General features: G+C 42.7%; 29 protein-coding genes, 5 long non-coding RNA genes and 1 other non-coding gene across 91 annotated transcripts; 20 read left to right on the top strand and 15 right to left on the bottom strand.

Annotated features, from left to right (window-relative positions):
• Positions 1 to 26,439: 26,439 nt before the first annotated feature.
• On the top strand, positions 26,440 to 31,394 carry LOC114880084. Its single transcript, XM_046285970.1, has 4 exons — positions 26,440 to 27,070; positions 29,762 to 29,817; positions 29,869 to 29,895; positions 30,070 to 31,394. Exons 1-4 carry the CDS (start codon positions 26,440 to 26,442, stop codon positions 31,312 to 31,314), a joined length of 1,959 nt encoding a protein of 652 aa, XP_046141926.1. The 3' UTR covers positions 31,315 to 31,394.
• Positions 31,395 to 35,077: 3,683 nt separating this feature from the next.
• Positions 35,078 to 36,400, bottom strand: LOC114880133. Its single transcript, XM_029195790.2, has 2 exons — positions 36,293 to 36,400; positions 35,078 to 35,826 (listed from the first exon to the last, which is right to left on the bottom strand). The coding sequence occupies exon 2, from the start codon at positions 35,824 to 35,826 to the stop codon at positions 35,176 to 35,178; it is 651 nt and encodes a 216-aa protein (XP_029051623.2). The 5' UTR covers positions 36,293 to 36,400; the 3' UTR covers positions 35,078 to 35,175.
• Positions 36,401 to 40,134: 3,734 nt separating this feature from the next.
• On the top strand, positions 40,135 to 45,897 carry LOC114880381. Of its 7 annotated transcripts, none has more exons than XR_006829402.1 (7): positions 40,135 to 40,504; positions 41,591 to 41,794; positions 41,887 to 42,109; positions 42,449 to 42,714; positions 42,835 to 43,044; positions 43,657 to 44,523; positions 44,630 to 45,897. It is a non-coding gene; the product is annotated as an uncharacterized LOC114880381 (long non-coding RNA). The 7 variants fall into 7 exon arrangements; XR_006829403.1 differs by lacking the exon at positions 42,449 to 42,714 and adding an exon at positions 41,327 to 41,429 and having other exon boundaries at positions 40,136 to 40,504; XR_003790068.2 differs by lacking the exon at positions 42,449 to 42,714 and having other exon boundaries at positions 40,139 to 40,504; positions 43,657 to 43,883; positions 44,104 to 44,523.
• Positions 45,898 to 56,519: 10,622 nt separating this feature from the next.
• LOC114880440 (farnesol dehydrogenase-like) lies at positions 56,520 to 109,829 on the bottom strand. Of its 11 annotated transcripts, XR_003790075.2 has the most exons (8): positions 109,715 to 109,829; positions 105,548 to 105,874; positions 105,335 to 105,461; positions 104,799 to 104,952; positions 103,879 to 104,022; positions 63,266 to 63,384; positions 63,073 to 63,194; positions 58,473 to 58,560 (listed from the first exon to the last, which is right to left on the bottom strand). XR_003790075.2 is itself a non-coding variant. In XM_029196517.2 (6 exons), the coding sequence occupies exons 2-6, from the start codon at positions 105,852 to 105,854 to the stop codon at positions 58,531 to 58,533; spliced, it is 762 nt and encodes a 253-aa protein (XP_029052350.1). In that variant the 5' UTR covers positions 105,855 to 105,874; positions 109,715 to 109,829; the 3' UTR covers positions 58,438 to 58,530. The 11 variants fall into 11 exon arrangements, 7 of the variants coding, with proteins under 7 accessions (XP_029052313.1, XP_029052305.1, XP_029052279.1 ...); XR_003790074.2 differs by having other exon boundaries at positions 63,073 to 63,384; XR_006829429.1 differs by lacking the exons at positions 58,473 to 58,560; positions 63,073 to 63,194 and adding an exon at positions 103,204 to 103,783 and having other exon boundaries at positions 63,368 to 63,384.
• Positions 59,345 to 62,312, top strand: LOC114880488. The gene is made up of 3 exons (XR_003790082.2): positions 59,345 to 59,896; positions 61,296 to 61,534; positions 61,863 to 62,312. It is a non-coding gene; the product is annotated as an uncharacterized LOC114880488 (long non-coding RNA).
• Positions 63,395 to 83,728, top strand: LOC123987812. Its single transcript, XM_046285869.1, is given in 3 exon segments — positions 63,395 to 79,015; positions 79,018 to 79,061; positions 80,276 to 83,728. Coding segments are annotated over 3 exon segments (396 nt in total). The 5' UTR covers positions 63,395 to 78,828; the 3' UTR covers positions 80,441 to 83,728.
• A 26,206-nt stretch (positions 109,830 to 136,035) lies between the features above and the next one.
• On the top strand, positions 136,036 to 138,225 carry LOC114880434 (syntaxin-17). Its single transcript, XM_029196434.2, has 5 exons — positions 136,036 to 136,438; positions 136,508 to 136,703; positions 136,772 to 136,983; positions 137,042 to 137,258; positions 137,352 to 138,225. Exons 1-5 carry the CDS (start codon positions 136,307 to 136,309, stop codon positions 137,498 to 137,500), a joined length of 906 nt encoding a protein of 301 aa, XP_029052267.1. The 5' UTR covers positions 136,036 to 136,306; the 3' UTR covers positions 137,501 to 138,225.
• Positions 138,226 to 138,536: 311 nt separating this feature from the next.
• LOC114880410 (puratrophin-1-like) lies at positions 138,537 to 332,021 on the bottom strand. 3 transcript variants are annotated; one of them, XM_029196401.2, is made up of 23 exons: positions 331,376 to 332,021; positions 308,828 to 309,715; positions 292,292 to 292,489; positions 229,764 to 229,964; positions 228,667 to 229,639; positions 220,668 to 220,757; positions 209,646 to 209,763; positions 201,691 to 201,784; positions 201,531 to 201,620; positions 201,314 to 201,400; positions 198,479 to 198,696; positions 197,906 to 198,044; positions 174,663 to 174,788; positions 144,209 to 144,656; positions 143,578 to 143,830; positions 143,250 to 143,325; positions 142,997 to 143,170; positions 142,504 to 142,875; positions 142,158 to 142,301; positions 141,858 to 142,071; positions 141,645 to 141,761; positions 141,301 to 141,504; positions 138,537 to 141,213 (listed from the first exon to the last, which is right to left on the bottom strand). In XM_029196401.2, the coding sequence occupies exons 1-23, from the start codon at positions 331,445 to 331,447 to the stop codon at positions 140,987 to 140,989; spliced, it is 5,523 nt and encodes a 1,840-aa protein (XP_029052234.2). In that variant the 5' UTR covers positions 331,448 to 332,021; the 3' UTR covers positions 138,537 to 140,986. The 3 variants fall into 3 exon arrangements, with proteins under 3 accessions (XP_029052234.2, XP_029052242.2, XP_029052257.2); XM_029196409.2 differs by lacking the exon at positions 331,376 to 332,021 and adding an exon at positions 319,834 to 320,974; XM_029196424.2 differs by lacking the exons at positions 292,292 to 292,489; positions 308,828 to 309,715; positions 331,376 to 332,021 and adding an exon at positions 279,216 to 279,284.
• On the top strand, positions 324,401 to 325,004 carry LOC114880491. The gene is made up of 2 exons (XR_003790083.2): positions 324,401 to 324,540; positions 324,663 to 325,004. It is a non-coding gene; the product is annotated as an uncharacterized LOC114880491 (long non-coding RNA).
• Positions 332,022 to 343,119: 11,098 nt separating the features above from the next.
• LOC114880139 (transcriptional repressor CTCFL-like) lies at positions 343,120 to 348,990 on the bottom strand. 3 transcript variants are annotated; one of them, XM_029195804.1, is made up of 13 exons: positions 348,901 to 348,990; positions 347,623 to 347,791; positions 347,321 to 347,544; positions 346,859 to 347,223; positions 346,605 to 346,774; positions 346,383 to 346,519; positions 346,138 to 346,288; positions 345,908 to 346,049; positions 345,540 to 345,812; positions 345,333 to 345,469; positions 344,959 to 345,098; positions 344,656 to 344,877; positions 343,120 to 344,567 (listed from the first exon to the last, which is right to left on the bottom strand). In XM_029195804.1, exons 2-13 carry the CDS (start codon positions 347,750 to 347,752, stop codon positions 344,505 to 344,507), a joined length of 2,154 nt encoding a protein of 717 aa, XP_029051637.1. In that variant the 5' UTR covers positions 347,753 to 347,791; positions 348,901 to 348,990; the 3' UTR covers positions 343,120 to 344,504. The 3 variants fall into 3 exon arrangements, with proteins under 3 accessions (XP_029051637.1, XP_029051664.1, XP_029051674.1); XM_029195831.1 differs by having other exon boundaries at positions 344,959 to 345,074; XM_029195841.1 differs by having other exon boundaries at positions 345,540 to 345,650.
• A 1,015-nt stretch (positions 348,991 to 350,005) lies between these two features.
• LOC114880153 (motile sperm domain-containing protein 2-like) lies at positions 350,006 to 352,841 on the bottom strand. 3 transcript variants are annotated; one of them, XM_029195854.2, is made up of 9 exons: positions 352,625 to 352,841; positions 352,249 to 352,392; positions 351,967 to 352,144; positions 351,509 to 351,878; positions 351,345 to 351,420; positions 351,144 to 351,250; positions 350,866 to 351,066; positions 350,661 to 350,795; positions 350,006 to 350,589 (listed from the first exon to the last, which is right to left on the bottom strand). In XM_029195854.2, the coding sequence occupies exons 1-9, from the start codon at positions 352,704 to 352,706 to the stop codon at positions 350,395 to 350,397; spliced, it is 1,488 nt and encodes a 495-aa protein (XP_029051687.2). In that variant the 5' UTR covers positions 352,707 to 352,841; the 3' UTR covers positions 350,006 to 350,394. The 3 variants fall into 3 exon arrangements, with proteins under 3 accessions (XP_029051687.2, XP_029051695.2, XP_029051702.2); XM_029195862.2 differs by lacking the exon at positions 352,625 to 352,841 and adding an exon at positions 352,528 to 352,618; XM_029195869.2 differs by lacking the exon at positions 352,625 to 352,841 and having other exon boundaries at positions 351,967 to 352,160; positions 352,249 to 352,266.
• A 1,111-nt stretch (positions 352,842 to 353,952) lies between these two features.
• Positions 353,953 to 355,789, top strand: LOC114880343 (polyadenylate-binding protein 2-B-like). 3 transcript variants are annotated; one of them, XM_029196272.1, is made up of 7 exons: positions 353,953 to 354,078; positions 354,643 to 354,779; positions 354,868 to 354,982; positions 355,069 to 355,136; positions 355,224 to 355,465; positions 355,560 to 355,652; positions 355,718 to 355,789. In XM_029196272.1, exons 2-7 carry the CDS (start codon positions 354,645 to 354,647, stop codon positions 355,749 to 355,751), a joined length of 687 nt encoding a protein of 228 aa, XP_029052105.1. In that variant the 5' UTR covers positions 353,953 to 354,078; positions 354,643 to 354,644; the 3' UTR covers positions 355,752 to 355,789. The 3 variants fall into 3 exon arrangements, with proteins under 3 accessions (XP_029052105.1, XP_029052096.1, XP_029052111.1); XM_029196263.1 differs by having other exon boundaries at positions 353,953 to 354,086; XM_029196278.2 differs by having other exon boundaries at positions 353,953 to 354,086; positions 355,694 to 355,789.
• A 2,780-nt stretch (positions 355,790 to 358,569) lies between these two features.
• LOC114880573 (protein zyg-11 homolog B-like) lies at positions 358,570 to 363,670 on the bottom strand. Of its 9 annotated transcripts, none has more exons than XM_029196786.2 (10): positions 363,584 to 363,670; positions 362,577 to 362,823; positions 362,189 to 362,420; positions 361,909 to 362,103; positions 361,421 to 361,815; positions 361,206 to 361,351; positions 360,733 to 361,121; positions 360,282 to 360,651; positions 359,858 to 360,197; positions 358,570 to 359,740 (listed from the first exon to the last, which is right to left on the bottom strand). In XM_029196786.2, the coding sequence occupies exons 2-10, from the start codon at positions 362,707 to 362,709 to the stop codon at positions 359,595 to 359,597; spliced, it is 2,346 nt and encodes a 781-aa protein (XP_029052619.1). In that variant the 5' UTR covers positions 362,710 to 362,823; positions 363,584 to 363,670; the 3' UTR covers positions 358,570 to 359,594. The 9 variants fall into 9 exon arrangements, with proteins under 9 accessions (XP_029052619.1, XP_029052608.1, XP_029052590.1 ...); XM_029196775.2 differs by having other exon boundaries at positions 362,577 to 362,820; positions 363,584 to 363,669; XM_029196757.2 differs by lacking the exon at positions 363,584 to 363,670 and adding an exon at positions 363,378 to 363,467 and having other exon boundaries at positions 362,577 to 362,820.
• Positions 363,350 to 366,407, top strand: LOC114880612 (PP2C-like domain-containing protein CG9801). Of its 3 annotated transcripts, XM_029196822.2 has the most exons (8): positions 363,755 to 363,847; positions 363,924 to 363,988; positions 364,171 to 364,470; positions 364,545 to 364,771; positions 364,834 to 365,034; positions 365,103 to 365,400; positions 365,468 to 365,957; positions 366,106 to 366,407. In XM_029196822.2, exons 3-8 carry the CDS (start codon positions 364,304 to 364,306, stop codon positions 366,316 to 366,318), a joined length of 1,596 nt encoding a protein of 531 aa, XP_029052655.1. In that variant the 5' UTR covers positions 363,755 to 363,847; positions 363,924 to 363,988; positions 364,171 to 364,303; the 3' UTR covers positions 366,319 to 366,407. The 3 variants fall into 3 exon arrangements, with proteins under 3 accessions (XP_029052674.1, XP_029052655.1, XP_029052663.1); XM_029196841.2 differs by lacking the exons at positions 363,755 to 363,847; positions 363,924 to 363,988 and adding an exon at positions 363,350 to 363,435; XM_029196830.2 differs by lacking the exon at positions 363,924 to 363,988.
• Positions 366,408 to 366,907: 500 nt separating this feature from the next.
• Positions 366,908 to 377,571, top strand: LOC114880556 (mucin-4-like). Of its 3 annotated transcripts, none has more exons than XM_029196682.2 (16): positions 366,908 to 367,172; positions 367,761 to 368,393; positions 368,481 to 368,661; positions 368,746 to 368,826; positions 368,939 to 370,495; positions 370,564 to 370,818; positions 370,905 to 371,006; positions 371,214 to 371,318; positions 371,693 to 371,837; positions 371,928 to 374,377; positions 374,462 to 374,872; positions 374,967 to 375,170; positions 375,246 to 375,778; positions 375,900 to 376,143; positions 376,386 to 376,488; positions 376,565 to 377,571. In XM_029196682.2, the coding sequence occupies exons 3-16, from the start codon at positions 368,557 to 368,559 to the stop codon at positions 377,299 to 377,301; spliced, it is 7,032 nt and encodes a 2,343-aa protein (XP_029052515.1). In that variant the 5' UTR covers positions 366,908 to 367,172; positions 367,761 to 368,393; positions 368,481 to 368,556; the 3' UTR covers positions 377,302 to 377,571. The 3 variants fall into 3 exon arrangements, with proteins under 3 accessions (XP_029052515.1, XP_029052543.1, XP_029052523.1); XM_029196690.2 differs by lacking the exon at positions 366,908 to 367,172 and adding an exon at positions 367,414 to 367,601; XM_029196710.2 differs by lacking the exon at positions 371,214 to 371,318 and having other exon boundaries at positions 366,909 to 367,172.
• Positions 377,572 to 384,483: 6,912 nt separating this feature from the next.
• On the bottom strand, positions 384,484 to 448,182 carry LOC114880393 (TSC22 domain family protein 1-like). Of its 3 annotated transcripts, none has more exons than XM_029196356.2 (7): positions 447,312 to 448,182; positions 411,406 to 411,691; positions 394,798 to 394,900; positions 394,165 to 394,187; positions 389,337 to 389,495; positions 388,683 to 389,037; positions 384,484 to 387,509 (listed from the first exon to the last, which is right to left on the bottom strand). In XM_029196356.2, the coding sequence occupies exons 1-7, from the start codon at positions 447,342 to 447,344 to the stop codon at positions 387,113 to 387,115; spliced, it is 1,356 nt and encodes a 451-aa protein (XP_029052189.1). In that variant the 5' UTR covers positions 447,345 to 448,182; the 3' UTR covers positions 384,484 to 387,112. The 3 variants fall into 3 exon arrangements, with proteins under 3 accessions (XP_029052189.1, XP_029052207.1, XP_029052198.1); XM_029196374.2 differs by having other exon boundaries at positions 388,683 to 388,929; XM_029196365.2 differs by lacking the exon at positions 447,312 to 448,182 and adding an exon at positions 411,765 to 411,822.
• A 13,489-nt stretch (positions 448,183 to 461,671) lies between these two features.
• LOC114880404 lies at positions 461,672 to 461,932 on the top strand. The gene has a single exon (XM_029196389.2). The coding sequence runs from the start codon at positions 461,672 to 461,674 to the stop codon at positions 461,930 to 461,932; it is 261 nt and encodes an 86-aa protein (XP_029052222.1).
• A 53,032-nt stretch (positions 461,933 to 514,964) lies between these two features.
• Positions 514,965 to 518,646, top strand: LOC114880333 (L-lactate dehydrogenase-like). Its single transcript, XM_029196235.2, has 7 exons — positions 514,965 to 515,039; positions 515,106 to 515,252; positions 515,312 to 515,429; positions 517,340 to 517,678; positions 517,739 to 517,856; positions 517,929 to 518,052; positions 518,449 to 518,646. Exons 1-7 carry the CDS (start codon positions 514,965 to 514,967, stop codon positions 518,644 to 518,646), a joined length of 1,119 nt encoding a protein of 372 aa, XP_029052068.1.
• Positions 518,647 to 519,700: 1,054 nt separating this feature from the next.
• LOC114880360 (L-lactate dehydrogenase A-like 6A) lies at positions 519,701 to 524,740 on the top strand. Its single transcript, XM_029196290.2, has 6 exons — positions 519,701 to 519,862; positions 523,265 to 523,382; positions 523,447 to 523,611; positions 523,991 to 524,164; positions 524,251 to 524,492; positions 524,564 to 524,740. The coding sequence occupies exons 1-6, from the start codon at positions 519,701 to 519,703 to the stop codon at positions 524,738 to 524,740; spliced, it is 1,038 nt and encodes a 345-aa protein (XP_029052123.1).
• Positions 524,741 to 536,509: 11,769 nt separating this feature from the next.
• LOC114880090 (L-lactate dehydrogenase-like) lies at positions 536,510 to 539,816 on the top strand. The gene is made up of 5 exons (XM_029195727.2): positions 536,510 to 536,626; positions 537,618 to 537,747; positions 537,837 to 538,302; positions 538,518 to 538,759; positions 538,886 to 539,816. The coding sequence occupies exons 2-5, from the start codon at positions 537,622 to 537,624 to the stop codon at positions 539,048 to 539,050; spliced, it is 999 nt and encodes a 332-aa protein (XP_029051560.1). The 5' UTR covers positions 536,510 to 536,626; positions 537,618 to 537,621; the 3' UTR covers positions 539,051 to 539,816.
• Positions 539,817 to 540,136: 320 nt separating this feature from the next.
• Positions 540,137 to 542,263, top strand: LOC114880338 (L-lactate dehydrogenase-like). Its single transcript, XM_029196249.2, has 8 exons — positions 540,137 to 540,279; positions 540,487 to 540,613; positions 540,931 to 541,048; positions 541,195 to 541,368; positions 541,459 to 541,632; positions 541,709 to 541,826; positions 541,888 to 542,011; positions 542,099 to 542,263. The coding sequence occupies exons 1-8, from the start codon at positions 540,137 to 540,139 to the stop codon at positions 542,261 to 542,263; spliced, it is 1,143 nt and encodes a 380-aa protein (XP_029052082.2).
• Positions 542,264 to 555,097: 12,834 nt separating this feature from the next.
• LOC114880320 (putative uncharacterized protein DDB_G0271606) lies at positions 555,098 to 580,714 on the top strand. Its single transcript, XM_029196208.2, has 9 exons — positions 555,098 to 555,493; positions 565,445 to 565,699; positions 576,339 to 576,572; positions 576,723 to 576,895; positions 577,028 to 577,388; positions 577,471 to 577,959; positions 578,434 to 578,664; positions 579,352 to 579,592; positions 579,742 to 580,714. Exons 1-9 carry the CDS (start codon positions 555,374 to 555,376, stop codon positions 579,834 to 579,836), a joined length of 2,199 nt encoding a protein of 732 aa, XP_029052041.1. The 5' UTR covers positions 555,098 to 555,373; the 3' UTR covers positions 579,837 to 580,714.
• On the top strand, positions 579,198 to 579,279 carry Trnal-aag. Its single transcript has one exon. It is a non-coding gene; the product is annotated as a tRNA-Leu (tRNA).
• Positions 580,715 to 580,801: 87 nt separating the features above from the next.
• Positions 580,802 to 582,798, bottom strand: LOC114880327 (endonuclease III-like protein 1). Its single transcript, XM_029196221.2, has 2 exons — positions 582,021 to 582,798; positions 580,802 to 581,926 (listed from the first exon to the last, which is right to left on the bottom strand). The coding sequence occupies exons 1-2, from the start codon at positions 582,582 to 582,584 to the stop codon at positions 581,516 to 581,518; spliced, it is 975 nt and encodes a 324-aa protein (XP_029052054.1). The 5' UTR covers positions 582,585 to 582,798; the 3' UTR covers positions 580,802 to 581,515.
• Positions 582,799 to 587,607: 4,809 nt separating this feature from the next.
• LOC114880172 (serine/threonine-protein phosphatase 4 regulatory subunit 1-like) lies at positions 587,608 to 699,406 on the bottom strand. 5 transcript variants are annotated; one of them, XM_029195891.2, is made up of 11 exons: positions 699,280 to 699,406; positions 679,155 to 679,320; positions 601,453 to 601,565; positions 595,079 to 595,221; positions 594,793 to 594,933; positions 591,676 to 591,846; positions 591,317 to 591,600; positions 590,960 to 591,152; positions 590,047 to 590,868; positions 589,536 to 589,812; positions 587,608 to 589,446 (listed from the first exon to the last, which is right to left on the bottom strand). In XM_029195891.2, exons 2-11 carry the CDS (start codon positions 679,316 to 679,318, stop codon positions 589,280 to 589,282), a joined length of 2,475 nt encoding a protein of 824 aa, XP_029051724.1. In that variant the 5' UTR covers positions 679,319 to 679,320; positions 699,280 to 699,406; the 3' UTR covers positions 587,608 to 589,279. The 5 variants fall into 5 exon arrangements, with proteins under 5 accessions (XP_029051724.1, XP_029051716.1, XP_029051743.1 ...); XM_029195883.2 differs by lacking the exon at positions 699,280 to 699,406 and adding an exon at positions 698,707 to 699,163; XM_029195910.2 differs by lacking the exons at positions 679,155 to 679,320; positions 699,280 to 699,406 and adding an exon at positions 646,331 to 646,380.
• Positions 646,378 to 647,985, top strand: LOC123987774. The gene is made up of 2 exons (XR_006829380.1): positions 646,378 to 646,462; positions 647,660 to 647,985. It is a non-coding gene; the product is annotated as an uncharacterized LOC123987774 (long non-coding RNA).
• A 215-nt stretch (positions 699,407 to 699,621) lies between the features above and the next one.
• On the bottom strand, positions 699,622 to 704,860 carry LOC114880261 (RING finger and SPRY domain-containing protein 1-like). Of its 3 annotated transcripts, XM_029196109.2 has the most exons (13): positions 704,773 to 704,860; positions 703,845 to 703,953; positions 703,589 to 703,773; positions 703,183 to 703,487; positions 702,947 to 703,112; positions 702,363 to 702,560; positions 702,228 to 702,294; positions 701,999 to 702,139; positions 701,801 to 701,916; positions 701,577 to 701,720; positions 701,271 to 701,488; positions 700,938 to 701,198; positions 699,622 to 700,769 (listed from the first exon to the last, which is right to left on the bottom strand). In XM_029196109.2, exons 4-13 carry the CDS (start codon positions 703,395 to 703,397, stop codon positions 700,682 to 700,684), a joined length of 1,614 nt encoding a protein of 537 aa, XP_029051942.1. In that variant the 5' UTR covers positions 703,398 to 703,487; positions 703,589 to 703,773; positions 703,845 to 703,953; positions 704,773 to 704,860; the 3' UTR covers positions 699,622 to 700,681. The 3 variants fall into 3 exon arrangements, with proteins under 3 accessions (XP_029051942.1, XP_029051933.1, XP_029051949.1); XM_029196100.2 differs by lacking the exon at positions 704,773 to 704,860 and having other exon boundaries at positions 703,845 to 704,139; XM_029196116.2 differs by lacking the exon at positions 704,773 to 704,860 and having other exon boundaries at positions 702,378 to 702,560; positions 703,845 to 704,139.
• A 58-nt stretch (positions 704,861 to 704,918) lies between these two features.
• LOC114880196 (E3 ubiquitin-protein ligase MYCBP2) lies at positions 704,919 to 881,665 on the top strand. Of its 6 annotated transcripts, none has more exons than XM_029195959.2 (52): positions 704,919 to 705,019; positions 705,548 to 705,611; positions 705,676 to 705,918; positions 705,983 to 706,136; positions 706,206 to 706,408; positions 706,487 to 706,804; positions 706,883 to 707,050; positions 707,133 to 707,351; positions 707,428 to 707,629; positions 707,703 to 708,092; positions 708,157 to 708,322; positions 708,380 to 708,462; positions 708,538 to 708,651; positions 708,774 to 708,971; positions 709,056 to 709,252; positions 709,330 to 709,582; positions 709,661 to 710,104; positions 710,177 to 710,304; positions 710,381 to 710,607; positions 710,683 to 710,863; positions 710,943 to 711,129; positions 711,193 to 711,327; positions 711,433 to 711,575; positions 711,655 to 712,290; positions 712,373 to 712,927; positions 713,004 to 713,323; positions 713,401 to 713,507; positions 713,584 to 713,793; positions 713,887 to 714,031; positions 870,194 to 870,416; positions 870,503 to 870,865; positions 871,000 to 871,206; positions 871,289 to 871,494; positions 871,566 to 871,716; positions 871,796 to 872,153; positions 872,296 to 872,482; positions 872,544 to 872,749; positions 873,670 to 873,759; positions 874,183 to 874,415; positions 874,492 to 876,024; positions 876,088 to 876,259; positions 876,340 to 876,725; positions 876,811 to 876,940; positions 877,009 to 877,415; positions 877,487 to 877,601; positions 877,673 to 877,863; positions 877,935 to 878,363; positions 878,436 to 878,807; positions 878,873 to 879,097; positions 879,178 to 879,950; positions 880,015 to 880,385; positions 880,465 to 881,665. In XM_029195959.2, the coding sequence occupies exons 1-52, from the start codon at positions 704,925 to 704,927 to the stop codon at positions 880,578 to 880,580; spliced, it is 13,929 nt and encodes a 4,642-aa protein (XP_029051792.2). In that variant the 5' UTR covers positions 704,919 to 704,924; the 3' UTR covers positions 880,581 to 881,665. The 6 variants fall into 6 exon arrangements, with proteins under 6 accessions (XP_029051792.2, XP_029051811.2, XP_029051782.2 ...); XM_029195978.2 differs by having other exon boundaries at positions 708,538 to 708,672; positions 871,796 to 872,126; XM_029195949.2 differs by having other exon boundaries at positions 708,538 to 708,672; positions 872,559 to 872,749.
• On the bottom strand, positions 715,169 to 731,011 carry LOC114880280. Of its 2 annotated transcripts, none has more exons than XM_029196129.2 (3): positions 730,924 to 731,011; positions 724,410 to 725,147; positions 715,169 to 718,633 (listed from the first exon to the last, which is right to left on the bottom strand). In XM_029196129.2, exons 2-3 carry the CDS (start codon positions 724,569 to 724,571, stop codon positions 717,272 to 717,274), a joined length of 1,524 nt encoding a protein of 507 aa, XP_029051962.1. In that variant the 5' UTR covers positions 724,572 to 725,147; positions 730,924 to 731,011; the 3' UTR covers positions 715,169 to 717,271. The 2 variants fall into 2 exon arrangements, with proteins under 2 accessions (XP_029051962.1, XP_029051973.1); XM_029196140.2 differs by having other exon boundaries at positions 730,857 to 730,946.
• LOC114880252 lies at positions 845,316 to 867,938 on the bottom strand. Its single transcript, XM_029196088.2, has 4 exons — positions 867,286 to 867,938; positions 848,462 to 848,881; positions 847,754 to 848,046; positions 845,316 to 847,496 (listed from the first exon to the last, which is right to left on the bottom strand). Exons 1-4 carry the CDS (start codon positions 867,490 to 867,492, stop codon positions 845,735 to 845,737), a joined length of 2,682 nt encoding a protein of 893 aa, XP_029051921.1. The 5' UTR covers positions 867,493 to 867,938; the 3' UTR covers positions 845,316 to 845,734.
• A 122-nt stretch (positions 881,666 to 881,787) lies between the features above and the next one.
• LOC114880228 (WD repeat-containing protein 47) lies at positions 881,788 to 941,379 on the top strand. 5 transcript variants are annotated; one of them, XM_029196056.2, is made up of 11 exons: positions 881,788 to 881,870; positions 899,909 to 900,608; positions 900,698 to 901,301; positions 901,391 to 901,739; positions 908,455 to 908,565; positions 908,683 to 908,761; positions 933,661 to 933,857; positions 936,031 to 936,200; positions 936,775 to 937,082; positions 938,115 to 938,355; positions 939,121 to 941,379. In XM_029196056.2, the coding sequence occupies exons 2-11, from the start codon at positions 899,928 to 899,930 to the stop codon at positions 939,264 to 939,266; spliced, it is 2,886 nt and encodes a 961-aa protein (XP_029051889.1). In that variant the 5' UTR covers positions 881,788 to 881,870; positions 899,909 to 899,927; the 3' UTR covers positions 939,267 to 941,379. The 5 variants fall into 5 exon arrangements, with proteins under 5 accessions (XP_029051889.1, XP_029051897.1, XP_029051871.1 ...); XM_029196064.2 differs by lacking the exon at positions 881,788 to 881,870 and adding an exon at positions 881,899 to 882,032; XM_029196038.2 differs by lacking the exon at positions 881,788 to 881,870 and adding an exon at positions 886,437 to 886,516 and having other exon boundaries at positions 938,133 to 938,355.
• LOC114880293 lies at positions 895,857 to 898,143 on the bottom strand. Its single transcript, XM_029196159.2, has 5 exons — positions 898,058 to 898,143; positions 897,395 to 897,727; positions 897,143 to 897,308; positions 896,647 to 897,071; positions 895,857 to 896,456 (listed from the first exon to the last, which is right to left on the bottom strand). The coding sequence occupies exons 1-5, from the start codon at positions 898,076 to 898,078 to the stop codon at positions 896,037 to 896,039; spliced, it is 1,365 nt and encodes a 454-aa protein (XP_029051992.1). The 5' UTR covers positions 898,079 to 898,143; the 3' UTR covers positions 895,857 to 896,036.
• On the bottom strand, positions 905,349 to 908,464 carry LOC114880306. Of its 2 annotated transcripts, none has more exons than XM_029196183.2 (3): positions 908,383 to 908,464; positions 908,116 to 908,287; positions 905,349 to 905,933 (listed from the first exon to the last, which is right to left on the bottom strand). In XM_029196183.2, the coding sequence occupies exons 1-3, from the start codon at positions 908,413 to 908,415 to the stop codon at positions 905,704 to 905,706; spliced, it is 435 nt and encodes a 144-aa protein (XP_029052016.2). In that variant the 5' UTR covers positions 908,416 to 908,464; the 3' UTR covers positions 905,349 to 905,703. The 2 variants fall into 2 exon arrangements, with proteins under 2 accessions (XP_029052016.2, XP_046141734.1); XM_046285778.1 differs by lacking the exon at positions 905,349 to 905,933 and adding an exon at positions 907,321 to 907,537.
• On the bottom strand, positions 939,464 to 1,065,702 carry LOC114880314. Of its 2 annotated transcripts, XR_003790059.2 has the most exons (5): positions 1,065,082 to 1,065,702; positions 1,034,045 to 1,034,137; positions 973,084 to 973,172; positions 959,108 to 959,351; positions 939,464 to 943,138 (listed from the first exon to the last, which is right to left on the bottom strand). It is a non-coding gene; the product is annotated as an uncharacterized LOC114880314 (long non-coding RNA). The 2 variants fall into 2 exon arrangements; XR_003790058.2 differs by lacking the exon at positions 939,464 to 943,138 and having other exon boundaries at positions 958,783 to 959,351; positions 1,065,082 to 1,065,689.
• Positions 1,010,964 to 1,011,974, top strand: LOC114880299 (pre-mRNA-splicing factor CWC25-like). The gene is made up of 2 exons (XM_029196173.1): positions 1,010,964 to 1,011,107; positions 1,011,483 to 1,011,974. The coding sequence occupies exons 1-2, from the start codon at positions 1,010,964 to 1,010,966 to the stop codon at positions 1,011,972 to 1,011,974; spliced, it is 636 nt and encodes a 211-aa protein (XP_029052006.1).
• Positions 1,065,703 to 1,068,764: the final 3,062 nt, after the last annotated feature.

Below are 1,068,764 nucleotides of genomic sequence, written 5' to 3'. Positions count from 1 at the left end.
ATGAATGAAAACGATATTGAAGAATATATATATAAATCTATATATATATTTATTTTCTAAGATTATAATATATATATATATATATATCATCTGTATGTATATTAAATTATGATAATGCACAAAAATGTAATTATATGTACATGTATTAATTATTAATCTTGCTCTACATTCGTGCGGTGGTGAGTTTCAAATGCGAAGCGAGAAAGGGCACACTCGAGACGGGTCCGGGAAGGGATGAGAAGGGAAAAAGAGGTGAGAGAGGGAAAGAGAGAAAGTGAAGTACGAGTTGCTTGTGTGCGACGCGATTGAGGGATGAAAGTGACACTCTTCGAGTTGACGATGGCCGGGTGCGGAGGGGAGTTAAAGGGGCGATGGGCTTGCGGCCGCTGTAACCTCATCTTTCATGAATAGCTTGTATTTCTGCTCAGTGCAAAATAAACGTACGTTCCTGTTGAAAAAAATGGAAAAAAAAAGAACAAAATATCATCGAATGTCTCATCTTATTCTTTCGACCCTTTGCACTAGACGGTATTATTCTAGCATCGTGGATCTTCGGCTTAACAAGGTAAGTAATAAAACTTACAATTTTTATTTGTTTAACACCTTCACTCACACTCGTGTCTTTTCGTCTATCTAGAATTTAGCAACCAGCCAGATTCGATGAATTCTTAACGAAATATTCATAGCCTACAGCCAAGTGTCAGTAAAGAAAGAATAATAATCAGCCGTTTCGTGAGTTATACACGAATTGCACAGGTTGTATAGCGAGAGATCGTGTGTCTAAAACTATAACCCTCGGCGGATGGTCGTCGCAGGAAGACGTTCACGGCATTTTGTCATCGTAAAACGTTTTATGGGAAATTATAATGCGCCTTATCCTTCAACGGTAGGGAGCTTCGGTCTGCGTTCAGATACGCGGCTATTCCGGACCAAGTATAATATAAAGAGGACGTTCGCCGCGCTTTTCATCCGATCGGCCCATAAACGACATTTTACTGTCCCTACACTTCCTTATCCTCTATTTCTTTTTTCTCTCCCTCAGGTTCAGCCATCGCTGCGATCCTGTTGGCCCTGTTCCACGACGTCCTGCCACTTCACAACGATGCGATGGCACGAATCGAGTTTCATCGTTGCGATCGTCGCGTCGCTTGGCATGCCAGCCACGTGTACGTTTTTCCTTCGTTGATTTAATTAGGCTCGAAGTTAATAGGTCGCTGGAAGAGCTGCTCCTAGGATATTAATTCTTTTTTCTACCGATTCTGCGCTTTTCTCGAACGATACTGCAGGTTACGTGATTGTCTGATTGGAAATTGGAAAATGTTGGCTGAGCGAAATGTTGAAAGTATTAATTGGTATTTCTGTTCGATTATCTACCAGTACTCAATGCTCTCAAGTGCGATAGCAACATAGTTGAAGATTGCATCGCGAATGAAAGAGCGCCTGTAACAAGGCAACTTCGCAACAGAGATGCTTAAAGGCTGCCTACAATTACGGCACACTCATTTCGTATTGCAACACGGAACAAGAAGCGAAGGAGAAATTTTCGAAATTTCTATTTTGCTACTTTGTGGTATCAAAAATTGGAAACCCTAAAAACACCCTCGGTGGCGTGAAAAATATATTTTTAAAAAATTTCCAACTGAACAAGTAAACACAATTTCTATCAACATGGTCTTGTCGGCGTTGTTTTCAACTCGGCAGTCACCAATTATAACCAATTGCGCTTCACTTAATTGCTTCCGCTCTAATAATCTCTTATTTACGTGGGATCGTGGAAAACGTTTCCGACTGTTACGCGCTTTCGAACGCGTTCGTGTAGCAACTTTTACATTTGTAGCTTTTTGTTTCCTGAATTACCACCACCCGAAACTCGGTATAGCCCTTGCCCAGGGTGAAACGTGGAAATGCGCAAAACGACGCGCTTTGTAACGCTCTTGAATTGTAATGTAAAACGTTTCAGCGAAAATTTACAACTTTCCTTAGTCGACCTGGAACTGTTACAACAATGTGGTAAGTGCGATTGCTGTTAAAAATAAGTTTGATGAAAAACTGTGATAATTATCAAACAGGGTTTCGAATCGATCATGCAGTGTCCTATACGTTGAAGAGCCATCGAGTGGACAGAGAGACGAATTCCCGAAGATCTCGATGGGGTGGGTGTTGGATGCCACAAACTCGCAGACGACCGAGCCCCCGAGAGCGTTCTCAACCCCTCCATTCGACAGAATGAAATCGCAGACCTACCCTTTCGAACGACCCCTCCACGTGAAGTCAGTGCGCTCTCAAGTGTCTCGACGGAATTTAATTCTGTCCGGGACCGGGCTCACCTAGTATGCAGTTATTTGATACCCGATATTTTCTTTTCCCATTGCCTGCCAGCATCTCCGTCAATCCTTCAACTACCAATTAGATTTCTTCTTCGAGATGTTTACCGTTTCCCGAACCATTTCATCGAGATGAATATTAAATTATTATACTGCAGCGGGGGCGGTTAAGAATTCATATTTTATCACGATTGTTTCTATCGTTCTAGTCAACGTGACAAGGGGCAACGGTTTGTCCCCCTTTCTCTATTAGCGTCGTTAAACGTTACAGCTTAATTTGCGACGATACGGAATTGAACTAACGAAAAATAGTGTGGCTATTGTAGTTGTAAGCAATTTCGTGGAACGGATCCTTAAAGCTGTCGCGCTCGAGCGTTCCGTGCCGGAGAATTTTCCAATTGCGTTCTCCCCGTTCCTCGCGTTTCCAAAGCGGCAAGAGGTCGGCAACAGAGAATGAGAGCGCCAAATTGTTAACCCAGTTACAGGGTGCAAGATACGGCTGGCGAAACTAATGGACCTCTTCCCCTTCGTCCGCAATCTTGTTGTTCGACCACCCATAATCTAATAGCGCGCCCTCGTGTTTCCGCCCCACGTTGCCCCGGCTTCGAGGCTCGTATTTTATCTCGAACGCCGTGTCCACTTATTCCTAACAATTGTCTGTGTGGCTGGGCTCGTTCCTTTCTACTATGCGGTCTCCGCTGACCAGATACACACGCGCGCGCGCGTGCTTTTTCATTCTTCTCCACAATGAAATCCATCGGGACGCGACCGATATCGTCCGAGTATCCAAACGATAGAATTTTCCGGTGTGCAAACGAGAATTTCCAATTAATTCGACGCGAAACTTTCACGCACGATTTTTTTCTTTCGCGTGAAATAGAGCGGCTCTAACCAGAAATCGATTTAAATTCAATCGAGATTCTTCGGGATTTAATTAGAGATTCTTTAGATAAATTTCATCTATGTGGATGAATTGTTTCGTTAAATACTCGGATTTATTATATTTCGATATGTTACAAACGCGTAGATATTCGTAATTTAGATATAAGTTAGTGAAATGCCGCGAGAACACTTTAAGTAGATTATACCGTATATGGTCAGACACACCGAGCGCCTGAATACCTCTTATCTTTGTACGCCTGAGTTTGTTACAAAGCAGTCGATACAGGGAAGAATGTTAAAGCAGAAAACGAATCTCCGGTTTACAAGATTATCAATATTCAAATTCTCGTTCTGTCGCAGGGACCATGTGCCGACTAGTCTTCGTCGTCGGAACGGATTACGTCCCGATGGCGGTGCAATAAAAGCACGTAAAGCTGTTCGTGGGCCGTACATCCCTTGATCGTTTCAAAGGATGAGACACGGCTACCAGGGTGGTCGGCTCCATCGCCCGTATTAACGCCCACCGCAAATAGAGTCGAGGCTGGAAGTGGTTGCGGTGTCTGCGCTGGCCACGAATCACAATAGGGGCTGATCAGTCCTCGGCTCTGCCCTGTAAGACGAGGAAAGGGGCAGAGAGAATATGGTGCGAGAAGTTGTCAGGGTTCGATGTATCAAGCAGAAAGTTTGATAGCCCCGAAGGCTTTGCCGGCCAAGTTACTTCCACGGAACGTGACCCCGCGACGGTATCCTTGGTCCGCCGAAAACCGCGTTTCTCCGTCCACCCGGTTCAACCGCCATCTTTCTCCAACACCCAGAAACAAGCTTCACTTCGAGTCTGTACGTGATCGACTCCGTTTCCTTCTCTCTTCAACACGGAATCCCTTCGCTGGATGCGAACACATACACGCCCCGGTTGCCACGGCGCTTCGTTGCCCTGGAAAATATTATCGCCATCCGTTCTAGGATACGAAATCCGACGTTCCTGGATCGTGGTCTTCGTCTACCACGTCCTCGTGTGTGCTCTGTGTGCCTTGGAACGCTCTCTTCTTGCGTCACTTCCTTTGCTGATCCGGGAGCTTAGTAGGTCGTTGTGAAGGTGGTAGTTTCTGGCGATATACGGATAGCGCTGAATGCTCGTCACCCTGTGATTCATGGATTGGAAAGATTTTTCGGAAGAGATTTCCAATTGATTCGATCTTTCGCGCTTTGAATTTTACGACCTTCAGCTGAAAAATTTAAGATGTAAAAGACTTGACTTATAAACCTGTAAAATTAGTTGCGGTTTTGGTAAGTTTCGTGGGATTCAGGATGCTTTGTATTTGGTATTTTTGGAACAGTGAATATTGCTTTCATAGGCTTGAAGACAATTCTATCGAGTTTAATTTATTCCGTTTACTATTGTCTAATTGTACGATTGAGATATAGTTTTGAAACATTGGATCTAATGAAATTAGAGAAATTTTCCTGCTTGTAATTAGAAAACTTCTAAGCGTAATATAATGTTGGACAAGCAACGATGGAAGAATAAAGCAACTTCTTGCCTCTTGTAATTTTTTCAAACGACATCCCTCGCACGTGGTTAGGAAAGAAAAATTTCACGTTCCAGAGAGGCTCCGGTCTCGCAACGTTAGGAAAGCCTCCCTAAGGGTAGCATCTGCCGTCTTGTCCTTAATATAATTCCCAGCGAAGAGCTGCACGCCTGTTCGTAATGCAGGCTCGGCGGTTGGGACGCATAAAAAATCCAGAAAGCTGCTGCCACGACACGGTGAAAGCTCGCTATCCTGAAGGGACAAAACGCACTCCACCCCATTGTGTTCTACACTTTTCCAGTTTGTAAATTATTTTTTCATACAGAGGATATATTCCAAAGCAAAGCTGCAGCTTTACTGCAATATTTTCTTTCGAATCACATTCTCTAACAAAAAACTACCCTCTTTCTACCTCTGCTTGCGTTACAAGATCTTTGCTCGTCAAATTCAACGAACCCTTCCCATTCCTAATTTTCCGTTTCAGAAGAATTACGAGAAACATTTCGTCTAGTCTCCGTTCGCATACAAGTACACTAAAAATTGATACATCGAGCCATAAAGCCAGAGGATAGTTTCGAAGTGAAACTCGTCCGGACTCGATGTGGCCAATTACTCGTCGCAGTAGACGAGCTCGAGCGGGTTTATCGCGCGCGTAAAACGATATCGAGATTCCATTTCGCGAAAAGATTAACTCGCGGTTCGAGTGTCGTCCATCAGCCGTTACTCCGTAGAGAAAGTTTTTCGGCTTTCTAGCCTGCACGATGCGAATTCGATCGGTCGTCCAGAAATCGTAAGACGTTGTAAAACGCGAAACGATAACGGAACAGCGGTTCCAGCGAGCACGGAAACGAAATCGATCAGGCAGGAAGCCGTAGACGACGATGTTGAGGGAATTTACGAGGGCTGGAAACACGATCGCTGGCCGTAAAATACAATTTTGCTAATCCGAATTCCTCGACGTGGTCACAAATCCGTGGTTTAATGTATCGGAAGTATCAGACAAACGAACTTTCGCGCTTTAAGACCGCCGTTATAGAGTCGGACTACGTGCTTGCGTTAACGCGATTTTCTTCTTTCATTTTCGTCTTCCCGTTTCTGCCGCAGTTTCTACCCTTAGGCCCTAAGGCATCGAACAGAGAGTATGCGATACGAACAATCGCAATTTGAAAACTAGTAATTTTTATATATTTATCAGCTGGTTTAATAGAAGCACGGTTTAAGGGGTGTAGTGCAGTTTTGGCTAGCTTCTCGATTATACCACGGCAAATATTTGCATGTGACCTAACGTCCAGTCAAATGCCCTTCACGTTGACGAAGGCAGAACAAGGGAAGACCACTTTGCACCGGAATAAACAGTGGGCAGACCTGGTTTACAAGATCTCGACCGGCTTCCCCTCGAGAGAGTCTGGCCAGCTCCTCGAGTTCGTGTTAAATATGCATACGCCTTGACAGTAAATTGAATATTTTGTCCTCCGTTTCAATTCATACCGCATAACGAACAATGTTTCCTTGCTGAACGTCATATAGGTAGAGATTGTTTCATGGTTACTTTATTTTCACGATCGAACTTGATTCACTGCAATTTGCGATCAAAAGTGGAGCAACATTAACCGGGTCAAGATCTCCATTAATAATCTCACGAAATATTGAAATTTCTATTCAAATAAAATTGGACATAATCACGTTGGACTCGGAATGGGTTCAAGCACCAATAGACGAAGGGGTTAACGGAGGAGTCATCCATCAGGACACTGATCTTCGTTACCGGAAGGCGTTGCGCCAGGACGGATGGTACGGTTACGGAAAGGCTGAAGGGAATTGGAAGCAGGGGGGACGCGGATCGGGGCTTAGATTGGCTTTGCATAGTTTCGCGTGTCGGGAGTTGAGTTATAATTACCTTAGCGCCTGTAACAGGAGCGCCGGTACAGCGATGGCTAACGCGACTACAGGATAATAAATTAATGCGGCACGTCGCGTAAATGTAATACGAGCCTAACTACCTACTCCGCTCTAAGAGCGTGTCGTTGTGAACGATGATCCCGCAGAGGTGCAGACTTCTTCTCTACCCCCCTTTGGAATTTTTAACCATTCCTCCTCGGTGTCGCCTTCTTCGTTTACTTCCTGTCTCATCATTTTATGCTCATCAAATTTTAGATAGCATAGAAGCTTAAGATCGCAATCAGATTACTTCCGAATCAAAGTAGAATCACAAACGGAAGGATTAGAGATTTACAACATTCCAAGAAGCATCAGTTCGAAGACAGAGAAATTCCATGACACGGCAACCCTCATTAATCTCTCTTTATTTGACCCTTTAATCATTCAGCAGCACACACCGTTTCAACGAGTCTCTTTCAGACTCTCTTTGCATCGCCAACTACTTAAAAGCTTTTAATTAGAATCGTCGCACTGCTCCAATTTTTCGAGCATGCAGATACGAACTGCATCCGCGATTGTGTTCGATTATGCATCTTCGTTTTAGCAAAGTTCGAGGGATAGCCAATGTTATAATTTTACTTTCTGCAATCATTATCTTGCCCAAAATTTTTAGATTACCGAAAATTAAACTTTGAAGAGTACGGTATCGTCAAGTGCAATGTTGTCTTATCTCGAACGAAAGATAATTGTATTTAATACTTCTGCTAGCAATTCGTCGCGGACCTCTGTTCGCGTTTAGAATTCGCCGTTATGCAAAAGTCTAACACCCTTAAGCTCGCATGCAAATGCGTTCGTGGAAGCGTGTAAATACGCGCGATACGCGGAGGAACGCGGACCCGTATAAATTGTACGCGTATTTACAAGTGGCTTCCCGACGAGCTCGAAACTCTCGAAAGCGAATCTAACCGTTCTCCGCGCGGAATCCGCGCCGCACGTTTTGTACCCGTTCGAATAACCCTCGTACGGACCCTCCTCTCTCTCTCTCTCTAGGCTTTATTATGTTTATGAGCAACTACACCGATGTAAATGCAAATCGGTTGGCGGATGGCGGAAGGGTCTGAAGTCGTTAGCGAAAGATTTCCGGTCTCTTTAACCCCGCGGTGATATCTAATTTGTTATTCGTCCGCTCCACGATATCGTGCCTCTCCGAGTTACGACCAAGTTAATACCACTGAACATCGACGTCATCCTTCCAACATTTATGCCCGTCGCAGACTGATTCACCCCTTGTAAATCCGAGTTCCTTTCTACTATCGCGTCGCTGGATTTTCCGTCTGAACGAGCTTGAATTTAAGCTTTCTTTCTCTCCTTACAACGTGGTCTAATTATAGAAACTTTGACCACTTTTTTCTATAGTTTTTATAGGAATATGTAACGTTGTACAGAAAAGGGAAGATAGAAAACGGTATGATACTACGTTGTTTCGTTAAGAATCTTTACAAAGATGAGATTAATATCCCTGTGATATTACCTTACACACGGGAGCTTAATGAAATTACTATCATATGCGTGGATCTATGCAGTCTTTGAGATTCCAAGCGGAAGTAACGTCACCAGCCATATTGGTACACACGGGTCGAGAGTGCTCGAGGCTGAAACTTTCAGGAGAAACAAAGTACCGTATCGGATGGGTCGCGATCGTGTTAAAGAAGAAAAATCTAGCCTGGATACTTGCGGCGCAATAAAGTTCATTCAACGTTGCTCGTTGCTTGCATTCCTGGCTTAAAAACGGGGTCCCATTACTGCGAAACTCGCGCGTCCTATTTAGAGGTAAACGTACGACGTACGAGAGGCAAACGTTCATTACGTTCCTCGTACGTACCTACGTACGTGCTGTTAGAATGCTTGAAATTATCTGAACCACTGCGCTTAACCCGCAAAATACAGGTTACTCGCAAAAAGCACAGGACCACATGATTTATCGTTGCCTCTTGTACTACACTCGGAACAAGTTGATGTGTAGCAACGCATACGGTTCACCCTTTAATGTTAAATAACTTTTTGAGTGTCCAATGCTCGAAGCTAAACTTCTGCCGTATAGAAAAATTACACGAGGTTCTTTTTATTTATTAAAAATAATATTCTGAAGAGCACTTGACGCTTGAAGTTGAATTTTTGACGCGTAGCAATACGCATGATTTATTTTCTAGATGAACTAATGAACTTTTTAAACAGCGCCCGGTGTTGGCTTATTTTCTCTATTTAAAGTGGTACATTTTAAAGAGTATCTGGTGGTTGAAAGTAACTTTTTATCATTTCTAAGAAGACAATTTTTACGATTATGATGTTTTTCTTTCAACGCCAAATCCAACATCCCGAGTAAGAGGTTTCCCCCATTCCACAGAATCCAGCAATTTTAATGAGCAGTGTTCTTAATTAGTCAGCCAGAGAAGGGGAGATAAGACAGGGAAGTTGTGATCTTGGCAACAATCTTGCCTATTTAGCGATCGACTTTATCTTTTTTCTTTTCGTAATTCGCTTGCTCGTCTTATTCACGAAGACTTTACGGATGGGTCAGGAATTTCTTGTTAAATCAGCTAAAGTCCTCGGTTTTGCACTATCGAATATTAATGATTTTCCTTTTTTTTAACCAGACACATTAATATTACGCTGTTGTCCATGACAACGTGCCATGGAAATAGCACTAGTGTTTGAGAATCTCAGTCTGGAAGGCATTGATTTTGCGATACCTGACGTTGTCGAAAATCCATTCTCTCGATTTGACTTGCAAAGATCGGATTACTAGCCACAAGATGGCGGTTCCCCTGACGTCAATGTAAGTCCTCCGTAGTCAAGATTATTTGCACAAGAAACTTCTTAATATTGTTAAGCTACAACGCGCGACACTTGCTTCCTTATTAATCCTGATGAATTACAGACGAAACTTGATTAAACTTTAATACAATTCCTTAAGGTGTTAATAAAGAAAACTTCTATTCCCCATCGATTCAATTCGTCAGATAAAATCTAACTCTGTTCACCCTCTCGAATAACAATTCTCAAAACGATATTCGCTTGTTTATACATGCAAGAAGTCAGCAAAAAGCATTAGGAAGGGACAAAGAGAAGTCGAACGGAGGGGAAAGTAGTAAAAGTCGATTGCGATCAGACCTATTAACTGTCTGGAGGCGTTTCTGGTCTGCACAGATCGGCTTGGGGTCCATTAGAGGAGACAGTAAAATGTCATAAGATTAGAATCGACCTTGGGACTCGGTGCTCGTAAAACCTCGAGAGTCGCGAATTTATGTACACGCGTGCACCATGCGGTTATTCGAGTTATCTCGAATCACCGTACACAAACTTTATTACCCCTGAGAACGCAACAGAGGGCGGAAGTCGGTGAATCGTGAAACTATCGTGTTAAGAATTAATTACCGGCTTCGCGAGCCTCGTGATTCATTAACACGAACAACGCTACGAGTTTTCGCGATAAACAATGGATCGAACTGAACTTGAAGAAGAAAAATAAAGGAAAATACGAGGATACTTTCCTTCCTGTAACACAACGCTGGAAATTATTTTTTTTCCCGCTCTTTCTACCTTTCCCACTGTTTTCCATCTTCCTTTTATTGCAATCGTTCGTCCATGAAAACATGTTCGCAGCGGAACGTTGCTAATTCCTCTTAAACGCTTTCCATTCGTTTCAATGTAAAAAAAAGAGAGTAGAAAAAATTGGTTGTGGTTGAAATTCCGCGGATATTCCTGCTTTCCCGATGGAATTTATTTACAGTACTCTATTACAAAATTGAGTTTCGGTTATTTCGCTCGACAATGGGTGATCGCGTGCCTCGATGCGAGTTTCCAGCGGACAGAAGTTATCGTTAATCGATATTCGGAGGAGGGTACTTCATCTTCCTGGTGTTCGTGGAACTTGCGAATTTCATCAACGCGTATCGACTCGTCTTAATTCCGTAATTAACCCGCTGTACCCGATCGTAACTTCGATCGACTTTGTTCTATACGCTTGTTCAACAACTAAGGGACAAACAGTTGCATTTCAAAAACTACTGAAACAAGATATACGACACGTTCAAAGGTACGATCTAAAGATTCCTGTTGCTAATTAAAAACAGCTGCTTCTGTAATCATTAACTTAAATGACGATTGTAAAAATGTTACGCAAAACTGGCAGTCAACGAAAGTAAAATTTATTATCGGCTTCGAACAGCTTGATCATGAACGGTGCGTATAATACCGTTAAAATACACACGCACTCAATCAGCGCGGAACGTGCAAATCGGTGATTTCGCACCCACGGATTATCAGGATCGAATGGGCTTCAGGATATTGCGGCGGAAACACGGAAACGCGTAAACGTATCGACGTTATCCCTCACTTCGATTCGCCTCGTTCGCCACCGAATAAACGGCGTGCCACCATTCTCATCAACCCTCTATATCAGCTTGCAGGATCGTTCGTCCCTATCGTTTCGTCGGCTAAGTATTTCCCTTATCGATCATCAACCCCGCGTCATTTCTTTACGAAAACCAGTACGTATCTTATTTCGAACGAAATCGATACTCCTTTTTCTGCGAAATTCTGCCACTTTCTTGTTCAATCTGTTCGGTTCACCAAGCGAGAACGACGTCCGCAAAAGCGTCGTGTGCGTCAAACGATCGTCGTTTCGCGGAATCAAAGATGGTCGTGAAAGTTCGATGAACAGTCGCGGAACTTTCGGTTCGTCCACGGCTGCTGACAGTTGTTTTCCCAAAAGCATCGAAGTCCGGCGCGGACGGGAAATTGAATTTCTACCGCCACATGACGCGAGCCTCCAGCTTTCATCCGGTACCGAAGCACGTTACGCTTTTCCCTGGCGGAAACCGGAGGGGAGAAAAAGTAGCCGAAGAAATCGCGGAATACGCGAGAGACCGCCTATTCCCGACCCTCCGGAAAGGGCAAGGTAGAATGGGGAATGGATATCCATTGCGGGTACAATTTCCTCCCAGCGTTATGCTGTTATTAGTGGATCGAGAATGTTACGTTCGATGCTGAACTCTTCTAGATTTTTATTTAAGTTTGTTTAGGAACTTTTAACCATGATAACGAAATTTTCAATCGACTGAGATTTCGCGTAACTTCAACTATGCGTAGATACAGTTTTCGAGAGTTTGTCCTTAACGATGGTTAACAATGTTAATAGATGATATTGAAGTTCTGTACAACAATTCGCACGTTAGACCAAGAGTTCCTATAGCTACGGCTCGAGTTTTAGTACACAGGGATGCAACTGGTGGTGACAGACAGGGTGAACAGCGAGCAACAGATCGCTGGAAGAAAATGAAACGTTATGCACGTCGAAAGATAATATTTTATTCGCTTGTTTTTAACGTAATGTGAAAATGATTGTTGCATAGGACACCTACAGCTTGTAATTTTTTTTTAAAACTTCCCAACACGTCATTCACTCCTATCGTTCTTCCCTTCTCAAATATTAAAAAGTTATTAAACATGTTCATGGTTAAAACTTTGACTCGACAGATTAATAGACAGTATTCTTCCATATACCTACATATACATAAATAGCTGAGAAAAGAATTTAAGTAAATTAAATAAATGACTCAGAAAAGAAATTGAGTAAATTAATTAAATAAATAAAGTAAGAAAGAAGTTAAGTAAATTATTTGAATAACTCAGAAAGGAGATTGGATAAATGAAAAGCGCACGAAGTGAATGCAAGTTTTTCATACAATTAATTTAATAAAGTAATTATAATTATCTTGCGTTGATTTTGACTGATTTCTAATAAAACACTAATCTTTTTGTGTCCACGGTCATTGACGGCAGTAATCTAGTTACAAGTTGCTTGCGAGGCGCATCTTCGAGTTCACGCGAGTGCATCGCCGTTGCCAGGAACTTTAGTCGTTTACATCGAGTAGCATGCACAGGGTGCAACTAGTGGTGATGGACGGGAGGAAGAAAGAGAGAGAATGGAGAGAAATCGGAAATCTATGTAGAGCGCTCTAGTCGACCACCGAGTTGCTGTCTTGGAGTTTACTAACGATAAGACATAGAACACAGTAATAATGCCATCTGGTTCGCGTGTGCATCGATTTTCGTGTAACATGCACTCGCATCACTTTAATTATAAACACACGTGTGTATGTTTTAAGTGATCATAGTAAGCTAAGTGCACACTTGTCTCTATCGAAACCTCCCATGAAAGTGCAGGTGTTTATTACAGTAACACTTAACTTTAATATTTCTTTCATAGAGGTCGTAAAATGAATTATTTCATAAACTCTCAGAATGTTATTTTACGATCGTTGACACTTCATGGTCGACGGATACCAAGTATCGTGTCGTAAAATTAATTTGTTCGTCGTGAAAAATTAACTCACCCCCTTTATCGCTAATTTATTCACACGATTTTAAGTAGTATCAACACTTTGATGGTCGCACATTTGGTCGAATCTATCTTTCTTACAATCGAAAATTTTAATGAATTTAATTTAACTTATTGACGCGAGACAAAGTAACAGACGATTCCAACGGTTTCTGCGAAATGTTTCGCGATCTTTCTCGTTCGTTGCAAGTATCATCGAAATTCAATAAATCATTTTTTTTAAAAGCAACCAGACTTTCTTTCTGATTTTCCGCGGCCCAGTCTTGGCCTCCTACAAACTTAATAATACAGCTCTGATACATGAACTCAAGTTCATTACTGTGATCCGTTTCAGCTGATCGATCCGTTTGCCATTTACAAATTAATTATCCGCTTCTGAGACCGTTGCAAAATTACAGCGAGCATATACAAGGCTAACAATGATCGAAGTATCGAGCTTTAGGGCTTGGAAATGCGAGTGGACCCGATCGCATATTCGTCGCTCGTTTCGCTCGATTCCTCTGTATGCTCAACGTACATTATTCTCCAGGTCGATGGACATAATTTCAACAATGAAGCGAACAGTGGTTCTGGTTTCCGTTTCTGGGGACGTATCTCTAGAGGTTACCAAAATTTTCCATCGTCACCGTTCGACACGAAGGACAAAGGGTTTCCCCAGAACGATATAGTTTTAATTGGTTTAGCAGTGTTCGCTGTCTGCTGTCCGGGCGTCGCGACGCTGACGATGACAAATAGCTCGCGCACCCCATGAGGAATTTTCGAGATCCGAAAAAGGAAGGTGAAAACGGAAGAGATCCTTGAAGGGTTCTACGTTTGTAGGGTTACAACCATCTTTTTCCTTATTCTTCCCTCGGATCGTCCTTATTCGACCCTCTTCTGTACATCAGCAAGAGGTTAATTATAAACTGAATAATATATTAAGTTTTGTCAACTGTTCTCGTGATTTGCTAATTCGTTTTCGGACACGATTCCTTGCTGGAAAGGAATTGAAAAGAGAGTGTCTGTCTGTCGCATCCGATAGGGTGGAACATTTGCATACAGGAGTTGGGGATCGCAAACGGACGAGATCAAAGAGCCCTTGATCTACGTCCGATCGTTTGCCTTCGGAAACGACGTTAATCAAATAAAAAGTTGCATCTCTTTCAAGAAGCAAGTTGCATCGCAAACCGGACACATTGAACATTTCCTTTTTGTAACTAGCTCACTTGTAAAAACGATTTACACATATCACGTGAATTGTGCGATTCGAATATGTATTCGTTTATTTATAGTTTGTCAAAACTGTGGGACGACATGAAATCGCAAAGCAAAATCGTTTCGTCGATACCTCGTTGTCCTGTTATTGACACTCGCTTTAATATTCGATGACGCGGTTGGCAAGTGCAATCGAACCTTTCTGTAAACACCGACTCAATTTTTCCTTCCTTTTTCATTTACTGTATTATTTTTCTCCTCTCGATAAACGCAGCGACGAGAGGAGGAGCTCTTTTTTTTTTGAGAAGCGACACCAATCACGCCTAACATTTACCATTGTTCGAAATTCAGTGGCGTGGGTCGACGCGTCCGACGGTACTTTCAAAAAGATCAAACAGCCTCGATGCAACGCGATCGAAACGGAAGCAATTAAAGCTTTCTAAACAGAACACTCGTAACCGTTTCACGAACCCAGGGTCTTCTGCGTTTTCGATTAAAAGCTCGTTCGTTTAATTCGGCCGTCCTCCCGTGTTCCAGGTGGCTTTATTAACGAAACGAAAGTCATTAACCTAAATTACCGGTAACACGTCAAATTTGAAACACAATATCTGTCGGAATCCTTCGAAGGAAAATAATCCAGACGAACGAACCATGAAAAATTAGCGACATACGTATGTTGTACGAACGATCGTAGAATGATTCCCCTCGTCAGACGCAAAAAGAAATATACAAGAAACGTAGCTTTTATAGCGTAAGTCTAAGGGTAGAAGAAGAGGGGAAAAAATATAAAAGAAAAGATAGTCGATTGCATCGAGGGACGAAATAAAAAGAGAACCGCTTGTTTGTACCGCCTTTCTTCCCTTTAACGAACTTTTCCTATGTTCTCTGTTTGCGCGCGCGCGCTTATTTAATTTCCACGCTGCTCGTCCAATCGGCGACGTTCGTCGGAGCCGCGCTGGAATTGAAACCAGAAAGGAGGAAAACGGCTCGGTAATTCGATTTCGTCGAGCGTCGAACAAAATACATTGTCCTCGGACGGTTACCTTGTCGACTGCACAAGCATCATATCTATTTCGATGTTTGTCCCTTCCTTTGTTCTCATTCCAACGGTGTATCGGTTTCTACGGCTGTCTGCTCACGGCGCGGCCCGGCGTTCAGCTTTTCACGAGAAAAGATTGAGGAACACGATCAGCAGAGACGTTGAAGGAATCGTTTTGTGTTTTACTGTAAGAAGACTGAACGCGATGGAGTGTGTATATCTTCTTTTCCTTCGGTTAAGTGTTTTAGGGATTCCTTTTTTTTCGGCTTCGAGACAGTAAATGCTGCGAATAAAATAAAATAAAATTAGACATTTAGTTTTTATTCTCGATGATCAATATAGTTTTCAATATTTTTGCATCTCGACTGTGGTAGTAACGCGTATTCATTCCCTTCCGGCAACTGGAACCGATCTCGTAGGAGGGATCGACCCATGGTTTCGTTTCGATGCAATCGCAAAAACAAAGGATCATCCCTAGCCCTTTGCAATTTTTTCTTTGTTTTTACGATACGTTCGTGCAACGGAAATCGATGCTATCGAACGACGTTTTCTTCCATTGAAAAAACAAAACAAAAAAGAGGCTCGATAAGCCAGCTTTATTGAACTTCGCTGTCTCGATTGCAGATGAAATCCGAATAATATTCTGTTATCGATTCTACTGTCATGAGGCCATCGAAACGAGATGTTTTCGATCGTGATACTCGTCACTGGACGAAAAGAGACAAACAGGTGGATCGGGCATAATAACAATAATACATGAAATGTAAAAGGGAGTCAATTAAGCAATTTTAATTATGCATGGAAATCAACAATTCTGTATTCAATATTTTCGGTATCAATTAATTATTCAATAAAACTGTTGACGTAACTTTATTAAAACTGACATGTAAATAAATAAATCTATACATAAATCTTTCATTTCTGATAAACCTTCCAGATTTATTTTACAGTCAGTAAAGTCTTCCAATTTTAACAATGTTAACAATCTCTAGTACCTTTACTACAAACTTTCTCTATTCTCAGTCGGATAAGAAAGCTTGTGATAGAGTGAATTAAAAAGCCTCGTTTGTTGGAAAGTTTTCTACAAACTGTTCATTACAGCAGGGTAGGAAAAAGATCCATGGAAAGTTAGAGGCCCGCGTTTCAGCAGAATCTTCAAAATAAAACACTCGGTGAAAACGTTCCAGACTTTCTACGAATCATCTATTCTTTCGAATCTACAATCTTTCAATCTTTCCACATCTCCGTTATCACGCGTTATATTTGAAACCGCATAAGAATTGCATATGAAATTCCGCCAAAGACTCGAAAGTCAAAGTAGTACAGTCCCTGGTCATCGAATTAGGACCGCGTACGAAAATTTCACTTTTATGGCTATAATAGTATGTTATATATGGAAAATTGTCTTAGATCATTCAAATTATTACTAAATACATTGATAACCAGGTATACATAGCAATAGATTTGTTACTATTGCGATGAAAATAAAATTATGTGGGCGATGAGCGATTCAGGGCCGTGCGAGTGTTTATCTGGAGTCTACTCAAAAGACTTGTTTACAACTCTCCAAGCACCACATTATCTGAGTTGGAAACAAAAATTACAGATATGTGGGAAAATAACGAAGATATAAAAAGTATATGATAAAGCAACGTACGAAGCATGCCGGAAAGGATACAAGGCAAAGGGTTAAAATACGAGATATTAACATGTGTTAATTGTGTTATGTAGAGTAGTAGTGTATTGTGTTAGTAGCTAATAAATTATATCATTACAATTTGAACAGGTCTTTTAATTTTACGGAAAACGTGAAAAATGCTGAAAATTTGTAGTGACCCTAAGGGACTGTACGTCTGTAAGACGGCTTTTGATAGAATTAGTTCAGAAATTTTTTATTTCACTGTGTCGTGATCGATGCGATGCTTTGCGAACGATGTCTACCAGTAAGTTGGTACTCCTTCAGCGGACAATTAACGCGATATTAACAACTCTTTAATCCTTGTCCCGTCTGAGACTCGCGGCGAGATTAATAATGCAACCTAGCAGTCTCTTCCACTACTTTTCTTGCTCGCCATCTCGAAACTTCGCCTTCGATGATCCCTCTTGCTCGTTGCCATTAATTATGCTCTGACGACTTCCGTTTATTGCTTTACTATCCGAACGGAATAAAACAAGAGGAAGGAACGTAACGAGCCGGTCTCGGTAGTCAAGATTTCGCGATCCGAAACTGAAAGAAAGTAGAAAACTTTCGCGCTCGTTTCGCTACCTGTATAATTATTTCCGTGAGCGATACGCCTCGCTATTGATCGTAAAATCTGTCAATTGCTACGATCCTCGATAAGATTTCACGTGATTTGTTCGAACACCTTATCGGTCAGGTGATTTGATAAACTTTTGAAATAGAAACATCGCGCAATTGTTGTATAACGACTACGACAGATAATTTCGTTGGAGTGGTGAAAGTAATCAGAATAATAACTCGGGTTACTTTTTGACATTGTTTGTCATATTTAAACCCGAGGTCTTGTTATCAGACAATCTTATAAATGTATTTTTTAAATGAATTTTTATATAATTGTTTCGATATAATTGCAGCTAAATAGAGAGCCTGGTCTTTGCTGACCTAATTAATAAATCATATTGTTAAGATATTGCGAAAGATTTAAATTTCATCATTCTTATTAAAAGTTGTAGATGGATCGTTATCACGATTGAAGGCTTAGTGGTTAGATTTCAATAATCGCCGATAGCAGAAAGTGACTTTTGTCAATAAGGTGTTAACTACAAAACTAACGCGTAACTAAGCTGCTTGATATTTAAAATTTCGATAAAATCAGGTAGGGCTTTTACACGATGTTTTTCTTTGCTCGTCCAAATGACTGAAGCCAAGGAAACGATGAAACGCATTCGAGTCAAACGCGACACGAAGTTCATTGAAAAACAGAGTGGCAATTTCGCCGAGTAGAAGGCGCGAATTGAGAAGAGCATTTCATGGACCACCGCTCGCCTCGTTGTAAATTCTTCAGCGTTTCATTACGCTACCTTTCCGGACGAAGGAACATTACACCAAGTGGTTGGCCACTTAAACTGGATGCTTTGAAAAAGTAAAAGTATACTCGCGACCGTCCCGTGATATTCCTATTTTGAACGATATCATTTTCAAAGCGAGAGTCGAAACGAATCGGGGGCTCAGCTTGATAAACGAGGAATCGCGCAAATAGCCTAAGGTTGCACGAATTACCGGGAATTAAGGGTAAACAGGAAGGGTAAAGATATCGTGGAAAGTTTCGTTTGCGATTTACCTCGAGCTTCGTAGCGAGACTTAACTTCTTTTCGCGTCTGGCGTATAGCGAAGAAGAGAGCAAAATACTGTTCGGCGAGATTTGTCCCACGGGCTGGCCAACCTACGAGACGCCTAACTTCAGACTTTTGCATCCTAATTGGATGATCCAAGTTCGAAAGTTTCGACCGTGCTACCGGGAGACAGAAAGCGCCACTTTCTTGTATCCTCTTCGAGCTGTTTCGAATGGCTTTCGACGTTCATCTCCCTTAGAACTTTTCGATTCGCTTTAAAGAGAATAAAACAACTTCCTCCATAGTGTTCCACACTTACCCAACCAATTTTACATATCACGAAGATAGAAGTACCTGTACCTTCATTTTTCTCTAGAAATTTATCAAATTTTATGGCTCTTATAAAATTTCAACTTATAAAAGTACAACTTGATAGGAACGTACGTTCCTTATGAAAATGAAATTCGTTATATAATTTATGCTCTCTTATTACCGTTTCATAAACATGAAAAAAAGCTTGAGGTGTACAGGATCAAGGTACCATCCGGAATGCAATCCTTTTTTCTCCATTCTCAAATATCCCAATGAAGTTTCAGTCTCTCTGATTTACATTTTCCCTGTCCCGTCCATTAAAATCGAGCTCCGGCAACGGTCGGAAGGGTGCGACGAAGCAGGAAAGAGGACGAGGACTCGTATCCCGGTTCATCAACGAATGCATCGTCGTGTCGCGTGTTTCACCTTGCAGCTGAAACATCCGCGCGTGTCACTGCGATGGTACAGCCGTGTCACCTGCTAGCAGCCTCTACTTTACATGCTTATTCCGGTTTCAGCTTATAATGCAGCCCCAGGATTGCGCCGTTGTGTGTACGAGCGTGCACCACCATCGCCGGCTGATTTGCATAACACGTGGCTATTTACAGATTCGTCCGCATGCTGCTGGATCTCTTTCTATCGGGAGCAGGGAAAGCAGACGGCGAGACGTCGCTGAACGGATTACGTGATTATTAATAACGCGTCCTATGGGAATTTCAGGCTGGATTTTCTCTCAGCTTTTGCCTTTCTGACACGAGACGGTGGTATTAAAGTTTCCGTGGATGCTGGAGGCTTTTGAATAACGAGCCACTCGCAAATCGCAATTGGGAAATTAATGTTCTCCTCGTTTAACGTGGGGCGTAATTTTCGAAGTATGGTATTAGACGGGTATAGGTGAAAATTAAAAAAATTCACGCCAGCTGCAGTGCAACATAGTAAAGTAGACTTTAGATTAAGGAAGATTGAACGCGATTAGAACGTAGCATTTATGTTTTGCGATAAATTAAAGCAAGCTGCACGATTCTACTTTGTTCTTCGCAAAAACATTGCATCCCGGATTAATGTCTCCAGGATAATAACGATGGCCAGTCCTGATAAATAATTACCAGTTCCAGTCCGATGGTAATGCAAAGTTCTTATCTATCCGTTCGTAAAACCGGCAGCAAAAAGTGAGAATCTTTGTCAGGCCACGTTTATGGAAGCCGTCAGTTTAAATGCGAGAAAGACCTCGAGGCGACGAAGTCATTACGATGCATTATGGTGTTCCAGGGGGACAGTTTCGTGGAATTCGAATATGTATGGGGGGCAAGAAACTGGCGGGTAACTTTTTATAATCGCAGTAGCGGAAGCTCGTATTCGACACGAGGTTGGAAGCAGGGAACAAAAGCGATAAAATTCGTCGTACATCATCCGTGGCTTTCCCTACCGTCGATTTACGCGGTGTTAAATATTCCCGAGCGGTGAAATCCGTTTTTCTCGCGTGTATACGCGGCCTGAGCATATAAAGGAAGCTGGAAAGAGCGGGAAAAGAGGGCACTCTCAATTAGCCCTGTTAAGCCTGTAAGTTACGCTCGCCCGCCCGCTTCTAGCCGACCTGGAGAAAACTTTTTGACTGATTTACGAACCCGTTGCTCTTTGCGAGCTTACAAAATAGCTGTTGCGCCCGTCGAAGTGGCTAGGACAATGATTTATGCCTCCTTGGCAGCGCAACCTCTGACTCCGTTCTGCAAAAATCACGGAAAGTTGTTTGATCGAGTTGCGAGCTGTTTTACTAACATGAAAATCCCTTTCGTCGATGCTCGATTTACACCTGCGCTTCGATGCTTAATTATACAGAAAATTTCATTATACAGAGTGTTTCATTATCATTGTAAAATGTTAAATCTGCAGAGTCTGCGAGTTTTCGCATTCAACGAACGCCGCGGAAGAAACTAAGGGATGATCATCGGCCATACTTATCACGTGTCGGCACTTCTGCTGGCCAGTGGATTTAAAAGGCGGCTCGCGCGCGCCGCGTAAATTTCACCGGAAGATTAGCGCGGCTTTTCGCGCGTGAAACGAGAGATTAAAATCTTAGCATCCTGGACAAGCGTAGCTCGCAGGCGAAACGGAACTAGAGCGTGTGCACCGCGTACTCGCTTATCGAAGATAACTGCTTCCTCGGAGAGTTTCTACGTTGTGTCCATGTGTTGGTCCATGGGGAATCGTAAACAGCTCGAGGCTTGTGAATCATGCTCTCCTCGAACATGGAATAAACAAGAGAGAAGCGAGAGAAACGAGAATTTTCATCGTAGACGCTTGCATTGCTGCAATTAACTAAAAGATAAAGGATTATTAGCAAATGTTTAAATAAATCTTAATAAATCTGTAATAAAGTCTTCATTAGATATAATTACAGGTTATTAAAAAGACCAAAATTAAAATTTAGGAATATTTTTATAGTGATACAAGTACAGAGTGTCCCAGAAAGAGTGTTAGTCTTTTAAGGGGGTGGTAACCGGGGTGATTCTGAACAATATTTTCCTCTGCGAAAATGTTGTTTGAAGCTTCGTTTTTGAATTATTAAGGAAAAACACTGGCCAATCAGAGCATAGCGCGCGGGCTCATGGACGGCAGCCTCGACTACGAAAGCTGGGCGAAAACTATAGCAAGAGACGTTGGAAGAATAAATGAATAGAACCAAATGAATTTTTACTTGTTAACTTGTTTGTTTAAAATGAATACACAATTTAATCTCTTGTTGTCTGTCATAAAAACATAGAAAATGAAATTCTAAGCATTCTAAGCAACAAATAAAAATGATTGAAACGGAATAAACGGATATTTGATAAGAATATCAATGTTATCAATTCTACATGATATCATAATAAGCAGAATATCAGGCAATATTACGAAAACCTTTTTGATTGATTGAACCTGTAAATAGTTCTCCTGACTGATTTAATGAAATCTAATTCGGTACTTAAGCTATACTAGATATTCGTGATTAGAAAAGTATTCATATTATTAAATCTATCCAATGCACGTGACATTAGAATGAAACGATTCTGTACTATGGGACAGTGTTAAAGAACCATTACGTTGAACAACAGTTCAAAAGTAGTTGGTGAATGTACCCGGTTCCGCTCGCTTCAGCTTCCAATATCGCTTCCATGGTGAGCTCGAAACTGAAAAAGTGTCATCGTTAGAAACTATCGTACCGAGGGCTGTTTCACTGAGCTTCCCGAGAAACCGAAAACATGTTTTGGCCGAGTTCTCGAAAAGCGTGGAAAAGTGAAGTGTTTGCGTCCAGAGGGTAAAGGAAACAAGATAGACGTTCATCGATATCAATTGCGATGCGATCGTTCTTCAAATTGGACGTGAAAATATAATCTTGTAACACGAAATCTAAATAAAATAACGATTGGAATAATTTTGATTATTAATGGGTTAAATCTGGCGGACTCTAATTCTATTTCTCTAACCGATACGAAGAAGATAAATTGAGGGTAGGGCAAAGAACAGCAGACAGAAAGGAAAGGGAAGAAGAGGAAAGGGAGCGAATAGCGAAGAGGGGAGAAAGGTAAATTAGGAGAGAAGGTCGCAAGCCTCGAGGGGAGGTTCTGGATGCGAGAACAAGGGGGTTGTTTCCTAATCAGCTTACTTCCGTGGCTCACACCTTTTGTGCCGTGGACCAGTCCTTGGATTAAAGCATTGTCGCTACTGGTTATTATATCACAAGATACGAATGAACGCTGGCAAAGTACACAACAATAACATGTGGTTCCATGCAGATAAACTGCACCGTCTGAAACAATGCTCGTGCAAAAGGACTGGTCAGAACCTTCTGGGGTTACTAGAAAGATATACGATACTCGGTCGAACGAGAATTATAGTGCAACGCCGGTGACGTTTAATCAGAGAGAATGTACATTACCAAACAGGAAAAGCGTTTAGAGATTCTTTTGCACGGCATCGAACGAAAGGCGAAGAGAAAAGCGTACGACATTTTTCAGTACAAAGCGCGAACACTCGGTGCCGGAAACAAAATCTACAGACGCGAAAAGCAAAGGACAACGGTACGCGATCCGTATTGCGGCGACGAGAAGAAAGCGCGTATCAAAGGATCGCAACGCGAAGCAGGTGGCTGGCTGTTGTTGTATCGATCGAAATTTCATTTCGTCGTCAAAGAAGCCGAAGGACTTTCGGCCCTTGTACACAGGGAGCAGCGTTGCACCGGCTTCTTGCTAGCCCGTTCAAACTTTAATGCATGCGAGGAGGTCGGCTTGTTTGCTCTCGAGAAAATTGCACCCGTAGAACCGGCTGTATCGAGGTAAAATGTGATTTCGTTGCTGACCCAAGGGATCCCGTCGACCGTCTCGTCGAAAGAACGTTGCATCTGTTATATATGTACGTCAGACCGCGCCAGACGTCGCGTTAACTTCGAAAAAGCTCGCGTTCTACGTTTACGCTTTATATTACCCTTCGAGATGGTATACGAAAAAATCGTGGAAGCTCTGAAAAATTCTAACCACTTTCATACACGACTAGATGTTACAAACAGTATGCAACCGAACGGACAATACGAATCGGTCTTTCATCATTTACCTCGCGTTTCCGGTGATCAGCGTAAATGCTCGGCTCGCCCTTACAAAGGGCTTCGCCGAGGGTAACTCGTGGGCTACAGCCTCCGTCGGTCTCGCAGTCGTCGTTAATTAATGTATGTAACACGACGAGGAATACGAGCATAATTACTTTGCTCGAGTGGCCGGGGGCTGAAAGTTTGCTCGTTATCGGGCACCAGGCGTGGATGCACGCGCACACTCTGCAAAGACGAACGCATCAATAATAAGAGCATTATCGTGTTCTGTTGTTTCACAATACAAGGTCAATTCCACAGAATTGTTATCAAAATTTCGACGATCGTCGTGTCGCTATTGCATATCGCTAGATATCAGGATTCGAATCGAGGGATTTCCAATTGATAAAAATGATGTAGTTCAATTTAATTAGTTTACAAACGAGTTGATTTTCCCGAAGGACGACCAGTGGTGCTTATGGTGTATACTTATGGTATATGACATATTTTCATATGGCGAGGGTCAACTTGTACCCGTCAATTGCATCGGAAATGACGAAAATGCGAGCGCCGATCTAGCCTGTAACAAACCGTTTCAAAACTAAAAGGATGCAGAAGGGTGCATTAGGCAGTCGGTCGCTCGATGACAGTCAGAGTCCTGGTGCAGCACGGCGTCGAGGAAAGTTGAAGCCGAGCAAACACACAACGCGAACGAGTGCACAGGCCGTGCTGTTTGGTGACGGCCGGATGCACGAGGGTAGCAGACCACATCACTCGTCGGCCCGACCGGATGTCCCGACATTGAAATACAAGCGAACCCTTGCTCGCTCTCTCCTTCTCATTCTCTCTCGGGGTTGCTAACCCCGGTTCGCGTTTACTCATGCTCTTCTCTTTCCTGTCTGCTCGAGTTAACGCGAGCCGTTGTATCGGCCGAGAAATCTTGCTGCGAGTCATCCTGACTCCCGTGAACTTGTTTAACAGAGGATCGAATAGCTTGCAGAATTACTATCGATCCATGAGGTTGTCGATTGGCTTGCACGAAGGGTGAGCTTGAAGAAAGATGAACATTTCATCTATGTACCAAGCTAACGAGTCTACCTAGTCACTTCATGGCATTTTTAATAGCGCGATCAATTAAATCGACGACGTTATAAGTATACATGTACTTAAAGTATATTTTAAATTCAATTGTTAAAGCATCTAGCTATTTCTATAATAGGTACTGATTATTATTGCCTCGAGTTTTATCTAAAATGGCGCTCTTTCATTTCGCATCATTGACCTATGGAACGCGAATATCTGTTCTTACAATGGGTTAATGAAAAACAGGAAAAAACTGCGTATTTTTAATATTTTCTTGTGTTGTTGGCAATCAAATTTTCGCACGTAACGAACCAGCCACTTATCCTGCCACGTGGACAACGTATCTCGAGGAAAAGGGCAGGGAATCCAATCGCAATAGAGTTAAGTGTACCAGAGTAAAATCTAGCCGAGGCACGACCTCGATTACTCGCTGAGGATTTGTTACGGTCACCTTTTCCGTCGTGTTTCCTTCATCGATCCCATGGAATCGTCCTCGACTCCTTCTTCGTTTTCGATTCCCCTGAAAGCCAGCTACATTCTCCCTTAAACGTTGAAAGAACGCCACGGACATTTTGTCCCTTCAGCCTCCTTCGGCGACCCGATTTTTCCGACCTCCTTTTTTCTCCATCAAACGAAAGGGATTTCCAATTGTCGCATTTATTCCGCCTTCGATCTTCCTTCGGTTAAATTACATCTGTTTGAACAAACCTGTTATCTTGTTGTTTGATTCGAATTGGATATATTCGATATATTTTGATTGTAACTTTCAAATAAAGAATTTGTAAGTCAGTTTTGAAAAATTGAATTAGACGCAATGGCGTGTTTATCAGAAAATTCTTAAACTAACAAGATAAATATCTTCGTCTATCCGCACCTGCAATTTTATCTGTTATCACCGAATCACCAAGGTCGATCGACCAAATATAATATTCAAATGGATCCGATAACGGACCACTTCTCGATTATCTGGTCAACGTGTAAACAGATAAACAAAATATTGTAGAGCACTTACTTGCTCTACAATAATCATGTTATCGTTCCAAACAATCTGACCAATCGTACTTTCCATCGAAAGAAAGTTTCGTCTAATCAAAGACGAGTCAACCCTTAACTGCGAACACATTTTCCTAGTTGCTTCTTGTTTCGTCGTGAAAATCCTCAAGGTCGTTACGCCAACAACGATGAGCCGAAAAGGCAGGCTGTTACCACCATGTGCTGCCATAATATCGAGCTAAAGTTTGCCTGGTTAGCGGGAGAAAACAATTTTGAACAAGTTGAACGTCGAAGAAGCAATTGTTGTCCCTCCGAAGGACAATTACGGTGCCTTTGAGAGCCACTATCAAATATCTCTTACTATCTTTCAAAATATTACCTTATTATTGTCTATTTAAAACGAGAGACAACGATGTCAATGAATTTCTTTCTAAAGAGTTTAATTGAAAGGGTGAATTTTTGATAGAAGAAAATCTGTCTATCGTATCATCCAATCTTACACAATATATTTACAAGCTTAGATCAAAGAAAGTAGAGATGAAGAAGCACAAAAGATTTCATTAAGCCACCTCTAGAAGAGGTCTTAGAAAACAACATGAGAGTATCAGCATTTCACATCTGAATAATCTCTCTTAACCTTCATCCAAGTAGAAATCAGATATCTAATAATTAAATTCTCGATTGTTTTATTTGCATGTTCGTCAAGATATAATCTTATCGAAAATTCATTAACAGAACGGGTATTTAAAGGACCGAAACGATTCAGTGTCATTCATTCAGTGAGATCCACTACCAGAAGCAACATGGTGAGTAAACCAGAACAATTGAAATTATTCTTAAATATTATAAAATCTTACTATTTACTGCTGGTCTAGCTTAATAGCTAGACATCTTTTGCATTATTACCTGAATATTCGAGATTAAAATTTCTCCATTCTTTTCGTTCGTAGATGAAATTCGCATTCGCACTCGTCGCAGTCCTGGCTTTGGCCAGCCCCCTGCAAGCTTACAATGTTCCACGTACAGGAACCGGTGTCCTGGCTGACGACTTGCAGGAGTTCGTCGATCTTGTGCCAACAAAAGAAATAAAGAATATCGTCCTTCATTACATCGCCACTGACCGTGATGTCCAATCTGTGTTAAAATTCGTGCACTCCGAGGAGTTCAAAAAATTGGTCGTCGAAATCGAAACCATGGCCGAAATCAAGAACATCATGAACTTCATACAGAAAAATGGACTGGACATCTACCAGATGGTGAACCACGTTAACAAGTTCCTCGGTCTCGCACCATTGACACCACCAACCAACGTCCGAATGGTGAGGGCCGCCGGTGGAATCCGCGGATTGCTCGACGAGGTTGAGGCCCTTGTACCCAAGGAGAAGGTCCGGGAACTGTACAGAAAGAAAGTGGCTTCATCCAAAGCGTTTGCTGATTTAGTCGCTCAATTGAAGTCTCCGGAATTCCAGAACGTCGCCAATAAATTGTGCGACAACGCTACCTTCAAACACGTGTTGGTCGAAGCCAAAAAGGCCCAAGTCGATGTCGACGGTTTGGCAAGATTAATCGAGTCCGCTTTGGGCCTTACGCTCCCCTGCAAACCATGAAGAGACATATTTACTGATGCTTACTGATAACCTTAATTGATTTAATTATATGCAATAAATAAGTGAAATTATAATACTTTGTTTAACATCTTTTTATCCTCTTCTTATCCTTCCTTCTATTTCACTGATAGTATTTTTACTGATCGATTTTAAATAAATTATGTGAAATAAATAAGTAAAATTATAACATTTTTTTTATCATTTCTTTGTCCTCTTCTTATTCTCATCTTGATCAGAAGTAAGTTTGAAAGCGTAACATTTAGTGTGCAGATGATGTAACCTGAAAACATTGAAAAATGTGAGCGACAATTAGAATGTGAGCAATTAGAAATATATTACAGTAAAAGCTGAATAAGTATAAGAGAAATTGCGACCCAAACATTGCGTACATATCCAACCGAGGTGTCAAACAATGGCGGAGAGAGAGAGGTCCAATGATCAAAGGAAAGAGCCGACACGTATCGGTGTGTCTAATACTGATTCAATGATAAAACTCTTTTATTTTTGACTTTTCTTAAATGAAACGTACTAGTGCATTGGTGAGATTTCTCTGATTGAAATGATACCAAACACGATATAGTTTGAATTATAATTACTTGCTAAAATTGATGTTAAAAGTTGGTGAAAAGCCAGAGAAATCGAAATTAAAACATTGCACATACTCAGACGAGGTGTCGAATATTGTCCGAACATTTTGCACATATCCACGTGAGGTGTCGATTCTACGTCCATACAGTTAGTTACTCCTTACATTCTGAAGTATGACAAATTCACACATACAACTCGCAATCTAGAGATTCAGGGTTCAAATCCTTGGTTATCAACATTTTTTTTTTTTTAATGACAATTTGTCGCTTTTTGAATAACTATTACATAATAATTATCATTAAAAAAAAAAAAATTTTTCGGAACCAAGGATTTGAACCGAGGACCTTCAGATTGCGAGTCATGGATCCGCTCCGTGGTTAAACACATGACTCACAATCTAAAGGTCCTTGGTTCAAATCCTTGGTTCCAAAAAAATTTTTTTTTTTAAATGATAATTTCTCTTTTTAAATAATTAAAATTCTATATAATTCTAAACTAAAATTCTATATTCTATTTTGAATAACTTAAATTCTAAAAAACTTTGTACGTAATTAATTATTAATAAATGCAGTGATTATAGCACAGCAGTAATAGCTATTCAAAAAGAGACAAATTATCATTTAAAAAAAAAACTTGGGAACCATGGATTTGAACCGCGGACCTTTAGATTGCGAGTCAATCGTTTTACCACAGAGTTAACCGTTTGTATGTGTATCTGTCATACTTCTCAATATAAGTAGTAACTAACTTTAATTATTAATATCTTTTAAACAATTAGCCGTCTGCCCACAAAACGGGATATAGGTGTGTTCAACTTGATGAGCTCTACAAAGCTCGGCAAAGTTTCATTAATAAGTGAGTGTAACACTTGGGTAGTTCTCTGTATCAGAACCTTAAGACCTAACTTTGTTAGTTATTTATCTAGACTTGGCGATATTATCAAGCAATCGAGTATCTATCGATGCTCTTATTGAATTGATTGAAGTAAATAATGAAGCGGCGAATATCTTACTATATATATATGACATGTATATAAAAAAATATGTTGATCAAAATAAAACAGAATTTAATGATTTATTCATAAACTAGATATATTCGATGACATACATGGTGTCCGCGCTAAAGTAGCGTTTTATTTCGTAACTATTGATGAAAAAAAATATATTAGTTCCATTTAAAAAATGAAACTTGACCATCATATCTTTTAAACTCATAATGTAAATAAATTTTCGTTCACGCCAAAACATAGACCCCATTATACCGTGCCATTTCCATATAAACAATTTTTCGTGTTATCAATAGTTATGAAATAAAACGCCTGTCACACTTTAGCGCGGACACCGTGTATGTAATAAAGTAACAAATGAAAAGTATCTCTAACTGTGATTCAGCTCAATAATATACTCCTAAATAGGATTCCTAATCTTTCATCACATTCAAAATTCTGAATCCATAGAAATGTTGTGACAATACAAAACAAATGTTAATTAAGTGATTAATTATTTATTACCCAATGCAATTTTGTCGAAAATCAACGATGTGATTCTGATTTTTTACTTTTAGAATATTAGAAAATGGGACGAAAGGAATTTGAGCAATATTTTGATGATAACTCTATGATTATCTGTTATATACTCATCACATGTCAATACGATATATCGAGATTGTATTACCTATCAATGCGACCACACAGCTGACAAACTTGTGTTTATTTTAACCAAAAAATTATTTGTATTGAGAAAGACATTTGAGAACTAGCAATTTAATTCACAATACCGTGCGTTAATTGCTAACTTTGAAAATATAGAATATATTCCATGACAATGGGTTAAAATTTTTAACGATTGCTTTAGAAATTCGTAGGAGTAATTCATTGTCAGATGAATCTATTGTTTCAAATAAAAGTGATTTTTCAATATAGCTTAATTAGTGCATCCAAAAAAAGAACGGAGCATTAATTATCAATTATTGTTTATAGCCATCATCGAGATACGGACAACATACGATATTTTCACCGGGTATTCCAATTTTTCATTGATTATCATTTACAACCTACTTTACTGATTAATATCCACAGGTGTACACAAGATGAAATCTTATCATCCTCTCAGCCGATTCTTTGTCATAGACCATGTTCTTTTTCAGGGTATAAATTAAGAAGGCGAAGCAGGAGTTAACAAGTAGCAGTCCAGTATTACTACAGCAAACAAGGTAAGCCACTCAGCAACATCTATTATTCTTTCTAATTATTAATTATGAAATTTCTCTAAATTTGAACGGAGTTAACTAAGACTTTCTATGACTTTCATTTTTATTTTGGCAATCTTTTTTTTGCTAATCTCCGTGTTAAGTTATTTTTTCTAAGTTCTCATTAATCGCTTGCAGATGAAGTTCTCACTGGTAGCACTCTCTGCGGTGGTTGCCTTCGCAACCGTCAACTGTTATCACCTGCCAGCATTCGGGGAAGGTCCCCTCTACGAAGACATTCAGTATTTCGTAGACATGATCCCCATGGATAAAGTAATGAAAGTGATTGTACAGTACACCATCAAGGACTCCGAGTTCCAACAACTCCTGAAATACATGAAAACAGACGACATCAAGCAAATGGTGAATGAAATCGAGGCTATCCCCGAGTTCCATACATTCGCCAGCTACATGAACAAGCATGGAATCTACATGTATGATGCGTTGAACAAGGTGAACAAGGTGATCGGCCTGCCATCGTTCCAGCCCATACTTGTTGAGAAAGAAATCACTGGAGGATTGGCTGGTCTCTTCAACGACGTCAAAGAACTGATCTCCTACGACGACATCATCCATGGTTACGTTTACAAGATGAGGACATCCCAAGAGTTCCGTGATTTCGTCGCCGTACTGAAATCCGAAGGTAACCAGAACTTCGTTAACGCGCTGTACAAAAACCAACGTTACCTGGCCTTCCGTGCTACCCTGGTCAGCAAGGGTTTGGACATCACTCTGGTTGAAGATGTCATCTTCACTGTCCTTGGTATCGAGTTCCCAGTTTTGAACACCAGCTACGCCTTGTACAGCACACTATCCAAAGACATCCAGGACTTCATCGACCTGATCGATATGGACAAGGTTGTTGAAATCGTTTCTACCTACTTGGATGATGACCAGGTCCAGGAAAGTCTGAAATACTTCCGCAGCGAAGAGTTCCACGTACTGGTACGCAAAGTCGAAGCCCTGAAGCCCTATCAAAATTTGGTTCAATACTTACACAACGCTGGCCTAAACATACACGGCCTGATCCAGATGATCCATAAATTGTTCAACATGGAAGACTACGTTCCACCCAGTAGCAACTACTTCAGCTTCTTCGTTAACCGCGGTGGTATGAAGGGTTTGATCGATGATGTGCTCGATTCACTCCCCATGGATAAGTTCAAGGCCATGTTCGAAGAGAAGATGAAAACCTCACCGGACTTCCAGAACTTCGTTAAACAAGTTCAGTCCCAAGAGTTCGAAGAGATTGTTGACTTGATCTACAGTGAACCCATCTTTCTGGAAATGAGACAGAAGGCGATAGAAATTGGTTTAGACATTCAACGAGCGAGAAAAGTTTTCGAAGAAATCGGCATTCTCCTTCCCAGGCCATCTTACTAATTATAGATTTATAACGATTCGTTTTTACCGAATTTAGATATGTTATTCTCTAATGTTTAATAAATTTGCTTGTTAATATATCTTTCAAAGTGTCAAATTCTACCTCAAACCCTATAACAACAACCGTATTTTATAGGGGATGAAAAAGTTAGAAGAAATTAGAAATTCCTCTTTCCTCAATTTTCTCTCGAATCGATTCATTATTTAGAGTTTATATTTAATTTGATATAAGTTTTGAAACAGTGTCCTGTGAAGGTTGAACCCATGGTATTTCAATATTTCTCGTCTATCTTCTTCAATACGTGCCCCTATTTCTTTTATTCAGTCTACCATCATCCCTTGATTCTTCGGTTTTTCTTTCCTCACCTTGGATATTTCTCACTCGATCTCATCAGCCTCGTTCCCGAGCGGATGCACGCACAAGCGCACGCTTCTTATAATTTTCTATTACGACACGCCAATAGCGAGTACCGAGGCTTATTAAATTGTAACAATTTTAATTAGAGAAGCAGCGTATAACGCCTCGTTTCTCCCCCTTGTTCCTTCCTATTCTTGGAGCAGAATCGACAGAGCCACCCCCGTAGTTGCGAAGACGCGTTGCTTAAGACACCCCTCGGTTTCCTTTTAAAAGTTAGCGCCACGTGCTCGAACACAGTCCTCTTTTATTTATCAAATGGCCGCTACCATTGTAGACCATTCTCTGCACGCGGCGCCCTTTTCCTTTCTCCTTGGATCAGCGAAACTTCCGACGCGTTAACGAATCGCCCGTTTCGACGACTGGGGTGAAATTGATCAGCCTTCGAATAACTGGACGGATTTACGATGTTCTTCCGTCATCTGTTAGAAATATTTGTTGGTCCATTTAAGAAATTCGTATTTCTGGATCACGATTGATCCGACATCGATGTTTGAATGATCAGCGACGTCGTTTCCCAGGTGCGATTTTCCCTAAGCTTCTAATCAAATGGATGTCGATAAATTAACTGTCGATTAAAGACAATATCAATGATTTTTGTCAGAGCAATTGAAAGAAAACGTTGTTATCGATTTATCGAAGTAATCAGTCTGTAGCTTCAAAGATAATAATTGATTTCCTATTGTATCGACATAAAAAACAAATTCCTACAATAAATTAATATAAAATTGTAATATGAATAGCACTTTTCTTGTTTAACAATATGAAATATAATCTTTGTATCATAATTGTAATATTAATAGTATATACCTTTGATTTTCAACAGAAAAGATAGATTCTTAAATTGTAACACTGTCGATAAGTTTACCTCTCCTATTTTGTTTTGTATTTTCACATTATAAAAGGCTGACAAATTATCGGAAAACTATAATTGAATCTCCTAGGGCATCGTTGAATTCGATTTAGACCGGCGCGAAACGTTAAATTTATATTCAATCAGTGTATCAGCATGGCTGAATAGAGCGACATTATGCAGGCGAGACATTTACATTATTCGTCAACTGAAATTTGTCAATTCTTTTAATGATAATGATGTAATAATTTGTGCGGCTGTATATAGAGGGCACCACGGAATTGTGTGTAACAATGCTTCCAATATTGTTATCGGTATCGAAAACAGCTATCAAGCTGATGATTGTTTCGATTTGCCGTGTCGTATACACAAGCTCGTTTCCATTTACTTCACGGCTGAATAATTACAACTTTATTTGCATCTAAATTCGAAAAGTAATTGAAATTTTCATGACATGTTTCAAGAATTTTATTTTATCAATTTCACTAACTTCAACAATTGCAATTCAACCAGAAGTAACTTAGATATTTCGAATTGCTAACGTGGTTCTCCTATTTCTTGATTTAATTAATTTCGTATCGCGGATAATCCTCGTAACAGAGATCATATTAAAAGCTTATCAATCAATATTATTGATTTTATAAAAACAAGATTAATTTAACGTTTTTCATGTACATTTTTGTTATCTATGACGAAGAATATCTAGTAGTACTACATATCAGTCACGTAATATTGACAGATTACGTGGAATATCTGAAGAGCAACAACAATCTATCAAGTACGTAAAACTCTGTCTCTTTTTATTTAGTTTCCTATCTTACAGTAAATAAACATGTTTAATGACGAAACGAATGATATCCTCGTTTGTAGTTTGTCTTTTTAGAAACAATAAATCATAGTGGTTCAAATAATAATTTTTTCAAAATGATTTAGGAATCATACCATAGGAAAATTACGAACACGTTTCTTATCGTAGTTTTAAACCTCTTTAGCTATGTAAATAATTAAGAAATATGTAACTATCAATGTTACACCTAAAACTTCATTTGCTTTGTTCTATTCTATGAATATAGTGAACCATCCATACTAATTAATCATTATGTTGACTTCACGTCGCTCCAGGAAATGTGAGATGGAGCGTCATAGTAATCCTTAAACAGGATCCAAAAAATTAAATTCTTTGGAGTACAACAAATATAAACCTGTTATCGTAATTGTTTCACATAATTAATATAAATTATTATACCACGATATTTTGACAAGAAAAATGTTGTTTTGACTGCTTAACCTGTCTGGTGAACTTTGTTCAAGGATATATAAAACAAATTTGGAAAGAAAAATATGACGGCCATGGAAATTTATGCAGATGCTGTATACAAAATCTTTCCTTCTCACGTATCTTAAATCCCATCGTAAGTAGTTCACTAATTATGTATTGAGTAAAACTGAAACTTGGTCATTTTTTTTAATTAACATTAAACTCATCGACATCATGTTGCTTTTCTAAAGCAAGGAAACACACCTCCAGGTTGAAGATATCCACTTAATTTGAAGCATCCAAGTCGCACATAATTCCCAGACAAGATTACAAAATGATTTCGCACTAGAGACGTATCAAGGATCAAGGATCTTAAACGAGGACAAAAATGAACCCACACATTATGATCGCGAGCGTGATGGCCACTGCTTCTGTCGCCCTTATCGGATTTCTAGCCTACAAAATCGGATTTCGATCGAACGATTCATTTAACTCGTCGCTTTTGAACGACGATAGCTCTCTCGAGGAAGATCTCAGAGATATCCTTGCGTTCGTGCCGTTTAACGAGGTGAAGGAGATCGTTGAGAAATATATGAAGTACGATGCTCAGATCGGGGACACCGTGAGTTTCGTGAGCGATCAGAAGAGATTCATCGTACGAGAATTTCAGAGAATGCCTCAATTGAACAAGCTGATCGTGTCTTTGCGACAAGACGGCCTGAACGTCGATTCGTGGTACGAAAAAGTTCGAAGTTTTTGGAAAACGTCGCCAAGGTTCGTCAGAAACGATCCCAGCATCGCGAAAGGCGGCTTGACCGTCATGATCAACACCACCCTGAATACTATACCACTGGACGAGCTGCACGAGTTTCTATTACAAAAAGTGAAATACTCGAGAAGCTTTCGTAGATTTTTGCAAATGCTCAAGTCAAAGGATTTCAGGGACTTTTGCAAGGCTGTCGAAGACAATGCTGTGCTGCATCATCATTATTTTTGGGCTAAGGAAAGCGGGTTGGAAATCACGTTCGCCATCGAATTGTTCACCGAACTGCACACTTATTGCACGCAGACCTTGCTTCTGCAGGGTTAGAAATTCTTGAAGATTAGTTAAAAATTAACATTTCGATGATTGAAATATACTATGTGGATCATTTGTGATGCTTTATGATAATTTATATGAAAATTTTATTGACAGTGAGAAGAAAGGAGTTAGTTGGAAATTACATTAAACACTGAATTTTGATTGCAGATAAAAATTTAATTATATTTGATAATCATATTTGGTTTAACAATTTAACATTTCATCTAACTTAGCAGATACTTGCATCTGAAAGTTTACTTATTGAAGGGTGTCAGCATTAAGAAAATCGCGTAGTAATGTTGGAATGATTCCTTATCTAGGCCGACTTGTTCCGCGCGATTTTCTAGTTTCAAAAGGAGTTCACTCTGCAACATGGAGTTGTAGAAATTTACGAATTCAGCGCTCGTGATCTTATTAACCAATCCTTTGAATGCTTCGGAATTGTCCATCTTTTCCTGCTGCACATCCATCATCTTGTCTACGGGAACTAAATCAAGGATGTCTCGCACGTAACCCGAAAGTCCGCCGATGATAGCACGCTGGGGCCCTGCTAGAGGCTTGAACGGTGGTATATTCAGAATTTCGTTGTATTTGTTTAACAAACGATAAATGTCAAGACCGTTAGTTTGTACATAGGCCATCAGTTTCTTAAATTCGGGCGCTCCTTCCACTAATGCGACGAATTCTTTCGAATCCTGAGATCTCACGAGTTTCGTCATCAGCTGGAATTCCTTGTCCTGAGCTGCGTACGTTCTCGTAATGTCTATCAGCTCGTTCAGTGGGATCAGGTCAAAGATATCTTGAAAGTCCTTAGCCAGCTCACCCGAACCAGTGCTTGGCATATCGTAAGCGTTCAGTTGACCGGCCACGGCCAGAACAGCCAAAATTGCTAGAGTGAATTTCATCTGAAAGAAAATTATTTCGTTAGTTCTTTGTCTATTAAATAGGTAAGATGTTATGGCACGTCGGCGTAATCAAGCAAAATATGACACCGCCAAACGAATGGCAGCAAAGGATTAAAGTTAATTGAACGTTCGATCGAGAATGGAAAATCCATGCGTTGGTGTTCGTTCGATGGAACATACTTTCGAGATCGAATTATTCAGTCGGCGAGAACGGTGCTGTATTATCCCGTAAATTGAATGTCGCGTTGTATCGAGCCGGCGGCAAAATCAAACGTGCATTTACGCACTTTGCGAGAGTAACAAAAGCGGTGCGTGCTCGACACGCGTCTAATGCAACCCGTTAACAAAGCGATTCAATTATTCTAACGTCAGTTCATTGAAACGCGAAGCTTTCTTCAATCACGTTCGAAAGTTTTCGTTTGAAACGATTCAATCCTCGAGTATTCAATTATTTTTCACGTTTTACCTTGTTATTTTCGGCCTTCTTGGATTCTTCAAGTTCGACGATCGTATTCAACGGTTACTGCTCGATCGTTCTCCGTTACCTTTTATATATAATACATAGACTGATACAAAATCAGTACCTATGTAGTTACGATAAGATTAATTGAATACGTCGAAATGGAATTATTCTTCTTTCGATTACTCAACGGAAATGTGGAAGGGGATAATTAAGAAATTACTTTGTGATACATACTACGTGTTTACGGCGATTAGCGTCTCACGTGGTCTTAATTAATTGTCCATCGGGATTCTAAGAATCCTGGTGAAACGTAACGCACCGCGTGCGTGGTAATTTCTCTTTTTTTATGGTTCTCCAAGTTTACCCAGATGAAGAAAATTTATGTATTTCGTTATACAGCTTTGCATAATATACGACCTTATTATATCCCATCAAAGAGAAACATCTTGGAAGGAAAAGTTTCGATGGACTAACGTAACTTGCTTCGGAAGCTTCATTAAGAAAGACGTAAAAACGTAACTCTACAAAGGAAATGTTTATCAATGAATGATGGCTACCTCGTTACTTTTTAACAAGACTTTCTTTTAACCACCGACCACATTAAACCCGCAAACCTTCATTGTAAGCTGTTTATTACAGCCGTATTGCGTGAATTGCGGTTTCCATTGTAACTCTATAAACATCGTATATTTATTCCAAAATCAATCGGCAAAATTTTAACAAAATCGAACTGTTTTATCAGGAGAAATATAAAAATTTGTCACAGTCGGTAATGAGATTTGTTATCGATATAGATAACAGAAGTGATACATACAGAATTTCCTCTCTTATCAATAAACCTTTATCGCTCTTACTTTTGAAAATGCTGTTCGAATGATAAGCGATCGATCAGGATTCATAGGACGCGTTCTCGATCGATGTCCTCCGAGCTTATTCCTGGAGGAAATTTAAGACAAGCCGTCGCGGAAGGAATTAATTCCGTTGAAGACGACGTCACGAGCCGCGACGAACGCGACAGGACGGTGTGAGTTTCGTGCCGTGGAGCGTCGTTGGAGACTCCGAAGAGAAGAGGAAGCCGGTCGACGACAAGGGAAGCTGCTGAAGGAGAAATAGGGTTCGGAACTGTGCTAAGGCAAGCGGCTCGCGGTGTCTGCGGCAAACAATTCCAATTAACTCGCTGGAATTGGAATAGGACTCCTCTCGTCGACGCCCTCTCGGCTGAGAGACCGTCTCCTGGATGCCCAAACGTCGCCGACGACGATGAGAACGCACTCGCTCTTCGCCCCTTTCGTTTCTCATCCCTCGAAATCTTAGCCCTTCCTTCTTTTCGTCCTTCGGAACGTCGCTTTTCTTTGCCGTTCAAGTCGCAGAAATTAGCTGTCCATCCAGCGTGAAACTTGGCGAAAACGTGCTCAAACTCGAGGACAGAAACGACGTGGAATGGGAGAAATTAAAAAAGTTCACCATCTTTTCCTTCTCCTTACCACCCTGCTTTCCTTAAAGAAACTTTACCATCGATATTTACATTTCAATCGAACATCGTTCTCTTTCAAATTGGATCGAACTCGAACACAACTATCCCAAAAACATTCGGACAGACATACAACACACCGCCTTCTATAGGTGAATAACCCTTTTCACAAATCCATTAATTGTTTCCTCTTCCCAAACAGGTGGTAATGATTAATAAAGAAATTGAGAAAAACAAGAGAAATGATAGGTGCAGTTCTTTCTCGAGTTTGTCACTCATCCCCATCTTCTGCTTTCATTTGAAAGGCCGGGGGTGGTGGTGGTAGCTGGGCTGAGAGAGGTATAATTCAATCAGGATCTAGAAAGGGGTGTTTGTAAAGTACGGTTTCTTTGCACGTGTACGAAGGAAGTGAATGGCGGTCCGTTGGACCATTATCCGTCGCATAATGCCCGTCATTGAGGACAGAAAGAGAGGATGAAAGGGTGAGAGAGACAGAGGAAGGGGATCATAAAGCAGGGGGTTGGACCGTCGCCCTAGACAATGCGGTTCTTGAGCTGCTCAGATATTGAAGACGCCCGAAAGCGGTGTGTACCGATCCTGATGTGTACCCAACGTCTAGCCCGCTACTCTACATTATTAAATCTCCTCGCTCGTCTTGCGTGTGGACCAACCGAGCACGGGACGATGCCGTTCTTTTCCGCGCTTCCCTACGAACCGATTGACTCGCGTCGAATTTTCCGCAGGACGCGTCGTCGACATTGATCGAACCGTTTATCATTGGCGATAAATTGAAGAACCGTGTGGAAAAGTTTTAAGGACATCTCGTCCGACGATTACTATTGAAGCCGCTCCGATACTTGTCAGATACTTGAAAAATGGCGAACGTGCTTTTCGAATCTTTCAATCGCCCATAGCTGTGTCCCCTATGTCATTGCGTTTTATTTTTCGACCCCACCCATATAATTTAATTACGAGATTTCATCACAAAGCAATCTCTCCTCGTTATCTTGTAACAACTTTTTACAGACAACAATTTTTACCATTCCGAGCCGCAATTACATGATCATGCGCAAACATAAACTCGGGGATGATGATGCACGAAAGTAATCTCGGTAAACTTCGTCGGTAACTTTCCGCGTTCCACCGTCACACTTCGCATTTTTAACTCGAAATTGTACGCAGTAATTTGGGGGAAGTTGCCGATATCGTACTAGTCTCCTAAATCGTACCACATTCAAATTTTGCTTAATGTTGAATGACGGCACCAGCTAGCAACATCTTTTTATAAGCTAAGACATATATATTCCTATAAAACCTTAAATAGTGTATCAAAATTAATTACAGTAGCTGTTCTAACAAATTTGAAAAAGCAGGTCAGCCTAATGTAAAATTTTAATCATGTTGCGCTTGTACTGTCTCTTTTAAAAATAATTAATGATATTTATTTTTACACAAATATAAGCCTACATTTTTATGTGCATGCGCCAATTTTCAAATCATGTTAAAACTTACTTATAAATTAAATAAAATAAAATTATAAAAGAGCTGACGAGTAGCCTAAATCGTACTGCGGTGTAGTTTCCCAAATCGTACCAGTACGAGTTAAACAATTGATCAATATTTTAGACATTTTTTTTAAGTTATAGTTATGTCTAAAAGAAAGTACGGGTAGTGAAGTGCAAATAACATGAATAAAGCTATAATGAAACACACGTCTTCAACTAGTGCATCTGCAAATATTTCTGTATCGCTTAATAAAGAGGAGTGGTTCTGCAGTTTGTATGAAGAAGTTCAACTTGAAAATATAATACAATGTTTAAGGGTACATGAGGCCTGTGCAGGCGTGTCAAAAGCACAAAATGTTATTATTGTCCTCAATGTTAAATAAAATCAATTTATTATTTATAACTCAGAGATAGGATATTGGAAACCAACCAGTACGATTTAGGATACCGGTTACCAAAATCGTACCTTTGTATCATTTTTTTACTAATGCATGTAAGACATAACAACTGCTTTCAAAATATTTTATAAGATATTTTATAAAATTGCTCAGCTAAATTCTCAAACAAACATACCAGAGCTTCATATTATGCATAATATCTTAAGTGGTACGACTTCGGCAACTTCGCCCTAAACCTTGCAAATTTTCTCGCGTGTAAAAAAAAAGTGCAGGTGAAAGGGAAGAAAATTGCGAACAGTTCCGGACGGTCGTAAAAATAATTTACACGCGTTGCTGGTGTCAGGTCGGGCGGCCGTCTTAAGCAGCGATAACGGGTCCCAATTAGCCTGGCTGTGAAACTACATATTCCATCTCCCATTTACGACGACATAATGCTACCTGTTTCACGCGAAGCCACGTATAATTACAGACTAATGCTCGAGCGTCCGCAATCGTGGCAGGTGGCACATAATCGTGGCCTCGTAACCCTCGAACGAGTTAATCCGTGAGGCGTCGCGGCGCGTCGCGACGCGACGCTTCCAACCACCAACCGTCATTGTAGTCGTGGCTGGTGAGATCGTCGAGTTAGAGGCGACGCGACGTTTAAAAGTAGCTATAGCAAGTCTGATCCGCTTACCGGGTTTAAAAGTCGAGTGCTAACAGCGCAATTCATCCCATCAAGGAAAGAAGGGTCAGAGGAAATCGGCCATGAAAAATTTCTGAGGAAAAAGGGAAGAAAGAAGTAGCTGGCACTGCTAGTGGACGAACGAATAAAGCTATTTACCGAATTTACACTATATAGGTATGTACAAAATCTAGACGAAATTAATCCTTTCTATTGTTGCGTTAGAAAAGTGATCAAAGAATCAGTCATCATTCGTACTCATTTCAACTTGTTCGTTCGACGACTCGTTTTATTCCCCGACACGAAAAGTATCGTTCGTCCTGTATGAAACTTTCCCGTCGTTTCTGTACGGTCGGCGAGCTCGGTCGTTCTCATTTCTCCTCTCTGTGTTTCTATTTTTTGCCTCTTCCGAGATTGGAGGGTCGACGGAGTGGAAACAAGGGGTGACTGCGACTCTTCTTTTCTATTTTTTTGTTTGCGCGACGCTCGAGTGGCACCGTTTACGGGGACCGAAGGTACGTACGACGTACCTACGTATTATTGCGACGATGAGTATCATCGCGATGAGATATGGAATTTTTACCAGTGCAATCCGGTTAAACACTTGTCTGAAGATATTTGCTTGATAGAATCTTTTTGTTAATATCTATGATGTTGAGGAAAGTCAATTATTTGATAGTTGGACTTGAAAAGAACATTGTTTCTTCGAATTGGAATTATTTCTACAATTGTTACATTTTTTGATAAAAGAATATTCTGATAATGAGAAAGATCGTTTATCTTAGTATATCTTTTAACTATAGGAGAATTTCAAAATTCCACGAAAAAAAAGTCACAGGTGAATGATGTATAGCCCTAAACGATGTCCTAGAATTGATGTGGATATCGCGTAGATACGACGCGGATAGGTTACTATTCGATTCGGAAACTCCTCCTCTCGTAACAACTTATCGAATGCGACTTGTTGCGTCCAAAGACAATTATTTCCGGTCTTTACAGTATCACCACATTGTGAAGTGTCGATTAATAATGTTGGCCAAATTTTGATCTCTCGATCATACAGATACTAATTAAAGATTACGCGGGAGTGATAAATGTCACGGTATGTATAATATTTGCGTGATTGATAACGAGCTTATGATATCTCGAACATTATTGTTTTCTGATATTTCTACATTACTCGTAATGTGACGTAATAACGTCACATGATTCGTCTGTTTGTTACTTGGTATTAACAATTCGTTTAATGATTGTTGTCTTCAGGTGGCAATATTAAGTAATCTGGCGTAAATAATGACAAAGATGATAAGGAAGCGTTAAGCACTGTTCTTAACAGATTAATTTGTTCTGTAACACTGGGACATAAGTAAATTACTCCATAACTTACAGCGATGGTAAATTTACAGCCATGAATATAATCTTCAAAGTTACACGATTTATCACTATTCCAGAATTTATGTGGTAAAGGTATCTCCTATTAAGTACCGGCGCGTTTTCGAAATAGAAACGAGAGAAAAATAAAATAAAAATAGTTCTACAATAATTGTCCTGTGTTTCAGATATTCTGGGAAAACTTGTCAATCAGAGACAGAGAGAATTAACGTGAAATCTTCTCGTGCCACTTAGTCGGTACGAATACTACTCGATTAAGCAGTTTGCCAAGTCGCACAACAGTTCGATGTGAGAGAAGCTTAAACTTGGAGTTGATGACACCTGTATTGCTACCGTGAGACAGAGACTAAGAAACAGAGGTACGAATAGAGGATGGCTGAATTTGCTAGGGTGAGTTACATCCACAGGGAAAGGACGAATTGCCGTTAGAATGCCCGAGAGTAGGTTCTCGTAATCAGCAGTACTCGCTAGTTCTCCGATTCGAGGGAAATTCGCAGCCGGATCACGTCGTTATTTAACGAGATTATGTCGTTAACCGACAGGATGCAGACTCGACCGATGTCGATCGCGATATGAAATTAAATTCGTACATTTTTCCTGATTAACGAGCACCGGCTGCGTAATCGCGTTTATGCTTTACACGTCGATCCACTTCAACCCCGATCGATCGATCGCGTTTCCCTACGTATTGCCGATAAAATTACCCGTTTGTTTCGAATGTTACCGTAGTATCAGTCATGGTGTCCGAACTAAGATGCAATAAGAATGGTGTGAAATAAATATATTCAACATTCCAAGGAGTTTCCCTCGATCGTTCTGTCAGCTCTAATGAACTCATCGACGACGTGTCTCTGACTGAATGAATGAATTTCGTGCGTGTCTCTTACGAGCGATGTCGGAATGTCGTAATGGAAGCTGCCAGCGGAATATCAGAGCGAGAGTGCGGTTGGAACGACGAAGCCTCCTCGAGGACCCTCGAAACGAGAGTTTTGAATGTCGAATATCGAGCATTTATTTTCAATTAACACGTTTTTCAGTCATTCAAAACTTTGTACTATTGTATTCGATCACGCAAGCCTGTCAGACATCTATTTAAAATCTCTTTTTTTTTTTAGATTTCCCTGACTGATCAACGTTTCGTTCAGCTTGGTAAAAAGCACTCCGCATGGAACAAAATATTCAACGAGCAAGAAAAATGTTCCGAAGGACAGTACGAAAAAATGTTTATCAGCCGGTTGCTTTGCATACACGAAGGGAACCATGACTGGTAGGGGGAGGCCGGAGCATTGTGCGCAGAATTTCCACGGGGGAGGAGAATTCATGGGGTAATTCCGTGTTCGATACACCGTGTGCGCTTAAGGCTGCGATGTTACCGGCGTCACATAAGCGTAATACCGGATAAGCCGCAATAATGCAGACCCGCTGTGCGTGCATGCGAAAGTGGAATGGATCCTGCTGCTCGGAGAGCTTCAAGAGCCAAACGTTCGTGGAGCGTAATCATTGTAGCGAGATGCGAATGGGGCCCTTCGCGAACCCACGGACAAATCCGCGAAAACTTTTTCCTAGCGCGGTGAAAGCTTTGCGAGCTTCAGAATCGTCCGTCGTGCGATTGACTCTTGCGCGACAAGCTTTTCTAGTTTTACCGTATTAAAGTAATTACATTGAAATTAATTTGTTATGGAATAACTTCTAATAATCAGAACAATGCTGGCGAAGGTTGCCGTCAGCTACTTAATTAATTTAATTAATTATCAAATAATTGATAATACCTACTACGGTGTAATGCTCTCAAAATCTACCATTTACTGCCTGTTAATTTAATCGAATCGTGAAATTAATTATTTTGCAGAACATTTGGTAGCGGCACTACACAAACGTTAAACGATATCTATTAATTTAATCATTATCACTGCATCATTGAATTTTCTCGTTCCCAGGGCTCCAAGATGTTTTTCCACGAACGCGATATTAGGATTTCCAGTCTAGTTAATGAATCAAGGAATCCTCTGAGAAAATGCGGAAACAATTCGCGGGAAGATCAACGTTCACCATTCAGCCTCCGCTATTAACTTACCCTCGGCACGTAGACGAGCGTGGGGGTAAAATAAAGAGAAGAGAAAAAAAAATGAAGAACGACACGGAGTCGCGGTCGCCATAATTTAGCGTTGGTATTACTACTGAATTCCCGGTTACTTTATCTCTAGCCGACGTTCTTTCTTCAAGAATGTTTACGATAAAGGGGTGAGATCCTTTGTTTCTGCATTTCCGACATCGCTTTGAAATTACTTTGCCGCCTTGGCCAAATTCTCCTCCCCTTTTGTCCTTTTTCACCGTCTACTTAAAGTGTATTTAAAACAATACCGGTTAATCGGCGATGTTTTCAGAGAATAGGAATCCCGAGGACTCTTTCAAGGTATATCATCCGAAATGAAATCATAAAAACTACGCGAAAGAGACGGATGAGGAGAAGAAGGAAGATAGATCTGGCCGTGACAAAATCGGTGCCGTAAAATGGCGGGCACAATGAAAGAATAAAATCCTTTTCGTGGGGGTAATTAGCGTGAGAAGCATTAAGGAGACACGAGGCAATTTCGAGGGACCATTTTTCACGGTAATCTAAGGCACTGCCGCCCACACCACCGCACCGGCTTGGATCGGTGTCTTCATTTCGCCTCACGTTCCGACGATGAAAATCGTCCAGAATACCCGCCCCTCGGCGAAGGATTAGGAACCGTGAACACAATGGGGAAATGGAAAAAATCGTCCAGGAAATGGTGGACCATAGCTTGGGACGTCTTGGGACGGTTCGTTGACGATTTTCTGTCCGCTAATTGAACAATCACGTTTTACGAAGCTAATGAAAAACTGAATCATGAAGATTAAATTAAAATAAAATTTTGTATGTTTCAGTAATTCGATAAACATTGTGCTAATCGATGCAATTGCCGCTTTTATGGACCGCCCGGAGTTTCGATAGAAATACCTGTATAACCGGAGGACTCGTGAATTCCGTCAATTGTTCTGCGACTCGGTCAAGGCTGGTCGAGAAACGGGCGCATAAATTTCGTCTGAACGGCATCAACCCGAGAACGATTTTCAGCATTATCCAGGCAGGCGAAGGATAATCCGGATTTGTGCAATCGGGCCCTCAGCTGCAACGGTTCAGCAACCGGATGTGCAAACCGGCTCGGATAATAACTAGCCGCTTATCGGACACTTAAGACGATTTCGCAACGCTACTTGAAGCGTCTTTGAAACGCCTGCAGAAATCGGAAATGATCCCGAACCTCCTTCACGAGATCTCCAATTCGATTCGATTCGATCAGCGACAACGTTTGTTAACGTTTCAAAATTCTTTCGAAATGATACTCGATGAAATCGTAAAGTTTCTTTAACGATCGTTTACGTATTCATCAACGGTACGTTGCGTTCCGCGGTGGGAATTAATCATGATTATCATGCGTAATTAACGCGGCCGGGACGCAGTTTTGAATTTAACAGAAATTCGCTGATGAAAGTCCACGAGAAAGTATTGTTAAAAATTTAAGCGATGTTCGCGAGGCAATTTCAAATGTAAATTATGGTCAGTGACTGGGAAACGTGGCTGTGTTCCGCTCGTCGTTTCACATAAATCGCCTTGTCAACTATCGTGTGCCATTCTTCTTTTTCCTTAGAAATAACTTTACTATTCTTTGCTTTCCTCCCATCATTATATATTTCAATTTTGAACTAAAATAGACTGAAAATTAAAGAAAACAGTGCAGAAACGTTAACTACGTTCTCCAGCTTCTTCAACTATACTTAAAGTTCTGGACGAACGTCTTAAAGGGATAGAATTAATTTATCTTAGAAATTACGATCATCGTTCAGATTAGAGCAGCTTAGAACTCGACAAAGAACGAACCAGGGCTCGTTAAACTTTCCAGCTTCTGCAACATTAATATTTATAAGATAACCTATGCAAACGGTCGTCTGGGAGCTCGTCGAGCCTTTGTTAAGCTCTATTAAAATATGTGATCAACCAACACTCGTCTCTTTGCGTTGTGCGTGCACCTCCCTGGCCAGAAGTTCTCTAGTCTCGATGGAATTAATTACAATTACAGCTCGTTCTTCAGTCTCCGTTGTTCGTCTCGCACCTGCCACCTTTGTAACCTGCGAATAAAGAGTAATTCGATGAAGGAGGGTTGAAATTGTCGCATAGTCTATCTACCTATTGTGAAATAATCTCTTTATGAAAATCCAAATTATTCGATAAGAAAAAAGAAGAAACGTTACGTTACACGATCATCATTTCCGAGAAACAGGGAAATTTATCGAGTAACAGAGAGGAAAGACTTGCGGAAGTACCGCGGTAACGATACAAGGTCCGGAAGGGCGGGGAAGCAAGAAGGGGTGCGATTAATCGTCGACTAGCTGCTGGCACGCTCGATTTCCTCGGGCGTCGAAAAAAGAGTGGAAGGAAACAATTCGCGTTCTCGCGTATTCCTTTTTATTAATTACACCGGTAACCATCCAGACTGAAAATAATAGGAGCCCATCCATGCCTGCGTTTGTCTTTGGTCGATTAATTAATATTGCATCGGTCCCATCGGCCAAAAAGGGGGTGGGGAGTCGCGTCGCGTCGTCGCTCGGTCCGGTAACGTCGACATCAAAGCCGGCTTGAAATTCACCCTATTACACTCGACCTCAATTTCATTAACCAAAAGTACCGCGGTCCTCGATCCCTTCCCCCTTTCATCCCTCTTCGCGTCGATGTGCAAACGTGTTCGTCTCGAAAACGCGTTCGCAGGTGGCCGTACAAGTGGTCGCGGCTCACAGACAGGCCTCCGCTGAAAATACGCTTATAATCGCGCGTTCATCGCAAAGAAACATCTCGTGGTTCTCATTTCGCGAACCATGAAAGCGTAAACCGTCCTACCAGTTAACGACCGTCTCATCTCTTCATTTTTCGAATGAATTCCGCCCAGATAAGGCGTTCGCATCCCCTTTACGCTCGTATACACGGAAAATTTCACGTGGAAGATGTCGCATAGGGTCGAGTAAGAACAAGCGATCCCCCCGAGGATGGGATACGGCTATTTATTATACGCCGTCGTAACACCGAATTCATTGAACGGCGAATTCATTCGGCCGGCCATTTTACGTGGGAATAAAGCTTGAAAAAAAAAAGCGCCAGGAGGCATAAAGCTGGCACGGGGTCACGAGCCTCGTATCTCGTATTCACCCCTGCTCGTGTACCCGACTTTCCGACGGTATAAAAAAATACAAAAAGGGAAAAGATACGAGAAAGGAGAAACGGTGAAAAGAGAGAACGGGAAGCGACGAGACGAGAGAAGAGAAAAGGAAAACGTTTTCCCAGTGACCCGCTTATCTCGCAAGAATGACAACAAAAAAAGCTACCCCGTCCCGGAAACACACCCACCAACCAGTACATAGCCGATTGTTTCAGATGCTTTTCCGGTTGAAGAATAACGCTTTCAATGAGCTGATAGTAGGAACCTGGATACTACTCTTCAAGAATAAATCTATAAGTGTTAAAAATTAAACATTTCATTTAAGTCGAAAAATTGACAATTGAGCAAATACTTTTGAACGGTGGTACATGCCTCGCGTGTACGAGGCTGTCGCTTACATTCGATCCATACTTTGGCAAAATATAAAAAGAGATTGCATGGCTGATTTATGTAAATACCTTTGGCCCGCGGATAAACGGGTTCTCCTGTCGAACCGTACTGGAAGAGGCTGGTACATTTGGTGGTGGCGGCGAGGGTGCGAGGACGAGGGTGCCTGGTAAAGGCTTAGGAGCGAGTAACGCCCGTCGGGCATCCAAGGAGTAAATATTTTTCGACGTCGTCACTCGCGAGGGATTCGCGAAAGTTTATCGCATTTCGCGCCCAGCTGCCTCGGCTGCCGTGAATCAGGCGAGAAGGTTGCCGTTCAGAAGAGGCGAGCTGAAGCGGCCCGGAGTGAACACGACGAGAAGAAGCAGGGAGAGGAAAGGAGTCAAAGCTTGAAAGTTGGGAAGAGGTTACCAGACCTGGTATATACACGCCCGTCTGGACAACCGTATTTCACCAGCCGGGTCAGGACTTAGTCAATTTGCGAGTTGACTACCTACACCTCTGGAAGTTTAAATAATCCAGACTCGTCTACCTAACCAGTTTCCACTAGCTGCTTTCGAGAATTTAACGTCATTCTAGTTGATTTCGATGACAATTTCAGTTCCGATGAAACACCGGTCGGGCAGTTTTACCTAAAAAGGAAAAATATTGTCAGTAAAATGACCTCCAGTTCCTACGAACCAGTTCGTACGATCATCCTACAAATTAATACTTTAAATGTTACATGTATTATTGCATTTCCTGTATCCAGCTCGCTTTTCGACCTGTGACGTTTCATTAAATCGACGTCGATGAAACATCATTGTTATTTCCGTTATTGCTTTCAGCGTTGAAATTAATACAAATAGAGGGCTGCAGCGTCGACGACGATCATGATTTATCAATTTTTAAAGAGATTTTACGAAATTCGTTCTCGTGCGCGCAGCATCGTACCAAATGTTTCATATATTCCCGTTTTTTTCGACAGGTCAGAGATGATAAATGAAGCGGTACACCGTCCTACGTATAAGTATTATTTGCCGGATTATAATGAATTAAAGAGCGTGATTAAGCCATTTACACGGTCATAAGTTTCAAGTGTTTCCTGACTTTACTTTAATATTTGTGCACCAAGAGATTAATACAGACACATTGCAACAGCAATTGTTCCGAATACAATCATTTAAGCTCCCAATTTATTAGGATTCCCGAATGTTTTTATTCTGTAATTATTCGATTACAAAATTATTAATTATTTCCATGCCAATCAGCACGTTAAAAGTCTCTGCTTTCATTAATTCGACGAGTCGATCATTAACCGACGTTAATAAATTTCCAGACTAACTGATAAATAAATATCACGTTTCATATTAAGTAAATTTAACCGAATAATCTAACAATATTATTCCATCAAATTTATGCTTCAATAATTAATACGAATCAAGAACATTAATGAACGCAACGCTGCAATCAAGAATGCTGTTGCAATCTCATTACATGAATTTTTAAGTAATTATATCAACATGTACGTGTTGAGTCAGCAAAAATTCTGAAATATTTACAACGACAACAGAGACAACCCTTTGGCCGAGATAGTAGCGAAGGGATTAGTTCACGCACGACCAACCCTTTCGTCGCAATTCCAGGGTTCCCACGACGTCGAAACGCCAGCGTGAGGACGCATCCGCAGGAATCCGCGCGGCACCGCGTCGAAGCCGATTACCGGAACCAGCGCGCATCCGCTTCGGAATTCATACTTGACATCAAAGCAACGTCTGTTCGATGCATTATGTTAACGTAGACGTGTTCATCTACCTCTGATACACGCACCAACGCTCCTGTTTGCGTAGTTGCGCGTGCTCCAATCGGCGTGAACGGATCGTCGCCGGTTCGTCTGCCGTCTCCTTGGGCACGAACTGTAATTACTCAGCGTCGAGACGTCGGCTGTTCGATGACGTATGTTCGAATCGAAAGAATCATTGAATCTGATGAAAAGTACCGATCGTTTTACCTGACAAGCTGGCTCAAGATCTCCTTACCGTTTCAAATCCTCCCAATATTCATAGCTTTAATTAAACATTAATTCAGCGGAATTGTTAAACGTAACGAGATTAGCTCGAATGCCGGGAAACTGAATCCTACGTCCAGTTACTCAGGTTTAATTCGCCGTTGCGCAGCGGGCGTTCGTAAGATTTCTCGTCGAATCGCAAGGTAGGGAAAGCCGGTTGTCTGAGCGCGTCTATACGGCGCTGGATGCAGATCTTATTCAAGATTTACTTTGAAACACGAGACACGTGAAACGGCGTCAAAGCGGAGCACCGATTGCGCCATTAAGCCGTGTCGCAGAGGCGCCATGAAGGAGGCTCTTTCGTTCAAAGAGCTCGGATTTAATCGAATTACGCGCCTTATGAACATTTTAACCGTGTCATTCGTTCAAAGAGCAATCGTGACATTTTCTATTCTACCTTGCTCGAAAATCCCTCTACCGCTAATTGGACGGAGAAAATAAAAACATTTAGTACATAGATTAATGTATCGAGATTGAAACGATAGCGATGGAAGAAACGTGAAATGTCGCGTTTTACGCCACTACGATAACCTCGTCATCCCTTTTGGTCAGCCATTATCGTGCTTTAACCTACTCGCTATCTAGCCAGTCTAGCTTCCTTTCAGCATTCTGACTCCATTTCGCTCGGCGTAATTAGATCAGTCTCTTCGGGTCTCGAGCGAGTGGCAAAGATCGTGGCAGAGCCAGGACACCCTTCCCCAGCTCGTGAACCGCGTGAAAAAGGCTTAATCGTATTTCCGGTGAGCTCGAGTCCTTCCTTTTTTTTCTTATTTCGCGTTCATCTTTTCCATTAACTAATAAGCTAGCACGGGCTACGATTCTGAGAAGTAAGCAGCGTTAAAAAAAAGTTTCACGAAATACGATGTTCGAACTCCTTCCTCGGGCAGGGTTAGATCTTAATCCGAAATTGATATCTTCTCAAGAAGCGGGCACATTTTTTCGCCAGTCCGCTCCTTGTACGCAAACAGAACTAATCGAACGAATTTCATTTTGATTTCGAAGGGAAGCATTAAAAATATTGGGTCGGCCACCTTTTGTACGGTTAAAAATTTCAATTTTAACAATGTCATAGGGTAAACATTAATTCGAAGATGCAAATTTATTAATCTTTCGCAACCCTTTTTCTAGGGCAATATTCAATCAAAGAGTATTCATGACTCTTTCACGAATACCTCGACGTCTACTAAAACGCACAGACTCTATAACGAACGAGATTCTAGAACCAATTACGTTCGTTCAATCATACCTCGCTGTATTCCCATAGAAATCCAAGCCCGGACGTCGCGTCGCGGAGAATCCGACCGCGCGAAGAATTCAGAAGCTAACAATTATTCACATTTTCCAGACGATTCCCCCGGCCAGCAGCCATGGCTGGTTCATAAAATCAAATCTGTCTGCCGCAGTCGAGCGGGTAGAATCACGCGAAAGTCCACGGGAAAAGGGGGTTGGTGTGGTGAGGGGACAACGAACGAGCCGAAACTACCCTCTTCCTTAAACCTTCTCCTCGCCAGGTTGCGCAAGATGCGAAAGTTTCTTCCGCGAGGAAAGTTTTGAATATTCAATACTCGCCGCGACAAGAGCGGAGAGAGAGGGGTGGAGTGGCAGACGTTCTTGGACGGGGGTACCCGGAAGGAATTTCATTTTTCCTATTTTCTTCCGCGTCGGATTCGTCGAAGACGCTGGATGCAGTCTACCGAATCAACAGGGGAGACAAGAAGAAAAGGAAGGAACTCGACGAGACCGGGGCATTTTCTATTCGCGATGCGTCTCGGATCTGGTCCACCCCTCGAACCTACCCCCTCTGTCCCGTGAATCCTTTCAGCAGATACGTCGAGCCGAGTCTCCAAGAGGGTTAGATGTTTTCGATGAATCGATTCGAGGGTACTTTCGCTATGCAAACTCCCTTTCCACCAGGGAGTGCTTCGTCCGTTGCACGCCACCTCTTGGACATACACCGTACTCGTCCCCTGATACAACTTTCGTCCTGGCGACGAATCAACGGAGTTAAGCCTGCACCCTCGCGTCTTGCGCCGCAGCCATTCTCCCTTGGACGGCGAACTTCCGGTAACGAGGTTGCTCGCAAATTGCTACCAGCTATTCCCCGAGCGTTCGATCTCTGGCTGACTCATAGCGGAGATCTCGCGGCTCCTCTGCGAATCCCGGGAAAATCTAGCGGGAAAACTTAACCCGGACCTTCCGCGGGAATAGCGAAAGTTATCTAAGTTCGGAGAGAAAGTTCGGGGGTACAGTGGTATTAAATATTATTCCAGATGTGCGAGCAGAGTTCGGTAATTTGTTTCAACTTTGTTAGATTTCGCGAGCGAGTATGCGCAAAGATAATATCGCGAATGAACTTGTTCTATATAAACGAAATTTGATTTTATGATTATTATTTTCGTAGTTACCGACATAAGTTTAAGTGTCGAATGCTTGATGGTGTCGAAGAGAACAATGAGTTTTCACGGATTAACTTTGATCTAACCGTGTAGTAGCCCCGCTACTGTAATGTCACACCCCAGTGGTTTTCCTCGAGTTCGCGAGGAGAAACACAGAGGGTTAACTTCGGTTTGAATTAATAAACGAGGCTTTGCTTCTAATACCGGGCTTAACTCAGTTCAGTTTGTCGATCGGGCTGTGTAGCGGCAAACTGTAATCGGATTTTGCAGATTGCGCCCAATACGATACACCGACATTAGTTTGTCGCGACATATTTGAGCGCGTTCGTGAATCAATCAGCGGCCTCTTTCATAAGTGAAACCAACACTTGCAGCCCTTCAATTATCCACGCTAATCGAATCAATTGTCTCCCGGCTGCCACTCGTGCCTTCCGTTTCCCTTTTTCCCCACGTCCAACCAGTTTTCCGCTCTGAATGGAAACACGAGACGTTCAGCCAAGATTGCCTTCGCTGGCTGTAATTTGTGAAATAAAATCTAATTTCAACGTCTTTAGCTTCGCGAGAAGCAACAGACAAAGGGTTAATTAAAGTAGTGTTTTACAGTGACCAGTAGGTCTTGTAAAAATTCACATAAGAGAAGACAACCGGACATTTTCGTGTATTCTAATTTATACTTCTCCTTCGGAAGTTAATAAAAATGTTCCGAGGAAAAAGTTTCGTTAAGTATAATTCAATATTTAGACACTGAACTCGTTCTTGTTACAGAATCTCTCTTCGAAAAACGCTTTCAAGTTACACAAAGTGCAAACTCGATGAAACGAACTTCGCTACGATTCCTGGGAATTATTGCATTTAAACCACGTTTCGATTAATATTCGTTCACGGTGGAAAACCTGGCCCCTCGTATCACCTCGACGAATAATACCTCGGTGAAGTTTCGCAAAGGGCTCGGGTCTCGTTCGATTTCGAAGCCGGAGAACGAACGAAAAGTTTGCAGGGAATTCGTGGTGCCACGAGCCGGATTGCATTAAGGCGGGAACAATGAAACGAACGAACAGCGGCGAGGGGAATCGCGATTGCAAACTACCTTGTGGAATAACTGATTAAGATCAAAACGACGGAACTTTACGTTTCTCGGCGTTATTTTGGTGGAGAGATGAAACCGATGCGACGCGACGCAACGATATCGTTTTCTACACTTATCTTGATTATTCTGCAACTTCATATTCCAGTTTGAAAATGACAACCAAGAAAATAAAATAGTAAACGATGTAAGTATTAATGAATCTTCTGAGTCAATTAACCGAAGTACCATATGGGTTTACCTCGTTTCGGACGCAATTACAAGGGAAACACTTCTTTACGCGAGCATTGTTCGAAGTAAGGAAGAGGAAGAGGGTGAAGATCAGGGGATCCAGGTAGCGGTAATCGCGAGGGAAAGCATTAGGGGCTGTTTCTGAAGCTTATCGTGGTCGCACAGCGAGAACGGGAAAGCGAGGCGGACTCGAGCCATTCAATTGTTGCGATAACGTCGGGATCCAAGTCAAGACGCATCAGACTCGGCCGGAAACGACCCCATCGAACAGCTTCCTGCTCGTTTAGTCTTCTTCGTTCTTCCGACATAGCAAAACTCCAAATATTTCGATTCGCAGCTTGAAACATAGAAAATTGCCGATTAATTAATAGCAGATCAGAAGAAAGTGAATCGAAGGTAAGAAGGACGTTAAAGCGTCGCATCGTTTTTCGTTTTCGCCCAATAACTCTGCCGCGTCCATTTTCAGAGTTCGTAAAGGATAGCCGGTTGCCACCCACGTCATCCCTCTGTACGTCCCTCGATGGTTGGTCGTGTGTCCGTGACAATGGGATCGCGCCGCTTCATGCATAAATGCGACGTAACAATAAACAGAGCCGCGCGAACGTTGGCTACGGGGGTTGCACAAGGGGGTGGCGGCAAGGAGAGACGCTTCAAAGGCCGTGCATAGCCGGAGGATCAGAAACCGATATGAGATTTGGCTATGTATGAATGATGTATCTCGCGACCGCCGCTACTCGCAATCTCTGCCACCCTCTCGCTCGGCACTGCTCCGCTCGATCCACCGCTAGGAGAAAGGGACAGAATAGGAACACACAGAGGGAGGCTGGAATGTGTTCTATGTTTGTCCATGGATATGTACGGCTATATTGCATATATGTATACCCCAGTTTCACTTGGCAAAGGCGGTCCGAATAGGGACGGTTTCGCGATCGTTGCCCTCCCTTATACACACCGTCGTAATTGCTTTTAATGGGGAAACGAACAAAGTATTTTTACCGAGGGATGTATCCGGCCGATTGTTTTCATCCGACGACAGCTACGATTCGGTGTTGTAATACACTCTGTGGTTTCCCAGAGAACGCACAGTGAGTTGCAAAAGTATTGGCATGAGTTTCATTCCGATTCATTCTATGCTTTTTTGACGAGAATTGACTTGCCGCGAGCGCTTGATATGTCACAGAATGTAAGAGAAATCTTTTTTGTGTAATCTTAATATTATTGCAAAGTTTACTTATTTCTTCTTTTCAATTACTCGGTTATACTAGATTTGTGTCAATAATCCTTGTACCAGTCAACGTGTTAAAGAACAAATGAAAATTTCAATTTTATACCTCGTTAATCAATGAAATAAAGCTTACAGGTGGAACGCGTCAATTAAAATACCACCGTGATGGGTTGTACGCGTATAGAACAGTGCTTCCCGCTCGTATTGGATTTTTTCTTCCGGATCAGGCGGTGCTTCCGGCTCGTGTAAAAAATCAAGGAACGAATGTCATACGTCGTGGAAATAGCAGGAAAAACAGTGACCTGTTCTCTTCTGGTGATTTATCGTTGAAGTTTCACGAAACGAAACATGAATTCCCGATTGTTGTAGCGATGATTCATAGCAATATAAAGCGGGCGCAATAAAATCGCGCAGAAGTTCTGTTGGCGCGGGGGGAGTAAAAAAAAAGATGAAATGCAAAAAAGGAAATCGTGCTGAAAGCTAGTTCTATGAAACTGCCGTGTCATCGTGAAATCGTCCTTGTTGACTACGTCCCCCTTTTTATTTTGTTTGTCTTTTGTTTAGCAGTTTTATAACCGTACTGAATATTAATTTTTTTTTTCTATTTTTCTTCTATTGCTGATTATCCAGTTGGAAACGCCAAATAAGGTGTCAGCTGTGTACGAGGAGAATGTAACCACTTCAAGGTGTTGGACGATCGTAAACCCTTACAGGTGATGAAGCAGAAGGGATGGGCGGTACTCCAGATCGTTGAATAAGGGGAAGAGGTAGTTGATGGCATATAAGGACTAAGTCAAGTATCGAAAGGAGTTAAATAGCAGAAACCATTGACAAACATTTAATCCTTTTAGGTGCAACCAACTTTGTTCTTTTATATATTTCTCAAGTCCATGACATACTTTTGGTTTTCCAGTATTTAAAATTTCACTGGAAGCTGTTCAATGGTTATAAAACCTTAGTTTGTTGGATGAAGAAATGTTATGTTTGAAACAGAATCCTGCTCTCGTGGACGTTTGATGAACGACTATTAAAGAGTAATATTTTGAAAGAAGGAAAATCGATCGTTTCTTTCGACCCTTTTAAGTTTCTGAACTGTTTCCCTTTAATCACAGAGCTTTCTATTGACTCACCCTTTCCGAACCACTTGTATCCAAGTTTTTCGTAACAGACGTACTAATGACTTTTCTTTCAGTTTTAATTGAAGAGAAAAATAAGATTTGAAAAAAAATATACATGTATATATATATTTCTCGTTGACTCGTCCAGTTTACAACGGGTAATATTTTCCACGTCAGCTCGTGGTCGGTTTCAAAATACAGTTTTCCAGCGTTCGCGAAACGATGGAGGCTCCAGAGGGTACTTAGCGCGAATCAACAATATTGCAACGCATTTGTTTACCAGAACACCCTGGCAATATCGGTGGTCCGCGCGTGGACGTCAAATAAAAGCTTCGTCCATGAATTATTTTGCCGGCTAATTTCCCCAGTGGCGCATTGCTTGGACGCAGGCCTGAGGGACGCTTGCGGAACGCTCGGACGTCGCCGTCAAACTGACTTTATCAGAGTTAGGCTTGACAATGACCGTGTAAAGCTGTTAATCATGATTAAAGTTATAATGCTGCACCGGTTATGAGCTCAGTTCTACGAACGAAACGGCTTGCGAAACGCGATCAATCGTTTCTTTGTGTAAAACGCGAAAAGAAGAAAAATAAATTTGTTATTCGCAGTGAAAAACAAGCGTTTCGTTTTTCTTCCCAGAAATCCTGTTCTCCTTCGGTCTCAAAAACCCGTTCCCCGGTTTTGCTTGTGTCACTGGAGTAGATTCCAAAGTAACTAAGCGATTTGACTACGTACAATCGGAACGCTAACCACGACCGAAAGTCAACAAACAAATGTTTGCCCGTCTAATAATCGACTTCCATAATATGTTGAACCAACCAAAATGTTGAATCTTCCTGTTGTCATGCGTTGATATAGAAATGATTCGATCTTTGATGTTTGTCTTTCTGTCATAAGATGGCCTCCGTGTTTTTCTGTCTTCTCTCATTTTTTTACGTTTAACTAATGAAATATGCAGTGTGATTTATTTTATTCACGATGACGCATCAAGTTTTCTTATTTTGTGGCACCTCGTCATCGTTTTCAATGCTTCGTTAAATAAGCTGTAAGTCGTGAGGAAGACAATTACTTCTTTGTGTTTCTTCTCAGCTCGTCGATGGGTTTATTAACTTATATTTAAATTACAAAACTTATCGGTTAATAAAAAGGAATTATGTACAAAGTTCGTTTAGCGACGTAGAATTAACCAAAGTTCGATTATATTATATCGTGAGGAGGACGTGAGCGATACGTTACTCTGCAGTATGCAAATAAACGTTTAATATCACGTTCGTTGGTCGAATAATTAAGCGATTAATGCACGTGTCACTCGAATTCCAGTCGTTCTATTGCAGGCAATCACGGTCCAATTACACCTGCGATTGCATCAACTCGACAGAAATTATACCGTGATAACATTCTTACTCTCGAGTTCAGTCTAAATCGACAACGAAGAAAACCTGTCTCGTTACGACATGACTTTTCGTTTTCCGCGTCAGTCAAGTCTTTCTTTTTATTTCTCTTTCCTTTATCGATCTTCTCTTTGATTATTGAGAGATCACGGATTATCTCTGCCATAGACTTTTCTGCATAATGAGTCGTACGACCAACGACAAAGCCATGAGGAAAACGATCACTCCTGCTCCAACGAGAATGGCACCGTATTCTGTAAAAGAAATTCAATCGTTTCGTTCTACAATGTTTAATTTCATTCAGCGCAGATGTAAACGAAGATACGGCGCGTGATATTTTCGATAGAAAAACATTTTTCATGAGGCTGCAGCTCGTAATTAACGTTTTCATTGTTAATTGTGAAAAATGTTGTAATACCGCGGTACAAGAGTTTGCATTTTCCCCTCTTGATTCCGTAATTGGCAAATTGGAACGTATTTTTTCCCTTCGTAACGAGAGAAATTACATTGGTTTGCCGGTAATTTTGAATAACGAATTAAATTTCACGACCAGGTGAGAAAGGCGAGCTTTGTTTCGTGAAAAGAAAAAAAAAATAAATAAATGCGCATGATATTACTACATACTCCGAAGCCAGACGTTGTATTCGGTCACGTTACACTCGTTTGTTACAATAAACAAACTTGTCGGTAATGAATGTCCAGAGAGTCGAATTATGAGGCAGCTGAAAAGCGTGTAGCGTTAAAGATCTCGTTACCCGCGTTCCGCGTATTCCAAACGATGGAAAATTTCAGTGAAACGCGTAGCATTTTTCCTCTGCACTTTGCATTCAAACAAATTCATTACCCGTTGTCCTCGTCCTCGGTGAAACGATTTCCAAGAACGAAACTCTCGACAACCGATTGCGAATCACAAAATAAACATGCCTTTTCCTTCCAGTCACTACTGAAAATGATTATCGCCAATTGTCGCGTTGCTCCTGTTACATGAAAACACCTATACACCATTATGAATTGAAGAAATTTTCACGTGAACGTGAATTAAATATAATTGCTACTAACTGAATAAAGTTATTAATGATTGTTAATGACCAATTCTAAGGTCTCAAAGATTCCAAAAGTATTAGAAATGAAAAACATTTGAAAACGTAGGAAAATAATTAGAGTGCAAAGGATTTAACGAATAAAAGCACTTACTGCGAGTCTTTCCTTGGCTATCTTTGCTGGTCGAGATGTTGTCGGAGAACGGCAGATTGCTGTGCGAGAACAGAGATCTGTGAGAGCCGAACATGAACAACCGACAGGACATTAAAGGCATCGGGATTGACGTGTGCTGACTATCCGTTCCCTCGGGATGGAAACACGAGCCCGACGTTTGGAAGGATGCCAATGGCACCTCGGTCTGCCTGCACGGTGTGCTGGTGCACGCGGAATACGGAATCGCCGAAAAGTCGTACGTCCAACCGATGTGATTCGGCGGAACGATAGTCGAGTAAGGTGGAGGATCGTCGTCGGTGGCGTGGTCGATCGGCGTGTTCGGCAAGGTGATCGGTACGCTTGACGGATCTCGCGACGTGCTCGCCGCGGTTGATTCTGTCGCTGGCTCTTCCTGCAGCAGTTTCGAGGAGGGCAACATTTTTCTGATCGATTCTTTGGAAACGTTTCTAATAAAATCACATTCTTTAAAAAGAATGATTGTCTCTAGTCGATTCTTTGCCACTCATTGACGATCTGAAACAGAAATAATTCCAAGGTTAGATAGCGTTCACCGGATGTTGTTCATAGAAATTGTGTCAGTTTTATTGATTTTAATTACCACTAGATTTTTATATATGGAGAGACAGCAAATGGCAATGGTCATGACTATCATAACAAACTGAGAGCATTTAAATAAACTCGTGTTAATTGACTCTACAATCAATTACGTTTTTATGTAGCAAAGAGAAGCGGGAAATTACGTCTGCCTCGAGCAAAAACCAGGATTGAAGATATCAGTTCATAACGCAAACAATAAACTAGTTTCGAGATAGCCGAGTATGCTAAATAAAGTGTCTTCTTAAAACTAGAAACCTTTTTATCTTGTTGACAAGAATATCTCGGTTCGAATAAACAAGCGTAAGAAATCTAAGAATGGCGTATCTACTTCCTGGTCGAAGTGAATGATTGACCCGCGTGAATTTAAGCGTGACAAGTAGGAAATAGCGTAGCTTGAATCAGCAAAGAGGAACTAGATACATACGGAGAATAATTTACAGGAATTTTCTGAAAAATACAACTCGACCGAAAGGTTGTATTTCATTTCGAACACGCAAACGCAATATCTCGATGAACGAGGTTATTTAATCAAATAGTTACGGTCTGCTGGATAGTTTCAAAGTTAGCCTCTCCCCGTCGTTACGCGTGATTTCACTTGCAAATACGAATTCAATTAAAGAAACCATCGACTGTTATATTATTGTGATACGGTTCGTGCATTCCAAAGAACCAAGCACTTTCGTTGCACATTACCGTCTACTAATTAAACATTCGTGAACGCTTTAGATTGTCCCGAATCGCTTTCTCTTCGTTCGAACATACCTGATTAGACTAGGATCGACCTTTGTTTCAAGGCGTTTGTTCATGTGTAATAAGATAGGTAAAAATAAGGAAAAAGAAATGACGCATTGAATAACCTCGAAACCGTGACACGAGGTTCGCCTCGTTCTGAAAAGATCAGAGCCTAATAAATGCAAAGAAGAAAAATATCTGACTCCATGGTCAGTGGGAATACGCGTCAGGTACATTCGCGTTTAAATAAAATAAAGAGTACAAGACGAAGAGAGAAGGGTTAATTGGTTCTTGATCATTAAAGAGTGGCTTATTTCACGTTTGAATTTCACTTAAACGAGAAATGGACAGCTATTCGTTCCGTCGCGTCGGTATAAATGAAGGTTAATACGCAAGATGCGTATAGTCCGGAACGAATGCTCGTTCGCTCACTCATCGACTTGTGTAATTCGCCTACCAGTCGCCTTTACGTGGTCCAATGTCAAGGAGAGTTGAATAAACCCGAAAGTAGCAGAAGAAGGTAACTGCTTTCGTCTCTGAAGGACGCTCACTCTACGAGTCACACATCCAGTCATTTCTTTATTCTTTTTTTATATTCAGATGTTTACTTCAAAAATAATTCTGATTCTTCAGAGATTTAAAAAAGACGACCTCAACAACAACGTAATCTTCTACGACGTAATCATAGTATTTATAGTAGGTCGCTGCAATAATTGCCGACTACTCGCAACACAATTTTCTCGAAGAAAAAACTCGATCGACAGCTTTACATATGTGATTCATTTCGAATAAACGTACCAATCAGTGAGGAAAGAATCCGATGTACCTGAATGCACAAATCTACTGAAAAAAGTCCAAATGATCACTGCACTTGAAAAATTGATTAAAAATCATAATTCATGAATCACGTGTCTAACAAGTTCCCAGTTCACTTGAGTTGCACGATGGTGTAAATGAGCGCGCAACTGGTTCAACGTGGCGGACACATTTAGCAAACACTCGTGGCACGATCAACAGGTAGCAATCGTTAGACCGCGTGTTTCCGGCCCGGAAGTTGGAAGAAAGAACGCGAACGATCGAGGACTTTTCAACGGATCGGTGGTCGATTTACCGGAAAAAGCTGGTCGGTCAGCCAATCACCAGGCACTGAGGAGATAACTACTAGCGAGCTTCGAATCGCCTGTGCAACCACCTTTCCCGGTGGCTCCGCAGCATTTCTCCATGCCGAGCGACCACGATACTCCGCGATACTTCCCGTTCGTGACCTGAGTAACGATTAACAACGTTCGCCACGTGTAAACAACGGGACGATATGCAAAAGCTCAATGGTGATAAGAGAACGGCTGCTGGTGTGGTGCTCGCGAGTCGCGGTACACGAGTGATCGCTCGCCGCACGTCTCCGCTTCGGTCAATCGCGCGTTCATAGCTGCCACCTCCGTCTGAAACCATCCTGCGAGAATGTCGAGGACGTTGAGCGTTCAAGGTCGCAGGCACATTGCCTTTCGTCAGCGTCGTTTGAAGCACGAGAGATTAGAGAAATCCTGACTTGGTTCTTATTCTTTGGACTTTTTACTTCATGTCGGGACCTTTGAACTACCCTGTTCTCCAGTTTTTTAATTATTCATCCTCCTAATAATCATCGAGTTAACGAAGCGATTGGTTGGATTGAAAGGTGATCTTGACGAACGATAATGTCGCAAGGTGTCGAACCTCGTTACCTATTAAAAAACACGTTCGTATGCAGTTAGTGTCGCTGGAAACTTTCTCTGCACGATCGCGCGGTGATCAAGCGCCGAATTCGACTCACGGGACAAAGTGCAGTGTCGTAAATCTTACTCGATCGTTTCGTGGCTTCCGTCCACAAGGGCGCCCGCTTCTATTTTAAGACTCCGTGTTTGTAATGTTAAAACGTTTTTCAGATGCCTTTGCATCCCGCTATCTTGGACGTACCGACAACGCGAAGGGGTTATCTGCACGTCGGGACCGTGAAATATCTTCATTCTTTGTCCCATTTGTGCGATCGGATATTCACTGCAGCGTTCGGCAGTTAAGAAATCTGGAATTATGTAATTCTGGTAATCGTCGTGTCAGCTCGATCGGACGAGCGTCACGTTCGGACACGTATCAATTTATCGCCGCTGCGAGAAAATGGATCGAGGTCAGTACTTAATTTGACACACATCCGCGCGATTAGTCAAGAAAAACCTCCATCGCGTGCCGTACGATCGTCAACTATCGTGCACGTATCTTTTTATGTATTCGCTAATCATCATTAGCAAATGTAAAACTTAACGAGATGACCGTCCCATTTCCACGTTTTTCTACGCGGTTGCAAACGCGAAAATATCTATCAGACAAATAGAAACTATTCAACTTTGACCTTTTTACCATATCAGACGGTTGACTTCCGCGATCCGTGTCTATAAATCATGATCCGACGAGACAATGCTACATACCAAACAATCTATATTCGTATCTTTTCGCAGTAGGAGGGAAATTTTTTCGCAAACGGGTCAGATCTCGAGATGGAAAGTATGCGGTACACGTAACAGCGCGAATAGTGTTCGCGCAAACGCGAGCGTATGCGGAATACGATACGCGCGATCGAGTCCATTTAAAAATGCTGTCGTCTTGGTCCAGCGGGCTGCACTGAAAATTAAAACGAACCGAGAACGGATGCGTCTGTTTCCTCAGCCGACGTCGTTACGAATTACAATGAACTGCTGCTCGGTGCACGTGTACTGACGGAAAATATCTTCAGCCGGATGCGTTCCGCTGGATGTACATACATTCTTGAACCAATGAATATACCTGGATATTTTCTTGTGACGACATTTCGCGCAACCTTCGTTCTCTTATGTAAAAATAGCTTTGTTATGGTTGAATTCTGTTTTCGTAAAACATTACGATTTGAATATTTTTGGCCCAAGTTTCAGAAATGGCAATACAAAATAAAAGGAAATAATATTTTCTGTAAAATTCCTCTCGTTTCTGTCTTCCTTTCTATTAGATAATATTTTGTACTAAAAAGCTAATATTTCCTGAAAAGCAACGACACCGCTTCACGGTACGAAATGAAACTCGTAGACCAGCTATGCGTACCGCATTATTAAAACAATGATCCCGGGACGATCCTTCGTCCATTGGCACAGTTTCTCAGACGATTTCTCACTTTTACTGCGGTCGTGTGATAGCCTGCACGTTCGTTACGTGGAGGAGAAGGGAAACAGTAAGATAGTCGGTCATAAAGGTAGGTTACTACTGGATCTAAGATGGCTACAACGCTTCCGTGTAAAGTCACTCTCTCGCTTCCTGCTGCTATCTCTTACGCAGAGATGCATTTCGTGTCTTTCTAACAACGGTGCACTTTCATTTGAAATGAAACTTTGTGAGTTTATAAAGCGATTCGAGACAAGAATAGCGGTACACCTGGTTGTTGCCTAATAGTTCTTTAACAGTGTAAAGACTAATTTCAAAGTTATTTTCATTTCCCAAGCACGACTTCTAAAGGAGAAGATTTCTGTAGTATTATACCTACTTGTACTTTAATAATTATACAAAAAGAAAGATTTTTAATTCTTCCTTTCGAACGATCACGCCAAGGAAGCTAATCAAATTCACCGAACTCGGGATCGAGAACGCGTCAAGTGAAAGTTACGCAAACATTTATGTAATACGTTACAAAATGAAACTCACCGGCAGACAGTTACGCCGCTTCTTGTTCGTAATCGATGAAAAAGCCTCCTGTTACGTGCAGCTGCGTGCATTTCTTACCGGCTGACATTTCCACCAGCGCACCGTCTCGATTGTGTTTGTTGCTTACATGAAACGTACAGAGTTTGAAACGTTTAACTCTGAAACTTGCCAAGTAATATCATAAACCACCGACCTTTGGACGATACACTGTTTCTAAGTTTCCAGGAACTGGTAGCCTTCTGCATTCTGAATTTAGGTCGAGCCAATGGAAATCCGTTTTCTTTCCGGTTCGATGCTACCGTCGGTCCGTACCTCGGACAAAATTAATCTTACTTCGAATAAATCATCGTTTCCTGGCTAGAAGAGAACAGAGTCCGGCGGATCGTCTTTGTTGCAAGGTTGGAAATCGTAAGATTGCTATCGCGACATTCCCTCGGCGTTGCCGGTGGCGTAGTCGTTGTCGTCTTTTATTTCGAGGGAAATTAACGACGAACGGGCAAGTAATTGTCGGCGGTGTTAAACCGCTGCGGAACGTAATTACGCGGGGACAAAGCAACGGCAAGAGTAAATACGGTGATGCAGAAGAGGGGAGAACGAATTTGTCACGGTGGTTTCGGGGCTCGACGAAACTTCTTCCACGTGGTTTTCGTCGAACCCTCGGCACCGAGCTAAACCGTCAAGTTTTCGAACTTCGTTGCGCTTTGCCGGTGATGGGCTGCCCGATAACGAGCACAACGAACGTTGCATAATTTTAATTGGATGTTTTGTCCGACACCCGCTAACGGGATTACGTGTCAGGAATGATTTTATCTGAACGTTCGCTTTTTAACGAGTTCCGCCAATTCTATGACTAGTTTCATCGAAATCGGTGATTTGGAAAGTTCGACAAATTTCGATGAGACATATGTATTTCATTGCGAATTACGTTTCAAAGAAGATACTTCGTGACATGACATGGCATTGTAACAATGCAACCACGAACTGATTGCATTACCTTTTAATCGTTTAAATATTCCTCGTTAAATTCTGCCGATAATTGTTTTGTTTCGGACGGCACGTTTTGTATAACACCATTGATTGCGCAATGAACAACGATTCGAAACTGCATCTTCTGCGTAATTCAGTTTAGAATGCAACGTCTGACTTTCACCGATGCCTGAAAGTACTTACACGGAAGAAGATAATTCTCACTCAGCGTGCTGTATCTTAATACCATGGAAAACGCTCGTCAAATAATATGGGATATTAATTTGCACACACGATGTTGCGACTTCTGTAGCGAATAGGATTATACGCCATTCCAGTAAAATTTGCTTTATTAAATCAGCACCTATCCGCGAAGCCAGTGCAACAGAAGTGTTGCTTTCTTCTTTCCCCTTTCCTCTTTCATGGAACATCTTCAAAACATTGAATCACATTTTGTAATATAACAGCTTAGTACTGTGTTTCATTTCCATTTGGTTTATTAGATGTTAGAGAAAGTTCTTCGGGCTTTTCTCCCGGAAATCTATTCGTTCTTGCATAATGCAAGATATTACTGTTGCTATTCAAGATAGTCTCCCTCGTTTAAAAAACTTCAATCTCGAGTTAATCCACTGTACGACGGAGGATAATTGCAAATACGTTAAATGCATTAAAGAAACATTCTCAATAACTAAAGAGCTCTCATTCGCTGGATTTAGGTATCAAGAGAAGCAAATTGTTATTCCCTGGATATTTCTGTTACCCCTAAACAGAGCTCAAAAAGCAACAGTGCACTCAGACCGCTAAGAAACGCTCTGTACACAGAGTAATTAACCGCGAGTAATTACTCGTTCCACGAATATGACGAAATAGCAACGGCGAGGAGCGTGCAGCCCCGAAAGTCCTAACGATCGCGAGATGCACTTATTTCGGGAGAATTAACGAGTGTGGTACAGTGAAAAGGGACGAGAGAGGGGTTAGAGGGTCGGGTATGCAATTTAATCGTCGTGAATTAAGCGCCTGGGGACGTAATTACGTGTAGAACAAAGCACTGGCCCTGCAGTCCGCGGCGAAGTAAATACGGAAATATAATGGTATAAATTTGTCGCGAGCTCGCAACGCTGCATCCGTTATCGGCGCGCATTGCCAGGGCCCGTGCACCGACTACAGGTGGGGCTCGCGAGTGCAATTTAAAAGTCCATTTGTTTCTGGATAACGTCAGGAAACGCCGACGCCACCGGTACACGAATTTTACCTGAAAAATATTGTACCTGAAAATGGTGTACGTGGTAATACGTAATCGGCTCGTTGCATCCGTGAACGATGAGTTAAAAACGGTGGCCTCGAGAAGAGAAAAAACAAACAGAAAGGACGAAGAATTTCGCGATACCCAGTTCCGTTCTTGCTAGACTCCAAGATCCAAGAAATATCAAAGCGACGAATGAATATTCATAGTATTAAAATTATACTAGAAACACGCTTGTTTATTCTCTCTATATCGATTCTTTAGAAATTTATTTCGAGGAGTAAAAAATTCTTGTTCGCTTTATTTATAATTCAATCAGTCGCGTTGGAACTTGGACACGCGTACTTTGAAATCAACTTCGTAGAAAATCTATGAACGTCCAAGTTAATGAATGAATACCTTGCTTCGAGTGGCAATCAAATAAACCATCTTGAATCACCTTGTTCTAGCCGTGTTACTTGCCAATTAAGTAAATTATTGTTGATTCCAGTGGCACAAGGTGTCAATTGATTTGGTATAACGAAAAACCTGTTACACACGCGTTCAACGTCAGATAATGAATAATTGAACGGGTCTTTTTATTTCTGTTCTTTGGAATATTTCAAACATTTTCGATATATCCGCTCCATTTTATTTCCAGAGACACCCGAAAAAATTGAGTCACGCGAGTCTCCGCAACCAGACGTAGAGGTCGTTGCAAAACGGGTTTTATATATTCAAGGACGAATCATGCTAGGATCACTAAAGGAACTTATTATTCTTCCAGTATCCACAGTGAGTCACTCAATTCGACCACCTCAAATTATTTTCAAAACGTTTCAAAGAAATGTTGCGATGCCTTTGCTCGTGCATAACGTACACGCTACCATTTTGCTCGCGAGCTTGCAGAATGCGGTTTGGGTGCCGGAAATTGCAAGGCGTGAATTTACTACCTTGCCCTTCGACAGTTTGACTGAGTACACTTTCCGGTAGAACGCGTCAGACGATCAGCTAGTGTGCGAGGTCTTCTTGCAAAATAATCGAGAAAATTCGTGGCGAAAGTAAGACGGTTGTTAAGCGTAAAATTCCTATGAACCTTGTTTTTGCAAAATTTCAAAGTCCCGCGCAATTTAAAAGAGAAGACCTTGATGAATCATACGCAACGATCTTCGCCGCACTGTCCTTAAGGATTTCGCAAATATTCTACGTAAACAAGCGTTCGTATTAATTTCACGGTGAAATAAATCTTACCTCCTGTCAAGAACACCAAGAGAAAAAGAGAGATCGCGTATGCTTATTAGCCTAATGACATTTAGTTGTGGGGACGTTGCGCGATGTCAAGAGATCACGCAGAGTCGGCTCGTTTTGTTCCTATGACATCTTCGACCGCACGAAGCGTAATGTTTAATGTATGAATTAACACACGACGCGGTGCACGGAATACAAACGGGCCTCGTTAAGATGTTATAAGGAACGCGGGGCAGATTTTTGCTTGAAATCATCGATTAATATGATGCACGATTGTTCTCCATCACGGTCGACTGTAAACATTAACAGCTCTGTTTATTAAGATCGTGTCGCTGCGATTGGCTAGATGATCTCTTAATACACTCGAGTGAATGCAAAATCACCTTTATCGAACGGAAGTCAATTATAATCTGAAATACACTAGTGATCGTCGAGATATACTAATGGCTGATTAGTAGTCGCATGCTTGGAAGATTTTGCGATCAACGGAGACCTCTTGCAAATTCAGAGTTTTGATTATTCCAGAAAATTTCAATAATCGATGGGGATAAAAATATTATAAAATATAAAATTTGCGACTAACCAATCGTTGAGTATTTTCGAGCGTTTTCGATTTCCGCTAGTTAACGAATTTACCTGAACAAAACAGCACGAACCAGCGCAACGGGTCAGTCAGTTTTTCCCGTTGCTCGTCGAAGCGCAGCTCGATTCGACCGCGGTGACATCGTTGACACGACATCACACTAATCTTCTTTTTGCTGGGTTAGCTACGACCCGGCGTGTGTCATGCTAGGCTCGCTATATTCATGCGGTTTTCCTATGCTAGCAAAATAAAAATCGCAAACATGTGCGAGGAAAAAGTGAAAAAAAAAAGGGTAAAATATGGAAAAGAAAATAGAGGGATATAAAACGAGGAGTGAAGAATAAGGGGTTGCGCGAGGGAAAGTAGATAATGGATCTCGCGTCCGACTACATACTACTGAATTGTTCCCGACCAAGACGGCGGCACAACCGAACGACAATTCGAATTTCCATCGCGCTACACGGGGCGTATTTTTTACAGAAAACGCGTCCCGTCGTCCAGTTGGCGCCGAAACCATTGATTAAAGTCCGGCGCCGACCCATTTTTACACGCCTCAACCTCTCTGTCCCACCGTCCCTATATTTCTCTTCCCTCGTCCTTCTTACTCCACCGTTTCCCGTATTCCAGCGTCCCTTTCTATCTTTTTACACCCTCTATTTTCGCTTCCGAGCACGCCGCGAGTACGCGCGAACTTTTTGGCACGGAGACGCGACCGCGTTAGCGCCGCCCCGATTGAGAATCGCCGACACCACTTGGCTTCGACCGATCTATAAACTCGTGACATGCCTCTGCGAAACGTCTCGATAAATTATGTAACATAAATGTTTAATACAAAAAAAAAAGGAAATATTCCGTCCATGAATTGCTAAACGATTTTTTAAGAGTTGCATTAACTGTTGCAAACGCTCTTCAAACGAACAATCTAATTTGCACAATCGCGTAATGATATTTGCTCTCGTCGCCAAGGTTTCTACGAATCGCGATGTTCTTTAATACCGCGACAGTGGTATAATACGTAATAAGTTGAATAATGTTAAAGAAACGGGACAGCAACACCGAGATACCATTGAACATTTCCATTTTGAGAATGATATCGATCCTGAATTTGTACCGCTACATTTAACAAGCACCGGCGAGCCAAAGATGCGTCGTGCAATGATATACGACATGCTTGATAAACAGTCCGTTAAAGTAGTAGTTTCTGAAACTACTCAGACTATCCGATTCTTCTCTAACTGCATAAACAACACAATAAACGTCCCTCTTGCTCTTTCCTCGCGTGATCATAAAAATTTGGATTTCGTTCAAATTATAGGGGAATGTATGTGGCTAATTGAATTCATGCAAATTTAAATATTTCCAGCTTACAAACGTTCGATAATACCTCCGTCCTTCTGAATCAATTAATTCTATTTGCGAAATGAAAATACGTCACGTAAATACCGTAACATAATATTGTGTTTACGCGTTTTATTCGATAACGAAGTCCGAAATCGAAATTTATGTTACTCTCCGGTTGCTCTGATTGCAATTGATTAACGCACCGGCTGCATCGCGATGACTATTCGTTGTATCTCCGCAGCTTGATACGCCGATGAACGCTTGTTATTTACGATTCATTTTTCGTTCGCCAAGTGTCTGGATCGTTGAACGATCCTCGCACAACGGAAGTCGAAAAGGAACGAAAGGCGACGCGTTAAAGAGGCTGAATAAAGGCGACACGTTGGAAGCATAGTACAAGTAATCCACCATATTTCGCGGCCATAATGGTACCGTCACATACACGCGAGGCGAGGCATGGGTGACTCGGGTGTCGCGATATCGTCAGCTTTTATTATCGGTGCAATAAAAGCCTGGTAACCGAGTAATAATTTAAGACCCGAGCGTCGTTCGCTTGGAACCGCTTTTGCCGCCGAGAGTACGCGTTCATTGCCTCGTACCGAACGCGTTGCCAATAAGCTCGAACCTGCGAGTCCTTTCCGCTTGTGTAACGCGAGATCGACGGACTTTTTTACGAGCTATTCCTCGCTTCGCGATGCTCTGAAACGGTTTGAAATCGAACACGACGAGGCTGGATCGTGAATCGAGTACGCGGTGCCTGTGACTCTCGCCAGCCTGTTATCTCGTTCGGGAACGTCCGGGAAAATGAGAAAAGTTGAGTAAAACGGTGGCTGATTTCCTGTTGGAAAACGTAACCAGTCCGTGTTTGTGTATATGAACTTGCACGCCTTGGGGAAAAAAACTAAAGTGCGTGAAATTCAACTTTCATTTCGTTTCGTCCAACGACAGCTCCAAACAAACGGGATATTAAAAGAAACGCTTCCGAATTCGAGGGGTAGATATTTGTAACATCTTGTAGGATATTAACGCGATACCCAATGAAGCATTAATAGGTCTGCGAACGGAGTTGCGAAAGTCAGAGGGGCCTTCGAGGGAAATCGAATCATCCGAAGCTTCGAGTCCGGTTCCAAACTCCCCTTAGGTTTCCTCTCTAATTACCCTTTGGCTGCCATAGCAGGAATTACTGGTCCGAGAGCGGTAAACTTTCCAAAAATGATTTATCATCCGGCTATGGTGTTCGCGGAATGGAAACGCTTTTGAAGGATCGTCGAAAGTTGGTCTGGTGTACGTCTTTGTTCTCCTAGCCGCGAAAGAGCTTACTCGCAAGTTTTCCGTGGTCCCTTGGATGGAAATCGATCGTCGCCGAGGAAGGACGTTTGAATAAGTGTGGAGGACGTATTGTCGAAGCCTTGGAAGAATACGGGAATTGTCGTTAGTCCCTCTGGTAACGGCTGAATTGTGTTGCGAAGAGATCGGGAATAGATATGAGGTTGGACGTTCGTAGTAACGAGATTTTCTGTTATCGCGTCTCAGATAGCTTTTTCTTATTCTTATTCTCTCGTCCCGCGAGCCAGCTACTGCAAAACGGATACCAGTCTCGATGCATTTCCGCGTAGCTGCGTCGGATGTGAAATAGGGCCGAAGGTAAGGATAACACTGTTACCTCGTGCTCCTCGAGGAAAAGTGGATCCTTTATTCACGCTGTCTGCGGTGGACCGTTCGAGTTTTCGTTTCTTGCCAACTGCTCGCTCGTTCGCCCTCTATTCTGCCTATTATTCATCGCTCGATGCCTCGTTACCAGTGGTTTTCTTCTTACTTCCTGTCCGTCTGCCGCGCCGTGGCAGATCGATGGGCCAACAAATTCGAGAATCGACGCTACCGCGGTTTTACGAGCAATTTAAACGGTGGAATTACGGTTAAAGATAAAAGGATACGGTACATATCGGATCCGAATCTTTACAGACACTCTGTACACTTTTCTCCCTTTTTTATCAACCGATAATGGTACCTCGAACATACATTCGAGCAAATACTTGGCGTGGCAAGAAACTGGAACGGAAACCGAGCGGAACGTCGAAAACGTAGGAAACGGGGGAAGGTTTTTTTTGCCCTGAACGGGGTGGAAAAATCGTCTTTGCACGTTTTTACGAGACCGGATCGAAGTTGCGGCCCGCGTCCCGCAGCGTGCCGTGATACGGTCGAAGGGTTCGCGTTTTTGCGGGCCCGTTTTTCCGATAATTAATGTCCGTCGGTGCACCTCCGGTGAAACGTGGATGGGGGACAAATGCGAAAGAGGAGGCAAGGCCAGATTAATGATAGTTTTACTTGCAGCCATTGTAAGAACGATGGATTTGACGCTATCGCGGCTGCTAAGGATGCCAGAGCGTGGATTGAAGGAAAATTTATTAGCCGAATGGAACAAACTTGCCCAACGACCAAGATTTAATATTCAACTTTTCGTACCGTGAAACTTTCAAGGGGAAATTTTACCGTTTTATCTTGGTGCTTGGCGAATCGCCTGGCAATTTCGATAAAATCTTGGTCGCTGTTGCCACTCGAGACAAGCCGGGCAACGATTTTAAATCCAGGCTTTAAGGATGCGGTTCCAGATGCGATCGAGAACAAAGTTGCGTTCGCAACGAGCTACCGTGATTCCTTTTACGACTTATAAAACCGGCACTGATCTAATCGTATCGAGGAATAACGGTATAAAAGTGGAACGCGCAAACATCGACTGGAATTTATCATTTGATTTAGAATAGCGCGAAACTCAGTCAAATAGTGCTGCGTTTCGCATCGAAATATTCTCGATACGTAGCTGCTTGCTCGAGGTAACCGCTATAAAAGTGACCTCTTCCTACTTGAAATTCTTCCTTACTCTTTGCTTCTTTTTCTTCGTTGCTATACTTTGGGACAACATGCTTGCCAACTGGTACGACGACCTCGCGAACCGACCGTACACTCTACACAAACTGACTCGTCGAAAAGTATTTCCTCAGGCGTGCTAGCTAACTCGAGTTAACTAACAGTGACGTAACATAATTTCCTGCTTACGTTCCGCCCTCTGAAACATCGCCAAAATCCTAGATCTTTGAGGGAAAATTGTGACCCAGAGGTGACTGCGTCGATACATCCAAACGAGACTCAATTCCTACACTCGTTAGCGGTAAAAGCTTTCTACGTCCAAAGGGAGTGAATAGTTAATTCCAGTGTACTGAATAGCAACCTCTATTAGTAACAAACGCAAGAAATTAACTCGGGGGCTTAACGATACAAAAACTGAATTCGTTAAAAAGAAATTCAGACGCCCATCGCTTTTTTCCTTCTTTTTCTATTTTTCCCATTTTCCCTTCTTTATCTCTCTGTTTCTCCGCTTCTTTTTCCATCAACGATGCAACATTGCGACATCGACTCGAAGGAACGCTCCTCGATCGATACCTGGCACTGTTTATTCTTGCTCTACCTCCGACACGCAGGAAAAAGCGAGTAAGGGATGATGCAGGGTAGCCGAGGGGGTCGTTGCAAGAACGTCGAGACCCGTTCCAGGTGGAGTACGGTAACGATAACACGGCAGGACTGCTTAAAATCGAGGACGAGAAAATCGCGATGATTCTCGCGCACGTAGGATGCACAGCTCGCTCGTGAGAACGAACAGGAAGCGACGTGGTAGCATCGAAGAAACGCATTTCCGTCGAGACCGCGGAACGTTCTTGTCGCGACGGGATTTTCACCCACTCTGACGCTTGTTCGAGCGATGAAAAACGAACGAATCGTTGGCAACTTCGTCGCGAAGGGCTCTTCTTTATTTGTCACTTACATTTTCTAGACTGTTTGATAGAATGCTTAAAATGTAACAGAAATTAACTCTCAAAGTTGAAACCGGTGAACCAGAAACGCGAATATGTCTTCCTTGGCTCTCCTATGTTCGCACGTTATTCCTGAAGATTTACATTCATTTCAATTAAGTGTCCTTTAGCAAACTAGTTCAAATCGACTCGATCCTAATCCTGCCTCTTGTTCGTGGACGTTTCGTTTGCATAACCTGACCATTGTTCCTCGCTTTACATGTATAATAAGAAAGTCGTAAAAAGAAATGTATAAAAGAACTAAGGGACTCTGCGGGAGAAGAAGTCAGGAAAGAAAATCCTTCCTTAAATATTCATTAGTGTAGTAAAATATTATGAAATATGAAAATGTGAGAATGTATTAACACCTCGCGATTTCGTTGTTCATTCACAATGGACCATTATTGCGAACTTTGTTACAAGATTAAATAAGGTTCTATTATTGTTATTGTTTCACGATAACCCGTGCACGTCGAAATTACTCTAAAACAATTCCTACAATAGGGACCATAAAAACAGCTCATCAGACGCGCTTTGTAATCTTCCATTACTCCCATCAGCATCCTCCCATGTTCACCCTCAAAGCGTAATTCTTCAACGAAAAGAGCCCCGTCGTTCCCCGTAATTCGTAGTTCCACGAGGCAATATTATTCCAGCTAACTCTATAGAACGTTTCGTTGACGAAACGACACGTAAATTACAACACCCGCTTACAACACCGTATCCCAAGTCGACGACGAACCGGTATAATAATATGTACTCATTGTCCACGTGTTCCTTCACGCTGCATTCGAAGCACATATGACCGGTCTATTACGAAAAACCAACGCCGCTCGTCTTCTTAGAATACGTTAGTTACGCAAACGAAGTGGCTCAAAGTGTGTGCTTTCTCTAATTATATCGTGAGTGAAAGTAGTCAGGTAGTTGGTATTCCACGTGCAATACAGTTAATAAATATTCAAACGTTTCGCTCGAGAGACCCTTTCCCTATAATCGTCTTTGAAAATTGAAACGTTTTATTCTAGCATATTAGCAAATTGCTGATAACTAATTGAATCGTGGTCCACGTATCGCAGCCGCTCCTGCGAACTAGTGTGAACACGTTGTAACGGAGGTAATGGCGGTGGTCGAAGTCACGCGTGACCATCTGTTCGGCGAACGTTGTACGATATAATTTCTGCGGTGTACAACGGGCCACAGGCTTTGCTGAATTCTCACGAGCTAAGCGTATTATCATAAGCCATAAGGCGCTTATCGAATTGCTGGTCAATGCAGTTACATACATCAAAATTACGCTCCATGCAGCTGGTTAATGTTCGTATACGTATCATAGGCTCGCCGGTACTACATGAAAGAGGACGAAGAAATTCGTGAATACGAAGAAAGGAGAAAATGGAAAGAAATAGATGACACGGTCGATGAGAGGATGAGGAATGATAAAGGCTCGATAAGAAGCGAGAATGAAATAAGAAACGTTTCAAGCGTGAAGAAGATCGAGAAAGAGAGAAGAGCGTTCGTTTGGCGAAGAGCAAAGAAAAGAAACAAGAAAAAGGAGTGTTCATTACGCCCTGAAAGGCTGTCGTTTTAAGAGCAAACGAATAGAAATAGTTAACAATGAGACAGAGGCGACTGAGAAGCGTAGCTGAAAGGAAGGAAAATTTGCACTAGCGATATACCAGTGGGAAAGAAAAGATCACAAATTAGAACATCCTACGTTTAATTTAATGGCTTCCAGTGTCCGCGCTCCCTTTTCGCGGGCAGAAAGTAGAATTAGCCTCGAAACGGTGCTACGATTGGTATTAAGCTTCAATTCATTCAGAGTAACAGTACACGAAAAATTAAATTTACTTTTTAAACAGCTTAGCTGGTTTGCAAAATGAAACTACACACATTTTTCTGTAAAAGTACCAACAGCCACGCGAATCGTGGTAATAATTCGAAAGGTTTCATCCCGGCCAATATCCATAGTCGTTTCGCTCGCAACAATATTCAAAGTGCCGCAAAGAAAATTCCAAGCCTGCAATCGTACGAGATTTCCATCCATGGGATAACGTTTATACGAATGGAAGAAGCAGCAGTCGTGCTCGTTCCCCACGATTCTCCGGAACGATACTAACGAAAGTAGTGGGACCGTTTTCAACCCCCTCGGTTTTATTCCATCTACGAGACGGCCCGCCGAGCGCCAGTTGAATCGTGAAATTTCATTCCCGACACATTTTATTCGGCTGAATCGTGAAATTTCAGTACGACAACACACGGTCGTCAGAGCGACGAGTACTGATTTCGCGCCGAGCCGCGGAGAATCTCTGCTCGAGAGCGAGAGGTGTCGCGAATCGACGCGGACGTTTCCATGTAAATTGCCGCGAAAAAGCGTAATCCTTGAAGAGGGCGAGAAAGAGGAGAAAAAAAGCGTCGATTCAAGCGGATGGTACATGGTCGAAACTTGGCGTTCGATATGTATTCACCCACACGTCGACGACACCAACGCGAACTGTCCCGTTCGACAATAGGGGAAACTTCAGCATTTTTGCCTTATGCATTATGGAGAAGTCGGTTATTAGACGTAAGACGAAGGTAAAGAGAGGCGGAATCCATTTCCGATAGCCCTAGCCCGCGTGGCCCACGATCGGCCCATCAGGGATGATTCTCTTCGAACAGAGAGAGAGAGAGAGAGAGAGAGAGAGAAAGATCAAGGCAGTGTACGCGATATCGAAATACCAACGAAACCTCTTCTGTCTCTCTTCTCCGGCTGGATATGGATTTCCAATTCAGCCAGATATTTTCAATATCGTTGTCGCGTCTATGGTATTCGTCGTTCTTTCCACCGTGTCCCTGTATCCCGTGGAGGGACAAGGAAACTTTCGAACGAACCTTGACTACTTGCGATGGGATTTTCGATGGATTCAGGTAATTCTTTGGGATACACTTGTTTCTGCTTCTAGTTAGAATATAGTTATTACTTTTCGATGGGATGTGAATTTTTTAGCTGGATCAAGCTATCGTATTATCACCACTAATATTAACAGGCGAAAAACGGAATAATCGAATTCACGCGAATATATCCGAACCCGTTTCAAGGAAATATCGCATTCCATTATCGATTCAATTAAAGTCAAGAGGCACCGGCAGTGCCGTTAAACGAGTTGCTCGAATTTGGCGCGAGGTCGCAACAAGAAACAGGCAGCATCGGAAAGAAGAAATCTTCGCGTGGAGTGCAAAGATCGTTGGTGGAAAAGACGCAATCAGCAACGTCGTCGAATCGAAGCCATCCTATCGTCGAGACAGAATTAACGTTCTCTCGCAGCTAGATAAGGTTTAACCTTCCAGCAGGAAAGAAAAGAAAGACAGGAAGAAATAGAGGGAAAGGTTGGAGAAAAGAGCAAGAAAGGTGAACTAGCGAGGAGAGGTAAAGGGAAGAGGAAACTGCGAGAAACTTCATCCCGTGCTGCTCTCCACCGGTTTTCGAGTGCTTTACGACGTCTAACCGGATAAGTACGTAACCAGCTACCGTTCTCTAGCTGCACTAAAAGTATATATCGTAAAGAGAACACCTCTGCCAGGAGTTAGGTGTCCTCCAGCAGTTCAATCAACTGTACGCCAGGCAACAAACCACTGCCGTTAATTGGATCGGAGCTCCAAGTCCTGGCTTTACGAGGCTCAATCGCGTACAATTATCCGACCTGCATTTCTAGATCGGTCTTAGCCACCTTTGACCCTCTTCTCTATGTTTCCATCCCCTTGTTCCCTTCATCCGTGCTCCAGTGACGCGGATTAGGAAACGCAACGTTTCGGATGATTAACTAATTTCGTCAAGAAACGCAGGATTCAAGATCTGTACAATTGTTTGAAAATTTCTGTAGAAACGATGACACCGAAGATCGATTTTTCTTTTCTTCGCTAACAAGGAGCAAAAGGCGAAATGTTTATTACAAGAATTCATAAAAGACTCGCAACAAGCTGCTATTTATAAATTACGTACCCGTTGTTACACGCCGTGGCCATTAAACGTCAGCTAAACGAGCTTTCCCCAAGTTACGTCCGTTCGCGCAGCTTTCGAATCATTTTTTTCTCCCTCACCGTTACTGGGGTGGCGAACGTAAAACGCCTAATTACGCCGACGTGGAATTAAAATATTCCCGGTAAACGTTTAAGAAAGTAAAATAGAGAAGTTCCCATCGAGCGGCAGCCTTTAATTAGAAGTTAGTTCGCTCGGCATCGCAAGTTCGCGTTCCGCGCGTCTTACGCGCCTGTTCGCTTTAAACTTTTCCCTGTTTTTCCCCATCACCTTCCTTCATTTACGTAATAAACTTCCTTTTTATCTGCCGCTTTGACTTCCTGCCGTTTTTTTTCTGTTTACCCAGCCGATGCGAAACGTTTCGCCGGGAGAGTCGAGCGTTTATTACCCGAACGCTTCCGCTTCGTCTTTCCTTTTGATCGCTAACGGTTCGATTGCTACAGACTTGTCGGAGATATCTTTGAAAAAAAAAAGAAGAACAAGACGCCGTCGACGAGTCAATCCCGTTCGACATAAAAATCTAGCCGAGAAAGCTTGAAGCGTAACAGAAAGGAACGACGCTGATAACTCCAGAAAACTCCACTTCATTCTCAGATTGTTTTCAGAATATGGCAGCGCGGTCGTTGGAAAGCGTATTGCGACAAAATTTTTTATAACGCTTAAAATTTATCGCATCATCAGCGACGTCGTGTTCCTGGTTTTATGATGGCAGCACAGAACGGAGTCGTTAGTTAGCCGCGGATGATACGTTTTAAACGCGGCGCGTAAACGCTACGCGAAGTACGCAACGCACGCTTCAAAAATCATTTGCTACTGTGATAAAGAGGTGATTAAGAAGCGACTGTTGCAGAGTAACGGTAAGACCATTGTTTAGGGAACGGTTAAATTTCTTATTTCCAGAATCTTACAACTTTCCTCGCTTCAATTGCCTGTCCAAGCATGACCACGATTATTTTCCCTCGTTCCAAGGGAAAAAGGTAAAACGCGTCAAGTTCATAAGCCATCTCCCGTCGGCACGGTGTAAGCGTAAAGCGGAATAAACGACGGCGCTACGTGTCCGTCCATGTGCACCGTTATACCCTGCTAACTTCGTCCTGCCGAGGGTCCTTTATGACCGCACCAGCGAAAGAATAAGCCGTTTCTGTTGATGCGACCACGGTGTCATCTTAACGTTCTTTCTCATTCCTCCTCCCTCCCTGGCTAAGCTCGTAAAAGATCCCATCGCGAATCGTGACTTTGCTGTTGCGCCCCGGAAAATAGCGGAGAAACCTCAAAACCCCATTGACATCGTTACGCATTGAACGGAGTGATTGCAAAAGTTTATTTCTCTCGTTAAACGACATCATTCCGTTTCGTGCCGAGTCGAAAAAGGAACTGAGAAGATGTCGCAATTGGCATTGCATCGAAATAACAATGATTGCAATGGAAATTCGTCTTTCATAGACGAAAATAAGTCCCGTGCGTTGCCGACTTTCCGGACGCATGATGTACCACTATGGAGGACAAGTTCATTTCTTCCATAAAAACCAGGGTTGCCTTTATCTTACGTAAAATGTTTTAACTGTAGGAAGTATCGTTTTTGCTACGACCCTCCATTTCCGAAAAGCTATACAGAGGCCTCCCTTACCTTGACGAGTGTAGCAGAGTGGCAAGAAAAACGAGACACCACTCGAACCTCGTCACTACCCTTTATTTGCCACTTAGCCTAACCCCTTTTACCCGTCCGACGAATGGTCCCGTTGAAACACTAGACGGCGCCACTCTTCTTCGCCTACCCTGCCGCAAGCGCTACTCAAGCTTAAGTGTGGTCCACGCGTTGTGTGCGCCATTTTATCTGTGCGAACTCGATGTGCGAAGAGGTAAGGGCTTGATGAAGTTGCGAACGAAGAGGGAAGAGTCTTTGCCCGAAATTAGTACGCCTACGATTTTGAATTTGTCCAATGTAAAATTATCGATCTATGCGTTCCTGATATCTTGATCGTTGTTTGTAGAATTGAGTAATGAATAGATTGTAATTGAGACAAGTTGGGAATCGTATAATAAAATGGAGTTCGGACCGCGTAAAATCACGATGAAATCACAGTAAGACTGGTTTATGCGACCGATATCGTAACCTGTCCGTTCCCTTCCGCGGCAATTAATTACGAGACTCGTCGGCCGATCGGTATCGTTTTTATTTATGAATCGACCGGTCCTTTTTGCCAGGATGTAATTTAATAAAGCAATTGCCGCGTTCGGTTTGCAATTCGTTCTCGTTGAGATTTTAATCGCGAAACTGAATCTCCACGGAAGCTACCGTTCCAAGAAACATCGTTAGAGACTTGAACAAGCTCTATAAAGTTGTTTGCTGGATAACGGGAAACTTGTGTAATCGTTAATTCGAAATAACAGCGAATACCGAGTGATTCCAAATTTTTCTGCATAATTTAGTAAGAACAAAGTCGACCAAGTTTCGTGCTCGGAATATTCTAGGCAGTCTTTATTCAGACGGGAGCATAGAGAAAGAATTAAAGATACCTGAAATTACGTTTAATGGATGCTTTACATTCAGACCGACTACCTGCCGTCCTCGGTCGCCAGAGATACGGTAACTGACAGAATACAAACACGTTCGCGCGTGTATCTAGATAACGCCATTTTCAGAGGAAACCTTGCCATTTGGAAGGAAGACACGGTCAATGTTAGCAGACGTCACATCCGCTGTCGTATCGCAGTCAGTTCCGCTGTATCGTGGACTGTCACGATCGCTAGAGCGGTTATAAACACATGGTGTACGGCTGTGTGCACACTTTAAAGCTGGAATATTCGAGCGAGGTAACAAGCGGGCGAATAAACAACGACCTTCCCGTTTCCGTTTCTCGTTTCAACCCTTCGCGATGTCTTAATTTGCACGGTTCCGCTGTGAAACTATGACATCGGGTACTTACTTGTTGCACGATTCTGTCGTTTTTCGTAAAGAATTACTATTTTAATAGAAAATGAACTCTGAAACATCGCTAACCTGACAAACAGAAAATGGAAGATTTATTGTTTCGACCTTGTTACGGGGGTTGAACGTACGAAAAGCGTTCTTGAAACTACGAAAAGTTAAATTCAAGGTTGCCGAAGCTTCGTAACTTCACCAGCATGGAAGTGCAAACGCGTAACTCGATTCGCTAGGCTCGAGAACGTAATCCCATAGCAATGTTTGCCGTCCGTGACGCGATACCGATCGCCGTACAGCTCGATGGAGGCTGCAGGGAAAAGCGGATCGCGCGATGTTCGACTGTTTATCGTTGTTATTGTTTTTCGACCCTATCTGAGTCTGGCCACCCCCTCCGTTCGGCGAAATCCGATTTGTAATGGAAATGCAGTGTTCGATGCCGCTCTAATCCTCCGACGGCCGTAGGATCCTTTGTAGCGCGTTCGCAGTTTTCGGAAAGGGTGGAAGAGCGAGGAAAAAAGAAGAGTAACAGAGCTTTTGAAACGCCGTCATAATCGCGCGACCACGATTCTCGTTTTGTGCCGACGAACAACGACCAGCCTCCGGGCCGACGTGTCGATGACAATGTTTACCAGAGATTTAGAGATGAAAATTGTTTATACGCTCAGCTATGGACCAGATGAAATTGGATATAAATTGAACTCCTCTGTAAGTCTGCCAATACCGAAGTTACCGCTAGAGGATGAAAAATAAAACTGTTCGGTCGATGAATATACCGAAGAAATAAAAATATTGAAAAAGTAATCGGAATGACTAGAAATTACATAGCACGACATGATCAAGACCCGATCGACTTTCTTGGAGGAGTAAAGGAAGTTCGGTCGAAATAGAGAATGGCGGATGAAGAGGGGAGGGGCGTAGAACGGAAGGGTGACAAATCAATGGCGGATGGTAGGGTAGGTAACGGCATATGAGCGCTGGGCTCCTATCTTATCAACGCATTATTCAACGGCGGAGGCTGCTCGGGACTCTAACTGCCTGCATTTGCATAAATCCATAGATCTCCCGGACCTGCTCCGCTGCCCGGCCGTGTCTATCCATCTCTGGATGCATGCATACAGCAAATTACAGTGCCCGCAAGCGGAATTGTGGGTGGCGGACCTGTGCCTCCCTTCATCTCTCCCTCCGCGCCCCTTTTCACGAATGGACCGAAGGGCGCCACTAGGTTGGAGTAGTGGGAAGGTGGGAAGGGACTTGGTAACATCCACTTTGCCCCGTGGCTTTGTATTGGATCGTTAACGACACCCCTTCCTGTGTACCTTCTGTTATCGCCCACCGTTATCCGCCTTACTCTGCGCCCTCTCCTACACCCCCGACTGCGGGAAAAAAAATTGTATGCTCGTGAAATGATCGACGATGGGTTCGTTAACGGAAAACCAAGCTGAAAGAGGAGCTGTATCGATGAAACTTTCAATTGATGTATTTACTTTTTTAACATCGAACTATCTATTATAACCATGATAAATTATTCAAAAATTTGTGAAATATATAAATGCATAATTAGGATTGATGACTATCCTAATTAGACTACATCGTGAAAAAAGGGAACACTGATTTACAAGGGATATCTTTGAGGATGGAGTTGAACGAGGATCGAGAGTAACGGAGAGCACGTAATCGACGGTATTTGCACCAGGACTTATAGTTTCGTCTCCTTTTGCTAACGAACCGCTCCGTAGCTGAGTGGTCCGGCAATCCTCTCCCTCTCGAGAGATCTTAGATCCGCATGGAAACGTGCCACTTCTGCGCCATGGAAATCCTTTTGTTTCACTTGCTGATTAGCGATCCGTTGGACCCGTCTCACCACGGATACGTCGTTTGCGTGATCTCGCAAATGGATTCGATAAACGTTTGCTTCTGCACGATGACGCGATTCGTACTTTGAATCCATTATACCATGGAAGATGAATTTTTATTCAAACTAATGGATTTAACGTTTTACATCGTACGATGTAAATTAATTCTTCGATAATAGACGCTATTAATAAGTATTAGCGAGTGACACTTTGAAATATTAGTTTCTAAATAGAAACTTTCTACGATCATCGTCTGTCTATCGAGCATTCGATACGTTTAATTTTCCAAACCCAATTTCGAGAGCATATTTTCCAGGTAACGGAACAATAAGCGGGTATTGAAGGGACGGAACAAAACCGTAGAGGAAACGAACTGGATTTTTGACAAGGCACTCCCACGGCCGCCGACAAAATATATATTCATTTTCCTATTCAACTCACGGATAATTGGTGCGAGTCTGAGAGTGTCTGATACCGATTCCCGAGTTCTCGCGAGTCGAGTGCAACGGACGTGTAATAAATTCCAGGTTTACCTATTCTGCTTGCGACAGGAATTATTCGGCGAGCTCGTAGGTGCACGATCGATTTAACCGTGGGGGATGAAATACGAGAGACGCGACAATTCGTTGCGCCGATTCGGTAGTTCCTCTGCTATTACCTGTCGATTCCTCTGTGATTGTTTCGCCAACCTTTCTACTCTCCCCTCGCGCCCTGCCCCACTGGTTCGAATTAAAATTTCGAAAGCCGCAGACCGCGTGATCAATAGCGCAAACCTTGTCAATTTTCGAAATCAACCTTTTCGATTCTCAACATCAAAAGCCGAAACTGAATTCCGTTTCCCGTTACAAAGGATAAAGAGCTTTCAATTTCACAAATACAGATAGATAGCACGTTTTGCCGATTCTCGTCTCGTGTTTCTCTGAAATTTCTTTTATCGGGTCGAGATTAGCAAAAGCGACCCTCTGCTGGTAGCAGGTTTGCACCAACACAGATGCTTCAACGAGGTCATCCTGGTAGACCCAGGTGCTTACCCTTAAAAACACCGTTGTCCTCTTCAACGGTGCATCATGGACGCGTTATCTGCCGACTGCTTCAACGATCCAACGAAGGGAACGACTGCAGAGAGGCGAAGTTAAGTCGAGTCCGTGCTCGAATGTCTCTGACGGGAGCGAGACGAGTAGTTAATTAACACCTCCCGTTACCCTCAACCTGCCCCACCACCAAGTGATACCATAGGCAGGAGCAGCAGCATTTCCCACAGAGTACCGTAGCACTGGCAAGGCTCTCCTCGTAGAATTCACCGACGCTGGGGCTTTTTCAAAGCTTCAGCCCGGTGAGAAGCTAGAAAAGGCTCCTTTCTTTCCCGGCCGCATCATTTTTTTCTCTTTCTTCGACCAACGACCGACTGGTAATTAAGACACTCTCCTCTCGAGCAGGATAGTTGCAAGCGAGTCCTCGGGTTTCGTGTATTTTTAATTTAGATAGCGGTCGCCTGCTCCGAGAACTTCTATCTTCTCGGTCGAGAACCACCGTAACGTGATCCGTTTTTGATAAATGATTCTCTGCTTCTGTGCTAAGATAATTAATTGGACCATCGAATAAACGTGATGCTTTTTATTATTATAAGAAGTATGAAACGATGCAGCGTTTATGGCAAACGCACGCTTTGCATTTGATCGTATTTCAGCACGTTCTCGTTGCATCCTCGGCCGGCTGAAATTTTCATCGGTGTTGACCGGTATGCCAAAGGATTCGCATCGTGCTCGCCTGGAGGCACGTCAACCAATACGATACCGCTAATAATTCCGTGAATTACGAGCTTAGCTCGAGCCGACCTCTCATTTTCAAAGAGCCTCCAGACATGGCTGTCTCGACTCGACAGCGTTTGCATAATCGTACCGATTCGAACGAATCGTACGCGTTCAGACTCTAACGTTACTGTTGAAAATTTCAACCCTGTGATATTCGAACAATGAATACTTCATTAAATTTCAAAATCAAGTTTTTCTCTAATAACATTGATAAAGACAGTAACACGATGTAAGGGGTAGGCCGGGAAATAGGTATGAATTTGACGACGATCAACGATACTGTCGACCAATCATCGAGTCACGGGGGTTGTCGATGGATAGTCATTAATTAAAAGCGGAATTCGCGGGAATGAACCGGCAATGAACACTTGACCGATCGAGCGGGTCCGCGGAACATCATCCCGATCGGTTTGAAGTGGCCCTCCACCCTTGGTTCCGGAGATGCGAGCAGGGTCGTTCGAGGGTGAGACTGGAAGATCTTGCCAGCGAGGGTGAGCTCACCCCTCGACACCCCCTCTTTCGTTGGCCGAGCGATCCGAAAACCGGCCGGACAGCCCTACAATTTCGATGCCGGCTCGCGGCCCTGTAATTTGATCAATTAACGCCGTACGGCTCTGCCGTTCGGATGCCAGCTCGAGCAGAGGGGGTGACTGCGTGGTCAGGGGTTGCCGGGAAATGCGAGTTCTCCCTATTCACGTCCTCCTGTTATACCCAACGATTACGATCCTCGATCTCGATCCTCTAGCGTTCAAGCGATAGATGATTGACTTCAAGAGCAAAAATTTATAGAAAGTGAACCACTTTACAAGGGAAAATAACTAAAAGTCCCTTGATGATTTTAATACGTTCAATCGAGGCTATCGGACGAGAGAACGAGCGAGTAGAAAGGCGCAAGAGGAAAATTGTTTTCATAACACGGGAATGTGAAATAGAAACGCGGACGCAAAGGTGAAAGGTAAAACGAGACAGGGTGACGTTTCACCGAATATCTAGTTTAAAGGTTGAAACCAACGCGGACACAAATATCCGAGAGTTTAATGGCAAAGGGACACGCGAATTCCCAATTAACGACGTTAATTAACTGTCCACATCCACGTAACCGTGCTCGATTTTAACTGACGTACAAAATTCCACCTTATACAGAGAGCAAAATATCAGGATTAAGTTAGAAGGTGACATAAAAGAATCAAACTCTTGTTTCCAGAATAATTCTGATGAAATCCCTACATTCTTATCAGACCCGTTATCGAACGGACATCTCTGAGTTAATCATCGATCCACTTGGAATCCAAGGTAATTCATGAGATTTGTAATGTTCGGCTTTTCAAGCATTGTACACAGGCCACGCATTATGTGTATGTACGTTAGCAGGACGTACATGACGTCATTAGAACGAAGTGCTGCTTAACGGGTAGTTAACACATAATTACTGTGTACATCGCGCACGCGCTTCGCAGCGGTTTACTTATGACGTCGTCGCGCATTCGGAGTGCAAACTTGCCAGCATGAACGTTGCCACTCGTGCCGATAGCAATTTCTGCGAAGCCCTGATTGCGTTATCGATTCGAAATCGTGTCGTTAGAAAATATTCGGCCAGCCGAAAATATCCTAGAAAAATTCTTACAGAACGTGAGAAGGCACAGGTTGGCAAAGTGAAGCGCAGTTAAATTATCGTTTATGATATCAGCTATGGCATTATCACTCGTTGCGTTTCTCGCGCTTCGTCGCTTAGATCGAAAACCGATAACAGGCCTGGATGCAGAGAGGTAAGAAGGTAATTGAGCGCCGCGACGGCGCGGCTGGGCGTCGCATTCTGGATTAAAGCTCCTCCTTCACCGTCTTGCCGATCTCTTCGCGCGATTTTGCGTCGCCTAACGTTCAATACATTCGATGCCTGCAGCGTTTCGATATTATAAAACCATTAACATCGACGGATAACGAGCCTCGCTTGCTTTCTTCGATATTATCATCCATGCTGCTCGCGCGTACACCAGTAACGACGATATTACATCGGCAAGAAGCGAACTACCGCCGTTTATAATGCCTTTTCAAAGACTTCAATATCATTATTTTACAATATTCAACGTATTATCATTTTTAACGAATAGAATATCTGGTATTCTTATAACTAAAACAAGAGAAATCCAAAGTAATCAGGAGAGGAAGCTGAAGTGTACGAGAAAGAAGATGGTAATTAAAATGATTGGATGCAGCAACGGGGACGGCAGTCGTGGTAAATTTATAGGTAAAATTACATTTCGGAAATGAATTGTTGGATGGCGCAATATTACGGCGAAACTCATTAAGTAGAACTTTTGGCAAAACCAAAGCAACCATTAGTAATACGCTTGATTCTCTATCTGGATTGGAAGCGGTTATTAAGTGAAATTCCCTCGGTCGAGCAAAGTTTCAGGGAGAATGAGAAACCACCGATGCAACGTAACGTTTCGTACGCGAAATTTCGCGCCGTTTAAGTATAATCGCGTCGCTGTAAAATTCGAAAACGTCCGCTTCGCGAAACAGGAAACGTATTTGCACGGAGTGTAACGGGACTTCATTGTTTTTACAATTCTGCCATTCGACGAGTACAACGAACAATGAGGCAGGTGAAAAATAGAAGAAGAACGCGAGCGTAAAACTGGAAATTGCATTTGGCGTATTTCGAATACGCTGCTGGAAACGAGATTTCACGCGTTCTACGGGTGTTCGATGTACACATGACTCGGCTCGTTTCGCAAATTTTCCTGTTCCATTTTTCTAGACAAATTGGCACATCAAGAGAAAAGGACAGCAATAATTTAACGTATTCACGCGACTATTTGAGCGAGATAATTGGTTCGATATGTAATGAAGAAGTCCTATCGCGAACAGCGTTTTAAAACTCGCTCGTTCTATGCTAAATTAATATTTGGTTTAAAAGGGGATACAAATTACAATATGAAATTTCTCTACGTCGTGAAATGGTCACTGTCTCTAATTACTTTCAGTGTATTATTACCAATGACCGCAATTTTCCCGCTGGGAAAAAGTACGAAGCCTCAGTTTTTCGTGGAAACGGAAAAACAGAAGCGTAGCTTCTACCTCGAAAAACATTGCCAGAGTCCTGGAGCGTCGCCGAATAGTCTCGACGATCATTTCCGAGTGGCGTTTACGAATTTGCACGGCGAACGACCAAACAACATCCTCGAGGAGCCCCAGATTCTCCGGAAGACAACCAAGCTCCCGTCTTTTCCGTATTCAGCGACGCGTGAAACGAGCACGATTGCAGGCTCCGTTTGTTTTCATGAGTGTACGACGTCGAAAGGGCGGAAAGGCAACGCGTCTCGTCAAGGGTTAAATCGATTTGCGTGCACACGATGCATCCTGTCGCTCGTTCGCATCCTTAAACCGGTAGTTTACACTTTTATTCGTCGACTACGTTTTTCCTCACTCGATGTGCAAAAGCGTTTTTCCACGGAATCCGTGTGTAAACCGTAGCTACAGGGACTGAAGAACGATGTAAGATTGGGAAAAACGAGGGACGAAGCAGGGACTACGAACACGATGAAACCTCGAAACGAGATGGAGAGAAAGACAGGAAATCTTGGGGAAGAAATCGAAATTGCAGGTTTTCGTCGAAATGCTGGACTGGTAGGACGTGACCGAATTGCCAGAATAAGGGACGGCGCGTGTTCCAGCGCCAAGATAAATAGGATATTCCGGGATAAATGCTTACCTACGTGCTTTCGAACGGTATCGAGTGTTCTCCGGGACCAGGTAGGATTCCTTGTTTCTCGCCAATCGAGAAATTTACCTACCAACACCCCCCGAGAGACACACCTTTTCTCTTCTAGTGTCTTCTGCGCGAGCAGAAGCATTAGCAAGTCGACATAGCGCGAATTAAATGAACCGAATAATTGCAGGCTACCAGTGCGAGACTCGTGAATCTCTTTTGCTGCTCGTCGTCCCCGTTCGGGGACGATTATCTCGAGCTTAAACGCCGGAAACGTTACAATCCGCGTGGAACGGAGCCGGAGATTCAGCCGGGAATTGAAGATTCGAATTTCTATTTTTCCATTTTCCAAAGGAATATTCCTTGGAAATGGTTTCGGTTCAACGACGCGACGCTACGCGGCGCGGGGAGTCAAGACGAGCAGCTTTAGGTATCGGCTTCGAGCGGACAGAAGGCAATTTATCGTCTTCTCTCGGTTCGCGAGAAAGAAAGGCACCGAGAACGGATGAACGGCCTCGAAAAAGATATTAATCAAAGAACTGCTTAGAAATTTCGTGCAGCGAAGTTTTTCACCGTTGCTCCGCGCAAAGCTTAGACGGACATTAATCAGCGGAATCTGACTGCAACGTCGAATCGACGGAGGAGCAAGGGAAAAAAGGGAGGTAGGATGAAGTTCTCTCGTTTATCATTCGATAGTCAACGAGTCGAATTTTGCTGGGAAACCCTTTTGGGAGTAGCAGCAGAAAGGAGACTCTTGACCGGCATCGAGTGACCTTACTCGTCACAATGCCAAAGTCACTAATGTCCCCGGGTAAAAACTGCGTCACGCCCATTCCCGATCCTTCAACGCGCTCGTCGAGCTGTGCTGTCAATCGCATGTTCTAGCGGAAGAGCAATTTTCAAGCGCAGTTCGATCATCGTTCCAGTCGAATCGCGAATAAACACCGATTTACACAATCTTTTCGAGTACCAAGTTTTTCCACCACCTTTGATAACAAGTTAAATACTGGCTCGAAGAGTTTCAAAATATTTAAGAATCTCTTCTCGATAATATCCAAGCATGGCCAAGCAAAGAAATTTCGTTAAGCATCGAACAGTGAATAGCGATAAAAGTTTCATCGATCGTTCAAAAAGCATTTTCCCGCGATGAAAGCTTCTCGGAGGGAGAGTAAAAGAGAGAGGCAGAGAGAGGAGAGAAGTCGCGGGGCCTAATTGCTTGATCGACAGGAACGTCGTTCGGACTTGGGCGGAGGAAAATTTCTCCTCGATCCTTCACTGTCGTCGTCAACGTCGCGTCAACAGCACTCCATTACGAGACCCGCGATGACGACAATGTTGGTGTTCCCTTTCCACCCTCTTTCGATCGATCTCGCTATTCCGGAACCTGTGCACTTTTAGCTTCTGCGTCTCTCAGCTTTGACAGGCAAATATGAGTACAGCTTAAATCTGTCAGGTTATCGACACGCGCGTGGAAAATCATAGACCAGTTATCCAACATTTCGATTTCCTTTTCCCTTTCCTTTACTTTACTTTATTTTAGATTCCTCGCTGCTCTAGATTCTAGACTCTAGATTCTAGATTCTAGATTTTCCTCGTGTTCTCTTAACCAACACTCGTAACCAAGCAAGTGGAAAAAGTTCGCTTAACGACTTAGCGAGTATCTGGCCACGGTTTTCGCGTAATTTCCAACGGGGAAAGCGCGTCTGGTAGCTGGGACACTTAAAAGAATGTAAAACGGGTATGAACCGGCTTAAAAATTAAAAGCGGCCTCCTCCCTGCGCTATCCCTACCGTTTCTCTGGCCGGAAAAACCAGCAACCGTCCGAGATTTCAATTATGAACGCGTTATCTTCACGCGGAGGGCGAGCGGGGAGGAAAGTTTTCCCATTAAAAGGAGCGCGCGACGATCGAAACGGATTACGCGGGCATTACCATGGAATCTCGCCGGTTGTTTTATGCTCTACCGACAAATGGAAAGTTTGCGAGCTGCGACGAGCACACTGTTGACTCTACTCTTATCGATCGTTTCGCGGTTGAAAGTTTTCCAACGCGTGTCGAACCATGCTCGAATCGTTTCAAAAGACTATCCCAAACTATGCCTTTTGGTAGGGAATGATCGCATCAACTGTTATCGAATCAGGAAAGGAAAGTTTTACAAACTTAGATTAGAACATCCCTGTTAATACCTGTAAAGAAGAAGATCAATCCCTATTTGCTTTTTCATTTTCCCCTCGAGGAAAGTGGTATGCGATGCTGAACACTATCCTCTCGTACAAATGCTTGTCTCGTGCATCGATCGAGAGATCTCGTAGCTCGAGTATTTGCAATTTAGATAGGGCAAGGTAGAGTGCAAACGACGCGACGCGACGCGACGCGACGCGACGGATCCAGAGCGCATCCCTGGCGCAAGGGTTTACGAAGCAGGGGCGCGAAAGGCCACCGAGAGACAAATGTTTCGGGGGGTGGTTGGTTGGTTGGTTGCTTGCTTGCAGGCGTCGCACGATGTTAAATAATCGCGTCGCCGGCACGTTTTCGCGTAACGAGGACGTTTATCAGGATCCAGCAACCGGGAACTGATTTACAAATAGGCCCCGAGAGAGAGGGGCAGCTCCTCATCCTCCTACAACGAGTTCTCGCTGCTCGTCCTTCCGCCACCCTCGTCATTTGCCCTCTTGCTCCGCACAGCCTGCCTCCTTCTGGCAGAGACGAATCAGCCTGAATTTTCGCGCCGCTGCGCTGCCTCGCTGGAGGACGTTCTCTGCGAGTCGAGTGCCGCTGCGAAACTCGTCGAGCCCACCCTGGGCGAAACTTTCACCCCTAGCGCAGTGAACACCTCTCGTTCGCGAAACGCATTCTGATAACGCGACGAGCGAAACACTTTTCACGTGTAAATTAGAATTCTACCACTGTCGACATGTATTTGCCTAACAATAAGTTGGCAAGTAACAAATATAATGTACGACGTAACAAGAATCTATTAAAGTTCCTGAGCTTCTCACTTTATTTACCATTTTACGTTCCATGAATTTCCTGCTCGATTGCACCACTTTCGATATTTATATTTCTGCCGGTCGGTGTTGCGAATCGTTTCCCGAATAGTCGTTAACCGGTTCTCGAGGAAAATGTATGCGCGGACGTGAACAGGAGCGGCCAGGTTCGATCGAAGAAAAGGAATATCGAAAGCGGTTGGAAAGCTCGTAATCTCTTTCGACCCGACGCGACGCGACGCGTTCTGAAGAAGAGTCCCGGGCTGCTCTCGTGGCAGACCGCGAGCAACAGAAACACATTAATTCGTTGGAATTTATATTCCATTCGTATTTTCGAGGACGAAGAGAAGTGGATGCTGCTTGTCTTTTCGTACTCGAAGGAGTTGGTCTAAGAAGTTGCCGCTTTCTCCCTTTCCTCCTTTCCCGCTCGTGGCGTCGTTACACAGCCCTTCTCTGGTTTTTCTTCCCCGGGGAAATCATTTTCATTTAAGATCGGCTACGACAACGCCAAGTCGAAGGCGAACTCTCGCTCTCGAATAAATTATTTCCCTGCCCGGTTCTCTCTTTATTCCTATCTCTCAACCGCTTGTTTCCTCTCTCTCTTCCTTCTTCCTTCTCTTAACGGGTCATGTTCTGCAAACGTCTTCGACGCCGAAGAAAAATACCCAAGGGAAAGGCTTTTTCCGGATGGCGCGGCGTTTCGCTTTCACCGCGAGACTCGCAAACACCGATGCCACACCGTCAAATGCACCACTGTCCATCTTTTGGCGGCTAGTTCCAATCTTACCATCGTCACTAATTATTGCTCGGTAAATACAAAGAGCTTTTATACCACCCGTTCTTTTACAATAATGCTTCATCGTTTTGTTAATATATTCGCAACTAACTAAATAAAAAAAAAATAAATAAATAAATAAACACTGGAACACTGCTTTGAAAGGGGTTTATATCCCATAGCCCGTGTACGAGAACAATTCATCACAAAAGAGTCAACAACATTCTCATCAGTGAAATCGTATCAGCGGTTCGCTTCAGTGAAAGCACGTCGCGTGCCACGGTCCGCGAAGAACCGAAAAATACATTCGTTGTCGCGTGAAAACGGACAAAAAAACAGGGGCCAAAAAACGAGGCAGAGGGGCTCGTTCGGTTTACGAACCGGCATCGCGGAACCGTGACATCGCGAACCTTTGCAGAATCGTCAGCCGGCGTGAAAAACGCCCCACCGTCGTATTAGCCGAGCTGCGTCTGGTGCAATGGAACTGGCATTTGCGACAAATTCGAATTCCAAACGGTCCCGCTATTGTCTGCCGGAATGGAAGCGACCGGCTAGGGTCACTCTGAACGTCACTTCCGATAGCGCGATCATTGTGCTTCCGCTTTTCATCGACATTCTTGTATTGCAAACGTTTTTCCGAGCTTTGCAGATAGAATGCTACTAATCGATGCTTCTGTTTGAAGCATTTAAATTGTTTACCCACAAATTTTTTTATAAGTTTCCTATAAAATCTAACATTTGTTTGGCAAAACTAAAAAAGAAGACACTGAAGTGACTTTAGATCTGTTTTTATGACTTCGTTAGAGAAAGAACATTTCGAGCGTGTTACGTTTCTACTTTCTCGTAGCTTTTACACGAATTATTTTTTCATGTTTTTAAAACAGAAAATTCACCGAAAGAGAAACCCCTCAGTTACAGAACGCTCTCAGCGTTTTCAAGAGACTTGCGCAAGAATAATTTAACCATGTTTTTAAAGGAAGAAAATAACTAAGAAAACAGCAGAGCAGAAATTACATTCAAGTCGGAAGATCGTCGAAGGTCTTGAACGATAACCATGTTTGATTTTCCAAAATCGTGTTAGCTATAGATCAAACAGGGCTTCGTGGAATAATTCGATGTTCCCTTAAGAGGAAGCGATTTTCCCTTAGACATTATCGACAAACCTGGAAGCTGTGGTGGAAGCGAAATGGCCGTAAAGCTTCACGGCGTGTCGCGAATGAAAGCAGACCTAGCCACGATGTAAATCTATGCATAGCTTTTGTTCCTCCCCAAAGTACGACTTCGAAACTCATCTTCTTGACTGTTCTTCGAGCATGGAAAAAAAGGTGCAAAGGGAATGGGATCAGCGTTTCGTGCGAATAAACCCTGTCACTTCGATCGTCCTTCGACAGTTTTTGAATGTTGATTCAGGGATCGTATCCTCTGTTATGGTGGCGGATTCAATCCACTCTTCGTTCGATTCGTTGTTTCAACGACTCAGTTTCACGCGTTCGTATTTTGCTCGACGACTCGCTAACGTAGCAAGTGAAAAGCTTTAGGTAGAAATTAATTATGCAACGTAGCAAGCGGGGAGTATCTACTGCGACAGTGAACGCGTTAAACGCTTTTCCCTCGTTTGATCGTCGAGAGCACGCAGCCACTTAACCGATGGAAAGCAATTTTCGCGTTTGTTTTCTTTTATTCAGGCCCGAACAAAGTGGCAAGGGGAGCGAGCGGGAAAAACGAAGGCTCGTTGTCGAAACGAAATCGGGTGCACTCGAACTCGATCGAATTCATCAACGCGTGATCCTCTGCTAATGAAATCGAGGCAAATGATGTCAATCCGACCCGATGGTCGGCCATTAAACGTAATTTTTATCGATGCTACGTAATGATAGATATCGACGCTGACCCCGCTCGAATTGGACGAATTAACGGTTAAATCGTCGAGCGCTTTTCAATCAAGCCACTGATTCGCCGACGTTACTGATTGCCATTTGCCCCCGTAACGCCAAATACGAGCCATTTTTGGCATTGTAATGAGATTCGACGGTTGTTGCACACGCATGAACAGCCTGTTGCGTGAAAGAACGCGAAAGGTCGCTTAATTATATATGATTAAACTCGGACCACGCTCGAGGCCGCTAACCGGGGCTGTTGCAAAAACGATTTCACGTACTAACGAGTGCGTTTTATTTCTCCCTGTGTCGCGAATCGCTCGGTGGACCGATTCGTTCGGGATAAACAGAAAAAAAAATACTGTACCATTGTGAATCTCGTTGACTCGTTGGTCCGGGAAAACAAGAATACGTTGATAATTGACAGTAGTTGAAGCTCGTTTTCATTGACACGAGAGCTGACGAATGCATAGAACTTCAAAATTATTCTGCCTTCTGAAAATTGATAATCTATCTACTGTCATCGCTCGTGTCCAACATTTCGTCGAATATACTGTTGATCACAGGGATTCCTCGACAAAAACCATCCTATCTGTGTACCTCCATAAAATGATTTAGTACTCGAATTACATTATGATCCCTATACAAGGTGGGTCAGTCGTCGAAAAGCGACAAGAACGCGAGATTGATGGCGAAGGGATGAACAGGCACGGGCCGGAAGTTTAATTACCGCATTATTCTGCGATTATGGCGGCTCAAACTATGCGCGACGGATTCTCCCCTAGCTGGCTTGCGAGTACGAAAGGAACCCTAAGAATTCGGTTGTGGGGACAATGGCCGAGGCAGAAGACAAACATCGTGGTTGCGAGAGCCATGCTGCTAGGGGATGCAACCCGAGGTCGTTAAACCGACCAGACACTGTTAATGAGCGTGAAACGATGTAGAAAAAGTGAAGAAGAAAGAAACTAATATTAATTAAGAGCGATGTGGATCCGGATATCGTCAAAATGATAGCTTTCGCTACGTCAGTGAACGTGTAAACAGCGAGGAAATACTTTTGGACGGTGGTGTACGCCCGTCTTGCACCTTTATCCCTGTTCCTCATCATCCCTGCAGACGCGAGACCGCGTCATTCCTTTATTCTTCGCGCATCTCGCTGTCAGGCACACGCCTTTAATCATCGACCGTGAAGAAGAAAAGAAACCGTTGGAAAAGGTGGCTCCTTTGTCTCTGGCGATTTAGTCTCGGACCACTCGCTGGCTCTTATATAATTACGTCTTTTTCCAACGAGAATAATTCGATTGATCGTACCAGGCCGATTCCCTTTTTCCTTCGGGTCGAAGACCTCCTTCAGTTTCCTTTCGATTCATTTACCTTCGTTAATATTTGCTGTCCGGGAATTACGACCCCCTTTCAACCCCCACCCGTCACGATCCCTTAGGACTGATTAAGCCACTGAACGGTGAAATTTTTATTGGCGCGTTTCAATCGTAACTGCGAGCGTTTATTGGTTAATTGAATTCCCCGAGGAGACCTTCTGTTTCGCTGCAAGAACCAACGAAGATCGCATCCGGAATTCTCTCTGGTCATTTCTCGGTTTAACTTTCCGAGGTTTGATCAGCCGTTCTAATGAATTGTTAAGTTGCCTTCCGTTTAGCTTCTTTCGGCAGCTATTCGCTTCTTTTTGAATATCCTGATTCTCTGATGGAACGGTGTCTTTAATTACTTATTAGGAAATGCTATCTTCAGAATCTATAGTTATCGATGTCAATCTTACGAATTAGTAAATGACACGCATGTCACATAGGAATGTCACGAAGGTTTACATTCACCCTTTAAATGTCACCCCTTAAATTGCTCGAACGTTCATCAAAACAGGAGTATCGCGTACGTTAGACGAAGCAATAATATCGTTGGTCGCGGTAAAGCATCGGGGGAACGGGTGATCTTCTACTTGGTTCCAAATCAGAGGGGAAAAACGAGGAGGCGAAAGAAGCCGAAAAGAGAGGATGGAAGTCAAAGAAAAGACAAACCATCCTGCCGTTACGACTCGAAAGTTGGAGCTCGGAGAGCAACGGGACTGTGGAACGAAACTAATCGAAGAACAGGACGTGGAAGCCTCTCATCCCGGCGAGGACCGACTCTATTGACTTAGCAAAGTTTGGATTGCCGCGCGGATAAGACGTGCGGCAGAGTCAGCAGGCAAACCGCGAAAGCTTCTCTGAGCTTCCCGTCTCGTGAGCGCCTCGTGTATACCGAAACTTCCGGTACGCGCTCGAAAGCCTAAGCGGGTGGCAAGTCGGCGACGACTGACAACCCTTGGCTAACCCGACGCGTTAATACCCTGGCTGAGGACGGCCGGAAATTTATCTGTGACCTCGCGACGTGGAAAGTCGACCGCTTTTGTTCGTCCGTTGCTTTTCAGGCTTCGGTGAAAATTTACCGTATGGCTGCAACCACCCTGTATATACTTCTTCCTCGATTCAAACTCGTAAAATATTGTGAAATATTTTTCACTAACTTTTCATTCTAAATAAACTGACTAACAGATGACTAGAATAGGATAAAGATCGCGTCTAAAACAGAAGAATATTACTTAAAGTAAAATTTATCATGGTTCGCTCTTAAAAGAGGTCGCTGTCCTTCGAGTACAATTATATATCACTGACAAAAGACCACAAGACGTTTGGATCTGTTCCCTCGTTAGAGTGACGAGGACGAGGAAAAGGGCAACGTCTCCTTTCAATGTCTCCGCTCTATTCGACTCTTAAAGAATCCCTTCATCTCCAGACAGTCCTTACTCGAATACGTTATTTGCGTGTGAGCGAACGAGTCCGGTAAACAGTGTCGAATGAAATCCACGAAACAATAACGACGGTCACTCTCGTGCCAGCCACGCATACGATGGCTTCCCGAGTGTACCATGAAAGGGAGATACCTTCGCGACGTGATTAACGCGAGACACCATGAACCGAGGTGTTCACAATGCTCTTGTGTTTCACCATTGGAGAAACGATACGCGTCTGGCAGCATTCTTGATCCACGCTCTGAGAATCGTCACGACGCATCTCGTTTTCACAGAAATTGCTATCAAAGAAAGCGTGTTAAATACGAAGGACAACAGACTGATGCGATAAATTGAGATTGAAATTGCATGAAATCTTTCAAAGAGCAGAGCTACATTGATTTTCAAAAATTATGCTCTGTCTAGACGCAGATTATTCCGCGATTGACTAATAAACCGCACGGTATAACGCGATTTTCGTCGTCGAAATGTAGCCTGACGACGAGCCAACACGCGAGGAACACGTCAAAGAGCAGGGATGGCGACGGTTCCCACGATAATGGCCGTAATGACGACGATAACGCGGTGTGCACACACGCTGACGCGACTGCAGGATATCATTTAAGTCAGGACTGATGTCGTTACGCCGCACCCGCTTCCCGTAACAATGATTCCAACGGCGGTGAGTGGCTCTGTTAAGTGCACCCGACGGAGCCTGTCGGTTGATGATGTCGTTAACGACGTTATTTCGCTGTCATTCAGCTACCTGCGGACCGATTCTGAAGTGCGAGTTACACTGGGGCCGGTTGCGAAACGTTACTTGTAATAACGTCGACCCTATTCGCGATGATATCACTCGTTTGGCAGGGTGGTAAAAGGAAACGATACCACTGTCGTAAATCATGATGAAACGTTGAAGTTTCATATTTTACTAACAGGGAACATTATTCGAAATGGGAAAAAATTCGCACCCGGAATGCTTCGAACAATGTTAACTTTGAATTTCAGTGAAAATCTGAAACAATTCGTACACAGGGTGATCGATCGCGATCGTTAAGCCGATTAAACGTTCATGGATTTGTCGTAAAAAACTGGGAGAGAGGTAAAGAAGAGAGGGGGAATAGCGTACGCGACGGTATATTTATTATTGCTGGTGGACCGGCGATAGTAAAACATGACGTTTCAATTTAAAGCGACGCTGTAAAAGCGCGCGAGCGTAATATCTTTTCAATTTTACCGTAGGTACGTCGTCGCGCCACGGCGAAACGACCGATATTAGCCCGTAACATTTATTTTGAAGTAATACTTTGCCCGGGGCCAATTTATCGAGTATTTCCCGTCGATTCGACGACCGATACGTCGACGGTTTCGTTGGCGCACGAACACGCGAACGGAACGGGAACACAGACGTGGCCGTCTCTCCGCATAGTTCGACCAAGTATAATTAAAGCGACGGCCGACGGTGAACGAGAGTAACGCGCTTTCCCGAAGCATTACAACGGTTAGCAATTTCCATTTATTTATGTTGCTTGTAAATACGAGAGCGGGCAGGCGTCGATGCTGTGCGCAACCCATGCGTGATACGCCATAGCCGCAACCGGTCGCGCAATTGTTAGCGTTTCCACGAGCCCCGAAATCGAGATCGGTTATTTACGCGGCCAGATTTCTATCATGGCTCGATTTCCCGCGCGATCAAAGCCCCCGACACACTTCGCCGCTCCGTGATTTACGAGTTATCGTCGGATAAACGAACCTCGTTCGCCATTTCAAAATTTCCACTCGCCACATTTTTTCAACTTTACGTTCCTTGCGCGATATTCAAACGAGTGGTTCGCGAATCTATTACAAAGAGATATCTCGCTATTAGTCGTTTCTGTCTGAAAACAACCCCCGTTTGAGATCGATTCGAGGGTATTCGCGTTCAAGTGCCCCGACGTTCGATTATATTTATTCCCTTAACCGTAAACATCGTCGCTCTCTCTATTGGCCGTTTAAATCGAACACAAGTATGTATAATACATAAATCGGCGTATAGAAGGGCATAAACAGATACGTTGAAAATACGCGAGGCGCGCCTCCGCGCCGGGCGGAGAGAAAAGGAAAGCGAATAAAATCACCCCGAAGCGAAGGCTGAAATATTCCAAAGGACGGAACGTCCAAACAGCTTAGCGGATTATCCGATAATCCCATTACAGCGAGGTCATAAAACCATGGAGCTGGGAGTGTTGAAGGCTCGAAAAAGAGCTATCTCTGAACGCGAGGAAAATAAATAATAAGCCTCGGAAACGAAGGGGCCTTCGTCGTTGATCTGGCGAGTTCAAGCCATGGACTAATGCCAGGCCTGTGGTAGGCGACCAGAATCGCGATTCTCCTGTAAATTGAGGATAACGCGGGAAGACGATCAGCCGAGAAGAGGGTTGGAAAAGTCGCGAGACGCTGAGAGAGAATGGTGAAAAGAAAGCGCACTGTTTCTTCGGGTCTGGGAAATGGTAGCGGGGATAAGAAGAACGAACATTTCTCACGTTCGGCGCTCATGAATCATGGAAGAGTAATCCTCGCAAATAGCTGTCGTCTAAGAATTCCACTAAACCTTTAGCGAAGCGAACGCTTCGACACGCGACCGCCATTACCTGAACCGATCGTTGCGCGACGAGTCGAGAGGGTGTCGATATCGAGCAGAATATTTCAAATTATCTTAAATGCTTATAACGAATCGAAGAAAGGAGAAGGAATGGTGATGATTGGTAGGGTAGGAAAGGCAGACGGTGTCATTAAGGCAAATTTCCACGGGTTTGGGATCAAGGATCGGTTCTCTGGAAGGCAAATGTTACCACGACAGCTGATAAATGGTAGATAAACGTTTCTTTTTAATAACAGTCACAGCTCGCTCTTGGAAAGGATTCCACCGTCTGCTCCTTCCCGTCCGTTCGTCAAAAAGAAGGATAACCGTCCGCGGAAGTTTTTCCTTGCAAATGCAAGATAAATAACGCTTATCTTTCTCGCGGGGCTTAGATTCCCTCCTGGAACTTCTCTCCGTGCCTCCTCGAACGCTCTCGAGCCGAGATAAACCGTGGAAATCCAGAGGAATTTTCGACCGTAACGATATACAGCTCGGCGCTCGTGTCTCGAATTTATCGACGGGAGAAAATTCGTGCATCGAAAACGCGTGTAATCGCATCCGAGCACGAAAAATCGAAGCCTCGAAACGCGGTTGAATCCCAGAAGAGTTCGTTAACGCGCGATTACCGTTTGTTTGCGATCATTTTTCATTCTCGTTGCCCGATAAACGCGTGTTTCCAACGAATTTACACCTTTTGCACAAAATCTGAATAAAAAAAGAACACAGCAATTAGTAGCATTTGGAGAATCGACGCCAGTACGATGAAATTCATCCTCGGCCGGCTGTTAGTTTCGCAACTGTGGATTAAACTTAAGGGAAAGGATGGAGCCGAGACAGGGAGCAAGGGAAAACGTCGGTGGAAGATTCAAGCGGGTGATTCGGTAAGGGGGACCGTAAGATAACGCGGTTGCTTTAAACCGTATTAGCTAAGCTGTTCGGTGAGCGGAATACGTGCAGCGCGGCGAGCGTTGCATTACGCTTGTATCGCGTGGAATCATGAAGGAACGAGTAAAAAAAAAAGAAAAAATCTAGCAAAGAGGGACGTTCTTAAGGTCAGACGCTACACAACCGCAGGCTACACACTTGTTTCCGACGTATTCCGTTCGTTCCCTTGAAAGCACAAGCTCTATGGAGGTTACCGCTATCTTGAACGCGGCAATTCCCAAGTTGGGCCTGGAATTTTTAAGCTTGATACCGCGATCTCCTATCTCCAATGGAAATTAGGATACCGCGAGCTTTCGAGCTAGCCTCGAGTTTCTCATGAACAATGAAACTGTGTGTTGGAGAGGAGATACCGAGGATAGAGTTTACAACGAACATTTGAAAACGATTACACTAATCGAAGCCAGTTACTTCGAAGAACGCCACACGCAAAGTGTTTAGCGTCACTTGGAAAGGCTATGCACTGTTGTACTATCGGACGGAGAAGACGTGGAGCGAAGGAAAATTGATGATAGAGGTTGCGGGAACGTGGAACGTCGAGGAGGCCACGAAAAGGGTTCAGAGAAGGTTGACTGAAGCCACAACGATAGGTTCGTTAGCGGAACACTGACAGTGCAAACATGCACGCTTTAACTGGCGGTGTACGTGCGCCAAGGCGGTGTCAGATTTGAAGTGGTTCGCGGTGTTAACACGGACGTGCACGTGATGCGACCGAGCGAGACGTGCGCTGCACTTTACCTCGATCCGAGCTTCAACCTCCTCTTCTCTAACCGACCAGCTTATGTGATAATGAATTTAACGGGGTAAATTACGGTTTTAAACAAAATAGAATGATTATTTGAACGGAAACCTTTGATTTTTCTTCGCTAAACTGATCCAGCAGAGTATGGGACATTTTTGCCATTTAACCTAGGGGAATGCGGTTCAAGGTGTCGTCACGAATCTTACAATAGAAATACCAGAGGGAAAGTGAAAATGGTAGTTGACCGCAGACCACGTGGAAATTCTAAGATGTGCGAACGGCGAACGAGGATCGGTGCACCGCAGCAAAGCCACGAAATACAATGGCTTGGCTCGTTCGGTGGATGCAGTTCACGGGGACGATAGAATGGGGTTGGAAGAGGAATAGGAGCAACGGCAGGGTTCGCCGTTAGTAACGTAACGCTAATCCAATTTGCCATGGCGCTGCACTTTGCACAGGCACCATTTTCAAACTGGGGGGTGCGGTAGTAATTGGGGTGAACGCGACGAGGAAATACCGTCCCGACGCGACGTGACCATAAATAGAAACGAATGTAAATACTCTGCTGATTCGTTACAAGATAATAGGGGGTGTCGTTGCGAATGTGACAAAAACATTAAAAATGAGAGGAGAAGTTTGAACTTTTTTTTTTTTTTATTTCGAAAGATAGATTATGCAAGATTGAAATTTTGACAGGGAAATATTTCCTATGGGACGAAGAGTGTTATTATTTCAATCAACAATTGTTATCTTTCGTGGCATAGATTTAGTACAGCTCTTTCAATTACGATCCCTTATAAATCAATATCCTGGAAGGTTCTGTACACATATACTCTCTATTTCACGTCGGCTAACGCTATAAATCCCTTAGCCACATAAACTTACGAATATATTGTTAAATGAAACGGTAGATCGAGTTACAGCGCAACAGTCAATCCATTACCCTCGAAACGATACGGATCGCTGAAACAATATCCACTATCGACGTGAACGACCCGACGGAGCCCGGAAGGGAAAAAATTGCATGTATAAATTGTCAAAAGAACGCGATTCACCGCTTTGCGAAATCCGCGAATCGAGATTGATTCAATGCTAAAATTTAAAGGTAAACTAATTTCGAGCTCGTTAATCGATCAAAGGCAGTTTCGCGCACGGAATCCGCTTCGAGACTTATTCAAATGCGAGAAACGACGAAACGCGGTCAAACAACAGTTAGCAAAGGGAAGGTGTCGCGTCGGCTGTCAGAAACAGTTACGAACACGTTTAAGGAACTTAAGTCGGGATGTTTGTCCTCGAACGACTTGCGGCTCTTGCAGATTCAGGAATCTACGGAATTCGCGTCAAGTTTCGGCTTCGTAACACAACGCCGCACACCGAACCGCCGATAAATCTGTACGAACGTGTTTTAATGAATTCCAAGTTTATAAACTCGCGGCGATATCGGACGGTAGACGTTGATATTGCGATTTCTCAAGCCGAATATGCAATTAACGGAGCAAGAGAGGAGAAAAAGTGGCGCACCGTTACCGCCGCTTCCGCGCGAAAACTTTAACCTCTCGACTTTCGAGCGTCGGAAACTTGCAAAAGTTAATATTAATGACGATCAACGATAATGGTATTTAAAGCGTGCAACTTTCTTTCGTGTACTTCGAAAAGTTTTCAAGATAGGGAAAAATGTGGAACGAGATCCAACTGGCAATCATGAAAGAATTTTTGAATTATCTTGCTACCTAATGCATTCATTTTCAGTGAAATTCGTTTCAAGATTCTTTCGTCGATTATAGTGTGATAATTCTGGGTCTCTCGGGAAAAATAAAATAATTCCAGCGAAAACCGGCGAACTGCGACGTTAATAAGAACATAGAACATGTTGCAAGATGTAATTTCAAATGCTGAAAAGGATACGGAGACGACCAAGCAGCAGACTTTCTTCAAAATTTTAAAACATTCAGAGGGATGTTTGCAAAAACCGTCAAGATACTTCGAAGGTAGCAGAGATCCGAGTAAATAAGAAACGTTGAGCTTAAAAGCTTTTAACATTCGTGAAAGATTAAAAGGTCCTCGAAGTTTATGAAAAATTACTGTCCCCTTTCGTAAATCGGATGATACGAATCTAACGTTACGTTCTCCCTTTTGCTTCATTCGTTGAAAGCGCCGCGTTTATTCGGTTTCCGTAAACTAAGCGTTCACTGAATTTTCATTTATTTTATGAAAAGTAAGCCCCCTGTAACAAAAGTTACGTGGGGCTCACTGCTCTTTGCCTTGCAATGAATTAAACGTCTCTGCACATTGCTTAACAAACACATTAAACAAATAAAATTACGGGAAAATATGTCCTGAATATTATGGTGGAAAATACTTTACTCTTTGAATGTAAAAGTGGACGACCGAGGTTTCATGTCTATAATAATTACCTTTAATTAAAAGAAGAATTATCTTTCCTTTCTATATCAATGGAAAACGTAAAATTGATTCGATGATAACGCATACGAAGGCAAACAGAGAATGTTGATAAAATAGTCGGTGACACGAATGCGGTTGAAAAGTTGGCTAATCGATCGGAGCAGATCAAAAAGAAGAACGGGAAGAGGGTGGTCGAAATGGACGGAGTAAAAACGAAGCAGGACAAAATCAGCGTTGGACAGTCGCGTAAATAACAAGATAATTTATGATCGTTACACAATGATCGTCATAAATCGTATTTCTGCCGGGCGACAGAACGTGCCGTTATGCGAGGAACTCCGGTTCCGCTGCCACCCTCATCCCCGTGCGTCGATATATTTTGCCACGGGAACGCGATACATGGCCAGCATAATTTATCTGTTTTCAAATATGCCCGCACCGATAAATTTGCATATTTTAATATAAATTCCTGAATGCCGGATCCACGAAGGACGTAGCATCGTCGAGCAGTACGTCTTTATCGATCATATTTATGCGTCTCTCGCTCGTTTTCACCGTTTCTTTCGTTTCTCGTACTCCAGTTCGTTGGCCAGGAAGAAAAATGTCGGGAGAAATATGGACGTGAAACTGAGATTCGTGAAATCGAACGAAAAACGTTCGAGTTTTACAAAAGACTGACGTTGAAACTGGACCTTCTTAATGAAACGACGCGACGTTAAGATTTGCGACAGGAATTTCACAACGCGAAAGAAATTAAATTTATGTGTTCTGCGAAAATTCACCACATTTCCAAATCCATATCGTAAACCATTGTTCGTTGTAATTGCGTTAGGACATTCGTACTAATTCTTTCAAAAGCACAATAACCAACAAATTTCGCGAAAAAAAAAAACAACTTTGAAACGATGAAATATTCGTCCCCTATGGAAATTCGATTCGCACAGGTCTCTGGACGAATCGCTCAATTATCGAGCGACTGTTTGACGTCGGGTCCTACGCGTCGCTACAAATTGCGATCAAATTTTAGAGTGGACCGTGTATTTAACGAAATCGCGAGCCGTGGTCTATTAGCGAACGCATTACGTAAATTATATTGGTCGGTGCATTAATCAGCGCAAGAAATACGCTCTCGTCGCGTACACGGAATATTTAATGACGGGTCATGCGAACGTAACGCGACAGAACCGTTCTCACGCCTGGTATCGGTGATTATGGCTTAATTAGAGATACCACGGTCGAACGGGCAAGATTTGTAGTTAGTAACTGTTGCTTGCGTAGCTCGAATTAATACCGAGTCTGGTCACGCAGCCCAATAATAGCATCAATCATTGAATTCTAAGGAGTACGGGCCTTCTGTAATTATGGTTCGACTGCGTACGACCAATTTGCACTTTGTAATCAACACCACGTAATATGGGTGCGAATGAAACACATTTCGCGCGATGACGAAATTAAAACTAATGTCATTTAAAACCTTACTTGGTCAAGGTGCACGCAGATAGTTGCAGGATGTTAGATTATGGCTAAGTATCCTTCGAGGAGGTGATAGCTGGGGTGATTTTGAATCATTTTCTCCTTCACCAAAATCCTCGTTAAGGCTTAATTATTAAATTATTATAATAATAAATAGCCGACTGACCGATTAAAACGCGCGTAATGCGCATGTGCTACGAGAAGCGTGCTCTGCCGTGGTCGCGAACAAACTATTTCGCCGCGCGTCGGTTCATAGCCTACACTCAGTCGGCCGCGCATGCGTGCTCGGCGTATTTCATTAATAATTCAAAAACTAAGCCTTAATGAGCATTTCGGCGAAGAGAAAAGTTGTTCAGAATTACCCCAGCTACCACTTCCACAAAAAATGCCCAACCCTAATCAAACACCCTGTATATTTTTCAAGTAAACGCAAAAAATACGGCGAAACAATATACTAAATTTTATTATCCACGTAATTAAAAAATTAATAGTATTTTTCATTACGTTCTAACGAGTTTTACCCGTACACATACTGTGTTGTACATATTTACGGTTCACCTGTGCGTTGAATAGTAAGCTCCGAGATCTAAAATTCCATCAAAAACACAGTTTCCAAATTCTGAGGGCCGCGTTTGCAAATATTACCCTATCGTGCATAAGAAAGTCATAAATCGTTCTTACTTGTACTTCAGGTCGAGAACCGAGGGCATAAATCAGTGCATCCGCGACGTCTTCTGGTCGAAGTGCGGGAATTTTTTTCAGAACATCCGTTAATTGAGAAACATGTTTGGCTATACCGGTGTCCACTATGCCAGGAGAGATACTCTGAAAAAGAAACAGTAAAACATGAAAAGGCGCGCGTTCGAAAAATAATTTGATCACAGATTAATGCTCGTTGCTTGCAAATATACCGATGATCTTACAAGGAAGGGTTTTCAGGTGTCCGCCTCCGATTGTTTTGATTTTTGGATATGTTTTAAAGGACACAAAAATAAGGTATACGTATTTTTTTATTTTTGCCCGTTTTCATATTCATAGGGTGAAACAATAGATAGAAGATCTGTATCGCATATTAATACATAGATATGTACTAATATAATTTTTATTAATATTGTAAGCTTTAAATAACTGTATTAATGCCTAGTATACACGGTAAACGCTAGGTATCATAATGGATATTAACCGTACATCCATATCTGGTATGACCGCGACTCGGCGTATGTGCGCGATACATATTTAATTTTAAAATATGCAAAGATGTAAAAGGCAAACATAGCATAGAATACATCAATGGATTCGGAAACAAACTGTTCTTTTTTGTTATTATGTAAATTGTGATTATTTTTAAAATAATGTTATAAACAAATTCTTTTTTACAAAATTTATGACCAATTGTTATATGTTCATAAATAACCATGAAACGTTTCACCCTCTAAATATGAAAACGGGTAAAAATAAAAAAATACGTATACCTTATTTTTCGGTTCTTTAAAACATATCCAAAAATCAAAACAATCGGAGGCGAACACCTAAAACCCCTTCCTTGTTAGAGAAAAGCATTTTACAGCAATGAAACTTCGCGTAACATCGCACGGACTTACGGTGATTCGAATCGGTGCTTTAATGGCCGCCAATTCCCGCCGCACCGTATGCGTTAATGCAACAGTTCCGTGTTTGCAAGTCGGGTACAGGTTCCAGCCATTACAGCCATCGATTTCCGAAAGGGATCCGCTCGGAATTTCGTGTCCCAGCACGCTACCGTGCGAAACAAAAAATTGCTTCAACAAGCAGTCGCCCATGGCCGACCATTTGCACAAAATTTTATTCGAATCAACTCCGAGCGCAAACAACCAAATCGATTGTTTGGGTCTTAAAAGCATCGAACGAGTATGCTTTCTATTTTCATTTCACTAGTAGTATCTATGAAAAATACTTGATCGACGTTCAATGAAATTCCTGCTCTTGTCATAAAACTCTGTGGTTCAAACAGGGCTGTGAACGCTCGAAGAAGATGCAAATATGATAAACCTACCCCTTCGAATTAATAATTAGATACAAAGCATCATGACGGTGAGAATCGATAAAAATTCGAAGTGGAAAACGACTTGACAAGACGATCGTGAACAACAATAGGTACCTGTTGATATTGAAAATATGCCCTTCGACGTTCCGCTGGCGCATCGAGCGCACCGCCCAATTGATGCACATGGAGGTCGCGAGGACATTAATATTTAACAGCCTTTGAAACGTCTCCCTGTCGCTCTCTACAAATGTAATTTATGGAATTTTTTAAAATGCGTCAATGACTAGGAGAACGATGGTTGGCGATGCGTTAAATGTAACATCTTACCAATAACGCGCGTGTAGTCGACTATCCCCGCATTGTTTACCATAATATCCACTCCTTTCCATTCCCTTTCTATGGTGGAGAAAACCTCCTCCAAATTGGTCGGCTCGCTTACATCGCAGTACATACATCGAATGTTTCCACGGTGTTTGATTTGTTCCCATTTACGAGCAGCGAGGAGCAATTCCTCGAATCGTATGTCCAAAGCCACCACGTTCCCTTTGTTCTTCAACAGAGCAGCTGTAATTGCTTCCCCGATACCGGATGCAGCACCGGTAACAACCGCATTTTTACCAGCCCACCGTTCCATAATTCTCTGTCGTTTATCGCCTGATTTCAAAATTATTTTATCACCAATTCGAAGCTTACGTCACGATCAATTAATCGAAGCGCGTCTTTAATTGCGTTCGATCTACGTCGTGCGATATTTTTTCAAACGCAGAAAGGCTATATTATTCACGAACTGCAAGCTGCAACGACGTACTGCATACCAGGGGAAACGAGCCACATGAGTCAATGCTAAATTATGTAATCACGTGTCATCAATTGCGCGTTAAATTGAGGTACTCGGTGGGGAATGGAATACTAGCATGTCAAAACTTTTCTTTATTGTAATCGATAAGCGCTTTCGAGGTAATTGACAGATTGCGGAACGCGTACTCTTATCAAAGTTGGAGTATCTACGATAACAATAATCGGCTGCGATCTGAATTAACTGATACGACAATTGACATGTTAACACACTCGAAATCGATGATGCGTAGTGTGCGCCCTATATTGTCAATCCAATACAATCGATAACGGACCACGTGTATCTTGCAAATGAATGCTCGCGTCTAGTTCGAAGTAATCTGAAGGAGTTAAAGGCAAGATACCCATCTGTGATCAGACTTTGGTCTGGTTGCAGTAAGTAAAAATGGATGGAGAAATTCTCGAGGCACGTCGAGAGGATCTTCCCGGAGGGTGTAATACGTATCTGAAAATCGTCTCGCAGAATATTCCGAGCAGCCGTCTCCGAGAAGAGATTGGTCCGCAGTCGGTACGCAGGAGCCTATGTGACTGGGATACGCGAGAGAGGATTGCGGCAGGTCACGTCGTGCTTTTCTTAAAACAAGTAAAAGCTGCGGCAAAACTAGGTGGATAGAGTCACCGGGTAAACGGATAAACGTAAGCCGAAGGATCTTTGTCCTGTTTCGTGACGCTACCGGATCCGAGGCTCAGATTCAGAACGCCACATTCTGTCTCGCTCGAGACGTTTGTACTTTGATGATGGACCAAAATATATCTTCATATTACGTCGTTGAGCATCCTGTTCGCGAGTGCATTTACTCCTTTTTGAGGATAACACGGAACTATCTAAGGTTGATTCACAGCAGAGATCCTGAAATCGGAGAGTTTATTCCTTTGCGGATAAACGATATTCGCTTTCCGGACGCAATAACAACGGCGTGTATCGATCTTGAGAGGTTGGCAGCTGGTGCCGGGTCCGGTCCTGGGACCCGGAATATTATTCTCGCTCGCGCGCCACCACGAGGAAATCAACAAGAAAAGCAGCGGAAGCTTTATCCGTTTCCTGATGCCGAGCACCAGATGCTCCAACAGCTCGGTCATTTCTCAATGTTGCCGTGATTATACGGGTCCCATGCCGTACTTACCGCCACGATTCCTCCTGTATTTTTCATAGAGCTTGCAACGAGGAATCGTCGACGTGTAACAATGGGTTCGATGGCTCGTCGAGCAAGTATTAACTTGCCCGTACAAACTCTACCCCTTAATATTGTCTGACAAATTCATTTACACGGTACCGATTCGTTAAAACGGTACTTAAATGAAATTTCGAAATCCGTGAAAGGGTTAACATAATATAATCAACACATTTTCGTGTGGGTCGGAATTAAACGGGTTAAGAATTGTTCGAAAAGCTTCGTTATTGAATTTGCGATACAAAGAGAAGGAGAGAAAAGGATGGGTCGCGAACGCGCGAGAATGTCGTTCGGGACGTTCGAGACGTTCGAGAGAAAGGGGTTGACGAGCGTCCCTCCCTACTTTCCATTCTTCCCTTGTTGTTCCATTCCACGGAAGATCAGTGACGGGCTTATTGCCTCATGAATATGTATAGAAGAGATCGCTCTCAGGCCCGTACGAAGCGGAGATACTTGGCCGTTGGACGTGTCGGGGTTGAAGGAGGCCGAAACCGAGGGTAGAACGGATGGGAATGACCGCGAACGAGACGCTGAGAAATTAACGAGTCAACGACCGCCGGAAATTACACGCTGGTATAAACAGAGCATTGCAGAACAGGTGATGCCGTGAGAATGGTCATTTTCCTAAATGCAAATTGAGCAAATTTTCGTCTGTTGAATTTCTAGGCGACATGCAACGAACCTTGTAAAAAATGTTCTGTTTGAATTTAATAAAGAATTTTTCCAGTTGGAAAAAATCAACATCCAAGAATTGTTCCCTATTTTCTTTCACCCATTGTTCGTTGAAAAAAACGAGATTTAACGAACTCGAACCGCGTATACTTTGTGGACGACAAGCAGCTCCTGTTTTCATTCCAGTTTCGCGTGCGTCTGCGACGAAATGGTGATCAAGGGAAATTTCAGATCGGATAATACGAAGCTCCGTGTTAATTCGGGTCCACGTTGCCGTTGGTAACCGAAAATTTAATTGACGATTCGACGCGATTCGAGAACGAGCTAGGAAAGCAACCGACAAGCGACAAGGATTCTATCCGCTCGGCGACAAACGTTTTCGCGACAATGGCTCTGCCGTGGAAATTTCGCTGGCGCTTTTCAGTGATGCCGGGTAACGCTCGCGTTCATATTATTCCCCGTCTCGCAATTAATCCAGCGACGGATGAAAACGTTTTATCCTGGTGCCGGTGCGTTGAAAAATATTCGAGGTACGCGTGGCCGTCCGGTAATTCTCTTTCTCGCTCTCTGTTATTATGAGGAAGAAAAATTACCGGAGGCGTTAGTTGGTTGTTGGTAACAAATCGATGCAGGTAATCACGGTTGTAGCGTTAAGAAATGATCGAGTGCCGGAAGCATCTGGCGCCCTGGACCCGGGAGAAACGAGGCAGGAACCTTGCTCTGGTTGGCTGGCTTTCTTGTTGATTTTCTCATCGCTTACCGCGAACCAGAATAATACTGTTGGTCGGTCGGTCTGGTTTGCGGTATTTGAATTTCTTAGATACACAAGTGGCGAACGGTCGAGTTTTAAGGGAAATAAGCTGCGTATATTATTCCGACGTAGCGTGGGATTTCAATATTAAACGCATGCAAATAAATGTGAACGCGCGATAAACAGAATACGGTTCGTTGAGATTTGCTTACCCCACCCGTTAGACCGTTGATAGAGCGAATTTCTAGCGAACCACCGGCACGATACCGGAATATCTTACGAGGAACGTGAGGCCAAAAGTCGAGGATACAGAGAATTTCAGTATCATAAACTTCGGATATTACTTTCGATTACTAATTTTGCAGGGTACTTAAAATGAAACCCTCAGACTCAATTCTCTCGGTAATTTCCTGTTATGTAGATATATATAAAGAGTAACTTCAAGTTGCACGAAATATGCCACGATAAAAGTGTTAAGATTTCACTCAAAGAAGAATAAGAGCAGAGTGCTTCAATGATCAGCTTTCAAAGAGCTTACATTTTAGCAGAACGTAACATTATTTTCTCTTTCAGGAATCGTCGTCCGTCTTGGCGGTACGCCTCGAGGGATTCGAGTTCTCGTTCAACAGACAGAAAATATCGTATTACTCTGCGGATTGCCCGTTCCAGCGCGAAATAAAGATTCGCGACGAACGAAGGGGCCCTTATTATGCATGAGACAGCCGTCAAATCGTTTCGAGAGCAACGATCGACCGCGAGCGAGCAGCCAGTTTCCGCGCCTTTAACGAGATCTCGATACGACGTGTCACATAGTTGATAAGCCGGTTCGGATATAAATTTTCCTTCCCACCAAGGGTTCCGTTGCGCCGGCACCGACGTTTCCGCGATAAATTATAATCAGCCCGTCGCAATATTTCTTTCAGCGTCACGTTGAAATATCGAATGTTCCATTCGATATTATTAGAAGCATTCGAGAAACGTGAACCACTTGAGACAAACCGAGATATTCAACGCTTATTTTTTATTTTAATATATTTTACTTACTACATGAATAACAAGTTATAAGGACGCCTTACGTAGCCGTCAAGAAACTTCCTGTCTGTAATTAGTACAATATTTCGTTTTCTTGAACGTCGTTCCGCAATCACCATCCCACTGCGCCGACGATTAACTTATAACTGCGACTTTTGACATTAGTCAATAATATCAGTGGTATCTCCAAGTTCAAGTGCGATATCGTTTGTTTATGAAACAATATTAATGAGAAATATTATCATTCACGCCTGTTCTGATAATGTAAACTACAACATTTACGAAACGCCTACGAGAGGTTTTATGAAGCAGCTGGCAAAGAGTTCCTCTCGGTTTGTTGCAAATGTACCGCAGCGTGGAAGGTTCAAAATTCGCGCGTCGATCGTGCCGCATTAGCGAAGAGGAAAGTTCCGGCGACGAACAGGTATTTGCTTCGCAAACCTCGTGTTTGTCGGTAGCTTCGTTCGCTCCGTTTTCGTAGCCGTTCTTGTTCCAACTTTCTCATCGTTTCCCCGTCGTCGTTTCTGTTCCGCGAACCGAGCGTCGCGACGTGAATACCAAAATGTTCGCCACGTCTCTGAGCTGAATTCGAAATTCGCTCGCCGATACGACCGTCCGTTGCGATAGAAATACCTACGTTTCTAATCTCACTGTCTCATTAGCCACGCTTGTTACACGACTGTACGGTTCCTTGAAAAAATTAACCCTCCGAATTGAGAGGATGTATAGCCGAGGTACCAATTTGTTGATAACGGAATGTATTATATAGAAAGCTGAGGGTAGATAAATGGAATTCATGAAAAATATAATACAATTTATCAAAGCTCTATGATGTACATTTCAGCGAATTCTTATCGTAGACAGATAGCTTCGCTCTTTTATCCGTCAAGGTCTCCACGGGGAGGAAAGACCGCGTGCATTTTCAATCAGCAACCACCCCCGCTGGCGCGATTCACAATGCAGCATCGCTCATGCGAGAGACAATATATCCCAGAATCCATTGATAAAACCGTACAATACTCTCGGTTCGAAACCGTCCTCCTCCCACCCTCTCCCTCACCCTCTGTTTCGTAGAGTCGTTGCATGGTGCGCGCTGAAATGCCTCCACACGCTCCTCTTCCCGTATCGTTTCTGTTTCAACGTAAACGAGCTACCTCTGCTGGTCCACAAATTTGTAATCACGGGGATAACGACCCTAGCTTGGAAGGGGTTGCTTCGTACGCCGTTACGAAACGCCATCGTCCTCGCCACTTTTACCGCGAAATGGAAGTCACAAAGAAGAAAGAAAAAAAGATCTTTCACCCCTTTCTCCTTCGGTCAGAGCGACTTGGGCTTGAATTTAATTCATTGGAATTCTTTGGAAAAGTATAAAATTATTTGATAAAATCACCTTCCAGGGTCAATATTTTCCACAAACATTTATTCAGTTCCAAACTGAAGAATAATCATGGACAGTGCAGACGCGCGAACGGTCCATGTTCCGTCTGAAGGACCGGAAAAGTTTCTCTTCTCGAATCGAGAGAAGCCTTCGTCTTGTAGCAAGTCCCTTTGTCCGTTTCGGTCGGTTCTGGCTGGACGTTCGGACTATAACGATGCCCTCTCGACGGAACCATCTGTCGGCGAGTCCCTTTCGATTCTCGCGACAAGTGACGCAATTACAACATCGTCAATGGACTACGGGACACGGGGACCTCCGCGATTGCGAAGGTTCAACGTGGTTTTAGGTAAAGCTAAGTACAGTGGCCGACCCTCTTCGACCGTAATTGGCCCTCGGCGAGAGCCCGCTCTCCCTCGCTGCTTCATTACGCAAATTGACTGACCATGTAAGTGGTGCAACGGTTCAGAGTCGAAAACCACCACTTCCGTCCATAACTTCGAGACCCATTCGCTCCGTTACCTGCATCCAACCGGTAGACGTTCGATATTGTTGCCACCTTCCTAATACGTCGCTCGATTTAACGTAGTTCAATTTTTACTAACATCAAACAGAAGAAACCTTCGAGAATAATATCTTATAGTACCTTGATAAATGGTATAACGATATTTTACTCATCGAGAAACAATTCAGATTGATAGAGATATGTAAATATGGGTGTAACACTAAACCTTGTCTCATCAACGGGGAAGGAAAAATTTAGTTGATAAACGCGATTTTATATTAACCACTCGAGGGAGAGAAAAGGTCGACAGAGGAGGGAGAAAGTGTGGCACGAGAGGACAGGTATCTCAACTTTTCTCATATCGTTTCACGTTCGTTATTACGCGGTGAATTGCCGCTAGGCGGATGAGTAAAATTAATGGCTCCCATTTGGAACTATTCCCAGGGACTTTCGCCTTTTTTCCTCTCGCCCCGTCTTTCTATCTCTCTCCGTTCGTTACCGTTATTCCGCCGGGATTTATAATTAACGTTAACGTTTCTCGGTTCAGTCGCCAATCGCGAGGCGCCACCGCGAACTTTTATCAAATTAGTCGAACGAGATGCGCTTTTTCGTTTAACGCGACCTATCCTCGCAAATAAAAGCCGAACCGTGCAATTTCCCAAAGTATCCAAATTGTACGATCCTTCGCGTGGTTATTCCTTAACCCAGAAAAGTTCATTTTCGCTCATAACAAATCGATCGTTTCCGGTAATCGCGAAACGTATTCGAACAAACTACCCCGTTGCGAGCGGACGAGTTGTTTGAAATTCATTACGAGCGTTCGAGTAATTTACGCGGGTATTTTTCAGCTAGTCCGGCGTTCGGGAAAAAAAGGGGGGATCTCGAAACAGGTGCGGGAACGAGAACGAACGTCGACGTTCGTGCGACGAGGGTGGGCAAAAGGGAACGAAGGTGGAGAACACAAGGGTGGAACCAAGGCGCGACACGTTTTTATTAATGCCTTTTCGTACACCCTCGTCTAGAACGGCACGTGACGCGGCCAAGGAAAAAGTTAACGAACTCCTGGACGCGTCGCGACGAAGGAACCTGCCTGATAAATAGCGCAGGATGATGGGAAAACGGCTGCGAGGACGCGGAACAAGCGACGGACAAGCGTCGGGTGAACGTCGATGATGTATGGGACAGATAACTTCGAGGGGTGACTAGGTAATTCGTTCGTAAGTCACGAGTCCGATAAGGGTTATTTATCGATCTCCTGATGACTTTTTCCTTCTTCCATTATAGAATGGAAAGGACTTTGCTCGATTCTTGCAGCTTGTTGCAGTTTCAAATTGCGCGACTAATTTTGACACCTTCAGAAGCTTCTCTCCAATTCTTTTAATTCATTACACTTTCATATATTTTAATATTAGTTCAGGAAAGAATAGTTCTTTTAGCTGTACCGAACAACATGAATAGAATGATTTATTTATAAGCGGTGGAGGTAAAACAAGTCTATTTTACGATGCATAGACGTCGATTCTCGACGTTTCTCAAAATTCCTCTTTTTTGTATGATCACTATTCACGGCCTGTAAGAACTCCAGGTTCGAGCTAAAGGGTCGGATCGATCCTGAAAGCTGTTTTTCACAACAAAACGACGATATTACCTATATCGTAATACTATGTATAAGTTACAACAAGAGATTATAGAAAATGGTAATAATAATGATAGTGAAGGGAATATTTAAGTAGGTGAAAATATTTTGTTAAACATGAAGAGATAAAGCAGCTTCCCATTCATCTACTTCCTAATCTATTTTCCATGTTTTATTAAAAACATTTATGAAAAGATACAAAAAGTTTCCAGTATGGAACAAAGCCTCGACTTATGCATTTTTCATCTGGCATCATTATGGGCACGGAATAAAGGTAGAAAATTCAGGGTGAATTCGCGAATCCTTCAATGGCCGGGCACGATTCGAGCGTTAAGGAGTTCCATGGGGAAGAAACGTCGAGCTATCGCGAGCTGGTTGTCTGCCATGGTTAGCATGGCTGGAGAACCATAGCCAAGGGAACGTTATTATGATACATCGCTAGCGAGAATTCAGCTCTTGAGGTTTTTTGCTTCTCGTCCGGACGGAAATTGCGGGGGATTTAGTTTTTCGTGGTGCCGGTAAATTTAGATTTATCGCTGGTACATTGCCGCGAACATGGACGCGAGCAACATTTACTCTTGTTTACAAATTCTCTCTGTTCTTTCGTTGCTCGATTTTCCACCCTGCTGTTGTATCTTAATTGTTTCATTTTGACAGGAATTATTGATACCTAGTCAAATTATATATGATTTTATTAAAATTTCAACAATCAGAGTATCAATGTCGCGCGACGTTTAATTGTACGCGCGAAGGGAATACTTCGGGCTAACCAAGTCGGCCAAAGGTACTCGGGATTAATTAGGGACGGTTGAAAATACAAAATGCATCGAGAATGTCAATTGGCTGGGAGATAACGCGGTAAGGTGGTAAACCTGATCGATTGATTCGCCTACCAGGAGTGCCTGTGGTACCTGTGGTACCAGCGGAGAGTGCCTTAATTAATCCTGGAGAAGGGAGATATAGTATCCTGTGGTATCGGGCCTGGTCTCCGATAGATGAGATTTCTATTTCCGAGATGACTCGCCAGGCCGCAGCATGACATACTAAAACAGTGCATCTGATGGATCACGCCGCAAACCGTTCGACATTTTTCGTCAAAACTACCGGACAACGTTGCGGCATGTCGAATATCAGCTTGTTTAAGACCTACATTCGCGTTCAATGATCATTTTGCAAATAAAAAACATCCCGCATCAGTGATCCGAAAGAAATGGCGAAAGCAATTAGTATTCGATCAGAAGCGGGTAGGACGGTGGTAAATTTCGCGGCTGATGATTTATCACGTTCGCCAGGCGCCTCTTTGCATTTACATCCCTCGATTTTAAATCACCTTCTCGTCACACGAAACAGACGACGGAACGACGCGAATGTATTTTCAATTATACCCAGGCGTATCGGCACCAAGAAATTTCTCTCTTTCTCTATCTTTTGCTCCTATTTTCTCTTCAGTTCGCCACGAAATCGACTCTCAGCATCTCGCTGCCAACGTATTTCCTCTCTCGTTTCCCTCGTTCCTATCCAGCCGTAGACAGCATCGCCGATCCCAGGGCACTTTTGACATTCAAATAACGCCAACTTAATATGCACGATGCCGCTCGGAGCCAATCGAATTGCGGAGTGCTCGTTTCCCCGAGTCAAGGTCTCTCCGTTAAGAATCTCAGTCTCTTGTCTGCTCGCCTCGCCTCGCCACCCCCTTTAGACTTTCCCATCTAGCCGGGATTCGGTTCCCAGGTACAGATTTACGTATTCCACTCTTGGAAGTCGAGACGAGAGGAGGCACGGGTTTACTCGAAAGTCCTTTCCCGGGACGATGTCCTTCGGCTCGTTACCTTCCCTCCAATCCGCCGGATGCTTATGAAGTTTGCATCACAATCGTTTCTACGCTTTGCTGCCGCGCAAATGAATCACCATCGCGGATTACTTTTTTACAACTCGACCGTCCTCCTCGTCGAATGCCAACTTAACGCGACGCGACCACGTTGCAACCCTCTCTGGTCGTCAGTTGAAGGTCGATGAACCGTTTTACTCCACTTCTGCGAGCAAGATGCTTTGAAAAATAATTCTTCTTTTTTTACTATATATCCACCGTTCATAGAAATTGTCCTGTAACTTTTAACAAAGGCGAGGAGCAAGAAACACCGGTTTCACTTTCGGTATGCTCTACCCTCATTAACCTTTACCGTGAACACGAAAGCAACGATATCGACGGTGTCTGATTTTATCATCGAAAGGGTGAGTTTGAAATTTGTTCACCAGTCAACTGGAAATGGTCCTTCTCGTCGACGACTACGACGACGACGCCGGTGTCGTCCTTCTCTTCGTTGATAGAGACTCTACTGGCAAATCGTGCGGCAAATCTGCCCTTTAATCTCGACCCTTCTTGCATAAAGGGTTAAAAATGACTGTCGTTACCCGGCTGGCCAACCCTCTCGTTCTGGGACCCCTTTTGCATGAAGTCGTGAGAACGCACCTACGCACGTCTGTCTGAGTATAGAAATTTACACAGGCGATGTTGGCGTATGGAAACGAATAGCAAAATGGGCCAGAGCCAATGCACGAAATTTCATCTTTCAAGCTATGGAGAAATTATCGAGTCGAACGAGTTCGTAAAAATTACGATCGAATGGCAATTTGCAATTCCACAGCGAATATTGCTTCTGATGCGATTCGCCAGTCACTGATAGATGTTCGATCCTCTGAGGAAGAGTGAACAACGTTATTCTTATTTTAAATTCTTGGAAGCGTTATGGGGTGGAATTGAACATCAGAGAATTTTTACATGAAATATTCCAATGTGAATTAAGTGGAACAAGGAAAGGTGATGTGAAAAATTGGAATATCTTTAAATAGGGTTGATGTAAATCGTTTGCGATGAAGAACGAAGGGACCTCTATAAAGTCTGATTTAAGTCTTAAGTGTTTTCAAACAAATGTGATTTCACGTTTTCAGAATACAGTTTAACAATTGTACACCGTCTCGATAAAAGTACGTATCAAATAAATGGCGTTTCCAATAAATTTTCGAAACGAGTTTGAACAGCATTGAACGTAGCCTTTAATTAGAGTGCAAAAACGAATCACTCGCATTGGGCGTGCATCAGGCAAACGATGAAAATTGAAAACTTTGATCGATGAAAATTAAAAATAGCACGAAAGTTTTGCGTAGAATCCGACAAAGCCAGTGAAACGTGCCACTCGAACGCACATCGACGCCAAGTGCACTTCCCTGTAGCATTATCAGAGATCAAAGGATCGATTAAAAAGGCTCGAAAAGCTTTGAAATATTCCCCGACAAAATTTTGACTTCGCGTGTCACTTCTATTTCCATCAGACAATTAGTACACAGTACATACCGATGTTATAGATAAATTTCATGTTTGTAATTCAGATAACATCGCGAATTCCATTTAAAAAATGAAAAGATACGAAGATTATCGAAATTATCTTGAGAATGAATCAAGTTATCGAACAGAAAGAAAAAGTAAAAGGTGATGTTAACACTCGAAAAAGTTTTCGTTCAACGAAACGTTTTCAGGTACTCGATAGAGCTCGTACTTCACGGCAAGCAAACCGTATTTATCCATCGTATAGAGCAATCCATCATCGACTTGAAAACAAACGTAAAACTTCGTCGCTAACGCAAAGCTTTTCAACAGATGGGTCGCGTATGAATCGAGGGTTTATCATCGATTTGTCGCGAATCCATTGAACACTGATCGAACCTGTCGGACATGCACGACATCCTAAATCTCCTCGTCCATTGGTTTACTATTCAATGAAATATGAAAACACATTTAAGCCCGCAATGTCCATAGAAGCTCCGAATGTCTAATAATTCACGAAATCCAACGAGCCTAACGAATTTTAACGGATAATCAGCATTATCCCCGCTCGACGATGCTCGCGCGCAACGAGGCAAACACAGGTTGTTCTAAAGAGAGGGTAGCAAAAGAAACGTGTAGCGTAAAAAATGTCGAACAATGCGGCGGCATTAGAGGGAGGCAAAGCTCGCAGACGCTTGTGAAAGCAGCTCGGCCCGGTTTTTATCGCGTCGGTCGTTTGCTCGCAAATTGGAGGCGTGCGCGAGCGTGTCGCGATGAGAGGAAAGTGTCGACACGGCCGCTAATTCCTTTATGAGATACAATAATCGTTCGCTGCGTACGGCACGGTGCAGCGAGAAACAACGGCCTCGCGGAACGACACGAAGCGGAGCGCTCGTTAATTAAATTAAAAAACATTGTAGCCGCGTTATGCCCGCACGCTTGCTCGAACGGCAAGCAGATACGGAGGCGGAAAATGCAGACAGAGAGACGGAGAAACGTGTAACAGTATGTGCAAAAGGGAATCGATAGAGACAGTTGCAAAGGGTCGGTAGAACGAACAAAGAGAGCAGGACAGGGCCAGACGGAGGAGACGAATGAGAAACTCGAGTAGCACAGAAGAACGAGATACCTTTTTACAATTAATTCGACGAGGGCTGGGTGGAAAGGAGCAAGTGGCAGCGAGCATCGAGTCGTTGCAATATCCGTAATGGAAATTAATGAGATTATTGGAGCCGCTTCGACGGAGAAGGAAAAAAAAATGAGCGTACACCCGGCTCTGTAAGCACAAACGAAACCCAGGTACCGGGGATTATTGCTGCTCGGCGAGTTTCTTAATTTCGAGGGACCGATCAAACGAGCGCGTCTGGTGACGAGAAGACGATTGATATTAATTAACCAGCACGCTCCAAGATTGCGTCGAGCAAATGAAACTGTAGGAAATTGAAAGTTGAAGGATCGTCGATACGAAATTGGAAACTGGGCGATAGAAGATCGGGGAATGAAATTCGAATAAGGATTTTACAAAATCCAATTTCGACAAAACTGCTATCAAATTCACCCTGGCACGAATCATAGAGACGCGACTAAATATTAATTACACAAATTATATGAATGATTCTCAAAAAAAAAAGAAATAAGTATTGTCATAAAAGTAAAATGTTCCAAATATCCGTTGCTTCCAATGATCCTTCGCAAATCGATGGCACGCGATTAAATATTAACTCCACAAATCACGCGAATTAACGAGAGGTCGTTGCGTAAATCCAGCAACGGGTCGAACAGCGATACGACAAAACACGAGCTCAATTTATCGCTCGCTGGCCTAATAATATCTCTCCTATTTACGTATCAAAGGGTAGCATCGCCAACTTCCGAGAGCTTTATGAAGCAGTAAGTCGCGTTTAACATCGACAACGGGTTACACAAAATAGACGTACGATTAACGAAGCCTCCATAGGAGAGAAGAAACATCGCGAACGTGTTACAAGCATAAATTTCCGAAATTTCATCGGTGGATAGACAGAAGAGGGGATTCGAGAAACGGAGGCCCGTATACGGGCCGGTGGACATAATGCGCGACAATAAAGTTTATATTGCGCAAAACCGGGAATCCTGCATTACGAGCTAGACAATCGTTTATTGGTCGGCGTGCACTGGTATCGTGCATTAATAATGCTAATCGCGTGTATGTGCCGTCGACGCATTAATTAATGCCGCGGGACGATTGTGCTCTGTAAACAATGAAACTCGTACGTGACCGCCATGCAACGTGCTATTGCACGCCCATTAATGATCACCTCATATAATTCGCTTCGATCGATCGATTATTTATTTTACCGTCAGGCCGGAAGTCAACGGGCACGGGTTAACGCACAAAGCGCGCTAATATTTTCGTACGCTCAAGGGAATTATTTCACGAGCGCCGTTTCAAGAACAGCCGACGATAAATTGAATTCGCACGGGGTACGCTAACACGCGAAAATATTACCGTCGTCGTCCGGCGTATCATTTTATTTATTCGCGCTATCGCCGCGGAACCACGCGATTTATCGCCACAGAATATGGCGGGAAATCGATGAATTCGAACCGTGTTCGATCAACGTAAAAATGCTTTCGATTGACCCGGATATAATATTATACTATAAACCTGTGTGTTTAAATATCAAGTGCGATCTCGACTTTTCTCGCCAAAGTATACGCGTATGTTCTACAAACCCTGCGATTCCCTTTGTACGTTCAAATTATCGAACGATATCGAATATATCACGGATATCACGTTTTCGAAACGAAGAGGAAATATACAATAGAGGATGAAAATATTCGGTGATACGGTTCTCGTTATATCACGGCGATTCTGTAGTGTTTGTGGAGTAGGTTACAAGAGCGTTTAAACTTCGAGCTCGCTGGCGAACGCGCACAACCGGAGAACGACGTAAAGTGCTTTCCAATGGGTCGTCGCGTGCAACTGAAATCGACGCGAGTACGCTCAGCCAAGTAATTCCTGTTCATCGGCGTCAGCCAACGAATACTTGTCCGTGTTGCGCGACAAATCAGATTAGCATCCTCGTCTAATGCTTTTCAACGCGAGATACACGCTCGTCGGGATTCAATTCGATTGGAATGTAATCGTCCAACGACCGACAGATCCTCGTCGCCTATTCGTGTCGTTTATGACGAATGCTTGATACACTTGTCGATCTTGATTATCGTTAACCGTGCTACAACTATGATTCAAGAGTTTAGATCGAAGTTTCGTGCTGAAATTTTCCGAACACTGTCGTTTTAATCTTGTTAGAAATATTTCAAATCGTACTTATGCAATCTAACGAATAATCTCCAGGTATAAAATTTCTTCAGGATAAAATCCTTCGAACAGACCGTGCAAAAAGGAAGGAACTAACAGAAAAGAAGGGTCAAGACGATAGAAGCGAACGAATAAATATCGTTCCAGCAAACGGCCCGTGAAATTCGCGCCGTATTTTCACGCGATAAGCGTGCAAAGAGGGGAGAAGACGTTCGAGACTCCGTTATCCCAGTGTACCTTTAAATTTTGGCCCGTCTTATCATCGTAGTCGCACGCACTGCGTCCGACCACCATTTGTCATACCCTAAGCGGCAAGAGTTGTGCGAGAAAACGCGGTCCGCGTACATTCGCCGGGCCGACGCAGTCACGACGCGTAAATAAGACTTTGTACGTGAAAATGCGGGCATCGCGACGCGGCCAAGCCGGTCTGATCCTCGTGCAAACATAAGGCGCCGTGGCCGTTTTTTTTCACCGACAAAATGTACTCAACAGGGACCAGCAAATTTCTAAAGGCTAGCTGGATCAACATTCGCCTCGTGACCGACGAACTTTACGACCAGGATAAATTGTGGGCAACTAGCTAGGATTTTCAGACTGCTGATTTCAAAGTCAACATTGCCGTTAGATAAAACAGTGAGTTCTAACAACAATTTTCAGAAAAGCATATTTACCAGGGGCATTAGAAACAACGGCACGATGTGGTCAAAAATATTTCCTATCGTACTCTTCTAAGTTTTTAACGTGAAAGTTACGAGTGTTTCTCGTTTTTCATGGCTCGAGATTAATACACTCGCGAAACGAGCAAGGGACGCGCCCTTAATGTACCGTGTACGTGACGTTATTCTTTTCTCGAGTGCACCCTGGACTTCATTTTCCTCGTTGAAACTTTTTGGTGTCTCGTTTGTTCGTACCTTCTCAAGATTAAGTCATTGCAAGGAGGAACGTTCCCGTTCTTCGAGCATTCTCGTTCTACGAGCACGTTTTCCAAATTAACCCACGTGTCGCGTGCAATTAACCGAGTCTCCGTTTATTTCTCGTTTGCGACTACACGAGCCGTATAATTCCATTCCTAAGGAATTGAAATCTCTAATCGCCAGTTTAGGCTCGCTGAAATTCGCTAACCTTATCGCGAAATAGAGAGAACGCGGAAACGATAGTGGATGGTGAAGTCGTCCTCGTAAAGTGAGAAAGTCGACTATAAAACTCAACACTTCTTTGGGCTTGTACGAACGTGAGTCGAAGACGACGAACCGAGGAAGCAGCTCGGGGAACAGCGAAGAAACGAACCGAGAGAAGAGGAGGAAAGATGCCGGTGGAGGATCCGCAAACACTCTAAGCAAAGGGTCAACCCCATAGGCTTTCACGTGCGGTCAACAACCCTCCGTAGTCGATTGATTATTTAAGTTCCTTCGCGCCTTACATACACCAGAGGCCAGAGCTTCTCAAACTACATACCTGAATTGTTCAATTAACCATGCTGCTCGTTTGAAGTTTTATTAATATCTTGGTTTCACCCTCATATAATAGGGTGTACACACACGTGTGACGAATATTAATTTTAATTTTTATGACTCTAAGGATACCTTAAGAGGGCCAATATGTGTATACGTTGAAAAATTAATTATGATCTACTAAAGAGCAGAAGAATACTTGATATTATGGAAGGAATCTACTTTTGTTTAATGTCATAGACATTCTCCAACATCAAAGCCAGGAAGTGCAATTTCAGTGTTCGGTTACGCATCGTAGAAACCTTTGAGAAACCCTGTCCAAGGTTTTCTCAGCTTCCGTTTCCTCTCTGACCCTTTCTGTCGGTTCCCCTCTTGACCCGTAATCCTTTCTTCTCGCTGGCAACTTCTCGTATATTTGTAAATTCACCTTTGTGCTGTGCTCGAACGGGATAGAACGAAGGACTCTCGAAAATCGAAGAGGACCGTGCGATCGAGTCGTCCAGAATCGTTCCTTGTGGTCGTTGCAATTTCACTTCCGACGAATCGCAACCCTTCCCTTCCCTCCCACCCTCTTTCTGTGAGGATTCGTATAATGGTTCGAAAGTTTACGCCAGGCACGTGCTTTCTTGAATTAAAGACCGCCTTTGCGCCAAATGTGTGCATGCTATCGAGCGAACACGAGAATATCTTCTGTCTCTTTCCCGGTGAGAAAACTTTAACGTAAAAATGTTTGTAGAAAATCAAAGCTGGAAAATAAACGCGGAAAAGTATTTTTACTAAAGAATTTAATAACTTAACAATTTTTTAAAGAGAGCAGTGATTTAGGTCAAACCGTTACGAAAATGACATTACTAGATCGACGAGCTGTCTCTGTCCCATACCTATGGTTAATATTCATCAGCGTACTCTTTCCCCAAATCCCAATACTAATAGCAGTTACCTAACCGCTCAAAGAACGAAAGTACAGAAATTTGATTTGTTTCAACCTTTGTGCCTGAACAGGTCTTGGACAGGATATCGAAGTTCGATCGAGCAATATTCGCGACCAGATCATGCATCTCCGTGACCCAGATCCATAAAGGATCGACAAATATCCGCGGGACTTTCAATTTTTCTTTGGCAATCTCGCGTGGCCGAGCACCGCTGCGGTCGCGGAAACGATTTAACTGGCTCGAACGAGGGAAATCCGATTGTGCCCCGATGGCATCTCGATTCCCGGTCGATTATACCACCGGGGCACACACCTTCTGCAAGCCGTGGATGTATCCGTCGCATATCGGTCGGCTCGCGAGCAACGACATCAGGATTGCAAGGAGACAGAGGGGTTGGTGTAGGATCGCTAAGGGTGAAAGGGTATGAGCGAGAGAGCGAGACAAGTAGAGGTTGGACGCATACATCCGCCTCAAATTGATTGGAATTGTTCCCTGGCTGATATCTCGTTCCTGCTAGTTCGTGGCAGCTTCAGATAGACGTACGGTGCACCTTGCACCGAACGAGAGAGGGACAAGCCTGTTCGGATTGCGCGTTGGGTTAGGTTAATCTAACCTGAGCTACACTATCGCTCAAAAGTATTCCATCATGCATCGGATGGAAGAGATGTTTGTTTGTATCAATTCAAAAAATGTACTTACTGCTCTAAAAGATACCAGAATTTAATAAAGAATAAAATATGATCGACTACATTGTGTTTTATTCTACTTTCTGTTTCACTGAACACGAGTGCGATAGAAACGATCAAATGCTTTTGAACAATAGTGTATATCCGTCAGACTGGTTCTCGTTCGTGTTTGCAGAGACGGACAACCGTGGAAGGGCAAAGGACGAAGGAGGTTGCGAGAAGGGCGAGCCACGACTAAAGGGTGGTTCTTCCATGGAATTAATTTCGAAGCTTCCAGCGAGTGCGCCACTTACCCAGCGCGCTTATCGTGTCGACCGACGCTAGGAGGACGCATTAGGGCTACCGGTGGCAGCCGCGGAAAGTATGAAGCGTAACCGCTAAGTGTGCTGATACGCGGTCGGGAATTAACTGAAATACTTCCCTGGATGTGTCTGTTTCCCGCCATCGCAGGGCTTACGCTTGTTTCAGCCCGCGTTTTACGTATTCCGGCCACGCGCGCTGGATTTAACGCGGACGTACACGCGGATATCGTTATGAAAAAGATAGACGGTCGACGTGGGAAGCTGGTGGGATTGGAGGGACGAGACTTCGACGCGTACCACCGTCGCTTTCCTAATGGAAAGACGATGTGAATTATAATGTAATAAAGGAAAGACCGGCTGCGTTCGGGGAGTTGGTTAGTTTTACTAGAGCGCCGCTGGTAACGGTGACTCGATTGGGCAGAATTTCAGAGCGCAGGGTACGGAAGATAGTTGGAAATTAGTTGGATAAAAAAAAATATGACTTGTAATGTTTAATAAAGTTTGCTATCTTTTTGTCGCCAAGTGATTCGAATTCGAAATAAAACAACCTGTTCCAGTCGTTTCCCGTGTGCTGGAGTAAATACCGCGCAAACATATCGGCAACTACCAGAAAAGCCACTTACCCTCCCGATCGTTGTTCGAAATGATAAAAATTCAGCCAACGTAATTCCTCGTGCTGCAGCGAATCGATTGAACACAGAGTCGCAATCCATTCGCGGTGTCCCGGATCGTATGAAAGTCGAAATGGTTTTGCATTCCGGTCGATTCGATGACGCTGGGCCCTTGTCAAAGTCCCGAATGCAATATTACATTCAAGAGAACGATGCATATTCACGAGCCAAGCGAACCGATATTTCTAACCGTTCGATCGCTATTCTATTCCCCAACTCGAAGCCAACTATCGTATTAGTTAATACGTTTTAACGAGCTTTGCATACGGCTAGTAGATATTTAGCGAATAAAGCTTCCGGCTTTCCTGTAATTCCAGAATTATCGATCGACGTTTAAATTCCTCGAGGAAAATCTAATTTGTTCGCCATGAAACATTAATCACGATTAATTCCACGTTTTTGGTCAGCGATCGCTTTATCCGTGATTTCTTTCGACGAAATCGCGTCGTTTATAAATATTTACGACTCGGCGAATGAAATATTTATGAATATGTCAAATGCAAAAACTCTGTTAATTGATCAATTCATTTCTATGGACAGGCTTGCTTAGTTGGCAATGTAATAAAATTCAGAAGTTACAAAGTTCGATCGTTAAAAATTCCGCTAACTCCGTTGACAAATGAAAAAATCAGCCAACGGTTGGTCGGATTTCCGAACAACATTCGAGTACAGTGTACGAATTGAAGGAATACGATTCGTTCGGTTCGAGGATCGTCGGCTACGTAATAAAGCATTATTTATTGCCGGTCGCTTCGGCCACAACTATAAAAACTTCCGCATAAAGTTGTAGTTTACAGTCTGCTAAATGTAGCGCCATGAAATGCCGCTACCGCGCCTAACGTTTTATAGCATGCAGCGGCCATGCAGCCCGCGAAACAACCTGCCAGAGATTAGGAAAAAGATTGCCAACCAGCCAGGCACAACGTTCTATCGAAGCCCGATACTTTTACCGCTGCTTTTGCTTCACGTTTTACGACCAACCGTGATACATACACACCGAAGGGCGTACGATCCGCCAGAAACTCTAGTTAACAATTGCCCTGGACGATAGTCGCCAATTGTTGGAATTGACGAGCGTGTCCGAGGAAATGACGGCATGGCCGGAATTGTTGGCATAAACGTGAAGGGACGCGGACCTTCGATACAGGGTCGTTCGATATGGGTAAGGACACGTGCAATAGGTATCAGGATTAACTCCTTGCGTTATAATGAACAGTCAGACTCGTGTCAGAGATTATGGTCCAAACGTGACAACATAAATCGTATTTCATGAACTAATTCAGAAGGTTAGATATAAAATAGAGGCTGGTATTTTCCTTGATCGATTTGAGGGTGTCTTCATCGACAGGATTATTAACGCGAGTCCACGTGGAACTGTGGTACATCAAATCGCTTTCAGATCACCGATGCCGAGTCATCTTCGATGAAACGTCGCATTCTGTTAACCGTACAGCCGATGTCTATGAGCGTGATAGTTCGAGCTGTGCCCTCGATCACCACGAGCAATAATTATTGCAACAGCGAAGCGAAGTTTCGTTCCACCGAGACCGGCATTACATTAAATTAGATAGTTTAACGCGGAATATCTTCTCAACAATGATCTACCAAGCGTCGCTTCTAAGTTTGCGTTATGCTATCTACTGTTCTACGCTTGAACGATCGGTATTCGAATATCATTTGACGAAGAAAGTTAAATCTAAACGATTCTCACAGTTTCGTCGCAACGAGCGGTGAAAATGTTTAAATGAAGGCTTTCCATGCAGTGAAAATTTTGATTCGCGAAACCATCGTTAAATTGATTTTATCTTCGCGTTTATTCGACAAATAGTGGAATTTCATCGTGAACAGCTTCTCTGGAGCGACAAGAATGTACCTAGTTGCTCCTCTCGACGCATTCCGACAAAATCGAACATGGAGAATGCGAGATTCCGTTTATGTCACTCACCAATGGTTCGTTAACTAGCACGATACGGGTTCAAGAAAATAAAGGGTTTTAAGCCTTTTCAGTTGAATTTCACTCTACAGTATTATATCCTCCATTTGGTCTCCGCGGTACGTCAATCTGTTCAACATAAATTTCTTAGGTATGTTTCTTATAAATTGGGTAATTCTATGACTGTAATTAACCATGATTACGATCCTATAACGAACTTATTAGGAACCATGCCATTGGAATATCGAAGGGTGATCACTGACCTTGTTTTTTTCTACAAAATGTATCTACTAAATTTTTAAATGTATAATCTTTTTCTTCTTTTTTATTTGTATTTTTCTTTCCCTTTGTTTCATTTTATTTACTTTTGCGTGCGTCTCTCAATATGTTATATATTTGTATCGATAAAAAAGGAGCTTAATGTTAAATAAATAAATAAATATTTTGAAACATTCCACAAAAATATCGATAGATCGCCAAACATTCTCAACAACTGGAAACAGGAACACGAAATCGTTTAATAGAATTTCCGCTTTCACGGAGCGTTAATTAACCGGATGCGCGTTGCGATAATTAAACGCATCGCGTGCATAAAGGAAAAAAGCAATAAACGATGAACGAATCCGTATCCGAATCAATAGCGAGTTCCGTTTCTCGTTTACCGTCGTTAGTCGGCAATATTAAAAATCCACCCGTTCTATCGTCATCCACCCCCCATTATACCCAGTACGTCCGATTAATTCGTTGAACATCGTTGCACCACTTGGGCAAGTTCGATTATTCGCTGATCCTATCACTTTCTTTCGTTTCAAACGAAACGAAGTGAACATAATTTCGTCGTTGAGCTATTTCATACAATGTATCCTCTTAGATAATTCCCTCTTTCTTCCCTGAAACTCAAAGTTCCTCGAAGCTTCCTACGAAGATTTACAACAGTTTCTTCAGATCCCTTGTAACCTTACTTATCCTCCCAGAGAATCTTATCGTTCTTTCGCATGAAGGTGGAAATTAAGCTCGAGTAATCGGACCAACGAAATCTGGACGTTCCAGTGCGATTAACTTTGTCGCAAGATGGAAACAGCTGTGAAAAACTTTTGTCTCGCGAACGTTGGTAGCGAAGACGGACAATAGAGGGATGAATTTCGCTCGTCAGCGAGGGATCTTTAAGCGACAGGAGTCAGTTTGCATTGCGAGCGAAGGTTACCGAGCATTAGTCAGATTAGGAGGCGACTCGACGAGGAACAGGCTCGGCTCGTACGCGATATAATATGTAAGGGCTATTGACAACTGGCCTGTTATATCGAGACGCTGTATCAGAGAATGAATAGAGGCTATTATGAAACGATGGAAGGTCGCATTGAGCTTCGTGTATCCCGTTTCTGCGTTCGAGTGACCGGTAGGTCGACGCAAAGTGATAGGCCGAGGGACGACAGACGAGATCCCAGGACGAGAATCCTCTGAAACGGATAGCTCTCGGACACGAACGTGTCAGGGCAATAGTGTAATAGAACTAGAAGCGATGGATTCATAAGAACGAACCAAAGTACCAAAGGTACTTGACGCGAAAATCATTTTCCAATCAGTTTACAGGATGTAATTAAGAATGCATTGCGACCATGATGGTGAAATTTAACAAGTAGTAAATATACGGGGTTGATTTCTGATAGTAATAGCGCCAAGAGGAGCATCGAATCGCTTGATTGAATTCTCCTAGGTTCGCTAGCGTTCCTCGTCGACGGACCAACCCCTCGTTCACCCCTAACGACGTTGTCGTCGTCACCGTTCTTCGGGACAAGAAAAACACATACGACGACGACTAGATATGGAATCCTATATCTGGGGCAGAACGAAGCCGGCCAATGAAAATCCGGCTTCCGGGCTTCTTCGAAAAGGAAACAAAAAGTCCCTCGACTCTCCTCTGGACCAATTGTAACCGGGAACGACTGGGGCGAGATACACGGGCTAATAAAGTTGCTATGTAGTTTTGCTTCGTATACACACACGCATTTTCATATTAGTGTATCTATGGAACTGTGTGGATATTTGTACACTGCCATTCTAAAGTATCGGTCCATAGTTAATATGTTTGTTAGCATACCGAAGCAGTTGAAAACGTCATCAGTGAGAATTTTTATTTTTGACAAATCTTGATTTTTTATAAGAAGGAGGAATTAATAAATTCTAGAATCTAGAAGAATGAGACACGTATCTGATAGAGATGAAGAATTTTTGAACGATGCTGTACATAGGACATAAATAAAAGTGTCATTGCGTCCATCGCCTCAGGGTTACCACAGATTCCTCGAAGGATAAAAGGGCAAGATCTGCGTAGAGAGAAGGGCTGTGATATTGTCTTCTTCTCTCCTCTCTCTTCGTGTCTCTTTTATCCCAGACTTTTCTCATTCAAACGTCGACGAGCGACGAGGGTGAAGAGGGAGGAAGTTGTCACAGTCCACGAGCGAAATACAAATACGTTTGGTGGCCCGCGAGCCGAGATCGGAGAACATCGTTAAGGAACTTCCGTCAGGAAATGGCCTTCGTGTTGCTAGTAAACAATTGAACGTTTAGTTGTCGCTCGTGGAAACATCCCTTTGTAAGCGGTACAACCTTGTACCCTGAAGAAAGGAAATTCAAAAGATAGACTTGTAAAATCGTGGTAAAAGAATGAAAACAAAACGGAGAATGAACGAGGTCACTGGTGATGAATTTGTTAAAGAAACTAATTGTAAATGGAAACAAAATACGATTGAACGACTACGAACGGGATTCAATTAAACGGCAATGAAAGATACAGTTTACTAGCAACATCTCGAACCACCCCTCTGGTCGCCACCCTGTTACGGGAGAACATTTTCCGAAAGCCATAGAAACGCTTGGTCGCGGGACCGTTTGATGCCAGATGCTGCCGTGGATATTGGATAAAAGTTCCTCGGTTCGTGGAGAAAATAATTTCACGAGGCCGGCCAAGGCTGCCGCTGGCTCTTGCACCCTCCTTACGTTTCGCACTTTCTCCCTCAGCCCCTAGAGAAACACCCTTTTCCTCGCTGTTACGCCGAGAAAGAAACTTACAGTTGCCCGCATCTCCCCTTCGTCCTCACCCTTTCGGATTTCCTCGACTTGTCGTGTTTCTCTGTAGACAAAACGGCCGACGACGCCACCTGGCACTTAACATATATGGAAAAGTCCCGTTCTAGCTGCGCAACGGCAAAACTTTGCCGCCTTTTCTCTTTCTTTCGCCAGCCGGCCGATTAAGAGGCAAAGGTGCAAGTAGCGAAACGTGGCGTTATTGAAACAAGAAAATTGAAAAGAACAATTTTCCTACGTTCCTGGCTAAGAATTGCGATATCTTCGTTTTCCTTTTAAGCGAAAATTGATGATGAAAAGTTTCATGGGCCGAGCAACATCGACCATGTCTGAGAGATATAAATTTAAACGGTTCGGAGGCGAGCGTTGCGTAGGTTACGTTGGAAGCATAATTAATACTCGGCGTTAGGCACGTAGCAGGCAAGGCACTTCTATTGGCACCGCTACACCATTAGTACCCGCATTGGGGGATGGTTACCGTCTCCGTGCCCCTCTAGGAACAACTTCGACCGTGCTCCGAGCGTGAACGTCGAAGTTACGCTTGCCTGGCGCCGTATTCACCGTGTAAATACGACGTTAGGATCCTACGTTATGACTTTCGAGTTCCGAAAATTAAGCGGAGAATCGAGACTGCGAAACTAGTTCTGGGACCGCGGGACCATGGTTTCGGGAGTGGCTGATGTTGCGGATATTAAGAGCTGATCAAACGGTGCCCCAGTTGCGACCACGTTTCAGACCCGTTCCGCTCTACTCGACCGTAAGCACGAGGACGAAATGTGATTTTATTGTTACGCTGGCTCCAAGGACTTACCGAGCACCCTCGACACTTGTAATTGTAGCTTAACTCGCAAGCATTACAGGGACAACGGTCAAGGAGAATTCAGTTCAACGCGAAACTTTCCTTGGTGCTTTCCAACTTGATTAATAATATTGTACCAGGAGAAACGTAACTCGACGAAATATATAGAAATAGCAGTGAGAAGATATTATAAAATTTGAATTCATCGTATAACACATTGCCAGACGAACAATAGACAAAGTAGATAATCGAATCACTGAGAAACTAGGAGACTACGATCCCAAAAGCCACCCCCTTCGACACACTCCATTCGAAACTCCACTCCGTTATTTACTCGATACAATCGTCTTCTCATTGATAAGCCGACGAGCGACCTATTCAACGAATGAAAGAACAACAGAGTAAGAGCCAGTTCCAGGAAAGCGGCAAAGAGAGAGAGAGAGAAACAGAGAGGAACAGAGTTACGTGCCCTCTGTCGGGCGCGAAATTGTCCAAGCGTGAAATACAAGGGATGGGTAGCGTAGGTGCGAGTCTGTAGAATGTAGAAGCAAGAGCTCGTCGTGCTTCTCATTGAGCCAGCCACCTTGCGCAGCCTCCGCTCCCTCGTCGGCATTTAATTAATTTCGCTAGTATTAAAAGCGAAAGGGAGTATCGCGCGAAATCGATGGATGCCCGTGTCGGGATTGTACCAGCCCCGAGCAAATGATTCTCGAATATCGTTCGCTCCGTGGTTGTTTATTTAATTGTTTCTCCTCCTCGTTTAATTGCCTCGTCGTTGCACCTTCACCTCTACTTTCTCGCTCGATCAATTATCTGTTCGTTCATCTATATAACTGTTTGCAAAGTTGCCCGTTCTACCGGCTTGTTAATTGTTGGATCGAACTTGATAGCTACATCAACCACTGTTGCCTGCTGTTTCAGAGATCCGCCGATTGTTTCGACGTCTCTCTCAATATTTGATTCGAATGATTGAGCAGAAATAAATCAACAAATTTGTAAATTTGCTATATGTATTATAGAACTCCAAGTTCCTAATGGACAATTGAGACACGATGTCTCTTCTGGCACTCGTTGCAACATATACGAGCCACAACACGACTATGAAAAAGTCAAGAAAGAAAGCTATGAAGTTACGACGAAAATTTACTACTTTACCTCGAACTTATACGAGTGTATAGAAAGGTTTAAAGAAAAACTTCTTTCACGTAGTACTCCGAAGGAACATAAACAAGCACACCCTAAACCTTCAACCGCGAGTAATGTCGGGTAAAAACGAGAGAATGGTTTATCCTTCCGTGAACGACGAGTTGATTTTTCCCCGTGGTGGGTTCGAACGACGAAACAAACGACGTCGCTATGAATCACGCGGAATCGCTGGAAGATTACAGTCGCGCCACCTTAAACGCGATCATAAAACGCTTGACGAAAATAAACGGTGCCGGGGATTGCCGGTGCAATGCTAGACGCGTTCACTGGCGTGTCTGACTATCGAACCCGTAACTACTGTGTCGCGACGCGCCAGACGACCGATGACGTATCCGGGTCAACCGATTTTCACACCGTCTCCGTTGATCGGTGTAGCGTATCGGATCGGCCGATGGGCCTGGGTTACGTTCGAATTAGGGCATTGTTACGTGGTCCAGTACGGGGAATTAATTAATACCCGAGTCATCGATGACGGGACCGTTCGATTATTGGCTAATGGCGGCCCTCTATTATTCGACGCGCGACCACCTAGCCAGAAACCTCGTAAACTCGACCGGTGATGTGCTGACTCGCGTTTGCGGCCGTTGTCGTTAACGATGTGCAGCGATTCGATAAATGTTTACGCACGTTTCAAACTGCCGTTCTATAGACGACGACGCTTTGAAAGGACTGCTGAAATTGCGGAGAATCGTTGATCGCGGTTCGACGATTGTCCCGCGGCGGATTTGTTTGAAATTCGGTTTGAAACGTGCCCAGCATCGGTCGATGATACGGTTATTGTGCGTAACCGTGCGACACGTTTCTACTAATGATACATACTAGGGTTGCGTTGCGAAAAGCTGCGTACAAAATCTACCGGAAGCAAGTGATTGATTTGATCGATCGATTTAAAGAAGAAAAAGATCTTCCCTCAAAGCTGTCCAGGATACGCGAGCAAACATTGCGTGTTTATAATAAATATTTTGAATAAAGGACCTTCATAGCTCATGAACTTCTTTTTATACTACACTGTGCACTTAAGCTCTTCATTTAGGTACTCTTTGTTTCATTGTCGGAGGATCTATTGTGGAGCTTTTCAAACTTATCGCCGAAACGACTAGGATGTCGTTAATTAGGGAAAAGAATGAAAAGAATTCGCTAGAAGATCACGGAAAGTGTATACCCGTGTTATTTGTAGATAAGGTAGCGTGTACAGACGAGCTGTTCATTAATCAAGCGAAGATAAAGAGGCTAACATCAAACTGTATATCCGGCGTGAACAATGACAAAAGAATTTAATTTCATCGTCCGTGATAAAAAGGAAGCGACTGTTCTGGGTGTTATTTACTCGCCACGGACGGAAATGGTGCGGCAAGTAACGATACATTATTCTTAAACGCGGGGAATGTTTTTTCGTGTCTCTAGAATCTATTTCTCCTGGCGTCGCGACGATTTCTCTGGCAAATGTACAAGCCTGATAATGTCCCGAGAAAATTATGTTAAATTTCTCACGTTAGAGAGTAATGGACATTACTTTTAAATAGCCGCATTAATGTGCCGCATTACCGATTCTAACGCGATTAATTAAACGATTTCCTCTATGCTTTTAAACCGGTGATTATTTCATAGTAAACGTTCACGATCGTATTAAATTAGAGTACGTAACGGTATTTCCTTCTCGCACAAATTTTCTTTCGTTGCCTCGCGAATAAGTACGATCCCATTTTAGTTCGAGTGGTCTGGCGATACTTCTTTTTTTTTTAACCAAGCAGACGAACAGATGGAAACATTCTTCTTCCTTTCGGATCATCGACAGACACGAATGCTGGGGACACGTCGTTGTCGATGGCAGATCCACTCTCTTCCGTCGTACAGAGCCCTACCCGTGATTTTCAAGAGAAAATCGGTTTCATCGGATGCAGATTTAATGCCGTGCACGACGGAAAACTGATAGGTACCCATTGAATATTGGGCTTATATCGATAGACGGCGATACTTTATACGGCGTTATTGAAATATCGTCACGAGGAGAATTATTACCGCTCGCGTGCCGTATATATCCATCTTTCTCTCCTTCCTTCTCTCGCGTTAATGCAAAACGTTCTGCGAATTCTTGCTGAACACGAATACGTACAATGACCGCAAAAAAGAGGAAGGATTGTAAATTATACGTGTCGTTGCATTCGAGTTTTCGCTCGAGAGGGAAGGATTTGTTGTTGCCACCCACGGTGTTGTTGCTACCCTTCTTTTCCCTCTTTTCCTTTTACGCAATTTTAATGAGACACAACCAGATGAGAGGTTTCAGAAATTATACGTATGAAAATCGTGAAGCGTGTACTTACATGTTGCTTCAAAACGAGCCGTTTAATTTGTTCACTTAATAGCTGTTTTTAATACGCGTTAATATGTATCAATTTGTTAACCCAATTCGCTATTTCGAATTACAATAAAGTCTCCCTTATCTGAACATCTATTATCCAAATATCCTAGTATCCATATGCTTTGCTATCCAGACGTTCCACTGTCCGTTCTAATCATTTCACTAAATTAAATCTAATTATTCGACTAAATTTAACTTCGTCCATGGGTAACTAAATTACCACTACACACGGTATACCACTTTCTACTTTTACCGTAATATTCATTTATTTAATACATTACAAAACTCACTGTTTGTTTCTTTATAAGAAAAAAAGAAATTTGAGAAAATAAATGTTTTCGATCCAAAGCACAATCGTTTGTCGCTGGAGAACGTATCCAAATGGGATTCATTATTTTCAGAAAACTTCGAACCTCGCGTCGTTTACACGGTAGACTGGTTCGATCGGATATTCGATGAAAATCAACAAACCAATTTACTCGGTATGCACGAACGACCTTTTCGGCTGATCAATCTGTTCCGGACACTCGAATTGGCCGTTCGCATGAATTAATTCACGCACGCGGAAAGTATTTCCTGCATTTTATTGTCGCGTTTGCGATCGTCCGTGTCTCGACCATGGTGTTTCAACGTTTTCCATCGGTCGGAATAATATAAATTTTGATCGAGTTCACAAAGACACGGCACGAGCTCGGCAACTGAACGAAACTCGTATCGAATTAACCGGAAGAGTAGGAATCTTTTAAAAAATCGCAACGTAACAACTTTATCCTTGGTCTGCGCGTACAATCAACGTGTGATTGGCCTTTTGTCGGTCGATCCGAGCTTTCAACGTGATTTTAATGCCACGCATTCGAATACGAGACGAAGATTAATTAAATGATCGTCGCTTGTCCAGGAGTCAATGACTCCGTTCCTAGAAAGAAAACGCAGCCAACGTGTGACGATACTTTTGTTTCGTTTTTGCATCGATCCACGTGACACGTTGGTACGTTCTTCTAATTTCACTGTTTACCATTGTTTACTTCGCTTGGCGCTTTGTCGAGTTCGGCCTGTTAATTAGAAACTCGAATCTCAAGTCTCTAAAGCGGAGTTTAGGTATAAATTCGGAAGTGGTATTATCTCGTAACAAAGGCACGTGCTCGGAATCTGAATGCACCACGACAGCTACGAACAGTCGCAACTGATCCTCCTTCGTTCGTTCGCGATGCAGTTGATAAGTAGAGTATCTTATCATCGCTTGCATTCAATAGAATACTAAATAGAATAAGTATAGTAATCCAAACAATTTTGCCTTACAATTGCATCTTTACAAACCTCCGTTAATTAAATTCCTTTACGATTTGTATCGAGAACTCTAATTTTGAATAAGAGAGTTCCATGTTTTTAATCAATAGTGTATATCGATTTTCTACTTTGACTCATTTCAACGTATGTTCATATCTTTCGCTCTCGTTGGATCCATAGCTAGTTAGGGTCTTGTAGCAGTCTGATTGCAGACAAGCACACTGCATCCTAATGGGCGATGCCTTCTTATCCTCCAGTACACACAAAGCCCGCCTCCGTTCTACGGCTTTCATTTTTCCTTTCCTGTTCTACCTCGTTTCGCATTTCGGTCCCGAGTTAATTGTCTTATTGAGAAAAGCAACAGCGTTTCTGCCTTCCTTACATCCTAACAGGACAACGACGGAAGTGAAAGGAGACGGTACACGAAGCAAATAACGTTTAGATCCTTGTAATTTAAAGCTAGAAGAGGCAATATCACCGAACGATACTCGACACACGAGCAAACGAAACGATCGAGCGATCGATCACGTCGATGGAAATCGTTGGAACGAACGTGGACGATAAAAGTCCTGGCGAGAGGGTGTCCGGTGTCAGAAAAGGAATCGCAGAAACAGGGCACGACGACGTCAAAGACACCGAGTGTTCATCTATCCGGTCGGTGACAAAAGCTCAAAGGACGGAATATCGAGATAGCCCATGGTAATTTGAATGCCGTTTGAAATAAGAGGTCACCAGAAACCGGGACAAAACGGATCCATCCTACCCTACACGGTATATATGACGTATGGTGGTTTTAATGGAAGCCAACAGAGACTGGCGACTGGAAAAAGAAGGGAATAGGGGATGATAGAGAGAGAGAGAGAGAGAGAAAGGGTAAGAGGAGGGTGAGACTGGTAGAGAAGACTCGATTACACGTCACCGGCAGCCCAGAGCCTATTTGGTAGCAATCGGTTTTTCATTACCGAAAGCTTCATCGGCTTTATACCGAATTGTACATTCGGCGAACCCTCGTGAAACTCATCAAGATCGTACGTCCTCTCGGAATATCGTTTCGCGACTTTCTGGCTATCGTAGCCGCTCAACCACTACCTATCGTTTGGGCTAATGGAACTCGAACTAGGAATTTCGTTCTTCATGATGATATCAAACAAAAATATTTATGTAAGACCAGAGTTATTTTCTTTCTTAACAATCATGATGAACGTTTCACCCTAAGGGACATCACTCTAAGTAAAAATTGGTACATCCTATTAAAATTTTAATTACTCTCATAGATGAAATGTGTAAATCCTAATTAAAGTCCTTATCAAAGAAGACCCCTTTGTATTTTATTTAATAAACATATTTGAAAAATTTCTTGAACGAAAACGATACGAATGCTGCCACCTTCGATCTCTTGAATGAGCCATTGAAGAAAAGTGACTGTGAATATGGAATGCAGAGGGCAGTGGCGTTATCTGAATGACTACACTGTAGTACGTGCGATTCACGAATAATCAAGCTGATTGGTTATGTTTTTTTTTGAACTTCGGACGATACGAAAATAAATTAATGGTGTCGTAAACGATTGCTGTTGCTACCAGTATAAGTAATTAATATTTTGCAACAAAAAGAACATTTCAACGCGGTGTTCGAACAATATAAATTACGATGCATCGACGAGAACGTCTACGATAAATCGTGTTTCGTGAAATATGAAAAAAGGAATGTGAACGAGAATAAAGAACTTATTGCATAAAAGACACTGGAAATATGTCGTCTTCGTCGGAAAATATCGCTTTGAAACAGCCTATTAGGCGTTTGGAAATTCAAATAAATAATTTCAACGTCGCTATACCACATCATGTTGGTTTGTTGCAACGACACAAAAGTAACATTCAGAAAGTACGTATTCAGTGATTCTTTGGTTATGTGATCGATGTTTACATGTAAATTCTTTTTGTTTTTATACAGTATCAAGCCCAACATGACTGGGAGAAAATGTACAAAGAACATATGAATGTATCAAGGATCATAAAACAGCTTAAAGAATTATTATACCAGATGGATACTCTTAGAGCACAAGTTTTAGATTCAGACATTAATCAATTTGATAAACTGACTGGTAATGCTCGTTCGAGTATCATGAATGCAGTAAATGAATATTTAGGTAACAAAGGAATAATCTACTTTGCAGCTACAAAGGTTATTAATAATACTAACAGACTTACCTTGTAGAGTTGCAGTTGAATTTGCCCATTTCACCACCAGATTTACCCAAAAGTAAAGATCAAGCCAAAGAGCATCCACTTGACAATAGATATGTCCAGTTGCAGGAAGAACAACAAGAGTTGCAGCGTCAGCAGGCATGTCTGCATGCCTGGAACTCCCTACAAGGAGATATACATCATTTGCATCAGTTGTTTGTTGATTTTAACAAAATTGTGGATGTAAGTTGTTCAATTTATTCAATTTGTGAAGAAAGTAATATTCTATTTGTGCAATCAGGATCAAAAAGAACTAGTGAATACTGCAGAAGATGATATAGAAGAAACACATGTAAATGTAATAGAGGGGGGAAAGTTCCTTGAGAAAGCTGCAAGGTACAAGGTTGCTATGTACCCTATAGCAGGAGCTGTGATTGGAACTTGTATAGGGGGACCAGTTGGTTTAATAGCAGGATTGAAAGTTGGTGGACTAACTGCACTAGGCTGTGGCATTTTAGGTTAGTACTCTTATACTACACCTACTATCATGGTCTACTACATACTATTAGATTTTTTATCTACAGTATTTATAATGAATTTCATACACATAGGATTTACTGGAGCATCTTTACTAAAGAAGAAGGAAATAGAAATGCAAAAATCAAGAAGTACAATGAAACAAAGTTTGACTGAACAGACTTCTGTACAAAAATCAACATCGTTGCCTGAAAATTTAAATGAAACTAAGAAAGAGTTGTGACCCATGTCGAAATGTAATAGCAGCATTAAGACAAAGAAAAAAAATGTCTGCATTATTGTCTAACTCCAAAACATTGATACCAACAGTGCAATATATCATTTTTAGAATTAAGTGTTTGATATAAAATTTAAGTACGTAACTAAAATTACCATGGATCTGAGGCCTAGATATTGCTATAAAGATGGCTTGTAATTTGCTATACATTTTTTCAACTAAATAACTTATCAAAGTTTTTAAGTCAAATGTATACTATGAGAAAAAATAATGTTAAATAAGCATATAAATAAGCGAGAAATCCGCTGGGACCAAAGTTTATTTTTAAGATTGCAAAGGTCCTAGTTAACAATTTCTCTAAGTCGTTAGAAATATTAGATTTGTTGGTTATATGGTTGTACAATGCATTAACATCTATGAATTATTCTTGACATTGATATTAACGAAACGAATACGATTGACTGATTAGAATTACGTTATTGCAAGTATGTATTATGTCAACGACATATATGATATATATAATTTATCCACGAAATGTACTTACAATAATGCGAAAGAAAGTTGTATTTTATCCTCTTGTTGAAGATTTGTCGGAGCACTCGCGTCACGTATTTTCGATGCTTATCGCGTGCCTCGCGTTTACACAAAACGTTAGAGTCATTAATTGTACACAAAATTGAGAGATTATTATTGCTTGTAAATAATTTTTGCAAATAAAATGTTCAACTCTACGAATAAGTACACGCCACAACCGAACCACTGCGCTTCGCGTCACTCCGGTAAACGAGCGTCCGATTTACCGCGTAAGAATCGTTTAAGTATCGCAGCGGATATATCGATCGACGATTCGATACAAGATGGAGGACGCTCCATACCGCGTAGTCGCGTCGTGTACGAATTCTTTTGGTGATCAAGTCGATTTGTGTTAAGTGTTAGTTTTTGGACAAAATACCACGTGGAATGGATCTTGAATTTATTCACACATTTGTACAACGTATATTTTCAAGGTGAGTCGTAGGGACAACGAGATAAATTAAAAAGGTTTAACTTCGCTACAAAAGGCACCCAATACAGTATATTTAGCAAGTAGTAAAATACATCGGTGTTAGACACAGTACAATACTGAAATAATCATGTTATTAATGTAAATATATAATATATATATACATTCCGTTATAATAATGCGAATACTTAAACCTATTTAAACTAAAACGATCTACTTAAAAAAATATTAATAAATATCTACGAGCGTGTACAATTAAGTGACTATCGGTGTATTTCTTAAGGTACCGTAGGTGTTATCAATTATTATCGTCATCAGATTCGACATCCCTAAATTCAAAAGCAACACCAAACTCAGAACCACGGAAAATAGAGAATTATATTGATTTCGATATACTTTCATTCGCTTAGTCTCACTTTCGAAGGGCGGGATATGCTCAGCCGGATGCACCGATTTCATATGGCATGCGCATTGTGTTCCTTCGATCTCGATCCACCTAATTTACAATACCTAGATGTTTATCTCGATTCTCGATAAAATTACTAGATTTGTATGGTACAACTAAATCGCGACTCTCATACAACAAAAAAGAATCGATAATGCAGGGGTGCATCAAAATGTGCCTGGAGATTCTTTGTAAAGTTCTACGCTCTAAAACTACGTTCTCTAAATACCATCAATTTTCATTCGACTCCATAATACGAACTAAACGAATTTTGGTCACTATCCATGAGGTATCATTGAAATACCTTGACAGACCTTGGCAATAACAATGGCTTAATCGACTGACTCGCTTAGAAGCAGCGTAACAATACAGAATTATGTTACAGGATAATTGCTGTTTGTTACGCGCGCCAACGTGATTTTTTCTTTGTTTGATCGCTGGTTCATCGAGCGTGACTATTATTATAGTCAGAAATCGGTACAAGCGATTGTGTGTTGTTGTTTATACATCAACGAACCATAATCGAACCTGCACGGTTGAAAGATTAAGCTTCTCGGGCGTAAAAAAAAAGAAATTCGCGTTGAAACGCGTGTGTGGATCATCTTAAGTCAAGCTTACAGTTGATGATTAACTTTAAGCCTTCCCAAAACGTCCACACGTCTCTCAGAAAGAAACAACAATGTACTCCTTAAACACAAACTACATGTTTTATTTAAAAAAAAGAAGAAGAGAGAAATAAACGGTAGAAAATAAAAGACGAAGAAAAAGAACGAGATAGAGGGTAGAATTTGGCTTTTTTGTACAGGCCAGAGTTTAGAGTTTACATCTACAGGTGACAAAAGGTATTACAAATGACTGACATAAAAAAGAATATAATATTATATATATTTAATATATAATCTGGAAATAATATTTAGACTATCGGTTATATTATCTTGCCGGTTATATCGTATAAACCTTTAATGTTACATTATGTTACAAAGTGGTATGTATATGTGCGCATTGTTTTGACATTCCTGAAGAAATATCCCGACAATTGAATGGAATACCTGAAGAGTAGGCGAAACGTTTCTTCGGGTGTTTCATTGAAGAAAAAAAGAAAGAATAACGAATAAGAATCACGATTCCCTAAGTTGCTTTTTAATTCCATTTTTCTAGTAAGCGCGAACACAACGTGGACATGGAATATCGATATTTATTAACTACACAATATAAATAAAGTATAAAAAATTACCACAGACGAGGGATTTGGAGATTTTTCGACGAGATTCTCAGTCGTTGGTGATCAGGAATGCCAATCAGTTAATGAGAATAATGGCAATCGGTGCATGCCGTTTACGATGCTGCAGAGCACATTGTGATAAAGATGCAGCCGTACACATACATATAACAGATTTCATTGGAACACATCTCTTTCTATCTAGGATTTTCCTTGAGCACGTTGGTGGATTCGAGGAGACAGTATAAGAAAATACACTTGTTGCCGTTTGCTTCTGAAAAAATCAATGGTTTCATTTTTTATCAAATCCAGACGTGACAACTATTAAAATACGCGATCGTGCGCGCAGATCAATGAAAACATCGAAGCGTATCAAAAGATAAAATTCACTTGAAAGTTGAGCTCTCTTCGAAAATACCAGTCTACGAGTGCGTATTAACCCGATTCTAGTTCGAACACTGAACAAACAACAATTGCGTACCGTGGCAATGGTTTGTAAACAGATTGTTCGTTTACGGAACTCACGTGATTAAGCGTAAATGCAACGATCTGGTCGGACACTGTGTACGGCATTATGCGAGACTCGTCTCGTACCTTGTGTGGCTCATTCGTGGAACTACGATTGCTCAAGAAAATACTCGCTCTAATATATATTATCTACTCGGTACACACTGCTGTGGACATCATCGTCATTATCCATTGAATTGTATGTCACACGATTGAATCACACTGTGTATATTCACTGTCTAACAACTCGCAAGTGAATCGACAATATTATACTCTGTTAGCTGTAATCAAAGGTGCCGTCCTTTTCAGGGACGATGTTTATAAATTAATGGACATGTCTTGGTCGTAAGGTGTGAGGTTGCTTTCGGACGAAGTGGCCGAGGTAACTGTTCCGGTCGCGGTTGCGCTGGTCGGCGATTGGAGAGGCGTGGACGTCGTCGGCAGATGGGACGTGGGGCTCTCTAAAGTCGAGTTCCAATGACTCCTCTCGGTACCATCGCCACCATCGTCAGAGACGATCGAGATATCAGCTATTATACCGCTTTCTGCAACCGCATTGGTACAACCATGATACACCTACGAGCCTCGGAGCAAGAGTAACTGATGCTTTTCATAGTGGAAGAATTACGTACCAACGCTGCACTGACTGTTGAGGGTGGTGCTACGATGATGCGGTCTGGGACTCGTGTCCAAACCGAGGTTCAACGTCGTGGGAGGGCCACTGCTACCACCGCTACTCGACGAAGAACTCACAGAGATGACACTGTGAGGCCTCCTGCTGCAGCGACCCGAGTCCTCTGACATGGATACTGCTATCGAGTTTCTGAATCTAGGCGCTGTTTCAACGGAGCAAGTTAAATTAGTATCATCGATTACTACTATCAATTAGCCACGTATGTACACAGTCTGAGACGAAGAGCCACTGTCCACTCTCACGTTGAACAAATGTTGAATAATGTTACACGATCGTACTTACTTTTCGAGAGTTGAGCTACGCTGATAGAGCGGTCATTGATCTGATCCGCGCTAGGCCTAATGTCCAAACAAGGTTTGTTTCCGATGCCCATGCTCGACATCTCTGCCAGGCGCACTTCTGTTGATCAGAAAAGGCGTACTCGTTAAGTCGCGAGCCGGCAAACTCCGTCGGGACAAGTGATATTTCAAAACGTAAAGTCAGATCGCAGCGTACCTCTGTTTCGCAGCGCCTGTTTCCATAAAAGGTTGCTCAGTTCCTCTGTCCAAGCTTTCTTAATGTCCTCGCTTGCGCACTGCAGCGTGTACGTGTCGCCTGGTTTCCTCTTGCGGAACCAAATCTCGAACTTCGTGGGTGAGTCGGCGATCACAGCAGTCAATCCGATGTCCGTCGTTTTGATGCTGTGCTTGTAAATGTAAATATCCAGGTTCTGAAACAGAAACGAAGAACGGATCGTTTTTAGGCGAAGCGTATACATAGAAAGTTAACAAAATTTACTCCACGGTATTGTCTTACCTTTCTGTCGGGGAATCTTCTCGCCTTGCTGAAGAGGATAAGGTCTTCGAACAGAAACACCTGTCGTAGGCACTTCTTGCCTTTACCCTGCCAGACCAAGAACTCGTTTTGACGCAGTAGCCTACCCTGCTCCTTTACGTTCACCTATAAATTTACACGATGGTTACCTCATCGTATCAAGATACATAGGTACGACAAAGAACGCATTACATACACTCTCCATCGCCATTGTCGGCACGATTGTCTCTTCTACTACATCATCGTTAATTAGTTACATTACAGTCCTTGCGACTCGTGTGATACAGCGTTTGATCTGTTTTAAGTGAAAGTAATACATGAAACGTACGTCGCAATCACGAAGAGAATCCATCGCCAGTAGGTCGTTTCCATGGCGCAGTTGGAACCGTACCATCTGCTCGGCCGCCCTTAAATCCGCCTCGCCCTCGACCATCGGCTTCATACCGTCTTCCTTCTCCTCCTTCTCTTCCTTACCGGACGTTTGTTCCGAGAGATCGGTACCCGCTTTAACCAGCTGCTGCAACAGCAACGCGTACTTCCCCATTCGTTGAACAGGCTTCAGCAGGTAGCTAGCGAGGTCCATCTTGTCGCCTAGCTCGAGTTGCTTCTGCTTGAAGAAGACGGTACCGTACTCGGCCATCAGAGAGTCCGAGTTTGGTTTGTTCTTGTTGTACAGCGCGTAAAGATAAAACTTTTTCTCCTGTAACGCGTGCGTCAAGAATTGAAGTTTCCAGTTGGGTTAAGAATGTCAAGGAAGACTCGAGGGAAATTCAGGGGAGAGATAAAAAGAGAACGAGGATATAGGAGCAGTAGGAACTTACGTGTCTAAGGAAACATTGTCCCACGTTCATCGGCGATTGCTCGCACTGTTCCAATTCCCGTAAGAAATGCTGACTGTGGAACTCGTAGATCTTCTCCACGTTGCCGAAGATCACGTTGCGTTGACCCCTCAAGGCTTGAGGAATGTCCTCTCGTACCAACTCCGGGATGTAATTCTTCAGGGACAAAGATGGTTAATAACGCGACTGCGTTCGACTAAACATCGTACGTTAACGATACCGGAGAAACTCGTACCTCTATTATGTACTCGAGCGACTTGACGTAGTCTCGTTCGGTCTGTATCATTTCCCTCATTATAAGCAGTATTGTTCTGCAAGGTGAAATTCCTGGTTAACGACGTTAGCCGAGCTCGTAACGAATTCGCATAATCGCACCGCGGAATTATTAGAAGCAAACAGCGATGCATTGTTAGCGTTGCAGTGTCCGGAACACGGAAGAGGAATCGTAGGAACACGTAACGCGAAATCTGGACCAGATTCCCACGTTCGAACGTGGTTGGTGGAAATTTTTGTTAGCGAGAATATTAAGCAGAAAGAATATATAAGTAAATAATACACAGTACTTTTTCGCCTTCATTCCAGGAGCGATGCTAGCAGCTCTGTGGAGGTGAGAGTTCACCGGTGGCTTCACTAGTCGTCGCGGAGCAGGACTTCGCGGAGGTGTTCGAGGAGGAGAGCAATCCAGCAGCTGTTCAGCGCTCTCCCGAAGCTCGGCGATGTTGTCCAGCACCGGTCGACCGCCGCTTCCTGTGGATCCTACGCTTTCCATGGGACAGGCGTACGATGCGCTGCTGTCGCTGTCATCCCATGAAGTTCCTGAAACGACCATCGCCCATTTCAGAGGAATCTTCCTTGCAACGAGTGTAACGAGGTGAGTACAAATAATATTTTCAACACGCCGAAAGATACCGTAAAAGGTATTAAGAACGGTGAACGTTAGAATTTTCTATCTGTCGTACTTGAAATATGTGGAGTGGTTATATAAAGTGAGCTGAAAGTAGGGCAGCGCCGTTATCGCTTGTATTCAATAAGTCCCCGTTGTTTCCAATGACACGACGAGGCATTTATTATATCGTTAACATTCGACCAAGTTTCTATTGCTTATAGCAACGTAATAAAAATATAAATAGAATGCTAAAAAATAATCAAACATCGATGAGCCAGAAAAATGTCAGAATCACAAGATAGACATACTCTTCGTCAAACTGTCCTCCCAAGACGCTGCGGATTCCGAGGCGGCGAAGGATCTTCTTCTGGCAGGACTGCCGGGGGCGGAAGTGGTTCTTGTCATCTCGAGAGCTTCCGCACACTTGTTCCTTGCGATACGACATTGTTCTATAAGGATCTCGTTACCGAGTTTCTCGGCAAGCGCCATCATTTCCGTGAAATGCTCGGGCGGCAGGGGTGGTCTGGCCATCAGGAATTGTTGGGCCCCCCTCTCGCCAGCGAGACGAGCCTCCTGGGCCCACTCGTATGCCCGATCCTGAAGCAGGCAACATCTCGACGTGTCTTCGAGATACTCGCGCCTGTCCTCGAGGCGGGAACCGAAACCTCGAAGGTGCTGCTTCAAGGATCTCGCGAGTTCGCGAAGTCCGCTCGCACTCGCCGCCTCGGCAAGGTCGCTTCCTTTGTCAAGATGTCTCTGTAACAGATTAATCGTTGTTTAACATTCGAATGTTATTGTAATTATGTTAATCGTCCGATATAATGCATCGGAAAAGGGTGCCAGCGTAATAGAAAAAGGTTCAACAAAATGTAACATGGCGGTGCATAGTTCTATGGTTTCTTTGTAAACACGGTTCTCCCTTGAAGCAATGTTTGCTCAGATTTGCCATGAATACAATATTGTGTGTAAACACATGGAAATATTTCATTGGTCTGGCCGTAACAAAAGGGAACAATAAAGACCCTGCTTCTTGGATGGAAACGATATCCTGTTCTCTCCGAATCGAAGTGGAACTCCCGCGGTGCGGCACGGAACCGTCCCTAATGCCGGGGCCATAAATCGACATATGGGGAAAAGGAACGCAACGATGAGCAGGGGAGCTCGCGGTCTACGCTATGGGACATTGTCTGTGCACGGAGGTGAACTGTTTACACAAACGTTACTTCACCTATAGGGTGTTCAGGATAGACCAGTTGATTATGAGAAATTTCACAATTCAGCTATATTTTGTGACTTCCAAGACATTCCATTATATCGTACCTTACAAATTTTTTCCCCGTATAAAAGAATGATGGTAAAAGATTGAATTCGAGCTGTCGGTTTACAATACATCCCGCAGGAATAAACGTGTATCCGTTTCTCTGCTCGACATACACACCAGTGATGATAGGAGCGTGAAATCCTGTTGGACATGGATCAGTAACATCCTGGAACAAGGACGATCGAGTATCCGTGACGAAAGTACATCGTGGGATACGATGACAGAATGAACGGTTCGCTCATAAACCGAGATAAATGGATCGAACAAATCGAGATAAATGTTCAGCTTGTAATACAAATTCACGCCCGTAATCGAAGTGGTGATAGGGTGTGTGAAGAGTGTAAAACCGTTCATCAATCAACCCCCATATAATACTTAATTTTTCAATGAAAAAGTTGAGGGATATTTGGAAAATTGAATTCTTCAGGAATTGTTCTATTTCTGCTAACAAAGATACGCCTGATTGAAGCTTCTACTTTTCACGACTGATTGCATCTATCGCGGAGGAACACTATATAGGGGAAGAAGAATTCTACTTTCTGTATTTTGCCCTCTTCGAACACGTGGCCAAGACCCTTAGGGTGTTGAGCCGACGGAAACACTTTTCTAAGCTCTCGGATGAAACGAGCGAGCGGAAATCGTGACACGTGCAGCAGCTGAAGCAAGTTTGCTCAATGGCTAACGAGCATCGTTAATATAGATTGCCATTTTAGTATTGGACGATGGAATAAGAAATATTTATCGACACAAAAATAATTCTTTTTCTATAATCATCTCTTTCGATTCGCTGTCACGCGTCAGTTGTTAATCGAAGTTAATGCAGCTACCCGCAACCAGGGCGCTCGACGAACTTTCAATTAGGATATTGAACATATCGCGTTGCATTTGCCTGGTCGATTACAAACGGCTGGCACGATGCGTGAAATACCGCCAGGGGATGTTGGCAAGCTTTCTCTCCGTCGCGTTTAATCAGCGAAATCATTTAGATACGGGGTGCGGCTCCCCCGCGAATAGTCGACTATCCTCTCGAACGATCCTCGTGAACGGCCCAGGGCGATTATCGATCCTTAGCCAACAGAAAATTCGCCCGCATCCTTACGAAAGCAAGTGGCCCGCATTCGGTTGCGAAATCGCGCGAAAAACACCGCGATCCAAACGTGTATCGCTTGTCCCCGTTAGAGAAAATCATTGAGAAGGGAACGCCGCGAAAGTATGCGCTTGCATGCCTTATTTCGTAGCATTTCCATATTTATAAGCGAGTTTAACACGCCACGGCTCGTTCGCGACGACGCGTAATTAATTTACTTGTAACACGATAACCCCGTGGTCGAATTCTTTGCGCAACCACCCGGCTGATTTCTCGCCTGATTACTGAAGAATTTGTAACGAGCTACGTGGAACGCGATTAGGCAGCTTTGGGGGCCAATTTAGGTGATGGAGTATTTCTAATCGCAAAGGGTGCGCGCTTTAGAAAATAAATTCTCCAAGGGAAATCTTGCTGTCAGGAGTGTTTCAAAATCAATACACATTAAGCATCTCATTATCATTCTTTGCCATCGTGATTTCCATCGTAAGATGTGCAATCGGAACATTAGCATCAGCCACGCTTCTTGCGCGCATCGTCAGAAAATATGACAGTCCCCTCGGTTAAATAAACACTCGATTACACAATCCAAATCGTTACGGTATATCGTCCGGATGCAGTCGCGCGTATTTAGAACGCGTGGAAGACACGGTCTGCAATTACCAACCCATCGATGATCGTCATCGGTGAATCGTGACACGACAAATATTCTAGTCGACGATTACGCAAGGTGACCGATAGACAAACGCAACAGGAAAATCTCAATAAGGCAGGTCGTTATTATGGCGGAATGTAGAAAGGTGCCTCTCGCGGTGCTAATGCATAATTGTCGGAGCGTGAAAGCAGATTAGATGAAAACGTGACCAACCGCGTGCTCAAAGTCCCTCGTTTGGAACGGTGAACCGCTGCGTCGCCTCGGCGAGACCATTAATCCGCACGTATCGACGATTAACACGCTAAATCGTCAATTAACGCGACCTAGAGTCGCGGATACGCGACGTCCACCATCGAGAAGTTAAGAGTATTAAACTTTCTAATCCCGTCGATAATCCATACATAAAAGTACCGAATTCTGAACTCGTTCAGCTGAGAAACTGAAATTTTCTAAGACAGTCCTCAGGAATAAACATTTCATTCTTCATTAGAGTGTGTGAGTTTCACAAGCAACACAACTTCTCAAATGATCTTTCACGAATCCTTTCTAAATGTAAGATTTTCAATCGAGACTTTTATTGAAACCGCTTAACCTTTTCGCTACAAAGGCGTGCATATATATTTGAAGAATCGACAATCATTTATAACACGGCGTATGTGTACGCACTCGAAAATGGACTGTCAATTCCGAAGGTCAAATGTACCTCATCATTGGCATGCAGATCTGACATGTAATAGAGAAACGCAAAATCGAATTACTATCGAGCAATAAATCACTCGTCCATACAATTTCAATCATAAAGGGATTGTGTTGGTACTCCCCGCCATCGCTATCAAAGGGATGCTCACAACTCTTCATCTATGCATCCTCCGATCTAACTTTAAACTATCTTACTGACGAATCCATTAGTATACCTTCGCTTTTTCTTTCCTTTATCACGATCGCCATAAATTAACCCTTTCATCGATTCACCCGTATACATGCATCGTCTGAAATGAAATATTAATAGCAGAGATACCGAATAGTATAAGATACCGTGCAGAAAGGGTTAATCGTCGCGTCCCTTGACCAGTGGTCCTAGTGTTTCCGCGTCTATCAACTTTCTTATAAAGTTACCGGTAGTCGCGGCACTTTCCAGATTCTTGACCAGCGAAACCGGACGTGTCGTCGCAGAAAATACGAGCTCGACTCGCGTTTCAGACGCGCTTCGGGTCCGGTTTTCCTAGTCGAACCGACCTGTCGACAGGGGGATCACGAAAAACGAGCTTCCCCGTTGCACGACGACAAACACACTGCGACGATCGTTGTTCGACGAGGTTGTTGACCATCGTGGTATTTCATGCAAGAAAGTGCTGCATACCGATCCCGCCAAACTTGTCCGCGATCGTGTCATTTGGAATTTTCACCCGACAATTGTTTGGGCTTCTCCTGTCACTGATTCCCTGATACTCTATCAATGTACACCATCAAATTATTAATTTTAGAGAGAAATTGTAATCGTAGTTTCTCTAAAAGGCTCATTAACGATTATTCGCGTATCGTGAAGCGTTAATTATTCATCGTATTTTAGACTTAGCGTATCCTTTCTTGTTAACGAACGATTCGCCATGAATGTTTACGGGTGCGAACGAGCGTGAAAGCGAATATTTCTGGTCGAAGGCATCGACCAGGTTTGCGGGTTAACTCTTTATACCTGCAGCGAGAAAGTATAAGCGGAATTTTCTTAGGACTCGTTCGATTACGTTCCTAGCGGAACGATAGGAAGTGAAACGTGCGGCGATCGCCACATAACTAAATTCCAATTTATTAGTAATTTAGTCCCGATTCATACCACGGTAAGAAAAAAGTAAAAAATGTTGTAGAATCCACTTTCTAAAAATGTACAAAAATTGATCAACTATTTCGTACGTTCTAAATTTCATCCAGAAGCAACAGTAATTCGGGATGCAACTTTAATTCATCGTGTAGCAAACAATGCTCCGTTTCGAGTAGCGTAAATGAAAATCGTGGCGTCTTCCGTTCGACTTCTCTTCAACTGGAAAAACGAAAGCGATCTTGGTTGTTTGAAACTGTACAGACAACTCGGGAGTTGCAACGCTCGTGACGGACGAATCTGAACGACGTAGCCTTCCCGGTAACAAATCACCTGCCGCGATAACTTTCTCCTATCGCGATTCTATTGCAACGTGTTCCCGAAACGGTTGAAAATTCCACGTGACGCCGGTGTGCAACGTGCACGCGAAACGTTAGATGAGATTTACGAACGTGCAGGGTGAAACGGTTAACGGTGCATTCCGAGGGAATCGAGAAATTCTTTTCGCGAACGATGCAAGCTATTGTTTCGTCGAACGTTTGTGGAATTTTAAAATTCGCGGATATTCAAATTTTTAAACCCTTCGCGAAGTTAAATCGTCTGATCTGCGGATTGAAAGCTTCTCTAAGTCAAAGGTCAACGAAACCCCGTTTGAAAGAAGAATGACGAAGAACCATAGAAAGAACAGTGATCATCGTTGAAAGCGAGTTTGATCAGACTGAATCGAAACGGCAAAGAAGGGGAAGCGAAATTGCGCGTCCTTTTTGCATCTTCACCAACTGAAATACGCGTGGAAAATTGCCGTGTGATTGGCAAGCTGGATTAGCCTGGTCGCGAACGGAAATCGTTGAAAGTAAGAGTTCTCTCTTCGCGCGCGGTACTTATTTGCGGGAAATCGTTTCTATGCCCTTGGGACACTCGTGTCCGTTGGAGAAAGACGTCCACGAGAATCAATATAGTCGCTTCGTTAAGATTCTCCTGGGTCATTATAAATTTTCCACGACGAGCCTGTGAAAGCGAAGACGTGAAATTTCTGCGAGCAGAGGTCAATGATGGTTCTGGTTCGAGAGAGTTACTAGAATCGTAAGTTGATTTTGTAGCCAGATAAACTTGGTCCAGTTAAGTCTACGACTTTCTTAATTAAATTTAACTGAACTCGGAGAAAATTTATTTCTTGCCATTCGATCGATGACAGTGATGTTTTAGTACGCCATTTTCTCGATCGTTTGCGGAAACATTTTGCGTAACTTAACGGCAGAAGGACCTCGAATATGAGTGATTTAATGACCCCGTAAAATGTTTGTCATTCGCGACGTAGAAGCAACATGACCACAAAGCGCGCAAATGTGGCATTATAAAGGAACCCCGCATCTGTCGTTCCCCGCGTCTATACGGTGCTCTCAGCCATCGAGCAGCCTGGAAAATGTGTTCTTTCTTCGGCGTGAAAGTTTGCAGCTGCTTAGTTAATCCGGTACACGATCCAAACGAGAATAATCGTGATACATTGACTCGTCTTGGTACGATGCACTCTTCTAACGATACAAATTTACCTCGCTTACCGAAATAACTAAGGCTGATTTCACGTGGAAAGCGTTCAGAATGAAATTCATTTTAATCAAAGTAAAATTAAGAGAAGTTCTTTGAAACGAACGAATCGCCCTTAGGAACATATGGACGAATTAGAGCCCTTTGTCGCCTTAATCGAGCTTCTCCCCTTTCGTTTAATTTCCACGAGCCACACTGCCAGTCGTGGCATCAAAGGCGAGCTAAACTCGAGGCCGGTGCTCTCGTGAAAGCACCTGGGCTCACGGAAATCAGATTCGAGTGTCGCCACTCGAGCTTCGTTGACGTTAATGGGCAGCGATTGTAGACACACCTGGACCGATCCGATCGAACGTGCGGATCTTGATAACATCTCGGAATCGTCGATTCGGAAGTCTTCCACTGCCATTCAATCTTTGGAGCATTACTTGCGACGTAAGGAGCACAGGAAATCCTTTCTTCTATAATTCTCATTAATCAAGAGAAGGCTATTTGCATTGCCGTGACTGTACCTTAGTAAAAAATACCGGTGCTAATTAGCTGAACGATCGTTTCTAGCAGCCTTCATTGAGAAACTTCTAATTGAACTCGTGCTGCTTTTGTGATAATGGCGTTACTTGCAATTGTTTCGCAAATTAGAATTGGTTTTTGTTTGGTCTTACGAGGTGAGACTGGGTTCAAAGTTGAAGTCCGAGTACCTATTAAAGCCAATTACATTTGTTCTGCATCTGTAATTTTTAACACTCTTAAAATGTGTTTGTATCCCCGTGTTCGGTTATTCAACGATGCATTATAGGTTGGAGAAATCTCTTCAAATGATTCTCAATATTTCACCACGCACCATCAGAGTTTCAGTCGTAACGATTTTAGCAAGCATCAAAATAATCTCATTCTAAATCGATTTTCAAAGGTGTCGACAAAATGTCATAACCATCCCAAACATTATCGCGAACAAGTTTGCCGGTCGACTGATCGAAGAACAATTATCTCTTCATTTCTCGTTCCTGGTAATTTCTCAATCTTCGATGCAATCGCGGTCTGAACTCGCGGTTGACAGGAATTTCACGTTTCCACTGGAAAAGGCACAGACACGATCGTGTTGCGCAAATCGAAAGGAAGGCGAGCTAGCGCCGTTAATGTCTGCGCTGCGCTTCAGTTCCAAGAGCCCGGAGAATTCTTGGACCCCGTTCCCGCGGATAAATAAATCATGGATAGAAAAGTTGGAACGTTTTCCAGGGCGCGTACGATCGCTGTATTAATTGCAAACAGTCCGTGCAAATAGAATTTCAACGACGTTCGCGTTGTCCTCGTCGAAGGAATATCTTTCTAGCGAGCAGACATTTCGCGCGGTTGCTCCAGTTTCGATCGCGCGTGACTTTAACGGCCCTGCTTCGCCATTCTCTTGCCTACTTCGGCTAACTACACGCGAACATATTCGCGTTTTATTTGGTAAAAAGGTTACCGATCGCGGAACCAATCCTCCGACTGATAAACGGAAAATTTATCGTGACTCGCGAACTAGAAAACAATGAATTTTGTACTCTTCCAATGTCGAATATAGTTTCTCTTCCCTGCAATAAACGCCAGCTTTTACCAGGTAATTTGTACACCTCCGACAACCGTTGCTTCTTGAATGTCAGAGATTACGTACAGCTTCGAGGAGGATCGAACGTTGCTCGACATCAGGCTGTGGTACAATTAAATGTTGCACGATTTACGTAATCGTGGCAAGAGAAGCAATCCACTTTTTTACCACCTGACACGACTAACAGCGGATCGATTTTGCGAATAAATTTTCAACGAAGAACAATTTCGTACGTTTCAAAAATAAACCGTAGCCAAATCCTCCTACCTCTGCGTTATTTTTATCCGAGTATCGTGTAACTGTAAATCGCACGGTCGTACATACGATTGCCACTGCATCTCGCGAATAATCGCCTCGTACACTGAACTAATTACCATTAATTACCGCATCGAACGTTCATTAAAGTCGCTCAACGAGTTACGCGAGGCGTACACTCGACGATTTCATCAAGTTTGTTGCTCATTTCGGCTATAAAACACGGTTGTTCTGTTACGACACCGTTAACAATTAGCTTCCCGCTCGAAATACCCGCGATAAAGTAATAACAATTAAGCCCGCGGTTCAACGAACCTTGTCGTTTACATATGCAAATTGATCGCGAAGTCATTTACGATCAACGCGTTTCTTTTTCTAATTTACAACGATCCCGAGCGAAAGGAACGAGGAATTTACAGATTTACAAAGTCCAGTTACACACGGTTGCGAAGCGGGTAAAAGTATTTATCATCTGTTACGTTACGCAAATATTATGCAGATTCAAGCGTGAATACCAGGAAGAAATTGGCTCGCTGTTTAATTGAACGTTACTTCTCTTTCGATCATCGTCCGAAGCCTAGATTCTTGAAATTTTAGATCGCAGATTACTCCGATTACCGCATCGCTTATGCATCACAGCAAATTGACTATTTGGTGTACATTAAAAATATGGTAAAAGTTGAATTAACGCTTCAACTCGATTAGTGTAACGACTTAATTGAAAAGTGAAACTATCGACATACTGGAATGCAAAAAGGAACATGTCTACTTTTTATACATTTTCTACGATGAATATTAGCTGTATGTCAATTAAGTTTCTTTCGAGAAGCTTCGAATCGTAAAAGGGTTAACAATAAGCAATATGCTCGATAGCAGTGCTGTTCTCAAGCGTGGCGCCGTAAAAAAAGAATCGGTTTACAAGTATGCCAGCCACGAAGCATCGTTAGACTACTAATCTTGACCCAGCCCAGCGATAGACCAAGCCTTCCTTTTCCTCCTCGGCTTTAACGGTATTCAAAAGCGAGTCACGTGGCCTCCAGAAGGCCTTCGAGGTCCTCCTTGGAATACCGATATCGTCCGCCGCCCCCGGCTGAGTTTACCCTGAAAAACGTCTTGCTGGTCGTCGCGTAGACCCTGGCTTCCGTCTAAAAATACTAGCCAACTCGCTTGGGAACGCCGCGATAGAACGACGAGCGGTTTGTCGCTAGAACGCGTTCATACGCCTCGTGCATGGCCTGTTAACGCGTCTACCACCGTATGCGACCGCATGCACTCTCCAACATTTGCGGTTTGTAACTTCGAATCGTTGACTACCCGCGAATTGCTCGATCGTTGTTGCGAGCCTCGCGAAAATAAAATTACCGGGATTTTACGGCACTCGGGGGATTAGGATTCAACGGGGTCGTCGAAAATAGGAGCTACCGATCGAAGCGGGAAAACAATCAAGTATTCAGGAACGTATCCGAGGCAGAGAGAAATGCTGAGAAACGCTATTGAATTTCAATTTTCTATTCTTTACCCCTTTACCACGTAGTAGGCTTATATAAGCATATGTTTTTTTCTAAGGAATGCTTCAGCTTTGTTCTAATTACGAATGCATAACACAGCGTCTCTATGCAAGCAACAACATGTTTAGAAACAGAATGTCATCCATTGTTATATTTCTTTTGATCTTACTACTCCTGAATGGAAACACGCGATGTAGGTGTTACGAACATTTTGTTTTTCTTCCTAACGACACTTAAGGAACACGGACAAATAAAACATGTGATGGAACGTGGGATACTTCCTCTTTTACGAAGACAAGCCTGAGTTCCAATCATCTTTACTATTTTAGAATACAAAAGAATTCCGTTGTTCTTCGTTTTCTATCGAAACCGCATTCGATGCAACAGATAAATCGAGTCGTTTAGCGATAAACGACGGGTGATTAAATTTCAATATCCCTGTTTGTTCGATTCGAAACAGTACGAGGCTGTTTCGTTCCTTAGCTTGCGGTTCCTTGGTTCACGCCTAGCGCGCGAAGACACGATACGATCTTCTAACCGCGTTGTCCCACATATCGAAAACCCGACACTTTAGATATATCCTGTTCGACGTGGCTCGCGCGATCGTGGGTCGATCGAACGAGTGCATTCATTATCGCGACCGCCAGCGATAATCGAGAGATAACAGGATCGCCCACGTGTACGCGAGCGATCGTGTTCGTAGGAATGCCACGCATCTCGTTCGACTTGTTCGTTGTTGGCCAATTCCTTCCGAGTTTACCGGACGATCGCGACGAGCCACCTCTCACGATACGTGATCTAATATGCTCGTGTTCCTTATTGGGCGCTGAGACACGCCCACGGTATGCGTAAAAATATATGACATCAGCAGGGTGTCGTTAAAGGGACAGGATTTTTCTACGCTCTGTCACGAACGATTCCTCTTCTTCTTCTTCTTCTCTTTCTTTCGTAAAAATGAGCTTTTCTTTTTACGGAGCTTACGGTTCTTCGCTGATTCACGCTGCCAGAATTTGGCTACGATCAGCTAAGAAGCAAGAATTGGAGTCTTTAACTCCTTCAGATACATTTTTCCTTTTTCTTTTCTGTTTAAACTTTTGTTGGATATTCAATTGAATACATTTGCAGTCAATATTGTTCTTTAGAATTTGGATAGTAACTGAGCAAGCGTGAAACGCGTTGAATGTTTGAAAAACAACGAACAATCTGGTGCAAGGTTCAGTAAACAAAAGAGATTCCTTTCATAGCAGAGTAGTTACAGTTTGGAATTGTTCCAAATTCCTAATCCCGCGAACAGAGGAAACAATCGTTTCCCGTCAGTTTCAAACAGATACAGTAGCGTGAACTATCCTCGGGCAAAGATTCCAGCGAAATCGCGCGCGTTCCACCACCGTCACCGCTATAAATACGCCGATTTAAGGAGAACTCACCGCGATGATACGCCAGTGTAAATTAAAATGTGAATAATCTACGTGTTACGATAATACAAGTGAAGAATTCCAGTATCTTTTAATTCGTCTTACAATAAGACTCCGAAGTGCAAATAGAAAAAGCTGTTTTATTTCAATGAAATCGATTCGTCGGGCTTCTTAGAAGCTTACTTGATGAAAACAAATACTAACAGGATAAAGATGGGTATCTTCCCTCTATAAATCTAATTATTACATTCTAAGAACCAAAAGTGTTCAACCAAGCGTGAATATCTTGAAAATCTAAAGACCAGCACGATCTGAATCGTAAAAGCCAAAAGTTGAACGAAAACGTCGAGACTGGTGCGTTGAAAAGCGAAAGGCCAGCTAGGTTCGAACGAGGAGATCGCGCGGAAGGATAGTCGCGAACCCTTGTTGGATACTTGCACGACAGCTCGTTGCGCAATCCTACGAAGCCGGCAAATTGAACATGAATTTTAATAAGCCGTGGCTCGAGCTTGTTTTCCGCACCGGCTGTCCGCTCGCAGCTCGCAACCACCGGCTCGTTAGGCGACGCCTAATCGTTAAGGTTGCATTCGATTCGATGCTAACGAGATTGTAAATGAAACCGACACTTCTAACGCGATCTCGATCCGCCCTTTATATCCTTAGGAGATTGAAATGTTGCCGAAGAATTGTTATTCATATTTTCGAGAAACTTTATAAGCCAGTAAACGAGTTCTAAAAATTCCTATAAATTGCGTTAGGAAAATTTAACATATCCGTACGTCCGGTTAATCCGAAGGCAATTGAACAAACAAATGCTCTCGGTGGATGTTTTTACGTTCTAGAAATAAACCGACCAAAGAAAATATTTTACTTGCTACATTATACACCTCCTGCATTTCTCTCGTGGCGCCGTTGATCGAATCGTACCATCATAGACCACCGTCGTCGAATAAATCGAACGCTTTTTTTATATACGAGTCTACATCGAACAGCGATCGTGAACGTGCGTCACGAAGCTGCATCATTCAAAAGATTTTAATTAGCTGCGTGCCCATATTGCAACCCATTATCAAATATATTAAGCCTTTGCTAAATGAAATAATGCTCGTGTATCCAATGAGTTTATCTGCTCGCAAAGAGGCAAGCCTCAGAGATGATTTGACGTTACGACAACAAAGGTGGTCGAGTCAAGGGTGGGTTTACCTTGAAATAGCTCGGCTGATTTGTGCAATTAAAATGCACGATTCCGCGGCAGCTGCGTGTGTCGCGAACGCGAGCAAAGAGACTGAGGAGAAAGAAAACACGAAGCCCATAGAAAGGGAGTCAGTGTTGAGAAAGAGAAAATGTTGACCAACCGCGACGCTAAAAATATATGCAAGCGAAAGGCAATGACTCCTCGCGCTTGCCATCCGCGAACCCGTCCTCCCATTTATCCTCGAAAATGCCCCGCGTACCTTTTGCAGGAATCTCGAACGTATAAATACCACACGGGACGAAACGACAGTGAGGCTTGAATTAGACACCGTTTGCGATTCAACGAGAAGTGTAATATAATGAAAATCGGTGACAGGTGAGATTTTGTAATTAAACACGCTTGAGATGCGATAGATACGATCGCAATCTGGGTACGATTAAAAGTGTCTGTTTACGGCTTGTTACGGGTCGTTACCATTCATTCAACACCCGGATTAATTGGTCGTATTTACATGAAATTGTTGCACCTGTTTGTTCTCGTTCAAGGAAAGTGTTCGGGCCCACGCGTATATTATATAATAATAACGAGCTGCACCAGCCGCAACGTGGAAGTTTATCATATTCAACCGATGAAAATTAATCCCCCGATGCAATTACTAGGCAGCAATTACCGCGTTACACTCTCTCGCAACATAAATGTGCAAAAACCGGCAACGATCGAGCCTCTCGTTGTCTCTCGATCAAGTAGAAAGCGGACCGTTCGCTCGACCACCATTAGACTCGAATAGCTTGATCACGAGTCATTTATCATCTAGTGTTTTTATCGAAAGCAAGGGAATTTCAATTTTCGCAGCTTTTACTTATTTCCCTTTTACCTTTGTCCATTCAACCCTCGTTAATTTCTACGTTTCATTAGAGGAAAATCGACAATATTTTAATAGCTCTAGGTAATTAAATAGTTGTAATTTATGATGATGATCTTACGACAAAAAAAGATTTCTCTCAGCCAAGATGAATCGTTTCCTTTCTCAAATGTAACTTTCCTCTCTGTTTTTCTAATTGCGCCTGTGTCAAATGTTAAATCCGTTGATTCGAAGAAGAAATTTCACGGTGTTTTGTAAATTCTTCGTTGACCGGATGATAACTTCCGGGGTTTCATCAATTTTCTATAAAGTTTCATTATTTATGCCCGAACTGTGTTCTCCATAATGGCGTCAAAATTATTCAGAATCTACTGAAGACATATTCTAAGCAATTTTCTCAACGTGCATCGAACCGCATCCGTATCAATTGCGGTTGTGGAGTAAAACGCTACACGTCGTAATAGCTACTAAACAGATGATCGTACAAGTAGAACATCGACACCTAACGAGTCTAGATACACCCTCCGACACCTTTTCCTGTTACACGGTTAAGTCTCGTTCGTATTTGATGGAGTCAGTGTCGTTGAATAAAGATTCGAGGCACAGACAGGCCGTTTCATCCGCACCTTCGTGCATAATGGCTCTCGTAAAAGCGTTCTCCGTTATGGCTCGCCGAGCTGGCACTATTTTTCTCGACGGGCACGTTCCAACATCGAGCTTCCAAGAAGTTCGACGCGTATGTAATCGCAGAACGACGAGAAACGCGAGACGAACGATTCGATGTACTTAGCCGGGAGTTTTCGAACGTCAGCGTCCTCGATGCTCGATTTCTATCTCGTTCGTGGTTCGAAGAACGCTACCGATCGACACCCGAGACCCTTCTTTGTTCTGGTTAGTAATTAAACTTCGTTAGGGTTTCCCTCGATAAGGAGGACGATTTGTTTTTGGCGATGTTTCTGTCGCAACGTCTCAAGTTCCATCGAATACAAATGACACGGACGTTCGACGCGTTGCGTGTCGCTCCGAGGGAAAGCTGACTTCCGCTAGCGAACGGAACTATCGATAGGAGAAATCTAAAGCTGACGATTACGCGGTCGATGCAATCGGCTCGATTACGAGACGAGGAATAATAATTGGACGAGATTGAAAATAAAGAACAGGCACGTTGCTTTTCCTACTCCTTTCAGAACCAAGTGAAGTTTGTTTATGAATGATCAGACAGGGATACTTTCAACCCTTTTACCTTACCAGGGTCTATCGATTCAATTAGTCTTGTTATAAAATTATTCATTCCACAATTTACAATTGGAATTCTACGAATTCTAACACCTTGAATTCTAAAAAAAAAGAACAGTCATCGATGATTTAACACGTTTCACAGAGATCAGCCTTATTTGAACTCTTTCAACAACTTCGAGCACACTAATGCGTTCATTACTATAAACAACTTTCCAAGCATAAATGTGCTGCATAATTCATGCGTTATGTATTCGGTACAGTATCAATTAACTTTCTGTTGCTAATGATCTCTCGTGAACTGTAAGTAATTGCGTGCATGAAATCGAACTCGAAAGAAGGGCATCGACTATTCCAGATTTACTTTTCTCACTCCATCTATTCCATTTCGTTTCGCGATAGACGCGTCGTGCGAGGAGTCCGAGAAGTCTATTAATTAACACCTCGCTCGCAGAAAACGGTGGCTGACAAAGGTGGCTAGATTACGTCACGGCCTCTTTTCCATCGGTGTATCATTACGCGAAGCTGTTCCTGGTTCGATCGTTCTCTCTATTCGTAGTTCATGGAGATTCATTGGACTCGGTGCTCGTTATCGGTATCCCTTGCTACGCCTACGCACTGGAACGTCGACTGGAAAGATCAGTCGAATTGTAAACACACGGGAGACATTCCATTGAAAGCACTCTGCTTATCGGAGGGCGCCTGAACACTCCGACGAACCCACCTTTCAGAGAATCTATCTATATTTCAAAGAAGCTTGTCGGTAGCAATAGAATGTAAAAAGCGCGTGAATCATACAAATCATAGCGATAGTATAATAACAGTCAAGTATTTCATTTACCCATAACTTGTTCGATTGACAAAAAATGAAGTAGGCGTTAATGGGAACGAGTTTCTGGATCCGGCGTAAAAATCGAATAGCATAATCTTGTAACGCGCTGCGTGAGGGCAAGCGGAAAGGCGAAGTAAACGATCAAGTTTAGAAGTAGATCGTCGATGGAAGACCGGACGTTTGGAAATCCTTTTAAGCCGAAATTGAAGGCGATTTATCTTTCGAGCGGAAACGGCTGCACCGACGATACATATTCAGGTCGGACGTCGTACAAGTGCTACGAGGAAGCCGTTCGCGTGCTCTAAGTTAATGGCATCGTGATAGCTAATTGTGTCAGATTTGCCACGGTTCGATTAATCATCGAAATCCACGAAACAACATACTCTTCTTCGTGGAATCAAGCTCGTACGGAACGTTAGCCGAATGGTTAAATGGGATAGATGATCGGGAAAGGTACCTAGTTCAGCCACGATTTCCTCGCGCCCAGCTGATTTGACATTTGAAAAGCTAGAACAGCGTCACGACGCCGCGCCGCGGAAAGGAGACGCCACGCCTTGCATTGTCGCCAGCGTAAAAACATGGTATCGTTTCCTTTCGGTCGGCCAGGGGCGAACGGGAAAAAACGAAAGTGGTTTCAAACTGGATCGGAACGTTAGACCGGTCCTAGGCCTTCGGTATTATTTACCTCGACTGGCTGAACCGCCACACGGTGGCCATTAACATTCCCGCGATTCGTGGCCGGCAATTTCGTAGGAGAAATTTCGCATAAATTCCGCTGGATTCCAAGCAGGGAGATCCCTGACAGCGTAAACAACGATGAACTTCCAAAACGACGTTGGTCCTTCCGGAATGCCGAGTTGAAAATTTCGATAGCTAGCCATTGACGTAACTAGCATTTTTATCTAGGCTGTCCAGAGAAATTCTTTGCAACGTTTAGCATATAAAAGCAAATTTAGGCAAAGCTTGACATAGTTTTAACGTTCGGCAAAATTAAAATAAATGTATTCGAGGTTGCCGGTATTTCGGGCGCGGCATTATCTGCGAAGCTTCTTAAAACTGTTTGCACGGTGTTATCGCTGAACACTCGTGTACGCAACGAGTCGTTAACAAATCATTAATCATCATCGCGTACTTTGGGCACACGTGCAACCCGCCTCTCTCTCCGCGTGACACGGAATGCGTTCAGCTTATTGTTTTCCAATGAGCAACACTGCACGGTATCCGAAACAAATGTGAGCATTAATTGCTCCAAAAAATTATCTATATAATTTGTAATCTAACAAAGAATCGGTCAAATTTTCTGTCAATAAACTTGTCGAATACTGAACACAATTAATTAAAGTAATTAAAAATAGATGAGAAATATCATGCAGACAAGTGACGCGACAGCTAATACAGTATTAAGATCTCATTAGGAATTTATAAAGAGAAGATTAAACGACAGAAACGATCCGTTCAATCAATCGATTCGTTTTCACCCACGTGTGTCGGAGCTAATACGCATCCGAGCAAGAGCGTTCGAGCGCGTGGAACGGCACGCTCTCGCACCAGGTAAATTCCTGATCGGGTCGAGGCACTCGCCAACGCAAATACCCGAAGAGTGGCTTTCGCAACAGTCGATCGGTTCGCATCTAAATACCACGTTGCCGTTTCACCGTGCCATTCCAGCCTCGTGTGGGTGCACCTTAAAGAACACTGCACCTCGATCGTTGCATCCGTGACAGTGGGCCGGCGAAGAAGAGGTGGCGGAGGAGGAGGAGAGGTGCACAGAACGATGCATTTTAGCAGGTTGATGCCACGGAGTGATTTACTCGCGCAATAGAATGCACGATGCACCGAGAATGGTAGGAAAAGCAATAACTCGGAGCGTAAACCGATAGGCGTGTTTTAATGCCTCAACTTCTGCTTCTTTCCTTTGTTTCCTGTATGGCGTCCCACAGCGATGAAAATGAACGGCAATGATCGTAAGAGACATACAGTGGGTTTTTTATTCGTATAAATCATTCGTCTATTGGTTTTCATTCTGAACGAATTCTCGGATGCCTTATTTTTCTGGGTGGCGAGAGAGACTTTATGGAAACAACCTAACGGAATGATTGTCTTTGTCAGGGTCGCTATTAACGTCATTAAAGAAATAAAAAAAGCATTTGGGAAGAAGGAAAAGAAAATTCGCTACGTGAAATAAATGTTAGTCTTTCACAGAAATTCTATGACATACTAAGCCAAGAAAATTCATCGATTACTATTCAGAAAAATAGTCCTACGTATCCCATCGCTTTGAATATCAGTTGAGACGTAACGAACGTTTATCACTACCATGTTTTCCGTATAAAATGAATAAAATTCGCATTACCGTATGCCGCGTGTTCGCAAGTACTGGCGCGTTAGACGACGACAGGAACGAAGAGGAATCGTGGGGACTGAAGAAAACGCGCGTCAACGTTAAACTGAACTCACATGGACCCTGGGCACCGAGGCGGATCTGCCGTTGATTCTTCTTCGTCGTAGGAGCCTAGCACGTTCTCTGTCCCTCCTGGTGCACCTGTCGTCCTGTCGCGGTATCAGAGGTAGCTGGGGGCCCTCGTCGAGGGAACGGACCCCAAGCAGCACGCATCCTTCGTCCTCGTCGACGCCCGCCACGGCGCCGTTGCAATTCCGCATTCCATCAGCTTCCGTCTCGTAGCTTGACGTGCACCTCGACAGATCCTCGCTGGACCTCGAGGATGTAATTGTATCCTGGCGATATTTCTTCCTCTCGATCACGAACGACGAGGCCCTGGCCCTTCGCGTCGGATCTAGCTGGCTCTGGTTGCGCTTCGCGATCGACTGTTCGGTCCTGGTCGCGAAATCCTGCGACCTGCTCGTCCTCGAACGATATCTCGCTATCTGACCGCCATCGATCTTACCGCAAGCTATACTTTTCGTTGGATTTTTAGCGAAAACGGAGTCTTTGGTTTCCTTGCGATCCTTCGAACCGCTTTGGACGCGTTTCTCTTTGGTCGTCGAGGTATCTTGGTTCTCAGAAGTTTGACAAGATGATCCGTTGCCGGGCGCGGACACGCTTCTTCGCAAACCGCGCGCTTTTTCGAGCTTCGAAGCGTTCGATGGACGGGTCAGGGTATCTTTATATTCGAAGTTCACCGTTGTTTTGTAACCTTGCTCATCGTGCGTGCTTTTACATTCCACCACTTCCAACAATTTGATCGAAATTTCAAGTTTGTCCTTTTTAACGCGAATCTCGTTCTCCTCGATGATCTTGCCGTTCGGCGTTTCCGGTTCCCGTTCAGGCGAGGGAAACTCGACGCTAGATCGGCATCGTTTCTCGTCCACGCTACGAGAAGACTTCAGGAATTGATCCTTCTTCGATTCCCGACTCTTCTCCTCCGCGAACGACTTCTTGAGAATGTGCGGTGTCTTAAGCACACGTGGGAAACACTTGACGTCCAGCAGGCTAGCGGCGTCGACGTCGTCTTCGTCGACAGGCCGATTCTCCGAGCAGACTGTCTCGCGCGCTCCGTCAGCGTCGACGCACTGACGGACGGAGATCAGACGGCATCCGCCGTCGTCCCCACTATCTTCCTCGATGATGTACATCCGAAATAACTACGCGACCCGCGTCATCCTCGTTACGAGGGTATTTCACGAACCGGACGCGACGCCGGTTCCTTTCGGTGCTTCTCGATCCGCTCGTCCACATAGGTGTATCCAAGAAACCTTTGAACGTTTCATATTCTTCTTTCGATCCTTTCGATACGCTACTTTCGAATAGATCTACCCGCAACTAACACGATTACTTTTCTTACTAGCACAGTCCAATTATTCGCTTAATCTTTCGGCTAACTATCAATTTCAAACAAACACCGATTCGTTGTCCGCTATGCTAGTGTTGTTATCCAGTACATTTTCAACACTGTACGTGATTCATAGTTATCCCGGTAAACAATCGCCTTGCAAGATCATCAGCACTGCGAACCGACATTAAACCGATCCCATGCAGCGTAATGATAGCGCATCAACGAAAACACACTTTGCATCCGCTCGCAAGCGGTGTTTGAAATATTTTCTTCTAGATGAACGCTTCGCCCTCTCTGGTGGTTCGCTTCCAAGCGAAACCGATGCCGATGCCTCGCATCGAACGCCGTGTAATCCTGGCTGGCTCGATTTCAGATTACCGGTCAACTAAATTACAGTCGTCTCGCGTGTTCGCGTCTCCACCCGCGAAGGTCTCGTTATTTCGGAATCGTCGTCGGTCAAGGATCCCTCTTCGAGATGCGATATTCTGTTCGCGCGCCGTTTCGTCGCGCTCCGATTCGAAAACGATAGCCTTCGCTTCCACGAAAATGCTCGAGAGTATCGACGAGAGGATCTTGGCGCAAAAATTACTAGCGATCGATCGATTTGGAGCTTGTCACGATCGATATTCAACTATTTATTCTTGCACTGCTCGCGATCGAGCTCGTGAAACGGTAACAGACCGCGAAATGAACCGAGCGGACGTAGTGTCAGCGATCGATATCAATCAACGGATCGAAGATCATCGTTTTACGGTAGGTCGGAGTCGCACGAGTCGGAAAAAGAGACGCAGAGGCGTCGAGCGCCGGTGGCCTACTGCTGCGGCTCTCCTAATCCACACGGCCACACGGCACACACGGTAGAGCACGTATGCAACATGCACGCACACTCACTTGGGAGGAACACGAACGATCTAGGGGCACACGCGCGATTCCATTCGATTCGAGCCGCGGCTCTACTCGACTCTAAACTCTCACCGCCGCTATACGGATCTCTATGCCAAGCAAGCCGATCCGTTCCGTTCCGTTCCGTTCCTTTCTCTGTCTGCTTCGCGCAGCCCTGTCCCGAACACGTACGCGCGTACGCGTCCTCCAATCAGCGCGCGATCCGCCACTTTGCAGCCTGGAATGCCTTTTCCTTTCGGAAACCCGCTCGAACCGGTCGCCCTCGCCTCTGTAACGCGCGCTCACGCGATCGCTTGCTGTTATTGCCGATTGATAGACTCGGCATGCTTGTATCGCCGCGTGGGAGTGCCACTATGAAACTGCGCGGGGGTGGAGAGCGTGAAACAACCCTTCGATTATGGTACGGACAGTTTCTGTTTAGTTTGACACGATACGTCGAGCCGGCGGAATTTCAGGTTCATGGAAGCTTGAAATTAAGCTCGATAATCGTGTCTCGCGGGGAAAACGCTCATGAATATCCGGGATACTGTGGCTTTAATTTGCTACATTTATGTAATTACAAAAGCAAAAAAGCCACTCCTTTTAAAATTATCTCCATCTACGTACATATTCAATAAGTCCTAATTTTGTGAGGCGAACGGCTTTTGTATGCAAATAAGGGTAGAATTTTGTCGCTAAGCAGAAAACATTAAAAATAGAAGAAACCTTCCAGACAAATAAAGAATGCAGACTCACGTTGATTGTTTCATCACGCAATCGCATTTATTTTTTGCATACCTCGCGTCATCGTACGTCCGCAGAATCCTTGTCATCGTTTTGACATAGTGCCGCGTGTTTTGCATGAGAGTACCGTTTCATTTTTTGATAATCATACCTTTGTTTGTTACCTCGGTATGGTTTCGCATTTCCTAAGAATGCTTAAAAACGAATAATATTTTTAGAGCAAGAAAAATCTCTCCGACGTTTCGTCATTCCACTACGTTTTTTATCCGCGAATCATGGAACAATTGCACTGCCTTCACACGTTTCGATGATACTTGTAGATTAGGCTTAAAATAAAATTGCACAAATTATACGTAAAAACTTCATCCCTTAAAAAGTTCCGAATACTTTTATTTCACCCTAACGAACATTCGTTCCGCGCAAACCCTAAAGCGAATCGGAGTTTCGTAGAGTGCCATATGGCCATGATCGATTGTCAGACTCGACAAACGAGAAGAATGAAAAAACACGGACCACGAAAGTGTCCCGCATGGCTCGCTTTTGCGCAAGGAACTCCGATAAAAGGCTGGCGGACAACGTTTTCCATTATGCCATTTCTCGAATCGCATCCGGTGTAAAATTTCACTCGTACCCGCTGCTATTGGCCATCCTTATCGAACCATTCTTAATCATTGCTTTCATCCACCTTTTCCTATTCCGCTTCGCAACATTCTTTTCATCGTTTCGAACACAGTTCACAATTGAATTATTGTTTTAATTCATCGCTGGACGGTCGAAAAATTTGATGATACACCAAAGGTTTCCACTGTCAGTGTCAACTTTCAGCGAGAAGGGTTTCGAACTTATTCGACAAATATTTCAAAGCTCGTCCTTCGCGAAGAGAAAAATAATTCGCAAAGTCTGCTCGAACGCGACACGGCCGTTTTCATTTACACTGGCTCGAAGAAGGAACAAGGGAAGAGGGATTTTTGAAAAGACCGCTTCTATTTATTCGAGCCAATCTCGCACGTGGCCCTATCGTGGATTCATTCACGCACGTGCGCACGGGATTCCATTAATTGCTGGCCGCTGCGTCGACACGTGATACCGCGACGCTACCGGCGCCATTCATTATCGGTCGTGCAAATAAATCCGAACGATAACGAGACCGTGAGAAATCGCACCATAACGGAAGGTTGATATTCTTTTTAAATAATTGCAGGGTAAGATACCCTTAACAACAAAGAATGGTAGAAGGAAAGAATTTTCACTTTTTCTCAATGAAGTAAGATGATGAACATCTTAGAATAAAAATTTTTAGTGTCCATGTACGATTGATTGCTGATAATAATGAACGCACAACAGAGTCACTTTCCCAGAGTGAAACAGGTAGAAAACACACGCGACTCGATCGTGGTCACAACGCATTTATCAGTTGAATCCTCTCGGTGAAGGCGTGTTATTAAGAATCAACGTGGATTCTTACGGTGGTTTCTCTATAAATTACTCGTACGACGACGATCAACCGGTACGATCGCGCTTTTCCCAGTAAGCCGGCGAAGAATCGATGGAAAAAGCGCAGCATCGCGCTTATGATTAAGCGGCTCGGTCATCGGGGATGCAATTAGCAGCGGACAGATCACCGTTAGGCGTTTTCCACCGTGGGTACTGGCTGACCCTGGTTGGATAATTTATGTATCATTTAAAAAAAAAAGAAAACGATCAAAGCATTGCAAGGTGGAGAGACAAACTGGTGATGACCTTGGTTCGATCATGGGAGTGACACGATTCCATACGGACAAGAAATCTCTTGGTATTCCAAAGACGAAGAATTGCTGATCATGGAATTGGTCACGCCATAACAGCAGAACGATCGTATAATTTCTAATTTATGCGAATGGAAGAATCAACGAAGTTGAAATTACCTATTATTATAAGTGGAATCGAATTTCTTTCTATTGCAAATAAGGAGAAAACGATTATGTACTTAGAAATTTGTCGATCATCCTCTTCAACAGCTGCTGAAACTTCATCTGCGAGCATACTTCAGTGGAATCGTAATCGATCTTTAGAATGCATAGCTATGCAGCTCGATTTCGCGCATAAAGTAGCTCGAGTGTCTCGGGTACTCGAGGGAAAGGAGAATCGAATGGACGAGTCCTTGCGATCATGCTTGATGTCAAAGTTGGAACGAGTATACACGCCACGAGCTCTTATTTTTGATGATAATATCGTCGTTCGCTTTATACGAATTGCACACGCGAGATTCGATCAGAAATAGGTAGAACGGATTAAAATGCATCGTATACAATTGTATATAGGCCTGGACTAGGCTTCAGGAACGTCAACACAGGGATGGGAAGACAATCCATGGTGTGTTCTTGTTGCGTTCGATTGTAATCGGAAAAATGGTCGCGAAGGTTGGTGACAATGCAAGGAAACATCAGCTCGCGGTACGTTCGATCGTCGATCGTCCTTTCCGTTGAATCGGCGAACGGACACTCCTTAATCGGCTAACGAGATGCTTAAGTATGAAGCGGTCGCGACGCTCAGCCCGGATTACAAGCCACTTTCATCGCAACTATGCTATTGTGCGTATACATATACGCGTGCATTACATATTCGTTACGCGGATCTCGCGTTACTCTTTCGAGCTAACGAACCCAGGCCCTGGTTCGCTGGACTTGTTCGTCGTGGCCTTGCTCGTGTCCAAAAATGGGCTCCCGAATTGCAAGCTTCGCGACATGCATTCTTCATGCAACAACACGCGTCTTTCGACAAAGTAGATCTTTTTGCGAGTATTATAGTCACGTTCACTTTTACCCGAAACTTCATTCGTATTCGAAGGAAAAAAATGGCACACAGTCGTTCGCTAAACGTCCACGTGTTTGTTATTCGTTGGTTAACTCGACGAAGGTCGCCGCAACGTTTGCTTCGCTTTTATTCCCAATTGTGACGCAAAGCTGTCGGAAGGAGCGCAGAAATTTGGCATACAATGGGACAAAGAGCGTGAACGTTCACTCACGAATGAGAAAATCGACGAGGAACAGGCGTTCTCCGTGTGCCGATATTCGTGCCACTGGGTTACTACACTTTCGAGTTCAACTAAATCGGCCACGTAGCCAAGTGCTCTCGGAAATTAACAGCTTTCGTAAAAGGACGAAAGCAACGAAAATCGACTACCCATTTGAATCTCGCTCCGGTTCGACTCGCGAGAGCCGTTTGCTTCCCGTTTCCCGGCTTCTGTTCCACGCTTTTTACTCGCCAGATCGGTGGCTAATTAATTACATCCTGAAACGATCGTTCACTCGACTGTGTAATAATGCGCGTTTACCGGTGATCCAGATTGAATGGAGGTGTACCGCGACTCGTTAGAAAATCGTTATACGGAATTGGACGGCGAATAGGAAATATCATTTTCTTATTACCTTCTCTTCCCTTTAGAAAATTGACCCTTTGGTGGTACTAACTTTTAACAATCAATATTTCTTCTCTACGATACTGATAATAAACAGTAAATGATTTTAGGCGAAAGGGTTAAGAATGAAAGACGTTTCATCGTAAGGTCAGCCCGTATGTTCTAGTTATTGAAAATACATAGATAATTATTTAAAACAGAAGCGAAACGAGAACTCGTTCGAGGGATAGAAGTTTAACGAACTGGCAGTAGATAGTGCATAGAAGTATGTCGATAAATTAAGGCCAATTATTTGACTCCGCACTGAACCGAATCGATCGTTTTCGTTCGTTGCTCTCCTGTCTGATTAGTTTCTCTTTCAAAACTGTAAAGATTTTACAAAACTACCTCCGATTAATGGTAGCCATAATTCATTTCATTCTAAGATACTTGCATGCAGAATCGTAATAAGAAGATTGATGTATAGAAACTTTTCATATAATCGCGCGCGAAACGTTCGAATATGGCTATTTTGGGCCAGCAAAAGGAACACGTTTTCGGCGATGACATCTCGTAGAGAAATATTAAGGTACAGTTACGTTTTCCACTCATTTCTACGCGGTACAGGTAGACACCGCGTATGAGCCACCGGGTCAGTCTCGTTCATTTTTCATGAAGAGCACGTAGTACATAACTCGAGGCTGCCGCGACGGGCGTCGAAGATTGTCAAACGAACCATCGATCGGTTTAACTTGTACCGTAAGTTGACCATCGAATCACTCGGCGCAACGAACAGGAACCGTTTTGCTTTTTAACACTTTAAGAAGAATTATAATTAGAATCAAAGGAATTTGACAAAGCAAAGTTGAACCGGCGTCGGGGCGACGCAGATCGCTTATCAGCGTCTGGAATCGCGAATAATTTCACCTCTCGATATTTCATCGACTTATTTACATTGCACGAGTGGACAGTTAATGTCAGCCCCCGTTTCACTGATTTGCATGCGAGATTACAGGTAAACGCGCGCGATAGGGGCAAAGAGAATGGTCATACTGGGAATACCTTGAACAACGAGGAAAACTTTAAGGGAAAAAGGAAAATGAAAAATACTTGAAGCTGCGAAATTTAATGATTCTACGTCGAGCAAACCGAACGTCATCCAACATTCGCATTATTGTTCTGAAAAGAACGTGGGGTATTGTTTACGAGCCGTGGTTCCCTGACAAATTGCAAAACGTTTTTCTTCGGAAGTTCGCCTGGCCTCGGTGCAATGATTGAAAGAACAAGAAGACAATGTTGCTCGAGTGTTACGTCTTCTCGTTGAATATATCGCATTATGCAATCAGAGCTTTTGCGAGTAGTCCGACTGGCGTCTCGAAGAGGAAACCGTAAAACGGCACGCCTTGTTCGCGTAAATGTAACGGGTCACGGTGAGCTTACTACGTAAGGAACTGAGAAGACCTTGGAATACCTTGTGCGTGGATTTCTTCTCTCATATCTAACACTTGATCCGATGGGAATTCTCGTATTTAGGTTAAACGCGTTGTCAGTAAATGGTTTTCACGGGAACCTGGTATCTCGTTTAATTCTCTCGATGACACGATAATACCGAAATAGAAGATAAACGAATTGCATGCTACAAAACAGTACAACTTTGATCGCGATGCTCCTATCAAATATGCCATCATCGAACTGCTAACACAATTAAATAATTTATAGTTGAATTATGCGGTCAAGTATGTCGTAACCATTTCTAATTTTATATGTAAGAACGTTCCTCATAAAACGCATCATTGTTTCTCGTTTGCATTATTCATAGATCACGATTTCATACAATAAGCGATTCAGAGCGTAACGCGTGAAAACAAATTTTCCAATTTTTATATTGTCTTAATTGTACATCTTTATGAACATCATCTTCGGTATCAAGATGAAACTATCTACTATAACGATGCTAATTTTAGGATCGCTTTAAGAAAATTTATTGAATTGATATAAATTACTTTCGTAGCAGCTTCATTGAATTTTTGATAGCATTTTATTATTCAAAGATTTCAGTTATTTAATACTTAGTCATCTACCTATTTCTACGTTTCTCGTTTTTTACACTGAAACCGATGTTGGTAGATTCTTGATCTGTGAAACGAAGTGTAACGTGCATCGGTCTAATTAGATATCCAAACAGCAAATTTCACGTTTTCACTTTCGGCGCAGTGTACCAGGCCATTTCAAATAAGTTACTTCAATTAAGACTTATGTACTCTTATATTATTGCAAATGCTGTCAACACTTCGATGCTAACATTCGTATCAAGTGTACACACAAATAATTCATCACCTGGTTCCGCACAATTTAATCGAAACCGACACGATAATATCTCACGCAATTCTCTCGTTAACGGAAGAGTTTCCTTAGAAGAGAAACAGGAAGAACATCGAACAGGCGTTCCACCTTTCGACTAGCAGACACCAGGTAGCATCGTTCTACTTTGACCATCGATTAACCCACATATCCCGTCGTTTTATTTTTCGTGTTACACCTACGCGTCTGATCAGCTATGCGTAACGCGTACCTCCGTCCCTGTCGGTCGTGTGCAGGTGAACGGTGCATCGAGTGCATGCTTGCAGTTGCATTAAAGGCTCGATGCATCTCGTGCACGAGTTAGATCGCGTGGAATCTCGTTCCAGAAGCCAGAGAACATCGAAACGAATGCACGCAATCCTCTACGATTTAACATCTTCGTACCGAGAATAAAAATGAATAAAAGTCTATAATCTATGTGTCTGAAAATTAAAAAGAGAAAATGAGAAAATTCTGAACGACAGATGTTGCATTTTCGTTTCAAGAGGGAACGATTCTATCGAGTTTGAGGTGGGCGTTGCAAGAGGAACGAAGCGATTAGGCTTTTTCGCGCGAACAACCACGAGGACGATCTTCCGAAGGGTAGACGCGTAGCTAATAAAATTCGAAGGGTGGACGGAAAGTCTGCTCCCTAATTTCACGAGTGGAGCCACGCTCTTGGATAAGGCGGCCAATTGAATTCGTCGGTGATCACCCATCGACAGTGAGCGGAATATACTTTGCAATTTGAATGTAGAGTGAGCTCTACCGATCCTTTCAGTCGAATGGAAGCATGGAAGCATTAAATATGATATATTACGGTGGAAAGTGGGTGCTGCAGAGGTTGATTTGAAAATGAAATTACTATGATTCAACCACGATTTCATTTGTAAAGTGTGGAACGTTCGTTTCAAGGAAAATTTTATAATTTTCCAAGTGTTGGCCGGCGGATTAACACCAGGGCTAACGAGCATGACCGCCTTGTGCCGATTCGGCATGTTGCAATCGATATTTCGAAACGATTTCCCGATCGCGATTCGCGACACGCGTCCATCATCCACTCTCGGCCGGATACGATTGCGCCTTGTTCCGCGCGAAGATACGTAGCTGGAAAGTCGGGTCTACCCAGCTGATGGTCAAATAGAGAGTCTTGAAGATCGTTATCTCGTCGTTGCTTAGCTTTTGTTTCAATTTAATTAATAAGAATCCTCTAAAAGAAGCATCGAACGCGTGACTCAAATCGCAATCGCTTCTGGTATTAGATTTTTTTCATAGTGTTAATCGACGTCAATTTTTAGTTGCCAACTCTTTTTACCAAAATGAGAAAAGAAATACCGTTCAGAATCTTAATAACGATCGAACGTGTACAGAATGTAGTCCTATTACGCTTTATTCCCCAACAAACCAAGTCATCGAATGACAAAAATGGCGAACGACATAATCGACCGGTTTCCACCGGTCTTCGAACGACTCGCCAAAAAGCATCGAAATACCGAAGATCTTTTGCCGTTAACGAGAAAAACGTTGGTCACTTTCAATCATCGTGGAATTACACGGAATATTCGTGAATTTCACGCGATTATCCTTGAGGACGTGCGTCGTTTTCGTTGGACAAGCCAGTTTATCCTTCTAGGAACCGAGGCCGTGATTTCACGAGCATTAAAACGCTGCTGAGATGTCTCATTTCTTATTCCGAACACGTTCGGGTCACCCGTTCCTGTAATTGGGTTACGAGAACGTCGTCCACGAAAACGCGCCACCTAGATGTTGTCTTTGTCATTGGTGCGGCTTCCGGTACGAGACATCAGTTTGTACTTCGAGGAAACTACGCCGACCTTCCGGATGATGATTACGTATCTAGTGAAACGTAAGGTCTTTGTCTGTTGCGAGACTTTGTCGTGAAAAAGGGAAACACCGGGACCGAGTGTCCGCCACTTAACGCTTCTTGTTCTCTTTCACCGGTGGAATCCTGGTGAAATTTGCGCTCGCGGAAAGCGAGAGCAGCTTGTAAATGTCGGGAAGCCAGGAATGTTGGATTCGACGTGAAAGAGGCAAAAAGTAGACGCGATTAAAGGACTTGCGGTTTGTTACGAGAACTTATATCGGTCTTTTCATTTCCGAAATTTTCAACTACCTCCTTCGGTTATTATTTTTCGTAAGCTTTCACGCGAGGAACGAACCCGTTGCACGGCTTTAACAGGTTAAAATATATCCAACATATTAATGTCAGCAGGTGTAAGTAGATGCATCTGGATCAACAGGGGAGAATCGTCAAGGATCGCGAACAAATTTTATTTTCATCCGAGTGAACCGGTCCGTTCCACCGGTACCTTCATCCTCGAATTAATTTACGATCATTTCGATCGATACGCTGTTTAACCGAACCTTTTCGCAATTAACCGGATGCTCCAAATATCGAGCTGCCGGAGCTTCGATCGCTTAATAATAAATCGCCGGGACGTCCCAGTTCCGTTCGATCGACCTAAATAATCGCTTTTCTCGATCATCGTTGACAATTATGACAGGACATGTGGGAAGAGGGACGATCAGGGTCATTGGAACGTTGCATCCAAAAAAAAGAACGTCTACGTATTTTTGGATAATGATCTGACAATTTGTACTCATGCCATCGATGGATATGCTAATGATTTTGTTACTTTTATTATTATTATATAAAGAAATTTAAGCGGATTAAATGAAGAATTGAGAAATTCGAGAGGGACACGTCTGATTCATTTGATCAATTACGAAAACACCAGCGTACAACGTTTTTCGATGTTCAAACGATCGAGTACTCTACAAGTATTAATTAAACGACAATTAATTACACGGAGAAAGTTGGACGATACATGTATAAAAAATTGAAGAAACTCGTGGGACAGATTTGATCAGGTATGGTGTAATGAATTAAAGTCCGACGCCTACGATAAAAACCTATGGACAAATTTGGCGATCCTCGATCACGCGTAGAAGTTGAAGTTTCAAACACAAAGGCGAGACCCACTTACGAAGATTAAAATTAAAAAGAGACTATGAGGCGTGACTCGATGATCCGTCATTCGTTTATGGTCACCTATCCTGTGTTCTACAATGAGAATTTAACTTGATAGAAAATTAAGGGTTTGTGAAGTTAAAATTAAAACACACTGTAATAAGAAGTGGTTGATAACGTAATTAATCTTTCTATTTTCAATTTGTGATTTAATTACAGGGGGATATTGCGTGTCTCAGTACTTGGTCCGCAAGTTGTAAGTAATGTGTTAACACGTAGACGATAGAAAACCGGAATATCCTAATAAAGAATTTCGCCACTTTCAAGCGAACTCGAGGAAACAACATTCCTGGTACCGATACCGCGTAGAAACATTAACCGATAAACGTTTGGCAGATAAGTACCGAGTCGCTCGAGTATGTCATTTTTACGGGTTTCTGCTTAATTGCGATTCAAGGTTCCCTGTTAGTTTTGCGATCGGTTATCGAGAAAATGGGAAACGCAGAAAGCGGAGGTCAGGCTGTCGCATTGGTCTCCGTTATCGGAACGGAAGGCATCGTCGACAGACACGGAGTTGCACGATCGATTGATAAGACGGGACAGTGGTATCCACTCAAAGTTCCGGCAACCAGGAAAACGATAATCGACTTCTCCATAAATAAGTTTCTAATTGCGAAAGTTGCCGAGGAGATTCGCACCTTCGAAATTAATCCACGATCAGGTATACCCATTAGACGGGACTCGCGATTGTTAAATAGTCGCTTCTAGTCACGGTAGAAAAATAATTACTGCCATTAGGGAAAGTCGTTAAGTTTCCAAACTATTTCAATTTCCGCGGCACCATTCGATCGGTAACGTAGAGTGTTGTTTGAAGCGGCCGACTCCAGACGGCACCACCAGACTAGCAGATCGACTTACCGATTCTTTGTGATCGCGATCTAGACGGAATACTTGTCGGTAAAACAGTAAGGATCTATAGATCATCGAATAAATCGATCCAATACACACGATCTTAGGATAGATAAATATAGATCCCATTAACGTCAGTATTACACGTTTTCTAATTATAGAAAATACGAAAGTCATCGTTAAGTTTGCGAAATTAGCTAGTGTCGTTCGATCTTCACAAAGGAACCTTTTAATATTTTTCGGCCATTCGGAGCCGACTCTCGACGGAATTTCTTCCGTATCGAAGCGTAACGAAAGACTCGATGAGACGTGAAAAAAGTGAAACCTCGGGACATATATGGACCGATTCTTCGGTCGTTGCTTTCAATTCCATTAGCAAGGATATTCGTGACTCTAAGACTCGAAGTTAAGCGGGTACTCACCATCGACGTGAAATAGAACTTTTCGAAATCCCTTTCGTGAAGTCGAGCCGATGTTAAATTCGTCGCCAAGTGTTGAGCGTGCTTCGACAGTATATCCTCGCCTTTTTTGCACAACCAGGATAATACCTGCAATGCAATACCACAATCGTTAGCTAATGAAAATTTTTGAATGTTCAGCGATAATTTTAGCAATTTCGATTTTCTATCGACGAGGTTTGTCTGGAATCTAATCGCAACTGTATCTAGGCACGTTTATAAAAAGTTTCCAGTTGCAGTTTATCGAAGTTTCACCGTGTATGCACAAAGATTGCACGTTTTAATGCGCGATTATAGAGATTAACGCGACAGGACAGTGAGTAATTAGGGTCTGGCTTGATTCGTTAAATAATTAAGAACATATCGCAGCTGTTCCATGCTCGACCGCGTACCGTCTGGTTATTTATGAACGCCGTGGTAGTCCACGAGTGAAACGTTTCGAACACACAACACTCTATTTCATTTCACGTGTACTTACTCCTGCGTTCCCGCGATAAACACACATCTCGTATCAAATTCGAGTAATTTATTTACCGACAAGGTGAAAGGATGTTTCTCGTTTTATCGCTTTCGTTTTATTACCCATAGTTTATGTTAATGTCGGGTCCTCTTACGTAACGAGGAACGTATTTAAAAAAAAAAAAAAAAAAGAAAACATGATAAACTCTCGTGATGAATTTCTAGAATTCTTTTGCATAAATGTCGCGACTTTCTGCTGTGAAAAATTAGGTCCCTCGAGATCTGTTCGTTCGTCATCCAACATTCGTTTTCCCGCCGCGGTTCGCAACAGCTCTGTCGGTCGGATAATTAGATCGCTGGTATATACAGGCGTGACACGCGTGATTAATGATTGCGTCGCTGGCAACGAGCGAAAAATACGCGAGAATAATTAACGGGAGCAGGCTGCGGAGAGGATGTCGACGTTCGTCCTCTTCGTGGTCCTGGACGTCGCGATTCATCGAAGGAACTCGAATCAAAGAGAAGACGAAGGGGGGAGGAGTTTTTCGGGTCACTGGGCCGCGTGTTAGGTGAACGAGGCTCGAACAGAGGCGTGGATGCGGGATTAATCCGGCGAGATTTGGCAGGTCGTTTGAAAAAGTGTGCCGGTAATTGCACGCGTCTGCTTGCTCGATCCTGGAACGTTATTAAAAGAGACGGATTGGCGAGCAGCGGGAACGATCGAGCGAGTAGAAAGTGTAACAAATGAGAACATTAGCAACCGTTGGAAGGTTCAAATTCTGCTCGCCAATCTGACACTTCGAAACGATGCGTTTTCACGTTCCCATTACGAAACTTTTGCAAATAATCACACCTTATGATGATCGCGTTAGTGTAATGAGAGCTTTAATTATACGGAATCGTGTCGAACTCGGAGTCCAAGAGAAAGAAGAAATTGAGATATTCCTGTCGCGAGTTGCGTATAAGCGAGTTTTAATTAGAAGTTCTAGTTAAATGTATGTACTTTCATACGCTACAGCCATCATTTCTACCATCATATAGGTTGAAAGTTATAGAGAAGGAGATTAATACAAATCAACCCTTGACTTGTAATTCTCGCTCAATATCAAAGTAAATCTCTTATGAAATAGCCAAAGTTTCTTCTCGAGAACATCACGGGCCGATTTTACGAGCATTTGGGAGACACTTTTGCTCCAGATAATACCCTGGTTGTTGCCTTTTCCCTGGGCTAACGTAGACCCCTTCTTCCTCGTAACGATGCACCTTCCCCGAAACGCGAGCGTTTTACGATGCCGCCTCGTTTGGCTTTCGGGACGAGGCTCGTTTTATCGTCCCACATTCGTCGGACGAGATGAAAAGGACAACGAACCTGGGAGACCCAAATTTTCGATAATGTTCACGGGGTGCTGTTCCCTTCGCCTCTTTCTCGACCCTCGTTCACGGTGGCTGCTTCGTAGGCACACATTTTAGAGATGCGACGATAGTTTTATGGGCCGACAGAATTTCTGTCAGGGGGATGATTAGAGTGGCATGGTTTTATGGCAGCTGTCTAAGCGCGGTGAATTTTTAATGTAAATCTTGAATTTTATTTATGAAAAATAATGAATGGATCATGTGCGTGGGATATGTCGTCGAGGGTTGCGTAATTAAGAGAAACAGGCATGTCAGGTTGTTTCTTACATGTCATTCGATGAACAACGGAACGCGAGCCTATTCATCGTGGGGGTTGATTATAAGTTTCCTTTATCTGTGATTATTCGAACGTACAATAGAGCTGCTAAAAATACTCGTTCATTATGTCAGATTATTCCTACAAATTACAATAGAACTGGTATCAACGAATCGCTTTTACATCGATTCTAAAAGATGACTAAAACTTCTGTATACCTGCAATACGTTACGTAAAGGTGTATTTACAAGCAAGACGCGGATCAATAACTGAACAGTACTCGTACTTGGATCAATAACGTGAGATCGGTCACCCACGCGGGAATCCGTGATTCCCTCTCGCTGAAAGTTCTCGGAATTCTCGCATCAATGACCGTGTCATTCGATTTATCGTCCTGTTATACTAGTACAGCATTGCTTTGATTTACATCGCGAGGGAGTGATGTTGTATACAGTGCAACAAACTTTATAGTACAGTCAAGTTTGCTTCCTGGTGCTGCTTCGAACGTGACAACTTATTATTCGATTACAAAGGATTCAGGTGATGAATATTCAGGAAATGACGAGGAAAGTCACAGGGAACCGTGTGTTGAAAGAAATGCAAAACAGTGGGAGTTTCTCGAAGGATAAATAATTCCAATCGATTATGCATGGACACCTAAAAGTATCGATGAATGATATTCGATCGGTTCTCAATGAGGGGCGTTCGTTGAGTAACTCGTATCGCAAGTGAACTATAGAATAACTTTAATAAGAAATTCTAATCGAAACGATTGATATAATTGTAGCAAATGTTTTCGAAGAATATACAGTCATCTCGATTACACAACGAACATGAGGTCAGCCTGTAATTACGTCCAAATTTACGAATACTCTTCTTCCAACAATTCCACAAGATCTCGCTCTTAAAAATGAGTTGCATAACGTTTAAACAAGAGGAACGAAAGAAGTCGGTCGTACTTTCTTGCGAAGAATCGATGCAACGAGCATCACGAGAAAGAGAAACGGCGATGACTAGCGGTCATCAATCTTTAAAAACAAGCGCTCGTTGCGTTCCGAACAATCAGTCAACCCTTTAACGGACTGTAAAATAGTGCTGCTCTTCGTCGATGGAAAGAAACAGGCTATCCCGAAAATCGGCGCCGATGAAAGATTCGGTTAAGTATGCCGTAGCCGCAATCAACGTCTCAATGAGTAATCGCACCCCCTACGGGCACCCTTTCGCTCATTCTTATACTCGTTGAAGAAACATAAGAGTACCAAGAGTCGATGTTTCAAATCGGCAATTTGAACGAAAGCAATTTTTCGTGGCGCAAACACGATTGAATAGAATAGCAAATATTACCCGACGATTTCATAAATTATGCAAGCAGTATGGTATGTTCGACGAACGACACTGTGGCCTCATAAATTATACGCGATCAATGTGCCAGGCGGATTTTTATCAAACAATGGCACGCGGCCGGTGATTTGAATGCCACGTTAGGCGAGCACGACGCGATAGTATAATAATGAATTAGGTCGATTGATAATGATCGAACGATTCGTGTATCCGCAAACTTACGATCATAACAAGAGACAGTAACCCGCCCTGTATATGTTAGATCATTTCTACGAATTCATCCGGAAGAAATGTCATACCGTGAACACTTTCTACGACGTTTCTCCAGGAATTTAATCGCAAAGTTATTAGCTGTTTTTAGTATAAAAAACAGCTAATAGCGAACATGTTAGTTAAATGAAGGAAGCATATTCTTCGCAAGGGAAAGATGAAATGAAAGCATAATGAATGTGGTATAATATAGATATAATATTTGGATCTAGTTTGAAAAGTTACCCACGAACCTTCAATTTCACACGGCACACAAAAGTGTCGGTGTTAATAATCCGTGGTATTGAATTGCAAATGATTGGTCGCGATTTCAGGGAAAGAGGAGAAGCGGTGGATCGCGTAGAAGCGCGTCAGGTAATGAGGATACAATTTACTTCTAATAAGAAGATACGCGTCATATTTTACGAGCAAACTGCTCGCATCCACGCCATGTACGGAGTTGTGTTGCGTAAAAGCCGTCGCAACCGCCGCACGGCTTCCCATTAACAGGCGCGAATGTCTTAACGAGAGGGACCGCGAGCGTGCGAGCGAGCGAGAAACGTAATCCTTTGGATATCGTCTCCTCCCCGACCTGGACAGCACAATGAAATCCTCTGTATAAAATACCGTATCCTGGCCGGGGTCGTTTTATGCTCGCGAGTTGGCAGCGAAACGATCGCGGCGCGGTGTACGCGCACGGTAGGCGTTCACCCGATTGTAAATCGTCTCGTAAAATTAACGAGACTCCGTCGATTCTGGCCCATCGATACCAACACCAAAGTCTTTCTCCCTTCTGCCAAACGTTAGAGGAGATCGTTACAAAAGGTTCAAGGTGGAAGCGATAAGTATGGTCATACGATGATTGATCTTTATGCCGCTCGAAAGCGTGGCTGGACCGTAACGTGGATACTCGCTTGAATTATGTCGGCTGTTTTTAAAAATGATTTACAGCACAGCTTTTTAGCTTAGTATAAGTATCATCACCGTGCGTGTAAATTAAGAAAGTAATAGAACACGGTGATTTACATAAGGAAAAAATGGCAGGGAACGAATTGTCGGAAATTGGCATGCTTGTATCGAACCGTGTCTATTTCAATCGTAATCGCGTTCTCTTCATTAATGACAGTGAACGCAAAACCGTGTGTGTCGCCGTGGGGTTTTAGTAAGTAGGAATCTGAAACTCCCCCACCGCCCTCCCCCAGGGGTCGGTAGGGGGTCTTATGCAAGATTTTCCCAAGTTAAAAAGAACAAAAGAATATTTACAGCCACTGATTCCAACAAAGGTAGCTGGCTGCGGTACCGTTATCAACCGTTCGGCGTAGAGCGAAGTGAAACATCATCAGTCTTATAGCGACCGCCGAGGGGTGCAGATCTACCTGCTAAACATACATATACCCTTATTTTGTTTTCTGCGTTTATTTAATTTGCTGTATTTATCTTCTTAGCTTATTGAATAAACTCATTAGGAGGACGAACTTGTTGATTTTATTATTCTGCTTTCTTAATACAAGTTTGTCAAACAATTATAATAATATTATATTATAAAGGGGTGAAAATTGGGTTTCTTCAGATGTCAGTGTGAGGTGCGGTAAAAGAGGGACTGGTAAAACAGGCACGATTATCATACTGGCTGTGCTCTCTGCATGCAGATCTAATCTCATCTGGGGGTGTCTGCGACCCCCTAAATCATGACCCCTCGAATACAAAGGCACATCTAGTCTTCTACATCTGTAGTCACTGTTCATGGTTCGCAAAGGTAAAAATGCAAAGAAAAGGGTGTCTGGATGTAACTTCACCTGGGGGTATCTGGAATCCCCAAAATCATGACACTTCGAGAACAAAGGCACATCCAGTCTTTTTGCATCTGTAGTCACTGTTCAAAGTGAGGAGAGCTGCTTTCAGTGAAGTAGACGGCAACTGATTACGCAGTTTCGAAGGAGAGAACCGCCTGGGTGCAACGTATATGGAAGGGAAGGCCTTCTTTACTGTGTCTCGAGATTATAGTTATTACTGTAATAAAGATACACGGTTTGTTTGCTCTTGAACGCAAAGGAAAAGGGGGTCCCTCTGCATGCTTCCAGACTCCAGAGGAATGCCGCGATTCATTCGGTTGGCCTGCGGGAATACAAGCGTGTAATAAAATGTTTACACTACTAAACTGTTTCCTGGATCGTTCGTTCTGCACCCCGCCTATTTTATACCACCTTCCTTTGACGATTGTTTCGAAGATACAATCCTCTCTATGTTCACCTATTTCACCCTTTTGAAAATTTCCTATCTCTACCTTTACTGTTTAATTATTAACCGTCTATGCATTATTAATGAAACAAAAACAAGAATGGCCTTAGTAAGTTGCAGACGAAAAGGAGTAAAGCAACACAAAAAAGAGGGATGGTTATTCCTTTCGGATCATCGTTGTCCTCTCGCGGATACGTAGGCCTGTTGGTACGAACACGATTCTGCTTTTAGCACGGCGCAAGGTGAGAGCGTATTTTATGGACAATTAACGATCGTTCCCACGGGAACACTTTGTCGAGGATACTTCGTCCCGACAATTTTGCGTTCTCGCTGATAAGCCGATCGAACGTGACCAATTAAAGGATCTCTTGTACGAGATCAGTTTTCGTCGCGGACTTTCGAACGCGGTTTCACTCTCGAAAAAGAGGAAACCTTGAGACCACCTTCTATTGTTCAACGAAACTTGCTTGATTTCTATCCGAGAAACTTTTTTGAGTTTGTTTCTAGTAACACAAGTCTGCACGTACTAAAATAATGTTTCATCATTTCAACCCACTTAGTCCCTCGAGTCCCTCTCATTCCCGGGATCATCTTGCGTACACCGAGGGAACCGGATTAAAGAAGCAATTTCAAGGAACACGTTGTAAGGCAAGAGAGCAAGCAGATTTACAGCAACCTCTCGCTTCCCTCAATCCACAACCACCCCTGATAAGATAAGTCCTCGCCAAGGAACCTCTTAACCGCGGACGGGGTCTCGAGTGGCACACGTTAGTATACGGGAGTGAAGTCTAATTACAACACAAGAGGGTACGGGCGTTTACATGCTGAACGCCGCGGTTACACGCTAACTGCGTTTCCTGTTTACAAACGACAGCGAAGCCATTGTTCGATCCATCGTCAATGGCTGCTCGATGATCGCGCGCGAACGAGGGAAACCGCCTCGCTAAAGTACATATATGCCGTTAATTACCCCTGCTGCACGGGAATTCGCGGGATCCTGTTCTCACGAATGCGAGAAAAAAATGAAAGCGTAAGAATGCGTCGCGACGCGTGAGAAGCATTTTTAAAGCGCGACGATCGCGTTTTAATTACGGGATGCTTTATCGTTAGTTCCTGAGTCGAAGAACGCGCGTTTTCGACGGTTATCAGCGCTGAGAACTTGAAGAGGATGGAGTTCGAGTGCACCGTAACTTGACTGCGTTTTTCAGCTAACTATTTTTTCAATTTTCAAATTACTCGATGAGAATCAGAATCGATGGTGCACGTAAGGCGAATACAATCGGTTAGAAACTACGAATAAGAAAAAAAATATATCCTAAGATGGTATCATCGTGCGACTTGGGCTTGGTTCGAATAGCCCCGTCACGGCGCGGTCACGATTCAGTCAAATATTATTTTATGCTCTATTGCATAGCGGCGTTCACGCTCTGGTCACGTTTAGTCGTCGAGTAACATCTGGTCGTGTTATGACAGCGTTTACGAGCAGAGAAAAATTTTACCCAAAATCATTAGAAATTAATTTCTAACGCATATTTGTCGATTAAGAATGAGACGCGTGACAAATCATCCTCTAAGATCATCCATGTGTCAACCGACTGATATCTCTTGCAAGAAATATACCATCCCTCAAACATCGTTCATAGAAGGATGGAGCTTCCATCAGTCACAAAAAAATACAAGAAAAAAAGGAGTAACCGAACAGTATAGGACCAAGAAGCACGCATGACCGTGGGAACGATGTCCTAATGGAATCTCCACGAGGAACGTGTTCGTTCTCGAGGAACATCGTTTCCGGAGGTTCTGGTCCTCCGGTTCGCAGAATCCTCGGTTCGCGTCAACGTAGACGAGGCTCGCGTCACCTCGTCATCGTTGAATTATTACCACGAGCGGGCGCAATATAATTCGCGAACCGCATAATATATTGCGAAAATCAAACACGGCTGACAGCCGTGTGGCTAGACAAAAGGCGCCATTGGCGAAGCGTAAATCACTTTAGGAGCCGAGTCACCTCCAGACGGTGCCTCTCTTCGGGGTCACGCCACCGTCCTGCCTCCCCACCTAGACGTGCTCGTGGATGGCAGACAGGGTCTGGTACCCTGGACGAGACTCTTTAAGGGGACCACACACCATGATCTTGGAACATCAAAGCGTGGAAGCCCTCGAGAAGTCACCGTAGGACGTCGCGTACAAGTGTTTACGGACCGGTCTTCTCTTCGAGGCCGATTTTCAGTACCTGCTAGCTACTTGCTGCTTCAGATCGTTATCTCATCAACGATTTGTGAACCTCCCCCTTCCGTTACATTCGGGCCCCCTGGTGTAACACTTTTTTGCTTTTACTTTCGTTGCCGAGAGAAAGAAGGGGTTCGAGGAGGTTGATGAGTTACGAGGAAAGATGGGGATCGTCCTGGTTTCACGATCTTTGGGTTTCTGGGTTTTTAGGGTGGCCGAAAGGATTCTAGATTTCAGATTCTGGATTTATTCTTTGAGAAGAGTGCATTTGGGCGGATTAATCTTTTAGCAATACTACTTAATAATTTGTTCTCGAAAGCGGTTGATTAATAAAACTTGGTACATAGAGTGTCTCAACTTTTCAATGTCACCATATGTACATCTGAATCCATGTGTCTTTTAAATACATTATTCAATATCCTTTTTATCATCGACAAGAAAGCCATCCAAATTTTTTTCATCAACTGCTATTTACATCACTAAATACATGCAGATGGTATTATAACCGCACGCTTCTTGTCATGTTTATGGATGAGCGTGCAACAGAGATAAATAAAATCTGCTTGGATCATCGAAAACGCGACAACCATCTGTCATCTGTCAAAAGTTAACACTTTCGCTGCGAATGACGTACATACACGTCCTTCGAAGTTGAATGTTAATTACAAAACACGCGTGTTACAATAGGGCAAAGATTTATCTTGGCAACATTATTGTATCAAGTTTTTGCGATCAATTTGCGAAAGGGTTTGCACTCTGTCGGTGATTAGTCACTTTTGTAATTATATAATTGATGCATTACGGTAGATGTAATTTTGCAATGCACGTTACATAAACGTATACTAATTAGTATGCATTAAGATATCTGCCAAAGTCCACTCTATACTGTTCAAAAATACTCAAATTCACGATGCAATGAAATAAAAAATGATTTGCACCAGCCAAGTTCGATCACTTCCTACAATCATGATTCAACAAAATGAAAGAAATATCCTCACCGTTCCTCAGCGAAAGAAACACCTCATCGAAGGTCAAGCTCTTGAAAAATCGATCGATCACCGAGTCAACGATACCATTCTCGTTCGAAATGTTCTCACGTGCCAATTAGTCACGCCGTACATCCTGTTTGTCTGACACACGTGCACATCAAGGAAGAAACATCGACCTCACTCTATCCGCACGAGTTCACTCGAACCAAGAAACGATGGATCGCAGGTACCCGAACACGCTAGACGAACACGCTCGCGTTTCACGCATGTCGCCGCGATCCTTTGCACGCACGCTCGCACTAACGCACTCGCGCTTTGGATCGAGAGCGTGGATCGGATGCTGCCGGCAGAGAAACGCTCACTGATGCCAAGCAGGATCGAGCGTTAAGACGTACCCACACCGGACACAACTACATACACGCCCCTCCCACCTGTCTGTAATACTTCGCCTTCGTTGCATACACCTTCCACTTCCGAAACGCATCGATTTCGATCCAACCCTTTGGCCACCCCTGAATTACAATTGTGAAATATGAAAAATTGAAAGTGAAGAAAGATGCAAAGTACTGTAATTATTATACGATTAATTAAAAACGAAATAAACAATAAAAACACCGCAGAGGTATATTGTTCTGTACCGACGTTCGCAACGGTTGGAGGTAGACTGAGACTGCTGCACTCACGATCGAGGGGTCGAAGTCTAATTAAATGCAAACACGTATACTAAATAGCGTGCCTGTAACGGCTTAGTTACGATAATACATGAAACGTCATCGTCAAAGTACCAAGAAGTGCATTAGACATCTATTATCACATCTTTGGTCATAAAGATTCTCGCAGCGATACCATTTGCTAATTAATCAATCTGAATTTGCAACAGAGATTTCGAACGTTGAATCTTGAAGATGCGATTAATAATACAAGGAGCGCTATGGGAAGATAAAAGAAGCAACGAAAAAGAGATACTCGAACGAAGTAAATAAAATGAGTGAATGTCTGAATGAATATGGAAAACGGAACGAATTGCACTTAAAGCTCGCGGCTCAATAACGATCAACAGCGTGTAATTATTTCCAGGATAGAAGCGAGAATGTGAAGAAATAAAGCAGCGAGGAGATGTATCCTGGTCGGTGGATTAGAAGTTTTCGAGTTGCACGGATGTTCCCGCAGGTAGTGCCGTGCCTGTGGTCGCGACTCGCATACTTAATGACATGACTGAGTCCGAAGCTATTTCCTGTAATGAGGATCTTCGTTCATCTGCTTGGATCTTGAACGAGTACCCTCGAGATGGACAGGGAAACACGAAGAGAGAGAATACGAGAACTTGTGCCGCATAATTCACAGGATCGGCTAATACCCCAGACGTTCGATGACACAGCGGTTCCCGTGAAATTCTAATTGTTCAACGGTTCGAACTGCAAATCGGGATGTTTGTCGTGTAAAGCGGGACTGTTTTTTCCTGTGATTCTCACCGGCGAAAGATAGGCTCGTTTTTTTTACACTCCTACATACGTTGAATGTGAATCGGCTTTTATGCGAACGTTTTCTGAATACGCCCCATTGCACAATTAAAATTTTTCACAGGTACTTATTTCAATTTCCTTTCTTTCTATAGAGCGATGAAAGGCTTTCAAATAAAATTTCGAGAACAGCTCCGCCGTTTAAGGATTAATTAACAATTCATCGATCTCGCAGCGCATAAATATCTCCTGTCTCCGTTTATCCGCGTTGTTTATTAGAATCTAATTAATCGGGCCGCGATGTAGGTTAACGCTCGTAGCGGGCCCGCTCGATAAGGCAGCCGGAATATTTAGTCGGATATAGCAACGTCGATTTAATTGAATAAGTATGTCGCGAAGACGCATAACCGCGGGGATTATCTGTAGTCGCAGGATCGCTGAGATACCCGTGGCCGATCGGGCCCCGTCTCTATGCGTACGTACAGTTTTGTCTATAACTGAAACACAGATGCCTGGTGGATAAGGTTGAACGACTCGCAGGTACCTCTTTTGCGAGTTACCTTCGCAGAGAGAGAGATCGGCCGCGATTAGCATCGCTGGAATTCGCGACGGGATTCTCCGACCACATTTAACAACGCGGGACGCGTCTGCCATCGGCGTGAAAAATTTGTCACGATCCGTTCGTTATGGCACTGACAACTTTCTGAGAGGTACTGATTCTTGGATTCGTCCCGATAAGAAATTTAATCATTAAAAGTCGAAACTCCTTTGTGGGAACATCACACTTATAGAATTTATTATAATTTGTCTTACCAAACACAGATGTTTCCACTGCGATAGCGAATGAGTTAATTATGCTCATAATTTTTATTTTTACGGAACCTGAAATAGTTTATTCACCGTGTTTGATTACCGCTGGAATTTGTTTCTTTTAACTTTAAATCCTAATCATCGACCAAATATCTTTGTCCTCAGGTAGCCTAACCAATGATCGTAACGTTAAAGGGTTACCGAAACCCACCTCTCCCTTTTATATTACCTACCCCGTGTCGTCGTCATAAGTCCCAAGATAATCAAGATATCCCGAAAATATCTTCGTTCTCGCTGAGGAATCCACCAGGGTAAAGGAAAAAATCGGAGAGCCTTTGAATCTTCTCAAAACTCTGTCGAGCAACTAAGATTCTTTAAAATCCAAGAATCTTACAATTAATTGCTTCCCTACTCGGCAATGTTTCTCAAATAATTAACGAAGCAAGTGTATCTGCTTCGACATGATTTTAATTTTTATTACTACCCTCTCGTGTTTTTTTCAAATCCTAAGCTAAGAAAAAGGAATGAAAGAAAAAGAAGAGAAGACGGGAGTCGACTTAGATCGTACATAAAACCCTGTACCTTCAAGATCAACGTGCGTGTATGTACACGCATCGTGAACGACAATGCTTGCACGTACTCGAGTACGTAGAGGGATCGCAATTAGCATACCAGAGCGTTCCAGGAACCCGGCACTCGTTCTGCTCTTCTGCGAGCCGAGAAAAGGCAGGCGAACTCACAGTGACTCACTCGTTGATATTGGAACCCTAAGTATAACTATCCTGCTGCTACCACGCCGATTACTTTTTTTTTCAAATTCCTTTCAACGAGTATCTTAATTTATTTATTTATTTATTTACTAAACGGGGTTAACCCTTTAATACAAATATTAATAAAAATAATATTAAGAACCTTCGTGCATATAAGATACAATCGGTGTACATACAACACGGTACTGATGACATTCAGCAACATGGCACAAAACATTACATTAGACAAAACATATAGTACAGAATATAAAGGTACATAAAATGTGAGACAGTGGGAAGTACACGACGCAACGCAATAGATAGTAGTTAGTTAAAGGGTACGCATATGATATGCTACACATCGCTTTGAAAGCGAGGTTGACACAAAGCACGCTTCATGTCACCTCTTACAAGGGGAACTACCCAAGTGTTACACTCACTTATTAATGAAACTTTGCCAGCTTGTAGTGCTCGTCGAGCTGAACACGCATGTACCCCGTTTTGTGGGCAGACGGCTAATTGTTTAAAAGATATTAATAATTAAAGTTAGTTACTATTTGCATTGAGAAGTATGACAGACTCACACATACAAACGGTTAACTCTGTGCTAGCAAAGTTTCATTAATAAGTGAGTGTAACACTTGGGTAGTTCTCCGTATTAGAGTGGAATTAATCAATCATTCGTTCGAAATTTTATAGAAACACGGTAACGAATGTTTCGAAACCCGTTCACACGACCGACGAGACGTTTAAAATTCCATTAAACGTGGAATCATAAGAAGTGAAAACGATCTTACAACCCATCGTTACATCATTTATAGATCCACATCTTTCTCATACCAACGCTCTGTGAGCAAATTGAACCACAAAGTAATAAAGTCGTAACATCAAAGGGAATCAGGCAATCACTGTTTTGCGTAACAAATTGCAAAACGACCCATCACCCTCTAAATTTCCACCTAGATAATTAAAGACGTATCATCGACACGTTGACCGACGATGTCGGCGCCAGTGACTATCACCACAAATTTAAATTTAGATAATTAATTTCGAATATCCTTAATATTGTGCTAATAATATAACGTGTGAAATTGTAAACTTGAATAGAAAAATTACATAATTATATCTTCGGTAAATGATACAATAACACTTGGTATTACGTACAACAATTTTCACCGTGGGAATTGATGCGTTAAATTAGCACCTCTCTATTTCATATAATTTTCAAGGTATAATAAAAAGCATAGCACGTTATAACTTAACTTATTTTAAATAGTGCAGTGCTCCGAGTTTGACGATGAAATAAAGTTCGATGAAGTGCAATAAAATGCGCGAGACGCGTTACACAACGACTGACCGAGGCGATACGACCGGAAAGGATTAAATTGAAGACAAATTGGATTTCTCGATGAGTCTCGGGGCTCGATCAGAAGCGAAGGCAAAGGTGTCGCAAACTCTTGATAGCCGAGCGACAATGTAGACTTACGATCGTGTGTGTGTACCTGGTGCCAGAGGTTACGGCACGGCAATAAAAGTCATAGAACGACGCCCATAGAGCGACTGAGACGGAGAGTTTCGTAATAAGAAAACGGGCCAGAGGCACAGAAACGCGTGTGTAATTTATGCGAGATACACGGGCCCGTTGCAAAATCCTCGAGCGAACGCGACGTCTCGTGATTCGACGCGGCTTATCGTCGCTAAGCTGGACAAAGGATCGCGCGCGATCGAAGAATCGTGAAACGAACTCCCGCCGATCGATCGTCACGTGGGCTCTCGATAACGCCCCGAGATCGAGACGCGGCTCGATCGATTTTCAGAGAAAGTTCTGCTGGCGTGGCTGGTGATTTGCAATATCGACACACTCGGTCCTGTATCGTTTCGCATAGTAATTGCGACGACAGGGTACAGAGTACCACCATTTCGTTTCGATTTATCTGATGCGTAGGATGTGCGTACAATAGCGACGTTCGAAAATAGAAAACTTTTCAACCCTGAACATTGTCTCCTGGTAAACACAAAGATACATACTTGTCTTCAAAATTTATTCATGGTCTAATTGAATTATTTCAAAATACCAACTCGAAAGTTTGACAATTTCTTTGAGATGCAGGACAATTTATGCGGTCGATTTCACCAAAATCTATCTTTCACTGAACGAATCAAGGGTATCGGGATCAATTTCGTCGAAAGTTAATGGAGCACCGAACACGTATGGATTTCAGATGACTTCCGGGTCAGAAACCGCTAATGCGTGTCCGTGACCACGAAAGGGAAGAAGAAGCACGGGGAAGCGTTACTTTCACGAAGTTAACGGAAAAACCGCAACAAAGATGGCTACTTTTTTATTACAATCGATTCTGAAATAAAGAAAAATATTGTTACTTTCATATAACTATGATAAACTAGGATCGTAGGTAATAAGAGTCAATTTTCTTTCATCTACCTATGAACGGCGTGCATAGGCTCGAGCTCCGAATCAATTCGTTTCGCAAGATGTAAAATTCAGTTTAGCGTCGGAGCCAGCCTGCGGGAATTTGAATACGAGAGCAGGGCATCGTAGAAGGTGGCAGGTTGGATGTTTCGTCGTTTTCTTTCGCCATGTTGGAACAGGTTAGCCGGTACGCGACACCTGCTCTCAGGCCTGAAAATTCTTTCGCGGGCCCTCCAGCCGGCTTATCGAGTTTGCTCATCTCCAATCAAGCCCGTCACGGACCAGCCGAATAATCTCGCCAAATATTTCGTCGGTATTAAACTCTCCCGTTCCAGCGTGTTCGTCGTTACTCATCCTTGTCGTATATTTTCCTGAGACGCGAAACAAGCGTTGCTATCGTCGCGAAACACCAGTTCGATCGACAGTTTATACGTCGAGACAGTATATTTTAGAAGCGTTCAGACCGGCTAATGTCCCGATTGGAATTCGATCGACGGATTCGGAAATTGTACCGTACGAAATGTACGATCAGGCGTCTGACCAATTTCAGTTGCTCTACTTGTTCAACTTTAAGCTCTACCGAATCTTGAACCTATCTAATTATATTTTTCCGAAAGAAATTCTACGATAAGGGCAGTCAGTTAAAACAGATTTTTGCAAAAACAAGGTGAGGTTACTATCGACTCGATACTTCATCCATTGGGAGACGTTGGAAAACGATCTTATTCTTGGGACGTTTTGCTCGGTACGATATCAGCCAGAGATAATATGTGTACACGGCATGGCAAAGATTCTGTTAAGATACGACGGGTTCGGGCCGTGCATCATACAAATATTTACACGGCGTGTAGACGCGCGATAGAAGAGCCGGCTCGAGGTTCCGCTCGAGCATTGGTAGCGAGCGTGATCCATGGATCCGCGCGAGTTTGCTCCAGGATTTCACCCCTTTTACCCAGCGGATCCCGTCTATCTATCTTCCGAGCATCTTCGCTCGGAAGCGGACGCACGCGCGCTTTTCTTTCTCGCGGCACTTCTGCTATTTATCTGGCTACTTTTTGTCCTCCTCGCTTGCACGTCCGGCGTGATGCACGCGCGAAAGTCGTATTCCTCTTGAAAGTTCCACCGTTCCTCGTGATTTAAGACGGCGAATCCTCTCGACTTTGTTATTTTGTCTCATTCTTTTAAAAGAGTAGATGATTAATTGATTTTGAGATAATGAGAAGAACGTTGACGAAGACCAGTTTCGCATCGACTGTCGAGAAAGTGAAACTGTGAAAGAAAACGGGCGACGACCGCTCTAAAATTGGCCAAAATCCAGACGAGAAAGCGACAGGGAACAATACGACCGCAAGACCGCATCAAAAGGCCGCGTGCATCGATCGGTGAATCAATATTTATTCAGGCCGTGGGTCAAAGCCAGCCACAGCCGATGATTGGAGCTTCTGACGGGGGAAAACACGCGCGGCTCGATTTATTAATCGAAAAGCGCAATCTCGTTTAAATAATACGTTGGCCCGTTTCAATGAAACCGACAGAATTACGATCGAGATTTTACAAAGCGAACGAATGGACGGTAATCGAACGAATCTCACCTCTCTCTCTCTCTCTCTCTGTTCATATATTTTCGCGATAGAAGTTATCGCTTTTACGCTTAATTACGAAATTAATTGCCAACGTGCACACGTATCTCGGCCGAAAGCGTGATTATCACCGATTTAACCAACGATTACCTTATCTCTTTCACCCTTTTTCTTTTCTCCCGTTCGACCAGCAACTTCGCTGTACATCCACTTTCCAACACCGAGAATCTCTCAATCTTTCTTCTAACGGTTGTACGATTCTTCGTCGTCTCTCTGTCCGACGATAATCTATAACCATAACTTCTTCTGGTAATAGTTTCGCTCTCTGTTCCGCGTGCAACCGAGTTTCCCACCCTCTTTGTCTTCGTTGGTTCGCGCGGTTCGATGATAAACGAACTTTAAATCAGTCGCACAGTATTAGCGGTACTATAGGTCTCGGTTACCTATAAAACGGCGGTCAGAAGGTTTTCCGAGGTCGACTCGCGAGACCTAATAACGTGGGAATTCTTCGGCCAGACCGATAATTAAATGTCCCGCTCCGCACGGTTTATGCCATTCAATTAGCGATAATTGGTAAATTATATATACCCACTGGCTGTTTTTCGATGTTCGCTGTGTGGTTATGAGCGCGGTAAACTAACGGCTTGTCAATGATCGTTTTACTTTCAATTCGTGTTTAAGGATGAGAAATGAGGTTACGTTATATTTCTTTCAAAGGTTTTTCAAATCGAAATATTAAACGTCTGTATGATAATTTAGTGGATGGTCCTAAATATCCTTTGGTACCGCAATGATCCTTACCACTATCCTCAATTAAAGCGTCCCCAAATATCATTCTAATGCGTTTCCCAGTCCAATTTGACCCGATCACATTTTCCGATTTCCCTAAGGCACGATCATCCCTTTATTCGGATAGTAACGCAGTAAAAACCATGTCTGGTTTACGTTAATCCCATTAAGCGTTTCGATATAATTACTGGTCGACGATTGCTGGTAACGAGATTGGTGTCCTGGAAGGACCAGTTTGGACACTGCTTCCAGAACCTCTGGACAAAGGCAGAGAATAATATCGTTCAAAGTTGAGCCTAGCCTAATGGCGGCTTTGTTGTCGGATGGTCGACGATCACGCAATTCCATCGTTTCCACGAGAAAGCCCTCAGGAACCGTTTGCAATGAAACTTCCCTTAGGAAGGAAAACTTTTTTAATTAAGATGGTACACGTTGGTAATGCTTTCTCCCTTCTTCTCTTTACCGTGAAATTTTCAAACGCCACGATATTTCCGCTGTCGAAGCAAAATCCGAACGACTCAATCGAGTCAACCAGCGACACTGGATGAAATTAATTGCGGGCGTTATTCGAATTAATTGCCCAGTAATTTTCGCGAAACATCTTAGCCACGATCTGCCCCTGTGGTTATCTAGCCACGAGATCTGAACGATGATCGCGCCGCCATGCCACGTGGAAACGCTTTCGAACTCCATGCCGCGCCGGGCCGTGTTTAATTAGAAGTCGAAAAACACGAGATAATTGCTCGGGGGCAAGGTGAAATCAGAGCGTAGCTTCCACGAAACCCTGTGGTCGGGACACTTCGTGAAAGGGTTCTCAGCATGGACGAAGAGGAATAAAATCCTCGGAATGGAGACTCAATGATCCGTGGACATCCTGTCCTTTGTAGGCTGGTTTCGTAGAAACGATAAAACGTCGGTAGAAAAGAAAGAACGATGTGGCCAGCATGGATTCTACCAATAAGGCGTTATGACGCGACGAAGCAATCCTTCCCGCTTATTTGCATGCGCTCACTGGTGACAATGGTATCAGCAAAGAGGACTCTAACCAAAGACGCTTTTCTTCCATGAGTAAACGGAGAATTCCTCTCGATGGTATTGTTGAAAAATAAAAAATAAAAATGTTCAAATTGGTGCAACTTGCAAGAAAAAAAGTAGAAGACGATCTAATACCGGAAATGGAAGCCGAGTCTTCCGCATTGTAGATAGCTATCTTTTCTAAACCAGAAACAACTATCGTCAATGATTCTATTCGAGCATCAAAGACAAAGAAAGTCTATGAAATTTTCATAAGTAACCATTGGGTACATAGAAGCGCGATCCGAATCGTTCATATTACTTCAGGAGCGACTACCGCTGCTACTATGGAGGCTGTTTCTCGAGGCAAGAAGCAAAGGCTCTCTATCAGCAGGGAAAATCTTCGAGCGGGAAAAACATCGCGACGCGGCGCGGCGCGGCGCGGTGGTTGCAGTCGAGCTCGAAATGTTCGTTATGCAACGAAGCGGAGTCGCCGTCGCGGCGGGAGTTCCACGACGTTGCGAAAACAGCGATACAGCTTGCAACAATAAGGGAACGCGTCGACTAGGGAGCGCACAATGGCTAGATAAGGTAGGGGAACGGGGGAGGCAGCTTATAAAAGGCATACACCTAGACCTTACGGCTTACGGTCTCCGCGAGCTGATATGCACGCGTGCGCTATAAACGCGAAAGGCGGCGAAACAACGGATGAATACGAGCACCGGTACCAGCTCGAACCGGCAGGGAAAAACGTTCGCCTTCATTGGCTATGCCCGGCGCATCTCTTTATCTGATGGAAAGAAGCCGCCTCCCAGGGACTTTTGCCCTGCTGCAACATCCAGCCCCGAGCTTGTTCGTGAGTCACTACGAGCCTTAAATTCCTATCGTCGGCTTTCTAAACACGCGCTAGACAACGGGCCACGCGATAAATGACAGCCCGAGATTCGCGAGAGGAATTTCTGACTCTACTTTATCCGGACTGATTACGCTTCGATACCGAGAATGGAGGTTGTTTGATTAGAAGAATCTATATAACGAGTCCTTGCTCCACTTTTGAATGTTACAAAATTCTTGGTTTTGTAAGAGCCGATACTAAATGTTGCTAAAGTAAACGACAATGTTCATTAGAGTGTCGTTCATCAAGAGGCATTATCGGGACAAGGTTTTCTGTTCAACGTCCACTCTTATATCAATCATTCGTCAGGTGCTTAGACACCTTCAATTAATTTCAATCGATCGTATCCACGGCGTTCGTCGTGCATAAATCTCTGGGCAGATAATACCGATACAAGGCTCTCTGCAAGGATCTCTTCGATCGCAAGCTGTTCGCTCATCTTATCGCGACCGCCGAGGGGTGCGGATCTACCTGTCAAACGTATATATACCTTTCATTTATTTTCCCACTTTATTTCATTTACTTTATTCATTTTCTTAGCTTATTGAAAAAGCTCATCAGAAGAAATTTATAATTTCATCTCTTTTTATGGACCTCGGCTCACCCTTCCCAATTATTTATTATTTTATCCTTCCACCACCCTTGTTACCATCGAATCCAGCCGTGAACAAAGGATCGCTCGAGTTATTCATCGAATTGCATCGTAAATGCATTTTACGGCGTCGCGAAACGTGCCGTGTTCATCACCGATCGCCGCGCCGTTCAAACGATCGTCTTTTGCACCACCAATGCAATGAAAAGTCCTTCATTTTTCTCGTCGAACGGCTTTCGACGAGTCGTGGTCTTTTATGAAACGCTAAGGTGTTGGAACGATGTGTTCAGCATCAACGAGAAGAGGTTCTTTGTTTCCATTCTTAAACCGGGAATGGCATTGAAATACCAACCGATTCATCTACGTAATTTCCTTTCGTACTTTCTTTCCCGTGGATAATTGCGCTGATACTTTCTCTAGGACGACTTTTCAAACGCAATTTGCTTTTTACAAGCGACTCCATTTCAAGATGTATAATGCACTCGAAAAACGAAATGATTCAGGAAACATTAAAACTTGGACGAAATTACACGTTTCTTCGGTTCGACAGAAGGTCCGGGCAAAGAAATTCTGCTGTCTCCAGAATGTTACTCAACGACTCCATAAAATAAAAATAAAACACCTTTTCTTCTTCGAATTTTGACAGTAAGCAATACGTTCTTCGAGAGCTTTCACGTGTTGCCAGAAGAACATTGTGCCTATCTCGAATAAAATCGTGTTGCGAAATAAAAAGTAAAACATCAGGTCAATCTTGTGGAGGATTCAACACACTTTCCCACACACGTCCGCGATTTTGTACGTGGCGCTCTGGTGCAGAGGGAGGAACCGGTGTTACGGCAATTAATTCGAGCCCGATCGGTCCGCCTCTGATCCTTCCTCGTCTTCTCCCTTTTTTCATTCCCTTCTCGTCTCTACTCCTCCCTCGTAGCCCCGTCGGTACGGTGCACGCGCTATTTCCGTGAACCAAATACGGCGCTCGACCGAAGACGAGCTATACGTCGAGGGCAGGCTGTAGGACGAAGGTGGTTGTTCGTTCGATCGAAGTGGAACGCGTAATAACGGAATGCAGAGAGCTGATCCGCCTGAACCTCTTCTTGCCTCGTTCATTTTTTCACTCTTCCTCAACTCTGCGTGGGCGTTTTTGCAAAAATATTTTTATATCGTTTACTAGCGATCGTTGGAATCTTAATCTCGATTCGAGCAATATTGCAATTTAATCACGCGTCTTCAATTTCATTCTTTCTTTCCACCATCTCCACTAAGGGAACAATTAAACAATTGTCGGAATCGACCCACTTCCCGAGCCAGGAATCCGCGTCCTTCCTTGCGGCTGTCGAACAACGCGAGCCACTGTTCGTGAAAAAAAAAAAGGACGATCCCACTCTCGGACGTACGATCTCTTCGATCAAGATCGAACTTGGTCTTATATGGAGAGGCGTTTCGACGTAAAAGCAACAGCGTTGTCGAGCAGCACGCGCACCAATGGCCTCCCCTATTCGCTTCCTCGCGATACATCGTCCTCGAGGAGGTCGCGTCGAGGAATCCAACCTTATCAAGATCCTCTTCTCGTTTAATGATTCGCTTCTCACGGGTAACGAGAAAACCGACTAGAATATTGCTATTTATTTCGAAAGATCCTCCTCAATTTTTCACGTGAATTTCAGAATACTATTTTCGAATCACCTTATGTATAACTTGACGAAGTTCTAGATACTTTAAAGAAGATTCACACGGTGGTGATTTGAGCAGATGTCAGCGCATATCGAAGATTTTGAGAAAGTTCTTTCTTGACCCTCTAATGACATCGTGTGCTACCCGCATCAGTCGTCCCGTCTAAAGTTTCCCATCACTTTCTGATGACTTTCAACGAACTGGTCAGTTGCCTAGGATCGTTAAGGAGGCCAATGGCATCGATGACCGAAATCTTATCTCAATATAATTGCCGAATCATTGGCAACTATCTCGATTGAAAAATTAGCAGATAAATCGGAATGTATCTTCGTACACGCATAGATTATATCACAAGTAACTTCGTAACGCGTGATTCAGCTAAATTCCAAATTCTCTGAACACGGTGTACGTTCACGTGTTTCCGGTTGAGACGGAGCTGTCACGTTTGTCGCACGTACGCTCGCGGATCGTGTCAGGCCGCGTGTCGGTTCTATACGGTGCACCACGTGCACGCTGATTACACGTTTAATTAGCATAATACAATGAGCCATTGTAAATAACACGGTTCTGCTCGGCCATTAACCAGCCACGGGACGGTTAATCACACAATGATTGTTCGGAACAATGGGAGGAGACAAGGTGCGCGGGTTACAATCATTTTCCTAATTCCGGGAACGTTTTACATCATTTTCTTTCCTTCGATTCAAAGTGTTATTCATATAGCTAGTTCTAATTTCATTCATTTCTATAGGTAAATTTTCCCAAGACCGTAATTACTTTTTTCTCTGACAAGATTCTATCTACGTCAAATATCGCCATCGAAATAGAATAATATTCACGCTATTCAAAGTCATTCTCCCGATTTTATTTTTTAATTATTTGATTATATTCAATACGAAGTGCCAGTCGCCGATAACCTCTGCGACATTCAACGTGTTAAATGAAATTTCCATTATCGAAGTTGAAATCCTCTTTACCAACACCTTATACATTACGTAACAGCTCATAATGTAACCAGCTGATATCAGATAGTCTCCGATAAAATCTTGGAATCCCACAGATTTCAACGATACGCTCGAACAGCTTCGTCGATTCTCCGTTTCTTTACAATGCTCGATCGAATCGCCGCAAATTCACAGGATATCCACGGGAAAACATCCAAGCTTTTTCCTCGACGGGACCTGTTCCGTGCGCCGCGGTGCCGCGGTGCCGTGCTGTCTGCCGCGAGTTCGCGAGGAATCGCGAAACCCGATCCTCCTTCCGCGATCCATAGCCGTAACCGAACGATTCCCACAACATTTGTCGACCGTTTATCGACACTATGCTATCGATTATCGATTAGGCTCGGCCACGAACGCGCTCCTCCTCCGCAGACGTCACCGCGAGAATAATCCACGATAACGTGAAGCTTTTAAAGGGAACTATGTCTGATCGCGTATGCCTCTGATCCTCCGAGAGTTCAAGGATAACCATTCGAATGATAGGCAATAGCGCGGAATCTTGAAGCGTGTACCTCTCTAAATGGCAAGCTGGTGATCCATGTTTGTGCTACTTAGAGAGGCAACGTTCGCTTTGCCGTTTACCGCGGCTCATTCAGCGTACAGGAAGCAGGGGACTGGAGCATTCGAGCACACGACTCCCTGCAAACGAGGTCGAACATCGGCTCGAGGTCGTCGGGGATGCCAGAAACGAGGTTACCCGGAGGCCGGTGCTCCTGTGCCCGTGGAAAAGCCTGGATCCGTGATCGAGGGAATCCGACCGACCGATCGATCTGCCACTCGGCCGTTCGACGAACACTTCGATCCGAAACGACGGGGAATCGTCCAGCCGTGCAATTTTCGAGGTGAAAGTATCGGCGGGTTACAACGAACCCTTTGTTTCAATGCTCGAGATCGAATCGGGGAGGATTGTGTAATTTATACGTTCCTTGTTTTATCGTTACTTTCTTTCTCTTGTAAAAATAAAACTACCGATACTACACACCTATTGTACGCGTCATGCGTACAAATAAACGAATGAAAGAATGATTAATGTGTACTTACCTCGTGCGCTTGGTCCTCGATACTCCTGAGAACCGCGAGATTCCGGATGGTCGCTCGTCGCGATTCGAACGACGATTCCAACCTGGTGGCGGCGTTCCCGACCTCCTCGACCAATCTCCGTGCTCGTTTCACCGCCAATCTTGGAAAGATAAAAAGGAAGCGCCATGATCGCGACGCACCGTTAGGAATTCGCGTAGCCGGGCTTATCGCTAACGAAACATCGAACCCTACTGATGAACCCTATCTTCGCCGTTTGTAACTTATCCGGACGATCGTTTGCAAGAATGTGCTTTCGCGAGTTTCTGCAACTCTGTCCCGATTTACTCCTCCTCGAGAGTTAATGCAAAAGACACATTTAAACAAGAAATTCGTATACTATTGCTACTTTATCGACGAAACGAACGAGGAGATCGTGAACACGGTTAATTAAAGTGGAGTCGAGCATATAAAATCGTACGAGGGAAAAACGAACACGAGTGATAATAAGTTTCAATAACGTATCGATCGGTGACTCGCGAGATTCGCCCGCGGATATCGCGCTTTCTAGCAGAAAGAGTGTAGTGTCTCTCCAACCTAATGTGCTCAAGGTGCAACAATGGCGAAGCACGTTCCTCCAGCAAAGAGATCGCTTCCTCCGCGTCTCTGGATGTTCTTCTTAACGTGGGGTCCGTGAGCAGACGACCGAGAGGCGTCAACGCGCCGGACAGGCTGCTGCATTCCTTCAGCTCGGACATCTCCAAGGCTAGTCTGCGACCGGCTGCTTGCCATTCTGTCATTAGGCTGTCGTACTCCTGCGAAAATAGTAATATCGTCGTCGTTTAATCGTTTGAATCAATTGAAAATTGATTTCGCTTTCGGCTTCTGATCAGATTCAGAAGAGGTGCACGGTGCGCGAATGCCGCTAATAAAAATAGAAGGATGCGAGTAAGACGAATGACAAGCGAATCAGACTTTTAACCTGCAATGAGCATTAACTATTGGCACCCGTACGCAGAATGCAGAACAGGCACACCTAATCATTAGTCCGTCCCGATTTGCTCGCTCGTTACAGTGCATTCTTGATCGATCAAAAATTCCAATCGCATGGAATCACTCGCATATAAATATAGAACTTGCTTTTACAGTGACTAGTAGATTCTGTTCAGCTGTCAACAAACTTCTAATCAAAGCTCTCTTAACACTACCGGCTGGCACAGTAGAATCATGTTAATGATTCGTTTCTTAATTTCGATCGGGCAAGTTTCCACCGCAAAAGATCGAAGAGGAAAGAAAGTATTATTGTTCCTTAAATGAATTGTATGACTGTTATTAAGTTTGATTGTTCCTAATTGGGAATCTAAATGCTACAAAATATAGTTAAACGCTACACATTTATCACGGACGAACGAAGCGTAAGCGTGGAATAGCTCGCAAGGTGAATCGAACACTCAATTGACGTCTTAATTTCGCGAAATCATGATAGATCGATCGATCGGGAGATCGGCTATCGCCCGAGGCAACTCGCTCTCCGACTTCCTCGGTATCGTTGTCAAAACGATTCGACGATCGCTATAACTCAAACTTTATCTGCGATGACTAGCGATCGTTAATAATTCTTCGGTTGACTTCAATGGAGTTCGGTAGGAGCTTCTACAAGATTCTAACGGAATGATGTATCGTTCGACACGATTAGAAAAATCAATTACAGTTTCTAAGAAATTGAAAGTCATTTGTTATTCTGCTCTAACATTTTTTCGAACGGTAGTCGCCAAACCGTAAAAGTATCATTTTGAACAAAAAATAAAGGATTAAGAAAGATCAAGGAAGTTTAGAGTTTTCTAATCGAGAATACTGAAGACCATTCTCGGGATGTTTCAAGAAATAGGAGTCCTTACTTTCCGCCGAGGAATTCGATGCGTGCTTAAACGACAAGCCAAGCTAATGTCTGTCTCCAGGAACATCGCGACCGACCGTTATTTATGAACATTTTCCATTGGCGAACGGCAAAATTTTCTCCTTGTAATGTTTCCCGATCGATCGTCAACAAGGTCGCGAATAATTCTCGTCGGAGTCAGCTGGCGTTCGATCGTCTTTGCTTATGGGTATCGAACGGCTCAATAGCCAGATACGAACTCGTCATCGTGTTATTTTAAGCGGAACAATAACTGAATAATAAAGCCAAGTCGTTCAGGTAAGTACAAAACATCGAAGGACGAAGATGCGAAATGTTGCGAAACAAAAATGATCCTCGATTCGTTAGAATTGCATCGAGATTCTTTTTTCGAGTACCGATTGCGAAGCGTTTAATCTATTAGAACGAAGTTGAAGTATATGGATTGTCGTAAAATAGATGAGACTGATTTATGTCTGTCCATTCTTAAATCACTTACAACACGTCTGATTACTGTAAAAAAAGACCTAACTAAAGGCATAACTAATAAAGTATTCCAACTCCAATCCGAACTTCAAATGGGTAAAGACGTTCAGCAAAAAGAAGAAATGATGTTCGTTCAAACAGTTGGACAATCAGGAATAAAACTCACGCAACAGCTTCGTCCTACAATCTCTTTCAAAGCTCGGTCCAGTAAATTGGTTACTGGTATCGTCTGCCAGTGAAATCCGTGCATATTCACGGGACAACATCAATTACCAACGCGGTATACGTAGACTCGATTCACGTCAAACACTCGATCCTTTCGCCATCAGCGATCAGCGATCAACGAAGCACGGTTTGGCTCCGTTTAACGCGCCGCATAATTCGAAGGCATGTCTCGACGCGGAAAAAAATTGCGAGGACCGTGACGAATTGCGATCGCGATACCGGCGACGAGGCCCGTCTGCGTACACGCCAGACGCGGCTTTTTCTCTTAACGGGACCCATTAAAACGCCATTACGCGGGTCCCCGTGGGTTGAGAGCCCCGGATAAATTGGTAACATCGGTCAGTGCCACCGTCGCTGCTATACACTCGCCGACAATAATTGCGGGCGCGATTCGAAAGGCAGCTCGTTCGAGTGGCGAACACCGGCACAATTATTCCGCTCGTAACCGAACGAAGAGCCACGCTCATTTTTCATCGAACCTGCCGAATCACCGTCGTGACATTCGGTCAAACCACCGACACGCCGCGCCGTGCCGCGCCGTGCCGCGCCGACCAAATTCCTCCTCGTCCATTCCTCTGCCCTATCTCGCTACCGAGCGGAGGCGCGATCCTTTTCGGAAGCAATTTGTCCACGACTCTCGATTCGCACCGATGCCTTCGACAAAACCTCTCATTCACTTTACGCAAGTATTTTATCAAACACTCGAAACACTCTTCGTCAGGTGTTCGAGTCCCTTTCTCCGAAAGTTAAATTGACGAAGCGTCTACATTTACATGCAAGTGTATCAAGTGCAAACATCACTTCAACACGGCAAAGCATTAATTTACCTTATAGAATGCGATCCATTGCGCTTGGTCGGGGTTTTCTCGTCTGGGAACGCGTTCTCTCAAAGCATGCTCGTCCATCGCAATCGTCTGAGAACAAAACAGAAAATGCTTAACAAACAAAACCCTCTTCGCGATTCACCCTTTCAAAAATTCAAACTGCTTTCCGTGAGAAGCACTCGAAATGAAACGCGTCTTGATGAATTAATTCATTTCTCACCTTAACGTGGCTCAAAGGTAACTGAGATTCGGTCGAGTGCTCAGCCACGAAACTCTGCGAAAACAATGCCTGAGAAACATTGACTCGTCCCTGAAAATCAAATACCTTTCATTTATTTTCTACTCTTTAAATATACATAGATAGAAAATAATTGACGTACCTGCACCAGAGACAGAACTTTGTCCAGGAACTCCAGACATTCGGGAGCGTTTCCACGAACCAACAGGGTGAATCCGTTCTTCGTGCTTTCGGTACTGAAATCATAGAAAGTTCGATCGAATTAGTTGACGACATTTGAAGTAACGCAATTTCTGTTCCCCCGCTCATGATCAAAGCGTAAAACGAGCCGATACGCTCGCGAAAGCGTGTAATCCTCTCGCGAGTTCATACTACCCCCTTGAAGGCGTTAAATCGTTTCGCTTCGATCTTCCCCTGTGGTAATTGAATTACGCTAGCGAGAAGGATTTCTTGTTCTAGAGCGTTTTATCGCCTCTGTGAATTTCAGCATTATTTAATATAATTTCTTTGTCATTATTTTTAATAGAAATCCCGTATAAGAAAATGGTACCGTGATCCCGCATTGAGATGTGACACGTGGGTGGTTCGCGTAATTGCACAGCGTTTCTCACGCGGCTCCAGTGGCACCCTTCCCCTTCTCATCCCCGCCAACCCCTTTTCATTCGTACAGCAATCATGCCTCCACTTCACAGTGGCGCATCCACTGTTCACAATACCCCTCATTGTGCCTACGATCGCTTTAATCCGTTTCGAGCCCCGTTCTGCCATGCTACTCTCTTTCATCCTCGCCACGATTGACAAACGAAAATGCAGCTACGTATTTTTGTTTTCATACCGCGCGCGTTTGCATTCGTTCCTTTCAGACAGCTCGAGACTGTGTTGAAAAACGATAATAATCATGCCTTCTTAGAGGATACAAGTGTGTCTTGTACCAAGTTCCGACAGGGTCAATGAAATTCAAGTACAACGAGCGCTATTGAACTGTTTAAATCAATTAATTCAAACAGTTCTACTTGAAGCGTTTAATGAGGCCATTCAGAGGAAGATTGAGAGCGTTTTAATGTATCTTGAATCAAGATGGCAAAAGAGATTTGCGTTTCGCACGGTACTATCCAAGCGTTAATCCTAGTCTAACAATTCTCTTGGAGTAGTTCTAAGATAGATCCACGGAAGAGAAATTCTAAACATAGAAATAAGTTGGCGTTCGGAGGGAACGCAAGGAGTCGGTGTCAATTAACCCCGGTACGGTCGCCGTCGAACGGTTCCGCCATAACCGTGACACGTGGATTTACAATTCGATCGTAATTGTCCGCCGTGTTGGACATTCTCTACGCCACTGCCCACTCTCCAGGAGGAAACTCATGCATTAGCGGCATTGTGAAGCTAGAGAAGCAGCTTGTGGAAGCGGCGTGTTCGGTATCGCGACAGCCCGTCCCCCTTGTATATACCTAAAACCGCAGCCACCACCTGGGTGGGCAAAAGGTTGTCGAGCAAAGACCCCGTCACGACCCATCGTTCCTCGAACCTTCGCGACCATGTAATGTAACATCGCCGCTCTCCCGTGGTTACACTTTGACTGAACACACGTGGGAGAATATACGACGAAAAAGCACTTCTAGTGAATACCGTGGCAATAATCGTCGATTGCTTTTTTGCATGAAATTCAGAGGAGAGTGAAGCGTTCGGATGCTCTAGTTTGCGATCGTCGAGTTTCGAACACTTTCACTGTAACAAATGTTACCAACGGAATACCGAACGATGGAATTTCTGCCATAGACAGCTGCGAAGATTAATATTAGAACGATGAGAGAAGGTTGTTTGACCTTTCCAGGTCCATCGATTCTGTACAGTACCATCGAGTGCAGCTACTCTTCAGGAAGTGAAATAATATCAAGCTTGAGAAAAGTGTTTTAACTAGAGATTGCAGTCAAAGGGTACCATCGTTTCACACAAAATGATAGAAAAAGTGGATGATACACCGCAACGCTTCTTTCAAATGTACACTCGAGTTCCCTATTACGTTTTTACCGACTTCCTCCGTTCTGTTTTATCAGGCAATTTTGAATGCTAAATTACCTTAAAGAATCTACGACTGTTTCTCTACGCTTCTGCTGTTCCACTTTTTTTCCTCTACAGCGTATTTAACGCTATTAAAGCGTCACACTCGACGTGTCGCGTCGTTAGAGAGCTGTTAACTCTATTAGAACGTTATTAAGAATACGGGTCTCCTGGTTTCTACCGGCGAACGTTGGTCAAGTGGATAGTCATTTATTTCTCCGCTTCCCACGCAAATATGTAAGTACACTTGTCCGCAAGATTCGACGAACCGATCGGTTAGGATCCAAGTCACGTGGCAATATGTCAATCGACTGGCAGGGAAGAAGTTCTGGTCTCTGAAACAACAATCGAGGGAAGTACGATGTTCCGTACCTCCAGGCTGACGTTCGCGGTAATAATTAAACTGATAATTACGATATTGCCATTGAACGTATGCAAATGAGTGTCTTCTTCGCGAAGAAGAGAAATTCGTTACCGATGCTGGCCAGACAATGGTCTATTAACATCGAAAGGAATAATTGACGCTGGATGTTTCTGACATCATTATAAACGCGAAGAAAAGTTCTGAATTTTTTGAAAAAGCTACATCAATTTTCCAAGCGAAATATCAGAATTATTCCTATCTGTTTCTATTAAGGCATTCACCAATTCAGTGGCAAGATTTGTATGCAGATCAGCTGCCACGCGTATGCTAAGTGCAATGTTTCGCTCAACAGTCGTGTTAACGACGGCGTATGAATGCCGTCTTATCGGAATTTTAAATAAGCTATTCGAACGACAGGTTCCATAAGCTCTGTTCTTACCAAAAGTTGAATTACCTCCGCGAAACGATAACCGCGATACCACTCGCGTCCTCGGTTCTTTTAAAAATAAAAAAATGTCCACAGAACAGAGATAGCTATCCAAGTTTTACATCGTAATTTGTATTCGTCACCGATCATCGTCAATATCAGAAGCACCCACACATCGCAGGATGAAAGAAAACTAGCGTTCACCGAGGAATCATTTGATCCTCGGGCGACGTTGGGGAACGAAAAAGAAACGCTGTATCGTTAAATCTTCTGTAACGAGGGGGGTGTGCTTAACAATCGTGCCGCGGCGATGCAAGAATGAAGGTGAAACGAGGGAAAGAGGATGAAGACAGAAGAAGAAGAAGAAACATAGAACGGGAAAACGAGCGAACAAGGAGGAAAAGAGAGGCTGGAGAGGATCAGATACGATCTCGGAAGTGGGTCGACAAACTGCAGTTCCAGATCTTCGTCCCGCAGGGAAAAGCGAGATTGCAAGCGAGGGACGTTTCGACGAAACCGTTACCGTTACCATCGAACACGAGGGTGGTTAAGAGAGGCGGGAGAACGCGGACGATCGCCGCGATCACGATGGACGAGGAGGGAGGGTAAAAAGGATTGATGCACGTCCATAACTCATGCAGAAATGCGGTCAGGTGCACAACTGGATCAACCAGAGATCCTCCGTGATCCTATCGTCCTACGATCTACCTCGTGACTCCCTCTCGAGCAGACAGCCGCGCGTGTTAACGCTGACACATCGACGTTCCAGCTACAGCTCGTCACAACACACGATTAATATTTGAAAGCGAATAAAAAGTTCACGGTTCGATCTTACTCTCATGGCTATCTTTACGCCGAGACGCGTTGTTTTATTGGAAAACATTGATTTCACTGAATTTTTACTATAAGTAAGTCATATTATAGAAAAATTCGGACGCGTAAATTGTGAACTTTAATCTTTCAAAACTAGATAGAATGCATTGTCGTTTGGACAATTTCCAAAGGGCGAGCAGTTCCCTCGGGCAAACACTAGATATCCAACTCCGTCTAAAATCTGGATAGACGGTGGGCAGTTTATCGCGCGTTCTCGATCGTTCTCCATAATTCGCGCCATTGTCTGTGGACCGATCGAAATCGAACGAACGAACTCGATGCATGTATCGGAAACGATGTACATATTCAGGAACTTTCGCCATTTCACCTTCGTTTCGTCGCGAAATCGAGGCGTGCACCGCGATTTTTCCGCGCGACAGGTTTAGCCGGATCTAGGAAGCGGTGAGTAGAAGTGAAAATGACCGACCTTGGGCTAATAAATCTCGACAGTCGGTAATTAAGAGAAGAGCGACGGTCGCGGTATCGATATGGAACGCAGGATAGCCTTTGGTTATCGATTAGCCGGTTCCGTTATCTGACCAACGTTTTCTTCCGTCGCGGGAAGTTTATGTCGAGTGAAATTATTATAATAATAACGTGGATTGATTGTGTAATAAGTAGCTTGAAATACCAGAAGTCCAAACAGCAGTGATTAATATTAATCACGAGCAAAGTGATAAGTTAGAAAATATCTTTGACATAAGAGGTAAGATATATCTCACGGTTCGCGGTTCCCACCCTCGTTGTTCTAATTAATGGTAATCCGTCGAAATGCATCAAAATTGTCTAAGAAATTGACTGCTATTCGACATGCTGTGTTCACTGACAAATCGTCGAAAGTATCTTCTCGATGCACGAAGTTTGAGGGGTCTTAATCAATTTACATTCTCGAAAGGAAAGCCTTTCAACGATCCATCATTTCCTTACGCCTAGGAAGAAAGTTCCAAGCAAGCTGAAACAATACTGCGTTCGATCGTTCGCGAATATAGACATAATGTTTAATAAATGTAACCCACTTGCTCGGTCGAACCTTATTAAAAATGAGCTTTCTTGTCGAATGAAACAACTTTGACAGGCTGGACTTTGTACACGTCAACTGAGGGAAAACTTTCAACGATTCATCATTTCCGGTCCATCAATCAAGTTTATCAGAGGAATTTAACTAACGTCGCTGATTTGAAATTGTCGGAGAAAATTATCGAGTCGATTCAAGAAACAAACACTTTCGAATCAAATGGACAAACATTGATCTATTCTATTAAATCTGAATTAAAATTCTCTCCTTCCAATTAACTGTAATGAAAGTTATTGACAATGAAAATCTCGAGTAGCAATGAAAAGTGTGTGAAAATTCCGAGGTCAAGAATAATCCGGTTCGCCGTTACGTCCACGTCGCTTTTACGCTTTCCCACCGTGCGGTTAAAAGAAAAACGCGAAAAAAAACAAGCTACACCAAAAAAAAATACTAATGAATCCCGCGTAACCGGTACGTTGACTTATGGCGATCGTGTTCCGTGGATCATTATGACACTGTTAGCTTTCGTTGGTAGATTCCAACGGTGTCTGGCTCGTTGGATCCGCTTTCTTCTTCGCTACCGGAACATATCGTAGTAATAACGAACGCATAATGACCAGAAGGTCTCGCGACCTTCCGCGTGCCAGTTTCGAGGATCATCCGATAGGTGAAACTGTTTGCACAATCGCGACGTTTATCTTGAACGATCGTGGGAATCGAAGAGTCTGTATTCTCTCGGTCATATTTTGTGTCTTTCATTTAGAACACAAAATTCGATAGTAAAATCAAATATTACAGTTACTGGGTTTAGTAGGTTCGAAGGTAGCTTCGAATTCTCTTGAATTTGCTCGAAACACCGCAAGCAAGACCTCATCGTTTGGAATTTTACCGGAATTTCACTCTTGCGCAGAGATTCTTCCAACGTACCATGGGAAAACTTCATCACGACACGCGAAATATTCCCGTATCGCGTTATAAAACGTTAATTACCTCGAAGAACATTAAACTTGGTTGTCTAGAATTCTTTAATGGAATTCGGCCTCGCCGAATCCCGCAGCGTTTTCCGCGCGATGCCGCTCGAGGATGAAGTAGGTCTCGTAATTCAGAATTTCTCTCTGGAAATGCAACAAGCTTTTCCGTGAAATCGATGAAAATCATATTTCCTTGCGATGCAAAGATCGCCCAAGGGGAAGGAAAAAGCTCGCAATTATAGCCGGATGATACGAATCGCGAAGATTTTCGCTCGATTTTCCATGTACTCGCGCGAAAACCGCCCACAAGATACCGAAAGATAGAGGAACGTTAGTCGAGAGGAGCCTCGAGCGGAATACCGTGTCTTCTTTACTTTGCGAGCTTCTTCTCGCCTGTTCGAACAGTCGTGGGGTTTGAACGGGACGATTGCATAGGGCATCATAAAGCCGCACGATGAACGATACCGCAATAGAATGCCGTGGTTATCGTACGTGATATGTTTTATGAGCCGAAGAGTATGCGAATGTGGCTGAGCGAAAGAAGTTGAGGAGGATTCGCCGTCTGGGGTAGGTTGGATCCTTTAACGCGTTAAATGCCGCGGGGGTCACCGGTGATCGGCACGACGAATTTAATAGAAAAGAGAGATAAAGAGAATTTTTAATTTTCCTCTTTAATAGCAATATTATTATTACTATCGTTACATCTACCGCCAGAGAATGCAGCGATAAAATCAAAAAGCAATCTTCCGTCTGTCAGATTACACGAAATATCGGACGATACTTACCTGTTTCTCGATCAGGAAATTGCACGACGGACCTTTTGAAGGTGTTCCGATGTCGAATCGGTACAAATTCTTCCCGTTGGTGGATCGAAAACGGAACGGGGCAAGAATAACGATAAAATAAATTGGCATTATGCCCGATTCTTATCAATGAAATATGCACTTTCTCCGAACAATAGGCGTATTATGTAATGCGAAATATATTCAGTTTCCTCGTGCACGCTTTCCTCGATGCCGCGATAATGGAGGCCACCGTTATTCAAAATTCTATTCCGACGCGTTAAGTGGCGCATGATTTACCGTCATTCCCGTCCCGCCGTCTTTTATTCGACCGCTCGAACACCGTTTTAACGCGTCGTCGATACGATCGGCAACTCCTGGCTCGAGAAAGAATTCTACCCGGAGAAAGGGCAACACCTGTTTCTATCCTTCTCGACGCGCCTATCTCCACGATAATTTCACTCGTTATTCGAAATTTCGGCATTGATCGATCATGGAAATTCATACCGACGTGTAATAACTGATATTATCACTTATATAATGTAGCTTTGATACAATCATCTGAACTTACGTCAGAATCGGTACGAAAAATAAAAAGAATGAATACTTTGATGATTGCATATTTAATGAACTGCCTCTTGTAATTTTATAGATACTTCTTTTCAATGGTACAAATTAGAAGATAAATTGCAAACGCAGAAATGAATTAGTAAAAAGATTCAAACAGAGACTGTTCACAGATGTTCGAGCTTGTCTACAGTCTCAACGTAGCAATTAATTGAAATTCCCTATAATGTTCGTCATTTATCAGCGTAATTGAATTATCCGAGGTAGGTAATTGCTTGGCGATACCGATTTTTCAGCTTGCCGTGCCACGATCGATTACTAACTAGTTAGAGAAACGTATCGGACTAATTAATAACGGTGGCCGGACCACTAGATCGGACGTTCGCCTAGGAGATTTACTAGGAAAAGAAGAGCGATGCCGAGCAAAAGGATACGTACGAGCCGCGATTTTGCACCTTGTCTGTGATTACGGTGGGCGGTGCCGGTCGTGTTACGGCGGTGGAAAATTATAATTATTACGGAAACCGTGCTCGATCGGGTTCATTTGTTTGTTTATTTGTTGGAAAGCGCGCGACCAAACTCGTCCCTTCCCTTTCGAGAGGATTAATAAATCGTCGATTCCGTGCCGCTCGATTGCAGTCATTATTGCAAGCGATCGAGGAGGAAAAGCGGACACAGAGGAAGGTAATAAATCGATCGTTTCGATCGTAATGCCCGAAAGATATATTTTTTCAATCTCCATCAATTGAATTCCAAGCGAACTGAACGAAAAGTGTGTCAGTCTTTTGCAATATTTTCTATTTCTTTTTAACGAGACACCAATGTAAATATATCCTAATATTTTAATAAAACTATCATTTGATTTATCATTTACTTTCGTACAATTCATTGAAACATCCCGCAAGTAACCTGAGAAATTTTCTGCATTTTAATTTATTACGATAATTGATTCCAATTACGTGAATGAAACATATTAAATCAAGCAAGGGGAAGATATACGATAGGTAGTTTAACGTTATAATAATATATCCAATACGTACCTGGGCAAACGAGCGAGGTAGAGAAGAAACGACGACACTTCCTTAACGGAGAGAGTCTCCCTTCTGGATGGTTCATCCTCGAACTCGAGAACGGATCTGCCATTCGCGTCCGTGTAGCCTGTAAATAAGAATCCGAAAATTAATTACCGATCTTGAGGTCGTTAATGCGTTGCATCAACGGCTGTTTACGCTGACAATTCGCTTCGCCTCTTTACCGGTAAATCGAACGAAATCGGCCGAATTTATTTCGTACTTTCGCAGATTCGAGATAACAGATGCGTGGGCATGGATGCGCTCAAAGAAAGATAAAGAGAGACACACGTGTTCCGTGCAGATGGAAGCGAACACACGAATAATCGTACCGCGAGTCACATTAACGGCGTAATAAAAGTCGGTAACAACATTTGATTACAGACCATGATCCGAATACCCGTTGTGCCACGGACGATCGTAATCTTCGAGCCGGGCGTAAGTTATTAAATGATCGGCTTTTAGCGGTGCCTATCGCGCGCCACGGAGTAGGTCATCTTTCAGTAAAATCTCCTGGTCGCTTACGAAACCAGCGGTGCACCGATGAAAATGTAATAACGTCCCGAACACGGACAGATCATCGGATGATAAGTGCTTGAAATAGGGGACATCGTAAAATCTTATTGTCTTAATCGTGACCGACTCGCGACGTGGATCCTATGTTGATCCTCGTATCGCTTGGGATCGGCCTTTCCTAACGCTCGATCGATGTTGCTTTACAATCGCAGCGTTGTTTATTGATTAAACCGCGTGCACGTGATATGATCGCCGTGCAGGGAGCTGGATAAATCCATGCGACCGCGCTTTGCTTCTCTGTATCTTGATAACCTTCGAATACGGGAATTATTCCAAAGAGAGCTATCAGAGCTTGAAATTTCGTTTTGAAACGCGTCCAAGGAATTGACGGACAAACGCATCGCGTATCTCTTGTGACACGTGCCGTTGCGACAAACGCAGTCACAGTGCGCGAGCAACAGCTTCAATTCCGGCCTGAGGGATTGCCTGCGGTGTTAATGATAATTCATAGCGGTGTAAGTTATATGGGCGATTACGTGGTAACGCGATAATAATGCTCGATGCCAGGGGGTAGAGACTCGTGCACGCTTCGCGAGCTTTCAGGGTACAGGTGGTACGCACCTTAAGCATTGTCGTAACGTTACGTCCGCTCGATTCCTCGAGGAATTCGAGAGAAACGTTTCCACAGAAGCGCACGAACGGTCGCCAAAGGCTGCATAGAAAATCGGAAAGCGAGCAAGGGGAACGAGTACGGTTAATCGCGTCGTAAACATCGAACGCTGCTCCGGCGTGATTTCTCGAAGCAAGGAAATGCAAGATCACGCTGCTCGACGCGACCTTTTTTAACGATCCCACCAGCCACTTGGATTACCATAACCGATCGATTGGCGGCCTTCTACGAGTGCTTTCTTCGCGAGATGAAGACGTTCAGACTACGGATTGCCTGCAGCTCATAGACCGGGATCGCTGTCACGAGAAGCACGATGTCCGATGGACGTTTTCACACATCCTCGCCGCCGATCCTTCCCGTTTAACAGACTCGCCGGATTTTATACCAAGGTTTATCGATGTAGAAATGAGAGAACCGTGTCGTACTTCCGGGGAAAGAGGAGCAGACTACGTTTCGACTACTTTGAATATTTTTAGAGAAGAGTCAGTTTTCCTTATCTTTGCGAGATTGAATCAGTTGAATTGATTGAACAAAATGTTATAAAGCAATTCGCATAAAAACAGCTAGAAAACTGTAAACTTTATAACTGTTAAATTATAGAGAAGAAATGTCTAGAATCTAGGAATAAACTCTTTCGTATGCAAAATGAAACATAAGTCATAAATCGTGTAGAATACGTGATCATGAAAGCGTTAAAACACTGATACCGATTAACTGTTCGAAGATCCACGCACGTTTCGAACATCGGTATTCGTGAAATGACTTCATCCGTACGCTTTCGATTCCCACGAAACATGGCGAAGATTCGTTCCTCAAAAACAATATTCCCATCGAATTTCCCTGCGGTCTCTCCCTGAAATACCTGCGCTTTCTACCTGGCGCGCCGCGTCCCAGGATCGAGTTACAATAATAACCGTTCCACGGAGTGGACGCGCATATATCCTGGCCGGCGCGCATTCCGCCTCTACAAATCGTCGCTCGTCCATCATCATCGCATTACCCCCGTCGATAAAGACTGAACGCGGGGCCGGCTTGGCTTTTAGCGTAAATCAAGCGTACTTACGCTCACGACGTCCTATCCTCTTGCCGAGGGACGAACAAGGGAATGCGTCCGTTTATCGATAAAACGTTCGGTGCACCTAGTGATTTTCAGTAAACTAATTGCAAATGATTTTTTCTTGCACCACTGGAAGCGGAATCGAGACGCGAGTTAAGTTTCTCTCCGCTGCATGTTAGATCTTCCGCTCGCGATCCAGACGAGATCGACGCCAATAACTTAGCCAGGTGTCGGTGAATTGCACGTTCCGCTACGCCCTGCAGCCCCTTTTCACGGCGCGGCGCGGTGCATCGACGTTTTCATTTTAATAGAAATCGATCGAAGCCGAACGTGCAACAGACTAGGCGAGACTAGGAGGGTTAGAGGCACGGAAACAGGCTGAATAGCAACAAGGACCGAGGTAGTACCTTTCGATAGACAAGGAGTAGGTATCCGCGAATCACGAGCATGTAATTAGAAATCAGGGATTTACGGGGAGACGATAAATCGAAAATGCATATGACTAATGGCACGCGTATTGACGTATCCATCTGACTATCGTTCATCTTTCTCACGAGCCGCGCGCGGCACGCAGACGCCTCGCGGCTACTTGCGATTCTCGCCGCCTCCCTTCTTCTCTGCTTCCATCGCGTCTAAATCTTTTTTCATCCTGTTAACCCTTTACGTTTTTAACATTTCTAAAAATTATACCACCATTCTCATTTTCAATTTATCATTAAGACCAGCATTTCTAGCGTAACCCGAAGCGTCCAAGAAATTGATTTTAATTGGAGACAGAGTAAATAGGAAAGAGCGGCTGGCAAGCAATCAGAGACTGATAAGTAAAATTATCGTTGTGGTAGCGCAAGCGTGAGGCAGATTGACCCTGGCTAACTCTGTCAGGCACGACTCGGCTCTGGATTAACACTCGTTAGCTCGTTCGAGACGCTATAATCGCTTAATTAGTCGCTGCACCGCAGCAACACGCTTCTCTCGCGGAATAATCGATTCCAGCTACGTTTCTCATGCCAAGTCGCGATGTAAATTCCCCGCGATGCTAATGCGGATCGGACCGAAGGATCTGCAATTACAATCGTTCGTTCAACGAACAGGTAGTTTCCAGCCACACTTTCCTACCTTTACGTGTCGTTAACAAGAACGAACGGGTCTTTATATTTTCATGTTTCTTCTCGGAACAAGTTTTTAGAACTGGAATGATCTCTTTGTTCCTTGCGTGTCAGATATCATCAATTTGGACGTTAGAATTCGACGTTCCTAACCGAGATCTAATCCCTCTGTAACCTGCGAAACTGAATTATAGAGCAAACAAAGAATACATCGACGACTTTTAATGAAAACCTTAGCCGTTCCAGGAAATACATTTCTGGCTGAAATCGTCAGAGCGAAAGTTTGCCAGGAATAAACAGACGTCGCGTCGCCTCGGAGGGACCAATCCAGCATTTCGCATTTTTTATCCGGCAACTGTAAGCAATTTCAAGGAAATTGCTCGCCGGACGAACATATTAAACGTTGATTAATATCGATGAAAACATCTTATTTACGGAAAGTCCTTTCACAAAAGCCGGCATGTGTTCGCTACTTGAGCTAGTGTGTTCGCAGCAAAGCGAGAAGAAAAAAATCCTCGACCTCTATTAACCTTACGATCTTTCACCTTTCGACAGACTATCGACTTCTGCGTACCGCTCGTCGATCATGCGAGACGCGCGAAGCACGAACGGCGCCTGCTGTTTTCAGCTTCTTCAGCGTTTCGAAAGTCAGCCAAGTGTTTCGGTTAAACGTTCTCGAAATTTTCGAAAACCTCGCACATTTTCGAGCCGCCGATCGCGAAGTAGTTAAATTGACACGGACGTTTCATCGCGTTAAAATCGAGCAATAATTCCAAGTAGCTTTCCTTCGTCTACATAAGCTAATTTGCATTCGACAGTGTTACGTATTGGCAAGTACCGACCTTTAACCAGCCACTATGAATAATCGTTGCAACACGATGAAAATCCACGGTGAAACCAGGGCGTAGCCCTAATTTCTATCGAAACGATTCTCCATCAACGTGGCAGCGGCGTTCTTTTATCGAAACTTTCCATCGATAGAGCACACAGCGTGAGTTCCAGCTGAACGTAGAGGCGCGTTTCGATCCCTGACCCGACCCTCGTGCCATCGCAACCAACCACCATCGCCACCCCGTCTACGTTGCGACGCTAAAATGACGTGAACCACGCCTCTGTTTTATCTATCCATCGTGACCGTTCCCGCGGATCTATGCGAGAGATCGAAGCTGGCCAATTAGTAGGCGGCTGGACGGATCTCCGTTAGAAACGGGCTACCGATTCGATCATTAAACACGAAACGAATTCAACCGTGGACAAAGTTGCGAAGGAAGTCGATGAAAAGGTGCTGAGAAACTTGACGATATCGTTAACCTTTGCACGAAACGTAAACGGCAGCCAGTGGATGAAATCCTTCTTCTTGCTCCAGCTATTGGGAGACGCTCGATGCGGAAACGAGGGAAAAGAGGGAAGGCAATTTGCGAGAACTGGAAGGCAACAGCCGCGTTGAAACGAGCAGCGGAGATGAAATTGTGGGCGGCAGCCCGTTTGAAATATTAGACTTAGGAAGAAGTAATTTGTCGACGGCCTGGATAGCTCAATTGGCCGGCTCGATCGTCCGGCAAATCGAGGCTCCGTACTCGAATCACGGAGCACCGTATCGATCTTGCAATTCTTCGATCTTTCACGGTTCTTTCGAACCAGGCTGATCCGGCGTTTCTTCAAATGTTTTTGTTTTGCAAATTAACAACCATAGAACGATTTCAATTGATATTTCATTTGAAAAAATGAATACTTGAAACAAGCAGTTCGCACGGCTAATCTATGAGTGCTGGAAATCATTCTCAGAAATCCTCATCTCTATCTGTTCCGAAAGTATTCCATACGTGTACATTCGCCAGTGTGGTCTAGAATGCAGACGTATGTACATAAGTACGTGGCGAGTTCGTGCGTAGCTAATCCGCCCGATCCAATCGTCCAGGTGATAACCATAATCATGTAGCAGCTAGGTATACCGAAGGTATCCGTACCGCCTCCACCGATGCTGTACTTTGTCGTTCAAACGATTGCTACACTGTTTCAGAACCCAGTTTTATGTCGAAGTTTGTTGCATAATTTACACGCGTTCAGCATGATCGACTTGGGAAGCTTTGTCGAGCTACACGCGGTTATTCGAGGGAAAATCATATTTCGCTTCGCTTATTTCTTCATTTGCAACCGATGCAAATGTAGAACGCCGAGTTTCCCATTCGTTCGCGGCACGTTCCAGGCTCGTTCGATTAAAATTCGCTCACCAATTAGCAGCTCGATCCCGTTCCACATTAGACAGCTCGGTCCGCCCTCGATCCTGCGTTTCTACTGGTAAATAACGAGGATCGCGGGGGCGTGGGACCCGCCACAGGGGTTTCGATCGAAGAAACGGGCACGTTGGACGATGAAAAAGTAAAGAAGCCGAAGGAAACGGAGAAAGGTGGATCGTACGGATTCAATTGCAGTTTCCCGGCTACTTTTACCGTAATGATTCTGAACAAGACGAATATTTAGCGTTGACGAATGAATATTGAACGCGTTAAATGAAGAACGACGTACAGCTGCTCCTCGTAGCCATGCTTTACGAGCACGATATTCTTCGAAACAATCGATGCTTGCTCGTTTATCGGCGCAATTAACGCCAGGAATAAGTCAATTGGGAGGTAATCGAGACCGCGAGACATCGCGACACAACGATGCAACGATCCGATAGTTATTCAAGCAGCTACGGGCTGGACGGTTCCGCCGATCCAGTGATACCGATCTGATCAGCTCGCGAACCGATCGCTCGATTCAGCGGCACGCGGCGGCGTTCATTAAGTTTTTGCACCTCACTTTGCGTGCCATTCGAATGGCTACGTTTCGAGCTGTGCTTGGTAACGCGTGACCGTTTGTAATCTATTAACCAACAGAACCGTCGAGGAATCTCGAGCTAACTTGTCCGACTAAGAAAATTGAAAATCCACTGTTCTTCTATTCAATGTCTCAAGGGATTTCGTCGAATCTTGATCGTTCTCACGGTCTACCTTTTCTTTTTTTCAATACTCGCGGTGGAAACTTAGCTGCGATCTTGTTTCAATTTATAATTCGAGAAGCCTAAAACACGACTTCGTTTAGAATTAACACGATCGATCGCGCGAATATATGTATCATCGATACACACCGGCTGTCTCATTAAGCTGCCTCCAGCTTGACGATTTCATCTTTCATCCGATCGATTAGAGAGAGCGACTGACCGACAATAAGTTCCGTAACGAGGCAACGAGAAGATCGCTGATTAATGAAATCTACCGATACTGCGATAATTCATCGTTTGATTAATTCGACGATCATTCACCGATCGGTTCGCTACAAAATACCCAGCCTCGTTCCTACTGATCCGAGTCGTGTACTTTGCGCTGATTGATCAGATAATCATTCTTCGAGTATTTAGAGGAAGCTCTACGATAGTCTCGATTGTTGAATGAAAGTTCACGTGGTTGGTGATGTGGTCTTTTACAGCGATTAATTCAACGATAATTCCTTGCAACGTTCGAGTGATCAGACGCCTCGCTTTAACCCTTATCCGGATTTAAGGGTGTTTTTAAATGCATGTTGCTTTGAAATGCATGTAACTTCCCTTAAAATTGATGAAACCTTAGCCGGACCATTGCTTGGGATCTGGGTCGTACCCTGAATTTCTGGCTGTATGTACGATATATGTACAAGACAGCTTCGCCACGTAATTGCTCACGTAGCCGGGCCGTGACTCGCATCGACTCCTAAAACAACGCCCGAATCCATCATTATCGAGTATCGAAAATTACAATGTTCCCTTTCAGCCGCGTATTAACCGGTTTTAATCGCGAGGCTATTATTCTGCGACCAGGCTTCCTTTCCTCTCGTCTCGTTATCATATAACGTTACATTGCCAATTTCCGTGAATGGTCTTGTGCTATTTTCTTCAGACATTGATCATAAGGTTTTCGGTATTTAAATCTGAATCATCAACGTATCATTGATCATTATTCAGAGAATCTTCGATCGTTGCTCGCGCTAACATAAATCCAACGGTAACAGGCCGCGACTAATAACGAACAGGCCGGGAAAAGGTCTTTAATTATCGCTGTCCGCGACCGGTACAATGAACAAGGTACCGCAAACTGTGCATAGGTGATTAGTCTAATGCCCGTCCTTTGCATAAACGCGGTCATTATCATAACTCGTCTATATCCGGCCAAGGGGACGTAAATACTGCATCGATCTAAACGCGTGATAAATTATCGTGGACAGTTGTTTTTTTTTTAACAATCGTATAACTATGCGGCTGCTTACACCCACGCGAAATACCACCAAGAACCTGACCAGATGGTACGCGAAACACATCTTTCCAACGCGATACAAAAATAAGAAATAAAATTTCCAAATCCTTAACAATCTCTGTAGAGAGTTCGGTACTGGTGAAATTGTATTTATCGTCTTGTACTTTAATGATTCCAATTAAACGGCCGGCAAATATCGGGCGTGTTGTACGCTTCGAAGCATGAACTTTTCGATCGAGTGTATGGCGAAGCGGAGATTCGTCAGGCGATGGTGGATTATCGAAGTCGCCGGGTCAACGGCTCTGCAAACATCTTTATTGTCGGGCGAGCGCAAAGAGCGGACCGCTTTCACGTGCAAGCTCCTTCGGCTAAATTACGCGCTCGTGTGCTCGAGCATGAATTAGATGATTTAGCTTGATCCGTGCACGAGCTAGTGGAGCGGTTCGCGGATACGGACCTCGCCCTTTTACACGAGAAACCATCTTCCGGGCATCGTTACTTTGAATCGGTAAGCGCGCAAAGAAGGAGTAGAATAAGCCGATTTTCCCGCTGTTTCCCTGCCGCCGCTTTATTACAATAATCGAGCCTCGAGCTTCGAAATAACGGTAATTCAGAATTGCCGGTAATAGAGGTGCGTTAAGAGTATATCAGTGTCATGGGATATCGATGTTGATAACGTTGCGATGGATCGTTAGGTTGTATCGTGTGTTGCTCGAACGTTTAGACGACGATTAACGCGATGTAATACAGGGTGTCGTGTAACTGTGGATGATTACAAACAAGAGAATAAGCTGATAATGAAGTTCCTTACCACGAGATTTCCTTTTAGTTTAACGCCGATTCCATTTAATCGAGCGACGAGAGGCTGTGTTTCGCAGACTAGAAATTAGATCAAACGAGCCAAGTCTTTGAACGCCTTCGAGCGAAGAAAAGTTCCTTCAACTTTCGCGATCGAAAGACCGAGATGCTTTGCGGAGGAGAGACGCGATCGATTCTCGAAGGTGAACCCTCGCAAACGTCCAACATGCTTCCTCTTCCTGTTCGACCCGCCTCTTTTGGACGAGCACGGTCACCGTTTCAACTGGCTAATCGGCGACAAAGCGGCTGCTTTGCCAACTACGGGATTACAGTTAACCACTCGAGGCTCTTTACACGCTCCGGGCTCGATTCGAGAGGATCCGCTTGGAGAATAGAAGCGAATCGCTAGAGGAAGGCCCGTGAGATAGTACAAAGAGAAGTATGTATCTCTGTGTGTTTCTTGATGCGATTTGAAATTCCTTTAAATTAAAATAAGTTGTATTTTTTTTTTTTAATAACGATCAAGATAACGAGGATATAAATACAGATACATTGTATTTATTTTACCGGCACCGGTAATAAGAGATTGATGAGAACTTATAATAAGATAACCGGGAAGAAACACAGGTGTAATTAGATGATTATTTTTGTATGAGAATCAGGAAGCGTGCGAACATGGTCGAAACCATGATAAATAAGTCGTGCGAAATGTATGCGGACCGGAAATGCTCGAGTTTAATTGACTGAGAAAGCATGATTAAAACGGAAGTGTTAGGCCCAAAGTTTAAGTACCGTGCGTCGCCGACTTCTCGGACGGAATCGATACCAAAATCAATGTTAAAGTTTCTCTAATAAAAAAACATTTCTCCTGTCATGTAAATACACTGCGATTCTCTTTCTATCTATGTAGAATATGAGTAGGTAGATTTAACCGTCAAAACACTGAGTTCTACTTTTCCTTTCACCCATCCGCGGATTTCGGAGCGTGCCTTTTACTTTCTACGCTGACGGCGACAGTATAATTGTTCCCGTGTTCGAAAAATGAATCTCGTGGACTGATTAATAATACGGCAAAACTCGTAGGAGAATACTGGAAGATTATAGAGTTACACCGATGAACGATCCGAAGAAACGAGGAAACGGACGTGCCTTTACAGCGAATTAAATAGCTGAGAAGACGAAACTTCCGAGCAACAGTCGAATGAAAGATTCCAGAATGAATGCAAGAAGTTTCGAGTCGGTGGAACGACTTCCTTCCACACGCGATGAGGCATTCATCCTCAAAGGGAACAGAGAGAAACCGTTTCGCGGAATTTTTTGTTAAAATTAAATTCCACGCCGTCCATCTCTTTGTTCCGTGATACTTTCTTCTCAAAACAGGCGTCTCGTTTCCATATTGTTTGCCATTTAACACACGCGTTCGAGATAAAACTGCACAACCATGAAACGCGTTGTCCGGGCGAAAGAGACAGAGACGCAGAGTTTCACGAACGACAAACAGGAAATGTCTTTTAATAGAGGAAGAAGAAAAAAAGAAGAGGCATCCAGAAAGAGAAAGCAAACTACGACGACGAGGAAAAAGAAATGATAAATATTTTCAGCGATCGATCAATGAACGGAGAAATTCAATTGATTCGAGCGATGAATAAGAATTCCGAGAAAGTAAGAGCAAATGATTTTTCTATCTTAGCTACTTACTTCCATCGATATTTCCACGATTCTTTTCTCTTTCCGGTGGGACACCAAGCGCATTGCACGGTGCACAGAAAGCCAGGAATGCAGGGAAAATTATGCATTCCGAAAGAGGAAAGGAATAGATGCGCGCGCGTGTGAAAATGCCTGGAACGATCGTGCTCGAAGAAAGGAAGTAAAGTCTACTGCGTTTCTGAAAATACCTTCGAGTCATATTAACACCTGAAATTATGTAAACAATTTATCGAGTTGCTACATACGATGCCGCACAATAAGGCAAGCAATAAAGCAGGATCCTTTGCAAAAGACTTTGCAAAGCAATCAGCTGAGCAATGCTGACCGTGCACAATGCCGTTCTTTCAAAGCTCTAACGCGAACACCTTTATTCCCTGGTCGGTTAATCGTTGACAAAGCACCGGCCCGGGAATACAGTTAGACATCCGTGGATCCGGCCAGCTGAGAGCCTCGAGGAAAGGATAAACAGGATACGAGAAGGGGTCGCGCGAAAGAGAATGCCGCTGTATCGTTGGAACGTCCTCAAGCACGTAAATAGATGCGGTTGCCGAGGATGCGGGGGCGTGTGAACCGAGCTTAACAGACCCACGTGGCGGTAGGTGTGTCCTGGCTTCCGCATACTCCTCCACGGTCAAGGTGTCTTGTTATGTTTCGCGAATTTCACGTACGTGTGTCTCAAACCTCGACGCTAATCTGCTTAACCCCCCTCGCTATGACAACTGCTCTACGATCATCCCTTAGCGTTTTAAAATCTATAAGAGATTTAAAATTGGTCGCTTGATTTCCGGGGAAGGTTATTTAAATTCAAGGCAATGTTTCGATAAAAATAAGCGAAAGTATCATGAAAAAAAAAGGTGTTTCCAGACTTACCAGGAAGCGTGAGGCCACACGTGAGAACGTGTTCCGGTATGTCGTGAATGGTCCTGGGCGCTACCACGTCGTCGACTCTCTTTTTCGTTCCTGAAACAGGAGACAACAGGGATCTCGTTACTCCCGCATCCTTTACGAATCCGATCTCTGGTTGTCGCGTTTGTATCTCAATCGACGACGGAATCGTATACCAGCAGATTTCGGTAATCTGATATAAGACCGTATGGGGTTTGCGTAAAGAGTCCCTAACACAGTTGCACAAATATGACCGCGATTCACCCGAGAACCGATATCGAATAACTTTTCCCAACCCCGATTCACCCGGCCAAGGCAAATGACTCGTCCAATATTTCGCTTCGCAACGTTAGCTTAACCCTTTGACCGTGGAAGTTAAAATGGAAACAGAATCTTGATTAACGAGTTCAAAGTTTGAACTCGAATTTTTCATTTACGATACGCCTGGTATGAACATTGCAATACCTGCATCGAAGTCTATAAATTACTATTTCTAATATAAATCTTTAAATTACTCTTCCCGGTCTCTGACAGACAAGCGTGTCCCATCGAATCTCCTGACCAAACACCGCAACGTGCGATGTAACGGTAAGTAGCATGGAAAAATTACTATTCGACAAATAATTCGCTTCGTTAATCACGTTGTCAAGGTTTTCTTGAAACGAAAGCAAAACTCTCGATCGCCAAGTTCAAGGCGGTTTTGAACTTGAATTTTTCATTATCCACCACGCGACTGCTTCGTCGACTAATTACCGTCTAATGTAAGTCCTCGAATTACTCTTCGGAGAGTCCCGACAGACAAGCGTATCTCGTCGAATCTGCTAAGCAAACATCGTGGTGTAACGATGTAACGGTAAGGAGCATTGAAAAATTAGTATCCGACAAATTTGCCACCCACTCTGTTACATCGTTTCCATTGGATGTCGCTGGAATAGCAAGCGCAACAGTGAATCGAATCAAACACGCCAGCTCCGTTTCATTAATCACGATCGGTGCAGCGGAGGAACGCGAAGCACTCGCGAGCGGGCAACATCCCACGTAAGCGACGTTGCGAGTACATAGAGAGGAACGATCAGCAACAAGACTCGGAATCGTGCGGTTCGCTAATTTGACCCGCTGCGATGGTCGTGGGGCTTCCTCCTAATCTCACCTCTTAACCCTCGTCACCTTCTGCAAGCAAGGTGAACGGCGGACTACGCACGCAACTAACTTTTCGCCTTCTAATAATCGCGGCTGAGGCCTCGAGAAGACGAGGCCTTACTTTCTACCCGCACGACGTGGACAAATTAATTGCAGGCAATTAAGACGCTCAGCCTCGCGGTTTATGCTTTATTGTGGCTGACTTTACGGCTAAACGCGAGGCCGGAAATGAAAAAATTCGCCAAGAAAGTACCGCTACAAAACGTGGACTGCAACGAGATTCGATCGCGGAATAGGAACACAAACGCAGAGACAGCTGAGCGGTATGTAGCCGATGATTTAAGAGGTGTAATTTATAGGAATGGTACTAATAATGAATTTCGATATATTTTATTGTGAGAGCTGGCGCGGATAAATCAGTCGAGGAAATCCGGAAGAGTCGATAGAAATTATAATAGTCGGCTGTTATTAAGCGTTTCGCTCGACCGTGTTCGGTTTGACTAACTTTCGAGATGGCTTCGAAGCTTGAAACGGAAGCACGTTCGATAAAATAAATGTACAATTAACGTTGCCCCCCTGGAGAACTTCCCTTTCACTAGAAACCTTGCTTACAAGCAACTAGAAGTAGAGGGGGAACTTTGAAAAATTTGCATATGAAACACTTGAAAAGGTATAGGAGGATAAGATCGTCGATAGCGAATTTTAATCGGCAATAGTCACCATTTAATAACTTACCAAAAAATCTGAAAAAATTCCAGAAATTCTAGACACATTCGCTTATAAGTGTGAATTTTTTTCATATTTTTTGAATACCACTAAATATGGCAAAATCCAGTTTTTTTTACCCTGTAACTACCCTCCCGGTTGAGATACAGGGTTGAAACTTGGTGTACAACGGGTTTTTTCGGTAAGCAATTAAATGGTGTATTTTCGATTAAAATTTGCTCAAGGGCACTTTTAACTGTCTTATATCTGCTATACCCTTTTCCTTCTCGAGGGGAAACGAAGAAATTGCCGAGTCTCAGAAAATCAAATTAATTGATTTCCACGATCCGTTTAAAACGTAAACCATCTAACTCTGAGGGGCGTTAATTGCACGATAACAAGACTGTTGCACGATTTCGCAAGGCAACCAGGCCAACGCTTCATTATGAGCGAGATTTGCTTTATTAACAAAGGAGACTGTAACAACGATAAGGGGGAAAGGAATCACGGGGTTTATCGATGATTTATCGGTGTCATTTTCGTGGAACTCGCCGATCATCTTTCTTCTCCTATGTTTCTTTTGTCCGTTTATCTTCTTGTTTCAGGGAGATATAGGAAACAGAGAAACATCGAGTGGAAAACAGGGGACGGTGGAGATACGGAACGGTGAATGGAGAGGAAAGTCGGAGAAGAATGAAAGATAAGGGGGGAAAAATGAGAAATTAAAGGAAGGAGCTCCAATGTTCGAGGGTTACTATTTATTTTATTGCTGTCAAGGAAAATCTCTATCATTTCCCAACGTCGGCCATTGATTTCTAATTTCCAACGAAAACATGCAACCCAGAGAGATTCACGGGTCAACGTTCGTTCACTTTTCCGGATGATCGTGTAAACGGTACTGATTGCTCGACGTCACGCGAACCGAACAGCTGATGCGCTTGCTTTCGATGCCAAACTGGCTTCCCGAGATACCGAATGCTTCGAGGGAGGCTTCTCCGCGAAGGAACGGTACCCCAACACGCGATCTTCGCTTAAGATGATATTTTACAAGCAGATGCACCTACCGATCTATTGAATTCAATCAATTGTTCCAAAGTGAAACAAACGGTAGATTACACGCGTCTTATCTAAGGTGATTCTCTATCAAACACTTTCTACTCGGATTTCCAACAGTCTCAATCGTAGCTGGTACTAATTGTACATTAGTAATAGTAATTACAAGTGATTAGCGATCGAGACGAATCAGGAAGTTCGGTCTCGATGCATGTGGATGAGCTTGCGCTGGATACACGAATGGAAGGGAGAGAAAGAGGGGAGTGCACGGGGGACGATCGAGGTCGCTGATACGTAATCGGATGCCGCTGCACGCGGATGCAGCTGTTGCTTTCATAGAAACAAGACCGATGTTCAATTTCAGAGGAAACGGTGGGCGACTTCTTTCTCTATCTCTTTGATATATCGATAAAATGACTTATACGAGAAAATGACGTTCCAGAAATCAGCGAAAGGGGTACGTAACGATGGAGATTTGTCAGTTTTTGTGCACGTAGCACGATCAGGTGGGTCTAATAGCTTCATTTCACGGCAGTTTGTTTCACGAGCTACCGGACCGCTCGCATCGCGTCGCGTCAATCAGGGCCAAGATTGGTCGAAAGGAACGAAACGACTTCGTTCCACCGAGCAGACTACGTCCCTCCTGTACCGTAGTTACCTACGAATTTGGGTTAATGCACGTTAATGCATCAAAGACCGAACCGGTTCTTTCTTCACGGGTGTCGTTCTTCATGAACGATTCGGACGTCCCGTTTCGTTGCAGTCATTTGCGATCGTTACGTATTAATCACGCGCCTGTTGTTCAATTCGCGGCTTTGTATCCTTTTCGCTGACGATGGACCGGTTCAACATTGATCGTTTCAGCCTACTTCTTTTCATTCTCTGACGAGTATAGAATTTTCGGAGGAATCGTTGATGGATGCGAAAAAAAGAAAATGATAAACCAGATACCCAGTTACCTATTTCTAAATTTCCATTCAACAATTTTTTATGTTCTCGTGAAAGCATCGTAAAATTAATCCCGATCCTTGTTCCTCGAATATTCTTACGTTGCTTTTACGCTCACAGAATAAATAAAAAAAATCAGTACAAGTTGAAGAGAACCGTTCAAGAGACACAGACGTTCAAAGTGCAAACGAGCACATTTCCGACAAACGACGATTTCCACGGCGTAAGTACACTGTACCAAACCGCAAAGGTTATTTGCAAAGAAAACTTCGCATTCCGTTGGTTTACGATCAGCTAGTAAGGCAATAAGGCCGCGGCACAGAATAATTTACGTCGATTAAACGCGAAACGCAGCGGCCCGGCGAGAAACGGCCACTCAAGTCGCACAGCTTTCCCGATATAATATCGCCACATATATTACCTTATTTCATGCAAATACCTTCGAAAGACAGTCTAACGACGTTCGCGGCGAAAAATCGCGGCTCGTTTCAGAGCGAATGCAGTAAAATTAACGTTTCGTGTAACCGGTGAAAGAAATTGTGCGTTTTGTTGCGCTGTTCACGATCGATACTCTATCGATAATAACGTAGCCACGAATTATTCTCACAGCCCCGGTAACTGTAAAAATTTCCCCCATTCTTCTAAACGATACCATTTTCTACCTGTTACGACACGTTAAATTACACGATAAAATTAAATTATTCCACGCATAATAATCCGCTTTAGAAAATCTCACCTTCGCGTATCGCCGATTACATTTTGCAACGAACGCGAGCGCTTAACACAATTTCTAACAAGTATATGTAACCTTTATGGTCCAAATTGATTCGATCACTTTACCCAGACAAAAGAAAGGGAAAATACTTATCCGCGCAACAAAGCGTGAAACGAGGTGTCAAGAAACAAAATCGCACACGATTTCACCCTCGTTCCATCGATTTTCATTCGCAAGTTTCTATTTCCCAGCAATATTCGATAATGCAAATAAAATATCGATAACATTATCGGTAATAGTCGTGATCGCGCAGGAATTTCCTGAACAAAACTGCATCCAATAAGAATATCGACTCGAATTGACTCGTAACCGAAGACTGATTGGGTTTCCGGACTTTATGACGCGTCATTTGCGATTTAAACGTTCGCATTCTCCATTCATCCTTCTCTTTCACGGTTAACCAAGATTAATGCCTCGGATCTGGTTATTTATTGCAATTTCTGCAAGCGCAAAACGTACGATATCGATGGAAAAGACGGGGACGTTCCTAAGAAGGTGGAAGCTAACAGCCTCGTGGAAGATCGTTTCCAGTTTCCATTTGCGTCTTTAACCGTTTCCGCCAGCTGCGCCAGATTTCAGGTAACTTCCAATGGAAAACACAGTCGGGATAATGGTTGCGCGAAGTCGTCGACGGATAAATCGGTCAGGTTCAAGGAAATTCTAGAAATTCTACGAGTAACTCGGACAGAGGCTCGCGGTTTCCATCGGACCATAGAAACGAATTCGCCACCCACTTCGAACGGAATCATTAATATTTACGTTGAAATTATAACGAAATGTAAGAACAGCGACACAGACAGGATTCATCCATCATTGCAAACGTTTGGAAACGAGCCCTCGAAATGGACGGTAACTCTATCAAGGGCCAAGGGTTTCTCTGGTAATAGGAGGAAGCGAGTAATGACCTTCCGCCCCGTTGTTCCTCGCGTCCTATGGGATTCGCGGCGTTCGTTCGCTGGCAAATAAACCCATAGAGTAATGGCCCGTGTAATTCGAGGGTATTTATTCGCTTGGCTGAAGACTGACCCGACGCGACGCGACGACGGCTTCATTCGCGCCTAAATTTCACGTTTATCTCGCGTTTCGATCGTCTCGTTGCCCTTAATGCCTGATATTTAATACGACCGCCAGGCAGTGACTTGCCGGGGCAAATAGCGTGCGGAGTCGAGCGATCTAACTCAATTGTAGAGAGCAAGGGAATTAAGGGCCTGAATTAATCCAATTGTCCTGCTGGCTAATTGAATTGCCAGGGAAATGAAAAATCAATAGACGAGACAGAATATCGTCTACGCAAACAGTTGCACTCGTTGACGTTGCGTTGAGTGATATTAATTAGAAACTGAATGAGTTTATCGACAAACAAAATTCATAGAAAACATTATAATAAAAAAGATGTTACATACTTCCAGTGAAAACGATCCTGAGGATAGGAGGAAAGAGAATACAGGAATCGGTGGCTATTTGGCGTGAATACAATCGGAAGTAGCGATCGAGCGACGGAGCATGAAACGCAGACACTATTTTATCCTGGCGTTTAACATCGTCCATTATGTACCGCATGGAGAGCGGGCGGGTAGAGGTGAACAGCCTCTGTTGTGGTAGCCGCTTGATTCCCCGCTTAAGCAGATATGATTGAGGACCGCCATAGAGACGATCAATGAGCTACTAAGTATAGTCAGCCGGTGGAGGAGAACGTTCAATCAAGCCGTGCTACACGGCCTCCAACACCGAAACACTTTAATTCGATCAAACCTCCAGGTATATGGTAGCTCGTCCAGAAATCATCTACCTTCATGCTTCGCTAAACGACAGGGCGCGTGCTTTTCCAAAGGAATTACGCGAATTTTTAATTATGTACATCGAGGTTTTCTAATTGCTACCTTTTCAGATTTATCCTGGGGACAAATTGATCAGAATGGTGAAGATGTTTGAAAGTCAAGTTATTCGAATGTCAATCGCAGTGTCAGCATGGAAGAAGCTGCACCGTGGCTCGTCTAACGCCATAGGATCGGACGTGAGTTCGCGCCGGCCGTCGCGTTTCATTACCGCTCGGCCTATTGTGCGGTACGGCTTCTCGTTCGTCCACGATCGTTCCAACCACGACCCACACCGTTTCGCGTGATTCGTCCTCGCTTAAGGACATAATACAGCCGAGAGCACTTTGCCCACGCTCGACTGTCCACCGATTTGCCAAATAAATTATTTCCTTCTTCCACTGGCGAGATCAAGAGAATTCGGCAGACTTTCTTAGTATCAAAGTATCAAAGTACTTCGAAAGATATTTTTATTCCATCATAAACAAAGTTATCCGGCACGATCGGCAGAGAAAATTCCAGTTCAAATACCATTTCACCGATTGCCTTCGAATTCGAACAATGCCAGGAATCCCTTTCAACGTCCGACACGCTAGGAATTAAAGGCGGGAACGATTCCCGTTCACCTACGCGATGACACCGAGCCGCACTGGCACTGCTTACCTACCCGTTACGTAACCGTGTATCCAGAGGAGACAAATACCATAAGTCAGCGTTACCTGGTCGCAAACACGCCGCTAATGGCTGCTCGAGCGGGTGGGTGGCGAACGTTTCGGAGCCGGGATCGCCGCTTCGCAAACCTGTCGGCGGCGGCGATGCTAAAGAATACCGGAAGACGAGCGTAGGAGGACGCGAAAACAGATCGCTCGAGTCACGGAACTTCACGAGCAGACGCGCCTCGGATACCTCGGTTTATTTAAAAAAGAGAAAAAGAACTAAAAATTATTACGCGCTTTTAACTAAGCGAGGTAACACGGCAGTCGTGATTTTACAAGACTCTCTAATTCACTGCGAAATCTTCAAATGCAAATCGACTGTTTAATATCGATACAAGGCTGAATCGTGTCGTGTTTACGCTTGGTGGAGCAATTTCAAAGGGAAACGCTGTCTCATCCGCCATTTCAAGAATCGAAACGACGAACCGTTCGAGAGAACGTATTAAATCGCTTTTCTCGCGGGTACAATCGGGTACAACTCGTTCCTGGAACGTCACATCGGTCTTTTCGATTGTCAGGGTCCTTTTACAAATAACAAACGCAAATCGAAGCAGCGTTGGAAGCTCTTGAATGGTCGGCTACGACGTGAAGTAGCCACTTTACAACCCTGTGCCGCCTACGCGTCGCTTCCGACAGAATTTCAAGTTCATCGAGAGCTTCGATAAATCATGCGAGCTAGTCCGCGTATGAAGTTGTTCGGAATAGTCGACTAGGCGCTTTACGTTTTGTAAAACACGAATAGAACGGGGTTCTTTTGATCCCGTGGGATTATCAACTCGAGGAAAATATATGGTAATATCTCGATTCGAGGAATAAAAGATTCAAGTACTCACCGAAACCCATCCGAACTTCCTCCTCGTCGTCGCTGTCGATGTGCTTGATGCCCGCGATCTCGAAGCTCTTGGCCGACTGCTCCGTCCTCGTCTTCATCGAGGAGGAACAGTCGCAAGTGTCCTCTCCAGCTCCGCAGCCGCATTCATCCCCGGCGCACCTGCAGCCAAGCAACGGATCGTCGGTGTCGATGTTCCTGCAGGCTGGACAAGGAAACGTGAGGTCGTCTAGCGAGACCCTCTCGATCTTCCTCTCCACGGAGACCAGGAGGTTACCAATGAACGCTGGTAACTCGTCGTCGCAGACCTCGTCCACGTGTCGCACGTTTTGCAGTCTATCTTCCCCAACACCAAACCCCTTTCCATCTTTCGGACCAAGAACAGCTTGGTCCAATCGTAAAGGTGTCTTCAAGTCCTCGGGAACGAGGGTTTTGCTTCTGGTGTCGCACCTAGTCGTCTCCTTCCATTTCTCCATGGTCGTCGAGGAGACAACTTTGGCACACCTCTTCACTTTGACGCGACCATCGTCGCCAGAAAGACTAGAAGAGTTGTTTGGACTGGGTCTGATCGGCATTCCGTTCAGATCACCGTCCAACCCGGCTTTCCACGTGTCCATGCTCGACGTCGACCTGGACTTCATCACCGCGTGACCAGTTTCGACCTCGCCGTCCACCGTGCAAGCTTCGTTCGAGTTTTTGTACTCCAACCTGTCTATCGATCGCGTCTCTTCTCGGCGATGCTCCAACACGCAGCCTGGCTCGCGCGGTCTCCGAGTCTCCTCCCGGGATCTTCGCCGTGGCCGCATCATACTCTTCGAGGAACTCGACGATTGCGGCCCAACCAAGCTGCTACTCGTCCCGCTCGAGTTCCCCTGCCTCTTTCGAGACACCTCCCGCCAGTCCATGAACTCCTCCTCGCGGTCCCAGCCGAGGAACCCTGGTGCCCTCATCGACGTCGTTCTCCAAACTACTGCGATCTGAATCGAAAAATATTATTTTCCAGTTTGATATTTCTGTGAAATCAGTGCGTTCTACGGAAGCTCGGCTGACCAAGCATTCGCTAATTGAAACGAAAAAAAGTGACAAAGGAACGTGACTCACCTCGACGGTATTCCGTTCGACGGTTTCACCAGCGGCTGCTTCGCCGCTCCCCAAGGTGGTTGCAACTGCAGCTGCGCTGCGTATGCAGAGGTAACATTCCCCGAGACGTAGCGCGGAGGCTTCGAGCTCTCCTAGCTGTAACACGAGGCCACGTCTGCCCAACGTCAGAGGCCAGCCTTCCGGTACCACCGATTCGTTATCCTGTAACCAAATAACAATTAATTAGTATAAACGGTGTAGATTGAAATAATAAATGATCATCCGATAAACACGCAAAATTCGCGTTTATTCGCGTTACCCTTTTCCCACGTCAATTCGATGATCTGTAGCCCAAGGGAGAGACGCTGAAAAGGGACAATCAAGGACGATTAATTACTAGTAAGCCGGAAGCATTGCGGCTAATGAAATTCCTCTAAATAAGTTACACGCGAAAGGAAGGGTAATTGCAGCGAAGCGCGCACGGAGGGAACTTTAATCAAGCTGATTAGGGAGTAATCAACGCTACGCGGATACGCCCAAAATTGAGCCAACACGACGCGACGTGCCGAATGACGTCGTACCTGGCCTGTCCCACGGTTTCTCCAATTTGACGAGCGAGAATGCGGTCGGAATTTAATCAGATTCAAATTGCGTTAGCCAGCCGTCGAGAAAGGAATTAGAAACCAGATGCATCCGAGTTGAGATACGTTAACGCTTCTCTAAGAGATCGACTACGCTTCTGGATGTGTTCTGATCAGACCACTTTGCGTGCCATCAGTTGTATTGAACTTATTATTCAAACGATAGATTAGTTAATTGGTTCACCGAGTTGCTAGTTACAATTACGATTCGATGATTAGAGTTTCTTCGCATTCAATTTTTCTCCCCTGTTAACATCAATCCGTCATAAGTTTCTTTATTGTTACACTTGCAAATGAATCTTTGTTCCACCTTAATTATCATAATTTTCTTCATTCGCCTTCAGAAGAGAAAAATTTCAACTTTTATTGATGCACAATAACGGTGTTCGTCTTCTGGCCGCCTTTTATCCTACGTTTCACGGAGGTACATACTTCCAATTGACGGGCGAATCCAATCGATTCGAGCGGAAAAAATGCGAAGAATGAACGGTAGATTCCAGGAGTTTTTGTCAGAACGTTTCAAAGGGCATACTACCCTCGTGCGCATCGCCCACATGCACCGAGATGCACGCGGCCCAACGTGTAAGCAATTAGACGGTGCAACACGCGAATAAAAGCGACCGGTAGAATGCTCACACCTTGCCTGCATACCAACCGCAAGGAAATTAAACGAGACGAAGATACTGCCGCAAGTATGCGGCCTTTTTATCGTCTTCCTTCTTCAGGAATTTCGTGACGTTTCGCTTAAATGTCGACCGGTATGACGCAAAGAAAGAAGCAACACAAGAGTTTGTCAAAATAAAGGGTGTATTAATTCTTGTTATGAAAATTGCGTAATGCAACACGTAAGTCCCAAAGGTGAAAAGGCTGTTAAAGAAAGAAACCTAATCAAGAAAGTAATCGCAGTGTCAATTTAGCAAACACATCCAGCCGTCAACGGTGTAAGAGGCAACAATCAACCTGATATCTTCGAGTCGGTCAGAGTCATTTAGGAATTCATTACGCCTATTAATTCAGCATAACGCGTAAGCCCACTGCCGCGCATACATCAACGCCCATTGTGCCCAGTCGATGCACGATATCGATAGCGAACAGCTTGACCGGCCAAGCATAAATAACGACGACAATAAAATCGCGAACAACCCCGAAGAAAAATTATTCGACCATCGACGCGGTCCAATATCTCCCTTACCGGAGGTTGTCGCTCGAATTCCGTCTCGATATCGATCGCGAAAAAGCATTTCCCACGCGCGCCGATTGCCGCTTGTTCGCCAGTTCGCCGCGTCGAAAGATCATATCGCTTCGAGGGGAAGAGGGTTGCGCAATCGAAGCGGGAATGCGGCTTAATTAAGCCGACCGTGTTACATACACTCCCGTTCATAAATCATGGGACATTTCACCGTTTTAGAATTACACTAATACCTTATAGCTAACTATTTCGCCATGGTTTTATTATGAAATTATCTGATCCGATATCCGAACGTGGATCAAATAATTTGATTGGTAAAGTTATAAAAATTTCAAACTGAGCCTAGGAAATGTCTCGTTACTTGTGAACGAGAGTGTACATACGTGTGTCGCGTGCCACGTGTTGCGGTTTTCTTTGCGTGTCCTATCGGAACGGTAGCATAGGAACGCCGTCTAATAGGAACTGCCCCAGATTCCGGAACTCTGTGCTATATACGAGTATGCGATCATACCGCGAAATGAATGGACAATGGTTTCGTTCAGAATCGGAAGCCGAGTACGCTTTGTCTCGAGTACGGCGATTCGGTCGAATCATACACGGGAAATCCGTTTGATGGTAGCTAAAGTTGGAAATCGAGAAAATCAAGCCGATATGGCGATTCACATAGGCCATTCGTTCTAATATCAATTCGCTTTCTACTTGAAACTCTACTTTCTTCTCACTACAATTCTTCCAATCAAACACCCCCTAGCTACATGTGTCTTGAAAGAAACCTACATCCTTTGAAACAGAATCTACACGTCCGTATCAAAGAACTTATCAACCTATAATTCATTTTAACGATACAACTTCATGCGTTTCGTTCTGGTCCACCCAAGTGCAACGAACGCCGACAGAGTGCACACACCTGGAAGACAGATGAAACGAAAGAGAAGCGGTTAATATCGCGTAATTTCATCGACTAGGAAACGCTATAAGGTGGCGGGTCGCGGGAGCAATCACCGGAATGGACGGCGACAACGAGAAGGAAATCGGCGTGTCGACAAGAGGCCGGACGTTTATGATGGACGCGATAAGAAACGAGGCCCGTGGCTGTCACCGCGTGTCTCATTAGCGGTAAACGGTCCGCAAGAGATGTATCTACCGCCGAAACTAACCGGCTTTCACCTGCACCGTGATTTACCGATGCAGCGCCCTTCAATTTACGTCGCGCCTCGTGTGTTTCGACCCGACCGGCATTCGCGAAGAAACACGCGCCGGATACTTAGAGATAGGAAGCGTGTAAATCAAACGTTCACCGGCTCCTAGAGCTCGCGCACGCTTCGCTCTGGATCGTTAAGCCGGCTCGCGATCAGCTCGCAATTTCCTCGGGAAGTCTGCCATAAAACCATCGAGGAGCAGGCGTTTTCTTCCCTCGACTGAATGGGTTCAATCGCGACCAAACTGTAAGTGGAGAAATTGGATGATGGGGAAACGCGTGTAGATCGGTTAGAAAACGACAAAGAATCGTTCGTTATAAACGAGAGTGTCGATCGGATATCGATGCGATCGAACGGAAAAATTCTTAATAAACGATCAAACTGGAATGAAGGCGTCTTGTACCGGATGCCGTCAAACTGACATACGCGTGTACGCGATTGACGAAGCCTCGTTAATCCTAGTTCCTACTACTCGCTCGTCTACCGAGAAACACACACGAATGGCTTCTTACCTGATCCAACGAGGATAGAGGTTGAACGAGATCGATTTCGATCTTGTCACAAATGAGAAAAAACCGTCCGACATACTTGTTTCCGGCCGTCTACTTTCCGCGCGAGAAATCAAATTAATCGGCATGACACTGTTACTTCTTCGAAGAAATAAAGGAGATTACCAACACCCAGTTTTCGTATAAATTTTATTGGCAATTCCTTGTACCAAGAATTTTCAACAACTTCCAAAACAATTCATCTGCCTTCCATTCGTTTTTCGTTGGTTCAATTGGAATTGCCAACAATGATTACGCCAAGTACCAAGTAAAGAAAAGCCTCGGACAACACTTTCTCTTTTATCATCGTCGGTTAATTAGTCCAACGATACAGAGGACGCGAACTGAGAAACATGGACGCACGCGAACCGTTCATTAAGCGCATCCTTCACGGTTTCTGCTTTTCTATCGTGGACCAAAGAGATGCGTTCTTGTACGCGTGAAAGCGAGAACGTTTTACGACAAGACGAAAATGCATGGGCGATATTTATGCCCTCGTTAGTCGAGGTACTTTCCTTCGATCGGTACAAGGAAACTTCAAGAATTGAATAGAATTTCTTTCGCGTCAACGATGAATCAACCTTCGATGCATCGATATTCAAGCGCGCGTCTATCTAGCTTTCCCTTAACTACTTGTCTCAACTGCGTCGATCGAACAGTATCGATCCTGATTGCTTTCTGATCGGAACAAGCGTTTCCGCAATTTTTCGCGAAACTGATGATGAGAAGCTTTGAATTTATGCCTGAACAAGTGAATCGATGAAAAATCGCGATGTGAAATTCGATCGAAGGTCGTGCGATGCGAGGATCGCGATAATCCGACGTGTTAATTAGCATCCGCGGTCGCCTCGAACGGGACTCGAACTTATTAACTCGATAGCACCGTCGGCCACGATGAATCGATCGTAATTCACCAGGCGAATGCTCGCGTAGTGGTAGCTGGTTACGCATGTGATCGCAGATATCGTGATAATGAATTGCATCGTCGCCTTAAATGAGTCCTCCCGCTCTATCTTGACTAACGTTATCGTAGCCTGCAGGAAAACCGATCCAACTGGCTCCTGAAATGGTTTAATGAACTTGCCTTTCTCGTCTTATCGATACGTTATATTTTTCTTTCATTTTCTTTTGAAAACTTCAAGTATAATGAAAACCATGAGACTAGATTATAATTCGTCCTTGTATCTTTTTAGTAATGGATGTTGGTCAAGCTTGGTCCGATCGATGTATTTTCATTTACAAGAAATCATTAGCTTTTTCTTAAAGCTTCTAAAACTTGTAACCATTCAATCAACCACAACTTCACCTAATTTCTCCCAAAGAGAACGATTCGATCGAATTACCGGTACAAACTTTCCAACAGAAACGCAAGAAAAATCGTCCAAAACGTCGCGTACAGCTTTCTAGAATAAGGTAGAAGAGTCTAGGTCCTAGAGTCCAAGTACATCCATCATTCGCGTCGATAAACGTTCAATGCGACAGCAAACATCGCGTCGTCGAGCGATCAGATACCGTAAACAGCGTTCCTGTACGCGACAGATAACACACGGCGGACACGAGTTCTGACGGGGCTAGCAAGAAAATGAGCCAACTTTCAACATTGTCGTGGTCGTCAAGCAGATCCTATCGGTCTATGGCTGGTCCGGAGCCGAGCACAACGATCGGGAATCGAGTCAAAGAGGAAAGGGAGTCGGGCGCGGAGCGGAGCGGCGATCGGCCGGCAATTTCACTCGATGCCAGGACACGGACGCAGATTCTTTTCCGGCTCTCGCAACCCGCCATTATCTGATGTGACATTTCATGAAAATATGACGCCGCTCGTTCGTTATTAACTCGCCTACCACCACGCTCCGCCAGCCAATTATCGTTCTCACGGTGTAATTATTGCGATTGTTATCCAGTCCGCGGGGCGAGGCCAACCGGGTCAACTCTCTAAAGGATGCACGTCGCGATTCAACTTCCTTTTTTTACCCCTTAAGGTCCTGGCTGTCTCTCTTTTTCCACACCTGAATACGAAGGATCGTTGCTCGATTCGTAGAACGAGCGACAGACACAATGGGGGTTGATGAAGGGTCGAAATGGCTCGTTCATACGAGACAGTGTATCATTAATGTAAGGTGAGATAGAGGATTGACTGTGCGATTGTTATGGCCTCGTTTAAGCTTAGTTACGAGTAATTGTTTACGTTTAACCTCTGTCAAATATGAATTTTTCAATTCTTCCAGATATTTCACTCGACACTTTCACTTTATTTCCTGCACTCGGTATTCGACAGATGAAAAACTTCCTTCTAACACAGTAATAACGTTATTATAGCGTGAGATGAAGATGAAGTTTCATAAATTTCATCAGGACTACGAGGACGCGTAGACTTAAGACAGCTAAAGAGATCGAGCTCCCTGGCTCCGCGATAGCCACGGCTAAATATAGAGCGTGCAAGTAAATTGCGTCGTTTAATTAACAGACTGCCAATCATTTAGTTATCGACATTCTTTGTTGGCGAACGAGCAACCAAGTCTCCCCCTAGGCAGACGCATCCTGTCTCTGATTATCGAATCGCCCGCATCCTCTCGGTGAAACTAAGTTCACGGTGACTTTAACCTCTGTCAGCATCGTTCTCGACTAACTACACGCGGACACGTGCTTGTCTTAAGGAGTGATCGATGGTGTACAGCCGTGCTTCAGGAAGATCTCAATTGAAAATCATCGAGGCTCGATCGAAAATCATGCCTATCTAATCGATCTCATCAACACCTGGTAATCATGTTGACACTCTCCAGCTATTGACCTATTGATAAACCAGAAGAAAACGTCTCTACAAGTTTTCAGAGACTTTGCATCTTACTTTCAACATAACATCTGTTCTTGGTTTAAAGAGCAAGGGTGCAAGTTCGACACGAATCTTATAATTCAGGAATAAAGAAGATCTACGAAAAAAAATGAAGAAAGATATGCCGTGTTAACGTTCCAGGAAGTACCAGGAACCCATCAGTCTTCGTTGCTTGTGCGAGGCTAACATTAAACAGCCTATTACCCGATCTTTATAGCGCTCTCTAAGAGCATGTCCCCGGGTAATCTGGAATAGAAGCGAGTCTAGTTCATAGTCGTCACGAAGTAACGCGGATGGCGGCTGCCACGGAATCATCTTCCTCTTCAGAACTATCTCGTCCAGGTGCACGTATGCATCTCGTCCGCGTATGCAATCATTACGAACGCTTGCAGCGTGCTTGCACTAGGAACGTTACTTTTCTTCTTCCCTGAAGCTCCGTCTAGGGAAACGATTTCTTGAATCGAGCCGTGCTGCCGTGGTTCGTTTGCTCGTCGACAGATCTCCTCATCAGCATTCTCGACTTTATGTTTCAACAAGGAAGATATTACTTGGTATTTTCGTTAACTGTAATATCGTGATAGTCAACGTTAATTCTTTTATAATAAAAGGAAGATCGATCCTGTGTTAAATGAATGATCAAACGAGCGCTGGTAGCAATCAGCCCCACGGTTATATAATCTATCGTTAATCGTTCGGCTTCGATTTCTTCTTCGCACGGGGAGACGCGTACGGTTCGAAAGCGTAATGCAGTCTGCATTGCGAAATGCAATTTCGCGCGTCGAACGCGTTTGCGGCGTGCATGCGTGCACCCGTGGTCGCGGCGCGGCATGTTTCTTTGCTCGCGCGCCAGCCCCAGAGTCATCTCGATTATGCAAAAACAATTATCTCCGCGTACGTATAAGGAGCGCAATTATGAAGCCGGTTAAACGGCAGTCTGGCCGCGTTGCGAAAACCTCGTAAAAACGTACCAGCCGCTTCTCGCTTCGTCTTTAACTTTTTCAGCGAGTGGTTCTTTTCTTTTTCACCAGGGGCCCAAACAAATCGGGCCTGCTCGAGCTGCTTGTCCACGGTTCTTATTGAAAGTCGCCGGAGGAAAAACAGAGCTACTTGAAAGAGTAATATTACATAGAATAATTATTACGTCTTCATCATTCGCTGGTATTTGAACGTAAATTCTTGCAGATGTCATTCAAAGAAATACCATTGTAAAGTACATTGTAAATCCATCAAGATCCCGTCACCGTTTTCTAATCTTCAACTATTCAACGAGGAACGCGCAAGGGGACTGATACTTCCGGTAAGACACGCGAACACAGTGGATCCTGGTACGCGTGAGAACAGAGGGTACCGCGTCGATGCATCACGCTCCACCATTACAATATTTCAGTAGAGTCGTTTTCATTGTTCAAACGCGGCGCGCATAAAAGCCGCGGGGGGCACTCATAAGCGCCGACTTCGCCGCATGAAATACGACCAGTTTGCATACACACCACGTGTTTCAAATTTTTCCCGCCTGTTCATTGATTGTTCTCGAAAACCGATCGCGAGCCGCAATTACACAATTGTTCCGGCACCGGTGCAGCTCAAAGAAACCGTTCATTAATAATTCCTGTGTCTCCCGCGACAAGATTAAATTCATCGATTTTAAAAACGAAAATGTGAAGTGTACGGGAAGAAGAGACGGGTTAAAACAGAAAGCAGAAAGGGGCTGAAAATTGAATCGAGCGACCCGATAAGTTCATCGGTTGTTATCGGGGAAAAGTTGGCAGCACGCGCGAAATTATAGGCTTCAACGATGAAATAACCGTCTCCTGGCACGTTTTTCTTGAATCGTGGCTTTTCTATCGACTTGACAATAAAGGCGCACGGTGAGCGAGCGATTTTCACGAGGAAACCGTCGACGAACGGTTCGCTCGGTCGCAGAGGTCGACGAACAGCGATTAACCTTTTCCTCTTTAATGCTCAAATATTGCCACGTTGATAGATTCGATGCTGGTGAAATCGCTGCCACTTGGCAAGGCTCATAGTTTCTAGTGGTACGAATCAATCATTAAATTCTTCATGCAATTTAACTGTATAAAATGCAAATTAATTCTAAAATTTATTCTTAAATGTGTAGCTCATGATATTCTCTATGAAACGCATTCTGTTGGGACTAAATCGAATAAAGTAATTTTTATTTTGCAGCATATTTTTTTACGGGACCAATTGGGAGAAATACTCTATAAAATGCAAAAGGCAACCTCCTCCTTTTTCGAAGTCGGTTAAAAAATATATCGTAAAAGATCTGGAAAAGATTGTCAACCTGTTAATTGCCACGAGTATGATGGTTTAATAAATACTGAAATATTTGAGAATAATTTATGTGGAATCCTGTAAGTGACAGAAATCGACTATTCGATCTTTCGCTCTGCGAGAAACGTGAGAGGCTGCGATCAGAAAGAGTCGCGTGGGAACTCTTGGCGCTTAGTTCGCCGCCCTTCTTTTCCTCGTGGAAAATTGAATGGTACGACGTGGATGAATATAGACGATCGTTAGATGGTCGATCTTTACGAATCGAGCCGGTGAAACGGCTTCGATAAGTGCACCGATAACCACCGGTCACAGGGCCGTCGTCTGCACGCGTTCGCATTCAGACGGTTCGGTACGGGGTCATCATTTTATAGCTAGAAATAACGCGACTAGTAGAAAGCTGTTCTTTTCAACTGTCTGATCATCGGTTCGAATGGAAATGAATGGATATATTTAACGAACGTTACTGTGCAAATGCAATTCAGATGGAATTGAAGATAATTTTGTTATCTTTTTAAAGATGGTGTTGCGAAGATTGATATCTGGATGATGCATGAATTTCCACGAAAAAGAATAGTTATTCTTTCACTGAGAGACGATTGTAATTATTCCTCGTGTCATTTAAATTATCTTTCAAAGGAAATAAAAGAAAATCGATGGAGCAAGGTACAATTGATTCTTCCAAGGCAGATCGGTCGCATTTCGACTTTTAAAGCTTCCACGCAAACTTGAAGATTTACGATCGGTTCCGAAGGCAGTCTACTCAGAGGGAAAAGTACTAAGGGAAACCGTTTCGAGGCAGCTGCCAGTGATTTACGAGACGATCGCGAAGAGTATCGATTATCTTGGTGACGTCGCGTCGTTATCTTCTCGTACCCGAACCAGTTACAAGTCGCCTCCACGTTCACGTTCGCGTTCACCCATGGAAATCGCTCGCGAACCGCAACCACGCGATGTTTCTCCTCTTTGAACGCACGCTTGGAAAGCTCGTAAGCTTGGACTTTAGCGACGAGTAATGGCGCTTAAAAGTATCTCGCTACGAACGCGAGTTCCCGCAGAGGAACACCTACAATTACGGGCTATTACAAACCGGCCAGAAGTTTCTTTTCGCGGGCAGAATTTTTTTGTCGGATAGCCTCGGGTGACGGGACGAAAAAGGGGATGGTAATGGAACGCAACGTTTGTTGTGGCGATCACTGAGAAAGCCTGTCGTTGAATATCGACGGTACGATAAAGCGATGCTCCATTATCTTTAATAGTCGCCGACAGATTTCTTTGATAAATGATACGTTCGGAATTTATCTCAACACTTTCTCCAAGAATTTGTACGCGCGAGTCGTAAGGACCTCCCAAACCTCACGATTACCGAAGTTAACTAATCCACTTTTCTAATCAGGAATCCTCGCTTAATCAACCCTCGCAATCTTTTTTCCCTTCGTTATATCTCCTGTTTCTTAAATAATCAAAGTTACCCAAGTTTCTCAAACACCCTAAGCCACCCTAAATTTATTTAAGAACAAAACATCGTTTCTATTTGTCTTCGCCAGGACGAAAACTCGCAGCTCCAAAGATTCGCATTCCCAGAAAGAAGCAGGTAACACAATCGTCAGGGAAGAGGAAGGAAGGCAGAGAGGACCAGAGAGCGCGTGGAGGGAGGAAGTCGGGAACAAATTATATAAAAGGACCACACACGGCGCACAAGAGGGGGCAAAAAGGCTCGGACCCTGTGAGCGTGTGGTACAGGCGAAATATATACGACTTGTCCGTGACTATGCCGGGGGATTTACCTTACGTCCAGCCTTTGAATCGCTCGTTTAGGATGAAAAGGATCGGTGGCTCGACAGCTCTGGCCACGTGGGTGGTGAGACGAGCACCTCGAGCCCGGAAAGATCTCACGGGCTCTTAAGGATCTGCGAAGATTTAAAGCGAGTCGCCCGCTTGGCGCTGGCAAATCGTCCAACGATTCAAGCACGGTACGGCTCGTTTAAATCGGGGAAAACGCCGGCTCCGATTGAGACCTCGGCTTTAACGTGGAACCACGATTGACCGTCTTGATGCGTAACTTTGCCACCGGAGAAATATTACGTTGTAAATTAAAGCCGTCGCGCGTTTACGACACTTCGGGAAACCGCCAAGCCGCGGCCGGCGAGAAATAGTCGTGGTCCTCTGTTCGTTCATTCGGTTTTTCTTCGATTCGACTGCGTCGAGTCGCTTCGCGTCGTGTGCGATCTCCCCGGAAGATTTAAACATTCCTGCTGGGAGGTAATACTACTCCAAGTATGCTTAAATACCACCTTCTTTTTTCCGATACGAATTGCAGCGCACGCCGAGTGAAAGCAGAGATTGATGAAGGTGAAGTATAAATTTAACGGCAGAATTTAACGAGGTAATGAATGGAGAAACGAGAGACTCTGTGCGCCAGCTAGGCAACGATCGGAAGAAGAAAATTTGGTAGAAAGATTAAAATATAGATTCTGATTAACGAATATTATCTTGAAGGAAGTAATATGAATTTCCTCTCCCGTGGAACAACAAGCCAACCCTGTTTTATTTCTAAGTCAATCACGATATTTTCTCTCCCACACGAGTTCAATTATGTCCAGAGAAAATATACTCGTTCAAATGTCTTTTACTATCTTCTACTGACTTCTATTTCCCGGTACAACTTGTAGGACATATCGATACACGCGCTTAATTCAGCAGTGCTGCAAAAGCAAAGGGAAAAAAGGAGCGGGAAAGCGACAGATATCGCTGATCGCTTGATAAATCGTTCTCGCAATCGTCGTTGTCGTCGTTCTGCTCCCCCGCGAAAACGCAATTACGGCCTCGTGTGGAATTTCTCTTCCGGCCAATATTTCAGCTCGCATCCCTGCGGCTGCATTGTGCATACATTATCGCGCACAAAGTCACGCGTACCGCATGAATAATAATCGCTGTGTTGCTCTGATTATAGCGCGCCGTCCATTTCCGCCACGCCGCCTCTGAAACCCGCGAGACTCGCACACGACGAGAATAAAACACCGTCGACCAAGTACCCGGGAAAAACCGCGTCTACCATTCCTCGACAACTAGCTGTTCCACTGTTAAGAACGCTACAAATGACTTTTCAATATATCAAAACCGTTATTATACACGCGAAACATTGCGGAGAATAACGAGTGAGATGTGAAATGTCAGCCACGGTGGATAATTGAAATTTAGTATACATCCGCTGTTAAAACGGAAAAAGAACAACTGAAAACGTGCTACGTTTCTCTTAACAAGTACAAATATTGATTCAAATCAACAGAAATTCTCGTATCTTGTTTTAATTAACGGAGTAACATCAAATCCAATTAAACGGTGCTGCTCTTCTGGCGAAAATTAATATCCCGATGATCGATCGTTGAACTGGTACCCTCGCAACTTTGTACCTCCCTGCGTGTGGTCATAAATCCATCGATAATTATCGACGATAAGCAAAAGCGAGGATGTTGCTTTTTCCGCTGGCGCGTTTATTAAAAACCGAAGCGTGCTGCTGCTCGATTCGCGCGTCCAGGTGAAACAATTAAGAAATTGTTTCGGCCGTTAACCCAGGAGGTCGTGGCATGATTCATTGCCAGCAACGCCTTCCGGCTCGTCTAATGCGATTCTAATAGCAACGTGCCAAACCGAGTAGACGCGGGGATGCGCTCGTTCGCTTCCAGCTACCCAGCCGTGCAAGTTGATCCCTCTGCTTTTTCCGCCCGCGCTTCCGCGCTTCCTCTCGCTTCGTACAACAGTTACATACTGATTACGCGCTCGTTCTCACAGTTGATCCTCTTCCTCGTTTTAAGGTGACGGAATCGGCGAAATTAACACGCGCTTTTTTGCCATCTCGCTGGCGATGGGATAATCAGCATTACGATTCTAACGCGGATTTAACATTTGGCTAGCCTTTTAACATTTAACTCGAAATACGCGAACCGTAAAGTGTATTAAAGTGAACGCGGATGGAAATATAAATTCACAAACGTAGAGAAAGTGAAATTAAGTAGAAGAACATTAGAAAGTTGTAAATTGTTTCTCAACTGAAATTTGACTTTGCCATCTTGTTACTAGTTTCTACGATAATGGAAACACGATTGTCACCAGCGATTTTTTTTTTTCAAGATTCGTGCCTGGTTCGCAGACACCGAGAAACGCACTTGACCCGCTCTCGTTCGTACACGAGCACATCGGTGTATACTTAAATCACGACACGGTGACTATTATGAATATCACGCGTGATGTACGACGCTCCTGAAGGTGGCCTTTCGCCGATGTTGATTACGAGATTTTATCAGAGTGGAAAGCTGACAAGCGGACACGAGGCTGGAAACCAGACTTCCTCGCGTTCAACTTCGATTCTTGTTCTCCTGTCGGTACGTTTGCTGAACAGTGAGTTGCGGATTCTTGTTTAATTGAAGCCAGATGAAGTTTAATAACTTGCACGGTTTAACGTATCAATACGTTCTGTGTCGTACGAAATTATATTCAGATAAGAAAAAATACGGTTTCCTTTCCAACAACTAACTATCCTGGACTTTGTGGATGATACAAAATTGCGATCCCCATAGCAGTCAATAAGATAAAGAAATTAGGAATTAGAATTCCTCTGATCGACGATTATGGTTATTGAGGGAACAAATGGGGTTATTTAGAGAAAGAAGCTTATCTCTTCCACGAACTTTAATCTCGGATGATAGGATTCGGGGGATAAACGGTTGTTAAAGTAACTGGAGGGGAAATGCAATCGTGCTGACAAAGCTAACGAAAGTACTTAGTAATGCGAATTTGATCGTTCTATTCGCATGGTTTTTCTTCGTTTACTTGCAAGAAATTCAATATATCAAGTAAACTGGAAAGAAGAATTAATCCAGAGGAAGATATTCGTCTATTCGCATTCCATTTTCTGCCATTCAAAGAAGCCGTAGTCGATTGGCTTATCGTTCATGCACCTATGCTTCATGCCTTGCTTTATTATCCTATAAAAGTACACCGATCTCTCGCCGTTTTCATGAAACATTCTAAAATATTATAACCTGTAAAATTTCTATCGTCGTTCGTACAGATGTTTCTTTTCGTAGTAGAATAAAACGATTTTAGTCAGACATTAATCACAGCGCCGTACCGTGATCGATTCGACGCTGACGACTTGCGCTATTCCACGCCATTAATTAATAAACTTTGCACCAACGAGACACCCCGCATGGCACAAAATTGTTCTTCATCTCGCACATAATTGTCAATAAGAAGGAAGTCGATCATCCCCGCGTGTAACGAAGGTTCGAGGGCATTTACGAGGCTCACGCACGCCGTGATCTATGCGGCCCATAGTAATGCTCTCCCCGCATCCAATAAATCAAGCGAGGCTGCTTATGTGTCTGTTCATTAGTTTCGTTCCGGCGGCGAGCATCGTGCGCGATTATCTCGTCGATTAATCTCGAAAAGCGATCGCACCAGCAGCCACTTCCACCATCGGATCAACTTCGTCTTTCGCGGGGCATATTCCCTCGGGACGTTTGCTATTCTTGCGCCCGAGTTCGACCGACTTTTCCACCATGAGATAAAATTATGGTTCGCGATTTTCGACAACAAGTCGAACATTGTTTTACATCGAAATATGAAAAAGTTAATCGAGTCACTTCTCATCGTCAACGTATTTCTTATACTTCTACAAAACCTGGCGACCTCGAACTCAAACGCCTATCTCAATCCTTGTACAAAACCTTGTCGCACGTTGTGTCGAGCGATGACACGCTAATAATTTCTCGAGGCAACCACAGCTTGTCGCTTTCTTCTGAGAAGATTCCAAACGACGTGTTTTCGGCGCGATATTTCAGCAAGCGATTCAGCCAAGCGAGTGGTTGCTCTCAGGTCGCAACAAATGACTAGCGCCACTCCTCTGACGAGACCGTACAACCTCCGCTAATTACTCGGTAAAATGAACGAGACCTTCTCAGCCTTATCTCATCTGAAATATCGTGACCGAGCCAGCTTTATTTGTATATAAAGATCTCGGGGACAGAGACGAGGAGACTCGAATTTTATGTCCGTGTTGCTGGGAATTCTTTTCGAAATTGTGAAAATTATGTGCTTTTATGGTAACACTCGAACGATAGAATTTTTCCCATCGAAACCACTCCATCCAACCCTTTTCAAGCAATTAAGCCCATCGAATAAAACAAAATCAACCATCCATTAACGCGTTAAATGCCGTAATAAAAATGTACATAAGCGGTAGATTCATTTTTCAATCTAAACTTTCCACTAGTTATCTTGCAAAGTTGATATTATATTATCAATGCTACGTGAAATTAAAATTAGATCGAAGCTGTCGTTATCTGAACGTTCCGACGTCTGAGAATTAATGTGTCTTACCACTGATGTCCGTTTCCACTGTTAGGTACCGTAGATACCGAACAACTTTTCATGTTTTAACCTTACCAATCTTAACCGCATTCTCTTATAGAGGAATCAGAAACCGAGCAACGCCAACTTCCGGAGAGGCTGATATCAACGCAACGATTAATCAGTTATCTCCCGCGGAACGATAGACTCGCGAGAAAGAGAGAAATAGAATGTGTAAGAGAATAAAGAGAGAAAGAGAGAACGGTTGGCTCGATGCTTCTCAGATTTATCATCGCCTCGGGCCACGTAACTGCTGGCCGAGCTGGTGTGCATTCAATTGCCGTTGCCAGCTTATTCGTCTCTCGTTAATCCCGGCCGATCGTTTGTTACCTCTTAACTCGCGATCCACGGCCAATTATTCTCGGCATTACGATTAAGTCGGCAAATGTACTCAAGGCGGTCCCAGGTGATCGTGACGTCGGTGGCGGTGGTGGTGAGTTATCCGGTGACCACGATGTTTGCCGAACAGGAAATCATTAACATACCTAATAATGCAGAGCTTCGAACGGTCGAGGAACGGCCACGCGGATGGAGTTACGCGCTCTGCCGACGCGGAAAACGAGCGGAACGCGCGGAGATCGGTTAGATCGTTTGCAAAACCATGGCAAAGGTTTGTTCTAGATTTCTTTTTTATTTTTAGATTGCCTTGGAAAGTTTCTAACAGAGATTTTGAAAGCTACATTTCCAAAAACAAGAATATTCCCGAATATAATACGAAAGAATATCTTAAAATATCAATTATACGAAGCACCAGGAACCGCCTATCAACGTGTGCAATTATAAAAAAGCTAGCATTTCATTGATCGTTCAAAACACTTGCCCGCGAGGCTTGTAGCTTATCTGAACCGTTGCAAATATCGAAACGAGCAAACCACAGCAATTAAGCCATCACGAGTAACGTCTAATTCAAAGGCAGTCAAGCCTATCCGCTAACTTGAACGCTGTCGACGGGATTCGCTTGGTGCGTCGATGGAGATCCTCCGCGACGTAAAGCGGCGCGAGGTAGAAACAGCCAGACCAAGCAACCTGGCCTGCTAGTTAACGTGTTAATCCAGGGGCAGTTACTCTTCGCATTAGATCCCGTTCGCCACGGTAAGCAGCTTAAATTGTCAAGCAACTCGGGCCACTTCTACGCGGAGTGAAACATCCTGTTGCGAGCCTAGGAAACGAGCGTAAAAAAACACTCATCGAGAGAGGGAAAGAGATCTAAAGCAACCCTATCCCTCGAGGAATTCATTAACGCGTAATCGTTGCGGCTGTAAAACGGGATGTGAATGTCGTGAGAAATTGCTGGGCGGAAATTCACGCGAGAGAAGAAAGAACGATATGTATGTTTAATCGTTTGATTAAATCCAAATTAATTGCTCGTATCAGGATATTTCGTATTTCTATTGCGGAATTTAAAATAAAAAATAGATTTAACTTACGTGTTCGTAGGATTATTCGAACGTAGACATCCAAATGTACATACCTGAAACAGAAAAGAAAACGTTGTTAGTGAAAAATGCAACGAAAAAGAAAGACAAATTGATCGGCAAAAATAACGCGACAATTAACGATCATCGTCCAAGCTTTGGACTGCTTAATTATCGTCCGCCGTCATCGTACGCTTTCCTCGCGTAAATAACGCGACGCCGATACGCGCGTCCGATTCATTTCCGCCTGTAAACGCGTGTACACGCTTGCCTTAACGCTGCTAAACAGCTGTCACGGTAGTCCGATAGAACGTTCACGGTGCAATTAATTGCAATCGTTCCGCGGTAGCAGGTACGCGGCTATGTTTTCACGTAGAACTCGTTTGGCAGGATCCAATCTGGATGTGTGTCTAACACGTTCACTCCAGAGATAGATAATTTAAAAACAATTGTACAATTTAATGTTCCAAATTTTCCATAAATCGTTAAGGCCAATCACAAAGTATTAGATTGGGAATGAATTTTTAGTAAATCGAAAGTACTAACGATCCAACTTCTACCCACGGTCGCTAATGGAAAATAGTCGTTTAGCTGGTGGTACGTGAAAGAAAGCATCTCTATCGATCGACTATTGGTCGACTATCGATTAGTAAATGTCGGCCCGAAGCGATCACTTGGTATCGTTTCCATAGCGTGAAATGTTAATCGTTGGAACTGGTTAAAGCGAGAACGTACAGATACCGTGGCTTCATCACGCACCATCGAACAACGATAGAAGAGTATCAGGAGCAGATAATTGCAATTAACGGAAGCAAGAGAGTATCGACCAGTTCTCTTTATTAGAGAGACTACGATGAATATTCGCGTTAATATCGGTTACGAGATCGCCGATTGTACATGTATCAACTGTTTCAACGATACCACTCGACCGTGAGCAGCTTTTCCTATCTCGTCTTAATTACAGCTTCCAAAGGTGTGGCATGATTCGACTTTGTTACATCAAACCACTGTAGAAACGCGTGTTTCAGCGGGTCACCTTTGGGTGTTCTGTTTCGTGGAAGCTGAACCTTGCGGGGATATCGATTATTGATCTCGCTGGTCCAATATAGAAATTGAAACAGTGAAAAGTTCTAAGTTGCGGCTAAGAATAAGTATCGTTTGAAATCTGTTACTATCGCGTTTGAAATCTTTCAATTCAACGATGCCCGGCAAAAGCATCCCTTAACAATTGAATAACTATCCCTTCGAAATCTCAATTCCATTCTCTCGTTGGCCGTTCGTACGCGATATCGAGCAACAAGTTTATCGTGTCGATAATCATCGCGCCATTGGAAAACGTGATTTATTAAGCGGACTTCGTGGCCCGAACGCTCACTGACCTGCCTCGTTATCCTTATCGACGAAAGAATATCGTCAGGAGCAGGCATTTCCTGCTCGCCGACGTCACGTCGCTAATAAGATTGCGTTTACGCGCGCGCGTTCCTTCCCCCGCGAACGACGTGCGCGTATTTTTCGCAGAGTCCTCGACCAAACGACGTTCTTTCTTTCTACCCTTTACGTGGGGAACATCAGTAAACTGGCTGCGACGCGTGCGTCGCATATATACGTCCCGTGGACGCGCTGAAAACGCGATACCCGACTCGGACGACGACTCCGAACGTGTTCCTTGAATCGTCTCGCGCGTGACATCGATCCTCGGACGTTTATCGCGAAGACCTGCGCGATTTTCTGACGAGACGAGAATTAATGCGATTGATCCGGACGTTGAATGGTTGAATGGTTGAATTGTTGCTGAATGAAATTCACTGTTCAATGGAATTTATCGGAGAAACAATTAATGAATGATTTGCAAAAATATGATTATTGCAACTGTACGAGGAATATTTTCCTAAGGAACTGGAGGAAAAAAAAAACAGAAGATACTACTGCTTAGCATAACGGAGCGGCGACGTAGCCAGAGCAGCCGGCACACCCACCTCGATCCTGGGTGGCAGGTCGTTGGTAATAACCCCATAGACCGTGGTGGTAGACCACCACGAAAGTGCAATCTACGCTTAATGGCGGCAGCCGCCATGAGATATCGCGATACCAGTTCTCTTCGCGTCTACGCGCTAGCACCTTAGACGAAGAAGTGGTTCGAGACGATACCGAGCGACGTGTTTACGCGTTGAATTTCGTATTCCGTGCCCTTGGTATTCGAAATGAGCTGATATTCAAAGATTCGCGAAGAAATTTTGTTGTGAACGCCACGAACGATCTGTTTTCTTGCTTCGTTTCCATCCTTGGTTCCGATATCGGAGTTATATATAGAAAATGAAACCTGTTTGTACGGCTGACGTACAAATATCACTATATTTGTGGATTGTTATAATAATAATATAAGACAGAAAAATTGGAAGCATAAATTTGAAAATTAAACAATTGGATTTTAATAGGAGAGAATACTGTAGCGACAATTTGACCCAATATGCTAAGTAAACAGGTGGCTAAGAAACCCGTCGTTATTGCTTGAGAGAAGGAAAGCATAGTGTTGCAGGTGAAACACTTCAGTGAACCGAAGCAAATTACAAGATACGGGTCCATGAATGAGAACAGTATCGCCTAACGAGACGTTAGAAGCGTACGAATACGTAAATATCCGAGGGATCTGCATGAAGAAGGAAAAGAACTCGTTCGCTGCATAATTCAACAAGGCGCCCTCGTCAAAATCGGAATTTTAAAGTTGGGAAACGTCCGGCTGCAGAGTGGCACGAAAATGTATGCACGACTTTATGGTCCCGAAAGAATATATCCTCGTTGTCCTGGAAACGTTAAGCTTCTTGTTTATCTTAGCAGCTGAGCGAGGCGACAAAATGTATGCAAAGGAGAATCGGTCGAGCTCGTGGAGCTGGAACGAAGGAATCTGTAACAACGCTTTATATCCGTGTCTATATTGTATACGGGGTGTTCCATAGCAGGTGATGCGACCGCACCCACGGTATTTTTTCACTTAAATAATAAAGCATAACCTCCACCTTCGCGTATCCGTTTATACACACGCGCAAACACGTAGGAGATATCGCTGTTATTTTTCCGGCCGCATTTTTTTCCCGCGCGCAGCAAGAAGAGCGCCGATCAATAAGGCCATAAATCGTGGCTCTCGATCGATTTTCAACGGCGAACGGCCAAGTGGAAAAGTAAAGCATCTCTCGGCCTTTCATGGCGAACCCCCTGATAAGGCAATGTCCGCACGTATAAATCTTAAAACCTCTCTCTAACGATCCGAAACGAGAGGCTTCCAGTAACGGGACCGGGGATAATTATTGTTCGTTGCTCGCGTGCACGTCGATGAACCTTCCCGGGACGAGGCGAGCCCTGCGAACGGTGATCTACTGGTCCCGTCTCTAATGCCGACCAGCGAGTTTCGCTCGCAACCGATTCGTTACGCGCGCTCGCGCGGATACCTGGCTAGTTGGAACGCAAGCGCGTGAATAATTCGCGCGAATCGCGCCCACGCGGTGAAAAAGCTCGCGACGACACGCGCGCGGATACGCCGCGGCTAATGGACCACTGCGCCGCGCCGCGTGAAAGTCCGACGAGGAGAGGAGCAGCGGTGAAAACGTGTGGGCGTTGCTTCGATCTTAGCCCGCATCGCGTCGCCCCCGCCATCGAAACACGCGCCTGTTCTGTCGCGCTTTCGCCTAATTAGCCCCGATTACGACTTAATTGCAGCCAGTCAAAGACCCCTTCTGTCTTTTCTGCCTCTCGACTTTGCACGACGATGCGAAACGCTGCTGGATGGATGATCGTAAGAGTAACCGCTGTTTAATCATGTTTGCTCGAGATTGGTCAGGGATGATTTGATAAATTGTGGCAGGGAGGATGGTCTAATTGCTAGAGTAATTAGTTTTGGCTCTTTAATCTTCCCTTCTTCACACTTTCCACCCTATGCTTCTAACTCTTCCTCCAATGCACGCAACTGCACCCTCGACAAGTTGCAACAAGCATCAGATTTGTCGTTCACGCTTCACCCCGTGTACTTCCTGGTAGTAAAAAGCTGGAAGCAGGCACGCGAGTCGGAGAAGCCCTGCGAGGCCTCCATACAGGTCGGCGAGGCCGAGTCTCTTCTCTTGCATGATTAAAAGGGGTGAGCTTCCTTTTAACTCGTTAATCGCCGTAACACCTGTGCGCATATTTTAGTGAAATCTAGAATCAGTCCTGTTTCACCAATTTGACGTAACAAGTATTTCTGCTAATTCCTCGACGATTCACCAGTTATCATCCTCTTAGGATTCCGTCAGCTTCGTCTAATTGAATCCTGCGAGTCGTTGCGAACAGAGATTGATGACAGCGGACAGTTCCTCGAGTTCGCGGAATCCTTGACGATCGTCGAGGGTCGTGAAAGCAGTCGTTAAACGCTCATTACAAAGCGAAAAGTGAGCGTGGTGGATATTGAGACCGTACGCGTAAACATAGGATCCACGTCAATCAGCGGAGGAGAAGAGGTTGAAAACACACGGGACAAGCTGAAACGCGATCTCGGTTTCGTTTCGATGGATAACGATAGTTGTTTCGTGCAATCGTCTCGCATCGATGCAACGGCTGCGTCGATCCACGACCGGTAATCGGATTAGACACAGGTGTGCCGTTCGCCTGGTTACACGAGACCAGTGACACCTTGTGCGCGAACTAGATATGGAACCTATGATTAAACGGTGCGAATTAGACGACTGTACTACTTCAGAAATTGATTGAAATATTTAAAATTCGTCTGGTATCGAAACAAGCAATGAATCATTTTCTCTCCGACATAGTATAAAAATAACTACGAGCAATCAAGTACGCCATTTCGATGAGACAACTCACGGAAAATGGTGAATTTTTGTGACGCATGAGCGATGACTCTTATCGAGTTTTAGGTATCTTTGCAGGTTCGATTGTGCGCGCTCCTCGGCAGCTCCCCCCCGGTAACGATAAATCTCAATCCCGGCTGCAAACTGGACAAAACGGCGAACAATCCATCACTAAAAACGTCTTCCTCCCGGAAGCCGAGAAGATTCTTCTGGAGTCCGCGAGCCAACGGCTGGTACGTGAGCATCGAAAAGGTCAAGAGGGGGAGTAAGACGCGCGAGCTGATGCTTGCCCATGGAAATATACATGTTCGGTTACTGGCTTCGCTTTCCATCGTTAATCACGGTAGTAAATTAAACGGATCCCGATGCATCATTATCTCCATTGGATTACAACGTTCCAATCGAGCCGAGCCGAGCCACGAAACCTTGACTCGGCCTTTTGAATAACAGCTTCGTCCTGGAACAACGGAACTTTCGTGCAATCGTGTGAAAAAGATTATTACACCACATTCGAGTTGAATCGATTCGATGTAGCCTGTTCGATCGCGACAGAACGCGAGAAGAAACCTTTCAAAATGTGAAAACTATGAAATCCATTCGGATCTTGTCACCTTTTTCTCTAGAATTTTTACCTGGTGCATAACCGTACATAAGTAGATAAGTAGATTAACGTTCTAAAAAGATCAAGACCTTAAGCTCCGGCCGCTGTTTAATACCCATGAGATATAGAAAAAAGGTTCGCCCCTCGACTTCCATAATTTAACCCTTTGCATCTCGAATTTGTTACACCTTTGAAAAGAAATTCTAGTATAAGGAGAATTCTAATGAGGAAGGTACGAACGGTAAATTTCAATAGAACAACGAGTTTCCGTTTCCGTTTTAAAACAATTCTCCGGCAAGGAAGTGGACGATTTCAAAGTATAAGAAGAAGGAAAGGAAGAAGAATGCCAGATTCTAATCCGATTTGCCCGAGGTACCTGACGGACCACCCAGTCGAATGGAAAGCACATCAACGGACCCCATGATAGCCGGGGAACAGCTCGATGACTAATGGAACCAGTTGGCGGAGAAGTCGCTGAGGAATACGGAGCCGGGAAGAACGGTCCGGCGGGGATCGTGAATTCATTGAGGAACTACCTGGCATTTACTCGGCAAACGACCTTTTCGTTCATCGCCAACTGTTAATGGAGTGAATCTGATAGCAGCGAACAAGCGTCTATTAATTCTGCTTTTACGTGACTTTAAAATCTGTGTTCCGCGAAACGATCGAGGAGCGCGTGTCCGCGTTCCAGTTGCTTACAATTGTGCAATTCTCTGTTCATTGTAATGACAGAAGAAGAAACTAGGAATTATAATTCTGGAATAAATGTGTTAACTGCTGAGCATCCAAAAATTAAAAGAAAATTCCTCGTCACCAGAAACGTCTTGTCGTTCCAAGAAGAATCTTTCTCTGAAAAACAACAGATCGCTTCCCTGTTACCCTCCAAGTACCTCTTCTTCGTTCGTCTTCCGTTTCCAGAGGACATCTTCACGAGACAAGGGATAACAGCGACGGGATCTCGAGTGAACGCGATAATCATCGGTGCTGCGGACTCGTAGCTGGACAAGAACGCGGAGACGGCGATTTCCAGTTCTTCTGGCGATGGAACAGGAACCAGCGCGTTCCATCGCGGCCGGCGACAGAAGCGGAAAGGGAGGACGAACGAGGTTCGTGGCCTCTGGTCGAGCAGACATCTCGCGGTTAACGAGGCGAGAGTGAAGACCGGTCACCGTCACGGAATTATCCAGGGTATTGTGTAATCGAGCTGCCGACTCTGTTGCGATCTTGTCGTGAAAAATACCGACGATATCCGGCGAGTCGGCTCAGCCACCACGCGTCTCGAAAGGATCAACGTAGGGCGGTGGATCCTGGCGAGCGAATAAATCCTGACCAAGACAAATCCTCCGGCTCGGCAGGACTAATTGGTATTCTCGTTTCTCCGCGTAAATTTTCTGCACCGCGAGACAGCGTTACGTAAGCCGACTCGCGGAAGAACTGGCGAACCTAGCGGTACAGGTGCAACGTGCAATAATGAGACACATTGTTAGTCGCCTCGAACCGGGACTCGTTGAAACAGGGTGTATTTCAGGGTTTCTACAGCCAGTACACTCAGACCGCGTGTTGTTACATCAACGAGTTTTTGGGGAGTCGTGGATGATGACGAGGGGTTGTTTCAGCTATGCAATTAAAGTGAATATTCTTTCTCAACATGATTTCATTTATTTTCACTTATTCTATCAATCGTTTAATTTCTATTTCGCAACCCGAAAATTATCTACCGGGGCGAACGAATCAATCGAGAAAGGTTATCGAGTTTCGTTGCTGCCAAATGTTCTTCGAACTTCGAGAAACCAGCTCCAATCGTGTTACTTTTCATGAACGTCACGGAATTCTGCTGGCAATCGAATTCCCATCGGTCCCGGCCGTACGAAAATCGCATCGAACAAGTCAGACTATTATTTCCGATGGTCGGATACCGGCATCCGGAGTGAACGTGTTTTCCAGGAACTCGATCTCTTCGACGGGGAAAAAGAAAGGAAAGGACGAGGACGACAACGACCACGTGGAGGACGACGAAGAAGACGGAGAAGTATCCTGAGCGAAGGGTGGAGAGGAAAAACGAAGAGCAGAGACAGTGGGATGCGTGAACGTGTCCTCGAGGCATCGGGTCGCGTGGCCTTCGACGTGCACGGAATGATGCGTGCTTTGCGAATCGATCACTTCGAGGGATGATTAAAAAGCAAGGGAAATAAGGGGATTTCTGTGAGCGACGCGTCGCGTCGCCTTCTTTGATAGTGGAACGAAGGATGAAAGGAAATCATCGGTTCTCTCGACGGCAATTAAACTCGAATCGTCCGAGACCCTCGTCAACGTTTCGACGATTTTCGCCGAAAGCAACACGATTCCTTACTTTAAAGACCTCTTGCATTTTACAATGATGACTGACTTTAGGACGAATACACGTGATGTTTCAAATATCTTTCTGCAGGCAACTTTGTAATCGAACAGGTTCAAAATAAACCTGCGTATAGTTTCAGATAATTTCAGTTTAATATAATTGTGATGAGTAGTTTGAAATCGGGATAAAAGCTTTTTGTAGTAATTAGTGGACTGCAGATATTTATGCATTTACGATGCAAGGTATAAAAATTGACTGAAACTATTTCGAAGGGATTGCCATTTACAATGTTCGAACTCGCGTTTGAACAGTAACAGGGGAAGTGATCAACAGTGAAAACATTCTCATTCTCACGCAACGAATCATTTTTTCGTGTTCTCGCCACTTTCTCTGATGGTACTCTGCCCCATCGGCACTTTTACTCGTCACGAAATATACGGTACGAGATATTTTTCTCTGTTTTCTTAATCAACAAGCATCGTTAACGTTATGGTACCCCGATTTGACAGCAAACTAGTACTCGCTAGATGAGAACGGAAGATTGTAGAAGCTGGTGCTACGAGTTTCTAATGAACATCGGCCCCTCATGAAATTGATAAATACATTCTCTTTATTCAAGAGAGAGGCGTGGAATTAATTTTGATTCGCAGAAACGATTTTTCGATCACAATGAAAACCGAGATGTATGGCGAGAAATGCTTTCACCGAATCGACACCGCAATATGTATACAGGAAACAGTAAAACGATATGTGGAGGTTGGAAAAATTTGAACTGGAGTCATTCAAATCTACTTCCTCGAAAGTTTTACGGCCCACATTCTGCACTATACATATTATGCAACATTTCTGTACAATCTAAAATTTCTCTCATTTCTTTCATTTTGAAAGAGTCGTAAACAACACTTTCTTGTTGCATATAAAATCAGGCTAGAAACAATGGGTTACAAATTTCATGTTCTGTGATTCTCACAGATTCTGTCCATAAACCGCACCGGTTGAATTACAGGGGGAGTGGGACGCATCGAAAGCATCGAGTCCCTTAATTTCCCAGATTCCTCAGGGAATTGCTGATGGAAAAGGGAGGAAAGGCTCGCGACCAGTCGTCACTTCCTAGGGATCACGGGATCCAGACGAATCATGCAATATGTATGTATCGATTGGTCGGCCGCTGGAGACCCAACGGTGGCTGGAGTAATGAACCGTGGAAACGCGACTCGGTTTTTGCCCGCTGCTCGACTCGTCCGAGCCAGTCTTTTTTATCCGACGAACAAGGACTGCCGTCGCTTGTTTACAAATTGATCGTGTCAACGAATCCGAGATTCAGAACGGCGGCCATGTCGATTTGTCCAGACGATTCGCCATTACCTTCCTTCCATCACACTTTTTTCCCTTTTTAAAATGATCGTGTGGCAGGTTGATACGCGAGAAGAGGCGTTTCAAGAACCATTCCGAATGGGACGAGAATCCATGGGATTTTAATTGTTAGCTGTTGAAGGTGGACGAAAAGGGTTAGAATCTTCTTTTAGGCAAATATAAAATTATAGCGTTGATTTGTACGTTTCAGGGTTGGAAATCATCCGCGGCAGGAAGTTAGTTTTTGAATACACGAAGCGATAAGTTTTGGCGAGAAATCGAAACCAAAGCGAAGGAAGAACACCACGCCCATGTTCGGCGCGGAATTATCTCGTCCAACGATTTTCTATGCTCTCGTGTGTTGGAGTCGCGGAATAATCCCGTCGCGCTTTCACACATGTTGCTGAATTACGGGATCTCACGTGGGCGGCGACACTTTTCTGCTCTCTGACCCGCGAAATACGAGTGTTCCTCTGTGCGGCTCGACACATGGAAACTGGTTCGTGGAAACGGCGACAACAGGGTTTCGCGATCTTTACGATAGTCCCCGTGGAATCTGGAGAACTTGTCGCGTGCGCATGAGAGCAGCTCGATAGCCGTTCCTTTTCAGCTGCTACTTTCTTCTTTGCTCGATTTTGCGATCAGATTATTTACCTTCTGATTCATTTTTTCTTCGCTTCCGTAACTTTGAAATATTCCTAGAAATTCTAGCGAAAATTTCCAATAATTGTAGAAACAATTTTAGGACTAGCAGCAACCGTTATTCGCGTTCATTTCTCAGCTGAAAATCAGGAGGAACGAGGTGCATAATCCTGCAAACATTATCAGCGACGGCCATTTTCTCATCGATATTGGTCGAGGACCCCTGCAGAGGCTGGCTGCAATCCTCGAGGCAGCTTTCTCCGCGATTCCCGTATCGCATCTTTATTGGCTGATCGGGTCCAGGTGCCGCGGTGACATTAAACACGCCGGATCGCGCCTCTAAGCTCCGCTCTCTCGCGGCGCGGTGGTTCGCTCGCGCCAACCGGAACTCCACGCTTTCCGTGACGAGGAGGTCCGTTGCTCTCATCGAATCTTTCCTCGATCGCTCTTATTGTCCCATTAAACGCGAGCCTAGCGAGTTTCAATCCGTCGCTCCTCCTTGTCTACTTCGGCTCTCGATCGGCTCTCCTCCAGATCCACCAGATAATTAAGCTTTCTCTGACTTATTTACCTAGCCAGGTTAGATGCGTTCGATTTCTGTACCTATTCGATCCGCTTCGAGAGTTGCATGCTTATTGACACTTATTTACTGATTGAGAGGCGCGTGTACTCGTGTATCAGCACACGAGGATCGAACTGTGATTGGTAATAGGTTGATGTTAAAATATTGCCAAGGTATCCGAGGATCTCTTCTGGTGGAAAGTTCAACGAATACTTTGACTCGAAACATACGTACAGATGCCTCGTGAATCAGTATTTTTTTTTCATTCTCAAAATGATATTAGAATTTGATTTTGCAATGGACAAGATGAAGAATTTCAAAGCACGAAAATGAGGTTGAAGCGTTTCATCGGAGTAACGCGCTGAAAAACGTCTAAAATCTCGCGCGATGGAAACAAACACGCTCCCGCTTCGTCTGTTCATTATTCAATAAAACGTCGCGGAAACGATAAAACGTGACACGATGAATTATATACAGTGGGACGCGGTGCTTCGTGCTCGACAAAGACACAGTAGTGTATCCTGGTTGTCAAGGGAGCTATACACACCGAGGATAATATACGGCGATCGCTCTTTTGTACGTTAATGCGCTACGTGTATCCTGATTTATTTAGAAGCGGCGCGGCGCGTGTATCGGCCGTGGAAAGTAATTACGCAAACCGAATCGTTCGTTTCGACCGGAGGAATGTTGATACATACGATTGAAATGTTCGCCAAAAATTCCTCTCCCGTTTCTTTTTCATTTTCCAGAGTCTATATACTTTATATCGAAGGTTCTAGGTTTCTCCCATGATTCTCCCAAGACCGAAGAGAAACGATGGGAGCTTCCTCTTTCTACTTTTACCCTTAACCAAAAAAAGCCCACCCTGCACCCAAGTGTGTACACCGTCGTAAGAAGAATCGCTAGCTTCCCTAACGCAGAACGGATCGAATGAATCCCAAACAGAATCCGATCCCGCATTCAGCACGCAAAGGACTCTCCTGTGTGTTCACCCACGTGCCGTGCGGATTCAAGCAACTTCTCGCTTTCGATTTCTTCGCGAACGCTCTCGGTTTCACCGGGATCCGTCCCCTGGTAGTCGAAAAGAAAGCACCGTGAACGGTATATCAATGGCACGGCGATGATCAAAACGCGATAAATCCGACGGTGCGCGCGCGTTCTTCGCTTCGATCGTGCGATCTGCCTGCCGGGAGAGAGAATGAAACAGAGAAAGAACAGGGTCAAAGGACGAAAGCCACCACCGTGGGATCCCGGCTAAGATAAACACCGAGTCGAGAGCAAATCGGGAAGGAAGGAGAGCCGTTCTCCGGTTCCCCGTCCGGTTTCTAATGCCAGTCTTCCAGGAAACCTCGAGATCCTTCGAATATATGAATGTCTTATGAGGGAGGAACAAAAGGGAAAAAGGAGCCCGAGTATAGAGTACAGACCCCGGTGGAAAAGTAGCTTCTGCTCAACGAGTCTCCTCTTTGCGGACCAGATTCGAATCTAAGTGAAATATTTCACGCGGAAATGGTATTTCTACCAGCACCTCCACCACCGATTTCTGGACGAAACTGCACCTCTATTTTCATAGTTTTCCATGTAAGGTATGAAAGAGAAAGAAACAAGCTCCGGTGTATCCAGTTACAAGAAAATCCGTCCACGATCAGCAGGAAACGTAGCATTGTCTACGGCTAATTAGAGATCCTGCTGAATCGAGCAGACACGCGGAGGCCAAACCCTAAGGAGGTCCCTAACGATCTACGAAAATGTTTGTCGACTGATCGTATCCGAGGACGGTGTCTCCGTTTCCTCGCGTTTCTCACGAACCTCGTGCAGAAGTCAACCTCTCGAGCTGCCACGAAATCGGTCAGGGAAACTAGTGCAGCAGAGCCACGGAACGGTGACACGACGAAGACGACTATCGACGCCGACGACAACGAGTAGACAACGAGAACGATGCAGCCTTGCTTCGCTATCGCCGTGACGATCCTATAATAGCATGGCCTCGTGGCTCGCCTATACACCGTGTCTGTTTTTCAAACGATATTAATGGTTACCCTTAACCTTTGTCAAAGTTACCGACTACCCCCGTTCTATACTTCTTTTCAGATTTCCTTTAAGAACTTTTCACGATATCAAAGGGTTAAAATTGAAAATTTAAGGACACATTGTATCCACGAAAGCCAAGGACAGTTTCAAGTGCGAGGAAAGGAGGTAGAATGGAAGCGAGTGGAGGATCGGCAAGATCGGGAACCGTGAGATCGTGTGACGGGTCTCGTGTCGACCGGTCACGGTCTAAGACCCCACTGGGACCCGAAGGATCTAACTTAAGTCTCGTTCGCACCATCGTCCTATGGCTCATCACCTTCGATGCATTTTCGATGTACGCTTACACTTATGATTTAAACTTTAAACAAAATATTACAGCTACAACTACCAACAATCGAGACCTACCTACGGCGTATAAATCCATACGAGAGGATCTTTTTCCAGTTACGCGAGGATCACGTAGAAAAGTGGAAGCAACAACGAGGTCCACGATCAATTTTCACAGAGTCTCGTTTCGCAGCTGGCCCGGTGAAATCGCGTCGCTGTCTCGCATTAGCCAAGCATAATTTTGAAAATCGATATCAGCCAGGAACGTGACCAATAATTCCGTCGATCTCGGGATTCATTATCGATCATCGAGAAACGGTGACAGAGCTGTGCGTCCCTACGTGTCTGTCCCCTTAGCCTTAGCCAACCAGTTGACCAGTCAGTCGATTCCGTCGAATCGTGACAACGGCCGGCTGCGAAAGCGAAAAGCACTCCGTGAACAAGTACTTAACATCCGTAGCCGACTTAACCGGGATCACGTTCGCGGACAAGTTCCAACGTTTCACGACTCGGGCACACCCACGTTTCGAACGCTCCAGGAACTCGACGACGTATATTATACTTGCAACATCGTATCAAGTAGGAAAAAAAAAAAGTATACGCGAATTAGCTGCCATTCGCGGCAATTCACCGTCGAGTAATAGACTCGCGAGCCTGGCATTTCTCGATCTCGCATTCTTCTCTAGCCACTACGTGTACACTTGCCTTTCTGTACTTGAAAACCGATAAATCTATACTTTTTTACCTATCGATTAACTCGTTGCACGCATTTTGATTTATGGAATTGTGTTAGGGTTAGAAATCCTTTCTAAGTTTTCTACCACAGTGTTTACCATCAAATTTAACTTCAATATCAAATTGTTCTTATTAAATTTCATGCGACACATAAACAAGATACAGCAGCGAACTATTTTTAACCATAGCTCGAATTGCCAGCACAAGTGGTTAAGAAGACAATTACATACTTGAGTAAGAAGGTCGACAACCCAAGATGTCGACGCAGTGCAAAACTTCTCGATTGATTCTGCATATGTTCAACTAATAAACGCGAACTTGACTTCGACGAAATTCGATGTTAACTTCGATTCGAGGAACAGCGAGTCGGACAAGTGGAATAAACGCTGAGCATGCCTGATATCGAGCGCGGCTCGTAATAAACACGTTATCGTAATGCCAAGGATTCCTGTTTCAATCCTGTTGTCTTTCCAGGAGTGTACACACGCCGAGCACGGAGGTCCAACGAGTATTATCATTTATCTACGTCCCGATGGTACGACATTTATCTGACGCACGAGGGATACCCGTGAGAATGCATCCTGCTGCATCGGGACGCGTAACGTCGATACTCTATCATCGAGTATCCTTAAATCGAGTCCTTTCGAGCTTGGATTTCTGCTTTTTTAGTCATTCAATTTATACCGCATCGCGATTAGAGATTAAAGTTGATTAGTTTTCAGACTAATGCGCCTGCAATTAGATTCAACTTGCGCTTGTCGTTAGATCCAATTCGATCAGTCACACGTTTGTTTCGCATACGTTTCCTCGAAACCTAAATGCGAACACGATACGAACAAATGTTGCATTAATCATAATTATCTTCATAAAGTTGCGACATCTGTACGTGCATACGTAAGGTCTCATTATATCATAAGCATCAGTCATGCGGAATATTAAGTCCAGAGACTTATCGATCATGCAATTCTTCAAAACTCTGACAATTCTAATGAACCGATTCCTCTTATTAGAGCTACCAATTTGCGGCTAACGTAGACGAGTATCATCGTCGTGTTGCTGCAAACTGGTCGGCCGTTTCCAAATCATTTGTTCACGATGGAAAACAGCAGAAATGTTCGTGGTCGTAAAGAACAATCGGCATCTCGAAGGCGGTGGACTATCACTTTCCAGGTCTTCGCGCGTGACGGAACACCGGCTGCACTTGGAAGGACTTGGAAGGCAAGTTAAGCCTCTCTCGAGAACAGCTGAATGCACGGAGAACAACGCGGCGGTCTGGTGGCGGCCAAGCTGGCTGGCATAGAATATGCAAAACGTCGTTCGTTACGCGTTCGCATAAAAATCCTTCTAATGCCGCGCTCGACTGGCAGCCGTGCGCTCCAACGGCGTGCCTGCCCGTTGTTGGTAATTACGCGTTGCAAAACAGAGACACGACATCGCCGACCCTACGACCCCTTCGAAGTCTGCCTGCTGGCAACTCGAGAGCCTTGCTCGCTCGAAACGTTCACGAGGACGAGACTTAACTGGCCGACGAGTATCTTTTCCACTTCTATTTCAAATTCTTCCAATTTCGGCGGCTTCAGATAACCCTTTCATCGCATGTATTCTGTTATTAATAAATGGAAATTGTATGTTACACCTTGCACGTTAACTACAAGGTCCAATAGCAATATAGCGCGTTTAGAACAAAAGCGCCATATGTTGAGAGGGTTATTCTAACATCAGTCATTTCTCTACCCATTATCCTGAATCCTATCTACTCCATCGAGGGTTGCCTTACAAAACCTTTGTTATCAAAGACTCTTTTCCCCTTCGCAATATCTACACCCTTCTCCCATTTCGAGCCCTACAGAAGTATTGTCTTTCTAACTGACATGTCTTTGTCACTACCATTATCCTACATTTTTCTCAACACGATAATACCTATCGTTTTACTTCTCCAAGTACTGAAAGGTAAAGGAACGAGCGTCAGATAAGGTGAAATCTTGAAACAAACACTACCCGTGTAATTGACAAGCCTCGAGCTCGATCGCCTACCACTCAGATGTACTATCGTGGATTCTCAAAGGAGAATCGTCGGAAATCTTCTCGGGAAGAATAACTCGGCAAAGACTTCCGTTCATCATGAGTGGAACTCATACATCCCGATCCGATCCGATCCGGTACGGTATGAATTCAGTTATGAGAGCGGTCGATACATATTCATGACTGAATTCATTTGCTGAGAACGACGAGGAGGGTAGCGTCTCATCGCAGCGGCGGTCCACTCCTCTTTCTCCTGTTGTTCGCTTCGTGGACTTGCCTTCTTTCTCTCTCTTCTCTTCTACTTGCTACTACATTTCTACATAGAGAAAGAGAGACGAGACGGCTTGGGAGCTCCTGTCCACCGAGTATGTAGCGCGTCTTTAGCAATTGATTTCAAAGCGGACCGCCCATTCGTTCTTAGAATAAAACATGAGGAAAGAATTACACCACCGTGTATATCCGTGTTCCACCTACGTGACTACGTAACCCTGTAAACAACGACGAGGATCTACCCTCCGATAAAACCCCCTAACCAGTAGACAGTTTTTTAATAACAGTCTATCAAGAGAACCTCGGATTTAAGCAATATTTCAATAATTAATCCTCTATAAAAGTTGGCCTTTTCGCGAAATACGAGCACTTAATATGCAAGTAACGGGACAGGTTCGATGTTACCTCGAGGTTTGTCTTACGCGTGGGAAGAGAAGCGCGTGAGATCGAAGGTGTTTAAAGCGGATCCCATCGACGGCAATTGTTCAATTTAACGCTCGTAATGGGCGTTCACACGAGTTACCGACGTTGTCTTAAGGGCTGTTAAAGCAGCTACCTAAGTATAGCAGAACAAATTAAGGCTCGAGTGGTACCACCGGTTTGTTACAGCCCGTTCGAAATATTCCGGCCACAGGAGAATGCCAGTCGCCGATAAAACTGAGTTCTGAATTTTTACATGCACCTCGATTCGAAATGAAATTCCAATCGATTTTTGCGTCGCTCTAAAATCTGACCTTTCTTGTTTCGAGCAAGAAATTTAGATTAATCTGTCAGAAGAAAGGAACCGACTGACCAGTTAACAAATTCGTAGCCGCCGATGCAGTACGTATGTATCGAATCTTGATAATCTTGTAGTTAGATACCATTGTGTATGAAATTGCGATCTACGAATGTGTTAATATTTCCTTAACCAAATTCTAAAGTAAACAATAGATTCAGCTCACGTGTTCTTTAGGTATACTCAAACGTGAACCAGCATCCAAATGTACATACCTGAAACACAAAAGAAAACATTCTCAGTAACAATGCGAGTAAGTGGTGGGTTTATATCGCGATTCAGACTCGCGAATAGTGCGTAGACTAGTAAACGCGTAGCTCTGGCAAAGTGCCACGTCCGAAATAACGTTGAAGAGAGCGGAGAAATTGGCAGAAACTAAAGTTAGCCGAGACATGGGAGCGCAGCTTTGGGAAACAGCATCCTCAGATCATTTCTTCTCGCGTTGTAATTTGTCTGAAATGAACTGTTCAGCTCCGTCTTATAAATTAAGCGATTTTTTACTATAAATACAGTTTAGAAATTTCTAAGATTCTTCCAACGAATTCAGCGATTATGTACGTGCCAGGACCACGAAGCGGTTTCAAGCGATAAACATCCGAAGGAATTTGTCCAGGTCCTGTCGCACTTTTTCCTCGGCAAAAAGGAGGCTGGACACGTGGTTCAGGTGGCGATCGTGTGAGAACTCGGGAGAATATATCGCGTTTGTCGCGTTGTAAACGAGTCGTCGTTGCCGCGTCACGACGCAAGATAAAGTTACGAGGAGCGTTAACGAGACGAGCCGCGAAGACTGGCGGGGCGAGTTGCATTTACGAGCAACTCGTAAACGTGGCCCGAGGTGCCCAAAATCGGGGCCAACCTTTTCGACACGCCTACTCGACGATCTCGTATTTCTTTTTTCCATCAGGACTTCGGTGACCCGCCATTCGCTACAGTCCAGAACGGGAGCATACGTTTTAACAGCCCCATGGAAACGGTACTGTTTATCATTTCGATTGCATTACCTATAGATTTAGCGAATCAGGCCAATCAGGTGTATTAGAAACCTCGAACGATCAAGCACAACTGGTAAATTATGTGACTCGGATGAACGAAACGAGTCTGTTAAATCAAGTGAGAGTTTAGTAAATTATAAAAATCAGGTGAATCAGGTACATTATTAAGCCAGCAAATCAGGTTAATTACGAGAGTCAACTTTATTAGGTGATTTAGATAGGTTTTTAGATAACCGAGGTAGGAGTAGAAAGTAGAAGTTTGCAAACGGGTAGCGATTTAACCGAAACACCAGGTTTCACATAATTTCTGTTGTAAATAAAAATTCAAGAAAGCTACACTGCTTCTGTGTCTACAAGCAATGCCTTCCACTGTTTCATCTAATACTATACCATATACTCTCAGTGTGTCAGATTTTTATTTTTTATTATTTTCTCTAATTCTACGCTAGTGTCATGCTAATTTCATACCATCTGTACCGAGTGAAACTTTGAAATATCGAGTTGCTACGTGAAGCGTTATGCTAATGATTGTACACGCCAGTTATTCTTAACACTGTTTCTCTTAAATTTCTTTTCTGTATCATTGAATGATCACTTTGGAACAGTTTCAATGGCGGAGGTTTTAAATAGAAAACAGAAAAAGAAGCAATTAGACGAAAACGAGATTGAATATGAGAAACGGATAAGGACATGTGACTTTGGTGAAATTCCTTTCACCCATTGTCGTCTACGAACGAAGATGAAACAATTTTGATGGGACGATATCGTTTCTCGTTTTCACAGTCGGATAACAGTCGCGTTAACGGTCTTATTTATTGGTCAGCACGAAGAGTCGATTCACAATGACGCATAATAAAAGTTTCGCAGAAACATCACAAAAGAGCCCTCGGCTCGTGACCGGCGTTATCTAAAATACGAGTTTCAGAAACTAGAAAATACCGATCAAAAGGGAAGCAACAGCGTAGAGGAGACACGGCGAGGGTTCAGCAGCTATTTTTAAGAGGGGCTCGTGCGAGGGTATCCTATTAACATACAATAAGGACATAATTCTCTGCTGTTCCTGCGGAACACAGGATGCCGCGTGCTGACTGCCATCCCCTTGTCCCTCCGCCTCCCTCGGCCTTCCACGGAGCCGGAAACAAAGGAACTGGTAATTTTGCCAATTGCTACGGACACTTTGATCCTGTCTAAAATCGATCAAGACCGATGTTCCTTAACTACCTGGACGACGAGTGGAAAAATAAATTGATATACCAAAGTCTGCAATTTAAAATTGAAAATTCTGTGCTCTTAGCTAAATGGAAGAACCAAAGTACTAGAAGACATTTGCCCACAGATAGAGGACGTTTGCTGACCATGAAACACGATTTAAAATAGGTGAAGCGCATTTCGGTACCGGTTTCTCGGGTTCTTTAGCCTCGGGTTCTCGCACTTCGTTATCGTTTCAGTGTTACTGACCTCATATCGACGCCACTCTTCGGCCACGGTTCAACGTGTTTAACGAGCTTGCATACCACACGGTGAACTGTCCTTCCGACGCGAATGGAACCCTCGTTTCGCCAGAATATCGGGACAACATCGTTAAATTCGTCGCTATATTTAACACTTTGTTAACTGTTCACAAAATGAAGTACATCTGACGTCAGAACTGTTTCAAAAATATAAATAATCATAGACGATACTGTAGATAATTTGTTAAATATAGGTACTTAAAGTAATAGACTCTCGAGCGTAACTTGTCTACTGTGAATTCAGAGGCTAGAAATGAACTTCACGGCGCGTATCGTGCGTAAATCGTACACGCGTCACGTGTAAATTGCTAATGGATCGGCCATTCATGAATCACCTGTTACCCAACGATTTCCAGCGATTCATTCAATGTTCGTTTATGGATCGCGTTATGTTAGGAGTTGTGGGTCAGTCGTTGACTGCGCGTGGGTCACGCAAGGGGCTATCTATGGGTTATCCAGCCTTGCTAATGAACTCAACGGTTGCTAATGAATCAGCTGTGGAACTTTGTTCGTGAATCGTTTACAACTGTTGCGATTCGTTCAATACATAATTATTATAGCTTTACGATTGTCCTTCCTAAACAAAAAATACCTATTCAGTTTATCGTCATAAACAATTAAACAGCGCCGTGAACTTGAAAGAAACACGTCGATTCGATCTGGAAAGGATCGTTTTTCTGAAAAGTATCTGAATGAAATTCTAGACGCGTCGTTTATACCGTGATGCCGATCCCCGGGGACTTAGATGGACTACCTGTTTCTACCGGTATGGAATCGGCGCCAACGCTGCGAAAGGCTTCGTCTACCTTCTCTTCCACTGTCGCATACCGGCAGCTACACGTGCGCGACCGTGCCACTTCTCCTAACACACTGTCCGCAAGAAAAGACAATAGATAATAGAAGCGACTGCGGCAAAGGATGAGCTGACTTCTCCTTCGAATTCCTACTGGTATTATGTCAGAACTTTTAACCGGACCGCTTTAAGGGAGGCATCGTGCGCGCTTCTTAAGTAGAGAAAGACGAATCATGTCAGACATTTCTAAGTAGAATACGTAGATTAGAAGCTCGAGAATTATAGAGTTGCGATAATTTTAATTGAAGAATCGTTCAAATTTTCAAATCTTTCGATTATCATGGGATCCAACGATGCAGTTCTATTCTCGAAGGAACACAGATATATGCAAGGCATTCAACGATCGACCCACGCGTGCGTGCATACGCGTCGAGACGCGTGACGATTCGGGGGCGCGTGCGTTCCGCAAATAAACGTGCCCACGCACGCACGGGAAAATACGGGATCTATAATAATCGCGTTGCCCTGGTCAGTGACACGGTACCTTGGCAAAACTCGCGGCAGATAAGAAGTTGTACGCGTCGACTGCGAATCTAGCTGACAAACGGTACAAAGTGAAATAATAGTTCATCGAACCCCGAGTGTATTTTTAAGTAGCAATATCGACTCGGAATTCGATACGGAGCAGCGAATTCCTAAACGATGAAACCATAAAGTCTTCGCGACGCTGACAAGAACGAGATTGGACGTTCCTTATCACGAGTACGCGACGCGGACCGAATTCATTAGCCGTAATTATTATGTAATCGACGTCGGTCAATGAAAGGCAGAACGGTGGCAACGGAAACGTCGGTCCCAAATCGATTTTCAACAAATCAAGTGGGCCCATCGGCGAACAGCAACAGTGAGGCCCTTAGTATGCGCATATTAAGCGCGGTGCAGCACACACGCCGCGTGTTTATCCTGCTCGCGCAATGACGCACACGCCCGTTATCGGAAATTTATTCCACTGCCTGGCTTGTCTCTCTTCCTCTGTCCGAGCTGCCGACTCGTCTCTCATCGGTCTACCTGCTCGCACGAGTTTCCCAATTAAATCTAACGTCGCTCCGAATGATTCCGAAGCGGGCAATCAGTGATACCCTGGAGTATTACGATGCACTTCGAATAATTTCTAAGATTTTCAAATTCGGCACGATTCTTCCTTTTTAAACACCCTGTTACGGCAACTTCCAACCTGCTCTATATTCGAGTAGCGTAAAATCTTTCATACCGTGTGTCTCGCACCGGAAAAGCAGTTACGCAAGTTTGGACGGGGCAGTTACGTGGGAGGATAAGATCGCGAGCACGAAGACGGAGGGCACATTTCGGTCGCGAACCGTGCGACGACCCACTCGTTTTTTGAAAATGCGCACCAAGTATAGAGATGGATCCAGCTTCCAGTATCGAGTTACAAAGGATACGTTGACCTCGAGAGTCGAGCAGAGGACTAGGAAGCGAGTTCGTTTCGACGAGGCTCGCGTTAATGAAGCATCTCGGTCGGTCGCGTGGGTGCGCTTAACGGGTCTCGGCGTAATGCAAATTCGCGCGTGAATCTCTTATACCGCGGTGCAGTTTATTATTCCCAGCTAAATTATGCTCGTCGACTACGTGCCGCGATGATTTATCACCGGCTAGAGCCGCTTCTTGGATAACGCCAGTTCGGTAGCGAGACGCTCGTGACTGAACACGTCTTCATATTGGCAGAAATTAGAAGTTATTTACCTCTTAGAAACATCATTTACCTCTTTCCCATACTCTATTAACATAGATCCTTTAGCTAATTATTAGCTCCCTTCTCTCGTGTAGCTTCCTCCAACACCGAATGTCAATATGTTAATCACCTATGCCCGCTCGCGTGATTAGAACAGTCGTATATGTAGTATCGCAATATCGCATCAAATTAGCAATTCATCAACGAGTCAAGGAATATAGGCATTCGGTATTTTCAATCTCAATACTCATCAATAAACCCCTGGAAATGTGTTCTTAACTATGTCAAGTAAGTTTCTATACAAAAAATATACATAAAACTTATTCGCGATCAGTCATAATAAATCCCAATCCCAAGTTTCTATAGGGAATCGTAACTACTAACCCAATAAATAAGGATCAGAGGGAGATCCGAAGATGCTGGCTCCTAATCCCAATGCCCCAGTCTCTATTTTTCCAAAGATTCCTGCATACACATTGGTACACGTAGTCCGCAACGAAAGGGTTAAGAGCATGTACCGTAATGAATGCGAGGTTTTTGTAATGCGTGTTCGTCGCACGAGCGTATTAGGAGGTTTGTACGCGAACGAGCAAGAGTGCAGCGAGCGGTGCATTGTTCTAGAAGCGCGCGGATGCATCGCGTGCAATAGCCCAGTTTGCAATACGAAACCATCTACGAGGCACGACTCGAGCCTCGAGACACGCAGAAACACACGAGGTACATAGGTCACTACATAATCCCGCTAGGTACCAGCAGTACATAAAGTAGGCCCTACGTGTGCGCGCGAGCACATTCGCGGCCTTATAAAGAGGAACACGAGGACTGTATCATATTCCGGCTCGTACAGTTATATGCATCGCTGACTCGGCTATCCGACTACAGAAAACGAACCACTTTCCTGAATTTCTATGCCTTTATACCCAGCTTTTACGAAGGGGTGGAACTTGCCCCGTGAATAAGTTACACGGGCTTATCGGTTCGAATTAATTACCATGGGATAATTGTACGATGACGCATAGATCCATCGTCTGTTGTACGATAAAAAGAATGAAACGATGTGGGAAATAATTCGAACCTACTAACGAACTTAATTGTGTGCACCGGTGTTAATTAAACGTGCCTCTGCGCGCTTTAATGCGATTGCAATCGTTCTCCAAGGTTGTTCTAACGATAATTAGCGGATCGTTTGCACCGACCGTGGCGCTTCGAAGGATTACAATTTGTCGATTCGTTCTTCGTTAATTTAACCTGATTAACCTGGGCAAATAGATTTCTATTATAGCCTTTGGATAAAATAATTTTTAACAAAAAATACAACCGACTTCGAAATGCACTAAAAAGTATGAAATAATTTCTACTTCATTTATACAAATACCCAACAGCTATTAATAAAACCTATTTACTCGTTAAATAGTATACTAAATACATTTCAACCTTTTCGGAGGCGGCGCAAAATTAAAAACTTTTCTTATACTAGAAAGATTCAAGCGTCGATAACCTATCAAATCATTATTGACAGCATTGTATATTCGGGTATTTTTAATTTTGCGCCGCCTCCGAAAAGGTTGAAATGTATTTAGTATACTATTTAACGAATAAATAGGTTTTATTAATAGCTGTTGGGTATTTGTATAAATGAAGTAGAAATTATTTCATACTTTTTAGTGCATTTCGAAGTCGGTTGTATTTTTTGTTAAAAATTATTTTATTTCACACTTTTTAGTGGAACGAGCAGTATTTGTAGGATGCCGTAAGGTGGTTTACCGTTCTTATTGGTTAATTGCAAAAACGATAGTTTTTAGTGATAACAAGTTCCATACAAATTATAACAATAGTTATTAACAATAACAAATTGCATAAATTTTTGCAAGTGAGATATCGCGGAAATGTGAAAGGTTTCATCGCAATCGGTTCATGCCTTGGAAAGTATACATGTATACAAGAAACAGTAGAGAATCGGCGACTGCATGCTGACTCATACACCGGTAAAGACACGTAGGCATACGTAGAATTCAATGTAGTAGTAACAATAGTTTTTTACGAATATCTCGGAAACTAAAGCTTTCCGTTAATTATGCATAATGAAAAAGTTGTTCAGAATCATTTCCCCGACAACATATTAAAAGTTCATTGAAATCGTCCAATTTTGACATTAAAAACTTCCTGTATTTTACAATAACAATGAAAAAATGAAAAATTTTTTTTCAATGGGACCAACCGGAAGACATACCCTACAAGATGTAAAAGGTTTCGTTCCGATTGGTACACTCATCTCGGAGTAATCGGTGAACACACACAAAAAAAAAAAAAAAAAAAAAAAAAAAAAAAAAAAAAAAACATACATACTGATCGAATTGAGTAACCTCCTCCTTTTCGAAGTCGGTTAAAAAGAGAATCAAACGACGCTGTCTTGGAACACACCGTATATACCAAACTCCACGTAACAAACAATAACACGTTGTCGAAGAAACCCTACAAGAATCCCACTGGCCGATTCCGAGTAAATTGTGACACTCGTTGTTCGCAGGAAACTAATAAGCGATCGCGATTCACTGGATGCAGCGAGTCTGTTGCAGCCACGCACAGAGTGCAGCCGGAACAATGCATAACGAGCATTGTCTCTCCGCTCCGCCCTGCAATTCCATTCCACGCTATATTGCCTCTATCTTTCACTCGGTTTTCTCGCCCGCATGCACGCCGACACGCAATCGCGATCGGTGGCCATAGGAAACGCGAAGGGGCAGTGAAAAAGAGAAAAGAAAAAAATTCAACCGGTAACACGGCCAACATGTGCGCTCAATTATCCGGCTGCTTAGCTACGTTTCCGACAATCGTGTCCACCTACAAATAACTGGCGGGAGAGAAAAGGGAAGAATAAAAATTCCACGGTACAAGACAGCGCAACCTGCGAGCTGGCCAAGCGACCGCTCGTCAATCCTTTCATTCACCAACTCCATTATCTGTCGTACACAGCTCGATGGACAATCAACCGATTGAATAAGTGGCGTGGCCGTGGCTTGTATATCGATCGTGTAATGGTTATTTGGCCGAAGCAGGCGATAATGTTGCCGTGATTCATTCGACGATCGGATTAAAGGTTATCGGTTATCTACGGCGCAGCGCGAAAAATTGTCGTCGAAAGGTGAGAGATCGCGTAACTCGGCTTCCTTTCGATGAATTATTGCTGATTCTTTTGATCGTTCCAAGTATCGGTACCGTCTAAATTTCTCAAACTCCTTCGGTTACCAAGAACAACGAGCTACAGTTAAGCTTTGATATATTTTCAAGGGAAACAACAATGAAAACTACGACACCGATAGAAAAGAACAAATCGATCGGCCTCGAATGTCTCACTGGCAAGTGTTACGAGTAAAATTAATAATGTTAACTGGGAACAGAACGAAACAAGCGATAAGAGCACTCGACGGCCCATTCATCGGCCCCTGAAAAAGCTTGTTTCGAGTTCCCGTACACGGGGTTCCGCCTGTTGCGCGATAAATCGATCGCGACAGGGCCGCAGTCGGCCGAACATGTGTACCCGGCTGTTTGTTGATCGTTCGACGTCCTCCTGCGCCTATGAATTACCCGTTCAATGATCCTCGAAAACGTCCAGGCCGAACCCTTTCCTCGCCGGTCGGCTCGTACACACCGCCCACTTTTCCCCATTCTCTCTCCCTCGATCGTTGTCTCATTCATGAGCCTGACCATTATTACCTGCTCTACGTGCAACCTCTAACGAGCAATAACTGACAAAGCTGGCATGCCAAGCTCACGGCGAGAGGTGCGTTCCGAACGGTGTCGTTAAACGTCGGCGCAAGCAGCGCGTATCGTGAGCGAATTAAAATCGAGCCGCGTGCCGTTTCCACCTAATTAATGGATCGTTCGTGAAATTGATCGGCCACGATCCAGAGGTAATAATGCTTCTTCTGGAAAGTGGCGCGGTTAAATGGCTTAGAAATTATTGTTCGCTCCTAGTGGTCCGAGCTTCGATGGAACGTATCATGGGGCTGGAAATTAATTAACCCTACCTGTGCGAGTCGCGTTTCTAGGCGATAAACGTTCCGCTCTTATCCTGATGCTTCTATCATCGAGCCTGGCAGCTTGGAAAAGGTGAAAGCGAGGAAATTACTATAGATTGTACGGTATTCGTGGAAAATACCACTTAAAGACTACCGCTCTACAGATTACCTTATCTATTGTGTCACCATAAGTCGTATGTCATATCTAATTCAACGATTTCTCTTGTTATCCACTCGAGAGATCTCACAATATTGATCTCGAAAGTGAAAGCAATGAATCAGAAATTCGAGATCTATCGAAAGATTGAATGGTACATATTGGGGGGAAACAAGAAGTTACGTATACGAACGCGAATAATTTCAGTGGTTACGGAGTGCACTGATCAGACAACGGGCGGTCTAGAACGGAAGAGGACGTGGCCTGATCATCGCGGTTCGTTACCACTCGTAAAACGCAAGAGAGCACGTGTTATCCTGCTTTGAAAGCTATTCTTTTTCTTCTGGTAAACGGTGAACCTTGATGATCGCGTAGACACAGTGGGCTGCACTGGGAAATGCACTTTATGCGTCTATAAAGCTACTATCGTTAATGAAATATCGGTGATATTAGGAATTATCTCCCCTTTACTATTTCTCCTTAATAATCCTTAATGATTAATTAGACACTACGTCAAATATGAAAATTTAAACGTAATGCAATAAAGAGGAAGTTGGTAACGCAGATTACTTTCTACGCTCCTCATTTGTTATTCAGTTCTAGAGCGATAGTGGTTGAAAAGGGAGAAGATTGAGTGCATCTTTAGATAAGAGTATATCGTTTCTAAGAATGCGTGTATCCTGAATGTGTAATATATGTATGTACTCATATTGATTACGTTGAAATTAATGAAAATTCTCGAAACCGATTGCAGCCTGTTCATTTGTATTACACGCAGTTATCACCGATTCAGAAGGTTTCTTGCATCGAAACCTGTTCGTCAAACATTCCTGTATACTGTAATTACAGAGCCGAGTGAATGGAACCGTTAATCGTAGCCAGTTTCTAATCAACGAGCATTAGCATTACTACCATTTGCCACGTGGCTACGGTTAATTAATTTTTCGTCAACCAATCGCCGCTTGATTCAATACCCTTACTTACATAATCCACTGAATGAAATTAATTGTAAGCAGCCTCGGCTTACCATCAATTAGAAACTTATTCACGTTGTACGTCATTCATTCGCGGTAATTGATTTTTCCTTATAAAACCATAGATCAATTTATCGTTTGAATCGTTGATGAATGAAATCGTAGAAGAACAGATCCAACTTGCTTACCCATCTAATAATCGTGTAAACAGGATTAATTGATTTCTTTTCCATTCGTGGAATCGCAGGTTCATTAAGCATCAATAGGATTACGTAACCGGGACTGAATGAAACTGTAAACCGTGGCTGACGTTGATCTCGATACAGAGGACAGGTAACGAGACGGTTATGAAAGCGCATTTATTACCAGGAGAATGCAAATGCTCGGTTCTCTCGGCACACGTGCTCCCTGCTATTTCGGATTAGTCTCGCTACGAAATGGAAAAGCGTTGAAAATGTCACCAACGAACGCGAATCAATTATCCTGAACGTTTGCCGGAGGAAAAATGTTGCAACCGGTCCACCGCCTAGGCAACTCTCTCCGATTCGTGTGCTCGCGTTTCAAAACGGTAACTAACACACTCGTTAATGAATTTTGTCGAGATTTTTCAGACGACTCTGCGTAAATTTAATTAAATCTCTAGATTAGCGAAAAAATGAAAACTGGAAATGAATCGATCGGACAATTTCGCCAATAGTGTCGATCAGACGGTGTCCGTTGTTCACGATTTCCATCGATCAGCTCGCGTTTACGATCTCGCGTCGATCGTGGACTAATCCTCGATCAGCCTCAGGGAGCCTTCCCCTTTTACCTTCGCTCGAAGCTTGCTATGCAACGTGACATGCAAATGCCGTGCGCCACGCTCGACTATCGCGTACCTGAGAACGCTTGATCCGCTTGCGAAATCTTCGACGACCGGCAGGCGGAGCGAGTCCGGGTCTCTGACCACCGTGTCGAGAAAACCTACGACCGTTGACCCACAATACACCTGGAGAGAGACCGGTGTGCGTGTTCGTGGATGTGCTCGCTTTGTTCGCGCGCGAAAGTCGCGTTACGTATTTCACGCGATCCAGACCAGACGAACCTTTCGTTTCCCTTTTCAATTTAACACCATCTGCACTTGCAGTTTCGAATATTCTAGCAATTAGACATACGTCAAAATTCATTTTTAATTGACACTATTGATGTATAACCGACACTCGTTTTCTTCGACAGAAAAAATAGTTTAAGCGATTTCAGATAACAGTTTCGTAAGAGCCACATATTTAAGACATTTAATTTGAAAATTTTCAAGAATAATTAAATAAAACACGAGTAATCACACGACACTTCCTCTTCCCCTTATCAGTTGTCGATTTGAAATCGATTGGCTCGTAGCAGGTTGTCCCGTATACACGAAAGACATTCGTTCGCGCAAAACCCGTCGCTGCTTTCTCTTCGATCTTCTAGCATCCTTGTTCTCTTCGAATCAGTTTGTTATCTGACCGCACGTCGATCTCCCCGCGAGTTATGCAGTAGATCACGGATTAATCGACGTCATAACAATATTTTTCTCCCCCCATCGTGTTCCGCTCCCTTTGCAGCGAGCACCTCGTTTGCGTTTTCGTATTTATCTGTCTTTTCGAGACAGCTCTCACAAAGCCTCTCTTTGTTCGATTATTAATTGTGACTCGTCACTGAGCACGCTTTTTAACGTCTCGCTTAAGGCGCCTCATTCCACGTTTCTCGTGGAAATTAATTCTACTGCCTCGCGCCTCCATCGTTAGAACGATGGAGTTACTCTTTTTGGCATCGTTGCAATTAGATTCATTCGGCCACTTGATGAACTTTAATCCACGGAGGGCGGACCTCAAAGAGAGCGGCAATTGCACAAATTGCACCAGCATGTAAACCCAGCTCGACGGATACTTCAGAGAAAACTTGAAGCAACCATGTTCCATCCCTTTCTTAAAAACTTATTCGAGAATGACACGGCAAGGATAGCAGAGTTTTTCGCGTCGTTGGTGGCCCCGTTGCTCTACGAGCCCACTCGAGATTGCGTTATTAATTAACGCGGTTCCGCGACAACGACCAAGCGATTCGTGTCGCTCGCCCACTCGTCCGAACGCCGCTAATTTGTCAATTCCGCGAACGAAGCTCGCGCTAAACATTCCACTTTGCTTTGTTTATCACCGCCACGATCACCATCGTCGCGAGGAATCTTGGAAAACCGAGCCAGCCTCGTTTCCTTTTCCAGATAATTGCACACATCGTTCACTGTGACGTCGCGTTTTTACCTGCCTCTCGATCGTGTTCGAGAAATCGCGACGCTAAGGGAAAACTCTCGAGGCAAACATGGTTTGGAAAAAAAAAAACAGAGAAAAAGAGCGTGTAATGTAATTTGCAGCGAGAACGAAGCAGACCCACTCGAGGTTTCGCTGATATATCGCGCAAACGGTGCACAACCCTCCTCGCCCCGTTTCAATTCGACCCTGTCTGCGAATTGCACTGGCGAATAATCGCGAATGAAATTTACATCGACGCGATACGGCTCGTTCCATTACGGCGATTGCTAACGCGCTCTCAGCTGGCAAGAAACATTCGATGATGAACAGATTTTTCTTCTCTTTTCTTTTCTTTTATGTGTAAATGAGAATCAAGAATAAGTGCAAATGCAGTCAACGAAGGATACGACAGTATCGATCTCTAATCGGAATCATCAAACTAAGAAATGCGTTCTATAATCCTGATACGCGATGGCAATCTGTCGGCGAGTATTATTACGAAGTATCTTGCTCGCGATTACGCGCAGGTTGCAACAACGTGCACCAAATTAGCATTAAACGCCCGAAGGAGCTTCTCTGAACGTTAACGTTGAGTCTGCATCGATTTCTTAGTCGGATGGAAAAATGAAAGAAGCCGAACGCGGATCACTGTAATTCTGAAAAACGGGAGTTTCCTTTCCGATGACGCGAGACACCGTTAGACGAGCGTTCCGTACGCGGAATGCGCGAGCGGATAATTCTTTCTTATTTCTGTGACTCATTGTACACGTGTCGTGCAAGAATCTCGCTCGCTTCCTGTGAAATCAGCATCAGAATTTTCACGCGATTACGTGTTCGAGCACGTTCAACAATGCCGCAACAGCTCGTTAGACCGATCGATTATCGGGTCGCGGTGTCCGCGTCGCGTCCTGATCGCGTCCAGATCGCGCGTGCACCTGGCGGCAATTATGATATACGAAGCAACTCCCTTTCTCGCAGCATGTCGGCCGAGCGGAGAATGCGGTCCCTGCATGCGATCAGCCTTTACGAAATCGGCAGTTTCGCGAGACCGCGCATCGCCCACGTATCGCTCGATTATGCGCCATTAAACGGCCCTCCTTCTCTTTCCTCTTTCGTAGCAAGCTGCCGTTTCAAAGCCTGGTCCTGTTCTGCCCGGCTCCCTCTCTACACCCTTGGCCACCCTCTGTGCTACCTGGCGAGCCGAGTGGGTTGCTTGGAATGCTGCTCGAGCATTATCCTCCTAATACCGAGCGAAACCGTCTTTATTAGCGGCGCCGTACACGCGAGTCTATTAAAAATCAGACTGCGCATCGCGATGGGCTGGAGATGCTTGAAATCGAGAGGATTCTTTGAATTGTTCACTTACCACGATAAACGAGGAAAACAGGAAAAATATAATCAAATGGACCACCGTCCTCGTTCGCACCAAAGATTCTTCTCGACGATGAAAAATATGGAAACGGGCATGCGGTACACGCCGCACGTGAAATCGCCGCGCACCTTCGTTACACGTGTGGGAATACGCCTTAAGGCCGAAGCGGCCGGTGTTGGTAGGCCGCAGGTACGCCCACGCCGTTAGATAATTCATATCATTGATATTACGAGGGCCTCGGGCCAATGCACCGGCAACTCGCTACGTCATTCGCCCATAAAGATCGGCCCGCGAGATTCGCGGCACGACGACTGGCTGCGACCGGTGCACCGATTCGCGCGTATACGCGTGTTCGCGCTTCGCGATGCCGCGTTCCGCTTCGCTCGACACTGACGTAGCTTCTCGACGGAAAAAACAGTCAGATATTTTCATTATTGAAATTAATTTATATTTATTTGAAACGATCCTTCAGCTTGTCTAAGAAACGATCTAATTAACAGTTCAAGTAAGAGTTGCGAGTTACGAAAACGAATCGGTCGGTCAAAGAAACGAAACTAGTTTCTCTCATCGGAGCATTGCGTACAAGAAAAGAGCAACATTGAACGCGACATCGTAGAAAACGAATAAATGAATGAATTGCTCGTACGGAATCCTCGTTACGCTTCGCCGACTAATTCGCGCCTCTTTCCGAGCCGCGTGTCGATAAATACTGAAAGAACATCCGCATAAATATTCATTCACTCCGCCCGACTATTCGCTTTCGTTCAATGTCTATCGGCTCGGTAAGTCATAGATTTAACTGACACGCATTCGTCGCGAAAAATACCACTATTAAGCGGTGTGTTAACTTCGGGACAAGTACGAAACAATCGTCAACAGTATCGACGAGAAAGCGATCGTGTCGCAACGAGACGGACGATCGTTGTCCAACGCGAGGGAACAAGAAACAACGGACAGTGAAGTCCGTCCGAAATTCTTCGATTCCTCGACAAATGGCGGACAAACTTTCGAAACGTCGCGACTATCGAACGGTGTAACAACGTTAGCCCATTTCGTGAAGCTTGTACGCGGACGATATACACGCCCAGCTAAACGATACGATAACGAGAACGGAGCTAAGGGGCCTCAAATCCACGATCGCCGGAGCGTGAGATCGAACGTCGAGTCCCCACGATCGGGACGCGATTAAACAGCCGATCGAGAGCGTTTTTCTCACGGCCCGAAGGTTTATTGGTCGCCAATGGCAAATCCGCCTCGCGATAAGCTCGCTCTAATTTCGGTAGTCGCTTCCTCGACGAACCTCCAACAAACTGACCCCTAACAACCGGCCACTCGAACACGCGAATCCGCTTCTGTACCGCACGATTTCGTGCCCAAGATGAAGTTAACCAGATATCAGAGACACTTGAGTTTACTTCGGACTTTGATGATCATGCTGCATTCGTATCGTAAACTACCTCATGAAGCAATTTCATTTTTCATTCAAACTACCAATATGTATTCGGTTTACACGATATCGAGTTAGAAACAGAAAGTCGGGTTTCTACCAAAAACAAACGGAATCGACGTCGCGAAACACTGTTTGATAAAAGAGAAGCGAAACAAACGGACACCTGTCAGGCCCCTGTCAACGCGTGTTAATGAAACGAGCTAGATTTTCTACCTGGATCTCAAAGAAATAAAAAGAAAACAAGAGCGCAAAAAGGACACGATCGAATAAAAATGAAGACACGCGAGGTTCATACATGGCGACACATTTTTTCGCGCGTTGCGACCGCTGTCGTCAAGATAAACGCGATTATGCCAAATAGCGGGCTGCCAAACTCGTTTCGACCGGCCACCGTAAACGCCGTGAATGGAAATGAGATTCGGACGAGTATAGGACTGTCCTTCTCCAGTCCACGGTTGCGTAATTATTTCGCCTTCCACCTTTCCCGATTCACGGTACAGCGACGAGCAAAGGTAACGACGAGCAGAGGCTAGCAACGAGCGTGACTTTTAATTAATGGCGCCTGGAAATAAACGTGTCGCAAGGCCGATTTACGGGCCGGCAGCCCGTTGTAACGCGCGCGATTTATGGTAGCGTTACACCGTTTCCTGATGATATTTAATACCGTTCGGAGAGAAGAGTGGCTGCAAAATGCTTCGATGCCGTCCTTTTCGGAGTCAGAGGACTATAGATATTGTCCCTTCCGTAGAAGTGTGTTTACATCGGCGGATTGCACGGTACTGATAGAAATTTTCGACGGCTACGAGTTTGAGTAATAGAACCAGTTTCCATGATAACAACAGACGATATACTAAATGTCTTAATACTCCTCAACTAACATCATTATAATTTGCCTTATTAAATACAGCTTGTTTCCGGAAATAATAAGAGATTGCTTTGTTACGACAAAATCGAAAAGGATTTCAGAGAGCTAGAAAGCGATCGATCGCAATCGTCGCGAAAGTAGAACGAACAATACGCCTGAAAGTCGAAGAAAACTAGAAACGATATCCGTTAACCACGCCAGACGTATAATCGTCAAAGTTATTTCCTGCCCTGATGAGTTACGGCACGAAGGGTCTTATCGACCGTGTAATCGTATGCACGGTATGAAAGTTACTTGACAAAATTCTTACCTTACAAAAGTAGAATAATCCCAAAAGACGGTGGAAAGGTCCGAAAGAGTATCTCCAAGCACTGGCCACTTAAATCACGATCGACGATCCAAGTTCTCTTTCACCACGTTCCATAAGAGCACTTGTCACGACGATTCGATAGAGTTCGCAACACGTCAACTCAACCGACTCCGAAAAATATCACCAAAGACTCGTATCGCTAAGCCAACCAAAACTAGGATCCTGATTACGATATATGAAAGGGAAGTATCGATCTTCTCCTAGATCCTGTCATCTCTGGAAAACGCGATGCACGCTGAGCGTGTCCGACCCGGAGGACATCGTCCGACGACGGGTTCGTGGAGCTAGGGTTAACGAATACGGAGCACGGCCGCGATCGACGACCTCCTTCGAGAAACTGACCTACGGCGAATCGGTTGCCTTTCTGGTAGTTTCATTCACCGGTGACGGGACTGAATGGACCACACACGGCCCAATGAAAAATCCTCTCCTCCTCTCGAAAGACCTTGGTACCACGTCACTTCACTTTGCTCTCTCCTTTTTAACCATCGTCGCATCGAGTGTACAGAAAATCCTCGGCCACTCCGAAGGAGCGAACACGCTCACCCTTCCGATGCAATGGTTCATCGAATCGTCCTCTATCGGGATCTATTCGCGCGTTGATAGAAACACTATTTCAAGGATTTTCAAAACACAAATGGCAAAAGGCGCGAACACGTGTTTGGCTGGGTGGCTAACAGCGAGTAGTGTCCTGCGAAAGGAGTCGTCTACACGCTACGAGGCGCTCGATCGGATCGTAACTGCGGCCACGACGGCAATGCCCCCGCGTCGACCGCTTAAGCGCCGCCGACGCGCTTCGACTCTGCCTCTGCTATCCCCCCCACCATCGATACCCCTCCTCCCCACCATTCGCACTTTTCCGACCGTTCCACGCACATCGCTTCCACTCGGTTCTACCAATGCGTACACTGTACACCCTCTGTGCACCCATACACCCATCCTACGAAAATACACTTTTACGATGGTACACCAAGGGATAATTGGGAAATCGTGTTTTCATTTTAAAGTAGATCATTCAGTTGACTGAAAGATCATAGAACGCTCGAACAAAATAATATATAAAAAACAACGCTATTCTTGTTTCAAATATTTTAACGATTTCCCCTTAAAATTCCCCATAGAGGGTGAGAAACAAGTGTGCCGACGAAGGGTTCATAACGTAAAGTTTCACAAACGACCGGTTTTAATAAAATTTGACCGTGCAGTCTAGAAAGTAGAGAATGTTTAATAATACCGTGAAGGGAAAATGTTGTTACATAGCCAGGGGATGTCTGAATGAAAAATCACCGTCTGCTGCCATGCAGAGGGTAGTAACCTCCATTCACCCCGTCGGTTGAAGCTTCTCTCCACGAGACCAGCCCCGCCCTTACGAAACTCACCGGATACCAACAACCTTTCGAAATTCCCTGAACCGCATGGATAATGGAAACGGGGAGAGTCTCCATTATTCGACGGATTCTATCCCTCCCTGGGTACAAAAGACAATGGTACAAGCTTGCTGTCGTCTAAACACACCGGTGGCTTGTACCGGGTCAAATTGAATCGTATGTATAATATGCTGCTGAATGTTCTGAATATCAATAAACGATCGATGTTTACAATGTTCTCGAATTTTGTAAACCTCTGATGGAACGCGCTTGCCATAAGGTAAACAATTCAACAGACTTGACTTAGAAATTGAACATAGGAAGTTCTTTGACTTGACCGAGCTATTTTCTACGCGGTAGTCCTTTCAGGTGGTCGAGAGCCGCGATCGAGCTCGGAAACACACGGATCGGTGCTACTTTGTGCTAGGTTGTACCTTGCCTGACCTAGCCGTGGCCCGGCACACGGCACGAACATGGAAAAATATGTAAATATCGGGACTCATCCATTATCCAGCACGAAGAGAGAAACCAGAGGAAGAAGGGAGCTCGCGCACGTGACTCCAAACAGGAAGGTACAACGACCCGCGATACTCTTCCCTCGCTGTTTTAGCAAAGCTAACACGTTTATCGATTACACTGGAATTTAGATTTCTTCCGATTCGTTTAATCCATACGTCGACGTTCCAAAAATCATAGCCTACAATGAATTTGAAGCAAGTATCGTCACGAAGATTGGAATTTTTTCGAATCGATATCGTGATTTTTCGACAAAGTTAATCACGCTTGATCCGGAAGGGATTTTTAAATCGTTTGTCCCTTCTGCCACGCCTAGCTCGTGAATAAACGTTCTCGTTTCAGTCACGATAGGGCAAAGCAAAGGTGGTTTTACCGATCGTAAATTTATACGAGTTTTCAAAGGGACTCGGTGCTACGATACTCCTCGCCGCGTAAACATAAGGATACCTCGAAGCAAGTTTCCTGGTGGAATTACAACGGAGTAGGATGGGAGAACGGTGTAATGACGTTTGTTCGGGGAATCACACGTCTTTGAAAAGCGAAAGAATAAAGAATTACACGCTAGACGAGACTATAATGTAGCGTCATTGCGGCAGATGCCCTTTCCTCTTGTGCAACTTTTACGTGTTAACGTATCGAGAACGAGTAATCGTGAAAATACTATCCTATCGTTGCCCCTTCGACAGAACATAGTATTACTCGCTTGGTTAGAAATTGAAGAATCAATGTATTCTCATGGGAAACGGTGATTTTTCTTAACACCCTGAATGAAGGAAACTTTTAGCGAGTAGCTACAATGTTTAACCGATCGTTTAACTTAATTGATGTAAGTAGTTTGCTCGAAGCAAATTGCCAAGCAATTTTGCAACTCATTTGCAACGTCATAGATAATGGCCCGACGATGAGTGTGTATGCTTGCTTGCAATTAAATCATTAGCCAAAGGATAGTTATTAATAGCTGTGTATAAGTAAGTTTATTCGGTAAGCGAATTATGTCGCCTATCCAAAAGTTAAAAATCAGATAACCAGGACAACGCTGATACCTATCTTGAGAGTAAGAAAGTCTAAGTGTGACCCACAGATTTGAACCGCTTAAGAGCACGTCAGAAATGAAATTCACTTTTACTATCCTGTCACACGGTTCAAATTTTTCCTATGTATGTACATACTTGTACGATAAACATGGGTGGAACGTTGTCTTCCGCGATCAATCTCATTCGTCTTTCCTTTCACTCGGCTACTTAATCTCCACGCTCTTCACTTTCAGTCTCGACTCGTTAGATTGAAAACCGCACGACTTATCCCAGCTAAAAGCTGTCCAAACTAACTGGCTGATATCTAAAAAGACTTTAATATTCCGCACGTTCCACGGTAGAAGAAAAAAGCGAATCTTAAGAAGCGAATCATTCGATTTCTCCGCAATCAACGGCGCTTGTGTGCTTAACCCTTGCAAGTTAGCGAACGAGTTGAAAGAATTGTTGAAGAAACGTATAACCGGATATGTACCTGGTTACGCGGATAAAGGTTAAAAGGTGAGAAAATCCGCTTCGTAGCTTGAATTCGCTCAAAGTGAAACCGCCCAGCCGTCGAAGAAGCGTAGGCAGCCGGCAGCGCAGCTATCCCATGGCGCGGCGAATTTAATTTATAATCGAGGGAACGCTCGCGCGTGCACGATCGCTCGCGTTCCTGGTCGCTCGAGGGAAGGAACACCGCGCCGCGATATTCTAATCGGCGTGACGACGTGATACGCAATTAATCCATCGCGTGTCAGTGTCTCGCGCCAACACCATCGCCAGCACCAGTTGATAATAACGCATACAACGAGTCTTCGGGGCCTAACTCGCGCTCATGGCCCGAGTTATTCGCGAGGCGGTGCGTGTTGCTCGCGCACACGATCGGGCCCGTGTGTATACCGGCCGCGGCGCGGCGATTATGATTAATAGCGTTGCTATCAGTGCATGAACGGTGCAAAACGAAGACAAATAGGCTCCGCGAACCTCTTTAAACGCGCTCACCGTGAATTTGCTTGTGTTTCGCGTAGGAAACAGGCCGAGTTCCCGTGGCACATGTACTATGCAGAGATCGTAAGTTGCCGTCGAATCAAATTCGTTGCCCTGCCTCCAGTCACGCGTATTATTTTTATTGGCCGAGACTATCGAGTGACGAACGTCGCTAAGGACAAACATTGAAACAGAATGAGATAAAGCGATAGCGAGCGTTTTTTCAATCAACATTTGATAATTGTATAAACGTTCGTAGTATCTAATAAAATGTTCAAAGTGGTTGCCGACCTATCGCTAGCTATAAACTGGCCGTACCTGACCATCAGTCCCTCCTGGCGATCCAATTAATGAGTACGCGCCGAAAGGTGCGCCTTCAAACACTACTGATACCACCCTCCACTCGCCCTGCTTTCCTTCCCATCGCCCATGGTTCCTCCCGTGGAAAATTTCATTTTAATGGAGCTCAATTTATGCTGACCCCGTGTACACCTACGTACGTTTACACGTTTCGTTGATGATACATAACGTGAGAAAGAGAGAGTCGGTGGCCCGCGTGTCTGGTAATTGAGTCACCTTACGGGTCAGCCTGCGATTAACCGTGAATTCTGCGTGAGTTCTACCCTTCCTTTGCTACCATACGGGAGAATTGTTTCTGCTCTTTACCGAACGACAGAGATACAAAGCTTGGGAACCAGCTGATCTTACTAATTTGATATTTTATGAGATCAGAACCCGCATAGCCGATAATTGGAGCTCTATGGAAACAGGGATAATCGCGAATTCCCTTCAGAAAGATTCCTCGCTACTAATTTCCGCTCAGAATATACCCAGCCAGGATAGAAAAACAGATAACGATCGGAGGGAAAAGTCACGAAGCATCGTTCTTGCCGCGGAACGTGAGGGTTGTCGAAAATCCAAGTTACGGATTCGCGAGCGTGCAAATTGGTTAGCTCAGTTGCTAACGGTCTCGTGCGGAAGTGCATCGGTTCGCGAAAAGTTTAAAACTTTGAACTTCCGTCGGGAGAATCGCTCGTGGCGCCTTTCGACGACACGAGGAGTCCAGGTGTAACGGCAGGGAGAGAGGGTTGATCGACGACGGCAGACTTTTAATTACTCCAACCGGAGTGCAAAAGTCTCGCCACGTGGAAGCGAGAGATAAGCTTCCTCGGGGATGGAACCACTCTGGCGCCAAGTTACGTCCGCAAATTATGCGATTAAAGTACGAACAAATGAACGAACGATGTTACAAAGTCTTGCCAGCTGTCTTTGCGAATAAACGATCTTTATCGTTTCGATGTCGATTAACGTTAATCGTCGATAACGTTATATGGAATATCAATGCTGAGAATTGATGAAAATTAATAGGCTAAGGAATATTCAAAAGGTTGATGGTTTAAAATAACGGGAATATAAGATATTCATAAAAGGATTATAAAAATACGCGCAACGTTTCGTGCCTACCTCAATTACTGGTTGCAGCGATTAATTTTTGGAATACAAACGATGGGTATACGGTACATCGAGGTTAAGACAATATAAAATAACGCGGTGCAACGTGTTTTCCCACGGGTAACGAAGTTCACGAATCACGCATGCCGCTCGAACTTCCGACAAATCTTCGCTGATGCGGTGAACAACGCGCAATTATTTCTCCCGTGCCGGAGAGGCAGCGAGCTATTGCGTGAGAGTAATGAGCGTCCTCATTGTTTGTACGCATCGAATTGGTTCGCAGCGTGTTTAACGGAATGTATTACATCATTATGTAAATACAACGTTCGATGCATCGAATCCCGTTTTCAGTTTACCGCCCGGCAGAAACTGCAGTCACGTTGACTCGCGTCGCGTGTTTTCGAAATAGCAAATAAATCTTCGAAAAACCTAAGGATACTAACCACCGATCGGTTACGTAAACGTAAGGATACCACGCGATACCAACAGTCCTGACAGCTGCAAGACAGGCGCAACATCCTCGTCGTTAATTGCGCGTAACAACGAGCGGATACACATCGATCCGCGACGAAACAAGGCTGACGGAAGAGTGGTTCGATCAATAGATAAATAGGTTAATCGTAACCTGGTTCGTCCTGAATGGAGTTTCGAACGGTGGGCGTCCCTAAACACAGAGCCGGCTATTCACGTTCGCCGGAAATCACACGCTCGATAGACCCTAAACGTCGACCTCGACCCAAACTGCACGCAACGCGACACGCACACGCGGCGAAGCCAGCTGTACAAACGGAGCCTAATGGCTACGCGCGAACAATGCGAGAATCGAGGCCCTGAATGGAGTGAAATCGATAAGAAATTTACCGCGGGAAATACGCGGAGAAATCGACAACCAACGAACCCGAACTAAACGACCAGACAACCCGATAAAATGAAAAGCTTCACGGGGACAATTACGCGCGACGGGACGACAAGCAGGTGGCTGCGGATACACCGGTGTTGGTAAGTTATTTTATTATGGTTATTCATGCCTTTCTGGCAGAGAAATCTGGCGGTCTTTAAATTAATTGTCTAAGATAATAAATATCGTGTGAACTGTCGACCACCGTTAATCAAAGTACATTTGATGTACATTGTATGTTTGTACAAATAATTGCAACCCCTATAGGAGTTAGTAAAAATTGTTTCCGGATACTTTAAAAGGCGAGAAATTATATGAATCCCAACGCCATCTCTCGTTTCTCGCGCGAAATAACGTGGTACAGTCTACCCCATTTGCACCCTAACAGCTCACCCTTGTTTCTAGATACCTTACCCTACGTTGAGGAATTAAATAGTAGCTTCGAAAAATATCATTACTCTCAACTGTGAGAAAATTGTTGCTAAACTGTACATTTTCTTAACGCAAATCGATAATTTATAAAATTCCAAAGGACAAAAAACTGTACACGTTTAAATTATACGCTTAATATCTGTAAAAAATAAATTTATAGACATCCGTAAGGCGAGCAAAACGGAAAGCAATTGAATGCTGCTTCCTGTTGCCCTCCTGCAATTATTCTACCACGTAACGAGATTTATTGTAGGTTTTTATAAGTATAATGACGCACGCATTACCCTTTCATCAAGAAGGCGCGTTCGAACGAGCATGTAAACACGAATGGCACACGTGTTCGATCGTGCTGTAAGTTTCTCTCGAATCGATAGAAAAGAAACATTACCACCACCGCGTTTCTCAGTGTTACAAGATTTCGTTACATTAATAGGGAAAATAATTGTTCGAAAATAAATAAATCTGAAATGAAATGCCACGTTTTTATACACCTACATATGTATCGTTGTTTGCTTGTCATATTATCGTGGAAAGTTTTCACGAACAATCCACCGTTTGCCCTTGATCTTGGAAAACCCTGGGAAAACCTTCGTTTAACTCGAAAAAATTACCCTGAGAAAACTCTATTTTGAGAAAATCGAACGAGCAACACATTCTCACGCGACGCGTTTCAACAATCTGAAGGATCATTAGCCGGCGACGTTCGCGCATACGCGTGATACATCCGCGATACTCAATCTCCTTGACAATCAATCACGAGGAAACAACCACGCGCGCTTTCACTGAACGAACGCAGCGCCGTTCTACGCTCTGTTTTCGTACGACTGTCATCAATATTGCGCGAATCAACTCGGCAGATCGATTACTGTCGGTAATTATTTAATTTCCTCAGCGATCTCGAACGGCCCACATCCGTGACGGTGATCCATTATCATCGAACCCGCTATTCTACGCCACCTGCTCTCTTCGCCTAGCGACTTCCCTCTGCGCAGATTAACGAGCGCAACGCTAATAAGTAGCGTACCCGAGGGAAGATGCTTTTATAGATTCAATTACATTGTCCGCGCGAAGATAACGATTCGTGATTCGCTTCCCTTCGACGCTGTATCAGCGTTAATGACGGAGGATGTACTTCCTTTTTTTTTTTTTTTTCTTTACGAAATTAGTTGAAAAGACACAGCTTAAAACTTTCTTCTTTCGTGTAGCGAATCACTAGAGGCAACGAGCAACCCTAATGATAGCAAGCAGCGTGAAAGCCAGAACGTTTCATCGGAAGAAACAGACTGGACCACGGGAAACGTACTCGTTAATAGCGGACGAATCTGGACCAACGTATGATTGCTTTCACGAGCCAGCCACCACTGACTACCGTTTGATTCGACAATTCACGAACAACCACTTTCTCCGTTTCACGATTGTCGTTGCTGCTGACACAGTCAATGCTAATCGACGATTAATTTCCCTAGTTTCTGTTACTACAAACGGAAAACCGGTCCGATTAAACGTGAGATATTTACATCAGGAACAACCAAGAATGTTGATGCCGATGATTCAAGATGAAACGCACGAATATGTACGTCGATTATCGATACACCGATACCTACATGTAAACGATGTTTGAATTATAACATGCATGGTACAAGAAGCTACTCAACCATTTACTTCCCACCGGCCTAATACCAGTTTTTCTTAAAGACGATCGAAGGTATTGAAACGCGACGAGAAACCTAACTAAGGCGAACGAGACAGCCAGAAGGATGGTCTCCAAGGTGAAAGGCTGAGGAAGTTGAGCTCCAATTAAATTGTATCTCCTTTAAGAGGACCGCTGTTCTATTACGGATACCTAGCGCGCTGGTTGTTTAAGGTAGAATGCGGTTCTCCCCCACGAAGAAGGTAGAAGCTAGCCAAGCTCTTCCAAGCTACACGAGGAACAAGCTTATGAAGTAGCGCTAGTTTTTGTCCATCGACCACGATGTTAGGGGACTAATTTATTAACTACCTGGGCGAGCATCACGGAACCGTTCCACCGGCAGCCTCTCGGCGGCCTTCGTACGGTCCGCAGCAAGAAATCCTCACGATCTTTCTTTCATTCGTCGTGAAACGCGACCACTTTGATTCCATAGGTTTCTTCGCGCCACTTTCTTACCAACACCATCCCCTCGACACGTTTCAAGGCTACAGTCTTCTAATAATTTCAATCCTTTCGTCTTGCGCAAAGCAAAGAAAGTTATTTAGAAAAAACATAGAGATAGCGACGTACGTATGTACGTGTGAGATCCACGTTATTTGTTCAGCAAGGTAAAAATCTTCGTGAGAGAATCATGAAAGTCATGGTCGAGAATGATACATCAGCATCGAGGAGACAGTATATCCGCGTGCTACCAGCTACTTAACCCGCGACCAATCGGTTACGTAGTCGGCTGGTTGCATTACCTATCTACCTACTTACCGGATGGCCTACCAAACGAGGACCGACCTCCATGCGAGGGACAATGAGACGAGACATCCTCGTTTTCCAGCCAGCTACCGTCTGTCGGCTGTCGATATTTTTCCGACTACGCGAGAGTTTGTCTTCGACGGTCCGTGAGATTCTGCGCGGATCGAGGGTGAGAAGAAGTCGGAGGCCAACGGGTCACCGATTTTATCGAATCATTCGACGAAGAAGAAAGTATCCTGCCCATTCGCCATCTTACGTAATTACTAATGTCTTTAGAGTAGCGTGAAAAAGTAATCGGAATATTTGGAAAAGTGATAAGTTAACGAACGAAAGAGATAAAATACTCAAACGATCGACACGCACAAATGACGTTTTCTTACTTCCCTATTCATTATGTAAAAGCAGCGCGCGCGACCGCCAGCCTACGGAAAATAACACTTGCTTCATTTATCTTCGAGCCGCTCGCGGATGCAGGAAGAGAGAAAGCCTCCTCGACGGTCAAGATTGAATCTTCCGCGAACAATGAGCCGCTGTGATACGCGTAAGCGATGCCAGCCTAGATACCAGGCGTCGTGCTTGCCAGAAAAGAAAAGGAAAAAAAAAGAAATGTTCGAAAAGCAAAGGCACAGGTGCATTCGCCTACTCGCTTTGGTCCACGTCACGAATGTCTGATCGTTCCTGAATGAGTCTTGTATAACTATACACGTATGAAAGATCGCTTTCAACGAAACCGTGAATGTGTCCAATTACTTGAAATAATCAGGATATTAGTAAAAAAAAAATCAAGCCTTTCGTTTTCCACAAGATCGCACAGATCAATCGAATTACCCGACCACTTGTCAGATCCTAATGTTCCATTACACACGGTGTAGAAATTTATGGTGGCAGAAGTCGGTCACGTTAGACGGCGTAGGTATCGCGAGATATCGAAGACGGAAGATCATGGAAATCGCCTTAATTTAATCAATCGCAAATTACAGGCGCGCTTGGGTAGAGAGCGTTAGCCGGATCGAGATGATCGAGAAACCGGCCGATAGCGACGCGTGGGCTGGTCGTTTTTCCCGTTTCTGCTCCCGGCGTAGAACCCTTCCTTCGCCTCGATTCGAGACTAAGATTCAAGATGTTCGGATACCGATGGCAGAAATATATAAATCGGTGCTTTACACGAACACTCGGCGAAGCTGGGCTCGCAGTGCCGAGTCGAATGCCGCAGCCTTCAATCATTGTCAATCAGTTCGGACGAGGCACCGTTACCGGTGTGTCTTCGATACTCCGTACACAGCTGCCTCGCTACTATCTGGCCTACACCTACTGCTATTCTTTCATCACGTCCCATAGCCTTACCACGCAGTCCCGTTTACCATCAGCTTCGTGTATCTCGTCAAATACACCCTTCGACGACGAACTGTTCACAGCGAAACCAAGACCTACCGCTTTACTACCTATGAATGACAAGTCTTGGAAAGTCATGCAATCATTATCAGTCATCCACCGTGATTTCAAACACGATCAAGAAACTCGTCGGTTAGGAAACCACCGCGTCGATGGTGTAAATCAGTGCAATTTGCCAGCTTGATTGACGATCAATAACTTCTTGCACGATGTCTACAACGAAACAGGAATTATCCGCCGTTAAATACGACCTCCCGAGCGATTTATTTGTCGAATATATATTATAATAGTAATTCGATAGACCTCGTTACACCCAAGTTGAATCCAATTAAAGCAGAGGATCTCGTAAACGAGATTCGTGATTCCCGTGTGTATGTACTCCTATAGGGCGGTTCCTACATTCGCTCGCGACCGGCTCGTTTTACGACGCATCCGTAATCGCGGTATCAACATAACCGATAACAAGGTTAGTCGCGTGTGCTCGCGCCGTAATAGTAATAATTTCTCGCGAAATAACGACCCTTTCGATCCGTATACGTCCACTGGAGAACGAGTTCGCCCTCGACGCTAGCCGTCGACCGGCACGACCGTAAATATCGTTTCGCGATTCTGTGACCTCGACTCCGCTTGCTTTCAACGTTTCGCGATGTTCGCAGTAGGGCGTGGAACCGAGCTGAAAATTTATGCGATCGTACCGTGAAACTTCGATTGCCCGACCGAGTGGAACGAGGTGTTGAAAAAATAAAAAATCGACAGAGTTAGGGTATCTGGTTCGATGATTCCAATGAAGATATTTGTGTAATTCGATCGGAACGATCATTTCTCTTGCCTACCGTTTAAAAAATCTACACACGTGATTATTTGAAGAAACAAGGAAATACGATTGAAAGGCACAATAGGTATTAGCAAGGAACTCCCTTCGAAGGCAGATCAGTTAAGCCTTTGAAAAGAAGGCACGTTCAACGGTGTACTCTATTTTCCTCTCGGAAAGCAGTCTCACAATGGTTCGGTATCCAGCTTTGTACTCTAGCCTCTGTGCTAATTGCAAGAACAAGCACGACGCGAACAAAGTAGCCTTCCCCGAACAAGGAAATTTCGAATCATTGTCGAAGGAGTTCGCGAGGGACAAATTTCCAGATCGACAGTACCGGATATATCTCATCTCGCTGCACTGTCGTACGTCGACTGACAAAGCCCCCGACTCGTAGCCTATATTAGGTAGAGAGCACCGGTTAGCTTCTCTGCCTACCTACTTTCAGAAATTCTGCACTAACGAGCCAACAAACTCGAGTATACGCTCCGCTTTCCACCGTTCTGGACATCGCTGCCCCATATCTGCCAAATTGTCGCCAAACAACCCGTCCCTTTCTTTATCGCTCTTCTGGCTAGAATTTATCGTCCCTCGCTAACGATCGATACGCTCTATTGTGCGGTGATTTCACTCGATACTTGTTGCGCCATTCGAGTAGAAATGTAATTGGTACGTTGCGTTCGTGAATCCGAGTAGCGAAAGGGTTAAGGAAATAAGGCGTTACAAAGGGAATAAAATCGATACCGAATACTCGAACAGCCCTTACGATAAAGCACGCAAGATTCACCCTTTAATGTACCTACTGGGGCATTCTTCCGCAGACGGAGACAATTCAGCATTAACGCCAGGGAATTCAATTAAATCGGCAAGAATCTCGAGGCACGGGAGACGTATAGTGGTTGACGGAGAAGAAAAGCCAACCCTTCCCCACGATTGTCGTTAATAACCCCTGTAGTTGCGGGTAACCGTTCTGCAATCTCTCGCAGTCCGAATGTCGAGGGTTGCAGGACGCGTCGAAGCACGTGCCTTCTCGAGGGTTAATTTATTTAAGTCGAGGGCTACGCCAGCCGCACGATGTGTCTCGAGAGGGCGTTTACAAAAGCTTCGTCCTGACCTAACGACGAATCTTGTACCCTTCATCGTGCCGTTCGAATCGCAAACGTTAATTAAAAGTTGCCCTGGGAGGGCCAGTTTTCAGAGGGTACGGACGATACACGTGACGAACCAACCTAATCTCCTGACATGGCGGTGAGCCACTGATGCGAGAGGTGTTGATTAAGCGATCAGGAGGGCAGATACGAGGGAATGCTTCCGATGAATAACCTTTCGAGCGTTGGTGAACGGTTCGAATACCGAATGGATTAGTAGGTATACAGAGTTGAAGTATGAACGCGAGAAAAACAGGGCTTTCCCCGTGCGTTTGATCGGTATGCGCTGTCATTGGCGATTAAATCGGTCAGACGTTATATAAATAGAGTGCCGTGTCATCGCGAGTATAAGTCGGATTTCGCAATTGCCCGCGAACTGGATCAAACAACGTGCAGCCATACCTGGACGCAGGCCAGCCATGCGACTGATTACTTTAATCGTTTCCCGGAACCGCATTCTCTCCTCTCTTTCACCTTTTCTACCTTGCGGACAATCCGCTCGCGAGAGACCAGTTCTTCGGGATCTCGTTCGATGAACGGAAGCGAATAGAAAGAAGACTCACCGTTTCGGAGGCGACGGTCTTCACTTCCGCGAGCAACGATGCAGCCGGTGACAGATAAGTCCTGAGGAAGTTCTCCAAGTTGCCGTGATAAGCGCACACCAGGATATCCCGGGCTTGTCTTATCAGCAAATTGATAACGCCATCGCCGTAGATCGGGCCGAGCAAGTTCCGGACCAACGAAGCGACGTCTCTGCGATCCTGCAAATAAAACGCTCCCTTTGTAACGAGTGCTCATTCCTCAGGTTTCCCGATAGACACGCCAAGGTAAGTTGAAATCTATAGTTTTCAAGAGACATAATTATGAACAGTTACAGTATATTCTATTGAACAGAACATCTACTGGCAAGATTTATAAAATAGATTCAATTCCTTATCTCTACATAGTGAGCGCATAAAGTATTGCAGAAAACAATCGAGATAATTAGACACCATTCGCGCTGCTCGCCGCCTCTAATTAACGTCCTAATACATAATAGAAAATAAGACGTTTGCATAGTTAATATTTAACAGTGAGCTGTTATCACAGAAACGGTAACACGATATACTGTTGTTCGTATCTCTGTATCGCGACACAGTCGAACGAATGCTCAACAATTATTATGATTAGCTTCGAACAAGCAGTTAGATCGATCCTAAACAAGATCAATCCCAACAGATAGCCGATGATTAACCGCGTAATTGTCGTTCTATCGATAAGACACGGTTACCGTTATCGAGAGCCATTCTCAGCCCATAAATTTTCCCTCCTCGCTGCGCGATTAAATATTAATGCCTGACATCCGACCAAAGATGCTCGTATTGTTAAGATTTAGCTAGGATGCAAGATGACGGCATTCCTGAATTACGTAATATCGCACCTCGAGTTTCCGCGTTCCCAGATGCTTTTAACACGCTGAACCACGGATTCCGGAAACGGGAAGCAACTCGAAGCCGAGGGGACACAGCGGACGTATAACGGTTCCAAGTTCTTCCATATTGTTATGGAATCATGGGCTACGCCAAGAGAGTCTGTTATCGACGCCGATCTCCCCCAACACGCCGAGAACAAACAAGGGGGAATAAATTGAATTTTATGCCAGCAACCGGCCAGGACTTGCAATGACGTTTGGGAAGCTGTTTTTTTTTCTTTTTTTTTTTTTTTTAAAGGAACATTAAAGGTTTATCAAGTAGAAATACACAGAACATTTCTCAGACTCCAATAAGCATTTCAATTGATGCTTATAGAATATTAAGACATTAAAGTTTGATTAAAAATTGAACAACCGAGAAAGCTCGAACCGTAGACTGAATGAACAAAGAAGCGGATCGAGGCGATCCTCCAAGTTCTTTCCGCTCGTCGAGATCCGCTCGAGATCGTAAACTAGATACTTTCCAACAAAATCGGTTCGTTGTTCGCAGAACGGCGTCGCAGCATCAGCCTGGTTATCTGCTCGGATCGCTTACCCACCGAGATTCGAATAGCAAAGCGGACAAGTGGCGTGCGTCGTCCCGGCGGCGATGTGGGTGCATTATATCGGCGTGGATCGTTACACCAGACTGCATAAACATTGCAGTTTAACAGCCACTCGAGCCAAGGAACGTTGCGACGTAACCATTATACGCGTGCTCGATCGCCCACGTGTTTCCGCCCTGATCCACCATACCCTGAGTACACCCGCTCCACCTCGAGATCCTTTTCCCAACCAAGGATGCTCGAAAAGAATTACTCTCGCTTTATTTTATCCCTTCCACAGACCTGATTTAACCACAAATCTTTTCTACAACTCCGATACGGTAACCAGTACCGACCCTCTTTTTCCCAGAATAAATCACTCCACATTAGAACATCGAACTGAAAATACACGCGATGGTAAATCAGGGTTGAAATCGTGCAAACGCATTAATAAACATGTGCTCATAAGGTGTGCGATTAAAACCACTGGCACATCAACTGTGCTTAATTTATGCGCGGACCCCTGTTTCCGTGTCTGTTTCCATCCCCTTGAATCCCCACGGGGGATGAGTGCCGATCTCCCCTAACGAGCCTTTTATGCACCATCAACTTACCCTTTCCCTATAAATTTCGACTGGCCAAATATTGGTACCGACGAGCGACAGAATAGCCCTATTATTCCGATCGACGTATCCCTCGGGTTAGCCTCTCTCGTTCAACGCTGGAAATTATTGATACTCGCGCGGCCGAACGGTGCTGCGAGACAATGGCTGATTTATGCTACTTGTTTATGAGGTTGGTAACAGTTGTTCGGCCGGTGTAATCGGGACATTACAAATTGAAGTGGCTGCCGTTTAAACATTGTACATACCAAGTCTATAGCGACCCCCTTTCCTTTCTTTATTGTTTCTCTTGCACGCTCAAATTTTCATTTGATTTATTAGACTCGTGAAAAGAACGCGCTGTAATACCTACTTTTTTAAGTATTATTCTTTGAAAGTTAATTTAAAAAGCTGACAGATCGGAGGTGATGAAATTCAAAGAACCGTAAGTGAATCGCAGCACAACCGAGTGTCGTGTCACAAACATGATGAAGCTGTTTCGATCGAATTCGCTGAAATCCCTGCAACGTAGACGCATGTTCATTAAAGTTCGTTGCAGTCGAGAGAGCAACAGGGGAAAAGGTCGGCGATACAAAGCCGAAAGCCGGCATAGAAAGAAGCCGAGGAGAATTGGTACGTCAACGAGTGAGCAGCAACCCTGCTGCCTTTTTCATGGGCCATTCTCGCTGACAGCAAAGCGTTCCGGCCGCGGAATTGAAATTGAGCGGGAACGCCATAGGGTGGCTCTTGATTAGCCTTCTTTTGTTTAACCGGCCGCTTTGTTTAATCGCGTCCCGTTATGTGCATTCCCCTTGTACCTTTTCCACGCCCACGTCAATTTGCATTTTTTATTCGGAGAAATTATTTCAGAGTCTCGTCGAATTTTCATGGGTGAAAGGAACGGAGGGTCAGCGAAGGAAGAGGTGACAGGCACTGGAACGAGAACGATAGCCCATCGCATCGGTTATATAAATGTATTAAATCGCATGGCGCGGACACGCATCGTAGAGAATAGACGGAACGTCTGGCTGATTGGTTAGCCAGGTCGTGTAACAAATGTTTTCACGATCTGTATTATTCCCGAAGTAGAAAAGTATCGTCTGGTTTGCTTCACGGTACAAGTTGTCTCTTTCTCGTTCGCTCGGTGTCTCTCTCGCGTTTCATTGTTTCCATTATGATCGCCATAGATTCCCATGGCTCGAGTTTTCGCGTCGCGATCGGCGTCACGTGAAGACAAATCTCCAAGGATTACATTAGAACGTTACGAAATCGCCAGCTTCGAGTCGTTCAACTCGATTGTACCAATCAAATGTTCACCGATGACGTGTCCGTCGAGAACAGAGCATTTTCTCGGCTCCAAAGCGAATATCAATCTGGGGACTTTCTTGGGATGACAGGATGGACTTGTATAATTAAAAGAGACGGATAGGAATGGAAGAGCGCAGAACGGGAGAGGAGACGCATTGTGAGAAACACGATCGAACTACTGTTTCGTTCTACATACATATACTTTCACCGATATTTTCTCGTGCTCGTCTCGTTAGCCAAGAACGGTGCGTTCACGGTGACGCAGCGTCGCGGTAATTATCGAAAAATCCAGCCGCAAGGATCTCGCAAGCGTCGTTAATTAAATCGCCGGTACGAACGAGAGGAGAACAGCTATCGGAAGCGAGGCAACGGACCGGTTGCACAATACACCAGAAGCGCTCGCGATATCCATCAATGCTGCGTTGTTTAGGATCACGATAATGCAACGGACCACCGAGTCGCGAGTCAAAGGAGAGGAAACTTTCTCGAGCGAGACGAAACGAAGCTCGCGACCAGAGGACAGCAAACGGGCCAGCAAGATGGAAACGCGCATTAATCAATCTCCGCACGTGGAAACCCCTTGGTTACCTGATGAAGTGCCTCTCGCGTACACTCCCGATAAGCTTGGTAAATTGTGCCCAAGCACGTGCTCCAACATCGCGGCACGTGAAACTTCTTTGCGTGTATCATTAACTGATTCTTTTTTAAGGAACTCTGGGATTCTTTCTACAATCGAAGGGTATGAATAAAAAAAATAAACGCGTTCATCGTAGAATCGAATGAATTAACGGCGCCGAATGGTGGTCGTTTCTACCATGAAATATCGGCCGGTTGTCGCCAGTATCTGCAGTTGTAATCTGAGTGGAAACAAATCCTTGGAATGTACCGCAGTCGGATTGAGTCGTCGTTGCGCGATCGCTTCGCTCCGCTCCGCTCGGATCGAACGCCGTCGCTTTCAGCGTTCTCCAAAGCCGAGCATTGTTCCATCCACGGAAGACCGTGTTCGCCGTGGAATCGAGATAAGGGATCGATTTTAAGCAGAAATATCACGGTGACATATAAAGTTGTCGTGCTCTCTGTTGTCGTGCCGAGAAAGGTCAATGAACCCTGATTATTACTTACACAAAGTTAAGATAGTAAACGATAGATGCACACGGTTCCATTACACGGTACCTAAACGACGAATGAAAGAGATCGAGATCAATTGTAGACGAAAGAGACCGAAAAGAATGGTGGGTATATTGCTACACCCATGGCAGCCGATACATCAATCTTTGTCCTGTCCAGAATTTAATTGCGGCCAACCGATTAATTCGTTGGCCGCTTAAAAATCGGAACGAAGCAACGGTGCAAGCAGACAGTTCGCGGATCAGCGATCCTGGAAAAATCATTTCTAACCAGGCTATTACCGTCTGTGCCGCACGTGACTCTCGATTGCGTTAACCCTCTAACAACGGAACGGCTACGTGGTGTAATAACCGCGCCAAAGAGTACAACACGGACAAAGAGAAGGAGATTAATGGAAGAAAGAAAGAAAGAAAGAGAAGGATCTTAACTCGATATCACCGAGTCCGACACCTCGAGCACAGAAAACAGGAGAGTCGGAATTGACGTTGACGGGATACCGGAGGATAGTTGAAAGAGCGTTTAACTCTAATTACAACATTTCCCGCCGTGGCTTGGGTGGAAAAGGGCCGAAAGAAAATCACCGACAAATGGCGTCATGCTCGGTTGGGTGGGTTAGCGATCTGGTGGCGGCATTATCGGTGGTGGTATCAGGAATCCGCTAGTCAGCGACCAGCCCGAGAGCTCGCGCAACGACTTTCGCGCGAGCAAAGAATCGGTGTGTTCTGTACAGGTCGCAACGACGGGTCACGGCTCTGGCACCCTGTATATAGGACGGTGACGTCATCGTGGGTTACCTACCAAAGCAGAGTGTATAAAATGCATCCGGTGGGTGTGTCGCTCCCATACCCTTTGTGACTCCGCTCCGACTGGCGCTAGGAGCGACGAGGCCGTTACAAACACCGCGTAAACGACCGGCTACGAAAGGCTTGCTAATCGTACGAACCGTACTTCATTTTTATCAGCTCAAACTCTGTCCTGATTCTGCTATGTAAATACATATTTCAAGATATGGATAAAACGAAAATGAAAACGGGTTGTATCGAAGAAGCAAACAGGATGCTGTATTAAGATAGTTCGAATAGACAGAAAAGAAACGTTGTAATTAAGAAACAAAGTAATAAGTTGAGTCAAGGATCGTGAAAAGGTCGAAAGTTATCATCGGTGCAATTAAATTTGCGTTGCGTGCAGAGTCGAAATTAATTACCGGTTGCGGCAACGATCAGCCGTAAGGAAGTCGTGGAAACGCTTTAATTCTGACAAACGATCCACACGCGATCGTTCCCCTTGTTTCGAACGGATACAATAACGCTCCAATTTTCTTGCGTTACGTTGTCTCGCAAATCAAGCCGGTTAAAAGAAGGCTTGCAATCGCTTGCGTAAGAGAAACCTCAATGGCGCGCCGCGCCGCGCCGGTCTGTACAGAAGTGTCGTTAACTCGAAGAAAATTGCGGTAACTTCGATTAAGTTTCTTATGTAAACGCTGTACACTTTGTCGTAGAGAAAATCAGAGAGAAAACATAACGCTGCAGAGATCATTTTTTAATGGAGACAGTAATTTCAAGTTACTTACTTCGTATACCGATACAACGAATTTTATCCTCTGAATCGTACGCTCGGATCAAAGACTCTCGAAGCAGGCGGGTGCACGATTCAGAAACATTTCCGCGTATCCGTAAAGCATTTCCTCGATCGGTGTCCAGAAACGACAGGAAACGCGTTCGCGCACCCCGTAAATCAGTCTGAAAGGAAAGATCGCGAGATCCACGCGCGTGTTGTGCAATGACCGTGTCCCTCCGTAACAAAGTTTCCTGGTGATGAACGAGTACAGTGTTCGAGCGAGTAGGATTTCTTCTCGCTGAGCCGCGATTTTCCGCGACTCCTTGATTCGTACGAAAACAATAATTCAGAAGGAAGGAACCTCGACTGGACAAAGTGGAAACATTCGAGAAAGAATGTGTAAGAAGAGGAAGATGAGGAAGAAAGCAGGGAAAGAAATAGACTTTCACCTCACTGCTTGGCACGACGATCACGAGGGATCGAGCGTGCCGCATAAAAGAAAGGATAGAACGCCGTCTGAAGATCCCTTCGGCCGTTCTCGAGCGGAATCGCACGGCAAATGAAATCCCTCTTGCTTTGGGTACGTCCCTTACGGCGACTCGTAGGTGGAAACTCGAATCCCGACGTTCATACCGATCGACCACAGGAGCAACCACCTCTCGAGTGGTTCGACCGACACCGAGCGCGCTCTACTCTGCCTTTTTCTTTCTTTATTTCTTTCTTCCTCTTGTAACCGCCTTTACTCGTTGCCTGCGGGTGCTTTTATTAACCCTACGCCGACCATGTGCTCGGTGCAACGACGATACCGCAAATATTTGCCTGGCAAGTTTACGCCGTTCGTAAACGTTCCAGAAGAGGGTCGCTGACCTTTATAAACATTCAAAGAGGTTCATTTGATCGTCTGGTAGCCACGTTGGTATTTTACCAAAATGTATTCGATTCATTTATTACTTTTTATTTGATCAAATGAAATGATTGTATTACGTAATGAAACAAGTAACACCGCAAAAGCCAATCAGCTCGGAGGCCTCTAGACGTCGAAATTACCGACGTAATATCAGCGGACAGTTATGACAATAACTGTGATTTCAGTTAGAGTTAGGATTGCGGAACGTGACCCATCGACGCGAGGACTCGAGTCAGGTAACGACGACGGGTATTAATTATCCCGTAATTTCAGTAACAATTGATGGAGTTATAATTTAAAGGAAAACACGGTTTCGTATCGCAACGTGGACTCGGTCGAGCAACTATCTACCATCCGCTATCTCTGTATGTCAAAATTCTTATCGGCTTCAATTACAGCACCTACCAGAAGTAGGTCAGTTTAAAAATCGAAGCTTCTTCGAGTCGGTTGGAAAATGTTCGAGCAAGAACGATGCATCTATCACTGGCGAATAATTAAGCGAGACCACCACCCAGACAGTGTTCGTGTTCGGTCGAAGAAGTGCGAGCATCGGTGCGTACAAGCATGGGAGCCGGGATTATTAATCAAGATCCCTGGGGTCGAGGGGACTCGGGACAGCAGGACAAGCAGAACCATGATAAATCGTGGCGTGACCGAGCTGGCCAGCGAACGAGTCAGCGTCGAATGCGAGAATGAAAATATCAGCGGGAACGTTTAAACCGCGCCGCGTTACGTTCCAACTCGGGGATTAGGCGTCGTACTACCCGCTAATCGTCGCGACTAATTATTTTCACGTTTCATATTTCAGCTGACCATGTTAACCGTATCATTCGTTGGAATTCATCGTGATAACATAGTCAGGATGGTTGAAATACTTCCGAGGTGGAACGCGAGGTCTAACTCTACTGGGTCAGCTGATTCTCCAACAACGTGCCTTGCAATTAAACAGCTCTGCTGATTAACATTTTGTATGTCGGATTAATAACACGTCGTTCGACGTATTAATAAGAAACGATAGAATAGAATTGAGATACAAAGTGATTATCTCGAAGGAATGACGAGTTTATCTTTTACGCTCTTCTTTAGCTTAATTGACTTTAATTACTGCGATCGTTAAGTGCGGCTGCGTCGTTTCAGGTGTGCATTGAAACAGCAATGTCCATCAATGCACAAGTTCCTTACACAGAAACTAACTATCTAGAGGGTAACTGTGCTCAACGCAGCTTGACTTATGCAATTAAACCAGTATTTTCTGCACGGCAAAATTGTTGACAAAACATTAGTTACAGTTGTTGAACAACATTGAACACTGGTTCTGATAATTACCGGAATAACCTGTCGAGAGGGAGAGAGCGGACACTTGTTGAACGGCATGGCGTTTGATTCAATTTTAGACTTCGTTTCTTCTTTCAAACTTAAGCAGATAAAGTTTTTCTTTTATTGGACACGTAGTTCCAAATTATTCTCGCGTACTACGCTTACGGTCCGCTCGAAGGCGAGACGTAGAAGATTTCAGCTGGCAGAAACGAGTCACGTTAAAGCTCGACGTTATCTGTTTCGAACGTGCTTCGCGTTCTCGCAGGCGAACAGTTAATTCGCGTGGGTGGCGTGCGAACTTCTCGCGTCGTGTTGGACGCGCGCCGCTTATCGTTCTCGCGTTTCGTTCGTATCAAACGGGGAACTGTGTTATCGGGATGCGGACAAGCGAGATAACTTCGCCTTTCTAGCACAACCTCGCCAAGGATCGAGACATTCTCGAACGCGTCCGACGCGAAAGCTGGCTTCGATGCAATCAAATCAATCGCGTCTACTTTGCTAATGATCTCTAAGTTTTCGATTAATCACACGCCAGACATGAGGCGACTCGCGAATTCGCTTTCCCAGAAAACTGAAGAAAAAAAGGAACAACCGAAGAACCGTAAGAGATGCAAATTCGTGGCACGTTCGTCAACACGAATCACGTAACCGCGTAATCCTTGTTGGCTATTTGGAGCCGGAAACGTGCTCCTAACGGAACCCTTAATAAACGCAAACGCGTATGGAATCCGATCCACGACGGGACAGCGGTTAGTCGCAACGAGCACAAAGCGGATAAAGAGAGAAAGAGGAGAACGCGTATAAGCCAGGCTAGTAGATTCGAGTGATAAAGACTGTAAAAGCTTGGTCAGGGGCGCATTGTGCGTGTCGCCGCTTTGGACAGCACAGTAAGCTCGTTCTGTCACTCGCGCGCGTTTAGGAGCTGCTGCGGCGCGGTGCCTTTTGCAACGATATCCGCAAACAGCCAGCCACCGGCACACGCGAGCGTGGGTGGAAACGCGTCGGTACTCCCTCGTCTACCGACCAACCGACCGTCCCGTAACAGGCTAACTTCATGCAAATCAGAGAAACACGATGGAAAGGACTTCTAGCCTGCTCCGCTTGCTTTGTTGTTACTTTTCGAACGGTACACTGGCGAGCATGATAGCCTTCCCTAAGGAGAATAGCGATGTAGGGGAAAGACGCCCGCCTCTCCTCCAAATACACGCCGGTTAATAAACGAACAATACCCAAAATTTACAACAATCAGCTTAATTAGCCCGATAATCCTCTCTCTCATGAAAATAAAAACCATTCAAACTTTCTCTAAATAGATAGGTGCATTCGCTACTCGATAATGTTTGCGTTTCCTAATAGAATTTCCAAAATGCTTTCTCGCAGCCGTGACTGAAGTGCCCTTCTCGACACTATTGACCCCTTTCTGCTCGAGGAACGTCGCTGACCCTGTGCTCTCAGCTAGGAAAACTCTATCGTTCGGCGTGGAACGCAGAGTACAGGAAAGAATCGGTCGTTTCAAGCTTATCCGCTTCCAGGAGCGTTAACGTCTCGAGCGCCGATCAACCGGCTACCTTTCCATCGCGCACGAACGCAAACACACGCTCCCGTGTGCAAACACGTCCGAACGGACACCAGCTTCTAACTGGCAGCCGGCTTAGCGGAACTTTCATTTTCATTTTTCTACCGAACGATGATGAGCCTGTCAGTGAATACGTATACCAAATTTTCTTGATCAAGACGCGAACACGTTTTATCCACGGACGCGGCGCAGACGTGGAAGAAAGTTTCAGCGGTTCTGAAGGATTATATGAACGCAACCCGAAGATTCCATCATGGAGAGAGCAGTGCTCTCGACTGCGTTCGAGTCAGCGCTAGACAAGACGACAAATATTGATCCTCGAGTAGCTTTGCTCGAACAGTTCTTCGTTTCTTTCTCCCCTTCCATTTTTCAATGAGAAAATATTCCTTTACACGGCGGAATCATGGGAACCGAGTGAACTTGCTCCTCGGTCGTCAGAAGGAAGATTATTAATATTCTTGTCGGCAGAAATTATTATTATTATTATTGATATTCTAGGATGATAGGCCGAAAAAGGTGCAGCTATCGAAAACGGGTCTGTTCGCACCAGGGGAGTATCCTTGCGTCGTTACAGGGCTCCGATAGAGCCGTCCAGATGGACGCCTCGACACACCAGGACGTCTGAACGGTCTTTAATGAAGAAAGACATCCAGCGTCGTGCTGGCTGACGGACTACAAGCGTTGCTAAAGCAACCACCTCCTTTACTCTTGTTTCATCCTCTTCCTTCATCCTTTTCACCTTGCTCTTCACGGCGAACTTTTCGCACAACACTCGAGCCCTCTGCTAGCCAGGTTCTCGGCTTTCTTTGCCAAAGAAACCGGTGTAGTGCGATCAACCAGTCGGTCGGTGCTTTCTACCGGTCACACAGGCCACCATCGGACGTGAAAAGAAAGAGAGAAGCGCTATGCGGCTGGTAAAAAGCACCTTGGTGTCTTATTGCACACGCGAGGATGAAAAAACGCGCCACCCTTCGAACGAAAACTGCTTTCACTTGGAACCAATGAATTGGATCCAGTCAACTTTTTTCAATTTTACCGCGAGCTATCTTTGTTACCTGCTTCCTTTGCCCCTGGTTACTCTTAGTTGTTCCGTATCTCGTTTCTACTTGCTCTTTGTTATTATCGTATAGCAATCTACCGTAGACAACGCCCGCTTGAAGTTCGCGACGATGTAGCCGTCGATGGAGGCTCTTTGAACGAACGGACCACCCAACGCAGCAAAATCAAACTAAAGGATATCGCGAAGCGGCTTCGCGACAATGTTTTTCCCTGAAAGACGGTAGAACGAAATTTGCAAGAAAGGATTCAACAATCTCTACTCGAGCGTCAAAAGATTCCGACCCTGTGTTACAGCTGCGAAAGGAGAGCTCCAGTTCGTGCAGCTGGAGCAGCGAACGGTCGCGGTAACCCTTTGTCGCTCGGCTACACAGGACGTCCCACTTTCCTCAGTCCTGGGTGCTTCAATCATAACCTCGGAACCGGCTCCATAAATTTGTCAGCGGTCGAGTAAAGATAGCGGATGAAGAAGGGGCACGTTGGCACGATCGTCGTGGTTCTGTCGCGTCGCGCCGGGACAGAAAAGGAGCGTACAGGGCATCGTCGGGACAACGACGTTGGAAAATGTCATCCTCGTGGCGGAAGAGGAGCCCCGACGTATGGCTGCGACCGTGGGATGTGGGTCACAGGGCTCGATGGGTGTGATCGGCTTGGAAAAAGCGAAGGAAGCGCTGCTCGCAACCCACGACCCCTGATGGGACACCAGGCTCGCGTCACGATTGTAATGACCGTCTATTACCTAATAGCCGTGCACAAGATGGTCTATGATTTTCAGACCTGTATCCTGGGTGTCGTTGTTGATACGGTACCAGCGGGAGCACAGCAGTTGGTCACGTTAAGACTTTCAAACAAACGTTACAACCATCAGGAGACGTAGACAAATAGAGAACGCCTTGAAAGTGGAGAAAATTTCACTATACCGTTGCTACGCGGTGTTCGATAACGAATTTAATCGATCGATCTACTATTAGAATAAATCAAAATCAATTCGTGAAGAAAAATCAGCTAAAGAGCAGGCAAGTTACGTTACATAACAATTGCCATTTTCGATCCAACAGTTGGACGCTTGCGTAGAGCGAGGGTGTATTCGTGATCGATCGTCATGATTCATCTGGGTTCGAGGAAGGAATATGGGTTAGACGGAGCCTCACGATCGTGCCATGGAAATAGAATCACGCAATGCTTGTCCTAAATCCGGGGCATGTCGTTCTTCAGCGCGAGAAGCACACGAAAGCTACGAAGCCTAGTGGGTAAGGCAACGGGCGGCGGTCGGTCGCGGCCATTAATCGACCGTATCCTTTAATCCCTCAGACGTGTACAACCGTAACTGCTCGTGGCAGAAGAAACAACGCTCTCGAGCCTTCCCTTTGTTCCTCCTCGACTTCCGCGCTGTCGAGAATACTGTGGCGAATTTGTACTCGACTCGAATGAATCTCTGTTCACTCGACCATTCTATCGTATGAAAAGTTCAGATTCGATGCGACAGAAAGAAAATCCCTTTAATAATTGGAAATCCCTCACCTTTTATCCGTGCAATTTTGAAACAAAGGTCTATTAGATACGCGTAACAAATAGCAAATCATCGATTTAATTCGCTAATCATCGTCGTCCGATCGGTCGGTTCCAAGCTTCCACATCCGTGAACGACGAACAATTGACAGATGTAACCATTGACTCGACCTCGTCGATGTCCATTAATTACCGGAAACGTGACCCGTTCGTCGATGACACGCGCTGCACGGCTCATGTGCATCGGGCACAGCAAGAAGATATCGCTGTATCACGAGCATCACGAAAGAACGTCGCGTCGTCTATAACAGGGCGTCTTGGGTTGAACCTCTCTGGCCAATCACTTTCTCTCGACGAATACGTCCCGACGCTTTTCCCGTCTGTCTAATCTTTAGACAGCTTTAACCCTTTCGCTGCGGGAGAGTTCAATGCAAAACGCGTATCATAGTCACACATTTTGCCAACAATGTACACGGTCCTAGCTGAGGAAAAGATGGCTGCAAGAAGTTTTGCAGCCATTTCAGACGATAGTGCTCATCCATTTAATTTTCGAATAGCGAATGATGAATTAACCGTCAGAAAATAATGACTCGTTGCTCGTCACTTTCGCCGCGTTTTAACATCCCGATCATCGCAGCGTTTGAAATCCCACTTGAACCTACTCGCGAGTTAATCTCCTATCAGCTCCTCGTTCAGCTATGCCGTTAACGTTCCACCACACGGAAGACGAAGAGGGAAAAATGTGTCAGGTCACGACACTAATTAACGAGGCGGCAATGGTTGGATGCGGCGAACCGCAACTTGTATCGCGAACGCAAGCGTGTCCGACGAAACCGCGAAATTTAATTGCTTATTAGCCGGGGATGTGTCGCGGCGCAGGCTGCACGTTGAAATGACGAGAAAACAAGACGACCTTGAAAGTCGATCTCCATCGGTGGATGGTCGCGCGGACAGGGCGAAGAGCCGAGGAACGATCTGCTCTGTTCTCGATCGAGCTCGATATACGGCAATGCTTCAACCAGCGAGAAGCCGAACACGCTGTAAAACATATATTTAACGGTAGTCAGGTACCGTAGCGAGAGAGGATTGTAATCTTATACGCTTCAAGTGGTGGGTATCGGGTGTTGCCGTTTCAAACACGGCAGAATATTAATGACGAGCCGTTTTTCGAAAGGGAGACCCACCATCGCGGGGCTCGCGCCATCGAGAGAAAAAATATCGTCGATTGAAGATGAACGGAATCGTGCTGTATCTCGAGGATCATCGGCGATTAGACGAGTCGATAATTCGTCTGATAATTGTAGCTAAGAATTTCTCTTAATCATCGGTGCTGTAATAACAGCTGTTTGGATCGTAACTCGACAGTGGAAACTGCAGTTTACTCTGTTTACAATAAAGAATTAACAAAATAGAAGCCAGTTTAAGAACATCATAAAATTTATTCTGATCTAGATCGATCGAGCAATGTCATTGTTGCGGGACGTCGAGACAGCGATCGACCGATCGAAATATCGTCTCGGTTCTTTGGGTTCGCACGAGCATAACCCGGAAACGATCGTCTGACACGAGACCCGGGTCCGTGAACGTTGACACCTTATTATCGAGGTGCTCGGGGCCAACGATCATCGGGAAGAAATTGCTTGGCAAGCTCTCTGCACCGCGGCGAAAGTCTTCCAGTGAAAAGAATGGCCCGCTAAACTATATTCCGATCGGAAGTCACGCGGAATAATCCCGGCCGTGGTTGTCTTTCTCTTTCAAATGGATATCGGCCCTGCGATTTGATCGGCGACTCGCGATCGACCATAAACCGCCACGGTTCAACGAAGAAACGATCCTTTATCCGGACACTCGAGAACACCTCTACGTAACCGGGCTTATTCAATATCTTCCATATTTAAAGAGCCGCGATGGAGATGCTAATAATGAAACTAGAAAGGTACCTGTTCGCTACGCCGTTGCAAATCTTGCTAACGTTTCCTACTTGAGTCAGCAATCTACTAGCCCTGCTTTTAACCATTTTTACCGCGCCACTGTCTCTTGTGTAATAATCGCAAAACTAGCGGTGAAACTTGACCAACAATTTCTTTATTATTTATTTTCATTTATCTATACTGTAGAAGGCTGGATAGAGAGATTTTAGGAACGTTTAAGATATTACGAGACCAGAAGTACCCCAAGAGTTTCCAAGTATTCTCATTTCAATAATTTCAGTCGCAACGTTAGAAAAGTGTACGAAATTACACGGTTAAATCACATACAGAGTTTGCCCAGCCCACACGATCGGTTCTGCTTCTTCGAATGGGCCCCAGCAGCCCGGAGGAGAAGCAAACGAGGAAGCGAGCACGTGTTGCGAGGAAGTGCGTGCGCTCGACGTGTCTCTCGCGATCGTAAGCAGCAACGAAACCCTGCCAACGAGTAGGTTGTTTTAATGACGACGATGGTGGCAACAGCGGCGTAAAACCATCATTTTACTACCAATTACAATAAATCCAGCACCGTATTCCGTTGATCGTTTTTCCGCGACGGAGGCGCGGCTTAATCTATAATCGGACGCGTAGAGGTAACGGTGCTGTGCGTGCACCGCTGAAATCGAACAACAAAGATGGAAAGAGGCGTGCGTGGTGTACACCATGCGAGAACCACGAATCGCTCCATCATTTTCCTTGGCTACACTTTCACGACTGATGATCGGTTAGCGTTTCAGCGACGATCGCCATGCTGTCGGCTGCGTCAGATTTACGCCAGCACCCTGTGCGCGCGTACACGCGTTCGAACCGTACCCACGATCTGCTCACTGAACACGATCTAATGCCAGTGCGAACGCGCCCGATTATTGCCTACCTGTGACTCTGACCGAACACCATTCTCGTGGCATAATTTTCCATCGAGACAACAAGTGGAACGAAGGAAAGATTCTAACTCGGTTCAAATATCGAACAGCCCCGATTAGTAACCGAAACTCACGATAATATAGAAAGCATCGAACAGTACAAAGATGATTAAATGAAATCGATCGATCAGTTTTTCTCTCCGCCAGCTCTCAATTTCGAACCAGAAGGTTTCAATTACGGTCGTTGAACGACATTTCCTCGCAGTCGAGACACGCGTTTCGCCGCGGGGTTTACAAGTGTTTTTCCTTGGCCAGCAAAGGCGATTGCGCGTTCTAGCGCAGCGTGAAGCAACGTTATTGCAAGCACGAGCGTGTAACCGTGTCTTTCGGCGCAGGAATCGCGAAACAGAGAACGAACCGGGATCGTTTGTCAACTGACCCACCGGTAACTCGTGTACAAGCCACGTACGTGCTCGGATCCCACGAGTCATGTTCCCCCCGCGAACTGTCATCGATAAGGCGCGATCGATAAACGAGAGACAAATTCACGCCGATCTCAGCGGCGTTACACCCACGCGAATTTCATTCGAAGACAACGATCGAAGGAGAAGCACCGACGCGGTCCTTATAAATTCACTGATAACCGTGAGCCTTTTTTCGTGTCGCTCGATCCTCGAATTTCGTTCGAAAAAATTGCGTGTAAGAACCAACCGAAGCTACATTGCAAATGAAAAAAATTCGCGTTACATCACAAACTTCGTTCTCTACTTTCGAACGTTAAATTCGCGTTCGGTTCGACTCGAATCTGCTCTATCCCGAGTCTCCGCCAATTTCCGTTCCCATGCGACGAACATTTCGGTGTTTACAAGAAATCACGGTGTTCGTAGCGGTGGCGCGTGTAAATCACGGACGACGTTGAAAGTGGTCATCGTAAATCATGAAAGCCGTGTAAAAACGTGGCCGTTACGGGGCTACGTTTACTCGTAACCGTGGAAATTACGTTTTAATCATCGGTACAAGTGCATTAAGAGCGGCGGCATAAATTACTAAGCGGAGAGGCCAGCTCGAACCACCTCTATGTGTGTTGCAATTTGCTTTACTGCCGTGCACGCGGCAACCGTTTGTGGTTTGTATTCAAATGGGCGCTGCACGTTCCTTTTATACTCCTTGCCAGCTTAAGTACCGTTAGAATCGATACTACCGTATCCGCATCGGCAGATCGATCTTATCGATCGTATCGAGGATAAAATCTCGTGTTATGAGTAATTCCTGTGTTCGATCGATTCGCGAGTAAACAAACAGACTTCTACTCACCCCAGGCAGAGACAAAGCTGGCAGGATTTCACTGTCCGTTCCTTCGTCGCGCGACTCTTTCTCCTTTTCCTGCTCACCATCCACAGCCGATGAACTATTCGATTCGACGATCACCGTATCCGTCACTTCAGCTATCAGTGTGTCGTTTGAATCGCACTTGTTCAAGTTCGTGTCCTCGGTGGTCAGCGTCTCGAGGGAAACCGCGTCGTTCCTCTCGCACCCTTCCATTTTATTCGACGCGGAAATTTCCTCCACCGTGCACTGATCGTTCATCGAGTCCTTGGCATCCTCGTACAGAGAGGTTCGACTTCTTTTCAGCTGATTCCTTCGATCATCATCCGTTAACCTCGATAAATCTTCATCTACGGTCTCGTCAAGAACGTCGTCCTTGTTCAGATTCGTCGAAGGATCGCTATCTACTCGCAGAGTCGAATCATCTTCGTCTACAGGGAGAACCGGAACTTCTTCGCTTTCCACGACCCTCTGGTCCCGTGATTCGGTATATTTCTCTGGTAGAACATCGGTGTCCTCCTGGTGAACGCGGGATTCGTCGAGGTACCAAGAGGTACAGTGCTCCTGACGTTTCTTCTCGGCGATACCCTCGTCACCTTTCGACAACGCGCCTTTACACTTTCTTAGATAACTTTTTACTTTCTTCGTCTTGCTCTTTCTAGTCTCCTGGCTCCTTGGTAGAGTACCACTTTCTGGGTTCTCGTTGCTTTCGCCGGGAACCGATTCTCCCACGATTCTCGACTGCCCACCATCGACATCTTGCGCTGCTTTCGATTTTGAGTCGGGGATTTCGTCGAAGAAGGTGCACGAGTCTTGGTCCGGTGCCAGGGACCAGGTTTCTTCTTTTTCCGGCACGCGACGCTCCGCCGGTATCACCTGAAACAAACAATTCGAACCGACGTTATTTGATGAATATTGGTGAATATATCTGGGATTTATTCCCTTCCGCCAAACAATTAAGGGAAATGGAATTCGCCAATATATTATCTGGAGCTTTCAGCTTTGTTTTTATGACCACGTTCGTTTGGTTGAAGACCATTTAGGATATTGCATCGGGGGAAACGTGTCTGCGGATGTGTTTTATGTATTTTAAGAATTGGCTTATTGCGTCTACTTTACCACTGTCAGTTCGCTGACACCTCTAATCCTAAGAGATTCTCTATATAAATTATCTACAGCTATTGTGACAAACGAGTCGTTTCTCAAGATTAATTCGCGTTGATCTACGATGGGAAGAAAGCTCTAATTCGATTCTATTTTGCAAGAACAGAGTTCCGCAGCTGGCAACGCGGTGGTACGGCGCGTAATACAACTGTATCAGCGGCTGTCCGGCAAGGTTCAGCACTGCATAAAACAATAGGCTTATAGTAAATATCGTGAACGGCGCGGCGCCGCGGCTAATATTAACTTGGAACGGTGCATAACGATGATATTTTACGCTTAGCTTCAGCACCACCTTCCCGGGCCGTGCCCATAATATCATCGTGAATACAACTTCCCCGCGTAATATCTCCGATTTCATAATGCACACCGACTTCCTGCTTTCCTGCCTTCTGAAATACAGAACGATCCTCTATGATCCTTAGAATGTCGTGAGTCACGCGGTACCTCTGACTTACGGAACCGTCTACCTTTGCTAGTTATACACCATTTTACACGCGAGCGAATCGTTCTTTAACCGATACAATCTCATACGTAATTACTTAAAAAGAACGCTGAACACGTATTTTGAATGAACGATAACTGTAGTGGCGATATCTTCGATATTGATCATCTCCGAACCGCTGACTCGGGATGAATGTGAAGAGAGAAGAGAGAAGGTAAAGAAGATTGATAATCGTTTGGAAAATGAGGGACGCATACATCAGGGAACGTGTCGCGTTTCACGGTGCAAAAAATAAAAGTTGAAAAACCGAAGGACCAAGTATCGCGTTTAACGTCATCATTTCTCACCATTGTGGCGCGAATACATCAGGAGCTTATCTCCTGGTTCCGTTCATATTTCCTGAGATTTACGCGTCTTCTGTGACTAAATCGATAAGCGGTTCGTCCGCGAGGACATCAATTCTCCTGACCACGATGCAACACTAGGATATTCGATGTTAAACGCGGAAACGAGCAACGAATATCTCTTCGTTAATAAGTCTGCTTAACAGAGTTTGCATGTTTCTGTTCGGCGAGGGTTTCGCGCTCGCAGTGGAGCGCGGATCGACAGCGCGAGAGGCTGGTTTTATCGTTCGAGGAGTCTGGAAGCGACGAGATTGAATCTCGGCGATGATGCGATAGCGAGATGAGGCGTGGGAGCGAGTCGAAGAGCTAATCTTTCGAGGCAAGCAGCTCATTCAAAGCGCGTGTCTACCCAACCCGGCCGGTTCCCTCTTCTCCGAACCCATCAAGAGGGAAAGTACACTCGAGCACCGTCTTCGCCTTTCCTTCTGTACTGCGCCACGCGCGGAAAAATCGCGGAAGAATACTAAACGGTCCTGCCAGTTTATTGTGAGAGGAGAACGGATAAAACGTACACGAACACCTTTTCTCTCGAATCGCAATCGTGCCCGAGACTCTTTTTATCAAATTTCTACCTTTATCTCGAATTGTTTTTTCAAGAGTCATAAACAGAATCCATTCGCGTGTATGAATATTGCGGCACCCTCGTGCTCGCCAACCGAGAAATCAAAAAGCTCCAACTTTCCCGTGAATCTTTGTGCTACAGTCTCGCCTCTCTAACAGATACAAGCTCGGAATTGTTATTTAGAAAGTTAATGCTCTGTGTTTCATATCTATTGTGTGATCTGTAAACCGAACGAGTTGCGAAGTTATTAGCACCATGGACCAAATGTAGGTACGTGCGCCGCTCGAGTACGCAGCATTCGTTCTGCGCATGTGCGTCTGCCGCCCAATCCAAGTGTGCGGCCGAGATCGCTTTCCCCTTTCCCGAAACCGAATCTCCGGACTCAACGATCTCGATTAAAACGTCGCACAGAGTCAGCGTACTGTGACAACCACTCGTGCCCGATTATTTATGACATATTTTACCGTTCGAAAGCGATAATACTCGGCGTGACACGTGAAATCAACGCGCCCCGTGTACGCCGCGTTACAGGATTCCGTCGCAGACGGCGCTAAATCACCGCACCGCCGGAACCGTGGGTGAGAGATGCGTGTGCACGGGGACACGAGCGTACAGCGTACTGTTCTGTGTACGGAAACACGTTAAAGAAATGGCCGAGCGCAGTCGGTAGTCGCGGTAACGAGAAGTTACCGATCGTCAATGCGTCCGCAACGGGGATTTTATAAATGGGTACACAGGTAAACGTGCATTACGGCATTACGCAACCACTCTTGCTAAAAGGGTGTACGGTCGCGGATAATTGCGCAACAATGCTCAACGAGACAATGAAATATCGTGTAATCGCGAACAGTGAGAGAAGCTGCCGGTGTTGCATACACTGGGATCATCTTTCCACTGTGTCGTCTGAAACGTTCAACGCCAACCATTTCCTGAACTTATAAACGCACGGTTAAACGACATACATCGTACGTGTGTTTGCGTTCCGAAGAGAATGCCTGAGAGACTCCTAGTAGTTTCAGGAGACTCCAGAGGAACGAGTAGCGGTCGACTGCGTCTCATGGACACTGATAAAGTATTCGAAAAAGCAACTAACTGTATACTTCCAATCCGCATCTCTCTACATCAGGAATACACAAAGTACCATATTCACGTGGAAAATCTAAACAAGAAGGATAATGATCTCTAAGTGCAATATATCAAAATAATGGAATTTTGTCCTGGCTCTACTGAAGATCTCACCGGTAAGGCTATCAGCATGCCCTAACCTTACACGCTAAAAAGTTTACGGAAGTTGTGGAAAATTACTTCCTAAAGTTTCAAACAACTGTATTATCAACTATAACTGTATACCGCGAACTGGTTAAATGGGTTTTGCTTTTTTCATATCAACGCATTAAATTGATAATCACGATGGAAATGTTTGTCGATTAGATAACGGACTTCGAATATGAATATATATCTGAAGAGGCGTAAAAGCATCTCGTTCATGAGCCAGGTACTCGATAACTCGTTAATGTAAAAATTTTTTTAATAGATTATCATGTAGGGAAAATATGTGATTCGAGGCTCAGCTAGGTGGATCGTAAAGATTTTTTACGGTAAGTTAGTGAAACGATCCTCGAGACGGTATCCCCGCGGTTGACACGAGTATGTAAAGTCGACTAGCTTTCCGGTGCAAGCAATAAGGAAAAGAAGTCGCTATGGAACACTTAAGCTGGGGAACGATCGCGCACGATTTACTCGCGGAATTAATTCCTCGCGAGCGTAGGAACGGGTTCCCGCGAGTACGCCCTCGAGATAGCAAAGCTTACGGGAGTGGAAAAGGTCTTAATTAATCTTGCTGCCCACCCCCGTGCTAAGGTGGCAGGCAAACGGTCCGGTTATCGCGACGCGTCCACTCGTCCAACGACAATGTTAATTGGCCCGCGAGTAATTTATACATCGGTACTCTATCTGTCCGCCGTAGGCTGCTGAAGCGGAATGGATTGCATTAGGAAACGGAGAGGAGCGTTCTGGACGACTTGTTCGTAAATCACGCAACCTATGAACAAACTATCCTTCCGAGAATGCGAAACAGCCTCGAGACATCGCGAAACTGTGAGATCGAGTTTGATTTAGAAAAAGAAAAGAAAGGAATCCTTATCGATTTGATGGATCGCGAGATCAGATCGACGAGACATTAAAAAATATTAAATTCGATGATTTTGCGATACAGCGTTGGAAGTTGATCCCGACTTTCTACAAAGCCAATCAACTCCCGCTTAATTTCAACTTAAGAACAGATCCGATTCAATGTAAATACCCAGAAGCGTTAAATGACTCCTTAAACCAAGATCGTTAATCAGAATTACGCTTGTACATACGTGAGAAGCTGATATTTTTGCCCAGTCATGCGACCTTACCAAGCATATTTCAAGGAATTTCAAGGCAACATACCAAGTTGTTTCAAACTTATTATTTTCTGTAACAATTATCCTTCTGAGATAATTTATAGTCGCAATGATCGTTCGATCAGGTATAACAATTGTTATAAACGATGATCAACAGAGATAACGCGATTAGTTTCTCACAGTGTCAGCAATCGTTTCGAGCGAGGATTAAAAGATTTTCGACGCGATTATGCTCCATTTTGACTTTAATGCCCGACGATCGGCCCTCTCGAATAACTCGAGCGTGAAACCTCGTGAAATTCGAGCTTAAATTTCACCCAAGTCCATTGACGTCTCCGTAGCTGATCGTCATGAAATAAGGTTATTGAGATATAATCGCGGTCAGCTAAAGCGAATATAGAGAATCGATGGTAGACACGGATGACCGCGGGTAACAAACACATGGACGGACCAGGAAAGTCCTGTTCGTGTTTCACGTTCAAAGAACGAGAGAAATTTGGCTGAAAAAAAAATGCGGGCTATGCGGGTGGCCCGGCTACTAAAACACCAAAAAACTTTCATTTAACGCTCTCACATTAATCCCACGATTTACCAACCTGCTCATCATATTTCGTTATCCAACACCGAATTCAAAGTTTCCTCGCAAGTAAAGTATTTAACGGTGCACCACCATCTGTAATCCTTCTTTGAGAAAATTCAATTTGCCAAATGTACTCGGGTTTGCTCATTACGCGCTGGATTTACGCGGTGCCAGAACAAAGAAAGGGAAGTTTGGCTCACCTCCAACTAATGTCCAATGAGGTTTCCATTACAACCCGGCTTGGAAGAAACGAAATTTCATTCACGAACCACGTACCGGTCATCGTGCACGTTACGGTAGTAACGAGAGTACGTGATCACCATAATATACGAGATCGGATAAATTGTAGATAGGCGCCTGATTTGTTTCTGCTACGAAATTCACCGTGAAAAACGCTTAAATTATCTAAATCGATAGTTAGGTTAATTAGATCAATAGAATTTATAAATCACCCCCTTCGAATTCAACTCTCATTTTCACAACTCCGCGAGTAAAGAAAACTCAGACCTCTTTCAAAGGAAAATAAAGAAGAAACGAATGAAACACACCCTTATCCCTTGATTAACTCGAGCAGACTAGTATCCCAAATATCCGACACAATGAAAGAGAAGATTCACGTTGGCGGAAGTCGAGGCTACCGGGCAAACTCGATAACCCCGAGGGTTGCGTTGCCCCGATGAAATGTACAATCCAAGGGCAAGGTAAACCTTGAGGAAGGGAAGAAAATGAACAGAGAAAGAGAGAGAGGGAGAGAGATTCACAAAGTGACGCCGTTTCAAGGGAGAAAAAGCTTTTTGTTACGGGGTTGGAATCCTCGGAGCGACCGCGACTTCGAGCCTGGAAGAGAGGGTTGGAGCGGACAGGGGAGAAAAATCGATTTCAGCCCCACCCGGATACGATAGACGGCGAACGGAGCCAGTGCCCTCGATCCTTTTGCACCCCCGTAAACCAGCTTCAGAGACTCGACTGAGCTGTGCTTTATAATAAGACATTTTATCGACGACGCGACGTGGCAGGTAGAAAATCGCCAAGTATATCATTTGTCAGGACCACCCCCTGCTCCTATCTATCTCTCGTGAATAAGTCGTAAGTGCCTCGAATCCAACGACTTCCTTCTGCCCGAAAGATGTCTTCTGCTTGAACACCGTGACATCTATCAAGGCGGCTTTTAAGTACCGTGATGGAGTTCTTTAAGGGTAGTTTCCTGGCGTTTATAAATGTTTAAATTCCACGCCTTTCTCTCGCATCTTTAAAATAGACATACAATTGCAGCATTCAGGATGATACACGCGAACCGAGAAAAAGCAAATACAAAGCGACCGCTCCTGTGCTGTTTGTTTTCAGAAAAGTGGGCGTAGCAGCTCGTAAAAACCGTATTGACAATGCTATTAGACCAAACGGATTTCTGCTTCTCCTCGCGTGTTTGCCAGAGTCTCGTAAAATTATTTAACTTATCAAGAGGCTTTACGTTTCCACGCGAAGATTAGACGCGCCTCTAACACTTCTTCTCAAAGCTATTACAATTTTTTCAACGCCACGTTCAGCTCGTTCATTATCGTTAAACGAGAATGTTCATGATAACAAATTTACCACTGATCGGGGGAAAATAAAAGACAGTGTTTTCCATTAATCGTGAAGCACGATTTACCTTTGGTTCGATTCTGGTGAAGATTGAATCACATGTATCTTCGAGTATTCGATGCCTAACATTATCTAGAAAGTAGAGATTTAATGTTCGAAAATGTTGAACGTTCGCTATGAATTATACGAAGAATGTAGCAGCAATGGAAACGATAGTGGACTGAAGTCATGAAAACTGGTAGGAAAATGTTTCTACACACGTATGACCCACTTGATCTTATCTAGTGCATACCTATTTATCTATTCTAAAATTGTAGGTGGAAGGTATGTTCACGAAGGGGATAAAATTCGAAAGGATTAAAATTAATAAACAAGCCTAATAGTTAAAATAATAACTTCTCAGGATACAAATTTTTCTGCTAAAAGATGAAAATATATTTCACCGTGGTTTCAAGAACGATATTCCATGAAAAAGGAAAATCAACAGACGCACGTTTATCGTTGACCCCGGCAACCCGTGGCTATTCCCGGAGCAAGTATACCCGACGAAACTTAAATAGCCGACTGCAGACACGATTATTGATTCGTAACTGCATCGAGCCTCCCTCTTCTACCCTCTCGGTGCTCGGCAATGCACGTTTCTGTTGGCCTACTTTAACTCTGTGCAAACGCTATGACGATTACCCTGGCGGCAACCGGGAAATTCTGTTCACAGTTTCGCGTGCGACCAGACGGCTCGTTCGATTTTCGACCGATACACCGAAACGCGATCGATTCCTCCTACTGTTTATAAAGGAGTACGTGGCGTTTCTGCTCGAACGAGCACGCGACACGCTTGTGGGAATACACCGAGGACGAATATCGGATGTAACGAGCGGAAAATCTGTTTTCCCTCTTGTTACTGCTTCGAGAAACTGGGAATTATCGAATATTGAAAGTGATCATTTTATCCGATCAGAGGTCATAGCTGACTAATTGAAATTTCAATGATGGGAAAACGGGAGATAAGAAGTTTGCAAAGGTGCTGAATCTGTCATAGGTCAAAGCAATCAACGATTCAAGTAAGAACGCGTTTTAATCCCATTCGATTGCCGCTCGATTTTCCCAGCACGATCCGGCCAAGTCGCGGTTTGAATACCGAAACGTTTTCAAACCCTTTCCGTTACTAGAAACCGCGTGTCGATAGCATCGAACGTCCGCCACAATGCAACGGTTTATGCAATAACCAAACTGAATTCCGCGGAATCGTTTCGCAGGAAGCAGAGTGTTTCCAGGAAACAGCAAGATCAAGTGTCATTTTATTATAAATGAGCAAAAAAGAACAAAAGAAACGTGGTGAATCGTGATAAGATGGAAAACAGAAAATGTATTCTAGAGAGGAAAAGTAGGATCTCTGATGTCACAATGCTTCAGGCTCGAATGTTCATCCGCATGAATACTTAAAAGCGACGTGATCGGGAGACGAAAGATAAAGGAACGCTTTACTCTGATAGCTGACGATGGAAAACGAAAAACTTGGTAGCCAGTGAGCGTGGGAACTGGTCAACAACTCTAAGCTTCCACGGTGTCCTTTCGCTGCCGAGATTCACGGCGCTAGCGAGCAAAGACGCCATTCGATTTATTACCCTTTACATAAATCACTTTTTGCCATTACCGTAACAATCAATGAAATGTTGAAAGGAAACGCATACCCAGTTCCGACTCTCGATTTTTATGAATAATTCCACGAATCGGGCTCAAAAAGATTCCACGGAAGAATTTTTAAATTAAAAACCCAAAATGGAGTCGCTCAACGACGCGATTCCGCCACGGTAATTGGAGAAGGTGAAACGAATTAAGCCGTAAGTGGCTTTCTCCGTTCGCGTCTAGTGATAATTTATGCAGGAAAGTTTGCATTATGCCGCTAATAGGGCTGTTTCGATGATATTTATAGAGCCGTTTCATAATACGTTGTACTCTAGCGAAGTAAAGCGATAATTAGAAGCTGCTCGTTGGGCGCACGATATCCATAGCTGGGCCAACTTTTCCCATCCGTTTTTCAAGCGGATAGAAGCGGGCGAGTTACGAAGTATACGCTTCGAGTTCGCTCGCTTGCCACGCGAAGAATCGAGAGCCGTCTGTTTGAACCGTTCGCGCACGTGCGATTCTCGAACACAATAGCTAGAATGGCGGGGCAATAATCGTGCCTCATCGAGACGAATCGCGAGCGTTCCGCGTGCGGGACGGCCCAGGCAAATTCGAGAAAGCGGAATGATCGGTGTAATTACAACGGCGCGGCGCACCGCGGCGGCCTCGTAACTTCGCTTCAGGCAGTAGAATAGGCAACCTTACAGCAGCACGAACAATCTCGGCGTAGTACATTATCTGATTGTGCTGTTCGAGTTCGGGAACTGGGTTTCAGGCTACTGGTCTTGAAACGAGAGGAAGATATCTACTGAAAGATATGTTTGCACGCGGAGATTCATTGGAAGCTCACGACGACTTAGGAAAGGTCTGGGCGCGATAGGAGTACGGTTGCACGACCTCTTTTTCCTATAAGGATTATTTTTCCTTTCGGTTCACCGTCAAAGAAATTTCAACCCTCGAGTATCGTCTCTTCTCGAGTACGATTTATTGTTGAAAGGTGTAACAATTAGATCTGGCACTTTTTCAGCGACGAAATAACGAAGTGGCAATCGCGTCGTCCATCGAGGAGCTTCTTCAGCACGATGAGAGGCAACGAAGCGCGGAATTTCATATCCATAGCAACGCCTCATCCTCTCGTTTCATATAATATACTAGAAATGTCCTCTGACGTTCGACACCAAAAGCAGAGAAAAGACAGACGAGCAAAAAGCGAGGACATTTCTACTACAGATCGAAACGATGCTACGTATAAAATGGTACTAAAAGACTATGGCTGTTTCTTTGACGAAGAAAGAAGTCCAGGAAATTTGTATCAGATTTTAATTTCATATCAGTTAGCTAGAAACGGAGAGGATAGAACACGCGGTTAGACAAGGTATGTTGGTTTTTTGCCTAGAGAGACTGGAAAGAGCGTGCCTTTGTTTCCTAGTTATTCCTGGTTATTAATTAACCAAGCCTACCTGACTTTTCTACGTTTGAACCTGAAACGTATCGACCAATCGACGTCGTCTGGCCGACGTACACGCTTTCGTTCCTGCGTTCGACTCGAAATTCCCATTAACTCTGGCTACTCTGAACGAGATCTTAGAAGCTGTAACGACCGCACAGAAGTAGCTTTAACGAAGCAGAACCTTTGAATTACATCCGTAAAGAGCATGTGAAAACAATGCAGAAAAACTGCGAAGCAACTAGGACAAGAAGGAAGCTAATAGGCTTCAACGATTCAGAGAAGAACGAGGAAAATGGACTCCTTAGGAAATGAGACGGCTTCCGGAATAAATTTAACGATGCACAGTGAAGCCAGAGTTAAGCAGAAATTATTTCGACGAAATTTTCAGAGGGACTCCCTTTTGAAGGGCTAAAAGAATCGCTGTTTCATCGCACAGATAATAAGCTCCAAGAGGAAGAGCCAACTACGGAAATTGCTACGGAACTGTCCATTTGCCAAACGACTGGTACCTCCGTCGTAACGGAGGAAACGACAGAAGCAGGCAACGTCAATGACTTCGTTGCAAGCGTTGACAAATGGTATCATCGATGATAAAGGCAAAAAAATGATAACCTTTTAAATATATCCTACTACTTGATTCGAAAGAAACATGTAATGGTTGCTAGCTGGCTCCACGGTGGACCCGTCGATGTACAAATGGACCTTAACGGTGAGGGGGCATACGAGGGGTCAAGAGTTCGGAATAGGAGCACGGAAACTATGTTCGCGTTCGGAGAGGACAGAGGCCTGGTGTACCTTCTTCCGGCGCAGCAGCTTCCAGTCGAAGTGACTCATCCTGTTCGGCTCGTTAGCCTCTCTTTTATCGTGCCTCGTCCTGCACAGTCGCGGCTCCTTTCGTCCCGTTTCACCTCCTTCTCTCCTTTTCGTTCCCGTGTCACCCTGGCCGCTCGATTTATTCCCACGCGGAGGCGCACCGCCTTTCCTCTCGGTCGAATGGCCGAGCCGGGTCCCGGCTAGCTTTCGTTGACGCGGCTCAACGGGAACGACGACCAAGAGGAACACGACCGACACGAGACGTTATGGAGTTTGCATTCCCGACACGGCATCCTCGCGAGCCTCCACGCTGAAATCCTCATTGTTCTCCGCTCTCTCGCGCCCCGAGGATACGTGTCCTTGGCGTGGACACCGGCATCCGCCCACTTGAAATACACGCGAACCGCGGGATCCTTCGAGAAAGCAAGATATTCGCCAAGGCTTTCCGCCTGACTTTTTCCCCTTTATTTTATTTTAGTTTATTTTATTTTATTTCATTTTGTCCCTCTTATATTCTTTCTTCTTTAACCTGGCTGTCCGCTTCTTCGTACCCGTTCCGAGTCTGACGGATGAACCGCACTCGAAACAATCTATCCTCGCGTTAAGAGGCTCATTTTTTCTCCTCCTTCATAAAGTCTACTCTCTCGTTTAACTCTACGTTGGTTCTCCATGGCATACGCAGCACGCGTCTTCGCGGAAAGTCATCGAGAAACAGGCACCGTATAAAATCCTCATCACGATTATAAAACAGGAACTGAATCACAAAACTTTCATCAGTTTTGTAGCATCGGTCGCCTTTTATCACGGACGATCGATGTCTCGCATCCCCGTAGGAACGACCAACTCGCGTGCCATCCTCGGAAACGGCCCTCCGTAACGAACCTCTCCTCCTCGAGGTGCACGTAAAATATTCGCGATTCACCCTGCTACCTCCACCACTAACACTCGCGCACAAACACTACAAGACGAGACTATCGACTGACCCGGTTACAAAAGCGGCGCTGTCAGATGCTAGCCGAAGGATACCGCGTCGCTTTTTTCCAACGGAATATCGCGCGCTTTAAAGGATGACGGGTTGGTCGGAGTGAAAAAAAATGAAGTGGACAGATCGCGACGAGGGTGTCATCGAACGGAGGATGCAGGGCGGCGTACTGTCAAAATATCTGCCGTCTCCACGGAGTAGACGATGTGCCGGGGCTCTGCGAACGGCGCACCACACGAGCATGCGTGATGACTTGCTCGCTCCCGACGCTCGTCGACGCGACGCGGGGATAATCGAACTGCTCTGCCATCGACTCGCCACCAGTCCGACCACTGAATGAAAGTAACCCGCGGACGATGTTTGCTCCAATGGTACGCGGATTTTTCGATCGTGATTGTCGAGCGTTTCTTTGGGGGGTGACAATATGGCACGGCCTGATATTTCACCCTCGGTTCACGTAATTGAACCGGTAGGGCTAATGGCTCGAAGGATGTTGCAGTTGATGAGCTTTTCCTTGACAGCGAGGGTAAACAGGGTATCGAATGAACTATGTTCTTAGAATTGGCTAAATTCCTCTGAATGGTCGGAAGATTTTCTGGATCGATGGAACGGGAAGAAGAGGATAAAGTTGAAGAAAAAAGAAATGCAAGCTCATGCGGAAATGTATATGCAAATAACGCGTGAGTGAGAGACTGAAAGGGGTCGAAGAATCGCTTTCCCACGGTTTGAAGCATCGAAGAAAGGCCACGAAATTGTTTATCAATGTCGAGGAAGATTTTACGGTTTAATGGTGCATTGTACGGTCTCCGCAGCGGGCAACGGGTATCTGCGCTGTATATCGGCGAGGAAAATACGTTTTGTCGGATTTAAAGCGATGATTGTCATCGGCGAACACAAAGGTCACGGATCTTCTGCTCGTGACGCTCGCGTGACTACGAAATCACGGTCTTTAATGTCGTCGGTAAAGTCGCGAGAGGATGTCTGCACGTCGCGGATTCGCGTTTCGTTTGATCCCTTATTCAATCACGACATTGAATGTTTCATTTGGACGACTCTTTCATAAACGATATCAACGAGCCTCTTTTACCTCATTGTTTTCCTGTTTAATTTGAAAGAAAAAATCATAAATCGTGACGCGAACAATTTTCATTAGAATCATAACGGTGGATTCTTATTTCAATCGCAGCATCGAATTTAATTTCCACGTGGCATCGCGTGCCCTAGCCATATTCGTACCACTTGCACGAAACCTATTCCAACTTCCTCAAAGTCGCATTTCAACGATTCAGATTAATTCGTGAGCTCCTCTCTGTAAATCAGACTTCAATCTCCTACGCGTCCATTACGTGAACTTTCGCGATCTTTGGACCTTAATAACTCTGAAAGTTTCCTCGGGAAACGTCCCGCGGAAAAACGTTTCTAGACGAACGCGAAAACTTTTCGATTGAATTACATTAACGTCAATCGTGCCGGGGCTGAAATGAGAGTTTATCGTTGAAAATCGTAACGGCGGAGTATCAAAGGACCGCAGAAGTGAAAATGGATGAAGTTTCGCCCGATGATATGTAGGATTTTCACTTGGCGGGCGAACGATCACGCGAATTGCTTCGCGTGAGATGAAAGTACGAGAAATGAGTAGCCGCGGCGGATTTGTGAGATAAGTAAGGCGAACACGGTACCCAATAAATTCTGCTCCGTTTTGTTGGACAGCGTAATCTCGATTTTAAACGAGGGAAAAATAAAATCGATTCAAACTAATTGCGGCCTCAAAAGCTTTCGAATGAATTCGATATCATAATTTTAAAAGACTTCAAAATAAAAGAATAAAATTTACAGATATAGAAGGTTGCTGATTTCATTTTAAAAATTGCCACGAGCAAAATATATACTCGTATATTTGTCTTGATCGATAAAATTTTCAAAAATTTCCTTGTTAATTACGAGTGCAATAAATTTCGTATACCGTTATCCTCGCTACAAGTTGCGTGTGTGAAAAAAAAGACCGCGATGCAATTTTGCGATGCAAGTCTGCTGGCGCCATCTGTCAGAAAAAGACCGCACTAGACGAGTCTCTTCCGTGTTTCATCAACAATGTAGACGGGATGGGATCGTGATAGAGCAAGAGGACCCGGAATACAAATTATTGCAAATTTGTATGTAAATCGGGCCCGAGTTATCCGTTTCACGCTGCATTTTTGCCAAGTTGATTCGCGTCAATTATTCGAAATTTGCTTCTTTTTTAGCAGATTTTGCATCTTCGATTCGCGAAGATTCTGGTGAAAATGTCACGATAATTGGTATGGAAGTGGCTCGTTAAAATGGTGCACCGTTTAACGAGCGCGAAGGATGGAGGAACGGGCACAGCAGTACGTCTTGTCTCCAAAACCGCAAATTACGAGGGCAATAACGGGGGCACGTGAGCGATTCATCGCAACAGGGATCGCCAGCAGAGTGGAGGACCGATGTAAAGAATGTGTACGCTCCGAACGAAGCGCTATGATTCAATTACGGGGTAACCGGCATCACGATCACGTGTAAATCAAGATAAATCGCTGGTGTATCGGCTATCCCGGTTCGACGATGTTGCGATACCGCTGCCGGATAGCAATCAAATTGTCAGACGCTCTAAGTGCGAATCCCACTTCTTCGTTGCTCTAAATATACGACGAGTACTCGTCCTGTTACTCCTCCACCATCGCATCCTCCTGCTTCTACAGGATCCACGAAGAGCGGAAAACATCGGCACCAGGTGTCGATGATACGCTATTAACATCGGCTAGATTCCCTTCTAAAGATCCTGTTAACTTACTCGCTTAATCACGCACGATTGATTTCTCCCTTGCGATCCGAATAAGATGTGTGATTTCTTCATCCTCATTAAGTAATTGAATATCGTTTACATCGATAAAATAGAATTTCCGATGAATCAAGTTCAAAGTCGATCCCATATTTCTAATCGCTGCGTTATTAGAATGCTTTCCACCGAGTAACAATAGGAATGCATAATTCATCGAAACAAAGTCAGGATCCGTTCTACTAAACGGATCGTCGTCTAACAAGGATCATCTCGTGCCGTCTTCCTATGCGGAGCTCGGTTAACCGAACAACCAGAGATATCGGCTGCGATCTAAAGAGCTTTCGAATTAATACCAAGGTAATTGCGAATCTAATTAGAAGCGCGAGCGTATCGCGCATCGATCTAAAACTCGTTGCCGCATTTTCGCGTCTCTACAAAGAGATTCGAGGAATGTTGAATGACTTCGTAATTGTACGACATTTAAACTGCTCGTCAGGGTTGCTTGCGTAACTTTAATAACGTTTCATCGCTTTCGATGTCACGTTCATCGTGTACACAAGTTGATTGGTAGAAAAACGTTTGATCGTTGTATTAAAGTTGCTCTTGCAAGAGCACCTAAATTTTTCTGTTTCATAAACGGTGAGAAACCACGGTATGTTACATAGAGCTTTCCTATCGGTAAAGATAAATAATTACGTAGGTAAAGTCTTCCTAGGACGATAAATCTTGTTTAGAACGCGGCCGTTCATTGTATCGTCGTTGTTCCACGGTATCAGAGACAAGCAGGAAGAATTTCATCGAGTTCCATTTCAGCTAAACGTTTCCGTATTCGCGGAAAGCGTATCGACAAGCGGTGAGAGTGAAACGTACGCGATAAAGAAAATGTCGAAAAAACAAACACACGCTCGGGGTAAGTGTTAAACAAAAGCTTATTAAAGAAACGATCACCGCCGATAATTCGTAACAATAGGCGAGAAACTCCATTGTACATTGTCCTGATCTGCTATCACGTTTATCATCTGATTGATTTAGTGCTTGCCAGAGGAGACAGGTTAAATCGGTAAGAAAAACTTAACGAACGGCGTTAACGATGAAAAACTCGAGCAACCGGAAGAGGAAAACAACGCGAGGACAAGCCGAGTTTCGTTTCATTGAAGAGTCTCTTGGTGGTTGTTGCACTTTCTTGTCGGCTAATGAGTCAGTATTTATTGCCTGACCTTTGACGGTTCAGGCACCCTGTCTTTTCTTCGGTTTCTTTCACTACTTTGGATACCATTCAAATTAACCCTTTAACGACGAAATGCCATCGATTGAAAATGTTAAGTAAGACATGCGCAAAACTGAAATACACGAACGTTATCGATAGAAGGTTAACCGGATTTAGTTTGGTATTTTACGAGTTTCCACCAAAAACGGTGGTAGTCGCGTGGTAGCGATCCCACGACAGAAGAAACGATAGTAATCGAACGCTTAGATAAGCAACGAAGGAACCCTGATATGTACTTTACTGCGGAACGTAACGCGATGTATGTACACAGAAGCCAACTAAGGAACGAAGTGTTTCAATTTATCGCTGGCTGCCACGACTCTCTGTGTACAGTTACTCGTGTGAACGCCGACTCTAATAACATTATAAATAAAGATACGAATCTCGTGCTCGCTTCTTCACCCAGCGCTGTTTCCAAGCTGAAACGATACGGCATCCGTTTACCATATACCCCTGCATCTATCCATTCCTCGCGCCATCAACTGACAATTAAGCGGCTTTATCGGCTGATTACGAAATAGTTTTCATTGTGCGCCAGCTTCTTATAACGATTTTTGCATACCATTCGATCGTATACCGATAGGGAGATAAAGAAACCTAATTCTGTTGCGTTTAGATATTTCAAAAGCATCTCTATCGGTTTCTAAACCGAAATAATGGTATATACTAGAAACTTTTCAGATAACCTAATATTTCTGTTGGTCCCAGTTATCGAGGTGTCGGTCTAATTATTCAAAAACTCTGCATCGTGTCGAATCGTCTATCTGCATACAAGAACCGCGCCGGCATTCAACACGCACGCTGATTAATATTAATTCCAGCACAACGGATCCTGTCGCGACATCGTGAGAGCGTGAGACAATTTCTAGCATGCTTGTTTGTTTTACAATTTCCCCCTTTTACCGCAATTCCAGCCAGATTTCTTTTTATCCTTGACAAAATCACCGGAACGATTCGATGCTTTAACGTTCCTTAACCCTTCACCCGTATGATTCAGAGTTGCATCGAAAACTTGGATGCACCGCTGCAACACCAGAGTTTCACCCGTCTAAGCGCAAACATTGGCTGCTGTTAGTTAACATAGTTTATGAACAAACATTTACCTACCCGTCCAAAGTACTTAACAGTGTGTTCTTCAATAATATTGACGCATTCGAGTGTGCACGCCTGACGATCCGTAACTAACTTCCTTCTAAGCCGATCAGAATTTTTTAGCAAAAAATCGAATCCGGGTCAATCGTAGACGCGTTTACCGTTTTTTTTTAAATAAAGAAACAGCAATGTTCCGGCCATGGAAAAGCGTGAAATGTGCAAGGCAATGAGGAAGCACGCGTAACGCGCATTATTTATCGCCATTGCTCAGGAAGTTCCTAGCCGAAGTTACGAGGCGATCGAAACACCGTTTCTACCGGCACCGGGGGACTTTCATAAAATTTTACGCGGCTACGTTCGATCGAGACTTTTCTCAAGGTAGAAGACATAGTTTGAGGTCTGTTACGAAAAGATGCGCCGTCGTATCACAGTATTACGGAAACGATAATAGAGAAGTGGTTGAAACTAGGTCTACCAGAGATTACTCTCTGCAAACAGCCGGCACACCTTTATGAAGACAAATTAGGTACCCGTTGTAAAGTAAAGATAACTTCAACATCAATCCCAAAGAATAAACTTCCCGCGCCAATTATCGTACTTACGTTTAAAGAGAAAAGAGAAACAAGAGAAGTCCAAAGTTGGTGTTCGACCTTCCGGCAGGAAGACAAGTCAAAGGCAAGGAACCGGAGTCCTCCCTCGCCTGGAGAAACTCATTATACAACGTGGCTGGTAATATAATTCATTGCAACAATAACGTTTCTCGACTGTAGTACTCTCGAGCACAGACATAACTGAATGCTCTTTCATTATACTAATTTAAATTTTTATGCCTAACCCGGCCGGGCGAAAAGAAGTCCGGGAACCTTTTGTGCGTCGACTGCTAAGCAACTATCATCAATTATCTTCCGACATTGGCAACACGCTCGTGGCACATCTCGTTCAAAAGAACGCCAACCAGAAGAAGAAGAAGAAGAAGAAGAAGAAAGAACAGAGTGTTATCGACTCTTTCTATCCTTCGAACGAACATTCACCTTTCGTTCAGAAGAAGACAAAGAGAAACGAACGTTTTAGAGCCGAGTGCGTCTGCTTTGCGACGATATGGATTCAAGACAATGCCCATTCCTGCCGTGAAATTGTCTTAATTGCGATTAAAGTTTTTGCCCCGACCGACGCCGGAAGTTCCTGTACACGTCGAGTTTCTCCCAACATAGCCGCGATACTCTTAGATTATTATCGGTCTAGGAATCGTACACATTGTTGGGCCGAAATTGTTCATTCCACTTCGTTCGTTTCACCCGAGTGAATTGAATCGTTGAAACTCGACCCGCGGCCTCATTATGCCATAACGTTCGCCGATTAATCGGACTGATGGGTTGCGCGTGGAACGATGTCGTTTACGTTAAACAGACTAACTGGAAGACGATGGATGAAAGTATCAGTGAATGAAGAAGGCTCGAAATCGTAACACTTAGTTTGCTCGATCAACACAAGAAAGAATCATCGAGGACTCTACCGGTTCGAGTTCTCGCGATTGATGCTCGTTAAGGAAACGGTTTCCGGTGTTTCGCAAGCGACGCAACTAATCTTGGAATAACCGACGCGTGTAGTAATCGCGTCATCCATCGTGTTCTCAGACCTCGATGAAATTCGCTACCTATTTTTAGATGGTTTTTATTGAAAAATCAAATCGTTAAGTCTAACGTCGATGTTTAACCAGCAACAAGCGGAGTTTAAAGAGAAGAGGGAGAAGGGCACGCGTTTCGTTTCGTTTTTTCGATGGAATTTGCATATAGTACCTTTCTCTGGGCCGCACGAACGAAGGAAGTCGGCCGTCGTCTAGGAGCTCGATTAATTAGCGGCGAAAGTAAGTGAAATTGCGCGCTGTACAAGCGCATCCCTGTACGAGTTCAGACGAGGAATCCTGCTACGAATCGTTGTTCCTTCTCCGCCGCTACAAGAGCAGAAGGAATGCCTGACTGTTTTTTCTCGGCTAATCATAATCGTTTATGTGTGCCACGGGAAAAACGATGAAACGAGTACGATCCGCATTCCTCGCTCTGTTTAACGGCTTAGTTCCCAAGATGAAACTTTTTCGACTGATTTATGAATTCGATAAACATTGGTTCATCAACGACACGGACGGAACGTCTTTCACAATTTTCTATTGCCATTATATTTTCCAACTTGTTAGTGAATGAAAGGGACTCGATGCTGATGAGAGAGACGAAAGGGTTAAACAGAAAGCGTACGTTTGTAAATCAAGACAACGTGTTTTCAGAATTCTCCGAGGGCCGGTGGAAACAGAACCAAGGGCAAATATGTGCCGAGCAATAAATCTGTGTCAACGTTGAACCATGCGTGTATCGTAGGTTGCTTGGTGTCATTGTTAAGACAAGGATCGCCTTTAAGCAGCAGGAAAATTATCTTCTTCAGGCAGAGAAACGGTTCCACGAGGAACCGGTAATGCATATCAAAAGCGATCCCTGTGATTAAACCGTGAATCGTCGTTTTTCTTACGTTTTTGCGACCAACGACCGTGAAACTTAGGCATCTATTAAGAATGAACAATGATATCATCGATCTAGACTCGTACACAGCATGGGATTCTTCCAAGAAAAATAAATGTCCTACGTTAAAACTGTTGCTCGTTGAAATACCGCGCGTTTTGAAGAAATTTAAGAAATCATTAATCAAGCTGGTAACGAAACAATGAGACGATTTTCGGAACGGTGTCGAGGGAATTGAGACGGCGAACGATTCGAATTTACAATTAGTACACGCAAAGGAACAACGAAGAGAACGCGATGCTCGTTCGTTCAACCGCGAGACCCATCTCACATGGCTGATCCGATTTGCAACGGCCGTGAACGTTAACAATAGCGATTAAAGAACCATCGATCAATCTGTCCGCCTACATTCGTTCAAAGCGAACACATTCTTCTCGGTGTTTCCACTTTCGATTCAACAACGCGCCGATAGTGGAACAAATTATCCCTGATAAACGGGGAACTCTTCATCGCGGTACGATACGAGCAAACGAATTGAATTAACGAACACTGGTGTTTCATTCTTCCTTTTATCCTGTAACCACGAACACGATAGCCAATGTGCAAAACACAGAGATACTCGACAACGAGGGAAAACGCTGCGTTAAATCTACAACCGATTGATAAAGCTGCGTTTAAATTGCAACAGGGTTAATGCGTTTCTTTGTTAAAATCATGACGAGGATTTCTCTGGAATAAGAGAGAAACTCGACCAATTACCATGAGTGCTAATTTATGATAATTCTATCGCGATCAAATCGCGTGCAGACTTTCTATATTAAAGAAAATTTGTGTGTCAAACCTTTCGAACGGTATGAGATCATCTCGAGTCCGCATATTGTATACAATATTAGACCTATTTAGTTTGCCTGGAAGAGCAGACGCGTATACCGATCGATATTCTTCCTGCATACGTAATCAAAACGGGCCGATCCATTGTCGAGAACGATAAAGGAAGGTAAAGAGTGTGGCGGCGTCGGTTGTTCAGGGAGAAACAAGAAAATCGAAATAGATCAGTGCACGCCCACGCGACGATGTTCCTTAGCGGCGCGGCGTTCGGGCACGATAAAACCGGGAAACGGTACGCGGGTTTCACGAGGTGTTCCAACCAGACGAGGACAGATAACGAGATACAGGGAGGAGAAGAAGAGGGTGGCAAGTCGTATTTATCACTGAAGGATCCCGAAGAGCGCACAATGCGAGGCGAAAGAGGCAACCGCTCAAGCGGTTCCGAGCCATGCAACGAGACGCGATGTAGTGCAGGTAGATTTATGGAAGGTGGGAGGGAAGACGGAACGAAAGAGAGAAGAAGAGAGAGAAAGAGAATGTGTTTGTGTCGCAGGTCAGCCGCAGTTCACGGTCACGGGGACCAACCGCTGGACTAACCTAACGTAACCTGACTCGACGACCGCAAACTGAATTGCACCCCCTCTGACCCCTCGACATCCCTTATTCCTCCTGTTTCTGACCGCCTACAGCTCCTTTCTTTCTCATCGCTCTTCCTCTCTTATACTCCAGTACAATTAGATGAAAATGATGTCTACTTCAAGAATGAGTTTTCCCAAAACCTTATTGAGATTTACTTTAAATTTCAAACAAAAGTACAATTGAAAAAGCTATTTGTGAAGAAGTTAATATAAAATGTATAGTCATCTACAACAAGCTAACGTTCAACCTCACCCTTTCGTCAGGGTATAACAATCGTTTGCATAACGGCATGGTGGATCTTTCAGCGACCACATCAGAGTGATCCAACCCGACACGTCGTAAATTGTGTTGCACCCTTCCCTGTGCGCTCCCTTCCATGCCTCTCTACGAAATTTATTAACAGGGTGTGCCTATAGGTACATAGACCGGTCGGTCATCGGGGTGCCTCTTTTTCTTGATTGATTAAGCACGCCCAGGCATAGCCTATCGACACCGCGTTCACCAAGTGAACGGCCAACCCGTTCAACGGGAAAATTTAACAACTGGATCTATCGATAAATTAGACCCCCCAAGTACTTAGGTTCGTCGACGTTTAATTGACGCACATTAATTACGTGACTGACGCGTGAAAAAGAACCTTAGCGCGGCTATGAGTCAACCATCGATTAAATTTGACGATGAAAACAACCCGTGAACAAATTCAACTTCAATGGAAAACCAGTGAACCGTGCATCCATTCGATCGATTATGATACATCGATAGAAATCGACACCGTGGCCGGCACGAAACGGTATAAAAAGAACTGCTATGAGAGCTTGACGCCAATTATCCAATTACCCCGTTCGCATTATCTGTAGTCGCAGACTAATAATGGCATCGTGGGTTAAACCGAGTTTATTTTTAGCGCGACTTTACATTTTTTATTCGTTTAAAGTAGAGTAACAGTTATTTAAATATCGCAGTATTTGAATTTGAATATTAATACAGTCGGCGCTCTAGCTCACGTGGTTCATAGAATTCAATATGGCGGACGGATTTTGATCGACGATGTCGAACGCTGATTTTCATATTCTTTCGTTGCAAGATCCGAATTTGATTTTTGTATGTAGATATACAAAGAAGGATATAGTTATTTCACGGAACTACAGTTTTCCGGTTGGCTCGTTGCATAACCTATTCAATGGCTACTGCAATTACAGCGGTTATTTGACGCGAAGCGCGGCTAGGTTCGTCTATAAAATTCTAACCTTGAAAATTACGACGCGGCTCGAACGTTTATCTATCCCTTGGTTCGCAGATAGAAACACGTCTCGAAGCGGTGGTTTTGCCCCGTAAAGACGCACATTTACATCGCATAACCTAAACTACATGCATATGGCGCCAAATTACGAAGCAGGGTATGCAACACTTACCGGCAGATTCCTGATGCCCAGTCGCACCTTGGAGTACTTCTTCATAAAGACTCGCCAAAGCACGTACGCCATGACGATTATCCAGCTTTTCGTACGGCAATGGTTGTTTTCCAGTTTCTTCACCTGTTTCTTGTCACTTTTTTCACACAAACTTTAAAGGTTTATCATCAGCGTCCAGGTTCGCGTTCCACTGTCCATGCCGCGATCGTTCGATTATCGAAGTTTCTCCGCATCTCGATTTCGAGCGATAAGTTGGCTGAAGTTTCGCGAATAAAAAATCGATATCGATAACGTCACTACTGTTTCCCGCGCAAATCACTGTTCACTCTGTGAGAAATTGTAACTACTAACTTCATACCGTTCCAATAACGGCGGTATAAATAAATCACCATCCACTTTACACGAAGCAATGCATACTTTTTTCACGTTCAAGTGTTTCCTTACGATTTCGCAATTTCACGCTCGAAACGCGTCTACGATTTGACCGTACAACACATCACATTAGAGACCGTTAATTCTGCAACCATCTCCAACACGTAAGGTAAGGCACTCACATTTGCAACGAATAGCGCGAAAGATGAATGGATGAGATCTGTAAATTAACACAATAAGATAAAGCGTCTAAAGCTGATGATCTTCCAATGGGTGTGATTCGATCTGTTGCATAATTCATTATAATGTCCTGCTTGTAATTGCGTCCTGCCGTGCACGCCACCGATACTACCGACTGCTCGCGGTATAACCAATAAATATCGAACTCGACGATCGTTCGACCGATCGATCGAAATCGCTATGACGTATACAAATAGCAGCACGGTCCAGCGTTCAACGTAAGAAAAAACGGGGTACAATCACGTGTTGGACGGTAAACTTGTAATCGAACGTTTTTGCAACAAAGATGTATGCCTCCCCCCTCACGGAAATGATTCAACTACAAGCGGTGCAGCGAGAAATGTCGTCAGACCAGAATCCACGGAAGCTACTGTCATGATTTAATCGACGAACCGGTAAGATTTTCTGTCGTCATTGAATGATACGTACACCGATGAAAGAACATCTTCAATCGAGGATCATTTCACACAGGAATCACGCGTATCTTTGATCGTGATCTCGAATGGAAAGGCACTTCTGATCACTGATACTTCCTCCAAGATTATGACTGCTGTTGAGACGTCAAAATGCACGAGGATTTTGAACGAACGGCGCGCGTCGAAACACCGGTGCGCCTGACGGTACTCGCTGCCGAGATATAACTGACACGACACACGCAACTGCCTACTCTCGGCCACGAACCGTGGAACGATGAAACGGAACGTCCGGAACGCCGGAACTGCGGAACGATGTATACCTGGATCGCGTTTCAGCGCGACTTTAGGAGTGCCTCAACCACCCGACGCTACATTAAATGTGAACGAAGGGTGTGTTCTTCAGGTCTACGTCCCTAAAATTTTCAGTTCGATAAACCTTGGAATCTTAATGCTCTTATTTCTCACTATTTTAAATGCGATTTTAAAACTTGGTTTTCTTTCATCACAATGAGGGGTAAAGCATCAGAAACAAAAACAGAATTGTTTGTTTAATTACTTTTATACAAAATATGATTTTAACCTCCTCAATTAGGTTAAAGGAAACGATAAAAATAATCAGGGTAATTTGTCTGATATCTTTTACGACACGTGTGTGATATCAATCCATTTTGTAGGGAATCGATGGTGCTGATCATAAATAACATACTCGGCTGGAACGCAAAGGTTATAACCTTTTGTCACGCCAAATTTCGGGAGCGAAAGAAAACGATAGCTTAATCAACTCCGATAAACCTTCTTGTACTCACTAGATGATAAATAATTAATTTCTTTTAAAATGTTTTTTATTATAGTTGCGTTCATTAAATCAGAGAATTAATGATCCTCGTTGTTATGAAAATAGATTCTTTGACATTGGTGTTGTTTTTTTACAACCCGTACCATTCCAACTGAAAGGCTAATTTCTTACGAGACGATCTTTGTTCCCCACCGTGATCGTAAACTGGTGACGCCAGTAGACATGGTAGAAAAAGAACAAAAAAAAACAGGGGAAAAAACGTTTAATAAGCAATATAACACCGCGATCGTAACGAAGGAAAGAGTTAAAACGAATCGGTACGTCTCAGGACGCAGCCAAAACAAACAGAGCTAAACAAACAAAAGACTCGATACCCCCTGTTACACGTGCCCCCTTTTGTTTACGTTTGTTTGTTTTCACTTCACTGCTGCACATTACGCGACTATATTACCATCCGTACATGTTACATCCGTGATGTTTGATATATCCAACGATAAAACCTCTTTAAGGTTCTCTCGTTAAACGAAACCTAATTACTGTTGCAATTAGAACGAGTAAAAATACATACGCTGTTGACTTTCGCAATAGCTATCTCGATTCTCGTTACAGTACCCGCCTTTTTCTTTTTTTTTTATGTTTGACGTTGATTCCGCGTGTCCCGCAGCATAAATGACGTTAAAATGCGAACATTTCCGAGCACTAATGATACGTTTCACGAGACAGGAAAAAGAGAAAGATCGTCGATAAATTTTCGTGCCGTGGAACGGTTTCATGCTCGACCAGCCGTGAAAAAATTTGAAGAATATCGTAGAACGTGTAACATGGTACACCGTAAATCGTAATAATTTCTCTAACGTCTTTAACAAATTTGCTGTTTAAATTCCAGCTACGCGTGAGATCGAGACGACTACCGCGGGATAAAGAGGAAAGAAGAAAAAAATAGAAAAACACCTGAGAGACAAACAGTGCATAAAAGATCGTCAAGTGTTTCTGGATGTACGAGACAACTCCAGCTCAACGACGCCATTATCCGTTGAATGTTTAATATGTGAACGTACTGCCCTCGCGTGTCATGAATTCTCCTTTAAAACACGCGGTTACGTTTAATACGTACGAGGTTCGACATCGGCTACCCGATCCGCGACAAAAAGGTGGACACCTTTTAAATGAAGAAACGTATCCTGGCAAAGTGGTTTTCTTTCACGATTAGCGCCGGTGTCGCGGCACTTCCGTTGTGTCTCCGCCTCGCGCCGCATCCTATCGCCTTTTACTTCTTCCCCTCTTTAATATTCAGCCACCGTTCTCGTAACCAACGTTATGCCGCGTCGCCGCCAGCCGACCGCACATACCTGTGTGCCGATGCGCGTCTCACTGTTAGAGGCACATGTTGTACGTATACGAGCTTGCATTCTCCACGAGACAATGGGTGTGCCTACCTCACGTGACGGGCACGTGAGCACCCTCGAAAAAGGCCCTTGGTTCCTCGCGTTCATTCATACCGGTTCGCCTGTTTCGTGGCCGACGCCTATGACCCTACACACCGCGTCGAAAAGTCAAGAAGAATCGTACGTGTGCGAAAAGAATGGGCAAAATGCGGCGTTTACCACGACACCACGGTAAAATTGTTTTCGTGAATGTTGCAGGTGTACGGGCAATTGCAGAATATAAATGATACGTCGTTGTAACAATGCCCTCTGCGAGACACCGTCAACCGGTCGCTAACAAGAGCATACTTCAACGGGACAGTAGCGTAGGAGCAAATCTAATGAACTTGTAAATGAAATAAGGCACGATGACTGAAGTGTATTTGAATACAGAGAAAGAGAAGAAACCGGAGGAGCAAGTGATGCCTGTATATCTCTCACCATCGCATCGTAGGGGCTGCCATCAATCCCTATTTCCTACTCCCTTTTACGTGTTACGTGAGTAGTCTCAGTAGAACACTCAAGATAATTTACAGACCGAATACCCCTGACAAAAAACTCGCTGCACCCTAAATAGCGCAGCTCTAACCACTGAAACTTTAATGTTCAATCTTTTAATGGATAACCGACGGTTGTGTACCATCGTCGATTCATAGCGTTCCATCTTTCAAACGAGCGGACCGTTCAAACTATCTCACGAGACAACTGGAAAATGTTATTTTATCCGTGAATAAGCAAACGAGGGACCGATCAATAAAGCAAAGTGTAGAAAAATCGAGCAAATGAACGGCAATGTCAATGATTCCATGGCTATTCTTGGATCTCTTCCACACAGCACTTTCGTGCTTGGAATCGATAAAGGAGGTAACGTTTATTATTTCGCAAGCAACCCCTCCCGTGTGAACGCGCTCGACCCTCACAAATCGTAATTGCCGGCCAACGAACAGGCATGTCTAGTTGGTCTATGAGATAGTTTGCCTCTGAGTCACTCCCCCGCGGTACGTTTAAACTTTGAACGCTTTCTGCATGCCGCGCACCACTCCGTGGCCGACGTGTTACGCTTTGCAATAATTGTAACGACTCTCAGCTCACCTATGAATCGACCGATGTGAATTAACCGTTCCGTTGAACGAAACCGAAATCGCTAACAACTCTTCATAATTCGTTTCTTTCATTATAGAATCGAAATCGAAGCGTGGTCAGTGTTTCCAGTGAACGTTTCGAATGCATTTTCTACACTTTCTTAGCTAACTAGTCGTTTTTCTTCGAGAAAGTTGTGCAAACTCATCTACGAAGATGGTAATCTTTGGAGGAGAGATTTAACGAGGTAGGCGAACAAGGAAGAACCTCGTAGCTCAATTGCTGCAATTTTTTAGAAATCTACGGTGCCGCACGTGATCTATAGATCAAACATAGATCACTCGAATTGCTTATACAGTTAACCTTAAAACCTACTATTATACGCTAACCGAATAATACAATCGCCTATAAAACACTAAGTGAATCTTCGCTTATAATTGCAGAGAACGAAGGATCCTCGCCTCGGAGCTCGGATTGTCACCAATGAAAGACACAGAAGCATTTCAACGAGAACAGTAGAAAAAAAGAAACAACGTCGGTCTCCTTTGATCAAGGGTGATTAAGGTTTGTGTGCCGCTAAACGAAACTATAAGTCGTTTGGGCATGCATCCTGGGACGCGTGGAAGGAAGCGCATGTAATTAGAGAGTAGATTAACGTGTCGCAAGACGTACCTGTACATACGTACAAAGAACACTGTGCATGTATATTCGGTGCATATGTATCGCGCTGAAATCGTAACGTGCAACACGAATCGTGAATCACTGGTTTGGTCGTTGAGCAAGAGGGAGTGCTCGCCACGAACGAACCCCGCGCCACGAATTAACGATAGATAATGCGAGAGATCGTATTATCACGATCCTTTGGGGACCCGACGGGGTTATCCGGGTTAATCGAAGAACCAGCCAGTGTAACGACGGCGATTATTATTCGATCTGGCGAAATTCGCCTACGTATCGATATTGAGGAGGCACTTTCGCGAGCAGCGTGGCCCTTTAGAAGCCGCTTATTAACCGGACCGATTCCGTCCATTCCATCGAGAACCTTTCTCAAGCTGTCTGACACGGTCATTAGACTATCTAGATTAGTTGATACTTTGATGCTCAATCGTTTTATTTTTCATATATAAATTTAATGCAACAGCGATGGGAAACGGAGTAGACCAACTCGATAAAGTCCCTCGAGATCAATTCAGATTGAAAGTAGTAATGTGATCTTCAAGGAGTAATATCATCTACAATCTACAGGAACGCCTCGTACTTACAACAAGTTCTCACTCTCGCTTTCAAGCTTGAATTTAGAAGCAGATATCTTATCGGCAATGAAACTTCATTCTATTGTGGGTCGTAGAGAAAAGGGAATCGTAGAGGATAATGAGAATGGCGCTACTTAACGGTTTATAGGTATGGAAAAATTGGACGTTCCGCGGATTTACGATTGCAGCCCCGGGGACTGAATTATGGCCAGCTCGTACCCCGCGCCGCGCTGCATTTGCAAACCCGTCGTACCGCACGTTACACGCCGGGCAGGTTTTGCACGTTACACTTTATATCCTGAACGCATGCCAGGACAGGTACTTACACGGTCAGCGTAAGGTTACACTGAAAATAACGATGAAACATTCAACGGGCTTGCAGCCCTCTTAACAATTAGCACGTACCGTTGATCACGAACCACGAACTGCCATAAATACGCTTGGAAACATTCGCAGTAATGAAATGAACGCTCTGAAGAGCGCTTTGTAAACGCACTGCGAACGCCTTTGTTTTAATTTCAAAGAAAAGATGCGAGGTTTTTAATTATACAAATATTAGACGATAATCGAATGTTGCAGGTAGCGGGTGGATCGATGAAATTTTTCATGAATTTTAATTTAAATCTGACATAAATCGCATAGCAAATCATCCCAAATCGGTCACGCATAAGTTTCAAGCAAATTACTTTTTCCACCGCCTGCTGACGGTTGACGATAAGTCGGCCCATCGTGGCGGAGAGTCGAGGACGCGTCTTTTTCGACAGGGAATCGCCGATATTTCGCCAAGGATGCACTTAAACTGCGGCCAGCCACGTTTCGCTCGTTTTTTACAGCCGGCACTCTACGTCGAAGCAACATTTACGGCGCGTCTTTTTGTTGCTCGACGACGATACAGTCGGCGACGGTGAACTGCACATATACCCTGGACCGTGCGTTCAAAGCCTCCTCGAGCCTTTGTCCTGTTGCTCGCGCGGCCATTTTCATTCTCTTCGCTTTCTTTTCGGTGAATACCTACCAGCGGCGAAGTAGACGCGCGTTCGTTCGGTGTATAGTCGAAGTCGAGAACGATATGCCAAAAGGAAGAGAAGAAACGACACGAAACGAAAGAGGGATGGGAAGGAAGATGGCCAAGATGGTCGAGGAGGTGGAGTAGCATGAGAAGAAGTACGCGAGAAAGAAGCTTAAGAGAAACGAGCAGAAAAGACACACGAGCGATGAGTCATGGTAAAAAGAGGAAAGCCGGTGGTCGACTACTCTGATTCGAACGATCGTGCCTCGGCATTTTCTGCTGCTTTTTGCCACCAACATATACCGTTTCTTTCGTCATTTTAATACGTGCAACATCGGCCACGATCGCGAACGGTCGATGTGCCGGTAACGCGAAAAACGAAAAGCCGAACTGTACGATGGATGCGGTCAGTGACAAGCACGACCGAGCTCCTCTGATTGACGATCGGCCAACTGCTTTGATCTCCACGGCCAAGAAAATCTATGCTCTTGCCTCGCGTTAGACCTGGATCCAGCCGATTTTTACACGTATCTCATCTTTACGGGATTGCCGACGATCGCGAGATGGATTATCCTATGCTTGGTCATCCTTCTTCGCGAGAATCTAAGCTAGCGCGTTCTTTACGCGCGAGGACACGCGTCTGACAATCCTTAAACAACTACCGTTACAATCAGATCACTCGATGATTAATCCTATGTAATCATTAGTTAAAAACACGAAGAATTCGAACAGTCTCTTCGGATAGATAAACTCGTCAATGTGGGTAATCCTTTTATTAATTGGACCAAGGCAGAAGATCGCAACACAAGATCTGCAGCGTTCAAAGAGTATCTCCTTTGAATCGCAAAGTTCATAAATATTCTTGAATTCAAAAGCCCCATTGACATCGTGTTTTCTCGTTGCGTAACCACCATGAACATCCAAGGACACGGGTTAACCCGTTTCAGTTGTTTGCTCTTGATGGATCTTCTCTGGAGAAAATTCAGAAACGCGTCTGACACAAATGTTACCAACGTTCAGATTACTCTGTATGGCGCCTGAGAGACTTTGGGCAACGACCTCTAACTAAAACGTAATATATTTGCTTAGAATTTTGACCACCGCTACTAATTTAGTAAAAATAGAACGTACCCCGTATCTATCGATGAAACATCCTGTACGCAAGAAACAGCCGGGAAATTTTTTAGTGAAGCGTTTGAAACGATAGATACTGAGTCGCCACGAGCGTATTTGTTGTAATAATCAATGCAAACGGGCAAACGGTACGGTCGAGAAGGAAAAATAAGAGGATGCGAGAGAACGTTGCTCCAGCAGCTCACCTTGAAGGAAGTCACCGTCGATTTTTTCAATTCGCACCTCCCGGGATATCGACAATGGGGGCGTAGTTTGAAAAGTTTCGCGTGGGTAACGGGGACGATGAAAATCCGTAACAGAGGAGGCGAACGGTGGCGCAACGTAGCGAAATTGAACGTCTGCGTCGTTTGCAAAACGACACCACGCCTTCGTCGCAAATTGGCGTACGCCTCTTTTTTTAACCGAACCACGCGGCTCCGTTGTAATGTCCTGATAAAGATGTAACGTAACGAGCGATTATGGCGCTGCTCGTGGGTGCGATTATGTCCCTTGCGACCCGGCCACGAATTCATTTCGTCTCGTTACTCCGTGTCTCGGTTCTTATAAGGATCGAGCTGTCGAAAAGAAAACAATCCGAATCGCGACTCACGATTTCGCATTAATAATTCAAAGATTTACAACCGTCTACCAGATGTATAGGTAACGCTCGTGCGTTATTTAAATGATAACAATAAATTATCAGAATTTTACATGAGCCAGGGATATCGATACGTATCGTCAGTGAGATGTAAGATTAAACGATAAGTTTTCTTCGAGTCTACTTACGGGTTCACGGCATATCGATGGCAAGGAACACAAAGGCTAAATGAACTCAGAGCGGATGTGAGCCTCTCCATAATCGAACTTAGACAATAGGCATGACTACCACGCTCATCGACACGAGGAGCGTAGTAAAATATGCGGATATTTCTTCGAATAAGCCAAGGAGCCTAGCCCTGAAGAATCTTGCGACGCATCGTATTTTCAATCGAACGGAGAAAGTGAATATCGTACGAAGGAAATGAATCGCAAAGTCTACTTTGTTAGCTATTTGTCTGTTTCTATTTTGAAACGGTATCACGTGTTTCTCGATTATCCTATATTTCGTCTAAAAAGTTGTTAGCCTCCGCGTCAGTTGCAAACTCTATCTATTCTTGTGGAAGCTGAATGAATTTGATAGAGCGATGAAAGAGCATTGTTTCCGAATATAATACCCCGAAGGAAACGCGTGCTTTCAACAGCTGACGCGATCCTGCGTGCTTGCCTTGCGTAATACGAATTACGTAATGACAACCGCGCCGATGACAGAACCTTGGATCAGCGTCATCGGCTTTGCTCTATGCTAAATATCGATCACCGTCCCGCGTGTGCGGTTATTATCACGTGTATCGTTCGTTGCGCGATTTCCCATTGTCTCTATTCACTTTGTTTCCTTTCTTCTTCTTCGTTCCTGGAAAGAAAAGCTCTCGTCACGGACTCGAAGATCGTTATGAAAGACCGTAAACTCTGTCGCCAGGCGTTGTGCAATAAAACTTGAGCATTCGCAACACTCTTCGTCTACGTAGTCGTTTGTTTATTTCCACCTTCGTGTCGTCTACTACTGAAAACGAAGGATTTTATCTTTTATTTAAGTTCCATTTCGTATTTAAATTTTCAATCAATCAATTAACCCTGTTAGCTAGATGTTATGCAGTGTTTAAATGTAATTGTACAAATACAATTTAATCCGATTTGTCAATTGCCACGCGTACACAGCTCCTTCATAAATTCAACTCAACCTCGCTATTACCGAGAGTCAAATATCTTGATCGCCGCCATCAATCTCTGTCACCATTGTCGAATTGACTCACTCCCTTTCTGTCACTCCTACTCACCCAGAAATACAATGCGTACATATAAAGTTGCTACACTGTAGTCTTTTTATTTGTAGCTAAAAATCAAGAAGAGAACAAAACAATCGCGTCTAATGTATTTTATTATTTATTATGAAATCGCACGCAGAGTGTCGCAGAGTCCTCTTCCTCACGCGAAACAACGCTCGCAAAGATATCTTGGAAATCATGTTACTTGGCTAGACGCTGGCAATCCAGTCAGATTATCATTGGCAGATATCACGCAATAGTTGATGTCTTAATTAATTAAAAAACAATTAAAGAGCTTTTGCTCCAGACTCTGGAGACATCAATTTCACATACCAGAAAATTCAAAATACTACTAAAAATTGTCTAAAAAAGTAACAGAATTTTCAAACTTAAATTTAAGAACAGAGATATTTTATTCATTCGTCGTTGTACCATTTCGAACGTTTCATTTGTTCATTGAATTCTAACGTTCGATTCACGCGCATACGAACATAATGGCACACGGATTCCCACAGCATCGAACACGGTTAGATCATCATTGTCCATGGTCATGGGCCGTCTAGGTGGTCCTCGTGAAAAGGAAACTGCATAATATATGCACACGCGTTTTATTGCGGTACGCGGGCAAACGCATAAAGGAAAGGCAGCCGTATTATGCGCGACACGAGTTCACCGACACGCTGGTTTATCTTATGTTCAATAATGGAATCAGGCGTGACGCAAGTAGTGCCAGTAAGATTTTTTCACTTGCGTTTGCAAACAGCTTACTACCCGCAGACGAGCAACTTTACCCTTGCGATTTCGCAGTCTGCGGAATGAATAGAAATTCATTTTCCGAGTAGATATTGAACTTGACCCTATCTCTAATCGTAACATACATTAGGCAACACCACTAACTCCTATGTACAACTCGTAAATCTAATCGTCTTGTATGCACAAACGCAATCACCTTCAAGATATAAAACTGATCTGTTTGAACGTTAAACAAATAGAAACATTTTATACCAACATCGTAAATCATTTTTAATAGAGTTTCACCTATACCAATATAACCGAATCAAAAAGTGTTCTCAATGATATGAATTTTCAGGTGGTTGCAACCTCTTCTCCTACGTAGAATGCACCGATACGTATGTATACTATCGCGTAAAAGAAGGACCGTGGGAGGCGAAGAGAGTGCATTCGCGTAGGCCTGTATCCTGAATCCTGTGCCACGTCCATTTGTCCCCGTGTCCGTTTCGTTTGTCGACAGTAGTACATATGTGCTGTCGGGATTAAATTTTTTCATGAAAAACTAGCCACCATAAATCGTTCGGAATGTTACAGTCATTGAAAAAATTCTTTAAAATGAACCTGGCCGAAAAATAGGCACTCCTGTTAAGTAATCGAAGGCGTCATCGTTCATTAACATTTTACTTTGCAATTTTATTCAAACTTACAACACAAATTTCTAACGTATTTAAAAAAAGAAAGAATTTTTTTTTTCAAAATACAGCATAGATATCTAAACTATATTTAAATGAAGTAATCATTAAAGTTCGCCAACATCGGATTAATTGTTTGCACGTACGAGATTCTACGCGTATTGTTACATCCGCTTTCATTCGACATTCCTTCCAGAGATTATTATTACATCCTACGGGCTCACGAGGAATACAAATGAAAGGCGTGAACTATTGGGTGGGTAAAACGAAGGGATTGATATAACGTTTCGAATCATAAATTACATGTGTATTGTCAAAAATTGATCGCAATAGAAAATACTCATATAACGTAGTAGAATTTTCTGTGTACACGATTCTAAACTCAGTTAATAACAATATATTTGTATCCTTTTTTTTTGTTCCAGTAATGTAGTTTATTGTTAATAGTAATTATAATTACGCGAAAAATTGTAGAATATCGTGTGTTCTATAAATGTACCCTGATAAACGACACGATGGTAAACACGTATGTTCACGGGGTTAATGACCGTGAGGGGTGCAGTTGGGTGCGGCTTCTACCTAATATCGCTAAAGGTGGGATCAAACGCTTTGCAAATTATTTACAGGAGTTAAAGCAAACGGGCGATTAAGTTCTAAACACACGTTGTTTAAAATAACAAGCATCAGCTAATTTATCGGTTATAATTCATTTTTTACGATAATCGAAATGATGATGTAAATAATTAGCGGAAGCATTATTGACGACATAACGTTTATTATTAGAGAAAATGCTACACCGTTTTTCTTTGGGATAATGTACGAAAGTGCTTAAATTTGAAGAGCACGTAATAATTATCAGTCACTCAATTACAATTGTACAATTCGAGTGTAAAAAAATTTTACAAGTTTTTTACAGAATTCAGTATTTTTTTTTTCCTTATCTTGACGAGGTACATAGAATAACTTACGTGCAATGTATGAAAAACTGTGTGTAAGATTACGTATACAATACCTACATTACATAAGAGAAATCCATATAATTTGTATCAATAGAAAAGTGCTATTTCTGGTTGTTACAGAATCACAATTGTCACAGAATCAGACAACACAAAAAAGTTCAACTACTCAGAAGTTTCGCTCTTTTCTTTTCTTTCCTTTCTTTTTTGTTGTAATATATGCAATCCATTTCACCATATATGTTCTCGTTTTATTAGAATAATCGCAATTAACCTGGGAGAAATAATATTTTGAAAATTTTGTTTTTTAAAGAAAAACGTGAGATAAAAAATTACATGCAACATCAAATTACTTCCTAGCATTCACATTTTTATACGTTTACTAAAAATTTTATTCCATGTAGTTATTTGTAAAATGACAGTTCGTCGTTATTATGAAATATCAATATACACTTATGAATATCTTCCAGGTTAATGAAAAATTTCTAATTTTCTTTTCCATTATGATTTCCTATATACAACACTATATGTAAGCAAATTGATTCACATATAACATAAAATACGATTAATACAATTAAATCCGCCCACTTGCCTTTATTCTATATATTTATAGAACATGATATTTACCTATAAAATGAGGTGTAATGGTAAGCATTTATTTACAATGCAGCCTTACGTTATCCTATAATTTCACTTTTGTTAACCATATTCCAACAATCACTGATATCAATCAGTTCAAAGGTATTACTATGTGCTCTGCTTTTACATTAAGGTTTTTAAATAACTTGTTTAAAAATATTATGCCAACCTACACTGCTAATGTACTTTTTTCCCGTCAGTAACAGTTTTCGCGATTTACGACCATTTTTATAGAAAATAATTTTCACTGATAATAAAGTAAAATGATATTTTACAATACTATAATTGTACATCTGCTTGACATTTCACTAAACCACAAAACTACTGTTTCTTCATAAATTATTACATACATCTGGTGCAGTAGTGGCAAAAAATGTTCTTGTACCATTTATGTTGATCATGCTAGCCCCAAGAGATAGCTCCATTAGAGCTATGCACAGCATCTTTAAATAGTAATTAACTGCACTCACAGTATATAAATTGACACTGCGAGAGAGAATATTTGACTATTACGTAGATAGGTTTACGTACATTAATTTCTCTTATTACGAAATTGTTTGCAATATGTTTATATTGCCATTGGCTTCTTCGTCCTCTTCTTCTTCCTCCTGTAAGAATAAAACCGATTTACATCATAATGAGATAGATACATTCGAATAGGTATTTATGAGGCAACAAGAAATAACATTAACTTACTTCGTCAAAACCAAAACAAGTTTCCATTTCTTTCTGTAACTTTGGATCATTTTGAGTGTTTTGAGATTTAATAGAAGGTTCCGGATCTATCTTCAGTTTAATTTCTGTTTCTTCTTCTTCATCGTCACCTTCTTCCCCTGTACCTGTTACAATGCCACTCTCTTGGCTTAAAGGATCTTGCATCACTAAATCTCCATCCTCACTAGCTACAACCGCCATTTGCTAGAAAAAAAAGTTGAAACAATTAGATATGTCCATGTATAAATATTACGATTAATAGTTATAGTTTACAAAATTACGTACTTGATCAGCTCCCTGATTGTCGGCTAGCTGAATAACTTCCAATACAACATACTGCTGACCGTCACTTCCTTCGACCGCCATCATATCGTCTTCATCTTCTTCTTCTTCTTCATAACCTTTAAGTTTAGAAGCTAAATCACCTGTTATCATAACACAACACATGGATGTTAGTCAATGATCTGTATACAGATCATATCGTAAGTGTCCCTGTGAGTATAAAGTTGAAACAGTTGTTTATTCATTGTATATGTGTAATAATCTTCGTCGTTGATAAAGTTCAAAAATCATTTTCCAGATATTAACATGATCTATTTTTTTTACACATATAAGTGAATCAAGTAAACTTAAACATTTTTTAAGTAATAGGAACTTACCTGTCATGACTTCAACTCTTTGACCATCTATAATTTGAATCTTTTTCTGTCTACCCATCTTTAGTGCTTGTTGTTTTTCTTGAAGAGAGGATTCTGGATCATGAACAGCCATATGCCGAATAAGATTTCCCTTGTGCCTATATAACGAGGAACGAAATTATATAATTTTGTCCTTTTTTTTTTGTTTGGTACTTGCATTATACATACCTGAATGGCCGCTCACATTCAGGACATTGATGTGTCTTCTCTTGCGGTGGAGGAGGAACATAAGAAGGATTGTGATAAAGATTACAGTGCCGTTTGAGTAGTTGTTTTTGTCTGAATGATTGAAAACAATGATCACATTGATATGGTTTCTGATCGGTGTGAATTAACATATGGCTTTCAAGGTGACGTGCAGATATTGATGCATATGGACATAAATCACATTTATAACACTTTTCTCCCTCATGGGTTTTACTATGCAGCTTATAGCTATATCTACAAAGGTAAAAAAGTATTATGTGTTTTATGTTTATAAGACAATATGTTCTACATAATCGACATAGTAAATACGGTTTCTTCGATATACTAACCTGTCTGGGAATGTTTTTCCACAGCGTTTACATTTTAAAGGTTTATCAGAGGTATGTAATTTTTGTACATGAATTCTGAGATCTGTTTTCCTTCCACATGTTGTTGGGCATAATTCACACTGAAATACTGGTTTGTCACCAACTGCAAGATATACAGTATTCTAATTACTATAGGAAAAATATGAAAGTTTAAATTTCAAAAGTTTTGATTGCATAAAACTTTAACATACCATTATGTATTAATTTGTGAGCTTTCAAACTATTAGACTGAGTAAACCTTGCTTGACAGAAATCGCATTCGTACGGCTTTTCACCGGTATGTATACGCAAATGTCGTTTTAACTTGAAAGTATCGGGACTTGCGTATGTACAATGCGGACACTATAATATAAAGCAACCATCGTAAGGTTATTTATCCTATCTAGGTAAATTATATTTTTAATTAGATGCAATAAATAAATACTACAAAACATACTTGATATGGACGCTCCCCGGTATGACATCTAATATGACGTTTCAGTTTGGACAATTCAACTGATGCATAATCACATTCATGACATTTATGCGGTTTTTCATGTGTATGTCTGTATCGGACGTGTCTAACAAGTTCACCTATACAAACAAATTAACTTATTCAATAGCAGAAAAGTGAATAATCATTCTTACATTTTTTTTAAGAATATCAAACTGTACTCACCGGAAGTTGTGAATGCACTGTCGCAAAATTTACAGTGATGTGGTTTGGTCCCAGTATGGGTATTAACATGATTTTGAAGGGAAGCTAATGTTTTAAACCCCCTTTCGCAAACACTGCACTTATGCGGTCTTTCTTCCGAATGTGATTTCATATGTCGCGATAACAGATACCTACAGCACATACATGGCAAATTTATTTATAAACAAAACCTTTAAAGCAAGTAAAAAAGAACGGAAACCAATAAAAAAATTTACCGCTTTGGACTTGTGTAATTACAGTAATTACACATATGAGCTTGGGTAACAGTTTGAGATTTTTTAGGTAGGAACTTAATAATTTTGGTCTTATCATCTTCTACTTCTGATTCCACAGGTGCTTCATTATCTTCATTATCCTCAAAATCATAAACTGTAAGATCTTGTTCACCTTCTCCTTCTTCACCCTCTGTTCCTTCTTGCTCTACAGGTCTAATTTCCTTTTCTTCAGAATCAGGTTGTTGAACTATTAATACATAACTAACTTCTCCAGGATTAGTGTCAGATGGTACAATGGTAACAGTTTGATATGCATCCCCCGAATTGATTACAACTTGATTATTTCCATTATTAGCTACTTGACCCTATGAGATAAAATATTTTTTTTTAATAATACTGATGTGCTCTTTTATACCATGGTAGTTTAACACTTGTATGATATTGCTAATCATCTTCACTTACATCTTCTTCACCATCAACATTTTCTAATTCTTCAATCTCTTGGTATTGTTCTTCTTGAGGATGTTCTCCTTCATTTTGTACATCAGTTTCTTCTACTTCTTGAATTTGCACTTGTGTCATCACAGGTGTTTCGTCATTATTTGCTTGGTAATAATATTGACCAGATTGGTCAACAAAATAAGTTCCACCTTCCTCACCACCTGATAATCCTTCTACTTGTTGCACTATAATATAAACTCTTGATAAAATGTATTCATTTATATGTATGGAGAATGATGTTTAATTTATTACAAAATACTAACACTGTACATGTTGTAATTGCTCTCCTTGACCTCCTTCTATTTCCTTATTAAATGTTTCTAAATAAGTTTGTATTTCTGTCACAGATTCCTGCCCTTCTTCTAATTTAATTGTTGCTACGTTACTTGTCATGATGAGATCATTAATTCATATAAACGTATTTTCATTAGTCTGAAATAATATCAATTATATCCTTCATTTATCAATGTAAATAAACACTTTCATATTGTATCAAGATATATTAAAATTGGACTACAGATTATATAAACTTCTTTGTATAGTTTACTTCTCTTTAAATATAACAGAAGTATTTTATTCACAGGAAACTTATACATTTTCAACTAATTACAGTTGAAGATAACAATATGTGTAACATTAAATATTATAAAAGGAAAGCACTTAGTTTCTTCAACTCATAAATGATAATCTAAAATGTTCATAGATTACCAATATATAACTCAGGTCTTCAATTATACAATTTCCAAATATATAAATGAATATTCTTCAATAAGTACAATGCATTAATGTAAGTACAGTGAGTTAATGGATTAATATAAAAAAAAAGAACAGTCTTAAAGTCCAAGCATTATATACATGTATGAAACAGGTAACAGAGTAATATGCAAGTATAATGGGTTCTACATTCAAAAAGGTACAAATATAGTCGTATATACAAACATTATAAATTGCACAAAATTGCGATTATACATAATACAAGTGGCAATACACGAGACATTGTGATTGCGTAAAATTAAAGGAAAATCAATAACGGGGTAAAGAAATTGAAGCTATGAAAGAGTGGATGGTCTCATTCCCGGAGGGAGGGAGGGGAGGAGCAAGAAATTGGCATGTTTGAGCACGTTTTGGCAATTCTCAAAATTGAGCATCAAAGTATCATATCATTGCAAAGTCAAACGGGATTGACAGAGGCGACACACGTCGCCGCGGAACGCCATGTAACAGGCGAAGCGGGTAATGCGAACGAGAATGACGCCATGGGCAAAATGTGATCGTGTCACGATGGATGAAGGAGCGCGTGGAAATACGTAGTGGATATCCAGGATTTCGTATCCGCGGACTTTCGTCAAACACCGAATGCCCCAAAGTTGCGCATTCTGTCGGAAAGCTTTTAAGACAACGCGGGTGCTTTCGATTTCAGGACACAGGGGGCATTAACGACAAAAATTTCAGAAAATTATCACCGTCGGCGCTGTCATCAATATGGAGGACGCAACGGAAGGGAATACTGTTCGTTCTGCTACGTGCTACTGATAACTCACCAATCTTTTGTGTTCTACTCGCTACCGGCGTCCAAGAACTCCTTCGAATACCACAGAAAATCGTCTTTCTTCACGGAAACAAGTTTCCACGTTGTGCTAAGTCCGCTTACGACAAGAAACCTCGAAATATTCGCTTACCTCGTAAACTTGCAATCGTTCGTGTGAGGGCGTTGTGTAAGACCCAGAGGCCAATATGGCCGATCGAACTACGAACGTTCAAATGCTGCGCGTTGGTAGCTGCGCAATAGGACGCGTCACTCGTCATGTTTACACCGGACGACTGTCGTTTTAGCTACTTCCGGATATTAAACCTACCGCGATTGTATCAGTTGACTGTTTCTTTTCACATATTATCGTGTTTTTCCAAAACGAAACACTGTCAATTCAACCTTATAATAATAAAATATAAATATTTAAAATAGTAAATGAAATATAATATCCTTACATCATATGCCTATACGCGGAGATGCATTCAACGACACACAAAAAATGACGCCATGCAAAAAGAGCGGGAAAATTGTAGTTAAGGAAGGGGAAACGATTGAAAAATTTTGGTGGGGAGACCAACACCCATTTATGCATGTTCTGTTACTTTTTTTCCTAAGCAATTGAAAGTTGACGTGCATGGAAAAAAAACATACAGTGATGATATAATTAATCATGTTACATATTTAAAGCATTGACAAGAAAAATACATGTATCATATAAAAATCGTTACTTATAATCAAGCATTACAATTTTCAGTTGAATTAATATATAATTTATAGTTATATTATTTAAAATAAAAAGTACTAAATATAAAAGTAAGGTAATAAATCTGTAGAGTAAATAAACAATTTTCTTTAAGTGTAAATGTACTCAATATACTTTTTATTAACACAATTTATAAATTTTATTATGAACAAGGTATTTACATATAGCTATTAAATATGTCTAGTATGTTATATAAATCATAGTTATCAAAAATTTTACTTTATACTATAATATAAACGTGTCGCGAATAGCATTAATTAATATTATATATACTATGTATATAATATATAAAACGTACACATTAGTTAAGTAAAAGAGGAATATTACATTAATAAAAAAAAGTAATTTAAAATAATTCTAATGATTTTTAATTTAAACAATAAGGAAGATAAATAAATGTTAGTATTAACATTGTACAGAAATGTAAAGTGTTATAAAAATAATTTCAATTATTTATATATTTTTATAAGTATAATAATACATTAGCTTCTCTAATATATTAAATGTATAATACATAAACTTCTTAGTTACCTGTAAGTTATTTTGCGTATATTAATAATTATGAAATATATTTTACACCACTTTTTGAAAATAAAAATAATGAGAAAATTGAAAAATCTAAACTAAGAATAAAAGAAGGTCAAAATCAACTTATTGGAATTCTTGAATAAACAAAATATCCAATTAAAATTTCTATTATTATATATGTAGAAATTAAACAGATTTTTACTAAAAGAAAATCTACAAGCCATTGTGAATGTGATGATGAGTCTGTCCATGGGAATGTTGATCCATAAAATTTTGAATATCAATTTTTAAAATGTAGACAACTATTATGGCCGTTGCGATTGTCACTATTATGGATAAGAATAATGAATACTTCAAAAGTGCAACGTCATTATGAAGTTTCATGTTAGTTTCTTTCAAATGTGTCATCTGTAATGTAGTATTTTGTTTATAAATGTTGGCTCAATAGAACACATTATGTTTCGATTAATGTGACTTACTTTACGGTACAATAAATCTATGTGGCCATTTTCTGACATTCCAGAAGATAATATAGACTGTGACTTTTGTACATCATTATTTTCATATCCTCCATCACAACATCCCAATCTATGTTGTTCTGCTGGTTTTTCAGACTATGAAGGAATAAAGTGGTAGTTAGATAACATATAAAATTTATACGCGACAGGAGAATTTTGGTACTACCTTCCAAATAGCGGCTAATTCTTCATTCGATGCATTCGCATCTTTCAATGGAAGGCACATAACTAAAAATTTATCATTATGTAAAAGACCGCGCAAATTATACCCCGATTGTAAAACAACTGAGATCACGCGTTGTTCTTGAGGTGATAAAACTCCGGAACTTGGTCGTACTCTGAACTTTTCAGGTGATGTTGTTTTTACCTATAAATCAACATAAAGATGTGTCAATAATTCACAATATACCTATTTTTATCATAAGATTAACACTCAGATTATACCTTGTAAGATAAAGGTTTTTCAGTGGATATATTCTTAAGTGTAATTGTTCCAATAATATCATTTCCAGTTTTATTAAATATAATTGCATTTGGTTCAATAGATAATACTAAAAAAACATTAACAGTATCATTAAAAACTTAATGAAAACACATTTTCTACTTTATTTTAATATTATAACTAACATTATTATTATTACTCACATTGTTCTTTTGTGGTTTGTTCACCAAAAGAAGTTGGGGATTGTTCAGTCAATGGAGAACCCTCCGCGAAATGTACCTTAAATTATATGAAAATTAAATTTTTGAATAAAGATCATTATAAGAGTTTAAAGCTATTAAAAATTAGAGGAATAATGATTAAGTACCTTTTTATTATCAAGCTTCCCATTCAATGTATTGTCTGTATGATTTTGTGTTTCTGGTACAAATTTGAACACATAATCATTATTGCCACCCCAGCATGTAAGTACATCATTGGGATCTACAAACTCTTGTATATTGCCTTTATGAACAAACTTTATTTTTGGAATAGCTTTAGGTGGCAACCATGATTTGATAAGTTTAAAAGCAGTATTCAAAATCCATGGCATTTCAAAAATAATAATATAATTTAAAAAATTTGGATAATAACTTTTAAAAAGGCCAATCAGGTACTTAGTAAATTCCATGTCCATATTTGAAATACCAGTGTCTGCCATATCAAAAAAGAGTGAAATTTGATTACCATTTGTTTGTCTAAAATCATATACAAGATTGAGTACATTGATTACGATGACATTGAATTAATGAATTTGAGTTGATCATACTATTGCATTATATTTACCTTTCTAATCTTTCAAACCAGTAAACAATAGCTCTCTTTAATTCATTAAAGTCTTTACTTCCTTTAGTATGCAATTTACATTTAATAACTAACATTGTTTTACCATCTTTATCTTTACCATAATTAAAACACAATCCACTTTCTATATAATCTTTTCTCACATTTGCTTCTGTTATCTCTACGATTAGATAATACTGATACAATATTTTTGCAAGTGACATATGTCAATATACAAACTTATTAATTTATAAGCAAAAATAACATATATATTTTCATGTTTACCATTTGTGCCAAATTTGCTTCTCCAAGTACAAGTTTCCCATAACATATTTAATGATTCTTGTATATTATTTTCATTATGTTCTAAAAATCGTTTTAACCAACTATTACTATCTTTTACTTTAGCAATATCCACAGGATGAAATTCTGAAATTACATTCAATTGAATATTTATTAGAATTACTAACATTATATACAAAGATAGAATATGAAGTTTTTAATAAACTATTCATTCAAATTATTCTTGTTTTTCATTGGATATATGTTTTAAAAAATATTGACCTTGGTGTATAATGCAAGACTGGATTTTAATACTTATTAGTGCAACTATTCAATAATGAAAAGGAGAAGTCAATTGTATAAAACAAAGTATACACACTAGGATCGGGTGGTCCTTCATCTTCTAATTTTTTTAAAAATTTTTCACGGAGATCCGAGATTAACTCCGTTTGTACTTCCATCTTCAGTTAACCAGCTGCTGGATGTGACACTTTGACCGGCAATGAACTATACAATATGATAGACAGACAATAATTGTTCATTCAGTCACTTGATCTGCGCGTTGAAAGACGCGCATACTGTTTAGACTTTGTATTGAATTCATTAAAATAATGACTTCGTACTTTACAGTTTTTTATTACATATAAATCTTACATATGCATTAATATGAAACTTAGCACATTGCATAAATTTACACTCAACCTGACGTGCAAAATGTGCACGTCTATTATTTTTTAGAAAAGAGTTTCATACAGGATTACTGCCGACACATTTATTTAAGCTTAATTTCCACGTGTACATTAGAATTTAATTAATACTTTTATTGTGATATAGGATGGATAACGTTAAGATTATCCTATAGGTTTTAAATAATCTATATGTATATTCTAGTATAATTAATTGTTGATCGGAGGAAAGAGATTTAATGATTATATTATTCAAATTTTATACTAAAGATTTAAATAAAGCATGAATTACTAAATGAAAAAAGCTATTTCTCAAAATCCTAATCTTAAAATTGTTTTTATGAAGCTTAATTGACTTTGAGTTAGGGCATTCATACATTTCCTAGGTCATGTGTGCAGTATCGTATTTTATACTTTGTCTGTAATGCACTGATCTTGCTGTAATATATATAATATAGCTATCGTAGTATCCGTGTGTCATTTAGGTGTATGCGAAAGGTGACGTATATAGTATAGCATGCCGTTGGTTGATAGCATGCGATAATTGAGATGGCGCTTAAATCAGTTTCTGTTCGGCCTAATTTTCGATGAAACGTTGACTGTTTTACCGACACGGAATTTGAAGTTCGGCCTCGACGCTAGCATCACCTTAAACAAGAATAAGAATGCTTACTCGCGTCATTTGAGTCTCGCATTTCGGGAGCTCTAGAGCCCCGTTATCATCTTTGTATCACATCCTACTATATCAACTACGATTGGTATTTTATCACAGACCTTTTGGTAGGTAAAAATTAAGATTAATCACCTTTATTACTTTATTTACATAACTGAAAAGACAATTTTGACTCCCATTGATTCTATTTTTTAGAAATCAGTTGCAATTAACACATTCGAGTGTCTTCCATTGCTTTAAAAAGCCAATAACAATACATTTCTGTACCTAGTTGCAACCAGTTGCAACCAATCATAAACTGAATGTGTATTAAGGCGATTTTGTAATTTATGTAAACCTTGAATTTTGTACATCTTGTTCCATGGTAGCGTCAATCTCATTTAGCGAGTTTGTAGAACATCGTTAATAGTTAATTGAAAATAGTTATTGAATTTGTCATAAAACTATTATTTTGAATATTAGAAACGTCTTAAGGTATACCCGTACGTTTTATTTTGTTATATATTTAATAATAATAAATATTCTTTTTGTACACCATAAGGAATATAAACGTATAATTCTTCACATTGCACGTTATAATGTTTTTGCAGCATTATACAATTTCTTAATTTAGTTTTAGTCTTTTCTATGTATATCACTATTATGAAATAATTCTCTCTTAGTTATAAGAAGAAAATATTTTCTACTTTGTTATTTGCAGTTTTATATTGTTATGTTATGAAAAGAAATTCACTGTTTAATATTTTTACTTCATAGTAATGTTTTCTCAAAATTCTGTAAATAAGAATAGGATATTCTAAGTACTTTTTGTTATTATTGGTTTTTATTTTGTTATCAGTATTGTAAGTTTTGTTACAATAAAAATTTATCAACATCAAATTTGAATTTTCAATGCAAATGATTATTAAAATAATAATGAAAAGTCTACATATTTTGGTAATATTTAATTTTAGTCATTGTTGTTTTACATCTGTATTTATTTACCTTGTTTTTTACACGTATATACAATATTTGTTGTAATAAACTTATTTGTTACAGAAATGTCTGAATCAGATCTTTTAGCTACCGATCATATTGATGGTCTAGATGGACTAGAAAATGGTCAAGATGGAGATGCTATTATGCAGTGTGATGGTGTAAAACGTGAATTAAATGAAGCAAATATTGATGATCCGGTATTTTGTTTCTTTTTATTATAAAAATCAAAGAAACATATATAATTTCATATTTCCTTCCTATTCTAACATACTTTTTCTATTTTAGGAATTGGAAGCTATCAAAGCACGTGTTAGAGAAATGGAAGAGGAAGCAGAAAAATTAAAACAATTGCAATCTGAAGTGGACAAACAAATGAACATGGGTAGTCCACCTGGGATAAGTAAGTTGTGAAATATTTTAAATTTAAATTGATTTTGATATAGTTTTCTTAAGATTTTCACTGTATAATATTTCTTTTATTTCTAGCTAGTCCATTAAATATGTCACTTGAAGATAAAAGAGAGGTTGATAATAGGTCTATTTATGTGGGTAATGTAAGTTGTTATTTTAAAGTATAAGTTATAATTGAAATGTATTATAGTTCAAAGTATTATTAGTATATGTTTTATATAAAAACAAAGGTGGATTATGGAGCTACAGCAGAAGAATTAGAGCAACACTTTCATGGTTGTGGTAGTGTTAACAGAGTAACAATATTGTGCAATAAATTTGATGGGCATCCCAAAGGGTTTGCATATATAGAATTTGCAGAACGTGATTCTGTACAAACTGCTATGGCTATGGATGAATCTATGTTCAGAGGGCGGCAAATTAAAGTAATGCCCAAAAGAACAAACAGACCAGGATTGTCAGTGACAAATAGGTGATTGAAATATATGTATATATACTGTATTTACAATTGATTGATATATAATAATGAATATAAACATGAAACAAAATGTTCAAACAAATTTTAGAGGACCGCGGGGAACACGAGGATATCGTGGCGTAGCTAGGGGGATTATACGCGGTAGTGCATACTTTGGATATAGACCTACAAGGCGACCTAGGTATGCTACAACAGCACATTTTTTTAGTACCATTAATTTAGATTGTAAATTTTGTTCTGCTGCAGGAGTTATAAACGAGGTTACTACATGCCGTATTGACCGTTTTAAATCATTTTACTGCAATTTTACAAATTAAGGTAAGTTTTTATATTATTATAATTTATATAACTATTTACGTTACCTCTTTTCTGTGATTGTTCAAACGTAAAATGTCTGTCCAAAAGTATAATTTTCTAATAACTTTTTATATGTTGATACATGATGTTATATGTATATTACATACAAATATTCGTAATGTATTTTGTAGTATAAAGTTATACTATAAAACAGTTAAAAATGATAATTAGAAGTCTTTTTATTTGAACAATCAAATCTGTGTACTATAAAGCAATACATTTATAGGAAAAGCTGGTGAAACATTAAACCCCTTAAGTATTGAAACTATTTACTAAATATTAAAATAAATAAAAATATTATTATAATATTCACTAGCAATTCCTAAATGAATGTAAAATGACACTATTTTTTCAGTGACAATTATTATATGCTTTAGAGCATTATATCAGTATTCTGATGTATCTATATGATTTAATACAAAAAGTTATGAATTTGTGATTGCCAGTAATTTAAAATTAAAAGTATGTATTATAAAGTATCCATCAAATTTCTGTGGTGGATATTACAAAATTCATATTTAGATACATTAGCTTTGTTAGGACTTTGTGCTCTAAATTTTTGTTTATCTTTCACACTTGGCCATATTTTAAATATTAGTGACAAAACACTTATATTGAAATTGTATTTTTAATATAAACATAATTCAGTATTTTAAATACATTATAGTTTATAGAAAGATATAATTATGTAGAATATAATTGTTTATGAAATTGTATAAATATAGCATCTTGTTTTGTAAACCCTCAATTTTAAACATGAGTGTTCCAATTTATAATACAGAATATGGCTACGTGAATTTTAATATTAGATACTGTAAGTTTTTGTGCATATCTTATTTATAGGTTACACAAAACTTACATATTTATATGAACATGCATTACATTACAATGCAGCTAAGGTGTTTAAGTAAATTCTTATGATATGTCCACAGAAAAAAAAACTGATACGATGGGGAAAAAAAGAGAAAGAAAAAACCTCATGTCAAAAGAAAAAAAAAAGATTGGACAATGATGGGCACAATTAATCATATTTGATTTAATAAAACTTCATATGAATATTAAAAATGTAGATCAGCGATAATTTGCTATTGCAGTTCAATTATGCTTTTGCCTAATTTACGTTGTAATCGGAGCAATTTTGTAGTATCAGCCTTTATTATTTCCCAAGAACTTCAGTTTTTCTAGATTACAGAAAAATGCATAGTTGGAATATCAATAAAGTCATGCTATTACAAAAAAACGCAATGAATGTCATTTCAGCCCCAAAAAAAGTAATCGCAAAACTGTTACATTTTCGAAAGGTTGAGGTTTGTATTACTTCAGAATAAATATTAATTTTTTTTATGCACTCTACAGGTGTAATTATATGATATCCCTTATGTTTCTCAGTATAATAGCTTTTCTGTTTCTAATTATTTTTTTCCAATTTGGAACGGTTTAATTCTACTAAATTCGTACGAATAGCAATAAAGTTCTTTTCTAATTCAAATCATCAGTTTTTTATTATTGACACATTAATTTTTATGATAAGTAATTTGTATACTTATGTGATTTATTAAAATTATGAACTATTCTTTCTACTGTGTAAAAAAGAAAAGTATAAGAAGATTTTAAACTGCAAAAAAAAATTATGGCTGTTAATAATAATGGTAAGAGTATTAAAATATGGTAGGCTAATATTAAATGGTATACAAAAGAACAATTTTATAGTATACTTGATGTCACAGAAGCATATTAGTAGCTTAGAAAATGATTTTAAGATGTTATAATATAGCAATAATAATTTTAGAAATATTTTTGGTATTATATAAAGGCTGATACTGGTATAAAAAAAAAAAAAATTATGATATCATAATTTAAATGATATTATCAAAATATAGTTTTAATACCCCCAATATATATTTCTAATGGCTCTTTAATAATATTTGTCTAGTGATAACAAATTTTTTTGTTGTTAAATAGTCTTATAGTTAAGCATGCATTTCAAATATCAAGTAAATGGAAGAGTTGAACTGCAATGTAAATATCTAGAGTAATATCATATTACTATAATTTAAATAGTAACTTTTGTATGCATAGTAAGTGAAAGTTGCTAGAACAATACGTTCTTATAATTGTTCTGTAGAATGTAACATATATTGATACTAATGTGAGCAACTTTCATTTATTTATTACTAACTATACATCCTCAATTTTATCTCAAACACATTGCTACTAATTTGTAAGACGCGTGTAAAATGTTTTTGAACCATTAATCCACTACTATGATGTTAGGAGGAGAGCCAAGTTTTCACATATTAATCGAGCTACATTTCGTAACGTTACTTCCATGTCGCTAAGTATTTTGCAGGTGCAGTGCAGCATCAGCATCAATTGAGTGATAATCATACAAATTTCATGAACAATTTTTACGTTCCATTAAAAAGAAAGAAAAAAAGAAAAGAAAAAATAATTAAGATATAAGTGTAAAATAAATGTAAAATGATTGGGTGATCAATAAAGATTTTCTTGGCTTAAATTTTGTACATTAACTATGTTCAAAATTTATTTATATTTATCTTAATATTATTATAAGAAGCATATAAAATTAAAATCAAATTCAATAGATTAGCAATTTGCATTTATTAACATTTAGTAGCATGGAAATCGATATTTTTGATATTTTAAAACAGTTAATGTTATCAGAAGGACAGATTTTGTTCATACAAATTATAATAATTTAATAATAGATACAATCAGAAGATTGTTATGCTTGTTTTATTAGAAATTTGTATTTTTTTTTATACGTCTAAGGGCATATAAATGCACAATAATCTCTAAACATGTTGCAATTAATGGAAAGATAGAGTAAGTATTAACAAAAGAAATTGAAGACCTGAATTCAAAATGTTAAAAGTATAATATAACAAAATATTTTCTAATACATTTTATAACGCTTATATAATAATAAAAAAAGATATTTCTTAAGCATAGCATACACATGAGATTCTAATCTAATTACTATTTTTTCACAATATCAGCACCAATAACATTTAGTTACATGTTATATGGGTTTTGAATAGTTCAACTAACGCTGTTAGTACTGTTTCACGACCACAAAATACATTATATGCTTAAATCCCACACAAATAAATGTTCTTTAAAAACCTCGATTAATTATACAAATATCACAATAACATAATTATTCAGTTTATTAGACTGAAACCTTAAATATTAAATACATTTTAACTTTATTATATTAAACGACGTTGTTTACAACAAATAATTAAATTAATTCTTCATATATATTAGCCCCTATTTATTAAATTCATTTTTCTATTGATTTATCCATTTTAAAACATAATAATATATTTAACAATTAAAAAATATAGTAATGACAATAAAACATATTAAAAGTTGTTCTCTTCTAAGCTCAATGTATATTTTCAAATATTTAATTATATCTTTTTTTACAGTAATCAGGCTTTAAATGTAACTTATACTATGTATTCAACATACTTTTTTGAGTATAAGGTCTATGTATAATGTACTTTATTGATATATAGAGCTATATTTCATAATTCAGGTCCTCAATTCAAATCTACAGAGTTTAATATCATGGACTTGTTGTTTCGTTTTAGTCCTTTTTTGATAAATATCCATGTTCATGTAATAATTTTAATTATTTGGTCTAAAGAACAGGATACAAGATTGCATTGAAATAAACATTGACTAGTATACCAACTTCATGGTACGCAAATTTCGTTTTGGAAGGCAATAGTGATCGTTAAGAATTTAATTCAAGTGTTTTGAGAATTGATTGACATAAACTTTGTAAATTTGGTTTCATCGTTTGCTCTGTATGTGTACTTTCAAGATATTTTAGTATCTCTACTCCTCCTTCTCTAATTAACATACTGCAATAACGTTTAGCTACAAAAGAAAAAATAATAATCAATATCATTTATAATATGTTAATTACAAAAGTATACCATTTGTAATAGTTATGCAAGATAGTTGTCTTTTTATTGGAAGTATTTTTGTACTCACGGTTTTTTGTGCATACATTATGTATTGCCCAAACTGCCCAAAGCTGCACAGGATATGCATCCGAGCAACGTAAAAGTGGGAAAAATGGATGAAAACTTCTATAGGCAACCATTTCTCCCTGAGGTGTTTGCCAATGTGTTACAGTATAAGCTAACTGTTCTAATAATCCATCTCTAGTTGGGACTGTAATCATTGTAGTCCATGCACGTGGACCATCGCTAAGCAAGTGTGCAGCAATACCTGCTGCGAAATAAGATACATCAATGTGTGCAGATGTCAACAGCACGGAAAGCATAGAGATGAATTTGGGTTGCATAAGCCTTGGTCTTAAATGAACAACCTTTAATAAATAATACAATATTATGTTAATAATATTTATAATTATATTATTTGAACTCTTGAACATACGAAATACAATACAAACCTCTGCTATGTTATTTAATAAACCAAGTACTTTAGTTTCAACACTAGATTCGTCTTGGAAGCTTTCTAGCATTTTAAGACATAATTCCATTCCACCTTCATCTAGAAAAACTTCGCATGTTGTAACACTTTCATCAGTTAAATTCCACAAAGCACTTAATGTAAATTTCATTGTTATATCTACTGATTTAGATTCCATTTTAGATTTAACCATTTGAAGTAACTTAGACATGTACAGTGGTTCAGCACCAAGCAAAGAGGTTTCTACTGTTGATATTTTTGCTGCTAATAATGAGCAAATAGCAACAGACATACGATTCATTGAGGGTTCATTAAAAGTTAATAAAGAATTTAATACTAATCTTGCACATCTGTGGACATAAAAGATAATTAAGTTGTAGAGTTGTAAATTTTACTCTAAAATATTAATTAATATAAAAAATTCCAATTACCTATATTTGTCAAAAGCAACATCTTGCAGAATTCTGTCACTACATAAAGTCAATAATGTATTCATTTGAAGCCGATAATTAGTCGGATAAGATTCCATAGCTATCATTGTCAATTCAACAACTTGTTTAAGAATCGACGGATGAATCATAATAGCAAATTCACCTTTGGTGAGATTATAAAGACATGCAGTGCATGGTACTTGTACGCGAACCTCCTGCGGATATTCTCTCATTCCAGGTAATATTAATTTTATGACATCAACTCGTGGTTCAAGGAAGTTGTGTGTTAAACGGAATAAATTAAATAAACATTTTTCAAGATAAAACGGTCTGCATGTATACCTTCTAAGAGCTTCTAAAATTTGTGATTCTGTTGCTGTACCACTGACCTAAAAAAAAAATACATACTATCCTGAAGTATTTGTTTTCAAATATAAATATTAATTAACGACAGCGTTATGTTTATAACTTACAACAAGCCCAGGTCTGTAATCTTCATTACTTGGATTTATTAAACTGTCATCATAACAAGCATCTGTACTAACAAGTCCCAAAAACCTTAAATATGGATGAGCTTTAATAAATTCTTTTAAATCTTTTGGATCTATATCACCCTTACCTATAGTATATTAAAAATGAAATTATTTTACTGTTTAAAAAGAAAACGAATTACGTACATAATACTTACCAGATAAATCTAAACTAGTTAAATATGGCATACAATGTACAGCTTTTAAAAAGTCTGTTATTTTTGGTTTTGCAGGCCCTAATACAGAATTAAGAGCATGCATATCTCTTTCATCTGAAATGTCTAAATTTCTTAATTCATTTAACTCCAATAATACTGAAATTAAATTTGCACTTTCGTTTATCTTCAAATTGTACATATTGAGAGTCTTTAGACGATTTTTACATTTTTTTAATGGTGTTATGTCATCAACTTTTGTACATGAAATATCTAAACTTTCTAGAAGAGGAAGATCCTCGACTACTATTTCCAAACCATGTTTATTAAATTCTGTTTCGGATACATTTAACGTATGCAGTGCTCTCAATTTGCTTAATGTTACTACCACGCAATACCTGTTATGAAACATGAAAAATAAAAACTGTAACTATGCAAAAAGAAGACTTACTTCTAAATATAATTTTTAATTAATTATAGTTAATAAATACCGTGAACAATCCATGAAACTTCCTTTTGCTACACTTAGTGATCTAAGATTTTGTAAACTCCAATCACCCAAACAACTTATCAGGTCATTAACAGTTATTTTTAATCCATTTACTACTAGATCTACTACTTTATGTTGCTTTAAAACTTTCAAGCCCTTTGCGGATAATGTAGATGCATCTTTTAATTGTACATGCCTAAGAAAAATAATCAAGCATTACTGATTTATACTCCTATATTATAATTAAATTTTTAAATGTAATAAATAACTGTAATAATTACCTTAATCTAGTGGACTTTGAATCAAAAAGTGTAATAGTCAAATCGGATAAAGTTTTCTTTTCACAAAGATTAGACAATAACTGTTCAGAAATCTCAGCTGGTAAAAAAACATCTGGATATCTAAAACTAAGTCTTCTAGCTGAGCCTGACGATCCATCATTAGATGCCCTAGCTATTGTTTCACCCAAAATATCTATATTATTACTGTTTATTGAAAAATTAACTTGCTGATCTAAAAGTTATATACTTTATAATCACAAATTGTTACACTAAATTTTCTATAACTACTATTGGATAGTTAAACCATTTAGAAAAAAAAACATAAGTAAAATATGTGATACTTCAATAAATACATTTTGTAATGTTTAAAACATATGATATTACTCACTACAAGTAGTTGTATCCAATAAATTAGGGGAATGTTCTCCCGTATCACCAAGATGTACTTCACACAAATCCAAAACATTGTTACAAATAAAATCAATGCAAATTTTAAGAAGGCTTCTTGGAGACTCACACATTTTATATATTTACATGCAAGTATTCTTCCTGTATTTCCTTTATTGCTCTTCAAACATTTGATTATTTCAGGTGGTTTAACATCTCATTCCTTCACATTTATTTCATAGGATCTGCTACAACATATGCGTATCTATACATTTGTTACACTATTTTCTTAATGTTAAACATTTAAAATATAAAAATACAATTTACAATCAAAGAAATCAATGTACACAAACATTAATACAGTTGTCATTTGGAAAAATGAAAACAAGTCACATGCAATTTAAGTTTCTTATAATAACAAAATGTTAAAAATAAGTTACACAAAGTAATTAAAAAAATAATTTATAATTATATATGGGGTGGTACCTAAGGGAAATGTCAAAAAAGAACCATACACATAATTTTATTTGTAGCACATAGATGACAGAATTTTAAATGACGATTACGTAATGACAAGTCCATAGAATGAAATAAATATTTGTGTCACTATGCATCTAAGCACATTGCGTATAACACGTATTGAAAGAAATTTATGAAACTACAATATCATTTGCGTAATCCATCAAATTTTAACACATGGATAGGAATACTAAAAAAACCTTTAAACTCTTGTACAGAATCTTTTATAAATACTATTCAAACGCAACTCCAGAAACAACCGCGGAAAATAGTAGTCTCTCACCTGTGGAGAGAACGCCATATTGACTTGTTAAATGTCAAAACAGATTAAAAAATCTAAGGTATAGTTGCACACCGTTGTATACGTAAACGTGATTATTAAACACAATGATAAAACAAAAAATCAAAGATGTGAACCTCAATCTATTTATTCGAATTAGTTTTAAAAATCATTTTATGTGATATATGTGATATTTTGATTACACATACCTTGATATTAGTAGAAATTAACATTTCTGTTGTTCTTATCAAATTTATCAGCTGAAGTGTATCAGTGCATGAAACTTAGGGCATCCTTTAATAATTAAAGAAATCTTTTATTCTGAGAAACATAATGAAGTCAATATAAATTCTTCTTTTAAAGAGAATTTATCGGTTATTGACACATTATCAATATGGCGGTAAAGTGGAAAACGATGTGCTTTTTTGGTCTGTACTATGAGTTCATTCCTGTACAGTAAGAATTTTTTTCAGGTAAAATTGTAATATTTATACAAACACTGTTTAAAAGTATTTTGTTTGTAAATTTAACTATTGTTTTGCATTACAGAATTATAATAATGTTTAGTCCTAAAATTAAAGGATTAAGGGATATCACACAAATTGATTTAAAATGTAAACTTTCAGTTTAAAGAGTTGAATAATTATTATCTTAATTGTTAATCACTTTATTGTATACATCTTTTTTATATGTGTATAAAAGAATGTTACAATTAAGAATTTTTTATTAAATCATTTTGAAGTGTAATGTATAATTTATAATTATTATATGTATATACTTTTGATTCTTTTTTAAGGTTCAAACAAGAATAAGTTTCTCATGCTAAAATCATGATTTGATTAAATATTAAATGCTTCATAAAGTCATGTTATATTACAACTGACATTGATTATTCTTTTACTTGCACTTAAATTTAATTTCATAAAAGAATGCCAAGTTTAAGAAAAAAAGTTGCTGGTTTCATGCGACAACTATCTATTAGTAACCTGGCTGGAGCTGTAGAAAATATAGATCAAGGAGAACAAACTTTACGTAGTCCTAGATCATTAACACAGGATTTTGCAAGTGGTTGCTTTATTACACGATACCTTGATGGGTAATACATATTACAAAATAGTTTTTAATAATTAATATTGTACATAAATTATAGTTCATGGTTAATGGTTTTAGTCTAGATACAAAGCAAGAAGGACCTGCAATTTTGCATGGTAGAAATCCGGAAGAACTACCAATTAGACAGCTTAAAAATTTTCATGAAGATAGAGGTATACTTGCCGCCCATACTGGTCCAGATAATGGACTTACAACAGTTAATTTGCAACAAAGGCATTTGAGTATTAATGATATTGATATAGATTATATTGATATGTTAGATCAAAATGAACAATACAGGAATAGTAAGTATTTTAAGCATGTATTATATTAAAAATAGAAAACATAATAAACATAATTTTTTCAGCATCTACAATAACAACCCCCACAATTGCTGGTGTTGTTGATTGGTTTAATCCTCATAATATGGCATATGGAATTGCTACTACATTGTACGAGAAAAATCCTACAAATAATACAACTAATGGAGAACCAATAGCAGATTGTTTTGGTATTGTGGCAAGATCAGATTCAGCTATTTTAGCACTTGCTGATGGTGTTAATTGGGGTATGATTAATTTTAAATGATATAGCTTTAATATAAAACATGCATGTATAATAAAACGCATTTGTTAGGTACCAAAGCAAGTATTGCAGCCAGGTCTGCAGTACATGGGAGTATGGAATATTTAAATAAAGCACTTTTTTCTCCTCCGATTAACAATGAAATGACGACAACGAAAGACGTTTTTATAGCATTACTTCGTTCATTCCATGCTGCACATTCATTAATTTTGCAAGAACAAGGAATGCTTACAACATTAACTGTATGTGCAGTTCTTCCACTGCCAAACTCAGATTCCAATACAGGGCAACAAAATTATATGGCTTGCACCTGTAATGTTGGTGATAGTTTAGCATATGTATATTCAAGGTAATATAAATAAAAAGTTAGAAATTATTATATTATTCATTATAAAAATTATATTTCATGTCTATAGAAAAACTGGTGTCAGGGAAATAACAAGAGGGTCACACGATATTCATTGTATGCGTGACATGCGTGATGCTCTTGGAGCCTTAGGTCCTGTAGATGGTTCTAATCCTGAATTAAATAATTTGACGCTTGCAATGACAGAAGTTGAAAAAGGCGATATTATATTTTTAACTAGCGATGGAATTTCGGATAATTTTGATCCTGTAGTTGGAAAATTTGCTATTTTACCATGTCACAATACTGTACTTGAATCAAATGTAAAAGATCATACCGAAGGAAGATCAAAAACGCGTCGAAAATCGGCTGAAAACTTAAGACACACAGAATCTGGTAATAGTAATAAAAATAAGTCTAATTTGCCCGTAGTAGAGGCGTATCAAAGGCACGAGCTTACGCTTCTTAGAATGGAAGATTTGTTACGACGAGGTGTGTCCGGAGAAGGCCCACCTTGTAACAGTGCCAAACATCTATGTGAACTCCTCTTGGATTTTGCAGTAAGTTGCAAAAATGTTATAAGTTTTATAGTAATATGCATTATTTTACCAGTTGTTTAATTCCTGATAAATAAAATTACAATTTATTAGATAAGATAGAGAGCTAATTTTGAATACTAACATAAGCTTAATTTTTATATGTAACAAGGTACGTATAACTGCTGCCAAAAGACGAATTTTGGAAGATACAGATTTATACTATGCACAAAATAAAGACGGACAATTAATTCAGCTTTCCAAACAAGAGCAAAGAAGTCGACGAATAAAGACTTTGGATAAGGTTTCCATGATTCCTGGAAAACTAGATCATGCAACAGTTGTAGCATATGTAGTTGGATCTATTGATTCGGATTATAATTAACTGTGGTAATAAAGTATAGTTTTTATTTGTAATTAAAATAATAAATTAGAATGTTTTTCTACCGTGAGATTTTTCTCAACGTATTAAGTTAAAATTACTGTTTTATTAAAAAATTGAGTTGTTTATAGCATTTTTTTTTGTTATTTAAAATAAAGGATGTATGTGCTTTCCGTATAAAACATTTATTTAATTATAAATCCAGCTTATAAAATTCGTACTTCCAATATATACGACTATATTATATAAATAATTAAGAGAGCATTAAATGCATTGAAATAAAAAATTGTATGTTTATAAAAATTGCTCAATAATACCAATTTATAATATTTCAGATTTAAATAAAATGAATTCTAAATTGATTTGTAATTAGATTGTATCAAACATTGATATGTAGTTATGTAGAAATATTCGAATAGATTTTATTTAAAACCTTCAAAATTCTATAGTATTTAAAATCACCATTGGTATCTATTTACTGATTGGTTATAAATAAAGCATTGACCAATCAAGATAAAGATTTTGCTAAATGAATGCTGTAAAAAGTTACAGTACCATAACCGAGGTGTCGCCAATGGTAAAAGCTTTGGGATTTTATAGACTTGTGCTAATGGCAGCCTTGACAAATACATAATGGCCGTTGCCACCGAACAGTGTAACGCGTACATGGAACTGTCGTGTGCCAGAAAAGTTTATTATTTTAAGTAGAATTTTTCCTCTCATGTAGCTTATGTATGTTGTTTTCGTTTGCAAAGGAATATGACATTATGTTCAGAACTAAAATCATGTTGAAGGAAGTGTGAAAAAACGGAAATTCGCGAGAAGAAAACACGGGTGGCAAAACCGCGTTCGCGGAGGTAATATTGACAATTTTTCATCACGACGCTACTCGCATTTTTCTGCGTCAATATGAAATACATATATCCAGGATACCTTCTTTGAGTTTCTCAGCTAGTCAAACCAAAAAATTTTTCACAGATGGTTGCTTTTTCTTTTGTTTACGCCTTGTCAGTTGGGCTTTTGTTGTGTGCATCCGCGCGCCGCTGGTACCCACAAGTGAGAGTGAGATATATACGATTCTTGTATGCGTGTAAGTGGCTTGTGTGGCACGTATGCTTGCACACAGGCGCGCAAGTTATAACCTCAAAATATGCTTCCAGCTGTCGAATTTTTATACAAAACCCTTTTCCCGCTTTAGAATGGTTAATTATACTTACAAGTGTCATTGTACTATGAAAACATGATGATTGCTGTCACCCTGTATATACAAAAATTTCTCAGCAGTAGTGTGTATTTTATTTCATAGTGAAAGTTCTATTGAATTTAAATTTTATCAGTTTAATACAAATTCAAAAGAAGTGATGTTATTTCAATGAAATTATTAAATGTGTTTGTTCATTTTGTAAGTCTGTAATAACTAATTGAATATTGTTTATATGTTGCAGGGTACAAATCAACTACAGTATCTGTGAAACCATAAGTGTAGTGTATGTGACATCAAACAAAATTAAAACTTGAAGCAGTTTTGAATTACATATATAGTGCAAATGTAAAATGTCCTGATATTAGTGTTCTAAATAATTGAAAATTTCAAGTATGTACCAATATTACTTGGAGTTGGGATAATACACAATAATTTAATATTTATGGAGTGATATTTGGAAGTGTTTTATATGCATAATTTCTAATGTAATGTCATGGAAAAATGTAGTTCAATTGTGTTTATACATGGATGTAATCTTGTCACAAATGTTCTTTAAAGATAAGTCAAAATACTTTCAAAATGCTAGTGTACAGTTATTCTTTAATGGATAATGTAGTTCGAAAAAGAACTACCTACTATGTACAAGAAATTAATATTCAAACATGGTTATTATTGAAGTATGATATTAGAAACAAATATCAACAAACCATATAAACATACATATTTGGAGAAAGCAAAACAGTGTTGCCTAAATAAAGGGTAATATACGAAGTTACATGCATGACAGGAATAGGAGACGTAGGTCGCAGACGCGTTGAGTGGCGCCGTAGCGCAAATACAACTTCTCCAGTCACTGAATTATAATTTATGAGTGGTAAATAACAACATTTACAAAATTATGCTGTTGACAACATTATGGTTACAAATATTATTAGATTTTCAATGTGTTATGAATATGTAGGAGTGTATAAAAGGAAGCACAGATAAGCTGAAAAGGTGGCTAGACGCTGCCCAGAGTAAAGAGGGGCTGCGTGGGCATGCAGCAGCCTCAGTCACGCCCTCTTCTCGGGGACTCAGTATCCTCTACAACTTCCCCGACTGCTCGGCGTAGCAATCCCGTTGCTGTATTGACACATCAACAAGTATCATCTATTTAAACAAAAATCCACTATACAAGAATCATTTTGTATGTAATATTATACTTTATAATCTATTTTGTTTTACAGTTGCAACAGTTACAGCAACTGCAGGCTCAAAATTCGAGTGGTCAATCACTGACGTTCGCTTTGCAACAAGCATCAAATAATGTAAGTAGTTTTTATAAGAAGCATTAATAATGATATATGAATCAGTAATTTCAAGTTATATATGACTGAAAGCAAATTAAGTAACATTTATTTTTGTTATATAAAATTACAGCCACAAGACCAAGGAAATGGGTCAACAACTGGAAATCACATAGTATATGTAAACCAGTTAAACCATTTAAATCAGGGTACCATAAATCCCTCGGGGACTGGTATGGGCCTACCCCCGGCCACCCCCACTTTTGGGGTGGGCCTTAATATGGGATTGCCACTATCACTTCTAAATACCAGCCTTACATCCCTTACATCTAATGTTATCACAACATCAAATCCTTTGCTTAATTTGGGCCTGCCAAGTATAAATACAGGACTAACTACAATAAATCCTAGCCTGAATCACTTGAACGCTATAAACTCTAATTTAACCCCGAATATTGGTTCAAGCAGTATTAATAATGGTTTATCTGGTTTGGGACAGGATTTAAACAGTATAAATACTGGAATTAATAGACTCAATACATTAAATTCAACGAATATAAGTTCTGGATTGTCCAGTGTAAATACTGGAATTAATAATGTAAATCCGAATTTGACAAGTTTGAATTCGAACATAAACCAGAATCTTACCAGTTTGAGCACAAACTTTACTTCTCCAAGTTCTGGTGTATCTGGTTTAACTGCTATAAATCCAACTATAAATGCAAATTTAACTACTACCAGTATAAATTCTGGTATTACTCAAGGTCTCAATCGACCCGTTAATGCTTTAACAACTGGATTGACTCAAACTAGTCTAAACTCCAGTAGTACACAATTTCCATTCCAAGCTATACAAAGTATACAAAGCATTGCACCACACATCGTTGGGTCAAATATTGCACATGTACCAAGTTCTGCTATATCGCAGCACCCGAATTCAAACGTTTCTACTATTTCACAAATATCAAATAGTGGTACTTTGACAAGTTCTAGTATATTCACTAGTACGTCAAGTGAGCCAATTCATTCGACCACAACAAATGTGAATCACGGTTCAAACGTGAATCTCACTACGAATATTCCACATCTTGGTACAATGCACTCTAATTTATCTAATGTGTCAACATCTAACGTGCAGCATATATCTGCATCAAATGAACCGAACATGCCACTGAATCATAGTTCTTCTTTAAGTTCCTCTCAATCAACTGGATTTCAACCACAACGACAGTATTCACAGGGAATTAATCCTGGTTTAAGCTCGTCGGTAACATTGACGGGCTCGTCTCAACCATCGAACGTGGCCAGTACAATAAATACTGTGAAATCCATGCAAAATATTCAGAGTCAAAATATCAGCTCTCCGAGTAGCCCGTTTTCAATACCATTAAAAAGTCCGGCATCTAATATCGCTCCACCTACACCGAGTCCTAGTCCTAACAGACTGTTACTTAGAAGTCCAGCATCAAATTCAATACAATCTAACAGAAACAGTCCAAGTCCTGTTGGGACATCAACTTCAAATAATTTTAATATACAAATGCAAAGTCCAATGCAGAGTCCAATGAGTCAAATACAAAGTCCTGTACTTAGTCCGTATCCTCCTGCAAAAAGTCCTCACCTATTGAGTGGGAATAACTCTTTAAACAATAGAAGTCCAGCACCTGGCGGTAGTCCTGGTCCACCTGTGGTAAGGAATAATTTACTACCGATTTTAAATATGTAAAACTTGAATTCTAATATTTATCCCATTTCCAGGTTAGACCAAATACACCAATACTTCAACAAGGTATGCAAGTACTGCAAATTATTCATGGTACACCGCAGGGATATCAATCAACACCAACTCAGTTAGTAACTAGAACACATTTAATTGGAAATCAACAAATTCAAATAGCAGCAACTAAACCAGCAAAACAGCCACCACAAATTTTACCAAAACCTCCAAATCAACATCCAGCTACTGGATCGCAACAAAAACAGCAACGTGTTACTACTACGATTACAAATCAAGTAATATATTTTATTTTATCATAATCTTTTTGGAATATTTAAATATATTTATTATATATAAACGTGAATTATTTACTTGTTATAAGGTAACACAGCAAACTCAACCACAATTGGTTCTTGCTGGTCCTCAACCAAATCCTACAACAGCTACAATGATACCAACGGCACAAGGTCTACTGTTAAACCAGGTAGTAACATCTATTTAAAATAATTATCATTTGCATGTATGTTCATTATGTGATCATTCAAAATACACACATTGTGCCTGTTTTAGCAATTATCAATATTATACAAAGTACTTTTAATATGCTTAGTATCTATTATAACAGCTTACATGCATTTAGTGTCACAAATATCTGCTTTGTGCTTCATGTGTTATCACATTTCATACATAGGTTTTGCCGTCAACTGGACCTGTTATTGTACAGCAACAACCAGGTGGTGTTCAACTTATACTAAGGACGCCAGCGAGCGCCCAACAACAAACGCATACTGCACAGGTGATGGTTTCATCCATTCAATCATTCAACTTCATCATATTCACAGTCATTGCTTACTTAATACTTATACAGGATTCTTTTTACATATCATTTTAAGTATTATTTACATTCATTGACATTTTTATATTCTTTATCATTAATTGAACGTTACTGTATTTTCACGTTTTATATTTATGCATTCAGTTTTCAGATAAATTATAAATTGTACTATGTTACTAAATATTATATAAAAATAGTAATATGAAATAGAACGGAAGAATTTTATTTTATAAGAAAAAAGTTTTGGTAGTTTTTAAAATAAAATTATTAATTAATAATAACAGAATTTTAAACGGTAAAGATTTATACTTTAATTCAATAATTTTTTTTTGTAGCTAACACAGCAGCAGTTAGTAAGGGTTGTTACAGCACAAGGTATGCAGTTACAAGGCATTACACCTACGTTTTTTGCTGTACCTAATGGTTTTCCTCCAGCTGCTTCTCCAGTAATTAGACATACCCCCTCTAGTCCTGCACCTTGTAAGTTTCGTACTTAATAGGCTATCTAAATATACTTTTTCGCAAAAAGATTTTGAAGATATTAAAATTATTTCTTTTTTTTACATTTAGCTGCTAATTCAGGGACTGGCAATCCTATAGTGATTCAAAATGCAATGGTACAAAGTCCTCAGCCACAGATTTCACAAGTAGGTTCGAGTGCTAATACCAGTAATACTCCATGCTCGCAAACTGTTGTTGAACAGACTTTATTACCACCTCCTAAGAAGAAAGCAAAAAAGAAAAAGAAAGCAAAACGGAAAGATGATGAACCACCGAAATTGGACCTTGCTAGTATAATGAAAATATCGGGAATTGGAGACGACGATGATATTTTTGATACTGACCTTACAACCGAATCAGACGTTCCCTGTCAAGTTCAAGTCGAATCGAATACAGGGCAAAATCTGGGACAACTTTCATCCCAGCTAACAATACCTAATAGTTCTGCCCAGAATCTGATACAAGTACCTGCACCAAATACAACGAATACACAATCTTCTGTGTCCCAAACATTTAATAGTCATCTCGTTACCCAACTTCAGATGCCTGTGCAGAACACGATACAGGGCCAACTGCGATTTGCTGTTGGAGAAGATGGAAGAGTTGTTTTACACCGTACTCCAGAATTAAATCAACCTGAAATGGATCAAGCAACTGCTCAAGCATTAATACGATCGTTAACACAGGGTGGCGGACAAAATTCACCGATTATTTCTCATCTTCTTGGACAAGCGCAAACGACCTCACAATCTACACAGAGTACTGTTTTACAGCGGCAAAAATTCGTTAAATCACCTTCATCATCCAGTGTTTCAACGGTTACTACTACGGTAACTCCTGCAGGTTCACAAAGTGTTACTTGTGCTACTAGTCCACAGCATGTGCAAATATGCTCAAAATCAAATAATCAGCAGAAAAGTGTAAATGTTCCTCAAGAATCCAATCCTGTGTTAAATGTTTGTGTCCAAAGCAACCTTGCATCGTTACAAACATTGGATATGCAAGCATCAAAAAGTATTAATGTGCAAAGTCTTACACCGATATCAAAAACTAATCAATCGTCTAATTCTAGCCTTCCGCAACTAAACAGTAACGTTTTAACATCTGATGTATTATCATCGAAACCTTCCCATGCGACGTTCAGTGTACAGAACTCTCGATTGGCTAACACGAGCCAAGCAAGTAGTAATCAACAAAATTCTAATGTTTCCACACAAAAATCTAGTCAAGTGCGACTTACAAGTGTAACCACGAACGTGCGACAAAATTTAAATAAAATATCTCAAGGTGGTGTTCATGTTTCAAAATCTTTGCCAAATAGTTTAACTATACAAGGTGAACATAACATAACAAAAAATAATCAAAATCCACAAGAGTCTATAACGTTACAACAAGAAACGCCAATATATCAGCATAATCAACAGCAGCAAGTAACAGCACAGACTGTACAAACGCAAAACGTTCAACATGTTTTTGAACAAAATCTTCAATCATCTGGATCAAATGCTCAGCATAATTCTGTAAACATGTTGCAACAACAAAGTTCTTGTAATACTATGCAACATGATACTATGAATGTTTTACAACATTCTAGCATACAACAAAATACAATTAATGTTTTGCAACAAAACGCAGCTGGTAATGTACAAAATATTGAACAAAATTTACAGCCTGGTATCAGTGATGTGGCTCAGGCACAACAGAATGTTGCTACAAGTATGCAACAGCAAAATACATCAGCTGTTTTGCATAATGCAAGTGTACAACAAAATGTGAACGTACAACAACAGAAAGTTGTTGCTGCAAACACATTTTCTTCTGTAAATGCACACCAGTTTGAGTCTCAAAACGCAGTGAATGCTATGCAACAAGGTTTAAGTACACAACAAAATAATCAGCATCAGAATATTGTTATTACTAATGCCCCCCCTTCCAATACCATACAGCAAAACGAATCTCAAAAGGTAGAGAACCAAAGTACAACAATGCTTAATTCAGCGGCAAATAACATATTAAATAATGCACCAAAAATTACGCCGGAAATTTTAAATGCATTAAGTAATTTAAATCCTAATGATCAATTGTTAATTGCAAACGCTAATGGACAAATGCAAGTAATTAGTCAGCAGTTGTTGCAACAATTTCTAGCAGGACAGTTAAATGCAACTAATCAGGTACAAAATCAGAACCAAACTCAAAAGATCGTGATTGGTGAGCCAGATGCAAATAATCAGAATTTACAAGGTGTACAAATTAATACTCCGACGAGTCAAATAATTGTAAATAGTTCTGGAGGAGCCCCAACTATTCAAAATAATATACAAAACATTGTGGTACAAGCTGCCCCATCTCAAATGCCGCAACACATACAGATTCAAAATTCCAATTTCCCTAGTCAATTTATTGACAATCTAAATCAACAACAAATCAGAAATTTAGGTACCAGTCAACCAAAGAAGACAAAAATTGTTAAAAAAACGAAAACTGTTGTTACTTCTCAAAATGCAGGAAATACCCAGGTATGTGAACATATTCTGTTATTACCTTTTTACTTTTCGTTTGATTTTACATTTAAAAAATTGTGATTTACATTTAAAAAACAGGTGACAAAAACGGTTACGGTGACTCGCCCAACAATGATATCAACAAATACATCAAATTTCCAGAAAGCTGATAATTCTAGTAAAGCAAACACTGTAACATCTCAAAGTACAAATCCAGTTAAGAGTGAATCTTCTCAAATTGTCACAAATGGTCCTGTACTTCCACCTTCTCCCGGAGGTCATTTGTCCATTCCTTCAAATGGTCAAATGGTACAAAGAGTTCAGACTATTCAGCTTCCTGCTCCAAAGCAACAATTGCTGAAAAATATACAGTCTCAGATACAAGCTATACTAGCTCGTAAATCGGGCTCACAACCTGATCAAACAGTTTTGACAAAATTATATCAAGAACAATCGAAAATTTTAGCGAGTGGAAAAGTTGTTAGTACCACAACACATTCCGTTAGTAGCGTAAGTTTTATATCGTGATATTTGTAAATGAAAAAATTAACAAATTGTTGTATCTGTATAATTATACAATGTTATATGATTTTATTCTAAACAGGGTTCGGAAACAAGTTTTAATGTGAATGCAGTTTCAACAATAGCATCAAACTTAATGTCTCAAAATTCTTATAAAAATCAGACATCTGCTGTACAAACTCAAACGCAAACATCTACTACTGTTCTAGCTTCTCAAACCTTAAATTCAAACACACCAACAACTGTTCAAAATAATACACCAAGCAATTATATGAATAGTCTTACGGTACGGAATAATTTTATCTTATTATAATCTTTATCTAATTACATTCTTAGTGATTATTTATGTTAAAATTTGCAGATACCACAAAATGTGCAAGGACAGCAATGTGTACAAAATAATCAGAATGTACACCAAACGCACACAAAACAGCACAAGATTTATCAGAATCATGGAAACCAGATATTAAGTCCGTCCTCTGCCAATATGCAAATTTTCTCACCACCTATTACCTCTATAACTACCGTGCAGAGTAACGCACAACAGTTAACTACAGTTCAAACTCAGCAAACAGGAATGCAACAATCAACGCAATGTCAGACAGATCCATTAGACATTAAACCAAATATACCGATATCAAGTCCCGTAAAACAAGAACTTTCTTCACCTATTCAAGTACAAGTTCAAAGCGGCTCTCCTGCAGGACAGGTGGCCTCGCCTAGGATGATTGGTAAAGGACCACAAAGAATTCAAAGTCCCGTAAATACCAATAGTAATCTCAATAAACAGAGTGTTAGTCCGGGCAGTAATTCAAGTCCTTTAGTAAGTCCAAGACAAGCTGTAAAAAGACCCGCAACTAGCCCAATTTGCAGACAAATTAATCGTAGTGATTTGTAAGTATAACTTCTTGTTAACATTGTTCAAATAATTTTAAAGTAAAAAGAAATTATTAAATCAGTTATTTGAATTGTGTATATTACACTTAAAAATAGATTTTTATTTTTACTTCAACAGATTAGAACAGCAGTTGAAAATTGATCAAAACGGTGCGATAAATCCAGATGTGAATACACCATTTTTGAGTAAACGCGATGCTTGTAAACGTCTTGTAAGGTATCACTGTTTAAATGAACAAGTACTTAGTTCTAAGGATTTGGCAAAAGCCGATGAGATATTTGAAGAAACTGCAAAACATTTATTATCTAAATTTAACTCTATGATGAACAAATACACTTACCTTCTTCTGATGGAGAGCATGGTATGTTTCAAATATTTTTAACCTTGTTTTTATGTTTCATATAGTGTAAAGAAATATAATTTTTAATTAAAAGTACTTTGAAATTCCAACATTTATGAATTTTAGATTGTACATACAATTGATTGAAAATAAAGGCAGATGTATAATTATTTACATATTTTCTTTTTAATTATATTTAATATGTATCTTCAAGGTATTTTTGTGATATTTACAATAAAATACTAACTAAAATAAAATTACAGCGGGAAGTGAGGACATCAGAATTGATGATGATTGATAGAACTTTTGTTGCTGAAGAACAGAGTATATTAAATAGGTTACGAGAACAAGAGGCTAAAGTTAATGGTACATTTTTAGCTTCAATATATTAATAATGTTATATTCATTATAATAATTATTATCTTTATATGTTGTTTTATAGAAGAGTTCAAAAAGGAGGAAAAGCCATTGGTGCCAAAGGTTGAACCTGGTCTTGCAGAAGAGGATAAATTATCATCATCATTAACTAATGTATCTGTAAAACGTGAATTAGAAGATGATTTCCCGAGTGATGAAATGGAATGTAAACCAGTGATCAAATCAGCAAGTTGTACTAGTGGTGATTACGACGAATGGTTAGAAATCCAAAAAGAACTTGGTGTATATCCATCTACCACAGACTCATTTAAATGTAAAAATAGTAATAATAGTGGTAATAATAGTGCGTCTGCTGTGGCTGTTACAAGGTCCTCCAAAACTGAAAGAACACGAGCGAATGGTGAATGTCGTACAAATGTACCAGGTGCAAGTGTTTCTGGAGTTCAACATACCGTTATAAAAGACAATTGCGAACAAGATAATACTCCAGTTTTTGAAAGACGCTGGAGTTGTGCTCCTGATCTCGAACGAGATTTGTTAGAAGATGCTGACAGCCTAGATGGACTGGCCTTACATTCTCAAACGCAATGCCCAGGCTCTCTTGTAACTACTGAAAGTGGAAACGGTAATGAACATGATGATATTACCGCACAGGTACAGTCTGCAATTGACAGCATTCTTAATCTTAAAAAACGTCCTACAAATACATTACCCGGCAGTAATGGTAATAGTGCATCACAGTCCAGTGAATCTAAGGACACAGTGCTTGATCAAGCAGTCCGCAGCATTTTAGGCTCGTGACCCTCCTTTAATAAAGTATTTTAAACAAGTGAAGTTAAATGGTGAACATCATACTAGTTGTTCATTTTGAAAATTTTAAAAGAACGACGTATCTTTTTGGTGATTTTTGTGGTTAATGTGAATAATATAAAAAACTACGTTTTACATTAAGAACACAATGTTATCTTTGGTAATGCATATCTGAAATCATGCAGATTGTTAAATTATTTGTACAAATCCTACAGCCTTAATTTCATTTATATATAAATTAAAACAGACTAACTGGATTATGCAATTTCAATATTTCTTCAAAATTCGTAAAAAAATCTTTTTTTTCTGCAATGGCAATAACTACTCATAAAAAAAAAACATGTATACTTTCCAGTAGTCTAGTTGTAATAAAGTCATCGCGTTTACCTAAATCTAGCAGTTGTACATGTGGATAGATAGACAAATAGATTGATAGATAGATAATTAAATGAATAGATAATTCGCTCAGATTTTTCAATCTGCCACTTTGTAATGTAATTTTGTAAAAAGTAATTATTTAAAACAACTTATTCCACTTTGTCTGTAGTACTTGTAGAAAAATCTTATGGATACTTAAAATTGGGTCGGTGAATTGTACATACATTTTTAACGTGTATTATTAATATTATTATTATTGCTATTATTTGTATTATTGTTATTGAGATTTATTCTCAGAATTATTATTGTATTATTATTATATTATATTACATTATAATTATAATTATAATTATTACTACTATTATTGTCAATGATACCAGCATCTCAGATAATGAGAAATGTATGGTATAAAGAGAAAGTAGTGGTTTAAGAGACTGAAATGGAAGACAATGAAAAAAAAACAGAAGGCAAATGATATATAAGGTGAAAAGGGAACACAAAACTTCTATATTAATTTGAATTCGTTTCTATTTAATGTATATGCAGTCTTAAATGTTAAAGTGCAAAATCAAACAAACATTTTTTAAGTAGATATAGTATTTTACAACTCTTTTGTCATCACATAAAATCACAATAGATCTGAGTAAATAATAAATACATGTGTAGAGAGCAGATGTGTGGAAAAAGGGTAATCACACATTGGTGACATTTTAAACCTACAGTAAATGACCGGTGATTAAGGACTAGAAAGCAGATCTTTCTATATGTGCCTTTTTATTTTTTACATAGTTAATGACTAATGGATTTTATATGTACATCTGACTCATAACTTTGATTCAATACTAACATATTGAATGGTAAATGCAGATTTTTTTTATGTATAGGATTGTGCTCTGATTTAATCATTTTTAAAATATTATTAATTAGAAAAATAATTGATCATCATCAACAATGCTTTTGCAAAAAAGAGTTTATTTTATGGCTGTACTTTTGCATCCTTTTCCCACATAAATTTATAATAGCTCTCTATACACAGAAGCAATGAAATGTTTTTGGCAAAAGCAATCCAAGACTGACGTATATACAGAGAATCAAGCAAAACTATGTAATGTATTACAATAAGAAATAATCATTTGTACATAATATTCAATTACACTCTCGACGGCAATCGTGACTTAATGAATTCTTCAAAGATTTTAAAAATTTAGATATACTAAAATTCTTTTGATTTTAATAAATTGCCGATATTTCACGAGTACGTGTATGAAAATATTTTTATCCTTATCTATGACTAAGATTTCAGTTTGCAGCTTGAAATTTAATTTCCTGCACTGAAAGTGTTCTATAATTTCTATGAAAATGATATCATATAAAATGCCAGGCGAGAGTGAAGTCAAGTGGTTAATGCGATAAAATGTAATTATAATTATCAATTACATGATTTTAGATATCATGAACATCTTGTAATAACCAACTCCTTTCCTATCATAACATCACGGAATTATTGCTATTCCAATTTTAACAAGTTTAGGTGCCTTATCAGAGAATATTTAAGTATATACTATTTTAATAGAGGCACATGAAACTGTTGAATGTTTCATAAAAAGTAAATAGTACATTATTATTGCTAATATAATGTGTATAGGTAATATAATTAAAGATCATTAGTTAAACCTTTTTTAAATTATAAAATTTTCGTCAATTGTATAATTTAATATTAATACGATAGTATTAGGCATTTAAGAAATGCTTGAATATACTTTATGTGGTGGTGTCTGCTTTATATGAAATTGCATAATTTATTCATGTGCCTACATTCATAATTCAAATTAAATTATAATATATATAATGACAGTTACTGGTGTAGTTTAAAATATTTTTTATTTCAAGGTACACTTTTATAAAATCTACTTTGAACCCCTTTCAATTAATGTTTTAAAATGAAATAGATATATAAAAACGTTGTCAATCTTAATTAAAGCCTTTTGTGCAATCTTTTAGTTTGTAAAAGTTTAAAGAATGAAGTATATTTAAACCATTATTATAATTCAATTCTTTTCATCTTTAGTATTTAGAATAAACTCGTAGCGCCATCTATACAAAAACGGGTGAACCTATTCAAGAGCTATGTCGACCGATAATCTAAAACCAAGTAAACTACCAGCGTCATCTACTGCAGGACAGTGCAAACTACTCTACAACTTATCAACTGATTATTAGAGTTTCAGGAGCTGTCAAGTAAGTAGTTTCAGTCGTTTCTGCGTCACCGGCACTTCGGGGTCCCTGACACCCCGATTGTCGTAATGTCGGTATGCCGAATGTCACTGGTGCTTGGGGTTGCTAACATCCCATGATGGTATCAGTCGGTGTCGTTTAGTCCTTAGAAAAAGCCACTCCCTCAGGAAGTTGTCCGCCGAGAAAACTATTCAAATCAAATCAAGTCGGTGTCCAGAGAGCGTCACCGACGCTACGGGGTCCCTGAAACCCCGGACATCCTAATGTCGGCACCGTTATCAACCGTTCGACGTAGAGCAAAGTGAAACAGCATCAGTCCTATAGCGACCGTCGAGGGGTGCAGAACTACTTGATAAACATACATATACCCTTATTTTATTTTCTGCGTTCATATAATTTGCTGTATTTATCTTCTTAGCTTATTGAATAAACTCATTAGGTGAACGAACGTGTTGATTATTTTACTCCCGTGTGCATCCTTTATATCCCTGATTCCTTCACATCTCTGCACCCCTTATGTCACTATACTATTTGCATTCCAGCATTCCTTACATCACAGCATCCTTTACGTCCATGCTTTCTTTATATCCTTGCATTCTTTACATGCCTGCATTCCTTATATCCTTACATTACTTACATCCCTGTAAGCTCTTTTTGAGTAAAAAATCGTTACAAACTTAGTTCCTTTCTTTACTGGCAGAGGGTGCTAAATTTGACCTAAACTTTCCCCGAAAAGCGCCCCCTAGCGGACAAACTTTGAACTAAATTTTCGATGTCGAATCAGCGCCCTCTGGTTGCGAAAAAAGGAACTAAAGTTTGCTGAAATTTTGGCCCTCTACCGGGAAAAATGCGAACTAAATTTTCGATGTGGAATCAGCGCCCCCTGGTGGCGAAAAAAGGAACTAAAGTTTGCTGAAATTTTGGCCCTCTACCGGGAAAAATGCGAACTAAATTTTCGATGTGGAATCAGCGCCCCCTGGTTGCGAAAAAAGGAACTAAAGCTTGCCAAAATTTTGGCCCTCTAGCGGCAAAAATGGGAACTAAATTTTCGACGTCGAATCAGCGCCCTCTGGTGGCGAAAAAGGAACTAAAGTTCGCCGAAATTTTGGCCCTCTACCGGGAAAAATGCGAACTAAATTTTCGATGCTGAATCAGCGCCCCCTGGTGGCGAAAAAAGGAACTAAAGTTTGCCGAAATTTTGGCCCTCTACCGGCAAAAATGGGAACTAAATTTTCGACGTCGAATCAGCGCCCTCTGGTGGCGAAAAAGGAACTAAAGTTCGCCGAAATTTTGGCCCTCTACCGGGAAAAATGCGAACTAAATTTTCGATGCTGAATCAGCGCCCCCTGGTGGCGAAAAAAGGAACTAAAGTTTGCCGAAATTTTGGCCCTCTACCGGGAAAAATGCGAACTAAATTTTCGATGTGGAATCAGCGCCCCCTGGTGGCGAAAAAAGAAACTAAATTTGTAACAATTTCTTCCTCAAAAAGAGCTTGCAGCGGAACAAGGAATATAAGGGGTGCAGGGGTGTATGGAGTGCATAGATGTAAGGGATGCAGGCATGTAAGAAAAGCAAGGGTGTAAGGAATGCATAGATATAAGGGATCCAGGCATGTAAGGAAAGCAGGGGTGTAAAGTATGGAGTGATATAAGGAATGCAGGGATCTAAGGGATGCTGGGTATAATTAATGCAGGGACATAAAAGATTCAGGAATATAAGGGATGCCGGGATATAAGGAATGTAGGGATGTAAGTGATACGGGTCCGCAGGGCATCGGGTCTGGCCTCCGATGTCGGCGGAATTTGGCACGTGGGCTAAACAGAGACCTAAGTGATACAGGGATGTAAAGGATGCTAGGATGTAAGGAATGTAGAAAGATGCAGGGATACAAAGAATTCAGGAGTGTAAAAGATGCAGAGATGTAAGGGATGAACAGATCTAAAAAATACAAAGATGTAAGGGATGGGCAGACGTAAAGAATGCAGAGATGTAAGGGATGAAGAAATGTAAAGTTGATCCGCACCCATCGGCTGTCGGTATAGGACTGAGGAGGTCGCACCTCGTTCGAGGTCTTTCTGATGTTGAGAAGTAATTACTATGTTTTAAGTTTGATTTTCATGTATACTATATTTATAATTTATTAAAATAGGTAAAGTTCAACTTAATGTATGAAATTTGTCTTTATTCACTGTACAATTTCTTACATACAAAAAATGCCTGCAAACATTAATTGTGTTTAGAGCATTTGACTTTACTGGGCATAGAACAAATTAATCTATGCGCACAAACATTTCGTAGATATATACACAAAATAATAAAATAATTTCGTTGTTTTTACAATCTCCAGTAGTATATACAATCTAAAGTATCTAAAATTTAAAATTAGAAAGGCTATCGCATAAATTTTCATTCTAAGACAATTGTTGACAATTTTCAATGTCTGAGAATACAAAAATTGACACAACGTTTTTATCTATAGTAGATACAAACAATAAGCTAAATTATACATCATCCGAACGTAACTTCTTTTAGCACCGTTTCATATCGCTAATGAAACTAGTATTAATTACAATATCAGTAACAAGCTCGATCATTTTTACAACGCATTTCTACACGTTATCGAAAATTTGATATAAAACTAGAGGATCGGTCAATGTATGAGTAATACCTTTTCTTACCCTCATGTCGTCCCACGACACTTCTTTTGGGCGGAAAACAGTGCAACTCTATGTTATATTTTGCATACACAGTAATCCCTCCATTTACGCGGATTCATTTAAACGCGCTTGAGCTACCAGAGCCCAGATGTCACCACGATGCGTTATTTGAAAACTCCAATTCAGAGATTCCCCAGTGTAATTTATTTACAGTAATTTATGTACCCCAGTAAGAGCTAAATACATATATAAGAATGTACAAAGGATCCTTATTTTAATCAACTTTTCATGATTCCATTTACGCGGTTTCCACGGTTTTCGTGGAACCAATTATGCACCCGCGTAAATGGAGGGATTACTGTAGCGACAAAACTAGGCAAGAAACATCACATCACAAACAAAGTAAAAATACAAATTCGGTGTATTTTAATCATAGCAGGAACGTTAACGTCAGCAGGTTTTTTCCTTGATATAATTATTAAAACAGCTCGCGGTCCTTCCGCTCTTAATGGCTTGTACTGTCAAAGTACTCTCAAAGTACCTTGATCGAAGTGGCGTTTACAAGATAAATCTCGCGTTTCCTGTTATTTCGCAATGATGCATTTCATTTTAATCGATCAACATTAGCTTTTTATAGAGCGTGGATTTCAATATAATTGACCGTTCTTACGCCATTCCGTACACATGTAGAAACACTTGGTCGACGTTACGTAAATTCCGTGCGACAGTTTTCTCGCCTATGCGAACAAATACCGTGACATTATTACATTTCTATTCGAATATATGAAAATTTTCTAAGATAGAAATTTTTAATAATAAAGCTTTCAATGGATAGTCTGGTTGAAGACAATATTCATTCGGCCTGAGGGGGATGGGTTCATTCCACGGGGAATTTTTTCACTGTGGGAACGCTATGGGCAAGGAGTAACGCGAAGCTGTTGCAATTTCATTGGTAATTCGAAAAATGTATAGGAATTAGCGGGATAGGTATGTGAAGAGGTTTCGGTGGCATCGGCGATAAAGGTATTCGCCATAGGCACGTAGATGCGTGAGTTTATGCGTGCGAGCTGGCGTAACGCGGCAACAGAGAGCAGGAGGAGCTAAAGAAGAAGAAGGTACTAAGAAAGGAGCGGCGAGGTGTGCGGGTCGCCAACACATATCTCGATATCTCACGGTTCGATCTTTTCTCGGCCCTGGCTGCCCGTATATTTACATGTATAATTTATATATCCCGTAGCAGGAACGAAGGTGGTGTGTGCTCAGCCAGGGCGGGTTCTACCTAACGTTTTCTTACCGCCTTACCCTTTTCTCGACGCATTCGCGGCTGGTATCGGCGTGCGGCCATTATACAGGCCGTTCCATCAAACGTTAATTTATAATATTGTCTCAGAGTTTATTATACGAAACTTAGTTATTGAAATACAATAAGCAATTGTTCTGGTCGCGTAAGACTGGAAGGTTTATCTATCCAGGGCAAAGTTTCCCAAAAACAAATAAAATAAAATTATTTCAAACTATTCAATTATGGATATTGGTTCGATGAAACATCCTGTACAGGGTTCTTTGCTCATAGAGAATTTCGCGGGAATCCAGCCAGCTGAATTCCCACGATACCGCTGCGGTGGCAATTCCGCTGCACTTGCCCGACGAACGAGGATGTGTCTTCAGAACGGTGCGTTCTGGGGAACTTCGAATCATTCGAAGATCTCTTGAATTTTCAAAGGCATTTATCAGAGAACATTATGTTTCTTATTATTAAAACAGAGATTCCTGTGTCGGTGCATTTCTATCGAAAGTTGTTAACCCTCGGAAGACGGACCATGGAGAGAGCCTCAATTTTAATTCAATTTCATTTTTTAAATTTTATTCTGTTCCTTATAAATTATTCTTCCAATATATAAAACTCGTTTGTTCAAAAATTATACCTTTAACTTTAAGTTAATTGTATATTTTATTTTGTAAGTTGGAGGCTCGATTGACCCGGACTCCGCTATTCAAGGGTTAAGCTGAGTCTACGTGCAATTTGCACAAACTGACTCGTATAATTGAATTTGTACAGGCAGCTGGTTACTTGTGACTAGAAGATTTGAAATTAAGAATCCAGATAAACTAATGCAAATCAATTGTTCGATCAAATGTGCATTCGCGAAACAGTGTATGCAAATTGCAACGACCTAACGAACCCAGCATCGCATCTAAACGGCGCATAATATTATCATTTACTGTTACTTTCAGGATTCCCCAAGGATTCTACGCCTTCGCATAAACTTTCTTGTTCACCTACGAACCGTTGGAGAGTTGCGCCGATTAACAAGCCGTTCTCACACAAATGCGGAAGATGTTGGTAGACCAAGGTGGGCCTCAATTAAACCTGGATACCAACGAATTCCGTGATACGTTCCCGTTCGCGTAACACGGCCACGATAAGAAGAGCCACCGATCGGCACGGTGCCGCACCGTGCGTTCGTGGGATTTTTTTCGCTTAAATAATGCGCCGCTACCAAGCTGACCGTCTCTCCCTACCTGCATTGTGGTCGCGAGGGAGTGCAATTAATTATTGCGTCCCCGCGAGAGAGTGCATTGTTGCATCTGTTGTTGCACTCTCCATGTTTCGGCGCGCGTGTGTTTGTACAGCTCAGAGGAGAAGCTGTAAATGATTCCGGGCCGCGAAACGGTTTTTGGTCAATTGCGATTCTTTGTATTGTACCATCGAGGGCTGCGGTTATTTATGAGCTTACAGTTGCCCCGTGCAATTTACCTCGATTTATTCGGGACACGGAAACGATTAACCCTTTCGATACTAAGGACGACTAATAGTCGTTGGCCACGAATTATATTTACCCGATGCAAATGGAAATTTTTAAACGAACCCTTTCGCATTTCCCATTGATATTTCATATTTCTTTATAGCATCGATTGAATTTCTATCGTGAAATTCCCGGACGATAATTTCACGAGGATTTGCAAGGCTCGAAACGAATTTGTTTGGTAGGGCGGTAAAGAGTGGCGACGAGTCGAAAAGGTGTGCAGTGATTGCGCGTGGACAGGGCCCGGCGCAGGTGAGACACAAGTGAAAGACGTAAAAGCGGGACGCGGCGCGGAGAATCTCAAGGTAGAATGTCTCTTCCAGTTCGTGTTCTGTCGAAGGAACAATCGGGACTGTCCGAAGGGAAGGTAATTAAGAGAACACGACGGCGACGATTAAACGAGTCCTGCCGAATCGGGTGAAACGAATTAATTCTACCGGCGAACGAGGGTCGAAGATAAACGATTGAGCTTGACGAAGGCCGGGAATCCTGTTTAACGATTCAGTGACGAATACTTTCACACGATACCGCGAAACGGGCTTCTCACTAACACTCGAACGAAACTTGTCCTGGACCACACGGCGTTTGTCAATTCGTATCTGGTGCAGTTCTTAAAATCGTTTTAAAAATTCATTTCTCTGAACTTGGAACAATTTCGGAACACTGATCGTAAATAAGATGAAGAAAACGAGCTATTATTCGTACAGCGAAAGAAGAAAGAAAGGAGAGCATCGATGAAACACCGCGTGGCATTTTGCTCGAAATGCAAAAGCGGAGCGGATGTTGCCGAGAGCGATTACTGAAAGTCTTGGAACGTCAAATTACGAAACACCTGTTCCTCGAAACAACTTCATTTCAATCGGTTTCGTGTACCGCAGTTATGAATCTCGTTTTTTATTACCCTTGCGAAATGATTCTCTGATACGCGAATCCATTGTTTTTAGTAGTTCTTGCTACGTTAGTTAACCCTCGAACAGCGGACCATGGAGAGAGTTCCAATTTTAATTTCCTTAAGTTTCCATGTATGAAACCCTTTCGTTTAAAAATTATACATTTAATTTGCTCGATTGACCCAGACTTCGCTGTTCAAGGGTTAAGAATAATGCACGGTACACGTGAGATACGTTCGCGTATTAATTAACCGGAAGACTAATTCACTATGGACTCATTCCCTGAGAGGAGAACAATAACGACGTTCGTTCACGGTTCATAGTTTGCAAATGCGGCTTCTGGTTTATTCAGAAAGTCGCGTTACAAGCTGCATGAAATGCACGGTTACGTAACAAGACACGTAATGATAAATCATTTCCATTGAGTTTAAATGAGAGTAAGTCTACTGTAATTGTAGTTTCATTCGACGTATGAACATCATCGATTTTCGCACGAGCAAGCACTTGTTTCATCTTGACAGAAGAGAGTTGCAAGTTGAAAATTTGTATGGCACTGTCGTTTAGATAGTTTCATTTCTCAAATTTTCAATTAAATTAAATTCCTGGCCGAGCTTCTGTTTACTTTAATTTCATTATTTATAACGAAGTGTTTTCGAACATAGATCACCATCGATCCATGTACTCCACTTGAATATAAAATAATTCACTACCAGAATCACAATTGTTCGTACACTGTTATAGTAACACCAGTCTTTTCTATGCAACGAACTTAAAAATAAGGAACATTCGAACAGACTAATCCTCACCGATTTCTTCATCGAAGTTCATCCTCGTTTTAGATGTAATCCGAAGGCACTGAACTCTCGTTTATCGCGGCCAATCGATACTGCGAACTTTCCAGACCCTGTGGATTCAGATGAAGATTCGTGTTGCTCGTCGATGATGTTGCTGTAGGTATTTGTTGATTCGTCGAATTCGAGCTAAGGTCACTGTAGTACGCGCTGCTAGGCGCGCTGCTCAACGTTGGTCCGTCCGGTTCCGCGTCGCTTCCGGTGTACGCTGTGTTCTGATACGACGGATGTTCACCGTTCCTACTACCGCCGATCCGTAGGTCCTGATGATGATGGTGATGATTGTGGAGATGATGGTGGTGATGATGGTGCTGTAGCTGACCCGGCGGCACCGGCGTCGAGGGTCCGTTCTCGTACATCTCGTAATCCGGTTCTTGTAACCTGAAAACATTGGATTACGATGTTACAGAGCGTCGACCAATCGATTAGCGTTTATGATAAGATAGTTGATACCCGTCTTTCGATTACGTTTATTTTCTACTTCAATGGAGATGGAACGATCTAATGTTTGCTGTTCTTATTTAGAGTCTGCGGGCGAGGAATTTTAGATAGATAGGTACCGATAAGGTATAGGGTATTTCATAGCAATCATCATCGCGATTTTTTTAGGTATTTTCAAAAAAAATATTATGAATTGATTAGCACTTACGAAGGAAGCTTCGAAAGTCTTATTTATTAATTGAACTTTGCTATTCTCTTTTCTTTTCTCTTTGTTGTACGAATAAGTTTTTATTCTTTGCTGCGTTAATTAATGCTTGGATGACGAACCAGACGACTAATTATTCAATAAATATTACCAATTAAAATTAATTATTCCTTGGATTCTGAATTATAACACCCTTAGGCATACAACCGGCCTAACACGTGTGAAATATATGGCTGCAAATCTAAAGGTTCTCAGTTCAAATCCCGATTCCCTGGTTCTTTTTTTTTGCTTTTTTTTTAAATTCAAAACACTATTTTTTTAATTAATTTATTATTTATGTTGCATTTATCATAAAATTTAAATTATTTAACTCCTAACTTATTTAACTCATAACTCCTAAAGTGGGTATAAGTATATTCAACTCGACGAGTTCTCTAAGGTGGCAAAGCTTCATTAATAATAGTTCCCCTCATTAGATAATAACAAATAGCTATATTAAAAATAGTCAAAAGAAAAGAATTTCAATATTGTAATTTAATGCTAACCGTCCCGATGAACACTCGTGCAGTTCGAAACGGATGTAGTCTTTTTACGTTCGATGGGTATCTCTTAAACCGGTTGCTTCATGCTCGTAAACAACAATCGATACGATGCTCTATTTTCTTTGAAATGTTTAAGTTTGATTGCTTATGAAAGGAATTAATAGGATTTCTTCCATAGATATTACGATCGAAAGTAGCTAATAAAATAAGCAGAACAAGTAGTATCATCGATACGTGATCATCTCGAGAAAGAAAGTATACAATTATCGTTGATCGATTGAAATTACTAAAGAGCAATATGTATGAAAGATAGTCGATATCGTAGATGAGAGGAAAAAAAAACCTAATTACGCGAGAATAATTTACCTTTTACTGTGGCGCGTACGAAGCGTATCCCCTCGAAGAGAACCGTCCCCGTTGCTTCCACCGTAATGACGATGTAACCTCGCGGCGTCCAACTCGTGGTACTCGTCGTCTTGTCCGCCGGAAGTAGTACCGTACGTCGAGCTTCCTCTCATTTGTAGTTGCAGATCGCTCGCGTAGCTCGCGGCCTGAGAGTCCAGTTCTGCGTACAGGGCTTCGTCCGTTTGCATGTGGGTGTAGTGGTTCTCCACTGGAAGATTCATCGCCCGTCTATGTTGCGGAAGAGAAAGAGGCGTCGTGACGACTCCTGGCGTACCACCGCCACGTCGCGAGCCTAACCACGACCACACATTGTGCCCTTGAATCAAATCCAACCAGGGAAATCGAAATCAATTCTCATCGACTTTTTTGAAAAAAGTTTATCTTATTCTATGAAACGTACTCGAGGTATCCAAATAACCGAGTGCCAATTACTCGAGTACTTTTGCTAAATTTTCTTTCAATTTTTTCTGATCATAAGTATATCCCGGGCAAAATGGTCGTCAACTGTATCGCCAGTAAGAAACATTACCCGAGTGATCGTGTCACAGTGAAAAGTGAATGAATATTATTTATCACTCGCGTAATATTCCTTGAAAATTAGACATTGACATTTACCAGGACTAGGGGCAACGTCGTGATAAGGTGGCAGCTTATCGAGCTCGAGAGGTGGTCGATCTGGTATAACCGCTACTCCGCCACCAGAACCGCCTCCACCAGCTGTGGCACCGGCTTCCTGAACGTTCGAGTCTTCGACGCCGACGCTACAGCAGCTCGCTGAAACAAGAAACAAAGGGTCGTGTCCCACGTGAGGTTCGTTGCCTTGGAAAATTCGTTGGCAACCGATCGGTACGCGAAAGTCGTGCTCGAGTTTCATTTAAGAAGGGTCGGGTCGGCCCAGGGTACACGAGGATCCGAGGCGAAGCTCGTGAAGTGGCAGGTGAACGTTCGTACAGAATCCTGTTACGTTACACGATCGTGTGTATGGTTCGTAGATATATTACGCAGGCAGGAACACGAATCATTATGACATGAGCTCGCGTATGAAGGAAAAGAAAAAAGAAAAAAGAAACGCGGCAGTTTTCTGTATGGCCTCATTGTGCGGCCGTCATCGTGCTGTCATGTGACCCTCATAGAAACTCGCCGTGGTTCGGGGTGGAAGAGATCGAGCGGGGCGGATGAAGGAATCGAGGCAGAAGAAAAAGGAGAAAAAGAAGGGGCGAGAAGGGGATGAAAAAAAGAGGAATTCGGAATTCATAGATCAGAGATGCCGACCGGTGGCATGAGAAAAAACAAGATTATGGGAATCTCGGCCTCCTTCTTGCTCCTCCTCGGCGTGCCGCATAACCTACGCACGTACGACACTCTGATCGGTGCTTTTCGTCCCCCTGGACGATTCCTGACGGCTGTCACTCGCCAAGAGTAGGAAAGAGAAAGAGACTGGTTCTCGTTTTATCGTCGTCCTTATACTAGCGACAGAAACCCGCGTGCACCGAGTATTCTCTCCTCTTCGTCCTTCCTCCAGGCACCATTTTCTTCTTCCTCTTCTTCCGAGAAACTCACGACGAGGATAATCGGTGATGCGCTGAAACGTAGCAGAACGAGAAGCCAGGATGACGGACTCGAGCAGAAAATTTTAATTCCGTCCCGTACGGTTCGTGGATATTTATAACGAGCCGTTACACACCGTCATTTACATAATTAGAATCTACGCAAAGAGCAGGAGAGATTGCCTGCTAATTGAGAGACTGTACGGACGTTCACGCGAGGTCTTCGTGTATTAGTCAAGAATATGACGGGGTTTCTCGGACGTCAAACGATCCTTGTAACTTTTCCAACAGCTAAGACAAGACGCGTGAGTCATGAAAGAAATTTGTCCTCCATTATCCGACGATGAACAGTTCCCTGCCGTCCGATCAAAGACACGCGAATCCAAACGGATAGGGACCAATTACCCGTAGCTACGCCATGTTAGAAAGGATTTCAATTGCCGCGGACACTCTGTTCCGCGACCCTAATCAACCTTCCATTCATTACGCGCCGCTCGTGGAACGCGGTGCTTCATCATTGGTAAGGACGGTCGCGCGCGACTTCATTTGCGCTCGTCTGGCTAGAAATCCGAGTGCAATCGATTACGTCAAGCTGTAATCGCGTTATTTATCGTCGGACGTGGCAGTACTCTTCGGCATTCAAACGGGCTACGCATCGACGTACAACGATTTAGCGTACGATGGCAGGCGTGAAGCAGTTTATTGCTATCGTAAATAAGGCGGTGCCGATTTATCCGATCGGTATGCTCGTTCGAACGACCGGAGTTCTTGCTTTATAATTGAACATCGATATGTCACGATGATTCCTCGCTGCTTCTTTATGCCGTCTCTCTTAGAATGGGAAAGTTCGAAGGAAACGCGATTACGCCATAGTTCCGATCTTCTAGGTGAGGTAATCGGATCCGTACTTTTTCCAGGCTGTCGCTTCGCGTGATTGTTCGACGGACGCGTTAACCCGCGTGATTTACCGGATTGGATGGTTCGGATATTAATTGGTCGACGGATGCGTTAGCCCGGCAAACGGGACGCGTGAAAATTGTGTGGCGTGCCGTGACAACGGGAGGGCGAGTCTTGCCCTCACGATCTACTAGATTCGAACACCTACCAGCATTCGATTTCTTGGCAACCGTAAACCGTGCGTGATCCTTTTCGCTCCAGATTCATTCTGGCTGATATTCTTTCGACCGGTTAGCTGCAACTCGATCGTCCTTCATTCTCGCGCGTCATCGTGTCGGAAAGATCGCCGCGAAAGACGATATTAGTGATGAAAGAAAAAGGGATGCGTTAGCGTTTGTTGGAACGTGTTTTCTGTCAAATTGAATTTAATAGAATAGATGGTTCAAATGATAGTTGCAGCTGATATCTCAACAATGATTTACTTTGGGGAACGCAAAATTGTTGGCTATTTGTTATATATTCTGATAGTATTTGACGAATAGAATATAAAAGCTCAGTAATGCGCATTCAAAGTTACTTATTTTTTAGTATATTTTTACGCCATATCGACTTCTATCTGTAATTCGCCCAGCCCTTCGTGGCGAAAAGGGTGAACATTACTATGAATACCCTTTCAACGAACACCAGGAGATCCTTGTCGTCGAGGTTTCGAGGGAGCAGAGGCCGATTCAGCGTATCGAGCGAAGAAACGGGCGATAAGCCGATTAACGGATTCGATTCACCTATTCTACCCGGCTCTCGAATCGCCATTGTGTTCCGTCGATCGTGCCGGGAACCTACGTGTACGGGATCTCGTGTTTTTTCTCTTTGCTTTTCTTTTTTTTTACCGCAACCAGCCTCTTTCAGCCGTCCATTAACGCCTCTCTTGTCCGTTGGCATTCGCGGCGATTCTTACGCACATTTCATTAATTCGTTTTCTCTGCCTCTTTTCAGCAGAAATGAAATTGCACAAGCAACATCGAGTCGCGTTTACTTCTGGTTCAGCTACGCTAGAATTTCAATTACATTCATATAACCAGGTAAGACTATAATTTCACCGTTTGACAAGTGTATGTACACGGACCTAAATAAGCCTTTCGCCGAACGAGATGTCCTGCAACGTTATCCAACGCGCGGTTTTGATGTAATGAATAGAGAAGCGAGGAAACGGTAGGTTCGGACGTCCACTCTCGGTTTCCTGAAAGGTATAATCAAGAGTTTCTTAACGACCTCGAGATTTTTCAATAGATTACGCAATGATAGGCACCAGATGTCCAAATTCGTAAGCGATTTTTAAGTATAGACCACGATATTTTTCCTCGCCGCACTGTTGTCAATTGTTTAGCTTAATTAAGGGTGGCTTGTTCGGTCGTTCCAATTAGTCGTGTCGAGTGTTCCATGAAGATCAACCTCTTGGCGCCAATTATAGGAAGCGTATTGAATCGGTATCGATCACGAAGTTTCGGTGTGAAGGGATCTTAAGAGTGGAATCGTGGATCGACGACGGGGTTCAGGGAGGTTCGGTAAAACGAGTGTCGGATAATTAATTCGAGTGACCCTTGTATAGTCAGACCGGCAGCCAGTTGAGCTCGCCTCCTCTATTCTCTTCTTCTATCTGCCCTCGTTCTCATCCTCCTTCTTTCTCCTTTCTACGTTCCTTCGAGCCACGTTGATCGTATCGTGCCGCGCGGCTGATTTTAAATCAGAAAGTTAATTAGACGCGTTTCACTGTCCTTTATGTCGCCTGTACGTCGCGTCGTGTCGCGTCCACTCGGTTTACCCTTTAACGTGTGCACGAGTCGAATATACCGCCGTGAACGGCTTTCATTATGCGAACTAATTAAACTCCAATCGACGCTGACACTCGACGCCACGGCTCTACTATGCTTCTCGTTTGCACCGATCGACGTCCGTCCACTGTGTGAGGCCTCTGCGTCTTCGGGCTTCGATCGGACGGACACGCTCGAGCTGTCGTCAACGACATCCGGATGTGTCGTCGGGGGTGAACAGATTGTTAAAAGGAAACGATTGTAGTTGGAGTTTTAGGGAAGGATAGGATAAGATATCCAGAGGATACCCTAATCCAAAATAAGTATAATTGTTTTATTTCTTTATACACAAGAAGGTTAAATTTTATTTTGGGGGATAATAATTTGTTGGCTTTTAATTTAACGCTCTAATTTAAATGTATTAGTAAAAGAAGAAAAAAATAATATTTGCTATTCCACTCGACCTATCATCTTACCCTATTCTCTCCTACTGGAAATCTGGAAGGTGTTTTCTAATTTTCCTTAGGGAAAACGTGCATTGGTTTAACCCCGTTTAAATAATCGCAATTCAATGTCGGTACACGTGGTCGATGTCCTTTGAATAGAGATAAGGTTTCAAAGGATATTCATAAAGGAATTATTAAGAGGTAGATATCATGTTCTAACGAGGGCCAAAGGAATCGGAGAATAGATGGAATTATGAATCGATATGCCGGTAGGGGATCTAGGATAATTATTGCGAATCATACGATCTGTCAGCGGTTAGTCATGATCGCGTCTGTGATTAGGGTCGATCGCTACGTCTATTGTACCAATTTTCTATGACTGGTACTGCCAATTATTAGCCGTATGGCAATTTGAAATTCTATTATTAAAGAACGCCTTTGAATGGGTATAAGGCTGTTGTACGATATTAAAACGAACGTGAAAAAGGGGTCAGCGTAATTACGTATGATTAACATCGCGAATGGTGACTAATTCCAACGCGAGTATCATCGCGGCAGTAATTTATTATATTATGGAGATAAAGAGATAAGCGTACCGAGAGGAACCCATAGTGGACTTAACCGTAAACTCGATAAGCAGCTTACATGTAATCCTATTATCTCTATTAATAAGTACAGCTCAAAATACCTGCCAGAATCATCGTAAAAATTTGAATTTTATACTAATCCGCGTAACTGATCTTACCTCTTCCACCGGTGCTCTTCAATCTGTAACAGAAAAAACGAACGATTCTATTAGATACAGAGGTATATTCAATAATAATTATAAATTAAATTAAAAATTCTCGACGCGTGTTTGTCCGAAGAATCGGACGGAAGCGGTTCGCAATAAAGATTTCTCCATTTACGTTTACGAGTGTCTCTCCTTAGCTTTTTTTTCACTGCTTCCTCCCGATTGTTGTTTGTCTGTCGCGCGGCGAATTCAAATCGTACCGATCTAGTTAGCAACCGGTTCGCCCTGGCTTATTACGGTTCGGTTACCTCTCGATTTTGATGGATTGCGGGTAGGTGGTAATTTAAGGGAAATCGATCGGCTGCTGCCAGCCGAGCTATAAACCGCGATCATTTCGCGAATCTACCTGATCGTTGATCCGTATCGAGATGCATCGCTGATCTTCTGCCTCTTTGTATGGATTTCGAAGGCAATCTCACGGGAACCGATCGGGCAGGTGTTTACGTTCTCGTATTTCGATTCGAAAATTCCACAATCCAACGGATAAATCCCCTCTATCTAAAGTGTCGGATTGAATCGAGCCCGATACTTTCCCGAGCTGTGATTCTTCCACGATTTCTTGATAAAATGATAAATTATACTGACCTTCGACAGTGGAGAAGGGTCACCATGACCACCGCACCGATACCAGCCGATACTAACGACACTATCACCAACGTGAGCACCCATCCGAGTTCTCCGGGTGCTTCTGTAAAAATCAAACAATGCATTCTTATTAAAACGATCTTGTTAATACTCGACTAGGTGTTTCTAACTGATCATCGAACCATGACTGTTCTTGATCATTTCTTGCGGTGATTCTGAAACACCGTAGGATACCATAAAAAGATGTGCTATGATGGTTAGTGGTCTTGTTACGCAGATATACGACACTGTTCTTTTAAATCGAGACTGTTTGATCGTTTTTTTCTTTCGTATGAAATTCCTTTGTTCTTGTTTCTTCACACTTAAGTATCGTCGTTTTTCTTTTTTCATTCTTTGGGCGCTGGATAAATAAGTTTATTAGGGTTCGCGTGTTAACGAAAGAGCCGCGTACTTAATTGAACCACGATTCCGTTCACCACGTTCATTTTCCACTCAGCTGGACGCCTGCAACTTTATTACGTGGTCTTTGCTATTATTTTTGCGGCACACCTACCGAAACTTTCTCCTCGTTTCCTTTTCGATTCGAATCGAAAACTGTAACGCGACGAGACACGATATGGCTACCAAAATTTATTCTTATCGTTTAATAATAAGAGCTTTAAAGAGTTCAAATGCATTTATTTGATAAGGATAGGATTGAAACATCCAAAGGTAATTTCTCGCGATAGAGTCGTCCTATTCGAACAATCTTTTCGCGACTCGATCCCATGATTTCCAGCGAGTCATTTTCCTACTGGAGAACACGACCATTTAACCAGTTTCCAGATCATTCGTCCCAAGATTCTCACAGTTCGCTGAATGTCGACATACGAGCTGGTGACAACTAGTTGCGCTCATTAGCAGATAGCTTCTGACGATTCACCGAGATATCTTAATCCTTTAATGAAACGTCCCGGTCTGATTCCTAATTTAACGTCTCGATCGCCTGCGTTTCTTGCGGAACGGTTAGGTCTCGTGGTTAACTTGACTGTCATCGAGGATCGTAAATAGAAGAGAAGATGTAATTTAGTTAGAACGAGATACTGAAAGGAAGAGAGAAATCCTCGTTGCTTTTAAAGTGGCAAGGAGAATGCTCGTTTGCGATAATTGGTAATATCATGCGACTGGATATCGAACACGTCCGCTATTTATTTCAGCACCGTTTGTATCAAAAATGGAGTCACGAGTAGCCGAGTTAAAATGACTAAATTAAAAGCACCCCGATGTGAATATAGGGGAAGATTATGTTTTCTTTCTTTTACTAATACATGACGGTATTCATTTTTATACGTAGATTCGTAACGGAGAACCGACCGCGACGCCAACAATTGTGCCTCATTCTTTGTTCGAACCTTGGCCTCGTTTTTTCGACCACTCCCGAAGGATAGATAAGTTCCAAACTTCATTTTTGATAAATGAAGCGCGCTCGGTTCGATCGAGTCCCGATTAATCACCGCGCAGTTAGCGTGGTTAATTTGAATTCTATTAACTCTAACTCTACCGCCGGCGGTCTCCCCTACGGCCTTTATTTAATAATCTCTTAACACTTTCGACGGACGTACGCAATGATTGTTAATAATTCATCAACTGAATAGCTACATAATTATTTCCATAAACACCAGACGGTTAATAAAGGAAGTACAAAAAAAGAAAGAACACCGGTTGTCCGGCTATCTGGTTGCAAGATTAAGTTGACGCGAGGGAAGACGAGTTAAGGGTAAGCAGAGGAAAGGAACATCGAACCGGAAAACAAGATTCGTGGTTAACACGGCGGCGTGTAAGTTTGAATTAACAGCAACAGGTACGTCGAACGTGAATATACGAAAGGGAACGTATAGAACGGAGATGAGAGACAAAGGTGAAAAGAGAACCGTAAGTCTCGGAGCGTCACGTTTCTGACGTGAACATAACAACGTGCAAGCGACGGCTGATAACACCGTACAACAGAGTTATCAATCATCTCTGGCCATGGTCGGCCACCAAAGATTATTCGTGTTAGCTAGAAGACGCGCGAACAGCCTCGCCATGCGTCAGGTTACAATGTTGTTTCGACCAGCGAACAGAAAGAGGGATAAATAAAAAAAAAAAGAAGAGAGTCTCGATTTGGGAACAACCCTCATCTCGAGTTCCCTGTCAGGAGCGAACGATGCGTACAAAAAGGGACACCTATTCTGTTCCTGTGTTCGATCCTTTGTATGCTCTTCGATTTCACGTCGAATCAATCTTTTTTTTCACCGCGCTAGAAACTTTTGAGAGGTTTGTACATTGTTAGCTGTTTGTTGGTAGGACTACTGTGAACGTGTTTGAAAAACAATTTGATGAATAAATGAATTTCTTCTTGGTCCGTTTGTGATCGGGTTCGTTTCATCGTCCGATGGAGTCTAGTTTTTCATTTGTAAACATCCGCAGGGGGTCGATGCGTGCGACCACGTGAACATCACCGATACACGCATTCTTTCGCTCGATTTTACACGTGTTCGCTGCCACCGGCAACACTCACGCACGACACGCAACTGCCCCGCAGGATTTATGCGAATATAGGCCGTTTCGTGGAACACGATTACCAACAGGTGCTGAGGAATCGAAGGAAGGTGCACGACCACCTTGAAGAGCGAAATGGTCGAAGAATTTCAGAGAAATACATGTAAGAATGATTTTTAGGGGAAAATCGAACGATCAATCCGGCTGATATTCGATCGTCAAGCAGAAGTGTTGAATAGAAAGCGTCAGGAAGAAGGTTTCGAAATCTATTACGCAAAACCTATTAATTTCGACGTCGAATCACGGTACTCGGAGATTTAACCAAGTATCGTTGAAACATTAATCATCGATGTCGTCTCGATACGTATCGACCCTCTGACAGTTTATATCAAAGCGGTTTTTATGTATTAACCAATATACGATTCGAAGGTCGATTCATTTCGTCAAACTCGTTTATAGGTTATTCGTTATTAATAAACGACAAACAGGATGTTTTATCGTTTAATCAATTATAATATTTTGCGCATTCTTCGTCAGAACTAAAAAACAGCCTAACTGTTACCAGGAGGATTTCGAATACGAAATCTTCCTCTGACTCCTCTTCCTTCGTTGCAAAATTACAAAATTACACCAGAGCTCGATATGCGTAATTACGAATGACTCGTCATTATCTTTCTCTCGCGGGAATATCCTTTTGACGGACACGTTTCGGGCGAAAAAATGGACGCTTTGAGACGCTGCTGGATAATTAGAGATTTACCGTAACTTCATTCTTTCTTTCGTTAAATAAACGTTTCTTTAATTTTCTTCTTCGATTTCATTTAAAAAATCAATGCAGAAAGGGATAAGATATTTTACAGATTACATTGTTACGAGAGAATAGCTTTCACGAAGATTACGTTCCCCGAAATGATTAATTAAAAAATGAAAAATTGAGTAAACGCGAGGTGTAATTTGCGAAACATAGCGAGCCACGATCCGCGTAGAGATTGCCGCCGGTAATCCGATTACGGCTTTGTATATAACAATTTCATTTCGCTAAAACGACTATATCGATGGTACGTACTTCGAGATACAGATTCATCCAATCGAATTACCATTTTGCTCGCCGCATCGCCAATCTCCTCCCTCGGTGTTCGCGGTTGCCGATGATTGCATGCTATTCACTCGCTTCCGCTTTAATCCCTAAATGTGTAGTGTTGCCATTTCCAGATTTCTTTTCTAAACGTGGATTTTTATAATCATTTGGTGACAAATTAAATAAAAAATCGTACATCAACCGTACTTGCTGTATTTTGGCATATAAATTGATAATTAGGTAGATCTTGCGGGCCATAAATAAATAAATAAATAATTTAAAATGATACTTCTTTTCCTACACTTCCGATACTAAGAGAAGTCTACATTATACCTGCGTGTAATTAGGGGAAGGTTCAAGGGTCAATGACATCTGCCTATCCACCCTCTGATCAATACATTTTTTCTTCCTTCTTCCATATTTCACATAACGTTTAATTAGGAGCGTTTATCACGTTGTCAGTGTGGCAAGAGAGGGAAGAAAAAGAAGTCAGTATTGTCGCTGCTAGTTGGGCATTCAGTTAGTGACAAAATAATTAAGCATCGAAGAGCGTTCAAAGGCCAACAGCTTGCTTCCATGAGCCACGATCGTTGAATTACGACTTGGTTGGCTAATTACCCGACAGCGGTTACGTAAGCTTCGTCCATGTAAGTGTACACCGTTCATTAATCATCATTAAGGAACGATTCGTGTGTCCTGATAACGCTTCGCGAGAAAGCCCTGGTCCCTCGCGCGACGTCGTGAGATTTCGCGTCGTAAAAGGAGAACACGAACGTCGGATCCTCAGATGTCTACAAGGGACTTTTATGAATTCTCTCCTTTCGATCGTACAGCCCGGTGATGTAATCGCGTACAATGATGGCCTTTCTAAAGATTCGATGACGCTTAAATAGCATAGATTAGTTCGCGACTGACGGGGCTAGGATGAAAAGAACCGGGCGGATTGTGTGCAGATGGAAAGGTGAAAGAGTTTTCGTCGACGGTGGTTAATTAATTGTTTAGACACAATTTGCAGACTTTTGGATGTTTGCTATTTCAAGGATTTTCAGGAGGTTTAGGTTGAATGGTACTCGGCTGTGTGTGAAATAAAGAAGAAAGGAATTTTTTATTAAAATGATTGATCTTCCACGAAACAACGAAGTTGCGATGAAATCAGGGTTTCCAAGGAAAATGGCGAGGTTCCAAGTTCCCATCCTTCCCCTTAGGCGCTCCTGAGGAGACTGACATTGTAGAGGAGGAGGCCTCATGTATATGGCCTGTGGCGCTCCACCACTTGCGTATAAATGTTTACGCGGAAAAATTTGAATTAATATTTACTTCGTTATTCGTACTTTTCAGTTATACCTATACTGAATTATATGATATTTAATAATTAAAAATCGTATTATTTTTTTTCTAAATCACTTTTGATATTAATATTGTCAAAAATACATTTTTGGAGTATTATTCTGTAAAAAAATCGATCTTTTTACCCTTGCAAATGAGAATACTCCCTTAACGCTTAATATTCACAATTTTCTGATCGCCCGGAGCGTCATCCTTTCGCTTAATCACCTCGATATTAGTGTCAAAGAAAAACAAGATCCAGTAAGAAAGACGAGAAAAAGAAGAAACAAGTAGGTAGATAAAGACAAGATCGAGAGCTTCCCTCGAATCGGCAAATTATACCGACCGATATGTTGCTACTCCGCGGTATCCACCGGTGTATCGCCAATAAATATGTCATTAACAACAATAATTTATCGAAGAAGACGGGGCGCCGGTGTGGTGTGGTGGTCGCTTCGGGGGTCTAACTCTTTTCTGCTAGCATCGCTCCGCGGGTTTACACGCTGGTCCGCGTGCAACTGCACACGCGCGTAAGCGGACGGAGCCGGGTTGGTCGGTGATAATTGAGCCGTCGCCCGCCACCGCAGCAATTTTAATCGGCCTCGCTTTTTGGCTCGAGGGGCGAGATTCGCGATCGTTCGTCGTGTTGCGATGCTTTCTCTTCTTCGACGATCCTCTTATCTCCTCCTACCACGGCTCTTTCTAGCCCTCAGCTATTCCTCTTTGCTCTTTTCTTTTTTCGTTACCCATCGTTCCCCTTTGCCGCTCGGATTGCTCGTTTTTACTGTTAATCGCGCGCTCTGTAACTGTCCAGCCACGGGGAAGCTCGCGAACATCGTGCCGACGCGGCGTCGAAGAGGAAAAGGGAAGCCGACAATTAGGTGTTCTTAAGGATGCTTCATTGGCTGTTTTTCGGTTAGCGAGGGCAACTCCCTTTTCGCTACACACCGCGAACAGATTGAAATTCCATACCTTTTTCTTTCACGGTTATTACAGATTCGCTTTTAGTGAACGCTCCTTGAAATTGGAGCGAATGGATCGATCTTTAGGCTTTCCTGCTTCTTCGGAGATTCTGTTTCTCAGGGATATAGTAAAGTTATATTGCCGCGGACGGGACTGTAGGGGTGGACAATTTTTCAAGCTGCCAAATTTTCAATTAGAGAGGAAAAGCTATGAAGAGGGAAGAGTTTTTCGAAAGTGATGGACATTTGAAAAGCATTGGATAAACATCGATACGAGAAAATTGATTTTTAGCAAATGAACGTCAAATTAAAGATTAAGAAGAAAAACCAGCACATAATTGTATAAAAGAGAGTATTGATATTACAATTTTAAGCCAAGAAAGGAAAGTTACCTTAGGATATCGAAAAGTTATTTTATTTTAATCAAATATAATTTTTTATTACATGTCCAAAATTTATGTTAATATCTATTAAATGTTTCGAGATATTCAACGTGTTACTACCGCTCCCGGTCTACGCTGTGCTTAAAAATCTGTACGAAGAACAAATCGTTCGCGGGGCAATATAACGAGAGTCTACAGTAATTAGAAGATCGTAAATTAAAAAAACACTCCATCCAGGGTTTTAAATCGTCGCCGTTTATCCGACAGCTCGATATCGCAGCTTCATTATGTATTCACGTCTTTATATTCGTTTGCTCACTACCGGTTGAAAATAGTCGCGCGGAATAAATCAGGGAAACCGCAAGTATGCCCGGTCAATTAAGCGATCACGCGAGGTTTTTTAATGTCTTAATAGCGAACGCCGTTTCTCGGAACAGTTGATTCATAAAGCGATACCTGTTTTCGGATTCCGTTTGGATTGCTAATTGATGACGCGTAACTTTCGCGTCCCAACGAAATATGTAAATTTCGAGAGACGCGTAAATTATCTTCTCTTTCCTGCCCCACCGCCTCTCGACGGGCCGACGTCGATGAAAATAATAACAAGCGAAATGAACGGGAAGGAGAATAGTCGAAGGATCTTTACGAGTTAATTGGCTCCGAAGGCCAGCAATTTCGCTGCTGCACCGCCACTATAAAATTTAATTCAACCTTTATTTACGATCGAATTTTTCTAGATAGACAGACACGATTAAAAACGAGAGATATACGACGACGTTGTCGAGGGTGGACAAGGCACGACGGCAAATCATTTTTACTCGCCCCTTTACGAGCTACGACTCGGGCCCAGGGTACCGATCGAAGAATGTCCAAAGGGTCGTCGGACGGTGTACCTTGCACCCTGCCGCATCCTACGTCCGGCTATTCGGATGTCAAAAGATATTTAAGCCCGATGTTCGCCTCCTAAATGCTCGTGTAAACAGATCGTCTTCCAAAAACGACTGACGAATGTTCCCTAAGGATTTACGACGCCACTCTCTTTCACGATCGACTAAATTGTATTTCTTCCCTTTTCCTCGTCTTTCGATCTTTCTACCTAACCCGACTGATCGTCATCACCCTTCTCGATTTACGATTTCTGTAATGTAACACTGTCGGGCTGTTTCTTTTTTTCCTTCCTCTTTGCCCTGCCATTGTATCTGCGTCCTTATATTAAATTATTTAATTAGATATCTGAAATTTTCGTAGCATAGGTATTTAGACAAATTCGCCTAGGAAACAGAATTTCTTAATAAAAATAATAATTCTCGAAGAGACTGAAATTAGAAGAGGGGTAGAAGAAGAAAAGCTGTCCCATTAGATGGGAAATTCATAAAAAACGACCACTATACCGAAGTAAACGCGACGGGGTTAATTACCGAGATACATTTCGTCCGTTTCCCAAAGTGGCCATTAACTCGCGTCTTTATAGCGTCGTTTCCCGAGGGCTTCGATAATATTTCCGACACTGTAGCCGAACAGGTAGGGACATTTCGAGAAATTAGAAGTCACCGGTTTTCCTACCAAACAGCCACACTTCTCTTGGACACGTCGTAATTCACCGGCTACGACTTTCACCGTTAATCGTTCTGGCTTCCTTCTTTCTCGAAAACTTGAACCAAGCTGCGCGATAACGACGCGTAAATCATCTCCAACCCCATCCGGGAAACGATTAGAGGACGCATGTTCGTTGGACGCGCGACTCCTTCAATTTAGTTAACGATTGTAACGAGTCAATCGAAGAAACGACCGCTATAACGGATGGGTCGAAGGTGAACCAGTCCCCTGTCCTTTTTACATTCGATCACGATCACTCATTGTTTCGTTGGACGCGGGAGGATGAGATTGTTTTTTATTCGTTTATCCGTTTATTTGCACCGCTTGAATTTCTTTATGATGATTGATGACGGGGTGCAACGTTATTTGGATAGAAATGTTGCGGTGAGATATTGGCATGGGTAGTCGAATATCAATGACGGACCATGGAGAGAGCCCTCGTTTTAATTTTACTTTTTATTTCATATCATTCTCAGTTTTTAAATTCCAAACTATTTCATTAAAAATCAATTGAAGTTTCCAAAGATGTGTCATTCTACAGAAATGGAATTCACAAATTACCATCAAGCTGGGAAAAAATCATTAGTAATGATGGAAATTATATTGTCCAGTAAATATTAATAAATGTATTGAAAATGTATTATTTTCAGAACTTACCGGAAGACCTAATATAACTCATGCCTGTGATAATATGTATTTTACTATATGAGGTTGAACATGTGTAAAATTTAATTAAGAAACTTGTCCAATTAGCAATCATATATAGAATCACATTCAAACCGTTGGTATTGAATCCGCGGATAAGGTGGTCCACCTGTACATAAAACTCTTTCGTTTAAAAATTATAAATCCAACTTTAAATTAATATTCTTGTACATGTTTTGTAAGTTCCTGTCTCGACTCAGGCTTAAAAGGGTTAACATTAGATACAGAAAAGAGGTCTCTATTATCGCCGATTGTGTTGCATAGATAGATTCCGAAGAAGCTGAACCGAAGGCGAGAAACCCATCGAATTTACCACACCTGCATGCCTAGGAAGCAAGTAACTGTACTTGGCATTACGTCACGTTAATCTACAATCAACGTGGGCATTAATAGCACAGCGATCGTGTCATTACTGTATCGTAACGCGGTCATTATCCGTCCGGATGTACGTCGATGGAATTATATTGCTTTCACGGCCGCCGTCAATTGCCATCTCGAAACTATAATCGAGATAAAACCGTACAACGCCGGATCGTAGATCGTGATTGAAAATATGTGTAAGGTGTACGACGGCCCGTGTCCCGGTCGATGCAAAAGCCAGGCGATGGAATAAAGGAACACCCGAGAACAGATCCATCATCGAGTGAACGATCGATCGGCCGATTTATCCGTCATCCCATCTAAACTTCACCATCCGTTGCCACTCGTTGCTTCCATGCGAGTCAATCTGTCCTGGAAGGTGTGGTCGGTGGGACGAGTCGAATCGGTTGCCCCTTTGTGTCTCTATGAACTCGAGAGGTGAACCGAGGTCACACCTTGACAGACGAGATATCGTTTCTATCCGAATTGGAAAAATCCCAATGAAATTTATTGCTGGTACGCGTCGTTTTATTATAACGAACGAACGTAGCGAATATAAAATTCTCAAGGAAGCGAGAGCTTGATGCATCCTAGACATATCCTGAGAAATAAACCGCAGGCTACATCGAAGCAACGTCCAGTTAACGGAATCGTTCATACTCTACGTCAACCTTAGGTGAAGCAACAAGACCCGTGCCGAGGTACTTGGCGCACGTCAACGTCAGATACGTTGGGTCCGTATAAAAGTGTAAGAATAGAATCGAGTGGATGGGTTTCTCCTGATTCTTCCACGGCTCGGTTACCGGCTCGAGAATGCTCGAGGGAGCGCGCAAGGGTAATCGGCAATAGTCCGGTAGAAAGAGGCCAGAAGGAAAACAAAGGCGGCCATTGTCGGACTGCTATGGAAGTTGATTTGCTTGCAGTGACTCGAACGGTTCGAGGAGCAATTATAATTTGATGGCTCTATTGGTTCGGTGTTTCGTTACGAACCCGTGCGTCATGCGACTTTCATGCGGAGAGGAAACACGAAGAAGGATGAAATTCACTCTCGATGGTTGATCTTGAAAATTGTTGGATGTCCGACGACCTAACAATAGCTTACGAGATTGCATATTTCATTCGCTTCGTTTACTGTTATTTCACGGTTCTCCAGATCGAGAACGCGATCCAGTATCGGATTTACGCTTTGATCGATCAATGGACTTTTCAGGCATTCGTTCCACTCAGACGGACGGCAGACCATGGAGAGAGGCACAATTTTAATTTCATTTTGTATTTCAAATGATTTTCATTTTTTAAATTTCACACTTTGTCTATAAAAATTATTTTTCCAATATATGAAACTCTCTTATTTAAAAATTACACATTTAAATTTAACTGTAGATTTGGGTCACGATTGACTCAAGCTCCGCTATTTAATGTATACGACGTTAAAAACTGACCGACGAATATAGTTTCCTTCTTATGGAAGATAATTAAAAAAAAAAAGAAGTTTACTACATTTTTTAAAATGTTCCGATTAAAATCAGCGAGCTAAAATTGGGGCCATCTTCTTGTGAGTCACAGATGAATCAGGATGGTCGCTGGATTTGCCATGAACACGCGGTGGTATTTCCATCGTGTCTAATGTAGCGATACACGTCGGTTGTTAACAACTCTTTCTGCTGCTCGTGAGCGCGTCCGTCGCGTGAAACAAGATAAGCGAAAAAACGGAGGATAAATAACGAAGGTTGCTACTCCACCTCCAACGACAAGAATTCCTAAACGACCGCTTTCTGTGCGAGCGCCACCGGAGCGAAAAAAGCCTGAGTGGAACGCGGATGTTTCCGGTACCCCGAGGATGGCCCGTGTTCCCGAGATAAGACCGGTCTAAGTTTTCGGCATAGTTCGGTAAAGTGGCGAAGATAAGAAGCTACTCGGTTCCAGGCTCTGTTAACTCGTTGGGAAACACACGACAACAGCCTGTCACCGGTTAATCGACGCCTCTTGTAATCTTAATTACCCGAAATACCGCTGAAAGAATCGCGTAGGTCGATGGATTTTAACATGTTCGTCTTCTAGCAGAAACTAATTATATAACATATTAATTTCGTGAAGTGGCAAATGGAAAGTGGCCATTATCGCCGTGAGAACTGTAAATATATACCTGCTATTATCCTTGAATGAGTTGGATCACGTTTAAAGATACACCTGGTGTACTGGAAGGGGTAATAGTAGGAATTACATGGTCGATGCTTGAAATTAAGCCGAAGGACAAGGAAATTATTCAACTCTATATATAAGCCAATAATCGACAAGTGCAATTTCGAGCTTTGAGCTTATCCACTAAGGATTTTCTGTTTACTCGAGAATGGCATAGAATTTGCATAATCACTTTGGCGAATTTTATGGTACCCCATTCTGATAGTTGTAAGGTGGAATTAGAATTTTTCTTCGAAACAAGGGACTCGTCCGGCACGTTTTCCTCGTGAGAACGTTAAATAGCTCGTATTGCGAGCTATTATCGCGAAACGAGCTGATAATTTCAAGGATATACCTGCGTTCAGGTTTGACGAGGATTGCTGACTCGTCGAGAACAGGATCCATCTAGCGTTTAAATTTCAATTAAAGAATTTTTCTAATTTCCCTCCCCTGGATTCCTTTATCGGATTCCTAAATACAAGATCAAAGGGTAAAATTTAAATTGTCTCCAATTCAGAGGTCCGAGGGTTAACGAGTATCGCGAACCAATTAAATTTCTTCCCATAATTCTAAAATACTCCAGTGACTTCTGTTATCTCTTTTTTTTTTCTTTTATTCGGGGATTCTTTGTTCGAAACGAGGAGAAAACAATTCTTAGGCGCGGCACGGTGCGGATTAGCCGTAAGCGGCCGATAAATACGAGCACACGTAACGAATCGGGGTGCACGCAATCAAAGGGACGAGGGAGAGCGGTGCACGGTAGCCCTGCAGCGGGCAGAAACTGCTGCCAATAAATCTACGTGGGCGAGATTGCCTCTAAGATTAAGAGTACGCGACTCGGGAGCATATAAAAGCTGGCCACGGCTCGAGGGAGGGAGGGAGGAGGGAAGGGGGTTGTCCCCTGCCGAAAAAAATTTTCGCTCGCACGAAAGGGAACCAGCCTCGCTCTCGTTTGCATCCTTCCGCAGGGCTCTGGCACTTTAACCGGCGCGAAGCTGCTTGTTTCTCCTCTCGCTCTTTTTTTGGTCAAAGGAACATGCGACATCGTGGTCCTCTAAAAAGGAGCACGATGCCACGGATTCCCTGATTAGATGAGCTGCTCAATTAAAGGGGAGACTCTTTGGATACTTCTGCAATGATATATCGTCGTTTCTTCGTACGCGTATAGCTATACGAATAGTTAACATTGAAAGTAACTCTCCTTCGGACACTTTCAAAGATAAAAGTGTTTAGGACTCGTGTTAGAATTCACTCGGCTCTATCCATTAAACTTTTCCATTAATGTATTGAGACGTTAGAAGCGAAGAAGCAGCACTCAATACTATCGCTAGAATGTCTAATTTTCAAGAATGCTTCGGAACAAACTGCCGCCTTCGAAGGTAGCCATAGTCCAAGGTGCGAAAGGACGACGATAAGTTCCCGAAATCGATGGAGGAATTTTAGCCAGAAGAACGCTCGAAAGAGAAGCACGAGGAAGAGAAGCAAAAGGAAGAAGTCTCGTTACGTATCCCGGGTCCAGGAGTATACGCAACGGAAGATAAGATCGGCCCAATACGAATATACGTAGCCGCGGGCGCGTAACGCGAATTAAAAGGATGACTCAGGAGGCAGAAAGACGGGCTCGGTGGTTTTCGAAACGTAAGGATATCCTAACGAGCCGATTAAACGAGCAGACTCCGTCCACTCGATAAATGCCACTTGCTGCGAGGGGATGAAGTTGTCCCGTGGTTTCGCGTCCGGTTCGGCAAACGACAAGGACTCGGCAACGCGTTCCTCCTTCAACGTCGATACATACATTTTCTGTTCGGCATGCAGCGTTACGTTCTAATTGGCGGTCTGCGATCATTTCGAACGGCATCGCGTGATTAGCGTGGCGGGTTGTACTTAAATCGACGGCTCACGCAGCGATTCCGATTTCCTAGGATGCCGTTGTTGCTGCCAGCTCGACGCTTCCTCTCTTCGTGTTAGCGTGCCTCTTTCCGCTTGTCGGCACTCCGCTGCGTGCGTACAGACCCTCGTACAGTTCCTCTTTTTTATTTTCCACGACCCGTTGTGTTGCATTGTCGATCGACGATTTGAAAAAATACGAGAGGCGATCTTCGATGGAAATACATCGCCTCCGGCGCGATTCTCTTTTGCTCGTTACGTTTTATGATCGTTGCAACAGGCAACTGTCATCTCTGACATGATGATATTGCTTTTTCAAACGGAATTATGTTGCTCGAATTATGCACTCTGGGATTATTTTTGGGAACAAGAAAAGAGAACCTATATTTCATAAGTTTTGGTTTTTGGATTTTAACAATCGGATGGCGAACCATGGAGAGAGCCATAATTTCATTCATTTTCATATGAAACTCTTTCTTTTAAAAATTATATCATTTAACATTAAACATTAGATTGATATCCTTATATCTATTTTGTATGTTTGGGTCACAATTGACCCACCCTCTGCTGTTTAAAGGTTAAAATGTCTACAGATGGAGCTTCTTTTTGGGGCACAAATTTCGTATAATAAATCAATCACACGAACGTGTATTTCATACAGTTCGAACAGATAATCGTTCGGAACCTGGAATTCGTGTTGGCATTTCGAAATAACCGAGTTGCAAGACTTTCTTATCTTTATGTTCGATGCTCCAGGTGATCATGCGAGTTTACGAACAACTGCAACAGTAATTTTAAAACAGAAATTTCTTGTTACTCGTCGAACGTGAATCGCGATGGTTATATGAAGTAGATGGATCCCAAAGTGAGTCGGATTCGTGCGGACGCGTCGTCACGAGATTCGAAATAAGTCTGAAGAGTTCGAATTAAGTTCTCCTCGTCGTTTCTGCGTTCCGTTCCATCGTTTCCACCTCCTTGGCTGCTTGTTCCTGGTCGACCAGTTTGTAGCCACGGCTTCGAGACTCGGAGGCGCGATCTCGTAATTATTACGTCGCGGAAGATGCGAAGTGACGCGATGATTACCCCATCGTGAGACCGCCTTAAACAGCCCCCCATCTCGCGCAACTTTCCTCTCTTTTTCTTTGCCATGTTGATTCTTTTTTTTCCACGGGGGTAATTGCATCGATTTCGGCAAGACAATGGCGTCTCTCGGTGCCGGGCCTTCCTTCGATGATTTATCGTTTTAATAGCGGTATCAAAAGCCGTCTCACGGTTCATTATCGGTCATCGATCAACCGAGCCCGAAGGATCGTTCCTCGAATCACGGTAAACAAATTTCAATTTCGTTTCCACCCATTGTCAGTGGCGTGTTACCGCGATTTAACGAGTAAACATCGCTGTGAGAAAACGAACCGGCCATTCCCCGCGCTAATTGTCAGCGGTGTAAGAAACGACGACACACCGGGAGGCTAAAGGCGCCACGCCGGAACGTCGAGAGGATGGGGCGCGTCGAGAAAGCGAGGCGTCCACCTCCTCGTTGCACGGTAGGATGCACACCGGGGCCGCCATTTTCGTGGCGGCGCAACAGAGGCGTAATAACTGCTGGAATTCATGGTAATGGCGATAATGCGTGCCTGGAACGATGAGGCCCGCAGGGGCTGAAACAAGGAGGGAGGGCGGCTGCGAAGAGGAACAGGCCCGGAACAGAGGTGGGGCGCCCTGCCACGCTACGGAAACTTATGCGAGCCTTCGTTCGGGCATGTGTGAACATGGCATACTCTAGGGGAGAACCGGCTGTTTCTGATTGGACGAATTCCTTCGACCGGATGTACAGCTCGGCCTCCGTTCGTCGTCACCCCTTTGCCATCGGTTGTATTTCAATTTCAATTTCTTTCGATCGAGTAAACATAACGGAAGAATCTTTTCGCTTTTTCTATCGATTTAATTTTGCTTGGTCTACAACAGTGTTTTACCAAAGAAAGCAATATCGCCTCCTTGGGGGCGGTTGCCTCAGGTACAATTAGGGGTGTAAATTTGAAAAATTTGCATCTTTCGAATGGGTGGAAGTGGAACGTGATTCTGGCATGATTATATAGGGAAAAGAGTGATGAAAATCTTAATTCGAGATGCATTCTTATTATAGACAAATACTATTCATTTATAAAAAGAAAAATAGATAGGTATACAATATTAAAAAGGAAAGAAGAAAGGTACATTTTTTCATTGAAAAATGGTGGGGAAAACGTTCGTTCCACTTTACCACTTTAAGGTGCTCAATAACTTTTTATCTGAAGAAGTGGGTGGACTAAATAAGTTTAGGAACTTTTGCTCTACACTTATATCCAGATAGACTCCACCAATAGTTTATTAATTCTAGTAATACCTAGAAACCTATCGAAGGAATTAAAGTATAAGATCGTCGATGGTAGAAGCACAGGAGTGGTCGAATCGGAGCTCCGATTGGTTGCGCCGTCTCAACCGGATGTGGAGGTTGGGCTAAAGGCGAAAGCGGACTCTTGAATTATCCGTCTTAATTTGTCCGTTACGAGAATTAGCACGAACGTGGGATGGGGAGAAGTTCGAGAGAGAGTGAGTAGGATACAAGTTTCACGGGCACGAAGCACGGCTTGGCCTCCCATGGTGTGCCCAACCGTCGACCTTCGACCTCGAGGACCCTGTACGCTGAAAGAGGTACACCATGCATACTCTAATGTTTTCCTTTTCCTCTTTCGATTATGACATCGTCAACAGCTTCGACGTTAATGTTCCCGAGTTGTCGCATGCAAATGTCTATTATGCTATCTTTTTTCCTTTCAAAAACGTGCAAACACCTTGAAGATTGATCGATCGGTTGGTCAACCTCGTACGGCCAACATATCGTCGTTTAATATTTGCTTTAAGGACACGTACGAGATATCCCAACGTTCTATTAGCCGTCATTAAATCCTAATGGACCAGGGCTTCGGGATGCTCACCTCGTTTGCCCCTAATAGCTGCTTGTTTTGTAATCCAGCTGCCTAACCACCGACTTCTTCGTTGTAATGAAATAGCCAACCCTTTTTCGTGTGTGAGAAAAAAAGAAACAAGCCTCGCGATGAAACACTCTGTGTCTGATAATAATCATCTTCTCCGTTGTTACGCGTCGTTGGATTGAAACTATGCGCAAACTAGTTCGACGAAAACTTTAAAAAGAAAAAGCACGAAACGAAAAATCGTCGAGTCACGAGGGCTGCCGGATACAAAGTTCCTTCGAAGTATCCAGTGGACTAGGAGGAGCAAACATTTCGACGAACAAACACGTCACAAATACGTTCGAGTATGTACAGAAGGAATAACGCGGTGGTCCCTTAACCATCAACGATGGTTATGCTTTCTCAACCCTTTTCAACGGAGGTCTAGCCGAAATGCTGACAGGAAGAACGAATCACGCAGTGGACGCTTCTAAGATACGTCACCGAGAAAGAATAACATTCTCGTACAAAGGCTTTTAATTCGAAGGACGGGAAAACCTTCGGAATGTCTGTTTGTTCAAGTTGATTAGAAGTTAAGGTAACGATGGTCGCGTGAATTTCAAGAATCTAACTGGGGATCAAGTTGAATCAGCGCTTACCGAGGGTGCCGTCCAGGGAGAAGGAATGCCTGTCGTTCCTCCACGCCCAGGAGCACAAATCACAGGTGGTGAGTCCGTCAGTGGTAACAGCCTCCTCAGGTAAATAAGGTGGTCTAGGTGGTGGTGGTACGAAGCTTCCGATCACAGCCCAAAGAGAATCGACGTCGTTGCCGACGCCCGTGTAGTACAACAGCTCTTCCTCGGCCACACCGGCGAACCAGTCCATGTCGTTCACACTCGGATGAACCGTGTTTGTGCTTGGCGTGTTGCTGCTGGCTACCGTCACCTGCAACGAGAATGTTACCGAATGATTATTACAAAGTAGGCGTATAGTAGAGGGAGAAGTGTGTTTCGTTTACCTGGGCGCCTTAACCCTTTGACTGCTATCGACGCATATATGCGTCAGGTGAAAATTGTCGGCGTCTCATATACTATGCGTCTATAATTTGTTTCTTGTATAGTTTAATCATAATTTCCAGAGAGACAAGATTGTACAAGATTTACACGAACCGCGATTTTGACTCTTCCCAATTCCGCTCGTGTTTCACCGACGTAAATAACAGGGAAACTCGAATGGAAAACCGACTCGAATTCGTTTCCGTTTTCTGAAGAAGACTAGACGATCGTCCTCTAACTCCTATGACAAACAGAGTGGAAACGGTGCGGGCGGCCGCAAACAAATCTTCTTTTTCCCTCTTCCTTTCGAGGTCCTACCACTGGAAGAACTTGAATAAACAAAGTGACAAAGCGTTCTTTGCTGTTCATCCGTCTGGTTTGAATCATGGAAACCCTAAGGATATCCCGTAATAATAAGAAGTAAATTCGCGCCGATAAGGATGAATCATCGTATTGGCAGATGATTACAAAGTATAATCCTAATCGATTATTGGAACGATCAGTGTCGTAACCAGGCGGCGTGCGCGACTTCGCGAACCTCCCAGCGAGTACGCTTTAGGGAGGAACGATTTGAAGCGATTTTCTGGTGCGGATGCTTGCTCAAACTGCGATTACATCGATAAACGAGCACGCGGCATGAGACCGTGTCTGCCTGCAGCTACGAATTTCACACACGATTTCCCTCGAATCGAAGAAACGCTAGGAAAGAAACACGTTCTACCATTAACCGAAGAAGATTCGAAAGGAGGATATTATGTCTTGAATCATACGATTCATCACGTAAAATTACTGATAAATAGCACTTGTGATATATCAATTTAAAGCTTAAACTTCGAGGAAGACGACTGCATAAACGTTTCGTCGATATTCTTAATACGAAATGAATGATTTGATATCGAATTGAGAAAATAACGAGAGAGCGAGAGATGTTCTTGCACAAGCCGGTTCCATGAAAGTTGTAAAAGGTATTTCAATTAATCGAGCCGATTTTTGTGCCTTCTTTCACGCAATTTCCCCGTAAAAAAAGGGAGGTAGATCGGAGCGTAGTTATGGTGTGTACCGATGTCCTACGGGACGGGGTGCTTTTGTGTCGAACGAAGGGGGTCCATGACCGTGATTATGGACGGGCCTTAGCGTCGATGGGGCCCCGTAGTCGCTGTACAATGGCACGCATTGATCGGCTTAATTACCGTGATATCGGCGTAATTAAAGCCCCGTTGTGTCAAGACCCTTCTCTCGAAGGCGTCGACGAAACTCATGATTGAACTCCCGGCGTCGGAATTCTTCCTTTCTCCCTTTTCCTATCCTTTCTTTTTTCCTTTCTTTCACCCTCCCTGACTCGAGACCGCTCTGTCACTTCCTTCGCACGCCTTGGCAACGCTTTGTTAATAAACCATTATTCGCGGCTCTGACGCGTCTTCGACAAATTCGACGCGTATTCCACACTCGAGGTGCTTTCGATCGCGGCTCCTCCGAAAAACGCGTTTCTCGACTTGTTCCCTGGTCAGGTGGGATCAGAAAAATTCAACGAGAATTTTCGTCCACGCTTCTTCTTCAGGGACTACGATTATTTCGTGTGGCGATGCTTGTAATTTCAGCATGTTTCTTTTTTAAGCGATTACATACCTTTGATAAAGCAAAATAATTGATTCTTCAAAAATTTGGATATTCTGTTAGTATGATTTTTCTAGAATACCTTATCAAACTTTTATTTATTAGTAGAACTACCACTGTTCAATGTATATTAAGTTTTAAATTAAAAATAAAATGAAAAAAATAAATAGATAAAGAGAGAAACATGAACTAGTTTGTAGTGTAATTCTTTTACTGTAATTCAACAGAAGTGAATGTATATGTCAACAGAAACATTTTAATAAATTTTATGATTTAAAATAAGAATCTAATATTAAATTTAATTCGCACCCTATATAGAGGAATCAAATAGTCGAGCATCGACGTCCATCGGTTCTTACACGAAATCGTGACTCGATCAATTTTGACAAATTTTTCGTGTTTTCGTGTCCTTTTTCTAAGGTGTGTACCTTATTCTACGGTCGACGAATATTCCAAAAAATTTCAATTGCTATGAAGAATTAATCGTAGAAGGGATTTGATTGAATCAAACGGGGAAGATAGTTCCAGTCCAGAAACCTAACCAAATTTTGCCAAGATTCTTTTCGGAACCGCAAGAATTTGTAGAAAACTTCGATCGGTGAGTGAAATTTCTTTTAGACAATTTGAAAAACAATATCGCCATAAATCGATTAAATTAACACGTCGAAAAAGATACAGAAATATGATTTGCGATTTTCTTCTATCACCTTAACGAGTCGCTCGAACGCGTAAAAGTGTACGCTCTCAGTTTCTCCACCCCGCTTGTTACGTTCGAACGGAACGTATCGTTATAATTACGAGGCGTTGGCGTTTACGATCGCAGGGATGACGTTTTACACTTGTTAACCCCAGCATTCCATTCCCCGGTTAACTGGAATGGCAAGATTCTCCTCTCGTTAACAGATTCTTTGTTTCCGCGTTGCTGGATTGCGAGCACGAAGGTGCCTGAACAAATTTCGTTGAGACAAAAGCGAATAGGAAAGATTCCGTTGATAAAATCGGACCGAACCTTTCCCACCGTCTACACGAAACGCGTTCGCCCTTTCCGAAAATCGTTCCCACCCTCTGGACGGAGCCTCGAATTCCTCTCTCGCTTCGAATCCATTTTAGAGAATTACACGCTGGAATTCGCGCCCTCTTTCCATCGGCTGCGTTGCTCCCTGTGTTTCGTCGGTTGCCGCTCTGTCCATTTGCAATTCTGACACACTTCGCGGCGTGGCTATAGAGAAGCGATCGTCCCCGTATCAACCGGCCGAGAGGACGATCCGAGAGGAATCTGTCCGCAGGTTGAAGGAGGAAGGTGCCGCGAGTGTCGGTACAGTTTGGAATACCAAACGATTCCCGGAAACCGCTTCTGTCTTTCACCCCCTTCCCTTCTGCTCTTCAAGTTCGTCTTTCCGTTCGTTCGTGTCGTCCGAGGAGAAGAAGAAGAAGAAGAAGCCCTTCTGCTCCGTGTATCGGCCGAGTTTTCGGCCGCGCGATGTACACGGTCACGAGGGGATGGGGTCTGTGGACCGTGGGGTCCAGCTTTAAGGGGTCGTTAAGAATGGGTTCGAGGGCCAGGGCCGTATATAACGGATAATTGACAGCCGTTCCGAGGCCGCCGTTTACTTTGCATGGACATTGAATCCGCGCGGCAACGCGGGACGAATGAACGAGCGGACGGACGGACGGACGGATGGACGAAGCGAGACGAGACGAGAGAAGCATCGACGTGGGGACCAACGAAATTTCGGCCTGATACTCGAGGGAGACCGAGCCGAGATACCGAGCAGGATGCGGTTAAGGGAGGCGCGGTGAAAAGGCAAATGCACGGCTCACCAACGCTCTCGTAAATTCTTCAATTCCGATGCTCGGAAAGGACAGAAACGCGACTGTGACATGTTACCCGCCTTCTCCTCCCTGCGAGTACCGATTCGGTTTAATTGCCCGGAGCTGGAAAAACGTGCCGTCTCGTTTTATTCTCCGCCCGACCCGGCCCATCTTGTCGCGTCGTGTCTTGTGCCGGCATTGAAGTCACTGAGCGAAGCGCGCTTTCTGACACCGCGAGTGCAATTTCGTTCGTTCTACACCCTGTTTTATATTTTAGAGGACATTATTGTTACTATTACTATTGATATAGTAACATGATAAACTGTGATGCACCCGTAAATGAAAGAAAGACATGCCACGTGCAATGGCTCGCTGGTAACCGTGAAATTCGTCGGCGGAGGAAAAAGCGATTGGCTGAAACATGCACCGTGCACAGAAGACTTCATCAACTCTCTTAATGCGAAGGAGTTGCGTGGCGCTACGTACATCAGGACACGCGTGGGGTCTTGCCTCGTGAACAGCGGGGGATCGTAATTTGCGATGTAATTCGACGGAGAGAGCGCGCTTTCACGGGCATCCCAACTGCTCTACTTGTCGTGTCTTTTAACCGTACATCGATATTAACTCCTGCGACTATGTAACGGGTCCTCAGGTTTCATTTTTTTTCTTCTACACCGTCTAAATCTCTATAGAGCCATTTGTTATTTCAAGTATACACGAACTTCGCTGATGGTCCGCGCTCGAAAGAAGGTGAAAGTGAATAAATGTGACTCTGCGGGACATCGACGCTTGGCTCGCATTTTAAACGAGGGAAACAAAGATAAAAGGAGAGGGAAATAAATGAGTAAGAACGAAAAGGGACACGTGATCCAGTGGAATATGCATTTCACCGAGTAGGCACGACGATATGTTAGCGAGATTAGTATCGGTCGGCAGCGATGGGAACGATTCCGCGAAACGAGGTTCGTTGGGAGTCGAGCAAAGTGACTTGTCAAAAGATTCTTGGACGTTCTCGTAGAGTCAGGTAATCGATCGCGTGGCTTCGGGCAAGGATTTTTCGGTCCCTGTACCTGTGGTTTCTCCTTTCCTTCGTATTTGTCGCACCCTTTGTCTATCTTTCTTCGTCGAAAAGGACGAAGCTTGTCAGCTCGTTCGGCTTACACCAGCTTGGGAACCGAGATAAAATCCAGTGGCGGCTTAGGCACTCATAATGGCATCGGTGCAGAACTCTCGTCGATGGACCTCGACGACGTCATAATATTGTGGTATTCTCGAATACGACGGTATTACTCGACTAGACTGATCCGTTACTTTAATAATTCAATATATTTTGTTATTCATTAATTAAACTGACGAGGGAGTTTAATTAAACTCACTTATTAATGAAACTTTGGCACCTTATAAAACTTGCCAAGCTGAATGCCCCCTATTTTGGAGGCAGACCTTTAATTATTAATTTGAATTCGAGTTGTTTTTAATATTATTGCACGTCAACTTGTATTTATTTTAAGTCAAATTAAGTAAATTAATGTGTAGCGATAAAATTCAATATTTTTTATAAAACAAAACAAATTTTACAAAGAAGTAATTAATTTTAGCTGTATATATTTTGTAAGTTTCCGCTGTTCAAGGGTTAATAATTGAGCGCACCACTTGCGTAGCTCCTCCCGTGAGAAGGATCGACGACAAGATCAAGTCTAGAGACTCGCATCCAAGCGATTTCTGTCGAACAACCGGCACAACGCAAAAACGATTCTCTAACTCGGAAATAAGATCAGATAGGAGAAACATTTATACCAACTTTTTTCCTCGTTTATGTGCTCTGAATGGACCGCTGAAGTTATGCCCACATATTATGGTACATTCTGTATAATCAGTAGCGTAGATCGGTCTATGAACGGATCGAGCGAAGGAGACGCGGAATAGGAAGAACAAGCGGACAATGAAGGAGACGAAGAAGAATAGCAAGGAGAAACGGATGAGTGCAGGGTATAGTAAGCACCGCGACTACTTTGTCCGTCTGTATACGTTGAATCATCCGGTCGGTTTCCTTTCACGAGCCGATGGCAGCCGTTCCCGCATCAAGGCCTGTGGTCTCCTCCGAGCAAGCATAATGACTCAATCCGCGATCCACCTTGCCCCCACCCTCTGCACCCAACCACCAGGAAAGAAGAGATCTACCTTTCTCTCTTCCTTCCCAGTTTCTTTCTCCTGCTCCCTTCTTCTTTCTCTTTCACCCTCGTGCCGATATTATACGTTCCGTTCGCGTTCCCTGCGAAACCCGGACAATCCAACGTACTCCCGTCGAATCACCGCTTTCCCTCATCATTCTTTCTCTTTTTTTCTATACGCTCTCTCCCTCTTTTCGTCCTCTTCAAACCACCCCGTTTCTTAAGTTCATCGTTGTTTCCGGAGATCTGATTCGTTTCTCCTCGGTGATCATCAAGCTTGAAGAGTGTTAACTCGAGTTCGCGTGACACGCGGCTGTTTGCAACACCCGAGGAACCTTCTTATGATTATATCCTGTGATTCCAAGCTTGATGTAATAGGATTTCAAGATCCAACTTGCGATGTCGCTGACAGATTTTCGAATGATTGTGTTTCGCCCAGTTTTTATTTCTTTACCGCACGCAACACTTTAACGTCACTTTCGGAACGGGCATGTAATTAATTTAATCGCGGCAAACGATAAAATCGTTGGCGCAAGAGGTTGTCTAGTCCAGCAGACTGAAGGCATGGGAAATTTTATCGGAATGCGGGATAACGATGTCCAGCCAGTCGAATTTTTCACGTTGCATCCATAGATTAGAAGATATAAAGTGCAGCGTCAAGTGGATGCCTCTGTACGTATCACGCGGAGCTTCGGCTGGACAATTTATTGCCAGGAAACGCAATGATCCAGCGACCCGTGGTGAGGAATCCGAATACCGATTACCATACGGCACCGTAGGCCGGTTATTCACGCGGGTACACAGGCCGCTGCCACCGTCGGGACGAGCGTAATATGAAATAACAACCACCACCCAGCTATCGAAGTTAACGCTCGACCCCGGAGACGACGCAAAGTTTTCTCGTAAGACAGGAAACTAATGCGCCATCGTGTTTAAAGATGGGACTGAATCGAAACGATTCCAGTAAACGAGCAGGCCTGCGGGTAACGTTTTCCATGATTTAAGCAGGCTGACCTTAAAGTTGAAGAATTTACGTAAATCTTGTCTAATCGTTTCAGCTGTGCATCGAAAACGTTTATCGTTTTTAGAGTTTGGCATTATTGATTGAACAATCTTCTGATACGTATTTTGAATAAAATGAAAATATTGAGAAATTATAAATAATTTTTTCTTTGAATGAAAATTTATTTTGAATAATTATAGTAGAACAGGGTAAAATTTCGAATTAAAATTAAAATTGGGGCTCTCTTCATGGTCGGTTGTTCGGAGCGGACTGTGAATAAAAATCTCGAATAAAAGCAAATTATTTCAAATAGCGAATGATTTCTAATTTGAAGACATTTCTTTGTTTTTTCTGTTATTTTCAAATAACTAATTGAATTTTTAATTATCATTTATTTCTTATTCTTAAATATCTTTGTTTTCATTGAAATTTGTTTCAGAAGTTTATTTAAAATAATGCCCAACTCTGATGATTTCCTATAACTATCTTTCGAATTGACATTTTGTCTTTCATAAAGATTTGTTTGTCTATTTTTTGCAATAAAAGTTGAGATTTTAACATTTAATTGAACTAATATTTTCTTAATAACCAAGTTCATTAACCTTCCTCCGAATCGAACGATTTCCTCGAAGAATGGAAGGGCTCGTGCATGACAATGATCGCTTAATTGAGCGTAAGATATCGAACTATCGGTCAGCGAGAAGTAGTTTCATCGTTCGAATCTCTGCTCGATAAAAATCCAGTGTTCCAACGTTGACAGTGGATAGGTCCGAATGATTCGGCACTTCTGTCAACGGGGGGAATGTGGTTTCGAACCGGTCTACGCGCCACCTTTTCGGATCGGATGGCTCGCACTGATACTTTCTACTCGAGTTCATTATCAGAATAAATTTCTACCGACGTTCTACCTTCTAAGCGATCTCTTAGCCGACGATCAACCTGAATTTGTCGACGTCTCGTCTGAAATCCTTCGAACGTGTCTCTGGCGAAAAACCCTTTCGTCCTTTTACCGACGAACTGAAATAATTTCGAAAGTTACGAATCTCTCCGACGAGCGATCGATGGACACCGGTCAAAGATGGATCAATTACCGCGAAAGTATTCGGCGTTGGAAGCCGACTGTTAAACGACACTCGCTATCTCGTTCACAGAGCTCTTGATAATAATGGATCGATGTATTATTATGATTTCAATGGCGCGGAGCAGCGATGCAAATCTAGATCGTGCAACGGGCTGGCTATCGAGCACGCCGATCGGCAACGGTGATTGATTCTTCAGTATTCATACGGATCGGCGTGGCGCGATATCATCGTCGTCATTGTGAAACAGGCGTCAGAGCTGGCAGGAAAGAAAGACAGCGCTGCCGCGCCAGATAAAAAAAAACGTGTCTACTTCCGATCGTTCGATTCACGTCACGATCGGTCGAAAGCTACCGATGTAACTACCAACCGAGCCGGGCGTCCAAAGCGGATAACTTTCAGTCGTTCTCCTCGACACTGTGGTTAACCGAGCGAAACGTCATTTTTCAACGACGCTGTTCTCCACCGCGAAACACACCAAGCCGTGATCGGCATCGTGTGCCTTGTTTCGAACAAGAGAAATTGATCTGCGAAATATGTCCTCGGTGTCCACGCGCCTCCGCCGAGCCGTTGTCTTAATCGGCATTTCCAATCGAATCGGGAATAAAAGCAAACGATATACTCGTGAAATTTCGCGACGTTGATCTATGAGTTCACCGGATATCTAGAGGTGTGGACGAGATGCCATCATTGGTAACACACCCTGCATAGTAATAGCATGCCGGTAATAACATCGAATAGATGACACGCGGATAAGTCTGTCGTCGATGGGATTGCCTGTGGCGTATTGGTATATCATTTGCGATGATGTGATTGTAATTTGTTATTGTGTGGGGTAATGAAGAAACGCTGGCTGGAGGCGGCTGTCGCTCGAGCGTAAAGAATGTAGGGTAATGTATTCAGTTTTTTAACGCTATACAATGATTGTCTATTTTCTTAAAAAAGAATGCGTTTCTTAACTTTCGAACCTCGGACCATGAAGAAAGCCCTAAGACGGCGGATCCTGGAGAGAGCCACAATTCTAATTTAACTCTGTACATACTATTTTTATTTTCGAAATTTCGTAGGGGTGAAATAATAAAATATAATCATTCTTCGTAGCCTGAATACTTCTTGTTTCGAATAGAATTATAGTTTACTATGTAAGGAACGCATTATATTATATTTTCTAATTTTTCAGGAAAAGGATCGATAACTGTATTCGTTACCCTAATGCTTTTTATCACGTGCATACATTAGAAAAATGCTTAAAAGCTTAAAACCTCCAACGCTTATTTCGTTAAACTTCGAAGGAAGAGTTGCAAAGAATCAGAATTCCTTTTTTATCGTCGATGTCTCTTAGCATCGTACCGCAACATAATACCCGTGTAGAAACGCCACGAGACCCATCGAATCGGAATCGCGATCGTTACGAGCGACAGTGCACTTTTATATGTTCGTTATTACGATCAATATCACAGTTCGATCGCGTCATTAAAGTGCTGCTAAAAGAGCGCGCACCTCGCACAGGAGGCGAGCATTAAGGATCCGGTTCGACGATGATCCTGAACGTGGTTGTTGGCTTAATAATGTCTCCGACGCGGAATCGTAAGTTTGCAGGGCGGATAAGGGAGAGAACGATGCTTGCACATAAGGGAGCAGATGCGACGAAATTTCGTGGTGGCAAGTGGCAAACGAAAGGCTGAAGAGCGGGAGAGGAAGATGAGGAGGTGGAGAAAAAAAAAGGAAGAGAAGAGATCGCGTTGAACGAGGGAAAGAGGAACCTGTTATTTTCGGCGAGGCTCGAAGCTGAGGCGAGATTACACGCTGTCACACACCGTTCCTCGAGCGAACCCTTTCGGCTTCTCTCTTCGCCGTCTCCACCCAACCGATCTTTTGCTTCTCTCCTCGTCCTGCGGCGTTCCCGAGGACCGTTTAAGAGGGACGACGAAACGCGGACGGCCGGCCAGCATCCGACGTCTTATTCGCGCGATTATCATCGCTCGTCGATTTGCGTTTCGCGGCCACTGATCACGCTGCTTACCACTTAACGCGACCGTCTCTCGCCTTTCGACCAAACTACCCAACAACATCCGCCTCGGGTTAATTATATTTTTCGTTCCGCCACCGCGGAACGCGAATTCGCCAACGTCATTCTTTACCCTCCGACGGCGGACCATGGAGATAGTCCCAATTGTAATTCCATATTTCACATTAATCATATTTTCAAAATTTTCTACTATAATTATTCTTCAATGGAATACGTATTCATGCGTAAAATATAGAAAGATATACAACAAAGTAGATAAAAATAAAGTGCAGCACATCAAAGTCGCTAGAATATACGACATCGACCGTCAAAGTGTTAATTCGATATCGCTTTATTTTATACTTCTACTTGGTATCGGAGCAGGGTGCTCATCACTGGTCTAGATATTTCCAGTTTCCATGATTTTATCGCATTTTTATGGTCACTTACTCGGGACGTTCCGCGTTATAATCAAGCCGCTTCATACTCGTTTGCGAGAGTACGGTTTAATTAGGATTCTCTTAACCGTCGTACAACCGGGTTTCCTCAAGGTTCCGAATGGTCGCGATTTAATTGCGATCCCCAAGGTCGTCATAAATTCGAGCGGAATTAAACGAGTCATTATCTTATTCTTGCCTACTTTCGCGGTCCCGAGTGGCAGCGTCGTCGCTCGCATTTGCAACGCTCGCTTAAACGCGAGGAACAGTCGCATTAAGCCGCTGGTACCGTAATCAACGTCAAGGAACGCGAGTCGACAAACGATAATAGTCGCTGAAGCGAATCGAATCAGCTCGGGCACCGGCTACTCGCGAACATCTTATTTTCCGCGCGATAGAAAACCAGAGAAACTCGGATTTAATTCATGGCTGCACGCGTGGGCGCGGTTGTCGCGAACGATACGCGAAAATTTCTAATCGTAGACTAACGCGATTAATTAAGCAGCTGGCTCTAATTGCAACCGTATTTCACGCCAGCCGCGTACAATCGTTGCTTTTAATGATTTACGCGCGAAATGCCATCAAAATTCCTCTTCTCCGATTGCTATACAACTGCAACTTCTCAATCCTACCTTTATGATCGGGACGCTTTTTGCAAGCGTTTCGCGCACGATTCACCGGGCGGAATTTTTTTCAAAGATCAACCCTGTTGTATGATTTCCGAGCGACATCAGGATGGAGCCGATGTTTCGTACGCTCGATTATCATCACCGAACCGACTGTATCTGGTGGTTCGATCGTGCGGGACGTCGAAGGCATCCGCCGTGGGCCCGCGATTCATCGCCAGAAATCTGACGGGCAGCCGGCATCCGGTGAAGCTAAACCGGAGAGACAGTGAACGGCCGCTAACGTCGGAGATCGTCCTCAGATTAAGCGATTTAGCTCGACGTCCATGGAGTCGAGTCTCGTCCGCAACGTTTTCAGCCGGAATGGTCCCGCTTATGAAGAGATCCGCCCTGGGACAAAGTATCTCGTCCAGACAGGAAAATGAAAAAATTCTGCGGTTACCGACTGAACGTTTTTTGAAAGAATTCTCTTGTTCAACTTGAAGCGTCCTTGTCGTGACGAAGGGGTAGTTAAGGAGGAATAAAATCGGTAATAAAAGTAGTGCAATTTGCTCGAGCATCCGTGTTAACGATTTGCAATTGCCAACCTGGCTGGCCTTGAATCTCTTTATCTTCCATTTGCCAAATAAAAGATCAAAGTAAAAGAAAACTTTGAATAACGTGATTAATTACTTTTGCGTTAACTGCGACTCGAAATATTAATTTTGTCTCTAAACTAAACATTTTTTAAAATTTTCTTTAAATTCCTGTGAAATAAATGAACGACACCCATTTGCATATATATCGGTGAAATAAAAATGGGGCCTTTGCGTCACGTTTAATGGTATCGTTGCTTAAACCTCAAACCGCAACGACATTGCACCATATCGAATCGACATGTCACGTGTTTCGGAACGAGCGATCTTTATATTTTCGCTTCGCGTGTTTCCAATGTCGGGAGCACGCCATTTGCTTTCACCCGTTACGCTTCTTGACCACGTCACCGACGAAATACGTTTCCGTTAATGCGGTCATTTTTTCGGCGGCGCTTGTTATTAACAATCCGACTATCATGCAGTGCAATCACGCTGCTCTAGTTTCGAAAAGTGTCACCGAATTGATCTTGTAAATTAGACTGTCCAATCACCGGAACCGTTTAATCAACTTAACACATTATCCACCGGCTATAAATGAAATGGACCTACCACCTTATAATTAACAATAACTTAAAGAGTTTCCCTATGGTGGTGTTCAAGGTAGGGTGATCTTTGAATTTTAGAAATGAAAACGACTGAACCGATTGATGTAAAATTTTTCGTATAAATTATTCTATATTTAAGGAATATATCAAAATTTTGTCAACCATAATTTTCCCCCCAAAAGGTTAGTGAATTTGTAATAATCAAAAGGTTACTAATTAGTCAACTACAGTCAAAAAGCCTGTTAATAGGCTGCCGGTAGATAAAGTGCTAAGTATTTCAAAAAAGTCATTGGCTAAGAACGTTTCAGAAACGAGTAGCGACTTGACGGAACCAACGTTCCTATAGAATTCGCTTCTACAACAATAATGGATGTAAAAACGTGTACACTAAAGGTAACGTTTATTTAACCGTCGTAAAATGCACGCGAGACTGGTATTAATGTACCACGAAGCGTGTTTGACGTCGCAATAAAGATTAAAAGAGTTATACGACGAACGGGAACCGCTGGTCTCGTTAAACCCGCCTTTCGTCGCTTTCCTTTATGGTCTTTCTAATGGTAACCGAATAACACTTGTTCCTATCTAATCTCATAATCCACACTTTCTATTCGCCTGAAAACAACAGACTCTGGGGAGAAAGGATCGGAATTGAATTTTCTGGGAGTGAAGGCGGATCGTTTCGGTGTGTGTAAAGGGAGACGAAGGTATTCCCGAGGAAGGAGGTAGCTGGCAGGGGGTGTACGAGTCGGTGGCAGAGAACGAAGGGGGACAGAGAGAAAAGAAATGCCACATAAATAGATGAGCTGTCGGAGCGGCGGGATTACGTATGACGGGACACGGAGGACTGCGGAGGCGAGATGATATCTGGTTCGGGTAGGCACGGTGATAAATCTGTGGCCCTCTGTCAGGTGGAGGCGCAGAGGATCGAGCGTACGAAACGGCGCGGCGCAGAGATCAACTTCCTACCGCGCGCGCCTCCTTTGTCTCGTCGGTTCTCGAGATAGCTGGAATCGATCAAACCCCCATACGAATTTCGCCACCGTGGAACGCGTCCCGGACTTGTGTCTTTGCACCGAGCGGCCTCCTTTCCGATAACGATCGAACGATAAACGATATCGATAGACGATCGCGGGCTCGTAGAACGACGTGGAATTCGACGCGCAGCTGGACCGACTTGATTGATTCTTCCTTCGTGCTAGACTTTTAAGTGCCTGTCTTGATGGCACCGGTTTCTTTCTTTCTTTCTGCTTATAATAAAAGGTCGTTAACGTTTCGACCTTTTACCGGAATCCATGCTTGTCTGTCCGTCGGAGGATTTCAATGATGACTCGGTGCGATCTGACAAGGACGGAGTAACAATGGAGTAATTGAGTTTAATTTGAAATTAATTATAGCCGAGACGTTTTTGTGTCTATGGAATGATGGCGAAGAACGTGATGCGACTATCTGACAGATAAATCTTCACGGTTTTTCTTTTTTATGTTGATGTATACGTTCTTCTCTATTTCTTCTTATATAATAACGATTACTTTGTGAAGTTAAGAGGGTAGGTAAGAAATTCGATGAGTTCTTCTGATACAGCAAAATTTTATATAGGCTCTCGAAAAGAGTGCACGTTACGGAAACATTCCCAGAAACCGTTTTGAAAGGCTGATCCGAAAACATCGGACGTTTGTCAACGAGAGTGGCAGACGAATATAAGAAGCCCGATGGAACGGGCTGTAACATCGAAACTCTGGTAATCCTTGGAAAGAGAAGGCCGACGCATCAACGAGAGCGCAACGTTTTAATCCGTAAACACGTCGTTCGACGACGAAAAAGGGCTCGCAACTGTAATCTCTTCTTCGAGCCGAAGCACACGCGCCCTTTAACGCGGGACCAACCCTCTTCGTGGTCCGCGCGAGCTTCGACGATCGCATTAGTCGCGCTTGCCTTTGACGTTCTGAAACGGATTCCGGCGACTGGAAAAGTCCGGGTCGGCCCGGACTTCGGAAATTAATGGCCATTTCGCTGGGGGACGTGTTTTAATTCCGGAACGAAACTGGGCGTAGATTTGTACAGGGTGCGAGGATTATCGTTACGATTCAAACTTGATCGTTTACAAATTTCTGTACATTCGAAAATGCTCCTGGTCCTAATTTTACATTTCATCCAAGTGCAAGATGGAGCGGAGGCCGGACGAAGAGGGTGGCGAGAGTCGGAGTCGAAAATCGGCGGCTCGTGTGTGCCCGATCATGGCAAAGCAAACACACATATCGTCCGGCAAGGTATACCGAGGTGTATCGCAGGAAGAAAGAAAGAAGAAGGTCGGCCGGTGGTGCTTGTAGCCTGGCAGGGTATAAAGGTTAATGAGCGCGCAGGCGCAACCTATTATTTCAGTCGGTTGGGTTCCAGCCCCCTCCCTGTTTTATGCTAGTCATCCCTCTCCACGAGAATCCTTTCGGTTCGTCCTTCTCGAACCACTTCGTCGATGACCACTTTCTTCTTCCCGCGAACACCGAACCGCCGAGGGCGGCACGAACAGAGGGACCAGGATCAAGGATGAACGAGGACGGTCGGACAGAAGGAGAGGGAGCGGAGAGAGCAGAAAGCGAGCAGGATGAACGGAGAGGAATGGAAAAGGAAGAGAGAGAAAACGGTTCCCAGGAGAAGGGAGAAGTGGCAGACCTTGAGCTGCCACGAAGCTCTGGACGTCTTCATCCTGCCTCAAGCTGTGCTCCGAGAGAGAAGGATACGATACGCTCTCGTCTGTGCTCTCTTCGTGGACGTAGTTTCACGAAATCCTTTAAATTCGTATGTATACACCGCCGCGGCCTCGACACCGTCAAAGGGATGCCGACTTCGATCAACGGGATTCAACTTTAGCCGCTAGAGGCAACCTCCGTGAGGATCGCGTGATTTCACCGCGTCTTTCCTGCCGTGATAAACCATCCCTCCGCTTCGTCTTCCTTACTGTTAGACTTCTCTAGCTTTTCCCTTCAGCTTGGCAAACATACAGGTTATTAACTTCAATGACCGACGCGTGTTTGGATTATTCTTCTGTACGCTATCGAGTATGTCAGCTCTAGGGGGAGAGAGGCGTCGCAGGAGGAAGTCCAAGAATGAAAGAAAATAAAGGAATCGTGGAATTTTCTTCTAGAATGCACGCAAAGCAAATATTTTCCCCGATACGCAATCAGAGGCGCTATTGTGCTCGATCACGTCGTTCGAGTATCCTCCATGTCGAATTTCCATCGTCCCCTTCGATGTCCGATACATCCCCGTCCCCTTTCTTCCTGCCTCGTGGTCCGGGCTATTTTCTGTTCTCTATTCGACGGGTCGCTGCGATTTCGAGAAGGCGTGTTCGCTCACGTCAGTCGGGCGAAACGTGTCTATTCGAGGCGAACGGACGCGGAGAAACACGCGAGCTAAGCGTACGTTGCACGCGAGCAATGCCATTGTACTCCCCTTTGGCGATCGAGGGACATCCTCGACGTTCCTTAGCTCCGACGACGCGTCGACGTTACAAAGGGCTGGGTCGGCATAGGTCAACCGCAAGAACGGATTTTCTGGTCTTTCATTCTGCCTGCACTCGCCCGTCTGCGTGCTATGCTCGTCTACTTACTGTTTTCAGTGTTTGTCAACGACGCAAGCTGAAGCTATCTTTTCGACAGTCGTGGGAAATGGGTTTTTGGTTTTGAAATTTTGTTGATCAATTTGAAAGAAGCGATCGAAGATGAGCATATGGTTACGATGAAAGTTTTAAGGATCAAAATAATATTTGTATTTAAAGCTTTAACCCCTGCCTCAAACTTACAAAAAATATACAAGAATATTAAGACTTACATATATTAGAAGAATAATTTTTAAAAGAATAATGTAAAATTTAGAAAATGAAAATCACATGAAATGCAAAGTTAAATTCAAATTGGAGCTCTCTATATGGTCCATCGTCCGAGGGTTAATCCTTGTAATAAATAAGATACCCAACACAATCCAAAAAGCAGGATATTATCTATATTTCATATTTGATCTAATCGTATCGAAGATCTTCCGAAACTTTCCCTCATTCTTGATATCTTTATTTGACACAGTATCTCTAATTAAGCCGTCGTCTGTTCGCCACTCGAATCATTAAAAAAATGTTATTTTATTCAATCCTAGCAATACTGACGATAATAAATTATAATTCTCATTAAACAGATGTTTCCATTCATCGATTTCTACAAAACTAATTGGGCTCTCTCCATGGTCCGTCGTTCGAGGGTTAAAAAAATCCTTCTAACACCGCTGATACGGGAGTACCGTGATTTAGACTTAGCTGTCGCGTAAATCTTCTCAACAGAAGATTTTCGTTGATCGCTATCTTAAAACCTTCCTAAGGTATTAACCGCCTTCCGAACGTCCATCGCGACAACTTGGAAAAGATTCTCGAGATTCTCTATCAGAGACTAGTATTCTGTAAAGTGCTTTCTTTATAACCTTCCCTGAAATACAGTTTACTTTAAAACAAGGCTGACAGTGTTGAGAAATCAGGTACAATCAGTGGAGGGTAAAAATGCGATCATCCGAGCGTGTCTCGGGCCAAGTATCCGCTTCTATTTTCGATGGTACGAGCCGAAAGAAACCGCAAGAGTAACCAACGTATTTTTACGACCTGGACAACAGCTTTGGCTCGAGTATTAGCGACAGATGCGTACCCCGAAGAGCCAATTTAACGGTTGCCGCAAAAGCGGATCGAATAAGCCGTAGGATACGTACAGCGACTCCGAGGTCGTGCCAAGAGAGCAAAAGGAGAGAAGGGAAGGAAGAGAGTGCATTAAATCTCACCCTCTTCTGGCACCCTTGCCACAACAGCATCGTGTGACGTGTATCGTGCTCACAAAAGAAACCGACCTGATCTGCGACCTACGTGAACCAGAAAAAACCTCTACAGGGTGTTCTCTTTCAAATCATCCTCCACCTTTGTCGAGTGAAACGGAAACGCGCCTTAGACAAAGATCAGTTGGTGCACAATATAATTTTGGGGTTTTTATTTTCGACTCGATCTGGCGTTTTGACTTTCACGCATTTCGAAGTACAGTGGATTCTCAGTGGACCGCTGTAATGGAAAATTTGGAAGGGCAGCAGTAGTATTTAAATTTTTAATTGCTTACGTGGTAATATAACGAGAGTCTGCTGTGGAATTGCTGAATAATTACGCTAGCCGTGAAATAAGTAACGAAACTCTCTTCATTAGGATCGAGAATCTTCTGGTTCGATCTGAAATCCTATCATCTCGATCTCATTTCGAGGCTCGTAACCGTCCGTCTCTATTAAGGGGCTGGTAATGAGAGGATGCTGACGCGAGGAAACAAAATGATCGCGTGAATTGCATTCATAGCGGTTTCGTCGGTTCGTTTTTCCATCTTGTCAGGACGTTGCTGAGTCTTTCCTACGATTATCCTCCGTTTTCTCTGGCGGTTCGGTTTAACACAGGTCACGGGTCAGCCACTGTCAGTTATCCTCACCAAATTACCAACGATCATCGATCGGGTTTCAGTCTCATTAGGCTTAGTAATTACAATCTTGTCGCAGTCATCATTCAGGCTGCGTTACGTAACGAGGCAGCGCACCTGCGAGATCGTGACGATATTTCACCGTTTTAATCGACTTCTACTGTCCGTGTATCGTCTCGAGATGATCGGATACGCGGCCATTCCGTGATTAGAGGATAAATTTCTTCCCTACCGTCGGCCCTTTTCTCCGATTAACTTGAGCGACACGCGAAATATCTAGGAAAATAATCGCCAATTTTCTCTCTCTTTCCCTCTCGGCTTATCCCACTTTCAAGAGAAACGCTTCTCGTTAACGATGAAAACGCGTGCGTAAATTGTGATCTCTATGCAAGCTTCGTTAGAGAAAACCGTACTCGCGTCATTAACGGTTCTTCATCCTCGATACCGCGATGCAAAAGAAAAGATTTCGATGCTTCTACTAATGTAACGTGTTGCTCGATCCGTTTGATAAGTACTCGCGAAAGTAACGATTCTTTGGAATAGCCGGTTGGAAATTCTTGATGTTATCTACGCAGGATGCTTTAATTAGCCGGAGAACAGCGTGAAAAGGGTGAAGACGGGTGTTAAGGGCATTGCGCGCGATGTAAAAAAGAATTTACCACTGTTCTATTGTATTCCACCGCTCGTTACACGGTGAAAGAACCTCTTTTTTCCATTAGACACCACGACAACTTGAACGTTTACTAATGAGACACGTGTACTGATAGATATAGGATTTTCAACTAGGTTATTCGCGCAATTTTCTGAGCATTAATCATTCCCGCTGTAACTTGCGCAATTTTATGGTTCTTCTTTTCAAGTAGGATAACGTATACAGTTATTGACCCTTTTCTTAAAAAAAGTAATGAAAACTATAATTCAATGCGGAACGAGAAGTATTCAGACTAGGAAAGATAATTATATCTTATTATTTAACTTTTGAACAGCTTCAAAATTATTTGAAAAATAATTTTTAAAGACACAGTGCAAAAGTTAAAAAACGAAAATCATTTGAAATGCATAATTAAATTAAAATTGTGGCCCTCCCCATGGTTCGCCGTTCGAGAATTAAGAAATGCATTATATAATATTATATTATATTTCCTACTATTTTAAGAAAAGGATCAATCATTGTATTTAAATAATAAGCTGTTCGCAAGGAAGAAAAGAAATTTTCGATTTTTCAACCCTTTAGATTCAAGTGCATTTTAGACAGAAGAGCTGGAAGGGTTGTTAAGCGTTGTTCTACGTCCACTGAAGTCTACCGTCTGTTTCCCCGTAGCCGGTGACGTAGGGTCCGAGGTCGTCTGCGATGCCTCGCGACCCAAGATCGAATGTGCGATCGAGTGTGTAAGTGCGAGAGCAGGCCACCAGCAGAGCTTCGGACCACCTCGACCGCCGGTACAGCCAGCGTATAGCCGCCCTTACATTCTCTCTTTCCTTCTTTCCTACCTTTCCATCACTATCGTTCTCCTCGTTCCTCTGGCGAACGCCTGCTTCTTCTCGCGCGTTCTCTTTCCCTCAACCTTCGCGGACGTTCCTCTTTCTCCGGATCGGCGCGGAACAGGCCGCCTCGACTCTCGACGAGTGCACGATCAAAAAGAGAAGCTGAGACGTGGCTCCGACCGCCGCGGAAAGAATGCGTGGGCCGGACATAATGATTCGGACTTTGTCGGCCGGTGGCGCGGCACAATCGCTCTCGTGGAACTAGATTAAAAGGTAAATATATAAATATTCATGGTGCACCGATTCGTTTCGTCGAATCTGGAAATTTCACTCCTAGATACATTTATTTTGGAAGGATTTGACAAATTTCCATGATAATTGGAGTTAGGGGAAGATGGAGTAAGATAGATATCCTAAGCGAAAATCAGAATAATTGTTTTATTTTTTAAATATATAAAAAAAGAAAACAAATTAGTAGGGTAACGTATTATATAATCATTAAATTCCTCCAATTATCAACAACTTCAAACTTTCAATAGAGAATAAATCATTTGGAGAAGTAGATATATCTCTTCTCCAAGTAAAGAATCCTCCTGCAACGGATTGCGTGCCGACGCGGTGCGGCTTTTTCTATAACGGGGCCGCAGGGGTATCGTTAATCGGTAAGTTTGATTTAAGAATATCACCGGTGCCGTCCATTGTTCGATTCAACGTTTCCTGACTCGAGAATGCCGATAGATCGTAGCGCGTGTGGGCGTCGCGTCGATCGGCTTGCGAGCTGCCGATCTCGCACGATCTCCTTCGGTTCGACCTTTGTTGGCTATAAATTTCAATCGTTTACCGTAATTTCTAACCCTTCAACTAAGAAATCGATGATTTCCATCGTGCAATTCGAAAGGACCATGTTTTTTTATTATTATTAGCCCCGCGCGATTACGTAATTGCGCGAAGATGATCGAGGGAAAGGAGAAGATCCTGTAGATCCACGGACGACGTAATCGTTGTTAATCAAGCTGAGACCACCATGGCCAATTCGGTGCCAGAAGAAGCCGCGAATTAAAGTCTCAACGTAGCTGGGAACACGGTTTTACGAGCGGCAGACGCTCACGGTGGGGCCAGCGGACCGCATTAGCCTAATCGTTCGAGGCCGGTCTGCCAAATAAATTGGCTGATTTGCATGGGAATTAGGAATCCCCCGTGGACCTTGCCAGGTATCCGTGTGCACGGAACTATCGCGCGGGTCATCGACGACCTGTGTCTCCGAGTAGCCTTAAAACCTACCTCTCCTTGCCTCCTTCTGCTATCCTTCTTTCCTTTTCGACGTTTCCATTCGACGTCTTTGTTACACGAAACACCCGGTTGAAAATTTACAGCTCACAAACTAACTCTATACAAAATAGTCGAAGGTTAGACAATTTTTCGAAGCGAATCGAAGCGTTTTATAGCCTATCGGTGTTGACGAAAGTGGACTCGCAGATGAGTTACCTAAAACGCATGTGTTAGTAGCGAGCGTACAGGGCAATTAACATAATATTACCCGTAACACAGCGTTCTTAATGGGATATTTATTGCAGGGAGTCTTGTGCTCGTTCCTCTCCCTGCGGTACCCAAGTATGCGGCAGATCGTGCGAACCGATCCCAGTTTCGCGCCGGAGGATCTTCTCGCCTCGATTATCGCCGATTTTTCTCCCTCTCGTTACCGACACCAAACTGGCCCTCTCTCACTGGCGAAGACCTACCGATCCGTTCGTATTTCGCGCGGACAAAGTGCTCCTTACGAGCCGGTTGCGAGTTGGAGCGTTGCGAACGACTGCGCGAGGACGTCGACGCTACCGGTTTCGATCGATCTTTCCGCGCTGCTCGGACGCCACTTTAGCCCCGAGTCAAGCCTGCAAACGATCATTTCCAAGCGTTTACGCGGTGCTGTTCACGGGAAAACAAGGCCGCTTTACTGCGCTTTTACGGCCAACATTATCTTCTACTCCGGATTCCCGAAACTACGAACGAACGAGCGCAAGCTGGGACCGCACGAACGAGATAGAGTTCTCGTTAAGCGGAACCGGAACGTGTTCCTGGTTCCTTCGAGTGTCCTTTCGAGTACAGCAACAGCAGGTCTCCCGTTTCTGGCTCGGCAACCTCTCGAGGTTCGATAACGCTAATTAGGCTCGGAGACATGGCACTCGTCCATGTCTGTAATCTGTTTTCTCGTTTTCTTTTTTTTTCTCTGGCAGTTTTAAGTGGAGTCGCACGACGCTTGTCCGAGCTGGGTACACTCCGTTTACAGCGGCTTTTAACCGGCGTTCACCCTCGCGACTACGCTTGTTCACCGATCTCCCTTCGAGCGCGCGAAAATTGTTCCACCGGAATTTCGATGCCACGCTGTGCTTAAGAAGCTGACTACCTTCTGGCCGAATAAATTTATTAAAGTTGTAAATACAGTTTTAGTTTGAGCCTTACTTTGGGAGACGCAAAATGGTGTACTATTTTTTACATATTCTGATAGTATTAGATGAGTAAAATCTAAAAATATCAATTTGATGCCCAGGAATTCACTAGTTCAAAAGTTTAACCAACTATAAAATTACATTTATTTATATATGTATAATTTTGTTACTATACTATAGAAGATTATCATAATAAAATGCTATCTTTTTGGTATAAGAAACAAGACAATTATACTTTATTTCGCTTAAGATATCCATCTTACCCTTTCCTCTCCTGTACCTAAATATAATACTCTAAGACTCTAAGACTGTCAAAATAAAAGTCAACAATTTTAGTTTATTAAAATTCAGCTCTGGAGTCTTTGTTTATTATACCAGTAGCACGAAATAGAGCGACTGCTTCTTTTTCCACGAAATAACAATTAAAAAGTGGTTTATGAATGTTTCGAAGGAACGGATCTCCTGTTTTTTAGTATCCTGTTCTGGAGTCGTACGCGGTAGAAATGTATAGAGTGAAGCTATTAAATCGCACTGTTTATAAAAGGACAGCTGCTCCCGATATTTCAACCGACACTCCTTGTCCTTCCACGTGGTCTGGCCAAGAAGACCAGCTAAAAAAGGGTTCCAGTGCCAGGCGTTTGTATAAACATCGAAACGCATCATACGAGTCTCTACTTTTGGATAATATACACAACTGAAACGGCCATAAATGGCGAGAAATCATTCCGTCGCTCTTATTCCAATCGATTACAGCCGTTTTCAACTGTTTGCTCGCGCGTACGGCGAACGAGAAGGGCGGCGTAGAGGAAAGGTTGTAAGGGAAGGGCGGCGTAGGGTCTAAGTACAGGTTCGAAAAGGAGAAACGAATTACCTACGAATCGGCACCGCATCCCCCTTTTTATTCGTTCCTCCGTAGCGCGGTCCCTTTCATCCTCTTCTTCCACCTCGCTTGGGAAAACGACCAAGGGTCCTTTCGCCCAAAGCGACCACCTCCTCTCTTCACCACTCCGCGACCACTGTATTTCTCTTTCTCTCTTTCTCTTTGAAACGTCTCCATTAGAAGCAGTCGCGCCCTGGGGCTCGCGCTCTCCTAATTTGCCTACCGATCCGCACGATTTCGATTCGCCGACCGACCGACCGACATGCAACGATACGTCTCTCGGTGCAATTTATTTTTCGAACCTTTAGCGTGTGCATCTTACTTCTCGTGCTTCGCGAAACCACAGCCTCGTGGTTCACGAGAGCGAGGCTCATCACGTGTTCCTTTTCGTCTCTGTTTCCCTTCCTCTCGTAAGGTTCCCTCGAACGAGATATTCCAGCCGGAGGGCCAACTTCCTATTCATCTCTCTCGTTAACCACCGGACATCTTCATCGGGGTTCAATGGAGGAGTCTCTCGATGTCTCAATAATCCGAGCCGCGAATTATACCAACGTCTTGTCCAACGGGTCCCCGTCATTTTCGACATCCTCACGCGTTCGCGTGATTCCCTGATTGCCACCCCGGACACTCCTCGCTCCCGTTTTCTTCTCCTCCTACCTCGCTTTCTTCATTGCATTCCCTGCATTGTCAAAATAAAAAAGAGCTTCTTTGTTCCACGAGGATCGTTCGCTTTTTACGCGTACAATTATTTCGAATACGAGCCACCCCTTTTTGCCCTGGCCAATTAAGTCCGCTGCCGGCTTAGGTTTGATATTCTGGAACGTCGCCGGAAACCGTTGAATCTTCTTGGATCGAAGTTGGACGGTTTATCCCGAATTTCGTAGATTCCTTCTTACCGGATGATTCTCCGTAACGATGGTTAGTCGAGGATCTAGGGAAGATTGCTCGCGAGCTCGTCAGGAGGACGAGACGAGAATTTCAGATGACTTAATCGTTGGAGATTGTTCGGAAAGAGAAGTGAGAATAAATGGGACAGAATTGTGTAGGGCTGGAAGATTGGGGCTTTCTTCCTAGTCTAATGTCTTAGGACTCTTTCCATGGTCCGACGTTTACTTATGTAACGATTCATTTTCTACTTTAATTAAACGAATTGCTATAACAGCTGCGTCATTCCCAACTTCCATACTCTATAATTTTCTAATTATGGAATTATATGAAATTTAATAATAATGGCGACCATTAGGCACTCGGTTAATGCATAGATATTTAATAGATTCTATTAGAATTTAAGTTATCGGTTAAAGGACGCGATATAATCGACAGACGTTTAATTTCCTTCCCTTCTGTTGAAACGCAAATCGATAGGCACTCGTTGAAAATTACAGGAACCGGGTCGAGGTAATCGCGTTGTACACGCGTGTTCCAGCTGACGCCGCGTATCACCTGGCCGACCGCTTCACCGATCCCTCGGGATAAACGCGCGTGGAAATCGATAATCGTCCGTTGTGGAAAAACCAGTTGTCGAGTAAAAAATCGCTCGATTCGTCTCGCACCCGGTCACCGCTTCGATACCGCGATCCTCGAACGAAATAATCCCGTTCGAAGGTGGCGACGCTCGCGTTCGCAAGGATAATCGTGCATGTACGAGCGAGGAATCGAGCGTGGAATAATCGTCGCGGCATAAATCACGATCAAACGAGCGTCTCACGGTTGTACGATTTACGAGCAGCGTGAAACGCGACGATAATTAGATCACAAGCGTTCGTCTGACAGGGAGGCTGGGTAGACGGGAATCCCTCTCGTGCCAAGATAACATCAGAATTATCGTCGACAATTAATTTCGTTTGTATCGCGTTGCTCGTCGAGATTGAAGCAGCCTCGTGGCACTCGGATGAGAAAAGAGAAAACGAAACAAACTCGGTGATTGAAGCAGAGAAAACAGGGTAAAATAAGAATCGAGACAGGAGCAGATGACTGAAATTAATATAACGAGCTTTTCTCATTAAGACGTTGACTGTCGTTTAATTTCGCGATTTCCATTAACATTCTATAAAAGAGAGAGAAAGATTTCGAGAAAATAAACAGGAAAAATGAAAGAAACGAGCATGGTTGATCAGGTCTGACGCGTTTCCCTGCTGTTCGAGCCATCGACCACCGTTAACGAAACTCATTAATAGAGTTTATTACCCTTGCTACGGCGCTGTTGCTATTAACGTCACCGTAAACACGACCAGCTACAGCCTCACGCGGCCGACTACTTTTATCTGCACGCTCGATAAATCGATCTTGTTCGATCGGCTGACACCGAACATCTTTTTCCTCTTGAACTTGACATAGCCTTGACTTCGGATCTCTCTGCGTACGTTCGCGTCGATCACGAGAATTCTTTCATTGTAATTCAATTGATCTGCTTTTTTTTTCCATTTCCTCCTCGTGTAACCCCGTCGGTTCGCAGGGAGCGTGTTGAAGAAATAAATTATCCAGCTATTTATAGACAGTTAGGAAACACCGATCCGAAGTATCGTAACGATCCAATCTAACCGACAGCATCCAACGTTAATGAGATAAATGTAAGTCACGAAGGTTATTGGATAAACGCGCCAGATACCTGGCAAAGAGGAGCAACAAAGGTAACACGGTTTCCCTCGGCGCGAGCGATTAGCGGGCGTGCAATCAAGCCGCGTTAAGAATCCAGCTTAAGTTGAGTCCGGCGCTGTTGGACGATCGGCTAACTCGCACTTAAGTCGAGTTAGGCTTTAGTTAAGTCGAGCCCAACGGCTATTCTCGAGAGCACACCATCAGCCCGTGGCGAACCGTGTACACTCGCGTGGAAAGGAATGCCTTGCAGGGTTCCGCTTTCCTCTTTCCTCTTGATTGATGCCGCCGGGTTGGTTCCTCCTCGCCCTACCGCGATGTACTCGCGCGGGAAAATGTGCTTGCGCGCTTAACACGCGGCATATTTATATATTATCGCCGTGGTATCCTCCTCGGCGACATTCTTTCCTGAGAAACGCTTTGCGTTCTTTGCTGCTCGATTATTCCCTCGGCTAACTCCCAATCTGAATTAACACGCCGGAATCTAAAGGATCTCGCGTTAATTTCAAGCGAACCATTCGCACCCCCTTGCGAGAATAGACGGTGTGTATATTTAATTGAAATTAGCCTCGCCTTGTTAACGCTTAACAGGGATACGAAAATTCGGAACGAGAAAGATGGAGAGATATATTGTGTTCCACAGAAGCGAACACGGTTAATGGTTTTTTAACGAACAACAGCAGTCGGTCAATTTATACCTCTCGCGCCGTTTTTGTTCCACTTGCACGCTCCGCTGGAGCATCCATCATAATCAGCATTCGTTGAATCAACAACAACTTAATTAAATTCCGGCAGGAACCCCGTCAGTATGGCTGCTAGATAGAATTTCCCCGTTTCCTCGTATCCGGTCGGGTTAGGGAATAAAGAGAAACACCGGAGCTGAACGGAACTGTTCGATACGGCGAACGTTTACGTGACTACGAGTCCAACGATCGCGAAAAACAACGTGGCTACACGTGTTACCGGACTAATATGGGGCTACATGTGTTGCGCGAGTTACACCTTTCAGTTGAGTTACAAGCAGCTTCGACAGCCGAGTGAGCTACGTCTTAATTTCATACTCGATAAGGATAATAATTCTCTGTCTTGACGTTGATCGCGTATCGTGATCGCGAACCTGTCGATTAAACCTCGGTCGGCGGACCATGGAGAGGATCCCAGTTTTAATTTCTTTCGTTTTTTAAATTTGACACTGTTTCTTCAAAAAATTATACATTTAACTTCAGATTAATGTCTTTGTAAAGGTACAAGGATACGAAATGAAATTAAAATTGGGGCTCTCTCTATGGTCCGCCGTCCAAGGGTTGATACGTTATTCGTTTGCGCTCGTGCTTTTTACTGTTTGATATTTTTATTAATTCAACAAAGGCACAAATAATGAGCACCTTCTGTGCAGATAACGAAGTAGGCAAATAAAAAGTCTCGCACCCGCGACAAATCTTCGCGCATTCTATTCAGCTATCGCAACGTGGGAAGTTATGATATTTAACGAGGGAAACGGAGCTGGAATCGTTAACGAGCAACAATCCCTTTCCATTTCACGGATTTCTGCATACGCCGCTGGAATTTCCGCGATCCAACGATCGATACAACACTCGGAGACCGGCAGATGATGCATATCAAACGAAGAAACAGGGACACAATGGGGGGTAAACAATGCGCAAATGTCTCGAGCGGAATCTGATTACGGGGAATTCACTTTGATCGTCATCGTTTCACAAAAGAACTCGTGTCGCAACCGAACGGAGATTTTTATCGGTATCTCGTTCCACTTTAGGAACAGTGAGAAACTTACCGCTTCCCTTCGTACGTGTTTCGACCATTTTCGATCACTGATATATCAAACTATCCCAATCCTCGTACCTATAATAGTATTCAATGTGATTAAGGGTTGGACGAGCTAATTACAAAAATTTCCCGCGCTCCCATGTAATTACTTACACCTACGTTGTTCATCGCGAGGGATCTCTTAATCTTCTAATTTCCTGCGCATTACCATACACGGGAAAGAAAAAGAGTAATACGGACGAGTCTGCGCGAAGCATAATCTATGAACGCATTTATAGTCCCGCGATAATAGAGTCATAATTGTGGCAAGTCCGTTCGTAAGACTCGTTGCATAACAGGGGAAGAAAGTGTGCGAAAATTCTTACGCTCGAGATATTCATCTGTTGCCAACGAATATGGCAGTACTCAATTAAGTGCACTAATTGACAGGTGGTGTTACAACGAAATTGAAGGCTCGATGAAACGAATAATTACAAGGTGGTCTTTGAATGCAATAATCGCTTCAGGAAATCTGAAATTCTCTTAATATCCAAGTTTTTTTCTTCAATTTGAACCCTTGCGTTTTCTCGACACAAATTTCACATTTCTAAAGCTATTATTCATGAATTCCATAGTAATTCATCGGCACGCAACGTCCTCGATCGCTCGAAGGCAGAGAAACCGCAGTGACGCGACGTCGCGAATCATCGAAACGCTTATCCTCGACCCCGTTGGAACGTGTCATTCCCGATAATCGACGCCCAGTCGTCATAAATAGCAACGGGTCCGAGGATCGTACGTATTCTCCTGACGATTAACAATTATAATTATCCCGCTGCGAGCGTTCAAACGATTCGAGCACTCGCATTCTCGTGAAACGTTTTGCGCGAGGGCTGCAACCAATTTGCGTACTTCTATAAATGCAGGTACCGGTGCCTTGTACCGTCGAGTAGCCGGTAAATGTTCCTAGCCGTACAGTACCGGCTGTTTTCCGTATTATACATAATGCATGAGCCGGTATGCGGTTTCTTTCTTCCTCGTTTCCCTGCATCTCGCGCCTGCAACCCGCTCACTTTCCTCCCCGATTCGCTAATTAAGAAGCAGCCGGATTTATCCAACCGCCGTTAAATTCTGTCGCCACAGGGTGTCGAATTGTTTTCACGCGTGTGCGATCCGTTGGACGCGTTCCGCCTCGTTTGATCGCGAGGAAAATAGCGGAAAGTACTCATCACCGAGGGTGCGTTAAGAGGGTAATTAACGCGCGACGTGTAATTCACGGGGTAATAAGGCGGCAAGAGATGCTTGAATTCTCCTTTTTTCATCTTCTTCTTGTTTAATGACCCGTTTCTTGTTCGACCGTATTGGCGAAGGTGATTAAGGAATTGTTTCATTAACCCTTGAACAGCAGAGGCTGGGTGAATCGTGACCCAAAATTACGAAACATATATAGGAATATTAACTTAAATGAAAGAGTTTCATATAATAGAGAAATATTTTTTGAAGGAACAGTGTAAATTTTAAGAACTTGTATATAGTAAATTAAAATTCGGGCTTTCTCCATGGTTCGCCATTAAAGGGTTAACGTTTCTGTAGGAATAAACGAATGGTTTCGACTCTTGTATATAAGGTTAATTTTGTTAACTTTGAGCAACAATTGCAAGGAGCTTGAAATTGTCTCGGCTCTCATTGACGATGATAAAGTACTGATAATAACGCGAGTGTATAACAAGCGGAGGCTATTCGCGTTTCTGTCCAACGCGCGGAAGATTAATTTCTCGTGGCGGCTAATGACGCTTCTTGTCCACGAATTCATCTTATAAGGACGTTCTTCTCGTGATGGTTTTCGCGATGTAAAGAGGACCGTGCCGGTGCATAAATATGCATGCATCCGCCGGTGGCTCTTGTACCTTTGCCCCCTCTGGTTTTTGCTAATACGCGAACCTCCTTAAAAATGTAGCCCGTCGTCGTTTCGTCGGACAAAATACCGACCCCTGTTATCGATATATCATTGCTTATGACGCGACACGATAATAAATTAACATTCTTGCTCTCGTCGAAAAGGGATTGCAAAGTTGCAATGCAATCTTGCATTTGGAAACGGAATATTTACGATGCTGTATGCGTGAGGTTCGAATTTACGGTTTATATCAGCTGACAGGAAGATAGCGTTCTTCTAATTAACGCTTGCTAATTAAGATTATAATTAATATTTGCAAGAAAGCAGAATGTAGATAGCATTCTGTTTCGTTGCATCGAGGAATCACTTAGGCTAGATGTAACAGGGAAAAGTACAAAATACCAAGCAGAAAGCGATGTCGATTCGTCAGCCTTCAAAGGGACCCGCGATATGTAAATAGGCTGGCGATTTCCTGGTGGAACGTAGCCTCGGCGAGGGTGCATCGATACACGTTGGTAGTATACGTTCTCGTTGGCTGTCGGTTGTCGGGGGTCGGGAGGGCACGTTATCGCGCGAATCCGTGCACCGCCGGTCCAAGAATTTCTAGAGAAGCTTCGTATGCATATGCATGCATCCGCTGCGTATACATGGCGACGCCGGTAGACGTCGGATAGGAAATAACTGCCAATTAGCGCGAGCCCCCAACGGAGGAAACTTGAGTACACACCGCCTCCACTCGCTGGTGACTCACTTTTCATTGCACGCTTCTTACCGATCCACCCCCACCCCCCTTCTACAGCTGAATGTTTTCCAGGATTCAGGATAGATCTCGTTTTGAATTAAAATTCAAAGTGCTTTGAAAAATCATTCAGGGGAGAGGCGGCTTGGTTAATGTACTGGTGCACTTGAATTTATAACAATTTTTCATTTACTTTATAAAGATCTTATTATTTCTGTATATTTTTTTGCAAGAATAAGCTAATTAACTCAAAATTAGTTTATGATGCGTAGAATTCAAAAATGCGAGTTTCAACTTTAGGAATCCAGTGGTTCAAAAGTTATTCATATGTAAATTCTCAATTAAAACCTAAATTCCTATATATTTTTATTACTATTTTAATTAATTGTTTATGGTTTCATTATTCATAATACTTGACTTAATTCAATATTTGAAAAATAATTTCAAAAATACATCATTTTTATACGAATAAATTTGATAGATAATAAATGATTAAGATTAGATGCACTAATCATGCCTTATCTCCCCTATATTTACAAATACTATCCCACATTTTCATTTTACATGGTAGAACAGTCATCGAATGAAGTTTGTGGATGACCCATAATAACAAACACAGAACTCCATCAATTCGATCACCCCCTTCAACATTACAACAGGATATTCCCCTCGATGAGAAAGAACGCAGCTGCATTTCGAGCGGCGACGAAAAAGTGTACGTGGAAAACTTACCGACGCGATTTGCCGAGCGTGCGAGGACACGCGCGGCTGCCTCGCGGGGAACGGAGCAGATGCGTTGAAAATTCGTGTGATTGGGGGTGATACAGTAACGAAGGAACGAACGAACGACCGTTCGTGATCCACGGTGATAAAATTTCAGCGTAGCATATGGTGTTTCGCGGTGTTCGCGTGATCGAAGCACATTTTTCTCCCATCGGTGCATTAACGAGTCCCCCTTCGTTCTTTAATCGTCAAACGGTGTGTAATTTTCTGTCGCGATTAATCGACAGCGGAGAAAAAATTAATATCCATCCTGCCAGGCTTCGGCATAATTACAAGGCTCTTTGTAATTAGCAAAAAAATATCAATCCCTCGATTCTCTGAATACGAAGATTCAGTTTTTCATCCGGGTTTCTGCGTTTCAGCGAAAGTCTCTCAAGATTGAAAGAGATCCGGTTCTTACGGTAATCCGCTCGAAGAACGTAGAAACTAGTCCCCGTGGTGCATACGGTTACGTCAGTTATTTTATACAGAGGTTTATAAATTATTTATGAACGGTGTTCTGCTTCTAAAGTTACCGAACCACCCTTTACAGAAAATTCATAGCACGTCAACTGCTCTTGTTTCATTCTGCATCTCGTGCAGTCACAACTTTCGACAACGAACCCCTAGCTTTTTCAACCCCCATGAATCGATCCACGTGTCCTTACCCAGCTCCTCGTTACACCCCAACGCGATACACGATATTACTATCAGAGTTCGTGGACTATTTCGTGAACTATTTGCACAGTGTTCAGTAAACGTACGTTATAAAGTCATACACGATACGTCGAGAAGGTAGAAAAGTTACGACTTGCACAACGAAGAAAAAGGAGGATTCCCGCTGTCCCTGGGAAGAATTAACTCATGCACGACCGATAAATTTCCCTGGTGTACGTAAAATAAACCCGATGATATACGAGCCACGATATTCGTAATTTTCACGACGGCAATTCACTGATAGCTGTATTCTCATGAAAGCGACTCGCGGACAGGCGAAATATTGCGTACGCCTCTGCGTCTGCCCACCGTGATATAAATGCTTTAGCCAAGGATAGGCATCGTTGATCGCGCGGCAAACATGAGCAGGTAGGTCAGTCAGCCGGTGAAAATTGCTTCGAGGAGAGGACGTACTCGTACGCGGGTATAATACCCGAGGGTAGTCATCAGATGCAACAGAGCTTTTTCCTCGTCTCTCAGCCAGTTGGAAAAGTTTACCGTCCGCCGCCACGAGTGTATCGCGATCGTTCGTTTCACTGAAACTAATGTCTCAATTCATGGAAACATTATACGTGCATTACCAACAAGGGAAACGAGCGACTCCGGGCCTGGTTGTTTGCACGGACACCGCTATCTTGTCATTATCTGTGCCATTTGCAAGTTTGTCTTTTAAACGGGCTGGTACTTTTTCAACCGATAACCTATCATCAACCTTTTTGCATTAAGAAATAAGGAAACCGCGACGTCTTGGAAATTATGAACAGGATACATCATTTTAGGAGGAGTAATTATACTCGTTTTGCGAGGGAATTTTAAATTCTACCACTTACGAGGTGAAACAGTAATTATCACCTTAATAAAGTTACTTAAATCATGAAAGGGAAGTTGTGGGAAAAAATCAGTTAAATTAATTCTCCTGTACGTTCTATTTTGTTCAGTAACATACTGTTTCTCGGACGGGCGAACCACAATGCAATTGAAAATCAAACGGGAGAAGGAAAAGGCTCAGAAAAGAAACAATACTTTATTAATAGATCCTAAGAAAAGATAGAATTTTTATATAGAAAAACATGTTTCCAAGTTACCAAGTTTTTATTGAATATCTCAAACAAAATAAGATGAATTAAAATATGCCTCAGATAAAAGTCATTCAAATTAATTAGTGGGATAAGATGTTGCAATACAAAATACGGGTTTCCTTTAAAAAAAATTCTTCTTCACCACAACCTAACCCTGAAGACATTTTCTATATAATGTATCTCTTGAAACTCTACAACATTTTTTTCTGAAATGCATTATTCATGAGATATTCCATCCATCCGCCGTTAATATTCGGGTTAATACTCCATTTACACCTAATGTTAATTACGCTAGAAAATAAAAGTTAGAAAAATGTACGAGCATCGCAAATGTCAAGACAGCCATCCTATAATTACATACACCATATACTATAATTGTGCAATGATGAAAAAGTAATTCAGTCATGTAGAACATCGTTCCGGAGCGAGAGGGGGGTGTGTCGCACCCGTTAAGAGCCGGTCTTTAAACGGTTAAATTACATAGAAGAGCTACGTTATAAAACACGAAGTAGAGTTTTGATCGCGGACAGAGGATTCGTTTTGCTTCAGCCTCGTGATTAATATCTCTAAAATAGTGTCATTACCGGGAAGGGCAACGGTGTCATTGAAGTTCACCGGGTTCGAAACGTTCAACGCGTTCGACTGTAATTTCCATCGAGCGACTCGGGTTCTTGCAATTTCATGGCGCGTTAGGGACGATCGTGGCCCCCGGCAACGAATTTCGTTCTGTCTTCGCGTTCCCCTGGCTCGTGTACGAGAAAATTCGAAGCGAGGATAGAGATCGCGATGTTGGGGCAAGAAACGACCATTAAGCGATCGCGGTTTCCGCTAATCGAGCCTTTCCGCCTGTGACGTGGGAGGTTCAGCGAAGTGAGATGTGTAAGACGATGAATCATGAAAATAGCCTTAAACAATGATCTTTCAGAACCTTGTTCAACGATTGTTTATGGTGTCAAATAATTCTCATCTTTGATATTCTCACCTAGAGCCAGAGTATACCTTTAAACTTTAGAGAACAAATCAAAGGTGCAAAAGACTTGTAATTTTCAAACCATTATAGACTTGTATGTAATTTTTTAAATGAATTGACTTATTATTTCCTATTATTTTCATTTTCTAAATTTTACACTGTTCTTTAACAATTATTCTTCCAGTATATGAAACTCAATCGTTTAAAAATTTTTAGTAAATTTGGATCACTAGTGACTCAGGCTCTGTCGTTCAGGGGTTAATATTTCAGTGACTTAGCGACGAGTCCTGTGTGACTTAATATTATAAACCTGGACAAAGTATTACATGGTTCTGACGTATTTTTCGGAGCAGACATCAATTCTAAAATTATTTGAACTTAACAATAGACTTAAAATTGTTTGATTCTGAAATTTTGTGTAAACTAGTATCGAGAGCCCTTCAGATTGTTTGGCTCGAAACAAGATGTGGACTTAATATTATTTCTAAACTATCATATTAAAAACAAATCTACTTAAAATAAAATAATTTTTACCCTCAGGAAAAGCGAAAAATAAAATAGAAGAAACAGGTGAAATGTTACTTTTTCAAAAAAGTGGACTTTATACACTCTGGTTCTGGGATCCAGAATTGTTCTTAAACGAAATTCTAAGAATGTTTTCTTCTCACAAGACTCGACGTATATCTCATGAAATGTACAGCTGTCAAAGTGTCAACTTCATTACGTTATCACGTACGCTTTAACACATAGAGATACTCGAACAAAAGCATGTATATACTACTTGACCAATAGAGTGTTCTAATAAACATCAAACGCGGTCGTTCACACGCTAGCTACCCTCTTTAAAACCAGCATCACCGGCCTCGCATTTCTCCACTTAAAACCATTACGAACGCGCGACTCGAGAAATAAATTCAACCGTAGAAGATATCCCATGAACGGAGCGGGCCGAATCGAGAACGTTTCGAGCGTGTTATCAGCCTCTAATTTCCGAGGGAAGATCCGTCGAGAGGGCGAACCGTCGAACCGGCATAGTTTCACGGGGGTAATGATTCTCGAGATCTCATTTACAGTACAAATTAGTCGTAGTCCGGTCCTTGGTCGTTAATGGTTGGTCGGCACGCAAAGAGGGTTAGCTTTAATGAAGACCACGCTTTATCCGTGACGAGGCTTGACTCTGTTCGCTCGCCAGCTCTCCTCCGCTCGCGGATACACGCGTGCTCGTATTTTCGCGAGCCAGCGTACGCTGAATGCGAGTTAAACGAAGATTTATGCCGCGACGCGTAAATATAAACAACAATATGCAATCCCCGCCTCATTGTCCCGGAAGAGGCTCGACCAATGCAAACTAATAAGCGCTACGTCCGAGAACACCTCTCTCGCTTACACGCTCGAGTGTGAAATAAGTTTACGTCGCTAAAGTTTTTGGAAGATTCATTCTGTAAATAAGAATTTAATCCGCAGTAGAATTTTAAAATTGGTAAATTGGAAAAAATAATAAAAATAAGAATGATTTTATAATAGGTACTGAAAAATAGGACAAAATTTAATGAACTTAAATAGGTACGAATATAAATATAATAAGCTACCTAATTTATTGAGAATCTTCTTCAGATATACTATCACTTTCGACATCTTCACTTTCAGAACTTGAATTCTCTTTAAATCATTAGTAATGCAGCATTTTAAAATACATCTTATGATCATTTCTTCGGGGATAAACCCAAAGACTTGATCGTTGGGGAGTGGAAAATCGGCAGAAATAAGATGTTAAAATATTCACATTGAATTTAAGCCGCACCCTAATTTCACGTCTTAAAAATTTGAATAAAAAGTGCGGCTTAAATTCGAAGTAATACGGTATACACTAGAAATCAAGAATCTTGTTTGCTTCAAAAATGAATGATAAATAATTTTACCTTATCCTGATTTAAAAAACAAATTTCGCGCGGACCGCGAAGAGAGGAAATAAAGTGATCGCGTTGTTGTACGAAAAATTTTCAGCGACCGCGTAATGCGCGGCCCTATTAAATGAACCGGTTTTAATGAATTTACGCGTACGCGGGCAGCGTGCACGTGTAGCCGGCGCGGCGAGCAGAATCGAGCGGAAGACTAATCGAGCGGGGCGTAACGAGCCACCGACGATCCTTCGTCCCATGGACGAAAAGTCTTCGGGTTTTTTGCGATCTCGCTTCAGAAATTTGTCTGTCGCCGTCTTAATACGCCGGCTGTCACGCGCGTCGACGCTCATCCATCCAGAGTACTTTTGCCGGCTAACACCCGCCATCTTTCTTTCATATGACATTAACCCCTCCTTTCAATTCGACTGGCGTACGCCAGTCTAAAGTCATTTATTTTGTTGAACCAAGTGAAATTTTTCGCAGAAATTCAAACCGTATCGATCGACATAGTAAAGGGGTAGTTTGCATAGAAAAATTTAATAAAAAGAAAATCGCAGCGTCTAAGATGACCACCTAACGATATTTGTTTTCGAATAATTACACGGCTGGATTCGAAGCGCGTACCCGCTGCCGCACTATGCACGCGTGTATACACGCTTTTCGTCTTGTAATTACAAACTATCGCGGCGTTCGACGATCGTCCATCATTTTCGCGGAGCGCGTGATTACAACGTTTACGACGTTTAGAAGGGTGGCTAAGGTGATTCGCGACGCGGTAAGAAACAACGAACGCGCCTTGTGTGTTTTCCATTCGATATTATCGCTGAACCCGAGTAAAATATAATTAAGAAGATACAAGGTGCTCACCATGTCCTCCATGCTGTGATTTCCGGCCTGCATTAATCCGTGATTCGTACAGCTTCCCACGGCTGGCGAACCGTAGCATACACGCACTTTACTATCGTTGGTAATCGCACTTAGCCGACAACTTTCCGCGTTTATTCCCGCCGACTTTTTCCGCTTACGATATCACACGTTCATTCCGTTATCCGATATCAAGGGAAAGAACTAGTTGTCACTGCTCGAATCATCGTCCGATCGACGATCACTTCGTACTAAACAGCTCACTGATTTCAAAACCGATCCCCGTACGATCATAACACTGTTCCACCGATAGGATGTTTCTTCGACGAAAAGAAAAATGACAGATCGAATCGAAGCCGTTTTTTCGTCGACCGAAGTAATGGTCCGGAGGTGGCGCAAAAACACAACACACACGTGGGGGTCGCGATCTCCGTGGTAAGATCGCCACGAGGATGGTCGTCACCGGTACACACGGTGACGACACAGACAGTCAGGGTGGTCCGCGACGCGCGACATCCTCCTACCGGTCGTCGAAGTCTCCGGCTCGAGCGCAGCTAGCGACCTTCCGCCATCCGCGTTCTACCTTTCGAAACGCTAGTCAATCGTCCGCGATTATTCTCGATCTTCTTCCGATACTATTCGTCCGATCTGTCGAAGGAAGGAACTATCGCGCCGAATCGTCTCGATCGAACGACGGTCGACCTGTTTTTATCGCGTTCCAGCGGGGAAGCACGTCCGGTGGAAAGAGGGCAGGGACCACACACAGCCGTGGAGGAAGAAGAAGTTGGTAGAATGGAGAACGTACGCGAGTAGAACGCGAGACGAAGGAACGGAGAGAATTGTAAAGGACGCGGCGTCGAGGAGCGAACCGTTCGCCGGCACGGGCTGAATCGCACTGACTCGGTTGTTGCTTTGCCCGCCAGCTCCGACCGAGACGTGTTGTGCCCGAAGGAGAGGGAGAAGGAGAGAGACACGCGATATCGTAGAGGGGTTTCAGAGGCCCTTGCATCGGGAACCCCTCTGCCGTAGCAGGCCTACCGGGTGCCCACGGCTTTGACCATTATCTCTGTTAGACCGACTACGCCGAGCCGAGAGGTTCCGAGGGCTTTATTATATTTACGAGGCGTTATCGAGGCAATCCAACAATATTGATTCCGCGCCGCGAACCGATCGGCCATCTTTAAGAACGCCCAATACGCCCGACTACTCTTTGCATGACCGTTCTTCTCGCTACCGGAGGGCTAGCACCCCCCCACAACATGCTTTCTCTTCCGCGTTTCGATTCTTTTTCTTGTAATAACCTTTGGAAATTATAAAATTTCCTGCGTGGATTCGTGGTGTAGAGATTAGGAAAAGTATCATGCGGGTTTTCTTGCCCTCCTTCATTCTAAAACGCGGTCACATAGGGGTGACCTCGAGCGTGAAGGATTCTCTACCAAGATAGATTCGACTGGATAGCAGCGCGTTTCTCTGGTAAGTGAGACGTTTTCGATTCCATGGCGGCGGAAGTTGTGAAACGTAATAATTTATTCTTTGTCCGGCTCTTCTCGTTTTTATTCCCCTGGCTCTCTTAACCCAATACCGGGAATAAAAACGAGTTTCTCGTATGAATTAGATGTCCTTTTGAATTATCGTGCCGGGACGTATCTGACATGTCGCCGGGGTCATTGTCTTTATAATCCGAGTTCTCGTTTCAGCCCTGGCTACGTGTATTATAAGCAGTGATTTAGGTGAACTCTATTATGTTGCTCTCTTGGCATACATATTGTCACATTAAAGGCGGTTCTCCTTTGCCGAGTTAAAGCCCCCCTAACAGCGACGAAAGCGAAATAATCCAACGATATTTATACGCACGTTTCTCTAGTAACAAGTTTCATCTATTATCATCGAACCTCTTTTCTCGTTTAACGAGCTTTCAACATTAGCATTATTTTATCCGAGTGTATGCAAAATATGAAGATACGTCATCGGTTGATTTCGGTGATTTCAATGCCGCAGAAATAAGCAGCATTGTTCGGTCGAAGAACAGGTTCGTTTATCAACGACGTTGTTTCGCCAGCGATTAAAGGCGATTTTTGCCGATAAGCTAATAGTGTCATCAAAAGGTTCACGATGCTGGTGGACACGTAACGACGGTGTAATAATCACGACGGAAGAAGCGGTTCGATTAGGTGTCGCGCGATGAACTGGTTACGAACACGTCTGAAGGAAAGCGGATCGTTGGTCAGCCACGGTGCACCTTCAGGTGTACGCGTGAATGTGTGGGTGGGCCAGGTAACAGCTGATCGTCGCCGTTGATCGGAACGCCGAAGCAGGAAGCCGCGGACGTCCTCGTGCTGGCGTCCATTTGTACGCGCGCCCTGGAATTTCATCCGTATTAGATTTAAGCGCAACGATAACGATACCGTATCTTGTTACTCCTTCCACTTCTTCTTTGCCTTTCTTCCTCTTTCGACAACGTGTCTTTCTCGTCTTCGTCTCATCGTCAGTTCCGATTCTTCGATTTCTCAGGATTTAAATTCATGCATGTTTGTTTCAATATTCTTGTACATTACAGAATCTTTAGATATACCATCTTTTTTTCTCATTAGCTGCGTTATGTCTCGGTAAAGATTCTATTTTATTACAAATTCTTTCGATGAAAACAAATATGTCCCTTAATTGATTTTCAAGACGGCAGTTAAGCGGAACGTAAAGTAAATGCCTAGATAAGCACGAGGATTAATTAAGCATTCGTGAATAATCAATCGAACAGTTTATTCTATGGTTAGGTTTATATCTCATTGAATTATTCATCGTCAAAGAATAGAACAAATCTTCGAAAAAATTGATGACATTTATTCATATTGCAGTATCACCGCGGTTTATTTGCTACGTGACTTCGCAATACGCTTTACATATGCAGTATCCAGTATAAAAACGAGTAGGCATCGTTATGCTAAATTTTGCAATTGCATTTCTTCATGCACCTGTCCGCCCGTAAAGATCTGAACGTTTAAATCATGCAAATGGATCGTTCCAATTTTCTATTAATCCTTGATTAATGGAATTTGGGTCAATGGAAACCCAAGTTTACAAAACACACACAAGAATATTAATATTAAGCGAATGAGTTTATATGTAAAAAAAAAAATTTTCAGAGGAACAGTGTAGAATTTAGCAAATGAAAATAATATGAAAAACACATTGCAATCGCGTTTCGCTTCGTTTCTGTCACCTAATCCGAAAAATCATCGAAAATACCAACTTTAACAGAACGAATAGAAGTAGAAGAGGCTCGTTCCCTCTAATTCCCGCGAAAGCTCGCTCGTCGTGTGCCCACGGAAGGTAAAGGAAGGAGGCTTGATGAACTTGCCTCGTGAATCACCTAGCCTATAAAAATCGGCGCCGATGCGTGAGAGAGATAATGGCGGGGAGGAGCGGTAACAACAGGTTTGCTTATGTACGCACGTACACCGGTCCCGATGGAAGAGGTACGAGGCAACGGTCTGAGCCTAGGGATCAGGAAACTCGAAGAGGAGCGACGAGGAGAGTGCTCGATGCGCGACTGCAACGCGTGCACTAGCAGCGAGAGAATGCACGCGGACGCGCGGACTGTGGCACGATATTGCAGGTGAATCTGTGCGGGCACGGCTCGGTAACGTTTCGAGTTCCGCGAGGGTGGCGTTTCATCTACGTCGTGTTACGCTTATTGGCGTTGCACGCGTTACACGATGAAACAGGCGGGGGATGTTGGCCGCGTGGCGGCTTTGAGATCATGCGACCCCGATGACTCGTGAGAACAGACGGTGCACGATGTCTGGCTAGCATCTTCTTCGCCGATTATTCTTGCCAGCTGGCAACGTGTCTGCGAGCAATCTGCTCGTTTCCGAATGAGAGGATAGTTTCTTAAATCGAGCCTGTAATTCGTGGCGGTAACGATACCGCAATTGCGTTAAAGAAGCAATTGCCTTCTCATCGTTATGACGTTTCTAACAATCGGCGATGGTAGAATGACTTGCCGACGAGTAAACAGAACAAGAAAGCGACGAGGCGTAAAACGAATCGTGATGCACTTTAATCCGATAAGCTGTGTTCCTCGGAAGCGGTCGGAAAATCGAACGGCTATGGGATAACGAGATATACCAACTAGTATCTACCGTATCCCGTTAAATGATCAAGCAACGCGAAGATACGCCTCGAATCGATCCTTCTGATCAACGTTAATTATACGCGAAACCCACACGTGAGCTTTCCTCGATTCACATTCAATTAGCCTGACCGAATGCCTGGGCGCACCTTCACTCGCGATATTCAGATAGCACTGCTTTCCAGGCAGAAGGACCTTAATCGATTACGTGCCAGGGCGATTGAGAAATCCAACCATTGTTCGACGATGTCGGCTCCAGCTACGGATTCGTTCCACACGATTCTTTATATGTATATTTCTGCTGAAACTGCTGATTTCTTCGGTGTTCTTGCACAATGCGTAGAATTTTTGTTTGCTTATTTTCACGATGCTTCTAATTGAATCGAAAGAAAAATTCAAGTGAAACAGCTCGATTCTATGTACACTTGTGATCAAATCAAGTTAGGATGCCTTATGGGAAAGGACGAAAACTCGGGACATCATAATTTTTCCTGGGGAAAAATTGAAACGCGACTGTACACGCAACGAAGTTAATTAGAAACACAGTTGTGCTCAATAGAGGTATTCCAAGAATTAGCTCGGTAACTCGTTACCATGAACTGGTATTTTAATTCAACGTCGACCGATGTCTCAACCGGTCCAAATAATACACAACGAGGAAACTTAGGAAACAGTGTTAGACTTAGCCTACATCCACGTCGAAGTGTCGTGAAGCAACGTTAGATATTAATCTAAAGGAACTACCGGGGGGGCGAAGTTTGCTATCTGTTCGTTACGCAAGATCCCGGTAGGCCTGTCGTAAATTTTGTCGTCGGTGACTGGATTAATATGTAAAAGCAATTTAACCACGAATACCGTTTCTCCTTTGCCGATGGTGACAAAAACTCGATCCGACGATATCGTGGCACGGAACGTTTCGATTTGAATTTTGATTTCATCGGGCGTGATTGAAATTCACGTGGGCGTGTTAGAATGTAGAAGCCGGTGTCTCGGGAACGGAAAGTTGATTAATTTAAAACCGCCAACTTTTTTCTACCTCCTGTTTCTTTTTTTTTTTTATTTCCAACAAGTCGTTACACGCTTAAGAACAACGAAGCCTGCACAGATTGGAACGGAGCGAGTTTAGAAACGAGACGTCTCGTTATTGGCGCAGTTCCCGTCGCGAAGGAAAACGAGGAAGTTGAAAACCAGTTGGCATAACCGTGGGCGTAATAAAATACGCTCTAAGTTGTTCTGGACACCTTGTACGGGCGGCATTTAGTAACCGTGAACGACATTACATCTTTATTGTCTTAACGCGCAGTTGGGCGGTACACGAGATATAAGTAGAACGTAACAGTCAACTTTTTGAAGAGAAAATGTATCTTACAGAGATCGTTTGAACGCTGTAAACCTTATCTTCGTTTAGCACCAGAAGACACTAGAAAGTGTGGTATCTTAAACCTTCCGAGCACATGTTTGCTAAGAATATTAGGGTAGACCGGGGGCGGTAGTAACACGCTAAATATCTCAAAATATTGAATAGATATTAACATAAATTTCGGATATGTAATGGAAAATGATATTTGAAAAACACTTATCACTGTCCTAATAGTATATGTAGATACGCAATAGACGCGTATAATGAACAAAATAACTTTTAGATACCCTACAGTGACTTTCTCTTACTGATTTAAAATTGTAATATCAATACTCTCTTTGTAACCGTATGCTTGAATGCTGAATGTAAGGATGAAGCCCAGCAAACCAAAACGTTTGCTATATTTACTTCAATTACGATAGCGAATAATTTATTACAAATTTTACTTTTCGTTTATTACTGTAATTTAAATCAATAAACATTACAGTTTTGTAAAGTTACATTTGTGTTACTATTGACTTCCTGCAGCGTTACAACCGACCCGGGATCAGGGACGATTGTAACACTTTCCCCGATTTCCATTTTTTTATTAATAACTTGAATATTACTTGTCATAGAATGAACTTGTTACTGATTATGAATGCATGCCCATTTCCAAGTACCATCTTAAAAATGTCAATCTTTTCCTCTCCAATTGCTATAAATTTTCTGACTATAACACGTATATAGCATCGAGCTCCCCGCAGCGAAAGAGTTAAAATCTAAAAGGAGACACTTAATAAGTTGTCCCTGTCAGAAGCTAGAAGTCGCTTCTAGAGAAGTATAGATCGAGCAGGTGGGTGGAGAGGATCGCGGAATCGAGAGTCACGAACGAGTAGCTCTCGATCGTTCGATAAGTGGTATCGCGGCCGGTGCCGCGTACCTGAACTTCACCTTGGCAGGTGAGCAGGGATGCTGTTCAATAACTGTGTCACTTAACCGACGCGACGGTAACCCACGGCGTAACTCAACATCGATTTTAATTATATCCAGGCAAACGCGTGGGAAGTGTTAATAACAAACGGGTTGCGAGATCGGTGGCGAAACGAGCGGTCCGTTCGACGCCCGGTTAAACGAAATTGCGACACGTTCGGTGACGACTATGCGGATTACACGAAACGCGTTTCCTTAGCTGGAACTCGGTCGATCGAATTCCAAGAAATGTCAAACGGTGCAATTATTATGGACACGCGAATGTAAATGCACCACGATCTGCTCGCGTTCCAAAGAGCTTCTTTCGTGCGTACTTTATTACCGTTGCTTGAAACCTGAAGGAGAATCATATACGGCAATGCTCAGTGGTTTTCGCGAACGCAGATTTCACGAATAGCTGACCCAAAATTCAATTTTCGAAGTATATGGCAACTTTTTGCAGGTGTTGTTATAGTAGATTTGGTGTACACGTATCAATGCGTCGAGTGCCGCTTGAATTTTTTGAATATATTGATTAGTTACTGAGTTATAGGCTGTCAAAGTTGACCAAATTGAAAACTAGAGCATGTTTAGTATGTCAGGGAAAATTTATCTTAAAAAGATTCATATGTAGAATATTTTACCATTAAATCAAGTGTTATAAATGCAAGCTTTTCACAAGAATAAAGTAAAATATCTTTTGACCAGCTTTTCGCAAAATAGCACCACTGCGCGATGCGTCGCGATGCAGCCGCGTGAACGCGGTATGCAGTCGCTTAATCGGGTGTAAATTCTAGTGGCATTTGCGAGCGTAACGCGAAGGTTAACGCGCTAACCCATGGACCAAGTTAGTAAATTGTCCTGTAATTTCCATCGGTTCAATCCCTTGTCTGCTATTAACCATCTAAATAGAAACCGCACCCACTTGTAACTGGAATGCAACGTGGATGATGCTATGCTTGATCCTCGAATAGTGAATAATGGAGGAATCCGTGGAATATAGAGACTGTCGGTACCGAGAATCGAGCCGAGTCTTCCGCGTTGTATGTATCTGACTTCCTTATTCACTGCGCTACCGCCATTGGGCCACGATCCCTTACAAATAATTCAGAAGCTTCCAGTTTACCCTCAGAAATATTTCATTAGTTGACTTGTGTTCGGCACTACCTTCCCTTCTATCAAACTCCTTCTACTAGGATTTTCGCTTATCGCTATTAGGGATATAGTAGACTCTCGTTATATTGCCGCGAACAGGGCTGCAGTCGGCTGCAGGGGTGGATAATTTTTCAAACTTCCAAACTTTAAGTTAAAAGAGAAAAAAAGAGAAAAAATGAGTGGCACTACTATGTTAATTACAATTCACCCACGAAAGTTAACATCGAAGTTCGATCGCGATACAGCGATTTGTGATAAAGCAACGAGTACTTACAATGGAAAAAATATATTCGTGTTCGATTATTTACGACGTTGGACCTTGTCGTTAGTGCTTCGCCCGTTCGAGACGAAATTTTTTTTCCTCTTTTTAAGCCGAAACGAAATCATCACCCGACGCGAATTCGCGAGTCGTTGTTGGGCCGGCAACAAAGTAATACAGCATCGGTCGACGGTCGTCCTGTTGATTAATCGTCGACGCAACGGTAATTATAACATGTGTACGAATGATTACAACCCCACGTAACTATACGTTCCTTCTCGGCCAGCAATAAGTCATCGATGCTCGGTAATGTTCGCAATACTTTATCGCAGACGCTTTTCCCTCGGGAGGACGCGTGGCCGAAGGTCTCGGGCAGCTCTCGAAGACGGAGAGGGCCTCGACAGGGAAGGCCATTGGCTTTAATTTAATTGGTGCTGCCACGATCGCACGACCACGGGGATACAATGGATCGAGCTACGGATAAGAGAAATGGCCAGATAAGAATCGTGATGGACCACCTAGGTGAAAATCTGTGTACTTTCTGTTTCGTGTTCCATGCTGCACACTTCTCCTTCATTCTAGATTACGGTCACGGTTCACCGGGTTGTTTCACCGGAAAATGTAGGATAACATTTTCTAATTATTTCTGACAAACCGTAGGGAAGAACGGGAACAAAAGTTACAGCGAGGCGAAAGTAACATTGTTGATAACTGAAAATCTATTGTAGCTATTATCGTAAATATTGGATGTACAATGCGAAATTACAATTAAGGGATACTTGCGTTTTTATGGTCACTTTTAGGTTTTCTAAAGGTAATTCCCCAGATCACTGCTGTAACTCAATAATGTCAAATAACTATGCAAGGTTTTAGTATAAATATTTTTGTTGTAAGTGTAATCGTAGTTCAAAGTCAAATTATTATTTTTGTCCCAGCTGTTCAAGGAACACGAAATTGACTTATTTTCTATCTACCGCAGAAAATGCCCACTTCCCTTAACCCTTTTTGTTACGAGACTTTAACGATTGTGATTAACAGATGCAAAATTAAAATATTATGCCATTTCGAACCGTGTAATGGCGACAAGACTCGTCGCGATGAAAATAATCCATGAGAAACGGTGGTCAAGCATTGTCGCTGAATCATCGTCGCCCACGGTCGGATGAAATTTTTTTCTCTGCCCACGAGAAGCAGGTAGATCACGAAAGGGAAACAGAGAGAGGTGAGAGTACCACTTGAGATGTTCTCGGCTGTGTATTGGGTTACTGGGTTACCGTTTGGCATAACTCTTTTCATCGCCTCGTTATTCTCGTTGATTCGTATCAGGATCCTTTTATACGATCTGCGAATCACTTAGGACACGCCTTTTACGATATTCTAAAGTATTTTAACGATCCTTATACGATGATTAAAATAACACGAACGCGTTACTTATGGAACGCGATGATACTCCGCATCGAGGAGTCTAATGAGATCGCTTCTTCGTCAGCATACCTCCGCCGATTTTTCGGCCCGCAATCAAGCGAGTCGCGCCGAGGAGGATAATTGCAACCGCGTTCCCGGCCGCGCAATCGATAAGGCGATAAATGGCTAGTTCGCCGAGTGTTAATCGTACCGATTAACCAGCGAACGGACAAATCGTCCGACACCGGCCGCGGCGGTACAGCCGGATCGTTTAATTGTATCGATCTAATGGTACATAACCCGGGTGGGCACCGCTTTGTTTCGCTTTCGACGATCGACCGGCCACGCTCGGAATTCCGTGGAAACAGATATCGGCAGTGGTGAACGGTCGCGAACAGAAGAAACAGATATCGTGGCCCGCAAGAAGGAAAGGCTCGCGCGCGATTCCTGCCGATCGTTTGTTCCAGATCTAGGAAACCTACCGCGGCGCGATACAGTAGCGTAGCTATACGATTCTTTAACGAGAACCCGTGCTGTTACAGCCAGTTATTTATGCGCTGGATTGAACGTTCCCCGCTCGAACATTCATTTCGCCTGCCTTAATGTCCCGTTCGCGAGTGTACGCGTAACGCTGTTTCAACCGTTTGCCCGGCTACCGGCTATCTTTCATCGTGCGCTTTTGTATTCGACCGTTTCCGAGCTGACAATGCTTTCCCGGGAAAATATATGGTAAACGAGCTACCTCTGCTTTGAATCCAATAGACGGAACGCCGCGGCTGCTGCTTCGAGCACACACTTTTGCGCCCGTTCGATGTTTCCTTTTTTCAATGGTCCTTAGCCTCTGCTGGTATCCACTTGTCTTTACCAGTTCAACTTACCAGTTTCACGATCTATTTGATCTGGCAAGAATCGAGTAGATAGAAGGTAATTTTTATTTTCGAAAATTTTTCAACAGGACCAAAGCTGTAATACGCCATTGGTTTGGATGGCGAGGAAGGAAAGGAAGGGAAGAAGACGAGCGGACGAGCATGAAAGTCACGCGACCGCGATACACCGGGGCTTCTTTTTGCCGATTCCGTTCGTGCATCGGCACGAGCACCACGAGGAGGCTCGGCCGATCGAGGAACGATGGAAAGGGCAGAAAAGAGGCGGTGAAAGAAGGGCTAGCAGCGGCCTGAGGGCCGCGACGTCGGAGGGAACACGGTGGAGGCGGAATAAGAGCTGAAACACGGGATTTACACGTGTATTTGCTAGCGCAGCGCTAACGTGCATGCACGACCCAGTCGAGTGTTTATGGTAATCCTCGAGCAGGGTGGCCTCCCTTCCTTTCTCGCGATCTTCTACGCGTTCTCTCCTCTTATTCTATCATTTCTTCTACACTCTCGCTGGATAATTTTCACCCTCGGACGGCGGATCATGGAGAGAGCCCCAATTTTAATTGAATAACTCTGCCTCTAGTTTAAAAAATTAGAGAGTAAAATCGAAAGTTATATATATTTTTTCCAAAAAGATGGAAGATTTGTAACTTAGCTATTATTTAAAAAACACGAGATTTCGTGTAAAATATCTCGCGATCATTCGATACCTAGAGATTGCCATTTTAGATCAACATCCTTGCAAAGTGACTAGCTCGAATCGTAAACGGTTTTATTGGCACGAGTCGAGTGTTAGAATAATTGCGAATCATGTCTGAAAGCATGTTGTATTCGATGAGATCGAGCAACCTTGAATGAAAAGTTTATCGCGAACATAATCGGGCAATTAGCCTGAAATTGCTCGGATATTTGTACAAGCTGAGATTTCGACGTTATTTCGTTTAATATCGTGCTTTTCATCGGGATTGCTTTCTTCCTGTTGGCTGCAAAGATAGTCGGAAACGCGTGTGCGTGTCTTATTATCGTCGCATTCATGCCCTCGTCATTTTACTCGTCCAGGCCCACTGAACTCGTTTCCTGAAAATACTTCAGCTCGTAATGACTGTGATTTAACTCGCGGAAGGAAATATCGTTGATCGTCGATCCGGACCTTGACGATTCGAAAAAGAATCCTGTTCCACGATCCTGCGGGTACATATGCAGTAATTACGTTGATGAAGAATTAATAGCTGGACATGTTTGCTTGTAATCGAACGATGCGATCCGTTTTATTTTCCGATGATTGTCACTTGCCATAAAATTCTTCCTTTTTAAGATCATTCTGCGATCGAAGGACAAAAAGGTCTATTTCTATCCTGAATTAAAAATAATAAATATTCAGTATGATATCGCGATATGCTGATGAGGAATTAAGATTGCGGCATCATGAAGACGTTCCTTCAAATAATCGTTTATTATTTTCTGTAAACACAAGCACGCCGTTGCAGCTGTGACGCAAGATAATTCAGAGGCGAAGAATTCGGTCGGTGGACATCGCAAAACTCGGAGCACCTGCGGGATCGCTTGACGTTTATTGGCCGAGGCACAATATGTTCGTTTTGCTACGAAACCATGGCGCGTCCTTACCGTTCAAATCTCTCGAGACACGCGTGCTTTATAGGTGTAATTACGAGCCTTAAAACTTAAGCCGTTCGTATCGTGACAGCCAAATTGCACGAGACGACGATACGATAAGGGTCTTCGAGTGCCATAAATCGGCACCAAGATAAGAGCCGATCCGTTCGATGCTTTCTTCTCAGTCCTTCACCTGTCTCAGACGCATTCAGCCTACAGCTCCATCAAGATATTATGCTAACGTTTCAATGATTTATGCCGATTCACGAATTTTCTTCGTCCTAGTCGATTTTGCTCAGGGCCATACGATCCACGTTGATCCACGAATTCGAGCCGCTACGCTACAGGTGTTTACCCGAACGAGTTATACGGCGCAGGTGGAAAGCTATCCTTCCGATATAATGACTCTATCCTTGGTGGTGCCTTTCTCCGGGGGACTCGTGGCACGGAGAGCCAACGGTGTTACAGTAATAGTCCGTGACTATATGGCTTGACCGACGACTATCTTGCGCGCGAGTAAGGGATCGACGAGCCTCCAGCCACGGATACTTTCGATCGGCATTCGATCGTTCTTCTACCTGCAGACTTACTTTCTCGCCGAATGTACCTTTGGAAACTCGACCGCCTGCACCTCCGTACGATTTCTTCAAATTGCGGTTAATTTTCATATTTTCGAAAGAAGGTGAACAAACTGTTTGAAGGTTCAACGCGCGTGACTTTGGTCGTGGAGTGTCTCATATGTTTGCGGGCGACTCTTCTTTTTTTTTGACGTTTTATTTGCGAGCTGTCCTCTCCGGAGGAATCTCTCCATCTCTAAGGCTCGTCACGCGACGAAAACGAGGACCGAGACCAATTAACTCATCACTGCCGCTAATTGCTCCAACACGTAAGCAAGTAGACGTTTCGTGTTGAATACCTCGAAGTAGTAGTCTTTCTACTTCGTAATACGAATTACGAAAGACGATTAATTAGATATTACTTATTAACCTTTTAACAGCAGAGGTTGGGTTAAACTTAATGTCAACTTAAAGTTAAATGTATAATTTTTAAAGGAACATTGTAAAATTTTAAAAATGAAAATAATATGAAATATAAAATTATATTAAAGTTGGGGCTTTCTTCATGGTCCGCCGTTACCCCTTAATTCAGCGAATAAAAATTTAATTTCAATTGTTTAGAAAAATATTCAAAATATAAGCTTTAAATATTTTTTTATAAAATCAAAGAAGCAAAGGTGACAGAGTTGAAAAATTTGCATTCGTACTGTTCGAGTTGAATGTAAGTTGCAGTAAACGTTTCTGGCTCGTTGTTTCTGTCCAACGTGGACGTCTCTTCGCTCCTTAACCGCTCTCACAAATACCGAGCAAAGTCGAGGCATGATTGGGCGTTCGAAAAAACACGAACGGAGGGTCTCGAGCCACGAAAACGCTTATTCCAGGAAGGAGGAATGTTTCTGTCCCGGGCAAAAATGAATTCGTTCGGTTCGACGAAAGGAACCGGCGAGGCGCGGAGAATAAAGACACGTTGCTGGTCGCGCGTTTCCACTTCTCTCCTCGCCGAGCAGTTGCTCTCGCCCACGATCACCGATCTTATCTGCGACCGTATCTCGACCCATTCGCGCCTCCGCGAACCACTAGGCGCTTTTAATCGCGGCATCCTCCTGGACACCGTCTGCCCTGTGTTATTTGCACTCGCCAGCTCGTGTTTCGAAACCACCCCCTCGTGAAATCGACCATTTTTCGACCGTCGAACCTTTCGATCCAACAACACCTTCATTGGAACACTCGATTCCTCTCGAAGAAACGAAGGGGAAAATGTGTAAGATAGCAGTGGATAAATGTCTCTATTCTCAGCCTCGTTCTACCTGATAATTACACGCTACTGGCCACCCTTCAATTAGCCCGAGAAATCACCTGCTTCCATGTTGAACGACGAAAAACTGTTCTGCACCGTTCAAGAATCCTTCAGATCGTTTAGAAGAAAAAGAATCTAGAACGGAAAATTGAAATTTCAAACACTGAAATTTCTTCTCTCGCGAGTCAGAGACTAATTACAACTTCGACACTTTCCCCCGGATAAATTGCTGAATTTTTCAACGACAGAAGAAACAGGTCTCGTTAATGTCTCTGTGTCGCAGGATTAATCGAGCGGTAAGAAAAAGCTTTCCATCCGACGTCTCGGACAAAATCCACGAAACGTAATTAGCCCGGCAGCAGTGGGCATATTCAAGGCGAGGCAATTTCCTCGGCTTAATGCCACTCGTTCGCAGAAGCCGGCATCGAGTGGCCACGACACTCTTAATTATCCTCCTTGCTAGCTGGTAATCGCGTCCTTTCCTCCGTCTGCCAGCAATAATATTTTTTCCCCTCGAAATTGTCGAAGAACGTTGCGTGCTACAATCGCGGTAACTACATCTCAATTATGATACTAATACACGAGCAATAAAATCGCGATGTATAGTTGAGTCGTTAATTATCTTGTCTTTCACTCGTGTTAAATAAACTTCTGTTAAGTAGGGTTAAAGATATAAACAAAAAAAAAACGATCGCACGGAATCGAGATGAAAATGGAACTGAAACGAGTCCACTCCCGCAGGTAGCCGGGAATCTTTAAAGGATGAACAGTCTCGCGGAGGGTGCTACCTTCGACAGTATCGTGAGATACGTGTTGAAGCACATGAAGATCACGCATGCACGAGCTGGTTACCTGGTGATGGAGGTTCTGAAGGCCGGGATCGCTGTGGGAAGAATCAAAAGAACTCCTCGCGGTACCTATATTCTGGCATCGGAGAAACCTGGCACCATCGCTCATCGAATAAGAGAGCCTCGATTCAGCGACGATAGTAACGACGACGTATCTTCCGACGAAAGCTCCTAACCCTTTATGTCCATTATTTATTCATATAAATTCTGTTCGTCGTTAGAAATATATCAATTTTTCTGTATATTCTGTAGATTCACAACCAGAGAAAAAAAGATTTTTTCTTTCATTCGTAAAATACAAACGGAAAAGGCAGAAGTTACGTAGGAATTTAATAATACATGTACCCCCCACATCGTTCTTACTAATAAAATGCTAATGACCGTATGCAAATGAACCGAACACCAAAGACGATTGTTCTTCTTCCTAATTGAATAATTGCTCCGGTTGCTCGTCGCGATTTAACGTCCTGTCATTATAATACTAATTGCATCGGACACTGGCGGTGCTCCTTCCCATTCTCGTTCTTAATGATCGTCGCCGATCGGCTCCGCGTATACCTCTGCACAATTGAAATGGAAGGAACGGAGGCACGATCGTTTCCCATAGCGTCGAATATATGGTGTTCCATGGGGTCGTTCAGGTTCTTGCGGGTAATTTCGAGAGATATTTCGTGGCCAGGTACCTGGAGCACACATCGACCCCTGCTCCACTAATTGGTTCGTTTTAACTGCGAGCTTAAAGGTTATGAATTTATGCCTGGCCGCATAAGATATAATTGGCTGTCCAATTAATATCTCGATAAAAAACTTCGCTTTCTTACTTCTTCTCTTCCCTTCCGTGTCGTCGTAGCTCTTTCTCTTGCATCCGGAGGGTTGCTTTCGTCAGCAGGGGTCCTCTACTACCGGAAACCCTTTCGGGAGCAGCCGGTGGCAAACAAGAAGATCGCGATCGACCCTAACCATCCAATGGATAATTGATTTTCCACCGAACGAGCGTCCTATGGAGATGCTCGATTTCGAGGATCGTGCGAATTGATCACGCAACTGGAATCGGCTGTAACCCTTTCTTATTGTTAATGGATGATGGAAGAGACGATAAAATTTTGGAAAAAGGGTCTAGGCAGATAAGCAACAATTATGGTTTATATTTATACCACGTAATGCTTTTTGTTTCATTTCCATATGCATAATTTCAGTTCTTGCGAAAGACTCGAGCTCTGTTTTGCTGTTTCATTGGAACAGCCTGTTCGATAATAGTAGGTCGTATCTCGTTGAAAGAGGCTCATGATCATCGTTGGTAGGTGTACAATGGTAGGATTCATAAGAAGTTATATACTCGAGCGAACAGCACCGTTGTCGGCACTTTGCAACAATGTGGAGGAACGTCCACGCTCCTCGCCACGTTCTTTTGATTTGTGTCCCTTTGTTGAATAGGCGTTTTCCATGCATCCGTGCTCTCTCACCGGAACGATGTAGCTCGTTTCTCCAGGTACGTGTGTCGAGGACCTTTTAAGACGTCTCCCGGGTTTATCCTGCTGCGCTACCGGTACCAGTTTCCGTTCCCTCAGCCACGCTATTGCCTTCGAAGTCCAGATGAACCCGGTTATCTTTCTCTCTTCACCTAGCTCTCTCCCATCCTTCTTCCCTTCTCTTTCCATCCTTCGTCGATCTACCTTCTTGTTTTTCGAGGTGCTGCAGGTGTCGTGCATTGTCCGCCGTCGCGGCCTCTAAATCTCGTCCCTGACGTTGTGCGGCGTAGCTCCGCTGACTCGAGTACTCCCGGGAGATACATACGACCGTCGGGCAAGTTACACGTTCCACGGCCTCGTCTTATTGCGAAACGGCCGCTCTGATAAGCATCTTTTCGAGAATTTCGGCCTCTTTCATAAGTCTCAACGCCGCTCCCTCGAGAGAGCAACGTCGACCGGTACAAGCGCTTAGACCACTGACGACAACCTCTTTCCCTTTCGACGAGAAGTTAATACACCTTGATTCGTCTCTCTTTGCGCGTAGGTGGTTCACACTATTCACTTTTCGAAACTTGATTCTCCGACGGCGGACCATGGAGAGAGCCCAAATTTTAATTTAATTTTCTATTTTACTGTTCCTCTAAAAATTACTTTTCCAATATATAAAACTCTCTTGTATAAAAATGATAAATTCAACTTTAAACTACAATCATAAATTTCGTAAGTTTGGGTTACAATTGACCCAGGCTTCGCTGTTCGAGGATTAAATTTATTAGTCCACTTGAGAATCTAGAATATTTGTTCACCGATTCCTTGCCATCTGAATAAATACAGTAAATTTCCCTTAATCGCGGCGATCTGTGAAACGAAGATTTTAATCAAAGTCGCATTAGCCATTCAAGAAAAAGAGGCGGTGAATGGCGCGTATCATCGCAATTCCAGCAGAGGCTACGGTTTTAGAGCGTTAATGGACACCATATTCGCGCGCGTTTACCGAGCGAAGGAACGATCCGTGCTCGAAACGCGCGGCGTATCTCCATATATTTACATGGAACGGTGCTCGCGCCGCCTCGATCCGTGCTTTAAAATATTCTAACCAATAAAAAGACACGCGGGTCGAGCAAAAGGCTACTTGCAACATGCATAATTTGCACCCCGGTGCGCCATATACGTAAGTAGGTTGGTCGGGCTGGCCGCGGCGCGAATGCACTGAAAGCGCATCCGTTCGCCCCGCTTGGCCTGCTGCACCGCGCCGTGCAACAGAGATGTAGATAAATAAAATGTTGAAGCCGGTAAGGAGGTGGTTCTGCTCGCCAGCTAAGAGTCCTCTCTCCCTCGCTTGTCTCGCTGCGTTCCGCTCGAGGATTCAGCTGCGGCCAGAAAAATCGAAACCAGCCTCCGTACCGGCGCGGCGTCTAGAGCCTAATTGGGCCGAGCGCAGACCAGCTGCCTCCTCCAACGGGCGGCCTGTGTTTCATTCAAATCGATTCCGGGTAAAATCCGCTCGATCGACCCACGATCGTATATTATACGACGTGGCGCGCGACCTTGATCGACAGAAATTACCAGACTCTCGATTTGTCTTCCCGACACGATAAACGCCTGGAAACGGCTCCTCCGTCACCCCTCCCGATCGCCATCCCCCCTCGGGCTATGCGAACGCTTTAAAGTGGAAGCTGATTTTGCAAGATCATTCGAATACAATGTCGATTTCTGTGTATCAAGATGATCGATCTTAATGGATCCGAACTCACGGTTGATGAACGCGCTAGCAAGTAGACACGCGTGTCGAAAGAATCAATGATCCAAGATCGAATCGCCATTTACTTTGGGACCAGTTCGAGGATGTAAGCGAATAATAATTTTCTCTTTCTCTCTTTTTGCAAAATATATAATTTATGATTATTCTTCATGAACTTATGAATTTTTATTAATCAACATTGCTATTTTTCTTTGTAAAATATATTATTGCACAGGGCGGAAAGATTTCTAGGACTGGCCCTACTTGTATTTAAAAAATTTGAAAAAAATCAATTTAAAATAAAGATACTAATAATTTGCCATAAGTGATCGCGATAATTTTATTCTCCTCTACCGAAAGGATAATGTAAAGTGCGTTTTGAATCTCACCTGTTCCCTTTTACTCTGTTACATTTCCCTTCCTATAAACAGAGCCTAAATAAAGGAAAAAGTGGTGCGGTTAAGAATGTCATAATGCGTTTGCAGGGATACCATAAACCGGATTCGAATCGCAGGATAGTTAGCATCTCGAGGATCCCGGTAAACCTCGGCCAGGCCACTTTACCACCGGTAACTTCTTCTAGGTCCACCTTGCAATTACATTTTATGTCTCGCAATCAGTAAAACTCTAAGCACGCCAAGACGCGCAGTTTGCCCGGGTAATTTCAGCATCGATTCCCGTGCACCCTTCGCCTCTGCCTCTGCCTCGTCTATTCGCGCGAGGAACATCGGTGGTCTTGTAATTTCGCGGGAGGCGAGAAGAAGGGAAAGAAAGAGCACAGGAAGGTGTAAGCAGCTCGGTAATCAGCACGTACCTCATCCTCGACGATAACGCGAAATTCCTTGCGTATGCGTTCTCTAGCCATTTTTTCTTTCCTTCTCTTTTCAAGGAAACGTCCAGCATCCTTGGACCTTTACGTACCCCTCGACAGCGGTGCCGAGACCGAGGTGATGGTGAAAATACACGGTTCGAGGTATGTGGGATTACCGTGTTGATTTATGCGCGAGTCGGGTCGAAATTTATTTTCTGATTAATCTTGGAATTTAGTAAGTAAATTTGAAACACCGATGTTCGAAATTTCCTTCCATCTGGGGATGACTAGTGCGATCTAACCGTGAGAAAGCATGATAAAAGAAAAAAAATTCATGAATTTCAAGAATCTTCCCTTTTGAATCACGCAACTTCTTTCCTTTCATTTCCGTTCAACATCGATAATATCGATATGGATCACCTGTTACTCGAAATGTCTTGTACTTCGCCTCGGTACAAAGAACGTTCAGCCACCTCATTCTTTGAGAACGAGCTAATTCCCGCTCGATAAGGCCGCATTTCACGTTAATCGAGCCAGATAAGGGGTCTACTAGCGTGGCCACGGCAAGAGGCGGAATTAATTAGGCTCGCGGCTACGGATTGGTGGACACTCGAATCGGGGGGAGGCTGGTACCGTTTCGATCGTATCTGGAATTAACTTTCGCGGACCGTTTCAATGAGGACTGGTTTGGAATTACTGGAAGAAATGCTGCTGTTTCACCGCCCGCAACCAATGTCTTAATTGCACGCTCCCGTTTCCGGGATGATTATATCCCTTGCTACTTAAATATTCAACACCTTTGTATTAAAAAGAATGACAGGTTCGTTAATGCCTACACTCGAGTCTGCTTACGAGTGTAAATTGGTCTTCCTCATTAATTAATTACAGCAGGTCTTTAGGAAAATTATTTTAATTCATCCTATTTAATTCTCGGCCAACGAACTATGGTGAGAGCGCTGATTTTAATTAAAGGGAAGTTCCTCATCAAATCGCTTAAAATATAGATGATTTTTAAGAATTTTAATTTCTTTAAGTATGCAATATATCATAAAAACACTCTACGTCCTTTAATTGTACATTATTTGAGTGTACGAAAATATTTTTTTTCTTGTAATCTCTTTTGTAGTGTCATTACAAAATAGGGAATGAAAACAGTGGCCATCATACCTAATTCATGGTACGATATTTTGAAATAAAAAAACGAAAGAAATTCTTAATTGTTACATCAATGAATATGGCATGAATCACTTTGAGACAAAAAAATGGCGATGTTTTTAATAATTACAGATTTAATATGTCTGACTCCACATGACCTTTGCTACTGCGACAATCAATGTGTTAATTTTATATTTCATATTATTTTCATTTTCTAAATTTCACTCTTACTTTAAAAATTATTCTTCCAATACATGCAACTCTTTCTTTTAAAAATGTTTCGTAAGTTTGGGTCGCGATCGACCCAGCCTCCGCTTGTTGAAGGGTTAAAAGGAAAGCTGGCTGGTGATAGGGGCTGGAAGGGTGAAGAAGGAAGAAAGGGGAGGAGGAGCGGTAAATTACCGGCGTACGCTGAAGAATCCGAGCGCGGCGAGGGTAATTCCACGGACGGGCGAGGCGGTATCGGTGGGTCGCATCTCCATGACAAATACTGGCAGGACCTCTCGCGCGTACGCAGATCCTATCTGCATTTTATCCTCGCAGATAAATGGGCCCGCGTATAATGCCGGCTCGCACGCTGCTCGCGTATACGCGTGTGTACACGCGCGGATAGAAGTGCACCGCGAGCCGATACCGCAAGAAACCCTTCGGATATGCGTCGCAAGCGCAGCCTCATCGAACGTTCAACACTTTTATAATCGCCGCTTTTCCACGCTTCTTCCAGCTGATTCCTTCGAAACGATGGAATAAGCGAACCGACGCGGATAACTTCGCTTTCCTTAGAAGCGACTTTCATACCGCTCGCGGAATTCTTGGTAAAGAAGTTTCTTGTCGCGCGAGGGTTGCTCGGCTTCGACGAGGAATCTCGAGTTCTTCTTTGCACGCGTTCGACAGCGATGCTCTCCACGCTTATTATTTGCTTAATACGTTATCTGTTTTATAATGGAACTTTATGCAATTACGATATGCAATGAATTTGCAGAATATGCAAGATGTTTGCAATAGGCAAAATATGCAAAATAAAAAGTTACAATTTTAAAATCTCCTAATAATGAAACATATTTCTACAAAATCTCATTTGTTTCATTCATTTCTCTAAAATATGAATTTTCATAAACTTCCGCATTCTAATAATAAGTTACTTGTATACATCTTGAAGCTACGATTATTCACGAAGGAAAAACGACACGTGTGTGCACCTGTACGACAATCTCTGTTTGTAAGCTTTGGTAAAAGCAGTCCAACAGTCGCGTAATCCGTAAGGACAGCTGAAAACCTTAATCGTCGTAAGAGACAGGGAGCGTTCAAAGCTTTGCATAAAAATGTACAACTTCTACGCGGAGCATTAGTCGAGCGAGCGTTTTATGCTTCTTATGTTTTGGCTTCCGAAAGGCTTTCTGTCGGATTTAAGAAACGATGAAGTGACCGTAGAAAGCCGGATAACTGATGATTCATGAAACACTTTGGACCATGAAACACGCAACCTGAAGATCATCGTAAACACCTGACTAACTTAATTATTAATTATGTTACACGAAAGTTTAACTTTGAAATTCTTTCAAATTTTACCGAATTCATCTACCGAAAGATTTGAAAAACAAACTCGAAGAAAAGATTAGAACGTTCTGGGAAGACTGAAATAAAGGGAAAAGGTGGTCCCGTAAGGAAAGGCAAACAGTAGCCGGCTGGCTGGAAAGTTGGAACACGGGTACCGAAGTAAAAGCCAGCATTCTCCGTGTGCGAGTAAATTAGAGAGATAGTGCGAATGAAGGGAACACAGGTCGAACGTGTGAATGGATCGAGCACACTTGGAGATACCATTTTATAATACTCGTCTTTGCGTACCCCTGTAAAGATGCGCACACATCTTTCTCCATGTGAATTGAAGTACAAACTGTTCATGGAAGAAGCGTGATTTAGGACACGAAGTTGCTACAGAGTTTTCTGAATATTATTGTAAGCAGGGTTGATTTAAATAGATAAACGAGACGTTATTCCGCGGAGTAGTCTCAGGATATTTTCTATTTTTTTATGAGAAGAGTGTCTAAACTGGATTTTGCATTTACTTCATTGCTTCTACAAACAAAATCCTAAAAATCACACGATTTTTGAAGCCTCAAGGTGGTCCAACCCGTTAATTGCTACAACTCATTGCGAGTAAATGAATTCAAAGAATTTTAAGAGCATTTGTTATATAAAATCAGGCTCTCATAACAGTAGGTTTGCGATCGTTTTTCTGAAGCTTCTCTCTGAAGCTGGAACAATGGCGCGTCTGGACTAACTGCCAGTATCGTATTCGTTGATCGCGTTTGCTATCAAAGAGTGCGAGAGAGTAAAAGGTAAAGAAACGGGACGACTCTGGCGTGTTCAGCTCGACGACAGACGGACGGAAAGACTTTTACTTGCCTTTTTTCTTATCGAATAAAAGTCCCGGAGTATTAAGGGTAGGCGCGGCTGCCGGTTTCACCGGGCGTAGGTTTCTCGATCGGCGCGAGAGAGCGATCGGTTAAAGGGTAAAAAAGGAAGGAAAGAAGGAAAGAGGGTTCTCGGCCGAGAAACGACTGTGTGGCGGCTTCTGTTGAGACAAAGGGCGAGAACCTGCACTCAAAACAAACATCACTCCGCCATTCATTCGGGCCGAGGATACGAACATTCATCCCCCATGAGTTCGAGGGAAGGATGGGGTAAAAAGGGGACGACAATGCGGTGAGATCGAGCCGCCTCCTGGCTCGCTCGCTCGCTCGCTTTCGGCCGCATTCACACGCGGCCGTGAAAAGGAAGTGGCGTGCAAAACGTCGCGCGAACAACCGGAGAAAGAGGTCGAGCGTGCGACGCGATGCCAACACCTTCTTCCTAGGCGTTAAAACGAGAACGAGTGTCCCCTTCTCGCGCGACCCTTCAACCTTTCCTTTTGTGTTCCCGGTTACTCGCGTCAGCCTTCTGCGAGATCGAGAGATCGATCGCGGGATCCACGTCTATGGATCCGTATCGTTCTACCTGTTATGGAAAAGTGTCGAACACTCTAAATTGATATCTACCACGTTTTTCTGTGTTTCTTTTTACGCTTGATAGATACTAGCTGCTGAATATTCTTCTGAAAGGGTTGCGACTAGCTAGAAATAATTAAAATGTTCATATAGTTCGGATAAGATCGGATTAAACAAAACCTTAAATGTCCACTATTAAACGCACCATCCTTATTGTGTCCGGTATTATGTCACTTTCCGATTTCTCAAAATTAACTATTACGGTAATTTTGATTACTTTTTTGCTTTACTTTGAACTTTATAGAAACAATAATATGTATATTTTCTTAAATTAAGAAAAATTTTAAGCGTCCGGTACCGAAGGAGCTCCCCCTACTACTAACGATATCGATCAATCGATAAAGCTACAATGTTCGAAGAAATCGCGCGGGGTATAATTAAATTTCCAGAAAAATACCCGTTTAAGAGCACGAAGCGTCGATTACAGAGATCGTTAACCTCTCCTCTCGCTTGCGTTCTGGCACGCAAATTACCCACTAGGATCCAGATATCCATTGCGTCAACGTCGCTACGATCATCCATCTCCAACGAACGAGATTCATCCGATGGGGCCGGTAGCGGGATGATTAATATCGTAATCGGTGAATTAGTAACACTTAACTGGCAAAGAATCCTATCGTTGCTACGCGGCGAGCGATCGAAACGTCGCGCCGAGGATAGGACAGGAAAGGTTTTGAAACAGGAAGGGAGACGGTAGCGAAGGGAGCAGGTCTGTTCGTTCGAGAGAAACGTTCGTCCGGCCTAGATATCATCAGGGTCCCCGGTGGGTCCGGGTTCGGGAATCATTAGGGAGCGAAGACGACGCATTCCGCAGTGGCGATCGAGAAGGGAGCGCAACAGTCGTCTCGGATCATTCGGTGGCCCTCGACGTGGCTTGTCCACCACGTCCCTTCCGTCGTGCATCCTCGAAAGATCGGGCCCACGGCATTTATTAAGCCCCTTATCAGATTTCGATTTCGACGACGTGCAGCAACGACGGATACCGTAATTATTTTTATTAGTACCGCGCTAACCGTCGTCCTCCGCGCCGAACGATCCGAGGCGGAGGACTCGCATACGTTCGCGCGAGCACATGCTCGATCGCACAAAGGGCCCGATGAGTTTTCGGCATGCTTCAGCTTTTACTGATCCTTTTGCCACACCACGTCTTTCTCTGTCTTTTCCGCCTGTGCTGTCTGCCCCCTCGTACTCCTTGACAAGGTGTCGCCAGGCGGCGGTATACTTGGAGAACGAGACGCGTCGATGCTCGGCAATTATCGCTTTTTTGTCCTTTTAGTTTGTTGCTGAGAATTTTCAAAGGGGGCTCGAAATCGATGACGGTGGATTTTGGAATTTTGCAATTTTTAAGTTGGCTAACTAATTAAGTAGAGAAGGTACATATGGATACGGCCTGCAGCAACGCGTCGGGTTAAGCAATTTAGACGTTGAAAATGCAAGGATAATGACTGATCGATACTCGGGGAACGTTGGTTCGGTGCAACGAGATTGCTGACCCCCACGTAGGCTCGAGCGTAGGCGTGCACTCATACAAAAGTACGGATACAAATTGGAACGATAGAGAGGAACAAATAGGACGAAGTCGAGTTGATCAGGTGGAAAGTGCGTTTTGCCACTTTCACGGCCGGCCTCTCATCAATCATCAATCACACCGGCATCAATCTTTGTTACGGTATAATTTCATTGACCTGTTAACGTTCCCTCGTTCCCTGCCTCTCATCAATACACACAGCCGTGTTATTGACTGAGGTAATCAATCCCGTGAACTTTGCCGCGGGCATCACTCTTCGAGCGCACGTCATGCGAGCTGATCAACGCTCAAAGACTCCTCATAATACCGCGAAGAAAGCTGTGTAGCTTTTACAGTTACAAAGAAACGTTTTTCGACACTGTACAATGTGGAATTTCAGTATAAAATGTGATTGTTCCTTTGCAATCTTTTTTTTTTCTTTCTCTTCACGTGCCAACTGTAATTAACTTGAATAATATTTCTGATCGGCCGTGACTGAATGATTGTTCGATTAATTATATCGAATTAGAGGGCGATTGAGGAGCTTTGCAACAAGGGGATGTAGCTCCATTTTTATCAGTTTTGGGTAAACTATAGAAAACTGATTATAAAATTATTTATCTGACTTATCATTAAAAACAGAGTTGGACATTATAAAAATATTACAAAATCAGAAATGATTTTTTTTTTAAATAAAAATTTATTTATTGATCTTTGAATAAAAATCTCAAATCAAAGTAAATTGTTTCAAATAGCGAATAATTTCCAATTTCAACTTAATTGAAATTGGATTTGATTCAAACTTGCACCAAACGATATAAAATCTTTTTTTATATAACTGTCAAAAATGGAGCAGGCAAGGTTTTCAATTATACTTGTTGAACATAGATTTCCTTAGAGCTTTTTTGCCTATGACTTTAAGGCATGTAACCCGTGTATCATTCGCCTAATTAACGCGTCGTTGATCATGCTGACAGATGAATTCCGCTTCCGGAGCTGTCAGCGCGCCACCGTCGATCACGAATTCTTCCGAGCATTGTATTTTAATTAGCCGCCCCTACGGAATTCTTAATAATAACGAGGCCGCCACGGCGCGCATCTACGCTCGCGAGACATTAATTACACGATTGAATCGGATTCCAGTGCGGTAGGAAACATGCAATTGCACAGAATCCCGCCAGAACCCGTCCATTTCTTTCACCCTCATTATATCATTTCTTTACCTACATCCTCGCGTTATTTTTCACGTTCCAGCGATCGTAAATTCATAGGCTCGTATTAAAGAAAGCTTCAAAAGTAAGTACTATACGATGGAAGAATTTCTAATTGACAGCTGGTAGCGAACGTGTTAATGTACCTGATAAAGGACGACCCTGCGAGGGTCGAATCGGTGTTGGAAAAAGAATAAGCAACATCATCGCGAAGCAAGTTGGCGACACCATAAAAGTTGCCGGTGTAAGATCGATCGCAGCCACGAGTCTCGATTTCCAAATCCACATTGTCGACACGGGATTACGATCAGCAGCCTTTCGATCGTCGACTTTTCAAGGTACACGGATTTATCGTGGTCCATTCTCGGTTCGAGGGAAGAGTGGTAGCCGTTCGAAGAGGAAAAGGGGGTCGGTCGAGAGGGCAGGAGGAGGCGCGGAGAGTGACTCGGAGAATTTACACCGTGGATTCGGTCGGTGCTCGATCCCACGGGACCGAGAGGAGGCAGCGTGTATCCTCTTCATCTCGTCGAGGAAGAGAGGACGCTCCCCGACCGGTTCAAACGAGCGTTCCGACCGCGACGGACATGTTCGAGCAAATTGTACAAGACAAGCCTGCATGCTTCGGCAATGAGCCTCTCTCTTGGCGTACGTACCGTTTCACGTATATGTATATCCACGTGTGCTGGCCACGTACACTCGCGGGGGCAAATGGGCGAAAGGATTTGTTTGAAATTCATACCTTCGATCGCGGCGATACCTCCGCGTGGATCTCCATTTTTCATCCTGTCTAAATTCTGATTCCTTATACGAAATTGTTCATCTTTTCTGTTAAGCCTGGAACAGCGGAGCTTGGGTGTTGGGAATTGGGATATTAAATTAAATGAAAGAGTTTCATATATTAGAAGAAGAATCTTTAAAGAAACAGAGTTAAATTTAAGAAATGGAAATAGTAAATGAAAATTGGGGTTCTCTCCATGGTTTGCCGTCTGGCGGTTAACTCTTTTATCAGAAGGAATTAAGTTAAATGAAAGATTTTTGTGTATTGGAAGAATAAATTTTAAAGGAACAACGTAATAATCAGAATATGAAGATAATATGAAATACAAAATGAAATTAAAATTGTGGCTCTCTCCAAGGTCTGCGCTCAAAGGTGACAAAAACATGAATTTTCAAGCACTACTTCTTGCGATCTTCAGTGACTAATTCGTTACACCTTTACACTGTCTATTCGAGCAGAACGTCATTACCAGCGTAACAAATTAAAACAGACAAGTATATTACTATCCCAAACGATATATCGTCGATTTCATTCAGTGAATCGTGAATAAAACGGACGAAAGACAGTGATCGCCGCATCGAAACATTTTATTCCCGCGATAAAAAGCGATTTTGTGGTCGGATCGAGAGCATCGCGTTTACAAGACCGTTCGCTCGTATCAATTTGCCGAACGATTGTGTACGAGCTTTAAACAGTTGTCAGTAGAGAAGGTGCGATCTCCGTGTCGTGGACTCGAGCGGGTTTGACCAGCGTAAAATCGTGTGTGGAAATATCATTGGATGGTTACACGCGAGGCGAAACGCTTGTGTGCGCCGGTCATTAACGACTCGTCGCGCATAATTTATAGGCCATTAATTAGGGGTCGGATAAAAGTGAGCGCTATAAAATTATAGAACAGTCGGCAAGCATCCCCTTCCACCGAGGCTCACGGCGTCCTTTGCACCAAGCATAATCCTCCTCGCTTTTAATACCTGACCGTGCTCCTGCGCGTGTTTAACATTAACGCCTGTAATCGCGCCGCTCGAACGATCGCGATAAACTCCAACGATCCGTCGCGTCGCGAGCCCTGTTCCTAATCGCCTCTGAAACGAGGAAGGGAGATCAATGTTGAAACTATCCTGACTGGCATTTATGAAACAAGGCAAACACCGTCTGAAATTTGCCAAATTTTCTGGATTTAACGAACGAGAAAAGCTTCGATTCTTTTAACGGCAGATCTCGTCTGCGAGGACGTCTGCTCTCAACCCTTCGGGGGATCAAGAGGATCAAGCTCTGATCGCGGAACGTCGTGGACAGGGAGGAGGGTCGGTGAGGGCTTGGTCGTCGAGTGATTTATAAACGGATCGGTAGAGAGAGGGCGGTGGGACGGATGCAAATTTCCAACCACGTGAACTCGCTGTTCCGCCCAACGAACGCCGCAAGAACACTCGTCCGTCCCCATTGTCTTACGTCTATTTATCTTCGGTTCTCGTCTGCCCTGTAGCTTGTAGGAATGCAACATTCTTGCACCGTGCTTTTCCTTGCCAGTTAACCTGGCAAACGTGGAAGACAGGTGGAGGCCGGTATAGCGATCGGTCGCTCGTCGTTAATCATCGTCGTCCGACGAGATTAAGCGAGCGAGGGTAGCTTCTGCCACCCTATTAAAGAACGGCCACGGTAGAAGCCGACTTTGTCCGCCTTTCATAAGGTTAATCGACGCGACTGATAATTAAATAAAACCTCGCGACATAGGGGAAATTAAATTTGCCTGACTTGTTGATTCTTGTCGAGATCCAATCAGCTGTTGACAATTAAGTTTGCGCAAAAATTGATCTGAATAACGAAAGCGGGACGATAGATTGAATTAATCGTGAATTTAATAAAAATTTCATTTCTATAAGGGTCGTATCGTATCTGGCTAATTACGCGCCGCGATTCCATCGGCCTCGTTAACGCTCGTTCCATCTTTGCATCTTATATTCGACGATGCTTATCGCGCGGCGATCGCACGTGTAACCCGGCGTGACGTAAAATTGGGACAATTAATAGATACGTCTAGCGATAAAGTTGGCTGGTATGTACCGAGGGGTGAAGTAGAAGCCGCGATTTAATCGACCGGCCCGATCTTCTCGTATTAAATACATGATACTCTTTCACAAGCGTGTCGTTCTTATCAAAATCACCGGCTTTGAATCTCACCGGGGGAACGTTACCAGGACTTTCGCTCGTAATGGAGGCTCGAAGAGGAGTCGCGGTCGTGTTTTCGAAGGAATCCGTGAAACGGCTTCGCTCTCTACGTCGTGAAGCAGCCGGAAAGAGAAGGTGCGAGGAGGGAAGGTCGATTTCGTCGTCGGCGAGAGATCGCCGATCTCGTAGATGTTGCACGGCGTCGCTGATGTCGCGTACAAAAGGAGTAGAACGAGCAAGAGAAGAAGAAGAAGAAGAAGAAGAAGAAGAAGTAGAAGAAGGCGGTGGAGAAGAGAGAGAAAAAGAACAGGGAGGAATGGAGGACAACGGGGAGGACGCGATCACGAAGAAAGGAGAAGGATTGTTTCCTGGTGGCTCGAACTTTTCTCTTCTTTCAACTCTCTTTTCTTCTCTTTTCAACCTTCGTCGTTTTGTTTTCACGACGGCAGAGCCGGTTTGCATACAAGGAGAACAGAGAAGGCGAGTGGAAAGGGCGACAGAGTTAGAGCCCGGATGGTTGCTCTGCTGTTGCTCAAAAACCCTGCCAGAGACTCCGGGCCGAAACAACGGACCTCCGAGAGGACGTTAGTCCGTCGCGTCGTTGCTTCCTTTCGTTTTCATGGTATGTACCTTGAGTATGTGCTGTTTGTACAAATCCACTTGGTTTGTGTAATTATTGGTATTCGATCATTTTGATCATATCTCAAGGATTGTAACCCTAACCCAACTGGATATATGGGGAATTCATCTAATTTAATAATTGATCTTCTGTAACACTAGAAGCAACCCTTTACAGCAGTGTTTTTAGTCAAAATTAATTTTCGAACGCGGACCATGGAGAGATCCCCAATTTTGATATCTCCGTTGTACAAGGGGTAATATACCTGCATCTATGCATCCTCTGGTACATCTACCCGTCTTTCACGCCCTGCTCGTTCGTAGGTACGCAAGTAGAAGGATTTCCCGGGTCACCGTGTGTCCTCGATGCCTGGGTACGTGTGTGTACGTGTGCACGAACGAGCACAGAGTAAGATCTGTAACCCCAGATACGAATCTGTGAAGATATCTCGACGAGTAGTGCTCGAGACTTGGCAGTCACTCGGGATAACGAGTACCGTCAACTACTCCAACTTTCCTCCTCCTCTTCTTCTTCTTCTTCTTGTTCGTCGTCGACTGTTGCCTCTTGGCCGCTCGTTTCGCCGAGTACCGAGGTGTCTCAAGGGAAGAGGAACGTCTACGCGTGACACCGCTTCTTCCTGCTTTTCTTGCTCTTCGTTAAGTCGTGCTATCACACCTCCTGCCGGATCCTCTATTACCGATACGATCAGCCGTAGGACTCGTATTAACTACCGGTGTTTCCTAGTAATCCCAAGCGAACGGAGTCCGCTTCAACTTCTCGCCGCGGCGTTTCGCGTGAAATCTTGACTGCGATCGCTCGACAGTTTCTATAAATGCGAGTATTCGCGACTACCGAGTATTCGAGTAAAATTGGACGTTTGTACTGTACGATTCATTCTTATTTTAGCGGCGTCGATTCAATATTTCTCGACAACGGACACGCGGTGCAATGTTGATACCTCGACGATCGGTATTAGGTGAATTGTGACGTTATCACTGTGTACATAAATATCGAGTGTCGTCGAGATATATGAATAATAACAGCGACATTGGCTCTTGAATGGGTCGCTTTTGAGTGTAAAAAGATAGAGAGGAAGGGAGAAGTGGCAGGCACGCGATGAAAGCGAGTGTGGCCAGCCGTGGAAAGGAGGAAAGAAAAGAAGAATGGAAAGGAAGAATGTCGATGGTTCACGGCAATGAAACACACACGGCTCGTGTGAGAGTGTACACGCCGTGTATGTATGTAGAAAATCGTATGAACGAACGCAGTGGGATGCGCGTACAGTGGTCCGAAATTGAAATCGATATGAAGAAGAAACATCCAAATTCTTCGATCTGGATCACTGTGGTTCGCGTCAATTCGTCGCGCTACCATTGTCGAGAAACAAAAGCTTGTGAGAAGAAGAACAAGATACGTTACAGATCGCGAGACAATCGAACAGGAGAAGAATAAGAGGGAAGAAAGAGTTATCTGCATCAAGATAGAACTACTCGCGAGCTACCAGCGAGAAGATCGAAGAATCTGCTCCATAATCATCCTGATAATAATAGAATAAGAATCTCCTGTATTACAACGAAATAAAACTCCATCGAAATTTGGTTATGTAAATGTCGACAAAACGACCAGTACATCTTAATCGTGATAACCTTGCCGGTACAACATACGGGCAGTCGAAAGCGTTAAATACTAGCCAAGTTAATTAACTCCGGTGCCTCCATTAGGTACTACACGGCTGTACGATTAACGAGTTGTTGACGGCCACCATGAATCGTTTCGCTTTATCGTTTCGCCCATCAAACTTGTGAAATTCCACGGGAGAAAAAAAATCGGAGACAGCGAGATTCTAATCGATTCAACTGCGTGGAGACGAGCTGACGTGAACGCGTACTCCAAAAATGGTACGCTTCACTGAGGATGGACAAATAATTATGCAAATAGGCGAGCGATAAGATCGAAGAGGAAAAAGCGGCGACGATCGAACGATCCATTGGATATCTACGTTCCATCGGCGTGCTTCGTAGTTCCACGGACTTAATTTCGTCCGAAGAATGGAATTCCAGGGCCGAAAATTTATGGAGACACGCACGGCTACAAGAACGCTTTCTACGCGGTTTTGTCGCGCCTAAGTACGCGCATAAATCTCCTACCCAGCTTTTTCACCGCCGCGTACGCGTAAATTTCTCTCGACGAATTATCTATCGTCGTTTATCTTCGCGAAAACGTCCGAGGAAATATTAGGATTTTAGGCAGCAGCTATTCGCGAGATTTCATCTGTTTTGGATAAAAGAGGATGTAGGAGATACGGTCGTGATTTTCTTTGTTACACTTTACGAAATCCTTGAAAAAAACGAGAAAAATGCAGCGTCACGAGGATCGCGAGACGAAAGGATGCGATGGGAACGAAGGGTAGGCGGAGGGAAGAGCGGTCGAGTCAACGCGTAGCACGATTTTCGTCCGCGACGGAAGCGCAAAAAGGAAGATTGACATCGGTAACAGACATCCGATCGCGATTCGATCCGTGGCGGAAGAAGCGAACCGAGCATCCGGGCGAGAGAAATCGAGTACCGACGACACGCGGTGAAACGCGGAGTCGCGCGACGACAAGAACCACGTCGCCGAGAAGAGGAGCCGATACAGGATTCCTTGCAATCAACATTACTGACTCTGGTAGCGGCCACGTACCTAGAGGAATCCTCTCCTCTGTCTTTCATTGCGACGTCGATCCTGCTTAACTCTCCGACGACAATTAGCTGGGTCAATCGTAACCCACAGTTACGAAGGAACAAGTGAAATACGTAAAGCATATTTTCTACGTTTCCTAACTGATGGACCCGATGATCTTCTTAAAAGCAAACATACCGAGGTGTCAATTGGCGATTTTGATGTACATAATGAACTTACAATGAGTTCAAATAAAATATAATTAAATTATAATTAATAATTATAATTAATATAAAGCTTTTTGATAAGCTTTACAGAAAATTTTGCGAATTCATGTAGCAAAAATTTCGAATAATTCTTTTAACAAACAAATGATTAATTGAATTTAAATAACAAAATTTAGTATCTGTTATTTGATAAATATATATTGTCAGCCTTTCTAAGGTAAGCCATTAGAGAATTGCTCGATTATAAAACGATGGTGCAGATGGAGAACAGTGATACGGCATGGATGACGGCTGCTTGTTCGAAACGACTCAAAATATTCCCGGTTCTGTAATTCTAATGCCTGAACCTTGGTACATTCGCGTCTGGATAACGCGAGAACAATGAACGATATTTAGCCGATAATGGATTCGATAATGCTACGAAACGGTATGGAATAAACGATGATGCCTTTTTAGGTTGCTCGTTACATTCAACGGTGTGCAAGAATACAAAGTGCGCATAAAGTCGAATGTTGTTCAACCCGGTTACTTTCTGTATCCGCAACAATACTCTTCCTGTTTCTCGGTTCTCAGCTCGTTGCACCGGATTTCCACCGGTTGATTCGCAATAAGCGTTGAAATCACCCTGTGTTGAATGCTTCGATTTAGCGTATCCGCCAGTCGGTGTCTTTCAAATTCCATTTCCATCAGCAATTCCACCATAGTTTCACAATTTCACTTTCGAATGGAAGTTTTCCACGGATCGAGTGCCGTTTTTAAAATAAGATTTCACCGTTCGTCTCACGAGTCGCGTTAATGCAGGTAAAAAGGACGGGGGAACGTCAGAAACAATGGCCGGTGTGGCAACTTCTGCTCCCATTGTCTACGATCGTGGTCCGTGCGGCAGCAGTCGCTTCTCCAGCTTCGCGGATGCTGGATAAGTCACGAGAACGGGGTCCGGCCGGTCCCGAGCGGAATCGGTTTCACCGGTTCGCGGGCAAATTTACGAGCCGAGCTCGTCACTTTCGCTATCGTCTGGAAATTAGTGGCACAGATGGTATCGCGCGCGCCGCGGCAACACGCGACGTCTCGAACCACCTGTGCGACACAGTATCGTCGATGTATCGTTAAAGAAACGTTGCCGATCACTCGACACGTCCGCGCGTGAAAACGTGTTCATCCCCCGATCCTCTCAACGGATGACGAGCCACAAGTGGCTGGAAGAAGAGAAAGAGATCTTTCGTTTGCCGTGCAAACGGACAGCCTGTAACAAAGTATCGTTTCTAGTGGCTGGTAAAGCTGCCACGGTCTCTATTCAGCCACGAAACAGCCGCGTGAATATCGAATGATTCGAACCGTAGGTGATCAGCCGGATGTATCGATGTGTGTCATTCATCCCACGCTTCTAATCGGAACGCATTGTGCGACACGTTGCCTCTTCTCGCGAACCGCCTACGTTTTATCCTCCACTTGTTAAGCCCGATTCGATGCATTGTGCAGCGGACGTTAATGGAAGACGGGTACACAATCTCGCGAATCTATGCCATTATTTGCAGTAATTTGACGGATAATTGGTGTCTTCGATTCTGATGGGCATCTCGAACGATTACTCTTGCGTAAGCAATCTAAATACGCGGGGGTGGTCTTCAAGAATTCTAAACGCGGAAAATATCCTAAGGAAATATCAACTTGGAATTTCTGCATCCATAAAGAGGCTGAGTTCCAGAGAGTACATAAAGTTGTACTTGGTCCAGGTGTTCAGGAAGCCATTAACCTTGTCTAACGACAGAAATGATCGAAATCGACGCGTAAATTACACGCATAGAACAAGCAACGAGAACCTTTCTCGTACGTTCATTTGGAAAAGAGCGATATAGGTATTCGCGAGTCGCAGCAATTTCTCCGCTGATAGGATCGAACAGGGCTCGAGTTTCTCGACTGTCGTCCAGGCGTGACAACGCGCGCGTTGTCATAAATTAACACGTTCCGCGAACAAGCGGACAAGAAAGAGGCGAGCGTAATTAAGCAGCTGGCGGATTTCATTCCCGTCTCGCAGTCCTCGCGACGGCAAAAAGCTACGAGCGAGAACAGAAGCGAGAAGAACGCGTCCCGTCTCGTTTTCCCTTCGGTTTATTCCATGGGAATAGGGAAGCACTGGTAGCAGATTGAAACGGTCGATCGTTTTCACCCTGTCATTGTCTTCGTTGCACCACGAGCGTGACACTCTCCACGCCTTTCGCGGCGCGGTAAATCTACCGCGAGCTGCTGACTGAGTCTCTGTTTTAACGAGGATGACTCGGAAACATTGCTGACTCCTCATCGACTGATTAAAATTTCTGCCATCATTGATGATAACACGTTGGCCGCCCTTCGTATCTCAATTCATTATCGAAAATGCGAGCGGATAGGAGGACACCTCTAATTTATCTTTAGAGGCTGAACTTTACTTTGTGGGACGTAAAATTAAGGTACATGATTATTTTATAAAATATTTTACAGATTTATACTATTTTTGCACATAGACGGTATTACTTATTTTCCTATTCACGGAAAAACCAATTAAAAGAATGGTTTCGTGATGCAGTGTTAAACTAAATAGGCAAAAAATTGACTTACACCACTTTTCAATTAAATTTAACTTTTGAATATTTGAATCTCTGAGCTTAAAATTTATATTTTTGGATTCTACTTATCAAATACTTATCAAAATAAAAGTTCACAATTTTCTGTACCCCAAAGTAAAGTTGAACCCTGAAAACAATAAACAATGACGCCTTTCCGCACGCGAGGGGTGGTTGATCGGTAAATTCCGAGTGGACGTCAGCACGAAGCGAGGAGAAAGAAAAAGGAACAATGGGAGAAGGATGAAACGGAAACGGGAGCAGAGGGAGAGAAAAGGGTGGCACCTCTTCGGTCGGCCTTATTATGCGCGGCAGGTAACACGTGTATCGGAGTACAAGGTGATGGCGAGTCTTTGGATCGCGGCTAAAGACGCGAGGAGACTCGCCGACGAGGCGAGCTGCGGGCAAGTCTGTAATCAGTAGCTCCCCGCCGACACCGACGCGGAGTGTAACGAGAGAGGACTGGTTCGAGATATTCGAGAGTCGAATCGAGTTGGCCGAGGCTCGTAGCAGCAGTCGGAAACGAAGCGGAGGGCCAATTACTCGAACGTCTTCACTCGTGGGGCGCCTGGCGTCCCACTGGGGACGCGGGACTCGGCATCTGCCACCGATCTCTTCCTCTCCGCGACCTCCCGCTTCCTTTTCCATGTTTCGTCGCAAGGATATCATCGCTGCCGATCGAATAAATATTCCTTCATACGTTTCCAGCGTCATTGTCCGCTTCCTAATGAATTTCTTGATACGATGCTCGAGAAAATTGCTCGGCTGCGAGATTACAGGGTCTACCCTCTTTTGTCGTGAGATTATTACTCTGACTCGGAGCGATTGTTCGACTTGCCTCTTGAGAACCGAGCAAACAACTCGAAGGTGTTTGATCCCTTGCTCTCGCCGACTTTTTCCACCTCGATCTTTCTGGTGCCTAATTAGGTCACAGTGGATCGTTGCCGGGGGTTGGAATCGCGTCGCCAGCTAACGAGTCTTGATTTACGGCATTCTGAAAGCAACGTTTTCTTCTCTACTCCCGCGGAAACGTTGGGAATAACAGTAGCAATAAAAGCAGAAACGGCGTAATAACTTGACATCGTGTTTTAAGAGACAACTTTTTCGATAAAGTATTATACCCTTGACTTGAAGAAATCTACCTTTAAGAAAGATTTCGGATTTCGAATTCTGAGAAGTTGTATGGTGCAGAAATGCATTGAGGATGCATCCTTACCTACGCTCTAAACTCCCTGCCCGAAAAAAAATATATATATTATCACCTCGAGAGAGCGAAGTTTCATCGTTCGATGTTGGAGAACGCGGGGCTGGCACAGATGGTGTCGCCATCCGGACGGGCATATCCGCGAATCGGCAGGAAAAACCGTGACGGTCGAGCGGCATGCGGTCCGCGCGCGGCGAGGCAGTCGCGACAGTTGGGACCGGTAGGGTGTTTGCAAAAAGTTCGACTTAATAAAATCAATATTAATTGCCGCGGCTCGGCTCAGCTCGACGCGATGTATTCGTTGAATATTCAAGCGAGGCCCGTTGATGGCCTAAAAAGCTGTTTATGGGTCCGGTGTTGCGTAGCGGCCGGTTTTTGTCCGGCCCGAATCGGCCAAACTGGAGGGCCAGTCTTCGTTCTTGAGATGATCGGTGGTCCAGAAGCGGCCACCGCGTTTAATCGCAAAGATATTGCTCCGGGTGTATCGTGTCGTTCGAAGGTGGAACGGGCAAAGGCGGCGGCGGACTCACGGACCTTCGATTAATTAATAACGTCGATACGATTTTCATTGGGCCATGTATGCCGCACGGTAGCTCGGCGAGGTAGCACGATACCTTTGCAGAACGCAAGATCGACTCGCGCGCTGCTTCCTCTCGTCGTCGTCGTCTTCGTCGTCGTCGTCGTATGTGGTTTTTTGCTTGGCCTGCAAGGCTGTTGGGATTAATTAACGAGCCTGGATGTCGCGCACTGGTAATACCCATAAGGGAAGAAAGTTTCGACCGCTTACCGCCGGAGAATAGGCTATTGTTGGTCGCTCTTGGATGGCTAGGGCCGCCGTCGCGCGTCCTATTATGGAAGATCGATACTTTAAATTCGATCTGTCCTTCGATGTTAATAAACGCACGACAACTCCGCCGCGTCGACGTACGCTTTCACGGTGGCCGTAAACAATTGCCAGCCGTTCGATCGCGGATAACTCTGCCCGGCGGGATTGAAACGGAATCCTCAGGATTGCTGAGAAGAGGAGGCAGATGGCTTTGAAGGATGTCGCGGGGAACGTAAATAGGAGAAGGCGAGGCATCATGGCCACTACACATGAATTTTTAATAGTATAAATGAATTTTAGAAAGAACATTCACCTAAAAATATTGTGTTTACTTCGAAATATGAGTTATAGAGCGCCTAAACTGAATTTTGCATTTACTTTATTGTTTCTCAAAAAAATATTCTTAAAAGAATATTCTTAAAAGTCAAGTTTTTTAAACCTCAAGATGGCCTAATCTCTTAAAAAGATAAATAACATTGACAGTGATCATGACACCCCGCCTACCCTTATGAGTTGTGTTGTAACTCGACTTACACTATATATTAGTATAAAAAAATCTAACTGGAATCCAACTGGTCATTCGCCAAGTTTATCAAATTATAATTACTTTTCATCATTCAATTTCATCAAGAAAGTTAGAGTTAAAGGTAGAATTATAATTACTTTTCACCATCCAATTTCATCAACGACAGAAAGGTAAAAAGCGTTGCGTAGAAAATGCGAAACACTTTAGCGATCTTTACTAGGGTAGACGAAAAACTCGGTGAGTAAGCGTTTTACACAACATCAAGATGTCCTTGGTTCATTCACGTCTTATCCCGGTGATTCAGCAGCTACTCCGGAATCGAGCTTCTTCTTGCGGACTCTCTATCGTCCATCCTGTTGTCTCGCTTCGTTCCACTTTCTTTGCCTCCTTTTTTTTACGAAAGAGCCGCATTACACGGCTCCGTATTATCCGTTGTTCGTATTCTCAGTCCCGTTCCACGCGACTGCCTCCTCGCTATTGAATTCACCAGAGATTCGGTCGCTTTGCCGCGCTGCTATTACGCTCGCAAACGCCGCGGGGAACGACGACTACCGTGGAAACTTTCACCTGCACGACGACGACGACAACCGATTTTCACGAGCCGATCGAGTGAAACGTTTTCGATCCATTCCACCCGATCTTATCTCTTGCTTTACTTATGACTCACCGTACGCGAGGAAAACAACGCTCTCAAACAGATCGCCGATCGTCGATCACAAGGGTCGTTTAATGAATACTTTCCAACTGTTGCCTTCCACGAGAAACGTTTAATGGCTAAATGTTAATTGACAGCCTGTACAGCGACGATAGGATCTTTTATTACCACTTGCTTCAATTATCTAAGACTCAAATATACCATCGAGCGTATGTAACGTTCGACGATGGTCGTTTATTAGCTAGCATGTGTTACTACAATTTTGCTACTTTGAATATGTTTAAGAAATTACAAATTCGTTTCTATTTGTACGCTGGACAGCGCTTGATTATCCAATCGAGGGAACATAAAACACCATTAGAAAGCACTGATAATTACGTAACTCGGTTCGAGAGAATAACTCTGTTGATTAACAGAAATCGTACAAGTGAGCTTCATAAATTCCACAAGGACAGTGTTGCGTGCGCGTGTTCATTCAAAGCCCGAAGCCGTTTAAGACTCGCACGGTGGATGATAAAAGAAAAAAAGAAGTAAGATGTGATATAAAAAAGAGGGCAAGTTTTTGATCGGTCTCGTTATCGTCGCTGATTTTGGTACGGGTCCCGAAGACCCGTGAGAGAGGCGGACGTAACTCACAATTACCATCGTCGTCATCCCCCCGCGTGGCTCGAGAACGCCCCATTATTTATGGCAGGGTGTTGCAGTCGCCTTGAAAGGGGTGCAACGACAGGGCCGACGGTCCGAATGCGGACGCCCCGCAGCGTCTCCACCGCGCGCTGATTAAACACGCTCTTCCACGGTGACGTGTTAATCGCGAGGATTCATCACGTCCTCTTCTGCGCCTCCGCCCCCTCGCCCTTTTCTTCCTTCGAATCGTGGATCTTTGCTCGCGGCATTCTCCAATATTCGTGGATAGTTATACTTGCATATTCTTAGACAAAGATGTTTAATGTAATTGCAAGAAAGTATCACTGCATTGTGAAAACAAAAGCGACGATTTTTCAACTATGCTTCTTCAGGAAGCGCACGGAGGAAAATTAAGTAACAGACAAGCATGGTATAGATTGCTATCGGTACACGTTGTTCCAACAGGCATAAATCAGACTAATTAAGAACGAGGCAACGAGGGATCTAGGGGTGGCAAGATAAAACAATCTTCCCAGGAATCAAAACGAACACCGTTGCATCATACGAAAGCAGCTGGTGAAACGAACTTACTGATTGCCTGGCGAAATGTCCGCAGGTTCTCTCAGAATAATTAGCGGGGCCTGGGTCAATCGTGATCCAAACTTACAAAACATATACAAGGATATCAACCTTGTATATTAAAAGAATAATTTTGTAAAGGAACAGTGTAAAATTTAGAAAAGACACTTATAGAATACGAAATTACATTAAAATCGGGGCTCTCTCCATGGTCCGTCGTCTACGAAAGACAAATAGATACGAATGTTCTCGCGAATTCGTTGGACGGTATCTGTAGAACGCTTTCTGAATCGTAAAAGAAGGGTCATACACCGCGTAGGTAGTATAATTATTTATTACCCTATGAACGTGGCACGGTTTCGCTTGATCTGTGTCTGAAGTTAATCTACGCTTCGGTAGTGTGACACATCGATGCGTGCACCAACTATAAACGTCGCGAGCGAAAAATACGGTAATCGTCAATCTGCATATCTCTCCGCTCGTCTCACCCCGTGTTTTGATGAGATCGAGCCCTGCATTTACATGCAGATGCGCCATAAACTGGCGACGCCTTAGGAAGTTAGCTCCTACAGTAAACGCGTCGCGTTTCAGTCGCATGAGAGAAAGATTGTCCTTTTATGGTTTCGTTATGGCATCGCAATTAAAACTGAATGCACTTGCAAAAATCGTTTAAGATATTTAATAAAGGATTATTGATTATTACTTCACGTTTATCTTAAATTAGAATTCTTCAGAGCCAGAGATGGTTACCTTTGCTTCGTTTAGCATCGAGCCGCAATCCGAAAGAAGCAACTGGTTCCTCGAGAGCCGCTTATGGGGAACGGAGCTACCCTGAGCCTATAAATCATTGCGGGAACGACGGGAAAAGGTGCATGCAAAGAACTCGAACACGCGAGGAATGTGATTTAGCTGCGTCGTTGTCATAAGTAACCTAATCTAATTTCGGTGAGCAACGGGTAGTGGAACAGGGGGCCGGTCGCAAAAAGCCTACGTGCCCGATATTGTAGCCGCCGTCTCTCCTTCTTATTTCACCACCGGCACAATACTCCCGATCAGTCTGTTGAAATACGAAACTGCACCCTACCTAACAACCAGAAGAATAACACCTTCGTTCGGAAGGGCTATTCGAAACCATCCTAAACCCTTATCAACTGATATCTATTTACCGAATCTCTTTCTTTCCTTCACGGTCAAAAAGTCTATTCGCTATTTCGTTGGATCGAATCAACGCCGGACTGTGTCTAATTTCTCCCCTATCGAACGTTGGGTAGTCACCCGTGACAAAAAGTAACGAAAAGGGTTACAGAATCCACCGGGAGCAGGCTTGCGTAGTATGGGATCAGGAAACGAGGAGGGCAGAGCAGATGTCCGGTAGGAAGTGACTCTGCCCTCGCGAGTCCCCCTGGTATCATTGGGTTCCTCTTCCGGGGCTTACGTGAAAGGGGAACCCTCGTTCGTCCTAATAATAACAACGAGCCACGTAGTATAGAGGGAAAGAAGGAAGAAAAAAAAAAAGGCCGAGGTGAAAAGAGAGAGGGTAGATATATGTACGCACCACGGTCGGGAGGTTGCGTGCAAAAAAGGCGTGGGTCCCAGCGGGCGTTCTCGACATAGCAGTTCGGATCCCGATCTTATCGGTCCCCGTGTTGGCTGCATTGTGTTGTTGCCGGTTTGCCGTTGCCATTGCCGCACCACCGTCGCACATACCAGCCTGTCCGGTAGTGTGCGATCGCGTGCGGTTGTGTGCCGCGTACACGTTCTACGTAGGTGCGTGTTGGGTCGAGAGGGAGAAGCGATGGAGGGTGAGAAGGGTGGATGGTACGGTACGGTAGGGCCCACGAATAGGGTCGGTCGGTTGGTCGATCTATCAGTCGGACCTGATGCGTGTACACGGTCCGGAGTATAGATCATCTTCAATGTCTCGGAGCCTCCCACCTAAGTATTCCCATTAAGATCGTATCGCGGTCCCAAAACTAATAACCAATCACCCGTGCGCGGAGGGTATACGTGCTCGCGGCTTTATCATTATCCAATATATTCGATATTATAGTCGGCGCATGGTACATCGCGCCCCGATCGACCGCTCGGCTAGTATCCGCTTGCAAACTCACCCCGAGGGCGTGTTCTTCTTTCCTTTCCACCCGACGCGATCATTTTCACCGCGCGAAAATGACGCCGCTAGACTGTACGCGGATCGATCCTGCGCCGTTCGTACGAAGACCGATCGAATGCGCGCGCCGACCGCGATAAGGATCGCGGTTTCTGTAATTGAAAAGTCGTGCTTCCGTCGCGAGGAAAGAAATTAGGTAAGGTATACTCTGTTGGGACTGGGGAATTCTCGCCGCGTGTAGCGTTTAGTCTTACATCGCTTGTGGGTACAGCCGGTGTCATACTTGTGATAAATGCGAGGGCCGAGTGCGAGCTGCGAGCCGCAACCGGACTCTGTCTACCGGTCTCCAGCCAGACCAAAGACTTTCGTAACGCGTTGTTCGTTTTCCCCGAGCCGATACGAAGGTTTAACGATTCCATCGAAATCGGACGATCGAATCCGCTCGTTAACGAATTTAGTTAACTTCCTCAGCTGCGGAGCATTGTACTCTGTAGGGAGCAGTTCCCTGGCGCCAGGTGTAAATTTTCTATGAAAGAAATCGTTTCGACCAGGTGCCTTTAATTAATTGATAATTAGTTATTAAGCCGAGGATGAGTCGAGAGTTTAGAGTTCGGCCGGTGTTCGGTTCCTATGGTAGCTCGAAACAACCGACGCGACGAAGAGAATGGCTTTCCTCTCTGTTGGTCGACGATGTCCTCTCCTCTTCTTTCCTTTTCTCTATGGGGGGCTCGCTGAAGCAAGGTACCTGCCTGCCACACCATCGTTCACCATACATGGCCTCTCTGTCTCCTCGTGGCTGGCGCGCACGGGGGCTCCATTGTACTACATCGCAGAGTTATTTTCATCGTGAATTGTTCGTTATGGATACGGTCGACACCTCTGCTCGGTTTACTCTCTCGAAAATCGGCCAGAACGCTCGACTGCGCCCAACGAAACGTACCGGGATCGTTATCCGCTTGAACGACGAACAGGATGGAACGCATCGACGACGCGTCGCGTCGGCTCGCCTACTGGCACTGTTCGAATTAATTTCGAATTTGTTCGGAAACACGGTACACCGTGAGAAAATCAAGGCTATCATCCGCGAGATTATCTTCCTCGTCTCCGAGGCATGCCTCGAATTTTTCTCTTCTTTCAAACACGTTTGAATGAGTCAATTTCAACAAATGATCCTTCCAATAGCTTGTCTCGAGGTCGCTGCCTCGAATGCCTGCTGCGAATTTTAATGTCACCGATATAGCATGATATCCAACCGCGACACATGCGAGATTCTTCCAGAGTCTCTACCGTGACATTGTTCTCTCTCTCTCTCTGTTATTCCATTTTTCCATGCGTCGAGGTAAATGATGCCTAATTGACATCCCGGATGAAACCACTTCTGGGTAATATGTTTCCTTGAATACGTACGGATTTTGATTCCAGTAAAAGCTCTAATGCGTAGGAAATAATAAACAAAGCGAGCAATCCTGGCTTGACTCATAAGAAGAAGTCCAATTATTTTAATCAATTTCCTCATATTAATAAATGGAAATAAGATCAATATAGGGAGAACAAAAAGAAATTCGGGGATAATAAATCCAGTTATTTTATATTTTAGTAAAGTTAGAATCGAAATTCACTTTCGAAAATGATGACATTAATTAAATTTATTAAACATTGTGATTAGAATCTCGATTTTCACTAAAAGAATTTACTCTTTATCTTATTGAAAACATGCCAAATTTATTTAATACTGTATGTCCATTTCTTCATAAATAGATAAGATAAATAAGATAAAAGATTAAGGATTATTCTGTTGCTGAACAGCTAAATTTCAGTTCCGGGCCACTGTGCGACGCCTGGTAATAGCGTTGTAAGTACGAGCATTTAATTCGTATTACACGCCCACGAGAAACGGTACAATGGATCGCGAAGCTCGCGTGTAGTACGCGCCACAGGAAACGCGAGGGAACGGAATAGACGCGGATAGTTGATTGCCAACAAGGAGGACGAGGAATACTCGGGGCGCGAGAGACGCGCGTTGCCGGTGCGTGTAGCGATCGCTCATCGACCGTCTGGACCACCGCGAATCTCTTCGCGAGCACACGCGTAATCCGCGAAAGACTTTCCTTTAGAAAACCGCGACACTTCCCTTACGAACAAATTGCGGCTTCGCTACGCTCCGGCTACGCGCACGCTGCTAATCCAATTTGTACGCGATGCAGTCGCGCAGCGGGAAACCCATTGACGCGAGACTTAAAGCTTCACGGGACCAGGGAATTTGTTGCTGCCAACAAGTTCGCCCCATCGACCGGGCTGTGTTCGAGAATCAATCACGCCGATAGCAGATGCGCGGCTACTTACGCGACTGATACCGCGAGCACAATGCTTGGACATTTGTTACGGGACAATTGGTGTCGGACGTGAATGGGTTGCTGTTTTTGTACCTTCGCGATGGGACGTTACTTTTGTGTTCGATTTCGTTCCGGGAGCTGGGAAATTGAAAAAATGAAAAAATCTCCAACTGGCGAGAGGGTTTGATAAATGTCCCATAGGGACATAGGTTCCGTATCGATACTAAGGCTGTGTTCAGACGGATCGCCTTAGAACCACAGTCCCTAATCGAAGGGAATTCGATCACGATAGTTTGAGCCCATTATACATTATCTTTAAAGTGGATGCATTTGTTAAGTTCCCGTTTCCTAGATATTTCCTCCCCTTCAACCCCAAGTGCAAAAAGTTATCAACGGTCTATCGTCCCTACTTCCGTGCTTCGAACCTATTACACGTATGAGTAATTCGTGATTCGCGGTTGGATAATGAAGCAGTATTACAAGAAATCACGTGGTAATAAGTTCGTGGTTAACGACTTCCTCTGGCTCATCCGGCCGATTAAGCTCCGGCTAACGGTTTACAGGTGTACCTCGTAAAATCTAATGCGAGTGTACAGGGTGTACCGCAACGTGTGAGCATTGTTTCAATCGTCGATTTAACACAAAGTTTATCTTACCCGACTTGGTTTCCAAATTGTAATCGCTTTTCTGGTTAATCAGTAGTTTACCAATTATCATAAGAATCTGCAATTTCATTAATCGATCATCTATTTAAATACGTAGTTTCTAGACGTCTTATCACTGATCTTTTGACCCGTTCAAATTGCCAGGTGTTGTTGCATTTCCGAGTATATTATGTCTCGCATATTATGATACACCTTGTATATACATATTGCACAAAGTATTAGTTGCAATTTCGAGACGTCGTTCCGCGTGAGCCGTTAATAGACGACCAACGATTATCTGTCGGGAATAATTGCTCGCATGTTCACGGAAACTCGATGCTGGAACTCGGTACCGAGTACGGAGGATGAACGATCGCGTTACCGCGAATTAAACGAACCCGCTGTGCGAGCCAGCTCGTTGCGCGCCGTTCAGCTTCGAGCGAAATTTCCTAGCCGGTGCGTACATCGTGATTCACGGTGGTCCAACGTCGAGCTGTGGTCCGCGTGGCGGGAACACGCTTCAGCACGCGCGACCAACCACGCTTTGCTCGCTTGTCGCTGATCGATAACCCTTATACTTCGACTACTTCTCCCTTTTCTAGAGAAATCAAATCGCGATAGTGTATCGTTCGTTCGGAGAAAGAGAGTTATAATACATCTAAAAATGTTGTATTTTTAAATTTTCAACAAGAATTTATATTTAAAAAAGAAGATAGAGATAATTAAAATTTTAACAAATCTTAAATGCTTCTAAAACAAGATGATTTTTAAGTTATAACCCTTTTCCACCGGATGAACGATACAGGTTCCATTAGCTTTAAAAAAATTTCATATTCTACCATTAAACGGACAACGACAAAGATGATACAAAGCGACGATGGTAATCGAAGAAAAGATTTAAAGTTGTATAGTAGCATATCAGATAATCCCGAGATCGAAGCTCGTAATTACCTCGTAAAGATACTACATCATCGGAGGCGGAATCTTCGTAATCTTTCTCCGGTTTCTCGATAATGTATGTATCTGATTCGACGTGGAAACTGGTTGGCGATGGTAGAAAAATTCACGCGGGACGTTAACGAGCTCGTTGAGCCTCCCTTTCGTGGTGAAGATCGCTCTCCTCTTCGTCGACGAGGAGGGTCGCGTTCAGAATCGCGCCGATGCGTGGACGCGCCGCGAGTCACGTTATACGTACACTCGGTAATCATACACCGGCACGCACGTATCGTGAAAATACGCGAGGGTTTCGGTAGCCGGCGTCTACGAGGCTTCCGTATCCCGTAAACTCGCCGAGCCGCGGGAGTTTTGTAATGTAACACCCTCTTCGCCATCGTACGAAGGCCCGTCGTGCTTCATCGTGCTGGATGCGCGCGGCCAGACATGCGTTATCCCGTTCGGAAGCGATCGTCCGCGCGGCGCGTAACCGAATCCACGCGAGATCCAGCGATGAATGCGAAACGTGCTGGGTCGCGCAAGACCCGCGGTGTCCTTTTCACCGACCTCGTCGTCTCTATGTCCGTCGCCGCGATTTACATCGACGGTGTGCTTTGCTGTTAAGGCGAGCAAGCCAGTGGATGGACGATCGTAGATTGATCGATAATTATGAAAAAAATTAGATTCTTAATCTATTCAATTTTTTTTATATTTTATAGAAAAAAGATTTGTTGTTTCATAAAATTAACATTTTTTAGGAAAATTTGTTTTCAAAAGGATATATAATGTATATTTGCATTAATAATATTAGAAATTTATAAATAAATGTTAAAAGAAAAAAAAATGATAGACCTTAGAAAAATGATTGTCCATATATTGTCCAGTGAATGGACAAAATAGAATTGAACGTTTTCAAGCTTTTTTTTAAAAAACCACTCGTAATTAAACAGTTTATGTATTATTGAAATGTATATTTTTTTATTCTTGCTTATAATAAAACTTTCTAAGATAAAAATTAATATTTCTTGAAAAAATCACTTAAACTGTCTATCTACTGGCCTGTTTATACCCTATCAGCTTCTCTCCTCACTAATGCTCTCGCAAACATTTTGTTCAAACTCTCACGAATTTATGCATTTCCATACCAAGTAACAATTAATCAGAAGTAATCAATACCTCGAGCGTTCAATCAAATTACATATTTGTAATGGGAACCCAGAAGCAAAATATAATTGCTGGAGAGATAAAATTTCACGCGTGCCTGTCATCGTTTACGAGCAGATCGATGGAACTCCAATTCGCGAGATATCCCCCCGATCTTTTGTCTCGGCCGATCGCTGGAATAATAGTTACATCGTACATGCGGTACGTCCGAGTGCAATTAAGATTCCCGGATAACGGTTGAAAAATCGACAGACACCGAGAAAAGAAAGGCGAAAGCAAAGAAAGAAAGAAAGAGAAAAAAACAAGGAAAGGAGGGACAACAAAATAATTACAAGATGGAGAAAAAAGCGATCGTAAGAGGAGGCTATTATCGGCGTATAAAAGAGAGGCGTGCAGAGCTGGGTGTGCGGTTGTGGGCCGAGGATGGTGGTTGTTTCACACACCGGCGCGGATCGGAGACGCATGGCCACGGTGTAGTTTCTTGCCGTCGGGAAGGTTTCACCATCGAGGGCGAAAATAATGGGCATCCCGATCGAAGTAAAAGAGACAGCGCCGGTAAGTACGTACTCGGAACGCTTGTACGCTCCTAGCGTAGTGGAAGGAAAAGGTCGTTCACTACCAGCATCGTGGAAGCTGTTGGACGAGAAAGCGACCTAAGGGCGACGGAGAGAGATAGATAGATAGATAGAAGAGAGCGTGCTCTACGGGTGCTCCTAACCCAGATGATATCGCGGCTAGATATACAACGCGGGATTTTATAGCGTATTACAGGACAGTATAAGGTATATAATGGCTTTATGCGTATACACCGGACGTAACTTACGACGGGAGGGCACGTTTTACGGCCCCGAGCAGCCTTATTTTACGCGGACCAACGTAACAGCCAGAGTGGAGGAGAAAGACGGAGAGGCTGCGACAGGGCCGCGGGAAAAGAGCGTCGAGAAATCCGAGCATCCTCGGTCCTCGCGATAGCTGCTGACCGAATGGAATTGCCTCTCTCGAGCAACGACTATTAACGAATCTCACCACGACGCCGGCGAACCCTTCGACACCGGAAATATGCTCTTAAACAGCATAGGAATGGCGATGCGCTCGTTCGAACGCGAGATTCCTCGAATATTTCGATGGAGAACGAGGGAGTTCGAGAGGAGAACCGGCGCTCCGCGTCCACCCACCCGCTCGACGGTAATTCACGCCTGCCGTTTGCCCCTCGCTGACAATCCTAAATTGTTTCTCGATAAATATCGAAGCTAAGATCGCACTGGGTGTGCAGGATGCAATTATATAAGAAATAGATGACTTTACCTAATTCATTCTATAGCGACCACTGATTGCTAATTTCTATCCAAAGTGAAATGGAAACAACGAGATTAGTCCCTATTAGTGTGCTGTTAACCCCTTCTGCTATGGTTTTTCAAAGCTAACTATTCGTTGCTTGTATTTAAATACATAGTATTCAACGATCATAGACTGGAAAAATTATAATTATAATTTAAGAATACCAGATAAATTGCACACCATTGAACTGTAAGTTGCGTCACGAGTGTGACTCGATATTGTAGGGCAAAGGGTTAAGGGTAGTCGGACATTGTACTTCCGCCGATATAAATTTTCCAATATTCAATGTTCCTTTTATCAGGTTCTATAAACGATATCTTCAATTTTCACTCATTTTTCTTCACGACTTCTTTAAATACAAAGTCAGACTAATCGGGATAGGCTCAGAAACAGGTACAGTTACCTTAGTTCAGGTTTCACACTCCCACGCATACTTGCAGAAAATCGATGCATTCCGCGGCATGTTGGCAAGAGGAACGGTTAGAAAAACAGGGGGTCCTTGCAGTTCCTCGGTGGGCACAGGCTAGCTGACCGAGGTTGATCGATGCCGCTCTCACGTCTTATGAATGGAGCGGCAACAGGCGGTGTCAGGTTGCGGGGAGGTGTTTCAGCATACCGACGTGTATTTACTACCCACTCGGTGGTTCGCTTAATTATAAAATAATTGTTATTTATCTTCGGCATTAACCGGATATCAGATGGCTTATCTGTACGGTGTCAGGTAGGCATATAGGCTTTAGGAGTTAGGCGATGGGACGAGGAAGGGATATTGGAAGTGGGTGCAGGCCAAAGGAACGGCCGAGGGTCTCCTCGAGAGATCGCGGCCACGCTCGACCGCGTCCACCGGAGGAGGACGTGTCGATTTATCTAAGCACTCGATCGAGACGAATTAACGGCTCGGCAGCCGGTAACTTTAGCCGCCGCGTTTGTCGTTCGGACCCCCTCGAAAGCTGGCAGGCCTGCGTCTGTTGCGCCTGTCCCCTCGCGATGGACGTGGAACACCGTGGATCGAGATTATTCGAGGAACGTGTGAGAATCGCCGTCCTAGATCGCGAGAACGAGAGACCTTCTCGCGGGAAACCTCGAGATCCCGGCGAGTTTGCGATCGCATGCATTCGATTTTGTCCCGCGAACGATTTCCAGAGGGTGTTTATCGAATCAGTTCGATCCTTTGCCACATTCTACCTTCTTTAAGTTCTAGTTAACTCTGATTTATTCTTAGCTACGAGAGTCATTCGATAAATCCTGGCTAACCCGCGATCCCACGGTTCTCATTTTCTATTTCGGCGGACCATGAAGAGACACCCGATTTTCATTTCATTTTATATTTCACTATTCCTTTAAAAATTATTTAGGTTAAATTTAACTTTTGATTAGTATCCTTATATACGTTTTCTAAATTTATTGAGGGTTATTTAATTGCAATTCTCCGCTAGAAACTCGGAAAGGGTTAATAGCAAGGAAACAGGTAGCTCAAGGATTCTGTGTCGATCGTTTTAAAGTAGAAACGCTTGGTCGCGTATCATCAGCGGGATAAGATCCCTTTGATACGCGTTTCTTCGTCCATCCCGGCCGCAAATCACGCCGTCACGACTGCAAGTAAACTGAGTTACGATCGAGCGAGCGCACGGCTTTCCAGCTCGTCCAACGTTTCTTTGTCATCCGCGAGGAAACGGTGCTCGGCTCGGAGCCGAAGAGAAACGGCGAATCTAAACGACAATCAGGCACGCGCGTTCCACCGAGCGGACGTTCCGATATGTCGGGACGAGATGGTGGCAGCTCGTTCGAAAGAAGCTACGACCTACAGAACCTCTGAGAAGGACGAGAAGGATGAAGAAGAAGCAAAGGAAAAAGAATAAGAAGAAGAAGAAAGTATCGGAGCACAGGGAGTCGACCGAATGAGATCTCGAAGCATCGGTCGGGCTAATTAATCCCCGAGCCGTCCGGCGCAAATGACAGCAACGATCGAATCAACCGGTAATATATTATCGCTCGTTTCACCGACTGCCGCCCGGATAGAACGAAATCGTCCAACTTGCAGCGAGAAAAACCGTCGCTGCGTTACGGGAAAGAGTGAGCGAGACGGGAGAAGAAAAAGACCCTCGTCTCATTACCACGTGGGAACCACAAGCTCGAACAACGCGTAAGCAATGATAATTTATGATCGTTCGCGACCTCCACCGCTATCGATCACGTAATCTCGCGGTTACTTTGCGTCAAAACCATCAACGAACCGGGTAACCGCACAAGCGCGAGCCAAAGAGAACCCATTCGTCGATCATCTGTAGGTTTGCAACATTGATACCACCGCCTGGTCAATCTTTTTCCTAATAAATATCGGACTAACGATATAACGAATAAACGTTTGAATAATCTTGGATCCTAATCTGCTAGCACGATCGCGCGTTAAGAGGAAGCCTGTATAGGAGAGGAGGTTTCGAGGCTGCTAGAGCCGGGGCGGCGCATCGCCTCGCGACTCGGTAGCCGTGAACGAATTCGAAATTCCGCGGCACGCGAGACACTCGTAAATAAAAGCGGTTCCAGAGCGGCGAAAAGAGGAACAGGTTTACGAGGCAGGATGCACTACTGTACCTTGCCTCTTCTCTCCTTTCGGTATCTCCATCGTGGTCCTCCCTAACCGTCCTTCTCCCTCTCGATCTTCTATCGATCCCACTGTCCCGGTGGCAAAAACGCTGCCCACTGTACAAGGAGACGCATTACGGTCGCGTCGTTATAATTCGTCACTGTCGCGTAATGATCCGTGAATGCGCGCGCCCACTCTCCTCTTCTTCTTCTTCTTCTCCTCTCATCCCTTAGCCGGCGTGGAAGGCAAACTCCCTGCACGGCGAGAACCTTAACCGAGCGCCTCCTGGCAGCGTGAAATGATCGCCAGCTAGTCGGATCAATAGTTCATTACGAGAAACAAAAATACGCGGACCGACAATACCGCGATCGCTCCTCGTGTCGAACAATCGACCTAACTATATGTATACTCCGGGTCCGTCCTCTCCCAGGGGGCGAGAACGACCCGTTCGTTGGACGTCGCGAGGCAACAAGGACACGCTAGCTTGATATCGGGAGAAGAAGCGACGTACGAACCGATCCAGCGGATATTTTCAATGATTAGATACGCGCGAACGATGAGGAAGCAGGAGAGTACTCCTCGAAGCGAAGAAGAGATATGTAGAGGCTGGAGGAAGGACGAAGAGACGACTTCGAAGAAGAGGAAGAAGGTTGGAGTGTTGGTTGTCCAAGCAACGAGGTCTATTCATTGGTTGCATTAGGGCTATTATGGGCTCCCGTGGCATTGAGCCACCACTGTGATTGGGTATTATCTATTCCGTGGTATTGTGCAGAGGTCGAGGCGACCACGAGTAGGCAACTCGTCCGAGAGTCTTGGTACGCGTGCATTGTCACCCTGACTGCTCGGCTACTGTGCACAATGCACGCGTCCGTGTTGCCGCTGCCGTTGGGTCAACCACGATGGTCAGACGCGTTCGAGCATTCCAGGAATCTTCGAGTCGACACACCGAGACGACGCGAAATGTACGTTCCTCGTAGCTCGAAGCAAGGGACTTGACTATCCGTCGTTCTTTTAGACGAGCGTTACTCGACCGTTCGAGTGCATCTGTCGAAGAATGAATGGTGGCCGATGCGATGCACGCTTACTCGGCTTTACTACGAGTCCTTTCCGCCGTTAACTTCATGGGAAGTTATGTCCGAGGATACGAGAGGTGAAAACACCGGACATTTTTCATTTTAAATATTCGACGACGCCTTTTACGTGTGTCGTACTTCTTTGACGTTTCAAAATTATTTTCAATAATTTTTAAACGGGCAGTGTAAAATTTAGAAAATGAAAATAATACGAAGTACAGAATTAAATTAGAACTGTGGTCTCTCCATGGTCCGCTCCGTTCGAGGGTTAAGAAACATATTATGTTATATTTTTTACTTGTTTAGCTTTACAGAAAACGCGATTCGACGAAGTCAGGATCATTGAACGGTCCACGAACCACCGTTAGTTCAAGTATAAACGTTAAGTACCCGATTCTCTCTCCTTCTCGCGGCTAAGTACATTCGCAGAAGCCGTATCGGATATCAGTTAAGGGCGGACACGTTTCCGCTTCGCTTAAACGATCCCCCTGCGCGACAAGTATACCCGTCTAACGTCGTTCCTTTCGAAAAGACCCGTCCCGTTCCGCTTCCACGCCTCGTCCCTCGCGGATATTCCCTTTTCGTCGCGCGACAACGCATTCTCTGATAAGCTGATAACGCGGACGTATGCTAAGCGGGTAACCGGAACCGACGAGATCGACCGTGTACCACCATGACACCACGGAAAAATGAAACCATCGGAATACGAGAAGAACAACGCGGCGTTAGATTATCCGGCCAGCGTATTTTATCTCATCTCAGGAATTTAACGTTTCCACACTCGTGGCTTCCCGTTCCACACGGTGGTGGTCGAGTGTCCGAAAAGGGACGTAGGATCGAGCGGCCCTTAAACCAGGTACACTGTCATTTGTTTCTGAGGGTTGCTCGAACGTGATGTAGGTCAGCCAGGAAGAAATATGACAATGGACAAACACGAACGCAAGATTCTTTATCGATCGTCGACCCGACTGGCTACCGGTGAGACGAGATTGTTTCTGATTATCGATAACCGTTTGTGATTAATCATGAATCACTGAAATGTTCGACGGATCATTTTTATCCCTCCGATTAATTATATACCTCGGTGATAACTGAGTTTGTATTTACTTGTTTATTTTCAAGTTAGAAGTATCGATGATCGATTCTTATGGTTTCATAAATTTTCTCGTCGATGGTAATATTTTCTGTTACATGAATCTTCTACGTGCCTCGTTAGCACGTTCCGTTTCCGGAAAGACAATTAGATACATATACTCGTTGCTCTCACGCTGAGTCGTTTGTCACCAAAGGAATTCCGTGCTGGGTTCGTAGTAGGTCGCAGGTGCACATTCTACCTCCGCGTATGTATACAGTTTCCCAACGGGATTCCGATACGTATGGGAACCGCAGTGACGTAAGGGGTAGCCGAAAAAAAAATGCAAAACTGTAATGATACGGGAGATTCCTTTTTAAATACCATTCAGTCATTTATCATCCCACTTGCAACTGTGCTTGAAAAAATTGCAACGTTTGCACTGATTTAATTATCAGCTGCAGTCGACTTTCTTGTTATATTGCCACGAGAGCGATTTGTCTGAAATGAACGCTTCGATGAACGAAGAGTTAGGAAAATATTTCGCAGGGAGAATCGATAGGGGTGCTAGAAAGGAGGCGATTAATCCTTCAAAATTTGCCCGGTGTTGGAGTAGAAGGTCGCTAACGAAGCATCGGACGATCATAAAACCGCGGGGTCGATAAATTTCGATTCGTAATCGTCCGGGCGGCCATCGTATTCCGTATAAATTAAAGAACCGGCGTCTTTCACGGGCGCGGGACGTTGTCGTTTATCGACGACAAGGCTCGCTTTGCATCTATCGTACCGAAGAACGTGGCCGGTTGATCGAGGAATTCCAGGGATTCCCATGTTCGGCTGCAGGTGCACGTTCCGTCTTGTCCACCTCCTCTTTCTATGTGTGCAAAGGCGTGTGCACGCGCGACCGCGACGATCATTGCGTGCCCGGGAAGCCCTACGGCTTGGCCCTCGAGCTCGTACTTTCGTTCGGTACAAAACGACCAGTCGCAACATATTTCGAAAATGTCGTTACTCAGCCAGCGTAGACGGCCCTAGGAGAACGAGCAAGAAGGCGGCTCACGCTAAAAGGCCCTTCGATGAAATAAACGAGCCTGCTTTATGAGTTATCCGCGCGCTGATTCTCGTACGTCGCGAGAAACATCGGCCGAGAGACGGACTCGGGATTCGACCCGGGCCCATTCCAATCTGTCCACCTAAATTTTCGCTCGTCATTCGAGCTAATTTTCGACAACCATTTGGAACGAGCAACAAGAAAACTCTTCAGCTTTTGCCGTATCGGACATGCCTCTATCTACTGTGGCGTTGAGTGATCGAATGTCACTACTACTGCCACAGTAGAAAAGGTCGGACATAGTACGGCATTCGAATAATTGTACAGTAGACTCTTGATAACTTTTTGTATTCGATGGTGTAGAAGAGGACATTTTTGGGAAATGGACACTTAACAAATCCCATCTCGAAGCTAATTTATAATACTGCTCTAGAAAGATAATATTGCGCTGGCATGCGAAAAAATTGGTTTGCTGGGGATCTGTGAATAGTATTTAGTGAAAGTAGATGTGAAAAAGAACATACCTTGGTGGTCAATTAGCAAGCGGTCAGTTATCAAAAGTCTAGAATTTCTTTCATTCTTTTCAATGGATCCCTCTTTGTCGCTTATTCGCGCGATAGAAAAATGTCGAAGCTAGTGTTAAACTTTATGGATAGTCCGTAAACGCAGACGATCATCTTTCCCACCATATCGGTTATAATTGTTCGTCCGAAGTATAAAATCGAATAACGGGCCACGCCATAAACATGGGATAATTCACGCGTTTGCTTGTACGGGAACACGATTATGGGAAGCCATACGTGTGTCGTAATTAAAATCGATTTCGATTATTTCTGCGGCGCGCAATTTCCGTTCCTTTCGAACGAATGGACCGGGAACGTTTATTTTATTTTTAACTTCTCGCCAGCAAGCGATTCGATCGTCTCTTTAATCAAGCTTCGCGTCAGAGAGCTAAGCACTTTCAGTAATGTTACAACGCTGACGCGAGGCTCGCTACATTCTTCGAATACTCTTCCTTGACGGCTTCTTTTTTTTCCCTCTTTCTTCTTCTCTGGATGTACTTCCTTGTGGCATTCGACGAACACGGTTCGTTCAACTCGAACGCCGAAATTCGCGGATTAATGGGCCGTTTAAAGAGGAAGATTGAAGCGCGGACAACAATAAGCGCGGAGGAAAGGGCTGATCGGGCCTTTCGCGGAGGTCAATGTATTCATTGCCTCAACAGACCCCGTTTTGCTCGTACTTGGCGCGAGTTTATACGCATCGGTATGTGACTGAGTCGTGGCTCGAAAAGGAGTGCCAACTGGCCGACAGGATACAAGATTCAATGGATATTGACGTCTGATTATCAGAATTTATTTGTATTTTACCCCCAATTCATGTCCACCTTTTCCAGACATATAACCACAAAACTTCTTAACCCTTGAATCCCGGAGACTGGGTCAAACGTAACCCAAATTTACAAAACGTATACAAGAATATTAACCCAAAATAAAATGTTTGAAAAAATTATTATTAACAGTGTAAAATTTAGAAATAAAAAAGTTAAATTAAAATTGAGGCTCTCTCCATGGTCCGCCGTTCAAGGGTTAAATCAACGGAAATTCGATGTAACTTAATGCATACGTTTAACGACGATAATCAACGCATCAAATAATTGATTCGCTTTCAAAGTAATTCTCCATCCTTTCATCGTCGAGGAAAAAGTGTCCGTCTAAAATTTGAGGAAACCATAAAAGCAAAGAACGCGGGGATTTCTGAAATTCAAATAAGCTCGGCAGAAAATAGACGAGCATCGGTCCGATACGAGATAAATAAGCTTTAATCGTGGTTAATAAACGGGGAACAACGGACAATCCTTATAGAAGGTCGGCGCAACGATGTCAGGTGCAAAAGATGTTTCCACGCGTGCACGAGAGGAGCCGGTCGCCGTCCTCCGCTTTTCAATAGCCGCACCTCGGAGGGACATAAAACGCGGTCGACAGTGTTTTGCGATCGTTCGGAATATCGTGAGCCTTGGTCACGCCCTTTCGTGCAAGATGTTTGCAAATCTCTTCGATGTTAACTCTGTTCACGGCGCTATAAACGTCCTGCTTAACGCGGGTTGTATTTCTCCCGGTGAATGGATATTCAGAAAAACGCTTGTATTTAAGATCGCGTATTGTTTTTGTTACCCCTGGTCACCGTCCCGCTAGCTGGTCCCTCTTCGTAGACTAATTTGTTCGATTCTTCATGGTTTATGATCCCCATAACATATTCAAATCGCGCCAATATACCGGCCGCGTCGATCGTCAAACACCACGCAGCTTCCTTCGCTAATACTTTCCCCTTTCTTTATTATAGAAAAGTATTTTTCGCCCGTTTAGGCTGGAGGTAATATTTATAGGAATTTTATAGGAAGAAGAGGTCGAAGGTGTTATACAAATCACGAATCCCATGAAAAGTATTACAACCTACGCATTTCATGCTTCTTCGTTTTACCCTTCTAACGAGTTTCAACCCTTCGAGCAGAGGTTTTCCGCGCGTTAAAATTCAAATCTTCGTTTTGAAGTGAAACGAGCGGAGGAAGACTTGCCGCGTAATCCACGGGAAATTAGCCAGCAAGTTTTGGCGCGACGCGGGACGAAGCGTTCACGGATGCTAAAGGTGCTAAAGGGTGCCGTTCGGCATTAAATGTCACTCAAGAGCGTCGTAAAGCAAAACTGCAGCTCTTCCAGTCGACGACCTTCCGTCCTGCACCTTGCCCTTTGCTGTTTCAACGCGTATTATCGCCAACCCGTGATAACGCGAGAATGAAAGCCGCAGGTAAAAAGGAAAAGAAACATCCGCTAAAAGAAGCTTCCATTCGCTGCGCGCAAAAGGGGGTGAAAGGTTCTCCATGAAACACAATGTTATCTAGTTAAATCGCATTCATCACGATCACTGATTGTTCATCTTTAATGGAATTTCTGGATGTTGTCGAAGAAAATATATCTCATTCGGTTCACGGTAGTATCGTCAAGGTTTTCTGTACCTCCTACCAGGAGGTAAAAACTCTTCGTTGCTTCCTTTCATTCAATTTCTTCTGATCCCAAGCCGTTCTGATTGGGGAACGAAAGGGAGCCAACAAAAGCCGTGCTAGTCTCAAACGATTTTCTACAATATTTTTTTTCATAGCCCGTCTGAAAGTGTCGTACAGCAAGTACGTAGAAGTATGACGGATCCGTTGTCCATTGCGTGCCACAAATGAACCGTAAAGCGTTGAAGCCACAAAGCGTTCGTTTTTCTCGGCCGTTACACAAGGCAGGTGTCAGTGACCATGTAAAACAGACATCATCATCGTGGCGGCTTTCGAATTACGTAGATTAAAACACCGTCATCGTTCCCTCTACTTTATCGTATCCATATCTACACGCCACGTTCCGTCACGCGAGTTACTCCGAGCCAGGTAACAGTAGACCCGTTGTTTCCTTCGCGTGTTCTCCGTCGTTCGTACAACATTGTTGCTGCGCGACCTTCCAGCGCATGCATTATCGATGATCCACAGATATCGTCCCATGACGGGACGACGAGTGTGTCGGGGAGGAATTGAAAGCAATCGTCAGCACATGACACGGCAAAGAATCGCTGGTCATCCTTCGAAAGAAGTCGTCACGAGTCGACGTTTCAGGGTCCATTACAGAGATACGATGCGAGTAGCACGGACCGTCGTACTGTCGAGTATTTGGATTAAAAAGCTGTGCAAGATATTTTCGAGAATTTTTCCAAAATTTTCTGTTGTATGATACATCAATTATGAGTTTTGATAAAGACATAAAAAATGTTTCTAATAGTTATGGTAATGGTTGGTGCACACCATTTTTCAATGACAAATAGGCTTATTTCTGAATCTTTTATCCTCCTTTGAATTGAAGTGTAAAATTGCATCAAATAATAACATTTTATTGCCTTTCAGTGAATTTGGTTCAATTAAAATCAATAAAATAATTTGTCCAACTTTTCTATGCAAATTCTCCACTGTGCATCATAGATTAAAAACGAATCGAATTATTGTCGAGTTTGCAAAGATTCACCCGGTTCTCAAAATCGTTCGATTCCACCCATCAAGGAGACTTGGATCCTTGATAGACATTTCTTTCGCCAAAGCAAGAGACAGGGACGAATCTACTCGTTTCCCTCGACGGGTTAATCTACTTTACGAGAGCAAAATCGATTTACCTCGAACAAAAAAACAAAGAATCGTCGAAAGATCCGGCGGTTTTTTACCGGGCCAATTGATGCCGCGTGACGGGTGACCTACCTTCACCCTTTTAAAGCTCGAGAGAGCGTCGAAAATAGCGGTCCAGGCGATTATACACGCGCGAGTGGCACGAAATCGGTCGGTACGAGCGTATCGTACGATCGACGCCCCGTACGAAATATCCATATCATTCGGCATAACGCGAATCTTGAGGGACGTGTGTGGCATGCGAACAGAGCTTTGGTGTTATCAACGGCGCGTATGTGTGCGTGCGTATTCGTGTCGTGAGCGAAGACGCGTCGACGGAAAGAGGAGACAGGTACCGAAAGGGGTGAAAGAAAGAGAGGCGGTACGCCCGGAGAAATTTAACCGTAAGGACCACCGAGCGGGCGTCGCTGAAATTTGCCAAGCTCGAAGGTCCGTGAACGCGAGCACCTCTCTTTTCTCTTCTTTTTCTCTTCCCTCGATTTCGTGCCGCTCCAGACGAGGAAGGAAAACACGGACGGACCGAAACGAAGCTGCCACGCGAAGCCACGGCGAGAGGAAACGATCGCGCGTTCGTGCATTAAAAATGAAGACATTCAGATGGAGATATGATTCTATATAAATCACCGGTCGAAGTCGCCGCGGTATCCTTCTGCCCCTCTTCTATCTTCCATTCTCTCTCCCTTTTCTGCTACTCTCATCTTCGCGATTCGAGCCACGATTCCTTTCTCCTCCCTCGCATCGCACCGTGCTTCCCTCCTGTACGTTTCTTTCTTCCGAGCGAGCCGGCTCGTGACCGGCACTCGCCGCGGTGGCTAAAGCATTCATTTGTTTTATCTCGCCGATTTCAATTAATATTTATCGTTTACTCGAGGATATACCCTCGCCAACTCCGTTACGCGTCCGCGATCGAACGAGCGCCTCGATTCGTTATCGTCAGCGACCGCGCGACTAGTCCGGCTGATTCTTCGAAGATGAATTGATTCGCATCTTCAATTCTTCTGAACGTTTATATAGGTGTACCATCAAGAAAGTACCCGAAGTGCACTAAATTAAATTCGTTCAATTAAAGGTTGAAAACCACCATCAAGATTTAATCCGAAGAACCGTTTTTTTCATACATATCCCGAGAATGAATTGTAATTTATTTTTATGAGCATTGTTTTTTTCCTGAAAGGTTGCGTCCCTTACCTTATATAAAGTAAAATAACATTTTTTACGATGAAAATTTATTCTTTTTCAGTTTATTTCTGTTTATAGAATCACCCCCTGCCCAGTTGTACTACCCAACTAGAGACACCCTGTACATATGTATAGACAGGTCCACGGGACGTATCGTCTAATTAGAACTAGTAATAGGGGACCGGCATTGTGCGAGCCATTTTAGATCGCAGACTCGAGATACCCGAGCTGGCCGAACGAAAGAAAATTCCTCTCTCTTATTTCGCGATACCAGCATCGTTTACATCCACTCGGAGCCTGGACGAAGATTCTTATCCATGACGAAGCGAATTTTAATTTTTCGAGTCCCCTTTACATTGGAAGACTAAACGGTGAATAGCAAAAATGGGTTAGCAATTTCGCATGCGAAAAGCTACAGAAGTTAGCCAAAGAATGCCATGAGTCAATTTTACGAGGGGGAAATCTGAAAGAATCCTCCAGCAAGCTCGCATACGTAAAACGAGAAGACGCTTGCACCTGTACACGAAGCGGGCTCGCTCGAACATCCCGGAGGATGGTTCGCGGCTAACCTTACAGGTTTCCTCTTCCGCGAACGTTCGAGTTAGCCGCGGAGGCCACGGGAAGCCGCTTTTACACCTGAATGTATACATCTGCCGCGATCGCCAGCCAGCCGTGTATATACCGTTGCGCTACACAGGTAGAGTCATAAAGTAAATCAGCTATGATCGAGCGGCCACGCTTCGAGCGGATCCGAGCCGAGCGAGTTCTCTAAGTCCAATACGAGATACGCGGTACACGTGGACGTGCGTCAACGGGTTACACGACGCTAGAGAGAGAAAAAGAGAGAGAGTGGAATGCAAGGAGGACGGAACATCCAGAAGAAGGATACCAGCCACGATTTCTCGATAAACGATAAGATCGAGCAGGAAATCGAGGAACCTCGCGGAACGATGCTCGAGAAATTTTTGTTCACCTTGACGTATGTACGTACGCAAATACACCGACGTTCCGGACGTCGTCGCTTTAACACCGACGTCAGAAAGCTGTCACGCGTCGCCTCGATAAGCATCGCGGGGCCCTATTTGGACGCATTCAGGGATGTCCTTCGTAAATTAAGCGTACAGCGCGACCTTGACCCGGCATCGAACACGGTTTGCGCGGTGTCCAGTGATCGCGGAACGGTTCAAAGTTCATTCAGAGACAATAGCGTCACTGGTCTTCCTTGAACCCTTTCGTCAAGGACGGCGAACCTTCGCCGTTGGTCCCACGGATTAGCGGAGGATTAATACGTCTATGGGTAGTTTGTAAAAATATTCTTCGCGTATAAAATAAATTTTCATCAAAAATGTTACTTTATAAAGCAGTAAATGCTTCTTCTACAAAATAAAAAATAAATTACATACATTAAAAATCTATTTTTTTTTTATAATTATCAATCGTTCATCCACTGGCTTGCTTACCCTAGCTTGTCGTTCGATCGAGAAGGGTTAATTCGACGGAGGAGGGCCAGTATCGTCGCGAGGTTGTTATCGAAGAGGGAGTAAAGTAATGCGGCGCGGGTTCGGGCGGAGAACGCGGTGCGTTGTCGGGTCATTCGAGGGGCGATTTAATATAAATCGAGAAGACGAATGGTGCACGCGGCCTCCTTGACTCGCGCTCGCGCTCTCTGTGTACCCCTAGGCGTACATGTATTTAAACAGGCGTTTAACATAATTCATCTACTCTCGGTTCTCTCGCGGTCTCTCTTTTCTGCTAGCCGCGGCTCGATCCTCTTTCGCTTTCCTCGTTTCTTCCGCTTGTTCGACCCACCCCCTGCTTCTCCACGACCTACACATTCTATCTCCTCTTCCTTCCAACCTATCCTTTGCCGCGAGCGAATCAACCTCGCGGGAAGGTTCCCGCAACCGCGACGAAACGACAAAGATCTCGATGCATCGGTCCCTGTCATCGTTGTCCTCTTCTTTCTCCTCTCGCAGGCGAATCGAGCGGATGGGACGCGCGCGTCCACCAGCGAGGACCAGCCGCGCTCATATAAATGCAAAGTGGCTTTGGGAATAGGCTGGAACGTCGCAAGTAAATTATGAAACGAAAGCTTCTCTTCTTCGCTTCCGACCTCCGCGGTCCGTTCGCGAGAGTGCTTCGTAACGATCGAAGCCCTGATCGATTGATTTTTCTGCGCCACTCGAAATCGATTAACCAAATCCATATGCAAATGTCCAGTGTTCGGATAGAAACGAATGCCGTTAATGAAGATTAGCTGGTCCGAAGTTAATTAATCGAATACGCTGGATGCAGCGAGAGAACATCGAAGACACGTACTCACGCGAGCGAGTATAATGCTGAATATTCACGAGAAGCTTATTACCAGGACGAGATGGAAGATGGTTTAATTGGCAAGAAACTTCCGAGCCTCGAGCTGCCGAGTGAAATTTGTTAACCGACCAGTTTCAGCCTCGTTTTCCGTGAACGACCGCGCGACTTGATGGGAGCCGTAATCAAAATACGTGCGTGTTCCCTAATTGCTGTGAATTTTAATATCTCACGGAACGTAACGTGCCGCGAGCTTTGATTACGTTAACGTCTTCATGGATTTTAATAACGCGATCTGAATTAACGCGAACGCGTGATCAAATCAGATTTCTGCTCATTTCAAATATTATTACTCGGAGATTATTCTCCGTATAATTAAAAGAAACAGGAACATACTATCGGGAGGAACACAAAAAACATACTTATGTGAATAGCAATGATGAAGACTAGTAAAGATTAATAACTCTCGGACGGCGGATAATCAATTTTTAATTTTATATTATTTTCATTTTTTAAATGTTCTTCCAACATATGAAACTCTTTCGTTTAAAAATTATACATTTAACTTCAGGGTGGTATCCTTGAATATGGTTTGTAAGTTTGGATCACGAATGACCCAGACTCCCCTGTTCAAGAATTAACTAAGAAGGAACGAACAACTTCTCGCCGTTTCTTGGATGTTTTTAACTTGTCATCGTGCAGACCGGGGCTTTGTTATTACGAGCAGAAGCTCGTAAAGCACGCGCCGCGTGCACGTGAGCAACACGAGGGCGCATAATACCGGGGCCCGCGTAATTACCGCGTCGCGAGGAAGCTTTATGGCGGCAAACTCGGCGAGTATTAATTTTCTTTCGCACCGTGTTGCTTACTCGGAAGGAAAGCGAGAAGGAAAAGGGTCAGGCAGATCGGTGGAAGAAAGGCGAATAAAAGCGGAAGAAAAAGGAAGATGGCTCGATGCTGTAGACCGATGTACCGCGACGGTGCCGGCAAATGGCGCGTTTCGTTCTCGCTCGCGCGATTTTATCGCCTCGTTCGTATACCTTTTCCCCTCCTTCCAACTTGACTCGTTCGTCTCACCTTCTACCGCCTTTTCACCTTCCTCCTCGCGAACGATATCTTCGAATCGCGGTATTAATTATCGCGAGAACGACTATTCTTCCGTCAACTTATTCTCCTCTCGCCAGAAAATTATTAGAATCGCTCTGCTAACGATCGAGAACCTATCCTTTCTTTAGAAGGGTGAGGCTTTTGATATAACAGAAGGGGGTGAAGGAGTTTTTAGATCTCATAACCGACTGAAATCAGTCCACGCTGCGATCAGATACCAGTACAACCAGCTGCTTCTAAACTGAAGGATCGTTTAGAAACACCTGCTGCTTCATTCCCTTTTGTATCGTCATTTTTAGCCGAAGCTGTTGGCCCAGGGACGAGTGATCAATATTCCGCTAGATTATTTTTTTCTCTTCCTGATTCTACATTAGGGATGAGTATCAGGGTAATCTATCCAAGTAACGCGATCCACCGTGACCCAAAGAAAGTAGGGTAAAGGACCGAGATACCGGACAGCCCTCTACTACTCGGATGCAAAATTAAGATTTTTATCATTAGTGTTACCATTTTCGTTACCAAAATGACTAAGTAATAGTATTAAATTTAATTGATAATAAAAAGTGCATATGGAGGTGATTCAATGATATATAAAAAAATTCAAGCGAATCCGGTGACTGGGTTCAATTTTACGAGATTTCCAATTACCAGTGATCCATATATGGGTCATTATTTGTCACGCACTAAATGTACGGTATATGAGTCTTTACTTTAGTAAGTTCGACTTTACGCCGAATTCTTGATCCCCCAACAGAGGATGAATAATAAAAGCAAGCAAAGTCTCGCGAGGTAGACGCGTGTGTTTTTTCTGTCGGGTCTCCGTACCAAGGGGACGGCGTAAGGAGGTGGGTCCCGAGGTGCAAACTTCGTCATTGTCAGGGAACTGACACTCGGGGGTACCGCAGACCGGGCATCGCGCCATTAATAATCTTAGCCCGAACGAAGAAACAAAGAGGAGGAGCGAGAAACGGGCCGCACGGGGTTGGAGAAAAGGGCAGCGGTCGGTCTGCGTGTACCACGCATCACGCCGGCGCGGCGCGCGTTTCTTCGCCGTGTATACGTGGTAGGTATCCGAGAGTGTATCCGATGCGTCCGATAGGGCGGGACACGAGCATAAACAATTGAGCATCGGCCTCGCCCCTTCCCGATAAAATGTAATAAAACGAGAGGTCTCGCGCTCTCCCTCTTTCTCTCGTTGCCCTTTTCCAACCCTTTCTGTCTTCTCGATCACGAGAAGTTTCTCGCTCATCTCGGCCCTGGGGCCAAGAATATCGAAATGAAGCAGCGTCAGCGCGATATTTCAACGAGCCACGGGGGTCGTCGGCGCTAGATACGCCGAGTCCCGACCTCCTACGACTCTGCTCCAAGGTCTCTTTCGCCGCACAGAGATACGAACAGCCGAGTCCGATTTTTTTTTGGTAACGAGGTAAACGCTGCAATTATGGCCGGATGCACGCGCAACGAGCCTGCGTTCGATCGAAGCCGACGCGATGGCTCGTTCCTAGCCCAGGGAGTCGACTCGAGATATGAAGCCAGCTACGACGCTCGCGTCATTCTTTGGAGAACGTTTTTTAGTGTCTCCGAGATTAGCGCAGGTGAATTAAAGGTCTGTTACAGCCACGTATATCTGATTGACCGTTGTATTCGTTTAGTTGCATAAAACTTTGATATTGATCAGAAACGTGGTCGTTAGGTAGCATCGTTTACTCGACACCCTTTGTATCAGTAGAAAAAACAAAGAATACGATTCAAGAAAATTCTGAATGACGATCGCGATCGCGTTTACATAAGCCACGAGGTTCGCGTTCGATCCCTCTCATTTAGGAGATGTCGAGGGCGGCTTTCTCCATTCGGCCGGGAAGACTGGAACCGTGGCGCGGGTCCGATTAATTTGAACCCGAAACCAGAGGCTGACCTAAAGCAGAGGTAGGATTTTAATTGGAATAAGTTCCGTGGAGCGTGCAAAAAAGCCCGGTCGAAGAGGTTCTGGTCGACGTTCCATGGCCCGCTTCGGGCAACTCGTCCGCGTTGATTCCGTACGAGAGCGGTCCCCGCGTCGTTTCTTGCTCTGGCGATTAAAGCGAATCGCGTCGCTGTCGCTTCCTAATTTATTAGGCCGCGTTACCGAAGAGAATCGGCAACGAAGCGGCGTTGAATTAAATTCGCAGCCACGGTCCGGCTTCGAAATTAGATTCGGCCGAGATAAACGTTAGGAGTCCGGGGGAGGTGGACCCGAAACGCGATTCGGGGTTCGTGTGTACACTCGGCCGGCTAAATTGAGACATTCGCAATGGCCGGGCGTCGAAAGGAGATCGTATCGATGATTAATGTCGTTCGCGTTCTGTTACGTAGCGTTCAGAATGTTGCGTCCGGTAGAAAAGCGGCCAATTACACCGCATAACGCTTAATGACCTCGATAAGTGGTGCCACGAAACGATACGTATTGTGACGCCAGATTATACATGCGGCCACGGTTGGTCCGATCGTCGCGTAATAACTGCAATTTCATCGGGTCTTAATCTTCGTTGGATCGGTTCCGAAGCAGGCCATCGAAAAATCTGTACTACTCTAGCTCCAGGCGTTCGTCGTTGACTCTAGCGCGAGTGGAAGAGAGACAAAAGGATAGAACACATCCGAGTCGCCCGATTCTCACCGAAGGGAAGAGACTTTTCTCTTCGCTTGAATTAATACCGACGTCGGTGAAAAGCATGCCAGAAGAAGAAAAATAAATAAAAAAAGAAAAAGAAACAACAAGAGGAGTAAGGTACAGGCGGGGGAAGAAACGGTGATCGTTCTTCTCCCGGCAACCCGGACAATAGCAGCGCCGCCAAGTGTAGCGGACAAACAAATAGCCAATTAAAATTCCGGTTGCACGGCGAACATACTTGTATCAGCTGCAGTACTACCAACCATTGTGCACCGGTGGCATGCGCTCGCGACCGAGCGAGCCGGTGTCTGGATCGGTTGACTGGACCAAGTACCAGAAGATCGGTTGCTTACCAGCAACCTTCAAGGACTATCCGACTACTCGTTTGCACCGTTCCTCAAGATGAATCCTGTCCCCCGGATGAACATTTTTATCTACCGATCGAGCCTTTATCACGAGGATAATCCGATTTTTTGAAATTACCACTTTTTCAATGTTTATGTTTATTAAATAAATCGCCTTTCCGAAAAAGTACGGCAGTCTAATTTACTCCCGAATACTAGTTTTCCCTCGATTAATCATAAATTTCGTTGGGTTGCTTTTCTTTTCATTTCATTTTCGCCGAATCGTGTAGTCGATAAACGGATCGAATCGCAGGGCAACTGGAAATTACCTATGGACATTGCTCGTTTCGTTAATTGGTAGACGGATTCTGGTAGTAAATCAAGGCGAGCGTTCGTGCACAACCGGTGCGATAACCGATAAGGGGCTGGCCTTTGCGCGATCGTTATTGTTGCTTGACCCGAACGCTCGATAGTATCGCAAGGATCATTAATTAAAACGAAAAATTAATTATCTAGGAGCAGGTCATTTCGTTTCCACTTGCCGCGCTCCGCTATAAATGTCGGACTTTAAATTACATACTTCCACGCCTCCATCGTTCTTGAGAAATCGTTTAATCAATAGATACCGATTTTCAACCGTTGTGTTATGAATGATGATAACCACGCTTCTATCGTTCCGAAGATCGATAGTGGCTGGTGAATTATCGTATCCACGGACCGTTTCACGAATTTTACATCTTTCAAGATTTCCACGCAACACAATGGTTGGCTCGGATGTTAGAAAACAAAAAAATCATCGAACGTCGATCGATCCGTGGTCACGCGGCGAGAAGGAACGATTACTAAATTACAACGCGCCCTTAGATACGATCGCGGGCCCATAATTGCAGGACTATTCATACATTATTGGCTCGTATATTATTTGACGCGATTCAATAACTCTGAACCGGGACGGTCGATGTTATCTCTCCGTCGTTAAGCCGCATTCGCAATATCGATCGTCGCTGATGAATGGCCGCGTTTAAGCCAGTCATTTTTCCTCGCCGATTATTAACGTTAAAATTGAATGTGTCCGACGTAACGGCGCGGGGAACTTGCGCGAGGACCACGTACGAAAAAGAAGCGAGCAGCATCGTTTCTCGCCGATCGAGATCCATCTTCGGATGTGTGTTCAGGTCCGACGCGACGTGGCGACGATCGAACTACTGGGAACGCCTCGCCGCGGCCAAGCAAACACAGAGGGCTATAATTCATCAAAGGTAGCTAAGGTGAATGAGAAACTTTCCCCGTGGCTTTAGGTTTCATCCGTGAAACTTGTAAACTACTCGTTTACGCGACGAACGAAACGAATTCGAACTGTCCTCGAGACGCGAGCGTGTAGGAGGAAAGCTTTCCGAAACGAATGGTTAGGCTTAACTGTCTTCGTAAATCGTCACCGTTTACCAACGGTTTCGAGTACACAAAGTAGCGGTAAAAGATGCATCTAACGTACGAGCCGGTGATAAATACATCGTGATTACGATGGCTGGTTTATTCGTGATGAAAATAATTTTAGCGTAGGCTAGACAGTTTTATAGAGGTTGAGATTATTGGGAAGCTTTCAACCGTTCGGATCTTCTGGTACTTCTCTAATTGCAAAGATGTATGCGATGGTTAGATTATTGCTCGCAATTAAGCTTCCATAAAGTCTCCTTTCTACTGGAATTTTAATAAAGTACTCTAGGTTTAAGTGTGTACTAAATAGCGGTATCGCGGTAGAGAATCTTAAGGAATTCGTGAAATAAGCTCGTATTCTTAGCATCGTAGCGATGCCTCGGACGACGGACCATGGGGAGAGCCACCATTTTCAATTTCGCATTTGTTCCTTTCAAAATTACTCTCCCAATATATGAAAATCTTTTGTTCACAAATTATACATATAAAATAAGATGAGTATCCTTCTATATATTTTGTAAATTTGGGTCATAATTGACCCAGGCTCCGGTGTTCAAGGGTTAATCGCGTAACAAACCAGATCATGAAACTCTCAAAACTCTAACCCTTAAACTAAGCTTTCGATGAATGAAACTGATCGTTCGAAAATGTCCCGTACCTAAGGCACCTATCGAACACCGTTGCAACACGGCTGTATATCAAAGCGTGGCTCTCATAGCAGGAGGAAGAAAACGATGCCGTTATCAACGCACGAAAATAATGTATTTTACACGCATTGGCCGGCGTGGCGCGTGGGTACGAGCAGAAATATATGAAGAATCCTGTGCGATGTACCTGCGCTCCCGCAGAGGCGACTACCTGCGGCTAATTTACAGCGATGCGCGCGGATAACTTCCGTCGTTATTCTCCCGCGCGTTCCTCTTCCTGTTGTTTCGTTTCTCGTAACGGGCCAGCAGCGATTAGCCCTGAAATACCTGCGTTCGTCGTTTGTTGCGTAGGTCGATCCGGATCTGCATGAGAAAAATCCAACCACGACCTTCTACCTGGCCTCGTCTTCTTCTCAACTTAAAGAACAGCGACCACCTTGCCGGACGAGCAATACGATAAAATACGAAAGAAGTAGCTGCTAGGTGGAAACCGCGAAACGTCTCTACTTGCACCCAATTAGCGGTCTAACAGGTATGAACGACGCTTAAATTCGCCAAACGAATCGCGCTAATGAAATTGAGAAGTTAACGCCCGCGACGCGATGTTCCAGGTGCCGAGGAATGGAGGAGGAGGAGGAGCAAACCGCCCCGAAGAGCGACGCCAACGAACCCGCCGATAGAGACTCTTGCGACGACGTAAATTTTCTCTCCCTACTGGAGAATTCGAAACGTGAATTAACAGACGATATTTAATAATTGCAGGAGGATGTTCCGTTCCCGACCACCACGAAGAACGCGTTGATAACTACTCAGCCAGGACCTTGCGATGCCTATCCTCATCGCGTCAAAGTGTCGATCGTTGGCGTAGGAAAAATTGGGATAGCTTGCGCCATCGCGATCCTGATGAAAGTTAGTATCTACGTTGATCACGATGCTTGATCGAACGCCTGATTCCAAACGATCTTCAGAGATTGGCGAGCGAGGTGTGGCTGATCGACTCCGACGCGAACAAGGCTTCCGCCGAGGCCGAGGACATTCAGCACGTCGGCGTTTTTTTGGGAAGTCCTCTGGTAACCGGCACGTCAGGTACTCGAATCATCCGTATCTCAATTGAAACCGATTTTCGACGTAACTTTCACCGAAACCTGCATCTCGGTCATTCGTTCCGAGTATCCCGCACGTTGAAATCTCTGCGTGCGTTCCATATGCAACGACGCGAAGGAAGGTAAAAGAGTGAATCACACCTCGAGCGTTTCCTTTGACACGGTCTACTTACTTTGAATAGAACTAAAAGAGCGCATCATCGAATCAGTGTCGATCCGAGCCACGACGAAGCTCGAATTCCAGAAATTTCACAGAAAACTAACATCAATGGCGATCGTTCGAGCCGATCGGGACACGTTTTTTGAAAGATTAACCCTGGTCGTTTTGGGTTGTCCAACGAGGGAACTTCTGTCAACGGGCAACGGGTCAGAAAGAACGGTCACATGGCCCGAAAGGAAGGGAATGAATTTTTGGGTTAGCAGCGTGTTCCGAGATCCGGATCCTTCTGGTCCTGTCGTTTAATCTCGGTCCTCATCTACATCGCCGCGTGCTTACACGCGGCCGTCCAGAGCAAGCGTTTCCCCGAGCTTTTCACGAGCAGGCTCGTAAATTTCATGCCACTCTTATTTATCTCGGTCGTGATCGACTCCACGATACATTTTTTTTCCGTTTCTCTCCGCTTTCTCTCTCGTTCTGTCCTTCTATCCTTCTGTGCATGACCGTCGGACCCGTGAACGTGCCCAGTTGTAAAAAAATATACCACCTCGCACGGGGAATTCGGGAACAAAAGACTTGGCTGGATGATGCCTTTCGCGGTCATCCTCGGGTGAAAACACGGCCTCGAAGCTCGCGGTTCCTTGTTTCACTAAGCCACGATTTACAATTATTTGCGGTTATGGTAATTAACCAGTTAACTGCGGAAAATTGCTTATGATTTTTCCGAAGCAAATAAACTAACACATAACTTTAATCGCGACTTGTAATTACCAGAAGTCGTTTGGTTTTGCCCCAAGAACCGTTCGCGATTATCCCAAAAGGAGTATTCTTTCCTTTTTTAATCAAATTTTTACTTTATTATTGTTATTTTTTAAGAAAATATGATCGAACTCAAAAATTACTAACCAAAGTTTGAAATACAATATAAGTTGATTTCATAATTATAAAATTTCATTGAACTTTAATCAATCTCCTTTAGATCTCCTTCTGACTGACGCAACTATCGAAAAAATCGCACGAGAAGGGGTTAAGAATCTGTCCATTGTAATTAGAACGTACAAGGAAATAGGTCAATTGGCATTTACATCAATTTCGTTAGACGAAGCATTTCGCGTTCGTACGACACTACGTTTCTTCTCTTTAATCTGTTCCCATCCGAAGTAGCAATTACCGGAACAAGTAGAACAGACTCGAGTTTTTACCGGCTAATTTATCTCGGAACAGCATCTTTCGCAGCGCGAGTGTATCTCGTTCGCGGTTCCATTGCACGTTTACACAAAGCCTTACATAAAGGTGTTGACTAAAATCTGTACACCCTCCCTCCCTCCCTTTGAGCCCCTGAAACCAGATTATACCGTGTATTCTTCGCGTGCTTATCGGCACATCTAACGGAAAAAGAGAATCCCTTGTGCCGGGACAAGGGGAGAAAAGGAGTACTCGATCCCTTCCAGTGTTTTGTATTCCACCAGCTTCCGATGACTTTATTGCCGAACGAGAGACGCTTCGACGAAAGGTGTTTCCAGAAAGGGATACGACCGACTCTTAACAATCTTTCTTAAGCATCCCCGTCTTATTTGGTACGTGTTTCGCATCGGCATTCGATGAATGCTCGTCGAACAAATTTACGAGTGTTCTTTCGTCAAACAACCACAGACTTTAATTAAATTCCACGCGGTTACGTGCTCGACTTGCTTGCTTACCGTTTCGCAAACATTTACGATACTTAATGTTGATAGATTTCATAATGGTGAAAGAATCGGCGGTGGTGATAATAACGACGGGCGAAACGGAACCGGGCGAGGAGCCGAACGTGAAACGTAATTTGAAGGCGTTCAAGTCGTTCATACCTGGCGTGGCGAAGTTCGCTTGTAAATCTGTCCTTTTGATCGCCACCCAACCGACCGACGTGATGTCCTACATCGCCTGGAAACTGTCTGGATTTCCGTCTAATCGCGTCGTAGGCACCGGTACCATGATCGATTGCGCCAGGTTTCAAGATCTCGTTAGCAGGCGACTGAATGTGGCACGGAGCTCTGTCAGCTGTATGACGGTTGGCGCCCACGGAAATATGGCTGGTATCTAATTACGCAATAATTCGCGTTAATGATTGACATTTCATCGAGTTTCATACGCAGTTCCCATATGGTCGAGTATTCACGTGGGAGGTATGAAGCTCCGCGATATAAACCAAAGAATGGGGGAGCCAGACGACCCTGAAAAGTGGTACGAAATCGCTGAGAACGTGAAGAACATGTCAGTGAACGTTATATCGGGAATGAATAATGAAGAAAATTAATTTGCGATTAATTCGTTTCTATATTTCAGGGGGAAAGATCTCGAGCAAAAGAAAGGATCTTGCTGTTGGGGTGTCGCTCTCTCCACGGTTGAAATCGTTGATGCCATTGTAAGGAACACGAAAGTCGTACTTCCGGCTTCAACGCACATCCTCGTAAGCCTCTTTTTATAGCAAAAATAATATCTTAACTTTTGAATAGCTGGGTTCGGCTCAATCGTGACAATGTAGGATTTAGAAAATGAAATTAATATGAAATACAAAATTACATTAAAATTGGGGTTCTCTTCATGGTCCGCCGTCCGAGAGTTAAGGAAAAACAGGGAAAATTGGGAATTTTTTTCCCAGAAACTGTAAAACCTTTTTCAAAAAAGGTTTTTCTGTTTAATATATTATATTTTAAAGAACGTAATACAAAAAATACGATGCATTCTTTAAAATATAATATATCAGTTTCTGAAAAAACAAAAATTCTCAAATTTCTCTGTTTTTTCCGGCCTTCTGACTAGACATGATCTCTTAATAAGAAACACTTTGAAACGGCGTTTGCAGAGTTGCGCCCACGGTACAGACAAGGACGTGTACATGTCGGTGCCCTGCGTGCTCGGCCGAGAGGGTGTGTACTGCACCGTGCGACAGAAGCTAACCGAGCAAGAGAAGTCTGCGGTGCAGACGTGCGCCGACAAGATTCGTAGCGCGTTGCGGGAATGCGGCATCCTGCAGGAGTCCGCGGAAGACGTCGACGAGTGAAAGAGAGACAGAGACGTGGGAGCGAGAGGTGTGCTACCGGAAATTACAGCCAGAGACAGAATGAGAGGAAGCAACGTTTTAGAAGGCGTCTTCATCAATAACGAGCTCACGCACCTGGCGACCGGTTTTCCATGCGGGTACTCGCGATCCGCGTAATAAATGACAGCGGCAGCAATTCGCTTCCTAGAAAACTATCGCGTCCTTCGAGATCACAAATCATCGGTTGTGTACTTTGTGCAGCATTAACACGTTCACTGTCACGTCGTCTATGTATCTGAGTGATGTATAAATTTATTCACAACTACTTAGGCATCTACTTCTTATCCACTCAATTAGAAGCAATCTTATCAAGTAATTAAGCATATACACGTGTAACGAATGTCATGTTCGAGGGAAAGTTTTAGCTTAAAATTGAAACGAAGACTATACGATCGAATATTTCTAAAGAAAAGAGACGTTATTCAAGAGTTATTCATCTGGTAGATATAGGAAGGAAATACGAAAGAAAATGTTCGATTAGCAATTTAATATTCGTAAACAACCCTGAATTGGTGTCGTTGGCCAGCGGCTCTCGTATGTTCGAGGTAAAATGAAGCTTCTCATGTGACCGACAAAACGGAAATTGAAATTCGTGTAATACAACGTACTCCAGCTGTGACGATTCGACAGCTGTTCATCGACCCTGTAGACCAATCATATTTTTATTTCTTAACCCTTCAACAGCGGATTCTGCGTCAATCGAGGCCTAAATTTACAAAACATATGCAAGGATATTAATTTGATATTTTAATTAATTTAATTTCATATATTGGAGCGGGGTAAGATGTAAAAAATGAAAATATGAAATTCAATTATAATTGGGTCTCTCTCCATGTTCCGCCGTCCGAGGGTTAATATTCCCACGCGCTAACTATCGATTCATGCATAGATAACTTCAAATTTGACAAATTAATCAACGTTTGACAGTTGTTTCCATCATTCGACGTCGTAGCAGCGAAATTTCCAGTGTACCCGAAGAAGTTCTAAATATTTTTACGTTTCGGGTTCATCGAGGATGGCTGTACCGAAAAAGAAGTTAACCGGCACCAGCCCGAACACCGCGACGTTTTTGCTCACCAAACAACCGGAAGATTACGTGGACGATCATCGGGTGAAAATCGTCATCGTAGGCAGTGGTTACACGGGTGTTGCCGTTGGAATCGCGATACTCTTCAAGGTTAGCCGTATATCTAACACCATTGCCGTTTAACTCTTTCGTTTCTAACTGAGAAACTTTATGAACACTGTTGATTTCTACTCCGCACGACTGCGAAGGATATATTCTAAGGTGGACAAACGGAATTCGAGGAATGCCCTGGCCATGTTGTGTACGCTAGCGAGGAAGCAGGGTTGAATATAGGCTCGTTAGCGTAGTGCCGGATCAAAAAGGCTATTATGCAAATGATTCACGAAAGACCAGAAGAGGGAATTCGGCTACGGGAGTGAGCCAGAGATCGGAACGTAAAAGAAGGAAGAAATACGGCAAGGAGGGAGGGAGCGGAGGAGCGAACGGTGCTTCCTCTCGCTCGTTATCGGATCGTAACGCGAGCATTTACACGTCGGACGCCCCCGCAAGATCGCCGTCGAGCTGATTTATGTTAGTCACCAGAGGAGGAAAGTTGAAATCCATACCCGTCTACGAGGACACCCAACCCTTATCGCGTTCGCTCATCCAAGAACCTGGTTTTCTCGTGCGTGCACCTGAGAGAAGCATAACCTTCGCTCGGTAATTCGAGCGAAATTGGGAATCCCTTCTTTTGTTCGCCAATTCCTGTGCTTTTCACGAACGACTGTCATTACACCAACAGTTTCGGTGTTCCTCGAAACGTAACGCATCGCGTTCTCGTACACTTAACGAAACACAGTCCGGTTAATCGAATGAGTCAGCCGACTTAAACGAACACAATCTCAAATAATTAGCTCGTGCGTGTGCAACGAGGCTTGTGAAAACGAGCCGAACCGTCCGAAGGAAGAACGAGACCATGTTGCCGGTGCACTTGGTACACATTCCAGCAGGAGGTAATGATCGTGGGCGACTAATGCCAGGTTTCGGTTTCCACGGATCGCGAGGAGGGTGAAGGAAGGCCGTAGACCAGCACAAGGGGCGTACCTGGCTGTCATTAGACTCGTTATGTTGGAAAACGTCGTTGAAACACGCATATGTATGTTTCCAACGACAATGATTATCCTTACACTAATTACTATGTTATCTCGTCGTCAAGACACATAATAACACGAGGAACGTCGCCTGTCATCGCCGTTGAAGGTGTCGCTCGTGGGACCATTTTGCAACGGACGCGTCGCTAATTGGAGGGAATTTTTAAATAACGCGACATTCTTATATTGAATGGCTCTCGAAAAATATATTACAAGGTGATGAGAAAATGTTTAGCGTGGAAAAGTTTTGGTGGTAACGAGGATCGAATAAAACCGCAACGAAAGGTTAAGAAGGCAAAGGAAAAGGAGGTGAGAAAGAATAATAAAAAGAAGAGTGAACCGTACGGTTGCTCCGCTCGTCTCAGCTTGGCAGATCGCATCAACGAGATGATCGCAACGAGGTACCAGGGTTCCGGTACCATCTCCAACGGTTCCAGTATCCACCTTGCAAGCTTACTACGCCCAGCTTCCTCTCCTCGGTAGTACTTGCATAAGACGTTCATCTTCTTCTTCGTCTCGTCGTATCCTCGGCTGGTTGTAACATGTCATGTCCGTCGGGCCGCATTAAATCGTACAAACCATCTTACAGGTCGCTGACGCTCATCTTTTCTGCTTCCTCTCCCGAAATCTTCTCTCTCGACGAAGAATAAAAATACAAGATATTCCTTGTATCCAGGGTTAAAACGACGATATTGGTGGATGCTAATTAGAAAACAAGGAGACACGATACACCGGAAGAATAATAAAACGTGTGACGGATCGAGTGTCACACCTTCGGTGTCCTGCGGTTCTTCCAAGCGGAATCGACCAGGTTAACCAAGAGTGAAACGTTCGCTAGGTAACTAGAACCGCATGAGAGAATGCGAGATGCAACGGTGAAAAAGGCGGTGGGTTTTGCTATTTGCCTTTTGTAATTAACGACACAGTTCGCTTCACCTGAATCGCTCGGAACGTTCCACGGATATTTGTTTTCTCTGCGGCGGGGTTGTTGGTCACGCGTCATTAAAAAATCTCGTTACAAAACACACACGGGCCAGGGCGGTTTGTAAGTTAATTACCGCGCAATGTCGTCGCACGATACGCGTTAGTATTACGAGGGCTGACAGGAGAAACGGGAAGGGGAAAAAAAGAAATAAGAAGAGGGTACGCCACACGATGAGTCCACGCGGGGAAACTTCATCAGCTGCGATATTATGCATGCTACGGAAGTCATGCTTGATGAAGTATGGTGATTAAGCGGTGTACAATAACAGATTGGAAGCACAAGGGCGTAACGTAATATATTTAAGAAGCCGTTTCTGTTTGGTAGCCGCGGGTTTGTCTTAACGTGTGAAAGTAACATCTGTCAGAGAAAAATGTGTCCATCTGCTCGAGCGTGAACGAAAGCGAGGAAGCGAGAATATTTTACCACGAAAAACAGCCTCGTCCGACAACGATGCCCTATTATTCACGGCACGAATTAGACCGTGATTAAGAGAAATCTAGCGGAGTTGAAAACGCGATAAGATTAATGCCCAGCTGTCGTTGGGAAAGAATTTTCACTCGAAATTATGGATGTTAAATGATAGAGGAACATCAATTATTAGAATAGAGAGAGATCTCGAGGAACACGCAATATCGTAGCTTTAACCCTTGAACGGCGGACCATAGAGAAAGCTTCAATTTTAATTTAACTCTGTATTTCTAAATTTCATACTGCTCCTTTGAAAATTATTTTTGTGAACATGTAACTTTAGATTAATATCCTTGTATATATTCTGCAACTTTGGGTCACGATTCAGGCTCCGCTATTCAATGGTTAAGAAAAAAGACTCTTGCTGTTCGATCAATTATTGCGATATATCCTTTCGACGTTGAAAATCTTTGGCATCGCTTTCTTTCGATGAACAATGAGCGCATTGAAGACATTGATGCAACACCAAGAGAAAGTTACGATGCTGAATGCTCTTATGAAGAACTTTCAAAAATGAACACGTTGAAATACCGTGATGATTACCAATATTCGGTGATATGTTGAGAACAGAAAATTCTGAGTATCACTGATTGCCTTAATAGCGTTATATGTCCTAACTTATCAATTGCAATTTACAAAAGACTTGAAATTCAAATTTTTCGTCGATTCTCGTTACATCGGGTTGGCAAATTAAACGAAAAGAGAGAGCCCCGATCGAGAAGCATAAAATGGGCCGCTCTCGAACCGCTTCGTCCCACTTCGTCCCACTCGAACGTAGGCGATCAATCCCTAACGATCCTTCGCATTAAGGGATCGCTCGAATGGTGCGATCGATCGCGCGGGTGCTCTTAATGCGATTCCATGGGCTCCTGATTGCATAACTATACCAAGCGCGTAATAACTCTGTGGCTAGCGACCGGTTCCTGTTAATTACTCTTCATAATCTTCTGTTGCTCGTGCTTTTTGCAGCGGTTGGCCTCTGAGCTGGTGTTCATAGACGCGAACGAGGATCTGGCCAAGGCGGAGGCGGAAGACATCGGTCATGTGGCAGCGTTCCTAGGAGATCCGAAGATCATCGGCACCAAAGGTGAAAATAAATTTCAACCTTCGATTTGTTTGCAACATTCAGCCAGATCACGATCGTTTTGCAGATTATTCGTTAGCTAGGGAAGCAGCCGTTTGCGTAATTACCGTCGGCGACAAGTCGACGAACGAGGAAGCCTCTTTGGAACAGAATTTGAATGTCTTCAAAGAGGTTATACCTAACGTCTGCAAGTATGCACCGAACAGTGTACTCTTGATCGTCACGTCACCAGGTATACTTCTTTCAAATAATACACTTTGAAAGGTGAACAATCAATTATGTACAGAGTTGGCCATTATTTCAAATAATCATCTGATATTTTCTTTAAATGAAAATTTATCTATAGATCTTTGAATAAAATCAAATTATTTGAAAATAGCAAATAATTTTCAATTTAAAGATATTTTTATTTGAAATAAACTTTCATCTTAAATAAAGTTTAATTTTTTCTGTTATTTTCAAATAACTAATTGAATTTTTAATTATTTATTATTTTCATTATTTATTTCTTATTCTGGAATACTTTCGTTTTAGTCGAAATTCGTGTCAGAAGATAATATGGAATAATACCCAATTCTGATTATATAAATCATACCCAATTACGTTTTCAGTGGATATACTATCGTATGCAGCGTTTAAACTGTCCGGTTTTCCACCGCAACGCGTGGTAGGTCTCGGAACATTTTTAGACAGCTGCAGGTTTCAGTATTTCATCGCGCAGAAGCTTGGACTTTCGGCGAGCTCGGTGCAAGCGTCTGTAATCGGTGAAAACGGATCCAGCTCGGGTAATGAACGAGGAACAAGAGGGATTCCTCTTGTCACGTGTCCGAAATGTACACGTTTAAAAATAGATCGAACGTTGGTCGAACAGTGCCGATCTGGTCCACCGTAACCGTGAGGGGCATCAAATTGAAAGACATCAACAAAGATATCGGTACCAAGACGGATCCCGAGTCTTGGGGTGATCTCCACTCGAAAGTAATCGACAGCGACAGCGATCTTATCGCGAGAAAGGGTTATCGATGCTGGGGCATTGGCATCTGTGCTGCCGAAGTTGTGGACGCGATCGTACGGAACACCTGCATCTGCATCACCGTCTCTACCTATGTGAAGGTGTCCTAAACGAAGCGATTTGACACTTCGACAATCGCAAGTTCATTAATTCATTTTCATTCATTTTTCAGGGCTGCCGACACGGTTTGGAAAAGGACGTCTACATGTCTCTGCCGTGTGTAGTCGGTAGAGAGGGCATTCAAACGCTTTTGCGTCATCAGTACACGCCGGAAGAACAAGATCTAATGGAAGCCTCCTGTCGAATCATCTACGAGACGCAAAAATCGATTCTTCAAATGTTGGAATAAACCATGACGAGATCTCGATAAGCGTTTCTCAAAAATTTTCTCGATGTTCGTTGAAAGATTCGTGAATCGCGAGACCTGGCGGCTCTTGCGGAGATCGTGCTTCATCGCAGAGGTGCGCGATGCAAATAAAAAGTGACTCGAGGATGATATCGCGAATCGTTTTATGTGCTTGTTTGCATCAGTTAAGAGGAATTCCACGGAAAGCCATAGCGCGGATAACGTTTCCGTCGGCGGAAGGGTACGGTTCCTATACCGAGAGCACGATTGATCCTTTGCGCTCGTACATCTTCTCGATCGTCGTGGATTAACCTTATTTTCTATTAATAAACGGATAACCGTGTAGTTTGTTTACAACTAATCAAGCATTATATCATTATTACATTGAATAGAGAAAGTGTAAAGGAATCCGCATGCCCCGCCGTGCCGGGAATTTCGGCCAATTTGTCGAGATTAATGTAGACCAACGACGATTAATATCCGATGTACGAGAGCGGTTAACCGTCTGGACAACCGCCAGCCGGGATGATAAAACGATCGCAGTTACAAACATAAAGAGGACCAGTTTCGGTGCCGCGATGGTCAACGATACGGCGATATGTTATAAAATTCACTCAGTCTCTTTGTCTCTGTCAGCCTCGATATTAGTCAACACGTTCTCACCTGAATACTACCGTCGAACGGTACGCTATTCTTTATCAACGCTTTAATAGCGGCACGTTTGAAAAGAAAGCACGGAGAATGGTATTTGTCCGCAGCGTTCTAAGCTGTGAGATTGAAAATTAAGAATGAAAAATTTCATCGAAAGTGGAGGGCGCTTGAAAAAAGAAAGAGGCGAGGTGGCAAGTTGGTACCTGCTTATTTTAATGGCTCCGCCTCGTCCCGTTTATTCTCTTTCACGATTTCGTATTCGAAACGAAAATCCAGGACCGTAGCAGGAGGGGCCGTCCCTGTCCTCGTGGTTGTCGCGACCTAGCAGCGAATTCCTCGTGGTACTCGCGACAGGAGCACGACGAAGCAACGGTGATTCATTATCCATGCTAACGAATGTGCGTTACGAGAGAGAAAAAAGAAGGTACGAGCAAGAACGAGAGGTCTTTCCTACGGCTGGAAGCCACACCAATAACGACGGGGGAGCACGACAACGTCTTCATCTGCGGGGCAGCGGCTTCTTCTCCGGCGAAGCCATTTTTCTGTATTATCTCGATGACGCGTCCCGGCTACATAATTTATACCGCGCCAACCGATTATGGATCTAATGACATAATTCCATCCGTCGACATTCAGCCTCCTCTCGTAAACCCTCCTCCCGTCCCCATTTGACTTTCAAAAGTGCATCCGAAATTAAAACGTCACTCATCGTTGCTTCTTGCATTCGTTTTCTTTTTCCTCTTCCTTCTTTTCGCCGAGTCTCGTCGTCTCGTTCATCGATAACGACAAAAAGCATCTACGGCTAAGTTAATATTACCACCGTGGTTGCTTGCTTTCATCCTCATCGTCGAGCATCGAGGAGGATATATTCAGCGAACGTCGCGCCAGGTAAATTCATATTCTGATACGAGGAAAGGAATAAAAAGAGGATGGAGAGATGTCGAGGACATCGTTCACCTGCGAGACACCGCGGTAGGTATTACTAATTATCTTGCTTTTTATTCCGCCCCGACATAATACATGGTCGGTTCGAGCACTCTTCGAGAGGAGGAGGTGCGATACGCGTAGGAGTAAGATAAAAATATTCATCAAAGTATTAGATAATATGAAATTCCAAATGTTTCTAATTTTGTAAAGAATAAAGAATCTTATGTGTAAAAATCGTTTCTAGGTTATTAATGACTGCCCCGAATCGACGAAACCCTCTTCTAAGGTGTAATATCCCATGTGTTCGAATTATTTATGCAACAAACCACGACACGAGTGCAACACAAGATCCCGAAGCACTTCGGATACCGTCGTAAACTTGCCGCGATACAGCAGGGGGGCTCGGGTCAGCTCCTGATTGAGTTACGATTTAATTAGTCCGCGCGGCCAATCAGTAATTAAGATATCCGCTAATCAACGGATCCACTTCTCCATCCCTTCGATCCTCTCTCCACTTGTATTAGCGGACCTGCTCCCTTCCGTCCTAAGGATTCTCTTTCTTCGTTCTTTCCTTGCTTTCTATTTTACCCTTCCTGGTTCCAGGTACAGTGCTAGTGAATCAATCGACCACGATTGGGCAGCCCCCAGGATTCTAATGATTAATCCTCGAAAAAGAAGGAAACGGCCCCGGGGAAGAGAAAAAGTCGATAGCCGGATACTCGTTATGCATACTGGCTCTCGAACACGATTCATTTCTTCATCTTGCTGTTTTTCTTAGATTATACAGTAGACTCTTGTTATATTGCCGCGTGAGCGATTTGACTTTCCTATGAATTTTCAAGCATACTAGTGCATACTATTTTTCCTATGAAGAGGATATCCTTTAAATGAGTGCTTGGTAGATTGACAAATTTTCCACTCCTATAGCCCCGCCGGCGGCAATATAACAAGAGTCTACTCTATCGAATTTTGACAATATTAAAAGATGTAATATTATCGAAAATATTACGATTTTTAACTTTCTGGTCGAATTGATATTGATGTAAATTATAGTCTGACAAAATTATACTTTCCGTTTTACTCTTCAGAAAAATGTTTCTGCATTCGAGCACGCAGGATGTGGTCAAATTATCCTTGACGCAAATGTGAGATCTCTGGCTCGAAATAGATGTCACTTTCATTGAAGCAGAACCGCATTCGAGTCTGCCGAGACGCAAGTAGAAATCACGGCGAGATTAATCACCTGTTCAGACCGTTGCTATAAGTCTCGGTACACTTGTTACCCCATTAAATCAAATATATGATACCAGACCCCATGGAAAGATGCTCGTAATTCATAATAACCACAGTAGTTATGCGTCTTGCCTGGGCGGTCTGTGACAAATATTCTAAGCAAGTATTTAGTACCTCGAACGGTATCCTCGATACACCTTGCTCAAACGTGTTCTCTTATTAGTAATTACAATTAGAAAAATCAGACATAATAGATTGGTTGAAGGATAAATTAACACGTTTATTGCCATATCATCCATGTACAAATGACGCATCGATTCCGATACGAGTTCGTCATTTACTTTATAAAATACACTCTTATCAATCCAATTATAAATAACTCTCTTGAGTATTTAAAAGTGTAGATAATCGAAGGAATTAAATACTACGAAAATTAACAGATTAGATTGAACAGATAAAAATGAAACTATTGCAAGGTGAAACTTTCAAATAACCGAATAAATATTTTTTATCAGTGATTCAGAAAATCCAATCAGAAATTCAAGAAAAAAAGTCTGAATGATCGCGGCATCTATAGGATACCGGAGGAACCTTCCTGGCACAGGTAACACAAAATCCGCAGTTTGGGTCGATCATGATCCAAAATAATTTTTAAACGAAAGAGTTTCATATGTTGAAAGAATAAATTTGAAAGAAATATTCTAACATTTAGAAAATGAAAATAATATGAAATATATAACGGGTCTCTCTCCATGGTCCGCCGGTCGAGGATTAATATTTTTTTGCAAAAATTGTACGATTTTAATAAAAGAAACCGGTCACCGTTAACTAACATCGATTTCTTTTCACTGGAAACAACTGTAAAGTTTCGAACGTTTAAATAGGAAGGCTCTGACACAAATTCGGTCAATACGATTTTCTTAGCGAGATTAAGCATCGTATCGGCCCGGTGCGTGAGATAGCGTTGATTGTAATTAATAGCCGAGCATTGCGTTAGCCCTGCGGCCGGTTAATTGTCGAGAGAAGATTAATGGCGCGAAATCACGCCAATACCGGGCCGATTGTCGAAAAGCGATTCGTGTTTCGAGCGTGGCCAACTCGAAAACTCGTTTCTTGTTACACTTGTTCGAACGATAAAACGAAGTGGAGCTCACCCGTGGAAAATTATTCGCGACTGGTTCCGGACACAATATACATATACAGATATTTTTACACGAGACCGACCCCTCTCGACTCTATCGCGAAATTAATTAAGATTTATTAGAACGGTCCTCGTATCGTATCGATTCGTTAAATAGTTCGCACCTGTTGATTCTAACGCGCCAATCGATTTAACAATCATTATCTGACAGTTTGGAATTATTTCTCACAAAAAAAGAACAGAGGTTTTAAGGATTGAATACCGAAGGAAATCACTCGAAGATTCCATCGTTTATTTTTTATTGTGATTACTGCTCGTTGCAGTATTCTGATTTTATTGATAAAAATTATGTAATTGAAATTTCGTCCCTAGTTGATCCAGGAAGTACGTTAGCTATCGGTATTCCATAGATTAGCAATTTCGCGGTAGCGAGGCTAATCAACGTGAATTTCTACGATCGCATATTCCCTTGGCGAGTATTTGAAAAAATTTTCACAAGACTAATCGAGTGTCTATAGATACACGTTCCCGTAGGTAATTACCTTGGTAATGATGCACCGTACGGAATGAATGTTGCAACCTCTAATACCATACGTGACCATCGGGATCGAACTGTACTATCGAAATCTCGAAAGAAAGGTGAAATTCCAAATTCCATCGATAAACAGTTGCAACACATCAACTGCATGTACATTTCCTATCGACATTCGACCTATGACAGACTTGTAAAAAATGGTTCTTTAAACTTTGCACGATCTATCGTCGCTTTGGATAATAGTGAAAGAACTGGTATCAAGGGAGTTAAAAGGTTAAAGTCACGAGATAAGGCGGCGTAGTAATTTATCGTTAATTAAAATGATGCACTGCTGAACCGTCCGACGCTGATTAATAGGGTACACGATGTTATTGTTTCTTTAATGATTCTTTAATGACTCGATTGTCTGCTGTATTATCAACAACAGGGAAAGTTCAATGATGCGTATACAAAAACCGTAATTTATCTCTACAGGCTGTTTCATAATAGGTGGAACAAAATTTTTGTTGATGCATTTGACATTACTGTTAGGAACCCAAATTCTGATTATTTAAATATAATTCTCCCATTTTCGTACAGAGAATAAATCGTGCTCTCGATCAAATTTAAATTATTTTTTTTTAAGTTCTTATTTTGATACATAAACAGAAAGATTTTATTCAATATATATTAATGAATAAGTATTAAACTTTAAAACAAGAAAGTACAAAAGGAGCAATTTTTTATCTCTCTGAAGTAGATTAAAATCAAATTAACGGTACCACCAAAATTTAATCCATTTTTTATTAAATCTAAACCCTTATCTTGTTGACGGTTATGTAATTTTTGAAATATTTCCGTATCTAGCAGACGTCTATCAGAGAAACGATCCATAGATAAACATTTTACTTCAATTAAATTACATTCGGCAAATCCACGCTCCAAACGCATGTCTGTCATTTACCGAGGAGAATACTCATAATCAGATCTGACTTACTGATTTATGTCTCATCAAGCGATTGTATCTAAAGAACAAGCTAAATCGTCTTGTACAGCTGAATAAGTTAATCAATTTAATGATAATTTTTCAAAGAATCGCAGTTTCGAAGGATAATAAACCGAGGGGTAGTAATTTCAAGGGCATAGAGAGTTTCTCTCGAGTTCCCTGCTGATTTATAGCAGGATCCTGGATTACCGATCCGCGCGAGTCTAGATCTCAGCTTACCTTCGACGGTAAGCCAGGAATAAAACCGTGATCGCTAGCTCGTTTCTTCCAGATTCCAGATTGCTGCTCGATTATGCCCCGATCAAAGATTTACGACCTAGCCAACCTGTGCAATGACGATTACCGTACTCGGCATTTATTTATTGTTGCGGTGAATCACTTATTGCGTCCGTGAAACCTCTATCTTTATCTATCGCTTCACTTTCCTTGCACGCGTGAATGCCCTATTAACGCTCGACGAAAAAAACGACCACCCATGAATACTGCACAAAGGTGTATTCTATACAAATAGAAAAAAATACCCTTATCGAAATAAAATTTTATAAAAATTCGATATTATTTCTTTGAAATTAGCCAAGCAGGATGGGGTAAGATCATGGTTGAGCATTATTTCAAATAAACTTCTGATATAGATTTTAAATAAAATGGAAATATTTAAAAATTACAAATCAGTTTTTTCTCTGAATGAAAATTTATTTATAGATCTTTGAATAAAAATCTCAAATGAAATCAAATTATTAAATAAGTTTTTATTCCAACGATAATGCCCAACTCTGAATAATATTTAACCCTTGGACGACAGTTCACGAAGAGAGCAATAATTTAAATTTTATTCTATTCCTAATTTGGAAATTCTTCCAAGCACAAGTATACAACGTGTCTCGAATCCAATCGTAATTTTATTATCACTTATTATTGATTATTATCTCCATGTAATATCGCGACGATTTTGCGATTCTCTTTCCAGACGAGCACCTGACAAATATAGATCGTCTCGAGATCGATTAGAACGCGCGTGCACGATCGGAAGTCGTGTTCAGTGAACAAGGTTGATTCACATTAACGAGCACGTATGATACGGGAATCGCAATATTCGCACTATCGAAAGACATTTCACGCTCGCGCTAGCTCGTTTATCGCGGCTACAGTCACGGTTATCGTTAATACACGCACTCGACTTCCCAGTTGCTTATCGGTAGGACGTTCCCGGCGAAACTGATGCTTCCATACGATTAATTAATCATACGTTTAAATGTCGAGAATGGTAGCGGCGGTGTTAAAGTTGCGAATGAAGGAGATAAGAAACGAGCAAGATCGTATGTAAGATCACACATGTTCTGTTATCGATGCTTCATTATGTAAATAGCGATTAACTTTTGTAATGAATGATGTTGGATCGCAAAGAGCATATGTTATTAATTTAACAAATAAATTTACGACTTCCACATTTAATTTCAAACCTTTGAGGTCCCCTTGATTAATAAACTTGGTTAAAAAATTAAAATTTATTCTACAAAAAATTAAATAACATTCAATCTAAAAAAAGGGCAACAGTAAGAAAAAACTTCATTTAATATTTTTTGAAAATGGGGCCCAAGGCTATAGTCCCCCTTGATCTCCCTTTAATCCAGCGCTATTTGTAATCAATTTTTAAGTTAGGTTGCGATTGAATTTGTGTACTCGAGGCAAAATTCGCGGAAATAATAAATAATAATCTGGTAGATAAAAAATTTCTATGAACAAGCTTTTAGAGTAAAAGCTTTTAAACTCTCCCATCAAAGCGAATTTTATAGTGAGTGATCGATCAAACACAGGTAAGTGATAAGTGATCGATAAATATAATATTTTAGAACATTTATCGACGATCTCATGAAAATTTCCAACGTAAAGTTCATTGACTCTATTTCACGGGATCTTAATTTGCTGTAAACTTGATTGCGTAATTGTGTTTCACAATTGTAATCAGCGATTATCAATGTTGCATATAAGTTTCGCAAGAACATGTACCAGTTCACGATCAACGTTCATGACCAAGAAATCGTAACGAAACATATCGAATAAAAAGTTACTACACGTGACCAACGAAATCCTGATCGAATAATGATGTAAATAAAAACAAAGACACATGAAAGAGTTACTTTTTAGCGGGGATACGAGAAAGCAATTTCGTGTGGCTAGGTTGAAACTCAACATTGTACGATCCACGCCCAAGTTGTTCCGTGAAATTACACTCACCGGTAATTTATATTTGCCCCTTTTAAATTGAAATACCGTTTCTTTTTCTCCCTTTGCTCACATCTTACTTGTTGCAGCGATCGTGAAATGAACGGTTATGAGGAAGATATCCGCTGTACCATGCACCCTATTGCGAATGATACGTCAATCTTTTATTTATTTCTATTTTTTTTTACTAATTCACATGTCATAGAAGCAAGTCCGTAATTAGTTTATCCGATCAAGATAGCTAATTCCTTGTTACGATTAAGAAACTCGATAGCGAAGCCTTTCGCAATATTAAGCCGGGATTCACAAAAGCCGGTTTTTCCACTAGATATCTCGTGATTTCAGATGTTTTCTAATCCTAAAAGTAGTATTTCTTAACAATAATAATTAAATTCTCCTTGCAAATATTTAACTTTAATTTTTCTTCCAATTGAACCTACACCACTTTCGAAAATAACCATTCGTATTTGTAACGTTCGATTAATTGTAAAAATATTGCTACTAAAATCGATGCTAATTGGACGATCGGTTCGCCAACATTCACAATCAATTAATTTATCATAATACAATTCAATTGGTAGCGTTTCCGTGATAATCGAATCGACTTCTAACGACCATAATGTTAGCATAAACGTGATTATTGGGTCGTAAAATGTTGCAATAACGAGTTAGAACTGAGAAGCAGGTAAACTGGTTCCGGGCGAAATATTCAAAGACCGGTTAATTAGTCGAATTTAACACGAAACGGAACGGCAACCAGCATATTTTAAATATGTATCTCACCAGCTGCTGGGAAATATGTCGTCTTGCTAATGAACATCAACTATGAAACGTTTCAATTCGACTTGGGTACAAGATCCTTGAAATTCGAGCTCTTCGAACAGATAAGAATATGTTGTTTATGAAATATTTTCCTTCGATTTGGCAAACACGTGCGTTTCTTTCCGTTCTTCGACGGATAGTTTTTTGCCGTGATAGATACAGAGCTCCTTTTCGATTACGAATTTACATGAAACTTGCAATTCGAGTACAACAGTTAGGGAACCGAAGAAGGGATGAGAAGAGATTATTATGTTAACAGCGTTGCGCAGAAACGATCCACGTGCTTGTTTTTCGGGAACCTTGACCAACCGATGTTTCCTTTTTGCACTCGAGTCGCGTTTACCAAATTGATACATTTGATGTTTGCTGTAAAATTACTAATCTCCAAATCGTAATCTGGCAGAGTAGATAAAAATAATTTGCAAATGTCACAGTCCTATTTTGACCTAATAATTTTCACATCTCTGTAAATATATATTATTTACCCAAGGAAGAAACACAAAGGAGCGCGGTTGACCGTTGGGAAGCCACGTTGGTTCCAGCAGTTACATTCGGTTATTCTGCATTGCGTTTGTACAGTTATACTAATTCGAGTCGGTTGTTTGGCTTGATAATTACACGTGACACCATGGTGGTACACGCTTCCTTCGGTTGTAAATTTCTAATTCGCAAAACAGAAGTGTCGTGCGCGTAGCGAATCGAGGCTTATACTTCCTATTAGGATCCTCTTTAATTTTCGCGTCAATTTCAACGGAACGCTCGAGGTATAGATACGGTAATGCTAATAATTATAGAACGTCGACACGTGCCGTTACTCGCCGAGTGTCAATTTCATCTTCGAACATTTGCCCGACGTCGAAAGTAAAATTGCATAGAGATATTCGTGCAATATCGCGATGGTATATTAGCTAGGATCATCTTGTAATCTTCTACGCTCGAGAAAATTAAAGATGCGAGATTGAAATTGATTCGAAATTAAGCTAGTCTAATGCAAGCATATTTTCAAATGCGCTCGATGCGCTTAGCGCTTTTGACAAGGTAACTGTAATCGTGAAATCCATAACGCGAGTTGCTTTTACAAGCAACGCTGTATTAAACTCGAGGTAACCAACGACACGTGTCTTCTATCACGTCGCCTCTTCTCAAGAGCTTCCAACTATTTGTCTAGGAGGAGCCGAGAGGAAAAGAGGCTGAAGAAGAGAATGTCATCCATTTACAGGGTTAACCTTTTGGACATTACACGAGCCGTTATTTCACGATCTTCCACTGAAAGATTTTTTGAAACGAAAGACTATAGAATAGTGACTTGCATTGAAAACTATTAGATATCTTATTGTTACTTGATAGCAGCTTTTAAAATTTTCTTTTATCGTTTATCACCGTCTCTTTTGCTTTCCTCTTAGATATTTACTCCAGATGTGAAATTAAAAATATCCTGTTATTTATAGAAAAACGATGCTTTCAAGTGTTAATAATAGAAACCTGATATGAATATCTTTGTAACTAGTGTATTCTACGTTTATGAGAGCGATTTACAATCTTTTGACAATAAGTACTCTTAAACGGTTCATATTTTCTATAATTCAAAACATGTAAAATGAAAATACAAATAGTTGTAATTATAATAAAAGCATGGTTCCTAAACAAAAAACTATTTTCTTTTAATACGTTTATACTATAGTTTCAAAACACCGTAACAAAAGTTACAATTATCTTCATATCAAACGTCGACACGACTATAATATAAAGGATTTAAAAAATGCAATAATCGCAATCGCTAAAATCTTCATCAATTAACAAACACATGACGCAGCGTTGCATCATGCGCGAATACACCAGCGGTGTTACCGAGAATGATTCAACATCGAGATGTAGCGAGGTAACACTATTTTCTGGGAAACAGATAATCGTTCAAGAGAAATGCAACGATGTGTCTCGCGTGGCACCGTATCGGCGAAACAAATTTTTTGTGCCAAAAAACCAATGTCCGGCGGTCAATGCCGTTGTACGATAATCATCGGGCAAAGTTTAATTCGACAGACAATTTTTTTTCTCAATAAGGTTAATCAGTTTGCTGACTTATCGGAACCAGCCGCTCGTATTCTTTCGCCACAGAGGTTATCTAATGTAATTAAGCAAACCTAGTCATTCAACTTGAGCAATCTTTCAATTTCACGGACATTAATGAAAAAAAAAGAGAATGATACAATGTACCTTTCATTTCCCTCTGTTCTTAATGACGATGAGTATCGTTCCCTTAATTAAAGACACCATGAAAAAAATCATTTTAAACGTTATTGAACCGCTGTAATTAAATCACCATCGAACACGCGAAACGTTTCCGCTGTCTGACTGACTACATATCTCCGAGAGGATTCATTTCACAAGAATGATATCAGCGAATTACGAAAGAGATATGAAAAAATTTACAAACAATACCGTCGAATGAACCGTAACATTTGTACTTTGACAATTGGAAAAAAAACTGTATCAATTGAAAATAAATGTTCAACCCTTTCGATCTGTAAATTTATGTACCTGTAGTTATACTATGATAGTTTAACACTCTGATATTAAAAATGGATAATTAACATTCTCTGCCAGATAAGTGACCGCCCCCGCAAATTATAATTACAACGTGCTTGACTGTGTACAAATGGTCGTTTCCACTGCCACAGTATTAAACGCAATAATGGGTTAAGGTTTACCGTTAAAGTTTTATAAACTTGTCACGGAACGGTAGTCAAATGGATTAAAAAGAAACAAAGAGGGAGCCGAGTTCTCTGCATCGAATTAAACCAGACGCATTTCACGATATAAAATAAAATCGGATCCAGAGAAGCTTTTCTCGGGACCCTCGTAGAAATGTATTTTTAGTCCCCCCTGAAAACGACATACATCCTGCAGAGGTTGATTTTTATTGGCGGGCCAACGGTGGATCGAGAAGAAAGCATCTGCCGGATCGATGAACGCGTTCACGGAAGGGAAACGGTTGCGTCATGCGACGCGTGCGCAACGTCACTTTCGTTTCTAAATAATTTCACCTACGTGATCGCAGTCAGTCGCAGGTAAATATCAAAATTACCGAACGCGAAAAATCATCGGATAAGCGACACGCGTGAAAACTCGCTGGAAAAAAAAGAACGGGGGAAGTTAAGAAAAATTTGGGTGTCGGCGGCGTGGCTTTGTTTCGTCAGCTCGAACACGCCGCGAGCCCGCTCCGGAGCCTATGGGAGGGTATAAAAAGTGGGGACAAGGTCACCTTAGTGGACAGAAGTCTTCGAGCTGTCAGACCAGTCAGACGTACGAACGTAGCTGCAGTTATACATTTCGTGTTAATCGTTGAATTTGTTTAAAAAAAAAGCAAACAAGGTTGGTGAATACAATATGTAATTTTATTCGACGCAGTTTCGGTTTATTCGTGAAAATTCGAGCGAAACGCGGTTTCTATATTTGACGCTGGATTCGGTAGAACGTTTCTACACGATATACGGGATGTTACTTCCATGAAAACGGGGTCAAAACGTAACAATTGGCAAATGTCAGTTAATTGGTGTTGCTCGGTCGGTTGTTATTGCTTCGCATTCCCAGAGTGTTAATACGAGTGATGAATATAAAAAATATGTCTGTGAAGCGTTTGGTTAATATTCACTAGATTCAAAGTAATTTTTTCGAGGTTACTATACCACGAATTCGTTTTCGTAAGCATTCTGCGAATACCGGTACTCATCGTCAGGTACACGTGTTTCTCATATAGCTAGTGGCATCTCGCGAGTACTGCCGTTACTCGGCTTTTCATATCAATAATTTCATTCACGTACGTTGAAAATAGTAAACAAGTTGATAACAATTCAATAAACCAGGAAGATTTTTCCGCTTTTAAATTCTGACTGCGAAAAATTTTCCACGAAGAATGACTGACTTTAAAAAATCAGAAGAAAATTGTTTAAAGTAACTTCCTTTTTTATTTTAAATCACTTATTCGAACCGCGAATTGTTCGGTTACCAAAATAAAAAATTCGGCGTCGGTCGGAAAAGTATATTGTTACACGCGTATAAATATACGGGGTGGATGACCTCCGTGACCTCTTCGACCTTCGAACAGTCACTATAATATGTTCGTCTATGCTACACCCACCTAACGCTAGGAGAGACTATTTTGTCATTCACATAACTATCACTAAATTAATATTAATCATTCGAGGCAATTATAGTAATTTGTTATAATATTTTGATCTCTGACCCTTAGACCACAGCTAGGTATAGATCGAGCAAAGGATTAAATAGAACCATGCTCAAATATTCTCCCAGGCACATCAGACTCGAACAAAAAATTAATGGAAATAAATTTTCTTTTCTTCAGGAAAATGACTTCCATAAAGGCACGATTATTGAGCACAGTGGTGCAGCCGATTACCACCGGAAGGAACAAGATCACCGTGGTCGGTGTTGGTCAAGTAGGAATGGCCTGTGCTTTCACACTTCTGACAAATGTAAGACCGATATTACCTTCACCTATTGTGACATTCGAATTAAATCAATCATTTGTAATCGTCTACTGAATAATTTCCTGTTATTGCAGAACGTATCCAGCGAGGTCGCCCTCGTGGACGTAATGGCAGACAAGCTAAAAGGTGAAATGTTGGATTTGCAACACGGTAGTGCGTTCTTGAAGAACGCAAAAATTAACGCCAGCACTGATTACGCCTCGACGGCTAACTCGAGCTTGTGTATCGTGACTGCCGGTGCACGTCAAAGAGAAGGCGAGACTAGGCTGGACCTGGTTCAACGTAACACAGACATCTTCAAAGGCATCATTCCTCAGCTAGTCAAATATAGCCCGAACACGATCCTCCTGATTGTCTCGAACCCGGTCGACATTTTGACTTACGTGGCGTGGAGATTGTCTGGCTTGCCAAAGAACCGCGTGATTGGAAGCGGTACCAATCTGGATTCGGCCCGATTCCGTTTCCTCTTATCGCAAAAATTAAACGTAGCACCTACATCTTGCCACGGATGGATCATTGGTGAACACGGCGATACCAGCGGTAAGTTTTTAATGAAACCTTTCGAAAGATAATTAAACGTTTCTGCACGTTGATCGATAAGTTATCTACGATAAGACCGATCGTAAGATTCTAACACTGATTGAAACGAATTTGCTGATTGAATCATGAGTTAACTTAGATTTTTCAGTTATCAATAACGAATAGAGGTGAAAAGATTCGGATCTAGTTTTTAATTAAATGATGCCTGTTTTCAGTGCCGGTATGGTCGGGAGTGAATGTAGCTGGTGTAAGGCTGCGCGATCTGAACGAAAAAGTTGGTACCGAAGAAGACGAAGAACATTGGAGCGACTTGCACAGACAAGTCGTAGACAGTGCCTATGAGGTGATCAAACTAAAGGGTTACACATCCTGGGCTATCGGTCTCAGCGTGGCGAATTTAGCCTCTGCTATGTTGAGAAATTCCAACCAAGTCCACGCAGTATCTACCATGATTAAAGTAAGTTCTGATACGTAGCTGTTTAGCCAGGGGTTAATATAACGAGAATCTACTGTAGATATATCTGAAATTCATAGCAACGAATGTGGTAATTGTACAACTAACGTTCGTTTTATCATTTTTCAGGGATACCACGGAATCGACAAAGAAGTATTCCTGTCTCTGCCATGCACATTGGGCGAAAGTGGTGTCACCTGCGTTGTCCAACAAAAATTGACGCAAGACGAACTTGGCAATTTGCTGAGTTCAGCGAACGCCATGAACGACGTTCAGAAGGACTTGAAATTCTAAACGTTTCGTTTCTTTGACTATCCTCAATATTGGAGCAACTATTTTTCTCACTAAACAGCAACAGAACCGCGTTCATCTTTTTTCTCATAGACATCAGTTTCTTGTTCGAGCACAAAGACTGTGGTTTCTAACAAACACCTTTCGTTTCTACTTACATCTTTTTTTACTACTTACACGTACTATTATTTGTATACTACGAATACCTAAGGTTGTTTGGTTAATACTTAATATATATTTAAATACGTGTCGGATAGAAATATCAGAGCTTCGTAGCTCGTTTGATAATTTTGGATGATATGTGTGTGTTCGCGTTGGCACAAGGTGCTATTGTTGTGTACTGTTGATGTTTTAGGTGATTGTGACAAGCTGTGTTGCTTGCAGCCAAGCAAAACAGTATTTTAGGGCAATTTATATATTACGTAAATGACTGTTTAATTTAATACAAAACAAGATACTTAAACCGGTCAGCCTGGGCTAGTACAAAAGGAACGTACGCAAACTCGTTGGGCGTGTACTCGATCGGAATTCAACACCGTGTAAATTTAAATTATTGTACGTTTCCATAGCATCAGGCTTATATTGTAATATTTAACGTCTACCTCGGGACAATACCTGCATCATACTTCTATGTATGATACACGCACGATAAATATGTATCATAGATAGAAAAAGACGTTCTGTGGTTGTCCCATTGCCGAAGATATTCTTCTTACAATATTTCTTGTATATTTATAACAATATTTTAATAAATAATAATTTTATGTGATCACTTTGTTATTTCTGAACCCTCTGTTGATGTACCGAATGAAAGTGACGTGATAACGTTCGATTCGATCGAACATCTGTAACCATGGATTGTTTAACAATTGGCAAATCGACACAATGGCGGTTTACTAAAAGCGTTATGATCGTCAACGTCTTCCGTACTGTCAAGTTTCAATCAATTCCGTGCGATGTGACATTTTTCGCAAACAAAATCATACAGTGAGAGAAGCAATGGTTTTGTCGTATATATGGTCCAGTTCCTCCTCGCTACGGATATGTATAAGATGTACAACAGGTTTGGTAACGAGGAGATTCATCGGCATGAACCGATTTCGTCGTACTTTACCGCCAACGATACTCAAGGAAATCTTCGGTGGTAACAAAGAGAAGAAGAAATTCATGTCCGCTGATTTTGGCAAAGATGCCTCCGCTGGATCCGATTTACAGAGAGCGGTCAGTTTCGTGTAAGCGACCTCTTTTCTACATTTTTGATGCCAATCATCAAACACGAGGTCATTGTTCACTCGATTTTTGATACCGATTCAATGCTAAGTCCGACCAAAGCGATAACTTTTTCTTACGAAGACGACTAAACTGTTTCTTTTTCGTTAATGTCATTCGAACACAAATAACTTTCGTAAGATTGTAAATAAGCTTGTGGGCCCTTTTAGACCACCCTGTCTGAAGGAAGAATTGCTGTGCAAATATTCGGAGCCGGTGAGAGACTGCTGTCACAAAGTGACGATCGTGGGGGCTGGTATGGTCGGCGTGGCCATCGCGAACTCGATTATCTTTCAGGTATGCACATACGACGTTCTTCGTCAGCCTTGGAACGGTAATCAAACATGGGACATTCGAGGGCTGAACTTTATTTTGGGGGACACAAAATTGTTGACTGTTTTTTATATATTCTGATAGAATCCGAAAATTCTAATTTTAAGCTCAGGAATCCACTAATTAAAAAATTATACGCGTACGAATTCAAGTCATATTCAGCCCATTCGAATATCGCGCAACATTTTTTCTTTGAACTCAAATGAAATTTGGGATATACCAGAAATTCAAGAACGTATTGCGAGATGTTAATTTTAAATTATTCCATTGATTCGTCATAGAGAATTTCCCCGCATGTCGCTATAGTAGATGCATTCCCAAAGAAACTCGAAGGAGAGGGAATGGATTACAGCCACGGTTCCGTATATTTAGGAGATCCACGCATCGATTACGATACAGGTAATAAAATTTATTTTAGAAATGATTTCATCACAAAATTTAAGAAAATTTCAATTTGCTAAAAAACTCGGAATTTTCTGATCGACTACAATTACTTATTATTGGAAAACCCTATAGCTATAAAAACGAGCAGAATTCTGTTTCAGACTTTTGTATTTCGAGCAATTCGAAGGTGGTGATCCTGGCCGCGGGTGTGCGACAGGTAAAAGGTGAATCTCGATTAGACTTGGTGAAACGAAACACTGAGATATTGAAGAACATAATACCCACCCTAGTCGGTTACAGTCCAAACGCTGTATTTTTAATCGTCAGTAATCCAGGTTAAGTTACCACGTTGAATTCGAGTAAAAAGCTCATTAAACGGACGAGAATGATCGAGCAACCAGTCGAAACGGAACTCTTACTTTCAGTTGACATTTTGTCGTGGGTCACGTGGAAAGTGAGCGGATTACCGGCCAATCGAATTATCGGAAGTGGAACTCATCTCGATTCAGCGAGATTTCGATTCTTGATCGCCGAACGTTTAGAAATAGCCCCCAGTGCGATCCATGCTTACATTGTGGGCGAACACGGTGATAGTCAGGGTGAGTTTGATCATCTATTTTCCTTTTACATTTTATAAAAAAGCAAATTGCTGCTTAAATAACACGCGTTTCCTAGTTCCACTCTGGTCCGGAGTGAATGTTGCGGGCGTCCAATTTCGCGACATTCTGCCTAACATTGGACTGGAAACCGACGAGGAGAGATGGAACGAAATCGCCAAAGAAGTAGTCAGACTGTGAGTTCGATCGAGTCTAAACAGACGGGTAATAAAACAAGTTTCTCTGATAATTTTTCAGAGGTCCTACAGTGAGATGTTTGAAAGGATACTCGAACACAGCGATCGGTCTTTCGACAGCCAATATTGTGGATGCTATATTGAGCAATACCCAGAGGGTTATGCCAGTTTCAACCATGATCCAAGTACAAAGCATCCGTGTTACTTTTATAAATCTATGTGACAGGAATTTCATTTCTCGAAGACTTTACCTATTATCCCTTTGCTTGCAGGGTCACCACGAGGTGTGTCACGAAATGTTCTTATCCCTGCCCTGTTCCATAGGCGAGCAAGGGGTCACAAATATCGTACGAATGCGTATCACAGAGCACGAGAAGAAATTGTTCCAAACATCGGCCAATCATGTTTACAACGTGCAAAAGGATATAAAAATTTGAAAAATTGTCGAATCGTCCACGTTAAGATTGTAACCGTTCGATCGTGTGTGTTCCATATTATCCTTGTGTCAAAAATGTCTTTGAATATAACATCTCCTGTGATAATCTTATTCTCGTGTCAGTCGAATTAATCGATATCAAAAACGTGATTTCTGAATGAGTATTCGAAGTCGTTTGAAAACGTCTTCGATTGTTATTGCAAATGAACAACAAAAGAGGCATTATTTTTATTCACTACCTATTTATTTATATTTTACTTTTTTAACCCTTCCTCAACTTTCTTGATTCTAGTTTCAGATCCGTAATTAATAGTATGCAATTCCACATTTATTCTACCTACTTGTAAATATTAAGGATACCTGCCTATACGAGCTCCCCTAATAATATCAAAAATTTACTTAAATCTAAAACTTCTTAATTATCTGACTTTATAGTCATTAGAATATAATAGTTCTACATAACTATAAACTTGCAATCTGCCTGTATAAAAGACAAAAGAGGCCTAAATGAATTCACACTATAAATTTGTTGATTCCGACCAATCATTATAAAATGAAATTAAGTTTGATTTTAAATAAAACTTTCAATAAAGTTCTATTTAAAACTTCATCGTATTTAATAATATCCTAAAGACATTAAATGCATGTATTATTTAACAGCATTTGCAAAAACCGAAAGATCAAAATGTACAAAATTTAAAAAAAAAGAAAGAAGAAAATGCATGGAGCGACAGGAGAAGCTGAAAAGAAACATTTGATTGCCTGTAAGTGCAATCCCTAGCAAACTCTATAAAACAAAACTCCCGAAATTACACGCAACACTAATTTAATAAATGCAAAACAGTGAAAAATTTAATAATAATCGCGAATTCATTCGCAACACTAATTTCATTAATTATAAAATGCAAAAATTACCGAGAGCAGGCTGCTCCGTTATACGCAACACTAATTTAATGAACCTGAAAAAAAAGAAAACCTCTAATGAAAAACGCGAACCGTATTTTTCGCAACACTACTCAAATCTACCGAATTTTGTAAAACGCAACACTAATCTAAAGTAGTAGTACAGCCAATCCAAGGCTGTACTTTGGCAGTTCGTACATAGCTGCCTCCTGGTCCATGGCAGCTCCACCGGATAGTTTTTGGGCATTTCATCGTATATCGCAACACTAATGCAAAACGCGAAAATTTATTATCGCAACACTGATTACTTAAAAACTCTATAAACTAATTCAAAGCAATCGCAACACTGGGGAAACAATTCCGCTGATGTCATTCGCAACGCTATCTTTAACTGAAATGTAATTAAAATAAGAAGCAAGTATTTCTAAAACAAACCGTGAATTGTTTACTCGCAACACTAAAGCAATCAACATTAAAAAACAAAATTCTATCTTAAAGCAATCAATATCACAAAGCAATGCAAGAAGGGAACGCGATATTTAAATGAAAACCGTGATAATCATGCACACGCAACACTAAACTGAACCGGGGTCAATATTCATTCGCAACACTAAATTGAAAACGCGATTTGCCCAAAATCATGTGGGTCACGGGCCCCCTCTACTCCTGAAATTACAAAATTACAACTACAAGCGAGCACAGTGACAAAGTAGTAACGATAATGATTTCCCATCCTTTTTTGTAAAAGGACGCAAAGTCATTAGTAGTTCCCCTTTTCAATGGCATTTGCCGGGGCTCTTCGGCATATAGCCTTTTCTTTCTTCGGGCGGTCCACCCACCTGAAACTTATATCTAAAACTCGTATGACGACATAGAAAGTCGCCAAAAATTTGAAAAATTGTACAGATAGAATCGAAGGCGAACGGTGTACTCCGTTCGCGTCGATTGTATCGTCAATTCTTCAAATTATATTCCAGGTACAGGTTGATCACGCGAAATCGCGCCTACCCGACCAAGAGACTGTGACAACCTGTCCTGGCTCTACCTACTTACAATCTATCACACACACCAGAAGGGATACTACCTACCTACCTAACCCTATATTTAAAAAAGGCAAAGTCTCAATCTCACAAAAACTCATTCCACAATTTTCAAACACTCCACCCGGGTGCAAGAGCCTAAACTAGGGAGAACGTCCCGGGACGCCTCCGTCACCCGAGTTTCATCTCACAACACACTCTAAGGTACGTACCATTTTTCACTGAAATCGTCTGGCAAGGCTAGCAACCATTGCGCATAATTATAATTATAGAATTTATTTAACTACTTTGATATGAAGGATTTAATAGTAATGGTAATAAAGTAATGGTAATCGTAATGGTAATAATAGTATTTGATTTGTACGTTTGTCGTACATCTTGTTCAATAAAATATTATTTCAATTAAAAGTTAAGTGAAAAAGTTATTAAACCGACGCAATCCCACAGCCTAACAACACACACACACATGTGAAAATTACGTCGTGCACGATATACTAACACGATGCCAGCCGCTTATTAGTTATTCTTATTAACTAGGTCATCGTGCCCATTGCCTCCACCCATCCAAGTAGCACCTGGGCACGTGAATGGGCTTTGGCAATAAACACGGAAAGGGTTAAACCTGAAAATCCTCAACTAAAAATATGATTAATATAAAAATATCTAACGGGCTAATATTTCACTATTTTCAATTGTTTGATAATAAAAGTGACTCGACTTTGTAAATATGAAGCTTTAAGAGCAAATATTGAAAGACAAGGTTTTAATTAAAATTAATTTATTGAATAGAAAAGGACTCTAATTAAAAACTCTGTGCAATAAAAAAGAATTTAATGTGAAAATTGAACTTGATACTTCATTGAAACCAAAATGACTCTAATCAAGAATTCTTTCTAATGAAAAAAGAATTTACTCTGAAAAATAGAAAAAGAAAGATAATAACATCCTCGGGCGACTACCTCCTCAGAGTACATTTTCAAGAATACGCAAAAGGTGTTCAAGTAGATTACTCTGACTTGGAAATCTACCCGTCGCGAATTGTCTTCTTGCATATAAATTGTTCAATTTTGCATGAACATATAAATAAGTTAATGGTGTCCATTGGGCTATAGAATGAATGAAACTTTACTACTTGTAAAAACTTTTCAAAGTATATTTGAATTTATAATGTATAAAATTGTTTCTATATTAAAATATTTCATATTCCAAGTTTTATTACAAAACTGTAATATGAACATTTAGGAATATATTTCTATATTTCCCAAATATTCATTTGAATATATAGATTTATAAAGATATTCAAAAGCAAAGTACAAGAAGACCTAGCCTAAACTAAGTGAAATGAAACACAATAAAAACGTTACTACTCATGAGTATAATTATACCCATGGTCACTGTGCTCGCGAACTACGTATACAACCAGTGCCCCATGTCGATTCGGACCATTCATCCTACGACATGATTGGGCACCGGAGGAACCATAAAGCATGCGACTTACCGATCGCAGAAAAAAACTTCTTCCGACAGTCAAGTAGGAGGATGCACAACAACCAGGTAGAAGGTTGCCTTATAGGAGAAGACGGAAGTCGTGGAGGAAGTCGAGAAGGAAGTCATCAGGGATGTCCAGGAACTCGGCAAAATCCAGAAGATCATCTGTAACTAAACACAAAAGTCTTATGGTTAATTTTGAAAATTATCAATTTTTATTTTAATAAAATTATATATGAATTTGGATTTTATAAAATATTAGCAATTAAAAGGAATTCTAAATTATCAAGTGTTGAAATTATAAATTATTCTACTTTAATTAAAAACAATTGAGGAAAGTAATAAGATACTTACACTCTTTCCTTATGGAGCATCGCCCAAAACTCCTCTTCAGTGATGCACTGACTCTACTTTCAGGATATATCGGATATAAAAATAATTTCCGGCGAACAATTGTAGAAACCCTACTTCCGCGATGAAAAAAGAAAAATCAGAGCCGCGATGCTCTGGAAATATTTTATAATACGGAACAAACACTGACTCTACTTTCGCGTGATTCCTAATCGTACAAACGCAACTCTATTCAGGGCCAGTTCACCCTTGAAAAAATCAAAACATTGGAAATATGCTCGTACAACCACTGAATGTACCGACCGCCTTGCGCGCGGCCACAACAATTCCTGGAAGAAAAGATTAGTGAGGAGGTTGGAGATCGGTGGAAATATACAAAACAACATTCTTACTATTGAGCGTTCATAAAGGGAATACTGTTATTAATGGTTTGTAAATGAAAATGTCTATGTTCGTGAAATATATTCAACGAGCACTAATATTGTTAAAGCTGAATATTGATCCTAGATTCAAATAAAATATTGTAAATAATTGTTGATAATTATTTCAATGAATATTACATCGATAGAAAATCATTTTGTAATAAAGATAATACACTATTGTAGACTGAGAAGTAATCATCTGCAGTAAAATATAAATTGTTTCAATTTTATTCTAATTGAAAGCATATGTATTAAAATATTACACGAAATTATTTAATATAATGAAAAATGAATGATCCCTTTTGTGTTAATTGTTTAAAAAAAATTTCTCTAATGTTTTCTTCCTTGATCTTGATACCAATTAATTATCAAAAATGCTTACAATTAACAACGACTCAATAATAAAAAGGTTATAATAAATATTACTAATTGATTACAATAAGTCAAAACGTTACCAATTCTTTACGAAATTGTGTTTTAAACCAATGTCAAGTGTGATGGCACAGTATCGCATGGTATCTTTGCAGTATGAAGTAAATGTCTGTAACAAATAAGAAATACAAATTTATGTAAATAAAATTTAACCAACAGCAATAAAATTATGATTAACAAATGATCGAACTTTATAATTTATGCAAAATAGGTGAATAGGTAAACTGCGTGTAAGTACTTACCTATGAACTACCCGTACAGGAGAACGCCCTCAACACGTCTTATCACTTCGATGTTCGCGAGAGAACTGTCATGGCACGACCTTCCTTTCCGCCGAAGACCGGTCGGTAACTTTCGATATGTTCCGCTATCGGCCGATACCTAAGCAACGAACAGGTCTAAACAGGAATAATATTACGATGCTCAAGAAAGGAGGTTATTAAATTAAAAACAGCAAATTGTGTGAAACAGTACAAAAACATTTAATAATGTTTAGGAAATTGGCAATAAAACAGAGAAACTAATTCAGATCCTGCTGTTTCATCTCATTGTACATTCACGGCAAGAGCAAAAATGTTCAACTCGTATTTTCGAAGAAGACGTCGAATTAATGACAAAAATTATGAATCTAGACGTCTCTTCGACTGTTCTTTCTGTTTTTTGTACTGTTAACACTCGAAAGGCAGTTTAATTTAATATTTAATGATAATTTAATCTTACCTGTTGCAGACACGTGCCAAACGGACGAAGCTTCGACAGAACTGTTGCACTCCACCACACTCCGCACTCGAAACCCTTAAACGATGAATCTGATTGGTCGAAATGGGAAGACGCCATAACGGACGACCAATCACAGCCATTGGTAGAAACTTCAAATTGCTTCGAAACTTTAATACTAAAATAAGAAAAAGTTCGTTGATAACTATTGACGCCATATTGAGATAAAGTCAAGATTACTTTTTTCAATTTAAAGCACCGAAATATAGGAAAGAAGACAGAAAAATACATAAGATATTAATGGTATTTAATAAATTATCATCATAAAACCAGAATAAATGAGAAATATGTTATTTTAATTCATATCTACATATATCGACAAATTAGGATATAAATTTTCAGCTTACGCATTTCTGAAGATAATGGAGGAATGATGTCGGAAATCATGACTCCCGTCTTCTCTTCAATTTTGTCTTCTGTTTTTTGTATTCTCGATACCTAATACACAGTTTAATATAATATTTTAACACTATTTAAGACGATGCAAGCGTCGCGTCGAGACCGCTTCACATACACGTGCTGCGAACGAATGAACTGCGCCCTATCGAGAAAATAAGGAACTAGATTTGTAGTCTGTTTTACGTTTTTAACGTCTTCCGCGAGTGAATAATGAACGAAATCGTAGTTTTCACTATTTTTCTAAACGGAGGCTTGTACATCATCTCCATCATCATGCTCGTTTTGTTCTATACGACGCAAAGAATGCTGATCTGGTGTCCATTTGGCCATACGATACGTTTATATTACGAATAAATTAATGCAGGTGAGTCCGATCCGTCAAGTAATAAATACAAAAGAAAAAATTGAATTTTTAAGCTTTCATTATTTGTAACACCGACGAGAGACTACTGCTACTACTAGTACTACTACTAGTAGCCTCACATTAGTGTTTGTAATTAACGTATCCCGAATCGTAATTAATGTACCCGGAAAACCGGCTGTCGATAAAATAGTAGAGTAACCGATCTACCTATCTGCTAATTTCATGTCGTTTATAAGTAGATTTCTACTTTGTTACGACTTTGTAAGACTTGGTTACGTGGTGCAGCACCATATGAGGCGTAAACAAGACCCATAAGAGAGCATTCTCTATTCCTCCCTGTTACAATAGATCTGTAATATCAACATTAATAATTGTTAGTATTTGATTTCATTTTTTAATCTTCATTTAACTGCATTCGAATTAATTGCTTCATTTGACTAAATATGTAGTTCCATTACATAATATTAAATTGTGTAATATGTATTATTTAAAAATTAGCTTTGTTGAATAAGATAGGTTACTAAAAACGATGTTATAAGTCTTACAAAATATTCGAAAGAACAATTATTATTTTCTATTTATTAAATTTTAGAATATTGTAATATTGAAAACTTAATACTAATATAAATGAAATGCTGCTTTTGAAATATATATTTTGTATTCATAATTTGAAATCAATTGATGTTCTGGCGCGATCAGATCCCTTCTCTAAAAGGTCCTGGATACGTTACTGTTGGAGAAAGCGGGTATTTACGAACAGTGATACAAACATTTACTTACTATGCATTATGCATAAACGGAGATCAAAGGATTCTAAGCGAGTATGATTATGCGCTTATGCATCGACCTGTATTCCCCACCCCGTATGGTGAAAACATATTTTTCTCCAACAATGAGATCTACATCTTTCATCGAGAAGTAGTTCACAGTATATTCCAATGTGATTTTACACTGTACTATATTTCCTAAAATAATACTTCTCGATAAATGATGATAAATTTTTAATAAATAGTATATTCAAATACTTTGAATACTCCTATTGGAATCTTTAGTTTTGAAATTCTTGAAATGGAAGAAGCGCAAATTTAGAGTTGTTCGTATAAATATTCTCTTTCTTAATTTATGGTATTATATTTAATATTGCTATAATATAATAAGTTGTAATTGTGGTTTTTGATGATCGTCGAATGACTTATCTTGACAGTGGCATATTACAGTAATAATTTTACAGTTCCGTAGTGTTAAAATAAAAATGTTTTTAGTTTTTTCAAATTTATTTAGTTGCAAATGACAAATTTGATCGTGAGATATAATAAGCTTGACTTTGAAATCTTTTAATCAATATTGTAATGTAATTACAAGAACCTGTCCACTATTACGATCGTGAAGCAATCATTATAATTACGGCTATAAATCCACGACAGATTTTATCAGTATTTGAACAATTATCGTGTAGTTCTTGGTAAGTGCCTTTCATTGAGTTTATTTTCGAACAAGATATAGAATTCCAGGTATTTAAATGTGAATAAGATAGAAAAAAGGGATAAGTAAACTTATAAGAAAACAAGCAACCGAGTAGTTTCAGGAAAAAATTACGTGTCAATGCACTTTACACTTTAAATAGCATAAAATATATCAGGTATAGAGAAATATCATTGCATTTTAAATAGATTTCATATAATTTGTCATTGTCTATACTTTCTGATTTAATCCATTATAATCTTTTATAATACACCCTATCTGTTATAAGAAGAAGCTATCATAATAAATCTGTCATTCACTTTGACAGTGAAAGTGTGTTATTGTTATTCAATTTGAGGAATGAAATCCTACTGGATTGCGAGTAAATAGGAAGTATCTAAATAGTAAACTAAATAGTATCTTCATAGTTTCATATGTATTTTAATTATTACATAAACTTCTATGTAATTTCAGCTCATGTTTATCATTTATTATTACAGCTGTAATATTTAATAATTTAATTAAAGTGTTTAAAACAATTAGAGTTACTGAACAAGTCAGCAATTTGTGTTATATAATAATCCAAAATTATAAAGGGTACAGATTAAGCAGCCCACTTTCACTTAATAATACGTAAAGTCAAAGTTATGAAACTTGATGGAATAAACTAACAATAAGTATTCATGCAAAAGTACACATTTCATTTCGTATTTTGAATATTTATATTTTTTTATTCAGTCCTCTATTTATAAGCAAAAGGATATTTATTAATAGTAAGATTCACAATCTTTCAATAAAACTGAAAGGGAAATTGACGTTTTTCTATAGTACCATTTAAAACAGTATATTATCCATATTTCTACAGTAACAGTATTCTCAATTCGTTCAGCATATTCCCCCGCCACTTTTCAACTACATAGAAGACATCGAATTAATTTGCACGCGTAATAATTATTTCGTGAGATATTAATTAATTAATATCTCCATACTCTATGTTGTTAATTTTCACTTAAAAAAAAGGAAAAAAACAAAAGTAGAAACTATAATCATCAAAATATTATTCTTGATTATATTGAAAAAGAAAAATATATACATGAAATGTATAAAAGAATACAGTAAAAATGCAGTCACGGTCTCTATGCAATATCTCTATACACATACATATAGGAACGATAATTTAATCGGTGAAAGTTTCATTCAGAAGTAGAGATCATTTTGAATCGGGTCAAATAGAAGCAAGATAAATCGTTAAATTTGATCTCAATCGTTACACGAATTAAGTAGCAATTTTTTTCATTTTTGAAATGCACACCTTGTATACATGTTTAAGGAAGATGTTCTTCTCAGAACAACCAGGAATCATGTAAAAGGACAAAGCGAAAATTTACGATAGTCGTACAATTACTCGTGGGTGTACATTTCCCACTTTCACCCTGATTCGTTCCTCACAATTTGTACGAGCATTTACAATCTCTGCTCGTCTTCATGATCCTAAACAGTTTGACTAGTTCTGACTGGATGAGCTCTAACAACGCGTTGGGAAATGGAGTGAAAGCAGCTATTCTTTTTATAATAAATTAATGTTTCTGTCAATTTTGTTCAATGATACTCCACAACGTTGCATGTTACCAGTCAAGCTTTTACTCAGAGAAAAGTTGAATTCCAGAAAAAGTACACCAATATGAAATGATAATTCGTTGTGCTTAAAATATAGTTTTCATTTCCCATGATTTTTTTAATAATTTGTTGTATTAACAAATTATATAGTAATTTGCAAATGCCCAGAAAAGTATCGTATACTTTAGAAAGATTTAGTATTTTACTATTTTGTTAAGCTCTATTTAAAATCTTCATCCATATACATGGATCAAACTTCGTAAAACAAAAAGAATAAAAAAAATTATAGCTGTTCAAGAACTAATAACTGAAAGATTAATTGAAAGTTTTATTAATGATAATAGTACATTGATAGTAGCTTATTAATTAAACGTATTCAATTAACTCTTTATATTCTGATCACAGTTTATATAATGAAAGCGACTGAGCTCACTTAATAGATTAAACTTTCTAATTCTTTTCAAAACTTCTATGAAATGTTCCATAGATAAGATGTAAAATTTGTATTCAAATGGTCATAACATAAACCATGCACTCATTCACTAACTAGATAATATAGTCCATTCGGCTAATATCATTTGATTAATCGTGTTGGTAAAGCTACTTGAATTTAACCAAACGTAAGAAATTTATTAAGATCACAATGCGTTACACGATATATCAAGCAGATCGTCGTGCATCACCGTTTCAAGTGAAAGAAAGCAGAAAGTGTAAAGATTGCCGAGGTTCGATACGTTTTTACACCTTTGAGTGATTATCTTCAGCGTTGAAATGGTCAATGACCAATGAAAGTGAAAAAACATTGAGCATTACAGTAAAATATATGTTTTATTGTATAATTCAGTTATATAATGTGGTAATTCGTATGAAGTTAGATAACTTTTTCTAGTGTGAAACTGTAAATACAAATTGTTTTTTTTTTTTATATTTACGTTTATTTATTTCTTTATTACCATACCTATAAATGTTTCAAATATGTTATCCTATGAAAATTTGCGCTAAATATTTTATTTAGAAGAAGCAAGTATATTGACGTCAGTCAGTAACAGATTTAAAGAACGATGCGTTTTTCATCGTCCAGTCTGTGCATACGATCTGCATAAACATCATTTACGTGAAAACGATGCTAACAAGAAGTACGAAAACTTTCGTGTACAGGATGATTAACGATCTTCCGATTCAAGAAAGAGCGAAGAAAATGCCAGTCGTAGTTTTGGGCATCGTATGTAATTGCACAATGGATGTGACGATGAATATCTACTGTCTGAAATGCATATTGCACATATACATAGGTACCGATGTACGTGCAGATTTTAATTAAATATGCAATTGACAAGAATGGTTATAAGATTTGTCAGCACTGCATTAACTGCTATTAGTTTGGCAATTAAAATATGTGTAGTTATGATAATTAATAATTAGCAAATGGTAATTTGTTGAAATTGGAAATAATTATAATGATAATGGGCTGTATAAATTAATGAATAAATATATAACAGAACGAATTATGCAATGAATGGTATTTTAACAAATTGCAATTTCTCATTCTGCGCGTATCTAGTATTTATATTCTTGCTGCTTATCTTTGAATGTGTCGTTTTAAAATACGGGCATAATTCTGACGTTAAATAGCAATATAATTTAATATTGCATGTTGGCGTTATATCTATAGGTTTACACGAACACCTATAGGGGACCAATCATGTTTAAGAATATCTGTACATTTAAATTTCGAATTTGTGAAACCTGTGTTACTTGACTATATACAAAGTTGTAAGAACAAGATAATCTTCAATTCTTACATAAGCATGATAATTAAATATTTAAAAGTAATATTGAATTAAATGTTACTATTACGTCATTATTCAATATTCGAAATCACAAAAATACATTTTTCCGGATAAAAGCAACAATATCTTATATTGAATTAGAAATATCTCAAACTGTTTGAACTGCATTGAAATTTTAACAAATAATTTTAATAAAAGAAGAATTACAGAATTATAATAAATAATTTCCCAGCTCTTACGACGTAGTTCACGTTGAGAACCACAAAAAACAGCACCAGTTGGATATTATATTTATTAAACACGTAGTGCTTAATTACAAACGCTTCACAATGAGTAAAACAGCGTGAAATTTCGAAAGCACTCATGCATTGCTCGTATATTAAATCGTTGTCGATAAACAAAAAGACTTTCATCGCTTCCTTGTATCGTATCTCCCAATGGCTTTCCTCTCTGTTCATTGTCACGCATACATGCCCTTCCACCATTGCCTGTAATATGAACTTCCTCGGTTCCTCTGGTCAGCACTTCCTGTATACAGGTAACGTTGCTTGACTGCGAGCTACGTTCAACGTGAACAAAAATCACTTCGTAACCAATTTCCTTGCTCATCATTATTGATACACCATTCGTTTGCCTTTTGTCAATGCAAAACGGATAACGTACTGAATATGAATGAAATTTTTCAATAAATTTTAACGTTCTTTGGGGAGATGTATTATTCAACATTTCAGGTATTTTTTGCAGAATTGTTTATATACATTTCATTTTTATGTTCTTCTTTAGCATTTTCAATTTTTATGAAGTATAATTTTTTTTTTAAATTCATATTTTCAACTTTAATATGTTGAATATTGTAGGGTCATTAGTGCTCAGTATAAAAAATTAGACATATGGGTGGGAGGCTACGTGTCTACATATATGGGATCCTCTCTCCTACATTGTCATTCTCCTCGGAGCCACACACGGGGAGGAGAGGAATCCTGGGACATTGCCATTTATTTCTGGGGAAGTCTATGCTCGGTACTGTACATGGTACTTACTAAGGTCACAAGAAACACAAAATTATAATTAATCTTTTCCAATTTAAATATGGTGGTTTTTCTTTATTTATTTAACGTATACGAACAAAAATTCACATACCGAATGAATTTAAACATAAATAAATTAAAATTATGTATATTTTATCATTGTGTATTGATAATTTTATTACTACTGTTGTGATCTTGCACGACAAATTATCACAAAATATAATAAAGAATCATTAATTCAAATGATGCTTGCTTCTTAAATTGTAAGAATCACTATAATAGGGAAAAAGGAAGGTCACAAATATATTTAACAACTTAATACATCCTACATAAAGAAACGGAAATACTATCATGGATCATATATCTCCCACACATAAAGGCACAACTTTTAACTTCACTATTTTGATCGAAGAGAAAACCGAACGCCCCACCAACCGTACTCCTTCACGACCGTGTGTCACTATTGCCGCAAAACTATCCGCGTACATTCACAATCCCGTGCATGCAAGTTAAATAACCATATGTCCTATAAAAGTCGACCGGCGAGAGACGTACATTCAAAAACGAGTTCGTCTTCGTTGCAGGGCTCGTTCGTTGATGCAATTTTCCCAAAGAAGGGGAAAAATGGAATACAGAGGAGAAGGTGGGGAAGGAGAAAAACATTGCAAAACTCGTGTTTGAGCGTCGAATCCCCACACGAGCCGATGGGATTCACGTGTATAGATTTCGGTCTCGCCCACGGACACACAAGCACAGGACGTGGTCGTTGTTTAGAAAGTCCGACAACAAGAACACGGTGAGGTACACCTTGGTACCAGAAGACATACCCATCAGAAAGGTGTACCAGAAGGTTCACTAGCTTCGCAGCTGGTGGGGGTAACGGTAAGCTAGCGGTGTCAGACGGTGCCGGGCACTCACTGCTCGTCGATTCGCCGAGCGATCGACATCAAGTGTACCCGTCGATCGAGAGAAACAGGATTTTTTCGTCATCAAACAGTCGGTTGTAGTCAGTCAGTGCTCGAAACAGGTATCAGAGAAGATGGAAAAGGATCAACCGGATTCTTTGGCTACCGTGGCCGTTGTCTCGGAGAAGATGCCTCATCCGCCTCATAGCAATTACGCACCCAGCGAGGTCTACTCCTCCGCCGAACCACCGCCGGTAAGCATTCGAATCTGGCCGAGATACATATTCCCGTTACCTGGACAAAGAGATCGTCTGAATGACTATTTTCGTGAAAGCCAATCTGGCAGAAAGATTCCGGTCATTGATGAGCAAAAAATGTTGAGGTTTCTAAGCAGGTTTAGGCATTCAGTCAATTGTTTTGCGATCGATTTGGTATTTATTTAGAACTGTTTGTTCGGTTTATAGATTTTTTAGGGAATTATGTCATTTTGGGTATTGTTAAGATAGTTGGTTTGACTTTTAACTCTCGGACGCGACGATGGACCATGGAGAGAGCCCTAATTGTATTTTCTATTATCATCATTATTTCTCTATCATTATTCTTCGAAAATATGAAACTTTTTCGTTTAAAAATTATACAATTAACTTTAGATAATATTCTGTAAATTTGGGTCACGATTAACCCAGGCTCCGCTGTTCAAGAGTTAATTAGTTAAATGCAATTTTTATTACACAGATGTTGAAGTTATGATAGGTAAATTTTCTAATCTTTGCATAGATTTCTGTCAAGTTTTACATAAATTTTTATCTATTTTTGAAGAAACTAAATAATTTTGAGTGTTGTATTTGGATTAATCCTTAATTAATGAAGTGCAATTTCTGCTGGTGGAGTTGAGTACCTTTTTATAAATTTTTAGTAAAATTTTAACACCAGTTATTGCAATAAATGGCAAAATGTTGTTTATAACAATAAGTTTTAATTATTTAAATAAGAAAAACTGCAGTATTCAAATAATTTCAGTTTCCTGGATTTTTACACACAAGTTAAGAGTGTTTTGCAATTTTGCAATGAATATGTGACGTGTTTAAACTAATACGAAGGATATCAGGTTGTTTTTCCTGATAACGTGCCAAATAGCGTTTACAGTTTAAAAACAATTCGACATGGTGCGTGACTCCGAAACGTGGTACTGTTTAAGCATCGATAACAACGGTACATTACCGCAGTACAACGATCAGAATGATTAATTATCAACAGTATAATTCATTCTTTTATTGGAATATATCATTTTATTACACTAGAAAAAATATTGAGCCATTTTCAACGAAATGAATTTTACAAAGCTGATAAATACAAAATTAAGCTAACTAGTGAGAAAATTTCAACAAAAAAAATACATACGGGATTCTGGAATTACGCATAACTAGCAATTTCCATTTTTTCTTGTATTTACATAGCACACTTGCTGTGTTATATAATGAAAATCTTGATGCCATTGCTTTATAGATTGAATTCTGATAGTCTGCCATGAGCTCGCGGTTGATACGTTTACCGCAGTGCAAACCACAATTAGCAGAATAAAATGAGCAAACACAAAAATCTGAATAGGATCTTAATGTTTATTCTTGTTTCCAAGTTTAATTTTTGAGATTGGATTAATCTTATATGTAGGTTATTAGTATACACCATATTATTGAACAAATTAAATTAAATTAAATATATTATTAGGATGATAATTATTTATCCAATTAATATTGTCTATAATTTTGTACAAGTCTAGGATATTAATACAAATATTAAATATTAATATTACTCCAGTCATAATAATGCTAATACCTAAGCACTGTTTATCAACACAAATGCGGCGCATGGCACACATACTCTAGCATCTCTGCTACTACTGCTTGTTTAGGTACACTTGCGTGTATAGCTTCTTCTCTTGCTGTGAACTGTTTGTGTGTCTTCTTATTACAAACTTTTCCACTCACTATCAGTCCTTTGGTCCTTGCGTATGCACTTGTGGTTAACATTTATACAATTTAATATGTTTCATGTACCACAAAAAGGTTCGTCCCGTATAATTTAAATAAATAAATTATTAATATTAATATTAATTAATTGATATATTGAAATATTAATTTTCTTATACGGTTTTTTTTTAAAATAGAATATAAAGGGTGTGTAAAAGATTGTGATCATAGTTTGATAATATAAAAGAATGTGTGGGTTCAATTAAAGACCCTCTGTGAATAGCAACAAGTGCATTTTACAAAACGAGGTCGATCAATGTAGAAGAATCATTGTGATAGAGCTGCAAAGATGTTCCCGAGGACATCAGATAAAATGATAGTTCGTGACATTATGTTTAACCTGTTAACCAGAGAGCTTATTTAACTTGCAAATTGGAGTTAACAACAACTGTGAAATTCTATAGTGTTTATCTCATATGATTGTGACAACGGTAAATTCGAAAGCAGATATTTTTAAATAAAGGGAACAAAGAATAAAGGGAGTCGTTAAATGTGGATATTTGTTGTTTTTAAAATTAGTATTCGTTAAGTTCTTATTCCCTACATAGTTTGAAAAAATTGATATATACTTTAAGATGATCTTTTTATTTATACACAATTTATAGACTTACACCTCTTTTAAAATAAACGGTCCATTTATATTGGAACATACTATGCCCTCGCGATAACAAAAAAAACAAACAAATGATACATTAAGTTTCAGTACACGTGTATTATTTAAACTTCCGTGACGAGTTAACTCGTTGCGTGCACTTCTGATGTATGTACTTACTTTCCAATGGTTAACAGGTTGAGATATGACACGCAAGTCTTCTACTGATAGCAACAATTTCAGTACCAAGACAATTTCACTATTTATAATGATTATGACATTAAGAAATTTAACCCTTTGATTACGATCATCTTTGACACAAATTGTACCTGTACATTTCTATATTAAATAATCCAATTCAGTATCCAAAAGTAAATAAAATAAGTATATTTATACAATTTCCTTTGAAATAAAAAATGTTTTAGTAGCAGACGAGTTAAGAAGATTTTAATTATAAAAGGAAAGAAAAATAATGGAAAAATCCAAAGAATTTAAAATAAATTATAATTTATTAACTTTGCTTCGTTTTGCAATATTCAATAACAGTTCCTTTGATTACAATCGACAATTCTTCGTGAATTTCTTGTAAGGATTACGAAAATTGAGTGTCAATCATAAAAAGGTTAATAAAGTAAGGGATAATCGGTTCTGCTTATCAAGTATATTTTATAAACCACTATAAAACCGGTAGATCAAGATATTTCATAGTGCAGCGGAAATAATATGTTACGGCATGATAAAATTGTGTTACCTATGAAACATTTCCAATCGAGAGCGTTATTCGAGGGTCTTTTATAAAAGAGCGCGGAAATCCGTGCGAAATGCACTTCCGTGAAAGTTTTAGTTTAATTGTGCAAATCACGTTCGCGTAGCTCTGGTCGCTAGGTTATTTGCTTGATTGATTAAAACTCGCGGACAAAAACGAAAGAAGTCGGACAACTCCAGGGAAAGGTACCTGTCGCGTTTTACATTTTGCAATTTCCGCGATCATGATATTCTCCATAAATAGATAAGAATAACGAGTTTGGAACTTGTTTCAATGACAGGATCAATTTTTCTACGATATAAAACAGCTGGTAAAGAGAAATAATTTGTCGTTTAAGTAATTATATACTTTCTCTGGCTATAACTTTTGTTTTCGAAAAATCAAACGTAAATTATTTTAATTCCTTATAACTTTATATCATAATATTTACAATTCTCTTTTTTAATTGTATGATCTTAGACATTTATCTAAATTTTAGGCAATTAAATATTACTGATATTGATTGAGAAAGCATTTTAATATCATAATGTCAGAACTCGATGGAAGATATAAAAATACAAATGATTTGAACGCTTTAGTTTACTCTACTTTTTCAACGAATTGAACTTTCACATTTTGCAAGCGTAATGTGACGCGTTCTGGAAAATCATGCACATCGCGGTTTCATTTTCAACGCCAGCCACGTTTTTTTTTTTATTCGTTCGTTTCATTAAAAGCAGAAAGTTTCTACGGACCGTGAACAGTCAAAGACCGTTCGCATATTAGAAATCGCTCCATGTCAACTATGTAAATTTAACATTTACCGTTTTTAAATTCGAAGAAACGTTCCTTTGACGATAGCAGTGTGTATTTTGGACATAATGTAAAGAATATTTATTAAACGCTGTCAAATATGTATTAAACAAAGAACAAGAAAAATGTATCCTTTGGTCGGGATATTTCAACCAGTTAACTGTTTTTAATACATGTTTTTTCATTTGAAAATATACATCTGTAGAAACTTGTAGTAACTTTTTAATGCGGGATTAGTGAAAAATATAGGAGATTTAGTAGAAATTTGACAAACTGTTCTTCTTTTTTTTAAAGCGTTTTGCAATGATCACTATCATTTAAAGTTGGGTTATTGGAAATAAAAAATTCGAGGTTTCTTTAATACCATATTAAATTATCTAATTTATATTAAGGGGGTACACTTTTTATTTTATTATAAAAATTTGGATAGTTATATTTTTTGGCAATAGTATATTTTTCAACCAATGGTAACAATACGTGAAGTAGGTACCGACTACTGAAAACATTTGTACGACCGATAGATTTCACTTGCAACGATTTAAAATGCGTTTCTTTTTCAACCGAAGCGTGACCAGAATCGTGTTATTCAGAGTGAACAGAATTCACAAGTTTGAATTTTGCATATCGCCGATCGACAGAGGCACCATTGCATCTCGGCAATTACGCTTTCCTAGAAATTACTATTTAATTTTCACGGAATCGAAATTCAGTACTTTTATTTATATAATGTTAGATTTAATGTTGACAAATTTGCAAAGAAACTCCCCAAATTTTATACTCCAGAATATGTAAACCTTAAAAAATAGAAAATTTTGAAATTTCTAATTGTAAGATTTATACGACTTCAACTAAACATCTGAAGAATATACCGTTCGGGAGACTTTAATGCACGGTGTGCACAAGTCTACACACACGCTAGATAGCAATCATTTCATAATCATTTTATCCTGCTATTATTCAAATAGTAAGTAATTGTAACTTGAATTTCCTGCAATATTACATAACATGATCTTTTACGCAGCTCGGGATTAAGAGGAGATCTAATGGGGGTTGCAGTTCCGGGCCCCACTTTGCAGGAGGCCCCGTTATAATCCTTCTATTTAATATGTCAAATAATATAAAATGAAATGTTTTTACTATTACCCCCTTTTTACGATTAAATGTTATTTTATCTTATTTTTGCGTTATCTTGATCATTTGATAGCATCGGGGCCCTAAACATCTTAATTCGGTCCTGCCTTACATGTAATCACTTTTCATTAATGCTTCTATAGAAATTTTAGGATATTGTTAAATATTCGCTTGAATATTTTGTTGCAATATTTCATGTATCTATTTCACCTATTAACCTATTCACCTATTTTATCAGTTCTGTGTTATTGAATATTTAATTTTACATTCTATATTTCTTATTTCTGCAAAATATTTTTTAACGAAATACATGTATTATCTATATAATATTGCTAGCCTTATATTATTCGAACTAAAAAAATGGTGGTTTGGAAAAGTTAGTTGTATGCAGTTGATCTTGCATTTCCTCGGTTCATGACAATTGTTTATTCTCAGCTTCGCACAGTGTTAATTACCATTCACGAGACGTTATATAAGTGTAAATAAACTTTAGCACTCGTTTCGCGGAAGCGTAGAAGCTATTTCTAGCGCTCTTCCGCCATTTTAATTACTGTCCTCAGACAACATTACGTAGTAAAGTGTTATAAATGCATATAGGTACACTAACAATACCATTGTTAATTTTTGTGTAATTTAGACTCTTATTAAATTCGCTTCCAAGATTCTACAAAAACTAATTGACAGGTGGTTGTTACTATGGTGTATCAAATACATAATTATTATAATTGTCACGCGATTTCTTAGCATTCATAATTTTTATCCACATTAAATCACGTAGCGTTTGGATCGCGGAAGAACGACACTCGCATGCAACGCTCTTCCTTCATTTTAATTAGCTACAATAGGGGTTATCACGAACTAAACGCACAGTCTTGTACACACACTCAATAGGAGCAGCTTATTTATCAAATTAATTAACTCCATAAAACAAAATTTAGAGAAATTGATATAATATAAAAAATTAAACATCAATCAAGTGCTCTGGCATCAAAATTTTTTTAATTTAAAAGGTTGGAGTGCATCACTTTAGCTTGTGAATGGTTCATGTATAACTTTAAATACCGATAGTCATTTCAAAGCAACACAAATACTTTAAATACAATGAAATTGCAAAGATTGTAGATTTGAAATATGAATTTACGAAATCATTGACAAGAATGACTGATTCAAGACTTTTGACCTGCAATGTCAGGCTAACGGAGTACAACGAGTCAGATTATATCAAAAAGGACAGGTTTAAAAATGTTATCTCGTAGTATATATGTATAATAATCCTTTCCTTCGAAGTACCTGGCAACAGTGCCTGTTTACTTTTGTCTGGCAGATCGAGCAGCATAAAGACAGCCTCGGATGGCCTACTATCTCCTCGAGGCCTCTTACCTTAGAGTCGTCCATCCACATCGAGGTCATTACGAATATGTACAAGTACAGTCTGTGTCACAAGCGTTTGCCCTTTTCAATTAATTTACCAATTAAAGGCGTGCATGTAATCGTCTGGTATGCGTGAAATGATGGATACTTTCCACAGGAAAATGTTAACTCGTCTCTTACGGCACTGATGGAAGGTACTTTTTCGAAAGTGTAATTACTGTAAATGGAGTTGTTCCATTTGTATGGATGCTATTTCGAGATTTCAAGCCTTAAGGTTTATAAATTCAAATTTCTAATTTTCACAATCCAAATTTTTAAGCTTCAGAATGCAATTTTACAGATTTCATTCAAAATTCAAAGTTTCAGAAGCCAAAGCATTAAGTTCCAAAATTTGAATTCCAAAGTTTTGAAATTCACATGTTTATTGCTGCCAATTTTTCCTTGTCGCTAGTTTCCCTAATGAACTGTACGTCTTCTTGTCATTAACATTATCCTTTTTAATTATTCATATATCCCATGATGTTGAAATGATGATGATGATGATGATCATACATCCAAAAGTAGCCTTTGAATCTTCTGTCCTTTTGTATTTTTCTTTTCCTTTTTTTTCATAACGGTATAGTTTTATAACTTATAGAATTTCCTGTCTTATCAATGTTTTTGCTAATTACATCTTTAACTAATTATAATATAGTATATCTTCATTCAGGCTTCATTTAATTTAATGAAATCTGACACATGTGTAATTAACTAAAACATCTTTTCGAGGTTAATTAATTACATCGCGATAATACCTGTATGATTATCAATCCTGAATGATATTCAGAACCAGATTATATCAAGATCATTGAAGCGTAGAAACAAGATCAGGGATGCATTTTCACGAGCTACAAATTTTCACGAGTCTCAAGGTTCTGAAGCAACCGAACGAGTTTGAAACGAAATAATAGTGTCAAGGTACAGTTATTGAGCGTCAGAGTTACTTTATTGGACACATTTCCGCCTCGTAACGAGCAACTGACGATTCATCTTGTAATGTAAATCGTTTTAGACAAATCATTATAATTCAGTTACAGAATTATGATGTTATTGATGTCATCTTTATGATTCTTTGCTAAATAGTGATGCTGAATTGTTAACGGATCTTCCTAATATACCTAACATCTTAAAAAAAGAATTTAATTTTTTTGTATTTTCCGGTAGTTTACCTTAAAAATATGGTCTCAAGGTATGTTTAACTTATTTTAAAAAAAGTCTTTATGCCTTATTAGCATTATTATACTATTAAATCAAATTTTCTTCATTTTTATTTTTGCCTACATGAAATTTGCAGAAATATTCCAATATTTGTTTAAAGAAAAAGAAAGATCTTTAATTTCTTAATAGGGAGTCAATTGACCCTTCTGACCCCTCTAGTTGCGCTACTAAGCATGGGAACAAATGGTCATTGTGTTACGTTTGTATGAGTCAAGAAACAGGTATTAGAGAAACGCTAATGTTATCCAATTGCATTTTTCACTTTTTCCCGTGATTAGCTTCATTCCGTAAAATAGGAATGGTAGGAAAGCACGCGAAAGGAGAGCGTGAAACGACAGACCTCGACTCGGTGGTTAGCCAGCATGAAGTTCCACGCATTCATGTGATTGCATTCTGCATGCACATTTCAAATCGACTACATTATCCTATAAACGATTTTTACACGTGTTTCATTGCTACCTGCAGCTGTCTCGTTTGCAGAAACGTGAACAACGTTTATTATACAGTACAACGAATATAATTCATATGGTATATAAATTATATGAAAACTTGATGATTAATAAAAACAAGATAACATTTTGTAACATAAATTCTCAATACAGGGATTCTACAAGGAAAACATTTCATCAAATTGAATGATGAGCGATTACAATCCATTAAAATCGATTTATGATTACAGTTTCCTCACATATCTGGAATTTATTGCGTGAAACAGACATATAAATATTCAAAGAGACGAAACATGTGCAATAAAGAATTACCTATACTACATTTGAAAGCAATGTTTTTCTTGCATAAATAATTTATATTTCATTATTCAAAACGTGTATATACGTAGAATATACGTAAAACAAAGAATCAATCTACAAAATTGCACTTTTCTATTGTTATGAATAATATTCTCGACATTCCTTATACAAAAGCACAGTAGGTTTACCTAGAAACTTTTCAAAACGATAATAGAAATCGAATAAAGGAATAAAGGAGAGGTAAGCCTGTCGAGCACGAATCAATTAAAAAAACCTGAATTAGAATGTAGTTGAATTTATGCTACGAGTTTATTTCTGCATAGTGAGATCATCACGGAAGTTGAAATATTCCTTTCTTTGTCTGTGACGACTGATTGCTATGGACAATACAATCACGTTTGATTAACATAAAATAGAAACGACAAGAATAGCAACTGAAAATCTCGAGTATTTAGAATTTAATAATAAGAGATATACTAGTTCCGGTATTCATTAAAATGATATTATTTCGCATTCTAGCCAAAATTGTGATCTATTGCACAATTAAACCGAAAAAAATGAATGTAATTTTACGAACAAAGACAATGATACTTTGTACAACTATAATACATCTAACGAGACGAAGAATTTGAAAAACTGGAAACAATTGTACTCCGACTCTGCGTCGAGCACAGGGTCCGCTCCGGAACAGTTATGGAATAGAAGTAGGAGAATCTTTTTGTCGAACTTGGTTGTAGTAGATTCAGTAGCTAAAGAAGAAAGAGGGACTGAAATCCGGATTTACTGTCTTCGTTTAAATGTCTATGTCAGTGTAACCACACTAATGCACAGATGTATTTTCTTAGAAAGTAAGCTGGAAGATACGCATCAAGTTTTAAAATCCAAGGTGAAGTTTTTTATGTTGCACACAAAATGGGAAGGAAAATTAAGATTTATGATAATTGAGAAGTTAAAAAACTTGTTGTTGGTTTCTGTCATGTTCATAAATTTCTCATCATAATGGGCCATAATAAAGTAAAACTCTTTATCTTATTTGAAACAGGATTTCATGGGATTTCAATTTTATCATTTGTAAAAGTACTTTCTTCGTTTTCTCATTCTTAATGCTGTTTACATACGATTAATCTATGCAAACTGATTAGATACAATAATTATAGAGAACGAGTAAATACAGCAAATAATGTAGTGTATTTGGAGCCTAGTGGGATTAGACACCCCCTCTGCCGTTCCCAAGCTTCTGCTTATATCGGGAGATCTTAAATAAATAAAATGTACCTAGCAGCCACCACCCCCAATAATGTCAGGCAAGGATAAACTGCCTTTACATGGTTTTTCCAATCATTGAATCGGGTACGAGGAACCCAACACTTAACTTTTCGTCGGCATAAGGAATTTTGCTCTTGGGTCGAAACAATTAACCTGAGTGGGTTATCAACTACACCCACCAGGCGCTTTACGCCCGTTTGATCTTTCCGAGATAATATTTGATTAATATTTTGTTTATTTATTTACCTCAGGCATACATGAGGCCAAAAAGCACGGCAGTTCAAATTACAAGGATCGCGGCCGTCACCTTGGTGACCATGTCCGTAATCCTTGGAAGCTTCATCCTCGCAGCGTCCTGGGTTCAGGCTCGAGCATCCTGCACTCCTGAATCAATTGCTGCTATGCAAGCAGAATTAAGGCTCCAACAACAACAGCAACAGCAAGCTTCAGCCTCCTATCAACAAGGTGAATTCTTGAAGCATCTGCAGCCGGAAGCTCTCATCCAGGTAAGTTCAATAAAAAAGATCTATTTTTTATAGATATTTAAAAGAAAAATTTGAACTCGGTTTTTATAAAAATAAAGTTGCAAATAAATAAAAAGAAATTTATTTATTTTTCTAAGCGAACTTAAAGCCTTTCTTAGAAGCTATATCACTATTATTAGAACAGCTTGTTATAACATTTTTTATTTTCCATTTCTAACTATAGAATACACTTTCAAAGTGTGGTTAGAAAACCTTCAGATATCCAGTACATTTTTTTATTTTGAAACTGTAATTCAATCTTTCTGGAAAGACAAGTATGGTACGTACAAGTTTAGAAAAGCATTTCCCCAGTTAAGTCTCTAAACAAAAAGACAAGTTACTTCGGTGCAACTTGTTTCGCTCGTTCAAAGCGGTACCAGCTTTCGAGATTTCTAAATGGTCACCTTGATTTTAATCGAATGTAAAAGATCAATCGCTAATAGATTGTAACCGATCGATCGGTTTTCGAATATTGTTTCCAGTCGAGTGGAGTCGTTGAGGTTTATGGTGGAAAGTAAGGAAGTAAAACGCAGCGGGTATTGTGTTAATATGATTAGCGGTGACATGCTGAACATAGAAACTGATTTGTCTCTTGCGGTCGAAAAAGGTTGAATAGTGTTAATTCTTAAAAGGCGAGAAGCTCTTAAGTAATCATTCAAACAATACAAAGATATCTAAGTGCATGTACGTGTCACATGCTTCTTTTTATTGTGTACTCGTCTACACAAATGTTCGTATTTATACATTTAATAAGTCGACAATTTTGCAAAAATAATAATCTTTTTGGTGTAACGTTGTAGTACTATTTTTAATGCAAATAGAGAAAAAATAATAGTAAGTTTAAGATCTGATTTCGTGAGTTTAAGTTATTTTCTGAGAATTTAAAAATTTTGTTTAAATGTTTTTTAGAAAGTAATCGATTTAGGTATCATTTTCTTGATTGAGAACAGATACGAAACATAAGTAGATGTATGTTCAAAAATGAAAGTGAAAGCAAAGCGAGAAAGTGGAATAGCTTTTCCACTGCTATCACCATGTTTTTCAATGTGTTTAATAAGACATAACAAACTTTAGAAAAATAATTTCCTTTAGATTGCTCCAGATAAAATCGCAAGCTATACTTCCATAATTTATATCACTCCTCCAACAGTTATATTGATTAATTTTGCATAAAGTGAAAATAATATAACACTATATTAAGAAATTACTTAAAATGAAAACTCTTTACCAAATCTGACTTTTACTAAATACATTTAAAACAAAAAGTATTGTAAATAGTAATAGTAATTGAAATACTTTTCTTGAGATAAAACAACATCAATTATTAATCCAAATGAAAACCAATAGAATCAATAATCTTTTGTCATATTTCTAATAACATTTCAATCTTTTTGCACCAGAAGTTACAGAATAATTTGAAGCAAAACATACCTAAAGGTCATTCATTCAATTTTCTAGTCTAATAATTCAGAGATCAATATGAATTTTAATTTTATCCTGAAAGTATTTTTGTTATAAGAGAAGAAATAAGAATTGTTTCTCACGGCATTCGATGGAAAGAAAGGATCGTGCTCGATCTATGATCACGCCTTTCTGTGTGGTATTTACCTCAATATTACTTGCAATAACGAACTACTAAGATTTACTAAGATGATTTATCGTGAACTTTTTCATTTGTAAAGCCGCAAAGCCAATTTCGTGAAGCAATACTTGCTTTATGGATAAATCAGCTTTACACGAATTGGTTGTTATCGAATATTCATCGTAATTAAGGTTTCTATTCCTTAAAGATTGTAATATTTTTTACTTAAGCATGAGAAAGTTTCCTACTTGAAAATGTTAGAACACTTTCTATTATAATTTTATGACCATAAATTGCACCCTACTCAATAAACAGGAGCAATTATTGAAAAAACAAGAGAGAAAATTTAAAGATTCAATTTTGTAGAAATTTTGAAGATTTTAACAAAGCAGAATCAATTTCTGTAATCAATCAACCTTTAATATATGTATATTTTGCAATTCTCTATTTTTTATGTTTATTTTGCAATTTTAAATTTATACTAAAAATAACTTTAAATATTATACATTAATTATACGAAAGTTTAAGTTCGTTATTTAACTAATTTCATGAAATTGGTAGGCTTTGAAATATTCGAAGAAGAGCAATTAAAGGGATTATGTTAAACATGAAAGTATACGTTAGATTCTTCACGCTCTTTCAGTATGTATGGAAATAATAGCTGAAGGGGAGTGTTAATGAGTGAATTAAGTACTCATAAAAAGGCGGAAACTTAGAAAGCGTAGAATTACAATCAAGGCAAGAAGCTCGTTCGTGTGCAGTTTTGCAAGCAAAAGAAGAGGCAGATTGATAGAAAGGATCGCGAATCAAAATAGAGCACGCAAATTTTCGATTCTACTTTCGTAATGCATAAAAGTAGCCTTATTGTTGTGAAAATATCCTAGAAAGTATCATGTTCGACAGCGATTCTCAACTAGTGGTAAGTACACGTACCACTTATGGTACGTGAGAGGCAGCTGTGTGATAAGTGGATAATTTGTGCAATATACAATTTGAGCAATTTGTTTTATGTTTAACCGTTGGACAGTGAATAACAAAAGATCATCGATAATAGCGACAATTATTTTAATAATTGGAGTTATTCTAGTCTTTTTAAAATAAATATTTTAACAATTTGTATATTCAAATTATTTTCTCGAAGTACACTCGTCATTAAACACAAAATTTCCTAGAAAGGGTTAAGATTAAGTTTAAGATAAGGATGACCCAGCATCCTCTTTTCTCTTACCCCCTGTTACATTTATAATTGCTATCTCCATCCACCTATCATAGCTTTCGACGGATGTCTTTAATCGATGTTTAATTGCTATTAGAACGAGGACAAGTACAGTGTTTGAGTCATTTTATCTCGTTTGAAAGAAACTGTGACGACGAATGTCGAGAGAAGGTGGAACAAGTGTTAGATAGCGATTCATAAAACACATTAGGTATGTAGGTCTCGGTTTCTCTCGTTATTATGATATATTACTGTCAATAACAGGGAGATATAACAGTATAAGATAGTTTGAAAACCTTCGCTCATAATTAGAATTAGGAATATAATTTTCCCTTAAATTAAAAAAAAAAAATCAACATTTCAACGTGGTAATTTCTAGTAATTCAGAATTAAATAAAACGTAAGATTCAATCAGCTTAGAACGCAATTAATCGCTGAGAAACGAGAAACACCGTGAGAATCGATGGATCGCATTTAGATTCAATTATTCAGCATCGCGCGTTTCGATGTATCCTCGGCAATTTCCAGCTAGTATCGATTAATCGTTCGAAGGACGAGCGGCATTCAACCTGAACGCTTTCCCCGTTCGTAAACCGTTGGCTTTCGAGGAGAACTCCTTTGAATGCAAAGTATAGACGGTACCCTGAGACTTATCAGTAGGAAGAGAAGGATGGTTAATGCCGTGTTGCGATGAAGAAGAAGCGTGTACCGTGGACGAGGAATAAAAGCCGTAGAACGAAACGCAAGAAACGGTGCGCACCGGTGCCTGGAGAACTGCGTTCAAGGAGAACCGCAACAGTGACTTACGTAATCCAGGTTACGTTCCTCGATGGACGTACGATCTTAACGTGAAACAGGAAATCACCTTTTTACTTCTTTCCATCTACGAATCGTGTCACTGTTTCGGTTTAAAAACCTATGGGAAGTTGTATGGACATTAAGACGATTCTGATTGTTAAACAATGAAATTAGAATCCATTTATTTGTCGATTTGGAAGTTATTCTTAATTCCATGTTAATAGGACAGGATGAAATTTTACCATTTTTACTGTAGTATCATATCTACAAAGTAATTTAAAAATTTTTCTAACACAAAAATATTTTTCTTTAATGGAAAAAGAAGGCGATTGTTACTAACACAAGATAAAAGGTACGGGTATTGCCGTATTCAAACGAGGACGTGCTCGAACGTTCTTATAGGACAAGGACGACGATCGTTGCAGATTTAAATAAAACTTTGTAGAAAATTTCCATCTAGGATACATAAGTAGCATGTATTCCATTGAACTGGACTAATTAAAATACGTTTAAATATAGTTTAAGGATCGTCTACAAAAAAGTACAAACGTAATCGTTCTTTCGATTCAAGTCCTAAAAATAAAGAAAATGAATTAACAGGTCGGTGTACAATGTTGACTTCTAGAAAAAACATTCAGATTCATAGGAAGATATTTTAATTTTTCATATTACTAATTTATCAATTTTTCACCATCCTATTAGAATTATCAGAGAAATATGTGTAGGTACATTGTTAAATTGAAATTCTAATCACGTAAGCCGATCTTACTTTCTATTGGCTGCCTTAAGTAAACCGGAAACTGTATTACATCCACGTTATTTGAGCGTGTAACGCATACAAAAACGTCGACAGAATAACAAGAAAATTAATACCAAAAGTTTTTGCAAACAATGAAAAATCTTAATCCAAATATAAATCTATCTCTTATGCTCATTTTACTTTACCTGTAATTCAAGAGGGGAAAGATTTGCATTTGTTAATTAATCAATCACACGTTGAAAGTTAAACACCTCATTGCGAACATTAGCGGCTTATTCTCTTTTACTGTTAACAAGTGAAAGTTCCTTAGAAAAGGCCATGCACTCACCTTTCTAACAATAATAAGTGTTGATTATGATCATCTGCTTCGGTGCTAATTAACGAAGAAGAGGTTAGCCGCAATATTATAAGATCATTTTTAAAAATACAGTTTATTACGTGTTTAATGATCATTTAATAATCGAAAGCAATAAGATATTATCTGGGATGAAATTCTAATAATCAATTGGCGATATTGAATATCTAACTTTTCATAGATTGAAAATATATTATTTTCAAAATAGGATATTTTATTATAAACAAACTTAATTTATTTTTAAAGCATTTTATCTATTCAAAAGGTAAATAAAAAGCAACTGTGGAATATTCCAGAGGTTTCTTCTTCACAATTCGTGTGACCGCATTTCGCCAGCCAATTTTCTCAAGCTCTCTCTTTCACGGTTCACTCTCAACTGTCCTTTTTATTAAACGCACACTGTCATCTTCTTTCGCAAACATTTGCTGCACCTTAAAAATTAAGAACAGGATTAATCGAGTATCATAAGTTGGTGGTACTTTAACTCAGTCATGATAACTTTGACAAAATATATTCATTTACTGATTAGTCATTGATATTTCATACTTTTGTTATGATATGCAAAATTGATTAAAACAAATATTTTAATCAGTAAACAGATTGGTGCAAAAAATAATTCAAGCATTTATTTAATTTTTTCAATTGATGATTTTAACAAAACAAAAAAAATATGTATAAATGAGTGTGGCACAGGATATTTCTTAAAATTTGTCAAGGACTGTCTGCTTTATTCATCAAATTAATATAAAATTATTATTTACTAACATAACTACGACCATGCCAGGTGTTGATTTTGGAGAAAATATCTTATAAAAAGTTGAAATAAAGATATAAAGATGAATAGATGAACCATAAATTCATGAAAAAAATTAATTTGCTGATAAAATGATTGAGGATCATGTTGCTGATAAAATGATGAGGATGCTGCGCTGGATTTTTACGTCTCTCGATGGAAAGGTACTCGTAGCACAACAGAAAGTGGGTTGCACATTGCACGAGCCAGCAGTAAGGTGAACGTTCTCTAAAAAGATTTTCTCTCCGTAAACTAACTGTATTGTTACCTGCTCCTTTCTGAGACGTTGTTCACATACCACATTTACCTTGACGACAGAAGCCACTCCTTATCAATTATCAAGAATGATTTTCATCCGTTCTATACGATGCGTTCGCGTGCTACAGCGATGCTCAATGTAGTTAGAAAATTTCTTCGTTCTTCACGAGTATCTTCTAAATTTCACTTTTCTTTAACGTGATTGAATCGTAAATCAACCATCTTATTAATTACAACATAACTATCAAAAAATGACTGTGGTCTTCAATGATTGTAATCATTTCTTTAAAGTGTTGTTGAGAGATGTACATGAATGCAGAGAATATTTTGTAATATAGAAAGTGATATTTCTCATGATCGTAACTATTATTGCGAAAATTCATTGGGAAATAGAGGAAAATATTCGGAATACTTTGCAATATATGTATAAAGCATTGTTTTTTGTCATAACATTTACTAAATCTGTATAGAGATTTTTCAATTATTAAATGACATATGACTATTATATTATTAAATACTGTTTTTATTTTTAATACAATCCAAATTTACAGAATCTAAAATTGGTACTTTGTGCAATTAATATAATATTAATACTATTTAAAATCTCCTTTAATTAATTTACTTTCGATTATATTAGATTTATGATGTCTTATGATACCCCCATGGTGTATAAGAGGGCAAGACAGGAGGGGCAAAATTCTAAAAAATACAATAGATTTGAGAAAGTACAGAAGGTACAATGGGGATAACTTCATCAGATAACTTACCTCCAAATTAAAAATAAATAATACAATAGTCGACATACATTTCAACAAAAAGATCTTAAATTCTGTAATTTAAAATTAAAAAAGCTGAAAGCAGTTATTGTGACTACCTGATAAATCTACTGTTGAAAGTGTTACTTTTACACTGGCGTAAAACGCTTATCTGCAACAGTGTCAAAATAAAGACATTGAAATATGGAGAACCAGTTGGTAGGATTGAAAGTATGATGCTCTTGAAGGAAAAGTATGCCGTTGATTTCCATCTGGCCAGCGATGAAGGCACGCAAGTGCAACTCAACATCATTGAGAACACAATGTATCCTTGTAATATAAGGCTGACAGTGCGCGGGTCGTTTAACGACGATGATTATCCGTCATAATGGTTCGCTAATTGATAGGCAGCCAGCAGAAAGGGTTGGCAGGATTTCTAAAGAAAGCCTGTGGGAACGACTAGTCGTGAGGCTCGTCTCTCCGGCAAATTGCAATACTAATTCCTTATTCTGTATTGCATGCAACGCGAAATCCGCCGATTTCCTTTCCTCGTGAAATCCTTCCGGCTCTTTCAGTAACTTGGCCAAGTTCTCTGAATAACTCGAAAGTAAGATGTTAACGTGTCTTGTAGGTATTTTGAGAAAGCGTTGAGTGAAATTCTGGGTGACACGAAGCAGTTATAAAATCGAGATTCCAGATTTTTAAATAATAATTAAAAGGAGTTAACACTGCACCCCTATAGAATAAATGATACATCAAATGTATTAAGTGTTTAAATTAATTCTGTGGACTTTTTTCATTTTTTAACTGGAGATTTATTTTTAAAAAGTCATGGTAACTTCAATTAATGAAATATTTATTGTTGTTATATTCTCCCGCCATCTTTCAAATACACAAAATCGCGAGAAAACATTCAAATTTAAAATATTACTTAAGAAGGTGTAATACTGAAGGCAATAAATTAATTTGTATACTTATTATGAATCATAATTTTAGTCAAATTTCAACTCTTCAAGTCATAGATTGGAACTGAATGTTCAGTGTTTGAAATCCTTTCGCGACTCAAGAAGTATAATTGAAATTGGAAATCACGTTACAAAACTGATAGTCATTACGTAAACCACCACATGCTATTGTCTGTTCCAAAGCGGTAGTTTTTCATGAAACAGAATCTTCACACTTGAAGAATTTTACTGTTGTTTCCTTACATAACTCATATCTATTTTTTTTTTCTTTTTACAAAGAGACAAGAAAATATCGTGACACAGAAATGGTGGTTAATTTACAGGCACTTATACTTTAGGCATTAAGAAATTTCACCTGTTTCTTCTCGTTCTAGCTTGACGATTATGCAGGTTGTCGCTCAAGCGCCGCAAAATTGTTTCTACATCCTAAGTAATTTTTCAAGTGGAAAGTTTTTATTCTTTTATGGTACCGCCTGCATATAAATTATACTAAACAATGATTTACACCTTATATTAAAATTTTATTTCACCTACGCAATACGAAAAATTTGAAGTATAAGTAATTTGCAAATAATATTTTCAAATATTCTGATTTAATAAATAATAAATTATTGTAAATCTTATACGTGTGTATAGATTTGGAATTTCATTTTTACACATATAGCGTTGTCATATCTCCAGACTGTGCACAAGATACTCCGTAACGTTTGAGTTTTATCAAACATTTGTTTAAATTCCGTGATGATATTGGTACTTGTTACTCAATTATAATACTATACAAATTTTTGTTCAAGTTTAATGATCTCTGAATATACAAATTACAATCGTTGTTTAACTTTTACGAAATGGAGGCAATAATCAGCTTAAACGCTGACGCAGTAGCAATATCTTTGAAAAAGATAATATGATGTGTACATCACACGATTTATGCAATAAATTAAATACACATTTTGCAGTTACGCTGAAAATTCTTATATTTTTAGAAGGCTCAATGCCATGTATACTGAAGTTTGGTATTATTTATTTTTAATATTTTTATTATTGAAGACATTTCCATTTCGTAACAAATGTAATTTGCATTAAGTAAAGGATCATATTTTTTAATTTAACATTGAAATAAAATAATACAGAAATAAAACAATATGCTATGAAATTTTTGTCCTTTTAAACATTTGTGATTATGTTTTACATAATGTTGGAATTTTTTACTATTGCATCCATAAATTTTTAAAATAAAAAGACATTTTTTTATTTGAACCTGGATTTTTCCAAAATTAAAAAAAGAATTGTACAATGAAGATTAACATGAAACATGGTGACATTCACATTTTGCACAAAGGCGTCTTATTTGCAATTGAAATTCACCTTACAACTTGAATAAATACAAAGATGAAATATTCTCTAAAATAAATATGTATGTACTTTCGTTTCATTGCTATGTAAACGCAAGAATGTTAGTAAATACAAAACATAGAACTTTCTCATAAGCCAAACCGACGATGAAGGTTGCTTTCTGACCAGTGGTGAAATGATCGAAGTTTGTTTCAGTGTATCTGGAATTGCGAAAACCAGAAGCAGATCGGTAGCTAAAGCCATTCCGGCTACCTTTCATTGCGTTCACTGATATTCTAGAAAGTTGTCACTTCACGTGAAGCGAAACCTCTCTTTCGAGCCAGCAAATAGAACCGGTCGAAACGTCTCAGCTAGCAAAGAACCTGATGCAACTAACGTTTCTTGCACTATAATGGTTTCCTGCTGACCGATCACAAATTAGTTTCTCGAAAGTATTAAACGCCAACTTCCTTCCTATCGCCATCCGCCAAATACTTATCTTGCATCGTTTCCTCATTTACCGTCTCGCGAAACCATAATCTACCTATCCAACCTCCAAACGACGCCATTTTGCGATATAAAAGTGTTAATACAAAATCGCCATTTTGGGTAAAATACTTTTGAAGCGTAGAATTATTTATTTTCTTAATTTTTATAATAATACTTAATTAGGCGGTTAATGAGATGTTCAATACTGGATTAAGGAAAGGTCTAAAGGTATGTTTAAGGAGAGGTCCAATGAGGTTACAGCTCTGGGGCTCTCTTTCCATGAGGGCCCATTATAAGCCTTCCATTTAATATATTTAGCGCACAAAAAAATGTCATCTTATGCAAAATGCAATATTTAATGCCGGATCAAGAGAGGTTTAAAGGAGGATACAGTCTTGGGCCCCACTTTATTGCAAAATGGCGTCCAATTTTATAAATTGAGTTTCGCATCAACAGAAGTTAACGGAACGCTCAATAAAAGATGATGAAGAATTTTTAAAGCTAATGGGCTCATTTACAGCTTCTGTTTATTGGAGCATATCGCTGTATTGCTTCAACCAGTAATTATTAGCATTATCAGTATCGGTGATTAAATGTAATTAAAAGCTAGCTAGTGGGATGATTTAGATCCCATCTGACGAATGACCTCTTCCTAGCGAGAGAAATCGAAGAAGATCCGGAGGAGATGCAGCCATGGCGAAAACAAGCCACGAGTATTCCTTAAGCCTTTGAAAGCTGGATAAATATCGCCGCGGTAATCATCTGTTGATGCAACTCTTCTTCCTGGTCGCGACATCGGGTCGCAAGTGAAAGTGAACTCTCTTGGTGTTATCGTGGTGTAAAACTGAGACAGAGAGATAGAAATCGAACCCGAGCAACGATGAGACACGTTCGATTAACTGCCACGATATCCGACATAGAAATGTCGGAGAGATCGTATTTTATGACTGGTTCACCTGAACCCTGCCATTTTTTATCTTATCTAATACGAACCGGGTCATATTTTAAACGTCATTCAAAACGAGATTCTAATCATTCAGCGAGCACGCATTGCTAGTACTTTATTTAATTCTCTATGTACTTGGGTAACTTTAAAATAACGTATCAGATTTCTGTAGGAAATTCGAAACTTTCTTTTTTATTTTCGTTATTATTATTTTTTTGCTTTGTGCCATTGTACAATGGTAGAAGTTTAAGTACGTTTAAAGATGTCTTGTGATGTTTTTATAAATGTAGGTGATAAATCATAGATAGGTGATAGATTATAAATTGTAGATTATAGATTATAAATATTTAAAAGGAATTTTTTGTTGCATAGGATACCACTGAACTGAAAGAGGCACAGCAAAGTCTGGCTGCGCAAACACCAGTTAAAAAGGAGGTAATGCCAGATACCAAGGACATCAAACTCCAAAAGGAAGACGAAAATAATTCAAAGTCAGATAGTGAAAGCAGTGATCATGACGACGACGATGATGACTACGATGACGACGAGTTTCCTCCTGTTCACATTAAGCTACCCCTTCAATTCGATTTTGACGAAATTGCGGGCGTAAGTTGATAAATATTAATGTATTCTATAAATTGACAAGTTATAAATATTCTTCTATTTTTCTTTTAAATGAAAAATAAATGAATAGAATGAAATGTAAGTAGTATTAAAAATTTCGTTTAATAAATTAAGACGTTATTTCTTTTTTAGACTCTGATTCAAGAGGCACGAAGCAGAGTTTCTTGTGTAGTTGAAAGACGAAGGGCCGATCAAGTGATGGACGGTGCTAACAACAACGTGGAAAACAACACAGACTCTCGTTACCAGAGACTGAGCGGAGAACGCGTTGCTATTCTCTGCGAATCTGGCAATCCTCATCAAGAGTACGTATTAAAACAACAATAAATGTTTTAGCTTCAATTAAAAAGAAATTTCATGTATGCATTTGATGAAGAGGTCCAAAAAGTTATAATAATTCATTCGAATTATCATCAAAGTGAAAAACATAATTCCAGGCAACAGGAGCAAGAAATGCTTACTCCGATCATCATTCCTCTGGGAACAGTCCAAGTACCTCTTCAATCTCAGGAACCAAACCCAGGCTACCATCAATATCAAATCCACACTCAATATCAAGTTCCTGATATGCAACAGTTGCCTCTTAGTGACCCACGTGGACTGAATCACATTCCACCCGGTGTTCTTCCACCTGAATTACGAAACCTTCCTCAAGTTACCATGGAAATGAGACCACCGCGTGTAGGACCACAGGCTCCCATGATGGGACCACAGAATCCTATGATGGGACCACAGAATCCTATGATGGGACCACAGAACCCTGCTATGGGGCCACAGAACTCTGCACCAGGACCACAAGTGAGTAACTTTTACATTTGAAAAATTAGTTTCCGTTTCAAAATAATCTTTACGATGTTCGAACCAATCGTGATTTGTTTAGGTTGAGATACGTCGAATTCCCATTGAGTTGCATCACTACCCAGTGAATCCAATCAGAGGAATGCGACCCCCAATGCCCCAGGAGCCGCAACAAGTACCAATGATGTACCATCAAGTCGAGCAAGCACCTGGAGCATTCAACCAAGAACAAGGACCAGCTATGATGCCTCCACCAGCACCGCAGGCGGAAGCTCAAATTCACGAACAAAGAGTGATTCCTCACATGCTGATTCCTCAAACCGAACAACGACCACCTCAAGTGCCACCACAAGTACAACCTCAAATGCAACCTCAACCTCAAGCTCAGCCTCAGCCTGAACCACAACCGGCTCAGGTTACCGAGAGACAACGTTCTCCCTTCCAAGGAATTCCGTTCGAAATTCGAAGAATCATCCAACAAGTGCCTGTGGAGATCAAGAATATCATTCAACATATCACTGGCGAAGGGAGACCCGTCCCTGTACAAGTACCTGAAGGTGCTCGCCGCGAGGTAATTCTATTATTTAAAATATCTATTTTGATTGCTATATAGAATACGATTAAAAGAATTTAATTTTAAACATATTGTTGTGTGTATTATATAGTATCGCGCAAAGTAGGCTTCCTTAGGAAAAATGGAGTTAGAGGGGAAGCAAGGAACTTAAAATTCTAATTCTGACGATATTATTATTAAAAGTGATTTAGAAATATTCTGAAATTTAGTATATAACTAAGAATGCGTATCAATTTAAATTTTTCCGCATAAACATTCATACGTAAGTGGTAGGGAGCCACAGATCTACATATATGTATATGTATATGTAGCCCTCACCCCTATGGGTAGGAACGAGAGCTCGGGGAAAGGGAAGCCTATCGAGAAGGTCGGAAACCTGGCCAGTTTTCTTAGAGGCCTACTGTGCTCGATGATGTAAATTTTTTGTAATTCCTTTGTAAACTTTACAGAAACGTATTAAATAATTTTCAGAACGTTCAAGAATTCAAACCGTTCCCGGAAGGAGCACAACCCATCCCTCTTGGACTTCCACTTCCCATAGAAGTCCGAAACTTGTTGGAACATGGAAGCATAGAGAGTCGTCAGCGATCGGATGCTTCTAGTGAACAACAGGAAGCTAAATCTTACTCTGGACAGGAAGAAGATAGCGAGGAGGAAAGAAACTTCCCAGTACCAGCTGAAATTCGTAACATAATTCATCAGGTAAAAGCATATTAATTGATTTCGTATACTTTGTAATCTCTTCATTCTAACACAGAGTGTTGCATCTAGTTTGGCCGACGCTGGCCTAGAGGGCCGGGCTATTGAAAGATTAGGTTGGGGCCCCTCTACTTCTCTCGAAAAACTTTTCGAGGCTAAATGAGTTCGAAACTTTGTCAAATTCCTTGAAGGCCTTCTTAATTCTCGTGAATTTCGCGAGATCCGGGTCGGCCAAGTCGGCTTTTCTTTTAAAGTTTTGGTTGTCCATCTTGGACAGCCGTAGGGCTTACGCTCTTGTCCTTTGCCCTTGTCGCAATGGACGCGACAGAGGTTAGGACGCACAGTTGGAACACTTCGAGCGAGAAAGACCCGATAAAAACTCGCATATTTGTGCAAAATACACCATCCACAGGGGGGGGGGGGGGGTAGAAGAGAGTCAATTAGATATTTTATATAACGCGTGGCACTCCACCCTTCATAGGATACCCATCAACTCACTTCCTGGAGAAACGCTTGATGTTGCCAAGCCATCAGAAGGTAGCGTGGCCGAGCGGTCTAAGGCGCTGGTTTAAGGCACCAGTCTCTTCGGAGGCGTGGGTTCGAATCCCACCGCTGCCAAATTTTTTTAAACACACATTCTTCATCTACATATCCTCTCAATTATATTTATTTTTCATCTCTGATTTTTAGGTTGTAGAAGGCAATGCTTTCCCGGTACCAAGATTTTCTCTGTCACTGAAACCTGTAGAATCCTTGGAAATACCAGTTGAAGCTCGTGCCGAAGTTTCCGACAGTCAAATGGCTGAACAAGATCAAGAACGACAACCGGAGCAACAACACGTAACCCACATGATGATACAGCAACAGCACCAACCACAACAAACGCAACAGCAACCGCAACAGGAACAAGAAGAAGAAAGTCGTCCGCATTGTAAGTAAAATTAAACGCTCAGGTTTTCACAGAAAAGATTTTTATCTTAAGTGTAAAAATAATCTGGTCTGGTAGCGGTTTAATTCAAAAATGATTTGTTTACATGTATTTAATTAAATATTATATAGGCTGTTTTTAATTGTTTACAGATGTACAACCACGCTCAGTGCGTTCCATCCCAGAAGCGTTCACCCATCGCCGCGAGAAGCGCGTCCGTCGTTGCGCTTGTGATTGTGCTTGTTAATTTCCCATCCAACGCACGAATGTCCCATAATACCCACTTAAAGAGAATGCCCTCCATCCCCCAAAAAAATTTCGGAACACATTCGATAGGTTCCCTTAATCTAAAAGAATCCTAACCCAAACGTTTCCCTTCAAGTTTTACATTTTTTTTTTTTTTTTATAAACCTTGATACTATGCTCACAACCAGATACACTTTATTGAAGAGGACCAAATGGGACAAGAATTTAAGAGATTAAAAGCGTTTCATTGTGTTTGTATTTAGTATCACCGCGCTATAAAACAGCAAAGCCACAAATGCTTTATTTCTAGGCTGTTCATGGAAGCAAATAAATTGAAAAAAATAAAATTTTGCGGCTCAGAGGACACCGTAGAACGTAGACACTTATATCGAAAGAAAAAGTAGAAGAATGAAGACCCATTAATATGAGTGATATTTTTTTAAACTAACATGTCTCTGGCAGAGAGGGCGTATATTAACTTTGTCGTTACATTTCTTTTTCTCGCGGTAACATTTACATATAGGGAGATGAATCTGTGATCGTTTCTTTCGTTTTCGTTTAAAACAGAATTGTAATTTTTTTGAACAATAGAAGACATACACAACGATCATTATATGGCCAAGGAGAGTTTTTAAATTTCTTAACTTGCGATTAACACTGATATTTTTATTCAGAGAGAAAATCAATAATTTTAAAACCCTTCTATAAAGATCAAAACGATTATCGGTGTGTGTATTCTAATTTTGCAGACTAACTTCTGAACCTCCATTTTGTATCTACGCTAAATTTTAAGGTATGGACACTATATTTCTGTATAACTTACACACACATATAATTCTTATCTTTTCATGACAATAAATCGATATTGATTAGACTTAATATCCTGTGAACGTGTTCATCTTATTTTTCAAATAGTTTTTTAATTATTGACAATAATATATTTTAAGATACTTTAAGAAATATATGCATAAAAAATACTTTAAATGATGAAATGTTTAAGTACGAAGCTTTCAATGTAGTTTAGTAAGATACCAAATTTTATTATAACAAACCGAAATTTAAAATATTAATAGATACTTCCAAATAAATTTTTTAATATTGTAATAAAATATAAATAATCAATGTTTGTCATATATTTACATTTGATATTCTTTTTTTTGTCAGGAAACACTAGATTAATCTAATTATATTGTTCAGTGCAAAATATGTTGGTTCAATTAGTTAATTACCGGCAAAAATGGGCCTAAACAGGGGTTTACGGGACTACACTTTTCGTCCTTATATGAAAACATTTGGGGCTGGGTGAGGACTTATTCGAAAGTGGAAGGTCTAATGCACACCGCTGCACTTATGTTTCAGTGGGATTATGTTAATGTTTAGTAATATAAGCGTCCAAACTGGAGGAATCCATCAAATTTATTTATAAAAATTACATGGTATCAAAAGAAATATTTCGTAACGGTAATAATGTTTTTTTGCACGTAAGAAACAGTAAAGTACTCCAACGAAAACAGACATATAATGGCAAAAAGATAATAAAGAAAATATGAGGAAACTAAAGAACATAATGAGAAAATTCGGAAACAACGTGAAACTTAAAAAAAGTTAGAGCAATAATATTATAAATTGTGTTTTTCAAATATCATGAATACAAATAAATACATTTTATGATAAATAGTTTCAAAAATCACATTTCTTAATTTTATTCTTTTTACCAAATGGACATATGTCTTTATTCAGACATTCACTACATTTGGGAAATCTTGGTAAGCAAATTTCTTGTCCAAATCCAACAAGTAGATGATTTATTTCATTCCAAAGATCTTTTGGAAGCCACTCTTCCAGTGCAATTCTTGTTTCCTCTGGTGTCTTTGTTGGTTTCTTCACCCATTCTAATCTGTTACAAATACGATGTACATGTGTATCCACACCGATGCCAGAAACTTCACCCCATGCTATTTGCATACAAATATGACTCATCTTTGGTCCAACTCCAGGTAACTCACACAATTCCTTTAATGTTCTAGGTATATCACCGTTATATTTATCAATTAAAATTCTTGCTGTCCTTTTAATATACTCTGCTTTCCTCTGAAAAATATTGTAGTCTTTTAAATTTAACACATGGCTTAATTAATACTGTTAGTTTAACTGCCTCTGTTTTTATATTAATACTAAGTTATACCTTCCAAAATCCAACAGGATATATAAGTTTCTGAAGAACATCATCAGGGATATCCTTCATTATTTCTGGTGTACAGCCATAAGCATTCAATCTCTGCATAGCAGCATGAGTGACCTGATCCTTTGTTTGACTACTAAGCATCAATGCTACTAATGATTGATATCTAGCAACCTTGGCAGTGGCTTCAGGATCAGCACATTTATGACAACCCATTTCATCCACAGGTGCTGTTTCGTGTTTTCGCATTTCTTTTACATTATTCCAAATAATTTCCCAATTTGGTGGCATCCAATTGTTTTCTTTCTGGGTACTTTCCTTCTTAATAACTTCATGTTTTGAATCTTCAACTTTTATGTCATTACTCTCTACCTTAATCACATTCTTTTCTTCCTCATTCTTTATTTTTATTGGTGACAGTTTTTTCTTTTCTACTTTTTTTGGCAATGCATCTTTATTGTCAAAATACTTTGATGTTGTAGATGATGAATCTGTGCTACCGGCTTTAGTTCCAGGTCGTAAACATCTTGATGTTGTCAAATGATCGAGCTTTAATTTTTTACTCATATTGCAAAAAATAGAATATTATAATATATTAACTGAACGTTTGTTTAATGAAGAAATAAATATAATTTATATAATTAATAATATGATTTAAAGGACATATAACTTTTCCTACATTTTTATTCAGCACTAACGACAGTGACTACAGATTCAACAAGCTAATTTGTGCCTTGAGAACGATCGCCATCTGCTTTATCCTAGAATAAAAATGAGAAATACTTCGCACTGCAACAGTCTAACGCACTTTGATGGTAATAGCAGATTGCTTCGCAATCACCCGCAACCCTTGCCCAGGGGTTCATAGGGAGGGATAAAATAATAAATGACTAGGGAGAGTGGTTCCCGCGAGGCTTACAAACTAGGGTAAAATAATAAATAACGGTATAAAATAATAGGCACAGGTGTAATAAAGTCAACACGTTCAACCTTTTAATGAGTTTATTGAATAAGCTAAGAAGATAAATACAGCTAATTAATTAAACGCAGAAAATAAAATAAGGGTATATGTATGTTTAACAGGTAGATCCGGCCCCCGCGGCGGTTGCTGTATGATTGATGAGGTGTCGCAGCCTTTATTCGAATCAGTGCCTGCAAATTAATTTTTTCTTCAACGTGGAGAAATCTTGCATAAGACCCCCTCACCGAATTGCATTTAACATTGTTGTTCCTTTAACAGAGACTTCAAATCTATAGCCTCCGTTGTTTTTATAATATTTCAACTTTCTGTGGAAACATGTACTTCTAATTCTTTATTTAATAGTACTTTCTTTTCCTTACATAGGGCGATTATACAGAAATTACACTGTAAATATATTTTGAAAATAAAATTAGAGTATTATTCCTTGTTACTAGAATATACCGAGAAATTTTCCAGGGGGACACGCTGGTAATTGACAAGCTTTCTCTTCCATTTCAGTTTCCGCGGTACTACAGTCACGCAGACAGTACCGCCATCGAATTTGTCGTCCTTTGCCGCAGGTGACGCTACAGCTGCTCCAATCTGTCCACCTGCCCCATTTATGATGTGCCTTTTCATTTTCTCTGCGAATCATTCTTGATGTAGTCTTTGGTACCCTTCTAATGACCGACCGTTTCTTCTCCATCGTAGAATGTTCCTTTCCTTCGTTAACGAATTTACCTTCCTTATTCATTTTCATTGGAACTATTTTCCTTTCGACTATTATTTTCGCGGGAGACGGTGAAGGTTTACGATTCGTTGACACGCATTTCTGAACAATTTTTGGAGTTTCTTTGAAAGCATCGTAAGCTGTACTAACGTTCGAACATAAATCGTCGATCGCGCGTGTCTCAACTCTTCTTTCTCTACCTTCGTTAGCCTTCGACTCTTCGGCATTGATAAAATTTTGAAGCTCGTTTACCTGTTGAGAAATTGTTTGCTGATAAGAAGGAATCTATTAGGTTGATGGATGGATTTTGAAATATGGAATGGATATTCATTGAACTTACCTTGGTGACTAATTTCTTTGCAAGATCTTTAACTTCTTCGATTGATCTCACTGCACGATCGCTTTTTACCTCGTTCGTCATCGACCGTCGTTTTTTACCATCGTTTCGATGCATTTCCGGTTCAGGTTCCCGAATATTTTCGTAGTATCTCAATTCATCTTCCTTGTTTAAAAAACCATGACTCCCTTCTGTATTTTTATTTCTTTTCTCGCGTAACTTTGTTATTTCCGGGTGAGCTTGTTGCTTGTTTTGATTTTGCGCATCTGCATTATCGCCCGATCCCACCGTAACATCGTCGGTATTACTTTCGGTTCCCACCCTTGGTTCTCGTACAAGTTCAGAGTTATCGGGATTATTTTCCAATGCAAGATTCTTGGAAGAACGATCGTTTTTAGATTCTTTCGATTCTACGAATCTACGATGAAAATTGTTCTTATTATTTTTCTTAGAAACTACTTTAGCAACCCCTACATTTGATTTACCCTCGCTTCTCGCTCCGTTCGATTTTCTCTCGCGAGGCGTTCTTAATTTATTCGCACTCTTCCTGTGCACGTTTCCTATCGATCGCGGTGAATTTTTATTTCGTTTCTTTCCTGCGTGCTTCTTCTTCTTATTCTTTGCGTTTGAATTTTTCTCGTGACGATTATTCTTTGCCCTCCTCTTAAGTCGTAATAAATGTGCCTTTAAATTAGCGGCAACTAAACTGGACGTTTCTTTATCCTTATCTTCGATATTTAAATGTTTCTCTGTTTCATCGTTCAAATTTTTAGAATCGGCTAAGGTTTTCCCTATTAAGTTATTTCGCTTCTTTCTTACTAAGTCTACCGCTAATAAATCTTCTGGAAGATTTTGAATTTCCATATTTTCATCAATTGCTCGATGATTTCTAAATGAACTATCATCTTTTGCTGATCCCGTTTCCTGATTAGTATCGGTAACTTTTAATTGATCAGTTTCATCTTCGTTTACATGAAACTCCTGAGACTTAATTTCTCGTTTCGCGTCGAATGAAATATCATCGTCATCATAAGAGCTTTCGTCGATCGTATTTCGTGGAAAAGAATTTGCTAAATCTCTCAAGTATTCTTGTTGGTACCTTAACGATGAAAATGGACCCGAATCGGATTTGCTTCTTTTCACTCGTACGTGAGTTTCTAAGGACTCCGGGTCCTCCGTGTCGTCTATTAAAAGTGGCTCTTCGTAGTCAATAAGCGTCTTTTCTCCAGCTTCTTTATTAGCGTCATTGTCTCTAAACGACGTATGCGTTGAATGTTTGTTATCCAAATGAATCGCACACAATGTTCTTCGTTTCCATTTGTAATCGATCAAACTTCCTCCCTTCACATTTCCTTTTACAAGATTTTGCGATATATTATTAAGCACAAAAGTTGATTTTGGTTTGAAGTGATCATTCGGGTAACAGTATATTGGATTTGTTAAAAAATTTGGAATTTGTTTCTTAACTGTATATGTTGAAATATCATGTACTTTATTTTTTTGGTGCTCTTGCAATTTGTCGGAATCTTTCACTGTAGTTTTCAAATTATTAATTTCAGTGTAATCATACATGCAAGTTTCATTTAGGAAAATGGTTATCAATCCTTGGAACGCGTGTACATAATTTACAAAAGTATTGTCGAATTTATTTAACCATCTACAATCTTGTTGATAATTATAATTATAACACGAAGAGGAATTAATGGTAGTAATAATATTATGTTCCTTTGTCCTGATGGTAGAAGCAATTAATAGAAGCGTAATAAAAATCCATATGGGTGAATAAATCAGAAGTTTCAGCATTACACGCGTTATTCCACGGTATTTAGTGTTACATTACTTATTACTAGTACATAAATTATTTTTTGTAGGTTATTGTTTACAAAGAATTGTTAAAATGATTTATTCCAGGTTTTTAGGACACTTCAAATTTTGCCGAATTATCGAAAATCGATAAGTCGTATCGTTCCCTTCGATACATTTAGTATTTCAAAAGTAATTATATCTTCACAGATTTTTCACTCTAATTAAATTACAATACAAATATAATTGCTGGATAAATTTTTCTATAATATATAAACTACACCTTTTTTAATTATGTCGATTGCTAATTAACGAAGTTCTTTACATCTTAACGTTGTGAACAGTACTTTAACAATTTAGTATCTGGATACAAAAAGACTAGGCATGCCTTTGTTCCCTTTCTGGGGTCCCTGGCACCCCACAACCCAGGTAAGATCTGTAGGTGCAACTTTTCGAGTAGCTTCCGCCGATACCGTATAGATGCCGCCAGTGTTCTTTTCTTTGTGGAGATTGTAAGATACACGAGGAATTATTTATAAAATGAAATTATAATAAAATATGGGATACGAAGGTACAGTGATTTAGTGGTAGTCCCCGCGAGGTTCATAAAAAGAATGAAGATATAAATATCTGCCAACGGAGGTTTTGGTCCATAAAAAGGAGTAGGATAATAAATAGTTAGGGAGCGTGGATCTTGCCCCATAAAGAAAGATAAAATAATTAATAACTGAAAGGGGTGGCCTTGGATTATAAAAAGGGATAAAATTATATAAATAACTGAAAAAAGTGAAATAAAAGGGGTTCGAGGCCGAGGCCCAGAAGAGGAATACAATCATAAATGTTATTCCCCTTCGATGAGCTTATTTAATAAACAAAGAAAATAAATTAAGTAAATTAAATAAACTCCGGAACGTAATTAGAAGACGATTATTATACTGGTTGTGCCCTCTTCATACGAACCTGAGTTCATCCAGGGGTGTCAGGGACCCCGCTATGCCAATGACGCCCTCTGGATACCGACTGATATCACCCTGGGGTATTAGGGACCCCGAAGCACCGGTGACGCTGTTTGCATTTTGGCATCGAGGGTGTCAGGGACCCTGCAGCACCGATGACACTATGCTTACCGACACACGGCATTCGGGGTACCTGAGACCCCTAGATATCGGTGGCGCTGCATACTGATATTATGCCACCGGGGTGTCAGGGACCCCGATGCATCGGTGGCGCTCTGCACATACCGACCTTATATCTTGGGGTGTCAGGGACCCCGAAGCACCGATGACTCTCTCTGCAAACCGACATATCATCTTGGGGTGTTAGGGACCCCGACGCACGGGAAACACTGCATACCGACATTATGGCAGTCGGGGTAGCAGGAACCCCAGAGCTAAAATGTTCGACCCACAGATTTTCTATAGAAAAATTGAAACCTCTGTAACTTTTGATTCCGACAAACTGGGATCGAATGTTAAAAATATTTAAAAAATATTAAAATAATCATTTTAATAATTTTTCCTGCTTGTCTCCTTTGAAAATGTCTTGGAATATTCCTAGCAACAAAAATCATTGCTCTAATTCTATTTTTAAGATATATTTAGAGTGTAATATTTGTATCATCGCGCTTCGTAAGGAAAAGAAAATAATATTAAACAAAGAATTAGAGGTACATATTTCTACAGAAAGTTGAAATATTATAAAAAGAAAGGAGGTTACAGATTGGATGTCTCTGTCAAGGGAACAACAATGTTATATGCAATTATGTAACAAATCGCATGGTGTATATTTTTTTTTCGTCTCATTACCAAACACACAATATATTATACAGAATATTTTAAACAAAACTTCGTTTTCTTTCTTCTTCTTCAAACGTATTCACAAGTAACGAGTCTTCGTTGCTTACAGGAAGTCACTGTAGCCCAATCATTACGTTTTTCAACGAGAACAGTTTATCCAAGACACGATAATTCGTTCTACTTAATAATTGTCGCGAAATATCCAGTTATCGCGACTCGATGTCGTAGAAATATTTCACAGTAGTGATATTCGGTAACGATCTCTCATTTTTTCTTTTTTTTATTCGCGAATGTACAATTTAGCGGATCACTTTTGTTTCATTTTGTCTACGGTCCGCGCGTATCCTCTACACTTGTAAAATCTCGTATAATACACATTTATTCAACATCATTCTCAGTTTCGTTTATCCCGTTGCTTACAAACTAGTATTATCGTGTAAATCGTACAAACGTGATGTCTCCCGTGTGATTCTTTAATTTGAAATACAAAGTCACCGAAAACTTTCTAAATGCAAGACCCTCGATGTGTGATTAAAATTCTGATTCGAATAATTTAAATATCGGTGGCTCAGCGATAATTCGTGCTTACAATTCTTAACGTTTACAATAATATATCTACATGAAACAATACACATTCGTCCGTGTGATTGCGCGTAGACAAAAATCACAGTGATATCGCACGATTATGAACGATCTCAATATCGTGCAACGTATAAGCCTTTTTTTTCTGTTTCTAATCGTAAAATTCCATGTCGTGTTTTCTCATTCTTTTTTTTTCCCCCCATTCGACGTAGAGACATTTGTCGATGACGCACACAAAAGTTCATCACCAGTCATAGCACGAAAACTCGAGCCGATCGACGCGTTACAAAAGTTACAAAAGTGAAGTACGTGTCTGGTTGCATGCACAGGATCATCGAATTATTTCTCCTTCGACGAACAGTAGAGTTCCGATTAATCTGTGAAAGGATAACAATTAACGCGGTTCCCGAAGAGAACGTGCTATGACAGTTTACCGAAGAACAAGAGATCTCGTCGATGCGATATCTCGAATTAGTAATATCCGGCTTGTTTGTCCAAGGGACCCACTTACAAATAGAAATTGATCACAATGGTAAACGCATACATACCCGCGAACCTTAACCACGCATACGTTAACTTCTCTTAAACGCGCTCTCTCTCACACACACTCTTATATAATTGCGTAATGTCTTTTGACCATTGATACTTATCCGTCTTAGTCTAAAGGACGCGGAAAATCCTCGGTCCCCTGGTTATCGACAACGTTCAGTTGCACTTTGTCTATCTCGACTGCACTTAAAATGGTAAATGTTTCGTTTATTTAAAATTTGAGCTGGTATTATTATTCTTTCTTTACATTGTAGATAAATACACATGGTGTCTGGTGAAAAAAGAAAACCTATCATTCCTCTCGTTCATCCTCCCTCCCCGGTACAACAACGTCGTCCCCGCGTTTCTCTTCCAATTAATTTTCTGTCGCTTGTACAGACAATTCACACATGGAAGAACACTTTTACGGCACCTTTTATCCTCTCCCGTGGCTGTCCAATCTAAAACAATCGTCTCGTATGGCAGGAAATTATTCGAATTTGATTCTTGCGGGGATAGAATTTGTTAAAACAGTATGTTCCTCGATTGTTCGGCCTTGGTTTGCGACAATATATCTAACACAGGATTCTCCTCGCCCCCGGCCAACACTCGAACATCGCGATCAGGATCTGAACGCATCTCTCTTAATCTTTTCTCCACTTCTTCCGCTTGTTCCGCTCCTAACCAGTTTGCTAAAAATTCAAGTATACGTACGATGGTCTGCGTAAGTTTCAGGATAATGGTAATTTCAAAAAGATCAGACAGAGACTGAGATACTTACGTCCCATCGGGATAACGTTCTTCGACAAAGTTCTCGCCACAGCCAATCTTACGTTTGGTACTTTGTCCCTGGACAGCTTCAATAAACTAGGCAACATTTCCTGAGAGAACCTATGCCCGCTGATAGCGTTGTTGGCTATCAACTGAGCGCATACAAATACTAACGTTTGTCGTCGGATCCATTTCTTCGCCCACACCCCTAGCGAGAACTTGAGCTCTTGAAACAGGGCAGTAATCAAGCGTTCGTTGTCGGATAAATGAGCCACGATTTGTGTCACCTGCACAGATATCGAAGTAGAATCATTGGACGCATACGCGATAACGTTACACGGTGCTTGCTCTAACGTTGCTATTCAGAACTTTTATTTCAACGAAACTTTCAAAATAGTATTTCCATTTTTATGCAAGAAAATAGGCTGCATATCAGACTCTCGTTAGGATAGCAACGTCAGAGGGGACACCCTGTTACGTTCAAAGTATACACAGAATATGGCGAACGTGCGAGGTCATACCAAAGAAAGTGCAACGTGCCTCACAGCAGCGACTTTGTCGCTCAGCAGCTCAAGAGACAGGGGCACGATGAATCTTTCCACGTCCGCAGCACCGAAAAGATTGACAATTTCTAACAGTTGAGTAGCCAGCTCCTCCCGGAACCTCCAGTTCCATTCGTTATCGGTGACCAGGAATTCCTTCAGTCTTGGTAGATATAGGCAGCGATCGGTGGGCTTAAGTATCTTCAAAAAGGTCGCTAGGTGTTTCAGTACGCCTATTCTGACTTCGTCTACGTCCTTGATGAACCAATCGTAGACAGGGATGAGGTCGCTCGCGGTCAGTTCTTCGCCCAGTATGGTCGCGATCTCGTGGATGCTCGAGGCCAGTGTACGTCTGACTTTCCATTGATCAGCGTTCAAAAGTAATTTATACGTCGGTTGTAGGTAACACCAGTGTTCTCTACCTAACGTTAGAGCGACCGCGGGAAAACTGAAAGCGCAATGATGAAGAATGTCTGCTCCTATGTCTGAGTATCGTTCTGGCTCGGCCATCGTTAGGAACACATTGACTAAATGCAACGGGACTAGCTCTTCCTCGTTTACGGTTATCAATTCGACCTCTGGAAATTTCTCCTCTTCCACTACGTCGTCTAACGAAGAGGCTTTGCTACTGGCCGTGTCGGCCATCGGCTTCCAATCTACGTTGTTCTTCGCTGACGATCTCTTCGCGGCTTCGACGAGTTCCTCGTCTAAAGGCAGATCTGGCGCTATGTAGTAATATAAAAATGTATTGTACTTCTCCGTGTCGTCCGTCGATTGGTTTTGATTCATCTTTCTTTGCATCTGAAAAGAGAATCAGCAACCGGTTACAACAAATTTTCATCTTTCTTCCCTTTCCGTCTATAAAATATCATAGAGTTCGTCGTATTCCTACCTTAGATTTATAAGCTCTCAGAGCGAAAATGTGATCCTCCTGAGAATCTTCTTCCTCCTCGTCGTCGGAAATCGGTTTTTGTATTATCACAGGCGAATTGAAATTATCCTTAGTATCAAGCTCCTCCTGATCGAACGAGTGACTTCGCACCACGTATTTCGGAGGATAGTTGCCTTCGTACGAGTACCTTATACTGCGCGACAAATAAAATCACTCAGTTTTTTTAATTATCCCATCATCGTTTGGGTAAACTAGGGAGAGAAAGTGGGAACGGAATAGAAGAGAAATAAATCATAAGAAAGTTCAATTCGGCCAAGTTTAAGGGAATGATAGTAAAGAAGATTCAGCTTCTTGTACCTGAAACGAGTATCTTGTTGGCTGGTAAACACTAGCTCGCCGTGTTCATTATAAGTTACTTCGGTAAACTGTTTCGCGAACGTGGATATAAATGGTCCTAAAATTTGAAAGGCAGACATTCGCACCCATTTCGATTCGTCGTCGAGATGCATGGCCAGGAGTTCGGCCAACAGTAATTGACGTTGTTGAAGGGTCATGCAGCAGGCGACTGGCATCATAACGTCCACGCAGGCTTTCCGTACGCCCCATGCTTTATCGCAGCACAGATCGACGAATACCGGAAACTGTGATCGATCAAGAAATAAGTCATCAATTGTTTATCGTGAAAATAAAAAAAGGGAGGAACAATGTAGACTTACCAATTTTTGAAGAAATGCCTTTCTTCTGACCGCGACGCAAATCTCCCCGAAGTGCGACGCGCATACTTTTCTCACGTGGATATCCTGTTCCTTGCACAGGGCTATGTATCTGTCCAGAAAAATCTTTTCTGTCAGCTTTTTGCCAATGAGCGGTGCCATCTTGCTCATGAACTGCGGATCGATATAACATACGATAATGCACAGCCAAATGTACCAAGGGATAATGATCAATGATTAAGCATACATAACAAGAGAATGTGTAATAACAGAATGTTCAACCCTTTAGCTACGGTCAAATATTTCAACTATCAAATATTTAGATAGAATGGTAAAATAAAAAATTTAAATAATTCACTGTTGAACCTGAGAAGAGGATGGGGTTACTGATGGAGTACACTTTTCGTAGCTAAAGGGCTAAAGAGACACACACGCGCTATTATTGTTAATAATAAATACATATTTATTTTCTGTTTTTAAATACAAAGTTGTCCGAAAGGATCTTACTATACGAAGATACAAATCGCACCGTTCCGCTCATCAAAGCTGGCTGTGATACGAGTCGAAAGTCACCACATCACAACCACTCTGATGGGAGGAACAGTCGAACGCATGTCGCTAAAACACACCTGGAAAAAGGAACAACGCGTACAGTATCAAAAGCTTGGGATGCTGGATCAAGCTTCAATTGCTTTTATATTAACGCCCGCATCAGAAAGAAGGTCATCGAATTGAACAGAAATGAGTCATCCGGTCATTGCGTACAGACGTTTTATTCTAAGAAACACTTATCTTTTATTCAAATTAGTCGTTATTACTGTTTATTAAAAATGATATTAAATTATCTGTACATTCTCCAATCTCGCCCAAGTGATAGTTCTAAAATAGAGAAAACGCTTTTTCCTTCTTCCTTCCTCTTTCCCAGCACCCAAGACGAATGTAAGAACCGCTTGAAAGAGCGATGCAGGAGGTAAGATCGCGATTCGACGAACGATCGCGACGACGTCCTTCGTAGATCCACGCAGGATCCGTGAGAGGAAGTCGAGCGACCATGAGAGCGCAAAAGTCGCCACGGACCTTTCCCGAAAGTGGAAACTAAGCGCAAGAACTCGTTATCGCTCTCCGTATCGGGACAGTCGATCGGAAACGTTTTTCTTCGAAACGACGCCGAAGAGCAGGCTCGCCGAGATCGCCATCGAGCCGCATCAAAGATGGGTCAAAACGACGATGATCGAGAGGTTTATCGATGCTGAAAGAAAGAAACCCGCCACCAACGGATACACGTCCTCGAGAAAAGCAGAGTTCTTAACAGACGCGTGTTCTTCGACGTACGATCCGGCGCGTGTTGGATCTTCCGGGAACCGGCTGGTTCGCGCGGCGCAACGCTCATCAAAGCTGGCTGTGATATGAACGCTCGCATCAGCATATCACAACCACTTTGTGAGCGACACACAGGCGCACGCTACCTCTGTCCCTCCGTGGAATAAACCTTGAGGAATTTAGTCTAAAGTCACCGTGTCGCATAAAAACAGCGATCCAAATCGTCAAAAATGGCTGTGATATGAAATGTAGAACAGCAACACGCCACAACCAATTTGACGATTAGATCGCGTTCCTCTCGTCTTCTTCTCGTTCGGTTTTTCTTCAAGTAAGAAAGGACATCGCTTATTATTTGTTTCTCCCCTGTCCATCGGATGATTATTAATTAAGCGGCCGCTAAGTGCAACCGAACGAAGCGCACAAACACACGCTCTCTCCTCTGACGATCGATTCTGCGGGCCAAGCTCATCAAAATGGCTGTGATATGACTCGAAACATTCCACAACCAATTTGATGTATCGGACCGCAAAAGGTATTTTCATTTCGTGTTCCATCGTCCCTCGATTCTGCCGGATATACGATTTTTTTCCCCTTCCTCCTCTCTCTTTCGTAATTATTTCCATGTTTCTTCGTTTGTTCGATTCGGAATCAGCGCCGGGGATGGACACAATTTTGCTCATCAAAGCTGGCTGTGATAGTCAATCTCTATGACAAACCAACTTTGATGGTAAAAGCATGTCCCTGCAGGGAGGATCTTCTTCGGCGGAACTTTTCTTCCTGCAACTCGATCGACGACAAGAGAAAAAAAAAGGGAGAGAGAAAAATACAAAAAATAAGAAGCTCTTCGGAGACCTGGTCGCGTAGTCTCTCCCTTTCCTCGATTCGACGTCGGAGCAGAACGGACGCCGGATGAAAGACAAGATAGTGAGACGCGATAGCGTGAGAACATCTCACTACCCATGTCTTTCAGACGGAATCCGTTCGAAGGGAACACAGTCTCTAACGCAACTTCGATACAAATAATATATCCCTGACCGGCGTAGCAAAGTTTCTCGTATCGTGAATGCAACACGCGCGAGGTAAAAACGCTTTCGATCCGCCTACTTCTCAACGCTCTTTCGTATTTACCACGCGGACAGGATACAACACGCGTCCCCGCTTGTCCGCTCGCAATTCTTTACATACGTATGCGCTAATTAGAACGACGTCCAATCGACGTGGAGCTTCATTCTAGAGGCACTCGACGCTAAACGACCCGACGCTTGCTAGAATGTTAATACTCTAACGAGCGCATATTTTATGGAATCGATGTTACTGGTAATTTGAAATTTTTTTTTGCGACAGATTTCGGAGCCTTTATTAATTTTTAAACAGCAATTAGAGTAGCTTCTTTAGAAACGCACGCGCACAATTCTCTTGCTTAATGCTCGATAAATATACGCTTAATAATTCCCTATTCTCTATTCTAGACAAAATTGGTCATTATTTCAAATAATCTTCTGATACATATTTTGAATAAAATGAAAATATTACAAAATCAGAAATCATTTTTTCTTTGAAGGAAAATTTATTTCAAATTTAAAGACACTTTAATTTCAAATCAAGTTTAATTCATTCTGTTATTTCCAAATAACTGATTGAACTTTTTAATTATTTGAATAAATAATCTATTACTTATTCTTGAATATTTTCCTTTCAGTCGAAATTTCTGTCAGAAAGTTATTTGAAATAGCGCCTAATTCTAGAGTGCCAAACGCCGTCTCAATGATGTATTAAAAGAAATGGAATATTGAAACTTACCATGATGCCAGATTGAAGGAAATCGACCGAAGTCCTGCAGAGTACTTCTATCACGGGACAGACTTTGACCTCGATCGTGGTGCTGTCGAGGAGGCCGCTCTTTATCAACGTGAGCACCACTGCCTGGGTCGTCATTCGTACCTGGCCACACGAGGAACAAGGAATTCGTCAATGGGGCCCGTAATTCTTGCCGAGTTTACGGTACCTCGAACATGCTCGTCAAGAATCTTCTCTTTCCCGATCGTTTAACGAAGATGCTTATCGATGAGAAGCGCGAAATATTCACCTGGTTATCTTGATCCTGAAGATACGTGATAATGATGCTGAACAGATGGTCGTGGAGAACGTCGCCGAATAGATGAGAAGCTTCCTGGCAGATCGTCGCCACGTGCGGCAGCTGTTCCATCAGGTCCAACCGAACTTGCGTGTCTGAAAGCAGAAGAAAATCCGTAAAATTTCGATAAATAATTTTTCTTATTATCCTTGAAGAAGTGTTGATAAAGAAAATCTACGCAATTTTATTTTATAGGAGCGAAGAAATAAATAAATCGAGTGGAAAGATTGAATTGCCAATGGCAACACGCATCGTCTCGTATTTTGTTCCTTTTGCTTTCTGATCATGTATTAATTCCATGCAACGAGTCTCCTATACGGTTCGTGGAACGAGGATAAAAATGACGATGTGTTCTAGGAGGAATCCGATCGTTTCTTTGCAACTCACGATCGGTCGGTAGCCGAGAGAAACTATTCGTGCGTCGAAAGCGAGAAAAACAGGAGGGATAGGCAGGGGACCATTCTTCGACGTTTTCTCGACCTTGGTTCGTTTTTATTCTACCGCCAGGGTGGCTAGCCCTTTTCGTGGAAATACCTGAATGAAGAAGGCGTCGCAACCGGCGCCCCTGCTGATTAGGAAAACTCGCACCTTTACAACGGAGCTTCGGAACACGATCATAAAGAACGAGAATTTCCCGTTTGGTCATTAGGGAAACGGCCGTGGGGCCGACTACGCTCAACTAGAGACAGGTGCACAATAACGATGAGAATTACAACCATACGACGTTCGTTAACTTCCTCGGAACCTTATTTATATTACACGAAACAATGTTCAAATTTGTTAATAGAATGTTTCGTGAAAAATTCAATTCTTACGCCATGTTACTATTTCGAGAATGAAAAATTCTTGATTTTCGAAACTTATAATTTTATTTTATTTGGTTCTGAAACAACACTATCAAAAAACCTTTAGTAAGTGGGTCGCTGAGTGCCAGGCAAAAATTTTCATTTTTCCGAACTTGCCTTAATTTTACTTGAACGTCACTTGTATGTTAAATTAACAGCTTTAATCAGAATCTCACAATTTTTTTAAAGCCTAGAATAATATAAAATTAGACCCAGTTTCCCGGCCGCGTTGATGAAAAAGAACATTACCTACGAAGGGTTAATGTAACTTTACACAATTGAATTAAATTAAGAATTTAAAACCATCTTTTCTATTCTTTAAAATAGAAAAATATTCACATACCGATAATAACAATCACCCTGTGTCCACAATTTTAATTTCCATTTTACTAGTTTCGCGAGGATATCTGTTCCTGACTTCTGGATTCTTGATGATTCTTCCATGTCTTCGAATTTTCACTCGATAAAAACAGGAGCGCGTATTTAAAAAGACACTTAACCGACAATAAACAATTTCAGAAACTTCTGATCTTTGCAAATTTTCCAGCAATTCTAATTCTGTATCAGAGAGATTCCAAAACTGAATCCTCGAATTGAAGTTCAAATGTAATTTTGGATTCCTCTGCATTCTGTTACGAATTGCAATTAGGTATGATAGAAGACTGTAGATGTAACTATTTCAAAAAAGCGGGAAAATGCAAAGACCAAGTTCCGAAGGGCGATAAAATTGAAGAACATCGAAGAAAAGAGCACATCACCGAACGAGAGCGTGGGTGCAACTGAAGGGTCGACTATTTGTCGCGGGAAATGCACCTTCGTGGTTCTCTAGACTCTTTCTATTTTAGAGTGGGGATAGTGAGGGTAGCTGCCCCACTACCAGAAGGCCCAACCTCGAAAAGGGTAGGAGGTGGCCGTGAGCAAAACAAGGTTCTCTTTCCGGTTACTTTGCTCGCCCTTCGTCAGGCCCACCATGCGAGCACGTGCTCGCTTTTCCCTCCATTTTCCTGTCTCACTCTTTTTTTCCTCTCTTTTTGCCACCGCCCTTACAAAACTCAACTAATAGAACCATTTTACCAGAATTTAGTAAAAGAACATTTAGAAAAATATTCATTTTTTCTATTAAAAATGAATTTTCACGTACATAATTCACGTAGGTCAATTTAAAATTTTCTCAAAAATAAAATATCATAATAATGTAAATAAACAATTATTTCCTAAGCTAAAATAATTGTTCAATATTTTTTTAACTTTGTATAAATATAAACTTGAATAATAATTTTTTGGGAAAACAGAATTATTGGTTTAGTCTTCCTTTTCTGTCCGATACGAACAAGAAGCTGGTCTCTCCCCTGTTTCCTTTTAGCACAGCCCCTGGTCCATTAATCACGAGCTGGGTCTTATCTTTTTCCTCCGCCTACTCTCCATCCTTGCGCCTTCTGTCCAGGACAAGATCCCGCCAAAAATATCCCGCTGGGTTCCTTCAGGATTAAGCGTCACCGATTATTTACCTTGCTGTATTTCGTCTCTCTCGTTCACATCCTGTCGATCGTTTTTCCTGGGATTCGGCTTCATTGTCCATTGGTATTCGCAGAGGATCCTGCTTCTTCCATTTTTCCGTGCTACCCGCCTTCGACCACGTGGCGCGAACTTTTAGCGGGAAAACGTTTCACTTTCTTAACCAATAATTCTACGTTCTCCTTATATTAGTTTTACGAAGACAAATCCAGCTACGTAGAGACGATTGATTTACCTTATCGATTTTATTGGTACGATAACGAGACACCCGCCCGGTCTGATAATGGGAGGACGGTGCATAGAAAATGCCAGTCGGATCGGTATGAAAACCATCTTCACGGAACAACAACCGTTCACCCTTTTCCGCTTTTACAGGAACAATTGGCTTCGTTGCATTCTTATCAGAGTAACCAGAGGAAGCGTCGTTGTTACCGGTCTTTCATTCTTGTAAACGTGAAAAGGAATAAGTTTGCTTCTGAACGTCGTCAATCGTAAAAGCGAGATTCAACTTGGTTAATTCCCTATAATTTATATTGTCACTATTTACGGGAACAAATTAGGAAGTAGTTTCAGGCGCGAAGTTGTTTCCTTCCGAAAGCGCAAGCTGCATTTCCTCATCCCCGGCCAAAAATAAAAGAGAATAAAGGAGGGAAAAGGAGAGTCGAGGAAACGTCAATGTCTTCGTAAACGAGCTTCCTCGCATCCTTCCACATATGGTAAGGAAAACTCGGCAACTGGCGTCCTTCGAAGGAAAAGGGGCGCCTGTTTCACGCTCCCCTATGCGTTTGCTCGTCCAAAAATACGTGAACGCGTTGGAGAGAAAGCGCGTGTGTCGCGTGCCCTCGAGGGCAGGGATTTTCGAGAGGTCGAACGTCAGCCACCCTTCGTAGCTAGTTTCGATCGAGCCACGGAAAAACACCGATCATGGCACGTGTTACAGCCAAGATGTTCCTCCAGCCTGGAATCGTTGCCTAAAAATAGCATCGACCGGTGTGCGACACGCTCGTTTCGGATCTCGCGTATCAGGATGCACCTCTGTTTGACACAGTTGCATCCCTTGAGAGACGCCTGATGGCTTAGGACACGATTCCCGCCCTCGACTTCCCCCGAAACGAGTTTACAAGATCTGCCTCTTCCTGCTCAACGTGCTACGAGAATGCTCCAAGTATTTTCGGTTTCAATTATAAAAATCAGGAGAATTGTTGGTATTTTAAATTAGAAGTCCCATTTGAGAATTTAAGAAATTTGTAAATCAAATAGAAATTTAAGGTGTGTCTAAATATTATAATTATTATTCCCGAATTTTGTTCTCCATTTTAAGTCGACCGATTCTAAACCCAGGACTGCGTTTAGTTTCAGGCCTTTAGAACTGAAAAAAAAAAAAAATGACGACAACCGTGCGACAGAAACGATCGATCAAGTTTATTTGCAATTCCTACGATTCCCATTGTCGCCCGAGAGAGGCGCATTAACGGAGCATCGGAAATAATAAAGGGGACCATGCGGTGCACGTTTGTTTCACGCGACGAGGCCGTCGTAGCCGGTCTTAAAGTATTTTCGAAGGTCCGCAGAAAAGAAAGGAGCCATTAGTGGGATGAAAACGCAGTGGCGCGTCATTTTCCACGTTTCCTCGAAGCGGCCCAGGTAAAAAGAAAACGTTTTTCGCGGAAGGATCACCGCCGGCCCGTAGTCGCTGCTGCTTTTTCAAAGGTTCATCCCTCTCTTTCTTATTCTGCGGCGACGTTTCACAGAGATACTCATCGACGAAACGTCACGGACGTTCCTTTGAACACGGCACACCAGCACACGATCCTGCGAAACCATCCCTGCTCGAAAACGTCGCTGCCGATCGCCGATCCTATTTTTCCTTCTGCGAAAGGATCTCGATTTTTCAAAAGACCTCTGTTTAACTACGGTTCCAAAAGCACTTTTCGCAGAATACGTTAGAACAATAAAATAAATAAATTTCTATGAGGGCGGTTTCGACTCTATTCGGCGGAACAATAGCCCTTGGCTATTGAATTATTTCGTTTTTCTAACTATAAATGGCAAATTTTTCTTGTCTGCAGAATGCCAATTGATTTATTACTACGATACCTATGATGATTATTGTTAGAAACCGACTTGTGATCATAGCGATCATAGTTTGCTGACTTCGGTTCAATTAGAAAACCTATTTCCGACCTGCTTTTATATCCTCCTTGGAAAAACCTCAAAAGGTTTATGATGTCTTTTATTTGTTTCAGTACGTATTCTCGTTCTAACATAATCGGTATTGATCCTTTGCGGCCGAATGTCGGGGTATTCCTGGCATTAAAGTTTTATGGTACCGTAGACGAATGGCGTTAACCAACAGTGCCACGGTTCTTATATTCCATGTGCCTTCGTTTCGATTTTGTCATTAATTTATATTAAATTTTTCGCAGTTTCGTGTTAAAAAATTATTGAAAATTTCATCAAGAACTTAAAGAAACGCTGAAGTTCTAATATTCTTCAACGGAACGCAGTGTGTTTCGCTTCAAATTCTGCTGGAAGTGGGCCGGATGAAAAAGTAAACCGTGTTACGGCGTCCCCATGTAAATACTAGGCGCACGGAAACCACCAGGGACTTCCGGTGAGGCACGCGCTGCACCGAAAAGCGGGGACAATCTTGTCGTCACCTCGTACAGTAACATACAGCCACGTCTGTAACCCCGTAACTTGGTTTCATCATCATTTATCCACCCTCCTCTTCATCTACGCGTTCTGTCTTCTCTCAAGAACGCGATCTTCTATTTTTAAACTGCCCCGATGTACGCGTCTTCGTTCGTGGAAAACGGGTCGAATGAGCGGAAAAACAAATGGCGAATCCCCCGAAACAGGAATTTTCCAAGGAAACTGGAGTTACCGTTTGTAACTTATTAATTATTGTAATTTAAAATAAGAAATTCTGAATTGTTCTAGTATTAAATGAAAACCTCGAAACTACCATCTGAAAGTTTCAACCTGCAGAGGTAATTTCAGTATTCTTAGTTTTAATTAAAGGGTTGTTCTATAGGGTGCAACCTTTCTCAAGCATCGTGGCAAAGTACAAATCGCCGTCTTCCTCGTTGCCGGAATAGTGTGAACAGATTTTCATCAATTGCATGTAAAAAGCCATTTTTATGTTACATTAAGGAACTTGATTTCTTTAAGTTTGGACGATGATGCCTTATTTTTTGTTTTTGTCAAGATTTATGATAAACGAGGAGAAAGCGTGCAAAGTGCTAGTTACAAAACTTTCGTGCTTTGATTAGCGAAAATGAAATGCAAAGATAAAATCAGCATAAAAATTGGCAAACAAAAAAAAATATTAGCAAATTATATTTATCAACTGCAACGAGTCAAGGATTTGGCTCAGAATTATTTCCAATCCTTTCGTGTCTTGCACTCAAACAATAAAGCAGTGCAATTTGCGGAATAATGCAACGGTATGCTTGTGCAGTTTGCAATTATGGGGTGCGAATAAAGGACACTCAACAGGTTACGTGCTTAGACCGTGTTTCATTTTAAGTGGATAATTTAACACTAGAGCGACTAAACCCGACAAAATGACAGATCTTAAACTTTCCACTTTTCAGGAAAACTATAATCGTACTTTTCTTGAAATATCTACATCACTTCTGTTGACATTTATTGATTGTTTAAGTATTAACAAGCTAAAAACATATATTTAAGAATTTATTATTTAAATCTAGATCTCCATTCTTTGGACATTTTTACGTTCATATCAAAGTTTAACATCTAAAGTACTTAATTACCTCAGTTATAAAAAACAATCATGAATATTTCGGTTATTAATTAAATTTAATGCGAAGAAAAATTCCAAACTCTAATAAAACAGTAGGGTATATGTTCCTTTCTTTAATTTTTGCAAAATCGTTTTAGATTAGGATTGATGCAGACAATTCTAATTTCTAACAAGATACATTTAATTTAGTAACTTACCAGGATCCTGAATGATCTGCTGCACCGACTGCATAATTTCATTGACGTTAAGTTTCGTTCCATTGTTAGCGGCAGTGCGAAACGTTTCTACCAAAATTCTTCCGATTCTTTGTCTGTAACAGAAAATGGTAGAAACTGGGTTAGACGATGCTGTGTATTCTTCTGATTAATCGTGAAAGAGATACAATTTTTCATTTCTATAACCTTTGAAAAGCGTAAATTTACATTGAACCTTTCTTAACACCTTAGAAACGTAATAAATTATTATCTTTTCAGCGGATATCATCGGGAGAGATACGTTCGACAGGTCGGTAAAGAAAGGAAAGATTTACCCTTGGAAAATTACATTCTCTCAGCGGAATCGTCAAAATGCAAATACCATCGCGGGACGATAATTAACGGGGAACGGAAGAAGTTCGCGGGAGGCGAAGAAGTTTTAACGAGGAACGATGAACTGCGGCGACGAGGCTCGAATCGTTCGCGCGGCCCCCAACATTCCCTAGATCGGCCAACTTTTCCCTAGGCTAATTTCGCTCAACTTCCGAACAACGGAGGGTAGGAAGAAGTTGCCGAAGCGGCCGGACTTCACCGAATCTTAACGATCGGTTACACCGTAGGGGCCAATCAGAACTGTTAGTGGGGGTAACTGAAAAGGGAGCGTGCGTCAGTGGTTGTTAGTCGGCCATCGAGGCGGCATCAAGAAATCAGCCGAAAGAGGGAGAAAAAAAAGCATGCGAGGGTAGAATTAAGTAGATTAACGAAATATAGCATCGCAACTCCAACAAAATGGAATACAAAATAAAAAAATAACAATTGTATATAATAGGATTGAAAAAACCATCATATGACAAATATAATTATTCTACATATTATTATATTTAAAAAATGGAAATATAAAATAAAAATGAAATTAAAATAAACACGTTTTGGTTTTATAATTAATCAATCACCAAAATTCGAAATTGCTAAAATTTTAATTAACATCCTCTATATCAAAGACATTAAAATTGATAAGATAGATTATTTCAGATGATCCCATAAAAAGAATCTTAAATGGAGCGTTTGAAGTAGACGCGAAGAGATCGAAAAAGAAAAGAAAAAAATAAGAAAGAGAGGAATGCAAGAAGATACGAGGATTCGATCCTCTTCGTTTTGCGTTCTCGCAAGACTTCCCCCCACTTGGTCTATTAGCGAGGATGGTGGTGGTGGGTTACCCTCTCCAGATCCTGGTGCGTGCGGATAGATACTGAAGTTTAGTGGGGGGGGATCGTCGAGGAGAGCGCTGACGGCGATCGAGAGACGGGTCGACTACGACTACGGGGAACGAGAGCGAGAAAGACGGAAGGAACCGGGTCGTCGGCAAGGAGGAGAGGTCGGAGGAGAGACGGGCGTATGGTGGGGGGTAGAACCGGCACCAACGGATGATCGTTTGCGGTGCCCCACCAGAAGTTTAGCAGACGAACCGAGGTGGGGGTAGGCCGTTCTCCAAAGTCGTTGGAGAACGGGTGGAGGGATGGTACCGCCCGTGAACGCCTACTGTGCCGGCGCAAACATGGCCGCCGCCGCCGACGTCGACGACGACGACGGCATCCACGAGGGCAACGACGAGCCACTCTTCCTTCGCGTAACCCTGTCCGCCACTCTCTCGAATAATTTCTATCGGTATTTTCTGACCGAACATTAATAACACGTTCGAGAGAGGATATCCAACGTGGTTACCGATCGGTGATCGGTCCTTTGCTGAAATGAAGAGGAAGATGCGCGACTCGGGACCCAGCACCCCCTCTGGCCCAAAAATGAAGCACGACCCTCGTTCGCCGCGACTTCTGCGCATGGTCGTACTTCGGGATGGCTCGTGTATAAGATCGATAGGGAAGACTACGGTTTCGTGACCGAACCGACTTCGGGGGCTGCTTTCGATTTTAGGGGAGAGTCGATCCGACCAGAAATTCGCTTTCCGATCCACCGGGTATTTGCTGAAGATTAATCTCTACATAAAGAACATTTTTCTAATGACATTTGCTTGTTGGATATCACAAATTTGTTTAATCTCAGCAATGATAAAAATAAACTTATTTTCTTCAAATTAATTTTTATAGCAAAGATTTAAATATTTTCTAACATTTTCAAATTAATTCTTTTAAAACGTTTTACGAATTGATTTTACAACTTGAAAGCGACCGATGTGGAATTCGCGAAATTCCATTAACTAGCTCGAAAACGAATGGCTGGAACGAAAGCGAGAGGAGAAGAGATCTCGCGAGGGGTGTTTACGAGCGCGCAAGGGACAGGAGGAAATCCATGGGAAGATATATCGTGTCTTCGGCATCGCGTGCAGACTCTTCGGGATACATTGTATTCGAGTCGCGTGCGCGTGTCTCGTGTATCCCGTTCGAACGAAGAAAAGTGGATTTGCCGGTGGTTTTACGGCGACACTGAAGAAATGGACATAATGCACTGTCGTGAAGACGAAGCAACGATAAAAATGTTTTCATCGATCACACATACTAATTCAGAAATAAAGCTTATCCATTTCTTCTAATTTGATAAAAAATATATTCATTGACAATGGTCCCAAAAATGGCACCCCTAATCTTTCTTGCAATAAATTTTAGATATTAACTTAATTATTATAAAATTGTATTATATTAGTTGATTGGTCGAGTATTTCCAAAAAGTTCGGCAACAAAACGGAAGCCTAACAGAGGAACACGTAATAAGGGCTGCGCTCCTAATCCGAGCCAATTGACCGTTCGACGAAGACAATATTCTCCGCTTCGTCGAGCAAAAACACATCGCGGCAATCGACGACGTTTCACCCGTGTCACAGACAAGTTGACTGCTGCTTTCTACCCACCGGAAGTCAGCTGTTATCTCAAGAAGCAAGCCGAACGACAAAGCCTCGTCTCGACCTCGTCTTTGACGCGAGCGACCCACATTCGCGTCGACGTTCCACGCGTCAAAAATGTGCCTTTCTTATAAAAAAAACTCGTGAAAAATGGCGATTCACAGAAATTTCATACAGTTTACATAATTTTTCGTGAAAGTTACAAGATTTTAAACTATGAACGCGAATAGTTGAGAGGATTTTTCTCAAGAAGACAAGGAACGAATTCAGCGAGACAAGATAAATTCCCATGGGCCCAGAAACCGCCCTTTGATGCGCCTCTCCCCGACCCTCGCGCATCAGGGTTCATTCTGTTACGAAGGGGAACGACGAGGGTCGAGAAAAGGCTAGGGTTCCGCCACTCGACAGACTCGCGACGAGGATACCGGCTTCCACGTACGGGACTTTCCACGGGTTCGTCTTCACACGGTTTTTTTCTTTACCCCCTTAGATTTGTTTAGGCACCCCATTTATACCTCTCCCTCTTCTATTGCCCTGTTTCGCGACCGATTGTCCCGCGACTTTCGTATCATCGCACATGCTTCTTTCTGCGATCGTTTGGAGAACAAACGCGTTAACGAATTCATTTTTGAACAGCCCTTCGCAACCGAAGGGTTAACAAATCGTCCAGCCAGTGTAAATGGATAGTAATTTTCATCGTGACTATTAAACGCGTTAATTCTCAGACGATAAAAGAGTTAAGCTCCTTCGGAGAAAACTCTTTCCATGGAAGCCGCAAAATAAAATCGGCAACAGGCCGAAGCCATGCAACTTCTTAATTCCTGGGAGCGTTTATATCGAGGGGGATCAGCCACGAATTAGCCGCAAGAAATGAAACACAATTTCACACCGGCGTAAACCGCGCGAGGTTTTAGAAATTTATGAAAGTTTATCCAGATGCGCGTGTCAGGGGTGGAGAAAAATCAGGGGTACTTCTAGCCAGGTGCGCACTTTGTCAGACGTATAACAGCGAGAGGAAAAGCGGAGAAAAATGACGGAAGAAACAAAAAAGGGGCCAGTGAAATTTATTCGTCGTGTGTATGCATTTGTCGTATATTCGTCCTGTAATACTGACAAATTGTACTGATTTAAAATAAAAGATACAGCTTGTGTCATGTATCTACACGTGATTCTGACGTTTCGTGTCACCGTTTCTTACTCAATTTTAATTTAATCTATCAAAAAATACAGGGCTCGTGAATTGAAATTCTCAAATATAACGCACATGGAAAATTTCTTCCAATTAAATCGATACCCAAGAAGTTAAACGACTCTTGCGAAGAAAGAAACGATAAAAAGCCATCACCCAATTCCGCTCGATAAATTCTTTATTAGATGTCTTTGGTTGACATTCGAGATACCGTTCGATTTCTGCAACGTTTCTTCTCAGCGGAGGGAGAGAAAAGTTGGAAATCCGATTACGGGGCAAGAAATCAAACGATTCGAAAGAAGAGACAGAGAAAAGAACACGAAGAACAGAGGGAAGGTGGATTTAAAGCACGGAGAGGATTAACCCGCGTACCTCCAATTGGTTTATGGTTTCACGCTCTTAAACGACAATAAATAAACGTCGAACCTTTCGTTCGAAGGAGGCTGAAAACAGTTGAAAAAGAAAGGACTGGGAAAGGAAGGTAGCATCGCGTGGACGTTAATGACCCACCGAGCAGGGTAAAAGGAAAAGGAAACTCGCGTTTCCCTCGCCAACGTTTATTGCCAAGGTCAAATATTTCGTTGCCCGCCTTCTGGGTTTTCCCTGGGTCCTTTCTCACCTTTTGGACACCTGTCCCTGTGCCACGCACCGACCCGAAACAGGCCGCAGGATTTAAATCTCTACCTAAATACCGCTTATCGCTTTAAACGTTACATTCACAAAGTGTACTGTTGTTCTCGACAGTAAAGAGAAAAATCCTCATCATCTTTGTCAGAAAATTTCCCTAAATAAATCACAACTTTCATTTCAATTCCGATCTGAAAACATTGAAAGTCTGACACAAATTTATGACACAAAATTGTCGCAAAATAACCATAGAAATTTTTATTAACAACTTTTCTAAAAAATTAATTTACCTAATCTTTCATTAGTACGATGAAATGGTAACACTATTCGAACAATGGAAAAAAGCTTCCTCTTCCCCTTTCAAATACCTTTCAACGAAACGGTACGAATCCTACTCTGCAATTAACCTGCCACGAGTGTTGATTACTCCAAACGCAGAACGCTAATGACACGGTTCTTGTCGAAGGATATTCAATGGTCAAGACACCGACGTTTACGACATGTTATTTAATTCATTCACGACAATGGTCCAAGTGTTTGGAACAGTGCGTCCCCGGCGTACGGGACAAACCTGTCGTATAATCTCTGGTAATAAATGGGGTAATAATTCAAAGGGGTAGCAGAGATTTTCCAACATGGAACGCAGAATTTAGAGGTAAAAGGATAGGAGAAGCAAGCTTCTTTATTTCCTGACGATTAACAAAGTTTCGTTTAAACACCTGGCTGCGTTTAATTATTATTAGGGGTACGCTAAAGTTTCCATAAATGATTGATTATTAAAAGAACTATTTTAACTAAAAATTTAACTAAGATATCATTTTTTGCATACTCTAATATATTATCAGACGATGGATAAACAAAATTCATGTTCACCTCTGGATGGTTTTTCGGCGAAATCTGTCGGAGTAGGAGGAACGAGAAACAGAGCTTTATGGCTCAATTAGTCCGTCGTAAAGCTCTTATAATGCATCATCGACAAATTTAAAATCACCAGGGGTAAACACGGGACCGAGACTGTTCACAAATACGAAGAGGAGACCAGGGGGTGCCTATTATGCGCGTCCACCGGCGATTCGGACGTTCCGTGTAATAACCCAATTAGCGGTGCTGCGTTCGCCGAGCGCGAGAGAGATCGATGTAACACGGTTCGCACGGAGACAAACGAGCCGTGAAAACGGGCATAATTCGCGCCTACTCCCCGCGACACGTCGATTCGTCAACGCTGCGACACCTACATTTCATTCGTTTTCATTACGGAGGAAACTTATCCGAACGCGGAACTTTGACGAACGACGTCGCGAATTTCGATGCTTAATCAACTCTTGCTATTTCCAAATTTCATTCTCTAGGCGCCATTATTAATTTAAGAAGGTTCAATTACTAGAATCGACGAGACGGTACACGATTCAACGATCGAGCACCCCGAAAGAGGAAATCGATCGAACCGAACCGAAAGAGACTCGCCTCTTTCTCCGTTCAGCAATCGATAAATCGATGCGAGAGAGCGACGGTGTATACCTTGTTCCGATGCATACCAACGAAAACTTTAGCCCGGAGAGTTCTCGTCTGGTGGCCATGAGGTCGATCGTACACGCGATTCGCGAGCGACCAGTTTTCGCGGGGAGTCGCGGTACAACGAACGAAGGAGAAACACGCCGGCGGTCTTCGTCGCGCGTACGGCGGTCGTTGTCTGGCGGAACAGAGAGACGAAGAAGAGTCTGGTAGCAGGCTCTCCGTGGCATGAAGGGACTCTAGAGAGAAGGAATGTTGTTGTTGTGCCGGGAGGCGGTTGCACCGGGGAGGCGGTGGAGTGCAACGACGCGGCCGGCGGCGTGGATCAAGCGGCGAAAGAGCGAGAAAGAACGACGCAGTCGGTCTGTCTATGTGTACGTGTGTGTGTGAAAGAGAGAAGGGGATGTGGGGTGAAGAGAGGTGGTCGAGGCAGAGGAGGGGCGGCAAAGTCAATGCACCGCAGGGGAATGCAACGCGCTGCGCGCCACGCCAAGCAATACAGAGCCTACGTCAGAGTGCATTCTACTGCACTTTACAATCACGTCGCTGTCCCGGCTACTAGCTGCAGGTTCTGTGTTTGCTTCTCTCCGTCTCCTCCTTTCTCTGCCGATAGGTGTATGTATCGAAGCCCGAGCATTGCCACTTGCTGGACGACAATTAATTCGTCGTTTGTTATTCGATGGTAAAAGCGAAGGTGCGAGACTCGAATTCATTCGAAGCGTGCCAATTTTAGAAACGGCACTCGATTACGATCTACCTTTTTTCTAGGAATTTCGCCAACGTTTCTGGAGGCGGAGTGCAGCAAATCGTGCTTTCGTTTCTCGGAAGCAATGCATCTGAAAGCGATTTCCGTGAGCCACGACGCGTGTTACGAGTCGATTCGAATCGAGTTTTCTGTCGCTAAAGAGGGCAGAGCGTAAAAAGGCAAACGGACGGAGTAGGAAGGAGAAGGTCGCGGTGGAACAGGAGGAACGGCTGAGAATGAAAAGTAAGTTGAAACACGCGGGACACGGTGCGCGCGGCGTGTTGGCGATAAAGAAAACTCGAGCTACGACGTTGCCCGCTTTTGTCGGCCGACTCGCGGCTGTAAACAAGCGGCGAGGAGCGGGAACGATCTGCCTTGAACCACGCGCTCCGAACACCGACCGATCTCTGTCGATCGCAGCTTACGTGCTCGTTTTCTTTCCTCCAACGAATGCAACCATTTTCCCCGCAGGAAATGACACGCGAGCCTCGCGTTACCGGAAACGGTCGCGCAAGAAACAGGAATGCGCGCGGAAATCGAGAGATCTTTGTCTCGGCCAAGAATTTCCTTTCAACCGATCGATTCGTGCAAAGCAGGAGCGTAATCTACATGAAATTACGGCGTTTTCTAGCCGCGCGCGACACGCGAAATTGCAGAACGGTGAAAAAGGAGCAGCACGAACAAAAGAATTGCGACGCGTCGAGGTTTCTTTCGCAACGTATTCTCGCACAGTTCGACTCTACTCGATCATCGAGTAGAGGCTCGCTCGAGTGAGATAGAAAAGGAAAGGGTGTATCTGGAAAACGCGCGCGTATTCGAGCACGCGGCGCGACGACGGAGAAGCTGGCGGCGTGTGGTCGTCGTTTGTGCAGTTCAGTCACTCTCGGCCGTTCGCACCGTGCCCTCCCGCCTCGTGGGTCCCACATACCCGCCGCTCAAGCCGCGAGATACGTCGTCGTTCTTTCTCTTTCGAAAAGGTTCGTTCGCGATCGACGGCGTTGACGGTGTGCGTGATCGCATACGCCGCTGTCTCGTAGAACGGAGTAGAACGAAGCGGCGAGAGTCCGCTTGCGATACGTTCTTAGAACGCTCGCGGGAAAGAGAAGGAACGAGTTAGGTCGGTTCGAGAGTACAAAGTCCATGTACAGTAGGCGAGCTGGTGTGCGCGAGCGTGGCGCGTAAGTGTGAGGGAAGGCTAGAGTAGGAGGGAATCCCAGCGTGAGTAGCGTGTGTACGCGCGGAGGGCAGCGCATGCGCGCCGCGTAGAGCGAGAGGCGCACTGAATGAAGTCCCCTACCACCGCCAACCGACGACGGCCACGCACACAAAGTTACTCGGTGAGCACATCGTGGGCCGATGTTACACGATGCGCCGACCCCGACACCGACTTTATCCCAGGGTTACGGAGTTCGCGCTTTGCTAAATTTTTTTAATCACTAATAAAGGGTAGGGAGATGAATTTAGACATTTTAAGAGATAAAGAGATTGAAAAATCAAAAGCAAACGAAACGCTATCGTTTAGGATGATCGTCGACGCCAGTGCGTCTATATTATACCATCCTCGTCTTGCTCCGTTACCGCGTGACGTCGCGACAAGGCGCTACGAGAGGAAATTAGAAATTTGCTCGGCGGAGATGGTCGTAGGATTGTTATTTGATTCGTTGCTGCGGGCTGCCGAGTAATTGCGCAGCAAGCCCCCGGACTCGGAACAATAGAGAGACAGCGCGGAGAGAGAACTCGAGACTCGGTGGTCGAAAAAAGAAATTGTATTGGCCAGGCCGGAAATATCTGCCCTATGGTGATATCCTATTGTTCTCCGTTAACGAAGAACGAGCGTTCGAACTAATTAAGAAAAACGAATGGGCGCGAGTGTTTTACGCGTCGCGAGAGCGCCACGCCGCGCTGGTGCAACGTCGATAAGGTTCGACTAAGACGCGCGGTGGTGGTTTTTGTCTACGTAGGACCGGAAGCGAGATCTACGGAGAAGATGTGGCGCGCGAACACGGGCGGCTATCGGCCGACATATGCCGGCTGCCGTGCGGGCGTGCAGCTGCTATATCGTCCTTTGGGTTTGGGTCGGTGGGTGACACGTTTCGCTCGTTGTGCACGGCTGGTACACACGCGGCAGCCAATGGGTATTGATTTGTGGAGTGAACGCACCGTACCGCACCCCACCGCAACGCCCCACCGCCGCTCCTCTCGCCCAGCCAGGTCAAGCAGAGCCGAGCGGAGCGGAGCGGAGCCACGCCGTGTCGGGGTCGGCTCGTTGCTAAACAGGCTACGGACACACGCTCGAATTCCGTGCACACACGCGCGCATGTACGGGGCCAGACGGTCGCGCATACAATTACCCGCTTTAGGTACACCCCCTTTCGGTGAGAGAGCCACCCTCCTACCTTATCCACCGCACCGGTATAGGTTCAGAGACCGGTCTCCCCACCGGCGCACCCCATATCTCGACTGCAGGAGGGTGAGACTGCATCCTTTGGGTGGGTCAGGGCCAGAGAGACAGAGAATCCGTGGCGGGATTCGGCTAGGTCGAGGGGATGGTCAGAGCGAGAAGAGTTCGTCAAACCTCCGAGGTCCCTGCACCCTATCGGTTTGTTACGCAGCACGCGCGCTCCGCGACCGATCCAGGAAATTCCTGCCTTTCGTGGAATGCCGTCCGCCCCGTGGAATCCGTTAATGTCCCTTCGCTCCGTGCTTTTCTCCTCGAATTCGTTTCACCGCGCGCCTCCTCGATATCGCGAAAACCGATCCTAATTCGATTATCCAAAGAAACAAGGAGAATTTCAGGGAACAAGAACACCTGTTGAAAAGCGGAGGGAAAAAAGTGGGAAGGTTCGAAGGATAAAGAGAAGAAACACAGAATTCTGGTAACCTTGACGGTAAAGGTAGCGCATACCGCGCTCTTTTCCTTATACAGACAATCCGCGGATCGTACGGCACAAGGACACGCTGGAAACACGCGGACCGCAGGGGTGAACGTTCGCACGGGGGTGGAACGAGGAAAGAAAAGAGCGCGAGAAGGAGGGAGGGAGGGAGGGAAGGTCGACGACGGCGACGATGGGAACGACGAACGGTGCTGGACGCCAGGATAAAGGATACAGGCTGCAGCAGTAAACTAGTCCCTCTCTTCTGCTGGCCTGAGAGCGGTAGAGGAAGAAGCGGCAACGAATGGAGAAAGGGTCGAAGAGGTAGGTACTCCGGGACGGGGCGAGGGGGGGAGAACCGCACGGCCGAAGTAAACAAGTGGAAGCGGTAGAATGGGACAGGCACCGGTCAGTGCGATGCATTTGGTGCATTCCTGCAGTCTGCGCCGCTGCGGCTCGAACGAGCGAGCGGGAGAACCAGCAAGCCGACGACAGTTGGAAAGAGACGGGCAGAAGTAGGAAGACGAAGAGGGAAGGTTCGTTCGAGAGGTTCCCACGGGAGCGAAGGAGAAAGAGCGAAGCTCTGCAACGCGGCACGCCACTTTGGACCGACGGACGCAAACCGCATTCCCGGCCGTGACCTTCGCTAGGACATCGCCACTGCCCCCACCCCCACCCAGTACACACCACTCTCCCATACAACCCCACCCAGAGACGCTTCTGATCCTCACCGAGCCCTCCTCCTCCTCCTCCTCCACCTTCTTATCCCGTGGACAGCAATCGTCGTCCTTTCTTTCTTTGCTTCATTCTCCCTGTCGCCCTCGTTCAATCTTCCTCCATCTTCCTCGCACCACCCCGATTGCTCTGTGAAAATCCTCGCAACACCCACGCTTCTATTTCCCACCCTCTGTGCCGGTGAATAGATCTGAAATTCACGATTCCGAGCGAACATCAGCCAGCGTCCTGAAAGGAGCTCTAAATCCGTTGGTGACGAGCCGCGAGAACCGTATGATTCACGAAGTTAAAGATAGCGCGAAGAAGGACGGAGGGTTGAAGAATACGTGAGAAGTTCCGATATAGTTCCATTAATGCGAGCGCGGATGTAGGATACACAAGACGCATCGTCTGGTTTTTAATCAGGAACGAGATTAGAGGATGTAACGGAGCCGAACAAGGGAGGCGTCGCGAATTTTCGAGGGAACCGAGGCGCGAAGGAAACGGGGGCTACTTTAAAGGGAGCCCGTTTTAATTTCCTGTCGCGGCGAGGCCAAAGACTTCGTGAAACCTTCTGCTGGTAAACGAGTGGTACCTACACGGAGCACACATACGAGAGGAGAGAATAGAGAAACGTGGAGTTAAATGAGAGGAAGCACGATGCAAGGGGGTTAGCAAGCTGGGCACGGCTCTGAAGAATTTCCGAGAGTACTCTCTCTCTCTCTCTTTCTCTCGCGCGCGGGCTCCTCGTCTAATTTACGAGCGGTCGCCCTGAATTCGAGCAAATATTTGTCCAGCGCGTCCGACTAACGGGTGTATACGAGAGAAAAAGGTGGCAGAAAGCGAGGTAGACGCGCGTGGGGTCGAAACGAGAGAGAAAACGGTGTAGAAGGTGACGGTGAGAGGAGGGGCCGAGAGGAGAGCACATCATTCATAGTCTCTCGAAAAGCGGTTCCCTTCTTTCGGGCCTCTCTGCTCGTCACCGAATATTTTCTCTGGTGCGAGCTATATACCTGTCACACCTCTCTTCCGTGCCCTCCTCCTCCAACAGCGCGCATTCCATCCATTGGCTTGCATTCGAGAGCTCCAAAAGACTCTTTGATGCAGGCCGCCCGGAGTCTTCTAGCCGGAAGCACCTACTGGAAAGTATTCATCCAAGAGGGAAGACGAAGAAGCCGAGAAGCCGAGTACCTGGAAGTCGTGTTAACACGCGCTGCTGGACGCTACAAGCCGCTCCAATTAGCATCTTCTTTTTCTCCATCGACTTCTTTCGCCTTCACCTCGCGTCTGCCTCCTTCTCGGCTTCCTTTTCAACCGACTCACACACGAGCGACGATGGACGAGCACCTGTTGAACGGACTCTCGGAAGACGCCGCGGATAGGTGCCAGGTGTTCCAATACGGATTCTAATCGTTTTCTCTTCGTTACAGGCCAACGAAACGGAACGAGTTGCCGAGCGTTCGCGTTCAAGGCAGAGCCTTAGTCTCCCTTTCATTCATCGCCAGGATCGCGGTTTTACGATTGCCACGCTGTCCCTACGGACGATGGAATTTCCTCTTCGAATTATAAAATCGTCGAAATAATAAAAGAAACTCAAACATGTAGACGAGAGGTTTACAAAAGGATGCGATTGCAAAGCGCGCGAGAAAAAAGAGAGGAAATTCCGAAAGAGCTCGGCGGAAACTCGCTTTCCTCATTGACGTCTCGATCCACGGATACGCGAGGCAAGCGTGCCGCTTCCGCTAGGGTCGGGCCACGGTATTTTTATAGTTTAGCCAGGGGAAAAAAATGCGCGGATCGCGAGCAACGCGGAGCAGTCTCGGGCGTAGTCTCTATCCCTGGTTGCATGCGCGGCCCCGTTCCTGCCGGGCGAAATACGTCGGCATCCAAATAATTCGGGATACGCTCGCGTGAGATATGAATGAGAGAGAAAGAGAGAGAGAGGGCACGGCGTGGCGTTGTTTACTGTCTGGCAGGAACGGTGGAGTAGAAGAAGCATCCGCGTGCACCGACGAAAAACGAGAGACGAACGACGCGGCCCAGAAGAAGGAGAGCACACCAGGGAGCGGAGAGTGGGAAGAACGGCGAGGGAAACAGAGGGACCGACAACGCACAGACAGGGATTTAGCAGAGTCAGAAAGGGAGAAAGGGAGACGGGATGAAGAGTGAACGAAGAGAGGAGAGGGAAAGCTGGTACGAGGACGGGGACCGGGCCCAGGATTCGAAGAAACAAGAAACGCAGAGTCAACGACCCAACGAGAAGAGAGCCGTCTCCGCGTTAAGGCGCGCTCGAAACTTCCACCCTGCCTCGAATCCGCGTCCAGTCCTCTCCGCTGTTGCTCGCGCTGATACCGGATCAAGGACGCTCGCAGCGGAATTCCTCCGCGAACTTGCAGGTGGTAGAACCTGATAAACGCGAACGATGCCCGAGAAAATTCCTTTCGTTTCACTCTCTCTCTCTCTCTCTCTCTCTCACTCTGTCTCTTTAACCTTTGGATGACGGTATGCCCGTTGGAACTTGAAGAAATATTATTTCATCGCGGAATAATGAAAACGAACGTGCATTAGCTAAGACCGATCTTAGATCTGCAACGATCGTCTCGCAAGGCCGTGCCAGTTGCGTCACATGGTCGCTGTTTTAGAAAGGAAAACATACGAAGAGAGTGTATCTAGCGAACTCTGGACTAACGAGTATCTAAAGTAATTGAAATTAGATGACAACCTGGTATTTTGTTCTAAGTGAAATCAAAGACTTAGGCATTTAATTGAGAAACAGATAAAAAAGTTAGCTAGAAATATGCAGCCTTTTAAATAAGCATTAAAATGTTGATCTATAATCATAGTGTCAACCTTAGGCACTCGTAGACTAATTGCAGATCTAATATTTTTATATAAAATTATTACCCCTTGATCGGCGGAGCCTAAATCAATCATATATTGGAAGAATACTTTTTAAAGGAACAGTGTGAAATTTAATAAAATGAAAATAATATAAAACACGATATTAAATTTAAATTGGGTTCTCTCCATGGTCCGCCGTCCGAACTTTAATGATCAAAGATCCATCCCCATAGGCCTTTAGTTTCAGAACCATGTATCCTTATAAAATTGTCACGATAGACTAGCCTAGCACTAAACCATATTGGTCAGTATATAAATAAGTAAATAAATAAAACATAGAAGCATTCTATGGGTACAGTTTTCCTGGAAACGGCCTAGCCCATGAATGATTGCCGTTGTCACAGTGTCGGTCGTCAATCTCTTGACGTCACACGGTAGCGACGACGGTCGTGTTACGACCGTGCGACCGTTATGTGACCGATTGGCACACGACTGCCTCGCCGACAGCCAGTCAGCCAGCACCTGACGATCACGACGACGTCGACGACGACGGCGACTTTGCTGCTTTCCCATGCTGCCCGGTATTCGTCGGAGGTGTCTCGTGTCGCGTCTAGCTGCTACGTGACATTCCGCTTGAAATTCACGCCTCGCACAACTACTACTCCAGTTAACCCTTTCGCTTCGAGCAGCGTGTGTGTACGGCCTGGAAAGACGTCCACGTGCGAAGAATATCACGCTCGAGGACTATCAATTCGCAAGGAAGGGGAATTAAAATTTTCGCGAGTAATAACGTTTTCACGGGCACGGTTCAATGCCCCCCGCGCCTTCTAACTCGAGGAAAATGTTTCTCACCGTTGACGATCGACAGACGGCAGGGTGTCACGGGGGGGTCGAAAAAATTCCAAATCGGCGCGCTTGAAGACACTCCAGTTTCGGCGAGTGGGATTGATATGGAGATTAAAGGGGTAGGGTGGGGTTCGCGAGCGACGGAGCGCGATAGAATGGAACGCGAAAGACCAAAAGAGGAACGAAGACATTGCCGAGAGGGGAGAGAGAGAGAGAGAAAGAAAGAGAGAAAGAGGGGGGAAAGGGGAGGACAAGAGGGTCAGTAGCTCTGCGTTCTCATGCATTCCGCTCTGTCATGGCGGCCAGCGACTCAGACACGCTTCGTCTGTCCTCGTTGTGCATGCACTCCGGGGGCAACGTGCAGTTCGTCCTCGTTCCACCGTCTCGCTGAAGAGAGAAGGGAGAAAAGGGTGCAGGGACGGGATGGATGGGGGCGGTGGGGTGAAGAAATACGGAGGGGAGCGCCCACTGCGCTAAATGCTCCTTGCCGAAGACGCGTTTCTCTCTCGATGCTAACACACGGGACCCCCTCTACCCCTTTTTCCTTTCTAGGCCCTTTCGCGTTCGCGACGTAAACAACGTGCCCCACGGCCACGTTCCGTTCCTCGACCTGTATAAGGGTATGCTATCGTGTGACACTGGAATCCATGGAGACTTTTCATCCGACACCGTGACATTTTTAATATCGCCACGCGAAATCCACTGCCGAGGCGGTACCGACTTCTACTTACCGCGACCGACTAAAATCATGACACTTAATGTCACGGTTACAGGCACAAAGTTACAATTTACTGTCAGAGAGAAAATGTAGATACGTTAAACCAGCGCCACCGTTTCGAGTAAAGCAGCATCGTCGCCGGCGCCCCGTTCGCGCCTACATTCGAATCGGTCGCGATGACGCACCGGAATCCTTGGAAACCCGATATATGTCGTAGAACCCTTTGTAGGAGCACGCAGCAACGCGCGTAATTCTGTTTTGATATTATTAGAAACAACCTCCGAAGCATACCCTCCCGCCCACGTTGCAACCGCACCGACCAGCGCCGGCCGACTGTCAACACCGACAGCGAAATAGAGAAGCTACGAATAAGAGGGTCACACGACGATTGACGCCGCGAATACCCTCGTACTGAAGGTCCGTAACTGATAAGAAGCCTTTTTCCTGCCACAATTTAACTCCTTGTTACGCTAGCGATATCTTGAAACCACTCTGGTAGAATTCGATCAAAGGAGGATCAAGGGGAAGAATATCATAGCTATCGGGATCCATTGTTCGCGCACTCGGCTCGATATTATAATAGAAGCGGGGAGGAGTTCGAACGAGTCTAGGACGGAGAAGGAGCCGTAAACGCGAGCTATGGCGCGACGCGTTTATTGCCAGCACGCTAACCACAATCGCGTATTTAATCAGCTTGGCTTTGTTGGACCGAAATACCCGCGACGCCTCCGTTTTTCACGCGTTCAGACGGGCCGGTGTTCTCGGAAACGGCACGCACGAGCAAGAAAAATCGGTCGCTCGTAAATCAACGGCACCCTGGATTACACCCCGTTACAACTGTTCTGTGTACATTCGTTTTTATATATTTTTCCTTTCGGATGGCGAAACATTTTCCAAATGATAATACAACAATTCGTGGATAGACGATGCACCGCGTTAACGCGGTTCGAATGGTCGGAAGTAGAAGAGCGCGAGAAGGAGATGGAAAGGAAAGAGAAGGCAGGGAAGCCGGAGTGGATATCCTCGCTGGGTAACGTGGGTACTATCGTATATCTTCCCACAGGAGGGCGGGAACGTCGTGTCTCTCGTAAGGGGAGACGGCAGAAGGGCGAGAAGGGTCCTATTAACGCGCGACCGCCGACAATAATGCGGAGAAAGGGCACATGAATGCCTCGTGTTTGCACATGCGCGGGAGCGATGAACTTGAGAAGAAGGTCTCCTTCGAGTCTCGTTGTCCTCCGCCTTCGAGTGTGCTCTAGCTTTTCAGGACGAATTTTCCTCCTTTATTTTTTCTCAACGTCCTAACTAGATAACCATGATCTATCAAATTATCCAGAGAGCACCTAACGCGACGATTCGAAATTTTTCTCAAATTAATTACTGCTGTACGAAGAAATCCCAGGGGACCGTTCACCGTATAGAAACCGAACGCTGAAAAGTGTCGTTTGACACGAGACACGACGCGGAGGTACGAAAGCGTCGGTACATGCCCCGAGAAGGAACGAAACGCGGTGGTCGCGATTCCAGCGAGTCAACTCCGAGAACGACATTCCATACACGTGTGTCCTTAACTCAGCCTCCTACAGTATTCGCGACGATCGACCCAACTATCAGAGATCGCGATCACGGTGAGAACGTACGGTGAGAAACAGGAAACACGTAAGGGCGAGTAGGTACATTCGCTCATCGTGAAACTATGATTTTTTCACTCCTGACTATGATTTTTATAACACAAAATCTTGGATGCAACGAAAATTATTATAGTAAAATCTCCGATTATTAAAATGTAGATACCGCAATTTTAATTATTCATAAATCCCATTCTTCGTAAAAGATGAATGCATAGAACAGCTTGAAAGGAGCAGTACCGCGCGAGTCATTGAAAAAATGGAAAAGCATCGGATACAGAGGAATGCACGCTGCAAAATCTGCGCTCCGATGCGAACGACTGCCATTGAAAGCGATTATTCACGTGTTGCGCAAGAAGTTATATTCGCCGTAACGGATTGACGGATACTCGTCTGGTTCGATCGATCGCACGCGATCCCCGGGGCAGGTTTTCGAAATGGCAATCACCGGGTACGCGGATGAGAACCACTGTGCCTGTTACAGACGCACGCTGGCACAGGAAATATGAATGTAACGCCGAAAATTCATTCATAATAACGTCTGGCCAACGGGGGCGGACGAGTGAAATTTTGGAGCGCGGCAATCTGTCCCGAGGCGGAGAGGAGAGGTTAACGAAATTCGCCGATAAATAACAGGCTCGTTTTCCCGAATTTGTGGGAATAATGGGACGATTAGAGAGGATTGCGAACGGGATCGTGTGGGCCGCAATGTTCTACGTGTGGGCTTGTTTAAGAATTTATAGAGAAACGCTCGTCTTCCGAAACGAAGACGAAACGACTAGGAAATGTGAGTTAAAAGAACGAGGAAAATATAAAAAAAAAAATAAAAATACGAATACTCTTTTCTACTATCCGAATGATCTATCGCAAACTTTACGACTCCATTTACATTAATTCGCGAAAGTTACGTGGTCGATAAGTATAGCTGAAATATAAGTATAGATACATGTGCGTGAGTGTGTGTACATACTTAATCGTAGTCTGGTCGCGTGAGGGATCTAAGCGTCTGCGAATTCACTCGATCGTTGACGTTTGCTCACTTTTCTTCGACTCGTGTTTCCCAGAAGGAACGGTAATATATCCGTGGCGTGCTTGCTTCCCGTATGGGCCATCGAACTTGCAACGCACTGTAGAGGAGGAGCCGAGGCCCGTATTATGGGAACACATACGGCTGAACACGTGTGTCTCACTTCCTGCGGCGGGCCGGAAGTCTCTATAGTACTATGGCGCACCGTAGTGTAGCGTGACCACGCTACAAGGGCCATTACTACCTCAATGGCAAAAAGAATGGTCCAATTACCGGTTAAAGCCACGTTGCTCGTCGTTACTCCTTCGATGTATTTTTCATGGGCGTCTACATCTTTTTCGGCTTTCCTCGCGATTCTTTACCATTTTAACGAACGTTCCTCTTTCCTTTCTTTACTTTTATCGTAAAGAATATTATATCCCCCACGATTTTCCTGTTCATTATTTACGCTCTACGCGAAATTGAGAATGTTTCCGTTGTTCCGAGAACCGTTTCAGGAATTTCATCAACCGCGTTACGAATAAAAGCGTTCGTACTCGAGAAGAGAAACCGGTAGTGCGATTTCCGGTCAACGGTTCCGCCATCGCTCGTACACGAGCTTTCGTCGCTCCGTTTCTTGTATCTCGAAACGGTTTGCTCCTACTTTCGAACCACGTGTCTGGTTAACTGGTGCTATCATCTGTTGCTCTGCGATTTCCGTTGAACACCGTCGAAGCACTGATATGTATCCTTTTTTTCCCCGTCCCGAGGACGCACGGGCAACGCTCTTTGTATACAAACAACCGCGCGAATCGTGTTACGTAGATGTGCCCCGAGGAACGTCTTCGCGGAGCTTGCCCTTGACACGAACCGTGCACGGGATGTTTATCCAGTCCGAGCAGACACTCGCGCACACGCGTACCGCGTTCCATGGCCGTGAACAACGAATAAAGAAGGCCACGCGAGACAAGGAACGACCGTAACGCGGCACGGCTCGTACCACACTGAGAGTGATCGCTGGCGCGTCACGCTCACGGCGATGCGCAGACGTGGGCTGCGCACACGCTGCTGCGCACGACGCGGCAACCAGCACGATGCGCGCTCGCTACTCGCCAACACGCATTCACGCATGCGCGATGCACGCACCCACACGACTCGCCACGATTCGGCTTCGCTCCGGTCTGCGTATAATACGCGACGCGACGCGATGCGTTGCCGCGGGTGGTAAAGAACCGAGAAAGGGCCAGGGACGAGGCGGAGGGTAGAAAGAGACCGAGAGAGGGGACGAAACAGACCCGTTAGTTCTCAGAAGTGGACCGCCACCGGTCGCCGCCAAACAGACCTGTAACCACGTACCGACCGTGGTGGTTCTCTCTCGCCTGCCACCGTCGGCGTGCTTTTTCGACCCTCACTGGCTCGGCCTGCTCCGAGACGCGTCCCGTGACACGCGAGAAACACCAAAGGAATTTTCGATATTCATCGAGGGAAACAATTTTTCTCCTCGCATTTCCCTTTCTTTTCCGTTGCTAGATTTTCACGCGTCGCGCGATAAAACGTTCTGTCGCAAGCTGACCGGCCATTGATTAGATACAAGTGTTTACTCGAGTGACGAACACATACCGATGTCATGTGTTTTTCAGAGAAAAAGCGACGGAACGCGAGGAACGAGGCTCGTAAATACCGTCGATGAAATTGGGAGAAAAACTGGTTATCGCTTAGTCCGCGGGGAAAAGAAGTGGTGTGGGAAAAGCAGCCGGGCCCCGGGGGCGCGGGAGCCCGGGGCAACGTTTCGCCGAAATGCGACCTCGGCTACTCGTCTAGTTTTTCTTACCGAGTAAAAGCGACAAGTGGAGAGGCTGTCGAGGCCGCGTGCATCGGGGATCAACATTTCCTTTCTTTCACGGAACGGGGGCAACGTCGTGGGTGGTACACATCATGGAGCGTTTGCATGAACGAAACGAGAAAGTCGACTCTCACGCATACGATCGTCAACGATTACGACGGAAAAATGTCGGGCTCGAGAGCGCGCGATCGAAGGATCATTTCCATATTACCGAGGGACAAACGTCCCATTACGTTCTTCCTTCTTCTCACCGGGACGCGCACGGGCGGTCTAAGAACTGCAAGATTCATTAACGGTTCCTCGCCACGGACACGCACGCGTGTGTCTGTGTGTACAACGGCGTGCATTCCATCGGTCGCGCTCGTGTGAACGACCGTAAGGTGTGCTTGTACGCAGAAAGAGACACACGAGCAGGAGAGATCCGAAGATAGATGCGTCGAGTGTAAAAAGGAAAGGAACACAGCTCGTAAAGAGAGAGAAAGAGAAGAGGATACGTACATTTGATGCGCAGAGTTTGCCTCTGCTAGACGGGTAGACCTTGTCTATCGTCATCATCGAGGTACGCTAGGAACGTAGGAGAGTTATTAAGGTCAGTGGTGTAGCGAGGATCGCGACGTGTCCCGGAGTCGTAGGAGCTCGCGAGCTGACCTCGCAAAGCGGACTCGCTGCGTCTCGTTACCCAGTAAAAGGTTATTACAGTTTCCCGTAATCGCGTTCCCCCGTGCGCGCCGTTCCAAAGCATCGATCGGATTGCAATTGAACGCGATGCGGTAATCCGCTTCGAGCTGATCGATTTACACGGCAATAATAACGGTTATAAATAACGCGGACCTTTGTGCTCCGAATGTTTCACCGGGGACCGATAGAAAACGGTGCTCTTGCTCTCTAATGCAAATGAAACATCGATCGAGCTAGTTTCGTTTATTAATCGTCCACTGGTTCGGTGATGTCTTCGTTTGATCCTTTCCAGAGAACGGGAAGCTCCCGCACGCACCCTTCCTCTTTGCTTTTATCATTGGACGATGGTACGGTCGCAAGCGTCGCTTCATTTTTTCCCTCGTGTTCTTCGAGGCGGAAACAGAAAGTCGGCCGCGATGCACGAATCTCGCTGGCGATATACCCGAGATAAGTTGGCCCGAAGGCGGAACCGAGAGTTGCAAGTTTGTCGTCACGGCTGATCGAGCCACGTTTCAGACGATGCTTGCCAAGAGTGAGAGGGAACGAGATCGTGTGTATAATTTGCGAGCGCACCGAGAGGTAGGATATATCCTGGCCAGCAATCGTGTGCCGGGGCTTTAATAATCTTCAACTCCGCTTTTAAACGTGCAATTTACATTTCGATCAACAATGTGCCGGCAGAGAAACGGAGTTGCTTTCTCTGCCACGGTGTTTCCTTGAAACCGCGTCGCGACGGTTAGAAATGAAATTTTCATCGCGACGCCAATGCGAGAGATCGCGGAGGCGCACCTAACCTATATAGAGACACGGAAACGTGACGGAATGCGCGCGAACCATACGCCCGCGTGCGTCACTTTGCACCGCGTCCTCTTTCTCAACCCACCGTGTACTTTTTAATTACACAGATCCGTTCCATTCTGAATTCGAATCGACGCGACACGCCACGTTTCGCTGTTCGCTTGGACAGACTCTCTCTCTCGTCAACGAAGGGAACGGAGAAAATGTTTCGACGCGGATCGCGAGGGAAAGATTTATCCGTGGGACGCGAGACGACGAATGGAGAGAGATTCGCCCGATGAATCACAGCGGCGCGAGCCGTGTCACTCTCCCCTTTTCGTTCCAGAGTTCCTCCACCTGACACACCGGGCTACTTAAAGCAACAACGATTCCCATCCGCGTCCAAAAGGGAAGACGAATGCTCGCTACCATCTCGGATTTCGAAACGAATAGACGAATGTTGTCTGTCTATGATGCTCGTTTAAGGGAAAAAGGGAAAATCCGTGAATCGTTCGATCGACAAAGAGAAAACTGGCGCGAACGGAAATCGAAGGCGCGGCCGTTACGAAACGGCGTTTAAAACGGCGCTGACTGCGCGATGGCTGGGTCGAAAGGGGCCGTGTTATCAGGCGGGAACCGAAAACAGACGAAGCGGTGAGGGAGAGAGAAGGATAGGCATGGGGCCAATCACGACCAACTCGTGGCGCCTTAATTGGTACTCGCACGCGTGGCTCAGGCTTAAGAGGCAGCAGCAGATGCATCCCAAGACGGTTCACAACAGGAAATTCCTCCTCCCGCGCCTCTTCTCTTCTCACATTCCAGCTTCTACACATATTTATGCGAGGCGTCCTTCCTTCCATCTGACTTCTCGAACCCTCTCGTTTCTTTCTCTTTCTTCCCCATCCGTTTGCCGTATCCACCGTCGTAACGTCGGCATGCACAAATAGATATCCTCGTTCGAGCGACGACGCGACGGATCCGATGAATGGACCGGGGCCGGACGAGGGTAGGGTTGGAAAAGAAGGGCGTCAATGAGCTGCGAGTTGCGTGAGCGCAATTATCGTTCGTAGCACGAGCGAGCCAACGCGAAGCAGCTGGAAAAAAGCAGCCAGATTTGCCGCAACGAGAGATTTCTGAACGCTGCGGGGGTGGGTTTATATCCCGCGATTGTACGCGGCCGACCACCGTGCCCGTTCAGCTTCCTTCTATGGCTTTGCCGGTGAACGAGACAATGCTGGACGATGATGGATGATGTATTCTTACCGGATAACAGTTTCGTGGAAAGATACACGACCGAGGTAACGGAAAAGTTTCACCGTGTTCAACGAGGAAAATGAAAGAACGCAAAGTACCAGTTGACCGGAAGTATTTGCTCGTTAAAAAGCGTGATTTTTATAGCTAATTTGTGGCGCGCATCCCGCGAGAATCGAGAAAAGACCTAGGGAGGCCAGCTTCGGTGAATGAACCGGAGAAAAATGTTAATGAGTGCAATTATTGCAGGACACAGAGGCGTTGCATGCGTCGAGTGGTGCACGAGCGACAGAGAGAAGGCGAGTGGGACGGCCGGTGCATTACAGGCTGCAAATTAATGCCAGCTGTGTGTGAGTGTGCAAACGCGTGCGGTTATTGTTACGTCGATACTCGCAGCCGTGGATACGCTCGGTGATTTGTGAACTCGCTTATTCGCTCGAACCGAAAAAACACGTTCATTCAATGTTTTTCAAACGTGACGCTTTAGTTTATCTTGCGGATCAAAAATAAATAAGATGGACGATTTTAAAGGAATTTTCGCGATTCAATTGAAACGAGAATTTTTCTTCTCGACAGAAATCGTAACGGATTTTCCAGCCGGGATATCGGTATAAAGGCGAGCGCAGTGGTTTTAACGATTCCGCGAGGCAGAGAAACGAGGTTGTAAGTAAACGGCCCTCGGGTGCCGTGGGGCGTACGCTTGGCGCGCACTCGCCGCGAGTGTGAGCACGCTTACTACGCGCTACAACAGGACGGCTACGTTCACGGGCCGTATGAATGTACCGTGTCGAGAGCGCGTACGTACGACGACGCGCACGTTTGCGGCGTGCATTCATAAACTGGCGGACACGTAGCGCGCGCGTGCGCAGTTCCTCGCCTTCTTCGTTGTCGCTCCTTCCTCTTTTCTTCCTCGTCGTCAACCTTCCTGCGACTAATACGGCCTCCCTCGCCACCCATCCTCTACGCTTTTTACATCCGCTAACTAGCATCGTCCTCGACGATTCGATCGATCGTTTCTCGACACCCCCGCGCCTCTTCTCTTTCTCCGTCTTTCCAGAATTTCCGAGGCGTTTTCGTTCGTCGTTCCATCGTCCTCCCTCCATCGGTATCCGCGATATTTTTACGCTGCCGGTTGATCCTTGTTTTGAGTAACTGCAGCTGCCGCGCGAAAGCGAAGCAAACGGGCTTTGATACGAAGAGCGAGGAACCGACGATGACGTTCCGCTCCGAATTCGTTTCGCGTCCTGATTCATCGCCGCCTCCTGGAGCACGCGAAGGGAAAGAAAGGGAGCGGCAAGAAACAGAGGACGGATACCCTCCTCCTCCTCCTCCTCCACCTCTGTCGCGGCCAATGTGCTCGCGAATAGGCGTCCGCTTGTTTCTGCGCTGCGCTTCACGCGGAGTTCGTAGCGACGAACTTGTATACGGGGTCAACGGAACCACCGGAAGTCGTCGATGCCCAGGGTCGTCGCCGATTCTCAAATTGGTGGCCGCTCGTTCTCTCTCTGCTCCCCCTCTCGCTTCCCTTCTGCTCGCTCTCCTCGCCTTCCTTATGCTTCCTACTGCTGCTTCTTCTCTTTCCTTCTCTTATACCAAACCGTCTCCACCCTTCTTTATTTCTTTCTTTCTTTCTCCGTGACACGAGCCGTTGCTTCTCTCTGTAAACAGGCCACGTAATCCCCTACACCCACTTTTTCCTCCCGGCTAAATCTGTCTCATCGAAATGCGTCCGACGACCAACGGAAACCCCCAGCCGTTAATTTGTCTCTGCGACCAGAGACCCCGTTCGTTCCTTCTCCTTTCACGTACGAGTTCCTTTCCTTTTTTCTTTCCCGAGTAACGATTTCCACAAGCGATGCAGCGAGATCGCGGTGATTCGCGAACGGTATAGTTCGAGTAACAGCGAGCACCGCCGCGCCGATCACTAGCGACGACGAAACGACTCCCTGGTGAATGACTTGGCCGTATCTGTGTGCGTTTCTCTTTGTGCGTGCGTAGGGTGCCGTCAATGACGTCACACGGGAGAAACACGAACAAGCTGGTATATACACAAACGTGTACGTACGACAGCGTCAGACGGCGTAAGTCGCGTGTGACGTTCGTTGGTATCTTTGTGCGTGTCCGCATACGGAGGGGCAGAAAACGGATCCGTTGTCGTAGTGTTAGTGTACGCGTTCCGACCGTACGTGTGTACACGCTAATGTGTCGGGAGTAGCGAAGAGAGGGAACGGGCGAGCGATAGCGCGACAAAGCGAGAAAGAACGTACGGCCATGTGTAGGACCGGAAGTATGAGTATCCGGCCAGACTCGTGTGGGCTTCTCTACGCGCCACGCTACTCTCCTTTCCTCTCTGGCTGTGTGCCCTCGGTTCCCTCTTCCTTTCTTTCGCTCGCTTAGCCCCGCTTTGTACTTACACCCGGCTTTGCCTCCTCGCCAAAGTTCCTCCCTGTCTCTCTCTCGTACCTCCGTGTTAGCGTTCGTTGTTCGCGTTAGGCCCTCTTCATCCTCCTCCGCGCTCGTTCTTTTATCGACGCACAGCGACGTATACGAGAAACGAATGCCACCGTTGTAGAACGTGCACGCGTGTTTATAAATACGACGATAAAGCCATAATCGAAACGGCGCCACCGTAAACAAATACGGTGCGGGTGGATCCATGCGCTGCGCGTTTCGAAACAGCCGTCTGACCGCGAAAGATTTCAAATTTTTCATCATATTTCCTATTTTTCACTCGAATAAAAACTAAAGTAGAAACTCTAAATTCAAATGTTTGGAATGTTTCTCAACCGATTTCGTGGACGATTACTTGCGCTGGTGTATTATAGAATCAGAAGGGGTGAATGCGATCCCCCTGGTCGCGACTACGAATGAATGGATCTCGTGTCGAGGAAACGTTATATCGCTTGTTCGCGTGCGAGGGTCGTTCGTACACCTCCCTACCGAGCCGTCAATGACGGTGGTCGAAGCGGGATCAGGCCAGTCGGTGTGGCACAGGAGGAAACGAGACACCGCGGCCCGTATACGCGGGACAGGCTACGTTCAAAGGATGTGAATCGATCGATCGCACCCCTTGGCACGTAGGCGGTGGCTGCTTTCTTCCAGGAAATCGGCCGGATCGCCGTGAAAATACACGAAAATTCGTCGCGACCTGTGACGTGTCTAATCGACTCGCTCGATCGAGGACGTTACTCCAATTAACGCCACGAATTCTCTTTCCTTTTATTGCGCGCCGCACGAGGAGGGTGGGTTTCATTAACGAACGAAACACATACGTTTTTTAATAAAAATTGTACGCCTCTACCCTGTTTGTCACGAAATGTTTAGGACGAGTTAACTCGTTAGAACGACGGAAAGAAAAACGAAAGAACGAAAAGGAAAGTTAGCGTCGAGAGCGTTTAACCCACGGACTATCGACGGGACGTGGGAAAAAAAGTTGGAGGAAGTTCCACGGTAGCTGAAGGCCGGGTAAAGAGGTCAGATGGGCGAGAGCCGCGGGAAAAAATATATTCCAATATTCGATCGCATAGATAAATAAATACATACTTGAGTCGCTGGCCAAGCTAACCCCCCGCCCCCTCTTCTTCGAACCCTTACGCGCAGCCCCGAGCGTCCGGTCGCTTCATCGATCTACGATCCCCGTTCGAGGATCTAATTTATATTGAAGAATTCCAAAGAGGCCAAGCAGAGGCGTCGATCTTTGAGGCGCCGCCGTTTAAGATGCATTATGCTAGCGGCCGGCCGACAATGGCCCACCAGAGAGAGAGGCGAACGAATGAATACCCTGCTACGAGTAAGTTCGACGAGGAGGAAAGTAAAGGAACACGGTACGAGTGAAAAGAAACGCTAGGGGGGACGCGAAGGGACACGCACAGGAAGAAGGGATGTTCTCGTAGGTAGACAGAAGAAAATTTGAAGCGAAGAAGAAAGGAGATGAATGGAGAGAGAGAGAAAGCTAGACGAGACTAGACGCGAAGGGGATGGTGGGGTTCCGAGGGCAAACGGAACTGGTCCCAGACCCAATATGATAATTGAGTATGGAGAACGATGTGAACATAGCACCTTGTAGGACTCCATGTGGCCATTGTGGCCTCCCACTGTCGGGACCACCTCGAGAACACATCGACTTTGTACGTGGAAACATCAAAGGCTTGCCTTTTACCCCTCTCTTCTCTACGCTTGTCCCTCTAACCTTCCTTTTGCCTTCGTTTGCTCTTGTTTCATTATACTGGCTGTCATGTAACTGCTGCCACGACACCGAGATTCTACACGAAAAAATCAGACGAAATTGCGTGCCTTTATTTTGGAGAAAATTCGATTAACCCTTTGCCGTAGGTACAAAACATCGTGTAGTATTCCTGACGCAACTTACAGATCAAATGTGTGAAATTTAGTTGGCCCTTTCATACACACAGAACGTTTAAGATTAAGAATACTCAGCAGTCAAAGGGTTAAAATTCAAGTTAATTAGTTGCAATTGACGCAGCTATCGAAAAATAATAAGTGAAAGGGTTAACCTGAAGAAATGTCTCTCATATGCAATTAATAGTAAAATAATCTTAATTTTCTCGATTGTACTACCAATCATGCACCCATTCCTAAGCTCGTGCCTTTGCGTTTGTTTTTCCGCAGTTTCCTGCTGCCTACTCTCAGTGAACCGTGCCTATTCACTAGGAGGTTGGTAGCAATGTTTTCGCAGACTTCCGAGCTAGCCTTCCCGATTCCATAGGAGTAAATTTAAACCTGTTGGCAGCCACGACGACGCGGACCTGTCATCGTATAGCAGACAGACACTCTCTTTCCTCTGTAGGTTGGTGCTTTAAATCGCGCTGCCGAGAGCGTCTCGCTCGGTCGATCGCGCTCGATCGAACGCGACATCCGGCTCCCCGTATTCGTCCACGGAATATTCGATTTCCTGTATAGACAGGCTAATGCGATTCGTCGATGAGAAACTAGCCTTCGTTCGGCGATAGAATTGCCGTCCCGACCGGTCTACCGGGATCCGATTCTCACAATGCCGAGAGACTAAACGTCTTCGTCAAAGGGTTTAACTTTAGAGTTCGAAGATCTATTTAAGCGACGAGCAAGTAATCGTGGCTTATCGAGAGACACAGATCTTTGAAGACTCGGTTGGCTTTCCTTTGTATCTCGACGACCGGTGTTGGATCGTCGGACGATGCCGCGGCGCGGAGAATTTCGAATCTGCGGCGCACCGGCGTGTGCCGAATCCGATTCGACGCGGTGCCTCCCTTCAAAGGTTAATGTAGTTACCACTGTCAGCTCGTCGCATTACGTCAACGACGTGAGACGTTCGAGCAAACGATTCCGAGATGGACGAGTTACTTTGTTTCGAGTTATTAGCCGCTCGAGTAAAGCCCCTTCAAAATTTATCGCCAAACAGACGAGACGATAATGTGGAAGTTTCAATTATTCACAGAAATATAGATTACCATGTTACAATCGCGACACAGTCACCGACAGAATAAAGCGAATACTAACTTGTAAGACTTAATAAACTCTGTATAGATGAAAAATACACCTGTAACATTAGGTTACTGTAACGAAGTCGGACCGGTCATTTGAGAGTCGAAGGGGTTAAAAGTGGCTCTCTAACGGAGCACCGTAAATGTCCTTTGATAATTAGCGTTATCGGGGCTCTAACAAGTGGTTGCCTATCTACGCGGCGTATACAGGCGAACGTCTTTCTCCGTTAACGTGTAATTCGTTTATCGGTGAATCGGTCACGGCGACAATAACATCCCACGTAGCCGAGCGAAAGGTAACGACAGACGACACGAACCCTGTGTGTCGCAACGATACCCGTAGGACAGAAGAGCCGATAGCGTTTCGTTGTGTTTGCTCGAGAGGTTAGCGCCACCACTTTATCATATCGTCTCGACACCATCGGACGTTCCTACCTGTGCTTTTCTCTCGTCGCGCGTTTCACCCTCTTCCCCCTCGCCCGCGGTCTACACCTCGTACGCGTTACTATCATGGTGAAACAGAAAATCGTGTTTTGTCTTACGACAGAAAGAGGCCATTCAATGAGATAAAAACCGCGACTGGCGACGAATCTAGTCGCCACAATTAACGCCCAGGAATTTCCTCGATAAGCCTTTTTTCCTCCTATGCATTCGATTGACGTAACTACAACAGCGTTACGAATAATAAAAATGAATTTTTTAATTTTTTAAAAAAAGACTAACAACTCTGTTCGCGACACGACAAGAGTACGATCGAGTTTACGCATCTCTCGAGGTTAGGAGAGATGCAAAAGAAGAAGAAGAAAATACGAAGGTAACGAAGGAAGGGGAATGGAATGCACCTTCGAGAATCCGTCTACCTACTCTTACGTATGCACCGGTGCAGCAGACGAGTATCAGAGAAACGGAGCGAGACGAGGAGAATGCACCGTCCCGTTTATCCTCGTCCCTGCAGCTTCATCGTTCTCTTCTTTCTCTCTTCGGCTTCATCTCGGAGCACAACAAACAGACGCCGCCTCGTAATTTGTTTTCATACGTTCGCGGCATTTGCCAGTCTACGCCTCTTTCTCCACCTTCGGGCTTCGCTTCCTTTTTTTCCTCTTCGGATTCTTTCACTTTCTCACCTTCGACAGTGGCGTACATCAGCCACGTACTACATCTTGCGAAACGGGAACGACCACTTTTTCGATCGAACGAGAATTTTCTATCGATACATTTATGCAGCCATTTTTAATCGACTATAGTTGATCGAAAGTCAACTCGAGAGGAATGAAAAACAGAAGAAAAAAGAAAAGGTCTGACGGTTCTCCGACGTTCCAGTGGATGATTAGAAATTAATTCAATAGTCTCGGAGACTCCGGGCCGCTCTCGTTCATCGTCCTTCGTCGTTGGCGACCATTTAAGGGACGTCCTTAAGTGACGCACCCGCTCAGCCCCGCTTGCTCGCACGAGCGTACGCATGCGTCTTCTCCGCGACGAAGGGCGTGCGTGCTCTTGGTCGCTGCGGCTGGCAACCCCCCTCGACTCTTACGTCGCCAACGAAGACGCCCTTTACCGAGCAATTTCGTTTCCTACCCTCCTCCCTCTTTCATCCCCCTGTTCGCTAAGTAAATCGAATTAAGCGGCAGACTCTCGGGGTATTAGCGGCAACGAAATCAACATTTCGCGGGGCGCTGCTCTCGGCAGGGGGATCGTGGCCATCTACCGAGGGTAGTCGAACGATACTCGCCGATGTGCGTTCGATAATTCGCCCGTAGTTTCGTGAGGTCACGGAAAGTAAATGTTTTTGAATAAAATATTCAGAAGGGTGGAAGGTTATCAAGGCTGCTTTTCCGTGGAAATTTCGATCTAAACTGGAAGAATTGGTCCTTTGATATGTTATGCAATTTAAATCAGTCAGAAAATTTATTAGATAGTTGTTTAGAACCGTATTTGAAATCGCAGATTTTTAATCACCGTGAGATCTTTCTGCCCCGCAATGAACCGTTCACAGATATTTCAACGCCTGATACGTTCCCTGGTTTTCCCTCTGTTGGGAAAAATTAGGCGGGAAATTCGGGAGGTCTCGATTCTTGGAAGTTCCAAGGGGCGTTGGAGACAGAAGAGAGAAAGAGAAAAAAGAAAGAGAGAGAGAAAGAAAGACGGATGGGTGTGAGAGAGTGGCGGGTGTGATATCCCTGCCGGGCGTTACGGCGAGCGGGTGTTACCACAGGGCGAAGGGGTGTGCGAAGGATACGAGAGCAAAGGGAGAGAGACAGGACACGGGCCGAGTGGAAGGCGACGAGGAGAAAGAGGAGGGTTCTATAGGAATTATATGATGGGAAGGGAAGCAATTATTGGGATGATGGATGGCCCCGGGGCGCCGCTGTAGTGCTTCTCTAACCAAAGATCTCTTTTTCTCCTTCTCTCTCTTCATCTTTCCTCCTGTCCGTTCCTCTCTTTCTCCCTCTTATCGTCTCCCACCGTCACTTACCATCTTCCTTTCTCATTACCCTCCTATACCACGCGTCCTCTCCTCTTTCTCTCTCGAGCAGACGATTCGCTTGGACCTGACTCGATTTCGCGAGCACCCGATCGCACCCGATTTCAGCGACCCAAACGAACATACAGTCATCGATTCGCGACAATGAACGAAACAGGGAATGGTTTCCTTTTCACGGTTAATCGTCGCTGCTATGGGTTCGCGTCGCGACAATTATCCGTGGAGGCGGGTATTCCTTCGAAACGGTGAAAATAATACGCTGTCAAAATAGTTATTTCCTCGTAAAGAGGCGTCGAAGAAAATCATACGTTTTCGGGTGAACGACCGTGTCACGTGGGCGGAACAACGCGTAATTTAGCGGCGTTTAAACTGGTCGTTTCAACGATCCCTCTTTGCTCTCTGGTTCCTACGAATTTCCGCATTTTTCCTCTCTACCGCGTTGAACTGAACGTTCGTCGCGCATCGGTGCACGGTTAATTATCGCGAGCTCGCCACGCGGCTCGAACCTCGTTTCCTAACTGAGACCTTGCCGGGGATTGAAATTTAGTTATTAACCAGCCAAACAGAACTCGCGTCGACGGATTTACGGTGCCGTTAGGGGGGAGGGATTGGTAGCGAAGCTTCTGGCGTTTTCACGTTCGCACCGTGTTCCTTTATCAATACGTAGGGCGGCTTATCGCTCGTCGCGCGACGTTTCTTTCTCACGCTCGAAAGGCACCGTTAGCTGTGCCGTCGTTCAACACTAGCACGACCATCGGCTCTTTTCAAACCCAAAAATCAATTTTCTGTCGTTTCGTTTCTTCCTTTCATTTTTAACTCTTCAACAACGGAGCTCGAGTGAATCGAGACCCACATTTACAAAACATATAGATGGATATTAGCTTAAAGCTGAATGTATAATTTTTAAACGAAAGAGTTTCATATATTGAGACACTAATTTTTAAAGGAACAGTGTAAAATTTAGATGATGAAAATAATATGAAATACAAGATCGAATTAACCCTTTGCGAAACCAGTGTGCGCTTAATTATGCGTCAATGATTAATCGGAACCGAGAAAATACCAATCAATTCCGGGCGTCGAACTGTTTTCGATCGGTGCACGTTGCGAGAACGACACGCGCGATCGATAAGTCGCGTATCGCTGGGAAAATTTGCGGCAGTTCGAACGGAGCCACCGGATGAGGAAGTGGTCCAGTAACGATAACGCGGCAACGATAGATATCTTATCCAATAGACAGGCTCGAAACGTTTGCGGTTTCATTAGAGTTTCCTTGACGAACGAAACAGATTTCTCGCGAAATTGTACTTCCCACCGCGCGTTCAATTCGAGTTCTCCAACTAAACTTTCGAAATAACCGAAATAATTAATTTTCTAAACAAAACATCTACTAATCCAAACATCATTTGTAATTCAATTCCAAGTTGAAAGAGCATTAAAAATCAGATTAAAAGGAGAATCCTGTTCGAATCGCGTAGACGAAGGAGACTGGCTAACTCCGATTCCATCTGTCGGAATCTTTTTTTCTTCCCCCTCTCGTAGCGTTAGCTATCGTCGTCGTCATGGTGGTCGGGGCCATCTTAAATGGGACCACTTAAGAGTTTCTTGAATCAACTCGTCCGCGGTGGAACTCCGAAAACGAGTCCCTGCCGTTCGAGCTCGGTCGGGTTCGGGTCGCGTTAAAGTTTGCTCTTGGACGACACACGGCGAGAAAACGGAGCTATCGTGGCGACTTGGTCGTCTTGAATTTCGTCATGGGAGTAGGTTGGAATGCGTGAAGGTGCTCTACACGTCGTTGTACACGCACGAAAGAGAGACGCCTCCTTCTGGTACTCGTCCGTGATGCCTAAGAGTGTAAAGCACCGCGTTCGGCGTGTCTGCTGGTCGCACGCACACGCGTTTCTAGAGCTCGCGTGTTGGTGAAACGCGGCTCGAAAGAATCCCATTCATAGACGTAGGAACGAGAAGAACGAGAAAGAGAAAAGGTTGACGGGTGTAGAAGAGGGGGGATGAACGAAGACAGAAAGAGAGAAGAGAGGCAAAGGTATTCGGATTAGGCGCAGGCGCCAGGTAGGAGAGAAAGGCTTAATGAAAAATTTTCCACGAGAGCCTCGACGCGTTCGAGCTGACTCTCTGGCAGCCGTTTTCTAGGTCGTCGTCGAACCGGCGCGGCGCGGCTCTGGAATTCGATCTTCGAACGATCGATCTAAAACGACGATCGACCCGGAGGAGAAAGAGAGGAAACGAAAGCTACCAGGTCGAAAAGGAGGAGGAAAAAGAAGCTTCAGCGGCGTTCTTTTATCGAGAAAGAGAGGACGAAGACGATGCGATCGATACGATCCGTACCGGCGATTGTATTCGAGACGGACCGGCAGCGACCTATCGACCTCGCGCGATCGCTCCCAACCGAACACGACTCCTCCATGTCCCGAAGAAATATTTTACTTTTGCTCGACCCAGCCAACCCGATTGTTTCGTTTCAATTATAACAGATTTTTGTAAAACTGAAATTATTATAAATAAATTATTCATCCAGATTTCTCTAGTTTTCTCTATTAACCTAAGACCAATTATGCAATATTTAAGATACGCAATTCTTCATTCAACTTTGCCGACATTTTTTTAAAAGATAAAATCGAAAAGCACCTTTTCCTAGAATTTCCAAATGTACATCTAAAGATCGGCAGAGTATAGGATATTCGAACGACATCGCGGCTTATTACGCTCCCATCGACAGCAAAAAACACGCTCGAACGGTTCGTAACACGAGCAACACGCGTGCGTCCACGTTTGCTTTGCTGTCGATCGTGAAAAATGCTGGCGCCTCTTTATCGGCCCTGGAAAATTATCTACCGCGATAACGACCATTGATCGGTGCCCGTTGAATCGAGTAGACAGACTAGTCGTCGGTTCCACGAGTGGGGGAGAGACAGAGACGGTGAATGATAGAAAAAGAAGAGGTAAAACGAGGGGAGAGAGAGAGAGAGAGAGAGAGAGACTCGTTTCCGTCGTGGCGTGCTCATGAATGAAAGCCGAGTATTTCGAAACATCGAGCGAGGAAGCAGAATGCGCGTCACTCCTTCCCTTCCTCGTCACTCTTTTTAACGTCTACTCTCGCGCACTTCACGGCTTATCGAATCGAACCAACAGTGGGGAAAAAAAGGGAACGCGTTGATAGGGCGAACGTTAGGGTATATAAGGCCGCGTTTAGACCGAAACCAACGAATTCTCCTTTTTTTTTTCTCGCCTCCCCCACTTTTCTCAAATTCAAGCGTAAACGAGCATTCTTTCGCTATACCCTCTATCTCTTCTATTTCGAAGAAAAGTGGGAACGTCGGAGGAAATGATCGGTTATCGGAAAGTCTCGATGATTACACATTGGGCGGGCACGGAAAAATGTGGCAATGAAACGGCGTTTCCTCGAACCCACGGTCCGCGCACGTGTCACAGATTATTCACCCTGACGACGATACCCGGACGAACTCTGCCTCTCGTTGCTCGTTACGTCACTGACCGATCGATCGTCTTACATAATCATCGTTTACGATCCACGGATCGCGGGCTACGATCCCTTATCGTTCTTGAACAATGTTTTCACCAACGTTACCATTCGCGACAACCTAAAGCACGCTTCGCGAACGATACTTCGTGTACTTCTTCTTCTTCTTCTTCTTCTACTTCTCCCTCCGTGTGTTAACGACCGTGATTATCAGTCGGTGACCCAGTGTCGAATGGACGATAGCCCTCGCCATTCATATCTACGGTTTTTCGTCGTCACACGCAACCTCGGGCCACTCTTTCTACGTTGTAAACACGACTATACGTTATTTTTCCAGTTGACGATAGTCATTGGCATACGCTAGGATTTTTCTTTCAAACACTGCATTTAGTTGGAGTATTTATTTCTTACGAGATAAGATTTTCTTACTTATTTTGATAATTTTCTATGAAGTCAGGGTAGAAAGAACTATTTGAGGGGTCCGGGCCCCTATCTAGTTACGCCAATGACGATAGTTCCACGAAGCGAAGTTATGATGAAATTCTAAGTAGGGTCGCTGCTGTTGATAATGTTATCAATAAATATCAATAATATTATTAAGATATCGAGCCTAACCTAACCTAAGGTAGATTTTTCTTGAAAATTCGAAGAAAAATTAATAGGCGTTAACGACGTTATCGATAAACGATAGCAACACCTTTGATACTAAGGTGAAAAAGGGAATGGATAAAAAATGAATACGAAACGATTCAATTCGTGGAATTTCGATAAGGTGGGCTTTGCCACGCGTTGAAAAGATGGCGCGAAAGAACCTGTCCCTTCGACGAGCGCATTCTTCTCTTCAGCTTCTAACCAGAGACGGGAATCCTCATCTTCGAACAGCAAGTTTCTACCGCGGAAGAATCTTCTTTGATTAAAGGAAACTCGTGTACTCGCGCCTTTTATTCAAATGTTCTCATCCTCTCTGTCTCGACTGCGTTACGGGCCGAGCATCTCGCTCAGCATCCCGACGAGGATCGTGTCCCGTGGGATAGGGTTGGAATATAGCCGTTAATTATCGCGGTAACGTGGAATGCGCCTCGGTTTCCCTTTCTCTCTCTCTCTACCATCCACGCTCCCATCGATTCCATCTCCTTTTCTTCCCTCTCCTTCGCTCCTCTTCAACGAGAGCGAGAGAGGAGGATTCACTCCTATGCATCCGTCCGCAGTGGCATGGACCACCTCATTCATCCTATCTGCATTCCTTTAATGCTACCTGGGGCCTGTGGAATGTCCACCGACCAACATCCTCGTCTGTGGAGAGCCGGACATACGGTACCGCTTATCCCCGTTCCACCACTCCTTGCCGCACGTTTCCTCCTTTCCACAAAGATCCCGGCGCTCGAGGGTTGCGCTTCGTTGTTTCCTGAAAAATTGCCTTTTCGCAGCCGATGGACGGAATGGTAACACGGTCGAAATGTCCGACAGAATTTACGATTGTTAACCTTCCGTATCGAGAGGTCATCTCCGAACGGGTAACTATAGTCGCGAAAGGGTTACTGAACCTTCTCCGTGTCCATCGAGGTCTCTATCGGCAAGGAACAGTGACAAAGTCGTGATTGGTAAGTCGTAAATCATCGGTGAGCAATGGAAGTGGAGTAAGTCTTCCGGATGAGTTGGCGCGAACACACGGGGATCGTTAGCCGACCGGTGGTCATTGCTTGTCTAATATGTTAATATACGAGTCGAGGTTACCCGAGGCAGACTAGGCGTCGCCTATCCGGACACACTCGACCGGTGCTTTTACTCTCCGACCACCTTTGCTTCTCCCCCTCCGTGCGTCAATTCCACCAGGATAAACAACGTGAACGTACCGCTATATACGCGCCTGTGTTACGACGCAGAACCGTCCGATCGTCAATTATCACGGGCCAGGGCAAAGGAACTCGTTTACCTTGTCAATGGACGGGACAGAGTCCGTGGACCTGGCCACCGACCAAATCTACGACGCAATTTGCCGTTCGTTCGACTGGACAGCAAGAGAAAACGGAGCGATCCTCTTCTCGTTGTACCGCCGATCTCTAACAGGATCCTCGCGCCGAAGGAGTCGATTTTTTTATTTTGCGATTTCAGGTATAACAGATGACTATTGCGATAAAAATTTCCTTCCATTCGTACGTTTGCTTTTTTACAACACCAAATCCAACAGTTTATTGTCATATACCACGTATTTCCGAGATAAAAGAGAAAGGTGGTGGCCGGAGAGCGTAAAACCGCGTCTCATCATCGGCATCTGACGGTCGTTAGAAGCGTATCATAACACGGTGTATAACTAGGGGTAGATTCGATGGAACGAAGCCCCGTGTTTCACCTTCGGGGCCCCCGAGGCAATACAACACAATAAGGCCCCGAAGCTCGGCGATCCTCACCAAGATACCAACAGGCCCAGGTCGCTTCTCTCTTACTCTTTCCTTTTCCATCTCTCTCTTCTTCATCTTACCCCTGTATCATTTCTTTCCCTCTTTTCTCCAACTTCGTACCTTGCCTCGCTCTCTCAGTCTCTCGTTCTTTTTTTTATTTTATTTTTCCATGCACAGTGTGGCTCTCCTTTTTCTCTCTCCTCGTCGAAGAAGCAGCAGAGAACCTCTTACGGCTTCTACTCTTTGGTCGTGCCGCCGCCTCGTAGCCCTTTATCTTCACCTTCCAATCGGCCTCCTCATCGTCTCTTTCCCTGCCAGCCGCCCTCCTGCTCCCCCTGTCCCTTCGTCCGAACCGTGGCCCCCACGGCGAGAGGCACCTACCACCGCGTTAACGGTCCACGGGGCGAACTCGCGGCCAAATTTTCTCTGGCATTCGATGATCTCGAGTCATTGATCGCTAACGACCACTATGATACACTGTAATTGGGCTAAGGTGGATGGAGGAGAGTCGAAGGATTTTAAACTTCTTGATAGGAATCAAGATTATACTAATTTTTGTTTATAAAATTAATGAAAAAAATGACAGATAAATCAGCGGCCAGTTGGTTAACTATGTTCCTAGGCGGTGTCTTCGATCGAACGCGACAGGTCGCGGTTCGAATTCATCCGTGGTCTCTCGTCATTTCGTTTTGCATTCTTAATAGGACCGCCGACAGAGATTTATCTCTCCATCTGATGAAATACAAACGCAGAAATATTTGATTCCAAGCTTGTCTCTCTCTTTCCCTCTCTCGTGGCTGGAATCTCAAAGGTCTCGCGGATCCCCTGGAATTCGTTTGGTCCGTGCGCAGTGAAAGCAAGAAAGTTTTTCTTCTTTCTCCTCCTGTTCCAAGCCTGGCCTCTTCTTCCTTCTTCGACGTCGGGACGACTCGACTCTCTTAATCGATACTGTTTTCTTCGAAGGAGATTGCGCGTTCGCCGAAGGTTAGAGACGCCGTTCGGCGTTAGGAGCGTCGCGACGAGCAAGGATGCCATCGTTTTCGCAGCAACTCCTTCTGTTGCGGCTGCTGCTGTTAGGATCTATCCTGATCTTCTCGAGGATCTCTTTCTTTCTCTCTTTTACACGCCGTAGCTGCCGGGCTCCTCCCTTGACGAAGGTCAAGACACACGAAATCTCCATTTGCCCGAGGTCGTAGAGCGCCGCGGCACCTTCGAATTTCGTGGCGGACCTTCCGAGAATCGACGAGCAGCGCCGCGATGGAGGCCCTCCTTCCTCTTTCGATCGAAAACCAGCACGGTCGCCGCTCCCTCCTCAGGATTCTCACTTTTTTATGACCGACCTTCCTTCGCGTATATCGCTAACGAGGCGGCGCTCCTGCGACAACACTCTACAAAGTAGGTATGGCTAGGTGGTCGTCGCTTCTGCTCGCTAAGGGTGCGTTTTCACGTTCATTCGCGATATTTAGAAGGGTTGCTATTCCTTTCGGATGTCTTCCAAATGGTAGCTCGTCGAGTTAGAAGGTTACGACCTAACTCGAGAAAGAAGACAACTAGCAATCGGTCGATCGCGTTTGCTCCAATTCACGCGAACCAAGAAGAATGGCCAAGAACTATCGAACGAATTCCGTTGCGTGCGGTCCGATCAGATCCGATCGGTTACGCGCGATGAGCATCGCGAAGTTCGATCAAACGAACGCGAGCCAAGAGAATCTAAGCGCGAAGGATCGTCGTGAGAAATCCTCGCGTTCTCTCACGCGGACGAATAAAATTGTTCGTTATTCTGAGTTTTTCTCACGTAGTAAAGGCATCCGTCCCAGATCGCGTCGGTCGGTGTGTACGCGAGCGAGCGCGCGCGATATAGCCGAAAACCGGCCCGCGGATGAAACGAGACGAATCGTCCGCATACATATGAGGAATCGACAATGAGTTTCTGAGAAACGCGGTCTTTAACATAAATTTCCGAGAGGCTCGTTCCATTTCGACGACTTTCTCGGTTCCCTGCTTATTCTCCTGCCCCTTGCCCATTCATTCGTCGACGCTCTATCGGCCCTCTGTGTTTTCCTCTTGCTCTCTCGCACATGCTGCGCCGAGCCGCGAGGCTCGCTGGAAAAATGTCCCACGACATCTCTTTTCCCTTTTCCCAGGACCCGGTGCATGCTATATAGACGCATTTTTTCCCGAAAGGACCTACCCCACGGTTCCTGGAATCGATGGGCCCTCAAGGATCTTTCCCTCTCTATCTTTCTTTCTTCTCCCTTCTTTCACTCTCCTCGTCTTACATACAACAAGTTCGTTTCCTGCTGTAGGTATATCTCGCACTTATTGAAACACCAGACGCTTCGAACCAAGATATCGTAGCTGACGATGTAAATCTTTCTGTGAGTATCGTGGTAAAAAAAAAAAAATATGAAAGGAACACCGCTCTTGTATGGTGTTTCTAGGTTTTTGAGCGATCATGTTCCAAATGTAGGGATTTCGACGAATTCGAAAACCATAGATTAAACTGGGACTCGATTTGTACTAAAAAGAACGAAATAACTGTAGATGCTAAAGAAGTAAGAAGACTTCTGCTTTAAAATTCATTAATTTTTTTTCTTTCACAAAGACAGTCAGAAAATTATTGTAAATTTGATTCTAATCTTTCCTGTTTATCTATCCGCATTTCTCCTGACAGTATATTAGAAGCGCACAGGGTATGAGAGGATTTTCAAGGGTGGAACTCAGTTTGTCCATGGTACCTCGGCTAAATTCCCACGCGCTCTTCCATTCTCTTGGTTGCACGCCGCCAGGGTAAGGGGCTAGTCATAATATTTAAGATAATCCTAGCCAGGAAGGTAAAGCCGTCTACGTGTTTCACGAAACGCCTCTCTTCTCTCTTTAGCGCGTTCCTCGGTAGAACGGGAATTTATGGCGGGGAATTAATGGCACCGTCCTCCTGGTCCGAGAAAAATTTCGTCGTTCCGCTTGAATTGTTTCGCGGTGCAAATTGCGGTGTAAATTTGACGCGGTTATTTTCTCTCGTTAGAGAAAGGTCGAGAAAAAAAGAAGAAATATAGAAGGGAAGAGGGGCATCTTCTTTCCCGTTTCTTGGGACACAGCACACGCTTGTTGCCCCTGACTCGGCTCCTGCATTTACATTTTCGAAAGGAGCATCCGCCTTTCCGAGAATCGGCACAAGTCACGAACACCGCTCTTGTTCTCCACCACGTCGATGTATCTATTTTCTGGAAAAAAATCCTGCGACGTTTCTTCCCTTCGTCACATGGCGAAACGGACCTGCGTGAACATGGAAACTAGAGAACATTTCCTCTGCTCGTTTTTACCATAAGTCCTTTTTAAGAATTCAACTGGATGGAATCTATGATTCTTTCATTTTTATTATTTAGAATTACTTTCGACTGCTTTTATACAGTCAACTTCGAACAGAACGAAGGGGGTGAATGAATTAATTCAGAATTCAGTTTGAGGGGGTGCGAAGTAATGGCGAATCAAGAATTCCCAGCCCGATAGGACCCGGTCAGAGATTTCGGTCTACCGTAAGGAGCAGCCAGGAGAGAAACAGACGATGGACAAAGAGCAAAGTCGAATGTTTCGAGGTATCCTCGGAAGGAATTCCAAGCCCGGTTTGGGCCCGCAAAGGCCAAGAAACCGCGCGCGCCCCCACGTTTTCTATCCCTATCCTCCTCTCGTTCCTCTTGGTCGCGCCAGCGCGCCCTAAGGCTTGCCTCTATCGGCCGTCCTCCGATTGGCCCGCGGGCCCAGTCATTCACAGAAAACACAGAATGCAGACGGTCACGTGACTCGTGGACCAGGGCCCGAGAGAAGAGTAGAGTAGAGTAGAGGAGGGAAGAGAAGAGGGTCGGGGGTGTGCGTGCTCGCTATGGCGCCAGGCGGTTCACCGCCTCTTTATTCTCCCTTCGCTCCGCGGCTCCACCATCCCGTTCGCAGGGATGCGAGTCCCTTGGATGACGCAGGTTTCCCTAGCGATGTCGACGAACCTTCTTCGAGAACCGAACAACGGTCTGACTCTCTCTTTAGAAATTAGTAGTCGCAGCAACAGGTGTCGCTTTTCAACCATTCTTTTTTTCCTTTCCTTCTTCTCGTCGATAAAAAGCAAGGAAAAGTTGGCGAAAGTTGATCGAACAAGGGCAAACAAAGAAGATAAAAACGAAATGCGATTTCAACGGGTTCGAAGAAGGAAGTGGATGAAAAAAATAAAGAAAAGATCGGCGGAGGAAAAAGAAGCTAGGATCGTTCGTAGCTATCGCGTAGGAGAAAACCGACCGGGGTGGTTCTCACCCCCTCGTGCGTTTCAGGCACTGTGTCGGTGGCCCGATTCTCGGAAGGACCTCATTTGTTGCTCAGTGCTATATATCTCATTCGGGAGCCTCTCTCCGCTGTGTATCCCCTCGCTCCTTCTCTTTCTCTTCCTCTGTTGTTGCTGCTACGGCCAGAGAACCTCGGGATGCTGGGAATAAGTGCATGCTTTTACGAAAACGAACTCCGTTTGCCAGCGGCCCACGCTACGAATGTGTGCGTGCAGTTCGTTCCACGCTGATCGCCCCCTTCGCTCGTACCAACACAGCCGCGTAAACGCACACCGGGGTATAGTCAACGACGCGCGAGGGTCGAACGCGTGTTTTTTTTTTTCCCTCCAAAAATCTGAGCGTGAGAACGCAGATAAAAAGTGTCGAAGGAACGGCGATAAAGAAGCGGATGCCTTTGCCGTTAATCGTACCGAAGGTGGGCGCTGATTACGTGGATCGTTCGTTGCACTGGCGTGAACGATTCTATAAGAACACGAGAGGAATGCATCGTTTTCTTCTTTATGTTCTTCTATGAATAGATAAGCAAGGAGCACTTAATATTCATGCAAGTGGACGGTTGTATTTAATTGTCGTTTCGTGGAAGGGATGTTGAAGTAATTTTTCAAATCGTTCCGTATGGGAACCGCTGCCTCGAATAAACACAGCCTCTGCATTCCTGCATACGAACGGAATTCACCGTTGCTCGAGGTGTACGCTCGAGAACGTCGGTTAACCAGGCCGGATCGTAACTAATTCCGTTTCAATTTCTACGGGCGCCGGAAACGTATCTTAATCGACGCGGAGCTCGCTCGCGGAAAGTACGAAACGCCGCGAGGCACGCGTGGAATCGAAAAAGAAAAGCGGTAGAAAGAGGGAGCGTGGGGCGAAGAAAACAGGTGGTGGTTGTAGCGAGGAGAACGAGTGGCTCGCGATCGGAGCAGGCGACCGATTGAGAACAACGCGAAGAGGAGCGGTGTGTCCTTATCCCGGGGATGAGTCCTTGATCCCTCCGTAGAGGGCTGAGAGATATACAGGAGAGGAAGACGGAGAAAGAAGAACGCGGAGCCGCTGGCTGCCGGCGCAGAATTCAAAGAACTGGGAGCGAGGTAAACAAAATATTCCTGCAGGTCGGTGTGTATACACAGGTTCGTGGCAGCTTCTCGGGCGCGTGCATGTGTGTCTCCAGGCGCGAGAGGAAGAAACGAAGAGAGAAAAACGGAAGAGGGAAAGAGCAACGACTAAGACGGCGACGACGATGACGACGAAGAAGAAGAAGAAGAAGAAACAAGGGTGGGGCGAAACAAGCGTAAGAAGAAGACGAAGAAGAATGAAGGTGTATAGAGGGAGAGGGTTAGGGCCCTGGCAAGGGCGAGGAGTCGGTTGAAAAGAGAAGGAAGTACGAAGGTATTCGGTGGCGCCGCGCGCGAGTTGGTGAGCAAACGAGCGAGTGCGAAGGGCGAGAAGGTAGCGAAGAGGGTGTGAGGCGGGAGGGGAGGAGCCGGTGCCGGTGGAAAGGTGGGAGAAACTGTCGGGGCCTGGGGAGAGGTAAAGGGCCCCGAAGATGGGCCCTGGCGGCGCGATAGTGACGGCGATGGTGGTGCTAGCGATGCTGCTGCCGCCGGTGGTGGAAGTGGTGACGGTACACAGGGGTAGAGCCGTAGAGGGGGAGAAAAAGAGGGAGGACAGAGGCAGAGGTGAGAGGGAAAGGGCGGGGGGTCGTGGAATGCGGCCGTGGTCCCGGTATATACGCGCCAGTCGGCTATGCCAGGGTATTTGTGTATTTATGTGGAACACCGGAGAACCTCGACGATGAGGAAGACAGAGAGGGCTACGCGAGACTCTTCAAAGAGAGGGACGAGGACAGAGGAGAGCCAATGGCCAGCCAAGGTGTGCTGCCCTTTTGGTACGAGGGAGCGAGTAGGTAGAGGTACTCGAAGGAGCACCCGACTATGCAGCAAGAACACCAGGAACCAAACGACAACCACCGTCCCACCACCTACCGCACTTCTCTTTTTATCCTTACGAGGTTCCTCGAAATTCCATCCTGGACTTTCACGTCCCGCGCGGAACGCCCGGAAAGGTGCTGCTTTAGAGGGAACTTTATAGGGATCACCGTACCCAGGCGATTCAAACGATCGAACCGAATTACGAATCTTCAATGAAATACCGGGCATTACAAGCGCGTTTCCTTTCTCTCGTTAGATATTTCGAAAATTTCAGATATACCCTTGTCACAGGGTAAATCGTATCGGTAACACGGAACGATCGGGGACACGTTCAATTGTCCAACGTACATCGAAAGGAAGGCGCATCGTGGAATTTTCCCGCCTTCTTCCCTGATCTTCCTCTCTGGTTACCAGGAACGACGGACGTGACACGAGTGACCGGCACGTGAGAGAATGTCGTCAATGCGATGGCAGTGGTTTCAGGAGGGAGCGAGGAGGCCAAGGGCCGAGGTAGAGGAGGAGGAACGAACGAACAGGGAGGGAAATACCTGGCTTCGGAATCATCGCGGGCACTGTGTACGCGCTCGAGTACGAATCTCGAATACCGACCCCGTCCAACCGATCGCGGAGACTGCAGCCCCGGTATTCGAACCACGTGGCTACTCACCGGACTACGACCAGACTCGCACGCTCGCGATCGCGTTGACAGGACACACGGCGAAGGGTCAACGACGTATCTGGAAGAACCGGTGCTCGAGCGGCGCATAATTTGCCGTGAGAATGCAAATCGGCTGATTCGTTTGAATTTCGAGCCGCGGCGGCGCGCTTAGCCTCGCTTCTTCCTACAAAATCTCCTTATCTTGCAAGGTCCCGTGCAACTAAGCATTCCACGGGAATCGGAGACCGATGCGACGGCGAAAAATGAAGAAGACACGATACTCCCGGGCAAAAACACCTATCAACGTTTCCGCTTTGTCCGAAAACCGAGATAGAAGCAACTCGCACGCCCCGTTACGGACGACGACGGACCATGAAGAAGTCGGTTAGCAGGTGTGGCGCAATCTATTCAAGAATTTCAAGAGGGCGTCGCTTCTATATCGACCCCCGATATCTTGGAAGCCCCGCGTTTAAATCCGTCAAAATATATCTACAGAAAGGCGCGTGAGACGTTTCTGTACGATCGTTTTTCCAGTCTAACGGCTATCCATCGTGCAGTGAAAAAGACTATTCGATACCTAATTTTGATATTAACATATTTCTGACTAAATAGGCGAAATGCTGGTCGCGACGTACACCCACTGGAGCATAGTAAGTTGGGACGATCGCGAAACGGAGCAGTCTGTTCTCTCTCGTCTTTCCATGGGTTACGGGCGGCCAGAGATCGCGCTGTGTCGAGGCTCGCACAGCATCTCGGGCGGTCCAGTGGCGTCACTGCCCTCCTCGGTCCCCCACCCTCGTATTTCCATCCCCTCTCCCCCTTCTTTTGGGCTGGAGTTTTTGGATGGAGGGGTAATATACGTGCACGAGCGCATACAATCACCGGTTCCGCTCCTCTATGTGTGTCTGTACGTCTCGGGATATTAGGTGTACGAGGCCGCTCGCGCGCGCCTGTATGCCTGACAGAGGGCAACAGAAGGGCGAGGGACGAGGGGACAGGAGGGAGGCGTCGCGCCGTGGGAACCGAGGAAAACGTTTCCCGCATACCACCCCTCCCCGCGGGCTCGACCGCCCCCTCCAACGCCAACACACATTCACGCACGGTTAATACGTACGTGTACGTACAGTGGCCCGCATTAATATTCGGACACCGATATATGTATATTTCAATAATTATTAATCGATATATCCATTTGACAATTATATTCATTAACAAAGTGTACAAAATATTGATACGAAAATAACTTCCATATGAACAATTATTTCGCGTTTTTAATAATTTGAAAAATAACAGAGCGTACCTAGTATTGCTCCAAAAATGTTGTACATTTAATTTCCTACTATTTTCTATGCAATTTCGTAAAGAACGAAGAATGTTACGTGTAAAAATGGCGTTATTTCACTGGCTAGTCCTTAATGGGTTAATGCGGGCCACTGTACAGTACTAAAAGGTAAGCGAGCACACGCGCGCGCAAGCGGGACCACACTAAGGAGGTACGCGAAGCGAATGTGGCACCACGTGACTCCTCTCTCACACTCTCATTCTACATAGCCTTCTCTTACTCTATCTTTCTTTCGACCTCTTTCTTACTCTCTCGTCCCCTCTTTGTCACACTTACGTACGTGCTCTCCCTCCCCTCTTTCTACGATCCTTATTCGAACGACGCAGTTGCGCGTACCTACCGCCGGAGCAACTGCGTCGTAGGCTACTCCGAGAACGAGATCCGTGTATCGCGTCGTTTCCTTGTCCGGCGACGACATCGTCCAGCCACAGGACGATCCCAGACACCGATCTATATAGGCAACGCGAGTTGCGAAGTAACGGCGTGGAAATCGTGAAACGGCACCCACACACGATTCAACGGTACCGAGAGAAGGAGCGCTTGTGTCACGGTTTGCGTCACCGTTCGGAACGCGCATACCACCGCTGCACGTTACGTGACTCTTTTTATCCTTTTTCTTTTTGTCTATTTAAAGCATTTGCAAATGAAGCGATCGGTAAGAGAACTTACCGGAAACGGCCTCGCATGCAGCGTCATGAAAGCAATCTCTGACTGGACTTACCTGGAAATCAAAGGAAACGATTATTAGGAAAAGTGATTAAGTTGCACGATTCGTTGTACGATTTCATTTAAATTCAAAAGGTAATAAAATATCGAATAAAGATTGGATGACGATAATATACGGATTGGTGATAAAGTTTGGAAAGATAAAAGGTAGCATCCGTGACGAGCTATCGAGCGAGATCAGCGATGACGCAAATACGCATAGCTTTTTGTGTGTCAACAACGAGTTTCACTTACAAAAGGCAGTAAAATTTTCGGGGAAACGTTGGTCTAAATTTCGATATGCCTCGCAGCTAACGGGAGAACCGCGCGCCGTTTGATATCGTCCATCGCTGGCAGGCACGTTTCAACCGCAAAACGTTCATGATTATTCTAACAATAGATCGTGTATATCCGAGTATACTGTAATTTATTTGATTGACGAGCTGTGTAACTGCGTTTGAACAAGGTGTGATCGAAGGTAACAGGGGCAATTAGCAACTATGAAAACTCGCTGCTCTAATTAAAGGGGAACAACGGTTCAAAACGATTCGCAACAATGTACAAAGCATATTCTATAATAGTTACGAAAACTTTAATGATTTCTAATTTTTTACCGGCTGGAACCCACCATTTCCCTATAAAACGCAGGTGATGGATTTGTATAATAAAGCCATTCGAGTCAGATAAATGTAGATTATTTTAAAGATCTTTCAGGAGCGTGCACGAAAAGGTTGCACAGGTAGGCGAAAAATCGAGCCGACAGGCAAAAGCGGGCACAGACGGAACGGAGGAGATGGGGTACACGTATATCGGGGGCAGGTACGCGTCGAACGTGGAAATTTGAGACTGACACGAGCAAATGAAACGCGGACCCGAGAGGCCGGAAAGCCATAGAGTACTCTCCCATAGAGCGTCGTGAAACTCGATTATTTCGTGCGAGGCGAAGGCGGGATTCGCGCTTCTGTACCGGTTTCGAGTCGGATGGACGCTCCGCACACGTCGCGCCGCGACGCGACGGTTCGCTGTGTTAATTAATCTCGTTAAGGCACGAGCTGACAACCGCGTCCAAGAGACTCTCACTGCCAGTCGATCGACTTTTACGCCACGCTTTCGACCTCTGTTCACGATCATTTTCAATCCCGTTCATCGTTTTTACTCCTCGATCCGATCGTTCGAACAATTAGAATATCGATTGGTATTCTGCGGTATTCTCCTGTTAACTCGTTAAATACCGCCGGGACCACCAGTTGCGAGCACTATGAATGGAAAATAAAATTTCTCTTCAATTTTAAGTAACAGGAGCAAAGTATGTTGGATTTTGTTCGAAAAGTGAGAGCAGAAACACGATGAGCGACCAGGAAAGAGAAAAAGAAGGGTAACATGTAGAAAGACAGAGAAAGAAGCAGAGAGAAGGACGCGGTCTAGATGAAAGCAGCCCAAAAGGGAGGTCGCCGCCCTTCCAGGAACCCTTATAAAACTTGGACCCGATCTTCCTAACACGCACGCTAAAATCTTTCCATACACGCTTGCTCGAGGTTCTCTCAACAAAATTCCCTCTTTGATTATTGAAATAAAATATTCTGTAGTTATACTTGTTAATAAAGAATGAATTGAAAATATCCTACTATGTACGTTCACTTTCCCTCTTTCTTCCTTCTGAAATTCTCAGCTTATTCTCGCAGATCTCAAGCTGCGACTGTACAGGTAGATCCGACATGCACGCACACGTTCCATGATTCCTAGGATTTTTCACAGATCCTTAAATTCCTTGCACGATAAGCAGAGCTTTCGTTTGTGCGGCTATCGCGTGGGAAGCTACCCCGAGGCGCATTCGCACATGCGCGTCCAACACGCGCGAAGAGGTAAATTTTGCATATTTACTACTGGCCCGACAAAAGAAGATTCATCCAGAAAGAAACGTGAAGTCGTTTTAATTGCGAATAGCTCGTTAACGATTCAAGAGATTTATCAAATTCCCTTTGCTTGGATACTGTCAGACAACGCGTTCACCTTTGGCTCGTTTATTTTCGACCGAGAACAAAATGATCCGATATTAAAAGAAACTCTTAGCAGCGTAATTAAAATCCGACCCCGTGTGCTCTGGATAGAAGAGGAAAAAAAAGCACGTTTCGCGAAAGAGAATTTAAATTACAAGCGTGCCGATGACAGGTAGCTCGGCGGAGAGAAACGGAGTTACCCCTGTCCCAGGAACTCTCGGTGGACTCTACCGTAAGCCGTGATTATTGCGTTACAGAACGACGAGACGACGAGAAAATGCAGTCGTAAGGTTTTCGTGGAACGAGCCTTAAATTACGAGGAAAGTTAAGAGCGCGAGAAAGAGGCGTAACGCGCGCACCGCTCTCGGCCGGCACCCGACCGAGCATCAGCGACGAGAGTAAAGTAATCACCGGCAAAATTGGTTGACGAGATAGTCAGATTGGCCGCTGGCCACTTGGCTGCTCGATTGTCCAGACACGCCCTCGGCGAAATGAAATTTGATTTTGTCGGGCAATTTCGCGCCCAAATCAACCACCCCCTGGCGAGACGTTGGAAAGAGATTCTGTCGCGCGCGAGTACCGACGCAAGTGCCGGTATACACGCGCGTACGGAGAGGAACCGGCGACAGTCTGATGGTGGTGAAACGAGAGGCAAAGGGGGTAGAAAGGAGAAAGAGACAGAGAGACCGAGAGAGTTCCATAACCTTGTTAAGGGCCGCACCCTCGTGGTATTGGCCTCATTGAACGGGTTAGAGGCATCTTTCCGAGTGTCGAGTGGTCTCTTAAAAGTTCAAAGGGTAGAAGATCGGGGTAAGGGCTCCGTGTGCATTCGTGGAAGAACATTACGCACGAGATCGTCTTTCGAGACGCCGAAAACCACGTTTAACCCTGCTGTGCGCCAAGGGGACGAACGCTGGAAAGATCCTCTCGGTTGAACGGAGACGATGTACAGGGCGTGCGAATTTCATTTTACATATAGGAAATCTTTTCATGGAGAAATAAATTATTTAACGAGAAATCATTTATCATTCGCATCTGAAAACTTAATCAGTTCGTAATCTATAAATCTACTCTATCGCACTCTGTTCAACGATCGCAGTTTCAATCTGGAAAAATTACCGTTAAACGAGAGCAAGAACAACGAACGCGACGAAGAGAACGAAGAATTCCCACGAGAAGCGTGGTCGTGGCACAAACAATCCCGATTACACCGAAAATGTTCGGTGATTCGATTACAGAGGCAGAGAGAGAGAGAGAGAGAACGCGCGCGCGCGCTAGTGTACTTAAGCGAGCGCGCCGCTATATAGTTCGTGTAATTCAATTTCTTTAAAGTAATTACTTGTTGCTTCTACCGTTGGAAGTTAGTTCCCGGTTGAAAATCAATGCCGCATCCACGACGCCGAGTTTCTCATTATGAGCTGAAAGCGTCTCCGCGAACGCGATCGATTAAGGGTCGGCTCCGACCGTCGAGAAGCGACCGCCCGCAACGGATCCTCCGTTTCCCGGCTGTTCGATCCACTTCTCCGCTCGTTCTCGAGAAATAATCATTTTACGCAATGTCTCCTTCGATTTCGAGAGAGGAGAAACGTGGTCTCGAACGCGTAGCTCAGCCGCGAACGGAACAAACGATCGGACCGGGCAAACGGCTACGTCAGAGCCGCCATTGATACGCAGACCGTACAAACGCGGAACAAGACAGAATTTTTGAACATTATGAATTTCTTTTTTCAATTAAATGTTTGTTCATTTGTTTCTTAATCTATTTGCACCGATAAGTGAATGATTTCGTGCAGTTTAGATGGTTACTATCGTGAGAAGTATTTTTTCAAAGTTGAAGAAGAAATTGATTAGAAAATTTTACAAATTTGTCCATAAACATATTATTTTCATAAAGAAAGCTGAAGATTATTAGAAACTTAAAGAAGTTAATTCGAGTTACGAACACTCGTGAAGATGGCGAGAAGTCTGTTTTATACCGACTGCCATTTTGACGATCGATATCAGGCTTATTCTTCGTTTGAAAAGCAATTTCAATCGATTAATGCTTATGAATTACGAAACCTTAGTAATAATATTTTTAAAAATTAAATTTAATTAACCCTTTGAATATGAGACATAGGGTTGACAGAAGGTTCGATCAAGGAGGGCGAAGAAGCGATGGAAAACGGAAAGCAAGCAGGGAAGCGTGCCTATACAATATCGTCTTCGACTATTTTCGACCGGACTTCGTAGAATCATACAATTTCTCAGCGAGTTTACGGCGCCATCATTCATTTCGTGGTTACTCGAGCGATACCGCCGGCTAGCCGTTCATTTCCACAAAGATTCTGCCTTTGAGCAACGCTCGCGATCGAGAATATTCATAATAGAGAAAAGAGAAAAAAAGAATTGATTCCGAGACCGAGGAATGTCCGACGAACGAGCTGATGCAACGACGTAACAACCTCCTAGACGAAGCTTCCCCTGTCTGGCTTCCTTTATTCACCGCGATCCAGACGTCGCTAGCCGCAACCCACGTGAGCGTGTAAAATTCTGCGCTCTTAAAATAACCAGCTACAAAAGAAGCCGTCGTCGGGATTGCACGCGAGATATCCGCTCATCCAGCCGTTGCCTTTCTCCAGGAAAATGCACCGCGCCTCGTATTCCGTATGAATCGGAGGATCAACGGGACGTGAGAATACGTAGAACGCGGCACGCAATCGCGATGTACGTACACACTCGGTAAATAGTCGTCGTTACATGGCTGCAAGCGGATTTGCATCGGCTACCGGATGTTTACAATCTGCCACTTGACGGCGACCCAGCGTGCGCTCAGTCCGTTGCACGCATGTCGCGGCGCATCGCCTTTTATCCTAGAAACATTTCGAGCTGACCGATTTCAATTGGAACACCCGTTGTATGACAAGAGAAGCTTGTATGTCAAAATTTAGAAGAAACGCGAATCTAAATGCTAATTTTTAAGTATAGGGCGCAAGGATCTGAGAGACAGTACGACACCTCCGCATAGAGTATTACAAGACGGAAATCAATTATCTTAAAAACCAAGGTTCGGATCAAAAATTGTTATTTACATTTTCGACTCATTTTTGCACGAGGAATCACCCCCTTTTCAACATTTATCACGATTTTCTCTACACCCTCTATATCTCGTTCCTCTTCATCCCTGATTACTCTTTCCCCTTTTGCCCTTCTCGAACGGGCCAGTTTAACATTTTCGTAATCACGCTGACAGAGGAGCTTTTAGAGTAACGATCGCGGCCGAGGGTTGCACAAGCGAACGGGTTCAACGAACCCTTGTTTCTGAATCGTGGCGCCATAGCGACCCCTAAATCACGGCTTGGCCATGGCGAATCGCCGCTGCTATCGGTACTCTATCTTTCGTACAGCCATCGGAGGCGGGCCTGCGTGCACGCAGCGTATTTTGCATTCTCGCGTGTTTGTGTTGCCCGCGTGTAGGTACACATAGGTGCGTGCAGCTGCGTGCCTGGCACGGACTGCGGGAGCGGGCCACGCACCCCTTTTCGATAGTCACGCACCAAAACAAACCCCCCGCCACGGTAAACCACCCCTCTCGCTTCGACCGACCGTGATCGCTACAGAGTTGCTCTTTCGATCGCTGCACTCTCTACCCTTGTCTTCTTATCGATCGAATCTCTAATAATTGCATACTTCTCCCCCTATTCTTTCATATTTTCTCTCATACAATTTGTGATTTTAAAAAAATTATTCATCCTTTTAAGAAAATAATAGTACGACTTTGCTAATTTTTGAAATTTAATTCTACATTTTGTACACGTTCTTTGTTCTATGAGTACAACACCGTCTTCTAGAAACGTTAACGACCTTGTTACACGGGAATTACCTGTACTAGAAATGATTGGTTTTGCTCAATAACAGCTTGTTAGCCGTGAATCATGTTTCTCCCTCGAGTGGTATAGGTGTGATTGCAGTGCGTATGTTTAAAAGTGAAACTGTAATGGCGTAACCGTGAAAGATTAATTCTCGCAATAACGAGACGGCGACCTTTCGGATCGGTATTCTCGAAGTAGGTCCCGCACGACACAGGGTCGCTTTTAGAATGAGCTACGCGAGAGGAGTTGGTGCGCGCAAGGACGCCTGTGTCGGGCAATTTTTGCGCCGGCACGCGGGAAATTTACGACGCGCCGTTGAATATTACACGGAAGACGAATATTTCACGGCGGTCTAAGTTCAAAGGAACGTCGTCTTAAAATGGCCGTGAAAAAGACCCAGCCGTGTTCTGTGTGCGTGTGTCCCTGTTAAAAATTTGCCTTCGACTACCTATGATTTTTACGATCCTTTACCCGAAATCGTTTTATCGACAAAAACGAAGCAACACGTCGACGTCGTCGTCGCGACAGCTTCAGAACGCCGCGCCGCGCCGGCTCGAGACTCGATAGACGACGTTAATCGAACGAGAGGGTTGAGAATCAATTAGACGGCGAGTCACCGGAAGTAAGACATGTACGCTTCCTGGCGCGCACGTCATAGCCCATTGTTCCAAGACGAGAGACTTCATCTTCTTGACATACGAGCCACCTGCACCCTCGTTGGGTTTCCTTCGAAACTTGCTGTCTCTCCGCCGACATCGACGACAAAGACACTACAGAACCGAGCCAACACGACGATATTTACTTCTGTCTATAGCGGCGAATAAACGAAAAAGGAGCGACTTTAAAACACCCATAAAATAAAGCGAATCAAATTAAGAAAGCACCTTCATTTTTAGGCGATTTTTATAATTAACCCTTTGAGCTGCAACATCGAATCACACTCGTTACGCAACTTACAGTTCAAATGTGTGAAATTTGGCTGGTACTTCACTTTAACTCTAATTCTAATTTGCCCAATTGAAGATATTTCAATTTTCTTTATTTGGTTTAAAATTCATGCAATTAATAGTTAATCTAACTATCGAAAAAATCATAGCAAATGGGGTTAAATTGTTACATTCTTTGACCCATTTATTTTTAGTACTAAAAATCTTCTAATGACCTTTTCCTCCAACGATAAAACCTTCCATACACACGTCATCAACAACAAAAGCGTTAAATGGCAAATGAATCATCCATAAATCTCCACAGATATGTATTCACGACATGAGACACGAAAAAAATATGAAACTCTCCATTGAGACGGCGTCGACTAATCGATTAGATATCCAATCGAACCCCCAAACGGTTCGATGATCGATCGATCCCATCACCGTTTACGACAAATTATAAATCGTAACGAGCTGACGAAAGAAGCGTGGCGCCTACACGCGGAAGATGTGGGACGCGTATACGCGCGTTTCATCGCGAGAAAACGCGAACCAGGCTTATTGAGATCGAGAGACATGCGAACCATAAACGACTACCAATCGCCATTTCACCTACGTCATGTGGTAGGCGTTTGTCGTTTGCGAATTCGGAATGGAATTTTTGGTCGAAACGAAGTAATCGTCCAGCTGAGAAACGAATGAAAATAAAACTGTTGGAAGTGTAAAGAAATTGTTACAAAGTGATAGACTTGACTGTGTCAGTTCAAAAAATCAACCCTTAATCGTCGAACGCGAGGAAACTGCCCACGCGGACGCCACAAAACAATGGAATAACGTCAAAGCACAATTATGGTAGCACCAAACGTGACTCGCCCACCCTGACCACGTTCCACGGCTCGTTGAAAACGTTCGCCGTTGTTTATTGCCACGGATAGACTATTAGGTCGCTATTATCGCTAGTTAGCACGGTTTAAATAAAACCCTGACGCTAAATATAGGATCATTGTTTCTCGGAACACGATTTTGCATTTGATAACATTGCGAAAATGTCAAGAAGGCATACGAAAGAGTAAGGAAGAATCGTTAAAAGATGGATGCTCCGATGGTATCAGGCGTCATCGACCCAACAACTTTCAACTGTTTCGTACAATCTTTGCTTCGCGTAAACCGATAACTATTTCATCAGAGATTTCAATATTTTAGGCTCGATCTAGCCCGCGCAGTAATTTACTTTACGTCAATTTTTCTACGGCAACGGCTATCAATCTCCATTTACAGCTTCCGACAGCCATCGCTCTCGGGCACACCCCTTCTCTGCTCTCGTCCTTAAGCGCGTAACATCGTTACCGATTTTTGCATCCACCCCGTGGACGCTTCACTGAATCTCTACCTCTAACAAGAATTAAAAGAACCAACGATGTTCCTTTTATTTCAGAGTGTACAAGTGAAACTTGACGATAAATAGAAAATCGACCCAACTTAATCGCTCGCGAGTAAAAGAAACTTCGAACGGATGAAAAACAACCCTTGCGAAGGGAAATTGTACGAGGCAGACACGCAGCCGAGAATTCTAATTACAGGAAAATGCAAATATTTCAAACGGAACCACAAAGTGGTAAACTGGTAATTACCAGTGCCAGTTGTAGCTTCTTAGACATTGCATATGGAACTCGACAGAGTTTACTGCTTCGCCGACCGACATTACGCTGTTCCTTCTTCCGCCAAGCGATTCGTTGAAACGCTCGGTGCATAACTAAACACTTTTTCATCTGAACGAAGACCTTTGAGAAATGTACTTCTAATTGCGATAATAGCTCCTTCCGTACTTCTCCAATTAAAAAAAATGTTCGATTCAAATCAACTTCTCCTGGTTTAACGTGAAATTAATAAATAAACGATGAAAGAACTCGATCGTGTAATAGTTTCTCTTTGTATTTCCGATTCAACCAACCAGCCGTAAATCCGATTAATCAAGCGAGCTCGCCACAAATCGGATCCAAGTAAAAGCGTCGAAAGTTTCCGCGATAAGAAACAAGACTTTTCTCGATCAATTAGCTACACGTTGCTCGTTCTAAATTTTGAATGACGCATGTCCGACATAAGCGTGGATGAGTGGCGGCACGAGGGAAACGATCGAGGAAAATGCGAACGGTGCAGGTTCGGCGAAAAATCGCAGTGATCGGTCATTACTATTATACCGACACGAGTAATCTAGGCAGATGAAACTAAACGAAACGAAGCAGTATCATTGTATTCCAATTAAAAATTATAATAAAGTGTTGCGAATATTTAAATAAAGGATCGAAGCTGATATAAAAAAATATTAAAAATAATTATACTGATTTAATAAAATTGAAAAATCTGAAATTTTCATTTATTTCTATATTGCTCCATATTTGATGAAAATATGAAATATAAATAATTTTCTAAAAAATTTGTACAAAATATTCGATGTTCATTAAACATATTTTCGGCATTGTCGTGAAACGCGGCAACCGACTCTCACGTGTCCCTGTAACCCGGCCCGCCATCTTGCTCGTCCACCATGCGAACCGGGATCCCCACTACCGATCCTCGCATCCCCCTCTACCAATCTTACAAAGCAAACTTTTTGATACGCCAATTGCCGTCTGTGCTGTGCTGTCCCCTCGAAAAAGAAATTTTCAATGGGACTGATCCTCTGTTTCTTCGACTTCGCGACGACGTTCACGAATCTCCGATTTCGATGAAAAATGATACAAATAAACGGGAAGGATATAAAATTTCGTGATAAGTCGGAATCTTGTGAATTAATAGTCGACATCATTTTGGACGAAACGAAAACGCGAATAAGAAGTTTGAGCAGAAGTGTATTTTTTCCTAAAATAATCAGGTCAGATTGCAAGTTACTCGAATTCTATCTGCAGACACAACCCGGCGAATTGCAAAACGTTACACGATTTTAATATCGTGCACGGCTGATTCAGTTTCGCATAGTTTGCCGATGAGTCACGCCGCCTCCTCTCTATTCGTTATCACGCCGAGTGCCGTCGATATTCGGGGACATCAAGGCGCACACCACGTGGCCACCTATGATTGCCGTATATCCTCCTCGCCGACCAAACTCCCTCCTATTCGCCGATCAATCGGCGCTTTAATAGACGAATCACACCGTTACCAGCAACTTTGCACGGCTACGTCTTCCCGGAACGCCACGTTCGCGTCTACCATCCAGAGGTCACCGGATGGAGGAACGACTCTCCATTCTCGGGTTCGTTTCACCTTGGTGAACTTGGACGATCGATCGGACGAGGAGGATTCTAAGTAGGCACTGCCACGCGCCACTCCGGACAAGTACGAAAATATGTCGGACGGTCGTACGAGTTTCGCGTGTTTATGCACGGATGAGAATTTGACCGGCGAAAGGAACGCGATTCTGATCGATTGATAAGATAGGTCCATTTTCTCCAAAAATGGTTGTATCTATTAATTACATGACAAAGCGTCGTATAATAAAGAAAACGAACGAAACGAACTTTAGCGAGTCCAGGTTTGGCAAACTAAATTGGCGGCTACCTGGGCAAGGTCTTCCAGGAATTACTGGATATATCGAGGACAACGGTGAGACAGATTGCGAGACACATTTGCATATGATTCAAGTACACCTCATCGCTTCGCTATACACAATATACACAGGGTGTCCCGTAAGTCTGACCACGGTCAAGTACCTCGAAAAACGTTAGATAAGAAAATCGTAGGGTTCAGACAGGGTCATCGGAGCAGCTTATTAAATTCTGGCACCGAGAACCGTGTTTCGGATAATCAGTTCTTGAAATCGTATTCCAATCACGGAACGAATGGGAATAAATCGCGGACTTAGAAATCGTCGATTCTGATGACATTTTTATCGGGTCTGGAATGATTTTTCGGGTGTGTCACTAGGCGCAGAGTTAGGCGGCAACCAATGACTGGCGCGTTCGAAAATAGAGGCGCCGCTTCGGTGGCAGGCTCGAAGCCGCGGCTGCGTTATCCGTCTTATCGCTCGGGAATTACGTAAGCTACCATGTCGCCCACGTCTTTCGCAGAAGGGGCTTCGTTGCGCGACCAACGGACTAAGGCTGGAAAGCTAATGCGGCAAAAGATGAACCTCGAAAAGCGTCGAGCCTGAGGTGATCGAAAGGAGGAAGGGGGAAAAAAGGCTGACACACGGCTCGTTCGAAATAACAGTCGCGTCGGTCGAACTTGAAATTTTTTTCCCTCCACGTGACAACTAAATTCCGCGGCGCCTTCGTGCCGCGTTCACGTGAACGCGATTTACTGCGCAGATTCCGGAGTCACGCGGTTCGTCCATTCGTACCTACGTCGCGCGCAACGATAACTACTTTTCTTTCTCTCCGTCTACCTTTCGCTGCCCACGGACGTCGAACTTTCCTTATCCCCACTTGAACAAAGCGCCTTTAACCTCTTTCTACAAACGTACGACTTACGTTTTCGGTCCTGTCCATCTGTCCCGTTGTCCCGAAGCCTCGAACCAGGATCCGCGGAACGTTGCCCCGTTTCCGTTAATCGCTTCCTCTCCTCTGTTTACAATTCTCGACTTCCAACTGGTACTTTCCTTATGCCATCGACGTACATCCAATTATTCCATCGCGTTCCAATTCTTCCGCACGGGTTATCATAGGGTAACCCCACTGTCAAGCCCGTTTTTACCGGCTGAACAAATTTCTTAACTCCAACTGTGCTTCGGTTTATTTATTTTTTTCTTATTCACCCGTGTTACCGTTTCGCGACGGTGTTTGATGCACAATCCCGTGTCATTTTTCTTAGATCGTGCACGATTTCCGATGTTCGCCAATCGAGCCGATCGACGCGTTTCCCTTGGTGCGAATCGAGCAGCGAGCATACCCGGTGGATCGCGCGTTCTTTCCCGTTAATCGTTCGCCGTTACTCGCGTTGTCACACGATCGCCGATCGATTTCCTTAGCTGTCAACTTCACGCGGCTGTCGGGTTCGAGACGATCGACGAAAAGGACGGATACTCCGAAGTCGCTTGACAAACAACTAATGCGGGAAAACGAGAAAGTGTGCGTAATACACGCGCGTCACTTGTACCGGTGTGCGTGTACGAGGAACACATACGGGACTCTCGCGTGCGCAGAAGCAAAGCGCGCACGCGAGAGACGCAGTTTAAGCCTAAGGAGAGAGCGGTGGCGGTGGCGACGGCGGCGGCGGTTCTCTGGCTCTTGCACACTACACACACTGGGTGGCCCGGGTTAGCGTACGACGCAGTTAAAATGGCCGCGCGAGTGTGTTGTCTTCTCCTCTCTTCGTCCGTCCGTTCGTCTGTCTGTCGTCTTTCCCCCTTGGTCTCTCTCTTTTTTCTCCTTTCTCGTCGAGCGACGCACACGCGGCATCTTCGACATCTCTCGGACGGGACACGATGACCCGCGTGAAATCGAGTAACGTCATCGTCCGCCGGCACTGACTCGCGGTATAGACGGACGTGGTTAAAGGATACCGGACAAAGAAGCGATATTCGCGAATGACACTTTGCGAAACGGTGTAGACGCGCGCGAAGATCCGCGTGGGACTGTGCGCGCTAGCGCGAGTCGAACGCTGTGCACGTCGACACGACTCCGAATCCGAGATGCGACGCAAGAACGGCCAGCGCCGCGGACGACCGTCGCCGGAACTACGAGGGTAAATAGCGCCCTGTTTCGAGGAGGGGAGGCGAAAACGAGCCACGGTGGGGGTACCGGGAGTCTCGCGTACAGAGCCGCTGTACGCCATCATAGAGAAGGATGACGGGAAGGGAGGAAGAAACGAAGAAACGGAGTAAAAGAGAGAGAGGGACAGAGGCTACGGGAGAGGAAGAGAGGGGAGGAGACATCTCAAGAGTGCGTCGGGCCAAGTGCGCGAGTGTCGTCACATCCGGTATTCGGGGTGGCGCTGTGCTGTTACGAGCGATGTGTGCGTAACGCGTAAGCGTACGTGTACGCGATAAAAGCCGGCGTACACACACGTACACACCCGTCACAGCCGGGCACAAAGAAACTCGTGTGTAAGTACGCGTACGAGTACGCAGGGTGGAGTGAGGGCATCGTAACGTGACACAACATTGGTCCGTGCACCGTGTACACGGAAAATTATGTGGCACAGGTCGCTGGGATTCTACCGATATGGGCTGTCACGTGAGACGAGCATGTGTCTCGTTTGGCCTTTTGAAAAATTCATGCTCCGATGGTAACGCTATCGCTGCCAGACTTTAATGCATTTCGTTGCTCCTTCGGAAAAACGAACCGATTCTGATTGGTTGACAATCAATTTATGCGAATCGCTAGGGGTATTCGGATAATAGATCCTTAAATCCTCTTTAGATCAATTGTTTCAACGTTTCGTCGTTTTCTTAACGCCCTCCTTGATTTCCTTTATTAAAGTTTTAAGAAAAATTTTCCGTTTCGAAAGTATGCTTAAGTTCAGTCGCCGCATTCCACGGCTTTATCTTAAACGATGCGACATGGTTTATAAACGCAAGCGTGCCACGGAACGAACGCGAGTGCAACGAATTCCAAGCTATGCGGAAAAATGTATTTTCTATGACGCGGGTACGGTTACGTTATTACTCGTTGGACTTTGTTTCCGTAGCAAACGCTCGCCGTGCTTCAGACTCTAGCCAGCTGTCATTAAATGATTCAGCGAATTTTCTGTTTATTATTGCCTTGTAATTTATGCAATTTGCAACGGTCATTTAAAAAAAAAAAAGAGAAGAAGTTTCTTCTAAATGTCTCGTAGCGTTGAGGCGAAGCGGAACTCGTTATCAGTTACCGACTTACGGAACAATTTTAATTAAGTGGGACAATTTTGTCTTTCAATTAGCTCTGTAAATGCAAGTCTCTGATTGTTACCGGATAGAGGAGGCAGAAATAGCATCGTTCCTCGACATTCCTGATAATCCGAACGAGCGGTACGAACGCAGGGACGTACAGGAAGATCGTATATGACACGACTTAGTCGTTTACGTATGCGTACTGGCTCGTCACTGATCTCGGTGTGAACGTCACCATGGAACGGGCAGCACACTATCGTCGCTCGTGCATTCCGATTTCTAGAACGAGTCGCACCAACACGCTCTGAACCAGCCAATTTGACTTGTTCGTGGCTTCTGTGGACTGGCATTCGTGAGAACACGCGTCTATTCGTTGAAAACTTCTCACGCCTTTCGATCTCCTCAAAATCCTTATTATTCCCGATAATTACACTTAACACCGACTCTTCCGGCTATTAGTCACCCGAGGTTTCATTAGTATCGCGTTTTATTCTAATACGTTAGAGTGTCACACAGATGTAACTTGGCGCGTTCGGTTCGCTCCGTTTCAGGAGGAGGCTCGGAGAACGGAACGTATCAATGACGCGGCGAGTATTAACGGCTGACTGACGTAAAGACGAAAAAAAGTTGGCGAACGTTTGGTCGTGTTATCGTTCGATGCTGTCGAGGAACGACCTCGAGCGGCCCCATCCGCCTACACCTACACGCTCACCCACTAGTCACGTGGCGCTTGACGTCGCGACGATGCAGCATTTCATTCATCACGATCGATTTCATTAGCGAAACGTCCATGATGTTCCGCCTGGACGAAACCTTTGAATCGACCGTCCGCGTTCCCGTATCGTGGAATAATTTTCCACCGACTTACTTTGCTCCTACGCCCATCAAATGACAAGCGCCGATAAAACTCAGCTATGCCGTACCGTTTCTTTTCGTTTCGTTCCGTTGGAAACGAAAAGCTCCCACCTCGACGTATCCATTTTCCCGCTGTGTTTATTCCAATCGTCGAGACCTCGACAGCATCGTTTCTACGTAGATAGGACACGCGACACGTGTGACGTTTATGTTATAGCTTCCTCACGTGTTCGCAAGAATGTCACGCGTCTAACGTAAGCCCGATCGAGACGATATCATTGAAAAATAGGAAGAAAATCCTCGTTCGATTCGACTTTCGATCGAGATTCCGCGATTCAACAGCGAGCGATCGACGTTGATTTACGCGCGAACTTCCGTCCTCCCGCGATTCGGAGCTCGCGCGCAAATATTTGCTTAAACGTTGCAAACATCGGTTGCTCTGTTATTGTCGTTGCATAAAATATTACGTTATTCCTATTTTTCGCAGCCGCTATTTGCGTCGACACGATGGAAAAATTGCCGTTAATTTGCCATTACGATTGCCGTGAAAAAATTGCGCAAACTTTCAAAGATTTTTAATCTTGAAAAGAGAGGCAGGTTACAGAGGAACCGCGACGACGATGAAATCCTCGTTAATTGTATATACATACGGAGCAAGGTCCTTGAAGCTGTTAATTTTCCCCGGCTGATGAAAAATCGACGCGCTCAAAGAAAACAGAGACGAAGATGGGAGAGGTGAGATGACAAGGAAGAGCGTACTCAGACGAGGAACGATGGCGATTGCTCGTCGGAACTTTCGCGTAAACATGCTTTGAGATTACTTCCCTAACACTATCGAGGGAATTATCAATTAGAATTAATTAGCAATTAAGCCAGCCGACGGACCAACTTACCACGAGTTACCTCGAAGACGCTGCAAAGAGGGACTTTCGAGAGGAGTCGTCGGCACGGATCAACCTGGCGAGCTTCTCATTCGACCGGATTTCGCCTCGAGATTCCCTTAACCACTCCTTACAATAATCGCGGGAAATTGTCTGTTACGCAGAACCGTCAATTTCAACGCGATGATTGGTATCGATGATGCGAGATCAAATCTTGAATCAAATAAAACTAATAATCTCGTGATTAGAAAAAAAAGAACTCGAAGGCAGAGAGCAATCTAACGATCTGAGACATAAAATTATTACTGATACTCCTTTAGTCGCTCCAAGCTGTTTGCCTGCAAACGAATCATCATCCGAAAGACAGGAAAATAAAAAACCCAAGTTAATTGATCGAACTAATCCGAACGGATTAGGAGGCGGTCCAGTTCCGCGAGTCATTCGCTATTAATCACGCGACCATTTGAGTCATTTCTTGTAACGTAAAAAGCAAATGAATCCACGATAGCGGAAGTGATTCACGAATTTTCTCAAAATTCCACTCGACATATTCGCGTAACAACGGTAATTCGAAACATTCCGAAGAGTGGACGAGATATTGCAAGGTTGTATGAAATGGATGATCAAGCGAATTTCCTCGTATCAACGAATGATTCAGAAAATTTTCAAATGAGCCATTGTCAGACATGGCGCCTGTACTGTAACTTAAACGTTCGATCGCAAAAAAATCATGTTCGATAGTTGGAACTCTTGTGAATCATACCGTAGCGGGAACGTAATAAACGAGAAGAATTGATAGCGTCGTTGACGTCTGTTCGCAATAATCCTGCTTATCTATTAGAGATACCTCTTCGTTTAGTCTGACATAAACGTCTGTGACGTGTACGCGTTTACGTCTGATAAAAACATCCTCCTTGAACGATCGCAAGGTGGAAATCACGCAATAAGAGATGGAACCCCTTTTAATTTTTCCCCGCATCGTCGTTTCGTCGGGGTATCTAAGCGAATCAGACAACTCGAAATAATTTCGCCGAGAGAGAAAGAAAAAGGTGGAACGATGTTCAAAAGATTTTGAGCACGAACAGCAAGAAGGAGGAAAGGTCTTGAACTTGTCACGAGAAGTTGCAAGAGGAAGTTATTACTGAGGCCGAGCACCTCTATTCAAAGTGGGGTGGCTGGTGTACTCTCTCTCGGTGACTGGAAGAAAGAAACAAGCAGGCGAAGAAAAGTCATGAACGGGCAAGCCGGCACGAAGAAGGACGTAACGGAGAGGAAAGGGAGAAAGAGTATTTTTAGCGGTTACACATTGTTGTTGACTGCTTCTGGCGACATTGAACCGCGAGCTCGCGAGAGAGAACTGGAGGAGTAAACGCGCACCGCTGGCGAACGCGATACGCGAAAAGATTTCGCGGGCTCGTCAAAATCTTTATCGTAAAATGTACTAAAAGCTTTGTAATCATTAGCGAGTTTCCATTAAAATACAAGAGACAATGTATACAGAATCGTTATCGATGACGATCGCGTAATTTTTCGCTCGCTGCATTTTGTGCGCCGGTGACCAGGCTGACCTCTTACGCGATACGATTCGCGCTGAACGGCGTGGCGGGTCACGACCGTTTTCTCAGATAACGAATTCATTCACGAGCAAACGGGGACGATTGAAGGCGAGCCGCGGTTAACGAATCCAGCATGCGGCCGAACGTTGAACGGGAAAGAGGGAAAAGGAAGCTGAAACGCGGCGTGTTCCCTACGAATTTCATCCGCGAACACTTGAAACCCCATGTGAACGTGATCACGAATGAATTTCGCTCTTTGGTCTCGATTCATAACGCTCCGATTGACGAGGACGCGACGCGTGAGTCAGGATCTCTAACGCGTTATTGGAATTTTTCCGAATCATCGAGCAAACGCGCGGCATTTTCTGCGTGAATTCTTTCCTCGCGGAATAAACGGCGGCGCGGGTTCGACGGCTAAGCTTCGACGCGTTGCGCGAGAATCTCCTTTGTCAGGACTTGAAATCGCGACAGAACGGGGATCATTCTCTTCCCCTTCTGATCACTTCACGTAACCATCCCCCCAGTGGAATTTCTTTTCTTTTCAATTTGAATCTTAATTGATTGTTCCTACCCTCCTTATTCGCTCCACTATTTATTCCGCCATGTGCACCAAGCTCGAAGCCTAAATAAACCGCGTTTAGCCCTCTAGTATTTCATTTTTGCACAGTGTAGCACCACAAGGTACATAAAGTAGAAATATTCTGGATATGAAAACGAAAGGAAGAGGCTGGTCGATGCGACTTAAATGACGCATACTCTCACGTACACGCGAGCAAACATCCAGAAATGACTTTTCACAACTTCGTTTTATACCCAAAACATGGTTTAACGAGTCACTATTAAATAAACTGCTTGGTGTGACGCAAGGAATTACGATCAATAAGAGGATCGCTGATGAAAATATTAAATGGGCTATTGGTTAAGAGTTATGTACACGGAACACACGTCAGGTATACGTGTGTTTTCACGTGTATTACGCGTACATCTGCATACGCGTCATTCAAACGACAATAAGGAATTCCAAGAATGGAGTTATGCATTACTACAATAATAGCATGTGTGAATGGTTACTCACGTCACATACGATGATTTCGAGTACACACACACGATCTGGCCGCATAGATAAACTTACCTAAAACAGAATAAAAATTCATTCATTAGAGCGATAGAATGGAAAACGATTATTAAGTGAAAGTGTTTGAAATAATGTAATTAAAGGAATTCCGTTTTCGTTTATTTCAACGAAACTAGGCCATCATATTGCGCAATATAGCTTAACCCCTTCAGCTATGATTTTTACGATAGTCGCGTCAGTCAGAGTTAACTATTCGTTGTTTCAATTTTAAAACAAATTAAGACAAGTGAAATATCCTTGATTGGATAAATGATAATCAGAATTAAACTGAAAATTCAACCATATTAAAAGTACCAGCCAGATTTCACACGTTTGAACCGTAAGCTGCATCACGATGCAATGTTGTAGGGCAAGGGTTTAAGAAGAGAAAATAAGTTTCTTAATTTTTTCTACCTTGGTCAAGAAAGGGTTAAACAGTGTCGCAGCATACATAATCCACAGAATCGAGTCGACATATTAATTATCGCATCTATCCCTCCATTTAGTAACCCCAAGTAACAGGAACACTGTCCTACATCGTGTTCTTAGATCGTTCAATTTACGCGATCTCGATTGACCCGGTCAGATATAAATACCCCGACATTTCCCACCCAACGAGAGCATTCTCGCTGGGTCACGATCTAGCATACTTCAGCCATTATTGACGGACATAAGAAACGGATTTTCCACTCTATTATTTACATGCTACCGCTTTTCTTTCCCGGCTCGATACACGGAAGAAGATCGATTCCGGTAAAGAGGCATCTTTGGCACGCTTCGTGCCACGACAGATTGTTACGATCGGCGAGGACAATGATCTCGGCGTCGTCGACTGGCTGCTACCCCAACATCGAAATATCATTTCGTCGATTTAACAAAAGCGTCACGATGCCGTACCACCTGGACCTTGAATTCATCTTGGCTCCGAAGGTAGGTCTTTCTTTCGCTCGCGACGAAGCGGGCTCGCATCTGCCACCTTGTGCCGCCCCGCCACGCCGCGCGTGTTCGTTCCTGACCGAGGCCGATAATTGCTCGGCCATCACGACGCCCCGATCCTCATCGCGCGATTCATCCTCGTCAGCCTTTCGAAAAGTCATCGATCCGAGTCGCGTAAACACAGGCTAATTAAATGCTCGTCGGAAAAGGGAAAACGGTGGTCGTTTAATACGCCAAGCCGTGGGGTTCGGCAGGGGAGGTGCGGCAGGTGGTGGCGTTCAGGAATCCACGATTCGTTGCTGCACGCAGACGCGCGACGCGTAATTAATGGTTCTGCTAAGCACGGAAAATTAATAGATATGAGATCTAACGATATCGTTCGAAGTCGAAAAATTCGCTTTTTACCCGAGAATATTCGTGAGGTGCGCGCGAAACGGAAGCGACGCGGTCGTCGCGACACTGAGAGCAACTAGGGTGCCATTGTATCGAGAATCTCTTGAATCCGCTAACTCTTGACACAGTTTTCAAACACGGTCGCGGGTGAGTAAAAAAGCGTCTGTGCAACGGTGTGTTTCGCCCAGCCGGTTGACGGTGAACCGCGGATTAATTTAAAAGCGGCGAGGAAGAAGAGAAAGAATCAGAAGGATCGCAAACGAACGAGCAGCTTAACGTCGAGTGGTTCCTAAGGTGGTTGAAGGTGGTGAAGCGAGCTGGGGATGGGGAAGACGAGTATATAGACGTGCCGGAGAAGAAAGAGGAGGAGGAGGTGAAGAAGCTAAAGAAAAAGAAGGATAAGAGAGAAGAGTGGAGAAGAGAGGAAAGGCGGTGGCAGGGAGGCTTAAGCAGGGGGCAGCAGGTGATGCACCAGGTGGAGGACGACGGCGCGTGCGCCGTTTTGCCCCCCGCCTTCCGGTCACGTGCCTTGAGCCCTCAACCCCCTCGCCCCCACCCATTCTCTTCTTTCGCACAACTCTCTTTTCGTTTCTCTTTCTTTACTCTCCTCCGCTCCAAAGTGTATAACTCGACACTTTAGATTTCTTAAGGGGGTACGTACCCTTGCCAGCTTCGAAAAATCAATTTCCTTTTTCTTTTTTTCTTTTTTAAATAATTTACTCGTTTAACGCTTGTAACAGTTCGCGAACAACGTGTTTCTTTTTATTGTTCCTTTTGTAATTATAATAAGAAATCTCGTGTTGTTTGACAGCGAACAAGAGGAAAACATGTTTTTCGCGAAACGACAAAAATTATTGCCCAAGTTGAGATTCGGCAATATAAAAAACTTTCTACGCAGTCAACGAACAGCACAAAATGCGTTCTGCCGGGCTGATCTTGTTTTGCCGCGAATTATTTGGCAAGAATCGAGTTTCTGCCTTTGTCACCAAAGTTGTTGAAACTGATAGACGTCGTGTAAAACGACGAACTAATGGAGGATACCCGACGAATCTTTCGTACTTGTTTGACCGAATTTTCGTTCCTTCTTCTTCTGGCGAAGAACGAACGGACAGGAAGTCAGATAATCATCGACCCTTGCCGCCTGTCGCCTTTTTAAGAATCGAGTACTCAGTTTCAGTGATGCCTTCTACTCACAGATTGCTTGCCACTTAGCGATTCGCGTTCACCAGGGGGAAGAAATGCGTGTTGTCGAGTGCATTATACAAATAAAAAATGAAAGATAACACCTAAAGGAGAATGTAGGTGAACCGAATGAAACCGTACAGCCGGTGTTACCATTTCTTAAGACTCTTTAGCTCTGCCAGTAATAAAGGCAAACTCGACGGAACCAGCGGCGTACCAGGACGATTATGCAATTCTTTCAAAAGATAAACAAGTGGAAAGACGATCCACGGTAATGGCTTATCTGGATCCACGCGTAAGACTCCGAAAATTCGTGGAATGCTTAGAGCTGCAACTGTCGGATGAACGTGTGCTTACACGTCCACGATACGACGCTTGTATCGGATGCCTGAATCTTTTTGTGCTTAGCTCGTGTCTAGTCGGTGGCGAAAGAAAATACTGTTCCAAGATAGAGGCTGCGAAAGATAGAATTCGTTCTCTCGTTTAAATTCTTGCCTATCAAAGGAATCTCCGAGAAGGGTATTCGTAATAGCGTTGAAGAGATGGCTTATTTTTCTTTTTTTCTTATTTTTTTTCGCGACGCGACATCTGTCCCGAGCGAAAGCCGAAGGAACGTTACGCCTGGAAGAGGAATCATGCAGAAGGGGGTCGATAGGTCGCAAGTATCCCGAGGAGAAGCCAACTCACCTTTTCGTGGCTTCTCGGTAAATATACTCCGGTTGTACACGGTCGCATCTGTGCATCTGTGTGCCCGGTGCACGGCCACGTGGCACGTGCGTGTCAGCTGCAATACGACCAGGAGGTTTGGGTTCTTCTCGAAGCCGCGTGTGCACGCGCAAAGGAAGCTGTCTATGGCCGGGGCCCTCCTTTGGCGATTTTATCGACCGAGCGAGACAGCCAGACCGGCAACCCGTACCGTGCGACGAGGAAAGGGAGAAAAGGGAAAAGAAAGGAGAGAAGCTGACGACGTCGTAACGTAGGTCGAAGCGAAGCGAAACCTGGCAGAAGGAGGTTAGGGAACTTTGTTGCCGTAGAAAAGTAGGTGTACCAGGTACTACAACCACCGACAGACTACCTGTGCCTAATTTAAATTTTTCGATGCCGGCCAGCAGCAGCGGCAGGATCGTGGGCAGCACCCCGCAGCGGAGCACGAGCATCGTGAACAGGGAGGGAACGGAGGGGGTGGTGGTGGTGGTGGTGAACGACGAAGAAAAAGGTGTACAATGCTACGAAATCACTTCATCGCTGCTGGCAGATGCTACCACGAGGTGTGCAGCCACGGAGAAAAGGAAGGGAGGTGCATCTCGGCCTGTTCCTTTCTTATTTTTTTTTCCCCCCCTCCTGGCACACGCTTGCGGCTCGAAACCAAGGAAAAAATGCATCAATTTCCCTGCGCTGATAGCCTCCGAACAGATGTCCACCGAAAGGGAGGAGGCGATATTCTCCTTCTACGGTGCACGTGCCACTTTCCTTCGATACTTTCAACCAACCAAGGTATATCGTGATCTCTTACGCTTACGTAATGCGAAAACTCGCGTGCCACGGACGTAGAAAGGCTGCTAGGATACGCCACCGGCATGTTAATCCAACTTTAATCGAACCTCCGAGTAGCTGTATTAGCGTTACAGGCTCGATAATGTTCGTTAGACTGCGAGATTACCGTCGCTCGTACAATGGTGCCATTAAAACAGGAATGTCGTTGGTACGGCGCAAAGCGAGCGCGGCCGTCAGATGCCGGGATAAGGGGACACCAACGATGCCCGAAATCGGTCGTCGGCGATACGTGATTCGCGTTCGATCGGCACCCGTTTAAGCGCAAAGCGCCATTTCGCGCAGGAAACAAACCGCCTGCTACTACGCAGCCGATTATCATTTTATTCTCGTTTCGCTGCGATTCCGGGCTAACAGCTGTCGACGGGGAGGGCGCGATCGATCGATCACGCGATATCGACGAGCTGAGAGATAGCGCTGCTAGAAAAGGAACCGTATTATCTCCTTGGTGTGTACCCTGGAAATGGTCAACGGGGCACAGCATGCGAGGAAGATCGAACGCCAAGAATTCGACGAGATAATCTCGATACCTCTAAACATTTGTTCGGAAAACATTCGAACCATGGTTATCTATATCCTGAACGAAACAACGCTCGCCTTTCCGTAAACAAAACCCTTTTCCATCGTTATTTACAGTAGAACAGCTGTACCAATCGAACGGGAGTCGCTGCACTCTTGGAACTATCCGAAAGCTGACCTGCAGGTTGAACGAGACCAGCCCAGTCCTCTTCTCCCGTATCCTACCCGTCCGCGCCAAATATTGTGTCCCGATCCCCCTCTGACGCGGACGAGAAAGGGTTGCGACCGCGACGTCTGTTCCGCTTGAGTTATGTACATGTGCGTATCGAGGAGAAAGGAAGAAGAAAACGGAGCCGTCGTGGAGAGAAGCGAGACGTAGCCGAGCAAAAATCCTAAGGAAGAAGGCGAAATGGGGAGGGGAGGTGGAGGGCCCGAAGGAAACACATGCCAGGAAGGCTCGTGCCACGACGATCTAAGCCGTATCTCGTGAGGTTGCAGCTGCCCTGCACCACCGCCGCAAATTGCCTCTCCCCTTCGTTCGGGCCCTTCTCCCTGGCACGTTGTTGGCCGCACGATACGCTCGGGACGCAAAGTTGACGCACCAACAGGGACTTAGCTTCCTTAAAACGAGCCGAACGAACAAACGTAGACCCGGCCACAGCCTCTTTTCTTTTCCATCTTCTACAGCAAGGACGAACATAAAGGTACTTGAAAATCCAAATAAACGAATCGAAGATGCGAGACACACCACCGGTGTCCACCTTTCAGTTGGACCGAGTGCCATCCGCAATGTTATCGATAAATATTGAGAGAAGGGAAGCCTAAGTTTCACAAGACTGTACACCAGACTTAAGGCAACTTCTCCTATCTCGAGCTTGTTTATTTGAGTTTTCAAGTATCTTGTTCCTGGCCTGCTGGCTAACCTTGTTCCACAGTAGTGTCATCCAAGAGTTTGCCCTTGTATCCTTATCGCCGGTGGCAATGTCGTACAAGAGGCAAATTGCGGCGCTCTGAACCGGCATGGCACCTCGTGGACAGGCCTAATTTTCCAGCCAATGTGGGGCACTGGGATGGTAGCGTTGCGACGCGAGCGTCGTGTGGGGATGAGGTGGTTCATCGAGGAAGGTAAGAGGGGCCCGTCGACTCTGGCAAAGGCGTGCTTCGCACCTGGACCTTTGGAAAGGTACGCGAAAACGAGCCGGTTCCTGCTCAATCGTGCCAATAAAATGAATCCGAGAATCACGAGTGGGTTTATTATTATACCGGTATCAAGATTGTCTCAAAGACAGGCAAACGGTATAAGACACTGATAGGAGTTGATAGAAAGTATCCATCTAATTGGAGCCCGGTTGAGCGGAAAATCAATCAGGGATACCAGGAGAATCGCGTTGCGCCGTTATATTTTGCCAATAGGATAATGAAGAAGAAGACGATGAAGAGGAGGCATGGCCGGCTGAACAAATTCGATCGTTGTCGACCGTTTGACGGCTATTGGGCAGAGAGATATATTCAGTTACCGGGTTTAACACGAGACGCGCGTCGTAACACGATAACTGGTCGCTCTTTCGTGTTCCCCCAAGAGCCCACAGCGACGGCCACTAACGACTCTTTCGTATGATCAAATTTTCGACTATCGAATATTCATCGTCCAACGGAAAGAGGGGTCCCCGAGTTCCTTTCATAAGGATCAAGTCGACAAGTTTCATTCTCTCTCTCTTTATCTCCCTATCCTCCGAGTCGTACTAATACGAATCACGAAAAAAAAAGGAAACAAACCATGTTTGATCCACCGGCTTCTCCACCTGTTAATCGAACGTCGAATATTTTAAACGAAATTCAATGAAAGAACGATCGCGATAACGTCGGACAATACGTGCTCGAGGTTCTCGAGGTGTTCCAGAAAATCCGAATAAGTTAAGCCCGAAGTTTACTCTCGACCGCCTTTATTCCTCGGGACACTTCTCTTGGGAAGAGAGTACTTGTGACCCGGTGTTCGCCCCTGTTACAGGACTTGGCTTCGCGACAGACCAGCCCCGTCGCCTCTCTCGGCGCCGGGAATGGACCAAGAGGAAGCAGTAGCCGGGGGGTTATTGCCAGGGCGCGATGTCATTTTCTCTCGGGTGGCGAAAGGCTTTAGAAAACGAGAGCAAGAGAGAAGTGGCAGCAAGAGGCAAAGGAAGGAGACCAGAGAAGCTACTGCGGAGGAACACTTAGTCCCTGACGCGTTTAATGCACGTCAAAGGGTTGTCGTCGTTATCGGCCTTCTATTAACTTGTCTGATAAGTTTCTACCCCTTTTTTCGTATTAATTTTTTCGTTTCGAACAATTTTCTTATCAATTCATTTTCTTAAAAATCATTCTCTATTTGCTTAATTTATCCATACGATTGAAGATGCTCTGGACAAGATAATCGATAAAAAATACCAGATCTTAGTATGAGACGCCTCGAACGTCATCGACCACCCTTCTCGCGGAGAGACACCGGGGGTAAAGGACACGGCCGACAGGATTAAAAGGATCGACGATGGACCGTCTGGCGAATGGTCCTTTCGGTCACCCTCGACGCATTTAAACGAACCATCGACTCGTACCGCGTGCATTCTGTTCGCAGAACGTGCACCCTCCTGTCCGAGCGTGTTCCGACGCGTGCTCTTTCGTGTGTCAGAGTCCGCTTTGGAAATCGCGAGAAGAGAAAGGATCTCCTACAGAAAGTCCATCCCGAGATAAGTTTAACCTTTGAATCTTTTCACGAATGCATGCTCAGATGTGTATCTATCCGACGAGCCTTCTGTGGGCCACTTCCGCCCTGATTATTTCATCCTGGATTGCTCCAGTTTCGCGTATTCGCGCGGTCGAATATAAAATTTTCCATAAAACTTGTTTTCCTACATTATTTCGCTCGGCTGTAGTTTGTTAAGAAGTTAATAACGATAAATTCTGCGATGACGTGGGATACCGGTTGCTTGCTCGTCGCGTTAGTTATTAATACGACAATCACACGGGACGAAACGAATTGTACAAAGCGAATCTAAATACGCTCATTAATTTCCTGAAAGCATTGCAACAACGTACGTTCGCATGTTTCGTTGCTACAAAACAATTCCGGTTTATATTTGACTGACCTGCGTATTTATGTCATGTTCCTCGCTTTGCATGTTCGCGCGCACGGTGAATGGATAACAGCGTAACGTATACAACCCCCTTAATAAATCCCTGACAAAGAAGGATTTATTCAACGATACGAGTAACATTGTTCTCTTCTTTCTACCTTCGTTGGCGTATTATTAATGAGTACTTTATTACTCGTCGTTCTAAACAATTACAAACATTACACGTTTTACTCCATCTCAAAGTATGATCCTTTTAATTCTTTCTGTTCCTTTTCTTCCCTCTTTCCTCTTTAAGCTTACAATTTTTGTGTTATAATAAACGTTGAAATGAAAGAATTTGCTCGATGTCGATGGTGTAGAAACACGGATAATGTTCGCTCGTCGACGAAATATCATCCGTCGAAGAGAGGAGAGGAATTCAGGAAAAAAAGAGAGAGAGAGAGAGTTCTCGGATTTCTCTGATTCGCGATGAAACTACAACTAGCTGGCCCTCGGTTTTGCGCGCCGGAGGTGAGCAGGAAAATCGGAAGCGTCGCCGCGAGAATGCCCCACGAAATGGTCGTTACCGGGGCCCCGCTGATTATCTAAGGGCGGACGTCATTTCCGCGTGGGCGTGTGCCCTCGGGGAGCTAAGGGGAGGACCGGCAGCACCCCCCTTTCTGCCATTCCAGGATTAGACTCGTCGATTGCCAGACTCGACAGCTGGGGTAGATTTTTGAAATTCCAGCTGCTGCCTATTTCCTACGGTCTTCCGGTGGAATTTCATCGATCCCTTTCTCTACATTGTGCCAGACAGAAACGAGCCTTAATTCGTTCGCGACGATAACGTTGAAAATGGCAACTTGAATTTGATTTCTGACGGACCTACGAGCTGCACCACCTTGAGGGTATTAATTTTCTTCAAATTTTAAGTATATAGAAGATCATGACGAAGTGGCGTATCGAAATTTGAACACCTGGCGAAACGCAACGATGAATCTGCAGAAAGATCTAGCGGATCGGATGAAACGGAAATATTGCATCGAGGCAATTTTACGTTACTCCCAAGAGAAGATAAATTTTTATGATACGCGATATCGAGTGCGAATTTAATTCAAAGTCGATTTGACAGAGAATGAAAGCCACACGCTCTCCATCGAACGAGAGTCGTTCCGGCAAGAATAAAGCAAAGAACGATCACGTCGTTTGCGTAGCCGAAAGTGGAAGCAACAAAAACTGCTGATAATCACAGGTTTGCCCGGACGATTGAGGGTAAGGCATATGTAGCAGAAAGCCGAGGTGGTGTCTGTGGGCATCGGTCGTCGATCGCTACACAGCACATATATTTTTTTTTTCTGTACACCCAGTCGGTCGATGGGCGCCCCTGAAGCGGGACCCAGAGGGTGCATTGGAATCGTAGAGGTTCCGAGGGTAACAAACGCGAGTAAAATGGATAAAGGCTACACCTGGCCTCCGGATGGTCGACGGCGGCACGCGCTCGTCTCTCTCTCCTTCCTTCACCCCGTGTTCTCATCCTTTTCTATCTCACGGCAGATAGGTCTCGTTTTTCCCCCCCGAATGTACACACCTGCCCCTCACCGACACGCATGCACGTCGTTTACGACTGTGCTCGTCGAGGGTCGTAAATGCACACGGATTACTCCCGTCGATGCCAGTGGGTATACCGAACGCATAGAAATAGAAAGTGAAGGAAAGACGAAGAGAGAAATACGTGGCGCAACTAGAACATAGTTAGTCCCTGTTGCAATTCCAACGCGTTATTTCCTAGGATCCTCCAACCTCCTCGAACCGGTGCAAGCAGACTTCGAAGAAAAGGGTGCAACAACTGGCTCTCTAGCTCATGCATACGAGGACATTAATGCGAGACACGCTTCGACAAGTCGAAGCAAGATGACGAAATAACCGTAAATCTTGTCGATCGATCGTGAACCACGATCATACGCGTCCGATGGAACGGACGCTTATTTTTATTACTTAACACGTTCGCTACCAGCGTTTAATTGGAAATTCCTCAGACCATTTCTCATTTCCTTTTACGAAATAATTTAACTTCAGATTACGTAGGTCGTTTTACGATCGTACACCGAAAATCGAACGATACATCTTCGCGCGTGCAAAGAAACACAAATTTTATCAGCAACCCTGTCAGGATGTAGGAAAAGCGTTGAAGCGAGATGACGAGGAAAGGCAGAAGCCTAAAAGCCGGCTGCTGCCAGCGAAGATATCCTAACTGTTTCCCTACCACGCCTCTGTTCGCAGCCTCTGTTCCTCGCGAACTTTGCCATTCCGATGCACCCTTAATCCCTTTTCCGTTAGAGCGTCGCAACGAACAAGTTGACGCGTTCACGCCCCTTTGAAACTTCCCACTGGAAACTTTGCCATTCCACGCGGCTTGGAGTCATCGCTGATCGGAACGGTATCGAACGGTAAACGAACACGTAGGAAACGATCTAACACAGGATCATCGCGAGGTTCGATTAATTTCGTGCGAGTCCGTGAAAAAGACAGAAGCCGCCAATAACGCGGTGTTACAAAGGTAAACGAGCTTTTTCAGATACGTGACCGAGAGAGTACAGAGGGAAGTTACAATCGTAACTCGTCCCCGGGTCGTTTCGTTTGTCCAGTTACGTCCGATGGAATTTTCCACGGTGAAACGCAAAGTTCCGATGGGGCAACGAAACGCAACATGGAACAACAGGGTAATTGGGGGAGGACCGCATTATTAAAAGTTTCCACGCCGGGCGTGGAGGTGGTTCGCCTCCCTCTGTCGCTCGTCCTACGACAGCTCTCCACTTTTCCACGTCGAAACGACGATTATCGCGAGAGCAGCCCCTAATGAGGCAAGCCTCCCTTTAATGACCATTTTCCACGGCAGATGCTGGGATATCGTGACGCGAATCGATCGTGGCCCGCTTCACGTACACCGTGCTCTACGATAGACGAGAAAAAGAAGAGAAACGTGAAAGGCGAGGAGAAAGACGACCAGCAGATGGTCATAGGGCGAAGGGCGCGTGCCTTAGACACCGGCTTTACGATTTCTTCTTCGAAATGTCCACGAGGATAATTAGAGATCCTTCAAATCGATAAAACTGTCTTATACACACTCTTAGAGACTTCATTTTCTTTTTTTCTAGCGCATGTATAGTGAATTATATATTCTTCTTTATCTCCGTGGAAAACAGACAGAAAAATGCTAAAGGGTTAACAACCTTTCGAACAGCCATTACGGAAAATGAAATATCCAGAAGTATATATATAACTGCTTTTTTTTCGTTCGCAAAATATTATTTGCAATTGCAATGGAGTCATTGCGAAGGGAGGTAAACGCCGAGGATTGACACCACAAATACGAGGATCAATCGTTCATTTTAATATTCAATGTTTACACTGACGGCGTATTGTTAGCGCAAATTTCGATCAAACGCGTTTCGATATTTACACGAAACCATTTTACACACCCTCCTGCCCCTGTGTTTACTTTTTACATTGCGAGTAAGCGAGCGGAAATATTTCACGTTAAACGTGCAACTTTTAACTAAAAAAGGTACCTGTGAAACATGCTTTTTCAATATTTTTTTTATCGCGAATGAAAATATTTTAGAACGTAAAAAAGAGATACACTTTTTTACAGTAATTTTATGAAACCGCGAAAGGGTTGAAGCGTATCATCGCGTCTAGTTGCATTCAAAGCTATTGCACCACGTTTCGAGAATTTATGATGCCTTTTTTTATAAGCACGATTTTTCCATAGGAAAAAATCCTTTCGTTTAGCGATGATCATTGCCCTAGTGACCGTGATAAGCGATACGGGAGCAGTCGAAACCGAATCACGAAATTACCTGAACGTAAATCGAAATCGCAAATACCCCCGCTAATACCCTAATCCCGGTTTATTGGTCCCTCCTCTTTCCCCCTTCGGATCTCTCTCTTTCCTCACCATGTGGTCGTCCTGTCTAGCCGCGTACGTTTCACGTATTGAAAGCTGGAGCGAGCGAGTAGGATGAAAAAGCGGACGACGACAATCGGAAAATTGTGCCATCTGGCCGAAGGCTGCATTCACACCGAACAATGTCCGCATTATCTGTTCTCAGCAGCGGTGGAAGAGGCATGACGCGGCAAACGCTCGGGCACACTGGACAAATCGACTAGTCATCGAATGACTGCGCTTCCGCAGACAAAAATCCGCTCTTTCCCTGCTAGTTGCCCGATAAAAATTCCAGAGAAGAGAATTTTCCCGAATTCCCGCGACGAATTCTCTACTCGTCAGTAAATTCGGATAAAAAGTACACAGTATAAAACAATTCTTACATCATAGTTCAAAATTCTTTACGATTATTCAACAATCAAAAGGTGATTTTAACAGAAAAAAGACAAAGATCCGCTCTTTCCCTGCTAGTTTTCCGATAAAAATTCCAGAGAAGAGAATTTTCGCGAATTCTACGCCCACGAATATAAAAGGAAAAATAGATCCTAGTTCATATCATGGGGAAATAAAATTCTTTACGATTATATAACACTCGAAAGGTGACATTAGCGAAAAACAGGATTGCAAATGAGTGACGTCAATAGATCGTGTTTGTTCAATAGAAACATTGTAGACAGATTGCTAATGATTTCTTTCTTAGAAAGGAAACGATTTCATTACCGCATGCAAAAAATTTTTCGATAAAAAAAAAGATTCGGTAAGGAGTTAATACATGTTGTTCACACCGCAACGTTCGGTCCGCTTTCGACAAGCCCGTGTCGTCGTCAACGAGTTAGTTGGTCGTCTAGACTCGTTGCAGACGTGACCTAAGGTGCGGATTAATTTTAGCAGTATTTTGTTTCGGCCGTCTCGCGTTGTACAGTCGGCCGAAACCCATTGGCTCCTCTTCGTTCGCGACTCCACGGTATTTCAGAATATTTCGCACGTGCGTGTGACGTGCTGCCTTCGAGGAAACGTATCCGTGGCGCCAAAAGTATCAGCGTTTCCGCACTTTCTGCGAATATCTTTTCCTCGTTAATCATCGTTCCTCATAGAGCAAAAAAAAAATTTTTTTTTTTTAAATAAATTCCGCGAATTCGTTTAATAACTAAACGTCATCAGCGCATTATTTAAAAGTTCGATAATTAGTATAGTCGTCAAGGAGGCGTTTCGTTAAATTTGAAATCAACGACGCCCCATATGCGTCATACACTAATGTGTAATAAATTATATATTACGTATGTTTTGCAAAGATAATTGATATTATGAGGAAAAAAAAAGATATTCCGAGTCGTACATGAATTTCCGCGAGCACGTTGTCCCCGGTAGCAGGTAATCGGAAACCATGCGACAACGTGCGCGGTTACGAAACACGCCTTTAATTACATGGTCTGGGTGCTCTTGGCACCTGTGAAAAGGCCAAGCAGTCCACCAAGGAAACCCGCTACACTTTACGAGCCTCCGACCAGCCGTGTTTCGATTTTCATCCACGAAACACCGTATGTAAACCGTTCGCTGTCGCGAAAACAAAATTCAATCGATAATATCAATTTGCAAATTGCTCGTTTCTTATCCCGAACATAATTCTCTCCGTAATCTCTCGAACGATATAAAAAGAATCATAAAATACCAAGAGCCATCGTGTCCATAAGACGTTCGGTTAAATTTTGTAACACGGTCTATTTAACTTATAGGTGTACTCGATGTACGGTCCAAAGTTCGCTCATCCAAAACGTACGCGTGAAAAAGAGCGACAGAGAGATAGAGAGAGAGATCGTAAAAGAACAGAAGCAGAAGGGAAGAAGCAAGGGAACGCGAGAAAGGAGAGAGAAGCGAATGACGTTGACCTCAAACGAGGCGCCCGGCAGTTGGACGGTGCAGGAAGGGAGGACGCGACGCCGCGCGCCGCGACGCTGACGCACCGTGTATATTTGGCTAGGGTCCGCCACGTCCGATCGTGGTACTTCTTTCCGCGGTGGGTAATCTCCACTGACTCGATATCCTCGACGAATTGATTACCGAAAAATGTCCTTTCTTAATTAAAACACTACCTAACGAGATTCTAAAGTGTTAACGACGTTAAAATGGCAAAGATTGAAAAGTTTAAGCAAATTCAACCAGTCGGCGACCCATTCGTCCCGACTAGATTACATTAATTCCTACCTAATGAATGCAATTTTGTTTTTTCTTTTTCTACCGGTGTACCAGGGGAGGAAGTATCTGTTCAGGTAGCAAACAGAGTGAAGTGGATGTAAAATTGTAGGGGAGGGAAAGAAAAAGGGGATGCGAAATGTGTCTCGGTGGCGAAAGTTCGGGGCGACTAGATAGAAGAAAGTCGAGGAGGAAGGGTTGGTAAGCAAACGCGAGGATTCGTTGTAACCAGAAGAAACAGCGAACGTCGACTACCGGCGCTTCGAGAATTTATGGACGGGTCTTTTCTGTCTTTATCTATTTGGTCGGGTAGGACGCATCCGGCCGGTGCTCAGAAAAAGCGAAACCTGCACGAGAGGACTTCGACGTTACATTGTGTCGTATCCCGTCGATGCGCACCGCAAAAGATTTCCTTTTTTCACCGTATGGAAATGAGCAGGCATTTCTTTCATCGCGAGCTTATTCAATGTCTGCTTACGCGTACGTCATACACTTTCCTCCCTTTCTTCTATCTTCTTCCCGATCCGATGCTTGAACGTTTCAACAATTTCCCTCGTATTTCCCCCGTTAAACATCGTTTCTTTCATTTCTCCGAGAGACGTCGAGTGTGCTTCAAAGAACTAGACGCGGCTACTGCAGGAATTTCCTGGAAATTCGTCGCGTCTCGGGTATTTCAATAATATCCGAACGGAAAGTGTGGAAATTTGGAAACGTTTTCGGGGAACGTAATTGCGTTCACGAATGTGAAATAATAAAATCAAGATTTCGCTATGTTATTAACCCCGTTGAAAAGATTTTTTCTCGCATGTATTTATCGGATGTTCCTGAAAAATGTCTTTTTCATGCAAGCTTTGATATCGTTCCTTTTCTGCTTCTATCATACGGTCACACTCTTGAATTTTTCCGTATACATGCGGGGGAGAGAGCAAGCAAAGCGGAACCGACACTTTCTTTGGGAAATAAGGGTGAAATAAAGAAAATGAGCGACACTCACCGTGTGAAGTTCGTGTCCGACGTTACGTACGGTTGCAATTTCAGAAGCAGCTCGTCCCTTCCAGCTTCGTCGCCGCTTCCTCCGACACTGCAAATACCGGTCCCAGAGGCGTTAGGACTCAAATTATAATCGACATCGTCTTCGTCGACTTCATCGATCTCCATTGCTACGCACACGAAAACAAAATATTCTAGTTTATTCAAAAAGAAAAGAAAGACAAATATACTTTACAGCGAAAATAGGAACGTGTATAGCACGGTACACTATAATTGCAATAAATATTAATTAAATTTGTTATCCGTAACAAAGACTGTTTAGGACTATGTTAATCGTTTCAAAGAGATGATTTGCTCGTACTCGACCGGTTCATCGCGGCAAACACGTTTCCCTCTGTTTCAATCCGGACAATTTTCCCCGTATCTTCAGCATCGAGCTCAGAAGAAGGTTCCCGGAGTTTAACTAGCGTGTCCGTAACGACTCGTGACAAGAGTAAGAAGGAAGTTCAAAGCAGAGGCTTTAAACGAAGCAGTTCTTGCTCTTAAGTCTACGTCTCTCCTTTCGCCTAGCTCCGTCTGTCTAGATATTCTTCTATTTTCCTCTCGGTACTCTCATATTCCGGCTAAACACGAATTTCCCTCGATTTCGCTATTTTCCTCGCTTTGTCCGCGTTATTTCGTCCTCGAGGGAAACTCGTTGAATTTCATCTTACAAGGAAGGGAAAGAAGCAAAGAGTGGAAAAAAATCGGTTTTCTTGCGAGCAACACTCGAGAGCTTGTGCGCGCTTGTGGTTAGTAGGAAAATCATTTTCCGCGACGTTATCCTCCTTGAACAGTCCGTAAAGAATTATTTTAATATCTTCTTCCATTTTGACGGAACAGAAATTAATTTTTTTTTCGCTATTTTTATGCTTCTCGGGGTTTTAAAAAAAAAAATTAGCTCAATATGCATCGCGGACTTTCTTCTAGAGATTTTTCTCAGCACCCTCGGTCGGTATGAAAGGGGAGGGAACAGGAGGAGGAGTTGAAGAAATCGAAGGAAAAGATTCTCTCTCGATGTCGGCCATTCCTGCGGCGCTACAGAAGAGGACCGAGTGAAAAAGTGCGAAAGAGGAAGACAGCAGCGTGTGGACGAAGAAAGCGTAGAAATGGATGATGAGGGGGTGGAAAAGCGTGGAAAGGGGGCAATGTACAGGGTGTTTTATCAAACGTGTTACAAGCTGATATCTACGAATCCATCAATGGTATCAGAAAAAAATGAAATTTTAAAAAATCATCTCGATATTAACCCTTTGCCCTATAATATCGAGTCACACTCGTAACGCAAATTACACTTCAAATGTGTGAGTTTAATTCTTATTCTAATTATCCCAATCAAGGACACTTCAATTTTCTTTATTTGTTTTAAAATTCAAGCAAAGAGTAGTTGGCTCTGTCTGACGCGAGTATCGAAAAAATCAAAGGAGTAGAAGGGGTTAAATTGTAATAGGTTTGCTGAAACAGGCTGTATATCGATCTCTAGAAAGGAGACTTCCGTCTGTCCGATTGTAGGTTCTCTTTTATCGTAACGCTCGATCGGATCGACCGTTCCGCCGTCGAGCCCTTCTATCTGAAACAAGCAGAGCCACCCTCCTCGAGACCACCCTTTCTCGCCGTCCGGCCTACTACAACCCCCTCTATCGGCCTGCCGGCATCGTCGTGTGGGAGGAGGGTAGAGGGTTGGGTAGCCAGAAACTCATTTGAATCACGTGCAACGACGAGTCAAGTGCAGCCGTACTACGCGCGTTACGCCGACGTATATACGCGCCCTACTACTACCTAGTTACCGACGACGATTTCCTTTTTTTTTTCCTCTGCCGTTCTCTCGTCTCCACCCTCTTTCATGCGACGACTCGCGATTACTCGTGCCGTTTATCGATTCCGACGTCCGTAACCGTGTCGTCCCGCGTTCCATGCCCAATCTCAACACACATCATCGATTCTTTTTTTTCCCTTTTGCTTTCTCTCATCGCGACCAGTTACCCCTCTTCTTTCTCCCTCAATAGACAACCTCTTTGCGAGTCTTTCTTCTCTTCGGCGGCGAACGACGACACCGCGTGTGTCTTTGGCCACCGAAATTTCTCTCTAATGTACACACGATCGTGCGTTCGTTCGTAATGGATACCAGGATTGGGCGGCAAACGGCGACGAGCACGATTACTAGGGGTGCCGTGTGGCTGCCACGGGGATGAAATGGAAGGAATGGGAGGAGAAAGGATAGAGAGAGTGAAAAGGGAGGAGAGAAACAGAGAGAGTGTGGAGAGAGCAGAGGGGCGTGGCAAGATGAATGATCGCAAGACGCGGGAGTATTGATCCCGGGGACTGTACTCTGAACTGTTTCTCTCTTTCTCTCTTCGGCATATATACGCGCGGCGTCCTCCCTTTTCCCGTCCTCTCCACCGTCGTTCTCCTCCGTTGCTCGTTCTATCTCTCTTTTCTTCTCTTTCTCTGTCGGAGCTTCGCACCCCTGTGTACCGGGTGGCGCGCCGGTTGGGTTCAGGGTCATGCGTGCACCCCTTTCGCCCGTGTGTCGGCTCCTTCCTTCCTTCCTTCCTTCCTTCCTTCCTTCCTTCCTTCAACCGGAGGGAGAGCTTGCTCCCGTCTGGATCGAAGTCGAAGAACCCGGAGAGGAGATCCTTCTCTTTCTCTATCGCTCTATCTCTCTCATTCTCACCCCGATACAAGCAAACGGTCGCCGACCAGTTCCACACCACTGTGAGAGAGATCAACGACATTTTCGGCGGCCAACGGTACAACCCCCGTGTCCCGACAGAAAGGATAAATCCTGATCTTTTCGACGTCGTATAATGAACCTGTCCTCCTCGTCGCTCGCTAACGTTCAACCGAGGACGCGACTCCCTCCATGTGGGAATGATCCTTATACAATTATATATACCGACAACGTTTTCGAATCGTGTAGCCCGGCTGCGACACGCACCGGCCACGATGAAAACCTGTATCGTTTATCGTGACGGCGCCGAACAACGTCTGGGAAACCGAGCCTCGTTACGGAGCCGGCAATCTAGTATTTGCAGGAAATTACAAGCGCCTCTGAGAACGTTCAACCGTGGAAATACGCTAACCTTTAACCCGTTCGCTGTCCTCGCGTCGGACGTGTAACCGCCCCCCAGCAAAGGTCCGTTTATGCCTGATCTATACTACTGATTCGTTCATCTGCATTGGATAGCACTCCTTTTCGCGGGATCAATTAACAGGTACTAAAATGAAACACGACTAAAATAGTAGAACAGGGACAGTTCAACATACGTGACAGTCCCTCGAAAAGTAATTACTAGTTTCTCTTGTTCTTCGCACTTAATATGACGGAACGACTGTTTGAAATAACAGTCGGTCGACACTTTTCTAAAAAAAAAAAAGGCTGCTCGGGATTAAAATGCTCTTTCACGGTCGTTAACGTCCGTTCCGCGGACTTTTGTTACACTCTGTACGAACTTCTAATTATACTCGGTCGAGATATGCCACGCTCGTGAATTCGTAGCCGAGTAAAAGCACGGAAGGAGAAGGTTGGGGTATTCGTGCAATTTTTGGAAATTTGCTTATTAATCAACGACAAATTTAACGTGTAAATCTATTCTTTGCACGAAATATGGTAATCATTCCTTGCGCTATTTCATGACATGTAAAAAATTATTTTTAATGATTCTACCAATTCCGCGAACGCAATTAATCGAAAACTGGAGCCCCTCGAAAGGCGAGCAACATTGTAGATAATTAGCAGCAATTTCTGTGCAGGGCAGACCCAAGAGGCGTGTAATTAAGAAGGTATTGCGGTGTGTGCCCGCACGCGCGCGTGTGTGTATGTTCACCTTCCGTTATAAGCATCGCATGAAACGTGATGGCAGAGTTGCCCCAATAACAGGTGGCGCGACAACTGACGTAATGATAGGTTTACGAGTAGAAGCAATTGGAAAGCGAAAGTTTTCTCGTTTGAAATTTTCCACGCTATTTGCGTTGATGTGCACCTTCGCGTGCAACCGGAAGACTAATACTCGAATCGATCGTTTTTCGTGAAAGTGCATCTTTACACTCACCCTATTCATCGAACTATCGTTTATGATTTATAATTTACGCGATGTGTAAGGTAAACTTCAAAGCTACGGAACGCCTTCCGAGCCACTCACCGTAAGATATACTTAATCATTTCAACGCTACGAACTCACCTACGGGTCTGATATTATCGTATCTCGTGTGTTAATAGATAAAAACACAGGCAACAAAATGTTTTTGCATTCCACGCTTTGTAAACATTTATTTTATCTGAGTTTTTCTTTAACGTCGATTACACTGCTCAACGAATTTTCAATTATTTTTCTTTCTTTTTTTTTTTTCGGACCAACATTCAACAGGTACTTATTGATTTTTGTGCACCGAATGCGAATCAGTATACCGTTTTTTTCAACAGGTAAACTTTGCGAATTAAAAAGAGATTTAATGAATTTTGAATGGCCTTATCGAGTTATCTCAGCGCTGAAAAGGTTAAAGCACGTTTGACCGAACGCAGTCCCGTTCACACCGATTCATATCAAACATTAAATATTAATTCTTAACCGCAAAGAAAATACACCGTTATCGTTCATTTCATTAAGGACATCGTGGGACAGCCGGAATTCACACGATAAATAAAAAAAGAAGATACAAAGTCTCTCACGTAAGGGAGATTACGTGAAAGAAACCAACAACAAAGAAGTTAATGAAGTGGGTTATCGTTACACGTTGTTATTAATGTCTGTACACGTTGAATAAACATCAATTACGGACACTTATTATCACATTATTATGGAATACTTGACTTTGAATCGGTCAGGTGATAAAGTACAAAAAAGAAAAAAAAAAAAGAAAAACGTAAGGACTTTGTAGGCACACGCGAAAGAGTTGTTATTAATTACCACTAATTATCTGGAAACGAGGCTACTACGTTGATATTCGTGTACGGTTATCGATGCTGGATGACGTCAAACCGCGTTACTTTCCCACGATTCCCAATGGATGTTCCTGATCGGATAATCGAATTTCGCGGTGACGTCGACGAGCGAGGAGAATAGGCGATCGAAAATCGACCATCTCTATTTCGAAGACACCTTTCGATGAATATTTACACGATTACTTTCGGAGCTGACGGATAGAGAGCCGGCGAGATGTGGGGCAAATGCGATCAATGCCGTGTAACCTCGATACATCGATGCAATTATATAACGTTTATTTTCCGTGCTCGTTAAAATAACGTGACCATTAACGATCACGTGCCGTTGGCAAAACATTGAACGAGAATTAGAGTAAAAAACCTCTACGGTTCTTCCGAACACGGAGCCTTCGAAAAAGATGACCCACTTAACCCTTGTATTAATAACCGAAGTGTTCGTGGTTGTTTCGTAACAGGTATGATAAAATGTTTTAATAAATTCAAACGATCGATACGCGATCGAAATCCATCGGGATATCGGAGGAAAAACGATCGAGGGAAGGATAACATCCGACACGCGCGTTTGGACCACCTACGATAATTTATACGAGCTACGAGAATAACCATCGGGTTCCGCGTTTACGTCGCGGTGTAATTACGGCTTTTGCAGATATAACGATCAGCTTGTAACAGTAGAATCAAAGCTTCGTGGAGCCACAGAAGCGGGATAAACAGCGGAAAAGGTCAAAAGGGTATACAAGCCCGTGCATCTCGTATTTGCTGTGATTAAAGGAAAGGGGGGAGGGAAAAAATAAAGAGGAAAGATGGAAGGAGAGAATAAAGAAACGTTCTAATTTAGCGCCAACAGTTTCACGTTATTCGCGCGTCTAACCAGACTGCAATTAGCTTGAATTTCTTAGCAAAGCAAGCTTCCCATCATCGAGCCTTGTGACCACGAAAGATTTCACAGCGGCTCCACTTTTCCCTCCTCGAAACTTTTCTTTTATTTTTCCAACAAGTTCCCGCAAAAAACCAACCAGCAAGAGGAGGGTGCCGTTTCAACGGGAACACGCAATTAACAGAGAGAGAGAGGGGACAGAGGAATACTTTTCTTCGCGGTGCCTCTTCTCGGGCGCACGCTTTCTCGCGTAATATTTTTCATACGATGCGAGACCAAGAACGAGCAGAAGGGAATAAAGAAAAAGAAAATGGGAGAAAAGTCGTAGGGCTCTCGGATAGATCAATAATAAACCATTAGGAGCTTCTTTTTATCGCCGGCTTTAAAAGCGATCGAGAGACGCAAATCATTAAGCTAATTATTTAAAAAAAAGAGAAAAAAAAAGAAAAATTATCAAGACGGAGGATGATAATCGGGGGATTCTTCTGGCAAATTAACCGATCCTATTCGAAAATAGGAGAATAATCGACAGGTTTCTACCTTTCGCCACACCTAAACACCAGAACCACGAAATAACTCATTCTGTTCGGTGGGTGACTGATTGTTTGACCCCTTTCCGGCACGTTTTATATCGATTTTCCTCTGTTTCGTCCTCCCGGCCCTTTTTCACCCCCTCGTGTTCCCTCGGTGCTCGCACCCGAAGGCGTTTCATTAGCCGCGACGAGAACATTTGTTTTTGTCGATGTTTCGCGGCAGCTTGTCGCTTTTTATTTTTCTTTCTCCTCTCCTTAGCTAACCCTCCGAGCCTGACCGCCCCGAACCCTTTCAACCCCTCGCCGATCCATTCTGACGGGAGAAAAAGCGGCAATGGGCACAAGAACTTTCGACTACTTACGCAATTAACGAAGCGCCGGGGCGGAGAGCTTTTGTTTATCGTAATTTTACTATTACCCGTTCGAGTAAGCAGATATTCTGCAACCGTAACTTGATACGTCGCGCGTCGTTAAGACAGAAACGTTTGGTACACGGAAATTGAAATTGGGAACACGTTCGATTAAGATGATTTTCCAGTTATGTAATTCAAATTGTTTCACGTCGGGATATTGGTTAAAGATCGATCGAACGATCTTACCTTGAGGATGGTTCGAGGAAATCCAACGATCTCTTCATGTATCCACGTGATTCCAGGCGTTGTCACTACAAACATCGTTGCGACAGTTTCGAGGGATCAATCAAACAAATCGCGCACTCACACGTTACATTCGCCGAGAACAATCACAATAAAGAATCCCGAGAATCACAGGAACGTTTGAATTTTCGTAGTATGCCCTTGGGCTTGCCACGAGTCACGATTACCAGTTGCAATTCGCTTTGATTACCGCGCTTCTTCTCGTCATTTCTACGCTTGATTTCGTCTCTTGTTCCTTTAATACGAGAGAATTTTCAGCCGCGTTTACGAATGTTGGAAAATGGTTACTGACCGGCGAGATGGATCCTTACGCCGGCATTTTACGACATCCTTCGGGCGAAACGGCCATGCGTGGCCGGCGAGGATCCTCGCCACCTTTTCCATGTTTTAGGCCGCATTACGATGCCATTTTCTGCCACGTCGTACGACTCAACGAACCGCCACGTTTCCCTGTCCATTCTCGTTCAACGAGAACACTCGCGACGTCGACAGAAATATTCTTCGAAAGACAAGAACCGTCCCTTTCACATGTTTCGGATGAGACAAGGAACACACGTGTTAACGTCGATTCGACGGCATCGACGGGATAAACACAAATTGAAGATCACACATGTCCTATCTCGCAAGTCCACGTCCGAAATTAGAATCGTGTCACTTGATTATCACTCATCCACCAGATAAAACGGAGAAACTCGCGAGCGATGCGGTACGCGACATGCCGGCAGAGACGCGACGCTCCGAAAGGACGTTCCAAAGGACGCAGCATCCTTGGTCGCGTTCTCCACCGCCCCCCGGCGAAGAAAAAAAAAGGGGCGCCGCAGCGGGAACGCCTTGGCGATTTTCTCGATCGTTTCGCGTACGACGAGCGACACTTTCCGGACTACGGGACGACGTCGATCCCGTGGGTGTGAAAGAAAGAAAAAAAAAAAAAGAAAAAAAAAGGAAAAGAAAACCAGAGCAACGGGGAACGGACGAAAAGTTTAACGCCATGAACGCGACTCGTCGACTGATAAATCCGCATTTAGTGTGGCGGCCTCACGTACACGCCGGGTTCTTGCCGGCTCCACCAAAGGCATGATTGGTCTGCGTGTCGGTGCCCCCCACCGCCCCCTCCGCCTCGTCCGCCACCCCCCAGGGGCGGACGACGAAGCGAGAGCGCCGTCGCCGACCTTCCTAAAACGACGGGGGCGCCACCGCGCGGCACCGACGCCGACGCCGACGCCGACGCCCGCCACCGATCGATAGTCGGCGACCGTCGACGAGGACAACGAGGACGACGACGCCGTCGACCACCACGACGATACGCCGCGACGCGACTAACTCTCTCTTCTACTACCTTGCCGTCTCGTTAATCGTTCTCCTCCTTTTTTCCCGTCTCCACTTTCAACCCGTACTACGGACGACCATTCGCTCGATCGGCCACCCGAGCCACACCGATTCACTACGGATCGACGGAATCGTTTGTTGACTCCGATTCTCTTTCTCCGTTTCTCTGCCTTTGTCCTACGGTACATCAGCCGCGGCAAGGTCACTTACAGAGACGTCAAACGGAACGTTTAAATTAACCCGATCGTCGATTTACGACGCGACGATGAAAATACCGAATGACTATGCCGGGACGTATGTATCGGGAAGCAGACGAGAGGAGGTAAACAATTTTAGACCCAAGAGTCTTTCGATCTATATTTCCTACCTTTACGACCACGCCTTCGACACAGTGCTCGCGATTCCACCGAGAATCATCGAGCGGCCGGCTACGAGGCGGCGAAACAGGGCCGTCATTAAACAAATTTATGTTAAATAAATTCTATTTTTACTCTAATGGATAACGTTTGCAAACTCCCTGTATTTTGCTTCGGTATTCTCCTTTAGGAGCAGGGTCATAACGACCCAGCGATCGAGCGTCTCGAGCGTGGACTCCGTTTGCAGCGCGATAAGGGTGGAGACGCTCGCTTCCTCCTCGTACTAGCTAGCGTACGCATCGTGCGTAATGCGAACCGGATGGAGAGGCAGCGGAGGGGCCCAGGAAGAGTGAACGAGAGTGAAGAAAAAAAAAAAAAAAAAAGTTGTGAAGGAGGCACGGAGTGTGTTCAGGCTAGGAAAGGAAAAAGGGAGCCGAGTAGACGGCTGGGATGGAGAAGAAAAGAGAGGAACAGATGTGGAGCAACGATGTTAACCGTTGACGGAAGCGAGAAGGGAGGATACGGTAAGAACGGGCAAGGAATCGTGAGCGAGAAAGAGAAAGGAAGATAGGCTGGCAGATAAGAAAAGTCATCACGGTCAGTGCGCGCGCCGCGCCACGCCACACCGTCATTCATTGATTGCATCGTGGCGTGCGGTCTGCCGTGGCGAACGTACGTTTTACGTCGTTAATGTGGCACCGGATGAAAGGAGAGAAAGGGAGAAGAAACGGACGAATATAGAAGCGAGGGGAAGCGGAGAAAACTACGAGCAACGCTTTGTCGGCCTTTATACCGTGTGTTCGGCTTTCTCCTTAATTTTCTCGTTGCCTCGCGATTAAAAGCGGCGGTTAACGCGGTCCTTGCCTACGGAGTGGTCACTGATCGGTATCAGAAATTTAGAAAATTGCAATCAAAAAACACCGATCGCTATCTTAGGATTAACCCTTTGGGGACGGAGCATTCTTAAGTTCGCACAGAGTATTATTAATTTAAAATAATTTAAAATCTTTATTGTCTACACTTAGCAGAGGATTAATAAAAGAGTGGAAATTCAAGAGATCAAAGTTTAGGAATCTCAGACACGTCCATTTCCACCAGCTGATTAAATATCATTGATAAATTGATCACTGATAATATTGCGAGCCGGTTGCATAAATCGACCTTTAGCAGGGTGAAAGAGAAGTTGGTTAGGTCGTTCGAACAGAAAAATCGATGCACGTAGAGTAGAAAAGCAAAAGGGAAAAGCTCGAGATAAGTCATCACGGTCACCAGCACGGCAACGTCACGGCACGCAGTCAGTCATTCATTGATTGTATCATAGAATAGCGAGCGTACGCGGCGCCAGTGCCGTAACATGACGTACACGTTAACTCGCGTGGCGTCATGAACGCTGCACCGAGGGGAAAAAAAAGAAGAGTACGAAATACCTGGTGCATACTATCGTACCGATAATTACCCGAAGAGGAGCTGAATTTACAAATCAAAAAATTCTGCAAAATTTTAAGTGCAAGATGATCGAATCGTCGAGGTCTGGGTCACGGATGACCCGGATTCGTCATTCCATGGTTAATCTAATCACGCGTATCGCGACGACGTGTACCTTTTGAAACGTACAAATTCTGCATCCTATCTTTCCCTCCATTTTAAACAGATAAATCGACGCGAAAGATATTTCGTACCGAGAATATCGATGACGATAAAAGGGGTCTCGATTATGGCAGAAAAATAAGACGTACAAAGTTCTCCAATACGTTCGATAATTCATTGATTTGTTATTTTCGTATAATATTCCTACGATTCGAGCGTCGATTGTGTACGAAGAAAATAATTTGCAACTACAAAGGGCGCAGTAAAATGTTACGTATACGCAAGTTTCGGTATTAATGGGTTAACAACGCCTTGATAGAGCTCGTCGAGCGTTCAACCGTCAGAACGTAAAGGCAAGGAATGAGAAACAGAGAAAGAGACAGGCGTCAGAGGATAGAGTAGGAGAGAAGTAGGTCTAATTAAGAGACGTAAGTTTATTAAACTCCGGGCTTAAAATAGCGGGCGACACACTGCCCAGGAATGTAAGGACAGTCCGGTTTTATTGTCGGTCGAGCTCCAAGATTAATTCGCAACGGACTTTTCTAGCAAGATCGTCTGAAAACGTTCGCGCCGATTCGAAAAATCGACTCTCTTCTCAACGATCGCGCGGAAAAAACTGTACCTTTCCCGGTTTCCAGGAAATTCTGTTCTCCGGAATCGAAATCGGAACAGGACGCGATCGATCGATCGCGTAAAAATTGTCTGGCTCGCGAGCGCGTGGAGAAAAAAAAAGAAGGAACGGAAGTGGAAGATCGATCGATTACCGGTAGCTTCTGAAATTTAGGTTAACCGAAGGACCACGAGAAAAGACGAGAACGAGAAATGGTACGCGATAAAAACGGCACGCTGGATGGATATTCGCGAGAAGCTTTTCTATTATTCAGAAAGGTGTACTAGTTCCTCGGCGAGTAGATATTTTGGAGAACCGGGTCAGAAATCTTCGGAAGGTCACTGGGAGTTTCAATTAATAATTTTACTTCTTGATTAAGAATGACACCCAACCTTCATCCGCAAGAATTACACCCACGATCCTAAAAATAACGTGACATTTCAAAACGACCCGACACTTTCGAAATTCTAACAATTCCAGTTAATTGCGTTCCCTTATCCCCCGCACATAATTAGTAAAATTGTTCACAAGCGGATAAACGAGATTGTCGAGCAGAAGATGGGTGGCAGTTTACTGCAGAGATTCACGAGTCGCTCAAAGCGCGGATGACGCGACAGTCAAAGTGATAACGTAGTTTCCGCTTAATTGGAAGTCCCGTACTTCCGCAACGTAGCTAGCCAAAAAAAAAAAAAGAATGGGGGAGGGTGGAAAAAAAAAGAGAAGATTGGACGACGGTTATCTATCCGAGGCTAGAGACGCGTAATTCATAGGGGCGAGTGCAGGCGTCGGTTTTCCAGCATCGCGCGAGCAACGCCGAAGATACAAACACCGACCACGAGGGTCAGGATTAAATATAACCGTGGCTCGAGCTATTTATAAAGATTAACTTGTTGGCGAGATAACGAAGGAGGAGATGGAGACAACGGCGTTAAATTGTCGCAACAATAGCGCGGGAACCGGCACATTCCAACGACGACAAATTTCTCGTGCCGCTTCGAGCTTTGACCTCGATATCCTCGTCGTACCGTTCTCTGGTCGCTTGACACCGCGTTAAATCGGACGTAGGAAAGCTTTAAAAATACATGAAATGACGTACCGGCTCGTACACCGACCGAGATGGGATTCGTTTTCTCCATCGTTCGTTCCTCTAGTTACCCCCGCGATCGCGTAATTGCTTTTCACCGACGAAAACGGGTCGAACGGTGTTTTAATTAAAAATTCCTTCGATCGTACGATTTTTCAACGATCTATCGGCCCGTTTCGAAACATTGAAATTCCCTCGCGATTTCGCGAAACAGCAAAAAGTATGAAGAGAATGACCGTATAAAATCCTTTCCCGATATTCTAAATATTGCCGCAGTCGTAGATTACACCTACTCCTCGTCTACTAGACACGATTCCCTTCGAGAAGATTGGAATCCGACAACCCGTGGAATTTTATTTACACTACACACCCACGTGTGGAATGCATACACGGGCGACGCACAAAACGACACGTGCCTTAAAAAAGAGAGGCGAAGAATGCGAGGTTCGTCCATTGAGAAGCTTAGTTTCCACATTTACACGGGCTGCCTAATCGGACGACCGGCTCGGAAACGAGAGAACCGAGACAAAAGGCGGACTCGTGCTGGTCCCCACGCGTATTCCTTAAGAAGAAAACATTGCACCAAAGAATGACGAGGAGAAAGGTGTTACGACATCGTTGCATCGTTATCTCAAAACTCTCCTTCCTTTCGTTGAACCCCCTAAAAGGTTACCTGATAACGCACCAGCTGTACTACTCGCACGTTGCGTTTATGCCAACCGTCGATTCTCCTCGGGGCCGCGGCGTTTGATTAATGGGATCGTCGAACCGTTTTCTGAATAAACTCTCCGTTATCGAGACGCGTTATCGCCGCTACTCGAGCCCTTCGGCTCGTCTCTCGGTCGACGGGCGATTTTCTTTCTCCAGCACGCTCGTTCGATAGCGAAATCGGATGTATCGTAGCCGTACGTGAGCACGAGGTTGACCGTGAGCTATCAAAAGTCACGTATACGGTAATAATTACACCGGGTATCAGGATAACCCGAGACACGAACCGCGATATTAGAAAACGCAACGAGAAACGACGGAAGTTCGACGAGTGCACGAAGATTATTTCAAAGTTTATAACAGGAATTAATCGATACTTGATAAATAAGGATTCCACGTGTAAAATGAATGAAAGGGAATATGGCGAGTCCCCCGATGAAAGGTATCGAGGTTAGGAGATACAGAGAAACAAATGTCGCAGCGAGTATCGCAGATTCGCAGAACTCGGTGGATAAAGGTTGCACGTATACCTTTGATCCCTTTGAAGAGTGACTGAATGGACCGAGGGTGGGGTGGCACTTTAGTTTCACACCGGTTGTCCCAGTGCCCTTGTATGCGGTAGAAAAATTAGCTAGATTGTTTTTTTTTCCCTCTCCTCTCTCAATTTCTCTGTCCCGCTCTTTTTCTCCCCGCGCGCAATGGCCAAAAGCAAGCGGAAGGGCTACTGGTTTTCATCGAACGCTGGGCCAAGGCCGGGGTAGTAGACGCGAGAGAGAGAGAAAGAGGTGATTGGAAGCGTACAAGAGAGGAAGCGAGAGGGCGAGCAGGAGCAGAGGGTGCGTTTACATCGAGCTTTTCCGTTTCCGAGCTATCCATCGATCCCTCAGCGAACGAGTTTTGTAACCCAATCAAAACTTTCCCCGGCCTCGTAATAAAGTCCCTCGAAGGGTTATCTCGATATTTCCCGATCAGCTATGACGCTTCGCGTTCACGCGCCTCCTATCCCACGAAGCGACGAAGAAAAGCTCTACTTGAACGCGGGATTATCAAAAAACAAAACGGGAAAAAGGTCTGAACGACCCCTTAAGTGGCTCGATTCGCGATGAAAATATGAAAAAAAACATGGCGTTACGAAGAACGAGAAGAGCTCTAGCGAGACTGCGTGGAGGAAAAAGATGGCTCGTTCGCCATCTACGTGCCGAGGAAGACGAACTTTCTGCTTTTAAGGCAGAATCCGCTGTGGCCGTTACCAATAGCTCGGAACAATGCCATCAGCTCGAGTACTCGTAGAAGAAGGACGCGAGGAAAAAGAAACCGGTACCATCGCGGTCACCATCGATGATGTCGCGTCCTTCCCGGAGGTCGGTCCACGTGATGGAACGCGGAAGCGTCCCCGACTAGAAAGGCCGTCAACGTTCCTCCTTGTCATCGCCGTTTTAACATCCCGTTGCGTGCCTACGATTTTCACGGTTTCTTGCGAACCAACGCTCTACCACGGTTCCCGTGTGACCGTTCACAAAAACCCTACGACCGATGACCGATCGATCGTTTCCGCTGGAAATCGAATTCGAGTCGTCCAACAAAATCTTAACTTCGTATCTTCTCCTAATAAATGTTATCGATATATTATTAACATCAGTGTTAAGGTATTAAACGTCGCGATTTACTATATCGTGGAAACGCACCCTTAATTAGCCCCGATTGTGATATCGGGAAGAAGGATAGGAATAGCGAAATCGCAATGAAAAGAAGGGAAAAATTCGACTCGTTAGCGGGACCGATAATGGAGCGGGAAAAGAAGAAGCCGAATGGAGAAAAGAAATCGATAGGAAAGAAGAGAGAGAAAGAGAGAAATGTTGAAGATGAAAGTAAAGAATAGAGGGAGGGGAAGAGAGGGAGAGAGAAAGAGAGAGAAGTAGACTCGCGCTCGTTTCTCCTTACTCGTTAGTCACGGCCTCGTCTTTATGAATGGGTTCGCTCGGTGGCTTACGAGGAATCGTACTATCTCTCTACTACCGCCACTTTCTCGCTCTCACCGACGCTGTCTTTCCCTTTCTCTAACGGGGTGTCAGCCAGCGTCCTTCTCCGGAGGGGGTTACTGCAAACCCTTACACACAGACAGCGACAATAGAAGGCGGCCGCGAATCGATCGTATAGCTCTCGCAACCGCCGCCGCGTCCGGCGTCATCGTCCTCTCTGCTTCGGCGTCTATACGCGTTAACGCGTTTTGTTCGTCGAAAAACACCCCGACGAGTATAAAATAAATAGAAAAATTCTCCTAACAAGACACAGAAACAATTTTTCTAAAACTATGCTGAAGATTCTTGCAAAGGTAAATTGTTTAAAAGAAACTCCAAAAGAATCGCAGAATGAAATGAAAGATCGTCGGTAAAAATTGATAAAACTTGAAACGGATTCGATTCCGCTTCGTCCATTTTCTCGCGCAACTCGCAACCAGTCGGCTTCAGGGCGCGGCTGATTCTCGATCGGCGCTTCCTCCGCGCCGACAGGATGCAAAGACGCCGCGAAGAGGGGTCGTAGGCCGAGAAGGGCGTTGCGAGCGGAGGATGCAGGAGGGTGCCTTTTATCATTCGTATCGCGGGCCTATTTTCGAGGTTTCCAGAGGTCTACCCGGCTCGCGTTCCCTCGACAACACGGTGAGGGCAGAGTAACGTCGCGGCGCGTATGCGGATGTAGAGAAGAGAGAAAGAAATGGTGGCAGGGTTAGGGAAGACGAAGAAGAAGGAGCCCTTGGTTGGCTGGTGGAGACGAGGGAGGTCTGGATGGTATTCGAGGAATGTCATGTAATAATCGGGCCGCCATTCGAGCGTCCGATCTGACGATAGGAGGCGCCACCGCTCGGCTCGGTTCCTCCTGGTCGTCGCATCCGTCAGGGGGTGAATTTACGAAAGGGAATAATCGACGAATAACCAATTTTCAACGCCGCTTCAACTCGACATCGAATTTCTTTTCAATAAAATACAAAGCTTCGACAAACTTTTTCTAGTCCACGATATTTATTCAACCGTCCTCATGAAAAATCAAAGTCTTAAGTTGGTGGTCTTTGAGCTAGAGGTGACATTACGAGTTGCCGCTGTGACAGTTACAATCGACGTTTTGAATATTTCACGCACCTATCACAGCTTTGTGTCACGAGTATGATTATAAGGCTAAAGTAAAAGCGACTGTAGATTCTCAACCCCCGTCGTACCTAACAAGACTCATATTTAGATCAACTCCACTTTGACTAAAGAATTTCTTTTTATTATGCAAAAAATCATAAAACATGTTTGCTATCATAGCAAAGCATCCTCTTTTGTTATTCACCGTTAACTCTACGCTCTTTGATATCCGATCCTCTCGATCGTAGCCAGGATGAATTGAACGTGCCGGCACTGTCCAGGAACGCGGGGATAGATGGTTAAATAGTTAAACAAGAATCGAACTAACGAGACACACGGTGCCCGTGGATAAAAAGAAGGGTGAAATTTATGCACCACCGCACCGTGACCTTTGACTACCCTCTCGTCCGGAGAGAGAGAGAGAGAAAGAGTAAAAGAAGAAAGGTGAAGCCAGTCCTGTACACTTCGGACAGAGGCGGTGGTCTCGTTGCCGGATGAGACACGTTATCGTTCGGTCTCGAGATTCGATTCAAGCGAGGCCGAGAATGTGCTCTCGTAGCCTCGAATGCGAATTTAATAAAGAGAATAAATCATTTTAAAGTAACGCGCGGCGGCACGTCGCTATGGAACGAAGGGGTGACACGATGCTAAAGGGGGTTAGAGAAATTCAAACGGCGAGAGAAAGAGAGATGAACGGAGAGAAATATAGGGTAGGGTGGGGGGAGAGGAAAAAAAACCGGTATTTTTGCGTCGAGCACGGAGGGGTGCATTTCGTTGCGATTATAAAAGCTGGGCAACCCCCGGTGTGTCTAGACGACGTGGCCTCCTATCAAAAACAGACCACCGAACTGAAAAGGCTGAAAGGGCAAGGAACTCCTGACAATGCCAAGAAATTAAAGTTTCTCTGTATATCCACCTATACTCGTCTCCTATTCCTCTCTCTTCTTTTTCTTTCTCTCCCATCTTTCTCTCTTTTTTATATATATATACGTCTACCATCCTCTTCGTCCCGACATCGATGTCGTACGTCGGCCCGAGGAAATAACGAGAGAAAGAGATCACTTTGACGATAAACGCAAACACAGAGGAACGGGGAGAGCAACGTACGCGACCAGTTAAACAGACTCTTGTTCCTCTTTCTTCGTGGCAAATGTTTCGCGAGAGGATTTCATCGTACCTGTTGGAGTTCGATCGATCCTGTCGCGTACACCTCGATGATCCGCAACCGAAACGGACTCGAAACGGACGTTGAAATTTATTAATCCATAACGAAAACAATTGAATCGTTTAACATTAAAACCACCGACACTTCGTGTATTCTTATTCCTACCGCAAGTGGTCGAATGACCGCTTTAAAAAAGACATACTCCTTAACCTCTTAGCGCACTCGTCCGAGTTAAGTCGGGTTTAAGAAAACGATTTTTTTCCGCGCGCTCCAGTTAACTCGTGAGACCTGCAATTTTGGTTTTTCATTTGTTATTTCCTCTCGGGTTTTAAAATTTACCATACCGTCGTAAATTTTGACGAAAAGCTTATTTTTCAATATTTTTTTGATCCTTTTCAAGCTTTTTCTCGTTGCTCGAGTTAACTCGCTTAAGCGAAGTAGGTGCAATTACCTTAGTTTTTTTTGCATAAAACAACTTTTTTTTCCAAGATTTCTTTTGTATTATAAGAAAATAGAGAATAAAAAAATTGATGGAAAAACGACCGCTTTTGAATTTTTAATTAGTGCGTTAAGAGGTTAATATAGAGTGACGATTATGAACAATTAGACAGTGAACAAAATAATAATTATTTTATTCTTTTTCACCGCAATTTTTACAAATTATAGGAGTCTTGATTGCACATTTCCCACATATAAGTATCTTAAAAACGGTCATTTTGTTTAGCGTTAAAAGAAACACGTATTTCCTGCAACGTGAAACTATAATGATATAATTCGCGGAGTAACTATGAACAGTTTAACAATTTGAATTTCTTTATATAGCCGTAAGCAAGAATTAAGTGGACGACCGGTAAATATGACGGTATTGTTGCACGAGTGAAAAGAAGAATTCATTGATACCCGAGAAACGTCCGACCCGCTGGCTGTCACAGCCAGTCACCGAATCATTTGCATAATCGCGACTGATTACTATCGCTTCGCCGTGACTCCCGTAGCCATAGCCATATGTTAGACATCGAGAAATTCAGCGAACGTTCGTCGAGCAACCGCGTTCCAACGATCGACTCGAAACGCGACGAGCAGAAAGAGGGACCATTGTTATCGAACCGAGTTTCGAAATAAATCAAAACCCTAATCCGTCCTCTTCTCTCCGTTTTCGAGGAAACATGACTTGGAACGATTCGAGCACGAAGGTCGTAAGGTAAGAAGAAAAAGAATTCAAGGTGCGTTAAGTCGAGTGGACAATCGACAGATCGGAAGTGTGAATCAGGAAGCGATGTGTCACGTGCTGCTTTTGCACGTCATCAAATAGGATACGTGAGCCATGAATCGCAAAAGGATTACTCACGCAAAAGGAACCTGTACGCTCAAGCTTCGTAACAAATCAGTCATTTGAAAAAGGAAAAGTTGAGGGGGAAAAAAAAAATGAAAAGTAAAGAAAAGCAACGATTACTTTCCATTTATATCAGCCACGTGCTCAGGTAATGAAATTGAGAAATTTATTAAAAGCAAACATAGATTTCTTATGATTTCTAGAATAACGAAGACATCAAACGATTCTCTAAATCCGTGAGTCAGCGTATAAATTGTACTTGTTATTGAATACGTAAGATCGATAAGAAGATTCTACGAATCGATCGTTGGAATTCAATCACCGATACGTATTCGTGGGGCCCCGAGTACGACGTACGATCCGAACCGGGTCGTTGCCTCGAGGATCGAAAGGGCACCAGGCTCAAATATTTTTCTATCTGGTCGTGCTTGGAAACATAAGTAAGCCAAGCTGATAAACGACCTCTGGAATGTTAGATAAAGTCGATTAGGGCCAACTACGAGTTAGTTAGCAGCAACAGTTGGTGAGGGTGTTGATATGTGTGAGAACGAGAAAGAAAGAAAGAAAGACAGAAAGAAAGAAACAAAGGTGGATGCCCCATATACGTAGAGCGCCGACTTTATCGGCTTCACAGGGTCCAGCCATACTCCGATAAGAGTTCACGCGACATATTCTTTACGAACAGACCTAAAACGGTCCACCCACGACGTATCGTCGATAAATCGGACATCGATCGAGCCTACGATACCCTGTCGATTCCATATCCGCGGGTATCTTCCGTATTTCGATCCAACGGTTAGTTACTTCGGAATCTTACGGGAAATGTGCTTCTATCGAGAGCTAATAATCTGGTTCACTTTTGTATACGATAGATGGCAGTAGCAAATAGATGGAAGTCGAAGATCAGTAACCCCGATAGGCGAATAACCGCGCATTAACTCTTTGTTTATTTCAATATACCAAAACAACGTTTCTTTCGCTCCATTTGATCGATTTTTATACAATTCGAGTTTGATTAATATAATAGAGGGTTATTAATTGATATTTTCATGTATAATAACTAATGTTATGTATAATTCAGTAAAAATTGTTTTTCTCGGAATTTAAACAATATTCATTCACTTGAATTTGATAGTTAATTCGTATACTGACTTTGAACTATACAAAAGGGAATGACGTAAAATAAATGTTAGTATATGTTAAAAAGACAATACATACAATTCGTTAACTGTCGTGGTATGTCGTCACTCGTAGATTGAGGATGAAGATCGAGACATAAACGTTCGAGAAGCATTGGAATACATATGGCATTTCGATATGGTACACGAAACCAGTGAAAAACTGTAGAAACAATAGATGAGGACGGAAAGCGACCGCGTGCCCTTTTTCTGTTTTCTTCTTTTTTCAGCTTGCAATCGAGGTAAACACAGCGCGGCACGTTTTGTGGCGCCCCCTAACCGATAAAACGCCATCGAAGCATTCTCATGCCTTGGTCGCGCATGTGAGAATCACGGCGTGACATACGGGTTGCAGTCGAATAGCAACGTGACATCCGTTCAAATGGTATCGTAACTATGCCGTTGTGATTGATAATAAAATTGCTGACTCGACTTAACCCGAAAATTGATCAAGGTGCAACGTATTTAAAACGGAACACGAGTTTACGACCACGCCACCGCCACGCACGCCAGACACTAGCATGCTTCGATGGTGGGGCCACTGTGCCGAACGGCCAACCCCTTCCGCGCACGTTTACAACCATCAATAATGTATTTCTATGTCAGTACTCACCTTCGTCTGAGTCGTCCAGTCTTTCTTTCTGGTTGTAGGATATATCTGAAACCCACAAACACCACGGGTTAGCTGAAAATCCCTCGTGTTTTCGAGCAGCTTCGTTCGATCCACAGGCACTCACTCACCCGCCATGTTGTAACAAACTGTAGCGCGCCCTCGTGGCCACGCATTTAACTTTTCGCAATCGAGAGATCGTTCTTTAACATTTACAGATATATCGATATATTTAACAAATCTGATTATCGTTTCAACGCTTGCCTCGATTTTGAAAGTGAAACGACAATGGCAGAAATATTTATTTCTTAGTTATTAACGTGGACTGAATTAAAGTCAAGTGACTAAATTAATTTATCTTTTTATTACGATACTGTACTATTGAGTTAAATGAGTACAAAATATATTAATTTTATCGTATGGGATTTCAAAATTAGATTGACCGGAAATGCTTAAAGGGATCGTATGTAATTAATTGCTAAAATTTTACGAAACAATAAGTTTCTTTTTTTAGTAGATGAATTCAAAAAATAGAGGATACGATATGAGTTATATATTTAATACATAAATTGGTATCTTATGTATAGGAAAGGTTGCGAATGAAAATCATTAGTTGATACAAAAATTTTGCAAAATTATACATGTAACATTTTATGTCTCCATAAGAATATAATATGAGCTTATACGTGTACGGTTTTTTTCTGTATATACTACATGATATCAATATTTTACAATCCTCTAAAATCAACCTTACATTATACCATAAATTCAGTTATTTGTTTGTCAGTGCTGACAAGTACAGGTAATTGCAGACTTTCATAATTTAAGAGAGAAATATTTTAAATTCATGGACAAAAATAGTTTTATAGTTTTGTGAACCAGTCACAAATATTAAATTGGAAATGTACAGCATACAACGATAGGAATTCAAATGTAAATTTTAAATATTAATCTTGTTTTAATGTCTACTACATAAAAAAAAAAATATTTAAATTTATATATTTTATTTTAAATATTTAATTAAATGCGAATTTTATTTAGACCAAATTTAAAGAAAATAATTCGCACAGCCGAAATATGTAACATGATGTTCTCCTGTAAATTGAATTTCCAGTACGATAATTTATATATCACATCCACATATTTGAAAGCAATGTTTAGAGTGATACACATTAGAAGCGTGACATATAAAGGTGACTTTGCTTTCTATCATTGATTTGTAATCCTCTTGATTTAAAATACTGTATTGTAAGAAAACAAATGCGCAGAATGATATAATTATATCCCATACGTAATACGCACGATATTTTACAATTGTGATTATCTCGCGACAGTTCCTGAGAGTTGTATAATATAAGAAAGGTAGTGGAAGAGTATTAAAAAATGCTGGTGTACTTGTGTTGTGTCATGTGTTATCTAGAGCTACCTCTTCAATTGTAGCCCTGCACATTGGACACTCTACCAACTGATTCGAACACGTCTGGCAAAATCCTCTGAAAGAGTATTCATTTTTATATGTTAACTATTTGATTAGTTAACAAAGAAATCGGGTTTCCTTTAATATTCTAAGTAATAGTTAATTATACATCCGTTTGATTTATAATTATTCACAGTTACTCTTTTAATAATTAAGATTAAATATGTACATGCATATATATTACCTGTGATTGCACGGTAACAATCTCACTGATGCTCTTTGGTCAAAACACAATGTACACGAATCTTCTCTAACGCTAAGTTTCCTCAGTTGGTCTAAATATATGTGTTTAGGAAGCACAACCTTATCTTCAGGCTTCAAAGAAGCGAAATCATTGAATTTCTTATATTCACGATCAGTAGGGGGATATTTAAAAGGTACATTTCCGAAATTAAAAAGGCATTGTTGGAATGACATGAAACTAGCCGCTGCAAAAAATCCAGACCTAAAACGTACAAATTATGTATTAATAATTACTTTAATTAGAATATATCCAGATACGTGAACAAAAATATACCTCACGGTTTTGAAAACTTGAACACAAGGTTTGAGTGGTACACCATTTATGGAGAATATGATTTCTAATTTGTTCAAGTCTAATAAACAACCCAAAATATCTCCGGCCTTCCAACACGGTTTTTCGTGGTATTTTTCGCTTTTTGCATTGTACCATATCAACCTACGACAACCGTCATAGGCCAAAGAAAATTCATCATCGCCTATACCATATCCTTCCTAAAATAACAAAAACGAATGAGCGTAAAGCGAGCAAATAACATCGAAATCGAAGTTATGTTTATTAAACTAAAAATGAAATGCTTGCATGATTTAAAAACGTGCTGTCTTTTGTAGCCCAACCAATTTGCATTACACCTGTAGTTATGACAAGTGTTTCATAATACCATATTCCTGAATCTACTTGAAATGTACACCTTACGCTTTCAAACGAGTACGCGTCGCACCGCGCCTAAAATTATGATACGAACAATAAATTTCAATATACAAATATCGTTCGATAAAATATACATCACTCTTAACAGATCTCACCTCCAAACCATTGGGTGATATTTTCAGGTACTCACTTACATCTTTTGTGTTTAACATAACATTAATACCACTCATATCAACTGCATCATGTGAATATTTCCTACCTTCCATTAAAACTGAAATTGTCAAAGTGTACATGTATTAATAACAATTTATCTTTAAACGTATTCTTCCATCCAATCGTTTGTTAATACTTACACAAGTTATCTAGACACCACTGTGCACAGAAACCTACTTGTCGACGTACATAATGAGTTTCTGTTGCCCATTTTTCCAATTCTAATAATGGATTTGGTTTTTCTGCCATTAATCGTTTTTTTATAGTTACTTTATTTTCACCTAAAAAAATAATATAATGGATGAATACAATTTAAAATATATCGATATTGATATGGCAACTGCATAGACTATTCTAATAATCACTAACTTGTCTGTGCAAATTTTTCCAAAGCTATCAATGAATACAGAACCACATAAGCATCAATATTTTCTTTCTGAAAGAATGTATAAATTATAAGTGTCAGGAGATAGCTTTCATATTTGTCATATTTACAATTACAACCTTAGTTAAGCTTACAAGATTTGAAATAAGATAATCCAAAGTTGCCTCTGATAGTATAGCAATACTACTTGGGCCAGCTAGTTTTTCTGCTATACAACCCAATACTACACAAATATTGCGTTGTTGAGTTGCACTTGTTTGTATATTCCCAAGTTTTTGGGATAATTGAAACATGTGTGACAACCGTAGAACTGATTCCTAACATAATTAAGATAATAACATAATAATTTAGTTACAAATAATAAGCAAAATACAAATACAGTAAAACCTCGTTTATCTGAGGTAATCTGGGGAGGAGGTCCCTCGGATAACACGGAAGAAATAAAAAATTCGAAAATTTTAATTGTTTTTTATGTATTTGAAATGATAGAATGAAATTTAATCACAAAAGTATATAATAGTGAAAACCTAACTACGCGCGTACAGCATAGGCATAGCGGTTTCATCCGTTTTATCCGAGCATACACCCCAATTAATGCGGAGTGCTCGGATCAGTCCGTTGTCTCGGATAACGCGGAGGCTCGGTTGATCGAAGGCCGCATAAACGAGGTTTTACTGTATATCAGTTTTGTCATGTCCATTACCTTTGAAGGTAGTGGACAATCATCTAATAAAAGTGTAATAACAGAAGGACCTAATGGGTTATGCATAGGAATAACATTAACCATCGAACTGACAACTTGGATCCATCCATCTTCTTTATCAGCAATTGCATGTAATTTTAACATTGCAGGTGGTGGCTCTTGTTCACTGGATATACACAACAACCAGTTAATGAATTTACAAGATGCATATAGGTTCTATGCTTTGAGATACTTACTTATCAACAAGAGAACCAATAACTCCAAGAGTTTCAAGTACCAACTTATCAATATTGGCTGAAGTTGGAAATTTGAAAGGTGTAGAAGTTACATCACCAGATGCAACTGTATCTACACTTGATTCTGGTAGTACAGTATTTTCAGTTCCTGCATGATTTTGCCCTCTATATATATCAAAATCTTCTAGTGGATCTTTACACAAACAATTGCCCATTCCCACACTTTTATAATAAATACTTTTCAAGATATTCTATGTGATATTTACACAATTGAGTGACATGTGTAATTGTTGTGTTCCATTTAGCTGAAAAAATTTATTTTTTCAAAGTCACAATATTATGTATGGATAGGCATTTATAAATATTAGGGTATTATATAAATGCTGAATTTTAATTCAGTACATACTAAAAATATATTGGGAAAATCATGTTCCTTCATCACAATTAATTGTAATTATTTTTCATATTTTTATATGGTTTTCTTTTTACTCCTTTTAAATACATAGATAGATGCAAATTTAATAAAAGTTTAACGAAAGTAAACAAAAATCAGCTTGCAATTATGATAGTATTTTTAGCAAGGTAGCTTATCTGAAAGTAAAGAAAGATTATTAACAGATATTTTTATAATTTAGTTCGTTAAGTATATGAATATGACATACTTGCTTGAAAGCTGTCATTTGGTTATGTTTTCATTAAGACAGAAAGATGTTGTTTGATCCTTTACCAATTTTTTGTTTAATCACATGTTTCATACCGTAAATCAAAAACCTGTATTCATTTCATTTTTTTATAAGAAAATGAGAATTTAAGCGTAATTATACTGTTTAAGTCGTACTTTTTAGGTTATGTTCTCGATAATCTTCAAAACAGTAATCTCAGCATAACAGGATATGCACACTATACTATCTCTTGCATGAGGTGATCAATTCTAAATCACATATGAGATATGGCTTTCTACGCAGATACATATATATTTTTAACGTTTATTAAATTACGATCTTTTCATTTAGATTTTCCGATCATTTAGAATTTTTATTATTCGAATACTTTTTACATTTTAATAATAAAATAAATTTGAGAGATTATACTTTAATCGTTAAATCTTCAAGAACTTATTAGGAGAAGTAAAATTCATTTAAAATAGAAAAAAAATACTTTTTACTGATGCTATTTTAAAATACTATTGTTTTTATTCTACATTTATTCTATATTTCATTACTATTAAAAAATTGAGTTAATTGTATGAAATTGATATACACATTTATGAATTTTATGAAGGTAATAATATAGCATATTTAAACCTAGAAGTATGTTTAGAGATATAAGATTGAATAAATGTATTTAGGTTACAAAAACATAAATATTAAAACAAGTTCATTTGAAGACAAGCCGCCATATCGAAGGATAATCTGCGTTAAAACGATAATGCATATCGAAAACTCGAAATCGCAAGGCAGTCGCGGTCCGTCTGGTACTTTCAAGACGAATTTCTTAACATACATCAAAGACGGATCTTTGGCCGTTTACGAATATTATTCAAATAATACTATATTAGGTTGTCTGTCACTTGTGAATTTGAAATTGTACCTTGAACCAATAAATACTTCGATGAAAATCGTTGAATGGCCCTTTTTATAGACCTGCGATGCAATCACATGGGGAAGACGAGAGAATGTCAACGATCAATAGTATTACAAAAATGAATTGGTGATTCGTATGTTGAAAATTTTGTGCACAACATGGTGTCTGGGGACCACGAAAAGTTGCTGCCCGAGCCGGAGAATTACGTGAAATGTTTTTATGATCTCTTTAAAAGCATTGCCGAGGCACAGAGGTGCGAAATGTGTATAACCTCCCTCAAGCTTTGTTTACTTGACGCTTTTGGCGGTGACTTCATCTGTCATTTATCAAACTTATCAATTATGATAAAAAATCTGATAAGTTATTCTTGCTTTCATCAAATATGTTGATCTATGCTGCATACCTATTAAAATATGCGATATTTCTTTAAATGTTTCAAAGTAACCTAAAACTGTTTGTTTATTACAATTGTCAGTTTGACAGTTCTCATGTAGGATAAGATACATTGTTTTAAAGTAGTTTACGGTTGTTATTTTTCATTATTTTTGTCAATTAAATGATAATTTATAGAATTAATTACTAAGTTTATTTTATTTAAGTTAGTCATTAATAAAAATGAGGATGTAACATTCATTTGTAAATAAAAAGTATTTTTATTATTATAAATAATTACTTTTACAAGTCCAAATATATTATTTTCGAAAATTTCTCTCTGTAACTTTTCTTTTAATATATCATGGAAACTTCATACATATGATAGATCATATATTTTAATTTTCAGAAATAAGGAAGAATGGAGAAAATGTAAAAAAAATAAATCTATACGTAAAAGAGATAAGAAAAAGGTATTTGCTTTTCTTTTGCACATTTTTTGTAACATAATTAAGTCTACACATTTCATATTTACAGATTGATTTAACCGGAGATTTAAATTACAATAGTCCACCAGAAATAGAATTACCTTGCAATGCTTCTGCATTTGCTGTATTTGCTAGTGTTAGAAGTGCTATTTTGGAAAAACATGCTAGAACAACAAATGAAGTTTATAGAGTATCAAATTGTAATTCTCCATCACCACCAGAACATAGTGAGACTATGGATACAGAAAGTGATGATGAGGATAGGATATCAACTATACAGAGTTTACCAAAGGTAATGTGTGAAAGCATGTGGTATATATATATAAAGTATTATATTTCAATTCAAATGTTTTTAGATTGTAGGCATTGGTTTACGAAGTGTTTTCACGTTAATGAGGGAAAGCAGATCAATTGAACCTCTTTTATGTACAAAAGCATTATCAGCTCTATTGGATATATTGCAAGGACAACTCCCAGAAGGGCTGAAGTCTGAACCAGATGATGTTATTGGTAAAGTATAAAAGCATATGTAATTCCTTATGTCTGTGTTATGTTTTCAATACTTTTATTTTCTCTTAGATCCACTTTTTGATCTGCTGTTGGATCTAGCAACTTCACACGGCCCAGAATCAGCAGCTGCTAATGATGGTAGTCATTTGACTGCAGTTGCTTGTGCATGTTTATTGAGCCTTGTGGTTGTCAGAGGTGATACTGGTCGTCTGTTAGCAGCAATTGCTGCTTTACTCATGTGTCCTAGAGTACTAGCAGTTCAAAATATTCAAGTAAATCTTATTTCCGATTGTTATTGACGATCTGTTTTATAGTTTCGATCGTTTCGAGTAACAGTTTATGTGTCGTAGATGCCATGTGTATTAACATCCTTACAAAGAAGTGTACAAGCTGTATTACTTGGAAAACTTATACGGCCAGACTGGATTACATATGGAGTTCCTAAATGTTCTAAGATTTATATTTCTACGCTTAAGTTACCAAATGAGATAAATAATATAACATTAAATGGACGAAGTTTTGTGAGTGACGGAAAGTACCTGTACCTACACACAAATAGAGGATTATTAAAAATTGGTAGTGGTCATGGTGGAACCATTTGGGGTCATATGTATATTCAGAAAGCAGACTTTTATCCAACGGAAACCGGTTGGCTCGGTTATGCAAATGTTAGTTTAATTAAACATTGATCATCGATATATAAATATACGTACAACGTTTTCCTAATATCAAATTTTTTATTCCAGAATACATTATATTTTAAGTGTACACCCCGAAAACAGAGTGAATTACTAATCATTGATGCAGAAACCCTTGTAGTCACAGGAATTGCCGTTTTAGAAGGTCGTGACTGGTCATCTTCCGTTATGTTTTCCGATGGCGAATGTTTAGGAATGATAACAGCGGGAAAAGATGTTAGTCATTTATCTTCTTCATTTATTCAAATTTATAATGTTTCAGCGATTAATATAAATCTCATATTATTTATTGGTATAGGATGGTTTTGTAGTCAGAACAATAAATACACTAAGTAATCCAGTAGCGGTTGCATCCGAATTACCATTGAAATTAGCAAGAAAATGTGTAGATGTTTTTGGATACTCTGCTTTTGATGAAGAACAAGCCGTTCATATATTAAATCCAGGCTGTGACGACGAAATTGCTACAGTTACAGCAGGGAAAGAATTTGGTTTATTAAAAACTGTCTCTGGAAAGGTAAGCGGTTAGCCGTTTTCCAATGCGGCAATTATATTGAAATTAAAGTATGTTGCGTAAACGATATGTGTTCCAGGTATTATATACTGGAAAAGGAACTTGTCTTGGTATGAAAAGTAATACAAGGCCTAATAGATGGGTAGAATTAACACTTGGAAAAGGACCAAGACTTGTACATTTTGCGGCTGGTCATGATGGTCAGCACGTTGTTATGATTATGGAAGATGGTTCTGTTTTATTTGCTGGAACTGCTAGGCGTGGAGAGGATGGTGATAACAGTTAGTACATTATTCATTTGCAATATGAAATTATTAAAAAATTTTCTGAAATTGACATGTTTTCTAATGTTAGATAAAGTTCGTCGACAACCCAAACCAGTTAAGCCAAAAAAGATAGCAAAGGTAGAAGGACAATTTATTGTAGAAGCCGCCTGCAATAATGGATCGACAGCATTAGTCACTAAAGAGGGTGCTTTGTTAATGTTTGGCAAAGATACCTTGCACAGTGATCCGGTTTCAGGGGTAGTTACCGATCTCAGAGATGTCTGTGTTGTTCACGTTTCATTAGGAAAAGCTCATGCTGCGACATTAACTAACAAAGGTCATCTGTATACATTTGGGATTAATAATAAGGGACAGTGTGGTAGAGATTTTACAGCAGTTCATGCTGTAAATAAGGATGTCTCTGTTGTCGCTATGGAGATGGGTACAGCGGACGATGAACTATTAGTGACAGAAGAAGGTGGTTATATACGACCTTTAATTTCTTATTATCAAAGAAATAAAATATTTTTATTTGCATTTAGACGGCGTAGAACCGACTGAGGATTGGGAGGAAACAAGAGGGATGTGTCCTCCAGGATTACATCAGTGGAAGCATCGTGTTTGTATGGTTTGCACGGTATGCCGAGAGTGCACTGGTTGTAGTATATCATGCTTGAGTAGTATACGACCGGATCGAAACCCTGGCCAGTACGTATTCAGATTAAGTTTTGTATAGCACAAACGACTAAAACCATTTACTTTCAGGGAATGTGGCTGTGGTAAGGGTGACAGTGGTTGCGCGGAATGCGGATGTTGTCGAACATGCGCAAGAAAAAGTTGTACCACTGGTAAAAATTTAACTATAAATCATTGTCTCAGGAATGATTACAAACATCTTTATGAATATTTATAATGTACTTTAGGTAGATCCAGTTCCAATTTTCGGGAATATTTACAAAGGCGGCTGGGAGAAATTAAACAGAAGCAGAGAACCAAAGCAGGTCCAAGTACTGCGAAATATGGAATGAAGATGAAAGGTCCGAATAATCAAAAATTGGGTAGATGTTTTCAGAAAATAGACGAACTCTGCATATATGTATTTAAGGATTAAATTAAATTGTATAATACTTAACCTGATAATAATTTTCGTATAAAATAGCTGGTCCAAGCGTGATACAAAAGAGTACCGGGAAAATGGCATTGGGGTTAAGTACTAATTTGATGATTGAAGAAGGTATTGGAGGAAGCGATATTGAACGAGGTGACGCGGCAAGAATAGCTAGTATACCACCAGCTAGAGTTCCTATACCCAGCGAAAGTCCTGTGGTTCAAGTGTCGTGTGGATTGCACCATACAGGTAATACATATCGATTTGATTTATATGTCTTTTATAAATTTATAAAATGAACATTACTAATTTTATACTATAAACCATGTATAGTGGTGCTCTTACAAAATGGGGAAGTTTATACATTTGGAAGCAATATATATGGTCAACTGGGTGTAGGAGATTTAGTAGCACATGCTGGAGTCGTTCACGTTAAGTTACCAGGAATAGCAACGCAAGTTGCGGCTGGAAGTAATCATACTGTCATACTTACTTCAAAAGGCGAAGTGTTTACGTTCGGAGCTTATCAAGTTTGTATTATCATTAAGGCTTGTTTGCCATAGGTATTAAATGACAACATTCTTATGCATGCATCTATTATATTCAGAAAGGACAATTGGGCATGAATTGGTGGAATGGACAAAACGACTCTTCAAATACTACTTCGCAAACTAGTCGCCGTTCTGATAGGACACAGCCATGGCACAGTTTTCCAAACGTAGTTCCAAATATCGGTCCACGATGGGGTAGACGTGCAACATGGGTTGGCGCAAGTGGAGATCAAACTTATGTCAAAATTGATGAAATAAATTTTATTAGTTTAACAAGGAGTACTGTTATGGCAAATAAAAACTGCATAAGTATGTCCTCTTTTGTAAATCATCGTTCCACCACTATTACATTAACAACTTATTTAATTATAAAACAAATTGTTTCAGTTTTAATTCCACATCAAACTGATCACGCAAATTCGTTCAAATGCTTAGTTATAAGTAAACGGGACGGCACTTGTAATAGTTACAGCGGAGCGGATCAAGTTGACTTCAGTAATTGTGCAACCTGTTTAGATCCTTTGTATAACGTGATTTGGACTTTTAATCCGATAAAGAGTGAAATAAGCCTATATAATATCATATCAACGGAAGCTAGAACGATTCCTGGCTTGGAAGTATCTATTTTGAATCCAGGCTTAGCACTGCCTGTAGTATCAAGCTGCTTTGTAACGCGTTCCCAAGCTGCGATGCATTTGTTGGCCTGTTTGGATACTCTTACACAAGGTCAAGATGAAAATCTAACTATAGTAGAAGAAAATGAATGTAATCAATCAACACACGGAAAAGCGTACAGTCGGGAAGATTTTGTTACGGTTAATAGATTTGAAAGTATGTACAAAGAATAGCCAAAAATAATACATATTTTTACTTCCTCCAATAGCACATTTTATATATTTTCAGGTCACGGTGGTGGTTGGGGTTACACCGCACATTCGATCGAGGCTATCAGATTTATGCCTGATACTGATATCTTGCTTGGTGGATATGGATTGTTCGGAGGCCGGGGCGAATATACAGCAAAAATAAAAGTAATTCCTATTACATGATTAATTTTTATTGAATCATGCAAGGAAACTGCAAAAATTATATTGAAAATTGTTTCAGCTTTTCGATATTGGAACTGACGGAGGAGATCAAGAAAACGATGGTGAACTTTTAGCAGAATCAGAGGAAGTACCGTACGAATGCGGACCGAGACAAAAGTATTCTATTTTATTCGATGAACCGATTGCTTTGCAAGCTAACAGGTGGTACGTTGCATGGGCAAAAGTTAGCGGTCCTTCCAGTGACTGCGGAACTGGTGGTCAAGGAATGGTCACGGCTAAAGATCAGTTAGTAAAATTAAATGTTTTCTAAAAACTAACAAATTGAAATGTCAGACACATCTTTATATTTGTTGTTTTTAGAGTTATGTTTTATTTTAAATCATCCAAGAGATCTAACAACGGAACAGATGTGAATGCTGGACAAATTCCACAATTATTGTATCGTATTGTTACACCCGAAAGTCAAACTCCTAACAGGCAAAGAGACCAAGTCGAACCAGTTTATGTATTGAAACGGGATTTTAGTAGAACGGTGACTAAAGTATGTATTTGGTTTCTTTTAAATTGCACTTAGGAAAAATATATATAAAAATTATTTTTTCAATATATTTTTTTTCTAGGAATGTTTTCAGTCATTAATATCTCTTCTTCAGTGGAGTTGGAATACATTAAAAGCAGGATTAAATGACACTGTGGTTCATGCTATTTCCTCTCACGCATTGCTCGAAATGGAGCGTTTGGTTTATATTAGTAAAGCTAGTTTACGATTACTTAGAACATATACTAACGAAATTTATCCTAATCAAGGTGTGTACTCAGTTTTATTATAAATATTAAATTATATTTGAACATGAGATTAATGGTTTACAGTTGGCAAGAAAACTCCGGCTGAATCGGTTCGTTTAGCCGAATGCATTGGAGAAGTGCGTGCGCTGTTACATCAAATTTTATCTGATTCTGTGCCATTAAATACAAAGAGTAAAGGAAAAACGCGATCAAATAAAAGTGAGTTCTTGTATATTTTGACATGATTTCATAAAACCTTAATTTTGACGAAATGAAAAGTATTTTCTATTTTAATAACACTACATAAAATGTTTCGTTGCATAGGTACTACTACAATAAGCAACAAGTTGACAAATAGCATACTGGATGAATGTCACAGAACATTTGTCGCTTGTTATCATGCATTTTATCCAACGGCATACTTAAAATGGACATGTCTCTGTGAATTATTATCGGAAATTGATAGGGTTAGTGATTTGCTGCTTTCTAATTCATTTCTTTTAAAGTGTAAGTTCTAAGTTCTTAAATATGTACGTTACCTTATAGGAACAGGGAAGATCTTCAAAAGACCGTCTATTATCAGCCGTTTTAGCTTCCTTGTGTAATCCAGCCATTCGTCTACGATGTACATTTCCGATTTTGACTAACATCATGGATAGCAGTGATAGCATCAAGCGGCAGCTCAGTCCATCCGACAATACTGGCTTGTTGATGATCAATTCCACGGAAAGCCATCAGTATCCAATTTTAGTTGAACAAATTAGTTATAAATCTCAAGTGGAAAGCTCTGGGAAGGAGACCTTAAATTGGTCGTTTCGCGATGTTCTTGATAGACTGTTAGATTTGATTCTAGTCCCGGTGAAGAAAAGTCTTTGCAAAGAAAAGACACAATCACTGCCAGAGTTGGTTCTTCATTGTTGTTATTTGTTAGCGCGGGTGATAGCTGAATTAGCGGCACAGTCTAGCGGGAACGAGGATGAACTTCAAGCTGCCTGTGGCAGGCTTATGTACACCACACCTTCGAGATTTACCCGAGTGAATCAATCAAGATCTTGGAATACCGGTAATGGTTCTCCTGACGCGATCTGTTTTTCGGTCGATAGACCCGGTATCGTTATTGTTGGAGTAGGTATCTACGGAGGTGTTGGAATGTACGACTACGAATTAGAACTGCTTGACGACGTGAGTATCGTAGCATGCTGCATTATCGTATGTAAATCATTATTCCATTCCACTGTTGTAATTATCATATTGCATTCCATAGCAAAACAATACGGGCAATGATCCATCTCATACGCAACGTTGGAGTAGTTTGGATTTTACGCGCGGCTCTTTTGGGCCGGATGATTGCGTTAACGATATAGTAGAGTTAAAATTTGATAAACCAGTGCTCATTAAGGAAAACGTGAAGTATGCTATTAGACTGAGAAACCGTGGTGGTCGTACGAGTAATGGTGACGGTGGTTTAAGTGTCGTTAAAGGACCCGACGGGACTACCTTTACCTTCACGGCTTGTTCCTTAAGCTTTAATGGTACAACACAAACTAGAGGTCAAATACCTCATATCCTTTATTACTCTAATCCTCAAGATTCCGACGGTCAACACACGAGTAAAGCAATGGCTGAGGTGCAAGCAAGAAAATGTACCCTTGCCATGACAGCCACAGTTATTCAAAGGTCGAATGAAATACTTGCATTAGCAAGGGAGAGGGCAGAAGATGGAATAGCCACCGAAGTTCTAGGGAATGCAACGTTTATAACCACTCTTTTACCTTTGGTGATGGCACATATTAGTCCACTGGCTACTTCAGATCCTAGGGTAAGTACTATATCTTTATATTTTTAATAATTGTCGATATTGCAGTTCAATTTTTATGAATTATTCTCTTTCTCAGAGTGGAGTTCAGGTTCTCACTTTAATACAAGAAATGCTTCCTCATGTTTCGGCACTTAACTTATTATCTACAATGGGATTGTCTCAAATATCTCAAGACAGTGAAGCTCAGTCTCACGTATCTGCACCCATTACTACTAGTCATCATTATACTTGGTTGGAAAGCGATCATCCCTATAAACCTGCTACAGTATCTCACTATAAAGTTACCTTTCCGGATACGGTTAAGTGGTTAACTATTGAATTCACACCTGAGTGTGGTACGGCGCAGCCTGAAGATTATTTGCAACTCTACATTCCGAATATAATTTCACCCGCGGGGTAAGTAGGATCAATGTGCGTTTTTTTCTCTTTCTAAGAAGGAGTATCATACATAATCACTTTTTATATGTCTTTAGAACATCTGTAACCGCAGGGGTAGAAGACACACCCTTATATTGGCCTGTACTGCATAAACTAAGTAATGTACAAAGCCAATGGCCTCAAAACGCGATTGTATTACCAGGTATGTTATTATTTTGCAAAATAAATTGTACATTATGATTTAATATTTCACCGGATCGACACGTTTATTGTTCAAGGAAACGAAGTGATATTCTCATTGGAGACTGCGTCGGATTACATGAAAAACGACAGAGCGATCATGTACGGGTTTAAGTGCTTGGTTATTGGATACGACTGGATAACATCGGGAAATGGGTTAAAAAATCTGGAAATTGAATTATCATTTCTGGGTGGTGCTTGTGCCGCCAGTCTGATGAAGAGAAATCTTGCGTTACCACCTGTGTCCAGTATGTATCATTCTTCAATTTATGATTCAAAATATATTCAATTGTATCTAGCATCGGTTCCGTTATTCAACGAATTTGTTTATATCCTTTCAGACGAAGAAGTGGAAGAGGATCTGGAGCTGATGCAGGAAACCGCAAAGAGGATTTTCTCCATGCATTCAACATTACTTGGCCGAGGATTCGCTCTGGCTTCGCCACCCACCGTCTCCCAGGCTCTCGACGGAGTTCTTCCATTCAGGTGAGTACTAAATTGCAACGCTTGATTCTACTTAACTTGTAGTTTGTAATGAAATGAAATTGGGAAGGATTAGTTTCTTGGCTGGTATATTATAAAGTAGGCATTGTAGGAAAAAATAGCGTTACAAGGAAAACAGGAATTCTTAAAATTTTAATTTTGACAATATATAGAAAATTTACCGCTAGATGACACCAACAGTATTGTTATCAGAGCGTTTGATAAGGAAGGTGTCTTAAAGTCGTTACCATAAACAGTTCTTTATCTATTATTTATGATTAACAAAATGTATTATAGTGTTGTTATTTGGGGCATATTATTGATATACAATACCTAACGTGTATTACTACGTCAAAAAATGATATACATTAGGGAAAACAGGGAAAGTATAATTCCATTAGTACGCGCTTTCCACCGCTAGATGGCTATAGCATTTCAGTGTCCGTGGAGCGCAATTTTTTAAAATTTCTGAATTTAAAAAATCATAGTGTCTCGAGGTTGAAAAGGGGGAAGAACAATGATAAATGACCGATTTCTTAACTGAACGGAAACTTCGTTTTCCGGTTTTGTCCAGCATTTCCTCTTTAAATCAGAGCGGTACGCAAGAAATCTTGCTCAATACAATTCTTCATATTATGACGAATTTTAATCTGATAATCGCATTCTATAAAAATAACTGTGAAGTTGCGAAAAACAAACGTACATATGTACGTTCGTAACTGGATCGTTATCGCTTCCTGATCATTCTTTTCTTCGAAACTGAATGTGCAGAATTTCGATGAATTCTGGAAGGCGCATTTTCCTTCCCAATTACTTCCAAAATTGGTCATTCAGCATCGTAATCATCGAGCTTTAATCGAGACTGTTCAAACAAGAATTCATCGCCTCCACTTATCGTGACCGTGTTTTATCGAAACGGACTTGGCGAATCTGTATAAATCCCTCGGAAACAGAAGCCCGCTTCTGATAATCAGCGTTACTTTTGCGTTTCCACGTTCCTGCACGGGTAAACGTAAATAACCGACGGATCGATTCGATCCGACGAAGCTATCGCTAAACTGAAGCGAATACGTGCGTTCGGATTTGCATTTAGACAGAGGGACGGATGAAAGAGGTGTGTAGGAAATTGCATTCGCAGAATCTTGAACTGATCTTTCTTTATTATCTCCTTCGACGTTCGATGTAAAACAAATTATACACAATCGGCTGTCGTTATATCACAGTCTCACGATAATTACAACTAAACTGTCCTTATTAATCATCATCGTTTGTCACCGTTGGTACGATAATTGCATACGTGTGTACATACTGGACCGCGTCGAGCGCCGTATGGATCAGTTGGTCATCCAAGTTTCGTTTCTTTTCGCGTGTTCACTCTAATTGGCCGTGCTGCCCGAGGCAACGGGAGTAGGAAAAGGTCGCTGAATAATCTCGAGCAGCTAGGAGGACCAATTTCTGCTGGCCGCCCGGGGGATGAAAGGAAAGAAAAGAAAGGATGGCGCGCCTTCCGCGCGAGAGTCGTTAGAAGAGCAAGTGGCGGCTGCATCAATAATGCATGGCTCACACGTGCGCGAGATAGCTGCACATGCGGGGGACAAAGCGTCGTTTACGGTACTCGTATTGTACTTTTAGAACACGAAACGACCGGCTGCACGAACGTTCGCTTCCTAGTTTCCTCGTTTCTCGAAATTCCACCATCTCGTGGATTCCCGTACGCGCGCGAGATTCATTGGTACTCCGATTCTGATTTTGTCTATGTGTTCGCAATCAGTTATTCATAAATAATTGTTTAAAAACTGTAGAAATTATATTCAGACTTACCTGATGAATAGATTTGGTCACAGTGGTAACCCATGTAGTAGAGAACGCGTTAAAAAGACGTAATTTCACGATTTACACGTGCATTCGTCAAAATTAGATACTGATCGGAATGATAACAATAACAATTTATTGGCAAAGTCGGAAGCTCATAAATAAAACGCGATCGGAGTGAAATAAATTACAATGTGAACGAACGTTCCGAATATTCGAGCCTCGGTTTTACATCGAACGGAATATCTCTCCCAGCGGGAACCGGGGGTGAAACGCTAATGAAACGCTAATAAGATTTTCTTCTCGCGGCTGGCCTCTTTTTTTCCTCTGTTCTAAAAAATCTACCCGATCGATCGAATCGCGTTCAATTTCATGTTCCGTATTGTCAAGGAGTGTCAGGTGATATCGTTTTATTCTGTTACAAGCACAATGAAAAAGAAATTCGCAATTAGAGTCGAACACACACACACACACACACACGTACACGTACGCACATACACACGTATTGATTTTGGAAGCGAACAATGTTCTCTCGTTTCGTTTTAGAATTGAATATTCGAAAAGATCGAGTTCTTTTTCATCGAACAGACGTTTGTACAGGAATGGCACTGTCTTTCTTCGGTTAAACTAGTCTCGTTCGAAACGTTAATCAACACAAGACGCTACGACGTCGATTAGTTTGTTGTCTGATCGATAAACTTGGAAGCAAGTAAGCCCGATCGTACTCGTGTACTTTACACGAGTCAGCCAGAGTTCAAGAGCTTCTCTTGTTCCTTTTTATCACCCCAAGTCTTCTAATTTTCTTCTCTCCTCGTCTCTCGTATCGGCTCGACAAAAGTTTCGAGTCCAATCGACGACACTATTCTTCCTTTTCCCTTTGCGATACTACTTAACACCGTCGGTTTGATTAACAACGCGCCTCGATTATCCGTACGCGTGATCTCGATCGACAGACGCGAGGAAACATAGAATAGAACGTCTCTTACAATAGAAAGACACGAAAGCGTCAGGATAATCGATGCTTCTGTTGCTGATATGTAAAATGGAAGCTTACGAACTGGCTTGTTGTACTCTAAGAAGGATATTAAATGGAAAACAACGGTTTCTCGAGATCGAGTCCTCTATTCTATATTCTCATTCCAAGCACTGAACACGGGAAAAGTGTCGAGGTACCAGGAGGAAAGTGGCTTAATCAGCACTGACGACATAGTCGCACTTTACACTGGTTACACAAGTCGTTCTGTGCTCTGGTAGCGAGAAGAGGGTCGGTTGCACGTGTCCGTCACGCATCGGTGACGATCGTGTCCCGTTCGTTCACAGCTTGTACACGCGAAAACGGCTCGAACCGGCGAATCGCTGGAATTCCTCTTGATCGTGTTGCTCTTCGAGTCGAGCTACCGCGGTCCTCGTGGAACCGCGCGGAGCTTCTCGTTACAATTCGGTAGTCAATGGTTCGGCCTTCTCCACGATCACGTGGAACTCCGTCTCCCTGTACAGCCTACCGTCCGGCACCACCATAGTTATCCGGCTGTCGACCGGTGCCGCGGAGGCGGCCGTTTCTCTGCCGATCACCCCGTTCTTCTTCGAGACCACGTCCGGCGCGTTGGTCGGCACGCTGATCCATTTCTTTCTGCCGTTACGTCGACGCCTCCTGCAGCACCAGACGATCAGACAGGCGAGAACTATCAGGAACACGAGTAGACCGGCGACGATCAGTATAAAGACTAGTATCGATCCGCCGAGGGAACAATGCCGAGTCTCGTATTCAACGAAACCGATCGGCACACCGTCCACCTCGCCGTCGTAACAGAGAAACGTCTCCGGGGTCTCGTTGATCGAGTCCTGCGGCGTCATCGTGGGCGGTAAGACGGAGTTCTGTCTGCTGTAGAACCTCGTGTACACGTTCGTGTAATTGAGAACGTTGTTCTTCCATACGGGCAACATCTGACAGTCGCAAGGCTTCTCGACCAACAGGTTGTCCAACTCGAGACGGAAGCTGCTACGGTCGAACATCATCGAGCCCTCTTCGAAGTTCACCACGCTGTTGTTCTTGAAGATCAGGTCGTGGAGATTGAGCGGTAGAGAGACGGTTCTCGCCTCGGGGTCCGCTCGTATGCCGAGGAACGCGCCTACGGCTAGGCTGCCGAAGCTGTTGTTCTTCAGGATCACCGCTCCTCGAGCGGTCACGTCGAACGCTTCGCTCTCCAAACTCTCCATCGCGCAGTTTTGTATCGCCACCGTTCGAGGACTTCTCACGATGAACGCCTCGCTTCTCACCGTGCCCATCTTCACCCCGTCCAGCATGAATTTGTGGTAGACCTCTATGTCGTTCATGGTTCTGCTGGGCACTTGGTCGCCGAAACTGCCCCCGATCACGTGCAGGTAGCCCACGTCGAATTTCTTGAACGCTTGCGCTTCCATGCTCTCTATGCGACAGTTCTCCAGCCTCAAAGTGTCCGTGTGCAGTAAATTAGCGAATGAGAACGCGCTCAATTGACCGATCCTCACGTTCTCGAAACTGATCGCCTCCACGTCGCCGCGGAATACGAAACTTGGCATCGAGTCGATGCTGCAATTTCTCACGGAGATTCGCGTGCGTGTACTGCGCGGCGACAGCTCGAAACTTTGCCTGACCAGGCTCAGATTAGCCACGTTGATCAGGTCGACCGAACGGAGGCCAATCATCGAGGCTAGACTGGAATTCGACAGGATCACCGAGCTACAATTGCCCACCACTATCCTGCTCGTGTGAGGGCTCAGTTTTCGCTCGCCCTCCGTGGTCAACACCAGTTCCTGAAATTGAAATAGTAATTATTATAGCAGTATAATTAGAAGTTCGTAATAGACAATAGACGTTTCCGGCTACCATTCTCCTCGTCGCAGTCTATTTTTCATGCATTACCACTGTTACTATCGAAATTTCAATCTGTATTATTTTGATCGAATCAAGGGTAATTTAACAGAGACAAATATGGAACGGATGTTAACGATGCGGGATGCTGAGCAGAGGTCGAATGACTGTAATTGAACGTCTAACTACCGTAATCGTCGGGAACGCGTGCCACCGGTGTCGCACGCCCCTGCCAATTAGCTGGTCCAATATTGTTATCGTAATCGCGGGGCTTTGCTTTTCCGTGCCCGGCCATCGTCGTTTCCTCTGTTCTGGCCGGGTGAACGTTGGAAATTTCCCCGTTAACGAGACCTTCTCATGAAACTTCGTATCTTGCACCTTTTCGAGCACCGGTTAACACGATTCTTATTTGCTTCGTTAAATGGATCCCCTCGCAGTAGTTAATTAACCTCGCCGCCGCGCCGGGCTTATCGGTTCGACGTATATCAAAAGTCAGCCACGCAGGTTGCGCGTCCAAGTTTTTCGAAAATTTCCCCAGGCGTTTCTCGAACGTTCTCGACCGATAAGAAAATCAGTTTCTTCTAACATACGCAAGTTATCTTTCCGAGAGGAAATCGTTCTGTAACTTTGATCGCCCCGGGGTTTCGTCCCTCAGGCGAGAAAGACTCTTTTCCGCAACTTGTCAGAAACAGGCGAATGGAACCGGAAGTCGATACCTCGAAACGGTCTGGGTAACCGGAGTGCGCGTTATTCGCAACCAGCTGCACTCGCTCGTTCTTTATTAATTCATTTGCACGCAAGCCTCGATGCCACCTGCCACTTCGGGCCAGCTTGTTTGCTAAACAATCGATGCCGGAACGCGTCGCGCATACCAGAACGCATTTCGAGCCGGCATAACACTTCGCAATGTATCGTCGTCGTCGGATTATCGCATCTTTCTCGCTAACGAAGCCCCGATAACGAATCGTTCCCTGTAAACGGTGTCGCGTTTGCTTACTTCGCGACGCTCATTCGTCCTGCGTGCTATTTAGATTGTATTTCAACTTCGTCGTCGAAGAACTTCCGAGAGACTTCACTCGGTTTGATGTTTCGAAAGAAACACGGTACGTTCTTTCGTACGAAAATTCGTTTTACTCGGAGAGATGTTGGGGGCTGGTGGAGAAAGGTGTTTCATTCTTTGCGGAGGAACTCTTTTCAGCCAGGTGGAACCGGTGCTCTTTTGTGTAGACAATTGAGTATCTTTTGGAGGAAGTTTGGTCAAAATGTGTGTCGTTAAGGTTTCGAGAATATTTCTGTTTCTTTGTGAATTCACAAGAGCTACTCGGAGGGTTAATGCTTTGACGATCGAATACTTGGTAGGATTTGTTGCTTCGAATTGTTTAGAGAAATATTTTTAATTTAGAGAATAAATGGGACGTTATATTACGAAGCCGCGTTTCGACGAGTAAGCGCGATATTAACCAAGACGAAGGGTGAACTATGCGTTCGCGAATGAGAAGAAGGGATGAAAATAAAGAACCTTTGGGGTCGACGAAAGCGAAAACCTTTGTGCTCGGTTTTCTCAGGTAGCCACGCGTGTTCTTACTCACCGACACGATCTTTCTCTTCTCATCCGTCCAGCCCTTTGTTCTCGTCGATTCTTATTGTTCTCGATCAATTCTCAAAAGAAATCAACGTTCAAAATTCTTCTCCACCCCGGACAACTCGTTTTTCACCTTTCGAACAATCGTCGCGACGTGTTCATTTCCGTTTCACGAAATTTGTTTGCTCCTTTTACATTTGCAAGCGTTCGCATACTTTTACATGGTAATTGCATAAATATCTATAGTTTAACGATGCTTCTTCTTAATTAGGTAGAAAAAATTTGAATTATATTTCTAGTTGTTATTAGCATTTCTTTTTAACAGCTCGCTTTTATTCCCTCGGTTTAATCCTCTCGTGCATTACTTCGTGGCGTGTGATTCTATCGAGCGAGCGATCTGCTTCGCGTATTCTCCAGACGCTGTCGCGTATCGTGAAAAGATCGTTTTTCTTGATTACTAGTAGATTTCCGTTCTTCCCAGCATTCTTCTTTTTTCACAGAAGAAATCACCGTTACACGAACGCGACACGAGTTTTTATTTTATCAGTCGTTATATCCAGCTTCGTCTGATAAGTATCGTTTTACACGGGGATAATTATTACTCCGTTGACTTTCACGGAACGAAAATGAAACTACGAATGAAAACGAAAATGAAGGGCGAAAACGAAAAAGAAATCGATGGATTAAGTTCAATGCCTCGCGGAACAGCGGTTTGTGAAATCGACCGAAGAGGAAAGAGGAAAAGAGAGAAGGAAAGCTCTTTTACGACCTATAAAGAATTTATGCGAAACAATTTCCCTCGCGAGGGCATATTCGTTGCTCGCCATTATCGCGTTTCCGTTATTTCATCGCTGTTTTTATCCGCGCGTTTGTTTTTTAATTCAACATCGGCGGATACCATTGGTTTATCTAGGTTAAACAATAGTAGGGCTCTTTCGAAATAAAAAACCTAGTTACAGCAATGATCGAAACGATAATTGATTGCACGCACCTGGCACGACGTTCGCGTGAAAAGAAAAACGTAAGAAATAACGTTCGTTCCCATTTCTTTTACCTTTCTCCAAGCTTTTCACGAGGAATTCAGAAGAAATCAGCAGAAATTTGATAATCGTCGTTCATGGAAATTTCACGTGCCATATGGTTGTTCCTTAGAACGACTCGGGGGTTGGCTCGAGCCCTGTTCCCGACATCGAGTTTCCATTTCCCGAATGTTTTCATAAGCGAACCACCTTCTTCTTCGCATAAATGGCGCCCTTACGAGCTTTTCCTCGCCGCTTGCAGCTGTTACTTTTGCAGAAACCGTGGTCCGCGCTCTCGTTCTTTACATTTCGCCCTGTCCCGGCCTTATATCGACGAGGCGGCTCGTTACGAGCGACAGTTTAAGGCTGCACGCTTGCTAAGAGGTCCTCTCGATTATTTACGGGAATCGTCAATTATTCAGCTTCCGGCTGCGCGCGCGACAACTTCGTCCTCGCGGAACTGCACGATATCGTAACTAGCGTCTCGAATAAGAAACGAAAGAAAACGGAGAAACATGATCTTCAGTCACGAATGAAATCGAATTTATTTATTTAACAGCCTTTCAATGTTTTCGTCTGAAACTTAATCGTTCGTTCGAACCGGACAATATGAATCCACCTTCAGCCGGAGCCATCGGAGAACGGACAATGGTTTCAACTTAGAAACTCCGATGAAGTTCGGGGAAAATGGAAAACGGGGCACGCGGGTAGAGAAAGAGAATACATCTCGAGTTTCCCTCGATATATTCGTAGTCACGAGTAGACGGTGCGACAAATTGGCTGAAGCGTGTTCGTGAAATGCCGCGACAGTATTATGCGAAATTCAACGGGCTGAATTCACTGGGCCAGCCATGCATTATAGTAGAACTTCCCGCCCTTTCTTCGTTGTTAGCTAAGCTTTTCCTGAAACGAGTTCGTTGAATATAAATACGTATTGTAAGCCCTTTTTCGAACATCGTTTCGCTCCCACATCTATTATATCCACCGATACGGGTAAAAAGAACTTTGCACGTTATTCAACTGAAACATCGATATTTAATTTTCCGAATTAATTGGACTTCTGTTTTCTAAATGGCCGCGTGTCATTTCTATGGTTCTCGTTGGTTCGGTTCGGTTCGATCCGGTAGCGATTTTCTAGAATCTGCGCATGCAAACCGCGCGATCTTCGTCCCGGATGATATTCGATCCGTAACTAATCCGACTTTATCGACCACTTCCGTTACGTGCGCACGCGACACGAGGCGCCTAAGTGGCCGCGACTCGGTCTCGCGAATTCGCTATGCAAATTTCTCATCCAGCTATTTCCTATCGACTCGAGCCTCGAAGCAACGAGAAGTCACGAATTAGTTTCTACAAATTCGTCCGACGATTTCACTTCGTTCCGAACGTTCGATTTCCTCCAACGGCTTTTCCTTTCTGTTTGCTTTCGTTTTCCACGGAGACGATTGCTTTTCACGCCGTCCTCTCGCGCGACGTCGTTTCGTCACGGACCGAAGCTTTACGGATCGGGTTTACGACACGCAGAACGCACGCCGTCGTAACTCGTCTCCCGGGACAAAGAACGCTTTATCTCGGCTCCAGGCGACGTTTCCAAGGGCACCGACGATAAACCGAGCCTCATTGTGCGGCAAAATTCGTAGGTGTAACACTAGGTGACAGGGCCCTTGAAACAGAGCCTGGAAAGCGTCTTGATAACGCCGGATACGCCTGCGTCCCGATTTAACCATAAATCAACAATCGTCTCCTCCATATCGTTTCACGTTATTTCGAAATCGAACCCAAGGCTACGATCACAATAGAAGAATTTTTTAAGCAAGCATGTACTTTCTCTTATCCACGTACGTTTCAACTGTTTGCCTTATCATTACCTTAACAATTGCGTTCAACTATTCGTTACTGCAAAGTTAAGATAATTAATCCTCGACTATGCAAAATGTAATTAAAACTTTATACTTGAGATTCCATTGTTCAGGTTTGTCAAATTTCAACTGTAATTTGTCAAATAATATTTTCATTATAAACGTAGCTTAACTCATCTACATTCGATCGAATTGAGGGAGGATAGAAAGATGGAAAGGTGGTGTTGCGATGGTTTCACCAACAGAGAGTTCACGTGACCATGATCCGTTAAGAGGGACTGCTATTTTTCTCGAGGCGGAGCATTTTTCCTGGGGGCCTTTAGTTGGTACCTGTGGGTACCTCGTCCGGTACAATAAATAGCGGAGAGAAGGGCGTAGAAGCAGGTAGGAAACGAGGCTGGCGCACCTTGCCTACCTGCCGCCACCGTCTGCCCTCGCGATTTGCGTAAACACGTTCTAATTTATGGAGGTTCTACTCGCACCACCCTCGCAATTTACCCCCTACGTGCCTCGCTAGATTAGCCGCACCGTGTTTATTTCGACAACCCCTTCGCCCGTGGCCCGCGTTTCTTCCGTAAGGGTTGCTCGCGATGGTCGATCAAAGTTTACACTTCGAACACGCGATTAAAAGCCGTGTAACTCGGATCTTAGCCTCTTTATCTTGCCCTGATAATTCAAGGTTGGAATAATGCATTCCTCGAGAACAAAGGGGATCGCTGGACCCCGGTGTGTCATATTGTCTGCGATTTTTCGTGAGATAGGACGGCTCGCGGTTTCTCAATAAATTCGTGGGAAAGAAGGGGAGAGAACGGACGGATGGAAAGGGAGAGGTGCTCTTGAGAAGGGATCCAAAAAGATGGAGAGAAAATAGAGAGAGAGAGGGAGATTGGCCTGAAGAGAACGGCTCTCCTGGGCACGAAATGAAATCGACGAAACGAAAGGAACCGAGTTAAACGCGATGGGCTATTTCGCGCCAGACCGTAGGGGAGAAGTTTCTTCCTTTCTTTCTGTACAAGGATGAAAGATGCGAGCTGAGATTTAGAACCATCCTTCCCTTGCCTCTTTATTTATTTCCTTCTCATCCTAGTCAACAGAGTGCATTTTTCAAAAAGATCGAATCACGTTTTACCCTAATAAAGATGTTCAAAGATTTCTGAGAAATTTAGCGATTGAAATATAGAAAAGATACGATAAGTGGACACATGGGGTGTTAGGGCATTAGGTCCGAGGGTTTAATTACGTTTATGGGGGAACATACCTCTCCCTCGTCCTTACAGTCACAGGTCAGCCTGCCGTGATGATCGCAGTAGCAGGGAGGATAGTCGCACCTGCTGGTCGAATTAGTCAGGGCACCCTTGAACAAGCAGCTCCATAAGAGTCCTAGAACGGCGCTTCCCAACAGGAATTTCGTTGCTCCCATTTTGCGCCTCTCCTCTCGAACCACCCTTTGCTTCTTGTCTCTCTCTTTCTCTTTCTCTTTTTCTCTGTCAGGATTACGTTTTCAACGCGTTTTTACACCGAATCGATGCCAGCTGATCCCGCGTCGATTCGACCGTGACGTCGTCCCGACATGTCTGGCAAGTTGGATTTCCTTTTCGATGGATCCAATCAGAGCCGTTTCGTCGACGAAAATCCTCTCCGCGTCGACGCGTTCAAAGTATTCGCAGGGTTGTTCTTCGGTACCAACGGCTCAGGGAGGGAAGTTCCGTGTCGTTCGACACGCCACGCGCCACTACGTGATCCTGTCGGTCATATTGCCGTCGGTATTCACCACCTGTCGCGAAACGATTTTCGACGCTGCTGCTGACGTCGTCATTCGAGTGCGTCGGGAAACGCTGTCTCCCGTTCGGACTACGACATCCTCGTCGTTATTTTCCTTCGTTCGACCGGAAACACATTCGACTACGTCCGTGACAGAGTACGGCACCGTTCACCATCACGACCAACGATTTCCAACGATTTTTCCGTTTTCCTCGCTCGACGTTGTCCGACGATGCTGGAACACCGATAGAAAAAGCCTGGTCAAATTTTCCTCCTCTTTCTAACGCGCCCCAACTCTTTGTCGGAAGATTCTAACGATTTCTATTCTTCGCCGATCTGGCTGGTCGGTTCGATAAATCCTGCCACCCAGATCGTTATCGTTCCCAGGTAGATACGTCACCCGAGGAATTTACTTTTTTTTTCTCTCTCTCTCTCTTATCGCGCGACCGATTTTTACTCCTCCAGGAGGTGGAGAACAATGAGATTCTATGGTCGCGGAGGACGGTGAATCAGAGAGGCGTGCGTGCGACGCGGTGGAAGAGGAACCTCCGTAATCTCTGTCGCGACAATCGCGTTCCGAGCTGTGTACCATACCATGACTAATTATAAACGTTTCCCTACGTTTCTACGTTATCGGGGACTTTGTCGCGGCCTCGCTCCGCTCTGTTTTCGAGCACGAATACTCTTCGCGTCGCGATCGATTACGATCGAGTTCGCGGCTCTCCCGTTTCTGTTGCAAGTTTTTATTAAATTCAAGCAATTTGCATTTGAAAACGAGCGATGTAACGGAGGATGATACTGTGCAACATTCTACAACGCCTGGGAAATTGTAATACGCGTGTTGCACGGTTTATCAACTCGACACACTCGATACACGTGCTGCTTCGAGTTACACACTTTGTACTTTGAAAACGTGATTTTACCCGCGTTTATACGCTTACGCAATGCTCTTGTTAGAAACTGCAAACGATGCATTTCGATGCACTTTGAATAATATTTCAAATTAGAAAGTCTTCGAACTGGTTTGCATAAATATCCACTTTCTTAAAGAATTTTCAAAGCGACACAATTTTCTAATGTTTCAATTGATTGAAAATTTGGAAGAGGGAGGGTGAGAACAACCCTTAAAGAGCATTCCGTTTCGGATTTCCTCGGCGAATCCTTCGATCTCCAGAGCGAATATTTCATCGGTTTGTCCGAGTTTCACGAATGTTTTCGAGTAAATAATCCAGGAATGACGATCGCTCGTCCCGTCTCGGTTCGGCTCGAATCGGTCGCGTAATTGTTATCGTTCGAGCGTTATGCAACCGCACCGTTGGATCAAACTGTCATGGAATCGTGACCTCTTTCGTTTCTTACAACTGCGTAGAATTTCTATTTATCATGAGGAAATTTATGTATCACCAGCTGGGATAATTTCTATCGCTGATAAAAGGAATGAAAACAGAAAGAAGACAAAATTGTTAAGTCTTTGCATTCAAGTTTAACCAAGGTCGATCAAGCTGAACGTAAAAATATCACGAAGAATATATTATAAATGAAACGTGGCACGAATTTAAGATACGACCTGATACATATTTAATCCACTGTTTTAATTTAAAACTTCTTAATTATAAATTTCTCGTAATCTGCTCGAAGAAGCGAATTATTTTGAAAGAAGATACAAAACTTCCATTAGCAAGGACGATTATTTTTATAATAAACTCGTCGCGGTACAGGGGTTTAATAAGTACATCGGAAAGAAAATTGTCAACGAATCCTGAAGCGTATCGTTGATTTCCAGTCAAATATTTCAAAGAGATTTGCTTCACAGCGCGAGTCGCGCGAGATTAAAAACACGAATCACCGTTCTTTTATTCATTCCCGGCATAAAAAGTGTAATTTTCGTGGCGTTTTCCGGGACGAGCGTGTTTCTTGTGTCGCTGGAACATACGTGTCGTCGACACTTTTTCACAACGTATCGCGTGTCCGACAATGCGGTCGCCTCTAAATATTGCAGCGTTTAACCAACGTAGCCAGCTTGGAAAAATAGAAGCTTTCAGCGGTCGAGAAGGCAGGGGTCGATTTAACACACAGCCCGCACCCTCGTAATTATTCCTCAAAGCCTCGATCGAACAACAACGTTCTGCTTTTCGATAGAGAATAGGAAATTGCGGAGATAATTTATGAAAAATAAAATTATTCCCCGATGGAAGTTTCAACGAGTTTTGCACGGTGTTAAAAGCGTTAATGAATCAAAATTTCCATTTGTCGAGCGAGAGAAAGGGGAACATCAATGGCCGTGAAAAGGGTGGCGCGAAACGACGAGGGCAAGTTCAATTCGACAGACTGAAGAAGAATTTTTCTCTGTTCGCGCCATTCATCTCGACACGACACTCTTTAATTTCTTCCGGTCCTTTCTAGTCACACGCTACCGCTCTTTGGGAGTTATCAAAAAAGAAAGAAGAAGAAAAAAAAGAAAGTACCGAGCGTTTTCTTTTCGAGCCCGTTGATTAATCTAACGAGCACAAGCCGATTCTGTCGCTTCGACGAACTGAAAGTTCTTTAACACGTCATTACGAAGAGCCTGGAGAGGTCTTCGTTAACCGGCTGTGTCACACTGGATGCAATGAACGTAATTATATTTACGCGTCTCGACGCGACTCCGAGTTGTCTAATGTCAGCAGGCGGCAAAAGAGAAAGAAAGAGCGGAGGATCCTTTACGAGCATTCAATTTTCCAACTGTCGCGAAACCTTTCAGGCCATCTTCACAGGACAAACGCGATTCTCGTTTCTTTTACCCTTTAATTATTTTACTTTCGCGCCAAGTGCTCGACCGCCGACAGTCAAAAGGCTCGAGGCTGACGAAGCGGAGCGAACACCGATCCGATAATCTACGCGTTCTGAAGCTATCGTTTCAACGTGGAAGCACGTAAAAATGCAAAGCGATCTCCAACAACCGGTTTCCCCTTCGATTCGATCGACACCGCTTCGCTCTGTACATCGTGTTTCCGCTCGGAATTCGCATTTTTCCACGCTCCTACAACCGATCCGCGCACCGAATACGCGCGAGTTCGCCGCGACCGTGAGCGATTAATTGGCCGTCGATCTACATGCGTTACTTTATGGACGACACTCTTTCAGAACGTTTAACGAACAAACAAATCGTGAAAGAAGATAACGAATTAGTGATCAGAAAGGGAGAAATGATCTTTTCGCGTATATCCGTCAGTAGGCCATTTATAAATGTATCACTCTGATCGGATATATGCGTGTATGTACAAGTGAAGCGGCCATTTCTGTCACCACTCGAGGGTTAATCCATGAAAGAGGGAAAGCTGAACTAGAGAAACACACTAAACGAATGCAAATTATTCGACCTAGTTTCGAAATTCAAACTAGATGATTTACTCCTCCTTAACCTTCGGACCGCGGACCATGGAGAGAGCCACAATTTTAATTTAATTCTGAATTTCTAAAAATTATTTTTCTAATATATGAAACTCTTTCGTTCACAAATTATACATGCAAGTTTAAATTAAAATTATTCTCATTTATCATTTAAGTTGAAGTTAATATCGTTGCTTGGATCAGAATTGATCCAGGCTCCTCTGTTCAAGGGTTAACACGTTCGCAGCTACAATGAAAACAGTCACACGTAGTGAAATATGTATTCTACTATCTTTGCTATCCTTGACATGTCAAGTTCGTCGACACGCGACAAGCACGCGAGTAAATCGCTTCCTATTACGTGTCTCTTCCTCCGCCCGTTTTATTCCGCGCCCACGCGCGTCTGTCCGCTCGCGGAATCCCGTTGCTATGTGCTCATTCAGCCGGTAATGAACATTGTTCAAGAATATCTCGTCGAAACTACCCTTTCGTGAATTCGATTCGCGATTTCACCCCACCATCTTCCTTTCACGGTTATCTTTACCGCGGCTGCCGGTAAACGAGAAACACCGCCACCCTCTCGATTCCGAAGGGTGAGACTTTCTTATAGGAAGGATTAAGATCGGATATCTCGAAGAGCGAACTCTGCTCGTTAGCCACTGGGACAACGGTTAATCCTGCAATCAGGAGCGAGCTCTCGTTCCGATATATCGACGGTTCGGTTCGATTAATCGGCTCGAGGAACGATGAAACTGGGGTTGGTTAGGTTCATGGAAGAAACGTTTCCTGGAGAGATCGGTAGCTCGTAAGTCGGAGCGAATCTCCGGAAGTGATATCTCTTCGAGGAAGTTCGCCGAGCTATTCGATTCGTTATCGTTCGATCGAGACGAACGGGTTGTTTCGTTATTCCTATCAACGAAATTGCACGCGATCGATTCGAAGCACGGGGATTGTTTTCGACGATTATATCGGTTATCGATTAAACCACCACAAAGTGGTTCCTCCATCGGAGAGGGTTTAATCTTCTGTTAAGCATCACAACCCGTTATTATTCCCATGCTCATAGTTCAGCCTGCTATTCGAATCCCGTTTCCACTAGAAACGGATGTTCCATTGCAAATGTTCATCTGCGAACGGACCGAGAGAGAAAGAGATCGTTATTTTTATTCGCACACGTCAGCCAATCAAGATATTACGCTTTTACGCGAACTGTTACGCGCGATAAAACCGCGTGCATCGAATGCAGTCAATTTGCCGCGCCAGCGAGTTCCCGACCGAAACACGAGAGCAGAATTTCTTCGATAACAGCAACGAAACAGGTGATCTCTGATCTCTCAACAGTGAATGAGATAATTGATAAGGTAACAGACGTTTCATTGAGGCGGGCGATGAGAAGATAGAAATATCCCTGAAATGTCGAGGAGGATCGTCGTATTGCGCGTTACCCGACACGCGTCCGTTGCGGGCAATTACGATACGTCGTTCCGTTTACCAGCCTCGTCTCGCAGAATTATTAGACTCGTTAGAAGCTGAACGAAGGCCAGTGCGATGAAAACGAGCAGAAAAACAGGATACGTCTTGAGGAGACGTAGAACGGTAGAGAGGAATGATGAATGGCGATCGGTTTTACGCTTCGAAAAGTTACATATGCGACAGTTGCGTCGAGACAAGGATTAATGAAAGGAAAAGTTTCAATAGCGCTAATAACGCGCTGCAGTAGAATCCAGGCGCTCTATCAGTGAGACTTATTGTAACGGCGATCCGATATCACCTTTCGATAAGAAACTAAGCTCACGGATTGTCACTCTGTCGGTTAAGACAAAAAGTATACAAAGTACAAATTCCGAGTGCTATTTAAACGGAACCTGTTTTCTCGTGTTCATTCACGTAAATTTAAATGCCTGGTGAAATCGAAAAGCAAATGACGCCATGCGATATTCAAGTGGCATCATCATCGATATCTCGACCGTGCTGGCCACTTTGCGCAGCACTCGAGCGTTTTAATCGACGCTCCCGTTTCGGAGCGGCCCTCCGCCGAAGACGACATACGGTTGACACGCACGCGGTCGCACGCAGCTACGTGCCACGTGGGAAATCATGCGTTACAACGACGATTATCCGACACCGATCTATCGGTCGAAAGCGAACACAGCCAGGCCGGGCTTGTTTCCGCGACGTCGGTGGTCCCGCAACGAGATAACGCGACTACGTTGACCGACTTCTCTTGAACGTGGCTCGACGCGCTGACAGGCACACCCACTGTGTTTGCTCGCGGAAAAATCCCTCTCATCGTGTTTCATACTCTCGCGGGTTATGCAACGATCTTTCGTGGATGCACGCCGCTCCGATCCTCCCGTTCGAAGGTCGAAGCGTTCTCCGATCCTCTCCGAGACGCGAGATCGACCGACGCGACGCCTCTGTAACCTTTGCATCGCTTCATCCATTCTGCTCAACTTTTCCTTTACTCTTTGATCAGAGACTGTCGCACTTTCTAGGATACCAATCGGAATCCTGTGTTTTTGTTCATTTTTTTTTTTTTTCTAATTTTTATTCAAATGATTTAGATTATACACACTGTTACTATTGCGTAGAATCTTCCGAGAGAGAAGAGGGGACGTATATCGCGTCACGACGTCTTTTACCTCGATATCTCGATCAGATATACGTGTACCCACGACGCGACGCTGACGACGCGCGAACAGCAACTGGCCGCCTTTCGAATTCGCGGCTGGTTTGCACCTCGACGACGGTTATCGCGCGACACGAGTACCCCCTCTTCTCCACCATCCCCCCACCATGGGTCACCTTTGCCCTCCACTCCTCCGTTTATGTTCTCGGCAAACTGCATCCCCACCGGAGCGTCTGCCGGACTTCCCTCCCTCGATTGCTTTTTCAGTCTGTCTCTAGCCGTCTCGAGGAACGTTCCCTCTCGTCTTCTCTATCTCCTTCGCGTCTGTCTTCATTTCTTTCAACCCTCGAATACACTAACGGGGTCCATTTTTACCCAAACCTACGTATCGGTTAAAATTTGGCAATCTGATAGTTTGAAATTTAAATTGAAAATTAAATTTTAATTCAAACGGCTATTTTAATGACCCGATCGTCCGAGGGTTAATAAAAAAGGGGAAGTTTCGTCGAGTAGATAATTAACGTTTCGAAATATCTTGTTATTTTTGTTCCATTTTTGCTCCACTTTTTCGCGTGTATGAAATCGATTCGCCCTTGCACCCTTAAGTATCGCGAAGCTCGGCCGAGGGTGCGAGCTCGCTTGAAATATTTCCACGTAAGGGTGTGGGTCACGTATGCGAGCGTGCCAACATTGTTTCGCGGTTGCTAACTTCGGCGGGTCATTGCTGGAAAATTAAATGGATCGGATCGAAATAGCCCGATTAACCGTTTCATCGTTCCGTCTGTTGTACAGTAGTTGCCGATCGATTATTCAAGCTTGATGAATAATTTATTTGTTTTGACGCGATGTCATCGAATAATTGCCGTCAGTGTCTTAATTGATATGCGCTTTTAGCTTTCATCGGTGAATTTTTCACAGCGTGTATATACGTAACTCGTAGAGAAGGGGTTAAGGGAAAGAGTTAAAAAGAGATCGGTTTATCGTTCGAAGAGGACCGTTTACGCTGCAATCTTATCCATTTATCGATCAAATCTTCTCCGTTTCCTTTTCTCTCGGTTTTTCCTCTTTGGATCCTCTGCCGGCGTCGCAGAGGCGAATTTCTTATCGGTCGCGAACGATAAAGCGCAACTGATAAGACTAAGTACACACGGTGTCATCGATCATTCGCGACACAGCGCTGTTTTAAACGATTATTTCATCGATTTTTCACTTTCAACGAATTATTCGAGTAGGCGTTGGTTGTCAAAGCGTTTGAATAAAATAAAAAAAATCAAATTGTCTGAGACGCACGATGTTTCCACGGTAAGAATTACGTCACCGCAGGGTGTAAATAAAAAACACGAGAGTGATCACTCTAATTGAATTAACACTTCGACTCGAATCACCTGCAATTTCTTTGATCCATGCAAGAATCTCCGAAGACATATTCTTAAATAAACATTCTATTTCTTCCTGTTATTCTCTGAGTGAAACGATACATGATATTCGGTTTTCTAACAACCACTATTTTTATCGTTCAAACGTCACGTAATCCAACGTTTTTAGCCGGCCTTGGATATGTTAGTGACAAGCAAAAAATAACGAAATTCTGGAGTGGACCGAAAGTCAAAGAAAAACTGACTGAATTTTTCAACAAATTGCAAAATGACGAAGTACACGTGAATAAATCGTATGCACTTCTCCTGCACCTTCTTTCCTGTCTCGTTCGGATTTTCCGTGTTAATTAACCGGTGATTAATTATGAGAGGCTCCAGATAAAAAAAAGCTTCTTTTTAATGCTAAGTTACTATACGCTGGTTAATCAAAGGCGATCACGGAGTTTCTGTTCGTTTTTATTAATCCGACTAATGATTTTCTACTTCTCTTTTTTCGTTCTCGTTTGACCGTGATTTATCATTAAGTACACACGTCCAGGTGTGTCTTTATTTTCGCGTAGCTGCTCGTATCAACGATTAATCTTCCTTGAACATCGCGAGCCACGTGTTTTTACATGCCTCGCGTTGACCAAGAATCATCCTGGAATTTAATTCTAATTATACCGAGAAACTTTAGCAATTCCAAGCGTTTCGTGACTCGAGCTAGTTCAAGTTTCTCTCTCCTCGTCCCTTGAGGGAATTTTCCGGCGTGTGCGAACTATGTCCACACTCGCATCAGTCTCATGAAAAATTTCGCATTAGCAACAATTTATACACTTCTTTGAGAAGAGACATTAACCTCCTCGTCAATTCAATAATCTCTCCTTTCACCACGAAGAAAGCATGATATTACCATTTTAAAATCTCTTCTTTCTTTTTTAACGAATATAAAGTAACACCCCTTTGCAGTTTTTATTCTTTATGTACCATGTTAAATTACCCCATTCTGTCTACCATTTCCTCCAAGCGGTTGATCACTCTCGATTATTTTATTCCGACTTCAGACCTCCCTTCCGTTTTCGTGTTCACCCTTTTTCCCTATCAAGCCCGTATCACTTCCTTTCGAAGCGTGTCGTGCATGAGGTCGTGTCACGTCGAAATTCAAGCCGGAATCTCACGCGAGAGATCGCAGGGTCAACTTTTCACCCTCGACGAGGTCGCTGTTACTACCCTTCCGTTGATAAGACCACTGTCGATGATCGATCCGTCAAGACGTCATCTCGCTCGTTTGTCGGGGAACTCAGTTTCCTTTACAACCACCTAACTATATTTGCTTCGGGTAAAATCCGAGGGTTGCCAAACGAACGGGTTAAAATTAATCGTGTCCAGTGGTATTTCCGATTTCCAGTTCACCGATCGCTCTTCGCGGCGTGCTGAGAAATTGGAACGATTTCATCGTTAATTATTTCCATCAGTATCCCGTTCGCGTACAGCGGCGCGTGTAACGCGGGACTGTTAATTACCATGGGATTAATTAGACGTGGCCTTGATAAAAGTGACGCTCGATTTCCAACACCGCCAAATTCGTAATTTCATCCCTCTTTACATTGAACGATAGAAGCCGTTAGAGAAAAAGGGAGAAACTTTTGTGTTTCTTCGGAAACGAGCTCTGCACACCTAACGCTTGTGTTTTTCGAGCTGAATCGAGGTAGGTGATTAATTCCGCGTCACGTTCGCTCGTTAAATCATAGTCCGCGGGCCTGATCAACAAGTGTTACTTCGCCGACGTTGTGCACAGAAACGGAACACAGTAAAAAAAAGAAAAGAAGGAAAATACCACGGTATCCGCGGTTGGCAGAGATTCAACGAATACCGCGGTTTCTAAGCGATGGAAGGATGAATAGGGACAAGACGGTGATGAGCCGAGCGCTGGGCGAATGGTGTCAAGTGTGCCCTATAGGTGCGAATCATCAAAAAATTTTCATGAAACTTTCTAGATAGAGTAATGGTATTTTCGTTAAAATTCAAATTTCTTTCTATCCATTGGAAATATTCTGTCAATTCCTTTTGCTTCATTTCTGACCTACGATACGTTGGTCAACGATGGAATTTCCGTGACGTCAATGGGTTGTTCAATGGTTGATCGTCACGGTGGTCTGCGTGGATCTGAGACGACGCCAGGCGACCGACGTCGCGGCGTCTCGGCTGCGTCCCACCACTGGACCTGTCCTATTCATCGACGCAAGCTGATGAGTCCAATAACCTCTGTGTACCAAAGCTTCGCGACGATATTGTCCTTCCTTCGTGGTCAGTCGACCTAGATCGACCACCGGCAAGATCACCCTCCACCATTTCCGCTTCCTGATCCGTCCCGTACGTTGTTTTGGTAATCGAACTCCCGTTGCTTCTCGACGCATCGGTTCGGTTCGTTATTTTTCGTTCGATCAGGCTTTGCGTTTGATTGGATCGCAGGAACGAAATTGGATCTGTGTACACTTTGATATAGGAAATACGTGGACTGTTTGGAAAGCTCCACTTCTGTTTTTCTTTTCCTTTATGTATGAAACATTTAGAGCAACACGCTTTTATCAGCTAGCACACTGTTTTCTTTAGACTTTTATCAAATTCTATCAAAGCTGGTCTAAGGCGATTTGGAATTTCTAAAAGAATTTTTATCCGCTTATATCTAGAAGTGGTAAAGCTGTAAATTATTTTATTTATTTTGATGGAAATTTTTCAACACTCCAGGCGTCTTTGATGAATTTCTGAAAGCTCAACTTTCGTTTGCAGTTATCGGAAGCAGCGAAGTCATTACCGGCGATTGAACGCAGGTCACGATCAATGTTTCTTCATTTTTTTTTTTTCCACGGTTTTTTAATGATCTCGGTGACTGAACGTTTCAAAGCGTCATCGTACGCTTTGCGTCGCGCGGACGATTTTCGCGTTTCTCTTTTCGGCGTGGGTGAAATAGAAACACAGAAAGGGTGAAAAATACGATGCATCTTGTAATGCAGGTTGCAGCTGTGGAATTTTCAAAAGATTTACTCGGCTAGCGCGAAACAGAACGGCCTGGTAGACGAATCCTCGTCTATTAAGCAGCGCACCGTTCACGAGCGTTGACCCACTGCCCGAGGACATATTTCGCGACTTGTTTCCTCGTCAACGGAGAAAAATACGCCGCGAGATGGGAAAACTTTGCTCTATACCGGCCATTGCGACCAATATATACTATATCGCTGTTACGAGAACTCGAGAATGACGAAGAGCGCGATGAACTCCCTTTTAGTCTCTTCGAACGTGATCGAGGCCACTCTCGAGAGGGTAGTTGGTTGAAAAATCGCGCAACAGCAGTTGCCTCGAGAGGAGGATACGTTTGATACAGATTAATGTCACGTCGTTTAATATCGGACTACCTTTTGTTAGCTCTCAGCCAACAAAGCTGAGCTCTCTAGTTAATCTGATTGCTGCTGTTTGCAGAGTATTTCTCTTTGCAGTCATTCAGCGATTCGAAATGCAATTCAAAAGGCAATTTAAAAATTCTCATTCTTCTAGAAATTATAGGAGAGAACAGGGATAAAAATAACAATTTCACTTTGATCTGCGATTAGGCAAAAATTATTACGTTTACAACAAAAACATTTATACCAAAACCTTACATGGTTATTTGATATTATTGAGTTGTAGCAGTTTCGCTTTATGACAAGTAATATTCAAGTTATTAATAAAACATGGAAATCTTGGAAAGTATCACTTTTAAAAGGCCCAAAAGTGACCGTAATAACGCAAGTACCCCCTTAACCCTTTGACTACCGTTGGCGCCTAAAGGTGCATAGTTTCGTTACAATCTACTTTCTCAAAAAATTTCGCCATTCTTGGTTGTAGGGTACGACTGAACTTCTATCATATGGTATGGCTGGTATATCTCAAAGTCCGCCGTAATCAAAGGGTTAATTGTAATTTCGCATTGTATATCCAATATTTGCGATAATAGTTACAACTGATTTTGAGTTATCTACAATGTTACTTTCACCCCGCTCTCTCCTACGTCTCATTAACGATAATTCCGATATCATAATAAAGATCCTTCGGTTTAATCGGCCCAGAAGAAGAGCGACGTTCGACGATAAATTCGCGCTTACCTTGCGGCTGAATAAATAAATGGTCGGTGGAATTGGATCGAGTGGATCCAGCCGGACAAAGATAAATTAGGTGAAGTTAGCAAGATAGAGACTCCGTGGGACATGGGTGGAACAGGGGTTTACGGGGTAAGGTAAAGGGTTAGGTAGGGGAAGAAGGAAAGGGATCGGTGGTGGACGACCGCAACGGTGAAACCCGAAATTCCAAAGCCAGAAATTCGTGGCTCGGCAACACCAACGGGGCCATAAATGTAACGTTTCGAAACGACGTGCACCAGCGGCTCGACTATATTATGGTGTTTCTCACCGGAAGTTATAATTGTTTGCCGAGTTTCTGTGGCGCGAGCGATTCCCCCCCGGGAGGGAAAGCGGAACGTCGCTCGCGTCTGGCTCTCTCGCGTTTTCGTTGAAAACCTTGTTGTTTCGTAGACTTTGTTGCTGATACACTGTCGTTTTTGCTAGTTCCGCTCGTCGACAAGCATGCCGTCACTTTGCTACGCGATTTCGCTTTAACTGATCACCATTTCATTGCTGAGCCTGTTCCCCGATCCTCGTTTTCTGACAAATCATTTATTCCTATGTTATTTGGAGGAAGCATTAAACAATGAAAAATCCGCGAGGCGAATTTGGGTTGATCAAACACGCGCGTCCATGCTAATTACTTCTGGCATATCACGAGCTTGAAACACGAAACGAATTTCGTTTCCCGCTGCACGAAACGAAACGAATTCCTGTATGTCTGTCATTCGAGCGCATCCCGCAGACCCGTTCGCGACACACGGAATTAAAATCAACCCGGTCTTTTTTTCTCCGTTCGTTTTCAAGGAAAAATGGTAAATTTTGTTCGATGCGATGCGAAACGGAAACTTCGACTTTCGGGTTTTTAGCGAGTTGTCGAGCACCGTCTTGCGCGAAGCGGGGATAAAAATATTGGAACGTCCGCGCGAAACTTCGAGATTCCGCACACTTGCGCCCAAGAAAAATACTTACGATAAATTTGCCGCTTCTCCTACTTTGCCTCTGCTCGATTTCCCGCCCTCCTTCGCTCCGTTTCGCTGTCGTCGAGCCCCTGCCTCGTAAAACCTAATATTTTTCGTCATATTTCAGATGCACCGGCTACGTGATCGCGAGCCACCAATAGGGCGTACGCGTTGTAAATTGCGCGAATAAAAGTCATCGTAAACCATCGGCGAACCGATAATTCCTGAAATATCATCGAATTATCTCGCCTTGTTTGTTTCTATAAAAAATCCGTTTATGCCGTTTGTTGCTGTTTGTTTGCTGAAGACAGTGAGCATTTTCTAGGGTCAAAGAATCGAATTTAAAAAAAATTTTATTTCATTTCAGATTTTAGAAAAGTGCTTTCCCTGTATAATCATGTTTTTTAGACACTCATGTTCCTTTTTCTCAGTGATCATTCAACCGATCCTGTTAAAATTTCGTAAGCTTTTACTACTGGGGGTAATACATATTTTAGCCAAAGACTTTTTTGAAATTTGGTCTACGGCCAAATTGGTAGCACTTTTGACGTAGATAGTAAGAGTACAAAAAAGTTTATTCATTGATAAAGTTGTATAATTTCTTCTATTTGGTATTTCAACATTTTTTTGACTACGGTACACATCTAGTATGATATTAGAGGCTCTAATAATTTGAAGTTGATAACTGCATTCAATTCTGAGAGAAAGGAATTTTCTTCTTTTATGAGACGTTAGCACTTGTGATTAACAGATACAAAATTAAAATGTTATGCCATCATTTGCGTTTAATAGTCCTTAGAAGGTAATAGATTTAAGAGGTGTTGAAACGGCTGTACATGAATAAAGCTAGCAGCTTCTCGTTTGGTCAGCTCGTTCTCGCTCATTTTTAGGTAAATTAAGAAGAAATGCCTGTCGACGACGTTTTATATGCGAGCCACTGTTCCCATTTAACGTCTGAACGTCGCAAATGAAATCTTTCCCCCTATCCAGCCGCGTTTTTCCGCTCGGAAACCGCTCGGGGGTCATACTCCAGTGTAAATATTTATCCACGAATGCGTGTGGGATACCACTTGAGCACGACACGTGCGTGTCGCAATGTGCTTCACGGTGAAAATCTTTGCCGGAGAAATGAGTTGAATAATGCTCTTCGAGGTGCTTTGAAAATCGCTTGAACAAATATGTGCTTATTAATTATTATAGATAACTACTCGATGGGTCTAGCTGGAGGTAAAAAAAATATAGAATATTGTCGTGTCGCAATTTCAACTGAAATTCCATGATAAATATTCTCCAATGAATTCAAGGTACATATTTTATTTTCCGTCCCAGCCGCAACGATCCGGCGCAAAGGTTAACATAAATTGACTCTAACTAACTTCTTTGTCATTGATTTTCCTCACGTTCGATAATTTCTATAAAATTCAGATCATGAAGTTGAGCGTGAAAGAAATGCAAAGTTTTTACGAGAACGGAGCCACGGTAACGCGACATCTATCACTGTCAGCCGATCGTTTCGATCGTCGCTTACGTGCCCGACAGGAAACGCAGGATCGTAGAAATTGCCATAAACGATAGCCGTACGTGTTCTGCTATTCGATAGCACGCTCTCCTCTCTTTTTCCTCGCGTTTCCTCTAATTTCACCCTCGTTACATGCAAATTTACTATACATTCATTCACGGTACAAACTCGTCGCGATCACTCTTCGAATCGAACGGTGTCAACGTAACAATCGTCCCGTTAAATCTCTCCTTTCTTCACGGTACCAGTTAGCTAAACGGATTTTTTAATTGGGTACAAAGCGATATACCTGGCGCAGATTCGATATAAAAAAGCCGACGGTCGTTGTAACGTTGGCAACAACCAATCGAATAGGGGTGTTCTGAAACGCGTCGTTCAATTTAACTCCACCTATTAGCCCGACGTGTTAAACTTGTCCTGCGGTCTCGTTCGGTTTGGAAAAAACAAGGAGCATGTAAAAAAAAAAAAGACAGGGAAAACGCGAGAGTTTTTCACGATTCGCATACGGTCAGATATTTCCATCGATACACCGGTGTGACATTCGTAACCGTGTTCATAGCACGTTACAATATCGCTATTTAGATTTTTTTTTTTTTTTCAAACTCGTGTCGCGTTCCCCTTGCATTTTCTCTTTTCCTTCTTTTTTTTCTGTCGGCTTTATCGCCACGTTTCGCGAGGTGTGCACCGTGTTACGAGAAGTGCACACGTTGGCTAGAGGATACTGGCGTGCCCGTAAGTGCCCCAATGATTCTTTTTCTTTTTTTCTAATGGACGGCTCGGTTACGAGGAAAGTAATTCCCGGGGGAGGGAAAAGTAGGGAAAACGTGACCTGTAAAAAATATCTGTGTCGCGCACCTTGGACAGAGTAGGAACCTGAATTTCTAGAGGTTCTGAACAAAAGACTACAAATTTTTATGGAGATTAGATCAAAAAGCAAATGCAAGGGAAAGGTGAAATTCGTTTACCGAGCGCTCATCTAAGGTTCTACTTTCTCGGACCTTAGATTCTAAGGTCTCTTACGTGGAGAAGACCTTAAAAGCTCGGGTTTCAACGATCTCTCACGGTTGTTCCTTTCGCAATTCGTAGAATCTTTCGTCGATTCTTGACCGCGATCGAGAATCGGGCCAGGCTAACCGCGTCGAGCGTAGAAAAGCGTAGAATCGAGGCTCCTCTTCCCTTTCCCATTGAAACGCGGTACTCTTTCGCGAAATTGAAATGGTACGTTGAAAATGGGTAGGTAGCTGTGCGGTGTGAGCAAGTATACGAAAGATAAAGAAAGAGAGCGCGAGCGGGGGAGGCTCTCGCGTGGAGTAATTAAAACTCTGAAAGTCCGTAAGTCGCCTCAGACTGCGCGTAATTTGCAAACGCGCTCCTTCGTCGGTTTGGAAAACCGACGGAGAAGGAGAAAGCAGGTGGAACGAAGAAGAACGTCGAGACTTACTGCCAACACTTCCAACCACCCTTTCTCTTCGTACCTCTCACCTAACCTCTTCCTCCTCTTTCCTCTTTCTCCGAGTTTCCCCATTTTCCTCGGTTACCGTTGTTTATGCATCTTTTAGCCCGCTTGCTGAAGCCTCTCTCCCTCTTTCCACGCGTTTTCCGCTCAGACTGGATCTTTGTCCCGCCTACGCCGGCCCATCGTTTGATGTTTGAACGCGTCGGGCCCTGAAAAAGGGCGATACAACGTCGTGCGTGCGTGCATGCATGCATTTTTCGTCGATTTATGCCGCGTTCCTGGATTGAAGAGAAAAAAGCGCCGGGCAAAGAGGCGTCCGCGTCGGAGGAACTTCGTGCCCGGTTGGCGGCACAAGGGGTAAAGCTTTTAGAAAAAAAAAAGAAAAAAAAAATAGAGAACCGAATGCGCCGGTAGTGTCGAGCGTTGAAAAGCGTGGATACGACTCTTTGAAAGTCGATAGCTGCAACCCTCTCCAACCCGCTTCACGCTTCTCTTTCGTTCTCTTTCTCTGTGTCATTAACAGCGCGGAAACCATCCGGCTAAACTTGGCGAATCGTCGATAAAGTTGTATCTCAAGATTCGAAAGGGTGAATTGCAAAGTTTCCGTGTTTCGGGCGAATGGAAAGTGGTGGGAAAAAGAAGATAAGATTTATGGGGTGCAACGGATTAAGTACTTAATCTTCTGTGAATGTTTACGAGTTTTAGGGGATTGTTATTTTACGAATAGCTGTTTTATATTTTAATCCTTTAGGGAAGGAGCATTCTTAAGCTTGCACAGGATATAATTAATTTAAAGTAAAAGAAGTAATAATTTTATCTTTCAAAGCATGTATTATAAATCTTTACTGTTTACACTCATAGCTGTAGTTTGTATCAAGAATATACTGCAATATGTTCGGAATTATAAATTATATTTGGGCACACATATGCATCGATCGTCCGCAAAGAATTAAATTAAACTTTCAAAAGTTGGGTATTATCTCAAATAATAATAATTTTTGTTTTAAATGAAAATTTATTTACATATCTTTGAATAAAAATCTCGAATAAAACCGAATTATTTAAAAATAACGAATAATTATCAATTTAAAGAAATTTGTATTTGGAACAAGCTTTTATTTCAAATAAAATTTTATTTTTAAATAACTAACTGAATTTTTAATTACTTATTATTTTAATTATTCGAATAAATAATTTATTTCGTTTTCTTGAATATCTTCATTCTAGCCAAAATTTATATCATAAAATTATTTAAAATAATGCTCAACCCTGGTTTCCACCTGCTACCCGATATATTTCTAACACTTTTTACAAATTCTCTTTAACTTAATTCATAGCGGGCGATCGAATAGCCCTGTAACCGCGATCCAAATAAACATTGACGTTTGTTATTCCTGCACAACGATCGAGAGTGCGTGCGAACAAAAGCACAAGTCATAAGAGAGATTCGTACTAACATGTACTAAAACGATATTGGAAAGAGTACAAAGATAGCCAGGTACCTCGTTCACAGACGTGTATCCTTGCTTCGGTACATACCTTTTTTCTGTGCGCTGATAGCAACGAATATACGCTTCAGTCGTATACGAGAGTAAATTTCTAGCATTGACTGTCGAGCATGGCTGATCGTAAAAGGTGGATCGCGTTCGTAGGCGAGTGGTATGTTTTTTTTTTTTCTATTTCAACAGAATGGAGAACGAATTTACACATAAACGTCGGCTGGAATCGATATCGATTCCGTGTAGCATACCACGCGTTCGTTCGTTGGTAAATGTACGACACGAAGGATATACTGAATTTTATTCATATTCCCGCGTTATTCACGCCCGGATCGTCGTATTCCGCGACCCAGATCGAGAATTATTTTCGAGTTAGAGGAAATACAATTTCTGCCGCAAGTATTCCTCTTGTTGCATCGTGCCTCGAACCGGAGAACTTGTTCCTGATTTCCCGATTCCGACCCTCTGCACGTTGTGTCGCGCGATCGATTATTTCCGTTCTATAAAATTTCCTTCGACGTTCCTCAAAATCGCCGCGTGAAATATATAGAAGGAGGATCTAGGAGAAGTGTCGTGTCGTGATACAGTTCGATTCCGACTTATCAATTATTCATGCTACGCTATCAGTAAACGGGCCAATAAGTCACGAAAATAAGAGAATGGTAACTTTTATTACCGAATGATTTATTTGCGAAATTTCAACAGCGATAGCTTAGTTAAAAATATCATTAATTAATTAAAACGTGCTCCAGATACCTGCTCTTTATTATTTATTGCCAGAAGTTGTGTAAAATTCTACTTTGCAATCGATCGTAGTTTGCCAAATTAATGCTGCATTATAAAGCTCAATGTTTCACATTAAAAAAAAATAATAATAATTAAAGAAACCTTCTGGTAAGGATATTTATCACTAAGCTGGAGTGAAATAACACCGATCAATTCCCAGAACATCCACCTCCCTCGCAAACTGTCGTTTCAACCCCCCGTTCGCGACACTTCCTGAGGGAATAGCGTATATCTTTCGGTGAAAATTCACGTTCGACAGTAGTTACTACGAAATCGAAAAGAATAGACATGCAGGATCGAGGGGCGGGTCGCGAGGGTGTAAAAATCGAGTGGCTCCCCTGGCACTCCCGCGGGATGAGGACTCGCGTAAAAAGGAGGATTTCCAATATCACGTAGCTCAGGCATCTTTTGGATCGGCGTTAATGGTCTCTTCCTACCCCACCATCCCTCTCTCCACCTTCGATCATCGTTGGATCTACAGATTTTTTTTTCTTTATATATATATATATATATCCTCTCTCGACCCCTTTCTTTTTCATCCTCGGAACGCGCGGTTCGTTTCCCATCAATTCGAGTCGAAACCTTGCCGGGAGAAATTATAATAGGGTCGACGTCGATATAATAACGACATCGGTATCGCCGAGCAGAAAGAATATCGAACTTCTCTAACGAACGTCTGTCGAACGACAACTGCCTTCATCGTAACGGCTCGCGAATTTTTTTATTTTTTTATAATTCCAGCCTGTCGAAACGAAAGTTCTCTGTGCCCTCCGGCTGAAATTTGCCCTCTGACTCGATCAACTCCGTCATTTTTTAAATAAAAAAGAATGTCATTCAAACAGATTTTTCGTTCGAAAGCAAGATAAAATATTCAGGAATTTTAATTTCTATTTCATGAATTTCTTATGGGTGAGGAATTTGCAAATGCTGATGAAATTATGAACACTCGCCTTATTTTATTATTCGCACTTGGCGTCCCGTTTTCGCCGACGAGGAAACATTATGCTGGTTATCGGCGGTCGTTTCGTCGGGAAACATATTCGCGAATTTTCCGGTAAACACGTTAAATAATGCAAGCGATTCGAACAAACGGAGCGTGCTCTCGCGACTATTCATAATTAAATAGCGACGCACGTTCGCGCGTTACGAAACAGCGTTTTAATCGGCTTTAAAAAGCGTCGATGAATTTTCGCGAGAATCCACCCTTCCTCCCCAGGCAATGTCTTTTTTCCACCCCTTCCTTTTTGTTTCACTGTCGGACAGACGCGAGACAGGAACGCAACGATGCACACGAATTTCGGTGCACTCGCGAATTTACGAGTGACACGGGACTTCGGATTTCGATAAAAACTTAATCATGCACGGGCAACGAGTATCGATCGAACTCGAGGGCTAATAAATCGAGAGCCACGGAATGGTCGTTCCACTCGTACCGTCATCGTATTTCAACCCTGGCAAGACTTTATGACACTTTTCTCCCTTTCATTTTCTTTTTTCTTCTATTTTTTAAATTCTTCCAGCGGGTAATTATTTTATGGGCCGTCGCTGGTTTATCGAGGAACACGACGGGTGTCGTTTATCCTTCGCCAAGACATACGAAATGAAGAATTATAACCCGGTCTTCGTTCCACCTTCTAAACGGAATTTATTTGCCTAACCGCGAACGGGTCTCTTCGTGTTAACGTCACATTTCGCAACGAGCGGGGTAATGAACATATAATTATAAGTTAGTTGTATCTACCTATAAATATTCACCTGTTACACTGTGCACGAGATGCGATATTTTGTTAACTATTTCACGATATCATTGAAATTTTTACTCTCGTAAAAATGATCGAATAGAAGAATATAATATTTGATTTGGAAATTAATTTTTTCAGTTTTCGAAATTTTTTCAGATGTAAAGTTAATTCCGTAGCGATTCAATTGATAAATTATCGAAGCTTTATATTTGTACGGTTTTTTGTTATTCGATCGAATATGGTAACAGCTGCGTTTGCACTTTTGATTTCGGAAATGCAACGAGGTCCGATAAACGTCGCGAGAGCTCGCAAATTCTCGGTTACACCGTCAACATTACGATCGATAAGGTGGCTTCCGTTTTACAATTAAGGTCGGCCACTTTCGCGCCCTGTACTTTATCGAAGTGCAGGTACACCTGCTGGTATCCGGTCAGTTGGATATATCGTAGGATGGATAGCAATAATTCTGACACGGGCTATCATTTCGTGATCGTGAAGAGAGTCGAAACGGTTTCCGTTTCTCCCTCGAGCCACGATAGAGAGGGCCATGGAGGTAATAATTCGAAGCAGGGCTTACCTGGAGTTAGCGTAACGTCGTGTTAGAATGTTTTACGGCCACGTGTGATACTTCTACATTGCCATCACGTAGATTTTAATCGACCAATCGTACATTCTCGAATGTCGAAATTACTTGAAGAATTAACTTGAAAAATCTAATAATGGCTATTGAAACGTCTGCACAACTCTAGTTTCATTATTTAAGGTAATATAAAACCAATTACGATAGAAATAGCTTCCCCATTCGTTTCTTTTTTTCTCAGTATTATTTCTATCAATTTCAGTTGGGCAATTTTTGCAACCGCGAATTGCTCGATCACAGAGTCGCCTCGTGTCCGGCAAGTCTCCCTCGCTAACGTACCATTTTCCCCGGCAGAATGTTGCCGAATTAAAAAGAGCAGCCGCGTGTCCACTCGATCATATTCCGAACGTGGTCCCATCCATCGATTCCAAGCTCTTGTCGTGCCTGGTGAATTCCAAACCGCGAACTCGTTCTCTGTTGCCCGGCCGATGTCAATAACCCGTATAAATTCCGTCAAACAAATCCGTTTCGGTAGTCGACAGAGATGATCATCCTTTGTTCCTTTATTCCTGAAAAATTAACATATTTTCGTAAATTCGAATTCGAGGTGATTTTGCAAAATTTAAGGTACATATTCGAATCTCGGCAAAGGTTGACATTTTAATTTACGATCACATTAAATCATTTCCACGACGCGTATACACGTGTATCGAGGCTGTGTACGCTCGAGGAGGAAACGTGGACCTCGTGGGTCGATGATGAACATCGATCGAACAGCATGGAAAATGGTGGTCCCCTTCGAACGGTGGAAATTATGCGTCGCGGATGCAAAGTGCATAGGGAACGAGGCTCGGCCGTGCGCTTCGATGCTCCCGAATGCACGGGATTGCATTCTCCTTCATCCTGCAGCCGGTCCTGCGGCTCGTTGCACGCACAGCTACGTATACAGGGACGAAGGATAGAGGCAGGAAGAGAAACGAACACGCGGAGTTAACGTCCCGTGAGAAACAGGTAGCTTCTTCTGCCGTTTCATTCGTCCCGTCTCGCAGTTCCATTTTCTCCCCCACGCGATTCACTTTCGCCCCTGGTCCTGTTTTATCTCTATTATTCAAGTAACCCGTCTCGCCTACGACGGAAGAAAACGTAGCGTGTTCGCTTTGAGCCTTTTGCACGACCGAGACTCGCGACACGGGTACTTTAGATGGCTCGAGAAAGCAGAGGAGAGATCAAACGTACCGCGAACTCGCCCTTGTCGTTGGATCTTAACGCGTCCAAAGAGGGTGGAGAAACGGCCTGTCGTGTCCCGGTCTGGTTGAATTAGACTGTTTAATGTTCGCTAAGGTAAACGCGAGTTACCAGGGATCGTTTCTTGATGCCTGACAGCGTAAGTAAACTTTCGAAGAAAATTTTCAGGTTTAACTACCACCGAATTTATGAAATATAATCGAACCATATATAAAACCGATTTTGGATGAAAAATGATGTTGTGGGTGAATGAATTTTTTATCAGGAATAATGTTTTTCCTTGGAAACCATTGGAATTGTTTCGACGAACGACTCGCAAACAAGGGTCGTCTTCGAAATATTGATATTGGGGCTAATTGAGGGATTTTTAAGGATGGATTAAGGACAGTCGGACTTCGATTTTGGTTGAAAATTTTAAATTTTGGTTTTCTAATAAAGGTCTCATATGGTGCAGGAATGCACTGAGGATACATCTTTACCTGTGCGCTGAAAAAAATATTTGCAGAACCTACATTTTCTTCCCTGAACTTTGGATTAAATTATCTGAAAATTGTTTTCTTCTTCACATAAAATGTACCTCTTCTCAGAAACTAAATTTTTGAAATTTTCTTAGGACCAAACTTTGAAAATTTGTTAAAATGGGAAAATGAAGTATTTATACGAATGAAATTCTAATCATAATTTAATCCACTGTATTTCAGTTCATCGTATTATACACTTGTAATTCAAGAAATATATATGCACCAGTTTATACAATAGAAGGATTAAAGTTTCAGCATATTCGATGAAGGTTCGCGATAAATCTAAGCGAAAGAATTTCTAAACGCAACATGGTCCGCTCCTGAAAGCGGATTCGAACGTTCCTTGGCCAAGGAATTACGCGAAGAAGCTCCCTCGAAGTTCCTTACGTAGGAGATTAATCGCTGATCATCTCTTCCATCTACGCTACCCAGCCATCCCGCGTGTCTGTGTTTTCGTCCGCTTCTGAAGCTCGCTTGATTACACGCAAGCCTGATAATAGATCACCTGCTGCCCCGTTCACGCTACCTACCTACCTCGCTCGCTAATATCCACCATGCTGACAGAGACGAGCTGCGGGCTGCTAGCATTTTCCTTGATCCGATTCCGTGACGTATGCTACCAGTTATCCGGATTTTCTTCTATTCTCCATAGAATAGCACCGCTATCGAATTAATCTTATCCCGAGTTGCATGATTCCTCCACGATGAAACGCTCGGTAATCGCTTTATCCTCTGACCTGAACGATCATTATTAACACATCATCTCGTGACGCACGATCATTAGTAATTTCGCAAAAATTCGCAAAATCTTTATTATCGTTCGTCCAATGATAAGCGGTCTCGATGGACGCTAAACATCTTGTATCTTTCAATTACCTATTCGCCATCGGTACGCACCCTTTGGACGCTGTTGATAGACCGCCCCGGGGATATTAATGTATCATTACCGGTTCACGGGCCTGTGACAGAGGACCTCGGGGCAGAACACGAAGACAGAGGATTGGTAGTTAGCAGTGGCCAGCAACTAGTTGGCTTGTCGCTGTTCCCTAGAACACACCATGATCTAGACGATGTGTATTGTAATTATACGGAAACATCCTCTCGTGACTTCATCCTTTGTCTACCGCTGCCTCTGTCTTCGTCGTTCCCTCGACAATTCCTTCTCTCTTTCTCTCTCTCCTTTCACCTGTTCGTAATCATCAAACTCGGCTGTCTGTTTGCGTAGAGGCCGGGAAACGCAAACTGTGCAAACTCGTCGGACAACCGGTGATCTGCAACGCGTTGCGAAGCGTACGGTAGAGCAGCAAGCCGATAACGAGATCGTTTGTTACGCGATCGATCGTTCCGTTTGCCCGGAAAATCGCGCTGGTTATTTTCATGGTTAGCCAACGGATCGAAATAATGTCTTACGGTTCGTTTGCATCAACAAACGTTGAAACCTATACGTTACTTATGACTCTGTTCCTTTTCCCGCTTCACTGTAAGCGTTTACTTAAGAAATCAGTTTGCCGAGCGCAATTCAAGTTTCCCGAAAGGAAGCAACTTACCCGCGAGTTTCACGCTCGTTCCTTCCCCTTTAACTAACGCTTCCGTTTCGTAACCTTCTTGAACCCGCACCGTCAACGACGATTCATCCATCCCCCTTGTCGCTTGTGAACCTAACTAGTTCATTATCCGTCGCGAGGTTAATTCCGCGATGTTGAGAGACGAGAGGAAGCGGGCAGTGGTAACATAGTCCTGTTCCCTTCTGCGTATACACCGTCTCGTGTACGCGTTTATTTAACCAACGTCAGAAAATATTTCTCGAGTATCCGACCGCCGTTTCGCGTGGTTACTCTTTCGTAAACTTTGTTCATTAAAATGGCCCAATAAAATTCTATTCGATCCGCAACCTTTCTCAAAGTAGTTCACACAATATTTTCGAGCTTGCGTTTCTTCCACTTGATATCGAAACGCGATGAATTAAATTCCAGTCGGTTGAATTAAAATTCAATTTTACTTTTCATCCGTCGCTCCTTGAACGATGAACTCGTATTAACGTTGACGAGGATATTATTCAGGGATTTATTCTGGGTTCGTGCAGTCTTCTTTCGCTTTCCTGGATAATAGCCGGGGAAAATGAACAAACTGGTACTTCCGATTGTACGCGAATGATAAACATTACGGAAAAGCACGATTAATTGCGATGTGGTATTGTTGGTAATCATTGGGAGAGTGTATATTAAATTAATTATATTTGCTTTTGGGATTTAGGGAGTTTTGATTGTTACGTTTACTGTATTATTAATATAGGGGGGAACAGGGTCGAAAGTAACAATTTGACTTTGAACTATAATTATGCAAAAATTATTATATTTACAAGAAAAGTGTTTGTACCAAAATATTATATAATTATCTGACATTATTAAATCACAGCAGTTTCGCTTAATAACAAGTAATAATTAAGTTATTAATAAGAAACGAGGACGGATGAAGTTTTTTAAAAATTGTAATTATTTTACAATTGTAACAGACGTATAAACCACGATTTTTAGTGCATTCTTTATGCACTGCACTCATTTTTCATTTGCCTTACTTCAGCTATAAGAATCGAAGCATACAAGATAGTAATACTCCTTATCTTTATCATCGCATTTCTGATTCCTTTTCTAGCCATTCTTGCTTTTATTTCTTTCTTTCGCCCCCGATCTCCTGTAAAATAATTGATATTAAAAGTAGCTTAAACAGGTAGAATATAACTTTATTTTTCTGAAATTCAATTCAAATTTCCAAATTTTCCATTCACAATTACCGGTACACCGAGGCAGACGTGGTATGAACTCTCGAGATTTTCAGCGGTACGCATATCAGGGAAGCCGAACACGTAAACTGTGCCTCGTCGGACTGTTTCTATTTTTATTTTTTTTTTCGCAGCAAACACACGCGACGTGTGACGCGCCTGTAGAATTAGTTAGGAAGCTAATTGCAGCACCGCCTCGTTTTAATTCCATTATACTGGCTGCGTCGTGTAGATGCAAATTTCAGTCCCTCCCCCCGTTTGCCGCCTACCTGACCCCCTAAACCTGTCCCCGTCGCACTTAAACCCGCTCCTAACATCCTGCACGGTCTCCTCTCGCTCTCTGTCGAGGAAGAGAAACTTTCGGAATTATCTTGTAACGAGAGACGGCGGGAACGTTCCCAATTACGGGCACACGACTGTAAGCTGCTCTGCATACACCGCCGCTGTATTAACGGATATGTCCCTCGTATTTCCGGAAGTTTAAGTACTCGCCGAAGCGAGTGACAACCGAAATCGAGAGTTTCTGAGTAGCTTCAAAACAACACGCGTTTCGTTCGAGCAACGATTACAGGGTGTTCAATGACTCTTGTTCTCGTACTAATGTTTATTTTTCCTTTCTGTTTCAGGTAAGTCGAACGTTGATGCGATCTTCTAGCAGGTTCGTGTGAGTAAGATTAATTCGAAATTATACAACACGGTTCATTAATATTGTAGCGAATTTTTAAGAGAAACGGAGAAAACTTCGTTACGATTTAACAAGTTGATCGACAGGTCGGTGGTTCTTGTCAGGCGGGTAAAAGCCACGGCTAAACCAGACCATCGATATAATCGTCTCCTCCGCTTAATTAGTGGCGGGAAACGAAGGCGCGCCTCGACCTAGCTATTAATTATAAACCATCCAAGTTTCGCGCGGCAAAGACGCCTAGTTTGACCGGCATTCCGTTCTAGATCTTCGATCAATTTGTTATCGAAGGCTTGCTCGAAACTTTGGTATCCCACTAAGCATCAGCTCGGGGAAAAATAGGAGGAAAAAAGAGATGGAGGAGGAGTGTGGCCGAGGAACGATCGATTCTGCCTTTCGATATAATCGAGCCCGCAAACTACCGATACGCGGCGGTTCGAACTTACTGTTGACACGAAGTCGGCGACACGTCAGGAACGTTTGCCTAATTGTTTACCGATGCGAATTCGAACTCCCGATTTCCCTGATGTTTGAGTTGCGCAACTAAAGCCAGCCGGAAACGTAAGTTAATTATCGCCTGGCGCGCGTTTCGTTAGGGTGCCTCTCGTTTCCCGGACCGCTCCGCGCAAACAAACGCGTCGCCGTTAACTTTGCCTCGTTTCCAAACGACGACGATGATTCAGCCTTCTCCGTCGTTAAATTTATGTGTTAGAAAACATTGCCAAAACAGTCTATTGTCAAAGTATGCATTATTTGCCGCCGACGATTGATAGCCGTCGGAATTTCACGGAATTAAACCAAAAGGCAGCAAAAGTTCTTTTTTTTTAAATTAAAATTTCAGGAATCCAATCGAAATTATTTTCAGTTTCGAATTCACACGATTATTCGAACAAATATCAATATCCACTCCAGCATTGCAGGCGTGTTAATTCTCGGCCGTGTTGTACCATCATTAGTAGGATATCGTAATCCTTTTCAACCGGTTAATTGCGCTTCGACAATCGATAATTCTATCCCGAGAGCAGAAGGAATTTAAGTATCACGCGAGCTGGCCATTAGTCGATTAATATCGTCGATGAATTTCGTTATCTAGTAGCGTTGCATTATCGCGACTGGTTACAGGAGTTGACTGCTGTCAGCGCGGGCTCGCTTTTGCTTGCTTTTGCTCGTCTCCCTTTTTAAACCCTCTGCTCTGCTATCTCGCTTTCGCTTAATTACACGGAATTCTTTCTTTCGCTCGGTGTCTCACCCCTTTCGGTACGATGTTGCGAGGAAAATGGTGCGGCGCACGCCGTGGAAATCTAATGACTACCCTATCTATGTGCATATTTCTTATATAATTACCCGCGTAAAGTACACTCCTCGAAACCCCTCCCTACGTCGGCTGTACCAACAGCTTGCCCGCTCGTTGCGTTTTATACCGTCCCCCGGAGATATTTATGCGCATTAATCTTGCCTTTTCATCGGATTTCATTAATGCAACTACTCGGCGATGATAACGCGCGCCTTTAATACCACGTAGTTGCTTAACCGCCGTCTCGTTACCGCACGGGAAACAGCAATTTTTCACGCGATGCTAATTATCCACTGACCAGAACCTACAAGTTTTCCCCTGTCTCGCTTTTCGCCCCCGTGCGACAGGTTACGCGGCCGAGCTTAAGGGTACGCGTTACTTCGGAAGCCTGAAAATTAACCACGAAGCTTCTAATTATGAGCCTTTATAATCCGTCGATGACGGGCTGTCTCCGTGAAACGGTTATCGATTAATCTCTCGACGCGTTCATAGCTCGGCATCGATAGGCATTATCGAATTCGAGCGTCGACGGGAAGCTAGCAAGAGGGTGAGACAGATGTGTCAAAGGGGGGTGGTGGTGGTTCGCAAACTTCCCGCGCGACTCCTCTGTACTTTCGCGTAATTACCGCAGGGGGTTCGGGAGGGGTTGGAGGGTAGCGATGGCGGCGAGAAAAATCACCGAATCGGCCTGCTTCGGCAAGTTCGTCGAAGTAATTTGAATTCGTATGCCACCGCAGAAATTCGGTTTGACACTCGACGTGAAACGTACATAACGAGTCTGCGAACTATCCGGGAATACGAACCCTCTCCGCCCGTCGCACCCGCACCCTCTTGTTCAGCTCGGCCGACTTAAACTTCGGCTAATGGCGTAATTCGTCGAATAATTAGCGTCTCGCAGTGAGATGCAGCGGAAATCCGATCGTTTGATTTCATTCTCGCGAAATCACGGGAAGCGTTTCTTAGCCCGACACTTCGAGATCGCAATTAGACTTTAATATCCGCGCAAGTTCTCATCTAAGAATTTCACCTCTCATCTCTAGCGGTACAACTGACTGATCGAAACAAGAATTTAAATTTGAATTTGTAGAGCAGCTGTTTGTTCGCGGCAAACAAACGAGACGCGCGTCGTTCGCGCAGTACAAAACGCGCGAGGACATAGCAGACCGTTCTGGCTAGGCTTTGATGAGAAGCTTCGGTGATTTAACGACACACAGGTAGACGTACACATACGCAGGCGGAGCATACAGAGCCGAGAGGAATCTAATTTATTTCCTCCTTTGTGAGCCGGGAAAGGAAGAGTGAGAGCCGGCACAGAGTCGCGGTTTTCAAAGCGAAAAAGCTTTCCAATCTCTCGAGGCAAAGGAGCTCTCGGGCAAACAAGGGATTTACCGCGATGGACGTCGATGGAAACGCGGATGGAATCGGCCAGGGGACAGAGGTGACCGTTGGCTATGCTTGTTTTCGACTCGTACCCACGGCCCGGGGAATTTCTTTGAACGGTATCGCCACACCGCGTTTCGTTCGATCCTCTTCGTTTGATACGCGCAGACTTTGCCGGAACCGCGGCACGCCCGCAGGCGAACTTTCCTCCGGGACCGGCACCCTAGACTAAATAATGGCACCCACATCCGTTGCCTCATCCGTCACACCCTACTTTCTACCGAGAAGACTCGGACGCGAGCGTTGCTTTTCTTCACGACCTCGAAAAACGTCGAATTTTCAATCTTTCTAAAGCTGGTTAATATTTCGTTTTTACTTCGTGCTTGCAATTTGGCAAAATTCCTTCATGAATACATAATTTTCAGAAAGATGTTTCTTGCCGGCTCTGCGAATTCTCTCTTCAGCCAGCTATCCGTTTCTTCTTCGAACCTTCGTTGCATTAACTAGATTGTTGCAGTTGTTTCCGAGCCTGTTTCTTGCCACCTCGCGAAGGCGGACCGGTTCTATAGTAGACGATTTCGATGGGTTTTTACGGTGGAAACTGTTCGTGTTTCCCCGTGTTTGTTGCTCGATTTTTCTTCCAATTTCATTACGTAATGACAAAAACAAAAGCGAACAAAAGGAATCGTAGTTCTCTTCCCAGGCTCATCGTCATTTCACCGTGACAGAGTAAACAGCGCAGTAGACAGTTTAGTTGATTCCGAAGTTAATATCAAGTTTTTTATTTTAAAAAATCAGTGATTTACGTAAAAGTATATAAATTTATAGAATTAATTGCATTTGAAGGAATTAATTTATTCAAGCATAAAATGATGAAAATTATAGTCCGTATTACCAGTAGATGGACGATAGATCTAATTTACACGTTTATTTATAAATTTCTAATCTTACTAATACAATCATATATTTACATCCAAGCAGAGGGTTACTTTTAAACTTTGCAACTAGCATACAGTGATAACATAATCTAGCACTACAAAATATTTTTGTAAATGAAACAGTAAATGTTTTTTCCACAAATTAAAAAAGAATTACATAGATTAAAGATTTTTTTTTATAACCATCAATTAATCTGTGATCGTCCATCTGCCGGATTGGTTATTCTCTTATCCACTTTGGTTCAGCAAAATCTCTGATATTTAATCCCGTTACGTGTTCGACATTTTCGAATTTAGTATGTGCCTGTGCCGTCAGTTCCAGCACGCTGGCTGGAATATTATGCAGCTCGCTCCAGCCAGCCGTTCGACGTCCGTCTAATTTGCAATTCGTGCTGTCCCGAAGGCACTTTTGATCCCGTCGCATCCCAATGATCCTGCAGCGGCCTCAAAGTGGCATCGACGGTATCGCGGGACACGGGAGGGGCCGTTCCCAAAGGGGGAGGATATTCATCGTTGCGAAAGGGTGGGTCGGCGAGGGTGACGGTTCAACTTTGACCGTGAACCAACGGAAGGAAGGGAACGAGCAGGAGAAGAGAGAGAGAGAGAGAGAGAGAGAGAGAGATTTATGCTGATCAGAAATTATAGGCCGGCTACGTGGTTGGCTAGCCTGCCCCGTAACCTCATCCCGCCGCATTAACCCTCTTCGCACCCTATCTTCCGACTCGACCAACGTTCGCTTGCTTTATTCAAAACGAGATCCCGACCACCTAATGTCCCGACAAGTCGTATTTTCGCGATTACGATTTACGATCGACGCGCCCCTTGTTTCCGCGGGGCGGAAACTGGGGGAGAAACGCGTAGACGTGTACGCGTTAAATCAACGACGAGTTCGCCGACAATCGAACGAGGATTCCTTGTTAACGAGCGATGCGAACGCTTTCAGATTGCCGCAGGCATTTCGCGTGCGGGGTTGGCGGAAAATCGTTGAAAAGATTGAAATTCTCCGCGGCGCGAGGAGACTCGATAAGCGTCTTCGATCGACGGACGCGTCGTTTATTAGTTTTACGGCATCGTTCTTTTCCATATCTCTGGAATAATGGCGGGCCAAAGCGAAGCGATCGTCGAGATTTATTCCGGCCGATAAAAGTCTCGTCGCGTGCGATCGTTTCGGGATGACGAGCTTCTCGAGGCTTCAACGAGGCTCGTGTTCCTGAACGGAAAAACTCTTTTCCATGGGAATGTTTGGGGAAGGGACGACGATACTTACATTAAAGTCGCGACATGAAATTCGATCTCTCGACAAGGAAAATTCTAGTTTACGCGGGGATGTAACGTTTATACCTGACCCGTTCGATAAACTTCAGCAGGCGTGCAACGTTTCGGAACGGCAACGCAGAATCAATGTCACGGAAGTTCAAGTCCCGATAATTGCGAGTCTGCAACTGCTGCGGAACGTCAGAATCCTCCGGCATGTTCCACGAGACACACTGTCTGAAGGGAGGCGGTTTGCGTTCATCGCGGTTACTCCTTTCCCTTCAAAGGGAACTGTTGGCACGCACAGAACGGTCTCGGTTGATGCGCGCAATAATTATATGCACAGACTGAATTCCCCGCGGACAGAGGCATCATCGAGGAATCTCGTTGACCCGTAAGTGTCGTCGCTCCTCTCCACTCGGCCAATGAGAGCAGAAGGGAGAACAGGTCCGGAGCAAAAGCGACGCTGGCCACGATTTCATATGCAAACACGTAGGATACAAGGCCGAGTATCTCCTCACAATGGCTTATGTCATATTCTTCTCATCTTCAGCCGTTCTCCTCGCCTCTTCGTGCTACATTCCTCTTTCCACAGCTTCTCAGCCTTCTCCGTTTTCCGCTCTCAAGCCTTTCTGAATGAACCTGGCCAAGCATCGCCGTCGACTCGGTTCTCTATTCTATTTTTAGAGCACACCGTCATTCGTGGTTCTCGTTTAACCCGGCGAGCACATGGCCGACATGATTGCTGATTAAATCGTGCACGTCGCTTCGAACTGCTCAGCAAACTCCCCCGTGACTGTTGCTCCGCTGAATGGGAATGGTCTGAAAGCATAATTGGCTCTCTCGAAAATTTCTTTCTTTCTCTTTCTCACCCCCAAAGACTCTGCTATATCGTTCAAAAATTCAAGCTTTTTGTTTGAACCAACAGAGTAGCGAGAAGGTGTTAATGAACCCGTAGCCAGTCCTTTTCTGTTGTTGTTGCGACGAAACAAACGAGTCTCGCGTTACCTGTTCGCGCAGGTGACTCAGCGTGACAAAATGCTGCTTTCCGCTCGTATAACTCGGCGTCGCGTCGCGTCGTTTCTTGCCCGCCACGCGCGACGGGGTAGGTGCAGTTGCTTGGTCTGGCGCACAGCACGGTTACCGCAAGAATCGTCGATAAAATAACAGGGACAGAGAGCGAGTATATTCTGCGCCATATGCAAGCTTCGTAAAAGCAGGCTCGAGCATGTAACACGCTTCTTCGCCTCGCCTCTGCATCCGTTTTCACAAAGCTTCGACCGAATCGGCTTTCGAGCAACTCCCGGTCTCCGCTCCGACGCTTTACGCTTATCGTCTCGAAACTCGTGCTGGGAAAATCATACGGTTCGCTAACACTTTATGACCCAGTGCGCCGGATTCCTCGCATCCGCCACTCTTGTACCGTGTTTCAAGCGTTCTCTTTGCTATTTCCATCGATTTCGTATCTTGCCTCTCCGTTGATTGTATCGTTTCGAAGAATTCCGGGGAAAAGGGTTGTTTTTTAAAAAATATCTATCGCTAGACCTAACACAGGGTTCAGAAATTATATTTCAGCATCGGTTGCTTAGGTAAATCAAGTTTCATATTTAAATACGACAGATTTTCGTACAATCGTCCTTTGTCGTCAAACATCGGATCGCATCGGTGATTTCGATGATCGCGAAGGGCACGCGACCGGTATCCAGTCAGTTTCGTGTAATTCGTCTTCGCGAGCGGATCGCTCTTTGTGTACCGATTTCATATACGGAATTCGTTCTTGTGACCGTGTAGGTTGTGGTGTTCAGTGTTTATTAGATACTTTATCGCGCATATATGGTTAAAAATTTTTGGGCCCTGAGACAAAGTGCAGCCACTGCTTTTATAAACACTTCGTTCATAATAAACAGTTACATGAAATAATTTGTGCGATTGTGAAAGACGTTTGCCATTGGTATTTGCTCCTGTAGACGGCCTGGCGTCCACAGCAGGACATCTACTGTAAGTCTGAAATGTTCATTAATTAATTATAAATTTTAATCGGATGTATCGAAGATACCGAATGCGACGAACGTGTTGAAACACAGAGTAGTAGAATCATTAAGTAATTTCATCTGTCCACGTTTTCTCCGATAATTGAACACTCCCATGATAATTAAACCCGCTGGGTGACCCGTACGAGTCCCAAGAACGCGTCGATCGCTAACGTTAGGACGTTGAAGGGTTTTAGGGTAGCAGAAGCAGGGAGTCTAATTCGAAAGAGCTATTATTTTCGCGTCAGGTCGCGGTGTACAAGGGGCTCCGTAGATATTTTAGCGCGAGGGTTGTCGCCCCAGCCGCAACGGGACCATTACCCCATGATATATGCTACGGTCCTGTTCTCTTTCTCTTTCTATCCCTTTAACCAAGCCTTGCCATTCCTCTCGTCGTAGCTACCTGTTACCCTATTACGCCGTATATACACTCCTGCATTCCACTTTATTTCGTTTCTTCTTTCTGCCCTCGTGCCACGCGGCGAAAATTCATGAGGGTTATTAATTGTTAAAAAAGGCTCGGGACAAAAGACGGTGAAATTTGCACAAGAATGTTTGAATACGCATTATGCCCCGCGGCTCGGTCTCCGCGTTACAACGAGGCCGACCCTTTCGCCCGTTGCTTTGCTTTTCCTTTCCTTTTGCTTCCGTTACGTTCTTCCTATCGTAAAGAAGAATTTTGTTCGCGAAAAACGAACAGGTGCGTAAAGCGATATTTACGGGCCACTGTTAACCAGAGACAATTGTTTCTCGTTCCTTGGAAACTTTGCTAAATCCATTGCATTCATAATAATTTGAATCCGGTGCATGCTTTTTTTCCATCTAAGTGCATTTTTTAATTATACAAGGAATATAATTATTTATCAGCCGAAAGCGGTTTTTATAGTTCCTTTATCAACGAGTCAGTTGCTTTTAAACCTTTGACTACTGTTGGCGCTTATAGGTGCGAAAACTAGTTTGAACTCTTATATTGGTTTAGTGCAGTGGAATTCAGTGTTTTGATTATTTCAATCTACTTTCTCAAAAATGCACGCCTAACGAAAAATTTCGTCGTTCTTGGTGTAGAATGCAACTGAATTTCTGTTGTATGGTACGGCTGGTACATCTTAAAATCCGCCGTAGTCAAAGGGTTAACACCTTTTATTCTTTATCCTTTGTAAATCTGTTCATAACCATCTTTTTAATGTCTACACCTCAGTTACAATCGCGTTTTCTTCTCGACACCTTGAGGCACAGATAAAAGAAGAAAATAACTTTTCATTTTCCGACGCATCGATCGAACAACCGCGAGAAAAGTTGCTCCCCTTTACGAAACATTCGACAAAAGATTCCCCGGCGTGTTCTCTTAATCTACGCTCCTCGGGGAAATTTCTCGAGATCATTGTCGATGTACACTTCGTTTCGGAAAATTTCTGCGGAGAGCCGGCTTATCGGGACTGTAGATCAGCGACGGAAAAGTTATTCGACGTTGGATGTTTCGAAGCGGACGTGTCCCTTGTAATTTCATAGGATCACCGGTATCCCGTCGTATCCTCTGGGATCTGGTATAAAAATTCCCCGCTCCGACGGGGGTTGAGTTTTCGGTTGCGCCACGACGAACGGCGTTAACCTGTCTCTGGGTATCTTTTTGCGCCGACCGGGGTAATCCACGCCAGTCCTACCTTTTCTCTATCTTCTCCCTTCCCGTACCTTTTTACCGAGCTTACGTTTATGTGCGCCGCTGTCGCGAGCGGATCCCGTTGCTGAAGAACGAAGACACGACGTTTCGGCGGGGAAAAAGGAATCGGGAAGGGTAAATTTCTGATCCGAGCAGCCGGGAAGGGTTGCCTCGCGCGACAATAAACGACGCTCGAGCTCGGTTAGCCCATAAAGGGATTTGCAAATCCAATTTGCGGCCGGCGTTCTCTTCATCGTTGTAAATCTTTCGCTTCTTTTGTTACCTTCTGACTATGCTCTCTTTGCCTCCTCGCAGAGATTGGCCGGGATTCTTATCGTCGCGACGCTCTGACGCAGCCAGAATTCACTCGATTGTTAATTCTGCGCTTTAATTCTTTTGATGTTCAGCCCACGCGACGCTTGTCAGATACGGCCTGTCTGCTGTCACATATCTCGGTGAAATGAAATTTCGTATCTCGAAGGTACTTGAAATAACAACTGTACGAGGTACAAGTAGGGTGGGAAGAAGTGAAATAAAATGAACGTAAACTGTATCCTCAATGAAAATTCGAACCATGTAATTTTGTCTCATATTTCTGACAGACGTTCGATGCTTTCATGATAAATGAGGTCCTGTATTATTTATCGTCAGTTTCGTATAGTACGCTTTGAACTGTCCCTTATCGGGTTGTAACATTGTGAAACGATGGACAGCGTCAGTCTTGTTTGCTGGCAGTCGATGAAACGAAGCATTGAACGGGGACACCGATACGCTCTCTGATCGTCACTTAATTGTGAACGATGTTAATGACTCGTGTCCGTATACACACGTTCCCGTTTCGCGATACGACTGTCGCGCGTAGTGATAGATGAGCTTCATAGACGATATCTGCAGACGATTTGCGATTGTCGTCACGACTCGCCCGGAACTGCCATGTGCCCTCGTAAATTTCAACTTGACGCTGTACCAAGCTACTCGGCGTACCGATTTTCGCGTAGATTTCGATTAGAATTTCGTAAAATCATAAGGATACGAATTACAAAGTTATGGAATCAAGTCACGAATAGAGCATCGTCGGAGGATCGTAACGAAAAAACGATAACGCGTTTGAATCATGTTAAGGTCGATATAAATTTGAAAGTAAATAGACAAGGGATGGACAACGGCTTTCCTTTTATTATCGAGGAACGAACGCGTGTTTAAAATTCATAAGTTGATTCATTTCACCTGCACGCTTCTTCGCCGGTTCTTCTCTTATTTTATTCCTCTATAAATCATCCTCCGTCTACGGTTCCGCTGTTCTTCTTCGTTCTGGACTCGCGTGGTCGAGAAACTTTCTCTGAATTACCAGATATTTCATCGGCCTCCCGTTGAAACGATCGGTAGAGGAGGAGAGAGAAGGTTTCTCGGTTACCTTGCCACGAATCCACCGGCATTAATTACGCCGATAACGATTAGCCGGCCGAACCACGCGGACGATCTTCCCTCGACGAATGCTCTCGATTCGTCCAAGTTTAATTTAACTTCCCTATCGAATCTGCGAAAAACACTCGAGCTCGACCGGTTCGTTTTTCAGGGGAATTCAATTCCGTGGACGGCAGCCGTTTTCCCAACATTATATTTGCCAAGCAAAAATCTATCGGCCATTCCGGCAGAACGATCGGGAAATTTTTTAATGGATTAGCCGTATCTGTCCGAACGATGGTTCGAATTATCATATAAATATTATTCGAAATATTTGTATTTCATATATCTTCCGATAATTTTATATGATGATGAGAATACTTTTTCAGTGTACATATGTATTTACCTACTTGGTCAATTTGAATGAAAGTTTTAATTTTATTAGGTTTAAATTTAGTGTCAGCAATAGCGGTTATACTAGATCTAAAAATTAATTAATATATAAATGGCAAATCAAAATATAAGCTTTAATTAAAATAAAATTAGTTTAGTGAAATATTATAATTTTATAATAATGAGAATATTTTTTCATGATACGTTCAACGTATGTAATAACCTACTTGGTCAACTTTTCAAAGGATATTGCAAAGTCGTAAAAAAAAGAGAGTATAACAACAGCTGATACGTTTCTCTCGGAAAGCAAATTCTTGGCACGTACTTCTTCCTTCATATTCAGGACGGATTCTTCGGGGGTGTCGCGTTCTATCCAGACGGTTCCCGTTTCTCATCGTCCTCGATAACGTTCGCGTATCATCCCTCGCTAGGAAGCCGCGAAATTGGCCCGCACGGGATCCGTTTCGTGCAACCAGCTATCCCGGAACATCCGAGATTCGTCGGGGGTGCAGGCCCATAGCCGGTGCGCGCCGTCTCGGCGCCGCGCCACCGGCTTCCGGTACAGGGGTGCCGCTTACGGAACGTGGAAATCAGGAATGCAATATTAAGGCATCCGAAGTCCGTCGAAGTCTCGAGTATTCCCTGTCGACTCGAACTGCTTCCAGCTGTTTCGTCTCTCATCTCCGGTTCGCGTTAAATTAACGAGCACCGGTGTACGTTTTAGGCATACAGGAACAGCTTAGCCGTGATTATTCTCATATCGTATATACACAATTTTCCTTAGAAATTTGTAAAAAAGAAAATATCGTACGTTAGCGTATTTTCCGATTAATAATCCCGTTTCAGAACGTTTGAATCCGCGACAGAAGGTTAGAGAAATGCAATCCGAGTTATCAAAGTTCAATGGAGTAGTAGCTCCGCAACTGTCGTTTCGCAGTTTGCCGGTTATTGAGCAACTGGTGCTCAAAATTGCAATTCTCCACGGTCGATTAAATCAGATGTAGCGACGCGATTGGGGATCCCGAGCAAGTATCAGATTTTCCTCGATCGATTCCGGAATATCGATCGCTGTTCCTCGATTCGTTCGCTCGGTGACATTCGAAAGTCCCGCTCGCACCTTCGATATTTTCCTTTCCATCGAATGCACCACCTCTCAGTTCACCTCGAAACACTATTTACGTCGGTTATCCGGCGTCTGCATCCGACCTCACCCTCGATTGTATCCGCGTCGTTCCCGTCATTTCCAGCCAGGAAGAATTTCACTCGCTGCTCCATACGGAAGTGTTTGACTTTCCATGGATATTTTCATGACGACAGGAACGTGGCTGCATCCTCTTGGAATATTCAATAAATATTAAATAAGTATCCAATTCGATATCCAAAATGATGGATGTTAGTTGAAAAATTTGAAGGAAGACACTTTTGCCGAATCCTTGACTTAAGATAAAGGAAATTCTAGCTTAAAAAATTAATTTTTACGTTAATAGAATTACTTGTAAAGAAAAGACCATCTTTTATCTCTGTAACACGATTAAGAGCGAAGATGGAGCTTGATGATCGTTCAAAGCGGATCGTTTTATATCGTCGGAAGGATATACTCGTCGAGAAGTCAGTGGTACGAACGCGTCAGGTTACAAATCGATTCCACACGGGGTATTCCGTAGAGTGGAGCTCTCAAAGATATCAGAGGGATAGATGAAGAGACGTCTGTACGATTCGAAACGTTTTAATCGTTCGGTTTCAGCTGCCTCCATGGTGGTAGACGAAAAAGAGGGACGTTCGGTGAAAGGGGATCGACTGGTAGGATTACCAGCTATGGGGATTATTTAAACTAATCGCGAGACCTTCTTTTTTTACGAATGGACAAGTTTTCTCTGTATACATAATTGTGGTAGCGACAGAGCCGGGTTACCGAAAGAGTCGGCACGGAAAAAGAGGGTAGGAAAAAGGGGTATCGCGCTGGAGGTAACTCTGGGAAATCAGGCAATTTAAATTCACCGTAAAAAGGCTCTTTAATTAAAAGACTTTAATTCCTCACGGTCGCGAGGGGACGCTTACTTATTCATACTAATGACTAGGCAGCCTCGAGTAATTAGAACGCTTTGAACGCTCCAGGCATCCGATCTACGAGAATGTCAGGCCCCGGGAACGTTTGGGATTTTGATTGAAAACCAGCCTGATTTTTCTCGTCTGTTTCCTGATCACACGTTTCGAAAGTTTGACGAATGTTTGACTGTCCCTTTATTGTTGAAAAAGGAAAGTCATAGAATTCAAGTGCATAGAGCGACAAGAAAGTAGTTGTGAAACTTTGTAAAAATGCCGATGATATTCAATGCTCGTAGCAAAAAGAATTTGTAATTTGTAATTCGGTTAACTACGAGAAAGTCTCTCGAGAACAACGACCGTGGCGCAATCTCGCTAATTGGATCAGAGCGGCGCGATAATTAGTTTAAATCCTTCCATTAATATTCCGTGTTTTACTTTCGCGTTACGAGCGACGTTTCGGATATCCGTCGCGCTGCTTTTCTCGCTTCGAAGATTTTATTTCTTCGAACAGAGTTTCGTCCTTCCTTTTTCTCTGTCCTATTTAAGAAACTATATACTTGCGCGAGAAAAATGGAAAAATTTGAATGCATATGGCTTTGAATTTTAATCTTCTTCTTTTTTTTTTTTTGAAAGATTGAATTATATTGCATAGCGTTTCCTTGCGTCGCTTCTACCAATCGAAATTTTCCACCATTCCAGCGACTCGATATTCCATCTGATAAATAAAAGATCCTCTCCGCGATCCGTCACAGGAAACTCTTTGATGTGTTAAATCCGAGCGTGTTCGTCCGAGAAAAGATTTCTTTCCTGACGATCGTGAATTTTTGCCCTGCTCTAAGCGATTTCTTTAGCGAGGATACTCGACGCACAGATTTAACCATTCCTTTGAATCGAGTATGATTTACGATCAAAGAAAATGGTTAAGTTTGAGCGATTCAAGAAATGTAAGAAATTGAAGAGCTATACATATTTTTCGTTTTAAATCGTTTTTCGTTCGTTTAATCTACTTTTAGCCTACAAAAACAAAATTATGATTGCCGATGCAATTTTATAAAATTAAATCAAAATTAAAAAATGTAATTTATTGCCTATCTTAAGAATTTATTGTCTATTTTTATTTTCGTGTTATTTTGCTTAGGAAGAAGATATATTATTCGTATTTGAAAAAAAACGTACCCTTATTTCAAATTCCATTCTTATGCATACAGAATAGCATGTTTCTTTTTTCTTACAGCAAACCAATTTTCGAAAAAGCTTCTCTGTTTTCTGTTCCCTTCAGCATCCACTTTTATCGTTCAACTTCCTTTCTCTGCAGATAACCAGCCAATGTTCCGGTCGTTATTCTTTTTCGATATCCGGTGCCTCAGAATTTTTTGCACCATCCGCGCCATTCTTCTTCCTCTCCGTCGTAATTGTATTTTGGATTTAATCTCTGGAGACGTTTCTTGCACCGACGGTTCGAAGAAACCATCGCTGGCTGCTGTTGCTACCGATCCATCCATCAATCTTCGCGCCTTACGTCGTTCCCACGGCGCTTCCTGTTCCGCTTTTTTACGTCCGCGGATCAACGGAAGCGTCGAACGTTTTTCGCGGGCGAAATCTCTCTCTCCCTCTCTTGCATCGTGGCGAATTGGTAAAAGATTGCTTAACGAATTTTACTTCGGAAAAGAAAGAAATTCAATGAAGGAGTGATTTTCGACAAGACATTAACCTTCCTTTGGATATTTAAGTTTAAATTTGAATTTCTTATAAATGCATAAGAAAATTGAAGGAGACAAAAATGACTGCATAAGTAATACCAACAATTGCATCGTAAGAAAAATTGCATGCGAAGGAAATATCAAGGATATCGCAGCAGCAGTCACCCAGTACTTCCTTAACATTATTCGACAAGAGAGAAAAATTCAAGATTCAGATGCGGAAGTTAAAACGCTTTCGAACAGCGTGATTGAATTTCCGATCAGCTCGCACGCCGATGTATGCGATATCTTTTGTACCGATTCCATGCTCGTTCCAATTGCTCTACCCTTTTATCTACTTCTTTCTCCTTTTTTTTTGTTAGTTCTCCGAAGGAATCGGTTGAGAGCGTTCGATAGGGGGTTGAAATCGCGGCACGTCGCTTCGCGAACAGACAGAAGGTGGAGTTTTCGGCACAGTTTCCCTCTGAAGAGTCTGAAAGAGAGATAGGGTCGATCGAAAAACAGTAAAGAGCTCGCTACGCCGTCATAAAAGTTAAATGGATTCTGGAGACCTTTCTCTTTACACCAGACGGCAGGGAGAAAAGGTATCCGGCCGTTTTACTTTTGAAATAGTTTTTGAAACTGGCGCGCGATGAGCCCGTAGGAGGAGGGCCCGGAAGATCCCTCGCCTTGGGAGATTTAGTAATTCGAAATGGATTTTTACGAGGATTCTTTCGAAGGAGAAGAGATCGAATCCGTATGGTTCTGCTTCGCTTCCCGGACAAACTGGGAAGCAACGGGGGCAAGAAGTAGTTGCAGGAAGTTCGCATGGCGATGCAATGTCTATCGGAATAACCTCGATGCTGGATAGTTTCGAAATTAGTACGACTAGGTTACCGCGCTCGTCACGTCGACCAAGTAACGGCAAACCATTCGATCCGTTACTGCTTTCTCAACCACGTTAGTTGCACTTGTTTCACAATCAAAGGGACGAGAAACGTACAAAAGACTCAGAAATCAGAGGAAATTCTTAGAAATGGATGACACACTTGGATCTCTCTTCCGTTGAAAGAGAAAGTCAGAATAAGAAGTAGAGAGCAGGGAATCCGAAGAATTCTATGAAATTTAAGAATCTTAGAAAACAGAGAGCTTTCGGAGGATGTTAGAGATTCCTAAGGCTGAAAATTCTTAAAGTCGAAGTGTCTGAAGGCTTTCAAAAACTTCTTATAGTTTAAAAATAAATTCGAGTGTCAAATCGCTCTAAAGAATCACGAGTCGACTTCCAAACGATTATTCTCCCCGCGTTGCCACGAAGAGATACACGAATTCGCGAAATGCATCATTCACCGAATTTCCATCGCATTCAACGTTATCAAGCAGCCATTCACGGCTTCTTGATCATAGTGATGTTACGTCCTCCGGTCTCGGTTATCTTTTTCATCGTATCGCGTGCAGGAATACCCGCCGCGGAATAAAACGTGTCCCTCTAGTCGAATACCCGTGTCGTATTCATTCTTCCGTTGCTCGTCGACGAAACTAGGAATGTACGTCCATCCTGAATGTCTCGGGTCTGGATATTTTCAAGCATTCGTTGCATACACCGGTTTATTCACCGGTGGTATACACGCGCACACGTTGTGTACATGGTCAGCAGTGGTATTACGCTTACACCTGTTTTAATCCTCCGAGTACTCGGCGAGGAACAGCGGAAACTCGGTACTGGCTGGCTGTGCATAATACCCTTAATACCGCCTGGTTAACTACGAAAGACAAGCGAAGCGAAAAAAAAAAAGGATAAGGAAAATAAGAGAAACAAGGGTTGACGTCGAGGGTGCCGGTGAAACAGAGTTTCTCTGATTTTAGCCGAAATTGAGTTTCCAGCGAGGAGCTTTGCTGCGTTTTGACGTTAGCGCAACGGGAAGCTAAAAGCGTCGAAACGCAAGGGAAATTTTCAGAAGAAAATGAAATTTTACTCGTCTAATTTCTCTTGACATCGTTCACTTTGATTCTTCATTCAAATTGAATCCGACCACGAAATTTGATATCGAATTCAACAAAAATTCGAGGGTTAATTTCAACAAAGCGTTTCCAACGAAAACCAGCAAAGTTCCTCGTAATGCACACGGAAGAAGCAATATGTAAGTTTGTTCTTCACGGTGGAACGGTGTTAGGCTCGGATCCGAATTAAGAGGAAGTTCTATGGTGAACTCGGGACAAGTAGAAGCGGAAGGCAAGAGGTCAGAGTCGCGGTACAAATCATTCCAAGTTCTTGAGCGAGTTCGGTGAGCTTCGAAACGGCGCGTCCGCTCGGGCGTAAAATTGCTATGATATAGAAGGGTGAGCCTGGAGTTGCTCTCGGTCTACCAATAGCCAACGCGGAAATCTCGCCAGGAGAACGCGCTTTCCGAAACTTTCGATCGTTCTTCGCCTCGCGAAGATTGAATTATTCCTCGAGGAGTTGTTCGAGAAGAGGAGAGAGAGGCGCGTATGCCGTTGGCAGCGGGCGATAAATTATTCGTTTTGTCGCGAGCTTGTCGGAAATTCATTGAGACTTCTTTCTTACCCCTTTAGACCTGAAATTTATATCGTTCAGACGTTCCCCGGAAAACCAGAAATGGCCAAATTATTTGCTATTACCTTTTTATTCGCGAGAAATTACGTGACAGGTATATCACGCAATCGTTTTTAGACTTTTTAAATTACGGCTGAAAATTCATTAAAAAGTCAGGTGAAACAAAGAAAAGGGACCGGTGTCCCAGGTATAATTCTAGTTTCAAATTTCCAGCTCGAGCGTGTTTCGGTTCTGTACTTTCTGAAGTCAAGAAGTATTTAACTCGTTTCCCTTTGAGTCATGTGTCGAGCGTCTGTACGCTATCACGGCGCCGTTTGCACAAGCACCGACAGCGATTCTCGGTTCGTTAGGGACGCACACCGTACGCGGCTATAATTGGCCCGCCTTTTTCCCTTACCGTTCGAATAGACTTTTCCACTTCATTCTTTTTGCGCCCTTTCGTTTACTTTGTTCGACCAGAGTACTCCCGTCAACGATGAGTTTTCTTTTCACCTACCAACTTCTTCGACAATAGCTGCGCTATCGATTCGTTTCCCATCAATTCCCTTCGAACGTCCTTCTCGATCATTTCGACGAATTCTTAAGTGAACGTATTAGGATCTCTTCCGGGCTCCATTTGAAAAGCCGAATTAATTTGTAATCAGAACGTAAGAGGACGTCGCAAATACGGATGTCTGAGAAACCGTGCACCGCGAGGGGTTAATTGTGATTGCACCGTGAGAAAGGAAAAAAGGGAAGCAGTGCCAGGGAATTTTGTCTCGCGGAGTGAAGCACGCGCCAACCATTCAATTTTCTCGCGGAAAATTGCATCGTTGCTGTGTAAATTCGTGTCGAAAGTCGACGGGCCGCGGAATAAACGACGCTTCTGCCTGGCCTGCTCTTCTCGAATCAGCATAATGAAAACTTACTGGGTTAATGAGAAAGACGGTCGAATGCAAATGCAACAGTCCCGGTTCCGTGCCTTTTTATTTCCCTTTTACCCTCTCGTAATTCCTCGTTAGAAGACGGGAAAAATGGTGGAAAAGAAACGAAGAGGGTTGAGAGGGAAGGTTTCAAGGTCCGGAGGATTGGTGTAGGTCAGTCGAGCGGAAACGGTCGATTTACGACCGACTTGCTTCATAACGAACTGCTCCGAGTTACAATTGGGCGGTGCCAGAGATTCTGCCACGGTAATTTCAGTTACTGTCGGAAGCGGCTTGCTTCTAAATTAGCTGCAAGGATTCGAGCATCTTCTAGAAGGAGGAGCATCCTGCCCGATGTTCCCTTGTCCGCGATACACATTTGCATTCACCATCTTAATGAATATACACGATGGAAATATGCTAGCAGTGAGTAATATCGTTTCCATATCGCTTAGTCTTGATTTTATTTTCCCCTTAGTATTCGTCGGGAGGATCAGGAAGAGAAATATCTCAGGTAACTAAGCGCAGCCTGGCGACGATTCCGGAACACGTAGGACTCGTATTTCGAAAATAATTTCACGGAGTAATTTCATAATGGAGAGTCCCGTCGCGTATCCCAACGGGTTACTCGGTTCTGACGCTCGAAAATGCTGGTCGCTGAAATTTCGACTGGCTGGTAACGCCGTCAGTAGAGGAGGATCCTCATTATCCCAGTGCCGTTGCGGTGCACCGTTTCACGGATTTTCCGAATTATATAACGTCGACCGAGCAAAACCGCAACGGGGTCTATAAAACCAGCCAACTCGATGAATCGCCGTCCCGAGAACACACGATGGAACCGAAAAGGACGTTCGCTTCCTGTATCGTGCCGCGTTGTCTCCGTATTTCCGCCCACTGTATTCTTTGTTCGCTCGTTAATCTACCGCTTCGAACAGTTTTTCATTTGACTCGCGTTCGATTAAAAAAAAAAAGAAAGAAAGAATGGAAGGTTGTTTATGATTTCCTAGAGATGTTTATGAGTGTTTCAGAACATTGATTATGTGTCACGATTCTCTTGATTATGATTTAATATCGAATTATTGAAATGAATATGCGAGAGGATAGAAGCGCTTGATTTATTTCCGCTCTTGGCTTGCGATTCATTTTTTAATGCACGCGAGGGAGAAAAGAAATAGGAGCGTGGAAAGGGTTGTTTGAACAGAGGCGACGAGCACGTTACTTTTCGGACGCGATTTTTATTCCCTCGTATTTTCTGCGCTCTTTTTTCTCGTACACCGTCTGCCAGATTCGCACTTGATACAGAAATCCGAGTAAACTGTTTACACAGAATTAAAGTGCATTTCTCACTCACGCGGGTACGTCGAAAAAGTTAACAGACTAAACTGGGACGTAAATGTATCCAGGCAAATCTAGGTTTCTCAAGTTTTGGATGTCTATGATATAATCAACTTGAAAATCTGTAGAAACATTTTCACGATGTCATACTTGAAACTATAAAGAATGATTCGGAAGGGGAGGGAAATATGTCGGGAGATGGTCATTGCATAAAAAAAAATTCAAATGAACATGGTTACAATTCTCAATAGTTTAGGAAATACAGCTGTTTCAATTTTATTAAGGTATAATAATAACCAATCGTGTACCTCAGTACTTACACTTTGCAGCTTGTGTTTTACAATTACACTCTGTTTCTCTAAATACAATTTGCTGTTCTTTTATGCGAGTAGCAGCATGCAAATCAATTCTTCTCGTGTAGGTATTTTGTTTGATAAACTTTTGTTTTCAGCCATCCCCATAAACAATGAGTGCAGTCGTCAGGGAGTTGAAAGAAGAAATACGTGTCTTCACCATTTTTAATTATTAATTGTCCAATCCAATTCATTTAACCATTTTTTCTTTTTAAATAATCCATATCATCGTCTCCAAAGATATTTCCCTCTTCTCCGTACTCACCCTGTATATAAATTCTTTAATTCTTTATTGCTGTTCTTAAAACTTTCAGCGTAACACATTGAATCCTTCGTTCAGATTGTTCGCTCGTTTAAAAAACCTCGTTTAGCAGGCCGTAAAGCCGAGTAATTATTAATGAAGCGGTCCATTCGTTTCCATTTGTCCGTTAATCGAGCCTTCGATAAAAAAATACAGGATAAATCGAGCCGGGAAAGCGTGTAACATTGGTGGGTGGCGATCGATAGGGACTTGGACTTGGACGCTTATTTCGGTGACCGTCGTTTTAAATCAGTTCCGGCCGTCGCGCCGCGCCGCGCCGCGCCGGTTCGGTTCAAGCTTGCAATTCAATCGAGAAATCGTTTAGAAAACATTGTCTCCCTCGATGCGACACAATCGACGCAATCATTGGAGCACACCTGACCCCGATAATCCCTATCGTCGAAGATCGACCCGCTTTTTTTCGACAATCCCAAACGCGAAGGGGGGTGCTGGTGGTTGCAACGGCTGACTGGAAGTTACATTGTTTCCAAGAATTTAATTCCAAACGTGCACTCGCGACGAAGGGCTGCTGGAATATACTGGGTGTCACATAATATATAATCTTTCAAATAATCATTCGAATCTTTGCATAGCATCTTTGAAAGAAATACAAAAATAAAAGTTTTCAATTTTTAACAAATGATAAATTTAAAAATTGATGGAATATTTATTATCAAAAGGATGTGTCTAAAATTATCTAAAATTCTTTCGGACAAAACTACCCCTTAAATAGCGTCTCTGTTCGAGTAGCGTTGTAAGTCAGGAAAGATTACCTCGCGCGGTATCGGGAGATTTATCCGGACGATGAAAGAAAACGAACTGAAGAAGAGTTGGTAAGGGCGGAAAGGACGAAGCAAGGCAGCTAGAGGGAAACGAGAGGAAAGAAGGAAGGAAAAGCGAAGAGGGAAAAGACGAAGGTTCTCATAGGGTGGTAAGGGGTGGAAAGCCACCAAGAACTCGAGCAGTTTTATCGGGTGAATTGTATCGGTGTCAGACGTGCCGAGTCCCGTCGGACCGGATTCCTCGGCCTCGCGGAAATTACATTCTCCGATAGAACGTGGTGGTGCAAAAGAAACGCGGCGAAACAACGAAAACTCCGGCTGAGAAAGGTGAAGGACAGAGGGTAGGAGGTATATAGGGTGTCGTGTAACTGGTGCAACAGAAAAGTCATTGAGATTTTTAGTAGAAAAACTAAATGGAAAATGGAAAATAGAATTGAAACAATTTCGAGGTAGATTATCCGAGATAACAATCTCATGAATTTTTTCCCCATTCCAAGGATTCTTGAATTCCAAACGCATGTTTTCTATTAGACGATTGCATCGAACATGCGTAATTGAAGGCAATTAGAAACAAAGTCCTCGAGCAAAGTCGTTGCATTCGTAATGAGGCAAACATGGTCGAATGAACCTCTGATTTCTTCGATCTCTTACTCGTTTTCTATCCTTCCACTTTCTTCTTTCTTTTTCTCGCATTTACTAGAATTCGTTTCTCGGATTCTCTTCGAATCGTTGCCAGTTTCCTTTCCTCCGTACACTTCAGTAAATCTCGAGACTCGCCGCTTCAGAGAGTAATGTTCGTGATTTTACGGATTGACCGACTTTGTTCCCATGACCGAGTCGAATTCGCAATAAGGAAAAGGGTTTCCCTTGCCCTTCTTTCCCAATTGTTGGCGAAAAACGAACTGTAAACAGTACAAATGGTACTTGGAATCGATGAAACACCTTTCAAGATACTATTTATTTCTTCAAAAATTGATAAGTTGAAATGGTAAACGATGGAAGTGTCAGAGGTGAAACTTTTCAGTAACAATGAAAAACTTTTTCAATATTTATATCGTTTATCATTTTTAACTCCCGAGTTCAGGATCTTTCATTAAGTTTTCTTCTTGCTTCGAGTCAAAGCTAATAAGAGGAGTACATAAACGCATCGTTCACGTTCGCCTGATTTAATCATTAGAAAAGTAAGAAGAAGATACAGTGAGAGAACCGAGTGGTTTCCCTTCAGGGTGTTCGAAGGTTTTAATCTACTCTCCAGAATGAGTGGCGTGCAATTTCCATCATCGTAGATGTTGATGGACCAAGCCAGACCAATCTTCCTTGTCCATCCTTGACAGGATTATAGTAAAAAGAAATGAGAGAGAATAGAGTTCAAGTATCCGTGCGTCGCCGACCTTCCGAACGGATTCTCGGTATCTACATAAAGGGAAGCATATACCAGAAAGACTCCGAATATCAAGAGAAAAGTTTCTAAGCCCCAATTTCATTTATCTATTGATGCTGAAGGCAAAAATTCTAAGCTTCTTTTGAAACTGAAGGAATAGAGTCCAAGTACCGTACGTCGCCGACCTTCCGTACGGTTTCTTGCTATCAAAAATTTGAAGTTTCACCGGAGACAGAAGGATCAAAGTCCTCTGCACCGTCGACCTTATTCCATACTTGATCTAATCGAGATCTCTTGTTTCTTCCTGTTCGTTTACTCTGCAAAATCGATTCGGGAGCTGAATTTCAAAAGCGAGCACGTCGATCCTTGCCGGTGAACTTTCTGCAAGGATCCTTCTTCACTTTCACGAAATCCGATACGAAAGGCAGGAGGGATGCATCAACTTGTCAAGCTGTAATACCTGACCTCTTCTTGGACGATTGCTTCTTCCTCTTCGTTCCACTTTCAGCTTCGTCTCTTTCGTTACATCGCGCGTTATCCTGTGTGTGTCCTCGAAAAATTCAAAACTTCGGGAGACGATCTCGATTCCCCTGACCTTTCCTGGATTTTTCTGTTCGACTCGTTTGATGCATCGGTCCGTTTTCGATTTCTTGAATGGAAAAACCTTGGTTTATGCAGGATTGTTCGTTTTTACCCGGAAATGTGGCCGCGCGATACTCGGGGAAGATCGTGATCTAGTTTCTTTCATACGGTGCTTCTCTTTTGTTTATTTTCTGGAATACCAAGAACCCTTTTGTCTTTGTACATTCCTCTCTCTTTTTATCCGTTTAACCGTAGATGATCGTGGTTTTCAACTTTCTCGTTTCCTGGCTCAAAGGTCTCTTTTTCTATGATTTTGTTTGCCAGAGTTCCTTTTCAGTTCTCGATAGCAACACGATTCGCATAAATAGTTATGGTACTTCAAAGTATATCTTCTCCGACTTCTCGTTTCTTTCATTCAATCTCCGTATCCATTTAATTTTCTTAAACTCATATATTTTTTATACACCCGGTATAGATATACATATTCGTGTATCAACTTGTCACGTAGATGATACTCTCCGCGTCTTGGCAACTTTCGACTGGCAGTTCTTCTCTTTCGTTCTCCTTGCACGTCCCTGGGCGACGTTTTCACGAGCACCCGAAGGAGAATGTAGAAGTTTCAACTTCTCTTTGTTCCCCTTTCCTATCTCGCCGCGTTCTCCTTCACCTGCCTTTCTCCGTGAAAGCCTTTCTCGCAAAGTTAGGTCCGTTCTGGATCCCTAGGTTGAAACTACGACCTGACCTAGCCCTTATTGGTATCGATAAACCGTGACACGGGGTGCGAGGAGGGCTTCTAGCAGCCAATATAATGGTGGTCGCGCGACCCCCCGGCCTCCTGGAAAGACGAAAAAGAAACGAGACAAAAATTGCGTCTCCTCTTTTATCGTTTCGTGCAAGCGAGCCTGGCTCGATTGCTCGTACAACGTTCTGGACGCGTTTGCCGACTCGTTATTGGCCGACAGTTAATGATACGCTCGAACAAGGAGGCCGGTAATTTCGTGGTCGACGTCGTTGTTCACCGGCGAGAAGTCGAGGAAGATTCATGGGACACTAGGGTCGATACTCTTTTACGTATACCCTCGAGGAAACGAGTTTGGAAAGCAAGCGACATCGATCGAGACTTAACCTGCTCTACTTCGACGAATTTCCTTCCCTCTAATTGTGTCTTTTGTTAGAATTTTCGAAAATAAGAAGCGATCTTTGATTTGGAGAATTAATGTCTCTATCTTCCATAGCCCCATGTCTATTATTGTGGAATCAGAAATAAGTAGGAATTCAGGAAAGTTTAATGGTTACAAAGTGCAAACAATTTTATATTTAGAGATTACATTCGTTACAATGCCACGACTCGACTAACAATCTTTATAATCAAGCCGACTCGTAGAACAAGAATAGGAGATGATGAATCGACCCCCATTTTATTAAAAAATAAACGTACAAAAGCGTAAATGGTTCTCTAAAAGCACTTTGAACGGCTAGGTTAAAGAAGATCCTTAGAATGGTGGAAGCACGATGGACGAGTAAGTCGAAGGGAAGGTCGTTATCCGATTATCGAAACGGATTGAGGAGGCTTTACTCGATCCCACGAAAGCGGCGCCGTTTAATTACCCAACAAATACATTTAATTGCCGTGTTGTTCGGAATAAAAGGAGGGAAAGGGAAGTATGGAAGGGCGGCGAGTGAAGCAGCACACCGAAAGGGGATGATGATAATTTAATTGCAGAACGCTTGTTGTGTCTTGCTTCTCTTAGCCTCGAAAACCGAGGCGCAGCTGGCGAAGACGTATTTACTCGGTGTGTCTAGCCTTAGCTGCTTGTTCTCCACCAGTCCTCCGTCTCTGTTCACCTCTATGCAGTTGTTTTTATTGCCAAGTCAAAGACCGAGTTCCGGCGAGGCCGCAGGAACTGTTTTGTCACCCGGCTAAAAGGAACCCCGCCGGAAGAAAAGCTCGCGCGACTCGTAGGAAACCGAGGGAAAACGTTTTCCACCCGCGACGTCTTCCCATAAACAACGAACCGGCTACGACTTCCGCCAATTTCCCTTCGGCTCGACGTGTTTTTATGCCCTCTTATTCACTCGTCTGTGAATTTCTTCTTATTTTGTCCCTTTCTTATTTTAATTCATACAATCTTGACGGAAAAATGAATTAAATCAACAAAACACGCATCACACCAACCATTAAAGCGTTAATTATTCTACGGAAATAAGAAACGAAGATTTATTAGTATTTCGTGAACGATGTCCACGTTAGGTCGATCGAGTCAATTAATGGCACGTCCTTGCTCGTTCGTTTTCGTTTGCCAATAATTGGCCCATCTGTAACAGCTTCTTTCAGCAAAACAAATCGCTGGAACAACAGTGTATTTCTGAACGTGTGTAGCCGCGTTTATTACCGTCGGCGTATCTATCCATGCAATTTTCGCGAAACAGCCGGACAACTTGGTTGTTCGGCCCGACGTTGATGCATCTGCGCGCAGTGTGCAGCCGAGTATGGATCGGCGAAAGCTTGTTCAGAAAAGCTGCTTTTGCCAGCGACCAGACACCCACTGAACACAGTGTTTCGAGTTTCTTCTTTTTTTCCATTCGAAATAGACCTTTTATCAATTCGACATTCTTGCTGTTGTATGTTTTTATTTTGAAATACTAAAGTTATACATATATTTTCTGCCGCTAAATGTCTTCCTGTCGCAGCTGAAGGGTTGTATCTTAATTTTTTTTTTAAACACTTTGAAAAATAAAAGCAACATCGAATTTTATGTTTGGATTCTCTATTCGAACGAGTCTCGTTTGTCAGGAAAGGATCGTTCGATCTGATTTCCTCGGAAATCAGAAACGCTGAATCAGAGATGCAGGCCCGATAAGCATTAACGAGCAGCTAAGTTTTCAGTAACGGGATTTTCTGTGCCGGGGCGCAGGTAAATCACGGGCTCGTAAATCGCGTGGCAGGCCGTTCTTGCGGGAACACGAATCGCGCCGCGATATCTCCTCGATCGGGGAATTATTTAATTTCACGAAGCTCTCAGCTGCAACGGCAAACGACCGTCGGCCCAGTTCCACTCGGATTATAATTTACAACGCGTAAGACAAATGGCCGCAACGTCGTTCCAGCGACTCGTATTATGTTGTTCGTTTAAAATGGAAAATGCCAGCGGCGGCTGGAGTGCTCGCACACGTGGAAAATCGATGCCGACTTAATTTGTCGTTGCTGATTCTCTTCCGGTTTTTATCGCCTCCGTTCGTACGATGCTGCGAGACTGCTTTGAAACGCGCCGTTTAATTCGTCGCATTTTTGCATTAATTGCAATTCGGCACGCGTTCGCGAACAGGTGTCAAGTTGAAAAGAAATCGGGAGAAACAATTAATGTTTCATTGAATTTGTTAATCCTTTACTTTAGAAAAATAATTTGAATGTTGAAGACAATGCACCTATTGTGCTATAATAGTATGTAAAAGAATGGATGTTTCAAAGGTTTCAAACTAAGAAAGATTTGTCAGAGGAATTCAGAATGCGAGAAACGTCGCTGGAGACGATACCGATACCGCGTTTCCAACTTGCCAACTTCCGCCAGCTGTTTTCTCCGCTCTCTTTTTCGTACTTTTATTTCGCTCGGCTGTCGTGAGAGTTCCAAGGCGAAGTCGGTCGGTTGGCCACTCGGAAAACGTGTCTACCGCCAGTCGAGCGAGGAATCACCGGCTTTTAAGGGTGGAAAGAAAGGGGTGGCTAATATTTGATCGAATCTGCTCGATTCCGAAAGAGGTCCCGAAAGTTACGCGGCCAGAGAACACAGAAGAAAAGGAAGCTGGATAGAGGATGAAGAGAGAGAGGATAGTAGTTGAAATATTTGTTTGGTGCAAACAAAAAATTCTCCACTAACGTCTCTCTCCTGTCTTCTCTCCTACTTTTCTCCTTTCTTTCCCCGTTTTCGTGAAATTTCTTATGGATGAACCTGTGAACTGTCTCGTTTCGATTTATACGATACTTCACACGCTACTTTTGCAAATTCATTATTCTTTTTAATAAAAAAATTGAATTATCAATAGGTCGTTTAAGAATAGTGGTTCGTGATATTATCTGCGAGATAGAAGAGGTAGATTTTATAGTTATACCTTTATCGTGTTTGAAAGCTAGATATTGATCTACATGTTTTCAACGTTTTCTGATATACCCTTCACCTCCGTCACTTCTCTTCTTTTGAAAGAAATGTTACTTCATACTTGTACTATTGTTAGATAGAAAACTTCATACCTTTCACAAGTGTTTCGTGGGAATTCAGTGGGTAATAGTGGATTTAAACGATAGCAGGTGTTCTATATTAATTTTAGTATTTTAATATTACAGAATTAATAAATACTAAAAGAGACAAATACTAATTACAGACATTTTAATAAAAACAGAATCTTAATATAAAAAATTCATGTTATGATATCTAGCTTTCTCTAGTGGACATACTTTCAAACATCTAACAAAATTATTCATAGTTAGATAAGTATGTAAAATATTTCAGTCCAGAATGAATGACAAATCCCTCTAGAAAATCATGTGTCACCTCCATTCAAATGAGTTGGAATTCAAACAGCTAATTTTATGTTTTTGCAAGTACATAAAAATTACGTCAAATCCTGAATTCATCATTCGAACTGGTTCTAGTTGATTAGATATGGTTTCTAGTAATAGAGTCATTCGTGTCGACTGATTCTCTGTCTCGCGATTTGATATTTGAAAGTGACTGGTGTCTGCAACATTAACTCGTGAATTTAGATATCGACCGTGACATAATCGTTGAAATCAGAAGGTTTGATAAATTATACGTCAATCAGCTCTCGTTACACCGGAATGTAGAATATAGAACTTTGTTGACGATGACATTGTTCTAGTATTATAAATGAGTCATTTCTTTCGCTCGATTCTTTTCCCCGCTGACAGATCCTTCGAGCAAATTTCACGGGATGAATAATTGCGTTTAGAATCCATGATTTCCCTGACAATTCCTGTTGGTGGAACTTACACGCGCGAGATAGAACAAACGGTGTCCCATCGATAACAAATCATCGCTGGAAATCATCGCTCCCATTTTTCCATCGACATTCATTCACGAGAAAAGGAATTATATGCATTCTGAAATCGCACAGGGATTTATGGGAAATTTATTTTTCATCTGTAATCCTTTGACGCGTTGAATACCCTGGGATCAAATGTGGGAACCGCAAATTCCATATAATAGAACAATTTGAGAAAAATTGTAAATTTGATACTAAATTCGTTATTTCGTAAAAAATGAAAATTTGGAAAATGAAATGAATGATTATACTATTACTTACACTGTGTCATATTTTATACTTTCTATTTTTAAACGAAAACGAATGCTATAATTCGATAATTTTTTATATGTTTCCGCTGGTCAAATCAAAGCTCGAGCAAGTTCTTTTACACATATCGCGGCTGGGTAAATGGGTTCCATGATGTTAGAGGGGAAAAAACCGTGGAAAAATTGCGCGAACCAGTGGAAGAGTTGGAAAACGCAACCAGATGACAATCGGCTGGTAAAAGCTGGATGAAATGTCTATCAATCTGTCGATCTATCCGTGCGCGTTGTACCACAGAAAAATATGGAGATCTATTTTCCTGTCGTTTTTCGATACGAACGCGAGAATGGGAAACGGCACGGGGATTTTGTTGACGCATTCGATGCTTCTCTATTTTTTATCCTAGATTTAGAGACGTGGATCTACGTGTTCTTTATAGAAGTTCGGTCATTTGAGAAGGATCGTACCTTTGATAAAGTAATCTTGTATATTTCTTCATTTTCTTATAAATAAAACGAGAAAAGCATTTTCTGTCAACTACAATCGTAGCGGAAAGGTTAAATAAATATAGAAAAGAGGGTACGAATGTGGGTTATCCATTTTATTTTCAGATACAGAGAGTCACAGAATAGTCATAAACAGAAAAATCGAATATAGAAATTTTGGAGATTTTATGCGGAGTGATCTGTATAAATATAAATATTATAGACTTTACCAAATTTCATTTTTTTTTTTCATTTTTTATAATAAGAAATCAAGTAAAAGGTGAGCGAATAAATTTGATGAAGGTTCGCGAATACCAGAGGAATATTCACATTTCTCTCTGTGCATTTTTATTCGCGACAGTCTCCCTCGAACAGGCTATTGGGATGCAATTACATTTCGCCGTTGATGTTCCTCCGGAAGAACGGGGAGAGAAAAACGAGAGGCGCCAGCAATTTCCGCCATAAACGGTCGACATTAAACGCATCGCGTGTAATGCGTTCCATGCATTATAGGAAATGTAATCACGTTTTTAGCTACCGTGTAACGAAAACCGCCGCATCTCGACAGGAATGTAATTAAAGAAATTTGATTCGCGGATCGATCGATCGAACTTTTGTTCCCTGTGGAAACGCGCGTGTGTAAATTTTTGCACGAACGATCAAAGGGAAAGCTGCTTGTATCTGTGGTACTCGTATTTCGGTACTGTTATTGTTATGTAATAAAATTTGGATGTTACGTTTGCTCGAGATCCTTTGTCCGGAGTGTCCTAGATTTTTGGTTAATAAAATAGGCTGGTTTATTCTGTAGGTAAAAATAAGAGAAAATCTTGTATAAAATTATCAAATTATAATTTGAGCCGTTCATTTGCCAAATAAATTAACTACAAAGAAAAAAGAAAAAAGGTAAAGGAATTGATGAAATATAAATGTTATGCATTAATCAACTGCCATGGCACTAAAATTTTAACAGATTCAAAAAATATAGTTAATTACTTTCGGCTCGTTTATTACCTGATAATTACATAATCAACGTAGGGAAAGGGTATCTAGATTCTTTTTAGATTTTTCTTAGACATTTCGTGAGTCACCAATGACCGACATGCTAAGATATCAATACTTGACCCTGTATATCAAGCGTCAAGTGAAGCGTATCTGAGAGAACTCTTTGAAATCGTGCGGTCAGGGACGCGATCGTCTATTAAAAACGGAATGAAACGCGATTCAATCGCATCGAGATAAGGCTTCGTTCAGTTAAAGGGCGATTGAACGCGAGCTCCCGTGCCCGTTCGCCCACGCGTACGTCAAAGAATCCCTGGTCTAAGGATCGTTGCACGGACGAAGGTAAACATTCACCGGTCTCGACCGCGTTACAAGTGTCATTAATTTCCATTAGAAGTATCGCGGTGCTCGCGGTCGATCAAAGATTCCATTGAACGAAGCTCGCCGCCACTCGAGCAACAACAAATCAACTATTCTCTTTTAATCGATGCTGCTCGAGCGTGCTGCTGTATTTACTCGGAACACTAATCGTATGAACGATCAAATATTTGCTGGCCGACCAGCTGCCGCGCTGTCCGCGAGAGCCGTTTCGTCGTTGGCCAGCTAGTCGAAGGAAATTAAAAGTAAATTGAAATCGGTTGCTGCACGGTATCGATTAAGCGGCTGAAAAAGAGAACGATCGAACGATGAACGAGCATTGGCAACGATTGAATTTCGGCGAGCCGACAGCCGTACGGCCGATTTCACGTTAAAATTTCATAAATCGCGCCGAGATTGTATTACAGTTCAAAGGCTGTCGTCGATGGGTGAACCGTCATCGTTTAATATCACGGTACGATGAATCTGGACTCTAAATAACGTACGATTGCCGCAGTTTTATTTCATTTTTATCATGGTTGAAACGACAAGTTTATTGTCTTTGATAACGTACCGATTTCTACTATTTTTCTCTATTTAGCTCAGTTGTTCTAACGTTCTGAAATATTCAAGAAGAATTGCAAAGGTTCTCGAGTAGAAATTATGCCAGCGATTGAAGGGTCGTTTAATCCTTCAATCTCCGTTGCTTGGTTGCTCGTGTCCAAGGGGTTAATACATCATTAGACACCGGGAGGTGGAAGCATTGAACGTCACGCATGCAGTACACGTTTTGTTTATCCGTTAATCAATGATAAGCCATCGACGGCGACGCGGTGGTTGCTCGCGATCGATAGGGTACATAACGACTTCCCTTTATCGACGTCTACCTTTAATTAACGTTAACGAACCGAGATAGCGAACACCCCCTCTGTGAAGTGCTGCTGCTGCTGCTTCTCTCAGCTTAGTTTGTATTCGTAGATGCCGCAGAATTTCGCTTCGGAGGCTGCGCGCGATCCCCTGCTTGTCCAGCTTGTTAACGTTTATGCGCTTTACGTTGAATTCCTCTGGTATGCCGGCTAATTGCATCCTATATCTACGCGCATTTCCGCACGCGTTATCGCGATCACTCGTGAACGAAGCGGCGGAAATTGCGATCGGATGATCTCTTCCTTCCAAGTATTTTCGTGAACAACTTCCTATTAGGTTTGAAGACGAATCTACTATGTCTCGTCCTATTTTTCAAGCGATTGAACATTTAATATCGATTAGAGATTCAAATTTAGAAAATTAATCTAGAGTTTCATATATTTAAATAAAATAGAACTAATATGAAATAGGAAATCAAATTAACATCGGGGCTCTCTCCATGGTCCGCCATCCGTTGGTTGAACCTAATTACAAGAGTATTGATTTCACCAATTGAAATAGTGGATCTATTTCAATCAACGATTCATTTTCATACCGCCCTGGTTAAGTGAGAGTTGCATTTGATGTAGTTTAGTATTCGAAACACAGTCGGCTGAATCTCTTTACGCGGATTCCCTGCGTGGCTGAGTTATTAATACGAAATCAATATTCATCGGTGCGTTTTCGACGGTGCCGAGTTCGGTTCGGTTCGAATCATTGAAGTCAGGTCAGGCACGGTTAAGTAGCTACACGGTAATCTCTCTCTGTCAATGGTAATTAGAAACGCAGAGAGATTATCGATACGCGGTTGTCGCGTTATAGCGCGAAAGATATCGTTCTTACCGCTGGGTAACGGAGACAGAGTGGAAAGCTCGTTAAGTTGCCGAGTTAAACTTGGACAGAAGTGGCTCGGATGAGTAATCGACTAGAAGTTCCATGCGCTGTTAGAGTTAGCCGAGGCCATCTAAAATTGCAGATTTATGCCTGATGACCGTGCTAGATGACGAGTTAATACCGGCAAGTTATACGAGTTTCTCGGACCAGCTCTCTGAGATAGATTCTTGGATGAATCTACTTGGCTATCCTCTACGATTAATGCATTCAACTGGAAAAACAACGTAACTCATTGCTCGGAGGTGTTAAAACGAAGAAATCGAAAGCACGGAGAGGAAAAACCTTGCTAAAAATTGAAACGTACTCGAACGTGAAAGAATGAAACGTCGCGAGACAAATCGCGCGAGTGTTTCAACGAAGTATACCACGGTATTTCGTGCCACGTGACATCCAGGGCAGTCTCGTATAAATGGTTTAATTTCCTTATTCGGACGGCAAACCACTCGGTGTGCCGGGACGAGCATACTGATGAAACAACGACGCGGTTCGTCGAGGACAATCAAGAGGGTCGAGACGTTTACTACAAACAGCCCTCGTCGGGAGTGCGCTCGAAACTTCCGCCGGTGACCCTTTTCCTGGGTGATCGTTAACCGGCGACTCCCAACGCGCTGGGAGAAAAAATAGACTGGATGAAAATTGCGAAGAATTGCAGTTAATTTCCAGTTGTCCCGTAGACTCGCAGGGAAAAGTGTTTGAGAAAAGTTGCAATAAGACAATTATGACGTCTAGGGTTAAAATGGCAGGAATTGTTAAGTAAACGGCGACACGAAACGGCGCCGTTTCAAAGGTTTTTCTCGCGAGGAAGGCAAGAACAGGGAAGTTAGACGTAACCGGGCTTAACAGTGTATGTATATCTCGAGCCAACGGCGCGTAATGAAACGGAATTGTATTAAATTGCCCTGCTTATCTCTCACGAGATCGGCCGCTCGGTCTCCCGGCGAACTTTTTTCGCGCGAAACAGCGCACTTTTGCGAAACGTTCATTCCATTATCCTACGCGGCGAATTAAAATTCACACCGCTTTGCGGTCGGTAGATTAAAATAATGAATTTAGAAAAATGTCCGTTCACGGCAGCTCGCGTGTTTCTACGTCTCTTCGAATCGCGTGAAAAATGCTTTTATTGTACTACAGGTTGTTTGGAAAAAATTACACACCCCTTTTCTAGTAAAAGAATCAACGTGTGTATAACTCGCGAATAAACCTCGAGTTACATTCGTTTAGTTCTCTTCGTGTTTTTCAACGAGCGATTTTACGCTCGATTTCTTCTCGGACCGCGAGCCGTTCGCTTTTTCAAGATATGTACTTCTCGAAGAAAAATCACCACGATTTCTGCCCTTACTCCCGATCCTCTCGCGTTTCGCGACACGTAGCCGAAGAGGAATCAGCCGAATACCCTGACAAAATGGTACTTGTCCTTCGGAACAAACGGCCGGTGCATTTATGAGATTTAAATCGCCTAAGCGGTCCATTTCCTCGGTTATACATTATTCACCCGGTCCCACAAGCTACCTGAATGTTTTATACACCCTTCTTTCCTTCATATTCATTTTCTTCTATTTCTTCTTCTCGTCCTCTTGCTCTTGGAGGACTGGCAGATACGTACGTTTATCGCACTAGTCTCCGGAGACTCGGGGTTGAACGACAAAGAAAGCAGCCAGGTTTCTTCGTTTTTCCTCAGTTTCTCGCTGCCTATTATCATTTTTCACGCAGCCGGATGCAAATAACAGCGAACTCCTCGACGCGTGTCCGCTTGATATTCGCGGACATTAGCTCTTGTCGTCTTTAAAATTGTCTGGAGTCGTTTAATCCCCGTGATACTGGCGATTATGGCTTACATTGTAATCTTTTACATTGCTTGAATCTTTAACAAGATCCGACATTTTCGACGTCTCGCGCACCCCTGGTAACCTAAGTTGCCCTAAAAAATTCACTTCTGAAACCTGGCGCATGGCAGATGTTCGAATCTTTAAGCCAGTTTGCGAAGAACAGAGCAAATAAACTCGCAGTCACGAAGAATTCATAGAAACGAAGTCCTCCTCTCTTTGTCGAACCATCAAAGACCGTTTTCCCTGTTCGAATAGGGATGCGAAGAAGCTGCGACGAATCGGCGTAGCTCGCGTCACGTAGAAAAGGTGAACGTGAGTTTGGTGGCGAGTGTCGCGGACGAAAAGGCAGAGGCAGAAAAGAGGGATAATTAAAGGGGGCAAGGTAAGGCAAGCACGAAACTGGACACTGGCCATGTCTGCCGGGGGGCGAGCGAGGATCAGGAAAATTCCTGCAGCTGGATGCCGAGGTGAATTCGTGAATCGACGCTGTGAATACCAAAAAACCGGCGGAGGGATGCGATTGCACGTGCACCCTTCGCCCCGGCTAGCCGGCTTGCCAACGAAATTTACATTTCTCCAGATAGCCGGGGGAAAATCGAAAGAACGGAGAATGGCCGGTCAGCGGCGACGCAGGAAAATCGAAACGCGACGAAAAGGGAAGTCGGTTAGACGAACGAAGAGGGCAAGAGTTTCAAGCAAGTTTTCAACAGTTTCGTTATTGTACATCGTTGAACAATTTCCGATCAATTGACGTTTAATTGGCCTCAAAGAACGGAAATACGAAACGAGTTTTTTAAGAATATCGGGTATTTGTACTTGGAAATCGTAGTACTTGAGGGAAACTAGCGTGGGTACCACTTGTCCTATATGTATATTTCTGCAAAGTTTCGTGAATACTAAAAATAGTAGGATTAATGGTCCGTGCTTCAACGATCGAACGTATCAGAAATCGATTACTCGATTTTTTTTTTTTTTTTTAAAGAAACATGTTGCTTTTCAAAGACACAACATAATGGAGGATGTTCAGCGAGTTTATAGGAGAAACCCCCGCGACTTTCAATATTTTATCGTCAAACAGAGGCGGGAATATTAACCGGACGTCCCGAAGGGCCGGCTACGCATACCGTAGGATAATGTGACCCTGTTTGACGATAAATTTCCAACGATATCCGCGATTTTTCTTTTATTTCCGTTGATACTGCAGCCGGTATTGCGATCGAGCCCGTGGGCCGGAGAGTTCGCTCGTATACTAGCTCATATACACGAGTTTGCTTGTATTATATTTTCATCGAGCTGATTTTTCCAATCTGCATACCAGACAAAGTTATCAGCAATGTTTGCTTTTAGAACTTTATATGAATGGTAGAATATAGATTGGTGAATTGTAACGGTGCAGTAAGCAATCAGATTAATTGAAACATGAAATATATATTTAGTTCAAATATTTTATATATGAGAGAACAGTTTGGAAAAAATCCCTAAATTACAAATTCAGAAATTTATAAATTGAATCGTAATTAAATGAAGCAGTAAATAGAATTAAACGACGTCGATAAAGTATTTCCATCACGATACTCGTTTCACCAATTAATCTCTCCGAATGAAATTCCCCTTCAAAGGAATTAAATTAATTGCTCAAGAGTACGCGATTAGATTACCGGTGAATGTTCGATAGAAAACGAAGAAGAAGGATCATGAATTCTTGCACGAAGTCGTCGTTCTTCGCTTTACTTTTGTCCGTCGATGCTCTTTCGTCCAGATGTCCCGTCCATCTTAGCTTCTTCGAGATCGAAAAGCGTAGGGGTCGTGAGTATGGATCGACCATCAATGCTTTTACGACGACCAAGCTGCGACTTGGCCATAGAACGACGATAAAAATCGGTCATGAAACGTAAGAAGTTTGTTCCCTTTCGTGACGATATTCCTCGTGTTCGCTTGTATCCGTCGTTCGACGGATTTCTTTCGCTTCTTTCTCGCGTGCTTGCACTTTACGATCGTGTACTTTGCTGCTGTATAAATTAAACTAGTGTGGTTGTAAAACGCGATTTTTCTCAAATCGCGGATCCTGTTCAATTCACTTAACGCGCTTGTTCTGCATCGTCATTAGCGAACTAAATATTTCCTACATACGTTTATTTGTTTAACAACTAAAACTACCAAACTCGTTAAAATGACTGGCTTCAAGTTTCTTATTTTAAATCTTTTATCGATATATTTTTGTTGAATTGTATGTTGCCTGTTGTTCAAATAATTACTGAACAATAGTAGATAATTACTATATATTAAGTCATGTTTTATTCTCTGTTTAATTAATTTTATACATTATTTTCAAATTAAAAATAAGTGTTCATCAAACATCGGTAGTTTTAGTGTTGAATTGCAACCTGATATATCTAATTTTGTGACATAAAAGTACTGTAAAATAATTTAATTAAAGCTTAATGTTTATTGAAAATAATTACATAATCGTTTCATCAATATTCTTCTCCTATTGAAGCAAGCAATGGATAGAAAAACTGAAAGCAATGTATTCATTCGCATAATTGAGTCTCCCCTGGGTCATTAGAATCTTAAGATAATTCGATGCGTGTGGGTGAAATTCATTCCGATGCTTTGACTAGCAAGTTTGCCTCGATTTTTTACCGACCAGAATGCAAATGAAACGTCTCGCCTAAAACGCTTCTTGCACGGCTGGCTTTCGATTAACCCGTCTCGAGGTGTCTCGAGTTTTTCGCCTCGAGTCCCATTCAGTTACCCCTCTCGATCATTAATAAGCCCTCGTCCAGATTAATTAACGACGATCGGTGGTTGGAGGATGCTTCTAACCGGTAAACAAAGATTCCTTCGCGCACTGAGAGCAGAAAGTTTTCTACGTCGCGGCGGCGTACGATCGAAACGATCGAACTTTGTTGGAGCGTGAAACAAAGGTGTCGTCGAACGATCCGACCGCAGGCCGAAGCGGAAAGCAATCGGATCGCGTTCGAATCGAACCGCAATTTCAGCGTGTAATTGGAACGGAACGGGACAATGGTGAAACGCGGACGGTTTTGCGCGACGATCCCGATTTGCCCCTTTTGGACGCCATTTCGAACCCTCTTAAGTCGCTGGCCGGATTACTAATTAGATCCATCGGTATACGCGTTCGTCGAGAGACTCTCATTTAGAGGAGAGAAATTGGAACCAAACGAGCTGCTGTTTCGTGATTAATTAGAAATTTTAAGATATTCAGAAACCATTCAGAAACCATTCAGGATAAAAGGGTCAATATTATTTAGAAAGAAAAATAGATTAAGTTAGAGGGGTATTTAAGAAGATTTCCTTGATTGACTTGTCATGTTGCCTGTAGAAACGCGTCACGAAAGCGTAAGACGAGGAGTTCCCTTCTGAACGCGATCGAATTAAATCGAGTGCATCGACCGGGTCCCGTGGTTACAAATTCCCCCTCTCGAAGCAAAGTGCAATTAATTATCGTTCAATTGGAGCGGGGATACTTTAGATTTCACGGGGACCGGTTCTGGGACGCGGGACGTCTTCGCGGATCATTAAGCCGGCGAAATCGAGCGTCTAGCGTGCTGAACGGGACGAAAATGCGCCTAATTATTTCGCGTACTTGTGTTATTGCAGCAAAAGTCGATTAAATATGTAAAATGAAGTTTATTTATACGAAGCTTTATTTCTAAGAAAATCAATTTTCGGTATCTTAGAATTACAAGTGAACTCTTCGCTTGATTTTTAAAGGAAAACCATCTTACGTCAGGTTGTACCATCATTATGGTTTATACCCCATATAGAGAGCTCTCGAGACAGAGGCTGAGTGTGCCCTTTTCCCGCGAGTAATTAATTTTCTTTAAGCTCGTCGAGGATTCTTCGACGGCTACCTCGAGCGATTCGAATAGAGACTGCTTCTTTCAGCAAAGTGTCTTGCTTGCTGATAAGGCAACACCGAAACCAAGAAGAATCTCGGAAATTCGCCAATCTCCAAGGTGGATCCGAGTTTTTCAGGGCAACGCCCCAATTATTCTCAGCCCTCGGTTCGTTGGTCGATAATTACACCGGTGTTTCACATGCACACCTTTCCTCGTTTATCACTCACTCATCTGACAGACAAAGCTAAAAGTAGAGAGTAAACTAAGATCCATGCTACGTTTAATTTAAATTTTTCCTAATCAATTTATTATTGATTTTCTTCTGAAAAATCTAAATTTTATGCTACATTAAAAATACAATACTTGCAATTCAAACGTTTTTATTAGGTCAATAATTATAGATTCATGAACCTTTCATATATTTTCCTCGAAAATTCACTCTTCGATTAAGTCTCTGAAGAGATCCAGTTCTAAACACCATTTAGCATACAGCTACTTATCCACTCGAGTTCGCTAGACTAGTAGCCTCTTCAATCTTCCAAGTCCGTCGCGACGAGGGTGTATTTCCGCTCGGCGCGGCTCTAGATCTCAGTGTTCATCTCGATCCATCGTTCATCGGGAAGATCGATCGAGACAGCGCGCGGCGTCGAGAGAGGACAGGCGAGAACGAGTCGCGTATTCAAAGTGGAATCGACGGGCTGCCAGTCGCGATGTCGGCTCCGTGGCCGAGCGGAATAAACGTCGCAGCGACGTAACCGCGATATTTCCCGTCGATGGCTATCGGCTCGCTGGGAGACGACTTAATAGAACGACGCCAAACCACCCTCTTAATGGAATATCCCATAAAACCACGGGCGGCATTAACGCTGCTGCCCGGCGAGTTGCGAGCAAAAAGCCTCGCTTATTTTATACACCGATACACAGGGTGTTACCTTAACGCTTTAGCCTTTAATTCAAAATTCATTTAATCGAAGAATTTCCCTGGTGTGAAAATGCCCAAAGTAGGCTATTCTTTGAGAATTTTTCAGATGAAAATAACCAAACCGATTGACATAAAACTTTTCATATACATTACACTATATTTCAGAAATATATCAACATTTTTTTCAATCATAAATATGTATAAGTAATAGCTATTCTGTTGGAGCTCTTCCCAAAGAAGATTTTGTGAATGGTAACCACGATTGTAGTTGTTATAGTTATCTGAAACAAAAGAACCAAAGAGATTCTCAATCTGCACAAGCATAGCTCTAGTTTGACTTCGAATCGTCGAAAAATATTGAAAATTCAAGAAATCATAGCGCTTTTATTTTTCCGCTTCTATTTTTCAGATAAAATTCCGTAGTCTTTTGAGTATCAAATTTTTTCTTTTAAACGTGTCAACAAATTTTTAGGTCGAACGAAAATTATAGTAGATAGTTCGCATTAGCGCGCGTCGGACCGGACGGCTGTATCTACTGCGGCGTCGAGGCGCGCTCGAAATTCACGAAAACCCAATCGAACAACACTCGATATCGAAGGTAGATTCATTCTATCGGTGTTGTTCGAATTTCGTTTACCGGTGGCCAGGTTCGTTAAGGGATAGCACGACGCAAAGTCACCGTGATCATGGTGGTCCAGCAGTTTCTATTAATAGGCACACGTGTGCACGCATGACGGGGCGCACCCCGATAAATCAGCGACACGGTACTTTTATCGTAGATACCAGCCTGCAACGATCCTTGCGTCGACTTCAGAGGCCCACGCGCGTCGATATGAACCAGAAAATCGAACGACCATCGTCTAGTAAGCCCCATAAATCGTGCGTCATGGAAATCCGGTGAGAAAGTGGTTAAAGGTGATTTTTATTTCCAAGTGGTATTTTCCAAGTGTTATCCTGCTGGGTATTTTGAGATCGTATTAGATTTATTGCATTCTGTATCATTTTTAATGAGATCAAAAATCAAGGAGCGTATGGTAAAATGTGTTTCGAAAGAAAATGGAACGCTGACAAGTTGGTAAAACAAGATACTAGCCATTATCATAAAGAGATACAAACTGGATTCTAAAAGAGGCTATGGGTTTCAAAAAGCATCAGAAACTTCTTCGGAGGCTGTGTAAAGGGAAGAAATCCCGAGGAAAGTCTGCCTTCGCGAAGTACGAAAATACTCGGCAGAGTCTTAACGCCAAGTCACCGCTTCTCGAAACTCGTAAATCCCATAACACCACCAAGAGAAGCCATTTCTTCGGAAAATCCTAAGACTTGACGAGCAAGAATTCGCAAACGATCTTGTCACCGAAATAGCGTCAAAGTATCTTTCATGTTTTACAAATTAAAAACAATTTCACTTAATTATCACTGTTCAAAGAAGGTGAATTTCGGTGGCTAATTAAGAGTAACTTCGTTTCATACAGTTTTCATATTTTTTGATGAAATAGAAATAAACGTCGACTCACCGTAATGGATGTTCCGTGTCAGTCGCAAAATCCTCTTCGAGTCAGCTTAAAGAGACTTATTTTTCTCTTGTCGATCTCACTGCCACAATTCCTCACATTTCATCCGTCCACGATATATAAATTTACCGATGATTTATCATTGAAAAATTTTCGCGAAAGGTGATCGTTGTTCTTTCGAAATTTCCCGGTTTAGCGCGGATCGAGGACGAAACGATGCGCAGAAGCAGACGTCGCAAGCGCATTCGCGGTACTGTTCGCGAAGCGGCTTTCTTAGGTTCGAGAACCGGACACGAGGGCCATCCCCGCCACGATTTAGCTACGAGAAACGAGCCTTAAGCCTTGTTCATAATCGTAGAGCCTGGCGAACAATGCGGGCCACACGGAGCGATGAGTCAATGATCGAGTACACGCTTCACGACTCCGCTCCGTTGAACGTCTCTGGAATTTCTCATCTCGACGTCCATTTTTTTTCGGACATCTCCGAGAGCAAGTGTTTTCCCAGACGACGCTTCATTCCGCATTCGACGCACGAGTTTCGTGTTTAGTATTTAAATTTGAGAGGTGTGTTTGACGTCCGTAAACCGAGCTCGCGAAACTCTGTCTGATTTTTCCACTTCCGTACAGGATTTCTATGCGAAATTCCGAGAATTAATACGATTCCTGCGATTAATTAAATCATACCCGATAAGATCTTCCTGATCCAGCTTGACGAGATTCGCGATGACGAGAAACTCGACTCGTTTCATGAATTACGAGCAACCCTGTGAATTAATCAACGCGATAACGAAGCTGCATAATACCGGGGGAGCTTCTCCGCGATACGTATCAATTTTCTCGAGCCACTTTCGCTGGCCGAACGGAAAGTCATCGATAATAGGAACGGTATCTCAGGTGGCGACGTTCACTTGCGACCTTTTGCTCGCTTGGAATTCGACGAGCGTTCCGCGCGCGAAGATGGTCGCCGAGCGATCTAACCGGTTGATCGCCTGGATAGCTTAAAGATCCTATGTATTTTCTATTAGATCTCAGGGATTCCTTTGTTTCCTCTTAGAAATAGCCGAGAGGCTGGAGTTGAACCCTTTCAACTCCGTTGGTATTATATTGGCCTATAAAAAGTTTAGGTAAATCTATGAAAATAAATAATTTTTCATGCTCGTACCTTTACAATTTCAATAAAATTTGTATGAATATTATAAACATGTCCGACACATTTTTGCAAAAATTTTTAGTACTATAAATCTTGGAATTTCTCGTTGAAGTTTACGAACAGCCAGCTCCTTTTAGAATTGCTAGGAAAAACAAGCCGAGTACCGTGGCTGTTCGACGCAACATTGATTCTCACTTAATCGTTGCAACCACTCGCCCTCTTCGACCTCGTTCACCGACCGGCGACAAGGATTTTGGAAATTTCGAGTGGAAGATCGGGGAGGTTGAGAGGACAGGAGGGAGAGGTGAGTTTAGGTGGACGACCTCGGGCCCTACGGGCGTCGACCCGCGAGATAGAGACACGTGAGACGTTGGAAAGAGTTTCATACACGCTTCGAGCTGAGGACGAGCCGGCTCGTATGAAATTGACACCGTGTATTACAGAGAAAGCTGACTCTCCGAGCGTTTTCTTAAGCTCCCGAGCGGCGCGTTACCGGATTTCAGGCCCCCGCGAGGATGAAATTCATCTGGCCGGAAACGGGAACGAAACGGGGTAATCTTTGTGAAACGGTATTAAATTCGTAGAAAGTTTGCCAAAGAAACGAGGTACTTAGCCTCTGGATTATAATCAATTTTTCTTTCTCTACTTGGACATTTTTCCTTTGCCCTATGATTTCCTATAAATATCACCATTAATCGCGAGATAAATTCTGTTCGCTCTAAAAATCCTTCGTCCCATTCTTCAACGTCTCCATCGACCGGTTCGACGACAGTTCCAGTCGTCTATCTCTAGCATCTTCCCATCTGATCAGCAGGTGGACCCTTCTGCGAGACGTGCGGCAAATTACGTGATATTGTTAGTCGCGACGATAGACAGTCCTCTCCTCTCGATCGTAGACCGACGGGAAGCAACGGAAAGAACGAAAGAGATTCGCGAATGCAAATCCAAGAAGGGATACGATCGCCGATACGAGACCAATGCTCGGTCCCCCTTATCGAAGATTAGGCTAGGAGAGCCGGAGGAGCCAGTCTGAATTTCGATGAATCCGGATAACCGATTGCTACGGTCCACGTCTATTGAGAACTCGCCTTAATCTCGTCGACGGTTGTTCCCAGTCGAGCGGCTGTCGACCTGTTGGCCAGAGTGGACGCTTGACAAAGAGAAAAACCGACGGATATCTAACGGGGGTTAGAGAAGGCCGTACGGGAAGAACGGACGTAGAGAAATTGCGAGGATTGAGTGGCCGTGAACGAGGAACTCTGTTTTCTCTTCCATTCGTCGATCGAGGGCTTTGATTTCAGATATAGAGATTCCGGATAAGATCGTTGAGAGGATGAATTAATAATCTGGGTAAAAGAAAGTGGAACGATCGCACTTCGACGCATGGAACATTTGTCAAATAAGTGTGTTGGTTAATTCAGGATTAAACGTTTATGTATTTTACTTTCAAAGTGACATTTATTAAATAAAAAATATTAAATTTATTAAAAATTTATTAAATAAAAAAACGATGGAATTTCTGTATTTCGGTTACAAAATATATGACTGACTTGTTGTCAGTTCTGCTTCGGGCCTTTCTGTCTTATGGGAAAGGGTGCAAAATGGTCAGGTCAAAGGGACCTATGCGGCTGCACCCGCAAGCGCCACTGCTTACGCGTAGTTTAAATAAATGTCAGTGCATATATCCGTTGCATACACCAACAAAGTGTATAAGAGATTCTTTAAAAGCGAGTCTTCGACATAAAACGGAAGAAGCGAATGAATCGGCTTCGTAGAATAAATACGAAGAACGAGGCTACGTTTATACTTGCTCATTATTCTCACAAGCGAGAGACTCTGCAAAGGGTTAAGAAAATCTCGTGGTCTTCACAATCGACTTGAAACAAAGCGTGCACGAATATACGCGAGTTCTTTCATTTTCCATTCTCAAAGGCAAAGAATTCGTTTGAAAGGAAGAACATACAACGTTACACGCGAAATGGAGCTCTTAGAGATGCATTTGAAACAATACCGCGTTCCAAGTTCCCGAATGGATGGAAGACCAAGGACACTCGCATAGTTATCAATTAATTCTAAAGACACATCGGAAGTCTTTAATCGGCGAATTAATTACGGAGAAAGATACGTCTGATGAAAGAGATAGGGTAAAAGGAGGATCGAAAAGAAACCGCAATGGGGATCGAGGCAATCGAGTTTCTCAATGACCATGAATCTCTCAGGACGAGAATCGGTGTCCGTTCGAATCTCGCGAAGGAACATGCGACAATGAGCCAGCTTTGCTTCGAGTGGACGAGCCTCGACGCGCAATTATTTTTAATTCTGCTAATTGAAGAGACGCGTCGTCGTGACGCCTCGTGCCGGTGTATCACAAAGCGATCCAATCGATGCGTGCAATTTCAAGTGTTACGAGTGTTGATTAATTAGAAAATCTGGGTTCTATCTTTCCTTTTCGTTCGTTGCTTTTATTCGTCGAATCGACGCCACTGAAAGTTTGATTGCTCTTCAAGATTAACCTTGGTTCTTTAGTAAGGGGTGGCTTTGTGTTCGTCAAGGTTTAAAGTTGAAATTAGAGAGAATCGTTCGAGTAATCCTCTATTATCTTATTAAGAATTTAACAACGATAAATTTGTAAGGAGAACAAAATATCTGTTGGACGATGTTGCCGAGGTAGGCAGAGGTTGGCCTTTCTCTGCCGGTTTTAGCCGGGTCGAGGTCCCTTCCGCTTTTACCGCCGCCGCTGCCGCTGCCCACATCCTGTCCCAATGCAATCAAATTACTCGCTGCTCGACGCGCCAACGGGGAAATGTCGTTAACCATGGTGGTTATCGCCGGTGCGTGTCGCGTGTCGCGCTTTAAATCGAGTTTGTACCTTCTGTGCACGGGGCAACGCAGCCCTGCGATCGGCCGGTTCCTGGCCAAACCCGATTTTTGTTTTTGTCCCGAGGAAATTCCCTGGTGACCGTCCAACCCATCCTCGCACATCGACTACCTCTGACAACATTTCGTTTCGCCTCGCTTCCGTAGGACTAGCTGCTACAGCTGGCTGGTACATTTTCGAATCGTTTGAATGACAGCAAGGGGAAGGTTATTTATTTGGTTACCAGTTGAGCGATTACACTTTACAGTAAGTAAATTGTATTTGTTACCGGCAATGTATGAAAAGAAGGCATTCTATATAATTGGTTAGGCAATATATAGAATGTCTGACGTTTCTGACGTCTCATCATTCATCTGAAGTCTGGTATCTTCCTCTAAACTACCACATCTGGTCCCAGCAATTCATTTTTGACTTTCCTGTTTTTCGTCTTTCATTAAATATTGCGGCAGCCTGTCCATTCTATAATATTTATAATTCCTGTTATATCTTGATTGTTGAAGTTTCCTAAATTGCACCTGTAATTGCACTTTCCTATCCCTTACTCCTAATATCTTTTCTATATCCTTATTTTACCTTGTATATTCTTATTTCCATTTTAAACCTACTTGACTTCATTCATTTCTTTTCACGATTTCATTTTCGATAACCCCTTCTCTTTTTCAATTGAACACTGTTTTATTAAACCTCTTTCCCTACCCTTTCTTGTGCCACGTTCGTACCTAATTGCTCTTTGCTCAGATTTAATTCGCACCAGTAAGTAAATTGTAACGCGGGAAAAATAAGTCGTCTTCACGAGTGGCCAGGATGTTGGAGCACACATATTATTCCGGCAAAATCGTTCCAGGTAATTCGTGTTATCGTGCTTCCCATAGAAACGTCAATTTGAACGAGAAAAACGACCCACCCCCGACTACATAAGCTCACCTTTCGTCCCGCGGGGAGCGACCAATCTTAATTCCCGAACGGCGATTGTCCTTGTACCTGGCCCGGTTGCTGAAACTGGTTCATCGATAAACGTGACATTCGACCAGGAATTCTCGTTCGAATAGTAAATAATTAATCCGGACGAAACGTGACGCGTTTCGAAGCGACGACGACGAGCTACTCGACGGTTATTTTTTTTTTTTTTACCATCGAGCGATGCATCGTTGATTACTGATTATCACTCGACGCGACGCGTTAATTAAGTTCACCTCGTTTCACCTGGGAAATTTTAGCTTTCGCGTGAAAATACTTTCGATCGGAACGCATTAATTTCGATTTTTCAAAGACTTTTTCGTCCAATTGATTGACGCCGATAGCTAGACAAATCGTTGCTGCGAATAGATAGGCAATCGCGTTGAAGATACGATGTCGCGAATGGATTCGTGAAATCCAGAAATTTATCGTCTCCAACGATGCGTTTTATTTTTTATCAACGAATGTAGTCTGTTGCGCGCACGGTATTACCCTTTGATTTACGCTGCTTATAATTTTATACAACGCTGTTTATCGTCCGGCTTTGTGCGATAAGTTAGAACCGGACGACTGTTTCCATAAGCGGACCGTTCCGCTTCATTTCGAAGGTAATGCGGTTTATTTTTCAATCAAACGAAATTCCATCGTAAACTGGGTCGAATATTTGATCATAACGAATCGTGCATACGCGGCAAACGTGGCCGCATCAAAGTGGCCTCATTTATGTTTAATCGGGCTGTCCGCGTGATTTGAATGACGTTGGTACGTCCGGTTTACGCGGGCACAATTGATTTTTGGTATTTCCATATTGCCGAAACGTACGGGTAAATTATTCAAACAGATTACATCACGAACCCGTTATAACTTCCATGTCGTAACAAATCAAATGCGTTTTCCTATGAAAATGATATTTACATTCCGTAGAATCTATGATTTTGCAATTTTACATGCTTCGCTTTGTCGCATAATTTCTTGGCCAAAGGCACGATCAAAATTGCCAGAGAAAAAACCTCTGTAACGCGGTTCTCTGAACGATTTAAAGGGGATATTCTGAGGGGAAGGGAAAAAAGGCTATTGGCCACGGCAAAGCCCTCTGTGCAAGGCTGGTCTTGGTCCCCGAAGTATTACGTTTAAAGTCGCTTCTTGTGTCTAAAGGCTTTTTCATAGGCGTCGCGCGACCCCTGGCGAGGAAGTCTCTATAAGGGAGAGCATGGCACGCGATCCATCTTTCATGAAACGCATACCGCGGCGTGCAAACCGTCGCGCCGCAGCAATAACGACGGCTTAGAAGCATAAAGTCCGCCCTGGCTAGAGAACGCCGAGAGAAACGGCGTTGCCGAGGTTCCCGAATTCCCGCGAGATTGAACCCAAGGTCGAGTACCCGGGGCTATACCAGCGGGAACACGAACCTTCCCGCTAATATTGCACGGACCGGGGAGAGCAGCCACCAATGTCTGACCAACTTTGCGCTTGATACCCTCCCTGTTAGATTTCATCGCTAAATCATGCGTTTACAAAGCGGCCGATAATTTCAGTTTCAAATGGTAATATTTTTCTGATTTAGAAATGCTTCTTCAAGTTTTCGTTCTTTTTTTCTAACAAAGTTTCTTCGAAATATCATTGAATCTTCTTGAACGTTTTATTGAGTAATCGATTGAAAGCCATCGTAGTGTTCTACTCAAAAGAAGAAGTTTTCAAATTGCAATTTTATCTTCTCCACCAAGAAACAATATTTCCAATGATTCGAAATATCAAATCAAAAGTTCCGTGAAAGTTCATCGAGACAGCGGTGAAAAATTCAATCCGCAATTCAATTTTGGTCACTTTGTTCCGCTTTGAATGAGACACGTGATCCCGTTCCACGATTTCCCGATTAATTTAATCGCATTACGGCTAATCGGTGTCCGGGAACATCGATCAACAAGGTTTGTACGAAAGTTGGTAGCTGATGCGGTGCAGTTGGATCGAGTAACAGGGGCAAAGTTTTCAGCCACGTTATCGTCGCCATCGCCGTCGTCGTCGTCGTCGTCGTCGAGGCTTAGCCGCACACGACGCTTTATCAACGCTGTAACGAGCTGTCGGCGTTATTGCCGAGGTGTCTCCGTTACCACGGAAGCTGACGTGGCGTTTCTAATAAAACGATCGCGCCAAGGTAGCCTGCATCGCATCAGGATCGTGGTAGGTGATGTTGGTGAAGGGCTTGTGTTAACGACCCGACCAGCCTCCCTATAATCCTGCGGTGGATCAATTCTAGTCGACCGACGGATCTACGAAACATCCTACCGGAAACTGCTGTTTCCACTTTGGCCATTCTCTTTCACGCGAAATATCAATTGCAAATCGTTCCAAGAAATTCGCTGCACAATAATTATTCATCGCAGAAGTGCATAGTGTTGAATGCAACTTTGATTTAATTCAAGAATTAAAAACAATTCATTTGTACATCTAACAGAAGAGAAGGAATTGCTTGTCGGCGAACGAACTCGCGTTTCTAAAACAACCGGTTGGTCGTATGAAAAATAAAAGGGAGGATTATAAAGTTGGAGCAGGAAAATTGTAGAGGGTGCGTAACTGCGAAGCAACGTTGTGGCGAGGATAAGGGTGGAAAGGAGAAAGCCGTGCTCAAACGTGGATAAGCAGCCAACAGAAACATGACTATTCTCCTTTAATAGCGGTGCACTGTTTACTAGACTCGCCAACAGAAAGTCCTCTAGAATCCCGTTGTCATAATCACCGTTATTTGCTTAATTAGTACCGGTAATTGTGCTCCGCGTGTGTGTTAAGCAATGCCGCCTCTTTGTTAATCATTGACATTTTGCCTTTGTAGAGGGCGGAGAAAAATCTTAATTCTAAATACAGTCAAAGAGAATATTTATTTCGCTTTGACTGCTTTATCCAATTATTAATAAAACAGATATTGCGAGGTAGGAATTGAAAAAGTGAGAGGTTCAATATTCGTACTCTCAATAGTAGAGAGTCATCTTTATTATCATAATTGAATTTCAAACTACCCAAAATCTTGCTTCTTGCAATAATGCGCCAAACTATTGATCAGGCTAAGAATCTTGCGCAAACAGTATACACGGGTCTTTACTTAACGGAGAATAACTCTCTGTTTTTGTGAGTGGTTCTTCTACCTTCCCCTATGTTGTACAAAATCAGCTCAGCGTGGTTGCAATGCACTGGAAATACTATAATAATTTCACTTAAATTTTTAATAATCATAAGAAAAATAATACAATTAATCAAGCGCTATTCTACCCTTACTTCATTTGTTCTAACATTTTGAATCCGAGAAAAATGATAAAATTATTCGAAAATTAATTGTAAATTCTTACAAAGGACATTTTAAGTAAGAGTAAGTAGGGCAGCGTTAGGTTGCATTTCATCTTGGCCACGCAGCCGGTCGGTATTCCCATTCGATGAATAATCAAAGTCCGTGGCAGGAAGTCGAAGGGCCGCGAATTAATGAAACCAATATGAGCCTGCTTTCCCCCGACTACCGGCTGAAAGTTGAGAAATTCATTTTGCGCGTCGTTTCACCCAAGCGACTTTCAATTACAACCGTCTCGATGAAGTCTGCGAATCCCACGCGGGTGCCTCCTTCCGGATTTTGAATTGTAAATGGGTCGAGGAGCTGGTTCGACGTCGATCCAAGTACACACTGTTCGATTCCTTCCTTTTTTAAATACTTTTTTCGCTAGAAAGTCGAGAGCGGTCTAAAAGCATGGTTATTTGGAATGAATTGAAATATGCTCGAATTTCTGCTGATTTCAGTTAATTGTAACTGTTGGTAACCAACTACTTTCTCTTAAAAATATAGATGACAAATTTTTATAATCATTTCAATTAAATTTTAAGCTTCGAATTGATATTTTATAAGAGTGCTATTTTGAGATACTTTTATGTCATCCATTTATATTCTTCTCTAAATGAAAAACGACACCGTTTAAAAGAAACAAAATTGTAAACTCTCCATTACAATATTTCACGATTATATCTGGTTCTAAGGGAACAACAAACTTTGTTAAACATCCGCTTGCAGTGTCGACATCATCTTCATCCCCGAGCATTCGCGTGTCTTCTTCCCTCAGGAATGCCACACTGTTCAAACTTCATTTTCACTCTGACACGCTCGCAGGTTCATGAAGGTTCGTGCGTCGGCTCGTGACGCGTGTTTGGCGTGCGCGTGTCGTCTCCCTTCGACCGTGAAACAACGGTTCCTCCTGATGCTTCCGGGGTGGGAAGAAGCGCGGTTGACATTAGGGGCGCGTCGCGGCACGATGTCGTCTAATTTTCGCGCCACGCATCTTTGTACGGTTGCTCATTAAGCGACCGTGTGTGTACGCGACCAGCCACCCCTGTGTTCGTCTTGCTAAAGTACCGTCTCGTGTTGACGGTAAATATCAAACTCGGGGGGTGCAAATGAGCGCAAGTTGTAAATCTATCCATTTCGTCGATCGAAGGTTGGAATTTAACCGAGTATCATATTTTTCTGTAATAAATCCCAGCGGTGTGTTAGAAATGCGTCAACGTACGTTCTCGACGTCTAGACTCGTCAGAAGGGTTGCGAAATTACGAGGACGAGCAGACGCGAGCGTATTCCGCTCCAGCAAGAAGCCCCGAAGGATTTTGGCAAGCGGTAGCAAGAGATTTTCAGGACACCATTGTCGACCCGACTCATTGTTCGCCTCATTGTTTCTCCTCACGTGTCAGCGTTCTTGATTCAGGTCCACACCCGAAAAACACATGGTCCAAGTAAGCAACCAGTCGCAAGTTTTCAAAAGCCAGGAAAGAGGGAAACAATGGGTCCTAACATTTTTACTTATCATTCGTGATGATATATAAATTTCACGGATATATAAAAAATTCATATACCGTTGAAAACTGATTTAATTCGTGCTCAGTCGTGAAATAGAAATTTGTTAATTGAGTACAGAGCTATTATAATGCTTCTAAATTATTTCAATCAGTTGAAATTTGGAATCTTTAGCTTTGTTGTAGAATCTTAATATTCATTAACTGTCAAGTGGAATTGAGAATGGTATACATACAGGATGAGTTAGATAAAGTATTACAAAGTATCATTTTAGAAGCCGTAGCTATTATTCACCTGATTCTTTTTTTAAATTAAATGGAACGGAAAATCGTTAATTATTATAAATATCAAAAAATGTTTCGAGTATATGTTATCCACTTTGATGAAAGCTATTTAAATAAAAAGAAATTAGTATAGCATCCCATCTAGAAAAGTTTCTTATACACCCTACAATCAGACACTTCGTACCATTTAATTTGAAAAAATAGAATTAGGTCAATTGCTGCTATAGTTTCCGAGATAATAGTTTACAACTTTTAGCAAATATCCTAATTTGGATGTGATAATTCCACTTGTAAGCGATCAAGTCGTCGGAGCAGCAGGTGGGAAGAGTCGAACGAAAAGTTTAGCTATCGTCGGGGCGAGACAGCTGAAACATTTCTTTCTCCTTCGTCGAATATCTGTTTCGGTCTCGTGTTGGCAGGTAATTCGTCCTGCGCGACGGATGGATCGATCCTCGCGGCTTCTTCTGCTGATAAGAGCAAAAGAAACGTCGAACAAGAGGTAGGAGGAGAGAATACGTTTTTCCATCCGATCTGGCGCATTCGTGACGGATGATAAATCGTCGCCCTTCTCGAGGGGACGAGTATCTTTAACGTCTTGCGAACTCCTTTCACGGAACTGCAAGACACTGACCGTCCAGACAAAGTTTACGTCAGGTCGATTCTCTTGAGATGAAGCCAGTAAAAGAATAAGGAAATGTTAACCGGTTGCGGCTCGACTCGCGCTTTCTTGGCTCGGAATCAATTTAAAAAGAAGATCGAAAGATTTCTGCGATAGGTTCATGGCCTTTAAATTTATGTCTACTGAATATTAACTGGAAACGGTTGAATCTCCATAGAAATCATCATCACCTATTAAGGATTCTTTCATCTGAAATAGAAAAGACATAGCACGCTTTCAAATTTTTCAAAGGAAAAACACTTGGCATGTGATTCACTTTCGGAAGCTTTCGTGATTAAACGAGGGACGTTTTGTTGGCGAAAGCTCAACTTCGACGGACGTTCTTTGAAAGCTTCCTGATTGCTGCATGGGTGTATGGAGTTCTTGATGTTCTTCGCTCACCGCGCCTTCATAGTAAATAATAATCTCTGTTTATGTTTACGGTTGTGATATACGAGTTAGGCAGGAACTACGCGAACTTCTCGTAGCCTGGTGTGTCGAAAGTTTTTTAATATCACACCGCTTGCAAGTTTAGGGAAGGGGCAGGAATGAAATTAAGGGGTGATGTGATCGTGGGTGAATCAATGTACACAAAAAGATACCGTGGTTCAGATATAAAGTTTTTAATCGCGTAATTAAATTTTTCATGACATCAAATTGTATCAGATTTTGTATTTCGAAACTGGTTACGTGGCAAAGTTGGGCATTGTTTCAAATAATTTCAGAACCATTTTAAAATCATTTTGAATGAAAATTTGGAATCAAATTATTTTCAGTTTAAAGACATTTTTATATCGAATAAAATTTGATTTTCTCTATTATTTTCAAATAACTAATTGAATCCAAATAATTAATTTCTCATTCTACAATATCTTGAGCTAAACTAAAATTTCTGTCAGAAGATTATTTCAAATAATGCCAACCCAGCTATTTAGTATTCAGCAGGTTATAAAACGTAGACACGACAGATTCGTGACAAACTTGAACCAGTGTAACGTACACAAATTTACATTCCGATGCAATCTACCAGAGTTGGTTAATCACGTTTCCCTCGAGGCGGTATTCTTGCCGACCGATCGTTGAAAGCATCGATTCGAGCGAGTAGATCTACGTCGATTCACATCGAAATACTTGGCTGATGAAGCACGTATATCGTGGTTTACATGCATACGCAATGCCGCTATCAACAATACGGAGGCCGTAAACGGTTCGTTTGTCCATCAGGATGTAGGCCGCGGGCAGAGGAGCCGGGCAACGTTCGAGTAAACGTGACCTCAAAATCACCATGCAAATTCGCTGAATAATTATTCCGTGTGACCGTCTCGCCTGAGGCTGCGCCGAGATCTGCCTGATTTAGGGCCAGACTCGATTTGTATGGGTGCAACACGCATACGGCTACGATTCAGTCTTTGGGGCTGGTTACACGGTCCGGGTGGATTTCCAAGCGCCGTTCGTCCCTACGAAGATATACTCCTGGGAAACGTTTAACGCGATGAAATATGGACGTCGAGGCTGGGAGGAGCCGCGACTGTTGTCCACGAATATGTACGCGCTCTCCGTTGCAGAAGGATTAGCATTGAATGCATCGGCTTCGCAAATGCCGCAACAGCTTCTTCGGAAGCGTCGTTACACCTTTCTCAGCCAGGATGCAATTAGAGGAAAAAGGAAATAACGCTTTGAGTAATTCTTTCGTGGAAACAAGTCTGTTCGTAACGTTGCAAATGAATCCTTAGGAGCAACCCTTTCCATCAACCCATATATACACACGCGCAACCCATCAAACGTGTCCCGAATTTATCGCCGGTCGCCCGCGTTCCCATTCGCGATTACGCGTCGTAATAACGCGGGCAAAACGAGGATTTACCGATTCGTTCGCAGGGTAAACAACGCTTGGAGGCTCGCCAGACCGTGTTTAATTAATCGGCAGTCCATTAGCGGCTAAAGCGGTCACTGTGTATTTTCCTTTGGTCCGTGAACGAGCCGATAGTCGTCACGTGTCTCGTGAAAACTGTGTTTGATTCGCGAAAATCTCTGTATTCTTCGTTTTCAACGGGGGATGATTTCAGGTACTCGTGGTTTCATTCGCGATTTTTCTCGACTAATGGCGGCATTTCAAGTGGTACAACAAACAGAAACACAAGGGGGGAGAAGAAAGAAAGCGAGAAGGGGTTGCGAGCGTAAGACGTCCTCTTCACCCTCGTCAACTCGTAAGAGCGAATATACGCCGGAAGGGTGGAGAATGAAACGAGCACCAGCAAAGAAACGCGTGTTAGAAATATACATGTATATAGGTAAATCCCTGTTTACGAGGGTGATAAGGGTCGTCATTAGAGACATCACAAGGGAACCGGATATCCTCTCTGTCTTTTAATGGAAGATACCTTGATTCGTGTTGTTTGTCAGGTGTCGAGAGCTTTTGATATTAACCCTCTTGTTTTTATTTTGAATTTCAAAAATTGTTTTTTTCTCAAATGGATTTGTCGGTCAAGTTTCGACGATTCATGATTTTTAGAGCATCGTTGATTCTTTCTCGCGGAGTAAATAATTCGTCCCCGGTGTCCTTTAAAGTAATTCACCCGAGCGGAATTTCTTTCTTAATTTTACCCCGACCGTTTCCGACCGGCTGACAAACGACAGTCCCGCATCTTTTTTTCTTTCCTTTTATCCGGACCTTGTCTCGGTGTCGGTTTCGGCCATGCTGCTGTCTCACGAGAAGAGAGAGGGTTGCGAACCGCGCAGAGCTTAGCTGTAAATTTATTTTCTAACGGGCAACCGGAAGTCCCGTAGCTTGCTCTTCCAGTGAAACCCCTCCAGGTCTACCGGACACTTGAGCTTTCATTGTTTACGGCAGCCCGAAGGGGTGAGAGGGTGCCGGGAGGGATGCAGTTTCCCTCCAAGAAGAGAGGTTACTCTGACCGCCTCCATTTCTCTGGACGGTCAAACCTCGACCCCGTTTCCCGTTACTTTTCACCTCGTCCTTCAACGTTTCTCGCGACTCGGAAAGCTGCAGGATCTTACCGTGATCCTCCTCGTTCAAGTTGTCCACGAGGACCGGAGTCGTTCTTCGGGGAAATCTTCTGGATACGAGTGAAATAAATGACTTCATCCTCGCGATCCTTGATCATCGAAACGATTTTCCGGCTTTTCCCGTTCGTGAAAATTTTCGACTTCCTTCGAACTTTCCTAATTTTCCAGATAAAAGGAAACGATGTTGAATAACTTATTTAAATTACACCAGCTCGGTTTTTACTTACGAAAACAGTATATTGTCTACAGACCTCGAAAGCTATTACGTATTCTAAAAAGCGAAGGGTCAGTGCCACAGTTTCCCCTCGAATTTCGAAACCTTCTTTCCCCATCATAAAATTCACAAACAGATCCTGAATAATGTAAGAGGAACGGCGTTGCTGGGAAAGAAAAAAGAACATAGCATTTTCTTGTCGCTGTTCGCACATTTAAAGGTATCGTAGATCGCGACGAAAGAAAGTTCTTGTTTTTTAGCGGCCTTTCGTTCGTGAATATTTGATTGCAGCCTCAGGAGCAGGATCAATCCACTTATTCGTCAAATATTCAACGGTATTGCACGAAATGGACGGCTTTGTATAATACTTTCTGATGCACGTACCGTCTCTAAAGGATCATGCAATGTAATTCCGTCAGGTTTGGAATGAAAATATCGTTCTTAGAAGATAGCCACGGGGATCGTCACTCGACAATTTCATACATCCACTTTATATTATCCCGTCCTCTGGTCACAATCTCGCTCTTTTCCTGGACACAAGAAAAATATTCCACGATCCTCCTCTCCTCTCGTGAAAAATCAACTTCTTCTTCTTTTCTTCGTCCAATTTTCTTCTCTTATAATAATATTTCACTGTTTCGTTCAATTTTCTTTTCTTTTTTTTTTTAGATCATCCTGTATAATCACGCGAACGTAATTATTTGTACGATTAATAAATATCTTCATTCGTCGAGGTTCATCCTCTTTGCGGGATTTCGAAGCGTATGTAAACCGCGCTGGTTGAAAATAAATATTATATTTTCATCGCGATATTCTGACAACAAAAATCCGATATTTGCCGACGCTTATTCGCAACCGATCGTTTGAACGGTCACCGGGAAAATCTGGCTTTTAATGATTTCATCGGTATTGGTTGGAAAACCAGCGTCGTCTGCTGGTGAAAGAATCTGTAGAAATATCGAGGTTTACATATGCTTTTTAGTACATTCACCATTATTCGCGTGCTAGCATTGTGTAATGGCAAACGGACAGAATAGAAGGAAGCAATAAATATTTTGTGATGCGCATTAAGGTCGATGCATGCCTACGAATCGAACGTACCTATCCTTTCGAGACGATGATTTATGATAGAAACTCCATGCATGTTTCTAAATCGTGCCGGAGTTCATCTTTCTACGAAAATGTATCTCTGAAGTTTTCAGTAGTTTCGTATCGTTCAATAGTTAATGTTTTGTAGGGTCGAGTGAAAAGCACTGGCATGAAATATTAATTTCCAAGTATGTATACCGAACTCTTGAGACTCGATGATCTTATCAGATTTCAACCATTATTTCTGTAGAGAATGTTATTTAAGTGGTCTATATATTTTGGTAGTGGTAATTGTATTTCTGATCGTCTTTCGTCTTTGATTGACATTTGCTCTTACAGTTCTATATTCTCACTTCGCTCTTGTCTTTTATATTCATTTACACACAGTCACGCTCGATCAATAATTTGAACAGGTATTCACTCGATCATCGATGTAACGTCCCCGAAGATTAAAAGAAAGTAATTTGATATATTTGTAAAATTAATTTAACTTCGTTTTAGAATTCGTAAAAAATTATAAAATTTTATTCTATTTTATTCTACTATTTTATTTTTTTCTTTTACAATAAAACGAAATTAAATTAATTTTACAAATATATTAATTTTTTTTTTTTTTCTTCGAGGATATTACAGACTTGCGCACGCAATCACACACTTTGCCGACTTTCGATCGCGATATAACTTTTATTACGCATGCATTTTCCTTCAGAAGAACTATTATTTGGTGCAAATATTCTTTTCTCGCATTTCACTCGATCCAACTGTCATACGACCAAAAACTCTTTATTCTTATCTCACATTCTACATTTAAATTCATCCCATTACTCAAAAAAGAGGTTCATTTTGGCAAAAAGTAAAATGACGAGTGTCGTTGATCTGCTAAACGAGCCGATCGATTCCAAACATCGGGTCAAGTGGCGTGAAATGAAACGAAAGATCTTCGTGTTTGAAATTAAACACGTGTACATAGTCGAAGCGAACGATAGACGTCGGTGCAATCGATAAACTTGGTGCCATTTTGATGAAGCGTTAAGCCAACACGCAGAGCTACAAGCACCGTCACGACACAGATAGAACACGATATCTGGATATATGTACATCCGGCCAGCTGCTAATCAATGCTTTATTGGTTATAGCCAATTAACGGCTGCAATTGGCACGCGAACAAAGCGAGCACGTTCCAATAGGTATACCAAGGCTTTCTGTTACGCGTGGCCCCTGCTAACCCTGCCATTGCAAGCTCGATTGTCCGCCTCGAGTATTACTGAATGCCCGGGATAAACAATTCGATTATCCGAACAGTCGTGTCCACGGATCAACGGATTGTTCGACGGCGTCGCAGCCGACCCTGAAACCCGTCATTACCTCTTTTATGAATGGAAACAACGACCCAGATACGCTTGACGTGAAAAGCCCCTCCTAATTCACCCGAAAGCTCTCTCTTTGTTCTTTATCTGAAAGCTGATCTTTGTTCTTTTTGCTGGCGTTTTTTCTTGCGTGCATCATCTGCGAGAGAATTCATAAAATTTCTTAAAAAATCCACTAATCGAGAATATCTGAACCGTGTCTCACACGACAGTTATAGTTGTTTATGGTTGCCCCGAGTGTAGACTGCACTGACTCCCAAGAGACCACTATGTTGCGTGCAACATACCTAACGTCACATTCATCAAGTCTCGGGAGAATCGAAGTCGGAGACTTCCGGGTGTTCGAAGTTGTCCCGTGCAGTTGTCCTCTTCAAAGGAATCGCCTGGACTCTTGTATTTATTCGTCTCATAAAATCCTCGCGATAATCCATTGGCGATGCGATGGCCGGTGGTGCCGAAAGAAATTCCAACGCGTCCCGGCATTCGCGTGCAAATCGATGGCTCGTATGCAAACGTGACGGACATGAAGAATCGAATGCGGAGCGGTGAAGCCAGGGATGGCACAATGAACTCGGCCGTTTGCCAGTTGTAATTGCTACGTGCTGCTACGTGGCTAACGATGACACTGTCACGATGAATGAATGAATTCGTGGCCATAGAGGAATCATCTTGAAACGTGAATCGTGTCCGATCCTTGCCAAGAATCGGAAGAACGTTCATTCCAAGTAACTGACGTCTAGCATCGAAGTTGTTATCATCGAAAAATTCATTAGACATCCTGAGATTGCATATCACCGGATTCTATAAATAAATAAATAAATTTTTAACGAGCCAATCGATGAGTGAATCGTCTTTCAGCGAATGCCGCTTTATAGAATGCGACTTATGTCTTTGAATGCACGACTGACCCCGTCATCGCGGGTTTATTACGCGTCTGCGTTCGCGGCGTGAAATCGAGGCGGAAAATATTTTTCCTCGGCGTACGTAGAAGAAGGTGCACGTGCAACGGTAGAAGCATGGAGGCCAGCACTTTGCTCACGTTCCCTTTTCACTTTGCACGCGGCGACACGAGAAAGAGCTTATGCCGCGTTCACACGCGACGCTCTTAGCCGCCTCTCACCTGGCACGATCTATTAATTTACTCGAATTCTCACCCTTCCTTTGCGCTCTTTCTCTACCTTTCCTCTAGTCGTTTTTTCATTTCACCTTTACCAGCCGCCGTACTCCTCGTGAATTTTAATTCTCTTCCTCTCGCACGCCGGCTACGATTCGTCAAAAGACTTTTCCTCGTCCAGCCTCCTCCGCGGGAAATTGATAGTTTCTTCCTTTTTTAATGAATCGCGAACGCCGAGAAGTTAATCCTCTGTTAATAGTAAAGCGATCTTCTCGTTAGAGCAGGAAGTTCTAAGGGTAAGTCGAGTTGGCAAGTGTAAGCTTCCTACTAGAATATTTCACCGAACGGGGATGTGCTTTCGGTTAATTCGATTCGGAGTGTAACAATGTGCATACCGGTGAATAATATTTCAATCGTTGAAACGTTTTTATTATTCATCGTTAGGTAGTCGCGGTGTTCGTTAACAGCAATTGAGAATTCAACGTGAAATCGAGTCGCTTTGTTGAATGTCGTAAGTTCCTCTCAGAATGAAGAAGGGAAATTGCAATTGTCCTTTGGGGGACGACAAGATACAGCGTTTGACTGGATTTAAAACTACAAACGTTGGGTGATTCTTTCCTTCTTTCCTTTCGCTTAATTGTTTTCCTTTATCCGTCTTCGAATGTACAGCGCAATTTTCACGGTGCCCGGTCGGATAATAGAATTTCCTCTGGTACGCGACTTAATTCATCGCCACCACGTTTCGTCGACTTTTCGTTTTTAACGCGGACAACTTCCCACCGGCTGCAGGATGAAAATGAGATCGTCTGAGAAACGAGAAGAGGGAGACGTGTTTAATGATTTCATTAGCGACGGAACATGAAAAAACAAGAATAAAATGTCTTCTAATGTTTTCTTTGCTTTTCCTATTCCACTTTGGTCGAAGCGCTTGCGGCGACAAGTTAGAAACGTGCGTCGCCGTCTTTCCAGACAAATTCTTGGTATCTATAGGAAAGTGGAAAAAGTAAATTAAAAAGAAAAATTCCCAAATCTTTCAAAAATTAGAAGTCTCATGTATCAGAATTCGGAGTCCAAGTATCTCTATTGTTCGCTCTACGACACTTTCACTTCTGCTACGTTGCTCTTTGACCTTTCTTCGCCTTTATCTCGCTTCGCGATGCAATTACTTTAGTATAGTTCACGAAGTGTATTAACCCTTTCGACTCGACTTTTTTCTATTATACCTATACCATATTATAAGTAGAATGGCTACGTGTAAAAAGCAAGATTTCTATCACTTTGTAATTATATACTCGGTTAAAATAAAAAATATTCAGAATATTACTAAATTATTTATTTTAATGATTGCTGATCAGAGATAGTAGTACACAATCAGATTAACCAAAGAAGTATAAAATAAGGCACATTCTATTCCACAGAGGATCATATATGTCTCAACAGGGTTGAGAGGGTTAAATTGCCATACTTTGCTAAAAATTTCTGTAATTGTAATAATGCGATATTCTTATTTCATAGAAAGCAAAAATATCATTGTTACTTGAGAATAAAAATAATCCCTCGCGTTTGTTTCCGATTTTCCGTGTATTTCCTGATTTTGTGGTGGGGTAGTCGCGAAGCGGCGAGTTCGAGGAAGCGATATCACCCAACCCTTCTTAAAAAACGTTTTAACGGTTATCGCCGGAAACTGGGAAAGAAGAAATTGCAACGATGCTATTTGGAACGGTTTTAAACCCTTTCGCAGCCGTCGCAACGAGTTTTCGCGACGATTAAGAGCGAAGTTTCCGGCCGGCAGGGGGTTGGGCAATTTCGCGGGGAGGGTGGGATAAAAAAAAAAGGAAGAAGAAGACGAGGAATAATTTAGCGAAACGATTAAACTCCGTCGGTACAACTTTTCGGTCGCGACTCGCCCCGGAACTCGTCCCGGATAACTGATACTCTGCGAGTAAGCCGAGACTTCCGTTTAAACGAGCTATCTTCTTTTTCTCTGTTCCAGGTAAGAGACGTATTGCCAACTTCCACGGGCTACGCGAAACGTGGTAAGTGGAAATTTGTAACACGACCTAGCAGCAACTCTCTCTGTGTTTTCTACGCTCCCTATGTTTATATCGTTTTAAGTTGCTGCATAGATTTCCGTGGAAAATTAACGAGAGATTCCCTGCTGCGATAATTCACACGGGATTCTAAAACGCGAAGGTGATATCTTTTAAGATATTTTAATAAAGGAAAAATGAAACAGACTGAACGTGAATAACGATAGTTTTTCCCCAGTATCATCGTTAGTTGATCGATTCAAGCAAAATTGAAAGAAATCGACGGTGACAATTTGTTATACCCTTCCCTCTTTTTATGCCGACATTGCACCTATTTTGTCGAAGAGAATATAAGAGTGTCTGTTCTCGAGCATTAACAAACGAAGCTGAAAAATGGAGAACAGCCAACAGGGGAGAAAAATGAGCGCGAAAAAGAAAAAAGATGTTACATGGCCCGGACACGCGAACCGTCATTAATTACCCGTTGGAAAATTAATTGAACCTCGCCTTCGGATGGCTTTCCTTCGATCCAAAAGAATGTACAAGAAGGATTGGGTTACGAATATTTATGTGTTGAGCTTCTCATGGATAACAAATCCGAAAATGATTCTTTGAACGGTACGAGGCTGATCCCTTGTTTCGGAGCAATTAATTTCTCATTAACTACGTTCGCTCTTCGAGGATTCGACGACCTAGAAAAGAAACGAGAACAAAACGAGGGAGCTTTGTAAGAAAAACAAAGCAAATTTATTCCTTTTTTTTTTTTCTTTTCTTCACAGTAACAATTGGAAAAGTGTTTAAAATTATGAGATCGTTTGTCACTCTTATCAATAATTCAGAGTAATCGTTCTGTTGATCAGAAATTTGTCGACTGTGAAGAGCCGGAAATATTTCCAGTGCATATTTTTTCGATTACTTTCATTTCTCTTTGTCCCGTTTAGTCGTGAATATTTTCCAAGAAACGTAACCGGTCTCGTGCCCAGCCATCCTTTCTTTTCTCTATTGGGTCTCCTTTATCCCAGCCAGTCTGCTTATTTCGCGTCGTCATTACTGCGAAATTCCCCCGAAAATCCCCTTGTCCCCTCTGTCGTATTACTTCTGTAAAGAAGCCTTTACATATACTACACCGGTATTTATACGTATTCCCGGTGGGCGGGCGGGTCGGTTGTATACGAGCGGGCACAAAAGGAAAAGTAGTCGGAGCAATTTCCGCAATTACTTCCGCTTCCGCACAAACGCCTCCTTTCTTCCGTCTACGTTGACGTTCGTCGCTTTTGGAGCCTCGTCTCCTGGGCTCTGGCTCCTTTTACTTCTTCTTTCTCCTCTTTTTCTCGCCTTTCTTCTTTCTCCCTTGATGATTTCCAGACACTCTAAACGCTGCTGCTTGTCTTGGAATAATGTTAATAGCTTCTTTGATGGTTTTCTATCGTCTTAAATTTAATTGAAGAGAATTTTCTGAATCTAAATTTTCCGGGTTAGCGAAATTCGATCGCAGAACATCCAGTTAGAAATATCGCACCAGGTTCGTAGTTATATCTTCTTCGTCGACTTGTTCTTATCCTTCGTCGAGAACGCGAAGCCGAGTTAGCTGGTTATCAGGCGAGTTATCTTGTCAGAAACAGCTAAAGGGGTGAAAGGCTAAGAAGGAAATCTATAGGATGAGAGCGGAGAGGGTGTGTCACGCAGGGTGTTATTTGCGTTATTTATATGTCCCACGAGCATCGGCCGGTTTATAATCGAGTGTGGCTGCTCGACAGCCGTGATTACACATCGTTATCCTAGTTTACCCGGCGGAAATGACGGGCTCGAAAGCTCCACCGTGCACCCGATAGCAGCAGGAAACGTTCGTGAAGGCATTTCCGGACGCATCCGCGAAAGACGAACATTTTCAACCTAATTTCCATTATTCCACCCTTATTTTTCTATCTTACGCGTTTAATTTCTCCTTTTGATATTGTTGATTTAGAAGAAAATCTCTGATACAAATGGTTTTACTCCCTTGGGATTTATATTTTCTTTTTTTCAAAAATACAAAATTCTAGAGTGGAGTTTGACATTTTTAAATGGCTTTTTATTATGAAACCATCAAAATCTGTATGTTGGACACTGTATAGAAAAATTAGAGGTGAAGTTAACGAATGTCTATCATAAGTACTTTTCAAGCCGAAATAAAATCGCGAAAATGTATCATAATTTTTGATGACGTACAAGCACGTTTATTCCATTCGTTTGATTTTCCTCCCGAATATTTTTCGACGCTGTTTTTTCGTCGCGTCCCCCGTGACTCGTTTCCGGGAGTGTCGTCGATAGTTTCCGGATTGAAGCCCCACTTTATCCTCGTCCAACTTAAACACGCGCCCTCACCCCGCCGGAATTTAATTATACTCCGCGACGTTCATTTGGGGAAAAAGCGGAATCGATTTTGCCTGGTATCGCAGCCCGGCATTAATTACGAAATGTTGCTCTCGAGGGGGTGAAAAAAAAAACACTGGACCCATGCATATACACGAAGTTTTGGTGAAAAATGATATACATAACACTACTGATAATTCGACTCAAAAAATCACCTGTCCAAGTTGGTTTTTTGTCTTAAATTCCAATAAAATTCTTTTAAATATTCTAATTACCCCAACTTACGCTCTGCGAATCTTAAATTTTTCTTCGTCTACGGAGCCTCGTTAATTAATATTCCTACGCATAAAGCGTCGAGCTAATTCCCTGAGACAACGTGAAATTCGTTTTTTCTCGTCTGCTGAACGCGACACCTTCGCGCTAACGAAGCTGCGAATTGAACGGGATTTTCTTGGCGCCTTGTTTGCCCCGTCGGATCCGCCAAGAAGGCTGTTTGCAAGACGCTTTGGATTTTGATGTTTGCACAGAATAGTCTGGACGAGGTGCGAGTGGCTATGAAATTCTTTATGTCGCGTCGAGGTTTGTTTGGGACGGAATTTGGTGACAGGTAGTTTGCCAGCTGTTCTCTTTAACTGACAGCTGCTTCTGCTTCTGCTGGTAACATGTTCCAAAAACTAGCCAATCAATTCCCTTTTTTTTATACAATAATTTTTTACATTGTTTTAGTGTAACGTTCGGTATTTCCAAAATAGGCTCCCCTTTAAAATCTTCCCCCGGAATCTTTTCCAGGTGTCCATAACACTTTGCGGCGAAATGTTTGCAAATCAGGCGAACGTGTCTCGTTCGTAGACTCGTCGGGGTATCGGGAATCGTTCTACACTTCGCAGTCGTTTCTTTACACTGTCGGTTAAACGGGCATCACGAGCATATTCATGCATATCCGGTTCGATAGCGCGGTAGCATCGGGATCGATATATCTGTGCATTCCTCTCGTGCATTTCGCAAAGTGCATCGGGAATTTCTCGATTGGAATGCCTAAAGTTCCACAAGTAGAACCATCAGTGGCGATATTCATCTATCGTTTACGATGTGGCTTTATCTTCTGATGCGCAAACATTTTCCCATTCTTTCATTGCAATCTTTAGTCTGTTTACATATCCCTTGCGTTCTTCTTCTATATACAAAACGTTTTCCATTTGAACAGGGAACATTCTACCGTGAATGCGAGTTTTATTTAAATGAAAGCGCCTTTGATATTTTAAATTCAAGAGTCGGATGTTTTTTTAAAGAATCGTGGATTTTTCTATTGATCTATTTAAAGAAAAGATACGCGCAACTTGAGATCAGAGATCTTTTGGACACGTAATAAGATTCCCGTTGGAAAACGCAGCCAATCGAGAGCTTTTCGTTGGAGTTTCAATACTGGCGTGCAAAAAAAAAAATGAAACATCGAGACACGGAGTTCTTTCTTTCCCGAGGAAAAACTGTAGCGCCATCGTCCCTTCTCGACATTCAGCGTTCTCTAGTGGAAGTAAGAATAAAAGCAAAGGGGAGTCGAGACGCAGGAATAGGTTCTGAGAGGCTGCTCTGGAAAGCACAGCCGAGAAAGCAGAGGAAGGAAAAGGAGGTGGAGAAAAAAGGTCTCCTCAGGATAGAGGATCTACTTTCGATCCTTGCAGCCGAATCGAAATAAGAATACGCTCGACGAAATGCCGTATGCATAAAAGTGTTGCCAATAAAATCGCTAATCCCGCGATAAACACGTCCGATGCCCTGAAACCTACATTTTCTGGCTGCTCTTTACGCTCCGTTTCATAAATCGATCGCGTAATTCGGCTGAAAATATTTGTGTATGCAAATTGTTGAAAGTACCAAAGGATTCGCGAGGAGGAACGTAAAGGTGGTTAAGTAACAACCGAAACATCTGACGATGGTAATCATTTAACTTATAGTCATTCGTCTTGATGCTATTCGGGTTTCATAAGCTTCTCTGTGAAATAGCAAACGTTTCGCTCTGTTGCAAACGTTTCGGTATGAAACTTGCAAGCTTAGCTTCAGCAAAGTTGCTGGGAACAATGGAGAGATTCTCTACGACCGATATAATTCTCCCTTGAGAGAAGAAACTATCGTTGAGGCACGTGTATGTTTGCACGGTTCCTGGTTAATTTTTAACTTTACCTTCGATGTTCTCTTGGCATAGACTTCACTTTGTTTTACAAATTTTCGTGCAACGGAGTTGTATAAAACAAACAAGGCTTAAGGAGCGAGGACCTCTGCGCAAACAAGGCGATAAATTAAAGCCAATTACAGTGCTGAAGAAAGAAAATTACATTAAACAAGAGAATCTTTTAATCTCCCATCAGACCCTCGCTGTCGTTATTAATTATCCTACCAGAAAGGGTTAAAAGCACGTGGAAAATTCTTCCCCACGTAGCGTTCGACTTCAAAGCGATGCTCGAAATGAAATCCGAAAGCGCAGGATACGGTGTTCTGCGCTCGGAAAGCACGGGAGGGTTGCACGAGCGCGCCCTTTAAGCCAATTACAGGAAGAGAAGGATCATCTCCGGGACCGCGAGAAGAAGCGAAGAAGAGCCGGGCGGATAAACAAGACGGGCCAAGCTCGAAAGTTCATCCAATCTCGCGTAATAAGGCGGTAAACGAAGCGGACTTCGAAACGGGCACGGAGGATGGAAGAGGCTCCGGGTGGAAGAACGATCAAGGTGCATCGGTTTATAACGATAGGACGGTCGCGAGAAGCTGTCGGCTCGTTCGCGGTGGCTTTTAAACCGCGAACTTAATTACCGTTTAATGAAAAGCCTCGCCTTGGATGAAATCCTTATCGGATCGAGTGCGCGCCCGAGTCCCCGCGGGCGAGTTTCTTGTCGAAAGAAGATCCAAGGGGTCGTCTAGTGCTCCCGGCTACGTGGATCTTTTGAAATTTGTATGCGCTCCTTTGCAACGGCGTTTTTAAGCGTTCATCGTGTCGAGTATTTAACTCGTTGAACGTCGAGTTCTTTAGATATGAACGCTTGGAGGAATATAAGGAACCGTATCGTTCGAAGAAGAGAAATTCCAATCAGTCCCCTATTGCTGATCATTGATTATGGTTCATTAGTCATTTGACGCGTAGTAATCTAATACTTTTCCTTTTGATATAACACTCGAGAAGCACCATTGATCAGACCGAGTTCTGACATTTGAAACTCAATTTTTAGAAGTTAGCCACTTAATGGCGTTCGAGGCGCTTTAAGATTTACCCAGTACCCCCTGAGGGGATCATTAAGATGATTAGATTACCGAAACTCCTCTCCGGGGATGACTTTGATCTCGCGACTTTTATAATTTCCAAGATGAAAGCGCCTTCTTGTTTAGACAATTGTAACCAACAGCGTTAAAAGTATTGCCATCTTTGAAATGAATAAATCTTCAGAATCCTTGGTTAAATTAGTTGGACACCTAAAAGCGTTTATAAGGCAGCGAAAGGATTAATAAAGTCGCCATGTTGCCGGCACACTTTTTTCATCCGCCATTAAAAAGTTGGTCCCATAGAATGACCTGAAAGGTGTGAACCAAGCGTTCCAAAGTGGTTCTGTTGGCAACATTCGAGAATAATGAGCAACCTTTAATAAACTGTCAAGTTATCGTCCGCGTCGGAACAGTTTGAAACTCGAGAGATCCCCTTGTCCATTTTCAGTTCCTCCCTCCTTCCTGACTGTCTGCTTCTGCTCCTTTTTTCCTCGCAAATGTCTGCGAATGGTTCATAAGTTGGTGGTTCTCGAGTCGTCTCTTCTCTCCTCCAATCCTCTATCCTACTATCGTTTTTCTTTTTCTTTTTTCTGCGCTGTTCTTACGCCGGTATTCTTATCCGAGAGGCTCCTTTATATCGTAATTACCATTTTTATCCTTCCTCTTAGCCTCCCCTTTATTCCTCCCATCGGAATTCATTAGAGTCTCGGGAGTATTCTCGCGTAACTAGGGGACTTTTCTTACTACCCGAAGACACCCTCGTTGGTAGAGAAAAAATTCTGACGGAGAGGAAAGGAAACGGAGGAGAGGAGAAAGAGAGAGAGCAGAGTCACGTTTTGGGTGTAGTGGAAAATCTTTGTCGCGCTATCCAGGGTATGGTCGAGTCGACGACGTAATCTCTTGGAAGTTACCATCTTGCGACATGGAATTTGCTCTACGTGTAACGTCTGCGATCGGTGCTGATTCGAATCGAGCCGCGTTTAATTGCATCAACGATGGGAATGGAAAATCCTCGCTCGAACTACCCTTTCTTCTGCCTTTGTTCTGTAGCGAACAGGTGGTATTAGGATCTGTTGAATTATCTAATAATAATTATACAACGTGAAATTCGTGCGTGAAATTGGGAAAAGGTTCGATAATTGAATCCCGATCAAAATCTTCTTTAAATAATCGACCATTATCCTTTATCCAATATTTTGTATATGATTCTAAGTAACTGAATTACTGTGCCAGTAACAGTAATTGGCTCTGCTAATAGGATTGACTTTACTAACAAGGAGAATACGAAAGTGGGCTGCGAGAGACTGGTGGGCTTGATACAATCGAACGATTCCCGTTATCGAGACACGGGCACCCAACGAGACGTTAATCCAAAGTACTGAGAAATGGAGACATCCGTGACGATAAATCGTCCGCGAGCAGGGATTCAATCTTCCTCGTCCCGTCTTTCTCCCTACTTTTCGTCGCGTAACGGGGCTCCTCCGCGTGGATTAGGGTGACCCGGGGACACACAAGGGTGCGGGGACGAAAAAGGTGTTTTTAATGAGCAATGCTGTGGGAGAAGATAAACGCTGACAGTCGAAGAATCCAGGGGTTCCCGGTGGACCCGCTAATCGGCCATTGATTGCTTCTGTTCGTACGAAAATCTTTCGGCACCTTCGGATCCATGGTTTTATCTGCTTAAGTCATGGTGTTCTTTAACCCTTTACTTAAACTTAAATTAAGAATTAAAGTAATACCAATTCTAATTTCTGTGACGATGACGTAATTATCAATGGCCATTATCGAAGTCCCCATTAGATGACACTGGCCTTTACTTAAACCTTAATTAAGAATTAAAATAATATCAATTCTAATTCCCGCGACGATGACATAATTACCAATGGCCAATTATCGAAGTGACCAGTACATAGATGACACTGACAATAAAAAATGTCAAGCAACGAACGAGTCCGTACTCGTCGATGGTTGATCGAGAAAGGCGAGACTCGACAGAAAAGGAGAAACGGGATGGTAATTCCGTGGTCGCGAGATTCATGATCGGGAATCGATCGATCGATCTCGAAGGACAACGCGCACGATACCACGGTGGGCAAGGGACAAGAATGCGGTACAATACTCCGGACCGGTTTTCCACAAGCCGTAATGGAATGAAAGGATAACGAGGCTCGTTTGGACGAGCGCGAATAGAGATTTCCCTGGACGAAGAACGGGAATCACATGGATGAATTTTTATAACGAGCTACCGAGTAGAATCGACCCGTTGTATCTACAGGTCTATATATTTATAACGTCTGGCTAAATGAAATTTAAATATTATTTATTCATTTAGAGGACATAATTTGATACGAGGCACAAACAATGTTATTTACACTTTTATTTATGAACCTGGAAACATCACTTTATTTCACAAACATTTTGTTATAAAATTCATGTTACGGTGAACAGATGTTGGTTTTTGAGGGCTGTCAAAAACATGCATCCCTCTTTTTAATGCGTTGACTGCATCGATAAACACCAGCGACCAACCATGAATTTTATTTGATTAAATGGTTACAAAATAAGGAAGAAAAAAAATGAAGTAACCGCGTTTTATAATAAAGCGTCTAAAGCGCTTAAGAAATGAAGTTATGTTAAAATTGACACGGTCTACACAATTCCAGATTAAAATCACCTTTGTTTCGGGCCGATACGGTAATCGTAACTTCTCTCTACCACGAAGGGGGTTAACTATAGATGGCTTTAGTTGCACCCTCGTCGAGGAACTTTATAGTTCTCGCGAAACGAGCCAATAAAGGGGACGATTTTATCCGCGAGCCTCGACAGCGTTCGTTTCTCGACGATTAAACTCGAAGTCACGTATGAAAAATATTGTTTTCCGCGCCATCGCCACCACCATCATCTGTCGATTTCCCCCTCTCTCTCTCTTTCTTTTTTATTTTTTTCGATCCACGGATTATCGAGCAGAATTTCGATTACCGGCTCGCATGGAGCTGGCAACCAGGCCGGTTTTTATAGGAAATTGACGATGAGGACCGTTCGAACGATCGAATTCGGAGTAATCGTTTTAACGTCGGTCCTTGTCGCGCCGGTTGCGCGAATTAATCGATAGGTCGCGTGGAATTTGATCGGCTCGATGGTGCTTCAACTTCTCCCCAGACTGTTTGAAATCCGTTCCCCTTTCCTTTATGCCCGGCAATCTGGATAAATTGATCGTGAAACGGCCTCGTTGGCTCTCTTGAAATGAACACCTTCATTTACCATCGGTATACGACTTCCATTCCTGTTTGCATTGAAGTAACAAATTTATTTTAACGAAGCCAAAGCTGATTGTACCTTCCCTTTATTTCCACGACCACCGATTTGCATCCGTTCAAGGATGAATGTTATTTCGGTAATTATGGACGGAGATTTGTACAGGCCTGCGAAATTGAAGTTTTTGAAAAACATAAGAGAAGTTTTCGTTGATTTTTGTTATTTGGTGTGCTGATTTCGAAAATGACCTCCATTTTTTCTATCACGTCAGGATTTTTTGTAAAATCGATATCGATATTTTTGCTAAAATCCTATTTGAAAAGGAATTTTCGCGAACAATTTTGCATGTACTATCTGGCAACAGTGGCTTTTATCCATTTAAATCTATGTAAAATAAATAAATCGATTCTTTGTGAGGCAAATTGATTTTTCAGCAATCGATTATTTATTTTTTATAGGATTGAATGGATGAAAACTACTGTTGCCATATCGCAGGGAGGGAAGAAATTCAACGCTGAACAAAATTTTTTATGGTAAATGTTCATAAAAATCCGAGTAAAATTGAATTGTTCAAGAAAACGTGACGTGATAGAAATTTTTCATTATTTTTTTTGAAATCAACATCAAAAAATACATAAAGTTTAGCTATCAATTCCCTTGTATTTTTTTCATCGCAGGCCTGTATTATTTTCTCTTTAATTTGAATAATTTAATTTTAATATCTGTTCCAAGAAAATTGTCTTCTACATCCTTGTCACAGTTTTGACAAACCGACAATAGATATTCGTCTCCGAAAATGACAAAGATTCGCGTTTTTCACAAACTTCACGCCCAATCAAGGCTTCTCTTCAAATCCTTCCTCGTCAGATAAAATCCAGGTTAATCGATGAGTCGGCCATCAAGCTGTATCTGCAACGTTTCCGTCCCGTTTTCCCTCTCGGCACCATCCTTCTAGTTTCTTACGAGCCACGGTAATCCTTTCGCTCGCAGTGTCGCGTGATCGTAACTTCTTCTCTCGCCATCAGCGTCGACAAATCCTACAACGAGTCGAAACTCGCGTCCCATAGAATCAATCCTGCCTAACGATCGCGATAAAAGCTCGTAGAGGAAGCTTTCCAGGTCGAGACGATTTTTGTATCGCAAAGATACGCGCCTCGTCGCCGGATACTCTTGCCGAGACTCGAAGCGGGACAAGAAGAGGAAGAAAGGCTGATGGGGTTGGTCTGCTTCTTCTTACGCGGACTGGATCGATCCGACAGAAGAATAGTTCTCGTTCGTAACGGAACTCGATGAGACTCGAGTCTTTGCAATTAGCTGTCCATTCGGCGATGAAAAATTAATATTTTTAACACCTTCTCTAATGGCAGCAATTGTACTTGTCTTCTGTGAATTAATTGAAGGGTAATTATAATTTTCCTAAAGATTTTCTTAGTTTTTGATAAGTCTATGTGACATCTTCAAAAGGTAGAAAGGAGATGTTTCGTGAATTTCTTGAAATTTTTCATCGATACGGGAATTTTTCATCAAATTCGCGAGCAATTAACACCCACTCTAGCGAGAATCAATTATCCGCCAATATAACAAGCATTTTTTACCTTTTTTTTAATAATACGTCAACCATGATAAAAGAGACGGAATCATCTCGTTGAATTAAATAGAACCGCCTGCCAAAGTGACTCGTAATTAAATTAATTGCTGTTATTGATTTTTATTGAATAGTATAAACGGAGATATATCGAACGTGTCATCAGAAATAAATTGATACTTTTCATTTTGTACGTGATTTTATTTCGTTTTATAAAATAGACTTTATTTTTTCACGGGGAATAATGTTTCTAGGATTTGAAGCTGTGAAAATTCTATGAATCCTTGGAACTTATATTAGCAATCTCCGCAGGTTTTCTTTTAAAACCAATTCCATGCTTCTCCGTCGATAAATCTTTGTCCACCTTTCGCTTTAGCTTCTCGAAATTCCCTCAAAATTCCGAAGCCATCGATTTATCGCGAAACTCTAGTCAGCTTCACCGATTCTGTCCCTGCTTCGAGCGTACACAGGACTACGGCGAAGCCCGGAATACAGAAGATCCGTTTATACGACTCGAGATCCTCTTCTTTCGATCGTCACGATCGTTCTTCACGGGATTTCCTCCTCCTCCTTCTCCTCCTCCTGAATCGAGCCGATGTTTGTTAACCCAGGGGATGTGGATGTTTTGGCTCGAATTCACCGCGAATATTCGGTTTGTCGGATCGAGGTGATCGCGGCGCTTGACACGCTCCAAGGAACCCGAGGGAAACGAAGAACAACCAGTTGTTCGGCCGGGAACTGGGTCTCCGGAAACCGGGGAAAGTCTATTCCGTTCCTGGGACGTCGAGAGAATTATTTCTCTCCCTGTTGTTTGGTCGCGTTTGACCCACATTTGTCGCGATTCGTGCCGCTAAGAATCCTCGATGTTGTTACCTCTTTTCATGACTTTCCTCTGTTATTATGGATTTAACTCTTTCGATGGAAGTTTATATGTATAAATGGCTACTGCAGAGAATAGTGAGGAAGTTGAACTAAATTTAAAATTACGAAAAAGAAAAGGAGAGAAAATTTAAAACGCAGCTTATGAGCAAAAAAAAGGTGTTAGAAAAGTGTTAATAAGTTAAGGGATGCAACCTTTTTGTCCTTTTATGAAAACTAATTTGTCGTTGACTTCATTAAAAAATTTCAATTCATTCTTTGATGGTGGTTTTCAACCCTTAGATGAACTAATTAGCATCTATAAAAGATACATATCTAACATTTCTTTATATACTATAACATATCACAGAATGGAAAAAGGGATGAGAAATTGGGTACTCTTCTTACGAGTGTACATGTACCCGACGAATTTTCGAATTTCATTTTCTCGAAAACGAAGACTCAAAAGAAATAAATTTCTTCTTTTTTCTCGACTTATTTTTGCTTATAGAAGACACCCTGTATATTAGCAATCTGACAAAAATCTCCGAATTTGACTTCGCCGAGCTTCCTAACAGCAAACTTACAACCTCATTCCGGTGTAACAATACGAAAGCACAGAATCGATTCGAAATTCAGCAAGTATACGTTAAACTTCCCTTTAGCCGCAAGCTGGAAGCTTCGACGCGCTTCGAGTACCGCTTCGAATTCCGTGCTTCTAATCACACGGTCTGCGAACCTCGAATAATCATTTCCAGTTACGTTCCAACCCCTTCCATACCCCTTTATACATCCCTTTACAGTGTCCGCTTTTACCTAGCGAATCTCTCGGCGTCGCTCGTCTAACTACCGTCCTTATCGAACTTCTTACGGTCCAGATAACCGGCACAGACGAACGCAGAGGAAACCACGTTTTCAATTTTAAACAGTTCCAGAAGATCATCCAGCGGACCCCTTGGGATACCGCTGGTATGCTTTCTCGCAGCGACGTTGCCGTAAAATGACTGTGCTCGTTGCATCAGGTTCGATTAGGACGAGCGTGAGTCAGGAACAAAGGAGACGTGCCAGACTTCCTGGGGATTCCTGAGACACTCCGGTTCCTCTCTTCTACCGCAACTACCGCTTTAAATCTCGCGTTTGACCCAGAACCGTCGCCATGTCCCGTGGTTCCGGGACATATTCCCGGAATAGTTTCGTTAGCGAGGATCGAAATCGTCGGGGACAGCTCGATTCCTCTGGGTCTTCGTGAACTTTAACGATCGTGTCCCAGTTTCGGGTTAAATGGCACTTGTTGGGATTATTGGATTGGACTGTTTCAAGGCTGGGTTTCGAAGTACTGATAGCGATACACCGGGCTGCTAAATTGCCATTGAAAAAGAATTTTTTGAACGCGCAAAAGTTACATATTAATATTTTCGCTCTATGTATGTTCAACTGTTTGAAAAGGAGGGAAATAAATAAAAGGAATTCGATGCGAGGGGTACTCTCATTAGCTGGAATAACGCCTAAAAAGAAAGAGACTCTCATAAAAGGCTACGCATCGTGAAAAAGAAACTTTACGCCGCGCGAGGCTTGGGGGTGGAGGAAAAAAACGCGCAAAAAGGGTTGGATAAATAATCTAAAACGTAACGGGGACATGTACAGAAAGCTTCGGCTCTTCAAATGACAAGGAGAAACGCGTACACACGTCATCCCCGTTCACTCGAGCACGACCAAAAATATTACACGACGAAACGCTGCAAAGGCACGGCCAATAAAAATATCCACACTCGAGATTTTCATTTGCCGCGAGAAATGAGCGCAACCAGCTTTTCCGCCCTTTTCCACCCTTGGACCCGCTTCAATCCAGATGAAAAGGTAGACAACCTCTCGTCATTGTGTAATCGCGAGCCGGGAAACTCTTGGCCGACCATCGAGAGAGATAAAACCACTTCCTCGCCGCTTCGTCGTTATGTCTGGCCACCAAACTTTTCGCTTTTGTGGCCGGTGGAATTTGCGGAAACCGCAAGATCGTCTAACCATCGCCGAGTACTCCCCGCGCGTAAACTTCTGAAACGGAAGTTAACTTGAAATGACCCGATCGTCCGTGAAATTATCGTCCTGTTCTACTGAAATTGCCTTAAGTGCTTCTGGAATATTTATTACAATTTTCATGAATTAACGCAAGATCGTGTTTGAAGGACCTTGAAACAGGCATGTTTTCTCCATGAGTATCGCTCCTTTCATATGTACGAAAGGGCGCGAAGTTGATGATTATTCAGGATGAAATTAATCAGGTGCAAACTCGACTAGGAATCGCGGAACACGGTTATGAAGAGACTGTCGGAATCATGTTAATCCTGATTGGCAGTTAACTGCAGACAGGTCTCGCGTCACCGTCAGTTACCCCGAGGTTTTTGCAGCTGCCTATACGACAAGTTCGACGCTTCGGCAAGATGTGGAAGTTTCGTGGAAACTTGCGAGACAACATAGAACGAAACTTGCGAGGAAACTGCACGTCGCGAGTTTCCTCCGCGCTGTCTCGCGCGACTTTAACGACGACTAAAACGTTCGCCGAGATATTTTGTCGACTTTCGAGAAAAATCGTCCCTCTATCTCGAAACGTCTCGTTGCGAGTGGCACTTAATCGTGATCCATGAAATTCATCCCTCCAATGTATAAGGTATTTTAAATTGAAACGCGAAGTTGTATTAATTTCAAATGTTATAATTTTTCAGATAACGAATAATTAAGAGCAACGAATTGGTACTAAGGAAAATTAGCAGTCTGAATTTATAGGGTGATTTCCTAAATACTATTGGCTATGTAGATTTAAAATCACAGTTGTTCTTAATTTGAAACAGCTGTTCAAAGTTTCTTCATTTACCGTGCTTCGAGTTCGGACAACTCGACGCATACACAATACGTCGATTGCTACTGTAAGCGACGTGACTGAAATACGTTCTACTTAAAATTACCCGGATCCAAACTTTAGATGTGTCTAATTAATGTTTCCTGGCTTCTATATATCCCTTTTATTCGAAGTTAATAGTATCACATACACAGAAAAATTGAACGACCTACCTTGGATAATTATTGCAATGTACCTCACTTCGCTTTAAAGTAGAAAATTAAAATAGGAAGATTAAATTGAAACATTGAATAATAGAAAATTATTCATAATTTTATTGAATGATAAAAAAATTAAAATAGAAATATTAAATTAAAAAAATTGAATAATAGTTCCTTAAATAATTATTATTAGAACATATTTATTGCACACGATCATTTTCAGTGTGGTAGGCAATGTGTTAGTGGTCGGAATAATTAATTACGTCCTATGTTTGACTAATCGTTGATGTTTCTACTGCGCCAGACTACTTACGAACCATAGAATGTATAAAAATCCTTGCCCCATGAAATAATTACAGTATCTTCTAACAAAACAGGTTATTTCATAGATTGAGTAATTAGAAATGTTTTCAATGTCAAGTTTCAAGAGTTGAATATATTTTATTTGGTTGTTTGATTCCAGTTTTTCGATAATCAACCGGCCGGAGGGTTCGCAATTTTCTTTCTCGTGTACTTTAATTTCTGTCGATGACAGGGACGTAAATATTTCATCGTCTGCTTTAATGGACAAGCCCGTCTACTTTAACAGGGTACAACTCGGATCCCAAACACTCAGGGACGTATTAATGGAATTTTCAGGAACCCCCCAGGACGAGTCCTCGCGTTAGCCTGTAAATTAATTCGAGGTCGTTCCGACACGCTCATAATTGAAACGATTCTTTTCTTCTCAATTTTCCACCAACTTCACGATCCCAATCTCGGTGAGATTGGATTTTTATTTTACTAAACGTTCACCCCTTTCCAAAGTGTCTATCTTAAACAGAATATACTTATTAAAGATAGAACATCGTTTTCGGTCATTTTGATGTTAATTCGCAGATTCCATTAAAAGTTATATTTCTGGTCTAACTGATTCAAAAATCTATAGGAAAGTGATTAGCTTATAATATTAATACGATTCTCACAGATCACCGATGATCCTCAGTACAAATGAAATATGATTGAATATGCAAGCTAAGAAAATGATATGATTTTCATTTCACCACTTTGACTTTTATTAAAATTAAACTTTAAATTCGATACGATATTAATGGCATTTAATATCGTTCTATCTCTCGCAGCACTCAACCTGTTAACAATGTTACATCCCTCATCCTTTATATTTTTAATGAAAACGTTATTTATAGTTAGCGAACGATACTGTACGAACAAAAACCTCATCGATCTCCAATGATCATATGAATAATAAACGCGCGACAGCTTTCATTAAAGAACAGAATATCAAAATGTATTACATTTCTGTAACATGAAAATGGTATCGTGTATTCAACTATTCAAATTAATCTCTCTTGTATCTTTTATAATCGAGTGAGAAAGTTTTGATTAAAATCCAACGGTGATATCTCGAAGGACAATAACACTATCAGCTCTCTGTTGATGCTTGCCACCTCGTCATTATCTCGCTTGGTATTAGGGGTGTTCAGGATGCAAAGTAGCATTCGTACGTATCCTGCGGTGGGACATCGTCAGCTGTTAACTTTTCGAGTTAGCGTGGCAGATAAGACCCCATGGGGCACGGCTAGAATAGCACTTTGCCTGGAAGTTACACCGCGATAGACGTATCAAACTTTCCCGGTCGGCTCTACTTAGGACTACTCATAAACGGAATTAGATTCTAATGCATTTTAAATATTATACTCGAGAAAAACTGATGGAACATTTTCTTTTCCTTAGTGCGTTTATCCCTTAAACTGTTTATTGCACTGCCTTGCAGGGTAAACTGCAAACATATCTGATGGTCTTTCTATTACCTTTGTTTAGAGCAGGGTTTCTCAAACTTCTATGTAACAATATATAACCCTCATATATTTTTTTCATTAACTTTAATAATAATTCAACACTAAATTTCAGTCATTTGAAATTTTGAATAAATCTGAAGAACTTGGTCTACCTTAGATAAAAATCATGCCAGTCTATCATGGAGTACCTATGCTAAAATTAATAATACGTGTTAAGGGTGTAATTGTTTGCAGTATAAGCGTTCGATTAATAATTCACCGTAGTTCGACCACGTCGGTTGATCTATAATTATTCTCTAAACAGCGAAACATAAACAGAACGATTACCCAGCTGGTCGGTTAGCATGAGTTTCATGGCAGTCGAATAACGTACAATTATTCGGTTAACTGACCGGATAAATTATTCTGGTCCTCGGTGTGCAAATCAATGCTCTCCGTACTCGACTCGACGCGATTTATGGCTGCACGTGTGACACGTGAACGTTTCTAGAGTTCGCGAAACCCTGGACCCAACTTTCCCCCGAATGCGAATTAAATCTTTGTGCCGACTTTGCAACTAGGTCGATCCCTTTTTTGCCGTGAAGCTTTTATGGTATGTAATAATTTTATCGCTTTTACTTCGGAACCAGAGAGCTTTGAATTAATCTAATTTGAAATTGATGCGCAGAATTCTATTGTTAATTTTTCCTGTTCCCTGAAATATTGGACTATAAGTGCTTCTATTTCTATAAAATTTTATTATTATCTTTAGCAATTTTTTAATAAAGAACATCAATAAATCTTTATTATTTGAGGATCTTTGTAGATTCTCTTGAAACTTAATAAAGGAAAGGAAGTCTATATGTTGCAAAGGTTATAGATTATCGAGAGTCGATCAGTATTTTCTTTTAAGGGGAATCATAAGTTAATTCTGAAAGCACAAAGGGCTAAGGTACGAGGAAAGAGAATACATAAAAGAATCGATAACTTTGGCGTGTCTCCTGCTTTGTGCGACGCGTTCATGAGAATACGGCTTATCGTAGCGACGGCATCTCAGATCCATTAAGCTCTTAATGATTAAGGGGTTGTTTCGTAACGCCAGAAGCTCTTTGACTGGTAATCGTGTCAAGTGTGTTACACGCCTCGCTTTGTGCGAACCGATGTCCCCGTAGAATCAAAAGTGTTCACGAGTGTAGTTCGTCAATAAGCTCATCATTTTCCATGAATTTAAATTCCATATTTAAACAAACATTCATGCAGAATATTATTTATTAAATTATTTGAATTCATTCTAATAATTCGATTAAAATTTATTATCTCTTCTATTATTAAAACATTCCTTTTTTTATCAAAGCATCTTTTCTTAATGCTCATTTTAAATTTCAATTATTAAATTTCAACTATTAGTAATATATGAGATAAAATTTATATATTTTGAAACTTTCATATTATTTAATATTGATTTATAAAATTTTTAGTTTGAACAATAGTAGGATTTCATATTGAAATAATATTTTATACTCCCAGAACTTCAAGATTTAATTTTTATTAAACATTCAGATTTTCCATATGACTATTAATCGTTTAAATTATATATTTGTCTATAATTTTATTAAATCTAATAAAATGTTCCCCTATATAATTTTAATTAAATTTTGTATAAAATCTTAGGTCATTTTATTCTAAATTAATTTAGACTTTACAATTGAAGAAATCATCTAGTAAAGGTAATAAAGCACAAAGAACTGGTGCCTAGAGGAATAAAGTCATCGGTCTTCGAACATGGACAGAAATTGCAGACCGTTGAAAATCGGGATAATTCGAGGCGGTCGCTAGTTAGCCTGGAGGCCGCATCCCTCGGCAATAAATTCATTATAAAGCCGCTTTTAATTGTCGGCTGTTTCACGGGGTCGGAATGAATTCGCCCGGATCCGCCTACGTCTTAACCGCGCCCAGCTAGCAAATTGCAATCTTCCTGCGCGGAGTAAACACGCCGGGAGGTATACTCTCTCAGCCAGCCCCTTAATCGCGCCACTTATTTATACGAGTTAATTAACAGAAGCTGCGTGAGTTCGCCGCGATCGTTTCCGGGATGTGCTCGAACCTTTCCCGCTTCCTCGTTCCAAAATAATCGCGCGTTGTTTCTTTGCTTCAACGAGCTAAACGCGTTTAAGGGATTTTCGAATACTGCAGGAAAACATGGGAAATAATCGAAGGGCAATAGGCTCGGACAGATAGGGCGAATTACAAGGGAACAGAGCGGAAATTCGCGACGCAGATTGCAACGGTCGGACTAATGGTAATCATTTTGGTCATGCCGATATCGTATTACGATGGTCCACGTATTGGTCTGAATAATTCACGTTTGATTGCGTTTCGTTTTCCGACGGGAAACCCGCCACCGTTGCCTCGCGTTCACGCTCGAAAAGTTCATTTTCCCGTTCATCGATCCTCCCTCCCTATCCCTCGTCGCGAACATCCTCGCGATATCAATTTATCGCTATCTTTGCGGAAATCGAATCCACCCGATGCAATTCTTACATACCTTTGTTCAACTTTTCTACTGGTCACGATCGAATTTCTTCTCGAATCGATGTTAATCCTTCCGGCAATAACTTTGCGATTTATTTTACCGTATCAGGGAAATTCGAAAGGCTAAATATATGCTTGTATACAAACGTGATATTAAATAAAAAATATAGTACGAAATGTGGATCGTGATCTAGGTCATAGAGAAACAGAGATGGTAGAAGGATCGAGTTACAAGGTGGTGCATGCAAAGAAGAGAAAAATATCGTTTCTATGCTGGAAGCATAAACGGAACGAGCATGCCAGCTCGGAAAGGAAAGATGGAATATATTTTCTTTGAATGTAGCCTCGAAGCAGGATCCGTGTTTGCTCGTTTCACGAGCGTTTTAATTCGAGCACGACCGTGCGTCGATGGTTAACGAGCTTCTGTTAATTTACGCGACGTTCCAGCCACGGTTAATCGATCGTGAAACCTTCTCCGAGGGACAGCCCCAGTTAACGAGCTTAATTGGCCGCCTTTTTCGGCTTTTATGGCTACGCCGCCGGGATACCAGAGCGTTATTAGTCGTACACAAAGACGCGGAAGGATTTTAGATTAAAAATTAGAGAAGAAATGTTCTCTCGTTTGTCATTGCGAATGCAAACTGCGTCGATAAAATATAAATGAAACTGCTTGTTTAGTTTCTCGAATTGATTTGTACGGATGGCAATCACGGTATTCGGGAAATAATTCATGGAAAAATAATGGAAATATTTTAACACCTTCACAGCTACATATTTTTATTTTTTATGGAATCAATGCTATAAAAAGTTATATCAATCAACGATTGCATTAGTCAACTTACCAAATAAATTATTTTATTTTTGTTATTTGGGGTACCTAAAGCAAATTAGCCAGTAAAGGAATTCCATTGGCAATTAAAACTCGAGTTTTATTGGCCCCTTCGCTCGTTTTGTTATTCTGTTTGATAAATTCGCGTACAAACTCGAACGGAAACGAACTCCAAGGAGCAAGCTAATCCTCAAAAGCGGTTATGAGCGTGAAACATTTGTTAATTTTAAGGAAACCGCAGGCAACGAAAGATTATCATCGAAAAACGATTTTAGCCAATTGAACCAGCTAATGAAATTGGGTTAACGTCTTAATTACTTGCCATAAATTCCAATCATTCTCGCAATTAATTAATTAAAAAAAAAAAGCCAACTACATACTGAAAAATTCGTTTTAGGAAATCATAAAAATTATAACTCTTATTTTATTATTAATACAAGGTAGTTCCTTTTTAACATTTTATGGAATATTAAAATAATAATATTTAATTTAATTTATAAAATTTATATACTTGATGATAATTACATTTTGTAATGAGATGAAATAGTATACGAATGTGTAACGTGAATACATCATTGTTATTTAATATCAAAATTTACTCCTTTTTATATTGTTTATTTGTCCGTTATTAATTATTTTACAGTTGATAACAAAGAAACATTTATAAATAGTCTAACGTTTAAAAAAGAAAAAAGGGGCAGGATTAATTCGTATAATATTATTAACCAAAACAAATGTCGAGAATGAAGATTGTCACAGAAGAAAATACAATCTTCCCTCGCCTCCATAATTCCTCAATCACGGTTACTTCCAAAAAGAAAATATCGAAATTTTCCCCGAGCGCTTACAATCATACGATGCAATTAAACTTCCACGACGAGAAGGCAACGCTTTCCAATTACAGCTGCATCGTTGCCCAAAAGGGGAAGCGATCTGACGAGCGAAAGGAACGAGAAAACATGCTGAAAAGAAGGAAAGGAGGAAGAGAACGAAACGAAGGGTGAGAGAAAGAGGAAGAAGAGGGTGTTGGAGGTGAATTCCGTGCTACGAAGCCGCGTTCCAAGACGCGCGGCAGCTTGATCTCGAGCAACGTGCTACGAGCTAATTAGAAAATTAATTGACAACCGCGTTGTCAGCGGCGATTTATCAGCCAGGGAAAAAGGTATGATCGAACGTATAATTCCGTCTGTATATCAAAATTAATAATTATTAAAAATTATCAACGAGCTGCGTCGCTTTTCGAGCTGTGCTGATTCGTCGAGGAGCAATTAAAACGTCAATTAACTGGGTCGCATTTTAACTGAAAAAGGTGTCGCTTCTTTCTCTGAGAGAGAAAAAATGAAATTTGTTTTGGCTGCTATTAATGCTACTACGATATAATTAAAATCCAAAATTGTCGCATACGACACCCTTTTATTCACTTTTATGTCCCATTCGCAGTTCACTATTAAACTTTTTCCAACATCGTAACTTAGTGAATTAACTCAGTATTTAGTCAGACTGGGAGCAGAGTAAAACTGAAGGAGAAAATTGAAAAAAGAAGAAGGGATAAGAGGGATGCATCTGGTCGAGAGCATAATTATACTTGTTAATGCGTAAACCATGAGAAACGCGATGGAACGTGGTCGTTCCATGCCAAAAGCGTATTTTCAGAAGACTCCAGGAGAGGCACGTGTATGAAATTATGGTACCACTTAGCCTCGAATGGAGTGGACGTCTTTGTTACCAGGGCCTCCGACTCTGTTTTTCTGCTGTCCTTAATTAAACCTTCGAGACGTAACATAGAGGCATCCTGGTTGGTCGGCAGAATTTTTTCTTCGAATGATTGAACGAGCTGTTTGAATTAAATCGAGGTGTATTAATGTAATTACTCGTTTCAGTATGGCGAGACAAACTGCATTTAATCAAGAACTTTTTTTAATTATAAAATGATTTTAATACGGAATTTTGATCAAGTATTAACGACCTAGTACTTCAGTACACCTATACCTCGCTACACGGCCTCTCTTTATAACGCATTTCGCTATAATGGCCTTTTCTAATTATGGCACTTTTTCGATTTACTGCCCACAATGTTTCTTTATTTTTATGTAAGCATTTTTATGGGAAATAAAAAGAATAAAATGCTTTATGAACTAAAAGCTATATTATTTTATAAAAAATTGAAACAGATCCAATTGAATTTGTATGGGTTTGTATGAAAATAATTGATTCGTCGTTATACGGCTTTTCGCTTTACGAAACGTATCTAGGCCGTAAAGCGAGGTATGGGTGTATTCTCCAATAACAAAAGCTTTATTTTCTACTATTTAAATAAATTTCTATAATTTTTTTTAATATCGAGTTTTAATCAAGCATTAATCATATGGTAGTTCATTATTCTCTAATAACGAAAGCTTTTTTTCCAATTTGATACTACAAAATTATTTTAATAATTTGAATATATCTTTCCATATTAAGTGACATAGCCGGGTTGCGCGGTAAGATACAATAAAAAACAGTTACATATGAAAAATTCATGGTACTTGACACACTTCCAAGCTACGGTCATTTCATAAAGCTTGTACCTGAACATTCTAACCCCATTCATCTTCCACCGTCTAATTAAATACTTTTCTTCAAACGCGAATGCTTTTGTTCTACTTTCCAGGCATAGCATCATTTTATCCCTTACAATTTTTCAACCGTTACTTCGTCTCCCCCTTTCTTACATAAATTAACCATCCCTTAACTAACACTTTTTCCATTAAAATGAATACGTTAAACATTTCCATGCGAAAACGAATGAAACTTCATTTTCCCGATGCATTTCTCTTCGTTCGCGTCAGGAAAGAACAAGCGAATATGCAGAACGGAGTGTGTTGTTCGATTTCAATTTACTTCTGAATATACCCCGCCATACAATAAACATTTATAACGCGTTGAAATGCGCGAAACATAACTGAACGTGTTTCGTATAAAACAAGACAATATAAAATATATCTGGAGGTAGGAAATATGCAATAATTTTTTAAATGAACACCCGCGGTATTTAATGAAATGATTATTATTTACTGTTTCTGGTACAGTGGATATAATTTTCAAATTGACCCAGTATCCAACGTTCGACGGTTAAAACTTGAGTATTTTTAATTTGATTAATTATCGTTGAAGGATGATAGTACATTGTTCATTTGGTAATTTATTCATTGAACGTGATTAGCCATCTGAAAATGTCACACGCAATAGCTTCTCATTCGCGTAATTTTCCATCGACCCCAGGAGCACTGTTAATTCGCATAACCGCGGACAAATGTAGCTGCCTTGTTCGAAGCTCGATTTATTACATAGCGTGTTCAACGTGACACGAACTCGATAATTCTATCGTCGATGTCGGATGATTTTTCGATCGCGGCTCTCACGGTTGCGCGGAAATTTCAACAAACACAGACAGCTCCCGTAGACAAAAGACCGTTAACGCAATATTAACGTCATTCATTCGCACGTTCCACGTGGCGTTGGCCATAGGTGGAAAATTATTAACATTCGCACCTGGTCGAATTCACGAATAAAATTTTTCACGCTTCTGCTCGGCTTCGGATCCATTCTTTCTGAATTCCAATTAATTGATCTGGATTGTCCGGCTGCTTTGTCATATCCATTTTTCCACTTTTAGAGATTTATTTTAACAAAAAGATTCGAATGCCGTGAGTGTCATCGGTCACTGGCATCGCAAATTACACGCCCTCTAATAATTAAAAGAAAATAATGGAGAAATATTATACCAAATTAAAAGCTTGACATTTGAAATTTGAAAATTAATTATTCCTATTCTTAATAATTAGAGCTTCGATATGTCTCGTAACTTTTTAATCTTTATTTCTGGGCTAAAGATTATTGCATGTTACACGGGTAAATTGAGGCTCTCGTTTACATTTGATCCGCCTTGTCATAAATTAAGGGTGCTAGTCGATGAAAGGATCCACTAATCGACCCTTCGAACGCATAATTAGGACGATGATGACCGCGGGCCAGTTAGAGGGTGGTATAATGAAACGAAAACATCGGTCGCCGTGTAGGTTTGGTACGCAACGAGCCGGGGGCCACGAAATTACACAGACAACCCGATATAATATTCCCTCTTTCGACCATGCCGGGATTGATTATGTTTATCTTTCATTAGGAACACCGATGAAACTGGGCTAAACCCTTGAATAATGAATCCCGCGATTCTTTTGCCAGTGTTATACAAACGCGAAGGGCGGCCCACCGGCGGAAGAAGTCACCTTTTTCTGGAGGGGTGACTTTTTCACGAAATTGCCGCTGGAATGGTGGCGCGGCTTGGAGGATCAGACCTCTCGAGGGAAACGATGCAATCGTACAGGCTAAGAGGTCCGTGGAATTGAATTGATCCATTTTTTTCCGGCAACCCCTGTGGTGCGATTAAGTTAATTGAACGGTGAACGTCGGCTGCAAATTGAGCCAAGTATTGGTGCTTTCGAAAATTTGATTTTGAAAATGGTATGAGAATCATGCTTTCTGGAATGATATTCCAATGTTCTGTGTCTAAAAGAATTCTTTTTATTTTTATAAGGATCCTATTATTTATTTTTTTTATTTTTGGTATATTGATTTTGTATCTTATTATCTAAGTAAAATGATTTAAATGTACAATATTTATTCAGACCTCCAGACGAAGGATTTTAATTTTTAATCGAAAATTTGTTCATCTTCAAACATCTATTTGAAATGTTTAATCAAAGTTCTGTTCGACAAGCGTTTCAATCTCCATTATAGAGTCTCGTTCACGCGTGTCAACGTACAAATAATAGCAAAGCTTGTTTCCGTCTCGCCTGTAGCGATGCATCGATTTCGAGCGGTGCGATATAATCGAGCATTCACAATCTACGATTAGCAAATGTAATTTCGAGAACCGATTCGTGGCCATTATGCATTCATTTTCTATTGTACGGAAAACAGCTTGCCGATGGAACTCCATTATTCAGTGGCCTTCGAAGCTCGTCATAATCAACCGGTTAAATAATCAACCAATGTTCGATGCATTATTCTCTGTTGTAAACCGTGTCAGTGATTGATTTTAACCGCCTCGGAGTTAAAATTTTTAAAATCTTCCCACTTTGATTAAATATATTTACAGATTTTCCTTCGTTTACTTGTTGGATAATATCATAAGCGAATGTACATTTCTTTGTTTTAATATTCACATTGGTGAAATTTTAGAAAATCCATCACGGTATGCGTATAATGAAATTTTAATTGTATACACAACTGAAAACGAGAAAATCTCATTTCCCATCGTCAGTGACAAAGGATTTCGTTATCAAAAAATTGTTCTGTAATGCATTTTATTCTACCAAAAACGGTGTGTAATTTAAAATTTCCTCGAGTTTTTAGTCTGCGGCATAATATAATTTCAGAAATATTTAATAAAATCCTTGATATTTGACGTTGACACGTTGTCTGCTCAAAAAATCATCGCTGCCTGGGGCTGAAAATTTCATTTAATAAAATAATTAAAAGATTCTCGTCACCATTAAAATCATTTTAGGCGTTGAATTGAAATCGAATCTTTTCCCCAAAAATTAAATTCCTCTATTAATAATTTTCTATTAAATTTCTCAGTATTGTACGTACCGTGAAAAATGAGTCGATAGGTGAAAAATAACTGAATTTGTCGTTTGTCACGGGACCAAAAAATTACCAGTCACAAACAACCCCCGTCGCGCATAAATTCCCCACCGTGTTGCGTCACAGTCGCTATGGCTCGGTCATTATACCCTCGTATTTTGTTTAAAAATCGTCACAGAGCAGTTCGGGGCAAATATGTCCGTGTTTATCTTGGGTCTATTTGCTCGCTGTTTAAAAATCCGTGAAAACAAAGGGTCTGGGGGCTTCGAACGTCAGCACGATGATCGAGCGTAATTGCTCGTCCACTCTCCGCCATGTTTTGCAAGTTGCAAAAATGCAAAGACACACGATTCGCATCAATATGCGCGAGCAGGGATTCGATGAATCGTCATGGAAATCTGTCGAAATTTTAGTCGAGGAATGAAAAAAAATTGAGAGAAAAAAAAAACATTGCCCCGTTCGATCGTCCGCAATTTTTGCACCTCGATTACGCGTTCGAGTATTAACATACTGAATCGACGATTTCTGTTCGCTCTTCATGTTACTTTTCTCTTTTCAAGGATTTAAATCGCATTTTTATTCGCGACCAATTGAAATATTTGAAAACTAGTGCAAACTCTCTGGACTGATGTTTCTAAAACTGTAGGCAGCACGAAATTAATTGACTCTCAAATAGCAATCGTAATTTAAATCTACTAAGCTTATACCAGTTTGCTTTGATTAAAGTTACGCAAATAAATTTTCAAACGAGAAAGTTTCAATAAAACAGGATATAAAATTGAAGAAATTTTTTGTTTTCAATATTTTTGTACAAAAGAAAGAATATATATTTTTCAGACTGTATATTCTGGGTTGATGGAATTTTTAATTGATCAATTAGACTGTTACATGATTGGAGATTCCAATGGCGATGGGGAATACTGTGGAATGAAACGTTTAAATGACAATCAGTCTATACAAACGTGATTGTTCATCTACAGTGAATCGAATCCCAAATCGAACGTTTCATAGACAGATTTGCCTAGTTATCGTTAATGAGACAATCGGTGCATCGCGCCTGTGCTCGCTATAGCCAATTAATTTCGCCGAATTTCGCGCGAAGAACATCGATTGTTTTCCCACCACGTGGTATATTAATACTCGACCAGCGATATTGATAATCTAGCTAGTGGATGAATTAATCACGTATTAATTTGCAAATCGCATGTCGGCTCTAGCTTTTGTCCTGGCGCGTTGTCAGAATAACTTGTTGGCCGATTTCCGGTGCATTCAACTGTAGAAAATTCTATCAAGTTATTCTATCAATAATTGTATTAAATTTATAGTTCGATAAATTTCAGAATACTTGTCAAAATTTTATTGGACAATATCTGTTTTTATTTTCCAAGAGAAGACGAAGTCAGTAAATAGAACTCAATATTTCTTCCTTTAACCCCTTCCCGTGCCATTTAGCTCGACGAAACTCGGGCCCAAGCGGTAGTCGTCAAAGCGCGCTAAACAGACAAGACGCTCGAGAACAGTCGCAATACGTGCCGAAATGTAAAGAGCTTTGATATCTGATATATAGGCATTTTTACGCGTTACCACTGTTGAACTCACGAGTCTGTTCGCGAGTCTGACTCGTGATATTCATGTTTCGCCCGACTATCTGTTCACGAGTCAGACTCGTGATATTCATGTTTGGGCCAAAATCTTCATCACGAGTCAGACTCGTTAAAGTACGGGAAGGGGTTAATTATTGAAGCAATATTGGCAGGAAATTTTGTTGATCGGAGACTTGATTTTAACTCGACTGTATTTTTAAATGAGAACTGTCGCTGTCACTTATCAGTGATGACCTAATGTCCCTTTGACCCTACGATTCCATTGATACGAATCACTAGCAAGCAGGCTGCATCGTGTTGCCATCTAGCTAGTCAGCATTCAACTTTCTGTCAGGAACTTTTATTTGTTCATTCGCTCTATCGATACCTCAGAAATTGATTGAAATATCCTAATTAATTACCTTGGATAATTAACACTAGAACTACCGGTGTCCAATAAACACTGAATTTTAAACTGAAAATAAAATAGAAAAATAAGTAGATAGAGACTGAAACTTAAACCAGCATATAATTCTTTAATTCAACAAAAACTCTTTAATAAATTTAATGATTTAAAATAAGAAACTTAAAACCTGTCATTTTGACCCCTTTTATGTTTTTACCTTTATCAAACACATTTAGTTGAAAAAAATGTAACAATTTTTAGAACTTAGGATCTTTTTCAAATGAAAATTCGATTAATTTTAAATTTAATTTATCTTTCTGTGATTTAGAATTAAAAGAAAAATATAATTAGCTTTTTTGGAACTTAGAAATATATAGGTCACTGTAAAAGTGCAAAGCAATTTTGCAATAGTGCAGAGAATTTGCAATTTTGAAAATAGGACATGTGAACGGTTGGTAAAATACTTCGCCTCCGAATCTCGATTTTTCAACATTCTGTGCTGAAGAACTTTCGACACAGATTCCTGGAACTCCAATTTTTCGAATCGTTCCATTGCAAGAGTGCCTCGAAAGTGGCTATTATCTGAGCCTAGAAATTCGAAACACTGTTAACATTCTAAATGGAAAGCTACTTTTTAATCATCCCTCTCGAATCTGTAACAATTTAAGAATTTTTTTTCTCGTTACCCTTGTTCTTTGAATTCAATATTGAAATGAATGAAAATAGATTCGAACGAAAGTTAATCAATAGGGTTACATTGAAATGCATGGAAATCTTTTATTTCTGAATGAAAGAAGTAAGGAGAGACCGGTCACGGGAACAGGTCGAATTAAGTTCTTGACTGAACTCGATTCAAAGATCGTTTCCGCTACGATGATCTCATCCCTCCTCCTACAATTTGATCGGTACGTACGCTGTCATCAGAGGGAATTGCTCTTCTTTTCACACTGGAAAGTCTATTAAAGATACAATAACCATCACCGCGTCAATTTTTTTATTTATATCAGTCTCCTTTTACCATTCGCCTCAGTTGAAAATTGTACATTTTCACATTAAATTACCGGATTCGTTAAATTTCGTTTGCAACGCGAAATCTTTTAGCCTAAATATTTTTGCAACACAGTTTAATTTTACAAAGTAAACACTTTTCGTCGAACGAGTGCAGTGAAACTTTTGAACTGTAATATACGGAAGAAATGAATTTCAAGTTTTTTTCCGAGCGATTCGAAATTTCTACAAAGTTGAACTGGAACGCGATTAAAGCGATAGGTTTTTCTGAAAATGGCTCGCCAAAGGGGGTTCGTTCAAGTCGATTTTATCGTCGTAATCGGCGACATTACGCGAAGAGCGAACGAGTTGCGGTTGGAAGGCTATTAAGAACGTTTCTGGTGAAAATCGAGTGGCCCGATAACTCTTTCCAACTCGACAGAGTGGTCGATAAGTCTTCGCGACGAGCGAACGATCAATCAGCGCGAAAATACATATAAGTCGTTCCTCGCTCTTGGCTGTTATCGAAATGCCGAAAGAAAGTGTAAGCTCTCGGCCTGTGTTCGCTTTTCAGAAAATCCCTATTTTATCATAGCTTCGCCCTATTTGTCGAGATTCTGAGCTCCTTTCAGAAGTTTGTTTCCACCTTACTTGGATTATCGATAGGAATAATGGCTTGGTGATTGATCGACGAGCGTGGAATTTAATTGATTTCAGAAGTTTGTTTACATTGAAAGTTTTTATTAATTAGACGTGTATGTACGCCGCTAATTGCTGTAATATTTTATTCCAGCGGAGTTAGTGAATTCCGATTTCTTCCTGATACTTACATCTTGGCTAGAATTCGAATTACTTCTATATATTTCTAGGAAAATCCGGGATTCTCTGATGAAATTTATGACCTAATTCAAAAGCCGGGACTCGGTCAGATTACCATACTTCTTGCTCGTTTTATGCATGCTACCGTAATTTGGTCTATCTTTAAATATAAACTCTTGGAGTACTTTATTTAAAAATTTGATCGACAGCCGGCTTAGAATAGAGAAAATTATTTGAATAATTCATGGATACAATCTCGTCTTATAGTTCTCTTCGACAATTCTAATTTCAGTAAATTTTCATGCGTTTATCGATTCCTAAATATAGATCGTTTTAGCATCTTTCGTTCGCTAACGAGTTCAGAACTTAATGCACTTCTCTCATTCAACTTCCTTCTTCGTCTCCCTTCATCCACCACCGCAACTCTTCCAGCCGAGCTGAAGAAAGATTTAGACGGTCCCTTTCTTTCTGTGTACTAAGAATTGCTTAATTCTGAATTCTAAATTTCAACGTGATGATCCAGTGTTTGTAAAGCGAATAGGTGTTGATATTTTCACGATCATATATTTCATGCCATCTGTGGCTTTTGTAATTCTATGTCACTTCTAAGATATCTAATAATAATTTATAGAATCTTTAATTTCTGAATGCAGACTATAAATAATGTAAGATCGACCCGGGTTCAAAGGTTAAAGGTAGTAGAAATAACAATCAATTAACAGTGCCCTCGTTTTTCTGAAAACAATACATGTAATAGATAGAAACTGTATTTTTCTTCGTGTTGATATTCATTCAGGACTAATTTCTATGTTTACCAGTGCCGTCACGAAGATTGCTCTCTGCTCCTCTTCATTCAGCCGGTTTCATTTTAACGAAGTAACACAATCGCGTTGAAAGAACGATGCCACGCGAGCCTGAAAATTGCATTTTCACGCGGGTATGCGGTTCCCTTTGTTCCCTCGGTTCCGGAAGAATTTCCCGGTCGAAAACAGACCCCGTAATTGGAGCTCATTATCGCGATGCGTTTGTAACTACGCTGCAACAACGTGTGCGATCAAAAGTAAAACGATTCTTCGATCTTAAGTTCTCTTCTATAATGCATAAAAATTAAATTCTACAAAAAAAAAATGTAAAGCAGTCAAAATTAACTTCGAACGTTTAATTATAAAATAAAATGAAATTATGAATTTTAGGGGATAAAAATATACAACTCTAATAAAATTTGTAAGAATCTGAAATCGTAGATTTGAAAAATTAAAAACTCATTTTTGGAACATCAAAACGTCTGCGGTTAGAAAGATTTCGTTTCATCTAACTTATGTCCTCCATTATGAAGTTATGCAACTTTGCGTTGACCTACTTTTCTCCTGGGATAGTTAATACCCACATAAATCAGAGGGGTAATTTCGAGTGTGCCTCCCTCTGTATATTATGCAATTCGATGGGGCGAGAATAATTTCAGACGTCGATTATTCATGGAGCTAGTTGAACATTATACCCTCGTACATCTTAACATTAAAGCTACACAATAATTAACGATACTTTCGTTAACAGCTGCCATGAAATGAATACAAGTTTGTCTTACAATTATTTTAATAATGTCTCGGTCGTGCTAGTTTTAATTAATTTATAAGAAGTAGAGTCGGAGGGAGTCAAATGAGGGGGTGGGGCGGGGGTGGTAACTGCACCTCAAATTATCTAATATATAATGTACCGCAAAATAACACTTATGGCGTATCAATTCACAGTTTAAACTTTGATAAAAATGACTGCTTAAATATTTTACATCGAGCGACTTGTCGTTCTTACAATTAGTAACGGAAGCGTTAACGCGATATCGGCTCCTTTGATCTTGGCGCCACCGTGTTCTGGATAGCTGAGATTTTCCGGAAGTCTTTCCTTGACACGATCTCTTCTCAAGGATCCCTTTTTAGGTTTTTTAGCTTCTGAAGTACCGTCTGTTATCCATTACTAACAAACACAATATTTATAATATTCATACCTGCAAATTTTTCGTTTAATTAACGATTTGATCCTAACATTTATATCTTGTATTAAAATGAAAACGAGCAATTAAAATTAAAAGGAGCGATATTTAAGTAAAGTGCGAAAGGTCTGTTGGAATCAAGGGTAGCGCCAGGGGAATGCGGTTTTCTGCATTTGTCTAAAAGTCGGCGTGCATCGCGGGCGTATGAAACGGTCCTTCTGCCATCGCCACACCATACGCTATTAATATCATGGGGTATATTTAGATTTCAATGGGGAAGAGAGAGCAGGGCCACGAGTTGCCTGGCCGATACGCCGTCTGCAAAGTACACCGAGAGCCAGCCAATGAGTCGCAATAAAGGAATTCGGCTCTTTGTCGATCTGCTACACCCGAGTATTTTCAAATGTTTCCATTCGTACACGAAGGAATCACTTAGGAGTCTTCTTTATTTTCTGTAAATATTCCTTTTAATCTCGTTATTCTTTCTATTTTCACTCCGACTGAAATGAATAATTTTGCAATCTATTTTAAATGAAATTCTCAGATATTAATTTTTATTTAGTAAAAATAGTCTAGTGGATCGTTATCATTTTCCTGGATGAACGAATGGCATTCGAGCGGATCGAGGGTCGAATCGGGAGGCATTATTTTTGGAATTCCGAAGCGCAACGAACGAGCACCGTTTTCTGGTTCATATTTATAATTATCGCGGGCCGTGGTTTTCGCGATGGTACAGGCTCGTCTGGCGACATCCTGTTTCTCGGCCTCGACGGTTCTTCCTTTTGCTCGCGAACGTTCTTTCGAGATCGCCAACACGTGACTGGCAAACGTTTCGTCATTTCGCGGACGCACGGGACGAACCTTCCGCGAACAGAAGCTTTGCAACAAACTTTTCCCGGCTATCTCGTCGGAAACATCTTCTTTCGGACGCGAATCTTAGACTTTACGCGCGGATGGAAAGTTTGTTGAACCGCCTGTTTACGACGACAGGATCCTGTGACTTGTTTTGTTAATCAGCTACGGGGAAGCTGCCGTTGAAAGCTTGTTTTCATCGGCTGAAACTTTCGAGTGGAAATGCTTGATCATGGTTGGTGCATAAAACAAGATTTTATTTCAAATCCATTTTTGTTTTCAAAATTATTAGGTGAGTGCAAAAGTTCGGGCAGTTTTAGATAATAATAGTGTAACAGTATTTTTATTTATTTTTCATTTAATTTTTAATTCCTAATTTCTCATTTGTAAATGTTTAGTTATTGAGAAGGATTTGCAATAACCTAAATAAATGAAAATCTATTGGAAATTGGTTGTCATCCTCCAATCAAAACTAGAGTTATTATAATGAAACAATATTCCTTTCCTATTCACTGATTAAAATTTTTATTTTTCACGAAGCATCGATAATAATTTATTTTACAAAGCTATTAGTAGATAATACTTTTGCACTCACCAAATGGATACAAGAATTTTATTTAAAATATACATTTCAAATTTTTCCTGCAACTTGAAAGTGTCCAAATATTTCTAAACAAGAGGGTAACTTTTTTCATTTAAATTGATCATTTCACAAAAGGTTCCAACCGTGATGAGCATCGTTATTACCAGGTAGAAATTGATCCCCAAGCATGTCTAGGACCGGAAGGAGGAAGGGATGCCTGCCGAGACAATATCGTTGGATATTACCAGGCGCTGACGTGTCGCGGAATACATCAGATCCGGTCCAATTACAACGTCCCGATACATTCTATCCTACGTAAGCTGTTTTCGAAGGGACTTGCTTGCGGCGGGAGATGGAAAACGCGTTTACGGTCTAAGCCGGGGCTTAATATAAGCCGTTGACCAGCTCCAGTGATTTCCCTGGTAACCTGTTCGTAATCGGTATCCAGACGTCCCATCGCACGATCCTCGATCGATTTTCCCTACGATCTAGACACGAGGGATTAGGTCAGGGGGCAGAGAAAACGGGTTAGCCGGTGTACAGTGAACACCATCGAACCACTAGCATAGTATGTACGAGTGATGAGATGATTGGCCACGCTAATGAAACCTGATAGAGAGAAGCTCGCCTCGTTGTGGATTATTCTGTCGCGTAACGCACTAGATCGTACTGCTTGTGATCCCATCCACTTCCGCCATGGAGATACACCTTTCCCTTTGTCGTATACCTTGTTGCCTGCTTTCCTTATCCTGTTTCGTGTTACACGTCTCTGGATGTATATTAATCCGTTCTATGTATTTCTATGATTTACTTTTCATTGGATAAATAATCGTGTCTCAGTAAAGTAGATAATTTCTCGTAGAAATTTATGACAGTCTAAGTGTTCAACTTCTGTCTGTCTCTACCGACTTTACTTTGTTCAAAATTAGTTGACCACTCAAGGCCAGGCACATCATTCAATTACTCCGTTCTACAATCTTCTCTGTCTGTTTTTCAGTCGAAAAATCTAAACTCATAGATGTAAGTACGTGACCGACATATTAAGATTGAAGAAAGTGTGTCACCATGGATACTACACGAGGAAAAATTGTACAGGATAGTACAACTGGGCAAGGGTTGATTCTATAAGTAAAAATAAATCGAAAGAAAGGAATATATTTCTTTTTATTCGAGCTTTTGTTTTCAAAAAAGCGTTAAAAAATGTTATTTTTCTATATACACGTATGTTAGGGGATGCAACCCCTTTATCCTTTTATGACAAATAATTTACTGTTGATTTTATTAAAAAATTCCAATTCATTTTTGGGATATGTAAAAAAAGCGGTTTTTCGAGATACTTTTAATGGTGGTTTCCAACCCTTAACTGAACTAATTAGCATGTATCTAACATTTTTGAATGTACTATACCAGATCACAGAATGGAGAACATGGGTGAGGTACAGCTTGGGTACTTTTTTTAAGAGTACATGTACTCAATAAATTTTCCTACTCAATTTTCCCGGAAACGGAAACTCAAACGAAACAATTGTATTCATTTTCTTTGGCTTATTTTAGCTTTTGTTGTAATACTCAACCCAGGACACCCTGCATTTGCGAGCAGAAGGATTATATAAATAGGCAAAATTATAATCGACTGAATTTGTCGAAATTGTGTCACTGAAACAGGAATTATTAAATTGTTTCTCGCGTTTTCATGTAGCTGGAAGATGGAGAATGGACGGGACGCAACAAATGACAGGTCATTGAGAACCGGTTGCTCCCATCCTCGACGACTTTCCAGCACGAGCAGCCGGTTGTCAGGAAAAATTGCGTCCTTATCTGAGAAATAGTGGTCCATAAAGAATCGGCGGGAGATAGGGTGATCGTTTCGTATAAGTTGACTCGGTATCGTGGCCGTGGTCTGTCGACAAAGTAGCGAGTGATAAAGCGTGCAAAGAGATCTCACCGGCGGGACAAAATAGCAGGAATCGGCCGTGAAAGAAATATAGCGTTTATTTGCCCGGATTTCCGTCCCGTTCGATAAAACGTTTTCACGCTACCTTATCCTCTAATCGGGAATCGTTCAATTTCGAGTTCAGTCAGCTTTTCACCATTTCCACGGTGTATCTTGTAATATATTTTCTCTTTCGCTCTCGACACTTGTGAAAGAAAATGTACCATAACTACATTTTCAACGGAGTGATAACGTTGATCGTCTGAAATAGTCGTGTAAGTTTCGCGAAAAGAAGATTACTATTTTGCGACGGATGAAATTGCTTTAAAGTGGGGTAGAATAAAAAGCCAACTCACAGAAATAAATCATGATTGAAGTAGGTATAAAGCTACGGTGCCCAGAATTAATTATATTATTTAAATTTTCTCTCACGTTCATTAATGAAACACACGAACGGCTCCAACTAATTAACTAAACAGAAAACAGAGTAACCAGAAAAAATCTTTTTATATTATTCATAATCCTTGCTCGTCCTCTAAGGATAATTTTTCGAAAATTTCACCCCCAAAGCACGGTCCCAAACCATCAGGATGAAATAATTTCCCAGCTACTCGCGTGTTTAACGCTTCAACGACGGATACTTTTCCCGACTAGGTACTTTCGCAGGCTTTTCCCCCGAGTGTGTCACCGCGCTCTTCTTTTTCCCCGTTGAAACTTTTCTGCTTTCCACGGAGGATCGGTGTGGCAAAAGGGAAAGAAAAAAATTGGATAGAAGAGGAAGGCAAGAGGCAACAGCCGTTTGAACATCAACAGCTGCATCGCAGCCCTCTCCAGCTAGTCGTCTCTATTTGCTCCTGTTACATTCCACGTGGAATAGTTTGGTCTCGCCGCGGAATATACTCCGACTACGCCCAGAGAACGAAACAGATTAAGAATATCTTTTTCGGAGCCTTACGAACCGAATCGTTCCTCGTCCTGCGGTTGCTCCCTTCGCGTCGAGCACCACTGCCGCTCCGTAGAACGAGAAAAAATATCCGTGTCGACCCCTGAACTCGAAATGCGTTCTCGGCCGAGAAAGAACGTCGTCGGAGGAGGACCTCGGGAGCAACGCTGGAATTACAAGCTTCCTCGACAGATAAGACCGCTATTCGATTCGGAATACAAGAGGTCACCGTGACGAAATTTCAAATTCCTGGATTCAGGAGATATTTATACGAAATTACAATTTTCTTCGCTATAGCATTTGGAGAAATTAGAATTTTTGAATGTTGGAAACGTGAAATTTTAATGCCCCTTCGAACGAGTTAAGATTTCCAAACGAAAGACCTTTATAAAATTTAGAAAACAACCAAATCTGTGGGAATAAGTGAATTTATAACTATTGAATATGTAAAAGAAACGGCGTATGGGTACCCTATTCGCCGAACTGGATGGAGTTTCAACGACGGAGATGGTTGCACGGATACCGTGATGGTAAAACGATGGTGTAGTTGGTTGTTGCGAGGATCGCCCAAAGGGAAAATGTAGCGAGAAACTTTACGGGCGTAAAACAGCGATGAAGTTCGCAGTCGCAGGGTCTTCGTAACGGTGAAAAGGCTCGTAAACTCGGCGGATGTAAGACAAGCGTAGCTTCGGGCTCTTCTCCTGGGAAAGACAAATTCGGGAGCACCGTGAACGTGGAAACAACGAGGATGTTCATGGTCAGAAGAGAAAATGAATCTTCAGGAATTAATCTTACACCTGTTGCAAATTCATGGCTCGTACGCTTTAAATTCTTTTGTTCTACAAAGGATCAAGTGAAACAAGGTGTTTCATATCAATTACGTTCCTCTTCGTGGATTAAATTGTAACCTTGAAACTATCAAGGGATATAAAGTTTGGAACTGGAAAAATTAGGTAATTGGAATGAAAGACGATCGAGGAATGTGAAATACTCCTTTAATAATATCTGACGAAGCAAATATATAGAAATCTATGATACATCCGTGGTCTCATTAGGCAAGTCGTTAATTAGAACTCGTCTTTCGTTGCTCGTCCAACGGATCTGTCCACGCGAACCAAAGAAAAGATACAACGAGATCGAACAACTATCAGTCCCTTAAATTTTCCTATCTTTTTACAAAACGTGTCTCTTAAAACGATACTTCTCACGATCCTCGCGCATCATCAGGCACTGATCAACATTCCCACGTCCCATGGAACTTTAATTATTCCTGGTCACTTGCTCATCGTTCCTCAAGGAACAATATAAAAAAAAAAAACATGGAGACAAAGAATCTCTTAATACAGTTTTGTCGTTCACGACAGTTATTTATCACAGACAATCGACGGGGTACGTGGTTATGACCTCGTCAAGTTCACGGAATCTTGGTCAGGTTTGGTGGGCAACGGCCTGTTGGCCATCTTGCCGGCAGGAGTCGATGTTTGGGGTTCAGGTAGTTCCGAGTACAGGTGGGCAGTCGCGTCGGACGGTTCGGCGTATTCGCAGAGCAACGAATTGGGCCTCTTGTTGTTGGTCTTCGAGCTGCCTAGGATACTCTCGCCCAGAGCCTTGAGGAAGCTCATGGGACGGCCATGGTTTCTGTTCAACTCGAACTTCGGACTGTCCGGAGGCCTGAGCTTTTCAGTCTTCGGGCTACCGAACGCCTGGCTCGAGTGATCGTTGATCAGGTGATCGTTCACCACGTCAGGAGGTAACGGTTGGGGTGCTCTTCCGGCCAGGGTAGCCAGAATGGGTTGGGACAGTCGACTGGTGCTGGGGACAGTCTCGTCGCCGGGTAACTCGGCGTAGAGATGGTTCTGTTCGTTGGGCCTCTGGTCGCGAGGCTCGGTGTACTCGGTCAGAGGTGGTCTGGGTTGAATACCGCTAGGTAGTAGCTTCTCTAAGGATGGTGCTTTGGTACCGACGCTAACCGAGGGTTTCGGAGGGCCTCTGTGCTTCCTCTGCTTCGGTTGGATCACGTCGTAAGCGTTCTCTTCTCTACCGGTTGGTTGCCTATCGTTATTGTTATTACAACTCTCCTCCACCTTGATCAGATCGTACAGATGTTCAATCATATCTCTGGCTTGATTATAATTGTCAGGATCGTTCAGCCTCTCTCTGAGATCCCTCAGGTACTCCTCCGTTAGCTCCTCGGGCAACGTTTGCGTCGCTTTGTTCTCGGTGTAAGGATACAGCCCTTCCGCGTCTTCCTCCTCCTCTTCCGCCACTTCAGGCTGAGTCTCCACCTCCAGGATCCTGGTCTCCGGCTGTAGCCCCGCGTACTCGTGCACGCTTAACCTAGAGATCGACCTGGCGGAAGTGGCAGCCGTCATCCCACTGCTGGGCGACAACCAGCTGGCTAGATTCATCAGATGACCGGACGTCAGCTTCGGGCACACGCCGTTCCTTCGCATGTACAAAACTCCCGAACTGAGGATCACCACGAGCACTATCAACACAGCTAGGACACATATCACTACTATGATCCGCTTCTCGCGTTGCAGTTGCTCCGAGTCGCTCATCTCCACGTCGAAGTATCCCTTGTGCCTTGGGTAGACGTGGGGACCGACGCTGGGCGGACTGACGCTCGGCTCCGGCTTTGCGGACGGCTTCTCGCAACTGATATGATCGCCAGGCATGCAGATGATCTTTGTAAAATTCCTCATGGACATGTAGCCCTGAGGAAGATTGAAGCACCTGTCCAGCAGTTGATCCACCACGCAGTAACTGGAGTCCATCATCCATGAAACGGAACTGTTTTTACCGGTTACCTCGCGTATCCAACTGTCCAGGTTGCAACTGCACTTCTCCTTGAAGTAGTTGTTCCCCACGCGAGCGGTGTTCACCCGCTGAGAGATGGCCGCGAATTTCAGAGAACCCGGTCGAGCTTTCTCTATATGATTTCCCGTGAAGGAAAATTCGAAGTTCGGCGCCGAAGTGGCGTCTACCTCGGCCGTGATCGCGTCTGTTTCTAAATCGACGAAGAGATTGTAATCGATCGCTATGTGATTCCATTGATGCAGCACGATTGCACCTTGATGGAGGCTCTGGAACTCGTTGTTGTTGAAGCTGACCGTGGCTGCGGATATGTCGATGGCTCCTGTGTCCACCTCGGACAGCCTGTAAATATAAAATTTCAAGTTCAGCTTCGAATGTTACTGGAAGTTTGCTTTCGGAAACTGAATCTGTCTTACTCCACTTCGCGATTCTGTAATTATATTGACCGACGCGCAGTAATAACTACGTTCATTAAAGAAGAACTCTTATGCAAGCGACCCAGTTTACGAAGGAAAACTGGTTATTCAACTTGTGCTATCATTAGCAACGAGTCTTTAATGAATTATGTCTCTTTCGAAAACAGCGTCTCGTCCACGTACCTTGAATATTGTATCGTCAGGTTGTCGTGGCCAGCCCTGAACGCTCCTTTCTCGATACTCTTCAATCTGACGTCGACGAACTCGAGGCTTTGGATTAACGCTCTGTCACTAAACGCCCCAGTTTCGATCGCCTGGATGGAAGCGTTGCTGATGGTCACGCTGAAGATCGTCATGGCACAGAAAGCATTCTTACGGATCACTTTCGTCCAGATATCGTCCATACGGATCTCGGCCACCGCCGATGGAAACACCGCTGTCGGCAACTCCGTGATTCTCACGCTTTGGAACATAATCTGCGCGAGAGAATTAGAAAATCATGATTACCCGAAGGATCTACGAGGCCGATGCTGGAAAATCGCCAATTCGTCTAAACGAATGTGTACTCTTGGTCCCGTTCGATAGACGGTTTAACGATAGACGTGTTGCAATTCGAGCGAGAAAATAAACAGCCAGGACTTTGTGCTTCGCTTTTCCGGCTTGTTGTTTGATCGAAAATTGAATCTATATTAATGGCGAGGAGTCTCGTTAAATTTTCAAACACGCAATTACATATAAAATCGCTACAAAATTCCGAATAAAATGGAGGAATAATTTGTAGAATAATTAATTAAAAATCTCCAGTAATTCAACTATTTGAGGTGCTTAACACGTTGAGTGGTATATGGGCCAAAAAGCAGGGAATTATCTGTTAATTTGAATTGTATTCACCTTGGTCGCTGGTCCATGCCTGCCATGCTGAGAAGCTTCGAGTTTGAACGCGTTGCTGGATAGCTCCAGGGTCGGCACCTCTCTCACCGTGATCCACAGTAACCTGGAGAAGGCGTTTGGTTTGATGCCCACGTGTCTGCACCTGGATATAGAGACGCTGAGCGTCCCTTTGGAATTCCTGAACGCATGACTTTCCAGGATTACGCTGTTGCATTCGGATACCTCGAGATGCGTGTTTGGTGCGCTCAGATTCAGAAATGCCTGTCTGTTCGCTACCAGACTGTAGATCCCTGACACGTGGACGCGTTTCAACGGTGCACCATCTGCGAATGCACCTGACTGGATCCTCAATTCTCTGCAGTGAGATACTTCCACCTCCATCACGTCCGACGGAATCGTTCCCTCCAGTAATTCCACGTCCTGACGACAGAAATAAGAAAGAACATAGGTTATTGCTGCATTCAGAAAGGTATTCTAATCCTCAAAGGTTCTTTGAGAATTGTAAAAAATGTTGGGATGATCTATTGTCCAGTCTGGGAGAGATAATTCGATTCTTAAATCTTATGTGGGATATTTCGAAGGATTGTGTTCAAATTCAAAGAATACCTGAGCCATAATACCGTAATTTGAAACAGAATTATAGTTCGAAAAATACCTATGCATAATTACATTTTCCTAAGAGATTATACCAAGTTACAAGCTTAATTGAAAATTCGAAGAATGCCAGCAATTTCAAGCATTCTGTCGAATTTAGTTCTGGAAATAAATTACTGAAATAATTTGACACATTGCAAATGATGGGAAACATTCTTCTTCCTTTAATAATGACAAAGATTGATAGCAATAATGTGACAAAAGGATTAGAGAGGTCGGTTTCATTCGCCATGTAATTGCAAATATCATTGTTTCTATAGGATTTCTCTTTCTCTGTCTCCCATCTACGATTCAGTAACGATGAAAAGAGAAACGAGTAGGCGGGGGAATTTTAATAGACCCCGGGGAATAATTTCTCGGAATAATTTGCCTGTTACGACTGTGACGGCGATGAATAATAATTAGATAGTTAAAAATTTCCATAATGAAACGGAAGTCTTTTGCCCCGTCGCGTTTTAAAATCAACAAGTGAATTTCTATTTGTCTGCGAGAAAGCAGGAAAAAGGAAAACAGGAAGGTAGCGTGTTATAATTAACATCGTGGTCGTTAATTAATTACCTTTGATCTCGTGTGTTGCAAATTAATATCACGCAAAATTCTATCGTATACACAATTATTAAATTATCATGAACACTTTGAAATTATCACTTATTTTATAATTGATTAAAATTATTTTATTAAAAGTTTTTATCAAATTTTAAAAAATGGATCAATATTCCATGGTATCTATAATTACTTGAATGTATCTTGCGTTCCGATATTTTTCCTACGATTTTTTGTTATTTCTGCGTCATGGTCCAGAAAAAACAGATCCAGATAACAAGAAACGCGCTCATTAATCACTAACATCAAGTTACTCTGTCGCAAATGAATAACGACTGCCATAAATACGTCTATCATTTTACTGTTATTAAAAGATGAAATATCTGATATTTTTAACCAATCATAATAATTTAACTGTCTTGAAATTTAATTTGTTCGATCAAGAATTCTATAGAATTCTCGCGGTTACTTTGTTCGTATTCACCGGGAAGGGCGAGCATCAATATTAATCGTCCCCAAAGTAATTTTTAATTCAACGAACGGAAAGTGCATACACAATGAGATGGGAAACGTTATTCGTGCTAGTCCTCGTGAAAAATGAATCATGAAACTGAAACGCACACGATTACCGGGAATATCTGTATCGAGCACGTCCAAGGTTGCATGCCCAGTTGTACGCATCCTTTTTCGCATTTACATTTTCATTATATAACGAGACCTATGTCTGTCGATGAGCCATTGCTAACTATACCCCATGCCGCGGATGCTTTCCTCGTTGCCCTTTCATGGAATCGTTAGTCGAATAAGTACCTAAATAAAGTGGAACGAATGGCAATACGAATTGTAATCCTTCCTTTGTCATGAAAATTTCACATAATTATATCCCACCCGAATTGCCAACGTTAATCCATTTACAAGCAGTCATTAACAAAGTTTCCAGTGCCATATTAATCATGTTTTTTTCGGCGAAAGGAAGATCGAAAGAGGTGGGCAGGGAAAGGGAGGAAAGAGAAATGGTTGGCCCACGACGGGCTACCTTTAAAAGTACTTCCGCTGACGTCGGCTTCCGGCCTGTTCCCTGTACCTGTACGTTTGTCAACACCCTGATTTAATGAAACGTTCGAACGTTATGGCAAGTAATAATTCTATCATTTCTATTTAAAATATGTCACGTCTGATGAGAATTATCCAATTAAAAATTATGTTACATATAGAAAAATAAAATTGTCAGGGATTTAAAATACAGAATTAAGAATTACTAAAAATTCTTCTGTTTACGTATGGATTTGAAATGACACGAACTTTTTCCAAAAAAATAAAAAAAAATTACAAAAGGGCTGGAAGGAAATGGAGTACGACTGTCGCTCGGATTGGTCGCGTCTCATTTTTCCTCGGATTCCCCACGCCACACCGGTGATTTATATTCACGACACTGCAAAGTTTATCTTTGCAAAAAGAGGAACACCGGCACCCGTGTAACAGTTTGGAAAAGCTTCGAGACCGCTTTTCCAGCGACGCCTCGCTCGCGCAAACACCATCGTCCGGAAAATCCCTGCCGGACCGTCGCGCCGTCTAAACACGGTATACAGGGTGTCCGGTAACAGCTTATATAAATAACAAAAATTCTGTATTCTGCATTTGTTCATTCTGCACGAGAGAGTAAATGTAGAGCAGCGTATCTTTATACGCGGCTTACTTTCCGAGGAAATTCTTGAAAACTCTTCTACGGTATACGAGGGTGATTCGATAAATAAGGAGATAAGCGTACGTAGCATCGAAACAGTTTGTTAGGTGTAAGTAAACGTAATAGTTTATATATTTTTCGACTAATATGCTGATTTCACGCATAATTTGTTTATGAAATTTTAACCATCGACCTACGATTGCTATCCCGTAGCAAAATATTCACATTTCTGTTCATATTGTTGGCTGTATAGAAAGCTGCCTTTAGAATGGAGCTGAAGATTTGAATCTTGATTCAATAGAAGAAAAAGAGAATCTTTTGACAGATGTCAAAGGCAGTCACGTCTGTACCATTTATGAAATTATGTACCGCGGAGGCGTACCATTATTGTATTTGGTTAATGGTAGACATTATAGCAAAAAATAACATTCAATTTTGAAAAATTGAAAATTAAGAACACAGTCGTATTTTTCATAACAATGGAAATTTGTTTAATCTTAAAATAAAAACGTATATAGATATTCGATTATCTCTTCTCTTCTAGATTTTCAAGGAATTTTCTCATGTATTAGAAAATTGCCACGTTTCTGTTTACGTATACCACTAGTTAGCTGACACCCAGTATAAGTTAGGAAGCGAGTTTGAAATTTACATGAGAAAACGTTGCTGCTCGATGAACCGTGTTGCATCGTGGAAACTGCATTCTCTCGAGCATGGGAAGCCAGTGAATCGAAGGGACAGACACCCTAGAATCCTATTTTTCGAGGAATAGGGTGGATACGAAGAATCCTAAAGGGAAAAGGCGGTGCAACCCGTTCTACAAACGACTGGAATCTCCTCCTCCGTCGCTTTTAAAGGGCATTGTGTGTACTAAACCTCGAAACTGTTTTGGAGCAGTTTGCTCGTCAGTGTCGCGGTGGTCGAAAGGAGAAAAATCGAGACGTCTGGTCTCTTCTTCGGTTAAGTCGAGTGAAGATAGTCTAATCCCTTAATACCCTCGTATATCGAGCCCTTTCTATGCTGTACAACGTGGGGAAAGATTCTCGAGTTCGTTAAACTGCATTGCTAGGGATGGGAAAAATGGTATATTCTCTCAGTCTCAAATACCACCACTCGTTTCATAACTAAAAATGTTATAAAATATTTCGCACGAAATACCTGATGGTTAATGACTGACAGAAAAGCATTTAATTCGCTGAGAAAACCGTGAGCGCTGTTATAATATCATAGAGCACGTTGTAATTTCACGTAAGAATAAACTACTGCTCCAACCTGTGGTGCACAGGTGCGCGTAATTTATTCTCAACCTGACTCTAGTGCATTATGTTGCATTAGTGATAGTGTAGCAGTGCAGCCTGCTCCTATGCTATACGAGTGTTAAGAAAAAGAAGCGATACTCAAAGGTAGCTCAGCTCTTTTTAAATACCCTATTTTTCAATGATTCCAAACTTCGACGTCTTTCCGTCACTTTGAACGACGAGACTTCCTCTTTCCCGGGGATGGAATTTTCGACAATTTGTTTATCTTTCTCGTCGCGCTATTCTCGGTGAACGTTCCGTTTCCCTTTCGTCGCGTTTCGCTGGAAGGTCTGCCCCTTTACCTACGCTTCTTTCCCTCTTTCCGACGCGGCTAAATTCGTTTATCCGCGGGTATTTCGGCTCTCGCGAGATATCACAACATCCATTTGGGACTCGAGGGCTAAAGCGATTCAAACCAACTACCACTTGATTCATTGTAATGCGCTGGCTACGGGATCCTGTCGGCAAGAAACACGAGCTTCTTCCACGGAAAGAGTGCGCGAGGAATAATTAAATAATTGTTATTCCAACGTCGCCTTTCTGAATTACCGTTCCATCTGCTTGCATTTACGCTCTCGTCGTACTATCGCGTCGCCTCTCTTAATGGGAAAAGTGTACGTGCTCTGTCACCTGAAGCAACCAAACTAATCGTCTACAGATTTGTTCGAGATAAAAATAATTCCTTTTCTAAGCAGAACTATTCGAAAGTATCTCGAGCGACAATACTGCGAGTAGCCCTTGGCTAACGTTTGAAACGTTCATTAGCGAGCAGATGACTCACGTAAGTATGCAGTCGAGTCTTTAGCACGATTCTAAGCTCACGAGGGTCTCCGAAGTAACTCGAAGCCGCTTTGGTTCGTTCGTTTTTCCTGGTCGACGTCAGTTTCCAGCGGCGCAATTCTACAGCTTGATTTCAATCCAGCGACAGGCTCGCCTTGAACTCAGCGAGCCGAGCTCTCAGGTGGAAAAGCGTCGTTCGGATCGTGTGTTTTCCATCGCATGGGCAAGCAGGTCGCGTGGATTAACACCCACGTTAATTGGGCCGGACGAAACGGGACGGTTGGCGCGAAGCAATGGAAATGATGTCAGGGAATTCATCGGGAGGGAACAATGAGGCCAGTGTGCCCTGGCTGGATGGATCTCGTGAAATTACGAGAACGTCGACCGTTTCTCGATCGCGAGGCTCGATTACGACGATATTCCTCCCAGTCGGCTGCGTTTTATCCTACATTTTCGTCGAAACTCGTGGCGAAGCTTTTTAGATGACCGGAGTTTTATTTTTTTCCATAAAGAAGAACGTTTGACGTGGAGCTTTATGAAACGAGCTTCTTGTTCGTGGTTACAGTTTAACCATTGAGACGGACAGATTTCTAATGGGGGGATGATACTATGTTTTCTGGGAAGATTAGGTTCTTTTGGAAGACACCAAAAACGTGAGGGAAATTTAATTTCAGGATTAATCTTGCGGATGGTGCACTTCTACTCGACGTCGTGTGTGTTAGCGACAATGTATGAAAAGCGGGCATTGCATAGTACGTCTAGGCAATATATAGAATTCTTGGTGTTTTTGGGCAAAGCGTGGGATATTCGAATTATTTTAATATTATATAAACTTTTCCTAGGAATTCTATAGAATGACAAATGTTATTTAGGCGAAGTATTAAAAGAGAGTCATGAAGATATAAAAAGAATATATTAAAAAGAAAGAAATATAAAATAAAAAATAGGATTGTTTTTAATGAGGAAAACAAAATAAAATAAAATATGAACCTACTTGTTGCAGCAAGGAAGGAAAGAATTTAATTTAGAATTACACTTAATCATCTTTTTCACAAAAAGTAAAACTTGAAAAGAGAGTCATGAAAAGGTGTTCATTAAAAATACGTAAATGAAAAAAGAAAATACCACGTGACATACAATGTCACGTGGCATACAATGTCTAAAAAATATGTGAAATATTAATCGTTTTATTCTTTGCCAAATAAATTACCGATAACATATGCATAAAATATTCTTCGTTTAAGATGAAATTAGTATTATTATTAAAGAATGAAATGCTGTATCTGTGACGAAGAGTCTTAGGAGAAGAAATGCAAAGCAGGTAAACGAACGTGGGGCATGTAACCGTGCTTGAAATCGCGATTTACACGAAAGATGAAGCCGATCGCGTGACGAAGAACGATCGAGGACAGGGTGCGGCGATGGGACTGCAATTACTTCCTGCTGACCACTCCTGACCCGTCACTCCATTAAGAAATGAACTCGAAACGGAACCGTCAAATTACCTTCTGTTTCGCCTATTACTGCAATCTTGGCGTCATAACAGCGGTCACTGGTCGTGTAAACCGTTTTATCATGGCTGGTCCATTGATTCCCCTCTTGGACGTTCTAGTATCCCCAATACTGACGCATCGCGATGATTTCACCCTCCGAGTGTAATAAATCATTCGCTCGAAATATTTATAATCTTTAATCGATCGCAAAGAATACATTTGAGGAAAAAAATAAAAAAACATAGTACTAAAATCTAATTTGATGAAAAAAAAAGAAGCGCTATAAGAGCACGAAAATCGTCCCCTGTTTTCGTCGAGGAAACAAAGTGGCGAGCCGAAAGATTTATAAACACGATTCCCCGTAACGCATAACGCTAGACTCCGGAGATTTTCTCGAGTGCATCAGTGACGTCAGGCTCGGTGCATCGCTCCGGAACAGCTGGGACAGCTTCTTCGAAATAAAGAGGAACGGGGCCAGCGTTAGGGAACGGACGCTTCCTACCAGTTTCCTGCGTAGGTCGTCACAAACACCGGCTTCTCCCTGTTTTCACGCTCGATGAATGACTAAGACCGCTCTTAAAATTCGTGCCATTTCGTACGCTGACTCAAAGGATGGGAACAGGGATAACGCCGGCTATTTCTGCATCTAGTTGCCAGCACAAAGGGGCGGGAGAATTATGAACGGCGCTTGAACTCCGGAGCTCTGACGATTGTCGTTGAATTAATTATGGATATGAATAATCATCGATCGTGGCTCGGAATAAGCATTTCGAGATTCAACGTCAATTTATCGTGCGACCTTTGAAAGATACTTTGGAAAATTTCCGTTCAAGTTTTCCCAAAACAAAGTGGTTTTATAATAATAATTTCACTCTACAATTTTAATTCACTTCCTAAATATGAGACGCCCTTTGTATAAATTTTAGTGATAGAGAGTGAAACACAGGAAGGCCATTGAAAACAATTAAGAATTCATTTGATGGCACACAGGATGCCACTTGAAGCTGTGAAGCTATTAAGACAAAAAAAAGATCAAAGGAACCGCTGGAAAGCATGCCATACACCATACACTAATAACAATCTCCTATGAACACTTCCTCCATAATAATTTATCCTGTAATGTTTTCAACTTAATTTACACCGACCTCTAAAAAGATTCGGTCGTTTGTTAAAAATTTATTTTCTTTGGAAGAAACACCTGCTGTAGCCACTAAATCACGCAACCTGCCAACCCCTAAAAAACCTCAGAACTGGTTACAAACGACCCACATAACCGTGGTCGGTGCGATGCCTTTGAAAAAAAAAAAAAATACATCCTTAAAAGGGAGACCAGTGTACGGTGTACAGTTTCACAAGGGGGATGGAGAGTTTCAACGACGAGGAAATCTTAACGGAATAATCGAGTTTAGTATCCGCCGGGTCATAAGCGACAAAAGGGATGACGTTACCCTTAACGCGTAGGGATTTCGCTTTTCGAAGGTTTCCTCCGTGAAACTTTGCCATGAAGAACAACGAGGTCGTTCAAGGGGTTGCATGTGAGTATAGACGCGTCTCGAAACAGAAAGCTTTGCTAAGCGAAGAAAAAACGTACTAAAGAAGGAGGAAGATTCCTCCTCTGCACGGTTTCAACCTCGAAGAAAGAAGAAAAAAAATTAAACAAGAATTGATTTGACCCTCTCGAAGTTAAATCCATGGAATTTAAATTCATCAAATTCACAAATAAATAAATAGAAAATAGGCCATGGCGTTGAATAGTCGTTTGCAACGAAGGTGAATTAAATCAGAAACGAAATTAACCTCGCTTCGTCGAAAGACACAGCCGGTGTTTCCTCGAGCCTCGTCCGAGCGTTCTTATTTTCGAGGCTCTCTGAAAAGCGCAAGGTAAGCTGCAATTCTTTACAGCGTGTGTCAAAAAACGGGGGTGGCAGAAATTTACGGTTCTTGGAGAAATTTGCAGACACGTAGCATAGAACGCGACGGTATAAATTGCCGAGGAAAAATTGCTTCGTGAAAGTGTGCAAAGCACTCGGCAAAGAGGATCGCTCCGAATCTCGCATTTCGAACCGCCCCGTCGACCCCCAAATTATACCGCTCGAAGAAATACTCGATCGAGAAGATAAATAATTAAGCAGTTTCCAGGCACGTGTCGCGAATGCCGAACAATCGAGCCAGTCCAGTTTAAGGCATCGAGTCACGATCTATCGGCTAGTCGCTGGCTGAATCGAAATTGACGAACGACCGACAATGGCGAGGCCGTGGATTAAAACGTGGCCTCTTCAGGGCGAGAGGAAACCCGGTTCGATTTTATGTACGAGCCATGAACAGCGACGACGAAGGGAATCAATTTTTTTTATCTCGTTCGCAGAAACACAGAACACCCTGGTTCGGCTTGAATATTAAATCTGGCTGCGTTACGCGAGAAATCTTTTCTTTTTCTTCCTGTACGCGCGAAGTAAGGTGCATTCCTTTCGTTCTTTCCGAAGGAACGAGTGTTAGGCGGTTGATGAATTATTTATCGAAACGAACAGGATTATATCTTAATGACTATGAATAGATTGCGAAGATATTTTAAGACTTTCTCACTGATTCACGGTGAAGATAGATCAAGGGGTAACAAAGTCGAGGCGACTGGGAAACAATGAAACTTTTCGAAAGTTTGCATCGATGTCGAACTTGGCCGCGAGGAGAGAGGCTAATTGAAGAAGCCTAGAAACAGAGCTGGAAACAGATACCACTCTGTGAGATAGGATAGTCGGTGTTTACAATTGTAATTCTGGCTGAGTCGACGGTAATCGAGTTATTCGAGATTCGATTAACCCCGCTCGACGCGTCGGAAGCGTTGCCTTCTTCGTGGATAAAGTTAAAACCATCGATCGATAAGCGTATTCGTTTAGAAGTAACAATCATTTTCTTGTGGATATTTATAGAAAATGAATAATTGATCCGATGATTAAGGAAATAAATCGTTTGCAATTTTAACGATCGCAGCATGAAATCTTCAAACAGTTACATGCTTCGTGAACCTACTCCACTTCCGGTGGAACGTAATTCTTCTCCGATTATCGCTGTTCACAAAAGCGATGAGTTTCACAAAAACCTCGACACGCATACCGATGTATACGCAGCTCTTAATGACGATAGATAACGATGTTATCTGACTACGTGAATCAGAGCCGAAGAAACGAAGAAGCAACCGGTGGAACGTGGCGTTTCAAGGACAATCTTGACGATCCCACGCGTACAATGAAAATTCAATATCCTAAAAGTGATAAGTAAAGGAAGGATAAAAGATTTTCTACAATTTTAGCGTAGAATTCAAAGCGTTTCAATTCCAAAGTAAATTAATCAATCATTTAAATGAACCTGCTTTGAAACTGGGGCATAAGTGTTTGCGAGAAACGAGATAAAAGGAAATTAGGTTTATTGACTTAAAAGGAAGAGCAAAGGGTATAAAAGTGGAAGCTCATGAAAGTCGGGGAACGGGACAAAGAAAAATTGAGAAGAAAAAAGGAAAGGAAAGAGGAAAAGGCAAGTAGTGGAAAGAGAAAATGAAATACAAAGAGGCGGTCTCTAGTGGTAATTCAATGGTTTGAAATGGCGTAGCGAAGAAGCGACGGTTCGAGAGCTGAACTTTCTGCTAAATCCTTGGTCCAAATACGAAAACTTCCTAAATGTCGAAAACCACTGTGGGGAATCGTTATTTGACACAGTTGGCTGTCGGAAGAAACGTCGGACGAAACCGCAACAGGGGTCTGCTTCACTGTTCCCGGAAGCTAAATCGAATTTAAAATTCCAGCTGACGCAGAAGGGAGACCCTCGTGATCAATCGAGCATATTTAAAACGAAACGAGCCATCGCACGACCACGATCCTTTCTACGATTCGATTGTTATCCTTTTTCCTGAGACCAGTTTTTTTAGATCTTTTGAATATTCATTCGTTGTTTGTTCCAAAGAAAGACCAGCTTTATTTTATATTGAAAATACATACTTCAAAATCAGAATTAATACAAACATCGGGTATTCTCTGTTTCAACCTGACACGTCCACCCGAGCAGGATCAACGAAACCGAGATAACGTTTCGTGAGGTTGACGTTTCACGGAATACGAGATACCTTCAGGAAGATGGTCCCGAGGTGATAATCGATAACGGGAATCGGATTAATTCGCGGTGCTGACCACCGTTTACTTCGAATCGTGTTGCGAGTGGATACTCGGTCGAAACCGGAGACTCGTGAACGCCAGGTAGTAGAATCGGAGTTCAATGTCCGATCGATGGATCGCTTTGCGAGCAAGTAGCCAGTATGCACTCGACATTGCATCGGCGGTGCAGTTTAATTAAATCAACTCTTCGATTCTTTACTTCGAATTCATTAATTTTCCCAAGCTCCATTTCCATTCAATTATTATCCAAGAGAAAATAAATAAAGCCCGGCTGGAGCTAGATCAGAGAATATTTGAAAGACCCAACAGCGGGACATTATCTGGCAACATCGTCGGTGGACGAACCGCAACATTCAGGATTGCATAAACGCGCGGTAGCCGCGTATGCGTGCAGGCAGGCGGGTGCAAAGCTCCAAAATTTCGCGTGCGATGGTTGTCACCGGAATGCCGGAAGTTAATTCGTGGAACGACGGTGCACGCGTTAACGCTCCTTCTCCCGTCACCGCGAAATTACTTTCGCTGGGCCGTGTGCGAACACACGAGACCGACGGACACGCCGCCATTATACGTGGACTGCCATCCGCGTGGACGGATAATTCGGTTAATCGTCGGGGCACCGAGACCGGACGGACCTCTAAGTGCTGCTCTTTGCTGGAAAGGTCGAGCCAACAGCTTTTCCCGCTGATTTTATTCCCGCGACGAGCTCTGATTTGCCGAGCGCGACTCGTTTCGGTAACGAGACACGGACGCCCGACTGTGTTCCCGCGAGAGATGTTTATCACTGTCCAGCTGAATTTTTGCTTATGTTAATTTGTTGATATTTAGACTTTTCTTGCGGACTGGTTTCATCTTTTCATTTTGGAGAAGATTTTAATAATGTAGGAAAATTTCGTCTCAATTTACGATTGTTCTGTAAACATGAAAATTCTATCGTCCTGAAATTGGCTGAATTTTGTTTTAAAGGATACGGAATTATTGACCTCTTCAGTTACCATTTAATAGTTTTGAATGCGTAGAATTTAAAAATGTAATTTTTAACTTCAGGAACTCAGCGGTTTAAAAGTTATAATTATCTGAAATTGAGCGTTTTTAGCGTATTTTAACCTAGCAATATTCATTAAAAAATGGCGTCAAACTAACCTTAAAAGTACTTTAAAAATGTTAAAAATGCATAAGCATAACTTTTAAACCGCTGCGTTTCTAAAGTTAGAACTTGCATTTTTGGATTCTTTGCATCAAAAGCTATGAAATGACGAACAAAAGGGTTAATAAAGTTCAGCCCAGTAAGCAGCTTTCTGAATCGCATAATAAGACTAGAAGGAGTGTTAAGACTGACATACGAGCGATTTTCGAAACGAAAAGGCCAATTCAGCCCTTTAGAGCGCATTCGGCGAGGCTATTCATCTTGCGTTGTAAACGCACGTAGACGTTCAGCGATTGCGACAAGTGCATCAAGCTGTTTCGTACACGACGAACAGCTCGACGTCTGAAACCTTAAACAACACTGGAGATTCTGGGACACTCGAGGCACTCGAACGCGTCGAGTACCGCTCACAAGTTAAAGCTACTTGGCTAATACATCTGTCAGCGAGTTTACATTTAAACAAAGAAGATCTCAGTTAAACGTAATCGTTCCAGTTTCGATCATTTAAACTTAAATCCTCTTCCGAAATCCCAAGATGAATTCATATTGCAATTATCATAATTATTCGCTACAAGGAGTTGGAAATCTAAAATCCCATAGAGTAGAATCTAAACAGATTTTCTATAACAATAAAATAATTAATTTTAACCTTCAAGGCATTGAAATTAAAATCCAATTACTCTATTGATCTGTACACGTGACAAGATTGATACGAACGTCCTGAGATAAGGATCGTGGGGATGCAAGAAAATGCGCCATCAATGCCAAGATTCTGGCTCGATAAAATCACGCTTGACAATGACATATGCAGCTGCAATTCCCACACGTGTTTCTCTGTAAAACGAACCGAGACGAATTTCGATTTCCGTGGAAAATTTGGAAACCTTGGGTCTTAACAGGAAAGGATCCCGAAGGAACTCCGGATCAGACACGGTTGACCTCTCTTATCCAAAGATCGATAAGACCATCTTGATCGAAAAATAGAAATTTGTTATTTGTCCACTTTCCAAAAAAATATGGATTATATAGTGTATACAAAATTTATTTAACATTTCCTGGACACGTTTCTTCCGTCTCGAAGTTAACCACGCGCCGTCTTTAGCACCTGAAAACGTGCCAACGTCTCGTATTTAAGACGAGAAATATGTTGAGAATATACACGGAATACGTGACGCGAGATCAGGCACTCATCACGAAACGAAATAATGTAAAAGTTCTGGGTTATGCGTTACAGTTACCGCGACAATATTTTACCTGACACCTGGCACGTTTTCGACGCTGGGTATTGTTTAAAAACGTGAGAAATATTCGAAATGCAAATCGGATATGCATGCAGCAGCGAACTAACGTCGCGGCGTAAATAGTAATGATATTACAGGAATAAAAGTGATATAGTGTATTATCAGTTTCGCGATGCCCCGTATTCCGAACATAAATATTGGGTTTAAAATACAAAACCGGATAAAGATATATCCGAACAGAAGCTCTTGAGAAATGGCTGCTTTATCCGTTATTACATCGAGCCAGTTCGATTAAACTTCATATAAAATGAAAGGGATTATAACGATTTCTATTTAAAAAATTAAGCAATTTTTCTATTTTTATATATCAATTTTCTTCGAAGCTGAAGTATTCAATTTCAGTGAGAGTTTCCAATGATACTTGTTCATGTATATACAGTATTCTATTGCGACATTTCCTTTCACGACGTTCAGAATCTCGACGCGTGTTACTTCCACCGATCCATAAATAAATCCTATGCTTATTAGATCTTTCCAGAGCGTTCGATCTCGAAATCTAAACTAAAGTCGATCTAACGTCGAAACGGACGAAGACAACGATTGATTCATGGCCGATAACGAGGAAAGACGAGAGGATAACAAACCTACCTCCTACGTTTCAAATGGAGAGCAATAAAATGTCTTTCCTACTAAACCGGTAGAAAGGGAAACAAAAGAAGAGAAATACAACAGCGTTGTCAAAATAATCGTTGAATTAAAAACATACGATTCCATCGATCGTTTATTTCACGAGGAGGCTGACTTCGAATACAGAGAATTAAACCTCCCGAATTTAACCCTTTGTCTGCTGAGTACTCCAGGCTTAAACGTTTTATGTGTATGAAATAAGAATTAAGTTTTTATTTTTTTTTTCATTTCATTTTTCAATTTCTTTTTTCATTGTTTTATCACATCATATTATTCTGAATACATATGGTGTGTAATTAGTAATATGTATTGATTATGATTAAGATACACAAGAAATAAACTGTGGACGCATATGTGCATCCACAGCAATCAAAGGGTTAAATTGATTAATTTACGTAATAATTAAAAATTTGAATATATTTGTTTGAAAATTGGCAACGTAGGGTGGTCGGATATTCATCGGTACCGACAAGAACCGTGTTCCCTTGAATCTCGCGTTAAGCAACGCGTGAATTTGCAAGTGAATTACACACGCTTAGAGTGGAAACGAGGAGTAACACAGAGAGAGAAACATAGCGAACAAGCGGGCCACTTCGCACGTGTGGCCAATCGCGATAACTCGAGTGTGCTCGCGGGGTGTTACAGAGAATTATCGTCGGGAATGAACGAAGCAGGATGTCGGCTATATCTACGCCCCCGAGCGAATTCTCAGACAAAGCCGGCGAACCGCAATCGGGCCAGATGCGCGTGCACGTATTGTGCACCAAGAGGCCCGTCCTAAAATAATTTATCTGCCCGCCGGGGATACGCGCAACGACTGATAATGCACCTTGCCCCGCGATTTTCATTCGCGCCATTTATCCGGTTATCGAAATTATTCCTCTACCAAAGTGCAATCTAAACACGCACGCACTGCGAACGATTTGATGAAATGAGATTTGTATACCCAAAGCGACTGAATTACCTGATTGAAAAGGTTTAATATATCCGAAGTTTATCAAAACGTCTGGCTTATCAAAGATTCAATTGCAGAAAGTGTTGGAAATAATAGTGTTAGATGTTGTAATCGAAATATCAATGTTTACATGCAGGAATTATAATTTTAACCGTGTCTATTATTAAACCGCTGGTACAATGAGTTCTTTACACTCAATAGCAAGTGTTATCTCCAACAGAAAGTTAGATATTCCCTATCGTTTTATGGAAAGCCGAATGCATCGACGCACAGATTATCAGGAGCGTACAAGATAACAGGATCCAAAGTTTCAATTCGACGAAAGACGCGGAAAAGAGAAGCCTTAATCGTGAAAATATTAACCGGCGAGGGATGAAACGGTCGACGATAAATGGCATCCATAACTTTCGGATTCCCCTCGCGTCTCCTCTCGCGCGACACGCTGCCCGCATGATTACGGCTCGGTGACACCCAGAGATTCGTCGTGGACCAAAGTGTAATTCGTTGAAAGAGCCTATTGTGAATAAATTGAGCCAGAGCAAGGATTGGGCCGGCGCGGCGGTCGAGGAGTATTCGACACGGTGTTTCTCTCGGGCATCGCGTGGTTCGTTTTGTCCGCATGAAATTCCCACCGCGGTCTCCCCCTGCTCGCCTCTCCGACACCCCATACTGGACCGTCAATTTATTAATCCAACGATCGTGTTGGACGAGCAATCGCACGAATAAAAGACCCGCAGAGGTGTGATCGGTTCCCGAGAATCCAACGGGCATTGTCCCCGGGTCGAAGCCTGGAATCACGAGAACGAAATGGATATCCTGCGGATGCGACTGTGGGTCACGATCGTGCCATTTTCACGGCTATGTTCGCGCGATAATTGGGTCAGATAATTAGAAGGGCCAGCTTGTTGTCCGGGCGTGCCGTTGTCGTACACGCGGGTATTGTAGCGTTTATAACCGTGGAACGTTGTTGGCTTCCGCTGTAACTGCTTTTATCGTTCGCACACGCTCGCTGTTTCCGATCGTACGCGAGTTATTTGCTCTCAGCGCACGATCGTGATACAAGGGAATCGTTGTAGCATCGTATTAGACGTACAAATGAATAGTAATAAATTTGCGCTTGTATAGTGTCAACACGGAGCCATTAACCCTTCCGAGTCTACCTCGGTATACACCGTGCTGCATCGAAGTACAAATTTTCCTACGCCATTTGAAAAATCCTGGATCCAATATCGTAATTATCTTGGAATTCATAGGAACGAAATTTTGCTTGACTGAGCGAAGCGTGAGAATGACGTCCTAAAATTGCAACCGTTTCATTTTTCAATCGAAGCATTTCATTTGAATTATTATCAGGATGCAATGAAATTATCGACACGACGCGGTTTATTCGAAGCTGCGGTTCACAGCCGATACGTTGGAATCATTGCTCCACCGCTAATTTGCGGTCAATGGCCGCGAGATAAGGTTAATCAGCGATATTTTTTTTTTTCGAACACCGCAACGGGGAGAGGAAGATGAAACCGTTTTACGAGGCTGATGAGAGAACAATGCCTGAGACGCGGAGAAATATCGTGCGAGCAGTCGCGATGCGTTGCTCTCTCCTCTTGGCCGCTTGGTCAACCCTTCGACCGGAAGTTGCCGTACGCCGGAAGCCGACTAGGTTTAGGCGATTCCGTGGGACCTATCGCAACGATCTACACGGCTTTCGGACTCCGTTCGGCGCCTCTCTGAATGCATAAACACGAGTTCGTGTCTGGAGACCATTCGAACCTTTCTACAGGAATCGTGAACGCGTTTGACCACGCGTACGCTTGTCGAGAAAGTAAAATCAGCTCGTTCTACAAATATCTATTTTTTAATATTTTCTATCCGATGAGTTCGACCTAATGCGTTCGTAATGACCTAATATTTTAACGACTTGTTGTAGCTGATGATTCATACATTTCGATGGGTCGATAATGAATGGGTATATTTATCGATTATGTCGGCGTAAAAGATTGGAGCTCAGAATAACTCTTATCTAAATGTAAATCCATGTTATCGCCTGTTACGTTTCTCGATTTTATCATTTTACAAAAATCGTTCGTCTTTCTAGATTTGCATTACAATTGACCAACTTCCATTGTTCTAGGATCTAAATTATCATAACCGGAAGCTATCTAGCGCCATGGTGATGTAACTGTTACTCGTAATCGAATCGGTATCTCATTCGTCCGACGATCAGCATCGAATTGATCGAAAGCCCACGTTTTGAAGAAAGCCTGACGGACATTTAACACGCGCGACTGTTGCCAACTCGGCCTGTAAATAGAATTAACAACGCTGGAATGATAAGTGACGTCGTGGCTGGATCTGATTCGATTAGGAAGTGTATCACACCGGGAGAACGCTCGTGGTGTCAATGAACCGGGATAATAGACGTATCTCCGCGAGGAACGGAAAAAAGGAAGAAGAGATTAGTTTACCTATTCATCGGTGATTAGAGACACCCGGTATACGCAGCAATGCGTGTCACGCCTACGACTGTCGCGTCAGGCGTTTGTCGGATCGACAGAAATTACTTTCAATGATACGAAACGTGGTCGGCATAGAGGCCAGTTTCGCACAGCAACTATTCTTGGCGAAATTCTTCGACGATAACGAAGGGAAAATGCAACAAACCAGACAATTCAATCAGATTTATCAGAATTTTAGAAATAATTATCCTCGGTGAAAGGGAGCATTAATTATAACGTTTCTATATTTACTTCAAAATGTATCGGTTCAACCGAGGTTCCAAATGTTTAAATAAAAAATTTCGATTCCACGCAGAGAAATTCCCGTGCGAATTTCCAACGAGGAAGTTTCGCTGATTTTTCGACGAAAATTGGAAGCTTGAAATTGTTTCGCATACCGCGATAGCCGCAAGAGAGCCGCGAATGGAATTTTGAAACGCGATTGCCACGTAGAACTTGTTATCCTTGCGTATCCACGCGGCTCGCAGATTGGAATAACGATGGCGAATAAAGAGCAGTACAGTTCGTAGTCGCGGAGCGTAGCATCGATACTTAACCCGGCCTATCAACCTCGGAAATCAGAACGAACCTCGATTTCGCGACGGGTTATTACCATTGTGTTATCTATCTCTTACGAAGTTATTGATACCAAAGTACCTTTCGATCGAGTTCAATGATGTTTCATTATTTTTCTGAATTCAACTCCGTCTTTAGCCATTTCTCCGGATGTAATTCGATTTTCTCTGATCAACCGTAGAAAATATCGCGAAAACAACAACGTCAATTTATTATACCGTTAGCACGTTTGATCTAACTCGATTTCGTTCGGGTTTCTCGCGGAAGTTTCGTTGTTGGTTGGACTGTATCCAGCCGAGCTTGGCTGATAACAGGAACGACAAGTAGAACTCTGGGATACGTATAATGCGGCGAAACGTGCTCATGGAAGACGTCTGTACCATGGTGCAGACCGCGTCTACCGTGTGCACGATGCTGTGCGATTCCCGCCATATTCACGGACCAATGATTTATATGCTAATTCAAAATGCAACAAGATCCCTTGCACCGGAAACTTTCACCATTAGGACCAATAAGCCCGTGTACAGTTATCTCGAATGCTGACCAATAAACAATTTGCTGCAATTCCGAGACGCGATAGGATTTATCTATCAGATCGTAAAGGAAGGAGGAAATTCTATTTCCATTAACGAGAATGACTATGAATTCGCTTAGGAATACGCTTGAAAAATCAAGAAGGAATTTCAGGATTTCGCGTTATCTCGCGATTGAAACGTTCCTTTCGAAACGTGTACTTTCGATAATGAAATACGAAGAGACGAGAGGATGTGTTAGTTTACAAAGCGTTCGTGTTCCAGGAAGATTCTTTGTTCTCGAATCTGCGGAATCCTTCGTTTCTCGTTTTAAAGACGAGTAAACGTACTAGCCGTTCGTTCCACGGCCAAAAGGACTCCATTTTTAGACCATGCGGTCGATCCTACTCGGTTGTGTATCATCTCGGGAGTTAGTCATCGGTAGCACATTTGCGTCGCACGTTTCGTCACTGTCATTATCATCGTTGCGACGTTTCAACGAGAAAAATCATCTCGGTAAAACGATGATTTTTATGTTGGAAATCGGTCAGCCGGATATCGTCGGGTTAGTCGCGAAGGGTACTTTCTGTTTCATTCACCTGATCGTTGCCGAAGACACACTTGACGTTAATCCAACGGTGCGCCTTGACGGTGCAGTTGCAACCGTCCATCGCGCATATCCCGGGCGGTGCACTCTCGACCCCACCGGACAGAAATACTAGACACCACAGAAACACCGAGAATACGATCGCACGATCACACTTTAGCCCGTCCAGGCCACTGAACACTCTTCTTCTCGCGTTCATCTCGGATGGTTATCCTCAGTGGGACAAAGGGTCGGGCTAACGATCGATCGATCGCCTTCGATTTTCTTCCCTCGCCGATCTTTCCTCACATCGTTCACCGCACACCGTTACCCGTCGCGGACACTTTCATCGATCCTCCTCGCCGAATCCGGTTACATCTGTATCGATCGATCGATCGATCGATAGGTAATGGATCTATATTTTTTTCCTTGGATAATCCTGGGAATTGTTTTTCGGGATCGGGATCTCTTCGATGGTCGATAAGCTGGGAATCAGCGAAGTGGACAAGGGAATCGGTGGATCGGAGTAGTCGGCCACGAAGAAGTTGTAACACGCGCGCGGACCGCTTGTTCCCGAAGAGGTGGGGCAGCTAGAAGCCAGCTGACGCGATCATGACGGAGGTTGCTTTGAAACTGTGGTCGGTGGCATGCACGATCGGTGTCTGCTCCCCACCAAGAACCATGTTCCTTGCCGAGCCTTGCCTTTGCCACGGCTCTCGCCTACTCTCCCTCTTCTTCAACCTTTTAAAAAGATAAAAGCCAGCCACGGTGCAGGTCGGAGGGGCGAACCCTTGTTCACCGTTGCTTTCCACCGGGTTCGCTCCGTTTAGATCGCGAGGCTTCTTCGGCGTCGCAGCCCGAGACACCGGTTCTTCCAGCAGGCTCAGGCTCGTCGCACTTTGCGCCTTTCAAAGGGCTCTGACCTTGACCAAGTTAGTCAACCAAAGAAATTCTGTCCATCCCGGATCACGGATGTCCTCCTCGTGGTCGAGGCTTTACGTAACACTTGTTTCTACCGTGCGGTTTCGTCGAAACGGAGTACTCTTCGTGGAACGCACCTGTTGGAGCGGAATCATGGTCGCTTCGTATCCTTTGTCGATTCTGCGGTGTTCTTTCTTGTTCGAAGATGTATTACCGTCTGCGGTTTCGCTTCTGTTGTTTTGATCGGGATTCGAGTAATCTTGTTTTGTAGTTTAATAATTATAATTTGGAATTTTAACCCTTTGCCATATGAAACTTACACTTCAAATGTGTGTTTGGCTGGTACTTTTAGTATGATTGAATTTTCAATTTTCAAGCATATTTTAATTTTCTTTATTTATTTTAAAATTCAACTGACGTAATTATTAAAAAATCATAGGGGAAGGGGTTAATAACACAGCTTTGAAAATTATTGGCATAATTTCTCCATTATACACAACAGACCCATGTGGTAAAACAAATGCCGAAAATATCATGACCATTCAGAAGGCACTAAAAGCCAGCGAAATGCATTGCTTTACGGCCGGTTCGCAGAAAACTTGAAAGCCAACGTGTAACGAGCAAAGCATAAAAACGGGACACGGCTGTTGGTTGGCTCGTCGCATTTCACGGTGCACGACGGGTTTCCCTAAAACGTTGTACGTACACCATCGTAGGCCGTTCGGTTTACGAGCGGATGCCTGACCATTTAATTTCCCATGAGAAATTGCGCGTGTCCATGGAAGTTGGTAGCCAGCGGCGTCGCGTCTGCGACACACATGCGGAACGTCCGTTCATTCATAACGCTTTTCCCGAACCAGGAAGCACCTGACGCCAGCCGGGGAGTGGCCATTTCCGAAATGACCACGTGTTGACCATACGTCGCATCGAGGCACGAACCTTAAAGCCAGCCGACCAATTTACAGCGGACGAATCTTCCTTCTGGTTCGATCGAGTTTCGCGTTCTTTCCATAAGATCCTCTTCTCCTATTCTCGTGTTACCCGACGTGATCGGTAAAACGAGAGCCTGTATCAAGGATACTCCTCGGTACCGATGTCAACCAATAGGTATCGACGTTTCTAATGGATGAAACTTTTTAATTTTTTAACTCCACCATTCCGAGTTTCAACTATCCCAGTCGATACCTGTTTGCTATTGATAGAATGATACGGAGTCTTTAGTGGGACGTTTGAAAATTGCCTAACGCTTGCGAATATGCGAAAGATATTAAACATTGGATTGCGTAAAGGTAGTCTCTTTCACAAGCGAATGCCGATTAAATATATAACCAAGGCTTGGGATACCGGTTTGGTCGCGCGTGGTTCTTCGATGGTAGCCGCGTGTCCACGGGTTTTCGAAGAAGTCGTTCTTGCTGGCCAGTTGGTACGAGAAAATCGGCACGGCAATGATCGCTTATAGGTGTATAGAGAAACACGTAGCATCGTGTACGAGCTCCGGAGAACGGAATTACGACGTGATTGCGCCTTATTAGGGATGACTACGAACGATGAGTTGGTAGTTGGGGGGAAGCAGCGATTGTCTGGCTGACAGAAGAGCATCGTCCTCTGCTCGTGATCTACCCAGACGAGATCCGTGAAAACGGAGCACCAATTAGGGGCATCGCGGCTCGAAAACTCGTTGTAACGAGAAGGCTACCTGCGATGATCGTGGCCTCGTTTGGAACCGCTTCTTGAAACGCAACAGTACACTTAGAACTCGCGATTCAGCTCCGTGTCGCGCTGGTCGTTGACTCCGTTAACTGTATAGAATTTAATTGTACAGAGAAGAGAGGGAGATAAGATTCAGTAGATTTAATATACAATATGACACTTGTACGAATAAAGCATTTGGAAATAAAAAAAAATTATGTCCTCTTGATGCAAAAGTATAAAGGAACATAATTGTGTTCCTCTTTCGATGGAGACTTTTCAACAATTGCAATTTCCTCTGCTCTTCATAGTTGCCACTCGAACGAACGGCTCTTTCTGCGAGATTTCGTCTCCTGTTCAGCCGGGACCAGTGGTGGTCGTTTGGCAAGATGGTTGCAACCGGACAGCTTCGTGGATCCCTCGAAATGCGAGGCGCTTTACTCGAAGGAAGAGATGAAGTGCGGATGGCCGGCCATAGTTACTATACTCACGAGAGATCAGTACGGGGACGTCGTGCATGTACCCAATCTAAAGGTACGATGTTGATTAATTATAACTCTTAGCATCCGATAGCGTAGCTTTCCGTTTGATGCTTTAGAATTTCACAATTATTTCTCTAGGTCGAAGTGAAAGCAGTTCCCATAGACAAAAAGGACCTAGCAGAATCGGATCAAGGAAGAAAAATTCGACGAGTATCGCAGCCGGACCCGATGAGCTTCGGAGGTCATCCTCAGCCTCCGTTAGACGTTCCGTACGAGGTTACGATCAACAATAAGACCTGTTTCTACGCGATCACTATCATGAAGGCTTATCAAAACTATTCGTTCGAAGAGCTGAGGTTTATGTCACCGACTATAAAAAGATCGAGCGAGAGTATGCTGGTCAGACCTAACGGCGATGGAAGTTATAGCGCTACTTGGACACCATCATCGGTCGGATGGTATTCTCTCATGATCACAGTTGACGGATACAACATGGAAGATGTAAGATATTTCAATTCTATTATTTATTTTTAACGATAAACGTCACTTTCGTGCTTTATGATATTAAAATCATTATACACCACTGTTGGGTATGAAGCATCCTCGGTAATCTTGGGATTTGCTTTTCGCTACAGAATTATAGAGTGGAAGTGAAGGAACCTCCGCAGGGTATGCAACCACCGACGCGAAATATCGTGAAGAAGCCGCAGTATCAACCGAGCAGACTGAGAAAATTCGTGGTGAAGAATAGCGCGGGTTTGAGGATCAGGGCACATCCGTCTCTTCAAAGCGAACAAATTGGAATCGTCTCGGTTAATGGCACTATAGCGTTCATAGACGAGGTAATCGTGGCTCCTTCGAATTACTTCCTCCTCCTCAAGAAGCGTCCCTTTCCTGAACGAAAGCGTCATTGTACTCTTATAGATTCATAACGACGACGGTGTGTGGTTGCGATTAAACGCGGAAACGATTAAGAAATTCTGCAGCAGTAGTCATCTGGAAGCTTGGTGCTTGCAGTACAATCAACACTTGGGAAAAACTTTGTTACTTCCGGTGGAAGAGCCGAAATCGATCTTAGATCAGGTCATCAAGGATACCATCTTACGGAAGAGGCCTGAAGTAGTTGACGAGTACGTAGATCGGAAAGATTTTCTTTCTTCTTGATTCTAGGATGATTTCTTCATCGAGTTCCTCGTTTTAGTAAAAGGAAAACTGTTACTTTCGATGGCGGTAGAAGCATGGCCGTGGTGAAGTGCGGCGCATCCGGTCACAACATCAGAAGTAGGCCAAGTTTGAAGGCAGCACCGGTGGGAATGTTGGCTCTCGGTAACTCGGTGACCATTCAAGAATACGTAAGTCTTGGAATTGATCATTATATTTTAACGACTTCGAAATAACGAATATCTAATGGAAGGATATTGTTCTTGTTAGTTTGCTAACAACGAAGGTACTTGGGTACGAATCGACGACGAATCGATGGCCAAGTATTGCTTCGACAAAGGTCGGGTGGCGGAGGGTGAAGCATGGTCCCTTGCCATTAACAAACACGGTGTTACGTACATGAAAACCGAGCAAGATCTCGAGAACGATCCGGTGGAGAAGAAACCGATCGTGGCTGATCCGTCCGTTTCACCTAATCACAAAGGTTTCGATTTCTCAGTGCCTTCCGTGAGTAACGAAGGCTTCAATTTCACCGCCCAGAATTACACACCGGGTACGGCCGAGTCTGGTGAAGGTAGCAACACGAATCCATTTATTTTCGGTTCGTACAACCAGCACGATTCGCCAGGTACAAATTAAGAAAACTGATTTGCACAGTGACTCAATATCAATTTCCAATGATTTCAAAATTTCAATTATTATCCTGAGTCACTAGGGTATTTAAAAATAAAATTATCCTAACAAAATATTTGTTATCATATTCCTTTTAGGGAGCGATAAATTCACACCAGAAAAGACTGACGTTTCACCGAAATTCACGAAGCCTCATTCGAAAGAAAGAATGGTAAAGGAAAGAGAACGCGAAGGTGGTGGTGGTGGTGGAAAATTCAGCGTGTTGCAGAAATGGTTGAGAGGCGACGACAAGTGTCACGGAGAGAAAAAAAGCTCCCCTGGCAGGTGAGTGAAAACGAATGAAGCGGTAGTACGCGCACAGTTTCGATTAAGTTTTATCGTATAGTTTTGGCATCTGCAGGGACTTCTCCGAGTTCGTCGGGGTGTCTGTGAAGGAGTTGGTGAAAGCAATGGGTGAGAGTCGAGCGAATGGTAACGGTGCCACGCCACCGGAGACCCCGAGACGATTGTCGAGAAGCTCGTCACCGAAGAATCCCCAAGGTGGGTCACCAAGATTTCACAGCCCGTCCTCTAGCCCGGTTCCAATACCCGGTACGTATACATAACAATTCTCAAATCATTCCGATAAATATCTTTTAGTTGCTCTATTCTACGACAGATCTTTATATTTGTTTCTATTATTTTTTTCTCTCTATCTTCTTGTGATTTGTTCATTGTTAATCTCATACGTTCATGTGTGTGTCTTACTTCACACTTTTGGCACCGTAACTGGTCTGAGGAGGGAAACCATTTCAGAAGCTGAGAGACCCGATAACGATACTTGTAAGATCATGTGTAAATAAAGTCCCGCAAATATTTCTTTGTTCCGTTTGAACGGATTATCTTAGAACGAACCATTAAGTATGAATAAGTCACACCTTTCCGAATGTCTATCTTAGGTTATATAAATATACATATATATATATATATATAAATTTTATCGGATTAGTTATAACAGAATAGTGATGTTGATCTTAGCTGGGTCCAGTCGGCAGCCAGTTGGTTCTGGTAATTGCCTCTTCCCTCCTGCTGCTCATGCACCAGGTACTCGCTCCTTTCCTACTCAACAATAATCCTCAGTCTGTACAGTTTAACGATATATTATATATAGTGCATAGTGTTTGTGTTGTTTCGATAATCGTACCACTTTCTCAAACTCTGTCGATTATAAATTGTTCTTGAAAGATGTTAGAGCACCGTAGATTGTTCCCTTTTATTACTGTACGAACACGACACCACACCGAGTGCATGTATTCGACAAAACGAACACATTTTACACTTGTAAAATAATTCAATCGTTGCACGTATATCTACCTGTTGCAAATACACTCTCACGTTACTTGTACATATACGAGATAGAGAATCTAATTAGTGCACATCAGAGTACACCGAGAATAAGCTTAGCGTAATATAAGTATCATCGTAATCACTTCATCGCCTATGATTTCTACAAATGATCGAAAAATTGTCAGGTGGGAGAAGCTTGATAGGAGGGGGAGACAGTATCAGTAGCAGCCCTGTGCTATGTGGCTCCCCCCGAAGTGTCGGCCTCTCCCCTTTAGGTAAGGATAAAACAGCACACATTATGATACAGAATTTTTGAGACAGAAATACTCATGAAAGTCTCAAACAGAATTAACCGTTACACGCTACGATACCCTAGAAACTTGACACCAACATAGTTTGCACTGAAACACGAATTACATTCTGGAAACATAATCGTCACCGAGACTGGGCTAGTTTAATCATTTCTCATTTGTTCACGACAAAGTGGCACGAAATTATTTTGCACGATATCGATGCGCTATGCGAGAGAATGCCACGCAAAATACATTTTCTACTTTTCTTACGTTCGTCATGAGGAGCAAGGTGAGATAGCACCGTCCTTGCGATACATAGAAATTATAAAAGATATTAGTTTATCGAAGTCTTGCGGACGAATTACACCCCGTTTCTACGAGCGTGTTTCTGTTTCCCTTTTCAAGTATCCGGTGGCATGGTGGACAGTATCACGTCGCAGAGACGTGGATCAACCCAAAGCGACACAAGTGCCTTGGTCAGTAGTCTAACGAGGGATCCTTCGCAGTCCCCAAGTGCTGTCAGCACAACTGCCAATACCCGCGACCTTTCTCCAAGTCCAAGTTGTAGTTCTTTACACATGAGATCCGAGGGTAGTATAGCTAGTCCACCCGATACACCGAAGCAAGATGGCGGCGGGGTAAGTAATCGAGGCCGCGAATCGAATATACAATAACTAGATAGGGATTGATCGACACCGTTTGATTTCGTTGAAGGATTCTCAAGAAAGTCCGCGAAAGGTATCTCAAGCGCAGACGCAAACGAGTCCCGAGAGTGCTACCACAGCTATGAAGGGTCATTTTAGCATCGGTTCGGCTGGTCCAAAGGAGGAACGTCATCCAGCGAAACTGACCAGAAGGGAGCATAGCAAAATAGCTAAGACCCGAACGAAACGAGCTATCTCGCCGACTACCTCTCAAAGTCCTTCTCCGAATAGAACGTTGAATCTGACCAAGGATAAAGTAAAGGAAGCTATCAGTCCTTCGGTGGCAGAATGCCTGCGAGCTGTGTTCGCGGCGTTTCTTTGGCACGAAGGGATCGTGCACGACGCGATGGCATGCGCCAGTTTCCTCAAATTTCATCCTAGCTTACCGAAACAGGGCGCGCTCGTGGTGACCCGGCAAACGGTTCTGCAATCAACGGACAAGCAGAAACAGGAACAGAAAGCCAGACAAAGACACTCGGTCGAGGTGACCAACGCCGGGAACTACTTGCACATTCAACCGAGTACTTTGGAGACTTTAACTCGGTCGGCGGCGAATGCGAACGCGAACAGGAACAGAAAGAAACAGGAAACAACGATTAAGGAAGAGGTACAGGAAAACGGGAAATTAGGCGCTCTGCCGGAATTTCAAACGGTCGCTGTTCTACCACCGGCACTGAAAAGCTTGGTATTCTTATGGGAGGAGCTTAGCACTAATTGTCTTCAAACTATAGAACAACGCTCGGTACTGCCTAGCCCGATATCGCAGATACAAACGACGAAGCTTAGCAAACGACCGGAAAAACGGATCCGGGAGGACAAAGTGAAAGAACGAGAGAAGAAAACCAGCAAGAAGAAAAAGGAATGGAAACCGGTCGGAAGAGCAAACGGATCGGAGGCGCTGGGAGGAATAGAACGAGAAACAATTTGCGAACTATGCGGCCTTATGTTTCCGCATCCAGTTACTTATCACATGAAGATGATGCATCCCGGTTGCGGATGGCACGCAGGCGGGAAGGGTTACAATAGCGGAGGTAACTATTGCATCGGATGGGCAGGGAACTGTGGCGACGGTGGAGTCGGAGGTAGCTCCTGGTACCTCATCTGCGATACCTGTCGCGATAAATACTTGAGAGCTAGGAAGCTGAAACTCGCAAAGAAATTCCTAACCGGGATGACGAAGAAGAAGAACGGTACTGGCAAAATCGTGTCGCCCCTCGGCAGTCCGAATGGTAACGAAACACACATCATCATGAAGAACAATGCGATGTTCCTGTTAGACCTGGCCAGTGCTTCTGGATTAAACATTCCGAAACAGCAAAGACGACCTTCTCAAACTTTGTCGTCGGTGGCTGAAAATTATAGTCCCCCAGAAGCGGCTGGACCGTTTCCTCCAACTGGACCATTCCAATGTCTGCAAGCCTTGGGAGTTCATAATTCGCAGAGTCACGATGAAAGGTTCTACGAAGAAACGTTGAGACGGCAAAATGGTCACCCGAACGGTTATGAAGGGAACAATGGCATGTCTAATACCACAAACGGCAGGGTAAGGAATTTCTATCAATTTTCTCGATGATTTTATTCGATAACTTCGGCGATTTTTATACAGCCTCTGTCGGAACATCCTATGAGCGATAGCGACAACGAAAGTGCTAAAGGTCGAGGAAATTTTCATCGATCAGTATCGATGTCCACTGCGGCTCCTTGGACCAGGAATACTAATGACGGCAGGGTGGTCATGATGCGGAAAAGGAATAACAGTAGCAGCGAGATGAACAACGGTACGTGAAAATTCATTGAATTCTAGGAAGAGTGTAGAAACCTGAAGATAATTCGAATCAAGTATTTTCTTTTGGTACAGAGGCAGGCTCGTCTCTCCTGTGCTACCCTTCCGCAGCCCTTCAGAAGCTAGTACCTTCGATGAACCAGTCGGCAATTGTCTCTACTAGTCAAGCAGAAGTGACAAATACTGACAAGATAGAGATTCTCGTGAGGCCAGTGATGTTGTTCGTTCTTCAACAACACAACTTGCAGCATTTACAACTGGCCATGAAACAGGCGTTACGTCGTGCTGCGTGTCGAGTTTACGCGATGCAAGCGTTAAACTGGTTGTTAAGAAGCGTCACTCAACCAATCTGTCTTCATGATTTACTGTGGTGGTTCGTTGCTTCCCTGTCACCAATCGTATCACCTGATATTGCAGATGCGAATGACGAGGACAATAGGACTGACAGAAAGGAAGATCACGTAAGTTGTGCTAGCAACTTGGGTCTTCAGTTTATCTCACGAATGAAGTGTCTCACAGCGATAACGTTGATTGTTTGTTTTTAAGGACATGATCGGTGTATGCGAACATCCCTTGAGCGATCTAGTCATAGCAGGCGAATCTGTTAATCCATTGCCAACAGTGTTTCACACTTTGTTGCAAACTATAGCGGATCTCATGCTTTTACCTCCGCCTGGTAGGTCTTTCGACTTAGGCTAAGCATATTATTTTTACGTTCATTATATTTTGTACCTTCGTATTTAGGATCACCCCTTCAACAAGCTGCTATTCGCTGCTGGGGTATTAAATTCACTCCTGCGGATCACATGTTCTTACACAGAAGTCACGTGTTTAGTAACATTAGCAAAATACTCTCGAGATCAGAAGAAGAGGAGGACGCCACGTTGAGCATGCACGAAAGTCATCAGTCGGTGCATTCTCAACAAGTGAATAGTTGCGTGGAGGTTTTGAAAGATTTGACGTGCGGGGTAGAGATCAAAGCCTCGAGCAGGCAAGCTATGATAGTCAGTTTGACCGATAATTCGACGGAAACTTTCTGGGAATCTGGCGACGAGGATCGTAATAAGACGAAGACTATCAGTATCGTCTGTGGTGCTCATTCTATTCCACGAGTAGTTTACATTCACATCGATAATTGTCGCGATTTAACGGTAAGTGTGATAATAAAATGTAATTGTATTTTCAATTATCGTTTTCGGTATTTAATAAAATGATCCCGTAGCACAAGGTATCCAGCGTGACGTTTCAATCGGGCAGCAATGCAGATGAAATGGTAAAATTAAGAACGGTGGAAATTGAAAGTCGTTCCGCAGGCTGGATCCACTGTCCAGTTACTGGTAATTTTTCATACTCTGAACAATGAAAAAATTAATTGTACGAAGAGTAATTAACGTAACTTTTCCCGTAGACCCACGTCATATTATCGTGAGACTCGATTTAAAGGGTCCAGATAATTCTTTACGCGTTCGACAAATAAGAATCTTGGGCGAGATCGAAGGGGAATCATTGAAAATTGGAAAGCAATTGAACGCGCAAACGATTCAGCAAAGGAATTGCGAAGCTGAAACGTTGAAAGTATTCCGTTTAATTACATCTCAGGTAAATTTTTTGATTGCACGAGATATAACATATGACACGAGAGATGGAGATTATTAATTTTCATATATTAGGTGTTTGGTAAACTCATACAAGGCGAACAGCAGCAGCAACAAACGGAAGCTGCAGAAGGTGCTAATGAAGATTTGGAAGACAGCAATGATCTTCGGGAACATATGGTTGGAATTTTGTTCAGTAGGAACAATCTCACTCATTTACAGAAACAAGTTTGTACGCATATCGTTCAAGCTATTCAGAAGGAAACCATTCGAATGAGAGAAGAATGGGAAGCACTGTTGTGTTCACCAGCACCTGCTAATAGCTTACTAAGTGATAACAGCGATTTACCAAAGGCAGCCGATACTTATTGCTTCGAAATGTTATCTATGGTGCTTGCTCTAAGCGGCAGCTCTGTGGGGCAATATTATCTGTCGCATCAGTACGGTTTATTAAAAGATCTATTGAGTCTATTACATACAGGATCAGCTAGAGTGCAACGTCAAGTATGTACAATATTTATCAACTCGATGCTTAACTTCCGATATTCAATAATATGTTATTTTTTTATGATTTAGGTAACATCTCTTTTGAAAAGAATTTTACCCGAGATCAAACCGGAAACATTAGCTAATGTGATTAGTATCAAACGCCTGCCACCCACTGATTTTAGTATCGTGTCTGCGGCAAATAATGGTTTCACCCATAACTCAGAATTCGATGAACATTCCCCGGGGATTCTCGACGTTTTCCTAAGTTGCATCGCGAAAGCGTTGACGGTTCAAGTTAAAGTGAAAGGGAAAGAAAATAATGGAAAGGCTTTGCAGACAGCATCGCTAGCTACCAGTATTCATCCCAAGAGTTACGTTGGGCCGAGATGGTGGCTAAGAGGTTGTATGACGCGAAAATTAGCCGAGGTGATAATTCAACTTTTAAAAGACATGGCATCGGTGAGTATTAATTAATTTGATATTTTAACAGTTAACTAAATGTCCGATATTGATATTCGTTCCAGGGAAAACTATCAGAAGCATGGGCATCGGTGACCAAAGCAGCGATCGCAGAAAATATTTTAAATCTTACCAGACTAGACGAGAAGAGTCGTGACCCGTCTGAATGCCTGAAAACTCCAACCTTGTGGTTAGCTCTCTCTTCGTTATGCGTTCTGGACTCCGATCATGTCGAAAGATTATCTTCTGGCCAGTGGACCGGTTCGGAGGGACAGCCACCGCCTCCTAGAGTAAGATCAATGAAAATAATTTATCAAATTCATTATTTTATATCTTCATACGTTTAACATTGTACGTTTTATCCATTTAGCCAACGTGTAGCAATCACGATGACGGTGAAACAACAGCCATCATCCAGTGCAACGTTTGCGGAAACTTATGCGCGGAATGCGATAGAATCTTGCATTTGCACAGAAGAACTCGAATGCACATAAGACAAGTTTGCAAGGAAGAAGAGGAAGCTATTCGAGTGGATCTTCACGAGGGTTGTGGTCGAACGAAACTCTTCTGGATTCTGGCTCTAGCCGACAGCAGAACGCTGAAAGCTTTAGTAGAGTTTCGCGATGGTTCGCCGAGAAAACCAGTCGGCGCTACTTCCGGTATCTGCAGATTCTGTGGCACCACGGAAAACACGGGTCTGCTGGCGATAGGGAACGTATGCGCGGATCACGATTGCCAGGAACACGCGAAGAATGCGTGCACCAAAGTGCATTCCTGCGGACATATCTGCGGAGGTGTTCGAAACGAGAAGAATTGTCTACCGTGTTTGCACAGGTGTTTGCCAGGAAGCGATTTGAAGCAAGATGCCGATGACATGTGCATGATATGCTTCACGGAAGCTCTGTCAGCCGCGCCTGCAATTCAGTTGCAATGCGGACACGTTTTCCATCTGCATTGCTGCAGGCACGTGTTGATGAAACGTTGGGTAGGACCGAGGATCACTTTCGGCTTCTCTCTTTGCCCTATTTGTAAAGTACCAATGGAACATTCCACTTTGGCCGATCAGTTGGCTAGCATCAAAGAGTTGTACGAAGATGTTAGAAGAAAGGCTTTGATGCGATTGGAATACGAAGGATTAAACAAGTATGTATAAAGTTTATAATTAAAGATGGATGTTTTATTTTACATGCTTGTTACGTATTTACAGGGCCGAAGCGGTATTTGGTCCAGGAGGACGATATCACCAAGATCCTGCCGCGTATGCGATGGAACGATACGCGTACTACGTTTGTTACAAATGTCAAAAGGCCTATTACGGTGGTGAAGCGCGATGCGATGCCCAAATTGGCGGGGAAACGTTCGACCCTGCGGAATTAGTATGCGGAGGTTGCAGCGACGTGGCAAGGGCTCATATGTGCCCGAAACACGGAGCAGATTTCTTAGAGTATAAGTGCCGATATTGTTGCTCGGTGGCGGTGTTCTTTTGTTTTGGGACTACTCATTTCTGTAACCCTTGCCATGACGACTTTCAACGAGTCACCACCATTCCAAAGAGCGAATTACCTTCGTGCCCTGCAGGTGACTTTGCTGTATCTAATTCTGTATCTAACATCTTACCTGGTAAATTTTATTCTAATGATAATTTATATTTTATCAGGACCTAAGGCAAAACAATTGGAAGGAGACGAATGTCCTTTGCACGTTAAACATCCACCTACTGGAGAAGAATTTGCGTTGGGTTGCGGCATTTGTCGCAACGCACACACGTTTTAAAAAGAATTTTTGATATAACAACTTGATACGAGGTGGGATTCTTTCACGATTTAACAGGCGATCCTTGTTGACTCTTATCAATGCAACTATACTATATAATGGATATACAGTTCGATATAAGCATTCTTATGATAACGATGGTGCGTCATTAATGCAGTAAGAAGGGAAAGATTGAGAATTCTTATGATTGCAAAGGTGGAATTGATGCAACATAATGATGCACGAGGAATCAAATTAGAGAGCGAGAAAGAGAGAGAGAGAGAACTGTGTAGTTACAGTCATAAGTGAGAATCTGACGATGCGTGAAACTATAATACTTGTTAAGTATTACATAAGTCGTTTTTATTGGTGATTGTAAAGAATTACTTAAAACGCATAATGGAGATCAAAAAGAAAGTTGTGCGTGTATTAAACTTCCATGCAGTGCGATAAACAAGAGAGCTTACACGTGCATAAAGTCATACAAAACGTAGTGAATTCATTTTGGTAAAATATTCTAGATATAAGTGTTTAAGATAACATAATATTAATATAATTCTCTACGCTACTTAAGAAATATTTAATTATTATCGACAATGATCCTAATAAATTATGTATGTAGGTAAATTATGTATGTGAAAGAAGTATGTTATTTAAAAAAGAACAAAAAAATGTGAATTCAGCTGTGAAGAGTATATATATATAAAAAAAGGAAAAAAAAAGAAGTTTGAATGAAAAATTACACCAGTTACGTACTGTATGTACGGGCGTATCTATATTTGCATTTGTCATTCAAGATAGTCATGAATTTGTGCATTTCTCGTGTTGAAAATTTTTCTTTGTTTTTTGTACTTTTCCAAAGGAACAATGTGAGGTAATATCTCATACCTGTCACGTTATTTATTTATAATTATATCAGTGTAATGCTTTGTATTACGTGCGCTGTTCGGCGAGACGATAGAATCTGTGTATATTCGTATAAAAAATGAAACGCGTGGACGATAACCGGGTGGTAAACGTCGATTGTTATTATTTGTGTTTCAATCTAGTGCAGATTAAATGAAAGTAATAATTTGAAAACAAAGCAAAACAATGAAAAAGTAAGATCGTCTTTACTGACCTGCCTTTTATCCGTTTAAAGATGGCGACTGAACGATTCGAGAATCAAACTTTGCGCACTTTTCGACTGCCGACTGATCGATCCAAGATGGCGGCCCGCGACAGCGCCACGACACGGCAGTTTGCCGTAAGCAGTGCGAGGTGTAACGTGTGTGTGTGTGCGCGATCCTGACGTTTTTCGCCTGATCAGCGGTAAGTAGCCTTTATTTACGAGTCGTGCAACAATAGTTATATAATTCGCGAGTCGCGTGAGTTGTTTATGCTCGTTCATCGGTCAACCATTGGCGGGAAATGTGTTTTTCTGATGTGAAACGATCGGTGCAACCGCTCGCCCGGAGATCATCTCCTACGCACGTTCGTACCACCCTGCTAGCATTGCTGTCAACTCGCTCTGTTTATTTTTACCACGAATTGAAGCCAATTACAAGTCGAGCGTTAGCTTAATTGAACAAAATTACCCATGTACTTCGTTCAAAGAAGTATCTTCCAGTCAGTATTTACGATAATCCATGCCTACCGATCGATTCATTTAGAAAATCTTCTATAAAAACAACAAGCATTCCACCTGTATTCGGGCAGTGATCATTTATGTGTAGGTAGCGTTCTTGACTCATTCGTTTTCCAAATATTTCGTAGAAATCATGTTGCCACGGTAGAAAATTTCTTCTGCAAGTTGTCGTCTGCTGTGTCGATACTTAACCTCACTTTGCTCACTTAACTCGAAGGGCTGTCAAGTTACGGACGCTTACCAGGCTAAGTAGTCCTTGAATTCGGTAGTCGATACTATCTATAGATTTCCGCCGTCTTTCATCCTATTTGTACGAGGAACAATAGACCTCTTTCTAAGAACAGTATTTAACCCTCGTTTCTTAGATACATTAAAAAGAAACATGTCAGACGAGTCAACGAATCCAACGTATGTACACATGTAAGGTAGAGTTTAATATTAACCACAGTGCCTGGTGAATCAGACAATGAAAGTCAATGTCGCAATCGTAACAGTCGCGGCAAATGATTGCTTCGTGGGATTGCACTATTCACAAGGGTACAGTGAATCGAAAAACAAAACAATTATTCGTAACAATGCTCGCCCCTGTATTATTGTACCATTGGTTTGCTGTAGACAAATCAGTAACACGTAGTGGACTCATGGGGAGAGGCCACGGTTGTAACATTCCGATGAAGAAAAAATGCGCTTTGCGGGAGCCGTTTAGATTCACGTGAAACTGGTTTTAGACACGTGCGTACCACGCGGTCTAATGCATTTCACGCATCTCACGCGTTCGAGCACGCGCCCGTCCCTTCATGGGTGTGCATCGTCCAACGCATACCATTACGCGATAACGCACGCTTCGTCAGCTCGATGAACGACCTTTGTCTGATTCCGTTTTCGGAGAAAACGCGCTATCTTTTCCGTCGGATTATTTCATACTTTGAGTTATTTCGCTTTGTTCAATTATTCTAACGTCATTCGGTACATTATTAACAAAGGGATTATCCCGAACTCAGAAATTCAGAAAATTATGAAACTTTGTGAATATGTAGAGAATGTCCTGATTAAAATGCAATTTTTATTTGTTGCCCGTTTCTAAGGGGGTGAAAATCGCCCTTAAAATTTCGGTTATTTTACGGTTTTTTTTCTCCAAAACCGTTGAAGCTATCGAAAAACTTCATGAGCAAAAGTTGTTCGTTTTAATGTATAGTATTTTTTTATGTTAAAACAAAAAATTATTCTTAAACATTTTTGTTTATAACTTTTTGTAATTGTTTAAATAATTTCTTGTTGAAGCATGCAAAAATACTATACATTAAGACGAACAATTTTTGCTTATGAAGTTTTTCGATATCTCTAACGGTTTCGAAGAAAAAGAACAAAGAACCCGTAAAACGGTCGAAACTTTAAGGGCGATTATCACCCTCGTAGACTGTAAATGGACAGCAAACGAAAATTGCGTTTTAATCAGGAGGAAATCACCTACATATTCACAAAGTTTCATAATTTTTTGAGTTTCCCGGTTCGAGATCATTGCTGGTAAGTCTCCGAGGAAAGGGTTGACAGTAGTCTGAAATGATTATTCCACGACATTGGACTTCTCGCGATTGAAGTTGGTATTCCGGAAAACCAGTTTCAGTAGAAGATTATCTTGTCCCGTTATATTTACTGAATCGTATGCACTGCATTCGTGCCGTATGTGTTGTGGCTTTTACTCCGGGATGTCGAAGGTTTACCGAAACTTTCATCGTTTCCAGTGAAATCGAATGCCGTCGGCAAGGATAAAGGTTTACTGAACATCATTTTTGGTAATTATTGGTGGACTTTGAATATTTTGTCACTTAACATTTTTTTCGGAATACCGCACAGATATTCAAATGTATCCAATTAGTCTGTATTTAAATAATGAACGAACTTAAAACAAGTTACGGTAAACAGCCACGCAATGTACCGTCGAGATAATCAGCTATCTTGGTTAAATATTCCCGCTATCTTTTTTACTAAACTTGTAACATTGCAAGTTAGCTTTTTCTTTGAAATAATTATCTCGCCAAGGCAGGTGTACAAACAGTACATTTCCGTGGCACTGTTTCTTCAAGCCTGATTCGGACACACTTGAAAATCCTCCATGTTGAAAAGCAGAGAGGTTAAACTATTTTTAGCATTTCACTAGTGTGTTTCGATCGGCGCTAATTAATGAACTTGCTAGCGCAAACTATTCGCCGAGTGTGCGGTCGATACTGTGGTAGTAAAATTTTCACCGAGGATGTTCCATCTTTCCGCCTTGTTTCGCGGTTAGAAAGTTGAAAACATTGCCATTAATTCATTGCTGGATGTTTCAAGCGCATTAATTAGTCGGACGATTGTGACCTTTGGTCTCGTCAGATAAATTGAATAGAAGATTTCAAGCAATCGGACTTTTCCGAATGCTTTTCTAGTATTCTGAAAAGCTTCAGACAGTCTCGTGTAAAAAGCAACCCGTTATTGAGAGGAAACACTGCTCGATAAAATAACAAGTTTGGCGAGAAACTTTCGATCGAGAATCAATAATCTGGCCATTAATTCGAAGAGAAACTCCACGGATTTGGTTAACAAATTCGTTGCACAGAAGTTCGTTCAACCAGATCGAAACTACATACCTATATCGTGGTACAGCACGGAAATGAAACCAAGAAGTTTCTGTTTACTCGTTTTCGATATTACGTTGAAATTTAATAATCTTTTCTGTGGCGAACCAGTCGTTAAAAGTCTATTTTATTTATTTATTAAGCTGATAGATATCACCGAATTGTCACAGTTTTAAAAATACCAATTAATCGGTTTCAGTACTTAATGAATTTCACTAAAATTTTTTCTTTCGACTATCACTCAACATAATCACGTCTATTTAAATCCTTCATTTTATCGTATTTAGAGTGTGACTGTGCACGGTACATTGTAATCGCGTTAAAGCTCCGTCAACGAACGCCGCTCTCATTACCGAGATTAACGGCGTTTTAATTACTCTCGGAAGTATTTAAGCTTGCGTACGCCAGTCTAGACTCCTTCCGATGAGCTTAATTGCCCTTTTATCCAGTCCGTGTATAATTTCGATGAAAGAAATGCTCCGACATTTACACGAGTACAGTAGTACAGGAAACGCAATCTATTAATTAGTAGATCTTACAGATTTACAGAAATAAAATATGAATTTGAAACCAATTAAAAGATAATAGAAGATTTTTGTACGGATCCTTACATAGAGAATTTCATTACGAATCAGACGAATCTTTGATCGATAAAATAGATTGATAAGTGAAAATCAGCTAATCCGTTAATTAAGAACCGCGGTCGTGAGTCGCGAGGTTCTCAGCCTCTTTATAATCAAGATCAAGGTCGAGAAAATCGTCCACGAAGGAAACTCGTTGGTTACCCGCGGAGTCGAGCGGAAAGTTCGCGGGAGGACGCGGTTCGGAGCGTGTGCGCGGCTCGTAAGGCGGGCAGAAAGAGAAAGAGAGCGGGCAGATTCGTTGACGCGTGCACACAGGTGCGTGAAGAGCAAGGTGAATGCGCCTTGAAGACGGTGGAGCACCTTCAGTCGTATCTTCTTCCTCTTCCTATCGACACCGCGGACGGTGCATCGAGTTCTAGGCTGTATCGCGTGCCCAAACGTAGCTTCTCCCAGGAAACTCGTCTTTGATCCTCTCGAGCCTTCGTCAGCGCACGTATTCACCGAGGCTATCCTGCCTCGTAGTAGTCTTCGAGAAGATGAGCGGTAAGGAGCACGTTGCTCGCTCCTCGAAAGCGTGATTCAGCTTGAAACGTTCCCTTGTGCTCTGTGATCATTATTTTTACGGAATGCAACGAGGAACGTCGATTAATGAAAAGAACAAAGAAGCAGAAGCGTTGTCAAAGATTCTTTCAACCATTTTTGAATAGTTTTTGATTGTGAATTATAAGCAGAGATTGATAATTAATGAATATCCAGTGACGAGTTGATCGCGGACAAAGTTGCTTCGTGATTAATTAGCAGCGTTAATTGCTTGCCTCCGTCGATCGTCAAACATGTAAGCTTCCGTGTAAACGTGTTCCAGCGTTTGAAGATGTTTGAAAGGTTAATTTCGAGGATTGAAAATTAGACGAGACTTTGCGGTAATTGGAGTTTCTTGTGTCTTTCTGACGAATGGATCGAGGGCTTCGTAAGTGATGATTTCTGTGTACTGTTACGATCAAGAGAAACAGGATTGTGTTTGATAGAAAAACTTGGTCGACCCGACGAGATATGGGAGAGAAGCTTTACCATGGTCGTCGTGGCATCGTCGGCGATTACCGTAATTGAGGACTTTTCAAAGGATACGTTAGGAAGGTAAAATCACGTGGAGAATTTTCTCTTCTGCTTCATTACGCGTCCTACATGATTCTCTTCGTTATCTTCGAACTTCCTTAATCAACCATGACGCGTGCTCTAATCGAGTTATTTCAGAATGAAATATAAGTCGCATTATATTTTCTTTAAATTTCACATTAAATTATTATTAGAATATTCTAATTAAAATTCGTAAAAGAACAGTACACGCATTTCACTTTGATCCATTCTTTGCTGTAATAATCAACCAGCCATTTTGCGCTAAGAACATTAATGCCGGCTGTGCATAGCGATTTATTTATTAAATTGGTATGCCGTAAGTGTTATTTCACGATACTTTTATGTCATCAAATTGTAGCGGACTTTCTATGTACCTTTCGAAACCGGTGATTTGATATGCAACCGAGGTAATATATAATTTGCTAGTTAAAAGATTGCATGGAAATTCGCGATACTGTTAGGTACATTAGCGTAGCAAGCATAATCGTTCGCATTACCATAGAACCGTAACGCACGAACGTTTTCAGCTGTAAGGGGTTAAAGTCCTGCTCGAGTTACGCGAAATTACGTTGATGTCCAACGCGATGCGCCGAGTCTAACGGGCATGACGATCGGAATGATTCCAGAAAAAGCCTCGGTTTAAAGGCGCTCAGCAAGAAACGACATTATTTCACGGTATTGTTACCGTGTCGCGTCAACAATTTCCTCCTTCCAACGGTTCCAAAGCTGTCCGATCTTTTTCCTACCGAACAATTTTCACGCGAGACTTCTCCTTCGTCTCCTTCATTTCGTTTTAGTTACAGGCTGCTGGTTTAAATTACCGAGCTTCTTTCGTCTGGAATACCAGCAGCATCTAATCTTAAATTACCGGAAAGTTTCAGGGGGATGAAATCTGAGGGTAGATTGGATGGTCCAAGTTTTTATGATGATCTGTATTTTTTTTTTGTAGCTTCTGTTAATCATTATTATCATAATCGAAACTCAGGAAGAGGAGAACGTTTTTTAGGTCGGTGAAATTGGACGGGTCGTTTCTCCGTTGTCATTCGTCGAGCAACGATCGAAAGTACATTCGATCCTGCTTTTAGTCACGATCTCACCTGAAATCGCGAACGCGAGGGTCGTCGCGTGAACTTGGCCTCGTTCGTCAGCATCGAAATCTCTGTTTTCAACGTCGAATAGTATTCTTCCTCGCTCGAATTGAACAAGGAAACGATATTGATCGCTTGCAATTCGACTTTTCAACCGACTACCTGTTTCCTTAATCGCTGTCCTCCTTCGAAATCGACAGGTAACGGTGGACGAAAGAGTAATCGATCCATTCTCTTTGTTGAGCTCGTTTATTCCACGTTGTAGGTATATTTCACCTATTTAAATTTCAAAATTTCTCTGTTTAATAAAGGTTGAAAAAAGAAATACTCTAGAGTACAGCGAAGATGATTGTACCTCAAGAAAATTAAAATTAAAATTAAAATTTTATCGGTGATATTGGAATATTTCCTCATCCTCTTATTTAACCTCCATCCACTTCCATCGTTTCTCGACTGAAAGAAACGCGATTTATTGCGAACGATGTTCGACATTTAACGAGGAAAACATCAAAGATGGACTGAAATCGACGCTACGCGATGATTCGAGGGAGGGAGGAAAAGCACACGGTCAATTAAAGGAAGCATGCAGCCCGGAACGAACATTGCTCCGCGAAGCATCACAGCTTGCGGATGCATCCATGTAAAACCGAATATGCATGGCCTTCTTTTCATTAGTCTTCGTGCGTTCGTATCTCTTTTCATTTCCTGATAAAATGAATTAAATTCTAGAATGACATCCGTAGAAAAGAGTAATTTCTTTCATTAGCGAATAGAATCATACAAAATCGTCCATGAGAACCTGCACAGTGTGTAAAGGATTCTTCCCACATGGTATACCGGTCCTTCTGACCTTTCATGGACCTTCACCTACTCGATGAACTTCTCGAGCTTCCGCCTAAGAAACATATCGATGTACATCCACGTGTAATGCCGTAAGGTTTGCATTCCCTCGAATACATTCACGGAATACTGAGAAACGGTCGAAGAAATACGACTATAGTCCTCGAGCACGATTCGCTCGATTGCACTTATGACCTCTTTAGAATCGTCGCGAGAAGTGATCGGTACTCGACTTTTTTACGATGAAAGTGAAACGTACGAGCTGCTTGATTAGCCATCGGTGTAAAGGAAATGAACTTCCCTTGGATTGTCAATTAATTTCTTGATGGAATCTGTTTGCCTTTCGGTTCAATAATTATAATTCTTCTTCGGACCTTCGCAAAAATACCTCGATAACTTTTTATAAAATTGTGTACCATACGCACGAGAACGTTAATTTTCTAAAGGATGCATAGCAGAGTACAGAACATAAAGTAAAATAAGAGATTCGCGTTCGGGACACGTGTCCTTTTATTTTCGTTCTAGATTCGCGAAAAAGTCGGTGACCCCGGTACTTTGACCGTGGTCCCCAGTGATTTAAGTAGAAAGCTGCAGCATGACGTACGTAAAACAATTTTGGAGCTGCTTCTCTATTCAAATTTTCATTGTTCTCGTGCAATTTTGCAAATTTCCTTCCGATTGTTTCTAGTCAACGTTTAATCACTTTTCTGACGGACTGATGACACTGTGGAAACCTGGGATCCTAGATGGAACAAAAGTTGGGGATAGTAAATCTTTGGACCTTCTTTTGCCATCAATGGCGAGCATGAATAATACATGTATGTTACACGGACGCAAAAAAAAGGGGGGAGTGGTAAAGTTTGGTAGGAAGTCGATATGGTTTTCGGGGCACGTATTTTATACCTGAGGTAATCTGATTTTCTAGACCAGCCATGGAACTTCTTGGCTGGCATACTTGATCGAGCCACCTTCGCCGATCTCATGCGTTTTCGTTTATACGAGATTATTCCGCTTCTTTCTCGATTTTTGTAACCAGCGAATCACGATCGGGCTATCAGACTCTTCCTCTTTCGCTAGTTTCTTATCCCCTTCCGGTGTGGTATGCATCGACGGTAGAATCTAGCCTCATAAAATTACCGGTGATGATTTAACGCCTTTTTAAGATCTCGATAAGGTCGTTTCACCTCGACTACGAATCTCTAACTTTTTTCTTCGTCGTTTCTTTTACTCGAGCACATAATTCTCCGTTGACAGTATAATTTCGCGACCGTGGAATTTCGACGTTTCTTCCCATATTTATGTCGAATGAGACTGCGTTTCCTCGCCAGTGAGTTTTACCTGTCGAAGGAATTCAAGGTTCCCTGACGACAGAGATGATTGGCGGTTATTTAACACATTCCAGATCAGATTCTTTACAGAAAGTGTCTAATTTTAGAGATGCACGTCACTGTTATCCTTGCTATTACTTTCTGTTTATTTTTCTAATAAAATTTAGAAGAAATCCTATTTTTTTCTTTCTGTTATAATTTTCAGCTCAATAATTGAATGAAGATTTAGTCTCTTAAATTGAATTTCTTAATATATGCATTAATTAAATAATCTAAACTTAATCAAAATTAATTGTAAACATTCAAGGGTTAAACCATAAAGTACGTTCTGATGGGCCTTCGGAATTAGTTCGATCCAATTGCAATTATCTTAATAATTGCATCGAAGGTTACTTGCATACTTCGCTATATGCTAATGAAAGTGTTAACGAACAGTGCGTGTTGAGCACTTCCGGGAGATAAGTAGCTAGCGTGCTCGAGTAGTTGGAGAACAAGGGTAGTCTTTTAATCGAGTCTCCTTTCTTCTCTGTTAACCCTTTCGTGGCTCGAACAATAGGATCAAAGCTTGCTAATACGAGACAACGTTCAAAAGGATAGGTTTCACTGGAAGATCCTATTAATTCTTTTTTTATTTTGCAATAGCCTGCTTGTAGCGTTACATATTGCAATTAGAGCACAAACAGGTGCGATGAGGAAAAAAAATGGTGTCCTTTTTTATGTAATTCGAAGTTTTAAATTAATTTCTGTTCCGGAAGAGTTGGAAGGTAACAGGTGTTGCTCGGTGAGTTAATCGGAATTCGTTACAACATTTTAATCGTAATTAGATCATTTGAGTCTGCTTCTTTTTTACTTTCGAGAATTTTAAAACGTTTACAAAGCAAGGTAATTAGAGATGATGATAAAAATTAATGATTTTTAAAATAGAATATTTTTAGAATTTAAGATTACTTTCTCATTTAGCCTGCTAAATTCAGTTTCCATTCGCGTCGGAATATAAATTCTTCGCTCGTCTAATTATTTTTTTCTCGTTAATTATCAGTTTTTTCATTGCTCTTGCAACACGAATTCTCCAATGACGTAATCCAGACATTTTTATCCACGTTCACCTACCCATCCACACCCTCCGGAGATCGATTCTTCTGTACATCGCATTCGCTGCGTGGGTTGCGTGTATGAAATTCAAGCCCCAAAATATCGATCTCACTATTTAGTAACTCACTGATAAATAACAAACACCTATTCCCGGTAATTATAGAACAATTATACTCATAACAAAAGTTCAGACGATGAATCATTGAAAGAGCCATTATTTCCAATTATAAATAAATAATATTAGATATTATTTTTCCAATATATAAAAATTTTTTCTTTAAAGATTTGAGTATCTATTTTTAGTCGAAGCAATATTCGATAAATTTCATGATAGTAGTCGTCGCGATGCTTCACGACGCGCGTTTCAGGCGCCGTCGCAGTGACGACACGACGCCAAGCGTCGAGCCAGTGTATCCTGCGACATCGTCTGTACGGTCCAACCACGTGCTTCCGGTTCTTCGCGTTTCCAGATTTTCATCTGTGATGTATGTTCCCGTGAGTGATTCGCCCTTTTTACGCGATACGTGAATGTCCAAGGTTTGCAAGCGGACGATCGACAGAAAGTATGTAAATCCGTAGTCAATTATCCTTTAAATATGTATGATATAATCAAATATACATTGGCGTTTATTCTGCTTGATTTTACTTTAAAATTACAGGGATTTTTGTGCATTAATGATTCTTATCACAATTTTCTTATTTCTGCTGAGCAATTTTAAACACTCTTGGTATTATTTTCACTCTCCGGTAATGTTATACAATAAAGCGACGATAGTAAAATGCTATATGGATTCGGTTACGCTAGCTCAGCTTGTTACAAGAATTATCGAAGCACAAGAATGTCCATGAAAAAGACTGCGAAACATCGGGAATCGAATAGAAACTCGAGAATAGATTTCACCGTTTAATTTTCTTCGCGGCAGATACGCAGGATCGATGGAGCACGTTTAATCTTCTTTTCTCCAAACAAATGAATCAATCACCTGTGTACCCGTGATCACAAGAGGCTGTTAGACGTCTGTACGGTACATTAAGTGGAATGAAGGAAAGCTACGTATGTAAAACGGCGAAGTATCACGAGACCCGTGCTCATTGCGTAGATAAAATGTCTTAATGTTAATTTGTTTTAACGAACACGCGTTTGCGAGACGCCGTGCGCGTTGTTCTACTCTAAATAGCAAGTGTGATGTGATGCCTTGGCTTCCTGAAAGGTACGAACAATTTTTTTATGGAAATGATGCACCATTTCCATGCAACGATATTCGATTCGATTCTATTTCCCCACCGGTCCTCGAATCGAATTCCTCTCTTCTTGGAAACCGATTACTCCACAGATATATCGATCTTCACGATTTGAAATTGTTGAAAATTTTCCCGTCTGTTTTGGAGATTTTCTTTAAAGTGCTTTTCGAGAGATTTATCGGTGCCAAGGACCTCTCGGAGAGGCTTTTTCTGCTTCGTTCAATTCTGCTCGGGTATAAAGCTTCGGAAAATCGTGGCGAGCTACTTTCACGCTTTATCGACCACGTCGGGGTTGATTCGTACGCGAAACAATGGAGGGTGGTGAGGACTCGTCGGGAAGAAGGGGTGTAGGTCTCGATCTACCCCCAAGTGCAAGGCCACGTATGAAACGCGTCTTTGATGAACTTTGAATCGACGTCGCGAGGATAATTTTCAGCGGAGAACAATTCTTTCTTCGCGCAATCCGTAATTATTCCATTAGGTCAGTGAGAAAATGAATAATTTATAATTTAATTTGTCCGCTGTCATTTTCATAAATTAAATTGACATTTGATTTCAATTATAAGTAAAGAAATATTTCATACAAAAATTATTGAAAATACATAGACACATCTTTGTTATTTGAAAATTTCAAGCAATATGCAAATTTCATATTTCTCCATGGGAGTTCATCGAGCTTGATTGACACGGATCACCCTGTAGACAAACCCTCCCGAGTTGATCCCCGTTAAGACCTCGCTGCCAATGAAAAAATCCATGATCCGTACCCTGTATGGGTACGAGACTCGGTAAACAAAAGGATAGTGCGTCGATTGTGCTGGAGCGAATGGTGCACCATAATGCTGACGAATTACGTTGCTATTCTTCCTTGTACACGTACGAGATGGAACGACAGGTAATCTTACCGTGGTAACTTTTCCCTCTGATACAAATCCTACCATGAAGGATGAGATATTGCAAATATTCTTGAAGCATCAGTATACAAAATCAATAATCTGAATTCATTGCCGACGAGATATTTTGGAAGATCTGGTTGGATATAAAGCTTCGTGAAAAAGAATTATAAAGAATGAAACATAAATAAATACAAATATTGAAGATTAATCTTAGGAACAATACAAAACAGTGAAACTGGTATTGGGAATATCTCGATTATTAAAAATCGATGATACTTTAATATTTCTAATTACGTCCTCCTAGTAAACAACAGTTATCAATAGTCGTATAAAAGAGTCGTTTCATTACTTTTCTTCTCTCGTCGTTCGTTGAATAATGGAAACAGTATGCGGCCAGGTTTCGTGCACAGCCACTTTGCAAGATTGCTCAAGAAGTCGTCGAGCATTCCGACTTCATTCTGGCAAAGCATCTCGCATCTTCCCCTTCTCCATCTTATCGTCGATTGAGAAACAGCCTGACAATATGCTTCGCCATTTTTCTGCCTTCCCACGATTATACGCCTCCCACGCGTGTTCCCGACCTCTCTTTTCGCGATCGAACTTTACAAACGATCCAATGATAGAATCATCGACACGTTTCCATGTAATATCGCTCGATCTTTCGCGTGTGGAACATCCATAACTCGAGTATCTTGAATTTTTCTGAACCGTTGCCAAATTAAACTTTCCGAACAGACGTCGTTGATGTAAGTTCCCTTTCAGCGAATCGTGCAGCGATTAGCTTCGAAAAAAGCAATTTTTTAAAGATTCGATATGATTTATTTTGAAGCTCGTGCCAACGATAGCCAATTTATATTCAAAGCTCGCGATGTTTCAGCTTAACCCTTCCTACAGTCGGCGAAATCAGAAAATATACTCGTACGTTTTTAAAAAGTTTTCCATATGAAATCATAGAAATCCTTTATCCGCGCGAAACACGGTGGAAGCGCGTTAATCAAGTTTCTCAGGTAATCGTGTCGCATTTATTTAGTAACCGTTAAAGAAAAACCACTAAATCATCTGTCTGTGTGTGTGTGGATAAACGAGACTCTAGCACGGTGCATATATCGAGGAATCCGTGTCGATCGAAAACCAGGGAAAAACTTGTCACCGACTAGCTATCTGCTTGTGTAAACGAGCACCGGTACACCGTGTTCCCGGGTCAAAGGTGAGCCGGTTGAATACCTCCATTACCCGCTGGCTAATGACTTCTTTTCCTGCTGGTACGCGATGAAGAAAGCCTAGGTAGACTTGGTCATTCAGCCGAAAAGAGAGCGGATACGCTTTTGTGTATCGCTATCGCGACTCGTGCACGCAGGTAAACCTCTGGCCGAATCGAACCAGCCTAAGGGCGATGACCCAGATGGTCGTAAATATTCCGTGACTTGGGACCAGGAAAGTTATCCCTTAGGCAAGTAACGAACGGCAAGTTAATTATTTCAGCGACGCTCTACGGGGTGGTTGTCTGTGTGGGGTAGACAGTTTGCGATGTTCGATGCTTCCGGGTGTAAATCGTGCTGGTAGATTGGTGTACCTAGGGTGGCGATAAGGTATCAGGATGTGCTTGGTTCGGCAACGAAGTTGGAATCTTCGAGAGATGTTAAAAGAGGAATTGAATGCTTTGAAATAATGCAAAGGGAAGGAATTTGTGCTTGGAAAAGTTTGATCAATTCGTTGGTTGTTTCTGCTTAGTTCTCAATTAGCAAAAGCAATTTGGTCGGTCTTCTTTCCAAACGGCGATCCATTGCCAGAGACAGAGAAAAGGAGAAACGGCTTTTAATTCGAGGTTAAAAAACGTCTGGGTTTCAGAAAAGTGGAGATGTTCTTGTCGGAAAAGCGACACAAAGGGGAAGTTTGAAAATCTCTCGACTGCTTTTCAGAGGTCGTTCCCGTCTTTTCGATGCTGCTGCGCTTGATGCTGGTCCGCGATATCCTTTACTATCGGTGTTTCTCGGCTTCTCTTGCTTTCGTACTTCCGCCTTTCAATCGTCCAGACGGTACAGCGACATTATTCTGCGTGTGATTCCACTAGTTAAATTAACTGTCTAAATTAAAAAGATACCTTCTCATCAAAATTTCCACACTCTCGTCTCATTTTTCATAGTAACGAGTATAGAATTCATATTCATACTCTCGATGCAAATTTTCGAGATTCCAATCTCGAGCAGCATGTGCTCTTCCGTGCAAATTCCAAACTTCGTTACACACCGTAATTTCCTTATCTCATCGCTTACACTTTCAACAATGGTAACGAATAGTAAACACCGGTTAGTCTGGTCTGATGAAATTTCACAGCTTCGAGGGAATTACATTTCGCGATAAATGGAGAGAGGGAGGGACGAGTTTGGGCCCTGATCAGAAATTACTCGATCGCTATTTTGCCCTCCTTTTCCGGTTATCGGTCGTTCTCGACGCCTTCGTCCGCTTCGATTAACGTCCCTCACAGATTCTACGAAATTGAGTTTTCGTTCAGTCACGATTGTTTGTCGCCCCAGGCGTTGATAGATGTTAATTAAAAAGTGATAGACTTAATTCGTACGAAATTGAAAATGAGTGAAATTTGAAATTAAAGGTGTCACGTTTTATCCAATTAAAAAGGATCATAGATCCTTTTATTAAAAAATATTAAAGAATTATTTATTTATTAAAAATATTAAAGAATTAAGCACAGTCATTTTCCATGCGTATAAAAGTAAGAATCAAACGGTTTTAGTCGTTATTCATACCAAGCGATTAAAAAGCAATTAAATACCAGTCATTAGAGAAATAACACGTTACAGGAAACAGGAAAGGTTTGTAATAAACTCGACGATACTTCACTGTCGTACACGTTTATTGAAAATGATATTACCATCAATACATACGTTTACACGTAATTACTAACTAGACGGATTTCGATGATGACCGTAGACGAGCGTGAAATCTTAATATATAGAAACATCGTATACAAAATATAATAAATAACAGTCGTTTGATTTGCGAAGTCGAGGTTCGTTTACGGCAACTGGTACATTACGAACGGTAAATTGTCGGGGTTGTGCACGCAAATTTGATAGGTCGAAGAGGAAGATGGGGAACCGAGGGCATAATTAGCAACGTAATTACTACCGTAAGTTTGTGGCAGAATTGTGTACTGAGAAGCCGGTAAACAAGTCGTCGCTTGACCATTTGGAAGCTGATAAACCTGTACCATTTGCTGTCCACTGTTTGTAGCGAAATTATTCAACGTTCCATCGTTCTTCTGATGAATCGTGTAAGCGGGATGAACGGAAGGGTGACTTCCATCAGGTGCGTGTCTGAAATTTCCTACCACTGCGTGATGATGGTAGTCCTTCACCACTTTCGTACCGTGCGGATATCCCACTTTCACCCCCAATTTCTTGTGGGTATTCACGCTAACGAATTTCGTACCTCGCTGTAGATTAAAAACAATTTCAATTTAATTACCGGTGCTTCGATGAAAATTAGTCGAGGTTATTTGAAAAATTTCGAAACTTCTGCTCCGATTCGAATTGACAGCAGACCTTTGGTAGCAGCTTATTGAAATTCTTCGAACTGTTCAATCCATCGATTCGCGACGAGTCATTTGGAAGCAAAGTACTTACCGTGGCTGCGCGAGATTCACTATGGTTGTCCGACGTGTCAGCTTCCGGCGATTGAAGAGTAGCGGAACTTGGTCGGGGATCGGGAAAGTTTCTTAGCTCGGAGCTTCTTGAAACTTCCGACTGCTGTTGTTGCTCGGGTGCAGGATGTTGGAGCAACATGGCGTGTTGAAGATTTTCGAGTTTCGTTTGAGGAGATTCGAGCGGCGCTGAAGACACTTCCCGATACTCCGATGCTGGTTCTGTGGACACGGTTCCCTCGGGTAACATCTCTATATTTCGAAATTCCTGGTTCGAATTAAGGGCTGGATCCACGATCTGGTATTGTTGGTACGTTGGATACATATTCGCAGGATTCAAACCGAATAGGGTGTTGCTGGTGATCGGTTGTTGATTGTTGTCGCTTTGACGAACCTTTACGTTCTTTTCTGTGGAAGAAATTATTATTCGTGATTATTGAAATTCTAGTTACGCTTGAAGAGCCTTTATTTTCCCTTACCATCGAGGCCTTCCTCGGCTTCTCCACCTAGACTTCGCAAATCAATGACTGGCGAAACGTTCTCGTCTAAGGACGACTTCGTGGCCACAGCATCGAGTTTATCGCGTTTCTCGCTCTGCTCGCCAGCATTGGATTCGCTGGATCTCCTGTTCCGGCTATGTACTGGCTAAGAAAATTCATCGATTAATTAATTTTGTTCTTTTCATTCGAAATTTTATAGAAAATGTAATCGATGCGTTATGCGATATTCACCAAAGGAACATATTCGGACGAGTGCATTCCTGGAAGACCAACATCGCCAGAGTTTGGATGGCTATAATGAGTCCCGTATAATTGTGGTATCACCTGATAGTGTTGTAGTACAGGATACAATGCATTAGCAGGGATCTGATACGAGTCCGTGTAAACTGGGTGAAATTCTAAATGGTAATCCGCGGATTTCGGTTGTTGAGGGTGATCTTTATTCAAATGTTGCATAGTTTCATGGGGTTGAGTTATTATCGAATGATGTTGCGGCGGTTGGTATCCTGGCTGTACCATGATATCAGCCATCCCAATTCTCGTTAACACAGCAGCCACTGATAACTGAAACGAAATCGAATGAAATTTTTATTTAATTAAATCAACGCTGGTTAATCAGTGTTTTAATCCTTTAACTTTGGCACGGTTTTACCTTTCATTTTGAAAAAGAAAGATTCTTTCACTGATGCTCTAAGAAATGAGAAAGTGATAATTACATACCCTTGATTACGAGATATAACGATTATTTCATTCTTAAATTCACGCTTGTTTATTGTAACTTTCTCGTCGCGTTATGAAGATATAATTAATGATTTTTTATTCTTTAGAACATGCACTTGTAATTTAGTGGGCGAGTGTTTATTTTTATTTTATATGAACAATTTTCAAACTCACCACAAGTATCCATTTCGCCATCGTTATCTCGTTGTCAATCGTTCAGAGGTTCGATCGGAACTGCGATTCGCCTGTGAAAGGGCGCGTACATTAATCAACTCGAAATCGCTGATGCCACAAATTTCGTGCTTCACGCACCATTTTTTGTCAGGTCAACTTGTCGTGGCTTCGAGGAATGTGGCAAATTCGCCGAACGATTTTGTTTTTTTGGGTCAATTTGTCTTTCGAAATTGAATTTCACAAGTCTACGTGAATAAAACTTTACCTGGCTTTGTATTTTTCGTTATACTACCCGGGCTGTGAAAAGACAGGCTGCTTTTCTTATAGGAAATTTCTTTGTATTCAACAGAAATAACTTTTCATCTCATCGTACTTTATCTTGTCTTTATGGAACGTGCGGATTCATAATTCACACCCTCCCGAATCAAGAATCGCTTTCGAGCAAACTTTCGCCGCCATATGGGGGCGGAGTCGATAACGATTTGCCCTTTTATTCATAATCTTTTCCAGCATCGACGGCCTCTCGATTCTTGGCACGTTGAATATCAGACGATTTTTAGAGGAATATAAAGTAGCTGATTTGAGAGGGACGGTGGAAATATAGAGCTTACGATTTTATTTCAACCCTTGGTCATTTACAATAACGACTCTTTCGAAGTAAGCGAGAAATTTACGTTCAATCTTTTTTAATGTCGACTTAACTGTTTGAATCGTATTAAATGCAAAATTCGCTGCAGCCCAATGGTGAGGTGATAACTATGCTAAACGAAGCGTTTATGGGTTCATGAATTTTTGAAACGTAGAGAAATTTACATTTTATATAATTGAAACAATTAAGTGAATGCTGAGACGCTTTGGACACGAATTTATCTCTTTATTTCATAGTGGCGCACCTAACTAGTTCGCAGAATTGTTACTTTTTGGATATCTGGAGTATTTCAATGTTACACGGAAACGAACTTATTAGAGTCGGTTTAAATATTCACGTGCGAAAAGAGTAGTTTAGTAGGAGAATGGTAGATCAACGTCCGAATCATCTATCCATTCAGTATACCGGACAATCAGGGCATGTCAGCAGGGCCGCTGGCCTCGAAGTGCAACGAACTTGTAAAAACAAGGATTTCGCACATTCCTTTAGTCGGTTTTGCAATACTGCATATTATTTGATTGATTCATAATTCTAGCAAATCGGATCATGATATTAGCTTGTGTAATAAATTCCCGCGTTTTTTGTATTTGATTTTTTTCCCGCAATTTTGTATCTTGTTGGGTAAAGTATGTATTACAATGATATTGAAGTTATGAATATCCTGAATTTGATTCTTATATAAATAAAAGCAAGTCTTTTTCTTGCTCTACAAACCTATCTGCTTCAATTTTTCGAATTAATTAATTTCAATCAATTTTCAGGCTTCTGAAATGGAAGTTCCAGGAGGTAAAAAAATTCGTCTTTCGTCGTGGTCAAAAAGCGACATTTGTCACAAAGTAGCTTTTTGACCACGACGAAAGGCGAAATAGAGCAGACGTCGAAACTGAATTTTTTTGCCTCCTGGAACTTTCATTTCAGAAGCCTGAAAATTGATTAAAATTAATTAATTCGAAAAATTGAAGCAGAGCAAGAAAAAGACTTGCGAATGCATATATAGGTAAAAAAAAATAAAAAACAAGAAACGTGGAAATTTATTTCACAATCTAATACATTCGATGGAATTAGAGTTAGGCATTTCTGGAGCATAAATGATCATTTTGGCAATCGATTGAAATGTCTACGGTTACATTAGAAAATCATCGAACTATTTTGATATCGAAAGGTGGAGGCTGTAATTTTTTGTTTCTCCGGATGTTGTCCAGGTTGCGTATTCGGTACGTGATGCCGGCGGCGCACCTGACGCTGCGCGAGGAGGACGTGGTACGACTAACCTTGGAGTTCCTCCACAGCCGTGACCTACACATCTCGCAGCTTTCGTTGGAACGAGAGACAGGCGTGATAAACGGTCAGTACAGCGACGACGTGCTCTTCCTTCGTCAGCTGATCCTCGACGGACAATGGGACGACGTGTTGGAGTTCATTCAGCCGTTGGAGGCGTTGCCGGACTTCGACATGAGAAAGTTCACCTATTCGATTCTCAGGCACAAGTACGTCGAACTGTTGTGCATCAAATCCGAGGCGAACCTGAACGCAACAGGGACGAACGGAAGTGTGGACAACGCGGTGGAGGAAGTGGTGAAGGTGTTGAGCGATCTTGAAAAGGTTGCACCCTCCAAAGAGGAGTACAGCAGTTTGTGTCTTCTGTTGACGCTTCCACGGCTCACGGATCACCTGCAGTACAAGGACTGGAATCCTAGCAACGCGAGAGTCCAGTGTTTCCGGGAAGTGCATCTCCTGGTGGAAAAGTTTCTGCCAGGTGACAGAAAGAGCACCGATCCGGCTCATCCTGTCAGCTCGGCGAAGAACGATCGGCTGATACAACTGATAATTAAGGGGATTTTGTACGAGTCTTGCGTTAATTACTGCCAGGCCAAAGCTACTGGTTCCAAGGAGAGCGAACAGGTAATTGTTCACCCTCGTTCCGTCTTTCGTCCAATTAAAGAAGACCTTAATAAACGAAAAGCAATCTAACATCCGTGTTACTGTTACAGGTGGAGATGAATTTCTCCCGATTGTTGGACGGTTCCGTTGGCTTCAGTGATTCCGATTTAAGCCTGCTCTCTTGGCTGCAAAGTATACCACCGGAAACGTTCGCCGTGCCTTTCGCGCAACGTACGTTGAACGTGGACGTGGAAAGGCTGGAGAGACCATCGTTGGAGACTTCATGGACGGAGCATATGTTGATCACACCGATAAAACCGAAAACCTTCCCGCATTGCGCGATGCCGTTTACCAGGCCGCGATCAGCCGCCGACATGATGTCTCGCAGTTTAGTGCCGGCTTTAGAAGCTGGACTCGGACCAAGGAGTCCCGGTCCTAAAAATACGCCGATACCATCTGCGGCGCTAATGGCCCTGTCCACCGGTGATATAAACCCGATGTCAAGATCGTCTTTCGCGAGCTTTCATCTGACTGGTTTTAAGAACAACAAGTTAATGAACACCAGCGTGGATAGGCTCTTTGAGAACGAGGGTGACGTCTTCCTTAGTTCTAGTTACGCTGAATTTCAACAGCTGCCTTCTATACAAGAGACGACGACCAACAGTCAGCCGAAAGCTCCGCCGAGAACGAGAGGACAGTCGAAGAGTCCGGATGGTGAGTCTTCACGTTTCTATCTTACCTAGAAATAATATTACAAGCGTTAAATCTGACGTTGAAATTAACGAGCTTGTCTTCTGTCGAAGGTATCAAAGCGGATCCTTCCGCAGCGTCGACACCGGAGCGCAGAATCGGTGGCAGAGAATCTCCCGCGCCGTCAACAGCTAGGAGTTCCAGAAGAGATTCTTTAGCCGAGAAACCAACCGGGGTCGCGGCGAAGATCACAGAACCCTCGGTGATCCCTGGACGGCCTTCCATAGGCGGTGATCATCTGGAACAGAGCTACAATGGAGACCTGTTCAAAGAGTATCAAAAGCAAAAGCAGAGGCTGCAGGAGAAGTTCCAGCAGAGGGAAAGGGAGTGGGACGACTTAGTCAGACAACTGTCCGCACCGCTGCCGCCGCAGGTGGTGGATAATAGACTTCAGAACGATGGGTAAGTGAATCTGTTATTATTTCTGACACATTAATTTGAGACTGTTCCTAGGGATTTCTGTTCGTGGTAATGTACACTTGGGTGCAACGTAGGCTCTCCCTTGGTTCTTCTAAAACCAAAATCAATTGATTGAGAGGTTCCCCCTTCTATATTTATCCTTAATCCAAAAGAGCCTACACTGCACCCGTGTGTACCCTTAAACAATCCACAAAGGGTAACTCCAATCGTTATTTTCCTTTCTCCTTTATGAAGGGTTGCATCTATAAACCTGTTTGAAGAACAAAAGAGTATCGTTAGGGTATATTATTCAAGGCTTGAGAATGTCGATGAGTATCAGCATTGTGCGATCACGGAGAGAAGCTGGTACCGATGCCTCCCATTAACATTGGCTTGTTTTCCAGTTAATTACCGGCTCGATATAATCCAGCCAAACGCTATTGTTTTCCCTATAGCGTATCGCGTTCGTGCAGCAGTGCGATGCAGTCAATCAAACCGAATGGTTAGCTATATTCTCTAACAGATGGCAGCAAGGGAATGCCTTTCTCGCGCTTATTATGGTACTAAACCGCGAGCCGAGAATAACTTGCTCGGTCTAGACGGCAAGTTGGCGCCGATCGAAATAGCGATTCACGGCAGGCCGCGTTGAAAAAAGAATTAGTAGCATTATTTTAGTAGCTTGACAATGACCTCCGACTTCCGGCCTTTAGTTTGACGTTCCATTGGAACTATACAGAGTGTCTCGTTTTATATTTGAATAGTTCCTTTAAATAATTAAAATTGATATTGATTATATTTTTATTTGATATTGATCCTTTTACTTTTGACTGAAAGTGGTTTGCTTCCTTTTTATATTTTAATAGATTTTTAAAAAAATCAAAATTAAAATTGATTATATTTTTATTTGATATTGATGCTTTTGCATTTCAAATTTCCAAAACTTGAAGATACACCTTCTTTTAGGCGGGAAAATATTATTTTACTTCTGACTGAAAGTGGCTTACTTCTTTTTCTTTTTTTTCCTCGATTCTTTTGAAAGTTAGCTACCGTAACGAGTCTCTGTTTTCCCACGACTACGTACACCAACAGCTTCGCCAGGGACAAATCAGTAGTGGCAGGAAGTCATCCCTCGTGAGCGTCGCGCGAATTCCTTTTCGCGAACGAATAAACGGTCCCGGCTGTATCCTCGTAAATGTCGCGTAACGAGCTAAAATTACCGCCGCTTCAGAGATGTCAAGTGCAATGTATCTTTTCTGCCAAGGCATATCGGTCACATCCGGCGATAATCATTGAAACACCGTTTGATTTCAAAGTAGCAAATTTTGTCGCGAATCTGTTCCACTCTATCTTAAATTTCGAAACAAGATTATTATTTTGAAAATGCGAGTCCAACGTGTTAAAATAGAAATATAAAATCTAAAAAATTCCTAAATGATAGGGAGCTGGCTTACCGACACACACAACTTACCTGCTACTTTTATCAGGTGTATTACCTTATCTTTTATCGAACATTTTGCAACCTTCTCTGCGATTAGGTTTCATAACCCAAATAACTTTCAATGACGTCGAGTGGAAAGAGGTGGTTCACGGGTATCGGTAACGTTGAAGAAATGAAAGTGGAATTCAAGCACGGTTCATTGGCATCGACCGTTGACATTGTTCCACGGCCGGATACCGGATGTATGAGAATAGTAAGTACGTGCACGTTGTTACAGGGAAATCGTGACCATACACCATCGCCATTGGTTCTGTCCCATCGACGATTCTCGCTTCACGATTTCGTTATACATATTTATGTTCTCATTGTCTCATTCATGCTCATCGGTGCTGGGTCCTTCGTAAAACGCGAATGAACGTGCGGATTTCTGATGCGCGATTTAACGACCAGACGTATGAATTTTCACGTCTGTCAGATCGGATATTATCATTCGAATAAAGACACAAAAGGTCGTTCGAGTAATTATTTGGCCTCTCGTAAACACGTTTCACAATTGTCTTCGAATATTAACCTGAGGAAAAAGAAATCCACCTTGGGCTGCATCGGTATCCTTTTTTCCTTTATTGAATTTTATGAATGGTACATCGCGAAGTTTACATAGTTATTACACTGGCGTTTAATGAAACTTAACGACGTCGCGTTTAGTTGGAAATTCGTTTGAGCCTAATTAAATGCAGACGCAGATGGAGCAAAATACCAGACACTGCTGCTGTCTGAATGGTATTCGCAGTTCAAAAGGCTAATTATCCTCAACCGTTGGTAGACAAGGTTTAACTTATTCCAGAAGTGACAATGCAGTGGTTGCGGCAGCACAGGCCCGAGTATACGTGCATAAATATAAATCGAATTATAGAGGACATAATTAGTCGGGCTGTGAAGCAGGGAATTTATAGTTAACCCTTTGCGGATGAGACATTCCTGCGCTTAACATATTTATACAAGGAATATTACTCTCATTTTATTTTTCAAATTCTTTCGTTTCTTTTATGTTTATTGCTGTAGTCAATCGTGAAATTCAACCACGTAGAGATGATTCAGGGTTCTTATCACTACGATATCGTTCAGTCATTCGATCGGAAGGGTGAGATTGTACAATACTTCCAGGAGGTCTTACCTCGTCTCTTCAAGAGACATTCAAGTGACACGACCATTAAAAGAATCGATTGACGTATTCTCGATAACAGTTACAAGAACAACGAATCATCTTGCAGCTTTGTACATTTTACATCTTCCAAGGATGATAATGCAAAAACTCCGTTGATTTTCTTGTTGATTGAATGTATAAAAATGACAAAAAGTTCAACCGTGGTTAACAAGATTATTTTCTTTCAATAGTAACCATTTGTTGAGGTTCTAACGAGACTGGTTAGCAATCACTCTGACGCGTTCATGGTGTAAGTCGAAGAATTAGTGGTGACCAAAGGAGTTTCGAGTGTCTGGGCACTTCGTTAACCGCAAAATATGAGCGCATTTAAACAGCGAGATTTACGTTTCGTGTCCAGTGAAATAAGGGTGGTACGAAAGTCCTTGATCCTTCAGCAGGTTCAACAAACGAGGTCGTTCTCAATGATTCACTGCGTTCAATTTCTCGCCGGCGAATCCCTTTAAATGGCAACGTGCTACTGCAATTTTAGAGCTAGAGAAAAAGCAGCGATCGAGGATGATGTGTAAATACAGTGACGTTCATGGATACTACTATTTGTTGACCCTCGGACGGCGGACCATGGAGAGAGCTCCAATCTTAATTTAATTTTACACTGTTATTTTAAAAATAATTCTTTTAATATATGAAATTCTTTTATTTAAAAATGATACATTCAATTTTAGATTCAGGCTTCGCTGTTTAAGGGTTAACAAAGCTTAGAGTAGTAGAGCTTAGGAATATTAGAACTTAGAATAATAAAGCTTAGGAATATTAGAGCTTAGAATAATGTACATAGCTTAGGAATACTAGAGCTTAGAATAATATACCTTAGGGATACTAGAGCTTAGAATAATATACCTTAGGAATACTAGGGCATAGAATAATATAGCTTAGAAATACCAAATTTTAAAATAGCAAACTTTAGGAGTACTAAAACTTAGGGATACTAAAATTTTGAATGCTAAGCTTCGTTCTCTTTATTTTGAAAATTTCGAATCGTACCAAGAATCATTAGTTGCCAAAGGAGTTACACAAGCAACGAGTTAAACTTGTTAGACGACGGATTTAGCGTAGAAAGATGAAATTTTCGAGTGTCTCGGGTGCGCATTCCCGATTCGTTCGAGTTGTCGAGCGGTTGACACGCGATCGTCACGGACGTTGCTTTCTCTCAGAGGATCGACGACAGTTGCCAGTCATTCGAGGATTTTCTTGGCTCTGCAACTGCATTTTCTCGACTCCTCGGCTACGTTATGGCACCCAGCAGCAACTATCTTGTCCACCTACTTACTTGCGCGTAATTAGTACGCGTGACCGGCCGAGATTGGTCACAAACGTGGCTTTGTTCGAGGCTCGAGCGATCTGAACGGGATATCAAAAACGCACGTACATCTCGAATTAAACCGCCTCGTTACACCATCGAAGAATAGCAGGTGTTGTAAATGTTTACACGTGAAAAAGTACATCGGGAGTAGGTTAGTTTGCTTTCGTTCAAGGTGAATCGATTGCAGGTGCAGCTTTGTGGGATGAAATCGTCTCGTTCTTTCGCAATAGTTTCCTTGAAATAAAAACTTTATTAGTATAAGGTTTAATAAGAATCTTATCGAATCTAAGATAGTTCCCGTTTACACGTTTGACGAAGATAAATTCTATATAAAATCCAAAAGAATCCTTATCATAATCCTATTAATTTATCAAGTGCATCACAAAGATACTTATTCCGCAAGCAATTAAACATCACGTTCCAGATAATACATTTCAAAACATTCCCTTTCAAAATCCAAACCATGGTCAAAAGCCTGACTCGAACAGGTGCTCGATAAATCGAACTCTCTCTCAACAAAGCGTTCGCGAAATTTGTCTGGTCAGAAAGCAAACGTTCGAAGCACAAAGGATTAATGAATCGACAAACACAGAGAGCCATTGTATACCATTTATTTCGTAGGGGAGCTTTCAGTTCGCTCAGATAAATAAATTCGCGATACATTTCTTCGAATGTTCATTCGTGGCGAAATATAGAACACAGCTGATAGTTAGCAAAGGTTATTTAACCACTTGCGCTGGAAAAATACACCAAGACTTTTGTGATAGATGAATACCACCAGTTCGATATTACTCGAATGAAATAAAATTATTTTAATTATTCCGGTCGATAGGGAGACGTAACAGCTGATCGCGGGCGGGTAGTAGCGGCGCGCGAAGGGGAGCATATCCGCGGGAATCAAAGCGGCCTCTGATAGGTCGCGTCGATACGCTTTGTTATTACGAGCGGAGTCGGTCGACGCGACGTATACACGAGCAGTCGAGTCTAATGCCGCTGCCGGGCGAAATCGTAGCCGTGGCTTCGGCTCCCTCGATACTCGACGTCGGGCTTCCTCCGCAGCAGCATCGTATTCCCCCTGTTGCAACGTGCACCGTTCCATTCCGTCGCGATCTCGACATTCCGTTCGTTGCTCGATCACGCTCCCTAAATAAGAGCCTGTGACCACTTCGAAATTCCACCGCGGTCAAATCCTGTTCGAACTTCTTCGATCCTCTTCGAGGTTCACGGTGACGTTTTGTCGGAAACGCGGTCGCGTTACTCTCTGGTGTCACGGTCGACGCGAGATCGTGCCGAGATGAAAGTGTGAACGAGATACAGTGGATACATTTTCCTTGTGTTTTTCTGTGAAACATTTCGACGATGATTTATCACAAGCCGACTGTACCACGGTTTCGTATCGCCGAGCGTGTCAGCGTGGCGCCTACCAATCGGCCGATTTACACGAAACAGAGCAGCCATGGTAGCACGTGTAGTTTGAAGAGCGCCGGTTCCACGCCTCCGTGTGTCAATCGGTAAATTATTTTTTAAATAAATTCTCCCTTTAACCATTTCTTATTCATTTTATTCGCTAGAGATAGATGTAGATAAATTTTCATGTTATATAAAAGCCGACAAAATATTTGATTCCTATATTTCTTTTTATTCAAACGTATTTTTCCTGGTTTCAAAATATACAAATTTGTATATTTGAATGGGTAACCTTCCTGTGAACCATCTCCTCGTAGCTCGTTCATTTCGAATGCGACCCTCATTATGAACAGCTTCCGCTTCCAGTTCCCAGACACGCGTTAAACACATATCAATTCCAACGACGAGTGTCCACGAAAACGATAGATCCTCTGGTATATTGATTAGAAAAATAAATGTATTCATTTTATCGTTATTGGAAACAATGCATGTTTTATCGCGACACGATAAGTATACATGTATGTAACGGAACTCGACCATTACTTCCATAGGAACCGTTTAACATCAACATGAAAAATATTTATAAAACATGCGAGGTTTGATCACGCGACCGTTTGAAAAAAACGGGCCTTGTATGTTCTGTTACTTGTAAACATACGGAGAAATAACTTTGTAACGTTGAAATATTCTGTTTAAAATAATTGTTTATTTCCACCGAAAAAATTATGTTTTTCAAGGCTCAAACATTTTTGTTAATAAATAAAATAAGTAAGAAATGGCTTCGATCGTCGGCAGAAAAGCTCATTACAAAATTGTTGAAAAAATGACCTGCTGTTTAAGCGATTTATTGGGAGGGTATCCGTAATTAGTCACAGTTTCACGATCACCTTGTTACGCAATAAATAATGGACGAAAACAAACGTGTTCACGTGAAACGAGTTTAAAAGCTAACACCGGAGCGAACAACAAAGCGTGCATTCATCCACCGTGTGTAAAGGATGCGGGATACCTTGTTTCCATAAATCACGTCCTGCTTGAATAATGGGCCAGTGTTTTCGACGACCTTTCCTAACCCCATCGTCCCTTCTTCGATGATATTCTATAGGAAATCTTGATTGCCGGTGACCCTTTAAAAGCTTGCCAACACGGCAATGATGGCATCCTTCGCTGCCAAATGGCCACTTCAAACGAAGCGAAAATTTCCAGTAAATAATACGTGAATCGAACGTGTAATTTGTTTCATACACCGTTTACAATAATTTTTATAAAATTTCACCTGTAATACGCTGACGATAGGTATCACGATCATAAATGAAATTGATCGGTCGTTTTTCCCGGATGATTACAGTATAAAGCAACCTTTGGGAAGCAAAGGACCATCACCTGTTCACACGAGCACCCCTGCTAGGTCTGGTATCCAGTCACCGAAACCTGTGATCAATGGATCTGAACCTATGGTGTAAGTATATTTCTTTGTAACGTAAACTCAGCTAAGAATACCTGACGAGTCTGCTACCAGCGAAAATCAAACTAACACCAGCCGAGCTACTAATATGAATTTAAACAATGTTTGCAGGAGACAGAACTCGGCGTTGGGCAACGCGTTCGATCCCAGAGTGCAGGAGAGTCATTACGACGTCGTCAAGCCGATAAAGGTAAGTAAATAAAATCACCTACAATTACTTTTTTACCAGACTTTTTGCTTATTCAGTATTTACGACGTTTGCACTGTCTATCATCGCGTTTCCCTTTCGTCAGTTATTTTTAACTATTTATATCTTTGAAATGAGAATGAGGCATCCTCGCGTTTCATTCACACTTATCCTCTTATCAAGAGTGTAACATTGCAAAACATTATGATAAGAAACGTTATACGTTTCAGAAGTGAATAGTAAATGTACCATGTTAGACGGAAGTTGGTAATTTCTAACTAATAGTTGATAATAGTAAACTACATAAAATAGTGAACTAGATGATCAAAGAATCGAATATCAACGTGCTGCTTTCTACTTGTCTTTCCTTATTACCGGAGTCGCCCGTGTAAACCCGTGACCCGTTTACGGTTACGCTCATAATGCACCGGTGAAACTGGCCGAACAACAATTTCCACGAATAGTTGCAAGTATTTCCATTAAACGTGGACCCGGTAATTCGAACGAGCTAAAAATTTCATTCCTCGATTATTTTCCGCTACCGGATATTCAACTGTTCCCTCAATTTATCATGCACCGTAAATGTCACCGATGATTTTTAACTCGCCGTTCCGTCATGGCGTATTAATGATCGTTGGGTTCGGTGAAAGTGTTTATTAAGGTGAAAACTTCGGAAAATTATGCTGTCGAGAAACGGTATGGGGCCGGAGAAACCCGATTCGACTTTAATACCGGTGATCGTCGATTGGTTAATCGAGAAATTGCCAATTAAATGCGTTAATTAACGTAGTTAGCAGTTGCTCGCATAACTCCTCTTGTCTTCGATCAACTATATCGATTCCTTTTCCGGAAAGTTTCTGATGACGTAACTTACACGAGTTTTAACTCTTTCGAAGAAACTCGGACACGAAAACGTTGCGTTTTCGTGATTGCGGAAGTGTTTTAATAACGGTGACGTCAGGTGATTTTACAGCGGATTACTTTTACAATCTTATCGCCCGTTGTTTAGAAAATTTAACATTAATAAAACTTGGAATTTATGGATAACCTCGATGATAGTTTAAGCAGTGAAAACGTCCATGCGTAGTCAGACATTATAATTGCAATTATTGAGAATACGATCGTTCCATTTTTTTTTTAATTTTAGCTTTCTCCTTGATACTTTTGCGTGATATTAAATTTATTAAAAATGAAATTGGAGAAATTTCTTTTTATTTTATTACTGCACTGAAAGTGTTTCATTCGCGCCGCGAATTATCCACGTTCGATCGTCCTAGTATCACATTGCACACGGGATTAGTCATCTCGATTCTAGAATCGCGATGTCAATAAGATTCGATTACGCAAGCCGTGCATTTCATGGAACTGCGGCAAAGTGAGGCCAGGTGCGCGTCCAGGTGTCCATTGGGAAGAGCATACAGCGCGATTTCGATTCCATGCTACGTGATCGTCGTGATCGCCAACAGCTGTTGCCAACATTGTCTCTCTATGGTCGTATCGATAGGTCGTGGCCTGTTTTGTCCTGTTTCCAGTATCGCGGACGAGCCGAGTCGATCGATCCGTATTAGTTGCACTTGGCGCAGAATTCTTATGAAATCGGTAAATATGCTTCGAAGAGGATAAACAGTGAGGTGTGGAAATATCTGACTACCACGTTACACGAAAATTGTATTTTTTTTTTCTATGCTTCAAAAACCACAAATCGCGTGTTTTGAGTTTCATCAATTTATCTTTGATCGCGTGTTGTCATCCTTCCGGTGCGGTTAGTTTCGCGTAGCCGCAGACAAAGCTCTCTAAAATCGTATTAATCATTAATCTCTACGTCGCAGAAACTATAAATCAATGCAAAAGCGATCGATCTGTATCTAATCAAAGATCCAATAATCGAATGAAACTAAAAAATAGAATCCTGACATCAGTTTTTCTTCTTGTTTATTTTTTAATTGCAAGAGACGAACGTATTATTAGCTAACCACGACAAGGTTTGCTCGCCTACACTTGAAATTCTAATGTTCATTCCCTCGCATCTTTGGATTATGTTACACGGTGACGCAGTTCGCGATGCAAATCGAGATGGACGGTCGTACAATTAAAAGATGCGCAAACGAAAATGGCCGTTTCGCGTAGGAGAACGCGATTTTCCGAGACTTTTGCCGAGCTGCAAATTCGTCGATGACTCGTATGACAAATTCAAATTTCAATACCGATGACGTTAACCAGCTGAAGAATTAACAACTCCAATTGAATATATCCATTCTGCGTGACGTTTGTCTTTGGTGAACCACAAGAAATTGCCTTTTCGGTTAAATTTTCTTTAACAGAGCGTGACTTGGTTATTTTCAAGGGAAAACTTGTGGATTCCATTACAAATCGTCGGATTATTGTCACGGTTCGTTCTCGTTGGAAACAAGACACCTGCAAACGTGTCACTTTTCCGAAAGGGTACACCTTTTCCAAGCTGAATTAACAGCACGATACACCTTCGTCCGTCAAGGTAAACTGGAATCGACGACCATGTGGGTGTCAAGAAGCCTAGTAACTCAGTAGTGACACGTGCTCGTTATTATAACAGAGTTTACTCTGCAATTACGCTGGCAATAATTCATTTTCTAATCAACGAAGTTTCGCGTTGATATCATAATATTTCACGATACTCGGATTTGCATGAATTTATTAAAGCCAACGAAATTCTTCAGTTCCCTAATGGAAATGTTTCCTAAACATTTTGCAATCTTTAATTATTTTCAAAAATATTAAAATAATTCCCAGGGAAATATTCTTGGCGAAATTGATCAAAGCGATAGCTTTTATATTTCTAAAATTGTCTAATATTAATTTAAGGCAAAGTTTAGTATATTTTTTTGACATATTATTGAAATGAAAATTTAAGAAAAATTTTCTATTTTCTTTTGATATTGAACAGTCTATCGCGTGTATATAGAACGCGAAAGAGAGTTGCAGCTCCATCTCGTTGCGCGTATGTAAGTCTATGTCAGCAAATACTCTATTACCCGCTTATGATTCAGGTATTAATTAATTTCATCAACACCTGAAACTGGAAATGGAAGTTACCGACGAAGTGTGCAGGTTCCGCAAATAAAACCGCTGAGCACAAACTTATGTTTGTACATTCCTAATTGTACTTTTCCGCGGAACTGCTTCTGGAAAATTTTATTTTACAATCGTTTTAACGTTCAAATTGCCACGCGCTTTAAAACACAATAACAGAACGTTACGTTTGCCACAATCGACCATGACTCACCGACGTTTTTCGTTCTCAGTAATGATCAACAAACATCCTTTTTTTTCCTCCGGTTTGTCTGTTAAAGGCAAAGGCTTAGCCAGAATACCAAACGCGAAGCGCAAAAAATATACCAGTGATTTCATCGTTGTACCAAGAATACAGATCAACTTTTCTTTAATAACTCGCGTCTCAAAATTGGAGCTCAGAATTTTCGAGAATCGTCAGTAGAATTACCAGTAGATATTTTAAGGCAAAGTTCAAGAATTTGATAATAACACTGTATTTATTAATAGAAGAAAAAAGACACGTTACGTTATGGATAAGCAAGTTATCGATCACTCGTGATCTCGAAGATACGGAAGAAAATCCGCAAATAATCAGTGTTTCATTTTCATTTTCTAAACTTTAGACTGTTTCTTTGGATATTTTTCAGTGTATTTTTTACAATTAATATAGCCCCATGTTTGAAAAATACAAAAATAGGCTAATCTAAAATCTACAAACTTGCTAATTCATAATTTTAATCTTGCAAAACAACAAAGAGTGAACGAGAGCACGTTGAACCGGTCTCGGCGCGCGAAACAATTAAATGTCCGATAGCCTCGATAAGAGTCTGTCGTAATCGAATGGAACGCGAAACATAGAATGCCAGTGGTTCTATAAAGTATGCGAGAAAACGCGTGCTTCGGATAGGCATGGAACGACGGGTACAATGGTGGAACACGGAAGATAGGACGTGGATCGAATAAAATCGAGATCTGTATTGGCGAGCGAAGCAAGCATTCGACCCGATTACGAGCAACCTCAGGGTCGTCTCGCTGTTCTCTCGCAGTTTTAACGCGACAAACCCATAAGCTTTGACCTAATATGGAGACTTCGACTTTACGAATGCCACTGCTCTGGTGGGGATCCGTATGGAGAGCTCCTTTGAGGCCTTCGGGTCTCTCTCCTCACGGAGTCCCCAGTACCTCACCGGACGTGTGTTACGCTGCACACGCGTTTCCATCTAACAACCATCACATTTTACCATTTCACAAATCCGTGTATCTTCCCAACGGTAACAACCATCGCTAAGTGATCAGTGAATCGTCGCGTGAAATTTTAACGAGAAAGTAATGTTCTCTGAACTGTTGATTTAATCATAAGAAGAGATAAGAATTCGAAGGACGTTCGCGATTGTTTTCGTCAGCCAATCGACTAACTGTCTAGCTGGACGAAATTCGTTAAAGTTCAAGAACGTGGCACGAGGCTGTTGTTATCAGTACTCTTCGATCATCAGCGCAGAACGGTCGGAATCGTCGACAAGAATGTGGTGCATCAGTGAAATTCAGTGTACCTGTAACAGTAACTAGTTGAAAGATTTCAAAGTCGAGGAAAGGAAGGATAACAGTAGCTTGTTGTTAAATCGATAACAAGATTCGTCGACATGACATCCGCGCACCAGCAGGCGGCGATCCGTCGTCTGGAGGCTCTGTTCAGGGACGTGAAGCTGGAACAACAGCAGCATAATCCGGAGATAGTTAAAGTGGAGATTGACTCGAGCTGCTGCGATATTCACGGGAAACACGCGAAGGAGAATTGCTGGAATCGCAGGGGTTCCATTGGGAACGCGTATCAGACCAGAAGAGATTCCCTCGGTCGTCGGGATGCTTATCTGGGAACGTCCCCTAACCGAAGAGGATCTCTAGGTTTACCGATGTCACCGCCTAAAAAAGAGCTTCATCCCTCAGGTTTCCCGAACACTTTGAGAAAGAATCCTTTGGGTTCATCTATGAGCTCCATAAATCACCCTAGAAGGGATTCTCAATCGCCTTCCTTCGTTGGTTCAGCGTTGAGACGCGATCCTATAGGGCGATCAATGGGGTGTCTAAAGAAAGACACTGCTTACAACTATAATTCGCCGTTGAGAAGAGATTACGTAGCGAAGTCGATGACCAGTCTCCAAAGACCTCCTTCTAGAAGAGACAACAATTTGTCCAGCCTGTTCGCGCCTTCTCCTAGTTCGCAAATATCATCGAACAATAACCTGAAAGCTAGAAGCACGTCGAACTTGAAGAGCTGTTTGGCTGGATCCAGCGGAAATCTAAGGGGTAATTTGAACGTGACGTTGAGCACAGACCTGTCCGCAGGGTGCAACGAGAATCTGAGGAAAGACAAATTGGCAGCGTCGATTTCTAACAGAAAAGGCTCCTTTGATAGGAGAAGACTCTCCACGGACTCGTTGGATAATACCAAGAGAAACTCGTGGGATCCGGGTCGTAGAGGATCTTCCGGATCGTCCGGTGGGTGGGACGATCCCATTTGGGAGGAGGGTACCTTCGAGACTAGCGTAGATCAGGTAAAACATTCTAAAATCTTAATTTTATTTTTCGAAAGTACATTTATTTGAAAATCACTGGACAAAGATTTCTTACATTATTTAGTATTTAACTGGAAATGCTTTCCCATGAGGGGCTAAGGAAACCATCTTGATTGTTGCACGCGTGGACAGAATTTATCGGTCGTTCTTAGAAGGTGCATTCAGTTAACCGTGGGAAGGCATTCTAGTCAAGGTGCAGCAATGTCCGCGATTGAATTTGAGATTTATATCTAAGAGAATTTCTACCAGAGTCTCGCGTTTTTCCCTGAATTCCACGATGTGGAATAAAGCTTCGATTAGCACCCTCTTTTCTTTGAGTTTCACTAAAACGTTGTTTCGCCATGATACACTGAGCAAATAGCTAGAGGTGTTTCGCGTGTGGCGCCGGCACAAGCGAAATGTTTGCCACCAACTTACGTCATCGACGTGCCATGCATGGATACGTTGCTGGTTGTTAGTCATCGACGGATTATGAAAGCGTCCATTACGTCCAGGGTACATGTGCTTTCGGTTCACGATGCTCGTAAATCGTTAAAATCGACGACGATTTAACCCGGTGTAAATCGAACACCGTCCTCGTCGCATCGTGAACGATCAATTTGACGACATTTCGAGGGAAAGGCGTCATCTCTATTTGCAACGCCGATCGGCAAATATTTGTATTCCCATCTAGTTGGAACGACTCTCGAATGCATTTCACCTGTTGAATACAGTCATCGGTTGACTATGCGATTTCGTCCTTCCTATTCCTTGTTCGAATCGAGGATTTAACGACTGTTCGTTTTAGTTTCTCGGTTTTCGAAAGTGACGAACTCCAGGAGGAAGATTTATAGGGATATCTGGAGAAATCAGAGACAGCTCATCGCTAGAGAGTTGAATATTCGCGTGGAAAAATGTAGAATTGTTTGGTACGTGTCGATTATGGTTATTCTAGTTATCAGACATGAAACTATGCGTGTAATAAATTGCGATGGTTGTATTGATATTCTTTCAGCTATTTGAATATAAATAATTGGACATATCGTAATAAATAATCAATAGATAATTATAGGAAAGCCATCATTATTTAAATTATTAGAGGAATATAGCAATTTAAAATTTTATACTCGAATAGAAGATAAATCTGTAATTGAGGACTTTACGTCCTACAATGTTAGAAACGAGCAAAAACTCTCATCTCGTGTCATTAAGACAACAGGAAGCAGCTTCGAGTCTGGTAATTTGTTTCCTCGTCGCTATTTGATGTCGCTGTTTTAATTGGACACGGAGAGCCAAATTCGATGGCAATTAAAAGGGAATCACGGTTCGTTCAATCGTGATGGGATTATCGATACGATCCGATATGACAGGATAAGATGCGCCTTTCATTTTTCGATGCGCCCGTTACATAAAAGGGAACTTTCTTTCGAGTTACATAAAGCGAATTTTCTTCGATTTGATCGACGTTTTCGAAATCCCAGTTTGAAACGGTTTAATATTCCGTGACAGGAATATTTATACTGTAACGAGTCATTTTCAGGTTTCTAAAAAACATTCCGGAAGGTCCTTTTATAATTTATTTAATTGACTTATCAATTTATAATAAGGTTCTTTCATAATCATTTCCATTAAATAACTATTAAATTTATAAAATCTTTTTAATGTTCAACCATCCTTTATTAAGTAAATGATATAAATTATAATTCTTGACTAAACACCCACGAAATGAATTTACATAAAAACAACATTAAACGTCTAAGAAAGAGGGAACTTGGGTAAATCATTGAAATTTTTAAGTATCTTAAGAGATGCGAGCCGAATAAGAAAAACAATCTCGACGAGACAAAACTATGATCTTTACGATTGATTTTCAACGTCGTTTAATGACGTGAACGATCGAATCGAAGGTGACCATATCGAGGGAGCGTCGTGGCGTAGGTCGTCGCGATCGGTGCACGTAATCGCCGTTTATATAAAAGAGGGCTACGAAGACGAAGAGGAAGCAGGACAAAAAGCGAGAATGCAAAAAATGTGAGTTACAAGCGCCGCGCAGGTGAGCGTGGGTCGCTCATGGCCAAACGACGCGTAGGCATCACCTGCGGCCAATCTTGTTGCAGGAAATGCATTTACCATCGTTGCAGGGGTAATACTGTTGCATCCAGATGCAATCACTTTGAATTTTCTTTGATTTCTCAAATTAATAATAATTTATTGTAAAATCATTTTTATTCAAAAATTCGCATTGAATTTTTCGGCCCTCTTGGAAACACGCTCGTAATGGATGAGTCGACAAGTTGCACGCGTCATTTTCCCGTATTACATACATAGTGGACGATGCGTGTAGTCGGTCTAATTCCTGAAATCCTTGCCCGACGATTTCCGTCTGGAACGGCACGTGACGTTCGCCGAGCGCACGGTTTACTTCCTCGCTACGATGCACGTGCATCGGCCGCGATGCGCTTTCAGCAGCGCGCGTGTCGCGTTCTTGCGCTGCACCGAGTTGCAACGATTTCGTTCGTGTCGTGTCGGAGGAAACCGTTTCGTCTCACGGTACGGTGTCCGAGATGATTGACCGATCGAGCTTTGTACCGTTAGCAAAAATTGACGTTTATTGATGTATGAACGTCCGCGTCCTGTCGGACACCCTGTTCACCTCTTTCTGCAGAGGTCTTATTCTTTCATTTTATTAAATTGCCTGAGAGCGACGTGCTTCGAGACACATTTTCAGTTGAAAGTAAACTTGTTCTTAAAATATATGAAATTTGTCTGGAGTTGATAAGATAGGGAGCTGAGATAGTCTTATTTTGATATCGAATCATTTTTTATTAATTACATGGTGGAAGAAATTAATTTTATTGAATTTTAATTATAAGCTCCAGGTACGTAATATTACGTTGACTTGCCTTTAAATAGAGATGTTAAGTGGTTAATTATTGTCACATCATCCCTATATTCCATCGATACCCTTTGGTACGTGCAGTTGCAATGTGTAGAACGTAAATACAAGAAACCAGGTCAAGTTCGTAATGGCATCGTGACCAGAAATCGGTGATTCATGCGGCAAACCTAGAAACAAAGTGGGCTAGTGAACCTTGACATTTCTCCACTGAGAATTCCTCGCTCCTCTTGCTATTAACGAGCTAATTAAGACAGTCGACTTATTGATGATTGCGAAACTTCCATTTAAACTTGAGAGAGAATTTATGGACTGTTTGATTTCGAAAATAATTTCACGCTGGAATCATTTAATCTTCTTCGAGTCTATTAGCAATCGTACATTTTGCACTTTATGAAATATTATTTATTTGCTAATGCATTGCAACACCAGATTCCAAATGAATTATTTGAAACTTTTATTTCAACGATCATGTAATGTCGAGATTTTAGCGGTAGATTGAAAATACACTTCGTTACGATTACGTTTCGCGATCATTAAGATTACCTTGCTGATTATTTCGTTTCGTCATCAGTAATAACCTGCTGGTCACTGAATGTCCATTTTTAGTCAATCGCGTAGGCATTGGTGGATAACATGTTTATCAATATGGTCGGCAACACCCATCGATTTTTCTGCTGTTTTTCCAGTCTTCTCAGTTTGTTCGTTAATAAACTTGTTCGTTAAACGAATCTTGTTAAGCTTTTACGATGCTGTTTAGCAGGTTGGTCTTGCATCAGCTTCTATTGTTTATTTCTTAATTATATTCTTCATTTAATTTGGGATACATTAATGTTCACAGATTACTATATTTGTCAATTTCACTATACCAATATTTTCTTTATTATCATTTTGCCTGATTGCCATATAATTAATTTTATTACTGTTTCAATTTTATGGCCTACAACTTAATTAATTCTAATCACAGAATACGATAAAATAAAATCAGTTTGATGGTATCTTGGTGTATTAGTAACTCATCATTTTTGTATTAATAGTTGAATTATTTCCAAGTAGAAAATATGATAATTAAAATTCATTAGCAAATGGAAAGCGTAATTAGCAATTTTACCCTTAGAAATGAGTCAATAAATTTTGTTTCATATTGAAATATTCATAAAGAGAGTTTGATGAATATTCTTTCATATTGAGATTACATATTGAGAACATATACGTGTTCTACAAGATACTGGAATGAAAAAGAAAAATAACTGATATATCAAAGAGAGAAGTACAGTGCATTACGTTAATCAGACACAAACGAGTCAGAATCTGGTTTGACACAATTTACATAGCGATGTGCAGTAGATTATGCAACCTCCACCACATTATGCGCAAATGTTAAAAAGTCCTTTCAATTGCTTCTTAAAACACATGAAGTAAATACAAACTTGTTCTACAATTATTTTTACCTATATATGACTATTTATGATAAAAAATTTATTTACTATTGTAGTAATTTCTTCCCATACCATCAGATGGCGCTAATGGTATTGTTTTCAATTCCAGCAATATTATAAAAATAAAAAATCATACAAAAATACCCAAGATGTTTTAAACATTTACAGCCTACTAAATTTATTTTGAATACCGTGATTTGTTTTTATTATACAAATGAAGTAATTAAAGCATCTTTATTAATGATTGTAAATTTTAAGAAGAAAGAACAATTCAGTTAACAAGAAAAATATGTTTTTATCAAATTTAGTGAAATTAACAAATATAATTATTTATGCAAAATTTCTGTTTTACCTACAGCTAGTAAAGTCACTTAAAACGCTGTATTACCTGTCGAGTAATTAATACCGCAACTTTCGATTTCACCAAAAGGACGCGCGCTCTTTGCATTTAGCGATTTTTAATCGTAGCTTGTTCCAATCTTTGTGTTCACCGAAAGTAAAATGCATATGAAAAAAAACACGCGATTAATATTATTTAAAGTATCAATTGTGAAAGAAATCTAGGACACGATCGTTGCACCAACGGATACAGGTCCGTCCAGGCGGATCTAACGATCATCAACTTTCTTATAAATTCTTCACGATTTTCACGAGCTCGATCTTTTCTCTCAATCATCCTCCTAACGTCTCGTATTTCTGAAACAGTCGCCAGGCTGTAAACGCGTTACAGATCAGCGCGCATCCATGTTGCGATTCCAAGCGGGCCTCTAATCGTATTACCTTGTTCCAAATATCCTACATTCCACCCCGCGCACAAAGTCATAAAAGTCGCCGACATTTTTACCGCCGAGTCCATATTACGCTATTTAATAAAACGCTCGAAGCAAACAGTCCAGAACCGTCCCTCGATCGACTCCTATCGATCTATCAAACTTTCTATTCGATGCTCGGTGAAAATCTCCAATAATTTCTTTCAAGAAAATTTTCAATATCGAAACAAGTACACTTTCGATTGTACCAATTAAAAATTAGGTTGTACAAAAGAATATTAATACTTTCGTTCAGATTGACAAGTATTCCTCGTAGTATCTTCATTCATTATCGAATTGCACCGATCCAAAAAATCTGCTAACGAGTTAATTACCGTCGAACCGTGCGAAGTTTCGATCTATGTATCCCGTTTCCACGCGCAGCGATCGTATATCAGCGTCGTTTCTCAGCTGAATTTTTCGGCTCTGCAGGAACACGTCGAGTCATAGTCGACGTACCACGACCGGACGAAAGATAATTACGGTAGCTCGGTTTGTACTCGTTGCCGGCAGTTATCGCGCGTACTCGCGCGTGTGCCTGGCTTGTTATTAGCATTTTTTCAGAAACTCGTCGACGGTGATCCGGTAATACCTGACGGCCAGATTTTTGTCGGGTACCGGATGAAAGGGAGAGAAAAAAAAGAGCTGAGAGAAACAGAGTAGTAGAGCTGTTACGCAACCCGTTCGAACACGCTCTGCAACGAACCGGGGGAACAGGTTGCACTTTGTTCCGACCCTCTTGTGAACGGCTCAATTGCAACACCATTGAATCACCGCGTAAGACTAATATTTTGAATCTGATACGCCGGCTTAACGGTCCACGTTTAATTGAAACGGTCTGTCGCTGGTTTTCGGAGCGAAACGATCGGTATCGCGCCGTGCCGCCACCTCGTTCATTTGCGCGCCGTAAAAATCATTCGTAATCCTGGAATGATCTGATAGATCCTTCGACACGACCTTCGACTATTGTACAAGGTAATAGGAGCGATTAGACAGAGGCCTTGTTCGAGATTGATCGTGGCAAAACCACTCGAAAGTAGTGCTTTGCGGCGAGTGTCTATTCCGGGTACTTATGAATGTGTTTCTGAGGATTTTAGTACATATGCCATTGACGTTGCTCTCAAGACTGTAAGAAAACGGTCATTTTCCTTTTTGTTTGCGGTGGAGTGACGTAATTTACATTTGGAAATTGTTTAACATAATTATTTAAACATAATTATCATAATTCATAATTCCTTACATATTGATACAAAGCAGAGCTATAAATATAGACAGTAAAGATTTATAATATATGCTTTATAAAATAGAATTATTACTTCCTTTATTTTAATTTAATAATATTCTGTGCAAAGTTAAAAATGCTTCGTTCTCAAAGGGTTAAAGTTGTAAGGGAATTATTTGGAGTATAGTAATTCAAACACTTCCTTGTGTAATACTACTCTAGATAATGTAACAGTAAAATCTTTCCATTCCACTTATGTTGTCGATTTCCTTCAGGTGTTAGGTATCCATCAACTGTTACAAGTTCATGTAATTATCGAGTGAATACGTATCATTGCATTCGCAGGAAGTATATGCTTCTACTGTTAAAAGAAAAATGAAATTTGAAAGGGAAATAGTGATTTTTAAAAAGAAGGACAACCCCTTCGAGAGAAGTATCTCATGATCGAAAGGTCCATATGTAAAGAGAAAGGTGATCGAACATGTTTCAGGTACCGTTTCCGATAATGGTAAGCATTCTGTGGTAAGCATATGCAGGCGAAAGAAATGTAGGTTCAACAGGTCTCATTATAGAAACTTTATAGTGACGTTGTAACGGCATTACGTGTGTATTATCGCGGTTAGTACGGCAAGAGTGTTGTATATTATGACGATAGTTTCGCGAATCAAGTGTACGTATTAAATCGTACGCGATCGGAACGCTTTGACAACTCGGTGTCACGTATTCGTGACTATGAGCGATAAAATAACTGGAGCTAATATTGAAGATAACGTGGTACTTGGTCTGTGATTAAATTTCTAATTAATATCTTCAGTTGGCCACCTTATATAATTCTAAGTGAAATAAATAGTTGTACTTTTGATAGTCTTTAAAAGTCTAATTAAAAAAGGAATAATGAATCCAAGAATGAAAAGTAGAACAAAATTTGAAATATTTCAATTAGAATCGTTAAATATAAAATTCATTTCTTTAATTAAAAATTAAACAGTTCTATATGTACATTTTTATACATTTCAATGGGATTATTTTACTTAACTACCAAATTGATGTGATCGTTAAGAAGTATAAGTGGAGTATAATTAGATTTACTTCGTGCTTCAGCTATTAAACGTGCAACAATGCTGCAGTCATTGGCATTTTAAAATTAACACGGATCGTTTATGAAGCAGCGATTTCAGGCAGAAATATTCAATAAATATCAATTTATTCAACACACTTTCCTACCGTAACCTACATCACCGTAGAAACATAACAATTATGATTTCCCATTTAAAGTTTCTATTCTTTCACGAGTTATTCAATGTTCAACAACTCGCTCATCTAACACTTATTGTTCAATCTCTTCCCTATTCATTCCGCAAACGTCTGAAACCTTAATCAGTGATCGAACGGAGGAGGAAACCAACATATTCCCAATCGAAACGTACAATTCAACTTTAATGAAAGGGAAACGTTGAATGTTGAAAATATTGCTCAATTTTCCTTTTCGAATATATCAAATCTTAATCGATAGTAATGCAATACCAAACATATTTCCCATAAAAAAATGCATCTGGTTTTCAGTGAAAGGGAACGTCTTGAATCCCAACGGGACGATGTTCATCAAATTCGTTCCGTCGAAAGTTCATTCTTTAGAAACGATCATAAGCATAATAAATGGAACCGGTATCTATTATAAAATGAAACAAATAAAAAATTTCCGTCGTTTCGTCGCGTGAGTTGATCAGATAATCGTCGTAAACGCGGACGACCGGATCACAGTAATTTACTTTTCGTGTCGCTCGTTAAACTTTCTCTAAAATCCGATACCGATCTGTACGTCTGATTTGGCGTCTGGTCTCGATCGCACGACCTATATTTTCCGGACAATTTTGACCGATGACGCTTGAAATAGTCGAAGGAAAGCGTCTTAGATCGAACGAAATCGATCGCTTTTCTCTCATCACTTTTACTCATTCCTCGGAATGAATCGATCGGATTCTCTTGAATCGTCGGATCGTTCGAGCAGAAAATAATATCGGGGCATCTTGGTGTGAAAGTTGCTGGACATTGTCGCGCGTTCCATCGTTAATGGAAACAATAGGAACGTCGAATGTTTATAATAGACGATTTACCACTGGAAATCGTTCCGATGGCGTCAATGATTTTCCACGCGATTTAAGATCTTCTCGCTGTATCGATTTCTTTCGATTCGAACCGACTTACCAGCGTGCATATAACCTGACACACGTTCCTTATCGTGTAAGCTCCATTTCGAGCGAAAGGAAATCTTTGCGTGGATATTAACGCACGCGATAGTTTCCCGTGGATGGAAGGAAGAGGAGAGGGGCCGAGAAGAGAAACAGAGGAAGGAAAGAAAAAATAGAGAAGAAGATTGCCGCATTGCCGCGAATTATTAACGGAGCGTATCGGAGAAAGCTGAGATGGAAAATTGAATCGACGTGATCGCACGCCACTCCGCATCGTGTTCCTCGAAAAATTCTATGTTCGCAGGAAAGAAACATGTGTGAATGAAATTTAGAACAGAAATTTACAACATAATTATAATTAAAATTGAAATACCTTTAATTTTAAGATATTCATGAGAATTTACATCAAGAATATCGCTGTGACATTTCAGAGGATAAAGAATAAATTAAAATAAAAAATATTCCACTGTAATTAATTCGCAGTTTACAAAAATAAGTATCTCAATGACAAATGACTCTATGGTAATTTCTATAAGCTTCATCGGCGTTGAATTTCTCTTAGCTGAATATCCTTGATAAAGGCCATCGTCAGGAATGGAAAATCCAAACGAGAGAGTCCGATAATGCGAAGATTAAAAACGATCCTGACCACGTTCCTTTTCTATCGTCCTCAGCTTTCACTGAGCCGCCACCATTCCCGATCACGACCAAGCCTCATCCTTTCGGGCTCGTTTTATTTTAGATAGAAATCGCGTCATTACGGGCAGGAAGCACGAAGCAGGTGGGTGGAAAGAGCTAATTCAGCTCGCAAAGAGGACCGCAAGCGAGTTCGTTAAAAAGTTTAATCGCGAATGTAAAATACTTTCCTTACGAGATCGAGCACGAACCTCTTCTTTTTGGCCGTTTCTTTCCGGGAAATCGTTACATTTTATTTAAATAATAATCAGCTCGATTCTTTTTGCCTTTAATCATTTCTTTCGGACGGTATAATTATCCACCGTAATCAGGTGGTCGAATGTGCAGTGATTTTGGGTTCTAATTAGCCCAAATTTTTTCGAAAAGTATCCTTCGAATATAAAGTATTCTGAAATTTAACGATCTAATCAGAATAATAGAATTTATGAGTTATTCCTGAACAATTTGTTATACTTGTACCAGAGTCGTTTAGAGGCCATACCTGTTGCGATATCGACGGCGCATCATCCGCGAACGGAAGCGGCGCACTCTCGTTTCGAGCGGAACGCTCGCGAGTGGGACTAGGGATGAGTCTAGTGTCTAGAACGAGTAATGGTAGGGAGATGAAGTTTCGATGCCGCGAGCAGGAGAAGTGGGTCGTTTCTCAACGAGTCGAAGTCACTCGACGAGAACGCGTCGGCCACGCACTCCTTCGCTGCACTCAGCTGAACACAGTCGCCTCCGATCCGCGATCCACGATCTTGCGAACCTCCTTCGATCGTTCCTCGTGTTCCCCCGATCCTCGCGATTTATTCACCTCCCTCGCGTCGCCTTCGTTCGCGATCAGCGGGTGAAAAGTGAGCGATCAAGCTTCACGAGTGCGAGCGGAGCCGATTTTGAAAGAAGTTGACCACCGGTGAAGTGATGATAAAAGTGTTAACCAAAAGGGAAGTACGAAAGTGACAGGAGCCGCTTCTGATCGCGCGTTGGAAAGTGGTGAAAATCAAGAGCCGTTCTCGTGTGAACCCGCGATCCATTGTTCCCCGTTGAAGAAGCTTGTCGATTTTCCTACCTACCTGCTTCCTCTTACTTCCATTGAGAATCGAGGGAACCGGTACGACCTACTTGATGATCCTACATATCAGTTAAACCAAGAGAAGCAACTTGAAACGCTATTAACTTCTTCAAGCATGAAACTCATCCGCGAGGACTAGTTAGCGCGATGAATAGCATTGAAACGAGCCAGCTCGTTCGTTAACACCGGCCGATTCGCAGCTGTCGTTCGTAACAGGATCGCTATCGATCGGTGCCGAGAATATGGGCGACATACGAGTGCTGGATCCTCGAATGGATCCTCGCTTCGACCTCAAACAGTCCCGTCCTTGGCCTCCGATGTACAGAAGCCATCCGGCATCCAGAGGTCCGTCCTTCTGCTACCGTCCGCTTCCTATGGACGCGATGACTCAATGGATGACCCCTCATATGGCCGACTATAATTACGTGCAAGCTAGAATGGGCGGATCGAACACCAGCAAAGGTCGCGATTATTATTATCTGACACCCTTGTATCGAAACGCCATGCCACCCCCGCAGGCCATGTCGCCTCTTCAGGTACCACCTGTAGCCGTGTCCCCTAGGATGATGATGATGGGTCCTCAGAGTCGCACAAAGAGTTCCGTAGGATTGTGCAGGAACAGCGTGCCACCTTGCACCTGTTCGGTGGGCAGGACGAGGTCCTTGGAGGACGTCAGAAGCGAAGCGAGCGAGTGGGAAGACTATCACGACGAGAATGGGAATCATTTGCAGAGGAAGAGCCCGAAGAACGGTGGTGTTTGCAAACAGGCACGTAGATCTATGGAGAATCTTTTGGACGTGGAAACGAGCGAACTGCAGGAACAGGCTACGTTCGAGAGAAACGGGAAAGGATGTAAGAAAACGGATGAAAGGAAAAGCGAGAGACCGGGAAGAAGACGAGGCAGCTATATGGTTTGTCTTATTTCTAAGGATCAAGCAATGCATCATTTGGAATTTTAGTAATTTTCTGTATAGATTGAGCTCTTTTATGGTTTCTCTTGATATATGACTCTGTACATTGGCGTAGACTCGATGAGATATTGATTTTTCACGCTTTTACCATAATTACGGATTTATATAAATCGTTGTCGATAAGATATCGATTACCCACGCTTTTACTGTAATCAGATTTATAATGAGACATTATCAATTTGATTTAGCTATTAGATATAATCTATACAACCGGATGTATATGTTATTCGAAAAGTTCGATCCTGTTAAAGAGCGTTTCTCGCACTCAATTAAATGGTGCGTTTCGTAGATGCTAATGAGCGTGAAACCACTTTTACTAGAAACTTCGTTTCGATTTATTTTACGGATCTGTTTTATGCTTATCGCGTCTTGCGTGCAAATTAATGGGAGCAACTTTTAATGGAAAGTATTCCGCAAGTTTATTGCTCCAGTTTCGTGGTATCTAATTGATATCAACGGCAAGTTCCGGAAATATGTATAGACTATTAGTGGGTGAAATTATTCTTAATAACGAAATTTATTTTCTACATTCTATCAATTGTTAATTCTTAATTCGTATTTCAAAGATTCGCAAACAAAGGAACTTTCACGATTCTCGAAAGATTTCAACGAGAGGGTCGTTTATTCAAATTTACAATTTAATTGAGATATTGTTAAAGCGAGAATACTGGCCAACGGGACAATTAAAACTCGGATACTTTCGAAAAAAAAAAAACATTTTTCTGGTGAAAGTGAATCCGCGGTTGCACAATCGTCAGGCGCGAACGAGGACGAGCGATCTCGAAGCAAAACAAGATTTCTATAAACTATTAACCCGAGCGATCTTTTATTATTTATTTATCGTTCTTGTTTCGATCGAGAAGATTGTCGAAAGTGGACACGCTGATGAGCGTTTATTTCGATCTAAAAAAGTGCTTTAATTATCTTCGTACCCTTGATATGATTGCAACAGTTTGCAATTACAATTATTTTCCTTTTTTAATTGCCACACCAAGGAGAAAGTATGTTGGTATTATTGGTTTAAATGGAAAAATGATTGCTATCATCGAACGGTTGGATTGAAATAATTAAATACGATTCAATTGATGCACTCTCGTTTACGCAAAATGATTGATTTCTAATGGGAATTATTAAAGATGGTTTTGCTTAATCGAAGAGATCATAGAAAGGCTTTTTGTTTCTTACTTTCTTGCGGCGTATTATTTTATAGCTTCATTAACTTGGTATTACCGTAATAAACCTGTACATAAGAAATATTAGATGATTAGAATTTATGAAACGTTTTCGTAAGTTTCTTATACTCTTTCCTAAGTCTTATCACGTGAGAGGGTTTTTCCAATTTATTCGAAACTTGATAAAATTGTTAAAACGTTAGGTTTATATCGTATCTTAATTAGTCTTTTCACTATGTGGTTTCTTTTCTGATAGCCATAAATCAATCACCGAAATTTAATAAATAATTTAGCTATTAATTATTCTGAAAAGGTTCCTATTTCAGTTTGATATTAATTTCACATCTCAATAGGTTTGTCATTTGCAACGAACGGGTTAAACTTTGAAATTTCTAATTAAGTGTTGCTAGCGGACGTGTTAATAACTATCGTGTATGATTTATGCACAACTCATCGATCTTTCACGGCGAACTATTCGATCATATCCACTCTCGTCCGTTAACATTTGGTTGCATAATTGTTTTTTACAAATTGCAAAACATTTAGCGTATTATACGACACGAAGTGAACGTTCGTTCTTGTCCAGTTGAATATAAAGGTGTTCCTTCTTTCGCCCGAGGGATGGCATCCTTTGAACTATTACGTGATCGATTTAAAGGCCTCTAGTTTGGAAAAATCCTTCTACCTTCGCTCGAGAAAAGCGAGCTTGAATCACCGGTTGGATCACATTCGATAAGAACCCGTTAGCTGCAAGTGACCCCTTGTAGAATTTCTCGATAACGATTAACATTTCTTCACTATGCCAATCCTGAATTTTCGGTTAGCTCTGGACACCTTTCGTTTCAGAAACTAGTTCTTAACCCACATTCCATGTTAATCGACATGTCTTCTGGTTCTGATTGAGTGTCCAGTTCCACAGATTTATGTTTATTTCTCATATGTTCCTTTTTATAATTTAGACTGGCTCAATGAACATCGACTCTGATTTTTGATCTTCTTTATTTGTAAATGTAACATTCTGTTGCAAATTGCTGTTTCTCTTTTAACACGTTGATTGCCGAGATGAAAATGGGCATTTATTATCAAACATATTGAAGCTCTAATTATTAAGAATGAGAATAATTACCGATCACCGATTACCCCCCTGTAATCTACATATTAAATTGAATCTGTTAAAATTTGCATTTTACTATAAATATCGGAGTATTATTACTCTTTTATATTCCAGTTATCACAATTTGCATTTCCTTTTGTAAGATAGAAAAAAATCTAGAAGAATGAATAAAGATTTGACAGATCGTTTGAAGTATCAACATTCAGCTAAGTTGAAAGTTGTTCTTGCGAATTCAGTGAAGCGTTCAATGACGTACGAAGTAAATTAAGAAAGCTGACGTGTTACGTCCATAAAGGAAGAAATGTTTACAATAACATTTCGTTTATCGAAACAAGTTTCGATAATTCTATTCATTGCTAATCATTGATTGACCCACCTAGCCTCTCAAATCGCGCACACACTTGCAACTTTGACTTCCTGGAATAAAGCAGATTGCAAAAGTGTGCCGCAACCCAGATCCGCGAGACGTCTGGTTTCACCGCAATTATACCACACTCATGTATTCTCTTGGTTTCCGATCGATCGATCGATCGTACGATCATCCTTGATGTGGTACGCGTTTTACGAGACGGAGAAAGGACGGGTTTCCGGTTCGACCGGTTCGTCGTTAAGAGTGAAAATCGCGATTGCGTGGGCAGATCTATTTTCAGCGTTCCAATATCGCAATTATAATTTTTCACAAAATTTCATCGTATCAACGATACGAATTAAAAATTTTTCACACATTGGAGTTAATTATAGCTTACATCTCGTCGCGTGAAACTTTAGTAAATCCACGTTGTTGAGAGAAGAAAATAAGGCGGATAAGCGATTAAATGAAAAGTAATTTTTTGCTGTCGTTATGCAACGAATAAACCAATAGATCTTTCATTTCCGTCTTTCGATTTAGCAGAAAAAATAATAGAGAACGAGTGTATGTTGAATTGAAATCACCTTTTACAAGCAGCGTGTCAAATCGAACTCATTTTCACCGGCAAAGAAACACTAAGTCACTGCTAAGCGTTGATGTATCTGGATGATAATCGTTAATAATCAATCGAGGATACGTTATAAAAAGATTGAACGTTTCGCGGATTAATCAAAGGGCATATTGTTTAAAGATCCCGGATGCGTCGTAATTACAGGATATAATGTTGCTGCAGGATATACGCGTTAACTGTACAAAGAATAAAAGTTTTCAAAAGGCGCACACAGGAAGATTAATAACATCGGTAGCCACACGTGGCGTGATTCATTGCTTAATTCGTCGAATACCAACGGGATTTCCTGCTTGCAGCGTAAAAATACGAATTTTTCAGAGCGACAAGATTGAATCGCAAAGGTAATTAAACAGTTTCGTACGAAGGGAAGACAAGGGTTTGTGAAAAATTACGATGCAATTAATTACGTCGATTAATCACCTAAGTATTATAATAGCGATGAACTTGATGAACTTAAATTAATTTTTTTTTAATTATCTTTATGCATAAATTTTAATTAACACTTTGATGCATCAATTTTTATTCAGTATCGTGTGTTAATTATAATTTGCAAATTAGTAATTTTCTGTTGTATTAGGAAACGAATGGTAATGAATTTTTTGATTGATAATTTAATCGCTGAAACGTGAAGCAGTAATTTTGATGATCTCCGATGAATAATTCATCCACTTTGGATTATCAAACAACAAAACAACACGATCGAACGAACCTCGCTTTCCATCTCGATTATTTCAGCGCATCTATTTGCATTTCTGCCACTTTCGATGAGTAAAGCTAGTACAGCAGCTGAATCGCTTTCTTGCGTTTATCAGCCATTTCGTTTGCATGCTTGCTATTCTGATTAACATAATCATCGTATTAATTTGCGAATTAATAGCTCTTCATCGAGCAATCTCTTAAGTGGAACTAAAAATAAGCTACAAGCAATACTAATTCGACTGCAGATACTTATGCAAATATATTAGGTTCATACAAAAATAATAATAATTTTTATGTCGATTAATTAATTTTATTTAGATAAAAGGTACAAATTAAATTATTTCAAATACCATAAAACTGATCGTTTATTAGAAATTCTCTTTACTAAAGTAATCTATTATTGACATAAATGCAGGCAAAGTAATTTTCTTGAAAACAGAACGGTAATTCGATGCACACTTTTAGTTCGTTTAATGAGATCCATAAAGCTCTCGTTTCCCGAAAAATCACTCGACCTTTTAAAACAATTAAGAGAAAGAAAGCACCGATAATTTGGCGAGTTTACTGACCCGTCAGAGAAACTAGGTTTCTGTCGGATCTTCATTGAAATTTATGCTTCGTTCCCGGATGGTTTACCATTTCCGGTACGTTAAACGTCCGGAAGAAAGTCAATTCATCGATGAAATTTCCACGAAGCTTCGAGTTTTGAAGACAGGTCGACGATTGATTCTCTTCGACGGCCTCATTCTCACTCGTAAATCGCTTCAACAGGTTTGTTATTGTCCTGCTGAACCATTGTATTGTTTCTGTAATACACGTTTTGTTGCTTTAAGTCACGATTGACCCAGTCCCCATTATTTAAGGGTTAAAATAGAGGTCTCTGACGTTTCGATCTTCTTCGTTTAAGGAGACTGAACATTTTTTGAGGGTACAAAAATTAATTTTTGGAGTCAGAATCTATAATTAAAACAATTTTTTGGATGTTATAAGTGGGTGGAAAATGCTTCTCTTGTAAAATCACGTTTTTCGCCATTCAAATTCACAAATGCACTTGGTTAATTTTCAATGTACTACAGAAAATGCTGACTCCCCTTAAGAAATCATTCACGCTGTCTCTTTTCTAACAAAATGAATAATCAAAAATTGACCTAGGCTTTTGACGTAGGCTTTTCACGAATCCAAAGGCATGTCTGCCTTTGATCCAGTCGATTTCTATTAGCGTTTCAGCGTAAACGACACAGCACGGTGAACACCGATGGAGAAACGGCGTTCGTGACTAAGCAGCTCCGCTGATTCGCGATGTGTTTGCCGGGAATCATTCTACACCTGTCTCGTCCTAGATCTCTGGAATTTTTTTTTCTTTTTCACGTTGCTTCTTCGTTTCCTGCATTCGTTTGAAATCATTTCTGTTAACAATTACAATGCTGTTCCACGTTAAATCATTTTAAAAAATCTATCTATCACCGATCTTGCTTTTTAGCACTTTGACACCTAATAGATTATTCATAGAGAAAAATGTTTAATTGTGTGCACGGCAAGAAACGTATCTTATTCAAGGTTCGTTTCGAAGAAAACCACTGAACGGTTTAAAGAGAACGATTGTTTTTCAGCGATGAAATTATTCAGATCTCGATCCCTTGTTTCGCACGGTTTAGCAAGAGGAGATCGATGATGACAACGGAAAACAGTTCTCATTTGCTTTGCTAATTCGAGTTTATCGCGAGACGATCGAGTGCACGAGGAACTCGTGGAACTCGAAAGTAAAAGCGTGGCGAGGCGCGCGAAACGTTGTGCAAGACGAATCGCGAAACGATTCCGGGCTTCGCCGGTTGTTCCGTTAAGAAAAACGTCCGAGGAAAATTCGTCGTAGAATTCTGTTGGCCGGTAAAATCGATTGCGTTTAAACGATTATCGTTCCGTGAAGTTGCAAAGGTTAGTCAAGGAGTAAAAATTACCACCGAGAGAATAGAACGATTTAACGAGCTCCCAGAGAAATATGCATAACGGGGTTACACGATACTTTAAGAATTTACTATTTGGTACTTGATGGATTGAATAAATTGTTACGCTCTGAAATTTAGAAAGCCGTTTTATTTTTTTTGGAATATCAATTGTAATATGTGGGGCCATTATTTCATTTCATTTCAGAGTTTAACGCTATTACTACCAAGCCAGTCGAAATGACTGGCTTCAAGTTTCTTATTTTAAATTATACATTTTTATTGAAATGTATGTTGGCTATTGTCGAGATAAAGAATCGATACACATGTTACCGTCAATATATGAAAAGCAGGCATTGTATAGAATGCCTAGGCAATATCGATCTAAATCCTAATATAAACAATATTAATTTTCCCCTAAATAAAAATTTTTGATTAAAGATCTTTTAGAACTTTTTCTTATTTTACTAACTTTTAGAATAATTATTTTATAAAATCTTTATAATGCCTAGAAAAAATTTATATAATATTAATAATTTAGATATTTCATACTTTGGCAGAAAAAGCTAGGCATTCTATACAATGCCTGCTTTTCATACATTCCCCTAACATATATAATTAATTACGTTTCATCCTTTATCTATTTAATTTTCTACATTATTTTCAGCTTAAAAATAAGTGTGCATCAAACGTCGGTAATTCTAGTGTTAATGAAATATAAATTATTCTCTATAATATAATTATACCATCGTAATAATAATTTTACAGATCATGAGAATCAAGATGCTTCTTAATCTAATTGCTTTCATAACGCTCAACGTATTAATCATTCTTGGTGAGAAAATGAAAATTTATTTGTTTGTGAGATAATTCACGACATTGAGAGATTATCATAAGTTCAACGAAACAATATGTATATAATGAGCCTTCAAACGACAAAACGCCTTGAGCAGGAAACTTCTCCTGTATTAGCATACAAATAAATTTCATGATGTAGTTAGAAATTCTTTCAAGGTCTGGCTTTCTAATTCTTCTCGACTTTTCGTTGCGTTCGCTGTTACGTTTTACCAAGAGCATACTGGTTCGAGTAGAAAAGTGTCCCTAATTTGTACAACTTTTATTACGTAAAATGATGGGGTCGAAACTGGTAGCATTCGAACATTAACTCAATTCGAGCCGGTTCTCGAAACGTAAATGTTAATCTCTGACGAGTGTGTTTTTCATTTTTCTTCGCAAACTTTTTCTCCGACAGCTACCTGAATCTTGTACAATTTTAACATGTAAATTAGAGAGTATTGCAAGTGGAACAGCGTGTTATTTGAACCGCGTGCAATTCGAAGTAACCTGTTGCGATTACGTTAAATGCCTAGTACTGCAACTGAACTGGACATTTGTTTGAATATTTTTATCTAAACCGTGCAAATTATATTACGCTGGATACCTTTAACAAAAGCACTTCATACAATTATCAATTTTCTCTTGAACCTCAAAATACCAACTCTGAAAACGCTTGTCAGCGTTCCGCAAACTCAATTGCACTATTCTGACAACTAGTTTATCGATCTGCAATTCGTTTCGCCGTATTCGAGCGACAGGTTGACGCAATAATTAATCTCGAGCATCATTAACCCTTCATCCGTGATACGCTCTAACTTGAAACCGAGACGTTTCATCAGCATCACTTTCATACGGCTAGTTTAACGCATTGACTGACACAGTCGTAACAACCACGCTTACGATCTACGATGATACTTTAATATAAGGTTTCTATTTAATACTTTAAATTACCAGCGTAATAGCGGCACTCAAAATTTTCTCTTCTTTCATCAACTTTAATTTTCATCAAAACAAAGCAATTTCTCTCGCTCGTTTCTATCCAGTATACCGTAGTAAGATTGATAATATCAGTCCAGTGAGATAAACGCGTGATAAATCAGTCAAACACCTTGAACGTACACTCGCCTTTCGCAATGAAAGTGTTATGAAAAAGAACCTGAAACCGTATTGTGACTAATTAATGTCTATGACGTCTGAATAGATGTTGATCGTATCTTTGTTAATTTCTCTAACACCACGAAGTGTCGTTGATGGTCAACGAGCATGAAATATAATCTAGAACCGTGATTCTTTTGTTTTCAGCAAGAACCAAGGCAGGAATTAGACGCCAGCAACGGAAGTAGCAACGGTGGCAGGCCGAGATTCGTTCCTGTGACGGCATTGGAGGATGTGCAGGCAGTTCGATGCGCGGAGTTTCACCCCCATGGAAAATTGTACGCCGTGGGATCGAATTCGAAGACTCTGAGAATATGCTCCTATCCAAAGCTCCACGATGTCAGGTAAAAAAGAATCTCTTTGCTAATTTTCATACTATGATAGTTGGTCAGAAGGAAGAAATAATAATTCCCAGATGTAGCGTTTTCCACTTGGTCTCGCGATAACCCCTTCATTATTTACGGTTGATCAGAAGAAAAAAATAAGCGAACAATAGTTGAGATTGAAGCTTCGTTTTCCACTTGGTTTCGCGATAACCCGTCCATTATTTACAGTCCCAAGCTTGGCCTGTTCGCGAATCGACGACGCTCGAGCCGCGTTTAATTTCGCCGCTAGTAGACTAATTTTACGCAAGTGTGCTGACTTAACGAACGGCGAAGGCCTTCATACCAAACGGAGCATTCCTGAATGCTCGACCAGCGTGTGGATTCTTTTATTGCCTCCCATCACCGCGATACCATCTCTTTATTCTCCTCTTTCTTGCCTTCAAACTGGGCTTGTAAAACTGATGGTTGAACAATTCGAATATTTCAAATGATCGCATTTTTAATTGTGTCTATCAGAAGGAGGTAAAAGAAATCGTTCATCTAAATGAATTGGATAAAATTTGTTTAATTTTTCATTAGCTTACAAGCAATGTATTATGGAAATATAATTATCTCCGATTAAACAGACGAATCTTGTTTGCTCATGTTTTTATTGTTTTCGAATTTTCTACTTGAGTTGTAGTGAAAGCGTGATGTTCCTTCCAATTAATCAAATTTCATTTCTCTTCGAAGATACTACCATTAAAAAAGCGAATGTTTACTTTCATTCATTGTGATTTAAAAGAAATCTTCTTTTATGGAACCTCCTTTGAAATTCTGGGAATAATGTTGCTTCTACCATTCACTGCTGCAGTGAAAAGGATCAACCCATAGAATTATTAGCTTCTGTGTTCTCATTTTACATCACGTTTCTTCGAAACATTCAATTCCCTAAGGAGATGATCATTTTCGATTCATCCGTCAAGGTATCCGTGTTCCAATGTCGCTCCCCGTTCGCGTAGCCGGCAACGACAAGCGTTTCACTCTGTCCGCGTGTAAATTGGCCATGTGGAACGTGATAAACGCGTCGCAGTGTGACAGCGGTTGATTGATAAGCGAGAGCTTGCCTCTTCATTTGTCGCGAAACCTCTCGGTGGAACAGTATCAGTGCCAAGTCTCTTTACCGTCGTTGCTCTCGGCAACGTTTCCGCTAACACTCGTATCCGCTTTCGAGAAAGGAAACCAACAAGGCGGGAACGAAATCAATTATAGTAGAGGATCATTTGCAAATCTTCTTCCTTTGAATATTAATTTGTCGGTCAAAGTTATTTTTTTAACTCATACATTTTCTTTCATAAAACTTAAAAATTTCATTATAAATTTCTCTAAAAGAATCCACCGACCCATTTTATTGTCCACCGATATAAACGCAGTCCAATTATTCGAATCTCTAGAAAAGCAAAAAGCAATCGGAACATGCTTCTTCGATCCTCGATTCAACATTCTCCGGGCGGAGAAATCGGAAATTCCCGCTTCGATTCTTCCCCATCGCGATTTCAACCATACCGATCATTTTCCACACGCGATACCCCCGTTTCCATTGGAAGAAAGTGAACAGGTAGATTCAAAGAAGATCGAGACGAGTTTAATCGGCAAACGAACGTACACCCATTGGGGTTCAGCTGAGGGGAACGATTAGTATCTAGCGGAAAGCGTGGGCGGTGTGAAAGTTTCCTGTTTAAAATCGTATCGACAATCCTCTCCCTGATTTCCACGCGATTCCTCGCGGCTTGTTCGCATCCTGCTCGCGTGTTCAATTAAGAACAACGCTCGGGCTGAGAACGAGGATGAAAACGAGGCTGAAGAAAAGTGACGCACGAGAACGCAGTTACTTGGAAATTTCATCATTTTCCGCAGAAAATTTTTAATTACCATCCATCTGCACAAGTGAAATAGGAAAGCATAACGAGATCGAAATTGAAAAGTACAATGAACGATGAATTTGTCTCAGCTTTGAAATTTCTGATGCCGAAGTGGAAAGTTGAATCGAGGATCGGGGAAAAGTGAAACGATTCGCGGGCAAAGCAGCGGATCGATGTCTCGGTTGCGTGGTTTTCTTTTAGTTGGTTTAAGCGATATTTTGCGCGGTGAAATGGAACAAACGTACTTCGAATCGTTGAACGCGTCGTGTAAAAGAAACACGTTTCTTCAGAGAGGATCATCAGACGTATCAGCCCACGGTTCTCTTCAAGAGAACGAAACACCACAAGGGTTCGATATATTGCCTCGCATGGACACCGGATGGGCAGCTGATGGCGACCGGAAGTAACGACAAGACCGTCAAACTGATGCGTTTCAACGCTGATACATCGAACCTCGAAGGTACGTCTAATTAATAATTAAAAAGCACCACTAAAACCAGAAACCATACCTTTACTGCTAATCATTAATTAAAGATGATTAATTATCAAAATAAATCAAATGTGTAATGTAAACATTGTTGAAAGGATCATTAATCTAAAAAATAATTCACGAACTACCTAATCTATGCAATTTAATAAAAACAAGTAGAAACGACTTAAATTAATAATACCGAATAGGATAATAAATAAAATCCTGTCATTCATCACAGTCCATATCCTTTCTACCTCGCTAATCAACCACTGACAGCAACTTCATAACACCTGCAGTAAGTTTCAAATTACTTAACATATCCAGAAACAGGTGGGAAAGTTAGCTCGTTAATTGAAACTCATACATCACAGAGAAACTGTATCACCATGACTTCTTACGTGTCCAGCATTCCACGATTCACGAAATAACAGCCTTTAAGCTTCCTGCTTGTCACTGCGGTAACACCCGAACCGTCTCGCGTGTGTAATTATTGCGTAACCGTGTTCCCGAAGAACTTTCACCCTCGCAAACGACGTATTGACCTGACGACCCTTTTCCGCAGGGCAAGAAGTCGAGCTGACGATGCACGACGGCACAGTGCGCGACCTGTGCTTCCTGGAGGACACCTCGAACAAATCCAGTCTGTTGATCAGCGGGGGTGCAGGCGATTGTAAGATCTACGTGACAGATTGCGCGACAGGAACACCCTTCCAGGCTCTCAGCGGCCACAGCGGACACGTTCTCACCCTTTACAATTGGGGTGGTGCGATGTTCGTGAGCGGTTCCCAGGATAAAACCGTACGATTCTGGGATCTAAGAACGAGAGGATGCGTCAACATGGTCACCCCGGCTACGGTACCTGGAAGCAGGGTTAGTTGGGTTCTCTTGTTAAATTTAGCACGAATTTTTCAGACAGAAAACAGGTGATGTGAATTTTTAAAGAATTTTATTGAAGTATAATTTTACTTTAAATTTGATTTACTGACAATTTGTGTAATAACTTTTACATCGCTTGGTTTCTTGTACTCTTTGATAGTCATCATCGTTCACCGAGAGAAATAGAGTTCAAATATTAGTATTTGATTCGCTTCTCGGTTAGTGCTCTTCTCCTGTCATCGGCACCGATCAATGAAATTCTTTCGGAAAAGGAAATTTTCGATTTGATTAAAAGCAGTGGGAATTTTTGGGGATCAAAAAATTAAATTTTTATTTTGTTTATTTTTTTATTTGCTAATACATAATATTAGGAATCAGAATCTATAATTTAAACAATTTTTTTGGGTACCATACGTATAAATTCGTCTGACGTATAATAGAGGCAAGGTTTTAGAAAAATGTTCCCCCTGTAAAATCACGATTTTCGGCACTTATGTTCCTTTTTCTCAGTAACCATTCGGCCGATCGAGTTAAAATATTGAATACATATTTTATCCAAAGACTATTTTGAAATTCTGCCTACAGTCAGATTGGCAGCACTTTCTAAGTTAAAAGTAAAGGTACAAAAGTAAAGGAACATTCCATTTGGCCAAAGTACACATCTACTTGAAGTTGACAGCTGCAGTAGATTTTGAAGAAAAGAAACATGAAATCGACTTATTTTTTATTTACCACAGGAAATGTCCATTCCTCATGAAACGTTTGATTAATAAACGATAACAGAAAGGATTTCGCTGATCGATAGCGCATCCAGCATGCACCGACGACATCATCGACCTTTTAAGTTTCTTAAGTTTCGTTTTTCAGTTCGACGTCCGATAAAATTTCGACCCACGTTTTTCAAGTCACACCGGCCCATCTTCTTCACGCATTCTTCTCTCCGTAGATCTCTTTCTTCGGATCGAATTTTTATCGGACGTACCTTGAGTCAACGTGGAACGGAATCGGTATCGCGTGTCTGATCAGCATTTGATACCGTTGCAGGTTGGCAGTCCGGTAGCTGCCCTCTGCGTCGATCCATCCGGACGACTACTGGTTTCCGGTCACGAGGACAGCAGCTGCGTTCTCTTCGACATACGAGGCGGTAGAACCGTGCAATGCTTTAAACCTCATGCTGCTGATATCAGAAGCATACGCTTCTCACCTTCCGCCTACTACTTGCTAACCGGTGGATACGATAACAAGCTCGTTCTCACCGATCTGCAAGGTGGGTTCTTCGTGATTAATTAATTAACGACCAAACTATTGTAGCGAGTTATAAAGATTTCGCCTGGAACGACACAGGTCCAAGAGGAGTCGTTCGGTTCTTTAGTTTTAGAGAACCTAATTTACAGTAATACCTCAGTATACGACCTTAATCCGTTCCTAATGTTTGGACTTATTTTATAAGTCCTAATATTTCCCATATTTTGTTATATGATATCCTTACTTGTATGATCAGTCAGTTAATAATAATACTCCGAATATAATTGATTATTAATTCAATTTTTCCTCTGAGATAATTATTTAAAAATTATGCAAAATTTACACAAAAAATTTGTCACGTCCAAAGAGGATCACTGTAGTAGATGCGACCGCTTCAGCCAATAATACATTACCACCTGAGGTGGGGCACGACCAATCAGACCAGCTTTCCTTCCGAATGAAATTATTGTAGCTCCCTACCGCAGTGTCCTCGGGTCTTTCCTAGATCAGGGGTGACGAATTTCACTGCGGGCTACACGAGCTGCTCTCCTACTTTACCGATTTCTCTAGCACTAAAATTAGTTCCTAATAAAGTATAGAACAGGTATTAATGTGCTTCGCGAGAAAGAAATCCGATGAAGTGAAATCCGATGTATTAAGAAAGGAGGGATACGAGTCGTCAGTTAATCACCCCTGTCTTAGATCATCTCCGAATCAAAATTAAAAGAAGACTACGTTACATCTAAATATACTACGGATATTTCATATTTTATTTTATTTGTTGCAGGAGATCTAACGATGCCGTTACCCAGTGTGGTGGTAGCCCAACATCAGGACAAAGTGATCTCTGGACGGTGGCACCCGACGGAGTTCTCGTTCCTAAGTACCTCTGCTGACAAAACAGCAACTCTCTGGGCTCTGCCACCAGTCTAGGCTATCTGAAACTGCAAAACGCGCGTTCGCTACTCGTTATGCTTGTTTCTTCCTTTCAGTAATAATTTCCTTATCGCTCATGGTCGTTCGTTCTTTGCAGAGAAATCCTTGCAGCGTATCATTTTATTATCGGTTTCTCAATGAAAGTAAAAAACGAGACTGAATTTTCTCGCTATCCTAAGATTCGTCTTCGTTTGTATAGGAAATCGTTGCAGGAAACAACGATGAAGGAAGGAGCGATCGCGAGCGATATCGGCGTGCGAATTTCTTGTTAAAACGGGAAGAAAGTTTTTCCTCGTGTACTCGCGCGTGATTCAACCATGACCAATTAAAAGAAATCTTCCTTGAAAATATTCGCACGCAGATGAAAAACATCGTAACGTGTTTGCCGAGCAAACGTTGCACGCTTTGCGAAGCTCGGTTGAGATTAATGAAAGTTCAATTTCGTGATTGAACGATGCGTCGAAGAGCATCGACGAGTCTGGTAGGAATCATAAGACTGCGAAAGAACTGACGGAATATTATTAAATTCGGAGACACTCGACGGACGCGAGGTCGGGAACACCGGCGAGGATTCGCGGACATAGGATTTTAAAAAATGAATCATCGCGGTCGCAATTTCAAAACGATCGAGAATATTTTCTTGAGTCGAAATCGAGCGTGTCGCTTGTTAGATTCGTGGTGTAACGTTTGTCTCTCCATTTTATAGTTTCTTCGCGGTTGTGTGTTTACCTTGATGTAAATAAGTTAGCGGTAGCGTTAAGAGCCTCGAACCATGGGAGACGAAAATCTTTCCCGAAACGTCGCAATTGCCCTTGATTTATTTTCTTAGTCTTTAAATGCTCTCTTACTCCTTACCCTCTTACCCTTTCGTTGCAGATAGAATCTAGATTTACTTGCATAGAAAATAACAATTGCGAAGATCTACGTTTTTCTCTGAGTTCGTCTATCGACCTTCTTTCATTACTCACCTTTCCTTTGTTTCATTTAAACCTTGGAAATAGAACAACACCGTTTCTCCCCATGAAAATCATCATCATCCCTTGTCCTTTTATCGATCCCCGAAGTCACGCCAAATATTCGCATATATTATATACTTCTATGATATGATAGATTACCTATTCGTATTAAGAGAATCAACGTATTATACGTACGCTCATTATTAATCGCTATTTTTTACCAAGAGGATTTACCAAGAGAGGAGAAACGAGATTTTCTCTGGACTCGAATGATCTCGACGCGTCCTTACGCGTCGTTATCGTAGCACGATAAGCAGAGAATTCTAGCTTTTTAGATTTAAGGTCGTCGCTTGTCGAAATCGCCAAAGCTGTCGAAGTAGCCGGGGAAATCGGGAAAAAATCGAAGGAGAAATTTCTGTTTCAACGCTTAAACGATCGTATTTCTCCTTGTACATACATGCAACGTTTTCGCGAGGATCACGATGTCCTTTGGGTTTTATTTCCAGCTACAAACAATGAGAGAACGAACCGCGTCTCGCGTGTTCTTCTTGCGAATCATACATGTACCCTTCGAATGTAAAGACTCCGAGTTGTGACGTTCGAACGATCGCATACAATGACGGAAGAAAGTCATCGCTTGTCGTGGCAAAAAGTGATTTCGTTTTACCGCACGATGCTGCCTTAATATCGTTCTTTTTTTTTCTTTCTTTCTATCCATTGAATGATCGATCGAGCAGGATTTCGAAGCGAAAGACAGAGTCGTGGAAGGAAGAGGAACGAGGAAGCGAGCATCTGGCTTCTCTGTAGCAATTTGTCGTGCCTTCTGTCGTGGCTGCTTTCGGCGATTACACACTTATTTTTCTATTTTTCACGATTTAACACATTGTCACCCCACTGATCACATCTCGTTATCCCTCACGCGTTCCTTGCACCCCTGTTTCGAAACGATCGTAATACCTGACGACTTCCCCATCGAACTCGGTTAAAAAACGCTGAATTATGAAACCTCTTCGTTATCTCGTACGATAATTACCTTATTATAATATATACATATATACATATGATATAGTATAACTTATAACTTTGTACTTTTCCTGTAGATACGACATAATACTGTCACATCTAATTTAAACAATAAAATTTACGTTATTAATTATCGTGGTATCTCAGTTACATTAAAGAACACCCTTGATTGTGAAACGTTCTTGAAATTTTCTAAATCGTTAGAGGGTGCGGGCTCAATTGTGACCCAAATTTAAAAAACCTATGTAATTTTTAAAGGAGAAATTTTTACCTGTTGAAAAATAATATTTGATGCGATGATTTAATGTTTAAAAAATGTGTCTGGAATGAAATTTCAAGCGTAGCTAATTGGATCAGATCGGATGGAAAATCATCGATCTTAGATCCTGAATAAATAAAAAATCTGTATTAAAATAAAGTCGTCGGTCGGTACGATCAAAGAGAACCTCTATTACGCAATTAAGCGGGTAAAAGCGATTACCGCGGAGTGTCGAAGAGGGTATCGAAGCCAGGTACTCTAGGACTTTTCGAAAATTTCCCATAATCACCGGGCAATCATGCAATCTTCCACCCGCGCGCGTTTTGCGCGTCCGAGGCCACCGGATTCATCGTTTTCGGTCGAAGCGGTTCCATGAATCGCCGTGGTACTCCAGTTTACGAAATCTCTGAACGAGTCTGCGTTAAGGGATTCTCCGATTTACCATCATTACGTTCACGACCCGGGAACCGGCAATTTTGCGAGGGAGAATTTATGTAGGGGGAGAGAAATTAACGCGCCCTGCCGTAACTCGAACGTCTACGACGTTTTGTAATTTAGGTGAAGTTAAATGGAGAATGAGATAAGAAGGAAAAAAATATATGGAGAAATTAAGATGCTCAGGTGATTTGGGTAAATCGGATAATATCGTATAATCAAACAGTATTTATCAAAATATTCATCAAAATCACACTGGTCATCAAAGTCATCAATATCGTCGAATAAATAAAAGGAGGAAGACATTCTTGCGAAAATGATGGTACCAAAAGGACAGAGTACCGAAAGCGCTGCAGGGACCTGTCCTCAGGATGTGACCCACCCACCCACGAAATTCCTTGGCTGCGGTACTCGTCGTCGATTCGTCGAAGCCTGTCGGTTCGCAAATATTCTTGAAATCCTCACCGCGGGCCAGGCCGTCCTAATTATTGCTGGCCGTCGATGGATACGTATGCGATCCCTGCTCCCCGAGGACAAAGGCCGTTTCCTTTCTGCTCGAGCACCACCTACGATCGGAATTCCATCCCCTGGAAGGCTTGTAACCGGAGCGCCACGTTGCACAGGCTTCAGGAATGCCCCCCGAGCTGCCAAGTTCCGTAATGTTACGTTTTCGACGCAAGAAGGGACAACGGACCTGAGGCTATACGACTGGGGAGACCAGAACAAGTGTTAAATGCCGCAGAAAGTTTTCCAAAGGATCTTGCCATTATTCTAATAACTTTTAAATAAAAATTGCGAGGATAGTTGGGATGGTTTCGTATCGAAAGTTTAACAAGCAGGTTTTAGTCAAATTGAGGAGAATTTAAGGGAGTGTTCTTCATTAGAATCGTCGATTTTGGGTGATTTTTAAGAGAGACATTTTTTTGAATTGTTACAGTCCAAGGAACTTATTATTTTGTAGACAGTTTGGGTATTATTTAAAAAGGATACTGTTTAATTTTTATAAATTCATCTTTATTTTTATTCATGTTATTACATGTTTCTCGTAATGTGTCATTTTCGATGGCTTCCATCATTCAAACGATTGTATTCATCCCAGATGAAAAATTCAGAGATAATCTTAATCTGTATGAGTGTGGTTATAGCTCGTACCAAAATGAAACAGATAAAACGTGTCCTGTCGAACTGGCATCTATCTGAAATCAAAAAATTATTTTTTAAATTTTCAATCTATTTTTGCTGCCTATGTTTCATCGGACGTTCGTCTAATGATTTTATAATGCAAGCATTGAAATCGCAATTATGTTTCCAAATTGAACCATAAGATTTTGGCAATGTGTATGGTATATTCTTGAGATACTAAGCTTTAAGAAAATGTAATAAAAAAGAATTGATTTTGTGGAGAATATCTCCTTAATTCTATCAAACTAAAAGGTTAAATTACCTCTATATAGCGAAAGTAATCCATGATTCTCGATTAAAAATTATCATCGAAGGCACCTGCGACTGATGGTAGCCATTAAAGAAGCGTGTTTCGAAAACACGAATTTAAAAGTCATCGCACTTAAATGGGCGAGATAAAAAGAAACGAGATGCTTATATTTAAGGAGAATAACAGAGGGGACTAATTGGCACGTGCCGCGATTCCATCAATTTGAAATTTGCGAGGGAGGGAAAGTTGCGACGTTAGAAACGTAATAACAATAATCAACCGGTCACGGTTCTGAGAATAATCTTGCATTTCGTCCCGCTAATAGAGTTTCGCAATTAAAAAAGCCGAGGGAAGGCTGATGGATCGAGACCGTTACCGAAATCACGAACAAACTATCAGCCAAACGAGACGCATGGTCAGAACTTTTCGATAGAGGAGGACGCTCGATGCATTAGGCTAATCGTGCCGTTAAATAATTCATCGGACGCGAAGCATTCAAATTAATAACGTATTACGTGAATCACCAGTGATCGAACTCGAATAAGGCGATTGCTTTGTATACTCTATCATTTCCGCAGTGGTTCTCCGTCCAAGATCTGATTTCATAGTAGGAATACTATAGATTTTAACCCTTTGACTGCTATGAATTCACATATGCATAATTTATTTCTTGTACATCTTAATCACAATCAAATAAAAATTATCAATGCATGTCACTAATTACATATGATATCAGATTATAATGATGTAATAAAACAATGAAAAATAAATTGAAAAATGAAGGGGAATAAAAAAAATAAAATTGTAAGTGTTATTAACTTAATTCTTATTTCGTACGCACGCAACGTTTAAGCTAAGAGTACTCAGCAGTCAAAGGGTTAAATTGACAATACTTGAGAATTTTTCTATTAAAATCTTTGACACCAGCAATTAAAAATCGTAGCAAAATATTTTAAACAAAAGAAGTGCATGCACCATCAATGTACACTGTGTTTATAAAAAGACGAACGATCATAAAATTACAGGAAACATGAACTGGATCATTATCACCGTCGTTATAAAATCCATTTCTATAGCTCATCAAGAAGTAGAGAAGACGAAGAAACGTATGCGCACCGCTGCCAGTCCAAATCGCATTCAAATGAGGAAAAGGACGGAGAGCAAAAGGGAAGGGCCTGTTCGAAACAGAGAGACGACCGCGTGTAATCATTCTCAGAAGGGCGGACGGAGGGATGATGATGATAATAATAATTTGAATGGTGCCCACTTAGCATACGTGTAATTTACCGCTTAAGATGATTTCGTCGTGCTGTTCGTTCACCATTCTTCTACCAAAGCTGGTCCAGGTCCACGAATAGCCATCTCCAGTCGAACGACGAAGCCAGAAATTCGTAATAGAGATTGCAGAAACAAAAAGGCTGGACATGTCTTTATTTTCGAGGAGTCATAATTTTGAGGGTCCCAGAAAGCTCCAGGTGCAATTAGGTCAGTATGTACAGAGCACACTCAGAATAACAATTGAACCTGTCTTACCAGTCCCTCTTCTACCACACCCCGTAGTCACAACTGAAAAGACACAATTTTGACTCCCTTTGATTCTATTTTCTTAAAAATCAGTCAACATAAGAACAAGACCGCAAAATTCTTACAATAATTGTTTGACAAACTTGTATTCCCTTCATATGCATTGATAAATAAATCATTTTGAAAAAGCAACTAAGTTATTATTTAATTTACCCAATTTCTTTTCTAAGTTATTTATTTAATTTGCATAATTTCCTTTCGGAGTTTATTTAATTTACTTTATTTATTTTCTTTACTTATTAAATAAGCTGATCAAAGGGGAATAGCATTTATGATTTTATCCCTCTTTTGGATCTCGACCGATCATCCCTTTTATTTCACTTTTTCCAGTTATTTATTATTTTATCCCTCATTATAGGCCAAAGCCCACCCTTTTCAGTTATTAATTATTTTATCCTTCCTTATGGGCCAAGACCTACTCTTCCTAATTATTTACTATCCTACTCCTCTTTATGGACAAAGGCCTTCCTTCGCAGATATTTATTTCTTTATTTTTTTCATGACCCTCGCGGGGACGACCGCTAAATCCCCGTATCTCTTGTATCACTGCATCCCTTATATCCCAACATCTCTTATAGACTTACACCAGAAATCGAAAAATTGTGATGAATTTAGTTCCTTTTTCTACCGCTAGAGGGCGCTGCTTCGGTGTGGAAATTTTAGTTCAAATTTTTGCCGCTAGAGGGCCAGCGATTTTGTACAAATTTAGTTCCTTTTTTCGCCACTGGAGGGCGCTGTTTTTTCCGGAAAATTTTAGTTCAAATTTTGTCCACCAGGGGGCGCAAAATTTATTGGTACTTTAGTTCCTTTTTTCGCCACTAGGGGGCGCTGTTTTTTCGGGAAAATTTTAGTTCAAATTTTGTCCACCAGGGGGCGCAAAATTTATTGGTACTTTAGTTCCTTTTTTCGCCACTAGGGGGCGCTGTTTTTTCGGGAAAATTTTAGTTCAAATTTTATCCACCAGGGGGCGCAAAATTTATTAGTACTTTAGTTCCTTTTTTCGCCACTAGAGGGCGCTGTTTTTTCCGGAAAATTTTAGTGCAAATTTTGTCCACCAGGGGGCGCAAAATTTATTGGTACTTTAGTTCCTTTTTTCGCCACTAGGGGGCGCTGTTTTTTCGGGAAAATTTTAGTTCAAATTTTATCCACCAGGGGGCGCAAAATTTATTAGTACTTTAGTTCCTATTTTCGCCGCTAGAGGGCGCTGTTTTTCGGGAAAATTTTAGTTTTAACTTTGTCCGTCAGAGGGCGCAATGCAGGGATTTAAAGGATGCAGGAATATAAAGAAAGCAGGGATGTGAGGAATACAGAGATATGAAGGAAGCAGGGATGTAAGGGATGCAGAGATATAAGGATTGCATAGATGTAAGGAATACAGGGATGTAAAGAAAGCAGGGATGTGATGTAAGGAATGTTGGAATGTAAATAATGCAGGGATGTAAGGGGTGCAGATATGTAAAGGATGCACACAGTAGTAATAAAATAAAATCAACACGTTCTTCCTCCTAATGAGTTTATTCAATAAGCTAAGAAGATGAATACAGCAAATTAAATAAACGCAGGAAATAAAATAAGGATACATATATGCATGTTTAGCAGGTGGATCCGCACCCGTCGGCGGTCTCTGTAGGACTGATAGTGTTTCACTTTGCTCTAGATCAAACGGTTAACACCGCTGTAAATATATTTTTTTCCTTTTTTTTTAACGTGGGAAAATCTTGCATAAGACCCCCCAGCGTCCCCTGGGGGGAGCGGGCAGCGGGGGAGTGTCAGATTCCTACTGACTAAAACCCCACGGCGACCGGACATTAACGCTAAAGGAAGACTCCGGAATCTTATGTGCATTACATAATACACACAGGTGCCCATCTCGGGGGAGGTCCACACCGAGACCTACCCTGTGGTCGACACCGAGGGTCGCAACCGGTGCCGGTTTCTCCTCGGACCGCGTACAAGGGCCTGGAGCCTCCACTCCAGACACCTAGTAATGGAGTATAATCGATGCTGTTGAAATAATCTATTTACCATCAACGTGCGTTAGACTGTTGCAGTGCGAAGTGCAGTAAAACCTCGATAAGTCGTCACTCAAGGGACCGAGAAATTTTTACGACTTAAACGGAGTAAAAACCATGCAAATTTTAAAATGACGAGGAAAGAAAAATGACGACTTATCCGGATTGACGACTTACAGAGGTTTTACTGTATTTCACATTTTTATACCAGGATATAGGAAATGACCTCGTTCTCAGTACGCAAATTCAAGGAAACAAAGGCACGTCCAGTCTAGTTGAATCTGTAGTCGCTGTTCGTAATCATGGAGGGTTGAAGCTGGAGGCGGCTGCTGCGAGACACGATCATCTACTGAAATGAAATGCGAAGGAAAACGTGGCCAATTTGTGGCCGGTCGTTCGCTAGAGTCCCAGCCAATGTTCGCCAACCTAAGGGGATTTCAACGACCACAACGAAGATGCTTTTTATCGCTCTCTGTTTCTTTTTCTTCCTTTCTATCTTTCGCTATGCTGCTTCTTCAGAATTTCTCTGTTCTCGCTGCTATTTTCTCAACTTTAAAACGAGTACGGCTTCACGGATGGGTATAAGTGTGTCGGCCAATAGCAGGGTAATTTGCGAAGAAATTAATTGTTCGCATTTCGTGTATTAGAAATTCTAAACTCGTTTACGAACGAACTCTAACGTTCCGTGGCACGAAAACATCGGGCGAAAGAATATAATCAGCAGAAATATAATATGCCGAAACACGTATAATTTTGCAGCCGTTCGAATCACCGCACGTCAGACTTTCCGCGAAGAACGGATTTCTTTGTCTTTAAATATGGTGATTACGAACGCGAGCAAAGCGTCGCGTGACAAAGAATGATAAACAGTTAGCGAAGGGAGCAAAAGCCGAAACACATCTGATTTAATAAGGTAAGAAAAAAGAGGGCTGATTGTGGGTCGGGATTATTATAGGTATTTTTGCAAAAGTATTTGCATGAATTTAGGGAAATTACTGGCTCGCTGTTAATTTGCTGTTCTTCGCTTACAGAAGAAAAAGAATTTCAGAATAATAAAACGTATAAAAATTTCAGATTGTACTGCTAAAACATTGTCTCCACTATTTTTTAATTTTGAAATTTAATTTTCTATTTTGTTTTTCAAGCGCAAAGCTCGCTGACGATCGAAGCTACTAATAGCAATCTTCGCAATTAATCAAGGTCGATCACGGTGATTCCCAGAGCCACGGGCTCTGGGATGAGGGTAACTCCACGCCATAACTCTCCGTAATAGCTAATACCACAGAAGAGTCGTACAAACGCGAATCGGTTACTAGTTACTACTTACACACGAGCTGGTATGATTTATCGCCGCGGGCTGGAAGGTGGAGGCGGTGAGAAAAAGACCGCCGGAGCGGAGGAGGAAAAGATCGAGGGCGAGGGGGAAGGAAAAAGGGTCGATCGACGAAGAGGGATGAAGGGACACGAGTGTGAATCGTTCAGGATGCTCTACCATGGCCAATTAAGGGCCAGTTTTAATCGTTCCGCGTCTAATTGCTGGCCCATTACATTGTCTCTCCAGGGTAAATACGTCGGGCTAAATACCCCCTCGTCAGTGGAAAGAATTCGAGCCCTTGAAAATCATCAGCGAGTAAACACTGGCTGGTGAATCTCATGTCAGGGATTTAGCGGGAGTTGTTAATTTCATTTTGTAACGGGTTGTTAATAAAATATATAAAAATCAAAGAAACTGTTTATTATTTATGAAACAATTCCCTGAAATATACTTAAGCGGACCATAGTCACCTGGTCCCAAATTTCTCTCCCTCCCTCGCAAACTCCCGGCAAGGATCGCTGAAGGATAGGGGCCCGGCGCGTCGGACAATTAAATCCTTTTAATCGTCTCGCGTAATTGGACCGAATTAGCGATGCCGTCCATCCGACGGCGGTTTCAGACTCCCTGATTATCGCTCCGGTCGTCCGGCCAAATAACAGAGAGATAAAGCAAGGATCGGGACAGACAAATGGAAAAGAACAAGAAAAATGGGACCGGGGCGGATGGTGGAAAAAAAGAGGGGGTGCTCTAGAACAGAGAGGAGCACTTAACAGAATACGTCCCGGTGATTATTGGCTGTGATAATGATCGAGTCGCTGCGAGTTGTCTATGGCGTGATTGTAGGTCGCTACGGTGATCCTTAGGCCATGTGCGAGGGTGGTTATTAAGAACGACCGGTTCGAACAGGGAGCATCCAACGATGGAGGTTTAGGAGAAAAGACCCGGCACCCATTGCACCCATCGAAGGCTGTACGCGACAATTTTGCAAATTTTTACTTTAATATTTTCTAGCTGCGAAAAATTATTATTCAACAAGTAGAACGCGGCACGAAGCTGTTGTTTCCCTTGAACCCGATTCAACGAAGGGACAAGAGGAGTCAAAATCCCGACAGCCCCGACGACTCCTCCCGCGAGTAAGCGGTGGCAGCGGATTCGAGCGGTCCGAAATTAGAGAAATTAGATTCGCTGCGGGGATCCTCGCGGCGGTGGAACGCTCGAATCCGGGAGCTGTCCCTCGCAGGATCAGATATCGTCCGGCTGAAGATTCACGCAGAGGGGTAGCTCTCTCGAATCATCTCGGAGAATCACGTCTCGTCCTCGTCTCCGTGGCATCACGGCAGAACGTTCTCTCGCGACGGGATACCCGGGTGCCGCTCGTATCCGCGCAGGAGCAGTCGTTTATAATCAGGATCAGACGGCGTGTCCTTTTTCGCGTCTCCTCCCGCGGCATGGGACCGCCGCTCCTCTTTCCGGCGTCCCGCTGATCCTGTTGCTGCGCGTATCTCGCCTGGACACCGCCGCGGACCCGGCAGTAACCTCTAATTAAAATTAACGATAATAAGGACGCGAGCCAACCGCCGGCTTACCCCCCTCGAACGCTGCTACTGTCAATTAAGCCGCGGTCCCCAAGGATCAGACGTATTTCATCCTCTTTCGTCCTGGAGAAATATCCTCCGGGAACGTTCTTTCTTCATCGAGAAGATTCTGATACCTGAGAGTATTATTCCTGATTTTCCAGAGACAAATCTGGGAGAATTATTTTATAGCTGAAAGAAGATTATTAGTAGAACTGTAATTAAAGCATTTTGTTACTTTAGTATCCAGGCGATGACAGGTAGTTTCTTGCTGAACTTTGTTATTAAATTCTTAAAGTAAAAGACGCTCATAGGTTCAGAATTTTCAACAATATTGTCTACTCAGAATCTGTTAATTACGTAGACGACCACACAAGGCGTAGAACGAAAAAGTCTTACAATTATGCTAAACCATCGTACGGCTTCGAGAGGCCAATCTACTCATTATCGCGTTTCATCGTTCGTATTACAACGTGAATTTTCTGCGATCTCACGTCGCTAATTCAATCCTGTCGTCTTCATCATCAAGTTTCTCCTTTAACCCTTTTTCTATTTTCTTTTGACCGATGGAGATTTTGAGACGATAACTTCAGGGGTGGTTAAATGAAGTTTTGCGATGAAAATTCGTTTACACCCACGTCGCATTCCGAGTACGAAAGTATGAAAAAAGAAAGAAATGAAAAATCGGGCTCAACTGTTGGAGATCTTTGTCGAAAATAAAAAGGACTCTCTCGGTTAGGATCCCTCGTTTAATTACGGACCGCTGCGTCCCGATTTTACGTTCATACCCTCGCGTTATATCTCTGCCGTCTCTGAAGAAAGGTGCGTCATAAAATGGCGAGGTGTTTCCTCGGACGCGCGTACACGTCCACGTTCACCATGGAATTTATAGGTTTATTAGGCGAGGCGATAATACGCGGGCAACGTATAGCACAGCGGCGTCTAGAATTATTTACTGGGAACAAAACGGCTCGTTTACGCGTACAGCTGCGACATCTTGAGAAACCCTATCGACGATCGTAGAGAAATAAAAGAGAAAGAGCTTCGAATTTTTGGGCTCCTCAGCTGCCATTAATTATTACAAAAGGCCTCTTTACATTTTCTAACGATAACAGCAATTTACATTTAATCCTTTTTTTTAACAATGGATAATTTTAGGGGAGAGCGGGGACAAAAATGACTTACTTGCGTAAGGGACATTTATATTATAATTTTGAAACATAAAGAAGAAATTACTTTAGGGTGTCAAATATCATTTAGTTTACCATCTAATATATTAATTGCCTATCTATGTTGTTAGAAGATATTTGTGTGTACCTTAATTATAATTTCGCATTGTACTGTTCCTCAAAGAATGAATCGCACCTCAAAGATCATCCACTTCCTGGATCAATGGTTCATCTTAAGAAACGACGATCGCGAGGTCCAAATATAAAGAATTTACAGTGACTATATAAATATACAATCCTGCGGCCGATATCGAATCGTTATTACGAATATCCTTGTTCGTTTTGGAGGGACGTTTCTCGAAACCAGCTCGTCGACAGATTCACCGCGGGACCATTTACGATCGTGTATTACGCGCACGTGAGGGGCTACCTGGGTGACATTTACGTCGGCTATGTGGATTGGACGTCTGACCATTCGCGAAACGAAAGTAACTGGCCGATGGACGAAAGCGTACGCGAGCGACGAACGAACGAGGGAACGATCAAAAGCCGTGAATCGTTAAGAGACGCGGTCCTCGTAGTTTTTCCTGAACGCGACGGCATCGTAATCTCGCGGGACGATCGCTATGCAAACTGGCCCCGTATTTATAGGCGCACTTGTGCCAGCTGGCCGACCGGTGGAGGCGCCTTATGCCACGAGTAACAGGTTCGTCGGCCACTTCGTTTCGTCCGCGACGATGAACACCGCTGTTATGACGTGAAATGATCGCTCTCGTATATCAACGTTGACCTAGCCGACGCCAACGTATCGTTCGCTTTTCCGAGAGGGTGAAACCAGCCTTCCCCCCTACGGGACTCCGGGCATCGTTACGTCGAACCACCAGACGATGATGATGAAACGAGATTTAGGTGATATGCTGATGAGGATAACTTACCAACTGGCTTATGAAGAGAATGTGGAATTGAGATAAACGGTTTTGGACTCATTTCAAGATGTTAGTAAAATTATCCTATGGGATTCAGAGGCATGTTTCCTGGAACTTTCCTCGTCTTTCAGCTGGAATTTTCTCGTCGCAAGGAATTTTCAACAACTCTAACTTCATTAAAATTGACGCGTTCACTGGTGTATCATAGTCGCAGAATCTAAGCGCATAAAATAGGAATTATTGCGGTTGTATTACCGGGTAATCTTTCAAGATCTTCCGTTTACGCAAAGTCACCGAGAGTCCTCTTAAATTCAATTAAGGGAACCCCGAAAACCAGTGGAACCCGATCTCGCATCATCCTCTGCCCTTATACGTTTACGTTCGCGGCACAGCTATAAAGTGTAAATGAAGCGATCTCTTGACAGCAATTCCACGAGAATTATTGTACACGAGTGAAAACGTACCCTCGGAATAATAAATCATTCCAACGTATAGTATACACGATACAGAATTCTTGAAATTCGAAATGATGTAGTCTCTGATTCGATATTAATTTTCGACCAGCGAAGTCCGTAATGCTCTGGTATGACAAGTCACGGTCTGTCCACGTGGTGTAACCGCGCAAACAGGTAGCTCAGGAGCAACAGGTTGTTGAACACGAGCTTCGATTCGACTAGCAGTAAGTCCTAGGCAAGGCCGAGTCCGAGAGACCGGCGCCGAGAAGCGCCTATTAGAAAGTCCCAATGCACCCACGGAATGCGATTGTTCGCCACGATTGTGTCTTATTTAGATTCCTGCCGCATTCCCGCGTTCCCCATCGCCTAAGCCACTGTCCTCGTTATTGTCGGCGAACCGCGATCGCCGGTTTCCGCCGACGACACCGCGTTTTCCTGACGACCCGTTTCATCGTAACGAGTTCGATCCACCGGTTTACTGCGAACAGTCTCAGGAAGGGTTTCTCTTCAGGGGCTATTGTGCCACTGTACACGACCGAGATTTTATTTTTCCTATACTACAACGCATCCAACGAGACGAGACAGTAAATGCGTATAAATTCACAGTACGCACCCCTTGACTGAAGTGTTTGAAGAACTAGAAACAACTGAGCTCCGACCCTGTAAACATATATTGACTCGTCTCCTTGGACGGATTGTAATAAACGAATTTCAAACTGGGGTTAACTTTGGCTATGAACGTGAGATTTTTTGGAGAATTGTTTCTAAGGGAGGGATAATTTTTCTTTTTCTTTTATTATATCGGCGATGATGAAGTACTGTCCGGGTTACCTAATGCTCGCACAATGGTGACAACGGCGTTCCATGCGCCGCGCATAAATCTCTGAACAACGGGCGTATGTGTGCCGAGCACGTTTACGAACGCCGCGTTATCGCGCGATGTATCGCGACACCACTCGCTAAATATGTTATATGTAAATTCTCTTGTGGAACATTAGGGAATGCTTTGAATGCGCCTAATGTCGACGGCGATTTTTCTGTACTCCTCCTGACCACCCCCTTTTCGAGACTCTATGTTCGAACGAACGAATTCCTATCGATATTGGCATTCTTTGTAAATGGAAATAATAGGCACTTCGAGAGAATTAAAGGAACGTCATAAAATTAAAAATTATGGAACATACGTGGAAAGATAGATCGAAGGATTACTCGAAAAATGTCTATTCTATTTTAATTTCCTAAGAGGATTCTTCAACTTTTCAGATGATATTTCTGGTAGCAACGACGCGAGAACAGGACAATTCGCAAGAAAAAGAAACAAGAATCGAAGGATACATTGTAGTCCCTCGACGACGTCCAGACGAATGATTTATTTACGAATCGTGGCCGCGAGATCATTTATTCGCTGCATTCTGGATGATTTAAAACTTAGACAGCTCGCGGGAAAATTTATAACGATAATACGTCGGTGGCTCGAAACGTGGCAGCGCGACAAAACGAGCAGAATCGTCCCGTAAATCATTACTTTTCGGAGATAAATGCGTGACTTATCGTTTCGTCGAGGGAACCCTTACACCTGCGCGAAATTTACATTCCTCGAGCTTTTGAAATAGCTTCTAGGATAAAAATAGTCAAACGCCGACGTCATCGCACTCTCTCTTTCATTAAAATAATGAAATGTTTTAACAAATCAATTTTAACACTCGGTACATTTTCTTTGATTATTTCGTAACAAACCTTAACATTTCAAAAGGACGATTAATTTATTGTATAAGCTAACAAATATAATTTGTTATTCTAATTAATTTCTTGTGAAATTCAATTCACATTTTGGAGGACCGGGCCCATTAGAACCTTACTTAGTTGCACCAATGTTTAAGGAAATCTATGAAACGTCCAAAGAGGAAAACGCTAGAGAATAGAAGGCAAAGAAGAGATTGGTAAAGTGAAACGTTCATGGCACCCACGCGACCACCGGTCTAGATGAACTGTTTGTTGTTGCGTTTCAGTGAATTATGGCCAGGCCGTGGTCCCGTGCTACGAAGCCGCCGTATATTAACGGCTGAAAGCCAGCAAATGAGATCCGGGAAACATTACAATTACCATCGCAAACAATATTCCACTGTAGAATGGAGCCGAGAAAACGGTTATTTACAGCCCATTATACTCGTGGGACAACGGAGGGAGGTAGTGCAACTTACACCGACAGTGCACGTCTCTTTTGTGGATTAAGGGGAGGATCTTTAACACCTCGAAGATTGGTCATTTCTTTCACTGACAATTAGATTTATTCATTATCCATTAACGCGTCGAGTGCCGCAGCGAAAATGACACTCAATTAAAAGAACTATCATTAAGCATCGCAGCGCTTAATTTTCTAATTTAAACTTTCAATTTACTAAACCACCATGAAATTTGCCATTTCGCGAGCTTCTCGATTTTCAAAGCGAACGAACCACTGTGTACCAGTTTAAGGGCAATCTCGCAAGTCCTTTGAGATTCCTCAAAGAGTCTCGCAATTATTCGCGTCATTACCGACATGAATATTCATCGAAGGAGAAAAAAGACCTGCAGAGAAAGTGAACACCAGCGATCAGATCGAGCCTTTAATTAATACATTGTTTCACTTAGTTATTTCGAAACAGGATCCAGGAAATGAATTTGAATAATGACAGAAATCCTTTCAGCGGTATCGACGCCCACGAACAAACGGAAAGTGTACAAACGGCGCCGATAATGGGCTGCAATTGCGAATCGAATGGAATGTTAATCGAAGTAACAGCTTACGATACGCGGCCACTGAAACGTCAAGTGTAATCGAGCGATTTCGCGGGCCGGTTCATAATACAAGGTATTTAGAACAGATATGAATCACGGCCTCGAGATTCAGCCGCTTCGAGCTGCTCGCGAATTTGCATCGGCAAATTGTTTTCCGTTTCACAGCTTAATCACTGCCAGGCATCGGCCATTTGTTCTCACATTTTTAATTACCGCGTTGAATGGAAGCTTAAACACGTTCAACGTTGTGGGGGTCATCCGTGACCGCCGGTACAAATTTAATATTACCGAATGACTGGAAGAAAAAGAATTAAGTAGCATTAGTAATAGTTAATTGACATAAAAATGTCACAAAATAACGCTTAATAGAATATCCATTAAAAATGTATGTTCCCATAAATAAATAATTAAAAAATATTGCTATATTAATGTACAATGAGATTCACAGTTACTATGTTCCTTTTAAGAAACCATAAAACATGCGGCTCACTAATCGTCGACTTGTACTACTGATCGCACAAAGTAGATATCTTTACATTAATCCAGAAGAGATCCACGGTTCAGTAATCTCTCTCCAATCGTTTTCATATTACGAATCAACGTTTAATTATGACCAAAAAAAATCTACATTCCAGAATAAATCTCGATCACGTTGCAGTTTCTCGAAACCACCCACGAATTGAAAGGAGGATCGCATTATTAAAAAAAGCGATAACAGAAACGTATTCGTGACTTCGGCAAAGTCAGCGGCTTCAGGTTTGCAAAACAGATGTATCTGGTGAAACGATATCGGACGAAAGCGACGACAAGTGATTCGCGAAGACTCATAAATATGCGCGGGCTACGATAAACGATCGGGAGCCGTTGCTCTCGGCCGATGGGAGACGTTAATTACAATTAGACCGATAATCGGTCGCCGCTCGTTTTCCAGGGCACCGGCCGTAAATTACCGATCACACCGCGGTCCCGGGACGTTTATAGGCGACGAACCTGGCCGTCCCGCGAAATATCCGATGCGGACCTGGTGAACGTTCCCGAGTACGGGGCTCGATTAAAGGTACGTCTAACGACGTTGCTTGATCGGCGATCGTAAACTCGGATGCAACTGACGCGTTATGGACGCTCTGATGAAAAAAGACAATCGGTGAAATAAACCGTGTAACGAACGGGACAGTTTCGTTCTATTCCTGTGTACATAGGGAAATTTTCTGATAAGGGCCGTACTCATGAACGCAGCGGACCTTAACGTAAGGGTCCTTTTTCTCTCGAATAGCTAAGGATAATCCGAATGAATGAGGATCGTATTTTTGTTCGTTAGGGAAAAGGGGTTCGTAAATAAGAATTTCTTATGTTTATGGGATACTTGCGCTTTTAGGAGTAATTGTTATACATTTTTACGCAATGCTACGGATTCCACCATGGTACTTAACCCTTTCGTTACGAACGTCTTGTTCGCCGAGACAATCCGTCCGCCATCGATATTGTGTTTTACTGCTCCACAAGTTGCTTTAACAATGCTTTTTGGAAGAAAAAGATGATATTTATAATTTCTTAATAAACTCGTTTTTAATTTCACATTAAAATAAAGATTGAAACTGCAAGTGCAGAGCGGCTGTAGTCACCCAACGTAGTGAGAGGGTTAATACAAATTTTCGTTTCTATTCTAACGAAATCGAGTCCGGCAAAGAGTTGAAACGATTCCATCGCGGTCGTAAGCGAGGAGCGAAAGGCCTTTACACGAGCAACCCGTGAATTGATTTATTCGAGCGTCGCATTCCCGGACACTATCTCACGACCTTAAAAGCGGCTAAACGATTCAATTTGTAGTAATTATAATGCAACCGGGCTATGGAGCACAGAGCTGGCCGACTGGCTGGCTGGTCCGAGCGTGTGCTTTTTATTTTTCATTGCTACCACTTAAGATGCGTCGAGGTTTCAACGTGTGGGCGTATGGTGGTCGCTCGAATCCACTGAACGCTCCTCGTCCCGACAATTTTCAGTTAATCTAAACGATATTGAACGTTCCAGCGACGTTAATAGTCTGATCATCGTCAGCTAGGAAAATCATGATGCAAGGGGTTAAGGATGACTATGATCAGACACGTTTTCAAGAAATTCTTGTTCATTATTTTCTAAGTACTTCGTTATTTTTATTATTCATAATCCTAGCAATTAATACTAATATTTGTAATTAGGTAAATAAGAAAATTCCTTGTAATATAAACGATGGATTATGCAAATTTAAGCATCGTTTGTGTAATAAAACAAATTTACGATAGACGAAATGATGCGACATCCAGGCGAACTTATTACCATAACGAAAGGGTTAAAAACTTGAAAAGGCGTAATTCGCGTCCGTTTCGCAGCGTTCCGCGGGGAATAACGAAAGGTGCCGCGGCTTTTCATTTACCGAAAAGAATAAAATCTCTTCCTTATTGCTGCTGGAGCGGCACGTTCACATGAGAAAGCGGCTTCCTCTGCTGGCCACACAGGTGGTCCAACGATAATGGTAACAATAATCCTTGCGCTCATAACCCGTAAGCCGTGAAATAGTAAGCAACCGTGGCTGATTCAGTGGTCAATCGGGTGCATACACGTTTCGTTATTATCTGATGCTCGTTACATCCTTACCCTCCCACGCGATCTGTACGAAAGTCGCTGAGAAACGGCGGGGAAAGATCGATAACCATTACTTATCCCACACGCCTGTTTATCGAGAAATTATAACTGCGACCCCAAGCAGAGAAATACGCGCGCGATTTGCCCGGGAAAAATTGTAATTGCACAAATTCCCGTGAACGATCGCTTACCTACGACCCGTGATATCTCGTCGTTTTCCTTTTACTGGGAATTGCACGTTGGAATTCGGGAAGTTGGAGAGAATATACGGTACCACTTAAAATCCTTCAACCCTTTCGCTGCTATCGATGTCTAGAAAAGCTCGAGAAATTTCCTTGTCTAATTAATTTTACTAATCATAAATGATAGCTCGTCAAATTCAATAATTAGAAAATATTGAAAATTTCTTATTTCTTTATAAATGGAGGATGTAATTTAAAAAAATAAGCATTAGGAATGAATGATTACGTACGAAGCTCCATCTTTCTATGGTTAATCGTCTGGAAGTCGTGAGAATATTCAATCTGCAGGGAAAATTAAAGTCGAGTTTCACTTATAACCGAAAACACTTGCCTTCCACCGTGAAAGGTAAGCGGCATGTTCGCGTGATTTACGAGCACCAAGCTCGATCTCGTCGTCGTAGCACGGACGACGTATGAATCAAGATCGGTATCGTCGGGTAGCTCTTATAAGATAACAAGCCCGACTCTTGTTACGAACAAACACAGCGTGTCGAGATGCGTAGTGGGTGGTGGTTCCGTGTGGACGAGTCTTTAAGCGTTAATTGAGACGAGAGCTGCGCGTTGGTGGTCTAAATTCTTCGCTATTCCGGGAAGCCTATTTTCAGATGTATCTACGACAATTCGCCAAGTCCAAGGAAATGGGGGGTGGAAAATGACGTACCCGAATATATTAAATTCTCTTGTTTTAGAATGCGACACAGTTTCATCGCGCACTTGCACTTCCGAGTATTCGGTTCAAACCTGACCGAGGTGAATAGGAAAATAGGATCCTCGATTACTTTATTTCTGGATAGTTATCATAGTTTGTAATTAAAAATTACATTAATAATTGACCCCTTGCCCTACAACAGCTTACAATTCAAATGTGTCAAATTTGGCTGGTACTCTTAATATAATTGAATTTTAAGATAAATTCTAATTATAACTTGTCCAATCAAGGATATTTCATTTTTCTTTATTATCGAAAAAATCATAGGCGAAGGGGTTAATAAGATGTCACAAATCTAAAATGTTACGTGTAGCAGAAGGAATAATTTTTATACGGAAGCGCAAACTCACCAGGTGGTTTTCCTATCACGGAAGCGCGTGTAATCAGCGAAAATCTAGGCATGCCCGCGTGCGGACTGAAATCTGCCCGCGTAGTCGCCTGAGTTTCGCAGTAAAGTGGGGTCAATTAGAGACGAGGACCTCGACCGGTTCGCTCCCACACTCCGCAGAAATTTATTCCGTGACTCAAATCGAGGCCGACTGGCTCCTTCGTTGCGACCACTGGTCAGTGCTTCGTAGGAAATCTCTTCTCTCTCTATGACGTAACAACACAAAATTTTCATTAAAATAAACAAAAATTTATAATAAAACAGGAAAAACATATTTGTATGATTTTTGAAATTATCCTCTAGTGTTAAATTTAACAATATACTCGTACGACATCGAAGTCCATTTCTGTCAACGAAGCAGAGTTAATAAACAATGCCAATTGTTATGCAACGTATCGAGAAAGAGACTTTACAACCGATTGTTGCATTGCATGCCGCAAGCAACTGAAATTTTATTGTCCCTTTATCTTCTTTCGTACAAACCGCATTTCATTTCCAGCCAATCTAGAGAACTCCCACGAAAAATTCGCGACACCCACACTCTACACGTAGGCAAAGTTGCTTTCCATCTATGAACACTAACACTATCGTAGACCAATTACGCGTTGCGTAGTCGATTTTTCGCCAAGGAACACGCGAGACATCCGACCGGTTGTAAATCAAATATCGATCCGCCAACGCCGTCAGCCACCGCGGTTCGACCTGTTGCATAATCAGTCTTACGTCATTCTACAATAGAACGATGCGAAAATAATTATATTTCTTCAGAGTTTTATGAATTTTTCTATGCAAATATAGCGTACTCAAATTGAATTACATGGAGAGTGGATTAGGAGTGATGGTGAAATGAGCAGAAGATGATTCTCCATAGACAAATTGAAAACGTAGAATCTAATTTTTTTATTTTTGTACTATAAATGATTTTTCACCACTGAAAATATTACTCAAACCATATAAACAGGTTTATCCCTTCATTTTATGAAACTATCTTCTTCTCGAGGTTCTGATGCAACGACGACACTAATCTTACAGTCAAACACTCGCATTTGCGTCATCGTATATCACAAAACACCCGATTAATTCAAAGAAAAAGAAGCATGAAAGCTCGATTTTAATAAACGGCAGAATCGATTCGATTTCATGGTCGATTACCGAGGGAACAGAAACGTCTCCGAGCACTGCGACGCGGTGCCATAGTATCCGATGATGGAAATACAAAAATCCCAGCTATGATGCGCTTCCTACCGGCTCGAGACGAGAAGGAAAAGGAAGGAACGAGCAGAAAAAGCTGTTAATGGCCGAGTTATAAATTATTAATGCGGGTATTATCCGCGTAGTCCGGCTGGAAAGCTTTTATGGGCAGCGCGCAAGACGCGGCCCTCAGCTTCGTCGTTATTGTACTCTTCGGCATCGACTTTGGATAAGGTTTTACTACCTGTTCCCGTCTGTATAGGGTGGTTCTTAAAATACATGGAATTTTGATGTTTTGTTGACAGTCTTTCAATTTTTCTGAATTTTCAATACAATATAAAAAACCGCTATCAGTAAATATTAACCCTTTATGATTCTTTCGACTCGCCAAGAATAGTCCATTGTAATAAATTTCCCTAAAAATAAATTTATTTAAAAATTGTAAATATTTCTTAACTAGCACCCTAAATATTTATTTTCATATAAAAGCTCTTTTTCAAAATGTCATCAAGGCTATTGTATCTACATCTTCAGCCAAAAATGAAGAATACCGTGTATATTTTATCTCTGCTAACACGAAAGGAATTTCTCTGTCGTTTCTTTGAGAATGAAACGACCTGTATACCCGGACACATTGTGCTCGTGGTCTCAGTATGGTAGACCGGCCATTAACGCTTTTTGCTGGCGGCCGTGCGTGTGTCATTGACGCTGCTTTTATTGGCCCGGCGCATAACTTCCTTTAGCGTTGCTCGTTTATGAGCGAGTAATTGCACAACGATTTCGGTGCCAGTGTGTACAGTTCGGGGCACCGCGGCGGGGGAGGGTGAAAATATGGAGCATCGATAATGGCACCGAGACCACCTTGATTACCGTAATAACGCCACAAAAAGATTAGGTGTGCCGGTCAGCGCAATTTTCATGACCACCTAAAATTCCACGATGATTGCCGCGCCGGATACGGGGAATTGATTCAGGGCAAGAAAGATGTCTCCACACGTGACGGACCAAATGTCCTCGAGGAAACTTTATTTAAAACCTGTAGCATAAAATTTACTTATTTTTGTAAAAATCTGTATAAGCACTTCAAATGAACAGTTTTCTAAAAAATTCATTTTAATTAGGAGGATTTTATGCTGCTTTCTAAAACCTGTGTCTATAAATATTTTCAACGATAAATAATCAACGTCAGAGTGTTTTACATTGAATCTAAACCGAGCTGTCTCATACGACAAGACAGAAAGTAAACGAATAGGAAAAGATTCAATCGTATAGGAAACATTTTCACAGAGGCTATCGATGATTAAACGGGACAGCGCGAGCGGCGCATTGAAAGTGATTTATTTCGTGCGTGACAGGGAGATAAATTAGTAGCGTAATTCGCTCTTCTTCTAGTTACACGTACGTAAACATTCACCGTCGTATTTCATAGTATCATCGTCTCTGGTTTGCGGAAAAGCCCGTGAGTAAATAGCCGTGTGTATCAACGCCTTCGGCGATTACACGACCAACGACGTGTTAGGCATAATTAAAGAACGATTAAGATGAGCGTTGCTCGTACTACCGCTAGAAGGTTGACTGGTTTGATTTCAAACAAGATGGATGCACCGAAGGCCTTTCCACGCTGGGTAATTAAACAGAAAAATTATGTTCCTTCTTTTAAAATTATGATTAACTTACGGATCATAGATAGACAGCTTCTTAATTGAGTACAAGAACAATAAAGAGGATTTAGCGTGTAGTAAATTAAACGCGCGAATGCTGAGCTCATTCACTCACAATTAGACATCTAAACGAACGGAACATTAAAATGTATTTTACTCACCGATAAAGAAATCTTCGAGTGAAAATTGATTTCAAGATTAATGCCAGTCGATAGGAAGTCTTGATGGAAAATCATTTACGTCCGATCGTTAGAAATCTGTTTGCTAGATGTGCATGAACATGCAAATTTATATTTCTTACTAAGCTAATTTATTTTCAATAAGTAATTAAATCAAATAAACACAAGTTAATCCTTTGCATTCAGAAATAATAAAAGATTCCTCTGTTCAATTATTATTTCTGAATTATCGTTTGAATATCATCATCATCTCCCTCTCGATTATTTTTTAAAATATTGTCGTAAGTTGCGATCGAAAGTTAGCCATCCGGAAAATGGGCGAGAGGAAAGTATATACCGGAATCTTGAATGCAAATGGGCCGAGCATAAGAAGGGCTAAACTACTTATTTTGGGATCTCCGGGAATGCGACGCACCCCGTGGTTCCACGGTTGACGGGTGTCGTTATTTCGGACGATGGGTCCACACTGGGGACCCCAGCTGGAGCAACCATTACATCGTCCTCGTTATTCGGTGCTAATGACGCCGCGCGAGCTGGATTTATGGTGTTGAGAGTTAAGGGCCGAGCGTATTTCGCGCGCGAAACGTGTGGGCGAGATACTCGCGTAAATCGAGCTCTTTCGGGGAAGCTTGTTCCGCTAAGTGACTTTACGACACGATTCGGGAAAAATGTGCCGCGTTCTTGACCCCGTCCCGTTCATTTTCAACATCTCCTTTCGTTATTAATTAACACACGCGATTAGTGGAAATATTTTTATCAGATTCTCAGTCTTCCAGACAAATCAGAATTACCGAGAAAAGATTGAAATACCGATTACAACCCTTATTACAGCGAATGTCGAAGAGAATGAAGCGATTAGTCGAGGCGGTTGCCAGGCTCTCGCTACAGTTTCAAGCGCAAAAACCGAGTCGACGGGGTAAATTCCAAGGAAACGAGGAGAACCTTCGATGTTGTATCTTTGGAATTGCTCGATGAACGAGGGAAAGGAAGAAAAAAGGGGTTGCGAAGGAACGGGAAAGAAGAGGAAAGAGATAACCACCTACGAGCCGACTGGATTCCACGGAAAGACGGTCATTGATTGATTCCTAGACTTCCAGACAGACGAGTGAATCGAACGTTTCGTTCGTTGTCGCTTCTTTTAACCTCCTTCCGCTTCTTCTTGGCCGGCGAACGGTTACCGTGCAAAAGAAAATACCGTTTTCTCGTTTGCAGTGATTCATAGCGATGGCTATGAATCGCGTTTAAAAATCTATACTAAGAATTTAATTTGTAATTAAAATTTTCTTTATTTTTCAAGTTATTAGTTTAATTTTTCTTAATTGTAATTAAGTTAATCGAGGTTTTTAATTAAAGTTCAAAGAATTAAGAGCACTCTCTGCAATTTAATAAGAAGAGACAGAAAGATTTATTAATTCCATCGACGATTAAGTGATTAATAAACGGCGAGATTTCGATATCGAGCTGGCCAGTTTCAACATCGATTATCGAACATGCGATTCATACGCAACCACAGAGGTAATTGAATCGATCTCGGAATTATCCGTATACGGGGCGTGTTCGCGACGATTTAATCGCAAGAGAATAATCGAGGCCAATAGGAAAGCAGACCTATTGATTAATTGAGATTTCGACTTGGCTAATGAAATCGATACACGAGATACGAAATTACTGAATGGATTTCTAACGAGGATCGAACTGAATGGACATCGCGTGATTGCAAATTAAACACTACTGATAATTACAAATAGATGTATAAGAAAATCGCAGATACTTTTATTATGTTACATCCCTGCGTCGCCTTGGGGAGGATGGAACCTTGGTATCTATACGAAGAAAAATATTCTAAGTTCCTAATTTTCTACGTCTCCAAAATATTGAAACTCATTTTCCACCTGTTACATCCTATAAATCTTTCTCCCAAAATATTAACACCCTGGAACTTCCGTTCTCACGGCTGTTATACGCCCTTTAAAAGTCATTCTTCCACTTGTACAAATAGTAGTCCAAAGGGGTGAAGATCCTTCGCGTCAATTGAGGGAATGAAATATTTACAGACATCTGATTGCAATCGTCTTTTTTAAACAGAAATCTACCCTCGCATACGTTTAAAAAAAAACTCTCGTGAAATGTGTCGAAATAAAAAGATTCCCTAGCAGCCAGTTCCATTGGAATGTTCTCCGTTCATGGGACGAAAGAAACCCGCTAAAAAGAGGTTATTAAGTTTCACCCACGCCGGCACACAGTGCGCATTGCGTGGACCACGATGGAATTAACATTCCTTCTGTGGATCTTTCGCGGTTCCCTCACCTTCCCCCCACGGGTTTGTTTAATGATCGCTGTGACACGATACTAATATGTCGTCGGGCGGTGTCTTTGAGGGCTTTGGCGTAATAAATTAATCTATTAGCGCCGCGCTCGTTCGCGGCGAATCAAGGATAAAAGAGGGAAAGAAAAGGGGAAACGGAGCCGGGAGGACCCGAGTGGATCGTCGTAATCTCCAATTAGGCCCAAATTGATTAGCCTGGATTACTGCTGGCGTCCTCGTTACTCTGCCAGCTCGACGATATATGTACGTTGAATGAAAAACGCTTACAACCTGGATAGGTGTCTTCTTTATTTCTGTTGCAATCCATGATGCCGTTTAATTGAATGTGTGACGAAATATACGCCTGTGAAGTTAATTTCCAAGAAGGATAACAGAATATGTCGTCACGAGACTTTCCTTGGAATAACGCGACTCTTAAATTTAAAATATGTGTTGATAAGACGACATGAAAATCAATTAAACGCGCGCGCCAGATGTAATTTCAACGTAACGAGTTCATTAAGCAGCATACAAATGATCGAATAATTTATTCTAATTAGGAGTATTATTGTTTGAAGTATTATTGATACTCAAACGCTTGGTATATACGAAGATCCAACCAGAGGGACTGGTTCTCACCTGTAAGACACTAATGAGGAACATTATCTAAGCATTCAGAATTAATTTCCTTTTTTTCTAAACTAATAGTTAAACATTCAAATCTAAATGATATGTACTTTTACATGGAACTAGTCAAACCAATCCCACGGTTCAGGGATAAAGAATTATCATTTCACAATTGACATATACCACAATTACCTAACGAAGTAACTATTAATTTTATAAATGACGTGAGAAAGAATTCTGTGTTTTACAAATACTAACACCGCTTGTTAATACATTGACAACCGTAAGAAAAAAGAAATTTAACGCAATATCAGAAATACTTCTTCGAGACCCGCACCTTCGTTCACACAATGTCAAGTAATTAGTCAAGACGAAGCGCCTTCTTCGCAAAGATTCTCTGAAAGCTCTGCGAGAAGGTAAGAAACGAGCATTTCCGCGGTGAATCGCGCGTGGGCAATACCAACAGGATGGAAGAGGGTGAAAGTGGGAGGAGGCAAGGGTCGAGGGCGTATTACACGAATGGGTAAGGGCAAAGAGACCCCCGGTATTCGAGAACTCGGCTCCGCGTTTCGAGTCAGGTGAGCCAAGGCGCCTGGAGCGCCGCTGATCACTTTGACCTATGACCCCATCAATCATCGCCAAATCATACACCACTTATCTCGCCGCGGCACGAAAGCGGCGCACGTTCCAGGTAATACACGTAACAGGTAGGGTACCTCCGCTTCCTCTTTCATGTCCACGGGCCTTTTTCGTTCGCGTTTTCCCTTTACGCCCACGACGCCTCCGCCCCGGCAATTATCCTCGCCGGTTTTTTTTCTTTTTCACTCCGCTTCGTCATGCCGCGATCGTGATTACGCGTTATCGCGTTACGCCAAGGCAAACCTTTTTCGTTTGCGTCAAACCGAAGGTGTTGCCGTTTAAGCATCACCATCTTTGGAGGAATTTGATAATTGATTAATATTTTCAGAAATAATATGTAGCATTACTTTCGCATACTAAAAGTCGATCGTTTGTTATTCTGTTCCAATTTCCCTCGAGACACACGGCGATTGTAGTTTCTTTCCAGAGTTCGATAAACCCCGAGCAATTATACATTCGCGATGAAGCTGACCTCTGGACAAACGTCAGGAATTCACCGAGCACGTTGCGTAGAAAGGAACGTTCGATAGATTAGCAGAAATCAAGATCTAGAAAGACGAATAAATCCTCGGTAATGAGCGACGTATTACATCTGTAATTATAGCCTCTCATCTGCCAAGCGTTTCGTTCCCGCGGAAGCTGCCAATAATGGCATCGAGTTAATGAGAGAAAACACGAAATTGGCAGTATTCCAATTAGCCGTGACGAACCACGACTATTTAGAAACTCGCCGAACGTAACCCCAATTAAAGGTACGCTCAACAGGATCGAACGTCAAAATTTAACAATGATCATCGATTCGATCGTTCGAACCACTCGAAACCACACCCAACTTCGTCTGGATACGAAGATAACATTCTTCGTGGTTCGTTCGCTCGGCGTCTGCAAGGTAAAAATGCGTTTTGAATCGGCGATCGAGATCGACCGGTCGAAGAGCAGAGATTCCATCCAGCCATTCGCATCCCCCGTGGCATCATCCTCCTTCGATCTCGACCGTTCAGATATATATCGAAGGGCTCGAATGAAACGCGCAACTCGATGGCTGTCACTGTCGAAGTAGCAGCAGCAGTCCGAGAAAAATCGATCCCGGTATCGAGGATCGACGCTACCGAACGGCGCGGCGCGGCGCGGCGTGCAGAACGATCAGTAAGACAACTCTTGCACGGGTCGAACGTTTTCAGCCAGGATGCACCTCTATGCGTCCATCATAACGGACACTTAACATCGGTTACCCTTCGTCTCTGTGGTTAGGTCGAGTTCCTGTGTACCGGCAAGATCGTAGAGATTTTTTTTTTTTTTTTTATTTCTCGTTGATCGGTGGTTGCTTGATTTACATGTGAATACCGGGCGTTAACAGACGCTTCTTCGGTTACTAACTACCATCTGCCTACTATCGGACCTGTCACAGGAACCTCTCTTCTTCTTCGAGCGTCTTTCGCTAGACCATTAACCTTCGTCTACTTGAAAGGATCTGCACGCGTTTCGTTTCAGTTGTGTTCATTTTATTTTCCTTTTTTTTTTCTTTTCTTCATTTCTTCTTCTTCTTGCTATCCTTGTACGCGAGGCGCAATCGCAGTTTCGACGTTGACGAACAAACCGAGTTAATTGAGCCCCATTAATCGGCCAACATGTCCCTCGAAATTAGACGAACGCCAGGACGGACTGTTTGGTATACAAAAGACCGGTGTGTTTCAGCGGCGATGGTAGGGAACGGGCAAGAAGCTTCCCCTTGTCTCGTCGAGAATTTCTAATACCGATAAAAGCGTTCTTTTATGCAAATACACTTAATACAAGTCTGAGTGATCGAGCACCCTAGTTAGCTTTGATTTCTGCTGCGGGTTCAACAGCTTGACAGCACTAATGAGTCTTGGAGATCCTGGGCCCGGTAAGCCGAGTTTGAAAGGGCCTCAGATAAGGAAGAAAGGGGAACGGACGACGGTGAAAAGAACGGGAAGTATACCGCTATTCGCAACGCGATCCACGAAAATTAGATTTTCAAAAAATGAACAATTTTTAAATTATTCAGTGACTTTAGAAGCTTTTGAAATAGAAGCACTCATGGAAGGATTCATTAATCTACCAGCTCGAAGATAACAAATTTCGATATTCACAGGTGACTGCTTTCGTTCGCGGCAATCAGAAGGTACGCATAAATTTCTCTATCGCATCGAAGTCAGAGGATGGACGAATTCACACGGTTTCCACGGAACGTTCAGACGAAGATGGTGATCGAGCAAACGAACAGGGTGGCTGGGACACACGGCAATAAATATCTTTATGCAAAGCTCGCTAATAAACATTGTCTTAATGATCGAGGATCTCGGATGTTCGGTTTCCGTCTGGAGGAGGCCAGCAAGCTGGCAGCACTAATGAGTTCCCGTAGAACCGAGAGATCACTGCAGGCCCACGGAAGATCGAGAGCGTGCAGCGTGCGGGCAAACGAGGACGGACAGACGGAAAAAAGGAGTCGAACGAAGGGAACTCGAACCGATTTGTTAAGATATCTGGTGGCCGGCTCGCGGCCGTCCGTGAGGAATGTTGAAAGTACGTGGCCACGGCAAGAGACGTATTACGTACACCGGTTCGAGTCCCAATTAAAAGTTATCGGCCGTTTCAGCCCCGCCTACCGAGATCTACAGTTTCTAATTATCGGGTAAAACATTATCCCCCCGCGATAAAACCAGCCAGGGAGATCGCCTTGGGCCCGCGCCAAAAATGTATATTTAGGCACGGGACACCTAACGCGCGATATTAATAACCCGATATCACTTAAAATATCGCGCAACAAGACTCCGTCGGTCCTTTCGTTATTATTTTATCGAAATTTTACCCCGTACCATCATTTTACGTTAATCGCAAGATTTTTTAATAAACACTCCACTGATGGTATGCGAAAGTATCCTAAATTTCAAGACCACCGTTTAGACAACGTTACAATGTAACCGGATTTCCTGTTTGGACTTCGATTTGATCCAGTACTCTCGTCGGACGCGGCACTCGCGAAGTGGCAAACTTTCTTCTTATTATTTCGGAACTCTAGATGTGTTCTCGCTTTCTCGGTTCGACCCACGGTCTCCCCCTATCGTTCTTTCTCTCTTCCTTTCCATTTCTGGTTCCGACAGCCACTTCAGGGTGTCAGGAATGCCCGACTCGAGGCATGGCATCCCGCGGAGTTGGCAGGGACCGATGATTAAAGGTGCATTCACAGCGACCACCATTTTCGAATCTACTTTTATTGGACACATCGAGGAATCGAACGATCGTTGGATTATCTCCTTGAGCCTGAATCGGATCATCAACTTTGGATGTAATCAATTTACGGGAAATTTATACGCACACCGCTATGTATGATTAACTTCGTTAAAAGATATAAATCTAAGATTATCTAATGCATTAAGTGTTACAAGATATTTATGATACCTTGAACGGCACTCCGTGAATACCGTTAAAGAATTAGAAATTACATTAATTTCATTTATACAGTTCACTTCGAATTAATGCGATAGACTTGTCCGGCGAAAGGCATGAATAAGAAATTCTATGATAACAGCCGAAGGTGATAAATCGATATTAGCGACAACGCATGAGATATGAACGAAGATAAGTGTAGATGAAAAACAAGTTATTACGGTTGAGATCTACTCGGTAGCACAGGAGTTATTAGCTACATTACCAATTCCCGGTAACTTATTAATAGTAATCGTTCTACCAATGTATGAAAAAAATTAAAATTGGAATTTGAAAAAACTAGGTAGACAAGTTTACAAGTTTTCTTAATTTTTATGCGGACGACTTATCTGATAACTGGATACTCTGCAAATATGTTGTTATTTTGCATAAACACTCCTGAATATCATGCTAATGAAATATAAAGTTGGAAGTTTGAATTTGAAACCAGAGTTCTAATGTCTGACTATGCATGTCTACTTCTACTGCAGCAGCCAGCACGTTAAATGCAACGATCCTATTCCGAGTGATTACAATTATAACGCGTTTGTTTTCGCAGCAACGGTGGACGTATTGAAGCTGTCGATCGAAAATAATCTGGAGATCGAGTACACGTTGAAGATCGAGCTAGCTAAACGCGATCCGCGGTGAAGATCGAGCGACAGATGCCTTGGCATCGATACAGAACAACGATTTAAAAGTTCTGAATGCGACTTGAGTAGTCAATGACGACGGGAGGTCCAATGAGGTGGCGCTCGCGTGTGCCAGAAAACAAATTGGAGCACTCGAAGACAGTCGGGTGCCATTCAGATAGACATCGACACAGATCCACGATTCCAGCAGCGAGGATGACGACGAAAAGCTCGAATAAACGTGACGCGTTGAACGTGATGCTTATTATCTGGTGTCGATAAAAGATCGATACACGTGATCGAGATCGATGCAGATGTAATGTATACAACAAACAACCCGGGGCGAGGGAAAGAGAATGATCGATAATATCTTTGAAACGTCCAACGGAACAGCGGCGATCAGAAGCGTTTTTTCTCTTTCTCTTCTTTTTTTTTATATTGAGACTACGTCGATCTAGAAGTCATAAGGTTTTGATTCTTTCGAGAAATCCTCGATCGACATGCGATAGTCGAATGATCGATGCTGTTTGCTCGACCTGCTCGCGAGTTGCTTGATCATCCGCGATCGCGTTGTGGAAACGCCTATTCATCGACGTTTCTTGATGGATGCTCATAAAAATCATTTTTTCTTTTTATGAAAGCGAAGTAAAAATCATCATTAATAATTATCGTAAACGTCAATTTGTTTTACAGCAAATTTTCCAGATTCTGAATTTTTCGGTTTAGCGAAAGCGATCGGGTGAATTGCGAAGACGGTGCCGTCTATTAAAATGGCCCTCATCATCGCAAAGGTGGTCGATAACACGTTCGACGAATTCCGTGACGAGTGCCAAAGATGAGGGACCACGCAAGGCGAAAAATTACTTATTCATGCGAAACTTTCGGCGCGAAAATTGATTATGGCCAATAAATCAATCAAAAAAGGGTAGACGTCGAGGAGGAGGGGAAGGAACGGCGCGGTTTCTGCGTCAAAATTAATAAATCGATTTAATTGATTTAATAAGTCGATCGATTTATGGAAGCAATCAGTGTCGGTGGGCAGATTTATTGCCGCATAACCGTTTCTTCGCGTAACGGTCCCGCGAGCGTCACGTACCACCAATATTTTCAGCCCTTTTCGAACAGGAACCGTGTCCTAAAGTGTTTCTAACAAAGAATCACAAAATAGAATTTTCAATTTAATTTGAAAATAATAAATTACATCACCATTGTGAAATTTAATAGCAGTAACTTTGCAATAATCGCAATTCCCTTTTGAACAAATATTACACAAAACGTAAACGTAACTCAACAAAGAGAAAATAATGCAATAAATAATAATAGCTACCATCTTTGTGCCAGTTGTTGCAACGCGCACAATCGTCGATCCTTTTCAAGCGGGGCAGTAAAATAAAAATAAATGACTGACGGGTGTTATATCTCATTCGTGGGTCGTGTCGAGGCGCGTGTATAGAAAAGAAGTCTCGAAAACGCGCGAAACGATACGTCGATGCCATGCGACGCGCGATTGTATGCAAATCACGGTTGCATTGACGGTAGTGCAAGCTAGGACGCGTTTGCACAGATGGACGTGGCACGATCGGACGATTATTAGACGAGGGATACGTGACTGGAAACAAAGCCGGCTCCGTTTTAACGATGAATCCTAATACGTTTATAATATCTACAAAGCGGAAAATCAAAAGGGTTGAAATTCAAAACAAAATCATTTATTTTTAAACTCGTTTCACAAATTTCATCATTTCGAGAAACGAAGTGTCCCGAACGAAGGCAAAAAATCTGTTATCATCGTAAAAGGTGGCTGATGATCGAGCAAGTCTTCAGTAAGTAAATCGTCGGCCGCGTTCGGTGAAAGTAGTGAGAAAAATAAGGACGAACGCGAGGAGGAGGAGGTCGTAAAGTAGAAAAGCGGCGTTTACGTCTCGCGAGACGAGAAAACTAACGTATTCGTTGGAAGATAAGTAATCTCGGTTCTCCAAGTGAATGATCCTATTAAGAGGCGCCATAACGTTCATCCAGGATGTCATTTCGATGGAGACTCGTGGCCGGTAGCGAGGAGGCCGGAAAGGAAGAGAAGGCTAACGAGTACAAATTTTATGGGGAACAGGGTAGCGGAACGCGATTTTTTTTTCTCCGCGCTCCCCTATCCGCGCGATTATCTGCTCGCGGTTCGCGGCGCAGGCATTAATTCCAACGGTTTAATCGCAATCGTTATCATCGCAAATGTATACCGTCCTAACAAGACAGGTCCCGATAACCGGCTCCTTCGATGTTCATCGCGCTTGTTTCTCGAGAAAACCGTAACCAGCTTGTAATTATGAGTCCGTGGAACGAGCCGCGATCGACCGGAAGCTCGTTTACTCCTCCTGAGATTCGAATCGCGGAGAAGAGTATTCGCTCGCGAACGATCTTCGCCCGTTCGTTGCCGGAAAGTCAACCGAGGCGAACCCCCGATCTAATCGACTCGAACGATCGTGATTTTCAATTTGGCCACCATTCAATTTTCAAGGAAAAGAGAGAAAGCTTTCGACGACGAGGAGGACGAAGCGCAACGATTGGCCCCGATCCAATTACGTTCAATGAAAGTCTCTCGAGGGATTTATGCCCTCCGTTTCTGTCCCGTCTCCCGTCTACCTGCAAAAACAATGATCCATGGATCCCTTTTCCGGCACTCGGTGCACGCCGATATACAACCACTCCGTCGACCAATGGGAAGCTTCCTTTTCGTTCTGACCAGGTGACGATTTTTTGCGACACCAACTTTTGGCCCGATACAATGAGAAACGAGCCGCAAAAGGAACGCCCCGATGATCAACGGGTCGACCGGCTACGGAACGGGTATAAATTTCCAGAGAAATCACGTGGACGCGACTAACATGTACACAGAGATACCGATGCCGTGAGATTTTCGAGGAAAGATCGAAACGAGACGAGGTAGCTCGGATCTTCACCCGTTTCGAAAGTCACGTGCGATATTTCGACGAAAATAACCAAACCGATTGGTATGATCATCGAGCGTGGGCGTAACATAGCGGCGCCTATTTCGACGGGGAAAAATTTATTCGTCGAAGGAACAGCGAGTCAGAGAATTATGGCTCGCATCGCGGACCGCAAGAAAGAAGATAAATTCATCGGTGCACGAAACGGCTCATGGCGTGGCCGATTGTCCATGCCAATTAGGTTAGGATCCGAATAGCGTAACGGGGCTGGCGCCGCGCCTAATAATCGCGTTATTAATGAGCGCTACGTGCACTTACCGTATACTTTCGCATATACCCTTCCATCCGCGTGCTTCGTCCATTTTCGTACGCGTCATCCGTGGTCCTCCAAAAGTACCTCGATCCCCCTGAAACAATGGAAATTTGATTAATAAACAGTTCAAAATAATTAATTGTAGATTTTCATTTCCTTTCACTTGCACCATTTGCAAGGAAGCGTTATCTTCCCTAATCTAAATCCTATCCACATACTATTTGATATTCAAACGTTTGCAGTATGAATGGTAATTGTACGGCGATTTTCTTGCTAAAGCAGCTAATCTACCTTTCAACAGAATCAGACCAACTTAGTTGAATCTGGAGAAAAAACCATTTCGCTCGTTGGTTTGCAAAACATTTCTACACGAGCACCACGTTACCCGGGAATTAAATTCGCCGCTTACCGATGAACCGATACGAAATTATGAAACGATCGTTTAAATTGGATATTCTTATCGGGCTCGCGTTTCGAGGCGCATAATGAACGCAGGTGCATTCACCGGCGTACCGCAGGTTATATAGGCGGGCACGATCATTTTCGCGGCAACTCTGTAGTCAAGCAGAGGTACCAATCACTCACAGGAATTGATCATACTGTCAGAATTATGTCTCGGGGCTGACATAATCGGGCACCTGCTTTGACTACCGAATTTTTATTAACGTCGATATCAATGGCACCGATTATTGGTACTGCCTTTACAAAAATTTCTTTGTAAACCGATAAACCTGTAACATTTAAGAAATGAAATGTGCAGGTAAGTATAAGGTTTGACACGTAAAAACATTCAATTTTACGGTACGATGGTACACGTGTTACGAGTGATTTCAAGCGTGTTGCGAAGCCGCGTTCTTGACCTCGTATGCTTAATTCACCGCGCGCAACAGTGACGATGAAACGCGAACGGGCGACATTAAGGTTAAGCGATGCGTGATTACAGGTGTGTACAGGGTGTTTCAAGAGGCAAAGACAATACCAACGAGGCACCATGGAGAACGAAACTGGAACGTTCGAAGATCCTGTACAAAGTTATCCTTTCGTTTGGCGAACTTCAAAGCGTTCCGAATTCCTTAATTACACATTCATTAATTACAAATTCACGCGAGTGCGCGATCGGTAAGGGAAGGGAAGAAAAGAAACGGCGCAGGGAGTGTCAATCACGGGAGGCCCCGGGGAGCTGGCCTCTCTTCCACGGGAGAAACTCGCCGAAATGGCTGGAATCCGCTTTACGAGCGCAATTTCGCGAGCATTACGAGGCACTCACGAAACGGTCCTCGTCGCGCTTCCGTTATGTTTTTCTCTCGCTCGAGCGTGCAAGCCGGCGCGGCGAAGGTGACTAAAACTTTTCACCTCCGCCTTAAACGGGATAATTAACCGTCTCCGTCGGGTTAACGGTAAAAAAACGTAATATTTCAACGGTGGCCCAGGGCGTCGGTACGGCACCATTGGTACATATACATTGTATCCGCAAGGCAGCGGCTGCTATACTCGCGCATTACGTACCTTGTAATTTGGCCCAATTAAACGAGCCCGATAGCGGCGAGACATCGCATCGTCCTACACGCGAACGCGCGTTCCTATTAGCGCGGATAATTGCCACCATCGCTTCTTCTTCTTCTTCTTCCGACGAATCAGGGAAAAATTTCTCCGTCGATGCTGCTTCGAGGCGAGAACGAACAGCAATGATTTGCCTTCCTGTCTTATGATTCGCGTAATCGACGTTTAACTGTAATTTTATAGGAGCATCAGGTTGTTACTTGCATCCATCGCTGTTTTCTCTTCGGTCGCGAGAAAAAAATTCCTCGTCACTGGCTTCATTTGTAAGCCACTTATCGATGGCGAGCGTACAATCGACCTATTATTCTCTGCCTGAACTTTTCTCTCGAAAGGTCATCGAGATAAGGCTCGTTACACCCGAAGACAGTCGTCGTTGGCATTTCTCGATTTGGCAGTTTCTCGCGTTTCCCAGGCTGCCTCTCCTCGTCCATAAAGAGCCGCTAGGACACCTGGTCGATGGACACGGTGCCCGTGTACACGCTAATCGAGGAAACATCCCTGTGGACGAAGACGGACGAGAGTTCGTATCTGTGGATCAATCTTCGCAGGCAAGGAGAAATGTTCCTTTCTACTTTCCGATGTCTCTCGGACCGTTTGGCAAGTGTCTCGGAAGAAAGCGATCGAGTAGAATAGGAATACGATGAAAATGAAATTTTCATTTAGTCTGATAATTAAGGAATATGAAATAATTTGAAAATTACACAAACGATAAAGTGTAAAGGGATCGAAGGGAAACCGACTCGACTGATTTCTCACCAGGAAAGAAAAATTCCCTTATTTGCACCTCTCTGCTTGCAGGAGGATTACTCGTCTATCGACTCTTTCATTCAGTCGCAGATTATCGGCGCGGGCACAATAGCCTCTGTATAGCAGCACCTACTGCCACTCCGATTGAGTCGTGCAAAGTTCTGCTTATCTTCAACCTTTACCTTCCCACGCGAATCGTTCGCGATAACGCTCGGAGGTACATAAGCGTGCGAGAAGCATGGAAATCCGATAACGCACGATGCATTCAAAATTAATATTCGCAGCTCGTTGTTTGCGAATCGATTCGATGGTTCGGCCTCGCGAGTTCTCACAGATCGATGCGATCCACGAGCAAAAAGAACATCCTCGCCTCTGTTCTTCTCTCTTCGTCTCGTCGTTCATTTCCTTCGCGCTAAAGTATCGCGAGAGCAGAATCAGTTCGATGCATTACCGCTTTGACATGGGCGCCGTCGTCTTAATTCCCATCAAGCTTTTCGGTTCTGATACTAATCTGGCAGTCGGTCGATTGGCCCATACGATCACGATGACTCGCTCGCGCCTCCTCCTCCTCCCCCGACCTTGCCCCTTCCGGTGTCTTTCATTCGGTTCGTTCCGAGCGAAATTCAAAACGTCTTAATCCGACGTACAAATGGACACCGGGGCGGTTTCTTTCGGGCACGGATTTCACGACTGTCCCTCGCGAGTTCGATCGCTTCGTCTCGATATCCGCAAATCCTCGGGTCGATCACGACCGCGGGAATCGGACCACCCCCCCTGTAAACTCACACCACTTTTATCCGTCCACGAAATCTTGTTTCTTCGTTAAACGACGACTCGATCAGCTTGATAGCTACTCCGTCGATTCGCCATGTCGAGAGACTTGGAGGCAGATATTCGAGGACGAATATTGTACCACCGAGTGGGGCTTTCATTGCTTTTCTCTGGGATTTTTTAAGGGTACGGTTAAAAGATTTAATAACATTTATGTAGGACGTATTAAAGCCCTAATTACTAAGAATAGTGATAATTAATTTTGAAATTTCAAATTTCAAGCCTTCTATTTGCCATTTCACATTATTTGTACCATAGCAATATTACTTAAAATAATGTTTCTCTATTGTTTTCTTTTAATTATTTAGGCGTGTGTAGGCGACTTCCATGGCGTTCAACGTGTTAAATGATAAGAAATAAGAAGTGAAAATTGAATGTTCTTCCGAGAAAATCTACGAATTCACGAACCGAATTAAAAAATTTTTTAAATAATTACTTAAAGGTAATATTTCATGTAACGGACGGAACTTCCTATTGGCTCCCGAACGAACGTGTCGGTATTATCTGGAATCGCGAAAGATCACGGGAACTTACGTACTTTATGCGTCGTAATTATTATCATCATGCGTCCCGGTAATAACACGATACGCCGCCGTGTGTGTACTTTAAAAACAGCCCCCGTACGGTTCGGCTTCCCTAAAGAGCAAAAACCCGAAGAAATTGCACCTACGTTCCATCCGTGCTCTCCTTTTCTCGCCGAAGCACGCGGCCGCGCTTGTTATCGTCGCGGTATCTTTCGGCCGGGGAGAGGAAACGCATTCGCGAGGAATATCGATGCTTATCTCTGAAACGCGTGCCGCCATATGGAAATCGCCGCGTCAGCGAGAATTCGACGCACGTCGATCGATCCGACCGCGCGAATCGCGAGCGTGCTCGGTTATTCGCAAGCGTAGGAGTCGTTCCGAGACCTCGAAGACCGGTTTCAAAATGTCGACGACGATCGGCGCCCGTTTCCACGCAGCTTTCGATCCGCAAGAGGATCGACAAATATCAACCGTCCCATAATTTTTCTTATTTTTTTTTCCACCCTGTGATTTTCGAAAAGAATCTCGACGATTTGAAACAACAGGTGTTTGCGGAGTTCGAAAGATCTTATCAACCCCGTTAATTTGTATTCACGACTAATCAACTTTCAAAAGTATCCAGCGGCGCAAAGCTTACCAAGTTGCCACGGTAATAGGAGTTGAAATCTGTTGATCTTGAAGGTAGCAAAGTTGCAGCAGCAAATACGCTTCATTTTTCTCTTCAACTTCCCATTAAGCGAATGGTCGGAGTAACAAGCACGCACAATGTAGACTTAATAACCTTCCTGCTACCGATAAACATCGAAACCCAATCGAGGGTTAGCTTTAACAACAGCCACTGCGAACCTTGTTATTATACTCTATTTATGCTATTACCTCCCCTATTTTCGTGCCGCGTATTATTTTTTAATTCTATCTTATTCAAAAGCAACTATATTTACATGAATTTAGATACATTTAGAAGCAAAAGCCCGTATCCTGCTCTCATCCTCCAATTTCCTTCAATTAATGAGCGTTCACCAATCGTTAATTACAGATACATCACATCCTTGATCAGCCATTAGATCAGAAGATCCTTAACGAGTATCGTTTCATCTATTCGATCTAATAACGGCACGCGATTCGCGAAGCTAAGCGGAGCAAAGCGGAGCAAGGTTCCTCGAGGCGAACATCTTCGCAGCTCGCATAACTCGCGGCGGAAATGGCGTTCCGCGGAACGAGCTAGCCGTGGACGACAAGCGGTTTACACCTTGTACGTACAACACAAAGGATCGACGTGTTAATCCGCGAGCATGCTCGCTGGTATTCGTAAGCAGTACGTAAATCAGTAAGTAAATCAGCGTGGTGGATTAAAGCGACGTGTCCGGCGGCCGCTCGTGCACGCGCGTTACACGCGTCTCCGCCGTGTGAGCGCACGCGGCTCTCTGCCTACCCTTTTCGTGTAGGCAGCAGACGAGAGGGATCGAGGGGAGAGGAAATACGCCCGGAGCAAACCGAGCTATTCAGATTTTTGCCGCGAGCTATCTAGGCGCAAAAAAGGAACGCAGCCCAGACAATCGCTCGGTCGCCCACGCGTGGTGAACGCCTGCGTGTACGCCGGATCCCCGTTGCTTTCGCGATCCTTCCACGTGTCACCAGGATATTTATCCATCCTGCAACTGTGCGCCGGTAATCTTGATAATTGGATCGTTGCTCCGGGTCACGGTGTGCCAGATCTTACGTGGGATCTGGAACTCCCATAACCGATCAAGGGAATCGTGCGAGTAGAAATTGCAATAACCAGACGATAACGCGATGGATAAGTTTAATGCAATTCCCCTTAAAAATCATAGAATATTTATGAATACTTTGTGAAAGTTTAAATTATCCAGACACCTGTTGTTATAGAGCAACGCACAGAAATTTGCCTTTCCATTATTGATTGAAAATTGATAGATAAACTAGTTGATAAATGGCACGTACTTGCGACATTGCATTTTTTATCAGTTGCAAACAGGAAACGATTCTAATTGCTCTGATTCGAGATCGAAGGTATGCAAGTACGTAAACGTTACGAATCAGGTATTTCTGTTACATTTAGAAACATAATATTTGTCAGGTGTAATGCGATATACGAAAGAGGTATTCTCGTTGAAAGTATAGGATAAAACTAATAATTCACACTTAGGGGTCCTGATTTCGTCGATAAAAAGTGGTATAAATAACGAGTACAGCAACATGTTCCGCGGCATTAACTACTTACTTTCATATTGTATTCTTAATTACGGGAAGGAACGGAAAAAACGCTGCACTTAAATGTAATTCATTTGCGTAACTTGTCATTACACGAATTGAACGTAACATACTGGCTACAATAAATCTTGATGAATTAATATACGCCAAAATAATGTTACGCTTTGCGAAGCGTAACAGTATGCACGATTTATTGCAAAACCGAACTTCCTCCATAAATTTTAACACATCAGACTAATATACAAAGTAATTACTGTACTAATTTAAAATATGATCAATTAAACATACATCCTTTTAAATTGAGAATTAATATTCTTCTTAGAATTTAAAGAATTTAAAGATCGATTTTCTTGTCCTACATTCCTCATCGATTGTAACTGAATATTTAACAACGCGCGAGATACTATGGACACCGTATCATCAAGAAGATGCAAAAACTGCAGTTTACTACAAGAATGCGCAAAAATCGCAGCGACTAAGGCAAACAAGAATGCAGCTCGATTTTGCATACGGTAAATTTCAGGCTCCTTCCGAGCGTTTCAAAGCCCTACAAATTACACGATAACACACAAGGACCACCCTGTCCTATCGTGCAACGTGCAATCTCGTTGCTTGAAATTAGGTAAGCAAATTGCAAATAATTAACCGCGAACACCGTTGTAAGAACGCAAAGTTCTGCAGCTGAACAAACTTGAATGCGTGTAAAAATTTGTTACCGAGGGCGGATTCGATCTCAAGGTGATTCGTATCGAATTAATATTTGTGGCAGATGCTTATCATTTAGCTGGATCCGTCATTATATACAGTTTATGATTTTCCTCGCGTGCGTTGTTCGAATAAAACGTTATAACCGGACGAGCGTCCGGAAATAATCAATTATATCACTTGAATCTTAGTGATAATTTTACGTTTCTGTTTATTCGTATCAACCACGGTAGGCTCGTTCACAAATTATTTCGGTATTTTCGCTTCCTTAATTGAATAACCTTTCCGCTCGGCATCGCGTGTCCGAGCAGATAGCCGGGTAAAAAGTTCGCTAATAATGTTAAACAGTATAATCCATCTAATGACACGTTCGCGGGACACGTGTTCGCGTGTAAACTGTGCAAAAAATACTTTGCAACTGGTATTAATCGAAAGGGAATTTAATATGAGGGACGTGAGATCTGTTCCAGAGATCCGATTGTATCTGAATCGTGGAACAACGGGTTTTGCCTGTTCCTGGAAAATTCTTTCGCCTTGAGATTACAGGACTTGCAACGTTACAGAATGATTACATATTGCAGAACTATGTGAACGATATCGAAGCAACTCTTTAAATATTCTAAACGAAATCCATCGTTTCTATTACACGTTTTGCAGCTTGTTAGTTTACGTATTACATCGCTCGATTACGATCCCTCGATCATTTGTACTTTCTTATCTGATGCATTTATCTCGGATAGGCGAAGTACCGGAGCTCGATGATAATCAAGGATAGGTCATTATTGACCGTTTATACATGTAAAAAACAAGATCTACAGGTTCTTTATAATCAAGAACTAATGTGAACTTAAACGTCGTCACTTGCATCGATTTTCAATCAAAAAGTGTTCATTTTTAAAATTAGATATTCATTATAATTTTTCAGGTTTTAATATTTTAGAATTGATCTGATGTCTAGTAAAAATATTACAAGAGTGAATAATGTAAGGGTGAAAGTACAGCATTCAGGTGTCCTTACCACCCTGTCGAAGATCTATTACATTGAGCAGAAGCTGCTGGCGAGCGGCTATCGTCGCGACGTGTTACGATCGGCGTCGGTCAATTACAAATTCGACCAGGCGAGATCGAGAACGAACGCTTTTCAAGATACAGAGGTACGATAACGAAGGGCCAAAGGGAGAGCGTACCGTGCGAATCGACGCGAGACAACGTTAGCCCGAAAAAGCGGGACGGTACCAGGAGGAAACGGGAGGAACCGCGAGGAAAGAAGCTGAACGAAAGAGGATAGAAAGGAGGGACTTACGCTGATAAACACGTGTAGCTTTTAGCGAGGCATCCCGAAGATCGTATCTCCTGTAAAATATGCCCTCCGAGGACAATATTAACTGCTTCGTGCTTCTGCAGCCTATCTTTGCCCCTTGTGACACCAACGACCGCCGTCCACCCTGTGCACGCGCGAAACCCTCCTGGATTCTTCGGCCACCGCTGAATTATCGCCCGTCCGAATCCTTCGCGGCAACGCGCCGGTAATTAAGCGGCTTTAATTATTATTATACGTTGCACGCGGGTGGCGGGTCCGCGTCCGTTTTATGACCCCCGCATGCCTTCGACCTGACTAAACCACCGCTATGCTCGCGAATTTTTATCATAACTTTGTTGAATTTTCTAATTCTACAGGAAGGCGAGAATGGATAAAAATAGAAATTAATATTTTTTGGTCCAAAAATGGCGAAACCTCCGTCGAACGAGATAAGATCCTGAAAGTCAGATACTCCAGAAGCGGAAGGGCATAAAAAGGTTGAATAAGCAAGGAAGAAACAGGTAGACGAGGAAAACGAACGGAGTGTGTTCGGTAGAGATAAGCTCGCCCCCGCGTTAGAATAAGAAGCAACCGTGGCGATCGCACGATCCTCGAGGACGATTGCGCCGCAAGGTGAAACTTTATTGGCACCTCACCGCTCGAAGAAGTTGTTCGACGAAGCTTTCCTTCTTATTCGTTTCTTCTTTTTCTCGCCCACAGTCTGGAGCGCGGGCTGAGGACCGGACAGCAGCGATTCGCGTTGCATTACTAAGCGGCTATCAGCCGTTCATCTATGGAATCTTGCGTACGCAACGATGATGTACGGACCCGTTCTGGTTTACTGATGTCATTGCACCGCGCCGCAATAATTTTCACCCCCTTTCCCGTTTCTTTCGCGCGGCGTTCGCGGAGAATGCCAACCGATTACGCCGACTGATATCGGAGCCGGTAGCGCGGCTCCGAAAACAGCTCCCGCCGAGAATCAGAAAGTATTCGCGCCCGCACGACTAACACGACGCGGGAAAAATAATCTGCAACCGGATTTTTGATTAGAGAAACAGAAGTTCGCGAGTGGAATCGAAGGCTCGTTGATGGTGTCTACCCTCTCTTGCAGGTCTCTTCGGGTTTTACAGGCGGTTCATCGTCGAATGGCAGGTGGAGGCGTATATGTACGCGTTCGCGCGCGCAGGGTAAGAAAAAACAAGCGGACACAGGGGGAGGGAAGAAGGAAAAAGAAAAGACGGAGAAGCGGGTTTATACGCGCGCACGATTACAGGGAGGCATTGCGATTGCGCTCTCACGACGGTGATGACCGAGCACACCGGCATGAGTCTGCTTCTTTTACGCGTTCATAATTGAGATAATCTTTAGCGAGCGAGAGGAGGACCGCCGCGCCGGTATGTGGATTTTTCCGAACGTCCGCTTCCTCGCCGTTCGCGGCCCGTTACGTGCCGATGACGATCCTTCACGGAAACTAAGCTTCGTGAAATTTACGAGCTGAAGAAAACGAAAGAAATCAAGGTACAATGTGATCTATAATCACACGCTGTTTTCTGAATATAAACGACGCTTTTGTAGAACCGTGAAATATTTTCTAACGTATGGAGGGGTCGTTTTTGAACGGATTCGACGGTCGTTCGAGGCCATCGCTCCGGTAGGATAGATGCAGTCCGTGTTGGCAAGGCAAAGGAGTCAAGGCAGCTGCCTCCGAAGATGCGACGTGGCTCCTGTACTTGCAGTCAACCAGCAACTCTCATTCTATCTTGACAGGCACGAGTGTCGGCAAACGAAGAATCCGAAGAATCACCGATTATCACTGATCGGTAAGGGCAAATTATTCCGAGTAAACACTCGATCCGAACGAACGTCAATCCATGAATGTGCGTGTTTAGAATCCTTGGATAATATGAATGTTCTGTTAGATATATTGCCGTAGGACCCAGAAATAGGAGTCTTGCATTTTTGTAATTTGTAGAAATAATCACGTTTACTAATTGATTCATGTAAAATGAGAGTCTGCTAGTAGAAGTGGAGTACTTTTGTTGCGAATTTTATCGGCAATTGTAAACGGTAGGAATTTCGCGAGCAAGCCAACGTTTCACGAACGGATCGCAGGCAGCAAGAATTCCATTTCTACGATTCGATCTAGCGGCAAACAAGCAGCTGCCATTTGGCCGTCAGTGGCCGGAGATCCGAGAACGATCGGGCCGCATGAGAACCATGATGATTGGACCCAATTACAGGTGGCGCGGGCGTGCTCAGGACGTTCTTGTGTCCCTGTTCCAAGGCGCAACTCGCATTCAACCATCCTCTCTCTCTCCTCTCTTTTCACTCGATTTCTCCGCTTCTCTCCTGGTCTCCGCCTATGCCGTGTTACGAGCGTGCATGTTTCTTGGCAGGTGTATACACGCATTTCCCTCCCTTTCCGCCTCGCCTCGTCCTCCCTCCTCGACGGTATCCCTTCTTCTCCGTGCGTTTCGTTCCCTTCTTCGCGAGAGACGTGGCTTCGCCTTTCTCCGCCGCCCGCACCAAAGGAAATTAAATCCCACTTAAACTCGCTGATTATCGTTGTCACGTATACGCGAGCGTCGTTGGCCACGAGTGCTCGAGAAACGAGCGAGCGGACCCTCCGAGCAAAAACTCCGCCCGACGCGGTGAACCGACCGGCAAAAACTCGCACGCCGAACAGCGGAGAACGACGATGTCGAGGAGTGGCCCGCGACGACCATTTCCTTTCCGTCAAATTGAATTTTGATCCCGCTTCTCTTCAATTCTTGACACGGGAATGCCTCTTCGGTTTGATTCGAAAAGATTTGCTTCAGAGATTAGTCTCGCCTTTCTTTCCCTTTAAATTGCACGAAATTCGATGCGTTTTTCCTCGATTCCGGAAGTCGTTAAGTATGATTTGGAGATTCGTTCGATTTGAAGGAACGATGAGAATCGTAGGTAAGTCTAGCGCTCTTAAATCATTCTTGCCGCTAGACTACCAAGGAATTAATTACCCTGCAGCGAGGGATCGAAAATGCGCGAAAGGGAAGCAGGAGGGAAAGAGTCGATCGCAAACAGGAGCGAAGAAATGAGAGCAAATGAAAAAAAATGTTGGAACAAAGCAAAATAAGGAAGAAGAAAAACAAGATAGTATACAAGAGACGGGACAGTGAAGGAGAAGAGAAAAGAAAGCGCGTTAGGAAGGAAGGAAGGAAGAGGAGAAGGAAAATAAACGGGGAACGTCGTATCAAGCTGGATTTCGCTGTAATGAATTCCACCCTCAATGGGTAATCATGGACCTCGCTCGATTACCCGTCTCTCCCTCTCGGGCACGATGGAAAGAAGAAGAAATCTCTGGGTAAAAGAAGAGGAACGAGGAAGGGGTGGCTCTGGTTCGGGGCCGTGGAATAGCACTTAGGGCCCTATACGTGCCTCGGATGATACCCTACAAGGTAGCAGGAACGGCAGCCGACGCTGGCGGCGTGGTAATGTTTTAGTGCACGGAGGCGGAGGCGTGCTCTGGTAGTTAGGTTCGCCTTCGCCGTCGTTTCTTGGTATATACAGGGTGTCATGTAACTGGTGCTACGATCGGAACAATTGAAATTCTCTGTGGAAAGTTCAGACGAATGTGTAAAATACTTCTACCTTTACAAATATTCCTAATGGGTGCAAATGATCGAGATAGAATCAAACGCTGATGAATCTACAGATTCTTTCTTCAAAACCAATACTTATACTTTTTGTTCAAAAATCGTCTGACTTCATAATTAAAGTCCGATAGTAGGTAATTTATACAATTGAAAAATTAAATGCTTCCTATTTTAAAAAGAAAGGAAATCTTCCAATAATTCAAGAAATACGATACGTAGCAATTTCAATTTCAATTTCTTTTTTTATCGTACATACCAGCGGTTGCATGACACCCTATATATTAGTCGAACGACGGTACTGTTGTCTGTCGTTGTTGTTGTTGTTGCTGCTGTTGGTGCTGGTGCATCGAAGGGGGCAACGTGCACGCTATCATTAGGAGAAGCAAGAATGAGGGGACGGTAGGAGGATGGATGAGATGGATGTTCCCTCCTCGCTCCTCGTCGTCGTCCTTCTTCTTCTTCTTCTTCTTCTGCTCCCGCTGCTGCTGTTGCTACAGCTCCCGCTGCTGTTCTTCGAGTCTTATAAGCGTTGCGCCAGAGGAAGGTCGGTAGCAGAGTCGCGCCTCGGGCTACGGCTCTTTTATATGTGGAGCAACCCTCTCCTTCCTCTTCCTCTGCGCCACCAACTCGTCGGACCCTTTTTCTTCGTGGTCCTCCCCCGAGCCTCGAATATTCCTCGCTTACTAACGGGAACCCTTTCGAATCGATAACGAGAGGAGAGTTTTAACCCTCGCACCAAGGTGCCACGGTCTCTCTGGACCGGAGTACTTATGTGCAATCAGGAATTCATAAAATAAATTGCGGTAGCAAAAAGAACTTTCTTCCAAATGCAATTATTACTAGTCCGAAGGAATCCAGGTACCGCCTTCCGAGGGTTAATCGGTGTACGAAATCGGTCGATCGAAAAATTCATTGATACCAATCGACGAGATCATCCCTTATTTATATACCTTCCCTGGGCGACGTGTCTCGGAGTATTTTATTCGTCTAACGCGACGGTGGTTCACCTATCCTTTATCAATTTTACGGGCAAGAATCGCCCCGAAGGAGGAGAGGCGCGGTCTCGATTAAATGTAAATCCTAATCAGCCGGTGCGTACGAGAACGCGTTCGCTTTGTTTCATCGCTTTGGTACCGGGCTGATTACAGGTCGCATGTCCAGGGGGGCTGGTGCTTCAGGATTTTTTATCGACGCCGACAGAGAGGGTCCAGATGCGTGGGCCTAATGCAGTAGCGGGTAGCGAAGAGTATCGGGGAAACAGTAAAACCGCGTTTACCCGTTCGAGTAGAGACAGATCGAAGCGGATGTGTGCGTGGCTATCCAGGGTCCGTGGCGGTGAGCGCGAAGCGCAAATATCCCGTTTTAAAGCGTCGTTTGCATATTGCGCCCCGAGGCGGCGCGTTTTTGGCCGGCCAATAACGGTGGCCTGCCACTTTCCACTTGGCTATTCCTTTTCTACCCTTTTTCTTCGCTGCTCCTCCTCGCCCGTTTCCCGACTTCTGCTACTTCCACCGCGCACACGTGTGCATCCGTCCGCACTCGCCTGCAGCAGGATCGTTTCCAACGTCCTCGTCGATCTCTCGAAGCAAGATCCATAGAGAGTGAGGAGTCGATCATCCTTGATCACGCACGTCTGCTCGCCGCCGCTCATTCTGCTTCGTCCCGATTCCACCCAGCCCGTTCCCTCGGTCATTCACGCGATTTCCATTCATCCGGAGCGGAGCCGGATCGATTGCGAGAGTATACGTTGCTCTCGCGTATCTGATCTCGTTCTCTCAATCGCCGCGGATGTAGATAATTCATACACCAGTGTAAAGTATTCGTAATTTCTGAGTATTCAGGGATATTCAAGATTCAGTAAGTTCTTTCACAATATCAAGCGGAGAGTAAAAGAGAAATTGTCAGCGCGCATCGAACTCCTGCCTTCGGGCAAGACGTTCAAACCCGTCGAACGAGCGCGTTTTTTTTCCAAAATTCCACGATAAATTAGAGAGATCGTAAAGCAACAGTTGGGCAGGATCGATCGTTTAACGCGGCTTAACGTTTCCTTTGTGCTACCCCGCTGCTCAGTCGCCGTATTTCAGGATTAACCCGCGCTGAACTTTTCCCTCCGGATAGATACTTATACGTGAACATCTTCAACGTTCCTCGATCATGGACGATCATAAATCCATACCCTAAGCATCCGTATGACACGCGGCCCTCTTTTGTACGCATGCGAGCTCTGCATGTGGCGCTTGATCGTAATAGAAAGGGCAAGCCGAAAAACTGTCCTTACCCTCTCGGTGATTGTGACTAATAATCGTGATAATGCTTTTAACGAAGCGAACGATGAGCTTTTCTAACCATTTTTCCAAATAATTTATATCGTTTTCCGCCCGAGGTTCGTCGGATTAGGTAAGATTGGCTGATGCGATCGCAGTTTGTCTTCGCGGCCACTTTAAATTGCGAGATAATCGACGGGATCTCAGCAATGATGCGCGTCCGATTCCATATTCTCGTTATAATTCACTTCGCGACGCTCGACGAGCAGGCTTTTAGCAGCGATAACAGATTTACACGCGGATTTCGAGTCGCCAGTGTAATGGACGTTAAGAATAGAACATTGGCATGGTCTTACTAATTCGGCTATTATTCCCAACAACGTTACCTTTAGAGGCTCGGAATTCTTTGCCTTTTCGAGGATCACGAATGCTCGAGTAACATATCGAAACCCTCTTGATACAAGGACCACTTGGTATTCACCAAAGATCCTGATGATTTTTTAATCATAATTTAAAGCTACATTTTAATTATGTTATTTCACCCTTCGATCTCTTTCATTCTTTTTCTTTTTTCTATTATACCAGCAAGCTGCATACAGTGTACTCACACCGTTCGTTAATGAAGTTGCGGCAGAGGCTGGTTAATTAGGCAGACACTGTCTTCTCGTTTCCCCTGTGTACCGTTGCGACAACGATCCACGATTAGCGCTAATGAAAGAACGTAACTTGGCATCAGTGTCAGGCCGACTGGTTAATGCGTTCGCACAAAGTTGAAGACGGCAGTGGAGAGACAATTTGCCAGGCGATTCTACAAAACGACCGGTTTTCTTTCTTTCGAATAGGGGATTAAAAGTCGAACGAACGATCGTTGCCGCGGTGGAGATCGCGTATGCTTTAATGACCGTCAACCCTTCTCGATGTCGGGTACGCACGAGTGGGCGTGACCGGGGGCAATTTGGGAAAAACATAATTCAACGGGCGTGGCCCACCGCACGCAAGGTGCAACGAAAATGAGATTTTTTATCATACGTCATCGCGATGCGAGGGAGACCCAGCGCACCGTCCGAACCTTTTCCGATCTTTCGTTTCGCTTCTCGTTCTGCGAATAGAAAAAGCGATTTAGTCTTCCCGTTGGAAATACCAATTTCTTTCGTTCGCTTCGAGAGAAATTACATAACCTTACGTAATATATATTTTCAATTAACGAGCTGTAGGTATAATTGTCGCTCGGTCAGCTTTACGCGCGAGGATTTATGCAATCGACGCCGGGGAGATCGCACCTTAAGCGGACACAAAGTTTCTGTGTTTTCGAGCTGGTTAACACGTGCTAATTGGCGTCCCAGCTGGCGGAAATGCTTTCACTTCGACGTCAATCGACGTTGTGCTTGTCGAACTGATTCACGTAATTAAGGCCTTCGCGCGTTGAACAAACTATACGAAGCGCTTGTTAAAAACCTGTTGTTCTACGAGTAGAAGCAATGTTGCATTATGTACGATATCCGTTTGAACATTTCATTTCATTACTGTATAATTATTCACGTTTATAATGACGCGTGTCGAACATAAAAGACATAGAATCTTAATGGATTGAACAAAAACTGGAACACCTGTCTGTTAATGTGTACCCCAAACGATAAAACGCAAATAAAATTCGTTATTTTGCTGTGTAATAGCGAAGAACGTTTCCTTGTCACAATAAATCAATCTTTGAATTTGAACTCGGAAACAGGAAATAGAAATGGTTGATCGCTTTATTAATGATCCTCGCGAAATGTCTCTTCTACCCGGAACGTTCCACACGACGTTTTATCTAATTCAAAGCTCGGCTTGGAGGATAATGCAGGCTCACATGCGCGCGGGACGAAGCGGGTCTTTCACAGGATTCGCACCTGTCCGGGGCTCATCCGCCTCGCGAGTCTTAAACCTGTCGGCAAGATTCATACCGACTCGGATTGATATATCTGCTCGCGAAACCTTTTACTTCGCGCGCACTTTTTTCTCTCGCCTTTGTCCGCCCATCCAAGCGTCGACTCGCGCGTCGTAAGTCGCGATCGAGCTGGACGATGAACGAACACGATGGACAGGTAAGAAACGGAAGTGACGATGGGGGTTTCGTGATATTTTTCAGGGGCCCGTATTGTTGCACGAGTTTATCGACCGCTCTTCCTTAAGATTTTGTAGTTTCCCTTGGAATTTCGTGGCTGTCAATGTATTTCCAGCGCTAAGCTTCGCGACTTAACGAAGATAAAATCGAATTTACACGTTGAATAAGGGAATATGTAGAATTAAATCTTTATTTCGCTAAGCCTCTTATCCACGCAGACTTTCGTCCGGCCGAGTGTATCTTCGTCCGCAGAAGATTAAAACTCTGATCACCTGCTCTTGAAAGTAACACACTCCGCTTTATAATCTTCCTATTCGTGTACATTGCTGAAATTCTTTTGTCTTCCATCCCCGATCATTGACAGAAGATTCGTAATTTTTTCGAGATTCCCATCGATTCAGATTACGATCCGTAACATCGAATACTAATGTTCAAGATCGAGATAAGAAAAGCAACAAGTAGATTAACATCGTGGATTAAAGGTTACGATAAAAGCATCGCGAAGGAACTTTCGCGGGTGACTATTAAATTGATATCCATGTAACGTGATTACCACGAGCGATCAGCAAACGATAGCTTTTGCATTCGAATCGTAGTACGATCACCTCTAACTAAAAATCTTAATGAAGCACAACTAACGCGTCGCGTTGTTTAAAATTTCTCGATATTCCCTTGGTGACGAAAGAACCAAGCGGCGCTGGTATCGATCATTATCGCGTGTCGTATCGATCCGTGACACCAGGCGATCGATCAAATCGAAATTGAGCGTATCAAACGGGCAAAGATAAGCGCGACGTGGAAAAGAAGCGAGACGAGCGAAGATTGAAAATATCCGGCAAATTACCAGAGCCAATTAAACTAATACATACCTTACCATGGCTATTTTAATCATCATCCGTTCAACGATAAGATAATCACGATCGTCGTTATTGGTATTAGCGTAGGGAACGGCCAGGAAATCCTCGGCGAAAAATCGTCGTCGAACGTTTCGCGTTCGTCATTAGCGGCACGCACCGATGCAGAAGCGTGCACCAGCTATTACACGCTTGCACAACGCCAACGAGAACCCTTTCCACGGTGACGTTGATGCTAATTAATGCCGAGAGTCGCTCGTTTGCATGCGTGAAATCGATTTTTGCGCCGAACCCGACTAGAACCTGCTCGCTACGTGTCGTACGAGTTCATTAATTCGGTGGGTGGAGAAAGGGACCGAGTGAGATATCAGCGAGATCGATCGATCGATCAATTGATCGCCCTGTGTCGCGCACTATTCGAGCATGAGGATCGATACCCGAGGATCCGGTGAACGATGCACCTTGCGAAGGCGTCGCGTCGCGTCGAATTTCCTTCGACGTCCGTTAAGGTGCACGTGTTACGAAGCCGAGATGCGTGGGCGATTAACCCTTTACCTGTACTCGAACGTTTCTAAATTAAATTATTCAACTGTACAAAATTTTATCCGCTATTTTGAGATGTATAATCGGCCATGGTAACGTAACTAGTAGCGAACATGTCAAACTACCCGGTAGAACAAGCTTGTCTACAGACAATCGGAAGCTCTGCGTTTCAACAGTGAAGCCCAACTGTCTTCGAGAACTTTGTACCGATCAGTTTCTAAGCCCCTTTTGTTGGAAGTGTCGACGAGCCCCATTTTTCGTAGCGAAACGGTCTCTTTGAAAGTTGACCGGTTACAAGCAGACCCATCGAACAACGTTGAACGACGACGAGTACATCAAAGCAAGTATTATTAGGTCGTGACACGAGCTCACGAAAATAGCGACACCCCCGCGAGTTTGTTTCGGAATCGTGAACGGTAGTTCGAAGTTTGACTTGGAACAAGAAGAAACGCGTTTAAAAATTTCGTTTATAAAACTGGTTACCTCGGAGCTAGCATTAAATTATTTATTTATTACTACGTTCGAGGATTGATTTATTACAGGTCACGTTTTCTTCCGTGTAAACGAAGCTGCGAACTCTGCCGACTGTATTATTAAATAGAGATGAATGTATGCTACTAAATGAAATCCTACGCGATGCAACAATTTCACAACGAATCAAGCTAAGTGATTTATTTCTCGTGATATTATAACACGGACAGAGAAAGCTTGAAATCGTATCAAAGTACCGGGTCGTTTGAACAATTCGGTCATCTCGCTTGAAAAAAGGAAATGTAATCGCGGAGTGTGTGCATAAATAACTGGAAGAGGCTAGAATTTGCACTTCCTTATGACAATCTAATCGTTTCGCTTGTGTTTTTCTAATCCCACCAGAGTAAACGCGAACGCCGTTACATTCATGGTCATTTGCGAGGCTAATTTATCAACGCGGCCTAGCGAGCGACTGAAATTAATATTCCCGGCTCGTAGATCATCTCGCAGCTAGATTTTAATGGGAACTTCTTTTTTCATTCTTTACTCTAGGATAACATAGTTGCATATCTCTATATTCGATCGTTTCTTTGCTATTAAAATTAAGAGCTTGATACGTGCAGGCTGATTCTTATCAAAATTTCCGATATGGATTATTAATGATCCTGACAATTAACAAATTAATACTATGGTAGGAAAATTTCTGGAAAACTTAGCAACGAACGAAATAATAAACGCAACAGTTAAATGCACTGTCATCGCACTAAATTAGCTGTATCCGTGTTCGTCTATCGATTTCCGGTGATTCCTGGTCGCAATCTTACAAGCAGCGCTCTAGCGACCAGTTCCAGCACGAGCTGTTCGGTCCCGCCAATGAGATACGCCAGGAGAGAGATTTTTTCCCGAACAGGCAATTTACGGTAAAATTGCTCGGCGAGGCGTGAAGAATTTTGAGAGGCGTGCAACAAGTGGTTGGGTGCAACAAGTTATTGCCGTACGTCTGGCTTTCCAACGCTTGTTCCTTCTCCGTCCTTACGATTCTCTTTCTTCTTTACAACGCGAAATTCTCCGATTCACCGCGTTCCATCGTCTCTGCGACACTCTCCGGAACCACCGCCATCGAGACCGGGAGAAAAATCCGTAACCCCGGTTTGACCGATCGATAAAGGACAAAAGCGATAAACTTGTTAAAATAATTGGACGAAATAATTGCGTGTATAAATTAATCGAGACACCTTGTGTAATGTGCAATGTAACATCCAAATCGTGAGAGAACTCAAAACCGATCAGAGGTAGCTGAAAACGTGGCCCATTTGTCACCGCGACGGGTAATCGTTTCGAATAACAAGTTCTCGAGCGTGGACGAAAATAAGCGAGCGTGCTCGGAAAGCGGAGCAACGATACTTGTCAGCGGAACGTTCGCGGAATCCCAGGAAGCGGTACTCGCTTCTTCGAGGACAAACGGGCCGCGTAAGGTCACGGAACCATATAGTTCGCTGTTTATTCGACGATCCGTCCGCGGTTACGCAAGTTCGCGCAATATTTCAGCTGTTCGGCGTCAGCCACCAGACGGGCAGTCACCACCCACGCGAGTGAACCTCCTTTTCTCTTTCCTCTTCCGATCACCGAGCGTCGCGACGCTCGTCAACCGCGACAGACGACGTTTCGCGGACTTTACGAAGCGCTGCAAGTCGAGATTCTGACCGTCTTTCCTTCTCGCCTTGGACGCCGACCACGTCCATGCACGCGCTTGATAATTCCTCGCTACTATTTCAAGCGGACGTCCTGTCCCGTATCGTCTAGCTTTGGCCTTTGTCCAGGGCGCTTGTCCAATCCTCTTCGAAGGATTACCCGGCAGGAAATAATTCTTTTGGAGTATCTATACCTCGCTAGAGCTTTCGATCGACGATGATTAATTCGTTCGTTCTTGCTTTTCATTTCGAGCGACAATGATCGTTGTATTTCTTCATCTCGCTAGTTCCTCTGTAACTTTCAGTCTTTCTCTGTTATATCGTCGGCGCTCGACTTGGTTGCATTCCTCTGGCAAGAAACCTTAAGCGTAATTCCGCGAGACTGGCCCGAGCTGAGGCGGCATCGTCGATGACGGCGTTATTGCCACCCTGCACGCTGCTGCTTAACGCGATCGCTGACTGAGACCAGCCGTTATCTGAGAATAGGTTCTGGGCAGCGGATAGACGGTGAAATTGCTTTGGAAATTACACGTGTGTACGCGTGCTAACTAAGCTATACTTGTTTTTCGTGTTCACTGCACGAACGTCGCTGTGGCGCCAGGCGCCTTACGGCAGAGCCTCCGTGTCTTCCTGCTAGATAATTCCCGGTTAGAAACGCATCTTGGACCGCAGAAAATAACTTTATAAAGTACTGCAGATTGGTCCAACTGCAAATTCGTTGAAAAAAAAAAAATCATTCCATGTAACGGTTTGCAGACAAAAATTAACCCGGTCACGTGATTATTTAACAGACGTTAATTTACGACGATAGCGTTGCGTGACGCTCGCCGGCCGAAGCTGAGAGCAATCTTGTGCCCGAGACTACTGAACGAGCAAAGGCGTTTGGGATGCTGGCGGACAGTTGCCGGAAGCCGCGTTGTCGGCCGACGGGCTCTTTTGTTGCCGCAAAACGATGTTAATCGTCGCTGTTTGACGAACAATTCTATTCCGAGCGTTTCTCTACTTAGCGGAGGGCGGTGTGCTCGTCACGCGGCTTGGACAAACATATTACGTTCATTTTGCCAGGATATTACGACTGGCAACGCTCGGACGATGTAGAGTCAACATTGCATACAACAGTGTTTCATTCTAACAAGAAACATTGCTATGCAAGTACTTCTAAAACTAACATCCTCATCGCACGCAGGGTGTCCCAGGTCGGATAGTACGCCCGGACAGAGGGTGATTCTATACGCACAAATAAAGAATAAATTTTTTTGTTCAAGTTTTCGTTATTTTTCTTTAAATCTATAAATGAAATGATGAGATAGAAAGTGTATTTTTAAACGCACATATTTTCTTATTCATCAGTGTAATAATTTGAAAGCTTTGTAAACTTTTGTTGGTTCACGGTTTTAGACAAGTCAGACTTGATCGCTCGACACGGCGCGAAGGAAACAAGGTAGAACAAGAAATAGCAGAGGTACGAATTTGTCAGGTGGAACGCAAGACGGAAAGACGAACGTCGCGTAGAAACGTCGCTTCGCGTTCCGTTGTTGCGCTCGAAACAGCACGACGTTTTGGCATGACGGTTACACGTGTACTATTGTTCGTCCAATACGTGGCCACCCACCGCAAGGGGACGTGGTACACGGAGCCGTGGAAGCGGTTAAGATGGATTAGATCAGAGAGAAAAGCAGGCAGATATGAAATAAAGGAGGACAAGACTGTTTGGTCGGTCGCTTCGCGATTCCCGCGTGTATTATCGTCGCTATTATTACGCCTTCGCCACCCCCCGACGAAACGTTTTGACAGACAGCGCGACAGACAATTTTCTGTCTCCTCCTTTCTCTACTTCTCTCCCACTACGCCCCTTTCCTCATCCTCCTTTACGCTTTCCTTTTTCCCTTCGCGTAGGATTAGTCTTTTTCTAGTCTCGCGAAAATGGAAACTCCTGACGTTCGTATTATTAATAAAGCCTGTCCGCTCGATGCTTTACTTACAAAATTCCAACTATTATAATTTTCCCCTGATTACTCTTATTTTTTGCACTTCCAGAAAATAGAAAAGAATCTAATCGCGAGATACGAATCACACGCCTCGAGGCTCTCCAATCACGTACTGCTCTATTTTCCGTTCGCGCGATTTGCCGAGCTGGTCGCCAGCTCACTCGCGAGGATATTGGAGTCGAGTCGCGATACGAATCTGATCTGAAGGTAAAATGGATTGCCGTTCAGACACCGGGGACGGGTTTGTGCGTGATAAGCTCGCGACTCTTTCGTAAATAAAGCAGAGCCAATAGATGAGCTAGAGCGGAGAGGATGGTAAGAATACGAGAGGAGTTGAAACGCTCACCGGTTCTTCCCTCGCGTTCTATCTGCTTGAGTGATCTACATCTGTCCGAGGAGACTGGGGAACGCGCGCGAGTCCCTTTGTACCCGTTGGTATGGTGGGTGGCCTCGGGATGAATGAACAATAGTACACGTGTACTAATCATGCCAAACTGTCATGTTGTTTCTAGCGGAACAACGGAGGCTTGCTCTGGCTCGTGTTCCATCGCTACACCTCCTACTAGCTACACAGGAATACACGTGGCTCGCGCGTTGTGTTTCTCCGTTTGATCTAATCTGACGAGCACGATGATGGATCGCGCTTTTTCACGGGGATAATGAACTCGTTTCGAGCACGCGGCGAACCGCGTCGCGAGGCGGTCGACTTTCCTCCTCGCGGTTCGCACGATTTTCGAGGCCGAGTATCGTCGAGGAAACACGCGAGAAAACGTTTCGCGATCCTTTCGCGAGATAATCCGTGGCCGATAGAAAACGCGACGTGTGGTCGAAACGCGTAACATCGACATCATCCATTACCTACCCTCTTGCGTCCCGTCGTTTTTCTCTAGGCCGTTGAATAATTGCGATATCTGGAACACGCGGTAAAGTACGCGTGAAGGTGCGTATTCACCGATGAACCGTTCAAGAAAGTGCCTGATCGAAGTTCAAGTAAATGACATTATGTATCCAGGATGATGCGACGATCGACGAGGGAACGGCGCGAGCTTAATTGCTAACGGGAAGCAAATTTATTTGGAATTTTCGATTACTAAATTGCGAACGATTATCGTTTACCACTGGCCGCCGGGGGTGCACGCGAAAAGTTATTTTTCTCTACCGTTACCTTTTTGCTCCTCCTCTTGTTCTTCCTCCGCGAACCATCGATATACGCGAACTGGTAATTGGACCGTAATCATTATCATTGACAATTTTACGAGCGACCATACGCCGATGATCGTTTCACGGCGTAAAAGACCGCTGCAGGCCAGAACGCGGGCCTTCACTTCGTCTTCTTTCCCCCCTTTCTCATCTTTCTCCTCCACCATGGCCACTAATTTACATGGAAACTATAACCTGAACACCGTCCTACTATCCAAGCTCCCCCGACACTCCGTCCAATCTTCTTTCGTTCCTTCTCGATAAAAATCTCTGACGACTCTTGCACCCTGGCTCGCGTGCCAATTTCTCGGAAATCCGAGCGAACAGCTGATCGAGTTTCGAAATTTCGCGACAATGTACCACGATGGCGGGGGATAATTTAAAATTCAGAGGATTTAATGAAATACAGGATCGTTTGAGAAAGCAGATCGATGCAGATCGATTGGACGCCAGAATAAGTGACGCCGCAGTAGGACGAAGACGACAACAACGACTTTTCATCCACGACGACAGGGCTGACGTGGGGTATGCGATGGCGAACAACTCTTCGCGGTTATGTAACCACGCATGAAACTAATATATCAGAGTTGTCCGGCTTTGTGGCAAACTTAGACCGCGCGTCTCGAGCCAAGCCCCGTCTCACTCCGATCTAGCGAATCGTTTCGCGAAAGAATGCGAAAGTTAACAGATTCGTCCGCCTCGTTTCAATTATGCGAATCGAGCTTGAACTACATTCTGTTCCATTCGAAATTCGGGGCTTTCTCTGGAAAACATCGCGTAACGAAAAGTCCTGAACTACGTCGGAGAGAGAATTTTACAACACGCAAACTGGAGAAACCGGCAACGAGCGAGGACCCCCCGATAAATAAGATCTCCTCGTTCGATTTTGACAACGTCGTGAGAGGAAGAATTTTTTCGCGTGGCATGCGCAGACCTTTGAAAAAACGTGAACATCTGTTGTCTCCGAAGCCTTTAAGGAGCCCAGACAGACGCGTCGTCTCCGTTTCGTTGGCCCGTTTCATCCACCCTCCGCGTCTGATATTGTTCGCACGCATCGCGAAAATGCGGCTGACCCTCTCCTCTCTCCCTCTCTTTCTCTCTTTTTGCCAACGACCGGGATGAAGTGTTTAGTCTGACTTCCACGGGGGGGATCTACTCGGGATCTTCGTGGAGAACAAGGGATCATCTTAGCGAGACGAAGACAACGAACCGGAGAAAAAGAAGTTTCCGTATTTTTAATGCTCGTTAAGCCTCCGACGCTTCGTTCTCAGACGACTCTGTGTTCCCTGCCTCGTCCTCCTCCGAGGGACACATTAATATTCGCATTAAAAACGGATTACACGAGCACCGACATAGATTCGACGATTACTCGAAACGTAAATACCTGGACGACGTGTTGTTCATTTTGAAAACGTCTTCTTTTAGAAATTCATTGTGTCTTGTTTAAATTTGTCGAAGGAGGCTCTTAACCTTTTCCGATTCAACTGTGTTTCACGCGTTACATCCGAGTCTCCGCTAGACTTTAAAAATTAAATATTCGTTATTGGACGGCCAACGTTGCGTCCAAAGATACTTTTGCGGATCGTCGAGGAAATATTCAGCAGTTGGTACATTGTCTCGGTACTCGGACAAGTCACGACTGTCGGCTTTCTCGATTTTAAGGTGTGCCTGTCGTTGGTCGCATTTAAGCTCGTCCCGCATACTCTTGTAACACGCGAGTATGTACCTACGCTTGGCGGCGAGCTGTCAGTCCCATTGTGAACGGGCTACGCGTGACACAGGCATGCGACATATCGCGCACACAAGATTTACCGGTAACACCCACATGGCAGATGCGTTCAACTGCGCGAAACGCGTGTCTACTTCTCGTTCTTCGCGAGCTTCGTCGCGACCGAACACCGTGAAAAGGTCACGCGGGTTCGGCTTAACGCGAAACGATAATTAATTCGATCTGGAGCACCGTGAAATTCGTCGACGACGTCTGTGAATTTGCTTCCTTGATCAAATCACATTTCACGAAATAGTAGGTATAATATTAACCCTGGAAGCGATACGTTATTCGCCAGGGAAGTGATAAATCAGACCGTGAATTATATCGCTATTCGCATTTATAAAACTAATAGAAATAATTAATTGATGACTTAATAACGTAGGTAACTTTAAATAAGACATCCGAGTTCCCTCCAATTTGCTAACGGATATTACGATTCTCCATCAGCGTGCATCGATTAATATAACAAATGACGGAAAAGAGAAGAAGAAACGAAAATGATGGCCCCGTTTAAACGCGTCTCGCTTGGACCGAAGACAATCTAAATAAAAAGCATCCCTAAATGGAACGCTCTTTTATCCTGATCGTTCTTCTACCCGGTGATCTGACTATGGATGAATTATGGGTAACACTTAAAAGAAGATTTGCCAACCGGCACAAAAAACTAGAAACACTCGTTTTAAACGGCGAACACGCTGCCTTTAACTCGATTACCGTTGTCCGCTCGCAAATTGGCCGATCCTGGGACGCTATAAAAGCAGCCAGCACGAAAACGTCAGCCACAATTTCTGTCCTTTCTCTAAACGGTCGTGAAAGAATGGTAAACGAGACGATATCCGCGATTCTAGCAACGTAGCTAGAAAGTTCGTTCAAGCAGTTCGACGATGGCGTTTTTGAATCGGACCCGGCACAACGTTCGTGTATCTACCGTAATTAAAGCCGCTCGCGCGCGAATCAACGCGAGTAATGGGATTATAATGACACCGCGAGGATTTTCGACCCGACATCGACGAACTTAAACGCGGATTCTAATCGTCCTGGGTCAGTAACACCCGTTAATGCGCAGAACGTTTAATCGATAAAGCCAGACGAAAGAGATTTCGCGTTTTTCTGCTTTCATTACCGACGCACTAACGACCGATTACGGCGATCCGTGCTTCTTGCGAGAAAAATGATCGATTGATCGAACCATTAGACCCGCGGATTTGAACTCGCCTTTTCTTTTTCATCTTTTTATCCGTTAAACGATCATTCTACCTAATTACGCTGGTCATTTTCAGGTTCGTTTGAGATCAATATTTTAAAGCGAACGACGTGATCATTTTAACTATGGAGTAAAAAGGAAATGCTCCTACAGCACAGAAGATATATCTCTTGTCGCGTGGAACGAAGAGAAAACTAGAGAAAAAAGATAGATATTCGGAATCGCGATTCTTCCTCCCCCGCGGAATTATTAGCACCGATGACAGGGCTGGTAATAATAATTCAGAACGCTCGGCGGCTCGTAGTTTTCACGCGTAAGAATTAACACCTCGTTTCAAGGCAAACGGAAACCGAAAACACCCACTAAACGTCAGTCGACGGCACGCGCGAACAAATACGTTAGGCCAGCTTAAAATATGTTATTGTTATTATGTTCCACGCGTCATCTAATTTTCCCGCATGGCCACCGCTAATGAATGGAACTGCTCTAGTCGTACATTTTCACGGCTCTGCGAGATGCAGTTATGTATGTCTGTGACGTTGAGACGATGTTGAAAATGAATCCTTATTGTTCTAAAAATTGATCGATATTACTCCTATTTCATAAATTTAACCACACGATTATTTAAAAAAAAAAAAAATCAAAATTCTGTGTCAGGGAATCGCGAAAAGAATCCCGTAGATCTTCGAATCCGACGGAATCGGTACAGCTAGGAAGGTCACTAATGGCCCGGAATGGCACTCGCAACAGCTTCTTTATCGATGTAAACAACCGCTAAATTCACCGGGGCGCGGTGCATCGTGCCAAAGTGCGGTCGTATTTTTGGAACGCACTCTCATGGCGTCCCACGTCAGCACGCCCTCGCTCGAATCGCCAGCCGTCCCTTCCGAGCGTTGGCAGAAAGAGTCGCGTGAAATAACTCTCGGTGCACTCGTTCGAAGATCACCAACTCGATGATCCTTTTCCATGGCAAAAGGCGCCAAGAAATTCATTTCTTCTCGCGATGCTATAGAGAACCGTTCGTAACGTTCGTCGCATACTAACAAGGAATATTTAAAAAAAAAAGAATTCAAATTCGAATACAATGAACCCTCAACACCTCGTATCTTTAGGGATATATCTTTCGGTTAACCAGCTTTTCCCTCGTAGCGGTCCACGTCGCTTTTTATCAGTTCTGATGCGAAGTTAATTGGTTGTCCGTGTTGCCACGGCGAACCGTCGCTACCGTGAAAACCAATATAACGTTTACGAGTGCACGTAAGACGTTCATAAATCAAAGCGGTGAAAACGAACGAAACGATACCATTCGTTCTGGGTGTCGCTTCTCTGGCTGGTTCCGCGGGCCTCGAAGCGCGGCGGCCGCGATGCGTCCAAATTTTATATATATCGATGTTTACAGGGGAAAAGTAACTAACGACCGCTGCGAGACCGTTTCTCATCCTAGCCCGAGGAAAAGAGGATACGCGTAAATCATCGTGGAACCGCGAAATCGCGACCGAGCCTGGCCAATGACTCGCCTAACGAGGCGTCGATTTCAATTTTCCTCTGAGAACGTTCGCCACCGAACGAGACCCTTTCCAGTTCCCTTTTGCACGTTTTGCTTCGTTTCGTCTAACCAACGTGGATCAAATTAAGGAAGAATGTTAAAAAATTGAACGATGTCTTTTAAAAAATAAAAAATGTTATAAATTGTAAAATTTGATTTTGGATTTTTCTTCTTCTGGAGAGAAGATAAACGGTTAACAATTTAAAATTCATTTTCGCGAATAGGAATTGCCAGTTCGATGCTGAACATAAGTATAGTGTCTACTATGGAACAGCAAAACTTTACGTTGTCTCGAGCGTTCAACGATTACGTCTAAATTGGCACTATTTTTGTGACGGTCCTCCAGAACGCAGCCCGTTGAACCGCCTTCTGACGTTTACGACCATTAAGAGCGCCATAAATTTCGCGGACGCTTTTTGCGACGTACTGTACACATTTAAATAAACTTCTTTCAGAGGCGTTAATTGTATCAACTTAACGTCTCCATTCAAATAGACGGCACATTCTGATCGAGTTTCACATTCTCTGCTCCAAAAAATTATACCAATTATTTTTATTATCCGGTGTGTAACAGCTGCCCGTTATATCAATTAATTAAACTCCGAATAATTAGCCAAATTACTTTAATTCTACTTTATCTCAAAATAAATAAATACCCTCGAGTACAAAATCCTCGTCTACTTGAAAATAAATAAAAGTAAAATAATGAAAATGAATTGATATTTGACTCACATCGAAGGAGATCAATTTTCAAAAGGGTTTGATCCGGTGGTCGCGTGTTGCGCGCGGTCGTAGACCACCGGTCCTGTCTATTATTGTCATCGGAGTTGCAATAGGAGCGCAACGACAAAGTCCTCGGCAGCCACGGGACGCTACATTCATCCGCGTTCAGCAGTCAGCCAGACGGTAGTTTCGTTCACTAGGTTCACCATGGCGATTCATAGTCTCGCGGGTGTTCCATTAATGAGGGGTCCCTCGTTGCGGCTAGCCGCGACTGTTATTATAGCTGTTCATAACAGTGAAGCGTGGTGGGCAGCGGAACGAGGGGTTCTGGCAGCCGTGTCGCGGCGTCTTCTCACTATGAGGCATTGAGCGTCTATTTTCACGCGAGCGTCGCCAACAGCGTCGTTCCTTGTTGCCTGATCCATAGATGTATCCAGCCGTGGACCGGTGCGTGCACCTCGCGCAGCAATTAAAGCAAAGTGGACGAAGAGATTCGTTCCAAACGACGTGCGAATATTTGACGGATGATCTTTGATGGAACGTATAATAAAAATCCTTCTACGTTTTGTTCGTTTTAAATACGCGAAATACATATCAGCTGTCAGAGAACCTCCCGTACTGACAGCAAACAATCGCACGCGTGTATTTATTTCGTAATTAGTCAATAAAAGAGACATCTAACCACAGGGATGACAAGAACGTAAGAGATTTCGTTAATCCGCTGCGAATCGAAGATGATTGGCGCTAACCAGCTTGCAAGTTGCACGCAAAACCTGTCATAAATGTTATCAAACGAACCGCGACTAGTCGGGAGCTGGTTGTCATCTCTCCCGATAATTATATCATTTTATTAATAGACTCAAGCACCACCTTTCCTTTCCCCTTTTTCTAACATGATTTTCATCGTCATTGAACTTCAAATAGCGTGCATGTATGGTACTCGTTACGTTTCCCTACGACTATATGAGCTTTTGCGATTACGATCGTAATCTAACGACTGAGAGTATAATGATTCGAAGTTGATTAAGGTACCTCTTAGCCTTCGAACTCGTTCGATGATGTTTGCTCTGCGATTAGCTGAACGTTTATTAAATCGTCTGTCTAAAAACGATCGTAGCCGCAGATATTTCAGGGGTCGTAATTTTGTACCTTACCAGAGATCTAATCGGCCAACATAGAAGCACTCTAAAGCGAGTTAATATGTATGTAAAGTAAAAACAGATCGATCGGAAGCAACCATCAGATAAGGTAATCCTTTGCGAGTTTCCTCTTCGTTTATCGGAACGTCGAATCGCGGAGTGGAATGAAAAACTGGGCGCTAACTATTATCGAGCAAACAAAACGATCGTTTCAGTTCGACCGGTCGTGATCGTGACTGAGAAAGACGAGATCCTCCCGTGTTCCGTCGCGAGCGAACAAGTAAAAAGAAACGCAATCAAATCAGACCAATCATTATCCCGACTGATTACGCCTAGCAAAATAACCTTTGCAACGTTTAACTCCACGCGAGGTGAGCGTAATTTTATATTGTACCACTTATATCACTTGCCGTTGCAATTTTATTCATGCCGGTACAGATAAGACGGTTCATTAACGTCATTCCCGATCGATCGACACACACCTCCGTCCGTATAAGGATGACACGTCGGTCAAAGTGTCAATTGCCTAACGGTTTCGATCCGTCGTACGTGCTTTTTCGTTCCCGCAGGTGCACGACGCGCCGGAAAATATACTCGAACGATAAATCCATCGCGGGTCGGCGTTAACATCCTCGTCAACTATTTTCACGGGTCGAGTGGGCGAGTCGCATTAAAACGATAAATCTCGACTTTAACATACCCAGTGGCGCATTATCGCGTCGTAATTCCTCCGTGTACCAGAAACATTTTTCGTCCGTTCACCGATTCGAGACGCGACGAGACCGTCCTCGTTCCGCAGAAAGAAGCAAATTAATTTACTCTTCCGAAACGTTCCCGCGTAATACAGGCGTCGAGAGGCTGGCCGGGGCAAAAGGAGGACCAACAGGCAAGGGCAAAGAGAGAAATCCGGCCAGACAGTGGAGGGCGTGGGAGATACATTTATAAACTCTCCTTCTGTAAGCTTGGAATCGGCTGATTTACTGGCCACGGAAGGAGATCTCGTCGCGTTCGCTTTATAGAACGGTTCGTAGACTTGCTGCTCCGGCCAATTGAAACTTTCGCGTCGAATCTTTCGCTCGATCGATCGCCCGTGAAATTGACCGATGAACCGGCTTCTTTTCGGATTCTCCTTTCAGGGATGCGTTCAAAATAGACAACGCATAACAGATACAAATTTCATAGACAAATCTTACAAATACCTAGTGCGATAATAGTAAAAAAGAATTTACACGATTCAATGCGACTAAAAATTCATCAAAGTCTCGAATAATTCGAAAAGCTCGGTTTACACGAAACGACAACTCGTGGCACTTACCTCGTTCGTTGCTTCTAAACTGGTCGACGGGTTGTTTCGTAGGAGGCACCCGGAAGTCACGGAGGCGGTGTCGTCGAATTCACCGGTGCAGAAGAAGCGTCTCGACAAGCTCTGAGAATGGATACCCTATGGGTGGAGGATTGTCAAGGAGGCGCGTGCAATTTGACGTTCGTGGGCATCGAGACGCTTTGTACCGGTCGGCTTTTAACAAGCCACTTCCATTATTTCTCTTCGAGTATTGTAATACTCGGTGCGTTCCATCGGAATTAACAGATACCCTCGCTATACATTATAATCTCCGCGACGCTGGAATCCCATGCTGGTTGGTATTCGTTCCACGCGAGGATCAGGGCAGGGCCGACTTCTCGCCTCGTTGTCCTCGATTGTTTCGTCTACCAAACGTTCACCGAGCTCGATTGTTGCGTCTGCCGTACATCAAATCTAAGTGTTGCCGCGTGTCGGTTCTTTGCGAATAAATCGGCTATTTGAAAGGAGAGCATATAAACATGTAAAGAGTCCAACTGGTTGGAGTATCGCTGCTTAGCATTACTAGCGGTATGAATTGAAAAGTTTCAACTTTTCTCTTTTTGCATAAACCCACTTCGTGATATGATATTTATGAACCGTGATTAAATCATACGATCGGTGTTGAATTACAAGTCAAAGTTAGAAAATAGAAATGAAAAAGGGTCTAAGACCATTAGAATATAACATGAAACAGCGCGATATCGTAGGAGCAAGAAAGGAACGAGATCTTAATACTCCGATCAAGTGTAAATATTAAACTGTCATGACGAATAAACTCGTCATGCGTGCATCGAAGTTGCTTTTACAACGTTCAACAAGTTGAATTTCTTATCGAGTACGTACTCGATAGAATCATCGATCTTGCTCTATTTTGTCGAACAAGAAACAGCTTTCATTGCGTTTAAAATCCTTACACGTTGCATGCTGAGAAATTCTTACGCGAAGACTAAAGGAAAAAACATATTTGGCAAGGTAAGCAACGGCGATGAATCGAACGATAATTAGCACGTCAACCCTTTTCGTTCAAACGTCCCGTATTTCCAAAGTATTTATGTACCTCTCCCACCCACCTATTTATTTGCTCCCTTACTCCGAGATCGCTTTTAATCTACATTCCCGCCGAGCAGCTTCTCGATGTTTAATTACGTTGACTAATTTCAGCGAGCGGCCGTGCCCCGCTCATTCGATTACCGGGCAAGATTGAAACTCGACGATAAATTCGATGAGGAAACGGAAGGGGGCGAGAGCGGTGGTCGCGATAAGAATTTCACTAGAGAAAGAGGAAGAGGAGCAAGAGGACGAGCAGCTAGACACGCTCTTTGCTCCGCTTTACAGAATGGCATGACGTTGCTAGCGCGGGATCGCATCAGACACGGCTGTCGTGGATCGCAGAAATAGCTAGCACGCATCCGGGAAAATCAGGGTCCGTGAAATATATGTCGCTACGTTGACAAAGCGACTTCACCGTCAGAAACTTTGAAAATTTCAAGTATCATTTGTTAGCGGTTTCAGGTGGTGCGTTCGAATCAACATACACACGTGTCCGGCTCGCCTTTCTATCGTTCCCTTACTCTTCCACCGAAGTGTCGTGTAACCTGTCAGGCGAGGGAGTGTAATCCTATGCCGAGAAAAGCAACTGAAAATGTAGAAAATGTAAATCTTTTCATCGGACAGAACGAACGTTTCGCGATTACGCAAATCTCTCTTCAACTTCTGTGTATCAAACGTCGCTCCCGCTGAGATGTTTCTCAGAATTATGGCTGAGGATTTGCATGAAAAATAGTTTGTTTTCATCCGTAAGCGTACGCGTAATTGTGACACGTGACAGAATTATTCATTGTCGGGCACGTTAATGCGAGAGTCTCGCGAGCGTAAGCCGCGATTTCCGAAACGCATTTCGCTCGTCCACCCGCACGACACGTGGCCTGAATTATCTCGCGAAAGATCGCGATTCGGAGAAAGACTACGTTTGATCTTCCAAAGGGTTACATGTATTTGGGGTTCCAAGGGTTACTACTCCTCAGTTACATGTATCATTTCTTAAGAAATTAATAAATAAAATTGTTATATTGGTTACTTCGTATCTGAATAAATTTTAATTAAATTACTAATATTTTTTTTAATTAACCTATCTCCGTCTTGACATAAAATATCTATCATCCAAGAATAAAAGAAAAAAGAAATCTTTGTGAAACTAATTTCACAGTGACAGTGATAGAAAATCGAAATCACGATTCCGAGAAGGCGTGTAACACAGAGGAGGCATGAAAGTGAAGAAGCAGCAAGGCGTCGCGACTCAGATCAAAGAAAAGGAAACAGCCGCGAAATCTCGGACGGTCATCGGTAACGCCTAACTAGGTACGAGATGAGACACCCTCGTTATGATATCATGGAATTCCTTTCCGCGTTCAGCGTGTCTCGCAGCGGGGATAGGGGCCACGATGCGCGTAAATCTTTCGCCGTGGTTACAGCCGCCGGGCATTACGTTGATGCACTATTTATAAACACGTGACATCGAGACGAGTGGTAGGTGCGGGTGGGCCAAGAGAGCCCCGACAGGCCTGCCGCCCGAGTAGTTTCGTGTTCTCGCCTCTTTCACGTCCACCTGCTCGCGTCCTAACTCGCCCTCTTCGTTCCTCTCCGCTCGCCATTTTCCTTTTCCGCCGTTTTATTAAATTCCCAACAACCCGTACGTTTCCTTTCCACCTCCCTCACTTCCGAGGAAACTGACTTGGACACCTCTCGTTGCTTCTCTGCGCTTTCGTCGCGCTCGAACATCAGGATCACCAGACGAGGCGTTTTACATGAAATATGATGAAAATTTGGGTAGATTTAATCTTCTTGTCGATACATAAAATTATTCACATCGTTTAGTACAGAGGATGACCAGATGAATTCAACGATTAATTACTCGCGAGTTCAGCAGCAAATTATTTAACGAGCCATCGACCTGACGCAAAAAACTCGCTTCAATATGTAATTAAGTATTCGATATTAAAGTAGACGGTATGTTCAGCGTTGACACCGAACTGACACCTCGCTGGAGGATAGACAAGATTGTCCTTTCACCTAATTACCCCGCATCACCGTTGCCTTTCTAATGGATTTCGCTCCAATTAGGAAGGACAGGAAGGAAGAAGCTAAGTAGGCGGGTTTATTAACGCGCGATCCTTTATCGGGCCGCTTTCGCGTCGGACCTTAGCCCTTCGATACGCAAAAATTATCGCCGGTCGTGGCCGTAATTATCTCGAGGCTACCGCGATACGGTGCCCACACCGTGTAGATCATATTTCTTGTCGGCTTCTGCCTTTCTTCGTATATATACACGCCGCTTCGCCAACGAGTGAGACGTTCCAGAGCCGAGTGCATTAATCTCCGGCGACGGTTGCGTTAATGTAATCGTTTAATAAGTCCGGTTTATTAACTGCGCCCGCTCTCATCGGCATTAATTCACCCTTTGCCGGGAGGCTCGCGTACCGAAAATCCACCAGTCCGAACGCGGACCGAACAGAGGACAGAAGAGGACAGGGAGAGAGAGATGCACCAGAGGATCACGAGTTGTCCCTGTGCTCGCGTGCAAGATGCACCGACCGTCTGCATCGTTCCTCCTATGTACCGTTCGAGACTCAAAGGCTGGTTCCCGTGATCAAAGGACACGGGAGGATTCGAGGAACCGCGGAACAGGTTTAACGCGACCAAACTGTTTCCCGGGAAGAGAAAAGGACCCGGTTCCTGAGACTCCGTCGTGGATTGGTACAGATTTTTGATAGAGACTGAAGATTTTATTTATCTAAAATATGATACCTGTTGACAAATTTCGTGCTTCGACAATTCGCCTTCTTAATTAACAACGCAAATTCGCTAGTTTAATCAGTGCGTTTTCGTTAACACGGGGATTCAGCAAGAAAACTAGAACGACTACTCGTCAACAGGTACACAGGGTGCGCGGAATGTAAAAAAAGCAAAGAGTTCTGCAATGTGAAAACGAACGTGCGACAAAGGAGGAAAAACCAACGTCACGACAGCCAGTGGCCTTGTTAATCAACGGCAATCGATTCTTCTCGTTGCCAGCGACGCGGATAATTTCCCTCGTAATGCCTTCGCCAACCGTTCCCCGACGTCTAATGAATACAAAACGCGGCGATTTATCTCGGCTCATTCGCGGAATATTAATTATTAATCGGTGCCGCGAATATTTATAAGGCGTTACGGTGCGCCGGTCGATCGATAATCTCTGCCACGTGAGCGAACCACCGATCTAACGATCGATCGATAATGTAACCAAAATGGCGATCGCTAAAACGGCAAAAACGCGGCGATAATGGACAACGCAGGTGACACGCCTCGTCTCGTCGAGCCGAATGCAATCGAGTGCGCGAAACGCACTTGTTCGCTCGAGTTATGCGACTCCCCGTGGCGAAACCGTGCGACGCGGAGAGAAGGTCGTTAATCAGCCAATTGCAATCATTGCACGGCACAGGTACAATGCTGTTGATTGGTCGATTGGCTGGTAACCGTCTCCTGTGTCGCCTCTACGCATGGTATACGCTTTAATAGAGGCTAAGCCTCCCGGCTGAACACTCTTGATACGCCGAGTCGATTGCTACGAATCGTTTGCAATTCGATTCGAACGATCGCGAGGAGAAAATTAAAAGTCGACGAGTATCATTAGCTTCTTCATAAAATCTTCATCATTAAAGGAGAAAAAAGTGAACAGATCGTTTAAAGGACAAAGGTAGATGAATTTGGTAGTAGGAAGTGGTAAACGGACGAAAAAACAAAATCACCCGATCGTTGCGGTCATCGTGACCGATCATTATCAACCATAAAATTTTTAAGTTGATTGTAAGAAAGATCTCTAGAACATGGCTACCGAACGTTTGAAAGCTGCTAAAGGTTAGAGTCCCGGGAATGTTGGTCGGTAAAAAGAATCGTAGGTGTAAAAATGCGTCAGCGGGCAACGGTCACGCTCGATTGACCAGTGTCCATCGAGACGGACATCCTGCGGCGATGGGTGATGGCTCCCGCACACAGAGCTTGACTATCTCGAGTTGAACGATGGAATTCTCTGCGGTCGTCGGTGCATCCAGCTCGGGAATCTCTTCTCTCCTTTCCTCTTTATCCACCAAGTTCCAGTGAAAGCGGTTCCCGGGGGACAAGCGAATTCCATCCAGTAATTATCCTGAAGCGCGACATTTGTTAGCCCGCCGTCACCGCACCGGTGCAAACAGACGTCGTTACTTCGGAAACAAAAGGGGTTCGCGATTCAGCACCGTGACGTTACAAAGTTACTCGTTCGTGTCGTTCGGAAGAGAAAGAGGGATCGGCTTTTTACCCGAGAGCCGCTACACGACGCCTCGATGAAGCAATATCCCGCGGGGTTGCTTCGAATAATAGACCGACAGCGGACGTTTTATCGGTCGCGGAATGCGGTTGTACAGCGTATCGCGTCCGTGGAACGGGCAACGAGCCTGCCGTCTGGAGATATCAATAAAGGTTGGCGTTTCTATTCGTCGAAATAGGAGCGTCGCACGAGCTGGCTAGGCTAACCGCACGCCGATGATGTATCGCTGCGACGCGAGAAGCGATACATAAATTTCCCTTCCCCGTCGGCCGTAAATATTCCACGCGCGTTCGTGAATTACCGTTTCGCGTGTACGTTGAAAAGAAGCTGGAACAAGGGAGGAGAGTGGTGGATAGACCGGTTGGAAATCAACGTGGACGGCGGTAAATCGGATGAAAGAAGGGAAGCCCTGCGACGACAATAAAAGGCCTTTTAAACGGTTCGAAGACGATGCAATGCGTACGCGGCGTGCCGTTTCCACTGTCCTAACCGAGACGTTGATAAATAATCATTGGCGTATAGACGCGAGCCGGAGTGTCCGCGTGCAGGTGTACAGAGGTTCGGGCGGGCAACGCGGCGTGCCGCGACACCTGGTGCTGATTAACGAATCGGGGGAATCGGTTCTGGTCAGGTAGAAGGCTAAACGGTCGGCTAAATTGCCACGTTATTCTTGTAAACCGCGGCACATCCCCGACTATCCAATTACCGGACGAGGTGGCAAGATGTCTCGAGCGGGTTACACGCGTTCCACCAGCGTGACTCGGAATCGCGGCTTTTTTTAACGCCGCCGACACCATTAAGGGCGGCTAATGAGCACGGGGGGGAAAAAAATTAATCGGTAAATTTGCCGTGCCACCGAGCCGGCTGCAAAACTTCTTCGTTACCTTCTGGATCACCGAATTTTTAACAAGTATCCGGATCGAGGCGAGCCTTAACGATCGTTCGGCTTGCACCTCGTCTCTTCATCTCGTTAATCGAGCTCCATGGACCCCCTTCCATCTTTCGATACAAAATATCGAGCTGTTCGAAAATTCGAAAACTGTTCGACGAATCGTTTCCAGGAGAAATTATTATATTACAGGCACACCATCTCGGTAACTCGATCGACGAGCTTCTCGCTTTCGTACAAACTAATAAAGCTTAACGCAACTTGTTGCGTACCGTGTTGTTCGGGAAACCGTAAAATATAACGGTTCGATGATACAGCCTCGATAAGGGAATCGATTATTTCGAATCGTTCGATTCTCAACGGTATCCGTTAGATACGTAATATAAATTCGAATGACATTTCAACTAATTGGCGCGACATTTACATTCGAAACACCGATTCAACGATATCGACGAGCCGTCCGAGAGACACGAGAAAAAACAAGTCGAAGAATTAATAAAGAGGAGACAAGACACGATGATATTTTACACTTTCGATCGATCCTCGTTCGTTCCGTCTCCTATCTTTACGATTCTATTCCACCTTCCTTAATACATATTTCAATCGTGTAGTATCGTCCAAGAGTGGTATTTCTCAAGAAAAGATCCATAACGATGCATCTAGTCCCTAGTTCTCCAGCAATCAAAAAACCCGACAGGATAATCCTCCAAGTGATTGTATCGTGAAACACGCTTAATACCAATAAACTAGACTGGGCAGTAACAATTCAAAATATATAGAATATGTGATCCTATGTGATACACTTTGAATAAGATGTAGATTTGCATAAATAACTCCAGTATCCGATAATAATATCGAACAACAGTTATGGTCGCCCGTCACGTCGCGTCGCGTCGTTCGAATAGAAAACGCGAGCGGAATCGCGAATCCTCGCTCGACAAAAACGAAGCACGGGAACCGCAAACAAGTCGTCAACTATCTTTGGGATCGCTAACGAGTCGTAAATTATTTCGCGGTTCCCTCGCGTCACGATGATTTTGGCAAATATCGTTCAAATTTTCTCGTGATTATTTTATTCAAAGTGTGCGAACAAAACGTAGAAGTCTAAATCCTTTGTGAAATTCAAATGTGCACCGTTGTCTGGATAATCGAGTTTCAGCTGCCGGAGAGCTGCGCCGACTTTGGAGGTCCAACCTTTTTCCACATTTCCGGGACCTAATTCGAGCAATCTACTGACCCAGAAGGGTACGATTCAACGGCAGGGGAAACGACAAAATGGGGAGACAGGTGCCGAAGATGTCGGCCAGGGTGGTCAACGCAATCAGAAATCTGCGAGAGGCGCACGGCTCCACGTCCAAGGAAATTATGAATTATATCATGTCACAATACAGCGCGCCGGAAACGACCATACAGCGACAGGTATCGTCCATTCAAAATTATGTCATTTTTGGGTCATAGGACACGTGGAACACTTTATACATTCAATGTCCTACTCCGTGAAAAAGAAAAATGACACGTTAGTCGAGTATTCCAGTCCTAAGAACATAATTAGAATCGCCTAGGGTAGGATATCGAAAACGGGTCGTTTCGGTATCTCCTCTGTTCAAACTTGCCTGAAAAGGAAGACGCATTAACGAGAGACAGATGGTTGAAGCGGTAACCGTCCAGCTTTTCGTCAATACGTTCGACGATATCAGGAATCCGACAGTAGAATTATCTCCTACTAATGAAACTTCCACCATCTAATGAATTACTTCGTATATCGTACTGTATCTTAACAAACACGTTTCCCAGATGCAAGCAGCGTTGAAACGGGGCCTGGACTACGGTATCCTGAAGAAGAACAACGGCCACTACTTTCTGAACACGGACACGGACGTGGCGGAGCTGGCCTCGAGCATGGCCCCCGTGGAAAGGAGCAGAAGACGAAGGAGCAGACGAAGAAAGTCACGAAGACGTAGCCGAGGAAGGAGGCGTAGGAGAGGTCGCAGAGGTCGTTCGCGACGAAGGCGGAGACGAAGCGGCAGGAGACGGGCTGCTACGACCAGACGGATAGGATGCACCAGGTGCAGGTGCACCAAACGAAGCAGAGACATGCACGTCCTGAGGGACGAGCCGGTGGAACAACAAGAAGGACCGACCTGCGACTGCGAGAACGAAATCAACCAGGAGCGTCAGAACAGACAGAGTAAGAGTCGAGAGCGTAGCCTGAGTCACAGTCGATCATCGGTGAACAGCGATCGAGATGGTGCGGACGATCGACAGGAGATTCCTGATCAAGATTAATGCACCGAACGACGACGACTCGGTTTTGTGCCGCGATCCTGAGCATCGTTAGTGGCGACAATCTCTCAGCACATTGTCAGCGTCGCTCGGCTTAAAGACGTCGCGACGTCTCGAACCGTGTCTCCTCGTTACCTATGTCTGAATCGTGTACTTTGCCAATCGTATTATGACCGTACCATGAATCATGCCTATCATTTTCATGGAGTGATGTACTCTGACTGCATATCCTTTGAATCACAGAGATCCGTGAATAAAATTCCATTGTGAGTCTGTAACGCGTGTCTATTTTCTGCTTAACCCCTAATTGCATGATTTTTCAAGAAATAATCGTGTGCTTTGAAATTGCTAATTTAGATTTCGCTGACGAATGACGCGATGCCGCTGCAATTACACATGGCTGATGCAGCGCCATTAGCTTTATTCAGGGATACTTTCGAATTTCTTCGAAAATTGTACGAATCGCGCATTCGAATGCATGCAATTCCAAAAATCACGAATATTTCAAGGAAACGAGATGAATTTCCAATGAAAAGTAACCTCGTCGACGGTTTCGCACCTGTCGATTTTTAAACGGTAACTTTTCACGGCTGTCCACGTGTGCGCAACGTATCCGCGTGAACGAGAGTCCAAGTCCTGACTGAGGTAGCCTGAATAAAACCAACGGCCATAACTCTTCCAGCGGAGGGGTCAAGGTGGGTTAGAAAGGATCGAGAAGTGATTAGTGGTATTTACCGGTGCCCACTGAGAGAGAGCCTGCCGATTCCCGGTACCGCTCGGACATCCCGCGGTGTCCTGCGTACTCGTCACAATACCACGATCTAACTGCTCCCTATTCTTTACCAGGACTCTCTTGAAGGTCGGCGCGACACAACCGGGAAATTCAGCGAACGATATTAATGCGCTTCTAACGGTGGACTCTTTGCGACGGAGAACCGTTTGCTTTTCGTGCGTTTTTCAACTTCTTTGGAGGTCCGTCTTTAACCGGTCGACGAAAACGACTCGGTATCTTAGGATCTACAAGTGATTTTATCTTGATCTACATCGGACGCTACTTTACATTCTAACCAATGAATAATAATTCTGAAGGAATCTACTACTATATGTTGGTTTCGAACATATAATCTTTGTTTGATACGGTTTTGATTGCTATAAATTTTGTATAAAAACAAATTACACGGAAGCAGAGGAGCCTTTCTCCATAAGAATGTTACACCTTATTTAACGAGCGATCGAATTCTCACGAATCGATAAGGTACAGCGAACAAATTGAAAGAAGGATAATTTGCAGAAGGGGAGACAGCCTAAAAATTCACGTTACAACACACTGCCGACAAATTTACGAGTTCCTCCCCGAAAGGCCCGTTATCGTTTCGCCTACCTCTGGTCTCCGACTCCGCCGATCTCGCAATTAGTTCACAGGAAGACCAACTCCGGGAACAGGTCGACCGGCGAACTTTTTAGATTTCCTGTCGCGTTATTACACCTGCCGCCGAGTTTACACGCATCTGAAAGTCTCATTCGCGTTCATGTCCTCCCATCTAATCGGTTCAATTGAAGCCGATAATGACGTGTATAGAGAGCTCGTTAGTCGAAACGAATCTAAACAGTAATTAAGAAGCCGGAGATCTCGAGATGTCGCCAAAGTAGCGCGCAAAAGTGGTGAAAATAAGGGTGTAGATAGCATCTACATCGTTCAAGCGTGAAGCAAGAGTAGAAAAACGAAGCGAGCGTATAAAGTAAACGGTGAAAAAGTCGAGCGAGTAGCGGGCATGGTTAAAGAAGCGTATCTGGGAAGGAATCGCGAGCGAAATCGTTTCTGGTTGCTCGAACGAGCAGAAACACGAGAACGCGACGAGTGTAAGGATGAAAATTTCGAGGCTGAGAGGAAGCCGAGCCACCGGGTCATCGCGACGCGAATCCGCCTAAACGACGAGAGGGCAGGCTAGTGAAGGTAAGGGTCGCAGAAAATCGCGAACGATACGATCTTCTTCGCGCGCGATTGCTCTTACGAGCACCGTACGAAACGTAGCTGGATCGAGGTGTCAAGCCGTATTCTCACGTGTACCGAGCCGAGAGATAGCGTCACCCTGGCATTACGTGCGATATCATTAAGGTAGATTTATGTTGTACGCACCGGAGGCGGCTCGGCCGTTGGGTTAGGCGTCAGCCACTTCTCTTTACCGCGCTTTATACTCACTCGTACTTACACGCGCGTGCAACTACGTAAGTACATCGGTATAAATTGCTGGCAAAGTGAAAGACAGCTTGGTTAAGCTTAATTCGGCGAGCACGATTTGCCGTACGTGATTTGCGACTCTAATTGAAAGCCTGCTAGACGCGCAACAAAATTGCAGCTTACGCGGCCATTTTTAACGCTGATCGCTGATTAATTTCTGCTCGCTGCTCGTTTGCGCGAACGCTCGTGTTAGAAAGTACGGGCGAAGTGGTATACCGATTGTCGGACGCCAGAAAGAAAGTTAAGAACGATAGATTATGGAGAAGAAAAAGCAGCGACACTCGCGATCGCTTGATACGACCTCGTTCTTGTCTAATCCGGAAACATTCTCGTCTAATCAATAATTCTCTATTAAATACAAAAACGAACGTTAAATTACATAAGTCATAAATTCCACGAAATGTGTGGTCGTCTAAGTGTTAATTTTAGAAACAATATCCTTCGGGCTGTGATTCTCTGAACAAAGCCGCAATAATTTCGTAATTAAAAGAGATCAATAAAACGATATCGCGTATCCACCCATCTTATAAACAGCTTGGATCAGCTATAAAAAAAAGCGAAACTCGTTTTTTGCTCGAATAAATATTTGAAAGTCTCCGTTACAACGACAGATAGATACATATCAATATACAGGCTACTTCGTATGTACAACAATGACAACAAGAGGAGAAAAAAAAAGGATAACGGAGGCGTTTCAAAAAGAGATCGTCGCCAGCATGAATCGTGTGAACGTACCCGGAGTCCAGTGCTCGAGGAATTTAATTAGTCACCACCTTCACGGTTAATAGACTCTCAGCCCATATGGGTGAAACTTTAATTCGAGCGATCCGCGCGGTTGATAACTAGCTGTAAACTAGCCGCTGCTCGAATTAGGCTACGGTCGATGATACAAAATCAGCAGGTGGCGATCTAAGCATCTGATTAGCCAAGTAGGTATTCTTACTTCCTCGTAGCACGGTAACTAGCTCGGAATCTAGTAGTACCGCCACCTCTAAAGGTGATCGTACTGGAATACAGATCAGAGTTTTCTTCTCACGCCCTTTTTACTTTTTTTCATTAGAAGATAGTAATTAGCATGGTACGTTTCTTCCGCATAAAGATTTTACATCGGAGTGTGGGTCGATCGTGACCCAATTAAGTGTATAATTTTCAAATGAAAAGGTTTTATATAGTGGAACAATAATTCTTAAAGAAATAGTGTAAAACTTAGGAAATGAAAATAACAAAATTACATTAAAAAATTGTGGCTCTCTCCATGGTCCGTCGTTCGAGGGTTAAGCTCTCTTCGAATCCTAAATTGAAAGAGATTCCTTTAAGCTTCCACACCCTTTTTCTGAAAGAATTTTTACACGAGTTCAACAACGATCCAGCAAGTTTAATGTCGCGATTCCAGAAGATTTAACGCGTGTTTCAGAGCCTTTTTCCAACGACATTTCGCCAGGCGGACGTTCATTATCGCGAAACCGTACAACCGCTTAACTGTTTTGTCCTGGCTGATGGATAGCGCGTTCGCACGTTATTACCGGACACACTCGGCCCGTTTTACGAGTCTAGATTGGTACACGGTTCCGTGTCGACCTGGCAAGGGCTACCAATGGCAACGTTAATAGTGTGTTTAAGTGTTTACCGATGATGGTGTTCAGGATTGGTCGCAAGGTAACCGCGTTCCCCGTTGTACCTTAAACATTCTGATTATTTTCCCGTCCACTTTATCTTACTCCGGACGTTATAAAGAGATGAATAAAGCTTATAGAGTGTTGGGTTTTGTAATGAGCCTCACCGCTCATTTCCATGCACCTGCTTTGAGCACGGCGAGAGCCGTGTGGCGAGCTCGTTTCATTGTAAATCGGGCAGCAAGCATTCAGATTTACAAATCATCGCACTCCAGACGAAACGGTATACCTTCTTGAGATTCGCATCGCGTGAAATTTGCATCTTATTACTTTAGAGAGGAATTTAGACGGCAGATTGCCGATTACACGGTGTAATTGAAGAAAAATTAAGATGTATCGAGTTTTTGTCACTTTACAAATATAATAGTCGAGTAACAGACATATTCTGTCCTTTTTTGAATTAAAAGAGAATAATACATTTACAATACATTTATTAATATTTACTGAACAATATATCATTTCTATCGTTACTAATGACCTTTTCCTAGCGTGATGGTAATTTGTGAATTTCATTTCTGTAAAATGATTAATCTTTGAAAAGTTAGGATGACATTATTGAACAGAAGTTTCCGGTAAACAAATAATAAACAAATTGTAAAAATACTCTGCATATTGATTTAATTATAATAATATAATAGAAAATAAAATTTTTCTTTATCAAAACTACCCATCTCTTTAAAATATCCCCTTTAAGGATAAAGAAACCGGTATATGCTCTTTAAGCGCCGAAGTTCATCAATGGAAACAGTGAGCACGGGGAAGATACAGAAAAAAGCGTAAGAAACATTTCGAGGAAGTACATAAAAAACGATGTCATCCTCGTCTGTTCGGCGAGACGGCGATAGAGAAAAAAAACTGGACGCCGCGAAGCGCCGAGAGATCTCAGATAACAGTTGGAAAAAAAGCAGCGAGCTCGATGTTCGTGGAGCTCGAGCACCATTGTCGTAGGTATTCGACTATTTGTAAATGACCAGTGTGAAATCTAAATCGTTCTCGGAATAAATCTATTTGAAGCTTCGAAAAAATATTCTTTACTATGGTTAAGCCTATGCAAGTAGAATGAAACGAGTTTGAGAAGAATGAATGGCAGGAAAGAGACGGCCAATTTTCGTGAAACTAGAGTAACAAGTGGAGAAGAAAGATGCAACATATCGCGGGCTTAATAGATGAATAATAGACCCAAAATGTCATTAATTTTAAAATTTCATTAACAATTAAATCTAAGAGGGGGCTACTCTTATTAGGTGCATTCAGAAATCCCGTTTTGAATCTTCTTTTGCATCATCTACAAATTAGTTAAATTTTGTCATTACTAAGCGGTTGAGGAAATAATAATTTTCTCTATTTCTGAAAAAATTCACTCCTCTGAGAAATCGATGATATGATATTACCTGCGTTTCTAATTCTATGAATTCAAAATCAGATGCAAACATAGTTAAATAAACTAGGAAGAAAGCAAAATTCTTTAATCTCGTTACATCGAAGCCCATCGTGATATTAATAGATGTCGATCCATATTCTTCTTCGATTTACTTGCAAATTCAGTAATACACCGGATCAAGTGTCCTGGTTTCCTTAATGTTAAACTAACTAGAACTTCGATATAGGGAAAATATCGATCAGCTAGGATGTGTACATAAAAGTATGCAACTACCGCCTTCGACCCCATCGAACCGATAATTATCTAAAAAATCTATTCACCGAGGGCTTCGTACCGGTTTTGATAAGCACGACATTAAGGATAAGTGTGACATTAGCTTCTAACATGACGATCATCGATAACAGAGTAGATCAGGTGGTTGTTTTTCCATGCCTCTCTCGTCGAATAATAGTTTTCTATTAAATATGCCAGCAACGAGTCGGCAGATAATATCGTCACCAAGATTAATAGCAAATTATGAACTTGTTAAGATACGATCGAAGGTTTATGAAGGATCCGTGAATAGCGTCAAGTGCAACACCAGTTTTCCATCAAAATGCAAACGAGACCACGTGAAAATATTTGTTATTCTGCTCTTTAAAAAAGTAAGTAAAGTAGTGTATCGAGTTGCTCGTTATAGAACATTATGATCCCCCGAGGCGTTAATTACGCAAGATATCAAGCGGAAAATTTAAACTAAAAGATAAAAGACAAGATTCTGAATAACGTAGCGGCAAACGATAAAAGAAGCGTAAAACAAACGTAACCGTGCAGTTGATATAACTGTTCTCAACGAAAAGGTGCAGGTATCTCGTGTGAAGTCACAAATTGCGAAACACCCACTATGTTACGAGATCCAGAAAGTAAGATCGCGAAATGAAAAAAAGAAAACGACAAGCGAGACATATTTGTCTCCGTTGCGGAGTGCAGCTGGCACCACCCCGGATGTCGTGCGTGCGCGTACCGGAAGCCCTATCGATAATTATTTATCCTGAGAGCTAATTAACTTCGTTTTAGCGGTGCTCGAGATAAAATTACGTGAGTGGCCGCGATGAAACGGCGGACGGCGAGGATCGAGGACGGCACGGCAGAACCGCGCGAGCATCGACCGGAAGGCGAAATCCTACACCTGCGATCCGCGATTCAACGGATACATACCGGTGGCGTTTTTGCGCTTCTAGGTGTAGGCGTCCTCGCCACGCACCGGTCCTCCTCCTCCTCCTCTTTTTGTCCTTCGTTCACGCGAATCGCATTTGCATCGTTAATTAACCGAGTCGCCCTACGCCCGATACCGGCCGCGTCGATGCGGACATCGATAGCGGTGACCGCTCTGTTTTTTTTCACCGGTCTCGCACCATGAATTTTAATTACGCGCGATCAAAGACGCGTCGCGTCGTCGAGCGCTCCAGGATCTCGACGATTCCGTGGAGGAACGCCGTCGGACGGGATCGCGGCGAGATTCGGCGATAAAAGCGAAAACGAGCAAACGAAGAAAAGTCGTGGAATTTACAACGCGACGGAAGCGTTTTAGTCGCCTCGGGATTGCGATACTCGCGGGAGAGCGAACTACGCTTCGCTGATCGATCGGTTCGCGATTCATCTTCTCGGGATAACGAGTCGCGTGGTAGCGTATAGACGCTGGTCGGTTAATTAGACGCTTAATTAGACACGTACCGATGGTTGTTGGCGGAAATAAGAGCAACGGGAAATGGTTTGTTTATGATGTATTAAAGTGCACTCCGTTTAGCTACGTTCCACGCGAGTAATCTGTTCGTTTTATCCACCTTGATCCTCTCTTTCCCCCTTGTCCCGTGTGTATAATCGTACATCAAGTAGCGGAAAAATAAAACGCCTCGAGCGTTTATGGTAGGCCAGTAAAGTCGCGTTCGCGTCGTAATTCAATGACATAATTTTTAATCGAGAACACTGCGGAGAAGAGGGTCGCTGCTGCCTTCCGGTATCTGGAACCGGTAACCATCCGCACGGAACCACCGGGTTACCGGTCTTGTATTTATATAAAGTATAAACCAACAGCGGGAAAGTAACGGGAAGAAGGATGGACAGGATGGCGGAGACGAGGAAGGAGAAGAAGAAACCCGCAGGTTCTTCGGCTACTCACAATGGGTCCGTGCACCATACAGACGGCTCTATTCAGCTCCAAACAATGTAATCACAACTCAGCGCTTTCCGCGGCCGTCTGCGACGTTCGCTTATCGATCCATCGATGAATCGCTAGTTGATCGACGGATCCCGGTTTGGATCGAACGTCTCACGGTCCGTGAATCTTCGCGTTAATTAATTAACCGCTTGTCCACCGGACGACGGACCGAATCACTTCGACGCCTTCTATATCCCTGTCCTTTTGTGAAATCGGTCTGCTTTCAATCGTGGGAAACGCGAAAGAATTACAGATTTCAAAAGTTCAAATTTCTATACGTAATCTCCAACTCGATATACCCAAAAACACTTTCGAAAAGCAAAAAGATCGCAAACGAGCAGCTGTAGCTCGTGACTGAAGGCAGTCCGTGAGCCGAAATATCGTAAAAGCAGAAGAAGAAGAAATTAGGAGTTCGGAATGGAACTAAAAGCGATTTCGGCGAGGAAGCCGCTCGTTTTCACGCTACGTTCCGCGACGAGAACCGCGGCGGAACGGGCCGGACGAAGTCAAACGTCTTGCGAATGAAAAAGGAGATCGAGGAATCGATGCTTTCGGAACTGGCCAACACGCAAGGCCTTCGACCTCCTTCGAATTTGAATTACTACGAGTCAGGCGAGCAAGGAGGTCGTTAATCGAGCCAGGTAGAGAAGAGGCACAACCGCTCGGTTGCTTGACGCAAGATTAATCCATCTGGTAGCGATTGTGCGATAACAACGATCGTTAATCGTCAATGATATACCCCGACGATTATCAAGTGCTTCTTTGTTTTGTAATTGAACGCGTTGACAACTAGCGGCACAGCATCGATAATATTTACCGGCTATCGCGTTTACGAGCAGTAAAATACTCGATGTTAATGTATCCGCCGCTTCGACCGCGTTACATACTTGCTATTTGAGGGCATCACGAGTATTACTGCTCGTTGCTTTTTCCATTCGGCGCTGTTCAATCTAATTCGTCCTTCCTCGAACGTGTAATTTATCGTTCTTTCATCATAGTTTTACGGTAACATCGATGGGAACGAGAGTAAAATTAATCACGCGTACTTGTTATCGACACACCATCTTAAAAACTGGTGTTCGCGAAGATAAAACCCAACGATCCGCTAAGTAATAAAATAATTTCGCTCGTAAAATCTTATTTGCGATGCGGCACGTTCTACCACAGCTCTGTTTATACTTTATTGCTAGAAATGATCAGAGATATTTCGCAAGAAAAATGAGATTCACGATCCAGCGCGGATTTTTCGTTTCCTGCAAGCGATCGGGTCTTTCTTGGTCGGCGAGTGGCGTGATCGAAATCAATTACTCATTAATCGTCCTCGTTCACCGACACTGCCCCCGCGCCCGTAATTAACGGTGATTAATTGGTTCGGATGCCGGTCGAGCATATTTTACACAGCGTACCAAATTCGCCGCGAGCCACAAACGGCCTCGGCTTCGGCCCGGTGTTTGCGACCGAAATCGAAGGAAATGGATAATCCCGAGCACCGATGCTGACTGGAGAGACAGGATTTGAGTAATCATTGATCGTCATGCGATCTACGTCTACTTCTTTTTTTTTAAACCAAAAGTATTTTCTTTCTTAACTCTTTCATGGACACTTGGAAATTTCGCGTAGATGTTTATATTAGGTCGTCCCATTAATTATATTTTAGATATTTAATTTATAGCACCGATCAACGTGGCAAGAGCTGCGTCAGAATACGAAACGAAATTAATCGTTCAAGTGACATATATTTCATTTATCAAAGAAAGAGTCGAATCATCATTTTCTCCGATACATCCAGATAATGCGTGTACATTAACATCTTCCAAATGGAATCGGCTAATTAATTTCACCATTAACCATCCGGGACAAGGAAGATAGATCGATTGAAATCGAACGAACGTTGTCGCATTAAGAGGGTCTTATCGGTCCGAATGATCCGAATCTTCTTGCCGAATACGCAGAGGACGATCGTTTATAATCCTTTTCCACCAGGCACGTGCCTGGACACGAATCAAGGACACTTTAAAAAGCGTGCACGACACGTGGTGTGTCCGTTATCGAAGAAGGTAAAACTCGCGTAATCGAACGATGCTTGACGCGCGACGAGCAATTTTCTATTCCTCCGCTCGTCCTTTCGACTTAATTACACACTGGAAATGTCGAGCGCGACAGCAGCACTTTGATCTTCGTGCTCGTTAAGCGAGCCGATGAGAAATCCGGAACGCCTCTTCGCTCGTCCAATTTACACGAAAAACCGTAACGCGGTTCGCGTAATCTCGACAGCCTAACCTCTCGTCGATTCGCGTTGCGAATCTGCTTTCCTTCGATTTTGCTTCCAAAGATCATGTGAAACAAGGATTTAGAAATAATTTCCTTAGGCAATACGCTTCCTAATAGACATTGCCAATGGCCGGAAAGATTGATGTTGAATAGGCATGGATCGGAAAAAGCTAGACAGATCGGTAGTCGTTTCTTTCGCGAAAACGAGATGACTGTTCGAACATGGATCATCGATGTTTGCATAAATAGATCTTCTACGAGAAAGAAGCTGACTCGTCAGGTTTGAGATGATACATAGTTGCATCGTTTACCGATGGAAACTGTAACGGGAATTGGCCGCGAGTAACTTTCTATGTCGTATGATCGGGCAGGAGAGTAAAACGAAACGAGCGCTACACCTGTCGATGGCAATTTCGTGCCGAATGTCCGCAGCCGGAAATTATTTATACGCGTTAATTGACGGTAATTAGAGGCGAGTCTTTCGAACGAGATACAGTTTAAAACGTGCTTACACGATGGCCGATCGTAAATTCAAACGAGCCTCGACAAAATTTACCATAAATTCGCGAATGTGATCGATCCTTATCGATCCGGCTCTGCAAAAATTCCCGATTAATCGTTCTAGTCTTGAGGGGCATAATTAATTGGTTTCGCCTTGACTTGCCACCAGATGTGTCGGGGCGAAACGAAGATGAAACTCGATAACAAAGCTTCTTCCGCGAAAAAAATTTATGCAGAAATACTAAAAAATCAGGATACAGTAATCGATAAACTCTCGAGAGAGTGACAGTATGATCTATTAAACAGGGAATTGATAGAGTACAGTAATACAGTTTCGAAATGACGGGGGCGATTAACATTAGATCAAGAAAATCGCCTATGACGCGACCCGTCGAGACATTTAAATCAACCAACACCCACATGCTCGCACGTGTGAGCGAAAACGCATCGAATGCTCTTCTGATTTGAATGAACAACGAACCGAGTCGACATTATTTTGCCACCGACTACAGGAACAATGAAATCGATGACAATAGGTATTATCATGGTATCAGCACCTTTGATTTTAATAATTATTTTACTGATATTGCAAAGCAATATCGCGAAATTGACTTCGCAATCATCGGAGTAGATATATCAGCAACTCCTTTCGTTAAGAATATTTACACATATTAACGAGCCACAGGTGACAATGTTACACATGTCACGAGATCGAGATAATATTTTCCTCGTCTCGTAGGTGAAAAAAAGCAACGGAGGTGGACATCTTTAAGCATCGAGTTCAGCCGCGAGCGTATAATGCTTCGCGTCGTTCTTTTCGACGAAGCACACTTTAAAGCGTGCGCACACGCGTAGGCGACACTAAAACGCCCACGTAGTCCGTACAAATATTGAACAAATATTAACATAATGTTTGTACGTTAGGCTTCAACTATAAATATGAACGACCCACCTGCAGGTCTCTTTTTCCGAGAAAAGAACGGCACACGAAGCGTAGAAGAAAAAGACGATCGGTACATCGGGTGAATCACGAGGCTCGTAATCGTTTCTCACGCCGATTTTCCGATCGGACAAGAATCTTCATAACGGCTTCCGCGAACAACCACTCATTTCGCTGCATTATCGTGTGTACTCGATTTTAATTATGGGATACGTGGAACAGAGGGAAACCGATGCGTGGCTCGTGGCAACGGATACAGAGATCGGTCGATTGAAAACGGCAAAAAAGTGGCTAATCATCGATAAAATTCTCGAGAACTTCTTCGACAAACGTTTCGACATATCGCGGAACGATTTAGTTGATAAACAGGTGAAAACATTGGAGAAAAAACTTTGCTTATCCGGAGAAACTCCGCAAAAAAAACATGGAAACTGGACTGAACGACGTGAAAATCGTTTACGACGATATTTCTGAACTCGTAAACTTAAGCATCGCCCGTAAAGAAAAACCATTACAGCCTCGATAATTACGAGACGCCGAGAAAAAAAAATGAAATCGATGATGTAATGGGTCGAGTTAACTTTCAGCGTGTAATAAAATGCCGCTAAAGAAAACATGAGTATGTAATTCCTTAAAGTCGTTCCGCTCGCGAGCAATGAACAAAATCAAACGTTTACGATTTAATAACGGCACCGATAACCGACACCAATTTATTGGATCTCGTAACACGACATTTCTAAAGTATTCTAACACTTAAACGATATTCAAATCAAGGAATTGATAGGCAATTTTCATGGAAACAATCGTGGAGAAGGTGACGCAGAACCAGCCGTTGGGATTTTTGCCTAATTTCCCTGTCAAGTTGGCGTCGAGCATCTGCTCGTTCGCGTTAGAGCGTCGTAAAAGAAGCTAAACCGTGTGCTATCACGCTACCGAGCAAGGAAACAGAAGGGTAACGGGAGATAAGCGTGCTGCTTCGTCCCGTCTCGTTTGACGACTAAGGACAAGAGATATTACACGCGAGGAAACGATTCTCCGCTGCATTACGATGCTCCCGGCAGTTGGGTGATCTTTAAATTTAATGTTCGCCAACCGAATTCCAGCTTCCATTGTAAAACGATAAGGCAAATAATAAACGCGTGATGTATTCCATTGCAAAATGGAAAATTTCCAATCTCCATCTGGCTAATTCCAAAGGACTAGTTTAAATTCATAGCGCCTCGTTTGTAAACGCAAACGATGCCGTGATACGACAGGAACTGCAACGCTGAAAAATCTGTTGTTCGCATGCGGATATTTTTCATCCGCCTTCTTACTGTCTCTCGACTCAGAAGCGTTTTACAGGAACGCGAGTACCTCCATCCGCGTAACGACCTAATGGTTCGGAGAAACTACCATCGTAAGAAGCTGTAATGAGCAACCGCGTAAGCGTTCGCGCCCAGAACACGCTGCCGGTTCATTCGTCTGAGTTGCTCGACGAAAGAGGAAGATAATGCTCTGTCGCGCAATTATATTCATCAACCATACGACCGGCTGTTCGCGAACGGGCCTTGGCTATTAGCCTAAACGATGAATCTCTTAATCTGTAATTAGGTCCCGGTGCTGTAGGCAAATTGTTGCGCGACGAACGAGATGTACAACACTAGCAAAAAGAAAGTGTACTTCGCGAAGTCGAAAATTCATTTTCAAGTACTCTGTACGTCGACACCATAAGCCAGAAAAATGGGCTACCATCACGAGTCGTTCCGCTTTCATACAGCCCTCATGGCGATGCATATTAATTATTATGTTTGGTATTGTGTGGCCGCTCGTCGAGATGCTATCTCGCGCCACGGGTTCCAGCTTGCCTCTCGATGTCTTACGATTCACCGCCTTGAGATCCTTGCGATCATTACGATATCGTAGGATGTGACAAGATCGCAGCGAGATATCGCACCGGAGAAAACTCTTTGTCCCGAACACTTTATACTCTATCATTTCGATCGCGAATTTCATTCGTGCTAACGTTTCCAATCTTTTTATGGAAATTTTCGGCAAGAATATTTTTAAACAAAGTTTCCAAGTGAAACATATTTCATTTTCCCTGATGCAATAATATTGCTATCAAAAGCAAAAAATTGAAGAAAGTATCTATGCGTGTATATCGACGTACAGAGAATATCATACTGCAGAATAGGCTGCATTCTGTTCCGGTGGTGTCGGCCGTGTCCGCGTGTTCCTCGTCGGAATTACGTATTCCGACCTGGTCCGGCAGGTCAGGAATGCGGCGGGGGGATCGTAGGAAGCATTGCGGGTGTACGATGCGGTAAGTTGTGGCCAGCAGGGTCGTGGGTCGTCGCTAGGCCGTCCCGGCCTCATGAGAACAGGCTTAAACCCGGTACCGTGCTCGCGGTCGGCTCTTACACGCGGAGACTAGCTGATGACCATCGTCCACCTGACTCCTCGAGATTTATCGCGCTCACGATACGTACCTACAAGTTACGAACGTCCGAGCGTAGCAACGCAGGTGGACTCCGGAGTGTGCGTACACCTAATCGACCCTCTGCCAGGGGTACGAGCAGAAAATCCTACCTTTGCCTGGATAATTAAACTCTTATCATCCTCAAGACCCACAATTTTTCCCACCTTTCCCTTGCTTTCTCTTCGCCAGCCGTCGGTAATAACGTTCATGATACATTTCGCCGCGGATGATATAACACTCGACGCGGGGCGTGAGTAATGCGCGCGAATCGCGCCCTATTGAACCTCTGTCGTGTAATAAGCGGAATTATCCGCTCGCGGAAAGCGTGACCGAAACCTCTATCCCTCTGACGTGCAGCAACTTTGATCCGTGAAATCGTTGCGCCACTGACGGACACCTACGTCGCATTGTTTCTCTCTTGGGAAGTAAGGAGGATAATCAATTTGCGACAGCACCTTCGTCAAAACGTCGTAGTTTGAGACTTTCAAGCTTACTTGGCGGTAGAAAGTATAACCATTCAGCGCGATTTTATTTTATTTTACGACTTTTCTAGAAAAGAGCCTCAATCGTGGCTGCAACAGCTTCCATCAAAGACCCACACGGATACGCCTATTGTCGCGCGTTCGATCTAGCAGCGAATCGAAAACAAAATGGACGTGGTTCGACGCAAAAGCCGGCTCGGTTCCTAGCGGCTTATCGAACGCAGCGGAAAACGTTAGACAGGCAAACGTTCCACATTTTAAAGGACCGTGATCGATTGCCACGTTGACGTGTACTATCGACGTACCGGTCGTATATCTCGGCTGCGTAGGTACCAGGACGCGAGCGTGGAAAAGGTTTTACGTAAGCTCCGCAGGTTTGACGACCTCCAACGCGCAAGGGAACGCGTTTCGTCGTCTCCGGTGCAGCAATCGATTTGTACACTCGTCAGAGGGGACTTTGTTGCCGTTCAGGGACCGTTTCACGCGACAGACTCCGATAACACCGTCGACAGGACGAAATAATTTATCGCGGAAGTAACGTTTTCTTCGTGCTAAGCGACACACGTCGAAGGCCGCTGCTCGCGGACACCCTCGAACCGCAGATCCGCCTGCAAAACCGACACGTGTGGGCGCTTAAGATACGCATGAATACGCTTTCTCGCACCTATTAGATAGATACGGCTAACGGATCGGATGTATCGGACGATTATCAGTGATTAGTTACCTGCTACGACACTTTTTTTTCGCCGATTGATCGACAGCTCCGGTATCGTTTATCTACTGGGAGGTGTAGAAATATAAATTATTCTTGCAACTGTGTGAAAAGACTTTTAAAATCTGGCTCAAGTGGACACTTAATGCGACAAGTACTATTACTACTTTGATAACTGAATACTTTATAAAATCGATAACTCTTGTCATTTTATATTTCTTTTTTTATTTATAAAGAAATAAAAATGACAAAGGTCACTTATTCTATAACATATATGCTCACGCCAAATTGCAGGAAATATGAATATGAATTTCTCGCCTCTTATCAATTAACAGATTTACCAGGTTCTAAATGACAAATCTTAATGAATAGTTTCAATGTTGCAAAGCAACAGAATTGCTTCGATGCTCATTCATGCATTTATAGACTGGAAGGTTTCACCTGTCATTACGATAACACCACGATTCAACGACATATAAGTAGTAGAACTTGTCGGTCAGAGATGATCATATGCATAATCAAAACAGGCTTATTACTCCGTAAAAGCGTCTTATCAACCATATCATCGAGTTTTGTATCGCAACTACAGCTTCGATATTTGAACAAGAAAATGAGGACAGGTTCTTCGTGTTTCAACTAGTTGCACATGCAAATCGCGCACGTTGTTGCAACTTACCCTTCTCTACTGAAACATCCTCGCATGATATTGCAAGAAGTAATAATACATTGTACGACCCGGTGTAGCGATAAATGCAAATTCAAAACCGATACATAGCCTCTCTGCTCCCAGGAAATCTCAGCTATCGTTCGATTCAGGATTATTACCGGCTGTTCGTGATAATTGGCGCTACTTGATCAAGCAAGTACTTAGAAGCACCTTCACGCTACTTGCGATTAATGGAAAAAGAACCGACCAAGGTTTCATTTATACGTAAAAATTCAAGAACAAAAGACCCAAAAGTATTTATTTTATGCGAAATTTAACCAAACCTGTTCTAAAGAATCGTTTCTAAAATGCAAATCGTCATTTCCAATGAATCCATTAATGAATTCCGTGCATAATACGCGTCGTTCGTTTTATTCTCACGCACCGGTGGCAATTTTAAAAGAAACACGATTTCTTTCCCTCAGAACAGTGCGAAAGAGGCCTGCAACGGTGGCATAATGCCGGCGACGATTAAGAAACTCGCGCCCGGGTAATCGGCAATTTCCCTTTCGTGCTTTCGAATTACGTGGCGTGATTACACGCCAGCAGGTCGGCCAGAAACAGATGTATCCTGTAATAAAACAACGATACGATCGCGAGCTCCGTTTATACAATTCGCGAGTTCCACGGGCTAAAGGAGAGAGGCCTGCGGTTAAACGGAGCTTAGACGGTTCACTGGCGAGCAAACTTCCAGACGAGCATTAAGAATCGTCCCGAAGGCGCGACAGCTCTAACGAATGATTTAACCCGCAATTACCCAGACGTACGAGAGGATTAACGGGAGGAATCAAGCGGTAGTCGCTCGTCAGAAAGCTGCCCGCGGCTTTGCTGATCTTTCGTCGCGCCGGGGATCGAGATGATGATCAGGCAATGCTAAAATGTTTCTGGAAGGTAAGAAAATTTTGTTGGACAACAATAGATTGAATATCGTATCCCGCGATAAAATGGGAGCCATTAAACTCGCTAAATAAATGAAAAAGAGTAACGAGATGGCTAGTTTCGATATTCTTGGACATCGAGCATTTGTTACGAGAATATCAGATTAATATTGCTGTATTCTCTTCGCACCCCATACACGCCGAATATAATCGTCGTGCGACGTGGCGTTGGCAGCCACGCGAAACTGGGTCATCGTTTGCGCGCGAATTCACACGGGAGGGAAAGTTTTATGTTAATCGCCGCGGTAAACTGCCCTGTCACGGGTGAATATTCGTTGAACAGTGTAAACCCGCGGAAACGACACCGGGTTCCGGCTTTTACACTTTGCGGACCGCCGACCGTGCAGAATCGTTGCAGCGTGAAAACATTAACTCGCCCGATATTGTAGGCAAATGAGTAAGTGTATTCGATGCTTTCAGTTATGAGCATGAAAAGAGGACACCGATCCTAAGAAAAAGTCTCAGCATCGATAATATTAATTCGCGTTTCGGGATCAGTGAACAAGAATGCAGGCCGATGCAGTATTCCCGCTATGCAACGCGGATAATAACGATCATCCAAAGCGAATCGATCGGCCAACAATTCTTACAAGCGGAACCATAAAGTCGGTTCATTTCTCGACCACACGCGGTTACCAATGTTACATGGGCGCTATTACTATCATTTAAGGAACGTGTATCGCGCGGTGTCACGTAACGTTGCTCTGAATAAGTTAATAACCCACAAAGTCCGAGACAGAGACACGAAACGGTCTGTTCCTGACTCCGACTCGCCTCTCAATTGGGATAGAAGATTTAAAGCGTTCCGTTCGATACCGGACAGCCGGAGAAATATGCTTTGGTCGGACTCCGCTTGCTCAATCGCCACGCGAAATAATCGTAGAACGATCTATGCATTCTTTTTTTCAGCGGCACACCGCGCCGCAGCCAGGAACGGCAATTGGCCACGAATTCTTTCAATGCGTGTCCATGCTGGCCCTGATGCAATTGTCCGACGCGGAGAGCGCGCCGTCGGAGGACAAGAAAAATGTTGCCAATTAGGAGAAAACGGACCTTAACACGCCCCTCCGCTCCGAATACGCACCTGTGCGCCCTGAACGTTGCCTCATTGTCCGCCGACAGGCTCGACGCGACCCGGACGAAGAAGAAGCTGCCCGAAGAGGCCCTGATGCCGAACAATGAAACACTTTTGTCCTATTACCGAATCGTCCAACCTTTCCAACGTATTCCAGACGTGATGTATCTTTTTAAGTAGACGACGTTCAAATAAAGATTCTTTCTTATCAGGAATATAATTAAACTAGAACAATTGTATCCAAAGATAAGAGACTGGCGCCAGTTTACGAGTACTCATTCAATTACACGTCGAAACGTCGATGAAGTTCCCCGAGGAACATTCGCAAGCTTCTTTCTCGAATAACCAAACAGTTGAAGGACAGAAGAGGTAGTCGAAGAGTAGTTGGCCGTGGATAAAAGAGGAACAAAGTGATTATAGATTACAACGCGATACCGGGTGGCGAATAAATAACTGTATTACCGAGGGAAGAGCGTGGAGGACAGATAAGATCCAGGAGCGAGAACAGCAGCAGCAACCCCCTTTCGGGGATTACCCGACAAAGCGGCAGGCATCAACGCGCATATTTCTATAATTATTGCCGGCGCCCTTTGATCTACCTTAAACCGACGGTGGCCGCGACGCGGTCCATGCCCTCTCGCCTCCTCCGCCCCGTGCAATGGCGCGCGTCCCTGAATCCTCGTTTCTCGCTGAAAAGGCGAACCCGTATCACAGCGCGAGACGCGACTCGCGTCCGATCGGCAACGCGCTGATAACGAGATTCCGAGCCGACTTCACAGGACCGCTCGACAATGAAATATAAGCGAAGATCGGACTACCGGGCGGAATTTATCATTTCTTCGACTTTTTCGTTAGCAAGGATGATTTAAACGTTTGAATTCTTTGCTTTGAGAAAAATAAGAAGATTGAAAAAGGGAATTGGCCAGCTCGCAATAAATAACCTTCGTATCGGTAATTAAGCGGAATTCGAAGGGACCGTCGCCGAGTGGCAAAGGGGTTGGACGTCATTAGGGGTACGATGGTGATTAGGTGAACGTCTACCACTTCTGTTCGGTAGAGAACGGTAGCAGGATTCACCTGCTCCCGATGGAACAGCTGCTACCGATTCGTACGCGTGTTTCGAACACCGTACCCTGGCCATGGTGTTAATTGCCCGTTCGCGCAAACCGCGCCGAAAATCCTATCCAACCGTGACCGATTCTGTCCGCGAATTAATCGACCTGTTCCACTTGTAACGTCCGGCAACAGAGTTATAAAACGTTGCACGTAATGGTATATTAAATAAAATTGCATCGGGGAGAAAAAAGAAAAACGAGATAAGAAATTGCAGAAGAAGGAAACGCAACTTAACGATCGGTCCAAGTTGTTCAACGACATTCAAACGCTTCAATTAATCGACCAATAACGATGAATGATTATATGCTTATACATCGCGCGTAGTAAGCGCCACGCCTGTCTATAATTACAGAATTCACCTTCTTTCCTCGCCTCTTCTGTGGAAAGAAGTCGTTCCGAAGAACGGACTCACCAATTTCTTCTGCTCAACATCCGTGCGACTATCGATGGGTCTATTTTTACTCAGCAATCAATTTTCAACACGACATGTAATTATTTAGAATACGATCGTTTCATTTCTCAAATTAAACTTTCCGCTCGTTATTTTCTAAAACTAATACCGAATGTTTTTACACTCGCGTATATCGCGAGTTACCGGTGTCTCTATCGAACGCAATTTGCCGCTCGAAATGTGTATGCAGGTATTTTGCATGCACGCGAGTATCATTAAAGCGTCATTTCGATGCCACTCTATAAATATTGCTCGATTTCTGCTGGCGAGTCATCGTAGGGGCAGTTGCAGGATTGCAAGGATGGAGTTCAATGTAGGTCACAGCTGTAGAAAGTCTATTTTTTCATTCAATTATAAGAAATTGAAATTACAAGTTGTCAAGTTACACTACACTTAATTCGCCTAAGGGATTTCTACATATTTAAACAAAGGACAATGCCGAGTTCCGCGTAACTGCGGACAGTCTCGCAGCAATTTCTATGGTTCACATTGAGACAACGTTGACCCGATAAATTCCACGTGCGTTTGCAGTGTCGGTAGCTGTGCCTTCGTCCTACATGCGAATGCCAGCCGCGAATATATATTCGTTCGGTGTATGGTGAACTCTTTAATTTTAATCGGTGGAACATTGTACCGGACAGGTACGGTGTGCGCGGAATAAGAGATCTAGCCGACGGTCGTAAATACGTCGCGCAATATCGAGCAGACAGTCTGGACAGATATTAGAGTATCGTTAAATACGTTTTCTCGTTAATTCACCTAGCACTAGGATCTCTAAGAAATATTATGCTAAACCGAGAATTAAATATTATCTTTACTTGTTTCATTCGTCCGAGAAATATTCATGGTTCTTAAATCGTGAAGTGTTAACACGTTCGAAAAACGAGGAATACGAAGGAATAAACCAGCAAGACTCGAACTGAATCCGTTAGCCGGGATTTAATAAAACTAGAAACGTATGGAAAGCGAACGGTTGAAAGGTGAAAGAGATCGAGCCGCGACGTATCGAGAAATCACGTTCTCGAACGGACAGCCGTGCCGTGCCGTTCGATGGAAAAGAAATAATCGAGAACGATGCTAATAAGAGAGGAACGAGTGGTTAGATTCTACACTTGTCGATTTATCCAGTTGCCGCAAGCCTTCCAGGTCGTTAATGCAGGTGTATAACGGCGCTAACAACGTCGGCGGCAAACGGATAAATAAAGAAGAGGAAGAAGAAGAAGGAAAAAAAAAACACAAAACAAATCGATTACCTTCGACCCTGAATAAAAAAGAACACGTTGGTTGCGCAACGCGGCTGGAATCGTGGCGTCCGGCATAATCGAAACGCATAGGCTCGACGAGTGTTGCCCGATCTTTTGCCTCACAATTAATCCAACCATTTATATACACGATCGACAGCGGTACACAGTCGCGGTCGACTGGAGAAATTGATTTTTTTCCGTTTCAACCGAGTCGCGGGGCCGATGGAACGAAACCTCATATGCATACACGCGTGAAACGAAAACCGATCGCGAGATTCTCAACAGCGTATCGAACCTATGACCCGAGATCGATTAATCACATTCCCTCGGGGCCCTCGGGCTTTATGAATTCCCTCGATGCGCGTCGATTCTCCGACAAGCTCTATTCGACAGGCTGGCCTGTCAATTAAAAAACTCGCGATGGAACGAGCCGACCGACTACGTTCAACTAATTCCGTTATTTTCTTCGGCTTAGAACCTAACAGCTCATTACCCGCTGTAATGAACGCCACTAGTACGTCGTTACAACGTCGATTTGTCGTGAAAATCTTGTCCCCTCGATCGCCTCGCGTCTGATCTTTCAAAAAAAGAAACAACTTCCTGCTTATCCAGACAGGTATACAACTTCCGTTCTATTTCTCCAAGTACACTCGATACGTTATTCTATCGTCTCGATAGGATTCTCGAGAAATGGGTCCGCACCTGTGGAAGAATATCAGGTACGTCCCATTAAAGAGACGCCTATTTTCAAAGAGACGAACCGAAAATATTCGACGAACGCCCACGCATCCGGAGCCCAACCAGTCCTATTTAGATAATTCTGTTCGAGATACTATGCTTTACGAAAAGTTTCTCACGGTAAAACTGGGTTCAGCTCTGTAACACCCTGTTTCAGAGGGCTAGATAGTGATTAACTGTTGGAGCTGTCTGGTAATTATGCTCGCTGAATAGAGAACAGAAGAGCACCGCGTCAAACATCTGACGGAAAATAGTCGGTTCTTTTGTTTGATAGAGAATTGAAGGTTCCTTCTGTCGATCAAAAGATGTTGCATCCTCTATTTCGGTAATATAACCCTCCTGACGGGAATTTGAAACGTATAGAGTAAGAATCGATGATTTTCCATGAAGCTCGCGGATAAATTAAACGCGATCGCGAGAGGGGGTTGTTTCCGTCCGAACCGGGCCTAATAAATCGGTAAGGTTAAGACGCAGGTGTGAAGGGCAGACGCCCCCCCGTCGACCGTGAATTCGTGAGTTTCGTCGCAAAAATCATCATTAGTTCCGCCGGCGTTCATCTCTTTCACCCTTTCCTATCTTTTCTCTGTCCTCCGGTTCTCGCGTCAGCCCTGACGACGACCTCGTCGCTCGTAATTCGCTCCGAGATACCGGTCCTTGGCCGGAATTCCGGGAAATTATTATGGATCTTTATCTTTGGATCTTATACGCTACATTTAATATTCATCACCGGTATGCAGCCTACTCTCGGGGCTCGCGATTAATTGCAACAGTCAACCGGCACTCTAATGACAACATCGGCGAGTTTCGTAATCGCATTTTCGCTTGTTCAAAACGAATCGAGTACCATAATCGATCATTCGAATGATCGACGTTTCATCGTATGATAAAAATTGATTTCTCTAAAAGAATCCTACGATCGAATAGAAAGAAAAACGTCATTGGACTCACCGTTTCGATGCTGCGTAGCGTTTAGCAAGATAGATCAGCTCACAGCCGTTGAGCTGGTCGTCTTGCGTTGTGTTTACCGGTTGTATGCACCTCCTGAAAAAGCACAGTATGCATTACACATAATAGCCACTTAATCGCAATCAGGCAGCTACGTTGGCGGGCGAAAGCACGGACGCAAACGCGGAGCACGCTAAATAAAGTTATCCAGTCGCTCTTAAAGCGGCCGAGGTACGAAGAGAAAGAACGGGAGAGAGTGTAGATAGGATTTCCGCGGGAAGAGAAGCGGCTTGCACGGCAGGGACCATTAGCCGATGCGCATCGGGCCGGACGCATCGGCCGTGGATGAAAATTACGAAGCCCATAAACGATTTTGCTGGAACAGAACGAAAATCGCCGTCGGGGAATCACCGGGACGGCAGCTACTTCGAACCACCGTTACTACACGGATTATTTCGCGTTACCAGCGGCAGCCATACGTCACGATAACGAGTACAACGCGTCTGGAGAGAGTCGGTTACGCTTCGAATACCTCCTCGCGTATTCGCGTCTCGATCTCGTACGCCATCAGGGTGTCCCCGTGATTTACGCACCCCTGTTCCTCGGAATCAATCAGCCGTAAATCGATTGAATTTTGGGCCCGATGAGTCCCAAACGACAATTTAACTCATATTTTTATCTGTCGTTATTATATACTGCAAGGATGATGTAAATTTTGTAACGATAATTCGGGGTGGTCTCGAAAGAAGGCGAGCGTAAAAGCGCGGCTCCTCTCGTGATCCATCGAGGCAGAGCCGATACGGATCGTGCGGCTATTCAACGGGCACGCTTCTCTTCCTTCGGGCCGTGTCCGTTCCGGAGCGGGCGACCTCTTGACCCAGAGGAGGACGCCGCCTGCAGGAACACCCGTGTGGATAATATATTCCGGGTGTATTCCAGGCAATTTTCGCGGGGCGGTGTTGCGTTGATTGCGGTCGTTCATCGCGGCTTCGCCTTCATTCCTCCCTCTCCTTTCCCGTTTTGCACAGCCTTCCTCTTCAAACTTTCTCTTCTTCTTCTTCTTCTTCTTCTTCTTCCTCTTCTTTTACCTTTTCAGTTGCTCTGACTCTCGTCTTCTTCTTCTTCTTCTTCCTCGTCGTTTCTCCGAGTCTCCTCTCGTTCGTTTTCAAGAGGTGCAGCAGTACACCGCTACACTCGCGGGTCTAATTTGCGCACAGCAGGAGCGACACGAACTAATGCACGTTGCGCACGCCGGGAGGGAATCCGTAGGATCTTTGTCTTCGCGCACTCCCGCGCTAACGCGCATCCATCATCGTGGGACCCTCGGGACGAGCCGGCTCTGTCCTTCGTCTTTTCTAGGACGTGCTTGTACGAAGGACGGGAAGAACGTTAACGAAGCTCGCCGATAGACGCTCGAAAGATGTCCGTGGACGAAACTTGGATCGACGGACAGGATTGTTCTCTCACGTGGAGGGAAAAGAATCATCGAGAACCGTTTGTGTCGTGTTAGAAATTTGTGAACGAACGCTCGTAACTGTTGGAGACAACTTAACGACCGTTCGTTTTCCCTGGCTAACGAGCTAACTATAAAACGAAGGGAATAATAAAACACGGTAGTAAATGATGCTTGGATAAACGAAAATATCGATCTTTATTAACGTTCGAATTGTAAAAAGAACACCGCTTTGTTTACCGCTTGACAAGATTGGTCAATGGCCAGGATAGCTACGGGCAAGGCTTCAGGGTCGAGGAAAGCTGGACCTTCTTTAATAACAAAATTGCGAAGGTTTTACGGGGAATAATCATCGAACAATCGTGGTCGTCCAGCAGAGAGAAATAAAAAAAAAAAAAAAAGAAGAAGAAGAAGAAACAATCACCTACTGAATCCTACGGGCACTTTTGCGGAACGAAACACGAGTTTCGAGAGGCTGACCAGAAGATCATGGCTCCGAGGCAGTCTACTACTATGTCAGACACTCCCGGGGTAACGCTTCATCTTCAACTTTTGAATGCTGCCTTCTCAAAGTCTGGGTAGACAGCCACCTGACTCGACAGCTCGAGGGTGCAATCATGCGCACGCGAACCCATGAAACGCTCGCGACTCCGGCCATCTTACGCTCGTTCGAGCTTTGCTTCCAAACATTTGCCACTGGCACCCACCGAAAATCATTTGCTACTTTAAACGTGTACTTAACCTTTGCTCTCCTCCGATTGCTATGCACGTGGAGTAAAATTCATATTTAAATAAAAGTTTAAATATTAAATCAAAGTTTGATGTAATATGATAATGAGTAAATAAACGTTTTATCAATATTCAGTTGCAATTATTTGCCTCGAGAAACCAATCATCATTTCCATACTGTTTATATTTCCAAATCTCTCCCCAATTCTCGCATCCTCCAGCTGCAAATGCATCCACCCTCGAGGGTGCAATTTGAATAAGCAAATCTAGAAAATCGAAGGCCGAGGATGTTTGCGTGACCGGTTGCGTTTAGACTTTAGACGAAGAGGAACGGCCGCGAGATCCAACATATGCCACAAGTCCGGCACGCGAACAAGTTCGCCGACATACATATGCTCTCCGTCGTGGTATCGTTGCGAATCGACGGATCGGCAACGGGCATACGCGAGTTTATCGCGAAACGTGGATAAGAAAGGGTCGTTTGTCGCGTCTGGTGCTGCCATGAGACGTCTTACTTTCGCCGATTCGCGGCCAAAGATCGTATCGGGGTGAAAGACAAAATGCAACCGATCGATCTCCGAGAGCGGCAGGCTTGCATCGCACGCGACATACTGGCCGTCAACCTGGACTTTTACACCTGTGATACCGTCCATAAATATATACGTACATTTTTCGAATTCAGGCACCCAAACACCGTTCGGCTCGATTATCGTTACGATCTGATCGTCTCGTTTGCTCTTCGGACGAAGAGGAACCAGCTGCGACGAGGTCGAGAGCTCGATCCACGATTAGCCCCGGCCGAAAAAGTCGTCTGCCTTACATTCGCCACCCTTTCTCGTTAATTGACCAACGCGTTACGAAACACACCGGCATGCCACCGTTTCACGTTTTCCTTAATTCCTGAAACGAGCACCTCGAATGTTTTCCCTAACGCGATGCGACGCGTCGCGACGCAAGGTATAAAAGAGCAAACGAAACGTAAACGAGCTAAAGCGTTATCGATGCGCGTAATTTGCAACTAGGACGGCTAATTATGCAACGCTGATAACGCCGATTCATTTCTTCATTCCTGTCCCCTCTTCCCCAAGCTCGCTCTTCATCAAGCTTATATATTCGAGAACGCGAATGATGAAGCAGCTGCTTGGCTGGTCGAAACGAGAGCAATCGAGCGATGCACGCACCGGACGTCGGGCACACAGCTTGATCGATCGATCCGTGAATCGACGGATCGTGCAAAGGGGAACAATATTTGCCAGCGAGCACGATAAGGCATTACACCGAGGACCGGGCACGCGGTAATTAATTACATCGTCGTCCCGAAGGAAAATGAATTGCTGCTCGCGGCAATAACAGCGGTTAATGCGGCAACAATTATTGATGATGCCGCAATAAGTGCTGCATGTCGAAACGGTAATTCATCCCAAGATTAATAATTGATCATGGATTGATTTTAATCTAAATGTTCTTCTAAACGGCCCACTTAATATCCTCATCAGTGCTCTGTCCGCCAGGGCACCGGAAACGAAATCCAGCTGGCTTCGTTACGCATAACTTCATCCTATCGAATAATTCATCTTCGACTCACATGCTGCCATAAAATTGCATCGTCTAAAAAATTTAGACTATTTTTAAACGAAGGGACAGTGACTAATTAAGATAATGACTACATAATTTCATTTAACTGCCTATGGGTATGAATTTTTAGGACAACCCAATATAAAAATATTGATCAAAGTAACAAACCTGCTGCCCACGTTGCAAGTATTCGAACATGGACCAAAGCCGCATGTGAGCCGCTAATTAATACGTGAAAGTCACATAACCCGTGGGCAGGAAGATCCCGCGTTGATAAAGCGTCATGATTAAGACAGGAACGGTTTCCCGAAAAAAAATTCGATGCCAGAACACGGACGAGGAAAACGCAGTTTCAGAAATATACGTTTATGGTGTCTCGGGGACGGGAACAATCCTACGCGTCAGATTAGATCTAGCGTCGAATTATGGAAGATCTTGGACCGAAAGCTTCCGCCTGCTGGATACGACACGGTGCATTCTTTCCTCCACCGTCTCTCCAATTACTGGCCTTTGACATTAATTTGTCGACCGGCTGACCAACGACGGCAGCTCGCTGCCGCGTCACGGTGAGAAGAGAAGTCTAATCGTTCCTTTAACCAAGAAATGGAGATGTCCGTGGTCCATGGTTAAATGCGACTGCACTTCGTCATCGTCCTCGGTCAATGACCAAAGTATTCTTTCTCGATTAAACGGACAGTGATTTCCACGCGAACCGTTCGTGCGTTATCCTCGAGAAACGTTCCTCGGTGACGAGTTCGTCGGTAAATCCCCGGATGATGTACGAGCGAGGCACGCTTTCCTCGCAACGAGGTCGACTTTTACCGAGAAACTCGGATTTCGTCTGAAAATAGCTCGACAAAAGAGTTCTCGTTCGATTTGCGAAGGATACTGCTTTCTATCGTTATCTAGTTTCACATCAATGCATCCTCGAATTCTTCAACGATTCATCTACAATGTATTGATCGATCAGATACGTAGTTCGTGAAGAAAAAATTAATCTAACGAACAGTCGCGGTAGCGAATGTGGTTTGTTAAGCAAACCACGAAGGAAAGATAAAAACAGGAATGTGATGATTTTCGGGTACTCAGGTTAGTCCCTTCTAGAAATACGTAGAATAAACACATTTTTTCCGAGCTGTCATAATAAAGTAACTTCAATAAATTAAACAGAAACTTTAATTCACCCCGAAAGAGTCACCTAAGACTATCCACTGCATAACATCGCCCTTCGATCGGTAATTACCTTTTGCCGAGTCTCTGAAAATCGCAAAGAATTCGATCAGACCGCATCTAGAGGATGCTGGTCCGAAGCGTCGATTGCTGCTGGTCGCCGCGATGCCGATTTCCCTCTCGCGACTTCGTGCAAGCGAGTTTCTTCTTACCTTTTACGTCTACCCGAGCCCGTAGTATAACCCAGGGCTGCGGTTCGCCGCAGTATCCAATAGTTACGAGCACGTCATTATATCCCCAATCGATATCGAAAGTTTTGATCGGCGCGGCAGCTGGGAAGATCATCCTCGATGTGGGATCGAGTGCAGGGTATACCCTCGTAAATGTATCGACGCACACTCGCGTGCTGGTGCACGCGTTCAAGGTAGCCACGCGGCGAGAGAAAGGACGTCGCAGGTATCGGAGAAGGACGCGTGGCGTCGGGATGCCTCTGGTTCGCGTGATTATCTGCCCACGCCGACCGTCCTCTGCCGGCGCTTATCCCAGCCTGCTTATTGGTTTTGGATCTGATATGGCCAGCATTAAGGCCGCTTTCCACTCTTCGTCCTCGAGCTTGCCCGTCGCGTAATGGAATACGAGATAAGGGGGGAAAATGGCGGGTGCACTGTCAGAGGCAGCTTGATTACTCGCGCTGGGTCGGCCGCGCGCTGATGAGCGATCGTTAAGTGCCGATGGACTTAATAAGCGGATTTAAAGCCGGCTTTACAATGGTACGGTAAGTGGATTAATTATTGGTTGTATTAACTTCGAACGCAGTTAGCGATCCGGTGTACGCCGAATGAAAAAGTACTCTTATAAATATAATTAGAATAGTGGTAAGCAGAGGAAAGTAGACTAATCCCATCACTTAATTGGCAGTAAAATAACGACACCTATGATTAAACCGAGAGGACAATAAAAATATTTGTAGTCTAATCATAAATTGAAGGATATCGAATGAAGCTCATTATATCATAATTGAATAGCTAAAAGATACTTATAGGTGCTCGTTAAATTAACGTTACACGAAGAACCATTGATTCTTAGCGATCGAACAACTTATATTTCCGTTCTCGAGATTCCTACGATTGGAATACTGTTAATTCTTCGATCTCGCCGAGGAAACTGGAGTAATCACCGTACACCCTCTTAAATCTCGCCTTCTCTTTTTCCGTCTCTGGACTTCATTGATTTTAATGACCATTTTGTCGCGATTAAAGAGACTTCCTGCGGCAAAACGCTCGGCTCGACAGTATATTAACGGGAGCAGACCAGTCTGAACGATCCAGTCGGACGTCGAAACGATCGAATATATTCTACTAATCAAACGCGTGCGCGCTGCTCGCGGCGACTTAATTACAAAATCGAATATCGTCGTGTCGATCTGTGTCCTTGTAATGGGCCTCATTACAGCGGATACCGAGTCGCGTTAACGGTCGAAACGTTTTAAAGGCCTTAATCACCCGGATGGATCTTCGCGACGGACGAAACGGGACAGGAACGGAGAGGAAATTCGACCAAGATTCCACGAGTTTCGTGGCAGCAAGTGGGCGAAACGTTCAACGTTCGTATCGAATCGAGATGCGTACATCGGCTGGAGATCCTATCGAGATGACGCACTGCGTACGCACCTGATACCGGATTGTACGCGCGTACGAAACGACGAGACACGCGGTCCACGACTTATTCGTCGCCGGGTTTATTTTAGACGACGATGCGCCTGGGACCAAACTGGCCTGTCCAGTCCTCGCCGCGTGTCTACGGCTTTTAATCGCAACCGCGGCGAGGAAACAAGAAATTTTCTCCTTTTTAAACCTTTGAAAAAATTGAGAAAGAAATGAGGCGGATAAAAATAATTACAACATCGGAGAATGCTGGCGTCAGCGGGAATTTCACAGAGCCTACACGTTTAAGGATGTTGATAGGCGTCATTTAATTGGTATCGTTTTAATAGCAGGCTAGCCGAGAAAGGCATTCGTTACCTTAATGCGGCCGTGTAATTAGCGACGTATCCAGAGCTTTATCGCTTTTGCATGAAGCACTCGACGAGGGAATCCCGTGGCGATTACGTCTTCATAAGTGAATCGCGCTTCCGATGATAATGTTTCTTTGGCCACGGCAGCGAGCTGATAATTTATCTGGTACAAGTGACCAGCCACGAACGTTAATCGAATGACTCGAAAACGTTTGACGATATAATTGGTTCGCTCATTCTTTCAGCCCGCAGCTGTTCCCCTGTTATTGATTACAGCAATTCGAAACTTCGATTCCAATGTCTTTTCCCATCTTGTCGCGTTTTGACTATGAATTATGGAGAAATTGTGCTGATAGCGAAGGATATTGATTAATTATTAATGATAGTATTCAACGAATCGAGAAACCGAAATGGTGAAAAGAGTATCTGCAGATATATGAGAGATTTCAATGCAGTAATCTGATCGTTCAACCTTTTCTACTTATAAAAGTAGATAAGACAAGTAAAACAGTAGAACAGATTATAATCGAGAGTAACAATTTTATTTTAAAATAAGATTTTGAAATGTTTATATGTACTTCATAAAAGCTATGAAAAAACACGCAAGTACTTTTGAAATGACTTGATATCTGCTATAAAATTGATACTTGTTTTTCAATTATTATTCTTCAACTTATAACCAACAGTTGCGTAAATGTCTATAATATATTTGAAAATGTTTAACATGTGCTTTGGACTGGAGTCTACCCTGCTATTAAAGTTCGTTTAAAATACCTGGCAGCAAAGAGCGTAATCGTGGCGCACTGGCGAATCGTTTCGAAGAAAGTCGCAATTATATGGTATAAGGGAGGGACGTAATAAAAGACGGCGTCGTAAATTACCGTATCAATCCCTCAAACAGATAGGAAATCGCTAATGGCAAGACCGGGAGCTCATTACGATTACCGATCCCACGGCTTACCTAGCATACGCGTTATTAACATCGGTAATTAGTTCGGACCGAATGAAAGTTAAACCACGGTGAAATTAACCAGGCTAATCACTGGACGGCGTTTGCAATTCGCAGCTTCGTAATCCTTGAACGAACGATTCGCGTCATCCTGATGCCAATCTCGAAGAAGATTTTCTCTAATGTCAAACTTCCTCCATACTAGGCTGTAAATTCATTTTACATGGTTAATAATTATCCATAATACATACGCGTAAAAAGTTTGAAAAAGAAAGGAAAAGGAATGGAATGAAGCGTTTCCTTACTGTTGAAGGAGGTAAATGTTCTTACATAAGCATACATGTAATCATTTGTAATTATTTCGAAGTGCACAAAGAAATTAGAAATTCGTGAAAGCTTCAAAGTAAAATAAAAGAAATTATATAATGATTCTACCATGAGAGTGCTAAAACAAAAAATAATATATCAATTTTATCAACTTCTCATTTAATATTCTCCTTTTTTGTCGACACGCTATAAAGAGGGTTAACAATGCGAGATGAATTAAAAAAAAAAAGAAAGACGGTGTTGGCGCGATAAAGGATCGACTGCAAAGGAACGATGATCCGGTAGCGAGGACCGCTCGTTACCAAAACGAAGGGACCCAGCTTGTAATTGAGAATAACGCTGCGAACGATGCCTCCGAAGAGCCAGAGGGAAATTTCAGTGACGGAGGTTCGTATCCTCTCGTGGAAGTTGATTATTATTTACGCCCGACAGGGGAACGTAAATCGTGGTCGAAGAAGCAGGCAAAACATCAAGATCGCGAGTTAATCGTTTGTGATTCGTGGCGACTGACGGGTTTCGATAAACGAAAATTAATCATTCAGAATTTTGCTGTTTCAGTAGTTTTAGAGAATAAATTTTCCTACCTTGTTAGAGAACGGTTTATGTATCCGGAACTCCATATTTTAGATAGATAAGAGCGTGATAACTAATCTAAACGGTGGAAGCAATGAATACTGATTAATACAGAGAAGAAATAGAAATTGAAACTTCTACTTTTATTTCTTCAGATCTGAATCATAGGCGTAGTTACACAATTTGTACTACAAATAGTAAGAAAATATGCTACAAGAAGAGTTCTAATCAAAAGAATAGAAATATGCTGGCAACACTTTTATAAATATCGGTTGTTTCGCGTGGAATTCGTGTAGTTAAAATAGAACTAGGTATCTCTAGCTATAAAATATAAGCGAGCGGAGCATCGTGATAAAATCCCATCTCGTGGGCACTTAAGACGGAAACGTTGATCAGCTTCCAACGCGTGCTCGTAAACAGGTGTTTATGAAAATCAGGAGAAGAAGGAATAATCGCGGACAAAGCAGAGACAGAGAACGATAACACGTCTTTATTTAACGTAATCACACTCCTGTTTGACAGATGGTAATAAGTACGATACGCACGATAATTCTTCCTATCGGATCGCCATCTTGTCTACAAGTTGTCGCCTGGTATCGCGAGAAAAACAGCGGGCAAAAAGCGTTTCCTTGAAATATTCACGAGCTATTTCTCTATTGCTCGATCAACGAATAATCTGATACTTTTCGTAGATTCGACTAGCCTCAGCGAGAGGCCATTTTATTAGAAGTTATCGAAAGAATCAGGGATCCGTTTCAGCCTGGGACAATTTACCGGATTCCACGAAACGCTTCCAGATAAAATCGTACTCGTCAACGCGCGTTTCCATCTTAGTTTCCGTTTTCAGTGCGCGGGCAAAAGGGTAACAGAAGAGAAACGAGGCGGGTTTAATTGGAAGAACGCGTCTAATCGCGAGCGCATCGAAGCTGTCGAATAAAAGTCAACCTCGCGCCAGCTAGCTCTCTGCCTTTAATACACTTATCCCGGTTCGTAACTTTTGAAAGGCTGATCTCGTCCTGTTAATTCGCTCGTTAAAGCGTCCCGAGGGGAGTTTCGTAAAGCAACGGCACGGCCGTATTTCCACTCGCGGACGCGCTCCCTTATCCGCGAGCCGGATCGCATAAAATTTATCTCTTATCGAACGATTCTGTGCCGCATCGCCATGCATGCGATAAGCGAACGTTCTTTTTCGCCATCTGACGACCGCAACGAACGGAGAGGCAGCTAAATACGGACTGCTTCCCGCGGAATAGTCGATGCTTCTTCCACGAGGAGATTTAGTGAAACGCCTGGCTTTTTCCATTGCCGACCGCGATGTTAAGCCGCGCTAAACGACGTCGTTAGCCACGCGGAATGACTACGTAAAATCACACCAAACCACGGTAGTAACGTTAATCCTCGCGCGGTTGGTTGCCCTCCCTAATAAACAATTCGACACCGTGTCCAACATTCACTCTCTGTTTCTTCCATCTTCGTTTCTTTATTTCAATTACCAGCGAACGAGATCGAAAAAAAGTAACGTTATCCTCATTACAGTATCATTAGAGTGAAAGAAATTTTCCGTCTATTCTTTCGTGATTTTGGTAAGAAAAAGAAGATACTTTGCTGCAAGTGAATCGACTCTCCTTTGGAGTCTTATCATCGTCCCATTTCGAGGGCAATTTGCACGCAATTCGAGTCAATTTGTCGTTGTCCGGCCCACCCGAATGCTCGTATAATCGATGAAATATGAAGACATTTTATCGATCACGAATGCACATTGTTGCGATGAAACAACGAGTTTACGATGTTAAATTCGGCGCGTGACGGCCAACTGAACGAATTATTTGACGCGAACAACAGTCGAGGAGCATCAATAAACGGGTATCTGGAATCGCGATCGAGGGATCTACGGTATCGATCGCGATCGATTCGATCGGAAACGCTTACTTCTCTTCGACGTTAACCACGCCTCGAGTTTCCAGGTAAGACCCCGCCACGATGGACGATTCATTATGCACAATATTCACCTGCCTTTCACGAGAAACAGAGGGAGAAAGACGGCGAGAGATCGGTAGGGTGGACACGGGCGACGAGTTCCCGAAGAGAAAAAGAGAAAGTGCCGAGTAGATGGCGGAGAAAAAGGAGAAGAGGATGATGAGGAAGCAGAAAAAGAAAGGAAAGGGAGAAGCAGAGCGAAGAAGGAGACGGCGGCAGCAAGCGTGCAATAACGCAGCAGTCTTTACGGTCATTCTTACGAAATAATTACGACAATGCGAGCGTAAATAGCCGTTTAAGGGACCTACACCTGTGGAAAGGGGAGCTGGTCGGAGGAGTAGACCACGCGCACCTGAGATACCTAGCTGCTTCGCTATGTTAATTATCAGGGTAATCGCCCTCGCCTTTTTTGTCCTCCATCGACTTCGAGTCAACCGCTCCGGGAACGTTTCCTTAACCGATCGACTTCGTTCCATCGAGAATGCTCTTCGGTGGAAAACAATGTCGCTTTTTCATCTCTTCTTTTCCCTTTTTTCTTAGAAATTCAAGCGATCTTCAAGATCAATTCTTTGAAGTAACAGTACAGCTAGGGATACTTGACGAAATACGACAAGCTTTTAATTGATTATCTTACGTTATTATTGATTCGATGATGATTCGAAAAACAATTTCCTACGAAACAATGGCGAATGCACAAAAGGCGGTCGCAGCAGGTGCGCGTTGATTTTATACGTCAGACTGACCGTGATGAAACTATGAGATTCCAAAGTGGTTCCTTCGTCAGAATACGTCGCATTCTATTGTCAAAAGATCGGTCAAATGCATCGTACGTTCGGCGACGAGCATCTGTCGATCTTAGGTAAGAAAAAACGGTACGATTCTTAATGGATTAGCCACCCGTTAAGGAACGATCAAGGGCGCTTGTAAACGTAATGAAAGATTTATTACCCAAAATCACCTGGTCGAGTGGAAACCTCTTTCGAGGGAATATAGGAGCGCACCTTTTGCTCTTCGAAACGATAAAAATTGCTGTGTATTTCGATAAGAGATAAGCATATCTAAGAAAATAAAATTGAACCAGAGGTGCTTAACCTTCATAAAACCATATGCTGTTAAAAATTATCCCATTGAAAATTTTATTCGTTATAATTAAATTTACTTAAACTGTGCCAAAAGATACATATCGTATATAGGTGACTTCTTACGAGAGTTAAAAAGGTAAGGGGAGAAGAATCGTTTGAAATTCGGCGGAAGATCGAGACGTCGATTACTAGGCATCGAGTTGGGTTAACGAACCGATCGTCTCGCGGGACGTGTTCCTCTTTCGCGAGGTCCCAGAGAGCAGTCCACCGGCGAGCGGCGCCATTATTAATATTTCATACGGTTTATGGACCGCTGAGTGGCAGCGCTCGCTGTTCCTCGTCTCTGCCTTTTTGCTCGTCGTCCTTTCCTCCTCCTCCTCTTTCTTCTTCTTCTTCGCGTCGACTCGTCTCATTTTTTTTATTTTTTTCCCTGGTCCTCTTCTTACACACCTGTACGAAGTTTCGAGCGACAACACTTGGACTTCCATTTCCTTTCTGTCCCTCTTTTCCGATCAATCTTCTCATTTGTGTAGCACGCGTTTGCTCCAAAAAGACAGCAGAATCGATGCTCTTCCACTTTGTGGAGTTCGATGTTCAGCCATCCATTACGACCCCAGGCTGAACAACCACACCTAAGAAACAGTGCTATCCGTGCCCTAGATCTGTTAACACATCGTTACTAATTATACCGTTGGCGCTTTTTATTGGTTGAAGCGCTTATTAAAATTTCAGCCTGCAACTATGTTCGTGGGTTAAAAAGTAAAAACGTTAATAACCGATCGGAACAGCCTTTTAGTAGTGTAAAAATCTCGACGGACTTCTTTTTCCCTGTAGCTGGGTGTTTTATCACACGCGACCGTGACTAATTACACGTCGGAAGATTCAACAGCATTTTTACGCTTCTTCTCTCCTTCTTCTCCCCTTTCCTCCTGCATCGTACGAGCCGAACATCGGATCTTGCATAAGCACGGCAAAGGGAAAGCGTGGCCGAGGATGATGAGATTATTTTGTCGCGGCATTTGTACGGCAATCTACATTTGTCCCGCTTATTACGTGTAATTACCCGGCTGCAAGTCGTAGAAACGTCCACGATAAAATCTCCCGTAGAAGAGGGTGGACAATGAAAGACCACTCGATTACCAGCAAGAATTACGATTCACCGACGCGAACCAATCAATTTAAACCTCTAGATTATGCTGGCTGCATACGATTAGCATCGAAGTAATAGGTGTTTTATCTACGGTGTCGTCGACGGGAACACCTGTACCATCGCACGTGTCTCGGTCCGAGAAAGTAGTCTTCAAATTTGTCTCTCGAGAATAACTCGCGATAGTTACACTCAAATGAACAAGTATCCTTAGGTAACGGAAGTAGCCGAGGAGGAAATAGATAGCACAATCGACGCCAACACGGAAGCTACGATCGCGCGTTCACGGAACTCTGCTTTTACCAAACTTTTCATCGCGAGGAGAAGGCCCTTCACTTCGAGGTGAGCGGTCAACACCGTGGATAAATCGAACGTTGCAACGATCATAAAGGACCCACTTTCACCGTGGTACGCGGTTAATGCAAGTCACCCACGCCAGCCCGTTGTAAAGCGACTTTTTCTTCTTTCGCGCGGCAATCAAGGAGGAAAAGAAAGGCGAGCCTGACCGCGAGCACGCTCAACGAAAGCGCGAGATTCGTGGCCGTGTCGTGGCGTGATTAACGCGCCGCAAGCAGCTTAATGCCCACTTTGTACATCATCGTCGGTATAGCCGAGCGAACCGGCCAGGGGACAAATGAGCGTTAAATAAAATACGCGATCATTATCACAAATCAAACCGGCAACGAGTGCGACCTATGATAGACGATCGAAGGTGGATCAGGAAATACCGATATCTGAAAATTTGCACCGTATTCGAGGATTTTACTTCCCGTTAGAGGTCAACGGAAGGCTAAACGGTGGAAGAGGAGCGCGCTTGACTCGCATCGATGCGTTTTAAGGCATCGGCGTCGAGAGTCGCGCTCGTCCGCGAGGAGAGGGCGGTTCGTCCCATTTACATCGAAGGCGGCCCACGGAATGGCAGTCGAAGCCACGAAGGCCGGCAGCGATAAATAACGTAACTCCGCCCAAAATATAAATTGAACGCTACCGGTGTGTGGTCCCGTACGGATGCCTCTCTAGATGCGAGCTCGCGAACCCGCGCACCCAGGCACCTATTAAAACCATCGTTGTCCTGTGCTTCTTCTCGCTTCAATTATAGAAATCGTCGAGGAACTGAGTGCTTTTACTCTATCGATGATTAGGCGAGATACCGATTTGCCCTATTTTCATCCAACAATGGAAGTGTGTTAAGACGTTGGAAGCGACATTTTATTGTCCTCGCGCGATTATCAGCACCATATCTTGGAGAACAATGATACCAAATAGTGTAAGAATAATGACAAAGGGATTACAATGGAAACATCGAACCTATTTGTACGCTTGGAACACAAAATACACGTAATTACCTGATATAATTTTTGTTTGCGTTATATAATGGTGCTCTAATGTTCAATAGATTTCGGATAAATCGTGTCGTGAGGGGTTTAATTTTCCAGCTGAACCGAGAAAGGAGGAAGGGCATGCTTATTCGTTTTGTCATGGACGGATACCGCTAGCGAACACTTTTTGCGGTAAGATGGCGAAGCACTAGACACGGTTTTCGCGACGCGGTCGAAGCCAATATCCCGGCTGCCAATAACCGTTTTCCAACCTCTTTGTCCACCACGATGGGTATATAGCCGCGCGTACACGGAACCCGTTTACACGACGTGTTTACAACGTGGAAGTGATTCCCGAGTGATTTTACACGCTGCGAGAAATTCGCGCGGCCGACGCCCGGAACGAATTTACGAGTCTCTCCATTCTTCGCCCAACTCGACCCGAGAAACCGACTATTATTTCCGTACGGCCGCAGATTTCCCCTCGATTCATCTTCTACTTCGTGTGTACGCTCATCTCGAATTCTCAGTGCCAAGGAAACCAGAAACGCCCCCTTCGATCGAGCAAATAATCGAGAATCAACTGACAGGGGAGCGCGATCGCGATTAAACAAGTCGAACCGATCGCGATCGGATTTATGATGTCCCGCGCACCGTGGTAGACGTTCAATTAAGACCACCGCAATTTCCATCGCCATGCATTTCTCGCGATCTGTGATTTACGAATAGGACGTTACAAGGCGGAACGTGGTAGCAAGTTGAATTAACTACCGTGCACCACGGACGATCTTTTAAATCGATGCTTGTTTTAAATGCACCTTGTCGAGCCTTGATCGGTGCATTGATCAGAGAAACGAAACTGTGAAACAGGAGAGAGAAGGAGGGTAGTTTAATCAGGTGGATTGAAGAAGGAACCGTTTCGCTAAGGGAATTGCACGATGTAGATTTCCTTTTGAATTGTTACTTTAATTAAGTAACACCTAAATCAATAAAATTCCAATCCTATTTCAAAAGCTGCATCGTCCCAGGTAGAAACACCCTCCGGCAATTAAGCGTCTTAGCAACACGATGGACGAAGTAATTAATCGTCCAAGGAGAATAAAACAATGCTGGCGGAAAAGGAACGAAACAACAGCGCGGAGAGTCATGATGCATGAAGGATTGTTCGACTCACGTATAGGGCTCTCGTTAATAAATAAATTATCGGCGATCTATCGGGGTACGGCATGGTCATTTTGGCCGGCTAGAATCGAGCAGACGCCTCGATCGTTTCTCGGTGGCAGGTGCATCGTGTCGTAAGTTGACGAGGTCTCGACCGGCAGGAGGTACCAGCAGATTACAAGAGGAAGACGCGATCGAAGAACCGGCGCGGCAGCACTCCGCTTTTAACCATCGTCCACCATTTCACCGCCACCTGGTGCGAGCCTCGTATCTCACGCAGTACCGTGGGCCACATTAAAAGCTGCTAATGCGAGGTAGCATTTTTTAAATATGTCGCGTGTCTGTCGCGGTGCCGTCTAATACCCCGAGTCAATTAGTAGTTGCACGCTGTCGGTGTGAAATACAATCGAGCAACAGGCCTCCTTACCGGGCGGTCTCATTTAGCGTTGATTATTTTCTTCATTTCGCGAATCTTAGTTTGTTAAGGACTGAGAAATTTATCTGTGACGATTGAAAAGTAAAAATATTAAATTTGTAATTAAACGATTAAATCGCTTATGAAATATTATCAATGGCGCCACGGCGCGGCGTGCTCGACACCATGCTTCATTATTCTTGTTTGTCCTTCCATTTGCATTATTCTGATTAAGAACGCGTACGGAGTCGAACGAGTTGCAGCAATTTAACAGAGGAAACTGAAGTCAATCGCGATACTCGTAAGAATGTAAATAGATCCGCTTTTATTGATGTTCATTGCAATTATTTATTTCTCCTACATATGTATGTAAGTAAGTAACTGCGAGTTTTCCTCGATCCTGTTATTTATTCCATACTGCCTTCGATATTATATTTTCTTGTTTAACATTTCCCTGTATTTAATATTACTGTCATCTCTTTATTATCACTGCTAGAATATACTGTTTCGTGTATACTTAGCATATTTGAAATATTGATAGTTATTTTTCACTCCGGATGTATGTACATGTTCAACGAGCCATACACTTCTTAAGAAGGTATCATTATTCTAAGCGTACGAAAACCAGACCACTTATATCAGTTCATTTCGTAAGTCATGTTTTCACGTCTAATTTTAATTACACAAAATTATCACCTTCGGCTGATTAATTGAAATAGCTCAAACACTAGACGTGTCGATGCAATTATTAAATTAGATGATTAAAATAGGAAATTCCTTCGCTACGATAAATATCTATCGATCGATCATCGATTTTACGCGTTGAACAGCAATACAAACTCATCAGTATTTTTCTTGCAATGCTTTCGAACGTAGGTGGCCCCGCCTAATGGACAACGAAGCGATGCGTTTCAGGGGCGGAGTAGGTGAAGGTGCAACCAGAGGTTTTCAATTTGGAGCACCTGCCGTCAAATTGTTCCCCAACACGATTGGGGCCGACCCAGAAGGGCGAAAGGTACGATGAGACATAAACTGCCTGCACCTTACACCCTTTCATCGTATCTTTGACGCTCTCCCTATGAAACATATCTCACGAATCCATTCAAATCCTCCCAGTAAGGTTTTCTTATAAATTCGAGAAAACGCAAACGATTTAGCGAAATCCAGCTAGGGATCTGATTGATAGAATTTCTAATCGCACAGAAATATTTATCGTGGCGCGTGCTCGTTCGAAGGGAGCGTGATTTACGCGCGATAGATTATGTATCGCGTTGTCAGTACGTTCCAGCAGCTACCGTTAGAAATTAGTACAAACGAACGTTGGAAATACAAGGTTGCTGCGTTCGTCGTTTACTTTCATTCGCACGGCGAGGTATCAGCGCCGAATATACACGAGCTGGATATTTAATTAACAGCGATAAACCGTCGAGTTATGAAACCAGCTGCTCGCTGTAGATTGGCCCAATTCAAATTAAGAGACCGTAAGGGAGGATCCTTGGTGTAATATAAATTTTCGAGGGAAAAAAAAGGCCAAGAGACGATCTTATTCCACTTTGAATCGCTCCGCCACGTTCCACCGAAATTAATGAGAAACTCGCGAGTATGTACTTTCACCGACGTCACTTTCTTCCTCGCGATGAATCGATCCTTACCCGCTCATGAACCTTCTCTTATGAATCTATTAACACCGACGGTCGTTGCAAACTCACCGAGACAATCGTTTCAAGATGCAATTTTCACCTGCTATAAACCGGCCGAATCGACGATTACCGCCGGTTCTTCTCGACGTTGTTTCCATCTCGAAAGCTGAAAAATGCGATAACCGGTGCTGCGCCTTGTAATTCCACGCGTGGCATCCCCGATTTTACGTCACAGATAGGAAACGAAGCCCCTCGTAAACGGACCGACTTAACGGAACAATGTGATTCTGCTTGGTTAAAACGTACTCACCGGGATTCTTTCTTCGTCGGGCTGGCTGAAAATCGCGCGTTTATTTCTGCGCGAGTCGAATGGACATTAACGAGAATCGTTCGACGGAAACGGTAAGGGTAATTACGTTGACTCGTACGAACGCGTCGATGAATTCCGCGGAGCAATAAAGCCGCGTGTGTTAATACTAGGCCTAACAACTGGCTATTTTATTAGGTGTATGCATAAGTTTTCATCATTTTCGAGGCAATTATCCCCGTCACACTATATAAACGCAGTAATACTTCTAATGGAAATATTAATTTTTTCTAGCGATCGAGTAAGAGATAGAAATTTACTAAGAAAAATCATGCTGCACTTCTCCCACGTTAATTAATTAATTGACTCGATTTTTAATTTTAATATGCTGCCACCCGTGAAGAAACGTATCGTTCATTCTCGCAGTAAATTATATTGAAAATATAAAAGAGGACGTGTAAAATGCCATTTACAAATATTAGCTAATTTTGTAATATAAAAAGTCCGACACGATCTGATGATATCAAAATACCGTAAAATTAAACTTGTACTACATTGCTATAAAGCTTTGAGTTTGATAATTAATATTTTTTATAAGCAATCCTCATATTTAAGTGAAATCAGAATTAAATAAAGAAGGTAGATTACAACGCGATGATTGAAGTATCATAATGTTTCGTCTAAACTTCATGAAAGTTGTCGTAGAATAAATTAACGTTTCGTTCGATATACGGTCCCCGCATCGTTAAAGACACTCCCGATAATTTCATCTTAATCGCGGTTGGAAACGCGAATACCGCGAGGATCAAAAGTTAACTACTCTTTAACGCTTGCTTTCGATCGAGCATTTTATTTAAGTCTTTATCGTCGTTCAATGAAGCTTTCATGTACGATTATCTATCTTTGAGTTTGCAGTGATGTACGAAGATTACTCGATAAATTTTACGACGCAGTTTAACGAAGTATAAATAACTGAAATAAATTGCAAACATTCCTATTTGAGCTCTTTAACAGAGTGGAAGGAAAGTTACCAGTCAAGCTTCTTTCTGTTTACACAGAATCTTTAACGGTAGTCTCGATTTTTTAATACAATCGCGAAAATCCATTGTGTGTGACACAAATAACATTGTCAATAATTAATAAAAAATCAGAAATTGAGCTTTAGTATTTCAAAAATTTATATATTGATATATTCGAGAAATTTGCGTAATATTTGCAACATTTCAGAAATTTCTCTAGCTGCATAATGAAGGTTAATTTACACTAAGATCTTCACTTAATCAACACTCGAGCATTCTGCACCGTTGAGACAAAAATGACCAGCTATGAGATATGAAAACTTTGAAGTATGTACTATTTCCATGAATATATTTCCTTGCTATCATCCCAGTATCTCAGTTATCTCAATTACAATTAGTTAGGTAATTTTATTTAATGGCGCGGAAACGAGCCGATTAATGAAAGCACGATGTCGATTAATGTTTTATACCAGAGGAAGGTCCGTTTGTCGGTCAGCATGAAAAGAGTCAGCAGGCGGAACGCGATGCACGATGTTGGCCGTAAATCGAGGAATCGCGGATGCATTCCTATCATTGTGTTTGCCCGGGATAAGACTAGAATTTCCATAAGTCACTCGGTTGCGATCGAGCCTCGTTCCTCGAATATTAACATCGTTGGATATTTACCTTCGATCCGACGACAGGCTTTATTTCACCGCGACCGTGACTACAAATTAGATTTCCCAGCTAAGAACGCGGGCAAGATGGTTCGGTAATCACGTCGAAACGAATCTGTCGGCTCGTAAAGTGGTCGCATCCGTGGTGAGATAGCATGTGTCGAACGAACGTTTGCGCAAGGTGTTTGTAAGGACAATAGAAGGGAAAAATCCGAGCTCTATGATGACGGTCTTATGGTGGCAGCTGGTAGTCGTCCACGTCCCGGGTGATATAACCGCGACGGGTATAGACATTATAACCGGGAACCGGCCTTCCCCGAACGGTTTACGAGGGTGTACACGCGTGGGTCCCGTGTTTTCGTGTAGTTAGCACAATGAAACGACAAACTACGACTCGGTGACGCTGACCGCTTGACCAGCTAGCTACAGTCGTTTATCAAGTGAAAAGTGACCGTGTCCAAACACGGAAAGCCTGCGAGGGTGGTCGGAACGCGTTACCGGCAATCCCAACAAAAGCCATTGTACTCGCTAAGAAGTATTCGAACCAGGTGTACACCGGAGGATTAATTTCCCCGATTAAATCCAGAAATTGATGAGAACAAAATGGTACAGATAGTAACGACAAAAGTAACGAGACTATTTTTAGAAAGATTTGTCTACGTTACAGTTCATGACTAGGGATATGTTAAATCTCGAAGACAGACCGTTCCAAAAATATATATAAATCATGAAAGAAAAGCGAATGTTGTCGCCTTCACGAGGAGAGAAGTCAGGCCTCCGGTGAAGACTCGAACGCTGTCATTCGTTTTCGGATGACAGCGGGCCGACTGCATAGTTCGATACGATCGGGTCAAGATCGGCTGGGAGCCAAGCAAAAGGCCGCTTGGCAGCCAAGAGCAAAACCGAAAGCGCAGCTGCAGTTGATCGGGGCCACCTCCTTCCCTCTTACGTTGGCGCGTGCCATCCCCCTGTCTCGTATCTACCGTTTTTTTTTTTCTTCACTTTCTTTCCCTACGAAGGGGCTCCAGGTAGGAGATTCTTATACGTTACCGGCTCGCTTGCGTAACGTACGTTCCGCGTACCTGCTCAGGACGCGCGAAAGGACCAAGGAAGAGGGGTGCATTGTGCGCGCCAACGAGAACGTGCCCTTTAAACGAATTATTCGATGCCGTTGCGTGGCAGCCGCGATTTCTGTATAGAAAACAGCTCTTGTACACATGAAATTGTTAATAAACTGATAGCGGGGATAAATAGGTTGAAAAATTGATATTCAAAAGGTCAATGACCGGAAATTTCTGTACTAAAAACCAAATGATAGCCTATAAAATTCTATAATGAACCTTCAAATATTAGGGATGAAACGCGTCGTTTAGTTCGACTTTTATGACACCCATATATTTTCGTGTGGCTGTTGAAAAATCCAAAGGAAAATGCGATAGTATACACGGTTGTATCTGCGAGAATGAAGGTAAGTAATTGTTAACAAGTCCAACGCGTCTTGGAGCGACGATTCGTCAACGGATATTCGAGGGACGCGTGCCAAAATCGGAAGTCTACCGGGTCGAGGCAGAACAGTGCCTAGGAGGGAAAAAAGAAGATGAGACGACAGAGGAGAGAAACAGCTGAGACGCTTTGAATCGTGCCGCGCGCGTGTGTATCCAAGGCATTCGCCAACGGTTCAGCCTCGAATTCAACGTATAAAAGAATCTTGTCCCGTGCCTTCTTTCCTTTCAAACGATCCTCGTATTATATCCCCCTAAGCTTGGCCCCGAGACCCGAAATTTCAGTTAGACTACCCTCTTGGCTTCCCCCCACAAGATAAGCGGACGCGTCGAGGGGTGGCAACGGATACACGCGTGTCACGTTGTCTCCAAGGGGAGAATCCAACGTTTAAAAACGAAACGTTACTACAATCTAGAATTTTCTTCGGTTTGAAATTTTCCGACACTACTAATTGACATTTCCCGCGGCAATTACCGCCAAACATTGAATTTTCAGCCTCCCGATCTTCCTCTCGTAAAGTAACTCCCACGTCCGACCTTTAACAGTGGCGTCGATTAGTATTCACGACGTGAGCGACGTTTTTTAACGATGCCTCCGGCTCGGGACAGGTTTCCGTAGTCATCGGGAATACGACTCGTGTCGTTTCGAATGTTCGTTCGGGTATAGAGGAAAGAGGGGTCCTCGGGGGACGGGGTTTCCTATTAATTGGAATGCAGTCATCCTAAATATCCACGGGCCTAGAAGGAGTGTACGGTCTTACATAAAGCAAAGCCGATGAAATTTATTGCGGCCAGTAAGCGCTAACGAGAAAGGAAGAGAAGCAGGAAGAAGAAGAGATACGAGTGGAGACGATAAAGGCTAACGGCGCTCGAAAATACGCTGCAACGATCGGATAAGATACCTCGCACGTCCGCGGGTAACACGGCAAGCGATTCCGATTCAATTTTCACCAATTGCTGCGTGCAACGTTTTGTGTCACGAGTTCAAGCTGCGTCGCACGTGCGTCTTACAATGCCTCTGGAATATGGAAATCGCTCTGATAGCACAGAGTGATTCCTAGATGAGATAACGATCAAGTAGAACGAGTTTCTCGCCTCGATTTGCACGATCGTGGACAGCGTTTATTTTTAATCCTCGTTATACTAAACGTTCCCAGCTACGTACATTCTCCTCCATAAGTCATAGAACACCTTACCGTTTCCGAATAAATCTGAATTATATTAGAGATTTAGTGATTTATTTCGATAATTTCGTGTTTATGCGCGATAATAGCCTCAATTACGTGGCTAGATAGTGCGCAAATTACCTGGAATGTTGCAATAACACGGAAACTTAAGATTAATGGGATAATTAAATAAATTATTAGATGCCAACCTTACTTATTGGGAAATGATGACATAATCAGTACCTTTTGTTAAAAAGAACAGAAATTCAGAGGGAAAGCTGCACTCAGTATGCACATCGTGTAAAGGAATGTCGCCAGTGTTTGATAGCGTTAATTTAAATGTAAAACTGAAACTAATAAATGTTCCCTGACTTATGAACGGGAGTGTCCAGCTAACAGATCATGTTACTTTGCGAAATCTTACGCAAACGTAATCAAAATGGTGTTCGACGTGGTGGAATGATGTTTCGTAGCTGGAAAGGTTCGCCTAAGTCGTGTGTCCAGTGTTCCGAGTGAACGTTCGCGGATCGCGTTGGACACCTTGAGAGACAGTCGATCCTAATTGCCGGTAAAACCGGGTATATCCTGGCAACCACGAAAAATAACACTCGAAAGATTGATGGACAGTCACGGTCGGTGCTTCGATCGGTGCTCCAGAGCGTCGGAAACTCGTGGTTGTCGAGATCCTCGTCGATCGCACGCAGCCACCGCCGCGTATTTTCACTTTGAATATCATTACCATACAGAATGAACCTGAGCTGCCCCCGAGGAACCTGCGTTCATCTACCGAACAAATAAACGACCTTTTTCGTCGTCTCCCGCTGCTTTTCCCCTCCCTTTCAACCGGTGTATCTCATCACCCAGCGTCGCGGATGGGTGGACCGTGCTCCTTTCGAAAATCGATCGACCAGGTACCGAAGCAGATGCTCCCTAACCCTTCGGGACGATGAAAGCTCGAGAGGAAACGTCTTGATCCTCGGTCGAATTCAAAGAGGAAGCGTGCAGGTCCTTTAGCATATTTATTAGAAAGCACCGACGCTACGCGACGCGACGGCACGAGGATACGATGAATCGTCTCTAGGTGCATCGAGTGCAGGTGATCGTTACGATCTACCACCGATTTCCGGCTCATCAAATATTCCGCGTATACCCTTTCGTCAGCATGCGATACTTAAGATCGTCCTAGTTTCGATAGAACCTACACGCGAATCCGGATGCAGGCGATTGGTATGGAAAATCGGTACGATCGAACGGATGCTGTATTCTGAATCAATCCGGTCGTTCGTGTAAAGCTTATCGAATTCAAAGATTATTCGATACCGCGAACGAATAGTAAGGTAGATTCTTTAGATTTTTCCACGAGCCAACTGACTATCGTCGTGCTATCAGCATATTTATCCTATCTCCTACTGTTGCATCGTGCATCGATGCTATCGGCTCGAATTTTACGCGTTACTTCTATCCTCCGTTAATCTCGATTCAACGGAATCGCTTGCACGATCCATTTACGAACAATAAATAAATACATTATCTCGAGTGCGAGCAACGAATCCACGCTATTAATTGTGGATCCTTAACGAACCGCGAGAAAGAGATACGAAGTTGGCGAGCGAAAAAAATGTTGCCGCGGTACAATGTACTACTACGCTTCCTCGTGCGACGTTGTTCCTTTTGCCAGGTACGGAACACGGCACTCTCCGAGCGAGCGAGCGAACGTCGCTCTTGCAAAATCCCATATCGTATATCGGGTCCGGCACCCTCGAAAAATTATCGACTGCACGCGGCGTTACGGCGTTGAAGCCGCGCCGCGATATCCCGTTTATAACCGTCCAATCAGATCGGGATATTATCTCGGCAATATACAGCAACGTGGCCGCCGATTGGAGCAAGCCCACGCAACTGCAATCGTCTCATATGCATATCTGCACGCTTAATAGTTAATGGTCCGCCTCGTTGTAACATTGTGGTAACACTTCCCCACCCTTTCGTACGCGCTTTTCCCCTCCCCGTTTAACTGGCAACAAACGCCGTTCGCGACCTCCTCGTCCATTCCGTTTTGCCTCGCCTCGTACGGCGTCGCCGGCCACCACTTTCGACAACGATCGAAATCGATATAATCGAGCGTTCGCTATCAACGGACCACCGTGACTTCGCCATTAGCTTCATTACGCCTTTCCTTCCAACCGAGTACTCGCCACACCGACGATAACGCGACTCGAGCATCTCAAAACGATCCACCGAAACCTGTAATTATTGCTCTGACCACTCTTCGATTTAGCACCGTTAACGACCAATCGATTCGGGGGCGAATACGATCGACCGAGCATAGCGATGCTTCAATTAATAGCCCGTTCGCGGCAACAGCGGAATCGATAACGAGCGTAATCGATTACCGCGTCGAATTTCGTGTTTCTTACGCGGATGAGTTTGCGCCGTGCTTAGCAAATTATGATACCGTCGCTGATATATCGCTAACTGTGCATCGAAAGATGAAGAAAAAATAGACACAGTCGCGATTCGTAGTTTGCTAAGCATCGAAATACCCTCGGCTCTATGTTTAGCCGCGAAAACAACCACCGACATACCGCTTGGGAGATCGATCAAGGGTTAATCTGCCGTAAAGCCCCCCGGTCAGTCGGTCCGGGAATATCAGGAATGTCGTTCGATGGAAAAAAGAGAAAAGAGACGGTTCGAACGATGAATGGTATCCGGGTGGAATGAAATTCATTCACCCCCCGGAGATGGCCGGTCGTTTTGGAAACTTTCGATGAAAGCCGAGGAAAGATCTCGCGATGGAAAGCGTTCGGTCGCGAAGTCGAGCAGAGAACAATTAACGAGCCAAAGAGCCGACGACACTATCCTGATCTCTCGCGTGGCGTTTCGTGGCCTAATTTTAGCCCGATTCCCGACTAAGTAAAATATCTGCGAACACAATCGTTCGTCTCGCTGGCATCGCTCAACGTCCAACGTTACAAGGCCCGATGGCTAGAACGCCTTCGTCCCTTGTCACCGATGAAAGAGGTAAGCGCGTTAAACGGGGACGGTTGCATAAGGCTGAACCCTAAGTACATCGCAGGGAACAAGGGGGGATATCTTCTTGGAAACGGCTTAGGTAAGGAAGAAAGCGAAAGCGATTCGCCTATCCAACTAGATTCTACCAGACAATCTAGGAAATAAAACAGCATTCTACCCGCAAATTGATATAATAAAACGCGCGTCTAACGCATCGTATCGGTATTTTCATGAAGTTGCTTTTATAACTCAACGATAGTTTTAGTATGAATGGTAATTCTCGTCCCCCCATAGAATGCGTTAAAGGACCGGGTAGAACGGTGAATGAAATTTTCGGAATGAACAGACGGTAGAAGCTGTTTGTAGGAACGCGAACCTGTCTAGGATTTATTAGGAATTGCATTAGAGCACTCGGTGTGGCCGGTACTGGTGCGAGTATATAATTCCCAGGGGATATTCTCATTATTCTCAAGGCAATTATAATCCCCGATGCAGCGAGGCGTCGAGGCTATATTAATTCGCGGCCGACGCCGTCTGAGAATGTCTTACGTATTAACCAGCAGTGGGGCCGCTGGACTGCTCGTAGTCACAAATTTTCGCCCAATGAAAACCTGCATTCTTCTGTAATGTTCCAGTCTGGCCAATTCTGACCGTGGTCGAGCTAGAGTAACACCGTAACACGCGTGCGCGTGCGGAATGATTTAAAGATACTTTCGTCTCCTCCACTTTTACCCTTCTATTTCGGCGGGTGTCTTTTTGCCAGGGGCCCCCTTTGCTTCTCCGCCTAACGTTGTTCGGTCGTTAGCATCGTCGTCTGTTCCGACTAATTCCGCCAATGGATTATAACGAGCTCCGTGTAATAAGTCCGCGAGCGTACCGGTTAATCCGCGAAGCAAGAGGAGAGTGAAAATTTCCCGGTTACAAAATCGATTCGACACCGATCCACTCGGACAGAGAATTTTAACGATTTAGGAAGTTATTCGGGATAGTTTAGTATACCGAACGGACAGCCAGATTTTCTACGGATCGACGTTGAATCGAGACGAGCTCCTTTGCAAGGATTATAAGCATCGCGAATGATATCTTCATGAATAAAAATGGGAACGCGTTTATTCGCGTGCAGGTAATAAAGCGGGTCATCGCGATAGAGTAGTGTAATAACGCTAGAAACAGTTGGGTTGCAGAAATATTTATGTGGTACGGGATTGAACGTTCAGCGAGGCAATGTAATCCTTGTACGGTACGACAGAGAAGTCCTGGAAACAGTCTGCACAGAGATCTCGAAAGCTGCTACAAATTAAATACTCGCAATGAACTGAACTACACGCAATCAACTAACTGCATCGTTGATGATACGCGTCGATCCGAGGATATCGAACTCGATACAAACGATCATAGATCCCCGTTGACGTGCAATTTTACGGCTATTACGATGCAGGAATGTAATCTACGGATCTCGGTTATGAATTATAATCTGTGAGCTTGGCGAGGATGGCGCGAGCAAGTGATCAAGTGTCCATAATCTGAACGTGTTTTCTGTCAGGCTAAAAATAACAGGTCCATTCGACCTGGATAACGCGAACAGGATCTGGAACGCATCACCAGTGTCGCCAGAACATTATCGTTCGTCCTTCCAAGTCCTGCTCGTGACTGCTGCCTACGCAAGCGCGTTCCCCTCGTTCGCCATTGGACGAGCAGCCACTTTAATCGTGGAAGAACCTTGCTCAACGTTATCCCTCTTTTTTTTCTCTCTCTCTCTCTCTCCTCTGACAAATGAGCAGTACGCCCCCTTCTCGTTAAACATCATTTTCATGCGGGACGAAAAATGCCCGCGCCAAACCTGGCCAACGCTCGCTAAGCCGTCGTTGTTTAAAGATAATTAATAATTTCAGTCGACTGCTACGAGACGTCAAAGTTTTCGTTTCCAACAAAAAGACGTAGAGAGTATATTGAACGTCCAGGACGACTTGTTTGCCGAACGACCGGCTGGATAATAAAGATTTAATGAGAAATGATGTTCGGGGTTCTCGTTACGCTTACATCTCGATTATACACTCCCGTGTTTCGGTGCTAATTATACCTACATCGGAACATGGATAAACCGAAACTGTATATTTTATATATTGAGGTTTCAATTTTAAATAATCCTCGATTAAATAATCCTTCTACTATCAGTAACAGGTGAATTCTTTTTTCTGCGACATGTGTCGGTGATTTTAACGTAACCTCTCGCTCTTCCGCGTTCCCCTTTTTCTCTGGCTACGCGTTGACGGATCGTCCTGTCTCTACTTCTTCCCGGTAGAAGCGAGCTCGATTATTTTCCTCATTAACGCCCATCCATATCGGTATTCCTCGGTTCCCGTTCGACCACACCCTTGGCAAGCGAGCGATATGTTGTACGCGGATCGTCGGCCGGCAGTCGTGTTCACGCGTGTCGTCGTCGCGGCTAGAGGAACGCCGGAGAAAGCTTATCGGTAATGAGCAATAAATTCGCTCGATACGACGTACGGTTATTTGCACTTACATACTTTTAATTACTGTCGCTGCTTCGCGTTCACCAGGGCTCTAACTTTAAATAGAGAGTCGATTTAGTCGTGGTCGCGCGACTCGCTCGTGCCACGGAACCGCGGAAATTTCTATCGAAGTCGATGAATCTGCCGGATAACGGCAGATTAATGGATACTCGGGGTCATTTTGCCTCGCAGCGAGTTATTTCGTTCTTCGCGCTTCTATGTTTCTCGACCTGCCCCGATTTGCTTTATCCTTTACGTTCGAACGACAGGATTTCAATTTAATTTTAGCCCGTTTCATTTTCATATCATAAATTATAGAATATTCTTTTCAGATAAATTGTCTACTCAATTTTATCCTACTTTCTCCTATAAATTTCTAGTTGAAAAGTGATTCAACGGTTAACCATTGATACGAATTCTTTCGCTCAAATATTCGTTTTCGCTGGCTGAACGATCCAAGTCGACAATGTCGTTCGGTGCACGACCGATTCGATTGCTCGCGTGTTTTAGCGTGAACTTCCGTCCAGTCGAGTCTTTCGAGCCACTCTGTCAGCCGCTTTACGCATATAATTTTCTCGTTACTCCAATCGTGATTCTCGCCACGGTTCTCCTCGCTTCCCGCCCATTCGCTTGCCACGCGCCATTAGTCATTTCGCGGCTCCCCTCTCTCGAAGCGGAGAACATCGGTACGCGCGAGTTGGAATCGTCGTCGAAGACCTTGCCCTTCGTCGTTGCATCTTCCACAAATTGCGTAATTCCTCTTTCACGATCGAGCGTGGCGTTGAAAGAGACGAGGACTTGCTCTCGTCACAGTGGCCGACCGCCTTCGTCGTCGATTGCTCAGAATTTTCGATACGCTTTCCCCCCTCCGGCGAATTAATGTCCGTGATGTTTCAAGGATCGCGCGCGCCATTCATAAAGCGAACGTTATTAGCGCAGATCGCAGTCGGATATACCGGCTGGCTGGTCGTGTGGTTAAAATAAAGATGATGAATGCATGGCCGTCCGTCGCCGCCGCGCTGGATGTAGATTAATATCGACCCTCGCTCGCTCGCTTGCATCCGCGACTCTTCCTCTACCTTGTCCGCGAGTACACCGTACGCGTTATCCTGTAAACCTATCGGCGAACTTTGCTTCTGCTGGATTGCTTCCTCCTTGGGAGAGCGAGATATCTCTGACAAAAGTCGTACATCCTAGCGTTTCGCATCGCTACTACCATTCACGCTCCATTTCAGTTTAGATCGTACGCGTTGAATCGAATCTCCGTGAACGGACACTAACGCGAAGTTTACAATAGTCGCAAACGATTCAAGCTATTGTCGGTCGAAGCTGGTGTTAATGAATTCCTCTCGGTGATTTCAATGGTAACCCCCAGAAGCAAGAACGAAACGATAGTTCGCGTCCAAGGGTAAGGAAGGAACGGGTGAAAGAGAGAGGAGACAAAGCGAAAGAAAAAGAAAGGCAGAGGGCGCCCACAGTGGCGGTTGAATGCGCACTCGGCTAAATTAGTCCGCAGAAAATCGCGCGATCTATTCTACCCCGCGAGGCTTTCTTTCCTCGCAGCAGCGTGTCCCGAAATAATTGGCAAAAGAAAGCCCTGGACTGCCTACCATTCCCGACGGACAATGTGAATTATTCGAGTTGGCGGCGTAGGGAGCAACGCGTATGTTACGTCGTCGCCGTCGTCTTCCTTCGTCCGTCGCGCTGGTAGGGCGACGTATCGCAGAGCAAAACGAACGTACGCTATTGAGCAGCCGAGGAAAATCGTTCTCCATTCAGCCGAGAATGCATTAGAGACGTGGAAGATGCGAGCTGCAGCAGGAAGCTGCCGGTGCGAACTCGTAGAATAGCCGTGCACAGCGAACAAATCGAAAATAGCACGGTTCCCTCGCGATCGGACTAAATAGACGTACTTACTCTGATCGTACACGACGCACCGTGCGAGCTAAGAAGACGATTTACGACCACCGTTGACCCTTCAAAAACCTGGCGCCACTTACACGCGGATTCTTTTCCTTGACAATTTTCGGCCCGAACGCGTGCTTCTTTTAACGCTTCAACAGCGTACCCTGGGTCAACCGTGACCCAAACAAGGATAATTGCGGATGGCTGATACAGCCTTATCAAAAGCTTCGACCTCGAGATGGAAAGAACACTTAAACGATATACCCTGAATCGTTGGTTAAAGTTTTTCAATGTAACTGAGCTCTGTACTCAGGTAGTCGCTGATTTATTATTTATAATTATAAACACAATAACGAATGTATAATTTTTAAACAAAACAATTTCGTATATTGGAATAATTATTTCTAAAGGAACAGTGCAAAATTCAGCAAATGAAATTGTATTAAAATCGAGGCTCTCTCGATTATTAATTATATTAAAATTGAGAGTTAACACTAGAACTACTGACGTTTGATGCACACTTATTTTTAAGTTGAAAATAATGTAGATTATTAAATAGATACAAAATGAAACAGAATTTAATATATACATTCATTCTTTAGCTCGATAACAGCAAACATACATTTCAATAAAAATACCTTTATAAAATTTATAATTTAAAACAGGAAACTGGAAACTAGTCATTTTAATCCCTCTGGTAGTTCTAGTGTTAAATCAGTCAGAAATTTGGAATATTATAACACACAGATACGACTTCCGGTCAACGGTAAACTTCAGGGGAGTGAAAAATTAGACATACATATAATAGCTCTTCGACCACGCACGAAGCCCCCCGCCCAACCTACTCCCCCGCACTGTTCCATGGTTAACTGTACTGTGCCTCTCATCAAGGAATAAAAAAAAACAGTACAATAATGAAGAGAACCAGTCAAGTCCGAAAAGAAAGCCGCTCGCTTTTGTTCGGGAAGAGGTCAGATCCGCCGCTGACTTCGCGTGCTTGCGGTAAGGTAGAAAAAGACAACAAAGAAACAGAGAGAAACAGAGGAACGAAACGAAAGCGTGGAGGGGGGGATTCAGAAACGATAATGCACGCACGGACGCGCGAAATCCTGAGGATTCTCTTTTTGCCAACGGTGATGAGTTGTGCACCTTAAATTCTCCCTGCGCCTCCGTTTGACTATCCATGCTGGATAACTCACTTTATCCCAACCCGCTGTATAAATTACGAGCAAATAATAGTGCACGGTACGGTCGCGTGCCGCGCTTAAGTCACGCTTCGTGTGCAGTATGTTACCGCTTTAACGATGCGACCTGTGCCCCGTGGCAAGGAAGAATATCGCGAATAAAGCAAGGAATCTCGAGAATTTGGTGTAGGTTATGAAACCAACCTCAGAAATCGTATCTTAATATGAAAATTGTCTTGACTTACCGGCACGATGCTCCGTTCGAGGGATGAGAAAATGGCGTCCGGTTGGCGTCTATCAAATCCAGCGTCAAATCCTCAAAACACGTCACGTGGAGAGTCTTTCAACTATCACAACACTGCACACTGTTTCTCAAGTACTATTCATCCCGATTAACACCGAAATTTGCATAACGATTGGATAAATTTGATAAATTTGATGATAGACACGCACTCGATCGAATCACGTGCTCGCGCCGAATACAGTAAACGGTGACTGACAAGGAGATGCGTTGTACCCCCCTAGATCGGTCACGTGACCGCGAAGATTACCGAAGTACAATCGTGCTACCCAAACACCGGGTTCGTGTCAACAAGTGTCTACAGCGCGAAAGCGCGTGTTATCGAATCAAAACAAACGGCACGGCGTTTATTCCCCGACTCTTAATCCGATTTCTCTTTCTAATCTGGGATTAACGAAATCTTTTCTCAGAACAAGGATAAGCATTCGAAATAAAGATTTCTTTAAGCGTTACTTTTCCTTTTAGAAACGAAAAGAAATATTGCAAAATTGAAATTATTATCATTCAAACCCGGAAAGCAGAGATTGCTATCGCAACTCCAAATACGTGGCAGTCATTTGGATGGTCCGCCTCGAATGACTCATCCTGGCTAATAATATAATACTGAAATTTAATCGATTACGTCACTGTTACGTAATAATGATTATTTCATAGCAACATTAAATTTTTTAATGTTAAAAACACTATTTGATATATATTCTTTCACGTTGCTTTCTATTTTGAGATTCGAAATGTTTATTACACACAGGTGTCCATAAAACACTTGATCGTATCACTGGTGTCCGGTAAATGAGCGTTACATAATTTACGCTCGCTTATTTATCGCTTCATCGCCGATGGAAGGTCCGCGTTTCCGCGAACCGAACCGAACCGAACCGAACGCGGGGCGATCGTTTTACCGGAAATCAGAAGGAACAATGCGACGCGGTCGGTGGGTCTCTTTTGCGAGGGAAGACGGTGGCCAGATCGAAATAGATCGCCGACCCACAATCCATGCAGTCACACCGCTCAGTTAATCACCCCGTCTTCGACGCAATTATCCCAAGTAGGCGCGAGATCGGTGAGCGCGATCCACACCGACCCATGCCTTCTGTTCTCCACTGATTCTATAACTGCATCTTCGCTCGGTGCAATCGTGCCACCATCGAGTGCATCGTTGGAAGATTCGTTAGAAATACTCTGATCGGACATCGATACCCGCTGTGCGTACACATCCCGAGACTCATGCTGCGTCAATTATGAATGATTTTTAAAATAGTTCCCCGCGTTACGCTCGCGGATCACGATAAGCTCGCAAACTTTATATAAACGTACATCATTTACGTAACAAATGCTTGCTCCGCTCGCCGCGTGTCAGATTATCAGCGAAACCACCGATTACAGTTAAGTATGTGTCGAGTGGCGCCTGTTTTATTACCTTGGCACTGATTGCCCGACCGAGTGCCAGGGGTAATTATTCTTTCGCGAATCTACCTACTCGCTGCGATATCGTTCTACCTATCGATGCTTTCTCTGTTTTTCTTCGATCACCAAGAATTTCAGTTTCGTCCCGGAGAGAGTTGCGCACGCGATATACTAAGTATCGTTGCATAAATTAGCCAGAGACAGTGGCGGCTTAGGAATAGCGGCACCTGTATTTTATCGGACGATCGAGATCATAGGAGAGTAGTGAAATGAAATCGCGATCGAGTGAAAGTGTGGCATTGTTTAGATTTAAGCAAATCGCTTCCGGCTGTCATACGCGATATCCATATTTATTATAATTGAAAAAGAAAGACATCCCTTACCGTCCGTTTAAGAATTGCGTTTCAGGGAATTGAAAAGCAGAGTTGCGGGAAAATTTGAAAATAAAATAAGTGGTTAAGTATAGTAGAAATGATCGCTAAATCGAGAAGGGAGTAAGTGTACATTGCACATCAATTTGCGTGACTTTATCGCTAACATTTGTCTTCGTGTTACTATTGCGGGACCAAACTACTGCTTGCCCGGAGCGAACGAATGGAAAGTAACGGATGAAAATACGTTGTACTCGGACAGGGGTGGCGGGTAAATTAAATTCGCAAGAGATCGATGTCCCTTTGATATTTCGCGCTTGACAGCACACTTTGGACGTCTTAAAAATAGCGAAACTGCCTTTTGTTCGGTGCGTTATTAAACAAAGCTTTCAATTTCGACGCTGGACGACGCTGGCCGTCGAGTATAATCTCCGGCCATTGATCGCGTGGGATTTATCAAGTTGACAGGGAGCCACGGCGAATAAATACCGTAATTACGTTCGCAACGACGCGACGCTTCCGCCGATTCAATTTTCATTCCCGTGCCGAACTCTAAATCATAATGATTTCAATGCCAGACTCAAAGTCTGCCTTGCAACCGGCTACGCGACGCGCAAAACGTGCACCACGAGCTCGGCTGGTGTAAATTGTGTTTTCTTAAGCGTGCTAGCGTCGCCCACAAAGGGAGCCACGCTAAAACGTGCATTAATCAAATCCGTTGCGAGCCAACCACCGATGGGGACACAAAGGACTAATTAAGATTTCTGGCCGTCGGGACAACTCAAAACTGAGAACGGGGCGACCTTGCGCTCGTTATTTAGTGCTGATTTACGATTATTTTCAATGGGTTGATCTATTGTTTTCGCTTCCCTCCCGTGTAATCTTCTGACAAGAGCTTTGTTCGCGCAGAGGTCTTTACAACTGTGTCACTTTTTGCGTCGCGTTGATAAATTCATCGTACCGATCCCTTCGACATCGTCCTTTTTACATACCCCTTTCCAAAGGAACAGGAATAGTTTCTTTTTTTTCATCCCAGAATGTTACATTGCGATCGTTACATCGCATACTTAGAAGCCGCTAGTATCGTACGCCCAATGCGACACAGTCCGAGCGTGCATAATGCGTTAGTGCTAAATTTACGTTCTGGCGACGCGCATCTAGACGTACGTGGGAGGAGTCCGCATCACCCTTTCTCCATCTCCCTCGCTCTTTCTCATCAGCCGTTCGAAAGATCCCTCTGCTCCTCGTTTCTCTCGTTACTCCTCTCTCGCGATCTTGTCCTCTCGCCCCGCTCGCGCAAGCTGCCGACGGTGTTACCAGTTGACTGGCGATTTGTTACTCGCAACCATACGCGATGAATAATTGGCGACGTCACGCCGCCTAGGTGTAAGACCGCGTTTCCACATTCGCGATGGAACGGAATCGTTTCCTGCAACAGCACGGGGGCGTCCCTCGTCCGGCGATACTTCTGCGTCGTTTTTCCACGACCACGTCACGGTTAGTAAAGCATCGTATCGTCCAAGATTCCATCCTGGAATCTCATCGATTCGCTCTTTTCAACGAGCACGTAATAGTCGTTCCTGCGTTGCATCGTACTCCGAATGACATCGGTCGTAGCCGTGGAAAGATCCTCTCTACCGGTTCCTAAACGATTACTAATCTCATTAGAGTTGACTGCGCGGCAGATAAGTAGACGCGTTTCATAGCCGTCTCATTTATTACCGATTATCCGACCGCGTGATATCTAACGGGCAGCTCGCCCAACGCGAACGGTACTTTTTTCCTTCTCAAATATACTTGTCACCTGTTACCGTTCCAGCTGATCGCCGGTTGAAAAGTACCCCTAATCACG

This window comes from Osmia bicornis, chromosome 5 (assembly GCF_907164935.1).
Source record: "Osmia bicornis bicornis chromosome 5, iOsmBic2.1, whole genome shotgun sequence".
In the NCBI taxonomy this organism is placed as follows: Eukaryota; Metazoa; Arthropoda; class Insecta; order Hymenoptera; family Megachilidae; genus Osmia; species Osmia bicornis.
The sequence above is the reverse complement of the archived record's forward strand: the minus strand, read 5'-3'. Positions and strand labels throughout refer to the sequence as shown.

Coding starts and splice junctions, on each gene's coding strand:
- LOC114880404 (XM_029196389.2), top strand. CDS start 461,672: ATGAACAGTCTCGCGGAGGGTGCTACCTTCGACAGTATCGTGAGATAC.
- LOC114880434 (XM_029196434.2), top strand. CDS start 136,307: ATGTCGTCTTCGTCGGAAAATATCGCTTTGAAACAGCCTATTAGGCGT. Junction 136,984..137,041: donor ATTTTAACAAAATTGTGGAT/GTAAGTTGTTCA, acceptor TTGTGCAATCAG/GATCAAAAAGAACTAGTGAA. Junction 137,259..137,351: donor ACTAGGCTGTGGCATTTTAG/GTTAGTACTCTT, acceptor TCATACACATAG/GATTTACTGGAGCATCTTTA.
- LOC114880133 (XM_029195790.2), bottom strand. CDS start 35,826: ATGAAATTCACTCTAGCAATTTTGGCTGTTCTGGCCGTGGCCGGTCAA.
- LOC114880084 (XM_046285970.1), top strand. CDS start 26,440: ATGAAATTCGCATTCGCACTCGTCGCAGTCCTGGCTTTGGCCAGCCCC. Junction 29,818..29,868: donor GATTCTTTGTCATAGACCAT/GTTCTTTTTCAG, acceptor GTTAACAAGTAG/CAGTCCAGTATTACTACAGC. Junction 29,896..30,069: donor GTATTACTACAGCAAACAAG/GTAAGCCACTCA, acceptor AATCGCTTGCAG/ATGAAGTTCTCACTGGTAGC.
- LOC114880153 (XM_029195854.2), bottom strand. CDS start 352,706: ATGGAAGTACAAACGGAGTTAATCTCGGATCTCCGTGAAAAATTTTTA. Junction 351,421..351,508: donor GGAAGCTTGATAATAAAAAG/GTACTTAATCAT, acceptor ATATAATTTAAG/GTACATTTCGCGGAGGGTTC. Junction 350,590..350,660: donor TAGATTTATTGTACCGTAAA/GTAAGTCACATT, acceptor ACTACATTACAG/ATGACACATTTGAAAGAAAC.
- LOC114880333 (XM_029196235.2), top strand. CDS start 514,965: ATGGAGGAGGAGGAGGAGCAAACCGCCCCGAAGAGCGACGCCAACGAA. Junction 517,679..517,738: donor CGCCCACGGAAATATGGCTG/GTATCTAATTAC, acceptor TTTCATACGCAG/TTCCCATATGGTCGAGTATT. Junction 518,053..518,448: donor CGGCTTCAACGCACATCCTC/GTAAGCCTCTTT, acceptor CGGCGTTTGCAG/AGTTGCGCCCACGGTACAGA.
- LOC114880440 (XM_029196480.2), bottom strand. CDS start 58,465: ATGTTGCCCTCCTCGAAACTGCTGCAGGAAGAGCCAGCGACAGAATCA. Junction 57,810..58,026: donor TAGCCAAGGAAAGACTCGCA/GTAAGTGCTTTT, acceptor TTCATGTAACAG/GAGCAACGCGACAATTGGCG. Junction 57,087..57,676: donor ACCGAGGACGAGGACAACGG/GTAATGAATTTG, acceptor TTTCTTTTACAG/AATACGGTGCCATTCTCGTT.
- LOC114880306 (XM_029196183.2), bottom strand. CDS start 908,415: ATGATCGTGATACCTATCGTCAGCGTATTACAG. Junction 908,288..908,382: donor CTATCGTCAGCGTATTACAG/GTGAAATTTTAT, acceptor CTTCGTTTGAAG/TGGCCATTTGGCAGCGAAGG. Junction 905,934..908,115: donor ACGTGATTTATGGAAACAAG/GTATCCCGCATC, acceptor TTTTATTTCAAG/GAAACTATTGCGAAAGAACG.
- LOC114880139 (XM_029195804.1), bottom strand. CDS start 347,752: ATGACAAGTAACGTAGCAACAATTAAATTAGAAGAAGGGCAGGAATCT. Junction 346,289..346,382: donor CCGGGGAGCGTCCATATCAA/GTATGTTTTGTA, acceptor TTTATATTATAG/TGTCCGCATTGTACATACGC. Junction 345,470..345,539: donor GAATGTGAGCGGCCATTCAG/GTATGTATAATG, acceptor CTCGTTATATAG/GCACAAGGGAAATCTTATTC.
- LOC114880261 (XM_029196109.2), bottom strand. CDS start 703,397: ATGGGCAATTGTTTGTGTAAAGATCCACTAGAAGATTTTGATATATAT. Junction 702,295..702,362: donor ATCTTGTAAGCTTAACTAAG/GTTGTAATTGTA, acceptor ACATTCTTTCAG/AAAGAAAATATTGATGCTTA. Junction 701,721..701,800: donor TATCACCCAATGGTTTGGAG/GTGAGATCTGTT, acceptor TCATAATTTTAG/GCGCGGTGCGACGCGTACTC.
- LOC114880360 (XM_029196290.2), top strand. CDS start 519,701: ATGGCTGTACCGAAAAAGAAGTTAACCGGCACCAGCCCGAACACCGCG. Junction 519,863..523,264: donor GAATCGCGATACTCTTCAAG/GTTAGCCGTATA, acceptor TGCTTTTTGCAG/CGGTTGGCCTCTGAGCTGGT. Junction 524,165..524,250: donor TGAAAACGGATCCAGCTCGG/GTAATGAACGAG, acceptor TTGGTCGAACAG/TGCCGATCTGGTCCACCGTA.
- LOC114880299 (XM_029196173.1), top strand. CDS start 1,010,964: ATGGGGAGACAGGTGCCGAAGATGTCGGCCAGGGTGGTCAACGCAATC. Junction 1,011,108..1,011,482: donor AAACGACCATACAGCGACAG/GTATCGTCCATT, acceptor CACGTTTCCCAG/ATGCAAGCAGCGTTGAAACG.
- LOC114880573 (XM_029196786.2), bottom strand. CDS start 362,709: ATGTGTGAGTCTCCAAGAAGCCTTCTTAAAATTTGCATTGATTTTATT. Junction 361,122..361,205: donor ATTACAGACCTGGGCTTGTT/GTAAGTTATAAA, acceptor TTTTTTTTTTAG/GTCAGTGGTACAGCAACAGA. Junction 360,652..360,732: donor GTTGCTTTTGACAAATATAG/GTAATTGGAATT, acceptor TTATGTCCACAG/ATGTGCAAGATTAGTATTAA.
- LOC114880090 (XM_029195727.2), top strand. CDS start 537,622: ATGACTTCCATAAAGGCACGATTATTGAGCACAGTGGTGCAGCCGATT. Junction 538,303..538,517: donor TGAACACGGCGATACCAGCG/GTAAGTTTTTAA, acceptor GCCTGTTTTCAG/TGCCGGTATGGTCGGGAGTG. Junction 538,760..538,885: donor CAGTATCTACCATGATTAAA/GTAAGTTCTGAT, acceptor ATCATTTTTCAG/GGATACCACGGAATCGACAA.
- LOC114880280 (XM_029196129.2), bottom strand. CDS start 724,571: ATGGGAGCAACGAAATTCCTGTTGGGAAGCGCCGTTCTAGGACTCTTA. Junction 718,634..724,409: donor ACTGTAAGGACGAGGGAGAG/GTATGTTCCCCC, acceptor TTTCAATTTCAG/GAACTGGTGTTGACCACGGA.
- LOC114880252 (XM_029196088.2), bottom strand. CDS start 867,492: ATGAACGCGAGAAGAAGAGTGTTCAGTGGCCTGGACGGGCTAAAGTGT. Junction 848,882..867,285: donor GTGTCTTCGGCAACGATCAG/GTGAATGAAACA, acceptor TTCTGTCGTCAG/GACGTGGAATTACTGGAGGG. Junction 848,047..848,461: donor GGCATGGACCAGCGACCAAG/GTGAATACAATT, acceptor TCTCTCGCGCAG/ATTATGTTCCAAAGCGTGAG.
- LOC114880556 (XM_029196682.2), top strand. CDS start 368,557: ATGCAGCAGCCTCAGTCACGCCCTCTTCTCGGGGACTCAGTATCCTCT. Junction 368,827..368,938: donor TGCAACAAGCATCAAATAAT/GTAAGTAGTTTT, acceptor ATAAAATTACAG/CCACAAGACCAAGGAAATGG. Junction 371,007..371,213: donor AAGGTCTACTGTTAAACCAG/GTAGTAACATCT, acceptor TTTCATACATAG/GTTTTGCCGTCAACTGGACC.
- LOC114880320 (XM_029196208.2), top strand. CDS start 555,374: ATGGAAAAGGATCAACCGGATTCTTTGGCTACCGTGGCCGTTGTCTCG. Junction 576,896..577,027: donor TCTGGCAATCCTCATCAAGA/GTACGTATTAAA, acceptor ACATAATTCCAG/GCAACAGGAGCAAGAAATGC. Junction 577,960..578,433: donor CTGAAGGTGCTCGCCGCGAG/GTAATTCTATTA, acceptor AATAATTTTCAG/AACGTTCAAGAATTCAAACC.
- LOC114880293 (XM_029196159.2), bottom strand. CDS start 898,078: ATGGCGAAATGGATACTTGTG. Junction 897,309..897,394: donor CGTCCGAATATGTTCCTTTG/GTGAATATCGCA, acceptor GAATTTTCTTAG/CCAGTACATAGCCGGAACAG. Junction 897,072..897,142: donor AGCCGAGGAAGGCCTCGATG/GTAAGGGAAAAT, acceptor TTTCTTCCACAG/AAAAGAACGTAAAGGTTCGT.
- LOC114880327 (XM_029196221.2), bottom strand. CDS start 582,584: ATGAGTAAAAAATTAAAGCTCGATCATTTGACAACATCAAGATGTTTA. Junction 581,927..582,020: donor ATCCTGTTGGATTTTGGAAG/GTATAACTTAGT, acceptor AATATTTTTCAG/AGGAAAGCAGAGTATATTAA.
- LOC114880612 (XM_029196841.2), top strand. CDS start 364,304: ATGCCAAGTTTAAGAAAAAAAGTTGCTGGTTTCATGCGACAACTATCT. Junction 364,471..364,544: donor ATTACACGATACCTTGATGG/GTAATACATATT, acceptor TAATGGTTTTAG/TCTAGATACAAAGCAAGAAG. Junction 364,772..364,833: donor AAATGAACAATACAGGAATA/GTAAGTATTTTA, acceptor TAATTTTTTCAG/CATCTACAATAACAACCCCC.
- LOC114880196 (XM_029195940.2), top strand. CDS start 704,925: ATGGTGTCTGGGGACCACGAAAAGTTGCTGCCCGAGCCGGAGAATTAC. Junction 705,919..705,982: donor CTATACAGAGTTTACCAAAG/GTAATGTGTGAA, acceptor AAATGTTTTTAG/ATTGTAGGCATTGGTTTACG. Junction 870,417..870,502: donor TGCATGTACCCAATCTAAAG/GTACGATGTTGA, acceptor TTATTTCTCTAG/GTCGAAGTGAAAGCAGTTCC.
- LOC114880343 (XM_029196272.1), top strand. CDS start 354,645: ATGTCTGAATCAGATCTTTTAGCTACCGATCATATTGATGGTCTAGAT. Junction 354,780..354,867: donor AAGCAAATATTGATGATCCG/GTATTTTGTTTC, acceptor TTTCTATTTTAG/GAATTGGAAGCTATCAAAGC. Junction 355,137..355,223: donor GGTCTATTTATGTGGGTAAT/GTAAGTTGTTAT, acceptor ATAAAAACAAAG/GTGGATTATGGAGCTACAGC.
- LOC114880172 (XM_029195883.2), bottom strand. CDS start 698,782: ATGCTTCTCGAACGTTTATGTCTCGATCTTCATCCTCAATCTACGAGT. Junction 594,934..595,078: donor TTCAGGATCAAGATAACCAG/GTGAATATTTCG, acceptor TCGTGTGGCCAG/GTACGAATGACGACCCAGGC. Junction 591,601..591,675: donor AGGCATTTCTTCAAAAATTG/GTAAGTCTACAT, acceptor GATCGATCACAG/TTTCCGGTATTCGTCGATCT.
- LOC114880338 (XM_029196249.2), top strand. CDS start 540,137: ATGAACCGATTTCGTCGTACTTTACCGCCAACGATACTCAAGGAAATC. Junction 541,049..541,194: donor ACGCATCGATTACGATACAG/GTAATAAAATTT, acceptor ATTCTGTTTCAG/ACTTTTGTATTTCGAGCAAT. Junction 541,633..541,708: donor CGAACACGGTGATAGTCAGG/GTGAGTTTGATC, acceptor CGCGTTTCCTAG/TTCCACTCTGGTCCGGAGTG.
- LOC114880393 (XM_029196356.2), bottom strand. CDS start 447,344: ATGCAGGCCGGAAATCACAGCATGGAGGACATG. Junction 411,692..447,311: donor ATCACAGCATGGAGGACATG/GTGAGCACCTTG, acceptor TTCTCGTTGCAG/GTGACGGTAGCCAGCAGCAA. Junction 394,901..411,405: donor CTCCCTGGACGGCACCCTCG/GTAAGCGCTGAT, acceptor TGATTTTTACAG/AAGCACCCGGAGAACTCGGA.
- LOC114880228 (XM_029196029.2), top strand. CDS start 886,452: ATGGTCGTCGTGGCATCGTCGGCGATTACCGTAATTGAGGACTTTTCA. Junction 908,566..908,682: donor AATGGATCTGAACCTATGGT/GTAAGTATATTT, acceptor CAATGTTTGCAG/GAGACAGAACTCGGCGTTGG. Junction 937,083..938,114: donor CTACGGTACCTGGAAGCAGG/GTTAGTTGGGTT, acceptor GTGTCTGATCAG/CATTTGATACCGTTGCAGGT.
- LOC114880410 (XM_029196401.2), bottom strand. CDS start 331,447: ATGGCGTACGTGCTTTGGCGAGTCTTTATGAAGAAGTACTCCAAGGTG. Junction 174,789..197,905: donor TCGAGGACCAAGCGCACGAG/GTAAGTACACAT, acceptor ATTGCATTGCAG/GTATTATCCTGGTTGTGCAA. Junction 143,326..143,577: donor CCTGGAATGAAGGCGAAAAA/GTACTGTGTATT, acceptor TTCACCTTGCAG/AACAATACTGCTTATAATGA.